At 41.6% G+C, this 1,022,352-nt stretch overlaps 2 protein-coding genes and 2 long non-coding RNA genes across 9 annotated transcripts; 2 read left to right on the top strand and 2 right to left on the bottom strand.

Annotated features, from left to right (window-relative positions):
• Window positions 1–193,481: 193,481 nt before the first annotated feature.
• On the bottom strand, window positions 193,482–968,582 carry FSTL4 (follistatin like 4). 4 transcript variants are annotated; one of them, XM_073355595.1, is made up of 19 exons: window positions 968,479–968,582; window positions 949,630–949,796; window positions 922,192–922,390; window positions 683,616–683,665; window positions 674,308–674,443; window positions 643,558–643,591; window positions 530,076–530,324; window positions 404,319–404,509; window positions 395,492–395,612; window positions 274,570–274,736; window positions 245,476–245,596; window positions 232,575–232,736; window positions 231,464–231,598; window positions 229,818–229,844; window positions 224,303–224,421; window positions 206,657–206,806; window positions 205,946–206,053; window positions 202,344–202,453; window positions 193,482–196,874 (listed from the first exon to the last, which is right to left on the bottom strand). In XM_073355595.1, the coding sequence occupies exons 5-19, from the start codon at window positions 674,431–674,433 to the stop codon at window positions 196,172–196,174; spliced, it is 2,523 nt and encodes an 840-aa protein (XP_073211696.1). In that variant the 5' UTR covers window positions 674,434–674,443; window positions 683,616–683,665; window positions 922,192–922,390; window positions 949,630–949,796; window positions 968,479–968,582; the 3' UTR covers window positions 193,482–196,171. The 4 variants fall into 4 exon arrangements, with proteins under 4 accessions (XP_073211696.1, XP_073211698.1, XP_073211697.1 ...); XM_073355597.1 differs by lacking the exons at window positions 922,192–922,390; window positions 949,630–949,796; window positions 968,479–968,582 and adding an exon at window positions 683,893–683,971; XM_073355596.1 differs by lacking the exons at window positions 922,192–922,390; window positions 949,630–949,796; window positions 968,479–968,582 and adding an exon at window positions 683,890–683,944.
• On the top strand, window positions 471,654–474,343 carry LOC140916492 (uncharacterized). Its single transcript, XR_012160528.1, has 3 exons — window positions 471,654–471,746; window positions 473,178–473,217; window positions 474,273–474,343. It is a non-coding gene; the product is annotated as an uncharacterized LOC140916492 (long non-coding RNA).
• Window positions 502,266–503,922, bottom strand: LOC144930812 (uncharacterized). The gene is made up of 2 exons (XM_078854168.1): window positions 503,339–503,922; window positions 502,266–502,752 (listed from the first exon to the last, which is right to left on the bottom strand). Exons 1-2 carry the CDS (start codon window positions 503,919–503,921, stop codon window positions 502,601–502,603), a joined length of 735 nt encoding a protein of 244 aa, XP_078710294.1. The 5' UTR covers window position 503,922; the 3' UTR covers window positions 502,266–502,600.
• On the top strand, window positions 683,887–692,007 carry LOC140915627 (uncharacterized). 3 transcript variants are annotated; one of them, XR_012160221.1, is made up of 4 exons: window positions 683,887–684,117; window positions 685,813–685,920; window positions 691,076–691,191; window positions 691,733–692,007. It is a non-coding gene; the product is annotated as an uncharacterized LOC140915627 (long non-coding RNA). The 3 variants fall into 3 exon arrangements; XR_012160220.1 differs by lacking the exon at window positions 683,887–684,117 and having other exon boundaries at window positions 685,093–685,920; window positions 691,821–692,007; XR_012160219.1 differs by lacking the exon at window positions 683,887–684,117 and having other exon boundaries at window positions 685,093–685,920.
• Window positions 968,583–1,022,352: the final 53,770 nt, after the last annotated feature.

Here is a 1,022,352-nt window from a genome sequence, read left to right as displayed (position 1 = left end):
AAAAGAAGCAAGTGCCCGCTTAAGGAACTAATTTACAACTTTGATGAGTAAGTCACATAAAACGGGGTCTCAGCCTTTCTCCTGTCGGGTGACTTCTAGCTGTGCTCTGCTTCAGACTCCCTTCCCCTCGGCCTGCAGAGAAATGCTCCTGGCTTTGCCCTACCGGTTCTGTGAAGCCCTGTCTGTCAGCATCAGAGCACGGACTGTGTCCCCAGACTCTCACTCTGCCAGGGAAAGGGCTCTGTGTCACCCAAGCAGGAAAGGATCTCCCCACCTCCCACTCCACAGACTAATCTTCAGGCTAAAGGGAGCGCTCCAGGCAGGCTGTGCCCACAACAGAAGTACATAAGGACTCCATTTCCTATGTACCTGCTCTAGCATGGGATTACAACAGGGCAAGTGAGAAATGCCCTTCCATGTACAAAACACCCTCTGTTTTACTTAGGGCCAAGTGGAAGTACTGAAATGGGCACCAGACAGGTTGGAAAAGCAGACAGGCTTCCTTCCAAACTCCCAGGGCTTCCTACTGTGCACTTCCCAGATATCTTCAGTTGAATAACCCCAGACTAGGACAAACCGTTTTACCTGCCTTCTGTCATAAACCACTGGTGGAAGCACGGCATTTAAAGAATAGTGGTGCAAGTCTCCATGCACCCACCTGCCACTCCCCACACGTACTTCCTTTGGAACAGGAGGGCGGTGGCTCATAAGAAGCCTGATACCTCGGGAGGGCAAGAGGTTCCTTCACTGCATGCTGTAATAATATAACCAATAAGACCAAACCCTTAACCAGTCAAAATAGAGGCAGGACGGTCTCAGAAGTACAGGAAAATATCTTCCCTCCTAGATCCTAATTCCTACAGCCACAGTCTCCTGTTCAAGATTCTGGTCAGCCTGGCTCTTTGCTCAAGATGGACCCTTTATTTGCTCCTCTTATTCTTCTCATTGAGCTGGAAACACCCAGCGGCCTTTCCTTGTTTTGAGATTGCGCAGAAGGGCAAGTGGATTATGTGGGTGGTTTTTCCCTCTCTGAGGCAAGAGTAAGTTGTGTCGGGCTAGCTTCCAGTGCTGCACAGCCACATCTTTTTACACAAGCTGATGCAGTGTTGGATGTTATTTATTATCTGTATTATCATAGCAGATAATACGTAAAAGTCCCACTTATGGACCAGAATTCCATTGAGCAAAGTACAGGACAAAAAGACAGACCCTGCACCAAGGCTAGATGTACCTGTAACCCTTCTGCCTGTCAGAGTTGGCAGCAACAAGGGCCGGGTTCAGTATCTAGGGGTTCCATTCCAATAACACAATGCAAACCGGCTCGAGCCCCCACCCAGTGACCTGGGACAAATATATACCACCCCCGCTGGGCGCCTCCAAGAGGCAATACTTCCCCTCTCGCAAGCACATAGTCTGAGTGTAACAAAAAGCCTTTTAATAACAGAGAGAAACCATGTGGCATTATGTTGGGGAAACACCACCAACAGGATTCATAACACAACCCATGAGCAAAAAACCCACCCCAAGCAAATTGGGGCATGTCCTTTCCCTTTAGTTCTTGAGTCCAGCAACCCCAAATCACCCAAAGTCCCAAAAGTCCAACGCCTCAAAAGTCTCTGTCCCTGGTCAGGGCAGCCCCAGAGTTCAAAAGTTTATCTGCAGAGTTTTACCTCCCAACCTGGGTGGAGATGGGGGAGGGGTTAAGGGGCACCTTACGTGGTCCAAAGCTGATGGCCCCACCTCTCCATGGGGCTCCGCTCTGCCAGCCGCCCCATGAGCTGCTCTAGGCATCCAACAAACTGCTCTGCTCCACCAGCCGCTCCGCTCGCTGTCCCACGCTCTGCTCCACCAGCCGCTCCGCTCGCCGTCCCACGCTCTGCTCCACCATATATCTTCAGGCTCCCCCACTACTTAACACAACGCTCAGTGATTTCAGCTCTTAGTAAGTTTAGCTCTTTTGTGATTTCAGCTTGTAGTAGGGGAGCCTCAGTGCTGGTGCACCATTAGCCCAAAGTGAATTCAGCTCAGCAGCCTGTAACTAGACTCCTAATAGAATCAGAATTAGCTCTGCTATTCCACAGTGGAGAGAGGAGGAAGTGCAATTAGCATGTAAGGCCCTCACCAGAGAGCCCATGACACCAACCATCAATACTTGTTCCTAGCCTCTCAATTCACAGAGTTTTGGAACCCATGTCCCTTGCCTAGCAAGTGCTACTTAGTTGATGGTGAGTCCCTCCATCATAACAAAAGGCCAAGTACAGTTCCCAGCACAGTTCCCATAATCAGGGTAATAACAATTTATTCTTCCTGCCCCAATAACAGAGACACTGGGGATCCCACAGCAGCCAAAGTGACCATTTGGGCAGCTATGGCCTCGTTCTAGGTGGGGTGGGTGTGCCTATGCAAATGAGATCGGCCCCTGAAGTTCATTTCCACAACTTGCCACACCTCACCACCAGATGTCAGGGTGGAGCGCATCCTGACTCTGCTTACATCCCCAATCAGTGCCTGCACCATGACTAAATGTTCCCTGGGCCCTGTCTCTCCAGAGAGGGGAAGCGTTCACACTGACTCAACATCCACCCGTGAGGTCTCTCCTGGGATTGAGAAGGAGCAGACAGATTCTAAACTTTTCTGGGTCGAATCTTGCTCTGCGCTCATCACCATAGTATCTGAGCGCCTTCCAGTAGCGCATTAAGCGATTCGACTAGCATCTGTCGCATGTTTTCTCAGTCCTCTCCCAGCGGAAGAAGTGGAGTTCTTTCCCTTCCCTACAGTGAGCATGTCACAACCCCTTTTTGCTTTTTAGCCAGGAAGGAGATCCAGCTCCCCTTCCTCCTGAACTATTCAAGGTAACTCAGGAGAGGGCAGGAAAATCCCCAACAACCCAGGAGGGTCTCCACAAACAGGGTTTTTTGAGAAGTCCCCTTCCCACCTCAGGAATTGTCAAAACAGCTTAAAACACAAAAGGCCCAGACTCTGTTAGATACAAGTACCCATCCCTTGCCTTGTTCCTGGAGAAGAATAGCTTTAAATATAATAAATTAATGCATCCACCACTTTCCTTGGGAAACTACTGTATAGGTCAATAGGACTCACTATAAAGAAGGCACCTTTTCTCTTTATATTCAATGTAAATTATCCCTTAATTTCATCCAGTTGTTTCTAATTATACCCCTTTTGTATGCTAAATAAATCCCCCCTGTTTCAGGTTGCTTATCCTGCTACAACCCTTTCTTTTGTCCCTTGATGTGTAAGTTAGAGCAATTTACACTCATTTAAGCAACATATAACATATAAAACAGTTAAGTCACCTCTTAATTTTCCCCCTTTCATTTAGTTATTTATGGATCATCTGAAGGGTAAATTCACACTGAACTTTAAAAATAAGTAAATAATTTTCCAGACTTTAGGTTGTAACCATAGGAACATAGGAATTGCCAGATTGGATCAGACCCAAGGTCTATCTGGTCCAGTGTCCCATCTCTGACAGTGACCAACATCTGTCAGACAGGATACTTCAGGGGAAGGTGCGATAACCCCAAAATCAGCAGATCTGGGATAATCTTCTCCTCCCTGCAACTCCACAGGTCTCATTCTGGTCTCTGATAGAGAGTGGCTTAAACCCTGACGCATGAGAGTTGAAGCTATGAAGCATGAGGTTCATGAGTACATACTGAGATGAGACCACCAGCATTCGCTATCATATGCAGAAAACTACTATTTCCATTGGCAGAAGTTTTCACTCGGCCTGTAGAGCACAGGAAAAGACTGAGTCAGCCAGTTAAACACAGGAAAATTATGCAACAAGTGCCTACAGCTCTTCTGAACTCTTTCTGTTAATTATAGAAGACCAAGAATGCTTTAAAATTGGAAAGTAAAATGCATCTGTTTTCTATTTCCCAAGGGTAGCTGTTTTTCCTCTTTGGCAGATTACTTCATAGAATGTGCTTCCCCTTTGATCTCTGGCATCCCAGCATGGCAGACTTCCTGCATCTTGATCATATTGGATGTGTGGCTGATCTCAGACACACCTTACTACCTATTTCAAATGGAGGAATAAAACCTAGTACAGCCACGTGTAGGAAACAAATGCAAACCTCTTAACCCTGAAAGAGAAGAAAAATGCCAGGCTCTGGTCTAGCAGTAAATGGGGATTTGGACCCATCACTCATATCTATTAGTAGGATTTAGAAGCCAGAGGGTGGGGTTCTCAAAAGGGCTCAATGTTGGTTTTAGCTCTATTCCCATTTAAGTCAATGGTGTAAAACTCCCATTGGCCTCACTTAGAGCAGAGTTAAGCCACGGCTGAACTTAATTGTCTTCACCATTGAAAATCCCATGTAAATGGGCTCATAAATCTATTGGGAATATTGCTGCTGTAGAGGATCACTGAGGAGTATTTGCTTGAAATTTCGCACAGGATACATTGCTCAGCAGCTTCTTTAAATATCAATCAGTTTGTCAGGCGCTGGCCTATCTTATTTCAGTGGCAGAGAGATGAAGTATTCAGCAGAGACACACACACACACCTCCCATACACATATTTAAAGTGTTATATTTATGGCTTATTTTTTAAGCCCTTTGCTTCTTTTGCCTGCTCTTCTTCTGTATTTTGCTGAGCACCTTCAGAGCTCAGATCTGCATTAAGATCTACATATCCTTTGTAAATCCAGAAAGAGACCATATCTGCTGGTCTATTTGTAACATGTCAGACAACATCATCCCGCTGTGCAGTAGTTTGATCGTTAGTCATCAAAAAGGAACTGCAATGCAACAGCTGAGGAGTGTGAATTAAATGCAGTGGTGGTGGGTGAAAAAATTGCCACCAGAGGGCAGCATTGCATGTCATTTTAGCTGGTTGCTTTTGAAACTCATCCTTTTGAGAATCCAGGCTTGAGTGCAATTAAGTAGGGCATCAGCAGTCATGCAGGTTTAGCCGTGCAAATATTCAGAGCACCAGTAAGGAAAAGGCTGTGTTAAAGTCCTTTTAAAATGTTTATTCTTGAACAATGAACATCCCTTTGTGCTTGCAGCCTGTGTCACTGGGCTATGTGCAGGGAACTAGCAAAGGTCTGAGGGATGGATTTTTACCCTCTCAATCCATAGGCAGATTGCAAGGCTTCACTGCAGCCCCTCTTCCACGCTATAAGCTGAAGCACCAGCTACTGCCTCTCTGCCTCCCCGTTCCAGGGAGTCCCCAGGGTCTCATCCCCAGCAGCTCTCTACACTGGCCTATTCAGAGCCAGTACCAAAATAATCTCTTGGTACCCCACAAGGGTTACAGAGACTTAAATGGGTCAACACTATCCCATGCTTCTCCGCACTCCAACCATCTCATGGCTCTCTACACCAGTGATGAGGCACCTTTGCAACCCCTGTGTCCATCTGTTCAGCCTTTGTTTTACAGTGCATCCGAAAAATGAAAACTAATGGAATTTTTGAAAACTTAAAATAATGAAATCCTAAGGATAAAACGGGGGTGAGGGGAGCTGGTTCTCTCAGCAGTGAGGAGGCATGGGTGAGTTGGGGGTACACGGTTCTCTCAGCGGCAAGGAATATGTGTGTGCAGGGCAGCGTGGGTCTCTCAGCATGGTTCCATGTTCACAGCCCCAAGTTCCTAAATGACTAATCTCCCTGTAGTGTTTCCTTATCTCTGAATAGCCATTTAGAAGTAGGGAAAAAATGGCACATAATAAAAATAAGTGTTACTGCTTTAAAAAAAACACAAGAATCTTTTCTTAGTGCAGGGGTGGTCAAACTACAGCCCACGAGCCACATCTGGCCTGTCAGACCATTTAATCCAGCCTTCAGCTCCCACTGGGGCAAGGGGTTGGGGGTTTGCCCCGCTCCGTGCAGCTCCCAGGAAGCAGCCGGGATGAATCCCCTCCAGCTCCTATGTAGTACACGGAGGCGTGGCTAAGCAGCTCTGCGTGCTGCCCCATCTGCAGGCACGGCCCCCTCAGTTCCCATTGGCCATGGTTCCTGGCCAGTGGGAGCTGCAGAGGTGGAGCCTGCAGACGGGGCAGCACGCAGAGCCACCTGGCAGTGCCTCAGAGCCAGAGGGGGGACATGCTTCCGGGAGCTGCTTGCAGTAAGCGCCACCTGGAGCCTGCACCCCTGAGCCCCCCTGGTGCCCCAATCCCCTGCCACAGTCCTAATTCCCCACCTGCCCTCCATACCCCTTGATCCTAGCCCCAAGCCCGCACACACCCCCATGCCCCAACAGCCTGCCTCATCCCTGATCCCACCCTCTGAACCCATTGGTACTAGCCCAGAGCACCCTCCTCCACCCCAAACCCCTCATTCCTGGCCCCACCCCACAGCCCACACCCCTTCCCCATACCCCAACCCCTGCCCCAGCCCTAATCCTCCTCCCACCCTCTGAACCCTTCAGTCCCAGACTGGAGCCCCCTCCTGGACCCCAAACCCCTCAGCCCCAACCCCGAGCCTCTTCCCGTACCCTGAACTCCTCATTTCTGGCCCCACCCCGGAGCCCTCACCCCCTTCCGCACCCCTACCCCCAATTGTGTGAGCATTCATGGCCCACTGTAGAATTTCCATACCCCGATGTGGCCCTCAGGCCAAAAAGTTTGCCCACCCCTGTCTTAGTGTATATGGACTAAAGGGCTGAGATTTTCAAAGCTGCCTAAGGGATTTGGCTGTCTGATTCCCATTGGAAATACTGGAAAATGGTGGTTCTAATCTTCTCAACACCTTTGGAAATGACAGGTGTAAAACTGTAAAACTTTTTAAAAAGTCATGGAAACATAGAAATTTAGGGCTGGAAGGCACCTTGAGAGGTCATCTAGTCTACTCCTCCTGTGCTGAAGCAGGATCAAATAGACCTAGACCATCCCTGACTGATTTTCCAACCTGTTCTTAAAACCTCCAATGATGGGGATTCCACACCCTCCCTTGGAAGCCTACTCTACAGCTTAACTAAACTTATAGTTAGAAAAATTTTCCTAACATCAAACCTAAATCTCCATTGCTGCAGGTTAAGACCTTTTACTACTTGTCCTACCTTCTGTGGACATGGAAAATAACTGATCACTGTCCTCTTTGTAACAGCCCTTAACATATTTGAAGACTTATCAGGTCCTCCCTCACTCTTCTTTTCTCAAATCTAAACATGTCCTGGTTTTTTAACCTTTCCTCATAGGTCAGGTTTTCTAAGTTATCTCTTTTGTTGCTTTCCTCTGGTATGGCTCCAATTTGTCCACCTCTTCCCTAAAAACTGGTGCCCAGAACTGAACACTGTTCTCCAGCTGTGGCTTCACCAGCACTGAATAGAGCAGGAGATTTACTTTCTAAGTCTTATAGATAACACTCCTGTTAATACACTGCAGAATGATATATTTTTTTTACAACTGCATGGGCTTGTTGACTCATTCATTTTGTGATCCACTGTAACCCCCAGACCCCTTTCAGCAGTATTATTGCCTAGCCAGTTATTCCCCATTTTGTAGCTGTGCATTTGTTTTTCCTTGCTAAGGGTAGTACGTTGCACTTACCTTTATTGAATTTCACCTTGTTGAATTCAGACCAATTCTCCAATATGTCAAGGTCTTTTTGAATTCTAATCCTGTCCTCCAAAGTGCTAGCAACAGTCAGTTCAATACTAATAAACTCAGCAAACCCATAACAACAACATAAAATAAAATAGATTTAATAACACAGGTGTCAGCCAAAACGATAGCAGAAAATCATGTCCAAGCAGCTATTCAGAATACTGATGATGTAGTTGTTGACTTGTCCAGCAACAATCGTATCAAGTTCGAGAATGACTTCAGCAACTCATACGTAGTCCTTTGTAATGGCTTGATCCAAGATGTCCCATCAGAAAAGCTTCACTTTCCTTACAATATTACATTCCAAAACATGGGAGGTGGTAAACCGGTTCCTGACTCATTTTACGGAGTATGGACATATCTTAGTCCCATCGCTGTTGATTTTCATTCATGCAGTGTGCCCCGCCACCAATCCACAGCGTTGGATATTATTTTCTGAGATCTTGTATATCAATCACAGGATCTGCCATCTTTTGACCTTTTATTTCAGCTAATATTTTCCTTGTTAGGGCAGCATATTCTCAACCATTGTCATTCCAACCTGTGTTTCCAATCTTCCAATTTTGGCCAAGTCACCAGGTATCTCACTCCTGTACACACCAATGTGTGATGGAATCCATTGACAAGTCAGTATAATGACTCACTGTTTGATCCTTTGAGCCTCCTTATGAATTATATTCTGTTGATAGCATTCTGGTTTCTTCTAAAGGAACCAAAGATCATTGCCTGGGAGTCAACAAACATCACACCATCCACCTCTTTCTGCTCTGTGTATTTCTTGCAGAGTAGTGAGAATAGCTTTCAGTTTGGCCATACAGATCAAACTGACATAGCCTGAACTAGGGCCCTTTCTTGTTCTTGCTCTATTAAGCCACAGGATGAAGACACCACAATCACCATTCTTGAAGGATTTGTTTGATGAACCATCCGTGGACACAAGAATCTGTAACACATACTGGTGTACTGATCCCACATTAGGTCTGTAATGCTGGTGGACCATGTCAGCTCATGTCAAAGTCCCCAATTCTCAACTGAACACTGGCAAATACATAGCTGGGATCAGTCTTTCTCAGTGGTGGGTTAGTATTGTTAAAATAAGTAGTAGAATGATAAGAATATGTTTAGTGTTTAGACTCTATTGAATGCTTGTGAGTTGCTTCATTCATTAATCTCCCTTGTAATCTCACTGTATCCCATATGATGAGGTAACATTCGAGAGGTTGTATTTTGAGCCTCTGTGACTGTAAGTCAGGAGAGAGACATTAACTAGTGTGACGTGCTCATTGCCAACAAAAGCTGTTACATTTGTTTCTTGCCCTCCCCCTGTGAAGATGAGTCATGCAAGTGGATTCTTCCCAACAGCTGAGTTTACAGCCCAGATTGCAGGGTTAGTGGGGGATAAAACCCTCAAACAAAAGGAACTGATTACCTCTATGCTGCTTGGACTTTGGGCATGGGTAAGGTTTCTAGGCATAAGCAAGAGATCCCAGCTGCTTAGCCTGCATTATCCCTAAGAGACAGATGGAGCTTGTTTATTATAGAAGCTTCTATTTCCTTTTGAAACTTAAGATAGAAACTCATTTGTGTATGTATGTTTACCTGTTTTAACCTTGTAAATAACTCTTATTTCCTTTTCCTATTTAATAAATCTACACATAGTTTATTATAGGATTAGCTACATTGTCTTTGGTGTGAGATCTAAGGTGCAATCTACCTGGCATAAGTGACTGGTCCTTTGGGGCTGGGAGTAACCTGAATATTGCTGTGATTCTTAGTGTAAGAGACCATGTATTACAAAGGTACACTCCTGTGGGTGGCAAGATAGATCGGTATACCCAAGAGGATGGTCTGTGACTCCATGTTAAGGCTGTTATAATGCCTCAGGCATTTACACTTGAAAGCTGGTTGGTGAAATCAAAGCCTAGAACTCACACCTAAGTTGGGATTTCTGCCATGCTTCTTCAGTCTCCCCATGAGGTTGGTATTTGTGCTCTTGAGCCACTGCAGGCAGCATTACATGGTCTTAACCTTCCAGCCAGCCATGCCAAGAACCAGGTGTCTTGTATTTAACTGAAGAAGGTCTAAATTGATGTTCATCCCAGTATCTATGCAGGGAGCAGATTTAAGCTTCCAATTGCTCAGGATTAGCCTTTGGGTCTTCCAGGCTCATCCCTTTTCCAAATGGCCAGGTATGGGCAATAATAGAGTATTTCTAAAATAAGTGTCATTGAGTCCCAAAAGTCATGGTGGTTCTTCTCCATAAAGCTCTTTGGGATGTTCCAGCTTGTTGTTTTTGGTTTATATTATAGCAGTGCCTACAGGCTCCCACTGAGATTGTAGAAAAATGCTTCTCTGAGCACTTCAGAACCTTCCAGCAAAGGTTATTATCATGATTATTTGTATTAGAGTAGTAACCTACAGGATCATTCTCCATCATGCTGTCCAAGAGACTTTACAATCTAAATAGACAAGTCAGACAAAGGGTGGGAGGGAAAACAGGTACAGAGAGGGGATACTGACTTGCCCAGTATCCATCACACAGCAGCTCAGTGGCAGATAAAGGAGTAGAACTTGGTTCTCCTGATGCCTAGGTCAGTGCGCTATCCACTAATCCACCCTGATTTCCCTGACAATAATGCTGCCACACTTACTCATCCTGGGACCCCCATCGAGGGTGACTAGATGTCCTGATATTATCGGCTTTGTCTTAGATAGGCAACTATTACCCCTCTCCCCATCCTGATTTATCACACTTGCTATCTGGTCACTGTGACATTGCACCCCATAATACTTTATAGAAATATGCTTATGAGTGTACATATGACATAATTGGAATATGTTTTATGCTAGATATGCCATGTAACATATCTTTGCAAAGGCTATGTTCTACTGCATGTATTCATCCTATTCATATGCATGTATCACCTTTATATCTGGAGTTATACGCGTTGGCTCTATGCTTGTATTTAAAGCGTTTGCTGTAGAAAGCACCTAAGGCAGATTTGGTCAACATAGTGTGAAGGGGTTATTCAAGTAATTGGGAGTACTTGGCTAACAATGGACCTTGATAGATGCCAATCCACATCTGAGCTTTTCTGGGAATGTTTGGGCTAATGTGGGCAATGGCATCTGCCTGTAGAGAACTGAGTCATGCATGGACATGTGACTTGCCCATTTGACTCCGAAACTCCATCTTGTAGCTGTGATTCTACACAGGGGGAGAGAGGGGTTTCCACCCACAAGAGACAGACTATATAAGCCCCTGGAAACCCCTCCATTTTGTCTTCAGCTGGCTCAAGAGATAGCCTCTCCACCCCAAAGAAATGCCTGAAAGAAACTGGAACAAAGGACACTAACTACAGGGGTGTGAGTGATTGCCGGACCCAGATTAGGAAGGAGTCTAGTCTGTCAGAGAAGCTTATTGGAACATCTCTGAGGGTGAGAATTACCTGCATTTAGTTTCCTACTGTATTAGGCTTAGACTTGCATGTTTTTGTTTTATTTTGCTTGGTAATTTGCTTTGTTCTGTCTGTTATTACTTAGAACCACTTAAATCCTACTTTTTATACTTAATAAAATCACTCTTTACTTATTAATTAACCCAGAGTAAGTAATTAATTCCTGGGAGAGCAAACAGCGGTGCATATCTCTCTCTATCAGTGTTATAGAGGACGAACAATTTATGAGTTTACCCTGTATAAGCTTTATACAGAGTAAACCGGATTTATTTGGGATTTGGATCCCATTGGGAACTGGGTATCTGGGTGTTGGAGACAAGAGCACTTCTTAAGCTGTTTTCAATTAAGTCTGCAGCTTGTGGGGGACGTGGTTTGGACTTGGGTCTGTGTTTGTAGCAGGCTAGTGTGTCAGGCACAACCAGGCAGGGTTCTGAAGTCCCAAGCTGCCAGGGAAAACGGGCTCAGAGGTAGTCCCAGCACATCAGGTGGCAGTCCCAAGGGGGTCTCTGTGACACAACCCATCACAGTCACTGTAACCCCATCCCACCTCTCTCAAAGCATTACACTTCTGTCCAGCTGTTTATGATAAGGACGCCCGTGGCCTGTCAGTAACTTTTACTAAAAATATACATTAAAAAATGGGGAGCTCAGCTGCAGAGCAACTGTGAGGGCCCGCTCCATGCTCTGGGGGTCCCTACCCCGCTGTGAAGGCTTGGAGCTTCAGAGTCCCCCACCACTGGTGGCAGCCAGGAGCTATGGGGCGCCGCCTGGCAGCCAGTAGTGGCTTGGAGCCCGTGGTGGACCAGAGCTTTGGGGGTACCCCCTGCCTGCAGTGGCTTGGAGCTCCGGGAGGTCCCAGGGGGTCCTGCTGCCCACAGCAGCCAGGAGCTGCACCACTGCCACCCCCGGCCACTGGGGCTGAATTCACGGAGGTCGCTGGAAGTCATGAATTCTGTGACTTCTGTGAAAAAATGGTAGCCTTAATGATAAGTTGTCTCTGGTTTTCCTTCATTTTAAGATTTGGAGCCTGATCCAAAGCCCACTGAGGTCAATGGGAGTCTTTCCATGGCACAGGCCCCAAACTAATCTCCATGCATGAACTGGGTCTCATCTCATTGTCAGTATAGATTCTTGACTCTAGGTAAGTGCTGGAATGAGAGGCTGAGATTGTAGAAAAGTTTATGGACCTTTAAATGATTCAATCCAATATTCTTCCAAGGTTTCTTCTCAAGCATCTTTTATAACCAGTCTTTCATTTGTAATACTTATCCTACCTTTTAATAGTTAGGGAGGCAGATTAAAAGTTTTGGGCCTTGTCTTGGCTGCTTTTCCACACTCTTGTCTGACTCCGTATCTGATTTCCATGGTAGAAAGTCGTATTAGCTCATTCCCTAACTGATGAATTCCTGTCCTACAGCTCTGTTTATTAGAGAGACAAGCAAACTATTAAGAAAATTGGTAAGTCCTTTTCCAGTGCAGGTTTTATTGAAAGGTGCAGTGCCATTATTGTCATATTGCAGTGAGGAATTTATTTTGTAAAATCAAATTAACGGGAAGCAGTTTCATTAGTGAGTATTGCCGCTTAATGAATTATTTTGATTTCAGGCTTTTTTTTTTTTTAAGTGTCCTTAAAAGCTATTTGGAACAGCCTGAAGAGTCGTCGTTTATTCAACTAAAATTGCTTTTATTAGATAACTGAGACCAGAATGTCTGATAACACCATAAATATATTTAAAATGCCACAGAGGCATCATAAGTTGGGGTGATGGTTCTCCATCAGGACGTGGGTTGGATTCCACTTAGCCCAGAGTGAGTGATTTGAACAGTGCAGTGAGGGTGAATATAGGACAAACACCCTTTCAGCTGCCCCTCGTTACAAGAAAGCCCTAATATTAGATGCATTTTCAGCTTCACCCAAACCTGAGGTTATCCCACTCCTATTATTGTAGATTTGCGTCAGAAATACTGATGCATGAAACTGAGGGTGCAGGCAAGATTAGTTATACGAAATAAAATGACTGCCCTAGCATGTGATGCTTCCTGTACTAGTCTTTTTATTTTCCTGTCCCTCTTCTTGGGCCTTTGTCACATACTGGGCCTGATTGTTAAAACTTGCCTTCCCTATTTCTGCAAATACAATTTGGTGTGGAGCAAATGAGGACCCAGAGGCCTTTAGTTACCAGATTCTGGCCACAGCTAGGGCTATATTTCTTTATTTGATCTTGTAGATAACTCTGCCCTTAACATTGTTCCCACTATTGTTTGCAGGCTTAAAAAAGAGCTGGCTGAGTGTTAAAGATCAGCCCTTGGGGATCACATTGAGAAGGCTACGTTTACTCTAGATGGTAAGAATGGTTTTGTGGTGAAAGCAAAGGCCTACATGCAGGAGACATGACATCTATTCTCACTTCTGCTACTCGCCTCCTTTGTGACCTTGGGGACATTAACATCTCTGTTGAATTTTTAATCTGTAAAATGGGAATATTTCACCATCATCCTAGAGGTGATGTCAGGCTAGTCATTAATGTTTCCAAAATGTCTGTGGATAGAAAGTTGATTAGAAGTATTAAGGCATGATTCACAAATGCAAGCTGTATTATCCTTGCAAGCCAAATTGTCCTTGTTGCATGATCACAGTCTTTATTATGTTGAAATACCCAAACTGCATGTGTGTGCTTTAGAGGCTGAGTGTAGATTAGATGCTGTATCAGGGAAAGCTGCAGGAACCAGGAGTCCAATAGTCCCCAGTCAGTACAATATCTTTCTTCATGCATTTAAAGGCAGAGTTTTGTTTTGTGAAAGGAAAATTGAATCTCCTGAAAAGCCAGTGCTAGCAAAGAATGATCAGTATGTTAAAAATCCAAGTGGGCATTGAACCCTCTGACTGAGTCAGATTCCTGGGGAGAACACAAGTGATCTTTGTAAATATCCTTCCCTATCTGTTGGGGATGCTATAAAAGGAAAAAAGAATGATAGTTCTATTGTGGATGTTTCATACATTAGTGTCACATTAATTATAATGTTGCCCCTTTGGTCTAAATGGTTAGCAAAAATACGGGTCTTAGCTGGGTTATTTCTGTTTGGATGAGAAATTAGTGATACACATTGGGTATATGCCTGGTATAATCTTGTTTGCTTACCCAAAAAAGTACACAAATTTCAGTTTCCCAGAGCGCACTAGAAACAGAGAACAGGATGAGGTTTTCTTGGTCAGAAATCCCCAGATGTACCACTGCAGCAAACTCTGTGCCTGAGAAGTTGTGTCTCTTTACTTCTTTTCAGGGTCATGCTGAGAACTCCTTCTGCTTTGACATGCTCCCTCCAACACCCATAGCCTGCAACCAGTATCCTGTGTTTGGAGCTCGGAAAAACCCCTATTAATGCACAAGGTTTAGCTCTGGCTTGGCCATGTGACTTAGTCCTTGGGTGGTAGCTCCTATCATCTGCAGCTGGTTTACTTCATAAAAGGGCTAGGCTGCACATTCTGTTGAGCCAGAAAGTGTTCAGTATATCTGTTGGGTCTAATGAGGTCTGTGATTGTCTTTGGATCCTAGACACACACTCCTCATGGCAGCTATTATAGCATATTATTATTATTAGCTAGCTATTAATAGCTATTATTCAGCATAACAATATTTTGGATCTATATAGCAGTTGTTCATCTGTAGATCTCTACATGTTTTACGAAGGTGGGAAAGCATCATTATCTCCTTGGTATAGAGGTAGCTGAGGCTAAGACTTGCCAAGAATTGGGACTAGAACACCAGGTTTCCTGATTCCAAGCCTCATGCTTAGTCTACTAGATGTCACTTGCCCTTGCCCAGTTTGGAAAATGTGTGCAATAACCCCACTATCTCTTGCTTGCTAAGAAAGCTCTCTAACTACTCCGCACAGCAGTGGGATGCAGAGTCCTGATTGATAAAGGCCTCAGTCCAGAAAAGCATTAAAGCACATAGTTAACTTGAAGCTCATGAGTCGTCCCAGATCCAGGGGCTATAGACAGGAGATGCACTGTACAAGGAAAATAGTTGAGACATGAGCCTGGAGCACCAGCCCAACAGATTGAATGCTTCACGATGAAAGAAGCATTTAGGGGAGGGTAGTGTTTTTAACAGGTACAGGCATTCTGTGGCCTGCCACGAGCTTACCTGTATAATGCTTGGTCTCCTCTGAAATGGAAATCAACAGGCTTTGAGGTGTATAAGGCCAATAAGACCATGGAAGATGCTTAGAGTGAGGAGGCTGATGGCTGAACCATGGTTTGTTGGTAAAGCCTGTACCTGTGACATGCTTCTACGTCACTGACATTATTTCCATATGGATATTGCCACTTTCCCTTTTCATTGGGATTTCTGGTTTATTCTTCTCTCATCTCATATACAGGAGAACCCAGGGGAAGGAAGGTCTTGTGCTCGTGCACAATCACGCATTCAGACAGAATAGGAAGTCTATGTGGTCCATTAGGCAACTCATATAAGGCATTTTTCTTAAATTATCTTGTCTATTTTTCTTAGATCCTTGGGGAACTGATTCAATTTTCTGCCAGCCAATAATTTATTTGTTGTGATGTCCATGCTCTAGGTAAGCCCCCAACAGCTGAGAGGAGAGGGAGAAACAGAGGCGGGTTGCTGTTGCAGTGAGGTTGTGGCTTTTAATGTCAACTATTCATCCAAGTCTTTTCCCCTTCCTTTCCTTAGGGAGTTAGAGCTTTATTAATGACTGTGGTCTCCTGCAGCTGTTAAAAGGAAACGAGATGTTCTGTGTTGGGATAATGTTTGAAATCTATTCACTCTCACCTCTGAACTCTTTTCCTAGCAGATGTTAGACAATAGGTTTGCTTGATACGTTTCCTGTTTTACATACAACTTCCTAGTGAGTAATTGCTTTTCTTATTGCTCAGCTGCAGCAAAGTACCTAATGTGCCCTCCTGGTGTTTAATGTGGAGTATATGTTACATCAAGGCAAAGCATTATTGGCTGCACTGATTTTTTTTTTTAATTAGATATACTGCACATACATGATAGGGAAGGAGTAGGATAAGGCTAGCTAACCTAGGGATATGTTCTAAATGCTTATACAGGAGCATGAGAATAGATGCCAACTACCCAAAAGTGTGAGCTGAGGGTGAGGGAAAGAAAGGTTTGTTAATGAGTGGAAAAAGAAGGGAATGCATTTTTGCGTTAATAAATCATACGATACGTCAGTGCATTTGTCAAGGGATCTCAGAGCATTTAACATCCATGCATACTTCTCAATGCTCCTGTGAGGTAGATGAACATTCTTGAACCCCTTTTGCACATTGGTACACTAACACAGTTGCCCCAGGTCACAGAGTGAGTCAGCAACAAAGCAGAGAGAATACTGACCATGAGTTTTCATTCATTCATTTGGCCACTAGACAGACTCCGTGCCATTTAGTAGCATTAGTAACATGAAAATTAGGATCATGTATAATATTTAAAACCAAATCAGAATCAGTCGTGTAATTTACAAAATCAGCTCCTATCCCTGGCGCTATCTGGCTATCATTTCCCAGGTTGTCTGTTATTGACTATTTTGGGAGTGGTGCATTGCATTTGGGAGTGGTGCATTGGTGCTTCTTTATTCAATATGCTTATTTCCTCCAGATCTGCTGAGAAACTATCACTGTACAAAAGAACTGTCAGTCTAAGTTTGAGTTTCATTCACCGAGAGCATTCAACCAAAATATTTTCTAATTTTCTGCTGGAAAGCAAGTCTCAATCAGATTTTACTGGGAAGAATTAGTAATTGCTTATTACACTGGAAGAATATCACAGTTTTATGTGCTTGAGGAAAAGTCAAGAATTGCCTCTCCAAAGTAAATCTGAAAAGGAAGATTAATCCTCCTTAAAGCACAAAGGGGGAATAGTGCTAATTTAACAGATGGTGTTGGCTAGAAAAGTCTGTTTCCTGCTTGCTATTAAAAATAAACTTCGAGATGTGAACAAAACTATTCCTGACAGTTGACAATACATCTAACACCTGCTTTTCTGCTTTCCCTTTCTTCCTCCTCCCCCAAATTACTGCTCTGCTCAGTGGGGCTCCTGTAAAGGTTTGCAAGAAATATTGGTAAGGGGTCATTCAGTAATTTATCAGGAGTATAAAGTATTCCAGGAAGGGAGGCGGAGGAAACAGCATTAGAGCTCAGTGTACCCTGCTAGGATACGCAGTGCTGAAAATCCCTCCTTGCCTTTGCTGGTTGTGTTTGATTCATGGACTATTGGAGGGGAAAAAGAATACTTCCTCCTCTTCTAAACCCTGTGGCAGAGATGGGTGGTTGCCCCTCTAAGGGGAAGAAGGACTCATCCAGCCTGCTGTGACTGTTTGTTCAACACAGGCATCAATTGCGGGGAGAGGCCTCAAAAGGGAGTTGGACCTAGGAAGGGGTTAATGGGGGTAGCTGTTACACCTGGTGGGTGGGGGGATGGGGGTGGGTCAGGCAGGGTGGAAGTGAGAGGAGGGGGAAGGGAGCACATACAGGTTTCTCCTCCTTGTTGGAGCAAGAGGGAGTGCTGAGGAAGGCTGTGGGAAGCAGGACAGCCAGCTGCAGTAGCGGTCTTTAGGGAGGGGAAAGGAACTGACAAATCATAGACTAGACTATCAGGGTTGGAAGGGACCTCAGGAGGTCATCTAGTCCAACCCCCTGCTCAAAGCAGGACCAATCCCCAATTTTTGCCCTAGATCCCTAAATGGCCCTCTCAAGGATTGAACTCACAACCCTGGGTTTAGCAGGCCAATGCTCAAACCGGACTGCCGGAGAGGAGGTTCTCTTGGCAGTGCGCCCTGGAGAGGGGCAGAGGACAAAATAAGAATCCAGAGCAGACTAAGGCTTTCAGCCTGCTAGCACAGAACATGCTGGAGTCAATTTACTTAATTACTTACATTTTGAGGGGCCTCAGGGGTCCCTGGCCTAGGAAAGAGGGGCTGAATATCCATTTGTGGTATGTTGTGTTTTCAAATCTGGATGCTGGGACACTGTTACCCTGGAAGGGGTGAGGCTATACATGACCTGGCTGGAGGGCAGAGTCACTATAAGAACTGGACCACCAGAGCCTGAACGGCTATCTGAAGGAGGTGACCTAGGGGAAGGTCCTGAAATTCCACACCTTGGCCACAAGGGGGTGTGCCAATGGGTGAGTCACACTTCTACACCCTGATTCCGGAAAGCACATAGGGCACCTGCTTTACTTTGGGAAAGCACATGCCTTACGACTGTTTTGCTAGCTCTTGTGATTTTATCTCGGCTGTCATATCTTGAGTGTTTCTTAAAGCCTCAGCTCCAGGAAGCAGGTGATGATGTGAGACTCTCCGCTTTCGTTTAAAAAACGAAGTACGTTTCTCAGCCTCACAATTGCGGAGAAAAGACTGGCAATCAAAAGAACCCAACACTTACTCTTTTTTTAAATAATTCATTATTTTGCAGGGAGCAGGCTCCTGATTTTTGAGTGCTTGGGGTCGGCAGTCCTGTTAAGTGCTTTCCCGAATAATGGCCATAAAGCTACAGAATGGCTCCACACCTCTTCCCCAGCTCAGTTTGAATCAGCCTTATGAACAAACAATGGAGAATGATCCTTTGTGTTTGTTGGAATCTTCCACTAGAGGTGGGTTAGCAACAGCCCTTTATCCTTGTCCTGCGTTAGGTGACCTAACAGCTCTTTCCCAACTTTAAGTTCGGTGATTCTTTGAAACATTTATGCCATATCTGATTTTCTTTGTTGTCCTCTAGTTATTTTCTCTTTTCTTTCTTGTCTGTCAAGCAAATGGCCTGGTGATTTATTTTGTTACATTTACTTTTGATAGAAACAGGGAATGCAGCTCTGGTCATCCAGGAAGTTGGTTTCTGTCTATTGAGTACAATGGTGACATGAGTTAACTTTTTTTCAGTTACCCCAGGATGTACCACAAGACATAGCATAGTATAATGCAGGGGTGGGCAAACTACGGCTCGCGGCCTGGATCCGGCCCCTCAGGGGTTTGGATCTGGTCCGTGGGATTGCCCCCCGTGGTGCCGCAGGCCCCGTGCCACTCTCAGAAGTGACTGGCACCACGTCCCTGGGGCCCCAGGGGAGGGGGGGGGCAGAGGGCTCTGTGTGTTGCCCTTGCCTCCAGGCACTGCCCCCCCCAGCTCCCATTGGCTGGGAACGGGGCCAATGGGAGCTTTGGGGAAGGTACCTGGAGGCGAGGCAAGGACAGCGCGCGTAGCCCTGTGCCGCCGCCCCCGTCTCCCACGGGCCACGCAGGGACGTGGTGCCGGTTGCTTCCCGGAGCAGCGCCTTGTGGGGCCAGGGCAGCCATGAAGGGAGCCTGCCCTGGCCACGGTGCGCGCCGCTGCCACCCCGGAGCTGCTATAGGCAAGCGGCGCTGGGCTGGAACTCGAACCCCTCCTGCACCCCGCCCCCCAACTCCCTGCCCTAAGCCCCCTGCCGGAACCCGCACCCCACCCCCCTGCCCTCAGCCCTCGCCACACCCCTGGGCACCCCTGCCCTCAGCCCCCACCACACCCCTTCTGCACCACAACCCCCTGCCCTGAGCCCCCTCCTGCACCCTGAGCCCCCTCATACACCCCGCACCCCTCCTCTGACCCAAGCCCTTGCCCTGAGCACGTTCCTGCACACTGCACCCCCTCCCACACGCCGCACCCCAACCCCCTGCCCTGTCCCTGCGTACAATTTCCCCACCCAGATGTGGCACTCAGCCCAAAAAGTTTGCCCACCCCTGGTATAATGTAACAACTAGTATGTTACTGCTGCCCTCTGCTGGATGGAATATCACTCTGCTCTGGTCCTGTGTGTTTGAGAGACTTCGGCTGAGATTTTTAAAGGAATTGAGGTATTGCTAAGCTCAGTGTTGATTCACCTAACTGATTTAGGAGTCTAACTCATTTTTGAAAGGGATTTAGGCACTTGAGACCCTAAATCCTATTGACAACAATCCCTATCTGGCTTTAAAAATCTGGGCCTTTGTCGCAAATATTTTTACAACCTTGGATGAAAAGTGCTGTATAAGTGCTAAATATTATTATTTTTAATTATTTCTGTGTCCAAGAAGGATTCTGGTTTAATCCAAGTTCAGGATCCCTGAGCTTTTTGAAGCGGAAGGTCCTGAGTTCTGTTCACACTGGGAGTTTGACAGCCAGGGTATCACCATTAAAGGAGAGCATGAACTGTATTTTTGGAAAATGACCGGATGTTTTCCGTAAAGGGGCAATGTCTTTCCTCCTCAGTTCTTGCCCCAGCTCATCCTTCGATGGTCCACACAGAGCTTGGTGGATGGTGTCAGGGAATAAGAAACCAACTTTCTCTACCTGCTATTGAATGCTTCTCCTTTTTTTTTTTTACTGCCCTGCCAGTTCCTTTGCTTCTGGAAGCCTAGAAAGAATTTGTTTATTTGTTTGAGATGCATGCTAATCAGGTTCCGCAAACATTTCAGTTCAATTCTGTACATTCATTAGATGAGTAGAGTAATTACCAGTATGACAAGTCTGTAGGTCAATCTTGGCTTTGGAGATAAGAGGAAAAATGATAACTCAATTTCAAATGTAGATCTAGTTGCATTTAACATTTATGAGTGGCAATAAAAGTGAAGGTTGCAATTGTATCTGCAGCATCAAGCCACACAACCTAATTTTACACACTCAAACATCTGTTTCAGGATCATAGCTGAGAGTGTCAGATAATTGGCTTTTTTTTTAGACCTATCAGTTAGGCACCATCGAGTTTATTATAAATTCAAACTAATTTATTAGTAAACAATACTTGTGTTGAACAATGTTACAGTATAATAGTCATGGGAATTGTAAGTATGCAAGACATTTGGAGCAAGAAATTTACATGCTGCCAGTTCAGGATGATGTTGATACATGATGGAATTAACTATTCTGCGAAGAGGGGTCAGTTGGCAATGCTAATGCTGTGTAAGGATGCTCCAAGGAAGATGCCAATGATTTACCAGCTTTCCATTAATTCCTGCCAATTAGCATCTGGGAAGCATGGCAATGAATAACAGTGAAAAGATGTTTCAGCTTCCTTGAAAATAAAAGCTAGATTGAGCCCTCCTGCCTTTGTATCCTTTGTAGGGATACTGTGTGCACCATATCTGTATGTCAGTGTTATATTTTTGAGATTGTACAGTAATACTCACAGTATTCCTGTGCTAGGTAAATAGCTGATCCCCCTATGAAGGACTAGCAACCTAAGATCACAGGCTGGGATGGCACAAAACAGTAAAATATGATACCAAAACAGGTACAGAAAGAGAGTGGCAGGTAAGGTGTGTCATAGAACAGGGGAGTTTTAATTATGCATTTCACCTTGTGCACAAATATTGCTACTAACCTATCAGAGTCCAAAGAACAGTTAAATGAAAGATGAGAACTCTTTGCATACCCTTCCCCGCTGATTACCAGTTCACCTTTCTCAGTAAGAAAAAGTGTTGCATGAGTCTGGAATTTCTAGCATCATTTCCATCACAGTGAGTTGTTAACACATCAAGAAATTAGAGGCAACCCACTTCTGTAAAATAAACATCAAATATGGCACCCACCACATTCAAGCACTACTTTGCTTCTTCCTCTACTTAACTTCCTTTTAACTTCATCTATGCCATTACCTCTTTCCTTTCCACCTGTTCTCCACATTGGGGCAATACGGTTGGGTCATGAAATAGAGACCAAGGAGGGTTTAGGATGGGAGTTGTAGATGAAGACCTCGGTTTTCCTCTCAGTAACCTCTGTGACATTCTGGGTTGCAATCCATACCAATCAGGGGTTGTCACAACCTGCCCTGCAATCTTGGGTGCCTCACAATAGTTTACTGGTGTAGCTCCCACCCCGGCCTCTCACAAACAGCCTGCCAGCATGCAGATCACATGCTGAGTGTCTGTGTACAGCTGCAGCCTGCCAGCCACACATCAGTCACACTGGTTTCCACCAGCCTGGGTTACTATTTTCAGGGCAACCACAACGCACTCCCAGTCTCGTATTTCCCCCCAAAATGTGTTTTCTTCACTGTCCGGCCCTCTCTTGGATAGCCCAGATATTGTAGGTCTGTTGCCACTGATAGGGGTCAATGTACAACAGTTTGCTACTTTAAATTGAGTTACCCACACAGTTCAGTTTAAAGACAATACTGGATTAGTTTTGATTAAAGAATAAAATGAGTTAATTTAACTACAAAGAGAGAGATGTTAAGTGAGTACAAGTATAAAACATTAAAGTCAGCAATGGTCACAAGAGAAATAAAGATAAAATACTTTCTAGTAACTAAAATTTAACAAACTTGATTTGATTCAAGGTGAAATTCTTACCACAGGTCCCCAGCAACATTGCTGACCAGATTCTTAAATCAGGATCTGTCCCAAAGTCCAAAGGGCTGGTTTCTGTTGTCTTCTTCAACGAAATAGAGATGGATAGGGAGAGATACCATGGGTAGAGTTGCCAACTGTCTAATCACATGAACACCCTTACACCGCCCCCTTCCTGAGGCCCCGTGCCTTCTCTGCCCCTTCTCTGAGGCCCCGCATGACTCACTCCATCCCCTCTCCCTCTTTTGCTCACTGTTCTCCACCCTCACTCACTTTCACTGGGCTGGGGTAGGGGGTGGGGGTGTGGGCTCTAGGCTGGGACTGAGGGATTTGGAGTGTGGGAGGGGGCTCAGGGATGAGCCTGGGGCTAGGGGTTGGGATGCAGGGGGCATGTGGGGTGAAAGCTCTGGGAGGGAGCTTGGGTGATGGAGAGAGCTAGGGCCTGGGGGAGGGGCGTCAGGGTGCAGGGGGAGATGTGGGGAGATGAGGCTCTGGGAGGGGGCTCAGGGTTTGGCACAGGAATTGGGGTGTGGGAGGGGGTGAGGGGTTCAGGCTCTGGGAGGGAGTTTGGGTACAGGAGGGGGCTCTGGGCTGGGGCAGGGGGTTGCGGTGGAGGAGGGGACTCAGAGTTGGGGCATAGGATTGGGGTGTGGGAGAGGGTGAGAGGTGCAGGCTCCAGCCAGGCGATGCTTATCTCTGATGGCTCCTGGTCGGCGGTGCAGTGGGGCTAAGACAGGCTCCCTGCCTGCCCTGGCCCTGTGCCGCTCCTGGAAGCGGCCAGCACATCCCTATGGCTGCTGGTGGGGTCAGGGGTCTCCACACACTGCCTGAGCACTGACTCTGCAGCTCCCATTGGCTGGGAATTGTGGCCAATGGGAGCTGTGGGGGCAGAGCCTGCCTTAGCCCCACTGCGCTGCTGACCAGGCAGCTCCACGTGCTGCTCCCAGAAGTGGTCAGCACATCCCTATGGCCCCAGGGACTGTGGAATTGGCACTCGGGGCAGGTGCAGAGACCCCCTGCACCTTCCCGGGGGCGCAAGTCATGCTGGGCGCTTCCAGGAGTGGGGCCAGGGAACATAGGAAGCCTGCCTTAGCCCTGCTGCACCACCAGATTTTTAGCTCCCTAAAATCTCCTAGTTTGGCTTCAGTAGCCTCCAGGAGATCGAGCCCGATTTTGGGAGACTCCTGACGAAACCGGGAGGGTTGGCAACCCTAACCATGGGGTGTTTTTGCCCCTCACTTTTATGGGCTAATCACCCTTTTTCCTGAGGGTTATCCCTAGATAAAGTTCATTCTCGCTATGAGGATAGAGGCAAGGAGGCTCATGGTGAAAGTGGTTCCATGCAGTTGGTTGCTAAAATGCAGACTGGTCTGTTCCTGCCCCCTTGCTGTCTCAAGGACGTTGTTTACTACTTACATGTAAACTAGGTAAACACACACTCCTTTGCTTAAAATAGACCTACTTGACCCTTCCAGCCTAAGGCTACAGGGTTTGGACATGTGCTATCAGGGCTACAGGGTTTGGACATGTGCCACCAACATCATTCGGGGGAAATCATAACATTACATATAATATTGCTATACATTTTGCCATAATATATGTGTGTATACAGGGATGCATTTGGTTACAATCTCACCATCTCTTTGTCCACCAGGACTGATTGAACTGCACTACAGTAGAACCTCAGAATTATGAACACCCTAGGGAATGGAGGTTGTTTGTAACTCTGAAATGTTCGTAACTCTGAACAAAACATTACGGTTCTTTCAAAACTTTATAACTGAACACTGACTTAATACAGCTTTGAAACTTTACTATGCAAGAGAAAAATGCTACTTTCCTTTTATTAGTAGTAGTTTGGTTAACACAGCACTGTACTGTATCTGCTGGGTTTTTTTTTTTTTTTGGTCTCTGCTGCTGCCTGATTGTGTACTTCTGGTTTCAAATGAGGTGTGTGGTTGATTGAGCAGTTCGTAACTCTGGTGTTCATAACTCTGAGGTTTGAATGTAAATTTTTTTCTGTTTCTTCTCTGTATATTGCTGTTGCAGAAATTGTTTACAATTTGTCTGTGCAGTCTTTGCCATTCTGCTGATACATAGGTGATTTTGTGTGTGATATTTCTGAGTTAATCCGCAGTGGAGTTTTGGAATCCGGAATCTGTTCTTAACTCTTTTACTGGATTTATATCAGGCAGTTTTCAACAAAGCTGTGCAGCTGGCTAATTATTGAGCCTCTGTATGTTACTGGCCTAGTGGATGCAAGCAGTAGATGTGATATAACTTGATTTTAGTAAGGCTTTTGACACAGCTCCACATGACATTCTCATATGCAAACTAGGAAATGTGGTCTACGTGAATTTATTATCAGGTGGGTGCAGAACTGGTCGAAAGACTTTACTCGAAGAATAGGTCTCAATGGTTTGCTGTCAAGCTGGGAAGGTGTATCTAGAGTCCCACGGGGGGTCAGTACTGGGCCTGGTACTATTCAATATTTTCATTAATGACTTGGATAATGGAGTGGAGAGTATGCTTATAAAATTTGCAGATGACACTAATTGGGGAGGGCTTGAAAGCACTTGGGAAGACAGGATTAGATTCAAAAGGACTTTGACAAATTGGAGAATTGGTCTGAATTCAACAAGATGAAATTCAATAGAGCAGGCGTCAGCAACCTGTGGCATGCATGCCAAAGATGGCACGCAAACTGATTTTTACTGGCACGCTGCTGCCAGCCGGAGTCCCAGCTGCCGGCCCAGCTAAGTCCACTGCCTGTCTGGGTGAACGGAACCCCAGGCTGGCAGCAGGCTGAGTGGAGCCAGCGGCCGGGATCCCGGGAGGCAGGAGCCGGCGGACGGAACCTCAGACCAGCAGCGGGCTGAGTTGCTCAGCCCGCCGCCGGTCTGCGGTTCTGTCCGCTGGACCCGCTCAGCCCGCTGACAGTCTGGAGTTCTGGCCACCGGCCCCTTGCCAGCCTGGGTCCCAGCCATCTGCCCCGCTCAGCCTGCTGCCAGCCTGGGATACCAGCCGTCAGCCCCGCTCGCCTCGCTGCTGGTCTGGGGTTCCAGCCGCCCAGCCCCCTGCCAGCCGGGGTCTGGGCATCTGACCCTGCTCAGTCCTCCTGCCGGCTTGGGGTACTGGCAGCCAGCCCAGGGCTTTGCTCCTGGCCTGGGCCCAGTGCTCTGCAGCCCTTATCAAAAATTACACTACAATTAGCTTGAAAACTTGAAAACTTAAAAACTTAGTATATTACAGTAATCATTAAAAAATGTATAATGTTAATAAATACATAGGTTTGATGAAACAAAGTAGCTGTACTTATATGCCTGTGCTTAATTTGTGGTTTTGATGATTTACCTTCTAAAAAAATCTCATGTCTCGCACCCTCAGAAAGGGCATCTCACACCCCCAGGGGGTGCGTGCACCCCAGGTTAAGAACCACTGCACTAAACTGATAAGATCTGCATTTTACTTTAATTTTAAATGAAACTTCTTAAACGTTTTAAAAACCTTGTTTACTTTTGTAGGGAGCCAGGGTGGCTCCCCTCCGAACCAGAGGGTAAATAGCCACCCTCTGAGCCTGAGTGGGCGGGGCCAGGCCAAGCTTCCGCCAATCCCCGGAAGGGGAAGGGTGGGACAGGAAGTACAAAGGGCAGGGCCCTCTGCCCAGTGAGGAGAGCACCAGGGAGGGAGACAGAAACAGGCTGCTCCCTTGAGATCCTGCAGCTGACCCAGGCGAAGCCCTGGGCAAGGAGGAGCCTGACCGGGGGGAAGGCCTGTGGCAACCAGGGCTGCCGGCCGCTGAATACCCAGAGGACCTGGAGGGGCCTGACTGCAGCCCGGGCCAGCGTGAGTCCGATACCGAGGGGGTGCGGGGGTGGCCCGCAGCGGAATACCCGGAGGAGATGGAGGATCCGGAGCTGCCCGCAGCGGAATACCCGGAGGAGATGGAGGATCCGGAGCTGCCCGCAGCGGAATACCCGGAGGAGATGGAGGATCCGGAGCTGCCCGCAGCGGAATACCCGGAGGAGATGGAGGATCCGGAGCTGCCCGCAGCGGAATACCCGGAGGAGATGGAGGATCCGGAGCTGCCCGCAGCGGAATACCCGGAGGAGATGGAGGATCCGGAGCTGCCCGCAGCGGATTACCCGGAGGAGATGGAGGGACCGGAGCTGCCCGCAGCGGAATACCCGGAGGAGATGGAGGATCCGGAGCTGCCCGCAGCGGATTACCCGGAGGAGATGGAGGGACCGGAGCTGCCCGCAGCGGATTACCCGGAGGAGATGGAGGGACCGGAGCGACCCGCCTGAGAGAGACCAGGTAGGAAGTAGTCCAGGAGCCCAACTACTCCGTGGGCTGGGTGTGTTTCGTCAGCGGGTGCGGATTGCCCCACTGACCCAGCAGCGGGACCTTCGCCTCCCGCCACTGTCAGGGCCCTGGGCTGGAACGCAGTGGAGTTAGGTGGGCCTGCGTTCCCCTACCCCAGCGCTCCCCTGCCGAGGAGCGCGCTACTGACTCTGGCCGGCGCTCCCCTGCCGGAGGGGCGCGCTATTGACTCCGGCCGGCACACCTTCCCGCTAATTCCCCAATGCCCAGGAGGTGGGGCCGAGGCATGCCACGGAGACCATTGCTCTCCATCGCCCCTAGGGGCTCGGAGGACCGACTGACGCCTGTCACAACTTTACATACAATAGTTTAGTTATATAATATATAGACTTATAGTGAGAGGCCTTCTAAAAACGTTAAAATGTATTACTGGTGCGCAAAACCTTAAATTAGAGTGAATAATTGAAGACTCGTAACACCAATTCTGAAAGGTTGCCGACCCCTGCAATAGAGATAAGTGGAAAGTACTTCACTTCAGAAGGAAAAATCAGATGCACAACTACAAAATGGGGAATAACTTTCTAGGTGCTAGTACTGTTGAAAAGGATCTGGAGGTTATAGTGGATCACAAATTGAATATGGGTCAACAGTGTGATGCAGTTGCAAAAAAGGCTAATATTCTGGGGTGTATTAACAGGAGTGTCATATGTAAGACATGGAGGTAATTGTCCCACTCTACTTGGCACTAGTGAGGCCTCAGCAGGAGTCCTGTGTCCAGCTTTGGGCTCCACATTTTAAGAATGTGGACAAATTGGAGAGAGTCCAGAGGAGAGCAACAAAATTGATAAAAGGTTTAGAAAACCTGACCTATCAGGAAAGGTTAAAAAAACAACAACTGGGCAGGTTTAGGCTTGAGAAAAGAAGACTGAGGTGGGGGGACCTGGTAAGAGTCTTCAAATAATGGAAGGGCTGTTACAAGAAGGACTGTGATCAATTGTCCTCCATGCCCACTGAAGGAAGGATTAGAGGTAATGGGCTTAATTTACAGCAAGGGAGATTTTCCCCTCATATCTAACCTAACTTTCTAACTATAAGGAAAGTTAAGCACTGGAAGAGGCTTCCAAGGGAGGTTGTGGAATCCCCATAATTAGCGGTTTTTCAGAGCAGGTTGGACAAACACCTTCCCAGGTATAGTCAGGACCGTCTTTAGGCATATGCAGAATACAAGGCTCCGTAGGGAACCTAAAAATTTGGGGCAACACTGGGTCTTAGTGTCCACCCTCCTGACTTTCCTATCCCTCTTCTGACCCTTCCTGCAGGCTCCCACAGTTAGCTGCTGCAGCCTGGTGACTCTTACTCCGGTGGGGATCTAGTAACTTAAAAGTGAAAAAGCCTGCCAGACCTATTAGCACAACATTGAAACTGGTAAAGAGCCATTCAGGTGGTAAAGAAGCCATTTAGCAGGCATTTGCCAAACCGCAAGTATACACTGTCAGTTTCTGAATTTACTGACAAAAACAATTGTGCATTACTGTAATATTTACTCAGAACATATTAGTCTACAGGACCTTAGTTTAAAATTTGCTTTAAAAATATTTCATTAGTGAGTTGGTGAAGTTTATAAAATCACATCCAAAAAATCCTTGCATAGATTTTTAGGTGCAGAATCATCTTTAGCCTTAAATGCTTGGATCTTCAGACATATAATTTTTTAAATAAATCCTTCAAAAGATCACCCTTAAATAAAATACACATTTTAATTTTAATTACTATAGTAAAAAAAACTTGCTTCCAAAGTCTTCCTGTCCTTTCTGTCCATCCCTTTCTCCTTTCATCCCCCACCCACCCCTTGAAGAGAGCCCTTAAAGGGAAAACACCCCTTTCCTTCCAGATAGCTGGACAAAGAGTTTCCCTTTCTTTACTTCTGACTATCTGATGAATTACTTTTAAGAGAACCCTCCAGCAAAATCAGTACCTTAGTAAGATACAAAATCCTTTGTTATGCCTAAAATCTTTGGAAACATATTTTTTAAAGTTGGTGGGTTTCAGAGTAACAGCCGTGTTAGTCTGTATTCGCAAAAAGAAAAGGAGTACTTGTGGCACCTTAGAGACTAACCAATTTATCTGAGCATAAGCTTTCGTGAGCTACAGCTCGCTTCATCGGATGGATTTAAAGTTGGTGAAGTTTCATAAACATGTCTATTGTTATGGAGATCACAAAAAGTAAATTAGTGTTCCCTTTTTCTATAAGCAATGAACATTGTTATGAACACACTAAACCTCTGTGACTGATTAATTTAAAATAATGTCTTATTTCAGTGAGTTAAATATGTAGTAATCTGGAATGATTACTTTATGAAGGCTTAAGAGTAATTTAAAATATAAAATCAGCTTAGAGATACTGATTAAGAAAATGTAAAACAGAGAAGAGCTGCATCATGTGTTCCATAATATTTAATGTTGTATTCAGCAAGACAGCTGACTCACCCTTACTACAAAGTTTTTACAAATAAATTTCTGACAAACTTCAGGGCATATCAAAAAACCTGTGATTGACATTTTTTATTCCCAAGTTTAGTGCTTTTATTTAGGTACATTCTGCATATTCATTCTGTGTGAGGAGTGGGTACGCAGGTCTCTGCGGGGAACTGGGACTCTCCGCCACCGTGAGGTGGGCCGGGCGTCTCGCTATCCTTTGATGCCCCATCCCCCACCCCGCCTCCCGGGGCTGCTGTCAGGCATAGGGGCACCAGTTTAATAATACAGCATAGGGCCCCATAAATCCTAAGGACGGCCCTGGGTATGGTCTAGGTTTACTTGGTCTTGCCATAGTGCAGGGAGCTGGACTTGATGACTTCTTGAGGTCCCTTCCAAACCTTACATTTCTATGATTCTATGTTCTCTCAAATTGATTTTCACCATATGTCATTATTACATTGTATTTATTACGTACAGTATTTCCTCGCTTAACGTTGTAGTTCTGTTCCTGAGAAATGCTACTTTAAGCGAAATGATGTTAAGTGAATCCAATTTCCCCATAAGAATTAATGTAAATTGGGGGGGGGGGGTTAGGTTCCAGAGGAATTTTTTTCACCAGACAAAAAACTATATTTTACACACACACACACACACACACACACAGTATAAGTTTTAAACAATTTAATATAGTACACAGCAATGATGATTGTGGAGCTCGGTTGAGGTAGTGAAGATAGATGGTGGGATATTTCCCAGGGAATGCCTTACTGCTGAATGATGAACTAGCATTTGGCTGAGCCCTCAAAAGTTAACACATTGTTAATGTAGCCTCACACTCTACAAGGCAGCAGGAATGGAGAGAGGGGAGACAGCATGGCAGACAGACACACATCCTGTGTGTGGGAGGGAGAGAGAGAGATGCGCATTTCCCCTTTAAGTACGCTGACCCCACTCTAAGTACACTGCCTTTAAAAAGATCAGGAAGTTGGGGCAGCAGCTGCGGCCAGCAAGCTCCCTCTGTCCTGATCCCTGTCCTGTCCCCACCCTGCTCTCTATGGAGAAGGGGTAAGCGGGGGGGGGGGTGGAGAGGAGTCAGGAGTGGGGAGGGACACCCTGACATTAGCCCCCCTCTACCTCCCCCTCCCCCCCTCAGCAAGCATGAGGCTCCGGGACCAGCTCCAAGGCAGAGGGCAGGAGCAGCACATGGCAGTGGGGGGAGGGACAGCTGAACTGCCAGCAACTGGTAGCCTGCTGGGCGGCTGCTGCACAGGAAACTTAGAGGAAAGGGGAGCTGATCGGGGGGCTGCCAGTCCACCCTGGTTCCAAGCCCCCACCAGCTCACTGCAACGGGCTGCTCTTCCTGCAAGCAGTGGACAAAGCAGGTGGCTGCCAAACAAACTTATAAGGGAGCATTGCACAACTTTAAACGAGCATGTTCCCTAATGGATCAGCAACGTAACAATGAAACTATTTTACATTTGGGGACAATGTATACCTTCAAATCAGCGGCACTGCTATGGGTACCCACATGGCCCCACAGTATGCCAACATTTTTATGGCTGACTTAGAACAACGCTTCCTCAGCTCTCGTCCCCAATGCCCCTACTCTACTTGCGCTATATTGATGACATCTTCATCATCTGGACACATGGAAAAGAAGCACTTGAGGAATTCCACCACGATTTCAACAATTTCCATCCCACCATCAACCTCAGCCTGGACCAGTCCACACAAGAGATCCACTTCCTGGACACTACAGTACTAATAAATGATGGTCACATAAACACCACCCTATACCAGAAACCTACTGACCACTATTCCTACCTACATGCCTCCAGCTTTCACCCTGACCACACCACACGATCCATTGTCTACAGCCAAGCTCTGCGATACAACCGCATTTGCTCCAACCCCTCAGACAGAGACAAACACCTACAAGATCTCTATCAAGCATTCTTACAACTACAATACCCACCTGTGGAAGTGAAGAAACAGATTGATAGAGCCAGAAGAGTTCCCAGAAGTCACCTACTACAGGACAGGCCTAACAAAGAAAATAACAGAACGCCACTAGCCGTCACCTTCAGCCCCCAACTAAAACCCCTCCAACGCATTATTAAGGATCTACTACCTATCCTGAAGGATGACCCAACACTCCCACAAATCTTGGGAGACAGGCCAGTCCTTGCCTACAGACAGCCCCCCAACCTGAAGTGAATACTCACCAGCAACCACATACCACACAACAGAACCACTAACCCAGGAACCTATCCTTGCAACAAAGCCCGTTGCCAACTGTTGCCCACATATCTATTCAGGGGACACCATCAAAGGGCCTAATAACATCAGCCACACTATCAGAGGCTCGTTCACCTGCACATCCACCATTGTGATATATGCCATCATGTGCCAGCAATGCCCCTCTGCCATGTACATTGGTCAAACTGGACAGTCTCTACGTAAAAGAATAAATGGACACAAATCAGATGTCAAGAATTATAACATTCATAAACCAGTCAGAGAACACTTCAATCTCTCTGGTCACGCGATTACAGATATGAAAGTTGCGATATTACAACAGAAAAACTTCAAAACCAGACTCCAGCGAGAGACTGTTGAATTGGAATTCATTTGCAAATTGGATACAATTAACTTAGGCTTGAATAGAGACTGGGAGTGGCTAAGTCATTATGCAAGGTAACCTATTGCTAGTTTGAAAAGCCCTTAATGACCGAATCATATATTTTAAAAAAAAATCATTGTCATCCAATTATAAAGTGTAAAACTTAAAAGCTGATCTTTGTGAAGCCATAGGCTTACAGAACTCGAGAGCCTGGTCAATGAAAAATTAGCCAATTATATTATTAAATGCAGCATTGACTGTTGTTTTGTTAAAACACTCCTCTTCAAATCCAGTAAAAATACTCTGTAACTGCCACTTGGCTTAATAATATGCTCTCCCACAGTGTAGAAATGACATCTTACGTTGAAGAGAAGTTGACATCTCCCATCAAGAATACCAAAGTGTGCTAGGGAAAGAAAAAAGAAAACTCCTGCCAAGTCCACTATGACATTAAATAGTTGTCAGGCAACGTGCTTTATTATTTACAACAATTATTATTACTACAATAGAATCCAGAGACTCCTAACTAGGATCTGGGCCTTGTTGTGCTAGGCATTGTAAAAAACAAACACACACCTTAAGAAACTGTCCTGCCCTGAACAGTTAAAGACAAAGTATGGGAAAAAGGAAGTATGGGGACTTCCATGCTACAGATGGTGACCAGAGACCTTGAAGAGTCTGTGACTTGCGTAAGCTCACCTAGTGGTAGAAACAAGAATTGAACGCACATTTCATGAATCCCAGGCCTTAACCACAAAACCATCTTGCCTCTGCAGCAGTTGAGCCGTAAGTAGTCCAAAGACAGTAGCTTTACCAAGTGGGCTAAAGTGGTAGGATTTTGTGAAGCTTGTCTTCCTTCCATTTTAATGAGATACATGAGAGAGCCCATCTCATATTTGTCACCAGTTCTTATCTAGTGGCCGGAAATAAGAGGTCTGATTTTCTGAGCCCTACTTCGTAGAACAAGCAAATCCCTCAGTTTGCCCGTGCCTCTCTGTGTACGTGCACAATTTACACAATTTACACATGTGCTTGTTTGTGCAGAGGAGGCACATGTTTGTGTGCGCTAAAGTACAAACACACACCTATTGGGGCAGTGAGAAGTATTCTGGCTGCAAAGAACTAGCTGCAAAAATATTCCAAACACTAAATATATTTGTCCAAATACCTGTTTATTGGATCTTGTCGAGCAATGGTACTGGCCGAAACACAGCTTTCGGGAGTTTGTGTTGAGAGGTCGTGTTGTTCAGTGGATACTGCACTGGAGTCATCTTCAGGAGACCTGGGTTCTATTCCTAGTGCCGTCACTGCCACCTTAGGTATCCCACGTCTTCACCTTGTGCTTAAGTATCCTGATCCTTAATGTGGGGATAGTGATTCCTTCGTAAAGCACCTTTGCGCTGGATGGATGACAAGGGCTGTATATCAGAGAAAGGGAGTTGAAGTGAGGAGGCATGGGTTCTATTCCTGATTCTGCCTCTTATGTAATCTGGAACAGGTCATTTAACCTCGCTGTGCTTCCTTTTCTCTGTGGATTACAGGGTGGGGACTCCTTTTGTAAAACTCTTTGATATCTTCACTTGGAAAGTGTCATGTGTGTGTGATTATTATTATGATATTCTCATAATTAGCGTTTAAGTGGGAAACATAAATCTTAACAATCCAAAAACAGAGTGGGGAAACTCTCTAGAGTCAGTTGCATTGCGTTTCTCTTTAATTTATTATATATTTCTCTTTTTCTTTCTCAACCCTCCTTAGGCTATAGGAAAAACTATTTTAAACGTACTTTGCTTAAATAATTTGAGTCCACTGCTTATTTAAGTTTCTGATGAGTATGCAAGCTGTTTCCATGAGATGGTTGAACCAGATTCCTTCCTCTCATCATACAGCAGTAAGCATATTTACTTGATCTTGTTGAAGAATATACTTTGTCCTGGATAGTATAGATGGTTCTCTGCTGTCTTCCGTCCTTGGACCTTGTCTCATAGTTTGGGATGCAAACATGATCTCTTTTAGCAGCAGAGGACTTCAGTTCATAGCACAGAATAGAAGAATATCACAGTCCTAGAAACTGTATGTATCCTCTGTTTGTTAACCAAAACCACACTACAAAGCCAGGAATTCTAGCAGATCATCCTTGGATTTCCTTCTTCCTTGTACTACATGTTTTGAAATACCTAACAAAACCATGAACACATCTTGTTCTGTTCTGTGCTCTAAACAGCAGTGTCTCAGTTATCTTGCAGATGTTTGTTCTGTGCCTACCGATGGCTGTGACAGCAAGAAGTACTGCATTCTGTGAGTGTCAATAGTGTGCCAGGTTTTTTCAATGGGCAAATGATGTGTGGCCAACTAGAATTCTTCAGATCAATAATTCAGTGACAGACAGCTAGAATGGAAAATAACAGTAGTTCTGTGTAGCATAGTTCTGTATAGCGCAAAGAATGAAGAGACACATAGCTGGATTCTATCCACATGTCAGTTCTGCCAGCGACTATTAAGTAGTATGAATAAATGTTGTATATTTCTCTTTATAGATTAACATGAGTTGGCTTGCATAGCTGTGTAGGCCAGTAATATACAAGAGTTCTGAGACATATCTGCTGGAGAGGGAAAATTGCACAAGTTAACCAGCTCCCAGAATGAATTAATTTTCATTACCAGGCAATGACGGAGCTAGTTTGCCCTCAATAGAACTTTAGAGCTGTCAATCATTTCTCGAACAGCCCATTTCACCAGGGCTGAGCTTTTTTTAATGTACAAATAACAGCTCTAAAAACATACAGTGTCACTTGCAAATGCACCTTTAAAGATATGTTAGGCCCAAATCCTGCAATTCGATGCCCCTAGGAAGCCGTGTTGAAGATAGTGGATCTCCACAGGGGTTTGCCTGCAAGGATCCAGTGGAAGGATACACGTACAGTGGAAAGTACATTCCTGGCCCTTTAAAATTCCTCCTGTCCTTCATTGGGTTTTCTATCCCACGGCACAGGGTGTTTCTATTGAGTTCCTGTTAATAATACACTTCTTTCCTGTTGTACGTGAGGAGCTATAAAGTTCTAGGACTGTGGTTTTTACGTCCGTTCCAATATTCTTCATGCTCTAGCAAACCTCCCCATTGTGTCCACCAGATATCACTAGAGTATCTTACTTGGGCAGTATGCATTTTAGCAGCATTTAGCTGCCTGATGGCATGGCTTCTTCTTCCCTTCTTCCCTTCCAGAGACTGGGGTCACCACCTCCACAACACAATTAACCTCTACCGGCCTAACAAAGGGTCCCGCCTCTTTTCCTTCACTTGGTCTTTGGCCGGGGGAATTGTTCTGCATGGAATTTGCTAAGAGCTTTTACTGTGTTCACTACTTTAATGTTAGCCTGACCTTGCCTTTGTGCCCTGAATTACCTTCCTATTACTATCCTAACTCTTTCTTTGTATTTCAAGCCTAGGATTGCTTTATGGTGAATTTTGAGAATGATTAAAATATCTTTAATTGTGAGGTTTTTGGTGATTCAAAGCCATCGAGAAATTCAGACCCCACTCCACCACTCCTTCCATTTTATGTCCCTGACCATTGTGAGAGCCTTTTAACCTTTTAAAAACATCCCAATGGTCTGAATCATTCAGCTGCTATTTTCTTGTAACTTCATCTTTCTGACTGCATTGTATGGTTTCATGCTCCACCAACTTTGATCACAATGCTGTCAATGCCTCGTGAATCCATCACCAGAAGAGAGCACAGATACGATGAATATAGAGTATCACTTTGAAAGCATTCCCAGTATTTGTCAATACACTCGACTTTTTAAGGTGGAAGTCCACAGAGAAAAACTGTGACGTGGCCTTTTGGCCCATCACTTATTCTGCCTATGTGTTGACTAAACTGTCTTGCATCCCTGAGCCTCACTTTATTATGTGGGTGATCTTTCTGCCTCAGTAAAAGGCTGCTGTTGCAATATCAATTGAGCTGCCATTTTTGGCTCTTGCAGAGAGTCCTATGATGGATTTATACCATTTCTAACAAAATTAGGAGAACTCTAATGCTTGGCTTTTTTTTTTTCCTTTTCCTCATCAATTTGCATCTTTTTGAAGAACTGTGACTTCCCCCAGTGGACTGGCTTGTTGAGTGAATTTACTCCAGCTGCACTGCAAGTTAAGCTGATGTTCAACAGCAAACCACACAACATGGGGTGTGATTGTGAGAGGATTTTCCTCATTTAGTTATGCTACGAAGCATGTGTGTGTGTGGGGAGGGGGGGTGGGGCGAGCAGGGAGTGACCTGAGTTGTACACTCCAGTCTCTGGTGAAGATTATAATATGCTTCACTAAACTGTCAAGGAGAATTAGTTGGAAGTTGAACATCTACTGAGGAGTATCCTCAAATCCTGTTTTCGGTTCTCACAAAAATCTAGTGTTTCCATGGCAAAGTAAAATCCATTTTGACATGCTTCATGTTTTTTTTCCTCCTCATTTGGTTTTGTCATCTCTATTTCAGACATAAGTAAGGCAAGCTGACAAGACAATAAACCATGTAGCTTAATAGCTGCTTCTTGTTCGTCACATTTTACATCTTCATGGGATTTTTGCAATTGGTAGAGCTAATCCTGAACTGACTTCGCTTTAGTGTAAAGATGGGCCAAGGCCATTTATTTGAACCTGCTTAGGCTCTGGTTAGAAATAAAATGGGACCTAAATATGGAAAACCTCCTATAGTTTTCCCAAACTTTTGCATTTTCTCTGTGTCCTTAGTTAGTGGTCTGTCCAAGATGGTGTTCCACAACTATTCTCATGTTGCCCCAATGAACTTCAGCCTAGAAGCAATGATTGCTCGTCAGTAAGCTCGTCAGTACCCAGTACTTGTATTGCTTTATTGCTGTGGGATTAAATGTTACCATTTTCGCTACAAAAAGCCATCTCACTGGTGAAAATGGACAATATTCAAAATTTGTTGTGAACGCTGACATTTTTTTGTAAAAAATAGATACCACTGGTCCAAGAAACAGCTCCATGCAGCTGATCAGTTTGGAGTGGCGCAGATACCAGGCAAAATGTTTAAAACCAGTCTGTGCCATTGGCTTTCAGTGTGATGTAGGCTTCAAAGAGCCAAATTTTCATAGTATTTTTCATAGTTACTTAGGTGCCTAAAGATTGCAGATAGGCACCTACTGGGATTTAAAAACAGGCATCTAATGTCCGCTGATTTCAGTGAGACTTAGGTGCCTGACTTAGGAACTTTTGAAAATCCTACTTGGTGCCTATCTGCATCTTTAGGTGCTCCAATGCCATTGAACAATGAGCCATATGTTCAAGGCCATCAACTAACTGGTAACAGACTTCTTGGGCATGGTGCTGCAGGAGCAGAGGCTTACAAAAAACTAGGCAGCGACTTTCCAAGGAGCCGACTCCCTTTGGGCAGGTAGGTAAGTGCTGAAACTGAGATCTGAAAGTGGTAGAAATCTCTGAAGCTATTAACAGTCGCTTTTCTATTTCTAGGACAGTAAGCCTTGGATAGAGAAGGCAGTCCTTTTAGGATGCAATATCAGTTGTGCACTTCCGGCAGTTTGCCTTGTGGACAAGATCCTCAGTAAGCTCCTTTCCCACTTAGAGGATAATATTTGTCATTCCTCAGAGCAGTTTTTTGACACTCATCTGTGGCTTTTCAAGGGTTCCCACCAACACCAATCACACCACTTAAGTTTACATAAGTGAAATTCAAATGAGCTATGAGCCAAGCACAACAAATATTGTGCTATGAAGTTTGGGTGTGAGTTACAGGGGAATAATCTACTCTTTTAGTTCCAGTTCTTTAAAAAAAGAAAAAACTCTTCCAGATGCAGCATTTAATCCAGTGTAGCTGGTACTTAAATGCCGCTGTTCTGAAAGACCAACTGAAAAGAGTTTTTAGATTTTTGACAGTTTGTAGCTTAAAAAAGCATGTAATGATTAAAATGGTATTCTGCCGGCAGCTCGGTTTCTGCTCCTTTTTTGATATTTTAGATTAACTGATTTCTGATATTTTGTTACCAAGTAGCTTTTAAGAACCCCGAAACAGTTAACTTTTATTCCTTGTGCATTTGATTTTCACTGTCATGGATTTTTTTTAGTTGTCAGTGAAGTGGAGTTGAGACCACAATGTAACAGATGTAACTGGCAACAGATCAGTCATTATGAAAGTGTAAATGTGATACCAGTGGAGATGGTTTCCCATGCACTTTATCATTGTTGCAACAGATGTGAAAACTGGAGTACTCTTCTATGAAGAACAATCTACGTGCCTGTTCCAAAGCCCATTGAAGCCAATGGAATGAATCAATGGCTCCCGTTGATTTCTAGGTCTCGGAGAAGGCCCTAGATGATTGCTAATCCCATTCATAATATCTTCAAGCTCAAAGGAAATTTCCCATACAGGTTCCGCTTCTGCAAGAAAAGCCAACCAAAACACCATGCACACAAAAATAATATATACAAATCCATATGAAAAACCCCAGTAAGAATCTGATGTTGAAACTGAGAAGAACAAAGAGAAGTGGAAGGAGAGGTTGACTTTCCATCTTTAACTCATCCCTTTGGGCCTGGGCACTGCAGAACTTGGTCCATTGGACCAGTGAAACTTATTTTCAGAGTCAAACTGCTTTTGTAATTCTAAAATTCCAGCCCTGGAGAGGCCATAGAGAGGTAAAGTAAACCTGAATTAGAGCAACATCAAACTCACACACAGTGCTTTTTGGGAAAGGCCATGTGAGGCTAACGTTGGGTTAGGGAACTGGCCCTATGTATTCATGAGTTCTACAAAAGAACAGTGTAGTGGTTAGAGAAAGAACAAGAGAGTAAGGACTTCTGAGTTGAAATCCTGCCCCACTGAAGTCAAAAAGTTCCGGTGCTGCATACCCTCTTTTTCCTGGATGACCTTGTGTATGACTAAAGAAGTGGCAGGATTATAAGATGCAAGGGAAAATTAAATGGGTGAATGATTTTTTTATTCAAACTGGTTAAGAAACTTTTGTTGTTGTAAAAAACCTCATTGATGAAAACCTCTGCATAACTCTAGAGAGAGAAGTACTTTTGTTAAAGTTTCAATTAACTTCAATTAAGTACTGGGATCTCACGCGATCCATATCACTGGGACTTCCATGTCCTCTAGTAAACACCAGGAAAGATATTTCTGACACTGCTAATCAGGCATGAGAAGGAGAGTTAGGGACGGAGTCCAGACACTATAGCCTAAATATCCTTTCATTTGTAGAATTAAATTAGACCCAGAAATTATTTGTGGGCTTTGGTAAAATTAAGGCTCTTCAGGCCTACATCTGGCTAGCGCTGCATTCGTATTTGTATGTATAAGGCGACAAACTATTTACTGTGTATAGTCAACCAGTTACTGTTCTGAAATAGGTCTTTAGTCCAAAAGATGGCAGTGTTTTTCTATTTCCGTGTGAAGCAAATTCCCTTTCACAAATGAGCTTTGTTCACTATTGAACTTCTCCCCAGTGCATTATTTTCCAGGGCTTTACGTACAGTAAAGCCCATTATTGTGAAGGCCAAATTAGTGCCTAAAAAAAAGTCTGTCTGTCTATCTATCAAATAATATCACAACATTCTGATGAAAAATAACACAGGGAAGGAGCCTTCCTCAGTTATTAATGGCCAGTATTTGTAATATTATTGTGTTTCATTCTGGAAGCCTTGGTGGAGAGATGCAGCTTCACAGAGTGAATGTCACTTCAGCTGGTATTTTATACATTTTACAAAGAAAACCCAAGCATATTTTTAAAATTTAATATTAAAAAAGGGAAGACATGTTTCCTTCAGTCCCGTTGGCCTTGTAACAAAGAGGCTAGGTCCCTGGCAGCGTAAAGCGGCCTTCAAGCCATTTGAACTAGCTTTCTGAGGATTTCCCCAGGCTAGGGAGAATCCCTCGGTGGCCCAGAGCTGGTATAATTCTTTCTGCAACCATGGTAAGGTGATGAAGTGAAGCCTGGCTTCTGGCATGCCCCCCTGGAGCCATAGACAGCTAGGAGTAACTGGGAGTAGCACTGAGGCTGCTCTAAGTCGTGCTAGGGAGAAAGCCAGCCCATGCTTGGTCCCAGGATCAGGAAGCTACAAAAGGGGCATTAAGTAACCTTTCCTCCTCCCCTATCCAGCCCCCTGAGCCTGCACTGAATGCAGCTTGGGTGGGCCTGAGGATATGGTTACATGATCAGGTATTCAATGGTCACCCACATACCTGTTATCTCAAGGCTAGATTACTATGGTACACTCCACCTGAGGCGAGTCTCAAAAGCCTGCAGCTAGTGCAGAATGTGGCTGCCAGCTGGCATCTATGTAGGGAAGGGGGATGGGTGCAACCTTGTAGGAGTGGGCCCTCCCTTCTCTCTCAGTGGATCCTCGTGCTCAATCTGACCACTTTTAAAATGAGATGTAAAAGAGCACTTTGTGCAGGGTTTCCCCTGCCTGTAGATCTTGGATTTGTTGGACACTTAGGTCCAGATCCTGAGCCCCACTACAATCGCTTTGTGCTGCCAGAGTGGCGTAAAGCTGTCTGAAAGGGATAGCTGAGGGATCCCAAAGCATGGAGGAAACCTGGATCAGAGTAAAGCTGGGATTGCTGCCATTGCACTAGCCCTTCCTACCCCTGCCTCCCCACTCCTTAACATGAAAGGACAAGACTGGAGCCAGAGGACTGGGGAAATGACATACTGGAGAGGGAAAGGGCTACGTGACATAGTAGCAGGAAATGAAAATAGTTCCGACCCCTTCTTTAGCCAGGTGAATATCAGCTGGTAATGACCGCAGAGCAGTCATGGCAGAAATAAGCAGAATATTACTGCAAGCAGCTTGCCACTGCATCATGCTTCCTTTACAAGCTAATAATATTGCTCCCCGACAATATGCTTCTCCCATCTTCTGTATGGGACTGACTGGCTGTGACCAGCTTAGTTGCACCTAGGGTGACCAGATATCCCGATTTTATAGGGACAGTCCCGATGTTTGGGTCTTTTTCTTATATAGGTTCTTATTATTCCCCCACTCTCTGTCCTGATTTTTCACATTTGCTGTCTGGTCACCACCACTTTCTCTATTCCTGAGACCTATTGTCACTAGTCCATTAGGTACACATCCTATATCTTAAACAAGGGGAGGCTGTGATTTACTAATGCAATGCAAGCTCAGTGCTGCTAATACAAAACTCTGCAGTTTTAAAAGGCATAAAAATAAGATGGAGTGGTAGAAGGTGGGATGAAAGTAGCTGCTGTGTAGTATAGTTGTTTTCCAGCAAGAAGCTATGACATACTGTAGGCTACCTCCATAATAGCCAGTCTGGTCTTGCTGTGCTGTTACATTTTTCCCCCTCCCTCCTGGGAACTCTATAGGATAACTGATGGCAGTATTTCAGTCCCCGCATAATGTCCATATAACTGCCTGTGGCAACCCAAGAAATGAAAATATAAAACTACAGGGAGTTTAAAAACAGGTTGAGTGATCTAAATGCACCTCCATCCCCTGGTGAATTCACTTAGTCGGATTGCTTAATTGGAGGTGATAATGCAGGATTATTTGATCTGGCAACATCTATACTGCAGTTTATGAGACAGGAATAGTCAAGCAAAGATCCCAGCAAGGGAGAGAGAGTGAGAACAAATTGTTTTACTTCAGTAAGAAAATGCAAATAGAAAAAGATGAGAACTTTTAAGGCCATCTTCAAATAGAAACCTCCACAAATCCGTGAAGTTGTGTTTTATTAAGTATAATACTCCTAAGAACAAGAAATAACCTCCTATAATAGACACACAGAAACAGGACTAAATAAAGAATGAATGAAGCCGTTTTCTAAGTTCAAAGGTACTCCTTGAACACAAGTCAATGGGATCTCTGGATACGTACCCCTTTAAAAATTTGGCCATTTATTTAGTGGCTTAAATCTGTGTTCAGATGGCTAACTTTAGGCACCCTTGTTTGAAAATTTTGGCCAAAACACTTGGGCAATTTTAATAACCTCAGAATAATGTGGACAGTAAGAAATATTTTCTATTAATACATTGCTGCTGAGAGATTCACACATGGGTGTTTTTTAAAAACTAATTTGCAATGGTGCTTCCTGAAACATATACAAGTGCATACATATTGATTCTATTAATGAAAATTAAGCATGTACAAATCTGCTTCAATGGAGACTGCGGGGTATGGAAATGGAAAGTTAATCATACTTAGCATTTATATAGTGTCCATCGTCAACATTCCTTACACATATCCAGTCAGTGTCAGACCCTTGATTGGAATGATGGAGTTACCAGCTGCCAGGCCTTTACTTATATATGCAGACCATGATACTCAGTATGAGGGAGAGAAAATGGAAATATTAAGTGTCAGAAATAAAGATCTAAAATCCAGCTGATCTTGACATTAGATCAAAGTGGTTTGGGCCAAAAAGTCAGATACAGAAATATTGTGAAGCTTTTCTATTTTTAAAAGTGAAAATAGTTTTTAGCTTGGATTTAAACATTCCGCTGTGGGGTTAGCAATCCAGACAATGCAGTGTTGTGCTAATGCACAAAGACCAGGAAACAAAACTGACCAGAAAATAAATGTGATGTTGGCTAGTCTATTTTCAATGCTTAAACTTGGCTAAATTGGTGACATGTAAATCAGTTTTTTTAAATAAATCACTGTTTTAATAATCAAAAGCTTTATTGGTAATGCAGGCAAGGAATTTTATTTTTAATATGCTTTTTAAGTGAGTGTCTCGTTAAATGCTTGAATACAATGGCAATGAATAACTTACAGATTGATGAATGGAGCTATGTCCTGCACCAGGGCCTACCGCCGTAGTAGTGTTTGCAGGATTAGCACAAGTACACTTCCTGCAGACACTTAGCGCCAGGTTTTCAAAGATATTTAAATGCATAAAGATACAGATAGGCACCCAGCAGGATTTTCAAAAGTATCTATGCAAGTTCAGGGCCTAACTCCCATTGGTTGCTAATCCTACTAGGTGCCTAGCTGCATCTTTAGCCACCGAAATACCTTTAAACATCGGGCCCTTAGTGCTTGTCTGAAATGAGCCGGCAACGCATTCGATGCTTTAGTCTTCAGATAAAACAGAGGGATGCTATAGGTTCCGATGGTTGATAATTAAACAGTTTCTGAGAAGTAACTGAATGATAGGACTTTTCAGACCTATGATGAGTTCAAAATTGCTCAAGCCAATGAGAAAATAATTGCTGCAGATGTGCTGGTTCTTTTATGCAGGAGGCATGCTTCAAAGGCCTTTAGCTGTTGTTGTTTTTCATTTATGCTGGAGTCAGAGCAGGAGAGATTGCTATTGGCAGCAGTACATGAAGCATATTGGGAATTGCCTGGGTCAAATAATTCCGCACTCTCTTATCAAATGGTACTTTTAGGAATATTATTCCATATATTGGTTATATTAGTGATCTGGTTCATCCAGTAACTGAAAGGCAAGTGTAGCCTGTCTGTATTGCAAGAAGACAACCTCCCTTGACAGAGACAGAGTGGAGTGGGTTTATTCAATTCTGCATATAAATTACTTACTTATTTTGATAAGACTGTATTGAAATCCAGAAGAGAGATTTGAGCTATAACTGTAAAATGTCTATCACCATAAAATAATGCCTGCATTTTATGCTTTTTGTGCTGAATAGCTTATATGTTACATTAAATAGATAGATGCCATAGATGGGTAATATATATTATCCTTTGTGTCTACATATATACTGATAACCTTAAAGGATCAAGGCCTTTTCTTCCTAGTCAGACCGGACATAAACAGAGAAAGTTGCCTGGTGGATCAGCCAGCTAAGAGCGTGCACACATTGCAAGTCATTGTTTTTCCTTTTGACGTTGATACTATTAGTTCATGTGATATTAGGGGTGCTGGAACAATTTTTCTAGTGGGAGTGCTGATGAGGGAAACTGTGTATTTGGTGTTTGTTATTATTACTTCAAGCCGGGGCTGCAGCAGGACCTCTAGTTCCAGCACCATTGTGTGATATTCTTTATTTGTAAGAAAAGGCAACTCTCTTTTCTTTTTTTTTGGTATGTATTTTGTATTTTTTATGGGTCTGTATATATAAGAGAAAATGAGTCACAGTCATTAGGGTTCCCCACAGCAGAACTGGCTTTTCTCCTGTGGAGGGTTTATGGCTCATTGGTGTCTGTACTAGCTAATAGCAAAAATTAAGGATTGGAACAGACATAAGTTGTTTACAGAATGACATTCATATCTAGAGGAAGTAGCTGCAAAAACAGGGTTAAACTCGGAGTTATGCCTTTTCAAAACACTTTTGAAGTGTGCTGCTATGAAATGGTCTGTACTTTTAAAAAAGGAAAAGAAAACAACCCTGTGTCTTTCAAACAACTAATTAGCAGGCTTCCGAAAAATATATTACTCAAATGTTTGGTACTTCAAGCCTGAGAGAATGTTGCGTGAGATTGCCCAGTATTAGCTCTGCTCACTTAATGACTAGCTGGGAATCAGTCTCACTAAAGACAAGCAGACAAAAGCTTGAGTTTAAAGAAGGGATGCATGGGGTCTTCCAGCTGGATTTGATTTGCACATGGGGCAATTTAGAATTTGACATAATTGGAAAAAAATTCCTATCCTCTCCCATCTGTTTACTATCCTAATGATATCCCCTTAGTGATTCATGCTTCCTCAGGTCATATCCTCCTTGGCCTTCTTTTTAATAAATGTGGTTCCATTTGAGTAAATCAAATAGTTATATGATCCTCATCTATTTCCCGGCCAGGTCACCTGCCCTGATTGCTGAGTGTTCTAATTATTCAGTCCAGGTTTAAAATCAGCCAAAGTGAGCTCATCTGGAATGAGCTTTCCAGTTTGAATCTTTGTGGGCAGGAAGAATCAGAAAAAGGGAAGATCTGCCTCAAAGTTTTCCCAAGTCAGTCAGGTAACTTGTTAAAGTTGACTAAAGTCAGTAAAGTCAACATTTTAGAGGCATTGGGCTTATGCTCAAATAAATTGGTTAGTCTCTAAGGTGCCACAAGTACTCCTTTTCTTATTGTTATCACTGACTACTCTACATCTGTTGTAAGAAAGCAGATTGAAACCAAGTACCTAGAAACTTATGCAAGCGTTAATTAGAGCTTTCCACAAAACCCACCTGTGAAGGACATCTGTTTGTTTGTTATTGTGTTTTTTGTTATTGTGCAGAGAACCAACTCCTTTCAAGTCTATCCCCAGCCCCAGTGGTGGTTCAAGAGATACAGGGAGACAAAGAGCTTGGGATTGATAAATGGACATCCCTGAAATTCAGGTTAGAGAGACGGAGGCTGTGGAGGTGCCAGCCACACTCACTTACACAGTCCTGGAACTGGAGTTGTCTGGATAAACTAGACCTGCCTAATCTTTAGATAAGTCAATCATACATATACACTATTGGGTTATCCCCTCCCTCCCTTTGCTCTTGTTATGCTTTGTTCCTAGTCCTGAGATTAGACAATACTTTGTTTTCGAAAGACTGTTTTTATATTGTGTTCACAGCTCCCGGGTGGCAGATTCACAAGGCTTGAGCCTACTCAGGCCTGCTGAGGAATCACGGTTGGGACACAGGGTGCGGTACGTTGGGGCTCTGTCTGAGAGTGGGAGAATCACAGGATTCCATCCTGAGAGGTGAAGTTGCAAGGTCAGTCACCTAAAGAGGATGCTCCCGGATGAGGAGCCAAAGGTGAAGATAGCCCCAAACGGTCCCACCACAGGCAGCAGGGAGCCTCACGGAGAGCTTCAGAGCAGTGCACCGCCCAGGAGAGGCCATGGAAAGCAGTTTTTCTGCAGACATGTACCATAATAAAGCAACATTTTCATACAATTTGCAACACTGCAAACTGCTTCTCTCAGCACAGATCCAGAATACTTGAGTTCTGATCCAGTGAAGTATAGGAGGAGCTATCTTGGTGTCCAAGGTCTGCACCAATGAGCTGCCTCTGTGGGCCCAGATGGGCATGGTTAAACCAAAAGTCAGATTCTAGGCTGGTGGATTGACTGTGTATGAGAATACCCTACACAGGGAGCTGTTGGCCCCTTAGTCTCACAGAAAGCTAGGACAGCACTTGGCCTGCATGTCTTTCTGATACACTGTAGAGATTTTAAAAAAAATTCCATTTTAATAGAATGAAAAGGATGATTTCTTCACAAATTGATGCTTTGCCATGTTTTATTAAATTAATCCATTCTGCATTGGGTATTATCTGAGTTTGTATTCAGTAGCCACCCTTTTTTGGAGTCAAATAAGTGACTAACAACTAAAAACCAAAATAGATCCATCCCAGCTCTTGTATAACACCCACAAAACATGCTTTCCTCTAGTATCCCAAGCCATGTTCTTTGACTTAGTTTGCGAGGGTGCAGTGCATGGTGTGCATTTACTCAGTAGTGGTTGGCATTCGCCCTAAAGCCAGTTAAAGAGAAGTGACATGAGAGTACAGCAGGAAATCCAAATTATGTGCAATGTCATTACATTTGTGGGGCTTTTTACTGCTTAATGTCATGTGGTGCCAGACCACCTGTTTGCTTCCAATTGCACATTTGGACTTTTTTTTTAAATGATTACACTGGCGTAGTCAGTGCTGGGGACTTTTTGCCTTTCAGAAGGGTAGCTATATAGAGCATCAACAGAAATATACACAGATGTTGGGCTCGTTTTTATGTGTCTGTGTTGCTCCCAGAAGTACCACCTTGAAAGGACAGTACTTTGGGGACAGCATATGCCAGTTAATTGTTGGGTGCTTTTGGTAACATCATGTGTTGTGGTAACTGCTTCAAAGCGGGTGAATTAGGAAAACTGACCTTCTCGCAGAACTCGACATGCTCTTTTTATCTCTTCAAGTGGTAGCCCTGGTGCTGAAGACATTTTAAAATGTTGATTGAACACAGCACTCAAGAATAAACTATGGGGAAAGAATCCTGCGCTGGCAGAGGGTGGAATAACATTGTTTTTCACATCTAATTTTTGTGGTTTACTTCTGCCCTCAGGAGTAGTTTAAAATAGTCTCTCCCCTCTTTGTATTTCCAGGGTGGGACCATTCAGTGGTGAACATTTTCCATGCTCTAATGATGTATGAAGAAACACTTATTTACAGGTGTCCTGATCTTGCAGAGGCATCATTCCCATCAGTAATGCCTGGGCCCTTTGGTTTGCTTAACATGAAAGCTTTGGTGGTGGTCTGGTATGATTCCTCACACTGTGTACGTCTGGGGCTGTAAAGATGCTCAGGTGTGTCTTTGTCTTGAAGTTATTCTATGGACCTTTCTGGCCATTGCTGGTGTGTGTGAATGGTTTAGTAAATGAAGGCACATTTTGAGTAGTTCTTGGTCCAAATTCTATTCCATGAGTATAGGTCCCTAGAATATCTAATGATTTCAATGGAGTTACTTTAGATTTATATTCATAACTGAAAGCAGAATTTGACAGCAGCGTATATAATTTTTGGCTGCATTATTCAGCAGCATGAATAGCTTCAGTCACATCAGTATTCGCAAAAAGAAAAGGAGGACTTGTGGCACCTTAGAGACTAACAAATTTATTTCAGCATAAGCTTTCTTCATAAGCTCACTGCATTGGATGCATTCAGTGGAAAATACAGTGGGGAGATTTATATACATAGAGAACATGAAACAATGGGTGTTACCATACACACTGTGACGAGAGTGATCACTTAAGGTGAGCTATTACCAGCAGGAGAGCGGGGGCGGGGGGAAACCTTTTGAAGTGATAATCAAGGTGGGCCATTTCCAGCAGTTGACAAGAACATCTGAGGAACAGTGGGAGGTGGAAGGGGGTAATAAACATGGGGAAATAGTTTTACTTTGTGTAATGACCCATCCACTCCCCGTCTCTATTCAAGCCTAAGTTAATTGTATCCAGTTTGCAAATTAATTCCAATTCAGCAGTCTCTCATTGGAGTCTGTTTTTGAAGTTTTTTTGTTGAAGAATTGCAACTTTTAGGTCTGTAATCGAGTGACCAAAGAGATTGAAGTGTTCTCCAACTGGTTTTTGAATGTTATAATTCTTGACGTCTGATTTGTGTCCATTTATTGTGTTCTATTTATTCTTACCCAAGATCCATAAACCTGGAAATCCTGGATGCCCCATCATCTCAGGCATTGGCACCCTGACAGCAGGATTGTCTGGCTATGTAGACTCCCTCCTCAGGCCCTACGCTACCAGCACTCCTAGCTATCTTCGAGACACCACTGACTTCCTGAGGAAACTACAATCCATCGGTGATCTTCCTGAAAACACCATCGTGGCCACTATGGATGTAGAAGCCCTCTACACCAACGTTCCACACAAAGATGGACTACAGGCCGTCAGGAACAGTATCCCCAATAATGTCACGGCAAACCTGGTGGCTGAACTTTGTGACTTTGTCCTCACCCACAACTATTTCACATCTGGGGACAATGTATACCTTCAAATCAGCGGCACTGCTATGGATACCCGCATGGCCCTAAAGTATGCCAACATTTTTATGGCTGACTTAGAACAACGCTTCCTCAGCTCTCGTCCCCTAATGCCCCTACTCTACTTGCGCTACACTGATGACATCTTCATCATCTGGACCCATGGAAAAGAAGCCCTTTAGGAATTCCACCATGATTTCAACAATTTCCACCCCACCATCAACCTCAGCCTGGACCAGTCCACACAAGAGATCCACTTCCTGGACACTACGGTGCTAATAAGCGATGGTCACATAAACAACAACCTACACCAGAAACCTACTGACCGCTATTCCTACCTACATGCCTCCAGCTTTCATCCAGACCATACCACAGGATCCATTGTTGACAGCCAAGTTCTACGATACAACCGCATTTGCTCCTACCCCTCAGACAGAGACAAACACCTACAAGATCTCTATCAAGCATTCTTACAACTACAATACCCACCTGTGGAAGTGAAGAAACAGATTGACAGAGCCAGAAGAGTACCCAGAAGTCACCTACTACAGGACAGGCCCAACAAAGAAAATAACAGAACGCCACTAGCCTTCACCTTCAGCCCCCAACTAAAACCTCTCCAACGCATCATCAAGGATCTACAACCTATCCTGAAGGACGACCCATCACTCTCACAGATCTTGGGAGACAGGCCAGTCCTTGCTTACAGATAGCCCCCCAACCTGAAGCAAATACTCACCAGCAACCACACAACAGAACCACTAACCCAGGAACCTATCCTTGCAACAAAGCCCGTTGCCAACTATGTCCACATATCTATTCAGGGGACACCATCAAAGGGCCTAATCACATCAGCCACACTATCAGAGGCTCGTTCACCTGCACATCTACCAATGTGATATATGCCATCATGTGCCAGCAATGCCCCTCTGCCATGTACATTGGCCAAACCAGACAGTCTCCATGTAAAAGAATAAATGGACACAAATCAGACGTCAAGAATTATAACATTCAAAAAACCAGTTGGAGAACATTTCAATCTCTTTGGTCACTCGATTACAGACCTAAAAGTTGCAATTCTTCAACAAAAAAACTTCAAAAACAGACTCCAATGAGAGACTGCTGAATTGGAATTAATTTGCAAACTGGATACAATTAACTTAGGCTTGAATAGAGACGGGGAGTGGATGGGTCATTACACAAAGTAAAACTATTTCCCCATGTTTATTCCCCCCCTCCACCTCCCACTGTTCCTCAGATGTTCTTGTCAACTGCTGGAAATGGCCCAACTTGATTATCACTACAAAAGTTTCCTCTACCACCCTCCACTCTCCTGCTGGTAATAGCTCACCTTAACTGATCACTCTTGTTACAGTGTTTATGGTAACACCCATTGTTTCATGTTCTCTATGTATATAAATCTCCCCACTGTATTTTCCACTGAATGCATCCGATGAAGTGAGCTGTAGCTCACGAAAGCTTATGCTCAAATAAATTTGTTAAGTCTCTAAGGTTCCACAAGTCCTCCTTTTCTTTTTGCGAATACAGACTAACACGGGTGCTACTCTGAAATCTGTCACATCAGTATTGTGAGGGGATTCATTGGTACCTCTGTCTGTCTGACTTGGGCTTGTGAGGCTATAAAATTGCAGAGGAGATGTCCAGGCTGGGGCTGGCACCTGAGCTCTGGCGGTAGCATGACTAGAAGTATTCCCCACTCTTGGTAGGATGCTCTAAGCTCTCAAGTCAGTCATTGGAAGATGCTACAAATATTTTTTAAAGATCTGCATTTACTTTAACTGTTGCAGAATACTCTGCATGTTCCTGGAAGCAATGGTTAACAATATCTTAGTTTTGGCTTCGGAAAAAATTCTTCCAGAGAATGAAAAATTGCTTAAAATATACTTTCAAAATAGCAGTGCCATAATGTCACGTCTGCAATAACACCCGTCGTGCATGAATGATGAGACTTCTGGATATGAGAGAGTTGCCCTTAGTTTAAAGTACAATTTTTTCTCACTTTACAATGATCAAGATCAGCTATAATGTATCATAAAAAGATCACAATTCTTAACTATAATATAGGTTGAACATTGATACATAAGCAGCAGCATGAGTAATACTTCAGAATATTCAGAATTGACGGGTATTCTATTAGTCAGATGGTTTAACAGAGGCAGTAATTTAGGGAGCAGGCTTAGAATAAATGCCAAGGATCCCACTATGTTTTGATGATCATCTTTGAGGAGCTGAGCAGTTGAAAGATAAGTCGGAGTAGTACAGGGCAGGGGTTTAAATGCATGCTTTTCAAGCACTCTCTGTTTTTTAATAAACTAGGAAGATGCTGTACTATAGTATATGGAATTTCTGTGAGGCAAACTTGCAGCCAAGCCAGGGCTGCTCGCTCAGCGAGCAGAGTTTCTCCAGGCTGTATCCACTGCTTTCCTGGATGCTTTCAAGGAGCAGTGGGTGCTGTCCAGGGTTCTCTGCTCAGTGTCCCCTCTGCATCTCTGGGTCCATCACTCCCGTCCCAGTTTTTCATTTGTTGTCCCCTGAAATTATTTGATGTCTGGGTTCAGTGGCTCCTCCCCTTAAGATGGCTTGGGCTTTAGATATGAGCAGGCTTATGCTCACGTGACCCCAGTGCTTCAACAGGTGCCCCTCCACCGAAGCTGCAGTGAGTCAGGACCCAGGCAGCAACACTGACTTACCACTCCAGCAGAGCTTGCAGTGACTCAGCCCTCCAGCATGCATCAGCAACCTATCGCTAAGCAGAGTCTGGGTCAGCTGATCCCCAGAGTCAGGTACTTCCACAACCCCACCAGGACTGCAGATCAGTCTGAGCAACAGCGCTACCCAGCCAGGAACCATCCTGTTGCCTTGCTGCACACCAGACTCTTGTTTGCTCCTGTTTCTGGTCCTTCCCAAGGCTTGCCTGAGACCTGTCCCAGTATTGTCTTTGCCCTACGCCAGCCTCACTCCAGACATGTTCCAGCCTTGCCTCCACCTTCTGCAGACCCTTGGACTCTGACTACCTGGCTTTGACCTTTAGCCTGTATCTGAACACTGGCTTTGATATCAACTTGGCTTATCTTTGGACCCTGACTACCCAGCTTTGATTTCTGGCCTGCACCTGGACTCTGCCTATGGCTCTGATTCTGGTTTATCTATGGACTCTGATCTCGGTTTTGACCTCAGCCTACACTTGGCCAAGGCCCAACCTTATGCCTAGCTGCAACCTGTGCTCCAACCAATAGACCTGACTATCGGAGGCAGCGCCTGACAGTTTCTGCCAACTGGCCAGCTGATCATGGAAGAAACTACATAAACATGTAGAAATCTAGTTATACTACAGTATGTGATACATAAAAGGTATATGCTATTTTAAGCAGAAGTCTAGGAGCTTGAGTTGGCTTTAACCAAGCTACTTGATCTCAGTTTGTGCCTCACTTTACTCCTCTGTAAAATGGGTATAAAAATAACTCGTGGTTTTTGAGACTTCCTGTTTGTAGAGAACTTTGAGAGCCTCCTATGAAAGGCACTGTGTGAAGTACACAGTATCATTATAAAACTCCTTTTAAATACTGCTGTGTATGAGCCTTTTTGCATTAGCTTTTGTCTGGAGTGTATTTACAGCTCATGTCCCTCAGACTGCAATGTGAAATCTTAAAGATCAATGTCTATAATAAAAACAATTAAATTCAGAAAATAATTGTTCAGGATAAGCACTGATTTCTTCTACTGTGCCCACTGGCATGTGGATCTGACAGTCTTTCGCTTTTTGTTATTCTAAGGAGCGCCACTTAGCGATCTCAGATATTCTACATTCAGTGTTTGTGCACTTTAAGTGGATTAATGTAGTCAATTCTGTACTGTGCAATCAAGAAGCCATTACACAGCATTCAGAATTGCAGTGCTGCAGTCATCATAAATCTCTGTTTTTGTTTTTGTGTACAGCAGCTTGGTTGTTCAGAATGTTTGCAGTAGGCACAACTCATTCAGCCTCTCACTGAAAGATACTGATTTGTTTTTATTCCCCCTTTCCACAAACTGCTAAACAAAAATGTTCAGGTTAATTGAAGAGCCATACACAGAGGAGGAACACAGCATGGACTTTTTAATTATTAACAGAGAAGCCAGTATTTTGAATAATATATATATACTGGAAATTTTGTACGGTCATAGGACAAAATTCAGCTGTTGTCACATGCTAAAGCAATATAGATATCTGTGTCTGTCTATTTTATGTAGTCTAATCTATACATCCATGGAAATAATAATTACATGATGATGGCAGAGCCATGATAAATTCCTTTATCATGCACTCTTGACCTATCTCACATGCATTGTGGCCGTTGTAGCTTGATGGAGTTCATTGAGGCTTCCCACTCAGTTATTAAACCCTGCAGTCTTCTCCTGGCAGACTCCTCAGCCCACCTGGAGCTAGGGGCTATCTGGGTGTATCTGCACTGCAGAGTTTCCTGGGTCTGGGCACCTGGGTAAATCAAACCTGCCTGCAAACATCCGCACTTAGGCCTAGGTGGTGGTGTCCACACTGGTGCTGCCGTAGCCCAGGTTCAGCACTTGGATTTCTGGAGACAGACCCCAATGTTCTTAGCACCTGACTAAGACTGAGATGTTTTAGGAATTGTTTTGTGGTATATTGTGGGACAACTTCTTTGTCCTCCCCAAGCCCTTGCATGGCAGTGTCCTTAGCTCACCTACGCAGTAGCATAAACTGTCTCTGGCTCAGCATGTTCCTCACCTCTGTCTATTCCAGCTTTTGTTAAGGCATGAATCCAGGACAGGTGAATGAACTGTTCCTTGCTTTTGGCTGTGGAGTTGTTGCAACAGGATGTAGACCGAGAGAATGGGACATGGTGGAAGGCATTTTAGCAGTGACTTGTGACCCTCCGAAGGTGGTGGCGGGTCTTGGCCAGGAGATCATGCAGCCTGGATGCTGCCATGGTGGAGCGGGAAGCAGCTTATGCATGCTACCATTGCTGCAGATTCCTCTTATGCAGACTGGCACTTCTGATACAGGAAAACTAGCACCGAATGGTGGGATCACCTCTTCATGCAGACCTGGGAGGGCTACAGAACTTCCTCATGAGGAAGGCCACCTTCATGGAGCTCTGTGAGGAACTTGGCCTGACTCTTCAGCACCAGGCCATGCAAATACAGGATGCCATATCAGTGCAGAAATGGGTAGCTATTGCCATCTGGAAGTTGATTACCCCAGACTGTTACAGGTCAGTGGACGACCAGTTTGGTAGAGGGCAAACAGGCCAGAGTGTGGTTACCAATATTGGTTTTAATCCTCTTTCAGGTTGGAGAAGTCTTCAAGGATGTTAATGTACTGGATATCCCTGATTAAAAGAGGGATCAATTTTTCCATGCCTGTGGTAGAAGACCATTTATATGCAAAGAAAATATTTTATCTCTTGTTGCCTGATCAATGAATGGAAAAGACTAGTAAGCTTGGCCATTGGAAGTTTGCCCAGGCCAGGAACCTCACTCATCGTGTTGTGTTTCTCTTGCATGAAAAATTCTCAAGCATCCCCTGAAAAATTCAGGGAAAAATTCAGAAGAATATTAACAGGAACCTAAACTAGGATGAAGACGCTTGATAAGAACAGAACTGCCTTTTCCCCTGACCCTCACCCACCTGGAGAGAGTGCCAAGAGGTCAAGTACCACTGTCACCAAGGGACTTTTTCACTTAGTACAGCCACTGGGATGTATAAAGCAGGCTGTCTGGAACAATGCGGTAATGCTACTATTGTATGACACAATAGCGGTACACAGGTATGATGGACTGACTGCTCTTTTTATAACTCTGTATGGAAATATGCACTCGTGATTGCAATCCCAGCTTTGATTCTTTTTGTCTCCAGTAATCAGTTCAAATGTAGCTAGAATAAATCAATGGCTGCATGTTTAAATCCCTCCCTCACCCCACCCCCCCCACACACTTGGAATCATGTTGGGAGAAAGGAGGGGGCAGGGAAATGGCCAACTGAAGGTTACCCCAAACCACACAATATCCTCTACAATATTTGCATTGCGGGGAAACCCTCCCATTTATGCTGCAATTTCCCCAATAATAACAACAAAGATGGCAATTTCCCCCATAATAACAACTTTTGTGGCTGTGATTCTGGCTCTGATTCAACTTCCTCTGCAACCCATTCCTGGACAGATCCTCGGAATATGGCCCTTAGGACATCACCCAACTCAGATGGTCACATGGTCAGTTCTATAGTCTGTTTCTGTTCTTCTGCTCCCTCTGCCAGGGTTTTTTTCTTTGGTTTGCAGTTTTGACACCCCACTCATAAGTTGTACAAGAACAATGTATGTTCCACATTTAACTTGCCTGCAGAATGCACTCATAAAACCCCCCCAAATGGGTGAAGATGGAAGGATGTTGATGGTATATGGCACTTTATCAGAATAACGACTTTTCTAATTTTAAGGACCAAATAAAATGCCCTTTACCGAAAAAGTAACACCTTTACAAAGTACAACAGAAAGGAAAATGGGGAGGCTAGCACTGTAATGGGGACAGAGTTAAGGGTGTTTGGCAGCCTTATCTGTCCATTTCAATACTTTCAAATGTTTATGGAGTCGTTCTTTTAAGATTAACATAACTCTGAATTTCATGTGTTTATAAAGGTGATTTGTTTGACAACTACAATCATCTTGTTAGATAATACTTTACCGTTGAGTTAGGGATATATCATGATGAACACAAACACACACACACCACACACATTTTAGAGATATGGTAACAGGAGAATTTGAAGTGTCTATGAAGAGTTTTGGTACCTACACTGGTGGTACGTCATATTATTTATGCCTTGCCAGTTTTATAGTCCCATTCTGATGGCATCAGAGCAGGCTTGGCCATCTGTATATAATTGAAGGCATGATTTGTCCCGTGTAGGAAATTTGGGTCAGATGCTTGATCTTGTATAAAACTAGCAGGCCTGTGACAGAAACAGCAAAAATCTATACTCCCCTGCTACATAGACTCTAAACTGAGAGTTTATGCTCACTCAGGCCATTGCTTGGTATATAGTTGCACCACCATAAGAGCAGACCAAGGGATGAATTGTGACAGACAGTCACAGTTTGTTCGCTGGTTCACCCCTTACTCCAAGGTCTATGTAAACTGCTGCTGGTCTACACCAGAAAGAGATTGTTTCACTCTCTCTATCAGCTGAGCTCTGCCAGCCAGTGCATTAGGACGGGATGGAGCTTTTGGGTCCCCCTTTCCCTGCCCCTGCACACCCACTCCTTTATGTTTGCACTAGGGTGTACTGCTTTCCCTGCTGCATTACATAAGGGAATAAGGGCACCCTATACCACTTTACTTCTCTGCATACTCCTCTGGGATAGCTCAGTGGTTTGAGCATTGGCCTGCTAAACCCAGGGTTGTGAGTTCAATCCTTGAGGGGGCCATTTAGGGATCTGGGACAAAAATCGGGGATTGGTCCTGATTTGAGCAGGGGGTTGGACTAGATGACTGAGGTCCCTTCCAACCCTGATAGTCTATGATAAACCAAATCTTGTAAAACATCATACCATGGCTGTTATGGAATAAGCATTTCTCAGTAATTTACAAATAGTATAGCATAGTACAAGTGCCTCTTAACTTTATTTTCCTAGGTACATGTATGAGTGTCTGTCTAAGTGAAAATTAGGTGCTTCTTTTGTCTACATCATCAGTGGTTGCAGTTCTGTACCACAGAATAAAGGCAGATTGCACTTGGAAAAATCATACCTAATCATAGCACACAATGTCTTGAAAAGGAAAGGAAGGAGAAATGCTGTAATCTAGTAGTTGATCATATTTTTTTCTGCTGTACTGTCAGAGGTGGGGATGGTAGTTAAGGTTTCTGGATTCTATTCCCAGCTCTACCCCTGCCAAGTGATCTTAATCTTTTGTCAGGCCTCTGGCGAATCACTTCACCATTTTGTGCCTCCAGTTTTCATTTGTAAAATAGGTATAGTGAAACCTACCTGCATTACATAGGTGTTGTCAGGTTTAGTTAATTAAGGGCACTTTGGAATCTGCAACTGAATGATACAATGTCAGCGTTAACTAGTATTGGTTATGGGTTTAAATCAAGTACTTTCATTAAGATGATGAACCTATACTGAAAATATTAGCTGATCACATGAAGCTATAAACTAGTAACGGATAACAAAAAGTGAGCGAGTTAACTATACTACAAATATTTTGGGGCTTAACACAATGGCTTAACACAAAGTAAAGTATATTTTCAAAGTGCTAACCAATGACTTGCCAGAATTCTGTGGGAAATGACATACTCACAGAGTTCGTTTATTGTTTTGAAAGACAGGTTTTGAGTGCTAATAACAATCCACCCATGCTTTATTTTTTACTCTCCATCCACAGCTATCCACAAATTCCGGTTTAGGATTCTGGCTGGTGTAATTCAAGAGGTGTTTCCTTACTAAGAAATACTAAAATTACGACTACCACTAGACAGCATTTTAAACTATGCACCAATTAGTACATTGTGGAACTGATTCTTCCCTCAGACTAGTTTTCCCCCATTCTGTCTCCATTGACTTCAACAGAGTGATCCTTTATTTATGTGAGCGCAGCTAAAAGAATCAGGGGCTACAGGTTCAGTCACTGTGTGCACAGAATACTTACACCCAATTAGTGACTATTGTCTAACACTGGTACCTTGAAACCTCCCTCTCTAAAAAGAAGGAATTGAAAAGCCAGTGCACTGTTCTGAATAAATAACCCAACCTAACTTTTGTTCATTAACATTGACTCCCGCCTTCCCCCCCAAAAAAGAAAAGTACTGTTTTAATGTGGTAACCAAACAGAATATTTGCTAACACTGGGTCTCACTACCCATCTGGGCTTTCCCATGATCATCCAAGGAGATTTGGGCAGGGGACAGCACTTACCTCAGGTGGCGTGGCTCCCAAAGCGACCGGCACCCCCCCCCCTCCAGCAGCGGCTCCTAGGCAGGGGGGAGGGGGTCTCTGCACGTCATTGCCTGCAGGCTCTGCCACCCTCCTGCAGCTCCCATTGGCCGCAGTTCCTGGCCAATGGGAGCTGCGGAGTTGGTGCTCAGGGTGGGGGTCAGCGTGCAGAGACACCCCTGCCCCTTCAGGGACATGCCAGCTGCTTCTGGGAGCGAAGAGGCACGGAGGGAGGGAGGCAGAATGGGCAGGGAGCTGACTTAGCTCTGCTGCGTGGCTGCGGGCATGTCTCTGTGCGCCCCTTGGTCGGGGGGGCAGCGGGTCTCCGTGCGCTTCCCGGAGTGGGGGCAGCGTGTAGAGCCACCTCCCCCCTGCCAGGGGCACACAGAGACGTGCCAGCAGCCGTCCGCTACTGGGAGCGGTGTGGGGCCACTGGCCAAGGCATGCAGGCAGCCTGCCTGCCTGAACCCTGCTGCGACACCGGCTGGGACTCGGGGCAGGTTGTCAGATATTTCTCCTGCATTTTGGGGGGCCCCCTGTTGTTGGAGGCTCCTTGCTACCACACGGTTTGTTTTATGGTAAATCCACTCCTGTGTTACAGTAATTTCATAATGCCTTTCTTTTTAGGCAGGGAGATCCTAGATCAGAGGTGGTCAAACTGTGGCCCGCAGGCCACTTCCAACCCAGTCCCTGAGCTCCTGGCCTGGGAGGCTAGCTCCCGACCCCTTCCCTGCTGTTCTCCCCTGCAGCCTCAGCTCACTGCATGGCTGGCACAATGCTCTGGGCGGTGGGGCTGCGAGTTCTTGCCGGGCAGCGCAACTGCAGAGCTGCGGCCTGAGCCAGTGCTTGGTGGTGTGGCTGGCTCCAGCCGGGCAGCACGGCCACCTGTCCTGGTGCTCTGGGTGGCACGGCTGTAACGCCACCAGCCACTGGCGCTCCAGGCAGCGCGGTAAGGGGGCAGGGAGCGGGGGGGGGGTTAGATAGAGGGCAGGGGAGTTTGGGGTGGTGGTCAGGGGCAGGGGTGTGGATGGGGTCAGGGCGGTCAGAGGGTGGGGAACAGGGGGTTTGAATGGGGGCAGGGGTCCCAGGGGAGCAGTCAGGAAGGAGGGGGGGTTGGATGGGGCAGCGGGGAGCAGTCACGGGCAGGAGTTCTGGAGGCAGTCAGGGGACAGGGAGGGGTGGATGGGGAAGGGGTCCTGGGGGGGCCGTCAGGGGACAGGGATCAGGGGGGTTGGATGGGGCAGGAGTCAGGGGTCGAGAAGCAGGCGGGGTCAGATGGGGAGGGCAGGGCCATGCCTGGCTGTTTGGGGAGGCACAGCCTCCCCTAACTGGCCCTCCATACAATTTCAGAAGCCCGATGTGGCCCTCAGTCCAAAAAGTTTTCCCGCCCCTGTCCTAGATGCAGCGACAGAAGAGCAGGAATGCACAGTAAAAACACTTTTTGTTCATCTTCGAAGAAAACAATATTTAAACTCACAGCTTGATATTACGGCAGAAACAGAAACAAGTGTCTGATTTATTCGCTTTAAGCTTATACATTTGTATTAGTGAATGATTCTTAGGATTAGATTTGAGTAGTTCTCACTTCTCTTTGTGCATTTTGTCTTATTTGCACCCTTAAACATTAATATTTGGATGGAAATTGCTGAGGAACAGCCTGGCCTCTATACTGCAACTGGGGGAAGTGTGATTCCCAGCATGGGTAGACAGATTGGAGCTCGTGCTAAAAATAACACTGGGGTCCATGCAACACTGGTGGCAGCTCAGGCTAGAGGCCTGAGCTCTGACCCAGGGGATCGGGGGTATGTGCCTTGGACTTGGGCAGCTGGCCTAACTGCTGCTAATGCAGCAAAATCCACATTGTTATTTTTAGCACACTAGCTTGAGTCTGTCTACACCTCCCAGCTTCAGTGCAGACATACCGGAAAGTGTTTGTCACTTTAAGCTTGCTAAGAATCTGGCCCATTGTGTTTTTGTATGTGTGATAGGGCATGAGAATCTAGAAAAGATGTCTCTTGGGTAAGAATCATGAATTAATAGATAATGTATCCTATTGAAAATTAGGGTAATGGCTCCCACACGTATGTTAATAAGCATTACTTTATTATGGGGCCTCATACTGGTTGGAACCTATGGAAACAAAAATGCAGTTCTCCTCAATTCTTAATTGATAACAGAACCTCCTTTAACTACTTTAAGTCTTAATACCCATCTTTAATTATATTTCTGCCTAATACTTTGAATACCAAAATGCAGAGAGTACCTGAAGCTACAATACATCTTACAATATAGCACAAGACTGGGTAAAGCACCTGTACTGGCCAGAGTGGTATGACCTCACCACTATTGCAATCCCTGAAAGAAGCTGTGAGCAAACACCAGAGTAGCTCTGTACAAGATAATGGCAAGAAAGACTCATTTTCTAACTATAGGTTTCAGAGTAGCAGCCATGTTAGTCTGTATTCGCAAAAAGAAAAGGAGGACTTGTGGAAACTTAGAGACTAACAAATTTATTTGAGCATAAGCTTTCGTGAGCTACAGCTCACTTCATCAGATGCATCCGAAAGCTTATGCTCAAATAAATTTTGTTAGTCTCTAAGGTGCCACAAGTACTCCTTTTCTTTTTTCTAACTATACTATCCCTACAAACAAACACAAATGGGAAGTACCTTTGGAAAGCAGTTGCCTTAAGCAGTGATGACTAGTGACCTGCTAAAAAAACCCATCACAGCTGACCTCCACCTCGTTAGAACTTTCTGAACAGACACTCCAAATGCATAGCTGTGTGTGTGTGTGTGTGTGTGTGTGTTGACCTTGAAAGGTAAACTAGGGCCAGGATTTGTGTAAAATGATTAGTGATTTTGGATGACTAAATTTTTGAAAGTCAAACCGGGGTTTTCATAGGATTGGTGCTCAAAATTTGGCCCCTGAAGCACCCAGAATCACAAATCACTTTTGGAAATAATTTGTCTTGCCGGACAGGAATAAGCGTTCAATAGGAAACAATCCTGAACTGGCAGTAGGATGGATTTGATAGATTTAACTGGTCTTCTCTCTATGATTTTGGGTCTAAAACTAATCCTTCACAAAAGTCCCTGTGAGCTGGAAAAATACTAAGCCAAAAAAGCACTTTGAGACTGCATGAAGATTTGTAACAAATAAGCCAAGAGCCACTCTGAAAAGTAATGATTTAGGCAAGAGGTGTATCACATTTTTTATGATCATTAGCTCATCAGTTGTGTTGAACTGACCAGGAAGTGCTAGAATGGAGGGAAAAAGTTGATCCTCCATCTAAGAGACAGATTTGATTTCTCAAGTAAAAATCATATTATTAAAGATTTGGCACCTTCAGTTGATCATGTTGGATATACATTTGGTAGCACAGGCAAATACACTGGACTGCTATTTATCCCATTGACACAGTGCTACTAATTTGCTTCAGGAGCTATGCAAAATAATTACATTATAAAAAGAGAAATGAAAGGGCAAAAATGAGTTGGGGTTTTAGGTGACTCAAACTCTCTGGGCTTTTGATGTACTTCAACATTTTATAACATCCTGCGTTACTCTATCTATATTGATTCACATCATTATGCAAATACCATAAATTGCAATAAAATCAATTAATGTGCCATTAACGCTCATAAAAATGTGTAATCACCAGTTTGCTGAGACGGTATTTCTGGTTTGATTGCTGGCAGTCTAATGGCCCTGCTAGAGGAGGCCTGTGAACAGCACAGTTGCTGAATGATCAGTGAGAACGCTAGTTTTTTTGTTTCTATGCTGCAAAAACGTGGGCCAAAAATTTCAACTTCAATGTCTCAAGCCAGGCACCTAAGTTCGTATTTAAGCGCCACTAAAGAAAGGCTGGGATGAGACTGTGCCACTAAGAAGGACGATGCTGGCTTTTAGCTATCTTTGTAACCCCATGATTCTTGGCTGCTCCAAGAGTAATTTAGATCGGCTCTGTGGGCCTGCCTCAGTTAAGACAGCCTCCCCAGGTTACCATGGTGGGCCACAGCACAGCCCCAAATTTCTGCAGCATTGCCACCCCAATGGGCTCCTCCAGATCTGCCTCAGTATGCCCCCTATGCTAAAGGCTTGTGAGCAGGCCCTCAGAAGTCAGTGGCATGGCTGTCTCCATCAGTTCCGACACTGGAAGAAATCCTCCTCTGGCTAGATAATGGGACTTTCCAGGTCCCTTTACTGCTTTGTTAACCAGTATATTGTGACTGGAGCAGGTGTGAGGCTCTCACCCCACTTTTCGGAAGTGCTGAGTGGCAGGTAGCCTGGCTTTTTAAAATTATACCATTTTTGTTTAGGCATCTAACTTTAGATGCCAAATTGGAATATTTTGGCCTGGGTTTTTAAACGTCTGAAGTTTCTGTGTGCTTGCCTGGTTTGTTCTCTTTAGGTGTAGCTATTCACAGGAACAGCTCTTTAATTTGTCTTGCATAAGAACCTGAAACAAGCCTGCCAGCAAATTGACATGTGAAACAAGTGTGACCAGGTCTTCTGAGATCATTAGTGCTGATGTGGAACTTTACATCTTCAAAGTGCCTTTTAAATAATAATGACATAGTACTTGGTCTAGGCTCAATCATCGAGAGGTAACAACTATTAGCAAATCCTGCTATGTCCAGATTTGGGTATCAGCAGGCTCTGACTGCTGTGAAACCATTGTAGTCCCACTGTGCATGGCAGAATGGGGCAGGATTTAGGCAGCTTGTGCAACATGGGATTTGCACCCTTTGTGAGCTGCAGAAGAGAACACCATGACTTCTTGCCTCTCAGAAGGAGATTTTTGTTTGGGGGGAGGGAAGGTGAGGATTAGTACTTCTTTGACTGATTATGCAGCTCCACGGGAGCTCCATGGGAGCTCCTACATGCTCCCATGCACCAAAGCCATAGGCATCTTCTGCTGCTCAGCCTTGCTCTGCTAACAGCAGGAGTCAGAAACCTGCTTGAAGAGGCTGTGTAAAATCTGCTGACTCATCATGGAGTTAATTTAACAACAATCTAGTTGTTAATTCCATCCAGCTTTTAGAAGGGTGGGTGCGACTCTGGCCAGAAACAATGAAGTTCTGTGGCAGATAGGTTTCAAAGGGTGACTGGCCCATTTAAGGAGAGATGCACCCCCCACCCCCACCATGTGATAGATCCAAGCTGGGGGATGGGGCCAAGGGATTCGGAATGTGGGAGGGGGCTGCGGGTTGAGGCAGGGGGTTCGGGTGTGAGGGGGTGAGGACTCTGGGCTAGGAGTGTGGGCTGTGGGGTGCAGGAGGGGGCTCTGGGTTTGGGGGCACTTGGGGGTTGGGGTACAGGAGGAGGTACAGGCTTTGGGTTGGGGGATCAGGCTCTGGAGTGGGGATGGGGATGCAGGGTTTGGGGTGGAGGAGGGGGCTCTGGGTTTGGGGGGCTCTGGGCTGGGGCAGCTGGTTGGGGCATGGGCTTACCTCAGGCAGCTCCTGGTCAGCAGTGCAGCGGGGCTAAGCTAGGCTCCCTGCTCGTCCTGGCTCTGTGCTGTGCCCCAGAAGTGGCCAGCAGGTCTGTCTCCTAGGTGTGGGGGCAGGAGACTCCGTGGCACGCGTTGCTCTTGCCCGCAGGCATCGCCTCCCCCCCCCCACAGCTCCTATTGGCCAGGTGCGGAGCTGATGCTTGAGCAGCGCACAGAGCCCTGTGGCCCCCCACCTAGAAGTCGGACCTGGTGGCTGCTTCCGGGGCGCAGCACAGTGCCCCAGGAGAGGTAGGGACTTATTCCTGCAGCATGGCTGACCAGGCTTTTAACGGCTCGGTTGGTGGTGCTGACCAGAGCCACCAGGGTCCCTTTTCGACCACGTGTTTCGGTCGAAAACCAGACACCTGGTCACCCTACTCTGAAGCATACTTTGGCATAGCCTCGATCCTTGCCAGGCCAGTGAGCTAGCTGAGTGGCTTGCAGAAGTCCTGCAGGAAATCCTAGCACAAGTCCTGGTTCAGTAGAAATTGTAGGCTGAATATTCCTTTTTTACCATTAAAGCTGAACCCTAAGATTTGACTTTGCCTATCAGTTTGTTCTGATGAATTCTCTGTAGTGATGTAGCATATGATTCTCGGTAGTATCTGAGTGGTTCCCGGTAAACTTAATCTTCATGGTAAGATTCCTAATGGACTCCATAGAGTTTTCCGCTCTTCATCCTTGACTGATTAAAGGAGGCTCTTCTTGGGGAATGATTTCTCAGAGAGGAGGCCCTAAAGGTAGTCAGTTTCTGCACTGGCTAAGGGAATCCCCTGTTAAGAGAACTTTATCTCCTACTCTCACAGGCTTTGTTCTGGGCTTTGAGAGCTGCTTTATCCCAGAAAAGCACAGGATTTACTCTACAATAAATACAAAAAAAAAAAAAATCCAGAACGTCATTGTAGCTTTCAGCACTGCTCTGCTGGTTCCACGTTCCCTGGGAATGCGGCCTACGGACAAGTTATGCCTGGCAGGTGCTATTGCTCAGAGAATGGTTCTTGATTCACTGTGATTCTTGTTTGTGGTACTGCTGGTGAGCAAATTGGGTGCTGTGTCCTTCTCTGACCCATCTTCAAAACTACTGACCCTTCCCTTAGACCTTTGCACTTAAAGGGAGGAAATTCAGCAACCTGCCCTAAAAGGGGGAAGAAAAGGAACTTACGTAGTTTTTATGGGAACTTATTTTATGTCCCTAAACTGGGGAACCTAGTCACATCAGTTTGAAAACATTACTGTGAAGGATTTTTACCTGAGTGCAATACTTTTTTTTTCCCCCTGAGTGCAATATAGTATTTTATGTAACACTGAAATATCTTCATTAACTTATCGAGCCTCAACTCTCTGTTTGGCCTTAACAAGATCTTAAAGTGTGTGTCAAGGCCTGACCTATCTGAAGGGTAGTTTAGGAGAAAGTGCAATTGGCCTATAAATAATTCACTTCAGTGCCTTGGCTACCATTCACCGTAGTCCCTTTTAATACCCTATAAACTCAAATGTACCATGCTATTTCTCTGTTTCCAACAGCTCTCTGGGGGACAGAGATAGGAATAGCACCATCAGACCATATGCTGTGGCGAGCAAAGCATATGAAATTACAGTGGCACTGACTCACACATAAGTGCTTGATTTTCTAGGTCATAAAGTTCATGCAGTAAAACATAGCTTATTTCTCTGTCCCTGTATTATATATATTATATAGATATGTTGAGAAAGTTTTAATGTCACAGGTCTTATTCAGAGTGCGATACCTTTTTAAGCATCAGACTGCGGCAGGGCGCTAAGTATGTTGTGAGGTCAATTTCAGATTGCTGAGTGTTTTGGTGAGCAGGGAGCCCACCGGAGTCTGTCTGTCTCAGGGAGTTTTCTGATACAGAGGTAATGTCACACAAAAAGGGGTGAAAGAGGAGCAAGCCTTGTTCCAAAGCAAGTAGTTTAATTTAAAACGTTAATGCAAGGTGTCTCTGTAAGGCCCCCTGCCTCTCCTGTTGAGAGTACTCTTCGGAAGACTTTTCTGTGCTCCCCCCCCCGAGTGACGCAAGTTACAGCAACCTAAGCGCTGTCCACACTGGTGCTATGTCGGCAGGAGGCATAGCTTCCACGCTCTTCTGTTGGCATAGGCCGTCTTCACCAGACTTGCTACAGCAGTGCAGCTGCACTGATGTAGCACTTCTAGTGTAGACCTGCCCTATGTCAGTGTCCTATGGGAGTGGAAAATAAAATCAGGAATTGTCTCTGCTCAAGCTCGCCGAAGAATGTCTGAGCAATCTTCTGAGATCAAAATATGGGACTCCATGGAGGGACAGAGACCCAAAATGAAGCACACATCCAAAAGTAATAGTGCATTTCTCTTTCTAAATGACCTGAGCTATATCATTTCCCACAAGCACTATACTGCTTGCTTCCTACCAGGACACCAATGACTGTCACTCAGGTAATGGTCTAACACACAAGATGTTTAATATAGTACCCCTATGTAACACACATGGAGCTAACATTGAGCAAAGCAGCAAACTCTGCAATGTCCACATCCAGGGATTTTAGGTAGGGCCCACCTCTGTAGCTACACTCATAGAAATAGGCATGGAAAATCCAAAGCCAGCACTTATCTAAGTGTGAATCTTTGTTTTGACGCACCATATTTGTTTTCTTGTAATTGATAATCACAAAATGGTGGTTACACTGGGCTTGAGAGATCACACAGGGCATCAAGGTGCAAAGGAAGTGCTTGTCAGATTTTATCATTGGAGCCTGACTCCCCACTCACTTATACCGATATTACATCTGTGTAACTCCAAAGACTTTGGTGGAGATACTCCCGATGTACACCACTGTAAGTGTGAAGAGAATCTGGACCTTGGGCACCTTGATTTTGTAGATAAGCCATCCCAAACTAGTCTATCTCTTTCCTCGGTTATAAAACATACATTACCTTTAAGGCAGTTGTCCCAGCTGGCATGAGACCTGGAATCTCCAGGTCTGTCTTGCACAAGGTCTTCCACTAAGCAGTACAAAATTGGTCCATTTATAATTCATTTTAAGGTCTAAATCTCAGGATGATGTTGAAATGACTACAGCTCCCTGGAAGGCAGCTAGGATTTGTTCTACCCTTCTCTTGTTCTTCAGAAAGAAATTTATTTTCAGCACAAAAACTCAATTAGAACAACAAAAGTGAGAGAGACAGCGCAGGGAACAAAAGCTTTCTCCTTGCTGTGACCTCCTTTCAAGAGCTTTTCAGACAAGGGGTGGGCTTGGGTGCTGGCATATTGGAGCTTGCTTGTAAATGTATACTGCAAAAGCTCTCCAAAGTCCTGCATGGCGGGCATGGCACTACCTGGGCCAATTGTACAGTCTACTTCCCTTACTTTAGGCTCCATCTACCGTACAAGCTAGGTGTGTGATTCTTCTGCTCTCATGCACACACTCATGTTAGTGCTCATTGAGTTAGTGAGTGTAAATAGCAGTGCAGCAGCAGTAGCATGGGTAGTAGCACCAGACGCATGGCTTAGCTGGGTGGAGTATGTGCCCATGGGGTTCAGCTGGGATTGTGCTTGGCATAGCTAAACCATGCCGCTGCTGCCAACCCTCTTCTACCATGGCTACAGTGCTATTTATACTCTCACTGGGGAATCATACCCCTTGTCCGTAGGGTAGACATAGCACATGTTGAATTAGTTCTCCCTTCCCCACCTTGATGAGTTGTTTATTATGAGTAAAGCGGGGGTAAAGCTTTCATGTATTGATTTACCAATTCCCAGGCTGAGCCAAAGAGCCATTTCCATTCCACAAATTTCCAATGTCCAATAAGTCAGTGAATTGATAATATGACTGTGAGTAACCTGAGAGGTTTGAATCCTCCCATACCAGAATATTTTCCTTAGCTAGCCTTTCTAACTAGCCTAAGATCTGCAGGTTCTGTTTTCTGGTCTTAGTAATTTTCACCCCGCCTCTACATTATGTCCCACCACCACCAATGTGGTAACATTTCCTGAGTTCTCTCTGTAAGTATCCATTTGCATCGCTGATGACCAAATAGAAATGTTTCCTCTATAATCACCTCCTTCTCCTGTTGCCTGATTCTTTCAATAGTGTTGCAACCCAGGGATTGTGATGTGAAATATGCTGGACTGTGGCATTACTAGATGAATCTGACAGGAAGAATAGGTCAATTAGCAAGGGGAAAGCTTATGTTTACATGCAACTAACCAGGTCATTAGAACAATGGTAATGGAAACAACGTGCACAGGATGTTTAATAGGGCTTGGGGAGAAATTTAGAAAAATCATTCTCTGTTCTGCCTTAAAGATCTCTGCTGAATATTCAGCACTGGTTCCATATGTGGAATTTCAGTTGGTATCAGTAGGATTTCCATGCGTGGATTAATGTGGACTATAGACACTTACACTGGAGAAGGGAATTTTATCCTTAGGTTTTATTGATTTAGTTGGGGATTGGTCCTGCTTCGAGCAGGGGGTTGGACTAGATGACCTCCTGAGGTCCCTTCCAACCCTGATAGTCTATGATTCTATTTCCTTTTTGTCACTAAATGACTAGTGAGAGAATACAGCCCCATTTCTACCAATAGAAAATGAGCTAATCCTTGCTCCTCTGAATCTCTGCAAAGAGAAGTGCTATGGTGTCTCCATCAACATCCTCCAGTCTGTCTGTGACACCAAAACAATCTGAACTATACCATTTCAGAAACCCATGTACCAGCAAAGTGAATACCTGCATACTCAACTTGAAGCAGGTGTCATCACAGTCATGATTCCAGTGCTGATTGCCCTGGATTGGGAATCTAGAGGAAACAGACATTTGAGAAAAACTGACCTTTTTAAAAGCAAACCATGTCCTGGGGTGGCCAACTTTATCACAATCAACCTAGTTCAGTTGGGTGTATAGACAAAAGGCTTTGGTTGCAATATACAAACAAGGGTGGTTTTTAATTTTGTAAAACTGACAAAATAGTCTTGTCAAGCTTCTCAATAACTGTTTTTTCTTTACTTTTTTCTAGTTGTCCTTTGAACATAGGGTTTGAATGAACCCAATATCTCAAGAGTAAATCTCAGTTGACCCAGCCAAGGTTTGCCTACATTTGCAATTGAAAAAAACAGGAATGTTGCATTATTTCAATGGAAAACAATAAATCATCTCCAGATTCTGGCTACTGGAATGTTAGGAAGACGAGATTAACTTCTTGTCATTGTTTTCACAGGTTATTTTTTATAATTTGAAGGAAGGCAGTGTTTTGATGTTTCAGCCCCAATTCAGCAGTGAGCCTCCCAGGACATGGTCTGATTTTAAAAAGGTCAGTCCTCCCCAATTAATGAAAATTAAGCAGAGAACACATTCCTTTCTTTGAGACTGACCTGTTTGCCAACCTCAGTTTAGAACATGTTAATAACATCACACAATGGAATCTTATAACTTTACATACAGTGTTGAGACACATTGGATCAGGATGCTAAAAACCAGCAAATTATATGTTTTCAGATAATATATTACAAGGCATACTTTGTATAAAGATGATTACAATAGTGTGTTAGGGTGTGGACACAGGTATATACTGTCACAGCAACCCCTACATGCCTTTAAAATCCAGACCTAACTCAGGTTTCCTGGATTCTGTTCTACTATTGCTTCACTCTGTGACTTCAGGGAAGTGTAACTGCTTCTGTGTGCTAGTTTATCCAACTATAAAATTGGGTATAATGACAAGACATATAGTCACAGTTTGGTGGAGGGTCCTTTAGTTTGTAAAAAGTATCTTGCCCCAAATGGAACAGAGAAGTCCAGTATCGCTAAGCAGAGCAAGATAACTACCTTGCTTGTAGAATGACATTCCAGCCAGTGAGTGAAGGGGTTAGCAGGAGAGGCCATGTAACAAAAGGACAACTACCTTCAAATACCTGGAATAAACATTGTGATGTCTCTTTATATGGCAGTTACTCATAGTGGCCAGTCCATTGTGTGGAAACCAGGTGGTCTGTTGTTAGCCATGTGCATCTATTCAAGCAAACTTGGCAGGGACATCTTGCTCAGCAAAGCGGAACACAGAATTTATCTGAGTGATGAAATTTCGCTCTTCCACCCTAAAAAGTACAGTTCCTCTTGAGACACTTGTTTTAGTTGAGCTGCCCCAGGGCTATTTTGTTTGGTTGAACTGTTCACTTGAGTAAAAGCTGTGGGAGGGTTGGGGAGGGGGGAGGGTTTTTTTTTTTTAAGAGTACCAACATTAATCACCTTCACAGGATGATTTATAATATGAAGCAGTTTTAAAGAGCATGGGGTATGGTTTATCTTACCATAATATTTTCTATTTTGTGTTTCGTTTGCTGCATATAAATGCAGGTGGCTGTGCACAGCTGTGACGGGGGGCCGGGGGGGGGGGGGGCTGGTCAAAGGTTTTTCAGTTATTATTACTTATTAAATACTTATGTTCCATTTGTGCCAAGAGGCTAATCAGGGTAGGCCCTGTTGTGCTAGGTGCTATATCAACAAATACCAAAGAGCTTAGAATCTAAAAGACACAACATGGAGAATGAGATGAAAAAGCAGGTTGGAGGAGGCAGGGTAACAACACCCCTGCACCCCACCAAAACCAGCGAAAAAGAATAACTCTCAGCCAGTGAGTACCTGTGATCACAACTTGCCACCTGCTTACCTGGATGGCGAGAAGAGAATAAGAAGGAAAAATTCCTTTCTTTTGAAGTCAATCTCTGAAAAATGTTAAGGCTAGTGACTTCTCTTAAAAAGACCAGTCGGAGAACCAACTATTAGCTGCAAAAATGCTAGAAAGAGCCCCAGTTTGCTATTAAATTTATTCACAATCTACATGTGACTTTAAAGTTTGCATAGCAAGCCTAAACACTGCCTGAAATCAGCAGCCTTAGATGAGAATTCATTGCCTAATTTAAGATGATCGTCCTTATTTGGCATTGCACAATAAGAGGTGGCATTATGATTCTATAAACTGCAACTAATTTCACCATTGAAACTAATAATTTTGCATGATTCAATGTGGTACTTAAGACCATACCAAGCATTTTAGTTCTCACAGGAAAAAAAGTTACGGATTTACATAGTAAATTCTTCTGCACTGCAGAAGAGCTACAATTTTCTGTTTGTTCATTGTGATGAATTGCAGTTGTAGTCACTTTAATACTGAACATTGCTATAAAAATAGCAAATACAAAAATTCTTTAGGTGTGTGTTTGGTTTTAGCAAATTACAAAGTCGTGATTTTAAGTTTCTGCATTCAGGTTTACTTCTGCCTCACAGTGGGATAATGCAATTTACAAGATGTACTCTAGCTTTTGTTTTCAAGGGATGATGGATAAACTCCCCAATATGTCTTGCAGCAAGTTAAACTAAAGGTGAATTTTCTTATTTTTTGCTTCAGTAACAAACTGATACTATTTAGGATCAAGACCATAGACTAACATTCCCAAAATTGGGCATAATTTAAGGTTTAAAACTATTTTAAATTAATGGACAGCCCTCAAATTGAAGGTGGATTCCTAATTTCCCATTTTGCACATGAAGTGCCTCTGAACTGTTTAGGCTGCTAAAAAGGACATCTAGATTATTAAGTTTATGGCATGTAGCTGACCTAGGGATCAGAGAATTTGCTTGACCACATTTTAAATACATTTGATGGCCAGATGTTTGAAATCTGCTCATTAAACCAGGCAGCTGTAACTGATGCCTCTTTCTCATATCTCTGGCTGTGCTGAAATTTTCCAAGAAAGCATGGTGACAGAGCAGTGGTGTTGCCCCATATCTTCCAGATTGTGCCAAATGTACTGGAACCTCTTACTCCTGGGAGGGCCTCACTAACATGTAAGTGTATTGTGGGTGAGTGTTGGAAGGATGCAGAAGCTTGGCAAGTGGCACTGAGAAGAGAAAGGAAGATAATTTAAGACTGTAGGAGGAAATGTCCTGGTATGTTAAGAGAGGCGAGACACCTGCTTTTATTCCTAACCTTGTCACTGTATCACAGTATACGTTGAGCAAGCCACTTGATCTTTGAGCCTCAATTCACTCTTAAATATGATTATACCAAGGACCTTACAAGAATGACATATCTTAACCTGGACATTGAAAGAGGAGTAGGAGGGAGTCTTAGAAGTGGAAGAAAGATTTTCATTTGGAAAAGGGGCTAATTTAACATTGCAGACATGCAAGAAAAGGGAGGTATCCTCTACTGAGCAGGGAGGAGCCTCTGCACCCCGCACTAGTGCTTCCACACACTCATGGGAAATGGTACATTTCTGCTACACCAGGTCCTAACTATGGCCCCAGTTCAGCAATCACACATCTCACTGTCAGCCTGTGAGCAATCCCATTGACTTCAGTGGGATTACTAAATTGCTTATAGCTAGGAATGTGTGTAAGTACCTTGCTGAATCAGAGCTATAAATGTAACCATATTGGTTTGTTTGTTGTATGAAAGTTTCCTGGGTATGCTCTTCTAAATACAGCTCTGAGAGAAGTAATCAGACAGAATAGGAATTCTCTATCCTCAGTTACTGAAATTGCTGCAAACTCAGGTATTGTTTGGTGTAAATGAAGCCTACTTCAGGCTCCCTAGGATAGCAAAATAAAAAAAAAAAAATTGCACTGCTCTGAATGACTGTTCAAATGCTGTTACCATATATGCAGGCTCAAGGCATTTTTGCATAGATACCAAAGCCCTTGTCAAATTTCCTGTGTGTCAGCTGCCACACAGAAAGTGGTCTCTGATTTATTTTTGTGCTGAAAATTTAATTAAGGGAAAGAGAGTCCAATTATTACAGTGCTGTCTCCCAGAGTGACCTGATTATTTTGGTTGCACCTTTCGTGACAAGCCATATTTTCTGAAGAAAAACTTTATCGATTCTAATATTTCTTGGGGCCTTCCTACAGGTAGAGTCCTCCAGCTTTATGCTGACTTCCGAACACAGCCCCACACACTGCTCCCAGGCCTCGGGAAGGCCCTGCTCTTTTTGAAGGAGCGACTCCCATTCCTCTCATCAGATAGCTTGTATAGCTATGAACATAAACACCAAATACAAACCATACAAACATAACAATAAAATACTCAAACAAAATTACTATTAAATATGTGTAACCTGATCCCATGTCTAAAACAACCTATCCCAAGCTCTTCATATTCACAGACGTTTTCAGAGGAAAGCAAGAATATTATTAAGGGCTTAGTATATGTCAGTAAACAGTCCGGGCCTTGGCTGTCGAGGGGAGTGCCTGGCTTTCCAGGTGTTGTGGTCGTAGGTGAGATCAGCTGAGGCACTCAAGCTCGTACCCTCTTTTTTCAAACAAACAAACCAGCACCAGTTTGGCTGGATGTTCTCAGTGAGGGTCACCCTCAGCTTTGTAACTCGCTCCTCCGCTCTTGCTGACAGACACCGAGTTTGGTAACCTCTAGGGCATGCTGTAGAGCAGGGTTGTCAAACTGCATTGCTCCTTGGCCCCCTTCTGACAACCAGAATTACTACAGGACCCCAGGAGTGGAGACCGAAGCCTGAGCCTGCCCAAGCCCTGCCACCCTAAGAGCTTCAGTCCCAGGCAGTGGGCCTGTAACCTTAGCCCAGCAGCCCAGGGCTGATGCGCTTGGGCTTGGGCTTTGGCCCTGAGCCCCAGCAAGTCTAAGCCAACAGTGGCTACGCCATTAAAATGGGGTTGTGACCCACTTTGGGGTCCTGACCCACAGTTTGAGAACCGCTACTGTAAGCTTTCTTTTTTCTTCTGCGCTTTTTATTTGGAAACATAAAAGCATGAATGGATCTAGGTAGGTGAGTCTGAATCGTCCAGTGGTCTAGATGAGTGAACTCATTGTGGAGGCAGAGTAATTTGTTTTGGTCTCTTCATTTGTGGTGCTTGTTTACTTTACTGTAAATCTGTTGAGAGTTTGTTGTATTTTCAAAAAAATCAAAAGCCAAGATTTACAAAAGCATCTTGGGTGCTCAACTTGACACATCTTAAAGAGGCTGGATTTTCAGAAAATTCTGTACATCAAAACCCCTTTTGGGAATGTCAGATTGGGCACCAAAGTACAGACACCTCCAAATCACTAGTCACTTTCACAAATCTTGGCCTAAAGAGATACATAACAGGTGAATGAGTTCAAAAACACTTCACAGTAGCTCAAGGGGCTGATCCTGTGAGGTGCTGTATGCCTTTGACTCCCAATTAGATCAACAGGAATGAAAGACACATAGCTTCTTAAAGGAGATGCCAAGTCATTCATGGGACCAGCCCTAAAGACTGCTGTGCCCAAGAGGTATCTGAAACAAATCTCTGTAGTGTTCAGGAAATATTTGACCCTGAAACCAAATAATTATAATAAAACTTTGATCCAAGACAAACTGCTGATTTATTTTAGCTTTCATTGAATTGCCAAAGGAATCGCTGAAAGTATTGATCATTGATGAAACATTCTATAGTGAATAGAGGATGCACAATGCTTGCGTATTTCTTCAGATGTGACAATGGCTTGTACCAACTCTGGAACTCCTTGATCACATGTTGCTCCATCTAATTCCCACAGATTCATTTTCTTAGCAAAGAGACGCTACAGCAATCCTGGAGTCAGCCAGCCTCACATAAATCACAGCTCGGTTTAAAAGAAATGAAATGGAGTGCACGTCTCTTGTCTCCTCTTCAGTTTCCAGGTTAGCTGAAGAGAGCAAATCCCACACACCCCTCTTTTTTTCTCCTCATGGAGGATTTGAAATTGTTTTTTCTCTATTCACTTTTCTCAAATTCTTTCTTTTTCCAAGAACTCATCCTGGACATACATTAAAATTGGTTTTCAAGCCATGAAATTGAAAATTGATATGTTCACACTCAAAATGATAAAGCAATGTTTTGTTACTTTCATCTTGTAACCTCCGTTCTTTGGTTCTTTAGATCGTCTGTGAATCTCAAAGTGTTTAATATTTTATCTGCAAAGAAACTAATCTGATTTTAAGAAGTAGAAATTTAAAAATAACTTTAGAATTTAAATCTATACAACTTAAAAATGGCTTAAAATGACTAAGAACATCAGAATGACTATACTGGGTCAGATCAAAGGTCCATCTAGCCCAGTATCCTGTCTTCCAACAGGAACCAGTGCCAGGTGCTTCAGAGGGCATGAACAGAACTAGTTGCATGTCCTGAAATTAATAGCAAATGCCACATAGGGCACTTCTAGTTTCCATTTTCATAATAATCTAACCACTAAATACTCTTGGGGGAAAAGTAAAAACCAGGGTCCTGATTCTGTATAGCTGCTAAAGTCCTGCCACTTAATCCATAAGGACAGATCTGGGCCCAGATATGAGAATTGATCACTTGAATCTCATGTATAATTTGCATGTGGTCTTTTCTCTCTCTCTCACTCTCTCTCTCTCATATACCAGTAACCTTGGCGCAAAAGTAAAAGTAAGCTTCTCTTTTACTATAGTTTAGAAGTACAGTACTCAAAATCGTTTCTATTTGCTTGCAGGGCTTTTTTTGTAAATTGTCTCATGCTGCCAGCAACATGTCTGAAGATATCAGGGTAGACCTGTATTGCGATTAAGTAGGGCTGTCGATTTAATCACAGTTAACTCATGCAATTAACTCAAAAAAATTAATCACGATTAATCACAATTTTAATTGCACTGTTAAAGAGTAGAATACCAGTTGAAATTTATTACATATTTTGGATGTTTTTCTACATTTTCATATGTATTGTGTTCTGTATTGTAAATGAAATCAAAGTGTCTATTTTTATTACAAATATTTGCACTGTAAAAATGATAAAAGAAATAGTATTTTTCAAGTACTGTAGTGCAATCTGACGTGAAAGTGCAACTTACAAAAAAAGATTTTTTTTTATTACATAACTGCACTCAAGAACAAACCAATGTAAAACTTTAGAGTCTACAAGTCCACTCAGTCCTACTTCTCGTTCAGCCAGACATTCAGGGTATGTCTACACTACGAAATTAGGTCAAATTTATAGAAGATGATTTTTAGGAAGTGATTTTTTACAGTCAATTGTGTGTATCCCCACTAACCACATTAAGTCAGCGGAGTGCATCCACAGTACCATGGCTAGTGTCGACTTTCGGAGCGTTGCACTGTGGGTAGCTATCCCACAGTTCCCACAGTCTCTGCTGCCCATTGGAATTTGGGGTTGAGCTCCCAATGACTGATGGGGCAAAAACATTGTCATGGGTGGTTTTGGGTACATGTTGTCAGTCGCCCCTCCCTCCGTGAAAGCAATGGCAGACAATTGTTTTGTGCCTTTTTTCCATGCAGACGCCATACTACTGTCAGCAGACAATGCAGTAGGACTGCTAACCGTCGTCATCATCCACTGCTTCCACTGCAACTCTGCTCTCCTGGCGCCATGAATCCACCTCGCAGGTGCTCTCATCATTCTGTATAAATACCTCATGGCATCAGTCGTCATCCACCACTTCCGCTGCAACTCTGCTCTCCTGCAGACGACATACCACAGCAAGTATGGAGCCCGCTCAGCTCATCGCTGCTGTTGTGAACATTGTAAACACTTCGTGCATTATCCTACAGTATGTGCAGAACTTGCAAAAGCAGGCGAGGAGGCGACAACAGCATGATCATGATAGTGATGAGGACATGGACACAGACTTCTCTCAAAGCACGGCCCCTGGCAATTTGGACATCATAGTGGTAATGGGGCAGGTTCCTGCTGTGGAATGCCAATTCTAGGCCCGGGAAACAAGCACAGACTGGTGGGACCACATAGTGTTGCAGGTCTGGCTTGGAAACTTTTGCATGTGTAAGGGCACTTTCATGGAACTTTGTGACTTGCTTTCCCCTGCCCTGAAGCACAAGAATACCAAAATGAGAGCAGCCCTCACAGTTGAGAAGCGAGTGGCGATAGCCCTGTGGAAACTTGCAATGCCAGACAGCTACCGGTCAGTCGGCAATCAATTTGGAGTGGGCAAATCTGCTGTGGGGGTTGCTGTGATCCAAGTAGCCAACGCAATCATTGAGCTGCTGCTATCAAGGGTAGTGACCCTCGGAAATGTGCAGGTCATAGTGGATGGCTTTGCTGCAATGGGGTTCCTTAACTGTGGTGGGGTGATAGACAGAACTCATATCCCTATCTTGGCACCGGAGCACCTTGGCAGCCAGTACATAAACTGCAAGGGGTACTTTTCAATGGTGCTACAAGCACTGGTGGATCACAAGGGACGTTTCACCGACATCAGTGTGGGATGGCTGGGAAAGGTGCATGACGCTCGCATCTTCAGGAACTCTGGTCTGTTTGAACAGCTGCAGGAAGGAACTCACTTCCCAGACCAGAAAATTACCATTGGGGACGTTGAAATGCCTGTAGTTATCCTTGGGGATCCAGCCTACCCCTTAATGCCATGGCTTATGAAGCCATACACAGGCAGCCTGGACAGTAGTAAGAAGGAGTTCAACTATAGGCTGAGCAAGTGCAGAATGGTGGTAGAATGTGCATTTGGGCATTCAAAAGTACGCTGGCACAGTTTACTGACTGGGTTAGACCTCAGCAAAACCAATATTCCCATTGTTATTGCTGCTTGCTGTGGACTCCACAATATCTGTGAGAGTAAGAGGGAGACGTTTATGGCAGGGTGGGAGGTTGAGGCAAATCGCCTGGTGGCCGATTACGCACAGCCAGACACCAGGGCGATTAGAAGAGCACAGCTGGGCACCCTGTGCATCAGAGAAGCTTTGAAAACCAGTTTCATGACTGGCCAGGCTATGGTGTGACAGTTCTATTTGTTTCTCCTTGATGAAAACCTGCCCCCTTAGTTGACTCTACTTCCCTGTAAGCCAACCGACCTCCCCCCTTTGCTCACTGCTTTCAGGGGCAATAAAGTAATTATTGTTTCAAAATCATGCATTAATTATTAATTCATCACACAAATACAGAGAAAATTCGCAAGGTTGCCCGGGAGGGGTGGGTGAAGAGGGAAGCACCGGGTGGGGTGGTGGATGAGGGGAGGAGGGAAGGACAAAGCCATACTACAGTTCAAAACTTATTGAATGCCAGCTTTCTGTTGCTTGAGCAATCCTCTGGGGTGGAGTAGCTGGGTGCCCATAGCCTCCCCCCCCATGTTCCTTATGAACCTTGGGGAGGAGGGCAGGCAATTACACAGGGGCTGCAGCGGTGGTCTGTGCTCCTTCTGCCTTCCTGCAGCTCCACCAGAAGTCGGAGCATGTCAGTTTGCTCCCCCATTAGTGTCAGCATTGCATCCTGCCTCCTCTCAGCATGCTCCTCCCTCCTCTCATCGCGTTCATTTAACGCTTTCCTGGACTCTGCCATTGTTTCCCTCCACGCATTAGAAACATTTGCAGCTGCGGGAGAAAAAAAAGGGAGACTAGTATTTAAAAAGATACATTTTAGAGAACAAAGGGAAGACTATTTCACACTGAATCAAGCGATTCACATTACATAGCACATGTGCTTTACCCCCCCCCCCCCCCCACACCGCGTGGCTAGTATCAGGGAAGATCCCTCTCAACCAATTGCAAACAGCTCAGCATGAACGGGTCTCCCCTCACCATGTCGCAAAGGCTTTTAGAGTACCTCCAGGAGAGCTTCATGGAGACGTTCCTGGAGGATTCCCGCTCCATCCCTAGACACGTTAACAGACTTTTCCAGAAGCTATACTGGCTGCAAATGCATCCCAAGTCTTCAGGGCAAATTAATCATTAAACACCCTTGCTTTTAAACCCTGTATTATATTTACAAAGGTACACTCACCAGAGGTGCCTTCTCCGGCTTCATTGTCCGGGAGCCCACTTGGGAGGGTATTGGCTCTAGGGTGATGAAAAGGTCCTGGCTGCCGGGGAGCAGGGATTCTCCGCTTGCCTGCTGCGCGCTATCCTCAACTTCCTCATCCACAAAATCCTCATCCCTGTTGCGTGAGACTCCCCTCTTGCAGGTGTCCATGGACAGTGGTGGGATAGCAGTAGGCCCCCCCTTCCCCCTCCGCAGAATTGCATGCAGCTCATCATAGAAGCGGCATGTATGGGGCTCTGACCCGGAGTGACCGTTTGCATCCTTTGGTTTTTGGTAGGCTTGCCTCAGCTCCTTAACTTTCATGCGGCACTGCTGTATGTCCCTGTTGTAGTCTCTGTCCATCATGCCCTGTGCGATTTTGGCAAATATATTGGCATTTCGTCTTTTGGAACGGAGTTCTGCCTGCATGGATTCTTCTCCCCATACAGAAAAGGAGGACTTGTGGCACCTTAGAGACTAACCAATTTATTTGAGCATAAGCTTTCGTGAGCTACAGCTCACTTCATCGGATGCATACTGTGGAAAGTGTAGAAGATCTTTTTATATACACACAAAGCATGAAAAAATACCTCCTCCCACCCCACTCTCCTGCTGGTAATAGCTTATCTAAAGTGATCACTCTCCTTACAATGTGTATGATAATCAAGTTGGGCTATTTCCAGCACAAATCCAGCTTTTCTCACCCTTCCCCCCCCCCAAACTCACTCTCCTGCTGGTAATAGCCCATCCAAAGTGACCACTCTCTTTACAATGTGTACGATAATCAAGGTGGACCATTTCCAGCACAAATCCAGCTTTTCTCACCCCCCCCCACACCACACACACAAACCCACTCTCCTGCTGGTAATAGCTTATCTAAAGTGACCACTCTCCTTACAATGTGTATGATAATCAAGGTGGGCCAGTCATGATGCTTGTATGTAAACTAAAAACTCCCCCAAAGCGAGAGGCAGTTTGGAGCTGGTGTTCCAGTTCAGGCCCTGCCATATTGCAAGGAGCAGAAATAATAGCAGTAAGATTCTTCAGCTGGCAGCACAACACATCAGAATCTCATCTTTTCTGGCAAAACAGCAAAGGAAGTAAGCTCTCCAGTCCTCACAAAACTGTTCCTCCTTTCTGTATATTGCTAGGGGTTGAAGTGTCAAAGCTCTTTCTGCTCCCTGTCTGGGAGGAAGCAGCACTGCTCTATAACTTCTGCTTACTCTTGGCTGGTGTGGTGAGAGAGCTGCTTTGTTGATTCAACCTACTTTAACCATTATGAGTGTTAAATGGAGTCTTAAACTCCACTTATCGTTCCAGCATCAATTTTATTTATTCAACCCAAGCCTATATCTCATTTGCAATAAAAGGAGATGCAGTAGTCCTTCCTGCTGCCATAAATAGCATGCTGCACCTCCAATTATATGATCAGGACCCCTTTTGTAGAAACTCTGGAGTCATTCTTTGTGTGAACTGCTTCATGTTGCCCTGCAGGGTCAAGCAACGTTGCAGATGAATATGTAATGATTTCACTCTGGCTATATAACATGCAGTTTCTCATCCTGCTTGAAATTGATTCTCTGCTGTGATTATGATGGCTGCCTTCTTGGCAGACACACTGGGGATAGAACTGGGGACCTCCAGAACTAAAAGCATGAGCTGCTAAAGCAAAAGAGCCCAAACTCTGTGGCTGGGGGGTTGTAACAGACTCATAATTTCTGTGCACTGGTAGGGAGACCTATAACACCTGCTCACAATATTCTGCACGTGCATAAAAGGGTCTAGGTCAAATCTGGCCTTTTTCCAGTTTCATATAGCCCTGGATTGCATGCAGTTCCCATGAAAGTAATTCAAGGGAATTACTTGTATGAGGGTGACTTGCTGAAGATGCCCTTCCACAGTCACTTCAAAATGAAACTAGCTTCCAGTCTGAATGGCTTCATGTATTTGATTTGATTTGATTTATTTTTTACCTAGCAACCTTTGCTGCTAGGAATTAATTGACCTCTGTAAGAATATCATTGAGTAGCTGGTGTATAGGGAGAACTCCTCTTCCTCTAGCTACTGAAAAGGAGCCTCTTTCTCTAAGTTCACCACTGAAAGTGAGAACACTCCTACTTGAGCAGTGTCCAAAGGCCCATATGAACACAGAACTCCTCCATCAATCATATACTGGCATAAACAAGAGAATGACTGCAGCTTTCTATCATTAGTGAAACACAGTGGTGTCTGCAGGGCTGGCCTCCTTTCCCATGTTTTGCTCAAAATTTATTTTCATGCTCATCGCATGAATTTTAATGTGTGTTTCTGTGTTCTGTCTATTCCCTGCTCTGATACTGATTCATTGTTGGGGTCTTGAATAAATTGTTTACCTTTTCTGACTCAGTTTACCAAGCTGTAAAATTTATTTAGTACCATATAGCTCTGGTGAGGGTTTCAGAGGTTTAACTTCCAGCACTGGTAGTAACTTTTGTGAAGCACTTTGATTGGCACCCTGCCAAATTTTTTATAAGTTTTTAATAATAAAATGTGTTTCACACCAAGGAGAAAATTAATGAATACCTCCTTGTAATTGAGAGGATGCTCGTTTTGGTATTGCGATCATTCATTCAGTGAACTTACTGGAGAAATGTTTAAATTAATACAATACCTTCCAGAGAGATCAGTGTGCTTTCTGAGGGGTGTTGCTCAGAAACACGAGGTTTCTATTCCCATAGCATCTTTGACCATTTACAGTTATCTCTAATTCTATCATAATCTCTCATTAGTTTTTAACAAACAGTTCTCATTGCTATAGCAACTCTACTGAAATCTCTCTGCCTAAATAGCCATGCCAATTTCATCCGATCAAAATCTGACCTCTACATCTAATTGTCTACATTTGACTGTGGTTTTTCTTTTCTCCAAGTAGAGAATTTGCTGTAAGAGAGAGCCCAGAATTATTAATAAAGTATTTTTTCTTCCTCTTCAGCTTAAACTGTATTTTATCTTCAGTGTATTAAACTATGCATATAAAGGAAAAATAAAAACCCTCTTGAGATGTAATCATCTTGTTCCCAGGCATATTACTGGTGGCAGAGCTGTATATTACAAAATGAAATAAGTGAAAATTCATCAGCGTCATAAAAAAGATGCATAGTAGAGATTTAAAAAATAGAGTATAAAGCTATGCAGAGAACATGGAGCGTCATTGACTATAAATTATACAGCTATGAATCACTGTGTTTAAGATATGGAAGCAGTGAACTCTCTGATTGAAATGATGCATTCAATATTGAAAATCATGAACTGAATATGAAAGCAAATATTTAGGGGTAATTTTTTCTTTGTATCCCCAGAACATGTACTGCAGCAGTAGTGTTAGCAGGCTTCCCAGCACTACCCTCAAAGATGTGTCTTAGCTTGATCCTGAAGAGGTGGTAGTTTATCCGCTACGTGAATTTTTTTGTTGTTTTGCCAGAACCTGGGAATGGGCCACAGGGGATGGATCACTTGATGATTATCTGTTCTGTTCATTCCCTTGGGGCACCTGGCACTGGCCACTGTTGGAAGACAGGATACTGGGCTAGATGGACCTTTGGTCTGACCCAGTATGGCCGTTGTATGAATTCACTCCTTCTTCTAAAACTAGCCAACACACGCTGCCAGCTGTAATGGTGGGTGATTTTTTTTGGTTTAAATTATTAGTATTTAGAACTGCACTGAGACCACCATTTCATTTCACAAAGCTGATGATGGTGTCAGAAACCATCATCCTTTTCAGATCTGGGCTGGGTGTGAGCCACCGACCTATACAAATGAATCCATGTCATGTTACCGGTGCCCTGAGGCATTCAATCTCCCCTTCATTTTTACTCTGGAAATCTAACCGTGCGTATGACAGATGTTTATGTCTGTGTGCATAGCTGGATGGTGGATGGCCTCTGTTTTGCCACTTAGCTTCTGGAATAATATCTTTTGTGTAAACAGCAAATTTTCTCCCAGCTGCAGCTTATGAAAGAATTTTATAGGCAGGGTATTTTTAAAACGTGTTTAATTTTCGGGGACATGAGGCATATGATAAAAATAAGAGATCATCAGCGCAGTATAACCCTGAATTTTGATTGGCTGGCTGAATAAAAGTGTTATACATTCCAGAACTGTGTAAAGTTGAACAACTCTGGAGGCTAAATTATCCTCTTCTGCCTGACAAAGGTTTTCTTGCCAAATGAATGGCCTAAGTTGGGCCTGTGAATGATGGTGCTTTAATCATAAAAACCATCATATTTCACAGATTATAACCAATAGTGAAAGGAAGTTTGAATTAATTCAGAAGCAGAAATGGTCTAGCTAATGTGTATTAAGATGCTTTGCAAAAGGTATTGTGAAACTTCCATTATATCCTTCTGAACTCAGGTCTTCGAGATGGAGAGCTTGTGTTCTGTTCATCCTGTGGAGAAACATACAATATTTCCCCCTAAGATAAAGAGTCAAGATGGGTAAAAAAACTGCAATAGCTTATAGTTCCCTAAATCAGAGAAGTGCTTAATGAGCACAATACTGTGGCATTTGGGTTAATTTAATGTTTCTACCCTTGTTTTCACTTGTGACTGCTGAACCTCAAAAGTTCTGGAGTCTGATTTTCATTAGGGTTGGGATTTTCAAAGGAGTATAAGTAAACTAAATGTTCGAATTTCATTGAAACCAAGTGGTTGTTGGGTGTGTCTGTTTTATTCTATACAGGTTCATGAACCATGTTCATCTCCATAGTATCTTAATGCCATCTAATAATGCATTAAGCGATGTGACTAACATCCATCATGTGTTTAGTTCTCCTTGGAGAGACATGTATGTAGTGGGGTGTTTTGTGCTTGGATGTTTTTCATTACCATGCACACACTTTGCTGTTTGTAAGTTAGAAGAAAAGGTTAAAGAAATGTGCTCTCCACTTAGCCTGGAAGGTGGTGAGGTTCTTAGTTTCTGGGAGAGTTCATTCCACAGTCTTGGGCTAGGTCCTGAGAAAGCTCCATTTCCTGCATAAATGAGCTTTACCTGTACAGGGAGATTTTGGCAAACCAGTAAAGTGCCTGAAACCACGATGGCTTATTGCTAAAAGCAGTCAAGTCAGCAGGCTGTAAATTGGCCATGTCACAGCCTCAGTTTGACCAAGGCAGGAGGGGAGGGGGTTTTGGGTGCCACAGAAAGGGCAGCTTGACCCCGCATCCTTCTTGATAAGAATTGTGTTGAAGTTGCTGATACATGCACCTTAGAAGAGCAGGATGTGCCCTCAGGAATGTGTCAAACAGGGTCTCCAGGCTGCAAACTCTGGAAAAACCCACACCAAGTTAATCAATAATCAGAAGGAACCTCTTGCTTGATCATTGAAACTGCTTGATTGACAAGTTTTCTTTAAGGGACATGTCATTCTATTACTAATGTATAAATAAGGGGAAAAGTTTGAGGTAGTGGGACTCTTCAGGACTGGACTCTCCCTCTGGATACATCTTGTGTTCCCCACCGGCAGCCACTGTGCCATTCGAGAGCCACACTCAGCTTTGGTAATTATTGAGGGTTGGGGGTGTTTTATTAACCTGTTGCAGACATGTGTAAGTGCTTGAGACTAAGTAAAGTTTAGCTTTAAGTGAAAGCATTCTTGTGTTGTCCTGTTTGCGCCAGCCATCAATTGGTCGGACAGCCGTGTCTCCCTTGATTTATTTCCTGACACCACCTCGCACAGAGTAAAAGTTACCAAGAGCTTTGTGTTGAAAAAACCCCAGGTAATATACCCTTGTTGTAGAAAGTTCCCATGCACCAAGGAGTATAGCTGTCAACCATGGTTTTCATCCTGGAGCTATAGATCTTTTAGTTGCCTTGGGTCCAGGCCATGGAGCTCCTTGAAGATAAGGACTTGGATATTCTATGGGAGATGAGGACTGGTTTAATGTGTTTTGAAGATCCCAACCATCCATCAGGATGGATGTCCCAACCTGATGAGTGTGTAAAATGGAACTTGAAAAGTCTTCAAAATCCTCTCTCATAGAATTTTTCAAGATGGTTGTTTCTGGTTGCAGCCAGAAAAGCCTCTCACACAAGACTGCTAGCTCAGGTCTAGCAGGGGGCGGGAATAGTACTTCTCTGAACATTTCATAATCCTCCAAAAAAAAGTACATTACAGTAGCCCCTGCAGGAATCATGGCCTCGTTGTGCTAGACTCTTTACAGGCACCTGAGAGGCAATCACTGCCCCAAAGACCATGCAATCAAAATAGAAAAGGCAAAGGCTTGGAGAGGAAATGGCGTCACAGACAGAAGAAGTGATTTGCCCAAGGTTACACTGTCAGTCGGTAGCAGAACATGGAAGAGGACAATGCAGTTGGACAATGTGTGATTTAACTTCTGAAAATGAACCAAGATTTCAGGGATTCCAAGCTGTTTTCCAGCCCTTAGTTTGCCCTGTTACATATGCAATTATTTCTTTAGATGTTTAGGAATATAATAAGCTATCTAAATGTAGACAGCATCTTTTCTATTTAAAGATTAAATGCCTGGTCTTGCATTCTATGCACCATCACATCAAAGGGCAGTTTGGGTACACAAGGAATGTATTATTGGGCCACTAAAGGCTACCAGCCTTCATAAGTAATTGCAAACCAGAAGAAAAGCTTCTGTACGGACCTGAACAGCATGAGTACATTCACATTTGAGGAGAAAGATTCTGTAAAGTAAGTTGGCAGAACTGTGGGGGTGTCTAGAATGGATACAAGAAAAACCAAACTGATAAAATGATAAAGCTGTTCTTTACAACATTAGCAGCTGTTTCCCATCGTTTAGACTTTCAGATTAGATTTAAATAGCCAGACCGTATGTTTTCCATTTATATGGTACACTGAAAATATTGTCATTGTCAGTCGTGCTCAAATGTACCACACTCACATTGGGTGAATCTTTCTTTGTTTGCAAACATGTTTAAAAAAGTAAATGAAAACTGAGTTTCTAGAATGATCTCTGCTTTTTGTTTTTTTCCTATCTTTGCACATTTCTCCCTCCCTTACACCAGGAGGGCCCACTGGTTTTATAGTACTGTCACAGGTACTTGGCTAACTGCACCTCTTACTTCTCCTTTGTTTCTTTGAGTGCACCCCCTTGCAGGCAGGAGAGAGAGAGCTATGGATAAAGCCGTCTTGGTTGCAGGGCTTCTGCTGTGGAACAAACTTAGAGGAGATCAGACAAATTGCAGTGTTGTTTTAAAAATTCATGACTGGTTGTATAACTCCTAACACTGTGAGACCCTGATCCTTAATCAGAGCCTCTAAAAACTACTACAATACAAATAATTACTATCTCATTTCAAGCAAACATCCCTGGAACTTTTTCTAGTGAAACACACTCTCCAATTCTTTTTTTGTTACTCTTAGTTACAAATTTTTAGAGAATGATAATTTTTATTCTGTTACATGTCCACTTGCTAAATTCATTATAACAACCTTATATCTACTCCGTTTTATGGGCATATCCTGGTCCTCTGTACACTTTTGTCTCCTTTTAAAGTTGCCTGAGCTTATTGTATATTTAGTAGATGTTGCTGTGACTAGCCAGACTCTTTTAATTCTTTCCATCTATCAAATATTCTTATGATGTAGCTTTTCTTCATCATGACAACCAAACCTTCTCAGATTACCTAGTTCAGTAATCTCATGAAATAACTCAGTAATACTTTCCAAAGCAGATAAAGAAAAAGTAATTGCTCATTTATAATTGCCATTTATAATTATAATGTTTTCTAATCAGAAACATTATTGTTCAAAAGTTTGAATCCCTGAAATAGAGAATAACAACTTCCCCTTCCATATTTTTTCAATGAAAGATAATACATGGGGAATTCAAGCATCCGTATCACTCAGGATTACATTAAAAGAAATGAATCTCCAGCTAAGAAATTCCCCGAATAGCTTCCATTTGTCTAATGGGACTCTCATTTCAATCTCCAACTGCTTATTTTTCTTGAAGTTTCTCTCTCAGCTTTTGGGAAGTTGGAAATGAGGGGGAAGTGTCCTTCTAAAAATAGTCATTCCAGGAGACATGCCCCACTCTCCCCAAAAGAAATGTATCAACTCGTTTGATAAGTTTGCCTGTCTGGCTCTCTCTTTCTGAATGGCTGATTTGGAACATAGGAGCTGGGATTGAGTAACCTCAGGACAAGTTCTTCATCGTCAACATTTCAGGAAACCAGTGTTTATCTTTTTCTTTTTTTAAGGTGCTGAGCACAGATGTCTGGATTGGCAGCAATTAGCCCAGTTAATGAATGCATGGCCCTCTATGAAGTGATGGATTATTTTGTGCAAATTCTGTACAGCCACTCAACCCTATCAAATATCCTGATGGCACAGATCAGATGAGTTGTGCTAGTAAACACCAAACGATTAGCTAATTAATTAATTGTAAGAAGACTGCATAAAAAGAGAGCTAATCTGTCTAATCTACTCTGTCCATCATCCCATGTTTGTGACTGTGTCATCTGAGCACCTGGGATAATCTCACCCCAGTACATTGACAATGATTTTGCCTGTGAATGAAACATAAAGCATTTTCGTGGGTTAGAAACTGGAAAAGAGGGTAGGATATGGGTAATGTTCAGTATGGCAAAAGCTGAACAGTGGGGTGCCCCAAAGTTCCATACTGGGATGTGGGTAAGTTTGTGTATCTGGAGAAACGGGGTTCTTGCAAAGCCGAGCCAGTTAGGCAACAGCTCAGTCTCCAGTTGGCTCTTCAGCTCCTCCCCTATTTGCTTATTTCAGTGCCTGTTTCTATTCCAGCCAGAAGCGGGTGGAACAAGGCAACTGGAGCTACAGCTGAGAAACACTCAGCCTGCAACTTCTAAACTAACTCCATTCTCATTACCTTTCTGCAGAAAGGGCGCTTAACCCAAAACCGCCTCTAATCACTGGAGGGGTTGTAACATTCTCTGGCAAGTTAGTGGATACATGGGGTGAGGAAGCATGGATGAATTTGTTGCAGGCACTGAGAGAAAGGGTGGGCAGGCATGCATGTGTGTGTTGCCAATTCACTCTTGATGGTTGATTGCTAAAGCTCCAGCTTCTGGAATCAGGTGATTACCTGAGAATCTCAGCTTTCATTTTAAAAGTAAAACAAGCTTCTTGCTCTCATATTTGTAGAGAAAAGCTTGAAAATGGGAACCCTAAATGCTCCTAGGGAGTTGGTAGAATCTCCTTCCTCAGAAGTTTTTAAGGTCAGGCTTGACAAAGCCCTGGCTGGGATGATTTAATTGGGGATTGGTCCTGCTTTGACCAGGGGGTTGGACTAGATGACCTCCTGAGGTCCCTTCCAACCCTGATATTCTATGATTCTATAATTCTCCAGACCTAGAAGTTACTGAGCCCCAACCAGCTGCACCTGGACCCCCATCCTACCAAGTCCTAATCACCCAGACCCCCAGGAAGAGCCACCTGCACCCAGATTCCCCTGTCGAGCACCATCCCCGCCCACACCCAGATCATCCCACTGAGCCCCAGTCACCTTCAGCTGGACTGCCCCCCCCCACAGACTCCAACTCCCCCTGCACCTGGAACCCCCCAAACAAGCTCCTGTGCATCCAGATCCCCCTACACTGGACCCCCCCCCCAGTGAGCCTCCTACATCCATATTGCCCCACACAGAACCCTCTCACCCCACACCTGGATCCTGCTTGGCTGAGCCTGCATGCCCCACACCTGGATTGGGGATCAGGGCTGGGCATGTGTGTGAGACTGTCCCTCTCACTCACTATTGTGGTGTGCCCAGTATGGAAGGCCAGGGCCTTGGGGTGTTTCTGGGGCAGGCCCAGCCCTCGCGCAGTGTCAGGGTTGGGGGCAGCCTCACCGCAGTGTCTGTGTCCTGGAGGGGAGGGGCTGCAGGGTGACCCCTTCTCCCTCTGGGCAGCCAGTGGCCTGGGCTCCCCACTGCTGTGTTGGAGCCTCCATTCCCATTGCCCTTCTAATCTATTGTCTGTAACCTTTTCACTTCTAGTCCAGTGACTGTACAGTGCCAGCCAACTCGGGCTCAAGGGCTTGGGCTATTTCATTGCTGTGTAGACTTCTGGACTGGGGATGGTGCCCAGGCTCTAGGACCCTGCAGGGTGGGAAGGGCCCAGCGCTCTAGCTGTAGTCTGAGGCTGGAAGTCTGCACAGCAATGGAGCAGCCTCACAGCCTGAGCCCTGCAAGCTAGAGTCGGCTGGCACGGGTCAGCTGCAGGTTTTTCTTCACTGTGTAAATATACCCTTAAAGTCTTCTGTGCTTGACATGCATGGAAATATTAGTATTTCCGTCTGCTCTGTGAAGCCATATAGATGTACTAATATGTCTAGCAAGGAATCTATTTGCCAAAATACATTTCCTAAATCTTTTTTGTTGTCTGTATTGTAACAGACATACTTGCTGACAGGTATTTTGAAATAAATTACCAAAATAATTGAAAATTATATGATTATATTGTGTTATTTTCACAAATAAAATATGCAGAATTTTGTAGAGTTTTAAAATAGAGTGTGCAGAATTTTTAATTTTGGGGCACAGACTTCCATCAGGAATAATATATAAGGAGTCTCCTTGGGGTCCTCTTTCTCTGCTGGGGGATGGAGGTAGCTGCTGTTGTACCATTAAAAAGTGTATTTTTCAATGTGAACATAACACAATTTTTTTGAGTGTGTGTTCACCACAAAACTGGGCAATATGCTGGAGCTCTATATCTCTACCTCTCTATCTTGATGTTGCCAGCTTGCATTAGTTCATCTTTAGTCTTTTTTTCTTAAAGCTCCAGCTCATTTTCAACTTTCTTTCTTTCTTTCTTTCTTTCTTTCTTTCTTTCTTTCTTTCTTTCTTTCTTTCTTTCTTTCTTTCTTTCTTTCTAGTGTCTCAACCTTGTGGTTATGGAAAGAAGCTTGAAAATGTGACAGTTAAAGGCTCAAAAACAGAAGGCAGAAAAAAATATTATTTTTAGACTCTCATGATTTTTGCAACCAAGGCTCTGACTTTTGTGGGGAGGCAGGACTGATCTTTGTTGGGGTTGGCAGTGTGGCTTTCTCGTAACTAAAGATGAAATCCTGGCCCTATTGAAGTGTATGGCAAAACTCTTATTCTCTTCAGAGTCCAGGAATTCACTATAAAAATCTGTTACTGGTGAGTCCAGCTTTAGGAAGCAGGAGGTGGTTTGGTGCAGGAGGATTGAGCCTCCTGTAATGCATCCATAGTGAGCTGTATCTTTGAATATTCAGGGGTTATAATCTTTTTGTTAAGATCTCGTAGTTATGCTAATTTGTGGGGTTTGTTAATTATTGAGCTTTAATGTTAATCACAGAAGCAGAACTTGCAACCTATGAATGCTTTCTAGACTCAGGAAAAATGCTGCAGCATGTAATTATAAAGTAAAGCACACAAATGTAAACATTTTGATTGTTTCTGTTATGTTGCTTAGGTAACCCCTTTCCCATGGCTGCATTATCTGCTTCACAAAGTTAGTTAGTTTTTATATTAGCACTTTTCATCAGTAGATCACAAAGTGATCTGCATTACAAAGGAGGTAGGCATCATTATCCTCATTATACAGAAGGGGAAACTGAGGGACAGAGTGGCCACGCCACAACTAGAACCTAGGTCTCCTAAGTCCCAGTGCAGTGTGCTAGCCATTAGGCTACCTTGTCTTCCATGAGTTCATCCATTTATCTGTGAATCAGGGAAGTGTCATTGTCTTGATTTTACAGATGGCTATTCTGAACATTCGTGGTTCCCTGGTAAATAGTACACAACTCACCGTCCTGAAAGTTTAGAATAGAATAGAATAGAAGTTTAGAGATAGTTGTACAGAAAGAAATTGTGAATCTGTGTTTCACTGAAATCTTTAAGGATAGCAGGGTATAAAGCAATAGATAATATACTGTACTGTTACCCACTCAGAGTAAATTGAATTTATTCTTTTCCTCTGTGGCTGCACCACATAATAAATTTAAAATAAGAGATTTATTTCCCCTTGATATTCTCTTTTGCCCACTTGCTCTCCCTGCTGCTTTTAGGTTTCTGATTTTATCACAGAAAGGAAGTATTCTAGCTCAAAACTTTTAAATTCTTTTGTCGGCTCTGATGACTTGCCAGAGTAATGTTTTCTCATTTCAAGGCTCTCTCTCTTCCCCGCTGGTATTCAGATTCAAGACTTCAGGGATTCATTTTGAAGACATGCCTTAAAGGTTACTCCCTTCAGTTTCTTAATACCTATTATTTTAAGGTTAATCTGCAGTTTTTTCCTTAGAAGCCTTCAATTTTTGCTTTAAAGGACAAATGTCTTTTCCTGCTATTTTGATGGGAGCTCCTCATTTTGTACCAAGCCTCCAGCTTTTTGCCTTTGTGTTTCTCATTTTGATTCCAAGCAACTGTAATAATTCTGAAAAACGTCAGACCTCTCTCCTAGCATACCTAGCAAATGGGTAGATACCTATTAACACTGAGACAATGGAAGCAAATATTCCCCCACGCATAGTCCTTTGAATTCGTAAACAAGTGTTGATTTGACCCTGTTCATGAAATTTTTTTTAAGTTGGCTTTCTATGATCAACTGAGAAATTGAGTTTTACAGAGATAAATTCACATGAAATGTGAATTTTAAGCCAGAATGTTTAAAAAACAATCAGATTGAGTTGATGTATCACAGTGATTCTCAACCTTTTCGTATTGGGGATCCCCCCTGCTGTACCAGGACCCATCTCCCATATAGCTGAGACCCCCACATCATTTATCATTATAGGAATGGTGGGATGGATGAGGAAACCCCAGGCAGAGGACCCTTTGCATATCAAATTATAATATTCAAATTTCACGCTCTGCTGTTTAGTTACGTAAGTCATCAAGGAACAGAAATAATATGACATCATTTATATTGCTGGCCCACATCGTGCAGATTTCAAGGTTTGAATAATGAATATTCACAACCAACTGTTCGCGAGCTATTTATATAAAAGGAGAAAATGTCGAGAATAATTTCAAGATCTCCTCTTGAACACTTTATAAGACATAGAGATGAAGCTTGATGAATAAATTATTACTTATCAATTATTCACTCAGTTTGAGAACCGAGCTAGTTTTTAAAATTATTTCTAGAATCACCATAGTTGAGACCAACGTAACTCTTTGCTTGTTGTGTAATTTATTTATTAGCATACCGAGGACCAATTCTGTATTCCTCTTGAAGCATATACATGCATGTATGCACAGAAAAGAATTTCCAGTGTAGAGAAGGAATTAGTTATTAAAGGATAATATCTTCAAGTTCTTATTGAGGCATAGAAATGCAACTCCACTCTCCTATTCCTCTAAACAAAAAATCCTTAAGGGAATGGCAAAAACAAACCTTTCTTTGCCCTGCTAGTTTTGACAGCTCATCTTCCCTTTAGAGACTTCAAATACCTATGATTAGAGATAGCTTAGTAATAATAAATACATAACAGCTTCTTATAAAGGTAGACCATCGTGACACAGGGAGCTTTGCCAAGTAAACACTGCAGGCCTTTCTAGTTTTCATCATTAACTTGCCCCTGATGAGAAGCTACAGAGATTTAGTTTCCAATTCAACTATGCTTTACTAAAGATTTCTTTCTCTGAAACATGTGTCTCACTATAATAAGCAAAATTCTCAGCTCATCTCTTAAATAGTTGGCATGCAATTTTTACATATACTTCATAATGTAAGTATTCTTGTACCAAACTAAGAGCTTAAACCAAAACCTGTTGAAGTTGGTGGGAATCTTTCTATGGACTTTGTATCAGGTCCTTAAAGTCAAATATAATGATAGTGTGTATACCTTCCCAATCCTTTATTAATTTTAAGTTCATTCTATGGTAAATATTAGGAATGAAAGTTACACTAATCGGACAAGTATTGATGGATCTGGTTTAAATTGCCAGCTGGTGATGTCGTTTCTGGAAGGAAGACAAGTCATATCACCCCTTGCGTATGTGAAGTTCGATCCTGGAAATTAAACAAAAGCCTAACTCTTCTATTGTTTTCTCCAAGCATACAAAGAAATCCATCATATTGTGTATCTGCATGGTTATAAGGGACAAGAAAATAAAAGGAGGGGAGATGGATTTCAATCTAAGTGTCTCTTAGAGAAGCTGGTAAAGTCAAGACACATGTTCTTACTGAGTTTTGTCTTTCTCGGCATCAACTGGAAGACATATTTCCTGAGAAACTTCATAAAAAATAAAAGAAGTAAGCACTTTCAGGGACAAGAAGGTCAGTGTGTGGGAAGATAAGCAGAGAATGATATGCAGAGAATGTTACAGAGCCATGAACAAACACAACCTTCTACCCCTGTGGGAAGGGATTCCACGCACACATTTGAAGTTCACGTGAAAGCGTTTAATGAAATAGCAGCATAGCCACGGCCTCTTTTAGGGATCAATAGGCGATTCTCTCTTTCTCTCTAAAAAGCCATTTGACTGAAGTGATTGAATCTCACAGTGACCTTATGATGAAAAAAGCCATGTAATGTGGCTGTAATCAAGTTGGTAGTTGATTCGGATGCATGCCCTGTTCTACAGCAGTAGCAAAGGAGAGTTTAAAACTTAACTTCTAGAAACATAACTCAACACATTTTATGAGCTAAAAGTTCAAGATAACTTCAACACAGTAGCTGGCAAAATTGTTCCCTAATTTTGCCTTTACTATATTTGCTCATGCCTTTTGACATACATGTTTTAACAAAGAGACTCTGTCCCAGAATCTGAACTCCTTTCTCTCTGCTATTGCTCTAACACATAATTTAACATCTAGTACCTATTGCATTATGTCCCACATACCATCCTGTCTTTTGTTTTGTTTTTTAGTTTAACAGATTTCAATTGGGTAAGGCATCTTTAATATTAGTCACTTCTATTTTCCACCATATTCATCTTTGCTTTGGTTAATATGATCTGAAAAATGTAAGGAAGTGCTAGAGACATTTTGGATTCTATTACTGAGCTGAATATGCTGTGATAAGAAAGGCTATGACAGAGATTTTCCATTCATAGTTCAGAACTGCTCTGTATAGTACGATTTAAAGATAGGCTAAGCTGCAAAGTTCTTTTTTGGAGCTAGATACTGATTTGTTGATGTTTAGGGGTTATTGGGATATAGGGGCTTGGCTTAGGACCATCTCTCTTCTGAGTGCTGCCTATAAATACTGCTGAGAGATTGCATTCCTCTGGAATCCTGGAGTTAGTAGGCAGGAAGAAATGTCTTCCACGACAATACAACTTTTCCACTTATTCTGACATTGGACATCTTGCTCAGTAATTAGCCCGCTTTCATTGTTTCCCTGTGTTATTTGCTCAATCCCTCGCAGTGTTTACTGTGGGAAACAAAGTCAATACATAAGGAATATAAGAACTGTGCTTGTCACTCCCCTCCGTTGGCTTGTCTGTATCCACCTGTTGTCTCTTGTTTTGTACTTGGATAGTAGACTCCTTGGAGCAAGGACTGTCTATTGGTTATATTTTTGTATCCTTTGGGGCCCTGATTTCTGATTGGGACCCCTAAGTGCTACCACAATACAAATAATAATAATAATAATTAATAATATAATAATGTGAAAGAATGTATAGGGGTCAGGGGAAATGTACAGTATCCCTTTAATGTACAGGCTGGGTCCTGCACCCTGGGGATAATCAAGGAGGACTTTTTCTGCCTAGAGGCTGAGCCATATAAACAGAAAATGGAGCAAGAGAGAGGGGAGTAGAAGCCAGGCACCAGTAGACACCCTAACCCGATTCAGAGACTTGGGTGTGGACTGTAAGTGTGGGAGCCCTGAACCAGTATCTTAATGAACTGTTTTTTTTTTCAATTATTCCTGTCCTGAAACCTGATTAAAAAGGGGATATGGCATTTTGCTAATGTGTCAGTCTTTCCTTGCCCTGGCCGATTAAAGTAAATCTGCTGCTCCAGTGGGGAAATGAAGGGGAGGGACACATTTGCGCCACCACATAGTGCCACAAGGATGTGCTCGGGGGCTGCCTCCACCTTTACACGCAGCATCTGAATAGAGACTGAAAATCCCTCTCCCATCAAGAAGGGCCGAGAAGGCAGAGAGGTGCCTATGCTATCTGGGGCTGTGAGATGTCTGACCTCCCAGATAGGTGGAGAAACTGCAATGACCCCATAAGTTCTCATCCCAGGGCTTGGCAGGGAGCCTAGTGGCTGCATTAGGGATGGGACAGGCCACCTCTGCATGAACATCAAAAAGGAGGGGGACTGGGGACATATGGTCCTGCCAATCAGGTGTGCGGACTGTTGGCAAGAGGGGTACACTGGTTGGGTCTGCCCCTGGGCAACCAGAGATGATCTGAATTGCTGGCTGACATGGGGCTCTGAGATTCATGGGGAGGTCTGGACTATTAAGGACATTGGGACCCAGGCAGCTGCAGAAGCTGAACAAAGGAGGCGACCTGGGGACAGGGGACTAAAGGAACACAGTTTTGGGCCATGAAGAGTGGTATTCTGTGGGTAATTTGCTTTAAATATGGGGAAGAAAGGCATGTTTTAAAATGCTGACCTAAAAGAACTTTGGACTGAGGGACTGTCATTATGGAAATATATGAGATTACACTCCTGGGCTAGTCCCAGATGCTTGGGCCAGGGGGCAAGCTTCAGGGGTAGGGTTGGCCATGGGTTTTAGACTTTTCCCTGCTTGCCTGGGATGCCCTGACTCAGTCCTCGGCCACAGAGGATGAGTGTGTGAGGAGCTCAAGTAGCTTAATATAGGAGCCTGAAGAGCTCTGATACGCAGCAGGGTACCCAGGTTGGGGGAACTGGGACAAAGACTTAGAGGAAGTCAAAGGTTCATGGGGGTGACAATGGCTCTGATAGTCTTACTGAACGGGTAAGTAATTTGCAGACCCAAATGCAGGTTTTTCTACCGAAACCGGCTGAGCAACAGGAACAAATCCAGTGCCTAGAGGGCAGGCAGAAAGTACTCGTCATGAAGAAGAGCAGCCAATTGATTGTGGCTAAGATGAGTGAACGAGTCCACACACTGGCAAACAAGCATGGCGTTCATCGGAGAAAACTCCAGGTTAGCTTCCAAGAAGCCCAGCGGTTGAAGAGGGGCATCCAGTATCTGCATGAGTGCATGAAGGCTCAGCTGGAGGGGGAACTGAGCAACAATGATATTGTGAACAACCAGCTTAAGAAAACAAATCTCCATGTCAGCCAAGTAGAGACAGATTTGAAAGCCAAGTTACGGGACTTGGAAAGAATGATGACGTCCAAATACCAGTCTTCCCTTGAAGCCTTGATAACAAGGATAGCATGACTCAGTGAGGAATTGAAATGGGGGAGGGGTGTTCAAATTTATGGGTTCTGGGGGAGGGGTCAGGGCCGATGTGGGGTGAGACCGTGAGGGTGAAGGTGGGTTGTATGGCACCAAAGTAAAAACTGAAAAATGTTTCATGACCATTTTATTAGATTTTAAAATCATCACACAAATTAAAGTTGGCTACTCAAGCCTTCTATGAAGCACTACATCTACATCCTTCTTGGTTTCTTGTTATAATTTTGCACAACTCTGTTAATGAACTTCTTGAATGCAATGCATCCATCTTTGTTGGCTTCTTGTGTTTCTGGTACTTCCATTCCTTCAATTGATATGCGTATTAGTTTATTCACACGATCAGGCAGAAGGCGACTTCTTTCAAAACACAAAATTCTATTCAGTGATGAAAAAGAATGCTCAACTGTAGCTGTTGTGACTGGGAGTAGCAAGAGATTAACTCCTACTTCTTTCAGCCCAGGAAAGATAGCGTAAAGATCGGATCGAGCCACTAGTGATAATAAAAAAGAAGTTGAAGTCAAATCTTCATTCATTCATCGTATGATATTCCACTCTGTGTTCAAATTCTCTATTCTGTTCTGAGCACATGGCAGCCCCATTGCTGGTAGTGCCTCACTCCACTCAACTGTTGGTGTTTTATAAGACAGGGATCTGTAAAAGCTACGCAGAGATTGAGTAGAATCTAGAAGTCACTGTTGTAGATTTTTAAGAATCAAGTCTGTGTACTTTTTCAGTTGTCTTAACAAACACTTCTTGTCCTCTTCACTTAAGGATTCAGTAAAAATGCCTTCTGGACTGAAATCTTTGCTTCTTCCAGTGCTTTTTCAATGGATAGCTCTCTGATTGATCCAAATGTAGCTTCTATTGCTGGACAAAGATCTACTACTGTTGTAGCAGATGCCTGGATGGCATTGTTTAATGACCCAAGTGGTTTCAACAGTAGACTTACAAGAGAGAGAATGGCAGTAGTTTTCTCTGAACGTAGTAGCAAAAGTAATCCACTAGCCTCACTACTTCGATCCATCCCATCTTGGTAGATACTTTCTAAAGCCAGTAATAATGGCTGGAGTAATTTTAAGACAACAGCCAAAGATCGCTCATGAGAAAGCCAGAGGGTTTTCCCAGACTAGACTAATTTGAACTTCAGTCCCAGTGTATCTTCTATATTTTCCAAGATATTCAGTTTTTTTTGGACTCTTGCTGAAAAAAGAATGTAATGAAGACATTACATTTATAGCTTTTTAAAATGTCTTTTGAAGAGTCTGCAGTTCATACTCGCGCTAGTTGGAGTAGATGGCCTCTGCAGTGTGTATAGGAGAGACTAGGGTTACACTTTTCTAGTGCTAGTGCTCCACCATGTCTTCCAGAGAAGTTTGCAGCTCCATCAAATGCACAAGCAGCCATCTGTTTGGTGTCCAACTGACAAGCATTTAACTCTTCTAAGATGTGGGTTGTCACAGATGCAGCCAATCTGTCTTCTATAACTTGAACATCTAGAAATGCATGTACTGGCCTACTACTGACATCAAGATAATGTACACATTGACTTAATACTTGATGACCATTTGCATCGGTGCATTCATCAGCCATGTATGCAAATTTTTTGAATGTGTTGAGAGAGTTCTTCACTTTTTCAACTGTTGAATCTTTCACTGTTGCACCACACATATCTAGCCAGTCAGTTGAGTTTCTTGCAGAAAGATAGTGAGCATTTGCTGGTCTTGTTCGGAACCAGTGTTCAACTTCAGGATGAACAAGTGACAATGCACTTAACATTGGCCTCCAGTTTGTAGTGTGTGGTATCTCTTGCCTAAATAGAAAATATGATGCCACAGCCATGTTTGTTTGCATGAACTGTGTTGTGTAACAGCCTCATTAACACTCACCAGTGTTGTCCTTGGTCAGTGGAGACTTAGAGTTCAGAGGTGCTTTCACATGAGTTCACCTCCCAGGTGTGGGTGCAAGAAGACACCTTTCTTATTCCTCCAGCTGCTCACTGTTCGCTCTGGCCACTGTTGTTTGTTGTGCCACCGTTCACTCCATTGTTCTGTTGCCAATGGCCCTGTGCCGTCACCTTCTTCTGCCACCTGCCACTGTGACCTCTGTGAGTTGGTCTCTTGAGGTTCCACCCAGCTCTCCGTGATCTCAGCTGAGCTCTCAGTGGGGGAACCTCACTGTTAGTGCAGACTGGGCCATCTCTTCCACAGAAGTACTGTCCCACAGCGGGCCTAAAGCACTTAGACCTGATCATCAGTGATTTCAGCTGCAGTGGTCACATAACAGAACAAAAGACTATCTATGAAGCCTAATCAGCTCTGTCTTTAAACAGTGGAGAGGGGCAGGTCTAATAGTACTTGTGACTCAGGCAGACCATCAAGCAAAACACCTGTCCCCACCCTCTCTCTCAATGCCCTAAATCAGCACAGGCTAAGTACAGTTCTATTGCCCTTTACTCATACAATAAGAATAACAACATTTCATTACACCTCCATCCGCCGCCCGCCGCCCGCATTCAAGTGATTTGTAACCCAAACCCAGCCAAAATCTATCACTTGGGCAACACAGCTCTGTTTGCTGGATACCTAGGTAGATTAGGTGTGAATGTAAATACAGTCTGGTCCTGAAGCCTTTCCCCCCAGCCCCCAGCTCATCACTAGCTGTCAGGGAGAGCTCATTTAGACTTTGCTTATAAATCATAATTTGAAATTATTAGGTTGGCCAACATCACCAAAATGAATGCACTGACATGGTCATAAAAACAACAGCTGTACAAGGAAGCTAGTCTATGTTAATACTTTTCAAATCTATTGTACCTTTTCAGATACATGTATTTTATCATACACTGTATATGCTTTTAAAGTGTGTATTAATGTTTCAATTTCAATTCAAATTTCCAAACAATCACTAAATTGGCAACACTGCATGTAACTAGTTCACAAAACTGGGGGTGGGAGGTGTTGGGGAAATTCAGTATGGGTGTAGGGAAATCCCTGGCATGACTGGAGAATAGCCAATAGACTCTGAATCCAAGGAACGCCAGGTTGCCTGTCACTAGGAAACTCAAGTGGAAAAGGAGTTATGCAAAGGGAAACCTTCCCAGGAATTGGAATGGGAGAGGCTTGAGGAAACCCTACAGCTTGAGGAGCCACTCCTTAAAGGGCAGCTAGATATGATTATTGTGGTCAATGGACACCATCAACCAGCTGAAACAGGAGGTGAGGGACGCTGTGGACAGGCAGCACATCCTAGAGGAGAAAGACAGTACCATGTTGAAGGGTGTAAAGCTGCTGCCACACCAAGAACTGAAGTGAGCAGACAAGGAGCAACTACAGGAGATCCTGACCAACAGCAAGACCCAGACATCAGCACCTCCCAGGCCCAGCAGCTGCTGTCAGAAGTGGAACTAAAATGGGAGGTGGAGGAAGAGGAGACGAGTCTGCTAAAGGAACAATTGTGAAGAGGTCAAGACCTCTTGTCTCCAGGAAGAGCTGAACAATAGCTGAGAAACTGAGAAGGCAGCAAGAGTTTCCTGGGGCTACAGATGGAGAAAGAAGGTCTTTACAATGACAGCAGGACCAGAATCGAGGAGATTCAGCACAGGATGGATGAGGAGCTGAAATCTCTGCAGATCTGCAACCAGAACTGCAACAAGATATGCAATCAGCTATGCAAAGTTTCTTCAGGATGCAGAACCAGCTGCAGAGATGGCAGAAGGAGCATATGATGGCTCTGCAAGCCCTCTAGGATCGGAACATAGTGCTCAGTCTGGAGCTGCAGCAATGGCAGAGCAAGAAGGAGATGCTTGTGGGGCAACAGGATGACCAAAATGTTCAGCTGCAAGAGTCCTACTGAGACAAGAGCCACCTCCAGGAAAAAACTTATGTCTCAAGCCCTCTCAAGGTGGCTTGATTTCTCCGTAATGATGCCTCAAGAAAATAACTTCTGTATTATTGAATATTAATTTTTAAAACTACAGGTTTAAAGAGGTTGAGTTGTTTGATGGATGAGCACAGGACTGTGAGCTGGGATCTCCGAATGGTAAATGGGTTGCTGTACCTTGTGTAATGCTTTTAATTAGCACATGTCATTTCTCTTATGCACGCTTGCACTTCATCCATAGGCTTTTAGTTTTAGAAAGGAAGCATAGAGTTGCTCTGTGGCCTTGCTGGATGGCTTCTATTGGCTTAGACGTTTTGTTTTATTATTGCCTTGCATTGAAATTGCGGTGACCCAGTCAAGGACTGGAGCCCCATTCTGCTAGGCACTGTGCATATTCATAACAAAAGGTGGTCACACACAGTTTACAAATGAAGTCAGAAATGGTTTGCATGTGTGATTTGACATTTCTTTGGCCTGTCCAGGATGGGGATGATCATTCCTTTTTCCCATCGTTCTCCTCTTCTGTTTCCAGCACGAGGGCTGCCCTCCTGCATCCTGATTGCCTGGTTACTAGGTGACTAATCTATCTTCTTGAATAATGATGAAATGGTGCAACGGCATAAGAGAAAATATATCCTTTGAAATATTCCCCTGACTACATGCATTTTGGGGGTTCTGTTTAACATATGCAAAATTAAAAAACCTTTATTTTTCAATTCTCCTTTTTCACCGGAGATGCAAAAGTTTGAGAAACTCTGCTTTTGAGCACAAAATGCCTTGTAACTGAATGACCAGCTAGAAAGCTACCATTTAATTAGTCATGAACCTGCTATATGTATTCATTTAACAATTGCTGCTTAGGGATTTGAGAATACAAATCACCGTAATAAATCCAGGGAACACTTCATTTATGTTTCACCTTTGGCTGGTGGTCTCGTAAATTATATCCTCAAATTATACCCCAGGATGTCTCCAAATTATTACTGACTTTTACTTGCTAAAAGAGTGTGGTTCTAGTCAAAACATCTCTTCACTTCGATTGTTGGGCGGGGGGAAATGAGAGAGCCAATAATGCTGACAATAGAAGCAGCCACATGAAGGTTAGAGGGACAGTGAGAGGCTGTCAGATATAATGTATGATGTTATTAATATGAAGTCTTTGGGATCAAAATAGGGCTCACCCTTCTTGATCATTGGGTTAGAAGGAGGAAGTGAGGGAGCAGTGATTCTTACTTCCAGAAGAACATCATTTGCTAAGACATAGGCAAGTAATTCATCTTCCAGAGAGCAGAGGGGGAGGGATAGCTCAGTGGTTTGAGCATTGGCCTGCTAAACCCAGGGTTGTGAGTTCAATCCTTGAGGGGGCCATTTAGGGATCTGGGGCAAAAATTGGGGATTGGTCCTGCTTCAAGCAGGGGGTTGGACTAGATGACCTCCTGAGGTCCCTTCCAACCCTGATATTCTATGATTCTATGAGGGGAGAAGAGAATGGAAGACAGCAATACCAATATCCCAATAAAACTTAGCATTTATATAGTATATTGTATGCATAGCTCTCCAACAGCTTTACAAAGGTCTGTGGTGGTATATCCCCATCTTACAGACTGGAAAATTGAGCCACAGAACTGGTAAATGGCCACCAAAGACTATGTGGTAAGACAATGACAAAACTGGGAATAGAATCTAGATTTTGACTCCCAGTCAGGTGTCCTATTCACTGGGCCATTCTGCCTCTGAATGCGCCAAAGAACTCAGGCAGCCACACAATCTGGATTTAATTAATTATTTACTCATAATGTTTTCTCTTTCACAGTATTCTACTTACATATTTATTTAAATAAATATGTAAGTAGACTTGTCTGTTTTAGCTGTATGATCCCAACCAAGTAGCGGAACCACACAGGAGCTGTGAAGTATAATTTCCAGCTCAAATGTGTAAATCTGTTTGGAAAACAGGAAGCTCATAGAAATTTTCATAGAACAAACATTCAATGCCTTTAGAATGTGTTGCTTGTAAATCAAGGGAAAGCTGTTTGACAGTTGTAGCTACTCTTATAGTTTGTGAATTATCCACACAGGAAAGCTGTAGTTTCTATGTCTTTGGTCTAAATAATTCACCAGGTCGGTATATGGGTTGCTCAAAAAGTTTCACCGATAGATAGTCCTTTAAGTATCAAATGGACATATTGGCTACATGTCATGCTTCTGTTTCCTAATTGGATGTGCATAGCTCTTAGAAACAGATTTCTGCTGCAAATATTGTCCATTATAAATGTCTCTTCATTAATATTCTTCAATTATTGCTTAAACTTGGCTGTTTCCAAGCCTATTTCTGCCAGGAAACTTGTTTGCTAGAATATTCACAGAAAATAAAGACGAAAGGGGTGTGAATACAGTGAAAGTGAAATTGTTTAAAACTTGTGGTGGATTTTCAGTCTCTTCTTTGATTGTTCCAAAGTCCTGGTCAGAAATCTGGAAGATTTATTCCCAGGGCATTACAGTTGGTATTATTCCCATTCAAAAGAAAGTGAGTCAGTGGCAATTTCTGGCATGCAGACCTGAGCTCACTTCACTAAAGTGAACACGACAGCCATCTGAGTTTTTAAAAGCCTGAACCGTTGCGTTACTGAGGGTCTCCTGAAACGTATCCATCGTCATCCTCAGATCACTGATTTCACTGGGAGTTGAGGATACTCAGCACTTTGCAGGATTAGGCCTCTAGTCTGGTATTGGGTTCTGTGTGGGGAACTTCTGCTTTGAAAAGCAACATTTGTTCTCTTGTGTAACACTGTATCGCCCAGGCTGGCCTTGTATAGTTGAGAGCTGGGTCCCAACGCTACCGCAGTCAGCCTATTTCCCTGATTTCAAGAACTATTTCCGGATAGCATCATTAGGGCCACTTGCCACCTTATTGAGGGTGGGTGTCAAGGTTCCTCCCCCACTCTGAACTCTAGGGTACAGATGTGGGGACCTGCATGAAAAACCTCCTAAGCTTATCTTTACCAGCTTACGTCAAAACTTCCCCAAGGTACAAAATATTCCACCCGTCGTCCTTGGATTGGCCGCTACCACCACCAAACTAATACTGGTTACTGGGGAAGAGCTGTTTGGACGCATCTTTCCCCCCGAAAATACTTCCCAAAACCTTGCACCCCACTTCCTGGACAAGGTTTGGTAAAAAGCCTCACCAATTTGCCTAGGTGACTACAGACCCAGACCCTTGGATCTTAAGAACAATGAACAATCCTCCCAACACTTGCACCCCCCCTTTCCTGGGAAATGTTGGATAAAAAGCCTCACCAATTTGCATAGGTGACCACAGACCGAAACCCTTGGATCTGAGAACAATGAAAAAGCATTCAGTTTCTTACAAGAAGACTTTTAATAAAAATAGAAGTAAATAGAAATAAAGAAATCTCCCCTGTAAAATCAGGATGGTAGATATCTTACAGGGTAATTAGATTCAAAAACATAGAGAACCCCTCTAGGCAAAACCTTAAGTTACAAAAAAGATACACAGACAGAAATAGTTATTCTATTCAGCACAATTCTTTTCTCAGCCATTTAAAGAAATCATAATCTAACACATACCTAGCTAGATTACTTACTAAAAGTTCTAAGACTCCATTCCTGGTCTATCCCCGGCAGAAACCCAGCATATAGACAGACACACAGACCCTTTGTTTCTCTCCCTCCTCCCAGCTTTTGAAAGTATCTTGTCTCCTCATTGGTCATTTTGGTCAGGTGCCAGGGAGGTTACCTTTAGCTTCTTAACCCTTTACAGGTGAGAGGAGCTTTCCCCTGGCTAGGAGGGATTTCAAAGGGGTTTACCCTTCCCTTTATATTTATGACAGTGGGAAAGGGCTAAGGAGATGGAGCTGTGATCCTGCCCATCCTGTGTACTGGCCAGGAGAGGGGAGAACATGCTGCAGCCCATGGAGGCGTATAGGTAGAGCTAAGCTGTCTCACATGCCTGGGAGGTCTAGAAGGCATGTTGCACAGTGCCTGCTGGCTGCCTGCTCTGGTGGTACACTTCTGTCCTCTCCCAAATTGTGGACTAAATGCCATCTCATCCTAGGACTTCAGAGTGAATAAAGGGGGTGAATCACAAGCCATTGTGCTAATCCTGTAATTTTTAGGCTGTTCCATTTTGGATCTGTAATGATTAATCAGTTTCAAGGAAAGTTAAGAAAAGTTCCTGGGTTTTTGTATGTTACTGTGGGAGTGAATAAAAACCACTTATATAAAAGTTTATTTGGAGCAATGTATGTACTGGCTTGTTCAGACTTTTTGAAGGCAAGGTATAACTGCACCACTGTAAAAGAAAAGAAGGCAGTGCAAACGTAAATCTTTCTCCTTGATTTTTGTCTTAAGTGTAATCATAGGTTCCTTTGACTGGCCAGATTTTATTCCTGTAGTCTTACTCTCACTGCCATGGCAACATTTGTGGTGAGCACTGAGTTTATTCACTTCCATTACTGATAGGTGGGAAGGTTTTTGACAACGCTTCTGACAGGAAAAACACTTAATACTACAATACAGACTCATCATATGGTCATTGTAGCTCTTCCGTATTCTCTGCTCCGCTTCTCTGTTTGAACAGTTCCCTCCCCTCTCTGTAGGATTCCCATTCCCTTTCTTTTCAGCTACATCTAAATTATTAGCTACATGCCATTTGTTTTTATCATGGGGCTACAAAATGTGCTAGGAATTATGCTTCCAGAAATGATATGGAGCTTCTTATCCTGAGGAGTCTAGGGAATAATTATTTTAATATTTGGTGTTTTATGCAGATAGTATATCAACATCAAATGTGTATATGAATGTACCACTTCCTTCCCCACCCTCTTCATTATCTGGGATCAATCATAATATAAACTGGAGAATTCACTTTCTCTCTTGGGTATTTTCCAAGCTTAGTAATTGATTAACTTTCTTTCTCGGAACCATGCAATAGTTCTTCGTCAGCTCAATTCATGTTGAGCTCAATTCATGTCGAGCAATTCATTCACAAAACGAGCTGAAGGATTTTCTGTGATTTGTGCCTAGGATGTCCTTTTAATCAAAGGAAATCTATTAGTATTTAGTTCCAAGAATACTATCCCCTTCCCATCTCTGTGAACCTTTTTGGACAAGGAGGAAAAATAACCGTCCATAGGTTCATATGGTGTACGCTGCACGAGTAAACATTGTTCGTTATTTTGATGGTCTTGTTCAAAATGTCATTGCTTCTTTTCTTTAAAGACATCCAAACCTCTTAACATATGAATTGAGCTTTCAAGTACCTCTGCTTTGAGCACTTTGTGCAATAAAGTATGTTTGACAGTCATGTACTTAAAAAGGTAAAAATGAAATGTCCATGGGATAAGAGGGAAGGTTCTCTCATGGATGGGTAAATGGTTAAATAATAGGAAACAAAGGGTCGGAATAAATGGTCAAATTTCAGAATGGAGAGAGGTAAATAGTGGTGTCCCCGAGGGGTCTGTAATGGGACCAGCCCTATTCAACATATTCATAAATGATCTGGAAAAAGGGGTAAATAGTGAGGTGGCAAAATCTGCAGATGATACAAAACTATTCAAGATAGTTAAGTCCCAAGCAGGCTGCAGAGAACTACAAAGAAGCAAAACTGGGTGACTGGGCAACAAAATGGCAGATGAAATTCAGTGTTGATAAATGCAAAGTAATGCACATTGGAAAACATAATACGAACTATACATATAAAATGATGGAGTCTAAATTAGCTGTTACCACTCAAGAAAGAGATCTTGAAGTCATTGTGGATAGTTCTCTGAAAACATCCACTCAATGTGCAGCGGCAGTCAAAAAATCGAATGTTGGCAATCATTAAGAAAGGGATTGATAATAAGACAGAAAATATCATATTGCCTCTATATAAATCCACGATATGCCCACATCTTGAATAACTGTGTGCAGATGTGGTTGCCCTATCTCAAAAAAGATACATTGGAATTGGAAAAGGTTCAGAAAAGGGCAAAAAAAAATGATTAGGGGTATGGAATGGCTGCCATATGAGGAGAGATTAATAAGGCTGGGACTTTTCAGCTTGAAAAAGAGGTGATATGATTGAGGTCTATAAAATCATGACTGGTATGGAGAAAGTAAATAAGGAAGTGTTATTTACTCCGTCTCATAACATAAGATTTAGGGATCACCAAATGAAATTAATAGGCAGTATGTTTAAAACAAACAAAAGTAAGTAGTTTTTTTCACACAACGCACAGTTAACCTGTGGAACTCCTTGACAGAGGATGTTGTGAAGGCCAAGACTATAAAAGGGTTCAAAAAAGAACTAGATAAATTCCTGGAGGATAGGTCCATCAATGGCTATTAGCCAGGATGGGCAGAGATGGTGTCCCTAGTCTCTGTTTGCCAGAAGCTGGGAATGTGTGACGGGATGGATCACTTGATGATTGTCTGTTCTGTTCATTCATAGAATCATAGAAACATAGAATATCAGGGTTGGAAGGGACCTCAGGAGGTCATTAGTCCAACCCCCTGCTCTAGTCCAACCCCCTGCCTTCTGGGCACCCAGCATTGGTCACTGTTGGAAGACAGGATCCTGGGCTAGATGGACTTTTGGTCTGACACAGTAGGGCCTTCTTATGTTCTTATGTCCCTGTCCATGGCTTATACAGAGTACAAGAGAGAATTCTGCCATGTAACCAAAATACCTAGCATCCTCTACAATGTGAGAATATAATGACTAAAATGTGAGGCGAAACGGAAGATTACATTAAATTTTCTTAAGGGAAATCTACTTGGTGCATTTTTGAAGTGTTGTTTGTTTACTGTGACATTATAACATCAAAATGCTACCACCTACTGATACGCTAATGGAAAATAGACAAGCTGCCTTGTGTGGTGCAAATATTCATTGTGTGGTAATTTTAAAAACAACAACAACAACAGAAACTCTTCTAATGGCAGAAACGCCAATCCAGTGTACTTTCAGCTTGCCTTATAACTTAAGATTAAAGGAATCTTAAGGAAATTCATTTATTAATGTTTGCATCCTTGAGGACTACAGTTTAAAGTGACTTGAAATTGAGAACTAACCTAGTTTGGTGATTCGTTTCATACTGAAATCAACTATTGTTTTTGTATTGTGGTAGCTTTTAGGGGTGGAGCCCCAGTCAGAGATCAAACTCCACAGGGCTAGGCTTTGTATACAAACAAGAAAAAGGTGTGACCTGCCCCCAAAAGCTTATCATCTAAGTAACTATATCCTTTCATTTTGCCTCATTTCACTCCCATACTGTATATATGTGTCTTAGTGTTTTGTACCTTACACTCAGTTCTTTAGTCAATCTGCCTTTACTGAAATGAGACACAATAAGCTATAAAAGTCTCTGTTCCTTTGGTATATTCCAACAATACTTTCATCTGGTGCTTCTATTCTACAGTGTTTTGATGGACTCTGGTGTATCTTTATTAACCGAGTGTTTAGCACTTTGGTTAATCTTTATTATTGTATTGCTAACTGTCTCTGGATTGATGATAATTATATTGCAGTTCATTTAGGCTCCTAACCACAAAAGTACTTAGGTGCCTAATGCCCTGGTTTAGGCTCCCCTGTGAGCCACAAAACACCTGTGAATGCTGTAGGTGCCTAAACTTACTTGACGCCTATGTTTTCAGGGTAAAAGTTCCCTTGGCCCCTAAGTTTCTGCCCCTGGGCATGTGCACTGCTGCTTCATGCTCGGTGTTTGGATGCCTATACCCTGCTTAAGCCCTAGAGCAACCCACAACCTTAAGTGCTTTGTGGATCTGCGCTTAAAGCCAGGAAGTTATCATGGGCAAGATGATAACTTCACTGATTTGGGTGAAGTCCAGAATAACTCCATTGCCGTCAATGTAGTTACTACAGATTTACACCAGATGTTATATTTCAGTTCAACTGGGGCCTCATCCAACCACAGCTTTGTTGGATAGGTTGCCAGCCATCAACCTTAAGCTAACTAAGGCTCTGATCCTGCAAAGATTTATGCAGCTGACTTCAGTGGGCCTATTCACAGTGCATAAATTTAGGCACAGACTTAAATCTTTGCAGGTCAATGATTTTCCAAGTGTGTTCTGCTGCATTACTTGTGTTATTTCAGGGGCATACACAGCAAATGTGGGCCTATATTTCAGATATTCTGTTTGCTAATAAGTGAATTAAAATTTTCCAGAGCTTAATTATTGGTAAAATGTAAAAAGGGACCCAACTCTTCACATTGCACAAGTACTTTTTTTTTTAGTTTTTGCTGAAGGCCTGGTTAATTTCACTGCAGTCAGAAATCATTTTTTAGGCTCAATCCTTCCTGTAAGGTGTGTGTTTCTGTGAACTCTGGCCATTCATAACTGTGCTTCTTCATACTGTGCTACTTCCATCAGATTCTGTATTCAGCTATGTTCTCTCACTGAACAGCCGTGCGTGGGAATCTGGCTCATTGTAAAATTCGTTGGAAGAATGTATTATCAGGTTGGATCGAGTCACTGCTGTTAGCACATTACCGCCTTTAGAAAAGGGATAAGGCTGCATTTAAAAAGAGCAGAGAAGAGATGGGAGTCCAATTTTATAATAGTACAAAGTGAGCAAACAATGGTGCAATCATTCTGACTAAATCAATGAAGCAGGATGTTGTACGAGAAGGTGGGAGCACAGTACAGAGAGCTGGAGGATCTGCTGCTAAGGAGAACTTTCCCCACATATAAGGGGTGTATTAAATCCATGGGGTCTAGTACAGCCTCAGGGTTGCAGTGGTGACTACGAAGTGACTCTGCATCTAACAACAGCTCCACAGTTGGTGACTGGGTGCAGGGAAGAGAATTCCTTGCCCTAGTGCTCAACCAAGCTATTCAGCATGGGCCCTGGGGAGTCAACTTTGCCTGAGGGCACAACAGTTTAATTAGAATTAGTTTAAGAAATGCAACTAAGGCATGTACCGTCACGTCCCTGAGAAAATTCTCATTTTGCATGTATACTTTTGCACATCTCAGTCCCGATAGAATGCTTTAGGGCTTGGAATGCCGTTGCAGATATGCTACGTGCACCAGATCTGAAGAAGAGCTCTGTGTAAGCTTGAAAGCTTGTCTCTCTCACCAACAGAAGTTGGTTCAATGAAAGATATTGCCCCATCCACCTTGTAACTTGGTTTACAGTTAGTTTCACAATAAGTAGTCTTGTTTCTTATGGCAAGAGAGATGATTAGCAACATTCAAATAACCAAGTCTAGATAGTGAATAGTGTCAGATGTGTCATAGCGGAAAGCTGAGATGCCACTGGCAAATGATCAAAGCAGGCACTGATTTACAAAGTGGTCCATAGTTTGTGACTGGTGCTCACACTCACATAGTGCATTCTCTGCCATCTTCCAGAGATATAAAAGATGCCAACATCTGCCATGCAATGTTCTCAAATGGTTAAATGTGGACTATTGTTTCCTAAATAATTTGAAGCCTGGAAGTTCTTCTGTGGGGTTGGCAATCAAGTATTTGTGAGGGACATTAGCATTATCCCAGTATTCTTTCCATTGTGCCTCAGATTGAATGAGGATGCTTTGAGAGCTTTAGCCTGATTCCAGAAAGGCTTATGAGATTTAGGCATGTCTTTGGAAAGTTCTGGAGGTGCTCATGAATTGGTAAAGTTTAAGTTGGCCATGGTTCAATTATGCTGATAAGCTGTATGAATGTGTCTCTGGATTTGGGGTAGGTGTACATAAGCCACAGAGGGAAACAATTGAATGGCTGTTGATATTAATGTTCCAGTTATGATTCTCCTTGCAGCAGTAAATTGCATAGCTAAAGATTCACTGAGGCAAGGTGGCAATTTTCATGTGGCGCTCCTGTTACATGTTATTGATCAACAAAATAAATAATCAAAAAGCTACTGGACATTGATTTGTCAATGTGAAATTTGTTAAGACTCCTTGTCTGAGACAGCACAGACAAACCATAGGACCAACTCTATGTGTATATCAACTTAATGTGGAAGGTTTGTCACATGCTAAGTGTGACTGTCTTTCCAGAATTCTCAAGGTGAACAACCTTGACGTTGCTGCTCTGCAAAGGACAAAATGTATGGCTATGAATTTGTTGTTATCGTGCATGACACAATGCACACCAGGCACAGTCTTACAGATGTTTCAGTCCTGGAGGAATCCAGGACCATGGGAATCTCTTCACAATAAATGAGACCAGGCACAACTGGTGCCTAATGGAGCAACCCTCTATAGATGAACTGCACTGACTACACAGGTTCTTATATAATTTGACATGCCTTCAAGGTGTCCATAAATTGCAGTGTGCAACTGTAGTAGGTACACAATGACTTAGTAAGAGCTCTGAAACTACATTGGGTTATGCTATGTTTGTACTTTCGGCCAAATCTTGGTCCTATTCAGTCAATGACGAAAACTCCCATATGAAGTATAATTGGGCCAGGATTTCTCTCTCTCTCTCTCTCTCTCTCTCTGTGTGTGTGTGTGTGAGAGAGAGAGAGAGAGAGAGAACTGTGTGCAAGGAGATCATGAATCTAAGGATCTGCCCACATAGATCTCTTTGCAGGATCAGGTCATAGTTTTGATACGTCTAAAAGAAGCTTAAGGATCATCTGCTCATCATTACTTACTTTATTTTGTCTAAACTGAATTCTATTACCAATTGGCCAAATGTAAAAATGTCATAGCTTTGCAGAGGAGGTAAACATTATTTCTGACATACATACAAATTCAGATTAAGCTCTAGGAAGTGAGGAGTGGGGGGAAAGGAAAAAGCAAAACCCTAGCAGGAATGGCACAGCTTACCAATGAAGTAATCAATTTATCAGGAGCAAATGCACACCCATTGTGACTCATGTTTATAGTGGTGAGAAGAACAAAGTCCCAAAGCTGTTCTTTCCAAAACCATGTCTGCTTAATTCAGTTACTTTATAACTTCAAATTATATAGATTCCCTCCCCCCCTCCCCGTCCTTTGTGTTTGTTTAGGAGAGTGCAGAGAAACTGAGCAGTGCCGTGTGTGAAGAGACTGACGCTCCTAACTGATGGAATAAATTTAGAAAGGAGGAAGACAAATAGACAAAAACAGTCTAGGCTAAAGAGAGGGCAGGAAATAGAGAAAAATCAGTGTGATTAGAATAAGTAATAAAGAGGTGCCTCTGAGAACAACATATCAAGATGATGTGTAAGCACAGGCGCAAAGAAATAGTAAAGTCTGAGGAGAATAGAATACAATATCTCTGGAAGAGCCTTACTTACAGCTGCTTTCCAAACACCTTGCCTAGCATAGTCTGTGCACTGGGCCCAATACCTCCATGTCCTCCTTCTGGAGCAGTGCAGCTCTGCACTATCCCTTTATCAGGGGAGAAGGTTATATTAGATATCTGGCGTATAAGTCCCATATCACAGAATCATAGAGAAAAGATCAGTTAGCTATTTTGTCCATTGCTTTGCCAGCCACTGTGTTGTGGATCAGGATTTAGGTGGTCAGACCTAGAGATCAGGGCAGTGATGGTCAGGCCTAGCAGTTGGAGCTGGAGGGTCAGAGTTGGAGACAGAGTCAGGTGTCAAGCCAAGGGTCAGAGTCAGTCAGTCAGCCAGCCATGGGTAGGGAGCAGGAACTGGGAACAAGGCAGGGCTCAGGAGCCAAGTGAGAAGGCAGGGTTTGATGTAGCATTCAGACAAGGATTCACCTAGCTGCTCAGATAACTTTCTGTGCCTCTTTCTGGTTTAAATAGAGCGTCTGAGCCAATCAGAGAGGCTGGACATCTCTTCCAATCAGCAAAGTTGTGGGCTGTGCCTGTGGTGATCTTGGGTCCACCAGCCCACCCTCCCTGCTGGTACCAGTGAGCTGTCAAGTGGTGATTGTGGTTTGAGGACTGCCGAGGGACCAGGGTTTGAGACCGATGATCCCTCACATGCTGTGGGATCATTGGTCTCAAACCACTGGTACCTCACATGCTGTGGGATTCTCTCTTAGTGGTTAAGAGTGGTTTTTCCACAGTCTAACAGGGAAAACTTCCTGACAGTGGAATCTGGCATTCAGCCTGAATTTTTGCTTTTAAAAATTCCATCCCTTTACAGCTAATGCCATCTCATACCACCTTAAATTATTTTCCACTGTGGGTTTAAACCCTTCAGAAGCTAGAATGGGTTATCGTGTCTCCTACTCCCCTGTGTCCTATAATTGTCATCAGCCAAGCTCTACGTATTTAAACCTATTAAAATTTTTCCCCCTGTGTTCTAATTTTGGAACTATAATGGTTGAAGGAGTCAGACACATAAAGACAAAGTTTTTAAAAGACAGGTTGATCTTCAGGGTCTTTCCAAGACTGGAGAATATAAACAAAGCATCTAAGTTTTCAGTTAGCAAACTGTGTGTTAGGACAGCCATCTGCACTTTACCCTTGGAGCACCACTAACGGCTTTCTTTTCTTTTCTTTTCTTTTCTTTTCTTTTCTTTTCTTTTCTTTTCTTTTCTTTTCAATACAAGAATTTTATATGATATTGCAACACATCTAGTCTCCAAGGGTACACCTACACTGCGATAAAAGACCACGGCTGGCCCAGGTCAGCTGACTCGAGCTCATGGCGTTTGGGCTGCAGGGCTATAGAATTGCAGAGTACACACTGGTCTCAGGCACAGAGGTTTTCGGAGCCTGGCTACAGCCCAAGTCTATTTCCACTGTACATTTTAGCCCCGCAGCCTGAGCCCTGTGAGCCTAAGTCAACTGATATGGGCTCTGAGATGTGGGGCTGCTGCTTTTTTAATGGCAGTGTATACATACCCCAAGTGACCAGAACAACAACTCGGTGCTTCATACTTCTGCTGACAATGAGATAATAGCTGAGTGGCTTTCAGCTTCCATTATTCTGCATAGCTTTTAGGGCCACAGAAAACAACACAGGTGTCTCCTACAGAAATACCCAGCCTTCTTAGCTATTCACAATAATAGACAAATAAATCTGGAACAAAATTTGGATACAATGGCCTGCAATCTTTTTGGTTTATGTGGCTTAATGTATGTGATGTATGTTGTACCAGTTCTGCGTTAGGTCACCATATATTTTTTCTTGGAGAAACATATGCCAATGTGCTGCACTCTTTCCACAAATAAATGTAATTCAGCAACATCCACCTTAGGCTTTGCAACTTAAGCCTTACAGCTTGCTTTATAACAGACAAGCAAACATGGTGCAATGTGTTTTTAATTCTCTTTGGTGTTAAGGTTGAATTTTTCTGTAGCAAGTGGATCAGGTTGAAATACATGTAATGTTATGTCTAAACATAAACTCTGAAGGTACAATATGGTCATCTGCTCTCCCCATCCCTCTTCAGCTACTGCTGTCACAGTCTATTAAAAAGTCTTCTGTTCCCCCACTTTAAAAATATGTAAAATATCACTTTATTTAAGACTCAAGTCCAATATGAATATGGACTCCATTCATCCTTAGGTCACTGTTAAATTAATCTTAAATTAGAAGCAGTGTTGCCTGGTGGATCGATAACAGGAATGGGAGTCAGAAGAGCAGAGTTGTGTTCTTGGCTTTGCCACTGACTGTCTTTGTGACCTTGAGCAAGTCACTTCACCTCTCTGTGCCTCTGTTTTCCCTCCCGCCCTTTGTCTGTCTTGTCTATTTAGATTAGAAGCTCCTTAGGGCAGGGATTCGCTGTCTGTCAAACACATGTTAGTATAGCACCTATGTGGGGTCATGATCATGACTGGCGATGATTGGTGCTCCTATAATAACAAACTTCGCAGCACCTGATGGTGATTTGGTGATGGGAAATGATTTGGTGGCTCAGTCCGAGAGTGCTAAAGGAGTTGGCGGATGTGATTGCAGAGCCATTGGCCATTATCTTTGAAAACTCATGGTGATCCGGGGAAGTCCCGGACGACTGGAAAAAGGCTAATGTAGTGCCCATCTTTAAAAAAGGGAAGAAGGAGGATCCTGGGAACTACAGGCCAGTCAGCCCCACCTCAATCCCTGGAAAAATCATGGAGCAGGTCCTCAAGGAATCAATTCTGAAGCACTTAGAAGAGAGGAAAGTGATCAGGAACAGTCAGCATGGATTCACCAAGGGCAAGTCATGCCTGACTAATCTAATTGCCTTCTATGACGAGATCACTGGCTCTGTGGATGAGGGGAAAGCGGTGGACGTGTTGTTCTTTGACTTTAGCAAAGCTTTTGACACGGTCTCCCACAGTATTCTTGCCAGCAAGTTAAAGAAGTATGGGCTGGATGAATGGACGATAAGGTGAATAGAAAGTTGGCTAGATTGTCGGGCTCAACGGGTAGTGATCAATGGTTCCATGTCTCGTTGGCAGCCGGTATCAAGTGGAGTGCCCCAAGGGTCGGTCCTAGGGCCGGTTTTGTTTAATATCTTCATAAATGATCTGGAGGATGGTGTGGATTGCACTCTCAGCAAGTTTGCAGATGACATTAAACTGGGAGGAGAGGTAGATACGCTGGAGAGTAGGGATAGGATACAGAGGGCCCTAGACAAATTGGAGGATTGGGCCAAAAGGAATCTGATGAGGTTCAACAAGGACAAGTGCAGAGTCCTGCACTTAGGACGGAAGAATCCCATGCGCCGCTGCAGACTAGGGACCGAATGGCTCGGCAGCAGTTCTGCAGAAAAGGACCTAGGGGTTACAGTGGACGAGAAGCTGGATATGAGTCAACAGTGTGCCCTTGTTGCCAAGAAGGCCAATGGCATTTTGGGATGTATATGTAGGGACATTGCCAGCAGATTGAGGGACGTTATCGTTCCCCTCTATTCGACACTGGTGAGGCCTCATCTGGAGTACTATGTCCAGTTTTGGGCCCCACACTACAAGAAGGATGTGGAAAAATTGGAAAGAGTCCAGCGGAGGGCAACAAAAATGATTAGGGGACTGGAACACATGACTTATGAGGAGAGGCTGAGGGAACTGGGATTGTTTAGTCTGCGGAAGAGAAGAATGAGGGGGGATTTGATAGCTGCTTTCAACTACCTGAAAGGGGGTTCCAAAGAGGATGGATCCAGACTGTTCTCAGTGGTAGCTGATGACAGAACAAGGAGTAATGGTCTCAAGTTGCAGTGGGGGAGGTTTTGGTTGGATATTAGGAAAAACTTTTTCATTAGGAGGGTGGTGAAACACTGGAATGCGTTACCTAGGGAGGTGGTGGAATCTCCTTCCTTAGATATTTTTAAGGTTAGGCTTGACAAAGGCCTGGCTGGGATGATTTAGTTGGGGATTGGTCCTGCTTTAAGCAGGGGGTTGGACTAGATGACCTCCTAAGGTCCCTTCCAACCCTGATATTCTATGATTCTATGAGTCTATGATTCCAACTGTTAGTGAAGAAGAGTCCAGATCCTAAAAACACCCACCACATACACACTTGCCAGTAATTTTGTTGACAGTAAAGATGCCAAAGTCTGAATGGTCACAAAGGCTGACCTATCCTCTAGTCCTTGGGAGTGGGTGTGGGAGGGGTGTCCCTCAGGGTCAGGGTTATGGCACGTTGATGGAGAGGTGTGGGGAAGCTTTGCATGCTTCATTGAATAAATAGCAGGCCTGTACATCCAGCAGTTTTCCTAGGCATTAAAAAAAATCACTTTAGAAATGAATGGCCGAAGTCGCCCCTGACCAAGAAGGCTTGCGCCTCCTTCTGAGAAGGTTCCAACAAAGGGGTAAAATATGCGATCTGTGTCTTTCTCTAATACCTTGCAATTAAAAACTACATATTGCCCTCCTCTCCCTGTCCACGGGGTTAACAGGCTGACTAAAGGCGTTCTGCCACCCAAAATTATTTTTTTAGGTTTGTTTGTTTTTTAATGAAGCATTAAGTACTCTTTGGAATCAATCAGCGGGTTGTAAAATTTAGCAGATGTTGCACCCAAGCCACTTGAGGGAGATTCAAATCAGTACGCTTTCAGGAGTAATGCCACGCTGTGAGTTCATACACTTGATATCTTGCGCTGGGGCTTGTGAGACAGGCACCCTTATTTATTTATTTATTATTTTAATCACTTTTTCTGGGTGCTGCATCTGCAGTGTTCTCTTCCCAAATGTAATGTATCTTCTTGGAGGAACAGAAGCAAATATTTATCTTTTGCAAAAATGTATATGAGTATATGAAGCTTTCTGTCTAAAATAAAACCCCCAAACCCTGATCTTTTAAAAGCCCTCTGTTCTATATATAAATGTTGAGAATATGGTCTGATGTCTGAATTCTCTTTGATGCAAAGCTTTTGTGTTAGCAATTGAATCAGTTTGATAGACATTTTAATACTGTATTTCAAACATAAACTATGAAAGTCAGGAAATTGTTATGTTTTCTCAAATGTTCATCTTGCCAATAGACACCCCTCCGACTCGGCAGCTAGGTGGTGGTTTTGTGTATGACAGAGAATATATACTGAAAGCAAATAAAATAATGGATTCTGTGCTCTAAACCTAACATATAGGGGCAAATTGATCCCTTGAGCAACTTCATTGATTCAGATGGAGGAATAGCAAGGGTGCATTTGGGCCATAATTCCACACATGGTTAACATATGGAGTCTGGAGCTGAGATTATGTTTTTCTAGGTAATTGTGATCAGACTTGATTGGAGCGTTCAGTCTGAGAACAGTGTCGCAAGCATTTAGAAGAGTGTGTGAAAACATAGCTATGTGTTGTTCTTACACACATACAAATAATGGTTGTGGTGTATTGAAAACTGTGTTAAAATTACAAATGATCACTTTAAGGGGCCTCCTGGTCCTGTTTGCAGGTTACGGGGCCCTGCAGGAAAGCATGCAATATGAGCCTTAAACAGTCAGCTTGTAAAGAGACATCCTATAGCAAGATGGGATGAGTTGTGCCTCTCGGTCTTCAGGGAGCAGCCTGCTTTGTCTCTCTTTCTTTTTAGTTCTTGTGTATCAAGGATTTGGATTTTAAGAAATAAAGTAGTGTCATGTTGCAACCTTCCAAAAAGATTAAAACCATAAAATACTCTAACTTCTCTGTGTGGTATGCTGAGCTTAACTTAAGGAACGAGTAATGGTTTTCTGCTTTTTTTAAAATTATTCTTCAAAGCATCCTGGAAGTGGGGAACAAGCAGACAAATATAAGTCAATTACTGCCTTTGTAGTTGACTGTGTTCTATGGTAATGGATGGGAGAGAGAGGTGTTTTCAATCCAGAGTCAAAGGATCCCATCAAGGAAAACATAACCTTTGAGCATGGCGAGCGAACCTTTAAAAGTTTTTATCCACTGCATAATAGTCAAAGCATGTACTGTAAAGAGAGAGTTCACTGATGGCAATTCTGCCAGGTCAGGAACATCCTTTGTTTGGGAATAAAAAAGACAAATTACTGGGATTTGTTTCTGATCCTTCCAATAGGTTTGTAAGAATGAACGACCTTACCTTTGTCTCTTTTGGTGTTTATGGTGTTAACGTCCTTTGTATTTCTTGAACTTGTGCATTAGTTGTGAAAGCTATTATATAAAGGAACTGAATTGTGTGTATCCAAGCAGAGGAGTTCTTCTGGTACTCCAGTGTGGACAAAGGTACTGGTCTGCAGCAAGGATTGGGGTAAATCCTCTCTTACACTTTGGGCCTATGTCATTACACAGAGGGGCAGCTGCACCCCCATAGTGGGTAAAGAAACCATCTGAATAGGGATCTGTGCTAGGTTCTAAATCAATATCCAGTGTTGAGGATGTAGAACATCTTATGATATGAATAGAAAGGAGGAGGAGTAACCAGAACCACCTATCCTTTAAATTCTGGGGAGGGGAAAGGAATTGGATTCAAAAATCCGCAGGTAAATCCAATTTGGTTTTGGTTCCAGATCAGAGCTATTTTTTGGTTTCCATTAGGTTGTGGAAAGTGAAAATCTCCTGAGTTCAGAACAGCTTGTGAGAATCTGGTATTTTCAATCCTGACCCTTCCCCTGGTTTTGCCTCAAATCTTTATTCCAAACAGAAATCTGACCTAGATCCAGACCCAAACTTCACTGGCTCAGCCCATCTGTAAATATAGCAGTATCCTCTTGTGAGAAGTGTGCAGTGAGGCTAGGATGGGAGAGAACTTGAGGAAAACCTGCTTGGCAAGCAAACCTACTTACCTAAATAAAATAAAATGACTACAAATTGATGAAGCATATGCATCTGGGTGATTAATGGAGCCAGTGGGGAAAGAGTGCTGTTTTCTGTGTTTTTTGTACTCCCTTCTCCTCTCCTCTTCATCTCTAGTTATATAGCTAATATATCACATCTGGCTTTCATTGCCCCCTGCCCAAAAACGATATTCAGCACAAAATCAAGACTCACTAATTCATTTTCACTGAGTTGAGAAATTTCAGCCAGAAGTCGCAGAAACTCTGTCCCCATCCCTCTGAACTAATAATTTAATAAACTGTTAAATCTGGCTTGCGCAAGCCAAGAAGTGGCAGTGTGCTTGGTGGGGTCAGGGTAAAAAAGGTCATGAGGAGGCAGCTGCCAATACATGGGATACCATCCAAAGAGATTGTTGGAAGCCCTACTGAGGCGGCTGTAAAGGCAGGGTGGCTGCAGAACTTCTAACATTCACAGGGGAGAAGGAAGACCGATGATCCCTGTCAGGGATGCTGTGCTAAGAATAATGGAAGGAACGCTCTCCAAGGGACAGGTAGAAAATTAGATGGAGTTGTCTTCCTGGAAGACAAGACACAAGATATGACTGAGATTGGATCTGAGGTCAGTGGGCAAGGCTCCATTGATAATGGTGCATTATTGGCACTAGTGACATTGCTTCACATGATATCTCACAGATTATAGACAACTTCAGGGAACCTGGAAGAGTGCTGAAGGAGAGAAATATTAAGTAACCTTCTTGGAGATTCGGCCTGTTCTGTGAGTGAAGAGATACAGAAGGTGGAAGATTCTGGAAGTGAACCACTGGCTAGGTAAGTGGTGTAAGGTAAAGGGTTTTTGTTCTGTGCAACATTTAGTCTACCTTCTATGGGGAGTGGAGCTGTACAGTTTGGATGGGATCCATCTCAGTAGAACAGGAACTGATCTTCTAGGGCTATACTAGTAAGGAGGTTGTTAAACTAACAACAAAAAGAGAGGTGAAAGGGAGGAACAAATGAGTACTCATTTAGCACAAAATCAAGATGTTGAGAACAAAATTTAATCAAGGCACCAAGGGAGATGAAGAGAAGAAATTCTTTAATTGCCTATATACCAATGCTAAGAGATTGAATTTATGTTAATAAATTAGACATTTCAGTTCCTCTTGTTTAATTATTCAAACTGGTTGATATAACTGAAACGAAGATTAGCACAATTGGAATGTTAAAATCATTGGTTATAACTTAGTTAGAAAGGCGAGGTGGCACTCTCAAAAATGTCATTACCTATTTTTGAGTTACTGGCTGTTCAGAAGTAAATGTTCTTGAGTGCTTGTGGATCAACTGTTCTAACAGATAAAGCACAATATGGGATCCTAGCCGGTGTCTGCTATAAAATGCCAAATCACACTAGAGAACAGGTTGGTTGACTCCTTAACTACCTATAATGTATAGGGGGATAAAAGCTCCCTTTTCACAGGGGATATCAATCTGTGTGACATACTGGAAGTTTCATGCTGTCAGTACTAAAACATCATAGGAATTTCTAAAAAAAAAAAAAAAAAGTCTAGATGACAATTTCCTAACTCAAGAAGTGTTGCATACAGCATAGGACAATTCTGCATTAGATTTTGTCTTAGCAGAATTGATCACAGGACCAAAAATTGGTGATAGCTTGGTTATATTTGTTATGTGCAAACATCATAAAGTCCAACCCAGTTAAATAAATATAATATAATATAAACTAAAACATATAAAATATATACTTGGTGCTTTAAAAGGGCCAGTTTCACAAAGATGAAAACAATTGTCAGACAAATCAGCTGGGCAAAAGCATTTAAACAAAAAACTGTGAATGATAATTGGGAATTCTCTAAGAACATTTTACTAGAGGACCAAATAGTCACAACTGAGAAAAAAGACTACACTACTAAAAATCCAGCCTGGCTTAAAGGGGAAGAGAAAGCAGCTATAATGTATTATCAAACATTATGGGGAGTCACGGCAGGGCCCAGGGCCAGCCCCCATTGCAGGGAGAAGGGGGGGGGGGGAGGGAGAACCACCCAGTGCCACTCTGCCCTCAGCCCCAGCTACAGTCCATGGCCTCGGCCCCTGTCTCCCAGCCCTGACCATGGTGCAGCTCTGCTCTCAACTCCGGCTGAGGCTTTGCTACCATCTGCAGCCCCAGCCACAGCTCTGGCCCCCAGCCACGGCCCCCGGCTCTGGCCATGGCCCAGGGCCACCAGCGGTTCTGCTCCCAGCTCTGGCTCCTGCCCCACTTCTGGCCCCAGCTCCCCACCATAGCTCCCGGGAGGCACAGACAGATTCCATTACAGGTAAAGGGTGTGGGGCATGTTTGGGGACTACTGATATAATGTATAGAAATGGGATGGGGGAGGGAAGTTGATAGGAATAAATATAAATAAGAAGTTAGGAATGATAAGGGAAGCAGGACACAAGGAGAAATCTATGGCCAGTAGAGTTTATGGCCATAAGGAGTTTAAGTATATGGGAACAAAAGGAACCTAAACAATGGTATTGGTTCACTACTAGATGGAAATTATAGAATTATCAATAATAATGCAGAAAAAGGAGAAGTGAGCAATAAATGCTTCTGTTCTGTATTTGGGGGAAAAAGCTAGATGTATTAATCTCATATGATAATGATAAAATATTTTCTATTTCAACAGTAAATTGAGGAATTTAAAAGGTAGCTACTAAAGTAAGACCAAGAGGTCAGATAACTGAAATCTAAGACATTTAAAAAAGCTGGCTGAGGAGCTCTCTGAACCATTAATGTTGATTTTCAATAAGTCTGGGGAAAGTCCAAAGGACTAAAAAAAAAAACAACTAATGTTGTGCCAAAGTTTACAAAGGGTAAAAGAGGATGATCTGGCATCAATCAGCCTGACATCAGTCCCAGGAATAATAATTGAACAGCTAATATGAGACTTAATTATATTACTCTCCTTTAATTCTTTATTAATCAATATTGGTCAACATGAATTTATGGAGAGTAGACCTTGTCAGACTAATCTGACTGTTTTTTTTTTTTTTTGAGATTACAGGTTTGGTTGATAAAGGAAATAGTGTTGGTGTAAGAAACTTCTGTGAGGCATTTGACTTGGTAACGGGTAATTTTGCTTAAGAAACTAGAACAATACAAAATCAACATGGCACACATTAAATGCTTTAAAAACTGGCTAACAGATACATCTCAATATAATTGTAAATGTTAAATCATCCTTGAGCGGGTCCTGCGGAGATCAGTTATTGGCCCTATTCTCTTTAACATTTTTAATGGTGACCTGGAAGAAAATGAAATTATGGATAAAATTTGCAGATGATGTAGATTAGGGGAGTGGTAAATAATGGAGAAAACATGTCACTTGTCCAGAGCAATCTGGATTACTTGATAAACTGGGTACTAGTAAACAAAACGTGTTTCATAAGTCTAGGAACAAAGAATGTAGACCATAGTTACAGGCTGGAGGATTCTATCCAGGGAAGCAGTGACTTGAAAATAAGTTTGGTGTCACAGTGAATAATCAGCTGAAGATAAGCTCCCAGGATAGTGCTGTGGCCAAAAGGGCTAGTGTGATCTTTGTATGTATAAACAGAAATATCGTGTAAGGAGGTTATATTTAGAGGCAGTTGAAAGTTTTCTACTAGAACAGTTTTCCTTTGGAAAATGGTTTCAGAGTAGCAGCCGTGTTAGTCTGTATTCGCAAAAAAGAAAAGGAGGACTTGTGGCACCTTAGAGACTAACCAATTTATTTGAGCATAAGCTTTCGTGAGCTACCGCTTTATGCATCCGATGAAGTGAGCGGTAGCTCATGAAAGCTTATGCTCAAATAAATTTGATGTGCCTTGAATGTGCCTGCCTGGCTTCCATGCTGTCTGGACTGCCCAACTCTCCATTGGCCCTCCAGGTGGGCTTCCTGGGTAGCCAGCTCCCGCGTTGTTCACTTCCCTGATAGCCTGGCCAGATTTCCTGGGCGCAGCGTGGCTGCTTGCCAGGCAGACTGTCCAGGTCGCTGGGGAGCGGGCCCAGAAATGTTCAAATATTTCTTTCAGTTCTTCAAAATTTGAAGGTGGATTTTTTTGAAAATTATTTTCTGTGGACTATTTCACATTTCCAGTTGTATTGTTCCAGTTTGGAATGAAGATGTTTTCTGCAGGACTGAAATTCTGTTTCCCACACAGCTTTAGTAATATTACCTACATCCTGGGTGCTCGTGCGACTGTTAGTGGACTACTGTGTCCTGTTCTGGTGTCCAGAGTTCAAGAAAGATGTTGAAAAACTGGAGAGCATTCAGAGAAGAGCCACAAGAATGACTGGATTAATACTAAACATGCCTTGTAGCAAGAGACTGAAAGTGCAATTCATTTTGCTTATCAAAGAGATGGTTAAGGGATGACATGATGACATTTCACATGGTGAGCAGAAATTTGATAGCAGAGAGCCCTTCAGTCTCACACACAATGGACAACAAAATCCAATGGCTGGAAGTTGAAGCTGGGCAAATGTAGACTAGAAATAAGGTGGACACTTTTTATATGGAGGGTAATTGACAATTTGTACAATTTACTTCTCCATTTCTGGAAATTTTAAAATGACGATTAGCTCTTTTTCTAATCTTTTTCTACTGGACGTGACCCAGTAATAAATTCAGAGAAGTCCTATGACCTCTGTTATGCAGACGATCATAATTGGCCTTAAAATCTATGACTCAGACATATTCCAATAATAGAAGGCATGATTTGTGGGTAAGATCTGATTTGTATATTGATCTGGGTCTGGGTCTTGGTCCTTTGGGATCGAGAACCTTTTTTCTTTTACTGGGGTATTGGTTTTCATAACCATTTGTCCCCATAATGAGTGGCATTGGTGGTGATACTGGGAAACTGGAGTATCTAAGGGAATTGCTTGTGTGACTTGTGGTTAGCCAGTGGGGTGAGACCAAAGTCTGCTCTGTTTGGCTGGTTTGGTTTGCCTTAGAGGTGGAAAACCCCCAGCCTTGGACTGTAAACTGCCCTGCTTGAAGCAATTTGTCCTGAATTGGCACTCTTAGTTGGGTCCCGCCAGAACCTGCATTGTTACAGATGGACACCCAGCCAGTTAGCTGTAAAATTCCTCTTGGTAGCTGTTCTTTATTTGCTTTACCTGTAAAGGGTTAAAAAGTCCCCCAGGTAAAGGGGGGAAAAAAGTGGGCACCTGACCAAAATGGCCAATGGGAAGGTAGAACTTTTTAAAATGGGGAAAAAAATCTTTTCTCTTTGTCTGTTGGGCTCTGGGCTGGAGGGACATGGAGCAGCATAAATACAAATTATTTGTATAGAAAATGTTTAGTTAGACACAATCAGGTTTATTTCTTATTTTGGCTTGTGGCTCTCCTCTGTGCTAACCTGGATGCTTTTGTTTCATAGATATTTAGGTCAGAAGGGACCATTATGATCATCTAGTCTGACCTCCTGCACAATGCAGGCCACAGAATTTCACCCACCACTCCTAAAAAAGACCTCACACCTATATCTGTGCTATTGAAGTCCTCAAATTGTAGTTTGAAGACCTCAAGGAGCAGAGAATCCTCCAGCAAGTGACCCGTGCCCCATGCTACAGAGGAAGGCAAAAAACCTCCAGGGCCTTCCAATCTGCCCTGGAGGAAAATTCCTTCCCGACCCCAAATATGGCGATCAGCTAAACCCTGAGCATATGGGCAAGATTCATCAGCCAGATACTACAGAAAATTCTTTCCCGGGTAACTTGGATCTTACCCCATCTAAAAACCCATCACAGGCCATTGGGCCTATTTACCATGAATATTTAATTACCAAAACCATGTTATCCCATCATACCATCTCCTCCATAAACTTATCGAGTTTAATCTTAAAGCAAGATAGATCTTTTGCCCCCACTACTTCCCTCGGAAGGCTATTCCAAAACTTCACTCCTCTGATGGTTAGAAACCTTCGTCTAATTTCTAATCTAAATTTCCTAGTGGCCAGTTTATATCCATTTGTTCTTGTGTCCACATTGGTACTGAGTTTAAATAATTCCTCTCCCTCTCTGGTATTTATCCCTCTGATATATTTATAGAGAGCAATCATATCTCCCCTCAACCTTCTTTTAGTTAGGCTAAACAAGCCAAGCTCCCTGAGTCTCCTTTCATAAGACAAGTTTTCCATTCCTCGGATCATCCTAGTAGCCCTTCTCTGTACCTGTTCCAGTTTGAATTCATCCTTCTTAAACATGGGAGACCAGAACTGCACACAGTATTCCAGGTGAGGTCTCACCAGTGCCTTATATAACGGTACTAAAACCTCCTTATCCCTACTGGAAATACCTCTCCTGATGCATCCCAAGGCGACATTAGCTTTTTTCACAGCCATATCACATTGGCAGCTCATAGTCAACCTATGATCAACCAATACTCCAAGGTCCTTTTCCTCCTCCGTTACTTCTAGTTGATGCGTCCCTAGCTTATAACTAAAATTCTTGTTATTAATCCCTAAATGCATGACCTTACACTTCTCACTATTAAATTTCATCCTATTCCTATTACTCCAGTTTACAAGGTCATCCAGATCCTCCTGTAGGGTATCCCTGTCCTTCTCTAAATTAGCAATACCTCCCAGCTTTGTATCATCTGCAAACTTTATTAGCACACTCCCACTTTTTGTGCCCAGGTCAGTAATAAAAAGATTAAATAAGATTGGTCCCAAAACTGATCCTTGAGGAACTCCACTGGTAACCTCCCTCCAACTTGACAGTTCACCTTTCAGTAGGACCCGTTGTAGTCTCCCCTTTAACCAATTCCCTATCCACCTTTCAATTTTCCTATTGATGCCCATCTTATCCAATTTAACTAATAATTCCCCATGTGGCACAGTATCAAACGCCTTACTAAAATCTAAATAAATTAGATCCACTGCGTTTCCTTTATCTAAAAAATCTGTTACTCTCTCAAAGAAGGAAATCAGGTTGGTTTGGCACGATCTACCTTTTGTAAAACCATGTTGTATTTTGTCCCATTTACCATTGACTTCAATGTCCTTAACTACCTTCTCCTTCAAAATTTTTTCCAAGACCTTGCATACTACAGATGTCAAACTAACAGGCCTATAATTACTTGGATCACTTTTTTTCCCTTTCTTAAAAATAGGAACTATGTTAGCAATTCTCCAATCATATGGTACAACCCCTGAATTTACAGATTCATTAAAAATTCTTGCTAATGGGCTTGCAATTTCTTGTGCCAATTCTTTTAATATTCTTGGATGAAGATTATCTGGGCCCCCCGATTTAGCCCCATTAAGCTGTTTGAGTTTCGCTTCTACCTCAGATATGGTGATGTCTACCTCCATATCCTCATTCCCATTTATCATGCTACCATTATCCCTAAGATCCTCTTTAGTCTTATTAAAGACTGAGGCAAAGTATTTGTTTAGATATTGGGCCATGCCTAGATTATCCTTGACCTCCACTCCATCCTCAGTTTTTAGCGGTCCCACTTCTTCTTTCTTTGTTTTTTTCCTATTTATATGACTATAGAACCTTTTACTATTGGTTTTAATTCCCTTTGCAAGGTCCAACTCTACTTGACTTTTAGCCTGTCTCACTTTATCCCTACATATTCTGACCTCAATAAGGTAGCTTTCCTTACTGATCCCTCCCTTCTTCCACTCCCTATATGCTTTCTGCTTTTTCTTAATTACCTCTCTAAGATGCTTGCTCATCCAGCTTGGTCTACAACTCCTGCCTATGAATTTTTTCCCCTTTCTTGGGATGCAGGCTTCCGATAGCTTCTGCAGCTTTAATTTAAAATAATCCCAGGCCTCCTCTACCTTTAAACCCATAAATTCTTCAGTCCAATCCACTTCCCTAACTAATTTCCTTAATTTTTGAAAGTCAGCCCTTTTGAAATCAAAAACCCTAGTTGCAGATTTATTTTTGTTAATCCTTCCATTCAGTTTGAACTGAATTAGCTCATGATCACTTGAGCCAAGATTATCCCCTACAACCATTTCCTCTATGAGATCCTCATTACTCGCCAAGACCAAATCTAAAATGGCATCCCCTCTAGTCGGTTCAGCAACTACTTGTTGAAGGAATCCATCAGCTATCGCATCTAGGAAAATCTGAGCCCTATTATTATTACTAGCACTCATCCTCCAGTCTATATCTGGGAAGTTAAAGTCTCCCATGATCACACAGTTTCCATTAGTATTTACTTTATTAAAAACATTAAAAAGGGCTCTATCCATATCCAAATTAGATCCCGGTGGTCTATAGCACACCCCAAGCACTATCCTAGGGGAGGCTCTAATAGTTTTCTTCCCCAATTTAATTATTGCCCAGACAGACTCAGTCATATCCATTTCATCGCTTCTTATTTCTTTACATTCTATCTCATCATTGATATACAATGCTACTCCACCACCTTTACCTTTATTTCGGTCTTTCCTAAACAGCACATACCCTTCAATACCTGTAGCCCAGTCATGACTACTATTCCACCAGGTCTCTGTTATACCTATAATATCTGGTTTCACTTCCTGCACCAGTAACTCTAGTTCCTCCATTTTGTTACCTAGGCTCCTTGCATTAGTGTACAAACATCTTAATTTTTGCTGTTTGGCCTCACTCACATTCTGTACCCTATTAGGCACGGTTATTTTACTACCAGTATAACCTATTAGACTTGTATCTACACTGCCCTTCCTCCTACCTACAGCTGTATCCACTCTTACTTCATTTTTTTTCCACTCTATGCTAAATTCTGGCGTGGAGATTACCTGGACATCTCCCAACCATCTCCCCCAAATTCCTAGTTTAAAGCTCTCTTAATCAGTTGTGCCAGCCTCCATCCTAGAAGTCTATTTCCTTCCCTACTCAGATGAAGTCCATCCCGAGAGAACTGTCCTCTATCCATGAATGCCTCCCAATGGCCATACATCCCAAAGCCCTCCTTATAGCACCACTGCCTAAGCCATCTATTGATAGTCATAATCTTGTCACACCTTTGTTGCCCTTCTCTAGGAACAGGCAAAATCCCACTAAAGATCACCTGAGCCTCAATTTCCTTAAGCGTCCTCCCCAGCCTAACATAGTCTCCCTTAATACTTTCCAGTGAGAATCTAGCCGTATCATTTGTTCCCACATGAAGGATAATTAGGGGATTCTTTCCCGCTCCCTTTAGAATCCTTTTTAACCTCAGGTCTACATCCCGTATCTTAGCACCTGGAAGACAGCACACCCTCCTATTTTCTGGATCAGCTCTGGTTACAGGCCTATCTATTCTTCTCAATAAAGAGTCCCCAATCACATAGACCTGCCTTTTCCTAGTGACGGTGCTATTCTCCAGTCTATCCCCTGTTCCCTCTGGCTGCAAGTTTTTTCCATTCCCATTCTCCCTTGTAATCCTTTTTAACCCATCCTGTATCCTCCTGGGGCTCATATTTGGTGTAATCTCCATTAACTCTTCCCCTTTTCCTATAGGACTAACCGCTCTTCTCTTCTTCCTTGCCCTGTCACCTTCAGTGACTACCTGCTGAGCCCCTTCTTCATTTTCCAACTCTGCAAACCTATTCTGAAGCTCTATTTCTCCTTCACTAGCCCGTCTTTTCCTCTGCCTAGTTCTTTTAGTCACATGCTTCCACTGACCACTTTCCTCACCCAGTCTCCCCTCAAAATTCCCTAGTCCTGCTTCCATCTGCAAGTCTGAGCTTTTCCCTTCAGATACCTCATGTCTTTGCTCCATAATCTGCTCAAACCCCTTCCTAAACTCTACCAGACTTTCCACCTGCATCTCCAAACCTCTGATCTTTTCCTCCATCAGCTCTATCAGACGGCATTTCATGCAGACAAAACTCTTACCAGGTGCCCCCTCCAGGATCATGTACATACCACAGCTTCCACATCCACATGTTTGCTTGTAACTTTGTTTGTTTGCTTTGCTGTTGGGGCAATATTCCTATTCCAAATTCCTGTTGGGCCATTGATTACACAAATTAGCATAATTTATTGTCTCATAAGCTCTACTTCTGACTTTTATTTCTGGCAACAGGTGGCTGTTTGTCATAGTCAAGAAGTTAATTGTTATAGTGCAGATAATTAGTAACACTATCTGAAAAACAATAGATTTATGACCCACACTTTCATTATCTCACTGTGGGAAATACAAGGTACCTCCTTTAAATGGTTACAGTTGCAGGAAAAATACTGCATAGAAGCTGCTTGGTTCTTCAAGTTGTAAATGGATGGATATTTATCTTTACAGTATGATATTAATGTAAAAAGCAGGACAAGTTAATGGCAAGAGGCAAGGGTCACAGACAGGTCAAGATCCAGACAAATGGAAAGTTACTTGACTTCCATGTTCCTCAGTCACCTGTGCTGTAAAACCGGGTCAATAATAGGAACTTTACTGAAAATGAAGATGTATGTATTCTGGATAAAGAAATCAAAAATGTCAGAGGCCCTATCAGAGGTTCCTAGGAAAAGAGAGCACATATTTTCATGTGTGGTACATTTCATAATGATTAATGAAAACTAATAACTTCCAGAAAAAATAGGTGGATATCCTGGGTGCTGTGCAGTACGCAGGAGGAATTGCCTTTAAAGTTAAGAATGTGATTCAGTTTCTGTGGCCATTCCCTTCTTGGCATCTCTCCACTGAGACTGCCAACAAGCATGCCAGGTGGGGAGCTGGTCTTTGTGATGTGGATTCCTGTTCAACAGGAATTTCTGCAGGTCCATTTCAGAGCTGTATGATAGCTGCGTTCCGTCACTGTTAGCCTGGTTGGATTAGAACCGGCAACCAATTGATGACAGGCTCTGTACTGCATTATTGATCTCCTGAACCATCCATCCCCCTTCTCCTGTTATTGTAATGTATAGGAAATGATATTAGGCTAAATTTTTGTGTCTAGCTTTGTCACAATGTGACTACCTGAAACGACAGCCAGATTTTTAAGAAGGTCTTTTAAAAACGTTGCTTCTAAAACAGAATGAGCCTAATTTATCCCTGGTTTAACTCCATTGACTTCCATTGAGTTATACCACAGATGAATTTGGCTCATTCTCCTAGAAGCAACAATTGTAACAGGCTTCCTTTAAGGTACTCATACTGTGCTACCAGTTTAACTTTGCACTGCTAATCTATCAATGTGTTTACTGGGTCATTAGTAATGTATAGCATCAGCCACTTTTATTTAATATTTATAGATTGTTTTCTACCTCTCTTTGGCTCAAGCTAGGAGTTCACTTAAACACTGTTTTCACTAATGCTTTGTTGCTGGGGGATTTGTGATGAACGTAGTTTACCAATCTGCATTTGTATACAAGCCTTCCTAATGAACTGGACCCTTGAAATGCAGTACTACTTCTGCTAGTAAGAAGCAATAGTAGAGAATCTTGAACCACACTTATTTAGTCTGCAATAATATCTAATTATTTCCCTTAAGAATAGCTGTGAAGTGTCTGAGTGAGTCAAGAATCCCTTTTTGGAGGTGGGGGTGAAGTGTGCACATTTTATGAACAGTATACAGTTGTTCAGGTTTTCTGCCCTGCATAATTTGAACATATTGAGCCAAATTTTTCCATGAAGTAACTTTATAAATGCCAGTAGGATTGGAAGATGGTGAATGTTGGAAATGGCAAATTTCTCATTCTTTTCCAAAACATAGGGGATACAACGGGATCTTATACAGACTGGAGATTGACTAACAACCACCATTCCCTAAGTAACAAATTCATTATAGAAACAAGTATGAGAACCAGTCAAGGAGCTGGTTACAGATCTAGTCGAATGGCCCTTCTTGGGCACACAGACTACAGAAATGGTACAACCACCTCTACATTGGTACCTTCTTAGTACAACTACCAACCCCCAAAACTCTTATGTTGAGACTTCTAAAGGCACCTACAGGATTTAAACATCCAACTCCCATTACCACTAATGACTTTGAACATCTCAGCCGTAGTATGTTTCTATACAGTGTGTGTAGCCATACCATGCATATGTAAAGCATGGACATGTGTGTTAAGGGCTGTTATAAAGAGGACTGTGATAAACGTCTGCTGAAAGTAGGATAAGAAGTAATGGGCTTAATCTGCAGCAAGGGAGATTTGGGTTAGTTATTGGGAAAAACTTTCTAACTGTAAGGATAGGTAAGCACTGGAATAGGCTTCCAAGGGAGGTTGTGGAATCCCCTTCATTAGAGACTTATAAGAACAGGTTGTACAAACTCCTGTCAGAATAGTCTAGATATGATTAATCCTGCCTCAGCACAGGAAGCTGAACTAGATGACTTTTTAAGTCCCTTGAAGTTCTGCATTTCTACGATTCTGTGACATGCAGTCTTGATAATTACTTATTCCATGAAAAACCAGGATATTTGGAAGCAAAAAAAAACCTCATGCCCCAAAGCCTGATGTTTTGGTAAAATGTCTTTCAACAGCAATTCATCTGTTCTTTCGTGAGTGATTTTTCTGGTAGTAATTCCTCCTAGAATGGCATTTTATTTTGTGTTAAGGGAGTGCATGAAATCATCCGACATAATAAAGACCCTCCAGGAGCAGAAATCACCAGTAAAATTTTCAAATACAGGAGTTTCTTCTTACCAGATATTTCATGTTATTTACAGTGCCTATGTCATAAATATAAAGGGAAAGGTAAACCCCTTTGAAATCCTTCCTGGCCAGGGGAAAGCTCCTCTCACCTGTAAAGGGTTAAGAAGCTAAAGGTAACCTCGCTGGCACCTGACCAAAATGACCAATGAGGAGACAAGATACTTTCAAAAGCTGGGAGGAGGGAGAGAAACAAAGGGTCTGTGTCTGTCTGTAGTCGTCTTGGCCAGGGACAGAACAGGAATGGAGTCTTAGAACTTTTAGTAAGTAATCTAGCTAGGTATGTGTTAGATTATGATTTCTTTAAATGGCTGAGAAAAGAATTGTGCTGAATAGAGTAACTATTTCTGTCTGTGTATCTTTTTTGTAACTTAAGGTTTTGCCTAGAGGGGTTCTCTATGTTTTTGAATCTAATTACCCTGTAAGATATCTACCATCCTGATTTTACAGGGGGGATTTCTTTATTTCTATTTACTTCTATTTTTTATTAAAAGTCTTCTTGTAAAACACTGAATGCTTTTTCATTGTTCTCAGATCCAAGGGTTTGGGTCTGTGGTCACCTATGCAAATTGGTGAGGCTTTTTATCCAACATTTCCCAGGAAAGGGGGGGTGCAAGTGTTGGGAGGATTGTTCATTGTTCTTAAGATCCAAGGGTCTGGGTCTGTAGTCACCTAGGCAAATTGGTGAGGCTTTTTACCAAACCTTGTCCAGGAAGTGGGGTGCAAGGTTTTGGGAAGTATTTTGGGGGGAAGGACGCGTCCAAACAGCTCTTCCCCAGTAACCAGTATTAGTTTGGTGGTGGTAGCGGCCAGTCCAAGGATAACGGGGGTAATATTTTGTACCTTGGGGAAGTTTTGACCTAAGCTGGTAAAGATAAGCTTAGGAGGTTTTTCATGCAGGTCCCCACATCTGATCCCACCGCTGCCACCATGTCACGGTTCCTCCCCCACTCTGAACTCTAGGGTACAGATGTGGGGACCTGCATGAAAAACCTCCTAAGCTTATCTTTACCAGCTTAGGTCAAAACTTCCCCAAGGTACAAAATATTACCCCCGTTATCCTTGGACTGGCCGCTACCACCACCAAACTAATACTGGTTACTGGGGAAGAGCTGTTTGGACGCGTCCTTCCCCCCAAAATACTTCCCAAAACCTTGCACCCCACTTCCTGGACAAGGTTTGGTAAAAAGCCTCACCAATTTGCCTAGGTGACTACAGACCCAGACCCTTGGATCTTAAGAACAATGAACAATCCTCCCAACACTTGCACCCCCCCTTTCCTGGGAAATGTTGGATAAAAAGCCTCACCAATTTGCATAGGTGACCACAGACCCAAACCCTTGGATCTGAGAACAATGAAAAAGCATTCAGTGTTTTACAAGAAGACTTTTAATAAAAAATAGAAGTAAATAGAAATAAAGAAATCCCCCCTGTAAAATCAGGATGGTAGATATCTTACAGGGTAATTAGATTCAAAAACATAGAGAACCCCTCTAGGCAAAACCTTAAGTTACAAAAAAGATACACAGACAGAAATAGTTACTCTATTCAGCACAATTCTTTTCTCAGCCATTTAAAGAAATCATAATCTAACACATACCTAGCTAGATTACTTACTAAAAGTTCTAAGACTCCATTCCTGTTCTGTCCCTGGCCAAGACGACTACAGACAGACACAGACCCTTTGTTTCTCTCCCTCCTCCCAGCTTTTGAAAGTATCTTGTCTCCTCATTGGTCATTTTGGTCAGGTGCCAGCGAGGTTACCTTTAGCTTCTTAACCCTTTACAGGTGAGAGGAGCTTTCCCCTGGCCAGGAGGGATTTCAAAGGGGTTTACCCTTCCCTTTATATTTATGACAGCCTATCATAGACTATCTTTATAAGGGAGCCTTTATGGGCATTTTTCTGCTAACCCAGTGAAGGTGGAATATAATTGTAGTCTTGGAAATACTGATTATATTAAAGGCCCTGGTAGATCTTTTTCAAACCCAGCTGAAATATTGAACCTAACAAGATTCAAAAAAGGTATTGAATATATACATGGATATTAAGAATAGCCAGAATTATCATCATTTCTGATGACAAATTTTGGAAAAGATATTAAAAGTTGTGCTTCAGGATTTAAGGTAATCTCAAACTATTATAGATGAGGATTAGACATATGTGGGAGTTCTTACTCTGCCCTGTGAAGTGCCTGGTTCTTGCCACTGTCAAAAACAGGACATTGGACCAGATGGACCTTGGGTCTGATCCAGTCTGAATATTCATATATCATATATCCAGTATATAAAATATACTGAACCCCAACTGGCAATAAAGCTGAGTTAGATGCTGAAGAATGGAATAGTGTCATGTTTAGCCAAGGAAATATAATAATGGTCCTTGCGATGGTGGGAGAGATTCCCCACCCAGTCCAAAGTTACACATCTTTACAATGTGGGGGAAACAAGATTAGTCCAAAACACTGCGGTGTCACAGGTGACAAAATGTTCATTGTGGCAGTTGCACCGTACGATGTAGCACCCAGTGGTGTCTAGAAAGAGGGGGTTTATATAGAGTAAATGGAGAAGGAAAGGAAGCTGATGACTTTGATTTCAGCTGTCATTAGGTCCAGGGTATTTCCAGGAGGGCTGTGACAGATCCTGATGGGATGATGTCAAAGCGAGGTGCTGGGCCACATGGATCACAGAGATTTTTTCATCTTTATTATAAAAGTGTCCTGATGCCACATCCCTTGAAACATGTTTCCGTTTCACTGATTCCAGCAATAGACAATAAACGCACTGTAGCAATTATCCCTCTGACAGGGGTTTTTTAGGTCACTGTTTTGGCCTGGATGTATTTCTGTTGATTCTCTTCAGACGGCCGGTCAGTGTAATTGAATTTCTTATGTCTATTTCTTTTGCCAATACCATGGTGGAAGAACACAGTTTTATGACTCCCTCCCATGAGCTTTTTGAGGCAAGTCTTGCACAGACAGTGATTCGTGGGCCTCTGATGGTGAAAATTGATCTTTGCTCCTGTCCTTTCTGAAGTGGTCTGTCTCATAGCACTGTAAAAAGTGTATAAAGAATTAAACATCTCCAGCATGACGCTTTCCTGCCTTTTAGGAATACAAAATTGGCTGTGGTGGGGTACAGTACAGTCACTATGTACATGGGAACCTATTTCCCAACCTGCAAAGAACAAAGCCGAATATTATCTTTGAGAAACTAAATTGTGCAGCAGCCCAGAAGCTAGATACTAAATGATTACACAGGGGACAGAAAAAATTACCTGGACAATGAATAGAGCAAAGCTGTGGTGATTGACGGCCCCAGAGTTCAAAGTTTTCTATTTATCTGCAGAGCATGGGGAATGGTAGTACAAATTTCCACCATACCATCTACCCAAAGTGCCTCACCACTGACCTGTGTAGACCACCTTGAAGGGTCAGCGGGTAGTTCACATCTAATCACTGCTTTAGCTCTCTTATGACACTGCCACCCAGGGTGCCTATTAGTGCCACTAGAGATTTGGATAACTGTTCACTAGGTAAATAGATTGTTCTTATTTTATGTGCCTTTGAGCTATGAAAGAGAGAGGTATTATTACACAGACCCTTGAACTCTCACTATCATTCTGGGCCAGATTTGAAAGGGTAACCTGTAGAGGTAAAAGGCTGTCATCTTTCATCAGTTCCCCAAGCCATCCAGTCCTCTTGCTATCTGCACCTTTGAACATTTGCATTAAGATCCAGATAGCAAATAACTGGTCTCAGAACAGCTTACGAAACAGGAATTTTAAATGTATCTGGAATGGAAAATGTGGCATTCTGGAATCTAGCTTATCTGACTGTGCAGTAAACACATCGCATGCTGTAAGCAGCTCCTAGCGCTCAAAAGGCCATGTTGGAAAACAAGCCAGGTGAATTTGTCCTAAACTGAAATGCAGGCAGCCTTTCTGCAATCTTTCCTTCATAATGTGTTTTAATCAAGTCACACTGTGGAGAGTTTGTGTTCTTCACCGTTGATCCCAGCCAGAAATCTATAATCTGATTCCGAATTTTTATATATATATAAATAGAAACAATTTAATACTTTATAGAAAAGTTGTGCTCACCATATAACTTGGATTTCATGTGAAATGTGTTTTCTATGCACGTCGACAGGAAGTGCTTAAATGAAAACTGCAGGAATGATTAAATTTGTATTATCATGATCACGCTGCATGTGTGTTAGTCATGATAATTTCTCAACACAAGCAAGCCAATTAATGAAGCATTTTCTCTTACATTCTCCATAGCATAATCCCATTAGTTAAACATGGCACACAAATAGAAGCAAGTCATATGCACTGAGAAAAACAATTAGTGCAGCAGCCATTTTGATTGAACTAAGAATTACCATGAAATAGGAGTCAAGTCCACAGTGTTTTCTGACCTTCTGTTCTGACTGCCCTGATGTTTATGCCCACAGTTTATTGTGGATGCAATAAATGTGCGTGCAGAAGTGGAAGTCACATTAAGGCCCAGTTACCCCTGAAAACTGGGCACTGACACAGGTGAAATCCAATGCAAACTGGCTAGGAAGTAAAAAAACAGTTTGATTCATGAGGAAATAAATACATCAAAATATCAATGTAAAGATATGGCTGAAAATCTATTGGTAACAAACGGTTTATAGAGGTCATAACTCACAAAGGCCTGATCATTTAGTCATTGAGAGAGAATACATAAGCTGTTCAGGGAGGCAGAAGGTTTGATCCACCAGGGGAGCATCCTAGCCTGAGTCTTCCAACAAAGGGATATCATTTTTAAAATTAATTTCTTCTCTGTTTCCTCTTTGCACATATTACAGTGAGAAATAACATTTTCAACATTACCTAGGCCCTATGTTCTGAGTGTATTTCCAAACAAGCATACAGGGAGCGGTTGGTTTCAATCCCACTGTCATGGAGTTAGTCTCCCACCGTGTGTCCTTGTGGTATGACTGGGTCCTGGACTCACTAGCCTTGGGTCCTCAGTGTGGAGGCAGTTGACAGCATGGGTCCAGCTGTGGGACACTGAGCTCTCTGACTGAATCCCATTGGAGTGCACCCCATCTGGGGCTGTCAAAGATCCAAAGGGAAAAGAAACACACGTGAACTAACACAAGCCTGTAGCCAGCCTTGCTTCCTTCAGACAGCCTCTGTCAGGCTGTGGTCCTGGTCAGCATCCACAGGTGAGTCACTGGTAATAGCCCTGAGGTAACTGATCTGCATGAGGTCCACCTTCCCCTTGGGAGGGAGGAGAGAGGGTCTGACAGGCAGCTGTCCTTCAAGTGGTTTCTGCTCTGAGTCTCTGCTAAACCCTCACCAGGAACTATGGACTGAAGGTCTGCTCTCCTCTCAAGTCTGCCTACAGCTTTGAGCTGGGCTTCTCCCCTTTGGATCCTCCCTTCAGGTCTGATGCTCCTTGCAGAAGTGGCAGGGATCATCAAACACAAAGCAGTTCATGAACCTGCGCCTGACCAATGTGGGGTTTGTACATCCCATCACACGTACATATAAGCATTTTCTTTGACTTGGACAGCTACAACCAGACTTAATTTAATGTCTCTGCTTTGGAGTTGGAATGCAACTGCAGAAAATGAGGTAACCCGTTGTGACATTGTGACTTGAACATCCAGTCTTTCAGTTTAACAGGCATTTATCAGGCCTATGGAAACCATAAAGCTAACTGATACATTGCTGCTGAGCTAAAGGTCAGAAATTAAGGCTGAGGGATTAGGCATAGAAAAATTATGGTAAATAAAAGCAGCACTGACAGCAAGGGGAAATGAATCATTTCACAAAGCCGAGATTGCTTAAAACTCTTGCATAGGACCCAGGGAGCAGAGACATAGAATTACAATGGGACTCATTTTATGCTAATTCAAAATTACAGTTTGAAGCCCTGGCAATTGCTGATAAGAATAAGATTAGCAAGAATCACTTCTACATGAATGCATTCAAAACAGGCGTAGAATAGCGAAAGGAGGAGGACACCAGCTCAGCACGTAGGACAACAGACTTTTTTCATGTCAGTTACTCTGCTACATGATCTTTGGGCTTAGCGATTTAGTTTCAAACAGGGAACCAGTTTGTCTGGTATTTCACAGGCCTATCAGAACCCTATTCACTAGATAATACACAACCTTTAAGATAAGCCAGTGGACACTTTGGAAATTCGTTTTTCAGCAAAAATTACTTACTCCTAACATACCATCAATATTCCTGGATTTCTTAAGCAAAGGTGTATATGCGAAATATTTTCCTTTAATTCAACTGATAATTCCTGAAGTGACTAGCTCATTTCATAAACCTTTGAGACTAAATAGTAAATTTAGCCGAGTTAAGCTTATGCTTGGGCAGCAGATTTAAAAAAAAAAATTAATTTCCAATACAATGCCTCCAAAATCGCTTGAGTGTAAATGCAACAATTTTGCCTTTTCTGCAAGTTTCATGTTTTTATGACTCCCAGTTGTTAGTCTGAAGCTTTTGTATTAGTTTTGGAAATCTGATTCCCTGGGGAAAATTGTTAGTTTATCTCTATGTGTGACTTCTAATCCAAAATCCTAACAGAGAAGATAGCATCCCAAGATTTTATGTAATAGCCCCGCTTATTATATTTTGGGAGGCATTGTGCTAAAAAGGTTGTGGTAAAGATATAATACTTTTATAAATAATCGCTGTTGACAGAGGCACTGAAGGACAGCTATCTCACAGTGCAGCTCTCTCGATAGGTCTTGTGGGAAGGGAGGGGTGAGCGGAAGGCATTCTGGGTCTCTGCTCAGTGCCCCCGATGCACTGCTTCATGTCCCAGCAGCCCTATTACTTCCTTATTTCTTTTGTGGCATTTTTTTAACACTCCTTGCTGTCTGGCTACTTTCCTCGCCACATCTACAAGCAGGAATGGATCCTGCACTGCAGTCCGCTACGCTCACAGCTGTCACGTGCACATCTCTTAAACTTGCAAAGAGAACTGCAGTCAGAGATGCCTGATGAGCTGCCTGAAACGGCAATAAGTAACATTTGTTTGCTTTTGGCACTAACTGAGGAGCCACTGTGCAACGGCTTTTTTGGGCTAGGGAAACTAGCTCTGAGCGGTGGGATCGTATCGTTATGCATATCTGGGATGACGATCAGTTGCTGCAAAAGTTTCGGATGCGGAAAGCCACCTTCATGTCACAAGGACACCAAACTGAGAGCTGCACTCACTGTAGAGAAGCATGTGGTAATCGCATTGTGGAAGCTGGCAACTCCAGACAGCTACCGGTTGGTAGCGAACCAGTTTGGAGTGGGGAGATCAACCGTCGGTGCCATGGAAACTCGTGTTCAAGGCCATTAATCGCATCCTACTGCGCAAGACCGTGCCTCTTGATAGTGTGCGTGACATGTTGGATGGCTTTGCAGAAATGGGCTTCCCTAACTGTGGTGGGGCGATAGATGGTATGCATATCCCTGTTGTTGCCCCAGCCCACCTTGGCACCGAGTATATAAATCATAAGGGGTACTTCTCCATGGTTTTGCAGGCGCTAGTGGATCACCATGGGCGTTTCACTGATATTAACGCTGGATGGGCCGGAAAGGTGCATGACGTATGTATCTTTAAAAACACTGGCCTCTATAGAAAGCTGGACTTTCTTTCCAGACCAGCAGATCACTGTCAGGGAAGTGGAAATGTCCATTGTTATCCTGGGAAACCCATTAATGCAATGGCTGAGTAGGTGCTGAGTAGTTGCTGTGCATTTGGCCGTTTGAAAGCTCGCTGGAGATGTTTGTACAGTAGTGGAAATGAGTGAGGAAACTATTCCCATGGTTATTGCGGCGTGCTGTACTTTACATAACATTTCTGAGGGGAAGAGTGAAAGGTTTACTCATATGTGGAGCATGGAGGCTGAATGCCTAGCTGCTGAGTTTCAGCAGCCAGACACCAGGGCTATTAGAGGGGCATAATGTCTGGCAGTTAGGATTCGGGATGCCTTGAGGGAAAAGTTTGCAAACGAAAATCCTTAAACTTTGCTGCTGTGATTGGGAAAGGAAGTGTTAACAGCATGTGCTGGGCTTCATGGCGGTTCTGTCTGTAATTTCAGTGAAGATGAAGTGTGCCTCTCGTGAACTGTGTACCTCTCGTGAACTGTGTGCCTCTCGTGAAGGTCATTTTCTTTTTGCGGTGAAAAGTCTGAGTTTCACCGCAAAAAGTCATTAACAAGTGTAGACGCTCCCATGGTTTTTACTCAAAAAAGGGATGTTTTGCACTTCAAATGGCAAGTGTAGACATGTCCTTATTCTCCCAGATTCATGACAATTTACGCAGCGGACAAGAAGGCAGGCATGATCCCTGAGCTGAATAGGAATAGGCAGGATTCTGGGGGATGAGAGATGGGGTTTCTCCCCTAAATAAGAATTAAAATTCAGGGAAAAGTATCTGGGTAAAGTTGTATTTGTTAATATGAATCCAATACAAAGCTGTATGCAAAGTGAAAAGGTAACTTACTTTCCCTGCAAAGCTGCCTTTCTGCTCATTCAAAACATAGAAGGGCTGCATCTTGTTGATCATTCAGGCTTAGGTTGCTTCTCTTCAAAGTTCCCCAGTGACCTGTAAATTGGGGCAGGAATGTGGAGAAGAGCTTTCAGTTCCTCCTCCTTAGCTCTCTTCATCCCGGTAAGCATTTTATCAGCCTATTTTCTGTTTAGTTTTCCTTGGGGCTTTTTTTTGTGGCCAGTCCAAGAGGGAGCATGGACCAAAGCTCCCAAAAGCCACTTCTTTAAAAAAGTCCACTGGTTGTGGTTAAACATGCTCTGGTAGATAAGATTAAGCAGGATTTAATTTGATACCAGGTGGTGTCAATTCCAGGAAATACAAGGCTACCTATTGAATTATTTAATTATTTTAATTTATGGCCTTGGCCTGGGAGACCTGTTACTAAGGAACCTTAATGTGGAGAAGTTTGGGGATAATAAACCCTATAGGATTTGAATGGTGTCACCTTCCTTTTGGTTCCAGGCCCTTTATTGAAGCTCTTGTTCTTAATAATATGATTTTTGTTTCATAGATTTATAGATTCACAGGCCATAATAAACCTATGTGCTCTTCTAGTCTGACCTCCTGTACCACACAGACCATAGAACATCCTCAAAATAGTTCCTCTGATCTTGATTTAAAAACTGGCATTGAAGGAGAATCCACCATGCTCCTTGGTAAATTGTACAAATGGTCACTTACCCTCACTGTTAAAAATGTATGCCTTATTTCCACTCTGGGTGCTCCCCCGGGGTACAGAACGTCACAACCATATCAAAAGCTTTGCTAAAGAAAAGGTATATCACATCTATCGCTTTCCCTGTATCCACAGAGCCAGTTATCTCATCATAGAAGGCAATCAGGTTGGTCAGACATGACTTGCCCTTTGTAAATCCATGTTGACTGTTCCTGATCACCTTCCTCTCTTCCAAGTGCTTCAAAATGGATTCCATGGATACCTGCTCCATGATTTTTCCAGGGAGTGAGGTGAGGCTGACTGGTCTGTAGTTCCCTGGATTCTCCTTCCCTTTTTAAAAGATGGGCACTATATTTGCCCTTTTCCAGTCATCTGGGACCTCCCCCAATCACCACAAGTTTTCAAAGATAATGGCCAATGGCTCTGCCATCACATCAGCCAACTCCCTCAGCACCCTCGGATGCATTGCATCTGGCCACATGGACTTGTGCATGTCCATCTTTTCTAAATTCAATGAGTGAATTTGCCAATTTAGAAAATTAGTACTGCAGACTTGATAATCTTTGTTAATTTTTAATCCCTTCTGTTTGTTAAGTTTTTTACCCTTAGACTAGCTTCATTTACCTTTTTGACATAAGGTTAAAATGTGTATATATTTTTAATGGGCATAATAATGTTCTCATCACAAAACAATGTGGCAATAAGGCATAACTATTCAGAATGATCATTGCATTTGCAGCTATTAATTAGTGACTGGTTTTGAAAAAATTTTAGTAAATGTGGGAAGCATGTTAATAAGCCATTATGGTATGTGTTTGGATCAAATAATGATGTTATGTCAAACAGTGGATTTATTGCTCCATTTTAATCATTTCAAAATAATTAAGAAGTGTGTGCATTTGACTGCACAGACATGAACTAGAAACCATATATCTAAATTATGAACTGAATGAAGCATTTCCAGCAAAAATGAGAAGCAAAATACTTTTTTTCATAGTCATTTGACAGGACCAAGTGAATGTATGGTTTCTAACACAAATGACTTTTCACTGTTCATTTGTTTTTCCTCTGTTTGAAAGTTGCTGGGGGGCAGGGCAGAGGGAGCAAAACATAAATCTAAACCATGTGGACAAAACTTCAGTGATCATTTCAAGGTATGCACAGGCTATAGGTTGCTGAGCACCTCTGTCTCTCATTTAAAATCAATGGACGTTGAAGGTGCTCTGTATCATGTTGGAGTGGGACTTAACGGAGGGTAGTATCCTCTGTGATACGTGATGTTGATATGAAACCAAACCTATTGAAGTACCTTGCTGCCGGTTTTCAGTTTTATACATGTCTGATAGCAAAGGATTACTTGGTAATTACGTTACAAGCTCTCTGAGCCACCCAGTCACTTAAAAATGAAATAATTTATTCTTCTGTTCTTATAATTCTGAAAAGGCCAAACCAAATATTATCAACGAGAGATGGAAAAATTCACAGCCGTAAATTCTGCTTAAAACACCTGGTGAAATAATGCAATGGAAATATTAGGAATGTGGGGGTGAAAATCTTATTTTTAGAATAAAAAATGTTGGCAGCAATGGGATTATGTGAAAGTTGATAATTTCGTGCAGACTTTTGATCATTTCTCTGAAGAGCTGAAATAATTAAAATCCACTCGTAACTTGAATGAGCTGACAAGTATAATCAGTTGCACTTCAATGCATTTCCCATCATCTTGCTCCAGTCAGAATATACACACATTTAAAAATAACAATGTTTACATAAACCCAGGGAGAAGAAGCTCTGGTAGAAGCAGGGGCTCAGAGGGCTCCTTTGTGGTCATGAGCTGCGATGCTTCACTCCTTTTACTAAAATGGGGGGCCTTTGCACTTCTATCTGGTGCCTTTCATCTGAGAAACAAATGATGCTTTAAAAAAGTGAATATTCCCCCCCATTTTACAAAGGGGGAAACTGAGGCACTGGGTGGAAGTGACAGCTTCAATGTTACACAGCAAGTCAGGACACATGTATTGTATAATTATTTCTTATTTGTATTGCAGTACCACAGAGGCCCCGGCCCCATTGTGGTAGGCACTGTGCAGACATATAACAGAGAAAGTCCCTGCCCCAAACAACTTCCAATGTAAGTGTAAGCTAACAGGTGGGATATAGCAAGAAGAAAGGGGAGCACAAGGTAACCCTGAGATGTTGTTGTTCCCTGTTTTAACCATTATATGAAACTGCCTCGATAATAGCTCTGTTCTTGCTCAGAGAGGTTTGTGTGAGAATCCATTTGAAAACAAACCTTTTGAGATTCACCCACTGCTACTTATATCTGTTACAGATAATAATTGCAGAAAGTTTCACATTCACTTCAATTCACAAGTTCAGTATTTTCCAGCTGTGTAGCTGTGAGATCTTTAGTTTTGTGCTTGTTAACGGATCAAAAGTCTGCTACTCTTCTCTCACTGTTACTTAGTTTAACATATTGGGGCTCTCCGGCTCTACATTTGAGGTTGAAAACCAGCATGGAGAATTCTTTGCAATCTGTGTTGTTGCAGCACTCGGGGAGCTCATGCTATGAATGCTACTTGGGGAAGAGAAAATAGACAGTATGTTCTATTGAGCTGAAGGAAGGGGTAGACTTTGTGAAGGCTATCTCCTTCAGTGGCAACACTAAACCCCTTTCAGGAAGGTTTGAATGGCAATGCATATCTCTCTTTTGAATGATATCTTACTTTTCTAAGCTTTCTTTTTTTCCTGGTTAAATTCAACTATATTTGGATGGTTGACTTCCATTTATTTTTGCACTGCTTACCCTGATCAGATGCACGTAAAAAGATCCATGTACTGCTGGGATATAGCATCCTCTATGATGTTGTCAAGAATGTCACACACCAGAAATCTAAGGTGCTGTCCTCTGAATAAAGCTTCGTAAATGCTTTGACTATCTGAATCCCAGTCAGTGCTCACTAAGCTCATTAAGCTTTTCTGGGAGAGCTGTAAGTGCGCTTCAGGGGGGTCTCCTGCTCTTCCCCACAGGCTTCGCTGCCACTTGTTTGGCTTTGCCTGGTAGTGCAATATTTGCTATTGCACTGGCAACAGGAAGTCCATCATGGTCAAGTGCCAGCCACTAATATCCATAATGAGAGCTCAGCACAGATCCTCTTGTTGTACTCCTCCAAAATTTGCTGTTCCAGGATGACTGTAACCTGATTGTACAGCACACAGGAATCTGTAACTGACTCCTCTTTGCTTTAATAGGGAGCTGACGCTTCTGTCTTGAGCAGTACCAAGCAGAAGAGTAATAAGGAAAACTATGTGAAATGTAGCTACACAGTGAGATCCTCTTGGTGTTCTTTCCAGGTTCAACTGTGAATATTTGGATTGGCATAATAAACCTTTTTTCTTGATCCTGTATTTTACAAACCTCTTAGAAATGGTACAGAGAGAAGGAAAAACACATTGAATTTGAATTCCTAGGGACTAATATGGTTACATTATTAAGGGAAAGTCTAAAGTTCTATCATTGGGGAAATGAATTCAAAAGCATTTCAGTGGTTAGCCAGTCTGAAGCCAATTTGTGCCAAAAATATTGCAAACACCAAATAGTCAAATGCTCAGTCTATAGCACTGAAAAGTGGGCTTTTTTCTTCTGTGGCAGGTAAACTTATGTGTAAGGTGACTAGCTCTGTAGGAACCATTCTATTATAGGCTGTCAGGAATCAGAAGTGAAACATTATAGGAAGGAAATTGTAACATGGCAGGCATAATGGCTTTTGAAAGCACTTTTATCCTTCTGAAGACACGAAGAATCATTTCTAATGGCTAAAGAACTGTTTTACTTTAAAAAAAAACCCTCCCAAATAATCCTTCAAACTGTTTCCATTTTAGGCAGGTTCAATGATGACTATAATCCCCATCAAGTGCTGACATTAAATATAAATAAGAAAAATGAGAAATGAAATGTAAGTTTTGTTAAAAGAGTTCTGGGAAGCAGAGGATGACTGCATTGTTCTCATGTCCGGAACTAGGGTGTGACACAGACAACTTGAAATGCAGCTAGTCCTGATGGAATAAGCGGCTTGTTAAAACAATGCTTCTGCTGAGATGAGTGTGTGCCAGTCTCCCTGTGTTATGTATAATGCATTCTTAAATCCTCTTCAATAAGGCTTTTGGGAGACAATAAACACATGAAATGGATCAAGCCTCATGTGTCAAATAGAGGCGTGCAGTGACTGCTAGACCAAATATATAACTAAACCTTTTCAAGGGATAAATCCGCTGCATCAGTCCATGCTGATGCTACCTACAATGATAATCTTCTTTATAATGACTGAGCCAGGAGTGAAACTCTGGCAGAAACGTACGTTTCTATACATGGGAACTAGAGTATGTGTTCACAAAGCCATACAGACTGGCTATATGTTTGCTCTCTGTCTGTGTGCTGTCAGAGAACTCGGTGGGCCTCCCTGTCCGTGTACTCCCTCCAGAAGTGTTTGAAATACAAATATGTCCAGTCTAGTAAAATCTTATGAGAGAAGGCTCTGGATACCTCAAAAGGGCAAGGGATATTTTATTTGCCAGGATTTTTACTTGCAATGAATAAATAGTGTCATTTGACGATCCACATTTGAAATTTAGAAAGACGTAGTTCATATTGGTAGGATTAAAATTTGACATCACTTTTCCTTCTGTATTCTATATGATTGTAAAGCCCATGTAACTTGGGCTATCAATTTCACACAGCCAGTTCTTAATCCCCTGGAAATACCCTGTTGACTTATTGTTGCTTATATAAATACAGTTGGAAAGCTCACTAGCTGTTGGTGGAATTGAGGTCAGGAAAATATCTTCCACATGGGGCTGCTGAACGGCTCCACAGCAGCTGAAGTAAATCCACTGTTCCTCCTCTCCAACTGGGGGATATGCATAGCAGTGGGTTCGTTATTCTTTTCTGCCCTCCTCCCATGTGATCATGTGCAGGCAGATCACTGGAAAGTCAGCTGCTGCGTGCTTGAAGTTAGTGTTGGATTGTGAAGGCTTCCAAAAATTCTGCTATGGTGTTATTCAGACACGAATAGGTGGTGTGACAAAGTTCCTCCTCTGCCTTGGTGGGTCCTATGCATATTGGTGGATTTTCTCACCTCAGAGGTTCACGGCAGTCCTCAGTTTGGCCACTTTCGTGGCCCAAATCTGCCGTTCACTCAGTTAGCCTCATCACTGGCCAGCATGGGGAAAGGAAGAACAATACCCGCCGTCTCTGCTGATCCACCTAGTGGATCGGGGAACAGGCCAGAGACCTTCCCCTCTGGTGGAACCCACAGTCCAGTTCAACTCCTCTGGTATCAAGTAGGGAGTTGGGGGGATGGAGGGATGGGGGGAACCCGGACCCACCCTCTACTCCGGGTTCCAGCCCAGGGCCCTGTGGATTGCAGCTGTCTACAGTGGCTCCTGTAATACCTGTGTGACAGCTACAACTCCCTGAGCTACTTCCCCAGGGCCTCCTCCCAACACCTTCTTTATTCTCACCACAGGACCTTCCTCCTGATGTCTGATAATGCTTGTACTTCTCAGTCTTCCAGTAGTGTGCCTTCTCACTCTCAGCTTCTTGCGCCTCTTGCTCCCAGCTCCTTGCACGCACACCACAAACTGAAGTGAGCTCCTTTTTAAACCCAGGTGCCCTGATTAGCCTGCCTGTCGTAATTGATTCCAGAAACTTCCTGATTGTTCTGGAATCTTCCCTGTTACTTTACCCAGGGAAAAGGGACCTACTTAACCTGGGGCTAATATATCTGCCTTCTATCACTCTCCTGTAGCCATCTGGCCTGACCCTGTCACAGTGGATTTACTTACTTACTGCTTCAAATATTCCTTTAGATCACAAGTGAAATAGACTCTCTGCTCTTCCAGTGGACATACTAAAGATAGTTGATACAAAAGTAGTAAAGATAGTTAAGACCCAGGCAGACTGTGAGGAGCTACAAAAGGATCTCTCAAAACTGGGTGACTGGGAAATAAAATGGCAGATGAAATTTAATGTTGATAAATGCAAAGTAATGCACATTGGAAAGCATAATCCCAACTAAATATAAAAATGATGGAGTCTAAATTAGCTGTTACCACTCAAGAAAGAGATCTTGGAGTCATTGTGGATAGTTCTCTGAAAACATCCACTCAATGTGCAGTGGCAGTCAAAAAAGCGAACAGAATGCTGGGAATAATTAAGAAAGGAATAGATAATAGGACAGAAAATATCATGTTGCCTCTTTATAAATCCCTGGTACATCCACATCTTGAATACTGTTTGTGGATGTGGTCGCCCCATCTCAAAAAAGTTATATTGAAATTGGAAAAGGTTCAGAAAAGGGCAACAAAAATTATTAGGGGTATGGAACGGCTTCCGTATGAGGAGAGATTAATAAGACTGGGACTTTTCAGCTTGGAAAAGAGACGGCTAAGGGGAGATATGATTGAGGTCTATAAAATCATGACTGGTGTGGAGAAAGTAAATAAGGAAGTGTTATTTACTCCTTCTCATAACACAAGAACTAGGGGTCACCAAATGAAATTAATAGGCAGTAGGTTTAAAACAAATAAAAGGAAGCATTTCTTCACACAACGTCCAATCAACCTGTGGAACTCCTTGCCAGAGGATGTTGTGAAGGCCAAGACCATAACAGGGTTCAAAAAAGAACTAGATAAATTCATTGAGGATAGATCCATCAATGGTTATTAGCCAGGATTGGCAGGAATGGTGTCCTTAGCCTCTGTTCGCCAGAAGCCGGGAATGAGCGACAGGGCATGGATCACTTGATGATTACCTGTTCTGTTCATTCCCTCTGGGGGCCTGGCACTGTCCACTGTTGGAAGACAGGATATTGAGCTAGATGGACCTTTGGTCTGACCCAGTAGGGCCATTCTTATGTTCTTATGACATTGGCACAACTCACAAAATGGCAACATCTGGCATACTTAATGTTTGTTCAGAATGAAATATCAGAGGCCTTCTGGCAAAGCAGTGGAGGACACTGGCAAAGTCCTGTGTGTAGACCCAGGACTGTAATAACAGGGACTAGGACTAAGATGCAAAGATCGAGCTGTGTGGGGAAGAATGCATGTTGCTTGCCTACACTGTGCCTGACTTCAGTCATTTCTACAAGTTCTGGGTTTCATGATAACCAAACTCTGCCCATTTTTCAAAAAATACTGAGAATGTGGAAAGAAATTCAAAAACAAGCAACCGATTCTAACTCGTCACTGTGTATTCTGTAGGTAGCACATGCTCTTGTTGCAGACAGGCCCCACCACTTTGTATATGTGTCTGGAGAAGGGAGCATTTCAAAATCCTGGTCCCAATTTCGATGTTTGGGTCCTCTTTGTTTGCCCAATTTTTGAAAATTCCAAATTTCTGAAGCTCTGGCTCAAAGCATTTTTGCTGACTTGATGGCAGTAGTTGTAGCAAACACACTATTTATTATGAGTGAGCAGTTTGTAATTGCTTTATGTTTATTTTCAGTTCTCAAATTAAAACCATTTACGGGTTGGAACAGATGTTAAATTCAGGGCTCTTGTCAATTGTTGGTGCTCCACACATGCACAAAAAGATGTTTAAAACCAGAAGCCTGATTGAATTTTAAATAAAACCACTTACTCTGGTTGGATCCAAAATAATTGAAACTGTAAACATTGCCTGCAAGAAGAAATGAGTGAGTCATGGAGCTGAAGAGAGATCCCTGATTTTTTTAAAACCTAGGATGGTGTTAAAGGGACACTAAATAATGGCTAGTTTAACTAATGCTAAATTATAGGAGAAATCCTCCAGCCAAATTTAATTCATGCTTTGCTGTATATTAGTATTGTGCCAAATACACAGAGCTTAATGGCTGTTACTTCAAAATGTTAGTAGAAAAGCTTTTAAAGATGGAAGGTATATTATTTAAATGTATGCTTCGCATTTTATCCACAAGTTGCAGGAGATTTCAACTCTTTTGGGGCAGGGGGATTATTTATTAATTGTATCCATTTTCGTTACACAAGGTGAGTGTGCGATTGGGTACCACCGTTTGTGTTTGTACATTGCTATACAGCTACCACTCTGCAACTTGCTACTTGGGTCGCTCACAGGCATTGTGTGTTCACCGACCCCTGATTATGGCCCTGGTTTAGCAAAGCATTTAAGACTGTGCCTATGCACTCTGCTTAATCAGGACTTAAGCCTCATTGAAGTCAATGGGGTTTAAGCACATGCTGAAAATTAAATATATGCTTAAGTGTTTGTCTGGATAGGACCTAGCACATTCTCATCAGGGAAGTGTGCATGCCCAACTTTAAAAATCTACTGCTGGTAATTTGTGGGTGTTGATTGTGATGAGCTTTGTCTCCTAGAGCATAACATGAAAACAAAGGTAATAATAGGAGGACTTGTGGCACCTTAGAGACTAACCAATTTATTTGAGCATAAGCTTTAGTGAGCTACAGCTCACTTCATTGGATGCATTCAGTGGAAAATACAGTGGGGAGATTTATATACATAGAGAACATGAAACAATGGGTGTTACCATACACACTGTAACCAGAGTGATCACTTAAGGTGAGCTATTACTAGCAGGAGAGCGGGGGGGGGGGCGGGGGGGAACAACATTTGTAGTGATAATCAAGGTGGGCCATTTCCAGCAGTTGACCAGAATGTCTGAGGAACAGTGGAGGGTGGAGGGGGGGAATAAAATGGGAAAATAGTTTACTTTGTGTAATGACCCATCCACTCCCCGTCTCTATTCAAGCCTAAGTTAATTGTATCCAGTTTGCAAATTAATTCCAATTCAGCAGTCTCTCGTTGGAGTCTGTTTTTGAAGTTGGTTTTTTTTTTTGAAGAATTGCAACTTTTAGGTCTGTAATCAAGTGACCAAAGAGATTGAAATGTTCTCCAACTGGTTTTTGAATGTTATAATTCTTGATGTCTTATTTGTTTCCATTTATTCTTTTATGTAGAGACCTCCTTTGTAAGAGCAGCAAATCAGAGCTACGGCAGGAGGCAAGCAGAGCTCTCCCACTTCCCTTCAGGAGAGAGGACTTTTGGGATAGGGGAGAGGGAGCAGCTGACACCATTCTCACAGGAAGTGGGGAGAGCAGAAAGAGCCCAACAACTCAGGGTGGCCTTGCACCCCTTCCCCCTCCTGTGAACAATGGGTCAGTGTGCTCCCTGTTCCCCCTCACCTCTGCCCCCCTGCAACATCAGGCCTAGCACAGGGGAGAGGGGGGTGAAGAACCTGTGGAGCTTCCCCACTTCCCCAGGAAGGGCAGGGGGAGAAGAGCACTCAGCTTTCTTGCCTCCCCTCACACCTTAGGACAGGGTGATGAAGAATCCTGGAGCAGTGGATTGGGGGAGAAGGGGCAGGTGTGGAAGGCACAGAATTAAATAGAATTTGGGGATTTGAGGAGAAGCTGAGAACTCTACATCATCATGAAGCAGAGAGAGCTCCTGCACTGGGGCCCAAAATCGCCTTACTCCGTAAAATTGGCAACACTAAGGCTATGTCTACGCTACCGCGGTAAGTTGACCTACGCTATGCAACTCCAGCTACGTGAATAACGTAGCTGGAGTCGACTTACCTTCGGTCTAGTTACCACGAGGTCTACACCGCGGGGGTCGACGGGAGAAAATCTCCTGTTGACTTACCTTACTCTTCTTGTTGGGGGTAGAGTACAGGGATCAACTGGAGAGCGATCTGCAGTCGATTTGGTGGGTCTTTACTAGCTCCGCTAAATCGACCACCAGTGGATCAATCTCAGAGCATCAATTCCCGAGTGTAGACCTGCCCTAATTTGCATCCTCTGTCTCTCACACACGTGCAGAGAGAGAGAGAGAGAGAGTCTAGTTCTGGTGTCCACAATTCAAATAAATTTGAGAGGGTTCAGAGAAGTGCCACAAAAATGATACATGGATTAGAAAACCTGTCTTATACTAGTAGCTTCAAAGAGCTCAATCTATTTAGCTCAACAGAGAGAAGGTTAAGGGTGACTGAGTGCAGTCTTTTCATACTACATGGGGACAAATACTTAATAATGGGCTCTTCAATCTAGCAGTGAAGGGTATAACATGATCCAATAGCTGGAAGCTGAGAGCTAGGCAAATTCAGAATAGAAGTAAGGCGTTAATTTTTAACAGTGAGAGTAATTGCCCACTGGAATATCTTACCAACAGGTGTGGTAGATGCTGATAATTTTTAAATCAAGAATGGAAGTTTTTCTGAAAGATCTGCTCTAGGACTTATTTTGGGGCCTGTATTATACCTGAAGTCAAACTAGATGATCACATTGGTTGTTTCTGGGCTTGGACACATTGGGAGGGGGAGTTCAAAAAACCAAGACTGATCAAATCACACCATATTATCTTTTGTTTAAGCTCTTGACATTGGCAATGCTGTGGTCTGGTCTCTGCACCAATGCAGGAGCCTTTGAACCCTGACAGAGTTCTTTGTTCTGCTGCACGTCTTGGCCATTCCTGGTCAAACTAGTTTAATAGCCTGGCTAGAAACTGGCATTGTCCCTTAATGACTCTTAAAGACTTTTAATGATTGGCTATCTTGAGCCATCCTTCTCCTTCCCGCCGGTATTACACACAGACCCCTACTGAATTTAAATCAATACATTCATATGGTAACCACCGTCCCAATAATCAGGCTGACACACAGTATTCATAAATTATTACAGGGCAGCTCCATATGTCACCACCTGATGTAAGAAACCTTTGAAAGAAGCTTGCTCCTTTTTCTGGGATCCCTGTTGTGATGTATTTCTGAATCAGGTCCCATTTTTGATGTGCTTGTTAGTAAAATGCCAGTTATTTCAAGAAAATGGATATTAATTACTGAAAGATGAGTGAAAATTATGAAGGAAGATTGGTGTGCAAGTAATTGGCATTTAAAACCATTAAAACAAAAAAAAACAAACCAATGTCACATTCCCAAACTGTCAAATTTTATGGCAGGTTAACTCAGCAGCAGGCTGACATTGGTGAAAAAGTCCACAAGTAAAACTTTCAGAGGCAACTATGTGACTGAGGCTCCTAAGTCTGATTTTTAACAGCCACGTAAAAGGCTAACTTGGGTGAAAAAGTCAAGAGACTTAGACACTTAGGAGCCCAAGGCCCATTGACTTTTTCACCCAAGTCAGCCTGCTGAAATGATATGTGTAAAACACCTCCCCTCCTCTGTATGAAACCCATGGCCAGTGATGAGCTGCCAAAATATTCACAACCGGTTCCCGATAAAAAGTTCTGATTTAAGGGATGTGTCCCAGTATGTATTTTTTGTACCAACAGGGTTACCATACGTCCGTATTTTCCCGGGAGGAATTTTTTTCCTGGACAGCGATTTAAGAACCAAAAAGCCTGACCTGTCTGGGAAAATACGGACGTATGTTAACCCTGCCTAAAGTTCTTTTTTAAAAAGATGGGCCTGAACTAGAAATGAGCTCCGTTTCACATGTGTGGGTCCCCGCCACTCCCTAGGGGTGTGCTAGGGTGACCAGATGTCCCGATTTTGGGGTCTTTTTCTTATATAGGCTCCTATTATGCCCCACCCCCCATCCTGATTTTTCACACTTGCTGTCTGGTCACCCTAGGGTGTGCACATGTGTGGGTCCCAGCTGCTTCCTGCCTTCCTCATTGAAGCAGGTGTACAGCTTTACTGCCCTGGGAACTGCAGGGCACCAGTGGACGTGGGGCCAGCTGCAGACAGGGGCGTGGGGCAGGGCTAGCTGGAGGCTGGGGGGTGCAGGGCTGGCTGCGGGCAGGGCAGGGGGTGCAGAGATGGCTGGAGACAGGAGGGTGCGGGGTTGGATGGAGGCAAGGGGTGCAGGGCTGGCTGCGGGCAGGGCAGCGGGTGCGGAGCTGGCTGGAGACAGGAGGGTGCAGGGTTGGCTGGAGGCAAGGGGGTGCGGGGCTGGTTGGAGACAGGGCAGGGGTTGACTGGAGGTAGGGGCTGGCTGCAGGCAGGGCAGAGGGTGCAGGGCTGGCTGGAGACAGGGGCTGGCTGCAGGCAGGGGTGTGTGCGGCAGGGGCTGGCTGCGGGCAGCGGGTGCACAGGTGGCTGGAGACGGGCTGGCTGTGGGCAGGGCAGGGGGTGGCTGGATAAAGGGGCTGGCTGGAGGCGGGGGGTGCGGGGGTGGCTGGAGGCAGGGCAGGGGGTGGGTGCGGCAGGGGCTGGCTGTGGACAGGGCAGGGGGTGCAGGACTGGCTGGAGACAGGGCAGAGGGTGCGTGCGGCAGGAGTTGGCTGGAGGCAGGGCAGGGGATGCGGCAGGGGCTGGCTGCGGGCATAGGGTGCGGGGGTGGTTGTGGGCAGGGCAGGGGGTGTGTGCGGCAGGGGTTGGCTGGAGGCAGGTCAGGGGGTGCGTGCAGCAGGGGCTGGCTGCAGGCAGGGGGTGCAGGGCTGGCTGCGGGCAGGGCAGGGGGTGCGGCAGGGGCTGGCTGCAGGCAGGGGGTGCGGGGCCGGCTGTGGGCAGGGCAGGGGGTGGCTGGAGACAGGGGCTGGCTGGAGGCAGGGGGTGCGGGGTGGCTGGAAACGGGCTGGTTGCAGGCAGGGGGTGCGGGGATGGCTGGAGACAGGGCAGGGGGTGCGTGTGGCAGGAGCTGGCTGTGGACAGGGCAGGGGGTGCGGGGCTGGCTGGAGATGGGCTGGCTGCAGGCAGGGGGTGCGGGGGTGGCTGGAGATGGGCTGGCTGCAGGCAGGGGGTGCGGGGATGGCTGGAGACGGGCTGGCTGCAGGCAGGGGGTGCGGGGATGGCTGGAGACAGGGCAGGGGGTGCGTGTGGCAGGAGCTGGCTGTGTACAGGGCAGGGGGTGTGGGGCTGGCTGGAGATGGGCTGGCTGCAGGCAGGGGGTGCGGGGGTGGCTGGAGGCAGGGGCTGGCTGCAGGCAGGGTGGTGGGTGCTCACGGGGAGAGCGGCTCGGAGCAGCCCGAGCAGCAGGACGCAACCCAGGCCCAGCAGAGCAGCCAGGGACCCACCAGGCAGCAGCGGGAGCCCCAGGGTCAGGGGAGCAACAGCAGCAACAGGGCTCGCGCCCAGGGCCAGGCAGCAGCCCAAATGGCTCCCGCAGCGCAGCGCCCCCGGTGGCCAGAGGAGGAATTACATCACTTCATGGCCGGAGCCCATCAAAGCCTCAGCGCCCCCTGCAGGAAAGCGGGTTAACAACCGGTTCTAAAACTGCTTCAAAATTTAACGACCCGTTCGCGCGAACTGGCTCCAGCTCACCACTGCCCACGGCTGTCAAAAACCTACTGCCTTAATGAGCCGTAATGTTTAATTTTTATGCACAGACTCATAACCTGTACATTTATTTGCAGAAGGATGTAAAAGGCCAGATACAGTTGGTGTGAAAAATGCTTTATGTTGACCATGCAGCAATATCTTGTAGTACTGTATGGTCTTGTAGCACCTTATTGGTTTGAGCATGAGTCCACTGGAAAAGGAGTATTTCTAATGGTTATATTAGGGGACAGATACTCTATCTCCACCTCTGCCATGAACTTGCTGTGTGATCCTGGCTGAGTTCCATAACCTCTTAATTTTTCAGTTTAGCCACCTGTGAAATAGAGCTGACATTATGTTCCTATCTTACAGGGGTATTAAGAGACATTAAGAAACTTAATTGTTTGTAGAACACTTTCAGGTTTTAAGTTGCTATTTTTTTAATAACCTGAATTTGGTGCTTTTATTTTATAAAATAAATTCAACTTTACGAAAATGACCCAGATTGAAAATTTGAAATGTGGAGTCTAATGTACGAGCAATTACAAATATTGAAATGGAGTACTCTGAAACCTACAAATATTGAGTTGACATTGCTTTGGATATTTTTTTTTTTTTAAGTTTAAGAGGGAAGGAATTTTTTAAGTAGGGTCGATTTTTTTGTAGGGGGCATTTCCTTACCTAACAAATGCCCTGTCTGTAAAACCTGAAATGTTATGGCCATTAATGTGGACAAATGCCTTAGGGTAACAAAATTGTGCGGGATGCTGTGGTTTGTACTTTGTGATGAAGCATTTCACTACATATGTACTTTTTTCAAGTGCACAATATAATATACAGATTTATACCACTTGCTCTGTTTTTTTAAATCTGAAAACTCCCATTGAGACAATAGACTGTGATTGTATTATAGTAAGCGCTAGATGAAAATTTCCTATTAGTAATAGGAGATTAAATAATTTACAAGAACACAACTCTTCTTGGGCTCTCATGGCTTATGTTCCTAATGCATGGATTAAAGGTCACTAATACTGCACATTGATATATTGGTATGATTGCTTTGATGTAGTAGGTCAAGTCTATCATTGTAATGATGAATGGATGAAGCTTCCCGAAGAGTTGTTAACTGGGTTATGCCGAAGCTTTTTAAATTGATTTAACGGATTGATTATTTATTTATTTAGACAATGATAAAATGCACCCCTTGCATAATCTGTGGGCACCTGCCCAGAAATGAAACAGTCCATCTAATTAAGGCAGTGTGTTTGTTACAGGGCTTTCATGTCTAAAATCAGGACTTTTGAGGGTTTATTTACATAATGAGTCACGGTCTGGTTTCTTTCATCCAAGTCAGCCTGCTGCTGAGTAGGATTCTGCCATAAACTTTTCAGTTTTGCTCTCATGGAGTATGGGAGGGTGGCCTGGGGTTTTAAATATTTTTTTATTGCATATAACAGCATAATTCCCTGCAATTAATGGGACCCAGCCCGCGACAATTTGCATATTTTCCCTATAATTTGTGACACATTCTTTGTCAGGACAAAGCCATGGCTTTTCTCATTGGAGTCAATTTAAATCGACTCCCTCCTCAGTCTATTCTCTCTGAGGGCCAGGTCTGTCCCAAATCCCCAGGTACACACATCCATGACCTCTGGGAACAGAGGGCGAGGTAACTTGCACTTTCCTCAGGCTATTCAGAGCCTGAGGCTAAGTATACTACACACTTCTGCTGGCATAGCTTTGTCAGTCAGGGTATGAAGAGGGGCAATCCCTGACTGACATAGCTGTGCCAGCGGAAGTCCCTAGTATGGAGGCAGCTCTAAGGGCAATCCCAAGCACAGTCCCATCCTAGGTACAGAGTAGGGCTAGCCCAAGCCAATGCCTCTGCTGGTTCGGCCACACTGCCATTTTTAGTGCACTGGCTTGAACAGAGCTATGTGTCTATCCGAGCTGGAAATATACCTCCCTGCCGTAGTGTAGACAAAGCCTATGTGTTGGTGACTTTCCTTGTAACCCCAGGGGAGTTCGTGCAGCTTCATTCATATCATAGTAAATAACTGCTTATGGTCAGCGGGTCTGGATATAGATTCACAGACGTAAACATCAGAAGGCACCACCAGAACATCTACTCTGACCTCCTGCATGACACAAACCATAGAATTTCACCCAGTTACTCTTGATTTCCATCCATTAATTTGTGTTTGACTAAGACATATTTAGAGTGTTGTGCACGTCAGAGTGATCTGAAGTATCCGTGTCCTTCCTCCACATATAAGCAGTGTCTGTTCTGCTTCTGCAATGCTCCTACCGCCTTTCCCATTTCAATGTATTTCTAATATACTTTTCATTCCATGCCAAGCTGTTTCCAGGCCGCGTCAAAGAGCGGTCAAAGACTCAGATACCGCGGGCAAGACTTGCAGTCGTATCCAGTCATACAATAAGGACCCCCTCCGCCCTCTCAGCAGTCTCCGTGAAACAGGGGGTCTCTGTGAGACAGGGAATACAAACACTACACCAGATGAACCAGGCAAACACTTTTTTGTCACATAGCCTTTAAAAAATGGGTGCTTTACCACAGAGCCAGCATTGTTCTCTCGTATAGTTAAAAAAGAAAAAAGAAAAAAAAGGCAAAAACAGATGTTTGTTCTGCTTTCTACAGCTGGAAGGAAAAACACACACCTATCCATCTTATTATTTACTGGATAATGCAAATCATGGGGAAAAAATTCCACCCCTCAAAGGAGAAGTTAGTGTTTTGAATACCTCAGTTCTCTTCAGTTTTTTTCCCCAGCATCTGTGTTACCTAATAAAAAAGCAATAAGATGGACAGATGAATTTTCATGGTTCTTTTTTCTTCAACAGACCATGGGGGGCAACATCTGTTTCTTCCAATCTTCTCCCCCCACCCCCGTACAGGAAATTAAATACAAATTACTATGTTAAGGTGACGTAAGAATCTATCTTTATTAAAAATTAGGAAGTTTAGGCTTTAATTTAAAGTGGTGCCAAATACAGAGGACCAACTCCTCAGCTGCAGCTGAGGAAGGGAGACAAAAATGCCTTTCAACTACAAATCCTGGACCATGTATGCTTTAAGTGAAACTGGCTGCCAATGGCTCTATAAACCATAATAGCATCTGCAGGAAAAACCCCAGCAGCGGCCTCGCCTCTCGCCACACTCCCTGATATGTGTACAGGGAGGGCAGTGGTGTAGCAGCCCCGAGGATAAGCCTCTGTGGTTGGCTTCAGGGACTGTAGAACTGCTTTGGCCCAGAGGTGCAATGCAGGGCAAATGCAAAGAAGAATTTGAGCTTGTGTGTCATCTTGTAAAGCTTAAGTTTAAGCTTAAGTTTAAAGTCTAAGTCTGCAGAGCTGGTGGACTAGGTAGAAGGAAGATTTTCTAGAGTTTGAAGTATTGGCAAATTGAAAGGCTTGCATTTATTTGAAATTAAGCTGGAATTGGATAGGTGAAAGCTTTCATTACATTTGCTGTCATTTTAATGTTAATGAATTAGGCTCACATTTGTATCATATTATTTTAGAAAATACCATGTACAAGAGGGCTACTGATGGAGAGACCTTGCAGAGATCCCAGAAGTGGTGAAATGTTATGGAGGTCGAGATACTACAAATCTCTGGCAAGTTTTGGGGGATCAGAAGAACCACTTGGAGATTGTGAACAGTTTTTATTTTGTGATTTCAATCCATGTTTTTTTGTAGGAACATTGAAAATTTTAAAACAATGTTTTTCTACCTAAAAGGAAGCATGTGCTCAGCATTAGCAATAGGAGAATCTTGCCAAAGGTTAAACTGGTATAAGTGGGTGCTACTTTGTTTCTATTCAAATTCTCCTCCCCTCCCACCCAAGCCTCCAGTTTTATGGTATCTTTGTATTTGTTTTTAATTCTGCTTACTCTTCCATTTCTCACCTTACCTTTTTCCAAGGGATTTTTCCCTTTCTCTTCTGTGTTTGCTTCTTCATTATGGCTTTTGCCTTTGTGTAACACAAACCTAAACATTTGAACTAATAGTTGGACAAGTTCAAGCTGAGCTTTCAAATAGGCAGTGTTGAAGTGAGGTCAAAATTAGGGGTAAACAAGTTTGTCCCTTCCCTGTAACAACATCAGTCTTCCTTCAACCTTGTCCACCCGCTCTGCAGACTTTACAGAGAGCTAAGCTTCAAAATGGCAAACATGATACAACCTTCTTTAAAAAGAAGGAACAGGTAAGACAAGACAAATGTAATACCTTGGCCAACAATAAAAAGACATGAAATGCTACCTGCAATCTTTACATGGTCATGGAATTTTGTCCTGATTTGCAGCAATTCTGTATAGGACTATTTAGAGCTACGCCATTTTTATTTTAAAGTATGAGATACAACTTCTGTTAAATTCCATTTAACAGTTTGCAATCTTGATTCATGTTCTGTCATATTCAAATAATAAAAGTCCTACATATAGAGCATATTGTTAGTCACTGTGATGTTTAGGCCTCTCCATACCTGCTGAACAGAGAAATGCTTTAAAATGATTGCTTTAATAGAAACAAACATATATAAAACTACACGAACACATGTACACACACCACACTTCAGGCCTGATCCAAAAATCATTGAAAAAATAAATGGGAAACCTCCCATTTAGAGTCTTTAAATCAGAGCCTGAATGACTTTTTCTTTTAGTTTTAAATTGAAGATGTCTTACTGGAACAGTCACTTTACAATGGTTGGTTCATAATTAAAGGGTATTTTCTAACAATGAGTCCCTATTTATTTTTTGTTTGTCTCGTTGTGTTCTTTTTGTGGCATGAACTGTAATAAAGCCATAGTGTTTCTATCTCTACACTGGTCAAAATTTTTTAGCTCAGATGCATATAAAAAGGTGTCATCAGGGAACAGAAAATGATACTTCTGGATTACAGGCAAAAGGTCTGGAGTCTGTGGTAGCCATGCAGGCTGACAGCGAGCAAGTTATGCAACCAGAAGAAATGGTAATTAAGTCACTGAGGCCCTGATTCAGCAAAGCACTTAGGGCCAGATTTTTAAATGTGTTTAGGTGCGTAATTGGATTTTCAAAAGCTCCTAGATGCTTATAGTACATTGATTTCATTGAATGTTAGGTGCCAAGATGCTTTTGAAAATTCAATTAATGCCTGAATTCCTTTAAAAATCTAACCCTTAAGCATGTATCCAAGGTCCATTTAATCAATGGGACTTAAGTATGTGTTTGTGCTTTCTTAATTATACACTTTGAAGTTAAGCACATATTTAAGTGCTTTGTTAAATTGGAGCCTGAATAAGATAGCATTGTAATTATTTACAGAGTACCATAAGTGTGAACAGTGCATTGGAGACAAACCTGCCATTTTTTTGTTGTTGCTATTTTGTGACATATTTTCTTGTCTTTACATGTTTCAGAATAGCAGCCGTGTTAGTCTGTATTCCCAAAAAGAAAAGGAGTACTTGTGCCACCTTAGAGACGAACCAATTTATTTGCTTATGCTCAAATAAATTTGTTAGTCTCTAAGGTGCCACAAGTACTCCTTTTCTTTTTGTGTTTACATGTGTCTTTCCTGGCACTGAAATGTCATCTATTCAAGTGCTCAATATTTTGTTCTGTTTCATTTCACTATAGGAGAAACTAGGGTGACCAAAAGAATTCTATTCTCTTTTTGGTGATGGTTGTGTTCTCATTAGCATTTCCTTTATTCCACTTCTCATTTCATTCACCCAGCCTGAAATTGGTACTTGATTGTCATGTAAACCACTTTGCAATTGCACTTGTGAACTGCAAAAGTACAGTACCAGGCAATACAGCAGATTTCAGTAATGTTAGTTCAAAAGATATGATTCTATGGATGTTAATAAGGTCACACTTGCCATGGCAATCCACCTGACTGATGCTTTTTTGTGAGTTGTAGAGAGTTTATAAACACCTCTAAACTCTGTTCAAAAAAAGCAATTTTGTCACAATAATCTGATTTCACTCTACCATATGGCCTTATATCACTGGCATCCTTTTTTCCCTGGACAGTTTTTCCCTGTGCTTGCTATAGCAACTTCAGAATGTATTGCAAAGCTTGAAGACTGCTCCTAGTAGAAGAAAGTGCCTTGGTCAATGATTTTGCACTACGAATAGGCATGAATCTATTGCATGAGCAAAAGACGCAAATATTTAAATAACCATGACTCTCTGTTAATGTCTGTTTGCCTATTAGAAGGTCATCGAGATAGTGAAGAATGAAAAACACTTCTGAGTTTTGCTTTGTAACTTTCTCTCTTCGAGAAGGCAAAAGAGGGACACAACCTGGTGCAATTTGCACTGTGAGTTAATTGGACCAGACATCGAAGTCTTAGATAAATCATGCACTATAGCATTTGACACACTGTGTTACTTCAATTAGTATGACGTATGCCATTATCTAGACAAAAGGAAAGATGTACCGTGCTAATCAGGATATTAAAGTGACACTACTTAACAAAATGTGCATGGTAAACCAGATCCAGATAAAAATCTCAAGTCTGCAGAGTGTATATGGATTCATTTTTTAGGAAGTCTTGAGCATAATTCTGCTATCAGAGCTGTAGGGTATCTTTCAACTGATATCCAGCTTTTCCATCATATGCAGAGTTCCCATTGCTGCTTACACTGGGAGTTGTGCACACTTAGGAAGCACAGAGTATGCAAGTCAAGATCTTCTGCACGTCTTGTGGGAGCAGAATTTTGCCATATTTGTCTAGCACTCTGGGATTCCATCCAGGGCCTTCAGCCTGGAGTTTTATAAATGGTCTCTCTGCTAGTTGAGCTGACTACAAGTCAGTAGGCCAAAATCTGAGCTCAGCTTCATGTGTGCGAAGAAGTACTGATGTAACTGAGAGCATAATTTGGCATGCTGATTACTAAGCATGTTAAAGGGTCAGTGTTAAAATAGGTAGGCCAAAGCAGCTGTGATTTGGTTTGTGGACATGTACTTGCTATTTTATTTTCTGAGGAAGAGTCTTGTACCTTTCAATACCTTGCTGCCTGTTGGAGATGGAGCAGGAAGACAGAGGGCAGCCTGACCTGCGTAGGTATGCCTGAATCCACGATAATGAAAGCATCTATCATCCTCCTGAGTGTGTGCGCAGTAAAGTAAGTTCAGTCTTTTCCACAATAACTTTTATTTTGGGGAATAAGCGCATTTTAGGGATCAGGAGAATGGCAAGGCTAAAAATATCCTCTATAGCATGTATGTTACATTTTGTCATTGGAAGGCCTAGAACTCTACATACAGAGACGTATAATTAGGATGTGCCCCTTAAAGTGCCATCTTCCCTTAATGTGGAATATGCCCTTAAATATCCTCCTAGAAAGTCTTTCAAGCACTGAAGAAATGTTTTTTTCAACCAATTTGCAGAGTAGAGTAGAATACTCAGTGAACGGAGCATAGTTTGGTTCCCTGACACTTGTCATTCCTGAATAGCCTAGAATTTTTTAAAATCAACCATTCCATTGTGAGAAGAAAGCATTTTCAGGAGGCAAATAATGAATCATTTATAATAGCGCTCCACTGAGTACAGCACCTCAGTATATTAATCAGCTCTCTGCCCATACTGATATTTATCCTTCACTACTGTAACTTCAAAGGTTTCTGTGCTTTGTTTAATAATTTCTTGAAGAGCATAGAGCTTTGGTCTATGTGTACTAGGTACCTATAAGTAGACCTATAATATATTCATTATTATTATTACAGCCATTTACGGTCTGCCCATCAATGTCTTATGTGGGCAAACTACATATAGTTCAGACTTAAGAGCAAATAACATAGCCCAGTAGCAAGGAAGTTTGATTGTATCTGACCTAGAGCACTGTATGCTCCCAGTTAGCTCCCAGTTTATTTACAATACCAATTGACTCTCTGTCCTTTACATTTTCCGAGCATTATATTATGGAAACCATAATAGCAACATAGTCATGATGAGTCACTGTGTGTGTGTGTGTGTATGAGTTGGGAGTTGGTAAATAACTTGCCCAGATAGATTTTTCAGTTTGGTGCAATTTGCCAAATCTAAGGTCCCCTACAACATTTGAACAAAATTGGTTTGGTTGATTATTATTTTGTCAAGTTCAACTCCCTCCTTCCCAAAGCCACTGTCCTCCCCAGAGATTAGTGGCCACAGATGACTTTTTGCATTGCTACAACTAAACTCTGGTTTTGAAGTGGACATTTTCCAGGTTGGAAGCGTACGGAGTAGACTTGCTTTATTGCGTCTGTAGATGAAAACCTAACAAAACCACCCAGATGTCTTTGCTAATGTATCCAAAGAAGCGCCTACACAAAGCATCAGAATGATCAGAGACTTTTGTTGTTTTTTCCCCTCCCAAATTATAGAAAGAAAAAGCCAGGACTGGAAAGAGCTGGTTATTGTTGGTAGAAGAACAGAAAATACTGTCGCCATGACGAACCTACAACTAACTATAAAGCAGTAGCACCAGCAAAGAATACCATTATAGAATCATAGAAACATAGGACTGGAAGGGACCTTGAGAGGTCATCGAGTCCAGTCCCCTCAAGGCAGAACTAAGTATTATCTAGATCATCCCTGACAGGTGTTTGTCCAACCCGCTCTTAAAAATCCCTAATGATGGAGATTCCACACCTCCCTAGGCAATTTATTCCAGTGCTTAACCACCCTGACAGTTCGGAAGTTTTTCCTAATGTCCAACCTAAACCTCCCTTGCTGCAGTTTAAGCCCATGGTACCACGATCATGGCGCTCTCCTAGTCTGGGTCTGTTTATTATCAGTGCAGACAGAATTCTGATCATCAAGATATTCACTTATTAGTTCTACCTTCTGTGACTTCTTCTCCAAATGGAGCCCTTGGAAACTAACCAACATCGTTCTGGGCTTATTCTACTGGAAAGTTATGGCAACTAGTGACATGGATCATATGGAGAGTCTGACGTGGTAGATTAGTTTATAGTAGAAATATGACTCTCAAATCAATATCATCATGACACCATCCAGGCTATTCTTTCTGCCCTGAGGGACAATGAGGTTTCTGTTACTGTTCACATGCACAGTGGCATTCCTGCGTTTATGTTTGTTTTGCTGTCAGTTGTTACAAATATGTTTAGCCCGTCAGTGGCAATAACAACACCCATCCTCTTAGGTGTCCTATGTTGAGCACCAAAAAAATGAAGGTACCTAAAATCACTACTCACTTTTTGGACCTTAGTGTGTCAGCACCATCTTCTTGGCACTTAACTGTACCTCTTCCTACTGTGCCAGCAGGCAATATGTTTGCTTTTGGATATAATAGGTGGCACACTTTTAGAGCATGCAGGATGGTGCGGCCTGCTTTCCTGTAGTGTCCCCAGTCTGCCCCTTATGCCACGAAGGGGGCACAGTTATGACTCTCTCTTTTCCGTCTTTCCTTGCCTAACCCACTAGAAGTGCATGGAGGGAGCAGTTCCGGCATATTCCTGGGCACGGAAAATTCAGATTACCCTATTCTTTGTATGGGATGCTCCATGGAGAAAATTCTGCTGTATTTGTTGCAGAAGTTGGTAGGTGCATACTATTTGTAGTACTGGGCCAGGCAGGTCTAGACCCACCCATAACTAAAGGGCCCACTCCCTTCAATTAAGGGCCCACTAAACCCAGGCCACAGCTGATTTCTTGGGACAACAGATGAAAACAACAGAGCGGGAGTGGGGTCAGCACCACCTGTACTAATGCCAACATGTAGGTTTTCGACATGGGGTGAGGCGGCCATGCCTCCTGGTTGGGGGGAGGGAGGAAGGGGCCCCAGCTGCCATTGATGGTAGGGAAGGTTGTGGTGGCAGTGGTGGGCGGAGGGGCTGTGGGCATTGGTGATGGGGTGGCAGCCATGGCCAGCTGAGCGTACTCTCTGGAGGCTGAGGAACGAGCAACCCCAGAGCTGGTGGAAGGTGGAGCTGCGGTCGATGGCAGGGTTTGCAGCAGTAGAGGCCATCGCTGCAGAGGAAGCCTTCCTGGCAGGGCTCTTGCCCTTTTTCTCCCCTGCCCCCTTCTGTTGATGGGGGCGGGGGTCCATTGATGGTGGCAGGTTTGGCAGCAGAGTCCCTTGCTGTGCCTGCTGCTGCTGCCCCATGGGGAGGGGGGGCGGGGGGGCTGGTGGTATCGCCGGCAGCATTGATGGTGGCAACTGCAGGGTCAGATGTGGGGGAAAGCTGGGGTGGGGCAACAATGGTGGCTGGGTCCCTGGGCAGGACAGGAGAGGCAGGTAACAAACAATAAGGGGGAAGCCTTGGGTGGGAATCAGGTAACAATCAGTGCAGAGGAGACAGGGGAGGCATGTAAATGTGTGTGTTGGGCGGGGGTGGGGGGGACATCAAGAACTGCAAGGAGAAGGGGGCCATTGAGACTGGAGTTGAGGGTTGCAAACCACAAGTGGGTGGGAGTGCCTGGTGGGCAAGCAGGGGGATGAGGAGGCCCTCCAGCCCAATGCAAACTGAGTGGAAGTCGAAGGGGGTACATGCACCCAGGCGTGCTTGTGGAAGAGTCTGTGCTGAAACAGTCCCAGAGAAGGTGAGTGGAGGGAGGCAGGCAGTCCAGCAAGCAGATGGGGTTCCGCAGCAGGAGTGATGGCGGAGTGGGTGAGGGCCCCACGCAACAACAGCAGCGTTGTTCTCCAGAAGGAACAGGTGTAGCAGCAGAGGCTCTGGTGTGTAGGAGCGAGGGAGAGGGTAGCAGGCAGAGAGGGAAGAATCTCACGGTTAAGGTAGTTGAATGCTGTCCTGGAAGATTCAGTTATATCCCTACCTCTGCCATAGTGTTCCAGTGTGATGCTAATTCAGTCACTTACAACCAAACTTTTCACAGTTGGTCACTATGTGTGTGGTCATATGTTCTGGCTGCCCAATTTGAGATGCTGAGTCTGATTTGCAGAAGTGCCGAGCACGCACAGCTGCGACTACAGGAGCAGAGTTTTGAACATATAAAGTGCAATATAATAGTAAGTATTCTGAAAAATCTGATCCTCGGAGTCTTAAATTACAATTAGCGTATACTTATGACCTTAATCTTTGTGTCTGTTCCCCATCTATAAAATGGGGATAATAACATCTTCCTGAGCTCATAGAGGTGTACTCAGAATAAATCAGTGAATATTTGTAAAGCAGTCGGATACTATAGAAATAGATGCCAGAGAAAAATCCATGAGGAAATTAATAATTCAGTTTTTGGAACAGAGATTGAATACTGTGCAGTAAATCAGGTCTGGGGCCACACATTCAACAACAAGGAGAAAACTAAATACTGAATTCCTGCTCATTAAGCAAGCACTGTCCATTCGGTGCACGGAAGGAGGCAGAACTCCTGTATAAAAAATAGCATGTGATCATGTAAGTAAAGACTGTACCATAATGCAAATGAACAAAGGGGTGGGGGTGGGGGGGTGTCACATTAAGGTAGCACAGGTAATCTAGATTCTGGCATTTCCTGACTTTCCTAACTTTTCCTGCTTGACTTTGCATCCTTAATATTCTTTTTAATGCACTTTTTGTATGCAATTATATTCACATATGAGTAGAACTGATCCAACTTTCGTGTTCTCTTTTACAGTTTTCATTTAAATGTTCTTAGCATTGGGCTGGGATGAATGCAAGAATAGTAGAGCACAAATTGGTTCTCATGTTTTCTTATAGACTGCAGAATATAAATCTTGAAAAATGTGCTTTGAATGGGAAAGGATACAACTTAATGATACACTTACTCTATCTGCTGCCTGGGCATTCAGTGAATTGTAATGCATATTGCAAACTCTCACTTGTGACAGAAGTTTTTCTGTGCTTATAAAGTAATTTCATTGCATCAACTGCAGTGAAGGCCTGTAAGCACTGTGGTTCCCTCTTTAAAATTATCTAATTGTTATCTGATTTAATAGAATTTTGAGCCCCCAAAATTACAGTCTGCCAAAAATTACACATATATATTATAACAATAATATTGCATTTATTTTCTGAGCTCTAAATAGCTATAGGATATATAAGAAACTTCTTTAGATATCATATATATCTAACCAAAGAAAATTACTTGAATGGGCGTAAAATGAAAATTTTGTGGATTATAGTTTCTATTTATAAATTTTGTTTCTTGCGTACCTGTTCCTCTTCCTTTCTGTTCATGTGGATACATTATGTGTGTTATCTGGCAGGGGGCTGAGCGGTAGAGATAATACCTCCTCTGTGACTGGTCGGATTTCTGCTCTCTGGATGGGCTTTGAGAAGGCACTTTCCAAATTTTATCATGATCCTTTGGATATACCTGGGCTCCACCAGGTCAGAACTGTAGGCTCTTCTTGAGTTTGTGTCAAGTCTCTCACAGAACCAGGAACTCATTAGGGAAGAAGTGAGATAAATATTAAAAGCATGGTTTGAAGACCTGGACTGTTTGTAATATTAGCTGACTCAGAAGAAATTATATTTTAATTATTCATCCTTGGGTTCTCTCCATCCATATAGCCTTCTAACTGACCACCTTGCTTCCAAGTCCCCTAATCTGCCACTTCCTTCCTGAACTCCAACCACCCCAGTACTTGTCTTCCAGCCTCTCAGTTCCCATCTTCTCTCAAGCAGCAGTGTATCACCAGGAAAACTAGAGTTTGAGAACCACTTCCCTAACCCCATTTCCCTTACTTCTTTCACAGTACAGCACAAGGTTAGAAAAGAAGAGTATCTGATTTTATTTGCTAGAAATTCTCTACCACACAGGGGGAGCTAAAAGGAACTCTTGTTTCATTTTAATGCTGGTGCATATTTTTTTATCCTGTTACAGTCTCACACACAGTAACAAATTACTTATGCCAGTGTCACTCATTTCCCCCATAGACCTTTTAACTCCCAAATCAGCATGTAGCAGGTTGCAAATGGTATTTGAAAAGGAAAACCACAGGCATTCTGTGGATGTCATCCAAATAAAGCAGCATGGATTACAGGCAGAAATCAAATTGGAACACATGGAAAGATCCCACTGAAAGTTTCCTTACTCACTCAACATATGGTAGCCTTGTCACAGGAGTCAGGATTTCCCATTTGACAACTGCAGACCACCATCAAGGGGTTAACTTTAAATGGAGCCTTCTATAAAAACTAATAGCAGTAGCAGGAAAGCTGCATTCTCACAACATTTTGCTTGATATAGAGAGGATACCCCAGACATACATTGTGTGCTCTATTGTCGTGGAGCGTGCTTACATTTGTTCTTTCCTATTTTGGTCTCTCTGTGTAAAAGTCATTCGGACTGAAAGTATATGGTTGGTTTTGCATAATGGAGAAACACCGTAGTATCGACCTACTGACATCGTGTTAGTGTATTCTAGATCAGTGGTTCTCAAAGCCGGTCCGCTACTTGTTCAGGGAAAGCCCCTGCCGGGCCGGGCCGGGCCGGGCCGGTTTGTTTACCTGCCGCGTCCGCAGGTTTCGCCGATCAGGGCTCCCACTGTCCGCGGTTCGCCGTTCCAGGCCAATGGGGGCTGCGGGAAGGGCGGCTAGTGCGTCCCTTGGCCCGCACCACTTCCCGCAGCCCCCATTGGCCTGGAGTGGCGAACCGCAGCCAGTGGGAGCCACAATCAGCCTAACCTGCGGACGTGGCAGGTAAACAAACCGGTCCGGCCCGCCAGGGGTTTTCCCTGAACAAGCAGCGGACCGGCTTTGAGAACCACTGTTTTAGATCATGTGTTCATGGGAAAAATTGCTTGCTTTGTCACAGTTTAGTCTAAATAAAATACATGAATAGGTTATTTGTTTTGTGGAAGCCTTGTAGTAGTGTCTTCACAGCGTCATCATCGGCACATAGCTCAGTAAATATGTTTGGGCTTAGTGGTCAGAGTAGGGGGCTAGGAGTCAGGATTTCTGTATTCCCTTGTCCCATGCTTTGCCACCGACTTGCTTTGTGTCCTTGGACATGTCCATTATCTCCTGCCTCAGTTTCCCCTTCTGACAACCCATCTGTGTCAAGCACTTTCAGACCTATTATTTAAAAGTGCTATATAAATATTCAGTATTAGAAGCCAGAGTCAGGATACAATGTGATCTCTCATAATCCCAACATGTAAAACATAAGTTACTTATATAGCATTCACATGCAAACTATGTCTATTTTGGTTCCACCTGGGATGTGAACATTTGATTAATTACTCAGAAGGGAAAACACCATTTATCTGTAAGATTTTATGGATTCAAAGTGCTTAGGGAAGATAGGATCCAGAGGTCACATAGGCCTTTCTTGGATAAAAATAAAATAATGGGCAATGACTGATTTGGGGGCTGGGGCCTGTCTGTAACCCTATGTGTGTGCATAGAGGATACTGCACACTGGAACTTTCAGAGTATGCCCAATATTGGACTTAACAGCAAACATTTTTTTCAGAAATATAAGGTCAGAAATGTTTATGGTAATTATCTCCCATTCCCTTTGTTAACATGTTTGCAGGCAAAGCATTATAAATAGCATTGATAATATTGCCTCACAAGCACCATATCTTGTTTGTTATAATAGAAAATGGCAGGGATGTAAAAATTGGAGGTTTTTATTAACAGGGTTAATAAAATCTTGCTTTGAGCCTAGATTAAATCACTTTGAAGTGCCAATCTTTCCTTTGCAATATTTTGCTTCTAGACAGTGACTTAGAATGGAATTCCCAAGATGTACATGTGTTAGTTATGAAAACACTTTTATAAGGTCTCTAAGTTTTAGTACAGCATCTTGCTTGCATTTGGCATAGCAAATATAGCTGTGGAAGTTTTATGGGGCTGGGCTTTTTTATATATCAGTTTGTAATTGATAACTGCTTAATGTTTTAGTCATAAATTTACTGAATTCATTTTGAAAAGCTTCTTTTCCCAGACAGCAGAAGAGAATACAATGATAAACTAAGCTAGGTCAAAGAGAAAAAATAATTTTAAATGAATCCAAACATCTAATTTATCTGGATTTCTAATTAATTGAAAAGTCTAAGTTGCTAAAGACAACAGTATTGTAAATCCTATTTATCTCTACTAAGATTTCCTTATTTCTTCCAACTCTTTCTTTTGCACTCATACATCAAGTCAATGTAATGTGACTTGCTCTAGTAAAGTGGAACCAAAGGTCAAGGTTTTCAATCTCAGGGTACCCATGGGGACTCCTTTTTGTGTAACACCTGACTGATTCAAAAATGGAATTCTGGTTACCCAATCTATCAAGGCATGGAATAGTCTAATGTTCAATCTTGGCGGGGGGGAGTTCATAGTGTACAATGGCAGAATAAACACAGCAAATGGAGTTACTCCATGGATGATTTTGGCCCACTGTGACTATTTTCATTAGTATCTATTACCTTCTGACACTTTGTAATAACAAATGTATAAAATTGTTTTACAGTTGCGTAATACTCACTTGGTTAAGACCTTTCAGAACGCATTCATAGGATATCATAATGAATTATATTCACTCCTCTGCCAAATGACAGTGTAATGTAAAACCTCAGTGGATTGCTTTGGTCGACCTTTTTATACTCAACTGTACTGGTTTTGAGGTCTTTCCAGTTAGAAGCGGGTGACCTTGCGAACAATCTTGGGGAGAATAGCTTGTGGGGGTGGGTCTTTGAACAAAGGCCTCACATATGTTTGTTTGCTGCTGTTTGAATGAAGTACAAGGGCTAAAACAGGTGTGAGCTTGATTACAAAATGCTGATTAAAGAGGTTGCAAGGGACAAAATGTGCCGATAAACAGAGGAAATGACAAAGGACCCGTACCAATCTATTTGCTGTGTTGGTCTGTGTGACAGGTTTCCAGAATGGAGAGACCCATGTAACCATTCATATTCCGCCCCCTCAGCCCCATTTTACTTTGTTGCCATATTTAGGAACCCTTATCTCTTAATCTTTAATAATTCTCCTGGGAAGCAAAGATCCTTTTTTCCTTATTAGTTACACAGAGAGCAAAACGGGTCTTAAACAAGTTTTTCCAGCTCTCTAACATGTTTGTGCCATAGCAGGAACTATGAAGTGGACTGCAGAGTGATTTTTTTTCCTCTGTTACCATTATCAAAGCTGAGACAATACCGGAGTTTCTCCACCTTCTATCTGGATTGTGTCTGCGTGTAGAGGATAGTTTCCTGGGTTTATGAATGTTCGCTTCACCCGTTTTCGTGTCATTAGGGATTGTACCGTGCCGAGCACATTGGGGCCCAACCGAGTTGTGGCTTTTAGGAGCTTCTGTAATATAAACATTTAATAATAATAATCATTAATAAGTAGTAGTAGTACCAACAAACACGTGTGTAAGTACATACACGTGCAAAAAAAGCAGCTTTTGGTCATGGAGTTGCAGCACTGGCCAACTGAAGTTACCTGCTTTCATTATTATTACCCACAGGATTTCAGGGAATAACAGCCACTGGATCACAGGTAGATTGAGGACAAAATATCTAATCTAACTGTGGTTCTGGGTACACATTTGTATCTGGCTCCAACGATGCTCTAATTTTTCTACAGTAACTTTCCCTGATTCAAATAGCAAAAGTGGCTCAGAACAGAATAGTTCTGTTTGTTTTGCCTTTGAACATAGTCTAATGTAATGTGCTGCAAATAGCAGACAGACAGAGGATGAATATGCTCATATATGTATAAGAACATGGACACTTCTACTTTGAAATCGGTTAGGGCCTTAGGTCAGCTATTAAAAGGCTAGGAGTATTTGTGGCACCTTAGAGACTAACCAATTTATTTGAGCATAAGCTTTCATGAGCTACAGCTCACTTCATCGGATGCAAAAGCTTATGCTCAAATAAATTGGTTAGTCTCTAAGGTGCCACAAGTATGTCTTTTCTTTTTGCAAATACAGACTAACACGGCTGTTACTCTGAAACCTATTAAAAGGCTGTTCGGGTGGATGCAGTGCTTGAGCAGAAAATGCTAAGGTATCTGTCTCAGGGTGAATGCTTCCTCAACTCAAGGGCATTTTCTTGAAGTTCACCAACTTCAGTGGACTGTAACCCACTGAATGCCAGGAACAAGGCACTGGAAACTATTCAGTTAATGCAGAATTACTTATCCAAACAAGATGATGTGTCTACAGAGTGACTAACTTCACATATTCTCACATAACATACCGGGCGAAATCCTGGCCTCATTGAAGTCAGTCACAACTGGGTCAGGATTCCATTCATGGTGTTGTTCACAGCTGTTGCAGATCTCATGGCATGAATAGGTCAGAGAGACTGAACCACTAAGCATGGCATGAGGCTATTTTGTATGGCAGTGAGGGGAATCCAGCCCTGCCACTGCCTGGGCTGGAATGGCCATGCAGATATAAATGATAGGCATATACTGAAATGTAGCTTCCAGGAGATATTTACCCAGTTAATTGGCATTGGCCCAATAGTAAAGTAAGACACATAGTACACTTCTGCCAATGCAGCAGAGTTCACTCTGCATGACCTTCAATCCACCATGTTTCCTATCAATTAAATGCAGACAAAAACAATTGTAACAGCCCTTGGCATCAGACAAAGCTTGAGATGTTCCATCATTTCCCCCAGCAAACTGCAGAATGAATTCTCATCCTATTCCCATAGATCACTCTCATTTCTCTGCCCTTTTCTTTTCTTCTATATACAAGGGACTGGGTTCATTCCCATCATTGGCCAGGAGATACAACTTTATGGAAAAACAAATCTCCCAAGAGTAGGCATCTGAGGTGATTTTTTTTCCATCCTATTTCTGCGAGGAGGAGAGACAAAGACAAACACTGCATGTATTCATGTTTGTGTTGGGCTACCTCTGACAGACACACTCATGTTCAATTCTGATGTATTAAATTGGTCTTAGCACTTGGCTGTGAGATTTCTGAGGAAGTGCGGAATGAGTGGTAACTTGAACACACACATGTTGTAAGAAATTCAGAAAAGCATAACTTCAGAGAAGCTCAATAGAATGTAGCATATTGGAAACAATGTACTCTAGTGCATACCTTTCATCCTTGCCTTTTGAATGTGCTTTAAAAACAATGATGTTCCCTTTAGCTGTGTCCTTTTGGTTCAGTAGGCTTCATCGCATGAGAGAGAGCAAGCCAGATATGAAAGGGCAGCAGAAGAAAGGGAGAGGAAATAAATAGCAAACCTGTATCTCTGATGATAGTTTAAAAAAAAAAATAGAAAGGGAATCTGTATTTTGTGAAAGAGAAAACAGGACACACTTTAAACATTGCAGAATTTAACTATTGCACATATGCACAATCTGTATGTGAAGTGACTATGATTGTGTCGGCTGCTATGGTAACTGAATGGGCAAATGCCTCATTATACCTTTTGCTAATGGCCTGGTCCTGGTGCACACCCTTAAATGTGACCACCCCCACAAGACAAGCTTCATTGGCCCAACAGGCGCTCTGCCTTCCAGACCTGCTCATCAGAGCGAAATCATGAGCCATATAATGCTTTCCTCCCATAAAAAGAGAGCACGAGAGAGCTGCCCTTAGGACAATCCCTGTATCTTCTACCAGTGGTTTTCACACATCTTATGTGTCTTAAATAATCCCTGCCCTATTCCATCCTCCAGTGTGTAATTTCAGCCTAAAACTGATTGATCAGTTTAAGCCCCTTGGAAGGACACACACCATCTGGCTTTCAGAATAAAAAATGGTGGCAGCAACATTCAGAATCAGTGAAAACAAGAAATCAAGACTGTCTGGTAATTGAGTGCTCCCTTCTTCTTAGCATATGGGCAATGTGGCTCAGCAACGCATGACCAGGATTCATCACCGAATTTGGTCCGCTGGTTGGATTATTCACTTCCTCAGCTTGGGCCAAGTAGTGACGGGGCATGCAACATGAATGCTGATCCATGCCCCCATTCAGTACTCCCAAAACAGAAGGAGGGAAACAACCGCTGGTAATGGAATGACAGTGTCCAAGAGTTAACGTTCCTTACTGAAGAGTGCAACTTTACAGTGTCCTTGACAACTAAAACATTGCTGCAGAGACAACAGGCCCAGCCTTGTGTTCATACTCTTAGCTAAAGAGGGTGCTCTTCATTGAGCTGGGCAATCAACATCCTCAGGCAGAGTTACCGGTGCCACCATCTGCTTTGGTAACTTGGGAGTTGTGACTGACTGGATTAGTGACTGGAAACTGCTTCCGTTTCTCCCATGCATCCCTAGGCAAGTTTCCTAACATAGGAAGCAAGAGGGGAGGGGGTAGTTGCTCATTAGTTTCGCTAGCTCTGGGAGTTTTCTACAGGGTCCCAATAGTGACAGTGAACATCTGGATGAGACATCCATCCTCTGCCTAAAAAAATAGCAGGGTTTGTTGTCCATCTCTCTAGTCATAGAATTATTTTACTTCACAGAATGTTCACAACAAAAACATTTTAGATCAGAGGAAGGCACAGATGATTAACTAAAAGAACCCACCCAATGAGGCAAGCTAAATCAATTACTTTTTCCACCCTGTGGATCTCCTGGTAAACAGGTAGGGCCAGTTTTCTCACCAGCGATGCAACAAATGTTGGATTAATCAGAAAGCCACGTTTGTGAATATTCATTAGAGGGCAGGCAAGTTTAACAAAAAGCTGTTTAGTTAAAGCTGTGTGTAGCAGCAAAATGAAAGGCCTAAAAATCATCGAACTCATATAATGATCATAAAACATCTTAAGAAAGCCTTGAGTATTAAACTTTTCTTTTTACCCATTTATTAAAGTGTTGCAATTCTGAACTTTGAGCGTGCTGTGCATGCTACTTCACTCCACAGCCCAGAAGAAGACGGGCTATACAGCAGAAGGGGCATGTTCATTATCTAAGAGTGAGAGAGCAATTTGCATCACGTCTGAGTGGAAATTTACCTGCCTCACTGTAATTAGCTTTAATGGGCATTAAACATGTAAATCCCCATACATAGGCATGAGGATATTAGTGATTGGATTATAAATACTTAGAATAATCATCAAAGGGATGGTTCCCACCCCTAGGGTTGCCAACTTTCTAATTTAAAAAAACTGTAGACCCTTGCCTCGCCCTCTGCCCTGTGCCTTCAACAAGTCCCTGCCCTTGCTCACCCCCTTCCTGCTTCCCGCCGTCGCTTGCTCTCCCCCATCCTCGTTCGTTTTCACCAGGCTGGGTCAGGGGGTTGGAGTGCAGGAGGGAATGAGGGCACCGGCTGGGGGTATGGGCTCTGGGGTTGGGGTGAGGAATTTGGTGTGCAAGAGGGGGCTTTGGGCTAGGGCCGAGGGGTTCGGCATGTGGGATGGGGCCCAGGGCTGGGGCAGTGAATTGGGGTGTGGGATGTGTGTGTGGGCTCTGAGAGGGAGTTTGGGTGTGGGAGCAGACTCAGGGCTGCAGGCTCCAGGTGCTGCTGACCTCAGGTGGCTCCCAGGACACAACAACATGCCTCTCCAGCTCCTAGATGGAAGGGTGGCCGGAGGGCTCTGCGCACTGCCCCTACCCACAGGCTCCACTCCCGCAGCACCCATTGGTAACTGAACATGCCTGCTGCATCCCAGGAGCAGAGCACCTGGCAACCCTACCCATCTCCCACGAAAGATTTCAAATAATGATCTATTTTTCAAGGTTGCAAAACACTATGTATTTTGTTGATATTTTATACTTAGAAAACAGTTGCTTATTCCTATTATTTTTAGTCCAGTAGCACTTGTGCAAAGTGGTATCTAAAAATACAGGACAGTTGCTGTTCTCAAATGCTTAGACTCTACATAGAAAGCCACGTGAGGAAGAAAAGGCAGCAGTACACAAGCAGGACAATTAGTTCCTAGAGACATTTGCTGATAAATAAACTGAAAACAAAAACAACACTCACGGGACTGATGTGAAGCTTGGCACCCATCGCTCTAAGTGCTTGGACAAGGTGAATTATGCTTGACATGTAGGTTTCCTCTTCACTGGAGTGTTGTTTGGCTTCTTGTAATGCTTGATCCTGCTATCGATGGGAGTGTGGTTAAAGAAGCAAAACTTTCTAGGGTGGAGAAAGCCTAAGTTTGTGATTGAGTCAGGACTACCAGTCTTATCCTGTAACTACTAGTTGTTGCTTCCACCAAACACAAAAGCTCAGCATAAGATTTCTCAATAAATTGCAGAAGATCATAGAACATTTTACTTCTGACAGCAAGAATGAACTATAAATCCTCTGAAGCTGCCATATTCACTTTATGGAGTGTGCTGGAAACAAACCAGCTGTACTTAGGCACAGGTGACCTGGGATTTGTTGGCACTGAATTTTCAACACACAGAATTTGTTCGACCTTCCCACTCTTGCTGAGCAGGTGTGAAAGTGACATTAAATCTTGTTGACTCGCATTTCCACGATGGTCTCAAGGCAGTCGGTGGCAGTTTGAACAATGTATGCTACACAACGAGCATCCATTAACTGTCTTCCTAGTTTCTCCTGCAATGTAGAGAATACATTATTCCCCCGCAGTGAGCATCTCTTCCAATGCTGTATTAGTACAATTGCTACCTCATGAGCCTAATTTATTAGTATCGATAGTGCAGCTGTGGTTTCGCTCACTGCAGATGATGATTCAGGGTTTGGTAAGATGACTTAAAGAACCAATCTAAATCAGTCTCCTGTGGCTTAGTTTTTAATAACTGGAAGCCTCAAAGTAAAAGCACATTTAACACATTCTATATGATCCCAGTTCTGATAGGCATGAGAGCGTGAGCAGCAGTCTGCCTCTGTGTTTAGGACCAGAAGTTCAGATGTTCCCAGCGTTTTTGAATCAGTTTAGATATGCAGGGCATTGGAGGACAGCTCTGATTGAGTTTCACAATACAAGCGAAGTGAAAACACCAGCCACTTTTTAGCTGATTACAGTGCTTTTCACCATGGACCCAAAGCAATGGAAAAGTATAGCTTCAGAGCTATGTGTGTTTCCTCTCTTTGGGGATGGGGGGAAAGTGAATGGCAAAAACAGTTACTTCTCTCACTTTAAAAGTGGCAAAGAGTCCTGTGGCACCTTATAGGCTAACAGACAGACTGGAGCATAAACTTTCTCTCACTTTGAGCCTTACCCAAAGCCCATTGAAATCTGTGGAACTATACCCACAGACTTTGGCTCAGTGGGAGGCCATGAACATTGAGCTGTCTGCTTCTGCTTATAACCCGTCTCTCCTCGTTATTGCGTTCTATTGATAGAGTGGTGCAACGTACTGAAGAACTGAGTCCAAGGTGTCCAGTGACATGGGGGGAGGGATAGCTCAGTGGCTGGGGGGAGGGATAGCTCAGTGGTTTGAGCATTGGCCTGCTAAACCCAGGGTTGTGAGTTCAATCCTTGAGGGGGCCATTTAGGGGTCTGGGCCAAAAATTGGGGATTGGCCCTGCTTTGAGCAGGGGGTTGGACTAGATGACCTCCTGAGGTCCCTTCCAACCCTGAGATTCTATGAGTGCATCCCTGCTGTAAGTTCATTGATTTCAATGTGGTCACATGGGGCTTACTGTGGCCTAGCGTATTTGCTTTAAGTCACAAGTAGTTGTTCAGGGATGGAAACAATGGAATGACCACTGCAAGATAATATGGAAGGCAGTGGGTTTCTTGTCTCGATGTTCAGTTAGAACATGGAGCGTCACAGTGGAGCATCCATGAACTGAATATGCTTGGAAACTTTAAGTTCCCTTTCAGCTTTGGAGGTGAAGGGCAGGTTCCATTACCATGCAGTGTGGAGGAGGCTGTTCTGTGAATAACAGAGGCTTTCCATCTCCAAAGATTATCAGCCTGAATCTTTTCACTAGCATTAAGTTGAATTTATAAAGTATAAAAATACTAATTAAAAATGGCCAGCTTGGCTGTGCCATAAAGGGACCATGGAAATACTTTGAAGGGCCCCCCCTCCCCTCCGGTACTGTTAAGGTCTAGTCAAAAGCATAACCTCTGGCAACGTTTGCTGCAGTTAATATTGTTGATAAGCTAGGATGTCTGCCACCTCTCGTGTTATGTCTTAATTAAGAAGAATTTGTTTCAGCACATAATGTTTGTCAAAAGTGTGTTTTGCCTTAGGACTACTTTACAGCTGCTGTTAGAAAATAAGCTATTCAGCCATCTGTGTCTTGGTGTTGCCCCAGTTTCATGGAAAGACAGACTAATTTCCCCTCGACTAAAAGCATAAAGATTAAAACAAAAGTAACAATGCAGAAAGGGCAAAGTCAGCTTTAAATATGTGCAGAGAGTATTATGGCACACTGTGCCTGAGAAGCGCATGTCTTACTGGGCTCTAACCCAGATGGTTTTCCAAGAACGTCTCTCTGAGGTTTCACTGCCAAATGCAAGATGGCCCTGATCCTGTCGCCTAAGGAACTCAGAGGTTATGGATGGTTCTAAGCAGGTCAGACAAAGATGTACAATTCATTTACACCCTAACCTCTCCTGTGGGGCCTTAAAGAACCTCCTACTTTAGCCTTTTGTTCAGAGAGAGCCTGAAGGTGGAGTTTGGCTCTTAAAGTGTGGCAAGAGGAGTGCAAAGGCTGAATAGGTAACACGTTACTTCCCCTCTGGAGAGCATATTATATTATATATGGGGTACCTAGCGCCTTTGAATGTAGAGTCCTCAGTTAATCTGCTTCATTAGTCTATTCATCAGAGTTACTTACCCAGGATGGCTAAGTAGGTCCATGGCCAGGGGAGATGTCCTGTGTTTCATGTGCCTGAGCATATTAATTGTAATTTACGATGCATTTTGCTGTTAATTATTTGCATTGTCCTAAACCACGGACCCCCTTTTTGGTTATAGATTTCAGAAGGGATGGCTTACATGGACACCTGATATCCACAGCTTCAAATGCAAGCAGAGTCAGCAAGGTCCTTTGTCCTTCCTGGTAAGATATATTTGTTCATATCCTTGGAGCTATACTGATTTACACAAGTTGAGGATCTGGCCTGTTGCTTCAATGTAATGTCTTATGTGTGTTTGTCTTTCAGAATATATCTTAAAAACCAAGATCTGTCTGTTCCACATGGACATTAAAGAGCTTCCGGTTCTTCTGGGTCCTAGAGTAGGGATTTACGCAGAAGGGTGTGGCCAAAATTTCCATACGTTCCCATTCCCATTGGATTGCCCACCTGGCTGCAGCATTCCAGCAGAGGTGGGTGTATCCTAGCTAGGACACAATATTAAATATAGTTATTATTATTATCCACAGTGAAATCAAGAATCATCCTGAGGAATAATTAAAAAGTGAGACAATAAAACAGGTAGCAAACAGGCAATATTAGATCTTGAAACCATTTCAGAATCTGAAGTACAGTATGCAGCCTTATAGCTTTGATGCTGAGTAGCAATTAATTAATCACATTACTGGCCCAATGCTGCTCTGTTATGCCAGTCTAAATTTGCAGTAATTCAACTGAAGTCAGTGGTGCCACTCCAGATTTACCTGAGTGGCTGGGGGAGAAGATATATATTTTAAAAGGATTCTCCCTACCTTGCCTCAAAAAGAGTGAAAAGAATATTTTGAGTCAGGTATTAGCTTCCTCTGTTTTCTCTTTTAATTCCCATTAGAGTAAATGACATGTGTGTAATTAACTATGGGCAGTCACTTCTATCTAAACTCTGCCCCCGGTATGTTTTCCTCCTACAAAGTCTGCCTGCAAATCATTTGTTTTCATGGAATAGTTTTGCCGGGTATTGGAAATTGTAGAAGATATTCAGCAGGAAGGGTATTCAGCCTTTTTATTTTCTAAGCCCCACTGAGCTAGATAAAGTGAAGGAGTGAGAGACTGCCTTTTGCCCATTAGCAATTACCTGAGCTTAGTGGTGACATGGGATTACAGGAAACTTGCTGAAAAGACGACAGATTTCAGTGAAACGTTTGAGAGAACAATATTAAAGTGAGATTTGTAGAAATATACTTGATGAAAAATGATGCTCTCACAGTTAACTGCTTTGATGCAAGGAAATGTACCTGGGGAGGCATCATTCCTTTTCCATTATCCAGTGGGGGCCTCTTTCATTGGCTGTCATAGGTCTTCCAGAGCAGACCGATTGACATTTCAAATGTCTGCCTCGCTTGGTGAACTAAGGGCACGCTGTACTTGCCGTTATTTCTTTAGACAAATAGGCCGGGGGAAGTGCTATTGAGTTCTATAAACGTTAATGTGAGTCTGAGCCTGGAAAGGCTGGAATGGGGAGGTGGCAGGAGCTGAGGGAGAGGAGCAGAGTTTTTGCATTTAAGGTAGAATTTTGAATAGAGGGTAATGCAGTGTTGTGCTGGGAAACATTCAGGGCCGGCTCTAGGATTTTTGCCACCCCAAGCAAAAACATTTTTGGCCGCCCCCGCTTTTTTTCCGTGCCCCCCTGTCCCCGGCTCCACCCCAACTCCGCCCCTTCCCAATCCCTTCCCCAAATCCCCAGCCCCACCTCCTCCCCTGGGCGTGCCACATTCCCCCCCCCCATTGCTTCCTGCGGCTCCCCCCTGCAACCCCCCACCCTAGCTCACCTCCCCTCCGCCTGCCCCCTGAACACACCACCGCTCCGCTTCTCCCCCCTTCCTCTCAGGCGAGGGAGAGGCAGCACGCTCAGGCGAGCAGGCGGAGTGGAGGTGAGCTAGGGTGGGGGGGAGCGCAGGAAGTAACGCGGGGGTAGAGGAACCGCTCCCTGTCCCAGCTCACCTCCGCTCCACCACCGCCGCCTCCCCCGAGCTGCTCGGCTTCTCCTCCCTCCCTCCCAGGGTTGCCAGGTGAAACAGCTGTTTTGTGCGGGGCAAGCCTGGGCGGCACGCTCAGGGGAGCAGGCGGAGGCAGAGCAGACGCGAGCTGGGGCGGCCTGGCCAGCGCCGGAATGCCGTCCCAAGCGCCTGCTTGTTTTCCTGGTGCCTAGAGCTGGCCCCGGAAACATCGTGCCGTCTAGAGGCACAATGCTGCCTGGTGTTGCTGTCACACCATCGGGGAACATTAGCAATGTGCAACCCTTCAGCTCAAGGGATCAAGCATGGGGCAAGTGCCACTATGCACTGGGGAAGTGGGAGCAAGTAGCTCTTCCACTTTCTCACCTCTGCATATCTGCACAGGGACCAGCCACAAGGGTGCACAAAGTTGCAGCTGAGATGCCATTATTCTTTATTCTGTCCCCAACACCCTTTTCTTATCCTCTCTTTTGCATGAATTATATTCCAATCTCTACTCTAATCCTCTCTGATGCTTCTGTCCCTGTACTGTTTTTCTCTTTCATCTTCCACCTCTTTTCAGTTCTATTTCTAGACTCGTCTTTCCCCCAACTTTCACCTTTAAAACTTTTAATCAAGTTTCTGTTGTTTTTAAAAAAGAGGGAAAGGCTGATTTTTATGACTAAAGCCGAGGTTGGGATTCAAGTAGTCTGTGTCCTAATTCCTAGTTCCTCTGACCTAGGCAATTCACCTAGCCTCCATGGGCTTCCAGGTTTCCTACATCCAAAATGAGGACAAAGCAGTATTCTCATTTGCAAAATGGAACTATTATCCTGAGGTTTGCAATGTGAATTGGAGGAACTTTCTTTTCTCTGATACGTTCCTAGTTTGTGGTAGTGACGAGCGACTAAGTATAATTTCATTTTTAGCTCAAATTTTGTGGATTTGGACAATTTTTCCCACCTATTTTTCATGTTCATCTGAAGTTCAGGCATGTCCATATTTCCAATGAACCGTACAGTAATGGAAATGCTAACACAAGTTAAACAGTTGGATGAGTGAATGTGAGTTTTATTTAAATTTGCCAATAGTTGGTGTTGCCACCTCATGCTATTATATCCTGAAACGTGTGATATTTGGTGGTTGTCTTGAAGTCCGAGCTGCTAGACGGATGTGATTAGGAGACTATCTTTAATTTGTTTGTTTTTTTAAAAATAAGCTTATTGTCCTCATGATTGCAGAGAAAAGCTGGAACATATGACCCAAGTACAGCTTAGAACACTCAGAAACCGGGAGGCAAAGAAAACTGGTTCCTTATCCCAGCATACATTTATCAGACACGTTACTCATCTCTAGGTTTCAGTCTTGTCAGATGTCACATACTGTAAAAGTGAGATGCTTCAACCTGGTGAAGTCTGAACTTAGGGACTTGAGCTTTATCAAATTTTTAAAGGGCCTCAAAAAGTTCGAGGCTGCTGTACCTGAACATGAATCGGTACTTTGCTTTTCCTCACAATTAGTACATCTCAGTCCTACGCACTGGTAGAGAATCCAATTTTTAAAATGTATTTCTACATGTTATACCTGAACATCAGCTGAACCAGCTTAATAGCGTCCAATTATACATAGTTGTGTTATGTGGTCAATCATAGACACAATCAATAGTTCAGTTCTAGTTGCGGTTTCCTCCATTTATAGTTAATTTCCTACTTTGCATCCTTTTTAGGGAGTTTCAGAATGGATCTTCACACTCCTCCCATTATTCAGGATAATTTTTTTCAAATATTAGTGATGATTATTTATTAAAAAATTGTGTCAGTGGTTTTAATAGTTGCAGGGAACTGTTCTCTATCAGAGACTCCAATAAATGGGATTGAGAGAGTACGTGGTCTTCCTCTGGCTCCCCTGTTGCGTTCTTAGCTGTGTTTATACAAATTAGCATGGAGGCAATTTTTTTATCCAGTCTAAAGATCTGTCTTCTATCAGTGCTTCTTGAATGTCGTATTGCTTGTTGGCAGTTCAGAAAGAGCATTTATGGGTCACTGGATGTAGTGCCTTTTTTCAGCCAGTGTTCCTTTAAGTACCAAAGTCAGGGGAGCAAGGCAGGGATGTTTTCTGCCTGGTTTAGCAGTCACTTGTTTTGGCATGGCTAATTTAAACATTTAAATACACCCTTCTACTTTTAGATACTTGAAGGGCAGCTGCTTGCTTTTGCCTCTGCCTCCTTGCAATCTGGTAAGGGTGGTGGAGTAGAAAGACCAGGGACTCTTCTGAGACTCTGCTTCTCAGCTTTCTGACTTCCCCTGTAAGGTAACTCCATTGTTTGCCTGCAGTAAGAGATTCACTCACTGTTCACAAAATACTGTGAGCTTGGAACCTAGCTGACGGACTGAAATAATTTTTAACTTGAGGCTCCAATCAGGACCTTTGCTCTGACTGAGATGCATGTTCTCAAACAGAAAGACATGCCGTAAGTGGACCAACTTTACCATAATGCATCTGAATCAATCACTAAGGATCAGAGTCTTCCCTGATTTCAACCCTGCACAATCCCATTAGCTACAATAAGATTGTACAGGGCTTGGTCTGAGTTCTGCAGCGCTAATCAACTAGAAACGGATACCTTGGCTCTCATGCCTGCATATATTAGGCTTTATACCCTTAAAAGAAATTCACAGGTGTCCCTATACTTGACAGGTACTATGCATGCCTAGAAAGAAAAGGAGTACTTGTGGCACCTTAGAGACTAACCAATTTATTAGAGCATAAGCTTTCGTGAGCTACAGCTCACTTCATCAGATGCATATCGTGGAAACTGCAGCAGACTTTATATATACACAGAGAATATGAACCAATACCTCCTCCCACCCCACTGTCCTGCTGGTAATAGCTTATCTAAAGTGATCATCAGGTGGGCCATTTCCAGCACAAATCCAGGTTTTCTCACCCTCCACCCCCCCACACAAATTCACTCTCCTGCTGGTGATAGCCCATCCAAAGTGACAACTCTTTACACAATGTGCATGACAATCAAGTTGGGCTATTTCCTGCACAAATCCAGGTTTTCTCACATCTCCCCACCCCCATACACACACAAACTCACTCTCCTGCTGGTAATAGCTCATCCAAACTGACCACTCTTCAAGTTTAAATCCAAGTTAAACCAGAACCCCTGGGGGGGGGGGGTAGGAAAAAACAAGAGGAAACAGGCTACCTTGCATAATGACTTAGCCACTCCAAGTCTCTATTTAAGCCTAAATTAATAGTATCCAATTTGCAAATGAATTCCAATTCAGCAGTTTCTCGCTGGAGTCTGGATTTGAAGTTTTTTTGTTTTAAGATAGCGACCTTCATGTCTGTGATTGCGTGACCAGAGAGATTGAAGTGTTCTCCGACTGGTTTATGAATGTTATAATTCTTGACATCTGATTTGTGTCCATTTATTCTTTTACGTAGAGACTGTCCAGTTTGACCAATGTACATGGCAGAGGAGCATTGCTGGCACATGATGGCATATATCACATTGGTGGATGTGCAGGTGAACGAGCCTCTGATAGTGTGGCTGATGTTATTAGGCCCTGTGATGGTGTCCCCTGAATAGATATGTGGGCACAATTGGCAACGGGCTTTGTTGCAAGGATAAGTTCCTGGGTTAGTGGTTCTGTTGTGTGGTATGTGGTTGTTGGTGAGTATTTGCTTCAGGTTGCGGGGCTGTCTGTAGGCAAGGACTGGCCTGTCTCCCAAGATTTGTGAGAGTGTTGGGTCATCCTTTAGGATAGGTTGTAGATCCTTAATAAAGCGTTGGAGGGGTTTTAGTTGGGGGCTGAAGGTGACGGCTAGTGGCGTTCTGTTATTTTCTTTGTTAGGCCTGTCCTGTAGTAGGTAACTTCTGGGAACTCTTCTGGCTCTATCAATCTGTTTCTTTACTTCTGCAGGTGGGTATTGTAGTTGTAAGAAAGCTTGACAGAGATCTTGTAGGTTTTTGTCTCTGTCTGAGGGGTTGGAGCAAATGCGGTTGTATCGCAGAGCTTGGCTGTAGACGATGGATCGTGTGGTGTGGTCAGGGTGAAAGCTGGAGGCATGTAGGTAGGAATAGCGGTCAGTAGGTTTCCGGTATAGGGTGGTGTTTATGTGACCATTGTTTATTAGCACTGCATGCCTAGAGTCATTCGTAGGCCTTTCCACAGAATGGTCAGTTTAGATGAGCTATTACCAGCAGGAGAGTGAGTTTGTGTGTGTATGGGGGTGGGGGGGATGTGAGAAAACCTTGATCTATGCAGGAAATAGCCCGACTTGATTATGTAAAGAGTTGTCACTTTGGATGGGCTAGCACCAGCAGGAGAGTGAATTTGTGTGGGGGGGTGGAGGGTGAGAAAACCTGGATTTGTGCTGGAAATGGCCCACCTGTTGATCACTTTAGATAAGCTATTACCAGCAGGACAGTGGGGTGGGAGGAGGTATTGTTTCATGATTTCTGTGTGTATATAAAGTCTGCTGCAGTTTCCACGGTAAACATCTGATGAAGTGAGCTGTAGCTCACGAAAGCTCATGCTCAAATAAATTGGTTAGTCTCTAAGGTGCCACAAGTACTCCTTTTCTTTTTGCGAATACAGACTAACACGGCTGTTCCTCTGAAACCTTTCCACTAGACTGTCTCTAAGCCTGTAGTATTTGTCCAATCTAGATTCTCAAATGAGCTTACAAAAGGAACTCGAAAGATAGGATGGGCCAAATTCTGCTCTTAGCTTGCAGTGGGAATTGCACTGGAGTAAATGTGCTCAGAAATTGGCCTGCTATACTTATGCACCTCATAAACTTACCGGGAATGTCAGTAAACTCCCTTCTTTACAGCACAGCGCCCAGATCCTCCAAGCCAATGAGCTGTTTTGTTACTCTCTCTAGTTATGTTAGCTCAGCTTAATGTAAGGGACCTGATCCTGCAAACCCTAAGGCATGCAAGAATTCCCATTGCAGTCAAGTTCTTTGGTACTGGCACATCCTCATAGTTTTTTGGTTTGTAGAGCAACGTGAATATTTATGGCCCTGAATAATAAATAAATTGTGAAGATCTCAATCTAAATAAACGTCAAGGTTATAAAGTTGGTCATTTATGTATTATACATGTAAATACATATTCCCAAACAAATACCAGACTGCTCCCCACCCATTCTGCTACCTTTACTCACGGGGCCTAGCACCTTATTTATTGCATCTCATTGACTTCAGTGCAACTGCTGGAGGAATAAGATACTATTGCGTAGAACCCTTATTCACATGTGGGGACTCATAGTTAAAAAGAACTGGGTCCAAACTGAGTTCTGATTCACAGTTTACACCAATGGGATTGCATGGGCTGTGCTGGTAAAATGAAATGTAGGTTGTGGGAGGGCAAAAAGTGCAACTCTGTGCTGTTAACATCTAAAGGAACGTTTTGTCTTCACCAAAGAAATTCAAGACAAATACTAAAAATATAAGCACAATATCCTTGGGGGGAAATTTTCCTTCCTGCATGCTGGTTTACAAAAATTGCTTTGGATTGCTTCTGTGACTTTCCTTCTATTTTTAATGAAGTAGAAAGACAAACATTGATTAAAATCTTTTTCAATAGTGTGTGTGAGGAACTTTGCTAGTTCAAGGAGGAACAGCCGACTTCTGTATTTAAATTAGTGAACTATCTGCAGCTTTGTTGTTGGTTCCCCGCATCCCCCCTCACGCGCTCACACAACCAGGCTTAAGGGCACAACAAAAAACAGTTTGATCTCTCTCACGCTGTAAACCTTTCAAATATATATTGCTTTGTCCATCTTACTAATAGTAAGGCATTCAGTGGCAAATAAGGTTTTTTCCTCCATTAGAGGAATATTATTTCCTTTGATTTAGGCCCACAACACTTATAATCATGTATAGGAGAGGAACAGAGTGGCTTAGGGGATTGGCAATAGGTTATTATTATTACTCTTCATACTATTTGTATTACAGTGGTGTCTTGAGGCTCCAATCAAAATTAGGGTCCCATTGTGCCAGGCACTGTACCAACATATAGTGAGAGAGAGAGAGAGTCCCTGCCCCAAAGAACGTAGTCTAAATAGACAAGCCGGACAAAAGGTGGAGGAGCAACAGAGGCACTGAGAGAGGAAGTGACTTGCCTGAGGTCGCACACAGAGAGCCAGGAGCAGCGCCTAGATCTGCCGAGTTCCATATGCCCTATCCACTGGCCCATACTGGCATCCCTTGTTTAGGGCTCCGGTTTTAATTGGGCCCAAGTTGGAAGTGACAAACCATGAAGCAGCTGGGTTTGCTTGTGTCTGGCCATATCAGCAAACAGCACCATGATCACTCTTTGCAGTTGATCAGTCAGGAGTCAATGCAGGCGACAACGTCATGATACAGTTATTATTGTGGTTTACGCTGTTCTCGCTAATGTGTGCATTCAGGGTTTGGGCTGTGGCTTTTGCCTAGGTGCCGCAAATTATTTGTTGATGGGTACATTCAATAAATTGAAAAACAAATAAAATAGTCCAGTATATGAAGTGACAATAAATGAAATGGATCTGTCACATATTTTAGGTAGAGCTTATACAAAATCTTTTGGCTTATCCTCGGGCCAAATTGTGACTGGTACTTGCATGGGTGGATGATGCAAGGCGCTTCCCCACCAAAGCATCACACAAAAGGGGCAGGGAAAATTGCATCTCATGAGCCCAGGAATGTGGAGGAACTGCTGCCTCCTACAGGGGTAGGCATGAAGATGTGGCCGTGAGCAGAAAGGAGATATGGCCCGGCCTCCTTCCTGGCATGTGGAGTAAGCTGGGTGCACTGGAGTGGCAGTAGGGAAGCAGGCTGTACCAGCATAAAGGTTACAGCTGGTACATTTCCTCAGCCAATACACCCAAACTCCTTTACCCCCCCTGCAGAGCCCAGCTGCAGGACCCCACCCACCCAGATATGGGGGCCCCTCCGGCCCAGAAAGTCCCCCGCTTTGCCCAGACAGCTACCCACCTTCCCTGCTCCGTACCTCAGGAATCCGGAGGGAGAAATAGCCTGATACTCGGTCCCAGGCTTGCACGGAGTTTCCTGCACACTGCTGCCCTGTCCTTCCCTCAGGGCATGCTGGGAACTCTAGCTTTCCCCCAGCAGTGTCTTCTATGTGCGAACTGGACTCTGCTGGGTCCATCAGCTCTTAGTGGTGGCTAGGAGTACTGCAGCCCATTTCTGTGGGGGAAAGGAAATTCTGCATGCACAACATTAATTTCTGCAAAATTCTGCATTGCGCAGTGGTGCAGGATTCCCCCAGGAGTAATTTTCAAAAGAGGGGTCTAAGGAAATTCAGCATCAACTCCTGTTGAAAATCTCAATCTTAAGCAAAAACTGTTTTTTGTTTGTCTTAAATGGCCCCTTTTACTGGCATTGCTGAATGGCTGTAGTGAATGAAGTACCACTGTGCACCCTTGATCATAGCTGAAGGCAGCTCAAACTACTACTATCCATGGTGTGTTACTGCTGATACTAAATAGAGCAGATTTTTAAGGCTGTTGGGCACTTTTTTCACCAGTTCTATTTTTTTTGTTTGCTTTGAAAAGAGCGAGTGGGAGGCCTTACACACATCCAATGTAAAAGTGCGTATGCCAGGTTGGGAATTCCTGAGACTAAACAGGGATAAAACCGAGCTTGTCAAGATAAGTTTTTATAAGTTTTATTGTTAAAAAAATCCTCAGAAAAAGAGCATTTACGAGTACAATAATTTATAGATAGCTTTTGTGGCTCATAGACCAAGTTTTAATGCAAATACATTGTGTCATCGTTACTATATAATACATCAAAGTAAACACAAATTTATTTCAAATGTCACAAACTGTTACTGTGTCGGTACAAATTGCTCTCTACTAAAGTTGATGTATTAAAAATAATGTATATTTATTTTATAAATAAATAAGGGAAAAGGTCACATGTATAGTAATTACAACCAGGAGGCTTTTTGAGCTGAAAATGACCATTTTACATTGTTTGCATGTCACTGCTTAAAATGACAATCTGCCTGGAGACACACTAGAAATCTTGTTCATCTTTGTATGTGTGGATGGGGTCAGGGTATTCACAATATGGACCAGAGATGCTGGGTGTTACAGGACTAACTGGATCACAGAAGTTAAAATGTGATTTGAATGAGCTAAGGGTGGGAAACCAGCCTAAGCGGAAAAACAGCCAAAGTCCTCTGAGGTGTACAGTGGATCTGTGATCTTTATATCGGTTTGTCTGTACAATGAATTCACAATCCCTGATTTACAGAGAGAGACTTTTTTCTGGAGTTAAAAGAGATTGATTATAAAGTCAACGGCGGGACAAAATGTGCAACTGGGAGTGCTTTCCTGAGGCAAAGAGAAAAAAATGCAACATTTGAACTATCCAATGAGCAACAGTGGTGGGTTTAATTTAGGAGACATTATTTTGCTCAAGCTGTGCTGTACCTTCTCTCCAGCTGCCTCACAAGGACACATGGCAGCCTGTCCTTGAGCTCATCTCACATGCTGCAAATTAAAGTCATGGTCGCAAGGAAGTCTTGGCATTACTTTTCATTTTCATAACTGTTTGCTGCTGTGGCTGCAGCAGTGTGAATTTCCCAAGAGCTTTGTGATGCTATTTCTAGACTTGTGTTTAATGGCAAAGTTAATGGACACTTTGAAAGCCAGGATGAAGAATGAACCCACACGGGCAAATGGCAGTAAGATCGAGTGCTTCAAAGACGTTGCTTTGGCAAGCAGTCAAATGCGGTTCTATTAAAATGCAAATTAGCGTTCAAAATGAACCTATTGCCTTCTGCCCTCTGTGAGTTGAACCTTGGCTACCAGAGAAATTCTGGCTGAGATTTTTCAAAGCCAACTAATAGATTTAGTCACACAACTCCCATTCATTTCAGTCCCCTACTTGGCTTTGAAAATCTCAAGCCAGAGCTCCCTCACATTATATGCACTCAGAGTCTATTGACCATCAGGTTATTGCATAAGTCCTATCTATATAATCTTTTGCTGATGAGGGTGAATAAGGGGCAGTTGATTGTTGGGAGTGGATAAACTTCTTGCTTCGGTGGGAGTCTCATTAGTTTATTTGTTATCAATTAGGTATTCTGTTTCCATGTGCCCCCCAGAGACCCTGATGCACACATCTTCAAAATATGAAAGTAAAAAAGAAAAACCCATGGGAAACAACTCTTACTCCCATGTTATGGTCCTGCCCACCTTCCTTCTGAGGTTGAGTGCTGCTCCCTGCCTTGTCTTTCTTTGTTCTCAACTTTTCCATATAGCTTGGGTAGCTCTCCAGCTGGAGAGAAGGGAAAGGACTGCCTGGAGACAATATAGTTTAGCACTGCATCTCCCAATGCCTTTGCCTCCTTGCTTGTCAGTGCCAATAATACCAAATAATCTGAATGCCTGATGTAAAATGGAAGATGAGAACACATTTTGAATTACAGAAATATAATAACCCTCAGATATATCAATGTTTATTAATTATTTGGGACACTGTGCATGTAACACCAAAGCAAGCGATTTTCATTCTTTCGAAGGGACAAATGGCCTGTATTTTTAAAACAAATGTCTCCCATGCAGTTTATTAGATTTTGCAGGACAATGAAGGTGTTTTCAGGCTAGAGTAAATTAGTTTTACTGAGTTACAAGGTGGGTTGAAGCACACATTCTATATGGAAACTGTGTGTAATTAAATAGCATCACTAGACTCAGTGTTGTATTGCACGTATTTCTTTTTGATTTGTCCCTTCCACAGGAAACTATTTGGCCTTCTAGTGCAGCAGTCTACCTTCAATAGTGGTCAATTCCTTGTGCTTTAATAAGATAGCACTACAGTGCTCCTGATGTGTAGCAGCAAACACCTAAGGAAGATGGGGAAGAAAAAGGGTGAAGTTATACTGCGGTGTTGCAGTGAGATACTGAACCCTCTAGAAATTTTGGGCATGTTTTCTGATGAATGGTCTTGAGCCAAAGCCCAGTGAAGTGAAGGATAATCCTTGCATCGACTTCAATAGGCTTTGCGTCTGGCCCTATGTTATTATGAACGAATCTGTTTTTTCAGTTCCTATTTTCTTTATTTATTATTTTAAAAATTCTGCTTCTTTGGAGATGGGAAACGCTTGGGACACCTATGGCTGAAAACCCATCCTGGTTCATCAGTGAAGGCAGCAATCAGATACTAACAAAAACACATTTAAGAAATGGAAACACAGAGGACACAGATAGAAATCCATACATATTAGAAGCTATGGATTGTAGAAAATTGTTAAGAGAAGTGAACGATATCAAGGAAAAATACACCGCTGGAAGGGCTAAGGACAATACAAAGGAGTTTTAAACTGCATTAGGAACAAAAGAAGTTTTGCTATTGGTATAGGCCCTTAACTCAGTGGAAATAGTAACATTGTTAATAATGATGAAAAAAAGGCAGAAAAGTTAACTAAGTATTTCTGTTCTGTATTTGGAAAGAAGCAGGATGGTCTACTTGTATCACACCAGGATGATTAATTCCTTTGCCATACAATTATAATCTAGGTGGATGTTAAACAACATCTATGACGAATAAACATTTCTATATCAGCTAACTTGCTCTCAAACAGTTACCAGAGGAGATCTCTAGGCCCCTAGTGTTAAATTTTAATAAACCTTAGAATACTGGATAAATTCGAGAAGATGGGAAGAGTGCTGATGTTGTGCCAATATTGAAAAAGGGGAAGCAGGATGACTCCTGTCATCAGTGCTGGGCAAAATAATTGAAAAGCTAATACAGGGTTCAATTAATAAAGAATTAAAGGATAGGAATATAATTAATGCTGGTCAACATGGTTTTATGGAAAATAGTTTACTTATCAAACAGACCTAATTTCATTTTTTGAACAGATTACGTTTGGTTGATAAAGATAATGCTGTAGCTATAATATATTTTGCCTTTTTAAAGACATGTAATGTAGTAGGGCATGACATTCTGATTAAAAAATTAGCACTCGACAATACCAATAAAGCACATGTTAAATGGATTATGTATTGGGTAACTACACATCTCAAAAAGCAGTTGTCATTGGGAGTCCTCGTCTAAAGGAGTTGTTTCTAGGCACCACCATTGGGATTGGTAGCAGGCCCAATTCTATCAATGATCTGGAAGTAAATATAAAATCACTGCTGATTAAAATTTGCAGATAATACAAATATTAGCAGAGTGGTAAATAATTATGAAGATGGTGTCATACCAAGTGAGCCAGATCATGCTGTAAGATGATCCCATTAAAACAAAATGTGTTTTAATACAGCCAAATATAAAGTTATGCATCTAGGAACAAGGAATGCAGGCCATACTTATAGAATGGGAGACTGTATCTTGACTCTGAAAAGGATTTAGGGGGTCAATGTGACCCTGTGGCAAAGAGAGCGAATCTGATTTTTAGATGCAAAAATAGGGGCGTAGTGAGTAGGAGCAAGGAGCTTGATATTTATCTCTGTATCTGGCATCGGTGAGACTGATATTAGACTACTGGTGTCTTGTTTTAAGTTTCAGAGTCGCTAGAAACTGCACAGCTGTAGTATATGGATGGGTAGCCATTGGGGGTTCAGACAGTGACATGGGCATGAATAAACATGAAGTTCAGACTACAGGGATGGAACCCTGTGGTAATCCAGAAACATTCATTTGACTTGCACTTCTGAAAATGCCAGTTCTCTAATCTTTGTGAACTTGGAGTGGCTTGTTTGACTAAGTAAGTGCTCTTTTTGGTTGCTTTAGTCATCTGGTTTCCTGGCCTCTTTTGTGTTTATGGGCTTTATCCGATGGTTTCAGGCAATTGTCAAAGACATACTATATAATGAGAGAGGTTATATTGTAGGGGCAGGATTTTAGAATTGCACTATAAGAATTAATGTATAATTTGATTTCATCCTGCTAGCCACCCTATTTGAATAGCAGAAAGGAATGACCCTCTGGGATTATGAGATTCTGTTTTCCCATATGCATTACAAATTGGGCGTTCTTTGTTTTAAGGTTTAGTTAGTAAGAGACAGGATTCTGTATTGTGTCTATGTTAAGTAGACTAGAGGAACACTGAAGGCCTGGGTCTCAGTGTAAATTGTCTTGGTTATTGATTGTAAAACTTAGCAAGGTTTAATTTGCAATGCCTTTTTGCGCGATATTAAATACTACTGTTTGTATTCTCAAAGTCTCTGTAAAAGACTGTTTGTGTGAATGAGGAATGCATGCATCATGAAAAGATAAGGTGTGAAGGCCATTGTTAACCAGATGCTCAAGAAAGGAGGAGCGAAGACACTTATCGAGATTTGTTGACTCCAAAGAACCATCAACGCATATCCATGATTGAGGAAGGGCAAATTGACAACCCTGAGGTGAAGGCTGGCACCCCTAAAGACAATTGATTAAATTGAAACCAGGAGAGGATGACCCTCTCAGAGGTGTTTTGGAATGTTAACACCAATCAAGGAGTAACTGGTCAGAAACAGACACTTCAACAGAGAAAAAGGACTATAAGAACAGGGTGCTTTGCCACGGGACTTTGGGTTCATCTTGCCACACTCCAGGAGCATTGGATTGCGGCCGACAGAGCCCTGCTCCCCATCTGGCTGGCCACTAGATTGATCCAGACTCTGGACTGGTAACTATAAACATCGACTCGCAGGACTGTGTGTGTGAGATTGACAAGCATATGCTAAGTGTTGTATTCTCAATAAATGTGGCGTGCTGCCTTCTTCCCTATAAAGCTCCCGTGTGCTTCTTATAACAATATGCTGAAGTTAATAATTAAGCTAGCGTCAAGGCAATGGCAGTCTGTGTGACAGAATTATCACAGTGAGAGTGATTTTTTTTTAATAGCATTTTGAGCTGTTTTGAAAATGGAAAATAAATTTGCAAACTTTTAATGCAAATGTATTTTTTTCTGTTTTCCAGTATTGTCAACCCAAACATTCAAAAATCACGTGTCAGCCCCACTCAATGCCAAATCCTGAGATGGGCTTAAAAATCAGGTTTTTTTTTTTAAAAAAAAAGCCACTTTGAGGAATTTAGTATTTGCCTTTAGGGTGTACTCAGGGTCAAGTTTTCAAGATCTTCTCTGCAACCAGGAGGGCTAGAAACTTACTTTTTGTTTTAAATGAAAGCTGAGCTTCATCACTGGTTTCAGTTAGCCCGGGCTCTAGTTAAAGGACCAAATGTCCGGGGACTTGTACAAAAAAAATCACACGAGTCGTTAACACTGGTGTTTGGAAGAAATTTTGAAAAATGTCCAGCTGGGTTGACTGGGGTTTGCCCTTTCTGGGCAATGCATTTCTGTGAACAGGGTGCAACTGATGCTTGGATAGGGCAGCAGTGTAGTCTTTGATATATCTGGCAGCGATACATAGGTATGGTTAAGGAAATAACCCGCACCTGCACTGACATGTAAGGTCCACCTATTTTGAGCAGGTGAAGATGGGATTTTAATATAAAAAAATATATCAGACTAACTGTTTTGCACTGATTTCTTTTGATTCACAGGTGCTCGTGAGTAGATGGTGGCTGTAACATAGTAAAAAGAACTGCATACGCTTTATTTAGACGGCTCATTCATTTGCATGGCTGTCTTTCAGTGGAATAAACAAAAGCTCAGGCCACTCCCTTCAATTAGCAACAGTTTTCTAGTGCAATCCCCAAAGATTTAACACCATCTTGATTTCTTAGGCACAGGCAGGGCTTCAGAGAAGTCCCCTCTTTCATTTTGGGTTTTGCCTTTTTTCCTACAAAATGTGAACATGTACAAAATTCACCAGTAAGCCAGATTTAAGCCTCTTCTTCCCTAATCCCTTATCTCTCTCTATTTTTTTAAACAAAATCTTGATGTTAAAAAATGTTTTTGCAATGGCTCCACTGGCCTTCCCTTTCCCTGTGGTTTTGTTACAGTCCATCGCATAGGAAATAATGTTTAGTTGCAGCATTGGGTTATTTAAGCCAACATTTTTCTTTGCTTATGCTCAAATAAATTGGTTAGTCTCTAAGGTGCCACAAGTACTCCTTTTCATTTTTCTTTTTAGGCATTTATATCATGCTTGCTACTGTAATAGCTGAGCACCATATAATTGCTTAAAGAAAGGCACAGGTTCTTCTTTCCCCCACTGCAGAGATTTTTTAATGGTTTTGTTTTTGTCCGGTCATGGCTCAGAATGCTAACAGCAGCAGCAAAAACGTCCCTGTACCAAGGGGACTGGGCTAGGCAATGAAGCTACTGGATGGCATGATAATTGTGGCTGACTCAGACAGGTATGATGCAGAGGTCGTTGTGTATGTGTGTGCATCCCAGAATAAGTAGTTTGAGCAGCAGCATCAGGCTATAGCGACGTAGGAGCGGGATGATGCAATTCACAGAGGACAGCCCCTGGCATTATCTATCTCAGAGGCTACTAGAAGTACAGCAAGACACAGGTTGAGGGGAGGAAGGGACGGGGTAGGCTGCATGGTGTTTGGGGTGCGGAGGGGGGAAGACAGGTTGGGAGTTAGGATGAAGAATAAACTCTTAGGAATTGGCAGAGGGGGTGACTTTAAAATTGATCTCTGGCCTGTTTTCTATAGCTTAAAGTGCTTTGCTGCTTCTGAAAGAGAGACAGTGTCCCTTTTGCAAAACAGCGAGTCAGGAAATGCAGTAGCTTTCAGATCAGAAATAGGGTGGGATTAGTAATCCCATCTGGAAATCAGCCACCACCTACTTTCCTTTATCAGACGTTGTGTAAAAGCAAGGCAAGTGGAATTTGGCCCTAACTTTTCACAACATAAGAGGCAAACTATGGGGGTATAAAGTGGCATGTTCTTAGATACACAGCCCATTTAGGCCAACTTCTGACTGGCTCTGGCTGCTCTCATGTTGACATGAGAAGTCAATAAAAGTCACACACGGAATTTGGCTGTGTGGAAACCTGCTAATCAGGAAGACTTGTCCAGTCCAGTGGAGAGAATGCTAAATGAACAGAAAGCAACTGTACTCAGATAAACATATGGATATTTTTCTCATTTAAAATCCTGACAGGTATGAGACAAAGGGACATCATAGAAGAGACAGAACATTTATTTACTCCATCAAGCTGCACCCTTATTGACTAACCATGTTCTCATATAGATGTCACCCTGTACCTCTGCCCAACCTCCATCTTGTTAACGCCTTGTAAGATCATGTCTGATATTAGCATGTGAGCTCATTAGGGAACACAAATCATGGTCTTTTTACCTGTATTGGGAGACACCCAGCAGACTTTTGAGCACTGTAAGAAATAATAATCATGATATAAAGAAGATGGAGAGTTCCAGTGTAGATTTACTGCTCAGTGACCCAAACTGCCAGGTCAAGATTTTCCAACACCCCCATTTCTATTCAAACGAAATTTCTGACTCGGTTTAGTGAACAGACATGAAAGTCTCCTGCCGCCACATTTTCACGGTTACCTGTAACAAATTACAAGTGTGCACCCATCCTAAGTTTGAAGAATGTCCAAGGATATTTAGTTGATTTATGCAGTGCAGAGGTTAAAAAAATCTCAGTAATAACAGGTAATTCACAGTTTCTGGTTCTAAATCTTAGTACTCCTCCTCTTTCTTTAGCTTGTACTGTTTCAAAACCAGCTATATGCCCAAGTCTTGGACTGAATAGCTAGCACTGCTAAATAAGAGGCCTTCCATATTTAGAAAATGAAAAAGAAAGGGGAAAAATTACTGATTAGAACAGCCATGTTATTTCTTTTGTATTACCATTTAATCTAAGCAGTGAATGATCAGGGACTAGATTCTTACTGAAATCAGTGACTATTGTCTGTGATCCTAGTGTCCATCAAATAGACGCCTAAGTGATACATCAGCATATTCAAGTAACTAATTATTTGCTAATCCAATTTAAATTCATTTCACTTAATCATTGTGATTAGTAATTCATTAGCCAGGAAAAATGTGAAGTGGTGAAGCACTTGCTACTTACATACCAAAGAAATGAAAAAGAAACTGCAATCAAGGAGATTTAATATGCTTGCAATCAAAGGCAAACACAAGTTAAACCTTTTTGGTACAGAGAAATGGGTGAGCGTTGTGGCATAAGAAAAAAAATCCAGAATAACAAATGTGCAGCACTTTAATGTTAGATTGACCATGATTGGAACGGTTCACAAGTAGCGTGGACAATCTAAATTGTACTTCATTGCCTAAGTATGCTAGAACCATTAGGATAATTTAGAAAACACGTCACCAGAACTTGGGCTGTGGAAGGAAAAATGGGAGCATCTTTGGAAGGTTAAAGTGGGAGTTGGAGTGACTTCTAGTCCAATATTTTGAGACAAACAGAAAGATGTGAGGGCTATTATACATCCTTCACAGCCTATTTACACCAGTTGTAAGAATATTTACCTGAACAGATATTTACATTTTTTAAAATATTCTTAAAAAAGTAATATTTGCTTGATCTATGACACAATGAACTTCTCTACAAGGAAACTTACAATAGGCATAATAAAATATTCAAGAAGGCATAAAAGATAACACTAGCGCAGTGGTCTGGCCTAATAAAACACGTTTAGGATGACTGCAATGTATGGATACAACTTTGTTCTAGAAAGGAGTTGTGCATATTTAAAAGTACTTACAAAGTTGATCTCCTCCTTTCCTTACAGGTGTATGTTTCCTCACTAGATGAGTAGAGAATCATGAACACCACGCATTTCTAAATGAAGGTATGTCCATGTTTTAATGATGGGACAACGTCTTCTAAACTTTATGGCTCATAAGAGAAAATATGTAGGTTTCATCCTATCGATGCTAAAGGGCAATTTAAAGGATTTCATATCTAATGAATTCATAGGATTCATTGCCTTTTTTCGTCTGTCCAAACAGATTTATACTAATCAGAGAACTAAGATGGTTATAACTTACTTGATGTCTATAGCCAGCCTATAAAATGCAATTCTTTCGGTAAAAGCTAATGCTTAAAGGAATGTTATCAGTGTTACTCTGTGTCCTTTCAATTTAAAATCCCTTTTTTATGAGGAGGGTGACAAACATCTATGTTAGAAAATAGTTACTGCACCTTTAAGTATCACCGAATATATTCAACAACTGCTTTCGTATAAACTCTGGGCAGTCAAGGTCACGCTAGAGCATAGTTATACTTTCATGTAATTCAAAAGGCCAGGTGCAATGATGTAACAGATGCTGTCCCTGGAAAAGGGAGTTTGCACTAACATCAAGATTACATTTTCAAAGCAGTTTGTGGGATTTAGCTGCTCATTTCTTACTGTTTTAATAGTACTTGTCTGGCTTGCACCACTTTGGAAAGTTACCCATAACTACTCTTGTCCTAATTAGTTCATGATGATGAACACTGACAGCTACGAAACAGAACTGGAGAAAAGCTTTTTATGTCTATAAAAGTGCAAATGGAACTTAACTTTCTCACTGCCAGCTGTTGCATTCTGGGGTAATTTATTTGATTTTTACATGAATCTAATTTCTCATAACTAAATGGTAATTGAAGATAAAAAGGTGTAATATAAATGGGAGGAAAACGGCAACACAAAAATAATCTTTTCCAGAATCTTTGAAGAGAAACATGTAAATTAAGACTAAAATTATAATGGGTGAATGGGTTGCTAAAAATATGTTACTGAAACTGGTGGAGATGGAGTTGGCTATGTAGCCATTGTTTTATGAAGAACTAAGTCGCTTCAGTGTTGGTAAATTGCTAATGAGGGAAATGAATAATTTCTAGAAATGTTTCTGCCTACATTGAGCACAAGCCTGGCTATTATGCTATCTGGCAGGCAGGAAATGATTTTTCACACTATGTCCTATCTGACTTGAGTCACATGGTGCTGAAGGAAGAGTGCTTTATCTCCTGATACGATAGATTCTGCATATCTGACTACCAGTGTTTTGTGGCTTTCAAAGTCACCTTCCCATCCCCAATTTTTCCACTAAGAATTTTCTCGAATACAAACAGACGATGTTCTTTATACACCCTGCATTCCAATAGCAAAAGAGAGAAAAGGAAAAAAAAGAGAGTTGACCATAGATACTTCTGTCATGTTTGGTACTGAAATTATATCAAAGAATTCTTCTCACACCATCCCTCAAAGGAAACTGATCATTTTCCATTAAATTTATCACCTAGATGTCTGCATTTTGAAAACTGCTTTCTGTGATTTATTTTCCTTATTACAAAGGTCAGTTTTAAATGTGTTTTTACTGCTTACATGTTCAGGAAATGTTAAGGGTAGTATAATCAGGGCCCTACAGTCAGAAGTACAGTTGATTTGAAGTTAGACTGACTGAAAGAAAACTGATGACTTCAACATAATGGAGAGACTCATCAGTACTGAAACTCAGAAGCTGTTTTGTTCTACAGAATCATCAAGTTATGCATCTTATTCAATACCTTGGTAGAGAAATTATTCTCTTTCCAGGTATACATTCTTTTCATAAGCCAAGCCGTAAATCATACTTCCAAAAAATATCCCAACACAACCCAATTTCTATTAGCAGATCATACCTTATACTATAAAACTTGCAAGTATACCAGTGTTGCACCATGAAGCTTATACAGGTTTTTTTCCCAGTGAAAAAATATACAATGCGACTGCCTATTTGTTGCAGTGTAAGGTCCAATCAGTACTTGTCTGCTGCAGGCTCTAGTTTTGTGCCCTTTCATACTTCTCCAACCCAGACCACTGTGTTACCCCTCCTGATACCTGAAACCTCACAGTGTAATGTGTTTTGTCTCCCATTAATAACAAACAGTGAATTCTTAGCTGGTGTAATAAGATACTGTCCAAATAATCCACTGTCTTTCATAATTCTGGTGTAGCTGCTCCAGGGCCAGTCTTTGGACATGATAGGGTCCTTTAAATTCTTCAGTACATTCATTTTCCCTGTTGACAGCTCTACAAAAAGCACATCTGTTTGCAAATGTGACGTAGCATATATATAGTACTGATTGCCCTCAGTGAAAGAGGGTTGAAATGTCAGGTCAGATACGTGTACATTTGTTTGTAAGTCATAAATCAACTTGATTTCCCCTTGGATGGTTATTGCCTGGACTTTAATCCTGCCACTGTCTTCAGCTGCACTGACCAAATAGCGTCCATCAGGGGAAATATAGGGCGTACCCGATACGTCACTGTTAGGGCCAATCACAGAATCTGTAACACTGTCAATAATGAGCTGGGGAGAGGCTATTACTGATGTATTTTTTTTACACTGGACAAAGAAGTAGCCGCCCAAATGGGTATAGGCCATGCTCTGTGGTTTGCAGCTATAGTTTCTGAAGCGGATAGTCTTGATGTGGGTCACAGTTTCCAGGTCAATTTTGTGAACTGCAGATTTCGATTTGTTAAAGATGAAACCGAACCTGAAATATAAAACATGACACTGCCATCATCTCTGGAGCTGTGGCAACATGCTTGAGAGAACACTGAAACCAGCAGAAGTGGCAGACTCCATGCTGTTGTTTTCTATTGTGTGTAATAATGTTCGCTTTTCTCTATGAAACCTCTAACGTTTTAATTCTTCTGCTATGTGCTAAAAAAAACCCCTACATTTTTGGTTAACATGTCATTACGAATGAGGGGCATGACCCCACAAGCCGTTATACATGCAAGAATTCCTGGCTCACATGAACAGTCCCATCAACCGTGGGAGTAGTGTGCAGGATTGGGCACTTTATGTGTTATGCTGGAGTCACTTGCGTGAGTGAAAATTAATTTTACGTGGAATATCTTTTTATCCATTCGATACAGAAAGAAGGAAATTAAGTGAGATGTTTGTCTGGTCTTTGAAAGGTTAAGATTGCTTTATGAAACGTGACAAGAGACTTGTTTTCACACAGTTAAAATATATATTTTGCTTCAATCAGTGGGTTTATTTCTTTAATCTTAAACAGAATGTCAGTGAGACACTCAGCAGTGATTTCACTGCTGAAGAATTAGCCAATGTACCGTATGATCCCTTGAAAATCACTGAGCTTAGCCTTGCGTTTTCCCATTATGCTCGGATCCTTTAGAAACGTCACTTAAAATAGCTGCAGTAAAGATTTACATGGCATTAGGTGTGGAGGAAATAGGAGATGACACCAGTGTTTCTCCTGAATGAGCGCACTTGGACTATTTAAAAAAAAAAAAGCCTTTCTTTACAGCATTTCTTTCAAGACTCCCTTAATACTTGGCCAAGTGCCTGAATAAGAGAAAACCCAGGCTTTTATCATAAACTTTAATTTGAAAAAGTGTGTTACGTGCACACAGCTGCTGAAGAGGTGCTATGCCTGTGTGAAATTTGTGCTCTGAAATCTCAGTGAAAAAACTTGCTCTTCATATTCTTTTAATGGACAGCCATCGAGTCTGTAGGGCATCCTGGGAACTAGCGCCCCCCCCCCCCAAAAGAGAGAGGTGACTCACCCTGTGCAGTAACTGTAGTTCTTCAAAGATGTGCTCCTCATAGGGGCTCCACTTCTGGTGCATGTGCGCCCCATGTGCCTTTGATTGGAAATTTTCATTAGCAATGTCCATTCAGCCCACATGTGAGGATATCAGCAGCATGTGTGATATCCTCACACATGCTGTTGATAGCCTCTCGGCTTGCACTGAGGCTTTATCAGGTTGCATGGGCACATTGCCGCTCAGTTCCTTTTTCACCACTGAGCCACAGAAGGAAACTCCAAAGCACGGGGAAGGAAGGTGGGTAATGGAGCAGTATTCCCATAACAAGGAGGGAACTTTGGAATCGATTCCAGCACAGAGGAAAAAAGTGCATTGCCAGCTGTTGCATCAGAACTAGAGGCATTGAGAAAGGCATATGTACCGAAAACCTTAGTGCAGCTCTCGGATACTGGACATTTTTAAGTACAGCCATAGATGTATGTAGATTGTGACCTCGTCAAGCAAACGGCGAGAACCCTTCAGTAGTGGTATGGCAGACTCTTAAGGCATCCAAATGAACCTTGAGAGAAATAAGTAATAGTCCTGTTTCCTTTAGCTGCAGCACATATTCCAGAACAACTGGATGTAAGGCAAATTTGGGAGTAGTATTTTGGAATTCACAACAGACACTAAATGTTCTCCATTTTTGAAGGTAAGTATTTCTGGATCTTTCCTATTTTTAAAATAATATCTGTTGTAACTCTGATGGACAGACCAACTAACCCCGCAAATCATTGAGGAGACACACCTTGAGGTGGAGAATGCTCACATTGGGAATGCAGCATTCCACTGGCATCCTGGGATAGGAGCTGAAGAGGGATTGGAAGATTTATCTCTGGACAAAGAGCTAGGGGAAACCACACCTACCTTGACTATGTTGGGGCTATTAGGATAACTCTGTTCTTGTCCTGTCTGATTTTGTTCACCGCTTTGAGAATCAGAGGCATTGGGGAACCACATAAAACAGCTTCTTCATCCAAGTGAGGAGGAAGGCCCCCCCCCAAGGAATTACGACCTAACTGAACAGAATAGATGGCATTTTTTGTTCGTAGTGGTAGTGAAGAGATCAACATCTGAAAATCCCCAAGTCTGAACTACACCAGCAATAACTTGGGAATCCAACTCCCATTTGTAGTCTTGGGAACAAACACCTGCTAAGAGTGTTGACTTGAAATTTTGCCTGCCTGGGAGATAGGTTGAGGAAATTCTTATGCAATGTTTTGTGCTCCAGTTCCATAACCTTAATGCTTTGGTGCAGAGGGAAGGAGATCTCACTTCTCCCTGCCAATTGATAATAGAATATGCAGGCAGCATTGTCTGTCATGACTTTGCTAGACCTGTCTGAGGAGAGGCAGAAAATGAAGGGAGACATTTCTGACTGCTCTGACTCTTAACAGGTTGATATGGAGGGTGGTTTCTTGGGGTGACCATCTGGGTGTGGTCTCAGAGTGAACATGTATTGTTAGGTTTCAGAGTAACAACCGTGTTAGTCTGTATTCGCAAAAAGAAAAGGAGTACTTGTGGCACCTTAGAGACTCACCAATTTATTTGAGCATGAGCTCAAGTACTCCTTTTCTTTTCATGTATTGTTAGAGCATTGAGGTGTGCCTCCCCATTCTGACAGATGCATCTGTGGTTATGGTTAATGTTGGTGTCAGTTGGAGTAAGAGGACCCCCACCCCTACATTGCGATGAACCTTCCACCAGTCCAGGTGGCAGTTAACCTGTTGAGGAACTGACACCTGTTTGGCAAGAAAGCTGATCTGAGCCACCCTTGGAAACAGCAAAAGCATAATCTTGCATGTTCAGTCACAAAAATGCAAGCGGCTATGCGACCTAGAACTTTGTAGGGTTGCCAACCCTCCCGGTTTGGCTGGGAGTCTCCTGGAATCGATCTCGATTGCCCAGAGGCTACTGAAGCCAATCCGGGAGATTTTAGGCGGCTAAAAGTCAGCGACACACCAGGGCTAAGGCAGGCTCCCTACTTGCCCTGGCTCCATGCTGCTCGCAGAAGTGGCCAGCATGTCCCTATGGCCACTAGGCAGAGGCGCGGCCAGGAATGGGGAATGGCGGCCAATACGACCTGTAGGGGCGTTGCCTGTTGGCGGGGTCAGCACACAGAGCTGCCTGGCCGCCCCCTGAGCCTAGGAGCTGCTGCTGGACATGCCGCCACTTCCGAAAGCCACCTCAGGTAGGCGCTGCCAGGCCGGAGCCTGCACTCCTCACTTCCTCCTACACTCCAGCCCCCTCCTGCACCCAGACTCCCTCCCAGAGCCTGCACTCCCTCCTGCACCCCAACCCCTTGCCCCAGCCCTGAACCTCCTCACAATCCCAAACTCCCTCCCGGAGCCTGCCCTCCCTCCCCCAGCACAGAGCCTCTTCCCACGTCCAAATTCCCTCCCAGAGTCTGCACCCCCTCCTGCACCCCAACCCCTTGCCCTGAGCCTCCTCATGATCCCAAACTCCCTCCCGGAGCCTGCACCCCCACCTCCAGCACGGAGTCCCTTCCCACATCCAAATTCCCTCCCAGAGTCTGCACCCCATCCTGCACCCTCAGCCCGGAGCCCCAACCCACACTCCCTCCCACACCCCAACCCCCTGCCCCAGCCTGGTGAAAGTGAGTGAGGGTGAGGGAGTGATGGAGGAAGGGGGGCAAGACAAGGGTGTTTGTGCAATTAGACAGTTGGCAACGATACCTAGAAGTTGAAGACCATTTCTGACTGAAGCCTGGGGGCTCCCTTGAATAATTCTGACAGAGTATGATAGTGTCATGATGTCCATGGGAAGGAAGGCCCTGGATGCGAAGGGGCACTAGAGTTTCCTCGGGACTGATGGCGAGGAGGGGGAGGTCTCCCGACCTGTCTCCAAAGTGAGGCAAAAGGAACACTCCATCATTAACAGTCACTGCTTGATTTCCTGGTTCTTCCGTGGCTTGGATTTGAGGGCTAAACAAGACGTTACACTTATGTGGCTCTCCCAGGCAACAAACACATAAAGTGTCCATTGCTGACTGGGATAGCCTCTTTACACACAAGGCAACATTTAAACCCCTGTGAACCGGGCATGCCCTATGCAGGGAAGCTTTCCCCAGAGGGAATAACACAATTTTTCAATAGCCAGTATCTAACTATTACTACTTACTAACAAACTACGTAAAAAGAACTCAGCGAGCAGCCGAGACAAGCACGATGCGGACACACTAAGCTCTGTCTCAGCCCAACACAGGAACTGAGGGCAGTTTTCTTGCGCAGCCTGATATAGCCTCAGTGTGGGACACGTGGGTATCAGAAGCACCTGCATGGGCCAAATGGACACTGCTAATTAAAATCTCCGATCAAAGGTGGCTGGGGCACATGCACATCTGACGTGGAGCATCCATAGGGGCACTACTTGAAGAAGGTCTAGATATTTATCTGAATTAACAGACAGTTGGAAGTGTCAAATTACTGTTTGTTTCAGCAAGCAGAACTATTTACATTGGGTCAAAACCTGCACATAGTCACACCAATGTCAGTAATAGTGTGGCAGTCATCAGTAGAACCCCAATCCAGCAACTAACTTAAAGGTAAGCATGTGCTTAAGTACTTTGTTGGATTGGGGTCTAAAAAGCAGAATATGGCACACAACTGAGCTATACTGGCTCCATAAAGTGATTAGTAGTTGTACTATAACGTGGTAGCAATAGAATCAATTACTATGTACTTACCATTGATTTCAACAGTTAACATGGAGTTGTCACATTAATGCCAGGAAATAGTGCATATTATTTTGAGTTAAGCGTGTTAGCTAAATTGTAATTCCCTTGGAAAATATTGTAATCACAATACCTGGTGCTCATTTTTTTAAAAATGCATGCACCATTTGTGCAGTTGCTGTTACTGCACACACATCTCATATTTCAGCATGCAAATGGTCAGTTATGTGTTCAACAGCCAAACTTTAGATGAGAATAAATTTTTTACCACTCAGCTCAATAAATCATAGGATATGTCTACCGAGTCCTTAGGGGCTTGTACTGGGATGGCTAGCCCATGCTGAAGCCTGTGCTGTCATGTGTTTGCTAGCTACTGTTGCAAACAGTACAAGCACACCTTAATTTGCAGTGTAGACATACCCTCAGCGGTACACTTTGAATCTTAGATTTCTTGTAGTATGGCTTTGTGGTTAAAGCATGAGCCTGAACCTCAAGTTTCTATTCCTGTCTCTACACAGACTTGCTGAATCATTTGGGGGCAATTTGCTTATCCTGTTCTTACATCAGTTTCCACATCAGGAAAATGGGGAAAATAATACTTAACCAGATCACATGTTCATTAATGTTTATATAGTACTTCAAGCTGATTAGACAGAAGGTTCCCTAGAAGCACAAAGCATGATGATGACGAGTCATTAGGACCATTCCTTACCTAATGTGATTAATAATAAGATTCGTAGGTGGTATGAAAAAATCATCCACATCTTCAAATGGCGTGCGGATGATATGCTGATTTTCCCCTGCACTTGCCTCTGATATTACCTACAATAAATAAACAAAATGTTGAGCATAGGGAAAACAAGAAGGAAGCGAGAAGTAAATACAGATTACAGAACTGCGTTACACCAAAAAGATTTTTGCCATGTACCTAGGACATTCAAATTGATTAATACTTTCAAAATAGTGTTTGGAGTAGCTGCCCTGAAAAAATGTTAATTAAAATGGCATTTGAAGATTGACATTTGTAAGGTAAGTGCACAACTCTCTTTGCTGTCATATGATGATGTTTGTATCCGTAGACAAAGCAATCATGCACAAGTTGAAATAGTGTGACAACACTAAACCTACAATAATGTATTCCAAACTGTTTAAAGAAAACATTTATTTCATATTTATTAACTCACTTAAATGCACAGTTTTAAGTTTTAATTCACTGGCTTGAATGGTCTAATGCTAAGTCCCACAGCAATTAATTATCACTTTGAAGGAGCAGAAATGTTCACCCATTGATTGCACCATGTAAAATACATGGAAGAGCAGAGAAAGGTACTCTCTCGAAATGCTGTCCTTCAGAACAAAGCAAACCTTCTGCTGCCATGGAAACTCTGATTTATTATCTCCCTTATAACCCCAGAAAAATGAGGAGGTAGAAATGTTCAACAATTAAAATGTTAAATACAGAAATTGTTTACTGGGATTGTTTTGATTCAAGATGGTTTAGGTCAATTCATTAGAAGTTTCTGCTAATGTAATGTGCTAACAGGAGTTCTTTTGAATGTAAGGCTAAATAATTCCTTAAAAGGTTTAGTTCAAACTTTCTGGTCATGCCATTTCGATTTCTTCCAATTAAATTGTTTGAGAAAAATGCCAATTTTTGCCGAGTGCTTTCATGAAGCCAGAAATAGTATTGTATATTTGCTTTCCCATAAACTAGTAACAACTGAACAATAGCAACCCCTTAATAGGCTGCATAACTTTGTTTAATAAACCCCTGATTTCTGAAGAGGGAGAAAATTAAGGTCAAGCTGTACAGCCGAATTTCTTTATTACAGACTGTGGGAAATCATTAAGGTTTTTGTTTGTGTGTGTGTGGGGAACCTCATCAAATTGACACTGCAAACTTTTGGTGGAGGTGGGAGGGAGAGATCAGAAAAAACAAAGGTAGACTGCTGCTGATGTTAATCTAATGCTATCCATGCGTATCTGCACTTCACAAGATAACGGAAAGGACCATCTGAGAACTATAGCCCGATAACAAGTTTCCAGCTGTGCAGTTGGTGTTGTCTTGTTAATAATCACAAGTCTGTGCCATCTTTCCTTTAATTACAGAAACCTCTCACAGCTGGACGGAAGCTATTAAGTTCGAAAGCGTAAAGAGAATCCATTTTGTCTTCCTGTATCTTGTCCAGGAACCCATGCTAGTCATCAGGAAAGTTAGCTGAGATTGCTTCTGAAACTTCTGTTTAGTTGCTGTTGTTCTGTTGCCAGAGGTTACAACAGTGCAGGAGTCCTCATTATTTAGCAGGGCCCAATTGGTTTGTAAAATCTGTATGGTAATATGGCAACTGCTGTAAAGAAGATGATTATTTATGTGTAAACGTCTGGCCTGAATAGTTTAACTGGGCACTTAGCTGCTGTGCGGGGAAGCAAGAAGAAGATCCTCCCACTCTCAAGTGCCAGCATAAGGGCTAGTGTAGACTCGAGGTGCCAGGTTCACAAGGTATTTGCGTGCCTAACTGCCTCTTTAGGCACCTAATGCCAACATTTGGTGCCACTGACATTTTCAGAACCACCGTCCAGCTGCTAGCTAACCCTGTAGGCATCTAAGTATCTGCTGGTGGGCCCACGTCACTGCTTGGAACCTGCACTCAAACTGAAACCCCGGAGCAATTCTCAGACTGGACATGCCCATATCTCTCCTAAAGCACTCAGTTGCATTAGTATGTGCTAAACATGCCTATGGGCTTGGGCCCCACACACAATCAGGGCCAAGCAAGTTGGGAATTTTTTGGCTTGTGCTTGTGCGTGTCCCTAGAATACTCAATAGCCCTGCCGTTAGGGCACTTGCCTGAGAAGGGGAAGACTCAAGTTCACATCCCTGCTCCAAATCAGGCATAACAGTCTGGATGGCCTCCTCTGGTTTTTCATGAGAAAAAGTTGACCTTGTTTTTAGGCGCCTAACTTCAGGAGAGGGTTTGTGGATAAGAATATTGGCACTTCCCTCTGGCCTGTCAGTCAGGTGTCTAAGGCCACATCAATGGGAGTTAGCTGCCTAAATACTTTTGATTGGGGTCTAAGCCCCACCCCTTTCCTCTGCATTTCAGTCCTGGTTAGGTTAGGCCACGCCCTGCTCAGCTGGCTCCCAAGAATCTCCTTCTTGGGCACCTAACTCTCTGTATGCAATGCATGGGTAGCCCAGGCAGCTAGCTTGGGGCTCAGAATTCCACTAGGTGCCTATGAGCTAGGCATTGCAACACCTAAGTACCTGTCTGTAGCTAGCCCTAGATTCATCGTGGGGAGAGGGGATTAGATCATTGAATTGGATCTCCCCTATATCACAGGCCTTAAATTTCATCCAGTTACTCCTGTACTGAACCCAACAACTTGTAAAGCATATCTATCTTCCAGAAAGGCATCTGTGATCCTTAAGCTTCCTGCATCCCTATGAGGAGTGGAGGTAGGAGGTCAAGAGGATCTGTGCAATGGTAGATCTCCCAGTGCCTCACCACTTCCAGCCCACCCATCTCACTCTCTCTACATCCAGTTGATTATTTCGCTAGCCTCTTTTCACCTTGGAACTGATTTCCAGTACCTCATGGGGATTGCCCATCCCTTGCCTAGCCCTCCAGAGTCCTATACTGAATCCCTTCGTGTGGCAGAACCACAGTGGGGCCATTGCCTTGAGAGTCTCTGCAGACCAGAAAGCAAGGGCAGGAAGTGCCATTCAGGAACTTTTTTTTTTTTTAATTTTGAGAGAAATAAAATCCAGTTCCTAGGACACTAGGGTTCCGATTTCAGGGGGGCTGTGCACACACACAGTGCTTACTGACATTAGTTGTGGGTGCTCAGCATGCCTGAAAAATCAGGCCCTGCACTGTCGGCATAACTCGAGAGAGAGCAGCACAGTACTACAGCTGCTCATCCAGACAGGAGGCCGATACTGGCAACCTAATGCAGCCACATGGCTTAATTCATTTTTATGGTGGGTACCAGATGAAAAAAATAGATGTCAAAATAACAGCATGAAGCCAAATCTCTGCTCTTATGCTAAACTCCAGGTCGGGTTTTATTGCTGCATTATTGGTAAAAAGAAAAGGAGGACTTGTGGCACCTTAGAGACTAACCAATTTATTTGAGCATAAGCTTTCGTGAGCTACAGCTCACTTCAACAGATGCATACTGTATGCTTATGCTCAAATAAATTGGTTAGTCTCGAAGGTGCCACAAGTCCTCCTTTTCTTTTTGCGAATACAGACTAACACGGCTGTTACTCTGAAACCTATTGGTAAAATGTTAACTTTACATAACACTTACCTGCAGTGTTGGATGGGACTTCTGCATGTTCCCCCAGCTAAGGACCCAGACTTGGTCGTGTGATTTATCATAATGTAATTTGGCTGGTAGGGGGTGAACATCCATAGACTTCAAAGAAACAAATATTTGTATTCATATTTAGTCAAGTGAAGGTGGATTATGAACATTATTTATGTTAACATTTGTTTACAAAGATTGATGTGAACATTCCCGTAGAATCCATTATCCACCCCCCACACTTTAGGGAGATGGAGGCACAAATTTGTGTAGTTGGCTGAAAAAAATCACAGTGACAGAAATAGAAATTAGGTAGCCTGATTCCAGTCCTCTGATTTGGCTAATCAGACGACACTCCATCTCCCACCACAACTTCTATCTACAGGGGCCAATTTCTGATAGTGATACACCTGGCAATCTGGTTATAACTGAGGTCAGAAACTGACCCAGTAAGTGTAGGTCAGAAATACTTTCTAGGAAGCTGCAAACATGACTGCAGACTTATTCCTAGGACTATGAGAATCATGCCATAAAGCGGTTTTTTGAGAATGAGGTTATAGCATGGCAAATGACGCAGTATACCCCAATGAGTGAAAATAGTTTATCTGTTCGACACATGAGCTCGGTCAGAGGTTCACTGGGTAGGGACCTAATTCTTTAGCAGATGAAAACCGCTTTGCCATCATGGAATAAATAGCTCTCCTGGTTAAGTACCTGCATGACTTTCTGTGTCTGGATATCAATGATGATTAGTCTGTTCTGCTTGGGCTGGGTCACATAAATATACTTGTCTCTGACATTGACAGCTGAAGCCCAGAGGCAGGACTGAACAGCGCCACCTTCAACTCTAGGACAGATCTCTTCCTGAAAGAGAGAAGAATAGGTTTAATTTGTGCAAGTTCAGGGCCATGCTCTAAGCAGCCTGCACTTTAGCCTGAAATCATAGAACAAAAATCCATGGGGACTATGGTATGCCTAAATTATCCCCCCCCCCAACTTTTTACCTGGAAAACATTAAATAATTATTGTATTAAGTAGCACACTGTAGTCTGGATCTGTCCCAATGAGATTAAGCAACTGGAGCTTGCTGCAAGCTCCCATTTATTTTCAAATAATCATGATGCTGCACAGAACAGAATCTTCTGAAGTATCCCCTGGGACAAGGGGACTTATAGTGCTCTCAACATTTATTAGCAATATAAATCTCATTTTGGGTTTAAAACACAGTGATTTATGTTTTAATGGAATTATTGCACTGCATTGTTCCTATAGCTTCATTCTCAGTTTTAGAAAATCTTGCTCTCAGGTCCTTGTGCATTTAGAGTAGCAGCAGAAGAGTCCAAAAGTCTCCTTAACTCCAACCTGGAAACATCTTGCATTTAAAAGTATCATATGCTGTGGGCTTGATCTTGTTGACCTTACTCACAGCTGGGTCATTTGTTGAAGCCAGTGGGACTAAACATCATTAGAGCCAGCAGGATTTGTCCTTTGCTATATTTTCTGTAATGCTGCTTCTCCTTTTTGGTGATAGCTTTCTCTTCATATGCTTGCTTTCCCACCTTGTGCATTATTATTGATGACCGGTAAGTTATTCCAACAGTAATGGTACTTTTCAGTTGGTACCTCTCAGGTGCCTAATAAAGTACAATATCATTTAGTTGGGGATCTAAAGCTTGGAAGGCCACATTCTTGTTGAGTTCTGGCCCCTCTGCACTACTTTGTGGGTGCACAAAGGCTGGAAATCAGCTGGATTTAGCTGCTGAGAAGTCCTATGGTTTGGTGAACAGAGCTTGTGCATCTACGTCCTGGCCCACCACTCCCACCCGGTCCTGGCATAGAAGTAGGTTGGGGGGGATGGAGCTGGAGTGCACTGGGCCTTGGCTATCCTCTGGCGGCACGTGGTCCTTTGTGCACAGAGCTTTGAAAGTGAACCAGAAGGCAGAGCAAACACCACGATTTATTCTGTTCTTAAAATATCTCATAACTTTTAGGCCACTCTCATGATCTTTGAGTGCTACTTGTGATTTTCATAGGTGGGGGTTGGCAATATTCAGTAGCAAACTTGCAACCGGAGACTCAGGAAGCTATGAGTCTCCATGACAAACTTTTCCTTCCCCATTGCCCCCACTTTTGCAGCAAATGGAAACTTGGCACAGCAGAAAATCTGGGTCCAAGTGAACTGTCCAAGGTCCCGCAGCAAATCAGTGAGAGAGGTGGAAACAGAACCAAAGTCTCTAGACTCCCAGTGTGGTCTATTTTCCACCGGTCCACGCTGTGTATCTTAGAACAATAGTCTTCCTTATCTGAGATTAAGTAGAAGTGACTAGCATGTGAGAGGATACAAGCACAGCACAAAGAATAGTTTTAAGAAATGCACTAAAAATAACCTTTGGCCTGATCCTACAACCATTGAGGCCCCCAGCAAAACTTCAATGAGAGCTGTATAGCACCCTGCGTTTGCATTGTGGATGAGGCTGCAAGTCTATCACAGAGGTCACGGATTCCGGGACTTTCCGGGCCCTTCGTGGCTTCTGCACTCAGTAGCTGCGACCCCAGGGCTACCCAAGCATCTCAGATGGCCCTGGTGACTGACCCCAGGACAGCCTGGCAGCTTGGGTGGCGCTGGGGCCAGCTGCGGTGGCTCCCCTCCCCACAACAGTGGGCCACCAGCAGTCCCAGGCCACCAGCAGCTGCGGTGGCGGTCCCAGGCTTCCCCCTACCAGCAGCCACTGTGGCTGTCCTGGACCGGCGGGGCCGCCCCGCAGCGGTAGTCACTGTCCTGGGCTGCCCCTGGCCAGCAGCAGTGGCAGCAATCCTGGGCTGGTGGGCTGCCCCCTGCCAGTAGCAGGAGCGGTGGTCCTGGACCACCCCTCACCAGCAGCAGTGGGCACCCTCGACGAGTACCAGCGGGTGTACCAGAGCCCCCCCCTCCAGAACCTCCTAGAACACGCAAGATTTAATCAGGGGTATATAGTACAAGTCATGGACAGGTCATGGAGCCTGAATTTTTTTTATTGCCCATGACATGTCCATGACTTTTACTAAAAATACCCATGGCTAAATCTTAGTCTTCATTATGGGTCATCCTAATGGGTGAACTTGCAAAAGTTCACCTGCTAACTAGCCATTAATTACTTTTGTTTCTTAATGGCTACTTTATTTGAATGCATAGTTTTGGAGCAGATACAGGACATGGGGAGGAAATAAATGCATGTGTGTTTTTGTCAGTGCAGCTGTGGCTCTTAGGCCTTGTCTCTACACAAAAGTTGTACCACTTTAGCTATCCCAGCACAGTGAACGGGATATCCCTGCTGTGGGTTCTGTTATGGCTTATTTCTGTACGAGAAGGGGAATGAATAAGCTATAAGCACTTTTCTATCAGTACAACTTCACCCATACTAGGGATTGTACCAATATTACTATTATAGTAAAAGAATCAAACGCCTAGCACACATAGTTACACCGGTCCAGTCACTGTGTAGACCAGGCCTAAGTTTTGAAGATAAGGGGCCAGATTGTCTTGTTTGGCTGAGTTCTGATATATGCCTCCCACAGATCCTGGAGCCAGCCAGAGTCCAGTCTGGTTCCTGGTGTAAAGGCTTGTCTACACAGGGAAACCCCCCACAGCATGTGGTGTACATTAGCTACTCTACACTGACTCCCCGTGCGGATACTTACTGTATGCTAAGAATGCCTTTGTGGGCATCGGCTTAGTGCAATTTGTATTAAGCTAACCTCCCTGAGGGCACTTTTAGTGCACAGTGGGTGTCCACATAGGGAACTAGTGTGAAGTACTTAGTGCACTTTAAATTCATACCCTAGCTTACTGTGCACTAACTTCCCCTTGTCATAAATATAAAGGGAAGGGTAAACCCCTTTGAAATCCCTCCTGGCCAGGGGAAAGCTCCTCTCACCTGTAAAGGGTTAAGAAGCTAAAGGTAACCTCGCTGGCACCTGACCAAAATGACCAATGAGGAGACAAGATACTTTCAAAAGCTGGGAGGAGGGAGAGAAACAAAGGGTCTGTGTCTGTCTGTAGTCGTCTTGGCCGGGGATAGACCAGGAATGGAGTCTTAGAACTTTTAGTAAGTAATCTAGCTAGGTATGTGTTAGATTATGATTTCTTTAAATGGCTGAGAAAAGAATTGTGCTGAATAGAGTAACTATTTCTGTCTGTGTATCTTTTTTGTAACTTAAGGTTTTGCCTTGAGGGGTTCTCTATGTTTTTGAATCTAATTACCCTGTAAGATATCTACCATCCTGATTTTACAGGGGGGATTTCTTTATTTCTATTTACTTCTATTTTTTATTAAAAGTCTTCTTGTAAAACACTGAATGCTTTTTCATTGTTCTCAGATCCAAGGGTTTGGGTCTGTGGTCACCTATGCAAATTGGTGAGGCTTTTTATCCAACATTTCCCAGGAAAGGGGGGGTGCAAGTGTTGGGAGGATTGTTCATTGTTCTTAAGATCCAAGAGTCTGGGTCTGTAGTCACCTAGGCAAATTGGTGAGGCTTTTTACCAAACCTTGTCCAGGAAGTGGGGTGCAAGGTTTTGGGAAGTATTTTGGGGGGAAGGATGCGTCCAAACAGCTCTTCCCCAGTAACCAGTATTAGTTTGGTGGTGGTAGCGGCCAGTCCAAGGATAACGGGTGTAATATTTTGTACCTTGGGGAAGTTTTGACCTAAGCTGGTAAAGATAAGCTTAGGAGGTTTTTCATGCAGGTCCCCACATCTGTACCCTAGAGTTCAGAGTGGGGGAGGAACCTTGACATGGTGGCATAGTGGTGGGATTAACCTGAAATCATTTTGAGATCCAGTTGAGATTTTTTGAACTAGAAATACAGATTTTAAAAAGAAATTTTTTTTCCCCTTTGGAAAGGAAGTCCAGAAAGCAGTTGAAACTGAAAGCAGATTGTTTTTTCTCTGCTTTGTGGCCAAGCAGAGACAAAAGGGGATTATCTTTGTGAATTGCAGGTTTTCTTTGCCTGGAGGCAGGGTACTTAACTCCTGCAGGGAAATTCACAGTCTTCCAACCCAGAGTTTTTTTTTCTTTTCTTCCTAAAAGTAAATAGGGGGGGGGGGGTGTGCTCTACCCATTTGCCTGGAGACAAAAGTGGCAGGGTTTTTTTTTTTAGGATTTTGATTTTTTTTGTTTTACAAGGAGCACAGGTTTGAAAAGGAATTTTTTTTTCTTTGGGCTGGGTAAGCAGGTTTCCAAGTAGTTGGAGGTTTTTTACTTTAATTTGGGCCCAGAGCAGAGACAAGGGAATTGTCTTTTTCTGTAGGCTGACAATCACTATCAGAGAATAGGTATTCTATTCCAGCACAGCAAAATTTTACAGCCAAGTTTTGTTTGTTTATTTCTAAACCTTGGGTGTAAAGTTAGTAAAAACAGAGAGGTTAGAATGGCAAAATCCGCGGCTCGACTACAGCTCGAATTAACCAAATTTCAGGCTGAGGAAAGACAAAGGGAACATGAAAGACAGATAGAACTCATGCAGCTGAAGAAGGAACAAGAAAGGGAGGCAGAACAACACCAAGCGGCTGCTCACAGGAGAGCTATGGAAGCGAGGGACAAAGAACTGGAGGAGAAGGAAAAAGAGAGGAAGTATGTGGAGGAGATGGAGAAGATAAAGGCTCAGCAGAATATCCCAACAAACCCTAGTAATCCTTCTCCAAGTACCACTTCCCATCCCAGAAAGTTCCCCACCTACAAGGCAGGCGATGATACTGAGGCCTTCCTAGAAAACTTCGAAAGGGCCTGCCTTGGGTACAACATCTCTACTGACCAATACATGGTAGAGCTGAGGCCGCAGCTCAGTGGACCCTTAGCTGAGGTGGCAGCTGAAATGCCTAATAGAGCTGAGGCCGCAGCTCAGTGGACCCTTAGCTGAGGTGGCAGCTGAAATGCCTAAAGAACACATGAACAAGTATGAACTGTTTAAATCCAAGGCGAGAGTCAGAATGGGGATAACACCCGAGCAGTCTCGTCGGAGGTTCAGAGCCCTAAGGTGGAAACCAGACATGTCATTTACCCGACATGCCTACCACATTGTGAAACATTGGGATGCCTGGATATCAGGAGCAAGTGTTGAATCTCCAGTAAATTTGCCCTTCCTAATGCAAATGGAACAATTCTTAGAGGGTGTTCCTGAGGAAATAGAAAGATACATCCTAGACGGGAAACCCAAAACTGTAATTGAGGCAGGAGAGATTGGAGCCAGATGGATGGAGGTGGCAGAGAAGAAGAAAACTGGTCGCAGTTGGAGCGGAGACCAGAAGGGACCACCCCAGACCACACCCTATTACCGGGGGCCGCCCAAAGCCCCACCTACCTCCCAAAGAACCCTCCAGACCCCTTATCGTCCCACCACCCCGTTCTCCAGCAACCCTCCTCGCCCCAGTGACCCGTCAGCTGGACGATGTTTTAAGTGTAACGAGCTGGGGCATGTAAAGGCCAACTGCCCCAAGAACCCCAACAGATTACAGTTCATTGCACCGGAATCACACCAGAGGTCCACAGGCCCAGATACCTCCCAGATACCCTTGGAGCGGAGGGAAACTGTGAGTGTGGGCGGGAAGAAGGTCACCGCGTGGAGGGACACCGGAGCACAAGTGTCAGCTATCCATGCTTCCTTAGTGGACCCCAATTTAATCAACCCAGAGATCCAAGTGACGATTCAACCCTTCAAGTCCAACTCTTTCAATTTGCCTACAGCCAAGTTGCCTGTCCAGTACAAGGGCTGGTCAGGAATGTGGACTTTTGCAGTCTATGATGATTATCCCATCCCCATGCTGTTGGGGGAAGACTTGGCCAATCATGTGAAGCAGGCCAAGAGGGTGGGAATGGTCACCCGCAGCCAGGCTAAACAAGCCGTGAGGCCTAGCTCTGTTCCGGAAACTTCTATCAGGACCCAGTCAGAGGTGATGGACCCGGACCCCAGGCCAATGTCTACAACAGCAGTAGTGGATCCAGTCCCAGAGACCCAGACGGAACCAGTCCCAGAACCGGAACCAGCCAAACAACCAACACCAGACCCCGTGCCAGCACTGAATCCAGTACTTGCAACCTCAACACCAGAGGGCCCCACCGAACCTGAACTGGCAGCAGCCGATAACCCTACACAAGAGGCTCAGCCGGAGCCTGAATCCCAACATAGTGCACCAGCGGAGAGCGGTTCACAGTCAACAGAAACAGCTCCATCCCCTATATCGCTTCCAGAGGGACCAAGCCTAGGTCCACAATCCAATGAGGAACTGATGTCCCCAGCATCAAGGGAACAGTTCCAGACCGAACAAGAAGCAGATGAAAGCCTCCAGAGAGCTTGGACGGCGGCACGGAGCAACCCACCGCCTCTCAGCTCTTCTAATCGATCCAGGTTTGTTGTAGAAAGAGGACTTTTATACAAGGAAACTCTTTCTGGGGGACACCAGGAAGACTGGCATCCTCAGAGACAGTTAGTAGTTCCAACTAAATACCGGGCCAAGCTCATGAGCTTAGCCCATGATCACCCTAGTGGCCATGCTGGGGTGAACAGGACCAAAGACCGTTTGGGGGGATCATTCCACTGGGAGGGAATGGGCAAGGATGTTTCTACCTATGTCCAGTCTTGTGAGGCGTGCCAAAGAGTGGGAAAACCCCAAGACCAGGTCAAAGCCCCTCTCCAGCCACTCCCCATCATTGAAGTTCCATTTCAGCGAGTAGCTGTGGATATTCTGGGTCCTTTTCCGAAAAAGACACCCAGAGGAAAGCAGTACATACTGACTTTCATGGATTTTGCCACCCGATGGCTGGAAGCAGTAGCTCTAAGCAACACCAGGGCTAAAAGTGTGTGCCAGGCACTAGCAGACATTTTTGCCAGGGTAGGTTGGCCCTCCAACATCCTCACAGATGCAGGGACTAATTTCCTGGCAGGAACTATGAAAAACCTTTGGGAAGCTCATGGGGTAAATCACTTGGTTGCCACTCCTTACCACCATCAAACAAATGGCATGGTGGAGAAGTTTAATGGAACTTTGGGGGCCATGATACGTAAATTCATAAATGAGCACTCCAATGATTGGGACCTAGTATTGCAGCAGTTGCTCTTTGCCTACAGAGCTGTACGACATCCCAGTTTAGGGTTTTCCCCATTTGAACTTGTATATGGCCGTGAGGTTAAGGGGCCATTGCAGTTGGTGAAGCAGAAATGGGAGGGATTTACACCTTCTCCAGGAACTAATATTCTGGACTTTGTAACCAACCTACAAAACACCCTCCGAACCTCTTTAGCCCTTGCTAGAGAAAACTTACAGGATGCTCAAAAAGAGCAAAAAGCCTGGTATGATAAACATGCCAGAGAGCGTTCCTTCAAAGTAGGAGACCAGGTCATGGTCTTAAAGGCGCTCCAGGCCCATAAAATGGAAGCATTGTGGGAAGGGCCATTCATGGTCCAGGAGCGCCTGGGAGCTGTTAATTATCTCATAGCATTCCCCACCTCCAACCGAAAGCCTAAGGTGTACCATATTAATTCTCTAAAGCCCTTTTATTCCAGAGAATTAAAGGTTTGTCAGTTTACAGCCCAGGGAGGAGACGACGCTGAGTGGCCTGAAGGTGTCTACTACGAAGGGAAATGTGCTGGTGGTGTGGAAGAGGTGAACCTCTCCATGACCCTTGGGCGTATGCAGCGACAGCAGATCCAGGAGCTGTGCACTAGCTGCGCGCCAATGTTCTCAGCCATCCCAGGACTGACTGAACGGGCATACCACTCTATTGACACAGGTAATGCTCACCCAATTAGGGTCCACCCTTACCGGGTGTCTCCTCAAGCTAAAACTGCTATAGAACGGGAGATCCAGGATATGTTACAGATGGGTGTAATCCGCCCCTCTGAAAGTGCATGGGCATCTCCAGTGGTTCTAGTTCCCAAACCAGATGGGGAAATACGTTTTTGCGTGGACTACCGTAAGCTAAATGCTGTAACTCGCCCAGACAACTATCCAATGCCACGCACAGATGAACTATTAGAGAAACTGGGACGGGCCCAGTTCATCTCTACCTTGGACTTAACCAAGGGGTACTGGCAGGTACCGCTAGATGAATCTGCCAAGGAAAGGTCAGCCTTCATCACACATCTCGGGCTGTATGAATTTAATGTACTCCCTTTCGGGCTGCGAAATGCACCCGCCACTTTCCAAAGACTTGTAGATGGTCTCCTAGCGGGATTAGGAGAATATGCAGTCGCCTACCTTGACGATGTGGCCATATTTTCGGATTCCTGCGCAGACCACCTGGAACATCTACAAAAAGTCCTTGAGCGCATAAGGGAGGCAGGACTAACTGTTAAGGCTAAGAAGTGTCAAATAGGCCTAAACAGAGTGACTTACCTTGGACACCAGGTGGGTCAAGGAACTATCAGCCCCCTACAGGCCAAAGTGGATGCTATCCAAAAGTGGCCTGTCCCAAAGTCAAAGAAACAGGTTCAATCCTTCTTAGGCTTGGCCGGTTATTACAGACGATTTGTACCGCACTACAGCCAAATCGCTGCCCCACTGACAGACCTAACCAAAAAGAAACAGCCAAATGCTGTTCAGTGGACCGAAAAGTGTCAGAAGGCCTTTAACAAGCTTAAAGCGACACTCATGTCTGACCCTGTACTAAGGGCCCCAGACTTTGACAAACCGTTCCTAGTTACCACAGATGCATCCGAGCGTGGTGTGGGAGCAGTTTTAATGCAGAAAGGACCTGATCAAGAATTCCACCCTGTAGTGTTTCTCAGCAAAAAACTGTCTGAGAGGGAAAGCAACTGGTCAGTCACTGAAAAAGAATGTTATGCCATTGTCTACGCTCTGGAAAAGCTACGCCCATATGTTTGGGGACGGCGTTTCCACCTGCGAACCGACCATGCTGCACTAAAGTGGCTTCACACCGTCAAAGAAACTAACAAAAAACTTCTTCGGTGGAGTTTAGCTCTCCAAGATTTTGATTTCGACATCCAACACATCTCAGGAGCTTCTAACAAAGTGGCTGATGCACTCTCCCGTGAAAGTTTCCCAGAATCAACTGGTTAAAATCGTCCTTGAGATGTGGAAAATATTGTTAGTCTTTATGTACTTGGTAGTATATTTAGAGATGCATGTGTCTTATTAACTCTGTTTTTCCTAGAGCTCCAGGAAGAAATCCCAGCCAGTGTTTCACCCTAGCTGAGATTTGGGGGGCGTGTCATAAATATAAAGGGAAGGGTAAACCCCTTTGAAATCCCTCCTGGCCAGGGGAAAGCTCCTCTCATCTGTAAAGAGTTAAGAAGCTAAAGGTAACCTCGCTGGCACCTGACCAAAATGACCAATGAGGAGACAAGATACTTTCAAAAGCTGGGAGGAGGGAGAGAAACAAAGGGTCTGTGTCTGTCTGTAGTCGTCTTGGCCGGGGATAGACCAGGAATGGAGTCTTAGAACTTTTAGTAAGTAATCTAGCTAGGTATGTGTTAGATTATGATTTCTTTAAATGGCTGAGAAAAGAATTGTGCTGAATAGAATAACTATTTCTGTCTGTGTATCTTTTTTGTAACTTAAGGTTTTGCCTAGAGGGGTTCTCTATGTTTTTGAATCTAATTACCCTGTAATTGGCCCCCAGTCCCAGTCTCCCTCCTTTTCCCACTCCCAATCTTCTCCCACCTTTGGCCTCCAGCCTTCTGTCCCTTGGCTCCTTGTCCCAATCCACTCCCCTCAACTCCTGCAAGGTCCTTCTCCCCTGTGCATTTGAGTCAGGCAGCTTTCTCCTCCATGTTACGTGGGCACCTGATACAGTATGCTCTCATATGGTTTGAACAAAAATAAAACATTCAACTGAAGCCATTAAAAATCAACATTTGCCAATTGCTACTTTACAGTTACTACAGATACATTGCACATGTTACACATATTTTAAAGCCAGAAGGGACCATCTAGGCAGCCTTCCTCCAGAAGAAAGGCCATGGGACTTCACCCAGTAACTCCTGCATCAAACCCAACAACTTGTGATGGAGCTACAACATATCTTTTAGAAAGACATTCAATCTAAACACATCACATCATGGAGAATCTACCACATCCTTGGTAATCTGTTTCAAAGGTTAACCCACACTATTAAAAATTCCATCTGACACTGTCCCCAATTAGAAACCTCACTGCTACAAACGTATCTCCATTTTTATTTTTTCTAGCTTCAACTTCAAGCACCTGCATCTTGTCATCTATTTGTATGTGAGATTAAATAGCTTTGCAGTTTTGGATGTCTCCTCCCTATATAAGTCCTTACAGATAATGATACAGAGATTTCTCCTGTTCTAATTCTAAAGTATAGGTCCCTCAGTTATCCGATGAAGTGAGCTGTAGCTCGCGAAAGCTTATGCTCAAATAAATTGGTTAGTCTCTAAGGTGCCACTAGTATTTCTTTTTGCGAATACAGACTAACACGGCTGCTACTCTGAAACCTGTCATGGTGACAAATGTTGACGTTTAGGGTGATCACTGTACATACATGTATTGTTTACATTTAATGACAGAAAATTAAACCCAACTAAATAAAATGCACATCTGATTAATACAATTACATGCATATTATACATTAAATAATCAGTTATTGCTAAGTCTATGATTTTGGCATGGAAATTTTAGTAAATTTCATAGCAGAGGTGTGGGAAAAATATGTAATGGAAAAGTCACCAAACAATGGGGGATGGAGCAGGTGGAGAGTGAGCCCACTCTGTACTCACCTCAGAGAGGTGGCTCCTGTCCTATGGGGCTGGGGCTGGCTTCGCACTCCGGCGGTTGCAATCTTGCACATGGAGTCGCAGCTCCACTCAGGTTTGCCCTGTCTAACCCTCCATATATGGAGACAGAAAATCAGACAGACCAAACCTGAGTGGTTTTGGAACCCAATATGCCAGGTCGCAGTGCCCCTCAGTTTCATGGACTTTATTTAAATTCTCAATTTCCATGACCATGATTTCCATGACAAAATCAGAGCCCTAGTTACTGCCAATTTAGTCTGGAACATATTTTTAGAGATAATTTTTATATTAATTTACTGAAGCTGGGGACACATTGAGTGGATGGCCAATCAAATGAAAGCTGGTTTAACACTGAATTATTTACCCATACAGTACCATATGCAAAATGTCAGAAAGAACAATAACATTAATCAAATCAGGAGTCTAGCAATTGTTTCATCATATAAATATTTTCAACCAGATGGTTTGTTTTTCCAAGAAACCATTTACTCTTAATGTGGAGAAAAAACAAATAGAAAATACTTGAAGTGTGATTCTTTTCTGAAAGATTAAAGTAAAAATGTCACATTCTAAGTCAACAGATCTGCCCCTATGAGAATTCTGAACCTTATTTGCTGATAAAAAATTTTTGTAAGGCTTTACAGGTTCATTACCCCGGCAGAACCATCACAGCTATAGGAAAGTGAGTTGGGTTCATTTCCAGGTAATGCATCAACTGAATTATTAATTAAGTTGAGACTGCTATTGTTGGCAATGGGCAGTCTAGAAAGAACTCATCTTGACATTCAGATTGCAGACAAAATCTCAGATACTGGCAGCAAGGGGGCAAAAATCTTTTACTTGTAAACTGTGTTCAGTTAGGACGTGATCCCTGCAAGTAATTACAAATATGCTTAATTTTATGCATAAAGTTAAACATGTAAACAAATGTTTGTAGGTTTGGAGCCTTGATCTGTAAGTCATTGAAAGAGAATAAATATGGAGGATTATATCCTGACCCCATTGAAGTCAATCGGATTTTTAACACTGATTTCAATAGGGCCTGGGTTTCACCCTCAGTCTCTTCTAGTCTTACAAAATTAAGACTTGGATAAAGGAGTAGAGGGTATGCTTATAAAATCTGTGAATGACTCCAAGCTGGGAGGGCTTGCAAGCGCTTTGGAGGTCAGGATTAGAATTCAAGATGACCATGACAAACTGGAGAATTGGTCTGAAATCAGCAAGATGAAATGCAATAAAGATAAGTGCAAAGTACTGCACTTAGGAAGAAAAAATCAAATGTACAACTACAAAATGGGGGAAAACTGGCTAGGCAGTAGTCCTGTTGTCATAAATATAAAGGGAAGGGTAAACCCCTTTGAAATCCCTCCTGGCCAGGGGAAAGCTCCTCTCACCTGTAAAGGGTTAAGAAGCTAAAGGTAACCTCGCTGGCACCTGACCAAAATGACCAATGAGGAGACAAGATACTTTCAAAAGCTGGGAGGAGGGAGAGAAACAAAGGGTCTGTGTCTGTCTGTAGTCGTCTTGGCCGGGGATAGACCAGGAATGGAGTCTTAGAACTTTTAGTAAGTAATCTAGCTAGGTATGTGTTAGATTATGATTTCTTTAAATGGCTGAGAAAAGAATTGTGCTGAATAGAGTAACTATTTCTGTCTGTGTATCTTTTTTGTAACTTAAGGTTTTGCCTAGAGGGGTTCTCTATGTTTTTGAATCTAATTACCCTGTAAGATATCTACCATCCTGATTTTACAGGGGGGATTTCTTTATTTCTATTTACTTCTATTTTTTATTAAAAGTCTTCTTGTAAAACACTGAATGCTTTTTCATTGTTCTCAGATCCAAGGGTTTGGGTCTGTGGTCACCTATGCAAATTGGTGAGGCTTTTTATCCAACATTTCCCAGGAAAGGGGGGGGTGCAAGTGTTGGGAGGATTGTTCATTGTTCTTAAGATCCAAGGGTCTGGGTCTGTAGTCACCTAGGCAAATTGGTGAGGCTTTTTACCAAACCTTGTCCAGGAAGTGGGGTGCAAGGTTTTGGGAAGTATTTTGGGGGGAAGGATGCGTCCAAACAGCTCTTCCCCAGTAACCAGTATTAGTTTGGTGGTGGTAGCGGCCAGTCCAAGGTAACGGGTGTAATATTTTGTACCTTGGGGAAGTTTTGACCTAAGCTGGTAAAGATAAGCTTAGGAGGTTTTTCATGCAGGTCCCCACATCTGTACCCTAGAGTTCAGAGTGGGGGAGGAACCTTGACACCCCTGTAGACAACCTCTAAGTTGGAGCAGCTCAGAGCACATTTAATTTAAACCTGTCTACAGGCCCCAGCAACTTTATGCTACCATAGTGGTATAACTGAGCTGGAGCAGGGACCAAAATCTGTCCCTATGGGTCTAATACAGCACTCACTTCAAATTTAACACATTCAGCCTTCCCCACGCTAAATGTTCTTTTATGCCGATTGGATAGCAAATGAAGCTGTTTCTGTTGTAAACCCACCAAAGGTTGGCTTGTTTGTACAACCACATCACTGTTTACATGGCTAATGTTAAAATAATAAAAAGAAAAAAGTAATGTAAATCTAAGTTATTTAGAACTATCTGAACCAGGATCTACTCCTGCACTCATTGAAGCCAATGGCAAAGGGCCCCAAGACTTCAGTGGGAGGCGGATCAGGTCTTCAGAGGTTTCTCTAGAGATCAGACATATAGCACTGCTAAAAGTTCCTTTTTAAACCCACCACTGTTTTCTTTAAGTGCCCTTCTTTCTTTGTTCTTTTCAATTTGAATTTCCAGTACCACCTTTCCAATATTTACAGCTCGTCAGAAAAGAAACCCAGAAGTCTGTCTTTGAGTTATAAAACCTTATTACCGCTGTTACAATATGTCCACATAGAGTGCTCAAAGGTGAGGATCAGAGTGTCGATTTATAAGGTGATATATTAAAAGGGTCAAATGAAGGGAAAATATTAATCTGAGAGTTATTGATATTTAAAAAATACTTATTTAACAGAATGATGCCCTTTCTTAGAATTATAGAATCATAGAATATTAGGGTTGGAAGAGACCTCAGGAGGTCATCTAGTCCAACTCCCTGCTCAAAGCAGGACCAATCCTCAACTAAATCATCCCAGCCAGGGCTTTGTCAAGCCTGACCTTAAAAACCTCTAAGGAAGGAGATTCCACCACCTCCCTAGGTAACCCATTCCAGTGCTTCACCACCCTCCTAGTGAAAAAGTTTTTCCTAACATCCAAACTAAACCTCCCCCATTGCAACTTGAGACCATTACTCTTCGTTCTGTCATCTGGTACCACTGAGAACAGCCTAGATCCATCCTCTTTGGAACCCCCTTTCAGGTAGTTGAAAGCAGCTATCAAATCCCCCCCCCCTCATTCTTGTCTTCTGCAGACTAAACAATCCCAGTTCCCTCAGCCACTCTTCATAAGTCATGTGCTGCAGCCTCCTAATAATTTTTGTTCCCCTCCGCTGGGCGCTTTCCAATTTTTCCACATCCTTCTTGTAGTGTGGGGCATAAAACTGGACACAGTACTCCAGATGAGGCCTCATCAATGTCAAATAGAGGGGAATGATCACATCCTTTGATCTACTTGCAGTGCCCCTACTTATACAGCCCAAAATGCCATTAGCCTTCTTGGCAACAAGGGCACACTGTTGACTCATATCCAGCTTCTCATCCACTGTAACCCCTAGGTCTTCTTCTGCAGAACTGCTGCCTCACCAGTCGGTCCCTAGTCTGTAGCAGTACAGGGGATTCTTCTGTCCCAAATGCAGGACTCTGCACTTGTCCTTGTTGAACCTCATCAGATTTCTTTTGGCCCAATCCTCTAATATGGTAAATAAACAATCTTCAATATGGTAAATAAACAAATGACAAATGAAACATTTCTGGCCATATTTCAGTACCTGTATTTGAAGATATTTTATAGTTCAATGAGGTTATACAAGCGATGCCTTATTGTGCAATAGCATGACATAAATACTAAAAAAACTTAATTCAAGGCCTTAAAGGCATGTGATATCTCGCTATTGCACTTGTCATGTTGTGTATCATTGCATTTGATCCAATACTAAAAGTTCACTGCCACTAGGACAAAATTTTCCTTTACCAGTTTTCTTTGAATTCAGATAATCCTGGATTTAAAAAAATCCCAGTGTTTGTAGAACATTCCAAATGGACAAATAGGGAGCCCAAGTAGTCTTTATTTGTAATGGAACTTACACAGAATGTTCAGTAGAGGTGTAAACTTCTCCACATCACTATCCCCACATGCTGCCACTGTATCTCAATTCTGACTTGGGAAGCCATTGCATGAAAAGCTTATATGCATGTGAATAAGGTAACCATAGTCAAAGGCTCTGTGCCACATTAATAATCCCCATGTCAGAATCATAATATGCATTGTTTTTATTTTTAAAATCAGCCTTAGAAGCATAGGGATTGCCATAATGGATCAGACCTGAAGTGAAGACCAATTGCATATCTACCCTGCAGAAGAGGTTACTCACTTTGTGCAGGAACTGCGGTTCTTAGAGATGTGTCCCCCTCTTGGTGCCCCTTGATCAGAGATTTTCAGTTAGCAATGTCTGTTGGGCCCATGCATGTGTCCTATGCCTCCTTGTGCCAGATATCGAGGCTATATGAACTGCCCTCAGTTCCTTATCCATCCAAACATTCCCTAAGGAACAGTCTGAAGCAGAGGGCAAGGAGGGAAGGTAGTGGAGCACCCATGGATACACATCTCAAAAAACTGCAGTTAATGTATGAAGTGAATAACCTGTATTTCTTCTTCCAGTAGTATCTCTATGGGTGCTCCACTTCAGGTGACTTCTGAGCAGCAACCCCCGGTGGAGAAGGAAACTTCGAAATAGAGTCCAGAACTGAAGATAGTACTGCAGAACCAAGTGCTGCATCGGATCTGACTGCATGGATCAGGACATAATGTTTCAAAAACATAAGGACTAAAGCCCATGTAGTGGCCCAACATTTTTCAGATACTGGCACAGTCTGTAGTAATGCCGTAAATGTTGCCTCAATTTGGTTGCAGACCAGAGAGTCCCCAGACTCTTAATAAACCTACCTGATACCAGATGAGCAAATATGGAGGATCTTTCTACTAGAAGATGGAAGCCTGATATTGCAGCCAGAAGGACCTTAACTGCACTAGTTGATAACCCTGATTTCTTTAGATTCAACAAATAATCCAGGTTGACTGAAAGGGGCAGCAAATCAGGCAGAAGGCAGCAACACCATCTATTTCATTTCTGCAGGTGCAGGTTGACCTCTTTCAACTGTTCAGTAATACCTGTTACATTTCCGTAGAGAAGGAGGATTCTAACCCCATGAGCCATGCCCTGAGGCGGAGAACCAATAGCTTGGGAAGAAGCACATGACCTGCATCCTCTGACAGGAGATGAGGCATGGTTGCGAGTTTGAATGACGGTTGGACACACAGGTAAAGCAGGTAAAGGTACCAAGCTTGTCTTAGCCAGGTCAGCACTATTAGAATATTTCTGGCTCTGTCCTGCCTGATATTGTTTATCACCTTTAATATCAGCAACACTGGCGGAAACACACAGACCAGACAGTTCTTCCAAGATAGAAGAAAGGCATCTCCCAAGGACTGGTGGCCCAGACCCTCTCTTGAGCAGAAAAGAGTACACTGCCTTTTCCTGGAGGTGGTGAAGTGATACACCTGTGGAAGTCCTCATTTTAGGAACATGTTGGGGAGAACTTGGGTGTCTAGCTCCAATTTGTAGACCTGCGAGAGGTGTCTGCTGAGGACATTCGTTGTGGTGCTCTGAATACCTCAGAGATAGACCACTGAGATTCGGATCTGATGAGCAATGTACCAGTTCCATAGCTTCATGACTTCAGGGCACAGAGAGGGAAATCTTCCTGCTCCCTGTTTGTTGATACAGAATGTGCAGAATACGTTGTCCGTCATGACCCAGATTGATTTATCCCTTATGAGGGGTAGGAAATGAAGGCAAGCCTTGACAGCCCTGATCGCCAACAGATTGATGTGGATACTGGTTTCTTGAGTTGTTCATCTGCCTTGATTTGTGCAGGTACTGAGGTGGGCTTTGCATCCCAATAGCGATGCATCTGTCGTTAAAGTCACTGATGGGGCTGACTGACAGAAAGGAATGCCTGCACAGATGTTGAGTTGGTTCTTCCATCAGTCTAACGAGTTCATCATTTGTAGAGGAACTGTCACCTCTCTGTCCAAGATGTCTCTGACTGGACAGTAAATTGTTCTAAACCACCCATTTCCTCAGCCCTCAGCTGGGGAGACCTAGTTGCTTTGTGGCCCAGTTCTGATTTGGTAGCATTTTACATCCACTTGGCACAGCTGGAAATGACTACCCAAGGTGTTGGATATTGGCAAGCCAGGCCCGAGACACTCTGTGATTCCAAGGATAAACTTCCTTCACCTTTTGCATGGCCACAAATCCCCGCCTTGCACATCCTCAACTGGACACTTTGAAAATGTAACATTTTCCTCGTACTGTATATTCTCTTCACAAGATCTAGGGAGCACAAGCTGACAGATGACTTGGATACTTTATTACAAAAAATCAAAACAAAAACTTACATAACTTGTAAAAATCCTCTCAGTGGGTTTGATATGTCTTCGGATCTCACATTCGTTTGGCTGAATGATTGTGATCCCATCATTGGAAAAGACATAAAACATATTTCCCACACTTAGGCCTTTAAGAAAAAAAAAAACAAAGCTAAATAAGCAGAATTTAAAACAACAACAACAAAACCACATTTCTAGACTTTTATTTTTGGAAGAACAACAAAAAAATCACTTTCCAGAAAAACTGGTAATTTGGATGCAGTTGGTGCATTCACAAAAATCAAACTTCATGTCATAACAAGGGCTTCAAGGTGTGAGGAAGGAGATACAGACACATTCAAAAACACATTGCTTTGGTGGCGGCAGTGACAAAGTTAGGGAAATATCCTGAGGTCTTCCATGATTATATCTGTGTCAGAATTTGAATGTGTGTGACATTCTAGCCTTGCCAAATCATGACTTTTTTTCTCTTTCCATTTACACTGGAAATAGTTTGCTAACTGTTATGCAACCAAGAAGGAACTGTCAGCTAAAAACACACACACACAAAAAAACCCCCCTCAAAGTCACACAGTTACAATTAATTTGACCTTTTGCAATTTGCAAATTGTAAAGATGAATAAAAGCATTGCTTGATTATTTCATGAAATACATTTTAAAAAAATCCATCCTGTATTCTAAAACCACCTGCGTGAACCAAAAATAGCCACCAAAACAAATACATTTTTGAAATTTTGCAAACTGTAATTCACAAATGTGGAATATTTCAGCATTGCAATAGCACTCATCTATCAAAACTGGGGCATTCCAGGAGCTTTTGAAAAACTGGCTCCTTCTCAGTGGATTTCTGGTGTAAGGTTACAGTTTCATATTTCTGTTTAGCAGAAATGCCCTACAACACTGATAGTTTCTTCTTCAGCTACATGCAAATGCAGTAAATAATATCTTAGAAAATGGATTAGGGAATCTTTTCAAACACTATACTCAGAAAGATCCCAACACTCTTTAAATTTTTATACCACCCGCTAAATAAATTCTTCCAATGGCCTTTGTTATCTCAGATAATGTTGATAGTGTACTTATCTGCCAAACTTCCATGGCACTGGTGATATAGAATTTTGTCTTTAATAAAATTTGCTCCATAGAAAATAAGGTCCTGATCCTGCAAACACTTAGAAACATGAGCAACTCCACACTACTGGGACTAGGTTCTCCTTAGATTAGCATCTATAAATCCTATAGGACTACTCACATCTAAAGCATTACTCCACATGCGTTAAGTGCTTCCAGGATTGGCGCCTGAATCATCATAGGAGATTTTTACAGCAAGAACTACGTATGATTGGGACTAACACAGTTTTAGCAAATTTCATAAAATATTTGCTGTATTTATTTAAATGAAATTTCAGCATGGGAGGGTGTTCCTTAAATCTAAACTATCTTGGTGTGAAATATCTGGCTTCAGAGTACAACTGCATGTAGAGAGACTTTTTAGCTTTTGATAGGTTTGTTGCTGCACTGAGAATCTGATGCTTTAAGATTAGCCTCTGAACCATACCACAGAAATACCCCAGTTAAGGCATCAAGCGGATACGGAAGCTGTGATCCTTGAAGGTGATGCCACAGTGAGGGACCATGCATTCTGAAAAAAGCATAAATGTTGAATTTCTACTCAGGCTCTACCTAAGGATTAAGTAGCTTGGTAGGTGCTAAGGGCTAATTTTCCAGAAGTACATTACCAGGCCATTTTGCCCAGCCATTATAGCCAAGAATCTACCCTCACTGCATGCACATAGCTCCCACTTATTTGAATGGGAACTGAGTGTATGTATTGGAGAGCAGAATTTGGCCCTTTGTGCAATGAGTGAACGAATTTTCATATGTAAAATAAAAGTTTCATTTTAAAAAGTGAAAACAGTCATGCAATAAATTATGACAATTGTGATAGATACATGTTATTATCTGCATGCACATTATTAGTGTTATTTTATTCAATGATTTGGTTAAGAATATGAATGCGCATTTCAGCTTTTAGTAGTCCTTAATAGCAAAAACACTGCTTGATAATGCCTTCAGTTCTGTGCAGATTTGGAGTTACTCTTCCAATTTACTTTAGTTACCTTGCAATGTTTTAACATCATGATCCTGAATCTACTTCCACTAAAGTCAGTGTGAGTTCTATGTCTAACTTCAATGGAAGCAGGACCAGGCACTATTTAAAACATTAAGATGTTTGTTGAAGATAACACTCTTTTCGAGGTTTACAGGATATTAAATTAAAATGCCCTTATGGTTAGTAATTTTCAATCCATCTTTTGAACACAAAAGTTACTTTTCACTAGTTAACCTTTGGAGTTCGACTGTCATATCAAAAACGTGCACCTCAGTCCTGACTGGTTTACACAAAGGAATGGTCCAATCGGTGTCAATAGGGCAATCCATGTAATGGTTTTCCTCATTCTAATCCAAATTGATTGAAGCATTTAAATAGCTAAAACTGGTAATACAAGGCTTTCATCTATAATACTGATGATTATTTGTGTGCTCTCCCTGTCCTCCCTTGCCCCAGACATAATGAAAAGTATTCCAGCTTTGAAAATAGTGTGACGATTAATTCTATATCTGAGCCACCCACTCTTCCATCCACTATTTTCACTGTACAAGATATATGCACATAAAAGCATTAATTATTGCATATATTTTCAATTCTATGTGAAACTGGCTGAGAATGCTGTGTGCACTCATTATATAACTGGGTTATAGTTGTGTACATGAAAACTTTTGAAAATATAGCCCTCTTTCAATGATCAACTGTAATTATTTTAACTCTGATTTAAAGCAAAAAGCTTGCTTCATGCAGCACAACATACAGTCATTAACTCACATCATTAGTTTACTGCAATATCTAATTTATTGTAATATGACAACATGAGAATTTGATCACCTTAATGCAGCGGTTCTCAGCTTGTTCAGGGAAAGCCCCTGGAGCGCTGGGCCGGTTTGTTTACCTGCCGCGTCCGTAGGTCCGGCCGATTGCGGCTCCCACTGGCTGTGGTTCGCTCTGTCCGGCCAATGGGGGCTGCGGGAAGGGCGGCCAGGACGTCCCTTGGCTCACGCCGCTTTCTGCAGTCCCCATTAGCCTGGAGAGGTGAACCGCAGCCAGTGGGAGCTGCGATGGGCCGAACCTGAGGACGCGGCAGGTAAACAAACCGGCCTGGTGCGCCAGGGGCTTTCCCTGAACAAGCAGTGGACCACAGTTGAGAACCACTGCCTTAATGGACTCAGCTGTACCCATCCTTTTGGTTAATAATATTTATTAAATCACCAGCTTTAATTTTAACAGCGAGGAAAAATAAGTTAAATTAAATGTAAAAAAAAAAACCCAAAAAGCCCTCTCTCTCATCCAGCCTTTTCTCTTTGCCAAGTTTTATCTCACTAAATTAGCTCCTTTCTCTACAATGAATTTGCAGATCGAATATTTTACAACTTAATTTCTAATATGGAGGGAAAGATTTATATAATCGTATTCTAAACACACAGTTATTTCAGGAACATTGATAGTAAATCTGCTATCACAAGCACTGTTTCTCCCTCTAAAATTCAGAATTTAATTTAGAAATGTGCAGGTTTGATTCTGATCAGTTTACAGTAACTACACTGTATTTAGTAGAACTATTATTCAACTTTACGTATTCCTTTAATTCCTTTATTCCTACACTTTTCTGTCTGCTTATTCTATGTAAAGTTATCTCAACCCCTCCCCTCGAGGATCTTTAAGGTAGAACATGGGATACACAGTATATAAACAACCATGCACCATTACATAGGTGACGCTTGACTGATTTAATTCAACAGCAATTTCAGATCTGAGCAAACTATACACTCGAATAGAGCAAATCTAAATGCCCACAGTGCAATTTACATGAAGCTCAGCAGTGGAGAAACAATCTCCATCATTGTGTATTACACAGTAGCTGGTGCTGAGTTGGGAATAGGGAACAACTGTCTCAGGACAATCTGCTCAAGTTAGTGATCCTGCCACTTCTAATGACCCAAAACCTAATGCTTTTACACATATGCCATCAGCACTACTGGAGAGAATGGGACAGTGGATACTCTCTGGGTGTTCATATGCAAGATGAAGAACTAGAGGTCACTGAAAACTGTCACTCTCCTTATGCCTCTAAAATCCTGAGGGCAAAGCCAAAGCAAAACAAAAAGCCCTAAGCCAAGTGAAGCAGTAAGATCCTCTCTTTGCATATGTAGAGGACCGGGTGTGAAGTGGTCCTCATACTCTCAGCTGGTAGGATGGAAATATATGCTTTGCCTGATGGCAGAAGGAAAGGATGCTTGTGCCAGATACATTAAGGAAATTGCTCAAGTACAATGTATTCACTGGTGAAGTCTCGATCCATAATGCTAGTAGCCTAGTATGATCTAGGCTTCCTTGTGTGGAAGCTACACAAATTAAGCCTGCACCCAATGCAATGCCAGCTTATGACTGAACTTTAAAAAAAACCCCCACCATTCACATCTTTTTAGCAGGTGTTTTATAGTCCAGGGGCCAATTTTTCCAGTGCACATATGCAAGATCCATGCAAGATCCAAAAAGTGCACAGAGCCAAATGTCCACATTTGTGCATGCAGTTGCCATAACTACGTATGCAAGTGGATAAACTGTAAAATATCCAGTTGGGGCACAACTGTTTAGATACTTTTGCATATTCATTTACTGCCATAGCATATGCAAATCAGTATGTAGATATATTAATACCAATTTTTGCACATAACTACAGTACTACACACAAGATCAAATCAAATATTGGCCACAAGTGTCTCCTAAAGGAGTTTGAGTCCATTAGCTACTTAGGATGCTTTTTTCCTCTAATTTAGCCTTCAAGTTACAGAAATTTTGACCTTGTGCAGGACACACTATAAATCTGATCAGATTAGAGTTCTTAATTGCCAATTAAAACAAGAAGAAATGAGGCGTCCTGTGCCCCGCATATCTTTAAAGGATTGGAGGGAGCAATAACTATGGTTTCACCCAACACATATGAACACAAGCAGTGGGTGTGTGTGGTTTACATAAACAGTTGTACATACTGTACTAGTAAAGAACAGGCCTAGAACAACATGAACCACATGTTTAAAAATGGAACATACTGAATTTATATCTTACATTTGTTCATTTGCAATAAATTGAGATCATAGTTGTTCTGGAAATTCTGTTAAGCTATTGATATTTGCTAAGAATCTGACATTAAATTGCATTAGTGATTGTTTCTGCCAAATCAAGAATTTCAAATGTATCATGATCACCTATTATTTTATAGGGAAAAAAAATCAAAGGGATTATGTCCAGGATTTAGATCACGAAAGTGACATATATTATATGAAGCTTAATCAGACAACCGTGAGAGCTGATAAAGTTAGTGGCAAGTCAGTGGAGAATGGCCCATTATGGAATTATTGAAGCAGACAAGCACATTATCACTACAACAAAACAACTTTACTGCAGTACCTTCCTCTCGCCACAGTATGTTTGCAACTGCAGCATCAGAAAATTGGGAAAGCCAGAAAATAATCAAGAAAAGAAAAAAAAACATACAATGTCAAAATTTTCATTGTAGCAGTTAACTGAATTAATACTCTGATTTTAAGTGAACTCTTTAATTTGTGAAAACTTCATAGCATTCATCCAGGCAAAGTATTTAATTTGAATAAAACATCAGGAAAAATAGACATTTCCAAAGTCAAACTTCTCCTTGTGGGAGAGTCCTGCAGTCCTTGCACTGGTAAAATTCCCATTACAATGAATGTGAGTTTTGCCTGCACCAAGACTGTAGGATCAAGCCTTGATGTACAAAATGTTCTCCTGAATGTAATTGTAGGTATGGTACAGACAGTGATTTCCTGTACATTTTCATTAAGCAATTATAACATCTTTCTGAAGCCTAGAAGAGATAGTTATACCAACAAAATGCTTCCCCTGGAAATGTTATGCAACAACAGTTAGGATTCAAACAACATCCTTAGGTATATTAATTGAATTTCAGTTTGTAATATTTCAAATTATTTCTCACCAGGATATAATTTCCCTTGCCCAAAGGTTCAAGTGAAAGTGACTGATATTTGCAAGAATACACAATTCTACTAAATGAACCAAGTATTGCCATGAGTGTGCGTATCTATTGTTAACATCTAATTCAGAATGTGGTGTATTTTTGGGAGGTGACCTAAGCAGCCCACACCTGTACAATCTGCAGAACCTTTAGAAGCGTCATTTGCAGAAGCACTCTGGAGAATTACCCCAAAGTGGCAACCAATCAGCTCTTCCGATATTGCAATTTCATGTTGGGTAGTGCTAATATAACACTGCTGCACTCTAACTGAAGATAGTGGCTAAGATTTGGATGGCAAAATATTTGTCTTTGTTATGGAAAATAATCTTAATATTTTAAAACCCATTTTGCTTCTTTTCAATGTGATACAGGAACACGAAAAAATTCAAGCAATCTGAACTGATGACATCCCTTAAAGTTAAAACAGTTTCACAGATCACTATTCTAGGCATCCAATATTTGTCTATTTTGAGTATTAATTGTCTTGAAAAAGGAAAAGTCTGTACAAACAGAACAATGAAATTTCATTTTTAAAATCAGGCAATCGTTAGAAGAAATCTCTGGGTTGTAGTCTTTTACAGCCAAAAATATTAGCAATGTGTTACTTTAGTAAAGCTATCTATGCTTATATCTCAACACAACCCTAACACACAAAAGACCCTCAACGATGTGATACAGTAAGTCGTCTATCATACCTCATGTGATATCTTCTCAAAATAGAGCCTGATTCTGTAATCACTATGTGGGCAGAATTCACCCTAGCTTCAATGGGAGTTCCACAGATTGTGTGGACTGATTCCAGGACCAAGTTGTAATTGCAAATATGTGATGCTTATTTTAGTGGACTAAAGAACACAAAGCAGATTACATTCAGGTTAGGCCTCTTCGTGTAAATCCTTACTAAGGCAACATTTCCATTGAATGTGTTCAGGTACACAATGATTAAAACTAAAGAGGGGAAATGGTAACTTCAGATAAACCACATAGCATTAGAACAAAAATAAACAGTGGGTTCCTAAAAAGATAAAGGAAAAATTAAGCTTACGAGTCTTCCTGGCTGAATCTTCGATGAAGAGAGACGATATGTCCTCATCCACTCCCACTTCATTTTTAGCAATGCATGTATAGGCACCGGTGTCTTCATATCGAACACTACTGATATGAAGTTCACTTCCATTTGCTGCAACGAAGACATCCATAAACTGTTCCTCACTGTGATAACACAGCTGTTCAAATGCCCTAGCTTCCTAAAGAGGCTTGTCATTACAGGCTTGCAAAATGACAAGTTTTTACCTGTGAATATTTTCCATGTTTAAACTGAGATTTTGAAGAGTTTGTGGATTGCTAGAAGATGGAAGTGTTTTCTTTTCCTAGTGTCAAATACAGACTTACCACAAAGAAATAAAGTGAAATTCCACACCCAAACAGAATGCAACATCTCACTTATTTGCCTCGAGTAAAACTTTGTAAAATTCCCCCTTTTTTTTGGTGCACAAAATAATACAAATACTACACATTTTTTTCATCAAACCAATGAAAAGCTGATTTTTCACCATTTTAGCAGAGGGTGTGAATGTTTTCTACACAATCCCACCTATTGTGTAGTTCTCCTATAATGCACTATCATTTAAAATACCCTTTTAACCGTGTGTTAGGTGAGGTCTCGTTTCGTTATATTTCTATTGCAAGTACAATTTACACATGATCCTGCTCGCTGTTAGCTTTTAAAAATGGGGGTCTAAAATTAGCAATGAGAAATAATTTCATTTGCAGATGTTAATCTGAAAAGGGAGATACATGAGTCTGAGCCTGATTCTCAATAGACTTGCATCTTGTGTAGTCATTTACACCTGTACAAAGTGAATGTAATATATTGCCTTTCTGATTGTCCCTGATTTAAACCATGAGCGAAGCAGTGGAGAATCAGGTACACTGTGTTTTAATAGAATGCTGTTATTGTTTATACCAAGCAACATTGTACTTTATGGAAAAGTCACTGGAGAAAGAGATAGAAAAAAAGAACAGAGGTCATGGAACATAATTTTCATACTTTTGTGACAGCAAAAGAAAAAGAACATCTATTTTTAGGTACAACATAAACCATTTAATTCCTTTTTTTTTAACAGTACATAAGTTAGCCAGAATTCTGTCCTTACCTAGGAGTGTTAGTTGTTTGGATAATTTTGGCATGATATCAATGCCATTTTTTAGCCAGGTAATTCTGGGATTAGGAATGCCTTCTGCGTGACATTTGAGACTTGCGGATACGCCAGGTTCCTGTGCCTGAGTTTCGGGATATACACGAATCACTGGTGGCACTGTGGAAATAAGGAATTGGTGATTTTAAACTAACCTGTCAATTGTCATTTCTCTTTGTGCTTTGTAATCCACTGACTTTGATCTCTGTTGTAGAAAAAGCCTGATCCAAAGGATTGTGAAATAAACAACATTCTCTTTTCCATTGTAAACTAGAGTTAAGGTTGCAGTGTAGAAAAATCATTACTGTATTCTGTTGACTGAATCAAAACAAAAATGCTCCAAAATTAACTTCAAGAGGTTATCCTTGAATCTGATTTTGTAGTCAAATCACCTTTGATTTTTTTGTTCACTAAGGCCTTAAACCAACTCCGACTGAAGTTATTGGAAAGACTCCCATCAGCTTCAATGAGAGTCGCATTGGGACCTAAGGGGATTACTCATGTGCTTAAAGTTAAGTATGTGCTGAAATGCTTTGCTGGCTCAGGGCCTAACGATCTTGCTCTCTAACAAACTGGAAACATTGCCCTGAAATTGGTGGGAGCAGAATTGGATTCTCTGCCTGCACTTATTCAACAAAAGGCACACAACTATTCAATATTTTTAATTATTAAGAATGAATTAAAATAAAATTGCTTAAATATTTACTACATAAGATTCTGAGCAAGTAGGCTATTTATAAATTATTGATTAAGTTGGAAGGTATCAAAAAATTGACAGGCTCTTGCAGGAAGCATTTGTGTACTGATTGGAAGAACTACTAATTATATTACAATTTCAAACAAGTTAATTGATTTTGAGTCATGTTGCGATCATTGCTCAATTCAACAAACCTTAGTATTACCCATTAACCATTCCTTCACTATCTACTCTGGTATGTTTAAATATTTTAAAATAATTTCATAAGTGTTTTTAAGTTTTTAATTATTTAGTTTTTCAGATAGGAAATTTTGGGAGTCAATGAAGTAACAGTTTAAAGACTCGCAATTCTGTAGGATGCATAGGCCCCAGGATGATAAAAGTACCTTCATCTAACAGCTGGTATAGAAGGAAACACCACCAAATGAACCTTATCTACGGCTTGTTAGGGTGCTTGATATCTGTCTTGGGGCAGTTCTAGTAATTAAGTTCAACACCACGCTCCTTAAAGCTTCTTTTTGATGAGCATAACTAGTGAGAGAAGATTCCATTCTCTTTCCCTTGCCTACTAGGTACCTAAAATGGGTATTGAGTTATCACCCCTGAGTAATCTTTTCAATGGAGTCAGACATGAAAGCAAGGCTTCAAGTCTGATTTTATGGATTTGAAAAAGACTGTTCAAGTGACTAGAGGCAATGAAGAAAAAAAGCCACTCCAGAATTTACAACAAAGGAATGTTTTTAGAGTCTACCTATGCATTGGGTATTTAGATTCATTTTATTTCCTATTCATAAAAAAGCACAGTGCACCATTAGTGCCCTGTCATCCATGGCAATAAGTAACACAAACCACAAGTACTTTTAACCAGACTGACAAGCTTAGTTTCTGACCCTGCCATGTCTACTAATCATAGTCTGTCTAGAGGTATAAAATGGTTTAGATTTCATATTTCAAGAGAGCTGTGTGTAGAGGCTACTATAAAAAGCAAGCTTAGTTTTAGTCAATTAACATTAGAAGGGTGCAGTTCCTAAACAAATGGATTTATTGGCATTTGACTTAATCCTCCTCCTATTAAAATCAATGGCAAAGCTCCCATTGACTTCCGTGGGTGTAGGATCAAGCCATAGGATAGGAAAGATACATATTTTCTAATATAAATTATCCTGGGTTTTTTCAGCCCATTTCCTGCTCAAACGGCCTTTTAACTTTTGACTGCTCAAAGGACACTGTTGTGATAGGGATCTCCAAGCATGTCTGATGATTTCAGATTTTATTTTGGCATGGCAATTGCTGGATTTCTTTTGTTTAATGCAAAGCCTTAGGGTTAGATAAAGGCACACTACTTAACAAAGCTGAGACTTACTGGTCTCATCAGTAGGCTGCAAGCCAGAAACTCCTGAGCAGCAACCCCAGTCTTGATATCAATTCCCCATGTAGCTTTCAACAAACCCTTTAAAGTTCTCTGATTCAGTGTTCCCACCTGTGAAATACATAATCACCTCACTGAACTTTTATGAAGACCTGGAGTGCAGTGTTTGTTTCATGGAGACACACAAAGGGTAACATTTTCGAAAGAGCCAAAGTGATTTAGGAGCTTAAATCCCATTTTCAAAAGCATCTAAGAAGCCTAAGTCCCATGACAGTCAATGAGGTTTGTTTTGATTCCTAAGGGCTAGATTTGCTAAGGTATTTAGCCTCCATGCAGATAGTTGCCTTGCCGGACTTTCAAAAGCACCTAAGCAAGTTAGACACCTGTCAACTGGCACACAAGCATTTTGAAAAGCCCACTAGGCACCAATCTTCTTTGTCAGGTGCCTAAATGCCTTTGAAAATCTGCCCTTTAGAAGCCTGAGTTTCACTGAAAGTTAACGGGATTTAAGCTCTTAAGTACCTCACTTCTGAAAACAAGACTTTCGCTCCCAAGTCAGTTAAGTGTTGCAATGCTGAGAAAAGAAACACTGAGATACCTTTAAAAATCTGGGCCTAATTCACTTTTGAAAATGGGACTTAAACTCCTAAGTCACTGAGGTGCATGTGAAAATCTTACCCTAAATCTAGTGGTGCTGTCTCAAGCAATCATTCTTTAACACATTCATAGCACTTTCTGAATATTACCTAGTTACCACTCACAAAAGCTGTGTAGATTGATTAGGTGTCATTGTACTCTATTGTACTACATCATTCGGGGATTTATCCAATTCCCATTTAAGTTAATGACAAAACTCTCACTGACTTCAAAGGTGCATGTTTAAGCCCTCTATGAACAGGGTACTAATGAACAAAGCAGAGGTTACTTGGATCTTCCTATTTCTTCACGTTGCTTACTTGGATTAAAGGCATTCACGTACTTTATTAGCAACCAGAGACTAGAACAAATTTACACTGCCAAATGTAGCCACTAGGTATCCTAGGCACTGAATCAATGTACTACACTAAAACTGGCTTAATTTGAAATTATGGCCTGCTGCACATCTTTCTCAGAATGGTTAATAAGGGAATCACATTACTCTCTCACCTTCAAAATAGAGAGCATCTACTCCTGATTTTTCCCCACACTTTGCTTCCTCTGGCCCCATTTTAACATTTATTGCCTTTCTCGTTTCTCATCCTAATTCATTATACAGGCAAGTCATTATGTGCAACTGGTTTATGATAACCGGTAAACTACAGACTGCACTTCTATTGTCCTTGCTACAAATTAGTACTGTCCAGGTAAGCACATTTGTTCTTAAACTGGCAAAGATATCAGCGTAAGACTTTGGAATATATGGACTATAGTTTGCCATTTCCCTTTGTGAATATATATCTCCAAAATGATACTATGTCTACAGCAAAAGGCAACATAAAAATGCCATTATATTAAACAAAGTTGTAAAGGAACAGGACTCATGCAATAGAGAGATTCGCTAAATAGACTTGTCTGCAAAGGGCCTGATTCTGCCATCCTTACTCATGCCGTCTTACGTTGTGAGTAGACCCATTCATTTCTGTAGAAGAGCTCACAGTAATAAGGTGCAAGTCGCTATGAATAAGGATGACCAAATCAAGCCCCAAAGCAATACATTGCTGCTACAGTATATATGTGCTTTAGTGATTATTTTAATGAATGGATTAATCATTCCTCATATGTTTTAATTCTTTCAGTTCGCAAATGAAAAGGCTCTGCAGCCCTCTCTCTTTTCAGTTAAATGCCACACAACAAAACATTGCATTGTTCAAAACATGTCTCCACTGCTGGCAAATTCTCCTAGAGGATCCTCATAATTGAGCTGAAGAGCCAACTACCTATGGAAACTGTATTCAAGGAACACATTATTGTGAGTTATGCTGATGTTTTTCAGAGCATAGAAACAAAGGAAAATTATTCTCTACACCCAGCGGTCTCTTGATTTGCAAACTATCAGTTTTTGTAGCTGATTACAATTTTACAAGTGTCTTTATCCTCAGCAAAATCTTTTTGTTAGAAATGATAAACTGCTTTTTCTCCCACTAAACTCAACATATGCAGTACAGAATTTTCATGTGATTTCAGGAAATGGAAAAGAAAAAACATTTCCAAGTACTCTTCCTATCAAAGATCTATTTGCAAGGACAATGTGGATGGATTGGTTTTAATTTTAGATCCTTCAGCATGTTCATTTCTTCATAAGACATTAGGAGCAAGCTAGTGTATGTATATTTGCTCTCTGCTTTTGCCACTGCTATACAAATCATGAGATACAGACACATCAGATCACACGTTACATGTGCCACATAGCCACTACATATGGTGTTGAGATTTTTGTGGCAGGTGCCTTTATGCTTGTGGCATAAAGGATGTTAGCTGACATAGTTTATCCAAGCCCGTATATCCTTCCTTGTACTAGCTTTCTTATGCATACACATCAAAACTAGCATCAGACTTTATTTACATTTCACTGTTAATAAACTCTTTGACCATGTCATTGGTGGTATTTCTAAGTGTGCCTTAGGTAAAATGTGATCACGATTCATCACTGAATTTGGTCTGCTGGTTGGATCATTAGCTTCCCTGGTCTGGGCTAGGTACCAATGGGGAGTGTGATGTGAATGCTGATCAGTTCCCCCCAAGCCATATTAATACTGCATATGTGGAAATGCTAACCATATACCACCCTTGATGTTTCCTATGAGAGGGGACTCACAGTCTAAACTGGAAGTCAGGAAATGCGGGTTTCATTCCCGGCTCTGCCACTGACTTTCTGCTTGACCCTGGATAAGTCATTCAAATTGTCTGTGCCCTGTTTCTGCCTACGTAAAATGGGGACAATGCTTACTACGTCATAGGTCTGAGTCTTCATTCATTAATGCCTGTGAAGTGCTCTGAGATCCTTGGGAATCATTTACAGAACTGCAAAGTTATGAAACCATTAGCCTGCACCCAGGGGCTGATGTTAAGAAAAATGCAGCTAAACATTGCACTGAGGTCCCCAAGCCTCGGATTACAAAAACAAGAAGACAAAGGCCCACATCCACCATGATCCTCAAAAGCCCTGTAGGGTGCCACCTAACCCTGGAGTTGACTACATTTCTGCTGTTAAAGTTCTTGAGGTGCTTAGGGTTTCTGCCTCTGGGTATATGCACTGCTGCCTTTGTTCTGGAGCGTGAGGCCTAAGCCCCAGCAGATCCTCAAAGTAGGTATACTAGATGTTGCCCTGCCTATCTCACCTGTGGGGCCTCACCCAATAGGCGTTCTCAGAGCATGCCTAACTTCAGACAAAATGTGCTGGTGGGGGGTGCGGGTGATAGAGTAGGACTCTCTTATAGCCTTTAACCCAATGGTTAAGGCACTCATCCAGGACGTGGAACTATGGGATATTCCGAGGTGGAACTATGGGATATTCAACTCCTGTTGAAGCTGCTCCATTAATAAATAAACATGCACTGAGCCAGAGAGAGACTGAGACTGACTCATTAGTCCTGTGGCTAGGGCACTCACTGGGGAGGTAGGAAACCCAAACTGAAATCCTTTCTCCTCATCAGGCAGAGGGGGGAATTGAATTGGGGTGCCAGCATCCCAGGTGAGTGGCCTTACCTTTGGAATAAAGGTTATAAGGGAGCCCCCCCCCCCGCTACCCCTTCGCCCCCTCAACCAGCTAGTTTGTATGGAGTTAAGTATTGTCTCTGCTATTCTTACAAGACACAGCTTAGGCACCAGACTTCAGGAGAGGTCCACGGCTCTGGATCTCAAGAGAAAATAGGCACTTCCCTCCAGCTCAAACTTAGGTACCTAATTTCTTAGGCATGGGGATCAGGTTTAGGAGGACACATCCCTCTCCTCAGCATTTGCTATTGGCTGTGTTAGGTTGCTCCCCATCTGAAGTGCTGGCTTTGGTGGATCCCATTCTTAGACAATTCTCTTTCCCCATGCCTCATCCAGGGTTCATGGAGTCCACTGGGTGGCTAAGCATTTAAAAGCTTGATGCTGCAATGCTGAGCATTACAGCCCCTAAGTCCCTTTGTGGATTTGTGTCAAGAACAATAACGTCTTTGAAGCATGGTTGGGTCAAAAGCAACAACAAAAGAGCCTAACAGCATGCTACAAAGCCATAGAACCATTAATATATCTTACAGCTGAAGCTTCCTGTAATGGAAGTATATGTGTGGTGTGTCATTAGAGGCAAAACAAAATTATCTGACCTAATGAAGTAGAAAACCAATCAAATAATTGAAAGAGAGGCCTGAGGAAACATGTTTTTCTTTCTTTTGCTCATATATATTTGGATAGAAAGGGAAACATTGTGTTACAATTAGCAGTAATGTGAAACTAAACCTATGTTTATTCTAAGATTCAAATGAGATTCTGGAAAGGATCTTTGTCTTCAGACAGTGACATTCTCTCTGGAATGCAGCCATCTTCACTGTGACAAAAAGGGAACTAGTGTGAACAGTTTATTAACGTGGTTGGGTGAAATGAAACGTTTCCAGAGGTGGATTTGCAATAAATGAGATTATCCTGTAATACATTTAACTAACAGAGATCGGCCCGAAACTAAACCCTGCATTTGAACAACATTTAACTTTGGGAGATGTTTGGATCTGGATTAGGATCTGAACTTCATGATTCATGCCTATCTTTAACCTAATCAATGTGGCATCACATGGCAATGTTACATTCCTAAAAGAGACAAAGGAGATTCCTGAAGTTAATCAGAAGATTGGTGTTTCTGGTTGGATGGAGTATACACTGGGGCCAAAGGCATTTCCTTGTATAAAATTAAGTGGAGAAAAAGAACAGAGGAAACATGTTTTGAAAACTGGAACTGCGCATGCTTATTGGGTATAGTTGTAACTATGCATTTAGAACTGTTGCATATATGTGCCAGGATGTGACAGGGGATGTGTTAAATCAACACATCATTAAATAGGAAAGCAATGACTGACTGAGTGCAAAGGAAAGAAATAATACAAAACCGGCCTGGCATGTTAATCGTGGAATGATTTAGAGTAGCAGAGCAGAACATAAGTTTGTTCCTTTCTTTGTTGCTTGCTGATATTGCCAAATGAGATCTGAAAGAGGACATGAAGGCCTGCAAATATACTAAGTACCACATGTGCCCTTGAAGAAACAACTTCATCCCCCCCTGCTTCCATCCTGCTAACAGTATTACCGGCTGCTGATTTAGGCAGGTGCTCAAGAGATTGCCACCTTTCTTTTCATTAGGATCCTTCAGAACCTTCTGCTTTTTCACAAAAGTGTGTTGCTTTATCAATAATCCTAATCCAGACAAACGAAGACCAACCACATAGCACTATTACATTACATTTGATTATTCAGACCCCATCAACCCAGAGCGTAAATTTGAGGATATTGTTTTTCCACTTAATTTAGCTTCAGCCAAAATACTATTTAGGATGTATCAATAATAGTCTTCGAAAATACCTTAAAAATGGTCATTAAACCTGGAAGGATGAGGAACGTTGTTTCTTTGTCTACTTACAGTTAAATGCATCTTCACTGCTTTAATAAACCAGATGTGTTGTAAAGCATTCAGTTGCAACAGACTGAGGCCAAATACACTGCAATGTTTCGATGCCCCTTTCTATCATGGTTTTCTCAAAAAGAATACACTTCATATTTCTGAGGTATTACCTCCTTGGGTATTACCATCTGTAGGGATTTGGGTTTTGTAACAGGAAAAATGTCAGTGGTTCAAATATTCCCTTCGGGCTGCATTGTGGTCATGAATAGAGTCAGTTGCAAATATACCAGCTAAATATTTTTCTCATTTTGAATTTGCTGATTTGTCAAAAATCAAAAAGTTCCATGGGGACAGTTTAATTTCAATTAAGTTCTTATGGAACCCAGGCTGGGTTATGGCAGAAACCAGCCTGCCAGGCAGGTTTTCCTTCTAGCTTGTGTGCCTGAGTCTTCAGCAGCCTATGATTCCTTGGAAGCCCACACTTTCAGGATCTGAGGGTTCCCGGGTCCCATGAGGGACTGACCCAGCATCAAGGTTCCATTGCCTTTCATGGAGAAATTCCAGGATTTGGGGTTATTTTCCCAAACTGGGACAAAACCAAATTTCAGAATATCAGAATCCTCTGTGGAATGGAATTATCTTTCTCTGCCCATCTCTAGTATGCTAGAGTTGCAGTAGAAGGGTGCAGGGAGCTACCATGAAGAGTTTAAATCAGTGGTGTTCAAACTTTTTTTCTGGTGACCCAGCTGAAGAAAATTGTTGATGCCCATGACCCACTGGATGAGGATGGGGATGAGGGATTTGGGGTGTGAGAGGGGCTCTGGGCTGGGGCTGGGGGTTTGGGTGCGGGAGTGGGGGTCAGGGCTCTGAACTGGGGCTGCAGCTCTGGGGTGAGGTTGGGGATAAGGAGTTTTGGGTGTAGGAGGGGGCTCCGGGTTTGGGGGTGCTCAGGGCTGGGGCAGGGGATTGGGGCCTTACCTCCAGTGGCTCCCAGTCAACGGTGCAGCAGGGCTGCAGAGGCAGGCTTCCCACCTGTACTGGCACCATGGACTGCAACAGCCAGCAGCAGGTCCGGCTCCTAGGTGGAGGTGTGCAAGCGGCTCCGTACAGCTTTCGCCCGCAGGCACCGCCCCCCAGTTCCCATTGGCTGGGAACCAAGCAATGGGAGGGTGGAGCTGGTGCTCGGGGCGGGGGCAGCACGTGGAGCTATTGAAGTCCTCAAATCATGAGGTTTAAACCACTGGTTTAAATAGGTACATATAAGACATCACTGACATATCTGACTGCTTCTAACATTCCCCCTCTGCCTATGGGCATGAGGGGTACAGCGGGTTTACCTGGTGGAGCTTCATGGCTCCAAAGGTGTGCAATCATTTGGGTTGTGAGCGCAATCAAGATTCAAGCCTCCTACCTACGTGTTTCACTGCAAGCAGCAGCAGGTGCAGGGCAGTGGGAATCACATGCTACCCTCTTCTGAAGCATTGCTGTTGCTGAGTGCAGTACCCTGGCACTCCTAAGCCATTCTGCCTGCAAGTACCCATGTAGGCAGAATGACTCATGGGATCTCAACTCAGCAGCTACAGTTCTGCTCCTTTCCTCTTCTCTGCTTCCCTGGGGAATTTCCAGAATTTCTCCCTAACTGTTAAGTAAAAAGACAAGAAATTCCTGAGATGTACTGTGTCTTGGGACCCCCACAATGTCTTCTTTTGATGAAGCAGCATATTTCTGTCATCAGTTTTTGTTCCATTGCCCCAACATCAGATGCTGCAACAAGTAATCACTCAAGTATAAAAGCAGAGTTTTAATGATGTGGGAGAGTAGCCAAGCACATTAAGAACTACAACAAAGCAGCTTTGCAAAGCTCAAGAGCTCACATGGGAATACGGGACACTGTGTAAGTCAAAGATTTCTACAGACTAGAGTATTACTAGGTCAAACTTGTGGTTCTCTTTGACATGAGTGCACATGACTTTAATATTAGTATTTGGGGAGGGCACTTTACAACATTACAAGGCAAACGAAGATGAAAGTTGTAATGTGAAGCCCTCCTTTCGATAAGAAAAACTTCAGAGCTAATCTGCAAAACTCTCCCCCACCCAGCACGTTCATCCACAAATACCACACATCCCTCCCAACAAGTTACATCTGAGAGACAAGCTTGAGTATGCCTCTCATTAGAGCCACTGACTGAAAAATCCCACTTCCTTTAATCTTTGCATTTAGGTTTTAGTTTCAAAAGCCTTTGGGCCTTGAATTCTAAGTAATGACAAAGTCTACATTGTTGCCTGCCAACTAAACTCCATTCAAAGCTCATAATACATCATATAATGTACAAAAGATTACGTTGTTAGTCTGCTTTTTTCCCACCTGCCAGTCATCTCACAAGTAACATTTTGAGAAAGGAAACCTATTCTCACTCATTCTAGTTATCTTTATTCTAAGACATTGCAAGTTACCATACCAAAAGATGAGAAATTATTGTCCATAAACATTAGGATAGATTCCAGTCAAACGACCTGCAAGCTCCTTCCATTTGGCCTGCCCCTGTGTGTTGTATGATCTTGCAACAGAATGAACTGTCATTTGCAGGGGAAGGGGAGGAAGAAAAAAAAAGCACCTGAGTCCAGTTAAACAATCTTTCAGAGACGGCTGGGCCTACATAAACCAAACCAGCTCATTCTGAGAAGATGAAAGGAAGATGAGGCAACCTTCTGGAAGAATGAAGCAGTTACCCAGGGAAAAAACAGCTCCAGAAAAAGGCAGGTGAAGATACAAACAATGCTGGGAAAAATATAGACAAAGTGGTTGAGGTAATATCTTTTACTGGACCAACTTCTGTTGGTGAGAGGAACATGCTTTTAAGCTACACAGAGCTCTTCTTCAGGTTTGGAAAAGGAACTTAGGGTGTCACAGCTAAATACAAGGTGGAACAGATAATTTAGTATAAGAAGTTAGCACATATTCTAAGGGACCATTCAAGGTGAAGTGGCCTTTAACATCCTTGGAGTCATAGGACAAAAAAGAGGGTTAGTGGATTACAGATTGTTGTAATAAGCCATAAATCCACAGTCTTTATTAAGACCATGATTTTTAGTGTCTAGCAAACTTATGAATTTGAGCTCTCAGCTCATCTTCTGAAAGTGTTGTGCAGGTTTCCTTGGAGCATGGGGACTAATAGGGCAGATATAGAGTGATTGCTTTGTGAAAAGTGTTCACCCACAGGTGATAGGCTATTTTTGTCTTATTATTTTCCTGTGTGAGTTCATTTGAGAGCATAATGGTTGTCTGGTTTCACCCACATAGTTATTATTGGGGCATTTAGTGCATTGGATGAGGTATATCACATGTTAGGCATGTGTAGGACCCACAGATCTTGAAAGGTGTGTTGTGGGGGATGGTGATCATTGTAGCAGTGGAGATATGTTGAAGAAAAAGATACTGAGCTTGGGGACAGCTGGCTGCAGGCTGTGGCTTACCTCCCCAGAAATCTGTAGACTTGCCATAGAGAAAAGAGAACTACTCTCCTCCCCAATCCCACTTTTCTTTGTTGGTCAGGGTATCTTGGCCCACCAGATGATAGCTTGGAGACAGACCTCCCTGAACTTATCCACAAGGCCCCTACCCTGATCATACTTAAGTTTCCCAAGAGCCCAACTATGGCTTTAGTTGACTTGCATAAAAATTCCTATTTATTATTTCACTTTGCTTTAACCTCCACCTACTGATCTGTCTGTATTTTTCTGTCCTTCGCTGCTCTCAGGCTATGTCTCTTTTTGAATGTCTGGAAAGTGCACAGCTCATTAAGGATGCTCCTGTAAAAATAATTTGTTGTGACAAAATATTTCCACAAAACTAAAGCCCTTAAAATATCAGACACACAAGTATTCATTCAGGTGGAGTGGAGTAAACACAGCTATATTTTGCAAAAAATTTGATTCTCTGGCCAAATTAATATATTGGCTGAAGCTAGAGTGTATCTGTCTGTGCACTAACAATGATCATTTTCAACAGTGCCAAGAGAATATGAAACGCTATCAAATCCAGACAGTAGTAGTAACATCCACTTTGCACATGGGGGAAGTAACATCCACTTTGTAAATGATGGCACAGGGGAAAGGCTCTGGAAAATCAGGCCCAGAGTGTTTAAACAAATTGTTACATTGCATGAGTTGGGGAGCTAAGGGCCTTCTAAAGGATATCCATGTGTGGGGCCAAAGTCTGAATCTGATGCTCAAGTTGAATATACCTTACTCACTGTGTATGAATGAAGTCACTGAGCCAGATCCACCAGTTCCTCAGTAGCACCGATCAGCCAGACAGTTGCCTTAAAGGGACGGCCGAGGATTAGCCAGTGGTGAAGAGCTGACTCTTTCACTCCTCCTTCCTCCAGGTATGGGACAGTTAAGGGCAAGGAGGAATTGGGGCAGAATGCTCTTATGCTGTTTTAAACTATGCTGGGGGCCAATCCAGCCACTAGCCTTGGGAAAGCAAAAAGGTGATTCACAAGTGAATATAAGCTCTTCTCTGCTGGAGATCTACTCCACAGCACTCTTTAAGAAGTAAGGTGCTATTACATCAGAGTAAGAATGTCAAAATCTGTCCCTACGTGATCACTCAGAAAGATGTTTATAGTTGTTGAATAGTTCCACAGTGTTGTTGAATAGTTCCTCTTCACTGTGGAATCCAAAGAGCCAGATTCTTAGCTGGTGTAAACTGGCCTCAATGGAACTATGCTGATTTACACCAGCTGATAGTCTGACCTATACCAAATAATTGGCTTTAAGAGTATTGTGCTATCATGGTATATTTATTTAAGCATTCCAAACTATTTAATACAACAGGAATCAGTTTCTGAAATATGAAATTAGTGATCTGAAGTAATACTCCTACCGATAAAAATAGCCATTTGTCCACACTATGCTGTGAAGCACTACAGCTTAATACAAGAAAATACCATAGTATACTACCAAACATTTTGTTTGTTTTATAATGACTGATAGGCTTTAGGAGGCAAAACTAACTCTATAAGGCTAGATATATCTAACGAATACTAACATAGCACAGTATGATGATGTGAATGTGCAAACCAAGAGCTGTGTTTTTTCCTTTTACAGAGAAAATTCGACATGCTCCATTTCATAACTCTGTGAGAACAAGATTAACATTCAGCATTGCTTACAGGAACGTTTTCAGTGGATTGTCATATATGCCATTTACTAACCATTCACCTGAAGGATGTGGGTCTGATACAGCTCTTCATAGCCGTAGGCGTGACAGGTGTAATTGCCCATGTGAATAGTTGTTACCTTGGTGATGTAGAGGGAATCATCTTCTCCAAAATCCTATAGGTAACCAAAGACAAGAAAGAGGCCTTATTTAGCAAATTTATTTTAAACGTCACACAAGACTAGGCTATCTTTTTCAGCTTGTTTTGATAGGATCTCAACTTGGCAACACAACTTGAATTTTCAGTAGTAAATTTTGGAATGCATAAATCAGTATGTGGGAGGAAATGAGTGACAATTTATGAGTAAGATGATGCAACTAAAGTAATTCAATTGAGTGTGAACTTTTTTGCTTGGTGTTAAAAAGATGCTTGATGCTTGTAAAAAGATGACAGTCTCCAGCCATCTATCAGTAATTTATAGTGGAATTTAATATCTGTCTACTAAGGTTATAAAGCAATCTCTAACTTCTGGGTGAGTTAAAGACCGTTTGGATCTATGCTGATCGCTAACACAGTGCATCTTGACCTAGAGTCTCGATGAGAAAGAATTGAAACTATCAGTTATCTATAAAACACCTTATATCAAAAAGGATTTTAAAAACAGCCTAGTTAGGAGGTAAGGAGAAAGAGCATTTCTTTCAAAAATGTTTTGATATTTTTAATTGGTTATGTGCCTTTCCCTAGCTGTCATCTGCAGCAGCTTTACTTATATTTTCTCCATGTGTAAGTTAAAATGAAAGTTATTCCAGAGAATTCTCATGTCTGTGTTGCTAGGTTTGGGTATCTGGATATTTTGCCCTTGTGCTCTGCTTATCAAGTTATTGCAAGTGATCCCAAACAGGACTATATTGGGGAACAATATACACAGCAGCTTCTTTTCTCTCTTCATTAGCATTCAGACTTCTGCTGCTCTAAAATGTTTACACTTTTATGCAAAACCCAGAAGGAAACACGTAAAAAAACATAGTTAATTAGCTCAAAGAATGATTTTTCCTTAATTAGCTCAATGCATGAAGCATGCTAAATGAAATCCTTTGCAGAATTTCGCTGGAGAAGTACAGTAAAATTTCATGCTATGTAATAAGAGGAATACAAAATAAATACAACAGGATGAATAATAAACAGGGATGCAAAATTACTCCACTGGTTAAAACCCAAGAATGTTTGACCAAACTCCAAGTGTGGCTGGACGAAGGAAAGCTGCATATGCAATGTGCAACAGGAAAATCCCCACAGGAAGTTTTATCCGTTATGACAGCCTTTTTAAATACTCCCATTCAGAATAAAATACAATCCATCTGGTTTGTTTGATATGATCTTGAAAACATACAAAATTTAGTTAAGGGGCCAAATTCTGAGTTACATGTGTCAAACCCTCATATAAGTGAGAACAGTGGAAATCTATGTAGGCCAAAATGTGTGTCTTTGTTCAGGACCAGTGGAGAAAGTTTCCATAGGGATGGGACAGATGCATCCAATGCTGCCCCCCAAACCACAGGCCTGGAGGTGCTGAGGGAAGCTAAGGTCTTGCAGTCAGCAGACTTTACCCCGAGCAAGTCCTTTATCCAGATCCTTCCAGCCACAGTTACTGGGCAGGAGGGCTCTATCATCTCCCATTGCAGGACTGCCACCCCAAGTGTTTCAAAAATTGAGTCAGGATCTCCTACCCTCCTCCAGTCATGAGATTGGTTTTAAAATAATGAGATTTATTTTGTTTTCTGGTTTATTTGTCTTTTTTTATTTGTTTTCTGGTTTCTGAGCCACTAAGGTTCCCTTCTTCATAAAGATTTTTCTCTGCAACCATGAGGGTTAGAAACTGACTTTATTACAAGGTGGAAGCTGAGATTCCCATTCAATCTCTTGATTCCAGAAGCTGGGGCTTAAAGAAAAATATTGCTAACTGACTCTTTTAAATCTCTGTCCCTGAACCACACCAAGCATCAAAGAGGGTACACTATCAATACAGGGCAGACCATGAGTGGGTGAAAAGGTGGCCCTGGAGCTCTGTTAGGTTTTGTACACGTTACAAGATGGAATAAGGAAGTGCGTGAAGCATGAGTGGAGCTTGCCAGTGGGACTAACATGCCCCTTCGTCCCAGATCATGCTCTTTGATGCCTACAACGTCACAGGTGGCAGAAATAACTGCGGACGTGGCTACTGTTGTTTCTGCTAGCATGACCTTAGCACATAAACTATGGTTTTGCCAATGCTTCTTTACAAAGTTGTGTGTCCCCTTCAATTTTTGGTCTGCCTTCAAACATCTACTCAGAATTTGGTCCTAAGGGTGAAATCCAAGCCGCAGTGAAGTCAATGAGAGTTTTGCCATTGACTGCAATGGTGCTAGAATGTCACCCTAAGAGTTTACAATGTATAGTCTGATCTATTGGAAATAGCTAATGGAAAGTTAGGGCCTGAACTTGCAAATGCTACTAAGCATAGTGCATTGATCATTCCCATTGAGCTCAATCACTCTTCTATCATAAATCTGTATTCAGGGAAAAATGTCTGTCTAACAATATAACATGCAAGATGCAACTCAGAAAATTGTATTGCATGACTCCTGGAAACTAGGCCAAAACTTGCATTTGTATTGAAGCAAAGGTCTGTCTTGGGGCACAGCTACACTAGAGTTTACAGCAGCACAGCTGCACCGATGCACTTGAGCCGCTGTAAGATCTCTAATGTAACCGCTCTAAGCCAATGGGAAAGAGCTCTCCTGGCCTGCTCAACTACTCCAGCCTCCATGAGCGGCAGCAGCTATGTCAGTGGGAGAAGCTCTCCCACCAACATAGTGCTGTCTACACCGGCACTTATATTGGTGTAACTTACGTCACTCGGGGGCTGATTTAGTCATAAGTTATACTGATTGTAGGGTACAATGTAGGGTAGACATAGCCTTTGGTAATCAACGTGCTGAGACTTTCTAAGGTAAAGGGCAAACTCAGGCCACAGATCTAAAAGACAGAAGTAAATCTATATAAAATAGATTCAAATTCCTCCTCTGAATGTGGCAGAAAGAAGATTTGAATCCACATCTGTTACCTCTCCCAAGTGAGTGCCCAAACCACCAGGCTTATGAGTCATTCTCTCTCTTGTTGGCTCAATGAATATTCATGTATTTATAAAAGGTAGAGCAGCTTCAACATGCAACACTGACAGCTAGCTACCTCAAAATAGACTATAGCCAGGTAGTTTGGGCCCTCACCAGAGAAGGGGGAGATCTGAGTTCAAGTCCTTGCTCCAGAGTGGGAATTCAAACCCACTTGAATCCCTTGAATCACAGGCAAGTATCTTAACCACTGGGGTAAAGGTTATAAGGACACACAGAAATACATACACCAAATATTTTCTGGTTTTTCAGATTGCTGGCCAAACCGAAAAAATCAACCATTCACTCAGCTCCAGGTGGCAACGATTGTTAATAAAAAAAAAAATTGCACCAGATAAGCAAACTGCATATTATACAGGATATTTAACATTTTTGAAAGCTAATCCTAGATGCAGCTCAGATTGAGTTTCGATCAATAAAAGTAAGATGGCTACTTTTATGGAATGATTTATATGAAGTTATAGAAAAACAAAACAATAAAATCTTTCTTTCAAATGATGCTTCCTTATAGACATTACTGAATAATGTTTGAAACGCTTGGTTGGTGCTCTGTAATTGTCTTTTTATGGATGATATATTTTCTCTGATGCATACAAATGTATTAGTACAAGCAAAGATCCTTCCAAAAACAAACAGATGCAAGATTATACTATTATTCCTCTCCTCTAATATATTGTTCCTCTAAGAAAAGCTTTTTTCTTAAAAGCATGGTTTTGACTTTTAAAAGCTATTTTCTGATTCTTAAAAAATAAGTTTATCAAATATGATTGAGATAACACCATATTTTAATGTCAAACATAGAGGGGTAATATTTCCAGTGTGTAGGCGGTCATGCATATATAGTAAATCCCCATGACTGAAGATAAGAGCATTATTCAGGATGACCGATATCAAAACCTGGGATTATTACATTCTATCCCAATGAATTATCCCATTCTATCCCATATTGTCTACAGAAAGAACATCGTATTTTTGTAACATTAATGACTGTTTTTTCCTTTTTGCATCTTATGGTTTTCTCTGTTTTTTCCCTATGGACCTTATCAGTTAGTACATCAGAATTTTACATTTACGTATGCACATTGTAACAAACTGGGAAAATATCTGTTCCGTTTATGAATATGATGCATACATTTGCTATGGAGTTAGACCAAAAGGGGTTGTTAAAAGAACAAAGGAAGAAAGATAAAATAATGGCCTAGACAAGGAGCATGCCCACAAACACTCTAGCCCAATAGCAGACTTACAGCCATGAAGAGGTGACTACAGCATTTTGCCAAGGCTGAGAAGAGGGAGATCAAGGGAACTAAGCCATTACAGGACCCAAGGCCTAGAAAAGGGAAGGCGTATGGGTGAGCTAAGGAAGGCTGCCCACGAACTGCCAGTGAGAGCTAGGGTGACTGTCCCGCCCAATTCGGGGCAGATGTTCCTGAAATGCAGAGTTGAAGTCCCATTCCCAAGCCGAATTACTGCAGATTTCCTGTGGCTCCACTCCATACCTGCCTGAGGCTCTTCCTGTCGTGGGGGGGCCTGAGGTGGGTCTTATTCTTTCCCCCCTCCCCCGCGAGAAGGCCTCTCCCCGCTCCTCCTCTCTCTCTGGGGCTCCATGCCTGACCAGTCCAAAAGCCGAAGCTGGGCAGTACTAAGAGACACTAAGGGAACTCCGGCTGTTGTGGGGAGCCCGGGGGGGGGGGGCGGATGGAGACACAGGCCAGGGGCTGCTCTTGGGCCCCCCAGCCCCCTGCCTAGGTCAGGTGGAGGGTCCAGGACTCCCCACAGAGGGACATGGTCGCTGGGTGGCTCTTAGCACGGCCTGGCTCTGGATTTCAACCTGGCCAGGGAGTGGGACTTTAGGGGGAAGAGGAGGAGCAGGGACAAAGCCTTGGGGGGAGGTGGGGGTTGGGGGCTCCAGGGGAAAGAGGAGGCGCAAGGGGGTAGGGGGTCTTGCATGTGTCCTGCTTTTGCCTTTTGAAAAAGTGGTCATTCTATTTGCGAGCACACAGCAGAAGTCACTCTTGTAGCTCGCAAGGCAACACACAGACAGAGGACATGCTGCAAGCAGGACAGTCTGCTCCTCCCAGCCAGACATGGAGTTTGGCTGACCTGAGGGGAACTTATAGAAGCTGTTAGGAAAGATTAAAGTGTAACTAAGACTCATGTATATAGATCGCTTATTGTTTTTACTCTTTGCTCTGTGTGCTTGGACCTTTTGGGGGAATGAATAAATAATGCTTTGCTTTGAAGAGACATTTTGTGAGTCACTTTAATCAGCTCACAGGTCCCTGAAGTCAAAGGGCTTACAGGTGCCTAACACAGTTGGGCCTGTTGCGTTATCATGGTTGAGAAACAGGGAGACTACTTCCCAGAGAGCCAGTCTAAAAGTGTCTGGACTGCATGGTTCCAGCAGTGAGGTACAGGAAACCAAGCACCTAATGGGGTCTAAGGTGCCATTTGCCCTAGAACGGTGATATGCATGCACCCACCCTATCTCAGAAGAACATTATGTAGGTTGAAAAGTCAAGCATTGAAAGTTAGGTAATGACAGAATTAAAGTTGCCTTTGTATGTGGTACATTCTAATAATCTCATTATAAAACAACTGTTAAATGTTTTAGTAAAAATCCTTGTTTTTCAGCAGGTTCATGACTGATAAGTTCAAGCCGTGACAGAGGGCAAACTGTCTTATTCTACAACCTGTATCACTTTTTCCCCTCTTGGAAATAAAAAATGCTGTACTTCCTTGTGAGTATCATTTACATTTTGCAGGGACCCTTCAAAAAAAGGATTGATAATTCACTCTCTGGATACATTCAAACTTTGCAAAATTAAAAGCCAGTGTTTTAAATTGATCAGAGCCTGCTATTATATTTAGCAATCTTAAAGTCATGACCATACACAGTCAATTTTAAAACAAAACTACTCTAGACAAATGACACACGCCTTTTCTGTGTTCCATTTCCCTTCCATCTGTACTGATTACCAAGATTTTGCATGTTTATTTATCCTACTTCTCCTTCCCAATACATTCATTGATATCACGATCTGCTAAGGTTCTGAGACATCACATTTAAAGAAGTGTAAACTTTTGTTTGTAAATCCAGTTCACATTTTGCCACAGGTGAAACAATTTCATTCACAATTCCACCATGATTTCAACAATTTCCATCCCACCATCAACCTCAGCCTGGTCCAGTCCACACAAGAGATCCACTTCCTGGACACTACAGTGCTAATAAACAATGGTCACATAAACACCACCCTATACCGGAAACCTACTGACCGCTATTCCTACCTGCATGCCTCCAGCTTTCACCCTGACCACACCACACGATCCATCATCTACAGCCAAGCTCTGCGATAAAACCGCATTTGCTCCAACCCCTCAGACAGAGACAAACACCTACAAGATCTCTGTCAAGCTTTCTTACAACTACAATACCCACCTGCGGAAGTAAAGAAACAGATTGATAGAGCCAGAAGAGTTCCCAGAAGTTACCTGCTACAGGACAGACCTAACAAAGAAAATAACAGAACGCCACTAGCCGTCACCTTCAGCCCCCAACTAAAACCCCTCCAACGCATTATTAAGGATCTACAACCTATCCTAAAGGATGACCCAACACTCTCACAAATCTTGGGAGACAGGCCAGTCCTTGCCTACAGACAGCCCCGCAACTTGAAGCAAATACTCACCAACAACCACATACCACACAACAGAACCACTAACCCAGGAACTTATCCTTGCAACAAAGCCCGTTGCCAACTGTGCCCACATATCTATTCAGGGGACACCATCACAGGGCCTAATAACATCAGCCACACTATCAGAGGCTCGTTCACCTGCACATCAACCAATGTGATATATGCCATCATGTGCCAGCAATGCCCCTCTGCCATTTACATTGGTCAAACTGGACAGTCTCTACGTACAAGAATACATGGACACAAATCAGATGTCAAGAATTATAACATTCATAAAGACAGGTTTCAGAGTAACAGCCGTGTTAGTCTGTATTCGCAAAAAGAAAAGGAGTACTTGTGGCACCTTAGAGACTAACCAATTTATTTGAGCATGAGCTTTCGTGAGCTACAGCTCACTTCATCGGATGCATACCGTGGAAACCAGTCGGAGAACACTTCAATCTCTCTGGTCACGCAATCACAGACATGAAGGTCGCTATCTTAAAACAAAAAAACTTCAAATCCAGACTCTACCGAGAAACTGCTGAATTGGAATTCATTTGCAAATTGGATACTATTAATTTAGGCTTAAATAGAGACTGGGAGTGGCTAAGTCATTATGCAAGGTAGCCTATTTCCCCTTGTTTTTTCCTACCCCCCCCCCCCAGATGTTCTGGTTTAACTTGGATTTAAACTTGGAGAGTGGTCAGTTTGGATGAGCTATTACCAGCAGGAGAGTGAGTTTGTGTGTGTATGGGGGTGGGGGGGGGGGTGAGAAAACCTGGATTTGTGCTGGAAATGGCCCACCTTGATTATCATGAACATTGTAGGGAGAGTGGTCACTTTGGATGAGCTATTACCAGCAGGATAGTGAGTTTGTGTGTGTGGTTTTTGGGAGGGGGGTGAGGGGGTGAGAACACCTGGATTTGTGCAGGAAATGGCCCAACTTCATTATCATGCACATTGTGTAGAGAGTTGTCACTTTGGATGGGCTATCACCAGCAGGAGAGTGAATTTGTCGGAGGGGGTGGAGGTGAGAAAACCTGGATTTGTGCTGGAAATGGCCCAACTTGATGATCACTTTAGATAAGCTATTACCAGCAGGACAGTGGGGTGGGAGGAGGTATTGGTTCATATTCTCTGTGTGTATATAAAGTCTGCTGCAGTTTCCACGGTATGCATCCGATGAAGTGAGCTGTAGCTCACGAAAGCTCATGCTCAAATAAATTGGTTAGTCTCTAAGGTGCCACAAGTACTCCTTTTCTTTTATTCACAACCCAATATGTGATTGTAATGTCACAAGTCCTGTACTGCTACATAAGTGAATGAAGCTGAGAGAAAGGGAATGAGTAGCAAAATTTGACTCATTGGGTTCAATCCTCAGTGTGACCCAGCTTTCTGCTTGTGCACCTAAGAGCAGGTGAAAGGTTCAAAGGAGGCATTGATGTTTTTCTGGCTTCCAGTCCTGGAAGGCAGTTTGGCCCACAGTGCATATTAGAATAGGCTCATGGCTGCTTAAAGTGTGTGTATCTCTGACACTGAGGTGGGAGAACTGGGTGACGTAGAACCAGCTACACTGACTCTGTGTTACCTAAGAAAGCTTGTACAGTATACAAAGGGGAATGCCCAGCTGCCCTTCTAGGGCAGGTTTGAGGTCCCTTTGCCCTGCCAGAGTGATGCAAAGGGCAATTAGCACATATTAAGATTGTGTGTATTTTATAGAATGATTTGTAATTGTTTAAGCAAAAATAATTTGGCTTTACAAAAATAAAAAGGGAGAAATAATGGAAAAACTATAGCCCGGTGTCATGAGTGAAAGCATTCTTTCTGTGCAGGGCTAGTACCACCTAATTTTTAATTTTCAAAGATAAACTTGTGCAATCCCAAGTATCTACTTTGTTGAACAAATACTCTGAGCATGTACAAACTGGTCTCTTTCTGTAAGCAAATAGCCAGGTAGACGCTAACTGCTAATCTGCCTGCACATCCATAGTATCATCATGTGCAAATAAGATGTTTGACCATATTTGAAAACCTGAGTACATTGTGTGAACAGACCAAAAATGTACATCATGTACTATTATAATTACTGAACAGTATTAGTGCTCCTAGTAGTGAACAAAGCAAACACAAACTCCTGGTTCTTTCACCCAGGTCTCTCATTTTGAGACATATAATTAATTTAATCACAGCTGCCTCAGTTCCACATACCTTTGATGTCCCTTGCTTTTATTACTGAAAATTATTTACATCAGAAATAAAGAATCCTACAACTGTGGTTACTGAGTTATTTACACTAAAGGAATGAATCCCACAGCACTTTTCCGATTATCCTGCATGAATAATCATAGTAATGTACATCTGGAAGGGAGCTTGAGAAGTCATGAAGTCCGACCTTTGCACTCAGAGCCAAGTAAATCTAGAGTAGACCATCCCTGACAGTTGTTTGTCCAACCTGTTCTTAAAAACCTCCAGAACTGGGGATGCCACAACCTCCCTTGGAAGCCTATTCCATGGCTTAATTGCCCATCGAGTTAGAATTTTTTTCCTAATACCTAATTTAAATCTTCCTGGCTGCAGATTAAGCCTCTTTTCCTTCATAGTCTTTGTATGGTCTTCATTTTGGATCTTTCTCACACACTGTGCATCACTGGATGTGGGCTTTGGCAGGGTGAGAGGTATGCCTTTACCAAACTATTCTGTCACAGCCTTTACGCATACCATATTGTGGTCTAGCCTCACAGCAGAGAAGAATTTTATGCACATCTTTCTTTAGTGGGTTGTTGCTGAAATACTTCATAGGAAAACTGTATTAGAGATGGACTTGTATGTGGTATGGACGATCACTTGGACATATTTAGTTCTTTCCTCTGTCACTAACTCTTAGCAAAAGGAACCACTGTGATTCATCTTGAAAAAAGGGTGGGAATGGATCAGGGACATCACACTGGGAATATGCACTGTGTGGGCCACCGCCGTGCTCAAACTTCCTGTGTAACAGGGGCAGGTGCGGTGGGCCATAAGAGAGGGGACAGGAAGATCCATTGCTACATAGTGCATCATGTCGGACCTCCCTGAGTGCTGGACACTTCTAGTGGAATATAGGGCTACTTCAGCATTTGGAATGGCTCTGCAGACTCAAGGGGACCATCCTTCTGCCTTCCTCCTACATATCTGACCAATGCCTGGCCTGGAGCTAGATGTTAGGCTAAGGTAGCAAGGACACAGAGGGAACTCCAAGTTACAAATGCAGTTATGGCTTTGAATTCTGAACACCCCCAAGTTTAGTCTTTGCTGGTTTGGCCGATTGTAAAGATTTGTACACCTTCCATCAGAGTTTGAATTTTAAATTCACCCAAACTTCAGAGGAGATCAGATCTGAGGGTTTGGTTTGAGCCCAACTCTATTTATAATATTTATGTCTGAAAACATCTGGATTATCTAAAAATGCTTCTGCCTGCTGCCTTGTGTACCTAGTGAAAACATTGTGTGCCCCACACCCCTCCCATTGTGCTGACCCAGAGTTTGAAATCCTACTCATCCTTGATTTTAACTAGCATCAGCTTCCCAACGCTGATAAATACCTGTCTAAAGGGTGACTGAAAAGGCCCTGTGGATTTCTAATTTGATGATGATAAAGAGCTACCAATGCCAGTAATTACTAGCAGCTGTCAAAGGGTTGATATCAAGGCCTAGCAACATATACAACCTCAGCTAATGATATTCTTGTCATTTGAGTCCATCAGAACTTACATGATATGAAACACCCCATGTAAAAGCAAGAACAAAGGATCACCATTTGAGCTGTTAAATGCATTTCATAGACTGGATGAGACATGATCTCCTGTCCACTGTCTCTCTAGAACTGAGGTTTTTCAAACCCACTGATTACAGCATCTCAGGGCTGATTTTATGCCTCACTATGCAATGTATTTCTCACTAAAGGTAAAGAAACAGTGCCAGTATTTATTGATGACCACTATTGTGATTAAAATTTGGTGAATTCTTTTTTTTTGTATTCTGAAAATCTTGCTTGATCTTCAGAGTCCCAGAAACAGCCATCTGATAATTTTTAAAACAAAATGTACCCAGAAATTTAATGAGATTATAATTACAATGCAAACTCTACAACATCTATCACTTTGAAAATAATTTCTCCACACTAACCAAATGTCTCATCTTTTTTACAATAGATTCATGAGTGATTCATATAAAAACTAAATTAGTCATGGACTCTTAAATCATTTTCTTTTGCCCTTTTAATAATTCATTTCCAGAGACAAGCTGAGAACTTATGCTTCATTAGAATTATTTGTTCTTGATTTTAAACATGCTTATTGTGACAGATATGGCAATCTCCTAAAATATCTTTGAGAGATCTTACTATATTAACTTTATGTATCACTGTGAGCCAGGGATTGAATGTACTTTCATGGGGGAGGGTTACCACAGCCTATCAGGGACTAAGAACAGTGAAGGATGATTAGGCAAATTCACTCTGGTTGTAACATCTCCAGAGACGTATCACTACCTGGAGAGGCTCATAGACAAACACCTGTCAGGGATAGTGTGATCTGCCAAATTGACAGAACCCTCTGTCCCAGGCAGCTGGGTGGCAATCCTTCCAGATGGAAAGACTGATACCTACTAGAGCCTGAGGTTGGATTTGGCAGGGGTGATCTAATAAGCTTATTAGCATGAATATGGTTTCTTTTCTTATTTTTAATATGTTTTCTCTGTCATGCTTTAACTCTAAGAATAACTATGCTTGCTTAGAAACAGCTGTGTGGTAACTCATAACTGCTGGCAATTACATTATTCATAGCCTTTGAAGAGTAAGCAAAGTGCAGATGCAGGCCTGTTTAGACAGTCTGGCTTGCTGGGAATAAGTGTAGACAGGGGACTGTGCAGCCTGGAAAAACCCCGGGCAAGAGGGAGAGACACGTGGGTCTCTACCCAGGAGAGGAGCTAGGAGCCTAGAATTGGGTGCCTGTGGTGGACCATGGAGGAGGAATACTGGTGCACTTGCCCTGAACTTTGACATTTATCATTTCAATAATTTAAATGGGGTTAAATTCAGCCTTTAACAAATGCAAGAAAGCTACTGCAAAGGCAGCCTGATGGAGAATTTAGTTTTTCTTTTTCTATTATTGTACTAATAAGACATTTTTTCTGATAGACACATATGGAAAGGGGGCATTTTCCGGAGCTTCTTTATTATACTGTAGATAATAACTGACTTCTACATGCTCCATGAATTTAATACATATTCAAAGTCAATACTATAATAATAATCAAGGAGCAGACTTCCTGATGAGTTACCTCGGAATGAAGGTGTTACCATATCAATAGTCTTAAGATGTAATGCCTGATGGCAGAGGGCAGGCAAGGGGGTGTTCCAGAACAGAAGTCAAGGGTGAGCAAGTGGTCAGGTAGCTGGCAGGTCAATCCGTGTCAGGGGCAATGGTCAGAATTCTCATAGAGGTGAGTAGCCAGAAGATCCAATCTAACGGGCCCAGTCAGTGGGTCTGGGGAGGTGACGTGGGGCAAGCCAGCAAGTCAACAGGGTAAGGTGGTCTAGGCAGCAACCAGCAGGCACCGATCTGTTGTTCAGACTGCTTCCTCTTCCTATTATGGACTTTATATAGTCCAGACACCTAGTGAGAGTGCTGCCTATCCATCCAGTCAGGGGCCTGAGGTGTGGCTGCTGTGGGCTTGTAGACGTTTAGCACTAAGGCTGTTGGTCAGGGGTAGCGGTTCAGTGCATCTCCGTAACACAATGACTAAGGATGCCACCAAAGGACCTGGCAGGACTGGATTCAATGCTGGTGTCCTGACAGATGCCTTTAATAGTTCACTGTACCAGAAATTCCAGAAGAAAGCAAATCACCAGTCCCAGATGATGCACTTGTGCAATGGTATATCATGGGAGGAGATTTCTTTTTGACTCCAACCAATAATCATCTTATACTCTGAACCATAAGAATTGACCGTCGTTGACATTTTTATTCGAGCTACTGTAACTATCTTTGTTCATTTGTGTGTGAAATCATTGAAGTCCAATGATCTCAATGGGTCAGGATTTCAACCTAAGATTGAATCAATTTTTTAATCTTATTATCCTATTTGCCTCAATACCTTGCAGCAGTGAGTTCCCTCAGTTAATTTATTTCTCCCTTTTAATTTTAGGAGATCTCTGTTGCGTTCATGGCTCTGCTTCTCTGGTATGTTGTGAAGCTTTAATAAGTAATGTTTTCAGATTAATTCAGATTCTCAGATGGAATGTGCTGTAAAAAACAAAACATGCGTGCATATTTGTATACTTACCTGTTTTTACACACACACACAAAACAGAGTGTATCTGATCCATCTATAGCGGGATTACATCTGACATTCCAAATTTCTCAGAAGCTTCAAACACCTGCCATCTGTTTTTTAAACAAACCACAAGCATAATATTTTCTTCTTCCTCCCCAAATGTGGACTTTTTCTGCCCAAAATTACATAGATTTGATGTTAAGGACAGACAATAACCTGTCATTCAATCCTGCAGATTTAAAGTCTGATATATTGTGACTCTTCTTGGCGAAAAATGTGAGTGTTCCAAATTTAGCGGCAAGTATCATATATCCCACTGGAAAGTGACACTCTTCCCATTTCAATGGCATAAACCTCTTGCGTGAAATCCTGGCCCTATTAAAGTCAATGTCAAACTCCAATTAACTTTAATAGGGCCAGATTTTCACTCAGGTAGGTCATGAAATCAGACCCTTTTAGATATTCTATCCCCCACTTTATCTACCATCTGCCTACCTAATCTAAGTGTCCACATAGCTCTATGTATTTCTAAAATGCTTATTAGTGATTTATTGTCACCAATATTTTATTACTTTCTTTGTACTCACACACTGAGCTATTTTCTCTGTAATGAATACTGGGATAATTATTTAAAAATGTGCATACAGAAAAGTCTCATGAAGAAGGGAGGGAAGAGCAATCCTAATTCACTACAAAGTCTCTGCTAATATACACCTCTGCTAACACATTCTGCTCCCTGGTTGCTCCTTTTGGGAATTACGATCAAATTATTAATGTTTAGATTGTAAAGAGGTTTGGAACAAACAAGGTATTGCTCTTATTTCCTGTAATCAGACAGTTTCTAATAATAGTTGTGATGGGAGGACTATGGATGGCAAGTGTTCAGGGATAGCATCAGGAAAAGAGATTTAACATCTGCTCACTAGTGCATTTGAAAAAAGAAAAGAGAAAAATTAAAGTCTCCTGAATAATATAAACAGTTCAGACCTCCTGGAATTGTGATGTTTCAGAATATGCAGAGATACACCTGCATCAAGTTTACCTTGTCTCAAAGATATATATTTGTTTCCCTAATGTAGTCTGGGAAAAGAACATTACTGCTGAACAACATATTCAAACAACGTGACTCACCATCTAAAAGTGCAAAACCCACAGATTCTGTTAGCTGAAATCATTAATTCAAATTGGTATTCACTCTCCTTGTCTACACTAGACATTGTGAACTTTATTCTGATATTTTATACTGACATGTACACACACCTCCCTGCCTCCCCAGCTTTGGAACGCCACAAAGGTCTCCCCACTGAGTTGACTCCAAGTTGCTCCTCATGGGGACGGCATCCTTCTCCTAAGGAACAAAGTTTCTGTTCACCTTCCAGAACCTATGGATTTCAATGGGTGTGTCTGAGGCACAGTGCCATGCTTGAAGAAACCCTTTGCCTTCCCTCTAGCTCTGTGGTCCACTGTCCCACTATTTTCCTTCCCTTTAAAGGAGGTGTGTGTGTGGGGGGGTGTATCTTCACTGCTGAGAGGGTACCTACAGCTTTATTACCTTTTCTGAATAATCTCAGGACTATGGAGGGAGTAGATGTACATCACACCATGGGCCTAGCTCTACTAGCTACTTACTTAGATTGTAGACTCTTTGAGGTAGGGAATTGGCACTACATTAGCCTGGAAAAGGGCTAATGTAGTGCCAATCTTTAAAAAAGGGAAGAAGGAAGATCCTGGGAACTACAGGTCAGTCAGCCTCACTTCAGTCCCCGGAAAAATCATGAAGCAGGTCCTCAACGAATCAATCCTGAAGCACTTAGAGGAGAGGAAAGTGATCAGGAACAGTCAGCATGGATTCACCAAGGGAAGGTCATGCCTGACTAATCTAATCGCCTTCTATGATGAGATTACTGGTTCTGTGGATGAAGGGAAAGCAGTGGATGTATTGTTTCTTGACTTTAGCAAAGCTTTTGACACGGTCTCCCACAGTATACTTGTAAGCAAGTTAAAGAAGTACGGACTGGATGAATGCACTATAAGGTGCGTAGAAAGTTGGCTAGATTGTCGGGCTCAACAGGTAGTGATCAATGGCTCCATGTCTAGTTGGCAGCCGGTGTCAAGTGGAGTGCCCAGGCGTCGGTCCTGGGGCCGGTTTTGTTCAATATCTTCATAAATGATCTGGAGGATGGTGTGGATTGCACTCTCAGCAAATTTGCGGATGATACTAAACTGGGAGCAGTGGTAGATACGCTGGAGGGCAGGGATAGGATACAGAGGGACCTAGACAAATTGGAGGATTGGGCCAAAAGAAATCTGATGAGGTTCAATAAGGATAAGTGCAGGGTCCTGCACTTAGGACGGAAGAACCCAATGCACAGCTACAGACTAGGGATCGAATGGCTAGGCAGCAGTTCTGCGGAAAAGGACCTAGGGGTGACAGTGGACAAGAAGCTGGATATGAGTCAGCAGTGTGCCCTTGTTGCCAAGAAGGCCAATGGCATTTTGGGATGTATAAGTAGGGGCATAGCGAGCAGATCGAGGGACGTGATCGTCCCCCTCTATTCGACATTGGTGAGGCCTCATCTGGAGTACTGTGTCCAGTTTTGGGCCCCACACTACAAGAAGGATGTGGATAAATTGGGAAGAGTCCAGTGAAGGGCAACAAAAATTATTAGGGGTCTGGAACACATGACTTAGGAGGAGAGGCTGAGGGAACTGGGATTGTTTAGTCTGCAGAAGAGAAGAATGAGGGGGGATTTGATAGCTGCTTTCAACTACCTGAGAGGTGGTTCCAGAGAGGATGATTCTAGACTATTCTCAGTGGTAGAAGAGGACAGGACAAGGAGTAATGGTCTCAAGTTGCAGTGGGGGAGGTTTAGGTTGGATATTAGGAAAAACTTTTTCACTAGGAGGGTGGTGAAACACTGGAATGCGTTGCCTAGGGAGGTGGTGGAATCTCCTTCCTTAGAAGTTTTTAAGGTCAGGCTTGACAAAGCCCTGGCTGGGATGATTTAATTGGGGATTGGTCCTGCTTTTGAGCAGGGGGTTGGACTAGATGACCTCCTGAGGTCCCTTCCAACCCTGATATTCTATGATTCTATGATTCTAATATCATTTTGTTCCCCATCTGTACAACACCTAGCAGAATGGAGTCCTGGTCAATGACTAGGTTTTTTAGGTCCTACCTCAATACACATAATAATATTAATTAATAGCGACCCCCCCATCCCTCATGCAATTACTGGACTCCACAGAGAACTCTCTTTGGGGTCCAAAGGACAGGGACAGTGTATGTGGCCGATCTCTATGCCTTTCCATGCAGGACACGAGAGGGGAACTGCCTGAACCAGTGATGCAATTTACGTACCAGAAGTAGGAAGGCTCATCTTTCATTTAGGCTCAGCTCTCATCTTGAGAGCTTCTGGAACTTCTGGGGTTCTAATGCTTTGAAATAATTCCAACACCGGGCTAAACACCGTTGGGGCTAGAGTGTATCTTGTTTTGCATAGACGCATGAAGTGGGGATGAGACTGGAAGGCAAGTTCTCCTCTGCCTTGCAGCACTGCAAAGGGTGAGGCACTCCTTAGCCAGGGACAACGGAAACCCAAAAGGAGAAAGGGGTGTTGAGGCATGTGCCTGTTTCTACTCAACAATGACTAGCAGGAGGCACTGAAGAGGGGAGCCTGACCTGTACTCTTTCAAAGCAGCAGACACACTCCCAGAGACATTCTAAATAAATAACAAGGCCCCAGATTGTACTGTTCATGGTAAAGACAGAGGATGGTTCAAAACCCCTTGTTGATCTAAATTTTCATCATACATGTTGATGTTTTACTGAGAACAAAACGGTCTTACGTTCTAAGACTGTGCGCTTCAAAGGACAAAACAAACAGCCAGCTGTTTCTCATGTTGATATTTTTGTGGTTGCACTGACAACCTATTTAATTTTAGCCTCTGAACCAGAAAAGAAATATTCCATTGAAGGCACCAAATAGATACAAGATCTGTGAACCTCATTATGATGCTAGTACAAGAGATTATGTATCCTGAAAACATCATAAATATCAATTTTGCATTTAACCTTCACCATCCAGGGCCTAGAAGGACCTAATTCGCTTGCTAGGTATTGTATGACCAATTGCAATTTCTTAATCTTTGACTTTAAAGAAAGAAGCTTCTCTCAAACTGTACAATATGCCATAATTTCCTCACATCACTTGATTACTGTATAATCTAAGATGGCATGAGAGCTTGATCGTTTTAATAGCCTCTGTTCCATCAGCAAGGGTGTTCAGAAGGGTTACTCCCGTGTGACCTTTATATTAGTTAACAATGGAAACTACTTTAAGAACAAACAGGACTATTCCTCCTTCATACAGCCTGCTCCGATGAGAAGTTTAACTTAATTATCACATGGGCTGTTAACTCTAGAATGGATTTCAAAATCACACATTTAAGATGGATTTTTAAGAGCAGATTTATTATATACATCCTAAGGGGTCTGTGGATTGGATCCGGAATTAGCCAAAATAAGGTGGATGTGTATGGGGAATGGATCTTGCAAAATAGAGGGATATGCGTGGATGTGGGAGGAGAACACATATCTGAAATATGATTTTCCATCCTTGTCATCAGCAGCTGACTCAAGTGCATATCTTTAATTACTCCAGCAACAGAGTGTGAGCAACTAGTTACATGGGGAGCAGTTCCTGTGCACTTGCTACAAGGAATCCAGGTTTTGCCATGTCAAGGTTCCTTCCCCACTCTGAACGCTAGGGTACATATGTGGGGACCTGCATGAAAAACCTCCTAAGCTTATCTTTACCAGCTTAGGTCAAAACTTCCCCAAGGTACAAAATATTCCACCCTTTGTCCTTGGATTGGCCGCTACCACCACCAAACTAATACTGGTTACTGGGGAAGAGCTGTTTGGAAACATCTTTCCCCCCAAAATACTTCCCAAAACCTTGCACCCCACTTCCTGGACAAGGTTTGGTAAAAAGCCTCACCAATTTGCCTAGGTGATTACAGACCCAGACCCTTGGATCTTAAGAACAATGAACAATCCTCCCAACACTTGCACCCCCCCTTTCCTGGGAAATGTTGGATAAAAAGCCTCACCAATTTGCATAGGTGACCACAGACCCAAACCCTTGGATCTGAGAACAATGAAAAAGCATTCAGTTTTCTTACAAGAAGACTTTTACTAGAAATAAATAGAAGTAAAGAAATCACCTCTGTAAAATCAGGATGGTAGATACCTTACAGGGTAATTAGATTCAAAACATAGAGAATCCTTCTAGGCAAAACCTTAAGTTACAAAAAAGATACACAGACAGAAATAGTTATTCTATTCAGCACAATTCTTTTCTCAGCCATTTAAAGAAATCATAATCTAACACATACCTAGCTAGATTACTTACTAAAAGTTCTAAGACTCCATTCCTGGTCTATCCCCGGCCAAGACGACTACAGACAGACACAGACCCTTTGTTTCTCTCCCTCCTCCCAGCTTTTGAAAGTATCTTGTCTCCTCATTGGTCATTTTGGTCAGGTGCCAGCGAGGTTACCTTTAGCTTCTTAACCCTTTACAGGTGAGAGGAGCTTTCCCCTGGCCAGGAGGGATTTCAAAGGGGTTTACCCTTCCCTTTATATTTATGACATGCCATAAGGAGGCCTGCCCCTGCCTACTGCAGATCTGCAATTACTGCTCTCACTCTGGCCCCTTTTAGCCTAATATGTGCCAGTACACCAACTTGGGTACAGTGCAGCAGAGAGTAGCCATGTTGTGTGAAGTATTGCTTAGGATTCAGACTGAGTAGTGGGTACACAACTGTAGTGATGCACAAAACTCCTGTGGGGACTGATGCAAGGATAGTCCCTAAATATGGGTTTTTTTGGACACATACAAAACCAGAACCTACAAAGTCAATACAAGTTCCTTAAATATTGAACATTTCATCTGCAAAAGGTACAAACTGTAACTCCAGATAGTTTTCAGGATCTGCCCTCTCAGGACTCAACCTGCAGTCTTAATTCAGACAAAAATCCTACTGAGTCTTTGGAATCCAATCAAAGTTCCAGTAAAGTCCATGGAAATAACTCCATTAACTGCAGCTGGATTGTGCTCTTGGTGAGAAGTCCACAGATGTATGAGATGCTGCAATTAATTTTTTTTAACTTTCCTTTAGCCAGTTCACCAAAAAATAGTGACCAATTCATCAAAAAATATGATTGGCTTCTGCACTGTTTAGAAGATGAAAATGAAGAAAATCTGAACCCAGGTAAAATTGGGAATTTGTCCAACTCAGTAGTTTGCTGTTCTGGCAGAGGAAAGAGTTTTCTGTAGCTGGAATGCTGGGAGACCAGGTGCCAGCTCTTGCCAAGCACTAACAAATTCATTGCTGGAAACCAGTCTGTTTCACGTATGTCAGGGTGGGGAACTTGCGGCCCGTGGGCCGGATCTGGCCCATTGCTTAATTTCATCCGGCCCGCGGCAAGTCTCGGGGCCCCCATGCAGGGCTGGAGCCATGAGAGCTGGGTCGCCCTGCTGCGGGCGAGAAACCCTAAGCCTCCATGCCCTCCCCTGCCATGGGGCTGGAGCTGCGAGTGCCACTTGCCCTGCCATGGGGGGAAGCCCCAAGATCCCCCCCCCCCCAGATGGATGAGTTCAACGTTTTATATTTTTCTCTCTCTCAAATCCCCCCACCCCCAAATTAAGTTGCTTTTTACTTGTGTGTGGCCCGCGATAGATTTTTTTCTGTGAGTCAATGGGCTGTGATAGAAAAAAGGTTCCCCACCCTGATGTATGTGTTAGTACAGTTAAGATGGCTATTATACTTATAACAATGTGTTTAGACTTTATGCAGTTTCCACGGTATGCATCCGATGAAGTGAGCTGTAGCTCACGAAAGCTCATGCTCAAATAAATTGGTTAGTCTCTAAGGTGCCACAAGTACTCCTTTTCTTTTTGCTAATACAGACTAACACGGCTGTTACTCTGAAACCTATGAAATCCTTGTAAATTAATGCATGTATTAATCTCACTTATACTAACTTTATCACATGCTATAAAGTAATATTTAAGTTTTTGCTTTTTGACTGTAAAAATGTTTGCTCTGAAACCGTGAACCGAGTCAGGAGGGATCTTCTTCTAACCATCAAGAAGCCTATCAAAACTAAATGAGCCTTTGTGGGACATCACAATACACAGATGGAGAGGATACATGCAAAAGGGCTTGTCCCATCAGCTTGAATTCTGGAAGAAGGAAATAAAAATAGCTGACAAAAAACATTTTCATCTGTCTTTTGCTGTTTGGTCTCTCAAAGGGCTGGAGCTACAAAACAGAAGCACAGACCCCCAGGATCAACATGGTTAGCCCCTGTGTGACCAGATGTCCCAATTTTATAGGGACAGTCCTGATATTTGGGGCTTTGTCTTATATAAGCGCCTATTACCCCCGTCCCGATTTTTCACTTGCTGTCTGGTCACCCTATTTAGCCCTTAAAGACATTCAGAGCTGACAGAGGACTACAAGTCTGTCACCTATTAAAACCATAGACTGAAACTCATTTATGTATATATGCTTACTGCTTTAATTTTGTAATAACTCTTTCCCAGTTAATAACTCTTTAGTTAGCCTATTACAGGACTGGCTACAAGCACTGTCTTTAGTGAGAGAAATAAAGTACAAATTGGGGTACGTGACTGGTCTCTTAGGACTGGGAGCAGCCTGAGTATTTTGAGAGCTTTGGTGTATAACAGCCAAGTGTCACTAAGTTGAGCTTGCCTGGGTGGCAAGATAGACTGGAATGCCCAATGAGAGTGTCTGTGACTCCACGGTAAGACTGTTATAGTGCTTCAGGAGTTCACGTTTGTTACTAGGTTGGTAAAATCTAATTATAGAACATACAACCAGGTTGAGGTCTCTGCCCTGATTCTTGACAGTTTGCCCTGAAGTTGGCACTCACGGTCATGAATCACTCCAGACAGCGTGACAGTAGCTAAAGGATGGTTTTCAATCGGCAAAAGCTTGCCTTTTTTGTTTTCATCTAGAGGGTAAGAACTTTTTACTTTGTTGTGAAGCAGTAGAAATGTGATTTCTTTTGGCTGGTTTTGCTGGCAGTGTGACTGACTATTTTTTAATCCGTTCAGTGCTGTGCTTTGCTCAAAACAGATGTTTCTTTACATGGGATTATTATTAAACCATATTCACAGCTGATGAGCACGATAGCCTGCGGTAGTCATATCACATGGCAGCATGTAATCGGAAGTGTCTTGAGTTTCTGAGGCAAAGTACCGTACCGTCTCATGATGGAATCATTACGTGCGAACACTGACCATCATTTTTAAAACTGGGTGACTAAAACTGGACATATATTTAAGCACCTAAAAAATGGCCTGATTTTCAGAGGTGCTGAGCCCACTGACTCCCACTGCAGCTGTGGGGCCATGTAAAAATCAGGCCACTTATTTATGTGCCAAATTGCGGGTTTAGGTGCCTTATTGTAGGTGAAAATAATATATTCCTCTGTTCTCAAAATTGTAGTGAAAGGTATGAGAGCTGAAGAAAGTTTGGAGAAAAGATCAGTTATTTAATACATGGTACATAAAAATAATATTGTATCTAAAAGTCTTTGAGGCTTCTGGGTTTTCTCAACATGAACTGTTTGACCAAGTAACACTGTAGCTATTAGAAAAGGAGTACTTGTGGCACCTTAGAGACTAACCAATTTATTTGAGCATACGCTTTCGTGAGCTACAACTCATGGAGCTGTAGCTCACGAAAGCGTATGCTCAAATAAATTGGTGAGTCTCTAAGGTGTCACAAGTACTCCTTTTCTTTTTGCGAATACAGACTAACACGGCTGTTACTCTGAAAACTGTAGCTATTCTAATATCTGTTTTACAAGGAGGGTGGTTAGAGGCTGGTCTGAAGGTCCACACATTGGATCTTTGAAGAGCTATTTTGTAAATGACTAACCAGTGAGCTGGCTGCAGCTCAACTCAGACAAAATGGAGGTGATGTTGGTGGTAAAGGGAAAACATACAGAATTGTTCCCTCTTTCGAGAGTAGTGCCTTTCTTTTGTGAAGGGGCTTCTCAGTTTTGGGGGTCTCTTGGATCCTCAATAGCTACTGGATCTCCAGTTAGCAGCGGTGACTGGAAGTATTTTTTTCACTTTGCCTGGCCAAGAGATTGAAAACTTTCCTCTCTGATCCAGACTTCATAACAGTGGTACAGTGGTAACTGGCACGCCAGTAGTGAGCAGGAATCCAAAAATTCCCAGACTGATAACCTTCTTGAGGAAGTTTAAACTACTGCAGTGTACTCTATATGGGGCTACTGCTGAAGACAACTTAGAAAGTGCACTTATTTGATATCTCTTATTTGTCTCTTTTCTAAGGTAAACAATCCCAATCTTTTAACCTCTCTTCACATGAGAGTTATTTTCCATTATATTCCTCACCCTGGTCTAAACCGGCTCATATTTGGTAACCTCTGTTCTGAGATGAGGTGACCAGTACCGCACATAGTACTCCAGATGAGAGAGTGCCATCAATTTATATAATAGCCGTATAATCTCACAAATGTTCAGGGTAAGAAAATAAAAAAAGAGTGAAGTGTTGAATTAAGGTTTTTTCTTCTTTTAAGAAAAATTCCAATTAATAAAAATAAAAAAGCATAATGCTAGAGTGAATGTGTAGAACTGCTAGTGGACAGCTCTATAAAAGGGAAAAACTGGGGACTGTGACGGGGCAAGGCCAGATGGCTATGGAAAAGTAGTGGGAGATAGATATATTAGCTCCAGGCTAAACAAATCCCTGGTACCAGGATAAGTGAAATGGCAGCTGCTCCAGGTCAATTAAGACACCTGGGACCAATTAAGAACTTTCCAGAAGGCAGGGAGAAGGCTAGGTTGATTGGGACACCTGAAGGCAATCAAGGGCTGGCTGAAACTAGTTAAAAGCCTCCCAGTCAGTCAGATGGGTGTGCATGTCAGGAGCTGTGGGAGGAAGTTGTGCTGTTGGAGAAGCTGAGTAGTACGCACCATATCAGGCAAAAGGAAGGAGGCCCTGAGGCAAGGGTGAAGTGGAGCTTGAGGAAGTGAGGGTTGCTGTGGGGGAAGTAGCCCAGGGAATTGTACATATTATGTTTCTAAAAGGTCAGCTACCATAGCTGATACTATTAGGGTCCCTGGGCTGGAGCCCAGAGTTGAGGGTGGGCCCGGGCTCCCACCCCCCCCGACACACCTTTGCCCCCTGATTAATCACTGAGACTGGGAGACAACAGAAACTGTGCAAGGAAGGATAACTTCTCCTCACCTCCCTCTGGCTTATGATGAAAATGGCTCAGTAGACTGTGACCCATGTCTCTAGAGAGAGGAGGGTTATGTGCAGGATCACAGTGAGCCTCTGAGGCTAGTGAAATCCGCCAGGAATGCAGGATCCACGGAGGCAAGGACAGAGCTTTGTCACAGGACACAATGGAGAATTTAGCCCTACTGTGCTTGTCACAAGATAAACTAATTGACACACACAAGCTACAGAAGTAAACAAACTATATACTGCATTTTGTTAACTTCTGGGAGCACATTTTATAAGGGAAATTATTGATTTTTCATCAAACAAGTGGAAAGATGAGCCATAAACTAGCTACTAAGTACTCCTGCTTCCATGCATTTAATTGCCTGGTGTGTCTTCAACAAGGAAGCACTTGGCTTTTGGGGTTTGCGTTTGTCACTAATCAAAACTTTAGACAGCACGTAACTTTCATCCTATCCAGCATCAGCATCAAACCTATATCTTAATGATGTGTAATAAAAAAAAAACATATTTTTGGACTAATGACCTAATGGGGATTTAAATGAAAACTGTACAGATTAATGTGAAATGTGTAATGGAAGGCAGAGATGAATTTATGTATTAGCTATCCATGTGATACTTGGTAAGCCAAGAAGTGCTTGCTTTCTTGGATTCTGCAGTCCATTTGTTATAGTTAAATTGTAAGCCAAATTGTTTGCGTATCTGTTCTTTCCATATTTCTGGAGGAGGCACTCAGTTATTTTATGAATTTAGATAAATTCCAACATCTCTGCTGAAACATATGAGTTTAAAACCATTCTATGTGCCAGTTTTTTACACAGACCAATATGAAACAGCTCTGCAGATATTATAAATACAGTGGGATCTATAATTTGATTTATTATATTTTGGACTTAGGAGTGCTTTCCTAATTTAATATATTAGCAAATGTTCTAATTGTTCTTCGAGAGCAAAATGATACACTTTAGAAAGAAAACAATTTAATCATTTAACTCTTTATAATTAGATAACCTGTTGTCACTATCTAAAGCATCTACATTTCAACTAAGGGACAAATATAAAAAATAAATTTTCATTGTAAGAAAATGGATGTAGCTTCTACTTCGTAGTCACAAAGGTTCTCCTTATGATTAAATATTATTTTGGTGTGTAAGGCAATCCTAAATGTTTTCAAGGGGAAAAAAACATTTAATTACATATATCATTAGGATGGCATTTTGTAATAGCTATGTGACTGAATTCATTAACAGAGCTCTTAATAGATCAGACAAGATAAATTGTTATTGTGTTACTCATGAAAACTTCTCCTTAAATAAGCAGTGAAAAGTGATTAATATTTTGTTGCCAATCAAAATGTCTTAAAAATATTATAAAGAAAAAGGCATATAAATAACAAGGTTTTTTTTAAAAAAGAAAAGGAGTACTTGTGGCACCTTAGAGACTAACCAATTTATTTGAGCATAAGCTTTCGTGAGCTACAGCTCACTTGCTGTACCTCACGAAAGCTTATGCTCAAATAAATTGGTTAGTCTCTAAGGTGCCACAAGTACTCCTTTTCTTTTTGTGAATACAGACTAACACGGCTGTTACTCTGAAACCTGTCATTATGCAAGGTTTTTTTAATCTTCTAGTTTTAGTGTCTGTGTAAATTCAGGATTAATCCACTCTTTTGTTGTCCATCTTTGTCAATTCCTATTTTAAGTTAGATCATATTTCTGTCTTCTCACAGTACAGTTATCAGGAGACTGAACAGAGCAGTAAAATACAGCTAAATCACTTAGTCATAGAGTATTCCTAGTTCTGTACTACAGCTTGCAGGAAGGATTCTGATTACCACTCATGGTCGGGTTTATATTTTGATCTGGTTCCCTGAATAACCATTAGCGTTTAGAGGAGGGAGAGTCTAATTGAAGTATAATATGTGGGTTTTTCTGAGTGCATGAAGATCCAGTAGGTTTGTGTGTGATTGCAACTGTGCCAGAAGCAGGGAGGATTTCCCTGAAGTTAAAAAGGTACAACTAATCTCTTGCTGCACTTCCAGTTAGCCAAATTTCTAACCTTATTGTGAAAAGCAGAAATGCAATTGAGTTTCTGCTTGAGGCATACTAAAAGAAAAAACTGAAGTAATTAAATTAACTGACTTCAAGTATATTAAGAAGCATACTGTCTTTCCTTTCTTGCCCCAATGCCTTTAAATAGAACACTGAATAATGTGAATTTCAGTACTCACAAGAGACACTGCAAAGCATCACAGTCAACCTTTAAATTATCTAATGTAGCCCACATCCAACTGGAGCAATGGTACACAAATCTCTGAAAGAGTTGACACCCACATTGCAAACCTGAATGGCAAAAATTGCTAGCCTTTCCAATCCCATGTGCTCAATCACCCAAGAAATGCCTATGCATACATACCAAGATGCAACATCATCATCTCAAATGCAACTTCATGTTGCATGGGATGCAATGTTGTAAGATTGTGACAAAACAGAATGACCTTGGGAAGTGGTGTCAATGCCAGTATACCATGTTTTTGGTCCACGGCACTCATGGGCAAAGGAAGCGTTGCTGGAATTACCTGCAGAGACTCGTGCCTCATTTTCAGAAATGAGCAGCACTGACTCACTGCTGCTTCACATATTCACATCCCAGTTCCATACCTGAAGAGTGGGCTGAGAAAGACAATTGTATGGACATAAGATTCCCCCACTCAGAGGATGCTGATTTAATGATGTTTAGGGAGGGCGTGAGACATGCAGTCAGTTTCCGCAGATATTCCCTACACTTAGACCATAGTTACTGAAAAGTATCTAGTGGTAAATGATGACTTTCTAGTGGCAACCACTGTATTCATCCCTCAAATCTCCTCCTTCTGGGCAATACTTGAAACACACAGCCTCTCCCCACTTACTAGATGATGTATGTGAACCCACAGAGTCCTTTAGATTATTCTGATAAAGGGCTGGAGGTGCAAGATCATAATTCCAAAACCTACTGTGTGACACCACTAATAACAAGAAGGAATAATACAGATGCCAGTGGAGTGTCAGTAGTAGTAAAAGTCTTTGGAGATTAGTTAAAGGAAAAGATGTCAAGGTGTTTAATAGCTGTAAAAGCTGTTTACTGTAGTAACGTGTTAGATGACAAGATGAAAAAGATAGCAAACTGTAATGTGAAACATTAAAATGGAAAAACAGATATTGCTTCTCCTCCATGTAAGTCTTTGCAAGTGCCATTTTGATAAACTTTCCAGTGATGTCCCCTTAGCAAGAGGCCTAGCCAGCACGAATAACTGAGAGCAGAGACAGGTTTAAAATGTGAAGGATTGACTGAGATCATTTCAGGTCCAAAGTGAATACTAGTCAAAGGAGTGATGAGATTGTGCATAAATTATCCCATTTATGCGTTAGGACATATTTCCTCTTAACATTCAAAGACAAGTCTTGTTTATAATCAACTCACCAATACCAGGCACAGTTGTAAATCATGTAAACCAGGAGTCCACGTGTCCTAATGCTAAATTTATGTGATTTAAAAAGGAATTAAAGTGTTCTTGGTTTTGAAAGTTTTCTCTTAAAAATTCTAATTAATATAACAAAAGTTAGATTTTATCTGAAACCTCAAACCAAGCACCTTCTAATTTAAGGCTGTGTGGGAATTTAAATTCCTGGACTTTGGTTTTCGTTCCAGGTCACAAAGAGGGCCTCCAGTGTGGATGTGGACAGTATCTCCTAAGAACACCTGATCTCATGGATTTCCCCAATTTTTGGTTGAAATCTTGTTAGAACCTACTCTTGAGTGTGAAGATTCAAAGCAGTTAAACCTGAACCCTAGCCCTAGTTTAACCTTGAGCTTGACCACCAAGTCCTGTCTTAAACTTAATCCAGAGCTGGGTACTAAAACAGTTTTCTCAGACCATATCTAGTGAAAATTATAGCCAAAAAATTCTGTTCCTGGACTCCTGATTAACATGACGCTGACTGACTTATGATTAGCTAAACTAAACATTTTGGTGAGATATGCCACCTTCACCAACTACAAATAACGAGTCTAGTCTGTGATTAGAAAGAGGCTAATTCCAGAAGATTATTTGTACCAAATAGTAAACACACAGTTATTTATTAACAAAACCACACAATGCATTTTGTTATGTCATTTTCCTGCTATAATTTTGAAAGCCACAATTCTACACTTAGTATCTTGGCAAGATTCCATGCAATAATGACCCAAAAGTGGTTATTCACATCATACCATTGAAGGATATTTATAAGAAATCAGGTCAGGTATACTGGCTTCTGGCTAGCTTTGCTACCCTGCCTGTCTTCATTAAAGTTCCTCTACATTCCTATGTTAATATTATAGCAATATGTTGCCTGTTTCAAGTTGCATTTCAGTGTCATGTTCCAGATGGCAACACGAATTACACTTGAAAAGGGTAGCACTTGCTTTGATGGAAAGAACAGAATGTTTAGAAAGGTGAACATAGCCAGTTTGTGCTTGCAATAAAATAGTCTTTAGGCATACAGGTTCCCCGCATCTAGGATGCGCACACACACACACGAACAACATTTTCATACAGTGGCAAAGAAAAATGCAATACAAAGGTGCAGCGTTCACTTATATCTTGCACTTTGTAGTTTTCACTTTTTAATGCAGACAATAAAACAATGGCTTCTCTACATTTCAGCAATCCAGATTCCACAACAATTTAGTGGGATATAATACTGTATATACCAGCTCTTAACCTAAATTAATAAATATTAGGATTAACAAGAGCTGAACAAAAATATAAATCAACTAATATTGTTCTGTAATTAAAATCTGATGTACTGCATATTTTAATGCTAAGAGAAAAGAAATAGGCACCATATTTTCTGTACACTATTTCCCACCCTCTCTAAAATGAAATGTTATTAATGAAATGAATAAGCTTTTATCATTATTCAAGTATTGTCTTTAATATAGTCCATAACTCACCAAGTTAATGTAAAAAAGCACAAAGAAAGAAAGCAGCTAGCCCACATATTCATAATTAGGCATCAACATAGGGTAGTAGGATGAGTTAATAGATACACTTCCTGGATGTGCATTGCCATGCCCTATAGAATGAGCTGAAACTTCAAACTTCCCAACAACCAACCAGCAGCTCATGAAAAGTTTAGCCCTGATCATCCCAAAATATAAGTGGAGAGTAGGAGAAAAGGGGGTTAAAATGTATATTATTTGACTGGATGTATAGGAGAGATTTCAGTCAACTACAGACTTGTGGTTTCTCGTGATGGATAAATATGTTCCTTCTCACTGGGAATAAGATGGCTGGGAGATTCATGGCTTATGTAGCCAGTCTGCCCATGATTTTTAGGATTGGCACCCATTGGCCCTCGGTCTCGTTGGACTGTCATGAACCATGAGGGATGAAATGTTGGTGGTAGGTGTACTACGTTACATGTACTACGTTGCACTACGTTATCCATGCTCCAGCTGTTTATTTTGTCTGAGTCAGTTTCCTTTTCCTCCCTAGTCGTAGTCCATACTGAACAAAATATCCATCTTCCAATATTCCATTGTAATAAAACAGATCACTTAAAGGTATCATCTTTTAAATGAACAGTCATACGCAATCCACTAGAAAGCAAATTAAAATCAAAATTCAAAACTTACGTTGATATCTTCCAAATCTAAGAAGTTCAGTATGACTCCATTGCGTTTCCAAATAATTGGGGGCCTAAGGGTTCCATGGATGGCACAGGTCAATACAGCGCTCAGTCCGACTGTTACTGTGGTAATGCTAACCTTCTGTTCCTCCGGAAGAGTGAGTTGAACCACCTCTGGAAAAAGGGAGGGGAAAAAGGGAGACATTATCAATACCAAAACGAAGCCATTATTTTCCCACTGATTCTTTGGGAAGATTTCAAGCTTTGACAAAGATATACACAGTAAAAAGGACCAGCCTAAGCAACAAAGCAAAACAGGATACATTGCAATGAAATCTTCTGTTATAACTAGCTCATGGTCTTTGGATGTCAGACAGCTTCCTTGCGAATTAAAGAAGAGCACTGATCTCAGATGTGCTCATTTCCTCCATGAAGAAGCAGAATTAAAATTACATATACTGAATCAACAAAATATTGTAACTGCATTTTTGAGTAAATCTATTTGTTTTGAATTTTTAAAGTAAAATATGGAAGCTACCAGTGTTTAAAAAAAATCAACATTTGCCAAATATTACGTGGCATGTGAGGTACCACTTTTTTCCTCTATTAAGAAATTGCAACATCTTTCCTATATTTTAAATTTAAAATTTTAATTGATTTGCACCTACATCTAAAATACATGTCTAGTTCAGGCTCTAGGCACCTTTAATATTTCTTTAAAACCAAAGAAGGTCATACTGTTTTCCTGGCCAATGGTTATAAAGATGTACGGCTGTATGTATAGGTAAGACCTTTGATGTCAGAATTACTGCCAATGCAGATAGCAAGCAGCAGGGCAATCAAGCTGCAATGTCATCAAAACTGCAACCTTCACAATTTTATCTTTCCTATGATGGTTTTTTTTCACCCCCTTGTCCCTCTTCACAAGTCTCCAACAAGAAAAATCCGTGAAGCTATGTCGCATTGAAATGCTCAAAACTGGGCTTTCAAGTTAATAACCCATTAAGATAAATGTGGAAAGTTCAACACCACTTTTGGTGCTATATTGCCTCAGTCTCTGGCTGCAGAATGAACAAGACAGCAGTGCATTGATTTAGAGAGCCCCTACATCTACGGAATCCAGACATCTTCTGTGCCTGTGGATTTCTATTGCTTAATAGTTGCTGTATAATGCTAACTGAAAGGCAGCGGCCATGAGGGAAACGGCAAAACAAGATTTTTATTTTAAGCACAAACACTGACATTATGGAAATAAAAACTTGTGAAGAAACAGCAGGAGTCTCATCACGATTAAGTAACGAGAGTTATCAGACCTGGAATTTGATTCAGATAATAGCACTTCCCCCTTAAACCTGTCACTTCTCTGGAGACAATTTCAGGAATATGGAAACATTAAGTACTTTTCTTCATTTTGATAGCGATGGGGATGCTTTAAGTGACACTGTTTAAATGGGTACACCAGACATATGACATGGGCCTATCACTGGGCAGCTGAGTGGCCATGAAAAACCAGTAACAATATTACAGCCACAGTGACTGTGCTTCCAGACAATCTGGAATTTGCAAGGAAGACAATAGCAGGAAAACACCACTTCATCCTTTGTGTATGTTAGGGCTGATTAGCTTTTGTCAGAAACTCTGATTAGGGACAGAATCACTGGAACATTTGATTGCGTACCCTCTGCTGGCTGAATGTCTTTTTCCTTTATTCATAGCCACAGAAATTAACTAGCTGGTGTGAGATAAAGATCAAAGGAATTGAGACTGCCTCCGCCACACATTTTAGGAAAAACTTACTCTGACCAATGCCCAAGTTGGAATATGAAATGCTGGCGTGGGCCAATTTATTTCCCCTCAACCCTTAATTTTAATTGGCAACATAAACATCTATCCCTCTTTCCCTTTCCCCATTCCAATTAGCTAAATGGACCCCTGTGCAGAGGGCCAGCACAAGTCATCTAATAGAATTAAATTAAACTTAAGTGATACATATGCCCTCTTCTGGCCCTCTGAAGAGGGATGAATTTCATATAATCTGAACATTCATTTGTCCCATACTGATTAATGTTCTAAAAAACTGCTTGGGGGCAGGAACGTGTAATCGGTTTTCTTACTTAGAAAGCTTATGCTCAAATAAATTTGTTAGTCTCTAAGGTGCCACAAGTACTCCTTTTCTTTTTGCGAATACAGACTAACACGGCTGCTACTCTGAAACCTGTACTTATTTATTGTTTGCTTACTATGTATCAGTACAAAGCCTAGCACAATGAGGCCCTGATCTTGGTTGAGGTCTCTAGGCACTACCATAATGCAAATAACAATAATAATTCGGCCGAATATAATTTTTATAGCTACTCTTTCTTGCCCACAATTTGTGCTCTTTCTAAAGTAGCCCGAGGAATATGAAGTGGAAGAAGGTCTGATCTCTTGCATACTGCACATGGAATGTTATATTGATTTTTTTACAGTCCTGAATCAGCCTAAGACCTCCAGCAGTGGACACAATTTGCAGCACACTAGGCAGTAATTACCTTCTGACTTAGTTGGGGGGAATATGGACAAGAAGGATGCAGTGGTCATCTTTTCTGAGCTGCCTGTCTACTTTGATGCTGATGATTGTTTCATGCCACATGCCAGCCACCTGAAAGGCCTTTGCACACAAATGTTCACAATCATTTGATAGATTGACAAACAGTGGGAGCATATGAAGTAAATCCTTTTAGTCTTCCCAATGCTACCAGAGGGAGAAAACCCACTAAACCAGAAAAGTCACCAAGTTAATTACTCAAAAGGAGCCAATGCAAATGAAAAAGTCAAAAGAAATTAAAAGACGTGGAAAATATTGTTTATGTTCATGCATAGGTTGCAACGATAGATGCTGTTTTCCTTTTAATTTAGCACATTGCATATGGTACAAGTCAAGGTAAAGGAGAACATTGTATCTTTAATACAAGCAGTGCAAAAGATATTCCTTATAAAGATTTTCATCAGAAGGGGAAATCACAGCCAGTAGGAGAAATCACAACCATGTTCCTGCCCTCAAGCAGTTTACAATCTACATAGACAGGAGAAACAAAGAGTAAGAGGGGAAACAGAGGCACAGGCAGGTGAAGTGACTTGCCCAATGTCACACAGTAGAGCTGTGGCAGAGCTGGGAATAGACCTCCTGAGTCCCAGTTCAGACGAGTTCCCTACCCACTGGATTACAATGCTTCTAAAATCCTTTTGTCCTTGTTCATGGAAAACTCCAATTGGTGTATTCATCTTAGGACTGTGCAATACGTAGCCACAGTTACTAATTATAACACCATATTCTATCACAGGAGCGGGCAAACTTTTTGGCCTGAGGGCCACATCGGGTTTCTGAAATTGTATGGAAAGCCGGTTAGGGGAGGATGTGCCTCCCCAAACAGCCAGGCATGGCCCAGCCGCCACCCCCTATCCGACCCCCCCCTGCTTCTCGCCCCTGACAGCCCCCCTGGACTCCTGCCTTATCCAACCCCCCCTGTCCCCTCAGCCCCCCCCCGGGACTCCTGTCCCATCCACCCCCCGCTCCCTGTCCCCTGACTGCCCCCGGACCCCCTGCCCCAACTGCCCCCTGCTGCCCCATCCAATCCCTCTTCTCATTCCTGACTGCCCTCCTGGGACCCCTGCCCCAGTCAACCACCCCTTCTCCCTGTCCCCTGACTGCCCCCTGGAGCCCATGCCCCCCTGCTGCCCATCCAACCCTCCCTCTCCTTTCTGACTGCCCCCCCCGGAGCCCCTGCCCCCATTCAACCCCTCTGTTCCCTGCCCTCTGACCGCCCTGCCCCCTGTCCACATCCCCGCCCTCTGACCACCGCCCCAAACTCCCCTGCCCTCTATCCAACCCCCTCTGCTCCCTGCCCCTCTCACCGCGCTGCCTGGAGCACCGGTGGCTGGCGGCACTACAGCCGTGCTGCCCAGAGCACCAGGACAGGCGGCCGTGCCACCCAGCTGGAGCCAGCCACGCCGCTGCACAGCACAGAGCACCGGGTCAGGCCGCAGCTCTGCAGCTGCGTGGCCATTCAGAGCATTGCGTGGGCCGTGCAGTGAGCTGAGGCTGTGTGGGAGAGGGAACAGCAGGGGAGGGGCTGAGGGCTAGCCTCCCGGTCCAGGAGCTCAGGGGCCAGGCAGGAAGGTCCCGCGCGCCGTAGTTTGCCCACCTCTGATCTATCATCATTTCCTTACTTTCTGACCTGTGTATGCACGCTGGTTACATGTTTTAGTAGTGTAGCTGTTTTTGAATAAAGTACAGAGTTCCTTTTTATGCATTCTGAATGTACTTGACAGGATAACAGTTAATTAATATAATATGTAGCATGCAGTCCGGCTAATCAGGACCATCTTCCTTTAAAGATAAATGAAATAGAGGATCATTCACTAGAGAATTGGGTTTTATTTCTTGTTAAATTTTTTCCTTAATCTCATGCACTGGTTCTCACACTGCATTAAATTCTATGAAACACTCCTAAAACCTATCAACACCCTCTTCAGCAGGATTTTGTTTGAGTGATTTACCGCAATAAAAATTAGATGTCTTTGCAAATTGTAGCCAAACAGGCTTTAGTTTTGCATGTTAGAAGTGCACTAGTGGAAAACAGATCTACTTCTAGTAAAGGAGAAAACTTAATAGTTGCCAGACTTTAGTGAAATAATATCCATGAGGTCACTTTGAGATTACAATGCATAATAAGTACAGATCAATTGAAAAACAAAAACACCATCAATTTTTGTTTTCTCACCGAGTATGTTTGAGAGCACGCGGTGAGTAGCACATTAAGTTCTAAATACTTTTACATTAAAACAATTATAATTATTTATCATGCCTTTAATCATTGCTTTACCAAAGATTTTTATCATTATCCAAGATATGCTTATAAAATCAGGTTTATTCAGATGCAACTCTATGTTAAATGGACATAATCAACTTAAAAACCACACTTCTGTGTTAATGTATTTGTTTTTAGCTATTGTGCTTACAAGCAACAAAAGGAGTCAAGAGAAATTGCCGTTTGTTTGTTCATTTTGTATATTTGACAATATTTTGAGTATACTCAGTTTTACTGTATCCTTTGTTTAGGCCCTGATCCAGCAAAGCACTGAAGCTGACAATTAACTTTAAGAAAGAGGGTTGTCCCAGTGAGTATTCATGTCCACAGGACTACGCATATGCCCAAAGTTAAACATGTGCTTAACTTAGCTTTGTCGGAACAGGGCAATAGTGAGTTTCCCATGTTATTTGTGGGTCTTTCACACAACTGCTGCAGAGAAGAAAGACTTAAAAAGATAGGAACATATGTCAGTACCGGATTTACCATGGCGCCGGGCTCACGGTCCAAAGGGGGCCCAGCCTGCTCTGCTCCGCCCCCCGCTCTCTCCTGTAGGCAGTGATGAGCTGCCAAAATCTTAACAACTGGTTCCCTCCTCACCCCACAAGGGGGTCGTTGCCCACCCCTGCCCCCTGGGACTCCCACCCCATCCAATCCTCCGCGTTCCTTGATGCCTCCCCAGGCCACCGTATTGGGTCCCACCCCACCCCTGAACCAGAGGGACCTGCCGGGGGGTGAAGTGGGGAGTCCCGGAGGTGCTTACCTGGGGCAGCTCCCAGGAAGCATCTGGCAGGTCCCTCTGGCTTCTCTGGTGGGGGAGCGTAGCTAGTGGGGAAGCAGCCACTCCCCTCACTGTTCACATCAAAAGTGGCATCTTAGGTGCCGACTCTGTGGGTGCTCCAGGGCTGGGACACCCACGAGGAAAATTTGCTCCCCACCATCAGCTCCCCACCCTGCGCCCGGCCCCAGCTCACCTCCGCTCCGCATCCGCCCCTGAACGCACTGCCCCGCTTTGCTTCTCTGCAACCCCCCTCCCTTCCCCCCCCGGCTTCCCGTGAATCAGCTGTTTGGCGGGAAGCCTGGGAGGGCTGAGAAGCAGGCGGCGTCTTCACACTCAGGCCAAGGGTGGCGGAGGTGAGCTGGGGCAGGGAGCGGTTCCCCTGTGCCCCCCCCCCAGGTTACCTGCTGCGGTGCGGGCGGCCCTCATTGTGCACCCCCGCCCCAGCTCACCTCCGCCTCGCTGGGCCTGAGTGCAAAGCCGCCGCCTGCTTCTCAGCCCGCCCCGGCTTCCCGTGTGAACAGCTGATTCACGGGAAGCCTGGGGCAGGGCGGAGAAGCAGAGCGGGGCGACACGTTCAGGGGAGGAGGCGGAGTGGAGGTGAGCTGGGGCCGGGGGTGGGTTGGGGTGGGGAGCTGCCGGTGGGTGCTTTGCACCCACCAAATTTTCCCCTTGGTTGCTCCAGCCCTGGAGCACCCATGGAATCGGCGACTTTTGGCCAGTTAAATTTAGAAGCCCTTTTAGAACCGGTTGTCCCTCGTGGAACAACTGGTTCTAAAAGGGCTTCTAAATTTAACAACCGGTTCTAGCGAACCAGTGGGAACTGGCTCCAGCTCACCACTGCCTGTAGGGGCAGAAGCTTGATGCTGCCAGCAACCAGGCTCCTCCCCGGCCTCTTCCCCCAGCGTGCTATGTTCCCTCCCCTCCCCCTATCCCTGCCGCCGATCAGCTGTTTGCCGGCAGGAGGGAGGGGGAAGAGCAGATCCTCAGAGTGCTTGCAGCTCCAGGGAGGAGGCAGAGAAGAGGCAGGGACAGGGCCTTTGGGAAGGGGCTGGAATCAGGGCTTACCCCCTCCAGCGCCCTGCCATGAGCACCCCCACAACCTCAGCCCACACCCCCAGCCCTCTGCCCACCCTGACCCCTGCACCCACCTCACACCCCCCCAGCCCTCTGCTCTGACCCATGCACCCCCTCACACCTCCCCAGCTCTGACTCCTGCACCCCCACACATAACCAGCCCCCCCCACACCCCATGGCCCTGACTCCTGCACTCCCCATCCCCACCCCCATCCTGAGCACCAAACGGGAGCTCCTGAACCCCCCCCCACATTCCCACCTGCACCCATCACACCAAACATGAGCTGCCCCAGGTAAGCGCTCCACACCTCAACATTCTGCCCCAACCCTGAGCCCCTTCCTGCACCCTTCCTGCCAGACCCTGCACCCCAATAGTTTTTTTACAATATTTGGAAAGATGATTAAGTGGTCACACTTGTGGGGAGGGATAGCTCAGTGGTTTGAGCATTGGCCTGCTAAACCCAGGGTTGTGAGTTCAATCCTTGAGGGGGCCATTTAGGGATCTGGGCAAAAACTCGGGATTCGTCCTACTTTGAGCAGGGGGTTGGACTAGATGACCTCCTGAGGTCCCTTCCAACCCTGATATTCTATGGTCCATTGAGACCCTCTGTGATTTTCAAGTGGTCTGTGGAAAAATAAGTTAGACTACAAGAACAATCAAGGTACCTCACTTTATTTTCATTTACTTGCTATTACTTATAGGAGGAGGATGAAGAAAAAAAGAATGAAAAACAGGGTTGGCGGGGAGATAAGAGAGAATGTTCTTTTTCTTGGCTGGGTCCCAAGGAGGGGCCCCAAAAATGAAGCTGAGCCAGGGGGCCCTCCTAACTCTACATCTACCACTGGTTGTCACGTCATCTGGGCTGGGGATACTGTGTCAGCTGATCCCCACAGTTTCCAACCTACCTTGGCAGTACAGCAGACAAGGCCCTGCCCACTACCTCCTATCCACTTAAGGCTTAGCCCTCTCACTTTTAAAAATGATTGCTTCCCACCCCCCCACCCCCACACCCTCCACCTGGCTTTTCTGGCAGCCCTGTTGCCAGGCATCCAATTTTACACTGGAAACTCCAGCAGAAAACAGGACCTGAGTGTCCGGTTAGTAGTGCTGACTGGAAACTAAAAGTCCAGTTATAGGAGTAACCACATTAGCCTCCGCTCCTCCCACTCCCAACACCCACCCGAGAGGGCTGGAAGAGAACCTGTCCTGCTGCTGTGGGAGGAGGGGCAGCTCAGTGCAGAGAGAGACGAAGATAATGGGCTAGAACCAGGGAGGTACCCGCTGTATGTGGGCAGGGGCGGGAAGGGGGGGGGATTCTGTTTACTCCCTCCCCAGCCCTGGTGCGCTTGCAGTTTACCCCTGGCCCCTCCCTTGCTCCAGGGACCAACCCTAGCTCCCGCCCCACTTTGCTTTTGCTCTCAGCCCCCTTTACAATCATTCCCCAGCAGGGCCCACAAATATGTTTGGCACCGGGCCCACAAAAAGTTAATCCGGCCCTGATTGTAATACCACAAAAAGTAGATGAAGGGTCTGTTTGCCCTCTAAAATTGGTTTCTGATCTCTCTTAAAGGCATCCGATGAAGTGAGCTGTTGCTCACAAAAGCTTATGCTCAAATAAATTTGTTAGTCTCTAAGGTGCCATAAGTCCTCCTGTTCTTTTTGCGGATACTGACTAACATGGCCACTACTCTGAAACCTGTCTTAAATCACTGGCCTTGGTTAATACAGTGCCAGTAAATCAGTGCAGATTAATTTTGACTTGCCTTTTCTTTTAATTGGGTAACTTGTATTCAGAGCAAAAGTAGGATGGTTGCCTATAATCATTCTGAGCTGTGTTAAACATGCTGATTTCTATTTGCATAGTTTTGAGTGAAACTCCTGTGCATTCTAGGGAATCTGGGCACTTTCAACACGTAACCAGTGAGTTTCACCACTCTTCTTTGCAGAGATATAACAATCTCTCTAAAAGGCTGTAAGAAATAAGGAGAATTGGCACAAAAAGGAGGAGGTAAAAGGATTTAATAGTTGAGGAGAAGGGTTTATGTCTACTTAAGTCACAGACATTAAAAAAACAACAACAACAAAACTCAGCAACAATTGCACAGTTGTAAAAAGAACAGATTGAAAATTCAGCCTATATACAAGATAGGATGTTGTGATAGGATGACCTGCCAGTTGACACCCAAACTTGCTTCACTGAGTAATGCAAGTCTAGGATCCATTGCGGGCAATACAATGCAGCAGAGATAGGCCCTCATTACTTTAGACTTACCTTTAGTATTTAACTAATGAAACCTGAGCTATTGGATTGGATTTGGATCGATGTGGGTTTGGAAATGCACTGGGTGCCTTAACAGATCAATACATTAAAAAGGAAGATTTTTTTTTTCTTTACCAGAATAAGCCGAAGTATACAGTGTGGGTCCATTTCTAAAATATTTTAGTTAGTGGTCAGTGATATTCTAGATGTTTAGTATTGCTAGAGAAAAATCCACAACTGCTTTAATGATTGATATATCAGAACAAACATTTTTTAAAAATTCCATGAGTGCTTTTTTTAAAAAAATATACTGACTCAGTGGCTTTCAGGTTCCTGTTTCCTTCCCAGTTGTTTGTGAATATGGTCCAGACTTTTAAATCTGGTTCCAAGCTGCCAAAAACTGCTTGTTTGCTGGAGTAGGTTCATTTTTCAGAAATGGTAAGGAGTGGCTTCTAGAAGTCAACTGTACAGTACTGCCAACTCCAAGCATTGAAAAACCATGAGTCTGGTCTGCCAAAATCACAAGACTGGTTTAAATATCATGAGATTTTATATAAACAATACATATTAAAGAGGTTTTATTTGCCTTCTGGTTTTTGAGCCTTTTTTGGGGGGAAGAGGGGGGGAAGAGGGGGCAGTTGGATCAGATTTTCAAGCTTTTCTCTACAGTAATGGAAATACCATGAGGCTTGTGATAAAATTGTTAGTACTGGCAACACGAGGAGAAGGGCAAAACAAATCCCCGAATTACTATAAAATATGCCTTGGGAGGACCCATTGTAGCTCAGCACTATGCTAAGTTATTTATTGTTATTAATATCAAGATACCTTTTCACATGTTTTCCCTATTCCTTCTCCTCTTTCCTATTTTATTTCTTAGATTGTTAAACAGGAGTTGTATTGACTTACACAGCAAGCTATGCATGCTAATGTGAGCAGGTATTACTTCTTGTGCTGTTTTATCATGGAAATCTTTCCTCTCCTCCCATCTGCAGCCCGCCAAAGGCAATCATAATTTCACAATGAAGACATGTATAATTGAGGTCATTATAGGGAGCAACCTGGAATGAGCATCTACAGAGCAAAACTCATTGGTTTAGCATGGTTTAGACATAATTTACATAGTAAATGTGGGTTGTCAGCCCTCCTTTTCTCATGTGACACTCTATACAGAAGTTGATTCTATTTTTTAAAAATACTTTGTATCTTTAATTAGATCTTTTCAGTTTAAACCCTATAAATAAATTGTTACTACCTTTCATCATTGTTACATTTGTTCACAGATACCTTTTTCAGTGCTTGGAAAAATGAAACGGTCCACTTTATTGCTTAAGCTCTGCTTAAAGGACAAAATAATTTTTATCCTATAAGTGTTCTTAATTAAGATCGGACGGATGAAAACTTAATTCTCACCTTAACGTAGGGATGGATGAACTGTTTTCCATGAGATAAGAATCAAATATAAACCTTCACCCAAAACCTCAGAATGAGCTTGAACAAACCCATGTGTTTTGGGGTGGAGATGGAACAATGGGTTGTGCAGCCCACAGGTGTAGGGCATTGTTACTCCTGTCCTGGGGGAGTTTAACATGTACTACATGGGACAAAAATTTATGCCTCTATGTACTTCACCAGTACCTGCAATTTGTTTTAGAAGATGAATACTTCACTAATAAAGTCTGTTCACTACCCTAGGGCCTGATACGGCACCACGGAATGCCATGAACATTTTGCCATTGATTTCAGTGGGAGCAGGATCTGGTCTTCTCTGTCTGAACAAGGCTCAGTTTAATAGCTATTGTCAGAAGGGAATACTAACCCAAGAAAACAAGAACATTAACTGGGGGAGGGCAGGAGATGCTGAAAATTATGGTAAGCCTTTTATCATGATTTTTCATTTTCACATGACCTCAGTGGAATTAGTCTCTGTTTCAACAGAGGCTTACCCAAGGAAAAAATGGCCCTTAGTTACATCTGGGCTGAATTTGGCTCATGGACTTTAGAATGGCAGTGGGATGTCTGACTAGGAAGAGCTGTCTGATGGTAATTGTAAACATAAGGCTGAAGAAGAGGAAAAGGACAGGCAGAAAAAGGATGAATCTACTGGCTAGAGAGACATTGGATGAGATGCTGAGGGAAGATGTGGTTATCTAATTAGACAATGTAGAGGAAGAGGAGACGATAACCAAGGACAGATTCCTGTGTATATATGCATGATGTGTTCTAGAGATAATAACTATAACTGACATAAAATCTATGGTATTAGGAAGATGTATTTGATTTTGTTCCCAGCCCCAGTGGACAGACCATGTAACAGTGTTGAGAAAAACTTTCACACATGATCTGTTTTTTGTTAAAAATTATTTGCATGTGTCATAAATATAAAGGGAAGGGTAAACACCTTCAAAATCCGCCCTGGCCAGAGGAAAAACCCTTTCACCTGTAAAGTGTTAAGAAGCTAGGATAACCTTGCTGGCACCTGACCAATGAGGAGACAAGATACTTTCAAAGCTGGAGGGGGGGAGAAACAAAGGTTCTCTCTGTCTGTGTGTTGCTTTTGCCGGGAACAGAAAAGGAATGGAGTCTTAAAACTTAGTAAGTAATCTAGCTAGATATACGTTAGTTTCTGTTTTGTTTAAATGGCTGAGAAAATAAGTTGTGCTGAATGGAATGTATATTCCTGTTTTTGTGTCTTTTTGTAACTTAAGGTTTTGCTTAGAGGGATTCTCTATGCTTTGAATCTGATTACCCTGTAAGGTATTTACCATCCTGATTTTACAGAGGTGATTCTTTTACTTTTTCTTCAATTAAAATTCTTCTTTTAAGAACCTGATTGCTTTTTCATTGTTCTTAAGATCCAAGGGTTTGGGTCTGTGTTCACCTATGCAAATTGATGAGGATTTTTATCAAGCCTTCCCCAGGAAAGGGGGTGTAGGGTTTGGAGAGGATTTTGTGGGTAAAGATGTTTCCAAGTGGGCTCTTTCCCTGTTATATATTTGTTAGGCACTTGGTGGTGGCAGCAATAAAGTCCAAGGGCAAAAAGTAAAATAGTTTGTACCTTGGGGAAGTTTTAACCTAAGCTGGTAAAAATAAGCTTATGGGGTTTTCATGCAGGTCCCCACATCTGTACCTAGAGTTCAGAGTGGGGAAGGAACCTTGACAGCATGGCTTCATAAAGCTGTGGAATAGACACTTTAACAATATATATTACAAGGAACATGGCCTTGCTGTCACAGGTTCTGCAGGTTGTTGAGGGTCAACAAACCAATCTTATTTAGAAGTGTTTTATCACCTCCTCAGCTGTAGACATGTCCAGAGTCAATGGAGTATCATCCATCAAACAAAAACAAACAAAACATTTCCTGAATAACAGTCTGGAAACATAGAAAAACCAGCCTTGCTACTGAACATCACCAGGGGTCTGTTTTGCTTTCTCTTCCCCCCTCCATCAATATCAGGTAAAGGATGAGCTGAAACCAGGATTTGCCAGAAAGCTGCCTTATGGAAAATCAAAAGAGTACTGAGCATCCATAATCCCTGTTCTGAGTGGAGGCAGGGGGAAGGGACCTCAGTAAGCCACTATATACTCAAAAGTAGGTGTCACTAACTGAGAGGATATTTGGCTAGGATATCTACACTAAATCAGTGGATCTCTGAGGCAGCCTCTACCAGTGGGGCTCTTATGTTTTCCCCTAGAGGAATCCTTGAGGGGGACAGCAGTTCGAACACTACAACCCTCCCCCAACAAAATTCCCCTCTTTGGTTTAGCTGCCCCATCTGGCATTAGGGGTTCTTGTTTCCACCCTTCTGTGGCAGCCAGGGAGAATCACGTCCCTTAGTAGCGATCAACCACTGTCTATTTTATTGCAACAATACATTTTCAGAGTTTGATTTCTATTGAAAGAAAATGCAGCAATGCAGTATTGAGATAAGGCTTGTAAGCTGAATTAATATATATAACAAAATGATTTCTATAGCCAAGTGAAAATAAACACACCTCAGCTTTATTTTGTAACTTCAATAATTCAAATTATTAATGTAATTTATAAATCCTCAGTATCTTGGGTATGCTACCTCAAGGAGTATTTTATTGTAAATCCTCCATTAAATTAGTAATGCTGTTTTCAGAGTCATAAAAAGGCATAACCATATTTCTAGAGGTATGAAAGAATTTAGTACCTTAAACCTTTTCTGTCATTACTCATGAAGTCCACGAGCTATGACTCTCTAAGATAGCTTTCTAATCTTGTACTGAAAATATAAAATGATGTGGAATTCAAAATATGAATGGGGACATAATCATCATTTTACTGAAGTGATTCTATGTACTGTTATTCTTAGAGAAGACAACTCCCTCTCTCACGCCAATCAAGTTTGGACAATTCTTCACAGTCCAGATGATAATGTATTTTAGATTAAACAAAATATGACAATGGGGGAATTTTAAAAAAAGAAACTAAACATTAAAACCCCATTTAACTGTTCTTCAGTAACTGACATAATATATGAACCCCACTTGCCCATCCATCGTGATGTGTATTAAAGTCAATTATATGGACAACAAAAATAATCAGAGTTATAGAAGTTAGTACAATCAAAGAGTTTTGAAAGGATAAAATCCTCATGCTTAAGAGTTTAAATCAAATTCTACCTATGAGGGATTCAGATGAGCTTTCATTGGGCAGATTATCCCATATCTGCCTACTGTGGGGTTTTTACACCTTCCTCTGAAACAGCTGGTGCTGCCCATTGTCAGAGGCAGGATACTGGACAAGCTGGACCACAGTCTGAGACAATATGACAAGTCCTATATTTCCATGTTCCTGATTTTTATGCTTACTGGGTAGATTAACAATATTCCAGCTAGTGAACATGTACATCTAGAAGAGCAGTGAAAGAGGAAAATGAAGACGAATCACAACAAAGGTGATGAGAGGTCCCTCGACACATATTCCCATTAGCTTCAATGGATGTTAGAGTCAGAGATTTTCAGGCCAGAAGGGACCATTCATTTAAAAGGACATTGAGGCACCTAACTCCCATGGGAGTTAGGCATCTAAATCTTTCTTTGAGGATCTGGGTTTGAATGACTACTTAGATATTTATATGCTTTCTTAATCATATACAAATTCCTTTAAAACCATATTTTACCATTTAAATTTGGACTGACACTGTATAACTCTCCAGTTATTCACATAGTATGTACATTTGTTGATATCAATTATATTAAAGTTTAACCAAGCAAACACTCTGTACACACATTTTTTGAAAGCTAGGTTCCCTTTTCTGTTAAAGGAGTCAGCATAACATATTTTCTATTGTAAAATCCTATCCTTCCATCCATGTTACTAATCAGAGGGAAAATATTAAGTGTACGGAGGAAGAGATCATTCATTCACTCTTGAAAGTACATGAATAAATATAAGTTGTTCACTGCTTACTTATCTAATCTCCTAAGGGTGATAAGTGAGGGATTTGTTATGTAAATAGGTGTAAGTAGACTATTTTAGAGAATGGTTTACATAAATATATTTGTTTTTATATTAAATTCCTATTTACCACAGATTCAAAGGGTGATGTTGATATGATTAATTTTTGGTGAAACATTCCCATGTTGTGTCAACAGTGCCATGCATAGACTATAATGGCCTTACATTTTTCTAGTCAATTTATTAATTTCAAAGGTAAAATTGCTAATGGACTAATGGCTTCTCCTAATTACTCCTAACAGTCATCATGCCATTAAGACACTTGACTCGCAATTTTTGCCCATTCTAGTCAAAAAAAAAAAAAAAAAAGGAGGCAGAGACATACTGTAATTTCCAGCTCTGTCCTGCTCATAGAATAACATGGAGAAAGTAATTTTAAAGCCAGGAGATTTATTTCTATGTTTTGACATTGATGAACGAGTGTTTAGTTGCTCTCCTCCAATTAATGTCAAGGACAGTTGCACTCGTAAATCTTTGAATATTGTTTTGGTAACATAGAGGGTTAAAGTTAATGCTTCCTCTGAGTTCTTAATTCACCATGTTCTACCGGAATAAGGTTGTAGGAGTCTGTTATCTGTATATGATATTATCTACAGCTGTGTAAACTGCACAATCTCAAATAAGTCCCTTCAAGAACCAACAACAGGCCGTATTACTTTAAGCTTGTGGCTGCAATCAGAGCAAATACTATTAGACACGTGAATGTATCTGTGTTATCGCCTGATACTGGGAGTCTAAATGTAAGTCACTGATTTTGGTATAATCCATGTATTTCAGATACTATGCTGCACAATAGGAAAGTGTACTAAAAAGAAGTATGAAAACCTAACTATTGTACAGTTGCTAATTTTAAACCTTAGAATTTTCACTGTAATATTTTTGCTTTGAATTGTCTATTTTCATGGTTCTTACAATGACATCAGCCCTGTCTCTGAGTCTAGGACAGTAAACTGAACATGCCCAGAAAGTCAGCTGCAAAAGTAGCTTATTAGCTCTCCCCTAAACAGTTTTCCAACCCTTTCTTGCCTTTCCAGTTAAAAGCTGGTAGTGTAAAATAAAATTAGTTGTTTCAATGGTCTCTGTGCTTCTGTAACTCTAGAATAGCTTAGTTCAAATATATACACTTGAAATGTCCACTGCCTTTAAAGCTTCTACTAGTCTTTCAGATAGGCCCTATCTTTAAAATGGGAATGGAATTCAATTAGCATGGGCAGTCTTTCAAACTAAAGGAACTTTTTAAGGGCAATCACTGTATATATTTGAACTATGTTGTCTTTGAGTTATAGAAGCACCGAAAACACCTGAAAGTACTAAACTTTTTTTAAAAACTCCTATAAGTTACAGTGGCTGAACACATTTATACCTGATTTGAGGAGAAAAAAAAATAGCTTCTAGTGTAGGACTTGGCATACCAAGTTCTCCATGGAGTGAATTTTTATGGCTGCTCTGTAAACCCCTAGGGTTTATCGTGGAAACATTGACAGACCATTAACTATAGCAGCACTTGTGGGAATTGCTATAATATGTAAGTAAATTACTTTGAAAATAGAGACAAGTCAGGCCATAGGGCATTGGGGGTTCAGCAAGCATTCAGAAATAGTTTAAAACTACTCAGATTTCACAAATAGCTCTATCAAAATGCTTCGATCCAAAACCCTCCATTCCAATTTATGTTGTGACTTCCTAAAGGTTGCATCATACTGGCATCATGCAAGTAGAATAACGCATGTATGCAGAATAAAGACGACTAATAAATGATCCATGATGTTTCTAAGATTGCTGGAAAAATTCCAGGCATTTAAGTTTATATTTACACACTACTTTCAGCATCTCTCAGCATACAGTGTTAGTAAATAACCAATCTGGGATATCATATCTTTTGAGTTTGTAAATGAGCATTGCTAATATTATTCCCGGAACTTTCACTGCTGTTTCCAGGGTTGATTGTGAATTTATCCTTGATGCTTATGCTGGGTTTTGCATCCTTTCTGACTGTAACCATGCTTAGGCTACTTAATAAATACGGCGCTTCAGCTCTCTCCATGCCCACACTGACCAAAGGCAAAGCTTGAGCCTTTTCATCATTCTCCTATATGCTTGAACTTCTACTCAAGCTGTTACCCACATTGGATTCTGCCCTCACTGAAGACAGTATCTAGTTTCTCTCTAAGGCACTCAGTGATTGCCCCCACTAACAGTTTCCAAAGCCCCAGTCTAGGTGATTAAAATAAAAACAGATTTTATTGGTAAATTACAGTTATGTACAGAAAAAACAGAAAATAAAAGATAACTGAACATAAACACACATAGCTAGATACTTACAAAATGCACCCCTGGGCAGGCATAGAGCTTGCATTACAATATATAGAAATATTACCTACAGCATTGCAAAACAAAACCTCTCATTTTAAAGGCTCTCAGGGTCTCAGCCTGCCACATGTCTCTAGGAAGCAGCTACTCTCCATGTCCCATGTGCAGTTCATTTTATGGTCTTCCTCTTGGCTGACAAGTGTTTAATCTAAATTAACATATGGTGTGACGTTATATCTGTGGATCCGGACCAGAATGATACAAATGGTTTGAATTCAGTTTGGATGACTACATAACTGCCACTGTCATCAAAACAAAAATCATTTGATGTTATCTGAACAAAATGGGTATAGACCTGCATACATTTGCATTAAATTTACATAAATCTGCATACCATGTCCTGGGCTCATGCTTTAGAGAAGGGAAGAGAAAGACACACACACAGATGGTAGTGGAAGGACTGGAGTGGCAAAATTGAAGGGTCTGAGGTGGAATGGGGCAAGATGGGAGAAGAGATTAGATGTTTTGTGGGTGACCAGAAATAAATTCACTAGAGGGCTGCTATATCCTCTCCACCTCTGTCTAGCTTTTGCTCTTTCCATCCCATCGTCTGCCTCTCTGTCTCATGCCATTTCCAATCCCGTCCCACCTCTCTCACTCTTTTTCTCCCTCCACCACTTCACTTTATATCCTTCCAGCATTTCACTCTCTCTCTCTCTCTCCAACCAACCCCCCCAGCATTCATCTCTCTAATTATCTGTTACTTTCACTGAGCACCAAGTTCTCCACCCACCTCCACCTCCCAGACATGTAGTTTGGGGCAGCAGAACTTCACATCGCCTCCCAGACACTAGTGGGAGCAGCAGCTGATTTAAAGCATAACTGATATTCGTTCCTGTGACTATGGTCCCAGCTCCTGGAATACTGTGATCAGGAATCTCAGCTTTCAGTTAAAGAAAAAGTGTCAAGCCAACATTGTTGCAAAGAAAAACTTGAAAATGTGATGTCTGTCTGAGTCTGTAGAGAGCCTGAAAACAATACCTAAGAGAGATGTGAATTGCTCCATAAATATCAGTGAGGTATTAATGCCCAGACTCCACTCGGGGGGGGGGGGGGGGCTTCAAACACCACTTCAGCCAAAGACTGTGTGTGGCAAGAGAAGAGTGTGGGGGAAGGGGGGTGTCTGGCCTATGCACACATCCAGCTGATACACTTGGTTGTTGGGGTAAGTACCAGGGGCTCCCCTCCTTGCTGCCACTTCACCTCTCCGGGGGGGAAGGGGGACCCTGTAGTCAGGATTTGGAGGAAAATATGGCCACTGCCCTTTCTCTCTGTAGGGAGAAGGGTCTCCTGCCATTGCTACTTCAAATGGCAGATGGGCGTGGGCTTCTCAGTTTTGGATGTCCACTTTTGCTAATGTATTTTCCTGTTTCCAAACATACATGAGTACTTCGGTAATATTTTCCTTAAGCATGCATTATAAATATTGCTTTCATAGATGTTATAGGCTTTTGTTTAAATAATGACTCCAACTAAACAGGCCAAAGGCAAATCTGGGAGCTACCTAGCCAGTTAGACTCCAAGTTACTGCCAAGCAACAACACAGTTTTATTCAGATGACACGTATCTTGCATATTTTAAGAACATATTGGCTCATAATATCATAACTTATGCATCAGCTATTTCACATATGACCATACCATGTTCTAAACACAACCTGTATCTTAATAGAAACTCAGAAGAATGCAAAAATGTACAGACAAAATAAGCGTAATATTAGAAAGAAATATATTACTAAACAAAAAAACCAAAAAATACTGGAGTCAACTGAAACAAAAGAAAAAAGAATAGTAATCCCCCCAAGAGCCATTTGATTTATTTAATCAGCACATCTATTGTTTTGACCAGGTTTTCTTGCAGTTAAATCCTTTAAAATGAGAACCCCTACAGTTAAAAACCTTTTAACAGTACCACATAAACTGAACAGATAATTAATCAGCGCTCATCTCTGATTCTTGGCAGGCACCGAGAGCTTTTTACAAAATTTTGAATCAGCATTTCAAAGACACATGGCTTGGAGTTTCAGTGGGTTTAGTCTCCACAGGGAGTTCTAGTACTGACAAGCAAATCCTTGGAAGGGACCACTAGGTAAATGGTAAGTACAGGTTTTATGTGGCCAGTGAGGCAGTTTATCCCACTGGAGCGGAAATCTCTACAGAGAATATTTCAAAGATCAGGGGAAGGAGGTTAGATGAAAAGAAATCACATTGTAGTTTTTGTATGACACATGATTGTTGTGAGTATACCTTCAAAATGGCGGTGTTGTCAACACCCATGATTTATTCATAAATGTCATATGGTTTGTTTTTTTCTTTAAAGCCCTAGCTCCTGGAGTCATGATTACATGAGAATTTCAGCTTTCATTTTAAAGAAGTTTTCCAGCCCCCATGGCTGCAGAAAAAGGCTGACAAGCATGAATCCTAAAGGCTGAAAAAACAGAAGGAAAATAAAAAGACCCAAAACATTATTTTAAAAAAAAAATCTTATGATTTTTAAGGCAATCTCACTATTTTTGAATACTTGGCATTTAGAAATACAGAAATGGCTCTAAAGATTACACTGCTATAAAGTTTTAGTTGAAGCTATACTTACACTGATTGAAAATAAATATTATGGACCAAATTGTGCCCTCGGATATCCATGTGCATTTTGTAAGCTCATGGGATTTGCTTGTGGATATCTAAGGGGAAAACATGGTATTTTTTAAAGAAGAATTGTAGTGGAGAAGAGAAAATAAATGATACCTAAAGTCATCTCAAATTTAATTCATATAATAGCTTTTGGACAATGTGGTTTTATCAGTTGCAATATCCACTGGAAAAAGATTGATTTAAATTGGATCTATGATTGTGATTCCAACAGCTTTCCTCTGATAACTCTGATTTTCACCATCTTAAACAAAAACACCTCCTTTCCATCTCAATTTTTCATGTGTTGCTTCTAGCCAGAGAATAATTTATAGAGTAGGTTCTCAATTCTAGTTATGAATTTTGCCAAAATCTGGCAGCATTTATAAACTTCTTGTAAGGTCTGGTGGAATTTAGAAGCTCTGCCAACATAAAGCTGCACTAGCAGAGTTTCAAAACTATGTCAAATGACCCATCTGAATTCAAAGAGTTTGTAATTTTCATTAGCTGAAGAGGAAACCTATAAACTCTGCTGGTACAGCTGGTGGAGTTTGTATATTCCATCAGTAGAACCAATCAGGTTCAAGAAGATTACAAAATGCTGCTAGTGAAATATTGGATCCAAATCTATTTCATTGAATATTAGAAATTGTCTTTATACCACAAATGTACCTAGAACAAAATATAATGTATTAGAGAAAATGGGTGGTAATAATTTGCAGCAAGTTTTTGCATGCTGGTGTTTTAAAAAACTCTCTTAAAATATAAGGGAATTCCCAGACGAAAATATTGCAGTTAAGGTTGTAATAGTGAGTAGACAAGAATGTACTAAAATCACTAATTATGAAAAACCAGATATTTTAAAGCCTGGAAATTTGTATGTTTGTTTTTAATTCTGGACCTGTATTAATGTTGATCCTTGACCTATCTACCTACATCTGTATTACCCCAATCACTATATAGCCACAACCTTCATAATACATCTAGGTTTACAATATGGACCACAAAACCTCTTTGCCTTGAATACAGTAAAGACAAAGAATCAGAGCCACTGATGTTACCACAATATGGAAGTCATATGCTTTTGACTAAATTTCATACTGAAAATACCAAAAACAATCATGTAAATTTATAATACACCCATTATATGTGGGGTATCCACTAGTACATTGAGTTTCCTACACTGCAACTCCTCATTGATAGTAAAAAAACCAACCAAACAAACCTGTTAATCTGATTCCTTATCTCTCTTTATACTATCTACTTCATGGGTTATCAGTAGGGTTGCCAACTTTCTAATTGCACAAAACTGAACACCCCTGCCCCACCCCTTCCCCGAGGCCCCACCCCCGCTCGCTCCATCCCCCACCCTCTGTCGCTCACTCTCCCCTACCCTCACTCACTTTCACGAGGCTGGGGCAGGGGTTGGGGTGTGGGATGGGGGTTGAGGACTCTGGCTGAGGGTGCGGGCTCTGGAGTGAGGCTGGGGATGAGGGGTGTGGAAGAGGGCTCTGGGCTGGGGCAGGGGGTTGGAGTGCAGGGGGGTATGGGCTCTGTGGTGGGGGTGTGGGTTTTGCGGTGGGGCCAGAAATGAGGGGTTCAGGGTGCGGGAGGGGGCTGGGGCTTGGAGTGGGGTGAGCGCTCTGGCTGGGGTTGGGGATGAGAGGTTTGGGGTGCAGGAGGGATCTCAGGCTGAGGGGTTTAGATTGCAGGCTCTGGGGTGGGGCAGAGGGTTGGGGTGCAGGGGAGGTGCAGGCTCCAGCTGGGGGTGTGAACTCTGGGGTGGGGCCTGGGATGAGAGATTTGGGGTGCAGGAGTGGGTTCAGGGCTGGGGCAGGGTGTGTGTGGGGGGTTGCAGGGTGCAGGCTCCAGGAGGGAATTTGGGTGTGGGAGGGGACTCTGGGCTGGGGCAGGAGGTTGGGGTACGGGAGGGGAAGCGGGGTCCTGATGGCGCTTACCGCAACTTCTGGAAGCGGCCGCCACATCCCTGCGGCCCCTAGGCGGAAGCACGGCCAAGAGGTTCCGTGTGCAGGCTCCCGGCCAATGGAAGCTGGGGGCACTTGGGTGGGGGCAGCGCATGGACGCAGCAGTTGGTTCCGGGAGCTGTGCAGAGCTAGGACAGGCAGGGAGCCTGCCTTAGCCCCGGGCCCCGCTGCACCACCAACTGGACTTTTAATGGCCCGGTTGGCTGTGTGGACTGGAGCTGCGAGGGTCCCTTTTCGACCAGGCATTCCAGTCAAAGACGCGACGCCTAGCAACCCTAGTTGTCAGAGACCTACAGAGGTTCAAATCCTTTTATAGGCTGCTACTTAGTAATGACCATTACAAGCTTCTATCATGAGCTGAAGGAGTAAAACCTACAACCGTAACAACAACAATGAACCCCGTTACTTTTACCATTTTTCCTTCACTCACCTCCAAAATTGATTAAAAGTTGGTTATAGAAAGATGTTTCTAGGCAGTCACACATCTCTCCTCCACCCCATCAAAAATAACTAAAGAAGGCAGAAACACAGGTACTTTCAGAGCCCTAGCATTGTACTGAAATATGTGAAAAATGTTACAGTGGGTTTTCTTATGTATTTGTAAGACATAAAGGAATAAGAAACCCCTATGTTAGGTAGATGATGATTCATTCCACATGCATCCTTAGGAAGGAAGATAAATTGTAAGCCCTGGTGTGGTCACTGGTAAATTCTCAAAGCTGAGATTGAGTGATTAAGGCACCTAGTTTAGAATTTGGGAATCTTGGGCTTAAGTCCCCTCTCCAGCTAAGACTTTTTGTGTGACCTTGGACAAGGAAGGCCAAAACACAACTGGAGTTGCAGCTAGCAAAGGATGTGAAGGGTAACAAGAAAGGTTTCTACAGGTATATTAGCAACAAGAAAAAGGTCAGGGAAAGTGTGGGACCCTTAATGGACGGGGGAGGCAACCTAGTGACAGATGATGTGGAAAAAGCTGAAGTACTCAATGTTTTTTTTGTCTCAGTCTTCACAGACAAGGTCAGCTCCCACACTGCTGTCCTGGGCAACACAGTATGGGGAGGAGGTGAGCAGGACTATTTAGAAAAGGTGGACATGCACAAGTCCATGGGTCCAGATCTAATGCATCTGAAGGTGCTGAGGGAATTGGCTGATGTGATTGCAGAGCCATTGGCCATTATCTTTGAAAACCTGTGGTGATCAGCGGAGGTCCCGGATGACTGGAAAAAGGCAAATGTAGTGACCATCTTTTAAAAAGGGAAGAAGGAGAACCTGGGGAACTACAGATTGGTCAGCGTCACCTCAGTCCCTGGAAAAATCATGGAGCAGATCCTCGAGGAAACCATTTTGAAGCACTTGGAGGAGAGGAAGATAATCAGCAACAGTCAGCATGGATACACCAAGGCCAAGTCATGCCTGAACAACCAGATTGCCTTCTATGATGAGATAACTGGGTCTGTGGATATGGGGAAAGCAGTGGACATGATATATCTTGACTTTAGCAAAGCTTTTGATACAATCTCCCACAGTATTCTTGCCAGCAAGTTAAAAAAGTATGGATTGGATGACTGGACTATAAGGTGGATAGAAAGCTGGCTAGATTGTCGGGCTCAACGGGTAGTGATCAATGGCTCGATGTCTAGTTGACAGCTGGTATCAAGCGGAGTGTCCCAGGAGTCGGTCCTGGGGCCAGTTTTGTTCAACATCTTTATTAATGATCTGAACGATGGGATAGATTGCACCCTCAGTAAGTTTGCGGATGACACTAAGCTGGGGAGAGTGGTAGATATGCTGGAGGGAAGGGTCCAGAGTGACCTAGACAAATTGGAGGATTGGGCCAAAACAAATGTGATGAGGTTCAACAAGGACAAGTGCAGAGTTCTGCACTTAGGACAGAAGACTCCCATACACCGCTACAGGCTGGGGACCGACTGGCTAACTACCTGTAGGGGGGTTCCAAAGAGGATGGAGCTTGGCTGTTCTCAGTGGTGGCAGATGACAAAACAAGGAGCAATGGTCTCAAGTTGCAGTGGGGGGAGACATAGGTTGGATATTAGGAAAAACGATTTCACTAGGAGGATGGTGAAGCACTGGAATGGGTTTCCTAGGGAGGTGGTGGAATCTCCATCCTTAGAGGTTTTTAAGGCCCACATTGACAAAGCCCTGGCTGGGATGATTTAGTTGGGGATTGGTCCTGCATTGGGCAGGGGGTTGGACTAGATGACCTCCTGAGGTCTCTTCCAACCCTAATCTTCTATAATTCTAAATCACTTAACCTCAGTTCCCCATCTGTAAAATGGGGATAATAGCACTCCTCTGCCTCACAGGAGTACTGTGACGATAAATACATTTTAAAAGATGGCTCAGATCCTAAACTCAGCTAACGTGATAAGATGGCTCAGGTATTACAGTAATTTGGGCCATATAAGTACCTAAAATAGAAACCATGTCACTAAATTTTAGCTTATGTGGATTCCCATTAAAGACCATAAGGTTTCACAGATAAAACCAGGTGTCACACTGAAATTTAATATGTGGAAATGCTTTTAAGGGGAGATTCCAGGCAATTGATTCGAGAAACATGAGCTTGTGGTATATGAAGAAGATAAAGTTTTAAACAGTGCATCCTCAAAAATAATAGGAAAAGAAAATAATCTAGTATATCATATTAAAAGATACATTAGAAACCAAAATGTGCCACTAGTAAAATACTATTCATTTAGTGATATATGCATACAACCTGACATAAGATCCTTAAGACTAATAAAACCTTGTAGCAAGATGATTGACTAAAGCCACTATGGATTTCTTTTATATTACACACACAAAAACTACATTAAAAGAACATTATTAAGGTTGCAAAGTCAAAAACTCCAAAGTTATGAAATGCCAGAATTACGGTTGCCTTTGCAACATTAATTCAGCCCCTTTGTGAGTATGCATTGTGACAGGGTCTTTAATTACGTGATCAAATATTCTTTGCACATTATTTTTGCACAGGACCCCTGCCTTATACAGTGCACAGAATGGATGATGCACATTTAAGGAGCAGCTATTCAATATTTTTTTCTCATTGTTGTTCAATATGTGGCCTCATGTTCTATTTACTGCATGCTATTCAATCCCTACTCTGAAAACAGAATTATTTTCCTCATGGGCTTTTCTATGGTACTTATCTATGTAGTTTCTGGGTGCTTCACAAATATTAATTAATTTATTTTCACAACATCTCTGTGTAGTGAGGGGGTGGTATTATCCTCATTTTACAGAGGGAAACAGAGTTAGAGTGTTTAAAGTCAAAAGTGTCCACTAGACTTGGGCACCAAATTTGAGATGCTTAGGACCTGATTTTACAGAATACTTAGTATTGTATGACACTTTATATACAACTCCCATTGACTTCAATAGCAGCTGTAAGTGCTCAGAATCTAGGTTCTCAAGTCAGGCACCCAGAGAATGAGGCACACACAATTAGTGAAAAGTTTGGTTTAAGTGACTTGACTAGCATCAGATAAGAACACTGTGGCACAGGCAGAAATAGAATACAATTATTCAAGGTAGCTGGCGTCCTTGCCCAGCCAATCCCAGTAACTCCAATTGGCCCCCAGTCCCAGTCTCCCTCCTTTTCCCACTCCCAATCTTCTCCCACCTTTGGCCTCCAGCCTTCTGTCCCTTGGCTCCTTGTCCCAATCCACTCCCCTCAACTCCTGCAAGGTCCTTCTCCCCTGTGCATTTGAGTCAGGCAGCTTTCTCCTCCATGTTACGTGGGCACCCGATACAGTATGCTCTCATATGGTTTGAACAAAAATAAAACATTCAACTGAAGCCATTAAAAATCAACATTTGCCAATTGCTACTTTACAGTTACTACAGATACATTGCACATGTTACACATATTTTAAAGCCAGAAGGGACCATCTAGGCAGCCTTCCTCCAGAAGAAAGGCCATGGGACTTCACCCAGTAACTCCTGCATCAAACCCAACAACTTGTGATTGAGCTACAACATATCTTTTAGAAAGACATTCAATCTAAACACATCACATCATGGAGAATCTACCACATCCTTGGTAATCTGTTTCAAAGGTTAACCCACACTATTAAAAATTCCATCTGACACTGTTCCCAATTAGAAACCTCACTGCTACAAACGTATCTCCATTTTTATTTTTTCTAGCTTCAACTTCAAGCACCTGCATCTTGTCATCTATTTGTATGTGAGATTAAATAGCTTTGCAGTTTTGGATGTCTCCTCCCTATATAAGTCCTTACAGATAATGATACAGAGATTTCTCCTGTTCTAATTCTAAAGTATAGGTCCCTCAGTTATCCGATGAAGTGAGCTGTAGCTCGCGAAAGCTTATGCTCAAATAAATTGGTTAGTCTCTAAGGTGCCACTAGTATTTCTTTTTGCGAATACAGACTAACACGGCTGCTACTCTGAAACCTGTCATGGTGACAAATGTTAACGTTTAGGGTGATCACTGTACATACATGTATTGTTTACATTTAATGACAGAAAATTAAACCCAACTAAATAAAATGCACATCTGATTAATACAATTACATGCATATTATACATTAAATAATCAGTTATTGCTAAGTCTATGATTTTGGCATGGAAATTTTAGTAAATTTCATAGCAGAGGTGTGGGAAAAATATGTAATGGAAAAGTCACCAAACAATGGGGGATGGAGCAGGTGGAGAGTGAGCCCACGCTGTACTCACCTCAGAGAGGTGGCTCCTGTCCTATGGGGCTGGGGCTGGCTTCGCACTCCGGCGGTTGCAATCTTGCACATGGAGTCGCAGCTCCACTCAGGTTTGCCCTGTCTAACCCTCCATATATGGAGACAGAAAATCAGACAGACCAAACCTGAGTGGTTTTGGAACCCAATATGCCAGGTCGCAGTGCCCCTCAGTTTCATGGACTTTATTTAAATTCTCCATTTCCATGACCATGATTTCCATGACAAAATCAGAGCCCTAGTTACTGCCAATTTAGTCTGGAACATATTTTTAGAGATAATTTTTATATTAATTTACTGAAGCTGGGGACACATTGAGTGGATGGCCAATCAAATGAAAGCTGGTTTAACACTGAATTATTTACCCATACAGTACCATATGCAAAATGTCAGAAAGAACAATAACATTAATCAAATCAGGAGTCTAGCAATTGTTTCATCATATAAATATTTTCAACCAGATGGTTTGTTTTTCCAAGAAACCATTTACTCTTAATGTGGAGAAAAAACAAATAGAAAATACTTGAAGTGTGATTCTTTTCTGAAAGATTAAAGTAAAAATGTCACATTCTAAGTCAACAGATCTGCCCCTATGAGAATTCTGAACTTTATTTGCTGATAAAAATTTTTTGTAAGGCTTTACAGGTTCATTACCCCGGCAGAACCATCACAGCTATAGGAAAGTGAGTTGGGTTCATTTCCAGGTAATGCATCAACTGAATTATTAATTAAGTTGAGACTGCTATTGTTGGCAATGGGCAGTCTAGAAAGAACTCATCTTGACATTCAGATTGCAGACAAAATCTCAGATACTGGCAGCAAGGGGGCAAAAATCTTTTACTTGTAAACTGTGTTCAGTTAGGACGTGATCCCTGCAAGTAATTACAAATATGCTTAATTTTATGCATAAAGTTAAACGTGTAAACAAATGTTTGTAGGTTTGGAGCCTTGATCTGTAAGTCATTGAAAGAGAATAAATATGGAGGATTATATCCTGACCCCATTGAAGTCAATTGGATTTTTAACACTGATTTCAATAGGGCCTGGGTTTCACCCTCAGTCTCTTCTAGTCTTACAAAATTAAGACTTGGATAAAGGAGTAGAGGGTATGCTTATAAAATCTGTGAATGACTCCAAGCTGGGAGGGCTTGCAAGTGCTTTGGAGGTCAGGATTAGAATTCAAGATGACCATGACAAACTGGAGAATTGGTCTGAAATGCAATAAAGATAAGTGCAAAGTACTGCACTTAGGAAGAAAAAATCAAATGTACAACTACAAAATGGGGGAAAACTGGCTAGGTAGTAGTCCTGTTGAGAAGGATCTGGAAGTTATCATTGATCATAAATTGCATATGAATCAACAATCTGATGCAGTTGCAAAAAAGGCTAATATCATTCTGGGGTGTATTAACCTAAGAGATGGGAAGTAATTGTCCTGCTCTACTTTGCACTGGTGAGGCCTCAGCTGGAGTATTGTGTCTGGTTCCAGGCTCCACATTTCAAGAAAGATATGGACAAACTGGAGAGAGTCCAGAGGAGAACAAGAAAAGTGATAAAAGGTTTAAAAAAACCTGACCTATGAGGCAAGGTTAAAAAAACTTGGGCACGTGTAGTCTTGAAAAAAGAACCCTGAGAGGGGGAACTTGGTAACAGTCTTCCAATATGTTAAGGGCTATTATACAGAGGACAGCCACCAATTATTTTCCACGTCCACTGAAGGTAGGACAAGAAATAATGGTCTTAATCTGAAGCAAGGGAGATTTAGGTTAGATATTACGAAAAACTTTCTACTATAAGGATAGTTAAGCACTAGAATAGGCTTCCAAGGGAGGTTGTGGAATCCCCATCATGGGAAGTTTTTAAGAACTGGTTAGACAAACCTGTCAGGGATGGTCTAGGTATCCCTGGTACCGCCTGAGCACAGGGTTCTCAAGTATATGAATTCTCGAGGTCCCTTACTTTTCAGAGAATTACCTTTTATAAAGTTAACTGCTTCAGAGACTGTGCTTGAAATACAAACTTCAGCTGAAATAAAGTCCAGAGGCGGGTTTTTCATTTTTCTCCCCAAGAAAATAGTTTTCCTCTGAAGTGGGACTTTCTCAAGAAACGGAGAATCAGAGACACAAAAATCTTGATGCCTACAGAAGTAATACATACACCCATATTTTTTCTCTCTCATACACACACACATACACATCACACTACTTTTTGTGTGCCATTTGCACTCTTTGACAATTTAATTTTTAAATATAACTTTCATATGTCAGTTTTGCTTCAGACTGCAACTCAGGTACTGAAAGTGTATTATATTCAATGCCTCGGTCACGCTAAACCTTTTGTAATTGCATTTCACTCTCCTTTTCTTACCAAACCATTTTCAGATTGACTTTTACAGAACTATCCAAATTGTCTATAGTTTACATGGTCACATAGATTATGGAAATCTGTTTGAATAAACTTATGAATTCAATGAGAGTATTGTAAAAGAGTTGCATAATGAATTGAAGAGATAGTCTAGACTATGATAAAAGGTCTCCATAGACAACAAAATATTTTTCTCTCACTTGAAAAAGTTTCCCTTTTGAGAAGCTCTCTCTTGTATCATAAAAGAAAATCAGCAGCTTTATAAATGCTATTTAAATTCTACAGAAGATAATTATTCCTTTGGTCGGAATACTTTTTGTTTGTTTAAGTTACAAAAAAGAAACCTATACATACAAGGAGAAGACATTCTTTCTTGATATCATGGAATTCTTCAGGATATAACTTCAACAAATTGAGAAGTAATTATTATTTCACAGTGGTTCTCAATCTTTTTACCATTACACTCACACTTTTATCCAAGCAAATGAGATTAGGTCCCTGCTTCACATGTGCTAGAAACAACATTCAAATACATCAGCTACCAATGAAACAGCAGAACACTGAAGGATAAACCATTATACAAGCTTTGCCATTATATGCTTCAATGAGATGGGGGAGCTTGCTTCTGGCACAGAACTTATCCAACTGGGCAAAGATGGACCCAAAATTGAAACTGGAGTCTTCAAAGGGAGGTCCCTGGGGAACATGATGGGGGAAACAGGGTCTCAAGAGGAATGCCTCTTCCTTCAATCTATTCCCCCCCCCCCCGCTCTTGGGCCAATCCTCCCAGCCTGGTTCCCCTTGAACTTCAGCTGCCTTAGCCTATTCCTCCATTCTTCCCCCTTCCAAGCATCTGTCACTCCATTACCTACTGAGGGCTCCTGCCATCCCATTCCTTCCTTCTCACCTCTCTGCTAGCAAGACCCTGAATCTGCTGCCACAACCTGCACCTCCTCCTCCTCCTCTTCCTCCTGAGGTGTCTGTATGCTGACTGGTCACCAGGAGAGTGAGGGGGGTCACGGTTGCACTGAGAGTGGAGGAGGAGTGCTTAGTGCTGGTGCCTCAGTGGCTCCACTGAAGAGACTTGATGCATTGCTAGGTGCATGAAAGACTAGCTGCAGCTGGATGAGCACACAAAGAATCTTAACAGAAAAGTATGTTTTCGAGATTGCAAATAAAACAAGCACAGTTGCAGGCCCCACAGTTTCCTCTGGAATTATAGTTGGAGAATCAATACATCCCAAATGACAATATTTATGTTGATTGGCCAGGTATGTTAAATCATTTCATAGATTTATTATCCTGAATTAAAGAATTGGTCTTTGTGAAGAGGACAGTTCACTAGACGTTTCGCTCTCAAGGCAATAGTCTTTTTTTTTTTTTTTACAGCTTTGTGCTCTCTCTCTCCCAGAGAAACACATACAGCACTGAATTCTGAAACAAATGTGGAGCATGAGTAAAGAAACCCCCATCCCACCACTCTGGGAGAAGAGCCGCAACACAGTAACACTTAGAACGGAAGCGTTCTCCCCTCAAGAGGGGAGGGGAAGGGATACGCCCAGGATCAGCTGGCAGGTCAGAACTCCACCCCTCCTGACTCCCAGTCCAGTGACCCACCTGCAAGACCACATTGCTTTCGCGTTAGTTCTGAGCCATAATACTACTAAGTGGCAATAGAAGGCATTTGTTTGACATAGATACACACACATTCTTAAATGCAGTAGGTGTATCTGTATTGAGTAGCTTTGTTTAAATGATTGCTTCACAACATGCTATAGCTATCAAACATAAAATTATCATTCTGAGAGACACAAATGACAGGCACGTTTATATAAAAATTAGTACGCAACAGCAAGCCATAATTCTGTACAGAGCATAAGCATTTATGGCTCAATCCCTTCCAACTGCAGCTTGACTACATAATGTTCATGTACGAGGAAAACCCCCACAGATAACTGTATTTGTTCTACATCATCAAGGTATATCTACTGAACATAACTTTAGCATAAAAGTTAAAAGCATTTCCAGATAAAACTTGCAACCCAATAGCCAATATTAATAAGATCAATAGCCAGTTTGTAAATGCCAGCATGTATTATCTATTGCTTAAATTATAGCTTTGAGAAAAAAAGGCTTTTCACAAACCTAACGTGACATTGATTCACTAAGGCATAATACATAACTGTAGGGCACCCACTGACAAGCTTTCTGCAAGCTTTGATATATACTCCTTTATGATTTCTATCCATTCAAAGCAATCTCAAATCCTATATTTTTAATTGGCTCAACTATTTATTATTATTACTTTGTGTAAATAATTAATAGTAATTTATTGAGACATTATTTAACCAATTCTAACACTTCAGTTGTAGTACTAGAGTTAAGTTTTCCCAAGTTTTGATTAGATATTATGTAAAGCTGGGCCTCATTATTATTATTATTATTATTATTATAGTATCTAGAGCAGTGGTTCTCAAACTAGGGCCTCCGCTTGTTCAGAGAAAGCCCCTGGCGGGCCGGGCCGGTTTGTTTACCAGCCGCGTCCACAGGTTCAGCCAATTGCGGCTCCCACTGGCCACGGTTCACCACTCCAGGCCAATGGGGGCTGCAGAAAGGGCGGCCTGCATATCCCTCGGCCCACGCCACTTCCCGCAGCCCCCATTGGCCTGGAGTGGTGAACCACGGCCAGTGGGGGCCGCAATTGGCTGAACATGAGGACATGGCAGGTAAACAAACCAGCCCGGCCCACCAGGGGCATTCCCTGAACAAGCGCTGGCCCTAGTTTGAGAACCACTGCTCTAGAGCACCCAATCAAGATCAGAACTTCATTATGCTAGGCTCTGTACAAAGACACAGTAAGTTACAGTTCCTGCCCTGAAGAGCTGGCAATCTACACAGAGAAAACAAGGCCAAAGTGGGGATGGGAAACAGAGGTATTGTGAAGTGACTTGCTGAGACAGAAGTAGAATCCAGGATTCCTGATTCCCACTTAAGTGTCTAGACATGGCCTCCCATCTCCTGAATTTTATTGCAGAAACCAGAAGCAGCATCTGTACTGAGCTGTTCTGTAAACTTACAGATACAAGGCCAGCTATTTATACTTAACTGTATGACACTAGCATATTCTTCTAAAGAAGCATGGTCGTGTTTCCTAAGATCTTACATTTTTAAAAAGCACTAGGAGGATGCACACTTGCTTCTTGGTCTTTTGAGACAAAGCATATTTCTATTTACAAACTCTATAGACAGAGAAGATTTTGTTTTTTCCTGACAAAATAAAAAACTCTGAGTACCCCCACAGACTTGGAGAAATGTACTCATTCATATTGCTATGTTGTGGTACATGATATTTATTGTATGGTAGAGGTGGCAAATGTGATCATTCCACGCACTGCTTGTTTTTACCATTTCCTTCAAGCTCCATCAGCCTGTAGCCTCCCTGATTTTTGCATGCTGGAAATATGACCTGTCCTTTTGCCATCGATCACTCTTTGAACTTCTCGTTGAAAGACTTTGTATTTGGCCCCTGTGTGGTTGCTCAGAAATGGGAGGGTGGGCAAGCAAGCAGGTCCCTTCTACTTCTCGTGCTTCCAGAATGTAGGGATCACTCACTACTACTCCCCACTAGTGTGAGCAGTGAGGCCATAACTCCCACCCCAGAGTGCAGCCCGCACACTAGTGGAGCAATCTGTGTCCTAAGACATAGAGCCAGTCGCTAGCCTCATGTCTGTAATGAGCAGCACATGGTTTAATGGTATCCCGTAGGGGTCCCAGTGTATGGTGGGTAGGAACAACTAGGAATGTGCAGTTGGAAGGTTTTTTTTTTCCCGCCATATTGAAGCAGTTTCTCTTGGGGTATTTGTGTGGCCCACTGCACAATGCGATAGCTTCTCTGGTGGAGTGTCCTCATTTGGTGAAAATGGTTTTAAGTGTGTTAAAGTGTGTACTCTGGTCTTTCTCCTCAGAGCATATTCTGAGTGCTTTGCTGCAGATAACAAATTTCTTGCTGTGTTTGGGGTGGTTACTGAATCCGTGAAGGTAAGTGTGATGATCCATGGGTTTATTGTATATAGTAGTCTGTAGGGTTCCATCACTGAAGCTGATCGTGGGGTCCAGGAAGTTGATGCTGGTGTGGGAGTGTTCTAGAGGTAGTTTGATGGATGGGTGGTGGTGGTTGAAGTATCATATATCTTAGATATCTCACACAGAAAACTGATAAAAAGACAAAAACACGGTATCATCCATGGGCGAGCACTTTTCACAAAATGATTTCTCCATGTTTGACTTCTCAGCCCACTTCCTCAACGGAAACCTACGTAACACCTTCAAAAGATGAGTGTGGGAGTTTAAATTCAAAACTTTGTCAGACATTAAAAATCATGGACTTAATAAAGACACTGGATTTATGGGTCATTACAATAATCTATTACCTACTAACCCTCCTTTGTCCTATCACCACAGAGGTGTTAGCTGCCCTCTTTACCTTGAATGGTCTCAAACAACATGTTAACTCCTCCTACTAAACAATTTGTTCCACCTTGTCTATAGCTGTGACACTTTGAGGGCTTGTCTACACTTAAAATGCTGCAGCAGCACAGCTGCGCTGCTGCAGTGCTTCAGTGAAGACACTACATACACCAATGAGAGGGCTTCTTCCATTGGTGTAGGTAATCCACCTTCCCAAGAGGTGGTAGCTAGGTTGACAGGAGATTTCTTCCATTGACCTAATGCTGTCTATGCCAAGGGTTAGCTTTGTTTAATTGCATTGTCCAGGGGCTGTGGATTTTTCACATCCCTGAGCAACATCATCATACTGACCTAATTTCCTGGTATAGACCAGGCCTATGTACCTTTCCCAGACCTGAAGAAGAGCTCTGTGTAAGCTTGAAAGCTTGTCTTTTTCACCAACAGAAGCTGGTCCAATAAAAGATATTATCTCACCTACCTTGTGATGAGGTCACAGTTGGAGTTCAAGCCAGTTTACATTTATACTAATGCAAATCTTGAACTAACAGCTTAACGCCACAAGAAATGTTATCTAAATACTTCTTGCATCATCATGCTGTTATACTGTAAATTCGTCACTAAAGTGGCTATTACTGGAATCTTTTGATCCTTTCCTGGCTTTCCCTGGGATCTGAAGCCTCATGTTGTCAACCTCTTCAGATAAGAAAATAGGCAGTGCTATCTCACCGTACTGCTTTCTTTAGGAATAGAAGCAATGAACCCTATCCTTTGTAATACTAACATCTCTCCTGGCTTCTCACATTTCTACTTGAGCAATAAGTAACACTCTCCCTGCCTGTTTCTGAATGAAGAAGCAACATTCTTGTTGTAGAATTCCAACCCACACAGGTGTATTCTGGTAGATAAAGCTGAATATTTCTGACCTATGAAGGCTCCTTGTCAAAGTAGAAACTAAGGGCTACATTGACTCCTGACTTTCTAGATCCTCACAAAGTTCCCTTTCAATCTCCTCAACCTGTCATCTTCAACCATATTTATCATCAAGAACTGTGCATAGATAGGAAACACAATGGACTTACTCTGGATACATCATTTATTTCTGCTTGTTATTGATGAACTTTCATAACTCCTCTTTGCTTTACCACTCATGAGTTATGAGGTCATCAATAAATCTAGGAAATAAATGGAGTATTCAGAGTCAGCCTATTGTATATCCTCATGTAGAGTGCCTTTTTATTATCAACCTCAAATAATTTATCTCCTGGTATCTTGTTTTTCAGTAGAATAATAGATACAAACACAGGGGCACATAAGAGATAGATCAAACAGTTTCACCTCATTTTAGGTTTCATTGAACAAAATTGGTTATTCAGAGGTTTGTGGATAAGAGTTTAAAATATATTAGGAAGAAGAAGTTACTCACTTTGTGTAGGACCGGTGGTTCTTTGGGATGTGTATCCCTATGGGTGCTCCACTTCAGCTGTGCATACGCCCCTCGAGCCCTTGATTGGAGATTTACTATTATCATTGTCCATTCACTCTGAGCATGGGCTGTATACAACCTTGTGCCGCTCTCTGAGGGCATACAGGGGACTGTGCGGGCAAACCGCCCTCAGTTCCTTCTCTACCTGAATGTCCTGCAAAGAACAGTCCGAAGCAGAGGGGAAGAAGGGCTGATAGCAGAGCACCCACAGGCACCCTACTCGAAGAAGCAGCAGCAAAAATTATTGAGCCATCCGGTGAAAAGTGGATCAAATGCCTCTGAAGTTCTACAGCTACCAAAATTCTGCAACTCCACTTAGGATCTCACCACTTGCACTGAGGGAACCCTATGCTCAGTAATAAGTGAAACAATCAGATTGCTGGATGTTATGAGCATTCTTGGAAATAGGTTTGACATAGAAATGACAACAAAATATACAATGCAAATCGGTACAAGGATCCAGAGCAGGTTTTTGAGGGCTACACACAGGAAGTGCTTTTTTATCCTTGATCCAGAATTGTTATACAATAGGTACAGATAATGACCCTTCAAAATCACCAGGTTGGCAACATTTCTCTAAAAGTTAAGTCCGCCTTTAAAAAATCATTTTTGTCTTTGACCATCAGTAAAACAACGGTCTGAAATGCCAGAAGATTTATATCACATGGTAGAATAATCCTGAAGGTAATACTTAAATTCTTCAGTTGTTTTTGTCTCAGAAATCACTGTGTTCCAATATCCTTTAATGACCAGTTTTAAAGGTCATATTAGTCTTTATTTTTTATATTTACTTCTCCCCCACCCAATTCTTCAGTTCAGCACAGGTTTTTCTTGCCACCAAGAAAACTGATGTGAAACAATACTCACTAAGGATCCTTAATTTTACAATTCGTGAAACAATGACAAATATTTGGTCATTGTTCTAGCTGTCAGTCAGCATTTCCATTCCAAATCCCAATCTGGAGAGGTCCTTAATTAGGCCATCTAAAGTCATGTTAGTTTGAATCTTGCTACACAGCTGCTAGTCCAAAAGAAAACTCTGAGCCAAATACTGCTATTACATATGTATGCACAACTTGAAGTTGGGCAGAATTTGGTTCTTTGTTTTTATATTATAAAAATATTTAATTTTATATTCTAAAAATACATTGCAAATCAGATAAGATATTTTTACTTAAAAATGACAAATTATTTAATTTTCAAAATCCAGAGGCAGAGTAAATAATGAGGAAAAGTAGACTCATTTTCAAGACATTATACGAAGGTTTCTAACCATCAGAGGAGTGAAGTTCTGGAACAGCCTTCCAAGAGAAGCACTGGGGGGCAAACGACCTATCTGGCTTCAAGATTAAACTCGATAAGTTTATGGAAGAGATGGTATGATGGGATAGCATGATTTTGGCAATTAATTGATCTTTAACTATTCATGGCAAATAGGCCCAATGACCTGTGATGAGATGTTAGATGGGGTGGGATCTGAGTTACTACAGAGAATTCTTTCCTGGGTATCTGGCTGGTGAATCTTGCCCTCTAGCTCAGGGTTCAGCTGATCGCCATGTTTGGGGTTGGGAAGGAAATTTCCTCCAGGGCAGATTGGAAAAGGTCCTGGTTTTTTTTTGCCTTCCTCTGCAGCATGGGGCACAGGTCACTTGCTGGAGGATTCTCTGCACCTTGAAGTCTTTAAGCCATGATTTGAGGACTTCAATAACTCAGACATAAGTGAGAGGTTTATTGCAGGAGTGGGTGGGTGAGATTCTGTGACCTGCATTGTGTAGGAGGTCAGACTAGATGATCATAATGGTCCCTTCTGACCTTAATGTCGATGAGTCTATGAGACATTTTGGATTTTATAAGTGATTGGAGTTGCAAAAGGCAGATCCTGATCGATGTAAACAAATGTAAAATAACTAGCCTCTGAGCAAAGAATCTGTCTAGGTGCTAACTATAACAATCACGCAACATACTGTTCAGGATTTGATTTGTTTTTGTAGAAATCTTTGAAACCATCAGATCTCAATGCACAGCAACAAGAAAGAAAAGTAAACTGATACTATTACTGTCTGAACAGAATGCAAAAGAACAGGTTGACTCTTGCTTCAGCAAAAGGCACTTGGGTAGATCTTCACTGGGAATATTACATCACTGTAGGTTTGGAAAGCTATTGCCTTGGTGAAGGTGCAGAGCAGGGAAACAAAGAAGAACCAAATAATAAAGATTTGAAATGATGAGGAAAGTTTAAAAGACATAACTTAATTCTCATAAAGAAGAGAGAAGGTCAAGGTTACCTAATAAAAGTTTTCAAAAGCGTAAAAAGGTTGGAGAACCGTGATGATACTGGTATACAGTCACATTAGTAAGGGATAAAAATATCCCAAAGTTATTTAATAATCCAAGGAAACATGGACTGAGCTGGGAGCTCAGGTAGAACAACTTCAAACAAAGAAAAAGAAACCTCTGGAGAATGTTTTTGGGAAATGTATGTAAAGCAAAAAAAATAAAGGGGTCAGGAAACACCACCGCTTGTTTCTAAGGGGTGTGCTAAGAATGAGAGCTGTGTGAATAATGGATTTTTTGTTTCACTGGCAATTTGGAAATATAAATTAAAAAAAGGGGGTTGGATCACACCAAAACCAAAATATTTTGAAATTTTCTGCAAATAGGAAAGTTGAAAATAATTTAGTTTAAGGTCATCTGCAACATTTGTTTGGCCCAAAATTAAATGCTTGGGGGGATTTTGAGCTTTGAAAAATGTTTTAAAAGTTATTGTGAAGGAAATTTCTAAACAAAGTCATTTTGAACAGAAATACTGAAATGTTCCCTTTTGAAAATGTCAAAAGGGAATGTTTTGACTTTGGGGAAATTTTTGTTTGTTTGTTTTTGGCATGAACAATTCAGTGAAATCAATGTGAACTTGCAAAACATTTTGCTGTTGTAAAATCTGCATTGTTTGCCAAAAATATATTTGGCCAAAAAATGTACCCAGCTGTAGTGGGAATCAGAAAGGTGGGCTATTCCTAAGAGAGATAATTAACGATCAATACGTGTTCTCTATTGGCTTCTTTGCGAAGATGCCTGAAATTCCCCATAGCTTGATGGCACAATTTCTGTTTTTTTTATTTTTAAATTTAGAATGGCCATCATTGGAAGCCTAATAGGCATATTCTGGCCTTACGATAATGAATGAACCTGGCTGAAGGGTAGGAAGCTCACAAACTGTAACTTACTTTGAGGGGCTTATTCAGCAAAGCTTCCAACTCTGACAAGCATTTTGCAGCAGCTCCACAGTAATTACATTTCTGAAGCTTGTGAGGCCCTGCGTGGTCAGCGGATAAGTATGTTGAAACCATATATTGGAGGGATTTGTGCTGAATGAACAACTAAACCAAATCCATCCTCTCTGAACTGAAACAGCGAGAAAAATCAATCCACTAACCCTTTTTTGTTATGAAACAATTATTAATGCTTTGTTACTTATATGGCACATATGAGGATCTGAAAGCATTACATAAACACTTACTAAGACTCCAAACATTTCTGCCCCCATTTTACAGATGGATAAAACTGAGGCCAAACAATTTCTCTCTTGGTTAAAAAAAAGGTTAAATACTAAAATAAATGGTATTGTGAAATTGTGCTTACTTTATTGCACAAAAGCATAGCAATTCAGAGCAAAGAACAGTGTGGACTTGTGTCAGTATTGGGAGAGGATCTCATTACAGGGACAATCACCCTATTTAATCTTACTGTTCTAGGTTACTGCAGCTTGTATGTTCCCTACCATATGGATCCTAGAAGAATGGATTATCTAATATATTATACCTGCAGCAGTGATGAAAAGAAGGAATGAGTAGTAGTTACCACGCATTCGGCGTCAAGCAAAGATTATTGCCATTTGTAAGACAGACAAGGACCCCTACAAAGTGTTGAGTTTCTGCCCAAAATTCTTGCTGTCTGTATTTCAAGGTGTTTGAGCCTCCAGCAAATCACTCCGGATTTGGATGATGTCTTGCAGGTCAACGAGTGGTCAGCGGTGACCATTGTCAGTCATTCTCTTGTCACTGACCCAACCATCTGTCCACCAGGTTTTGATCTGCCAAGGCACCTGTCGTAATCACTGAATTGGTTTCGAACAGAACTGGGCAACTGTGTGGCCAATCTCTTTCAATGGGGCTTTTCTGATGATCCGAGATGCAGCTGTGGTCAGCTTCAGACTTTGGCTATGTCTACACTAGCACTTTTGTGGGCAAAACTTTTCTCAGTTGTTTTTTCACACCCCGATTGATAAAAGTTTCACCAACAAAAGTGCCAGTGTGGACAATGCTATGTCGGCAGGAGAGCATCTCCTGCCAACAAAGCTGTGGGTTGTTTAATCATGCCAGCTGGAGAGCTCTCTCTTGCCAGCCTATAGCGGCTATACAGGAGACCTTACAGCTGCAGCTGTACAGCAGAGCCGCTGTAAGGTTCATAGTGTAGTCATAGTCTGTGTTGCCTATCCTCAAAGAGTGTCCACTGACGTATTTCAATGGCGGTCTACCTGGCTGACGATGATGCCATCAAATGGGCAGGTGCATTGTGCATAGGCTGAGAGAATGATGAAAGAAATGCAGCAGACTCTTGGATCACTGCACGCTTAAATTTGCATTTCTCTCAGGCATAACAATGAGGTGTGTGACCTTGTAGAGCCTCTAAAAATTGGCTGTTCTGTACACAATCGTTTCATGTTCCAGATGTGGTCTGTTATATCCCCCTGACAGGCAAAGTCTTTACTTTGCTGCCATTACTTTCAGCTTGTTATGTGAATCAGCAACTTTTGAAGCAATGCCTCCTTTCAAGCACTGACAGGAGGACTGGGGTCCAGAAAATCAGATTTGCAGAGTGTGTAACCTGCGGAGCAGTTTATTGGCAGCAGGGTAGCAGATTTTTACAATCTTTTACAGTTGAACGGGGAAAACTCAATACCATTAACTGTCATAATCAAGTATAGTTATTTGCTTTGAACATTTTTTAAAATAAGCCTGTCATTGAGACAAATACCTTGTTATTGGTAGGAATTTCCCAACTGAAGCATTGAAAAACTAAATCATTAGCCACCTCTTAAAGCCTTTTTATCCAAGCTTTACCCCACCACCATCATTGCCATCTTCTGCAGGTGTGTTTTCGTGTGCATTGCTGAGCTGACACCCTCCCTTTTGATTCCACAGACCTATATAAATAGGTTTATATTCACATTGTTTTCTACTTGATGTTGATTCATCTTGTCATAGGTCCTAGAACTAGGGGTGCTGCCACACCCCCTGGCTTGAAGCAGTTTCCATCATATCCAGGGTTTACAGTTTGGTTCACTTGTTACCCTGTACACAATGGCTCTCAGCACCCCTACTATACAAATTGTTCCAGCACCCCTGCTTCTTGGGCCTTTCATAAGAACATAAGAATGGCCATACTGGGTCAGTCCAATGGTCCATCTAGCCCAGTATCCTGTCTTCCAACAGTGGCCAATGCCAAGTGCTTCCATTCCCTGTTGTCCTCTCCCAGTTTCTGGCAGTCAGAGGCTAAGGGCACCCAGGGAATGGGGTTGCATTCATTTTTAGTTATACTTACAGCTAAGGAAGAGTTCAAATTATCTGGGGGAAAATAGGGGTTCCTCCATATAATGTATAGACACATACATTATTGACCACCCTAACATAGCGGGAAATCACTATTTTGTAGAGATTGGTTCAAAGGCATTTTTGTTCTTTGATGTCATGCAAAACCCACCACCACTGCATCATGTTTTGTAATATTTTATTATCATTTACAATACACCTGTCATAAATATAAAGGGAAGGGTAACCACCTTTCTGTATACAGAACTATAAAATCCCCCCTGGCCAGAGGCAAAACCCTTTCACCTGTAAAGGGTTAAGAAGCTAAGATAACCTCGCTGGCACCTGACCAAAATGACCAATGAGGAGACAAGATACTTTCAAAGCTGGAGGGGGGGACGACAAAGGGTCTATCTGTCTGTGTGATGCTTTTGCCAGGATCAGGTCAGGAATGCTCTTCAGAACTTCTGTTAAGTTAGTAAGTAATCTAGCTAGAAATACGTTAGATTTCCTTTTGTTTAAATGGCTGGTAAATAAGCTGTGCTGAATGGAATGTATATTCCTGTTTTTGTGTCTTTTTGTAACTTAAGGTTTTGCTTAGAGGGATTCTCTATGTTTTGAATCTGAGTACCCTGTAAGGTATTTACCATCCTGATTTTACAGAGGTGATTCTTTTACTTTTTCTTCAATTAAAATTCTTCTTTTAAGAACCTGATTGCTTTTTCATTGTTCTTAAGATCCAAGGGTATGGGTCTGTGTTCACCTATGCAAATTGGTGGAGATTTTTATCAAGACTTCCCCAGGAAAAGGGGTGTAGGGCGTGGGGGGATGTTTTGGGGGAAAGATGTCTCCAAGTGGGCTCTTTCCCTGTTCTTTGTTTAACACGCTTGGTGGTGGCAGCATAGAGTTCAAGGACAAGGCAAAGTTTGTACCTTGAGGAAGTTTTTAACCTAAGCTGGTAAGAATAAGCTTAGGGGGTCTTTCATGCAGGTCCCCACATCTGTACCCTAGAGTTCAGAGTGGGGAAGGAACCTTGACAATACCAAAAGATTGATCAGCACTGTCCAAACAAATGGAAGAAGACAACCCCTGAGCTAAAAAGGCTATGGTCTAAATGTGTGTGAAGGGTTGGGCACAGGCTGTGACATGACTGCATTGATATTCTGTAACTGAAAGCCGTTCTATCCATAAAAAGCCACAGTAAAGAGAAATAACCATTTATATTAGCCTAAAGAACACAATGTGTTATCCTCTCCTAATCTGAAGAAGTAGGTATTCACCCAAAAAAGCTTATGCTCCAATATGTCTGTTAGTCTAAAAGGTGCCACAGGTCTCTTTGCCGCTTTTACAGATCCAGACAAACACAGCTACCCCTCTGATACTTCATACAACACTGTAATCATGTTTTCATATCAAAATATCAGTGGTTTAATATTTCTCTTGCCTTGGATACCAATAAATATTGCTGAAAGGGATGATTAGTAGGATTATATTTTTGATGGTATCTTTCCTCCGGACATTTAAATATTTTAAAGTTTTCTATTATTAAGTTCTGATTCATGTCCTGTGAGGTCTGATTTTAATCTGAAATTGCTGGTCAAAGTTTTAACGAAGAGTTAGGTACCTCTGAGCCCCGGACCATTAATAGCATCTGGAGCATGCAATAATAGTCTTGCACTTGAAATGACCTTCACAGAGTGAGGTCTACTGAAATAACTGGTTTTCCAAGGTTCTTCTTGAAATAAGAGAAATATATCTTCTAGAATGTAATTTAAGAACTACTAGGCTGATGGCAGTTTTGATTTTATTGATATTAGTATAGTGAGTACTGTATATTGTAAAACTGATAGAGTGGGGAATAACTTCACTACATATCAAATTTGATGGAGCTGGTAGCTTACTGCAAACATAAGCATGGGAGCTATCACCTAAAGACGCACTTTGTATTTCTTTGTGGTATTTCTTTTCTTTTTTTATGTTTCATTTTCAGAATAACTTAAAACAGTGTCCCTGAAAACAATAAAATATGCTTGTGTAATGCTGCCATTTATGTGCAGTTACACTTCATTATCCCTATAATCTAACACGGTGGCTCAGAAAGAAGAACATGAACATTTTCTGAGTGATTTAACAGTATGCTTTAATGATGTATTGAAAACGAACATTGACCCTATGTAATAGGTGCTAAACTGACACTTGAAAGCGCTCCATCCATTTTACTCAGACGGACTATCTTTCTTAAATCACTGGTGTGTCATTTTTATGATGTAGATCCATCTATTGAAGCTATGGGACTGTGAAATGTCATATAAAAAAGGCAATAAGAAAAAATAAAATTAAGTTGCAGGTGATGTGCATTAGCATTTCAAAAACGTTCTACTGTATTACACTATTATTCCCTCTCTGTCAAGGGGCAACAAGATTCCATTCTCACCTTAAAGAGTCTGTGTGGCTGAATGTATTAACTCAGTGTGTGAAGAACACTAGGTGTCAGCTGAAGGGCATTTTACAATAATGGTAAAATATATTTAGGACTAAATTTGATAGGACACTAGGGCTGGCCTCCTCCTCAAATGACAAAGCTGTGATTGCTTATCTTCTTCTTTGTTACATTCTGTAGCTTCCAGGCTTTTGACGAATTAATGTTTTCAAAGTTTCTACCCGCAGAAAAAGATGGAAATAAAACACACCAAGGCAAGGGAGTTAACTGTAACCCTAAAAGGTCAGAGTCTTTCACTGCCCAGTTGGCAAGGTTCACATAAGTATTTATGTGGAGAATACTAAGCACATTCTGTTGTGAAAAACAACACAAAAGTGGCTCCCTTAGCTTATTTCCAACTCCATGGCCACTAAATGGAGGTGAGATTGTAAAGGGTCTTAAATCTCCTAAAATCACCACAAGACAGAGAGGTTGCGGTTTTGGAATACTATTTAAGGGCATATGTGAGACTCTTAGCAGCACTATAATTAAAAATTTAATTATTCATAATGATTTCCTGGAGGGAAGCAGGCCAGCAGCTCGATGGTAAGAATCCTTCAGATGTTCCTATTTGCTATGTGTAATGGAATCATTTGAGAGAAACTAGCCACACCAGTGGGTTTTTAGAGTTAGAGACCCTCAAAATGACTAATAGAAATACATAATTAAATAATTCAACAGACCTGGATATTTATATCTATCTATCTTTGGTAGTTATATGGCCCTCATTGCCATAGTATCTCAGTGCCTACTGATCTGTAATGGATTTATCCTCACACCTCTGGGAGGAGAAGTGGGCGGAAGTTCTGTTATCCTGCTCATACAGATGGAGAACTGACACACACAGCAGCTAAGTGACTTGCCCAGGTTCACACAGGAAGTCTGTGCCAGAGCAGAGACTTGAACCCAGGTTTCTCAAGTATACTTAAATAAAATTCACTCTTAGACTAAAAATTTCAAAGCCACCTCAGGGAATTAGGAGTCCAAATCTTTTAAGTGGCTTTGCAAATCTCAGCCATAATTGTCATGAATGGTGGATTGTAAAGGTTTTTTTCCCTTTTGGTCCTAATAAAACCTTCATATCTCTCCACATCATTGTGGATTCTCTACATGGCACTGATCTCACAGAAAAAAAATGTGTAGAAATATTTCAGATTCTGTACTCCTCTTGTCCTTCCTCTGTCTCCTCCTTCCAGCTCCTGCTCCCAACCCCTTGCTCCTCAGGCTCCTATCCCCCACCCTGACATCCCTTGAATCTCACGTTGAGTCTCTTATCCCACTTCTCTCATCTCTGAACCCTCTGCATTCAAATCAGGCAACTTCCTCCTCCTCTATACTGCCTGGTTGTCAACAGGGGGAGCTTTGACCATGCAAAAGAGACAATCTTACTGCCCTTAATTCTGGTGCTAGGCATCACAGTGGCCTCCAGCTGAGGAGAAAAAAGCAATTGCAGGGAACATCCTGCTCAGTCTTTGCATGTTTAATTGCTCAGTGAAAATGGTGCACGTACAATCCAGTCACCTGTAGGAGCTGTGAGTGACTGGAACATACTCAATGCAGACAGAATTGCTAGAGAATTTAGCTGTCAAACTCTAACAAAATATTGGGCATAGAGGAATTACGTTTTTTCAAAGACTCATAGCTTGGCCAAATTTGGGTGAATTTTCACCGGGATGACTAAAAGCGCATCCCTGACACCAGTGTGATGCCCTTCCCAAATTGCAATTCCCTGCTCCAAAGCATGAGGGCACTAGAGCTTCTCAGTGAAACCGTTGTAAGAACTTTTTTTAAACCAGGCAAGACAATGTATTTTTCCCTAATCTTATTCCTGGAAACAGATGAACCATATTAGCTGAAATTTTCAAAAAAAAAAAAAAAAAATCAAGCGAACACCTGGCATGGAAAAGTTCAGGTTGAAAAGTTTAAGTCTAGTAGTTATAAGCAATTGGCAACAGGGTCTTGTAAGAGAAAGTGCTGATCAACCTTAACTACATGTCGGGTGCTATTGATACATAAATAACAACATAGTACATAATAATTTTAGGAAGATTGATACACATACACACTACAGGGACAGCTTGTAGTGACCCTAGATTTTGGTTGCCTAACAACTTTCCATTATTATGGTTTCTAACAACTTTTTTTTTGTTGAGATGCTCTCACACCACCATTGTTTGCATCAAGCCTTTGATATCTGGCAGCAGGAATCACCTCAGGCTATGGAACTGCTTTTTCTTTGTCTCACAAAATTCCATGAAGATTTAGCTCAGAGTATGCATTGTACAGTAATAAATAAATACTAACCCAGCTATACCAATTAGAAATCAGTTAAGGCATATTACATTTTCTAATAGATTGGGGCTGTATGGGCTGGTTTTGTTCAGTCAGGGCTTCTCACTTTGGTATTTATTTGTATGCCCCAGGGGTTCACAAAAGGTGTCAGGTGGCTGCAACCACCCTGCCTATTCTATACTGCTAAATGGAGGAAGATCTCAGCTAGATCCGTGCTACATAGGAGAGGGAGGAGGGGCCAGTGAAGAAAAGGGTTGAGATCCACTGTATTGTGTTACTTGTAGGGCAGAGCCAGAATTTGCATCTGTTTATGGGTATTCTAATCAATGCATAATTAAGCTCTATTAGTTTATGTTTATACTCTGTTCCTACTGCAGTCTGTTGCAAAACTCCTGTTGTAATAAATGGGGAAATGATTTGGCTCTTATTCTAGTCTACAAGGAAACATTTGACTCCCCAGGCCATATTTTATCCTCATTTATACCCATGTGTATAGAGTCAAGTTCAAGGTCTTGTCTTTTTATTTATCAATGGCCTGGGGCCAGGATATCTAAAAGAGCTGAAAGCTTCAGGAAGATGTCTGCAATCAACAACCAACTGTGCTCCTCTGGCACATTGGAACATTCTACTGTAAGAGTGAAACTCAGCTGCGTAGGGGACTGAGCTTTCTTAGGGACCAGCCAGAGACCTTGGAACAAACTCCCCCAAGAACTAAGGACCATCACAAACCTCACCACCTTTCTCTCCAAGTGCAAGGTGGACTTCTCCAACTTGCCTTCTCTGACATAAGAGAAGCAGCAGGTAATTTAAAGAAAATGAAAACAAAGACCCTATCAGAGCAAGACATGGCCCTGTACCTACGTTTCTCCAGTGCGGGAGAGGATCAGAAAAAGAACAAACCACAGAGATAGATGCAGTGTTGCTGTAGTCATGTCAGTCCCAGGATATTAGAGAGACAAGGTGGGTGAGGTAATATCTTTTATTGAACCAACTTCTGTTGGTGAGAGAGCAAGCTTTTGAGCTACACAGAGCTCTTCTTCAAGACCTGAAGGACAGCTCTTTGCAGCTCAAAAGCTCATCTCTCGTACTTACAGAAGTTGGTCCAATAAAATGGATTACCTTACCCACCTTGTCTTTTACAGTGAGAGATATAATTCACGCCGCTTAATTTAATCTCAAAATAGGCATCAGACACAATGGTGATGAGGGCAGTGTAAGAACCTATACAGAATACCTTCACAATAGACAAAATCTACCACCCCCTTACATCCGAGCAGGCAATATGAAAATATGCAAGCTCTTTTTAAAAAAAGAAAAATTCAACAAGCCAGCACAATCACAAACCCTAAAATACAGGCATTTTCAAATATCTCCTGATAGTTTGGATAGAAAATACTTTACCTGCAATTAATTAATGTAGTGGCATGGGCATGAAATTACATGTGGTATAAGGATGTGTGGGAAGAGCCTGTTTAGGCAATTCATCAAATCTCTAGGTCAAACAAAAGACATTTACATCACACTGCCAGAGCATAATATTAGCATACACAATATGTCAGGAATGGCCCTGTTCTCAAAGCAGGTATCCTTCTCTCTTTTTCCTAGTCATTACAGAATGTTTAGCAATACAGTTTTAACAAGTATAGTTAGATTGCAGCTAGTAAACTGATAGATAATTGACCAACACTTCATAAATAATATTACCATTAATAATTATGCATTTACAGTATAAAAAGTGTCTGTCATCTGAGGATCTCAAAGCTCTTTACAATCATTAGTCTTCCCAATACTCCCGTGAGGTACGATCCTTCAAGTGTTATGCCCCTTTTACAAATGAAAGCATAAAGATGTTAAGAGACTTGCTCAAGGTCATAAAGCTAATTAGTGGTGGAGTTGAAAACAGAACCAAAGAGACCTGAGTCCCAGTCCTGTGATCTGATCACTACATCAACCTCCCTCCATCTCACTTCCACTTGCAGAATCATTCCAGTGTAGGACATTCAGAGTAAGACTACCCCTCCAAAGAAGGGAAAAAACTAAATCTAATATTTGTACCTCTCTATACTGTTGATCCATTGTGCACATGTACAAATGCATAAATAATTGTACTAGAAGATGAATGCAAAAGATTATATACTTTATAATCACATTTACTATAACCTCCACTATTACTGGTGTTGAGATGAACTAGTTAACACTATGGTAGAGCATAGACTTCACTCACATGTAAGGGCAGAGCCTTATGGTAGTGTGCAGTGTTAAACAACAGCTAGTTACTTGACCATTTACCAAAATCAATTGCAGATTAACTTATACACCATGCATCCCTTTATCTGGTGCTATGTTTAATCATTTAATTTGATTAGAATTTTAAATATCTTTTAATCATCCTAAATATTCTTATTATTGCAATGTATTATTGGAATGTTAGATTGCAATTTAATTTTAAAAATATCATCCACAGATAAATTATTCCATGTTCATTCTACTGTAGTCTTTTTGGCATTTTCATGTAATAATATAACTCCTTTTATTACTCCAGGAGTGCCTAAATTATAAGAAGATAAGAATGGCCATGCTGGTCAGACCAATGGTCCATCTAGCCCAGTATCCTGTCTTCTGACAGTGGCTGGTGCCGGCTGCTTCAGAGAGAATGAGCAGAATGGAGCAATTATTGAGTGATCCATCCCCTATTGTTTGGCCCTGGCTTCTGGCAGTTAGAGGTTTAGCATGAGGTTGGTTCCTTGAACATCTTGGTTAATAGCCATGGATGGACCTGTCCTCCATGAACTTACCTAATTCTATTTTGAACCCAGTTATATTTTGGCAATGAGTTCCGCAGGTTCACTGAGCATTGTGTGAAGAAGTACTTCCTTTTGTTTGTTTTAAACCTTCTGTCTATTAATTTCATTGGGTGACCCTTGGTTCTAGTGTGATATAAAGGGGGAAATAACACTTCCTTATTCACTTTCACCACACCATTCATTATTTTATAGACCTCTATCATATCCCCCCTTAGTCGTCTCTTTTCTATCTAACCAGTCCTAGTCTTGTTAATCTTTCTTCATATGGAAACTGTTCCATGCTCCTAATCATTTTTTGTTGCCCTTCTCTGTACTTTTTCCAATTCTAATATGTCCTTTTGGAGATGGGGTGACCAGAACTGCACACAGTATTCAAAGTGTGGGTATACCAGGGATTTATATAGTGGCATGATATGATATTTCCTGTCTTCTTATCTATCCCTTTCCTAACATGGTTCCTAACAATTTGTTCACTTTTTTGACTGCAGCTGCACATTGAGATCTTTTGAGGGAACTATCCAAGATGACTGTCTCCACTGTGAAAACTGATCATTTATTCCTACTCCTTGTATCCTATCATTTAATCAGTTATTGATCCATGAGAGGACTTTCCCTCTTATCCCATGACTACTTAGTTTTACTCCTGGGGACATTCTGTGCCAAAAAATTAAAAATACTGCAAAATTCTGAAAATTTTGTTTGCCAAAATAACACTACATAATCACGCCAGTTTCAATTATTTTGGTAATTTATTTCAAAATACCTGTTAGCAATTATGTCTGTAACAACAGACACACACAAATTTCCCTCCGGGAATAGAGAGTTAACCCCCCCCCCCACATGTCAACCCAGTTCATGTTTCCCTGCCTCCTTCCCTCCCCCAGAGCCCATCCAGGAAGTCAGACCACAACCCCTTCCCCCAGAGCCCAGCCACTGCCCCCCCACAGCCAATACATCTGAACTCCTTTCTCCCCCACAGAGCCCAGCCACAAGACACCCCTGGCCCAGATACCAACCCCCCACCCCCCACGAACCCAGCTGCAGGCCCCCTCCTTGCCCAGTCTTCAGGGGTGCAAAGAAATGTTTGAAAAAGTGAACCCAGGGTAATTGATCTTCTCCTGTCTGTCTGTGTCTGCGGAGAGCCTGAAACAATAGCTCTGAGAGGAGTGAACGTCATGAATCTCAGTGAAGTTTGATTTCAAGACCCTGCTCGGGGACATGCTGCAAACATCACTCAAAGGGCTCTGTGTATATCAGGAGGAGGAACTTGCAGTGGACCCCTCCAGAATAAACCCAAGCAGATATCCCCCAGCTGCTGGGGTACGGGCTGGGGGATGCCCTGTTGACATATTTGGCTGTCCACAGGGAAGAGGGGACTCCTGCCACTGCTCATGGGGAGAGAAGGTGCTCTCTGCAGCTGCCCTGCCTCTTTAGGAGAGGAGGAAGTTCTCCTGACACTGCTGCTTCAAGTAGGGTCATGGTGCAAAGATGGGGCCCACGTCATAGTGCACTAGGGTCCCAGACTCTCTTAAATCCAGCCTTGCTGCAATGTGGCTTCATTGCCGTGCTCTACTCATTCTTCTAAAACATTTCCTACCCATGAGTCACAGGGATGAGGTCAGCAAAGTCAACAGCACATCATTCACACTGCACAAGTGTTCTCCTCTGAAATGGGTCTGTGAAAAGCCTTTTCAGAACAGAATCACATTGTACAGAGTTCACAGCCAGATGCCTAGTGAACAAAGCTCTGATACCTGGCTAGGCACTGAAATACCAGTACCTAGCCAGGTATCAGAATATGGGTACACGAATGGTAGAGAGGTAGAAAAAGACATAGGGGAAGATTTTCAAAGGAACAAATGGGAGTTACTTGCCCAACTCCATTGACTTTCAGTGGGATCTGGGTATTCAACAGCAAAATTTTGTGCTGACTTAGAATGAGGTGTGGTGCAACTCAGTGCCAAATTTTGCTTAGCAAATATTGGAAATTCATATATTTTAAAACAAAGAAGACCCAAATCAGAACATAAGGGGGAGATTTTCAAAGACACAAGGGCACTGACTTATATCTTATCCAGAACAAGGAGCAATGGTCTCAAGTTGCAGTGGGGAGGCTGAGGCTGGATATTAGGAAAAACTATTTCACTTGGAGGGTGGTGAAGCACTGGAATGGGTTACCTAGGGAGCTGGTAGACTCTCCATCCTTAGAGGTTTTTAAGGCCCAGCTTGACAAAGCCCTGGCTGGGATGATTTAGTTGGGGTTGGTCCTGCTTTGAGCAGGGGGTTGGACTAGATGATCTCCTGAGCTCTCTTCCAACCCTAATCTTTTATGATTCTATGATTTTAGAGATAATTGCACAGCACAGCTTATTCCAGAAGGGGATTCCTACACGTCTCATCTGAGGAGCAAACTTAGGCCTGGTCTTTACTAGAAAATGCAGCTTTAGATATCCCAGCAAATCCTAGAGTACACACAGTTTATACTAGCAAACGTGCTTTTTCTGGTATAGTTTAATCAAAGCTATATCAGAAACACAAGAATTATGTCTACACTAGGGCTTTGGCTGGTATAAAAATGTTTTTAAAAAATCACTCCCCCTAACTGACATTATTATACCGCTAAAAGTTTCTAGCATAAATCTTGGCTTAGAGTTAAGCTGCCGTGGGATTGATAATAAATTACATTCTGCTTTACAAAGCTGTGAAGAAAACATTCAACAGATGCCTGCCACGTAGGGTAACATTTGAAATATCATGCAGTTTTTGGCTACAGCCTGTTTCCTTTAAACCATAGGCAAACCAGGTCTGATAGTGTTGTGTAAATGACAGATCATTCTGCAGGGGCTGGGTAACTACAGTATCTAGTTGTGAGCATTCTGATTCATGCCATGGTATTAAATCAATAGGGTGCTGATGCTAAGCAACTGTTTATTCCTCTGTGGAGAAGAAACGTTTGGTATATTTTCTGCTGCCAGCAGAAAATTAGTTACATTTTTTTTTCCATTTTGTAGTTTATGGGTCCACAAAAGGTGATTGTGTCATTACTGTTATCTAATGAAGGGAATATAGCTAAGAGTCAACCACACGTACAAACGTCTTTCTTTCTTTTCTTTTCTTTTTTTTTTAATTTTAGGTGTCAAAATTTTGTTTTCGTTTTCTATCCCACTTTACACATTGCAGATAAGTGGGACAGCTGACCAAAGAAATCACAATCAAACCACAAATGTAGCGGATCACTTATTGTGTTGGGAGTATATGACACTAGTGCTATGGGATCTGCATTGTTTGCCTGCTGATTTCCAGGCAGCGATTAAGGTATTGTCTATGACTTCTAAAGTCTTAAATAGCTGGCACTGGCCTACATGGGGACCACTTCTTTCCCCATTGCCATGCTGCCACCTCTGTGGTCTGCAGGGACACTTGAGCTGGACCCCTTGTGAGCGCTCCAAGACTCTGGAACTTGCTGTCCTCCCTTGAGATGGAATAGCCTGAAATTTGTGACTTTCTGGGAACGCAAAAGACATCCGTTTGAGAGGGGGCTTTGCAAGGGCTGAGGGTATAATGCTGAAAAGGCAGAAAGGAGTTTCTGTAGGTGGATGGATGTCTGAATTGCTATTGAATTGATTATTCTAATGCTGCTGAGATTTAAATTGCATTGTTAATGGTATGTTAGTTGTGGCCTTGGATAAGCATCTTTTTAGTTCCACAAACATCTATGGAACTCTATCAGGGCCTAATCATTCCCATTCACCTAATCATTCCCATTCATTTCTACTCAGAACACCAGTTAAGCCCATAGGTACTGGAACTAGGGGTGCGGCGGTGCTGCACACCCCCTGATTTGAATCACAGAATCATAGGACTGGAAGGGACCTTGAGACGCCATCTAATCCAGTCCCCTGCACTCAGGGCAGGACTAAATATTATCTAGACTATCCCTGACAGGTGTTTGTCTAACCTGCTCTTAAAAATCTCCAATTACGGAGATTCCACAATCTCCCTAGCCAATTTATTCCAGTGCTTAACCATCCTGACAGTTAGGAAGTTTTTCCTAACATCCAACCTAAACCTCCCTTGCTGCAATTTAATCCAATTGTTTCTAGTCCTATCCTCAGAGTTAAGAAGAACAATTTTTCTCCCTCTTCCTTGTAACAATCTTTTATGTACTTGAAAACTGTTATCATGTCTCCTCTCAGTCTTCTCTATTCCAGACTAAACAAACCCAATTTTTTCAATCTTCCCGCATAGGTCATGTTTTCTAGACCTTTAGGCATTTTGTTGCTCTTCTCTGGACATTCTCCAATTTGTCCACATCTTTACTGACATGTGGCACCCAGAACGGGACACAATACTCCAGATGAGGCCTAATCAGTGTGGAGTAAAGCGGAAGAATTACTTCTCGTGTCTTGCTTACAACACTTCTGCTAATATGTCCCAGAATGATGTTCACTTTTTTTTGCAAGTGTTACACTGTTGACTCATATTTAGCTTGTGGTCCACTATGACCCACAGATCCCTTTCCGCAGTACTCCTTCCTAGGCAGTCATTTCCCATTTTGTATGTGTGCAACTGATTGTTCCTTCCTAAGAGGAGTACTTTTCATTTGTCCTTATTGAATTTCATCCTATTTACTTCAGACCATTTCTCCAGTTTGTCAGGATCATTTTGAATTTTAAATCTCATACTCCAAAGCACTTGCAATCCCGCCCAGCTTGGTACCATTTGCAAACTTTATAAGTGTACTCTCTATGCTATTATCTAAATAATTGATGAAGATATTGAACGGAACCAGACCCAGGACTGATCCCTGCAGGATCCCACTCGTTATGCCCTTCCAGCATGACTGTGAACCACTGATAACTACTTTCTGGGAAGGTTTTCCAACCAGTTATGCACCCACCTTACAGTAGCTACATCTATGATTCATTTCCCTAGTTTGTTTATGAGAAGATCATGAGAGACAGTATCAAAAGCTTTACTCAAGTCAAGATATACCATGTCTACTGCTTCCCCCATCCATAAGGCTTGTTACCCTGTCAAAGAAAGCTATCAGGTTGGTTTGACACGATTTGTTTTTGATAAATCCATGCTGACTATTACTTATCACCTTATTATCTTCTAGAACAGAGGTGGGCAAACTACGGCCCGCGGGACCGTCCTGCCCGGCCCTTGAGGTCCCAGCCGGGGAGGCTAGCCCCTGGCCCCTCCCCTACTATCCCCCCTCCCCTGCAGCCTCAGCTCGCCGTGCCGCCAGCGTGGGAGGGGGCTGCACTGCAGGGGCAGGGGAGAGCAGGAAGACAGGCTAACCTGCAGCCACAGGGGAGAAGGTGGGCGGTGCAGGAGCGTGGTAAACGCGGGTGGAGGACTCAGGAGGAGCACCATGTGGCCGCACAGCTGGCCAGAGAGAAGTGGTGCTTTGAAGGGGAAACCGCTGCTTCTCTCCAGCTGCCCCTGCTCCTCCTGAGTCCTCTGCCCATGTTCGTAGGGCTGCATTCTGAAAGGGGCTTAAATGGGGGGTTGGATAGAGGGTGGGGTCCCGGGGGGCCTGTCTGGGGGCGGGGTTGCAGATGGGGTCCGGGTAGTTAGGGAGCAGGGGGGGTTGCATGGGGGTGTGGTTCCAGGGGGGGCAGTTAGGGGCAGGGTTCCCAGGAGGGGGTGGTCAGGGGATGAGGAGTAGGGGGGGTTGGATGGGTCAGAGGTTCTGAGGGGGGCAGTTGGGGGCGGGAAGTGGGAGGGAGAGGATAGGGTTAGGGTTTGGGGAGGCACAGCCTTCCCTACCTGGCCCTCCATACAGTTTTGGAACCCCGATGTGGCCCTCAGGCCAAAAAGTTTGCCCACCCCTGCATTAGGCAGTCACACTGGAGAAGGTGAAGTGGTGTGCTTTGCCATTGCTATAGCTAAAACGTTTGGGCCAAGTTTTCAAATGCCCATATTCGAAAATGGAGGGTGCATATCACACTCCTGGGTGAATTCTGCACCACTACACAATGCAAAATTCGCACAGAATTAACATTCTGTGCAGATTTTGTTGTTGTTTTTTTGCAGAATTAGCGCTCCAGAGTTGCTGGCCACTGCTAAGGGTCGCTGGACCCAGCAGAATGCAGCTTGCAGTGCGCCTGCATGGGAGTCACAGGCAGGCTGTGATTTTGGGGTTTTTCTGGCCCTGCTTAGTCATATGGTGTGGCCAGGCCCTCTCCCTACTCAGCACCTGCCAGAGCCAGCTGTGCCCCACAAGGAGAGACAGGAGCAACAGCTGGGAGCTGCAGGGAGGGGCCGCTGCTTTCTGAGAGGGGAGACTGAGAGTAAGCAGGGGAGCCTAGCCAGGGGGAGGGGGTGACTCAAGCTGTTCTGGGGGTGGCCGAACCTTTAAATTGTGCCCCCCCACCACTGTCAGCAGGTATGGGTAGTCTCTGCCCAGTGGGACAGTAACAAAGCTGCATGGAGTGGAGCCTGTGGCTGAGCTTTGATAGGAAAAGGAGTGTGGGTGTCTGGGCCAGGGGACCACCCGTGGCTGGGCTCTGGGGGAGAGGGGGTGCAGGTGTCTGGGCTGGGGGTGGCCATGTAACCCCCTCCAACACCCCACAAATACCCCATCCCAGTACACACACACACCTCCAGCACCCCTAAATACCCTCTCCCAGTGCACACACATCCCTCCAGCACCTGCCAAATACCCCATCCAGCCGCTCCCAACTGTATCCCACCAGCTCCCCTTCCTCTTCCCCCTCCCCGTTCCCATGGCACTGTCCTCTATTTGGGAACTTGAAATATGGTAACCCTACAGCAGCAGGGCTAAAAACCAAGCATCAACTAAGAGAGGGAAGGGGCAGAGTTTTCCCCCAAGATGTGCCCAGCTGCAACGTGTGACAGACCCAGACTGAGATGCCCGACAAAAGCGTAACAGAGAAACAGGAACTGGGTTGTCGTAGGGGTTTGTTTAACACTTGACTCCTGGGGGAATTTTTTTTTGGTGTCTGTCTTGCTACAGACATAACCGGGGAGAGGTATTTTGAAATAAATTACCAAAATAATTGAAACAGGTGTGATTATATTGTGTTATTGTGACAAAAAAAATTGCAGAATTTTAAAATATTGTGCACAGAATTTTTAATTTTGGGACACAGACATTCCCCCAGGAGTAGCATATGTGCGGCTACCTGAATTAGACATGTAAATATACTGATGCATACATGCAGGTTAGGATTTGCTACACACTTGGCGCACGTGCACAAACCAAGATAAGAAGGATTGCTCCAGGGTATTGGCAAATCTGACTGGCTGGCTCACACAAAAATACATGCATGCATTTTCAAATTTGACCCCTTGCCGCTAAACATCTTTACACTGAACCTTTCTATGTTTACCGTTATCATTATCTCTGGATTGCTGTTCTGAGTGTGCAGCTGTAGAGGGCACGCTGAGGTGGTTTGAAACAATCCGTCTGTGCCTTGCAACTGCAGGCAGAATAGATCAGAGGTTTGGGGACAGAGTACTTAGCAGTAACCCTAACCCATAAAGGAGCAGTATGAAGTACCCTTAGAGTATTTTTTGCAGCTATTAGCAGTGATGTAGGAGGGTGGCCTCACCCCTACCACACTTCTAGCCCCCTTAGGGGCTGCAGATACATGACACTCAGGAAGCACTCTCCTAGGTACTGGGCTGGGTGAAAAGACAGTTCTTGCCCCCTTTCTGTCCCCGCCTCAGCACATCTACAAACAATTAGCTGAAATTTAGCTCATAGTATCGTGTCAGTCACTTATTAATTGGAACCAGCATGCTTCATTTATTTGATTTCCACCCACCCCACACAACTTATGTACAGCTATTTAAGCACTAGAATATTTTCTGTTTTGTTGTTGTGAAGAGTGAGAATATTAATAGGGAATGTGCCTCGTTGCCAGTGTGTCTTGTGCTTGATGCAGTTTCTGATTGCTTGCGTGCCTTGTGGTTTAACGCATTGCAGGCATACCCTGGGGCTTAATGCATGCATAGAAAGGCTTTCAGTGCAGTTTGGCTCACTGCCAAACCATTTTGTTTCGATGGGTGAAGCCCCAGCAGTGCTAATATCCCTGCATAGAAGGAAGTGTGAAGTTCGGGCTTTAGAAAAGAGGAAAAATGTTGTTATAGATTCTTTCATGAGTTTGTTTCAGAAGTTTCAACAGCTATCTTTTTAAAAGGAGGGGTTTTGGGGGCACAATGAAAGAAAATGGCCTTAGGTCCTGATTCAGAAAAGCATTAAAGCATGAGCTTAAACCCCTATTCAAGACAGCGGTTAAGCCTGTGGTTAAAATAATAAAAAAAAAATCCAAAAATCCTTACACACTCTTCTCACTCAGTCACCCAGGGGAGAGTATGAGAGAACAAACATGTGACTGATGTCAGTCATTTGCTTAATGTAATGTAGGTGCTTAGATACTGTCATGATGAGCGTGGGATAAGACCTTCTATAGAACAGACTCGAAGACGTGGTCTTAATCAGGGGCGCTGGAACAATTTTTATAGTGGAGGTGCTGAGAGCCATTGAGCCAAATTGTAAACCCTGTATATAATGGATTGCGGCTGAGGTGGAAATAGGAGACAGACTTGTTGAAAGTCTCTGGGTATGGATAAAAGGGGTAAAAAAATAAGGGTGATGTCATGGTAGAGGTCTACTACAGACCACCTAACCTGGAAGAAGAAGTGGATGAGTCTCTTTTTAAACAACTAACAACATCATCCAAAGCACAGGACTTGGTGGTGATGCGGGACTTCAACTACTCAGACATCTGTTGGGAAAATAACACAGCAGGGCACAGATTGTCCAACAAGTTCTTGGAATGTGATGGGAGACAATATTTTATTTCAGAAGGTGGAGACAGCTACCAGCGGCAAGGCTGTTCTAGATTTGATTTTGACAAATAGGGAGGAACTGGTTGAGAATTTGAAAGTGGAAGGCAGCTTCAGTGAAAGTGATAATGAAATGGTAGAGTTCATGATTCTAAGGAATGGTAGCAGGGAGAACAGCAAAATAAAGACAATGGATTTCAAGAAGGCAGACTTTAGCAAACTCAAAGAGTTGATAGGTAAGATCCCATGGGAAGCAAGTCTATGGGGAAAAACAACTGAAGACAGTTGGCAGTTTTTCAAAGAGACATTATTAAGGGCACAAGAGCAAACTATCCCACTGCATAGGAAAGATAGGAAGTATGGCAAGAGACCACCCTGGCTTAACCAGGAGATCTTCAATAATCTAAAACTCAAAAAAGAGTCCTACAAAAAGTGGAAACTAGGTCAAATTACAAAGGATGAATATAAACAAATAACACAAGTATGTAGGGATAAAATTAGAAAGGCCAAGGCACAAAACGAGATCAAACTAGCTAGAGACATAAAGGGTAACAAGAAAACACTCTACAAATACATTAGAATAGGGGCAGGCAAATTTTTTGGCCCGAGGGCCACACTGGGGTTGCAAAACGGTATGGAGGGCCCAATAGGGAAGGCTGTACCTCCCCAAACAGCCTGACCCCCGCCCCCATCTGCCCCCTCCCACTTCCCGTCCCCTGACTGCCCCCCTCAGAACCCCTGACCCATCCAAACCCCCCTGCTCCTTGTCCCCTGACCGCCCCTTCCCAGGACCCCCGCCACTAACTGCCCCCCTGTGTCTCCACTCCCAATCCAACCCCCCCTGCTCCTTGTCCCCTGACCACCCCCTCCTGAGACTACCCCCTCTATCCATCCCACCCTGCTCCCTGTCTCCTGACCTCCCCCCACCCCGAACCTCCGCTCCATCCAACTGCTCTCTGTCCCCTGACAGCCCCCCAGGTCCTCCTGCCCCTTATCCAACCTCCCCTCCCCCACTCCCTGCCCCCTTACCATGCCACTCAGAGCGGCAGGACAGGCTTATTGGAAAGCCTGGGAGGTTGGGGGGGGGGGGCGCAAGCCGCGCAGGTCGGCAGGAGCGGCGGGTCAGAGCATTGCCCATGCAGTGGCGTGGCTGCAGGGGAGGGGAGACAGCAGGGGAGGGGTTTAAAGAAAACTTGGCACTTTGTGCTCAGTGCCACTTTAAATATGTGGTCACTGATTCATGGGTCTGTGAGACCCACGCACCCAGTGCAGAAGCTCACCACAATGCCTGAGAATAAGATGTACAATTTCTTAGATGTCTTTTGCAGTGTGAAACTGTTTGCACAGCTTACATTTCAAGATAAATATTTTAAGTGATGAAACATTCTTCATTATGACAATTTGTGTCAGGATTTTTTTTTAAAAGTATTTTAATGAGTTTTCTTTAGCATGGCTCTTGCAGGTGTCAAGAGAGAGCCACATGGATTTATCATAAAAGCATTATTTCTGTTGGTCTTTTTTTAAACAGAAGGTTAACTAGCTCCTTTCAATGTTGTAGCATCTGCGGGTTGATGTATTTCTTAGTTTCTTTCTAATTAGAGGCAGATAATCATGGTGACAGTGATAAATGTTATTGCACATAGTAAATTTAATATTACAAATACCACAGTCTGATTTTTACTGCATTGTCAGAGCTCTTTGGATCAAACACAAATTAGGAAGGCAGGTTTTTAAACGTTTCTTTGTAAAAAACCTATCCAAAACCACCCAAGGTTATTTCAAGGCATACCAATCTAATTAGCAGGCTGCTGCTTAAGTATAGCATCTAACTTTCTGGTAATGGATCTCACATATGGTTTAAACTTTCAGTCTATTTTGGTATCAGTACATGTAAATCAGGAATTCAGCATTATTAATGTAATGCAAGATCTATTGGCTATTACTCTTTTTTTATAGTTTATTTTAGTTTGTGTGAATTCAGGGAAATACCAAAACCAGAGGAAATATTGGGCATTCTTTGGTACATAAATAAATGATATCTGTGTTTTTTTCAATTGCGCAAATAAACAGGAGGGCTTTATAACAGAAATGAATGCATCATTTCATAAATTAAAGAAATGATACAATGTATTTGCATTTCACTCGCCATAGGAAAATGGTTTGGCACAAGTGTATGGGCTCCAGACCCTAAAAATATTGTAAAACAATTACTTTCCTATATGACCTGATTGCCCCTCACCCTTCAGTGGTTAGACAAAGGAGACAGCACAATACCCTTTTACTCTCCTTGTGTTCACCTCACAAAGGTCAAGGACAATTGCAATCTGTGCTATCAGAAGCACTGGGACTTCTCTCTCCGTTTACACCAGATGCAAATTGACCCCTTGGGGGCAGAGAGTTGATTGGATAATAATGCTCCAATCCTCTACCAACACCAGGTCACAGAGCTGGCCCACCACACTAGGGAAACAGCTTGCACCATCCCCTTTGCATAGTGGGGACCTCCTGAAGCATAACATCTTCTGGAGTTTCCCTTGGAGGTTGCAGCTCCACACCATTCCCCGGATAAAGACCATCATCTGGCCCCCCACAAGCTCACAGGTGCTATGTGTTCACTGATAATAAATCATTCGAGTTTCCTTTTCTCTTTACTTTTCTATGGACAAATCACATGGCCATTACCTTAAACACAGGCCTAGAAATTCAGCACTCCCTACATACAAACCCAAAGACAGCCATGTTCAGGGGCAGGGTGCCAGGCTCACGTGTTCAGGAGAAGACTGGCTACATGAACAATGAGAAAAAATAAACTGAACTCCCAAGTCTGCAGGAGAAAAGGTGCTGAGGGGCAAGGAGTGTGGGAAGGTCACGGCCTCCTGGTGAGTGCAGGATTGCAGTGTTGGTGGGAGACTAGCTAAACAGGTAAAGCTCCTTTAGCATGCTCCCCAGAATCCAGGAGACACTATGGCTGAAAAGAAGCATTTAACATCTCCTTAACTTTGCAGCTGATCCTGCAATGAGCTCCAGGTGACAGACCCCATGCACCAATGTCTACAGATTTCAATAGGGTTCTATGCAGGTTCCAGGATCCATTATCATGGAGCAATGAGGCCATAGTTTGCTCTGTGTTTCCATCTTTCTATATATAACACTCACAAACACGCACACAAATAAATATATTTTATAAATATGAACAATATTTCTCTTATTAAACACATGTAATCAGACTTTTCATATTGTTATTCTGCCTAAGTTCCTACTTCAAATTTGGGCAGCTTGTATGATATTAAAACACAAAGTTTTGCAGAATGTACAGTTTGTGTGATTAATGTCTGCACTCTAGAGGCATAAATGTTCACCTTATTAATAAAATCATTAAATTATACCAGTGGTCTCATCAAGGGACCAATTTATCTCTCTACATACGATATGCTACTAGGTCATGTACTAGTCCACTGAGAAGACAGAGGAAAGTTTGCTCAGGATTCTCTTAGATTGTACAGATGCTAAATGAAATTTCAATTTCATAGAACTTTGAGCAGTTAATTTCCTGTGTTCATAACTTCCATCTGTGTTAGCAGCAGACCCTTGAAAACGTCTAATGAAGGATTAATAGAAAAACCACATAAAATCTTAATGCTGATTTCCTTCTTCACTGTAGTTATATTATTAATGTCATACTTCTTGGACAAGATCACACATGCTTCTTTAATGGACAAGCAATAAAATAATTAAATTAAATTAGCAGATCTGTATGTGGCTCTGATATATTAGGGTGCCCTATTTTTCATAATCCGTTAATTTAAACTGTGATTGTTTCATCCAAGTGACAAACAAATGCCTCCTGGAGATTAACAGTATTTTATAGGTACCTCTTTTAAGTTAGTTAAGAATTATCACAAACAGATGTTACATGTAACTTGAGATTTAAGGAAAAAATTATACTGCAGCAGCTGCATGTAATATCTACATAAAACGTGAAGAACATTGTGACATTGTGTAAATACCAGGACTCAGATGACTATACATTTATAGCTTGTGTAAATATACATTGAGTTGCTAACTGGAAATTTCATAATTTACTCCAAGTACAGGACAAATACAATTACTTTCTGAACATAGGCTGTACATTTTCTATTAAATAATATAAAGATAAAACTGTATCTAGTTAAAAATGTCAATAGTCAATTATATTAAATATTTAACTGGAAGGTTTGTTTCCTCTGTAGATGCACTGAGTATGTACAGTGTTATTTCTCTCTAAAGATCTGTCTCAGGGCAATAAAAAGAATTCCTCTGGTTCTTACAAAAATTAACCCTACTGTTGAGTTGAACAAGAAATCAGATGTCTAGGAAAGTATGCAGTGCCCCTAGTGGCTGTGCACATATGAAACCTCCAACTGGTCATTACTGTATAAAATCCATTCATATTCTAAGCGGGGATGATAGTGCTGCCTATTATCAAGGTTGCCCAACATTTTCCATTATAAGATCCTGTTTTCAGTTGCTTATAACTTTGCCCAATCTTTAATCACTGTGGCTGAAATTTTGCTTATTGGGTATCTGCCTCAGACAGAATTTTGTGAAAAATTTCAGAAAAACAGTTCAGCCATTTCCAAGATTGAGTGTAGGGAAAAATAAATTGTTTTGCCTATTAAAAAAAATCCTGATTACCTTTTTATTTGAAAAACTCTTACTGCCCCCATGCTTTGAAATAGGAACTTGCAATTGACAGGGGTGGGGTGGGGTGGGGAAGGGGACTGGCCTTTGTACTGGGGATGTGCCTTTTGCTGTCCCTGTGAAAATCCATCCAATTTTGACCAAGTTAGAAGCCTTTGAAAAATCCCATCCCCCTCTTGTGGTGGTCCACAAAGAGGATGGCATCCTACTACTGCTGTCATTTATTCTGTTAGCTTAAGTGGCAGAGCTGTGTGTGGTGGATCTAAAGGTTCCAATTCTGCTGATAACCCATGTGGGTATCAATATGATGCAACATGATATAATTTCTGCATTTTTTTCAGTTTGCTTCTTTAAAAACCTAAGAAATTACTTACACACACACATACACACACGTACGTTAAAATAACATTATAAAGGTTGGCAAAGTCAAGCACACAACAGGTAAAAAAATGCCAAAATAAAAATTGCTTTTGCAACCTTAATTCTTACATATACGATATGATGGTCTTTAATTACATGATCATGTGCTATTTTTTTCACATAGCCCCTGCCTCATTCAGTGCAGACGATGGATCTGCTCTGGGGATGAATCAGTGTTGGGGAGTAAAAACTACTCTTGTCCGTAGGACCACTGCTTCATTTATTGCAGAAATTGGAAGGTGTTTTGTGTATGAGGCAGGGGACAGCTGGAAGAGAGAAAGATGGTCGCATTGTTAAAACAGTTGAATGTTGCCCTGGAGAACTGGATTCTATCTCTGCTTCTGCCATAGATTTCCTATGTGATGCTACTCAAGTCACATAAACCACACTTTTCACAGGTTTTCACTAATGTTTCTTATTTTCTCGGTTCCTGTCTTGAGACTCTGGAGGCTGATTTACAGAACTGCTGAGCACTCACAGCTGTAACGGAAGTCAACGGGAGTGCTTTGAACATATAAAGTGCTATATACTAAAAAAAAATCTGAAAAATCAGCTCCTAGGCATCTCAAATTGGGCACCCAAAATTAGAGGATACATTTGCCCTTAAGTGTGGCTCAGCTCCCCATCTGTAAAATGGGGATAATACTTTCCCTCCAATCTGCGCACGGCTGTTAAAATAAATTCATTCATATCTGTGAAGCTCTCAGATACTATATTGATGAGCACCATAGAAAAGCACATAAGGAAATTAACAATTCTTGTCTTCAGAGTAGGGTTTGAATGGTGTGCACTAAAAAGGGTATGGGGGCCACATATTGAACAATAAGCAGAAAACAAAATATTAAATGAGCATCGTTCATTCTGTGCACTGAATGAGCCAGGGAAAAAATAGTGTGCAATCATAATGCATATACACAATGGGACCAAATTAAGGCTGAACCTTAGTTCTAGCATATCCTAACTTTGGAAACCATATTTTGACTTTGCAACTGTAATCATGTTCTTTTAATGTAGTTTTTGTGTGTGTAGTATATATATGGAATGCACAGCATTAGGTCACCAGGAATAACATCTTAGCAGCAAAGTTTCCATTATTAAACTTAGATAAAATATTCCACCTTCCATCTGAGAGAAATTATCATAGTTCAGCCTCTCTAGCACAGGCATAGACAGCTGGAAATAGGCTGCATTTTTAACCGAAGGTATTGCACTTGAATAAACAGTTTACTGGCAAATGTTAAGAAATTGTTCTTGATCTCAGCAGTGAGCTTCCGTTTTCAGTCTCTGTGTATATTCTTCTGTTAATTTAATTCATTCACTTTAGCAAAAAATTTCTTGTAGGGATCTGCTCTACAATTTAAATATGAATCCTACCTATGTTACCGTGATCAAATCCATATTATTACTTTGCTTTAAATACTCAGCAGTTATACTGTTCTACATAGGACCTGAGACTGATTGCAATATACTAGAACAAATCAGGAATAGGTCAAGTGAAGTCAATGGAGATACGTTGGGACTGAAGCGAGATTAAGTTCAGAATCAGGCCCATCATGGTTTATTTTTGGTAGTTTAGTATTTATAACAGTTGCATTTTAATTCTCCCCTCCTGCACTGAATCCCATTTTATGACATTAATAGAGGTGACCTTTCTAGTGCATTCATTTTGCAGTCTTATTGGCTTATTCTCTCTAGTACAATAAAAATATTTAAAACACTATTTCATGATTAGTTGTACAGTGTCCCATGTGAAATCAATAGCATTTAGACGTGAACTAAGTAATGCAATCTGTAACAATGAACACAATCTGAACTTGCCAAAAAACACACATAATTATTAGAATTATAGTTTGTATTTAAAGATCTAGCAACTTTCCCAGTTAAATTATGCACATATAGAACATAGCATAAATATCGTTACACCTTAGGCACAGAACACAGTCAGTGCAAATACAGGCACACAGCTTTTACTTATGAATACAGCTGCAGAGTAATTATGCAGCAAGAAAGCTAATGCAATTAAAAATAATGCAATATAAAATAGTGTGGAAATTTAATATGTTATGCTGTCTCTTTCCCTTGCTTTACTAGAAATGTGTTTTTTTTTCCCCTCTTGGTCCAGGTGACAGGAGTAATGCAAATAAGCCAGAATACATAACCACGGTGTTTCATTAATGGGGTAATGAAGAAATATTGATCCTGGACTGTTAATACTGTTGAAACAATCTTTCTACATTGGTAACACTGGTATTCCATTAAAAATTTCCAGACTGTATTAACAATATCAGAATTTACTGTGGGTTCTTTTTGAGGCTAATGTATATGTGCATTTACCATACAAACCCTGGCAAAGTGATCCCCACACACAGCAAGACTCTTCTGCAGAATTTCCTTATAAGATGAAGATTGAATTTTGTTCAGCTTGGTTAAAGAAATAGGGTCGGGTAGAGCAGGGCACTGTCGGCATAGCCTACACTTAAAAGTTTCACCAGTATAGGGATATGGGTTCGGAGTATGATTTTTTTTTTTACTGAAATAGTTATATTGGTATAACCAATAGTGTGGATGCAGTTATACTGGTATAAGGGTGATTTACACTGTTATAGCTTGCTCCTCCTTCCCAAACCAGCATAAACTATCCAGTACAGGTATAAGTACTTTTATACTGTTGTAACTGCATCAACATGAGGGAGTGGGGTTGCTGCTTTCACTATAATGGTATAGTCATAGTGGCAAAACTTTCTAGTGCAGACAAGTTCATAGAGTGAAGACCCAATCATGAAACTTGTAGTCCTTTCTTCGGACACTTTCATGTCAACGAGAGTTTTTCTAGAGTGCAAAATTCAGGACTGGGCCCTTGATTTTCCCTATTTTCTCTTTCTGGTCAGCAAAATATAAAATAATTTGGGCCACAAATCCCTTTCAGAGATTGTCCTCCATTGACCTTTCAGAGGATTGAGATTTGCTTCCCTTTGGAAGAGGCAGCATCCAGACCTGGAAAGTTCCAGGAAATTCATGGGAGACAACGGCTATCAGTGGAAGTCCTATATCTCACATAGCGTCTCTGGCCACTGGCGATTCTTCCAACTTTCTGCCATGGTGGCTTCCACACACAGTCCCACACACCCTGACACCTCCACTTGCTCTCTAACCACGGACTCTGGACCACATAGGGCGCATCAGGGGTCCAGGGAAGGGTAGATGCTGCCACTGAGGAGTCTGATCCTTATTTCCATGCAGAGGAAGGGTTCTCCATTAATAGAACATGGTGAAAATGAACCATGCCTCTGGTACCAGAAAGAGTACAGCTTTGCAAAAGTCATGGTAATATGGATGTAGAAACATATTTTTGGATCTTGATTTATCCGAATGAAGGACAGATATTTTTTGTTTTTCAAATTTTAAATAAATGTTACTGTGTGTAAGCCTTGCTGGAGCCCTAGGCATAACTAGCAGTGTGAACCAAGGGCTATGAACCAGTGTAGGTCTGGCCTTGGCAGAATAGGAACACACCAGGTATTGGCTAACCAAGTAAGCACATTCCTGACTGGAGAGGATGGTATAAAAAAACCCACACACATCTCTCAAGTACCAATGTAAATGCATTCCTAAGAGATGGCACAGGAAGACGCCAACCCCTCCTAAGATAAGTATGGATGACAGGATCAGGGTGTTTTGTTCCAACTACAGGTACAAGGAGAAGGGTGGTAACTGAGAATGTCTGGAGTGTAATACATAACTTATTTGTATCAATGTAAAAGAGGAGAAGTCATAGGAGGGGCAACTTTGTAGAGCATCCTGGAGTGCTAACTGAGCAGGTACCATTGTTGCGGGCATATGTGTATTAATGTACCCGTAGCTCCTATGGGGTGCGAGTACCCTGCTTTGCCAACAATGAACCTGGCTGAGCGCCTTCACCACTTAACCGAGCCTGTGATCGTTCTTAAGAATACTATCAAGGTCTGTGGAACGAACATGCTGCACTGTCTGCGAGTTCAGCTGGCATCACGACGCCAAGAACAGTAACACTGGCAGCAGTAACAATGCTGCAGCAGCGTTCCACAGCACTAACAATGGACACCTACTAGTTAGCAGTTTTTAAAGACTAGTGCCAAAGTGCCATGTGCATAAATTACGTAACTATTGGGAGTTATTACAGTAATCCTGGAGTAAGTTACTGTGTAATTACCACACTTTCCAATGAAGTGACTATGCCAGATTTTCTGCTGGCATAACTCCACTGAAGTCAATGGTGGTATGTCAGTAGAAAATCTGGCCCAGGATATTGAAATTTTGTCATTAACTCTATTAATACCAAGGGCCACTTCTGTGCTGACTTGCACTGTTACAATCCTATTGATAGGTTTCAGAGTAACAGCCGTGTTAGTCTATATTCGCAAAAAGAAAAGGAGTACTTGTGGCACCTTAGAGACTAACCAATTTATTTGAGCATAAGCTTTCGTGAGCTACAGCTCACTTCATTGGATGCAACTTCATAAGCTTTCGTGAGCTACAGCTCTGTAGCTCACAAAAGCTTATGCTCAAATAAATTGGTTAGTCTCTAAGGTGCCACAAGTACTCCTTTTCTTTTTGCAAATCCTATTGATTTCAGTGTGGTTGCTTTGGAGGGGAATGGGGTGATCCTGCTCCCAGTGTAGTCAATGGCTCTCAAAGAAAGTGACAGAAGGATTGGGGTCTAAATTAGGCAATAATTTAGATTCAAAAGTCAAGGATCTCTTAGAGAATAACAAATTTAAACCCACTATCTAGTTATGATTCCGTAAAATACTTTGATGGGAGTTTTGCCTGAAAAGGGACATCAGAATTGGGTCCCTTAATTTAGTGACATGACTGAAAGCTCAATGAAATCATCACAGCTTTCTCACAGTTCCCAGGTCACCATCACAGTTTCCCTTTACTAAATCCCCTCTCTTTAAGTGTACGAGAAAGAAGTTTCCTCTTACCAGATCCCAACACTGCAATGGAACCAAATCTACCCTCAGATTATTCTTTATTACTCGCAGGTATGCACAATGCTTTACAATCCCTGGGCACTACCTGGGTCCAAAACCATGAGTTTATAATCTCATTTGGCTAAAACCAGCACACACATTTAAAGCATCAGTCACAACAGCAGGAGCCAACAGGATCACAGGAAACCATCAATCAAACCAGGCAAGCCTAAAATAGTGGGCCATAAAGGGAGATTTGAAGAAGGAGATGGAGAATTCTGAGCATATAGGGGGGATGAAAGAAATTTCAGAAAAGGTGTGCTGCTCCACTGACTCCAAAGTGAGCCAGATGCGAACATCCAAGGTTAGGATTCTATTTGTCTGTTAAAATGAGAAGCACAGCATGCAGCTAAGAGCAGAACTTACCATGCAGGCACCAAGGGCAGCACGAATGGCCAAGATAGAACATCATACTAAAAACAAAGGGGAACAATATGTCTTACTGGAGGTTTGTGAAATCCAACTGTACAAAGAGGATTTAAAGATGAAGCAAAAGATGATTTTGAATTCTTATGGGAAGTCTGAGTTTTAGAACTGCGACAGGGTGAAGGAAGGACTGTCATTTGTAAGGGGGGGCTTTGTGAGCCGGAAGGGAGCAGGAGAAGAAATCATTATTTCCATTAATAAAAGGAAATTTATTTGTGAAATATACTCAACATAACAGGAGCTCTATATTATGCTGGGAAAATTGAGATTTGGATCCAGGTGGGCTGGGGACTGCCAGGTGTTGTTCAGTCCATTAGAGTGATATGAAGCCAGGCGTCTGATGTCCGATTTGGATCATTGTCTAGTTGGTAGAAAAGTTCCCAACACTTTTTATTAGTACCCAACTTGATATTAATTTCATGACCATTTTCTAAAATTATAGAAATTTGGTGCATTTGATATCAATGTTACTTGCTAAAAATGTTACGATCTGTTCAGATAAACCAGGTCAGCTTCTCAGTACTTGCCCAAACTGAACCTTTGGAGGTTCATCGGTGAATAGGGATAAAGCATTTTTTAGGAGTAGCTTATAAAGCAATAGCTTTATAGAAAAGACACATTGTATAGAGAATAGGAGCGTTTTCATGTGTTTTGCAGAAAAAAAAGAGTGCATGTTGATTAGAAATGAGTGAACAAAGGTTACAACAACATTACTAATGTATATAAATACTATTCAATAAAAATCATAGAAAGTGTTTGTTAAAATTCCAAGCTATCCTAGTTCTGCCACTGACCTTTTGTGTGGCCTTGAGCAAATCACCTCATCTCTCTGTGCCTTTAGCCTTGTCTGCTGAAAAAAAAAAAGTTTGCTTTTTACCTTGACAAACGAATGTGAGCTATCCAGAGGTGAAAACACAGTGAAGACAAGGCCCTTTCATTTTACTTAGGGAAACTAAGTGAAGTCAACCCCAGGCAGTTGTATAATACTGACACCTTGTCTAGTTTACCTAAGCAAAACTAAAGTCTTTTGTCTTCACTGTGTTTTTACCTTAGGATAGCTCATGCACATTAGCTACTCTGAGGTAAAAAAATGCACCCTTTTTAGCAGTGAAGACAAGGCCTTTCATTTCCACTCTCACCTTGTCTGTCTCATTTACTTGGATAGTAAGATCTTTGGGCAGGGACTGTCTCTCACTACGGCACTCATCCTGCACGACGGCACTCAGTTGCAATGATGCCAATGGGAAGGTTTAAGGTGTGTAAAGTTAAACACGTGCATAAGCCTTTGCAGGATGTTTTTGTACAGTGTCTAGTGCAACGAGACTCCCAATCTCATTTGGAACCTCTAGGCACCACCATAGCAAAAATAATTAATAATAATAATGAATGCAATCACTTTTTTTTTGTTAAGTAATATAATTGAATGGAATCATGATCTGTGCCAAAAGCTGTGAATGTTTTAGTCAGTATGTATAAAATCACTATTGTTTTTTCCCTTATATTAAGAGTTGCTGGAGATTTTCTAGGAAAACTCTTTGACTTGACAATAAGGAGAAAAAAAGCTTATTGTATGACTTATTGTGTGAGTGTGTGTGTGTATCTTTATGTATCTATATTGTAGTGAATTAATTAAATTGTAAATTAAATAATAAATTACTTGTAGGTTTTCCCATAAGTTTCATAATATAAGAATATAAGAGGTATTTTAAACTCTTTCAGAGTCTATCTGATAAAAATGCAAAAAAAAAAAACCACCACCAAGAAACATTACCAATCAGCACACCCTAGCAGAACGACAAATCATAATAAACATGCCTTCTGTACTATCACACTACCATTAAAGACTTCACGTTTAAACCCTAAATATTACTAGCACTTAACATCTACATTCTCAAAATATTAGGGATATTGCAGGCTTTCTAGTAATTTTGTGTGTGTGATATTCTCAGATAGGTTTGCCTTGCGTACATGGGATGTAAGCACAATAAAACAGAGCAAGCTTTAAATTACAGATGTGTGTTTCATACTTATGATGAATCAGTGCAAGACATAAATAGCCACAGAAAAAAAATGCTTAAAGTTGTACTCTGACAAAGTTGAATAATTAAGAGCCAGATTGTATCCCGAAACCCATGGGAAGTAATTAGAGAGGCTAGGAAATTTTGTAAGGTTCACCTTGTGGTATTTAATTCAAATTGTTCCCTCGCAGGGAAAGGTCGGAGAGGGAGTGAATCTTCGAAGGAGGTGGGGGTACAGTCTCTCAACCTTGTGCAGTCATGATCTGAAGGAAAAGGGGGAAGAGAACCTATAGCTCTGCGGAGAGTTAGGAGCTTTGACTTCCTTCCTAGCTGACCAGGCACCATATGCTGTACACATCTCTGTGGCACTTCAAGCAGCTTTATCTCAGGTATGAATACCTGGGGGGACATCAACCAGCTTTGAGGGGTGGAATGTTCCTATTCCTACATATGGTGCTGATCCAAAGCGTATAGGGCAGGGGTGGCCAACCTGTGGCTCCTGAGCCGCATGCAGCTCTGCAGAGGTTAATATGCAGCTCCTTACCTAGGCACTGATTCTGGGGCTGGAGCTATAGATGCTAACTTTCCAATGTGCTGGGGGGTGCTCACTGCTCAACCCCCTGCTCTGCCCCAATCCCTCCTCCCACTCCGCCCCTCCCCCAAGGCCCCTGCCATGCCCTCACTCCTCTCCCCCATCGCCTCCTGCGCACGTGAAACAGCTGACTGCAGGGGGAGGGGAGAGTAGGTGCTGATTGGTGGGGGCTGCGGCAGGAGCTGGGGGCTGGGGAGCAGATGGGGGGCTGCTGACGTATTACTGTGGCTCTTTGGCAACGTACATTGGTAAATTCTGGTTCCTTCTCAGGCTCAGGTTGGCCACCCCTGTTATAGGGTCTTCCATTGTATCATACCAGATGGGTTGAAAAAGACTGATGTCTGCTGTTTTGTTTGAATTTCTAGAAAGTATATTTGGAAATTGAAACAGAGGACATATATCAGTATGTCTTTTTGTGTTTCTGATAATGCATTCAATTTCACTCCAATGACTTCATCCTTCTTTCACTTGCCATGTAGCTGTTGTGGATTGTTTATAATATAAATGAGGATAAATGATGAACTCACTTCAAATGAGGAAGAGGTACAGTCACAGTTTCACCTGAAGCTGCACAATCTGAATTTCTATAAAACAACAGTCTCTGAATGTATGGAAAACTTGACTCTGCTATTTTGTGATTACCTTTATCCCTGACTGATACAGAAGCATCATTACAGCAGGCCCCAGTTGGGATTGTTCATAAAGTATAGATTTCAGAGTAACAGCCGTGTTAGTCTGTATTCGCAAAAAGAAAAGGAGTACTTGTGGCACCTTAGAGACTAACCAATTTATTTGAGCATAAGCTTTCGTGAGCTACAGCTCACTTCAAAGTGAGCTGTAGCTCACGAAAGCTTATGCTCAAATAAATTGGTTAGTCTCTAAGGTGCCACAAGTACTCCTTTTCTTTTCATAAAGTATTTCAAACGTTCCAGGCTCATTTCAATGATGTAAACATGAGTATGTCAATTCCTCCAGGGATGTAGTATGATTCTGATGATAACATGTTCCCTTAAATAGAGATTCCAAAGAAACAGTTTCCATTATTTCCATTTCTGCAGAATTGGTAACGTACATTTTATTCTTGTGATGTGAATCATTCAGCTAAGTTGGTGCATGTTACTGATGGAGAATCAGGGAAGAAAAACAAAATATGCATCATCCATCTTATCCTTTGCTATGAGGGTACTGTATCTCCATGATCTCAGATACCTATAGTTGGTGAAACAACTCCAATTTTGAAGCAGAAAAATAAAAACAAAATGAAAATAAAATTCTATTTTGAACTACTTATCTGTAAGGTGAGGGAGAGCTCTGTGGTTTGAGCATTGGCCTGCTAAACCCAGGGTTGTGAGTTCAATCCCTGAGGAGGCCATTTAGGGTTCTGGGGCAAAACTGGGAATTGGTCCTGCTTTGAGCAAGGGGTTGGACTAGATGACCTCCTGAGATCCCTTCCAACTCTGATATTCTATGAATCTATTTTAATGAAAGATTTTTTTAAAAAAGTTAGCTGCAACTCATTGTATGTGTTATTTATGTACCACTATATACAGTACACATTGACCTAAATATGGTATCTCGCTTATTGTTGTGTTAACTGGGTAAATATTTTTGTCTAATATGACCTTTTCAGTAATGGCTGGCACCATCTCAGAGGTCATAATTTCTGCAGTAAGGTTTGGTTTTGGGCTCATCTGATGTTAGGTAATTAGAAATATAAAGGCTAGTCTCAGCTTTCCTTTAAAAAACAGAAAACATAAGTCCACTCATTTAAACACTTAACTTTAGGTGCCTAACTAGGCTCTCAAGTGTGAAAATTTTGGCCTATTTTTTTCCTTGCAGATATAATCTTGGAAGAGCAAATCAACCATCATGAAGAGGGATGAGAATTTCTCCTTGTGATTTTTCCTAAAGACCATGGATTATTTATAGTCCTCTTTCGAAATGTCCAAAAAACCTGTCTTGTCTTCTGAGTTGATGTGGCCTTTGGCCACAGGAAAGGATACCTTGAGATCTAATGGACTGCATGTGGGACTCAGAGCTGGAGATACCTGTGCTTTAATTCCAGTTTTACCCTACATCCCTCTGTGTCTGCAGTCAAGACACTGAACTTTTCTGTCTCAATATCTCTATGTGTAACAAACAGGCAAGACTTACCTACCTATCTCACAGTATGGGGTTGTGAGGATGTTAATTAGGGACAGACTAACACCCATAACTCCATTTAAAGTAAATGAGAAAAATGGGTGCTTGACATCTCTGAAAATCAGATGTTTTGTGACTGGATCATATGACCACATCAGTGCTGAAATTCACCAGAATTCACATAAAATCCTCTAGTTACTGGGGCTCAAGCTGCCCTGAGATCCCCTGGTTATCGGGATAACTGTCCCATGGAAATATTTTCTTTTTGTTGGCAACCAGTCACAGTACCAGCAGCTGGGCGCTGCTTCCTCATCAGCAGAAAGCTGTCAATGCCATGAAGATCGACTTCCCTCCCTCTTCAGATGAAATGATTCAGGTAAGCAAAGAATCATCTCAGTGATCCTCACAAAAGTCTGGGGCTACCACTGTATAATGGCTTGAGGACAACGGAAAGAAGAAGATTTGGAGAGGAGACAAAAACTTGTTCTGCAGGTCCACTCGAAGTTGCTCAGGTTCTGCCTTCCTCCCCCAGCCAAGTCACTTGTATTGCCTTGAACATTACAACTTCTGTCAATGCTGACTGACCATACAAGTGACAGGATTGTTGGACATGATGCCTGGAAAGAGTAACACTTTTGAAAATGACCTGAACATACAGCAGCTCAGTGTTCTGTTCAGATTCCAAAGTAGGCAGGTACCAAGTGAGTCTAGTCAGACCTTTTTTCACTTCTCCCACTGCAGATTGAGAACTTTGTCATTGATTTATACTGGCAGTTGAATTAGTGGTATTAGTAGGATTATAAATCATTTATAAATTTTACCCAAATGTTTAGACATGATATCCATGACCTTTATGACACGTAATTTTGCTTTAAAGAACTTCAAGGAAAGACCTTCTAAATCAACTTGCTTTTTCTTTTTAAATGTAAAACTGTCAGCTCTAGGTGATCCTGGTTCAGTAAAGGTCACTTAAATTATCTTTCTTTACTATATATTTTAGAACAGGGTAGGAGACACAGATTGAAAAGTGGATGAGGAATTTTCTGGCACATGAAACTGTCAATAGAATAGTTAAGCTTTGTGCTTCCACTTGGCCAGTTTCTATTCTTCATGAAAGGATATCTGAAACAATTAGGCCTGTAATATGCTTCTATCAAGCATTTGTTCCTGTTTGATCTTATACACATAAATAAAAACATAAAGATGGGAATGCATTTTTATGACATTCACATTTTTTATTTTCTCAGTGTCCAACAATGAATTTTAATTTCAGTTTGTGGAATAAAAAAACCTCTGAACACCAAGATTTCACATTCGAAGATTTAACCATGCTCTACTATTTGCAGGGACCAATACCTGTAATAATGCTGATGACAATCTCAAGATTTGTACTCCCAGGACCTACATTTGGTCTGCAAATTCAATCAGTTCAGCAGTGTTCTTACATCTACAACTACAGGCCTGGCTCCAAGCGTGATAGTGGAGTACATGTACATATTAAGGTCCCAAATCAGCCAGGTACTTGAGCATGTGCCTAACTTTCGGGATGCAAATAATCCTGTTGACTTTAATGGGATTACTTTCATGTTTAAATCACATGTGCTTGAATACCTAGCTGAATGGGGTCCTAATCACATAGTGTAGTGTACTGTAGACCAGACTGTGTCTGACCCTTATGCAGGTGTACAGGAAAGGGGCAGGAAGAAGCCTACACAAGGGCCAATCAAAACTGAAGTCCCTTCAGCCACAAGGAATGCTGGTACTGCTTCCTCTGTGCATTCCTGGGGATTCACGTTGCCTCCAAGGGATTGGGAAGGAGCAGGGCATACAGATGCGTGAAGCCGATTCTCTCCAGTAGGAAAACGAATGAAAAAATCTTGGGGTTGATTTTTGCAGATGGAGACACCTGACTACATGTGAAGCATCTTGCACAATTCAAAATGGACATTAAACGTGGCCATTAAGAGGAGAATATTTCCCTACATCTCTATTTGTTTGAGCTCACTATGGAGAATTGTGATATTTGGTTCAATATCACAATGATTTGCCCTTGTGACAGTTGCCTATAGCATTAAGGACACACACAGGGAACTGCATAAGTCAGCCTGCTCATACGTTGCAGATCTTATGCTGTTCACTTTTGTGTTGGTGAATTTGCAAAAAGGGACATGTTTGGACAAAAAAAAAATTAATGGAATTATAAAACCCTGAAATTCTTCATTAGCTATGGCTTTCTCAAGTGGATTTGGATTTAACTGTGGACAAGTATTATTATTACTGGATTTTAATTTACTCATTTGAGATGTTGACGACTCTGGCTATATGTGATTTTAAAAGTTTCTCACACTTATTCTGCTAGAACTGGAAATGTGTCCATGGGATTTTGTCTGTTTTTATTCACTGGAGAATCATAAACCCAGAATTACCTGGTGTTGGTTCTATTTCAAGTTTGATTAGTTATGCACATGCGGCCAGATTTTCAAAGGTGTTTTGGTGCCTAAAAATGCAAGCGGATACTTAGTGGGATTTTTCAAAAGCGCCTAAACAGATTAGGCACCTAATTCCCATTGAGCTCAATAGAACATGGGAGTTAGGTGCTGAGGCACTTTTGAAAATCCCAATAGGTGCCTATCTGCATTTTTAGGCAACTAAATACCTTTGAAAACCTGGCCCATAACGTCCAGGATTCTCCATTAAATAATGGTCTCTAGGACTAGCAGCCTAGGATCTTGTAGTTTCATCAGCACTGATTGTTCTTCAAAATGCTATGCATATTTAGTAAGATGGACAAGCATGGGTTAAAAAAGCATGACTGTAATTAGTGCCTATAGCAGGGATCACAGAGAAAAGAAACTCTATTGATTAAAAAGGACCTTCTGAAAAGTAAGGGCAGAAGACCACGTTTGTCAGTAACAATAAAACTGTATATTTGTATTCAAAAGAAAAGCACTCATTATGAAAGAACTTGCTTCAACTGCTGGTAATCCTTTTTATTTTTCTTTAAAGGTTGATTTGCATAACAAATGAAGAATGGTGTTTAATTGGAGTTGATGAAGTAACAATTGTGAACTAAGTTGCAAAAAGCTTGTTTTAAATGTTGCACTTTTAACATATGGATTATAACACCAACTGCAGGATGCTACAAACTGCCTCAGGCTTTGCAGAGTTCCGCATGCTCTGTCAGTAATTATACTGGGCCTAGAATGTTTATCACACCAAACTCTTGCCCTGGCAGAACAATAGAAGCCTTCAGTTACCATAAAATTGCCAAAAGCAAATTTATACTTATTGCATTTTCACAAGACTGCTGTTGGTGGTGGCGATGATACCATTCAAGCCCCTACCTGCGCAGAACCTTTTTACAGAGGATTCAGAGCTTCGCTATTCACCTTTTGACTTGCCAGGAGTATATTCATGGTAGGGTGCAGTGAAATATTGGAAATGTATCGCATGACTGATGTCAGTTAAAAACAAGGCTTGTTGAACCAAAACGTTTTGCAAATGATGAAGCATACTCAAATGCAGATGCATTTCCTGTGGTTTATACTAATGGTGTGGAGGTACTGGTGGGGGGGGGGGGGGGGGAAGGGAAGCTAAATTGTGTAAAAGAAGATCATTGGATATTGAACCTTTCTGCCATCTGAACTTTATGGAAAATGTAATACAAATTAGACCATGCAAGAAGCAAAGAGTGCTCAACAAGCAGAGAGCCATCCTCCCCCTCCATGCTCAACTGCCACAAAACAGCTTACAGGTATCAAATATTCAATTCATTGATTACTTAATAAAGTTACAGACAGATGTTTAATATTTACATTAACAGAGAAGGACTGGCAGGGAATGGATCAGTTATTACTTTATTGTGATTCAGCATTATTGTCAAGGCAGGAAGGAGAAAAGAAACTAAGAACTACGAGAAGAGGAGATGCTAAAAGAAGACTAATATAAGAAAAAGGTAACTGCACTGTGGAGTTTCTCACCCTAACCAATCAACTTCCTAACCCACCAATTATAAGTCAAACTATCCCACAAAGAACATGAGAAGCATTCTTATGTAAGATATGCTAGGTAGCAGTGAGTGATGTCCTGGAACTCTGGAGAAGGGCTAACATACCACCCATCTTTAAAAAAGGGGGAAAAGGAGGAGCCAGAGAACTATAGACCAGTCAGCCTGACCTCGATACCTGGGAAGCTACTAGAGCAATGTATAAAACATTCAATTTTTGAATACCTGGAGGATGAATGGGTAGCAGCCAGCATGGATTTACTAAGAACAAATCATGCTAAACCAGCTTGATTTCCTTCTTTCATAGGGTAATTAGTTTGGTGGATAGGGGGAAGGCAATGGACATAATATACCTGGACTTTAGCAAGGCTTTTGACACAGTCCTGCCTGACATTCTGATAAATAAGAAATGCAGGGTTCAGAGGAACTACCATTAAGTGGATACATAGTTGTTTAAACAACCACTAACAATGAGTGACTATTAATGGAATGATGTCAGATTGGAAGGAGGTTTCGAGTTGGGTTCCTCAGGGATCCACAGCATAGTTCTCAGTCCAGTGTTATTTAACATCTTTATTAACAACCTGCATGTAGGTATAGAAAACATACTGATCAAATTTGCAGATGACACAAAGCAGGGGGAAGAGTGCAAACGCTTAGGAGGATACAGCTACAATTCCAAGGGATCTTGATAAATTGGAAAACTGAGCTATAGGCAACAAAATTAAATTCAACAAAGATGAATGCAAGGTGCTACACTTAGGGAAGAAAAATGAAATGCACAAACAGAGAATGGGGAATAACTGGCTTGGAATTTTGGAGTTGTGGTGGGTCGCAACCTCAACATAAGTCAACAGTGTGATGCTGTTGCAAAAAGAGCAAATGCAATGTTTGGTTGCATTAACAGAGGCATTGCATGCAAGTCACTGGAGGTAGTGCTCTAATCAGTGCTGGTTAGGCCTCAGCTGGAGTACTGTGTCCAATTTTGATCACCACTGTATAGAAAGGATGTAGGGAAACTAGAAAGGATCCAGAGGTGAATGACAAAGCTGATCAAAGGGATGGAATGCCAGCCATATGAGCACAGGCTGAAGGAACTGGGTATGTTTAGTTTGGAAAAGTGGAGATTAAGGGGGGCATGATAGCAGTCTTCAAATACTTGAAAGGCTGCCATAAAAAGATGGAGAAAAGTTGTTCTCTCTTACCACAGAGAGCAGGACAAGATGCAATGAATTCAAAGTACAGCATAGCAGATTTAGATTAAATCTCAGGAAAAAACTTCCTAATTGTAAGAACAGCAGGACAATGGAACAGACTGCCTAGGGAGGTTGTGGAAGCTCCTTCGATGGATAGCCATCTGTCTTGGATGGGTTAAAAATGACAAATCCTGCATCTTGGCAGGGGGTTAGACTAGATGACCCTTGCAGTCCCTTCAAACCCTATGATTCTATGTCCCCAAAAGGGTGTTTCACACTGCTGGGGAGTTGTCTGTGAAGGCCAAGTGTGTATTGTTGCTAACCACGGTTTCTGAAATGGTGCGGAATGTGTTATGTCCTTGGCTTCATTTGCAGTTAAATCACAGTCACCACTGGTACAGTTGCACCTCTTGGTAACACCCTTTGCTGGCAACATTCAATTTTGCTAAAGTAGATAAGGCTCAAGAAAATGTGTGTGTGTTTTTTGAAATTCCTCAAGTGCTATAAATGGATATTTCTATTAGTGAAAGCCCAAACCTTATGTCGTAGAAGCAGTATGACAGAGAAATAACTGCATACATTCCATCTCAGATTCAATTAATTGCTCATGCAACACATTCCTGCCTTTCCATAATAATGACAATTGTGTCAATTACCACCTAATGCCAGCATAGTATGTTTTAAAAACAGATCAGTACTTGGTGCATCTTCTTTTTCTGCTACATGAAGAGATGGCTTGCAACATGATATGGAACACAAGATCAATGCAAAACCCCCCTAAGGCATTTCCTAGCAAATGACAATGAGTTACATTGTAATCATTGATACCACATATTTAAATACAGAAATTACAAAGTGAAACCTGTGTTCTGGGTGGATGCCAACTAACATTTTTGCTCTACATAATTTCATTTGGCATTCATGGAATAAGTGAAATATGCAATTGGAAAACTTGAAATGAATGTAAGTCAATTAGCAATGGAACAATGTTTTCCCCAAAATTTTGCATCTCTCTTGAGATAAAATAAATGCACGGGGTTCCATAGCATGTGTGCTGCCCTAGAATGAATTGCCAGTAACAAAAATATTTTATATTGCAGCATGCACAATAATCAGCAAAGCTAGGATAAAAAAAAGGATAACAGTTTGCAATCCATACTTGGCAAGTAGTAAGCACATGCAAACTTTTGTTGCAAGATCCACAGCTTTAATTTATAAAACAATAACACTACCTGACACCTACAGAGAATGGTTTTGTGCAGTTATTTAATTTATATATATATATATTCATAACATTAATACAGATATTGCCCACATTCTTCAGAGATACTATACTTAAATCTTCTACAGAAACATTGGAACATTGATTTCCCAAGCACCAATGAAGTACAGGGTCAGTTAAACACTTATAATGATGCAGAAGCAAATTAAATAACTACACCAAAAAGAACCCCATTCTGCATAGCTGACTGGTGCTATTGCTTTATACATTAAATGTTGTGGACCTTGCAACTAAATTTGTTTGATACAAATAACTATGGACTTGGTGATTATTATGATGTGTCTGGTTTTATGGAACCCAGGAGTTAATCCAAGCTGGTATCCACAGGTATCCAGGAACTCAACACTGATTTCCATTCAGTTGCCTAGTGCGTGAATGGACAACACAGTGAATCGACTGCTGACAGTCTGCCTCTGACCCACCTGCATTAAGAAGTCGGTCCAGAGGACAAGAGCCCTACTCAAAACCTCAGAAGTCTTTGGGAAGGAACTCTTAAACAAAGTAACTTTGAAATAGATAAAAGACAGTTTGTGACCTGAGCGAGCCACCCACTGAGTGGGGAGGTCAGACTAACAGAGAGGCAAATGTTGCAGAATGTTTGGGGATGCCCAGGTCAACTGGGACCTACTTAAACAGGCAAGGAAAGGCTAAGTTTAAGTTAGACAATGTTCATTAAGTCTTTTGGCTTTTTAAGCCTTTTCTTTCTATCTGTTCCAGTCCTATGGATTAACAAATAATACTTCAAAGAAGCTGTCCTTAGTTATTGCAATTTCATATAGGTCATTAGTTCCTGAAGTCTATAGAAGAGCCAACCTAGTTGGGCCAGCTGATGTGATACAGTTGGTAAGCAGGGCATACTGTAGCCTGGTGATCCAGTTTATAAGTGGGGTGAATGACAGAGTTCCACTCAGAGAAGTGCTGGTGTAGGCCTGTCACTTGGAAACGATTCCCACGGAGAAACACAGCAAGGGCAAAGTTACAGCTCATCCTTGAACCATCACGCCCACTATGTCTAGGAATGGGATTCAACCTACATAGCTGTGATTTCTAATCAAGGCATATGTGTTGTGTCCAAGGGATACAAAATTTATAACAGGAGTCAGTCAATCACAATGTAATCCATTAACAGCAGTATCTATAAAATGATTGCATGTTTGTATTCTGCTAGAGTTGCCCACAACTGAATCTTGCTCAGTGAAGTGGTTTCTCCCTGGTTTGTATTGGCAGAAAAGGTGAAGTCAAACTGATTAAAAAAAAAAGGCTTTCAATTCTACTATAAAACTGCTCTCTTCTTCAACTTGGGACCCAGCTCTGCAGCCCTAATTCATGTGATTATCCCTCTGTAGTCACTGGATGCAACTGGAAATTACTAGGGCTGTCAAGCTATTAAAAAAATTAATCACGGTTAATGGCATGATTAAAAAATGTATCATGATTAATCGTACTGTTAAACAACAAGAGAATACCATTTATTTAAATATTTTTGATGTTTTCTACATTTTCAAATATATTGATTTCAACTACAACACTGAATACAAAGTGTACAGTGCTCACTTTATATTTATTTTTGATTACAAATATTTGCACTATAAAGAAATAGTATTTTTCAATTCCTCCATAACAAGGACTGTAGTGCAACCTCTTTATCATGAAAGTTGAACATACAAATGTAGAATTATGTACAAAAATAATTGCATTCAAAAACAAAACAATGTAAAACTGTAGAGCCTACAAGTCCACTCGGTCCTACTTCTTGTTCAGCCAATTACTCAGACAAATAAGTGTGTTCACCGTTGTGGGAGATAATGCTGCCTGCTTCTTGTTTAAAATGTCACCTGAAAATCAGAACAGGCATTTGCATGGCACTGTTGTAGCTGGCGTTGCAAGATATTTACGTTCCAGATGCACTAAAGATTCACATGTCCCTTCATGCTTCAACCACCATTCCAGAGGACATGTGTCCATGCTGATGACAGGTTCTGCTCAATAATGATCCAAAGCAGTGTGGACCGACACATGTTCACTTTCATTATCTGAGTCAGATGCCACCAGCAGAAGGTTGATTTTCTTTTTTGGTGGTTCGGGTTCTGTAGTTTCCACATCAGAGTGTTGCTCTTTTAAGATGTCTGAAATCATTCTCCACACTTCATCCCTCTTAGATTTTGGAAGGCACTTCAGATTCTTAAACCTTGGGTCAAGTACTGTAGCTATCTTTAGAAATCTAACACTGGTACCTTCTTTGTGTTTTGTCAAATCTGCAGCAAAAGCGTTCTTAAAATGAACAACATGTACTGGGTCATCATCCGAGACTGCTATAACATGAAATATATGGCAGGATGAGGGTAAAACAGAGCAGGGGACATACAATTGTCCCCCCAAAGAGTTCAGTTACAAATTTAATTGACACATTATTTTTTAACGAGCGCTATCAGCCTGGAAGAATGCCCTCTGGAATGGTGAACGAAGCATGAAGGGGCATACGAATGTTTAGCGTATCTGGCACATAAATACTTTGCAATGCCATCTAAGAAAATGCCATGTAAATACCTGTTCTCACTTTCTGGTGACATTGTAAATAAGAGGGCAGCATTATGTCCTGTAAATGTAAACAAACTTGTTTGTCTTAGCGATTGGCTGAACAAGAAGGAGGACTAAGTGGACTTGTAGGCTCTACAGTTTTACATTGTTTTGTTTTTGAGTGCAGTTATGTAAAAAAAAATCTACATTTGTAAATTGCACTTTCATGACAAAGAGATTGCATTACAGTACTTGTGTGAGGTGAATTGAAAAATACTATTTCTTTTGTTTATAATTTTTACAGTGCAAATATTTATAATAAAAAATAATATACACTTTGATTTCAATTACAACACAGAATACAATATATATGAAAATGTAGAAAAACATACAAAATATTTAATAAATTTCAATTGGTATTCTATTGTTTAACAGTACAATTAAAATTGTGATTAATTTTTTTGAGTTAATCATGTGAGTTAACTGCGATTAATCAACAGCCCTAAATTACATTTGCAATTGTAGACAATGGGACTAATTGCATAACTAAGGATGATTCACATGAATGCGAGTTGGAAGATGGAGTTTCTTGTTTTGAAATTTGCCTTGAGCTACTAGGTTATGTTGTCTGCTAACCTCTGTTCTTCAACCAATGACAACTAAAAGGAGTATAGGTATTTTACTTCAAGATTTTGACCTGAATTTCAGATTTTGGGAAGGGGTCTCACACCCTCAGGTGACTAGCCCAAGCTATTGACCGTGCTGACGCAGCCATGCTGGTATTGTTAGAGACCTAGCTTGAGCACAGCGAGCGCACGTATGTCTACCCGAGCTGGGAATTACAGTTCCCGGCTCCAGCTGCTGTGTAGACATACCCTCAGATATCATGGCCACAGACATTACAACCATGAAAGTTATGGTGAATGGACTGAAACTGAGAGTCTAGACAGACTAAAAAGACATCTCCAGAGTTCTTGAGTCCCACCGTTATCCAGATTCCCCTACAGTAATGAATATTATTTTTCTCATTTAATAAAAATAATATCTGATGTCTGCTTCCCCTTGAAACAGTGCCAGGAGGGGGAGAAAGAAAATCAGGCAATTTCTGATTGTAGGCAGGAACAAGGGAGCTTTCTTTACAGTGCCCCTGGTAGCTTTGAATTTCAGACTGAGTCCTCAGTCACGAGATCCACTTCTTTACCCCAGTGCTTTCCACTTATACAGGTGTGGGATGGAGCGGAGGGTAGTTTGATAAGCATGTATATCCTGCCTGCTGGGTCTAGAGTCAGTTCTACCCCCTGGTACTGAGTGATGTTAAGATGCTGACTGTCAACTGAGATTTATAGACAACAAGTATTCAAACTTGCCAATTTCTGAGAGCGAGAATTGTTATTCACCTCTAGGCAAGCACCAACATTTCTAGCTGAATGCCTGCTGCTAGACATCAGAAAAGGAAGAAACTCTATTGTACTTTACATTCCGTCTTTTCATTGCTTTGTAGGGCCACTGTAAGAGTGAAGACATTGCAACCCAATTTAACATATTCCAAACAATACAAGAAGCCACATTTAGAAGAAGCAAGACATGTGTTAGTCTCAAAATACCCTGAACAATATATACTTCTCAAACCTATTTATCCTGCTTACCATTACATTTCTTTCTCTCCAGCCCAGCATTGTATTAGATGGTACTACATTGCTTTTATGTAAAATATTTACAGTAAAAATCACATATTGCTTACCTCAGTATTGCCTTTCACTGAACCCCAGCCTTTTGTTAAGTTTTGTAGTGTGAATTCAAGGCCTTTGAGATCACTCAGCTTTAAAACAGTTTCGATTGATCTAGTCAATAAAAGGAATTAACAGCCCCCTGAAAGTTAGGTAATTTGTTTTAAAACATAAACACTATAGGGTTGTGGTGTTTCAACTAATAGCTTTGGACCTAATTTTCTTCCAGTGTAAATAAGGAGTAACACTTTTGAAGAAAACAGATTTACACTGATGTAAAACTGATGTAAGCAAGAGGAAAAAGAGGAGTTGACAGCAGTTGAACCTCATCAAACAGTGTGAAATAATTGATTATGAATGTGCTAAAAATGCCTTTTACAGGGCTGGTGGCAGTATACCACATTTGAAGTTGACAAGTTCAAAGAGGGCATGATTTGTTCCTTGTCGTGAAACATGAATCACTATTTTCTCAACAGATGGAGTGAGAATAATCACGTTACCTCTCAGGTAAGTTCTCATGAATTACCTGGATTTTGAATTTTCAGTTAACACGTAATTGCCAAAGATGGCTCCCCTCCATATTGTTGCTACAATGCAGTAAGAAAGGCTGAAATTATAACAGAGTGAAATATCATAAGCAGGTTGTTTTTGAAAGAGAGCAGACATCTTCTGATTTTGGCTTTGTCTTCAGGAAAAAAGGTGTATTTTAACGTTAGTTAATATCTGTTAAAATCTTAGTCTACACAAAGCAGGTTGTTGTTTTAATATGTGTTAGCTAGTTAGAGGGTTCAGCCTTTTTCCTAGTGTTGGCATGACCCTTATGAAAGGATTTAGGGACACAGTTTGATTTCAATTATGGCAAAAACCCCAGTCAGCATTTATCTACATCTGGTCCTTATTCTCCTACCAAGGCTCCCAGAGAATCACTGTATGTATATATATATATATATATATATATATATATATATATATATATATATATATATATGAGTTTAAATACCCAGGTGGTAACCCAAAGCTAAATTCACTGACCTTTGAGATGAGGGAGATTCCGTTGAGTAGGACACAATGTATAAAAAGAGAAGATATGAACCCATATCTTCCCTTTGGCCTTTTAGACTTTGTATGAGAGGAATGAGAGATGACCAACTCAGGAGAGCAAACAGCAAAGGTCAAGCTCAGAGCTGGGTGAACAATGGGCTTTTTGGTTTGCAGGCAATTTTGAAAAATAATAATAAAAACAAGTTCCAGGTCAGATTAAAAATTTCATTTTTTTGAAATTTTCAATGTACCAGAAAGTTTAAAAAAATCACAGAGGGTCAAGGAAAGTTTCATTTGATTTGAAATGAAATATTTTGTTTCAATTTCAAACATTTTAAAATGTTTTTGGAATATTTTAAAATAAAATTAAAGGAAATTTTTAAATGAATTTTTTCCAAACAAAAAAATTTGAAACTTTCATTTGAAAATATCAAAATGAAACATTTCAATTTTTTCTGAATTTTTATAAACAGACAATTTGGCTAAATTGACAAGAATTGGCAAAACATTTTGGTGTCACTGACTATATTCCACTCTCCCCCTAAAAATATTTGACAGGTTTCAGAGTAGCAGCCATGTTAGTCTGTATTCTCAAAAAGAAATAAGGTGCCACAAGTATTCCTTTTGTTTTTTCTAAAAATATTTGGCCACCTAGCTTATTCAAGATATATATACAGATGAAACAAAAAGGCATTTATGTAAAATGTATGATTGCTCTCAGTTTTAAATTAAACACACACTATATAGGTGACATACAAGATTGTGTTGTGCCTTCATGTTTTGTTAATACGACAATTTCTCTAATGTGTTAAACGTAAAGAAAAAATTCCTCTGCTTTAGGGTTATAACTGGATTTAAAAATATTTGGATTAAACCAATTATGTGATAAAAGCTACAAGTCCCTTCCTGTAGAGAGAAGTGATCTGGTGAGCATGGCTAACATGTTTAGTGATTCAGTTTCTTCTTGATTCAATAAACAATAACCTAAAGGGTAAAAATCTCTGCTGCTGAAAGGTGAGAATAGTAATTGTATTTATCAAAGATACAGTAAGAAGCAATGCATTCGTATTTGTCAGGAACTAGATGAAATATGCTAACAGGTTTAGAATTTATTATTTTCCGTTAATACCAGGAGTATTATTTTAATTCCTTTTCATAGTAAGTTGTAAAATGACCCTGCTGTTGATAATAATGTGCTGCTGTGCATAATAGATGTTATTTTGATTGCAAGAGAATGACTTGGATAGGCCAGATTTAAAGTTGACAGACTGAAACAACAGGGATTTCTATTTAGATAATCCCATTCAAGTCCTGGGTTTTATTTATTTATTTATTTATTTGACTTATTTGTATAGTAATATTTTGATATACTTTAGTATATTAATAGTGATGAATACTATATCTCCTTCTTCTCCTTAAATAAAACAAGAACAACCGAGAGCCCTACCCCAAGGAGAACATTCTATAACCTAAAAAGGGCGGAGAGCTGGAAGGCCCAGAAAGTCTGCTATTGCCAACCTATTTGAGATGGAAGGTACTCAGATACTACAGTGTTACACAAAAGTCTTAGATTGCTGGAAAGACTCAGGGAGCCGGAAGAATTTTATAGCAAATTATCTTTTAGACTAATGACATATTTTTTTGTTCACAAATTGTTTCCAAATAGATTATTGTTTTCTCACATACTTCATTTGTTGAAGTTACTCAGTGAATCATTTTTGGCATATAGATTGTTCACAAGGAGATTATTGTGTCTACTGGATATCTCAAATTAGAAAGGTGCTGGTCAGTTTTGATTGAACACGTAAGTTGGTCCCCTCATTGAAAATGGATCAAATCTGCTATGATTGACACTGGTGTAAAGTAGAGTTGCTCTGGATTTACAATGGTATAAATGAGAGCAGAATATAACCCAATATCTTCATACTTTCCTGCACATGAGTTACTATGCTGTATAACCAATTTGTCTGACCTAAACAGTGAGGAAACAAAAGATAGCTGGGATTTTATTTTTTTAAAATATGTTGTAAAGCAGGGTGCATTCTTCTGGTTCTGTAAATAACAGACAACAAGAAGTTTTTTTTAACTATTCTTCTCACCTCTAAGTAGAATGGAATTTTTTTAACATTACTGCTCTTGGGTAAGGACTGTTTTCCTGCAGTGATTTAAAAACAAATAAACATTCTTCTTTTAAATAAACTAATATAGTTCTTGGAAATTGGCATTTTACTTTTTTACTCAAAATATTTCTGAACACCTGGAAGTTATTAGGTATAATAATCAACTCTTCTTTGCCTTCAGCCTATATTTCTCCTCAGGGTTCTCATGAAACATTTTTAATCCAATAAAAGGAAAACCTGATTCAAGTAGTATTGATTATAGATATCTTTTAATCTTTCTCACTTAGACACTCTTTTGACTGCAGATAGATGGCTGCGCATACAGCTTCAGTGTCTATACACCCTAACCGCACGTTCTAAACTGTACATTGTTAACCATTACCTTTTTATTTTTACAAGAAACACACTTGGCTTAAATGTTGCCCGCATAAAGATATATGTACAGCAATGTGTCATAGAAATGCCAGTATTTCAAAAGAGATAAATATTGACAGTGTGAGGTGTGAATAAGAGCAGAAGTCCATTCTGCCAAGTGAGTAAAGATTGTGATGCTGTAAATGACAAAGAGGGCCCTGTGTATCAGTGCTTCTGGAAAGGCAAGACATGGCTTTCCTTTAACTAACATCAGTCTTACCTCCATTGGGTTCAGTGGATGAGAGGAGAAGATACAAAACTAATGTCTTGACTACTTGTAGTTATTAAAGATCCCAGAGCACTTCCAAAAGTGTTACGGTACAAATTATGGTTTCTTGGCCACGTTTCAGTTTGGGTAATTGTAGTCTACTTTAAAATAATGTCCTATGTAATTTAATTGGATAATATGTAATGGCTTATTTATAGCCTTTGGAAGTTCTTACTTCTGGAATAAGAATAGACAGAGATGGTAATCTGAACTTAGCTGTTTATATACTTAGGGTCCATCTGAAAGTTTGCCCTGTAAATGTATGTTATTACCACCTTATCAATTATTTTACTTTTATAGTGATTATCAGTCTTAGGCAATGTTACCTCTAATATTTTCCATCCATGTACAGAATAAATTTTGTTATGTGCACCGAGGTGTGTACGAATGTGCGCTACCAGCAGAAACAAAAAAACCTAGGATATAAAATATATATTTTTAAAAAGTTACCAAAGGGATAATTACTCCATCCAGGACAGGTTAGGCATTTTAGAACTCACTACTCAAATAATTAGATTTAAGTGTAAGAGAAATAAAAATTATGAAATGTATAGACCAGTCAAAACACTAAAATAACACACTTTGAAGGAATAAAATTACAGAGAATATATGTGCATTCCAGGAAATATCAAGAAGTAACAACAATAATAATACAAGTATGTGTTGGGAGGTGGGTGTGAAAGAGACAGAGTGTATGTGTGACCCAGAGACTGTGTGTGTGTGAGAGAGAGAGAGAGACTGTGTGAGCTGGCTGCTGGGGAAATCTCAGAAACTGTGCACTGTTTCTTTAAGAAAGGTGCTCAGTCACTCACCATTCACCACAGAAGCTCTGAGTCCTGAGCCAGGCTGTGTCCCCTCTCCTCTGTAGAGATGGGTAACAGGGGCATGGAGAGGGGGACACCCTGACATCAGCTTCCTCCTCCTCCCCCACCCCCTGCACAGCCAGCAGGAGTGTCCCACTGCAGGACAGAGCAATGCAGGGGGAGGGGCACCTGAACACATGCTTCCGGCTGTGCTCTGCTAATCAGCTGGGCGGCATTTGAATCTCTCCTGAGCGGCCGCCCAAGCGCGCAGCTTACAGGGAACACAGGATTTAGGGTTTTATATTGCTGCCTGTCACTGTAGTGTTTGAGCACCTTTGACAATAACAAAATCCCCGGTGGACTTCATAATGAACTTACTAAAATTACAGTATGATCTGACATTTTGTTTCAACTCAGACCGTTAAAAAACCACTATCTCATCACCTCTCCCACATTGTAATTTTTATTTGACTTTCTTTTTTTAAAACAATGCAAACATTGGCCAAAAAAAGCTTACTCAGTCTGAAGTCTGATCTTACATCACTAAAGCCAATGGGAGTTTTGCCATTGACTTCGATGACAGCAGAATCAAGCCCTTGGGGATCAATCAAATCAGAAATGGGGCATAACCACAAAGGCCAGAAACAGAAGTAGATGGAGTTCAAAAGGTTAATGGAGAGAAGTGAGTAAGTATTGACAATGTGATGCTGGAAATCAGTTAACAAAAGGAGGAAAACCCTGAGAGAAGCCACACTTCATCATCATATTACACGGCTGCAATGGGGGTTTTCCATCTATTGCTATAGCCGGATGCTGCAGGCCTGATACTGCTCTCTCTCATGCTGGTTTTACACTAATGTAGCTCCACTTACTTCAATTAACACAACTGACTTCAATTATGTTTTTCCTGATTTATACTGTTATAATCACAAGCAAACTCGGGCCCAATGATTTTGTGAACAAAGCACAGGGCAAAGTAGGAGGCTATGTTTGAGATAGGTGAAATCAATCTAGGAATGGCCAGTGATGGAGGCCATATGTATTCCTGCCTCCATCCTCAGGGAACTACCATTCCCAGTCTCTGTGGGTGGGTGGGTGCGGGGAGAGCAGGAGCTCCCCAGGACTGCAGGAGAGAGCCCATCTTAATATGGGCACCCTCTGATTGGTGGTTTGTTCTCCCAAAACGCTCAGACTGAATATTCTGAGGTGAGCTAGGTGGAAAGGAGGCAAGCTAGGGCCACAGTAGCAGAAGAGATTGACTGGGACACATAAACAGAGAGACAGAAAGAGGGAAGTATAGGGAATAACAAGACTGTACCACACATCACAGCTAACATTTTGCTTTTGTGTTGTTTGTCTGACTAGCTTATCTATTGAGATTCCTTTGGGGCAGGGAACTGTCTCCCCCGAAGCGATTTTGCACAGCCCCTAGCATAATTTGGGCACTATCACAACGTTAACATAATACGACTATAAAGGGATCATCCTCTTCTATTCATAGAATGGGCCTGTTTTATTTCCTGATGTGCAAAGTGCATGTCCTTTGTGCATATAGTAGCCACCTATGGTACTAACAAACATGCAACATATGAGTGGTCTTCATCGGTGCAAAATAAATCAGGTGCATTGGAGTCATGGCTACATCCAGCTTCATAATGTGTTTGTGCAGCAAAAGTCACACAGACCATTCCATAAGCCTGCCACTTTCATGCAGCAGTGCAAACACAACGGCACTTAATGGACAATCATACTTCTGAGAGATCAATAGCAACGTAACCCAAAGCAAAGAGTATCAGAGCTAATGCAGTGAAGGCTGTGCTATGAAAGAGATCATCTGAGGAGGATAGGGGGAGTACTTTAATCAGATACTATAGTTTGTGTAGTATAAACAATTACCTTCTCTTCCCTTTCTCCTTCTCCACAACCCCAGCTAAGAGGATTTAGACCAATTACAACGTCAATTAATTGCACCAGCATGAATATTACCCTTCCATCTGAATTATATGCCTCAGGTAGCTGTTTGCTCTAAATCACTGCACCACCCTTGACAAAGTCAACAAGATGTGCACAATACAGCCAAACAGAAAAGTGAAAGGAAGATTCTTAGAGCAGCCAAAATTTTAAAAAGGAGGATTGTAAATATGGAAGTGTAACTATCAGACTAAAACAGTAACAATGAAACAAACTGCTAATTGCACCCTGTGGGGTATAAAATGCAACCTGTGGGATTCCAAAACCATGGAGGTATGGGTATTTTTGCCCTGCCTCTTGTGGTTTCTATGTAGACGCAAATAGTATCTAAGTGAACCATGAAAAGCTGAATCCATCTGAGAGTCAGAGTCCTAGAGTTTAAGGGACCATCAGATCATCCAGTCTCGCCTCCTGTATAACTCAGGTCACCAACACCAGCCAGAGCCCACACACTAAATCAAGCAACCAAAATGAGACCAAAGTATTACAGCCCACAGTCCTTTGAGAGTAGCAACAACGTAAACTTGTTTCAGAGTAACAGCCGTGTAAGTCTGTATTCGCAAAAAGAAAAGGAGGACTTGTGGCACCTTAGAGACTAACCAATTTATTTGAGCATAAGCTTTCGTGAGCTACAGCATCGGATGAAGTGAGCTGTAGCTCACGAAAGCTTATGCTCAAATAAATTGGTTAGTCTCTAAGGTGCCACAAGTACTCCTTTTCTTTTAACATAAACTTGGTAAATGCCTGCCTAGGCCAACAAGTAGCTTGTTATTTGTTCTTTTAACGTGGCATCTCTTACAGGATCCGTGATGGATGATCTGACAAAAGAGTCCTGACTAAATCTCTGAACACTGGTTATATTCTTAGTACCAGTAATGCACTTCCCATACTCTGCCTCTGACTTGTTTGTCTTTACAGCACTCCTTGGAAGGAGCAGATAAAGTTCTCTTCCTGATAAATACTGCTCTTTCATCTGCTGCTGGCCCAGAAGGGACTCTGTCCAGCATATGAACTATAGGGAACGGGGTGGGAGGGGAGGACAGTAGGGTCTGTCTGTGGGGATTGGAGAGGCAGCAGCAGGGACAGGTCTGAAAAGTGTTCCATGAATCAGTTCCAAAGCTAAATTTTGCCCCCTTTGTTTTTTAAGTCTCCACTGACTTCCATTAATCTAGCGTAAAATTCCCAGGCTAAACAAACAAGAATATATTTTGTTTTATTAAGAGACCTGTCTATCTTGCTTGATGGGCAGGTTCCACAAAGTTCAGTGTGTCGTACTAGATTATTTAAAGGGATACCATCAATTTAATAATCACACAAACAGTCTCATTTTTATCTACTATTGTTAAAGGTAATGCCTAAGGCCAATCTAGCTCAAAGAGAATAAGGAAAATATTTCCCAATCTATTTTTACTTTGTTTGTGCATTTGACAAGATTTTGGGTACAGTCAGTTTCATTATTTCACCTGTATAATTCCCCCTGCTTCATTTGCATATGTGTGGAGGGGGAGAAAAATACATTTTTTTAAAAAATTAAAGAAATGGATCATAAAACCACTTGGGGGCAAGAGTCCAACTTAAATTACTTTTAACTACATTTAGCTTATTGTTTTAAAGCGAATAATTTCAAGTCAATGGCACCTCTTTAACCTGCTCATTTAAACTTCACATCAAACATCACAAACAGCAAATGGAAATAACAAGGACACAGTCCTCCTACTCAAGAAAGCCAGGACACTCTTATCAAACAAAAGTGAACCTCTGCAATTGCCTTAGGGATGCAGGAAAAGTTCACACTTTAAGTCTAAATTTCAGTTTGTACTTTAAAGCCTTTTCTACACAAGGCAAAATGGAAACGTAGTAATTATTATACTGTATAAGTGCATTACAAATTAAGGACCCATTCAGTCAAAATTCCCATTGACTTCAAAGGGTAAAAGACTGATTCCTAATTGTAGTATATTAATATTATTGATTCCTATTATGGTAGTGCCGAAAGTCATAAAATCATAGAATATTAGGTTTGGAAGAGACCTCAGGAGGTCATCTAGTTCAATCCCCTGCTCAAGGCAGGACCAACCCCAACTAAATCATCCCAGCCTGGGCTTTGTCAAGCTGGGCCTTAAAAACCTCTAAGAAAGGAGATTCCACCACCTCCCTAGGTAACCCATTCCACTGCTTCACCACGCTCCTAGTGAAGTAGTGTTTCCTAATATCCAATCTAGACCTCCCTCACTGCAACTTGAGACCATTGCTTCTTGTTCTGTCATCTGTCACCACTGAGAACAGCCTAGCTCCATCCTCTGTGGAACCCCCCCTTCAGGTAATTGAAGGCCGCTATCAGTCCCCAATGAGTCCCCAATTTGGATAGGAGTCCAAGGGTTCTATGCATTATACAAACGTATCAAGAGACAGCTTAGAATCATAGAATCATAGAATATCAGGGTTGGAAGGGACCCCAGAAGGTCATCTAGTCCAACCCCCTGCTCAAAGCAGGACCAATTCCCAGTTAAATCATCCCAGCCAGGGCTTTGTCAAGCCTGACCTTAAAAACCTCTAAGGAAGGAGATTCTACCACCTCCCTTCTGCCCCTAGATGCCGACAGTCTAAAAAAGCATATGCCATGACATCGAGAAAGGCTCACAAATTTGCAGGAAGAAAGTTTGATTTTGTTTGTTCTGATTATTCTGCTGTAGTTTTTGATGTCAGAGGAAATCATGGGAAATGGCTCTTGAAAACAAAAAGTATTTACTTTCAACTGCATTTATATTCAAATGGAGTAAAGATAAATTCCATATTCTGTCCTAATATGCTGCCATTTGCCTGCATATGCAGAATATTGAAGCCTATAGAAAGCTTTTCATCCCTCCCAGAAAAAAGAGTCAAGATGAAAAATGAGTACTCTCAACAAATCTTCAGCAGTCAATTTGTTAAGCAACCATGTAAGTTCCTTGTGTTTGAAGCAACTGAGCAATACCAACAAGATTCGTGTACTACTGCAAAAGCTGCATGAGGATTAATTATTTTATATTCTAGCATATGAATGTAAGGATAGCAAATGAATAAAATAGAATTTTATCTTAGTATTTGGCCAATGAAGAGCTATTCAGGCTATTAATGCTCTAAATGAAGAAAGCATTTAAAGTCTAATCAATCAAAAATCTTCTCACCTTGCTCACACAACGATTTAACCTCTTCAAAACCGAAGGCTGGGTGATAAGCAAAACAAGGATGAATGGTTTGAAATGGAGTCGTGAAGTGACATGCATAGGCCTGTTTGCATGAACTATATGCATTGCAAACATTTTGAGCCTGGAATACAAATACAAGCTCCAACAAGCATAAATAAATCAGGTTTTTTTCCTTTCTCATTTTCCACCACTGTACACAGACGATGTATTCCATTGTGGAAATACAGTCACACCGGGCCAGACTCTGATCTCAGTTTCATCAGTGAAAATCCTGAGTAAGTCCCCTGAAGTCAAACATTTACACCATTCTAACCGGGGGCAGAATCCAGCCCTCGGTGCTGAACATATGGCTGTAAAATTAAGAAAAATTATTTTTCAAGAGATTTATGGAGCTTACAGTTTGACAAGATTTCCTTTTAACGTGACTGAATTGCACAATATGTGTTTAAGGATGCAGAATGCATAGAAGTCTATTTATAAGAAGCCTTTTATAGACGTGTTTCATAAAAATGCACTTAAACGATCAGTAATGTTCTGTGATTAACTAGTAACATTCTCTGAGGTGATACAAAAAGTAGTTCGTTGGGCAGCAATCTCTTTGGCAACTAAATACAGGAAGCTCAATAATTGGATTAATAGAAACAAATACAAGTAGAAAGAACTAAAGATTTACTAATTCCCCTTGGCTAGATCAACCACTCCCCCTTGGTTTTCTACTGATAAGTCTGTCTCTCACTACAGCTAGTGTCCCATGTCTGTCTCTGTCTCTTTTAAGACTTAGGCCTAGTCTACACTTACAAGTTACGTTGACATAGCTATGGCGCTCTGGGATATGAAAAATCCACACCCATGTGCACCATAGTTAAGCTGACCTAAACTCCGGTGCAGATGTGGCTAGAATTTCATTGACCTAGCTACAGCAATTCAGAGAGGTGGATCAACTACAGCAATGGAAACCCCCCTGTCCCCTTCTGTCACTGTAAGAAGCATCTGCACTATGGCACAACAATAGCTTAACTACAGCACTGCACTGCAGCCGTGCCACTGTGGTGCCCATAGGGTAGACGTGACCTTAGGGTCTCATTTAGCCATAGCATAAGTGAGGGCAACGCCCACTGACTTCCATTAGAGTTGTACCTTTATATCAAGGCTATATTTTGTGCCTCTCATTGCTGCTTCCAGGGAGCATACTACACCCCCTTCCCCTCCCCCCCCCCCGTTTTGATTTGCTTCAAAAGCCCCTCTGTATTTTGCTACTTGAACTATTCTTCATCTTTCTCTTTTTCACTCATTTCCTTTCTCCTTCTCCATTTCCAAATCATGTTTCTCTTTTGTGCTTTAATACTTCCATGACTAGATTAGTCTCTAATTCTAGTTCCCAAGCCCAGATCTTTTCCATCTAGGGCCCTCTTTTGGGGCCAGATAAATAACTGACTTCAGTGAAGCTACACCAATTTACACCAGCTGAGGTTTTGGCCCTCTGCTCTGTAAAATATTTTATGTAAGACCAGGTCTACACCAAAAAGTTAGGTCGACCCAATTTCGTCACTCAGGGATGTGAAAAATCCCCGCCCCCCCCAACTCCCGCCTCCCATGTGACATAGTTAATCCAACCTAACTCCCAACATAGACAGTGCTAGGATGATGGAAGAATTCTTCCATCAACCTAGTTACCACTTCTCAAGGATGTGGCTTAATTACAGTGACAGGAACCCCCCCGCCCCGTTGCTGTAGCGTCTACACTGACGTGCTACTGAGGTGCAGCTGCAGTGCTTCTAGTGAAGAAATAGCCTTATTTCCACGCCCAAAAATGATGATCTGAAACTTCAGAAGTGCGAATACCAGATGCACACATGGGAGAACAATAAAGCTCTTAAAATACAGGCAAAAATGATTAACTGTTAAATATGCTAGCCAGATAGTAGACTAAACTGCATGGAACAACCTTGCAGTGTTGTTAAAATAAGTGTTAAGTGGCAAATGGCACACAGCTTCTCATATGTGTAGTAGCTTGAGTTCCTGTAGGTGAGCGTTCCTATTCCCAAACTTCCTGACAAAACCTCTCTGTTATGATTTTCCGTTTCTTGCAAGGTGAAAGGGCAAAGGGAAAAAAATAAAAGATTTTACAGCAGCAACTGGGGATGGTGATACAAAGGAACATTGTCTCTCTCTCAAAATAAATTTCCACAAGCGAATCCACCTCTATAATTTCAGATTCACTGATGGAATGACAGAGCCTTGGTGCTTTGACCAAACTGCATTTCTCTTTTCATAGTTTCATACAGTCTGTTATTTTTCTAGGCGCCATTGAGGTTGGATAATAGTTCCCTTCAAAATGTCCCTTTGAGTTTTTGGAACCTGAAGGCTCTGGACATAGTTGGATAAGAACTGGTTAAAGGGGCCAGTACTGAAGAATGAACTGTTGGACTGGAGGGGAGTTACAAATGGAGTTCATCAAGGATCGGTCTTCAAAACAATCTTATTCAATATTTTTATTAATGACCTTGGCACAAAAAGTAGGAGTGTGCTAATGACATTTGCTGATGACAGAGTTGGGAGGTATCATCAATAAAGAGGAGGTTAGGAATATTATAAAGGAAAATCTGCATGAACTTGAAGGTTGGAGTAACAGAAATAGGATAAAATGCAGTAGTACAAAGTACTAGGAATGCATGTAGGGTCAAATAATAAGAGTTTCTGCTATAAGCTGAGGGCTCATCAGTTGGAAGTGGTGGAGCAGAAAGACCTGGGTGTGTTGGTCAATCACAGGATGACTATGAGCTACCAATATGATGCGGCTGTAAAAAAGGCAAGTGTGATCCTTGGACATATTGGGCAAGCATTTCCAGCAGAGGTAAAGAAGTGTTGATGCCATTGTTACGAGGCACTGGTAAGACTCATTTGGAATGCTGTGTACAATTTTGCTCACCCATGTTCAAGAAAGATGAATTCAGACAGGAAAAGGTGGGGAGAAGAGCTTCTAGGATGATCAGGGAAATGTAGGTTCTATCTTATGAAAGGACATTGGAAGCACTTGGTTTGTTTAGCCTACTGTAACAAACCTTGAGATTAATTGATATGATTGATCTCTATAAATACATCTGGGGATAAACAGCAGAGAGGGTGAAGTTATTTAAGCTCAAGGACAGTGCTGGCTCAAGAACAAATGGGTATAAACGGCCTATGAATATTAGCCTGGATATTAGAAGACAGTGTCTAACCATCAGAGGGGTGAGGTTCTGGAACAGCCTCCCAATAAGAATAGTGGTGGAAAACAACTTACTCGTTTTAAGTGAGAGCTGGACATATTTATGAGTCAGACTGTATGATGGGGGATGGGGACTGGCAGCCCTGAGGGTCCCTTCAAGTTTATGTTTTGTGCTTCAAGGCTTCAGGTGGTCACCTGAAGGGGTCAGGAAAGGTTTTTTCCCCCTCCTTCCTCTGAAGCATAAGAGATGGCCACAGCTGAAGATGGGACACTGGAGAGGGCCAAGGCTCTAATGTGGTACCAAGCATTCTCTCTTTCAGGTGTACTTGTGGCACCTTAGAGACTAACTAATTTATTTGAGCATAAGCTTTCGTGAGCTACAGCTCACTTCATCGGATGCATACTGTGGAAAATATAGAAGATGTTTTTATACACACAAACCATGAAAAAATGGGTGTTTATCACTACAAAAGGTTTTCTCTCCCCCCCACCCTACTCTCCTGCTGGTAATAGCTTATCTAAAGTGATCACTCTCCTTACAATGTGTATGATAATCAAGGTGGGCCATTTCCAGCACAAATCCAGGTTTTCTCTCCCACACACCCCCCCACAACCAAACCCAGGGCCTAATAACATCAGCCACACTATCAAAGGCTCGTTCACCTGCACATCCACCAATGTGATCTATGCCATCATGTGCCAGCAATGCCCCTCTGCCATGTACATTGGTCAAACTGGACAGTCTCTATGTAAAAGAATAAATGGACACAAATCAGATGTCAAGAATTACAACATTCATAAACCAGTCAGAGAACACTTCAATCTCTCTGGTCACTCGATTTCTGATCTCAAAGTGACTATCCTTCAACGAAAAAACTTCGAAAACAGACTCCAAGGAGAAACTGCTGAATTGGAATTAATTTGCAAATTGGATACAATTAACTTAGGCTTGAATAGAGACTGGGAATGGTTGAGTCATTATAAAAAGTAACCTATTTCCCCTTGTTTATTATCCCCCCCCCCCACTGTTCCTCAGACATTCTTGTTAAACCCTGGATTTGTGCTGGAAATGGCCCATCTTGATTATCATACACATGGTAAGCAGAGTGATCACTTTAGATAAGCTATTACCAACAGGAGAGTGGGTTTGTGTGGGGGTGGGGGTGGGGGAGAGAAAACCTGGATTTGTGCTGGAAATGGCCCACCTTGATTATCATACACATTGTAAGGAGAGTGATCACTTTAGATAAGCTATTACCAGCAGGAGAGTAGGGTGGGGGGGAGAGAAAACCTTTTGTAGTGATAAACACCCATTTTTTCATGGTTTGTGTGTATAAAAACAACTTCTGTATTTTCCACAGTATGCATCCGATGAAGTGAGCTGTAGCTCACGAAAGCTTATGCTCAAATAAATTGGTTAGTCTCTAAGGTGCTTTTCTTTTTGTGAATACAGACTAACACGGCTGTTACTCTGAAACCTCTCTTTCAGGTGCTTACCTAGCTGGATCTTGCCTACATGCTGAAAGTCTAATGGATCGCTATATGTGGGGTTGGGAAGGTATTTTCCCCCAGGTCACATTGGCAGTGACCTGAGGATGTTTTCACCTTCCTCTGTTGTGTGGGGGTTCAGGTCACTTGCCAGGATTATGTGGGTCTCTCTCATTTAATAATTTCTCTGTCATCGAAGGGGGCTCAGGTACTGGTGCACCTCGGTTCCTCCTATTCTCTGTGGCACATAATAGTTATGTCTCCCGTGGGCTGTAATACTTTTGTCTACTTTTGGGGTTTGGGGTACGGGTGATGGGTGTTAGTGATATACAGGAGGCCAGACTAGATTTTCTGGTGGCCCCTTCTGTCCTTATACTCTATGACAAGAAGGGCAGAATGCAGGATGGGGACATAGGCCTCAATCAACCTCTCCTTTCCAGGTGTTGTTTTTCTCCTCCTTGGCCAGTCATCTCCTGTTTTCTCTTGCTACCTTTACATTAGGCCTAGACACGAGAGGAGGATAATTAATTTATTCCAAAATTATCATAAATGCCACTCCATGATAGGCCATTGGTGGTTAGTCAGCATCTTTGTAATGTCTTTAACTAACCAGGAGAGTCCTCAAACCAGATTATGTTATTCATCATAAACCACACATTCCCCATCACCAAGAAAATGTTCTTTTAAAGTATATGTTGGGAAATAATTAGTCTGTTTATGGAGATCTTGGGAGGAAAAGGATCTTATCATCTGGAATGTATTTTCAAAAATTGTTTGACTTTCCTTTGGCAATTTGCAGTTCAATCATCAGAGAGAGGAATTCACATCTCCTATTTCTTACAGATGAGCTTCTTGAGATGAAAAAATTAATAGGATAACAATTATTTGCTGGGATAAAATATATTGGATTTGAGATTTATCATCTATATCTATCTTGCACTCAGCTCAGAAAAGCAAATATTTGTGCAATGCCATGATAGTCTGATAACTGAGGGTTCTGATGACCATGGGAGCAGGGCTATTGCCTTTTCTACAGTGAATGCCTTGTATACAGCTCCTCTGTCTCCCCTCCTATCTGCTTTCTAGCTTGCTGGTCTTGCATGCTCCTCCTTCCTCCATTAGAACCGCCACTGCAATGTGCAGATGTTTGAAACTGCAAGTCACAATGTCCTTAGGGTGTCCAGACAGCAAGTGTGAAAAATCAGGATAGGAGTGAAGAGGGGTAACAGGTGCCTTTATAAGACAAAGCCGTAAATATCGGGATTGTACCTAGAAAATCAGGACATCTGGTTACCCTAAATGGCTCCAGAACCCCTCTGAGACTTTCTAAATTGAGAAAACAGATTTTGAATTTGCCACACTTTAGAACCAGACATCAATCATCTTCCAAGCTGTTCAAGAGAGTAGGCCTACTTTATTCATTCCCTATATACCATCAGAACTGTTGCTACTTGCAGCTGGATAGCTCCAGTAGCTTCTCTCTCCTCTTCATTCTTCATCTCTTCATTGAGGAGAAGTATGCCAGGGCATGCAGCAAACCTCAGTGGCCACAGTTTGCCTCCTGACAGCTGAAAGTTGCTGTGCAATGGGAGTACAATAATTGAAGATTCACATGTCAGACTTCGTATACATCTGAAACAGACTAAAAGAGTTTTCCAAAAGACTAAATAGACCATTTGACTGATTTGAGTGAGTAAGGAAGCAGTTAAGTATGGTATGGAATAAGCCCTCTATTACATATACTATAATTAACCAAATGAGTAGTGGTTAGGTGATGATTAGGCCACGTCTAGATATCACAGCGAAATGATGGTTTGTACAGGATTTAAGTCAGGGCACACTTTGGTCCTCTGCAGCTTTGGTTTCCTTCACTCTTTTCATGGCAAACGTGTGTGTACTTCAGTTCCTTGCTTTACTGGTCTGGTTGTGACACTGTTGGATTTATATAACACAAATACCATTCTTCTCAATCTTAATGTGTCGTGCTGCTCCCAGTTTGGAATCTGCTCTTCAGAGTCATCCTGGCATTAAAGTTACTCTAGTTCTTCTGCGTGTTACACCAGGGTGATCCTTTCACCCTGTAGTTGTTACATTTTGGACAATGATGAAGACTGGCTGGCAGTGATTTTACTGCACCCCAGGCTAAAATAACAAGCACATCAGGTGGTGATGAGCAAGCCACAACCACAACAGCAAGGTCATCCTTCTGGGGAAAAGTCATCCTGTGATATTCAAAAGTTTCCAGCTGAACTAGAAGCAGATGGGCTCTTTTGGAGAGGGAAAAAATGAGATGCACACTATGGAAAACGTTTGCAGCTGTAAGCAACAATTTCAGTGTAATGGAATCTGCGCATTGTCAATGGTAACAATCAACATTTCAGAATCCCTTGGCATAAATGGAACAAGCTGAACCAGGCTGACAAAAAGTTGCCGAATCCAATGCTGAAAGCTATCAGGTACCTTCAGGCACAGTCATTGCTACAGCTCTAAATAGAGGGACCTTAATCGCCACACATGCTGACACCAGCTGCAGGAAGTGGCTCTTGAAAGAAGGAAGGGACATAGGGAGTCTCACTCAGCCCTAAGAAGCAGAAAATTGGCTATTGATAAGCAGAGTTTCCAGGAGAAGCAAGAGAAGCTTGTTTGCTGCAGGGAGCTACTCTGAGGCCTGTGCACCAAAACAAAACATTTATATTCACAGACCCTATGTCTGCAAGCCGTCTGCTGAAAAGCAAAATAAAATAAGGAAGGGTAAAAGAAAGCCAGCAGAAATCTCTGAGAGGAAGAGAATTCTGCTTAACTTTTTCTCACAAGCTGTTCAGAATTCAGCCAGTTCTTTGTACTTTATCTAGCACTTGAATTTCTAATTGCGGTTTTATTTTGCAGTACCTGTTAGAACTGATTGAAGAGTGGAAGCAATTTATTCACATATAATTTATTAGAAAATGAAAAGAAAAAGTTGGTCAAATAAACTCTACTGATGAGTACATTTTAAATAGACAGAAAAACAGGAGACTGACTGGTTAAAGACTATTGTAAAAGAGATAAAGAGACATTTAACTCTAAGGGTATGTCTATACTACCCACTGGATCGGCAGGCAGTGATCGATCCAGCTGGGGGGGGAGGGGTCGATTTATCGCGACTAGTCTAGACACAAAAAATCTACCCCCAAGCACTCTTCCATCGACTCGTGTACTCCACTGGAACGAGAGGCGCAGGCGGAGTTCACGGGGGAGTGTCAGCAGTTGACTCACCACAGTGAAGACACAGCGGTGAGTAGATCTAAGTACATCGACTTCAGCTGCGTTATTCACATAGCTGAAGTTGCGTAACTTAGATCGATCTCTCTCCCCTCCCCCAGTGTAGACCAGGCCTAAGACCCTGATTTGGGAAAGCATTCAGGAAAGCACATAAGCATATGTTTAACTTTAAGTATGGACTTAAGTGCTGTTGGTTCTTAAGCGCATGTTTAAATGTTTTGATTTGATTAAGCACATGCTGAAGTATTTTCTCTAATTGCAGCTTAAGTCACCTATTCAAATTTAGAGCTGGTTGGATGTTGTGACCAACAGTCCTCACTTTCTGATGGCAGTTTGGTGGCACAATGGATTGGCGATATCAGTTCAGTTCCTAGTGGACAAATGTCCAGATCACAACCACCACTACTGCATTTGGAACTCTCATTGGCAATCTTAGCAATGGAGAAAGACTAAATGGATGTAGCAAATAACCTAGCCATTCATTTTGAGAAGTAGCCCCTGCAGATCAGAGATATGGCACAAGGCTCGGGCAATGCAGAGAAGCTAGCACTAGTGTGTAAATAAAGAGAGGACTTCATTTATTGGAAATTTCAGATAAGCACTTTTCATGAGCCCTAAATCTACTTATAAATATAAAGGATGACTCCTGTTTAAGTAAATACTAAAGGAAAGCTATTAATTTCTTCACTGCATGCAGTGAAGTAAATACAAGAAGCAAAGTATGAACAGGAGGAGGGGAAACAACAAATTTCTCATAGGTAGTAGAAGAAAGATTTTAAGGCATAATTTACAGGCAATTTTGCAAATAAAATATATTAATAGGAAAAATCCTAGAAAATATATTTTTCTACACCATTATTTCAAACATTCCTCAGAAACTCATTTTAATATGTCTGGCTCTTAAGCAAAATCTAACTCATTAAATAAACTTCTTTGGCTGGGGAGAGGGTTTTCAAATCCAAGAAAATTTCTTGTCAATCTGATTTAACTAAAAAACAGAATTTTGTTCAAATCTATGCTTGAAATACCTATTATTTTAAGTTATCCATGGCTCTCTCCCTGGATCTGTAGAAACTATGGACCAAATTCTGCTCTCCATTTCACCAGGGTTAATCCAGAGTAACGGGACTTCAGTGGAGCTACTCTTGATTAACACCTGTGTAGTCAAGATTAGAATTTGGCTCTTGGTCTTCATAACATCTGGAGCCAGGTATTTCAATTCCTCCAAATAAAGGTCCAGTTTCAATAGTACTAGACTTGTTACATATTTAATGGGTAATTGTAGAAGAGCTGATCTGAGCCTGGATAAGGACATCAAGTGACTATCATGTGAAATCAACATCTGTTCCTGAGTTTACTGAAGAACAGAAGCAGAGAAAATAGAGAACACAGTCCCTATCCATCACATGATTCAGAAGCCTACATTGATAACCCTCTTTCTTCCTCTTAATCAGATCAAGCTCTGGATCACATAGAATCATAGAATAACAGAGTTGGAAGGGACCTCTGGAGGCCATCTAGTCCAACCCCCTGCCCAGAGCAGGACCAATCCCAACTAAATCATCCCAACCAGGGCTTTGTCAAGCCTGACCTTAAAAACTTCTAAGGAAGGGGATTTCACCACCTCCCTAGGTAACGCATTCCACTGTTTCACTACCCTCCTAGTGAAAAAGTTTTTCCTAATATCCAACCTAAACCTCCCCGACTGCAACTTGAGACCATTACTCCTTGTCCTGTCATCTGCTGTCACTGAGAATAGTCTAGATCCATCCTCTTTGGATCCACCTTTCAGGTAGTTAAAAGCAGCTATCAAATCCCCCCTCATTCTTCTCTTCCATAGACTAAACAATCGCAGTTCCCTCAGCCTCTCTTCATAAGTCATGTGTTCCAGTCCCCTAATCATTTTTGTTGCCCTTCGCTGGACTCTCTCCAATTTCTCCACATCCTTCTTGTAGTGTGGGGCCCAAAACTGGACTCAGTACTCCAGAAGAGGCCTCACCAATGTCGAATAGAGGGGAACGATCACGTCCCTCGATCTGCTGGCAATGCCCCTACTTATACACCCCAAAACGCCATTGGCCTTCTTGGCAACAAAGGCAAACTGTTGACTCATATCCAGCTTCTCGACCACTATCACCCCTAGATCCTTCTCTGCAGAACTGCTGCCTAGCCATTCGGTCCCTAGTCTGTAGCGGTGCATTGGATTCTTCCGTCCTAAGGGCAGGACTCTGCACTTGTCCTTGTTGAACCTCATCAGATTTCTTTTGGCCCAATCCTCCAATTTGTCTAGGTCCCTCTGTATCCTATCCCTACCCTCCAGCGTATCTACCACTCCTCCCAGTTTAGTGTCATCTGCAAACTTGCTGAGGGTGCAATCCACACCATCCTCCAGATCATTAATGAAGATATTGAACAAAACCGGCCCCAGGACCCACCCTTGGGGCACTCCGCTAGATACCGGCTGCCAACTAGACATGGAGCCATTGATCACTACCCGTTGAGCCTGACAATCTAGCCAACTTTCTACCCACCTTGTAGTGCATCCATCCAGCCCATACTTCTTTAACTTGCTGACAAGAATATTGTGGGAGACCATGTCAAAAGCTTTGCTAAAGTCGAGGAATAACACATCCACTGCTTTCCCTTCATCCACAGAACCAGTGATCTCATCATAGAAGGCAATTAGATTAGTCAGGCATGACTTTCTCTGGGTGAATCCATGCTGACTGTTCCTGATCACTTTCCTCTCATCTAAGTGCTTCAGAATTGATTCCTTGAGGACATGCTCCATGATTTTTCCGGGGACTGTGGTGAGGCTGACCGGCCTGTAGCTCCCAGGATCATCCTTCTTCCCTTTTTTAAAGATGGGCACTACATTAGCCTTTTTCCAATCTTCCGGGACTTCCCCCGATCGCCATGAGTTTTCAAAGATAATGGCCAATGGCTCTGCAATCACATCCGCCAATTCCTTTAGCACTCTCGGATGCAATGCATCCGGCCCCATGGACTTGTGCACGTCCAGTTTTTCTAAATAGTCCCGAACCACTTCTTCCTTCACAGAGGGCTGGCCACCTCCTCCCCATGCTGTGCTGCCCAGTGCAGTAGTCTGGGAGCTGACCTTGTTCGTGAAGACAGAGGCAAAAAAAGCATTGAGTACATTAGCTTTTTCCACATCCTCTGTCAATAAGTTGCCTCCCTCACTTAGTAAGGGGCCCACACTTTCCTTGGCTTTCTTCTAATTGCCAACACACCTGAAGAAACCCTTCTTGTTACTCTTAACATCCCTCGCTAGCTGCAACTCCAGGTGTGATTTAGCCTTCCTGATTCCATTCCTACATGCCCGAGCAATATTTATATACTCATCCCTGGTCATTTGTCCAATCTTCCACTTCTTGGAAGCCTCTTTTTTGTGTTTAAGATCAGCAAGGATTTCACTATTAAGCTAAGCTGGTCACTTGGCATATTTACTATTCTTTCTACACATCGGGATGGTTTGTCCCTGTAACCTCAATAAGGATTCTTTAAAATACAGCCAGCTCTCCTGGACTCCTTTTCCCCTCATGTTATTCTCCCAGGGGATCTTGCCCATCAGTTCCCTGAGGGAGTCAAAGTCTGCTTTTCTGAAGTCCAGGGTCCGTATTCTGCTGCTTTCCTTTCTTCCTTGTGTCAGGATCCTGAACTCAACCATCTCATGGTCACTGCCTCCCAGGTTCCCATCAACTTTTGCTTCCCCTACTAATTCTTCCCGGTTTGTGAGCAGCAGGTCAAGAAGAGCTCCAACCCTAGTTGGTTCCTCCAGCACTTGCACCAGGAAATTGTCCCCTACAGTTTCCAAAAACTTCCTGGATTGTCTGTGCACCGCTGTATTGCTCTCCCAGCAGGTACCAGGATGATTGAAGTCGCCCATGAGAACCAGGGCGTGCGATCTAGTAGCTTCTGCGACTTGCCGGAAGAAAGCCTCATCCACCTCATCCCCCTGGTCTGGTGGTCTATAGCAGACTCCCACCAAGACATCACCCTTGTTGGTCAGGTTTCTAAACTTTCTGCAGTTTTTCTGCAGTTTCATACTTGAGCTGTGAGCAGTCATACTGCTCCCTTACATACAGTGCAACTCGCTCACCTTTTCTGGCCTCCCTGTCCTTCCTGAACAGTTTATACCCATCCATGACAGTACTCCAGTCATGCGAGTTATCCCACCAAGTCTCCGTTATTCCAATCACATCATAATTCCCTGACTTTGCCAGGACCTCCAGTTCTCCCTGCTTGTTTCCCAGGCTTTGTGCATTTGTATATAGGCACTTGAGATAACCTGCTGATCGCCCCTTGTTCTCAGTCTGAGGCAGGAGCCCTCCCCTCTCACACACTCCTGCTCGTGCTTCCTCCCGGTATCCCTCTTCCCCACTTACCTCAAGGCTTTGGTCTTCTTCCCCCGGTGAACCTAGTTTAAAGCCCTCCTCACTAGGTTAGCCAGCCTGCTCGCGAAGATGCTCTTCCCTCTCTTCGTTAAGTGGAGCCCGTCTCTGCCTAGCACTCCTCCTTCTTGGAACACCATCCCATGGTCGAAGAATCCAAAGCCTTCTCTCCGACACCACCTGCGTAGCCATTCATTGACTTCCACGATTCGACGATCCCTACCCCAGCCTTTTCCTTCCACAGGGAGGATGGACAAGAACACCACTTGCGCCTCATGATTCTCAGCTCCAAATCCTACAGGCCATTTTCATGCCCCCTAGTTCTATTTGATATCAGGAACCAATGAACCTTCTTATCAATTCTAGTAACCCTACTTATTCTTGTGTTACAATCTTATTGTGGTTGTATTTTCCCTTTTTTAGTATTAATGCATTTCTTTCTGCTGGTACTGCTGGGGATGAGACAGGAACAGCAGACATAATACAGAGTGTCATGCCTGAAGAAGTAGGAGATAGCAAGTCTGTTGAGCCGTGTAAATGGAGAGACTTTGCCTAACAGATTTGAAATGACTGACATTCCATAGTACCCTGAATTTCTTCCTGTTGTGGAAATGGTTAAGAAGCTTCTCTGTGGTAAGGAAACAGCCTCTTTTAGAAAGATTGCTGTGAGATATGAGATTTAAATTACTCATGAAAGTTCAAGATTTCCAATGTTTGCAGGATGAGGAGAAGTGCAGTGGACCAAGGCAGCTGAGGCCATGGGCATGTCCATCTGCTACTGAGATACAACCATTTCTAAGCAGAAGAAACTCATACTTCTCTCAGACATTTGCAGCCCTGTTTTTAAAGCAGCATACTGGAGTTTATAAACTCCTTAATTTGTTAAAATGGCAATTGTGAATGTTCCTCCTGAGCCTTCATTTGAAAATGTTCATTAGCAGGAGGCTGGCGTACAGAATTAGTTAATTGAGAAGAAGTGAAGTATCTCTATGAGGAAACAAGTTGTAACTGCAGGCGTGAGTGAAACCCCTCCTCCAAAGCACGGCTCAAGCCTCCTTCATGATGCTTGCAAATTAGAGTGTCTTCTTGCCCTTCCTCACATGGGTTGGGTCCTATGTTCTTCATTTTTTCAGCACTTGGTGCCTCAACCCAAAGTGTCTCCTCTCTGTGTCTGACACACTGTGTCCTTTGGAAAATAACTACTACTCTGTTCACAAGGAATATAAACCAGTACACAAACAACACAATACGTGAATACAAGTTCCAAAACATGAAATGCCACACTTGGAATGAACAATATAACACAGGGGACTTTACTGGGGACATGAAACAAAGGGTCTAGGGAGGGAACAGGTTATGGTAACTAAAATAATGAAAAACAACAATGTAACAAATCCCCACCTCCCTGCATTCACCACTTCACAAAGCCTCCCCCAGCTTCCTCCCTAGCACCTTTCCAGGCAAATGTTATGCTGAAGATAATACCTGTGACGAGTGTTGGCCAGCTCAAATAAAAAAGGTGTCTTCACCCCTGAGTGGGGCAGGGCCCTCTCCTGGCTCCTTGGTCTGGACTCATGTGGAGGTCTTGCAGTATTTAATTTGAAGTGAAAGTGCCAGGGCTCAAACAAGCAGTTGCTGGGGTTCAAGCATTTCTTTTATTTTCATAACAGATACTGCAAGACTAAAGGGGCTGAGGCTCTAAACAGCCAAGCCTAGAGGTGCTGGTGCTCAGCTCTGGTACAAATTAAGTACTGAGGTCTTGGCTGGTTCTAGGTAGCCAGCACCAGGTTGTTTCGCTGCCCAGACTCCTGGTATCTGCAAAGCTGGCGCTTCCTGATCACATACTAAATCCCACCATCGTTAAAGTCCCCCCTGTGTGGGGAGCGGGAGTAGATTAGAGACTACCAAGGCTGTGCTGTTCCTCTCCTCTCTCAGCTCCAAATCCAAACAGTCCAAAAGAGAAACTCAAACTAATCCCTTTGTCTCCGAGACAGCCTGCCTCCTCCCACTGAGGGACTGAGCAATCCTGGCTCCTCCTAGACCCAGCAAACTGTTGATACAAATCACTTGCTTGCCACTGGCTTTTTTTTAAGAGTTTCCAGTCTATTCCATCCCTGGCGCTGGCAGGGAAATGCTTTCTGGAGCCTTTGGAGTCATAATTGCTGTAGTCCAGAGGGTGGTACCCCTAGAGGCTCAGTTCAGTGTTCCAGGAGCTGGCAAGCATCAAAGGGTGTTACATAAGCAACTTACCTTTCTCTCTTTCCTCTGAAAATAATTTGGGGATTTGGAATGTTATCTGTGACATGTACAGTAGGTTTGTTGTGTAAATTGAGTAATCTAGAATCAGCGCTCAAAGTGTGAGCATCATGGCATGAAATGGCATTTAGGGTATGCAACATAAGCCTGTGTTTGAGCCTAGGCTCAAATCTAACGCCTTGCATCTACACTGAAACTGCACTAGCCCAGGGCTTAGACCCAGAGTTGCAGGGCTCAGACCTAGAGTCCCAGGACCCTGCAGGGCTGGAGGGTCTGAGCTTGAGTTAAGCTAGGACTCTGTGTCTGCGCCCCATAGCTTTGCAATGTAGATGCAGCCCTGCTTGATTTGGGTCCCAGGTGTCAGCCAGAAATATCCCATACTTCCATGGGACAACTTCCTTAGCCTTCAATATCCCAACAATCAGCAATCCACTTTATTGAAAATGGAAGCCACACCCCTGCTTTGCAAACTGATCACTGATCTAGAAGCACACTGTCCGAGAGCCTAGCAATGGAGAGCTACTTCCTGGTAACAAGCAGAGAGGGCAGTAAAATTTTCCCACAGTGCTCCATAGTCTAGGGCTAGAATAGCCACATTTCCGGGAGGTGGTGGGGTGGGGGCAAAGGGGTATGCTAGAGATTCTGGGATATAGTTATTTTGATTTGGGTCTGCAAACTGCAGTGTGGACACTAGGGCCCTGGGTTTGAGCATAGGTTAGAAAAGTCTTAACATAGGGATAAAATACAATGTAGACGCTCAAGTCCAGGGTTCCCTGACATGGAATAATGGGCATACATTGAAGTGTATACATACCCACAGGCACCTCTACATTTTGCTTTATCGACCTATTGATGGCAGGGAGGTGAAACAGCAGCTTCCATTGTTAACTGATTCTAGTCTAATCCTGACAATGTGCTCACTGATTTATTTTACCTAACTCTAGCTGCTCTGTCAGGAATCCCACTGGAAAATGCCTGTACTGGTAGGAAAAATGGAGCTCAAGACTTCCTAGCACCTGATGTGCAAATACTTACACATGTGTACCTTTACACATATGAGTAGTCCCACTGAAGTACAGTGGGCCTATTCAAATGACTCAAGTTATATACATGCATAAATGCGGACAGGGTTAGGCATTCAAGAGTCCATATTATATAAACCTGTAAGAGAGACGGTACCAGAGTACTCAGAGTCTGAGGAAATGACATACTTAAAATACTCTGGGGATGCAAGGGGCACAAGACTTGGCATATCTGAATGGTCCCTGTAGTACAGCATCCTGTCTGACACTGGTCTATTATAAGATGTTTCAATAGAAGGTGAAACAACCCATCATACAAATGAGTAAATGTACAATGCTCTGATATGGGCAGAAATCTCTTCCTTACAGTTCATTACCAGCATGGGGATTCCAAGTGAGACATTAGCACTCAGATATCAATTCCATGGTCTTAATAGTTATGAAGCTATCTGTCACCAGTTCTAAGATGGAGCAGGGCCAGTGCCCCTGTGCCACATCAGTTGACCCAGATTAGGCTTTAAAAGAGGGCAGCTGGGCGTGGGGAAGGAGGAGCAGCCCAGTGTGAGAGACCTGATGAGTCAGAAAGCAGGGCTGCCAAAGTCTCCTGGGAGGGGAGGCAGTGAGATCCTGAGATGTAAAGAGTGAACGGAGGAACTGTTTGTTTGTTTGTGTAAGTTTGGGCAATAAAACAACCAAAGAGATTGTGGGTGTGGCAGTGAAGTTCTCAGCAAACCGGGGAGGAGTCCTACCTTGTGACACTATCATAATAGGGAATAATAAAGTTTAGCAGGCTAGAAGTAGGATATAGAGCCATTTTCCTCTAGACCAGTGAACTGTATCTTGATGGCTGGAATGACCCACCTTTGTTATCATTTGACAGCTCTTGAAACAAATGCAAACTGATCTCAGCCTAGTTTTTAGTGCACAAGCCCGCACATAAAAACAAAAATAAAAAAATCTCTTCCCATCTTAACTGGCCTCTCTGCTCTTCCTCTCAGCTGAGGTTTAACAGACTGAGTGAGCAGGATGACTGGACCATTCTCTCATTCCTAGAGGTAAGGAGTAAAGCACATTGGCACTGCAGTATGAGGACGCTTGAATCACAACTGCACATGCTGGACTTTTGCAGGGATTAAATAAAGGACTTCAGTTACCTGTGTTCTAGAAGATTAATGGCTCAAGTAAGATTTACTGACATACCTTTGTTTCAGAAGAAAGGAAGATTAGAAAGCTTATAAAGCAGGAATATTATGCTCAATTAATTGTTTGTTATCACATGAGGAGAAATGGTTAAATAAGATATACCACCCAAGTCCCTTAATTTTCTTTTCCTCCCTTTCTCTTTCCTTGAAGAAAATTATACCGGCCAATTCATCCCCTGCCTAATATTTAACAAGGGAAATGTGATCGATGATTGCTAGGAGCTGTTGGTCTTATCCCTGGACCTAAAGGGGTGAAATTAACCCACCATTCTTCTCTCACCTCTTAAAAGCCTTGGAAGCAAGATGTTTATAGATAGCTGAGGAGAAAAGGAGAAATTTTCTATTCCCTAAAGGCTGCTTTTAAATAACTCTTACAGAGAGAAAATCTACCAGCTCATTACTTCTATATCCTGAGCATCTTCTGGAGAGAATTGTATTAGCACTTAGTTGCAGGGCCCAGGGTGAACTGGGCAAAATCTCAGGGTGCTGTTTTAAATGGGGCACCTTTGGAGCAGGGGTGACCCTCCCCCTGCTGCTCTGCTGGTGTCTGCAGCCGCACGGCTCCTGCCCCCGCCTTGGAGCTAGCCCTGGCCAACTGCTGCCAAAGCTTCCCGTTTTCTATGGGGGGGGGGGAGGAAGAGTAGGGGCACTGAAGTCAGGCTGTCTCCTGCCCCCCCTCACCCATGTGCCCCATCTCCACAGAGCGGGGGACAGGACTCACCAAGAGTGGGATGGAGCTGCTGTGTCTAAAGGTGCTGTGTCTTCAGACTGGTGAGTGCCACTCACTTAAAGGGGCAGCGCGCAGTCTCTCACAAGCTCCCCCAGCTCACACACTGTGTCTCTTTCACACTCACCCCTTATATTGTTGTTGTTACTTGCTGGTACTTCCTGCAAAGCACATATATTCTCTGTAATTTTATTTTTAGTTTTTTGACTGGTCTATGCATTTCATAATTTTATTTCTCTCCTATGCTTAAATTTAATTCTTTGAGTAGTGAGTTCTAAAATGCCTAACCTGTCCTGGCTGGAGTAATTATCATTATTACTTTTATGATCATATTGTGGTTTGTCATTCATTATTTAAAGTGGTACAATCAAATAATAGTATCCTTATAGAACTTTAGCTTGTACTAACCTTAGCAGTGCCAGTTTAAAAAACATTAGCTAAACACGTAACTTTAGACACTGGGCAAATGAAGGTTGCTTATTTTCAAATTGTATTTTTAGTTATATCTGTAAAATAACTTGCATGAAAATCAATGCAGTTCCAACTATGATACTAATAGCAATGATGGAGTCAAACGTTAGTGAGTCACATACATGATTGTGATCAGAAAACATAAATGCCAAAATAATTAGAAAAATAAATTCCCTTACTTAATAAAAGAGAAAATAAAACTTAATCACATATGTTAAAATTATGTTTTTAGTGAAAAACAATTGACTAAAATAGATTAGATAATGGCAGTAACACAGTGTGTGTCTGTTAGAGAAAGTAAGCAGATTTTATTTATCTCTACTAAAGATAGTGTACAAAGTATCAAATGTGTGTTTCTAATATCTGTTAAAGCTCCAGAATTGATACCTCAAGGCTTGGGATTGGGAATATATTGCTGTATTATCTCCTGATTGTTCTAAATTTACATATAAACTTTTAACATGGCTTTAATGGAGTTTGTACATATTTTGTTTTTTCTTTAGAGCGCTCCTGTCAGCAAATTCCTAAGTTATTATTTGCAAAAACCCTAGAGTTTTCAGGTGCCTAAATAGTCCCTGGAATCATGGTTAAAGTTTCCTCCCACCTCCCAAAATCTGAAATGGTGCCCCGTGTGAGCCAGGAGTTGCCAGAGGGCTGCAGGAGGGCCGTTAGCTCTGGCAAAAGGCACAAAATTGAACACCCTAGCCCCGCTCCTTCCAACGCCCCACCCCCTTCCTTGCCTATTCCTCAAAGCCCCACCCCCACTCACTACATTCCCCCTCCCTCCATGGCTCACTCTCCCCCACCCTTACTCACTTTCACTAGGCTAGGGCAGGGGCTTGGGGTGTAGGAGGGGATGAGGGCTCTGGGGTGGAGCCAGAGATGAGGGGTTCAGGGCATGGGAGGGGGCTCTGGGCTGAGGGATTCGGAAGGTGGGAGAGGGCTGTGGGTTGAGGAAGGGGGTTGGGGTGTGAGAGGAGGTGCGGGCTCTGGGCTGGGCGTGTAGGCTCTGGGATGAGGGGTTTGGGCTGCAGGAGGGGGCTCTGGGTTTGGGGGGGCTCAGGGCTGGGGCAGGAGATTGGGGCACAGGCTTACCTCTGGCGGCTCCTGGTCGCCAGTGCAGTGGGGGTGCGAAGGCAGGCTTCCTGCCTGTCCTGGCACCACAGACCGCACTGCATCTCGGAAGTGGCCAGCAGCAGGTCCAGCTCCTAGGCAGAGGCAGCTCTGCGCGCTGCTCTTGCTCGCAGGCACTTCCCCCCAGCTCCCATTGGCAGTTCCCAGCCAATAGGAGTGCAGAGCTGGTGCTCGGGGTGGGGGCAGCACACGAAGCCCCGTGGAACCCCTGCCAAAAGCCAGACCTGCTGGCCGCTTCTGGGGCACAGCGCGGTGTCAGAACCGGTAGGAACTAGCCTGCTTTAGCCGGGTAGCACCACTGACCAGACTTTTAATGGCCCAGTCGGCGGTGCTGACAGCAGCCACCAGGGTCCCTTTTCACCTGGGTGTTCCAGTCGGAAACTGCACACCTGGTCAGCCTACCCGCCAGTATCAGGCCACCCTGCCAGTGCCTTCTTTGTGCCAGGGCTGAGCTCTGGCATCTTTCAATACAAATTAAACACTGGAGGAGGCAGTAGGGCCCAGAGGTGATGGGGGGTGAGGGGGAACCCAGGGAGCCTGGAGTGATGGGGTGGGGGCACCAAAATACCAGTTCGCCCAGGGTGCCATTTTCACTAAGGCCGGACCTGGCAGAGCCTGAAAAGCAAAGTCCGAAAGGCAGCCTTTGGCCATTGGTTTATTCATTTGTTGAAGCCCTGTTTATGTGCTAGAACACAAACCGTATTACTTGCAACAGCATTTCATATAATTTGCTTAATGCACTAGAATCAATAGGTAACCAATGTTAACACATCGCAGGAAGAAGTGATGTTACTTGTTTACTGTATTAAAAGAAAAGGGAAAACAACGTTCAGAGCCAAATCCATCTCCTGTCAACAGGGAACACTCTGGGGCAAATTCAGTGCTTCGGGCTACGGTGCTGCACCTGATCACTCTGAATTTGGCACACTGGGTCAGAGGGAGCAACTGAGGGGATTTCTATCTTGGGGAGACAGAATGCCTCTGAGCGGGCAGACGAAGTGCACCTGCTCCTGCACCCATTTGTGAGTGCAGCTTCCCCCCGCCCAGCTGACTGGTGCTTGGGAGATCAGAACCATGGCATTGCCTCCTCTATACTCCGGGAAGAGAGCAGCCCTTCTGCTCTCCAAAATACAGGGATGTCAGTTCTGCCCAGGGCCAGATTTACACCTTACGTGCCCCTAGATACAGCATCTTCGGCGTCCCCCGCCCCAGCTGATCTTTGTGTTTTCCATAAAAAATTAAATGAAAATAAATATAAACACAGCCTCCCTGGGAAGGCATGAGACCCTCTGCCATGCACAGCACTCCCAGCCTAAGCCAGGACGTGGCCCACCTGTCGCCAGTGAGGCACAATGAGGAGGCTCTTTTCCACAGCGAGTGGTCCCCGGGTGTCTTCCGTCCCTCCTGCAGCCCAGCGCTCTGGCTCTGCCCATGCCCCTCCCTCTCTCTCCCTGGCACGGGGAGGATGCAGTGGGGCGGCGGAGATTGGGAAGGGGCTGGGACACCCCCAGGACCTTCAGCAGCTGCCCTGCCCGGCTGTGGCTCACAGCTCCCTCAGGTGGATTGACTCGGAGGCTCACCCTGCTCCAGCCCCACACGCTGGGTGGCCACCAATCCACATCAGGAGCCAGTAGAATCAGATGCTTTATTGAAACTCTGAAAGTATATTTTTAGGATTGTAGAACTAGTTCAAGTTCTCAATCCTTTGTATCTTGTAATTTAAAGCTTTTTATCTCACTGGTGAGTTCATATAAATATATATACATACACACACACACTCTCTCTCTCTCACACACACACACAGTATATTAAAACAAGGATCTATTTTGATGTTTGTGGATGAAGTTTTCACTCTCACCCTCTTTGCTCTTTTTGGCACAATAATTTTATTATTGTTATTTCCCTACCCCACTCTACTCCATTTCACCCTGTTTCACCATGGGAGTTTTCCTTTTTACCCCTTCCCTCTCCAGGTTCATTTCTCTCTAGAAATCGTTTGGAAGTTTTAATGCCAAGAGATGAAAACTGCTTCATACTTGTGCCATGCTTCAAATAGCCATGAAGAAGGTGGCTGTTCTTAATGCTTGTCAGTATTCAGGAGTGTATCTAAGGTCTTTTGTAACAAATAATTCAGGTTTGTGTGGCAAACTGAATGACAGCTAAAAGATGCAAGTATGCAGTGTTGTTGTAGCCGTGATGGTCTCAGGATATTAGAGAGACTGGGTGGGCGCGGTAATATCTTTTAGTGTATCAGATTTGTGACCTTAGCTTACTAGGTAGATGAAAAATTCTCTCTCTAAGCATCAAATTTCCATTAATGTTGCATGGATATCAGTCCGTTGATTACAGGATCTGAATATGGCTTAAAATAGGAGGTGCTGTGACTATTTGTCAGTTTGCATGAATATAACAAAAATACAGCTGATGTATGATACACATAATAGGATTTCAGCATAGCTTCAGAAATGTGGCAGTACACACCGCAGGAGACATTTCTTTCTACATGTTGCGCATCACTTTCCCTTTGAAGCTGTGGACACTGGGAATCAAGAGGACACATGTTTAAAAATGACACATTACAGACACTACAGCAGAGGTTCCCAAGCTTTTTTTTTGCTGTGCCTCCCCTTCTCTATGGGAACCATGTAACAGCCCCCTCCCCCCAGGAACTCCTGCCCGTCTGGGGCAGAGAGTGACTCATCAAGGGGAGCTGGTGGCTCAAGCCCAGGGTGGCAGTAAGATCCGGCTTGCTCTATCTCTGGAGGAGCCCAGAACTGTGCAAAGTGGACTGGGCTCCTCCTTGCCTTCCCTTCCCCTTGTGTAGAGCTTGGTGCTCTGGAGGGGTTTAAAATCCATAGGGCTGTGGCTGGCCGGGTGCCCAGCGCAGGGCAGCAGCAAGGAGTGTACAGGGAGTCCCTAGCACTCACGGCAAGGGAGAGCAACACAACAGGCTGCTGCTGCTGCTGTGCCCCTTCTCCTCCAACAGCTGTGGACTCCCTGCTAGCTCTCCCCACTGCTGCCCCGCCTGGCCACCTGGCCAGCTGCAGCCCCACATCTCCCTGATAGTCTCACTGTGTCCCCGAGTTTGAAAACCAATGCGTACAGCAAAACCTGCTCTTGGGGCCAAATCCCAGTTTCATCATAAAGCCTGAGAAGCCATACAGTTTGCTGAGGTGTTCTGGGAGAGAAATCCTCCTCTGCAGGCCAGAGAGGAGCTGCTACCACAGCTTTATTGCTCCTGTCACCCTGGAGGAATGGCCATTACAGCCATGGAACTAGTTCTGCAGTAACTCAGGTTCTCTTCCCTCTCCACCTTCATAGTCCCCCTGCACTGCTCCCTGTTATTCAACCCTATCCGCCAGGTAGAACAGCAGCACAAGTTCCAGTACACCCCCTAATAATTATTAAATGAGATAAAAGGCACAGAAGAAAGAAAACATACGAAAAAACGGTGGCAAAGAAATAAAATAAAGAAGGTATTCTCTTCAGTACTTAATACACCAAAACCCAAGATGGTCCACTTGGGCAAACATTCCTTCTGTCCAAAATGCTTTGGTACACGTGTTGCCATTTTATCCTTCTAAGTAGTATATAAAACTGTACACCTCCCATATATTTATTATCTCTAAGACCCCTTAGTGGAAAAGCAGGTTTCTTAAAACAGCCTCTGCCTCCCCCCTCCCCGGCCCCATTTTTATGTATAGTATCCAAAAATGCTTTTACAGGATAGATTAACCATTTCTCACATTTGTCCTCTCAAAATCCTTAGCAAAACAGATAATTTCAGCAAAAATTTTAGAAAACTCAAACATTTTAGGGTCTGAATTTTAGAAAGAGCCTCCACTTCTGCAGAAAGAAAATTGTGCCAGCAAATAATTGTGCCTATAATTTTGCACTCACGGCTAATGCAAATTATAACAGACCTCTAACTACTTGAATACGCAGGTACAAATGTGTAGTTAGGGTTAGATCTGGATCCTATCATATGGGCCCACAAGTAACTGTGTTTACATTTAATTTTACTGATGCAATTTTGCATCCATAAGTAATTGAAAATACTATTATTTGCATGTGCAAAATTTCTTCAATGAACTCTGCTGGTATGAATCAAATAATTATTTGGGATATAGCGTTCAGCCAGTTTTATGCATCAGTGAGTCACCCATACACATATATAAATATTTAGATATTCCAATCTTGCAAGAGTGTATGAAGACATTTGACTACGTCACCTTTGAAACACTTATTTTACTCAACACTGGAAATTCTTACATCTAAAAACAGAGATAACAAATCAATGTCCCCGAAGAGCATTTTTAAATTACCAAAGCACTGTATTTTAATGAGTTTTCTTTGCAATTTGTACACAATAGATTTCCAATACCAACTTGTAATTAGTTCGTTTTCTCCAATCATTATGTATTAAGTCCACTAACATTTTCCAGCTGGTATCTTTTGAAATGAAAGGTATTTGGAAAAATTACTATGCTTTTGCAGTTGACATATAAATACATTGGCACTAGTGTGCAGTTGATATTGTAGAGTAAGAGAAAACAGTCAAACTGATACAGAGCATCAAAATTGGTTCTTACATCAAAGTCTCTGGTTTTGACTGCAAATTTTGTCCAAAAATTTTTGACCCCACAAATCTTAAAATAGTTAAAATAAATAAAATTTACCAACTCTAAAAACTTCTTGGTGATTCTGTATAACAGTTACTTCATGAGACTCCCTGTTCATCCACAGACAAATCATGTTGTCACAATGTATAAGATTTGTATTGATCTAATTTGCGTGTACAAGCTCAGAATGTGAAAGCATTCCCAAATTTCGCCCAAGGAAACTTGTTCATTCCATTGGCAAACACACCCTCCCTTGTGCATTTTTAATTCACATTAGGGATGCGTGAAGAATTAGAGTTTTAGAACTGAATTAGAACCAGAAAGGACGGGGGGAAAAATTCAAAACTGATTTTCAAAACAAAGCATGGGAATGAGAGTCAGAATGAGAAACATTTTTACATTTATAGACAAGAGGGTTCCTATTTGTTCCCCCCTTTTTTCCTGCCCTACTGCCACTAGTTTATACTTTAAAATAGTCTGATCTTGTCTGCAATTTGTTCTTCGTTCATTCTCCTGCAATGATTGTTCCTCCCAAACTACAGCTGTGCATTTAATGTGGATGTACTTAGAGATATATGTATCTCTCTCTATAAAGTGTTTATATGTAAAATGTTTTGAAATATGATAAGAATGATCAATGCATTGACTGAACAGCAAGTATTTCACTTTTTTCTTTTGAAAAGTATTCATTCAAATCCTTTTTTCCTAGATAGAGCATCAAGTATCTCAAAATCTCACTATTCATGTACTAGAAAAACTATTATATAGCAGGCTTTCCCAGGGCTCCACTTTGACAATGCCCAATGACAAGCATAGGGCACAGAAGGCAACCTTTGAGAGCCATAAGTGCTTTGAGATTTGGAAATTATCTTGTGTCATAATTTCTGACCTGATCTCGTGACATATTCATACTGTATCGAGCAACTTCAATCAAAAGCTCTCTAAACCCAGTGTGACCTACCAGCAATAGTGGAACTGTTTTAGGATAGTCAAAGCAATCTCTAAAGGGCTGTTTTTTGCTTTCCTATAATCTAATTAAATGCAAAGCCAAGCTGTCAAAAATGAATGTCAGTTTGAAAAACCCTAATGAGCTAATGATTTCTATCTCACTGTTAATAACCTCTTATTAACTAAAGCAATATTGACAAGACAAAGCAATTTTGACTGAATACATGTTTTCCTTGTCTTTGTCATATTTGTATTACTAATTGACCTGTCCACACTGATGTTATAATATAGAGCTAGAGTTTTCCCAGACAGTTTTGCATCTGCCAACCTTCTACTCTCTCATTTGGGAATGACAAAGGTAAGGCCAGCAATGACATACCTAATTTTAATTACCTCCAGTCTGACACAGTTCCTGAAGAACTACCCAAAAATCACTCATCTGGGCATGTTCAACATCCTACTCAGCTGAGTAACATGCTTGCCAAATTACTAGATTGTTTCCATGCTTATTAATTAGATGTTTTCTCTGCTCTAGTTCTTACAACAGCTAGGCCTATTACTACTTGTTATTCATTTGTTGAGTTTTATGAAAGAAAGATAGAAAGTAAGAAGCAGACAAACACATAAAACAGCCAACCTAGCACCTAACCAGCGTTCTTCACATTTCCTGGGATGTGGACATCTTGAAATAATCAAGTTACAGCTGGGATTTTTTTCACTATGTCTCTTGAGCCTGGATGTCTGATAAGGTTCAATAATCAGAGATTGGAAGACACCCACAATTTGCTCTTCTTGCAAGACCCACCAGGAAAATATTTATACTGCTTGACATGTTATTTATGTATGATCAGGAAGAATTTAAATATTAAGCATTTTTCTGCCTTGCTAACAGCTATTTAGAGCAATTTACATGAATGCAAACAAACTCAGAGGGATTGTACTCAGAGGATTAATTAAAAGGACAACGTATCTTTCAGAAAAGCAGAATAGAATGATTCATTTAGAGACAAAGTGAGATATCCATTATTTTGCCCATAATCCAAAAGTGAGAGTTAACTCAACACTTGTATGTAAATAGTTTATTTAAAACATCTGTTAAATTAGTACCTATTAGATACTAGTAGCTTGAAACCAGAACCATTCCACTTTTCAGGAAAGATAAGTTATGCAATTACTCTGGTGCATTCATTTACAACTGATCAGCATATCATAATGTTAAAAATGCTTTCTGGACAGCAGAGTGGGGAGGAAGGGAGAGAGAGAAAGCTACCAAGCAAGCATGAGAGAGGCAGACCGACAATTTTGTAGCTCTTACAGAAATGCCATGGGAGTTTTTAAAATGAACTATGATTTTAAAAGCAACAAAAGAGTGACACAGTGGAGAGTTCAATTCTTCAAACCATCAAGGTCATCTTTGTACCTCCCTTGGATTAGAGCATTCTACAGGTATATGGTGCATTGGGACAAATTTAACGGAACAATTTTGGGGAAGGGTAAATTTGATTCAGACTTTATGATGTCATTGAATTCTGATAATTAGATTTCACAGTCCGTTGAACAGCCATCTTTGCAAGCCTATTGCCATCATTCAAAAGTGATTGACTTAATTCATATGGATCTGAGCAAGAGAGATGCCAATGCACTGGGTCACACCTATGAAAAAGATGGGAGGACGTTGTACCTTTAAAAGCAGCACTTTGGCTTGGATTACTGACATTCTGGCTCATAATGAAGTGATTAACACAAAGTTCAGACACGCAAAGATTACAAAACCAAACTATGCACCTAAGACAACTATGTGAAGAGCAAACATTTTTGAAATGCATTCTACAAGATCATATTAATAAAATACATTTCCCAGGAAAAGTTGTACTTTGACCAGGATTTTCTTTTTACTTACAAAAGCTGCAAAGTTTCTACAGATACATAAACCATCCCACTTTCTAATTCAGGATGCTGACAAACCATTAACTTATCCTAATAAAAGCAGGTTATTTGGGGAAATCCAAAATGGAGAATAAAGTCATAAAATGGGCTAATTTTGTTGTTTGGATGGAGAATATTTTTTTCCACAGTAAGTTCTTTTGAAATATCTTAAAGAAAACCAAGAAGTAATACTACAGACATTTTTGAATACTTATCAATTACTGACTGTTTTTTAGGTAGTATCTCACACCTGTCTGATTTTCATTACCTATTTAAAATTCACTGAACTACAAATCCATTTAAAGCAATATTAGAATTTAGCTTAGGGTTCCTGTGACTTTGAAAACCCATTGATCCAGATATGCTCCCAAGTAACTGCATGTCAAGTCTTTATAGCTGGGTTAATTCACTTTATAGTCTTCTTAATGTACAAGGTTTTATGTTTTATTGCATATCTATTATTTGCAGCATGAGTTGATGAATTAAATGCATATGTGGTTTAAAACAGGTCCAAGGTGCCAGCTGGGACTAATTTTAGAGCACTTTAAAAATTATTATCCCAAACCTTTTTTAATTTAAAACTTGAAATGAACATAACAGAAGCCACTCACTTTAGAAAAGATGAGTATCTGTGGAAGCAGCAATTCTAAGGTGATTCCATTTGCCTTATTACTCTAGATGGACAAATAATACTGAACATTAGCATGCTATTTCAGGAGATGTCAAGTGACTCAGAGCCCACTTCTGCTGCCCTTACTTATGATGAGCATAGAATTTAATTCTATGAGTAGTCATTGGGACCACTCATGGAGCAAGGTACTATGTTTAATGTGAGTAAGGGGGGGGAGGTAGTATTGAGCTTTTACTTTGCAGTTCTGTAGTTTGTAAAGAGGAATAAGAGGCAGAAGCACCCACTGAAATCATTTTTATCTTACAAATGTTAAACTGACAAGGTCAGAATCCTGTTGGAAATGCCCCTAGTTCCACTGATTTCAGGAGCACTACCTACATGCTTCAAGTTATGCATATACAGACATATCTTGCTGAAATAAGGGCCATAATATCTACCCTTCAGAGGGAGGGTGTGAAACTTCATTAATGTTTGTAAAGCCTTTAACATACTCAGATAAACAAGCTTTGTCTAAGCACAAAAAGTGTTATTATTTTTGGTAGAAATCAGAAGGGTGAGCTTTGAAGTACCAATACATGATTCATAATGGATACTGTTAATTACTCAAAGAAGAATCCATAAAACTTACCAACCCAGGCAAATAATTGATAACTCAAGAGCTTAAAGTTGCGCACTGCTTAAGTACACCTTGCTGAATCAGAGCCAGTATACATGTTGCGAATGGTTAAACAGGTACAGAGATTTGTCCCAAGATCACACGGCAATTCATTAGCAAAGGTGGAAATAAAAGGTATTGAATTCAGGCAGAAGATGCAGGGGAAAAGCCTTACTTTTCTCACCCCTAAAATAACAGCTATTCTCACTCTGTGGTTAGCCAGGTTTCCTGAAAAAAGTTATTGAGAAAATTCAGTGGCAAATCCTACAAGCACTGTTCCTTCTGGCTTCCTAAAGACTACATACATGTTCTACTTACATTTCCAGTAATCCAGCAATATCTTTTAAATGCCATTAACAAGAAGCACAATGAAAGCCAACAAAATAGTCCATTGCCTGTATCTCTTTATCAAATCCATAAAATTCAGTTATTTCCTGGTAAGCACACCTTACCTTAAGGAAACAATCCCCCGCCAATGCTGACACCGCCCCCCCCCTCCCCCCGCATACACATATGATGGAAAGTTCAAAATGAAAACAGCTATTTCATACACACATTTCTGGAGACAGAACATTGTCCTAAAGGATATTCATATAACACCTGGACTGTAAGCCACATTTTGTCATTGCAAAGGAGAGGGGGGAAGAGCATCATGACTTACGGAATGCAGTATAGAGTTCTTGCAGGGTTAAGTAACCATCATTGTTGTAATCATCAAATCGGAGAAGATCTTCCAGAGTGCAATCCAAGAAATCATCCTCTACAGCTTCTTTCTCCATTAGCTGCGGGAACAGAAAGTTATACTAATGCTGAGTTGCGACACATTGTAATTTTGAAAGAAAATTTACCATTTCAACAAATAAAAATGATATGCCCCAAAAACTGAGAATGGTGTAAATTTAATATTAAGGGATCCTAACAGATGTAGTGCACATCACAACTAGCAAGGGGTTTAAATTTGACAAGTATTAAAAACCATTATCTTGAAATCAATGCAGGTATTTTTATTTTCCTGTTTTTCATCTTTACAGTCCTATCTGAAATTTTTTGCAGCCATCTATTGTAATTTATGAGGCAACTGGTTGTGAATTGACTGTTGAGGGGTCTAGGATGTCAGCCATTCCTTATCAGCATGGGTGTAGAACAGGGCTTATCATAACTGTGACTTTTTTTCTTAGCAGTATAATTCTTGCACCCAGATATTCCAGCTGGTGAAGTGAATTAATTTGTTACTGAAGACTCCATGAAATGTAAGATACAAGGGTAATATTTTAGGATAATACCTGTCCTCTGATGAACTTGTTTCGAACAGTTGCACCTGGCACAGATGACATTGTTTCTTTGCTATTTACAGTATATTAGCGTAGGGGGCTAAAGCACAGGCCACTTCTAGTTTATTGCTGCATGAATAGAAATAGGGGCTAATTTTATTTAAAGTGTTCAATTCACTTATGAGGCTTAAGTCTCATTTTCAAAAGCATCTAAGTCACTTATAGTCACTGAGGGGGAGATTTTCAAACTCAGTGGCAGTCGGGCACTTAACTGCCATTTGTTCCTTTGACAATCTCCCCTTATGTCACTAAGGGGAACATTTCCAAAAGTAATTTCTGCATGTCGGACCCTAAGTCCAGTTGACTCTCCTGTGTGCCTAAGGGTATGTCTGCACAGGGATAAAAGCCCTGTGGCAGGGCCATGGCTGACCCAGGTCAGGTGCATGGGGTTCAGGCTGCAGGGATAAAAGATGCTGTGTAGACATTTGGGCTTGGGCTGGAGCTTGAGCTCTGGGACCATCCACCCTCTCAGGGGCCCAGGCTCCCGCCCTAAAGTCTACACAGTGATTTTTCAGCGCTGCAACCTGAAGCCTGTGAGGTGTTTTTTTATCCCCGTATAGACGTACCCACTGCTCCTACATGATTCAGGCACTTTTGAAAATTTTACCAAAGATCCCTTCCCCAAAGAAACTTATGAACTCAACTGCCAATACTGCACCCCTTGAAATCAATGGGGACAGAATCAGGCTACAGGAAACAAACATTTGCAACCTGGGGGACTCAGAGGAGAAGGAGAACTTAGACCCCAACACTGCACCTTTACCTCTGTACGGATGCATTAAACTCATTGTGGCTCTGCACAGTTGCTGGAGTCCTCTGCAGGGCATCTGCTTGCAGGATCAGGTCCCTTAGAAAGATTTTTGTTTGTTAATAAATTTGGTTAGTATTTGGGGGACTGGTTTCAGAGTAGCAGCCATGTTAGTCTGTATTCGCAAAAAGAAAAGGAGGACTTGTGGCATCTTAGAGACTAACCAATTTAATTGAGCATAAGCTTTCGTGAGCTACAGCTCACTTCATCGGTGAAGCGAGCTGTAGCTCACGAAAGATTATGCTCAATAAATTTGTTAGTCTCTAAGGTGCCACAAGTCCTCCTTTTCTATTTGGGGGACTAGCTGAAGAAATGAAGCCCACAAACGCTAACTCATGTCAATGTAATATCACCATCTCAGTATATTAATAAAAAGGAATTAAATGTCATAAATGGAATGTATATGCTTTATATCACTTGAGTAAATTCATATTTTAGTTGTTATTCCTTTGGCTTTTTCTGATAGTTATTACCGACTCACTGAACTCTTTTACCCTCAGTTGTTTCAGGAACATTCTCTCTTGTGACATGTGTGGACCTCTAAACTTGGAAGAAAGAAATAAAAAAGGCATGTCCTCCAACCCTTCGTTATAAAGTAATCTAGCCTTGCAGCAATTTACAATATGTCTATATGATGTGAAAGCATCAACTGCTCACAATATGTGGATCAAGCAACGCCAGTGAATGCTGCATTTTCTCTTGAACTCAAAGTACAGTTATTGGTCTTTCTTTTCAATATTTCCCAACCATGAAAAATCAAATTTAAGGTGTAGACATTTGCTTAAGATTAATAGAGGTTATGGGCCTGCTGCAGGAAGAAGAATCCTAAACACAATGGGAAGAAATTACCATATTTGCTTTATAATAAGATTCAACATAGGATATTTGTGCAGCATGCGGTGTGTTAACATGAAAATGAAATCTTTTGCCAGTAAAAGTTGTGCTACAGTGCATTAGGAGATTGGAGAACCTATCTTATGAGAGGAGACTTAAAGAGCTTGGCTTATTTAGCCTAACAAAATGAAGGATGAGGGGAGATATGATTGCTCTCTATACATACATCAGAAAGATAAAAGGTTGGGAAGGGAGAAGAGTTATGTAAATTATGGGACAATGTTGGCACACAAAAAAATGGATATAAACAGGCCATCAATAGGCAGATCTGTGGCTGCTAGTAGCAAATATCCCCAGTGGCTGGTGATGGGACGCTAGATGGGAAGGGCTGTCAGTCACTACAGAGAATTCTCTCTCAGGTGTCTGGCTGGCAGGTCTCACCCTCATGGTCAGAGTGTAACTGATCACCATATTTGAGGTCAGGAAGGAATATTCACCCTAGTCAGATTAGCAGAGCCTTGGGGCTTTTTTGCCTTCCTCTGCAGCATGGGAGACAGGTCACTTGTTGGTTTGAACTAGAGTAAATTGTGTGTAACTGGAAGTCTTTAAACCAACGGTGGGGAAACTTTTTTGTATCAGGGGCCATTGACCCAACAAAATATATATATATATATATACATCAGTGGCGGGCCACACATGTTCAACTCACCTGCCTGTGGGGGAACGAAGGCTCGGGGCTTCCCGCCCATAGTGGGGTGAGCCCGCATTCACAGCTCCAGCCCCGCAGGCACCGGCTTGCCCTGCTGTGGGGGGCAGCCCTGAGTAGTCCATCCCACCCCTACCTCCCCTGCCCGCTACCCGGGCAGGTGAGTTGAATGTGTGTGGCCCACAGGATGGATGAAAATGAACCTGCCCATGAGCTGTAGGTTCCCCACCTCTCCTTTAAATCATGATTTGAGGACTTCAATAACTCAGACAGAGATTATGGGCCCATTACTGGAATAGGTGGGGGAGGTTTTGTGGTCTGCAACATGCAGGAGGTCAGACTAGATGATCATGATGGTCTCTTCTAGCTTTAAAGTCTATGAAACTATTCCGAGGGCTGGCGCTCTCTCTGGTTTTGACAGGAAATGGCATGCTGAGGAACCTTCCCAACAAAAGTTTAGTTGAGAGTGATACATTTCCACCAAAAATTCAGTTTCCACAAATCAGCATTTTCCAAAAATACGCCCCCCCCAAAAATGTTTTATTTATACTAGTTGAAAGTGCCCTTTATGTACTACTCAAACTCTATTTAACGAAGTGCCATCTTTAGGTGACTTGAAATGATCTCTCCACAGCGCTTCATGTGATGAGAACAGAGCTGGACATCTTTTCTCTAATGAAATAATATCTCCTTGCAAGTATATCCAAAATATTCAACATGGAAAACTTAAAGGTAAAAATAATCCTAGACATAAAATAGATTATGTAGCCCTCTTAGATATGGACAAAATTATATTACTTGTCTTTATGACTAGCATAGACACCAGCCAAAAGCATATGTACTATACACTTATTTCTCAACATATGTTTTACCTCTGACAGTTGTTTCTTTAGAATATATATAAACCCTTTACACATTCCATTCTATATATATGGTCAGAGCTTTAGCAAACACTTAATTCAAAGATTCGTAATTAAAATTAAGTATAATGTAAACGACAGGATCTTTCAATTTATAAGAGAGTATAAAGAAAACTGCTGAAATGTAGAATATTCAGGGTAGAAAAATCTTTAAGAATCTTTCTTTTATTTACAATTTTAGTCTTGGCCTTATTGTATTAAAGGCAATTTGAAGTAATAATGCTAAAAAAATGACCCTTCACCTAGCAAGTAAAAATGTTCAATAAAAGTGAGATCAACCATAACTTCAGAGCTCAATCTTCTAAAGATAGAAATTTCCCTGTCTTCTTTTATATTGAAAATGTATTAACTTTTCATATGACTGACAAGTTTTTACTAGCTCCTTTGATTTCATGTCAGAAGAAAAAAAATAACCCGTGTTAGCTGCAATGTATTCAGTAGATTTATGAAAATGACTTTAAAATACATTGGAGTTTTAAATGGAAATAACATTCCAGTTACCACAGTTGTTAATAGCTTTGTATATCCACAACTCTGAAGTTTTTGTGATATTTCACCGTAATGAGCTCAGAAGGAAACTTCAGTAGCGTCATTCCATTGACTATGGCTGGAGTCGGATTAGGCCCTAAAAGGAGAAAATGTGACCATACTTCTTCATTTTTTATTTCCAAGGATCTTCTCTCACTGAACAAGAATTGTTTGATTTGAATTTAATAAACAAACTGGCAAAGTTATTCTCCCTCCTCTTAAGGCTGGTTTCTGTCTAGCCCTTACATGAGTGCATGGTGGGAGTGGGATGGAATAAGGAGCCATCCCCCTTGCGGAGTTTATATAAGAGACTTGCAGAAGTACAATGCACAGGTAATGCTCCTCATGGATGGATGATGCTCCAAAGCAGGAGGGGATGAGAAGAGAGTCGATGAGGCGGTGGGAGTGGATGACCAGTGGAGTTGGCTGGAGGCTCTAGGAGTTGTATGCTGCACTCCTCCAAGAGGCTGCATTCCTTCCACACTGCAGGGCTCTGGGACGCATTCTGCCTCCACTGCTCCTCCTGGGACAGTGCTGCTGCACATTGCCCCCGGAGAAGGGCTATGCCTAAATGCTACAATGTAGCCTTTAATCCTGACAATCAACTTAACAAACGAGCCTGGTTTTTACAGCAGTGCCTCTACCTTGCCGCTCTACCATAGCAGGTGAGATTGTGATTCCCTGCAGCCTATTTTCCCTTTTAAATAAATGAAAGGAAACAAGAAGTACCAACTTCTGTGCTGGCCACCGACAATGCGATCACAGTATCTCCCACAGCACCACATTTATTTTATTTACCGCTTCTGCTTTGCAGCAAAGCGCCCGTCTTTGGAGTTTCGGATTTAAAACTCTTACAAATTAAAAGACCCAGCTCAGATCAAACACCAACCTACGTAGCAAAGCAGGCAAATTAGTTGAGTTCACAAAGTAGGGAAATTTAAATAGATCCCTCCCTACGAAATCCCTGGGAAAGAAACTGGCCACGTAGCATACCCTGCAAGTCAGCGATGGCATGAGAGTTAAAAATAACTTTAAAAGCATTGTTGCAATGCCAGGAGTCCATTTCAGCACCAGACTTCCACTACCAGCGCTCTAGATCTTTTCTCTCTTGCTTCATCTGTTGCCAGTCATTTGTAAACAATAGGGAGGGGTGAAGAGGACACTTGGTAAGAGAATGCCTAGGTACCACTGTAACTGATACACAAGGACCAAAGATTACCATAAGGCCTGGTCTATATTGAAAAAGGTTTATTGGCATAATTCCGTCAGTTAGGGGTATGATTTTTTAACAGACATAGTTATGCTGGTAAAATCCCTAGTGTATATGCAGTGCAGTTATAGTACAGATTATTTCATGTCACTGAAAAAGAATAAACTATTCTGGTATATAAGTATAAGGTTATATCGATGCTGCAACTGAAGGTTTGATTGCAACTTGGATAGGCATACCCATTCTAGCTATGATTTAGATAGCATGGCTAAAAATAGCTAGGAAGACATAGCAGCACAAGGGTCAGCATGGGCTGTATAAGCCCCCCCAGAACCTTGGATCCATACTCATAGTGTCAGCCTGTGCTAAGGGTCTGGGCCACGGCATCTTTACTGTTATTTTGGGGCGTGCTGGCTAGATTCAAGCCAGTACAGTTACGCCAACCTGAGCTGCAGTCACACTTCCAGTTGCAGTGCGGGTGAATACATACTACATCTGCTACTATCAAGCATAGACAAGGCCTAAGCGTGTTCTCCTCTGGGAGATGTGGATACGCAGCACCCTGGAAAATCAAACCCATAGCAACTTGCCCAAAGCTGCCCAGCATATTAACGCTAGAGCTGATTTTAAAACTCAGGAGCTTCCAACTTCCACTCTTGTGCTGACTAGACCTTGCTGCTTCCTCACTGAAATAGTACTTCTTCTTAATTCTTAATTATAAACCAAACCCTACGCAAAAAACTAGCTCATTGAGTTTTGCCTTCTATTTTTTTCCCTAGAAATATGGAGCAAATGAGGTTACACTGTGTGATCTAATAACTATAAATGGCTAAACCTTTTTTCAGTGCAAGTTCAGTTTTAATGTCCTGATGGAATAAGCGTCACATAAATGGAGAATGAAATATGAGAGTAGAACAGACAATCAAGTGTCAGCCTGCGTAAAATAAAGATATTGTCTTACATCCATCACCTTTCCTTAAAAAAAAATATCAAATTTAGATCAGCTACTTTATATATTCATAGCTATGAGATCTAAGAAAATTTACTCTGACACCTTGAATTGTCTAATCTTATGTCATGTCAACTGCATTAGGATTAAAGCTACAGGAAACTGTTCTACCTACTAATAAACTCATAAGAGGAGTAAGCTTGCTAGCCTGCCATTTGTCTAGTCGATTCATTTTCATGATAAAGCTGAAAGCATACATGCTTACCCAGAAGAGTGAGAACTAGAGATACTTATCTAGAGCGAAGTGATAAAATGCTAACTTTTGCAACTGAAGTGGCTTCCTAAGAGCCATTTGCTTCTAATTATTCTCATGTAAAGCATAATAGAATAGTAAATACAGATAATTAATTACAAACATTCTGAGTTTGTTTCCCTAATTTTAAAATTCTCTTGTGGTTTTAATTAGGTGAGCTGAGACAAACGTGCTAAGAGACCTGTGGAACTGTTATTGTTTTCTGTAGCTTGCTCCCCTGTGGGCTTTTTCAAACTCACTTCTGCCCACGGCCCATGGCTATCATTTAACATTCTATGATGCACTCAAATCCAACTTTACAGCAGAGAATTCTTATTCTTTAACAATTCTTCGGAAGATGCTCACCTTCCATTCAGAATGCAACTATTTACTCTCTGAACACTTTTCTAACACTGGAGCTCCTAAAATCCCAACCCCAGTTTTTTTGACAGGCAATGCCCTGCTAAAAGTCTACGAACACACAAACAACTTTTCTCCCCTTTTCCTGGATTGGGGGGGGGAAGGGCGGGAGCAGCAATGTCCCCAAAATGGGCTGCTCTGAGGATACAAACGCAACTACTCCAGTGTCTATGACAAGTGACCATCACATCCACACCACCACTAGTCTCCCACTAGCATCCTCTGTCTGCCACTCCTGCATCACAGCAGGACTTAAGACTCGGGAGACAAGCTTCCTGCCGACAGTGGGTTTAAGTGGGAGGGGTTTGTGCATTGGCCAATCCCACTCTCTCATCCCAGCCAGCCAAATGACTAACTGGTACAGAAACCTGCAGCAAGCAGGGTCACTGGCTTGGATGCAGCTATTTGACCCATAGCCAGGAGCTAATTTGTCACTTTGAGAAGTTATGCTTCTCTGCTCCAAAGGATAGCCACCTTCACCATTTAGTCTATGGCTGGGACTATTTATCCATGGCTGAGGCATGGTAGGTGAGTGCTAGGGCACATCCATCCATTGTGAGCTGACATACTACACCTCTGGGGCCCAGGCTGCCTGGAGATCCTTTACATGTTTAGCGGGTGATGGTGTTCCGGCACAGAACATGAGATGTATCTAATGCTGTGTGTTGTGTAGTGTGATTGCCTTCCTCTTCTTGCTTCATAGCCAGCAGCCAGCAAGCTTTGGCGAAAGGAACACAGAGTATATAAATCCTTCTTGCTGGTACATAGGGTACCAAGCTCAGGTCAGGGTAACCTCCATGGTCAGGACTCTCTCAGTACCTCCGTTCTGGCACCTGCTGGAAACTGATTGCACCTTGAGTACACATGGAAATCAGTTCAACTCTCAGTGCTCCATGTTTGGTTAACTTTACCAATTAGATTAATTCAAACAGCATAGCATGTTGGTAATTAAAGATTATTATTTTTGCAGACTCTGCATCTTCTCTCATTTTATTATGTTCAATAATCAACACTTCAGTAACTGCAAAGAGATGTGGGGGGAACAAAGCTGTTCAAATATTTTAAACTTACTGTAACACTAATGCAGTGTTTGGAAGGTGGTGGAGGGGCAAGCTTCATTTTCTAATTTAAATCTATTTTTAAATGCAAATTAAGTCTATATTTGTCAGCAAACTGGAAGAATTTAAGGAATGATTGTAAATAGCGAGGGATTTATTTTTGGAGGGGATGGTGAGAGACCTGGATAAACTGCCATATTTTTCTTTGTAAAGTATCCTAAACTGCTTGAGAAAATGCCTCGGTCTCCCAAGGGAGGAGGGGGAAAGACCTTTTATATACTACAGTAGAATTTTCTTCCTTCACCTAGTGTTAGACAAACAGTTACACACAACTATTCTCACAAGAATTTGGCTGTGTTATATTCAATTTACACTTTGAATGAAAAATGCAATCCATTTCATAATCCAATTTTCATTGAGCGATAAACCCACCTGAGCCAGTTCAGAGCTGCTGAGGTGCCCGTCACTGTTTATATCCAAGTACTTAAACATGTCTTCAACTAACAAGCGCTTCTGGGATGTTCTGTCCTCTACAGGGCTGCTCAGCTGGCTGTGGTGATGAGCTTGAAGGTCCAGGAGTATGCTTTTAAGACGGCTGTAGTCTGCCATTGTGCAAGTGTCACCTAAAACATAAGATTGTATTACTTGACCATGTATTTTTACCTTGATCTGTGTAAAGGACTGAACTTCTAAAGGGAAAAGTAAGGCACAATCAAAGACAGTCTGTCTGTGCAGACATTAGCTCTCAGATGCTATGCTTTAAGGAGATCCTATAGTCATTCCCTGTTGTAATAGCTAGCATTTTTAATAAATCCTACCTCAAGGAAGCTCTTAAACATGTTCCCATACAGATAACAAAGTTCTGATTAGCAGCTACATTACGCCTAATAATCTCCACCCATATTAGATTATATTCCTACTATATATTCCTTAACAACACTTATAAAATAAATACAGACACCCAATGATAAGGAAAAATAAATTCTAGCAAGCCTGAGTTTACAACACTTTATGATCATAAATAAATGCCACTCTAGAGCCCTGCACCATGTAAATGGTGGCATTGCCCTGACTAAAAACTGTACGGCTTTTTGGCAAATGAGGCATGACACACACTGTGATAGTAAGTATTTTATCTCACTGGCAACGTGCTACAAAAAAGAGAACCTTACATCCATCACAAGCTGATAAATTGGCCACCGGGAAAATAATAGAAGGTGACAACCTTAAAGACCTAAATGCATCTGGGGTTCATGGCACTGATTGTACCTATCACCCTGCGTGGAACTGAAGCAGAAAGTGATCGTGCTAACCCCTGAGATACTATCCAGTCCAGGGCCAGATTTTGCTTTCAGTAAAAACGGTGGCCTCAATGTAATTATTCTGGAGTGACATTGGTGTATTTGAGCAAAGAATAAGACTCAATGTTTATGACCTAGAAATTCCTACTGAGGCAGCATTGTAAAAGCATGAAAGGCAGTTCTCCAATGACTTCCCTCAGTGTGAGTCTGGAGAGCATCTTACTCTGACTTAAGAGGCTTATGACAGAGGTTCTTATTCAGTTTAATTCTAGACATCAGCTTTTAAAAAACTTTTTAATTTAAGGCCCATTATTGTCCTTTTTGGGGTCTGTTCCTAGCACAGGCGGAAATTGCTTAGGTAGATCTGGGGTGCATCAAGACAACAATAACTCAAAGTAAATCTTCTTTCATAGAGAAGAGGCTCTTTCAGGGACAGATTTTCCATCCTCTTTGTTGCTAGATTGCATCGTTTGATTGGTCACTTTGATGGGAGAAAAAGACAGGAGGAAATAAGGAGCATTTCCCTATCTGTCCCCACTCCAATCAAAACTGGATTAATACTACAAGGTGGGATGTATTTCTTTGACAGTGGACACATCCATTCAGAATATTTTTTGGCACCTCTGTGCTCAGAGCCTCTAAAAATACCATGATTCGACTAGATGTAAGGCATACAGGCAGGACCTACCTTCATTGCTTCAGGTGGCATTTTCCAATCCATGTCCTAGAGAGATCCATGCTGAGACTAATATCAAGAAGATACTTTGGATCCCTCTTCCCCTTCTGTCAACCCCCTACATTTTCTGAAAGCCTCTCTCCCCCCATGGATATAGACCACTCCACACCTGTCATCAAACTTCCTGCAGTGACCAGGAGGACTGCTGGAGAGCGATGCAAAGAATTCCCTCTCCTTTTTGTTATCTCCACAGAGCTCCTGGCCCTTCCTCCTTTTAATCTAGGAACGAGAACTGAATTTACACACACCTGTTTACCCTGTTGTGCTAATACTGGGTTGCCAATTTTCTCTTTTGCTTATTTATATTTACTTTTTCCAACATCATATCAACTGATTCCCATTCTGAGTGGCACCTAGATCTCTGTTTCTTTCTGTCACACATTTAGTTAGAGAAAAATCAACTGCCTTACCCATTGTAATCAAACAGTTTTGCTATCCTGATATATTTTTGGCTTTTGCTACTGCAATCATATTTTTTCCTCTCCAGTGTTCCAGATGAATATCACAAGTAGGGAAAATAAATCTGTCTGGTTTGCTTCCAGATCTGTTTTTTAAATTTATCTTATTATTATAGGTGGGCCATTTGTTGATACTGATACTGAGTTTGCCCAAACAACCATGTCTATAAGAGTCATAATCAGTTCCTTAGTCATTCAGGGCAGGGTTTGCATGGTGTGAAGTCTCTGAAGTATAAATCCACATAGTGAAAACCTGGTTCAAAGCCCACTGAAGTCAATGCAAGTCTTTCAGTGGACTCTGTGTCTGGTCCTACATTAAGAAGATTGTATAGCTGCTTCATTCATTGAGGAACATCCATCCTTTGCACTCACTGAGGCAGGGGCCCTGGGGTAAAAGTACTAAGGGATCATGTAAATAAATACTATATCATAATGCATGTGCATAAGAGGGCAGAGTTAAGGTCACATGGGAAATATAAATGTTGGCATTACCTAACATATGAGTGCTTTGAATATTCGAATATAATTTTTGTATGTAATTAATTATAACAACTCTTTACTCATCTATAATGCCTTTCATTCAGAGATATCAGACTGTTTAACAAATATTCATTAATGAAGCTTCGCAATGTCCTTGTGAGGCCGGTTAGTGTTCTCATTCTCATCTTACCATGGGGGCACACAGAAGTTAAGGGTCAACTGCTGCTCCCAATGAATTCAATGAGCCTTTATCATTGACCAGGGCCATCCCCAGCTATTCTGGGGCCCTACGCAGCCCCTCCCCCCTGCGGGGGGGGTTGCATGTGGGGCCCCAGGTCTCTGGGGGGGTGGGGCAGGCCTCTGTGGGAGGGTGGGGCTGGCTTGTAGGGCGGGGGGAACCCCCCCCCAGCACTCACCAGCGGCACGGCTGGCGCTGGGTTGCTGCACTTCCCACCGCCATGAGTGCAGGTCCTGCCCTGCTGCACTCCTCAGGGGAGTGGGGGCAGGGCTGGGGCGGGGCCGGGGCCACGGGCAAGAGGTGCGGCAGGGGCTGGAGCAGCACACCGCTGCGCCGGGCACCAGGAAATTTGGCGCCCCGCATTTCCTGGTGCCGTACACAGCTGCGTGCTTTGCGTCTGGGTAAGGACAACCCCGTCATTGACTCTTGGGGAGCTGGCAGGCTAAAAACAGTAGCATAGCTGCAGCGGCAGGAGCAGTGGCATCACGTACAACCGCCTACCGGAGCCCCATAGGTACGTACTTGGGGCAGCTAACCCATGCTGCTGCCCTACTGTAACCACGCTCCCATGGTTAGCACGCCAGCTCAAGAAGAGTACGTCTACACGAGCAGGGATATCACCTTTCTGACAGTGAGGCAGTGGCAGAACTCTTGAATCCCGTCCCTGTGCTCGAACCATGCTTCTTTCCCATTTATTAATCTTAAAATTCATAAACTTTCTGGCCTAGACTTAATCACCCTAGAATGACTTGGAATTTGGCAACAGATCACTGAGCCATTACACCCCTATTTGCAAAATTAATTTGCTGTGGCACAGCGCCATGAATGCTGTGACTTGAGCCAAAAAGAGAGCGCAGATACGTATATAAAGAAACGTTATCATAATGCGTCAGTGCAATCAGATATATCAAATCCGAAAAGAATGGGAACACTGTACCACAGTGCCATTCTTATACCAGGAGCTTGCTCTGAACATGTTGCCAGATGAAGCAGAGCAGACATTTACAGGGAATGAGTGTTTGAACACAAACACCATGGGGGCTGGCATATCTTGCCTTTGGAACTCTTTGGAGCTAATTGGATGCTTCATTTGTTGTATAAATACCACTAAGCAATTAGACTCCTGAATAACTGGGTTGCTGGAAGGGATCTGCTGGGCAGAGAGCTCACTTCACAACCTCACCAGCTATTGACCCAATGTAATTTTTTACCCTTCCGTATGTGTTCTCTATCCCAAGGAAGTCTCATCTACTCAACCTGCTGCCATGTTTTTAAATGATGCTTGTGCCTACACCTACCCAGCAACCATCACTCATCCACATGGTGCCCCTTCCAATTATTTACGTGCACTGCTGGGCAGGTATAAAAATCAGAGCTGCATTTGTGACCAAGATGCGGGTGTGCACAAATTTCAGTGGCACATACATCACTAGGATTTTGTAAAGCGGTTTCTACCTGCTACCCACTCCTTCCTCACTGTCCAAGCAGCCACAGTCTTAAGTGGCACCCCATCACTATTTTTCCTGTAGATACTGCAAGTAATTATCAGATGGAAATGTAACAACTCACCACACCTCGCCTCATCCTTTGAAAAGCCCATCCCCGCCGACATGGTGCTTGCTAAAGTATGGTGTACTACAGAGATCTGAGCACACACAGGATTTGAAACTCAGCCCCTTAAACTGCAGCACAGATCAGTTCCAAAACACAACACAAACCACAATGGAGACCAGAGATGGACAAAGTCAGCAACAGCCACTAGCAGCAACTTCCAGAGGCTTTGCAAATCCTATCATATCCAGCAAAAGGCATTTAGAAGAGCATCATGTTGCTTTTACTTCCACTCTTGCTGCTGCTGCCATGTCCAGTGTGGGGAATTGTCCAGCAAAGATCTGCCCTGAACAGTATTATGGTGTCACGCTACTGAGTACTAACCAAAGAGAACCAATATTATTGAACAACATCATAGCTGCATTATCCTTTCCTCCAGGTTAAAAGAGCACAAACTGATCACAAGGATAAGAACAAACCACCACCACCACCAGTGTCATTTATCATCACAATCAGCAGAATGAGTAGCAAACTGCACAATCATTGGGGAAAAGGGGAAATTATGGCATTTTTAACTAAAGGAACTGGGGCAAATTCCTATCCTTACAAACAAAACTATGGCATCTTTGATATTGACATCTAAGAAACAGAACTGCATTTTTAAGGCCTCGCCCACTTAGCTATCATTATTTCTTCTACAATGAAGAATTCAGTATTACATTTTCATAGCTTATATCACTGTTACAGGGCAAACTGTGCTTTAGACTCCTTGTATTGCCTCTTGAGAACACCACTTTGGAGATAGGGTTAATTAAATTCACCCCTCTCTGGGCATGAATCATGCAGTTCAGCCACTCTGGAATGGGATACCTGGCTGTCCAGTGCCCCATTTCCCAACTGCATGAATGCAACAGGCCCTATTGGGTTTGGCAATACGGTTGACAACTTTCTAATCGCACAAAACCATATACCCTGGTCCTGCCCCCTTCCCTGAGGTCCCGCCCTGCCCTGAGGCCCCTCCCCTGCTCACTCCATCCCTCCTCCTCCTGCTCTCCCCCATCCTCACTCACTTTTACTGGGCTGGGGCAGACAGTTGGGATGTGGGAGGGGGTGAGATCTCCAGCCAGGGGTGGGGCCATAAATTTGGGGTTCCAGATGCAGGAAGGAGCGGGCTGGGGCTGGTGTTTGGTGTATGGATATGGTGAGGGCTCCAGTTGGGGGTGTGGGCTTTGGGGTGGGGCTGGGGATTAGGGGTGCAGGAGAGGGTTCAGGGTTGGGGCAGGGGTTTAGGGTACTGGAGGGGGTTCTGACTTGGGGAAGGGGGTTCAAGGCGGGGGCTCCAGTTGGGCAGCGCTTATCTCAGGCGGCTCCCAGAAGCGGCTGGCATGTCTGGCTCCTAGGCAGAGGGGCAGGGGACTCAGTGCACTGCCCGTGCCTGCAGGCACTGTCCCCACAGCTCCTATTGGCTGCAGTTCCTGGCCAATGGGAGCTGTGGAGCCGGCACTCGGGGTGGGGGCAGCGTGCAGAGCCCCCTGGCCGACCCTGTGCCTAGGGGCCAGACATGCAAGCTACTGCCAGGAGCCACACAGAGCTAGGGAACCTGCCTTAGCCCCATTGACCAGACTTTTAGCGGCCCTGGGCGTTCTGGTCAAAAACCGGACACCTACCAACCCCATCTGGCAACAGTAAGAGATTCTCTTCAGAAGCCTGTGACAACAGAAATTTGCAGTGACACAGACCCTGGCAGCAGCTTCACAAGGAAGCATTATTTAGTCATTCACCCAAAGGCACAAGGCATGCAGAGCGAAGGTGTAGAAGATATACTCATTGTTGTGCCCCTCCTGTGTTTGTCGCCCCTCTGCTGGCAGGAGCTCAGGCCATCTGGTGCTTTGTCTCTTCCTGTAAGTTGGCCCTCTGACCAGGTCGCTTAGAGTCTCCCCCCTTCCAGGGTAATAAAAAGTTCAATGAAAATCTAAAATGTATTGAATTTATAGCAGGCCTTCAAGCCTGGTCTCAACTCAGTAATCCCTGCCCCTTTATTCACAAGGCTTATACCACCTTTCCTGGAGCGGTTGGTAGAACCCAGGCTCACCCTCTCCTCTGGGTTCCAGCCCAGAAACACTGTGCTAAGCAGCTGAGGTCTGCTTCTTGTGATCCCTCACTACTCCCTTGGGCTGCTCCTACCTTTGCTTGTTTGCAGGAGTCTTTCACAAAATGGTAAAAACAATAACCGTTTATTGCATATTTCCCCTCACCTCACTCTTAAACTTTTCTTGAAGGCTTTGGTCCATTTAATCTAACCCAGTCATGTCCATCTCTGGGTTGGTATAAAGCAGACTTTCCTTCTCAAGGCATGCTCTCTCTGGCTCTGTGTGTTTCCTGATGCTCACTGGGACACACACACACACACACACACACACACACACACACACACACACACACACCCACACACCCACACACCCACACACACCCCTTAGCTCACCCCCTTCCCTTCTCTAGGCCAGGGATCCTGTAATGCAGCAGTTCTCAAACTTCATTGCACCATGACGACAAAAATTGCTATACTATCCCAGGATGGGGGAGCCCTGCTGCCCCGGGGGCAGGGCAAAGCTGAAGCCCAAGGGCGCTGGGAAGGGGGCATGTAACCTTAGCCCTGGGCAGTGGGGCTTGGGCTTTGGCTTCAAACTTTCTCGGCCCAGGGCCAACACCAGCCTTGGTGACCCCATTAAAATGGGGTTGAGACTCACTTTGGGGTCCCAACCCACAGTTTGAGAACCCCTGGTCTAATAGTTTATTCTTCTTCTTTGATCCTAGGCATAGCCTTAGGGAAAGTAAACAATTCTTAGTCTGGATGGAGTCAGGTGTGGGGATTCCCCAATAAACAGCTTTTCTATTAAGAAAAGGAGTACTTGTGGCACCTTAGAGACTAACCAATTTATTTGAGCATAAGCTTATGCTCAAATAAATTGGTTAGTCTCTAAGGTGCCACAAGTACTCCTTTTTTTTTTGCGAATACAGACTAACACGGCTGTTACTCTGAAGCTTTTCTATTGTTTCCTCAAGGATTCTTCTCTGTGTCATTGTTTTGCTTTTCCTGCTTGGTTGCTTTAACAGCCCTAATTGGTCTAACTTCACAGCCAGTAACCATCATAAACAGAAACACAGAGGCATGCACCATATGGATGAAAAATGATACAGACATTTCCCAATTCTCCATTACATATAAAGAAATTATAAAGAATGTTTATTAAAGTACAGGGGCAACATGAGGCTCCTATCCTCACATCCACAGGTACAACACCCATTGTATTCCAGGGCAGTTCACATTAGTCTGTTGGAGTCACTCCTAAGGATCTGAAGTTAGAAGTGGACCCAAGAAGCATGAAATATTTTATTAAAGTTAGAGATCAGTTTGAAGCAAACAACCCTAAATTTTGTGGATTTTCTATATCCAAACCTCAATCCAGGTCCATCTTGCAAATGCCCCTCGTCCTTATAACTGGCCAAACCAAAGCCCTGGATTCAACCTCCTCTGAGCTCAGGATGTCCAAAATCCAGATTCTGATCCACTTTTTGTAGCTTGAGCCTATCTCTAATTAAAATGCTACTTCCACTGTTCTCCATAGACCAAACTCCTCCCTGGTGTGACTAAACTGAGTTACACCAGGCAAGACTTTGCACCCATATACTCAGTGGAGTGCCAAGGAAGGGATAAAAAGAAAAGGAGTACTTGTGGCACCTTAGAGAATAACCAATTTATTTGAGCATAAGCTTTCGTGAGCTACAGCTCACTTCATCGGATGCATACTGTGGAAAGTGTAGAAGATCTTTTTATACACACAAAGCATGAAAAAATACCTCCCCCCACCCCACTTTCCTGCTGGTAATAGCTTATCTAAAGTGATCACTCTCCTTTAGTGCATTTATCCCTCACCACATCCCTCTGAGGTAGAGCAGTGCTATTAGCTCCATTTTACAGATGGGCAACTGAGGCAGAGAGAGATTAAGTGACTTGCCCAAGGTCACACAGGAAGCATGTTGCTAAGCAGGGAGTTGAACCCAGGTCTCCCAAATCCCAGATTAAACCACTGGGCACCCTTCCTTTCTGATACTCTACATCCTAGCAATGCGGTGTCTATAACAACTGCATGCAACTCACCCATATACAACTCTTCTGCAAGCTCTTTGGATTCATGTCTCACTCTCTCGAGTCAAAGGGGAAATGCAGACCTGGTGCAAGTCCACTGACATCAACAGAGTTGTACTCACTTGTGCCAGGTTTGAATTTGGCAGAAAATGTTTCACAAAACATTTCACGGGTGCTTCTCAGCAATTATTTTGCCATTTTCAATCACTCTGCGCATTGGCAGAACACGTTGGGAGTATGTGCTGTCACTGTTTTCTTATTATTTCTCCTGTCTACACTGTAACCTGGAAAATGTTACTACTTCAGTAGGCTTTGCCAGTCCTGATTTCATGGCCTGTTTATCAAAGCTATTCAGGAGTTGCTCTGAGATTCATTTAGCTCTGCAAGAACATTACAGTGTGCAGCTGTGAAAAGCTTACAGTGCATCAATTATTATTTGCTTTAAAAACTGACTCCTTTAAAATATGTGCTTGAGTCAAAAACTCCAGAAGATTTTGGACAACTTGGATTCAGATGTCAACTTTGCCACTGAGGACTATTTCAGTAATGGGCTGAACCGGAGTAGCCTATCTGAGCACCTCTGAAATTTGTGACTCGGTCTTGCTTCTAAATATTACCTAACAGGAGAGCTTTGAAGCAATTCATACACTATATATGCATATACTACAACTAAGGACTGATTGCTAAGACTGAAAGCTGTTCAGGGAGAAAAGTCAGTAGAACCAGCTTGATACTCAGACACTCAAAAGGCATAAGGCACCACTAAATCAACTGAAAGCATTAAGAAGAATTATTTAAGCATCAGTAATTGCTATAAATTATCATTGCTTTAAGTCATTTCCCTTAGAGACATTCCGATTAAACATGTCCTGATTAAGTAAAGTGTACACTATTAGCTTTAGCATCACAGAAACTGAGAGAAAAGGAGACAAGGAGAATGTGAATTCTGTCCCGATGGAGCATGCATAAGGGGCTAATTTTTAATACTATTACTGAACACAAGAGGACAGGACAAAAAAGAAAGAGTTGATCAAACCATATGAGCCCCAGAGGACAGCTTCAAGTGCTTTGCTTTTTTCCAGATACAGGAAGAGGGAACAAGACTGAGTGAGTACTTTTCACTTTCTAAATTAACGTCGTGTTTGGAAAGTTACCAGATAGCCAAACTAGAGCCTGAAATATTCCATTATCCACGGGACAGGTACAGCATGGGCCGGGAGCAGTACCTAAAACTTCCCCCACACCTTGTTTTTAGTCTGATTAGCTGAAATTTAGAAATGAAGAGTCATTTTGAACAGGAAAAATGGAATTTTTCCTTTCAAAAATGTTGAAGCAAAACCTTTGAACAGTTTTGAAAAAATATTCTTAACTTTTTTTTTTAAGTCAAGAAATTCACTGAAACCCACCCTGTTCATAAATGGTTTCAGTCTCCGTGAACTGGCATTTGTCAATGAAAAATTCCTGACCAGCTAGCTCTAAAGGGGAAGCACCTACAGGGTATAGGAAGTCTGCTCACATTAGTTGATAGGGGTATGCCCACCTTTTGTCAAAGAAGCTCCTAAGACAGAGGTGCTTCTGGCATCCCAAAGCACCTCAATTCACAGACAGTGGTGGTGGCCAGAAACACTTTTTTCCAATCGGCCTCTGGCCACGAGCTTGTGACCTCTTCTCTGAAGTAAATCTTGTCACTGTTATCCAGGTTTTTGTGACCTCCAGTGCAATTCAAGACGTTGATGTATAAAACTGTGCTTGGTTTAGGTATTGGCTACTGTTAGGATATAGATATTCAGGCCTGTCTGCAAAGGCCTGTACTTTAAGAATTTAGGTATATTCTTATCACTTGTCTAGTTCTAGAGGTATAAAAGAAAGAATCAAAATCACTGTCTGCTGGTGTAAGGGCCTTCTCTCACTGTGACAGTCTGAGGCCCTGTTCTTAGGCTAAGGCCTTTGGCTAAGCAGCAGAGGCAGCCATAAGCTAGGAAGCGAACAGTCACATCCTCCCATTCCAAACTAGTCACATTGAAATAAGGTGCTATTGGGCTGTTAGGCACTATCAGGACAGGACTGTATTCCTATCACCTCCAGAGAAAGGGAAGTGCCTAGAAAATGTAAAAGGAAACTTAGTTTGATAGCATCCTGTATGGCAAGAACTCACTTATCAATAGCTGGGATGTGAAATCCTCACTTCTGTATTGTTTTGTCATTATCGTTCCCACTTTGCTATTGTTTGTCTGTATAATCTCTGTCTGGTTCTGTGATTGTTCCTGTCTGCTGTATAATTAATTTTGCTGTGTGTAAACTAATTAAAGTGGTGGGATATAATTGGTTACATAATCATGTTACAATATGTTAGGATTGGTTAGTTAAATTTCAGGAAAATGATTGGTTAAGGTATAGCTAAGCAGAACTCAAGTTTTACTATATAATCTGTAGTCAATGAGGAAGTGAGTGGGCGTGGGTGGGGGGATGGGAACAGGGAATGGGGGTGTGGAAATTGGAATCATGTTTTGCTAAAGGGGGAAATGGGAACAGGGAATGGGGGTGCAGAAATTGGAATCATGTTTGGCTAAGGGCAGGAATGGGAACAGGGACACAGGTGTAAGGCTCTGTGGTGTCAGAGCTGGGAAGGAGGATACTAAGGAAGGAAACTGGAATCATGCTTGCTGGAAGTTCACCCCAATAAACATCGAATTGTTTGCACCTTTGGACTTTGGGTATTGTTGCTCTCTGTTCATGCGAGAAGGACCAGGGAAGTAAGTGGGTGAAGGAATAAGCCCCCGAACAGCTACCTTAGTAATTATTTCTCTTTCACTATCTCTCATGACAGCAGATGAGAATAGCTGAGGCACATTTGCTAACAGCCACTAGGTTTGAACTTTGGAAGTCTGGAAGCAAGATATTTTTGGTCAACACTCCCTACACCTCTGTAATTTTGTTTCCCTGATGGTTTGTCAAAGAATTCATTGTTCATCTATTTACTCAGCTGCAGTCCCTTATATACATGACTAACTTCACACACTGATAGTCCCACTGACCTCATGGGACTACTCACCTGTATAAACTCACTCACATGCCTGTTTGGAGGACCGGGGAGTTATAACCTAATCAAACCTATTTGTTAATAAGGCACCAAGTATACCTATGGCACTGTATTATAGGGGAAGCTGGTAATAACTCCTATGTTTAGGCTGCCTAACACTTTCCCTTATAAAGGATTCTTGAGTCCTTTTAGACTCATAGATTTTAAGGTCAGAAGGGACCATTGTGATAATCTAGTCTGACCTCCTGCACATTGCAGGCCACGGAACCTCATCCTCCTGAAATAGACCCCGAACCTCTGCCTGAGTTACTGAAGTCCACAAATAACAGTTTAAAGACTTCAAGTTACAGAGAATTCTCCATTTACACTGGTTTAATCCTGCAAGTGTCCTGCGCCCCATGCTGCAGAGAAAGGCGAAAACCCCCAGGGTCTTGGCCAATCTGACCCGGGAAAAAATTCCTTCCCGAACCCAAATCTGATCTGTTAGACCCTGAGTATGTGGGCAAGACCTGCCAGGCAGATACCTGGGGGAAAAAATTCTGTAGTAACTAGAGCCATCCCAATCTAGTGTCCCATCTCCAGAAGTTGGGAATTTTTGTTACTGACGAACCACATGTCATTGTAGGCAGTTCCATCATACCATCCCCTCCGCAAACTTATCAAGCTCAGTCTTGAAACTAGTTAGATTTTTTGCCCCCACTGCTCCCCTTGGAAGGCTGTTCCAGATCGTCACTCCTGATAAACTCTCACACCTGCATTGTTTGCAGCAGACCCTTGTTATTTGCCCGGGGAAACCCCTTAGTTAGGGTAGTGCCTTTTCCTTATCCCAAGAAATTCCATTCAGCTTTTGTTGTGAAAAATACTATTTTCCTTCTCTCATGTACATTTCTCAAGAAAACTTCTTTCGTCCGCATGCCAGAATAATAACTAAGCACGCCAACTTTCTATGACTAGACACATGTCACCGTCCAAGCAACTGCAGACACTGGACTGGGAACACCTGGGAGCAACCAGAGCAGCTGTAGGAGGGGTAGGGTGGAAGCGAGTTAGTTTGGGGTGCCCTCACTCCTAGACCTGTTACAGGACCCCACTGGGGATGTCACATGGGGCAGGAATCACGCTGGGCTCCCTGTCCCTAAAAGTTCCCCCCTGGTGCTTCCCAAACCCAACACCTGGCCCCAGCACTTCATTTCCCCCCGTCTTTGAGGGCACAATGTGGAGCTACAGCTTCCTTTCTAAGAGAGAGCTCGGCCAAGTTCCCACACAACCAAGTGCATAGCCCCAGAAACCCATCCCCTCAAATGGGACTGGGGCTCCTTCAGCCTTAATTGAGATCCCTTGTGCATTATGATGCTATCTCTAAATATATGATCACACACTACAGTACTTGTTCCCACAGAACTCTGATCTTATTCAGCACTCAGCAGGAGGAGGCAGAATTAAGGCTGTATGGGCAACCATCAGTCTGGGATTTTCTAATTTTTTACTTTGTAACCTAAACACTGTTCTTTTAACAGAAAGAAAAGGAGTACTTGTGGCACCTTAGAGACTAACCAATTTATTTGAGCATGAGCTTTCGTGAGCTACAGCTCACTTCATCGGGTGCATCCGATGAAGTGAGCTGTAGCTCATGAAAGCTTATGCTCAAATAAATTGGTTAGTCTCTAAGGTGCCACAAGTACTCCTTTTCTTTTTGCGAATACAGACTAACACGGCTGTTACTCTGAAACCTGTCTTTTAACAGAGTTTTTTAAAAAAAAAAACACAAATAAATACACTTAATAATAAAACCATAATAAAAGATTCCATGTGCTCCAACTCAGGCGGACCATAATCTTTATTAAAAAAAAAGTCACCTTCCTCATTTAGGCAAATTTTCTGTAGCATCCATGTCGCTTCTAAATATTGCTGCTCATAAAATGCAGAGGTAATGTCATCTGGTAGTAATTCTTTGTACAATACTGTAAGCCTTCTCCAGGGATAGCTTGCATGTTTTTTTCTTCCCATGATACGAGATACCAGGGGCGCAGAAATGTCTTTGTTTCCCTAGTACTGCTGGAGATCAGTCTGTTTACCTTCTGCGAGCTGTGCATGCTGCTTACAAGGATCTTAAAAGAAATTGCTTATGACTTTCAAATAAATCCCACACAAGGTGAATCCCCTCCTGTGAACTTTGGATAAAACCTTGGCATATTTGCCAAGTTCAAAGACTGGGATTTCTGGCAAAAGTTTAGATAAACAATCTAAATACCTACTTATCCTCCAGGAACATTCTGAAATGACACTTCCACCCCCAATCCCAGCCTCCTCCCTGCAGCCTGTGCTGATGTTGCATTACTTGAGATGAAGCCGAAAGCGAAACACACTGTAAAATTAACATAACATAGAGAAGTCTTTAATTTCTCTCTTACTTTCTATGGGAGATCTTTGAAGAAACAAGTCCTTTTTGTCTGTTTAAAGCACTTACAAAGCTTCTGATGCCTAGCCATCCTTAGAATTAGGAAAACCAAAAAAACAATAAAAAACAAAACAAAACAGAGTATTAAGCTCCGATTGCAAAAATGCTGCAAATAACACCTGTCACATTTACATGTTCCGTTCACTCAGAGCTATTCGGTTTTTTGCTATGTTTTTGTAGCAGCTGCACAATTCATTCTGTTTATAACTTCTGCAAGCTTTGGCAGATAAAATATTGATCAGCCTGCCAAGAAACATAGAGTGTGATTCTATTTTCATGTCAGAACTTGGTAATGAAGTACATTTATCAAGCCAGTCCTTTTTGTGAAAGGTCAGTGGTGAATGTGGCTAAATTGTGATGACACCTCATTAATCTAGCTTCCACAATAATTGCCCCCTTTTGAAAACTGTAGTCCAGGTTTCTGTGAATTGTAGCAGATTATTACAGTGGGATCCAAAACCGATCCTCGATTCATTTTTGAGTAAAGGCAGATAACAAGGAAATAAGAACTTTGGCAACTAAACATCCTTCAAAGTAACATTTTTAAAATAAAAACAAGGAGGGAAACGAAAGGCTTTCTTTGATGGAAAAACCTAATCTTGCTGCTAAAATATTATTCTGCAAAGGGCATTATAATGTGGCGCTTTTGAGAAATTTACCTGCAACTTAAATGTGAAGAATGATTTGATTCATAGATTCCAAGGCCAGAAGGGACGGTGACCATCTATTATGGCCTCCTGGATAATACAGGCCATAGAACGTCCTGAAAATAATTTCTAGAGCAGATCTTTTAGAAGAACATCCAATCCTGATTTTGAAATTCTCAGCAATGGAGAATCCACCAGGACCCCTGATAAATCGTCCCAATGGTTAATTAAACTCACTATTACCTGCAGTCTGAAGTTGTCCAGCTTCTGCTTCCAGACAATGGATAATATTATACCTTTCTCTGCTAGACTGAAGAGCCCATTATCAAATATTGTTCCCCACATAGGTACGTAAAGACTGTAATCAAGTCACCCCTTCACCTTCTTGTTACGCTGAACAGATGGAGCTCCTTGCATCTACCACTATACAGAAAGTTTTCTAACTCTTTCATCGAAGGCTAACCCTCTGAACCCTCAGCTCTTCTCTGAATCCTTTTACCAACACCTTTCTTGAATTGTGGACATCAGCGCTGGACACAGTATTCCAGCAGGAGTCGCACCAGTGCCAAACACAAAGGTAAATAACCACTCTTTTCTTCCTCAAGCTTCCCCTGTTTGTGCATCCAAGGACCTCCTGAGCTCTTTTGGCCACAGAGTCACACTGGGAGCTCGTGTTCAGGTGATTATCCATCACAATCCCCAATCTTTTTCAAAATCACGGCTGTCACAGTTCAGAGCAACGGCACATGTATTTCCCCTCAGTGGTCACTTTCAGGCTTCCAGCTCTCCAGCCATTGCCTCTCTGAGTGGAGACCCACGTCTTGCTCCTTTCTGTTTGGGGTATTTCCAGGCTGCACAGTTCCCTGCCTTCACTGTGTTTTTCCCAGCACAGACAGGCTACCCATGGAGACCTGCTTTCTCTTCACAGATAGTTAACAGCGGTAATTGCTACAGTTAAAAGTTACCACACTGCTAGGGTTGTCACAAGATACTGTCACATGATGAAACCTCCAGGAATTATCCAACAAAGTTGGCAACCCTACACACTGTTCTTTCTGTGCAAGCCTATTTTATTCTTAAGGTAAATACACCTCAGGGAAAATATATTAAACACAATAAAAGAACCTACACACACTAATACGCTTAGCAGAGTTCACCGTAACATGGATTCTGGCAGGAGCAATCCTTCAAACCTCCCCACCCCTTCCACTTACAGGGATTACTTGTGGTCACAAGTTCATCACAGCTTCAGCTCAGAACAAGCACTCAGTCTTATGGGTCTTCAGTAGGCCCAGTCCTTCCACCCTGCCTAAAGATCAGAGTCCTCTGTGGAACAGAGGTCCTGTCTATTTGCTGGAGCAGGAGGAAAGCATTGGACCAGATTAATACCTTGCTATTTAGCCAAAACCCTTTCTTTGTATGTTGTCTCTGGAGAATCCAGTTTGAACTAGTATATGCATCTCTCTGCAGTGGGTGGTTTCAAAGATACATGCAATGCCACAATAACACATACACAATTCCATTTTAATGTTCCTAGATGCATTCATTTAGTTTCAGAGTAACAGCCGTGTTAGTCTGTATTCGCAAAAAGAAAAGGAGGACTTATGGTACCTTAGAGACTAACCAATTTATTTGAGCATGAGCTTTCGTGAGCTACAGCTCACTTCATCGGATGCATACTGTGGAATTGTATTAAAACACATATTGCTTGCTTGCGCCCAGCTAACCAAGTGATTCAGATTGATCTGTATCAGTGACCCATCCTCTTTATTATTTACCACTCTCCCAATCTTTGTGTCACCTGCAAACTTCATCAGTGATTATTTTATGTCTTCTTCCAGGTCACTGATAAAAATGTTAAATAGCTTAGGATCAAGAACTGATCCCTGCAGGACCACACTGGAAACCCACCTGCTCAATGATGATTCGCCTTTACAATTACATTTTTACCTACTGGTTAGCCAGTTTTTAATCCATTTAATGGGTGCCATGTTAATTGTATATCTTTCTTATTTTTTAATCAAAATGTCAAGTGGTACCAAGTGAGTTCCAAAATGACCCATGTGCAGCTCCAATGCTTAACTTGAACTTAATGGGGCTACTTCCAGTCTGTGAATTTAAGCATGTGCATAAGTATTTACAGGATCCGTGCCCTAAACTAGTACAGGCTGCTGGATCCATTCCAATTTGTATCCACAGAAGTAAGACATCCATTATAGTTAGTTGCCAGAACCAGACGCCGTCAAAGTCAATGGCAAAATGTTCAGTCTTGTCAGGATTCCAACTAAGAAAGTGCAAAGGTGCCTGATGATTCAACTAAGAAAAATACAAAGTTGATCAAACTTTTTTTGAACCTCAGAAAACACAGGAGATGAGGAGATGTTTTCCTGGAAATATGTGCTAATTCTTATTTTATCCAAATCAAATTTACTCATCCCTACTTGTAGTAACAACGTGCTTAATTTGTGCCGGGGCTGAGCTGGGGCAGTCCATAGCCCCAGCACCTCTGGGTTTGCTGTGTCAGTTATGAAAGTAAAAAAATTGCTTGAGCCCTGATCCCTAATTGCTTGAACCTGGATACCTCTTTCATTACAAAGTAAGCACTGTATGCAACCTAGAAGGTTCAAATGGCAACACACAACTTTATACCCTTCTCCTAACCCATGCTGCAATCTACCTTTATGTATTTGCACGTTTGTAGCTAATCCTAATTCAGTACAGATTCTTTTGTTGCCTGAAGCTGGTGCGCTAGGATTTCATGATTGGGAATCACATTAGGAGCCGTCTGCCTCTAGCCAGCAAGGTGAATTACACATGATTATTTATCGGCATGCTCAGCTGTAAAGCAATTGAGAGTGCTGTATTTGGCACCGCTGCAGTCAGATATTTGCCCTTAACTGCAGTATTGTGCTAGTGAAGGAACTCTGACCTCAGCTATTCCAAGGGTGAAGCATAACAACAATACTTGAAGACTCTACAGAAGGTGAACTCCAGTGGCACTAATTTTCAGGGCAACCCTTCACCACCACCGAATGTGGTAATAAAGAGGTGTTTGGAAAATGTCATTTCTAACTAAGAAGGCAATGGGAGGGTCATTTAGTTGTCCTTTAGTTGTCAGTTACTTTAGAATGCATTGGCTGTTTTAGGCAACCTGTCAGACGGCAGAACCACAGCTCTTATGGTAATTTCCTAGCTTGAGGAGCAAAAACACTGCAGAAGAAAACAACACTAAGAATAGCATTGTTTTCTTTTCCTTTTATAAGTGGGGAACAAAAAGAAGTGGTTTTTGCAAACTAGTCCTTCAACTGATAACATCAAAGGCATTTGAGGAAGGGCCCATCTCGTCAGTTGTTCTGTTCAGATTTTGTCCAGTATTTTGGCAACTAATCCTACAATGGGGAAAAAAAAACCACATTTTTTCGACAAAGGTGGAATTTTGAAATTTTCTATTCTTATATCCTCACATGTCACTAGCTTTGCCTACTAGGCTAATCCAAAGTGAAACACACTTCTGTAAGCAGGATAAGGTGACATACTGTAGGCTGTTTTATTGTTTCTTTTATAAATCATATTAAAATTTGATTATCTGATGGAAAGGAAATGTCAAAGACCTAAGGCAGGAAGCGTTAACAAAATCCCTAATTAAAATTTTACAGAATCTGAATTTATTTAAGAAACATTCTAAATTTCCTTTCCATTTATGGCCAAATTGTCAATGGGCCATCTGAGTGCATAAAAGAAATCAGTATTATTTGCATGCCTATGATTGTAAAAATTTGGCCCTTAAACATTAGGTTCTGGAATCTGACTAATCCGATTACACGAACTCTTTAGTTCTAAGAATACACTGATCTCAGTTTTTATATTGCCAATGGCTGACTCTACCAGTGTACATGTTAGGGAGAGGAAAATAAGGGATGATTTGGGGGGGGGGGGTTTCTTATAAATACTTATTCTCCACATACAAATGCCCTACAACTCTCTTTCTACCATCTCCTTTTATTTATTATTATTTACTCTTTTTTACATGGTCAGATGGGTGTATCCTTTCTTCTCTCTGACTGCCTCTGTGTAGTCATGAGGGAAAAGCTTTAAGACCCTTAAACGGGTCAGCAAAGAATAACTTGATCAGCACTCCACTGGAGACATCTAGCAAAGCGCCAATATACAGCAGACTCTAGAGTCCTGTGGTAAATTCAGAGCTATCTTGCAAAGTGGAGGACCCTTGTAAACTTTGAGCTTCTTTCAGCTGTGGGATTTGCTGGGTCTAAACATTGCCTCTGGGGAAACTGGTTTAGAAAAAATGAAAAGTGACCCAAACCTCAGTCTAAGCAAAGCGATCATTCGACACCTCGATTACTTCAGATACATACTTCCCATACCAGATCAGTGTCCATTTCTGCTTCAGCAAGCCATCCCACGGATACCACTGCTGGTTGTCCACAAAATCAATCAGAGGCTTTGAAAAGTCCTTATTGACATTGATGGGCTATCTTTCATTCTTGTGTGTTCTGCTGCTTCTCTGGACACAGAGCTATGTATTGTATTCTGAGTATGGCTCAGCCAGAGAAGCGCTTGAGCACATTCAAACCCTCTGAAACCTTGCAATGAATTTTGGGTCAAGAATATCCAAAAATGTAATTACCTCCTCATTTTTATCTTTGAAATATGATTCTGTATTCATTTCTAAGAACAAGATGGCTACTATTATCATTAAGCCAGTAATATGCTCTGCATACACAATCAACATTTACTTTTTGCTCATTTGTTTATTTTTTGACACCAGGATTCCTGCACTGTATTTTTCAATACATAGATGAGCAAAACTGCACAAACAAAACAAAATAAAACTAAGCAGCTTTTTATAAGTATTTATTTATATCATATTCTATAGTTAATTATTGAGGTTGCAGTTTAACTGAACACCTGGCCTTTGCATGCATAAAACGATCAATAGAATAAGCTCCCTCAAAGCACTCTCTCCTATTCCTCAAGTACTTGAAAAAGGATATACGTTATTACTGTATTTTCTTATGGAATTTTAGGACAGTGATAATCCATGCCCCTTCCCACAAAATCAAATAAACAAATTATTGTGAGATAAAGGCCTCAAATCCTATAGAGTGATGATAAGAGTTATTGGCATGGCAGTGTGCACACTACAGGGGAGTTAATTGTAAAGCCCACTGTGTTATGCATTAATTGGCCAGGATAAACTCTGCTGGCAAGCACTATAAGCTCCCTAGTGGCCACTAACGTAGCACTGTTTCAATCAGCGTTACAGTAACATGCACTAGGGAACTTTTAGTGTATGCCAGTAGGGTCTACCCAGGCCAGTTAGTGTGCAACATACTGGTCCCCTTAGAATTCATACCCCTTTAGTGTGCACTGCCAGGCCATGTGAACAAGCCCACAGTTACTGTAAAATACAGGACATTGTTTTACAATAACTATATTGTAGGCAACTTCACTGCAACATTTATACAATGTCAAACAACGTGGCAAATAACCCAACACACTGCTGCTGAAATCAAATAAAGCCAAAGACAATGATCTCTACCATCCATACACAGTGCAAGTTTAAGGCCCTACATTGGACATTTAAGTAGAATTTGGTTAATTTTAAAATGCTCCCATTGCAGTATGTTATCTGGCAGTCTACTTTACAAACCATTAATTCCCTCAGAGTCTAAGTACCTATTTTACTCCTGCTTTGAATTTGCATGTTAGCTGTAACTTTACCAGAGTTACACTTAAGAGGACCAGATGTTTAACATAATGTAAATTCATGAACAGTAGCAATCTTCAGCTGCTGCTACTAGAAAAATGCAAGTAACAAATAAATACCAAAACTAACTTGCCAATCTTAAAGATATTTTTCAGTTAATGCGATATCCATATTTTTCAGATAGCCATATTTTATAAAGCGGCAGAAGAGTGCACACTGAATAAATCAGGGAAATAGAACAGAATGTATATGATAGAATGGCTGCTATTAAGCACTGGACATTTACAACTTGAAAGAGTTAAATTTACCTCAGCAGCAGTGGTTTCATTTGATCACCAACAAAAGGAACCCATCCATTGCTCTTGGAGTTCTTAAAATACATTCAAATTCACAATGTTAAAATATATAGTCATTGCAACAAATAAATAAACTCTACCTCTGGCTGAAACATCATAAACCTAAGTAAATGCTATAGCCCTCCATCTGCCTCATCTACAAATGCCCAAGAAAAGAGATGAGCTTTACAGCTTTCATGGAAAGTTAATGAATCAGGACTTTGGTTTACCAAAGGGAAAAGGGAGTTCCAGAGTTTATTATGGCAAATGTTCTGTAAGTAGAATTGAAGGTGCAGGGGTGTGGAATGTTTGAAGTAGTCCCACGGGACATGGGTTTCTGGGCAGCATGCAAGTGAGAAGATGCATGACAAATGCAATTTATCACATGCCTCTATCACCACCACATCTGTGTATCCCGAACTTATAGATTTTAAGGCCAGAAAGGACCATTACAATACCTAGTCTGACCTCCTGCATATCACCAAATGATTTCTGCATCAGTCCCTTGACTTCTGGTTGAGCTACAGCATATCTTCTAGAATGATATACAGTTTTGATTTAAAGACTTCAGCTGACAGAGAATCCTCCACATTCCTAGGTAAGTTGGTCAAATTGTTAATTAAAAATGTGAGCCTTATTTTGTGTTTCACTTTGTCTAGTTTCAGCTTCCAGCTGTTGGATCTTGTTTATCTACTACATTTATCTACTAGATAAAAGAACCCTCTACTGTCGGAAATCTTCTCCCCTTGCAGGTACTTGTAGATCATGATCAAGTCACCTCCTGGCTGTGTCTTGTATAAACTAAATATATTCACTATATGTCCCACTGCATGGCAGGTTTTCCAGACCTTGAATCATTCTTGTTATTTTCTCAAACCCTTCCACATTGTCGACCATTCTTTTTTTTTAAAGTATGGATATGAGAATTGGACACAGTATTCCAGTACTGGTTTCAGGAATGCAATCACATCTTTCAGGTTCTATGCAACTTCCCGCTGCTTACACATCCAAGGATTGTTTTAGCTTTCTTAGCCACTGCATCGCAATTTGAGCTTATGTTCAAAAAGATTCCACCGTGATCCCCAACTCATTTTCGAGTCACTGCTTTCCAAAATACAGCATCTGTCTATATATGAGAGTTAGTCCAATACTGCTAAAACAATGTTCATCCCAATTCCATATGGATGTTCGTACAGCTTAATATTCATTACATGCAATTATTCGCACCAATCAGTTTTTGTTAACACTAATATTTGGGAAATGACTGTTCTCTCTCCATCAGCATTCACACACAAAAACGGGTATTCCTACTAACTACAGTAAAAGCTTTTTTATCCGTGCCTCCACCTAGGAGAAGCAGAGACATGTCACTGCTTCCGGGGAGCCACGCAGAGCCAGGTAGAGAGCCTGCCAGCCCCGCGCCAACCAGACTATAAACTGGTTATGAATATGAAGATTAGAAATGCCAATTTATAGTGCTTTTAGTTGGTACAGGGCCAGATAACAGTTTTTACTGTACTTGTTATTCACTATCTGCCTTTTATTACTTATGCTTCTGTTAAAAAATATCTCAGTAATGCAATCAGAAAGATGACCTGATACCATGTGATTTAGGTGCCCAATCTCACCCTGTGAATAAAGAATACTAGATCGTCAAAGTGAACAGTTCATGAATGATTCTTAGGCTTAGAATTTTTCATCCAAGCTACTCAGTGAATACTTGTGAATAACAAATACAACAACAGAAATCATGACTCTTTTACAAATGATTCACAAACAGAAATAAGGGACACATTCACTGCTTAATTTATTCACAATAACGAATTTGACCAGCCCTACTATTTATCCATTCCTTGATCCACATTCACACAAAAACAAGAGCTTATATACATGTACTCACATTACACAATTTTGTGTCTCTTATGCACTCTCCAAATTACACCTTCTCTTTAGGTTGCATTGTTTCTCCTTGCAAGCTAAATTTGTCATACCGCATCCTAAGACATAAAGAGCAGGGGGAAAGGGAGACCAAATGGGCTTTACATAATGAGACAGGAAAATGAGCTTAAAGAATGTCTAATTACTTAAGATTCCAACCCAAAACAAATTCACAGCATAATGAATTGATTCAATTATTGAGAAACAGTATGTTCATAGAATCATAGAATATCAGGGTTGAAAGGGACCTCAGAAGGTCATCTAGTCCAACCCCCTGCTCAAAGCAGGACCAATCCCCAACTAAATCATCCCAGTCAGGGCTTTGTCAAGCCTGACCTTAAAAACTTCAAAGGAAGGAGATTCCACCACCTCCCTAGGTAACGCATTCCAGTGCTTCACTACCCTCCTAGTGAAAACGTTTTTCCTAATATCCAACCTAAACCTCCCCCACTGCAACTTGAGACCATTACTTCTCGTTCTGTCATCCGGTACCACTGAGAACAGTCTAGATCCATCCTCTTTGGATCCACCTTTCAGGTAGTTGAAAGCAGCTATCAAATCCCCCCTCATTCTTCTCTTCCATAGACTAAACAATCCCAGTTCCCTCAGCCTCTCCTCATAACTCATGTGTTCCAGTCCCCTAATCATTTTTGTTGCCCTTCGCTGGACTCTCTCCAATTTCTCCACATCCTTCTTGTAGTGTGGGGCCCAAAACTGGACACAGTACTCCAGAAAAGGCCTCACCAATGTCGAATAGAGGGGAACGATCACGTCCCTCGATCTGCTGGCAATGCCCCTACTTATACACCCCAAAACGCCATTGGCCTTCTTGGCAACAAAGGCACACTGTTGAATCATATCCAGCTTCTCGATCACTGTCACCCGTAGGTCCTTTTCTGTAGAATTGCTGCCGAGCCATTCGGTCCCTAGTCTGTAGCGGTGCATTGGATTCGTCCGTCCTAAGTGCAGGACTCTGCACTTGTCCTTGTTGAACCTCATCAGATTTCTTTTGGCCCGATCCTCTATTTTGTCTAGGTCCCTCTGTATCCTACTCTCCAGCATATCTACCTCTCCTCCCAGTTTAGTGTCATCTGCAGACTTGCTGAGGGTGCAATCCACACCATCCTCCAGATCATTAAAGGAGATATTGAACAAAACCGGCCCCAGGACCGACCCTTGGGGCACTCCACTTGATACCGGCTGCCAACTAGACATGGAGCCATTGATCACTACCCGTTGAGCCCGACAATCTAGCCAAGTTTCTATCCACCTTATCGTCCATTCATCCAGCCCATACTTCTTTAACTTGCTGGCAAGAATACTGTGGGAGACCATGTCAAAAGCTTTGCTAAAGTCAAGGAATAACACGTCCATTGCTTTCCCCTCATCTACAGAGCCAGTTATCTTGTCATAGAAGGCAATTAGATTAGTCAGGCATGACTTGCCCTTGGTGAATCCACGCTGACTATTCCTGATCATTTTCCTCTCATCTAAGTGCTTCAGAATTGATTCCTTGAGGACCTGCTCCATGATTTTTCCAGGGATTGAGGTGAGGCTGACTGGCCTGGAGTTCCCCGGATCCTCTTTCTTCCCTTTTTTTAAAGATGGGCATTACATTAGCCTTTTTCCAGTCATCCGGGACCTCCCCCGATCACCATGAATTTTCAAAGATAATGGCCAATGGCTCTGCAATCACATCTGCCAACTCCTTTAGCACTCTCAGATGCAGTGCATCCGGCCCCATGGACTTGTGCTCGTCCAGCTTTTCTAAATAGTCCCGAACCACTTCTTTCTCCACAGGGGGCTGGTCACCTCCTCCCCATGCTGTGCTGCCCAGTGCAGTAGTCTCGGAGCTGACCTTGTTCGTGAAGACAGAGGCAAAAAAAGCACTGAGTACATTAGCTTTTTCCACATCCTCTGTCACTAGGTTGCCTCCCTCATTCAGTAAGGGGCCCACACATTCCTTGACTTTCTTCTTGTTGCTAACATACCTGAAGAAACCCTTCTTGTTACTCTCGTGACAAAATTTCTCATCTACCTTGGTGGGTCTTGCGCTTATTGGTGGATTTGCTTGCCTTGGAGCTTCATGGCAGCCCTCAGTTGGCCGTTTTTCTGAATTCACAGTCCAGGTCGACTCCTCCTGTGTCTGACCAGGAGTTGGGAGGTTTGGGGGGAACCCGGACCTGCCCTTTATTCTGGGTTCCAGCCCAGGGCCCTGTGGAATGCAGTTGTCTAAAGTGTCCTGGAACACCTGTGCGACAGCTACAGCTCCCTGGGCTACTTCCCCATGGCCTCCTCCCAACACCTTCTTTATTCTCACCATAGGACCTTCTTCCTGGTTTCTGATAATGCTTGTACTCCTCAATCCTCCAACCGTCTGCGTTCGCACTCTCAGTTCCTAGTGCCTCTTGCTCCCAGCTCCTCACACGCGCACCACAAACTGAAGTGAGCTGCTTTTTAAACCCAGGTGCCCTGATTAGCCTGCCTTAATTGATTCTAATAGCTTCTTAATTGGCTGCAGGTGTTCTAATCAGCCTGTCTGTCTTAATTGTCTCCAGAAGGTTCCTGATTGTTCTGGAACCTTCCCTGTTACCTTACCCAGGGAAAAGGGACCTACTTAACCTGGGGCTAATATATCTGCCTTCTATTACTCTCCTGTAGCCATATGGCCCGACCCTGTCACACTCTTAACATCTCTTGCTAGCTGCAACTCCAAGTGTGATTTGGCCTTCCTGATTTCACTCTTGCATGCCCGAGCAATATCTTTATACTTTTCCCTGGTCATTTGTCCAATCTTCCACTTCTTGGAAGCTTCTTTTTTGTGTTTAATATGAGCAAGGATTTCACTGTTAAGCCAAGCTGGTCGCCTGCCATATTTACTATTCTTTCTACACATCGGGATGGTTTGTCCCTGTAACCTCAATAATGATGCTTTAAAATACAGCCAGATCTCCTAGACTCCTTTCCCCCTCATATTATTCTCCCAGGGGATCCTGACCATCAGTTCCCTGAGGGAGTCAAAGTCTGCTTTTCTGAAGTCCAGCGTCTGTATTCTGCTGCTCTCCTTTCTTCCTTGTGTTAGGATCCTGATTCGACCATCTCATGGTCACTGCCTCCCAGGTTCCCATCCACTTTAGCTTCCCCTACTAATTCTTCCCAGTTTGTGAGCAGCAGGTCAAGAAGAGCTCTGCCCCTAGTTGGTTCCTCCAGCACTTGCACCAGGAAATTGTCTCCTACACTTTCCAAAAACTTTCTGGATTGTCTGTGCACTGCTGTATTGCTCTTCCAGCAGATATCCGGGTGATTGAAGTCTCCCATGAGAACCAGGGCCTCTGATCTAGTTGAAATAGCTAGGGAAGACTGTGCTTCTTGCAGGGGTTTCTCAGCAAAAGAATTGAACACACTTGCTGCTCTTCTCAGCACAGCAGCGTTTGCATAGCAACTATTTCCAGGTAATGGTATCACCATGAAAGTCCTTGATCATTGTGAATTGGCTGTAAGGAGTGCCTTACTGGACTCTGTACCAGCCTCCCTGGGAAACCCAGAAGTGGTGTGGATGGGCTTCAGAAGGAGCAGTGTTGTTATTATTGCTATTTATTATTTATTTATGGTGGTGCGTGCTATGGGAACTTTCTCAATACTCCAGAAGATTAGCCTCTTAGTGTTTCCTTGTGCTCCCCCATCTGTCTCCACCTGTTTGTCTCTTGTCTTTATGTATGTAGATTTGGGGCAGGGACTGTCTTTTTGTTGTGTGTTTGTACTAGGCCTAGCACAATGTAACTGTGATTTCTAGGCAATATGAAAAATAAATAAATTATAATGAGGCACAAACCATCTAAATCAGGGGTGGGCAAACTTTTTGGCCCGAGGGTCATATCGGGGTTGCCAAACTGTATGGAGGGCCAGGTAGGGAAGGCTGTGCCTCCCCATACAGCCTGGCCTCCTGCCCCCTCCCATTTCCTGCCCCCTGACTGCCCCCCTCAAAATCCCCGACCCATCCAACCCCCCCTGCTCCTTATCCCCTGACCGCCCCCTCCCGGGAACCTCTGCCCCTAACCACCCCCCCCCCAGGACCCCACTCCCTATCCAAAGCCCCCCCAACTCCTTGTGCCCTGACCATCCCCTCCCAGGACCCCATCCCCCATTCAACCCCCCCCTAGTCCCTGTCCCCTGACTGCCCCCCGGGACCCTCTGCCCCTTATTCAACCACCCTGTTCCCCATACCAGCCGGAGCCAGCCACGCTGCCCAGCAGCAGCTTATGGCTGCAGGGAAGGGGGGACAGCAGGGGAGGGGCTGGGGACTAGCCTCCCCGGCCGCAAGCTCAAGCCCTGGGCAGGACGGGCCCATGGGTCGGATGTGGCCCGTGGGCCATAGTTTGCCCACCTCTGATCTAAATACAGACAGGCAAGCAAGCAGAGAGAGATTACGGGACAGAACACATCATCAGTAGGCAAATTATATACAAGCTAGATGTATTCCCTTTAGGCTTCACATCAGCAGTGGACCTTTAAGAGGGAAATAAATGCAGACAAGCTAGAGGCTGGTATGAGCTCAGGGAGTTTGTGCTATGCATAGACGCTCACGTGGACAAGGCTAAGAACACTGGCAAAGCAGAAGAGACAGGTGGCAATGCAATGTTTGAGAAGGGAGAATAGTGAGACACTGGGTTATGTAGAGCATTGGTGGTGATGGCAAGAAGTTTGAATGGGATGTGACAGCACATTGGGAGTCAGTGGAAGATTCAAGTCCTACCCTGTCAGAAGGATAATTACTAAGTGGGAACATTGCTGGGGCCTCTGAAGACTGAGAGAGGGGCAATTGTATACTGCCGCCAGTTGCCTTAGTAGACATGAACTCCTGAGAAGAGATAGTTAAACATGAATAAAATATTACTTTCATTGTGATGTAAAGAGTCAGGATGTGCTGGACTTTACATGGGTGTCTGGAGGCATAAGGAGGCTTCTCTCACCTGATGTCCTTCTGTAAAGGGGCTAGGCACAATTGCAGTCTGATGCTCTCCAGGAAGAAAGGACGGCTCTGGTCCTCATTAGATGCTAGCTACCCCAAAATCGGCAGAGAGGAGGTATGGCAATGAGCCAGACAATACAGGCCACAAAGGCCATGCAGCATGCTAAGCCCCCCTAAGGGTGGCTGGTGTGTTCTCTCTGAATGAAAGCGAACCCAACAGAGCATGTGTTACCCTGAGGTGCAATGTCTTCCAGACAGACCTCCCCCCATAGAAGAAGTGACTGTGCACCACTCCAATGTGGGCCTGTTCCTTGATGGAACATCTAGGCCAATAATATGACTTTCATATTTTTAAATCTTCACAATTAAAAAACAACCCAACAGGAAAAGACCTGCTGCTGGATTGCAAGAAGTGAGCAGGGCTCCTGAAAATGGAGAGAGAGGCATTCTGCATAAATTTAGGCTTGGATTTCTGTCTCGCTGCTTCAACAAATCAGAGGTAATTAGTTTAAGGAAATCCTACTGTGTAGAACTGACATCTCCATTAGTGCGATGCTTGCTATCTGTGGTTTAATCTTTTATCCCAAAAGTCTCATGATCCTGTGGGTTGTACCTTTTTTGAGTTGAATAGCGTGGTCTTGAGCAGAACTACAGGCATCTGCACTGCAAGGCTCCTTGCGTGTTTTGTACACGGATGCATTCTTAAAAAATCTTTTGGGCCTCCTGGGAAAACTTTTAAAAACACTTTCTAGAATCAAGTACACTTGAAATATATTTTCTCTACATATTTTCTCATGCTTTTATTACTGGGGAAGATGCATGGGAACAAAGCATTGTTTTTCATGGAGTGAACCCTTCTGACTTCCAGTGGGGATAGGAACGGCCCCGAACATGGTGGAGTTGGTGTGTTTGAACAAGAGAGCGAGTACAGGCAGGTGAATTACATTCTTCGTGGAGGATCTTTCCATGGGTACTTGCTGGTGCACTGACAGTTGCCTCTGCAGCAGAGGAGTGGAGGACACATGAGGAGGCTTGTTAGAGCTCTGAGGAGGAGCACTGCTATGTTCTATTGGTGCAACACTGTTCAGAACTTATTTACTTAGCCTGTTCAAAGAAATTAGGATGTGCCCTTAAGAAAAGAAGGATGGTTTTGTGGCTAAAGCATCGAATTGGAACTCAGGAGACCTGGATACAGTGCTTGACTCTGTCTCTTAATTTACTTTGTACTTCATTTCCCCATCTGTAAAATGAGGATAATGAGCCTTCCTTTCTCCCATTATTTGCCTGTCTTGTCTATTTACTCTATGTATGTATAGCACCTGGCACAATATGGCACTGGCTTCAGTTAATCTCCATGGGCTACCATAACACAAATGATCATAATAAATAAGGAGGCTCAAGAGAACCTATCTGGCCCTTATATCTGTGATTAGTTGAACTGATTGGTATAAGATGTGATTGTAAGCAGAGGATTAAGGCTTCAGGTGAAGTGGGAGATAAACAGCAGAAGCAGATGGATGCTAAGGCTACATCTACACTACAGCAGGGATCGATGCTCTGAGATCAATCCACCGGTGGTCGATTTAGTGGGTCTAGTGAAGACCCGCCAAATCGACAGCAGATTGCTCTCCAGTTGACCCCTGTACTCTAGCCCCGACGAGAAGAGTAGGGTAAGTTGACAGGAGAGTTTCTCCCGTCGACCCCCCGCGGTGTAGACCCCGCAGAAACTTGACCTAAGGTACGTGGACTCCAGCTACGTTATTCATGTAGCTGCAGTTGCGTAGCGTAGGTCGACTTACCACGGTAGTGTAGACATAGCCTAAGTTAAAAACCATATATCCTTTTTCTGTTGCAAATGTGCTTAGAAATCAAGGCCAAGGAAAGAACAAAATCAAGGAAAGAAAATATATGTAATCAGAATTGTTTCTAAATCAAATGCTTTCTGTTTTTTTGAAGGGAGGGAATAGACTGTTTGGGATAGAAACACCTAGGAAGTTCTGTGTCTGTCAACCTGTGGATCCATACTCGATCAACAACCTGTAAAATCTTCACCTGGCAATGTACATCAATTAAAAAAAAGTCTATGACATTCATTTGCTGTATTGAATTAAACCGGATTGCATTCAGTGAGCCAAATTAATCCTTGGCATAACTACACTGACTTTGGTGGCGCACACCAGGGATGAATTGGGCCAACTAGCTTGTTTTTTTGACAGTAGCTACCTTTTCATTGTAGCCCCCATTTGCCACTTCAATTCTGAGAGAAAAAAATCTCATCACAACCTGCAGTCCAAGTATCCTGTAATTTAAATTAGCAAAACCACATGGACCTTTGTTAGATAAATGGTATGTTTGCTCAGTATGTCTGCTTCAGTTGATGATGCTATACAATCTGCTGTTTGACATTTTACAGTCCTCTATCTTAGTCCTATTATCAAAAGCAAAATTGGCTGGATTCCTTTGAGAGGTATCCACTGCTCACTTTCTTATGGCTGAATGGTACATCTATCATATAGTTCTAGATAGCAAATGTAATATTTGAAAACTTTAATAAATGTTAAAGCCCTCTGGCATTAAGAAAAAAATTACTGATATTGTTGTGCTCTTAAAATATATTTAACTTTCCTAACAATTCACCAGCTTTCTATTTTTAGAATCAGCTATTCACTATCATTTTGTATTGACTCCTGTGAATCATGCTTGTTAATAAGGATGCTTGTCTCTTTGATCTTGTTTGTTTGTACCAGCATAAAAACAGTGAATTCCTATGCAGGGAAAAATTGTCCAGTAATATTAATAAAGACCTGAATTGCCCCATCCTATGGAAACACCCATGAGAGAGGGGTTGGGTGGTGAACTCAGCAAGGATCCACTCACAGAGTCTGAACTGGATCATTCTGTGGGTGTGTATGGTTAGCTTTCCGCTATCCCCGCCATGTGAACCCTAGTGCTTGTGCCCACAGAACCCAGGGTCTTCTGTGCCAGCTCTAGGACCTCATGGTCTTCACTCTGGCTTCCTATTGGATTGCCCTGTTAGGAAATCCCTAGCCAGCAGCTGCCCCAGACCTCCCTTTAATGGTGGTTTGCCCAGCATGGAGGGACTGTGGATGAGTTTACACTGCCCCAGGCAGTATAGACTCTATTCAGGTTTTCCATGAAGACAAAGGGAATCCCCCAAGCCTATCACCAGTACCACTCACGAAGCGTGGATCCCTAACTCAGCAGGGAGGTCCAGGGTGGGGAAGAGGTTATTAGTTCTGTGGAGGAATCTGATTGCTGACCTCTCCCTCTACATGGGAAGGTTTGTGAGGAGGTTTAATATGGAAGTGCCCTTCCTCACTGGCCAGATGATTTGTCCCATAGTCATTTTGGTTTATCCATCATTACAGCAACATAGAGATCTGCATCGTTATTTCTATATTGTTTTGGTCAGGCTGATACTTATTAATCAATAAAAGTGACTTGATTTAAATCCAAAACATCCAGCTTTAGAGTGAGAGATGAGCAAGCAATTTCAGAAAGAAATAACACTTCCCCCTCACTAGCGGCATCTCCCTGAACCATCATCTGTTTTTACAGCTGAACCTTTTGCAAAGTTCTGAACCGCATGGTTAATTGTTTCACCCCCAATCATCTTTTATTTCCGTGCGGCTGTCCCCTTTCCTGTTGTGCCTGGGTGCAGAACAGGAAACAGGAAAGAGCAGAGTTCTCGTGATACTTCCAGTCAGACTAAAAACAGAAAGCTTCAGATATCTCACAAGGAAGCCTGCTCTGGAGATAGCCTTCCAAATCTTGCAGGCCGAAGGCATCCAAAGAACCCTCGTAATAAAACATTCAAGATTTTAGGCACTTCCCGAAACTGCACCCAGGCTCTGAAATTTGTACTATTCACGCGTTAAGTAATAAGGCTCAATAAGATTATTGTAAGTATGATTATTTCTTGTTTGTCAAGGACCTGTATAATGGTCTAATAATGACATGCTGTGGCTGTTATTCAGCAAGTTATTAGACCTCCAAGACATCCCATTATTAGATCATAATGTACATCCTAGAGGGCATTACTGCAATTTTAAAATGTTAACGTCTAAAGAAAAAAACTCATCAAAAGGAGGAAACAGTACTTCTAGGGTGAAGACGTTTTAAAAGAGAAATAAGGAACTTTAAATGGGGAACTTTTTAATTCATGCTGAAGGTTACATTTGATAATCTATAACATTTTGAACGGAAAATTTTACAAAACATGAGTGATTCCATCTCTCAAGCTGTGTGAATCTGAAACTACTCATTTTAAATAATTTGACAGTTTGTTAACATTAGGGCCACTTTTTCACACCTTTAATGACGTTACACAATATCTTTTTTCCAGGAGTGGTGAAATCAAAAAATCAGCAGGGCCCTTTGTGCAGTAAGGTCCTGCTCACGATGAATGAAGGCATCACAATTTGCCTTGAAGTTACTGACGTGCAATGATTGCCTGAAATGAAGAAGGGCTTTAAACTCTGACCCTACCCTCTTTGGTCAGGATTCAGCCCGTAGAACCCCAGGTCTTCCATTTCCCACCCACTAATTGTGCCACTAAACCATGTTGCTTCTTTTCAACATAACACAGGCCCTGGTCCTGTCTATAAATATGCAACTGCAGGTTTGGAATCTTGAAAACTGCAATGTAATAGGAAGAAAAATACACTTTTTTTTTTTACCAGCTACCCCTGAAAACACAAAAGCATTCTTTCTTTTCTCTCAAGGCAACAATTACGCTTGCTTTCTTTTTAAAGGTCCAAAATATGATGGGCAAAAATAATGAATTAGGAGACAGTAATTAAATAAAGGGTTATAAGTACAATAGATCTTTTGGACTGAATTCTCCGTGGAAATCTTCCATTCCTATTTTGGGATGTGCTTCTCTTAAACTGTGTAATGATAGATGATGAATGGGACAGTCATCCAAGCGCTACAGGTTCTTTGCTGCTGACAAGGCAAATAACCTTGGAGTGGCTCAGGGTACCAATTCTGAGGTTGATCAACTTGAGGCCCGTCAAGGTAACAATATCGCAAAATTGAGAAGTCGGCAGTGGAATTTTTCTTTATATGCTGCTGTTAAAGTACAAAGTGAAGCTTCTTACTGTAGAACTAAGGGGGGGAGGAGGAGGAAATGTTTTTCCTTATCTTTTCAGTGCTAAGAATGGCAGATATTCTAGGGTAACATGAATAAAAATCCAATACCTGGATGTTAATTCATGTGTGTGCCACACTGAACTCTCGTGATGGAATTAACATAATTCAGGGGCCAGTCTGCAAGTGCAACAAGAGTAGAGGGTGGTGACAGAGGCACTCAGCACCTTACCAGATCAGGCCATAGAAGGGTTTGGGAAGTTTGTTCATATCGTCCCTACTCTTTTGTTGTATGCAAGCTCAGGTTCAGTTAAAGGAAGCTGTCTATAGCTATAGATCTTCGGGGAAAAACCTTTCCCAATGAGATTTCCATAACTTTTTGCTGCTGATCTGGCCAGGTATACTGTAAAAAGACTTTTCTGTAGCAAACTGCCACTTTCACTTCCTATTTCAGCCAGAACTCTGCAAATCAGAAGTGTGGAAAGTGATAAATGATGGAGGAGGAGAAGGGGAGCACATGGCATAACTATCAAGCAGTAACTCTGCAATGTTAACAGACTCTTTGACCTGGGGGATGAGTAAGATTTCTGGAAAGCAAGTGGGAGGTGAGATTAAAAGGAAGAAATCCCAGCGGACTCTTCCAAAGTAGAGTCAACCATTTATACAACCTTCCTCATAACATATTTGCCATCTAACCCATCTCCTCCCCAAATGGTACCAAAAACAAACAGGAAGACCTGATTATAGCAATTAATTCAGTCTGATTAGTTTCAGACACAAGACATTTCTTAATCATATTCCCTGTTCCATATTCATAACTCTTTCTATTTGTTTCAAGTACATGGAATATAGTCAAGTGTTTAGATACAATACAAGCTACATTCCCCATTGATGGAACAACAAACATATTTCCTTATGCTTATGGTATCCACAGTGCTTTTGTGGCTTTAAGAGAATGAATAGCATGTTCAGGATGTGGCAGCTGACAGTGGGAGGAGGCAGATGGTTTGAGGTTAGACAGATAGTTCTCGAGTTAAGATGCTCTGTATATATGTTACCTATGTATCTAATAAAGACTGTTGTTAAGTTACTAGCAATGAATTATTATTAAAACTAGTAGATTACTTGAATATAAAACAACACAGTATCTATATATAGCCAGGAAGGTTTGATCCTATTAATGATTTACAGGCCAATTTCATTCACATATAGATCATCAAAAGCCAAAGTAGCTGTGTATAAACAGTACATGACATAAATGAAACCCCCAAAGGGGATAAATCTCTGAGGTTTATTGCAGTTGGAAGATTAGAATTCAATATTGCAGAATGGAAAGATGTTAAAATGTGCGGATTTTGTTTTCTTCATTCAAATGAAGAAATGGGAGGTCTGGTGCTGGCATGTCCGGTGTAACACTTTTACTGGCATGGATTGTATTTGTTGTTGGCTCATAAGAAAGAAGTGATGTATATTTCCCACTCACTCAGAATGTCCCCAAGTCAGAAAGTCCAGAGAGACCCTCTTTTCTACAAACACTTGAGAAATTGTTTATGATTAATCCATAATAAAGTAGATACAAAAAGACTGAATTTCAGTGTTCCATTCATGAGAAGGAATGCTGTCATAGTTAATTCTCAAACTGTCCTCTTTATAGTTGTGAAGCAAAAACACACATGGCCAGGGTAATTAATTATATTGTGCTTCAAGTTAGCTGAGCTTTATGGAAAGTGACTTCTCTGGTATTAGTAACTTGATCTTTGCTCCTATGATAAGTACATTGAAAAAGTGATCTAATTAAAGCTTTATATAGGAAAAGTCCTTCAAACACAGCAGGTTCTCTTAGACAATAGGGCATGTTGATAACATGTCTGCTTCCATAGCAAAAAGTTATTCTAATTATCTTGTAAATTTAGTAGAACTTGTTACGTTTGTACACAAGAATTAACATTAATCAGACAGCCTGATCAGTTTGTATATGGAGATGTAATATGTATGTTTCTCTTCTTGCTGAAGACAGCATTGTAACTAATGAGGATAAATTACAATTGGTTGTAGGAAAAGGAATGAATGCTGCTGCTCCTATGGAAATCGATGGCACAAATCCTATTGGCTTAACTGAAAGCACAATCAGGTCCTAAATGTTATAAGGTTTGTCTCAGGTACCTCCTAGTGCAGTGGTTCTCAAACTTTAGCAACCTGAGGACCCCCATTTTGATTTAAAATTATTTGGGGATGCCCAACCCCCTCAGCTCCTGCCCCGACCCTGCCCCGAGGCCCCGCCCCCACTCACTCCACCCCCTCCCCTTCTCCATCACTCACTCTCCCCCACCCTCACTCACTTTCACCAGGCTGGGGCAGGAGGTTGCGGTGTAGGAAGGGGCATGGGCTCTGGGAGGGAGTTGGGTGTGGGAGGGGGCTCAGGGCTGGGGCAGGGAGGTGGAGTGCGGGAGGGGATGAGGGGTGTGGGGCAGGGTTTGGGGTGCAGGAAGGAGCATGGGCTCTGGGAGGGAGTTGGGTGTGGGAGGGGGCTCAGGGCTGGGGCAGGGGGGTGGAGTGTGGGAGGGGATGAGGGGTGTGGGGCAGGGGTTTGGGGTGCAGGAGGGCAGCGCTTACCTCGGGCAGCTCCCAAAAGTGACCAGCACATCCCTCTGGCAGTGCTTCCTAGGCGGAGAGACCAGGGGGTCTCTGCACACTGCCCCTGCATGCAGGCACCGCCCCCGCAGCTCCCATTGGCCACAGTTCCCGGCCAATGGGAGCTGCAGAGTCAGTGCTCGGGCCAAGGGCAGCACACGGAGACCCCCTTTCCCCCTCTCCTGAGCTGCAGGGATGTGCTGGCCGCTTCTGGGAGCAGTGTGGACCCAGGGTCCCCGTTCCTCCCCCTCCCTCCCAGCGCCTCCTTCACGCTGGGGAACAGAGTTGATTAGCGGGGCCCACGGACCACTTGGAGTACTCTCAGGGGATCCTCAGGGGTCTGTGGATCCAAGTTTGAGAAATAGTGCCTTAGTGTAGTATAAATCCAAACTACCACTAGAAGAGTGCTTCTTGTTATATTTTCACCAGCAAGTGCTGATGTGCAAAATAGTATTACAAAAATAAGTTAAACTGTTTAAAGCTCACAAAAAGTAAAATAAAGATTAGGTCAATCCAAATGTCAGGTTAGGGCTTATTTTATCTAGATCATATTAACACTGATGGGAGTTGATAGCTCAGTGGTTTGAGCATTGGCCTGCTAAACCCAGGGTTGTGAGTTCAATCCTTGAGGGGGCCATTTAGAGATCTGGGGCAAAAATTGGGGATTGGTGGAAGTTGGACTAGATGACCTCCTGAGGTCCCTTCCAACCCTGATATTCTATGATTTGTACATACATTGCCTATGGTTGTTCCTCTTCCCCTAATCTCTGCCTATTGTCTATTTTTAGATTGACAAGCGCTCTGTGTAAACTCAGGTTTCAGAGTATCAGCCATGTTAGTCTGTATTCACAAAAAGAAAAGGAGTACTTGTGGCACCTTAGAGACTAACCAATTTATTTGAGCATAAGCTTTTAAGATGCATCCAATGAAGTGAGCTGTAGCTCACGAAAGCTTATGCTCAAACAAATTGGTTAGTCTCTAAGGTGCCACAAGTACTCCTTTTCTTTTTGTGTAAACTCAAAAGCTTGTCTCTCTCCCCAACAGAGAGAGAGAGAATACAAGATATCACCTCACCCACCTTGTCTCTCGAATATCCTGGGACCAACACAGCTACAACACCATTGCATATCTTTAGATTGTGAGCCTGATCTTGAATGTTTTGAGAGTACCTAGCACACAGTGGGTGCTACCATAAGCAAATACTGATAGGGATGTAACAATTTTGCTCTGTGTGTTTAATTATATTTGCCCTTTCAAGCAGTTAAAGATTTCCTAACCTTTTCGTTTCCCATGGCACAGCACGACTACAGATCATGGCACTAATTCTGCTCTCTCTCTAGTTTCATACTGGTATAACTCCATTGACTTTAATGGAGTTACTCTGCACTCATATCAGAGTAAATAAGATTAGAATCAGACCCCATAGTTGCCAATGAAATTTATTTTTACCACTCTGTTTTTTCTACAATTAAAAAAAATCAAATGTATTTTCTAAATTTAATTTTTCAAACATGTAAAATACACATACTGTCATTTCTTCACCATGTGCTGGAATGCTCCTGTCTTTAAGAAGACAGTAGAAGACATCAGACCATCATTTTATAGGTTTAGCTGTATCCACATAAACAGAATAAAAAAAATTAACGGATCCTTTTGTTTGCTAATTTGGTCCTTGATAATCAGTGAACAGTCATATTAACACGACTAAGCTTCCAAACTGAAGCTTAGTCAAGCAAATAAAATACACTCTTGATTTTTTTTGTTAATATACCAGCCAAACATCTGAAAACTTTTAAAATGATAATATAAAATTTTATGCTTCACATGCTAGGTTTTGTAATATCACAAAACGTTTTGAGTTACAGTCAGTCAAGTAGAAAACATGTCTATGGCTGGCCGATAAATTTATTGAGAGCTGTGAAAAAATTCTATCGCTATCTAATGGAATGTAACATCCTGTCATTCCAAAGATACCAACCTACACCCATTAGCTTAATTCTTGTTTCAAAGACTTTTAAAGTGACCCATGAAAACAAATAAACATTAGTATACAGAACTTGTGTAGTGATGGCATGCATGAGTCAGATTTATAGTAACAGTGTAACAATACTATGCTCTTAAAAAAACCCCAAAAACCAAGAAAGCATTTGTAGCCATTTAAATGAATGCAGAATGCCAAGGGCCATTCAAAGGGTGAAATATGAAAATGCATGGATGGAAACCTTAGAATTACTTTTCCACTATTTGTTTTATAAAATCATTGTGCCCATCATTTCTGCTTCACCTGCAGTATGTTTGTGTAAAATACAGCGCATGCTGACCCACTAAATAAAATATCCAGTACTCAGCAGAGAGTATTGTCTTTTTTTAAAATCCTTGCCACTTATTGTACATATTTTGCCTACAGTAGCAAAAGAACTAAGACTATAATTTGAAATGAGCAATCTATTTGGCTAATTTTGCTTTTTTCCCCCCGGTCAAAAGTTGTCATGGAATTTTCTCGTTTGTTACTCAATATAACTTGCAAATTTTGTAGGTATGTAGCTCTGGTCTGCAGAACATAAATCAAAAGTTAATTGGTGAAAACAGCTTTTGTATTTGAATGTATATTAGTGAACAGCTTTCCCCACTATTTGCTCAGCTATAATTATCAGGATGTTTCCTGTATTTTGTGAGCTTTATGACATATCACGTCATGAATTTGTTCTAGGAGATATTCAAAATGATACAAGAATGATGATAAAATGTGTACTCCATTGATTGCTTGTCAAAATACAGATCTCATACTGCCATTCATTAACTCTCATTAGAAACAAATTAAATTTCCTTGTCAAATGGAGTGAGATCTGCAGGTTCTGTCAGGTTAAAAAGTGCCTAGGAATTTATCTTCAGATCTGAGCTTAAAAACAGAAAACACAAATCTGTATCATAAGATGGAAGAAACTGACTGTACAATCAATTTGTTTTTTCAGGTTAACTCCAACAAAAGACACATTAAAAAGTTGATTTGGGAAATAGTTACATTCCATTTGTATGTATTTTCCTTGGGCATTTCTTTGTAAAATATGGAGAGTGAAGAAAAAACAAACTGGAAATTAATCAAGGAAATTTTCTGACATCCATATTCACTGTTACATTCAGTTGTGATTTTGCAAATGAGGGATGTAATAGAGATCAGAATAGTGCTTGAGCCAGGCAAAATATGAACAAGGTAGCTCAAAATGGCAACGACGGCACATTTAAAACATCACCGGCTAGAAACATCTACTGATGCGGTTCCCTCCATTTATGAAATAATGGTCTGCTGCTATGGCAATTCATTAAAGGCGTGAAATGCGAAAGAACTACATTCAAATGAGGAATGGAGAAACATACAGCCAGAGATTGATGGACACTGTGAGGTTACCAGTAATCTTCTGTGTCATGGCACCATAGCAGCACTGCTGTGAGACACCATCAAAACTGCAGATGTTATGTTAGTTAATGCAAAATGCACCATGGAACATGAGACCAACCTGTATGTTGGGGCAAAATACATTTCCTAAGCATGTATTTGATGTTCACATTATTGTTGATAACAACTGGAGATGTGCTTGAACAAAAACCTCAAGAATAAATATGCACAAAGCTGTTAGGAGGGTATCAAGCCTTCTAAATCAATAGTGGATCTTGCAATTTCCTGTACCTCTCTATTGGGCTGTACCGAAATCCTGGATCAGAATATCCTTGAGGTTTGGGATGTCTGAAACCCAGATCCAAATCTGCATTTTGTGGCTTGGGCCTATACTTAATATTAGCACTTTTTAATAACTACTGCTAAAAGCTTTACCGCACTTCACCACCCTATTAGCTGATGCGCTTATAGGCGGTCATGAATATGGCTCATCAATTATTCCCTCCACACATGTGTGTGTATTTTAATAGGGAAGTAAGTTACCACTCTGTGTAGTGATTCCTTTGTAAATTCTGCCACAATAATGAATTGATTGAATGAGGTTTTTCTTCCCTTGGGGAACTGTAACAACTAATGCCTCTTAGACTTGCATGCAAAATTCGCCCCCTCCCCAAATTGTGTTGATGGGAGCTGTCAAGGTTCCTCCCCCACTCTGAACTCTAGGGTACAGATGTGGGGACCTGCATGAAAAATCTCCTAAGCTTATCTTTACCAGCTTAGGTCCAAAACTTCCCCAAGGTACAAAATATTCCACCCTTTGTCCTTGGATTGGCCGCTACCACCACCAAACTAATACTGGTTACTGGGGAAGAGCTGTTTGGACGCGTCTTTCCCCCCAAAATACTTCCCAAAACCTTGCACCCTATTTCCTGGACAAGGTTTGGTAAAAAGCCTCACCAATTTGCCTAGGTGACTACAGACCCAGACCCTTGGATCTTAAGAACAATGAACAATCCTCCCAACACTTGCACCCCCCCTTTCCTGGGAAATGTTGGATAAAAAGCCTCACCAATTTGCATAGGTGACCACAGACCCAAACCCTTGGATCTGAGAACAATGAAAAAGCATTCAGTTTTCTTACAAGAAGACTTTTAATAAAAATAGAAGTAAATAGAAATAAAGAAATCCCCCCTGTAAAATCAGGATGGTAGATATCTTACAGGGTAATTAGATTCAAAAACATAGAGAACCCCTCTAGGCAAAACCTTAAGTTACAAAAAAGATACACAGACAGAAATAGTTATTCTATTCAGCACAATTCTTTTCTCAGCCATTTAAAGAAATCATAATCTAACACATACCTAGCTAGATTACTTACTAAAAGTTCTAAGACTCCATTCCTGGTCTATCCCCGGCAGGAACCAGCATATAGACAGACACACAGACCCTTTGTTTCTCTCCCTCCTCCCAGCTTTTGAAAGTATCTTGTCTCCTCATTGGTCATTTTGGTCAGGTGCCAGCGAGGTTACCTTTAGCTTCTTAAACCTTTACAGGTGAGAGGAGCTTTCCCCTGGCCAGGAGGAATTTCAAAGGGGTTTACCCTTCCCTTTATATTTATGACAGGAGCACTATATAATAGCTAGTTTTTTTTTCTGATGTGATTGCAATGAGAATATCTTGCAGCTACCTAGCTGTCAAAAAGTGAGTATAATATGAAATAAACAGCTGCACTAAATGTGAAGTTGGAAAATATACTAACCTCCTGTATCGATGAAAGAGTACTGTCCCCTTTTGAATCTTTAATGACCAAGCTTGTTTCAAAGACACATAGCTCACCCACAGTGGTTCATGTCAGGAGACGAGATCACAGAATTCCTGTTCAATACTTCCTAGAAGTATTGGTTCTGTGAACCATCAGTTCATGATTTGCAACATCAATGAATTTATGAGCCTAAACTTTTCTGGATACGATGACAGTACATTGCTCGCTCCTGATTAGCTCAGCAGTGTGCAACATATGCGATCATGCTGTATAGTAACAAATAGCAATTCTAAAGGGGAGATCATAAGAGCCACAAGCGCCCCTAAATTATACCAGCTAGCTATTGAGTCCCTGACTAGCTTGAACCAAAAACTGGAAGTCTGTTGTGCACAAGAAAAATTGTCTTTGCAAAGCAGACACCTCAGATCTGAACATTTGGCCCTGTAAGAAAGTCAGAATGTAAAAAATTGAAAAACTTAGGTATGGTGATACATTACAAGTTTGTGAATATCAGCTTCCTCTAATATTGTAAGAGTTCAGAGCACAAACGTACTACACATTTTCCCTATGACAGAAAGGCACGTAAGGAGGTAGCCAACAGAGTTATCAAAAGATCTTCCATGCCTGTGTTGCAATTATTTTTCAATATATTCCTTTTCCTTGCAGTCTGCATTCTATGGAGCCCTCCAGCTGGCTATGGGCAGGCATCTGTTTCCTTTTTCAGACCAACTTTATATGTAGCCATATTAACTCTTCTATAGAAAGGTGGTTCTGTTGTCACCTCTGTAGCTTTAAATCTTATCAGTGAGTGATTTATTGCAACACAGAGTCAAGCAATATATCTTCCCAGCAAAACTGCTCACACTTGACATTTATTATATTAGTGTGAAGCAGAAAGCAGTTTCTTTTTATTAAAATATATAATTGAAGATTTTCCCCCCAGTATATTATTGTTAAAAATCACTGTGTTGGCTTAGATTCTGAATTTTTACTACTTTGACTTGAATCAAAAAGCACCTTCTTTGGCTACTTAGTGCACTCAGATATCCATCAGCTGTTAAAAATATCTTGAAAGACAACAGGAACTGAGTCATATCTGCAACCAATTTGGACACATGATTTTTAAAAAATGTTATTAAACTAATTTAAAATCAGTGTTCTGAAATGATAGTTTAAGTATTTTAACATTTGATAGAAATAATGGAAAATATAGGTAACTTTCTTTAGGTTAGATGCATTCATACCCCACTTACCTACATGTATGCATGCCTACCAAAATAACAGTGATTATAGCTCTTAAATGACTTAATAGAGGTAATGAATCACAAAAACAGAACTATAACTAAATATAAATTTAAGTACTTTGTAGGCTAGACACCCAGACTGTCAAATGGTGACACAAGGGATACATTTGAATACACATTCAACTTGGGAAATCATCTTTTTTCTCTCTAAAGATTAGCAACCTGGATCTGACATGCTACATACTGTATTTCTGTTAAATCTATAGGATATGGCATTCCTGTTTGGTGCAATTACTTTACCATAATAAACTCTCTAGCGTGTAAAATTAACCTGAGGCATGTAGTTTTTAGAGTTGTGCTTGTTATTAGACACTAAGTCTACTTACACAGTACTCAAGCTTCATGAGCAAAACTCTCATTGACATTATACTGAGGGTGACATAAGGATTTAGATTTTCTGGGACAATGCCTGACGCTATCATCATGCTCTTTTCTAAATCTCCAGCGAATGCCAAGTTAAATTCCTCTTCTGTGACTTACCTCACATATTGTTTTTCTAGTTTCAATAAACAATATGACATACTCAGCTGTAATAAGGATGTGTTGCTCTCCCAAAACACGTCCACTCGTGCTTGATTTATGAGTCAAGAAGCATAATGCATTGCCTACGTCATAAGTTCTGAGTGACAACAGCGTGTATCTTCATGGCCAGTCAAGCCCTTTTTAATCCTTGGGAATAACTCCAAGTACCTTGATGTTTAATTCTTCCTTCTTTGTCATTTTCAGAGGTTCCGTATTGTGACAACCCACCCTTACGTTGAAGGGGGCTGAACAGAACTTGTTAATACTGCTCTCACAGTCAACTACTTGAGGGAAGGTTGCAAAACGATGGCCTCCCCTTGGAGAGTGAATGTACTACATCTTCAGTACCCCCAGACACTGCTAATATGGAGAGCCTGGAATGAAGCTTGGACTCTCCCTAAGGCAATATTATACCTGCTCAATGGGAAGCACAACTCTAGCATGATTTTTTTTAAGACAGACAGACATAGGGCCAGATTGTAAATCATGTGCTCACTTTGAGTACTACCTTATTTCTCAAATAGTCCCACTGATTTCAATAAGGCAGTTGAGCAGTAAGGTACTATACTCAAAGTGAATATGGGGTTCATAATCTGGCCCGTAGAGACTACTCAGACAGATATTATAATATGACAATAGTATATTACCTCCTTGACCACTGTTTAGCTTTGGTCAAACCGCATCCCCACCCCATCTCAAAAAGAACACATGCAGCAGAAATAACAAAGGTTTTGAGAAGGACAATAACAGTGATTAGAGGTTTAGAAAGGTTTCCACAAATCACCAGGGACTTAAAAATATTAGGACTATTTAGTTTGGAGCTAAAATGAACAAAAGGGTACATGAAACTGGTATAAGAAATAATGAATGGGATTGAGAGGGTCAGCTGGACACTTCTACAGTATTTGCAGTCCCCTTTCCCATAACACAGGAAAAACAAAGACCATGAAATTGAAAGGCAACACATTTAAAATTGACCAAGGGAAATAATGATGCATCAGGCGTGGGAGAAAAAAAAGTAAGCTGTGGAACTCACTACTATAAAGTATTACTTAAAAATAGAGCGTGATAGGGATTGCAAAAGAATTAGACATTTACACAGATTCTAAGAATATTGTTCACAGTTACAGTAGCTACAATAAAATGTATAAGGGAAATTAACTCTCCTGTTTCAGGATATAAGTCACCCAGTAGCTGCCCAGAAGCTTCCCATATAGACATAGTTTTGAATAATTATTCTTTGGAGTTTTACACCTTGCTTCTGGCACTGGTCACAACTGGAAACAGAACACCAGGGTAGATGCATTATTGATTTGGTCCATTATGACTATTCCTGTGTTCTTATGTAATGTGTTGCCAATTGACTGCAAGGGCACAACATTTTACATCTACCAGAAAACTGCAGAAGGAATTGTATTGAAACAGAGCAAGTTTACAAAGATTTAGTCCACACATAAGGAAAGAATTAGGAAATCTCTCTAATTCTGCACAATTATTTGAAAATCAATATTCAGTTTATTCAAAGCCATCTAATAATCTACAGACGCCATTCCTGAACTCCTAAGCAAGTTGGCCAGTAGCGGGAGTCAAAAGGCTGTCCTCCATAGGGCTTACAGGGGAACCGATAGAAGAAGGAAAGGTCCTGTTAGAGCTGTGGAAGATATCAGAGTCTGAGAAGCATTAAGTTAGAAGATGGATCAGACGAGGAAAATACGCAACTAATGCAACAGCAAGAGGAAGAGGAAGGACTAATGCACATGAAGCTATTTATATCTGTACACAGTATATCCCACAAGGATCATTATCTTGTCCATTTACAAGGGCCACTACACCAAGGTAGCTCGGAAGATTCAGAGCAGAAATGGCATCTGAAATAAGCATACAGGCTCAGCTTGGGGAGTTAATGCGCAAATACTGTGGAGCTCAGTGCTCACTCTCTGCAACTCAGCTGGAGAATACTGTGCTCCTATGTGGTTAAAATCTTTATACACAAACCTAGTTGATGTAAAACGGAATCAAACGATGAGACCAACAAACACCAAGTGGCTAACGGTCCCTCCTTCTAACATCCCGCCTTCTAACAGCAGGTGTTACATTGCAGCAAAGAACCTCCCTGACAAAATTCAGGAGATACCACACCCACCACTTTTCAAAGACATATGGGAAGCACCTTGCCACAGACTCATCAGCAGAAGACAAATCTGAACTAAGTTACTGACCATCTCTATGCTGGGTGCTGCCACATTATGGCAAATAGAATGCGAACAAGTTGCTCCCTCTCTAGGAAACTCCTCATTCAGCCTGATAAGAAACTCCCTGGCTTCAAGCGGCCATGCAATCTCTGGTGAAAGTTCAAATGTGTCAGATGCAGGGTGGTGAGGTGTACAGCATATGGCCACATCTAGGGACTCAGGAACAGCCCTCTGTGTAACTGTGGTGGAGTTGAGGACACTGCACACCTACTAAATGTCTGCTCATCTCATGCTGGTTTATCACGAGGACTTTCCAGAGTCCACACTGCTGATCCTGAGACTACTGGATGGCTAAAATGTGTGATGCCTGTCTAAGCCCTTTTGATATTTTCCCCATGTTGGATCCTAGAGACCAATCTTACCTTGGAACTTTATCAGGCCTTGATACCCCTCCAACTGTACAGAATATGTCAAATAATGAACATTCATGATTGGATCGATAACATTCCACCTAACTTACTAAGCCATTAGCCACCAGAAGGCTAATATGGCTATTAAGTTTTGTAGTTCTTACACATCGTTGTTTTATCTCCCTCCTGTACATTTTATATTTTGTACCTTTTTCCATCTTTGTTGCACCACTTGTGCATTTGTTAATAATAATAGCATATCCATGATACCTACTAGGAAATATATTTACTGTCGTGTTTTAACAGTGTTGAAAGAAAATGTCAACTCTTTCTCTCCCAGTCAAAAACAAAATATATATTTCTGGTGATAGAAATGGGGACCATACGCTGATTCTTCCCACTTCTGTTTTCTTAATAAAATAAATAAATATTGATAACCATAATTTACTAAAGTAACTTTTTAAAACAGCTTCCTGTTTCCCTGGCAGAGTTCTCTTCATCCTGAAGAAGCCCTATGGATCCTCCTATTTTTTTCCCTTTTCCCATGGTTCAGAAGAAGGAGCATCACACTTGCTGATCTAAAAAGGACTAAAAGGGCCTTCTTTTGGAGTGTGTGGGTCACTACCAAGCAACATAGGAAACCTTCTGCCTCTCAGCTGCTGAACTCATTGCTTCTGCTGAACTAAGAGGAATGCTGACAGCCAGGGAAACAAAGCTCCAGAAATTGGAAAAGTTTATTTTGACTTCTGAGCAATATTCAGAACATAACAAGATAACAAATGGCAATAGCCCCAATATACTGAAAAATAGCAAGGTGCCAAAACTGGGAGATTCAGGCAACTGGATGGAGTGGGGCCAGATCCCTAGTTGGTATAAAATGAACTCAACGCAGTTACTCCAATTTACATAAGATAAACATCTAGTCACTTGTGTCTGAATAGTGGTAACTAAGTCCTGGTCTACACTGGGGGGGAGGGAGGAGGAATTGATCTAAGTTACGCAACTTCAGCTACATGAATAACGTAGCTGAAGTCGACGTACTTAGATAGACTTACCGTGGTGTCTTTACTGCAGTGAGTTCACTGCTGCCGCTCCCCTGTCGACTGCCTGCACCTCTTGTGGAGTACAGGAGTCAACGGGAGAGCGCTTGGGGGTCGATTTATCGCGTCTAGACTAGATGCGATAAATCGATCCCCGCTGGATCGATCGCTGCCTGCCGATCTGGTGGGTAGTGAAGACATACCCTAAGTGTTTCATGCTAGGGATGCATATACAAGTGCTTCTGCTGGCAACGTCCTTAATTTGATCATGACTAGTATTACCAAATAAATAATGGACATACTAGTACTGTTCTCTTAGATTACTGACCTATGGAGAAGAAAGGCATGGAAAATGAAGTCCTGTTTAAGCACAGTCTTGGCTTCTGATAGCAGTAGATAAGTTGCATTATTGGAGCTAATATAAGATGTCAGCTGACACTCATATGGGGGATAGAAACACTGAAGTAATCTGTTACTGATCTGTCCCCCTCCCCAAGGGGCAATATTGCTGGAGAAATAAGAAGGTAAGTGAAAGTTATGACAGGTATGGTAGGCCAGAGGGAAAAAAAGGTAACAAAAGAGATTACTGACCAAGATTTGCAGCAGAGGGCAAAAAAAGCAATAGAAAGTAAGAAGTCCCCTGCGAGTTTTTGTCCAACAGCAGCAGGCCAGGAAATATAAAAAGCACTATAACCAACACTAAGTGTTCAGGAACAGGAAGGATGTGAATGTTATTTTTATATGGCTGCCATAAAATCATGCACATCATTCTGTGGAATTTTGTTAGGAAATCTACAATAAGGGACATATTTGTAAAACTTGGCCTCTGTTTTTGTGTTCACCAGGTGCAAGTAACTGGACTACCATTATGTGTGTGTGCCTTTAATGTCACTTGTTATTGCACCCAAAGATCGGATACTAAAATGTCAAAGTTGCCTTCATGGCACCCACAATTAGATCTCCAGGCATGAAAGTGGAAGCCTGGCTAAGGCTTATGTATCACACACAATAAGCTAAACAGTAGGTGTGTGAAATCGGGGAGAGAAAGGGAATATTTAAAGGGAAGTTAAGTTTTCCACTTTTCGAAACCACAAAAAAAGTTACATTTTTTATTTCAGCTTTGGGTAAAGACCCCAGGTTGGTTCTCAGGTTTTGGTGACGATAGAGTTCTTAATAGCGTAAAAAATATTCTTAGCTGATGGACAAAATGAGATGCTAAAAATGAACAAGAAAATGCTGAAAGAAAACTTGAAAGGCATTCGGTAACATCTTAATTAATATGAAGAGCTTAAGGCCTGAAAGAAACTATAAATCCAAGATGTATAGATTTCTGATTAAGGTTTACCTTGTCATGTTCTGCAGGAGATTGGAAACACTTGTAATATGGAAATACATTAGTAAAATGATAGGGCTTTGTTACCAAAGATAAAGCAGTAAATAATTCAATTAAGTGACCAAATCAGAGGTGCAAATCCACCCTGAGAGTGACGTGGAAAATAGAAATGAATGCATCTTATTGAGGCTAGAGTTGCAGTTTCAAACTCTGGTGAACAAAGCTTTAGCCTATAATCTTCCCAGCTCAGCAGGCTCACAATCTATTGCAGCCTTCAAGTACCTCTTAGCAAGGCTTGACTGAAAAATGCTTAACAATGGGCATGTCACCTTTCTGTCTTGGTCCTGTGTTTATGAAACAAATATTTTCATTTAACCCCTATTGTGGGTCCCTCTCACTAGGAACCCTGCCCTGTAACATACAAGGTGGGGAAGAGCAACTTTCAGAAAAAAAATTAAGCAAGACCAGGGAAACCTTGCAAATGATTGAAAGGGAATTTGAAGCAGCCTGAACGAAGCTGCTAAAACGGAAGGCAATGGCCAGAACTAGATGGATGCATACTAATCTCACAGAAAAAACACAGGGCTAGATCCTCTTTATGTGTGACAAAATTCAGAAGGGAAAACACCTCCACATCTCCCACTGCTGCTGACCTGCCACGCTGCCTCCTCTGGGAGGTGGGTACATGACCCTTTCTGTCACACGGAGGCTGAGGCTCTGTGGAGCTTTGTGGGAATGAACAGCAAAATATGCAAAGGCCAGAACCCATGACGGCCAGAGCTGGGCCCCACCCCTGCTTTGTGCACTGACACATGCTTCAAGTTCCTTCAGCCTTCTCCAATCGCACTGCCCACGGTGATGGGGAAAAGCTGTGGAGGGGATGTTACTGATGAGTTTGTTGGTGGTAACTTAGGATACTTAAACGGACTGCAAAGAAAACATATTCATTTGTATGCTAGTCTTCTGATCCTTCCATCTTGCTCTCTGATCATAGCCCCCTTGGTCATAAGCCCTTCTGTAATGGCAGCAAAAGGAAGGAGATGTGGGTAATAAAACCCTTTACATTTAATCCCCCCCTCTACCCTCCTACAAGGGATTGGGCCATTACTCTCCCCTCCAATAGCACAAGCTAAAATGGCTCATGGTTTGAGTGAGAAAAGATTCATACCATATTGAACAGTGAGTATGTCAAAAACACCAAGCATCATCCAAAGGTGCTTGTACACTGCCCTATGATTCTCATGTAACTCTGCCCTGTAGAGAAGAGCTGGAAATGATGAGAGATAGTAGAGAGTCTCTCACTTCAAGGTTGAGCAAGTGCGTGTGTGTGTGTCTCCTACATTAAGTCACATTCTGCCAGGGATGACAGCCCCCTAAGAATAGATTTGTATCTGGTAACCTGTGTATATATCATCCCTATTTCTCAGAAAACTAACGAATCTGCATTCAAACCAACTACTGCTTTGTGTTTGTCTTATCTTGGGAGGGGGAGGGGGTCATCATTCACGACAACGTATATAGGAAAACACGGGGAGGGGTGAGCTAAAATCCAGTGTACTTGTGAGAGAGACAGGCAAAAAGAAGACAGCACCTCAATACACTACTTTCAAAGGCTTCTAATGTCAAAATGACCCCTGAAAGTGAGAGCACAGAAGAGGAGCATTGACCAAGCAAAAAAGAATGAATGCCATGAAAGAAATGTGAGAGTCACCAATAAGTATATACATCAGATATTGACTTATTCATAAGATCCCATTATTTCTCTCAGGACTAACAAAACAGGCCTTAGTTTGTTGACTAAATCCAGCAGTTTTCCTGAGCTGGCCCAGCTTTACTCCCAATGAGCATGATTGAGCCAGCATAGTATCAATGCCTTACAGGCTTGGGTCAACCATACATAAGCTTATGGAACTTGCATTGCATTTGTTAAGACTGCACACACACACGATATGCAGTGTAGAGATGTGCTGAAATATGTATTAATGTGCCGACGCACAGGGAAGTCATCACATCTTCTGCACGTGAACAGCAGGAGTCAGAGGAGGATGTATACAAGCTTTAATTTAGCCAGCTCTGTTATAAATTTAAAACAAGTTACCACCTAAAGGCAACTCATCCTGGCAACAGGAAAAGGGAAGAGGCAATAGCTGCAGTGAGCTGTCACTGTCCTGACCCTCTTTTTACACTCAAATCCAGACAAGTCTAACTTTCCAAGGCCTTATTAGTGTCCTTCAATCCATACCAACAGTCCAAGACCCAATGAACTGCAAGCCTTCTGCAGTTATCCAATGCACAGTGCATAACCCCATACACACAAAATGCAACACATGATGTCAACTCTATGCATGCAGTCACCAGCCTATAAGAGAAAGAGAGTGGGGTTTCTAGCAGGACGAGTAGAACAGGAAAAGGCTGGCTTTTGCCTACAGTCTCTTTTTATGGGAGTAGCCTGCAAGAAGTGCTGGGATTGGCCAATAGCAACCTCCTCATAGAGGTGTGGCTGCTGTTGGCTGTTAGGCACCACTGTCCTCCTCCAGGTGTGTGGACCATATTCCAAGCTCCCTTCCCCTCCCCCCTCCCCCCCTGAAATTTCAGCACCAGCAACCTTTTGCAGACAGTGGAAATTCTTCTCCAATATAGTCCAGTTTCCAGCTGCCATGCATATTTGGATTAGAGACTTGAAGATAGTGAGTTAAAAGGACAGTGGGGGTAATGTTTGAAAGTCCAAAAGTTTTATAACTTTGTCCTGAGCACACAGCAGGAGACCAAGACCTAAAAGTTTTCGTCTTTAGAATTAGATCACTTCTGATTTCCTTTAGGCACATATATAGAGGGCAGAGTATCAGCTGAATAGCCAGATCCATTCAATTATTCACCGCTAAAGGCTCCAGATAACTTTTAAACAATTCATATGTCCTACACCACTGAGTAACATAATAAAGGGCGCGTTTAAAAAAGGAGTTAATGTGATTAATCTCCCCTTGTACTTCTGGGATTTTGGAGGGAGGAGAGCACAGTGAGAAGTTGACCTGAAGCAATGCAACAGAATACAAAATGCATGGTATCAAATTAGAAAAAGCTAAAACTTCCAGCCAGGAAAGATGGTTGTTGAGCCCTTCTTAATTTATAAATATTTTTGAGGGGGAGGGTTTTTCTTTTTCCTTCTTTCTCTCTAAAAGGCACTGACTTGCAGTGTCTTCTCTCTATGCTGGATGTGTCATCCTACCATCCTGCCCCTTCAGCTACAATTAGGGTTGCCAGGTGTCCATTTTTTGACCAGAATGCCCAGTTGTAAAGGGACCCTAGTGGCTCCGGGCTGCTAAAAGTCCAGCTGTCAGTGCAGTGGGGCTAAGGCAGGCTCCCTGCCTGTCCCGGCTCTGCGCGGCTCCCGGAAGTGGACGGCAAGTCCAGCTCCTAGGCACAGCCAGTGGACTCCGTGCGCTGCCCCCGCCCCGAGTGCTGGCTCCACAGCTCCCATTGGCTGGTAAAGGAGAGGTGCAGCGTGCAGCCAGACATTCTGGATGCTTGCGGGAGTCGCCTGAGGTAAACACCGCCTGGAGCCCACACCCCAAACTGCCTCCTGTGCCCGAACCCCCTGCTCCAGCCCTGAGCCCCCTCCTGCACTCAAACTCCCTGCTGGAGCCTGCACCCACACCCAAACTCCTTCCTGGAGCCCACACCCCCTCTTATACCCCAACTCTCTGCCCCAGCCCTGAGCCCCCTCCTGCACCCAAACTCCCTCCCAGAGCACACACCCCCTCCCATACTCTGAACCCCTCAGTCCCACACCAGAGCCCGCACCCCCAGCCAGAGCCCTCACCCCTCCTACACCCCACCCAGTGCCCCAGCCTGGAGCCCCCTCCCACACCCTCATTTCTGTCCCCCCCCAGCTGGAGTCCTCAGCCCCCCGGCACCTCTACCCCCTGCTCCACCCCACACTCTGAACCCCTCATTTCTGGTCCCATCCCAGAGCCCTCATCCCAACCCCCTTCCCAAGACCAGAGCCCTCTCCTGCACACCAAACCCCTCATCCCCAGCCCCACCCCAGAGCCCACACCCTCAGCCATAGCCCTCACCTCCTCCCGCACCCCAACTCCCTGCCCCAGCCTGGTGAAAGTGAGTGAGGGTGGGGGACAGTGAGCGACCGAGGGAGGGGGGGATGGCGTGAGCAAGGTCAGGGCCTCAGAGACGGGGTAGGGAAGGGCGGGGCCTCGGGGAAGGGGCGGGGCTGAGGTGGGGCAAGGGTGTTTGGTTTTCTGCAATCAGAACGTTGGCAACCCTAGCTACAATCATAAGCCAGATGAGGTCAGTGACTAAGGCAAATCTTTTCCTTCATGGGCTGTCAGATACTGTTAGCTTAGCTCAGTCCCTGATGCCTAGAGTTTTTGGATCAGTTGTACAGATTGCAGTGAAACTGCAAACCCACCTAACCAAGGCCTACTTTAGCTGAACAAGATTAATTTAGACCCAGCTATTCTAAACACTCATCTCTGTGTGCAAGAGCGTCTGATACTTTTACACATCAGAAACTCACATGATATTGAACAGCAAGAAAAAACGAGTTAAAATGGGTTGCACATTTTGGGAAAGACACATCACATGATTCTCCTTTTATCTATCTTTAGTATTCACACTCAGTGCACCGTAGGGTGACCAGACTGCAAGGGTGAAAAATCAGCACAGGAGGTGGGGGGTAATAGGCGCCTGAATAAGACAAAGCCCCAAATATCGGGACTGTGCCTATAAAATCGGGCCATCTGGTCACCCTAATGCACTGCAGGACAAAGGCCTCTTCAGCAAAACTGTAGATTTTCTAAACTTCGAGAGCATTGGGGTATATTTCCCCTCTGTCCAAACGCTAGGTTTTATCGTCTCCTTTATCCAAAAAAACCCAACAACAACAACAACAAAAACCCCAGATATAAGCCACACCAAATCTGTATCTTAGGACCTGTGCCAGACTGAATACATTATATGAGTAAGTATCATAACAAACCTGTTACTAATAGCGCTGGTCAAAAATATTTGAAAGAAACGGTGTTTTTCTCCTCTCTTATTGAAAAATAACTTTGTGAAAAAAATGGTGCCCGTTTTATATTTTAATTATTTTCATATCAAAACATTACTGACATTATAATCAAAACAGTTATAGCAATTTATCCAGTTTTATGAAACAAAAAGCTATAGGCATCGTGATAACATTTTTGTTTAAAATTTCAAAAACAAATATTGAAAACATTTCACAAAAATGTTTAAAACCGGCCCACCTCAAACACTTTGAAATGAAAACAACTTAGAAATTTCCTCCTGCTTTTTTTTGTTTTTTTGTTTTTTCCCCTTTTCGAAAAATAGGTATCAGTTTTCAACCAGCTCTATTTACTAACTAAGAATTTTTCAGGTGTTCCCATGCTGCACACCTTGGTCACTAGGAACTTAACAATGACAACAGTACTAAAACACAGGCCTCCTGCTTCTAGAGCACAGACTTCTACTTTAGCTAAAGAAAACTCTCCATTAGCTAAAAGAAAAGGAGTACTTGTGGCACCTTAGAGACTAACCAATTTATTTGAGCATAAGCTTTCGTGAGCTACAGCTCACTTCATCAGATGCTCACGAAAGCTTATGCTCAAATAAATTGGTTAGTCTCTAAGGTGCCACAAGTACTCCTTTTCTTTTTGCGAATACAGACTAACACGGCTGTTACTCTGAAACCTCTCCATTAGCTGTTAGCAATATAGGGCCTATGAGGACATGCAGTAGAGGACAATGTTACGTAGGCAGATCAACACGAAATCTTATCTAGAGGAGACCAGCTCAAAATTGAAACTTTCACACACATTGTTATTTGTCTTTCTAATACTTTGACTTTTCAGATAGTATCGTCAACAAAAGACTAAAATGACAACAGATTATTTATTATGTCATTCACTATCCACAAATATTAATGGATTTAACTTAAGAACATATTCTTCCTCTTGATTCGAGAAACAGCTCTCTCCCTGACAGTAGCTTGTTCCACATGCATATCACAGGGACAAAAATATCATTTGTGCCTTTTTCATTTTCATAGCCCTTTAATAAATTAGACCTAGGAGCCAGGGAACAACTTGTTTCATTATGGAATATGCTGAATAATACAGTATTTGGTTTGACACAGACATAGAATATGCCTTTTCAAGAGGACAGCAGGTCAGAAATACTTGTTGATTCTAATCTCTCTTCTTGAAACACTTAGGAACAGACACATATTACTAAAAGGCTATCGAGACAGATATTGAGTCCCATTAAGAATGTAAGTGGCCACTGGATGTCACAATTTCTATATAAAATACAATAGAAAGGACTTTTTTTGGTAGTAAAAACGAACAATGATCCTCAATGACATTAGTACTGCAGAAGACATAGGTACAATGCTTTGCAACATTGTTAGTTGCAGAATTGCTTCTTCACTATGTTATCTATAACTAAAAAAAAATCATAAAATGTATGTTACGGTATGAATTCCAATAATAAAGTATTATGATTGTGTCCTATGCTACAATTCATCCAACATTTCCACCCCCTAAGTGTTCTATCAATTTTTCAAATAGACATTCAAACAAGATATAGACTCATAGCACTGAAACAGAGCCACCTCTTGGGGGGAACTATGGCAGCTGTTTCATGGCACACAGCAACACTACACAACAAATGAAAAAGGATAAAATATCTGACTGAAGTGACAAGAAATTTCAAATTAGCAGAATGTAATTACCCAGTTGGGATCTAGCAGGGACTTTCTTAATTTATCCTTTAAAAATACATATCAGAGCAAGGGCCACAATGAGGGTAAACAATCCTGGTGTTATAAGTTCCATTATGAGAATTTATTGAGATTCAGATAGCTCATATTTATGGAAATTGAAAACTAAGTCCACAAAACATGCAAAAAGTGATGAATGAGCTCAACTTTATACACTGAGATTTAGTCCCATTGACATCAATGGGATTACCAATGGGACATGCAGAGTAATTTACATTAAGCATGTACATACATTTTTGCAGGACTGGGATCTAAGGGATGTATTCTACTGTTAATTTTCATGCTTAAATTAAGGAGCCAAATTTTCCCATTAAAATTGTCATGCTGCACTCTCTGGCTTCAATGAAGCCAGATTATATGCATCGAAGGACAAAAATTTGGTTGCTACATTTTCATTATTGACATATAGAAACATACTCAAATTTCTATCATATTAAAATATACTAAAACATATGCCACCCATCTTCCATATGCAGTGTCACAGTGGGTATGCAATCTGATGGTCTGAGCAGCTGATTTATTTTTACCTCTATGTTGCTCAGACTGAAAAATATCCAATTCAGTGCACAAGCCGAACATTGCTACTTGCATATCTGTCAGGGAAATTTATTTTATGGACAGTTGAAGACATGACATGAAATGAATTGCTGGTAGAATTTCTCTGAAAGCAATCGTACATGTGGGGACTATGTGCCAGATACACCTATTGATAGCTGGTCTTATTTCTCACAAACTGATGAGAGCTCTGCTGCCAGTGGCAATGATTAAGAACGGTCATTGTTTAGGAATCCACTGATTGTCTGCACAGCTTGTTCAGTGCATTAGTTCTGGTAAAGCATTTTCACACCAGTGTTTTCTGAAACATCAGAAGGAAAAAACGCTTAAGAGGGCAAGCATGCATGCCCAAAAGTAGCAATCAGTGGATTCCCAAACAGTGACAGACCCTAAACATTGCTGTCTGTATGAAAGATTTAGCCCTAATATCAAATGAGTACCATAAAAGATTTGAAAATCTTAAAAAGAAAGCAAAAATGTGGCAATTGCCTTACAGCACCAGTATTTTTCTTCTGATCAGAGGATTTTCTATTACTGATCAACAGTTCCAAGAACATCCATTCCCTTCAATTCTACTCAGGGATGAAAGTAACTGAGGCCACTTACCGGTACTGGGCTGGGCGGCTCCGGCACCTGGAAGGGGCAGGGCTCAGGTGGAAGGGGCGGGGCTGGGGGTAAGTCTGGCTGGCCTGCGCCGTTCAGGGCTCTTGTGTTGATTTAAAGGGCCCGGGGGTCCGGACGCCGCTGCTGCCATAGCGGCAGTGGCGTCCGGAGCCCCAGGCCCTTTTAAATCGCCAGCCCCAGGGCAGTTCCTCCCTTTGCCCGCCTCCCCCCCACCACCCGTTGGCAGCTGGGAGGGGCCAAAAGGGGCAGGAACATTAAAGCGCTGCAGGGTCCTTTGCCACGACAGCACTTTAATGGTGCTGCCCCTTCCTCCCGCTCCGTCAGTGGCCCTGCCGGTATGGGCCCTACCAGCAGGGCCGCCGACAGGGGAGGCAAAAGGGGGCAGGGACATTAAAGCGCTGTGGGCTGGGTATGGGCCGGTGCGGGTTCTCACCGGTACACAGTACCGGCCCCTACCGGCTCACTTTTACCCCTGATTCTACTCTTGCTTAGGTGACCTGTATCTTGTCAATTGATACTGTGGATTTAACAAAGGCTCTTTTTGGCTAAATATACACACCAAGTGGTGAAACTTAGCTATACAAATGAAGCAGCTCTACATCACAAAAATTGCTAGCATCATTGTTTCAGCCTGCAGTCTGTCTTTGTATTGACTTCTGGAGCAAAGGAAGGCACTCAGGCATGTTCTACACTTTCTGGCTGAAGTAATGTGCTAGCCTGCATGTTTTCCTTGATATTCCATAGTTGAGTTTGGTTTGCACAGTCATAAGAAAGAAATCCTTGTTCTCCCTGGTTAGGGAAACACTGCTACAATCATAGCAGCAGCTGCTCTTTGTAGACATCATTGCTGTGGGCACAACAGAAGCCATAGTGTGGATGGAACCTTTGTGTTGTCGATGGCTAACTCATTATCTAGAATTCGCTCCCAGCTAGTTCAGAAGTTAGCAGCACAGAAGTTTCTGGTTATTTGCTTGGCTCTTCAAAGGTCAGGGAGCCGCAGCTATTGTACCCTCAGAGCTAGCCCTGGGAGTAACAGAATGATCAGGGGATCTCCACAGCTGCAGAGCACCACTCCCCCACCCAAACTTCTCTGCAGAGCAGAGCTCCAGGGATTCGAATCTATGGGGACTCCTCTCTGAGCACTTCAAATCGTGCCTCACTCTGTCTAGCACTTTCTCATCTCCATCTCTGGAGATGGAAGAAAAATGACTTAAGATTCTCCAGTGCTAGTTGCTGTGGCGTGATTCTCCTGAGGAATACCACATTATTATATTTGCTGTGTTCTCTCTTTACTCTCCAGTCAATTGCTTGTTTTCTTATTTGTGTACAGTTGGGAAAACATTTGCATGAAAGAGCCTCAGTCAGATTTAAAAGGAGAGGAGAAGGGGAGAGAAATGCGAGAGTCCCAGTTAGTGTAATTGCTACTGTTTAAACAGCAACACTGAAAAGAGCAAGCCTTAATATTAGAGATGGTGGAGCACTGAAACTGATCAGCTGACTGCCTTCCACCACCCCACATGTCCTATTTTAACTGAATTTCGAACCTGGTTTTCAACTACACAAGGTTGAAGTTGGATTTGCCAAAACCAAACCCACTGAACAATGATTTACAAAAATAAACAAAAGCTCCCTTCTAGTGCTCAATGTCTCCACTGTGCATTTTATTTCTCTCTATTTCTGTTCAGACATGGATATTTCACTAATCTGTATGAAAATCTGGTTACAGTCCAGTCAATCATCTTCAGAGTCAGCCTGCACTCCTGCAAGGACTTTATTTTACTAAAGCAGCCCAGTCTAGTTGCAAACCTCAGCAGTTACACTGTAATTCCACACAGAGGGAAATTGCTTGGGCAATTGTTTGAGTTCCAGGCTATATCCTGAGGGAGATATTTTACAGTGGCAACAGGTTATCTCAGACAACCGAACAGGAACTGCTGTGCTGTCTGTGATGTATGTAGAATGAACTCCTAGAATCCATAAAAGTGACAGACATTAGATGGAGTGAACTCCTAGGCCTTCTCAAATTGTTTCTGTGTTATGAATGCCTCTTTGCCTACTTCATAAACGGGACTGGTCTGAAAATAAAGATTTATCTGTTAATACAAATGGCTTTTTCACAACTGTAGTGGTTAAATGCTCCTACCTTGAAAATGTGCACATTTGTGTGTGTATGTGTAATACACATGTATATATATATATATTATACACGAATATGTATCTGTGTAGATATACATATCTGTTTGTGTGTATATATGCATATATGTGTATGTTCACATTTATTTCTATACAACAGGCACACGTGCACACACACACACTTTTACATATACTGATTGCAGCACATAGAGTGAAGGCATAAACAAGTAAGGTTTTATCCCACCCTCAAATACGCAAAAGCATTTATCAGAGGGGGCAAAAAAATTACCCTAACTTCAATAGGCATTGTATCAGGCCCTCAAGTTTATTACTGCTAAAAATATATGTTTAAATGTACAACAAACATTTGAATCACTGTGACGATTTACTTTTGCTCCTGAGCTCAGACACCCATGCAGAGTGGGTTAAGAAGTTGTTCCTATTATTTCTCAGGTATCCAAGATTAAAAGGTTATTCATGTTTCCTCAGCCCCTTTTCTCCATTGGTTTCAATCCAGCTGTTTAAAAATATAGGATTGTAAATAGCATCCATGATTCCTGGAATGAATCTACTTCATGTTTTGGTACCATCAGTTTCTGTGTGACCATTTCTGGCACTACATGATGATGCCTAGAAAAAACCAGCTTCTGCTGTGAAAGTATTAAAAGTGCCATGCACCATTAATAAATGGCAAGAACACTTTATTTGAGACAGGACAACTTGAGCCTAAGTTGCTTTTCTGTATCAATAAGGAAGAATTGATGAAGATGGTGCCATACGCCAGCTTCACTTAGTGAGAAGTAATTTCACAATCATTAGTCTGTACTAATGCAGGAGCTGTGGAAGCTGATCAACGTTTCTTCCAAAACTTGAAAATTACCTGTCAATTTTCACTAGCATGAACACAATGCTGTAAAATTGGGCTTATGACTTTGACATTGACAGGAGAACACTGTTTCTGTATTGCTTCAACTGGTGAGCAAAAGGGAAAAGCCAAAAAGGAACACTCCAGTGCGTTGCCAGAAAGAACAATGAACGTCCACAGCCAATAGCTTGACAAGCTCTAAGTGAGTTGTTCTTCATCTTGACTGTATGCCTCCTTCCCTAACTCACAATTGCATGAGAGAACCTCAAAAAATATGGCCACTTTTACAGCTCAGAAAAGCATCCAGATGTTTGGATGCTGTAAGGGACTGCGGAAGACTTTGTTACGGCCTAGTTAGGGAACTTCCGCTTTCTTGGAGCCAACGGGTCACTGTAGGACATGGAACACCAGCTATAACCAGCTTTAGGCTGGTTTTGTCTGCCCTGTATGGCCCTTTGCCAGGTAGCGGAAAGCCCCTTTAGGAAAGTACCTAATATTCATGAGCTGTTTCTGTGTACTGCTTATTATGGCTCGCTGGTCACCCCTTCTTCGGACTCCGTCCCAGGCAGAGCTCTGGTGCACTGGGTTCCCCGCCTCCGTGACAGCAACGCTTGGAGTCCCCGTCGCGGGTGTGTCACTTACCTTCAATAAAGCCAATAACTCGATGCTTTGCTGCGTGTAGGCCTTGTTCTTTCGGAGCACTCTTGATAGGCCTGTGGCCTAGCACAGAACAGATGCCTATTCATACCAGTTATGTATGACTAGTTAGAGTGGAGATCTCATGAGACCAGGATATTGTGAGAGATTTCAGGTATTGCTAGTTGGAAAAAAAATCACAAAGGTAGCCTCTCTCTTGGGATTTTCATTAGGGTTGCCAAGCGTCCGGTTTTCGACCAGAATGCCCGGTCGAAAAGGGATCCTGGTGGCTCTGGTCAGCATCGCTCACCAGGCTGTTAAAAGTCTGGTTGGTGGTGCGGTGGGGCTAAGGCAGGCCCTTGCCCTGGTTCTGCATGGCTCCTGGAAGCGGCCAGCATGTCCCTACAGCCCCCAGGTGGAGGGGCAATCAGGGAAGTTCTGCGTGCTGCCCCCGCCCTCCAGCACTGGCTCTACAGTGACCAGATGTCCCGATTTTATAGGGACAGTCCTGATATTTGGGGATTTTTCTTATATAGGAGCCTATTACCCCGCGTCCCACACACACACACACAGTCCCGATTTTTCATACTTGCTATCTGGTCACCCTAGCAGGCTGGGAACCGTGGCCAATGGGAGCTGCAGAGGCGGCACCTGCTGGCCCCGAACCTAGAAGTTGGATGTGCTGGTCACTTCTGGGAGCCTGCCTTAGCCCCACTGTGCCGCCGACCGGGAGCTGCCTGAGATAAGTGCCACCCAGCTGGAGCCCGTACCCCAAACCCCCTCCTACACCCCAACCCCTGCCCTGAGCCTTCTCCTGCATCCCACACTCCCTGCCGGAGCCTGCACCCACTCCTGCACCCACTCCTTCACTCCCAGCCAGGAGCCCCCTCCCACACTCTGAACCCCTCATTTTTGACCCCATCCCAGAGCCCACCCTCCACCCCAGATCAGTGAAAGTGAGTGAGGATGGGGGAGAGCGAGTGATGGAGGGAGGGGGGATGGAGTGAGTGAGGGTGGGGCCTCAGAAAAGGGGTGGGGCAAGGGTGTTTTGTGCAATTAGAAAGTTGGCAAATCTAATTTTTGTGCCTCATTTTGTGTAGAATCTCTAAAATTTCACCAATCTATGAATTCATCTTTAAAATGTAGTTATTGTAAGCAAGCGAGCAAGCAACAGTGAACACTTTCTCTACCACTGTATTTTCCACTGAATGCATCTGATGAAGTGAGCTGTAGCTCAAATAAATGCTCAAACTTATGCTCAAATAAATTTGTTAGTCTCTAAGGTGCCACAAGTACTCCTTTTCTTTTTGCGAATGACTAACATGGCTGCTACTCTGAAACCTTTCTTTACCTCTCATCCCATATGGTGCACAAGAAACAAGACATGCTTCCTTGGCTGAGCTTTTTCAGCTAGCTCACAAGAACTCCCAACAATCAGCAACTAAGCTCAAGGTTTTCCTCCATAGGTTAGGCATCCTCTCTCGTGCTTTGCTTAGAGGCTCTTTAGAGCAACCCGTCTTCTCTGAAATGCAGCTGAACATTCTCTGTTACTTACTCGGCACAGACAAACTTTACTTTGCTGCATTTGGCAAGGAGCTCTACTTCCTGCTGGGGAATCTCAGCTTTTCCTTAAGTCACAGATTTGATTTCCTACTGGTTGCAAGTCTCCAGTTCTAATTTTTGTTTACACAGAGCAGCACTGAGGTATCTTGATTGATAGGTTTTTTAACAGCTTTTTCTGAAATCTCATTTGAGCATCTTGGGTTGTTCTTTGTCCTTTCTTAAAGCTTGCCATAATCTGAAGATACTTTTCTCTTCACAACCTAAGTTACTTTTTGGTACCTATTCCATATCACAATTTAGGACTGAGCTATGTCAGACACCTTGGGGCATGTTCTCATGTAAATGCCTTTGACATTTGCAAGTGGATTGATGCTCATAGCAGTTACGAGCGTAAATAAAATATGCTGAAATGACACATTAATACTCATCAGCAGCAGTTGGAGTAAATCTGAACAGTCATTTGTCTGCAGTTGAAATTAGTTTTGTATTCCTGCATCAATACCAATCAGAACAGCCTTACTCCTTACCCAACCTTACCCCTGTCTGTGTCTTCTTCCTCCCCACCCCCTGGTCACAGCCCTGCTCCTGGTCCTGGCTCTGGCTCGGTGCAGGAGAGCACAGACAGGAATAAGCAGTGTATGACCCTCAAAAGTCTAACTAACCTCCTGGTTAGTTTTTGCATGAGAGACTCCTCAATGAAATCCCAGAATGCTGCAAGAACTGGTGACGGTAGTTTAGCTGGTTCTCTCCCTTCTGCCCCTCAGATGAGGTAGAAAAGATAGGATTTCACTGTTTCAGATCATTACAAATCCTCTGAGACTATCACACAGGATGTAACCCCACTGCCTAAGACAAATTCCACTTTGGGTAATAACCACATTTTGCCTACCAAATTCAGCTTGACGTTTCAATTGGATGCACTATTAATCTTTATTCGTATGCCAAATGGTTATATAATTTTGTTTTGCGCTCTGAATGTTCCATTCCAGAGCCAGTTGTATTTTAGTAGCAGGTGAAGTAATTTCTGCATGTAGTTTCTGAATATCACTGCAGTCTAGAAATACAGGCATTTTGTAATTGTAAGGTATTATCAACAAGACATTTGTATACGTGCGCTGTCCATATGTGAGCTCCACCAACATCTCATCTCATAAACCAGATGTTCATCCTTTTAGTCAGCAAGTGTATAAAAAGGTGTTTCAGAATAAGCAGAAAAAAATTTGTTCGTAAGCATTTCCCCTATGATTGCTGAGATGATGTCCACTAGAAGCTATCTGCAAAAGGGAATTCTAATCTTTTTAAGAAGGGTACTGTTTATCAAGAGAAGCAAGGAATGTTCAGTATATAATATCCCTATTTTGTCTAGTTGTACAGTAGTCTAAGGGAGTAATGGTCAATTTTTCAAAAGTTGGCTCCCGATTTGTTTCTGGGTGTAAATCTGCTGCCTGTACAAATCATATAACGGAGTGTAAAAGTACCCATTTCTGCAAACAATTATCTGACTCTTGTAGAAAAATACCTGCTTCTTAATACGACTATGCCCACAGTTTTTGTTTTTTTTGGGGGGGGAGGGCCGCAATTTAAACAGTTATTTTCTAATGTCAGCTTTTAGATCTTTATCTTGTTTTAATCCTGTTTTTACCACTACAAAGAACCTGTCCCTTCTTCCCAAAACGAAAAAAGGTAAAAGAAAAGTAACTACAAAGATAAGAATGTTTCAACGTTTGCAATAATATTAATACATAAAATAATAATAATTTGTATTGTGCTAGTGCCTGGAAGTCCCATTCAGAGATCAAAACCCTATTGTTCTAGGTGTTGAACAGATAATATGAAGTAGCAATACAGTTCTTCTCCAAAGAGTTTACAATCCTCTTTATAACAAAAGACAACAGGTGAACAAAGCAGACAGACTGGGATGGATGGGAAGTGAAGGACAAGGTAACAGTGAAATGTGTAAGTTTTGCATGGTAAGCAATAGTCAGAGCTTACCACCTGTCTAGCCAATCTGCTAAATTCTTGCCACCTGCTTAGCAATGTCATGCTTTTCTAATTTATGTCCGGTATTACAGCAGTTTGAAAACTGGTTTATAATCTCTTACAATAAATCTGAGCTGCATACTGTCATACCTTGTGCCATTTTATGCTAAGGTAGCCTCCAAAAACACTAATGGCAATTATTTTTAAATGTTTCACAGTTCATTCAAGCTGAGAATTGCTTCTTTCCTTATAAAAATTCAGACTCTGGGCTGAGAAAAGTGTTGTTTTTCTTAAAGACACATTTTTTCAGACGTTTTAAATCTTACTTTTAAGGTTTTTCTAATCATTGTCATGTTAATTTGCTTTTGCTAAAACAAATGAGGTTTTCATGTGTTAGAGTCTTAAATTTACTGTTATGTTCAGAGTATTTCTTTGTGACAACAGGGAAAGGTATTTATAAATCAAAAGTTATTGATCTTATTAATAACAGACATGAGTTTTTATTGGCTGCAGGGGATTTAATACTATATTGAAATTCTGAGTGTCATTACTGCACCTGAATTCAATCTCTAGGCTTTAAATTCTCCTAAATATCCCTGTTTAGTCAAGGATAAAAACCTCGTCTTACAGTAATAAATAACTGCAACGTGGCTGTGAAAAGCCCCAAATCACATCTTCTTATTGATCAGTACTGGGCTGCTTTAATTTAATAATTTGTATGCTAATTTACAGAATTCATAAAGATTGGCATTTTCATTACATAAATTCATCAACATTTTTCATCTGAGGGAAAAAATATTATAGTGAATATCTTACAATAAAGTTCTATTCACTAAAAATTATTAAACAAAAAAATAGAGAAGTGTAGCTAAATAGTGTAGCTCACACCACAGGGATCTAGGGCTAATACGTATGTATCAAAGATGCGTGTGCATTAGTTATTATGATAAGGCTGTAATGCAAGGCCTACAGGCCTACAAGATCATAGCATGGTCATAAAAGGCCTCAGGCCTCAAAGAGATTGGCATGACTAGTTGACTGAGAGATAACCCCATGCCAGTAAAGTATAAGATTACAGAAAAAAGATGTGTTAAAGTGCTGATGTTCTGGAAGCTATGCAGGAATAGACTGGAAAATATGCCGCAAAGAGCCAGTTAATACGCAAGACCCCAGATAGTACCCTTTGGGGGATTCTGTATTAAGTTCAAATTGCTATGGTAACTCATTGATGTCTACATCAGTGAGAATAAGGGGAACTAAGGGGGTAGCCTATGAGAAATGGGGCACCCTAAAATTCATGGGAGTCAAAGTGCAAATAAGGAAAAAGGAGTTGACACTCTCATGTATATGAGTGTGAGTATATTACTTGTGGTTACGCATCCTCATGTGCTCCTAGAGTCTCCCAACCTGAGGATATTTCTAATGGTGGTTCTCACCTTGCTAATACTGATACTGTAGCACAAATCACTGTGGTTTAAGATACCATTGGTAATACCAACCGATCAATATTATGAAAGGCTACCGAAGACATGTAAAACAAATCAAGGTCATACAGAAGTAACAAATATAAAATCGTCCTAAATCCACATATAGTCAGGTGCTTTTCTCCCACATCTGAAAAAATCTAGCACTCCCCAGAATGTACTATATTCTAGAGCTCCTTTCCAATTTAGGCAGAATTCAAAGTAGGACGTCATATGCAATTCAGGAAGTCTTCAGACACATTACAGGATGTTGCACAGCCCTATACAAATTAATTTTGCCAACTGCATCTGCAACAATTTGCAAAAGACCTAAGAAGAAGAGAAGATGGCACCGATACAGAACACCAATGAGGTAGGTATTTGGTCTGGCGTAAAGCAGTGCTGGAAATGAGAGGAACATATGTAGCCAGTACAACTCAACATCAGGTTCTCAGACTATTAACACTAATTCACGCTACACGAGTCAGTCTCATTGTCACAGGCGGTGACACTAGGGTCAGTCTCATTGTCACAGTCATAGGACAATAGCAGTCTGGTACTACTAAAGATACTTTACTCCATGGGAACCTGCAGGAGTCACCACAATTCCTCTGACAAAGAAACCAGCCTGGGGTATTATTTTCTAACACGCACTCTGTCAGATCATACATTTCTCTTCTGCATACAGTATCATAATGTTGTGGAAAGTGAAATTACCTATTTTGTGAAGACAGCATGGTAACTGCAATCAAATGCAGCAATGGATTTTATGAGTGGTTTGCTGGAAAACCTCATTCAGGTTTGCAAATCAGCTCTGCAATATCCCTAATTCTAGCCTCCATGGATGGGTGATTTACTGACCACCATTTCATGCAGTCTCATTTGTCTAAAATCAGCCACTCAAACTCATGCTGCAGCTGACTCCAGCGCTGCTCTTTTTCAAGCCAGATAACTGTTCAGTTAGGGAGAGTGGGTAACTCATGTAATCCCCTTCTGCTCCGAAATAAGTGCCAGTTGTACCTGTTCTCTTGGACTAACCTTTGTCATATTTGCTAGCCAAGCAATTTATTTAATTTGTTTTGCAACTGAAGAGGTGAGGGATTGATTTACCTCCTAAACTATGATCAAGTATTCCACCAGCCTCTCTAAATGACTATCTGCCCCTTCCCTCAATTATCATTTGAACAAGAGAGATTGAAAATAGCTCTCAGATTTCTTGCATCAGTTTAAATAACTAATGATTGCTGACTTCTGGAGTTGTACCACCTGGTGACAGCGGCTAAAGAGACTTATTTTTTAGACTTCTTAATGTCTACAGCTATGTCTACACTTAACCCACTACAGCAGCACAGTGCTGCCCCGCTGTAGCACTTCCGTGGAGCCACTCGCTACAATGGTGGGATGGATTCTCTCTGTAGTTAATCCACCTCCCCAAGAGGCAGGAGCTAGGTTGACAGAATTCTTCTGTCAGCCTAGCACTGTCTACACCAGTGGTTAGGTCAGCTTAACTACATTGCTCAGCAATGAGGATTTGTCACACTCCTGAGCAATGCAGTTAGGTCAACTTAACTTTTTAGTGGAGACATGGCCTATGTATTTTAGGGGTTTACACTACTTTTATACTTGTGTTTTAGGGTTTTATGTAGGGTGGCAGCATTGAGAGTGTCATTTTTATATTGGAAAGTCTTTTTTGAAGAACATACAGTTAACACATTTACAAAGCCAGGTTTTACAGCAGACTGGTTTGTGACAGTTAGAAATAACAATCAGCATTCCTGAATGCCTCATCTTAATGACAGGGAGGAAGACAGAAACTAATCTAGAGAAAAAGTGTATAGAGGGGCACTTTTCCAGGGTGAAAGGTTTGCATGTATCAGAGTGTCCACACACGTGTTTGTCTTCCTGTTTTACCAGCCTCCTGGTCACAGATAATTCTCAGCAGACACTTCAACGATCTGATCTTTTAATAAATATTTTCTTTTTCTTCTTCCAATCTTCTCATCCTTTCCACACTTTGTCTTAATTATTAATCTATTGTTGTCCAGTTCTTTCACTCTTGTTATAAGTGACAATATCTTTTCCTAATTTGTTCATTTGGGGAGGAGGAGAAAGGAGATGGGTAGGTGCATTGCTGAGTTTTTTCTCGCAAATGATATGACTAGTCTTCTGAGGTTTGCAACCTGCCTTTACACTAAGGTGTTCCTTTGATGGAAAACATACAAATAAAGACTGAGTAATCAGATTAGTTAATCAAGCCATACTAAAGAACACAGTAGCAGCTAATTAAAATATCCAGTTAATCATATTTTCTTCAGCACAGTCTGCTAAAAGTGAGCCAGTAAAGCACATGCTTTTGAAGGAGATATGGAATGAAATAAGACAAAAATATGCTTTTCTTTCTTTGAGAACCAAAATGTTCAGAAATCAAAACAAAATGGTGAAATTGTTTATTTAGCTTCTTCTATTTGCACTGAGTGTGACTTCTAGACTTTAAATTCCATGGATTAATCAGAGCATAGAACCCACACAGAGACAGGTATGGTCTTGTCGTCGATTGCTAATATCTGAGTGCAGTTTTACTCCTCATCACTATTGGTCCTGAGAGTTTCATTTTTATTCTTGAAATTCCTTTTACCTTGAAAATAAAAATGCTTCCTTTGAAGAGGAGGCAGCCTTTGTGCTGCCCATTGCCACAACATGCCTGCAAATCATGAAAGACTCTTGGCAGAGCAGAGCAAAACAGAGCCAATGTAACTGCTATTAAAGCCTTATTCCCTCCTGATGCTGGAGGGAAGATGACAGTGCATAATGTTGCCAACCATGACTTGGGTCTGCAGCAAAGCACTCTCAGAGCAACTTTCAAGTATGAATCAGAGCCTGCATGCAGGGAATATAAAGCAGCTTCTGACCCTGGTATGACAAAAGAGGTTTTCTGATTCCCAGAACAAGGGTTATGCATACAGCAAGAGTTATTACCATTAGAGGTTGTGATACAGTCAACCTTATGGTTGTAGGTGAAATAATTAACGGTTACTGCATCAATGTTACAGCTCACTCTCTGCATTAGCATTACTCCAATGCTAACCTCATCATGTTGATCCTGGCCCATGACACCTTATAAGGCTCTGTTTGTGTGTTCTGCTACTAAATTACATTGATAGCAGGTTAGCAACTGTGCCTTCCATACAAAACTATGAATCTCAAGATTCAGAGAGCTGGATTCTTTTCTCCCTCCAGCACTTCTTGCAATCATTGGTGTAATTCAATTGACTTTAATGCAGTTATTCCTGCCTCGCACTAGCGAAGGTGAGAGGACAATCCGGCTCAGCATGTTATACACATGCTAGAGTTGCCAGGTATCCTGTCAGATCTACTGATCGGACACCCTAAATCCAGTTACTGCAGGCGGGGGAGACAGGGAGGTGCCAGTCATCACCTGCACCATCCCCTAATCAACCGGGGCCACCTCCTACCCACGTTCAGCAGCTGCAGCTCCCAGCCACAACTCCGCAGGTGAGTTCGACTTGGTGGGGGGGGGGGAGGAGGAGAGGGGGAAAGCAGCGAGTGACTGGGGGGAGGGAGGAAAGAGGAGAAAATAGGGGCGGGTCCTTGGGGAAAGAGGCAGGGCCGGGGCAAAGCTTCTGGGGGAAGAGGCTGGAAATGAGAAGTGCTGGAAATGAGAAGAAGGGGCAGGGAAAGTTCCGGCACGCCTGCTGGTTTTTAAATATTACAAATCTGGCAACCCTGTACACACCATGGGGGGCTCGCTTGGCTTTCGCAGTTATCTGGAACGAAGTAGCTTTTTCTTTAAAAAAAAAAAAGTGCTATGCAGAACTTGCATCCCCTCCTACACTGATAGCTGTGATGTAGCTTGCTCAGGATCTTAAGGAGACCACTGTGTAACCCATGCCACCAAAAAAGTATAAAAGGGGGAAGCGTCACAAAAAAAGTTGCATTTGGCAACAGGCACCAGATGTAGACTGAGCCTGTATCTATAGGGTGGAGTGGGCAGCACAGAAGATGAGAAAACTGGGGTAGCAAGTTGGCTGGGGCACCTCGGAAGAGGCAGGGAAGGAGAAGGATATTGGGGTGGGCAGGAAGAAAAAATAAGTTACTAAGAAGCTGAGTGACTCTAGTTACCTTGGACACTCTGCTACTGTGCTGTGTGTTTGTCTTGCCCATTTATATTGTGAATCTGCAAGCTCTCTGGCACAGGGAATGGGTCTTACTGTCTGTGGGGGATGCTGTGGATGCTAGCAAGTTATTAATATATAATTTATTATTAATATTAGCAGATTGGAAGGAAGTGAGTAAATTACAAGATTTCAAACTGGCAGCATTAAACTAATGGGTGTGTTGGGTTTCTTTATGAGCTGGTTGCTTTTATATCTGGGCCCCAAAACTCTACCTCTTGGGCAAACTACTACTTACTCTATCTGCCTCTCTGTCTTCTGCAATGGAATTTTACATGTTTTGCATCATTCACCATCTGCAGTAGCAATTCCAAAATGTGAAATCTCTTTTTTTTTGGAAAATTTATATTAACATAAAAATTTCAAATGGGACCAGATCAAATCCCTGTACCCAAAGATCCCTGAACTTTGTGAAAATCTGGATCTGGATCCAAGCCTACCCCTAATGAAATCTACAGAAACCATGTCTTTAACCACGAAGAGCGAATGAAGGGAGGGTGAAGGCTTTGTGTAAATTAGTTTCCTTCCCTGTTCGACTAGTCTCCTGATTTTTAAATGAATGTTTCCCTCTCTCTGACTCTTCCTCTGCTTCTACATGCCTTCCAATGGCAACAGGGGATTTTTATTAAAGTTCATCCAGCTCTGATGAAATGGCGTGGACTCCTGTGATCTCCACTCAGCTGTCTGTCGCTGGCTGGTAAAACAGTCTCTTATTGTTTCTTTTTAAAGTCTTGATTGTTTTTGCTTCCAGAGAGAATCCGATTGAGGACAATATCTCCCTCATCAACAAGGTACATTTTAATATTTCTTGAAGGACATTGAAACAAATTTTGTTTCCAGTTACAGTAGTGTAAATTCAGACTTAGTCCATTGACTTAAAAGACAGTTTTAGGTTTCCCTTGAATGGTTGGTGCATATCACTGAGGCAGGAAAGTATATCATTAGATATTTGTGTTTTGTAGTTTACTGGCAGGATGTGAGGAAGTAAGTGTCTACAGAATAATAGGTGAGTGACCTACCATTACTATTAGCTAAAGGCCATTTTTACTACCCTTACTTGTCCTGAGTAGCACTTATTTAACTGAAAAGTTCCACTGAAATCATACGATACAATTTGAAATCAGTGGGACAAGTCACAGAAACAAAGAGCTTAAAGATCGCAGAATCCATCACTATGGTAGTTCCTTTGGCTTACATGATGGAGAACGTGTGTTTCTGGAGCTTGAGGACCAAGTTTCTAGTCCCAGCTCTCCTGTGTGTGTGATTTATGTACCAATTATGGCAATGAGTCTGCAGTCCATGGAACTGCTGCAGTGTGACTAGTTACGGAGGTATGACATATGAGCTGTGGCAAGGGAGGTCAGTATCTGAGATTCATACAGCCAATGCTGTGGAACTGTAGGCTCAGGAATCACAATTAGGGTCCTCTTGTGTTGTGTCATGGAAGACTATGAAATCCACGCGAGCTGTACTCATGAGGTTGGACTTTAAGCTGGGTTCACTCACTGTCATGCTGAGCAATGCTTAATCATTGAGTTCACACACAGTTGTATAGTGAAAGATTGACAGCTTTTTCGGTACTGATGAAAGTGTATGTGCAAAATTATGCTGTTCTCAAGTGAGTAAAAAGGAGAAAAATTCACTGCACTAAGAAAAGACCAAATTAATGAGGTTTAAGAGTTTAGATTGCCAGACTTTTGCTCAGTTCTGAAATTCAAGGCTTTGCACAACATTTAAGGACCCAGAAAATCCACTGCTTTAGCCTTTTGTCTGAACAAATTGGGTAATTATTGTGCCTGAGACATCAATTATACACTAATGTAGAAGTCTCTCTATTTGGATCTAGATGATTTTCCTCAAAAACTGTAAATGCCGGAAGGGAGATCCTCTTCCTAATAAAGGCCTCATCTTGCAAGGTAAGCTGGAGTGGGATTTGGGACCCTCAGCACTTTGCAGGATTGGGTCCCAAACTTGTGTTTAAAAAGGGATGTTGCAATCACATTTTATTGGATGAACAATGTATACAAAAACTTAAATCAGAGTCCAAAAGACATGTCAATTTCCCTGGCTGTTTTACAATAACTAAATCTATTTTCCAGTCATTTGTACTGCTCAACTTATTGATCTATAGCACCCAATAAACAATTGCAAAATGACTATTTTCATAGGTTGCTGAAGCCAATTTTGGTGTAATGCTAAAAATACAACTGTCCCTAGGTTGATACACACCTGCTTGTGTCATCTGTTATCCTTGTGACCTCATATCATTGCTATTTATTCAAATTTAGGAAGACTTGTTCATATCAAGACATAATGCCATGGGAAAGTCTGCTAGTTCTAGCTGTTGTATTTGCTAAATTAATAAGTAGGGTCTTTACTGATCATAAGTGACATCTACAGTGGAGCCTGCATTTTACTGATCCGATATGTCTCTGCAAGATGCCAACAGAAATATAGAGGATGCCAATAAAATGCTACATAATTCATTTAATTGCTTAGCGTCTGTGCTTTGTAATAGGTTATTCTGTGTTTTTATTTAAGCTCTGAAAAATACCAATTGGGGGCATTATACCAAAGGAAAAATGGGGGGGGGATTTTTAAAAAAGTGCAGGGATCACCTAACTCTGCTCTAACTGATGGCAATGGGAGTTTTACTAGGCCAACACTGAACATTTTGAAAATCTCACTGTAGAAGTCCAAGATTAATTAAAAAAAGCTAAAATGCTTCTTGGAAATGTCTATTATTATTACTATAATAATTTATCAGCTACATTTCTGGAGTTTGATAAGATTTCTCTCTCTCTCTCTCCTCTGCCCCTTCCCCAATATATTTCCATGTTCAGAAAGCCTCATGGTATATTTTTTCCAGTTCCTTCCCTAGCTGTGCCTACACCAAGTGTTCTACTGAAGCCAGTATGGCTCATTTACTCAGTGACAGCAGTTGCACTATCCTGTGGCTGCAGGGAGTATGTAAACTCCCGGGCACACAGCAGGCACTTGGTGCATATAGTCTGCCCATCCACAAGTCAGATTTAATAATGCTTTCATATTCACAACTAGAGAAGGGAAACTGGCTGCAGACCAGGAAGAAGGTGTCTCTAACCCTGTTGCTGCTGTCTGAATTTATTATTTGACTATAAATTTCCTAGATTATAATCATCCTTCCTGATTATCTGTGATTATGTGTGATGTACAGAACAGAAGACTCAGTAATTCTTTGTGTACATGGAGAGATACTCATGATGAGCAGCTTGGCACACCTGCTGCTGTGGCGAAAGATGCTATTCTGTATTGTGCATATATTTCATTATCCAAACCTGTGTTTTGTTTTGTTTCTATTTTCTGTGATGACAGTTGCATCAACATTGATTCTGACCTCTGTGTCCTAACAGCCTAAACTCCCTTCTAAATAGCCCCTTGTCCTCTTGTTTAATGCAAAGCTGCTGCAATCCCATGTGATATCTTTGGGGACCACTGTATTAAATTTATGAATGATTTATGTATGACTGTGTTCCACTGTATGTGGGTGGTGATTAAGGCAAGTCGGGGGGTGAAACCATAAACAACCTCAGAGAAGTACCACCCTAGGGTGGTTTGCATACACTGGTTGAAGTTGGGTTTTCCAGAGGTCATGAAATAAAGAAAGGGCTTTTGGAATAAATGGAGGAGTTTAAACAAACTCCTGGTCTTCCTTTGATTCAACAAACTGACAGGATCTTGGTTCCTAGGGGGACCCCAAACTTTGCTGAAGGATTGGAAAGACTGCCACCTACCACAACACCTGTGTTGGAGTTTGGGGTGACCTCTGGTAAGTGTTTAGTCAGTGTGTAGAAAACTTTTTTTCCTCTGTACTGCTTTTTTTTTTGCCATATGAATAAATGTACTTGCTGAGAAAGAGCTATGTGGTACCTTGTAACCATTGGCAATACATAGTCCATAGACGTGAGAGAGAAAGCAATACACAGGGGTTGGTCATTAGGTAGTCTGGTTTGCTGGTTTGACAGTATATGTCAGGAAGCTTAGAACTCCTGGTCAGAAGATAGTGAAACAAGGGTCTCTGCCCAGAGAGAGATGATGACTGAAGACCTGACTGGAGTGGACCATCGCAATGTTCTCTCTAATTTTTTCCATCCGTGTGCGGAATGAATTTTGTTATTCCAAATTATCAAGATAATGTGTGGATGTGCGCCATCAATAGAAACAAAAAACCTAGATACAATATATATTTTTTAAAAGTCATCATAGGGATAATTACTCCAGCCAGGTCAGGCATTTTAGAACTCACTACTCAAAGAATTAAATTTAAGCATAAGAGAGAAATAAGAATTATGAAATGCACAGACCAGTCAAAAAACTAAAATAACACACTTTGAAAAAATAAAATTACAGAGAATATATGTGCATTGCAGGAAGTATCAAGAAATAACAACACCACCACTACGTGTGTGTGTGTGTGTGTGTGTGTGTGTGTGTGTCATGCACTGCTCCTTTAAGTAGACTGGCACTCACCAGTCTGAACCCTGCTTGTTCAGATACAGTAGCAGCCACCAGCAAGCTCTGTCCCACTTTTGAGCCCTATTGTGTCCCGCATCCCCCCCAGAACTCTGCAGAGATGGGGTACGTAGGTAGGGGGATGCAGGGGGAGGGGGACACCCTGACATCACCGCCCCCTCCCCCCAACTCTGCACAGCAAGCAGGAAGCTTTCAGGGTATTGAAGTCTTTCCAAGAAAAATTGTCCCAGACAATCCACAGTCCTCTGCTTGGTCTGTGCCAGATCCCCAGGGCTAGTAGGGGAGCCTGCCCTCTACTCCAAGTTCAAGCTCAGGGGCCCTCCAGTTAGCAGGCAAGGCCTGCACTGCTATCCATTGCTGCTATTTCCCTGAGCTTTCTCCTACTTTCCTGGCTTCCCCGCATCTGGATTTGCCAGCCTCCCAATTCCCTCCTCTCAGGGAGTGTCATAAATATAAAGGGAAGGGAAAACCCCTTTAAAATCCCTCCTGGCCAGAGGAAAAATCCTCTCACCTTTAAAGGGTTAAGAAGCTAGGAGAACCTCGCTGGCACCTGACCAAAATGACCAGTGAGGAGACAAGATACTTTCAAAAGCTGCGAGGGAGGGAACAACAAAGGGTCTGTCTGTGTGATGCTTTTGCTGGGGACAGAACAGGAATGGAGTCTTAGAACTTAGTAAGTTATCTAGCTAGATATGCGTTAGATTCTGATTTTTTTAAATGGCTGAGAAATTAAGTTGTGCTGAATAGAATGGATATTTCTGTCTGTGTGTCTTTTTGTAACTTAAGGTTTTGCCTAGAGGGATTCTCTATGTTTTGAATCTAATTACCCTGTAAGGTATTTACCATCCTGATTTTACAGAGGTGATTCTTTTTTTACTTCTATTAAAATTCTTCTTGTAAGACCTGAATGCTTTTTTCATTGTTCTTAAGATCCAAGGGTTTGGGGCTGTGGTCACCTATGCAAATTGGTGAGGATTTTTACCAGACCTTCCCCAGGAAGTGGAGTGCAAGGGTTGGGAGGATTTTGGGGGGAAAGACGTTTCCAAACAACGCTTTTCTAATAAAAATAAACCCAGATAAACGTTTGGTGATGGCAGTGGAAGTTCAAGGGCAAAGGGTAAAATAGTTTGTACCTTGGGGAAGTTTTAACCTAAGCTGGTAAAAGTAAGCTTAGGAGGTTTTCATGCAGGTCCCCACATCTGTACCCTAGAGTTTAGAGTGGGGAAGGAACCTTGACAGGGAGTAAACGTGGACTACCCTCTGTTGTCCTTAAAACACCTCTGTCCTCCCAGGGAGTGACTGCAGCCTGCCTTCCTGCAGCCAACTTCTGTTGCCACCTCCTGGGCTTTATACAGCCCCCTCCCTCCCCCTGTCCCTGCCCAGCTGAGCCACATTTAATCAGCTTGTGCTCCCTGGATCCTCCTCCAGGTGCAGGCTGGGGAGCTAATTGGCCCACTTAGCCCCTTCAGGCCTTGTGCGGGGTGACACCCATCACAGTGCCCAGCGGGTCAGTGGATGAGAGTAAGGGAAGGAAATGTAAGAATATGAGAAAGAGAAAAGGGAAAAACAGACTGAACAAACATACAAATAAATGAAAAGAAATGTCACATTCCATAACAAACATAGTCTTAGCTAATAATGAAGTTGTGTGTTCTCAACAAAAACTAATCTTTCTGCAGTCTTTTGATATTAATGTGCCACAAGTAAATATGTTCATATTTACTGAGATTTCTGTTTTCTGAAATGTCAGAGTTCCTTTTGCATGTTGCAGGGGAAGATAGTGATAGAGGATGTGGAAAAAGCTGAAGTACTCAATGCTTTTTTTGCCTCGATCTTCAAAGACAAGGTCAGCTCCCAGACTACAGCACTGAGCAACACAGTATGGGGAGGAGGTGAGCAGCCCTTAGTGATGAAAGGACAGGTTAAGGACTATTTAGAAAAGCTGGACACTCACAAGTCCATGGGTCCAGATCTAATGCATCCAAGGGTGCTGAGGCAGTTGGTTGATGTGACTGCAGAGCCATTGGCCATTATTTTTGAAAATTTGTGGCGATTGAGGGAGGTCCTGCATGATTGGAAAAAGGCAAATATAGTGCCCATCTTTAAAAAAAGGAAGAAAGAGAACCCGGGGAACTACAGACCAGTCAGCCTCACTTCAGTCCCCAGCAAAATCATGGAACAGGTCCCTCAAGGAATCCATTTTGAAGCACTTGGAGGAGAGGAAGGTGATCAGGAACAGTCAACATGGATTCACCAAGGGCAAGTCATGCCTGACCAACCTGTTTGCCTTCTATGATGAGATAAATGGCTCTGTGGATATGGAAAAAGCAGTGGATGTGATATACCTTGACTCTAGCAAAGTTTTTGATACGGTCTCCCACGGTATTCTTGCCAGCAAGTAAAGAAGTATAGATTGGATGAATTAACTATAAACTGGCTAGACTGTTGGGCTCAACGGGTAACGATCAACAGCTTGATGTCTAGTTGGCAGCTGGTATCAAGTGGAGTGCCCCAGGGGTCGGTCCTGGGGCTGGTTTTGTTCATCATCTTTATTAATGATCTGGATGATGGGATGAATTGCACCATCAGCAAGTTTGTGGATGACACTAAGCTGGGGGAAAAGGTAGATACACTGGAGGTCAGAGTGACCTAGACAAATTGGAGGATTGGGCCAAAAGAAATCTGATGAGGTTCAACAAGGACAAGTGTGGAGTCCTGCACTTAAGAAGGAAGAATCCCATGCACCGCTGCAGGCTGGGGACTGACTGGCTAAGCAGCAGTTCTGCAGAAAAGGACCTGGGGATTACAGTAGACAAGAAGCTGGATATGAATCAACAGTGTGCCCTTGTTGCCAAGAAGGCCAACGGCATATTGGACTGTATTAGTAGGAGCATTGCCAGCAGATCGAGGGAAGTGATTATTCCCCTCTATTCGGCATAAGTGAGGCCACACCTGGAGTATTGTGTCCAGTTTTGGTCTCTCCACTACAGAAGGGATGTGGACAAACTGGAGAGAGTCCAGCGGAGGGCAATGAAAATGATTAGGGGGCTGGGGCACATGACTTATGAAAAAAGGCTGAGGGAACTGGGGTTATTTAGTCTGCAGAAGAGAAGAGTGAGGGGGGATTTGATAGCAGCCTTCAACTACCTGAAGGAGGGTTCCAAAGAGGATGGAGCTAGGTTGTTCTCAGTGATGGCAGACGACAGAACAAGAAGGAATGGTCTCAAGTTGCAGTGGGGGAGGTTTAGGTTGGATATTAGGAAACACTATTTCACTAGGAGGGTGGTGAAGCACTGGAATGGGTTGCCTAGGGAGGTGGTGGAATCTCCATCCTTAGAGGTTTTTAAGGCCTGACTTGACAAAGCCCTGGCTGGAATGGTTTAGTTGGTGTTGGTCCTGCTTTGAGCAGGGGATTGGACTAGATGACCTCCTGAGGTCCCTTCCAACCCGAATATTCTATGATTCCATGATTTTATAAGCACACTCTCCATTCCATTATCTAAGTCATTAATGAAAATATTGAACAGTGTCAGATGGAGGACAGATCCCTGCAGGAACCCACTAGTTTTCTCCTTTGTGCTTCTTCCTATTGCCTTTTATGTACCTTGCTAGGTGTCAACTTTTATGAGCTGCCTCAGGGCAGAACTCCTTTCTGTTTTCTCTACTTGTAGTTGGGTAGCACCCACAAAGAGAGAGGCACTATCCACATACATAAAGGAAGCCATAGCCCTTGGCCTACGGACCTTACTATCTTTTCTCTGCTGCATCTTTGGACTAATCCTGAGTAAGAAATAAGTACTGCATATCTGAAGCAGTGGAGGACCCACCACTCTGTTCCGTCACATAGTTTTGTGACTTTGATCTCCCAGGGAGGTCACAAACACATTTCAGAGGGACACAAACAGCGTCCCTCTCCTTACAGCTACACGGAAGGAGGTTCTCAAACTGTTTTCTGTTGTAACATAAAGCCCTGGTATGGAAAAGATTGAGAACCACTGATCTAGACAGATCATGGCAACCAGAAAGACGTTCAGGCAACCAGAAAGACGTTCCACATTTTACTGAGCAATTAGGCTCTTTTACAAAGTGATGGGGATTATATAAATGCAATGGAATTCTGATATACTAGGTGACAAGTTTGAAAAGCAATAAGGAGTCGTTCTCAGAGACAGAACTCTCATTGATTTACATGGATGCAGGATTCTGCATGGATGCCCGCATGACTAGGGAAGAAGGAAGCTGTAAGCAATTCTATACAGTCGAGAGAAAAGATTAAGCAGCAAAAGTAAACAGATGGCTGGGCTTGGACAAATTTATATCAAACATTAAACTATAAAGTAAGAAAGAGACAAAAATCAGAAATGAGGGAGAAATTAAAAGTGCCATCATTAAGCAGACTGCAAAGAATAATTTTAAAGACATCTGTACATGAATGTAAAATGCCAAGCAACTGCTATATGGAAATTAGACATAGATTGAAAAAGGGGGCTATTTATTTATATTAAAGGCGACATCAAAATGAGGAACTTGGAAGTTAAAAGAGTGTAAGTAATCTGAAGAATTTACTATTACAAGATACTATTGAAACAAAGAACTTAGTAGGATCCAAAAATGACGAGACACTTATAGGAAGAGCTTCTGCAATTACTTTAGAAAGGATAAACCCTCATAAGCCATGAGTTTTCAGGATAGAAACAAACCTCTCGCTGCCTAGGGTTAAGAAGAAAAATTCCCTGCAGGTATATTATATAATCATCTACTGTGAGTTTTATACCTTTCTCTAGTATTCTGCACTGTCAGCATACTGCACTAAATTGGTCATTGGCTTAGCTGGGTATAACAATAACAATTCTTATGTTCCCATGTCTTCAGATCAAGTAACATGAGGGTAAAAGCTGACACCTAGCAAGGGACATAAAAGGCAATAAGAAGAGGTGCACAGGAGAAACTAGTGGGTTCCTGCAGGGATCTGTCCTCCATCTGACACTGTTCAATATTTTCATTAATGACTTGGAAAGGGGAAGGAAGATACAGTAAGCAGCCAAAAAGAAAAGGAGTACTTGTGGCACCTTAGAGACTAACCAATTTATTTGAGCATAAGCTTTCGTGAGCTACAGCTCACTTCATCGGATGCATACTTCAGTCCTTTTGATGAAGTGAGCTGTAGCTCATGAAAGCTTATGCTCAAATAAATTGGTTAGTCTCTAAGGTGCCACAAGTACTCCTTTTCTTTTTGTGAATACAGACAAATACGGCTGTTACTCTGAAACCTGACATTAAGTAGCCAAAGATTCTGTTCATCATTCCAGAGCATATACGAAATTATGCAACAATATCAATAATCAGTTAGCCACATGTCTGTACAGCTTTGCTTCCATGAATAAAGTCTTCATCAATTGGAAAACAAATGACTTGTATGAGAAGAAATACACACAAAAACCAACCTCCTTTTGGATCACTGCCATTATACGCTGCCAACTGTTATCACTTTAAACAAGTGATAGACTCCAACGTTACACAGATGCTGCAAAAATCCCACCACACCCGAATGTGGCTCTATTTTAGATTCAATTTCTCAAAAGAAGCAAGTTTCTTTGGCAGTTTGAAAGTTTCCTTTTCAGTGGAGGTATGCTATATGCTGCATTGCCTATGCCCAAATCTGCTCTGGCAAATGAAAATGAAGCTTTTAAACTTTAAAATAGCCGAAGGTACTAGCTACATCTGAGAAGTGAGTCCAAAACTGCAGACTGCCACCTGCTCACATTTTTAGAGCGACACCAAAGTAACTTGTATTCTGATTTTGAACAACTCATTATGTAAAGTAAAATCTAATTGAAAGTCATCGTGGGACCACAAAAAGTCAGCACTTTGTCTTCCCATTCCATGCCAGAAAATCTAAAGCCAAAAGTCTCATGGGCTTCAGAGAGGGTATGAGTTTTTCATCTTAGCTGCCATTTACCCCAATTAGTGTGCAGTTCAGCCAGATCCTTTGCCAGTTTGTTGGAGTTTTTTTAGCTATTGAAAATCGGAAAAACATATCTAGAGCACAGCACATGACATAATAGATAACATCTACTAGCCACTGTTCTCCAGTGACCCCGAGACGGTACTGTGCTAGGCAGATCTAAGCTACAGACACAACTGAGGGATGATTTTCAAAAGGGCTCAGCATCTTAGGTGGATCTTTCTATTTGTAGGATATTCAACCATTTTTAATTTTTTTTCTATTCCCAAACAAAACTCCCGCCCCGCCTCCAACTAATTTCCCATGAAATGAAATCCCCAAAAATTTGTTTCAAGTCAATCATAACTTTTGGTTTAGATACAATCAAAACATTTCATTCCCATTTAGAACTTTTAAAACTTTGTATTTAATATAAAAATCTATTAATTCTGATAAGAAAAATTGAAACGTTCCATTCCACAAATGTTACGTGTCATCATTATTGAAACACTTATTTTTTTCAGACCAAAAAAACCATCAAGGCATTTTTTGTTGAAAAACCGTTTTGATGAAAATTTTCCAACCAGCTTTCATGCTCACCACTTAAAAATCTGGTCCCAAATGTCTCTTGAAAATAAGTGGCAGCAAATGATGGAGCAAACCAGTAACTTGTCTCTGAAAATAAACCTGCAAGGAATGAATCTGCTTAACTTTCTTACTGATCTCGTCTCAAGCAGCTTTGCATAAAGATTTAAAATCATGAACAAACCCCACTTCTAAGTCCATTCACACCCTCTGGGGACCAAACCTACTGGCCCTGTCTTCCCCTCACCCCACTGAGACATTGTTTCTGGCTTCCAATTTTTGTTCCATTAGTTTAGCAGCATGAGAATAGAGGAAGATTAAAGTAAAATGACAGAAAAAAACATCTTCTAACTTAGAACTTATTCACAATTTCCTGTCTAATTAATTTTTTGTCATTTCTCCATTCAAGTGACATTTCTCACATTTTGAGAGGGCAACAAGCCCATGTTCAGGCTTTAGCACATTGGTGGGGGGAAAAGGGTCTGATGCTCACTGTTATATGGAACAAGTGGGAAAGTAATGGAAAGCTCATACACTGGTCGGTATGGTGCTGTGTCCATGACTTCCATGCTGCATAAGCATACACTTCAGATTCCAGACAGCTAATCAAATTTCATTAAATCTGTCTAGTATTCTGTGGTGCATCAGAAACTTGAAGATGATCATGCATTTCAGCAGCCAACCTGCCTGTCATTTTGTTAATACAATCTACAGACTGCAGCATTTTCAATAAAGAAGCAAAAAACATTGCTCACTGACCTGCCTTTCCAGTCACAGGAAGGTGATTTCAACTAAACTGTGCAGCAGAAGAGAAAACGAATAGCTGTCTTAAATAACTGAGATATTAACATAGACAAACATGACCCTCAATAGAGAGGTTTAGAAGAACTAACTGCTCTAACTACAGGATACAAATTGAAAGAACTTGTTGGATGCAGTTTTAGAACATTTTATTTGCTGATATAAATATCTAGTAAAGTCTGGTTTCAGAGTAACAGCCGTGTTAGTCTGTATTCGCAAAAAGAAAAGGAGTACTTGTGGCACCTTAGAGACTAACCAATTTATTAGAGCATAAGCTTTCGTGAGCTACAGCTCACTTCCTCAGATGCATATCGTGGAAACTGCAGCAGGCTTTATATATACACAGAGAATATGAAACAATACCTCCTCCCACCCCACTGTCCTGCTGGTAATAGCTTATCTAAAGTGATCATCAGGTGGGCCAAGCTTATCTAAAGTGATCATCAGGCCCACCTGATGGCCCACCTGATGATCACTTTAGATAAGCTATTACCAGCAGGACAGTGGGGTGGGAGGAGGTATTGTTTCATATTCTCTGTGTATATATAAAGCCTGCTGCAGTTTCCACGATATGCATCTGAGGAAGTGAGCTGTAGCTCACGAAAGCTTATGCTCTAATAAATTGGTTAGTCTCTAAGGTGCCACAAGTACTCCTTTTCTAGTAAAGTCTGTCAGTTTCTTTAGTCCAAGGCACATTCCATTTCCTCCCATAAAGTGGGTCAGAATTTGCCTCCGTTACAGAATCTTCCCATCTTTACATAGGTGGCCAAGGGGCCAGGCCTGTAACAGACCCAGTAAGAAAACTGGAATAGTAAAATTCCTTATTTTTCCTTCCCTTTGGTGTATTTTTCCTTCCCATGTGCCCCTAAAACGTCTGTTATGTAAATACAATGATGTGGTTTCCCTTATAGTCTCTTTCTGTGTCAATACTGACAGGCAGACATGAAGTTCCAGAAATATTCCTCTTTTCCACCTTCATCTTCTGCAAGTACCCTATGCAACAGTTCCCAGTCCCCCTCCACTTCCCACTGGCAGGTTCATTAATTACCTTCATTGAGGAATTAAATTAAGTTCCTTGTTTTTCCAGCATAGAGTGCTTGGTTCTTCAGTCATGCATTTCTATAGCAGTTAGGCTATCTCAACCTAATTCCCAGTAGACATCTGAACACACAAACTCATTATACAAATGAGCCTAATGGGTCATCTTTTGTCCAGGGAGATCCAAAACTGGACGAGAAATGATACACCAGTGAGGAGTAAAGTGAAGTAGTACTCTGAAGTAACTCACACACGGTTGTCTGCACTGTGTTTTGCTTTAGCTGGAGCTATCAGACCCTCACTTTCAGGAGTTCTAAAATTTACCAAACTTAAAGAAATGATCATTTAGAAAAGAACTGTTTTTCATTCAAGTGACTTCTTTACATTTTGTTGCCAAAACAAAGGAAGATATTTGCTGCAGGACAAAATTTGTATAAGCAACTGTGACAATCCAGGTCCAGATGGGGCATGACGGGGAAGGGGAGGGAGAACAGAAAGTTTAAACGCCCAAAATAAGCAGTTAAAAATCAAGAGATGGTATGCAATGTTATTGTACCATAAAATGTACAGAGTAAGGTCTATTGGGAAAGCTTATAATGTTCTAAATTTGATCATCATTATGAGCTATGTATACAGGCTATGGTTATGGATTTATGCATTTGTGTACAGATAGAACTGTGCTCATAAACTTTGGCTCCACCTCTCAGCTGGGAGGCGAGCCATCAAATGGAGAGGCACCTCCAAAGCCAGGTGCTTATGCAAAACCTGACTCAAGTAATGATCCATTGTACAACCCAAGAAAAGACAAATGATGGGCCATTAGAGTTAATGGAAAGACGTTGAGACAACTGGGAATTTCCCCCTCTCTGAATAACAATCATGAGTCACAATCCAGGAGAGGGAGGAAAAGAAAGGAGAAAAGCCTTTTAAAAAGGAGACTTGAAACTGAAATTTTCATCCAGAAACTGAGGGACAGCCTCTAAGTGGGAAGCTGTCTGTGAAACCATGGATCCACCCAACAGTTAGGGGTATGCAGGGAAACTATTCAAAGGCAATAGATAACTTGTATTAGAAAAGGGATTTTTATCTAATATAGAAGCGTAAAGCTGGAGGTTGCATCTTTGTGTGTATTTTCTGTGTGACTTGTATGTGTTTGCTTCCCTTATTATTTCATTTTTGAAGGAGAATCACGAGTCTTCAAGCTTTTGCAATGCAAGTCAAAAAAAAGTTTTCTAGACTTGAGATGGAATCTTGCTGTTATTTAGGTCTTCTTGTTTTGGAAGATCCTTGTCCCCTTGAATATAATGGGATTCCCAAAGGATTCTCATGTCACAGCAGATTTGCGGGGGGTGGATATATATCCATACAGGAAGCCATGGCTGTGGCGCTAATTCTGCTGTGCCTGTAATGATCCACGTGGCAATGTTAGGTTGCGAGTTGACAAGCAATGTGTGGGAGCTATGTGTCCAGACAGGTGAGCAGAAGGGGTCCATAGAATTTGTGGATCAGCTCTGAAGGTTGTCCCAGTCAGTTTCTAGACAATATTGACACACAGCTTTATTTTATCATGACTATTTTTCCAGGGGCTAGTGCTATGTGGGGCTTCGGTCTAATGTTTTGGGCTGGGACTGTGTCTTATCTACTGATCACAGAAGTCCACATGCAGTTCCACCCTAGTCTTTTGATTATTTAGATGGAATGATGACACAACAGTCTTGGCATGGTTTGCTTTTAGCTAACAATATAAGAAATATTCTGCCATTGTTTAAAGTCCATGGTTAGGATTTGTTCTATGACAGGTAAATCCTGTGCCTGTTTAGTCAGAGCAACATCATTAGCATAGACAAATTTCTGAGATGATGTTCTGGGAAGGTTGCTGGTATAAATGTTGAACAGGTTCAGTATTAGGACTGGTCCCTGTGGTAGGCTATCACTGGGAGTTTGTGACCTGCTGACGTAGTCACCAAGGAAAATGTGAAACCTATGCTCCTAAGAGATGGTTGAAAAAAAATAATTAGGCTTCTAAATCACCTCGGTGCTTTTGCAAATTTTGTCATTGGTCAGTCTTCTATCTTCCATAGAAATGTGCATTGAAAACTCTTTGCTTTATGTCTAGGCTACTGGTACTACTAACGGACCCATTCCAAGTAAGTTTTGCCATTTAATGCATTTTCTGAGTCTGTGGTACTCTTTAAACCGAAAACCGTACAGGGCAGAGACGGTCTCTTACATACATTTAGACAGTGCCCACCACAATGGGCCCTCAAGGCACTACTATAATACATAACGATAATAATAATTTCTAAGAAAATATACTTCTGGCAGTTCTTAGTTTAGCGAAGGTGCTTTTAGATAACACTCAGTAGTTGCACTAGCCTCCCTACCTCCCTTTATAGGATATACATGTATCTGAGGTTTTATGCAGTATTTCATGCTTTTCCTCTCTCTTCTTTTATAGTCACCTACAGTACTAGCCCAGGAGTGGGGAGTGACACAACTGAATCCTCCACTGCAGATCTGCAATGCCCAGTAGGACAGAGTTGATCAAAAAGCACCCTTTTGAAGTACCTCTCCTTGAAGGGATAACTGTACCCGATTGCCTGCACTAGGATCTGAAACTCTCACTGTCTGTCCAGTAACCCACAGAACTGAACCACAGCCACATGCTTCACACATTCAAATACACTTTTAAAACCTTTCATACAAAGAAGCTGCACTCCCTGGCACAGGGAGTCCCTCGGTTAACTGGGTGTCCAAGATACCTTGCACTATTTTAAAAATGCTTGCTCTAAGCTATTTTTAGAGCATATTTACCATATTAAAGTACCATGATATCTATTTTACAGAGTGTTTTATGACCATCTGGAAGAAAGCATCACTATCAAATAAACAGATTTTCTTATGCTAATGTAACTCACTGGTGAGTGCATTTTACAGGTCACCATCTGTGCCCAGTCCACAGAGAATATGAGTTTGCTACAGTGAAAACTAGAGTGAATTGATTCTTTAGCTCAACCTGTAGCAGCATGTGATTTTAGCTCTGGAGGTCCCCAGGTCAATCCCTAGTGTATCATCCAAGATGGAAACCATTACACTAATCTCTTACTGAACACAATAGACACTCCTCAATTCCTCTCCTCCAGCCTATCAGGGCATTTATCTAGGAGACAGATTCATTAATTTCAGCTAGATTTAAAAAGCAGAACACTAAGGCCTTGTGAGTTAAATAGTTTCAAACCAGGAAAGAGTTAACTCACAGCCATGAAATTTAGTGTCAGAGAATAAAAAATGGTCAGAGATAAATAAGTGTTTTCTAGAGAATAGCCCTTAATATGAATCTGGAAGCCAAAAGAAAAGACTAGCAATCACACCCTCTTTATTATATGACTCCTTATGATCTATACAGAGCAAAGCAAATAATCTGAATTGTAATGAATAATTTATTTGGTGATTTATTTATTTTTTTCTGCTTACACATTCTCCACAAATGCTAAGTTAGCAGATTTATTGGTTATTCAGAATTAGTCACTAAATTATACACATTGAGCTAACGGGGAAAGAAAATGCCATCCCTGCTCAGATTGACCTGTAGTTTGTTCATGAGCAGTTTGGTGTGAGTATAAAATATTCAAAATGTGAGCTGTTTTGACAGGTCACATAGCATGTGTCTTCTCCCAGAAGAACTCAGACTCAGGTTTCCACAGCAAGTATTTGAGACTACAAATCTGAATCTAGCTTTCTGCAAGTATTCGGCAACATTTTCTTAAAATTGGCTGCTTCAGCAACATTCCTGCCTGTAACTCATTTACTAAATATTCATGAATAGCAAACTAAAGGTCCACGGAAACAGCTGAAGTGCCTTCATATAAACATAAAATCAAATCTCCACTAAAATGTTTTGTAACATTTGTCCCTCTCTAGATTTATTAGAAGAATTTACAATAAATGCCTCACGTTCATACTGCAACTGTGACTTGAGACTCTCAAAACCTGCACAACAGGCTTGCCAAGTGAGGTAGAGGAGAGTGCTGTTATATCCATTTTACAGATGAGGGATCTGAGGCAACTGAGGAATGAGACAACTGGCTTTTCAAGGTCACAAAGCAAGTCAGTAGCTGACTGGAATAGAACCCAACCCCCTGTCTATTTGTATCAGCGCAACCAGATCGTAAAGTCTCTGGGGCACGGACCAACTTTTTGTTTTGTGTTGAAAGAATACCGAGCACTATGGCTGAATGCTACGGTATTCAGAGGCACTAATACAATACAAATAAATACATACATACATGCATATATATACACACGCCAATGCCAATCATCAGTGTAAAGTGCTTTGCAGTGGGGCAATATAGGGCTTGCAGTGATCCTACTAATCATAGCAGGGTTCCATGTTGGTGCATGGGTCTGTCTGTAGAGAGCTCAAGGCAGCACTGGGACTATAATCCCTGCTCCTACCACACGCACGTAATGCATTTGACGAGCATCTGCGTTAGAAGTGGGTAACGATGTTTGTAAGTGAAACTGTTCTCTGAGCTTGGATACCAAACTGAAAGGCCTGCATATACTCTGGATGCAGTGACGTTTGTTTCTATGTGCTTTGCAATACATTTATCACAGTTCTCTGAAGAAAGATAAATAAATAAAGCCCCGTCACTGCCTCAATTATTTTTCTGTGTAATCATATTTTGGAAAAATAAAATCTCTTATCATTATTCCCAAACAGCAGCTGCCTTCACTAAATTTGATAAACGAAACCATTTGGGTGGCAGAAGAAATGAAAGAATGAATAAATACATACACAAATAAATAAATTTAGCAACTAAGGTCCTGAATACGTGATTACAGTTATTGTGGAAAAATAAGATGGCACATTTTACAATTGAATCTTTGTTTAGCTCAGCAGGATGTTTTCAATTAAAATAAGCCCAGCTCAAAGGGAAGATCCTATTTTCAACATTTAGTTTGGATTGGCTGTGATGATATTCTCTCTTCTTGAAATGTTACGTTTTATATAACTGTAAACTAGTAAATTTGTCATTCTTCTTTGTAAAGAGTATCTTCTGCATCTGAAGAGAACTCCAAGGTGAAAGATCATAACAATGATATATTCCTTTTTTCTTCATTTCCACATTTTTCCACGTTTTCCTTCAGCAAAATTACTAGAAAATGCTGGAACCCATAAATTGTGGATTTTGCAATATTCACATACCTCTTGACCTTCTATTCCAGTGCCAGAATTGTGGGGGTTTGCCAGTTCTGTTATGTGAGTGAATGTACAGCAGTTAAATTGTTTTTCAAAATCCACTTCACTGAGCTTGCATCTACGTTTTATGTGCCCCTTCACGTAGTCCCTCCAACTTGCCTCACCCTCTGTTTTCTCCTATAACTCCATAGCTGGGTGTCACTCTCTCTCCTTTGTTCTTCTCCTTTTCTCTCTAAAGGAGATGGATGGCCTTGTGGCTGAAGCATGGGACTAGGAGTCTGAAGACATGGGGTGAAGTCCTGACTCCACTGAAGTCAATTTTTGCCATTGACTCTCAGGGGATCAGCACATCACCCGTAGGTTCTGTACCCTACCTGTCACAGAACTCTTGTGAGCCCTCATTAGGTAAGTCATTTAGGGCTAGACTGGGGCTGTAGATCTGCCTAGTAGGACATGTAAAATGAATTGCCACAGTGGAAACTCGAGGAGGCATGGTGACTAACTCAGGCACAGTGCTAGTGGGAGCACAGGAAACCCAATCCCTGCTACACCCTTTTACAGGATACAGCATGGGCTTCTACTGCACCAGCTCCACCCACTGATGTCTGGAAGGGGGAGGAAGGAGGATAGCCCTGCCTCTTCCCCTCCCACTCCATCAGAGAAAGTAGCACTTCCTCCAGCAGTCCTAGCACCAAAGGTTGAACATGCCCGTCTCCCCTGGGGCTTCTTGTCCCAGCTCTCAGCTGGGTCCAAAGCCGCCCTGGCTTCTTGCCCTTGCTCCCAGCTCCTGCTGTGAAACTGACAAGACAGCTGATGTAAGTAAAGCAGTGTCTACACAGACACTGTGTCGCCCTAACTACACAGACATAAGCCTTATGCCTTTCGTGGAGGTGGTTATTATGTTGGTGTAGTAGGGCACCTACATCAGTGGGAGGAAGGCTGTAGTGTAGACACTGACATAATTAGGCAGCTTATGTCAACCTAACTGTGTAGCATAGACCAACCCTCAGTTTCCAGATCTGTAAAATGAGGATTACTATTTCCCTGCTACTCAGTACTTTTGTGAGGCTGACTTCATTAATCTTCATAAATCACTTTGGAAACACACTATAAAATGAAAGGATTATTAGTAAAAGGCGTGTGTTTAGTCTCACCTGGCAATCTTTCCTTTTTTCTTTAACTTATGATTCATGCTCACTCAATTAGTGTTAACAGAATTTATAGGTATGCTTTACAGCCAAATAGACCACACAGGGAGATGCTCACATCAGATGTGCTAATTCATATAAAGTAGCCAGTCAAAAAGTACCCACTGTCTGCAGCTGTATTACTGTAAATTGCATACTCATCATCTCAATTGACTTCTGGCACCAGGGTCTTCACATGAGTCCATGAATTTCATGAGTCCCGAATTTCAGCTGTGCATTCAGCTGCAATGCATTGTGTAAGAACACTGCATTCCAACTGTGATCCTGGGTTCCTACTGCGCTATCAGTATGCAACCACCATAATAGCTATACTTTTAACAAACCATTCAATTTTAGATTGAAATTCCCCACACTCCCTCAGCTTTTTAAGCAAGAAAAGTGTCCACTAAAAGCAAGTTTTGAATTGCTATCAGGTAGTCCACATCTACAGATCACTCATTAGTGGAATGTGTCAAGTTTTAATGTGCTTCGGTGAAGTTTCATTTTTTAAAGAGAAAATATTCAGGCAGATAACCGAGTACTTAATAGACCTCAAACTAGAATACAGCTTCAAAACAAAATGCAAAAAAGCAACCTAGTAATTGCAAAGGATTTTATCACTACCTCACACTGTAAGGCTCCTGCTGTGTGCTGATTTTAAATAGTATTCCACTGACTTTTTGACACCTCCTATAGGAATCATTCCTCTGAATGCACATTAGCAAAAAATGTTTGTTAAAACAGACAACAGACAGTCAGCAGCTGAAATGAACTCTGATGGAAGTTGTATCTTTTTATTTTTCCTGTAGCCACTTAATTGAATTGGCAGCATTGAGGCTTTTAGTATTCCCCAGTATTTAGAATTTCAATTTACTCCATGGATTTTTACACTGAGCACCCAATCAAAATTAGCATTTGTGCTGAATGGGTTTTATCAGCTATTCTCAAATGTCAGACCTTCTTATCTTTAAAGCATTTCTAAATCTCCTTGCCTCTGAGTCTTCCTCAGTTCTAAAATTTATTCCATGTATTCAGTTTCCCTCCTTCGGTTTCCAGTACCCTTTATCATGGTCTAATCAGATTAATCTTTGATGCTCATCTCTATCTTTTAATCTTCTCAGTTTTCTTTTTAAAGTGATCTCTCTGTGTCTCCCAGGGTTCATTAAGCTATTAAGATTTTCCAAGTTTCAGAGTAACAGCCGTGTTAGTCTGTATTCGCAAAAAGAAAAGGAGTACTTGTGGCACCTTAGAGACTAACCAATTTATTAGAGCATAAGCTTTCGTGAGCTACAGCTCACTTCCTCAGATGCATATCGTGGAAACTGCAGCAGGCTTTATATATACACAGAGAATATGAAACAATACCTCCTCCCACCCCACTGTCCTGCTGGTAATAGCTCATCTAAAGTGATCATCAGGTGGGCCATTTCCAGCACAAATCCAGGTTTTCTCACCCTCCACCCCCCCCCCCCCCTACAAATTCACTCTCCTGCTGGTGATAGCCCATCCAAAGTGACAACTCTTTACACAATGTGCATGACAATCAAGTTGGGCTATTTCCTGCACAAATCCAGGTTTTCTCACATCCCCCCCACACCCCCATACACACACAAACTCACTCTCCTGCTGGTAATAGCTCATCCAAACTGACCACTCTTCAAGTTTAAATCCAAGTTAAACCAGAACATCTGAGGGGCGGGGGGGTAGGAAAAAACAAGAGGAAACAGGCTACCTTGCATAATGACTTAGCCACTCCCAGTCTCTATTTAAGCCTAAATTAATAGTATCCAATTTGCAAATGAATTCCAATTCAGCAGTTTCTCGCTGGAGTCTGGATTTGAAGTTTTTTTGTTTTAAGATAGCGACCTTCATGTCTGTGATTGCGTGACCAGAGAGATTGAAGTGTTCTCCGACTGGTTTATGAATGTTATAATTCTTGACATCTGATTTGTGTCCATTTATTCTTTTACGTAGAGACTGTCCAGTTTGACCAATGTACATGGCAGAGGGGCATTGCTGGCACATGATGGCATATATCACATTGGTGGATGTGCAGGTGAACGAGCCTCTGATAGTGTGGCTGATGTTATTAGGCCCTGTGATGGTGTCCCCTGAATAGATATGTGGGCACAATTGGCAACGGGCTTTGTTGCAAGGATAAGTTCCTGGGTTAGTGGTTCTGTTGTGTGGTATGTGGTTGTTGGTGAGTATTTGCTTCAGGTTGCGGGGCTGTCTGTAGGCAAGGACTGGCCTGTCTCCCAAGATTTGTGAGAGTGTTGGGTCATCCTTTAGGATAGGTTGTAGATCCTTAATAATGCGTTGGAGGGGTTTTAGTTGGGGGCTGAAGGTGACGGCTAGTGGCGTTCTGTTATTTTCTTTGTTAGGCCTGTCCTGTAGTAGGTGACTTCTGGGAACTCTTCTGGCTCTATCAATCTGTTTCTTTACTTCTGCAGGTGGGTATTGTAGTTGTAAGAAAGCTTGACAGAGATCTTGTAGGTGTTTGTCTCTGTCTGAGGGGTTGGAGCAAATGCGGTTGTATCGCAGAGCTTGGCTGTAGACGATGGATCGTGTGGTGTGGTCAGGGTGAAAGCTGGAGGCATGCAGGTAGGAATAGCGGTCAGTAGGTTTCCGGTATAGGGTGGTGTTTATGTGACCATTGTTTATTAGCACTGTAGTGTCCAGGAAGTGGATCTCTTGTGTGGACTGGACCAGGCTGAGGTTGGTGGTGGGATGGAAATTGTTGAAATCATGGTGGAATTCCTCAAGGGCTTCTTTTCCATGGGTCCAGATGATGAAGATGTCATCAATATAGCGCAAGTAGAGTAGGGGCTCCACTGACTTCCTGAGGAAACTTCAATCCATCGGTGATCTTCCTGATAACACCATCCTGGCCACTATGGATGTAGAAGCCCTCTACACCAACATTCCACACAAAGATGGACTACAAGCCGTCAAGAACACTATCCCCAATAATGTCACGGCTAACCTGGTAGCTGAACTTTGTGACTTTGTCCTTACCCATAACTACTTCACATTTGGGGACAATGTATACCTTCAAATCAGCGGCACTGCTATGGGTACCCGCATGGCCCCACAGTATGCCAACATTTTTATGGCTGATTTAGAACAACGCTTCCTCAGCTCTCGTCCCCTAAAGCCCCTACTCTACTTGCGCTATATAGATGACATCTTCATCATCTGGACCCATGGAAAAGAAGCCCTTGAGGAATTCCACCATGATTTCAACAATTTCCATCCCACCACCAACCTCAGCCTGGTCCAGTCCACACAAGAGATCCACTTCCTGGACACTACAGTGCTAATAAACAATGGTCACATAAACACCACCCTATACCGGAAACCTACTGACCGCTATTCCTACCTGCATGCCTCCAGCTTTCACCCTGACCACACCACACGATCCATCGTCTACAGCCAAGCTCTGCGATACAACCGCATTTGCTCCAACCCCTCAGACAGAGACAAACACCTACAAGATCTCTGTCAAGCTTTCTTACAACTACAATACCCACCTGCAGAAGTAAAGAAACAGATTGATAGAGCCAGAAGAGTTCCCAGAAGTCACCTACTACAGGACAGGCCTAACAAAGAAAATAACAGAACGCCACTAGCCGTCACCTTCAGCCCCCAACTAAAACCCCTCCAACGCATTATTAAGGATCTACAACCTATCCTAAAGGATGACCCAACACTCTCACAAATCTTGGGAGACAGGCCAGTCCTTGCCTACAGACAGCCCCGCAACCTGAAGCAAATACTCACCAACAACCACATACCACACAACAGAACCACTAACCCAGGAACTTATCCTTGCAACAAAGCCCGTTGCCAATTGTGCCCACATATCTATTCAGGGGACACCATCACAGGGCCTAATAACATCAGCCACACTATCAGAGGCTCGTTCACCTGCACATCCACCAATGTGATATATGCCATCATGTGCCAGCAATGCCCCTCTGCCATGTACATTGGTCAAACTGGACAGTCTCTACGTAAAAGAATAAATGGACACAAATCAGATGTCAAGAATTATAACATTCATAAACCAGTCGGAGAACACTTCAATCTCTCTGGTCACGCAATCACAGACATGAAGGTCGCTATCTTAAAACAAAAAAACTTCAAATCCAGACTCCAGCGAGAAACTGCTGAATTGGAATTCATTTGCAAATTGGATACTATTAATTTAGGCTTAAATAGAGACTGGGAGTGGCTAAGTCATTATGCAAGGTAGCCTGTTTCCTCTTGTTTTTTCCTACCCCCCCGCCCCTCAGATGTTCTGGTTTAACTTGGATTTAAACTTGAAGAGTGGTCAGTTTGGATGAGCTATTACCAGCAGGAGAGTGAGTTTGTGTGTGTATGGGGGTGTGGGGGGGATGTGAGAAAACCTGGATTTGTGCAGGAAATAGCCCAACTTGATTGTCATGCACATTGTGTAAAGAGTTGTCACTTTGGATGGGCTATCACCAGCAGGAGAGTGAATTTGTAGGGGGGGGGGGGTGGAGGGTGAGAAAACCTGGATTTGTGCTGGAAATGGCCCACCTGATGATCACTTTAGATGAGCTATTACCAGCAGGACAGTGGGGTGGGAGGAGGTATTGTTTCATATTCTCTGTGTATATATAAAGCCTGCTGCAGTTTCCACGATATGCATCTGAGGAAGTGAGCTGTAGCTCACGAAAGCTTATGCTCTAATAAATTGGTTAGTCTCTAAGGTGCCACAAGTACTCCTTTTCTTTTTAAGATTTTCCAAAGCATCCATTTCATAGATCAAGATATTGCTATGTGGAGCGCTACCTGACAGAGCACTGGTTTAGCACACAGATGGTTATTTGTGCAGGCCTTAATTCAATTAGTAAACATTACCTGAAATCTGTCTGTGGAATTTTACAGTGACCGAAGAAGTAAAACCTCTTTGGTTTCACAAGGGGTTTGACGAAATGAGTGCAGGGGTGTGCAGGCTCATATATTTCCACAGGCTTCCCAGACCAAGGAAAAGCTCATTTCTAGAGAATATCCCTTCCTTTACTGAATATTTGAAAGGTTGTTGCTCGTTTTAATTATTCACCATTTGTCCAACAACGGTTTAAGGGCAAATGTTCTTCAACTTTCTTGACATTTTTACAGCAATGTAGAAAAGCATTTGATTGGCAAAGCATTTGATTTATTGAATGGATAGGAGTATGTTTTCATGATGCATGTGTACGAGTGCCATAAGGTGTACATAACATGGAAAAAATGTAGCCCATTGGGTGTACATCCTTTACCACAGGCAGAACATATTACTGGGAATATAGAAGAAGAGTAAGATAACATCCACTTAACACCTACTGGACTTGAATCAACACAGCAATTGTGTGTACCGACAGCTGCAAGACTGAGAATCCCACCTCAGAGGGCTAAGTAAATTCAAAGTCTGCTGAACCTTCTAAAAAAGAAAAGGAGTACTTGTGGCACCTTAGAGACTAAGCAATTTATTTGAGCATAAGCTTTCGTGAGCTACAGCTCACTTCATCGGATGCATGCAGTGGAAAATACAGTGGGGAGATTTATTTACAAAAAGAACATAAAACAAGGGTGTTACCATACACACTGTAACAAGAGTGATCAGGTAAGGTGAGCTATTACCAGCAGCAGAGCGGGGGCGGGGAGAACTTTTGTAGCGATACTCAAGGTGGGCCATTTCCAGCAGTTAACAAGAACGTGTTGGGGGGTGGGAATTAACATGGGGAAATAGTTTTACTTTGTGTAATGACACATCCGCTCCCAGTCTTTATTCAAGCCTAAATTGGACACAAATCAGACGTCAAGAATTATAACATTCAAAAACCAGTCAGAGAACACTTCAATCTCTTTGGTCACTCGATTACAGACCTAAAAGTGGCAATTCTTCAACAAAAAAACTTCAAAAACAGACTCCAACGAGAGACTGCTGAATTGGAATTAATTTGCAAACTGGATACAATTAACTTAGGCTTGAATAAAGACTGGGAGTGGATGTATCATTACACAAAGTAAAACTATTTCCCCACGTTTATTTCCCCCTCCTCTGCACTGTTCCTCACACGTTCTTGTCAATTTACATTTACTTCTGGAAATGGCCCACCTTGATTATCACTACAAAATGTAAGAAAAAAAGAAGTGCTCTCCTTGTATAGAAGGAAGTTCATGGAGGATAGGTACATCAATGGCTATTAGTCAGGATGGGCAGGGATGATGTCCCTAGCCTCTGTTTTCCAGAAGCTAGGAATGAGCAACGATAGACCACTTGATGATTACCTGTTCTGGTCATTCCCTCTGAAGCACCTGGCATTGTCAACTGTCAGAAGTCAAAAAGAAAAGGAGTACTTGTGGCACCTTAGAGACTAACAAATTTATTTGAGCATAAGCTTTCGTGAGCTACAGCTCACTTCATCAGATGCATTCCTATGCTCAAATAAATTTGTTAGTCTCTAAGGTGCCACAAGTCCTCCTTTTCTTTTTGTCAGAAGACAGGTTACTGGGCTAGATGGACCTTTGGTCTGACCCAGTAGGACCATTCTTATCTTCTTATGAAGTGTACAAATAACAGGGCAGGAAAGGAAAAGTCAGAACAATATCTGGAATTGTCGGTGCCTGAATATTAATATTGTTGGTGCTGAAATGGTTCTATCTAGTTCTATTTCCAGGAGTTACTTTAGGCTTGTTGGTATTGCCTCCTTTACCCTTTGCACAGCCATTTTATCTCACCAATACCATTACTATCCCCATATTCTTCTGAAAGCTAGTTAATAATCTTCCTTTTTTTGTTACCCCTGCTTGAATCTCCAAATAGTGCAGAATTACTGTAGTTTGGCTTTCCCCATTTCATGGTAACTAGGCCCAATGGCCTGTGATGGGATGTTAGATGGGGTGGGACCTGAGTTATTACAGAAAATTCTTTACTGGGTATCTGGCTGGTGAATCTTGCCCATGCTCAGGGTTTAGCTGATTGCCATATTTGGGGTCGGGAAGGAATTTTCCTCCAGGGCAGATTGGAAGAGGCCCTGGAGGTTTTTCGCCTTCCTCTGTAGCATGGGGCACATGTCACTTGCTGGAGGATTCTCTGCTTCTTGAAGTCTTTAAACCATGATTTGAGAACTTCAAACATAGGTGAGAGGTTTTTCACAGGAGTGGGTGGGTGAGATTCTGTGGCCTGTGTCGTGCAGGAGGTCAGACTAGATGATCATAATGGTCCCTTCTGACCTTAATATCTATGAATCTATTCATGATCATCTGCTTCTGAACAGGACATTTCCAGTAGTACTTGCTTGATGCTATAATATTACCAGGGCTGAGTAGGTCTTGGGGCAGATCTTCAGTTGGTAAAAGCTGTCATAGCTCTACTAAAGGCAATGGAGCTATGACAATTTACATCAGTTGAAGATCTGCTCACAGATTGCTACTACTCATAAAAAGTTCCGGTTCAATCTGATTCATGTTTTGTGCAGAAGTTTGGGTGGTTCTTATTTTATTTGAGGCAGCTTGTCCATCCTTAATAAAAATATGGCATGCCTTGGAATATAAAGTGGAATGAATGTTTTATTGTATTCAGGGTGATTTGAAACAGTGACTTTCCTAGAATTTCTTCCCTTTTGTAGATTTCGAAGAACATGGGAAATGACTGTTCTGTTTGTGTTTTATTGTGAAACAGAATGATAGAATATTAGGTCCTGATTCAGCAAGGTACTGAATCATGACTTTAAGGGTATGTCTACACTACGAAATCAGGTCGAATTTATAGAAGTTGTTTTTTTAGAAATCGGTTTTATATATTCGAGTGTGTGTGTCCCCACAGAAAATGCTCTAAGTGCATTAAGCGCAGTAACTCGGCGGAGTGCTTCCACAGTACCGAGGCTAGCGTCGACTTCCGGAGTGTTGCACTGTGGGTGGCTATCCCACAGTTCCCGCAGTCTCCGCTGACCATTGGAATTCTGGGTTGAGATCCCAATGCCTGATGGGGCTAAAACATTGTCGTGGTTCTGGGTACATATCGTCAGGCCCCCTTTCCCTCCCTACCTCCATGAAAGCAAGGGCAGACAATCGTTTCGCGACTTTTTTCCTGGGTTACCTGTGCAGACGCCATACCACGGCAAGCATGGAGCCCACTCAGATAACCGTCACAGTATGTCTCCTGGGTGCTGGCAGACGCAGTACGGCATTGCTACACAGTAGCAGCAACCCCTTGCCTTCTGGCAGCAGACAGTGCAATATGACTGGTAGCCGTCATCGTCATGTCCGAGGAGCTCCTGGCTGCGTCGGCCGGGAGCGCCTGGACAGACATGGGCGCAGGGACTAAGTTTGGAGTGACTTGACCAGGTCATTCTCTTTAGTCCTGCAGTCAATCCTATTGAATCGTCTTATGGTGAGCAGGCAGGCAATACGGATTGCTAGCAGTCGTACTGTACCATCTTCTGCTGGGCAGGCTAGCAGTCATATTGCACCATCTTCTGCCGGGCAGGCAAGAGAGGAGGATGGCTAGCAATCATATTGCACCGTCTTCTGCCGAGCAGCCATGAGATGTGGATGGCTTGCAGTCCTTCTGCACCATCTGCTGCCAGCCAAAGATGTAAAAGATAGATGGAGTGGATCAAAACAAGAAATAGATCAGATTTGTTTTGTACTCATTTGCTTCCCCCCTCCCCTGTCTAGGGGACTCATTCCTCTAGGTCACACTGCAGTCACTCACAGAGAAGGTGCAGCAAGGTAAATCTAGCCATGTATCAATCAGAGGCCAGACAAACCTCATTGTTCCAATAAGATCAATAACTTAGGTGCACCATTTCTTATTGGAACCCTCCGTGAAGTCCTGCCTGAAATACTCCTTGATGTAAAGCCACCCCCTTTGTTGATTTTAGCTCCCTGAAGCCAACCCTGTAAGCCGTGTTGTCAGTTGCCCCTCCCTCCATCAGAGCAACAGCAGACAATCGTTCCGCACCTTTTTTCTGTGCGGACGCCATACCAAGGCAAGCATGGAGGCTGCTCAGCTCACTTTGGCAATTAGGAGCACATTAAACACCACACGCATTATCCAGCAGTATATGCAGCACCAGAACCTGGCAAAGCGATACCGGACGAGGAGGCGATGTCAGCGCAGTCACGTAAGTGATCAGGACATGGACACAGATTTCTCTGAAAGCATGGGCCCTGCCAATGCATGCATCATGGTGCTAATGGGGCAGGTTCATGCTGTGGAATGCCAATTCTGGGCTTGAGAAACAAGCACAGACTGGTGGGACCGCATAGTGTTGCAGGTCTGGGATGATTCCCAGTGGCTGCGAAACTTTGCGTAGGGGCACTTTCATGGAACTTTGTGACTTGCTTTCCCCTGCCCTGAAGCGCATGAATACCAAGATGAGAGCAGCCCTCACAGTTGAGAAGTGAGTGGCGATAGCCCTGTGCAAGCTTGCAACACCACACAGCTACCGGTCAGTTGGGAATCAATTTGGAGTGGGCAAATCTACTGTTGGGGCTGCTGAGATGCAAGTAGCCCACGCAATCAAAGATCTGCTGGTATCAAGGGTAGTGACCCTGGGAAATGTGCAGGTCATAGTGGACGGCTTTGCTGCAATGGGATTCCCTAACTGTGGTGGGACCATAGACGGAACCCATATCCCTATCTTGGCACCGGAGCACCAAGCCGGCAAGTGCATGAACCGCAAGGGGTATTTTTCAATAGTGCTGCAAGCTCTGGTGGATCACAAGGGACGTTTCACCAACATCAACGTGGGATGGCCGGGAAAGGTACATGACGCTCGCATCTTCAGGAACTCTGGTCTGTTTCAAAAGCTTCAGGAAGGGACTTTATTCACAGACCAGAAAATAACTGTTGGGGACGTTGAAATGCCTATATGTATCCTTGGGGACCCAGCCTACCCCTTAATGCCATGGCTCATGAAGCCGTACACAGGCAGCCTGAACAGTAGTCAGGAGTTGTTCAACTACCGGCTGAGCAAGTGCAGAATGGTGGTAGAATGTGCATTTGGACGTTTAAAGGTGCGCTGGTGCAGTTTACTGACTCGCTTAGACCTCAGCGAAACCAATATTCCCACTGTTATTACTGCTTGCTGTGTGCTCCACAATATCTGTGAGAGTAAGGGGGAGACGTTTATGGCAGGGTGGGAGGTTGAGGCAAATCGCCTGGCGGCTGGTTACGTGCAGCCAGACACCAGGGCGGTTAGAAGAGCACAGGAGGGCGCGGTACGTATCAGAGAAGCTTTGAAAACCAATTTCATGACTGGCCAGGCTACGGTGTGAAAGTTCTCTTTGTTTCTCCTTGATGAAACCCCCCGCCCCTTGGTTCACTCTACTTCCCTGCAAGCTAACCACCCTCCTCTCCTCCCTTTAATCATTGCTTGCAGAGGCAATAAAGTCATTGTTGCTTCACATTCATGCATTCTTTATTCATTCATCACACAAATAGGGGGATGACTACCAAGGTATCCCAGGAGGAGTGGTGGAGGAGGGAAGGAAAATGCCACACAGCACTTTAAAAGTTTACAACTTTAAAATTTATTGAATGCCAGCCTTCTTTTTTGGGGGGCAATCCTCTGTAGCAGAGTGACTGGTTGGCAGGTGGCCCCCCCACTGCGTTCTTGGGCGTCTGGGTGTGGAGGCTACGGAACTTGGGGAGGAGGGCGGTTGGTTACACAGGGGCTGTAGTGGCAGCCTGTGCTCCAGTTGCCTTTGATGCAGCTCAACCATACACTGGAACATACTGGTTTGGTCCTCCAGCAGCCTCAGCATTGAATCCTGCCTCCTCTCATCACGCTGCCGCCACATTTGAGCTTCAGCCCGCCACTTACTCTCTTCAGCCCGCCACCTCTCCTCCCGGTCATTTTGTGCTTTCCTGCACTCTGACATTATTTGCCTCCATGCATTCGTCTGTGCTCTGTCAGTGTGGGAGGACAGCATGAGCTCAGAGAACGTTTCACCACGAGTGCGTTTTTTTTCTTTCTAATCTTCATTAGCCTCTGGGAAGGAGAAGATCCTGTGATCATTGAAACACATGCAGCTGGTGGAGAAAAAAAAGGGAGAGCGGTATTTAAAAAGACACATTTTATAAAACAGTGACTACACTCTTTCAGGGTCAACCTTGCTGTTAACATTACATACATAGGACATGTGCTTTCGTAACAAGGTCGCATTTTGCCTCCCCCAACCGCGTGGCTACCCCCTCAACCCTCCCCCACCCCGTGGCTAACAGCAGGGAACATTTCTGTTCAGCCACAGGTAAGCAGCCCAGCAGGAACGGGCTCCTCTGAGTGTCCCCTGAAGAAAAGCACTCTATTTCAACCAGGTGACCATGAATGATATCTCAGTCTCCTGAGGATAACACAGAGAGATAAAGAACGGATGTTGTTTGAACGCCAGCAAACATACACTGCAATTCTTTGTTGTACAATGATTCCCGAGTATGTGTTACTGGCCTGGAGTGCTAAAGTGTCCTACCATGGAGGAGGCAATAAGGCTGCCCTCCCCAGAAACCTTTTGCAAAGACTTTGGGAGTACATCCAGGAGAGCCGCAAATGCCAGGGCAAAGTAATCCTTTCACATGCTTGCTTTTAAACCATGTATAGTATTTTAAAAGGTACACTCACCAGAGGTCCCTTCTCCGCCTGCCGGGTCCAGGAAGCAGCCTTGAGTGGGTTCGGGGGGTACTGGCTCCAGGTCCAGGGTGAGAAACAGTTCCTGGCTGTCGGGAAAACCGGTTTCTCCGCTTGCTTGCTGTGAGCTATCTACAACCTCCTCATCATCATCATCTTCTTCGTTCCCAAAACCTGCTTCCGTGTTGCCTCCATCTCCATTGGAGGAGTCAAACAACACGGCTGGGGTAGTGGTGGCTGAACCCCCTAAAATGGCATGCAGCTCATCATAGAACCGGCATGTTTGGGGCTCTGACCCGGAGCAGCCATTCGCCCCTCTGGTTTTCTGGTAGGCTTGCCTCAGCTCCTTCAGTTTCACACGGCACTGCTTCGGGTCCCTGTTATGGCCTCTGTCCTTCATGCCCTGGGAGATTTTCACAAAGGTTTTGGCATTTCGAAAACTGGAACGGAGTTCTGATAGCAAGGATTCCTCTCCCCACACAGCGATCAGATCCCGTACCTCCCGTTCAGTCCATGCTGGAGCTCTTTTGCGATTCTGGGACTCCATCATGGTCACCTCTGCTGATGAGCTCTGCATGGTCACCTGCAGCTTGCCACGCTGGCCAAACAGGAAATGAGATTCAAAAGTTCGCGGTTCTTTTCCTGTCTACCTGGCCAGTGCATCTGAGTTGAGAGTGCTGTCCAGAGCGGTCACAATGGAGCACTCTGGGATAGCTCCTGGAAGCCAATACCGTCGAATTACGTCCACAGTACCCCAAATTCGACCCGGCAAGGCCGATTTAAGCACTAATCCACTTGTCAGGGGTGGAGTAAGGAAATCGATTTTAAGAGCCCTTTAAGTCGAAATAAAGGGCTTCATCGTGTGGACGGGTGCAGGTTTACATCGATTTAACGCTGCTAAATTCGACCTAAAGTCCTAGTGTAGACCAGGGCTAAGTGTGTCAGTTGTTCCATTAATTTGAACTCACCTGCTTGAAGCCAGGCACATGCTTAAGTACTTTTCTGTTTCAGAACCTTAGTTAGGAAAAAGAAAGATATCAGAAGTTGGTGATTTAAAACATTTTTTCTCATCTGTTCTCTGGCACCGAATTCAATGTGGTGTGATACTCCAGATGGCATAGGAAGTATTGAAAAAAGAGGCCCAAGGTAGTTTCACATTCATTCTGCCAAGTTTGAAATGGAACTCAGTGAGATCGTCTTTCATTATTGAGCTTTGTCAAATATCGTTTTACTTAACATAACATAAACTAGCAAATCCCTGGAAATCAGTATTTTAAAATAAATTCAAATATATATATATATACACATACACACAGAGTTTGAGAAAGGTGCTATAGGTGCATTCAACTGCATAGTTAATTGCCTCATCTACTGCAATTGTGGCCTGGCAATTTAGCTTTCAGGCATGGAATAAACAACAAATTTAGTATAGCTAATCTTTCCCTTAATTTTAGTATAATGTAACTCTCAATTACTGATGGAAGTCTCACCATTTCCAAAATGTACCTGCTTGGCGATTGCTGAACAAATGCAGAAGTAATCTCTCTAAATGGCAAAATGGTCAGCTGCTCAAAACAGTCCATGGGAATTACCTGGAGTTCACTACTCAGAAAACCAGGCATTGACTACATATTTAGCCTGAGCTGCTAATTTTCTTTTTATTTCCTGACACATTACTGGCAGTCTGTTTTTATTCCACTGGCATGGAATTTTGTGTTTTCAAAGAGATTTTTTGATCACAGATGTTTGTGTACCAATTCAAGCCTTTCCAACTGTAGGCAAGGTCAATTTTGTACTGAAATATAGAGGAGGTATCTAAGTGATATTGGAGTACAATTAGCTAACATCACAAATTCTAACTTTCAACGTTACATTTACACTTAAAACTGTATTGGCAGGCACAATGGTGAGCCCACTGATATACCAACATCAATTTACATTCTCCCCAACTCTGGAGACAGCTAGTCTCTCTTTATAAATATTTTAAAAACACACACACACACACTCACCAATTTCATATTTTTGTATGCTGAATGCACTTGGGAATAACTGAAAAATAATGATTTTTGTTTCTTATAAAAGCTTGTAAAGCTGTGGCCTCAGGTTTTCTAGGTAAAATTTTGTCTCTGCAATGAATTGCAAATATCTAAGTGAGGGCTTGATTCTACAACCTTAACTCAGATGAGTAGTCCTATTGAAGTTAGTCTACCTGAGTAAATGTTGCAGAATCTGGCCCACTGAGTATCAAGCACAATCAGGTACATTTCTGTTTGGTAACATTTCTACCCACAATTCATTATGGGTAAAGAGAAGGTGTTGAGCATTCTTCATACAGAGGAGCTGACTCTGGAAGGAGCTGTGAATGTCACTTTTGGGGTTTGAATCTACAAAGACAAGTGCAAAGCAATTCAGGAAAGCATCATCTCAGCCATCTTGCCATCAGCAGGGAGAAAGGCCCTGCCCACAAAACACAACAGGGTCACAACATCACAAATGATATCAGCAAACCAGAAGAGCCAAACTGGATTGATCAGATCACAGTTTCTTCAATAAGCTGCAAGACAGAAATGGGCAACAAGTTGCCTGAGTTGTCATATTCCGAATCAGTGCAGAAAGAATACACTGGAGAAAAAGCAGGTGTCAAACGCTTTCCTGAATACACTAAACACAGATCTCCCAGAGGCCTAAACTTAATGGAGGGCAGAAGGATGCTGTATGTAGTTAGGCATCTGGAGGGAGACGTCATTCTGTTTTCTGTGTACAACTGAGGAGTTTCGCCATCAGTTTCAGGCCAGACTGCAAACCAGTTACCATTGTTTGTTAGGCTCAGTTACTGTGTTTTCTCTTCTATGGAGACTACTTTGGTTTTCTCTCTTTCTTTGTCCTTGCCCCCCACAATAAGCCCCCCCCCCCAAAAACAAAACAAAAAATACATTTTCTAGCTGGAAACCTAAATATTGTGCTCTCTCTGCAACGAAGATAAAAAGCCCATAACATTTATTTATTTTTAATTTCTGATGCTTTTAATGTAAATCAATTCACTCTCTCTTTAATTTCTGTCTTGAAATACTGCCTGAGCAATTCCAGGCTGAAGCACTTAAAAAGAGTTTTCCAATAATGGCAGATTACTGCACTGTGTGTACAGCCATTTGAAGCCTTTCAAAGTACAGTAAACACTTCAATTAAGAAGTAATTGGGTTTCTGGTCTTTACAAGGTCTTTTTAAAAAAGGGTTTTTAAAAAATAAAATAAATTATTTTACATGTTTGTGCTACGTTCCTTGTGGTTTGCCTGAAGAATTCTACAGCAGTGATTGGGAAATGTCCTAGCATGTGGTCCATGTTGCTTCTTCAGGTTCCTACAAAATACACAGCACACACTCAGCATCGAGGGTAAATTAATGGACTTGGTGACCAATCTCACTCTGTTCATTTTGATGGGATACCTGGAAGTACATTACAGCACTGGAAATTGTCATTTTTCTGGCACTTGATTGTTCGTTTCTGAATTACCACCTCACAGAACTGTAATAATGTCCAACTCTGTCTCACTGGTAAGGTAGCGTATGATTTTGTTGTAGCTAAGGGATCATTCCTCTAAATCTCTAAAGTTGCCGTCAGTGGAAGCTGCAAATATTCTGACTGTACTGGAACAATTTTTAGACCCTTCATTGCTTATCCAATAAATAGTGGGTACCGGAATCCATTTAATATGGACCAACACTAGAATTAGCTGCTAGTTAATGCTAAATGATAAACCGCATAGATAAGAGAAACCTGCTTCTCCGTTCTGGCTTCAAATATCTAGCAGATCTTGTTCTGCTGCCCAGGCACATGTACACTCTGACAGGAATGAAGAAGTTACAGCAATCTATGTGGGACGGCTGGCACATGACCGCTTGGGAATCAATCCGATCCTGCTGACAGCAAAATGCTCCAGTAAAACAGGGCAGTTGCCTCCTGAGCATCCTCTTCTGGCCAGAGGTCACTCTGCAGCACCCTGACTCTTTCTCCCTCCCTTATACAGACACTATCCACTTTTTTGTGGTCAAAATACCCCCGTTTAGGGTATTAAACCAGACAATCCTGCTTTTCTGGAGTTTCTCCCCTATCCAGGTTTCAGAGTAGCAGCCGTGTTACTCTGTATTCGCAAAAAGAAAAGGAGTACTTGTGGCACCTTAGAGACGAACAAATGCATCCGATGAAGTGAGCTGTAGCTCACGAAAGCTTATGCTCAAATAAATGTGTTAGTCTCTAAGGTGCCACAAGTCCTCCTTTTCTTTCTGCCCTATCCAGTATTCAGACAAAAGTGGACATGGTTTGTCTGGTATTGGATGGGGGACATCGTTTTCAAGAGTGCACTGCTCTGCCCCCACTGGTGACCTCACACTCAAGGTCACACTGGTGGGGGCAGAGCAGAGTACTCTTAGAAATGGCACCCCCCGTGTAGTGTGACCTTGCACATACCAGGCATGGGAGGTCATGCTGGCCGGGGTGGGATCACTCCAGCAGGGGCAGAACCACAGGGTTGCTGCAAGTACTGGAATGTCCGGTATTCCGGGGAATGCATGAGTGGCCACCCTATCTTGGGGTCTGGGTTTATTCACAGAAAGTAAACTCAAAATAAAACTCAAAGTCTTAAATTAAAGTCCAACAAACAAATGTTTCTCTTTCTACTCCTGGGCGTCTTTGCCTGCAGAGCTCTGCAGTTTTTTCACTACTTGTTCTGGGTCCCTCTCAGGCCTCCCTGCCTGGAGAGATTTTTATACTTGTTCACCTGCTTGCTCAGAGTCTCAGGCTACTCCCAGCCCTTTCTGGTGGGAATCTTAGTCCCAAATCCGGGGGGTCTACCGGAGCCTGCTCACTCCTAGCAGTCTCTGTGTCCCCCTTTAACTGCAGCTTCCAGCTGCTCATGATAGGGAAATAACACCTGATCCTTCTCCGGTAGGGCCAGGGGGACTTAACCCCCACTCACCCCCAGGCCCTGCCCCCACTCCACCCCTTTTCCCAAGCCCCCAACCCCGCCCCACCTCCTCCCGCCCTGGCCCCACCCCCACTCCACCCCTTCCCCCAATGCCCCACCCTCCTCTTCCCTGCCTCTTTCTGCCCCTCCCCCAATCACACCACATCCCTGCTCCTCCCCCTCTCTCCCAGTGCCTCCTGTAGGCCACGGAACAGCTGATCCATGGAGGGCAGGAAGCACTGGGAGGGAGGGGGAGGAGTTGATTGGCAGGGCCACCAGCAGGCAGGAGGCGCTGGAGTGGGAGCTTGGCTGCTGGTAGTTTTTTTCTGTGGGTACTCCAGCCCTGGAGCACCCATGGAGTCGGCCCCTATGGTTAGGGCTCATTCTTTAGTTAGAGTCAGTGTGTGGACCCAGGCTTCTCCAGCCTATAGGGCAAGACACCTTGTTACTGCCCCACAGCGGATTTCCTATCTCAAACTGCCTACTAGGAAAGTCACTCTTTAACTAGGTGGCATTCTCTCAGCCAGCATGATTTTCAAAAGGGAGATTTAGATTTATCTGCATATTCAAAACATGAGAATGAAATCTATAAACTCTGTTTTCATATACAAAGCAAAGCATAGCAAAAAATGAACTAGATATGAAGAAGCAATTTATAAAGTTACCTAACAAAGAATGAGACTTTGAGGAATGATGGAGAGCATCCGGGACCCTGATTTAATCACTCAGCCCACTAGCAAATGCAGTAAAGTTAACATTTTTAATTTTTTTTTAATAAATTCCACACCATAGTTTGGGCCCATTATGTTTTACAGCTCAGTTATTTAAGATCATTATGTCAGTATGAATATATTCTTTTTTATTGTAATAATTTCCCTTTACTGCCAGGAATGCTATCTTCGCTTTTCTACCTGTATAGAAGAATCTCATTAAGTAGATACACAGAGATATTATAGCTTTGACTTTAAATAATATATCCCTTTGGGCATTTCCTCATCTGCTTTTGGACACTCAGTTCCCATCATCCCTGAGCATGGATATTTGGATGTTGGTAAATCACTGTGGTTTCTTAATCATTCATGTGTAAGCAAGCACTGGGTTGGGTACATAGGATTGGGAATTGGAAACAGATACAACTAAAATCAATTACCCTGGCCAAGATGTCTTGAGAATGGGCTCCAAATGGAGTAAGAAACAAAAAGATGTGAGCAAATTTTGGTATTATTCCCTATTGGAAAATAGGAGAGAGAACAGCTGCATATCAGTTAGTAAATGTGGAGCTCTAGTCGAATAACTTTTTTCTTAGCACATCTCTTCCGTGTAATTGAGAGACTTCTCCGACTGTCTTCAGAGGACAGAAAGGAATTTATTCTACTAGCACTTATAAGAGTACTGGACAAATAGGCCAGTTTCACTATGGGAGGTTTTTTGCCTTCTTCTGAAGTATTAGGTAGCATTGCACCTGCCAAAGGTTGGGCAACAGGCTAGATGAACTGTTGTGATCTGACATGATGTAGGAATTCATGCTTGTGTGTCAATTTGCGTGAAATAATAAAATCGGGAAAATTGCAGTAAACTTGAATGCCACTAAACTGCTTTCAATGAACATCTGCAATGGGATTAACACAACTGGTGAGAATGAAAGTCCGATGTTGTACTGCTAGAGACATTTATGAATGTGACAAATTTTGGACATGTTTCAAACAATGATTCCTCTGCTTCTATAGATGGGCTCTTTTCATGCTTTCTCAGGTGGCTTTCATAAATCTGAATTACAAATGCAGAGTTTTATAGACTAAAATGTGGTTCCACTGGGGAAATTGAAATTCATATCACTATGACAAGGTCGGCCTTTCACTGTAATTGTGCTCTGAGGGACAGTAGTTCTATGGAAAAGCGGCCCTTGTCAGGAACTGCTGCTTATTACTACTACTGTACATCTAGATTAACATCAGGTTTTGCATACAATGAATATGATTATTTACTTTGGAATGCATCTTTTGAAAAGCACTTGCATACAAAAGTCAACAGCAGTTATCCTCCACTACCTCTAATGAACGGAGACAATGACCCAGCAGGTTTTGAAAGCTTGTTATGTTGGTATTGTACCTTTGTCACTGGCAATAAATTTTACTGGCAATAAATGTTCAGTATCATTAATTGATTTATGGGTTTTGGTCATATGAATAATTTAAAACTCACTTGCAACTGCTTTGTTAAAAATTAATAACATGTTTGTAAGTTGTTTTTATAGTAGGTCCCATAAGAGAAAACAGGTAGTTACTGTAGATATTGTTTAAATATTGAAGATGAACCCAAATCAACCCTCAGTCCACATATCTTTGATTTGGGGGAGATCTGGATCCAGATTCTAATCCTAATATTGTGACTGACCACTGCATAATGGCAAAATCTTTGATCTAAACACACTTGAGCATTAGGAAAATTCAAACCCCAATCCTGAATTTTGTAGCTAGACCCAACTCTATTGAACACATCATGAGCAATGTATTGTGGCAACATTTAAAGACATCATTTAGCTTCATGCATTCTTGAGGAATTTGAGTTCTAGATTTCCTCATTCCTTTTCCAGAAGAAATGACATCACAATCACAGGCCAATAAGGTTGAAAGAATAATTTCACTCTAAACCCATTATCACACCTTTGTAATTTTCCTTCTGGTTGGCATTTCTGAAGTTTATTCTCAATCCAGATGTGAACTGTTTTGAAACATTTTAATAAAATCATTTGTGCATTAAGTCATGCCAGAATGAAAAAACAACAGTTTTCTTCAGTGTCTCCTATCTAATGATCTCTAATTACTGTAAAAACATTGAATTAAGCCTCACAATTCAAGTACTATCGGTAAATAGCATTAACCCCATTTTACACATGGAGAAACTGCAACACAAACAGTGAAAACTGACTCACACAAATTCACACACACAAATAGAATTTAGATGGTGGTCATCATTAAAGAGTCAGCATCTACTAACAGTGACTATTCTGTAGTTTCTGAGATACTGAAGTGTGACCGGGTGCCTAAGATGGACCACACTGAGAATGCCACACTCAGGGCAGACTGCAAGAAATAGGGCAGTCAATCCTCAAAATGCTGGTGTTTTATTTTATAATTAGATTCACTAAACCAGTAACAAAAGAGCTTCCACAGTACCCGTCAATAACCTGATTCACTATACGTGAGGTTCTTCTAATCCCAAAGGATCAGCCACTTATATGGTCAATATGTATCTCAAATCTTACCCAAATATCTCACTGTCAGCCAATCCTTAGTAAATGAACTAAAGATTTATTCATAAAAGAAAAGAATAGAGTTAAAATGGTTAATATCATATATATACAAATTATTGCAAAGTCTTTATATCAGGTTTGTAGCAGTGACAGAATAGATGCTGGCTTGCAAAAGTCTCTCTGATAGCTTTCAAAAGATTGGAAGGTCCTCATTACATAGGTCAATATACTCCTTTTAGTTATAAATTCACAGTCCAAAGAATTAGAGCACGAAAGAAGCAAAATGGAGATGTCTCAGGTATCTTCTATATTCTTGGTCACGTACATGGCAATTTACTGTCCCAAAGAAAGCCCACAGCGCCTGTGTATGGAAAAAGAAAAGGAGTACTTGTGGCACCTTAGAGACTAACAAATTTATTAGACCAAAAGCTTTCTATGCTCTAATAAATTTGTTAGTCTCTAAGGTGCCACAAGTACTCCTTTTCTTTTTACAGATACAGACGAACAGGGCTGCTACTCTGAAACCTGTGTGTATGGAAAGCTACTGGCCCAAGATGGAGTCTCCGGTCACATGAGCCTATCACATGTCCTTACATGCTTTGCTGACTCACAGGGGGGTGGCCATTGGCTCCTTGTCCTTACTGTGTGAGGCATCCGGGCAGGAAGACCTACTGGGCGGGATGCAGTTCTTCAATGGCCCATTGTGAGAGTTGAGTGCCCTTAATGTGCCATCAATACATAGCTGTCTAACCCTGATGTAAATCTGCCTGGGGGTTGTCACCCAGGACTACAACATATGTGTAAGATACAAGTACATAGCTAATATTCATAACTTCAGGTACAAAGATGATACATGTATATAAACAGGATAATCATACTTAGCCATTCATAACTTTTCTGTTGATCCCGTATATGACATACTTTGTACAAAACTTATGGAATGTGTGTGATTGTGGTAACAACAGTGATATAAATGGTCACCTTTCTGATACACAGCATCATATGCAGCCTTCCCTGTACAGAGACTAGGAAATAGCTATTGAGTGTTAGTTGTCATCAAGAACTAACTTTGCAATAATAAACCCTGTATATGCCTTTCTAAAATATTTTATTTTACTGATGATCTGAAAAATGCCAACATTCTAAAGATAATTAAGGACTGGGAGCAAAAAATGTTACATTTTTTTAAAGGATTCAGCTGAGGTCCAGACAGCCTATTCATTTGCCTATGTCAATGAATGTTCATAACTATCAAAAAGAGCGTGTACTCTGGCCTCCAAAAATAAGTAGTACCAACAGGTTTCAGAGTAACAGCCGTGTTAGTCTGTATTCACAAATCAGATGTCAAGAATTATAACATTCATAAACCAGTCGGAGAACACTTCAATCTCTCTGGTCACGCAATTACAGACATGAAGGACGCTATCTTAAAACAAAAAAACTTCAAATCCAGACTCCAGCGAGAAACTGATGAATTGGAATTCATTTGCAAATTGGATACTATAAATTTAGGCTTAAATAGAGACTGGGAGTGGCTAAGTCATTATGCAAGGTAGCCTATTTCCCCTTGTTTTTTCCTACCCCCCCCCCCCCCCCCCGCAGACGTTCTGGTTAAACTTGGATTTATGCTGGAAATGGCCCATCTTGATTATCATACACATTGTAAGGAGAGTGGTCAGTTTGGATGAGCTATTACCAGCAGGAGAGTGAGTTTGTGTGGGCGGGGGGGGGGCGGTGAGAAAACCTGGATTTCTGCTGGAAATGGCCCACCTTGATTATCATGCACATTGTAGGGAGAGTGGTCACTTTGGATGAACTATTACCAGCAGGAGAGTGAGTTTGTGTGTGTGGTTTCGGAAAAAAAAGGAGGGGGGGGTGAGAAAACCTGGATTTGTGCTGGAAATGGCCCACCTTGATTATCATACACATTGTAAAGAGAGTGGTCACTTTGGATGGGCTATTACCAGCAGGAGAGTGAATTTGTGTGGGGGGGGCGGAGGGTGAGAAAACCTGGATTTGTGCTGGAAATGGCCCAACTTGATTATCATACACATTGTAAGGAGAGTGATCACTTTAGATAAGCTATTACCAGCAGGAGAGTGGGGTGGGAGGAGGTATTGTTTCATGGTCTCTGTGTATATAATGTCTTCTGCAGTTTCCACAGTATGCATCCGATGAAGTGAGCTGCAGCTCACGAAAGCTTATGCTCAAATAAATTGGTTAGTCTCTAAGGTGCCACAAGTACTCCTTTTCTTTTTGCGAAGTAGTATCAACAGTACCCCGAACTTACAGTACCCCCTAAGAAATCCTTGTTTATACCTTAGTCACAAACATTCCCTTTAGGCAGGAAAATAACAAGAATCCATTCGCACGAGGCAAGAAAATGCCACTGTGGGATATATCCAAAGCTCAGTGGTTTGAGCATTGGCCTGCTAAACCCAGGGTTGTGAGTTCAATCCTTGAGGGGGCCATTTAGGGATCTGGGGCAAAAATTGGGGATTGGTCCTGCTTTGAGCAGGGGATTGGACTAGATGACCTCCTGAGGTCCCTTCCAACCCTGATATTCTATGACTATGTCATACAGTAGGTGAGCAGTGTTGACCAACTAACTCTGTTACTACAGTAGGGTCAGACACTTAAGGGAATTCTTGAAATTGTCTATTCCTTTAGAATAATCCAACCACAGTTTCCTTTCTCCAGCACTACCAGATGAATGCAAGAATGGGCTTTTTTTTGTCTTGTCTACCCAGTTAGAAATTGTATGCATTGTTGCTGTAGCCACGTCGGTTCCAGAATATTAGAGAAGCAAGATGGGTGAGGTAATATCTTTTATTAGACAAACTTCTGTTGGTGAGAGAGACTTTCAAGCTTACACAGAGCTCTTCTTCAGGTCTGGGAAACGTACTTAATGTCACAGCGAAATACAAAGTGGAACAGAATATAAGTAGTTAAGACATATTTCAATACATTCAGTCCCCATCCTCTAAGGAAACCTGCACACCACTTTCAAAAGACGAGGCTGGGAGCTTAAATTCATAACTTTGCTAGACACTAAAAATCACGAACTGAACAGAGACAGTGGATTTATGGATCTTTGCAACAATTTACGACTCATTAACACCCACACACACCGCCCAGCTATCTCCCTTCCCTTTCCTCCTCTATGACTGGAGGGGTGTTAACTGGCCACTTCACCTTGAATGGTCCCTTGAAATGTGCGTTAACTACTTACGCTAACCAATCTGTTCCACTTTGTATTTAGCTGTTTCCCAAATCTGAAGAAGAGCTCAATGCCAGGGCTTGTCTACATTGGCACTTAACAGCGCTGCAAAAAACCACACCCCTGAGTGCTGCAAGTTTCAGTGCTGTACCATGCCAGTATAGACAGTGCACTAGTGCTGGGAGCCGCGCCCCCAGCGCTGGTAGCTATGCAGCTCGAGGAGGTGGGTTTTTAGAGCGCTGGGGCAGCACTTTAATGTCCTAAGCTGGAAAGCTGGTCTCTCTCACCAACAGAAGTTGGTCCAATAAAAGATATTACCTCCCCCACCCTGTCTGGTTAGAAATTGGCATGCAAGACCTCAGTTTGCAGTCAGTTGTTGTTATTATCTGATGGTTGTTTGGTGGCTTACATTCAATGAGTGGCCTCAGTCCATTTCCCAAAGGCTGCAATACTTCAAAATCAGCACCCCATATGGGGGTGGGGTGGGAGGAACCCTAAAAACCTTATCATAATAGGATACTAATTGCACCCATGACAAACTCTGCGGAAGAATAAGAGACTGATTGGATAGAAAGACTGCACTCTCTATGGCATTGAGGACACTCAGCACTTTCCAGGAAGTTCTCTGTACTTCCCAAGATCGGACCTTTTATGCACTGCTCTGTTTCCATTTTTCTACTGTATGGAGAAGCTAGAAGTTAATTTTCTGTGTGTATTGTGGCTAATATTAGCCAGGTACGAAAATGAAAGACTAGCACCCCGTCAGATAACAAGTGCACTAGTGAGCAGTACAAATGTTTTTATAGGAACACCAGCTAGTAAGTGTGAGCCACATCCTGGCACCTTTTCCCACATCCTTTCCTTTTAATTTCCCACCTATTTCCCCACACCTTTTGCTTTTATTTCCCACCTCCCTCAGCTTTCATTTCATTTCTCATCTCAAGTGTTAATGCTAGGCATCAAAATAAGCTTCATTCTCCCCTCTCAGCTTAAGTGAAAGGAATGCATTTCAGATGTTCCAATGGTGGTGTTTGAGTGGGATGAGTTTATGCTACCCTAAAGAATAATTAACTGCATTATGTATCTCTACCCTAAACGATCACTGAGCTGCTGCTCCAGCTGCGGCCATCTCACACTTTCTCAATCTCCTACCATGTCATAAAAATTTAGAGTGAACTTTTCTTTTCAGATGCAAATGGCTCTGTTGTGTGTTTCAGTAACTATATAAACAGCAATGATACCCTCCCTTATGTTCATACGTACTAGTGAACTGCCAAACTGAGTTTAATGTCTAGTTTGCTCAGAAGCAAGGTTGACAGATTGCATATTTCATAAATGGTGGGCTTATATGACCCCAGTTCAGCCAATCTGCTTTAAATTATAGGAGGGAACGGACTCAGAATGAAAAATCCTGAGGTTTTCTTCCTTTAACTGTTGGCAGTGCTGCAGGGACATCCCTTAATTATTTTGTCCACTGGCTGATGCACAATGTGATAACACTAGGATCAATTCTGCCAGGTGTTATGCATATACTGCAGGGTGCTGTAAACTTCCACTCTTGTTGTCTTTATGGATATTATGGTCACAGGCCCTCTAAAATCAAGACTGACAAGGATTCACAGATAGGTACTTATATAAGATGAGATGAAACAGCTGAAATAGAAAGGAGTCCATGAGTTAGATCCACAGACGTGTATCAAGGATCCTGCTCATGAATGACTTACCCCCCATTTAAAAGCAAACTTCATGCAACTTGGTAGAACAGCTCACATAATTCACCCACTCCTGCACTCCCAAAACACCACTGCCTTTTGTTGGAGTTTTAAAAGCACAAGGATGGGGACCATTTACCTAAAATCACTTTTTTTCCCCACCATTTCATCCGTGGTACATTTTTTTTATTTTCCATTACGGCTTTACTGACCATATCTGAAATCTGTCATCACACACAAGATTAGTCTGTGGCTGGCTGGATGCCAGTACACTGCAACATACATTTGGATTTCTTAGTGATGAACAGCATACAGACACCACACCTCTAGCGGGTTCCACTGAAGAGATGTTTTTACAATTAGCTTGAATAGTTTAACTTCCAGGGGTGTCTATTAACATAATTCTCTATCAAAGAGATAGAGATATCCTATCAGCCTGTAAATTATATCAAATATTTGCTTCATTAACAATTATCCTTTTAGGAGGAGGGGAAGGGAGGAAAGAGGTTCACTTGGAGTCTTCATTGGCTGTTTGTTAGTCTCTAAGGTGCCACAAGTACTCCTTTTGTTTTTCCAATGTAATTGCATACTTTTCCTTCTTTTATCCACTGTCCGCCTATACTATATCTGATGAAGTCCTTTGATTCCAGTCCCTTTTTCACCAGTGGGGTTGCCATTATAGGATGTAATGTTCCCAGACAAAGGTTTCAGTAGTGATAATGTGCATTAGACTCTAATCAGATGCTTTTGTTCTTTTATGATTCATCTTTGTTAGTCCAATTGGCATATGCTGTTGCTCTCTGTTGGGACTTCATCCGTGTTGTTTCTTTTGATTTTCTTCGCTAGGTTCATATTTTCTATTCTATTGGGGATTGTTACTGCTTTTAACTTTAAACATGCAGGGCCTGATTCTTACGCAAGTCAAGTAATATCTTACTATGTAAATAGTCCTACTGATTTACGTGATAAGGGCCTGCTTGACATGAATAAGAGTGGAAGAATTGAGGAAGTATTTATTATTTAAATACTGAGAATGTTACAGAAGTCAAATTATGTTGCTTACAGAAAAAAATGGGCAAGAGAAATTTGAGTTTGCATTTTTTTTTAAATGGAGACAACTTGTCCTCCTTTGTGAACTGATAAAATGACAGGTTTCAGAGTAGCAGCTGTGTTAGTCTGTATCCGCAAAAAGAAAAGGAGGACTTGTGGCACCTTAGAGACTAACCAATTTATTTGAGCATAAGCTTTCGTGAGCTACAGCTCATTTCATCCACTGCATGCATCCAATGAAGTGAGCTGTAGCTCACGAAAGCTTATGCTCAAATAAATTGGTTAGTCTCTAAGGTGCCACAAGTACTCCTTTTCTTTTTGATAAAATGATGTGCACTGGGGGTTTAGTCAAGGACTTTTAAAAACTGAAAACCATCTGTTTGAGTTTCTGTATAAAGTGGGGATGTGTGGGATTAATCTACAAGAGGTGTCAAAGGGCACTCTCCCTAGAAAAACATAATATGTTCATCCTTGTTTTTTTTTTATTGTTAACATTTAAAAATGGGTATAAAAACACAAATACGTAAAAGAAAATTCATGAAAATAACTGTAATTAAATAATATATAAAGAGCAAAAATATTGGTACTTTGATATGAAAGGACAAGTCTAGAATCCTAACATAGCCTTTCTAATAAGGGACGGCGGGGAAGGGGGAAGAGAGGACAGGTATTTTGGACCCAAAGGAAGGGACCCAAAGTGTTTCTTTGGTTTCTCTACTGAAAAGGGAAATATTTTCTTTGTGCAAGATGAAATCCTAACACCCCTGATGTCTATATGTGTTTTTTCCCACTGACTTCAATGCAGCCAGGATTTTATTCAGAGCACTTTAAGGCTATATTACACACCCTTGGTGGCAGCGTGTAGTATACATATAACTGCACACAGCCGTGAAAAGCAGGCGGTGTCCACGCTGCAGTGTCTAGCGACATATGTCAGTGAAAGGGGAGAGGGGAGGCAACGGGGAATGACTGACACCCGTGCTCCATGCCAGAGTCTTTCCTTGCAGCGGGGAAGGGTTCCAGCAGCAGGGAGGTGGCAGGACACGACTCCACTAAAAAAAGCCATTTAGACAGGAAGGGAAGGCTTCGGAAAGTAGAGCGCACGTAGGGCATGCAATCGCATACATACCCATGCCCTTCAGGTTTGGCTGCACTCTACTCACCTGAGCTGCGTCTCACCACCAACACTACTATTTACCCCTGTGCTAGGGTAGCTATGTGCTCTACATGTTGCTGTAGGATGAATAAAGCCTTCACAGAGGAAGCCAGACAGCTGGATTTACAGTAAATAATCTTCTTCATCAACACCTTGAAAAGGTCTATTAACTAATTCTAGTATTGGATCCAGGGGGAAATAGCCTCGGCTGAAGCTACACCAAGTCAGAATATGGTCCAAGAAGGATTTCTATTTCTTGGGAACCAAGCTCTTGATCACCCTTTAGGCCAGGGGTTCTCACAACAAATTTTTGGGTGGCCTCAAAGTGCGGCTACCAACTCTTGGTGGTGGACGCGCTGATAAATTTTTCCTAAAATATTTAATTAGCTTTAGGAAAAACAAATAAATAGGCACATACATGGGTCCAAATCATTCTAGTTTATTGAATCTTTTTGCAGACTCAATAATAAAAATAATGTAGTTGTCTCTGTTGTTTACTGAACCTACATAGAATAGAAACACAAATAAGATGCTCTGTGGGTTCTTGTCTTTTTTGTTGATGTTTCTTTTGCTTTTTTGGTTGCTTTTTTTAAAAGACTTTCTAGCTAGTAAGTCTGCTGCTGTGAAAAGTGATATTAACAAACATACAAATATCACTTTTCACATCAGCAGACTTACTCAGTCCTGGCAAGCCCAGGGACAAATTAAGCCTTGGATGGGGAGGTTGGTAGGGAGGAAGTGGGGGTAACATGACAGGCTGGTGGAGGCAGTGGGGAGGTCAGGGGCGATGGGGGTGTGAGCCCCACAACTGGGGGTAGGAGCCCGGTGGCCAGAGCCTGATGCTCACCATCCCAGGGCTGGAGCCAACCCTACCATCCCCAAGAAGGTGGGGAACTCACTAGCTGCCTGCTTCTCCGGCATTTGTCTCTCCAGAGGGGGTCAGTGTCCAAACCCTGTGATGGCCCTGTGGGAAGGACCACTGCTTTGCCATCACTGCCCAGGAGGCTGTGGCCACAAGAAAAGCCACTGGTGGCTGCATTTGAGAAACGCTGCCTTAGAAGCTTCTAGTATGCACCCTGAATAGCTAGAGAGTCAATCCCAAAAGATGAAGTTAGGAGGGGGTTCCAGTTGAAGGGTTGGGGAGCAGAAGCCATTTAGCTTTGCTGGTATTTAAATGAGAAAGCAGAAGAGAGAAGCAGCTGTACATTGTACAATAGTGGATGCCTTTAATGTAGTTTATACAATTAATAAATATATATACCAGCTCTGTCGACAGCAAATAAATATTTTAAACGTAATTTTACTACACTAAAATATAGAAATACTACTATTTATTGTAGCTATCTAGTTTTACAATCCTAAAAATCCCTTAGATAGATGTCCTGGATACTGATAAGATCATTATTAATGAGGCAATCCTGCATTGTGAAGATCCGAGCCTCATTCTAAATGGGATTAATCATATGCTTGCCACCAATTCTCAATATGCTTTAGTTCCACTGGAGGCATCTGAACAAGTAATATTGTAAATTTAAAGTGGCAGATACTAACAGTCAGCGGGACAGCTGTCATTGGATATCACACACACTGATTTTTCCAGCTGGACAGCTACATAGTGTGAAACCGAATAGATTTTCTGGAAGTTTGTAAACTCTTAAACAGAACTAGTTCATATGTATTGAATTCAACCAAATATATGACCGTCCTCTCAGAAATGTTTCAGAATGCTGAAGCCCCAAAACAAGCTGCTTCTAAGAGTGCAAGGTACAGAAGTCAGCAAATAAGATCCAGTAGTAAAAATAACACCAGTTGGGGCTGAATCAGTCTTATACAAGGCCAGTCGAAAGACACATTCGTTATCTGCCTGTGTGTGCTTTTTAATCAGAGGCTTTGTAGCTTACCTGCACTCAAACACTAAGATTTCAGTCAGCCTACAAAGATTATCTCGAGCTATTCATAATTAGAAAGAAACCTTCATAGTGTTGCAGAATGGAGAGAGATCAAGATCAGAGAGGTTGCAGATGGAAAAGTCCTATTAATCTATCCTATCCACACTCTTTCCCAATAAAGAATTGTTCATGGTAGAACAGTATATTTTCTAGAAATGGGTCCAGTCCCATTTTAACCCTGAAACTACTGTAACCAACATCCCTGATTAAATATATTATTCCAAAGCACTGAGGCATACTTATCTAAAGGCACTAAATCCATTTCCTTTCACCTGCCCAGAGTCCCAGGATAAAGAGCACATATTGGTAAATAGTCTGTATCATCATTTTGAAAATAGGGAACCCAGAAGCAACTACCTTCTATGCCCATTGAAGAGGCTATATGGAATTCCACACTGATTTTGTGCTAAATTCCGACCTTAGGCTCATGCATATGCTCACCGACTTCATCTAAGCGCAAAATTTGGCAAAAGTTTTATGAGGATGCAAATTGCTGCCAGGCCTTTGCTGCAAAATAAAATGATATATTAACGTAAAGGCACAAAATCTATTTAGCTTATTGAAAAAATATTACCAACATTTTGGGGGGAGTGGGAGGAGGAGAGAGAGAGAAAACAGGATTGGAATAAGAATATTAGAGTTTGTTCATGAGCTCATACATCTCCAATTTTCCAGTTAAATTGCTGTCAGATAAAATAAAATTAGAGATGTGGTATAGACTGGACGGAATCAAAATATTGATAAGGAAATCAGCATAGTACAGTGCGTTTGTAATGGAACGGTCAAGAATTTGTCAAGCTAGTGGCACTGAATGCATACAGTAGTACAAATTAAATCTGACAAGCTGTGGTGTAAAGTCACTGCAAATCCCAGCAAGAAAAACTGAGGTTTGTATAATAGGATGAAGAGGGTATGTCAGAATCTGACAAAAGTATATGCGAAGAATGAAGCAGGGAAAGTCAATGCAGCTCTTCATTCTGTAACATAGGTTTGACTGACAGGGGAGCATTTCAAGACTGCTGATCTTGCAAAAAAAATAAATAAAAAACCCATGAAAAGGCAACAACATACAGTAAATCTAAATGGAAGAAAAATCTTCTAATGTGGGTACATTGCAAGGAAAATAAATTGTTACCAAGTGTTTGAAGAAACTCATAAATTAGGGGAGAAAATAGAAAGGAATTACAGCAAGAGGAATAGTGTATGCACAGTATTTGACACACAAAAATAGTGAGAGACAAATGAGTGAAGAGAATAAGTGGGTGTAAAGAAAAAGAAGAAAAGAAAAATGAATGGAAGTGGAAATAAAAGAACTTTTGCTATGGGAAAACAAAGTAAGGATGGCAAATCCCTGTGCTAAAAACAATATTTTGCTGTGTTGCCAAAGTGTGTCTGTGCATCTACTTAAATAGAAAAGTCACAGACCAAAAGTGCATTTCAAATAAGTGGAAAAACTGTGATTGTGTTTGTGGATATTTTTGACTGTCCATAATGAATATTTTTTCGAAAAGGCAAAGCAATTTCATTCTTGTATATTTTGTTGCCCAATTACAATCACTAAGCACTTAGTGCCCCAGTTTCAGGGCAACTGCGCCTGTATTGCCCTTCTATGGTTCACCAAGGATACCTGCCTTAGACTTCTGGCTTTCAGTCATCACCTTTCTTGGGCAGAGACCCATGTTTCACTCACTCCTGACCAAGCATTTTAAGGCTGTGTAGCTCACTCCCTTACACTGTGATATCCTCAGCAAGCCAAATTGCCTAAAAAGGCCAGGGCCTGCACTTTGCTTTCTCTCCAAGGGCTATGAACAGTGTATTGCCCACAGTTATAGGTTACCACACAGCTCCTTCTAAGCAAGCACATTTATTCTATTTGTACAACTGTACTATTAGTCAGAAAAGCATCAGAGTCCCACTGGCCCCTGTGGAGATCAGGAAGGTGAATTGTCATCCAGAGTCTGTTTTCAGATGAAGTTTTGTGGGGATCCAACTTCCTGTTGGGGAGCAGAATCACTCTTCTCCAATTCTCCCTTAGCCTGTGCCTAGTTTCCACCTTATTCTTCCAGTATTTCCCTAGAACTCATCTTTGAGCATCCCAGGTTCTCATGTAGATGTCTGTCCAGCTGGATCATCTCTTGGGTGTCAAATTGCTGATCAATTCCAATTTTGCAAATAATGTATTCCATGATACCTTTACGGTAAGGTCTTACAAAAACAAAATTTTGTTGTATCCTGAACATTTTTACTGATACAAATTAGTGGCTGTCCACACTCTCCACTCATTCAGCAAGTCTGTTTGCCAATCAACCAGATTACTTCCAGACAATTTGGTCCACCTGCAGTGGACTGAAACAACTTTAATACTAACCTAACTGCCGTCTGCTGGTGCTAATAAATGTTGTGATACTGGGACTGAGGAGCCAATACTGGGAAAAAGGGGAACAAAATATGAGTTCACCAGGATGAATCTTAAATCATCTTCCATGGATTTCCTGACATGAATGCCTCCAGGGATGATTAATTCTTCTCCATGAAAGCTTAGTGGAAAGCCATCAAACCCTTATTCCCTAGAAAGAGGTGGGGTATCCTTTTTTGGGGGATGGGGGTGAAAAAATAAAAGCATAAGTCTAAGGTAGGAGAGCGATCTCTGCCTAGGAAACTAACAGCTTTGCATAAGAAATAGAATGACCCAAATCAGAAGGACACAGGCTGTCACAGAGACTGGTAGTAAGAAAAAATGCTCGGATGAAGACGGAGTTAGTTTAGGACTTTAAATATCCTTTATTTTCCCATTGTCCAGATTCAATTCCAGTTGCGCATTCAGCCTCCTAGTAACTATAATAGTACAGGGTAAAATGCCAATGAGGTACTGTGAATCAATCAACCTGTCCTTATACACTGCTATCTCCAAAAGTAGCACATCTGAGCACTTCACAGATCAAGAACATAGACAATTTTTTTTAAAAAATTAAAATAAAAATTAAAAAAATGAAGAAACCAACATCTTAGACACTATCTTTGAGTAAGTGAAATGTGGTTGATCTGTAGTTATGTGTAAAGGCCATCAAGTCTGACATTTAGATAATTGGGTAAACTGGAAGACCATAAGGATTCAATCTATAGTGTTATTCAGATACTGCTACTTGGGGATTTTAATCTTAATTGAAGAAGCCAACAGGGAAAAGCACCTTGAAGAAGTCCTCTGTCAACGTAATCTTACTCAAATAATTAAAGTATCTACTTATGTTGATTATAGAAAACAAATAGAGAGACCTTGCAGACTGACTGAGATAAACCTCATCTCTAGTTCAAACAGACCATTTTGCACTTTCAGGCTCTCTTCTCCAGTCCCTGAGATGGAACAGTGCAAACAGCTAAATTTATTATTCCAGTATATACGTTTATCAGCCTAACAGTTTATTATTATTAATATTCTTGTGATCGTAGAACGGCGCAATCTCCGCGAGGGCTGAAGGACTGATCGATCAAGGTGATCAGGCTGAATATTATTGTGCTACGTGTTGTGGAAACATACATTAAGAGACAATCCATGCTCCAAAAATCTTGCAGTCCAAACAGATAAGACCGATAAAGGATGGATTAATGGAAGCATTATTATTCATGGTCTACAGATGGAAAACCAAAGCATAGAGAGATTAGGGATGTAACTGCATTGCAATCGTAGGTGTGACTCCAGCACATGTGACCTACCCAAGCTAGCTGTGCTCTAGCTAGCTCAAGGGAAGCCACAGCAGAATGGGCAGCAGCATAGGCTATACAGACCCAACCAGGACCCTGAGCATGTATGTACTCGAATGGCTAGCCCACGATGCTGCAGCTGCCCTGCTATGAGGTATGTCTACACAGCAATCGCTGGTTTGATTGCTTCTTGTGTACACATACCAAAACTCATTTTAATCTAGGTAGCCCAGCAGTGAAGCCATGGGAGCATGCCACACCTTCACTTACTATTGGTACAAAGTTAGCTTGGGGAAGTCAACAACATGCGGCAGTCACACCTCCGATTGCTGTGTAGGGATACCCTTGCCAAGGTTACATGGGAATAGAACCCAGGTCTTCTGCCTCTCAGTCCAGTGTTTTAACTATAAGAAGAAAAGGAGGACTTGTGCCACCTTAGAGACTAACAAATTTATTTGAGCCTAAGCTTTCGTGAGCTACAGCTTATTTCATCGGATGCATTCAGTGGAAAATACAGTGGGGCATATTCTCTGTGTATATAAATCTCCCCACTGTATTTTCCACTGAATGCATCCAATGAAGTGAGCTGTAGCTCACGAAAGCTTAGGCTCAAATAAATTGGTTAGTCTCTAAGGTGCCACAAGTCCTCCTTTTCTTTTTGCGGATACAGACTAACACGGCTGCTACTCTGAAACCTGTTAACTATAAGAGTATCCTTCCTCTAATGGACACATGGTAAGTGGCTCTTTATATGTTTTGACTGGAGAATTTTGTTTCCCAATATCTGTAAAATCTATTTTTTTTTTTGCTTGTCTTGTTTTTTGCCCAGGTGTGGAAGTTTTTTCACACAACTCCTATTCGCTGAAGAGTGACTCTAAACATTGCTCCATTGCTGAAATGTTTAAGGGTTTCTTGAAACCAAAACACAAAACTATTTCTTTCTGACATAATTTCATGGTTTATTCAGAAAACTATTCAAGCATGACACGGTATCATTAGATATAATGCAGCCATTGCAAGGACAATGATTACTGAAATAAGAACTCATTTTCTTTAACAGTATATAAAATTAAGAATGACTAAAAAACTGGTTCAAAAATATCATTTTAAAAGGGCAGACTATATGCAAGTATGAAAAAAAAAATTCCAACAACTTTCTAATGAGGAGGGAGAAGTATAAGGCCTAATTTTAAAGCTGCAATGAGCACTTGCAGCTGCATTGGCTTCAATTGAATTTGCCAGGGTTTAACACTTTGGGAAATAGATCACGAGCTCACTTGTTGAACCTGCTCTTTTTTAGAAAGTTAAGAGACACTATGATACTGTGTTTTCCAAACTGAGTATCTCTAATCTTGTAACTGGCTATGCTGTATGTGGGACTAGAGCACAGGGAACGGATATTCATCGCAAGGACAAAGTATGTAACTTGTTAATTACTTTGGCTCCCACTAATACGTTATTGAGGGAAAATGCCATAGATCAATTCATTCCAGTACAATATTTAATTAAATAAGGATCAGCATAAACTCCATGAGTAGAAACATTCGATTACTCTTCTAGGGCAAAATGAGACATCAGCTTGTTGCTGTTGCCTTGTTTCCCGTATTTCCAAAAAGACATCAATAAAAATGAAGCTTTCAAAAATTAATTTGTATGCGCAAAGTAGTTTGTTAATGGTTTATTTTCTGCAAATGAAACAGAATCAACAATATTTATAGAAATAGACCTAGGCAGATTCAAAAAGTTTATAAAACAAACTAATTCCACTGACCCACCTGTATTTTATTCTTGTATATCTGCCTTTACCCTCTCCCTTTTCACTCTTACTATTTAAAAAAATAATTCTGTCCCTTGTAAGACAAGATAAATTGATTTTGAGGCTAATTAGCTTTTAATGATAATGCATCACACAAGATGGGAATGGCAGCCATTTCTCCCTCATTAAAGATGGAAGGATAGCCCAGTGATTAGGGCAGGGTACAATTCCCTGCTCTGCCACAGAATTCCTACATGGCCTCAGCTAGTCACTTCGTCTCTCTGTGTCCCAGTTTCCCTTCTCTAAAAACTTCCCTAACTCACAGAGGGGTTGTGAGGACAAAGACATTAAAGATTATGAGGCATTCAGATACTATGGTAAGGAGGGTCATAGAAATACCAAAAAAAGACGTATTTCTGCCATTGAATCCAACTTTTTTTAAAAAATACCCTTTACTATTATCATGTACAAACACTTATGAATAAACAAGGGGTGATGAATAGCTCTGCAGACATTCAAATACTTCTGAATATCAAGTGTCCAGTGATCTAAAGCTAAAGGAATTATTCTCATACTTGACCACCTAATTACCACTGGGAAATCTGGAACACCCCACTCTTCTTTCTTCTGGTACCCGGAGCTACATTTGATAAATGTAATTTTCAGCTACACTTTATATTCAGCCGTATGTGCTCTGTACGGCATGTCACATTATATTGGAAATAATCTGTGATTGCTCCCAGTACATTGCGTTATATCACATGGCTTCTGCTAGTGCAATCTCACTTGATTTGTGACCCTGCGGCACACTACCTAAGAAAATATGCTTTAAAAATCATGGAGCACAGCTCCCTTCAAGATCTGACCCATTGATAATAATGGAAATATGTTTGGAAGGAATTGGCTGTAGTTATGAATAAGCCAGTTGAGTATTTATATTTCCTATTTGTGACTAGACTCTTATTTAACATCTTTATAACTTAATTATGGTAGTGTTTAAAGGCTGACCAGGGCCAGACCTTATTGTGAAAGCTGTTGTAGAAACAGGGAGTAAAAGAGAGCCGACAGACAGCTTATCGTCCAAACCCTTGATCCTACAAATGGATCTGTGTGGGGGTATCCTTTGTGCCTGTGTGAAGTCTCATTCACTTCAATGGGGCTCCACATGGACATAATGGGTCCAACAATGCAGAACTGATTGCAGGTTGGGGGTGTAATGTATGAAACAGAAATACCCATATTGTTCAGTTATCTGTACCTACAGTATGAGTTATTACAGAGCCGCTAAATCTTTACTTTAAACCCATTCTAATCCTTTTGATAATCATGCTGCAATGACCAATATAATAATCTCCCTAAATTTCAGGCATATCAGATAGAAGGTAACAGAGGAATTAACAAAAGAAGAGAGAACTTGGTAGACTAGTTGTAGAAAGGGTTTTATAATGCCATCTGACCTTCATTATATTTAAGCAGCAGTGTGAGTTATACCTCTAAACCTCTCCCTCTTTTCTCAGATTAGTTGCTCACACCAACTCTAATTCTTCGTTGGTGTAAACTGTTATCAATCCACTGACGTGAATGGAGTTGTGCCAATTTGCACAAGCAGATAATTTGGTCCACTTAATTTTCTTTCTCCTTTTACAAGGAATGCAGTTTGGATGGCTCATGATGATACTGGGGAAGCCAGATATAATCCCTGATATGGAAGGCAAATTCTAAACCGAACATTTATAGTTGCGCTCTGACAACAGTTTCCTAGTTGGTAGATAGCTATCTTCCTACATGCTGGTTTTCACAATGTTTCTGTCTTGAAAATTTCACAGGTTAATGAGTGGAGAAGTACAGTTTCCAAAAGAGAGATTGTACGGCAAATCTAAATAAATACAGAAGAGACTACGCCATTAAAATTAGTTTAGAGCAACGCAAAGCTGATTGGATACACAGACCCAATGTCAGAGCTGTTGTAAGCAGGGACAACACCGTTAGGACTGGAGTCTGCCTACAAAATCTTCTTAGAATTCCTAATTTCTCTCAATTCAATTCCCCCCCATTTTTATGCTATCCCATAATTCTTAATGAGAGTTATACATTCCATGCATTCCAGGTAGGGCTGAAACTGAGAGTTGGTATAGGTACTCATTATGAACGGTCCCTGTTGTAAATCGAAAGGAACAGCTTTCAAGTCAATGGAGTCATGCTGGTATAAAACTAGCATGAAATAGAATCAGGTCCTTCATCCACATAATTTGCTTTTGAACTGGTCCAAATGAATTCAGAGGTTAACTTGTATTAGACATACAACAAAACTGTCAGAAGTGGCCACTTGTTCCAAGTGCCTCAACTTCTGGATGCCCAACTTGAGACACACTGGTCCTGATTTTTAGAAGTCCCGGATACTCGCAGCTTGATGTAACAGACCATTTGAACGCCATTTGCAGTAATTATCCTGCAGAAACTGTTTCTTCACAGTAATTATCTAGAGGTAGGTTCTCTGATCTCTGTCAATTAACCAGTTTCCAAAAACTTCAATGATATCTAAAGGAACGCCAATGAATCTGGAGCACTGCATGTATTCCCTGCTGCATTCATGATTTGCTCAATACCAAGGTCACTTCTGATTGAACTTGGAAGAAAGAAAAAACAGAAATCACAAAGACGATGAAGGACAATCCTAAGTGGGGGGTCTCTGGAGGAGAGTTCCATTTGTGTTAACTTTAGCTCTTGCCACTAATTCTGGTAGAATCCAGATTTTAATTGCTTAAGTGAATTGTTCACGTCCTGCATTTTGGCTATGTCAGATTTTTCTGCAGGGGACAAGCATTTATTCAGCCACGCAGCTGTTCCAAGACTGATATCACTGCTTCTGCCACTGTCAGAACAGACAACATTTGTGAATAGTGGTGTGTGCATTATAACTTATAGGGTCACTCTGTCTGTGGGAGCATCTCACTCCAGAATGCCTTAGCCTTAGGACATACTTCACTTTTTATTGGGCAGGTGTATTTATGAGTTAAATTGACCTGCTAATTATTACTCTCATCTTGTTCAGCCTTGGTCATGACAGCTTTAGCCTATTATTTCTCATATATACACTCACTATTTCCCCCCATCCCTCTCATCTCATCCCACTATTTCTTCTTCTCATTGCTGGCACAACAGCAGTGATCCGAATGGCATGGAAGATAATTAATTGGATGTATAGCCAAATACCACCAATACAATTCTTTCTTGATTGTTGCTGAAACATCCCTGGCACATCCACAAATCCTCTAATTCTCACCTACTGTGGAATCCATTGCCAAAACCCCAATAATGTGGGACACTAAGTTTCCACATTCAGTTATATGAGAAAATTATGACTTTCTGTTCCCCTCACAGAGCACTTATGATTTCCACTTCAACCCTTATGTAACAAAGTGTATTATTTCTAATGTGTTTGTCCCGTTCAAAGCGTTACAAAACAAATTCCATAGTAAAGTGTTATTACATTTGAAATTGTTAAGTACCTACTGACTACAATGCATACAATGTATACAATGATGTTCATTATTTACCAGTCTGATTTCATTCTGGGTAACAATGCTCATGGATTTAATAGCTTCATAAAGTGTCGTGCCAGAATAAATCACCCTAAAAAAAAAATCCACTTCAACCCTTATGTAACAAAGTGTATTATTTCTAATGTGTTTGTCCCGTTCAAAGTGTTACAAAATAAATTCCATAGTAAAGTGTTATTACATTTGAAATTGTTAAGTACCTACTGACTACAATGCATACAATGTATACAATGATGTTCATTATTTACCAGTCTGATTTCATTCTGGGTAACAATGCTCAGGGATTTAATAGCTTCATAAAGTGTCGTGCCAGAATAAATCACCCTCAAAAAAAATCTCTTAGAAATAATATGTAGCACACAGTCATTTATCACAACTGAGGTAAGATGGACACATATAATAAATGATATCCTACCTTTGAAGAAACAGTCCTTGCTGTGGATAATGTAGATTTTCTTCCTCTGCAAGCATGAGGCTCGGTGGAGTTCACAGTGATTTTCATAAAATTTGCCATCAGATCCACAGACTGGCATATAACTGGGCTTGCAGTCTTCTAGGCATTTGCATTCAGGCTGATTAGTCTCCTTGTTCACAACACACTTACTTCCCCGGCCACAGTATTTTTTTTCGCATGATGCATGTAGGCCATCTTGCCCATAAAGCACTGAAAAAGTAAAAAGCTTAAACATTAACTATATTTCCTTAACAGAATTCAACAGTTCTTTTGTTTTAGCATGTACATTCCAAGCTTATAGAATATAAGGATTCCAAGGATACATGGGCATTCTATGGACAATATTGCATCTGTGATACAGAGAGTATCTTCATACACAGGCTAGCAGTTTTACAGCCGCCACTGAGCAATGCATTAAAGTGTGTGCTTAAGTGGTTTGCTGAATAGTGATTGGCATAAGAATGTGGTTAAAGGTAAGCATGTGCTTTGCTGAACCATGGTCTTCAGTTACTAAAACCTATACTATGTTCATTCTGCAGTTCTGATGTGGTATTTTAAGACTTTGTTGGGATTATATTCTTCCTTCCCAACTTAAACATTGAAAAATTAATGTCTATTGGCCTGTATAAGCATCGATGACCAAGCTAGATGTGGATCTTTTTTTCTGGTAAAACTAAAGGTTCTTGAATTCAAAGAAGTCTACTCAGGTATCACTCACTTGGGCCCTCTCATCTGACACTGGCAGAACCCACAGTGGCTATCAGTGACGCAATTAAGACTCTGAGAGCTGGTGAAAATTAAAAAAAATAAAGAAAAAATGTGTAGGACCGATCCATAGCAGGGGTCAAAGATTAATCATTTTTGTGTAGGGTGGAATTAATCATATTAATGTGCTAGCTTAACTTTGGACAGATACTTTGGTTCACATTGGCTGTACCGTATATTAGGGGCGGTTAGTTCTTTAACTTCATTCTAGTATTTTGCATTACTTAGTTATATGCAGGATAGATACCTATTGGCAGATCTCTTATAAATGTATTAAATAGATATCAGTAAAGAACTCACTCTACAAAAGCAAAACAGATATTTATTAACTATTAGTTAATCCATTGCTTTTATTTCACTTTTATATCATAATAAACAAATCACTCAGATACTCTAACCATGCAAACCTCCATTTAGCACTGCATGTACTATGTGCCAGACACACTGGTATCCTCACCTATGCTGGCTATCAGCTTCCTACATGGGTGACATTTTCAAAAGTGCTCAATGTTGACCTAACTCTGCTTCCAGTGAAGTCAATGATAAAATTCCCATTGACTTCAATGGAAGCAAAGTCAGGCCAATACTGAGAGCTTCTGAAATCTCTCTCCTGCAAGGAGTCTCATCAGAGTCAATGGAATTACTAATGGAGTTAATTGCTTCCCAATATGAGTGAGGCCATCAGCACCGGGCCCTATGTAAATATAACAATAAATAATGTCTAGTTTCTTTTAGGTATTAGCACAATATGATGAAATGAACATTACTTGTATTTTCTATTGTTTTATGTTATTATAAGCCTAGGAAATTTAATTCTAGGCTGTAATAGCACAGCACCTAAAATTTCTGCACTGAAGGGCTTACAACAGACCTATTATTACTATAATTTATAGAGGACAGGATATTTTGAAATAAGCCACTGTACAAAGAGTAATAACTAGCATTATACTCAATTATGAGTTTTGGAAAATTAGAAGATTACTGTGCTGCATTAATTGCAATAAGCATAACATTGAGAATTACAAAGGGATGTTGCAGAATGAATAATTAAAAAATGAAGGTAGTTTGGTAACCAATGTTTCACTGCAAGCTTTAATTAATCTCCCTTGTTGCCCATTTATGATTTCCCAATACTACATGCTGATAGAAAATGCAACAGTGTTAAAAAGCAAGACCTCTGAATCCATTGCAAACACCAAGGGGTTAAAAATAGTTGTACAAAATGCAAGTCAAAGTTTCCACATGTAACAAAACCCATTTTTGCTTGCTCCTTGTTAAGTTTTTGTTTTCATCACTGAAAACTCGAAAGGAAAATAATCTGTTATTGGAGGATTAACTATTTGACTCAATAACTCATTAAAATTCCTACACCTTGGCAGGCTAAGAAATATTGACTTTTTCCTGACCCATAATAAACTAGAAGGCCAAAAAGTGTCTCTGGGCAGTTTAAAAAGTACAGTCCCTCAGAGGGAGATCAGAATATCCTTTATTCACTTCACTAATTGTTCAGCATGTCTCTTCAAACTATTCACAGCAATACACATATTGTGACCTCTACATGACCTACTGTCAAGGTCATCTGTCATTACAGTATCTATTGTTCATTTGTCAGAACAAAGGTTGCGTGAGTGAAGAAACCCTCTTAAACTTTCATTATTATAGTTGCTTGGCTTGTTCAAAAGAATGTGGCACACTAGGAAATGCATATCAGCATTTGCTGGTGCAGTTTAAGGTAAAATATTTATTTTAGATTACATTTTTTGTGTTTTGTTTGTTTGTTGATTCAGGTAAGATCATTGATCTCCCACCCCTTCTACAAAAATCGGAACTAAATTAGATCTGTTTCTATGCTTTCTTCTTCGATCCCAGATATCCTACAGAGTGATCACCCACACGGAGTCCACAGGCATTCTTTTGCAGGATGGAAAAGGTTGCGTTCCTGCAAATCCTGGTTGCTCGCTTAACACGGTAACCTGTCCTGGATTGTGTGGATGTGCTGGGTTGTGGAGGGGATTTTAGTAATGTTAAACGATCCACCCCTACACACACACACACCCATCCTTCAGCGAGGCTAGATTTCTAACTAGTACACAAAGCAGAGCTAGTTACTTTGCTCTCTGGTATATATTCTGCAGTGTGTTGCTAACACTAGCTGGGAGCTGCATGCTGCCCTTTTTGAAGAAAAAGCACACACTGCCCCCATTGCATATTTATTCCCCCCCCCACTCCCTGCCCCAATCCATCCTGAGCCATCCTTCACTACTATAGCCACTCTTAAAACATAGTAGCTGTGTGCCCCGCCCACCTCATCATTATGGCTGGATAGGCAAGGACAAGATTTCTACCTTAGCATCAGCTTGATCTTTTTTGTCTTTTGTTGGTTTCTCTCATAATATCTGCGTTCTTGAAAAACAAACATTTGTGTTCCCATTGTAATGCAAATATTACTGACCTTTAATGCTGTGATCAAGTTTGGGTAAGTAATGATATATATAAGACCTCTAGGTACCTCAAGTCTTGCCTATTCTACATACAACGAAATGATCATTTAAAACATTTCTGGCTTTTGTTCATGGATAGATTTATGCCATTCTACTGGCCATGGAATTCCTGATGGTAACTTTTGTGCAGGCTAGATTCCAGTAACTGCTTGAACCCCCCTGTGGTCGATTTAGTGAGTCTTCACTAGACCCACTAAATCGACTCCCCAGTGGATCCATCACCTCAGTGGCGATCCCCGGTAAGTGTAGACATACCCTAAGTTAACTTAGACAGCACTACTAATAAAGAATAGTTATGACCAAGATTTAGGTCCATCAAACATGAGTAAGTAAACATTAAGCAGTCATGAGATAAGAGGGAAGGTCCTCTTATGGCTTAGTAACTGGTTAAAAGACAGGAAAAAAAGGGTAGGTATAAATGGTCATTTTTCAGAATGGGGAGAGGTAAATTGTCATGTCCCCAGAGATCTGTATTGGTACAGTGCAGTTTAACATATTCATAAATGATCTGGGAAAAGGGGTAAACTGTGAGGTGGTAAAAACTGCAGATGATACAAAATTACTCAAGATAATTAAGTCCAAATCAGATTGCAAAGAATTACAAAGGGGTCTCACAAAACTGGGCAACTGGGCTAGAAAATGGCATATGAAATTCAATGTTAGTAAGCGCAAAGTAATGCACATTGGAAAAAGTTTCAGAGTAACAGCCGTGTTAGTCTGTATTCGCTAAAAGAAAAGGAGTACTTGTGGCACCTTAGAGACTAACCAATTTATTTGAGCATGAGCTTTCGTGAGCTACAGTAGCTCACGAAAGCTCATGCTCAAATAAATTGGTTAGTCTCTAAGGTGCCACAAGTACTCCTTCACATTGGAAAAAGAATTCCAACTATACATGCAAAATGATGGGATCTAAATTAACAGTTAACACTCAAGAAAGAGATCCTGGAGCCATTGTGCATGGTTCTCTGAAAACATCCACTCAATGTGCAGCAACGGAATGGAATGTGAGGAATAATTAGGAAAGGGACAGATAAGACAGAAAATCATAATGCCACTATATAAACCCACATCCTGAATACCGCATGCAGATCTAGTCACCCCATCTCAAAAAAGATATATTAGAACTGGATAAGATACAGAGAGGGCAACAAAAATGATTAAGGTTATGGAATAGTTTCCATTTGAAAAGAGATTAAAAAGACTTTTCAGCTTGGAAAAGAGATGACTAAGAAGGGATATGATAGAGATCTATAAAATCATGAATGGAGAAAGCGAAAGTGTTATCTACTCCTTCACATAACACAAGAAACAGGGATCACCCAATGAAATTAATAGTCAGCAGATTTAAAACAAACAAAAAGAAGTACTTCTTCACACAACACACAGTCAACCTTTGGAACTCGTTGATGGGGACGTTGTGAAGGCCAAAACTATAATGGGGTTCAAACAACAATTAGATTATTTCATGGAGGATAGGTCCATCAATGGCTATTAGCCAAGATGGTCAGGGATGCAACCCCATGCTCTGTGTGTCCCTAGCCTCTGATTGCCAGAAGCTGGGTTTGGACAATGTGGGATGGATCACTTGATGATTGCCTGTTTTGTTCATTTCCTCTGAAGCACCTGACATTGGCCACTGTCAGAAGATAGGATATTGGATCATTGGTCTGACCCAGTATGGTCATTCTTATGTTTTTATGAGTAGGAGGATCTCAGTCATACAAGAGGAATCCTCACAGAAGTCACCAATTGAGGCGCTGGAGCAATGGTCCCGGTGGCACAAAACTTTTGCTTGTTTCAGCTGTGATATTCTCTTCCCCTTATTTATAATTGGAAAATGAATATTTATTTGCATTATAGTAGCACACAGAGACTCCAATCAGGAGCAGGGAATGACTATGGTAGGCAATGTAGAAACATAAGGGAAGACAAGATCCCTGCCCTAAAGACCATACAACTGAGTGCCATAGTTTGGTCACAGGGAAAAACTTTTACATACAATTTAGTTAAATCCTTGCAAACAGTGCTGCAAAATGGAAATCCTGAAACAACCTTCAGTGTAGCAGCGCTTGATACTTTGGTTACCTTTGCAAATGGCTGCAAATTAAGTATTTGGTTAATGATAATGATGCCACTGGGACATTTCCCTACTTAGGAAATAATGCACCAGAACTTCAACTGTATAAGTCGGCACAATGCTATTGAAGTCAATGATTTGCATTGATTTATACCAGCTAAAGACTAAAACAAATTTAATGTCATGCTAATATTTGTAGGTTTGCCATTCTCAGCAATTAACTTAATTGAAGGATTATCTAACTGAAGGGTCCACATGGGGAAGCTACTGTGGTGCCCCAGACTGTGTGGTGCATCCCATTACATATTCTTTAGCAGACAGACTTTAAAGATAAAGGCTTAAGATACACTGAGCAGTCCAGAAGCCACATGGAGGATTTTAAAAGACATTCTTAATTAATTAGCAGCTAAGGTAAGTAAAAGTCCCCCATTAAACTTTTGACCTTGGTCATCCAGTGTAAAATCTTTCTGAAGTCTCAGAATCACAGGACTGGAAGGGACCTCAAGAGGTCATCTAGTCCAGTCACCTGCACTCTTGGCAGGACTAAGTGTTATCTAGACCAGTAGTTCCGAAACTAGGGGTGCCGCTTGTTCAGGGAAAGCCCCTGGTGGGTCGGGCTGGTTTGTTTACTACCACGTCCGCAGGTTCAGCCAATTCCAGCTCCAACTGGCAGCGGTTCACCACTTCAGGCCAATGGGGGCTGTGGGATGCGGCGGCCAGCACGTCCCCCGGCCTGCACTGCTTCCTGCACTTCCCATTGGCCGAGAATGGCAAACCGCAGGCAGTGGGAGCCACGATTGGCCAAACCTGCAGAGGCGGCAGGTAAACAAACCAGCCCAGCTGGCCAGGGACTTTCCCTGAACAAGCGCACCCCTAGTTTGGGAACCACTGATCTAAACCATTCCTGACAGATGTTTTTCTACCTCTTCTCTTGCTACCTCTTGTGATGGTAATTTAGAACACACTTCATAACAACCCAAAGAGCATTCAACTGTAAGTAAACATTGAATTTCCATGGCTCGTCAGCTAAGAACTGTGCTGTAGTAGGGCCAGATAATGCTGGAATGGCATACTGGCACTTTTGCCACCTGGAAGACACCATTTTGTTCTCAAGCATGCAAGGTCACACCACATGTAGAATGTCATTTGGTAGAGCAAAATGGTGTCCTCTGCACAGCATGATGCGTGCAAGGTCATGCTGGCGGAGTTATTCCAGTTGTTGCCCGTTCAGGACTACACCATTGCTTAAAACACTGAACTTCTCTGCTTTTGAGACAAGAATGAAAACTGGGATGTAGTTCACTAATTAAACAAGAACCCCCTCAATATTTTTCTTTCACATTATGAAAACTGAATGAATTTCCCACTCCTACAAGGATTATAAAAAACAATAATGGAAAAGGTAATCAAGTGAAACTACCAGCTAACTGCTTGCAGTATTTATGAGCCCCACAGCACTGCATGAAAAAGATATAATTCGTTTAATTTATTAGTCATAAAGAAAGTAATTTACCTAGGTTAAAAAATGATCATCTTGTAAAACAAGCCACTTTTCAACACTAATTAAATTTACCAAACATGGCCAGAGACTAAGGAGTTATATTATATTAAAGTTAGTCCGATGAGAAGTGGAACTTCATTTGTCTCCATCAATGACAAGATTCTGTTCCTCAAATGGGGTTTTGGCTGGAAACGTGAGAAGTTTGGGATTCTGACTGAAAAACAAAGGCCAGATGTGGTTGGTAATACAGCTGCAGTTCAGGAACTGTGTCAAGTCCTTTAACAGGGTTTTGTTTATTTCAAAATAAAAAGTTAAAGGCAAAATGAAGATGTAATTCCTATCCTCGGACTTATGAGGCTATGCATTCTCTAACTACTGATTAATTCATGAAGACCGAGGCCCTTTCTGCCTTTTATACATTGTTGAAGATATTACAAAGTACAGTCAACTTTTCATAATTTTCCCATCCCTAAACCCTATTCCTTACTTTGGCAAAACTCCCAAGGAGTTCAATTCAAAGTTAGTTTGAATGAGGAGCAATATAATAAACTGGGCATCATCATCACACCCTACATTAAAGTCACAGCAAAAAATAGATACATTATATCAGGCTTTGGACCAATTGTAATTATGTAATTCTGCACCTGTAAATCACAAAAATGTAAATTATAATGTTTGCATAAATAAAAAGATTGCAAATTATTTGAGATGAAAACTGGACTTATTAATATCCATAGACACACTTTTGGAAGTTGTTAACTATTCCTGATTTACAATGTGGGAAACAATGCCACAAATCGCACAGCAAGTCGCTGTCAGAATAAAGATTATTTACTTGGTCTTCCTGGTCCTCAGTTTTCCCTTATTTAAAAGGGGAACTATCGTATGTTCCTGCTTCAGAGGTAGCGATAGGAACTCAGTGATGTTTGCAAAATATTATGTGATTTAAATGTATTTTTATTGTACCTGCATGAAAATCAAATCCTCAGAAGTGCAGGAACTACTACAGTAATTTCTTACGAACCAACCTGGTTTGTCCTTTAGATCTCATGGGAATCTAAAAAAACTAACAAAATTCATTCAGCCAGTGCTGAATTATGTGTCTGCATCATTTCTGTTTGGAATATATAGAAGAGGTGAATTATTTTTTTCTTTTTTAAGAAAACACACAGAAGCCCAACACAGCAGAAATTATCTGATAACAATTTAGATGAGGAAGATCCAACACACATATACTGAGCTGTGTCTAACCATGGAAAATTTACACCCAGAAAAAATTCATTTGAGAAAACATAAGCAACCTTAATTGCAGTGGTTTTCTACTACTAGAATATACTGGATAGAGGATGTAAAGGAAAAAAAATATATAACCTCTACTAAATAAAAAACCTGCAGTAAATCAACAGTTCATGTATTACTTCACTGCAGTTTCAAGTTCAGATTTTTTTGTACATCTTGATTGCTACCTGTAATAATCACGTACTATCTAGTCCTGCAAAAATATGATCCCATCTCTATTAGATATTAATGTTTTGGGAAGAATACAGATTGTAGATACATTTGTTGCTTGGAACTTCCCATACACTTGGCTTAACATAATTTATTTTACTTGTGCTGATAATAAAACTGCAAATACCACAGCATGGGACCTTCCACCTTCTCTGACTAGCGCATATATATCGTATGTTCATAGGATAATTCACGCATTGAAGTAATATCAGTTCAGACATATGCAAATAACACTGCCTCCTGTTCAGCTAACAAATATGCGTATCCAGTGTCATCGCTGCAGTAAAATGAGTGTAAAGCAATGGGCAAAAATTCATTAACAATTTGCATAACTCTTTAAGCAAATCTCTTTTTTTGCATTGCATGCCTATTATGAAAACGGAGCAGCAGCAAAAGGAAATTCACCTCAGAAAAACTACTTGGTGTTGACTGAATCATTAACAACACAACCATTATCTCTGTTGCTAGTCTTTCCTGTTCTTTCTTTCTTTCTCTTTCTTTCTTAACAAGATGGTGACTCATCCTGGAAGAAAAATATAGAAAATGGGACATATGCTTCAAGCTGTTTTGCTGATGATGCAACCTGCTAAAGTTTAAGTTTGCTCATGACATTTGGCACTGCCGTACTATTGAAAAGATGAACAGGTTTTATAACTACAAGGACTGCCCACTCTTTCAGGTAATAAGAAGGTTTGGAGGTCATGTGCATTATTCACAAGCACTATCTAGGGAGAGAAATACACACTTCTCACTCACTTTTCCAAAGGAAAGAAATACAGTATCCTTGGAGGAGAAGAAGAGAAAATTATCATCTACTACATTAATCTAGAGGCCCTATCAGAAAGGGAAGATACTGCATCTAAATGAGGACATGGAAATATTGTTCAAAAAGCCATAAAAGATAAAGCTATAATTGTTTCAGTTATAGTACACATTCAGATACATATAAACAAACAGACACACACACTCTCTTTCTATATCTTTATACATTGGCACCTCTCTAGATAGCTACATTACTTACGAGTGCCAAAGCCATGGATGGGTAATGCAAGTCATTGCAAAAGAGTGCCAACAGAATTTTATACCAGGCTGCACTATTTTATTTTCTGAGGATGTCACATATTAAATTAAAAAACAAAAACAAACACCTCCAAAATTACCTCACAATTTTAGAGATTTTTTTTAAAATTGATGCTCGTTACTATATCACTGCATATCATACAAGGTAAATTAGTGAGAATGATTCCAGCTGAAAAAGACTCTGATGGAGATGAAAATGATTAGGCACAACTAAGAAGTTTCTAAAACTGACCAAAAATAGCTCTTCTATATGTAAGAATGTTGGGGTTTTCAGATCCAATCTTTCAGACTTTCCAGGCCTACAAGCAAATACTGTCTCCCCAATGGAAAAGTAGGAATCTCTCCATTCCGGTGGTATAAAGCTTATACTTCTAGGTCCTGACTTTGGACATTAAACCTGCCACAGTGCAGAAAGAAGCAGTGTCTCTTCTGCGCCTCAATATCTTGTTTTGCAGAAATGCCAGATTGGAGTGGAAGGAGGAAACATTTCTCTTGCAGATTTTTTACTTAACAGCAGCTGTTTGAAATTGATCAGTTGTTAATAATGTTTGAATAAGTCCTGGCAGAGATGGAGTGGACTATGACCAGACCCTACACTAGTGAAGCTGATAGGAATTTTGCTATTGATTTTTATGGTGCAGAATCAAGCCTCTCGTGGGCAAAATTCAGGGGAGCCAGTCCAAGGTGTCTGCTAAATCTAACTTATCAACTCAAGATACAAGTTCTACATGGCATATATAAATTTTAAACAGCGAATATGCCAAAAATCAAGAATAGCAAATAAAGCTGGCAGCCATGAAAGCAATATTTAGCTACACTGTCATAAAGGGGATGCACCAATATGAATCAGTGAAGGAAACAGCTGCTGATACAAGAAGAGATGAAACAAGCTTTGGATTGACACAGTTGAAACCTATAAAATAAGGACAAATCAGTAACAGAGAAAAAGTCCCCATAATCAGTATGCTTCTATGAAAAAAAGAAAATTTTGCATTTGTAACCAAAGGGCAGGATACAATCTGTTCCTATAAAGTGTCCAATTTGAACCTGATCAATCCTTTAAGAGGATTCCCAGAGTATAGCTTTGAAGGTACTGAACCATGAATTCACTGAATCAAGTGCAATTCTCCTTCCCACTCTCCACACATATCACTGGATTCCAGTTATGGACAACCAGAATAACTGTTAGAGGATGAACTCTCTCCTAATAATGTATAATCCTCAGAATCATATATCAAAGAGACTGGTAGTAGCAGGGGAAAATATAAAATTGTTACAAGAAAAGGAAAACCTATCCTGAAAAGACTTTTCATTATACGTTTTCTGTGACTGAACTGCAAAAGCCTGAAATCCCAATAATGTGCACCGAGGGAACTGCTTAATTTGTGTCAGTATTGTAATTATTTATCCACATAAAATCCATATTTATCCATATATGTGGGATCAAAAGTTTGGTGTTAACACACATTATTGGCATGGTGTTATGTTTATGAGTATGAAACAAGAAACAGAGGGCATGGATACCAACAAATCAAAAGAGCAAATAATGTAAATTACACCTGGAGATAATTGCAGAAGAAAAATGTAAACCCGTGTTTGAAAAACTGGCCAAAACATCCATGCTATTAATGTGTGACAGCCAAGCTTTTGGGGCCATTCTCTTCTCTTTAGTGAGAAAAAACCTGAAGCAGATCAGTCATCAAGTCTTATTGGCTTATTTAGAGGATTATATATCATAGGTATTTAATAGTGAATGTAATTTTATGATATTATTACAATGTACCAAATACAGTTTAAAAGCTAAATTATGTTTGGCTGCTGTGTCATTAGGATTCATATTGATCCAAGGACAAAATTTGGCCCTGGGTTTCGTGACTGGAAATGTCATGAAAGAGATGACAAAATCCCTTTGAAAAAAAACACAGAAGTAGTGAGAAACATTACTGGACTCTACAGTTACATCCCCCCCATCCATCAGAAGGCCTTTCTTTTTAAAACTTAATTTATTCCAAGGTACCCAAATTTAAAGCTTAGTGAACAACTCAGTACAGGAGTTAATGTTCATATCTTTCTGTTATGTTTATGTTATGTCTATCACAGTGCTTCAAAATAGTGTGAAGCACACAGGAATGCATCCGATGAAGTAAGCTGTAGCTCACGAAAGCTTATGCTCAAATAAATTGGTTAGTCTCTAAGGTGCCACAAGTACTCCTTTTCTTTTTGCGAATACAGACTAACACGGCTGCTACTCTGAAACAGAAATAAACAAACACTCCAGTATCTGATTGGTAGGTTCTGGATCACAGTAACTGTGGGAAACAGAACCATTAAAGTTCAATACCCTACACACTTCTGAAAGAAAGATATGAAATCCTCATAGGACTTTGCTCAAGGTTGGTCCTGTTGCATTTAATTTCTTCCATTAGCCCTTCTCACTGCCCCAATCTTCAATCTTACTTTCAGGACCATCCTTCCTTTCCTCTTGTTTTCAGTTGTCTTTTACCCTTTGACCACTGCAATGAGTGCTTGCACTCTACGGGCTATTGTAAAAGATGTGAGCGATCAATAGTTCACGGTCATGTATCCACCTGCTATTCCTTAAGTGAAATTCCTGTGACAGAGTATATGAAAAGCTTAGAAAGTGATAAAGTAATAATTAGAGAGGACCTGTCTGTTTTCTTCAACTATATTCCCAGTGCAAAGAGCAGAAGCGAGTTGGAAAGATTAATTCTGGCTGATTATTTAGCTTTATTTGTTGATGCTTTTCTATTAAACTTTCATTTTGATGCCAACATTGGTGGGTTTGGTGTAAATTATCCACATAAACGTTTCCCTTCCCTTCTTCTGCTATTTTCCAGAACCCTATTTGAAGACTTTTTTCAAGTCTTGGATTGATCATTGCATTGGTCACACTTTTCACTTCCTCCTATACGTATTTATTTCTCTAAGGAAGCTAACTTTCTTTCTCAAAAAATTGCCTTCTTTCTTTATAAATTGCTGTGATTCTGAATACCTCCACATATAACTTTTCTCCCCTTCCCTGGAATAAGACAGAGTTCTCGCTTCACACTGTTTCAATAACTGGCTCAATAATATTTTTTTGCAGTGGTAGAAATAGATCTGGTGTTCTTGGTCAGATGTAAGCCTCCATAGCTTTTGAAGAAGTTCAGATCCAGATCATTTCCCTCTTTCTATTGGGTCCCATTAGAACAGCAAAGCCAAATACTCCTGAACTTTGGAAGAGTTTGGATTGAGAGATGAGTCTGTGTTTGAAATCCACAGCTTAGGCCCATCTCTTCTTGGAGGAGGATCAAAGCAATATCCATCAGTATGTTGCACCACACTGCAGCAAAAGGTGAACCTACCAACAGCCATCACTGTATGATTCCTATGCGTAAACAACTCATTTACTGTGAAAATTATTTTTTCTATTGTATTATTAGGCATGGTTCAGAAACAACAGAAGCTAAACTCTGATATGAGGAAGGACCTCACAGTCTTGAAATCTCATGGTCTCTGATTTTGGTCATCCACTGCCCCACTTTGTAGTCAACTCATTTACAAGAGAAAAATTACTTTTCTCATTTATTTTATACATATTTCACCCTGACACATGCATAAACCAGATGGCACTGCATAATGGATAGATTGATTTTTCAGTTTCCTGATTATTCATTTTCTCACTCAGTATATCAATTTATAAGACTCCACATCGAACCAAAATAGCTCATCAGCATATTTGTCCCAGAAATGGAAACATATCTGAATTGAATTTATTTTATTATTTTTTGGTTGCAGGATGAGCAGGTGACGAGATAGATATATTTAATGAATACCCATTTGGCCTCTTATTACATTATTCTCAAATGCTGCTCTTGGGGAAAAAAGATAGCATAGCTCGGGATGAGGGAGGATCTATTGCTCTGTGAGGTCTAAATGATGTGATTAATTATAGAGAGCTATAGACTTCACGATAGTGAAGCCTGTGTCAGCAAGTCCTTATTTTAGGTTTTGTGGTATGCAATGGTGTCTTGGCATCAGAAGTCTCATTCTTGGAACAATATTTTAAGTGCTCTCGGGGCAGGCCATATAGGTACAAAATGAGTGGCATTAAATTATCCCAAAATTCATTAAGCTTCCACAAAATGCTCTCACTGGTGGAGAATGAAAGAGACTGGCATCGTGACCTGGGCATCTCCTTACGAACAAATAAAATAAAAGCTATAGCTTTCTTCATTAAATTATCCCGCAAAATTCATTAAATTATCCTCTATTCAGTGGGAATAGAGCATACACAGTAATTTTCGGGAATGAAGAACTTAACTGCGCAAGCAAGAAAGGTTTAAAACCTGAACATTCACATGAACCTCACAAATATGTACACACATCCCTGCTCCTATAGTTTAGGTGGTCTCAAGAGAGAACAAGGATGGCCTCTTTTACAAGAGTCACTTTATAGTTTATTTTATTTTTTCCAAATTAGATTAAATTTCAGGTCATGTATCTAGAGAGACTAAACCAATAGTTTTAAATCCCAACAAATAATTAACAAAACCCATTAAGGAAATGTTCCACTCCATTTAGCTCACGAAAGCTTATGCTCAAATAAATTTGTTAGTCTCTAAGGTGCCACAAGTCCTCCTTTTCTTTTTGTGGATATAGACTAACACTGCTGCTACTCTGAAACCTTAGTTTCCTATGCGTCCTATGAATAACTAAAGATAGATAATGGTGCTAAAAAGATAGATTGGGCATATACAAAGTTTTATTAAGAGTCTATTTGTGGGCTTGAATATGTTTGGATGTAAAAGTTGCCAGTTTCAGAAAACAAATGGGAAGAAAAAAATAAATAAAGCCATTTAGCTATAATGGGTTTGTATTAGTGCAGGTATTTTGGGGTGGAGGGGGAGCTTACTGCTCAAAGCATACTGCATGTTTGACTCACTATTGCATTACTTGATTGAAGAGGCTCGTTCAGAAATGGGATTAGGATCATTCTGACATCACATCCCAATCAGCACAAACTTCTTGCTGAAAACTGTTGAGGTTGCACAGTCTTTTCAGATTTTTTCCCTCCAAAGAAATTTCATTTATGTTTTCTTGCCTCGATGCTGTACAGCCTCAGACATTATAAGCAAAAGAGTCTTACCGTATAATAGAAGTGTGAGGCAGGAGCCAAACAGTTCCATTACAGGGAGAATTACAGTCATGTAACAACTGAATGAGGATGTATTACATCTGTGTGGGACACAGAAGGAAGGACATTTTTACAAATCAATCTTGAGCTGTTACTCAAGAAGGAAACTAACTAGTGGCAGTACCTACTCACCAGCTCAGTGTAAATAAGTCATTTGCCTGCCAGTGTACATTCCCTAACTTCACCCTTAATTAATCATTTTATTTCAGTCAATAAGATTGCAGAATGCAAATGAATTGAGGGGGAAAAGTAGACAGATGACAGAAGGGTGGTGGTCCATATCTACTACTTGACCATCATTTGTGATGTTGAGGGGGCTGTAAGGGGGGGGATAAAAGTGGAGGAAGAGAGAAACAGAAAGAGAGAGTTTCTTAGCCACCATGGTAGTATGCATGGTACAAATAGACAGACAGACCACTAGCTCTTTCATTACAATTGTGGGCCTATGACAGTAGAAATCTATCCCTCCTCTACTTCCTTTTCCCTCCAATTATTTGATCTTGTCAACCTTCAAAATGCAGCAGTTAAGAGTCTAATGTAGTTAAATGTTCAACTCTCTCTCTAAAAGGAATCACTGGGCCAAATTAATCACTCATGTAAAGAGGCGCTTCAAAAAGGAGCTCCAATAACTTACACAAAGCGGAAGCATGGACCTGCCACTTGAAAGGGTCCATCAGGGGGCAGGAAAACTGTCTCAGCAGAGGCAGCCTACCAAGGGACTGTAACATTCTCAACCTGAGGGGTGAGCCTAAGTGCAAAAATATCGTGCTGGGCCACCAGAGAAATTCATAGATTCATAGATATTTAGGTCAGAAGGGACCATTATGATCTTCTAATCTGACCTCCTACACAACGCAGGCCACAGAATTTCACCCACCACTCCTGCAAAAACCCTCAAACCTATATCTGTGCTATTGAAGTCCTCAAATCGTAGTTTAAAGACTTCAAGGAGCAGCAATTCAAATTGCTGTAAGCATGGGAGTCCAGGGGGTTCTCACAGCACTGTCTGAGACATAAAATAACAATCCAAATGAGATTGCTGCATCATGACCTCATTGTATACATTATTGTTTGTGTGTGATTGCGATTTGAACCTCTGAGGGAGAAGATCTTTCCCATTTTCTAAGCCCAAAAGGAACCCTTCATAGATCTCTTCTTTTGGGATTAGGGAATTTCAAAAATGAGGAGGCACGAGAGAAACCAGGAATTCCTTTAAAACCAATAGGGACAAGAGATTTCTTTAAAGTTTTATTGCTTTTGATACATATTTTAGAGCTCTTCTGAAACTAGGGAAGTAAAGGAAACCCTGTGAGCCCAGTCAGCACACGAAGAGCTCTATAAAGTGAAGAAAATTGAAAACCAATTTCATTTAAAAAAACAATAAAAGAGAAACTGGCTGAATTAGAAGAAAACATTTGCAAAGAGAAGGAAAGTCACATAAGTATGTATGTGCACATATTTATAACAGTGGATGGTGTCCTAAGCAATGATTGTCTGCTTAGTCGAGGTGGCTTTTAACTAAAAGGTTGAACAAAATGGTATTGGAAACTGCATAGGAATCTTTTTAAGTCATTGCCAACCAGATGTACAATGGTGCACCCAAGTTAGATGCACTCCTTTTAAAATAGAACTACCTGATTTTATGGAGACCACTGAAACACCTACTAAATACATGACACGCTGTTAAAAAGTTCATAGAATGGATGTTGTTTTGGACACTCCTAATGTTCTTAAAGGTATGAGACTGGAGCGGCCATAAGGCCAATGGCATTTTGGGATGTATAAGTAGGGGCATAGCGAGCAGATCGAGGGAGGTGATCGTCCCCCTCTATTCGACATTGGTGAGGCCTCATCTGGAGTACTGTGTCCAGTTTTGGGCCCCACACTACAAGAAGGATGTGGATAAATTGGAAAGAGTCCAGCGAAGGGCAACAAAAATGATTAGGGGTCTGGAACACATGACTTAGGAGGAGAAGCTGAGGGAACTGGGATTGTTTAGTCTGCGGAAGAGAAGAATGAGGGGGGATTTGATAGCTGCTTTCAACTACCTGAGAGGTGGTTCCAGAGAGGAAGGTTCTAGACTATTCTCAGTGGTGGAAGAGGACAGGACAAGGAGTAATGGTCTCAAGTTGCAGTGGGGGAGGTTTAGGTTGGATATTAGGAAAAACTTTTTCACTAGGAGGGTGGTGAAACACTGGAATGCGTTGCCTAGGGAGGTGGTGGAATCTCCTTCCTTATAAGTTTTTAAGGTCAGGCTTGACAAAGCCCTGGCTGGGATGATTTAATTGGGGATGGGTCCTGCTTTTGAGCAAGGGGTTGGACTAGATGACCTCCTGAGGTCCCTTCCAACCCTGATATTCTATGATTCTATGATAAGCTTTTATTTCAGTTTTGACCAATATGAGTGAGCCCTAAATATACCCTGATTTGAGACCAAAGCGAAACGCTGTCAAGCTGCAATACAATCAACAAGAGCATTTATACTCCTCCCTTTGACTCCTCTTATATCTTTATTGAAGCTCTTTCCAGGGCGAGTGAACATATAGAGAAACTTTATTTTCAAAATAAAAGCATCTAGCTCTGTTGCTCATCACGCTGATTTTGCAAACTCCTAGAGCTGCATTTTGTATGATTACCTAACTACAATAGAAAATGTTACTCCAGCACTATTATATGCCTTATGCATTTCAATTTGGTCCTCTTTGTCACTGTCTGACACATTTTGGGGCTTTTGTTATTTCACAGGGTCCTTTAGCTATGTTTAGACAAACCGTTGACATTTTGACCTTTCTACTGGCTATGTCTCAAAGCTAACAGCCTCTAAGCTAATAGTTGCCTTTTATAGCTTCTTCCCTGGGGCATTACAGCTAATCAGCTCCTCTTCCTAAAGTATTGCACTCTCTCCTCATGAGAGGAAATTATTCTGATTCTCTCGTGGACGATTTTTTTCTTTTTTTAAGATACTGTTTAGTGGTCCCTAGAGATCTAATAGTTAAGTACAGGACTCCTGCTTCTGAATATCAACTGTTGAGCTCTTTTGATTGCTCTTGTGGATGTGTAGGGACAAAGTTCAATGCTGGTAGAGAGGCTGAGAACATAGCCATCCTAGTAAAAGAACATCTGGTTGATAATACTGAGATTTCTCTGTCAACTTGAGCTGTCTAGTACCACTCTGAAACCTGAAAAATTCTGATAACTTCTCCCTACCTTCCACCATGCATCGGCTCACATTTTATCATGCCTCTGAACTTTCTGGATTTGGCCAGAACCAGAGGTGGAAACGTGGGGATATTAAGAAGCCTTTAAAATATACTACGCAGGCAAAAACAGAATATGTAACACCATCCTTAAGCACTTAAACAAGCAAAACAGCAGCAATAACTTTCCACCCATGTTCCTCCTCTCCAGTCCTCACGTTTACGTACTTCTAGGTACACAGGGAAATGGAGAGAATTAAAACTACTGCTCTTAGATTACAAGACTTTTTCTGTATTTTGTTCATAGCAAATACGTATTTGCCTGATGGAACAGTTCCAATTTGTTAAAAGATAAATGCATTTTTTTCAAAACCTTCTGAAAAGTAATTTTTAAAAATGGTGGTGGTAAAAGAACCCTTAAGTTTTAAAAAACATTCATGTTGCTACATAAAGTGACAAAATGCTGAACCTGAAAGTTAACACTGACACACCATCCTTAGCTCCTGCTGCTTTTCTTTTGTTCCAGTTTTATCCACAGTCGTAGGAGCTGGGGATAAAATGACAGCCTAAATTCTGAATGTCACGGCTTTGTCAAGTTTTGTTACACTCTTAATGCTCTTTTAAACATAGTCTTTGGGGGTTATAATCCTCTTCACAACGTAGAAAATTGAGGGGAGGTTGAGATGGACAGAACTTGCCTACCGTAATAATTTAGCGTGTATTTTATAAAAAGCAAGCATAAGTAGACTTCAGTGGTGCTACCCCAACTTACATCAGCTTAGGGTATGGTCCAATTTATATGAAAATAACAGTAAGGCTGGCAAGAAAACTCTAAGCTAAGGTTACCTCATGACCGTTCCTCTGTCTAGTCCTGCATCACTAAGACTACCTTTATGTCACAGAAGTCATGGAATCCGTGACTTCCAGAGACCTCCTTGACATTTTCTGCTTCAGCCCTGGGGGCTGTGGGACTGGAGCTAGCAGCTAGTGGGGCCCTATAGGTTTCCAGCGACAGGCGATGGCCTCCTCAGGGGGGCCTCCTCAGGGTTCCAGCGACTGGGGACAGCTTTGCAGGGAGGTGTGGGAGAGAACCTTGCTACTCCCAGCCACCATGGTGGCAGGAGAAACCATGGAGCCACAGAAGGAAAAGTCACAGACAGGTCACGACTTCCATGAATTTTTGTTTATTGTCAGCGACTTACTAAAAATAACCGTGACAAAATCTTAGTCTTATACATCACTTATCTATTAGTGAACTGTAATACTGTAGTGCAAATGATGGAAAATGAAAGTTCATCCACACACTTATTCTGTGATGATTAAATACCCTAGTCATATGTGTTGTTGGAGTGGATAGATGTAGGACCCCCCTTTTCTGCATAGCCACTCCTCCACACTGCCACAAAAGTGACAGCTAGAATAAAGAGGGAATATGGTCTAGGGGTTAAAGCACCACACTGGGAGTTATGAGGTGTGGGTTCTTCTCCGGTTCTGCCATTGACTTCCTATGTGATTGTGAGCAAACCAGAACGTCTCTGTGCTTTAGCTTCTTACTGTAAAATGAAGATATTAATACATGTTTATGTCATAGGGGATATTGGGAGACTAAATGCATTAATGTTAGTAAAGCACAGAGATCCTAACTTGAAAGGTAATACAGATAGAGCAATTATATATGTATACAGCACTCTCCCTTTCAAAATGCTGTATACAACAGAGTAAAAACCCAAATGCTAAAAACTATAAGGTGGCACCATGTCACTTACAATATAAAGACATTAAAACAAATGGGGGGATCCAATTTAAAAAGGGGGCAAAAGGGACTGGGATAAAAGATTAGGAATAAACAGACATCATCAATCATCCTAAACATATTTCTGAGGCAGAAAAAGCTTTATGGTGATTTTTAAGAGAAGGGACAAATGAAATAAAATGAATTTCAGGACAGGACATGTTTCACACAAACTGAATGAGAGCAACTTTGTACTCACCAGATGAATTGAGACAAAAAAGGAGAAAAACCTAAAGAGCACATCATGCATACATAGATACCCATGAGTACAAGGCTCAAAGAGTAACTCTCAAATGTAGCCAGGGCCAACACCATTACGGGCTTTAAAAAACAAAAAACAAAACAAGAGTCCCAAATTCTAGTCAACCCCAACATAAAGAATGCTGTGTGAGGATAACATGACCACAAAAATGTAAACACCTATGCTTCTGCATTCTGAACAAGCACCAAGCAACTGAGCAGTCCAACCAAGAGAGTGAGTTACAACAACTTAGCTTCGTGCTGCTATTGCAAGATCGTGATGGTGCAGCCAATGCACATTGCAGAATTGAAATAACACTATTCTACTATGTCCAACCAATGGCATTCCAAGCAAATGGCAGGGTCAAAACAGCAGTAAAGATTCTTAGAATGCTTCCCTCCCTTTCTCCCCTTCATAAGGTATAAACAAGGAAGAATGAGACATCTAAATGACTTTTACATCCCAACAGTGACAAAAATTGTTAAGCATTGCTATTATTGTGGGTGCTTTCCCAAGTATTAACACTATTCCTCTTTCCTTTAAGCAGATGATCAGAACTGCTAGTTTGTGTGAAGATCAATGAGGACAGCTTTTAAGATTACAGCTGTTGCTGGGCTGTCAATTTATGCATTTTTCTTACTCTGTCTCTCACATGGCAACTGTATTTATTGTGACAGAAAAACATCAAAAAGGAACTATGTAGCAACCATCAAATTTTCTGTTAATATGCAAACCATAAAGTTGAACAAAAATTAGCAACAAATGAGCAAAGTGTGGACAGGGTTTTATATTTAAGATTTAAAGCTGGAACTCATCAGATTTCTTATTAACTTGCAGTTGAAACTAATTCCTTGGTGGCTCACAAAAATTGAACAAATCTATTTATTTTAAAATTACGGGACAATGCAAGTATCTACTCAATTTGTCTTTTCCTGCCAATGCCAGTTCACCACATTGGGTCAGAGCATTCAATTTCCAGGGAACATGAGGGGAAACAAGTGATGATGACTCAGATAGCGGCAAATGTAAGTGGGACGAGTGCCCAAGGCTGTGTCTGTACAGATGCCTGAAGCACGAAGTGTGTGTTAGTATCTGTGGTAAACTTCTTTGACCTGCAATATTTGCCAGTCTTTTGTGGTGGTTGTTGTTTAAGCCATGGTTTCCCCATGATCAGGATCAAAGACATAATATGGGAGGACAGATACCAGAACACGCTGCAAAATTATAAATGATAAATGTGGTGTTCAGCCTCGCTAAAATGAAATGACAGCAGTTGCTCCATAGTTAAGGTACAAATTGAGTTTCCGTTTTCAGCCTAGTTTTGCTGTCTCCATATCTCTCCTGCCCATCTCCCATCCTCCCAGAATAACTGGTCTTAAAACAGATAGGTTACATCTAGGGATGTGGTAGAATGTTTGCTGCAAAACTTGAGTGAATGAAAGAAGGAGTTCCTGAACGACAACAACCTAACAACAGAGTTGTTAAACAAAGTTCCCAAATTCTACAGAACTCACTGACGGGTGGAGATCAGAAAGTAGAAGAGAGATTTATCCAGTTTACTCTACTAGCTGAGATCTAGTTGACAGGACCAAAAGTTCTTATTGATTAACATGAAATTACAAAAATCATTAACATTTTCCTCAGCTACATCACCAGAGAACATAGCTCAGGCAATCTTAATACAGGAGTCAAAGAATTTCTATAAAGCTAAGATTTTATTTATAAAGAATAAACAACGGGTAGAATTTTCAAAAATTCTAAAACTCCTGTTGACTTCAATGGGATCAGAGTTATGCCACTTCTTCGTTTAATGTGAAAATTAGGCCCAAAGTATCAGTGAAACCAGAAATTTCCTCCTTTTCTAAGTAGAAGATCAATTTTTAGTTTTCTTTGAATACCAGCGATATTGAGTACATTGTAGAGTTGTTTCTCTTAATCTTTGGGACGGAGTTTAGTACAGGTTCACTGCTGCTAGAATATTCCTTCATCAAACAATGAGGCTAACTGTAGAACAAGCCACTGATCCATGAGCTGACACAGTAGAATTGTGCTGGGAAGCTGTTTAAAACCTTCTTCTGATGGATTTACATGGGCACCTCTGTGCTGATGATTTAAATTGATTATGTTACATTAAAATATTACACAAGTATGATCGATACAACCATGCTGGTATAGGTGCTGCTGTCTCTGATGCACTTGGTAACAGAGAAGCAGTTTTGAAGCATGAGGAGTAAAACAGAATAAAATTATGACAGTTAAATATTCCGATCTAAAACAAATACATATTTTTGAAAGAAACACAAACTTCCAGTCTGCTTTCCTCAGCACAATTCTACTTCATGGGTGTAAGTCACACGACAAGTGCCTAAATGTCTTTGAAGACAGAAAATGAGATATGGCAAAGAAAGTTGCCGATGCTAAACTCGTACTGCGTCGTCCAAAGGGAGCACACAGAAAAGTTCATGCAAGGGACAGACTAGAATGCATTAATTCTCAATTAGATCATAGCATACAACAAAGTACAAGGCATTAGCGTCAGATTTGTTCACCCAAGGAGTAAGTGGTTCATTTCACTTCAGAGAAGTCTAAACTAATGAAATGTCATGGGGACTAAAAGACTTGATTTTCCTGCCTGCATTGATTTGGAGCTGCATGCTCTGCTACTTGTTCTGACCTGCTCATGCTGTTATTTTCTGAACAGCCAGATGTACTGTAGTGGACATTGCTTCACTTGTATTTTCTGCTAAATAACTTTCTAGGGACAACACACAGTATACAAACGTTTAGAACCAGAGATGCACTGTAGGAGATATAATCCGTTGGATCACTCTCACTATTTGCCTCCTAATGTTAATTTGTCTCTATCCAGTAGCAGAAGATTCATACTGTTACAACTTACTTCTTGCAGGAGTTCACCAGAGCCTAAGTTTGGTTTCCGTAAGGGCCATGCTGCAAGGTTTGTAAATTCAAGCTTTTGAAAGATTCTTTCCTTGGTTCACATTGGGGATTGATGTGAGGAGCATGCATGTGTACAGGACAGGGATTGCCCCTTGCTAGACTGTAAAATGAAAGATTACACTTTTTAATGGTGTGTTATTGAGGGGTAGAATTTTCAAAAGTGCCTGAATGACTTAGGATCGCCAGTTGCAGTGAAAAATCAATAGACCCGTACGCATAAGTGACTTTGGCACTTTTCAAAATTCCACCTGGGGTCAAATATCTGTTTTTAGATACATAAAATTAATCCTCATATTTCCTATGTAGACCCTGAAATACAGCAAAGACTCCACCTACACAACTTATGGCCTTTGCTAATTAAAACTTCATAGACATATTGATGGAGAATATATCGAACAAAATCCAGAAGGAGGATTTTTGTATGATACATTTTAAACAGTCTACTGTAAACTAAAAGAGCAGCAAGGATGCAAAGGGAGCTTTCTCTGCACCCCCTACTTAGTAATAGTAGTGGAGAATATAAACATTGCCGGATAACTGCTCCACTAGAGCTAGTTGAATTATTTACTGTGAATAATATACATTGTGAATTCTGCTCTTTATTCTGTTCATGAATGATTTATGAACCAATCCAGATTTCTACAGCTGTATCAGTTATTCATAAAGTTTCATCTAATAGTATAGTAGACAAATTTTAGCCTGTGAGCTGTTCATAAACTGTTCACTTTGACTATTTGTGAAGTGCGAATTTTCACCTCAGTCACATGATATTGCATCTGTTCTTTGATGGCATGACTGAAGCCTTTTAAAAACGTGAGAACACTGAATGATGACTAACTCACATTTGATACAATTTTTAGATGAATAATCATTTGTGCTAATCTTTGTGCAAATATCAGGCTTCATAAAATTTTTCACAATTACCTATTGACCTTGACAAACTGGAGAATTGGTCTGAAATCAACAGGATGGAAGTCAATAAAGACAAGTGCAAAGTACTACACTTCTTTTACTACTACCTTTAGTCTTGGCCATATGAGGTCAGCTCTTTGAGACCTGCTCCATTCACTCTGTCTTGAAGCAGTTCCTCAGAAACTCCCCCGGTAATCAAATCTTTTAGTATAACATCTATCCATCTAGTTTTGGTCTTCCAAACCTTCTTTTACCCTTCACTTCTAAGTTTAACTCCCTTTCCTATGGATTCCCTCAGCTTTTCTATGTTTGATGTGTTCACACTTCCCCTAATTCATTTGTTCTGAACATGATCCATCCTTGTAACTCCAAGCATCCATCTTAACATTTTCTTCATTTCCACCATATTCAAGATCTGCTCCTGTCTCTTCCTCGGTGCCTGCCTTTGGGAATGATACAAAAGTGCAGGCCAAATTACAGTCTTGTAGACCTTCAATTTGATAGGTATTCCATTGCAGTTCATTCCACTCACTTTTCACCATTCAGTCCATGCTTTTCTTGTTCTGATGAAAGTTCGTCATTAAGTTCACCATTACGCTGTACTACTGAATCCAGGTACTTGACCTTGTGTACCTCTTGTGGTGGCTGGCCCCCCCAGTCTCATTGTCATCCTGCAAGATATCATGAAATCTGCAAACCATGTACTCTGTTTTATCTCTGCTGATTTTCACGCCATTACTTTTAAGTATGCACCTCCATCTTTCTAACTTGTCTTCCACTTCCTCGTTGATCTTCCCCACAAGCAGTACATCATCTTCAAAAAGCATGTACCAGGGTGCCACGCTCTGGATGTTCTCTGTAAGTGCATTGAGCAACAATATGAATTAAAAGGGGACTTAGTTCTGAGCTATAATGTACTCCAGCTCATACTAAAAATTTTTTAGTTTCTCCACCTGACCTTCTAGCTGTGGTTACAGCACCGTCATACATTTCCTGGAGGAGTCCAATACAGTCTGCAGGTGTCTGTTTCATTCATTCTCATACACGACCAAACGACTTTTCTCAGAACATGGTCATAAACCTTCTCAAGATCAATGAATACTATGTGCAGGGTTTTCCTCTTCTATCTAGATTGTTCCACCAGCAATCTCAATGCAAAGATAAAAAGAAAAAGAGTACTTGTGGCACCTTAGAGACTAACAAATTTATTAGAGCATAAGCTTTCGTGAGTGAGCTGTAGCTCATGAAAGCTTATGCTCTAATAAATTTGTTAGTCTCTAAGGTGCCACAAGTACTCCTTTTCTTTTTATGAATACAGACGAACACGGCTGCTACTCTGAAATGCAAAGATAGCATCCATTGTTGAATTGTCTGGCATGAATCCACACTGATCCTCACCGATCTTTACTTGTCTTTGTAGTCTTCTATCAATAACTTCCTCTCAGATCTTCATCATGTGGCTATGACTTTAATGCCACAGCAGTTATCTTGTATAGTTCCTTTTCTTTTAAATATTAGTACTAGCGTGCTTTCTCCAGGTATCAAGCATGTTTTCAGTCCTAATGATTAAATGAAGAAGTTGTGCCAAAATGTTCACGCCTATTTGCCCCAGGCACTTCCATTCTTATGCTGGTATGACAGTCGGAAAAACTTCCAAACTGTAAGGGATATAAGGATATTTAAGCACTGGAATAGTCTTCCAAGGAAGGTACTGGATACTCCTTTACAGGAGATCTTTAAGAACAGGTTAGACAAACACCTGTCAGGAATAGTCTAGGTATACCTGGTCCTGCCTCAGTGCAGGGGCTTGATTACATGACCTCTTAAGATCCCTTCCTGACCTACATTTCTATGGTTCTATTCTAGTATTCATGGCTCCAAAAACAGTAGTCAGTTGAACTCACTGCTTTCATATGTGCAAAATATCCAAGAATCATTTAACTTCCTTGCATTTTATTTTATGATTTTATGAGAAAACTTTCAAATGAGTACCTCTCTCTCAAGTTACAAGGTCCACAGCAGGTCTGCAATAGATGACATTTTGGAAGCAGAGATCAGCTCAAAGAATATTGTTGCAGATTAACACCATCCAAGTATAAAACTCGGGTAAAAAAATCTGATCCTTTAATTATCCATTTTTTTAAAAATTACATGCTCCATTTCCTAATTAAGAAATTCCATTTTCTTCTATGCACAGAGACCAGGAAACAATGGGTGTTACCATACAGACTGTAACAAGAGTGATCAGCAAAGGTTCTATTACCTGCAGGAGAGCGGTGTGGCGGGCGCGGGGGCAGGGGGGATCTTTTGTAGTGATAATCAAGGTGGGCCATTTCCAGCAGTTTACAAGAACAGTAGGAGGGGAAATAGTTTTACTTTGTGTAATGACCCATCCACTCCCAGTCTTTATTCAAGCCTAAATTAATTGTATCCAGTGTGCAAATTAATTCCAATTCAGCAGTCTCTCCTTGGAGTCTGTTTTTGAAGTTTTCTTGCCAAAGAACTGCCACTCCCAGGTCTGCAATCGAGTGACCCAAGAGACCGAAGCGTTCTCCGACCGGTCCTTGAATGTTATAATTCTTGACGTCTGATTTGTGTCCATTTATTCTTTTACGTACAGACTGTCCAGTTTGGCCACGTGTTACAGTCTGTATGGTAACACCCATTGTTTCATGTTCTCTGTGTATAGAAAATCTCCCCACTATATTTTCCACTGTATGCATCCGATGAAGTTAGCTGTAGCTCACGAAAGCTTATGCTCTAATAAATTTGCTAGTCTCTAAGGTGCCACAAGTACTCCTTTTCTTTTTATGGATACAGACTAACATGGCTGCTACTCTGAAACCTGTCATTTTCTTCTAAAGGCTTGTCTACATGGGAAGTTAAGCCGAATTAACTAAAGGTGTTAATTTAAAGTGCATTAAATCTCTGTGTGGACATTCTCATTCAGAAGCAAAAGTGGCCTTAGTTCACTTTAGCTTAAATTAATGTGCTTTAACTAAAGCACTCCTAAAACTCATACCTGCAGTTAATTCAGCTTAATTTTCCTGAAGGTCCCCATGTAGGCATGCCCTAAAAGTCTAATTTCTGTAGTAGCTCATGAATGAAGCTTTGTCTCTTCCTTTGCAATTATTCTTCCTTGCCAGTCATCTGGAGTTACATCTAAAACAGAAAAAGTACTGTGTTTGTCCCAGAGACTTCAATGTGTCTTCAATATAGGGATCAAGGGAGTGCAATATACCCAAAGTGTGTGCAGTATCACCAGCCCCTAGCGCTGAAAAATCATGAGCTAGACCATGACATTATGAGATTAAAAAATCCTGATTTTTTGGCCTAAAGTAATAAATATGAGGTTCTTTATTTACCTTATGGCTTTTGAGCCTGTAGGGTGCACCGCGGTTACATTTTTAAGGTTTTCTCCACAACCATGAGGGATAGAAACTCTCTTTTACGAAAGCTGAGATCCTCACATATTTAGAGCACCCCTTAAAAATATCTACTATCCCAAGACTCATGATAAAATATCAAGTGTGTGTGCATGCATGTACACACACATGGTTACATACCACAGATGGAACCATCAAGAGATGCTGTTGGGATCAATGATTCTTACTTGAGCCCTGGAGCAAAAAAATCTTGAGTAGTGGATGGAGGGGAGCAGCAGCCATTGCTCCAGAGCATCCTTTTGAACAAAAGTTACAGAGACAAGTAACTTACAGTTTGGTTATGAATTCTATCAGAAGATTACACAGCTTATTGATATGGACAACATGAGGAAGAGGTAAATTTCAGCTGTTTGTTGAATCTCGTCAAGATGGTTTCTTAAAAGAGCAACTGCAGTCAGAACAGTGACTATATATAACTAATACCATGCAGGTCCACATTGTCTCACTCTTTTCCTTTAGCAAATGCATCCAGCTGGCAAATCAAATGAAGATTTTTCTAACAGGCTGCTTTTCAAACTCAACATGAGATCTGCAAATGAAGCTGGGTTCTTTCTTCCTTGTGCTCATTACCAGTAATAAACATGTTGTAATTTGGTATTAGATAATAATTTTGTTAATACGTACTAAGTAGAATGGAATCCGGATATTTCTCCACATCTACTTTGGTTCCAAAAGGAACTTGATTTGTCAACAAAGAAAAGAAGATATGTGTAGAATACTCACATAAATCAAGGCATTGTGGAAGAACTTTTCATTTTTACATAGTCACTTTTATGGCTTTAACTACACTTTAACCTCAGCAACACTTCATAATGATTATCTCCCAGTTAACATAGCATGTAGAAGACTGCCAACAGAATTATGTACAGCATCACTCTAGTTTTGCCTTGGATGCTTAGGTTAGATGGAATTATTCTGAGGCAACTCCTGCAGTGGTGATAATTGTTGGGTACAGTATTTTACAGTATAAATGACAACCTGAAAAACTGAAACATGAAAGGAACATAAGATTTGTCATACTGAATCATTACACTACATTACCAAATCCAGTGTCCTGTCTCCCACTATGGACAATACATGATGCTTTAGAACAAAGTGAAAAATTCACACACGCTCTCCCAAAAGCACCTTGCCAATTGTGGGATTCCTCCCTGAATCCAAACCTATTGGTTTATTCCCTGATCATGACAATTACTTACACTTATCTCTTCCTGCATATATTAAATGATGTACTGGTCCTAATATTGTACAACTCTTTCTAAAAGCCACCTATAGAGCATTAGAACTTACTGAGTCACCTTGCTGGTATGGAATGTGCCATGCAGCTTCAGCACTGAATGTAAATACATCTCATTAGTGCTGATTTTTTCTGAACATAGTTAATCTCCTTTGATCCTTGAATTAGCCCTACCACTGTGTATGTGTACTTTGTTTAAATTCCAGTAATGGCTTCCACTGACTGATTGTGACCAAACCACAGCTAATATTTTGCCGTTTTTAAAAATACTATGACACTGATAGATAGCAGGAAAGCACTTTCAAATGCTCACAAGGAAAGAAACATGAGCTTTTCTTCCTTTTGATGCTAGGATGTCTTGAATATTAGTGCTGAGCTCGCTGACTTTGCAGGAGATTGGCAAAATGTGCCTTTTGAGATGGATTAGACACTTCAGCTTCACTTTGCCTATTAATCTCAGCAAGCACCCGCTGCTTTGTATATTACACGCACTACGGATTATCCCACAATATCATCCCAAACCTTCTAAGTGTATTGTAGACAGGCTGTCTTCTACTACGGTACTGCTGTAGTGTTTTGTGTAACAGGGGTACAGGTGCATCGTGACAAACATTAGCCTGCTGTACAAAGGATGCAGTGGGAGGAGATGAATGATGTGAGTCGTATGCACAGTGCAAGAACTTTCCTACTGATGCTACACTGGTGATTCGAGGCAGGGGGTAAAGTAGGGGAGGAGAAAGGAATGTCCCGCTGATCACACATTACTGCTTTTTTGCAAAGGAACGGTGCACTCTGGGCTAACAAAGTGCTACAGACTGTGGCATACATTTTACCCAGCTGGGGGCCTGACTTTTGGGGTTGTGAAATACGAGCCCCAGTCTTAGTGATCTCCTGACACATAGCAGAGATTCAGCCATGCTCCCTGGAGAAAGGGGTTCTTTTCAGTGCAGCAGGGGACAGGACTTGGCCCTGAGTGAACACAGTTATCAGTGGGGTTAGGTGAACTGGTTCAGGAGAAGTAAGAACCATCATTCTCTATAAAAATCTTTGTCCAAACTCAAAGTTAATTCAGGGGGTTGTTTATTTAAATCATTTACAAAAGTACCCACCACTGAAATGACACCTGGGAGAAGGAAGAGGAGGAAGGACATCAAAATAATATAGTTGTTTAGAGATAATTCACAGGCTCAGTGGTTATCTACAATGCCCACTACCAGCTTTCAGCCTTCAACCCCTGCGTATAAGGTAACAACTGGAAACAGGGAGCTAAGTGTGCATGTAAAAAATTGACCCAAACAGGACAGACTTCCCCCGAATTTGGAAAACTGCCACAGGTGAGACTGGTTTCAGTGATTTCTGTAGCAGTTTTGAGTGCCTCGCATTTTCCACACTAGCTGCTAAACTATTTTCAAGAGCAGTTCAGCAGGGCCCTTTGTGACAAATACTGTAGAAGAGGCTTGAGAACAAATTCTGGGACAACGGCCCAACCAATGATAAGACACTGTCCTTTTGGGTTCAGAATGAACCTTGAAGGAGCCCGAAAGGACAACCCAGCTGATATAAATTGTTTTGGAAGGATATAGAATGGATTTTCAAAAGAGCTCCAAACTGGCGTAACTGCACCCATTGTGGTCAATAAGACTTTTATCATTCAGTGGGAGCAGAGTTAGGCCAATACTGAGTGCTTTTCAAAGTCCTGTGCATAGACTTTAATAGAGTAAAAGAATCTGGCAAGTACCTTAATCCCAGGTTCGCAAATGCTTGGTTGGATACACTATTTGTTTTCCTCAGCCATTTGCATCCACATTCAGTCCAGAACCAGAAGTTTGTACGAAAGCCCACCCAATTTGCAGACTTAAAAGACAAGGCAGAGCCCCATCTTGTAAACCCCTCTTATACTTATAAGAATACGACTCTGCTAATTTAACAAGACCTAAACTTGCTCCCATTAAAGTCAATGGGAGTTTTGCCACTGACGTAAACAACAGAATGGATTCACCTTGCTAACACACCTGACTGTATTGCATTCTATGAATTATAATCAAACAAACTCTATAAACTCTATATAAAACAAACTCTATATAAAACAAACTCTAAACACATTAGTGTTCTACCAAAAAACAACAATAGCCAGGAAAATTAATATTAAGGAAGATAATCCATTCTTACCTCAGACAAGGGGGCTTTTTTATTAATTGGTTTTGTTGTTGATTTTGGTTGTTTTTACACACCATCCTAAATTAAACACAAAAGTGAGAGCCTTGAATTTTAATTACCTGGCTATGATTTATTTATGTCACAATCTCAATGCGAGTTAAACAAAAGGGTTGTTAATGCATTTAATGTACTTGAATGTTAAAAGAACAACATTTATAAAAGAGAAAAGGAAAAGAAAAAAACCGAAATAAACAAAAACCCTGCAGCTTCTCTGTGAGGTTATAAAATTCATAAAATTTACTTAAGAGACCAGATAGCTCCACGTCTGTGTTACAGTCCCTCAGTTAAATGTGTCTCTAAGCAGATCTCTCGTGTATTGCACCCACTGAAAAAAAGTTTTACAGTTGAATTATTTCACAGACTTTTGTTTATCTGACAGGTCGTAATGGGTTAAATAGACATTCTGATCTCATATTTTTATAAGTGGGTCTGGACTAGTATATCCCAGATATATTCTACTGGTGCATATCTAAATGTGCCTGATGTCTAAAATAGTAATGTATGTACAATATTAAGGAAAATCACAATTTGAAAAAAATTACTTAAGACCATTTCATAGTCAATTTACAAAACAATTAATCAGGCCACATTGTAAATAAATGTTTACAAATATATGCATTTTAAAATGTACCAGGATTAATATGCATCTAAAACCACATGCTATATGATCTATCTATAGTGCTATAAACATGCATCGTATTTTCCAGACAAAATTGCTAAGCCCTTATGTGAAGAAGCTTACTCCATAAAGGCCTATCAGTTTTATGTAGACTCAGTTGTAGGGACCATTGGGATTACTCACATCTGTAAGTCACTGTAACAATACACGATGTTAAGCATGTGCATAAGTCCTTAAAAGACCGGGCCTAAGCTGCAGATCTTATGATTGGAAGGGACCCTTGCCTCTCCAAGGAAACAGTGATATCAGTAGAGCTCCATCTGGGCTCAAGGGTCTCCCTACGTGGATCTGATTACAGAGTTGAAGCATGAGATATCCATTCTGCAGAGATTTATTTACTGCTATGTGTACATATTTGTAGTTTTTAAAAAAAATATTAAAAGATGGAAGAGTATCCGAAATGAAGGGCAGAACAGAGCTGTGCAAAATATTTACCTTGAATCTCAAAATCACTTCCCAAATCCAACATGTATTCAGTTCATGTGTCGCAGCCCATCCTCACAAAAGCTTGCCAAGCAGGGGCTGAGCTTGTTCACACAGCTAGTGAACTTTCCTTATTTGAACCAGCCTCCCTTGCTCCTTAAAACATCCAACTCCTCCCATTGGAAGCCCCAGGGCACACCAACCCTAAGACACCTAAGACAAGAGAAGGGTGGTCGCAGGGGCTAGGATAGAGGGCCCAGATGTGTGGGGTGAGGAAAGAGAATTCATCTCCACCTCACATGACATGAACCCTGCACAGTTTGCACAGCCATAATATAAATTATGACAGCTTCCCTGAAATCCCTTTCTACTAAATTGCGTTCCTTCCTCCAGTGAAATTTCCCATAGTACCTTCTCCCCACCCCCTCACTGCTCTCTTCCTGCATCCAATTATTTCCCACCTGAAACTCTCTGCTATCGCTATATTATCCCCAACTTTTGCCTGAGATTTCCCAACATCAAGCACTTTGAATGATATCAGCAATGATAGACTTCATCCAATTACCTATTGTGAGCAGTTTGTACTTTACTCCTACAGATCAGCTAATGCACTGAAAAAAATCAGTAATATTTTATTAAAATGATCATGCTTGAGGAGCTATTGAAATCAATACCCTATGGAGTAGAACTTACCGTTTATTTTTAAATTATAACCCTTTATTTCAGTGGCAAGTTTGTAACATTTCAAATAAATCTTTACTATTGAAAAATGTTTGCGCTGTAAACAGATACAAATATCACAGACTTTTGCACAATACCAATACACGTTATTAACATGAATGGAGATAGCTTTACTAACCCTTGTGCAGAACTCAAGCATGATAACAGCGCAGAAACTTAATATTTCTATAGTGCTATAAATGTTCTACAGGCTTTACAAACATTTGCTAATTAATACATTTTAAAATAGGTACTAATTCAATAAACAGTAACCACAAAGTAGCATAAATATGATATATGTGTGGATTTGTTTTTGCAGAAAGCACATGCCACCTGTACAGTATATTAAAAATGTCTTAAATGTGTTTACTGTTACTTTAAGGAAAGGATATACTGAGCAAAATCCTGTCTCCACTGAACTCAGTGGCAGAACTTCCACTGACTTCAACGTGGCTAGGATTTCAGCCGTCGTCTTTTGATTGTCCTCACATAATTCCCATTTGTAGTATGAGGAGTCATATGGATACATCGAAGGCTCAGTTGATGCTACTGACTTCAGAACAAAGATTCTTGATTTCTAATGGCAAATCAGGGCTTGATGTTGCTGATACAGTAGTGCAAGAGCTGTTGCTTATTGCAATTGAAGCAGAACGCCAACCCTCTTTCGGGCCGCACAACCCTACCAGTGAATGTAGACACACAATGTTTCAGTTTCCTTTACTTATCTCCATATTCACACAGCATTCTAGATACACACAGCATATTCTGACATCTAACCTTCCTGTCAGCAGTTGTACAAGAAGCTGTTTCAAACCATTGCAAGTCATTTTGAAACTACTCTGTAAATGGGCGACCAGTGCTAAGTAACAACCTAGACTCTATCAGGTTACTTCAGAGCAAGCTGAGTTTAGACTTTTGAAAACATGATATCGGTACACAACCAAAGTTATTTATTGCTACACTTCTGTGTGCTAGCCAGCATGCGAGCACATTTAGTCAACTAAGTGCATTACTTTACTTTATAAAAACAGATCTTGACTGACATTCATGTTGACTTAAACTTGCAAAGACACTGTACAAAATACCTTCGTTAAAAATATGTAGCATTGGTTTTAAGCATAAGGAAATTCTGAAGGCAGTCGTTCTGTTTTCTCTATAGTGCGTTGGTCTCTCAGGGAAGAAAACTATTTTGGCTCTCAAAAATACATCTATGTGGGACACAGAGTTCATGTTTCTGAACCATGCTGTCCTTTCTAATTCTAGCCTTGAAGTTTTCTGCACAGACCTAGCAGCAAAGTGTTTTTTTCCCCTTCAGAGGAAATAACCACACTAACCAAAAATAACTTGGGAGCTTCAGATGTAAAAGCTGTCTTAATGGTTAGGATACAAGTTATATGGTCACAGCGCAAATTACATTATGCATCCCCTGACTGCACACACTGAGATTATGACTGCTCACTGCACTCAACACACAGATGGTCACAAGGGATCACTAAAAGCAAATTCTGGCCCTGTCTATCATCCATAATTCAAGAGAAATCAGGGTTAAAAAAAGTGCATGAGCAATCAACATAATTTATAGGCTGCCATTGGGAGAGCTGGCAGTCTCCCGCATCATAAAGTTTAAATAACGGTAGTTTTAACACCAGATGTACCCACAGCTGTCCTGAATGTAATACCGTTAGCTCCATTACTGCATGAAGTAATACTTTCCTGGGTTCAGTATCCCTAGGAAAACATCACACCTGTCAGCCTTACTTCACAAACAGCCGACTTAATGCAAGATTTTACCAGTAACTTTTCAAAACTAATCAGTCAAATACAGACAAAAGAAAGTACTCAGAAGGAAAAAAAGACCCTGAAAAGTTTTCTGAAACAATGGTCAGAAAGGATGTTTCATGTAAAATTAAAGGGGGGAAAGGGAAGGAAAGAGCACTGGGCATCTTTGATGAAAAAATTACAAGATAGTCTTCCGTGGATGGCACACAAATTCGGAAAGGATCTCCATTTACATGAGCCCTTTTTGATTTTTGATCATCTGGACATTGTCTCCTGAGAGGGGCCATTTCCCTGCTGCTGTAAATGGACCCCTCCCCCACACACCAATTTCTTCAGACATGACTTTACTCAAAAGGTGGTCAAATGAGTTCAATTAGGAAGAATGAAGGTGATCACTGATTTGTTCAATCTAAATTAGCTATAGGCACAATGCTTCAGTTTCAAAGTCTGACTGAAACCATAGATGGTTAGGTCCACAGATGTTTAGAAGAGCATTTTTTCCCAAAATCAGAGAATTTTAAGCAAAACTTTTAACGCTGAAAAAGCAAAACTTACCATTAAATGGAATTCTTTGGACATAACTCGTCCAGATGGAAAAGAATTGGAAGTAGAACTACAAGAGGCAACATTTGAGATTGTAAATTAGCCTTTAGTAAAGCATTCTTCACCTTCACTATCCCACTGCATTGACCATGGAAAAACTATATACACAACCACAAGGAGAATGCAGCTGATATGATACATGGATGTGGAATCAAATTTGTGCTTATACATTAAACAGTCACCAAGGCAGGCCTACTTTCTGACATTCTGAAAATGGCTGGTTTCAGAGTAACAGCCGTGTTAGTCTGTATTCGCAAAAAGAAAAGGAGTACTTGTGGCACCTTAGAGACTAACCAATTTATTTGAGCATGAGCTGTAGCTCACGAAAGCTCATGCTCAAATAAATTGGTTAGTCTCTAAGGTGCCACAAGTACTCCTTTTCTTTTTGAAAATGGCTGCTGCTTCTGATCTGAACCCTGGCTTTGGAAAGAACCATTGCAAGATGCCAGGCAAATCCTGGAGGTCTTGAGTGCCCTCAACTCTCATTGCAGTTGTTGGGTGTTGATGAGAATTGTTGTCCCCGTCAATTGCTCAGCAACTTGCAAACTCAGGCCTCATCTGTTTCAGAAGGAAAGGGTATATTCATTTGTGATTTCTCTCTCCCCTTCCAATAGCGAGAGAAGAATTTAAATCAGGTCTCTCCATAGTCTGCCTACACACCTGAACCCATATACACAAAGAGGCAAACATTTTTCTTTCATGTTTAATGGACACTATCCTTGGCTGTCAAAATCTTTTTTGGCTCTTGGCCTGCAAGAACTGAAAAAGAAGCAAGAGGCAGATGAATTACTGAGTCAACTCATGACTCATTGGAAAGAATGCTGGACAAAACAGACTAAGAAAGAAATTGCTATAAAACCATGTTGGGCAGTTTCCAGGGGTCTTACCATAAACCAAGTTTTGTTGTGAAAAGGGACCACCCTGGTTATTCCTGCATCACTGCACCAGGAAATCCTTGACAGACTGCATGAAGGACACCAAGGCATCACAAAATGTGGGGAGAGTGCTAAACAGTCTGTTCGGTGACCTAGGCTGAACAAACGGCAACTGAAAGTTGAGAAATGATATATTGTGCTCACATGAGAACCAGTCCAACAGAACAGTTACTACCATCTTCTCTACCAGGGAGATCATGGCAGAAAGTCAGGATTGATCTTTTCTGTCTAGATTACACAACCAATCTTTGGTGACTGATTATTTCTCATGATTCACTGAAGTTGTCAGGCAGCTCAACACAACATCAAGTACAGCTGTGGAGAGGATAAAACCTATCTTTGTCCATTTGGGGATTCCACAGCAAATCAACTCTGACAGTGATCCTCAAGTTTCATACAACACGTTTAAGAGATTTGCAGATAACTATGGTTTCACTTGGGTCACATCCTGTCCATAGATCCTTCAGAGTAAATGGTGAAGCAGAATGTACAGTAAAGACAATAAAATAACTTCTTTCAAAATCCTCAGATCCTCATCTTTCCCCGTTGGAATACCAATCAACACCTCTAGCAAATGAATTCAGCTCTGCAGAACTGTTGATAGGAAGGAAGTTGCGGTCCACTATCCTAACCATCCCTTCCAGATGGCTTCCCAAGACCACAGGAGAAGGAAGATCAATATAAAAGCCACCAGAAAAGGGACTTTGACAGGTGCCATAGAGTCAAATCCTTGGGAGTACTGAATCCAGGAGATCATGTTTGGGTGAGAGATTCTCAAGAAAAGTGGACAGTGCTAGGACACCTTGATCCTACTTGGCTAGTGTGCCAGCAGGAATCATTCATCAGAACCAGAGTCATCTTGTGTCACCAGGTAGCTCTCCAGTTCACCATGATCTCTACCAAGAGACTGAACTTGTGAACAGCACCCCATCTGCTCACATAAAACTGCCACAGGTCCTACTGCTCCTCTCTGCAAGGACAGAACTAGTAAAATAAAAATTGCCTCCTGCATTCCCGGAGGATTACATAAGATCTTGAGAATTCAAGAAAGTCAGAGACTAGTCGCCAAATATCTTAAAAGGGCAGAATAAATCTCTGACACGAGACCAAAGGTTCAGGCAGTCTACACAGTCCTTCATGGTGCTGTTTATTCGTGTTAATATTTTATTCTTGTTATATGTTGTTTAATATAAAATTTGGATAAAGGTTTTATTACCCTTCCCCTTTCAGAAAGGGATGTGGTGTTAGTTGTGAATGTTTACATTACAAAATGCTGCCTTCAGGGGGCATAAAGCAAGGAGGTATGGGTCTGTGTAAACAGAATAAAGTCAGTCTTGCATTCACTCCACCTATGGTGTGCTGGGTCTCTAATCTCTACACCTGCTAGGGGATTTTTTCACTACTGACCCAGAGGAAAGAGTCCCACATAGTAAGTCACCAGGAGTCCTTGAAGTACTTTGATTCCCCTTGGATATCTCCTTTCCAAGTATTGACTAGCCTCAACCTTACATAGCTTATTACATTTGACACGATCACAACCCAAAGTGGCATAGCTGTAGGTATTCCTCTAGCAAGACTTATTATATGGATGAGTCATTTAACACAAACTTGTCTCGGCTTCATTTTGGATTTTTTTCTATTTGAGGAGATATCAGGGGCACAGAAAAGAGAATACTCGTTATCTGTCCATTCCAAAAGTTTTACATCTTCATTCCCACCCCCTTTCTACTTCCTTCTGCCTTTAAAATATTACATACAACCCTCTCCCCCTTTCACGAACATGGTGTCACGGTTCAGGTGAAAGTTGCAGCTGCGATCTCTCTCTGGGGGTACTCTTTCCAAGTGACAGGACTCAACCTGCACTTCCTCCAGAGTGGACCCCATGGTTCACCCCACTTTAGACGGGATCACCAAGCTACAAAATCTTCTGTTTTGTTAACTGTAATCTCATGTTTTAGAGTAACAGCCGTGTTAGTCTGTATTCACAAAAAGAAAAGGAGTACTTGTGGCACCTTAGCGACTAACCAGTTTATTTGAGCATAAGCTTTCGTGAGCTACAGCTCACTTCATCGGATGCATACTGTGGAAACTGCAGAAGACATTATATACACAGAGACCATGAAACAATACCTCCTCCCACCCCACTCTCCTGCTGGTAATAGCTTATCTAAAGTGATCACTCTCCTTACCATGTGTATGATAATCAAGTTGGGCCATTTCCAGCACAAATCCAGGATTTCTCACCCCCCCCCACCTCCCCTCAAAAAAACACACACACACAAACTCACTCTCCTGCTGGTAATAGCTTATCCAAAGTGACCACTCTCCTTAAAATGTGTATGACAATCAAGGTGGGCCATTTCCAGCATAAATCCAAGTTTAACCAGAACGTCTGCGGGGGGGGGAGGGGTAGGAAAAAACAAGGGGAAATAGGCTACCTTGCATAATGACTTAGCCACTCCCAGTCTCTATTTAAGCCTAAATTAATAGTATCCAATTTGCAAATGAATTCCAATTCAGCAGTTTCTCGCTGGAGTCTGGATTTGAAGTTTTTTTGTTTTAAGATAGCGACCTTCATGTCCATAATTGCGTGACCAGAGAGATTGTAGTGTTCTCCGACTGGTTTGTGAATGTTATAATTCTTGACATTTGATTTGTGTCCATTTATTCTTTTACGTAGAGACTGTCCAGTTTGACCAATGTACATGGCAGAGGGGCATTGCTGGCACATGATGGCATATATCACATTGGTGGATGTGCAGGTGAACGAGCCTCTGATAGTGTGGCTGATGTTATTAGGCCCTGTGATGGTGTCCCCTGAATAGATATGTGGGCACAGTTGGCAACTGGCTTTATTGCAAGGATAGGTTCCTGGGTTAGTGGTTCTGTTGTGTGGAATGTGGTTGTTGGGGAGTATTTGCTTCAGGTTGGGGGGCTGTCTGTAGGCAAGGACTGGCCTGTCTCCCAAGATTTGTGAGAGTGTTGGGTCATCCTTCAGGATAGGTTGTAGATCCTTAATAATGCGTTGGAGGGGTTTTAGTTGGGGGCTGAAGGTGACGGCTAGTGGCGTTCTGTTATTTTCTTTTTTAGGCCTGTCCTTTAGTAGGTGACTTCTGGGAACTCTTCTGGCTCTGTCAATCTGTTTCTTCACTTCCGCAGGTGGGTATTGTAGTTGTAAGAATGCTTGACAGAGATCTTGTAGGTGTTTGTCTCTGTCTGAGGGGTTGGAGCAAATGCGGTTGTATCACAGAGCTTGGCTGTAGACGATGGATCGTGTGGTGTGGTCAGGGTGAAAGCTGGAGGCATGTAGGTAGGAATAGTGGTCAGTAGGTTTCCGGTATAGGGTGGTGTTTATGTGACCATTGTTTATTAGCACTGTAGTGTCCAGGAAGTGGATCTCCTATGAGAAAACCTGGATTTGTGCTGGAAATGGCCCACCTTGATTATCATACACATTGTAAGGAGAGTGATCACTTTAGATAAGCTATTACCAGCAGAAGAGTGGGGTGGGAGGAGGTATTGTTTCATGGTCTCTGTGTATATAATGTCTTCTGCAGTTTCCACAGTATGCATCCGATGAAGTGAGCTGTAGCTCACGAAAGCTTATGCTCAAATAAATTGGTTAGTCTCTAAGGTGCCACAAGTACTCCTTTTCTTTTTGTAATCTCATGGCTACAGGGCCCTCTCAAGTCAGACCTCTCAGGTGACAGGTCTCACTACCTTGACCTCTCTCTGAGTGGAACCACATACAGCACTACCGTCTCTGTCCAACTGCTGTCTGCATACAGCCCCCAGACTACGGGGGAAAAAACAACAAAAAACCCCGCCCTCTCTTTATAGAGACTGTTTAGTGTCCTTTAGATCGTGTCCCCTCAGCTTTGGAAAACTGACTGTGTATTTCTGGCTGGTGACTGGAAATATCATCTTCCCAGTTAATGTTCTAGCTTTTGCTCCCTGAACACACTTGTTATTTATCCAAAGATGTCTTATATCTGGCCATTGTTTAGTTTCCTACTTGTTCTTCGTAACAACCCCCTTTTGGGGTAACTCCCTGTACTCAGGCAGAACACCACCAAGCAGCTAAACCAAGGCATATATAATATTTCCCATACTCCACACATGGATACAACTAGATCATATAAGAGAAATGCATTTAGCCCCTATCCTTACTGAAACAAAATGTTAAGCTAAATGAAACATGACAAACGATGGAATATAGCCTTTTGGGAAGGTCAAATTCAAGTTTTGTGACCCATAATGTTTAGTGGCAATAAATAGTCAATCATAAATGCTTAGTGCCTTCAGGATGCTTTATTAACTAAATGAGATGCATTTCTCGTTCCAATCCATGTAGAGATTGCTTGAAGATTTGAAGTATTTTCTCCTCCTGATGGGTACATAACTTGAGTGCCACTTCACTGGACTTGAGTGCTGCTTCACATACCTGGTACAGAAGACAAGACGCATATGGGGTCCTGCCCCGGGTACCACATTCACTTTGAACTTCAGTATTTCAAAACGAACGCTGCAGTAGCATTCAATAGCAAAGGGGATAATAGAATGAATGATAGCTGGGCATTCAAGTCAAAGGGAGAATGCATTGCCACGTCTCTATTATAATCAGCGTGCCTCTATATTTTACAGAACCCAAAGCTGTGATTCTTCAGATTACACAGAGAAGTCAAACTATCCACTTGTTCAAAAGGACAACACAATAAAACGATCATTTTTTCTGCTAATGAATAACTTGCAAGATTGAAAAAGATATACTCTCCAGCAGCTAAGAGGTTCTGCACAAGAAAAAGGTTTATCTGATGTCCTCAAAGAGCTGATACTGGTAAAAGCGTCAATGTTAACAAAGGGACAGATAGGCTGATTTTGATGTTTTTGCTTTTTGTACTCAATTTTAAAAATTTTCAACATTGGGCTAATTAAAACCAAATTCTGTCTCATACACCCACACATTGCCAATGAATTCCTATGCACTTGGTACCTAGTGCAACTGGTAAAACTCCATACAGGCTGATGTCTAGTCATCCAGAAGGTGGGGTGATGTACAGTTACCCAGAAACACAGGAACATTTGAGGGTGATTTTGGACAGCAGTATCCATAAAGTGAAGTTCTCTCTCCTTCCAGGGAACCCTGGCATTGACTGGCCACCAACCATCCAGATACTACCGAGCCATAGTAGCCTATCTTCTGACTGATTGGTATCCCCTCCAGTATTTCTGGGCACTATTGCAACATTCCCAATCTTTTCTTCAGAAATACATATTTCATTATATGAGTGGCAGAAATCATATACAGAGTATTTATATCGCACAGAGATGTTCATAACTAAGAATTTTGTAAGAAGCTGGTTATTTATTATATCCCTTGGTCAGCTGTGAATAATGCATTAAGCAGAATTTCATTACACAAGTATATTTTCCAAGGGTACAAAACAGAGAGGAGCCCCCAGGGGTCTTATACGCCAGGTGAGTAATAATTAAAACATAATAAAATAGCTTGTAAAATTATTTCCCCACTCAACAAGGAAGAAAAGTGATTGATATTTCTGTCTGTTTTTGAGGCAGTTAAGTCATGTAAGAGCAACAACCTTCATTCTAATTTGGACAAAAGGGTTGTAGGCTGATTTGCAAATTTAATGAAACTTATTGGGGCTGTGACATGCTACCATTCTTTTGCTTTTTGACTACCCATATACAAAATCAGTTATTTTCTTAATTTTTATTAATTTGATCCTGGCTGAAACTTTGTCATTGTTGACAGCAAATATCGCAAATATCAGTGTGAGAGAAAAATTATATATCTTTTCTCCAGGCATTCCCCCATTCCCCAAACACACACACATTTTTCATAGGGAAAAGGTACCATTTTGGAATAAAAATTGAGGGGGTTTTGTGTGTTTTGTTTTTTGGTGACTAAATTGCAGACTTCCACCCACAGAAACTGCCTTTCATTTTCCTGTAAAGATTTTGAAATTAAAATGGAGTAGATATGCAACAAATATTTCATGTGGACTCAGTAGTATTAGGATTGAGATGAAAAAAAATCAGCAACATTATTTAAGGCCCTGGGCTAGATTTACTAAAGTTAGCACAAGGAAATGTTATTAAACATTCCAGCAGCAGCCAGGATCCTTCTACCCCCAGCTGCTATTGTGTTTCATCAGGGTTTCTGTGGGGGAAGGGCAGCTTTAAGTTGCATCATGCCTCCATAGGAACCAGTGTCCCCTCTAATGTTCCTGGCCACTCTTACCCTCACCAACTGCCTACACTCTCTTTGGAGCAGCACTGTGCTGCACCACAGCGGATGCAATGATCATATCACTTTTCACCACCAAATCCTCCTCCTCTTGTCTTTCCATTGCTGGCACGTCCTCCAAGGTCTACACTAGCAGAAACTACAGAGACCTAGCGGTGCATCAGGACCTACAAATTTTGCAATTAGAAAATGTGTTTTGGTTGCAAGTGTGGCACTGCAGAGATACTGAAGTAATAAATAATAAAGAAAGGTTGTGAGGTGGTGTTAGCATGTTGGTGAGAGAGGGTGAGGTCCATCCACCCTTCGTCAAAAGTTACTGAATACTGAGGAGGCAATCCATCTGACTAGTAAACCTGATGGTTTTTTTCAAACCGTTTGATAGTCTAGGCACACTAGTCAAACTCTGAGGAGAAGTGTAACACAGTTAGGACAGCATTAAATCGTAATCAGAGAAGTATCATGGGATGTCTGGGAAATGTTGCAGAGGGTAGCATCAATCATTACTACTTTCAGTGGCAGAAAGCGTCATGGACTGTGGTGGAGGCCTTCTGAAAAGTTGTAATTAAGCAAAATATTTGTGAAGTAAAGGTGCTACTCAACTTGAGTAAGGATCTGAGAATCTGGACGTTAATGGCTACTTCACAGTACTGACAGAGTACCCCCAAAATACCTTTCCTCTACAACAGCAGTTTTCAAACTTCATTGCACCATGACCCCTCTTCTGACAACAAAATTAGTACATGACCCTGGGTGAAGGGACAGGGGGCCTGTCATAAATATAAAGGGAAGGGTAACAAGCTTTATGTATGCAGTAACATAAATCCCTCCTGGCCAGAGGTACAGAATCACTTACCTGTAAGGGATTAATCGGTTCAATTAACCAGGTTGGCACCTGACCAGAAGGACCAATGGGGAAAGAAGATACTTTCAAATCTGGCGGGGGGAGGGGAAGGTTTGGTTTGGTTTGTGCTCTCTTTGTTGGTACCTTCTTGGGACAAAGAGAGAGACCAAGTAGGTAACCCAGCTCCTAAAAAAATCCTGAACTGATACAATTTCTGTAATTTTAGATGTAAGTAATAGCAAGGAAATGTGTTAGATTATCTTTTGTTTTAGTTTGTGAATTTTCCCTATGCTAAGAGGGAGGTTTATTCCTGTTTTTGTAACTTTAAAGTTGAGCCTAGAGGGGAATCCTCTGTGCTTTAAATCTTTTTATTTACCCTGTAAAGTTATCTTCCATCCTGATTTTGCAGGTGTAACTTTTACTATTTTTTTAGATAAAATTCTTCTTTTAAGATTTTCAGTGTCCTAAAAACCAGGGATTTGGTCTGTGCTCACTTTGTTAACCTATCGGTTGGTATATTATTCTCAAGTTCCCCCCACCCTCAGGAAAGGGGGTGAAGGCTCTCGGGGGTATATTTTGAGGGGGATAGGGCTCCAAGTGGCTCCTCCCTGAATGTTTGTTTAAATCACTTGGTGGTGGCAGCAATACCGTCCAAGGACAAGGAAAGGAATTTATGCCTTGGGGAAGTATTTAATCTAAGCTGGTGGAATATGAGTTTAGGGGGTCTTCCATGCGGGTCCCCACATCTGTACCCCAGACTTCAGAGTGGGGAGGGAACCCTGACAGGGCCAGAGCCCAAGCCCTGCCGCCCCAGGTGGGGATGGAGTTTGGCTTCAGCCCCAGATCCTAGCAAGTCTAATGCTGGCCCTGGTGACCCCATTAAAATGGGGTCACAACCCACTTTGGGGTCCTAACCCACAGTTTGAGAACCACCGCTCTACAAGAATTACTGAGGGTCCAATCCTGAGGCCACTGAAATCAATGGGAATGTTGCTATTCATTACAGTGGGAGCAATCTAATGTATTTATTCCCTTCCAGTTTGTCAAGCCATGGATAAACTCACTCCATCTACAAAAGGGAACTTAACTGAGTTGCAAAAAACAAAACAAAACAAAAATCTGTGCTACTTGTTTTGTTTTTTATCTCTGTGTGGCTGCATTAATGCTGTGTCAGACACTATCAGTGTCAGAAGATATATCAGTGTTTGCTGGAACTGCAGCACTTTCTGAATGAAAAAAGAAAAGAAATGAAAGCCGCAAGGAAAATGAAAATTATTAATTACCCTGGACATTCTCTAACTGAATTCTCCCTCCCAACTTCCCTCAGCTGCTGGCACATGGCAAGCAATGCAGCTGCCTTTATAGTGACACAGTTGTGCATTTCTGGTTTATACCGTTCCTGTCCTATCAGATTTGTTATATAGTCTGTTTTTAGTTTTCTTTTTGTCTGGGTAGTGGTTTTTTGGAAGCAGGAATGGGAGGATCATTCACCACATTGAGGGATTATCCCTGTCCCACTGGCTGCATTCAGCAGAATGCTTCTCTCCTCTATAACAGGTTCAAATGTTCTAAACCACTATGCTCACTTGTAGTCTATTACTCTCTATCATAGTTGGATATTTTCCCTTACCCTACAGTTGGGAACTCTTGGTTGTTTGTCACCAGTTAAAACAATCTCTGAGAGGTACAGCTGGAAAGAGGCAAGCTCTTTAGTCTCTATTAGTGATAACAGATCTTCGTCTTTTCATGATATTTTCTTTGGATAAGGGGAAAAAAGTACACAATGGACCATGCAGTGGGATGAAGCCTGTGACTGACAACTCCGCTCCTCTGGAGCAATGGAACTCTACAATAAGGGTAAAGGCTGTCTGGAGGAGACACAATGTTCTTGTGGGGGGCGGTCGAAGACTGTGGAATAATTTCCTCTAGGAAACATCACCACCTTCTGCTCCAAATGCAAGGCATGCTTCTTCGACCTTGCCTTCGCTAACAGCTCCCATTGTACGGGAATAGCGAACTGCGGCCACTGGGAGCTGCGGGCAGCAGTGCCTGCAGATGGTCAATGTAAACGAAGTGTCTCCTGGCCCACCAGCAGATTACCCTGACAGGCCACATGTGGGCCGCGGGTTGCCCACCACTGATCTAAAGAGTCACAACACCTTTAAATCTGCGAGGACTCAGAAGCTAAGCATCAATAATATGTTGGACACTCACAACATTTCATCTGCATCTCAAATGTGAGCAAAGAAACTGACAAATTCTAATACAGTGCTACTTACCCCTTATAATCCAGCTTGTGTCAGTCATGCAAATTTAAAAGGTGACCAAAAATGAACAGGTAACAGAATTTATGTTTCTGAGTACATAATTCATATTTAACCGTATCTTCATAATTTTTTTAATTAAAAAAATTAAAATTAAAATTATGTGCTAAAGCAAGTCATCAAGATGCAAGAATATTTTCAGGCTTGGATGCAATCATCATCAAACACTGCAGTACTGACAAACCCTAGCAATCAAATATCAGGTGTCAGATCCCCAAAAAATCAAGAGATTGTCCTACAATCATGGGTTTTTTAAAAAATAATTAAATTAGGGGTTTTTTTTTAATTTCTTCCTAGGATTTGAGGGTTAATGTTAACATTTAGGGTTAATTTTTTCAATCTTCTCTCATCAATCATGAGGATTTGAAACTTACATTTTTTTAAGGAATGCCAAAATTTTCACATAATCACAAGACTCCCAGATGGAGCTTTAAGAAGACCCCAAATATCAAAATAGTTGGCAGTACTGCACTGGCTGATGTAGCTCTAAAGTCCTCCCTGAAAACCAAGATAGAGCACCAAAATTAAGATATTTCTAATTGCATCCGAAGATTGTTCAAGTAAGTAGTATTGGTAGATGATACTCAAAGTGCTTTTCTACACATAGCATGTACCTCCAAAGTTACTCAGAAGATTAATACCAACTGCACTAATAAATCTACACTTTTTAACATTACTAAGATTTTTACAGGGGAAGACGGAAAGTCTCTATCACTCTCTTTCTGACACGAAGATCTGAACTTTATAAAAATCAAGGATACTCCCATCATACACCTTCTACAGACTTAATACAATCAGTTATGTTCTGCCCAATGGCAGTCATATGGAAAAATAAATATGTATTCCCCACTAAAGGATTTTATAAAGAAGTTCAGTGACAGAGGGCACTTAGCAGCCATTGAAGATAAAAGATACATGTGAAATTGAGTTACATTATCTTGTAGTCACAAGAAAAATGGAAGGATAATGGCAGAACATCAGAAATAAATCAAATTATCTTTACACTTTTTTTCCAGAACAAAATCTTAAATAGATTTTATTAGCTATACAAAGTTGAAACAACCAACTACAGTAAATACTGAAGATGCCAAGCAGCAGCTAATCTGTGCAACTGTGATTTTTCAATGAATTGCAATGAATTAAAAGAAACAAAGAAGCAGCAGTTTATTCCAGTAATTAATATATAGATGTACATGGCTTCAAAATCTTCATACTAGAATTGGTAGATGAATTATATCTGCCAATGGACACCAGAAATATCTGTTTGTAGCAAAACATATTTTACCCAGAAAATGGACATCTAGAACACTTTCGGAATGCTCAAACCCACCTTTCATGGAGAAAATAACATCACATGGGCAACAAAAGGGAGGAAAATAGACTATAATTTGCATAAATGTGGTTGTGATAAAGTAAATTCTTATACAAGATGTCATTACTAAAACCAGCATCACCACAATTATGGCCCAATGTTGCTCTAATTGCTTCCACTGAAGTCAAAGGAAGTTTTACCACTCATTTCAGTGGGAACAGAATTAAGCCAATGCTGAGCACATACATATGAAAATCCCACCCTACATTTTGTAGCTAACATACACTGAACTAATACCCTTGTGCCGGACCTCATATTAAAACAAAAATAAAGTCAAAATGAATGAACATATGTTTAACTCAAAATACAGATTACTCAACAGATTAATGTGGTATTTGGAGATCAAATTCTTTCCATCAGACTGTTGGTCCATTTCTTATATTTGACTAGATGGTTCAATTTCTTTCCCTCCACCCAGCAAGAGTTTTTATCAGAACAATTTTATCCTGGCATTTATCTGGTTATAAAAATAAAATGAATTACATGGGGGGCTTTTTTTTAAGTTTTGGAATTTTTTATTTGATTTTTTAACAAAAAACAGTTAACTGAGCCTGAAATCATAGTCTTTTCTGATTTTGAATCCTTGCTCCAAGAAGGAAGCGGATTATCAAAAAAGTACATCAGGAGGACTTGCCACTTTGGTTTCTTTATGCCTGAAAGCCTACATTTTATCTTTGGAATCAAAATGTCAGGGCATTCAAGGTACATTTAAAAAAAATGTCCTGATCCCCAAATGTTAATATTAAATGTTTATACTCCCCCGCCCATAACCTCCACATTTTATTCTGAATCATTGTGGGAGTGCCTGGAAGAGCAAATTGATATGGTAGGTCTTCAGTTCCCAATGGCTCATTTAAGTATTTTGGGAGATTTTAATGCTTGAATATGTCCTCCAGCAAACGCATTATTAGGGGAAGAAAATATTAAAAAAAATTTAACTTTCCCTTGAAACTCTAGAGATCAAGTGGTTAGATATTAAATTAAAGGCTTTATTAGATACATTTAATCTGATATCTGTAAATGGAAGTAGTGGGGGGGAGTGCGGGGGTAGAGAAGGACATTTTACATATATTTCATCAAGTCGATGAAATTCCAGGAAACTTGATTCCCTCTCCCAGGATTTCTCCATACTTTCTATACTGTGACAAAGTTCCTCCTCTGCATTGGTGGGTTTGCTCGCCTCAGAGATATATGGCAGCCCTCAGTTTGGTCACTTTTGCTAGTGGCTCAAACCTGCCATTCACTCAGCTAATCTCACCACTGGCCAGCATGGAGAAATGGAAGGAGAACAATCCCCACAGCTCTGCTGATCCACCTAGTGGGTTGGGGAACAGGCCAGGGACCTTCCCCTCTGGTGGGACCTACAGTCCAGGACAATGCCTCCTGTATCCAGTAGGGAATTGGGGGAATAGGGGAAACCCGGGCCCGCCCTCTACTCTGGATTCCAGCCCAGGGACCTGTGGATAACAGTTGTCTACAGTGTTTCTTGTAACAGCTGTGTGATAGCTACAACTCCCTGGGCTACTTCCCCATGGCCTCCTCCTAACACCTTCTCTATCCTCACCACAGGACCTTCTTCCTGATGCCAGATAGCGTTTGTACTCCTCAGTCCTCCATCAGCATGCCCTCTCACTTCAGCTCCTTGTGTGCCCCTCACTGACTGAAGTGAGGTCCTTTTTAAACCAGGTGCCTGGTTAGCCTGCCTGTCTTAACTGATTCTAGCAGCTTCTTAATTGGCTCCAGGTGTCCTAATTAGCCTGCTTGCCTTAATTGGTTCTAGCAAGTTCCTGATTGTTCTGGAACCACCCCGTTACCTTACCCAGGGGAAAGGGACCTGCTTAATCTGGGGCTAATATATCTGCCTTCTATCACTCTCCTGTAGCCATCTGGCCTGTCTCTGTCACAATACGTTCTCGCCCAGATAGTGACCATCAACCTCTCTCTACAATTATGAATGATGTGCTCTTTTTAGAGAGAGTTTTAGTCCCATGGGTGAGGATGCCTTAATTAAAATTTCTGGAGCAATCTGGTTGTTAAAGACTAAAATGGACCCCAGCCATTTGTGACAAATTATCGAGGAAATTGGTGGACTGTGATGTTAGATTTCTTAGAGATGTAATTATTAAATCTGAGAGTTCCTCTCAAATTTGTGAAAGATATGAGTGCTGTGAAAGATATGAGTTCCTTACAGCATCTGTCTCTAAACAAATTGATTTTGGTTTTAATTATTCCAAAAATGCTTTCAAAGATGAGCGCACTTGGATTGATGCGGACTGTGTGAAGGAAAAAGTCTGCTGTGGTGCATACAGCTTATAGGGTAAGATGCAATTTTATTTCAGAATTTAGTAGGTGCCAGAAGAAGATATAAAGGTTTATTATATCATAAAACCCAAGAATATCTTAGATTCTTGTGGAAGGATATTGAAGCAGCAGTTAGAGATAAAAATTCTTCCATATTTTGGAAGATGGTGGCCTTGGGCTTTGGTAGCTATACTCCAGTTGAGGAACCCCATATTAAGGATGAAGCCTGGATTGCACATTTTGGCCAGGTCTTTAACTATTCCCTCCCACCATTTTTTATATACTTCTCCCATAATTGATTCAATGACAAATCCTCTCTCTGATTTACCACTCTGGCCTTCAGTAATGGACAGTGAAGTCCACTCATTAATTTTAGCCAACAGGAAAAAAAGCTCCAAGGGAAGATTTTCTACCCACTGAAGTTTTCCAGGAGACTCTTGATAGGGGGTATCTAGTCTTGGCTTTTATTGTCATTAATCATACTGGATGGATTTTGTCTAGCTCTAAGTCTAGTTCTATAGCTCCTATTTTTTTAAAAAAGGGGGCAGAAAGAATCCTGAGTCATGCAGACCTACAGTAGAACCTCTGAGCTACGAACACCTCGGGAATGGAGGTTATGTGTAACTTTGAAATGTTCGTAATTCTGAACAAAATGTTATGGTTGTTCTTTCAAAAGTTTACAACTGAACATTGACTTAATGCAACTTTAAAACTTTACTATGCAGATGAAAAATACTGTTTTTAACCATCTTAACATAAATGAAACAAGCACAGAAACGGTTTCCTGACCTTGTCAAATTTTTTTTTAAACTTTCCCTTTTTTTAGTAGTTTACGTGTAACACAGTCCCATAATGTATTTGCTCTTTTTTGTGTGTGTGTCTGCTGCTGCCTGATTGTGTACTTCTGGCTCCAAATTAGGTGTGTGGTTGACTGATAAGTTTGCAACTCTGGTGTTTGTAACTCTAAGGTTCTACTGTATTAGTCTGTTTGTTGTGGCAGGGAAAATTAATTCCAGATTTTTACTATCTAAATTTGAAATACGGGCTTTAGAGGCTAATTTACTATATGAAGAGCAGTCTGGCTTCAGGGCTGATAGGGCCACAATAGATAATTGTTTCATTTTATCCTATGTGATTTATAAATATACTGTGGTTAAGGGTACTAGAGTGTATGCCACTTTTATAGCTCTAAGATGGCATTTGATTCTATAAGCCAAGACAAACTTTGTGTGAAATTAAGAAGGACTGATATGGATTTAAATTTTTTATGTATTCTGGAGGCACTACACCAGAGCAACATGGTTAGGGTAAGAACTAAAGACAATGGAGGACGTACGAACATTTTCCCTGCTTGTAGGGGAGTACATTAGGAATGCCTTCTAGCACCTTTTCTTTTTAATTCATTTATTTTTGCTGTGGTGTATGTCAAAGAAAGGTAATTTCTTTCTGCTACAAATTAAGGGTAGACCTCTCTCCGTTTTATTATACACCAATTACATGCTCGTTTTTATCACAGATTCCAAGAGGACTCTGTTGCTTATCTTCTTTTCCTTCTTATTGTAATTCTCAAGACCTGGCTGTCAATTATAACAAGACCAAGATCATGATTTTTAGGAAGAATCTTCCACAAGTTGAGTGGAAATAGAAGGCCACCTTGAAGTACAAATCATGCTTTTAGTTACTTATGGATAAAATTTCATTATTTGGACAATGGTCCACTTATCCTAAAGGCTTAAAACAAAAGGCCCTTCGCTCTGCTCATATGGTGGGTACAGAGTTGCCCCAGAATGAAGAATTTCTAATTCTGCTAACACAATATAGGAGAAGCTCTATAGGATCAAGGTTTGGATTATCATTAGAAGACAAATTTCGGTCTTAGAGATCATTCAAAAAACATTCAGGGGATTTAATTGTCCCAAACTTTACCCCTGCCTCATTTTTACATGCCAAGGTGGATATTTTTTTTCAGTAAGCAGGAAAGTTGTTATTGTTTTTTTAAATTTTGGTCTAAGATCTCTACTCCTCCAGATTATAGATTGCCCTGTTGTTGCATTCAGGAGATGCAGCAATAGCCTGTGTACTCCTTATTGCCATGGTATAAAACCCTCCGATTTATTATAGTTAGGTTGGGTGTTTCTATTAATCACTTACTGTCAACATCTTTTAATCATTGTAATCCACTATTTAAACAGAGAGTGACAGATATTACCCAACAAAAAGATTAATGATTCTAAGTTTGTCTTTTGGTTTTCTACTTTGAAGACGGCCATGGTTTTTTACTGTATTTGAATGAGTTATCAAATCCTCATTTATATAAGGCATACGCTACGTTAAGATTCCAAACTACAGAAACAGCTGTTAAAGGTAGATATGAAAAAGTTCCTTCATATCTTTGTTTTTGCCCATGTCAATCTGGAGTGTTGAAAAATCTACCTCATTATTTTTTGGATTGCAGAATTTTCCAGATGCTGAGTTCTACCTCTTTTGTATAATTTTTTTTATCACCACCTCAAAAGATAATGTTTTAGTATTTTCTCAATCCCTAATAGTAATTAAATCAGTGGTAATTTTTGGCCTTTTTAGCATTGTACCAAAGAAGAGAGTTTATCAAGTTCTGATTGGTATTTTGATGCACTATATGGATGTTGCTGTTGTTTCAGATTGCATATGGTTCTTGTTGTATTTGCAAAAGACATATGTCAGATGTGCTCTAATAAATGAAAATTGATACTTGATTCATAAAACAATATATCAATTATATGTATTTTTGCTTTCCTTTGTACTGATGCTGGTAACTATGATTGTTATATTTATTTAAAAGAAAAAAAATCAAAGATAAAATATCAAACATCTCTGAATCATATCAGAAAAATCTTGCAGAACCAGTGTATTGCCTGAGAATAACCTCCTGGCTTCCCACTAAACATGACAATTGCTGGTGTAGGGTTATAAGCTTTCAGAGCACTTTGTAGAGTGTGCTTCCCAGCTCGGACAGACAGACACATGCTACACCTGCAAAAGCTGGAGTGCTAAAAATAGCAGCAGAGCCAGGGGTAGCACAGTCAGTGGCTCTAGCTAGCTGCCTGACTACTTAGCCAAGCATTTAGGAGGGTTTATATTCAGCTGCTATTTTTAACATGCTAGCTTGAGCAGAGCTAGTGTGGGTATGTCTACATCAGCTGGGGATCACACCCCTAGCACCAAGTGTAGACATTGACTTACAGTCCCTTGTTCTTTCTGGGTAAATCCATACTAGAGAATTCATAGTATGTACAGTTTAACTCAGAACTGATAGGTTAACTTGTGTAACTGAAGGAGATAGGCCATTTATTTGCATAAGTATTTGACTTTATAATTTACCACTAGGCTTCAGGTACACTCCTCTGTGGAATGTATGAAGTTCCAACAGAAGCAGGAGCATTAATACCACTTGTAAATTACCAGTGCCTAAGTAATTTGGGCAACTGGGAATACATTTCAGAACATTTAAGTTTTAATCAATTCCTTCTCTGGAGCATTGCAGTGCAGTAGCATTGCAATCAATTTGCAGACTGACTATCAAAGCCCTACATGTGAGCTAGACTCTTACAGGATTTAAACCAGCCCCCTTTTTTTGTGGGGGATTGTTTACTTCTCAACATTTGGGAGTTTCTCTTAATATGCTACTTTTATATCTGCATCTAGTTAAAAATGAAAAGGAATATCGTGGCACCTTAGAGACTAACCAATTTATTTGAGCATAAGCTTTCGAGAGCTACAGCTCACTTCATCGGATGCATTCAGTATTTTCCACTGAATGCATCCGATGAAGTGAGCTGTAGCTCTCGAAAGCTTATGCTCAAATAAATTGGTTAGTCTCTAAGGTGCCACAAGTACTCCTTTTCTTTTTGCGAATACAGACTAACACGGCTGCTACTCTGAAACCTAGTTAAAAATGGTTTGAATACCTTAAGGGGTTTTAATCTATTTTCCCAAGTGGTATTGCTCTTGTTTGAAAGATTTAAAAGTTTAACTAATTGTTTTTGCTCCTGGCAAGTCTCAGGTGAAGGTAGCTTTTCTGAGATTATATAATAGCACACTGAAATAATTGTTTCTCTTTATTATTTACATGATCGATTTTGGAACAAACAAACAACTGCAAATTATAGTCCTATTGTCTGACCGGATCAAGGGGCCTGGTAATACCAAATGATGAAAACATATCTGGAGTGGTTTGTGTAGGATCCTGAGATGGAATTATAACTTCACTATGATAGCTGCTATTTAATTTTTTTTATATATGACACAAACATGATACCTTCTTTATCATGCAATCTTTCCCCGACTACTAAGATCATCATTTCTGGTCTGAAGAATGAGAGCCCCAAATCTGTCTCTAAGGATGAATCTTCCATCTCAGTACCTATAAATACTACAGAAGGAGCAATACCTAATGTAGGAGGGGGGAATAAGATGGACAACTGGAGTCATTCATCCAGGCTGAGTGGGTCAGCGGGACAGATAACTCCAGGAAGAGAGTTAGATGGAAGGGAAGGATAGCATAGCGGGGGAGTTGTGACCTGATGATGTTGTGCATCCTCAACCTAGGGAATGAGAGCTAGAAAAAGAAAAATAACAGAAGGGCCTAGGCTGTAAAATGCTGATTCAGATCCTGGTTTTTCCAGTTTGGCAATGTTTGTATTCAGAAATTTGGTACTGGCTCACGTCCAGAAAATCATAACACTTAGCATTTTACTTTTTCCAAATATTCTAGAAACATTAGCTAAATACTCCTGTGCTATGAGGAAGGTATTGCAAATGCTGTCACCATTTTGAGAAGGCCTAAGAAGATTTAAAAGAGTTTCACAAGCAGCCAAATACCCAAACTTGGCTAAACATCCAGACCATTTAAGTTTTCCTCTTGCAACTTCTGAAGTATTGTATGGGATTCTGCAATACAAAGATGAAGTGGGAGGAAATATACATTGGCAAATTATACTTATATTTTAAACAAGTGCTATCAATCACTTATTCATATTATCTCACAAACATCTTACTAAAATACAATGTTTAATACACAGTCGATTCATGGCATAGTGATGTATTTGGAACCTGTAATGTTTGAATACAGTAGGAACTATTGTATACAAATTAAGCTCCCATATGCCAGAGTATTTTTATAGCACAGAATTCATAAGTTTTCTCCCTGTTTAAGCAAACAGCAGGGTATTAATGTTCATAAATGAGTTGAAACCACATATTATTTGAGAGAATGGATTATTATACATAATTTTCTATTGATTCTCTAGCACTCAGCTACTGGTACTTGTTTCATGTTCTCTATGTATATAAATCTCCCCCTGTATTTTCCACTGAATGCATCCAATAAAGTGAGCTGTAGCTCACGAAAGCTTATGCTCAAATAAATTTGTTAGTCTCTAAGGTGCCACAAGTACTCCTTTTCTTTTTGCGAATACAGACTAACATGACTGCTACTCTGAAACCTTTCTAAAGAAACGTGGTTTTGATTTACACTTCTCACCTATCCAATGACAGAGGGTGGTAGGAGAGCAGAGTGTCCACAGAACCTTAATGTTTGCATCAATTTGATGTTGCTGGATCCTAAAACGGCGGGTAAATAGTTCAGATTAATTCTTGTTGGCAAAGAGAGGTGCAAATTGCATCCACAAGGCCCACTGCAGTTTGTGTTTTTGTTGAGGGTGAGAGGAATCACTCATGTGGGATAGCAGATGCAGCCACTCTGCCCCTAGAAAGTACTCCAGGGAACTTCTATAGAAGCTGTGCCAGCAGAGACTATACACTGAATCAGCCCGTTCCCAAAATATGCTGGCTATCTCCCTTCTTCAACCAACGTTCCCACTTTCTGGGTGGATCAGGCCTCCTACAAGACCCTCTAAACGTCAGGACTTTTTGCCACAGTTTCTGTTAGCAAAGCTAACAGGTGTACATCCGGCATGTCTCTATCATCACAGAGTTCATGGCTGTGTTATAGAATGTGAAAACCTCTGGAAAAGCAAAATGTCAATCAATCTTTCCCATTTATACATATTCACTGTCCATTGGCGGAGACTACTCTATTAATAGAGAACATTGGTCTACTTTTTATCTGCTTTACAGTAAAAAGAAAAAAAATGAGTAGCATGCAGACAGAAGCAAGAGACAGTGAGATCCATATTTGTTTTCCCTTAAAGGATCCCACAGTTTTCCTTTCTGTCTACTTTGGCTTCAATTTGATTCAGCCTCTAATAATCGATTAGCATGAAAGTGACAATCAGGTCAACACAGTCTTAGGAGCCTTTTTGTTTAAAGATACAATTTCCTTTCATATTGCTGCGGTACTATTCACAGCAAATCAGACAAGGATGAAAAAATCTTTGAAGTGCTCTAGAATGTATCAAAATGTTTGAATGCTTCTCAAACTGAAGCTTGGATTTCTCTCTGAGCATATTTAATACATCCTCCCTCTCCCCCGCCCATTAGACACATCAATGTATTTCTTTAGGCAAAACTAAAATTAATAAAACCTTGGCTAGAACCTCTTTACGAAGGGAACTGTGCTTTTTCTGCATTCTCTGTGTGTCCATGCCTCATATTTGTATCTCCTTTTGTTTTCCTACATATCTATTCCTATCTTAGGTACCATGGGTGAAATTCTGGCTCCACTGAAGTCCATGGGAGTTATATCATTGACTTCAATGGGACCGGTATGCCAACACAGGGACCTTTCTCTTCCTGGACCTATTTCTCTTCTCCAGCCTTCTGTGCCTCACCTAAAGTTATTAACTCAGCATTTCCAGGCCATTGCCACTCCTCACCTAACTGCTTGACATCCTTTTCTGAACTCACCTGGATTCTGTTATCTATCCATGATGGCAGGATATACTTCCTGTTGTGCTCATAAATTGGTGCTGCGTGAACCTCCTGTTGTGCTAGCATTTCAGCACGATACGGTTAGGAATCCTTATTACTTTGGTGTTGCTACTAATGCTTACTGGAATTATATTCACAAATCCTATTATAAGGTCTGTTCAGTGATATGTTTTCACCTTATGGAATCTGAATGAGTTTAAAAAAAAAAACAACCTTTCAAATGTCCCACAAACCATGAAGGATATGAGTTTTCCTGGTTTGCAAAAGTATCAGGTTATATCTCCGTAACTTACTCATTAACTCTGCAATTCTCAGGAGGAAAATCTTTGATTAATTTCAGAAATAAAAACCATTTAAAAAACTCTTTCCACGCAATTATTTGGGAGCGGCAGCAGCAGCAAATGGGTTTTTTTCCAATGGACGCAGATTTTCTCCCAGTGTGAGCCACTTAAGATACACCGGATACAGGTAGCTCCTGACCTTCAACATTTTTGTAGACTCCAATTCTCTCCGTGAAGCATTTGCTAAAATGTTAATAGGGCTGCTTGAATTGCGGCTGTCTGTGCCAGCTCCTGTGAAAGAGAGTGTTCTTCAAATTTGTGTGTCTCCTCCCATGTTTAAGTTCAGAAGTCTACCCTTCACTTTGGGGGATTCTGATTTTTGTAAAGAATACAGATAGAAGTTTACCTGTAGAACTGACCACCATATTCTCAGATACTGCGGCATCTCTCACATTGAGGGCATTGCACATAGTTTCATGCTTCAATTACCAAAAAATGCTCCTTACTCTCAGGCTTATGATTTCAATAGCAAATGACAGCCCAGACAAATATCAGTAAAGGGACACCAGTGCTATACACTTCTTTCTGAGCTTTCAGAATGGAACTTGCTATTGTAGGAGATAATTTTTTGAGAGTCTAAAATTATGGTTTTCCTTTGATTGCCATGAAACAAAAAAAGCAATTACTTCTTTCATGGATTTCATTAATTCAAGTGGAGTTGACTTGCATATTCAGTTTAGGGGCTTTTCTTTTAATCATATATATTAATGTAGCCAGCAGGCCACGTTTTAGCTTTCCAGACAATAGCACCTGCAACTTGACTGTCTATGATGCTCACATGTACACACACACAGAGTTCATTCTATAAATATCTCAAGTAGATGTTTGAATCTCTGACTTTATTAATGAGCAAGAGAGTGTTCTGCATGACAACCTGTCTGTTTATTTAGCGAGCTGACACTGTCTCGGGTGGAGAAGGAAAACTCTGTACTTATTGTAATGTGCCTAGAATAAATTATACATTTTCAGGAAATGATACGATTCCCTTTCAGCTGTTAGAATGCATTTTGAATATCATGCACTTGCAACTTTAATAATAATTTCTTCAGTAGTTCTCTTTTTAAAGATTCTATTTAGATCCCTAAGGCTCAAGAAAATATAGTTTATCATTCCTCTTATCAACAGTGACTGAGTTCATCCAGTGAGTTGCTTCATCAGTTTCCTTTATGACTTTCATCAGATCAAATCTAGCTTTTAATTTTTCATGAAGAACAACATTGCACCTTTTTACATGGATGGATAACTGGAGTAATTTACTTATCTACATTAAAACTGTGTTTACCCAGCGAGAAACCACTGATCCTTTCAAGCCTCTCATGATAGATGTGAATTAACTTAAAAAAAAATGCATTCACTTAAAAAAAAAAGCCATGGTTGATTTCCCCTCCCCCACAAACACATTTTCTGAATATTTGAGATGGGTCTGGCATTTTATGTACTGTATGATTTATGAAGCACACTTCCACATCACACATTCATGTGTAGTTGGAGGTCTAAGTGAAGGCACTGATCACCACAGCTAGGTGAAAATTTTTTGTTTCATGCAGATTTCATGGTGCAACTTAATACTTTCAGTTACGGTGAACGAATGCAAGAGAGTTCCATGCAGTGTCTCAGATTCATCATAAGCTATTCAGGACAGGTCCTTCCTCTACATCCACACAGTATCAAACACATTTTGGATGCTACTTTCAGTCTTTACATGGAGACTAGATGTCTTTCTAAAAGATATACTCTAGTTCAATCATAAATTATCAGTCAGGACAGCATTCACTTACGCAGTTAGAAAGCATTTGCATTAGGTGAAATTCCATAACATGAGTCATGCAGACTAGCTTATCATAGTCATCGCGTCTCACCTTATAAATGTATTTACTTTAAATTCTATGCAGACAATAAAAATTATGTGATAGGAGCAGCTATCTTAAGGTAGATTGAAAGTAGCCTATTCATATTATGCAAATCCACACATTACAGGTGGTTGATTAAGGAACAAAATCTTGTGTGCTTGACACTGCATCGGGGTTGCAAAAACAACCTTTGGGCAAGTAAGAGAGAGCAAAGTACATCTGCGGCGGGCAAGTGGAGTTCTAGACATTTTATAATCAGATCAAGGGAATAGAGAGATTGGATAGACAGAAAAAGGAAGGATGGGAGTGACAAGTCAGACTATACTTTTGTTGGATCATATTAAAGAAGTTCTGTATTAAAATCACAAATGAGTTTGATTCCCCATAGTTTAAATTCCAGGGTATTACTAATTAAGAGGTCTCTTGGTTTTTGGTACTGTTTCTCTCCCTCTATGTGTGAAACTTGCAAGCTGCTAATTGTGCTAGTACATTCTAAGACAGAGTCTGTTCTCAAAGCAATTCTTTGTAACAACAACTACTCACACAGAGAGAGACTCAAAGCAATACTCTGTAACAATAGAAACAGCACCCAGAGACTCCCCGCCCTTTTGCTGTATTCATCTCATCCCGGACAACTGGAAAAAGGCTAATGTAGTGCCCATCTTTAAAAAAGGGAAGAAGGAGGATCCTGGGAACTACAGGCCAGTCAGCCTCACCTCAGTCCCCGGAAACATCAGGGAGCAGGTCCTCAAGGAATCAATTCTGGAGCACTTAGATGAGAGGAAAGTGATCAGGAACAATCAGCATGGATTCACCAAGGGCAAGTCATCCCTGACTAATCTAATTGCCTTCTATGATGAGATAACTGGTTCTGTGGATGAAGGGAAAGCAGTGGACATGTTGTTCCTTGACTTTAGCAAAGCTTTTGACACGTTCTCCCACAGTATTCTTGCCAGCAAGTTAAAGAAGTATGGGCTGGATGAATGCACTATAAGTTGGGTAGAAATTTGGCTAGATTGTCGGGCTCAAAGGGCAGTGATCAATGCCTCCATGTCTAGTTGGCAGCCAGTATCAAGCGGACTGCCCCAAGGGTCGGTCCTGGGGCCGGTTTTGTTCAATATCTTCATAAATGATCTGGAGGATGGTGTGGATTGCACTCTCAGCAAGTTTGCAGATGACACTAAACTGGAAGGAGTGGTAGATATGCTGGACGGTAGGGATAGGATACAGAGGGACCTAGACAAATTGGAGGATTGGGCCAAAAGAAATCTGATGAGGTTCAACAAGGACAAGTGCAGAGTCCTGCACTTAGGACGGAAGAATCCCATGCACCGCTACAGACTAGGGACCGAATAGCTAAGCAACAGTTCTGCAGAAAAGGACCTAGGGGTTACAGTGGACGAGAAGCTAGATATGAGTCAATGGTGTGCCCTTGTTGCCAAGAAGGCCAATGGCATTTTGGGATGTATAAGTAGGGGCATTGCCAGCAGATCGAGGGACGTGATCGTTTCCCTCTATTCAACATTGGTGAGGCCTCATCTGGAGTACTGTGTCCAGTTTTGGGCCCCACACTACAAGAAGGATGTGGAAAAATTGGAAAGAGTCCAGCGGAGGGCAACAAAAATTATTAGGGGACTGGAACCCATGACTTATGAGGAGAGGCTGAGGGAACTGGGATTGTTTAGTCTACAGAAGAGAAGAATGAGGGGGGATTTGAAAGCTGCTTTCAACTACCTGAAAGGTGGTTCCAAAGAGGATGGATCTAGACTATTCTCAGTGGTAGCAGATGACAGGACAAGGAGTAATGGTCTCAAGTTGCAGTGGGGGAGATTTAGGTTGGATATCAGGAAAAACTTTTTCACGAGGAGGGTGGTGAAACATGAAATGCATTACCTAGGGAGGTGGTGGAATCTCCTTCTTTAGAAGTTTTTAAGGTCAAGCTTGACAAAGCCCTGGCTGGGATGATTTAATTGGGGATCGATCCTGCTTTGAGCAGGGGGGTGGACTAGATGACCTCCTGAGGTCCCTTCCAACCCTGATAGTCTATGATTCTATGATTAACAATTGTGATTAAAATAGAGATAGAGGATGTATGTGGATGGATGCTTGGTGTGGATAATAACTAAATGATCAGGGAGGTGCCAGTCTAAGACTGCAGTGTCCATTGGCTGAAGAAGGCGTCAAGTGGAAATAACCAGAGGACCCCCGGAGGGCAGACTGAAATCCACCCAACAGCCTCAAGAATGGGAGAACCAAAAAACAAGATAAGATCTGGCAGCACGGAGCCATCAGGAATGTGACATCTGCTGATTGATTCAGCAACAGCATAATGAAGCAATTCCCATAGACTGGCATAGGAAGAAATTCCTATAAAAATGGACTCTAGAAAGTGAGAACTTTGGGGTCTGATTCTGCAAACCAACTTCCAGGAGTATCAGATGTGCATCTGACGAGGCCCTGCTCCCTCCTCATGTCCAGGCCACCTGGCCAGTGGCTTGCCATGAGCAACTCTGAGGCTGGTAACTATGATAACAACCTTGCAGAACCTGTGTGTGTGTATGAATGAATGTGTGAATAAATATGAGATTGAATGGAATGTTATAGCTATAACTAACTGCTTACTATGATTCTTTCTGTATTCACAATAAATGTGGTATTTTGCCTTTTTCCCTTTAATAAGATCCTGCTGGTTTTTATTTTATTGGTATAACACTTTGAGTTGGACATGTAAATTCTAGGTCAAGGAGACATATCCACACTAGCTCAGATTGAGCTAATTGTGTGAAAAATACAGTGTCACAGCAACAGTACAGATAGCAGGAAGGTCTAGTCATGTCAGAAACACTAGGCACAAACTCAAGGCAGCTTGCCCCTCCTGTTACGTGCTTTGCCATGACTACACTCTATTTTTAGCATGCTAGCTGGATCAGAGCTACCATGGGTATGTCTCATCAACCTAGAATTTACATCTCCAGCTCACAGTGTAGACATACCCTTGCCTGAGCCCACTACATCAAGCCTGGTGCCAATCTTACAAGGACTGACTGAAACTGGAGCTGGACCCAAGCTGCAAAGTTCTGATCCAGAACTAAATTACTGGTAACCCCGAAATTGGAGGGGGCTGTCTAGTGATATTCTAGTTCATTCCTATCTCTATATAATCCAGTTGGGCATACTCCTGTGCCTATGCAGGGTCCCATTTAAATCACTGTAGAACAAGGATCTTTTCATGATGAACTAGATGCAGGATAAAGGCCCAAATGTCTGATTTACAGTTTCTTTTCCTATTACAAAGGGCTCCTCAAGGAATCAATTTTTACTACTCACTATTTTTATATTTAATAACTGTGTTCTTCACATTCTAATTTTTTTATATGTTTTGTCCTGTAATTTATCACCAGACTTTTCCAAAATTGAAAACTGACAATTACTAACTTGGAATTCATGACCCTGTTATTTCCCCAAGAATGATAACTCTTACTATCTATTTTGCACTTATATTTTTATTAGGTTTTTTCATAAAGTGAACATAAAATATCACCCTGTTTCTTATTGAACTTAAAGTTTATATTTTGAACAATAGAATGAGCAGCAGAAAGAGCAGCTTTATTGGTTAAAAATGAAATTTACAAGATTATTTGGAGGATACTATTTATTGCACCAGCAAAGTAACATTGATAACACAAGTTCTGTAGACCTCACAGGTTCCCCATCATTCATGCACTGGTCTGGCTTTGAAAAGAAATGTCATAGCTGCTTTGTTTGTATTGTGAGGACAGTGGTGGATTTAAGAGGCACCATTATCAGTAAATTCCAACTTGCTCCTCCATGCAGGTAACATAAACAAGGGGAACAAAGGTAGGTAGGTAGGTAGGAACAGTAAGGGTGTGGAAGGTGGGAGGGAAGGGGAGGACTGAGACCCAGGATGGGACATGATGACTTGCCCTGAGAGGTCCAAAACAGAAGGAATTCAGGGGCTGGTGGTGAGAGAGTTGGCTTATGTGATGACAGGCATGTTGTATGTGAATGGGACACAGTGGTGCATAAGTGGATGTTTGTATTCAAGGCAAGTTAAGGGGAGCTAGGGCTGAATTTTATGAACTACTCAAAGCATTGTCTGGCCTACTGGCGTTTGTTAGTCACATCCTACACACAGTCACTTGAGCTGGACAAGCCCACAAAAGTGAGTAAAGAAAGAATTATTTGCATCTCTGATAACAATCCAGGCTGAGGAGGTATGGGGTCTGCATCTTCTCACCTACAGTGGTCAGCATCTCCAAGATGCCTAGCGTCTCCTCCTATCTACCTATCTTTTGTAGGCCTCCTTTAGTTATGGCAGACCTCTTCCTTCCTTCCAACAAACCTCGTTGGGCTTCTCAGTGTTCTCTTGCTCACACAGCACTTATTTTAAAATCCACCCTAATGACAGGAAATGCTAGTGCACAAATGTAATACTTCATTATTAGCTTTTGCACAGTTTCAAAATTTGCCATCTAGGGCCTGATTATGAGGAGAAAATATGCCTTGCCTTTGAGTTACTGAAGACAATTTGGAGCATCCTTTGCTGCAGCAACTGATCAGGGCATCCATTCAGCAAAGTATGTAAGCACACATTTAATCTCCAACATGAGTAGTCCCATAGAAGTCAGTAGGACTACTCATGTGCTTAAAGTTAAGCACATGCTTTAGTGCTTTGCTGACTCAGGGTCTGTATGATTTTATTAGGACCTGATCATGCAGCCCTTATTATGGAAGGAGTTCCATGTATTATACAACAAAAAAGCATATTTAGATTCTGTATACAGTTTTAGTTTGAAACACAGTTGCTAGGGAAATGATGGTACCCCCATTATCTCATCAACGAATCAATTTAAACTATTTTCTCAAGGTGCCCAGGAAACTCAAATTAAATTCCAGTTCTGATACCTTTATGTAGCAAATCCTCTCACAGTAAACACAATGGAGACTGTTCTGCCATTGCTTTATGAGGATTTTCTCAAGCAAAACATCGCTCCACATTTGTGCAAGACCGGACATATCTGAACAGGTTATATCAAGTTCTACAGGGCCATATGATGCAATACATGTCCTATCCTATAGGGTATTAAGATGAAACCAATAGGGGTTGAAACTCTTTAGCATGTCTCAGGAAGCACTTAGCCCCTTTCTAGGAAATCTGGAAATTTTACAATAAAATGGGAGAAGGCATGTGGAATAACATTAGCAGATATGGCTGAATTACAAAGTCCATTTTGACACTTACTAAGAGGAGTAGAAATAGACTAGAAATGGCACATGGAAAAAGTTCACTTATGTTCAGGCTTTTCTCTGCAGCCGCTTTCATATTTATGGAACGTATTTCTTACTGGGAATGTTTTCATTGCAAGTGAAAAGCATTGCAATCTTGACTGAAAGCTGAAGCAAATATATTGTGACACTCAGGACATCCTTGAATCAATTTGAAGGCACTCACTGAGGTATTGAAACATATTTCAAAAGGACATAATTATAGATGCATTTTAGGAACTTAACAATTCTGACTGCCCAAAACATTTTGCTTTCATTGGCAATGTCATGATGTTTACAACATTCCGACCTCAGTTTAATTAAATATCTCCCATCGTGTTACTCGAATCGCCCTTTAATTAGAGATCAGTACACATCATAAACAGTTGAATGTAGTTATATGATGATGATTAGTTTTGGTGTAACCTCACTCGAATATATTTTACAGCCTCCTGTTTTACAAATGATTGAATTTAACAACTCTAATATTACAAGTCAAATAAACGTAATTGATTTCAGAGTCTTTTTTATTAACTCATGTTTAAAAAATTATAATCAGGCCACGATATAAAAGCAAAACTTAAAAAGTTAAATAATTTTTAAATAAAAAACACCTAAAACAGGCAATTAAGGCTACATTATAAAGAAGTGCTACCATAATCTGTGCAATTACTCACACAAATGAGCTCATTATTTGCATGCACAGTGATTGCAACTGTACTTGCCAGTCAGGATACTGTGTGTATAATAAACACAGAGCCAGAATGTAGCTGGTCCTTATGTGACTGAAAGAGGGCACATGGCGCAGTTGTGAAGAATCGCTTTATGAGACCTGCTGCCTGGGTAGCACAGAGGACTCCTTCCTCCCTACAGCCCAGTGACAATCAAAGGGAGAGGAATGGGATGGTGGTAGGGCTGTGGCCTTGTTTCCCCTTCTGCATTGGCCCATGGAGTTCGAGTGGCATCTGAAAGAGTGGGGCAGGTTGGCACAGAAATTAAAGTTATTGTGTCCCTAACTTTTTAAAAAAATCTTACCCAAAAATATGGAGAAGGCTGACGGGGCAGGGGGGTTGGGGGGAGGGGAAGGGATGGGAAAATAATATTAATACAAATAAATCCATGAAATATCAGTGGAAATCAATCTCAAAAGAATTTATGAACTAATACAATGCCCCTAACTTACCCCAGTTTATTACAACTCAGCTCATCTGAGCTCACATGGCACTGTGCTATAACATTATTGGGGCTATACTGGAGGAATTATTATATTATTTTTTCTACTTATGGCTAACCTATCAAGCAGCAGAGACTGACAACTATTTTTGTGTGTGTGTGTTGTGAAGCCACTATTTTCAGCACTATCCTCATTCCTCCCATTAGACATTCACTGCACAAGCAGTGTTAAAGTTATCCATTTAAAATGTTCTTGATTTGAGAACTTAAAAGAAAAGAACATTACAGACGTGCCCTTATGGACTTAAAAATTACTCCCCACTACAAATAGAAAATCGTTGTATCACTTCACATTTTGTATGAGCTCTTAAATACTCAACTGTAGAATGATTTAAAGTGATTTGGGTTGCACGTATGTTCCACACATGAAGATAGAAAAATACTGGAATGCTCCAAAGTGTAAAAGAACACTATAAAAGCACATTTGATTGAAAGATTAATCAGCAATGCTAGGAGGCACCTGTTAAATCTTTCTTTGCTTGGTTTGAGTGATTGGTAATAGGATGGAGCCTTTCACTGGTTGTTTATTGTCTCCAATCTGGCCCAGGCTGCTAGTAACCAAAAGATGTCACACTCTGACAGCAGTTCAAAGGCTTATGTAAAATTATCTTAGTCTGCAGCCTGGTGGAAAAGTATTCACAGTACAGCATAATTGTCATAATTATTCCCTTTGTTGGGAATCTGCGCAGAGAAGAGAGGGATTAAGTTGCCTCTGTAGTCCCTCCAGGTGCTAGATTCTGCAAGTTGCTCAGTACTCTGTCCAGACCCTTAATTTTCAGCACATGAGTAGTCTCACTGAAATCATATGGGGCTACTAATACTAGAAAAGGTATACACATGCTCAAGCATGTCCAGGATTGGGACCCAAGTCTGTAGACTCCATGGGCCTGATCTAAGGCCAACTGAAGACAGTGGCAGTCTATTGTCTTTGGTCCAGGCCTAAGATGTGGTCCTAGATGCTTAAGCAGATCAAACCTCTAAAGCCATTGAGGGTTTATTCATCACTAGCTGTCCTAAGTATAGTGAAAATATTGGTATTACACAGCTGGAATCCAAGCATTCCATTGGTCATATTTAAAGCTCTGACAAAGCAGAAACAAAGGGTCTTTGTGTCTCAAGGCCCTATAGAGAATTTGGATCACTTTCCTAATTTTCAAAATCACATTAGTTTATTACTAGTGGAGTTAAACATTTGAGGAACTGATTTACACTGAATTCTTTTTCAACTTGATTTATTAATGAATTCTACCTATTGAGTTTATCCTTCTAAAATACTTAAATTTTACAAACCTACCAAAAGATTTGGTTTTGCCTGTATATTGCTTTCAGGGAGATCATTAATATCTTATGACACTAACATCATAGGTCAGACTGAGAACATCCTGTAAATTTAGCAAGCATTACCATATCTATCCAATGATATATACTGAAGTAATCACTGTGTAATTGTCTCGGAGGCATCTTTTATATACTCACAATGCTCAGATTATGTATAGGGTTGGATTTTTTTATGTCAATAGCCTATTTCTACATATGCAGCTGTAGTTTCTGATGAAGAAAGGCAATAAAACCAAACAAAAATCCTAGCAAGAAAAAAAATGGACTTTAATCCTATTAAAAAAAATGACGACCTAATTTTTCTGGTCTAACATTCTTTTGTGGCAGTTCCATCTGCTAGAATCCAGCCTGTGTGTGATCTTCTTGGCCTAAACCTTTCCTCATTTAAGCTCATGAGCACTCCCTTATGCTCTCATTTCAAGATTTACCAAGTTTCACTTTCTGACTCAAAATGCCAAGACCCATCAGTATATAATCTAATCCAGTCTTTCATTACAACCCCACCTGTAAAACTGAACCTGAATCTGATCTAGTCCAGTGACCAGCCCACCAAACAGTTATCTAGTTGGCAGAGCTCAAGGGAACATTTATAATCCCATGATGTTTACAGAACATATGCAGAATGCTTCCCTATATGGGAACTAAGCCATTGATATTTCATACCAAATGCCAACATATTAGGAAATGTTTTTTTCATAAATCCCCTTGGTTTTGCTCCAGCAAATGTCCCCTTTCTTTACTATATATATGTCCTTTTCCTTACTGATTTCTACAAGATTCAGTGTAAAATTTTCAAAGTTTTCCTGCCAAAGTCTCACTGAAAGTCAACAAGACTTAAGGCATGTCTACACTTACCTTCGGAGTGATCAATCCAGCAGGAGTCGATTTATCACGTCTAGTGAAGATGCGATAAATCAGCTGCCGAGTGCTCTCCCGTCGACTCCGGTACTCCACTGGAGGGAGAAGCACAGTCGGAGTCAACGGGGGAGTGTCAGCAGTCGACCTACCACAGTGAAGACACCGTGGGAAGTAGATTTAAGTACGTTGACTTCAGCTACGTTATTCACGTAGCTGAAGTTGCGTAACTTAGATCCATCACCCCGTGGTGTAGACCAGGCCTTAAATTCCTAAGTGCTAAGGTGGGATGGCTCATAAGTCATTTAGGCACTTTTGAAAATGTAATCTACTATATATTTTACTTGGAGAGCACTAAAATGTGATGAGCTGCTGAAGTTATTTTTACTCTTAGAAGCCCAGCATAGCACTTGCAGCCAGGGGAGGGATGGCCAATGTGGATTTAAACTACATTTGCACCCTTCCAATCCTGGGCTGCTTTAGGAGTTGAAGAACCTCCTGGCATAACTTTGGCAGCCCCGGGGCCCTGTATAATTTATAGCCTCCGCAGGGCTACTATATGTTCCTCAGCATTGCACAGAACCTTCAAAGGACAGGGTGCTGCAGCTCTGCCCTGCCACGCTTCTCCCCTCCCTACTCTTCTGCCCCAAAGCACACCCCTATGCCAGGGCTTGTGAGGTGGTTCTTGGGAGACAGCCTTATAGCTCTCTTCCATAGTATCTTCACTGGGAGACTCCTCCCCATGAAAGTTACCAGGCTTTTAGAGCACCTTTACACTGCATTAAAGGTCCACTGCAGGGGTGGGGATCTCGCCATACGTTGCTGTGAAACAATCACATCAAACCTTAAAAACCCTCTTGAATTTCACTGAAAAATCTTATTTTAATCCTCAGCAGAGGATGGTCAGACAGAATGACCAACATGCCCAGGGACAAGCCCTTCATTTAATTAAGATCCTCTAGAGAAGGAGGTGCTGTCAGGACTGAGGAGTATCCTTATCTCTGAACAAGTTTACCCTTCTCACTCCTCCACCCATGTGCAAGTCTCCTCTGCTCCAGGCACAAGAAGTAGAAAGGAACTATAAGACTCCAAGGAGCTGGTAATATTCTTAAAGTACCTTGTGAAGAAAAAAAAAAGCTTTTGTTGTGCCTAATGGACCTGATTCTCCCCTTGTTTATACCAATGTACAAATTCACTTCAATGGAGTTCCTCTTAATTTACACCAGGGTAAGTGAGAGGAAAAATCAGACCACGGAGTTTCAAAAGAGGGAACTGGTGTTAAAACAACAGAAGTATTATTGCATTGTGGGCAGGAAAGCTCTTTGCAGATGCCATCTGTCCAAAAAAAAACCAAATAAGAACACAAAACATATACCTAATGTGATTTAAAAGCATTATGCACAGATCTAATTTAAGTACGCTTGGCTGGCCACAGCTTGAGTCATTGTTGGCTTGGTTGTGGTGCTTGTACTCCCAGCTCTGCTAGCTGGGACGGCTGACTTCAGAACAGACTTATAAGTTATAAATAGAGGTGACTGGGCTGAAAAGACTGGGCTGATTGGGCTGAAAAGAAACCTGGATGAACTTTCTCCCATCACAAACCCAAGCATTCTTCAGAGAAGTTTTCCCTACCGCTTCCAAATCTGCCTTTTATTCTCTTGTTCTTCTCCCACTGAAGTCCCAACTGACTTCCTACCCTGAATCAAAGCTCCTACTCAGCTCAGCCATTGACACATTGCAAGTAGGAGCTGCCAATGATTGGGGAGCACAGCCCCACTGTAGGTTCCCACTGCAAGCTCCCACCCCAGAAAACTCCCAACCCCTCCTTCCCATTTCCACTCTCCTCATTTAATCATATTTTTGCCCTCTAATCCTAATCAGAGTTCCAAGAAGCATGGAGTGAGGCCTAGTATACTGATAGCAGGGGCTATCAAAATGGGGTGACTGATGGGGAAGGTGGAACCAAAGAAGAAGAGAGGAGCAGCCGCCAGAGGCCTCTGTGAGGCAGTTAGCTTTCAATGAGCATCCAGGTTATTTCTCCACATCATTACAGGGTTTGCCCATCTCCCCTTATAAACACACTGGTTTGTTGATAGAGATCAATGGTTCCATGGCAGTGGTGTTTTGAGTATCTACAATGAATTCTGAAGCCCTAAAATTATTCCTGGCCTGCAGGGTAAATTCCACTGAGTAACCCAAGGTTCTTATTAGAAAAGGCACTGCCTTCCTGAGAGACAGATGGAATTTTCAACCTCCAGGATGATAAAAGCCCACTTTTCACACATCATACATGCATGCATGATTCGATTTCCTCAGTGTCATACTAGGGGCCTGTCAGAACCATCAGCTTGCTTCAGGCTAGCCAGTCCATGCTCCTCCCTGTGCTGGGAGACCAGCAGGGAATTCCAAAGACTCTTCTATGAAAATGGATCATTAGATATTTATTTACTATTGCATTTCATTCTTAAAATAGGTCATTCATGCAAAACCATTTTATTCTATCAGTGAGTTTTCAAAGTCAGTGCGGTTGTCCCCAAATTAGTTATCTGAGTCAGTGCCAGTAAGTACCCTGATGCAACCATAGACCATTTTACACATTGTCAGTTGATGACTGGAAAAGCTGCACCCACTTTCTTAGCCATTTGCAAGGTACTTTGAAGGTGGCCACCTTAAGGACAGCACAGCATTGAGGAAAACGAAGAAAAACCAAAAAGTTGCAGAATACATTTTAGATGAACATATTTATATCCACATTTGCAAGAATATGCCATGGAAAACAGCAAGCAGCAGTAACTAATTCCACTAAATCCTCTGAGAGAAGAGGAAGATTTTTCACTCTTTGAAACACAGTAATGGAAAAGCAATTCCCACATGCCCTGCCAGATGCAATCATCTTGTTTGAAGATATATATAATTATATATGTTAAATGCATCAGTCCACTTTCAAGATTAGTAATAATGATCTTACATTTTAATACAATCTTTCAACCCTGAGAAGTCCTAAAGGGCTTTACAAACTTAAGCAGATACACACCAAGACCATTGCAGCTACCTCTGGGGTGAAACTCAGCAGTTGTTTAACAGCTACATATATTGCAAACTATATATTATGGACTAAATAATGGCTGTCCCATAATGAGTACACTGGAGGGAGGCAGAAAGAGGGCGCAAGGAAACCTGTTTCCTATCCCTGAAAAAGCTGTCCCCAGTCCTTGACACATGATGGGCCTGCACATCCTTAGCACAAGGGGGTAATGGTATGTCCCACAAAACAGCACCACTACTTGCTGAGAGATTAAGACTTGGTTCTTCACATATAGGTTGGAAAGGCCTAGAACAGAGATCGGCAACCTTTGGTACGCAGCCCACCAGGGAAATCTGCTGGCAGGCCGGGACGGTTTGTTTACCTGCAGCGTCCACAGGTTTGGCCACTCATAGCTCCCAATGACCACGGTTCACTGTTCCAGGCCAACATTCCTCGACCCACGCCTCTTCCCGCAGCCTCCATTGGCCTGGCGGCGAACCACGGCCAGTGGGAGCTACGATTGGCTGAACCTGCGGACGCTGCAGGTAAACAAACCGTCCTGGCCCGCCAGCAGATTTCCCTGCTGGGCCATGTGCCAAAGGTTGCCGATCCCTGGCCTAGAATCTTAATAAGATTGACTAGCTGAATGATTTAGACATTCCATCCACAACAGAGAATGTACTGGGATGAAATTCATCCCTGTAATGAAGGCCCAGGCAAGGTTCCACATGAGGGAAAGCATGGGGGAGCCATAGGTGGAAAGGTCTCATACAGGAACTAGATGCCTTGGGAAGTGGTGATGGGGGGTGGGGAGGGGGAGGCAAGACTACAGTTCCTGTGTTTATGCACAATCTCGTTGCCTTTATATCCTGCTGGAGACTGTTGTTGCTGCTATTGCAGGTCACAGCCTGGACTGTCTTGTCACCCTGGCTCTGAGTTGGAGATGGGGATTTTATAACTCTGTGCATTTTATTGGCCTAAAGCCTGGTATCTCAAAGATAAAGTGAATTTTTCCCTCAGGGCTTAAGTAATGTGGAGATTTTTGCATGGGCTGTGCATTGGCACTCAGGTAAATTTTATCCAAAATGAGAAATATTTGAAGTTACACAATCATTTTTAATATTGGCAGATAAAGAAAATGTGCTGTTTTTAGCAAGCAGGAAATCAAGATTCCACTATCCTTTATTGAATGCAAATCCAATACCTTTGGTATGATATTTTGGGACTTGGCAGTGGTATGGATAAGAATGATTCTCCCCAAACAAAATTTGTTTCATTATTTTGAAAGGGAAAAAAAAGATTGTAATTAGAGGATAAGGATTAGCTAAAAGAAGTAACTTTACAGTCTTTTGGGGCTTGTCTACACTTACCGAGGGATCGGAGAACAGTGATCGATGCATCGGCAGTCGATTTAGTGGGTCTAGTGAAGACCCACTAAATCAACTGCCAATCGCTCTCCCATCGACTTCTTTACTCCACCAGATCGAGAAGAGTAGGGGGAGTCGACGGGAGAGTGTGGACCCCACGGTAAGTAGATTTAAACTATGTTGATTTGAGTTACGCTATTCACATAACTCAAATTGCGTAGCTTAGATTGACTTTCCCCTGTAGTATAGACAAAGCCAAAGATAAGATTGTATTTCAGTGTAAGATAAGCTTGTAAAGGTAAATCATCCTCAGGTCTTTCCTCAGTATTTATGGATGGGATCGTAATATTGAATGTTGAGGGGAAAAAATACAGCAGTTTGCACATGAACATGTGGACCATCGTGCTTAAACACTTGAGTAAGGAGGCCAGAAAGCTGAACTGGATAACTGTATTACACACCATCTGAAACAGACTCTGGCCCCCACCCACTCGCCGCTGTCCTATTGCTTACAAAAGGTATATGGAGTCCAACTCTGCCAGCCTTTTGTGGAGTAGAACCTTGTTTGATTTCAATGGGATGACTCACAGTAAGTTTCAACTTTCCAGAGAGAAGGAAGGTAGAATCACATCAGCACTTCCGTGAAAGGACATATCTAAAAGTAAATCGAAGTCTGAAGTTTGAAGTAAATCCAAGTTTTGCCATGTACTTCAATGAGAGCAGAATTTGGCCCTCAAACAGGGCTGCTATTGGATCACCCCATCCAGGAACTCTAAGTAGGAAGGGTTCCTATTTCTGGCCCTGTTCTTTACAGCTCACTCACCACCATGGTATGCAAGTAGAATATTGATGTTAATATATTATCCATCCATGAATACTGACCCAAGTGACTATTGTCTAAGGAATTGTTCTTCTCTTCTGTCTGACCCTCAAATGTAAGTTACAAGCATAACCTTCCTCCTCCGCTCTCAAGCATAGTCCTTGGCCTTTTTCATAAGCAACCTTAGCTGGGAGCAAAGAAAGCTTTTAGGAGAACAGGGCACTTTTAGAGGCTTTTAAATCATAAATAGCATCCAGAAAGTAATGATAAAATAGACAAAGGTTTGGCAAATCCCTATTTTGAGTTATAGAATAAAACACTCAATGATAGAAGATGAGTGAAAGAGGGAGACTTTCCACGGGCTTTAATGGGTTTGGAGTCATTATTCATTTAAGGTCAAATTTGTGGAGAAAGTCTTTGTGCACATTCTCCATGCTGGGGTAAATTTCACAAGTACTTAGGCTCAAATTGATCATGAAGAAAAAGGAATGGTAATAAATAATGTGACTGACATATGTATTTCAAACACAAGTAGGGTTTCAGTATGTGTGTTTTGCACCTATTATTTTATTTTTTCTGTGATTAAAGATGAACTGAAACCACAAAGCTTGGATCCTGATTGATATACTCCAAAGGTCAGGGGCATCTAGATGCAGAGTTTGGATGAAGTATGGGTGGTTCGGCCCATTTGCAGATATTTGGATCTGGATTCGAATTTCACACACACACACACACACACACACACACCCTCCCCACCAAGTTCAGGGTTTTTTGGATCCAGTCTATTTATTCAGATCCATCCCTAGTCCTTATAAACCTTTAAAGAACTGCTGAAACAGAATCACATCATATGCTTCATGATTTAACTGCATGTCTACAATACGGTCAGAGGGCTAAATATGTGCACAGACACTCTGTCCCTGGGACACAGCAGTACTGTACAAAGCTGATCAATGACAGGTTGTTAATGCTGGTGAATTCAAACCAGACACCACTTTGTTTTTAAAACGAAAAATTACTGAAAGACAATGAACTACCTAAAAATCAGTTTAGTTGTAATAGCAATAAATAACAATAGCTACAATTGAAGAATTAAACGTATCCATAAAGAGAGGACATCATTTAACTAATTTGACCATTAAATTTCATAGAAATCATAGAATATCAGGGTTGGAAGGGACCTCAGGAGGCCATCTAGTCCAATCCCCTGCTCAAAGCAGGACCAATCCCCAATTTTTGCCCCAGATCCCAAATGGCCCCCTCAAGGATTGAACTCACAATCCTGGGTTTAGCAGGCCAATGCTCAAAACACTGAGCTATCCCTCCCCCCATTTAGAAATACCAATACCACATTTAAGAGATGGAGCATATGGGAAGACAGGGAGTTACAGTGCTTTTCAGTCTGTCACCACACACAAACCAGCAAAGCAAAAAAAAACTATAAGATCAAACATTAGCTCTGGTACAATAGTCTAGAAAGAATAAGTAGCTGTTGACACCCAGATAGCAGCTATCAAAACAGCACCACGGCAGTTTCAAGAGAAGATGTGTTGGGTATATGAAAGTCATTTTTATAAATCTAAGCAAGATATAGGAGAGAAAGGCAAACCAGGAGAAGTTATTTCAGGTAGAATTTTAAGGGCTATAGAGGGGGAAATTGGTCTGTGTTTTGTTCCTAAACAAGTCTGTGCAAACTCTGGAAAAGGTTGCCACACAGAATGGTATTGTGAAACTCTGGCTCTTAAGATGAGTTAGCATATAAATTAAATGCCCTGAAAACAAGCAGCTTCTATTATTCTATCTGGGGTTACACAAGCAAAAATATGAAGTTGTATATTTCAAATGGATGCCTGTATATTTTAAATCTTAGGCCTTTTTTTGAAATGCATATCATGTGCAGCTTGTAGGCTCCTGGCACGTTGTCAATTTGGCCCTTGTTGCAAAATCTGAGGAGCTCTGCTTCAACTGAATCCACTGATACAGACTCCATCAAGCATCGACCAGCAATATTGTTCTTCCTGTCAGGCTGGCATTTCAGTAAGAGAAAAGGGCAAACTAACAAACACACAGCTATTCCATTACACCACATCACAGATGCATGGGTTTGCCTCTAATCTAGGCAAAGAATATCCATTTACAATTGTTGCCCATAAAATCTTTCCAATGTTGTCTTTACAATATACTGAAATATATAATATTGCCTGAACTTCCCTCTATTTAATAAAGGGGCTACATGAGGAAATACTGAAGTAACATTAGTTACCTCAGGCAACTGAGCATTTTTTTTAAAGGAAGATCATTGCAAATCTTGCAGTTATATGTCGGGCTCAGTGTAGAGGGCTGCCTTCCCCAGAGAGGTATACAAAGCTACCGCAGAGTTGTATACCCACCATAAGTCACAGAGAAAAGTCATATAAAGTTGGTACACATGACTGGAATTCTTTCAGAAAGAATTCAATACAGCTAAAAAGAAAAGTTGCTTTGACTTTGACAACACAGTCCTTCTATAAATATCATTCAGCTTCTGCGATATTTGGCCTTGTTCATTAAATGTGGCCATCGGCATGAGGAAATATTTGACACCAGTGTTATTTCAAATGTTCAGCAAATGTTCAGCATGACTCTCGGAGAACAAGACGATCTTCAGGTGCCGAGCACGCTTAATTCTCATTAACATTAAATGGGGCTTGAGGTCACATCTCTCTCGGGGATGGGGGAGGGGGAGGGAAACACTGCCTAGCAAGATTAGCCATTTAATAACTAATGGTGGATGAGCAGGTTTAATTAAAGTAACAACCAAACATTTTAAAATATAAAGTTCAGGTACCTTTCCCCCCACCTCTGGTCACTGGTTTGATGAGGTCAGTCCTGATTTCCCACCTAACAGAATGGACCACGTGAAGGTCATCATCTACCACACCAACTCATGGATAGACAACTAAATCAGACGACGTGAACTGTAAAATCACTACCTCTACTCTGGCTTTCTGTATTAGCAAACATCAAATGTCCAGCTATCCATTGAGATATACCCACAGCACGGGAACTTAAACATGCAGAAAACTAGACAAAACTACTCATCTGGCAGATTATGGATAACATATCCCAACAATGCCTGAAATCACAAAAACCAACATGGATCACATGTGACCACCTCATGTCTCTGGATCTGGCCAGGGAATGGCAAAGTGTCTGGACCTCATCTATCATTCCAAAAAAGCACATTATTACTGACCCAACAAGCCACCCTCCCGGTTTCAACCTGCCATGCAGACTTTGGACCACATTGAACTGCAGACGAACAAACCATGGACGATGTGGTTATTTGATGTATAAGTGGAAAGTCAAAGACCTCCTTTCTTGCGACTGCAGTGAGAACATCCAAACCACTGAACACATCATAATGTAGTTCCCCAAATACGGATTCAAAGGTGAATTGGATGATATCGACGTCACAGAGGAATCCTTGAAATGGCTTATGGACCTACAACTGCATCTATAGAATGTTGCTACATGCAATATGTGTGCATGAGAGAGAGTTCTCTTGCATAGTTCTGCACTACTCGCTTCCAGTAGTTGAATCTGACATGGAAGGAGACCTAGTGACTAAGAGTCTGAAATATGTCTTATGGGAAAAGTGACTGTGAAGACATTTGTCATATACACATTGTATTGTCCTCTCCTCTTCCTCCTTGCATTCTATTTTACACAATGTTTCCAAGTCCATTTAACTTTCAACAAACAATATAAAAGTCCTTGGCTAGATTTATTGTAACTATTATTAGCTATAAATTAACAGGTTCAGAGTCTACAGCTGGAATCACAACAGATCCTCCAGGAATGAGATGTTGTATTTAACAGAGAGAAAACCTTAGCACGTCTATCTCTCACATAAGCATAGTAATTCTTTAGGGATATTGTTTTACTAAAAAGCAAGAAGGGAAATAGTGTGGATCTCTTCTTGGCCATCATTTCCATTGGGCCTGAGGGTAACTACAGAAGATGCAGCAAGATTTACGTGCATTAGTTCATGCTGCTGGCTAGAAATTAGATTAGGTCTTATTTGATTTTCCCCCTACCTCCTGACATCCATCCCATTTTTCTGTGGATGTTTCAAAGCTCACTGTGGAGTCCTGGAAGAACAGATATTTTAGGAAACAAGTTTTACATCACACCTGCTGTTTGGAGAACATATGCTAACTTTTGGAAGAACTTATTCTGTGACTTATAGAACTTAATGAGAAAAAAAATAAATAAAATCACTTGTGTGAAAAGTGGGCCTTACTCTAGTACCTATTCAGCACTCTATTCAAATATAATAAAGATCCTGTGCAGTGCTATTAAACTGTATTTCAAGATCATTCTCCTATTACATGGTCAGGACATGTGTTCTTTTCAATTTTCTCCAAAAGAAATTGTCAATGGGGAATCACTCCTGAATCTGGCTGTTTCAGTGGGTATCTGCAGGTATCTGTTCTATTTGATCAATGCTCTAGAAATAAATATAAAATCATTGTTCATAAAATCTGCAGATGGTACAAAGGCTAACAGAAAGATAAATAATAATGAGGACAGGGATCTGCATCACTTGGTAAGCTGGACACATTCAAACAAAAGGTGTTTAAATAAACTCAAATGCAAGGTCACACGTCTGGAAGCTAAAAATGCAGGCCATACCTACAGAATGGGGAGCTGTATCCTGGTAAGTGGTGCCTCTGAAAAGTATTTAGGGAACAAACAACTGAACATGACCTCCCAGTGCAATGCTGTGCTAAAAAAGGGGTAACACAATCCTGGGATGTGTAAACAGGGGAATACTGAGTAGAAGTAGGGAGGTGATTTTACCTCTTCATTCAGCATTTGTTAGACTGATACTGGAATACTGTAGCCAGTTCCAGCATGCACATTTTAAAAAGTTTTTTTTAAAATTGGAGGGGGTGTGGAAAGAACCAAAAATATAATTTGAAAGCTGGAAAAATCTCTTACTGTGAGAGATTTAAGGAGCTCCAATCTGTTTAGCTTATCAAAAAGATGACTGAGATGTGACTTGATTAGTGTATAAATATCTTCGCATGGAGAAAATAGCACATACCAAAGGGCTCTTTGTGCTTTCCTCCACTAGATTCACTAGAACCAGTGGCTGGAAGTTAATGCCAGACAAATTCAAGTGACAAATAAGGCAAAAAAATTTAACAGTGAGGATTGTTTAACGATTGGAACAAACCACCAGTGTAAATGGTATATTCTCCATCTCTTCAAATCAAATGTTATGCTCTCGTCAAAACACAAGTTATTGGGCTCAACACAGAGGTAACTGGATGGAATTTAATGGTCTATGTTATACAGGAGGTCAGACTAGATGATCTAATGCTCCCTACTGAGCTTAAAATCTATGAACCAGTGGGAGCTTTGGCTCATTAAGGACTGTAGGAGTTGTTCCATGGTAAGGAGCGAGACACAAATGCTGGTCACTAGTTTGAAAAGCAGTTTTGTGCACCTTTTGAAAGCACATACTGCTAAATTGAGCTGTGAAGACAAACATTCATCTCAAAGGCATCTGTGAGAGATTAGCATCCATTTATTGTGGCCACTAAGTACAAACAATTCTGTACAAAACAAACGCATTGCTGGCATTGTTCCACTGAAAGTCAATGAACATATGCAAAAAGAAAAGGAGGACTTGTGGCACCTTAGAGACTAACCAATTTATTAGAGCATAAGCTTTCGTGAGCTACAGCTCACTTCTTCAGATGCATATCTGAACATATGCTGATTCACACCAGCTGAGGAGCTGACTCGTCAGAACATTGCTTTAAAATGAAGGATGGTTAAAGCCCAGTTTTCTGTGCTAAAAGTCCCCAACTAACCAAGCTTTTAACTTATCTTTGTTTAAGCACTCTTTCAGGGGTCAGCTACTTCTTGATATTCCTGGCAGGACTGTAATGAAAAATAGTCCACCTTGCCTCTGTTGTACCCCACTGCTTTCCCTTCTGTCCGTGGCTGAGTCACAAATCAAATTATTTACACTTCCAAAATAAATTCAGCATAATGGACTGGCCACAGCACTAGCTGGGAAGCCTTTTGTTTTTACAGCTTTGCCTGCAAATTGCCCAGTCTTTTCAGCAGGAAAGTCAGGACACAAATCTCCAGGGCATTCCTTTCCAGAATGCTGTAGCCTCTAGCTGGGGACTGACATTACATATTATCAGTGTTAGAAAGGCTACCAGCACTTGGTGCAGTAGCATCTTGATGAAAAGCCTCCACATTTCCCTTGAATGTCAAATTGTTTTCTATTCTCAATGTTCAGACTTGGGCCTGTGTGTTCACCTTTAAGAATGTCAGTTGATCTACCTTCTCAGTATTCAGAGTTCTTCATTATTTAGCAACATTTGCAGATGACACTAAACTAGGAGGAGAGGTAGATACGCTGGAGGGTAGGGATAGGACACAGAGGGCCCTAGACAAATTAGAGGATTGGGCCAAAAGAAATCTGATGAGGTTCAACAAGGACAAGTGCAGAGTCCTGCACTTAGGACGGAAGAATCCCATGCACAGCTACAGACTAGGGACCAAATGGCTAGGCAGCAGTTCTGCAGAAAAGGACCTAGGGGTTACAGTGGACGAGAAGCTGGATATGAGTCAGCAGTGTGCCGTTGTTGCCAAGAAGGCCAATGGCATTTTGGGATTTATAAGTAGGGCACTGCCAGCAAATTGAGGGATGTGATCATTCCCCTCTATTTGACATTGGTGAGGCCTCATCTGAAGTACTGCGTCCAGTTTGGGCCCCACATTACGAGAAGGATGTGGAAAAATTTGAAAATGTTCAGTGGAGGGCAACAAAAATGATTAGGGGACTGGAACACATGACTTATGAGGAGAGGCTGAGGGAACTGGGGAACTGGGATTGTTTAATCTGAGGAAGAGAAAGAATGAGGGGGGATTTGATAGCTGCTTTCAACTACCTGAAAGGGGGTTCCAAAGAGGATGGATCTAGACTGTTCTCAGTGGTAGCAGTTGACAGAACGAGGTCATTACTTGAGTAATGGTCTCAAGTTGCAGTCGGGGAGGTTTAGGTTGGCTATAAGGAAAAAGTTTTCACTAGGAGGGTGGTAAAACACTGGAATGCGTTACCTAGGGAGGTGATGGAATCTCCTTCCTTAGAAGTTTTTAAGGTCAGGCTCGACAAAGCCCTGGCTGGGATGATTTAGTTGGGGATTGGTCCTGCTTTGACAAGGGGGTTGGACTAGATGACCTCCTGAGGTCCCTTCCAACCCTGATATTCTATGATTTTCTGATTCTCTGATTCTATGATTCTCTGACACTGCATGTAGAATAAGCAGTGGAACCAGAACTGCTTAAATAACTATTACCCAGGAAGCATCTAACGAGTGGCAACTCCTCCAGAAACCAATCTAGGTGTCTGAGCTCATCAGTCTGTCCCTCACTTCCATGACTATCAAATTTAACCACAAAATTAAATACATAAGATAGGTTTTGTTTTTTAATAACCTGCAATTGGCTTTATTCTCAAGACCATCGCACCTACCACATCTTCTACTTTCCAAACTATGAAAATCTGCTGCATCCTGACCCTTTTGCATGCCCTTCCCCTCCTTAGCATTAGCTTGGAACAAGTTTGGCTCCAACAAACAAATGTCCTCTCCATTACCCCTTCACGCCTGCTCTTCCTCTGAACGGATGCAACTCAATCTCCATTTTCCGTTAAGCAGGGAATCCAGGGCCATCAGACAGAAACTGCTTTGAAACATAATTTTGAAAACTTCCTTTAAAAAAATATTCCGTCATGAAGTCCTCCATTATGTTAATTTAGATTTTTCTTGTTTTACTCCTGTCACTTTATCCTCTGATTTGGCTTTCATTTAAGTGCCAGTCTTAATAACTATTTCACACTGAGCTCTGCTGGCTGTCCTGGATACATTAGCAAGTAGTAAGTGAAATTAACAAAAGAAGCTGTCATTGCATCTAGTAACAAAGGGCTTATCTATACTACCAAGTTCTGTTGACAAAACTTATGTCGACACCCAAAAGTCTACAAAACAAAAATGGCTAAAGGGTGTTCACACTTGCTCACAGATCATGCCCACAGTGGGGACACCATCATCGACAGGGTGAGCAATGCACCGTGGGTATGCATTCCACAATGCAGCATTGTGGGAAGGAAGAGCTGATCGCAGAGCATCTTGGGATTCTCTCCGAATTCTCCCACAGCCCCCTCAGCTGCAGAGAGCAGCATCATGAGTAGCTCTGTGAGCTCTCCATGCTGAGGAATGGCAAAACAGCACAGCAGTCTGTCCCCCTTCCCCTGCAGCAGCAGTCGGCCTGCTGCTGTGTTCCTAGCGCAGGGCAGAACAGGAGCATTCCAATGATTTGCTTCCTGTTTGTTCCCCAAAGGGAGCAGCACACAGATACTTCCCGGAGCTTTGAAAGAGGAGGGGCACATGCCTGCAGGGCAACACAGACCAAAACACTGAGCAGAGCAATCAGGACAGGCATTGTGGGATACTGGCAGAAGCCAGTTCTGTTCACAAAACAATCAGCAGTGTCTACACTGGCTTTTTGTCAACAATAAAGGGAGGGGAAAAGACAAGGGGGTGGAAGTTTTTTGTCGCTAGGGCGTTTTTCATGACACAAGTCCCATTGTAGTGTGTACGCTCTTGCTGTTTTGTTGCAACAGGCAATTTTTGGCGACAAAAATAGTTAGTGTAGACAAGGCCTAATTTCAAACAGAGCTATGAAATTTTACCATTAAATATTTGGTCTCACAGCTTGAATACCAAACACTTAAGGCTCACGGTTATTTATATGAGTGTATTCTATGTAGCACTCTTGCTACAGAAAGCTAGCTATTTTTAAAAATGCATTAAAGCATGAAAGAAAAAAAGATTAAAAATAATGCTCTAAAGGCCGTGAATAGCTGCAGGCCTTCCATCCTTACATTGACTGACCAAGAGGTAAAATGTTTCAAAAATGCTTAAGTGGTTTAGGAGCCAAAGTACCATTGGCTTTCTATCAGACTTTGGCTTCTAAATTACTTTGTAAAATAGGACACAGGCTAAATGACTTTGGAAAATGTACCTTATATTTGTAATATTCATACCATATATATGTATTCATTTGAAAAGTTTGAAAGCAGCAAGTAAAAAAACCATAATGTCCTAATCTTGCCACTTAATCGAGAAAAGTCTCAGTGCCATTAATCTTATAATTTTCTGGTTTAGTGCAAAAAGAGTAGGGAGATTGGGAGTTGAAATTGCTTTATTTAGTTATCTCTTGTGAGATACAATTCTGAACCAATGGGAATTTCCTGCATCGTGTGAGAAGAAGTTGGACCTCAGGGTTCCAATCCTGACTGTGTCACAATATAACCTTGGTCAAGACATTTAACCTCTCTCTGTCTCAGTCTCCTGATGTGAAAAATGGGGATAACACGTCTCTACCTCAGTGAATTTAACTTCGCCACACAAACCTAATGTGCTTTATAAAGCACTTTGAGATCCTTAGAAGAAAGGTGCTATATAAATGTCTTCCACTCTCTTTTTAGTGCCACTTGGTAAGAATCGAAATCAGCCTTCTCTTCAGGTTTATCTAGATAATGCTCAGCTCAGCTATATGTTATTTCAGCTACTTCAAGACATTTTAGAAATGCTCATTTGGTTAAAGTCCACATCTCTTATTGGATCAGACATTGCCTTTAAAAAACCTCCCACCTATTGTTAACATAAATTCCTAGGCAGAGGTGCATTTGCAATATTTGCTCAAAGCTCATCTTTACAACAGACTCTCACAATTTATTTAATCGAGCAGCACTATTATTAGACCAGCTATTCAAGCCTCTGCTATAATACTATGGAAACATTCAGGAAGATTAATTTCCTCAGCAGAAGGAAACAGACTCATCCTTCTGTCCAGGTGGTATCACCTGCTCCAGGATTTGGGGTCTTTATGGGAGCTGCTTGCATGGCAGTGCACCGGAGGCATTTAAGGGTGGGCCGGGGCAGAGGATCCATCAATGTGGATTCTCCAGCCCTTCATTCCATGGTGGGCAGTTCAGTAGTTTCTGCAGAATAGTGCTGCTCAATATAAATGGCTTGTTTAACGCACTAATTTTCATATTCAGGATCATGCCTATTAAGATTGTAAGCAGCTTGGGATGGCGGCCATCTTTTTATTGTGTATTTATTCAGTGCCTCGCACAATGGAGCCCTGATCTGGGATGCAACTAAATAAGAACAGTTTCAACTGCAGATTTTAAAAATGTTTTGACACCTCATTGTTTAAAAGCAATAGTTTTAAAAATTCCTTGCTAAAAGAGTTGAGAAATCCTCCTCAGTCCTTTTCAAAATGAGACTGGCTATCACCTCTTGGAAAACTTTTCTATCCCTGACCTCTGCATTGTCCATTGTGGTGAATGGTGAGGCATGATCAGCTTTTGTTTTTTATTTTGACCCCAACTGCAACAACTGGTAGGGCAAATAAATGATCAGCTGTACACGCTGGCTTTGATTTAATTTGGTCCACTACCAAATTGTGCTAATACTGAACATTCAAAAATAGGATGACCATTTTTATCCAGTGGGATTGGACTGAAAAGTTAGACCCATAATGGAATATATGGAATTTATAAGTCCAGTGTGGGATAATCACAACTGCCTAAAGGATCTAGGTACCAAATTCCTGTTGAAAGTCAACTTCCTTTGGCACTTTTAAAAATTCTGCCCCCAGTGACACAATCTGAAATTTGGGCGACCAAGGCCTTCCAGTTCTTCAGGGTCCTATATTACTCACTATTTTAACCAGGGTGTCTCAACTCTCCAGATGAGAGGCATGTTAAATTATTGAGCTTCCTAAAAAGTCATTCAGCAGCACAAGCAGCAGCATCATGGTGAGATGGCGAAAAAGAGGAAGAGTGACTTTTTTATTGTATTTATAATCAATAGCCCATTTTACATTCTGTACAATTGGTCCCAATCCCTAACACAGATGATTTTCCTATGTAGCTATGGAACCCAAACCATACTTGCCATACTTCTCCATTACCTACAGAGTATTGGTTATAGATTGTTCAGGATGAGAAAGAAATAGCTGGACATCATCTGTGCAGTCTTGATTTCTATACTCGGTACGTTCCTTATTGCTCTGTCCCAACAGTCAAAGGGCTTAAGTGATATATCAAAAAGAAAAGCTGAGAGAATGCAGCCCTGTCACATCCCTCTTCTAGTGTTAAAATTGTAAAATAGTGAAAGTTAAAAAATGGTCTGGAAATCTAATTCTTAGCAGAGTTTGAAAGAAGAACTCCCACTCATCCTGATCAAAAGCCTTGGCTGCATGCTCCAAGATTAACTGTAGTTAGGCCCTTCAATTGAGCCATGTAAAATCACATTCATCACCCCCTAGCATTATCTGGTCCATGAAAGCCTTGTAAGAATCAGCTTCATCATAACCAGGTCTAGGTAGCTAGCTAGCACATTGGTCAATATTTTAAAGTCAGCATTTACAAAATACCCTACTATTAGGAAAAGTTCCAAGGGGTCTAAAATGTCCACATTAAGCCATGACACATATTGTGGTACAGGGGAACTATGAGGCAATGGAGTCCTGGGGTATACACAGAGATATAGAAGTCTGACAACCCATATAGATTTATATAGCTTAAGGGATCTGTTTGATGATTATTTCCCTGAGATATTTTCATAAATATCAATTTTGCTTCCAAGATTGAAAGTGCTAGTAGCACCAGAGGAGTAGACAGTGAACTACAGACTGCAACAGAGTCAAATTAATGGTGGTTTTGTTCGCTTTTGCGAGAACTCTAAGAGTTGGTGCTACTATGTTAAAAAACGTGGGTGTTTCCTCTCAATGTTTTCATCACATTTCACAGCTACTAAACGCTGACTCATTTATTACATTTCTGACATTTAAAAAACAAGCAAAGCTCAACTAATGGTGCTGCCAACCGCTACCTGTTTCTTTCCTAACCCAAAATGGATTCATTACCTGTTGACCATGTCCTATGAATTGTTCCAAATTATCACAGGGAAATGCTTTCTTGCATGTGGAGTCACAAGATGGTTGTTAACAGCAGAGTAGGGTGAGATTCCTTTCCTGACTTCCCACTGCTTGGATGATTTCCTCCTTGTTAATGGGATTCCTTGCAACTTTTCTGGGACCCAGTATATTGGGGAGTAGGTCATTTTCATCAGAACACAACTGTCACGGTTCCTCCCCCACTCTGAACTCTAGGGTACAGATGTGGGGACCTGCATGAAAAACCTCCTAAGCTTATCTTTACCAGCTTAGGTCAAAAATTCCCCAAGGTACAAAATATTACACCTTGGACTGGCCGCTACCACCACCAAACTAATACTGGTTACTGGGGAAGAGCTGTTTGGACGCGTCCTTCCCCCCAAAATACTTCCCAAAACCTTGCACCCCACTTCCTGGACAAGGTTTGGTAAAAAGCCTCACCAATTTGCCTAGGTGACTACAGACCCAGACCCTTGGATCTTAAGAATAATGAACAATCCTCCCAACACTTGCACCCCCCCTTTCCTGGGAAATGTTGGATAAAAAGCCTCACCAATTTGCATAGGTGACCACAGACCCAAACCCTTGGATCTGAGAACAATGAAAAAGCATTCAGTGTTTTACAAGAAGACTTTTAATAAAAAATAGAAGTAAATAGAAATAAAGAAATCCCCCCTGTAAAATCAGGATGGTAGATATCTTACAGGGTAATTAGATTCAAAAACATAGAGAACCCCTCTAGGCAAAACCTTAAGTTACAAAAAAGATACACAGACAGAAGTAGTTATTCTATTCAGCACAATTCTTTTCTCAGCCATTTAAAGAAATCATAATCTAACACATACCTAGCTAGATTACTTACTAAAAGTTCTAAGACTCCATTCCTGTTCTGTCCCTGGCCAAGACGACTACAGACAGACACAGACCCTTTGTTTCTCTCCCTCCTCCCAGCTTTTGAAAGTATCTTGTCTCCTCATTGGTCATTTTGGTCAGGTGCCAGCGAGGTTACCTTTAGCTTCTTAACCCTTTACAGGTGAGAGGAGCTTTCCCCTGGCCAGGAGGGATTTCAAAGGGGTTTACCCTTCCCTTTATATTTATGACAACAACCTTATTTCAGTTGGAAAGGTTTGCAATTTTAACTCTCGAACCTCATAATATAGCCCTGAAGAGAGGTTGGGCTCAAAATGTTTGGTGATGAAAGGTCAGAAAGCTGAACTACATGTTGTTTCTGCTTGTGGGAGCTGATGGCTCTTCTTGAAGATTTTATTTTTTTCATCTATGCATTATATTTCTTTGTAATTTTGAGGGAGCAACATTCCCAAACAGTACTGCTGCAACACTGATGCATCTACCCTGTAAATGTTAGCTATTCACCATCATAGGTGCTGGAACGAGGGGCGCAGGGGGTTGAAGTGTTTTCCATTATATACAGGGTTGACAGTTTGGTTCAATGACTCTCAGCACCTCCACTATACAAATTGTTCCAGTACCCCTGTTCATCATAAGATTGTATTGCCTAAGGAATTAGTTGATCTGCACACTAATTTCAGCAGAATATGTTCCATTTGCACATTTCCTGGATTTGTTATTTCCTGGACAAGTGGCGTATTATGAAAAGTATTACAATTACAATGAAATCAATTGGTTGGATCTGTGTAAGAGAAGCCATGGTGTGGCCAGAGATTTATACCAGGTTGAAAGCTATGTAAATATTATGAAAATACAGTTTAAACAGATAGTACTATCAGAATAACACCACTCACCACATCTTCATCCCAATGTTTATCCCCCTACAACAGTGCTGATAAAAAGAGAAAAAGTATCCAAGGGTATGGCTGGAAAACTGGATATAAAGTATTAAATACTCCCATCACAATTAATTCTTATAGTTAGGGCAAGAAACAAGTATAGAATTGTTGCTATAAAGAAAGTTAACTGCTCGTTGAAATATTTATAGAACTGTATGAGCTGGCAGGTCAAGACACAGCCTTACCACATTCATCATGTCTAAGAGCAGAGAGCTCGGATCTGCAATAGTAACCTCATCTGCTGATAAAGAGATTGTTGTCTGAACATTCTGCTACTTGGGTTCTAATTTAGAATAGCCTAATTCGCTCAGCATGAGATGGAACGTTGTGTAAACCAGCATCTTTGAGCAGATTTTATATATATATATATATATATATATATATATATATATATATATATATATATGGATTGCATGTGGTGACCAAGAATAGCCTATACACCTGTAGATTCATGTACAACATATATTGCATATATGCTCGCACTAGTTAATTGTAAGTTCTCTGTCACATCCCAAGGAGAAAAACTATCAAATCAGTGTAACGTCCAGCTACCTTGTGTGTTCTCAGCAGGGTTTGAACCCGGAAAATGCATCTTCACAGCACAGATCTCTATCACTTGAGCTAAAGGAATAGCTCAACTGGCCAGAAGCAGCAGGTAGGCGTAACAGTGGACCAGTTACTCAACTGGGGGGGGGGGGGGGGTTGTTTCATGTTCAACCTCAGCCTGGACCAGTCCACACAAGAGATCCACTTCCTGGACACTATGGTGCTAATAAGCGATGGCCACATAAACACCACCCTATACCAGAAACCTACTGACCGCTATTCCTACCTACATGCCTCTAGCTTTCACCCAGATCACATCACAAGATCCACTGTCTACAGCCAAGCTCTACGATACAACCACATTTGCTCCAACCCCTCAGACAGAGACAAACACTTACAAGCATTCTTACAACTACCAGACCCACCTGCTGAAGTGAAGAAACAGATTGACAGAGCCAGAAGAGTACCCAGAAGTCACCTACTACAAGACAGGCCCAACAAAGAAAATAACAGAACACCACTAGCCGTCACCTTCAGCCCCCAACTAAAACCTCTCCAACGCATCATCAAGGATCTACAACCTATCCTGAAGGACAACCCATCACTCTCACAGATCTTGGGAGACAGGCCAGTCCTTGCTTACAGACAGCCCCCCAACCTGAAGCAAATACTCACCAGCAACCACACACCACACAACAGAACCACTAACCCAGGAACCTATCCTTGCAACAAAGCCCGTTGCCAACTGTGTCCACGTATCTATTCCGGGGACAGCATCATAGAGCCTAATCACATCAGCCACACTATCAGAGGCTCGTTCACCTGCACATCTACCAATGTGATATATGCCATCATGTGCCAGCAATGCCCCTCTGCCATGTACATTGGTCAAACTGGACAGTCTCTATGTAAAAGAATAAATGGACATAAATCAGACGTCAAGAATTAGAACATCCAAAAACCAGTTGGAGAACCCTTCAATCTCTCTGGTCACTTGATTACAGACCTAAAAGTGACAATTCTTCAACAAAAAAACTTCAAAAACAGACTCCAACAAGAGACTGCTGAATTGGAATTAATTTGCAAACTGGATACAATTAACTTAGGCTTGAATAGAGACTGGGAGTGGATGGGTCATTACACAAAGTAAAACTATTTCCTCATGTTTATTTCCCCCACCCCCACCGTCCCTCAGACGTTCTCATCAACTGCTGGAAATGGCCCACCTTGATTATCACTACAAAAGGTTCCCGCCCCCCTCTCCTGCTGGTATTAGCTCATCTTAAGTGATCACCCTCCTTACAGTGTGTATGGTAACACCCATTGTTTCATGTTCTCTGTGTATATAAATCTCCCCACTGTATTTTCCACTGAATGTATCCGATGAAGTGAGCTGTAGCTCACGAAAGCTTATGCTCAAATAAATTGGTGAGTCTCTAAGGTGCCACAAGTACTCCTTTTCTTTTTGCGAATACAGACTAACACGGCTGCTACTCTAAAAGAACATAAGAATGGCCCTACTGGGTCAGACCAAAGGTCCATCCTGCCCAGTATCCTGTCTATCAACAGTGGCCAATGCCAGGTGCCCCAGAGGGAGTGAACCTAACAGGTAATGATCTAGTGATCATAGTAATAGGTAATGATCTCATTGTTTCCACTAGTTACTCCACAGCCATACAGTCTGCTGATTTGCAACTATTACAGGGAACCTCCAGTAGCTTTTCCATTTCACTGCAAATCAAGGTAATTTACGTTACTGTCTCTCTGAAGTACAATACTGCAGTAACTGGACATGCCCTAAAGTGTTCTCCATCAATATTGTCAGATTATTCCTTCAACCAGAGAGGGACGATAAAAAAAAAGAGACAAACAAGGGAGATAAGAAGGGAGACCAGAAAGTCATTTTATCACAGCAAGTGACAAACATATAATTACGTTTTTAACAGACAGCAAGTAAGGAAAATAGGTTACGTTTATAGCAATTTTTAAATAACAAATTCAGCTAAAGAATAAAGTGGTGACATCTCATACACTTGTGATCAATAAATAATGAGCATAGAGAACACAGATATTTATCTTGATGTTAAATAGACATTTCTTCAATACTCACCAAAGGCTAAATGAATTTTGCATTTATTTCCTCCCCAAGCCCCAGAGATTTTTCCCTAGACCTCATGTATAAGTTCATAAAAACCTCAGACTGCCTTTGTGCCATCAAGCATGCTAAAAGGGAAATGAAAAGTTCTTACGTGGTATTTGTAATGTTTCAGGTTTTAAAAAAATATGAGTATAGTCACTAATCTGAGTTAAATGATACATTCACCATTACAGTAAGAGATGAGAAAATGTTTGGATATAATCCATTCAGGGAATTTTGTCTTTGTCCGTCTTTGAAGTGTTAGGAACCAGATCTCAAAATTATCATATTGGCTCATTATTTGAAATTTTCAAAATTCTTCAGCACATTCTTTATTTGCACATTGTGAATTTACAGTTAAAAATTCAAACTGAAATGTGTTCTATGTTGGTTAATTCCAAAGACGCAGACTGACACAAGTTACATATTTTTACAGTCAGAAAGTTAATAAAATTTGCTTATGGAAATTTGCTTTTTACAAGAAGCCACAGTAATAAAGCATTGAAGCACAGTAAGAAAGTACTGAAATGTTTGAAATAGGGCTGTGAAGAGATTTAAAAAATTCATTGCACTCTTAAATAATAATAGAATACCATTTATTTAAATATTTTGGATGTTTTCTACATTTTCAAATATATTGATTTCAATTACAACACAGCATACAAAGTGTACAGTTCTCATTAAATATTTATTTAAATCACAAATATTTGTGCTGTAAAAAACAAAAGAAATAGTATTTTTCAATTCACCTCATACAAGTACTGTAATACAATCTCTTTATCATGAAAGTTTAACTTACAAATGTAGAACTATGTACAAAAAATAACTGCATTCAAAAATAAAACAATGTAAAACTTTAGAGCCTATAAGTGCACTCAGTCCTACTTCTTGTTCAGCCAGTCACTCAGACAAACAAGTTTGTTTACATTTGCAGGAGACAATGCTGCCCACTTCTTGTTTACAAAGTCACCTGAAAGTGAGAGCAGGCATTCTCATGGCACTGTTGTACCTTGCGTAGCAAGATATTTACGTGCCAGATGCACTAAAGATTCGTATGTCCCTTCATGCTTCAACCACTATTCCAGAGGATATAGGTCCATGTTGATGATGGGTTCTGTTCAATAATGATCCAAAGCAGTGCAAACCAACAAATGTTCACTTTCATCATCTGAGTCAGATGCCACAAGCAGATGGTTAGTTTTCTTTTCAGTGGTTTGGGTTCTGTAGTTTCCACATCAGAGTGTTGCTCTTTTAAGACATCTGAAAGCATGCTCCACACCTCATCCCTCTCAGATTTTGGAAGGCATTTCAGATTCTTAAACCTTGTCTCGAGTGCTGTAGCTATCTTTAGATATCTCACATTGGTACCTTCGTTGCGTTTTGTCAAATCTGCAGTGAAAGTGTTCTTAAAACGAACAACATGTGCTAGGTCATCATCCAAGACTGCTGTAATATGAAATACATGGCAGAATGTAGGTAAAACGGAGAAGGAGGCATACTGTCTCCCCCAAGGAGTTCAGTCAAAATTTAATTAAGGCATTTTTTTTTAAAATGGGCGTCATCAGCATGGAAGCATGTTCTCTGGAATGGTGTCCGAAGCATGAAGGGGCATACGAATGTTTAGAATATCTGGCCCGTAAATACCTAGTAATGCTGGCTACAAAAGTGCGATGGGTATGCCTGTTCTCACTTTCAGGTAACACTCTAAATAAGAAGAGGGCAGCATTATCTCCCATCAGTGTAAACAAACTTGTTTGGCTTAAAGAAAAGGAGTACTTGTGGCACCTTAGAGACTAACCAATTGATTTGAGCAAGCAATTGGCTGAATAAGAAGTATTCAGTGGACTTGTAGGCACTAAAGTTTTACATTGTTTTGTTTCTGAGTGCAGTTATGTAACAAAAAAAAATCTACATTTGTAAGTTGCACTTTCACAATAAAGAGATTGCATTACGATACCTGTATGAGGTGAACTGGAAAATATTGTTTCTTTTGTTTATCATTTTTACAGTGCAAATATATGTAATAAAAATAATAATATAAAGTGAGCACTATACACTTTGTATTCTGTGTTGTAATTGAAATCAATATATTTGAAAATGTGGAAAAACATCCAAAAATATGTAATACATTTCAATTGGTATTCTATTGTTTAACGGTGCGATTAATCACGATCAATTTTTTAATTGCGGTTAATTTTTTCAGTTAATCGCATGAGTTAACTGCGATTAATCGACAGCCCTAGTTTGAAGAAAATGAGCAGTATCTTTTTTGCACAGCCACCCCCACTTCTTTCTACACAGCTGTTTGGCTTTCCTTGCCACAACCAGCAGCTCATTTCTTGTTCCTCCTTCTTTTGTGTGTTTCAAGGCAAGCAAATGGCTTCCAGCATTTCTATTCTGCTAGCCTAAAACCTGGGAGCTTCCTGAATCAGAGTACAGCCCGTAGTCAACCACAATCCCACCATCACACTTTTTGTTCTTTCCTTCTGGTTTCAACTGGGAATGCCAATAGTTAAAAGCATGACATTTAAATGTGTTGTCATTTGTATTAACAACCAATCCAGCATCCCATTGTGATAGACATTTTTAAAACCACTTTTCCCTGCATTGAAAAAATACAATCTTGTGACACCGGCTTCATTTCCTAAAGGCGCCCAAAAAGCAAAAGACAGCATGAATTATGTCTTCAGAACCACTAGCACTGATGAGATTCATAATCTCTCTAGGATCAATGATAAAGATGCTATTTTATTCTTTGCAATCTCATTTCATTTTACTCCAAGGCAAAGACACTTCCCACAGCTGTCCCTAACATTTTCATTCAACCTACACCTCCTCAGAACTGGTCGCACTGTATCTTCTCTATTTAATTCATGGGTGAGCCACAGGAATGTGGTAACGTTAGTGAAAAAACAAACAAGAACCCACCAAAATTCTAAAACTGCAATGTTCTTTCGAAGAAGGCATTGGACTGGCACTCAGAGATCTGAGTGCAAAATCCAGCCCTTACACAGACTTTTGTAGGAATTTAGCCGAGTGGCTTAAAGCCAGAGCTGCAGCTCTTTTGACAATCCGCTCTCACCCCGCATTGTGGGTGCCGAGTACTTTTGAAAATCTGGCTTGATAGCAATGAACAAAAGGCTTCATTAAGCATTTATTTGCACAAAACATTCCACCTTTCTTTTCTAAATACATTTTAAAGGGGATTTAAACTCTCCTACCCTCATTCAGAGTCTGCAGCTCAACAAAAAAAAATGACCCCATGAGACTGCAGACACAGGTTGGGGCTCCAACCCTGAAGAGGAGAATTTTAAGGAGATTTATGAAAAAAAATTGGTATACTAAGTAAAAATTAAAAGCATAAAACAAGTATAAAATAAAACCCTTTGCTCATTTCCAAGGAGATCATAAAAAGTGGCTGGATATTGCATCCAAAATGACTCTCAGTCTAGAGCTATCCTTCTCCATCCTCTGATTAAACCTTCAAAGGTCAGACAGTACCAAAAAAAAAAAAAAAAAAAGGCTCTTCTGTTTTGAACTAGTTACCTGAAGGAAACTGTTTTGAGAATAGTCCCCTTGGCCCTAGGAAAGTAAGATCCAAGACCTACTGCTCGAAACACAAAAAAAGTAAAATAAATGGAAACTCAGAAGAGGAGAGCATGGCATTAGAACATTTAGGCAAGTTTCAGTTCCCTGCATGAAAAGGTAAATTATCAAGTAAATTGCACTACATTAGCATCCTTTGTTGTGGTTCCATTGTCAAATAAATGAGATAAAATGCATTTCAATTTGCTCATTTCCACCATTAATCATTGTGATATCTGATTCTGAAATAATCCTTTTACCTTTTCCTAGGGGAAAAAACCCAAAATTGGATTCTAGGGAGTTACTGAATGGCTACTTGGTAACACTGGGAACGAGGCTCTTACATAAAATTTATGTGAATTTAATCAAAGCCATTGAATCATTAACAAAATAGCAAGATTTACTAACAGGGAAATATGTTTTGAGTTTAAATAAAATGTAAAGGAGGACTTGCGGCACCTTAGAGACTAACAAATTTATTTGAGCATAAGCTTTTGTGAGCTCCAGCTCACTTCATTGGACGCATTCAGTAAGTGAGCTGTAGCTCACGAAAGCTTATGCTCAAATAAATTGGTTAGTCTCTAAGGTGCCACAAGTCCTCCTGTTCTTTTTGCGGATACAGACTAACACAGCTGCTACTCTAAATAAAATGTGTATGCCAAAATGGATGTTGGGTGACATTTAAGTGTCATACACGCATGACACACCGCAAGACAAGTCTTGTTACTATTTCATTTGCATGATTCAGATAAGACTAGAATGGGCAAAGTACTAGAAAATGCCACATGTAGGAAACAATATTGAATTGGCAAGATGATGAATGACTCAACAGGTATTTTCTATCTCTTTCTTTTATGAGTCTTTAAGCCTATTCTAGGAGAGTATGGACTCAGTTTTCTAGAAATGTAACTACACTGACTAAAATGAACTCCTGATTTACACCAGTGTTAATAGGTGAATCAGACCCCTAATTCTATGTTTGCAGTGCACCATTTGTATAGGGACTGAATTTAAGACTATGGATTAACATCCTAAGTGACTACTTGACTCCCTATTTTCAGAGCAAACTGCAAAATGTGTGCGCCCATGTTTGTGTATATAAAAGAAAGCAGAACTCTTTCAGCTATTTCAACATTGCTGGTATCTAATGGGGCACACGATAAACTGACAGACAGTGAGATTGCCTGTCTAGCAGGTCTGTCCATGGTCTCATCAGGTTGGCTAAACCATTTGGCTATTCCTAAAATACTTGTTTAAATTATTTTTCTACAAATCCCTTCTCTCTTTCTCTCATGCATGCACATTAAATAAAAAATAAATCACCCCCTCTCCCGCATTAACTAATAATGTAATTGCTCCTGCATGCATGGACGGGAGGAAAAAATAAAATAGAAGATTAAGAATTTTTTCTCTTTCTAAAAAGATTAAAAAAGAGCTCAGGAAGGAACGCTTGAAAGATAATTGAGATATCTAATCAGGCAGATAGAAGCCATGTATTGCTTAGCTCTAGCAAACAATTATCAAGGAATACAGTTCCTTGTACAGTGACTTACACTGCCTGATATTGAAAGAATCAGCATGGACCTATTCTGATGTGATTTGTAGTGTCTGAATGTCAAATGGTGTGAAGAGACATTTCCAGTATGCTCCATGTTCTTACCAAGCTCTTTGAAGCCCACAAGGCATGGTGACTTTTCAACATGTCTCCATAATGTCTGGAGGCAGACTTTTGTTAAGAAAATTTGCAGGGGTATCTACATCCAGTCAAGACCAAGACGTACCAGGACTTTATTGAGAATGCCCATTTTAAGGAGGCCTCCAACCTAGATTTTACTTGCCGTAAGACAAGTAGACCAATTTAGGCCCACACCCAGAACACATTTACTGAAGCATTTTACAGCCCTATGTAGCCACCTCCTCTCCCACCACCATGGCGACTACCCTGCTTTTATTGTATTCATTTCCTACAGCATTTTCACCTAGCCCTTAACATTATGTGCGCCAGGAAAATTTTCACGACCACTTGCATCTAAAGTATCTATGAACTCAGTTAAATCTTTCAGCTATTTTAACATTGCTGGTGTCGAATGGGGCACACAATAAACTGACAATGAGATCTCCTGCCTAGCAGGTCTGTCCATGGTCTCATCAAGTTTGGCTAAACCATTTGACTATTCCTAAGATACTGGTTTAATTTTTTTTTCAACAGCTACATACTCCAGCCATTGAATTTTCATCCTGGAGTGTGTAGGGGGCTCTTGGGGGTCATTTCAAAGTGTTTTTGAAGACAATCATCTCTTCTGGCAGCGTAATGAAAACAGAACTGATATTTTTAAAGTCAGTCTTTCGTCCATAAACAATATAACAATATTCAAGTCTTGCACTGAGCATGCTGGGTACATGCTGTCAATATTCTCTCACATCCAGGGTGTGGATTTGTCCATCCCATATACACAGCATTGCATCTGCTCTAATTGCAACTCTGTTCCTATGAATTGCTGTTTTTCCTCATGAACCTTTTTGGCACTGAATCATCTCTCATCTGCACTGATGCCAATGCAGAGTTGGACAGGTTGATAAGAACACAGAAGCCACATAATACTGCATCCAATTTCTAGCTTCAGTGACTCTATTCCCAGAGAATAAAATTTGCCAGTGCTGCCTCTGCTAAAAGGTGACAATGAACCAACAGTGTTTAGTGGGTAATAAGGAAGAGATGAAAACCAAATAAAACCATAATAATTTAGGGAAAAATAAATAAGGAAACATGAAAGAATATGGGAAATATAAAAGTATGAAACAGGAAAGTCAAGAGGTATGATAACAATAAGTATGTAACTTCTAAACAGAATGGAAAAATAAATGCATCATGACAGGAAGAAAAGATTTTTTTTTATTAATGCAAATATAAGAAAGCATTTTTAAAGGACAATTTTTGAAAAAAAATTATATATATATATATATATATATATATATATAAAAATTGAAAAAAAATTATATATATATATATATATATATATATATATAATTTTTTTTCAAAAATTGTCCTTTAAAATCTGCTTTCTTATATTTGCATTAATAAAAAAATGTTATATAACCCTTCTGCCTGTCAGAGTTGGCAGCAACAAGGGCCGGGTTCAGTATCTAGGGGATCCATTCCAATAACACAATGCAAAACCGGCTCGAGCCCCCACCCAGTGACCTGGGACAAATATATACCACCCCCGCTGGGCGCCTCCAAGAGGCAATACTTCCCCTCTCGCAAGCACATAGTCTGAGTGTAGCAAAAAGCCTTTTAATAACAGAGAGAAACCATGTGGCATTATGTTGGGGAAACATCACCAACAGGATTCATAACACAACCCATGAGCAAAAAACCTACCCCAAGCAAATTGGGGCATGTCCGTTCCCTTTGGTTCTTGAGTCCAGCAACCCAAAATCACCCAAAGTCCCAAAAGTCCAACAACCAAAAAGTCTCTGTCCCTGGTCAGGGCAGCCCCAGAGTTCGAAAGTTTATCCGCAGAGTTTTACCTCCCAACCTGGGTGGAGATGGGGCGGGGGAGGGTTAAGGGGCACCTTACGTGGTCCAAACCTGCTGGCCCTACCTCTCCATGGAGCTCCGTTCTGCCAACCGCCCCATGAGCTGCTCTAGGCATCTGACAAACCTCTCTGCTCTGCTCCACCAGCCGCTCCGCTCCCCAAGCTGCTCTGCTCGCCATCCCACAAACTGCAATGCTCTGCTCCACCAGCCGCTCTGCTCTGCTCGCCGTCCCGCAAACTGCTCCACCATATACCTTCAGGCTCCCCCACTACTTAACACAACACTCAGCGATTTCAGCTCTTAGTAAGTTTAGCTCTTTTGTGATTTCAGCTTGTAGTAGGGGAGCCTCAGTGCTGGTGCACCATTAGCCGAAAGTGAATTCAGCTCAGCAGCCTGCAATCAGACTCCTAATGGAATAAAAATTAGCTCTGATATTCCACAGTGGAAAGAGGAGGAAGTGCAATTAGCATGTAAGGCCCTCACCAGGGGGCCCATGCCACTAAGTATTAATACCTGTCCCCAACCTCTCTCAATTCACAGAGTTTTGGAACCCATGTCCCTTGCCTAGCGAGTGCTATTTAGTAGATGGTGAGTCCCTCCATCATAACAAAAGGCCAAGTACAGTTCCACTGTCCTTAATTCACATAATCAGGATAATAACAATTTATTCTTCCTGCCCCAATAACAGACAGTGGGGATCCCACAGCAGCCAAAGTGACCATTTGGGAAGCTATGGGCCCATGCTAGGCGGGGTGGGTGTGCCTATGCAAATGAGATCAGCCCCTGAAGTTCTTTCCCACAACTTGCCACACCTCACCACCAGATGCCAGGGTGGAGCTCATCCTGACTCTGCTTACATCTATATACACACACACACACACACAAACATATATATATATATACACACACACACCTATATAAACATCATAAATATCCCACAAAGAGAGAAATAAGAACAAAATAATATATGTAAATACTGAAAATGAATAAACTAGTTCAAATAAACTGTTGATTAACCCCCCAAAATTACATACTGCTTGAACGAAACAACCATAAAATGTTCAAATATATTAAGTAAGCTTAAAGTAAATATATTCCCATAGGAATCCAACCCCTTAGGGATTGACTGGGATGGGAAGCAGAAATACCACAAGGGGACAAAGCACAGTATTTCTCATTTTGCAGCTGAAACGAGAAGTTAATTGAAATCTTGTAAGAAGCAGCATTTTGTGAGATTTCCTGTTCAATTGTGCAGACACAAAAGGTTCGAAGACAAATCCAGGTTTCAGGGGACTTCACCTGGGGCTTTGTGTTATTATCTGATGACCTCAGTGAAATCAGTCAGAGGTCTTCCCATAGGTTTCCATAGCACAACAAACCACTAGAATTGGTAACCCCAGTGGCAATCTTAGTTGAGAGGCCAAGTACTGAATGTGCATAGAGGTTGGACTCCCCACTAGAGAAGTGGTCTTTTCAGATTACAATTTTGACAGAGCAGGGTGAGGAAGCTCACGCTGCCAGACCCCATGCTGTGCAGTTAAGGAATTAAGCATCTTGGGCCATCAATTACAAACACCAATTTCAATTTGGCAACATTTATTAGCTACTGAGATTTCCCAATCTGAGTCCAATAGTTTTATAATTAATTGGAAGGCGTTGCTGTCTCCAGATCCAATCCTTGGGACAGGTTAACGTGTGGCCACATACAGCCATCCCTTACCCATGGCCCACTTTGCCAGCCAAATAGCTGGAGCAGAGATCAGTGGAAGGAAAGTAAGTTTTTCCTCTTCTAAACAGAGCAGCAGGCACCTCGTGAGGACAGACAGTGAGTAGTGAGACCCTCCAGCTAGGAGGAAGGCAAAGAAAGTGAAGGAACTGGTGCTGCTGCCTGACAATTTTCATGACATCCCTACATATATGCAACACATCCTCTCTTTATCCCAGCTGCCTAGCGAAACAATCAGATATAAGAATGCTACTCTGCACTGCATTAATGTGCAAAGGTTCTAGAGTTCTATAGTACTCATCCAACGACCGCTTTAAATATTATAAACAAGTGGAATGGTTTAGGTAAACAACAGTAGGGTTGTGACAAGCAAGGAAACACTAATGGAAAGTTATTAAATTTGTATTATTTATCTGAGAGACTTGAACAGCTCCAGAGCAGCCTATGAGATCTACTGACTAAACACATATTTATAAAAGCTTTAGAAACCTGTTTTATTTACTCAATGGACCAAAATGGCTTATTCAGATCTATTCTGGTCTATTGAATACAGTAAATGTGTATTTAGGCACATAATAAAAATCCTTATGAAATTTCTTTGAAAAGTAATTACATTACCATACGTACAGTACATTTTTCTTTTCCAAATACCAAAAACAACTGAACCATTTTACAGACTCATAACTTATTATTAATATATACACACACAAGCGTTAATTACTGAGCTGGGACATCGTCTGCAAACACGCAGCCTGGACTGAACATTTACAAATGAAGCAGAAACCCCCTGAAAAATAAGGGTCTACAACAGAAAATCTGACGCAGTCTAAGCTCTGGAACCATAAACATGCTGCTGCACCAGTAATCATGCCCCAGTATGACCCCCAAACCACAGACACCAGTGATTCTTGAGAGCTGTGTTGATGGGATAAGATAATAGACCTGCTGCTGAGTACTGCAGACTGTGGGCTAGTTCCTTAGCTGGTGTAAAATCAGTGTGGTTCCATAGACGTCAAAAGATCTATGCCGAAAGAGAACAACTGAGGATCTTGCCTTGAGTTTTATTATTTGCTCCAAAGGGGAATATATTTCTCTTTGGACTAGGATGAAGTAGATTAAAATGATACACCAATATGATGCTTTGTTTCATGGCTGCTGGGTCTGGGGAGATTTTCCGAACTTTTTTTTTTTTTTTTTTAAAAAGATGAAACTTTTCCTTACATGATAAATGGTCCCCTTACCATCTCCAGGCATTGCCAGCTCTTCATCCTGCCAGAGTTCTTCAAGAGCTCTCCTGAAACACTTAAGTCTGGATGCACAAAATGATGCCATGTCTACACTACAGGCAGGATGGTGCCAAAGCTATGCCATTGTAACCTTATAGCGAAGATGCAGGCTACAACGATGGAAGGTTTTTTCCTGTCACTGTAGGAACTCCATCTCCCCAAGTGGCAGTAGCTTGGTCGACAGAACTTATTTAATAGTGATGAGGGAACTCCCTCTTCCTTTCCAGCCCCCCTGGCTATTTTGTGTGAGCTCGTCTCGGGGCCCAATCTGGTAGGCATGCCAGAGGCCTATCTTCCCCCCAGTTTGTGAATTGCCCTAGGGCTTGGGCAGGAGATAGGCATTCAAGCATCTAGGCTTCTAGGGAACTTTTATTGCAAACATTTAGGCAACGAGTGAGTTTAGGAGTTCAGCATAAGTTTTGGAGAACACAGTGGAGCCTAAAACAGGAACTTAGGCACCTAACTCCTTTTGTGCATCCAGGCCTTAGTGTAATCAGCACTCCATTCCCAGGTCTGCACACGCAGAATCTCCTATTTTCTAGTGGTCCTAGATAGCACGTCCTTCATGACATGACATGTGGTAGAGCTGGCACCTTTCAATAAATGCCTGGAAGATGACACTGAAATACAAATGAAAAAAAAGTAGAGTTTACTTTTGATACTTAATGCAGGTCTTCCTCCAAGGAAGTGCTCTACGCACCATAGGCGTCAGGGTGTACTGCATTCATGCTGACAGTTCCATGATTGTGGCCAGATCCTCTGAAGCATTAGTGAAGGTTTGGGCTGGTACGCTGGAACAAAGCTTCCATAATGTTAGTTTACCCAGCCAGAGGCAGATCTCCCTTGCATATGGGGCTCTTCTGATGGTATAGACCCACTGTAGTGGTTCCTATGCCACCTCTCCATGGCGAGTAAAGGAAGCACGGCCAGGAGAAAAGTGTGATCTGGATTTCCCAGTGCTCTGACAATCCCCAAGTGCTCAGTTGACCCATTGGGTCCATAAATTAGAGCAGCCTTCAGTGCTTTACAATCATTTGCTACATTATCACTGCCTTTGCATTCATGCAAGTTATTCCGGATATGTTACCACTGGGGTTCCACTGTGTAGCCACATCGAACCAAATGCAGAATTGGGGCCAAAAAGCTCACTTTATCTATGATGATTATTAAAACACACATACTGCATTTGTCATAGGTAAAAGCTGTGATCATCTGTTGATAGCCATCCAAATTAAGTAGATAGGAGCAGTATAATTTCTATATTTTAGTGTTCTCATATGTGAGTATCAGTTGCAGCTCAGAAAACATTAACCCAATTGATTTCCCTCTGGGTTAAAACGTCAATTGAAGACAGAAATGGCATTTTACATTAAAATGAAATTGGTCCTTGGCCCCCTACAACGTAAGGCCCTATTTTTTTTTTAAGAGCAAATAAGTCTACAATTGAAAATATAAGCTATTATTGTGTAGCAGAGAGACTGCTGGGGCCTGGCGGGGGGTTAATCATGAATCAGAAAATCTGTGACAGAGTCTATAAACTATCCTGGTTATAGGGTTTTGTGGCCTAAAGTCTGTGTAATTCATTTTACTAATTTCAGGAGGATGCTGGATAACCTGGTTTGCTGGTGAGTATTTACACACTGTACTCCATGTGGACCAGCAGAAATAGCTGTTGCCAGCTTTTCATTTAACCCTTAGAACAAGGATAGCTTCTAGACCGACAGTCAGATATGTTTAGTATATGTCACTAAGGCTGTTCAAATCAATTTGTACCTTGCAGCAGCCCCTGCACACAAAGCAGGTGTTGTACTGGAGATCCCAGTCACCCTGGTCCAAGGTTTGCATCACAGCAAGACATTTAAGCAGGCTTATGTGGTAGGGGAGAGAAAAGGAATCTTTCATATGGATAGCAATGCACTCCCTGGGATAATCAAAACCAGATGCCTTCAAGTCTGGCTCTCTCCTTGCATTTTAAGCTGGCTATTGATAATAGCAAAGATACTTGAGCCAACAGCTCTCCACCTGCAAGCAGGCCATTCTATTTTAATTACTTCCTCCTTCCTTCAACTCAGGCTAGCAGAGAGCCTGAGTGCTGAGCTTCAGGGCACATTGTAATCATGTCCTTTTCTACCCAGATCCTGAGAAATGGGCTGAATGGGGAGTGGTTCAAGTTTTGTGGGGAAGGATGGAGGGGTTTTGTGCTGACATTGTGGACAAATGCATACGTTTTATATAGTGAATTGTTATTAACCCAGAGCTCTGAATGGTTTCATTTTATAAATTAAAACAACATGTATTATTCCACTGCTGAGTGTTAAGGGTTCTTTAATACTGTAGTGTCTTGGAGAAGTAAAACCAGACAGGCACACCAACACAGATAGAGGGCCAATGTTCTTTATTTGAGAAGCTCCAGCCATCTGCTCCAAACAACTTATACACCCAACTGACCTCTAGCAGGTGCTGGAATTCTCAGGCTACTTTCTACAGGTCACCTCCCTACCCCAGTGCTGTACAAACCCCTAACAGGTTAATACACACTCTTATAAAGGTTCCCTATTCTCACAAAACATAAGAATGGTCATACGGGTCAGACCAAACAGTGGCCAGTGCCAAGTGCCTCAGAGGGAATGAGCAGGTAATCAAGTGATCCATTCCCTGTTGCTCATTCCCAGCTTCTGGCAAACAAGAGGCTAGGGACACCATCCCTGCCCATGCTGGCTAATAGCCACTGATGGGCCTATCCTCCATGAATTTATCTAGTTCTTCTTTGAACCCCGTTATAGTCTTGGCATTCACAAGATCCTCTGGCAAGAAGTCTACAGGTTGACACTGTGTTGTGTGAAGAAATACTTCCTTTTGTTTGTTTTAAACCTGTTGCCTATTAATTTCATTTGGTCACCCCCTAGTTCTTGTGTTCCTTATTTACTTTCTCCATTTTATAGACCTCTATCATATCCCCCCTTAGTCATCTCTTTTTCCAAGCTGAAAAGTCCCAGTCTTATTTATCTCTCTTCATCTGGAAGCTGTTCCATACCCCTAATCAGTTTTGTTGCCCTTTTCTGAACCTTTTCCAAATCCAATATATCTTTTTTGAGATGGGGCGACCACATCTGCACACAGTATTCAAGATGTGGGCTACCATGCATTTATATAGAGGCAATCTGATATGTTTGGTCTAATTATTCCTTTCTTGATGATTCCCAACATTCTGTTCGCTTTTTTGACAGCCACTGCACATTGAGTGGATGTTTTCAGAGAAAAAAGAAAAGGAGTACTTGTGGCACCTTGGAGACTAACCAATTTATTTGAGCATGAGCTTTCGTGAGCTACAGCTCACTTCATCGGATGCATACCGTGGAAACTGCAGCAGACTTTATATACACACAGAGAATATGAAACAATACCTCCTCCCAGCCCAGTCCCAGCAGGACAGTGGGCTGGGAGGAGGTATTGTTTCATAGTCTCTGTGTGTATATAAAGTCTGCTGCAGTTTCCACGGTATGCATCCGATGAAGTGAGCTGTAGCTCACGAAAGCTCATGCTCAAATAAATTGGTTAGTCTCTAAGTTGCCACAAGTACTCCTTTTCTTTTTGCGAATACAGAATAACACGGCTGTTACTCTGAAACCTGTTTTCAGAGAATTATCCACAATAACTCCAAGATCTCTTTCTTGAGTGGTAACAGCTAATTTAGACCCCCATCATTTTGTATATATAGTTGGGATTATGTTTTCCAGTGTGCATTACTTTGCATTTATCAACACTGAATTTCATCTGCCATTTTGTTGCCCAGTCATCCAGTTTTGTGAGATCCTTTTGTAGCTCTTCACAGTCTGCCTGGGACTTAACTATCTTGAGTAGTTTTGTATCATCTGCAAGTTTTGCCACCTGTTTACCCCTTTTTCCAGATCATTTATGAATATGTTGAATAGGACTGATCCCAGTACAGACAACTTTCAAGACCTTCCTCACTGGGCTTCCTCCTCCTCCTCGGATAACATTAAAAAAACAACTGCCCCTCTAGGGAGGTTGAGACTCACCGGTGTGGCACGTCCTGCTGGTGGTATGGGAATTAGCTCTTTTCCAGCTTACAGAGCGCCCTCTGCAGGCCAGTGTGTCTCCTGCCACTGGCCCCATGTCTCTTCCAGACCCTGGTGCCCTTTTCCTTGGGGTTCTGCCCCCCAGCAGTACCCCCTTACTCTGGGTTTCCCCTCCCAGGGGAACCCCCAACCTCTAAACCCACCTAGCCTCAGGGGCTACTGCCAGTCATCATCTAGCCCCTGCTCACTGGGGCAGACTGCAGTCTGTAATGGCCACTCATCATTGGCAAGGGATTAGGACCTGCTTCCTTTGCCTATCCCCAGGCTACCCCTCTGCAGCCCCAGTACCTTTTGTAGGCCTTCAACAAGGCCTGGGGGTTTACCAGGCTGGAGCTCCCTATGCCCTTCCTCTGCTCTGCTCTGCTCTGCTCCCTTGCTCCCAGGCAGCTAGCCCTTCGCACTCCAGGGCTAGAGTGAGACTCCTCCAGCTTCTGGCCCACAGCCCGCTTATAAGGGCCCTAATTGAGCTGGCCACAGCTGTGGTCAGCTACTCCCTCAGGTGCTTTCACTCCTTTTCCCAGCTGCAGCTCTCTCCAGTGCTGCTTTTAACCCCCTGCCTACTGGAGTGGGGCAGGCACCCCACTACAGCCCCCTATTCATTTGAAATATTGTCAAGGACATTTGTTTTTCACACATTTTAATGAGCTGCTGTGATTTGGAGTCACTTCAAAATCAACAGACGTCCTGGATTCTTTGTGGCTTCTTGCTCCTTTAAGAAGTTGCTTATTTCCCCTCCTCCACCCCAAGATGTCTGTAAAACAACCCAGAATGGTAGGTAGGATGTATTTGCCTCCAGGTTCTGCATTTTCTCCTTTGTACCATCAATCCAAAATCCCTCCAGCAGTTACTTCATTGCGTCCTTGTTTATATTTGCCACAAGAACTTCAGTTGTATACTGAGACTCTGCACATTTTAACACCTTCTCACTCTTCACATCTATAAGTCCACCAGTTATTTCTCTTTGGAAGTTCTCTCTCAAGCACTTGCTTTTCAGCCTGGGAACTCCCTGAAATCTTAAATCTGCCACCTTGCAACATCCACCGATTTCTTGAATTAGGCTTCCAATTTGCTCTTCACAGCACCACTTTGTGTAAAAGAACAATGCATATAGTGTGGCAGAACTGCAATTTGTCATTTTGGACTTGCAACTTCAAGTGGAGCCAACAGATTCCTGAGCCTGCTTTTCCATTTCTGATATTGCTGAGCCACTGCTGCATCCATGGACATCAAATGCTGGGAATGTCTGCAGTGCAAATGCCAGGCAGCTTTGATTGAGTGCTCGTGCTTTGTCTGCTTCACATTCTAACAGCTCAGACATCAGACTAACCTCCAGCATGTTCAGGTTAGGATGTGGTGATCTAAAAGGGACATATCTTTAAAAATATCACCTGTACTTTGTCATCCCTGCCCTCTTGCCAGTCAGCCCATGGATTTCACTAGGCTGACCAAAAGAATGTCAGTCCCCAGGTAAGATTAGTATTTCATAGAACATCAGGGTTGGAAGGGACCTCAGCCCAACCCCCTGCTCTGGAAACATTTTATTTTTAGGATCCCTTTCAACCATAGGTTTTCACCAGAGAAAAAGTGTGATTTCTGAAGCTGCTCTTATTAAGTATTATGGTTACCTAGCAGGATCCTTCTTGGAGACAAGGCTACTCTTGGAGACAATGAAAGGAGTTCAAGAGAAAAGGAATACGTTTGTTTACATGCTCAATCTGTGTGTCTCATTTTCACTGGGGACAGGAAGCTTGGTGTAGCAGCTAATCATGCCAGGGAAGAAACCTGTACGACGGGGGTGTTTTTATTCAGCTGCCAGTACAGTTCATTCTGTATTCAAATGGAAAAATTCAGCTGCTTCCAGCCACATCCAAACAGAAGAGAAAGTAATTTCCAGCAACTGACGATCTATACATTAAACTGGAAGAAGCTTTATCACATGACAAGGAACCTTTCTTTTTTGGCCTCTTCTAATTTTTCCCACAAATCCAGTGGTTAATTAGTGCCAGGGCTTGGCAGTTCATAGCCCTGGCACCTCTGGGCTTGCAGCATCAGTTGTGAATGTAAAAACAAAATTGCTTGAGTCCTGGCACCTCTTTCATTACAAATTAAGCACTGACAAAATCTCTCAGCTCTCTTGCACTGTTGGTGCATATTTCCTGCCCTCTAGGGAGTCAGGGACATATTGCGAATTAGGCTTGTCTGCATGCCCCATTCTAATATTTGGTTTGCTTGTAGCAGCTACCTTGTTTCTTGCTGTTCGAGGAGGTTTTTAAACCCATCTAGGGGGTTCATCTAACTTATGACACAAACAAAGTTACATATCTGAATACTGTATAATGAAGGTTCACAGCCATGGAAAGTTACCTATTCCCTCCACCCCAACCAGACTATCCAAATGTGGGAAATTATCAGTGCATTTAGTTCAGGGAACAACTCCTTGCTATTTCTATCAATAAATACACCTTTTCTGAGGACACATTTCATAATCATTTTACTGTAACCACTGGAAATGCTGGAGCTGACTATGAATGGATTTAGATTTTCAGAGTGTGAAAAATAGTTTGAGAGCCAAACATAACTACTGGAGTTAACATTGCTTATATTAGAAAACGGGACTTAAACTATTTGAATTCACTGAAACTGACCACTCTGGTACATTTCTGGCTGGCTCATCCTTGTCCAGAATTCCACATCTATGCACATATCAGAAGCAACTAAAGGATGATCTATCTGAGATCAGCTCTACTGTCTGTTTAATATTGTGCCTGACACTGGCTAATGAATTGACTCTTCTACTATTGCCCCCAAACCCCAGGCTGTTTTAATTTTAAACCAAGAAATATGTCAAGTGATAATTAACTCTCACTACAGACAGGTTTGTACAAAAGTAATTAACTTCACCATTTCTTCACATTGGGAAGATCCTGACTCCAGAAAGAGTGTAAGATTGTCTTTGACAGCTGCTAGAAGAGTTGTCTTTACCTTCATTAATTTCCATCCATTCCCCCACACCACAACCTCAAAGCTAATTACTCCATTGCATCAGACTTTTTAAGGGTATCGCACATGAAGGAGGAATTGGAAATACCATTTTGAGTATTATAATTTTACAGCACTGGTCTATTTTTTTTTTTAATGTGAGCCTCCCCTTTGATTATTATTGTGACCTCGTCCAATTCCCCATCTCCAGGCAATCAGATTGCAATTTTGTGACAATATATGCCCTGAAAACATCCAGTGATGATAAAAATTCATATGAAATGATAAAACAGTTGGAGATTTATAGTGATGTGAATTCTTGCTTCAAGCAAAGAGAGAATGATTGTTAAAATTAGTAAAATAAGCAATGTACAAGGCAATTTCTCCTCCTTATGACCTTGCAAAAGATAGGCATTTTTGTTCAAGAGTTTTGAAGTTTGGCCACCGTTTAGGTTTTTTAAAAGGCAGGTGCTGCCATGGAATATGGTTTCCAGAGCTGGCCCGAGACAGTCCAACAATTCAAGAAATCCAGTTCCTGGGATAACCTCCAGCCCTTTGGCCATCATAACTAAGAGCTTGATCCAAAGGCACTAAAGGCAATAGCATGACTCCCACTGCTTGTAATGGGTCTTGGATCAGGCCCTAAGGATATTTTGTGGCTCTTTGAAATGTGCAAGGAAGGAAGGAATGGCAATTCTTTACATTGTTTTTAAACTCTTGAGCCAATTGTACATCTAGGGCATAAGGAATTGCTATTAAGTGATAGGAAATTAAATGTTCCTGAAGTTCTCGGGCCCAGCCACTGCTGGTACAAACTGGTGCAGCTCCACAGACTTCAATGAAGCAATGCACATTTACACCAGCTGAGGATCTCGTTCATTATGTTATCACAGTGGGGAAATCATTTAAATAAGCACTGTACTACTACTGAACAAAATGAGAAAAGCTCAGTTAACACTTTAATTTTAAATCAATGCAATATAAATAATGCAAAACTGCATACGACCATGGAGCTGTTCATAATTAACACCTTTTAAGCAGGGTTTTAACATTTTAATGCAGAACCAGACGTCAAATTTGTGATCTTTCTGGTAGATTGTTATTAGTCTGTGAATAAGTCTTGACATGCATCTCATTTAATAGAGTTGTTTGGACAAAGAGTGGAAGAAATCAGTTTGATTATTTCTTGGGTGGATGACTTGAAAAGCAGTTTTGACACTTATTTATTGAATGGATGAATATGAGCAACATAAAAACAAATTAAGAGGATGACTAAAGTCTTTGGGCTAGATCCTGAGTTGGTGTGTAAATTGGTGTAGCTCCATTAACTTCAATGGAGCTTTGACAATTTACATCTGCTGAAGAACTGGCCCTTTAGGCTTGTAATTAACCGTACACTTAGGCACATATTTTATACTCATAACACAGTTTCAACATTAATGGATTTATCCTTCAAGGTGCTGAATGCCTCCACTCCTGTGAAGTCGGGGGGAGGGGAAGGAACCTCCAGAGATTACGCAGCATCTCAGGATTGGGGCCTAAGTGCTTGAGAAAACCGGTAAAGGGTATAATAATAAATCAGTTGGATGAGTGGAAGTTGATTGGGACAAATCTTCAGGCTTTAATATGCTAAATCATGCATGGTCTAACCTACTGGAACTCTCTATAGACCTTTACCAAAATAGTAGATACATTAGAACTGGTGGGTGTGATTTATTTATCCATGCTCATTATGTGATGAGAGCTCATTGACATTTAAAGGTAAAACGTCCCACCCTTAGGCTAAATGCTCCTTCTCTTCATTTGGAAATGCTCCTTAGGAAACAGTCAATGGACATTTTCACAAGTCAGACGAAATGCCTCCTTTCTTGTCTACTTATGTGAGCCCATTTCTAATTCCACCCAACTGTCCACTCAACTTTCTCGGTTACCCCTTTAGTCTGCTGCATCTTTGCTCTCACTCTCTCTGGGCTCAGGATTCCTCCTCCTATTTGCAATGCCTATAGTTCCTCTTTGTATTCTTCCTGAGCTGTTGCTTTCCCTTACCTCACCTCTCTGTCTACTCCTTTGTTCTCTTGTCCCAATTGTTCTCTGGCAATATTTCACTCTTTTACATAGTTCAGCAGATTTCAAAGTCAAATTTATTTTAAAAATGTATTATGTTTCCCTTTATAGCCTGTAGTGAGCACAAACGAACTTGCAAGGAAGCTAACAATTTAAACTTACTAAGGACATTAATAAGTTTCACTTTGAAGTCCGCTGCTCAGAGAGCAAAACAGAAAGGATGTGTGGCCTAGGTCAGACACTGATCACACTGCATCTGGCTCAGTGAAGATGTCTATGCAATTCACTTTGAATAGGATGCTCGGCTGTATTAAGCAGGGGATAGAGAACAATACAGAAAATGAGAATTATGTGACTCAATAGTGCATCCTCATTTCAAGTATTGCACGCAGTTTTGGTTATACAATCATACAAATTAGACTAGAAAGAGAAAATGTCTGGAGAAAAGCAATGGATATTTTTAAAGGTAAGCCGCAAAAGGCTTCCTTATGAAAGGAAATTAAAATTATTAGGATTATTTATTCTACAAAGGAGAAGCAAGGGTTATATAAAAAGACTACTAGGGTATAAACAAGTCAGTCTGTTCCAACTTTTCCCTTAAAATGAAATCTAGGGGACATTCAGCTAAAAAAGGCAATATGTCAAATTTTGCCCTTATTTACCCCATGTGCCTTTTCTGAAATCCAGCCCTCCAAATTTGGTTCAGTGCCCCGTATTCTGCTTTCTATTACATGAGTGCAACCCCCATGGAAATCAAAGCGAGTTGCACTCATGTAATACACAGAAGAACAGCTTAATATGTTGAAAATTGAGAATGTGGAAATATTTATGCAGCATCTAGTCAACTTCTAGAATTTACTTTTTTTCAGTTCATAGATCATTTTTATTCGAAATGTAGTAAAATTCAAATAATGGTTAAACACATGAATAAAAATTAATCTGCAGTTACATTAACTAGAATTAAGATGAAAATAAATGTTCACACTTTAGAGTATAAAACCATCAGCAGCTGTGGTCAGGAAAGAATTGCCCCTCCATAGCAATTAGGACCTGATCCAGTGCCACTGCAATCCACGGAAATACATCCGTTGACTTCAATGGGCATTGGAGCAGGGACTTAATTTCTCTTTGGTGCTAGCCTGGAGACGTCCTCACACACACGGAACTCAAAGACTGTCCATTTAACTAGAACTTCTACAGCTACACAAGGAAGACTTTTTTGTATCTACTTTCCTCCACCTACTCTCATGCACCTGTGCAATGAGGGGCACAACTGAGCCTTCGACGTTTGTAGAAAAGTTTTCAGTAAGTCTAGTTCAAATATTTCCATCGAAACTGTTTTTCATCTGCCACCAAAATGGAATACCTTTTTTTCCACAAAAATTGTCTGCTTTCCACAGAAAATGTAATTTCTTAGTTGAAAAACGGAACCTCAGAGATCAAAGAAAAATTTCCACCAAGAACTATTTGGAAATGTCAAAAAGTTTGCTTTGCTTTATGGAACTAAATCAAAATTTCATTTCAGTTCGACATAAACAATGTCCTTCTGAGCAACCATAGTGCCTCACTGGAGCTGTCATTCAGCTGTCCCCTGCCCCATTCTCCTCCTTGGGGATGGCTCCCCAGATGGACTAGATCTCACATGATGCACTATGCCATTTGACTCCCATCACAGAGGCTCAATGGGACAGGAGACCATGGTGGAATTTTCCAAATAGAAATTCAGTTTTCAGCCCAAAAATTCAATTTTAATTTTTTTGCCAAAAAGTTGAAGTTTTCCACAGGACATTTTTTTTCCCCAGACAGCTCTAGTTTTGAGATCCTCAGATAAAAGCCATTGTGTCAGTGCAAATGGTCATTATACAACAGACCTAAAATCTCAGATTGGATCATCCTATTTCTTAATACAGACATATAATAAATGTTTCTGTGCAAGGCAGAAATCCAATTCTTTTAACACTTTTCATGTCCTGTTCTAATGCCATTTTTCCTCATTGTTTTACAAACACTATTACAGGACAAACTGTTTTATTCAGGAACAGCTGAAGGGATTTTCTGGAAAGGAAGACATTGAATAACATATGTGGAAGCACTGAATAAAAATGTCCATCGAGTTTAGAAAATCCTTTCACATTTTTCTGTGATCAGATATACATCATCTGCCATTCCTGGTAACATTCAATTCTTGACTTCTGTGCTGTTTGTAATTCTACAAACATACTTTGATTACAGATAGGCTGAATTACCCCAGAACTGGAGAATCACTTTACGTAGACTGTTTGTATTGCAGTCCGACATTCTGGGCAATTCACGTTGACAGATCATATTCGTGGCACTGAGACTGGCTTGGAGAAAATGAATGTGACGCACCAAAACATGCTTGTGACCAGAAATACTTATCGGGCCTTATTCTAGACTGCCATGTTCCTCATGTGACCATTTACACATGTGTAAAGTGGGCATAAAACACTACCATAATTATTTAGGAGCATTTTACACCTACTTTGCCCAGTGTAAATGACCACAAAAGATGCAAGGCAGTGGTGAACCAGACTTAAGTAAAACTGACAGGGCCAATAACAATAAGAGAACTGTAGACAATATTAACTGATATTCAGGGGAGAGGGGGATTTCCAAAAGCACTTAAATAACTTAGAAGCCTAAGTCCCACAGTTTTCTAAGTGATTTGAGTCTAAATCTCAATGATTTTCAGTGAGACTACATCTCCTGAGTCCCTTTTGAAAATGGTGGTTAGGGTCCTAAATTACTTAGGGCCAGATTTTTAAAGGTATTAAGGCACCAAGTATGATTTTTCAAAAGCACCAATGCACCTAACACTCTTTGAAGTCAGTGGGAATTAGGGCCTAGATGCTTTTGAAAATACCACTCTGTGCCTAAATACCTTTAAAAATCCAGCGCTTAGGCAATTTTGAAAGTTTTACTCATGGCCTTTATTTTCATAAGCACAGAACTGAATTATTACATTAATAGACATCTAGCAGCTAATATCTGCATCCTCAATAAACAATGGGCATAAAACTGTGGTTCAGTGATTTTAAGTAGTAAAACTGCCCCAGAAAAACAAACAAACAGAAAATGGCTGAACCTTATACCTTGTTGGTCTGAATTTAAAAAAGAATAATATATGGTTTACTAAGGGGTTAATTTCAAAGCACATAACCTCAGATTTTTTTAGGGGGATCTCATATTCAGCACTGACTCAAAATTGTCAGTCAAGCGAACAGACAGTTTTGTTTGGGCAACAGCATACCTTCTTTGGTATTGGGTACTTTACATCTATATGGATAAATAGCAACAGAACTGGAAGTGCAGTTATACTGTTACCCAATGTGTTGTGAGGTAATATGAGTTATATGAGTAAATGTCTTCAACCATCTCACAGAGTTATGTAAAACCTCCATCTGCCTAAGAGATGTTACTGTCAAGTCTGAGATTTTCAAAAGTGCTCCGTGTTGGGCTAATTCTGGTCCCACTTAAATCAATGTTAAAACTCTCATTGACTTCAGCGGAAACAGAGTTAGGCCAATGGTGTGCACTTTTGAAAATTCCTTCCTAAGGAATTTCAATCACCTATGATTTATGGGTACCTGATATAACTTGATATCTTGATTTTTTTTTTTAAAGGAGCGATACACTTTTTAGCAAGTTAACTCTGGAGTGCCAGCTACTCTTGAGGCAGGTACATGCACCTCAGCCAATCAGAGTTCTCCTTTAACAATGGTCATATAACAAAAATACATAATAAAGTCTCTCTACTGTCTGAGTTTGACCTACTTCCTCGGGAACCTACAGAACTCCTTCTTCTACAAACCTACTGCAAATTAAAACAAGAGCTCAATATTTGCCCAGATGGCAACATACATTTTAAATTGACCTTTTATTATCCAACATACAATAAAACCCATGATGGTTTACAGCCTGCTTCTCAGAATTCTGAATGTCTGGAGCAATTAAAGAAGCTAAGGGAATGAAATTAGGGAATTTATTAATCTGTTTAATGGATGACTGTTACCCACTTCACATTATACCAAAACAGATTAGGCAGGTGACTGAGAGATCCAGAAAACATCTGCTAAACAAAATCAAAATTAATGATAAACAGAATGAGTTCTTTGATAGCTGATTTTCCTCCATCTGTCTATAACAATAAAAGAGCTGCTAGAGACAGCTGCCAATTAGTTCCTAATTCAAAAACCCTTTTAGGAAGTGGGATCTGAGCTCAAGTAGCAGTACAGAGGCATGACTCTTTTATTTAACATTTATGTACCTTTGAACAAACTTGCTAATTGCTGTAGTTGTTATTACCCATTTGGTGATGGCCTTCCCCCATCACACTCTTCCTTCTCTCCTGGAGTTTATAGCCACTGGCTGTATCCATGCACTTGTGGATGCATGTTAAAAAAATCTAGTGATTATCTATCAGTATCTCCTGATGGCATTCTCCCTTTCTTTTTTAAACCCTGGATGGTCTTTATTCATAAAGCAAACATATAATTGTCTGTGACATCTTGTTGACGGTCTGGAGAGGCAGCTGACAAGAAGTAATTAAACTGGCCACTCACTGCATCCATTGTGGTTCCCCCTTTCACTGCTAAAGCTCAGAATGATGTTACCAGTTCAGGTAAAATGCCAGTTTTAAAAACACCTGTATAGATGGATTTTAGCGATTACAATAAGTAACCTGCTCACAGACCTAATACTCTGATGTGTGCCATTTAGTATCACAGTTTTGACCAAATCCTGAACCAGAGAGAGAGAGAGACACTGCATCTGTGGCAGTACAGGGAAGGCAAAACATCAAATGTTCCATCTTTACTTCTAACCATCTTCATCCCAACCTTAAAATTTTCTCTTCCCCTCTTATACAACTGGGCCACCTCCCCAGGCAATATTTACAAAACATCCTCCTCCTTTACTGTTCCAAAACCCCTCTAAGCTATCAGGTACCTTCATGTGTTGCTTCCAACTAGTTCGCTCATGGGGAATATTCTAGCATCACGATTTGGGTTAAAAAACCCAGACCCCTATATACAGATATCTTTTTGAGAAATACATTAAAATGGCAACTTACAAGAGCAACAAGGATAACAGGATTTTCAATTTCATTTCAGTAAAGTATAATGGGATTTATTCATAGAATTTAAAGTACCTTTAATTGAATAGATAAAAGGCATTACAGAGAGCTACCGTGTATATACATGGTACCTTTGTGCCAGCTCATGGGAAGATGGATATTTACTTGTCCTAATTATTCATAAAGATGATGTCCACAGCAAGCTTGAGATCAATGCCCACCTCTGTTATTTTCAAGCCTGCCTTAGTGGGAGTACCTCAAACACTGACATTCCCTTCCTGCAATGGAGATTCTCAGAGCACCATTCTGCAGTGGATTTGGGCCGAGTAATTCTTTTTTCTCCCTAGCAGATTTCAAAGTGTGAGTCTGAATCCCTAGTCAGCTAATGTGTTTATAAGTGACACTAGGAGGACAGAAACAAAAACAAAAACATCTCACACATCCCCAAGACTCTGTCATGCTACTTTGCATTGAATTATTTTTCCATGAAAACATCTGCAGGTGGGTTTTCATAAAATCTGACAGACAAATGTTATGAAGCAGGCTCTTGAAAATTTGGACAACAGTAGCCTCTTTCAAGTTTGTAGATTCACGTTTGTTTCAACATGCTACCTCAAGATCACTCAACAGTGACAAACAAATTGGAAAAAAAAAACCTATATTTTTCCTACCTTTTTTTCTTGTGGCTTCAAAGCCTCTCAATTCCTACAAGAAAAAAGAGATTTTTTTTAAGTATACAGGAATAGTTCATACGTAGCATAAAAACAGACCCACTAAAACATAGTCCCTGTCAGAGTGAAGTGCTTATGAGGCTTTAATCAATAACTAAACAGCTACAACTTCAAGTATTTAATGGATCAGTAGGTTATCCATCAGAGTCATCATTTTTGATCAAATTATAGTGAAAAGCATAAAACCTTAATTCAAATAAATATTTTTTTCCCTTTTGGGTTACAAGATCACAGGTCGAAGGGATTTTGTTATATTAACTATGTTGGTTTTACTTGTAAAACAGATACCAATCCTGGAAAGACTTATGTGCTTAGTTTTGAGGAAGTGAATAGGCCCAGATGAATTGACTGCATTACTCGTGTTTAGAAGTAAAGATGTGCTTAAGTCTTTGCAGGATCAGTGCTGTCGACAGCATCTCTTGCAAAACATTAATTACTGCCATTTCTAGTAAAGCAAGCTTTTTTATTTTAATTTGATGCCTACAGAACAGTCACCAAGAGACCTATATTCCCAGACTATATGCCATCTCTTGAATCTCAACCATAAGTAGGTGTGTAACCATAAGTAGGTGTAAAAAGAAAAGGAGTACTTGTGGCACCTTAGAGACTAACAAATTTATTTGAGCATAAGCTTTCATGAGCTACAGCTCACTTCATCGGATGCATTCAGTGGAAAATACAGTGGGGAGATTTATATACACAGAGAACATGAAACAATGGGTGTTACCATACACACTGGAAGGAGAGCGATCAGGTAAGGTGAGCTATTACCAGCAGGAGAGCGGGGGGAGGGGAGGGGAGGGCGACCTTTTGTAGTGATAATCAAGGTGGGCTATTTCCAGCAGTTGACAAGAACATAAGTAGGTGTGTGACAGACCATCTAATTTAAAGCTGAGCTAATAATTCATGACTACACACAAACATATTTTCATGAAAATATCCCAAATAAAATACCACCTCTAACAACCAATACCTGAGACTGAGGAACTGGGGAGGATGCTGAGAGAAACACAAGCTACATCCTTTATTTACAAAGAGTAGGACTCACATGACTTTACTAGTAGCCCCACTGACCACAATGGGACTGCCCACCTGAGTAAAGGCTGCAGAATCAGGCCCATTGATTATAACCTTAAAACACAAATAAAGCCAACTCACAGAGACCTGCCTGGCTCACTGCATGTTCTCATATGGTGATTTATCACTTACACTAGCAGAAAAAGCATATGGGTGTTCCCTTGAGACAGCAGAGATTAGTGCCAGATGCTGACTTCCACCAACTAGGAAGCTAAGATCTCAATCCTTGCTTTGTTGCACCTACTTGTGCAGTAAAATTAGTTTTTGATGATCCACCCTCAGATTTTGAGAGCTGGTTCTCCTCCCTCTTACATCTGCTGCTGTGCCCTTGGTTGCATAGACACATCGTACATCTGAGTTCCTCAATCCTCTAACATAGGTTCAAAGTCCTCTGTTGTTACAGATGGTGGCCTCTCTAACCTCATTTCATTCCCTTAGCACTCACTGTTTGTATAAGTTTATTTATCTAAGCATGGAACTAAGCAAAGGTTTACTTCTCTTCTTCCTCTGAGAGTGAAGTAACACCTGGCCTCCCTAGATAACAAGAGTTTCATGCTCATATGATGCTTATTCTGTTTTCGTATGGACCTTATTATTTTAATTTTTAAAGTACAGTGGTCTACATTTAGACAAAGCAAAGTAAAATATAGCACCATATAGCTAATGCCATGTCCACATATACCTACTACCAGATGCAGGCAGGGAACTCCTGCCATATGGTAAGATACCAAGAGAGTGCACTCTAAAAGTAAAAAGATGTTGAAACTGAGAGGAAAAACAACAGGGTATAGGAGTGATGACAGGTGACAGTTCCTACCAAGCTAAATCAAGACTTAAGATGTAGTGGACAACATTATTAACTACCTCAAACTAGTTAGCAGGAAAATTTAGCATTGGATCGAGTTACGTTATGTAACGAAGCCACACGGTACTATATTTAGTCATATATTAGATACACAGAACTTTTTACTGTAGATGATTTTGTGTCTTGTCTTCATCTATCTTAAGGGCATAAGAATTCCAAGTAGAGGTTGTTGAAAATTTTCTGACAAAACCAAGTTTCTTTGAAAAATGCTGATTTGTTGAACCAGAAATTTCTTGTGACAGTCAGTCAGGTTTGACAAACTTGCTGAGTCATGGACAGAATTCCCTGCCAGATCAACTGGCAGGCTATCAGGCAGCCTTGCCATGAAGGCTGCTCCAGGGCTGGGGACCCTGGCACATAGGGACCACAGTGCCAGATTAGCTAGTCACTCAGATTGAACCCAAGTCCTGAGTTTCAGCCAGCTCTAGTTCCATATTTGCTTATCAATTTATAGAGAGGAGGTCCCTTCTAGTGGGCCCAAATTTCTCCATCCTCTGTACAGAATTACACCATTGCGTTCACAGATTGACTTGGAAATTGGTGACACAACCAATATATCCTACCTACTCTGATCAGTGCAAAGCAATTGTTACCATTAACATATATGGATATGTACAGCCAGGAACAAATTCTTGTCTGGTGTCTAGTTGCTGTGTAGACATACCCCAAGTGACAGAAGCTCCTTGGCAAAGGGTCATTGGAAACAACTTCACTTCAGACCTGAAAAATTCGTCTTGCAGGATATTTATCCATAAAGAGTAACATTAATGTATCTACAGAAAGCACATAAATTGTCAAGACTCAATCATTGCAAGAAGTATGGAAAGATAATATATAAGGAATAACATATTAAAGTTGAACATATGCTTTATGGACTTGGAGTGAAAATTAGTCACCAGGGTAATGTGTGTTGGAGATGACCCATTCAAGCAACAGGAGTTATTACCCCTCCCTAGTCAGCTGCTGATGTAATACAAGGTTCTATTGTCTAGTTTTGCTATACCCTGAACAGTCAATGGAAAACCATCAAAGAAATTTGCAAATGATCAAAAGCACTTGGAGGTAAAAAGGAACATAATAGCAGGCAGGAGATTGCCCTGGCTATGAACAAAGGCAAAAGGTTGTTTCAGTATAACAGAGTGTAGAGAAAGGCACTCAGTATTCATTCACTGAGAAAACCTCTTAAGGAGCAGGAGGGGTTCATGACTGTTTGGATTTTGGCCCTTGTGAAACCAGTTAGTTCTGAAACAGACTGAACTTGGGGGTGGGGTGGATTAGTTTATTGTATAGGAAAGGAGACTACTGATAAGTGTACACTTATCATTTGCATTTTATTATTTTGTTTTGTGTTGTAACAATTTTCCTCCATCGGTTCTCTTTTATTTTTAGTTAAATCTTCATTCTTTCTTATACAACCCTACTTGTCTTTCACTAAAAGTGCTCATGAATGCTGTGTGGTGTACAGAAGTGGTGGTTTAAGGTAAAACAGGTAAACTGGGTTGTGATAAGAAAAGGAATACTTGTGGCACCTTAGAGACTAACCAATTTATTTGAGCATGAGCTTTCGTGAGCTACAGCTCACTTCTGAAGTGAGCTGTAGCTCACGAAAGCTCATGCTCAAATAAATTGGTTAGTCTCTAAGGTGCCACAAGTACTCCTTTTCTTTTTGCGAATACAGACTAACACGGCTGTTACTCTGAAACCTGGGTTGTGATGCTGACAGATCAGCTCAGATCAGAGCCCTTGGGCAATTCACTGGTGGGTGAACTTCAAAGGCGTGTTAAAATACTATTTTGTACCTGGACAATTCACTTGTTAAAATGGATGTTAATTGTATTTGTCTTCATCTACCTACATCCTGTCTGATGTACACTAGTGTAACTAAATTAACCTGTTGTTGCTCTATCCTTTTTCATGTCCTGTAACTCTGTAATTACCTTTACATTATGTATACGACTCTACTTAATTAACATTACGTCAAAAGGCCTGTATTTAGTGTTTAGAAGTGAACTTAATTTATATGTAGATGATATGAACGCTAATGAAGAATTGTTCCTGGCTATCCCATTATGTACTCTGGTAACTGGATAACCTTAATTTAAAGTGTGTTAGTTTTAAGATAGGAAAGTACTGGATGTGAAAGCTTCATGAAAACTGGCAGTTACATAGACTGATTCAGGTGGAAACTTAGGATGTGAACCTTGTCCTTGTAGAAAACTGCATATGGCAGATCTGTGACCAATGCATTCACTTTTCCCACCCTCCCTAGCGGAGGTGATGGCCACTAAAAAAGCTACCTTTGCTGAAAGATGTAGAAGCAAACAAGGTATGAAGCTAAAGGTGTGAAAGGAGGATCCATGAAAGCAGGCAACATTGAATTCAAATCCCATAATGGTGCTGGATCCCTGATAGGCAGAAGCAATCTATCTAGCCCTTTCAGGTTGTGATAGGGTGAGTAAAAACAGTCATTGATTTGAGGGAGAAACTCTGAGATGGCCACCAGATACACCCTAAAGAAACTAAGGGCTACACCTGACTCCTTAACATATAAAAGATAGTCCAGAATGTCTGAGTAGGTGACATATTGTGATAGGCTGCCCAGACAGAAAATCACGTCCGTTTCCACAGCTTTTGTGGGAGGTTTTCTGCTTTTAAGAGAACATTCCGGACTGCAGCTGAGCAGTGAGCCTCCTCTGCATTTTACCAGTGATGAACTATGCCATGTCATGCAGCATTTTAGGATTCAAGTGCAGTGCCCAGCTATGGTTCTCTGTGATGAGGTCTCTGGTTATTAGTAACAGCAAAGATTCTCAAGTCAACAGCTTGCATAGGTTGAATACTATGGCTGTCTTGGACAGGCTGGCACTATTAAGATCATTCTGCCATGATCTTGTTTCAGCTTGAGAATGACTGAGGATTAGAGGCACTGGTGGATGTCCATACAAATAGGTCCTTGTCCCATGGAAAAAGGAAAGCATTGGATATTGATCCAGGGACTGGAACTGACCCTGGAACTGAAGTGGAGTCACTGAGTTGCCAACAGATCCGCAAGTGGAAAAATCTCTATGTGGAACACTGAGACTAAAATGACTGTGTTGAGGAGACTATTTGTGGTCTAAGTTGAAGGACCTGCTCAGACAATCTGCCAGACCATTTTGAACCCCACGACAAGTGAGACACCCTGAGAGTAACCAAGCTCTGAATGAATAAATTCCACAACTTGACTGTCTCCTGGCAGAATCTGTCTGACCTGACATGTTTGTTCCCGTAAAATACAGCTGTAGTGTTGTTGGCAAGCTCTTGGATGGCTTTCCCCTGAATGTGAGCCAGGCACTGCTGACATGCACAAACTATTGCTCATAACTCAAGAATGTTTATGTGCAACCTGGCCTCATGCACAGTTCACAACCCTTAACCCTAAAGACTCCCCAGATGCACTACCCACCCATGGCTGAAGCATCTGTCACCAACCTCAGAGGGGAGAAGTGGCAAAATAGGTGCTCACATGCAGACATCGTCTTGACTCATCCACCAGGTCAGAGACAGCAAAAGGTGGGATGCACGCTAGCTTGTCCAGGTGGTGGATGTGGTAGACAGATCTGAGCCAACCTGTAACACTCTGAGGTGCAGCCTGGCATGAAGGGTCACATAGGTACATGCAGCCATGTGGCCTGTGAGCCTGAGGCAATTCCTCACAGTAGTCTGCATGTGATCCTTGATGGATACACAGGGGTTGTGTATAATCTAAAATCTGGGAAAATGCAGAAGTGCTCTGGCAGAGGTCGAAGCCGGGACTATCCCGATGAATTCTATCCTTATTAGAAGAGGCAAAACCATCCACTATTCTTGGTTTAATTTCAGGCCCAGAATGTTGAACAGTCAGTCTGATAGAAGGGATAATACTCCTACGTAGGCTGGTATTGAGGATGATATTTTGTCTCATGGTAGCCAGAGTGTAGAGACCCAGGGAATTCTAAGACTCCATGCATCTGAAGAAGTGGGTATTTTACCCACAAAAGCTAATGCCCAAATAAATGTTGTTAGTCGTTGTTTTTAAGGACTTCTAAACCATTTGAGTTCTTCCACATGTGCAAAGCCTCATCTGTTTTAGATGAGAACAAGGATAGGTTCTCAATTGTGTGTCATACCTCCACAGGAATCCCTGAGGACTACAACCAGGAAGAACAGTGCATAATTACTGCCTATGCCATGGCTGCAGAATCCGTTGTGTCCAAGGAGACCTGCCGAACTGATTGAGAGAAGAGGCAGCAACAAGGCACTGAAATCTGTTCTTTTGGAACCTTCCGGCAGTTTATTCCCAAATTGAGAGACTGCCTCCCAGTTAGAATAGTCATATCTTGACAACAGTGCATGATGATTGGCAATATGGAGCTGTAAATTTGCTGCAGAATAAATCTTTCTGCCAAAAAGATGTTGGCATCTTTTTCTTTAGGGTAGCCTTAGCTTGGTCCTGACAGTTTTCCTCCTTCACTGCAGCCACAATGAGGCGAACCCAGCTAGGATGTAAGTCAAACAGTGCAAACTCCTGGGACAGAACCTGACCGCATTCCATTCCTTTGGAATGGAGAAAGGGGTTTGCCACAGTGCTTTGATGGGATGCATAATGGCATCGCTTTTAGGCAAAGCTACCTTTCCTGCCACAGCAGGATGGAGAATATCAATCAGCTTTTGGGTATTCTCCTCCACTAGCACCATCTGAATGCCAAAAGCAGCTTTCATTCTCCAGAGAAGCTCTTGGTACACCTTAAAGTAATCTAGTACAGGGGAGGATGCCTCTGGTATCTGAGCCTTGTCAGCTGATGAGGATGCATGAAGAGGAGACCAGAGGAGAGTGCTCCTAAGGGTGGTCCTGTGGAACCAGGGTAGGGTCAAATCTGGTACTTGAAACACCATAGGCTGATCAGTACAAGTTCTCGGTACCATCAGAAGGCGGCTCCCTCCCAGGGACAAGATAGCAGCAATGTTTATCTAGATGCTGGGGACATCCAATTGGGCAAATGAAGGGGCTGATAAAATACTGAGCCCCAGGTATGTCTGGTCCAAACATCCCAAACCCTGTCTGTTCTTTTTTCAAACCTACACAGATGAGTATGGGAATGGGACTGGAAGAAAGCTCTGGACTCTTGGTATTGTGAAATCGAGAGTCTACCTTGGAGTCTGAATCCTACACCCTAGATTTCAAAGAGCTGACCTCTTATGTTTCCGAGACCAGGATTGCTCTGAAGTCCCAATAATGGGGGATCTTCTTCAGCTCCTATCTGCAAGCAAAGCTTGGGAAGCACTCCAGAAAGGAGTCGTCAAAGAGCTTGCCTTGGATGACCAAAGGGGGGTTTCTAACGCTGGTCCATAGACAGTCTCCATCAGGATGTAGTAGAGGTGCTCGTCCCTCAGCTTCTTCATCTTGGGTCTGGAAGCTGTGAAAAATTTAGCACCTGTCTCTAATATGGCCTCACCTAAGCTCTTGAGACAGCACAAATGAGGGTCATTGACCAGTCTGAACCTAAGCAAGGTTTGAAACCTTGGTACTATGGTGTATGCTCCCCTAGGACCAGGTGAGGCCCATCTGATTGGGGGAAAGAAAACAAATTAAGAATACATTTTTAAATGAAATAAGAAATAAAGACACAAAAAGGAAAAAATATCAAATGTCAAATGATGAAAAATGAGTATCACTAGGAAGCAACCAAGTAGTGAAGAGTTTGTTCACAGTGAACACATACGTTCTGACCACACACGGTAATAAGGAACTGAAGGAGCGGGAAGAGCTCCACCCTTTATTTCTTTGGCTTCAGAGCGGAGCAGCACAAATGTGGACGGGGCTGTCCCTGTACGTATTATGAGGGAAACCTCTCCAGCACCAGTGGACAGGCACGCACACACACCTACAGTGGAATGGACATATGCAAGCACTCGAAGAACTTCTTTAGTTTAAATCCCTGGCACTTTGATTAAAGCTGTGACTATCTGAGACAATTTGAGACCACTCTAGTTACTAATGCAAACATATCTCTCTCTGTTGTTACCTTGTCCTCTGTCCTACCTGTCTATTTTTTCATCTCTCTAGTACTTAGGTAATATATGATAGTAAGATCTCTGGGGTAGGGGATGTCCTTACATTATTTGTTTGTATAATGCCTAGTACAATGCGCCGTAATTCCTGATTAGGGTTCTTAGGGATACCATAATAGAAACAACAAAATAATGATTTATCCCTCCTTTGGGGAATATTGTCCATATGCATCGAAGGATTAGATTTTTATCAGCAAATGTTGGTAAACAGCGATTTCACTGTAGGCACGCAAAACAATGAAAAAATATTTCCATCTATAATCATCAAAATTTACAGACAGGCAATGCAAGAAAAATACTGCTTGAGATCTTACAGAGGAAAATCCAGTGATTTAGACTTGATTTAGGCTTGCTACAAACGGACTAGGGAATGAATAGTATATTTTTTTTAAAAAAGGTATGATTTGTTGATTTCAAGATATTTACTTTGTTAATATCACATGTCAAAATACACAGTTTGTGTTTTAACAGTTTATAAAGCTTAACTTTTTAAATCTCACTGTACACTGTCATTAAATAATTCTCACCCTCCCATAATTTCACAACTGTGAAAGTTTAGAGAGAGACATATAAAAAAGTGCTTAAAAATAAACATTGATATTATCTGTCAAAACTATAAAAAACTAAAAACAAATTCTGCCAAGCCTGATTATCCAACATTCAAGCTGGACAGACTTCAAAAACAACAGAGTATGCTGAGGACTTCCAACTATTAAAGCTTCTAATCCCAAATCCTTTTTTATTCCCCCACCCCAGGCAAATGTTGCACTGAACCTTATGGGAAATTTGTTCAAATGAAGGCTACAGGATTTGGAGCTTTGTTAGTTATAGGTTGTGTGCAATGTATTCATTAGTATGTGGTAATTCCTTCGGTGACACCTTCTTCCTCTTCTGTGACACCCCTTGAACTTGAGTTTCCAACCTGAACAGATGCCACAGAGCTGTAGAATCTTGGCCGGGTTCCTTAAATAATAATCCTCAATAAGACTAAAGGACTGGTTGGAAACTTCAAGTGCACTGTTAGAAACAGATTATTCACCAGCAACCACACACCACACAACAGAACCACTAACCCAGGAACCTATCCTTGCAACAAAGCCCGTTGCCAACTCTGTCCACATATCTATTCAGGGGACACCATCATGGGGCCTAATCACATCAGCCACACTATCAGAGGCTCGTTCACCTGCACATCTACCAATGTGATATATGCCATCATGTGCCAGCAATGCCCCTCTGCCACAAGTGGATGGGTAATTACACAAAGTAAAACTATTTCCCCATGTTTATCCTCCCCTCTCCCATTCCTCAGACGTTCTTGTCAACTCCTGGAAATGGCCCACCTTGATTATCACTTCAAAAGGTCGTCCCCCCCCCCCCCCCGCTCTCCTGCTGGTAATAGCTCACCTTAAGTGGTCTCTCTGGTTACAGTGTGTATGGTAACATCCATTGTTTCATGTCTTCTATGTATATAAATCTCCCCACTGTATTTTCCACTGAATGCATCTGATGAAGTGAGCTGTAGCTCACGAAAGCTTATGCTCTAATAAATTTGTTAGTCTCTAAAATGCCACAAGTCCTCCTTTTTTCTTTCTGAGATTATCCTCAGTATCATTAACTAGAGTGAAGGGAAATGTAAATCAAACTAAGAGTTGACAAGGCTCATCTAACCCCAGGCCAAAGTAGAAAAAACAGCTATGTTTGGATATTTTCTTATAATATAATTCTCAACAGACATAACCTGTGTGATCTAGAGGGATGTCTAAAATGGCAGCCAGGATTAGGATAAGACATTTTAAGCATTTATTCTGTTCATACAGTGAAGTTCTGAAATACGTAGACAGTTACACTCCCAGGGGCCTCTCAATGCTTTCCCCAATATTGCTGTTTGAGAGATGAGGCACAAGGTAGAAAGATCACAGATACATTCCTATATCATTCAGTCTGTGTACATATAGTGTGTGCAAAAATGAAAAGCGCTTTTAACCTTACCCTGGAGCCCCGTCTTTTAACAAGTTGTTTGAATTCTTCATAGTTTAAAGGTTTAGCGCCTAATAGTAATACAACCATTACATTGATCAAAATAAAATGAAGACATGAAGCATTTAGAAAGGTCAATTCCCTTTCACCCACTCTTTTTGGTATATCAGTAAAAACATAGGCTCTGTGAAGTTTACATGGAAGCTCCTTTTCTTCTTGTAACATATTGGCCCTTTAAACGACAGCTCTGATTGAACCTAATATTAAACAAACAAAATGCAGGTGAAAATATGTGGTGGAAAAGCAATAGGAAAATGTGACATCATACTTCAATCCGTCATTCCTCGTTAACTATTAGAACAAGGGTGCTTTATGTTTTCAAAAAGCTTGAGTTAAATCATCTCTTTCTATAGAGAAACCACAACACAAGAAAAACTAAGGCAAAAATTGAGCCTGGTTAATAGGTAGGGCTTGGACGGAGGCCACAGGCTTTTGCCACTGCTGGATGGGGAGAGAGGCTTTGGAAGGTTTTCAGTGTTTGTGTTGGTGAAGCCACAGCGGGGCCAGTGTTCAAGTTTATCTTATTTGCCTGCTGGGTGACCTCAGGCAACCCACTTTTCCTTGTGCCCCAGCAAAATGTAAATGGAGACTGTGATGCTGACAGGCAGGTGCCAGCCCATGTGAGATCCTCAGGACAATTCACTGGCATGTGAATATCAAAGGAGATGTAGACTGTATGGTTTTCATCTGCCTGTATCCCATAGTTTGCTATTACATTACTAGTACATTATGTATATCCTATAATTAAATAACCCTAGATTAAAGGTGTTAGAACTTTGTGAAAATTAATGGAATATTACTTGTATCGTTCTCACTTATCTATTGCTATGTAACAGTGGGTATTTGCAGTATGTATATCTCTGTAGCTACATTACTCATCAAAGAAGATGCTAACTTCAAAGCAAGGGCCATTGAGTTCACAATGGAAATTCACAGACTCATTCTGCATTCCTTGTGCACAGCCAACAAAGAAAGGCCCACATGGGTACAGAAGCTGTCAGCTAGCTTTTTGTGTGAGGAAGATATAAAAGGTGGATTCAAAGAAAGATCCTTCATCTCTGAACTGTTTGGACACTGACAGGGAACTGTTCCAGATGCTAGGCGGAGACCCCCCAAGTTACTCTGGGTGACCCTGAGAGACATTTGGAAAACTAGAAGATTACTACATCTCGGCTATCATTTTGGACTTGCAAACTTTACCTCACCTGTCAGCACTTTAACCTCTCAATAACTCATTTCTTTTTCTTAGCTAACAAATCCTTAGTTTACTAGAAAACTGGCTACCGGTGTTGTTTTCGGTGTAAAATCCAGAGTACCAATTGCTTTGGGACAAGTGATTGTTCCTTTGGGATTGGGAGTAACATGAGGTGGTGTAATTTTTGGTTTTAAATAACCTTTTATCACAAAGTTCAGTTTGTCTGGGTGGCAAGATTGGCTGGAGCATCTAGGGAGACTGTCTGTGACTGGTATAGTGATCCAGCAGTTCACATTTGTTACCCGACTGGTGAAATCTAATGACAGAATATACCATCAGTTAGGGGTGTCTGTCCTTGTTTTCTAACAGTCTGCCCGGAGACACAACTGAGTGCCTGAGCCTCTCCTTACAGCATGACAAAGACAATCACATTTCCTTTGTAAAGCATATTAACATCTATCGATGAAAAGCCCTAGGTAAAAGAGCTAGGTATCATTATATATAATAGATTATTAAATCTCATCAGGGAACATCACCAATAAGGCTAGTTTAAATGGTTGAAAGCCTTGTACCTGTTGCGTCCAGAGGTACATAATTATAGCAGACATATTCTAATCTCAGGTTTCAGAGTAGCAGCCGTGTTAGTCTGTATTCGCAAAAAGAAAAGGAGTACTTGTGGCACCTTAGAGACTAACAAATTTATTTGAGCATAAGCTTTCGTGAGCTACAGCTCACTTCATCAGACGCATTCAGTGGAAAATACAGTGGGGAGATTTATATACACAGAGAACATGAAACAATGGGTGTTACCATACGCACTGTAACCAGAGTGATCACTTAAGGTGAGCTATTACCAGCAGGAGAGTGGGGGGGGAAGGGACGGGGGACTTTTGTAGTGATAATCAAGGTGGGCCATTTCCAGCAGTTGACAAGAATGTCTGAGGAACAGTGGGGGATGGGGGGGGATAAACATGGGGAAATAGTTTTACTTTGTGTAATGACCCACCCACTCCCAGTCTCTGTTCAAGCCTAAATTAATTGTATCCAGTTTGCAAACTAATTCCAATTCAGCAGTCTCTCGTTGGATTCTGGTTTTGAAGTTTTTTTGTTGAAGAATTGCCACTTTTAGGTCTGTAATCGAGTGACCAAAGAGATTGAAGGGTTCTCCAACTGGTTTTTGAATGTTATAATTCTTGACGTCTGATTTGTGTCCATTTATTCTTTTACGTAGAGACTGTCCAGTTTGGTCAATGTACATGGCAGAGGGGCATTGCTGGCACATGATGGCATATATCACATTGGTAGATGTGCAGGTGAAAGAGCCTCTGACAGTGTGGCTGATGTGATTGGACCCTATGATGGTGTCCCCTGAATAGATATGTGGACACAGTTGGCAACGGGTTTTGTTTCTAATCTCAGTTACTCTAAGGTCCACAAAGTCAGATGAGTCACAAAGGTGTAACTGAGATCAGACCTTAGGTGTTCAACCAGCTCCTTATAAAAGAAGCACTTCAGCTCTCTTTAAAGAATTTTTTATTGTTCCTCTTAAGTAAAAGCACAATGAAGTTTGATAATATACTAGTGCAGAACCAAACTACTTTGACAGAAATGACACTAAAGTACTTGGATGCATAGCCTGAGGAAGAATAATTTTCCACAGAAGCTGTAAAGCAGATGGTTATAAATGAGCCTTATTTCATGGGCATCATTTAATGACTGCAAATTTCTTTAACTAAAAATGTAATTTTATCAAAGCATAAATCATATGTTTTGAAGAGGGAATTCGCTTCAGATTTTTCATTCACTCTACAAAACCTTTACATGAATGTGGCTTGCAAATCATTTTAAATACCATTTACCTAATACAATACAACAGCTTTAGTCATCAAGGTTAACTTTTAGCACCTATTATCCTCCTTTTTAATGATAGTTAATTGAACTAACTTAAAATTAAAAATGAAGTTCTGTAAAGGTCTAATTTAACTGTGTATTTGAACTGCATGAATCATTGTTTATTCTGAAATCAATGTAATACCTATTATTCACAAGGCATTTATCTATTGGAGGGCTGCCCTTCTGGAGGACTAACCATTCTTGTGACTTGAAAGTAGATGTAGTGTCAGCAAGTGTGAATCACTATTACTACCTGAGATGGAAAAAATATAATGGAAATAGCATATTTCTTCAGATGTTCCCCCTGCCAGCTATGACAACACAGCTTTATTTTGCCTGAGTGTCCGTATAACACCGACTTACTTCAGACACCTGGATGAACAGACATACAATTTGACAACATTTTTGCACAAAACTTTTCTGCTGCTATAAAAGAAGGGTCTCCAGCTGCCACGCAAAGAAACAATGGATACTTTGTGTAACAATCTTCTGATTAATGTTGAACCATGGCTTTTGCCAATAAACTGAGTATTTTGAAATGGACTATCATGGGGTGGCCAACCTGAGAAGAATTTACCCATGTACACTGCCAAAGAGCCACAGTAATACGTCAGCAGCCCCACATCTGCTCCCCAGCCCCGCTTCCAGAGCCTCTCGCCCACTGGCAGCCCTGCCAATCAGCACCTCCCTCTCCCGATCAACTGTTTTGTGGCGTGCAGGAGGCTCTGGGAGGGAGGGGGGAGAAGCGAGGGCACGACAGGCTCAGGGGAGGGGGTAGGAAGGGATGGAGTGGGGGCTGGGCCTGAGGCAGAGCCAGGGGTTGAGCAGTGAGCACCCCCCGGCACATTGGAAAGTTGGCACCTGTAGCTCCAGCCCCGGAGTCGGTGCCTAGACAAGAAGCCGCATATTAACTTCTAAAGAGCCGCAGGTAGCTCCGGAGCCACAGGTTGGCCACCCCTGGACTTTCAGATTTCCTTGAGAGAAAAAGCAAAACACAATTCTAGAAAGAATGTATTCCTTTATAGTGACCGAGGCAAATACTCTCCAGAGTGACAGAGAAAAGTAAGATCTAGCTATATAACATGATGCATATGCAGTCTGATGCCTGATGGCAATGTGGCATAAAGGTTTTATTGATGCGCTTTGGGGATGGATTGAGTAGCAAAACCACGAGAGTTATGCTGGTTAACCTAGATGAATGCAAATGAAGCCTTTGTACAACAAAAGGATATTCAAAATACGTATTTGTTGTGTGTGTGTGTGTGTGTGTGTGTGTGTGTGTGTGTGTGTGTGTGTACACAGTGAAATACACACATTGATTATCAATATATCTCCACATACACAAATTGGCCTAACACTACAAGATGCTGTTCTGTCCAGAGCAGGGTGTGCAAATTTCTTTTGCAGATGGAAGCTATGTGTATGGATGCAGTATGGTCAAGAACTTGGCACTGACTGAAATAACTTAAGACCCTGCACGTCAGCTCCCTTACTCAAAAGTGCACAAGATAAAGAGGGGCAAAGAGTGAATGTCTCTAAGTCAGAGCCTAAGTATGGTCCTCTGTGACGTTATCTGATTAAAATATGACCATGTACATCATTGTTGCTACCACTGTTATATAATTGCAACAGATCTTGTACAAAGTATGTCAAGTAAAGGGTCTATGGAAAGGTTATGATTTGCTGAATATGATTATGCTATTTGTATGTATGTATCATTTTTGTATCTGAAGTTATGAATATTAACTCTGTACCTGTATTTCAAATTTCAGAGTAACAGCCGTGTTAGTCTGTATTCGCAAAAAGAAAAGGAGTACTTGTGGCACCTTAGAGACTAACCAATTTATTTGAGCATAAGCTTTCGTGAGCATCTGATGAAGTGAGCTGTAGCTCACGAAAGCTCATGCTCAAATAAATTGGTTAGTCTCTAAGGTGCCACAAGTACTCCTTTTCTTTTTTCTGTATTTCAAATGTTTTCTCCTGTGGTAACACCACAGTATTTAGCCTGCACATCTTAAAGGGACTATTCAAGTTAAATGAATCATCAAGGAACACTTAACTCACAATGGACCATGGGAGATACCTATCTACACTTAATGGACTTTCCTCTGCTGGCCTCTAATATGACTAAGCAAAGCATGCATGGACATGTGACTTGCCCATGTGACTCCAAACACCATCTTGTTCCTCATAATTTTCTACAGTGAGAACAATGGGTTTCTCTTCACTTGGCAGAAGCTATAAAAGACCCTGGAAACATCTCCATTTTGCCTCCTTCCTGCTCAGATCTCTGGATTATGAATTTATACTAATGGGAGCATTCTAACCATTCGACTGAGACCCTTCCAAAGATTTGGAAGCAACCAGAGACTTCACAAGCCAGCAATTTATTCCATCATTGCTACGAGCATGATCCAAGAACTTTGCATTTATTGTACTTATTTGATTCCTTTTAACAAATTTTAACTCTCACCTTTTCCCCCTTTCTTTTTATAAATAAACCTTTAGATTTTAGATATTAAAGGATTGGCAACAGCCTGATTATTGGGTAAGATCTGAATTGTATACTGACTTAGGTATATGGCTGGTCCTTTGTGATCAGAAGAACCCTTTTGTTTGATTAAATTGGTTTTAAATAACCACTCATCATTAAATCTAGTGTTCTTGGTAGTGATACAACAGGGGGTTCTCAAACTGGGGGTCGTAACCCCTCAGGGGGTTGTGAGGTTATTATGTGGGGGGCTGCGAGCTGTCAGCCTCCACCCCAAACCCTGCTTCACCTCCAGCATTTATAATAGTGTTAAATATTTTAAAAAGAGTTTTTAATGTATAAGGGGGGGGGTCGCACTCAGAGGCTTGCTGTGTGAAATGGGTCACTAGTACAAAAGTTTGAGAACCACTGTGATACAAGGACGGGAATGCCTCAGGAAGCTGCTTTTCTGACTGCTTGTTGGCCAGTGTGGTGAAACAGAAGTTTACATTTGTTGCTGCTTTGGTTTTTCTTATGGGGGAATAACTACCAGTTTCAGGGTGTGCCTGCCCTATTTCTCAGCAGTTTATCCTGAATTTGGTATTTTTAGTTGTGACCCACAGAGGCACGGTGACAGTCCTCCACAAACAAATGAGGTTCTCAGCTAAACGTTCCCCTCAAGCCTTTTTCCTGCAAACAAAACAACACTCAATAATACAGGATTGGGTTTCCTCATGATCCTGTGTCCTTCACTTAACAGCAGTAAAAACAGAGCCATGTAGAGTTTCAGCATGGCTAATATAGACCCGGCATAGACCCTGGGTGAGAATTCAGTTCAGTAGCCCGCTCTGAATCCAGAGTTGTGCTGTGTTCACTGTGCTAGATGGATTTAAGCTAGCTTGGGTTGGGTAGGCTAGCATGCGTGCGTGTAAAACTTTTGCTAGATAGACATACCCTAGTCTCACTAGTTTCACAAACTAGGTCACTACAACTATCCACCATTTGTTATTCCTGGTGTCCCAAAGTGGATGACAGGTAGTGCTAGCCCCCCCCCCAAAATATTGAAAATCTGTCCTGCAGGAAATTCCAAGATTTTGACATTTGTCTTTGTCCTGAAGTGGAATGAAAAGTTGAAGTCTTCTAACTTCGCATGAAACAAGATATTCTAAACATTTTGTTTTGATCTTATGGAAATGTTTTGAGAAGGTAAAATTTCATTTTGACTCATAATCTATAATAAAATATAAAAGTCAAAATGTTTACTTATTACATTCCATTATATTATAAACTATTATGAGAAAGTCTAAATGGAATGTTTCAATAATTTCCTGTAAAAATTGAGAAAAAAAATCAATACTTCTCATGAAATGTTTTGATTTAGTCAAATCAATATTTTGCAATGGAAAACTGTTCTGTCAGAAAAAATGTTGACCATCTCTAATGACAAGCTTGTTAAACAAGAAACTCACAAAGAGCAAAAAGACAGGTTTCAGAGTAGCAGCCGTGTTAGTCTGTATCCGTAAAAAGAAAAGGAGTACTTGTGGCACCTTAGAGACAAATAAATTTATTAGAGCATAAGCTTTCGTGAAAATTCCCTGAATGCATCCAATGAAATGAGCTGTAGCTCACGAAAGCTTATGCTCAAATAAGTTTGTTAGTCTCTAAGGTGCCACAAGTCCTCCTTTTCTTTTTGCAAATAGCAAAAAGACACTTCCACCATGAATTAAGGAAACTTTCATGATGTGCAAATGTTCTTGGGAATCATATGAATATTCACAAATAACGTATAGTTTGATTAAGTGGCTCAAATTCCATGTACTGCTATTTGTTTGCATATTGTTCAGAAAAATACATCATCTATGCATGCTCAACTGTTTCCAAAGAGTGCTCAACACCTCACTGGTTTGGGCCCTTAATTCAGTCTTTGGTGGAATGATATAAGACTTCAGTTTATGTTGGAAGTCTTTGGTTCTTCAACATTTCTTGCTTTGCTTATATATCCCTGTGGTATAGTCCAGTCTCTGTACTGCAATTTCAAAATCTGAATGCATTTTACCAGAAGTAATATAAGAAAACAAACACAAAGTTAAAATAAATATCAGCCTTTGTGTTACTGTCACATAAAATTAGCCTTGTACATGTCAGGTTAACTTTATTAAATAAAAGTTAATTAGTAATTGACCATTTCAACTTGTTATGGCTGTTAATCTGTGCACAAGTTACATTAAGAGACCAGCAAACACACACACACACACACACCTGCCAGCAAAATAAATTAAAAACTAATTAACATTTTGATTTGGAAGGTAATCAGTGGTCTATCACACTGAACAAGTAATCTACCTGCCCTGGATTGTCCTAACAGTTAGCAATTGATGATCTAATTCCAGTGCCCCATGGGAATTCTTTCTTAACATGTCTAAATTTTCCTCTACACTCGGGGAACAACTAAGTGAAATAAACCAGTTCTGTGTGGAACTGCTTACCTACATAAAATAATGATTCCAGTGTCACCTCCAATAGGATCATTTGGAAACAAAGGCCATTCAACCCTCAGTCTACTGGTGAACATAATGGACCCATGCACATTTAGAATAGAGATTGGCCCAAATAACAAAGTTAATATACAACTGCAAACTTTCCAGATGTTCAGTTCTGGAGGTTTGGTGTTTTAGAAAGGTAAGATCTAGCACCAAAGTAGGGTACATTCATTAACAGCTTGTAAAGATGATTAATAGATATTGTTTATTTATATATTATATACGCACACACACTCTTATGGAAATGAGCTGTATGTGTATATACATAGAACTGTTCTACATGGTTATAAGCAGCCTATTGACCCAGAGTCTATCATAATTGATAATCATTTATTAACCTTTCATAAGCTATTTAATATAAAAGATGCTTTTTTAAACAAAGTGCAACTCAAAAATCTATTAATACAATGTTAAAGTTACTCATGCTTAAAAAAAAAATCACAAAAAGTCAAGAAATAGTGTTGTCTAAATGGAATCTAGACAACTTTTTAAAACAAATTCATATTTGGTTTTTGGCCCATCTCCTAACTTCTGCCTGTTTATCTTTCCTTAAACTGTGAGCCCCTCCAGGCTGGGACCATCTCTTCTTGAATGCCTAGAAAGTGCTTTGAAAGAACAGGCAGGGATTGGTATTGCAGAATCCCATTTTCTTTTTTTAAAATTAATATGAAACAATTACATTAAGGAATCACTTGCAAAATAATACATTTCAATTATGACATTTTGCTATGGTAAAGCCACTAAGTCCCCAAATCATGGCAGCAAATGCAACCCTTTTAGCAAAGGTAACAGACAGTGGGAGCAATGCACTACATAATGCATTGGTTGAGAATTATAGATCAGTGTAACGTACTTGTGTTTTTACAATGATAGTGTCAGAGTTCCCTTCAAAGAGTAGTTAATGGATTCGGCTCAAGGGTCAAATAATGAGCAGAAATCCCGGCACCAGTGAAGACAATTAGGGCAGGACTTCTCCCTGACAGTATATTTACATTGGTGGGGGTGGAGAGGTCAGAGTGTTCTTATCTCAGGTTAGACAAGTCAGGTTAAAATAGAAGTGAGGACAATGCCTCTTGGATTTTAACTCAGGTTTAAATTGAGCTGCTAACCCAAATTAAAATCCAAGTTGCATTGTCTTCATTGCTATTTTATCCTGAGTTAAGAATACTGGGTTGTTGAGTTTTTTTGTTTATTCACTGATCTTTGTGGGTAGGAGGTGTATTTGTGCACACAGTGGACATAGTCCTGGAATAAGGTTTGATGCTGAGCACACACAAATATCACTGGTTTCAATGGGAGATGCAGGTCCTCAGAAGCTCTGAAAATTGTCAGATCCCAGATTTCTCCCATTTGACACCCAGAAACTAGGCGCTCAAAAATAAATCAGTGGCCATTTTTGAAAATTTGGCTGGATGTATTTGTCCTTTTTCACCTTCCCCCATTTTAAAGTTTATTTTATTTAAATTAAATGTTTTAAATGAAAACCTGCTTTGATTTGGTCTGGAACCTCAGCAGAGTTAGTCAGTCTGTTTTTTCAATTAGATTGTGTTGGATGGAATTTTTATTTTTAGAACTGCCACTGTTTTGATGTAAGCACATTGAAAACAATGTGTCAGAACCACCTGTTGCTATTCTGGAGCATTACACTAAGCTTTTCTCAGTGCTATAAAACATTCCTGCTGACAGCAATTGTCTGGGTAGTAGAATTAAAGCAAATAACACTATTACTCCTATAAGCTTTCGCTCACTGGAACAACCTATTGAAATATGTGCACTGTTTTCCGTGGCAGTCCTGGGGGACAAGATGGGTGAAGTAATATCTTTTACTGGACCAATTTCTGCTAGTGAGAGAGACAAGCTTTTGAGCTGCACAGTCATTCTCCTACACAGTTCAGTTTAACTCAACAAGATACAGGATGCACAGGGGATAAATTCAGCATTGGTGCCATCTCCGATTATTTTGATCCTAAATAGCAGACAATAAGCAGTCTTCTTTTCAGTGCATTTTACATCTAGGAAGCTCCTTTAAAAAAAGAAGTTTCTAAAAACTGAACAACATGGGTGCCTCTTTCATTGGAGTAGGCTGCTTTCTCTAGCTGTTTTGAACTGCAGCTCCCAAAGCCAGTCTCCTGTGTTGTCCCAACCCTGCAATATATAATGGGCCATATTCTCTGCAGGCATAGCTCCATGGAAAGAAAGGATGGCATGGAGAGAAGTTGTATTTCCAAACTTCTTAAGAGAAAGGACAATAAGATTGGAGGCTGTATGGGTGCACTAGGATGGGAATGGTGCAAGGATAGGTGTGCACACTGGCCATCGCAGCAATGCTCCATGCTTATGCTAGGAAGAGCTCTAGGACGCATAATGCCTCCAGGATCTTTTGGAAAGCAGTATAGCTCTGCACTGCCCTATCACAAGCAAGAGGCCTGAAAGGCATAGTAGAGCCCTGATGTTTCAGTAGTTTGCCTACAGTTCGTTGGCTTTGCAACGTTTATATAACTTTATTTTGTAGCTTTGGTTTAAAACGTTAGGATTTTTATTGTTTACAATTATGAACTTACTGCAGAGGCACCAACTCCATGGGCGTTCCAGGGCTAGAGCATCCATGAAAAAAAAAAAAGAGTGGGTGCTCAGCACCCACTAGTAGCCACCCACCAATCAGCAGTTTGACGGGCCCCACCAACCAGCTCCTCTCCCTCTCCTCCCCAGTGCCTCCTGTCCGCCACCAATCAGCTGTTTGGTGGTGGGTGGAAGGTGCTGGGAAGAGGGGGCAGAGTTGGGTAGGAAGAGGTGCAGCGAGGGTGGGGCCTTGGTGGAAGGGGTGGAGTAGGAGTGGGGCCTCGGGGCCAAGCTGGGGTGGAGCACTTCCGGAGAAAGCTGAAAGTCAGCGCCTGTGACTTACTGTATTTCATGAAAGATGCTAATGAAGCACAAAACATTCCCTCACTGTCTTCTGAGCCAGGCTGGGGGAAAAAAAACAAAAATTCACTGTTCTTTGAGGAAGCTGGGTTTCAGTATAGAAGTTGAAAGGACAAATTTTAAATCGCCCTTTCTGGTAAAAACATTCAGAGAAGCTTTGATGGCTCAAATCATATAGTGTCATCTGTTCACCATACGGTATCTAACTGAGATAACCGCTGCATCTCTGATTTTACTCACTACTGTTTCTAGAATTCAGATAATAAAGCCAGGTATAGCTCAATAAATTTCTACACCATCACAGGAAAGCTCATTGGAAGCGTGCGTTAGAACACATCTGCATTTTTACAGTTCCTTTCTCATCTAAAACTCCTCTTCTTGACGATACAAAAATCTTGACACACTGATGGGAGATTTCCCCATCCCCTTCACACGTTTCCAGAAATATGCTATGGACATAGACTTTACATTTCAGAAATAAACAGGCACCATTTCACCTGCTCAGGTTACATGGTTTATCAACGGGAATGTCAGAAAGTGTACCCCTCCATCACATAACTGCCTGATAACTAGATAAGTGAGGGGAATTTTATTTTCAACAACCAACATTTTAGTTTGATTTTAAACTCTCCTATAAGAATCTACCTGCATTTTCCAACCCAGATGTGATTTTTCACAGCCACATGACTGGGACACTACTGGAACTTATCAACATTTGATTCCCGCCCATGTCAGTCTGTGCTGCAGCTCAGCATGAAGCAAGAGCATCCAAAATCTAGCTACTTTTATTTAGAGCAGAGATGGGCAAACTACAGCCTGCGGAACCGTCTTGTCCAGCCCCTGAGCTCCCGGCCAGGGAGGCTAGCCCCCAGCCCCTCCCCCACAGCCACGACACTGCGTGGGCAGCGCGGCTTGCACCCACCCACCTCCCAAGCTTTCCAATAAGCCAGTCCTGCCGCTCTGAGCAGCATGGTAAGGGGTAGGGAGGGGGTTGGATAAGGGGCAGGAGGTCCCAGGGGGCAGTCAGGGGACAGGGGGTGGTCGGATGGGAAGGAGATTTGGGGAGGGGGTGGTCAGGAGACAGGGAGCGGGGAGGTTGGGGTCCGGAGGTGTTGGGGGGGTCCCAGTGCAGGGGGGACAAGGAGCAGTGGGGATGGATGGGTCAGGGGCTCTGAGGGGGGCAGTCAAGAGGCGGGAAGTGGGAGGGTACGGATAGGGGGCAGGGGCCAGGCTATTTGTGGAGGCCCCCTCCTCGGGTGGTTGGGGGGTCCCAGGAGGGGGGGGTACAGGGAGAACGGGGAGGTTGGATAGGGGGTGGGATTCCAGGGGGGCAGTTAGGGATGGGGGTCGCGGGAGGTGGCGGTCAGGGGACAAGAAGTGGTGGGGGGTGTGGATAGGGGTCAGGGCAGTCAGAGAACAGGGAGGGGTTGGAGTCCCGGGGGGGTGGTTAGGGGTGGGGGGTCCCAGGAGAGGGCAGTTAGGGGACAAGGAGCAGGGGGGGAGGGGTTAGATGGGTTGGGAGTTCTGAGGGGGGCAGTAAGTGGGAGGGGGTGAATAGGCGGAGGGGGCCAGGCTGTTTGCGGTAGCACAGCCTTCCCTATCCGGCCCTCCATACCATTTCACAACCCCAATGTGGCCTTCAGGCCAAAAAGTTTGCCCACCCCTGAGTTAGAGCATTAATATTACAAATGTTCAGGATCATTAGAATCCAAGCAATCTCTAATGCAGCTGCAGTACAGTCACATTCCTGTATTCACTTGGTGGTCCCAGTTATTATCAATAAAAATATGACAGTCTCCCTAGTGGACTGAACATTGCAACAGCCTGCATGGACAGAACACTTAGACATTGCAACTGTCTGCGTGTGTTATCAAAACTAAATAGAAACAAGGCAACTGCAAGCACTAAAACTTGATTTTGGATCCACAAGACTACTTGATGTGCACCAACTGACCAAGTATCCCACCGACTTTACTGTGGACTTTGCCCATTTCCATAGACTTCAATAGTTTAGGTTCTGTGCAGTGTCAAGTATACACTGAGAAGTGATAAATAATGGGAAGATAAAACAATTGTCTTGTTTCAAGCAATTGAATATTTGCATTTTCTACCCTTCCACCCATCTGAATGCTCTGCAGGCTGTATTAGTAATTCAGGCTCTATAGGTGTTTGGTTTTGAGGGAGGAAGGACAGAGTTCATCGCACTTTGATATGTAACTACCTAAACTGCAAGCATAGTCTAGACTTGTTGAGCAGAATTGAGAGCAGAAGTTTGCCATCTCCAAATAATTAGAACAACATAATTGTTTTAATTGTTAGGATTATCTAGAGTGAGCACAGGTACAATTTACTGAAGATAACAGTATGAAAAAGATTATACTCGAACTGCTCCACCAGAAACATTAGGCTTAATTATGCCCAATTAATGCTGAATGAGCAGTAAAGTGAGAGAGAAATCTGGCCCATTTTGTTTAAAATCAAGTCTGATTCAAGTCATTCCCTTGGGAAAGGTTTTCATCAAGTTACCTGCAACAAAAAAAGAGCATGACATATGCATGACAGAGAATGCATTACTGATATTAATTCTTTATGTAAATGCCAAGCTATTAAGTCTACTGCTGCCTATAAAAATGAATGATACAGTATGCCAGTCCTACTTAAAGCTCATGTGCAAACAATGGAGAAAGGCTTTATCAACAAATCTTCAGAGCTGAGGGGGGAAAAAAATGTATGAAGTACCTAGAAAACTTGTTACCTACAGCTGGGAAAGGTCAGATTACCCCCCTTCGGGGGGGTGGGTGGAAAGCGTTCCGAGCTACCTACTGAATTTTCCTAAACTGAAGTTAAAGATAAGGAAAAAACTGTTTGAATGAGGGAACACAGTCGAATGGATTCAAAAAACATGCCAATATAAATTCAGTTGTATATTTCTGAGACTCAAAGGAAAGGGAGAAACAAAACATAAAATGGATCCAAGGGATGAAGATGCAAACTTGGAATGAAAAGCACACTCACTGTATTGTACATACCTTATGTGCAAGCAAGTATATTATGCAAACTCACTTTTTTCATTCAGAATTTAGCTGTTCCTCAGGGTTCTCCCGTAGGATCATTCTCTTTCCCCGTCTCCCCGCCCCTCCCCCAAGCATGTCCTCTTCTATAAAGTGTTTCTCAATCCTTAAAAGTAGAGCTAGCCATAAAACCTGGTTCTTTCTACCTCACATAGAATTTCAAAACACAAAGTTCAAATTCAAATGTTCTGACACAAAGGTGGTGACAAAATGAGATTAAAATTTTAGCATCAAACTAAATTTTCATCTTTGTTTCCTTGCGGAGGAGGAGGAAACCAAATCATCTAACTGAAAACCCAAATCAAGAAGAGGGGGGGGGGAATAAAAATTCTATTTTCAAATTTTAATTTAGTCTTGAAACTTCCTATTAACATAATTTTAAAAAACAATTAAAAGTGACGTCTTCCTGCGAAATAATTTTCATTTTTTTGATTGAAAAAATGTCAGCTAGCTCAACACAGAGTCTTTCCCTTGTGTAATATAAAAAGGGATTTAACTAGCATATACTATATAAACAAGGTAAACGGTTCTTTAGAATGTGCTAGCTAGTTGAGTGGAAATCGAAGGAGAAACTTGATCTTCTCTTTGACCAGCACTGTCTACATTAGAGGTTTAGAAGGGTTAGTTAAAACACACTAACATGCTCTTATAAGCAAAAATCCTTTTACCCTAGTCTAGAAATACACTTATACTCCTTATCTAGCACTAATTAAGACCAGATTAGGCTCAACTACTCTCCTATTCTAGACCCAAGACTGCTCCAAACACTATTGAAAAGCACCTAAACATTTCTACTGACCTTATTTTTCCTATGTGGTTAACCATAAGAACCAAACAAACAATCTGAACCTTCACACATCCCACCAGGTGAACTCAAACTTCACCTTTGTTATTCCAGACAGTTTACAAGGCTTCCTCTGCCTTGATTTTTTCTTGGCTCTGGATTTGTAGGTATAGAAACTGCAATTTCAGAAATCTCACAAGTAAGCTATTTTCCGTCTCTCTCTCTCACACACACACACACACACACACACACACACAACAGAGGTCTTGATATTTCAGCTCAATATTAGCTTTAAGTGCACCTCAGGGCCAAAGCAAAGCAAACCAAACAATGTTCTTCGTGGTTATACCACAAGACCAAGATTCAAGAGACCTGAGTTCCATTCACTTTGGCCTACATTTTCACAAATGTTCACAGATTCTATGTACTTTCTATTCCTTGACCTCAAAGTACCCAACAAGTATTGACTGATTTACTCCTCAAATCTTCTGTGATGCAGGAAGCATGCTTTCTGCTTCTCGGATAAGGAATCTGAGGCAGAGAGAGAGAGAAATCGTAGGATTTCCAAGTGTCCACTAATTTTTGGCACCTCACTCTATGGGTGTCTAACCTGTGACAAATGGGTCTTCAATTTTCAGAGATGCTGAACACTCCCACTGAAGTCAACAAGAGCAGAATCTGTCCCTCCAAGCTTTTACCAAAAAACACATCTTGTAAAGAACGCAGTGGGAGCTACTTAGTCAAAGATTTATATTTAAATGAAAATAGTTCTGTTTTTGTTACTCATATGGAGGAAATTAAATGTTTTCCTTTTTATAGTATAAAAATTTTATGCATGTAGGTGAATTTCACCCTTTTTAAAGAGAGCCAGCACAGGTCTAGGTACCACCTTCAGTTCCTTTTGGAATAATTTCTCCCTTTATTTTTGGCCCTCCGCATAGTGGTAAATTACACTCAGCCATAACAGTACAATACTCACTGGATTTTGAAACACTGGAAGGATAATACAAAAAGTGAAATCGGCCTCTATGTTGTTTAAAATAGCAAGCTAGGATCGTCATCTGAAAGAGCAAGCACAATGACCTTTAGACCTTCTAGGTAATTTGAGATCTCCAACAGAAGCAATCGAGACTCCTAGAGACCGAGACAAAAACTATTACGTCGGTTCCAGATGGACAATTCACTCTGCCTACTTGCGTCACTGACGTCTGGTGTGCACATATAACTATTTATGGTTGTGATGAAGACCAATGTGACATTTGTTGCCTTCTGAAATTTTAAGTGACTCAGATGCCATGCAAACAGTAAGGCAAATGATTGGTGCGCTGGCAAGCTGATGCCTGCCAAATGCCAGCAAAGAGAAAATCATGGCATCATTTAAGATGTATGACAGTTCTGTTTATGAGTATGAAACGTTTTATTTAAGGCCACAGTTTAAATGGCAGCATAGCTATGAATGGCAGTTATATTCTTTATCTATCTAAATAAATAGGTATCCAGGAGACGAGGTGATACAAACATTGTAAAAGTCATCCACACAAGTTATCAAGGAAGTTGGACTCCTTAGATGATAGATTTTAAAGCTGCCACACTCTTTTATTTACAGTTAGTTATTATGTCTACACTCTGATCCCTCATTCACATTTAGTAGCACTCACTCCACAGGTAAACTCATGCATTTCAGTGGGATCACTAACTGAGTAAGGTTTCAGAGTAACAGCCGTGTTAGTCTGTATTCGCAAAAAGAAAAGGAGGACTTGTGGCACCTTAGAGACTAACCAATTTATTAGAGCATAAGCTTTCGTGAGCTACAGCTCACTTCTTCAGATGCATATCGTGGAAACTGCAGCAGGCTTTATATATACACAGAGAATATGAAACAATACCTATTCCCACCCCACTGTCCTGCTGGTAATAGCTTATCTAAAGTGATTTCCAGCACAAATCCAGGTTTTCTCACCCTCCACACAAATTCACTCTCCTGCTGGTGATAGCCCATCCAAAGTGATAACTCTTTACACAATGTGCATGACAATTAAGCTGGGCTATTTCCTGCATAAATCCAGGTTCTCACATCCCCCCCACCCCCATACACACACAAACTCACCTGGATTTGTGCTGGAAATCACTTTAGATAAGCTATTACCAGCAGGACAGTGGGGTGGGAATAGGTATTGTTTCATATTCTCTGTGTATATATAAAGCCTGCTGCAGTTTCCACGATATGCATCTGAAGAAGTGAGCTGTAGCTCACGAAAGCTTATGCTCTAATAAATTGGTTAGTCTCTAAGGTGCCACAAGTCCTCCTTTTCTTCTTTCTTCTAACTGAGTAAGGTACTCCTCAGTACGAGCAATCTAGCAGTATGGAGGGGGGGGGGAAATCACACCAGTCTACACAAGACTTTTCAATTCACTTAAATCATTACACATAACATAAATGGTGTGTAGAGCCTTATGAGTCCTCTGCACTGGGGTAAATTTCACCCAAGGGATTATTCATTATCCCAATAGCATGTCATTATTTGCACTCAGTGGCTTTCATTTGAGTAGCTCAACGTACTTTGCATTTTACAGATGTGGCAAAAGTAAGCCAAAAAAATTAAATGATTTCCCCAAGGTCACACAGCCGTTCAGTGGCATAGCCAAGAACAGAACCCAGTAGTCCTGTCAATAAGTCTTCTATGCTAATCACTAGACATTATGAGCAATCAGTGGCATATAAATATTTCCTTTGCCCATTAAACAAAAAGCCACAAGCAATACCTGTAATGGTACAAGAATATTTTCCATTTTCACATTGACAAAGGATGATAATATTGTCCAGGGCTATTTGCCAGTAATGTACCACAAAACATAATACAACATTTCCATTTGATATGCAGTGATGCGTGTTCTTTTGTTTGAGGAACTCTCATTAGCAGATGGAAGTTCTGCATGTAGAATATCCAGTAAAGGGATGCAAAGAGTCAACATGGCCAGGACACAGGAGTCTTAAATAACTCACTCAATAATTTTTTGCTGTCTGTCCCTTACCCTTGTTTTGATATATTTTGAACTAAACTCTCTAAAAAATTAACTTGAGATCATTTCACCTGTGAAATAGCCCTTTTCTTATTCTAAGAAAATTAACTTTAAAACGTAATTTTAGTTAGTTACAGCTTAGGAATTTTGCCATTTATCATTCCACAGTTAGAATGTCTTCTAGTAGAATTACAGCAATTATATATAAATCAGAAACAATTTGTTTGATAATTAACAGACATTTCTTATGAACAAGCCACCACCATGTCAAAGCAACTGACTGTCACGGGTTCTAAATCCATGAACTGTGAGAAACTATAATGTTTCCATTTCTAGAACAGTAAAGTTGCTGATGTTATAGGACAGGAAATAAAACAGAAGTTAAACAGAAGCAAATACAGCCAAGAGAGAATAGGAACTTCCCGAATAGTTTCTGTTGTGATAAACAGTGGCATGAACAAGCTGTACTTTCTGAAAGGGTGAAATGCATTCACTCTGAAAGAAATTAAAAGAGAATGGCAAACTATTTCACAATTCCACTGACTGTCTGGAATAGAGTTGCATGTAATTTGTTTTCAAATTCCTATTGGTATTCTACTCCTCACTGTACAAACAGTATTGCTTGTTCAACAAGCCTTCTGTGCTGCTACTTTTTTATTTAATCTGCATTTATAAATGTTATACCCCTTGAAGCTATTTCAACTACAGCCTTTGTACATAAAAACATTTCAATGTTTTAATAATATTCACACTTCTTACAAATCTTTGAACAAATACATCAGGAGCTTAGATCTTTTCACCCCGAGCAAAATTAAGTAATTGGTGTAATAACTTTATGGTTTTAGAGTAAGATCAACTGAATGAATGTCTTTCGAGTATTTTAATATAAACTATAAAACTATTATACTAAATCATTTGATTAATGAATTTCACTCCTAGGAGTAACATTCTTTAAGAAAGTCAAAATTTCTAACAAGCACGTACTTCATGAAGAATGGCACAACAGTTTTTAAATCCAAAAAGCGTGCAAGATAGAATTAGTTATCTTTAAAAGAAAGCAAAAGCAATTTGAAACAAAAGACATGAGTGGATCTTAAAGCACATATACAAAATTAATTTAACATTACAAGCACCAATATCTTGCATAGTGCTCCAAAGCAGAAAAGAGATGGTATGATGGGCGGGGGGGGTATAGAGGTAGGACAGCTCAAAGCAGTAACAGATTTGTGTTGCTCTAAAGATCAAAGAAAGAGTGCCTGTGAGTGTGAGAGACAGAGTGCCAACCTTTGCAATGTCATCACCAGCTCGGTCAGAATTGATTTTTTGAAGCGATCCCCAGCAGTGAATAATAAGTGTACTTACAGTGTATCTTGAGAAACACATCATGTAAACCATCTGATTGCGAGAATGAATGTACACACACACACCAACATTCTTAAACATAAAAATGTCTTGGTGGCTGTTCCTTCATAAAACTACTTTTAATGGCTAATATTTGGTCCAGAATCTGTGACGTGACAATTAACATGCTTCAAGTATGCCATTAAATAACTGCTTCAAGAGTCTGCCAATTTAAAAAATAAAGTCACTCATTTTGAAAACATAAGGCAATTTGTTAGAAAATTCATGATAAATCGGAAGTCAAAAACATAATAAAATAAAAAGAGTTTCATCATTCTCATTGTACTTTTAAAAAAATGTTCATGTTATCCCCACAAGTTTGGTCTGGGCCTCATTATTTCAAAATAAGTTTAAAATCTGAGCTTACTAGATATTTACATACCTATTATGATGAACAAATTCACTTCGAGAACTCTGATAAGGACACAGTCTGAATATTTTTTACTTGAAATACTGATGCAGAATGCTATTCAGAGTTTATAAAGAGTCGCTGTTTAATCATTGCAAAGAAAGCCAACTTTTTAACTTCAGCAATGAAAAAACAGATTCAGTTACTTGCACAGTTCCCAGAAGCCTAGTGCCTGTACGGTTAAGATTGCATTGCAATTATATAACAATGAATGAGAAGGCATGCCTTGTGATCAAGTAACCCACTATAAAGTTACTCGGTTGACTGTATGCAGTCTTAGTAATAGTAAGCAATGATGACCTATTATACCTTTAGAAATCCTTTCCATTTTCCCATATTACACCACAAGCCTCAGTTTGGGGGAATCTAGTGAAATGTGGGAAGGTTCTGAGTGAGGATCTTGGCAAGCCACTTGAAAACAACTGTGGATTAGCGTCCCCTTTTGTAAAATGAGAAAACCAGTTTCTAAGATTTTAGTTCCTCAGGTGAATGTCCATGTATAGTGGCAAAATATTAACTATTACTACTTATACGAAAACATTTTTAGACCCAAATCCTGCAACTGGTTTCATATGGGTACAGAGTTTCACCAACACAGAATGAGCTGGAGGATTGAGAACTTGGACTGTAAACTTTTTGGGGTAGGGACAAGGTCTTCATGCGTGTTTGCACAACACTTGGCAAATTGGGGACTTTGAGCACTACTGTAATAGACTAATAAAAGAAACTACAGGTGGGGAGAAGAAGTGAAGCCTTCTGTTTTATAGAACATATAGCTCAGAGTTAGTAATTCCATTGTCCCCCTCAGCAAGTATTTATCTTCACAATATGACCCTCGCCACTTTTCCCATACTACATTGAAAAAGCTGAAAGCAGCATTAGAAAGAATATGAAATGATAGCTGATTCACAGTACCTTTTGTTGCAACCTCCCTGCATCCGCATAAAGCCTTCTGATCCTGTCCGATTCCATCCACCCCCAAGTGACTGACAGGAAAACCTCAAGCAACACCAGAAGTGACCAAAAGCTTCTTGATTTCATTATTTCAAGTCTGTTGAGAACAAGATGACAGCTATCAAACCATTATGTGAAAAAAAAAACAAAAAAAAAAAACACTACAGAAACAAAAGAAACACCCCCCCACCCCCATGCAGCTTACAGATTCAGTAGTTCAGCTAAAATTTCAGCTAATTTATGGCAGCTATACATTTAAAAATTACTTGTGGAACTATTTACACTCACATGGCACAAGTAATGGAATAATGAGTTCCTATGGGTACACTTGTCAAGTTATGTGCAACAACAATTTCCAAAGGAAAATGCTCCTTTATTTTAGTAATTTGATGTACGACTGAATGAAGGAGACCTAGCAAAGATAGCATGGCAGAAGAGTGTGGTAGAAAAGAGACCCCAAGGAAAGCTGAGGAAGCGATGGATGGATTGCATAAAAGAAGATGGTCAACAGGTGGTTCTTAGTCGCCCAACTTCGACAGACATGACCCAAACCTCAGTTGATGGGATAAAGAGAAGAAGATGGTTTATCCCTGCCCTTCACGTATTGCTCATCTTCACAGGCCTTGATCCTACAAGCTGCACCACATGGGAGGAGCTTTGTACTTATGCAGAACAGATTGAAGAACCGGGGTTCTTTAGGGCAGGAGTTGTCCCTGTGTGTACAGGAAGGGCCTATCCCATTACAGCCGCTACAGGAATACATAGTGTGATGTGACGCTCTATATCATAAGCGTATTTCTATAAAGAATATGAATACGGCATAACTAAGATATATTTTATGCAAGATGGCTCACGTAAGATATCATTGGAAAGGTTATGGTTTACTGAATCTGATTATTCAATTTGTATGCATATATCACTTCTGTATCTGCAGTTAGGAATATTGACTATATAACAATTACAACTGTGGTTACACCAGACAGTAAGCAATCAGCCTTAATGAGCCATTAGGAAAAAGACAATGGGTCTTTGAAGATATGAATCCCCCATCTTCCGGGAGTTCCTTCCTGTGGACATTGCAAATAAACTTGGTTTCATGGTTGCTTTGACACTGCAAGGTCAGGTGATGATGTCACCTGGTAAAAAGTACCACCTTGGACACTGCTAGTACTTTCCCACTAGAAACAAAGGCTTCCCACCTTATGTAAATTCTATTTAAGGCTGGGGAATAAGGCAAAGAGGTCTCTTTTCCATTGCCTTCCTGCCGAAGAAGAAAGGCTGTTGAAAGTACCTGAAGATCCAAAGGAACTGAACTGAGGCCTGAGTCCAGATGAAGACAGGAGTCTAGTCTGTAAAGAGAAATAACTGGAACTCTAAGCTACAGAAACTCTACAACTTGCCTAAAACAACATTTAGGGTGAGAAATTACATTTTGTAACTTGTTTCTTGTGTGTATTAAGCCTAGTTTGGTGTTTTGTTTTATTTGCTCAGTAATCTGCTTTGTTCTGTTTTCTATCCCTTATAATAATTTAAAATTTACCTTTTATAGTTAATAAAACTTGGTTTTAGTTTATTCCAAAACCCAGTTTGTGCAATTCAGATCTTGGGGGGGAAGAGGGGACAAAAAGCTGTGCATCTCTCTCCACATTGAGGGAGAGGGTGAATTTTTATGAGCTTGCACTGTGCAGACGTTCTATACAGTGCAAGACAATATTATTTGGGGTTTACTCCCCTAAGGGGATGTGCACATGAGTGCTGGGTGAATCCTCTCACACAGAGCTGACTTTAATCTGTGTCTGCAGCTGGGTGTGGCCTTTTCTGTGCATATGTGCTATAGAAGACTTGAGAGCCTGGCACAGCCAGGACTGGGTGAGGAAACCCAAGCTGGTCGAGTGGGCAGAACCAGTGGGATCCCAGCTCATCTGAGTGGGATCCCAGCTCATCTGAACCAATTAGTTTGCAGAGGAAGACCCCAGCTCCTGTGTGGACCCCCAATGGTTTCACCGGGACTCTTGGTATAGGGAGTCAATCTACACAGATCTAGTTGCAGGATCTTAATGTATTTTACATGTACCTGCACTGAGTTGATAAATTAATAGAGAGTTTTACTTCTTAAAGAGTGCTTATGAGATTATTTCCCAAGCTATGGCCCAGATCACTTCGTCCTGTGGCAGTGTCCCAGGAAGGGGAGACAACGCTTCCAAGATTTCCTCACAGCAGATCCTCCAAAATCATTCCATGGTGGACCATGAAATGGCAGTAGTTCTGTTTTCACACTGCACCAGCTTCTCCGGGCATGTGCCTCTGAGTTGGCTTTGGAACCCTTCCCACCTTCCAGGCTTCCTCCTAACTCTTGAGCAGCATAATTTAGTTGGCAGTGCATTGCCAGGAACTCCCAAAAGATGCCTGCCCCATTAAAGGAGGAATTTCTAGGTATGGACAAGGGCTCCAGGCAAAAAGCTGAACAGTCCAGGGTGGCATTACCGTTTGCCTGGTCTTCAGCTTGGGCTTGATGCATGTTCCCCCAACTTCCTGAGGTTGGTTTTGTTCCAACCTTAAATTCAAATCAAAAGTCTCCTCAAAGCATGGTGAGATGACATTGCCAGTTATTTCTTGTTTCACATTAAAAAACAAAAACGCCACCTGCAATATTGTGTTTCAGGGGAAAGCTGGACTAGATTCCATAGAAAGATGCAAGCATACTGGTTAGGATAGGACTGAACACCGTACATTATCAAGTTACATGGCAGTCGCCAAATTAAGCTCAGGAGTAAATAGAAGTGACTGTATTGAAGTCAACAGAGTTACACCAGGGTAAATAGGACCCCTGAAAGATAGCAAGTGAGTGATACAAAAATGTTGTATAACAAGTGAAGGACTGTATCTGGTCCTGGTCTAACACTATGGATTTCAAAGCTTATGCCCCTTTACACCAGGGCAGAATTTGGTCCTAGATATTTTGTCTGCCCGAATGTGTACTGTCAATAAAACAAACACCAATTACACTCTGCACACTCATCAGCACCCTTAAGTCCTCGCTATTCCTCAGTACTATTCTAAACACCATCAACTGAAAGAGATCAGGGTGAAATCAGAATTTATTAGGCTTTCTAAATTCTAATTAGAAACTCTCAGATGTAATGCTATTAGAGCCGTAAATAAATGTACAATAAACCAAAGCCACTATATCAATACGCTACAAATATATATTATATTATAAACCACTCTGGCACAGCAGTCCTATTCCTTACATTTTTATAGAGGCATTTTGTATCATTTGTTGATACAATCACAGCAAATAGAACAATATCATTTTGTAATTCTGGAGATTTCTGACTTATCTGCAGTTTAAAGTTCTGACTCCAGAGCTCAAACATCAAAGAACTAGCCATGCCCAGTTAGAATTAGTAACTAACCACATGGAAACAGGATGTTAAATTGTTCAAATTAGGTAAGAGAATAGCTGCATATAACATCAAAAACTACCAGCAGAATAACTGCCTTCCAATAACACCAATAGATTTTAATGTGATTTGAACAACTTGTATCTTTCTCAGTTCAATTTACAGATTACTTATTTTTATAGCAACACTGCCTGGCAATATTTTAATTAGTTTTACTCATAATACTGACATTTACATTAATACATAGTATAGATCTGTGCGTTCTCTGGGTTAGCTCATTCAGATGCCAGAAATACAAATGTGGGCCAAGTTCTATAATCCTTAATTGAGCAAAAATTCCCATTTTGTCATGAGTCCCAGATGCTAGGAATTTAATTAGAACCAAATTGTTGGAGAAGCTCAGCAGCATTGTCTTGTACGGAGTTGCTTCAGTGAAGGGTTGAGATAGTTAAATGAGAGGGGCTCTCCTCCTTGCAGAATCGGGCCCTTAATTCTCAAATACTGCATCTTAAATGGCTGTATAATGCTCAATTAAATTTAAAATAAATGATCAAAAGTTAATTGAATTCAGTAGGAAGACATCCTTTGATTGCAATGGGCTTTGGATCAGGCCCATCATTGGTGATGTGCCACCAGTTTTTTCTCCTAATTTGGGAGACAAATATGTAAAACATAAACCCACATGGGCAGTCCTTCTCCATGTAAGTCTCTCAGTCTGGACTTGCCTAGGCAAGCTGATCTGTATAAAAAGAGCAACTACTGGACAAAGTGCTTGGCTGAACACTAGAAATCTCTTGAGAGCTCAGAAAAAATCTGTCAAACACCTACCCTTCATAACCTGTGTGCAAGCAAGGAAAAAAAATGATTCCAATATATTAGATAATTTTAAATTATCTGAAGTCTCAGTAAATCTGATTTTGTTTTAAGAATGGATGAATTTTTAGGGGCCACATTCATGATTGATGCACTAGCTATTGTATAATTACAGCTGGGATAAGTTTAGCCCTAATAATTTAAGTTGGAGCTGCAATATGAAACCTATATAAACATATATAATTTACAATTCCTTCCCCCACACTGAGCTAGATTTTAAAATGTTTGCTCCTGGACAGCAGTGCTTTACCCCATGAGTATTTACAATGCATAAGGGTGGCAGAAATCTGCCACAACTAAAAGAAAAACCACTCTAGTTATAAAGAATCCCTTATTTGGATAGTGTCTGGCACAATGGAGCCCCTGAATCATGACAGGGTCCCAGATGTGCTGCTATAATGCAAATAAGAGCTTAAGAATGACCTTTCTTAATGCAGCTGTTTTCAGGTTTTTAAGCTGTGTCTCATTCTAAAGGTATAAAAAGACAAGAACTATTGTAAGATACTAATCTTTCTGCCAAACCTACATTAGAAAGAAAAAGCTATTTTAGCTTCCTAAAATTATGACGGTTGTTATAAGAGAAAATGTTAGGGCCAAATCATTAGGTGTCATAACTTGGATCCATTTACACCAGCTGAGAATCTGGCCCTTAGCTCCTCCAGTACAAGATTCAAGTTTGCTTTATTATATAATTAGCGAGCATTTCTGTGACCTGTAAAATCATTTTGATACCCATCATTTTTGTAAAATGCTACTAAAGCTAAGAAAGTTGTCATGAAAAATCATTCTAAGGTAACCTTTCAGCAAACCATAATGACGTTAAATTACATTTCCAATTAATTATTTACACTATCTCTGATTAATACTTCAATTTTGATGAATGAGGTGCCTAAATGCTACCAAGTGCAATATTAAAATTGTGTCACACATCCTATTTAAGACATGGAGCATTTGTACAAATTTTAAACAACAGCGGAATACTTTGTTGAGAGCTGTTTTGATCGCTGTCTAAAGCTCATTCTTGCAAGGTACTACATGCTACTGGAAAGATTCTGAAAACCTCAAGTCCTGCTGACATCAACTGGAGTGAAGGACATTCAAGAGTCCCTCAGTACCTTGCAAGACTGGACCTTCTGTTTGCATCTTCAACTGTTGCATCACCTCTGATGTGATCTTTCCACAAGGTTTAGTCCCTTGGTTTGTTTTGTGGTTATCTACAATATCACTTCATTACCCCCACAGGACTGACTAGTTAAATGTCAATAATACTAGAAAGCTGTTTGCACAATCCATAAATAAGACTTTTAAAAGGGTGAAGTGGGAGAGGAGTCAGATATTTTATATATTTATATATTTCAGCACTCTTCAATGTCAGTTGCAGGGTAAGTGGTGGTAAATCATGAATGCAATGATCACAGGTTCAAGGTCATCCTCAGCTGAAGAAGTGATGTGCAATTCTACTATTATTTTGGGTGGGAAAGTAGCCCCTTTTCTGAACACACAATCCCTCTTCTCTTTGTATGCTGCATTACACAGATGTTGACCTTGGTTAAGGGCAACAGCAATAGACTATGGCCCAAGGTTTAAGAAAGTTCCTGAGAGTCAACTTCTAGCAGTATTGATTCTCATTGACTAGCTGTGTTGGTTCAACACATCTTTTTAGTTGGGTGACCACATTTGATCCAGTAAATTATTTTTTAATTTTTTAAAATATCTAAACTTTTAACCAAAAGCCCTCTCACTCTGGTTGGTTTCTCTACCACAGCGGTTCTCAAATTTTTGTACTGGTGACCCCTTTCACATAGCAGCCTCTGAGTGCAACCCCCCTTATAAATTAAAACACACTTATAATATATTTAACACAATTATAAATGCTAGAGGCAAAGCAGGGTGGAGGATGACAGCTTGAGACCCACCCTGTAATAACCTGGTGACCCCCTGACAGGTTCTGACCCCCAGCTCTACCATTTATCAATTTAACTATCTATAAAAATTCACTCACTGTCACACAGAGAGCTTGAAAGAGCTAAATCTGAGTATGTTCAACTTTAACCATACACACTAGCAGGTAGGTACTGTCTTCTTCACCCTAGTTCCCCCTCCCCCCCTTTTTCCCCTATTACCCCCCATTTACATTTTCAAACTGTATGTTTTTCAGGGCAGAGAGGGGGGTCTTACTCTATGTTTGGAAAACACCTACCACATTTTGGGTGTTACCATGATCTAAATAACCCAGATCTATAGGAAAAAAACAAGTTTGTAAATACACACACAGGCAAATTACACACACACACACCCATCCATTCCCAGTACTAATGACATTTATGTAAGGGGAAAACTTGATTTGAATGCATGTCTCCGCGTTCATCTTCCTAGCTTCTCTGAAGATGATCATTAACGTCCCCTTTAGTCTGGCAGGAAGCAGTGTCTCTTTCGAGCTATGGGGCAATTTCCCATCTACACGACGCTGTGATGACGGTTTTCTACCCTTAAATGTGCGGTGTGATACAGCTCCCTTTGCAGTTAGGAGCGGAATCCCGTGTAGCAAACGCGGAGTTGCGGGGAGCGGCGGGGAGAGACTGGGTTGTCACAAATTCTTCACCTGGCACGGGTGGATTTTGGTGGATTTTCCAAGTTGTCGTGGGGTTTTTGTAAATTGTTAGATTATTTATTTAAAGAACCATTTTGTTACAACGGTAAACGGCAGAACAGCCACCGAGGCGACACCTAGGGGCCAAAGACCGGGAACAGACGCAGCTGCAGCTTCAAGGGGCAATGTCAGGACCACAGCCCGGGGACAGCTCCTGTTCTCCAGCGAAGCCCAAAGGGCGGCTGTGTTCTCTTCAGCCCCCCGGTCCCGCACACCACCCGATCTAAGAGGTGCCGGGAGAGATCTATGGTTCAGCTATTTCGCACATGATTTTTTGCCGGGAATGGAAGAAGCTCACTCCCCCATTTTCCGTTTCCAAATATATACACGCAGTCTTCCTGGATTCTCGCTCAGCAAATAAGAGGTTGGTTTTTTTTAAAAAAAAGAACCCGAGCCCTGTGAAGTTTCTCATATTTCTTTTGCGCTGCAGCCTGAATGAGAACGACCCAGGAGCCCCTGCCCCCAGGCCCCCCCGCATGCCAAGTTACATTTGGAGACACGATCCTAAAGAATACTGTGAACTAAATCATCAGACAAACGCTAAAGGGTTATCCCCGCCCTCCCCCAAGCCTGATCTCATCTAATAACCAAGGAGAGAATGGGCAGCTTTAAAGCTGCATTTTTAAGCGAGCGTTGTGGCCTTTTAATAATAGGAGAAATATTTTCAAACTAATTAAACTCCCCCCCCCCCACACACACACACACACGTGTAAATACACTTTCAGAAGCCCCGGGGAAGAATTCTCTCAGACGTCAACCTTCTCCACAGTTCGGTGCTGTGGAAATTCAGCCTGCCTCTGGCTTCCCATTTCCCCCTTAAGCTAACTCCTTGCCTTAAAGTACTGCTGATTATCTCAAAAGCAAAACAGCGTCTGAAACCAAATCCACTGCCAACAAGGGGGGGGGGGAAAGGGAGGTTGGTGCGGACGGGAAGGGGAGCACAAACAACAGAAAGGAAAAAAAAAATCCCACCCTCCCATAATTTCAGGAGTCCATTGACAAGTAACTCAAGAAAGAGCGGGTTAGAGGGCACGGAGTTAGCCGTGTGTGCGGACGTGGGCAGGAGGCTGGGTTGTGATGGGGCGCGGGGGAGGGGGGGGAACCTGGACGTGCGTGACCAAGGTTCCCTAGCTCCGTTACCAGCCCCCAGAAGGAAGAGGCCAGGCTGCCAGGCGAGCTCCCGGGGCTGGGAACTCGACCGGCGCGCTCCTGGAGAACGCACGGCCACCCGCGGAAATGCGGCTGGCTTGAAGGGTGTCTCCGGACCGCCGCTTGCTAGAACTACTGCGTAGAGATGCGTTCCCTGGGGAAACCGACCCAGGCAGCTCGATTAGCCTGCGGCGAGAGGATCCCACGATCCCTTTTGCAGCGCTCCACAAAGGGCAAGGCAACCGGGCCGCCGCCTGGTCCGTCCCCTGCTCCCGGGGGCCCTGTCAAAAACTCTCGCTGCTACACCCCGGGTTTCCATCAGGGCCGTCTGAGAAGATGAAGAGGGTGAGCCCAGCGCTAGCCAGGGAGCGAGTGAGGAAAGCGAGAAGGGGAAAGAGCAATTCCACAGCAGGAGCGGTTCTCTAGGATATGGTTAGAACCAGCTCTTTTTTGGGGGGGGGCTGGCGGGTTTTGGCGGCCCCCTTGCATCGGAGGCTCAAGCCCTGGTTCCTGCTCCACGCAGCTTTGCTGCCTCTGCAGTGACTTGTAACACATTCAAACTTGTAAACACGAGCAGGAGCAAGGGCAGACCCATCGGAAGATGCAGGAGAAGCAGCTTTTGCAAAAATGAACGGTCAGATGCTGTACCGGCTGCTCATCCCTGTCTCCCCGTCCCAGCTTCTGGTGCTCATTCCCCTAAGCCCGGAGAGCGTACGATGCCCACCGGGAAATGCTCCCCGGGAAACCGGAGAGAGATGGCAAGCCTGGGATCGCATCCCACCCCCTCCAGAGACTGCCCTGGGCTGCGGGGTCCCGGGTCCAGTGCACGGGGGTTAAAGTATTGCACCTCCAAAGCTGCTCCTCCTTCCCCCTACTGCCTCCCCCCAACCACATCCCCTGCGCTGCATTCCGGGGCAGAAATTGCTCCGTGCAACCCAGGCTACCATCCGCCAAGTTAATGTTGCAAACTCTGTCAGTCATCGTTAGGGACTCTGAATTACCACCACCACAGAGCTCAGCAAGCCCTCTGCGAGCCTACCTGTGGCCGGACACTGGGAGGAACAGGAGATCGCTTTAAAACCCCACAACACTGACACATTAACCTTACTGGGGGCGGGGGTATACTGCCCATGCATAACCCTCCCTTACCCCCACAGCCCCACGGAATCAGAGGCTTCTAGCATGTTACTTACCGGTAGGATTCCCGTGGCAGAGACTGAGCACAGTTTAAAGCCTGTGGCAGCTGGAAGAAGAAGAAGAAGAAAAGGATGTCAGAGTTTTGGTGTGTTTGTTTTTTTTTAAAAAAAAATCTCCTTATGGGGAGAAAGGATACAGAAGTCTGCAGGAGCGTTTGTGGGGGAGAGGGAAGGAAATCATGAAAGGCTGGAGCCTGAAGGAGGAAAAACCAAGGGAGATTAAACAAAAGACCGGAAAAAAATATTTATATATATAAAAAAAAAAAATCACAACACAAGCTTGGCGCTGGTGTCGGTCGCAATCCAGGAGCTAGGAGGTGTAAATGCTGAATCCTGCCCTATTTCTGCTGCTTGGACCAGAGCTGCCTGACGTCACCCAGTCATTTGCATATTCCACCCAATAGCGGACACCTGTGTGGGCTCAGCAGCGGGGCTGGGAGCCGGGGCGGAGGGAGTCCCGCAGGCAGCCAGGCGGGCGCTCCCTCTCCAGGAGAGCCAGGTAGGACGGGGGAAGGGAGAGGGGTCAGAGCCAGACAGAGGATCCATCAGCAGGACTTCCTGAGCAGAATGCTGAGTGACCATCCGTTTTTGTGCAGGGCTGGGTAAAGACCGAGCCAGCCCCACATCCAGTGTGACTAGAGGGCAGGACTAGGAACCAGGTGCTTCTTACTAGCTCCAGTTCACTTTGTGACCTTGACCCAGGTGCTGCGCCCCGTTGTGCCTCAGTTTCCCTACCTGTACAATGGGGATGATACCACCCTCCTCGGGGTATAGCCAGGCTTAATTCATTATTGTTTCTAACCCACATTGGCCGACAGAAAGTGCTTTTAATAACCTTCTCCTCTTCAGTAGCATTTGTCACTTTGCCTTTCAGTTCCACCTCCTATCAACTGGAAAGTCATAGTATTCAGACTAGTGTATTGACAGCAGGCACGATTTTCCATTGCCCTGCATCTTGTGGCCATTTACATCAGGGCCAAATGCTTGTAAAAGAGCTACTGAAATCAGAATACAGCATGTCACACCCACTTTGCTCTGGTGTAAATGACTGCACCAGGTGCAGAGTAACTGTGAATCAGGCCGATTGAGACCACAAGAGGAGACTTTATTTTTAGCTTTCATATCTGAAGAGATCACTCAAGACAATAGCTCCAGGGTGAGCAGAGGTTAGCTCCCAGGCTCTGAGTCCCTGCTCTCAAACTCAGCTGATCAGTAGGGGACTCTCTGGCCTTTGAATGACTCAGCCAGAGTAATAAGGATTGCTGTAAGGGCTTACAATGGCAGACAAGAAGCAGGACTCAAGTAAATAAATGCTGAGGGAAGAAATGCATGACAAGACTGAAACTTTTGTCTTATCTGCAGCTGATGTCCCTTCTGCTGAACTTCAGTTTTCAAATCTCATTTAAGTGATGGGGCAACCCCCCCAGGGATGGAGGTGATGCGAGGTTGTTATTAGGCTCCACATAGTTTAGAATCACACTGACTGTGGCTGCTGAATGTGGAGTCATTATTCCTCTCTATCCAGAAAGGTGCCCATCGATACTGCTGCAGACTAAACAACAAAAAACAGGTTTTAAAATCTCCAAGAGGAGCTGGAAAATGGACTTGGTGGGATTATGAAGACCAGCAGCTGCACTGCTTAATGAAGACTGGGACTCCCTGACAGAAAGCTGAAGGAACTGCTCTAATTCCTAAAGAAAAAAATAGACGTATTAGCAAAAAGAAAAATCATACCTGGTGAAAAATCCTCTGAGAAATGGGTTACTACTAAAGTAGTTTGAAATAGTCATCTCCAAATTAAACACACAGTGACCTTATCCTTCGTCAGGTTTGAAAAGCAGCTGTAAAAATGTGGCACTCTTTACAGGTTTTGCAGCAGCAAAAGCGGAGTTTGGGCACAATTACTATTATTGGGATGGGAATGAAAGTTCTGAGGCATTTTCATCCCAAGAACGTTCAGACTTGAGCTGGACTGTTGCATTTTGACACAAGCATTGAAGTCACATGGTAGTTCTTGGGGATCCTTCACTGAATGACACTACTTCATGCGCTCAGCAGAAACTATTTTAAACTGTTCCCGGAGGCATGAGAAGGAAGGGGAAGTGTTACACCTCCAAATGTCACCAGATGGGGAGAGAAGTCAAGTGGCCTATCTCCCTCAAGTTAACTCCAGATACTATTGATACTATTACAGGGCTCGGAAGAGGATTGGTTGGTCATGGAGGTTCTGAGGGGCCTGATGTGAAGACTCTATAGAAATGGACCAGAGATACAAAGTATAGATCAGCTTCAAAGTTCACAGGTATTCAGGTTTCTATATCTTCTCCAAGCCAGGCTGACCTTTTCGGTATGCATGTAACTTAATATGAAAATCTTGGTTTCTCAAACCTTGAACTAATTCTTTCTTGAACCTCGGACACATTACCCCACCATTGGGTGCATCCAAATAGTCTTCCATTCTCTTCTCTACAACTCTCATTTGATTCAAAAGAAAAACAGTAAATACACAAGTTTTGGGATTGATCAAAATTGTTCTGTTTGAACGGTCTAAAATTGGATTTAACTAAACAAAATTTCAAAAAAAGTATCTGCTTTTTACAGAAAATGTTGATGTTGAAAAATTGAATGCCCCCAAAACAATTTTTCAGCTGAAAATAAAAATAGTGTTATTCTGAAATGTCACCACAGTGCCTCATGGGAGTTGTTCAGGCATCTCATGCTCCCATTCTCCTCAGCTATACTTCATCTGCCTTGATACACTAGAGCCATGCAATTCAATGATGGGCCACCTCCTCTCATCAAGAAGGGAAACCCTGGTGCATCATCTAGGATTTAATCTGACCGGGGGCCATACTAATAGAGTAGAATGTGAGCAAGAGGAACCTGAACTATAACTCCCATGATGCACTGTACCAACATTTCAGAGTCAAAATACTTCCAGATTTGAGTTTTAGGTGAGAAACTGAACCCCGGAGGGAGCCTTCTGTGGGGTCAGAAGTTGTGAATGGTGGAGGGGCTGGTATAGGAATTGGGCAGACATGGGACAGGAAGTCAGTGCTCAAAAGCTGGGAAATTGATGGCACTCCTCGGCAGAGTTTACTAGGAGACTGGCAACACAGAGAGGACCTTTTTACAGAGCCCCCATCCATAGTGAGGTAGCCCCCATTAAACAACTGTCCTGGGGAGCTGTCGGGGAATTTGGGAAAGTCATATGGATAATCCGACCATGGCTTCTTGCAGCTCCATCAGCATCTGTGGGTTTTGGCATGCAACTACTGTTCATTGCATAGGTGGGAACACACTGTCCACTAACATGCAATAGAATGAAGGTAAATTCTGTTGGGGGACTGCTTTCTGCATCCACAGATATTTCAATGGGATGGGACTGTATTTACATAACAGCAATGTGCCAAGGGGAGCAAAAAGTGCCATGAAGGATATGGATGCCCTTCCACATTAGCAATAGTGAGTGCACCAAGTACAGCTTTCCAGGGAAAAGCAGAGACGTTAACACAATGCTGCACAATATTCATGCACCGACTCTAATGTCCTTTTAAAAACACACACAAATATAAATTGACTCACACCAAATTCACTCACGAACCATTGAAAATAATCAGGACCATACAATTTCCTACCATCCGGAAAGCTACATACCCCAGAAAAAGACCAATATTTTTAGACTTAACTCCATATTTAGGCACATAAATGTGTGGCCCTCTTTTCAAAGGCACTGAGCACCCTCAATTCCTACTATTTTCATGGCAGACCAGGGTTCTAGGCATCTCTGAACATTTTACACTAAGTATTTTGTACCTTTCTGTATTTATATTTTGCCACCTTTTTAAAATAAAATTAATAATTTTTTTTAAAAAATTAAACTACTGTCTAACATTCTTCTCTGTCCCCCAGAAGTCCTCCTCTGATAACTTAATGAGCTGACATCTTCCCCTGCTTACCTTTACGCTATATAGGGAATAGAAAGTTTGTAGTTAAGCTACAGCAATTGGCATCTGTGTGACTGAGCTGTATGCTAAGATCTCCATTGGATAAAGTGGCACTTTTTGAAGGGTGTGATCTGTAAAGCTCTGATGTGCCACAAGATACTCTTTACTGGTTCACAGAGCTTACATGTGTGGGCAACGAAAATGACTTTCAGAGATGGGGTGGGAGAAATAAACCACTATCACCGTTGGTGATGAAGAATGGATATATTCTTAATATTTAGGGATGGATGAGTTTGAAGCAATTCAGTGTAGCAACTGTCTTTAACTGGGAATGAAAGGGACCAAAACATTTTTATTAAAGAAGAAAATGGTGATTGTAGGAAGCAGAAAAGAAAAACGGATTATTTTAGGTCAGACACAGGGAATGGGGAGTTTCCTGATGCAGAGAAAAAGAAGCAAGACACTGCAGTTCCTTGTCAGACAAGGACTGGACAGTGATCTCTAATGCTGACCTGAAACCAGCTCATTTGAAGATGAGAAAATTATTTTCTTCAGGCTCAAAGTGTGTTGGAAACTAAAAAGCCAAAGGAAAGTTCTTTGGAAACTCGGAAGATGAAGCAGCGGGGTAGTATAGCTCGTGCTCTATAAAATAAATATGAGTAAATACAGTGAGAGTAAGAAGAGGGAAAGACAGATTAGTCATGGAGGAAGCCACAGAAGTTCAGGCTTTATCTATATTCACTTAAAACTGAATACATTTGTATGTTTTAAAAAAGAAGGCTCCGAAACCAATTTCCATCTCCCAGGCTTCAGATCCTTGCACTGCAATTTAGGATCATATTTTTAAATATAGCAGGCCTGAATCTCATTTACACTAAGGCCTCTTTACGCTACACTGGAAGTGCTCCTAAATAAGAGGGGAGGGGGAAGAGATAAGATTATCTTATTTGAAAATTTAGGTTTAAAGTATAGCAAGTCATTTCCTTTAGTATCCAAAATCCTATGGTGGAGGTAATTTGAACCCAGGTCTGTTATGGAACAATTTATTTGCTATACTACCAGGAAGCTGGAAGTGTAACATGACAGAGGGATTTATGATGGTAGAACCAAGAGCCTGAATCAATACTGATTAAAAGGAGAGACACAGAACTAAATTCAAACAAAACTAGACATGTATTAAACAAATACAAATGTGACAAGAGACATGATTCAATTATTAGGAGTCCGTCTTTTAATTTCTTATTAAGATGACAGCATCTCTCTTTGCCCACATACATTTAGTTAAGCTTTTTTGCTTTGACAGTGCATAAAATTATCCATGCTAACTCTGTATCTCTTACTTGTAAGTCAACTTGAAATTTGTCATCTTTTCATTATCCTCTTGGTCAAAAACTAATAGGAAGGAACAAGCTTAATAGCAGCTTCAAACCTCTAGGGATTATGTCAGTCTTGTGTACATATGCCAGTACAATTAGCATTGATAGTCACTTAATCCTGTAGCCACTGACACACAAGCTCACACATTTAGGGCCAGGTCCTGGGGTGCTACTGAAATCCACAGAGCACTGGTCAGTGGGTGCTACGCAAAGGTGGTTTAAAGCTAATATTTGTGCTCTTCTGACCAAGTCACTACTCTGAGCAGGGCCAGTTTCCCAACTTCAATCAGAATGCAACAGTTAGATGTAGCCAAAATACAGCCCAAGACAGAAGTGGCATAAAGACATTCTGGCCACACCCTCCCAGTTATGCTGGCAGCAAAGAGTATGGGTAATATATAAGCCCTTACATTAGCTACACCACTGCTGCGGACACTGGAATGATCCTCCCTCAGTTGGTTAAAGTGGCTTCAGGGCCAGTGGTGTGGCTCAGAGTAGCCACAGTGTATCAGGAAATCTCACCCAATATTTCATTGCCACATGTTAGTAAATTATCACACATTTGATGAAGATACTACGCCACTGGATTCCAGTTACTTTGAATGACCTGGCTGTGCTATACTGTCTAACAGCAATTACAATGCTTCATTCTTGCTTTGATAGCTGTAAGCCCCCCAAAAAAGGTAACAGATGTTTTATACCAAAGAAAATACTAAATGTAGAAACAGTGGCTTGATTCATTTCACAGCTGTAGTCTTTTTTGATTTGTTTGTAATTTTCTACACTACTGCTTCCAATTTGATACTGTCTGGACCTTGGATGACAATAAGAATGGGATAACAGATGATGAGCTCAAAATACTGAACACAGTCATACTCACCCTACATGTACCTACAATCAATATGTCACTTTGAGGAAGAAACCGTCAGCCACTGGGCAAAGTTTGGAACATAAAATGTCACAGCACCCAAGCTATATTTCTTATGCACTTAGAAGCTGTCAGTACAGGTAGCTTGTTTCTGTGTAGGAGACACCGGACAATGGTTCATAATCAATAGTCTCAGATAGTCTCAAATTAAAACCAATATGGCATATACGTACATTTTTCAGCAACTCCCTCCACAACAAACATACACAGGGCCAAGGTCAATGCTAGTGTGAACACATGCTATTTTCATTGATTGGACTTGTGTCAAAAGGAGTGGCACCTGCTTCACTCAGGTCAGATTTGGCTCTAGATTTATGAACCAACTTCTTCCCCCAGACGCAGGGGAGAGACTGCTATTGGAGTCAGTGGGAATTATGCATATACAGACAGGAAGATATTAGGCCTCTAAGTACTCAGAAAAATAAATTTGACTTCGTAGTTTTCTGAACTCAGTTGCTTTCATAATTAAAGCTAACTCAGACAAGAATTCAGTGCATACACACAAGCTCATAGAATATCAGGTTTGGAAGGGACCTCAAGAGGTCATCTAGTCCAACCCCCTGCTCAAAGCAGGACCAATCCCCAACTAAATCATCCCAATCAGGGCTTTGTCAAGCCTGACCATAAAAACCTCTAAGGATGGAGATTCCACCACCTCCCTTGGTAACCCATTCCAGTGCTTCAGCACCCTCCTGGTAAAAACATTTTCCTAATATCCAACCTAAACCTCCCCCACTGCAACTTGAGACCATTACTCCTCGTTCTGTCATCTGTTACCATTAAGAACAGTCTAGATCCATCCTCTTTGGAACCCCCTTTCAGGTACTTGAAAACAGCTATCAAATACCCCCATCCAACTCTTTCCCCTTGGTCTCATAAGAAAGTTAAACATCCAAGAACTTTCACATATTTTAAGCCAGATTGTTTATTATATATATTATAGTAATTTTCAGGAAGCCTAATCAAGGGTCAGGATTCCATTGTCTGTATCCCAAATGGTTAAAAGTCCAGAGGTCAGACAGGATGCAACAGACAAAGGTCTGCAAGTAGGTGAGAACACATAGTACTAAAATAGAGTTTAGTAGAAATAACAGAGGTCTCAACAGGCCACTAGCATAACATATCTCAGTCAGCATGAATTCAAACTCAAACAATATATGTGAGCAAGGATGAACGTGCTGTGTACTCTTTGTATTGTCCCTACAGTGAGATGGCTGGAGGGAAGCCTGGAAGGATGTGAACATTCATGGAGGTCACAGCTCTTCAAGAAAAAAAAATATATGAAACAAGATCGAAATGAGGCTCTAGAGCTGCAGAAAAAGGTAAACCCTTACAAAGTAACAGTGAGGATAGAGTAACTTGACTCGCCAAGAGAACAAGTGATTTAGTGCAGGTCTTCGGCCATTTACAATTTTTAAAGGTGAAAGGTCCAATTTTTGTAATACCTGAAAATTAAAGGGCCAGCCACTCTATCTTTGAAATGATAGTTTCTTTCCTGGAAGAGTTATCAGTCCATTACCAGCCAGCTGGAACCCATCCACACAAAAGTAATTGGCTATTGATATACACTAATGCTGAAAAGTTATTGTTTTTGTTCATTGCTACAGAAAGATGCCCTTTCTGTATAGCATTTAAAGTAATTATAAATGGTTATTGCAAAATAAATAAGGAAAGAGATGTTTCTCAGATGGATTAAGATCTATTCCTAAAATAGATTTTAAATCACAGAGCGATGTGACAAAAAGTCACTGGCATTGGATGTACTGTGCATACATGTCCATAGGACAGACCTCTTATACTGAACTTTCACTCTGTTTAGAAGTTAATTATAACTCCCTTATACAGTCTCCTCTGTATTAAAAGGCATGGAATGTAGGTCTTAATATCTTCCAGCAGATATTAAGTGTTACATTTGAAGGAGATCACTTTGTCCTCTTCTCTGAATGAATAGGAAGAGAGAAAAAGATACATCCTTGGCTCCAAGTCCTCGTGTCAGCTACCAGTGAGTACTGAAGAAGAGCTAAGCCAATTTTGCTACAACTGCTCTGTACTGGGACTAAAGCTTCCAGCACTCCCAGTGACTGCAGGGATGAAGAAAAGCTCTGCTACCACTCTCAGCAGAGGAAATTTTTGGTCAGTACTCCTCCTTTTCCAGTATTAAAAAATAAAATTAAATTAAAAAAAACACCCTTAAGCCTTCAGTTTTGTTTTGTTTTCTTCTCTACGGTAACAGGTTTCCTGTGCATATATGAATGTGTAAAAACTGGTTAATACGCAGTCCAACTTGCAAAGATAAGGGTTACAAGACCCTACGTGCAAACATGAATCTTTTAATGCATACAGACGCTGTTCTTATTTGAACACATGGGAAAGGTCATAATTTTTACTTACTGCCCCTAAGGAAGAAAAGAATCTACACTGAAACTTCACAAGCTGGTCCTTTGTGTTGCCATCACTGCACTCCAGCTCTCAAGGAGACTAGCCATTTCCCTGGGCCTCCCCATCCACAATTTTTTAAAGCTCTTGTGCACGCAGCCTGCATGCACATCTACACAACGTAGACCCCTGCCTTACAGATTTGCTCTCACAAATCCAGAGACTGATCCTGCAAGCTGCTGAGCATTTCCTGCAAGGTACAACGGGTCTGCAACTTCCACTGGCTTCAGAGAGATGCTACAGGGACTAGCATGCCACAAACACCAAAGACAGATAGATGACACATTGCAGGATCACAGCTGTTCACAAGCCAGTCACTCGCTAAATATCACAGATGAGCAATGATGAATAGAACAGAGGACCTTTTGCTTCATAATGCTGCCCGCTACCCAACTGAGCTAAAGAGATTCTCTGCTGTGAATAACTTCAAAGCTGATAGCTGCCTATGAGCAGCCACTAGACCGTACTGCTAAATAAATTCTTAAGCTGATCTGATTCCAACCAGCAGAGGGTGATGGGACACAAACACAACCTACAACAATAGGATGGAAGAGAGAAAAGGACAACATTGGAGGAATGGAGTAAGTGGGAAAGAAGTTGATCATGATGTCAGAGCAACTTTATGGAGATTTTTTTTTAAAGCCCTGATGTGAAGGGGAACACTCACAGCCAGTGCCACTTGGTGGTCAGGTGGGCCAGCCTCCCAGGCATTCCACTTTCTCACTACTGCTCCACCCTGCCATGGTCTGTCCTCTCAGTGACTCAGTCCCCTTGCCAGGTCACATTTGCAAGTCCACCCATTTCAGGGTGTATATATAAAGGGTCCAATAATGAGGAAGTCTTCAGGATCAAGTGTGGCGTTCATGGCTTCCCCCTTTGGTCAGCACCCAATGGACTGGACCCTTGTATCTTCCGGGTCTTCCATCAATCAAGTTCCCTGCCAAGGGACAGGCTTTCACAGTTGTCCCCCTATAGGGACTGGTGGGGGAGTACAGGCCCACTCTCTCCACTAGGCTCCGGCCAGAGCCCAGTGGTAGACAGCTTAGCCCGGCACACTGGAGTGCTGTGGTTAAATCACTTCCTACAAAGGCTCTCTCCTCCCACGAGGTTAAGTAAAGAACTGAACATAAAAGTAAAGACTTCAAGACTTATTGTTCCACAGAAAAGTTACATTCAATGGATCAACTCCCAGTCCCACTGAAATCAGTAGTAAAGCTCCCCTTGAATTCAATGGAACCAAATCTTGGCCCAGCAGATTCATCTTTGGTATTACTTCATTTTCATATCTTAGACACCACATATGGTTTTTATAGACCCTTCACAATCTATGGTGTAGCAAAATAAAATTATTGGTATTTTCTGTTTCTTCCAGCAGCATTACTACCATACAAAGCAGCTTTGGTGGGGCTGTTTTAGTCTAAAATTAAAGGCAAATTTCATCTTCTACTTCTTCCTTAATAAACAGTACTGCCCTGCCACAATTATTGGAGTGGTATTGTTGTATAGCTCATCTAGGCAAGAAGGGGAATGGGTCAGGATGATGGCTATCTAGCCATATACCAGGTGCTATATCCTGCCTTCCTTCTGTGTGTGTTACTCACTGAAGTTAATGGAAGTGTCACATGAAATCTTATTGCAAAACATAGCTTCATATCATCCTATTACATGCAAACATGGAAAGAAAATCTATCACAGTGGATGGACAAGAATTAGAAGTCCTTTAAACTTATAGTATATTAACCTGGATAGGTTGACACTTGTTATTCTATACCAGAAATGAGACAAAAGAAAAGATTCAAGCTTTAGAGAGCCTTAGAATAAATACTATGATCCTTCTCTAATTAAAATCACATAAATACCTGCCAGCTGTGACATGTACAGTAGAAACATGGGCATAACCAAGCAAAAGCTAAATGTTGGTTTTAATCACATGACTGCTGTGACATTACACCCCATATTCTTCATAGAAATATGGTATGAATATAGCCTAAGATATATTTTATACAAGATGGGTCTTGTACGGTATCATTGGAAAGGTTATGATTTACTGAATGTGATTATCCAATTTGTATAGCATGCATTATTTCTGTATCTGAAGTTAGGAATATTGACGATGTAACAATTACAACTGTGGTTATACTTGGAGATGCACAAGACAATATACCTTTGGGTCTGCACTCCAAGGGAGGTGGGCACCTGAGTGCTGGGGCACGTCCCTTCAGCTGAGTCTTCCCAGAGCTGATCTCAGTGTCGGTGTCTTTCTGCAGCTAGGTGTGGCCTTGCCAGTGTGCGCGTGCTAGAGGAGGCTTAAGAGCCTGGCTCAGCAAGATAGGATAAAGGGGGCCCAGGCCGGCGGAACAGGCGGGCTCAGGGGCATCCCAGTAAAGGAGGGGCAACCTGTCACAACTGCTTTCAGCCAATCATGAGCTAGTATTTTCCTCTTGTATGTAATATCATTGAAATCCAAGTGACTCAGCATTAAAACATCAGGACTACAGACCCCACACTATACACCTTTAGTGACATTAGATCCATACATAACTATTAATGCCAGTACTTATGTAATGCTTTTCCTCAGTAGAGCTCAAAGCACTTCACAAGGGAAGCAAACATCATTATCACCATTTGGGAAAACCAAGGCAAGGGGAGACCAAGTGACTTGCCGAAGGTCACTCAGACCCAGTAGGTCAGGGCCAGGGCCAGGAATAGAATCCAGATCTCCCAAAACCTAAGTCCAGTGGTTTAACCACTAGGCAGCACTGTCTTAAAGTAATTTTCTGAGAGGAAGTTAAAAATCAATTGGACATCGCATGTAGTATAAATTCAGTTACTTGATTGATACTCTAATGACTACTGTACCTTAATTAACACAGTTTTATCATTTAAGGTGTGAATTCAGTTTCAGTTTTCATAACACCGCTGGAGATTTAGAATATGTAATACACACACACACACACACACACACACAGATTTTAACGTGGAAAAACTGAGTTCTGTTTCTCATTCTGGCTTTTTTACTGTCACCTTCACTTATATCTACAGTTTCCAAGGTCACGCTCTCACAGACGTGGTTGATACTCTTATGGCAATTCCTTAGGCTACTGTCTTCCCAAGACTTCGACTCTCCTTACAGCTTTCCAGGTCAAACATTCTCACTGTCTATTTTTGCTTAGCCTGAGGTGCACAGATCAGACCTCTCATAAGTTGCTGCTACTACAGCAGATTCCTCAAGTCAGTTTCTTCCACAGTTTAATGGTACTTTTTCCTCGGAGAATATTCCCCTTCCATGGATGCATTATGATATTGCCATTAGCTATATGATCACATACTATTTCTCAAATAGAGAAAGTCATGAGGAAGTCACCTAACTTAGCTGTATACTCATGCACAACATAGGCTTTTAGCTGAAGTTAGTGAGGATGACAACTTAGCTGGCCTATATATACTAGCAGATGTTCACTTTTGTTTCTATCCCAGGCCTGACCCAAGAATGTAGATATGCAAGTTATATTGTTGCCCTTTCTTCCGACACCAGTGTCATCCCTCTGCTGAGCGTTGGCAGATGACCGTGGTCTCTCAGGGGAGGAGAAATCCGTGACAGTGTCTGGGTATATTCAAAGACCACCTGAAATGAGGTGATCAAGGGGCAATCCCTTTTCCCAGAAATATCAGCCCAACACCAATGCTCAGTTCCCAGGAAGCAACTCTGTCTCAAGAATTGACTCTAGTCAGAGCCCAGAGACAGCAAACTCACCTGCAGCTCATGCATCTCCCTCTCTTCCCAAGCTACCTCTACACAATACATTGTATACCCCAAACTAACACAACCACAGCATGTCTTCCCAAGAGTCAAAGCTCTCTTGCATGTTAAGAAAAATGACTGGTAAGACTCTATGTAGCAGCTCCAGCAGGTGACACCAGCCATAATATATCCATTGAACCTGTTAGGACCTCAACATTTCGTGTACAATTTAGGGTGAATGTTTGGAGATGAAAGGACAGGAGTTTTCTTATTTTTTCATCTTACCTAGCTTACTCATCTTCACGAAGCCATCACTAACTCAGCATCATTCAAAGCGTTGAATACTTTGTTTCTTTCTTCTACAACAGCAGAAAGAAGCTGCGCTCTTAAAGGGAAGGGTAAACCCCTTTGAAATCCCTCCTGGCCAGGGGAAAGCTCCTCTCACCTGTAAAGGGTTAAGAAGCTAAAGGTAACCTCGCTGGCACCTGACCAAAATGACCAATGAGGAGACAAGATACTTTCAAAAGCTGGGAGGAGGGAGAGAAACAAAGGGTCTGTGTCTGTCTGTAGTCCTCTTGGCCGGGGATAGACCAGGAATGGAGTCTTAGAACTTTTAGTAAGTAATCTAGCTAGGTATGTGTTAGATTATGATTTCTTTAAATGGCTGAGAAAAGAATTGTGCTGAATAGAATAACTATTTCTGTCTGTGTATCTTTTTTGTAACTTAAGGTTTTGCCTAGAGGGGTTCTCTATGTTTTTTAATCTAATTACCCTGTAAGATATCTACCATCCTGATTTTACAGGGGGGATTTCTTTATTTCTATTTACTTCTATTTTTTATTAAAAGTCTTCTTGTAAAACACTGAATGCTTTTTCATTGTTCTCAGATCCAAGGGTTTGGGTCTGTGGTCACCTATGCAAATTGGTGAGGCTTTTTATCCAACATTTCCCAGGAAAGGGGGGGTGCAAGTGTTGGGAGGATTGTTCATTATTCTTAAGATCCAAGGGTCTGGGTCTGTAGTCACCTAGGCAAATTGGTGAGGCTTTTTACCAAACCTTGTCCAGGAAGTGGGGTGCAAGGTTTTGGGAAGTATTTTGGGGGGAAGGACGCGTCCAAACAGCTCTTCCCCAGTAACCAGTATTAGTTTGGTGGTGGTAGCGGCCAGTCCAAGGTGTAATATTTTGTACCTTGGGGAAGTTTTGACCTAAGCTGGTAAAGATAAGCTTAGGAGGTTTTTCATGCAGGTCCCCACATCTGAACTCTAGGGTACAGATGTGGGGACCTGCATGAAAAACCTCCTAAGCTTATCTTTACCAGCTTAGGTCAAAACTTCCCCAAGGTACAAAATATTACACCTTGGACTGGCCGCTACCACCACCAAACTAATACTGGTTACTGGGGAAGAGCTGTTTGGACGCGTCCTTCCCCCCAAAATACTTCCCAAAACCTTGCACCCCACTTCCTGGACAAGGTTTGGTAAAAAGCCTCACCAATTTGCCTAGGTGACTACAGACCCAGACCCTTGGATCTTAAGAATAATGAACAATCCTCCCAACACTTGCACCCCCCCTTTCCTGGGAAATGTTGGATAAAAAGCCTCACCAATTTGCATAGGTGACCACAGACCCAAACCCTTGGATCTGAGAACAATGAAAAAGCATTCAGTGTTTTACAAGAAGACTTTTAATAAAAAATAGAAGTAAATAGAAATAAAGAAATCCCCCCTGTAAAATCAGGATGGTAGATATCTTACAGGGTAATTAGATTAAAAAACATAGAGAACCCCTCTAGGCAAAACCTTAAGTTACAAAAAAGATACACAGACAGAAGTAGTTATTCTATTCAGCACAATTCTTTTCTCAGCCATTTAAAGAAATCATAATCTAACACATACCTAGCTAGATTACTTACTAAAAGTTCTAAGACTCCATTCCTGGTCTATCCCCGGCCAAGAGGACTACAGACAGACACAGACCCTTTGTTTCTCTCCCTCCTCCCAGCTTTTGAAAGTATCTTGTCTCCTCATTGGTCATTTTGGTCAGGTGCCAGCGAGGTTACCTTTAGCTTCTTAACCCTTTACAGGTGAGAGGAGCTTTCCCCTGGCCAGGAGGGATTTCAAAGGGGTTTACCCTTCCCTTTATATTTATGACACGCCCCCCAAATCTCAGCTAGGGTGAAACACTGGCTGGGATTTCTTCCTGGAGCTCTAGGAAAACAGAGTTAATAAGACACATGCATCTCTAAATATACTACCAAGTACATAAAGACCAACAATATTTTCCACATCTCAAGGACGATTTTAACCAGTTGATTCTGGGAAACTTTCACGGGAGAGTGCATCAGCCACTTTGTTAGAAGCTCCTGAGATGTGTTGGATGTCGAAATCAAAATCTTGGAGAGCTAAACTCCACCGAAGAAGTTTTTTGTTAGTTTCTTTGACGGTGTGAAGCCACTTTAGTGCAGCATGGTCGGTTTGCAGGTGGAAACGCCGTCCCCAAACATATGGGCGTAGCTTTTCCAGAGCGTAGACAATGGCATAACATTCTTTTTCAGTGACTGACCAGTTGCTTTCCCTCTCAGACAGTTTTTTGCTGAGAAACACTACAGGGTGGAATTCTTGATCAGGTCCTTTCTGCATTAAAACTGCTCCCACACCACGCTTGGATGCATCTGTGGTTACTAGGAACGGTTTGTCAAAGTCTGGGGCCCTTAGTACAGGGTCAGACATGAGTGTCGCTTTAAGCTTGTTAAAGGCCTTCTGACACTTTCCGGTCCACTGAACAGCATTTGGCTGTTTCTTTTTGGTTAGGTCTGTCAGTGGGGCAGCGATTTGGCTGTAGTGCGGCACAAATCGTCTGTAATAACCGGCCAAGCCTAAGAAGGATTGAACCTGTTTCTTTGACTTTGGGACAGGCCACTTTTGGATAGCATCCACTTTGGCCTGTAGGGGGCTGATAGTTCCTTGACCCACCTGGTGTCCAAGGTAAGTCACTCTGTTTAGGCCTATTTGACACTTCCTAGCCTTAACAGTTAGTCCTGCCTCCCTTATGCGCTCAAGGACTTTTTGTAGATGTTCCAGGTGGTCTGCCCAGGAATCCGAAAATATGGCCACATCGTCAAGGTAGGCGACTGCATATTCTCCTAATCCCGCTAGGAGACCATCTACAAGTCTTTGGAAAGTGGCGGGTGCATTTCGCAGCCCGAAAGGGAGTACATTAAACTCATACAGCCCGAGATGTGTGATGAAGGCTGACCTTTCCTTGGCAGATTCATCTAGCGGTACCTGCAAGTACCCCTTGGTTAAGTCCAAGGTAGAGATGAACTGGGCCCGTCCCAGTTTCTCTAATAGTTCATCTGTGCGTGGCATTGGATAGTTGTCTGGGCGAGTTACAGCATTTAGCTTATGGTAGTCCACGCAAAAACGTATTTCCCCATCTGGTTTGGGAACTAGAATCACTGGAGATGCCCATGCACTTTCAGAGGGGCGGATTACACCCATCTGTAACATATCCTGGATCTCCCGTTCTATAGCAGTTTTAGCTTGAGGAGACACCCGGTAAGGGTGGACCCTAATTGGGTGAGCATTACCTGTATCAATGGAGTGGTATGCCCGTTCAGTCAGTCCTGGGGCGGCTGAGAACGTTGGCGCGTAGCTAGTGCACAGCTCCTGGATCTGCTGTCGCTGCATACGCCCAAGGGTCATGGAGAGGTTCACCTCTTCCACACCACCAGCACATTTCCCTTCGTAATAGACACCTTCAGGCCACTCAGCGTCGTCTCCTCCCTGGGCTGTAAACTGACAAACCTTTAATTCTCTGGAATAAAAGGGCTTTAGAGAATTAATATGATACACCTTAGGCTTTCGGTTGGAGGTGGGGAATGCTATGAGATAATTAACAGCTCCCAGGTGCTCCTGGACCACGAATGGCCCTTCCCACGATGCTTCCATTTTATGGGCCTGGAGCGCCTTTAAGACCATGACCTGGTCTCCTACTTTGAAGGAACGCTCTCTGGCATGTTTATCATACCAGGCTTTTTGCTCTTTTTGAGCATCCTGTAAGTTTTCTCTAGCAAGGGCTAAAGAGGTTCGGAGGGTGTTTTGTAGGTTGGTTACAAAGTCCAGAATGTTAGTTCCTGGAGAAGGTGTAAATCCCTCCCATTGCTGCTTCACCAACTGCAATGGCCCCTTAACCTCACGGCCATATACAAGTTCAAATGGGGAAAACCCTAAACTGGGATGTGGTACAGCTCTGTAGGCAAAGAGCAACTGCTGCAATACTAGGTCCCAATCATTGGAGTGCTCATTTACGAATTTACATATCATGGCCCCCAAAGTTCCATTAAACTTCTCCACCATGCCATTTGTTTGATGGTGGTAAGGAGTGGCAACCAAGTGATTTACCCCATGAGCTTCCCAAAGGTTTTTCATAGTTCCTGCCAGGAAATTAGTCCCTGCATCTGTGAGGATGTCGGAGGGCCAACCTACCCTGGCAAAAATGTCTGCTAGTGCCTGGCACACACTTTTAGCCCTGGTGTTGCTTAGAGCTACTGCTTCCGGCCATCGGGTGGCAAAATCCATGAAAGTCAGTATGTACTGCTTTCCTCTGGGTGTCTTTTTCGGAAAAGGACCCAGAATATCCACAGCTACTCGCTGAAATGGAACTTCAATGATGGGGAGTGGCTGGAGAGGAGCTTTGACCTGGTCTTGGGGTTTTCCCACTCTTTGGCACATCTCACAAGACTGGACATAGGTAGAAACATCCTTGCCCATTCCCTCCCAGTGGAATGACCCCCCCAAACGGTCTTTGGTCCTGTTCACCCCAGCATGGCCACTAGGGTGATCATGGGCTAAGCTCAAGAGCTTGGCCCGGTATTTAGTTGGAACTACCAACTGTCTCTGAGGATGCCAGTCTTCCTGGTGTCCACCAGAAAGAGTTTCCTTGTATAAAAGTCCTCTTTCTATAACAAACCTGGATCGATTAGAAGAGCTGAGAGGCGGTGGGTTGCTCCGTGCCGCCGTCCAAGCTCTCTGGAGGCTTTCATCTGCTTCCTGTTCGGTCTGGAACTGTTCCCTTGATGCTGGAGACATCAGTTCCTCATGGGATTGTGGACCTAGGCTTGGGCCCTCTGGAAGCGATATAGGGGATGGAGCTGTTTCTGTTGACTGTGAACCGCTCTCCGCTGGTGCACTATGTTGGGATTCAGGCTCCGGCTGAGCCTCTTGTGTAGGGTTATTGGCTGCTGCCAGTTCAGGTTCGGTGGGGCCCTCTGGTGTTGAGGTTGCAAGTACTGGATTCAGTGCTGGCACGGGGTCTGGTGTTGGTTGTTTGGCTGGTTCCGGTTCTGGGACTGGTTCCGTCTGGGTCTCTGGGACTGGATCCACTACTGCTGTTGCAGACATTGGCCTGGGGTCCGGGTCCATCACCTCTGACCGGGCCCTGATAGAAGTTTCCGGAACAGAGCTAGGCCTCACGGCTTGTTTAGCCTGGCTGCGGGTGACCGTTCCCACCCTCTTGGCCTGCTTCACGTGATTGGCCAAGTCTTCCCCCAACAGCATGGGGATGGGATAATCATCATAGACTGCAAAAGTCCACATTCCTGACCAGCCCTTGTACTGGACAGGCAACTTGGCTGTAGGCAAATTGAAAGAGTTGGACTTGAAGGGTTGAATCGTCACTTGGATCTCTGGGTTGATTAAATTGGGGTCCACTAAGGAAGCATGGATAGCTGACACTTGTGCTCCGGTGTCCCTCCACGCGGTGACCTTCTTCCCGCCCACACTCACAGTTTCCCTCCGCTCCAAGGGTATCTGGGAGGTATCTGGGCCTGTGGACCTCTGGTGTGATTCCGGTGCAATAAACTGTAATCTGTTGGGGTTCTTGGGGCAGTTGGCCTTTACATGCCCCAGCTCGTTACATTTAAAACATCGTCCAGCTGACGGGTCACCGGGGCGAGGTGGGTTGCTGGAGAACGGGGTGGTGGGACGATAAGGGGTCTGGAGGGTTCTTTGGGAGGTAGGTGGGGCTTTGGGCGGCCCCCGGTAATAGGGTGTGGTCTGGGGTGGTCCCTTCTGGTCTCCGCTCCAACTGCGACCAGTTTTCTTCTTCTCTGCCACCTCCACCCATCTGGCTCCAATCTCTCCTGCCTCGATTACAGTTTTGGGTTTCCCGTCTAGGATGTATCTTTCTATTTCCTCAGGAACACCCTCTAAGAATTGTTCCATTTGCATTAGGAAGGGAAAATTTACTGGAGATTCAACACTTGCTCCTGATATCCAGGCATCCCAATGTTTCACAATGTGGTAGGCATGTCGGGTAAATGACATGTCTGGTTTCCACCTTAGGGCTCGGAACCTCCGACGAGACTGCTCGGGTGTTATCCCCATTCTGACTCTCGCCTTGGATTTAAACAGTTCATACTTGTTCATATGTTCTTTAGGCATTTCAGCTGCCACCTCAGCTAAGGGTCCACTGAGCTGCGGCCTCAGCTCTACCATGTATTGGTCAGTAGAGATGTTGTACCCAAGGCAGGCCCTTTCGAAGTTTTCTAAGAAGGCCTCAGTATCATCACCTGCCTTGTAGGTGGGGAACTTTCTGGGATGGGAAGTGGTACCTGGAGAAGGATTGCTAGGGTTTGTTGGTATATTCTGCTGGGCCTTTATCCTCTCCATCTCCTCCACATGCTTCCTTGCCTCCATTTCCCTCTTGTGGGCAGCCTCCTGTACCTCCTTCTCCAGCCGCATGAGTTCTATTTGTCTTTCATGTTCCCTTTGTTTTTCCTCAGCCTGAAATTTGGCTAATTCCAGCTGTAGTCGAGCCGAGGATTTGGCCATTCTAACCTCTCTGTTTTTAACTAACTTTACACCCGAGGTTTAGAAATAAACAAACAAAACTTGGCTGTAAAATTTTGCTGTGCTGGAATAGAATACCTATTCTCTGATAGTGATTGTCAGCCTACAGAAAAAGACAATTCCCTTGTCTCTGCTCTGGGCCCAAATTAAAGCAAAAAACCTCCAACTACTTGGAAACCTGCTTACCCAGCCCAAAGAAAAAAAAAATTCTTTTCAAACCTGTGCTCCTTGTAAAACAAAAAAAAATCAAAATCCTAAAAAAAACCCTGCCACTTTTGTCTCCAGGCAAATGGGTAGAGCACACACCCCCTATTTACTTTTAGGAAGAAAAGAAAAAAAAAAACCTCTGGGTTGGAAGACTGTGAATTTCCCTGCAAGAGTTAAGTACCCTGCCTCCAGGGAAAGAAAACCTGCAATTCACAAGATAATCCCCTTTTGTCTCTGCTTGGCCACAAAGCAGAGAGAAACCAAGCTGCTTTCAGTTTCAAAGCTGCCTTCTGGACTTCCTAAAAATTCCTTTTTAAAATCTGTATTTCTAGTTCAAAAAATCTCAACTGGATCTCAAAATGATTTCAGGTTAATCCCACCACTGTGCCACCATGTCACGGTTTCTCCCCCACTCTGAACTCTAGGGTACAGATGTGGGGACCTGCATGAAAAACCTCCTAAGCTTATCTTTACCAGCTTAGGTCAAAACTTCCCCAAGGTACAAAATATTACACCTTGGACTGGCCGCTACCACCACCAAACTAATACTGGTTACTGGGGAAGAGCTGTTTGGACGCGTCCTTCCCCCCAAAATACTTCCCAAAACCTTGCACCCCACTTCCTGGACAAGGTTTGGTAAAAAGCCTCACCAATTTGCCTAGGTGACTACAGACCCAGACCCTTGGATCTTAAGAATAATGAACAATCCTCCCAACACTTGCACCCCCCCTTTCCTGGGAAATGTTGGATAAAAAGCCTCACCAATTTGCATAGGTGACCACAGACCCAAACCCTTGGATCTGAGAACAATGAAAAAGCATTCAGTGTTTTACAAGAAGACTTTTAATAAAAAATAGAAGTAAATAGAAATAAAGAAATCCCCCCTGTAAAATCAGGATGGTAGATATCTTACAGGGTAATTAGATTCAAAAACATAGAGAACCCCTCTAGGCAAAACCTTAAGTTACAAAAAAGATACACAGACAGAAATAGTTATTCTATTCAGCACAATTCTTTTCTCAGCCATTTAAAGAAATCATAATCTAACACATACCTAGCTAGATTACTTACTAAAAGTTCTAAGACTCCATTCCTGGTCTATCCCCGGCCAAGAGGACTACAGACAGACACAGACCCTTTGTTTCTCTCCCTCCTCCCAGCTTTTGAAAGTATCTTGTCTCCTCATTGGTCATTTTGGTCAGGTGCCAGCGAGGTTACCTTTAGCTTCTTAACCCTTTACAGGTGAGAGGAGCTTTCCCCTGGCCAGGAGGGATTTCAAAGGGGTTTACCCTTCCCTTTATATTTATGACACACTTGTACCTTTAAGTGTCTGTGACACGATAAACATCCCCATTGATAGTACAGAATAACTGTAGCACAGGGGCCAAAACGAACTAAGAGCAGATCAGAGATATACTCCCTAAGGATAGATTGTACAGCCCTTTCTCTTGCCTACAGTTCCACTGAATTAAATGGAATTGCGATGTGGGTGCTCACTATTTGTGTGTACGTGTTGTACAACTGGGTCCTGAGTAATCCATAGCCGTGAATTTCATTAACTTTGATGAGTAATTTATTTCTCAGTGTTGTCATGCAGTCCTTTAGAGACTAGCAGCCAATACTAGTCAAGGTAGATTGGCAGTGGACAGGAGTAATAGCTATTGCTCTTTTTAGCTCAGATTACTTGGAGTAGAAAGTGGAGAAGTATAGCATGGACTACAGGTGCAGTTGATGCTGCCTTTGCCTCTCCAGTTTTTTATATATACTTAATGCACCTCATCATCATTTTTTCCCTCTACTTTTAAACTGGAGGGACCAGCTCAAGAGGGCTGCCAACTTCCTTTTCTCCCTTTGGCTTCGCAAAAAGAAAAGGAGGACTTGTGGCACCTTAGAGACTAACCAATTTATTTGAGCATGAGCTTTCGTGAGCTACAGCTCACTTCACACGGCTGTTACTCTGAAACCTCCCTTTGGCTTGTAATCCTACCACCTGGTTACCCACTCAGAACTTCACAGTTTCAATGTGTTCAGAGTCAAGGATTTGGGTCAAACCCATAGTTAGTTTTCAGACAATATGCTTGTCTGAAAATTATATAAATAGAGGTCTCCTTATTTGCCTCCTCCATGACTCCTAAGGAGTATGCTGTAGGAACATCAAGCCAATAACACATAAGTAAGGCTAAGATTTTGTCATGGCTATTTTTAGTAAAAGTCATGGACAGGTCATGGGCAATAACCAAAAATTCACGGAAGCCCGTTACCTGTCCCTGACTTTTACTAAAAAGAGCCATGACAAAATGGGGAAGAAGGAGGGCCCAGCACCTGCAGCAACTGAGAGCTCTGGGGTCCCCCGCTGCCTGTCGGAGGGGGTCTCTCACCCATAGGGGAGAGGAATCTCCCCACCTCCCACAGCAGCTGGGAGCTGCATGGGGAGGAAGTGGGTGCCTGCAACAGCTGGATGCTGCCCCTGGGTGAAGCAGAAAATGGCACAGAGGTCTCTGGAAGTCACAGATTCGATGACCTCTGTGACATAATCGTAGCTTTACACGTAAAGCTTCACCCTCCATAAAGCTACACCCTGCAGATGTATCTTTCTGAATCAGACCTGTCTGGAAATTGTTTGAAAAGGAAATAGCTTCTTTCAAATTTCCTGATTGCTAGTAAGTGTGTAGCCAGAGCCAGCCTTAAGATATTTATGGCGTCAACAACAACGAAGGCCACAACTCCAGTTGGAAGTGGCACTCAGCCTCTGAGGTTGGTTCTTCTTTGGTGGGCCTGCTGTCAGGGAGAGGGAACAGGTAATCAGTTTTTTCTTTACTAGTCCTGCTGCCATTGGTGGTTTGATACAGAAAACAAATCGCTGACACCCGTGCAGCTAGAGCGAGAACCCATGTTGGCCAGTGAATTGCACAGCCCTCCTAGAATAAAATGCCCCCAACAAGGATAGTTGGGGTTTAGGGCAGCCATGTGTAACATTTAGTTATACTTTTGTATTTGGACTCAAACAAAATCAAGTTTAAGGATAGTGGATAACTATTTGCTGTGCAGTATTGTAGTTCTTACAAGTTCTTGTTGTAGATTATATATTACAGTCCCATAAATTCATTATGAACACTTCATGTAAGTGCTTAATTCATTGTCATCTATATAGCACCACAATCTTTTTCATCCCCTAAACTTACTGAAGAATACCAGATGTACAGGGTGGGGGGTGGGCACACCCACAACAGGACAAAGCTTTTCAGCCTACAATTATTACAGGTAACCAGTAAAATGAAAACTGCGCCTTGTTCCTCAGCAGGTCAAGTCAAGCCAAGCAATATTTTTTCAAATCAAGAGTACATATACACAGAGAAAAGAAGTTAGGTTTACCTCAGCCTACCCATTCGGGCTTGCTTCTAACTCAGGAATAGCCTCCATTTCCCTCATGAGCCCCTTTCTCCACTCAGCTCCCTTTTGTTGGAGCCAGGCACTGCTTTCCCCACAGCTGACCTCACTCCACTCCCTTGCAATCCCCAAAGTAAGGACAAACAGCTGTGGCCCTTCTAGTTTGAGATAGATTAACCCCCTCCTCACTTCCCCAGAGATAAGGAACAGGACTTTTAAAATTGTTACTTAAAATTAGGCTTCAAATGCCACATACCAGCTTGCATTGAATCACTTTAAGTACCTAAAGAAGTGGTTGCATTGTCAAAGATGGAGTTAGGAGCCTAATTCAAGCACCCAGTCTTTAAAATTTTAGCTAGGAGTATACACACCAGCACTGTCATTTCTTAAATCATAAGAGCAGCATTCCTTACTGGACTGTTTCTAAAATTTTACATTCTATGAACTTTCTAGATTGCCAAGGAGGTAAGACAACTACGCCTGACCTAGACAGAAACCATGCACATTGCTGCTGTTTTTATCACTAACAGTACAGCAATGATTTCTACAAAACAACAAGAATTGACAAGTAGTTTGTATTTTTAAAGGGTCCATGGAATTTCCTTTTCAATCTAGAGCTATACCTTCATGTGAACATGCCCTTCCCTGTGAAAATAATACTTAACTACTTATACTTTAAGCACATTTTGAAAGAGGGTTTCACTCAAAGTAGTCCAGATTTTTATCTCTGCCAGGTAACTTCTCTTTGTGAAATAGATCTGAGTAAAACTCAAATTTGAGTAAAACTCCTGTTACAGTTCAATGGGAGTTTTGCTTGAGTAAATACTGAATAAGGACATCAGGATTTGGGCAATACTTTAGATGACTCACCTGGAGTAAACTTTTTACTTAATTTGATTTCAAGTAGTGACTTTGTTAGCAAAAGTCTGATGTACCAGGATATATTAGCACAGTGGGGAATGAGCAGGAGGAGGAGGGGGATCAGATTGACAAATACATTTATGAATAAATGTATTGACTTTACTGTTATTTGTGGGGTTATTATACGTGGTCTAAATACTCACAAACAACCACAGAGTATTCACAAGTGTTAGTACAAATGAGTATTCACAAATTCGTACCAGACATGCTATTCATTATTCTCCTGATTAAAAGTTACAGTCATCCAGAAACAATGCTATCTAACTTACGTGACGAATCACAGGCAATGATAAACAAATAGCAAATTGTTGCAGTAAAAAAGTTGTGAAAAACTCATAGGCTGAAAATTATTCAACTAATACAGTAATAGTTATTAATAACAAATACAATCACACACGTTGGGGATTGCTCACAAATGATTCACAAACAAAAAAAGGTACATTTGCAATTAATATTATCCACAATTAATAAAGTGACTTGGTATAAACAATGTGTTTTCAACCCTGACATCTTCACAAACAACAAATCTGATAGCACAAGTGAATGTCAAGTTTAGTCACTCCTTTATTTGATAGCCATATTACAGAAGAGACTGTTTACTCATGAGTTGCATCTTATCTAATATTATTCAGAGCTTTGCTTGCGTATGAAATGACTTCTCTGTATTTTGATAAACAACCTCATTGTTCCTTTGTCATGTCCTTTTCTGAGCAGGAAAGGTATTCAGCTCCCAAAATGGTTTCAACCTCTACCACAGCACTTCTTTGTATATCTGATCCGAACACAATTCATTTCTCTTTGGAAGCTTTGTCAGTGTCTGGGTTCCAAGCTTAGTTCTGAATGAACTGGCTATAACACAGCAGTTACAGCTCCCCAGAAAACGACACTGTAACTCTGTCACATTTTTTTTTATTAATTTGGATAGGTCTTTTATTTTAGCAAGGTCTTTTTATTACCTGGGATAGCTTTGAACCAGTTCTGATATGGATGAGTGAAGACCAAAAGATCCAACTTTCTATCTAGAGCTATTCATTTATTTGTAACCACAATCTCTTGATCAGTGATAGTTTTTTGTTTTTACTGACATTGCACAGCACACAAACATATCCAGACCTTTCACAATTGCTTCCATGTGATTGGATACCACGTATTAGCTGTCAGGTAGAAAAATGTTCAGCATTTTGGAATGAAAATAGATACAACCAGGAGTCTTTACTGGCATCACAATTTTCATGTCCACTACCACTCATAAAAAGCAGCATTTGTAAACAAAGCAGGGTTTTCCCTGGGTTATTTATGAAGCTATTTTATTTTGCATGACACAACAGTTTCATGTGTTAACTAGTAATGGATAAGTCTGAAAAGACTTGGTTTAGACAACACCCAGAAGTTTGGGGGCACTGACTCGTGATTTTGAGTCCCTGAATTTTTGGATGTGCAACTTGAGACACCTGAAAGGTTGTCTGATTTTCAAAAACAGTTAAGCATCTGCCTCTTTAAATCAAGCTCCTTTCAAATCTCTTCCCCCAAAATGGAGACATCCATAATTATTAGTCATTTTTACAAATCTTGGCCTGGTTCTTAGCTTATCTGGTCCTTTTTCAGCAGGAAATATCATGAAAAGGCTATCTTATGAGATTGTAGACACTTCCATCCATCTTCTAGGCCATATATACACAAAAAGCAGCCTTGCTTATGGTAATTTAGCATTGCTCCTTTCATCTATAAGCAATTGGTTCTGATCTCACTAACAACAGTACACATCAGAATGAACACCATTGAAGGGAACAGAGTATGCTTGTGTAAGTGAGGTCAGACAAACCCTGGAAGTGAAGACACATGAGAAACTGAAAAGTAATTAATGAAAGCTAACTGAAAATCTTCAAACCTGAAAAATGGTTCATTTCAAGTTCTGGACAAATATTCAAGGTAATTTGTATTTCATTTAAACCAGTTCAGCCATCTATAGTATTACTGAAGTTAAATAACATTTCTTCTTATTTACATTGCTTGCAAGCGAATGACATTTTATAAATATGACCTGAACACTCAAGAAATTCCATCTGATTGCATCATTAGGTATCCCTTACCCAGAAAGAAAAATACAAAGATTTTGGCTATCCAACAAAATACCCTATCCTGGGGGTTAGCTCAGCTATCAGACACTTTTAATAACCTTTCATTGTATTTCTGCAATTCAAACTCTAAGAGCTTTACAATACTTGAACCCAATTCTGCAAGCTGCTCTGTACAGGTGGATCCCTGCACCTGTAAAGATCATCCAGTAGAGGGTCTGCCCATGTGCATCAGTGTGCAGAATCAAAGCCTTATATTTTGCTAGTAAGTTTTGTGAAACTGTGCTGTTAAGTAAATTATAAACCAGAAAGACAAAGTCACTTGCCTCTTTAGATGTCTATAATCTGAGTCTCCATTTCCCTTTTGGCATCAAACCACAACCTTGATTAATTATAAGTAGAATTAAATTCTCATGATTTCATGTCCCATTATGCTATCCAATACTTCTTTCAGAATCTGAAAGGAGCTGGTGTTCTGCACCGTTACATGAATTCTAATGTTTCACTGGGATCTGCTGGCATTTTAGTCATATGTAAATTGGTACATCCAATTCAAAAGCCTCATGGTTAAAAAGGATCTTTAAAATCATAGGAGCTTTTTCCTCAACTGTGCTTCTTAAAAATCCATTTACAAAACTGCAGTGGCTTTTATATGCTGTGAGTTTTCTAGTTCTTCAAATGCAGAAAATCTGATTTTATATTCAACATAATTTCCCCATTATTGGTCTTTAAAACACTTTGAGCAGTAGCCACACTCTGAAGGTCTGAATGTTATTTTTAGGCATTTATTCTACATCTATCTTCCCTCCTCCATTGTAGCAGTAAATTTCTTCTCTTCTGAACCAGTGACTATAATCACTCATAACAGGTGGTACTTAGCCACAGCCCAGCATCTGGAAGGATGCTGAGCTCCGCCACTCCAGGGGAAGCACTGGAAGGCATTCTACCTCAAGGAAGCACAGTAGCTTCACAAGTTCCACAACCACTCTGGTGTAGGGAATAAGGAGTAATAAGCTGCAGCCCTTTAAACAGCAAAGCACATTCCTTCCGACGCAACTGGTAAGCTCTGCTGCTGGCTGCCACATAGGAAGGGCTTAGCCAGAGGTGAAAGTAAGCCGGTACGCCCCGGTACGGCAAGAGCCGGTGCGCCGTACCAGGGTGGATCAGCTTCCCAAGGTGCAATTTAAAGGGCCTGAGGCTCCCAGCAGCGGCTGGAGCCCCTGGCCCTTTAAATTGCTGCCAGAGCCCCGCTGCTGGAGCCCTGGGGAAGCGGCGGCAGGGCTGGAGCTGCGATTTAAAGGGCCCAGGGCGGTAGTGACGGCCGGAGCCCCGTCCCCTGAGCCCCGCTGCTGGAGCCCTGGGGAAGCGACGGCGGGGCTCCAGGGACAATTTAAAGGGCCCAGGGCCCTTTAAACTGCTGCCAGAGCTCCTGGCTGCTGCTGTTACCCCGGGGACTGGGAAGGAGGCACTTGCCGGTACAGGCTGGCTCTAACCTCCTTCAGCCCTGCCCCTTCCGGGGGCCAGAGCTGGCCCCAGCCCAGCCCCATACTGGTAAGTCCCTAGACTTACTTTCACTCCGGGCTTAGCCATGGTTCTATCTCCTGCCTCCTTTCCAGCAAATTGCTTCCAGTGGCGTAGTGCTCAAAAGCCCATTAGCTGTGATTGTGGGAAATCCTTATGCCGTGTATGGAAGGTGGGGAATACAATCCTAACTCCCCCTAACATCCCTGTATGGCCTTGTGACAAAGTTCCTCCTCTGCCCCGGTGGGTCCTACGCTTATTGGCAGATTTTCTCTCTTCAGAGGTTCACGGCAGCCCTCAGTTTGGCCACTTTTGCTCATGGCTCAAACCTGCCATTCACTCAGTTAGCCTCATCACTGGCCAACATGGGGAAAGAAGGAAGAACAATCCCCGCAGTCTCTGCTGATCCACTTAGTGGATCGGGGAACAGGCCAGAGACCTTCCCCTCTGGTGGAACCCATAGTCCAATTCAACTCCTCCAGTATCAAGTAGGGAGTTGGGGGGATGGAAGGAACCCGGGCCCACCCTCTACTCCGGATTCCAGCCCAGGGCCCTGTGGATTGCAGCTGTCTACAGTGGTTCCTGTAACAGCTGTGTGACAGCTACAACTCCTGGGCTACTTCCCCAGGGCCTCCTCCCAACACCTTCTTTATTCTCACCACAGGACCTTCCTCCTGATGTCTGATCATGCTTGTACTGCTCAGTCTTCCAGCAGTATGCCTTCTCACTCTCAGCCTCTTGCGCCTCTTGCTCCCAGTTCCTTGCATGCACCACAAACTGAAGTGAGCTCCTTTTTAAAACTCAGGTGTCCTGATTAGCCTGCCTTAATTGATTCTAGCAGCTTCTTGATTGGCTGCAGGTGTTCTAATCAGCCTGTCTGCCTTAATTGTTTCCAGAAAGTTCCTGATTGTTCTGGAACCTTCCCTGTTACCTTACCCAGGGGAAAGGGACCTACTTAACCTGGAGCTAATATATCTGCCTTCTATCACTCTCCTGTAGCCATCTGGCCTGAACCTGTCACACCATGTATTGTTAATCTGTGACAGTAAAATGTCATTCACTTCATGCTCATATTGTACTTAGCTCAAGAGAGCCCTAATCTGGTTAGCGTCAAGATATTGGAATATAAATGTTAAATAATAACACACAGACATGGTAGTTAAAGGTAATATCTTTTATTGGGACAACTTCAACTGCTGGAAAGGACAAACTTTCAAGCCACACAGAGCTCTTCCTCAGGTCTGGACAAGGTATCCAGACTGTATGAGCTAAATACAAGGTTGTACAGATTTGTTAAGCATAAGGGGTTCAAACGTGCTGTAGGAGACCACTTAAAACGAAGTGGAAAATTAATGGTTAGCAGGCACGTGGCTGTGTTATAAGTTGTTGTAATGAGCCATAAAACCAGTATCTCTGCTAAGTCCATGGTTTTTAGTGTCCAGCAGAGTTACGAATGCAAGTTTCCAGGCACATCTTTAGAAGATTATGCAGGTTTCCTTTGAAGATGAGGACTGAGAGGTGAGACATGCAGTGATTGCTTTGTGAAGTATTCGCCCATAGGTGATATGCTGTGAGATGGGTTGGAACCCCTAGGATGTCAGCTGAGGTGCTGAAGATACCACTGAGCCCACCTTTTTCTGGCAGCCTGGGCCCCCTTCAATCCTGTCTCGCTGAGCCAGGCTCTTAAGCCTCCTCCAGCAAAGCACACAGGCAGGGTCACCGCCAGCTGCAGAAGATACAGACACTGAGATCAGCTCTGGGAGGATGCATCTTAAGGGAATTACTAAAGCAGCCAGATGTTCACCCTCGCCATTGGGATACAAACCCAAAGTTGTATGAAGTTCGCCTCCTCCCTCCATGTGGAGGAAGGCATGAACAGCTTCTCACCCCCCAGTTAGAAATTACATAAACTGGGTTATATTATAAACAAGAGATAATTTTATTAACTACAAAAAGGTGTATTTTAAGTGGATAGAGAGGTGGCAAACAGAGGAAAGCAGATTACTCAGAAAATTATACAAAACACGCAAACTAAGCTAGATTCACTACAGAAAAACTGGTTACAAATAATAATTCCTCACCCTAGATATTGGTTCAGGTAGAGTTCTTCACAGGCCAGAGGTGTCCTTTCTAGCCCGGGTCCAGCAGTTTTCCCCCACCCTTTCAGTTAGAGTGTTTTTGTTTTCAAGTATCTCTTTGGGGTGGGGAGCAGAGGTGAAGCAAGCTGAAGACAATCATTGTTTTCCTCCCCCACCTTATATAGAATTTTCATAAGGCGGGAATCCTTTGTTTGATTCCTCACCCCTCCGTGGAAAAGTACATCAGACCAAGGAGTTGGTTAGTATCAGGTGACCAGATCACCTGACTCTGTCGTCCACGAGTCAGTAGAATTATGGAACGTTCACAGGAAGGCCAAGCCTTTTCACAGTCCATTGTATTAGTTGATGGGCCATTAGCCCTGTCTGGCTTTTCCATTGTAGTCCCTGAAGTGTCAGCAGTGGGAGTGACCCAAAGTAGCAAATATGAAATACAGATACACAGGTCAATATTCCTAACTTCAGATACAACAATGATACATGCATGCAAATAGGATAATCATATTCAGTAAATCATAACCTTTCCAATGATACCTCATATGGGCCATCTTGCATAACATATACCTCAGTTATGGCATATTCATAGCATAAGCATATTTTCATAAAGCATATGGAATGCCACGTCACATGCTGTTTATGCCTTTTATCATTTTTTCTGTGAGAGTTCATGTGAGAGCACAGGGAGCATCAGGTTTCATCCACACAGTTGTTTTTGTGGCATTTGATGCCCTGGATGAGGTACCCTACATGTTGTGATAGACAGGTGTAGAAGCCAGGGATCTTGAAACTAATGACATACCTGAGATACATGCCCTCAAAGGAAATCTGCATAACACCTTCAAAAGATGAGCCTGGGAACTTAAAATCATAAATTTGCTGGACACTAAAAACCATGAACTTAACAGAGACACTAGTGTTATGTCTCATTACAACTTATAAACACACCCTAATGCTTGCAACCCCTTAAGCCCAACTCATTTTTAGTGGTCTCCTACAGCATGTATGAGCTCCTTATGTTTAACAATGTGTCCCACCTTGTATTTAGCCTAGGCACTCTGGCTACCTTCTCTAGACCTAAGGAAGAGCTCCATGTAGCTCAACAGCTTGTCTTTTTCACCAACAGAAGGTGTTACCTTGTGAAATGCTGAGACAGATAAAAGATTGCAGATCTTCTCCAAGTAGCCCACGAAAGATGGATAAAGTAAGTGTGGAGGAATGGGTTCCATTGTTGAAAATCAGATTCATATAGTGAAAAGCACTGAACATGACGCTATTGGAATTTTTCTGCAAGGTCCTACAGCTCTTCGTAGTCATCATCTCTAATAGCTTTGTCAATACAAGCCTTAACGTCTGTATGTTGTTCCTCCATTGCTCCTCTACATGATATTATTATTATTATTTGTATTCCAGTAGTACCTAAGGGTATGCCCACATGGCAATTAAACACATCCATGGCTGGCCTGGATCAGCTGATTTGGGTTCATGGGTCATGGGCTGTAAAATTGCAGGGACGCCCCCCACATCACAGGGTGCCAGAGCTCAGGCTCCAGCCTGAGCCTGAACATCTACACTGCAATTTTACAACCCCACAAGCCCAAATCAGCTGACCCAGGCCAACCATGGGTGTTTAACTGTAGTGTAGACATACCTTAAGAGCTCCAGTCACAGACCAGGGTCTCACTGCGCTGGGTGCTGTGCAAATGCAGAACAAAAAGAGGATCCCTGCCTCAGAGCTCACAATTTAAGTATAAGACAAGAGACACCCAATGGAGACAGATTGATTGGGTAGTACAAGAAAACAACGAGACAACATTGGTCAGCATGATAGACAGTGTATTAACACTTTCTGTACAGTCAGATAGGTCCCCATTTTTACAACCACGCTTTTGGCTATGCTGAAAATACCGTGATTTGTTTTTAACTGAGACTTAAGATCAGCCATCTAACACTGAATTACGTGGACACCAATGGACAAATGAGTGTCTCCCACTTAGTTATTTTTTCCCGAAGGAAGCTAATATTGCACAAAGCACATGATAAAATGTCTTTAACGGTCCTATTAAAGCTAACCTAGTTGTATATCAAAGTCAAACAAAACACTGAATATACTTTAAATCAAGGTCATCCTGATAAGATGGGTCTGAACTATCACAAACTGCTATCATGTCCATTATGCTGGCAGTAAGATCAGTTTTCATTTACATGCTCTTTCCACTCTGAAATTCTCTATTTTCCAGTCTGCTGTCTACACCTTCCTTCTTCACAGTTCCCCATGCTCATCTTCTTTTCATTTCCCTTCAATAATAGAATCATAGAAATGTACAACTGAAAGGGACCTCGATTGGTTATGTATTCCAGTCTCCTGCACTGAGGCAAGACTAAGGATTATTTAAACCATCCCTGACAGTTTGTCTAACCTGTTCTTAAAAACCTCCAACAATGGAGATTCCACCCCTCCCTAGGTAATCTGTTCCAGTGCTTAACTACCCTGACAAAGTTTTTTCTAATGTCTAACCTACATTTCCCTTGTCACAATTTAAGCCCATTGCTTCATGTCCTGTCCTTAGTAGATAAGAACAATTTATCACTGTCCTCTTTATAACAATCTTTTATGTACTTGAAGACTTATGTCCCCCATCAGTCTTCTCTTCTCCAGACTACACAAACCTAGTTTTTTCAGTCTTTCCTCGTAGGTCATGTTTTCTAGACATGTGTCATAAATATAAAGGGACGGGTAAACCCCTTTGAAATCCCTCCTGGCCAGGGGAAAGCTCCTCTCACCTGTAAAGGGTTAAGAAGCTAAAGGTAACCTCGCTGGCACCTGACCAAAATGACCAATGAGGAGACAAGATACTTTCAAAAGCTGGGAGGAGGGAGAGAAACAAAGGGTCTGTGTCTGTCTGTAGTCGTCTTGGCCAGGGACAGAACAGGAATGGAGTCTTAGAACTTTTAATAAGTAATCTAGCTAGGAATGTGTTAGATTATGATTTCTTTAAATGGCTGAGAAAAGAATTGTGCTGAATAGAATAACTATTTCTGTCTGTGTATCTTTTTTGTAACTTAAGGTTTTGCCTAGAGGGGTTCTCTATTGTTTTTGAATCTAATTCCCTGTAAGATATCTACCATCCTGATTTTACAGGGGGGGATTTCTTTATTTCTATTTACTCCTATTTTTATTAAAAGTCTTCTTGTAAGAAAACTGAATGCTTTTTCATTGTTCTCAGATCCAAGGGTTTGGGTCTGTGGTCACCTATGCAAATTGCTGAGGCTTTTTATCCAACATTTCCCAGGAAAGGGGGGGTGCAAGTGTTGGGAGGATTGTTCATTGTTCTTAAGATCCAAGGGTCTGGGTCTGTAGTCACCTAGGCAAATTGGTGAGGCTTTTTACCAAACCTTGTCCAGGAAGTGAGGTGCAAGGTTTTGGGAAGTATTTTGGGGGGAAGGACGCGTCCAAACAGCTCTTCCCCAGTAACCAGTATTAGTTTGGTGGTGGTAGCGGCCAGTCCAAGGACAACGGGTGGAATATTTTGTACCTTGGGGGAAGTTTTGACCTAAGCTGGTAAAGATAAGCTTAGGAGGTTTTTCATGCAGGTCCCCACATCTGTACCCTAGAGTTCAGAGTGGGGGAGGAACCTTGACAACATGTAACCATTTTTAGTCCAGAGGAGGGCAAATTCTCCAATTTGTCCACATTTTTTCTTGAAGTGCGTCCATAACTGGACACAATACTCCATGTGAGGCCTTATCAGTGGTGAGTAGAGTGGAGGAATTACTTCTTGTGTCTTGCTTACAACACTCCAGTTACTACATCCCAGAATGATGTTTGCTTCTTTTGTGACAGTATTACATTGTTGATTTATATTTAGTGTGTGATCCACTATAATCCCCAGATCCTTTTCCACAGTATTCCTTCTTAGGCATTGTGTGTGTGTGCAATTGATTGTTCCTTTCTAAGTCTAACACTTTGCCTTTGTCCTTATTAAATTCCATCCTATTTATTTCAGACCATTTCTCCAGGTTGTCAAGATCATTTTGAATTCTAATCCTGTCCTCCAAAGCACTTGCAACCACTCTCAGCTTGGTATCATCCACAAACTTTATAAATGTACTCTCTATGCCATTACACAAATCATTTTAAAGATATTGAATCCAACCAGACCCAGAACAGATCCCTGTGGGACCCCACTTAGGCCTGGTCTACACTACGGGGGGGATTGATCTAAGATACACAATTTCAGCTATGAGAATAGCGCAGCTGAAGTCGACGTATCTTAGATAGACTTAGAATCACTTACTTTGTGTCCTCGCAACGCGGGATCAATGGCTGCCACTCCCCCATCGACTCTGCTTCCGCCTCTCGCCCTGGTGGAATTCCAGAGTCGACAGCAGAGTGATTGGGGATCGATTTATCGCATCTACACTAGACGCAATAAATCGATCCCCGATAGATTGATCACTACCTGCCAATCCGGCTGGTAGTGTAGACGTGACCTTAGTATGCCCTTCCAGATTGGCAGTGAACCATTGGTAACCACTCTCTGAGTATGCTTTTCCAACCAGTTGTGCACCCACCTTATAGTAGGTTTGCCAAGGCTATATTTCCCTAGTTTGTTTATGAGAAGGTTATGTGAGACTGTAGGACATCACTACAAGTTGAGATATGACATCTACTCCTTCTCCTCTATCCACTAGGCTTGTTACACTGTCAATAAGGATACTAGGTTGATTTGACATGATTTGTTCTTGACAAATCCATGTTGACTGTTATTTATCACCTTATTATCGTCTAGGTGCTTACAAACTGATTTTGTGATTATTTGCTCCATTATCTTTCTGGGTAATGAAGTTAACTGGACTGGTCTTTAATTCCCTGATATGTCCCTTTTCCCCTTGTCATGGATAGGTACTATATTTGTCCTTTTCCAATTCTCTTGAATCTCTCCTGTCGTCCATGAGTTCCCAAAGATAATTGCTAATGGCTCCGATCTCTTCAGGCAGTCCCTTAAGTATTCTAGGAATTCTTTATTTTAGCATCAGATCCTACTCCATTTACACTGATGTTCACTATGTTAGTCACAATCACTGCTAACCTTTTTGGTGAAAACTGAAACAAAAAGGCATTTAACACTTTGGCCACTGCTGCATTTTCTGTTACTGTCTTTCCCTCCTCATTAAGTAATGGGCCTACCCTGTCGTTGGTCTTCCTCTTGCACGCAGGGTTTTTTTAGTTTTGTTTTTTTTATTTACACCGCACAACAGGAAAGAATGCAAAACAAATGCCAATTAGGTATTAAAATGAGTACTTCTAGATCTTAAGGACAAATTCTAGCCACTAAACAAAATCCAAATACACAAGGAAACCACATGGAGGAAAGAGGTAGGTCACTGTACCTTTCATGCCTACTTCAGCAGCATGTGTGAGAGAGACTAGCTGAGAAACCCATAGAGTCATGGAGTCAGTAGCCATACCCCCATCCCTTTACTACACCATCCTCAAATAACTCCTTTAGATGGCCCTTGGGCAGCTATTTGACTAATTGTCCTTCCACATACAAGGCAAAGGCACCGGTTCTGCTGCATGCTAGCCCTTCCACAGCCATTACATTAGCCAGAAAATTTGGCCCTTAGCAATTACTAGTGGTGTGACTTTCTTGAATTTATTCAGTAGAAATTATGTGCTAAATCATTCTTGGTCTGTAAGAGATTCATGAGCAGTTTGTTGTAAGTATTTGATATCAAATTCAAATTACCATTGGTGTGTTTTGAGTGGACACACAGATCACTGTAAGGTTTTGTTACTTGATGCCTTAGAATCAGCATTCCAGTGAAAGCTGTGCAGGATGCTTTCAGTGCTTAAGAAACTCCAGCTGCTGCTGCATACCCCCTCAGCAACACATGCTGCCACAAACACATCAAACCTCTCCTCCAACTCCCTACACTGGCTTCCCAGGGGATATCCAACTGAGTTCAATGTCTTGGTCCTTCTCCTCACTAGCATGGTCCCCTGGCCTCTAAACGATTGGCTAAAATTCCAGGATGAAGACTATGCAGTGTAAACAACTATGCTTCTCTGGAATAATGGAACTCTCTACCATAAGGGTAGGATACAGAATTTTTGCAAGGCCTGGTCCAAGACTGTGGAATGAACTCCCATAATCTTGCCTTATCTAACATGAATATATAGCTGTGTGTGTCTGTGTGTGTGCATGCTTCCCCCCGCCCCCAAAGCAAAACACTTCACTGCACACACTTCTTCTCCTGGGGAGAGGATAAGAAAATAAGCTTGTGACAGATGATAGTCCCATTGCTCAATGCACTACTGGTAGGCGCTCTGATACTAGAGTGATGAGTGCGGTAGAAGAATCTATATAAAATAGATTTTTTGGGGGATACCCACCCACTGTGAATTAATTATAACAAACTGAAATATTAATAAAATATCATCCCTGGGGTGTCTGGTTTGTGGTGTTAAACCTTCCCATGTATTTCCAGTATGCAGTCTGATGGACAGTCAAGATGAACAGGAATTTTAGTAGCAAATTCATACACAGCTACAAAAATGGAATCCTCTCAATCAGGTTAAACAATATGTTTTGTTTCAAACTGATTGAAAGAAAAATATCAAGGTATTCTGTACCTAACAAAAAAATCTTTTATTAATTAGTGCTCTTGCTAGCTCTCAGTTTTTCCCAAAGACTCTTTAAAGGGGGGTTGTCTTTGTTTCTTTTTTCTAGAGGAAATGTCTCTGCATTATGAAAGTCCTTTAGTAATCTAAGCTTTACAGTTAAAACACATTCTGAAAATCCTTAAAGTTCTTCATTTTACATAAGTGCTGGGAATATAAAGAACATTTGAATTGGACACAAAGTTCAGTTTCTTTACAAGCTCAGATGTTCAAAAGATACATTATTCTGCTAACCTTTAAAGTTCAAACTGAAAAGACAAATGTGTTTTATGCTTGAATCAATTTAGAAATTTCCAGGTAATTGAAGACTATGAATGTTATTTGATAATGTTAAATCCTTTTATATTAATTACTCTGATTTGCAAATCAAACAAAACTCAGATCTTAAACTGACTGATTCCATATTTAGCCCTTTTAAATTACAATTTCCTCCCCTCTCCCCCCATTAGGCTGCGTTGTTTGGCTTTTTGTTATGTTGCTTATTATTTGTACTGGGATTTTTATGTTGCTGCAGCACCCAGTACTCTTTAGTCAAGAGATGAGGAGGGTCCCTGTATAAATAAAACACTCAAAATATTGCTAATTTAACAATTATTTGGAAAAACAGTAGATTTAGTGGTCTATCGTTCTAATCCTGCAATTGGATCCTCATGGGCAGACTACTTCCCATACATGGAATCCCATTAACATCAGTGGGAATCCATGTACAGGCTGGGGTCAGCTTAACATGAATCTGATTGCAGGAGCGGTGCTGAAGCATGAGTCACAGTCTAGTACCACACAGCTACAACCTTTATGTACCACTAGCATTTTAAACCATATTCTTGTTCCTCACTCTTTGCATCTGCTGCAACATGTGTTACATTTCTCCAGTGTTAAAGATGCAGGTAGAAAGACCTACTGAAGACGCATGATCACAGATGCTGTTCCAGACGACTCACTCCTGCAACATGCTGAGGGGAGAAATACCTCTTCAGAGATGCTGAGTGCCTTCCCTTCCCCTGTATCATAAGGGGGTAAGGGAGAATCAGCACTTTTCAGGATCTGGCCCTTAATCTGAAATATCAGTGGCCTCAGGACATCCTCATGTGTCAGCATTTAAATTGCAAGTTTTAGAAGTTTCTATTTTCATTATGGACTTTATTGTCAAGATTATGCAGATAGACCAAATTATACTGTCGAACAACTAATTATTTTGGGGTCATTTAAAGTTACATCTTGAAGGATGGGGTCTTTAGTACTAGTATCTCCTCTAGAGCTTACTGTTAGGGAAGCAATAAAGGCTAGTGCTGGTAACTGCTTTGAAAATAGGCAGGTTCTGATTTTAGACTCTGGTCATAGGAGACCTTGTGACGTTCAATTCAGTTCAAAGCAGAGAGGAACAGAAAAAATAAAGCTTTCACACAGATTATCACAAATAAAAATGGAACATAATGTTCAATATGACCAAAGTTACACCACAATACTTTGAAAATGGCAGCTGACCTTCTATACTCCTCTGGGGCCAGATTCTGATACCCATACTCGCACTGAATAGTACACTACTCTGAGATTAAACTAATATTTCCATGGGACTGCTCATAGAATAAGGTCCTATACAATGTGAGTAAAAATTGCAGAATCTGCCCCATGGTCATTAGATATGGGTTATGACCAGCAAGGGGGCATCTTGGAATCAGTTCTCAGGTTTATCAAAGCTGATTATTATTTAAAATAGAGGCAAAAGCCCTGGGTCGTGGGTGGAGTGGAACATAGATGCAGCTGTGGATGACTTCTGGGTGTGTGATTATTGATGACTGTTGCCGTACAATTGCTTCATGAATTCTAACAATCCTCACAGAGTTATTTAAAGAGAACAAATAGCCCTAAATGTCAGATCTCTTTTCCTTCCCTTCTATAGCTACATGGAGACATTGCTGAATACTAATTATTCTTTTAAAATATTTTTTATTAGATTTCAATAATATAGTCTAAGCTAAAGGTAAAAATAAATACACAATGAATGTCAAGGTTTGACCAATTACGTAAAAATATACTGTACTCGTATGTCATATACTTTAAAAATATTTATTCACTGTACATATGGTGTATTACTAATTCAGTGAGAGAAGAAGAGGAAGAGAAAGTAAAGAGAAGAGAAAACAAGAGGCCAGAAAAACAATGAAGTAGCTAAAGATTTACACACTTGCTTAACTTCCCACTTGTGAATAGTTCAGTTGGCAGCGAAAGTTAACCACATGCAGAAGGGTTTGCAGGATCAGGGCTTACATTATTTATATATTCACAAAATTTATATATCCACAGAAAAGGCAAATTAGCAAAACAGATTTTACCAGTGACACTAACTTTTAGGATTTCACAGGATTTTGAATCATTGCTCTAATAAATTAGTGTGGGCAATCAAAGGTCTAGTATTGTGTCTGTGAAGTTTACCTGGCACAAATTATTCTAGTTCTAACATTTTGTCCTTTTCCTTTTTCAGGATAGTCACAATCCATTACTTCATCATTAGCCTCAGAACCCTGTAGCCTCCTAGGGCCTGATCCAAAGCTCACTGATGACTGTGACAGCTTTTACTTTGAGTTCCGTGGGCTTGGGATCAGGCTCCAAAAGCCTGTAATAAGCTTCAGTAAACTAATTTCTTAAACCTGAGCTCTGCTGACTTCAAAGAATCATGGGCAGAGTCAGTATGCCGTGGGTTATGATGGCTCCCAAGTCCTGCACTATGCCAAACACTGCTGCAGGCTTTAAAAGGAAAGCTGCTTTTCACAGGGAAACAGAATTTCATCACCCATTAAGTATACTAAAGGCTTTAAAACATTTCATTTTAAAAACAATATCACCCTGATGTATACTAAGAACTCTTTCATCAGGTTGTCCACCACAAGGGTCCTTTAAAAGTCTGTTGAGTTTCTGGGATTCTTAATGATTTTCCAACTATGCCAAAAAACAAAACACCACAACAGACAAGTCTCTTATAAGGATTAAGATTGCATTTGCAGGCTTGGTGTTTCTGTCTCAGGGACACTGAACTTTTGAGCATTTCTAGACAGTCCTCTAAACATTTAGAGCTGGAGCAATTTATATCAGGATGGTGCTTTTTGTGTTTTGAAAATCTTGGAAGTCCACTTTTCCCTGTACTAGGCACAACTAATGTACTCTTAAAAACAAAAAGAAAAGGAGTACTTGTGGCATCTTAGAGACTAACCAATTTATTTGAGCATAAGCTTTCCGATGCATCCGACGAAGTGAGCTGTAGCTCACGAAAGCTTATGCTCAAATAAATTGGTTAGTCTCTAAGTTGCCGCAAGTACTCCTTTTCTTTTTGCGAATACAGACTAACATGGCTGTTACTCTGAAACCTGTCTTAAAAACAAAACATCACAAATGTGCACTTGAAGCACATAATCCATGGTGTAAAATCTGTAAGAGGAGAAATTGTGCTAAAGAGTATTAGAAATCTATGATTTTATAAAAAACAGTCTGAGACTGGCTTGTGTTCCACAACAGAAATAGACAGCAACTGGAAGAGGTCAGAAAGGAAATAATAAGGGTATTTACTCCATTTCAGAAGATTAAAAATCCTTGGTGAAAAGGCTATAGCCTGTCCTCACCTGGCACCTACTAGCTATGGTTTGGGCTGCCTGCTGTAGATTATCATGGCATTGTATGTGATAGAAATCAGTGCAACAGGAAAAGAGTAAGTTTCCTGGTAAAACCCATGAATCTGCAACCTTTTATCCCAGAAATAATATGGAACTTACCAATAGTGAAGAATGCATCTCTGAGTTGACTGAACATTAGAGACATAGCTCATTGGGCCCCAAGATCCTCCCTCCTCATGTTATTCCCTGTGCCCAAAAGGCCCCTACTGATCATACTTGTGCTGAAAGCTTGCTGCGTGCTCTGGTATTCTCGTTCCTCTCCAACAAAGCCTCAGGCACAATTACCTGACTTCAGGGTTGTTTTTTGTCATGAGGTAGCCAGCTAGCCTTTTCTACCCAAAATCCACTATCAGGTTTCAACCATTCTCAGCCAAATACTTCTCACAGAGGAGATGGCTCCTCTCTCCACTGCCAGTCTCACTTATTTGCAGGAGCACCTCTAACTACAGTTGCAAGGCCAAACACACTCTTCTCCTGTGTCCAGCGGCAAATCTTGCTTTCAAATTTAGCAGCAGTTGTGTTGAAGGTAAGAGCATATTATGGTAACTTGAAATATCGGCGCAGGCATAGTATCTCCCAGCCTGGCTGGTGAAAGATTGAGGTAGGGGAGAGTTAAACTAATTTTCTTAGATTAACCCTATTTCTTCACCCCCACCCCCGCATTTTAGATACACTTATTTCTTTACAAGTTGTAAACCAACAACTGATAGAGGTACCTTAAAATCACCACTTGCTCTATGCATAGCTCACTGAAAAAGGAAATCTTGATGAAATAAAGGCACTCTTTAAAAAAAAAAAAGTTCTTGCTCTGACAGTCCATCATACATTTAACATCGTGGAACACCAAAAGGTCTTGGCTTCATATCAATCTCTGAAGTGCTTATGATTTATTTCCCAGAATTTCCAGAATGTACCCCTACCAAAAGGAAACAAACAGTGATTCAGTAGGCCTTTGAAAATTAAAAGAAAAAAATATTTTACTGGGGGGGGAAACCCCCAAGCCTGTAACTGTAATTGTTAATGTAATTGCACTTGACCTTCTGCATTTTTCTGCTGAAAACAACTGACTATTTTTAGGCTGGATTTGATCGGTCTACTTCAGATTTGAGAGGGAAAAACAGACACTGTAGAATTTAACACACTGTATTCTAGGCTACCATATAAGATCATACCATATAGACCTTCATTTTCTCCCAGCTACTCACTGGACCTCATTTGATGGCAAGGAGGCTAACTATTGTCCTACACCCACCAACAGTACTTTGAACAGGGAAGCACACTTTGTACAACATGTGATGCATACGGAGCCATTAACAGACAGGACCTGTGCAGCTAAATTCGATTGACACGAACAATCCAGCCTTCAGAATGATTTGTCATTGACAAGAAGGCAAATGTAGGGAGGGCAAAGGTGACTACAGCAAGTTCACCAGCATTAAATTTTGTGGTGCATAACATCTTAGATACATTCGGTGCTGTGTCTAACAGTGTTTCAGCTGCTTGTAACATTTGTTACCAGCTCTTCCAAGGCCAAAGGTATTTTAGAAAAGAAAAACAAAGCATAGCCCTCATATATCAGTATGTGAGAGACAGAGGCTATGGAAGCAACGGCATTCTCCTGCTGGATTTTTTTTTTTCCTGAGTAGCTTCATGTGACATGGCCTTTTACCATAAATCCAGTACGTCTAACATCCTGTACTGCTACAAAAACCAAATTGCACTACTGAATGCTTTCAGGAAATCCAACAAAGTAGTCATGGCCTGATCCACAGAGGTCCTGAGCACCCACAATTGCTCCTGAAGTCACTCATATAGAACTTGCAGGTTTTCAGAATCTTGTGGGACAGCCTGAAATAGTAGGTCTGATTCTCCTCTTGCTTATACAAGTGTAAATCAGGGGTAACTCACTGAAGTCACCAGAGTTACACCAATGTAAAACTGGTGAGAGAGCAGAACAAAGCCAATAGCTCTATGATGTGAACTGTCCCATGTGCATATGTAAGGGTATTAAGTGAGTATACAAGGAGATTTGGGTTCAGGAATCACCTTTAGGGGGAGAGACATTTCATTTGTACTATACCTGGGATCAACTCTACATTTCATTTGTACTATACCTAGGATCTACAGTGTCTGTGCTTTCCTAGAGCCTAATTAGGACACAAATTAAAGCCAGCTGAGTAAAGCTCAATCCATATGAGACAGAAGGGATTTTAGAGGGTTAGGAGAAAGATCTTGTGTATTGGGCAGGTTTCTTGAACCCATTATTGTCTATCTGTTTTAGGTCCTCCTTTACTGCCAGCAACCATGGTATCATCCAGCCTTTGTCAAAAAGAATTGCAACTGACTGGTGCTTTTAGGAAGCATTTACTGCTTTTGGAATGAGAGAGACAAGGTGGCCAAGGTAATATCTTTTTAGTGGACCAACTTCTCTTTGTGAGAGAGACACGCTTTGATGCTATCAATGGACAAGAATGTCTTTTTGTATCTGCTGCTAGCTAGGCATTCCTAGCCTGGTTACAAAAGCATGAATTACTGTGAGCATCAGGCTACACTTGAAAATGACTTGGAAGCACAAGCTAGTTCAGAATATGGCTTTTGAGATCATGTGGGATGTTCAAGCTAAATTTAAATATAATGAGGATGCTAACTGGGATCTTCCAGTGGGAGGGCAAGTTTTGAGTGAACTTGGGACAACTTTCAGATGCATGGAAGAGATTTATGGTTTCATTCTGGATCTATGCAAAACTCAGCTTCATCTGAGTTTTAATTTGAATCAGAAGTCCCATATGAAACTTAGAATATGTAATCCAGAAAGAACCTAAATTCCCCTTGCTCCTGCAGAAGCCACACTAAATCCCTTCAAATCAAAACAGCAGAATTTCTACCCGCTCTAGAAAACAATCCACAATTCATTAAAGAGCTGCTACTTTATTCATTTATCTTCATTATTGCATAAAGCCTATAATGAAGAAAAAACAATGTGCCAACAATGGACATTCTTATTTTTAAAAAAATCCATCCCATGACCTGCAATATTGACAACATGAACTGGAACTAAAACAAATTCCTTAACTGTTTAGTGTGGAAAGACAGGGTAAGTAATATTAACTTTGCTAATTGTCTACCTGTTTAGCTAATCTAACATAATCAGCCTTGATTAGCTTTTGATTTCACACTGCTTGTGTGTGCCTTTTGCTTAATTTGTGGACCATACAGAAAAATCATTTTTATCATTTGTTTCATGCACAGAGGCGGACAGAGAACAGCAGACAGATATAGGAAGATTAACTGTACTGGAATTAAAAGGATAATTAAGATCAGAATTTGGGAAAGGTCTTTTTTGGGGCTTCATTCCAATCTCTAGATTAAAAATGAGTATAAGCAAGAGGTATCCAAGAGAAATATTCATATTCAAGGTATTATACAGATTCTCATTTTACAAAACTATATAATGAATGACTGATACCCATATTCTCTTATTAAGAACAAAAGTTTCATTTGTGCTTTAAAGATCTCAGGGCATCAATTCTTAAGACTCAATACTTCAGTGTTTTAAAAGAGCATGTTTAAAATGAGTGTAAGAAGAGATCACTGTCTGTACATCTCTCGCAACTATCAGAGTACATCAGAGATGTGCCCAACGACGTGTTATGATTGTACATGTTTGGGGCAGAATCTACCTGGAAATATGTGTACTTATGGGGGAGCAGAAGGCGGCGAGACGTAATTAAGGGTTAAAATGTGATCTCTGGAACCTTAAAAATCCCCCTTTATGAGAATGATTTCTTGCCACATACATCTTATTCCACTGAATAACACAGAGTTACAGTAAATTAAATAGACTTCCTGCAGTACAGGTAGAATTGCTAAGTTCCAGGACTGTACACGTCTTGCAATAAATGAAAAAGGAAGTCTGGATGACTCAGTGGATTTGTAAAAGGTTGCGGAATTCACAGACTTCACCTTGAAATCATCAGTTCAAATTTAGACTGATAGAAATTACATTGTCACTATGTGATATCTCATATGACAAGAATTGGCAGTCTCTCACATTCTAGCGAATGTGTGTCCAGATCGCAGAAATCACTTGCACAAAAAGAAAAGGAGTACTTGTGGCATCTTAGAGACAAACAAATTTATTTGAGCATAAGCTTTTGTGAGCTACAGCTCACTTCATCAGAAGCTTTTGCTCAAATAAATTGGTTAGTCTCTAACATGCCACAAGTACTCCTTTTCTTTTTGCGGATACAGACTAACACGGCTGTTACTCTGAAACTTGCACAAAACAGATTGGCCACAGAGTGGTGTTATAGCTCCTTGAGTCTATCGCTATAAGGCACATTTTCCAATCATGTAATCATTCTCATGGCTTTTCTCTGAACCCTCTCCAAATCATCAACATGCTTCTTGAACTGTGGAACACTAGAACTGGACACAGTATTCCTGTAGTGGCCACACCAGTGCCAAATAGAGAGGCAATATAACATCCCTACTCCTACTTGAGATTCTCCTGTTCATACATCCAACAATTGCATCAACCCTTCTGACCACAGCATCGCATTAGGAACCCACGTTCAGCTGATTATGCACTGTCAAATAAAAAGGGAAAGGTAACCACCTTTTGTATATAGTGCTATAAAATCCCTCCTGGCCAGAGGCAACATCCTGCTACCTGTGAAGGGTAAAGAAGCTCAGCTAACCTAACTGGCACCTAACCCAAAGGACCAAAAAGGAGACAAGATACTTTCAAATCTTGGGGGAAGGAAGGTTTTTGTTTTGTGCTCTTTGTTTATGTGTTTGTTCTCTCTTGGGACAGAGAGGCCAGACAGAAATCCATCTTCTCCAACCCATCCTAATCCAAGTCTCCAATATTGCAACCAGTATAGATAAGCCAGGCAAGGCGGAATAGTTTATCTTTTGTGTAATGTGAATTTTCCCTGTGTTAAGAGAGAGGTTTATTCCTGTTTTCTGTAACTTTTAAGGTTTTGCCCAGAGCGGGATCCTCTGTGTTTTGAATCTGAATACCCTGTAAAGTATTTTCCATCCTGATTTTACAGAGATGATTTTTACCTTTCTTTCTTTTTTTTAATAAAATCCTTCTTTTAAGAACCTGACTGATTTTTCCATTGTTCCAAGCTCCAGGGGTTTGGGTCTTTGATGATTTTGTAACAAATTGGTTAGGATATTATGCTCAAGCCTCCCCAGGAAAGGGGGTGTGTAGGGTTTAGGGGATATTTTGGGGGAAGACATCTCCAAGTGGTCTCTTTCCCTGTTCTTTGTTTAAAATGCTTGGTGGTGGCCGCATACTGTTCAAGGACAAGGAAAAGTTTGTACCTTGGGGAAGTTTTTAACCTAAGCTGGTAAGAATAAGCTTAGGGGGTCTTTCATATGGGTTCCCACATCTGTACCCTAGAGTTCAGAGTGGGGAAGGAAATATCCAACCCAACCCTGACACCTAACCTGCTTCCCAGGCTAGCATCCCCCATGCTATAGGCATGGCCTGCATTCTTGGATACCTGATGTATGACATTAGATTTGGCTGTATTAACACACATTTGCTTGCACCCACTTTACAAAGCTATTCAGATTGCTCTGTAACAGTGACTTGTCCTTCTCATTATTTAGCACTCCCACAATTTTTGTGTCTTCCACAAACTTTATCAGTCATGGTTTTCTTCTGAGCCATTGAAAAAAAAAGTTCAAAAGTATAGGGCCAAGAACTGATCCCTGTGGGACCCCACTCAAAACACATCCTCTTGATAATAATTCCTTCTTTACAATTACATTTTGAGACCCATACGTTTGCCAGTTTTTAATCCATTTTATGTGCCATGTTGATTTTGTATCATTCTAGTTTCATCTTAAAAATATTGTGCAGTACTAAGTCAAACACCTTACAGAAGTCTAAGAATATTCCATCAACAAGATTACCATTATCAACTAAATTAGAAATCTCATCAAAAACAGATGTTTAGTTAGCTTGACAGGACCTGTTTTCCATACAGTCATGTTGATTGGCATGCAGTATGTTACCCCTTTTAATTCTTTATTAACTGAATCCCATCTCAGACATTCCATTATTGTTCAGGATCAATGTCAGGTTGACAGGCCTTTAATTACCCAGGTCATCCTGTTTACCCTCTTAAAATATTGGGACCACATTAGCTTTCTTCCAGTCCTCTGGAACTTCCTCAGTGGTCCAAGACTTATTGAAAAACTCTCCCTCCTCAGTCAGGGTACAGGTAAGTTGTGGTGAGAAAGAAACCTGAAGTGATCCTATGGGTGCAATACCTGTTTTGTTGATAAGCAGATAACTGATCTCTAGGGCAGTAAAATTCACCTACATTAAAAAAAAATGCCGGTTAATGTCTAAAATACTTTGTTTTTTCTTTTAAGCTGTAAACTGAATGTTTGGTTCATGTAAAAAGTTTGGACATCAGTGTGGAAACTCATTCATAGAAGGATAAAAAGTCTAATGAATCCCAAACTGGAAAGTGAAGTCAAAATAAAATGGTAGGGCACAACTGCTTAAGAAGTAAAATATCCAACCAGATGTTGCTAGCAACTGGTGTTCTTCAGTTTATAACTAATATCCTTTTGCCATCCAAACATGTTGAGACATACACCACAATGGAGTAAGTAGAACCGCAGGATACACCATGTCTCCATTATAATATAATAGTTGTAGAAACTGGCGCTTCAAAAAGTCCAGTGCATGTTGGAGACAAACAGAAAACCATATTAAGTACTTCTTTCAAAGCTGAGTGCTCTATCCATTGGAATCAAGAGGAAAGAATTTCCATCTGAGTTATTGGAACGTTCTGCTTGTTCACAGGGACATGGCTAACTCTGTGCGGAGAACTCAAAGGTACCCACTGAACTGGGAGATAGTAACTGATGGGATCCATTAATGACTTTTCCGATATAAACTTGGACAAAATGTTTAACATATTGCCTTCTGCTAAAAATCCAAATATAGACACTTGATAAAATATCCACTTTATCCAAACAAGATCAGACCACATGTTAAAACATATGGAGCTTGGTTACTCAGTCTCAGCTGCCACTGAAAAAGTCCCATAGAGCCCTTCATTTTGAAACCAATGGGCAATCAACTGTCAGCTGCCAAAGTAGACTCTTACAATTGCATAATTTGGTCTGCAGAATGTATCTCCCTCTATTTAATTACATTTTATGTTTAGTGGTTTTTAGTGGAACTGGGTGCATAATAAACAAAAAAAAATCTGCAAATATTCATCCAAATTTTGAAATTAATTATTTCTAGCCACATTTGTGCCCTCTTTGTGTTTGGTTTCCCAGAACAATCAAGCAATGGAACTGCATTGACTTAAATGTTTGTGGAAACTGAATTTCAAAGTCACACATATGATAGTAATGGAAATCATATTGTAAATCTGCATGAATATTTAATTCTGAACTGCTTGTAAGATTAGGAACCTGAAATGTCATGTGACTTCTCAGACCATTCACAACTAATAATATTCATAGAATGGCATAACAGAAGGGAAAAAAACAATAATTGATTCAACAATAAATAAGAGGATATCGTGGTCTGTTAGTAGATATTCAGGGGCAGAACAGTGGATGATTTCATAAAATACATTGCTGGTTGCAAATTATTCCCTCAGCTTAATATTTTTAGTTAAATCTAAAGTTTACCATTGCTTTATATATCTTTAATATACATACTGAATATATGAGTAAAGCCAATGAAGTTGTGCTTAAAAACCTGAACTTTCTCTCCGATTGCCCTATTTGATCGTGATACATCATATAGTACCAAAAAAATGTGTATGGAGCAAATTAGACTTGATGACCCAAAGTAAAGCAAATCATCATGACACAATCAATACCATGAAGGGGGTGTATGGGTTGATTTTGTGCAAAATCTGGGGAGATAATTCATGTAAAGAAAAAATTGCATATAATTGAGAAACGAATAATTTAACGATAACCTGGGGAGCTTTAAATTATTAACCTTTTTACATTTTATTTTTATGGTGCAGGATACCTGCATCTTACTCTTCTGAGAAAATTCCATCTTTTTTCTCAGCTAAGTCCTTGTTCCGCTTCCAGTAAGACTATGGGTGAAATTCTGCCCTTAGGTGAGTGAGAATGGCATCCCTTCTAGGCAATGAGAGTTGCTTGCATACATCTGTGACACTTTGGGGGTTAAAGAAGTTAAGTTTGTTCCCTTAAACAAACAGTACCCAGCAGCTTATTACCTTAGCTGGGGTTAGCAAACACTGTTTTTTAATCAAAGCACTGAGCTGGTTTATAGTAAAAGTAAGACAAGTTATTAAATAAAAAGTCATATGTTTAAGTGATATGAGAATAATAAGAATAAGGATAGATATGGTTACAAACAAACAAAAGTAAAATACACTTCTAAGACTAAAACTTAAATTTCAGCAAGTTACAATCTTTGCCTAAACAGGTTTCTCACCTATGTTCAGTTCACAGAGAGTTCAGCCCCTGTGGTTGAATGATCCAACATTCTGCAATTTCACAAGCTGTGGCCCCTGTGCCTGGTACTGAAGTTAGGCTTATCAGCCTGTAATTGCCAAGATTGCCTCTGGCATCTTTTTTGCATCACATATCTATAAAGTCCTTGGTGGGTTTACTGTACATACATCATGCAAGAATATGAATGATCAGTGAGTTCTTAGGCCTGGTCTACACTGGGGGGCGGAATCGATCTAAGTTACGCAACTTCAGCTACGTAAATAACATAGCTGAAGTCGATGTACTTAGATCTACTTACCGCGGTCTTCACTGTGGTCAGTCGACTGCTGCCACCCCCCATCGACTGCGCCTGCGCTTCTCACAGCGGTGGAGTACAGGAGTTGACAGGAGAGTGCTCAGGGGTCGATTTATTGCATCTAGACTAGACTCGATAAATCGACCTCTGCTGGATCGATCGCTGCCTGGCGATCCAGCGGGTAGTATAGACATACCCTCAGTTTTCCAGAAAGATATATTACATGCCACCTGTTGGGTGCATATCATGACAGCTGTGTGCCAACTGGCATCAGGGTACTGTTAGAGATGCAACATCAAAGGGCTGCATTTATCCCCAGATGTAGCAATCACTTCAACTGAATTATGCCCTATATTTTCATTTAAATCAGACTCACGTAAATTATGCACTAAGATGAGCTGTGCAATGTGAGCATAAGGGTAGAATAATGAATACATTTAAAGGAAATTATTTTGTTAGGTCAGGAAAAAGTGTTTATTTCCATGGCTACCCAGAAACTGTTAATTGCCATAATAGAGTCCTTTGTTTAGAAAGAAGTTGTTAGGTTTGCAGTCTGCAGTGGAATGTCCCATGAGAAAACCAGTAACTTCAAAGAACAGTTTTCAAAATGGAACTACGAGATGGAACTGCACATGACAGCAACTCAACGTTAGTGAGTTTGGTCCATACAACATCCTTATTCATCCATATTCTCTGTATTAAAAAAAAAACGAGAATAATATTTGTTAAATTCTAGGACTCCCAGCAGTCCACAAAGCCTTGCTGCTCATCATCTTTTTTGTGTGTATGTACAAGACCATCATTCATATAAAAGACTTCAGACCCCCCACCCCCTCCAGCAGATCCTATTACTGCTTATTAGGTTAATGGAAACCTCCTGGATTATCAAAATGGAGTTTCCAATTAGTCGACCATCATTTATTGGCTGCACATTTAATGGCACCCACTGTAACTCTAATGGAAGGCTATTCCATCGAGGGCTCATTGGAGAAAATAAACGTCTGAAACTGTGATGTTGGAAAGAACGATAGCTGATCTTTGCACTAAATAATGCAGAGTATGAACTCACTTGGGCTACTCTATATGACAATTAATATGGATTTCGATTTCCCCCTCCCCAAGGCTAATGCTGATCCAGCCATAGGTAACATGCATTTTATGTAATGTTGAAGGTACTTCCAGGTTTTTAAAGTTTCTACATGAGCAAATTATGCTGATGGCTTCTTGGTTTTGATGGTTCTGTGTTTCTAGGATAATTTAAAAAATTATAAAAAGCTGAACTCCAAGGATTATATTTCTGCAGCCCTTAATGAAGACTCCAAATTCGTTAAAACAGACCATGACAACAGCAGCACCACTTCAGAGACTGTAAATATGGTAAAAAGAAAAGGAGTACTCGTGGCACCTTAGAGACTAACACATTTATTTAAGCATAAGCTTTCGTGAGCTACAGCTCACTTCATTGGATGTAACACAGTCTGTTGCATCTGATGAAGTGAGCTGTAGCTCACGAAAGCTTATGCTCAAATAAATTGGTTAGTCTCTAAGGTGCCACAAGTACTCCTTTTCTTTTTGCGAATACAGACTAACACGGCTGCTACTCTGAAACCTGTAAATATGGTGAGAACAAACGGATTACAGGGAGATTACTACATACTGTTTTATGCTAACTTCCAAGTGAAAGGAGCTCTTGCCATAGGCTCCGACTCCATGGGCGCTCCAGGCCTGGAGCACCCACAGGCAGCCCCCCGATCAGCGCTCCCCTCCCACCCCCCGGCGGGCCACACGGATCAGCACTTCCCCGTGCCTCCTGTGCACCACGAACATCTGTTTCGCAACGTGCAGGAGGCTGGGAGGGAGGGGGGAGGAGTGAGGATGGAGCTCGGGGAAGGGGCAGAACTGGGCAGAAAGAGGCAGGGCAGGGGTGGAGCAGGGGCAGGAAGGGTGGGGGAGCCTTGGGAGAAGGGGTGGAGTGGAGGCAGGGTCTGGGGCAGAGCCAAGGGTCAAGCACTCCCTAGCAGTTTGGAAAGTTGGTGCCTGTGGCTCTTGTCCCTTAATTTAGTAAGCAGTAGTCCTACAACATATGGGCTACATCTGTCTGAATGTACCAGAGGTGCCTATTTGTTCTCTTCTCCTAGTTAGCAAGTCATTGCTTGTGCTTCCCAGTGCTGTTTGCTAGGATGTATGGATTAACCTGAAAGCTATCAGACTTCATAACCGCTGCTTTCCCTTTTCTAAACATAGTCACTAAATAAAATTGTAACCAGTTTTAACCATATCTTAAGGAAATCAAAACACCATCAATGACAAAGTCATTAGAAGTCTGAAGGGTAGTTTGAGCTGTCAGACTTTCACTAGGTTATATATTTTAAAAGCGTTCACGTACTCAAAGATACATTCAATCTGTCAATAAGAAAATTATTCTTGCTAGGATTGTGTTTTGATGACTAAAAAAGAACTAAAGTAAACATAGAGTTAGCCCTACTAACATAGTTACACATGACCTCTGGAGCACTTTCCTGAACAGAGCATTCCACCTTTACTCACATATGGGTTTATTTGAGGAAAGTTACTCAGAAAATTCTGCAGGTTAAAAGAGTTACAAAGTTAAAGTTAGAAGAGTTTCCCACTCTTCTTTCCTTAGCAGAATGGAGTAGGGGAAAGATGTGGGTTCATCATTAATTTAGCAGATAGCAGGGATCTTGGAGATCATTCCAATAAATCCCTGACCATATCTGAAGGTCTCTTCTTAACATAATGGGGCAGGGGATGCCACACACACACACAGTGGATACATTGAAGCCATAGAAGGAACATATGGGCAAGATTCATCAGCCAGATACTACAGAAAATTCTTTCCTGGGTAACTTGGATCCCACTCCATCTAATATCCCATCACAGGCCATTGGGCCTATTTACCATGAATATTTAATCACCAAAACCATGTTATCCCATCATACCATCTCCTCCATAAACTTATCGAGTTTAATCTTAAAGCCAGATAGATCTTTTGCCCCCACTGCTTCCCTTGGAAGGCTATTCCAAAACTTCACTCCTCTGATGGTTAGAAACCTTCATCTAATTTCTAGTCTATATTTCCTGGTGGCCAGTTTATATCCATTTGTTCTTGTGTCCACATTGGTACTGAGCTTAAATAATTCCTCTCCCTCTCCGGTATCCCTCTCCTCTCAACCTTCTTTTAGTTAGGCTAAACAGGCCAAGCTCCTTGAGTCTCCTTTCGTAAGACAAGTTTTCCATTCCTCGGATCATTCCTAGTAGCCCTTCTCTGTACCTGTTCCAGTTTGAATTAATCCTTCTTAAACATGGGAGACCAGAACTGCACACAGTATTCCAGGTGACGTCTCACCAGTGCCTTGTATAACGGTACTAAAACCTCCTTATCCCTACTGGAAATACCTCTCCTGATGCATCCCAAGACCGCATTAGCTTTTTTCACGGCCATATCACATTGGCGGCTCATAGTCATCCTGTGATCAACCAATACTCCAAGGTCCTTCTCCTCCTCCGTTACTTCTAATTGATGCGTCCCCAGCTTATAACTAAAATTCTTGTTATTAATCCCTAAATGCATGACCTTACACTTCTCACTATTAAATTTCATCCTATTACTATTACTCCAGTTTACAAGGTCATCCAGATCCTCCTGTAGGATATCCCTGTCCTTCTCTAAATTGGCAATACCTCCCAGCTTTGTATCATCTGCAAACTCTATTAGCACACTCCCACTTTTTGTGCCAAGGTCAGTAATAAAAAGATTAAATAAGATTGGTCCCAAAACAGATCCTTGAGGAACTCCACTGGTAACCTCCCTCCAGCCTGACATTTCACCTTTCAGTAGGACCCGTTGTAGTCTCCCCTTTAACCAATTCCTTATCCACCTTTCAATTTTCCTATTGATCCCCATCTTATCCAGTTTAACTAATAATTCCTCATGTGGCACGGTATCAAATGCCTTACTAAAATCTAGGTAAATTAGATCCACTGCGTTTCCTTTGTCTAAAAAATCTGTTACTTTCTCAAAGAAGGAGATCAGGTTGGTTTGGCATGATCTACCTTTTGTAAAACCATGTTGTATTTTATCCCATTTACCATTGACTTCAATGTCCTTAACTACCTTCTCCTTCAAATTTTTTTCCAAGATCTTGTATACTACAGATGTCAAACTAACAGGCCTATAATTACCTGAATCACTTTTTTTTTCCCTTTCTTAAAAATAGGAACTATGTTAGCAATTCTCCAATCATACAGTACAACCCCTGAGTTTACAGACTCATTAAAAATTTTAGCTAATGGGCTTGCAATTTCATGTGCCAATTCCTTTAATATTCTTGGATGAAGATTATCTGGACCCCCCGATTCAGTCCTATTAAGCTGTTTGAGTTTCGCTTCTACCTCAAATATGGTAATGTCTACCTCCATATCCTCATTCCCATTTGTCATGCTACCATTATCCCTAAGATCCTCTTTAGTCTTATTAAAGACTGAGGCAAAGTATTTGTTTAGATATTGGGCCATGCCTAGATTATCCTTGACCTCCACTCCATCCTCAGTGTTTAGCGGTCCCACTTCTTCTTTCTTTGTTTTCTTCTTATTTATATGGCTATAGAACCTTTTACTATTGGTTTTAATTCCCTTTGCAAGGTCCAACTCTACTTGACTTTTAGCCTGTCTCACTTTATCCCTACATGTTCTGACCTCAATAAGGTAGCTTTCCTTGCTGATCCCTCCCTTCTTCTACTCCCTGTATGCTTTCTGCTTTTTCTTAATCACCTCTCTGAGATGCTTGCTCATCCAGCTTGGTCTACAACTCCTGCCTATGAATTTTTTCCCCTTTCTTGGGATGCAGGCTTCCGATAGCTTCTGCAGCTTTGATTTAAAATAATCCTAGGCCTCCTCTACCTTTAGATCTGTAAATTATTCAGTCCAATCCACTTCCCTAACTAATTTCCTTAATTTTTGAAAGTCAGCCCTTTTGAAATCAAACACCCTAGTTGCAGATTTATTTTTGTTAATCCTTCCGTTCAGTTTGAACTGAATTAGCTCATGATCACTTGAGCCAAGATTATCCCCTACAACCATTTCTTCTATGAGGTCCTCACTACTCACCAAAACCAAATCTAAAATGGCATCCCCTCTAGTCGGTTCAGCAACTACTTGCTGAAGGAATCCATCAGCTATCGCATCCAGGAAAATCTGAGCCCTATTGTTATTACTAGCACTCGTCCTCCAGTCTATATCTGGGAAGTTAAAGTCTCCCATGATCACACAGTTTCCATTAGTATTTACTTTATTAAAAACATTAAAAAGGGCTCTATCCATATCCAAATTAGATCCCAGCGGTCTATAGCACACCCCAAGCACTATCCCAGGGGAGGCCCTAATAGTTTTTTTAGTTTTGACTGCAAGTGATGGAGCCCATTGGGAACATTTCTCAGATATCCCTCCTTTTGGTCAGGAATAGGCTGTGCCAGCAACCAGCTCATCTCTCAGTATTTAGCTTGAATTTTACAATTTCTCTGTACAGACTGCTGAATGGATCCAAATCTCAGACAATTTTGTGTATGACTCAAAAATACAAAATCCAATCTCAAAGAAGGTACAAACAAAATTAGTCATTTTAAATGCTGAGGATCCTTTGCAAGGAACAAAAGAACCAAAGCAGCTCGTGATTATAATATATTGAAAAGCTGTTATTGAGTGATGCATCCATCTAATGATCTGAAAAGGAGACACTATGTAGCTTGACCTATCTAGTGCTCACTTCAGGCATTTAATCTAAATGGCCATTTCAGAGTTTTAAAGACGATAATACAGAATCCAATGCAGTGCAACAGCCTTTGATGACAAAAAACACAGACACACAAGGTAATCTTTGCAGTTTAACAATGTAGATAAATGGATGTTTTTATATTTCCAAATGATTCATGAGGCACAGGTGCTTCAGACAACAAAGAAATAATGCAATACAGCTTCTCAACAATGCATTTTTATTTCTTATGTTGAGGTATTGATTCACTGCTGGTGCTTATTCTCTACCAACTTAACAAATCCCTTTTTGTAAATGGTCAGTGTTCAATAAGGAAACAACACTAAAGTTAGTGGGTAAAAAAGTAAGAGTAGTTATGAGACTAGAATTCAAATTGCCCCCTTGTTCCCATTAGTTCTTTCAGAACACAAAATCTAAACACTCTCATGGCTTGTTTCTATTGTCTGTCATCTCCAATGAGTTTTTTCAAAGCAATCAAGGAAAACACACCTATTACCTTCAGATAATAACTAACTACCTTGCGAGAGTGAGAAGGAAAGACATTTGGCTCTAACAGGTCCTGCAAGGTTGTAGAAAACTACAGAAGACAGTAGCGGTGTCCAGTATTCTCAGTTCACCAGACAAAGGCTATGTCTACAGCAGCACGTACCCATGCAACTCTCTCATGTGGCCACTCTATGCCGACGGGAGAGAGCTCTCCTGTCAACATCATTGAACCACCCCCAACAAGCGATGGTAGCTGGCCAACACAGCACTGTGCACACTACCACTTAATTTATGCTGCATATGCGTAACAGATGTGTCATTTTGTAGACGGTTCCTTGTTCACCATGAGCAGCTGCATCCTCTGCTTGTGTTGCCAGATTATCAATATAATGCCGTCTGTCCGCTCTCACAAGGTGTTTGACTTCCCAGTGTGCCTTGCTATACTGCTCGTGGTATTTGTCCTTTAGCTTCTGCGATTTTGTGTCTAAAACTTTTCTCTTCAGGGCTCCTCTGGTTTCTGTGGCGTTTCATGTGTTGGGTGTAATCCACTTCTTCCTTCTCTTCTGCCTGTAGCTTAGACGGGCTTCACTGCTCTGTTTATAAATTGATGTTATTTTGTCCCACTTCTCGTTCATCTCCTCATCTGCATTCTCCTCCTCTTCATCAAGGTCTGCAAGTGCTTGAAACCTGTTCTTTAACTGCAGAACAAAGGCTTTCTGTATTTCAGGGGACTATAGCTTGTCAATGTCAAAGTCTATGTCCCTTGTTTGGTGGATCCACACTTCTCAGTTTTAGCTTGATGGAGGCTGTCACAAGGTGGTGGTTGCTGCCAACATCTGCACCCCTTCTCACTTTCACATCTGTCAGTGAGCATTGCCATTGATCATGATATTGTCAATCTGGTTCTTATCTCTTATTTCTGCTAAAACCAGTAGCAACGTGCGGCAGAATCAGGCTCCACTGGTGCAATTCACGTGATGTAATTTTGGAGCTATGGTAAGGATTGGTGGGGTAGGAGGGCTGAGGAGCAGTAGGATCTGCCACTATAAGAATCCCCTGGCTATCATCCCCGCACAGCCTGAGCTGAGGAGCAGTGAGGGGCTACCGCACCCATATGTAGTTCCAATACTCTCATTAATGCAAGAAATAGCAGGCACTCTATCCTGCTCATCCATTTTTACTATGGCTTACGTGAACATCATTCCACACATTCATTTTAGAGATGTGGAAACCAGTGTTCACAGTAATTAAGTGACGTGTCCTTGGTTCAGCATCAGAACCAGTATTAAGACCAAGGGTTTTTGATTCCCAGTCTTATGACCAATAGTTCAGTGCCTTTCCCTCCCTGGGAAAGACTCTTATCCCTCTGTACCTGTTTCCCCAATGTACTGTAATCATATTTAAGTAGTAAATGAGGCTCCCAGTATCCATAGCTACAGGTAAGTAAATGTTATTACACAGTTTTGCTCCACTCTCAATAAAACCCAGATATCAGTGATCCAAAGCTCACTGGAGTAAATATAAATTTACTGGACTGATTTGGCCCTCTTTGCTTTAACCACAAGTATTTCATCTCCCTGGGCACAGTCCTGCATTTCTTACTTAAGCAATACTCCCATTCACAGCACAGGATGCAGATGGAAGAACATTAGCATTGTATCCTGCCTTTTCGGATGAACTTACATTTATATAAAACGTTTTTAAAATTCTTTTTTTTAAATTCTTGACCATCTCTGAGGACATTCAAGAAGAGGCAAGAGAATTCTTTCAGGATCTGGAAACACATACCTCATACTAGTAAGTGGCTCTAGTGAAAGAAACAAGCGCAGTGGCAATCTATAAATGAGCACTCCCAACTCCGCTTTGTAGAACTGAAGTGCTGAAGGGAGATCCCATTAAAGAGGGAAAAAATGAAGAGCAGGATCATGAACTCTGTCAGTTCAGTGGGACGGTCCATGTATGACATGGAGCAGCTCAGGGATAAGTGTAATAACCTCAGTGGAACAAAGCAACTGGAATGTGACTATCATGGTAATATAACCTTGTTATAATTGCTCACTGGTGTTGCATAGATTGTTAAATAAGAGATATGTAGTGATGCGATTTGAAAGCTTGTAAGTGTTTTGTTCCCTCTAACATGGATATGAGGCTATAAGCCGCAGCCTAGAAAAACTAAAAAGTTTACAAACCCATCTGTAACCCCAAATCAATAATACAAGTCAAAAATGATATTGATCATTGCTGAAGGAGATCCCTTGTTACATGATAAATTTAAATCATTAATGTTAAAAGAGTGATTAGCTCCTCCCAGTCTCATCACACTGAATTTGATCAACTGATGTAATTAAAGATGCAAATTTAAGGGATATTTTTAGTTAGTCATAGGTACTGCCTAATTGCTATAAGTCATTTTCTTCCTGCTTTGAAGAAACTCCTGGCTCCCCTGTGATTTAGAATACCGACAGAAATAAAGGAATCATAGAGGTTTGGCCTTGATATACAAGCCTATTAAAATCCCTGAGGTGAGACACACAGCTAAAGACTACTCTTCCAAAACAGGCTGCACAGGACCATTAAGCAGCGCAGTAATAGCTTGGAATAGGTTCCTATAGTATAGGATGAAGCTATAGTAGGTGTGCTGGAAAGAACAACCTCTATTATAGAGGGTTGAATAAAACATGGGACACAGCAAGCATTTCAAGATGCTGAAATATTGGCGTTGTGACTGACTATGTATCAATCATTCCTTACCTAAGAGATTAGAACATAATGAAAGTTAGGAAACAACAAAGTCTGAAGGAGTTTGTTTGTCCAAATACATCCTTTTATGGTGGATGGTCAAACAAGGGAAAGAACCAAATGGATCACCACAGAGGATCTATATAGCAACATTCAACATATGATATTAATATAACTAAAACACCCCCTTAATATCTAGAGCAGGCTACCCAATATTGAGAGTCACAGTGAAACCCAGTGCCAGTATGCAGCGCTTTGACTATGCCCCTTCAAACACACCAGACAGTAGATCTGAGCCAGCACAGAGGAGAAAGTAATCTGTGCCAGGGATAGAAGTGATACAGTTCCTTAACTTCCTTCCCCAAGGCTGCAAGGGAGCACGGCAGAAAACAGAATTGAGAGTGTGACCCTCCAAGTCCTAATCTGGCTTCTCATCAAGGCACACCATAACTACAAGCCACAATCTAACCATGATCGAACTAAATTCCCTTGAGCATTAATGCATGTGGTAAGTTTTCTTCATATGAGTAGTCCCCCTAAAGAAAACAGAACTACTCAGGTGAGCAGAGATAAGCATGTGTGTAAGTTTTTGCAGGATCTAAATTTAAAGCAAGCACCTCTGGTAATTTGAGAGAAAAGACAAGGGAACCACATTGTAACATTTTGGAACAACTGTACATTATGACCACTCGCACAGCTAGAGCTAGTCAAAATGCTGTGTGATTGATCAACAGTCACATGGTATTCTTCCTGTTCCCTCATTCAATAACTGAAACTTTTAAAACAGGAGAGTGATTAATGACAAATAGTGAACAATGTGCTTCTGATTTGGATTTTTGGATGAATTAACATTTGGGCTCACATTTAAGAATCGTATGGGTTATTGCCCAACAACCACACACTCACAGCAGCAAAACACTCCCCATATTTTTGCAGTAGATGATCAACCCTTTCCACCATGTTGGCCCCTTACAGATAAGACCCTTTCGGTATGTTTTTTAGCATATCACACAATGCCTCTTTTGTCAGGTCTTTTTTTTCCCATTAACAATTACTATGTAATAAACTATTTCATTGGTTTTGCTTACCGCATGTATTTCTGAAAACAAAAACAATAAATGGCAGTAAAAGACAATAAAATACACAACACTGGTGTTTTATTACAAACAAGCCAATACCGTACACTGCAGCATATTTTGCAGCTCAATGCACCAGACGTACTGTCCAGGTGAATGTTCCCTGCTGTAAATTGCAGCACTACGGCTCTTTTCTACCACACTCTAAAACTTCTTTTGTATGATGTGCCCTAAAACAAGTCTAGTCCTTGGCCAAATTTACAGGGAAGATAAAGGCTGACAGTTTTATGCAGAGGCATTTTTTAACTTGCTTGCCACGCCGGAAGCACATTCAGACTTTGCACTGGAAAGAAGCAGCTTTAACCACTCCACATAGTCTTTGCAGAAACTACTCTGTGCTTTCTAAAATAAGTTAGAGTAGATTAGATTGATCATAATGGATCATATTACGGTAGAAACCTGATCCATTATGTGGACTGTTTGCTAACTTGAAGAATATGAAATAAGAATTCTGCAGTTATCTGGACAATTGTCAATTCAAAGCATTGGAAAGCAAAAAAAAAAAAGTTCTAGGTTTGCTCTGAACACAGGGGTATTTAGAAGCCAATGGTATGATAGTTGCACTGACCTTTGATACTCACCGTCTTTGGTCATTCCCCAGTATTCTACATCCAGAAAGTTACCCATTTGTTTTTGAAATCTGAACACAGCTGTTGGAGTACCCAGAGACAGGGGTTCTAGTGCAGCTGCATATTATAATGTACATCACTCTACACCCCCTTTTACACAGGTCAATTTGTTGAAATATGCTTCTTTAAAGGGAGGAAGTGTCAGGTTAGAGGGGTGGCTAAGAGTCTGGGTTCTTGGGCTCTGTCACTGATCCAGTGTGTCAAGTCACTGATCATTTCTGGACCTCAGATTTTGTCAAGTCACTGATCATTTCTGGACCTCAGATTCCCCATATGTGACATAGGTATAGTAATACTTACCAACACAACAACCAGTGTTGTGAGCCCCCATTCATTAATAATTGTAACTGGAGGCCCTATATGCTATATAACTATAATATGCTAAGTATTGTTTTTATTATTTTATACTTCATCTACACACATGGTTATTTCCTGAAATAGTCTTCAGTTCTGTGCACTGCAAATGAAGTGGCAAAAGATTGCTGGAATAATTTCACACCCAAGAGAAGACAGGTTCTCTTAATATATCTCTAACCTTTTCAGCAACACTCTGGGCCAAAGAGATATGTCCTATCTATTCTCTGACAAAGAAACGGTCATAACAAATTTATAACACTGTCATAACAAACCCTTCTTAGGTACCTCCCTACCACAAGATTCAAGTTGACCACTGAGATGACCAATTTACATGAATAAAATCAATATTACAATCTAGGTAAGAGGAACCCCTCTACGCATCCTAGCTATGTCACATCAACATTTGCATCACAGCGGATTTCCAGTAATGTAGCTTGCTTTTGTGGTTCCAATTTGATCTTTTCTTGTTCACTATCTTAAAAATTAGAAGCCATACAATATTTCCTAATAAAGGTAGTAATGTAGCTTCCAGAGAAAATGACAAATTGCATTCTCCTGTGAGCTGACAAAAGCAATTTCTTTCATTGTTCTCTGTGACATACTCTGTGAAGCAAAGAACTAGGTTCAATTTTTCCCTCTGTACCATGCTGAAATTCACTTCCTCATATACTTTTACTAGCACATGGCCTAGTTGCTCAAAGTCGTCGTCCTCGGGGTTCATTTTCAGCTCTCTCAGCCTTTCATAACTCAATGGATGGCTTCCAGGATATGGGTCATATCAAACAATAAAACAAAAATTCCATATAAGGACAACATTTTGTGAAGTTAAATCTACTAAATGAGTTTCATGATCCTTTGTGGATCTGCATCTACCATTTGGAACAACAGGGAGTCTTTGTTAAGTAGAAGACAAGCTCTAGTGGGGCTTAATATTGCACTATTTACAACAATTACCATTGGTCTCAGTGGAGGACAGTTAAGGGAGCTGAAAGTGGATTGTTCTGTTGTTTCTTCTAGCCACACAGCTGTGGCAACTCTGTGTAGAGGAGACTACAGTTTCCCTGCCCCCATGGGTGCAAAGGTAAATTAATCCTTGTGCTTGCTCTGAAACTGCCCATAAACGCTCAGTGGCATTAGCTGCAGTGTATTGTGAACACAAACACTTATCTGCAAGTCACAGGATTGAGAACAACCACCCATTTCACACAGGCCATCATAGGACCTTTAAGCAGTATGAGATTATCTCACTGTCTACCTGGCCATTTGCCCAAGTCAGCATAGTGCACTTTTTGGAAGAGACAAGACCAAGTTACAAAGTCAATGTGTGGATATGAACATCTCCAAAGTCTGGCGTTATGGTTTAGGCCCACCTTTGCTTTCTGAAACTTGGTTATCCACAGATTAGCTTATTTTTGTTAGTCAATGCCAGGTTTACGTTTTATTCAACTCCCCCCACTCTCCTTCCCCCCGTCTACTGTCCCAACACTGGATGAGTTTACTGTGTTCATTTATGTAATATATTTGAATTTGTACTCCACAATAAAAAGGGTCACTTATCCAGTGCTCCAGGCACCCTGGCCATGAATTACTAACATAGAAATAATATGAAGCAGCCAGCAGAACACTTAATTCTCCCTCCACCCACAAGAGATCCGCTCCCTCAAATCCCACCCTAACAGCAATCTGCCCAAATAGATGCACTTTACAGAGTGTCCTGAACTGTTCCAGAGCTGAAGGCCCCTTATGGTGAACGCTATACTGCCACAGTCCCCTCTTTTTTAAATTGAGGGGGAATCCAGCTCGAACACCTCTGCCAATCACAACTATGGCAGTACAGTACGAGGAGAAATGGGAGTCTCTCAGGAAGGAAGGTCCCAAGACATTTGGGGGTTTTAAAGGTCAAAATAAACACCTTAAATTCAATCCAGAAACAATGAGGGAGCCCGTACAGATCACAGAGCAGCAGTGACTGGTGGTGTCATTGAGAAGCACTGCTGAATACCAGCCAATCCTCACAATGCCACGATTACGCAGCAGGGTATCCTTGCTGCACAGCTCTTTACAAAACTTCAAGGAAAGTACAGAGAGTTCTGCCCAAAAGTGGAGAAATTCTCAAGGGCAAAAGTGTCACTGAAGTCAACCTAAATCAAACAGGTGATAACTCCATTGGGAGAACAGAAGACCTCAGTCACCAGTGTGCTTGCTTAATATCCCCCGTTTTGGAATATTTCAGTCACTCTCTTCATCTGCACAGCAGCCAGGAAGATGAACTCTTAGCAGATTAAAGCTATGGACCATTGAAAACAGTCTCTAACAAGAATATTTAACAAGCATCTTTAAGACTGATGATTTATCACTTGTGCCCTTTTTATACGGATACCTGGTTAAAAGTATCAGATTACAGCTCTGGAAATAGGAGACTAAAACTCTCCATCCCCAGAACAGGCACAGCATCAAACTTCAATCATGCAACATCCCACCCAAATGTGCCTTGCTCAAGTCAAGGGGGACAACTTTCATCAGTGAAAGGGTAGTTCCTTTTCCATGCTCTTTCAAAGACTGGCCTTCCTTTTCCCCCTCCTAATTTTTCATTTGTGCGACAAATAGTACTTAGCTTTTCTATAGCCCTTTTAATCCATATATTTCACAGTATCCTGGCATCACATCCCCATTTTCCAGATGGGAAAACCCAGGCACGGAGCTATAACATGACTTGCCCAAAGTTAGTTGAGTTGTCCGTAGCAGAGCCAGAAATAGAAAGTAGGTTTCCTGAGCCAGTTCCCTACTCCCTAGACCATACTGCCTCCAAAAGTAAGGACAAAACCAAATAGATATGATAAGAAAACATTTTTCTGGCCCTGTAACCTTGCTCCCTTCAAGTCTATTCGAATGCTGGTGCTAAAATCATCTCCTTGGCTCATCACTCTGATCGTGTCAAACTCCTCTTTGAGTCCTTCCCTGGGTCCTGCTTCATCTCCACATCAAATACAAGCGTACTTCTAGTCTTCACCTTCATCTAGAAAAAAATCCTTCAGAAAATCTCAGCAGCCCCTATTTTATCCTCCTTCAAAACCCTCCTACGACTCGCTTCTTCTGTAGTCCCTACAAAACCCAGACTTGACCATAGCTGGGCAGGTGACAAGATTTGACTGATACTATCCTTTCTTTCCTTTTCCCTTCCTTTACCCCCATTAAACTAAAAAGTAACTAAAAGGCTAAGTAGATTCATTTGTTCATACACTGCACTGAACATTAACTATTCCTCTCCTGTTTATGTCTTTAGATCATTAGCCTTGCAGGTCAGGAATTATCTCTTTTTTATGTTTGTACAGCACCTGCACATTGGAGTCCCAATCCTGACAAATGAAAATTGATATGAAGAATGAATACAATATGAAGAATGAATAATAAATAATAATAATTAATAATAAAGAAGAATGAATACAAATAAAATATGAATTATTGAAACAAAACCATCTTCTTGCTTGGAAACTTTCTTCAAATTTTGTTCACAATCAATGACAACAATTGGGTTTCTTTCTTTATTTTTTCGCTGAAGTAGGCCATAATTTAGGATGATTTGACAGAGTCTTGGAAGTAAATATAATGACTGTTTTTGATAAAAAGCAACAAATGGGACTGACATTTACTCTTATTACATTTCCTAGCATGTCAGTATTTGTAGCCTGCACAGCTTCAGGTGTGTACCCAAGTAAGGTTAATTTAGTAAAGTTGGTTCTGTTGACGCTAGGAAAGTTTAGGGTCATCGGTTTTAGAGAACCAATGGGAACCAATCTCCAAGTTTTGTGTTTGGCAGCTCAGGGTTTTCAGATTGTTTAGGTCACAAAGTACAAATAAATATCTTTTATACAGGGATGAAAAGCACTTCATGAATTTTAATTTAAATGTATAGTTCACTACGTTCCTACTTACACAGGATGTACGTCATTCATGGAGAGGACCCTTTAGAAAGGAAAATTAAAGCAAAAACTCTCATTACACAGCATAGTGAAAATGAAAGTCTTTTTAGTGCTGAATAATGATTTAGAAGCTTGTACCACCTTTTATTTGTCCTGTATCTTTCCTCCTGCATATATCTCTGATTCGCTTTCATTCATGAGCTCCTCCAGAAATTTAACAGCTATTGCATTTGACTTGAAGATCAAATAATCAAGAGATGATAACAAATATTGAAGTATCTTCAAAGTACATGACAAAAACCCACCTAGGGCAACAGTGGCTCTTTTATAGCCAGAACTGATGTCTCAAGAGCAACAACAGCTTTCCAGACTGGGTGGATCGCTTGTTCCTTTTCATTCCACCTTTTGGATTTGATTTTATACCCGTTACTAGCTGCCTACTGCTTCATAACTACAGCATCTTCCCTTGTATACCCCCGTGCAGCCCCATAAAAGTGAGGTAGAATTAAATCCAATGTCCCTAAGTCTGCACCCAGCAATAGCTTTGTAAACCCAGAGAAGCTCAATTCATTCAATGGAGTTACACTCACTTTGGTTGAAGAGACCATTTTTACTACCAGCAGAAATACCACTGATTTTTTTTATTGATAGATATGATCTTCATTTTTCCTCTGATACTGTTATTCTCCTCCCCAACTTGGTCTCCCTATTTCTTTTATCCTATACTTCTTTCTCCCCTCTGTCCCCCTCTGCTGCGTGTTTCTTCTCCTCCCTGCGTTTTCTCTTCGCTTCGCTTCTAATTAACTTTACACTGTGGGGGATCCCAAGGGTGCTTGTACTTGTTCTGAGTTAGGAAAGATCTTCACCCACTATTATAAATCAGCTCAGCGTACATGTCAATTTTGCCTTTCCATTTTCAGATTCACCAGCCTTCTTTGCATTTAACTTCCCCCTTTTCTTTTCTCTATATTTCTTCATCCGCATTTTCTTACTCTCATGCACTTTTCTTGAGCGAATAGAAAAGTAACAGAGAGAAGACATGCATCAGATTCTCAATGAGCTTTAAGATGCTAACGTTCAGCACGTTAACACTACTTGTGAGAGCGCAGTAGGACGGCATCTAAGTCTCTCAGCCTGTCATTTGGGCGTGATACACCTATACAGACACCTTTCCAAGTTTAGACAAGCTGGGAGGGAGGATGCCTTCAATTCCATATTTCCATGCAGACCAAAAGTGTCAGATCATTGCATATTCCTAATGAACATCTTAAACTTTTCTCTTAACACCAAAGACAAACAGAGGGGAAAGGACGTTACCATGCTGGCAACTCCATACCACATTAACAATACTTTGTATTATATGAAAGCAAATTTTCCTTTGTGTCTTGTATTAAATGATAAATCGATATTAATGTCTCATTCATATCTCTGAGGAAGTGACAATGAAAAAGAACAGGAGTAAGACTGGCTATATAATTTACACAGACTTCAATAAGGCTGTTAAAATAGCATGGCTGGTGAAATAATCAATTAGACTAGGGACTGTCCAAGGAACGGAGGCCTAGATGTGATGGTACAAGGTGAAAGATGAGCAAGGAGTTCAAAAACAATTGGGGGCTTGCAGAGATTAATAGAGAGGTAGGGCAGATTTTTCATGCTCACTTGATGGCCTCAAAAAGGTAACATGCATTAAGGTCTGAACATTTGCAGATGACTCAAACAGGGATGGACAATGCAGAAAGTGAGAACAAGCAGATTTACTTGATATCACTGAGAGAGAGGAACCAATGGAGGGATTCACTTTGAAGGGGTAGTCATGTTGCAAGGTGAACTTTGTGCATTTTGTGTGAACTGGATAGGTGGAGCTGTGTGTTAGGGTATCCAGAGAGGAGGCTGATGAGAAACAAGGGGGGCCTGGATGACAGTTACAGTTGCATGGTCAGAGAGAAAAGACCAGAGCTAATGAATGTGATTATGAAGGAAGAAGCAGCAAGAACTGGACATAGGGAGGATGTGACGGGGACAAAACGGCAGGTTGCAGGTCTGAGTAACTACATGGTGGGGTCATCAATAGTCACTGAGAATTCAGCACTAGGGAAGGGTTCAGAGGAAAAATGGAGAGTTCAATCTTAGCCAGGTTAAATGTAATCTGACAGTGCAACATCCCAGATGTTGTGTCCAAGAAAATGGCTGAGATGGGAGGTTGAATGGAGGGAGATAGGTCAGGAGTGGCAAGGTAGATTTGCAAGCTGACATCACAGAGATGGTAGCTGAATCCAGAGGTGGCCCAAGCGCATGGTTCTTAGACACCAGGGTGACAGACAGATAAAAACTAAGGACATAAAGTAGCCACACAATTGTAAGTACCTTGTAGTGGAAGCTGTGCTTTAGTGGTACGAGCGAACTAAGGAGCAAGGGCCTTCTGCCATTTAGACACGGAAGACTGGGATCTGAGAAGGTAGAGACTGACAGAATCTCTGCTCTGAAGAAATGGTCCCAGTTTATCCCCATTTTTCTAGTAGTTGGATAATGAGTAGATACCAAAGGAAGAGGCTGGTACACTGAAGACACATCCAACTGAATAAGCACCAGGAGGGCATAGAAACTCTGCAGCTTGCAATCAGCAGGTCAGTCACATGATTACCCAAACTCAAAAGGGTCTTACCTATTATTTCCAGTAGAAAGCGACAGTGCAGACACACTATGGGAGGATAAACACCCACACACACACCCCGACCAAGTATATTGTTATACTGATAGTGAACCATATTGCCTGTGTGGTTTTCCAAGCTGCTAATTAGACTGGCAGGTCACTGGATCAGCCTGATGCCCTAAGGGTTAACGCTCTGCACACGACAAATCTATGCTCAATTCCCAAATCCTGAGTCTCACTCCTAGGGCCAGAAGAGGATGGGTTTGCTGTGGAGCCAGTGCCTGAGGAAGCCCTTAGAAGACAATGAGCATGGTAGTGTTCAAAAAGTCTTAATGTCCTAATTTATTAACAAGAGACTGATAATATCTGACAAAGGATGGCAGATAAATTGTTAAGCAAAATGCAACTATGCCAGCAGCAGAAATGGAAAATTATAATAAAAGCTTTTATGACTGCAGGAAAATTCAAAGCTAATTTGTCCATTCAACTAAAATTTCAATGTCATTCTCTTAGCTATGTCAGAATGTTACATCAGTTAACATTCTAATTAAATCATTGTGGAGTGGTGTACATTGTAGATATTAGCTTAGATAGAGTAAAGAACCTGCCACAGGTTAGAAACCTGGTGTCTAGTTCCTGCAGGGCAACGTTGATTTAGACTGTCTCTTCATTTAATGGACCCATCTGCTCTCCCATGCCCAATGGGAAACTTATATACTATACATTAGGTCATCTCTTTGGTACTAAACAGCTAATACAGCTGATGTGGATATGATTTGCTCATTGCTCATCTATGACTCTACAATTGCATCTGTAATATTCTTACTTTCAGCTATTACAGTTCAGATTTAAAGCCCTGTATCCCTTATGGAGACATTAGCAAAGGATACACAAGGCATTACCAGAAGTTAAATCCTAAAGTCAGTAGAAATAAGTTACAATATTTTAGCTGCTTTCCCCAACAAAGCTCTTCAGTGGATCTAATCATTTCATTTTCAAGGTAAGATCAAATTGATATGGGCCTAAGGTTTGTGACAGACTTTTGGGAATAATTTGCACTTAGGGACAAATCCCAGCCTGTCCTTTGTGAGTGAGAAGAGCCTTCTTGTAACAGAACTATTGCGTTTCCACTGGGCAAAGAGTGGGGAAAGGATAAAAGACTTCTCAGAGGAGTAGTGACCAGCAATAGTTCTGCTGGGGCACTTGTTGTCTAATTACCAGAGTATCTAAGCCATCAAGAGAGACTTCAAAGCATAACAATAGTTAACTTCATCAGTTACCAATAAAATGTGATCAAATATACAGCACACTTCAGTTCATTGTTCAATGCTCAGCATACCTTCCATCAATCCTGTCAGTATATCTTAGGAAACTTCATTTTCAGGAGCAAACTCTTAAGCAGACTCACAATTAAGAGAACAGATACTTAGAGACCCATCCTCAGCTTGTGCAAATCAGCACTGTCAGTGGAGCTACCCTAGTTTACACCAGCTGAAGATGTAGCCTGAAATCTCTATTCTCTTAACTGTGGGTGCCTTATGCTTGTCAAAATGGATCTCCCCTTTTGTGAGTAGCCCAGACAAAGCTTAGCTTTATTAATGACCACCAAGGGACATTATTTAAGTATCGGTAAAGTCTTATTAATGTTCTTTAAGGCCCAAACTCTCTTAAGATAAAGAGGCTGGAGCAATTATTTCAAGAATTAAGCTTGAACAATTATTAATTACAATACATACTATTTCTTTTCTCCTCTAAGTCAGAATGGCAGTTCCCTCCAGATACAGGTATCTTACCCTCATGGATAGAGGCAAGGAACACTGTGCCTACCCCAAATACCATGCAGCCTCTTGCTGAGCAGGGAACAGGCAGGAGAAAGTACGAACAAGAGCAACAATATTAAAAAAAGAGGGCAAAAAAATTGGAAATACAGAAAGGAAAAGACAGATGAGAACGATAAAGAGAAGAGGGAACAGAGACAGAAAGGGAGAGGAAAGATTGGATGGAAAAATAGAATAGTGGCAACTGTTCTGAGACATGGCACAAAAGGGCCAAAGAAGGGAAGTGTCCACCCATCCACCAAGCCAACACAAGAGAGATATCAAAGGCAAGGATTAGGAACCACTGCACTGTACTTTTTATGGCTCTTCACAAGGTTCATGGACACAAATTGCAAATAGAATACTCAGGGCTAATTTTTTAGCTTTGATTCAGGTTTCTCACTAAATATATTTCATTGAGACAGAAGCCTTAGTAATAAATAATGATGCAGATGGAGTTGAGAAATTAGAAAGTCAGCACACATCCTTTCATAAACAGCCTAACTAAAAATAAGTGTGTCTTTCACACACACACACACACACACGGCTATTTTGTATTCATTTTCATTAGACATGTGAAGAAAAGTATGATCCATTTTAGAAACAATGAAAGTACCATTCCACCTTGCTCTGTAGAAGTTATTTGGACTGGCTAGGAGGAGGAGAGCTGCTTATACACTATGCTAAAGCATACTATGTTTTCCAATTGGGATACTAAAACATTCAGTGTTTCCTCATGCTGGGGGAATTCTTAGATGGCTAGATTTGCCAGTTGGATGGCCCGTTTGTGTTGCGGTGGTGATCAAGAACTGGCTCAGGATCACTAGGCAGCAGCTACAGCATGGCTGCCATTTTAGTAATGAGCTGAAGAGCTGGCCAATAAAAGTACCAAAGACTCCAAATTTCCCTGTCCACTTAAAAGTTCCTCATTTTCATCAGTCATTTCAAGATCTTAAATAATCCCTTCTGCTCACTATTGGTGGTGGGTGGGTGTATCTATAAGTGTGAAAAAATGTCCTACAAAATTGCTTTTGCTGTCTTATAATCAGCTGAGAGAACTGTTAACCTGATGGGCTACAGTAGTTGAGAAGTAGGTTGTAAAAGCTTTATATTCAAATGAGGAAACAGTAAAATATTACACAAGCTGTTTGCTTGCAGTTCATGTAAACAAAAGAAGGCCTGAGCTAACCTTTGCAGACGAGAAAACAGAGAATAAATAGATCATCATCCCCTGAAGAAAGTGTTCTGCCAGCTATGGTGGATTTATGAATTCACATTGAGGAACATCTCTATATGGGCTGAACTGTCTAGTCATTTTAAAGATAAATATTACAGATGAGTGAATAATTCACTCATACAAATGTCTGGAAAAAAAACTAAATGGACTGTGAGTACAGGTAATGTGAAATTGTAATGGTTATTCCAAGTCGTATTTGTAAATAAATTTTTCCAGTATTCACTCAGCCCTTCTCAGTACGTACAGAAACCTTTGAAATCACCCAAAATGGGAACCGTTGTGATTCTCCCAATGTTAGCATTCATATTAGAAAAAGTTTCTTAATTTAGTCATCATTATGAATATACAGCAGAGTGAAGCATATGGGAGCTGATACTGATCTTCCAAGAGGTCAATCAATCACTATATTCCCCATAACACCTTCAATGTCAACCCCTTTTTTACAGTCACAACACAATATACATAGTTTTATAATTCAGGCAAAAAAGGGTATCTTTAACAGGGCTGTTAAGCTGCCAAGAACTCTGTGTACTTTTGTTTCTTCAAAAGGTAAGAAATTTTGCAGTTGACTCAAGCGTTAAAATCCTTTTGTACATAAACAGATTAACTTCATAAAAAGGGGGATTATTCAATTTATCATATAATCCCTTCTGTTCATTATAGCATCACTGTGTGGTCTGTGAGTAGAAAAGTGTGTCCATTCATGGTTGAACACAGACATAAGAATATAATCAGTTACTAACATAAATAGTAAAAGGCCATGAAACTCTTGCATACAAAGCGGAGGCCCAGTTTTAAGGTCCAATATTAAACATTAAAAGTTAATATTTAAGCTTTCCTCCTGGCTCCCTGTCTTACTGTAGTTCCCTTCTGAGCATATGCACAACGTGCCTCAGGTGGCACATGACCAGGATTCATCAACAAATTTGGTCTGCTGGTTGGATCATTAGTTTCCCTGGGCTGGCACTGACGGAGAGTGTGACATGAATGCAGATCTATGCCCCGGACTGTAGTTTCCTACCAAAGCTAGAAGCAATTTCTAGATCTTAGAAGTGAAAGAGTAACATCAACCCTTCACCCTTAGAATTGTCTGTTCATTTTCAGGGCTACTCAGAAACGCTGATATTCCTTCATGTCTTGTTCCCACCTTCACCAGCATAGTAACTGAACTCATAAACATTATCATAGGAAATACTGGTGTGTACTGGCACCAGAGACCAAGAGGAGGAAGCACCATTGTCCTTTATAATGTTATTCTCCCTCAGTTTGATCCCGTCCCTAGCCTCTCCTGTTAAGGACTATAAATCAGGCCCTATTCTGATCAGATCTCAGAAGACTCCCAAACCTCAGTATGGGTTTGATCCCATGAGTTTTACCACTGAGTTAAACGAGAGCAGGGCCAAACTCAGTAAGTCTTTAAAGCAGCTACCTGCGTTTTTAACTCAACCAGAAAAGATGACATGACGACAAAAGCAAGCCGCCTTCACTAAGTAGATCTGCCTTAGCTCTATCCCATTACAGATAGCTGCACTCCTGCAGAGGTAATTGAAATATTCTACCATGACATAGCACAAATTCTATCAAAAGAAAATGGATTGGGAGAAATCGCACAGGGTTTTACTAATTCGCTCTCTCCAAAAATGGAATCATTTTTAGTATGTGATCTATACATTGATGAATGCTTGCAGCTGGCCCATTAGCAGAGCTCTGCTGGAAATGTCACATTTTATTTTGCCAGCCTCGTTACATGTTCTTTTCTGTAACATTTGCATTTGTCTTTGCTCTAATACAAGGCGGAAAGCTCTGAATCAAACTTAGCATTCACTAAGGAATGTTTCCAAGGCAGACCTTTGTAAATTTACAGCGTCTCAACTCCCCTCCAATAGCTGTAACCTTTTCCGTTTGAAGTCCTGGCCTTTGATGGCCTCCATTGTCCTTATTCATCGCAATGATCCTTCAGAGGCCTTCAATATGCTAATAATTATCAAAAGCACTTTTGCAACACCTCTCCCACTATAAGCAGCGGTGGTCTTTGCTGTCCTCAATATATACTGAATGCTGAATACAAATATTTCACTTTCAGTCATGCCAATAAAAGTTACATAGCTACATAGATTTAAATAGAATTCTCAAACTTCTCAGTCAGAAGAGAACAGATTTACTGAACATTAATGTCTGATTTAGCCAATTTTCCTGCTAAAAGCGTATGCCCATATTTTGCATGTTTTCTCAAGAGAATGAAATCTTTTGTATTTTGTATGTGGGTGCATATGCACATGCAAGATCTTAGATATCTGAGCATCAACTTTTGCTTGCCCAAAATTCACACATGTACAATTTACCATTAATTTGAGGTTGAGGTCTCTATGAAAATTGGCCCATCATGTGCTTCATCCTGTGTGCAAATATCAGCTCTGACACTAACTCAGTCAGGCTGTGGCCTTGGAAAATTCACTTAACCTGTCTGTAGCCCTGATCCAGAGCTTTATGAAGTCAGTGCAGACTCCCATTGATTCAGTGGACTTTGGATCAGACCCTAAATCTCTCTCTCACAACCTGTAAAATGGGAGTATTGTTACATACCTACATGTAGTGTATAGGAATTGAGTTGTATCCCTTTAAATTGTGTGTGAGCCCTCTGTAGATCAGGCTTAGGCAAGCCCAGGTGCAACCTTAAATTATGTCCCATAAACATCATCACTTCTGTCTGATTTATAGTCTTAGTATGAACGGCATTCCCATAGGCTGATAGAAAATTTGTAACTCTGTGCTCTAAACTACTGTTTCCTAGAGCCATAGCATGAATCGCTTACTTCAGTCCCTGGGTAAATCTTTCCATCAACCCATTTGTGGCAGGATGGCAAGGAACGGATGTGACAGATTTGATACCATTTCTTTTGACTAACAATTTAAACTCTCTGGATGTGAATTGAGTTCCATTGCACTTAAAATCTGCTCAAGAACTCCTATTCTGGAAAACAATAGGCTTAATTCCTCCATTATCTGAATTCACACAGAATACTTCTGGATATCTACATCAATCAAAAATATACATTCCCATAAATGACAGGTTTCAGAGTAACAGCCGTGTTAGTCTGTATTCGCAAAAAGAAAAGGAGTACTTGTGGCACCTTAGAGACTAACCAATTTATTTGAGCATGAGCATGATGCATCCGATGAAGTGAGCTGTAGCTCACGAAAGCTCATGCTCAAATAAATTGGTTAGTCTCTAAGGTGCCACAAGTACTCCTTTTCTTATTCCCATAAATGGTCCATTATAGCCTATATGGATTCATTTGTCATTCCCAGGGATGCAAAGGAGCATTCTCAGCATACGTTGCATTTGCTGACAATCAGAGGAACTGGCAAAGCAGTATCATATCTGTTTATCAACCCATAGCCACCACACAGAACTCCTAGCCAGGACTTTCATTTTTACAATTCCCAAATGACACCTCATGTAATTCTTTGAGAACACGTGGCCTGAGCTTTGTAGGAGTAACTACCCTGGCTCCACACACAAGGCAACTTTGACACTCACTTAACTGCTCTTTTTCAGCAAAGAAAGCTCAAAACAGTTGTTTGCGTGCCAGGGGGGAGGGTGGGGAGGGCGAGGAGCATCCATTTAATGCATCATTTTAGCCAGCACTAGATCATTTTTAGTTTTGAATTGTACCATGACATTTGTAACTAGCCAGAGTTCAATTTGTGCCACATATAACATTTCAATGGTCTCTGGTTCCCCTTCAGTATCTTTACCTGCTACATCCAATGGCAAATGTGTCAAACAATCTACATTCACATATTGGTTGGTACTTTTGAATTTAATAGAATAGTGAGCACCGAAGAATATCACCTACCTCTGTAATCATGCTGCAACCATTTCTGGGATGCGTTTCTTTGAGTTAAGGAATGAAACTAGAGGTTGATGATCTGCAGCCAGAGTTAACGGTTTCCCATAAAGATACGGAGGTGTTTTTTTTTTAACTCCCCAGAATAAGCTCAGAGCTTCTCTATCAATTTGAGAACAGTTACATTTCACAGAATAGGAATCTGAAAGCAAAGCAACTGTCTTTTAATGTGATTTTCCATCACATGCAAAATTATGGCTCCTATTCCATATTAAGAAGTGTCACAAGCAAATTTTATAGAATCACAGGGCTGGAATAGAGGTATAGGGCAGAATGGGACCTTGAGAGGTCATCTAGTCCATCCCCCCATGCAGAGGCAGGAACAAGTATTCCTAGACCATCCCTTACAGGTGTTTGTCCAACCTTTTCTTAAAAACCTCCAGTGATGGGGATTCCTCCCATGGACCATCCTCCTCTTAAAAACCTGTTCAAGTACTTAACTCCTCCTTCGTCTATCCCTCGATGCGAGGATGATGTTTGTCAAGGGGATTCATTGGTGAGTTTTTAAGTGTCTGAGGAGCCGAATTCTTGCCCTGCAGATTTTTTTCCTAATATCTAACCTCCTTTGCTACAGATTAAGCTGATAACTTCTTGGCCTACGTGCAGAGGAAACGGAGAACAGTTGATCACCATCCTCTTTATAGCATTCTTTAACATATTTGAAAACTTACCAGATACCCTCCCGCCCCCACCCGAGTTGTCTTTTCTCAACACTAAACATGCCCAGTTTTTTTAACGTTTCCTCATAGGTTGGGTTTTCTAAACCTTTTATCATTTTTGTTGCTCCTCTGGACTCTCTCCAGTTTGTCCATATCTTTCTTAAAATGGGGTGCCCAAACTGGATGCAATATTTCAGCTGAGAGCTCTCACATGATGCATGGAGTGGAACAATGAATACACACCAGAGTAGTATCTGCCTTTTTCACAACTGCATCATATTGTTACTTATATTCAATTGTGATCCACTAGAACACCCAGCTCCTTTCAGTAGGACTACTTTCTGGGTATCAAAGTTAGGCTGACTGGTCTATAATTCCCTGGGTCCTTTTTGTTCTCCTCTTTAAAGATAAGTATTATATTTGCCCTTCTCAGTCCTCTGGGACCTCACCCATCCTCCATGAGGAGACAAAGATGCATTGGTGTAAGAACCCCTTTGGATGCTATACACTTCTGGGCCTCATCAAAAGCCCTGGTATGCTGTGTGGATCAACAACATTTGTTCATTGTTTCCATTCAGAGGATGTGTCACAGGTTGGCTGTCCCTTTAAGACAAGTTGGGCTGAGCCTCACCTGTGCTGACTAGATACTCCCCACCATCCATCTGGTCCTGACCAGCTAGGTGATTTATTTAAAAGGGCTAGAAAACTCAGATTGAGAGTGAAATCACAGAAAATGGGCAGGCTTCTGTGGAAGGCCCTGAATGATGTTCTGCAGGAGATTGTGAGGGGACTCTAGGAAAGGAGCCTGGGAGTCAGGACTCCATTTCAGAGCCACAGAGAGACTGAAGGTAACTAAGAAGGGACTGCGAACCAAGCCAGAAGCCCAAGTGGGCTGAAAATACTTTTGGTTTTGCTGGGACTTTTGTTACCTTGAAAGAGGATTGAACTCTGTGACCCAGCCAGAGGCCCTAGCCCCAAGAATGTGCGGAGAGACAGAAAACCATGGGAGGAGGAAATTGAAGCAGTGTGCCTGCAGCATCACACTGAGCCAGCAGGGGGCGCTACAGAGCAGGCATACCCTATGACAAGATGCAACACTGCTGGTATGTTAAGCAAGAAACTATGGTAATAGCTGACCATCCCCAGAAAGGAACATAATGACAAAATACTTTGTGGTTGGGGTGCTTTAAGATAGCTTCAACCTTGTCTTGTAGCTTATGCAAAACTTCTTTATCCGTGATAATGCCACAATCGATAACTGGAAAAATTCAGATTTTAACTTGTTTGCTCCAAGACCATATTCAGATGTCATCACAAGTATCTTTTGGAAGTTCTCAGGGTGCTCTTCATTGGTAGCTTCTATGACCAGCATATTGTCCAAGTAACACTGACAGCCAGGAATACACTTTAATACCTGTGCCATGGTGTGGACTCATTGCCATAGGATACTGTGAATTTCCCGAAATATAACTGGGTTAGATACGTTCTGGAGGAAAGGTCCATCAATGGCTATTAGCAAATATGGTCAGGGATGCAACTTCATGTTACAGGTGGCCCTAAACCTCCAACTGCTAGAAGCATGGTCTGGACGGCAGGGAATGAATGACTGGATAATTGCCCTGTTCTGTTCATTCCCTCTGAAGCATCTGGCACTGGCCACTGTTGGAAGACAGGATACTGGGCTAGGTGGACCAGTATAGCCAATTTTTATGTCTCACTGCCAATTGGATGCTACTCCAAACACTTGCCTGCTATACTGTAATAAGCTCATGTCTGTTAATTGTGAGGTTCTTCTGGTCATTTTGTTCAGTCTCCATTTATAGGTAGGGCTTCAGCAAAGCTGATGTTGCAGAAACATTTATTTTAGCTTAATTCATTAATGTTTGTAAAGTTCTGGGAAGATGTAAACAGCATATAATCCTTGAGAATATTAATATTATGACTTCAAATACTACACAATGAAATTGGATATAATTGTTGTCCTGTAGATATCAGTGGGACTCTATTATAGGCATTTAGAGCCAAATTCTGCCTTTAGATTAAATAACTTGACCTATATTTGGCCAAATTGTAACAGAATTTGGCCCTACATTATTTTATTTGCTGTCCTCGACTGCAAAGGTATCATCTCACCAAGGGATTTTTTAAAAATCACTTTTGCCAACATTGCTTTGCGGTTTTTTTTGTCATTACAAATTTCATTCACACTCTAAAAATGCGCAGCAGCTACTTTGTCCAAGAATTGTATTAAAAAACAGAGTGTTTTGCCACCTCTCTACCAGGTCACTAAGTGTGCCAGCCAACGAGAATCTCAGCGTAAACAAAGTTTTTCTTTGGTTGTTGGAGCAGGAAGCCTGTCACTGGACACAGTTCAGCATTTTTCTAACTGCCAGAGCCAAGATTCTGCACCTTGGCCCTATCCAGATGGCCTAGAAAATGCTGCTCCTGACTATCTAAAGCGCCAATTTTGGCCATTGGCCATGATAGCCGTGTAAGCCATTCAAAATGCAGATAACTACTTCTTCCTTCACGAATGGTTAAAGGGCTGAGCAGAAACTTGCATAAAACCTGGCAACACTTCATACAACTCCCATTTCAAGCTCATCTTGCACTAACATCAACTGAGGAAATCCAACCTTCCACCCAATCAAGACTTCACATCAATTAAGTGAAAAGCAGGGTTAACACATTTCTTAATTACCATTACAAACACATTGTAGTTTTTCTAGTGATGAAAGCTCATCCCATCTCATCAGGCTAAATCATCTTTGGGTTTTTTGACGAACTAAATAAATGCAATGAGATGTCAGCAGCACCTCATGCTGCTTTATATAAGATGAAATGCTGGTAGTATATTTGGGGCTTTTGGTCTCCAGGCTGGCAGTACATAGGCATAATGCACATAGCCAAGAGTTAATGCTCCAGGGCAGATTAGCAATAGTGTCACTCTCTTATAGAATTCTTTCCTTGTTCTATTTAAGAGCTTGACACCAGTTTCAGGGCAACTGCTTGTCAGGCTCTTCCAGCCGCAGGCTACGGTGATGAGTTTACAGCTGGGGATGGGGAGGGAGGGAGAGGGAGAGAGAGAGAGAGGGGTCAGGCTAGAAAGAAGTACTTGCTAGCAACAGTGGCCAGGAAAGAAGTACTATAAGGCCCTACAGCTCTAGCCTATAAATAAAAAACCTGCAACCAAGGGCGGCTGAAAAGCGATATGATTAATCTGAGTCATTCATCTCATACTGAACAGTCAACTGCATTAAAAATGTAACACTGTCATAAGATTTCATATACTTTAATACCACAATTTGTAGCCTATGCAAATCTTAGACAGCAACAAACACTCCACACTCAAATTTATTTCCAAATTTGTTTATCCTGATATACAGGTGATATCCATACACTGTTTAGCACACTAAAAGTGTCCATCGGATAAATTCAACTGTCAGTTACTTTCAGTACTTACCAATAATATTCTGACAAGGTGAATATAATCATTACTACATGTATTTTAGGGGTATATTTTCTCATCTCTGTGTGGAGGATTAGTACAAATTGGGAACTACGTGAATACACCAATGTAGCAACTCCAAACAACCCCTTTTGATATATATCCCATTACAATCAAGAGTATTTCGAAGAGAATCTATATTACAATTCTAGAGCTTGGTTAAAAAAGTACAATGACTGTTAAACATAATGAAAAGTAACTACTTGGTGTGTGGCGTGGTGGTTTCTTACACTTTAGTAAACTTCAATAATATTGTCTATTTCAATTTTAGCTTTCAAAATATTACAGGAACCTACTCCACACTAAAGGCCAATCTGAGCCTTAGTCTGTGAAAATCAGTGGAGTTACATTGGGGATCATAGAATATCAGGGTTGGAAGGGACCTCAGGAGGTCATCTAGTCCACCCCCCTGCTCAAAGCAGGACCAATCCCCAACTAAATAATCCCAGCCAGAGCTTTATCAAGCCTGACCTTAAAATTATCTAAGGAAGGAGATTCCACCACCTCCCTAGGATGAATTTGGCCAGTTGAGCTAACCATCAACAACATTAGAACATTTTGAGAGGTGTAATGGGATGACTCCTATGTGTGTAACCTCTTCAACCATGGTTCATTGGGATTTCTTCTACGCACTTGCAAGACACTGGCTAATCCTGTGGGATCATGTCTGTCTAATGATTGGTCCACATAGAAAATGAAATCTTACCTGGTATGGTATGGAGAATTAAGAGTTATTCGATTAGCTCAAGAGGTTGGGCTGGTGCTTTTGGTACCAAAGGTCAAGAGTTCTATCCTTATTGAGGAATGTAGCACCTGTAGGATTGAAGCCATGGAACTATTACAAAATGGTACTCCCAATGAGGTTTAAAATCTTGTGGACATAGGATATTTCAGAACTTCATCTAACACAGAATATGTAATACACTGGCGAAGTATGTATGACCCTGTTTCCCTGTCTTGATCAATTCACACAAATGACAAGGGTCTCCTACTTAGTCAGTTAGTAGAGTCACTACTTTCTTTCAAGTGGTAGAGGCCAAAGGATCATTATCAAATTACTATTATGGGAGAGAGTATGCAAATATGATTCTATATTGCTGGCAAGGGTATGGCAATGCGAATACCTGTATTACATTTCTGAGTATGCCTAGTAAAAAGTAGGGATGACATTTACAGAGGCACTCAGCACTGACCTAACAGCACTCCCAGTGAAGTCCGTTTATTTCCTGTACACACACTAGTTTGACCAATAACGAGCACTTTTGAAAATTCCACCCTCAATGTTTCCAGAAGCCAGAGCAGACTCAGATTAAGCTGAATGCTTGTGCAGTTAAACCCTCTTCTCTCCTGAGGACCCAGACCCTTGAGTGCTAACTGAAAGATTAAAACATTTTGCATTTGAAGCCTGACACCATACCTGCACAGTCAATGAAAGCTTTGCTATTGACTTCAATGGGCATAGGGTCTGTGCTGAAAGTCTTCCATCTTTCCCTGCTGATAGCCATGGTCCATGTATATTTGTGTAACCACAGATTCATTATATATTGATGGTTTTAGAAATATTTCACCAGATGAGCATGAAAACTAGAAGATATGCAAGCAGCAGGAAGTTGGTATAAAAAGGCTCTCAAGCTACGATTAAAGGAGTGAGCATTGGTGTCTGTATGTTTGTAGAGGCATTCTTAACAGCTACAAAATGTCTTTTTTTTTCCCCCTTACCTAAACTTTTTTAGAAAAGCAATCCCTCAAGTTCTTAAACTGAGATGTTAGGATCTGATACAGCATTCACTCGTATCCTGGTTGTATCAGTCACATTATGTTTTCTGTGATGTGACTAAATGCTACATGACTGATAGGATTAGACAATAAAAATTAGATCTTTTCCGTGAAACCATGATTGAAAACTAGGGTGAGGGTCGTGTGTTTGCTTTTTAAGGAAAAAGCACTATATCAAGGAAGATAGAAAGGGATACACAGTTGAAAGCCCACATTCAAACTCTTTCTAACTTAAATGACACTTGGATCTGAACCCAGATGCAAATTTAATCATTTGGGACAATTTCTTTTGGAAACAAGAATATTTAATCCAGCTCTAACCCATCATCTACAGATCAATACATTCTATCTAGAACTGTAGAATGCAATTTACCATCTGAGCTTGAAGCACCTGTTTGGATACCCAAGTCAATATTCTTAAACATGTTCCCTAGTAAAATTAACCATTATCTGTCCCACAACTGAGAAAGTCTGCATGTTTATTTCCAGCAATGCCACTAAATATCAACATCCTAGAGATCTTGTCCTTAGTAAAGCAGAAGAGGAAGGAATAAAAAAAATTGCAGTGCAGATGCAAGGCAGAGTTTTTCCTGAATAGTTTTTCACAGGGCATAACAGTTCTTTACAAACATTCCCTAGCTTGTTTCTTAACTGGCAAGTGAATATAAATTGTCCCAGTACAATGGACTGCACAGTAAGATATGGTGCTTAGGCAAACTACCCCATGTACAGATGCTGTAGGCATTATGCTGCAGTACAACACAATGCCTCCAGGAGAAAGGAGAGATGCAGCTTCTGCACTGCCATGGGATTGCATATGCCACTGCCATGGCATATGCCCCCCCACCCCCTCCCCAGTATGGAGCCAACTCTGCTTTCTGGTGCAGGGGCAAAGGTACAGTCAGAAACTGGTTCCCTCTGGAGAACCTACTGCCTAAAGAAGTGCGAGAATCAAACACACCTTGCACAACCATTGTTACTGGCCCTTAAGTGGATGTGTAAGAAAAGGGAATTCTCAGCTCTTCATGCCTTGCAGGAGCAATTCACAATATGGCCCTTACTCTCATTTGAAGCTGAAGTGTCAAATAAGCGCTATTATTAATAATAATAATAATGCAATTAAATTGGTTCACTTTGCAGTGATCTGTTTAAAGGAAGTGGCTAGGGTGTCATTGAATCATGATGCCTAAAGACAATTGAACCTGGCCATGGCATGTTGATGTTCAGTAATTTAGCCAGCTAGACCTCTTTCTGTTTAGTGGATAATGCTGAACAAAGCTTATTGAATAACTGGGTGCAAATCTGAGAACTCTGAAAAGCCAGCATAAGCATCTGGTATTCAATAAACCAAGGCTGTCCACAGGGACCAGGTCATAAAGAAGTCATCTGCTGCTAGCTTTCAAGATATTATAGGTTAGCCCTTCCTAGAATTAAAAAAAAGATAATAATGGGGTAATTGAAAATTGTGTTCTGTGTTAAACAATCTATAAACCGGATAGATTTACCACAATCTTACATCAGCAGCAGGAATGGGTGGTCCAGCGAGCAACGGGTGCTGCTTTGTGCTGATGACAACTGCAGTTAAAGTCATTTCTGATCTGATGGGTGATTAGAATGAAATTTGTTTACATGCTCTCTTGGTTGAATTCTTAGGAATAAATGATACATTGGTAGGAGTCATGACAGGTCCATAAACTACTCACAAATGGGGCGGGGGAGTAATATTATTCACAGTAAATAATCCAACAAATTCTGTCTTTCAGGATATGTTTAGCCTGCAAAAAATGGTGTATTTTGAACTCCAGTTAACTAACTTTAATTAGCTAGTAGTGAAGATATAGCTTTTAACTCGTTAGAAGCTCAAGTTAAAGCCAGGGGAGCTGGGGTTTAACTTCAGCTATTAACCCAAATTAAAAGCCCAGTTGTCGTGTCTTCACTGATACTTTAACCAAGGTAAGAACACTATGGAAGGCGAGTTGTTTGCTTTGCAGTGACGTCCTACCCAAAGTAACTGATTGATCCCACAGGTCAGAGAACTACACCCTGGGTGAAAGCAAAGAGGCTCATGTCTATGATATATTGTCACAACGAACTGAATTTACTGCAAGAGATTGCACCCAAAAGCGGGGGTGCAGGTGAAATTTTGTAACGGTAAGTACCAATTTTACTATCTGGCTCTAGTAGTTTTCCCTAATATAATCCCACCCACATTCCTGAATACAGGCCTTACAGCACATTTATCCTCCGGTAAGTGTTCTGAATACACAGTATACCCAGCAGGTGCTGAGCAACACAAGGCTCCGAGACCAGATCCTTGAGAGAGAGCCCCTCCAAATGGCCACAACAGTTCTAGGTGTCTGACCAAACAAAAGCCAAAATTTATCATGTTCACTGTTGTCTGTCATCTTCTTACATTTTATTTGCCACTAGATCTAAGCAGATCCCAAACTAAAGGTATTTAAACATTAAGAACAGAGTTGCTTTAATTAAACTATATACAAACAATTATGCTTACATACAATGGCCACAATTTTCACACATGCTAGGTCTCTGAATCCAATTTACATATCTAAAGCAGCCGTCTTATTTTCAGAGGCGCTGAGCACATATGACTCTTCTGAAGTCAATGGGCTATGTTTACTTAAGAGCATAAATCCAGATTTAGATGCCTAACTTCTAGCACCCAGGCCAAGAATTTCAAAAATGATTAGAGATTTGGGGTGCCTCAATTTTAAGTGCCCTGCTTGAGAAGAGATAAAAGTAACTGACTTTCAGAGTGGATCAATGTACTTTCATTTTAGCACTTTCCGTAAATCAGGTTTTTTAAGGGACCCAAAAATTGAGGCACACTTCTGAAAATTTTGTCCCATAATCTTTCTGCCCTTCTATTTAACCACTGAGGACCTTTGTTTTCTAGAGTCCATCTGTTTCTACTGCCTATTCCCACTCAAAGTCATAATCACAATGGGTACTGCAGAAACGCCTTTTTCTTCTTCTAGCCTTCTGTAGGTTTAGCTCTTCAAGTTCTTTTCTCCATTCCAGTCTGTCTTGAAGTATTTCCTCAGAAACTCCACAGCTAATCAGATCCTTTTATAGGACATCCCGCCATCTAGTTTTGGGTCTTCCAACCCTTCTGTTATCTGCCACTTCCAAGTTGAACACCTTGTATCCTATATCTTATTCTGATCTTCTTTCCACACCCCTAAACCATCTAGGTCTAGGTTCTATCAGCTTTTCTATTATTGGTACCACCTTCATGCTTGCCCTAATTCATTTGTTCTGAACATGTCCCATTCTTGTAACTCCAATTATCCACCTTCACATTTTCATTTCCACTGTATTCAAGATCAGCTCCTGTCTCTTCCTCAATGTCCAGCATTCACAGCCCTACAAACATGCAGGCCTAATAACTGTCTTGTAGATCTTACTTTTCAGTTTGATAGACAATCTCCTATTGCAGATCATGCCACTTTGTTTAGTCTATGCTTTTCCAGTTCTGCTTATCAGCTTGCTCCTGAGTTCACCATTTTCCTGTACTATCAAACCTAAGGGTGCTGTTCTAGCCTATCAGACACAATGGTAACTTCAGAGGGGTGTAGGTGTGGGCATGTGGAGCAGGGAGGAGGAGGAAATAAGCAGGAAGATCAGATAAACTCTTAAGAAACAAAGTTTCTGTTTTCATGCAAATTCCCTTTAACAACAAAGGCTGAGGAGAGAGCTGTACAAAAAATACTGTGCATGAAGGCCTGTTCAAAATATAATTATGTCTAAATGCAATATCTTTAAACCTTTTGCACTATGAACACCTCCTTAAATATTCTTTTTTTCCTGTTGTACATTTCTCCATTGACTTTAATAAAGCTCTTCATAAGCCTCTGAGGTTGGGGAGCTTTTTAACAGCTTACTCCTGAGGGCATTCTGTGCCAAAAAATGAAAAATTCTGCACGAAAAATTAAAAATTCTGCAAGTTTTAATTGTCAATAAATAAATGCTGAGGCTCCAGCATGGCAGTGGGGTGCACAGGCCACTGGCTGCACAAAGGTGGGAGATCACCCTGCAACCCCCCCACCCCCAGGACACAGACTCAGCGGTGAGGCTGCACCCGACCCTGACACAGCACAAGGCCTGGGCCTGCCCCAGAAACAGCCTGAGGCCCTGCCCCTCTGCACCAGGTGTGGTACAGGCAGGTTCAACCAGGCAGGTTCCAAGTGTGGAGGGGCTCAGTGTGGGGGGATCCAGGTGTTGGGGGAGAGGATTCTGTGTGGGCCAATCTGGGTGTCTGCCAATAGGCAGTTCAGCAGGAGCTCTAGGTGTGGGGGGATCTGGATACACAGAGGCTCATTGGGTTGGGGGGGGTGTGTTCCAGATGCAGGGGCAATGGGACTCTGCAGATGTTTCCAAGTGAAGGTGATTAGGGTTCAGCGGAGAGAGTGAGGCTTGGTGGGGTCATGGTCTGGGTGTAGCTAGTTGGGGGTCAGTGGTGTGGGGGGTCAGTGGTGTGGGGGCTCAGGGTGGTGCAGGGGGTGGAGTATCGGGGGGGTTGAGTGCAGGGAGATCAGTGGGGGGGTGGTCTGGGTGCATGGGTGAGAGTCCAGAGGCAGGGGTCTCCAGATGCAGGGGTTGAGATTCAGTGGGGGTTCAGGTATGGAGAGCTAGGGGAGTTCTGGATGTACCCAGTGAGGCTTGGCAGGGGTGTCTGAGTGTGGGCAGTCCAGATGCATGGGGGTTGGGTGAATGGAGGAGCAGCTCCCTGTACAGCGATTCCTACACACGCACAGAGCTGAGGAGCATTGGGGGCAGGACGCAGGGAAGGATGCTGAGCTTCCTGCAGCTGGGTGAGGTTTCTGGGGATGTGTCTGACACAACCCCAGCAACTCCTTGTAGAGGAAAAGGAAGCCCCGTCCTCTCCTGCCTCCAGCCCAGCCTAGCAGCTGATTCTGGCTCAGGGTAGGAGCCACTGGCTGGAGTGTCCCCAGCCCCACAGATATTTACCTCTCTGACAGCTGCTCCGGGTGCCTGAAACAGTGTACCTGGACTGCTAGGGAGTGGTGTGTGACTGCTCTTGCAGCTTCCCTTTGCTTCCCTGTCAGAAAGTCATTTTTCTGGGGGGGAAGCAAAAAAATCTGAAGGAGACAAGAATTCTGTACACGCGCAGCAGCACAAAATTCCCCCAAGAGTAACAGCTGCTACAACAACAAACAACAACCTGCCTTTTCACTGCTAGGCAGGTGTTTCTAACCATTTGCAGCCTTCACAAACAATCTGGTTTTGTAAGATCTCCATGCCACCTCATAGTTGGTCATGTTTAATATTGATATTCCATATGCTTTACGCACACCAAAATAGCACTTTAATGAGGAAGACTTCTGAATTTGTGAAAGGAAACAAATTAGGTTAGGGTATCTTTAAACAACCAAGTCAGTGCCATTTTTCTCTTTTTTTCCCCCACAGAAACATTAAAATAATAAAATGAGAAATGACTTGGGAGGGGGTCAGAAATCACCATTTACCTTGCGGTCTTTAGAAGCTAAAAACTAAATTACTGTAATTGGCAGTTTATTAACAGGAAAATTATGCTAAATAGCTTCATGTTGCTGTCAGGAATTATATTCAGTAAGCTATGAAGATGGGCCCCTTAGTGTAACATTTGCATTTGCTCATTTAGGAAGAACAATGGTAATAGATGAGTGAAACATGTATAAATTATATACCAAAGAACATTTGCATGGCTGTAAAAAGGATATCTTGATACCAGCATGATTAAGCCTTTTGTTCATTAAGCTACAGTATCTACTTAAGGAGGGAGAGGGAGGGGAAAAAAACACAGTAACTTTATTTAGAGGCGTGTAAAAAATGAACTCTAGTCCAAATCACTTGGATTTCAAGCAGGACTAGACTATAATGGCAGTGATCATTTTATATTTATTATGCTGCACCAGTACCAGTTTTCCTCATTGTGGATGGAGACTGAAGATGTGATAACAACATACTCGTATCCCACATCAAACTGTGGATATTTCTTTCCCAAAACATTCACATGCCCACACGCAGTTCTCTAATTTCAGGAAGGAAGGTGTGGGGGGGCATAGTACATCCCCACAGATAGGAGACAGTGCAATGAGCAAAATGGTCTTGTTATTGGGTTCTCATGACTTCATGCTGGCAGTCTTTATTTGATTCTTCTTCTCCCTCTTTCTGTTAGTTGTTTTCATTACCTCTCCTGTCTCCTTTGCATTTGACATTTCACAATAAAGGCTGACTTTAAATATCACCCGTACCCGTAAGCTGCAGGGAAGACCATAGTAAAGCAGAAGAAAACTGGGTCATTTTAATGTCCTGATGAAAACCAGCAGGGACAGCACATTAAGTAACATGGACCGCCTTTGTAAAACCAGGACACAATGTCCTCCTACTCTCTACCTGTACATAACCGTCTATTCTACCAGGAGTCTCTGAAGCATTGAATAAAGAGAGTTCAAATAAGTTATTTAGTAACTCTTGAATTCAACTGGTTTGGGAAGAAAATTGTTGCTTTAAATATATTGCTATCAGGATTTGAAAAGTCCCTGGAGTTAGCATCATTCCTACCTGTGCTACTTTTCTGGGAATTAGTGACACACAGTACTATTATTTGATTAATTTGAATTCATTTATGAAGATAGTCTAAGGCAAAATGGCTTTGGGGGATGAAATGGCAAAACTACACCTTCTGGGAAAAAAATCATGAATTATCTTTTGTGGCAATTTCCCATTCTGGTCTCCTCTTTCATTAGCAAGTGGTCCTACTGGACCAGATCCTCCACTGATGTAAATCGTGTAGCTCCACTGACTGCAATGGATTTACACCACCCCAGTCTTCTACGGGAGTATCTCCATGAGTAAGGGCTATAGGGCCAGACTTTTATTCCAAACCCCTTTCCATAACACAAGGAAGTCTAGCGGTCAGAGATTATATTTGCAGAATACTTCAGGTGAGCGCTCTTCTTGCCCAACAATGCTAATCACCTGTTCACACAGACAGAGGTATGCAATTATTTGGGTAGGTTGAAACTCCCTAGCAAGTCCATAGTCATTAAAATCATTTACAGTTTCTGGTATGATACTATCCCTTTGATGAAACACAATGAGGAAATAGATATTCAACACGTTTATACAAGGAATAGTAGTGTTCTATTTGGCTTGATCATATAATAATTCCATTTATTGAAGCCACTTAGCTCAAATAGATTGCTCTCTGGCAGTATTATACCTCTGTATAATACAAGATGGGTGCAAGACAGCTTTACTGTTTATATGAGGTCATTTATATCTAAGTCTTTAGCACATGCACTGCTGGTACAGAGAACAGGAATGTCATTTCAGGCCTGTCATAAATATAAAGGGAAGGGTAAACACCTTTAAATCCCTCCTGGCCAGAGGAAAAAACCTTTCACCTGTAAAGGGTTAAGAAGCTAGGATAACCTTGCTGGCACCTGACCAAAATGACCAATGAGGAGACAAGATACTTTCAAAGCTGGAAAGGGGGGGAGAAACAAAGGTTCTCTCTGCCTGTGTGTTGCTTTTGCCAGGATCAGAGCAGGAATGCAGGTCAGAACTCCTGTAAAGGGCTAATAAGCAATCTAATTAGATATGCGTTAGATTCTGTTTTGTTTAAATGGCTGAGAAAATAAGCTGTGCTGAATGGAATGTATATTCCTATTTTTGTGTCTTTTTGTAACTTAAGGTTTTGCCTAGAGGGATTCTCTATGTTTTGAATCTAATTACCCTGTAAGGTATTTACCATCCTGATTTTACAGAGGTGATTCTTTTACTTTTCCTTCAATTAAAACTCTTCTTTTAAGAACCTGATTGCTTTTTCATTGTTCTTAAGATTCAAGGGTTTGGGTCTGTGTTCACCTATGCAAATTGGTGAGGATTTTTATCAAGCCTTCCCCAGGAAAGGGGGTGTAGGGTTTGGGAGGATTTTGGGGGGAAAGATGTTTCCAAGCGGGCTCTTTCCCTGTTATATATTTGTTAGACGCTTGGTGGTGGCAGCAATAAAGTCCAGGGGCAAAAGGTAAAATAGTTTGTACCTTGGGGAAGTTTTAACCTAAGCTGGTAAAAATAAGCTTAGGGGTTTTTCATGCAGGTCCCAACATCCGTACCCTAGAGTTCAGAATGGGGAAGGAACCTTGACAAGGCCCATGAATTCAATGGGAGTTTGCCACTGGCATCAATCGGAGCAGAAGAAGGCTTTAATCTCATTGCTCATACTGTTTTGTGGCTCAAAGAGGAGAATGTTTTGTGCATTTATATGAATTAGGCATTATGGGCAGGGTCACTGCAACATAGGTGAATTTTGTAGACTGGGAAAATATTGTATTTTCAGTGTCAGTATCATTCAGTATATTTCAACATTCTTACCACGTTCTCCAACTATGGAAATGTTGCTACCTATCATTCTACCGTGCAGGGGTCAGTACCATTTTGATGAGATTTAGTAGAATGAATGCAGACTAGTTGAGTCTCAGAACTAAAACTCAGTGCATTACTTACAATGAACAACAAATGCAACAAATTTGGCCTCATTCTTTGCTTGCAGATATCCAGGAGCAAATCTCAGTAACTGCAAAATATGTCATTTGATTAACATTTTTGATTCTATGACTGACTGGAAATAAGTCTTCGGAAGTGCTCTCTACTTCCTATTCAGCTGAAGCTGGGTCATTAGTTTGATTGACCAGACAAATCACGTAGTCTTTATTATATTTCCTTTCCCTGATTGAATCAGTGTACTAAACATTTTGAGTGCTAATACTTCCATGTAAAAATTTTAAAATTTCTTTCCATGAACTTTAGTTCAGCATCTGATATCATCAATGGCAGACAGATGCTATTCTTTGAAGCATATCAGAATTTTTTTTTCAAGGTAGGCATGCCAAATATATACTGTATGCAAAGATTTTACTGTTGCTTTTGTGAAACATTTTATGAGAGAATAAACCACATATGTCTGATACGAGTCACCTCACGTAATGCATGACTTGAAAGAGTCCAGATATACAGTGATGAAGGCAGGATAGGAATCTATATAGAGTAGAATAGAATCTATATTTTCTAGTAAAAAAAATCCTTAAGCTGTCCTTTGTTTTACATTTAAGATCTAAATCCACACAGATACCTGTGTAGCATCAGTACACTTCGGGATTTAGTCAGAACCATAATAATTTTGAAGCCAAAACCATATTAACATGCCACATGCAGATATAAACAGGAGGAACATCCTACAAATGGACTGGATGGTTGCAGTGATTTAAAGTGGGTAAAATAAACTTGGAGACATTCAAACTATTTGTGATGGTTTAAACCTGCTTAAGCAAAAGAGTCACAATATGGTTCCTGAGTCTGCTCCTTAATCCAGAGCAGGCGGCCGGGGGGCGGGGAGGGAGTAATCTGCCTCAGCCCTACACCTGGAACAGATTTACTTTCCCCTCCATGCCAACTTGGTTGGGGGTAGTCAAGTCAAGGCTCCGTCCACCTACTCCATGTCCAGCTGCATAGGAGGGAGAGTAGTGGACCTACAGAGGCTACTCTTCCTCCCACACTACGACCCGCCATGTGGGGCGACCTCTATCCTTACCTCTCAAATTGCATAGGTGCGTAACACAGGTCACAACTGTGCCTGTAATAACTAACCACACAGTAACAATTTAAAACAATGACAACAACTTGGTCACTACTCAATTATGAGTACAGCCCAACACCCATTGAAGACAATGGGAGTCTTTCCATTGATTTCAGTGGGCATTAGATTAGGCTCTATATCCTGACAACTCTGGCAACTGAGTCGGACACCAATACTGCTCTCATCTGAAGTCTTCAAAATAGGACATAAGTGAGATTTAAGTGGTGCACAGGCTGGTGCACAGGCTTGTGCTGGGACTCTGCAGTGGGGTGAACTTCATCCTCAGAGTTTTATCAATAGCTTGGGCCTGAGTCTGTTCTTGCTGTCATCTCTTTTGCAAAAACAGAACTCCTCTGACTTCAACATAGTTACTCCTGATTTACACTAGTGAGAGGTCAGAATAATCCTGTTATAATTAAAGTATTTGTATATATATTAACACTGAGACTAGTTATGTCCTTAGATCTGCCGAGACTAAGTGCCTTATAAGCCCTGTTAAATCAACACTGCACTGCTCTTGCTTTTCATTGTTGGTACAAAGATTTACCCTGAATGGTTCATGTGTACACACAAAAATGATTTCACCTCATGTTAAGCAGTGGAGACTATTGTCTAGCTTGTTGGAAGAGATGTGCTGCCCTTTAAGGCCTAGAGCAGTGGTTCTCATCCTATTTACTATTGTGGGCCGCATATGCAGTTCTGTGTGTGTTATGTGGGCCGCATCCACACAATATATACTACCTGCATGGCCCTGAGGATGTCACATGGGCAGCAGCTGTGTGCTGATTGGGCCGCAAGCGGCCCACAGGTTGAGAAACACTGGCCTAGAGAGTTTCTTGTTGCAGCAGCTTCATAATAGCTCAGCATGAGGACACTGACCTGTTTCCCCCCGCCCCACAGTGACCAGGAAAAAGGGGGTATTATTTATGTCCACACCAGTGCAAGAAAAGCCCTCTTTTACCTGGACCAGGCAGAGCTGGAGAGGAGGGTGGCCACTTACTCCACCCACCCTGAAGGGCAGGAGACACTGAACCTAGTGAGGTAATGCCAATAGGCTACAGGGAGGGGTCTGGTTTCCTAGGAGCTATGTTGGGGATGTCTGAGGTATGGGCACCTCTATAGAAGCTAATGGCATTACACAGCTGTGAGAAGCAAACCTTCAGTTGTTGCAGCCGCTGGGAGCTCCCATGGGTGGTGGGGTTTGGAGGTGGTAATAATGGAAACCCTCACCAGAAGCTGGGAGCACTTAATTGCCGGGGGGGGGGGGGCAAGAGACAGAGAGAGAGATTGCTGAGCACCCTACAACTCCCCCAATAGGGAATGTGAATTTGTGGGATAAAATTGCTGCCCCCAAGGCAGCTGTGGGGCAACAGAGCACTAAGGGTGCCCCCATGGTCAATCACGAGCATGGTTATGCTGGGGTAGATGATCTGATGGGAGTTCACCTTCTTAGTAATACTAAGGATAACATTTTGAGAGGGAAATATTATCACACATTATCACTGTGCACAGGGAGATGCTGACAGAGAGTAAGCCTGGGCAACGAAATGCCCAAGCAGCCAAGGATGGCTAGAACTTGGGGAAATTGGGAAGCCGCCTTCCTAATCTATGCAGGCTTTATTGCAGAGGCTTACCCAGACAGAAGCCTAGCATTATTCAAAAATATGGATATTATCAGGCAGGCATAAGATATGCTTGTTGGCTTGGTTTAACTTTGTCAAACAGTTTAGATTGAGGGCACCAACACAAACCAGAACCTGGTAGTGGGACATACCACATCATATGCTGTGGTTAGAGTGGTTGGCACCACAGAGGGCTGGTTTTCATGTTGACCACAGTCTGTTCATTCCACCGCAAGCCCGCCAGGGGCCTAAGGCTCATAACAACATTTGCTGCGCATTTCACGAAAGCAGGGCTGTTTTCGTAGCATCTGCAAATTTAGGCATGCTTGTGGAATGTGCTTTGGGACCCCTACAGCCCGCAATTTGCACTGCAGTCAGGGAAGGGTGCAATATGGAAACAGAATGGGGTAAGTCAGGTGCTGCCTGCATACCCAGGAGGGCAGGAGCAGAGTATGGAGGGCACAGCAGAGGAGGGTGGGGGGGACAAGCTGAAAATGGGGGGGCTGGACAAAAGCACCATCTCCGCTTAAGTTGGAGGTGTTAAGGGTTCTCCTTTGCAAATAACCCTAACAAGATAGATGGGGCATATTAGCGGAATGGGTTTGCTGTGGGGTTTAGGAACCCCTTTACGGAGTAAAGAAGTCATGTGATGTCCAAAACTTTGAAATCCTTAGTGGGAATGAGTCATATTGCAAAGGAAAAGATTACACAAGAATTAAAGGAGAAGAGAGTTGCAAGGCCATTCAATTGCTTATCTATATAGAACTTCCAGGTGTCTCCCCTAAGCTTGGCTCCTAACAAGGCTTCAGGCAAATATCACTTAATTGAGCACCTTTCATACCCATGGGGTAGCTCAGTTAGCGATGGAATTCCTTGTGTTCCACGCACTGTTCTTCCACTGATGAGGCTGTGTGCATAGTTAGGTCTTGTGGCCCCGGGGCACTGATAGCCAAGTATGATATCAAGTCTGTTTTTCGAGCACTTGTGGAGCATACCTCTGTCTTTAACCTTTTGGGGGTCTTCTCTGAAGGACCATTTTATACACTGGAAGGGGAGTTCGGTGATATTAACCTTGAGGAGGTCAAAGACAGATCAAGGAAGCCAGGGTGAATCCATTATTTTAAAAGAGGCTGGTGAGCCCAGGATCTGCCCTGCAAAGCTGTTAGGACACGTGAGGCAATAAGGTCAGGGAGCGATGGGCCCCTCTTAAATCATGGTGCGGTCACTCCCATCACCATGAATCAAACATACCAGATTGTTACAGTTTTAAGACCGGGACCGACAAAATTGGGGCTTCCAGCACATGATTGTGGTACCCACTCATTAAGGATATGGCCGGCAACACCAGAGGCCCAGCTGGGTCTTGGGGCTAATGCAAATTCAACCGATTGGCATTCTGAAGCATACAGAACATATGAGACCCCCCCCAGGTGGGGAATCAATGTTAATTTTCCTTTGTATTTGCATTACAGATGCTGGTGTAGCTCTGCCGGCAGAGTATTGTTTACTGGGAGCTCAGGCAGGCTTCCAGATTGTCAGGTGGTTCACAGCTGGGCTTTGGTAATGAAGCAGTCCTGATCTAACGTGGGAGGAGGGGCATGTTATGGGACCAGCTGATGCCCCTTCTGTACAGCGTTGTGGCCCATGAGAAGGCACCAGATATGACTATGGTTCACCTGGGGGAAATGATTTGGGAATGTGTAAAGGAGTGGACTTAGTGCTCAGAGATAAGAGGGACTTGGGGAAGATCCTGCAACTTTTTCCAAGAGTAAAAATGATTTGGTCGGATATGTTTCAATGCACGGTGTGGCAGGAAGCTGTGAAGCCCCCTCAACTTAAAAGGTGAGGAGGTATGTGAATAGGGAGGTGGCGAAATTCACCATTGGCATACATGGGTTGGTAGTTTCTTATCCAACATAGCATAAGGGCACCAGAATTATTTAGGGAGCCTGGGTTGGACCTGTCAGACTTGGGAGCTGACACATTTTTGGCTGATATAATCAAATTTCAATATCTAATGAGATAAAAGACTGACCTCACACTTGGTAAAGCAACCCCCTATCCTTTCATGTATTTATACCTGCTCCTGTACTTTCACACCATGCATCCGATGAAGTGGGTTCTAGCCCACGAAAGCTTATGCCCAAATAAATTTGTTAGTCTCTAAGGTGCCACAAAGACTCCTTGCTTTTGCTGATACAGACTAACAAGGCTACCACTCTGAAACCAGTAAAATGTTAGCAAATCTCTGTCCTTAAGATTCAGACACCACCTACCACACACCTCTACTGATCCACAGCTTAGATTTATGCAGCCTCATATTGGCATGTGGGTGGCACAGTTGTAAAACAAAGAGAAACAAGTTTGAATAGCTGCAAATATTGATGTACATTTTCAAGACTGGTTTCAGAGCAGCAGCCGTGTTAGTCTGTATTCGCAAAAAGAAAAGGAGTACTTGTGGCACCTTAGAGACTAACCAATTTATTTCAGCATAAGCTTTCATGAGCTACAGCTCACTTCATCGGATGCATACTTCAGTCCTTTTGATGAAGTGAGCTGTAGCTCACGAAAGCTTATGCTCAAATAAATTGGTTAGTCTCTAAGGTGCCACAAGTACTCCTTTTCTTTTTTCAAGACTATAAATCTGAACAGTAACTCGCTCCTGTACCTCGGAAGCTTTGCGGCACTTTTGCCAGCAGCTTTTTCCTATGAGCCAGAACGCAACTAGCATTTTTGTTTGATTTGTGACATTAGGCATCCAAGGTTACAGAAATGTAAAATATTATTATATATATACACATATTCTGAAATGATTAAGAATTTAACCTTGCCTTTAATTTTACATGGTGTCAGTGAGGAAGATTTAAAAGCAATAAACAAACTTCTTTCTGCAATAGAATCAAATAGGAACCATAAACAATACAGTCACACAGTGCTAAACTGAAGCTTGGCGGGTGGACAGCCACAACATTTGTTCAATAAAACTCATTTATATGTAAAAGATTGAATAAAATATCTAATTATGCAGACGTAAATTATATAACTAAAAAGAGATGGACTCTATGGGGGAGATGTTTTATATTATGCATGCAATTATAATGGTACAAGGGTGTTAGCTACATGTGCAATCTAGCTCTAAACTGCCAGAGGAGTGATGTGAATTGTGGCATTATCAATATAACTGTTGACATTTTAATAGTTTTCTATAATAGGCTAATTGCTGCTAGACCCACTCATTATTTACTCTTTGTCTTTCTGCTGAGATATAAAACCAATGTCCTGACTACTGATAAAAGCTAAATATCCAAAGGCACTTTTTGAAAAACTGATGATATGTTAACCCGGACATCTTAGTCAAATTTCAGTTTGCGTAGGTATATTTCTGCCAACCTAAAATTCTCCCTATAGTTTTCATTTGAAGATGTTATTATTCAGTTCCTGCATTATACTGTTGGGCAAAGTTACTGTACACTCCTAGGCCTTGTCTTCACTAGGAAAACAATGTATTTTAGCTAACTCACCCCTAGGACTAACCCAACATGTATCAAAATTAAAACTGCCTTATCTAAACTAGGATTTTATCACGTTAGCTAGTACAGTGTGACAGAGCAACAGCTACAGGAACGTCACCGAATATTCCTATTCAGGTACATCTGCACTAGAGTTTTTAAGCCTAGGGATCAGCCTAGGGACACAAGCCAAGGAAGAAATGTTTGGGGAGCATCCAGATTAGCCTTTACAAAGAGGTTAACGACCTTGTGGAAATCAATTAATTAACAATCAGTTAACTTGAGGTAAAAAAATTCTTGTGAATACAAGCCCTCAAACAACAAGCCCTCAAACATTAAATAAGGACTTAAAATTAGCTGGATGAGACTCATGGACTGGGGAGTGAAATGCTATTCTAGAGAGCCCCAAATGATCACCTAAGAGAAGAGTTTTCTTTCTTCCTTTGTTTTATTTTCTTCAGGCTCAGACTTTCCATAAACTCCCACTGATCAGAAATGAACAGGGGCAGAAAACATCAACTCTTGTCTGCAAAATTCTGTCTCTCTTGCCCTATTGTTTAAAGTAGACAGAAACATGCCAAATGCACAAAGACATGACTCCAAGATGTGTGTGTCTTGGTCTACATCTACACTACAAGCTGTGGGTGTTATTCCCAGCTCGCACATACATATTCACACTAGCACACAAAAAGTAGCATAGGTGTGGGTAGCATGGACAGCAGCAGCCGCCCCAACGACGTACCCAGGGGGTTTAGGAGCATTTGTACTCAGAACAGCTAGCCCATGTCACCACTGCCCATGCTACCACGGCTACGCTACTATTTTTAGTGCGTTAGCTCACATGAGAGCTAGTGTGAGCATGTGTACGTGAGCCAGGAATGACACCTCTAGCTCATAGTGTAGCTGTATCCTTAAAGAGAAAGGCCCAGGCCATACAGTTCTGATCTGGTACCAAATCTCCCTAATTTGGGTGGGGTTGGGAATGTGGGATTTCGCATCAGGCTACGGTAAAGAAAAGTGGGTCATATCCTCAGTAGGTGTTCATTAGAATAACTCTCTTGGATCCAAAGGAGCTACACTGATTTACACAATCAGAGGATCTGGCCAAGGAGGTGCTGCAAATTTTGAACATGGATTCATGGTCAGATTTTGAACTCACCTAAAGGTCAGTGGATTTTGGATCTGAGGTTTTGGTTCATCTCACCTTTAGTTTAATCTACAAAGTCATTTCCCCCACTACCACCTGAACATTATTTTGCTATTTGTGAGATAATAATTGTAAAATGGCTAGTTACAAATAGTGGCTCATTACTTTGGGTGGGGTAACAGACTGAGCTGCAGGAGGTAAACCACTAAGAAACAGAGACCCTGTTTATAGCCAAGGTCCCAGGTAGGAGACAATGACAGACCAAACTTATGTCAAAGAATGGTCTAAAAATGGAATCCTTTCCACTGTTGCGCATCAGACACAACTGGCCCAACAATAAGGAGAATTGTTTCAAAATAGACTGCTTTTCATTGTACAGCAGACACAAGCAGCCCATCAATATTTCCAACACTGCTGCATACTTACTAAAATCCCCTTTGTATCCCACACATAGGAAAGATTTGGCATGTGAGTTTTACCGTAATCCAGATGGACTGGCAGTGCCATACACAGAAGGAGCCATCTGGAACCCATGTGTTTCATTTTGTATTTGCAAGCTACCCAATAAGAGTCAGATGCTACAAACAGAGAGATGCATTTTCCCAAAAGCTCCTAATTTATGATGGTTTATAAAAAAGTTTCTCCATCTTCTCACCAACCCCCGCAAAAGGGAGTTAAAGAATGTTTCCCCTGAACCGTGTGCTAAATTTAGCCTAAATTAGATGCATGCAGCCAATACTACCTGCTGCAATGTAAAAATAACTGTGTATTTTTGTAATTATAGCTTCCTCTATGGAGCTTCCCATTTTAACCTGCTTTAAGTAACAGATCGTTCTCTGCAGTTCCTTTAATGTGGCTGTTGATCTATCAAAGAACTTGGTTATGTCTCACAAGCCAGTTGGCTGAACCTACAGAAGAAGGTGAAGGACAAATGGGGAAAAATTAACCAAACTCTCAAGAAAGCTTCTGTTTAAGTTTGGAACAAAGATTCAGGTCGGTCTGTATTTTGTACAAAATGGTCTGCCATCCCCAGGTTAACAGCTGCTGAGGGGCAAACAGCTTATTTCTGCCTTTAACACAAAAATATTTTAAGTTTGTGCTAAATAGTGTAGATCAGGAAACAGAGAGATGAAAGGGACAATTAAAATAAAGGACACGTTAAACTGAAAAACCAAACCCCACACAGCAGATCTGGTTTGTCCCACAGCCTCACTTTGTGCCAACATTTGTAAATACAAAATGCCATGACTAGGATGATGGGATGTCACCAAGGGATGCCAATCTTCAAAGAAGAATGACTATAAAATACTAAACTAAAGGTTAACTTTGTCTAGTGACAAAGTTAATTAAGCTAGACTAAAACCATAGCATTCTCTGCCCATTGTAGGCTGGCAGGTACAAGAATAGGCCAAGTCCAAAAAAAATGCCAAAACAACACACCAGCACTACCCCAGGACTTAATTCTATCTCACCTATATGGATGCGTGCTGCTACACATAGTATCCTAAAAAACTGGTTATTGAGCATCTGATACAACAGTTCCTTTGCAGATATGTTACTGGACGTTTGTGTTTAGAATTCAACCCAGTGACCTTCCAAAAATGGGTCTCTCTACGGAAGTGTTGCTGCACATGAAGTCTGACCACTATGATCTGGAGACTACACAAGCCTGGGAGTTTTTGCTGACAGGCAATCCAACCAAAATGCAGTGCTTTTCCCATTCAAGGTAATAAACTACAGGGGTGTTGTCAGTCACCATCTGAGAGCCTTCCGTGATGTATGTTTATATGGTTAAATGAGTCCTTACTAGTGATTATTGTGGACCACCTTCCTTATGCTATATTTTGGCAAAGAAAAAGGCATGTCTGCCTCTTTCGGTCACAAACCCAGGATTCAGATCTGTGCACAAAAAAGCGAAGGGGATATTTTCGTCTCCGCAATCAAGATTAGGCACAACAACTGAACCAAGAAGTGTCATGAGGACTTTTCACGAGTAGCACAGAGCTCCATGTTTCTGCTGAGCCCTATGATAGAAAGCATCAGAAACTGGACTTCCCCACTAACCCTGTATGAAAGATATGCTCTTCTATGGCCAGTGTAACAGCTAAGGCTTTAAACTTTTGATCTCTTTTCACATAAATTATGGACTATTTAGCTGCTTATTTAATATTTATGAGGCTTGAGTTTTAAGCTGTTGGTACAGTGAGTTGATTTTGTTGGCTCTATTTGCTTTTTAATTGAAAGAAAAAAAAAGTAAAATTCCTAGGCACTAATGCCAAAAATGAGAGCCTGCCTTAATAGATTATCTGTTGCACAAGAGTTGGGGGGCAGGGTGGGGAGGAGAGAGAGAAATAAAATGCTTCAGATTACAAATTTCATAATGACTTACTGCTCAGTTAGCTGAATAATAGTTTGAGTCATAATTAGCCAGGCCTTTCATCGCTTTAAGGGGCAAAGATTTCTATCCACAGCACACCTTAAAATTTGCATTTTAATGGGCAAAAGATATATATCAGTAATAGCACTGATTGATGCTCTCTTATCGCTGGTAATAATGCAAAATATAGCTGAGGAGAGCAACAGTGCACCAGGATCGATCAATAAAGAACAAATGGTGGCCAAAAGATGTCAAACCTAAATGTCATTGTATTGACATGTTTGTAAATAACTTTACAAAGCTCACACCACAGGTTAAGACAAAAACATATTGATGCCATGAACACATGGAGTAGCCAGTTAATTGTAGTAGATTAAGGGTCCATTTCTTCTTCTGCAATTATATGAGGAAAAGGTGAATATAAATGTGACTATCTACAGATGGAATAGATTAAACATGAAAAATAAAGTTTCCCAAACTCATCAGCATCATATCATCCATTTCCGAGAAACACACCATCAGATTTTGAATTGCTTTGCACAGCACATCAGCTGTGCTGTAAATCAGACAGCATTGTGTTCTATTCCTTAGCATCACTGTTCACCCTAATTCAACAGTCTCAAACAAAACCTGTAACTATAAGAGAATATTTTTTTAAAGGACCAGGGTATTATGGAAGGGATGTTTTCACTTTTTGTGGGGAAGGTATGTTAAACTCATTGTGACCAGCATTAAGCTCTTGGTTTGTATGTTGTCTAACCAAGAGGGTTAGCAAAATAAAGGCAGGTAACAATGTACTACTTGTCAATACTTCCATAGTGTTCACTCGGCCATTGCAGGTGTTTCAGCTGCATTCATGTTGACTAGAATAACCCTTAGAGGTCACGGTCCTATGCCACCTACTGGACTGGATAACCATTGCAATGTGTTTGGTAAAATTAAGAATGACTATCTTAATAAAAGTTTAATCTTTCCTTCCCCACCATCCACCTCAGATAGCAGAGGCAATTGCTTAAAACAAAACAAAACAAAAACCCCCCACACTGCCACCACTGAGAGACAAAACAACAAATAAAGCAATCAAAACATAGCACAGAAATAAAAACAGGACAGAATAAAAAACAAAACACTACTACGGAATTCCTCTTTCCAAAAAATAGGCATGACAATTAGCAACTAACATGGTGTTAATAGGTTTGCTTGTGGCTATAATTACTGTTTAATTCTCCATGCCAAGAAGAGTTTGTTGACAATAGACATGATTACTGGAAGTGAGCCACTGGTAGATTGTATGGGGAAATATATATATGGCATTCATGACATTATAAATAGTTAAGTGCCCCAAACCATAGATTAATATCAATATTTCAGGAATATAAGCATTCCCAAAGAATATTATGTTCCAACTTGAAGCTTGTTTACCACAAGCCTACAGAAGTGAATTCTTTTTCATTCTCCACTGACACAACTGAGGGGGACAGGAAAGGGCAGCTACATGGGAAGGCATGAAATTCTGCAATGGGTTGTGGAGGCCTTTTGACTCAAACAGCTGCATTCCCACATGATATATGACCCTGACAAAAAAAAGAATGAGAGAAAACACCACTTTTTACTCTTTAACCATCAAAAAAAAATAGTTCAGGATGATAGGATTAAGAATGAATTAAGTTGTTGAAACTAGTGGCACCTTAGAGACTAAGGGTGCCACAAGTCCTCCTTTTCTTTTTGCGAATACAGACGAGCCCGGCTGCTCCTCTGAAACCTGTTGTTGAAACTGTCACTCTCTCAGTAGAAAAAACCTGGAGAATTGAATAGTTTGTTTTTTTGACAGCCTCCCTACACTTTTAGAAAATAGTGCTCAATTTTAACATTACCTAATTTTAAAGTATATACATGAAATGGTTGCATGACGAAGACACAGAGTTTGCATAATGTTTTCTCTTGTTTTGAAATTACATTGAGTCCATGGAGCAAATTCATTCCTAGAGTAAACACATGCAACTCCCATTGACAGTAATGGGATTTGCTCCAGTTTATGCCAAGAGTTACTTTGGCCCCATGTCTTCTATTGTGTTCCACAGAACACCAAGCACACGTTAGCACTCAACAAATGGTAATGCATATACCAATGATAAGAAAGGGTCAGATACTCAAGTTCTTACTCAGTTCTTGATGAGGCAAAATGCTCAGTGTGTGTAATTTCTTTATCAGAAAGTGTTGACTACTTTAATCCCTTTAATCAAAAAGGCCCACCATTTCCTCTCACCAGCAATTACTAACTGCTCCAAAGGAGCCTGGATACCTCTTACTCACAAATCTGGGACCATATATTCGTTGCTGCCAATTATTAAAACACATTGTCTTGTGAACAAAAAAAATCCTTCATTCAAAACAAATTGGAAGGTTGCTGCAAAATGTCATTCTTATCTAGTTATAATCATCCTTCAAATATGATATTAATTCTTATTGGAAGTAGTGCTGAGGTGTATAAATGGAATGGGGAACAGCAACACTATTCTTGAAAATGAAATTCACATTTGAAGCATAAAAACGAAAATGAAATTCACTAGCTAGATGTGGACCTCCCCACTCCATCACTTTAGAATTGTATCTTAGTTCGCAATTTTTACAAGTTCCTGTGTTGGCTCAGTACAGCGCAAACATGAACCATAAAGATTATAATCAGAAAATTAAAATTTGCCATTAGTGAACATTTGAACATTCAACCAAAAAGTTTGCCTTTCAATGAGTATTTGAGCAACAAAGCTTGGATGTCGGAGGAATTTGAACACAGAAAGGACCATGAACATGAGGAAACCAAAATTTCAAATTCAAGTGGAAACTGGGTCACTTCCAGGATTTAGCTTTCGTTATGTCTGTGGGTGTCCAGACATGTGGTGATAGAATGTCATAATGGGTTTGCAATTAGTTTTTTTTTTATTTTTTAACTATTTTTACTATTCAGTACTATTTTCATTACTATCTTAGCGAGGACAATAAAGATCAGATATGATCACATTAAAACAATCCCAGTCATTGGCTTTCTTTTCACACACCAATCAGCCCTTCCATTTGTGCAATCAATTGTTCACAGTTTTATAGTGATTGAAGTAATGCAATTACATTATATGGAAAATCCATATCAAACAGTGCCATCTACATCTGCTTCTGACAGACAAATTTATAAACTCTCTGGTAATCAATAAGCACATGTAGACTGGCTGTTAAATTTCTCTTGGTTTTGCCATCAAAATTTGCTAGTGAAAAATATAACCTTCCATTGTAGACCCTGCTTTACTGATAGCCTGGTGGCCACCTCTGACTCCTTCCTGCATTATAACTGAGATTAGGAAGGAAAGACATGTATGTCATACCCTATTGAAATCATTCAGTCATGCTCCTACACTGTGGGGCTGATTCTCTTCTCACTTATGCCAGTGTAAATCAAGGGCTTCACACCAGTGTGAAATCAGTGTAAGTCAGAGAAGAATTTGGCCATCAGATGATTTCAGTCATGCTTTTTTCGTCCAGGTACATCAGGCTCTACAAACGGATGCTGAAGCGGTTTTGAATGAAATCAACTGTAACAGAAAGATAACAGATTTCCTTATGTCTGATCAAATTTTGGTGCATCACCAAAGGGGGAGGAAAAAAGACTTTGTCTTTCTAAAGTAATTGAACTTTATGCTCTGCTACTGTGGAGCCCACTCTGGGAGCTCAAGTTACTGTAATTTACAAATCTTATTCCCTGACCTTTTCTGACATCACCAATGCTGCTGTCACACAAAGAGTGTATTAAATGGAGCAGAAGTCATGTTGGTTTGTGTGAAAATCATAAGGGAAAAACATCAGCGTTAGCCATATACAAAAGGAGGAAAAAAATTATTTCAAAGATCGGAAGGGCAACACGCACAACAGAGAGAAAAAAATCATCAAAACCTATCTTCACAAAATACATTCTAACATAAAAACAAACCCACTGATCTTGTCTGAACATACTCAAAGCCTAACACAGGAAAGATTAATGGCAAATAAAAATGTGCAGTCAAAAGTTCTCAGAGACTTCTTTCCCCATCCCACTAAGCGGCCATAAACCATAGTTTGGTCATAGGAGCAAAAAAAGAGAGTGTTGGTATTAGTTCGTACGTGTAACACGTCCCCCTCTAGTGAATAATCCACATATGAAGATGAGATCCTACTACTGCTAATGGAGTTACTCCTTTAGCCGTGCTGGCAGAGGCCCATGCTTTTAAGCACAGATGGTCCTAGGTTCAAACCCCACTGATGATCCATGGAAAGGGGAAAGGGTTTGTTTCACAAGTGGTTATCTATGACAAGTCACGCAGAAAAGAATTATATAAGCTGTCACATGATCTCCTGCTAGCTTTAGGCCCACAGAAGAGCTTAGGAAACAGGAGGAAGGTTTTCATAAATACAAATGGAGTGTAACTGCAAGTTATGCCTTTGAATATATCAACTGGGTGCCTAATATGATGCTCCAATGTCCAAATTTAGGCTTCTAAATAAACGCTGAGTGACCATCCAGCAGCTCCCATTGACTTTATTAGAACTATTCCAATTTATACTAGCTGAGTGTCTGGCCCCATTTTTCTTTGCTTCCAAGCTGATTATATTTAAAACATTTTTTAGCTACTGGGACATCTGTGGTACATATCAGAGACTGGAGAACCAACCGGGATGTGCAAGGTCCCTACATATGGTATGAACACCATTAAAAAGACATTTCCATAGTTATCTCCAATTGTACGCAGAGGGGGAAATTGTAGTTGAGATACTACCATGTGGTAACTGTTGCAAGTGCTGCTTTTTTAATGGCCATCACTGCATGTGTCCTGGATTGTATTTACTTTTTCAACAGAATTTTCTCTTTGCCCATCCCTGATTTTTCCCCCCAGTTTCCTCTTTTTCACGCTGCCTACTTTCTCCATTTTTCACACATTTTTCTTGCTTTGCAATTCAACTTTCAAGCCCACATTATGCAACTGATTTCAAAATCAGATAAAACAAACTTATTTTCTACTTAAAAAAGCAAAATGTATATAATTGGTTCTATAACTGCATAGTTCTATAAGTGGTTAGTTTTCCACAACCTTAAGGTATAGCTGAGCTTCGCACAGAATCAGACAAGCTGAACGTTAGCCACTGAATGCCAACCTTCCTCCAGTCGCGACTTCAGGTCAACTCCATTGAAGAGAATACAAAAACCCATTAATGGTTATGGGGATGGAGCTCTGAGTGTTCTGAATATAAATGGAGATGTTACACAAAGTTCACAGACAGAAAGCTTTTGTCCAACATAGAAAAGTAGCAGGTTTACAGCAGGAACATCAACCCTATGTATAAATAAAGGCTCCCAGTGGTTTATACAGACCAGCTTGATACTGGTAAGGGTAGTGAGATGCAGACTCTCCAATTTATTTGATATTTACTTTATTTTAGCTTTTGTTTTAGTTATGTTCATGTGTGATATTACATATCAGCTCTGATTATGGATGTGCTACAACGTATTGGGCATGATTTTTAAAAACCTTTAGGCACACAATTACACATGTACAATGATCATCAATGCAAATCAGGCAGCAGAGTTTGCAGATAGACAGCTCTGAATATCTGCATGGCAATAACGTAGTTGCAGTAACTGCATGTGCAATGAAGATAAGCATTTTGCACACAGCTTTATTACCGCAGGGAAAAATACAACAAAAATCCAGGTGTATAATTTTATTTATGGATTCCTTCTTCCACAATATTGAAACCCCTCCAAAATAGGGACCATAGCTTCCTGTGTAATCATGTCTCTGCCCATGACCAGGGCCTACACTGACAGCTACATTCCACCAGAACAATGCAACTCTTCACCAATTGTGGGAGGCTTGTGAGTGTAAGCAACAGAATGTTCACAGGAGCTGTACCCAGACTGGACTACGAAAAGGACCTCACCACTTCCAGCAGTTAATGAAAAACACAACTTAATTCCTCCTCAATAATTAATTTGTACCACCACCACCTGAGACACACAAATGCACCTACTTACTCACACATATATACACGAGCAAACAAGCGGTTATTTTAGGAGGGTGAATCACTGACACCTCTCCTATTACTGTCCCCATTTTACACGGTTTCTAAAGAAAATGCAACACATTGAACAACTGTTTCCAGTTTTCTTTCCTGTCCTCCCAGACTTCATCCCCATTTTGATATGCTTTGCTATAGGAATTGTGAAGAGCAGCTTACAGGCAGGTTCTGGTTCTGGAAAGCTACCATTTCTTTTCTTTATGGTTATCCCCTTGCTACATGTGCACAGCATTTCTTAGATTTTGCTTTATGCCCATGTATGAAAAGGGCATCGGTCTCCAATTAAATATATAGGTAGACACACAAAAATAATGGATATAGCTCATGCAATGAACTCCTGTTCTCAGTTTAATCTAAGCCGCTATTACAAGATAGTCATGAAACGTTGCTGCATATTACAAGGTAAAAAGAAAACAATACTGCCCTTATAATGATGATGCTATCTATAATACCCTAGCTCATACAGAAGGCTACATTGCTAGCTTGGTATCCAAGTATATTTAACCTCATTTTACAGTTCTTATGACAAAGCCTGTTTATGACGTACCTCAAAATAATCAGCTTCCAAGGATGATGTTATAAAAAGGATACAATGTACTGCAGGAATTGCTAGGCTCCTGTAACTCCATTGAGGAAAATATTTCTTCACATGCCTATTTTATAATTGCTCTTATGTCTGCAGTGACCATGTCAGGCGATGGGGCTGTTCCAGCTTTGCATCTGCCTCACCCATTTCACAGTGGCAAACTATAGGCTAGTGAGGTGTATTTGTAAATATGGCAAAATGCTCTGTGCAAGTTTGGGATGTACATAAAAACCAGGCCACAGAGTTACAGGAAAATTTCTTTGGAGTTTCCAGAATGTAAGCCCCCCCCCCCCGCCCCCTACAACTATGCAAGAACAGTTTAAGCACAGAGATCTTTGCTCTGGGAATCTGAGTTGTGGCTAGCTTGGATCCACAGATCCATTAGGTCAGGGTAGGGAACCACTATATTCTTCTATCCAGGAGAAATCAAAGCTTTGGATCTCAAACCTATACAATTTGTACCAAACCGTTAGTTGACAGAAGAAAGAAGCGAAAAATCACCTCTTCTTTCCTTTTTATTGTACTTCTCCCCAATGAAATTGAAAAAGTAGATGGCAGCCTGTAAAGTTACACTGGTTCAAAATGGAGTGACACAAAGCATCTTGTGAAGGAGAAAAAAAATAATCCCAAGCGTCACAGAAATATTTCTAGAGACAAAGCAAAAAAGTAAGAGAATCTTTAAAAATTTGAGTGTTTTAAGAACACAGATCAGTTTCTGTGGTAACAGTTTAACTTTAGAGAACAGGTAAGGCAAACACTAATAGATTGCACTACTCTGTCCTACTCTGTAGTGTAGAAACATTACCACAGAAATTGATCTGTGTACTTGTAGGGGATAGATGGAAAACTAAGGTTTGGGATTGTTTCCAGTTTTGCTAACATGTGTTTACCCAAACTGAATTTGGATTCAGGTTTGAAATTGTACGAGAATAAGGGGGCAATATTCCGATTTTTACATTTTCCTCATCATTTGCAAAGATGAATGGAATTTTAGGCATCAGATTTTGAGGTTGTAAGCATGAGATGGCCTGTGTGAAAGCAGAACTATGCATGAAAAACACAGAACTTAGGTTATCTTGCTTGCCTTAAACTCACCTCTTCTTCTTAATGAGATTTTCAAGCCATTCGCCATACAATTTGAGTTTATAAGGAAATATACAGTCACTTTATCCTCTGTGGGTGAAATTAACCCCTGGGCGGAGGACCACTTAAATCCTACTTAAACCACTACTCTTCTGTCTGTCCTCCATAATCCTGACAGTCATTCCTAAATCTGGTGAAAGGAGGAGAAATAAGTGTAAGCAGTGTCAGGATGAGCTCCACCCTGACATCTGGTGGTGAGGTGTGGCAAGTTGTGGAAAAGAACTTCAGGGGCCGATCTCATTTGCAGAGGCACACCCACCACACCTAGAATGAGACCATAGCTGCCCAAATGGTCACTTTGGCTGCTGTGGGATCCCCAGTGTCTCTGTTATTGGGGCAGGAAGAATAAATTATTACCCTGATTATGGGAACTGTGCTTGGAACTGTACGTGGCCTTTTGTTACGATGGAGGGATTCACCATCATCTAAGTAGCACTCGCTAGGCAAGGGTCATGAGTTCCAAAACTGTGTGAATGGAGAGAGGCTGGGGACAAGTATTAATACTTGGTGGCATGGGCCCCTTGGTGAGGGCCTTACATGCTGATTGCACTTCCTCCTCTCTCCACTGTGGAATATCAGAGCTAATTTTGATTTCATTAGAAGTCTAGTTATAGGCTGCTGAGCTCACTTTGGGCTGACAGTGCACCAGCACTGGGGCTCCCCTACTATAAGCTGAATTCACCTAAGCGCTGAAATCACTGAGTGTTGTGTTAAGTAGTGGGGGAGCCTGAAGATATATTGTGGAGCAGTTTGCGGGACGGCTGGTGAAGCAGTTCAACACGGAGCAGTGTGTGGATGGCAGGAGCTGCTTGTGGGCCGTGGAGCTGAGCGAAGGAGTTTGTGGGGTGGCTGGCGGAGCGGAGCGCAGCTGAGCGAAGGAGTTCGTGGGGCGGCTGGTGGAGCGGAGCGCAGCTGAGCGAAGGAGTTCGTGGGGCGGCTGGCGGAGCGGAGCGCCGCTATGGAGCGGTCAGCTTCAGATCACGTAAGGTGCCTCTTACCCCCGTCCCATTTCCACCCAGGTTAGGAGGTAAAGCTCCACCGATAAACTTTCGAACTCTGGGGCTGCCCTGACCAGGGACAGAGACTTTTGGGGCATTGGACTTTTGGGGTTGCTGGACTGAAGAACCAAAGGGAAAAGGGCCTGCCCCAATTTGCCTGGGGTGGGGTTGTTTTTGCTCATGGGTTGTGTTATGAATCCGGTTGGTGGTGTTTCCCCAACATAATGCCACATTGTTTCTCTCTGTTATTAAAAGACTTTTGCTACACTCAGACTATGTGCTTGCGAGAGGGGAAGTATTGCCTCTTGGAGGCGCCCAGCGGGGGGTGGTATATATTTGTTCCAGGTCACTGGGTGGGGGCTCGAGCCGGTTTGCATTGTGTTATTGGAATGGAACCCCTAGATATTGAACCCGGCCCTTGTTGCTGCCAACTCTGACGGGCAGAAGGGTTACATAAGCATACAGCCATACATGTTGCAGGGGACCCCAATTAAAGTCAAAACACCTGATGTTCAAACATCAAAAGGTTCACTTGGGACAAACACCTACAGGTCTGGATACTTTTCAGAACCTTAGCCCAACTATCCATCTCTCCAGTGGCCAATACTGTTCAGCAAATTTAATCAAAACAAGCTGTCTCACATGATCCATGGCTTCCATGTGCAGTCTCTCTCCTGATATTTTGACTCCACTGATTCTGATCCCAATGGAAACCCACATGTTGTGCAAAAATGAAGTATTTTTGGTTTGTTTTTTAAATAAATAAACTGGGCTTTTATGGAAAAAGTTTGTGTCAACTAAAGTGGATTGTGGAGGCTCCACGGTTAATTCTCAAATGGTCACCCTTCTCCTAACTACTGCAAAACCAAGGCCAGTAAAAGTAGGAACGCGTTTGCTCTGTCATATTAGAAAAAAAACCTAGAGTTGAAATACCCAGTGTGGATCCATAGGGCCAAAGAAAATAATCCTTTTGAGTGTATTTTCTGACCTATTAAAAATTAAGCACAAGAAAGAACAAGCCAGCAGGAAGTAGCTAGGAATTAGCTGTTTGGTAGTATTTTTTAATTTTTTACATCATATCTGGCAAAGCTTTGGAATATTTAACCTAACTTTCTCTTGATTAGCGTTTTAGCAACAAAATGAGTATTTTTTTTTTAATCTAGATGGCATTTATGCTTCAAAATGCAATACTTGGCTCGTTTGCTGTGTGGAAGAATGAAAGAAATTAACTGTGTTTGTGGAGGACTGGTGGCTTTATGGTAATGACAATATGGAGCCTTTTATTTTTAGGTCACCAGTTGGAACTGGCCCCTGTTGATAGTGAATGAAAGTCATTGATACTGCAAGGGTTTTTGGTGGCCAATATGAAATGGGTTGTTAGTTTCAGTCCTGTTCCAGTGATTTTCCACATCACAAAACCTGTACACGAAGAGGGGAATTTCAAGGTCCACAACTCGCAACCCAAACAAAGTCAGTGAGCTTGCAACTGGTATACACCGAGGCAGAATTTAATAATAATACACATTAAAGGTCATCGCTAAAATGCAGGCCTCCACTCCTGAATTTGGCTGGCAATTCCAGATGATCAGTAAGCGTGAAAGGGCAGGAAGTACTATTTTACTATTTTATTCAAGTAAGCAGATGCTTTCCTCTCAGAAGTAAAGGCTTCACATGAGACAGCTCCATTTTTGTTGTCTTTGGTTACAATGAAGTGATAGAACAGATAGGGTTTCCGACACCTGCAGCAGAATCATGACAAAGTACAGCCAGGAAAAGTTTCTGAGAAGTAATCATTTCTTCTGCTTTCTTAAAAAGCAACACCACAGCATGACTCATTATAAGTACACAAAAGGTAGGCTTTTATGGTTTTACCACAGGTACAATGAAAGCCATCACAGAGGAGGTAAGCTATGTATTTCAATGACAATGTAAATTTGATATAACACTTCGCTTATAACAAAGCTTTCTTCCTTGCAAATGTACTCTTCAGAAATTAACAATACTTTTTTTTTGTGTTGTTATCCAGGACAATTGTAGATTACTTGAATTTAATTGCACAGTTGTTAAAGTGAGTTTTGGAGTACATCTTATGGTGAAAATTAAATCTTTTCATCACCCAGCCATATTGAATAGCTAAGATTGCCAGTACTAGTTATTAAAGATACAGATGCTTTAAAGTTTGATTGGGGAGTTGTAGCGAACAGCTTGAATTTCAGTGGCATAAGGGGAGGGGGGAGTAGGAGGGGAGAAAAGCAAAGCTGAGCATAACCAAGCAGGAATTGTTTGCTGTCTGGGAGCTGTTTTTTGAAAAGAGCATTAGAACATTTTGGAAGAAAAAAACAACAGGCAATATAATGGTGTTTTCTTTCTTCAACATCCAAAATTCATGAGACATATCATCCAATTTACCCAAAATGATTCTGTTAAAAGCTAATCAAAACCACTATGGTGCTCAGTATTTCACCTAGACTTATTTTTCTAGTTATTTTCCATTTCTTCAATGTCAAACCACTCCAAAAGATTCAGCATGAAGCAGCAACACCCAGTGGACTAGGATTGAGAAGACCTGGACTCTGTTCCTGGCTCTATTGCTGACCTGCTTAGTGACCATAGGCGAGTCAATTAATCTCTCTGTGACTCGGTTTCCTCATTTGTAAAATAGAGATACTGATATTTATCTTCCTCTGGAAAATGCTTTGACAACACTATGTGGGTAAAATTCACCCATGTGTATGTGGTCAGTGCAAGATCTATGCACAAAGTCCCTCTTATGCCTTCAACCTAGCACTTAAAGGCTTTGGCAAGCCCTCAGCACATGTATGAATTTCACCCTTAAAGACCTAAGTATGTTGCCTTCAAGAAGTGAATCAGTGATTTAATACCACCTTTAAAAAGAATCCTTGCTATTGCCTTCTCTTCCCTCTGTGCTCTGCCTAGTCTGTCAGGTCTTCAGGTCTTAAGCTGTCTGGATTCTGTCCAGCACCAAACACGTTACCAGCACTTAAAATACATTAAAAAATTTATTTAGTACTCATGAAAGGTACCAAAGTCTTCTGTTTATACACAAAACAGACATAGCACAGAAACAACCAGGCAAGCTTTCCAACAATGCATTGTGGAAACGTACCTCAATCCTGACCTGGTAATAAGAAGTTAGATCAGACTTCCTGGCCATAACAGGGAATTATGCTTACATTAAACACATTTCATTTTGTGACTTGGCTGATCAAAAGAAAAGCAGACAAACCACCAAAATCACAATTGTTTTAGCATATGAGAAAATTGAGCTTGCCAGTATTACCCATCCCAAGAGTTCTAAAATCATGAGTCAGGCCTCCTAAAAAAAAAAAAAAAAATCACAAGATTGACTTCAGAATCATGAGACTGTTTTAAAATAATACATGTGGGTTATTTTTATTTGCCTTTCAGAGTAAACTCACTTTATATTTTCAAACTGTTCTCCACAACCATGATAATTAGAAACTTAACCCTTCTCCCCTTTCTCCCCCCCCCCTTATTTTTAAATGAAAGCTGAGATATTAATACAGTCTGGAGTCCAGTACCAGGCCTGGCAGGAAAATATCAAAAAAATCACAAGACTCACAATAAAATCATGGCATTTAGCAGCACTGAGTAGTTTCTAACACATTAGTCACTGAAATCATATTCTAGGACAGAGAAATTCTTCTTACTGGAGACCGTCCCTTCTTATGAGCATTAAACCTCAAGGTCCTCATAATAGTGTGGCGTCTTTCCCTTATCTGGGATTCAGTCACTGCATTTTTAACCTAAGTGTTATATATTTTTATTTTCTTTTAATCTTCTGTATATTTCTTTATGGATTTTTGTACTGCGCAAAAAATAGAACACTTTAAATTTTAAAAAAGGTTAGGAAATCGTTAACAAAATGAAAACCGCAATTTAGTCTATTTCACTGCCTTACCATGCATTTTTATGGTGCTTGTGTGATTTTTTTTTATGTCCCAGGGTGCCCAGGCAAGCTGCTTTGTTCTCCAACTGCCACCATTCCTGAGTTGGAACATGAATGACCACGTAGAGAAGACTTAACCAGTGAGAACCTGCTGCAGCAAATATATTTACGCTCTGGACCCAATCTTGCTCCTGATTAAGAGAAATTCAAGATAACTGTTGACATCAATGGAGACAGTTTGGCCTTTATATTATATCCTCCACTGGGACATGTTTTTTTCACTGAGACAAAGGAGGCAGGAGGAGCAGTTTTGCTCGTGGTGAAATAAAAGTAAAAGAAAATCAACAGCTGAAAAATGACTATTCTTGCATTTTATTAGCCATAGTGGAAAACGAAATCTACTAGGTATTGATAGGATCCTCATCACTGTAGCCTTTCAGCACCTCATAATCATCAGCAGATTTTATCCTCACAACACCCCCGTAAGGATCATCTCCATTTTACAGATGGAAAACTGAGGCATGAGGTAGCTAAAGGGATTTTCCAAAGTCACACAAAAATTCTGTGGCTGAATGAGGAATTTAACCAGTGATCCATCTACTAACGCATTTTCTCATCTCTAGAGGATCCAGCCCCCACACTCTTTGTCTAGACTCAATCTACCACTGAAGTTATAGGAGGCATTCCATTCCAGTGGGCCCTCAGTCAGGCTGAAACTTCTGGCTTTCTTCCAGAATGCAAATAAAATTAACGAACATTGATTGTGCTGAGATGCAAAGTGAAAGAAATTTTACTAGGAAACACATTCTTAAAATCCTATGTAAAAAGTATGAGGGAATTAAATTTAACATTGATTCTCCTGGCTCCCTGATAACCTTTAAGACTTTGATTACAATAATTGTTCTCCCTTTAACAGGCTTTTCCCTAACAGGAAGAGGAAATATTGGAGATTACAAGAGCTCTCTGTTAGGTCCAACTCTGCTCTCCTCTCTGATCTTGGTGAGCAGCTAGTTTTTCAGGCCAAGTTACTTAATTACTGTCAAAGTGTTGCAAAACACAAAAATCACAGCACAGCAACTTTATAGTTTATTGAGACTTGGGTCAGAATGAGAGAGGAATTCAGAGAAAAAACATGGTCACTTTGTCAGGTACCCTCTCAGCAATCCGATTTTCTGTTAGCTGCTTTAGTCTCTGCTAAAACGATAGAACACCATCAGATTTACAGAGCCCTGTTCCTTAATTACACACATACTTAACCTGAGCTGCACTTCCATTTGGAAAACTGCTATTATCTTTTAGTATTTGTTACGTATATAATAATTTGACTCAGTTAGGGTTATTGCCCATTAATTTAGCTCTCCCATGGTCTTGGAAAGCATCTATGATATCCCACCTTACTTGCTCAGGACTTCTAAACCCAGGTCAAGACTTAATCTAAATGGATTCCTGCCACAGGCAGCAGTAAGATGCTAAGATCCATGTAGTTTTCCATTTTGTCACATGTTTGTATTGTATATGTTACAGGGGAAATCCAGCCACAGGAAGAGGGTGGGGTTTCACTCCACCTTAGTTTTATTGTATATTATTTTACCTTACCAAGTCATACTGGCATAAAAAGAATACCTCCTCTCTTGATTTTCTGAAGGCTTTTACCTAAACATAATAGGGCATGTAATCATGTAGAAAGAAATGCATATTAAATATTACATTTACTGGTGTGTCTTAATCACACACCATAACAAGTTCATTCTATTAGCAGTTTTCTAACTGCCCTAAAAAGAAAAAAGGCAATTAAATTAAAAAAGCAGAGTAACACAAGTTCACAATCTATGGGGATGTTAGTGGGCCAGCATCCAATACAAACTAATGAACAAATGAACTGGAGCAAATTCTAAAAACACACTCTGAATTATTTTGGTTGAACCAAGAGAAATGTGGCAAACTGGGAATTTTATTGATTCAGTTCAGAACTTCATGACACATATTTTCATAAAATCATGGCCCATGGCCTCCTCCCAACACCTTCTGTATCCTCACCACAGGACCTTCCTCCTGATGCAAGATAGCGTTTGTACTCTGCAGTCCTCCAGCAGCACGCCCTCTCACTCTCAGCTCCTTGCGCGCCACTCACTGACTGAAGTGAGGTCCTTTTTAAACCAGGTGCCCTGATCAGCCTGCCTTAATTGATTCTAGCAGCTTCTTAATTGGCTCCCGGTGTCCTAATTAGCCTGTCTGTCTTAATTGGTTCCAGCAAGTTCCTGATTGTTCTGGAACTACCCCTGTTACCTTGCCCAGGGAAAAGGGACCTGCTTAACCTGTGGCTAATATATCTGCCTTCTATCACTCTCCTGTAGCCATCTGGCCCAACCCTGTCACACCCCCTTCAGGTAGTTGAAGGCTGCTATCAAATCCCCCCTCACTCTACTCTTCTGCAGACTAAACAAGCCTAGTTCCCTCAGCCGCTCCTCGTAAGTCATGTGCCTCAGCCCCCTTATCATTTTTGTTGCCCTCCACTGGACTCTCTCCACTTTGTCTACATCCTTTCTGTAGTGGGGGGCCCAAAACTGGATGCAATACTACAGATGTGGCCTCACCAGTGCCAAACAGATGGGAATAATCACTTCCCTTGATCTGCTGGCAATGCTCCTACTAATGCAGCCCAATATGCCGTTAGCCTTTTTGGCAACAAGGGCACACTGTTGACTCATAGCCAGCTTCTCATCCGCCATAATCTCCACATCCTTTTTTGCAGAACTGCTGCTTAGCCAGTCAGTCCCCAGCCTGTAGCTGTGCATGGGATTCTTCCGTTTTAAGTGCAGGACTCTGCACTTGTCCTTGTTGAACCTCATCACATTTCTTTTGGCCCAATTCTCCAATTTGTCTAGGTCACTCTGGACCCTTTCCCTACCCTCCAGCATATCTACCTCTCCCCCCAGCTTACTGTCATCTGTGAACTTGCTGAGGGTGCAATTCATCCTATCATGCAGATCATTAATAAATATGTTGAACAAAACTGGCTCCAGGACCAACCCCTGAGGCACGCCACTTGACACCGGCTGCCAACTAGACAACGAGCCGTTGATTACTACCCTTTGAGCCCAACAATCTAGCCAGCTTTCTATCCACCGTATAGTGCATTCATCCAATCCATACTTCTTTAACTTGCTGGCAATTATACTGTGGGAGACGGTATCAGAAGCTTTGCTAAAGTCAAGATATATCATGTCCACTGCTTTCCCCATATCCACAGAGCCATTTATCTCATCATAGAAGGCAATCAGGTTGGTCAGGCATGACTTGCCCTTGGTGAATCCATGACGACTGTTCCTGATCACCTTCCTCTCCTCCAAGTTCTTCAAAATGGTTCCCTTGAGGATCTACTCCATGATTTTTCCAGGGACTGAGGTGAAGCTGACCTGTCTGTAGTTCCCTGTGTTCTCCTTCTTCCCTTTTTAAAAGATGGGCACTACATTTGTTTTTTTCCAGTCATCCAGGACCTCCCCCGATCACCATGAGTTTTCAAAGACAATGGCCAATGGCTCTGCAATTACATCAGCCAATTCCCTCAGCACCCTCGGATGCATTAGATCTGGACCCATGGACTTGTGCGTGTCCAGCTTTTCTAAATAGCCCTTAACCTGTTCTTTCACCACCGAGGGCTGCTCACCTCGTCCCCATACTGTGTTGCTCAGGACAGCAGTGTGGGAGCTGACCTTGTCTGTGAAGACCAACGCAAAAAAAGCATTGAGTACTTCAACTTTTTCCACATCATTTGTCAGTAGGTTGCCTGCCCCATTCATTAAGAGTTCTACACTTTCCCTGACCTTTTTCTTGTTGTTAACATACCTGTAGAAACCTTTCTTGTTACCCTTCACATCCCTTGCTAGCTGCAACTCCAGTTGTTTTTGGCCTTCCTGATTACACCCCTGCATGCTCGAGCAATATTTGTATACTCCTCCCTAGTCATCTGTCCAAGTTTCCACTTCTTGTAAGCTTCCTTTTTGTGTTTAAGCTCACTGAAGATTTCGCTGTTAAGCCAAGTTGTTTGCCTGCCATATTTGCTATTCTTTCTGCACATCAGGAGGGTTTGTTCCTGCGCCCTCACTAAGGCTTCTTTAAAATACAGCTAGCTCTCCTGGACTCCCTTCCCCCTCGTATTAGCCTCCCTTGGGATCCTGCCCATCATTTCCCTAAGGGAGTCAAAGTCTGCTTTTCTGAAATCCAGGCTCCATATTTTGCTACTCTCCTTTCTTACTTTCGGGAGGATCCTGAACTCAACCATCTCATGGTCACTGCTCCCCAGGTTACCACCCACTTCTATTTCCCCTACCAATTCTTCCCTGTTTGTAAGCAACAGGTCAAGAGAAGAATGGCTCCCGGTTGCTTCCTCCAGTAGTTGCACCAGGAAGTTGTTCCCAACACTCTACAAAAACTTCCTGGATTGTCTGTGCATTGCTGTATTGCTCTCCCAGCAGATGTCAGGTGATTGAAGTCCCCCATTAGAACCAGGGCATGTGTTCTGGAAACTTCAGTTCATTGTCCAAAGAAAGCCTCGTCGACCTCATCCTCTTTGTCCAGTGGTCTAATAGCACACACCCACCATGACATCACCCATTTTGTCCATAGTTAATTGTTTAAGTGCTCAAGCAATGACTGTCAATTTCAAACACCAAACCTCTGGGCTACAAATGTTCCTACCAGAAAATTCAGCATCGGGACAATTTGTGCAGAGGTGTTGTTGCTGTCTTTTGTTTCTGTTTGGGCTGACTGGGAGACTTTGGGGATAAGTCACTTAGGCCAAAGTTTTCAAACTTGGATGCATAAAGTTATCAGCTCCCATTCCCTGTGTGCACTCAACACCTCTGGAAATCAGGACACTGATTTAGGTGCTTAAATATCAATTTATGTGCTTCACTTTAAACTCCAAAGTTTGAAAAATGTTGACTTAACAGATGATTAAACTGCCACACACAAATAAACTGGATAGAATATTAACCTACCTTACACGTGTGTTAGCGAGAGAAGGTGGATGAGGTAATATCTTTTACTGGACCAGCTTCTGTTAGTGAGAGACATAAGCTTTCAAGCTACACAGAGCTCTTCTCAGGTCTGGGAAAGGTACTAAAAGGGTACCGATAAATACAAGATCAAACAGATAGTTTAGCATTAGAAGTTAGCACAGATTCTAAGTGACCATTCAATGTGAAGTGGCCCATTAACAGCCCTGTAGTCCTAGGACAAAAAGGGGAGTTAGAGGGCTATGGATTATTATAAGAAGCCATAAATCTAGTGTCTTTATTAAAGCCATGATTTTTAGTGTCTAGCAAAGTTATGAATTTAAGCTTCCAGGTTTGTCTTTTAAAAGTGTTGTGCAGGTTTTCTTTGAGGATGGGGACTGATAGATCAGATATACAGTGATCACTTTGTGAAAAATGTCCACCCAGAGGTGACATGAAGTTTTTGTCTTATTTTCCTGTATGAGTTTATTTGAGAGCATAGTGTCTGTCTGGTTTCACCCACATAGTGGTTATTGGGGCATTTAGTGAACTGGATGAGGTTCACCACATATTGTGATAGGCATGTGTATGACACACGGATCTGGAAAAGTGTGTTGTGTGATCATTGTAGCAGTAGAGATACGTCTGCAGGTCTTGTATCTGTTCTTCTGACAGGATCTGGTGCTGCTTTGAGTTGGTGGGTCTTGGGCTGTGGGGAACTTGCTTCTGATGATGAGCTTGGAGAGGTTGGGGGGTTATTTGAAGGCCAGAAGAGGGCATTCAGGAAACATTTCTTTTAGGATGCGGTCCCCATCAAGTGTGGGTTGTAGTTGTTTGAGGATACCCCACATGGGTTCCAGGATGGGGTGGTAGGTGACAATAAGGGCGCATGGTCACAGGGGGTTTATTTCTCTAGGGAAGCAGGTTGTCTCAGTCCTCAATCTCCAAAGAAACCTGGACAATCTGGAAAATCTTTCACTGGATTAGATTCTCATCCAGGTCTGAGCTTCTTGCACCTACTGGGTGGGGAAGGAGGTAAGAGAGGAGCTCCTTAATCCCATATGTAAATTAAAGCTGCTTCTCAGAAACTCTAGCTTCCCTCAGTGACCTTATTCCAGTAGAGGATCAGCACAGTGAAGTCCTGCTGTACCATGTCCCTCCCTGCCACCAGTCTACCACCAATATGCCTCTTCCTCTATGCCAGAGGTGGTGAAAGGGTTGCCTTTGGCAGTTACATGGCAGTAGAGTGCTACTCTACACAGAGGAAATTCTCCCATGGCCAGCTCTGACCAGTTTCCATGCACTTTGTACTGCTTGAGCAAGCAGTGCAAAATGGACTTAGTAGACTGGAAAATGCAACCCACTGACTCAGCAGGAACAGGATTGGGTCTGTTTCACTACGCATTGCTGGCAGATTTCTCTCAGGGAGGTCAAATGTGCATGCATGGTGGTACCCCATTTATGCAGAGTATTTTAGAGATGTGCAAAACATTTAGATCAATGAGAAACCAACCCATTGCTCTCACTTATGTGGGAACTAGATGTGAGATGGGGCTAACAAATAGAATTAGTTGATTTTTACCTATATACACAAACCCAGCCAGTTTCCAAATAAAGCAGCAGCCTGTATTCTAAGTGCAGCCCCGATTTTCCCTTTTCAGGGTATCTGCCTGGGTGTGAATTTTTTCTTTTGCGCATATTTGCTGCTTGAATGCTCTCATGGCTGTTCGACTTGTGGTACTGACAGCCACCCGTAAATCCCAGCAATACAGCTCCCTCCTCCTGCCTCCATTAATTGCTCTCCTCTCTGCTTTCTGAATATCCCTGCTGTGTGTCTCAGGATATGTCTACACTATGAAATTAGGTCGAATTTATAGAAGTCGTTTTTTTAGAAATCAGTTTTATATATTCGAGTGTGTGTGTCCCCACAGAAAATGCTCTAAGTGCATTAAGTAAAATAACTCGGCGGAGCGCTTCCACAGTACTGAGGCTAGAGTCGACTTCCGGAGTGTTGCACTGTGGGTAGCGATCCCACAGTTCCCGCAGTCTCCGCTGCCCATTGGAATTCTGGGTTGAGATCCCAATGCTTGATGGGGCTAAAACATTGCCGTGGGTGGTTCTGGGTACATATCGTCAGGCCCCCGTTTCCTCCCTCCCTCCATGAAAGCAAGGGCAGACAATCGTTTCGCGCTTTTTTTCCTGAGTTACCTGTGCAGACGCCATACCACGGCAAGCATGGAGCCCGCTCAGGTAACCGTCACCCTATGTCTCCTGGGTGCTGACAGACGCGGTACTGCATTGCTACACAGTAGCAGCAACCCATTGCCTTGTGGCAGCAGACAGTGCAATAGGACTGGTAGCCATCATCATCATGTCCGAGGTGCTCCTGGCCACATCGGCCAGGAGCGCCTGGGCAGACATGGGCGCAGGGATTAAATTTGGAGTGACTTGACCAGGTCATTCTCTTTAGTCCTGCAGTCAGTCCTATTGAACCATCTTACGGTGAGCAGGCAGGTGATACGGATTGCTAGCAGTCCTATTGCATCATCTTCTGCCGGGCAGCCATGAGATGTGGATGGCATGCAGTCCTTCTGCACTGTCTGCTGCCAGCCAAAGATGTAAAAGATAGATGGAGTGTATCAAAACAAGAAATAGACCAGATTTGTTTTGTACTCATTTGCTTCCCCATCTAGGGGACTCATTTCTCTAGGTCACACTGCAGTCACTCACAGGGAAGGTGCAGCGAGGTAAATCTAGCCACGTATCAATCAAAGGCCTGACTAACCTCCTTGTTCCAATAAGAACAATAACTTAGGTGCACCATTTCTTATTGGAACCCTCCGTGAAGTCCTGCCTGAAATACTCCTTGATGTAAAGACACCCACTTTGTTGATTTTAGCTCCCTGAAGCCAACCCTGTAAGCCGTGTCGTCAGTCGCCCCTCCCTCCATCAGAGCAACGGCAGACAATCGTTCCGCACCTTTTTTCTGAGTGGACGCCATACCAAGGCAAGCATGGAGGCCGCTCAGCTCACTTTGGCAATTAGAAGCACATTAAACACCACACGCATTATCCAGCAGTATATGCAGCACCAGAACCTGGCAGAGTGATACCGGGCGAGTAGCCGACGTCAGCACGGTCACATGAGTGATCAGGACATGGACACAGATTTCTCTGAAAGCATGGGCCCTGCCAATGCATGCATCATGGTGCTAATAGAGCAGATTCATGTTGTGGAACGCCAATTCTGGGCTCGGGAAACAAGCACAGACTGGGGGGACCACATACTGTTGCAGGTCTGGGACGATTCCCAGTGGCTCCGAAACTTTCGCATGCGTAAGGGCACTTTCATGGAACTTTGTGACTTGCTTTCCCCTGCCCTGAAGTGCATGAATACCAAGATGAGAGCAGCCCTCACAGTTGAGAAGCGAGTGGTGATAGCCCTGTGGAAGCTTGCAACGCCAGACAGCTACCAGTCAGTTGGGAATCAATTTGGAGTGGGCAAATCTACTGTGGGGGCTGCTGTGATGCAAGTAGCCCACACAATCAAAGATCTGCTGATATCAAGGGTAGTGACCCTGGGAAATGTGCAGGTCATAGTGGATGGCTTTGCTGCAATGGGATTGCCTAACTGTGGTGAGGCCATAGACGAAACCCATATCCCTATCTTGGCACCAGAGCACCAAGCCGGCAAGTACATGAACCGCAAGGGGTACTTTTCAATAGTGCTGCAAGCTCTGGTGGATCACAAGGGACGTTTCACCAACATCAACGTGGGATGGCCGGGAAAGGTACATGACGCTCGCATCTTCAGGAACTCTGGTCTGTTTCAAAAGCTGCAGGAAGGGACTTTATTCCCAGACCAGAAAATAACTGTTGGGGACATTGAAATGCCTATAGTTATCCTTGGAGACCCAGCCTACCCCTTAATGCCATGGCTCATGAAGCCGTACACAGGCAGCCTGGACAGTAGTCAGGAGCTGTTCAACTACAGGCTGAGCAAGTGCAGAATGGTGGTAGAATGTGCATTTGGACGTTTAAAGGCGCGCTGGCGCAGTTTACTGACTCGCTTAGACCTCAGCGAAACCAATATTCCCACTGTTATTACTGCTTGCTGTGTGCTCCACAATATCTGTGAGAGTAAGGGGGAGACGTTTATGGCAGGGTGGGAGGTTGAGGCAAATCGCCTGGCTGCTGGTTACGCGCAGCCAGACACCAGGGCGGTTAGAAGAGCGCAGGAGGGCGTGGTACGCATCAGAGAAGCTTTGAAAACCAGTTTCATGACTGGCCAGGCTACGGTGTGAAAGTTCTCTTTGTTTCTCCTTGATGAAACCCCCCGCCCCTTGGTTCACTCTACTTCCCTGTAAGCTAACCACCCTCCCCTCCTCCCTTCCATCACCGCTTGCAGAGGCAATAAAGTCATTGTTGCTTCACATTCATGCATTCTTTATTCATTCATTACACAAATAGGGGGATGACTACCAAGGTAGCCCAGGAGGGGTGGTGGAGGAGGGAAGGAAAATGCCACACAGCACTTTAAAAGTTTACAACTTTAAAATTTATTGAATGCCAGCCTTCTTTTTTTTGGGCAATCCTCTGTGGTGGAGTGGCTGGTGGCCCCCCCACCGCGTTCTTGGGCATCTGGGTGTGGAGGCTATGGAACTTGGGGAGGAGGACGGTTGGTTACACAGGGGCTGTAGTGGCAGTCTGTGCTCCAGCTGCCTTTGCTGCAGCTCAGCCATACACTGGAGCATACTGGTTTGATCCTCCAGCAGCCTCAGCATTGAATCCTGCCTCCTCTCATCACACTGCCGCCACATTTGAGCTTCAGCCCTCTCTTCAGCCCGCCACTTTCTCTCTTCAGCCCGCCACTTTCTCCTCCCGGTCATTTTGTGCTTTCCTGCACTCTGACATTATTTGCCTCCGTGCATTCGTCTGTGCTCTGTCAGTGTGGTAGGACAGCATGAGCTCAGAGAACATTTCATCACGAGTGCATTTTTTTTTCTTTCTAATCTTCACTAGCCTCTGGAAAGGAGAAGATCCTGTGATCATTGAAACACATGCAGCTAGTGGAGAAAAAAAAAGGGACAGCAGTATTTAAAAAGACACATTTTATAAAAACAGTGGCTACAGTCTTTCAGGGTAATCCTTGCTGTTAACATTACATACATAGCACATGTGCTTTCGTTACAATGTCGCATTTTGCCTCTCCCCACCGCATGGCTACCCCCTCAACCCTCCCCTCTCCCCGTGGCTAACAGCGGGGAATATTTCTGTTCAGCCGCAGGCAAACAGCCCAGCAGGAACAGGCTCCTCTGAGTGTCCCCTGAAGAAAAGCACCCTATTTCAACCAGGTGACCATGAATGATATCTCACTCTCCTGACTATAACACAGAGAGATAAAGAACGGATGTTGTCTGAATGCCAGCAAACATACACTGCAATGCTTTGTTCTACAATGATTCCCGAGTACGTGTTACTGGCCTGGAGTGGTAAAGTGTCCTACCATGAAGGACGCAATAAGGCTGCCCTCCCCAGAAACCTTTTGCAAAGGCTTTGGGAGTACATCCAGGAGAGCCGCGAATGCCAGGGCAAAGTAATCCTTTCACATGCTTGCTTTTAAACCATGTATAGTATTTTAAAAAGGTACACTCACCAGAGGTCCCTTCTCCGCCTGCCGGGTCCAGGAGGCAGCCTTGGGTGGGTTCGGGGGGTACTGGCTCCAGGTCCAGGGTGAGAAACAGTTCCTGGCTGTCGGGAAAACCGGTTTCTCCGCTTGCTTGCTGTGAGCTATCTACAACCTCATCATCACCATCATCTTCTTCATCCCCAAAACCTGCTTCCATGTTGCCTCCATCTCCATTGAAGGAGTCAAACAACACGGCTGGGGTAGTGGTAGCTGAACCCCCTAAAATGGCATGCAGCTCATCATAGAACCGGCATGTTTGGGGCTCTGACCCGGAGCGGCCGTTCACCCCTCTGGTTTTCTGGTAGGCTTGCCTCAGCTCCTTACGTTTCACGTGGCACTGCTTCGGATCCCTGTTATGGCCTCTGTCCTTCATGCCCTGGGAGATTTTCACAAAGGTTTTGGCATTTCGAAAACTGGAACGGAGTTCTGATAGCACGGATTCCTCTCCCCATACAGCGATCAGATCCTGCACCTCACGTTCAGTCCATGCTGGAGCTCTTTTGCGATTCTGGGACTCCATCATGGTCACCTCTGCTGATGACCTCTGCATGGTCACCTGCAGCTTGCCACGCTGGCCAAACAGGAAATGAGATTCAAAAGTTCGCAGTTCTTTTCCTGTCTACCTGGCCAGTGCATCTGAGTTGAGAGTGCTGTCCAGAGCGGTCACAATGGAGCACTTTGGGATAGCTCCCGGAGGCCAATACCGTCGAATTGTGTCCACAGTACCCCAAATTCGACCCGGCAAGGCTGATTTAAGTGCTAATCCACTTGTCAGGGGTGGAGTACGGAAATCAATTTTAAGAGCCCTTTAAGTCGAAATAAAGGGCTTCATCGTGTGAACGGGTGCAGGTTTACATCGATTTAACGCTGCTAAATTCGACCTAAAGTCCTAGTGTAGACCAGGGCTCAGTATTTCTTGAAATAAACCATTCCAGTTTAAAACCAAGTCTTTCCTCTCTGTCTCACCTTTTTACCGAAGAGCAAGAAATGGCTTATTCCTTCCCTATATTCTTCTCCCTAATAACCCTGTGTAACGGCGGGCACTCACCCCTGGAGCACCCCTTAGCAGTGTGGTGCAAAAACACAGCAGCATCCCTGTCTCAGTTTCCCTTAGTGTGCTTTCAGTAAGTCCAGTGATGCCTGCATACAATGAACAATGCCCCTGAAGACATCTAGTCTATTTAATCACCACCAAATGTGGTATGCAAAAAAGCACAAGGAGAAGGCTTGAAGTCCCCAGGCTTCTCTGCTGCTTGGAGCTCTTCAGTCTCTCCCCTGCTAACTAAGAGTATCTCCCAGACTTCCTTGTCTGGAGAGCTCTCTCTTTGTGTTCCGGGGGCTGTTCCTCTCTCCAGCAGCCTCTGCTCTCCAGGGAGACACCTCTTGGATAGCTTCCTACTCAGCTCCCCTGAGGACCTCTCTTCCCAGAAGCATCCTCTCTGTGTTCTGAGCCCATACCTAAGCCTTCATAACCCTATATAAGGCCCAGGTGCTCCTTAACTAATTAACTACCACCCAGGTACTTATCCAATTTACTGTGCACAGGTGGATCTGGGTTGGCTCATTCTACTTAGCAGAGCTTATCAGCCTCCCTGCTGGGTGCCTGATGCATCAGAGGGACAGTCCTCAGGAACAGCCTAATAACTTTATCAGCAGCAGCAGTTGGTACTTAGAACCTAGTCCCCTCTTTGGGACACATAAAATGAGCTCAGCACAGAGTTCATCAATGTACAGCACCAGCATTATACATTGGACTGGACTGATGTAAATGACAGGTAAAGCTTAGAAACACTGGTCTAGTTAACTATGTACAAACTTCAATATTTTTTTAGAAACTTATCTGAAAATTTTGAGGGTCTGGAAATCTTGAGGGACTTTTTCTTATTGGGAGATATATCACATTTCCTGGATTCTTTATCCCTCCCCCAGCTTTAATAAAAACAAATTTATATAGTAATTTTAGAGTTCAAAAGGTTTGACAAACATTGATTTAATTTTAAAATAAAAGAATGTAATAGCCATAATACTGACAAGAGACTTATTAATTCTCCACAGAATGGGTTTTGTAGTACTTGAAACATATATGGTACTTCAACCTTCAGTCATACCATTCCAGGTATCCTGAAGGAAGAGTATCTTTATTACAGGAAGTCAGAAAAATGTGCACTCATACAGGATTTATTTGCAAGTGACATTGTGGGAGCTTGGTACAGTTCTCAGGATATAATTAAAGATGACTGCAAAAAGTTTGGGGGTTCAATTTATTTGTTCTAGAATAGAGGAAGTCTTGTAACAACAAAAATGGCCCAGCTAATTCCTTTCTCTTCCCACCTCAAAATAACCAATGTTGAAGAATAAATCAATTGTGCTGAAAAGACGGTTTGTAAGAATTTTGAGGGAAAACCAAAAAACACCTCTTTTGTGAACTTGAAAAACGACTTCTAGTTTTCAGTTATTAGAAACATCACTATGTGAAGACATTTAAAGTGACCATTTAAATGGAACAGCTTAATATTCATGTTACATTTTAGAAACACCAGTTCTTGTGCACTTTTATACTCAAATTGTTCAAGCATTTGAAATGAATCTCAACACTTTGATTATTATTCCAACCAAGTACAGCAGATTTTTATCTAAGGTTACAATTTGGAGAGATTCATAAAATAACTTCAGCAGATTTTTTTCTGTGACTATACAAAAAACAAAATACTACTACTGAGCAATCCTTTCATTTAACTTTGATTTTCTTACCTACTACCTCACCCAACAGAGAAAATTATGTTGTTACAGAGGAACTTTAGGCCTATTTTGCTTTCTGTTTTCTGGTAATTGGACATCAATATTGGATGCAACTATGTAAAGTAGATTTAAAAAAAACAACAAAAAACCCTCTAGCATTCCTGAAATTATTCAGACCTCAGGCCTTGAGAAAGTACCAATATGGAATCATGTGACCCAGAAGAAAATGTTTTAACCTCACTGTGCTTAGTGAACTTCGGAGACCCCCCATCCAAGCTCAGAAAAAGGAAGCAAGAATCTGTTCCTTTTTTTACCAGTATTAAACCCTCATCAATTTGTTTCCTTTAATTCGTTTCTCATAGCACTCCAATTGGTCAAGGACACTAGCAAGCTTCAGCATCTGGGATTCATGCTGTGTTTTCTGAAGAGTAAGAGTAAATGGAAGGAGGTGTTGACATTGCATAAAAAGCATGATATTTCTCTAAAGACCTAATGGATTAATGGAAAAACTTCCTAACTGTCAGAGTGGTTAAGCACTGGAATAAATTGCCTAGGGAGGTTGTGGAATCTCCACCACTGGAGATTTTTAAGAGCAGGTTAGACAAACACCTGTCAGAGATGGTGTGGATAATACTTAGCCCTGCCATGAGCGGGGACTGGACTAGATGACCTCTCAAGGTGCCTTCCAGTCCTATGATTCTATTCTATCATTCTATGATTAATACTGTAACCCTTCTGTCAGATGGAGCCATCAGCAACAAGGGCCGGGTTCAGTATCTAAAGGAGTTCCTTTTCACCTGTACAACTCAAAACGGGCTTGAGCCCCCACCCAGTGACCTGGGACAATCACACTCCAACCCCTGGGCACCTGAAAGAGGCAATACTTCCCCGCTCGCAAGCACAGAATCTGAATATAGCAAAAACTTTTATTAAAAGGAGGCAAGTAACTCAACATTAATTTGGGAAAACTCTGCAACTAGGGTTCATAAACATAAACCATGAGCAAAAGACCCACCCCCAAATAAGTTGGGCAGAATCCTTTTCCCCTCATGTTCTTAAGACCAGCAACCCAAAAGTCCGTTTAACATGCTCATCCCTTCTCTGCACCCCACTCACAGTTGCTGCTTAATTTTTAAAAAATAACAGACTTGATAAAACCTTGAGGGGCCATTTAGGGATCTGGGGCAAAAATTGGGGATTGGTCCTGCTTTGAGCAGGGAGTTGGACTAGATGACCTCCTGATGACAACCCTGATATTCTATGATAAAACCTTTAAAGCCGATCAGCGGCCAAATTCACTCTTGGTGCAAACTGGTACAGCTTGATATGCACAGATTTATGGTGAAAGGTGAATTTGGCCAAATGAGATATTTATCTCAGATGAAAACCTGTCCATTTGAATCGTTTCATGTTCATTGGTATTTATTATTTTATTTTTATTTTATGTGTTTTACAGCCCTGATAATTATGTTCACATGCATCTCTCAATGTCAAAACCCCAACTCCCTACGAGGTGATATGGTACATTGATATAATGAGCCAAGTAGTCACTTGCCAAGAGCAGTTAAAATTCAGCCTCATGAGCTCTTAAAATAATCAGCATGAAGGTGACGATTAGACAAGTGACCCTGCTGTGCAAAGACACTGCAACTCTCAGAGTCCTCCTGTGAAAGGGAGGGTCATGAAACAAGGACATCCTGCAGTCCTTAGTCACAATAAAGTTCTGTTACTTTTAAGAGCCCGACTGATTTCTCTATTGTCCTAAGACCCAGGGGCTTGGGTCTGCGATCCCTTTGTAACCAATTGGTTAGGATATTATTCTCACGCCTCCCCAGGAAGGGTGGTGTAAGGGCTTGGGGGGATATTTTGGGGGAATAGGAACTCCAAGTGGTCCTTTCCCTAATTCTTTCTTAAATCACTTGATGGTGGCAGCGTACCCTCCAAGGGCAAAGAGTTTGTGCCCTGGGGCAGTTTTACCCTAAGCTGGTAGAAATAAGCTTAGGGGGTCTTTGATGCGGGTCCCCACATCTGTACCCTAGAGGTGAGAGTGGGGCGGGAACCCTGACACAAGCACTACCTCTCTATCACAAGGGCAGAAAGTAATTACAGCTGATAGTACAAATATGAAATTAGCACCTGGCTAGAGGGATTAGTGCGGTTAGCAAGAGGTGGTGAAAGGAATGCTGGCTATTTAAATGTGTTTTACAATAAGAGTTGCAACAAACTAAGGGGAGGGAAACATTCAGATGAACCAAAACCACAGTTTTGAAACCCAAAAAAATTTAGTTACACTTTGATTTTAATTTTGTTGTCCCCTGCCACTTCCTGGTTTAGGTTGGGACACAAGAGGGAACACTAAAATTAACCAGACACACATTGTTCTTATGGTATTTCGTATCTAGGCAAGTGGGAAATCTCTGAGAAAGCCTGACCTTGCTATATTTTCAACCTAATCACCAATCGAGCTTCCTCAGCGATATCTGGAAAAGACCTGAGGTAAAACACAGATGCCTGTACAAATCAACTCTCTGAAACCTCTTGATTTTTCATGCTACTGTTTCTTTTCAGACCACATCTACAATCATTAGTAAACTTAATAAAGGAATGTGGTGATTTTGGCAATTGCAAGTATACTTAACATTTTATCCTAGCTCTTTTTCATCCTGTCCCTTCCAACAGTCATTACACATTTATTAAGTGGCTCCTACAACTGACTTTTCTCACTTCTAAAAATGACTAGCTCATCAGCATAGAACATACATCTAGGTTCAGTCCCTCTTTCCTTATCTTTCCTGACAAACCATTCTCCTTCACAGTTTTATCTGTATAACTGATGAACCACCCATGACATAATTTATAACCCTGCCTAGCAACCTTCTAAGCGGCACACCAGTCATTTCAGAATTGCACTCTCAACTCTCCTTGCTTGCAGCGCTAGCCAGGTCCTATAAAATAATTTTTTCCCTAAGCCATCTAAAACAATCTACTGGACTAGACAAAACTGCAGCAGCACAATTAAGAATAGAAAGTTATAATTAATATTTCAGACCATGGAGGAATGTGTTGAACATTATTAAAACTGGGGTTCGGAGAAAAATATCTTAAGTGAGAATTTTCTCAAGCACAAGCACGGATCAGCCCCTCGCTGCTTTTATATGTTTGGAGCAGATTAAGGTCTGGTGTATCTGGGGGAAAAGGGATGGGGAAAGGATAATGCTACCTCTGCACAATCATTTCTCATTTACTCTCAGTCCATGGTTCCCCTCCTGGGTGTCCTATGGGAAAAGTTACCTACAGCTAGGTCAGTGGGCTAGGCTGGAAGGGAGTGGGTAAAGCCACTCTCCATGGCATTTCTCAACACTGCTGGGAAGCATAAAAGATACTGGAACAAATAATTTAAAAAATCAACTTGAAAGCACCTAGAGGATAATAGGATTATAAGGAATGGCCAGCATTGATTTATCAAGAACAAATCATGTCAAACCAACCTAATTTTCTTTTTTGACAGGGTTAGTGGCCTAGCGAATAGGTGGGAAGCAATGGTTGTGATATAAATTGATTTACTAAGGCTTTTGACAGTCTCACATGACATTTTCATAAGCAAATTGTGGAAACGTGGTCTAGCTGAAATTACTAGAAGGTGGGAGCACAACTGGTTGAAAGACCACACTCAGAACAGTGCTCTATCAGACTGGGAAGGCATATTTAGCGGGTCCCCTCAGGGGTCAATCCTGGGTCCAATATTATTCAATATTTTCATTAATGACTTGGGTAATGGAGTAGAGACTATGATTATAAAATCTGTGGATGACATCAAGCTGGGCAGGGTTGCAAGCAATTTGGAGAACAGGATTAAAATTCATACAGGCCTTGAACAATTGGGGAACTAGTCTGAATTCAGCAGGATGAAATGCAATAAAAGACAAGTGCAAAGTACTTCACTTAGGAAGGAAAAGTCAAATGCACAACTACAAAATGCGGAATAAATGGCTAGGTGGTAATAGTGCATAAAAGCAAATGGGATTTATAGTGCATCACAAATTGGATGAGAGACAACAATGAGATGCAGCTGCAAAAAAGTCTAATATTCTAGGACATATTAACTGGAGTGCTGTATGTAAGATACCGGAGGTAATTGCCTCGCTCTACCTCAGAGATCAGCAATGTTCGGCAACCATAGGCTGGGAGCTGCAGGAGGCTGTGCCTGTGGATGGTCAATGTCTCACGGCCCGCCAGCGGATTACCCTGATGGACCACGGGCCGAAAGTTGCCAACCCCTGCTCTACCTGGAGCTGGTACCTCAGCTGGAGTACCATGTCCAATTCTGGATGCCACACTTTAGGGAAGATATGGACAAAATGGAGAGAGTCCAAGGGAAGGGGGCAACAAAAATGATAAAAGGTTTAGAAAACCTCACCTATGAGGAAAGGTTAAAAACACAGGGCATCTTTAGTCTTGAGAACATAAGACTGAGGATGGACTAGATAACAGTCTTACATTAAGGGCTGCTAGAAAGAGGATTGTAATCAATTGTTCACCATATCCACTGAAGATAGGACAAGTAGTAATGGACTTAATCTGCAGCAAGAGAGATTTACGTTAAATATTAGGAAAATCTTTCAAACTATAATGGTAGTTAAGCTCTAGAACTGGCTTCCAAGGGAGATTGTGGAATGCTTATCAATGCAGGTTTTTTAAAAACAGGTCACCTGTCAGGGATGGCCTAGATCTAATTGGTCATGATAGCACAAGTGGCTGGAATTGGTGATTTCCTGAGGTTCCTCCCAGCCCTACATTTCTATGATAATATGCATCCCTACCCAAGGGATATAATGAAAGCGCCAATAGGAACACAGATCCCATTTGAGCAATGCTGTCATGGAGGGGTGGGCAAGCAAAAAACAGTGCTTCCACATGGTTAGCTATGACCAGAGACAGATTTAAAGGTATCTGCAGATCTAGGGGAAGGCATCCTTCCCCATTCCACAGGTGTGGTAGAAAGCCTGCCTATAAGCTTTTTTTAAATTTTATTTTATTTTTAAAAGGCAGAAACTCCATGAACAAAATGACAGTTTCCCGTACCGAAGGCTGTGAAAACACATCTAAGGGATGATATAGCCTCTATTCTGCATTTCATCACATCTTTTTCATCACAGAATTTCAATCTGAACTTCTGATGTTCAGATTAGTGTAGTTCACTTTCACCTAGTCAAGAATTAGCAGACTCTCTCTTCTATGGAGTAGTACTGAATACATAAATTTCCTCCCAGTTTCATTCAGATTATTTTACGTTTTTCTGCCATGGTAGACAGGATCCTAGTACAATGAGATATACTCTTAATTATTGCATCTCTTGCAATTCAGCAGAAAGTTTCAGTGGGACATCACCATGACCTGCAGACATGAAGCAATCTGTATCGCTCCAGCTGTAAATGCATCAAAAATGTCCCCTGCCGTTTCCCAAAGTTCTAAAAGACAAAAGCTTAGAACTGTTCAGTAAAAGAAATCTTCTCTCATAGGCAATGCCAATGTTCCATTTCTTAGAAATTCAGAGGGGTCTTTTATTTTCCTCAAAGAGTCTTTCATGTTCTTATATTTTATTTTACAGCATTTGCAACACCCACCATCCTCTTCTGCTCCCCACACTACGCCTAATGTCCAAAGATAATGCTGAAAAGGACCAACAAACTGAAAATCTAATAAGTCTTTATGCTTTTCTTCTTCATTTTTCAATAGCTATTGCTAAAAAACTTTGTAGTCAGAATCCATGAAAACTTCTAAAAATAGGAGTGCAATCTGATTTATTGCCAAGTTGTACTGGAAAATACATTGTTCTTAGATAAAACAGACCCTGCTTCTATTTTTAGTAGTCATTCATCAAAACATGCATGAATGCGTACACATCTTTTCCATTTAGTGGCCCCAGGCATATAGGTTTTGGTATATACACCACCACCCTGCATTCTAGACTTCCATTAAAAGCTTAGAGGGATGTCTACAAGATCCAAAGAAAGGGATGGAAGAAGTTCCAATAGAATAGTTTGCAGGAGTGTCATGTACAATAAATGGTGATTAGAGTTGAAGTCATAGATCCACAACAATTACCAAGAGCCTCATTGCTCAACTCCTTTGTCCACATGCTCTGGGATGCTTACAGAGGATTCTTTCCCCTGAACCCATATGAAACCTCTATTGAACAAGCTTATTATTTGGACAGGATGAGGATTTGCCCCCTTGTAAATAACCTGCTACTATGTGGTGCTGACTTTGCAATTGCATAGTCAACACCATGTGTTGGAAGAGAGTTGGCTCTCCAAACTCCTTATATGCAAGTCAAGAGAATGAATTGCATTTATGTTTCCACCAGCTCCAGAATCACAACATGTATGTATCCCTCGCTCCTCACCACTTCATCTGTTCTGAGCAGTTTCATTCTTTTGCTACTGGCTCAATGTATGGGTTCCTTAGAGTCTTGGGCCTACCACCATTAAACACTATGGAAGTTCTGCCATTAAATTCCATGGGTGGGGAGCTGTAATTTTGTCATGTGATAAAGTCTTCTGCTGTTTTTAAGTCACTGTATTTCATGATACTGCCTCCTCCCCCCCCCATTTTTTTTGTTTGTTTTTAAAGAAGACACCATGTTCAAGTGAATATTGAAGTCAACAGATAGTCTCATATTGATATCAATGGGCTTTGGATCAGACTCTACAGAGAATCACCTTCTATGGTTCTATCTGGTGCCACAGATTCAGCAACCACATACAGTACCTCCTTTCACAGCTCTAAAGCAAAGATCTTATTTCCTTGACATGATTTCAAATTTTTAATGTAGCCACTTAACTAGTTTATAATCTGAATTCTGAAATGTCCCCATCTTCTCTTGAAGATCATTGGGATGAATTTTTTTCCTTCTTTTTGTCAAAAAATGCATGTTCAGATCCAGTCAACTAAAACAAAACAAAACTGGCTAACAACTTCTAATTATCAGTCTCACTTATATTGGCATGAAGACTTCCAAAGTCACTTGAAAAGGGTAAATTAAAGAGGAAGAGGCAGGGCATTTACATTTAGATGTCCTCCTTGTTGCACCTCAAAACAAGATCCTTGTGGTACTGGTCACATGAAAAAAACATTACCTAGTCATGATCAATGTGTCCAAGTTACTTTGAATAAGCAAGGGCACAGGGGACCAGAATTACTTACTTGATAATTTTCCTTTCTGCTTGTGGTGTGTCCCACAACTCTGATACATATGGTCTATTTCCCTCCTATCTGCATTTTCTGAAGGTGGTTCAAATCTACAGCACAGTCAATGCTAGCCATGATTGCTACTAGATGATCTCCAGCTTGCTACCAGATGATTCATTCCAAAGATGTGTAAAACCTCATAGAAAATTATTAATACCAATAGCTTTGATCCCAATTAACTCTGTAGTAGGCCACTGCCTACCTACCTGGTAGCTATCCAAACAAAATGCTGACCCTCGGTTGTGAAGCCATCCAGGGTGGATAGAATTATGGGAGATGCTGCTAGCATAAAGGATATTATTAGGTGAGAAATTTTCCATTCTGCAGCTTAGAGTTTCCCACAATTCTGATACTGTACATATGGGAAGTAGCGAGCAGTGAACTGGAATAGGGAGAGATAGGACAATGAACGAAATGAGAAAGGAAAGACCCCCTTTGAGGAATGCTCAAATGGCAAGGTTATGACTGGACCACCACCTGCAGCACCTTCCTACCAAAGGAGGCCTCTGCAGAAGACAAAGTCCACTTTATAGTGTCTGATAAAGATGTTAGCCAATGACCATGTAGCTGCTCTGCATATCTCTGTGATGGAAGAACAAACTTTGTCAGCCTACAAGGTCATCATGGATCTTGTGGAATGCACCTTGATTCCTGGAACAGAAATGCCAAATGCCTTGTATACAACAATGTATAGTCTGACCCATCTAGCATGATGTTAGAAGCTCAAAGGGATGGTGGTCAGGGCTTTCTATACCAGTGGCAGGTCCCACTTTTGGAAGATAAGTCTGATCACTAGTCTGGTCAGTCTGACAGCTCTGAGAAACTTGGATACCTAAAGATTCTCTGCCAAGGTACCCATGAATCTTGAGAATACTACTGTACTTAGGGCTGACACCTGGAACACTATGGTGTTGGCCTGAACCCCATTATCTACACCTTCTTGAAGGAAGTCCAGAATAACCAGAATCCCAGGAGCTCTTGGATTTGTGTTGCATTTCTAACACTATGAACTAAGCGTAGTCCAGATGGAGGAGTAGGCTTTTAGCATGGAAACTCTCCTGGATGCCAGCACAGTCCTGATGACATTGGGAGAAAGGCCAAGTGAGGCTAATGCCTCCCTTTCAATAGCCAGGCTGTCAGCTGAACACTGTCTGGGTCTTAGTAAAGGATGTCTGGTCTCAGCAGTAGCTGTAATGGTGGTTCCACCTTCATGTCTATCAGATCAGAAAACCAGGGTCTCCTTGGTTAGTATGGATTTAGCACTATCACTTTTACTTCTTCTCACCTTATCTTTTGGATCACCTTTCCTAGGAGGTGAAAGAGCAGGAATAAGTAAAACAGCCTTCTGTGTGCCAGAGCATCTGTACTGGGACTGCACCTGGACTGGGGTCTGCTTTCCTGGTGAAGTATTTTGGTCATTTTGAATTCTTCCCATTGGCAAAAAGGTTAACTGAGGAGAGACTGAACTTCTACAATATGAGAGTGTAAGAATGGTATCTGAATGAAGACTATTGTGAATGTTGAGACAGTCTACCTTTTGGTTCATCCCGCATTTTATAGGTATTGCCTTCAGGGAAGAGAGAGTCCTTTCTGCCCACTCCATTATCACCATCATGTCTTCATGTAGAGTTATACTCCTTGTCCCCTCTTGCTTGTTTATATACGCCACAGTTGTCCGACTGGACCAAGACATGGTTGCCCGCTAGGTAGCTCTGGAATCTTAGGAGAGCTAGTTTGACAGCTCTGAGCTCCAAGAGAGTGATGCTCCGATTCTTTTCCCAGGAGTTCCAGGTATCTTGCATTGTTCTGGATCCCAGATGTGCTCCCTATCCCATTAGGCTGGAGTCAGTTGTGAGAATCGGAGGGTCTGGGATTCATATGGGAAAATCTATGATGATGTTCTCTGGCACTATCCACCATTTTAGGAAATCCAGCAGCTGGTTCAGAATCCTGCACCTGCATGCACTCTGGGAAATTATCCCATACCCTTTAGAAGAAAGGCCTGAAGATGCCTGATTTGTGACCTCACCCATGGGGTGACCCCTATGCACTAGGAGGCCTAGTTGCTGGAGACATCATAGGTGCTGACTTCCCCTCTGCCCAGTGGGTGCTCGACACCTGCCCTGCTTCTTCTCCACCTCCTCCCCTGAGTGCACCATGTCCCTGCTCCTCCCCCTCCCTCCCTCCTAAGCACCGCCAAACAGCTGTTAGGCAGCAGGGGGGCAGGAAGCACTGGGAGGGAGGGGGAGGAGCGAGGATGCAGCACGCTGGGGGTTGGGGGGGTGAGAAGGAGGTGAGGATTGGGGAGCTTAGTTGCCGGTGAGTGTGGTGCACCTGCTAATTTTTCCCCATGGGTGCTCCAGCCCCAGAGCACCCATGGAGTCAGCACCTATGGGAGACACTGAGCTATTGTTGGCATTAAACACTCACCCAGCATGGGCATCAAATCCTGGATCTTCTGTAATCTGTCTAATGATGAGAAGATTTTTGCCACCTATCTATCTCTGCTACCAGGTGAATTATCTTTTTTGAGGGAATCAAGAAGCCCTTTTGTTGTTTAATACAAAGCCATGCACTTGTAACAGATCATGAGTCCAGACTGTGATACTGTGTGCTGTGGCCTGGGTTGAACTCTGATCATAATGTTGTCCCAAAATGGATATAGGTAACTACTCTGAGCTCTGGGTCTGACTGTGGTTATCCCCAGTATCTTTGTAAAGACCCTGGGGGCTAATGAGAGACTGAACAGGAGTGTTAGATACTGGTAGTGATCTGTGCTTCACACAAACATCAGCAGTCTGTGGCGGCATCGACACATGTGGAGAGATGTGTATACCAGATCCACAGAGTTCAGAAAGTCCCCCTGCGACAGAGATGTCACCACTGAAGCAAGGGTATCCATTCAGAATTTCATTTTTCTTCACTTAGGAGAAATGCTTGAGGCCAAGGATGGCTCGGACACTCCCAGTGCAATTCTAAACAAGAACATGAAACAAAGTCCTGCAAGCCATTCTTCTGAGGGAACTCCTCCTATTGCTCCTATGTTCAGGAGACAAGGAGAGCTCATTCCAGACCATTTTGTGTTTGGTGGGGGCCGCTGGAGATGGGGGACTGGATGAAGAAGGAATGGGGTAGAGCCCTTGTCAAGGTTCCTCCCCCACTCTGAACTCTAGGGTACAGATGTGGGGACCTGCATGAAAAACCTCCTAAGCTTATCTTTACCAGCTTAGGTCAAAACTTCCCCCAAGGTACAAAATATTCCACCCGTTGTCCTTGGACTGGCCGCTACCACCACCAAACTAATACTGGTTACTGGGGAAGAGCTGTTTGGACGCGTCCTTCCCCCCAAAATACTTCCCAAAACCTTGCACCCCACTTCCTGGACAAGGTTTGGTAAAAAGCCTCACCAATTTGCCTAGGTGACTACAGACCCAGACCCTTGGATCTTAAGAACAATGAACAATCCTCCCAACACTTGCACCCCCCCTTTCCTGGGAAATGTTGGATAAAAAGCCTCACCAATTTGCATAGGTGACCACAGACCCAGACCCTTGGATCTTAAGAACAATGAACAATCCTCCCAACACTTGCACCCCCCCTTTCCTGGGAAATGTTGGATAAAAAGCCTCACCAATTTGCATAGGTGACCACAGACCCAAACCCTTGGATCTGAGAACAACGAAAAAGCATTCAGTTTTTTACAAGAAGACTTTTAATAAAAAATAGAAGTAAATAGAAATAAAGAAATCCCCCCTGTAAAATCAGGATGGTAGATATCTTACAGGGTAATTAGATTCAAAAACAGAGAACCCCTCTAGGCAAAACCTTAAGTTACAAAAAAGATACATAGACAGAAATAGTTATTCTATTCAGCACAATTCTTTTCTCAGCCATTTAAAGAAATCATAATCTAACACATACCTAGCTAGATTACTTACTAAAAGTTTTAAGACTCCATTCCTGGTCTATCCCCGGTAAAGACCAGCATATAGACAGACACAGACCCTTTGTTCTCTCCCTCCTCCCAGCTTTTGAAAGTATCTTGTCTCCTCATTGGTCATTTTGGTCAGGTGCCAGCGAGGTTACCTTTAGCTTCTTAACCCTTTACAGGTGAGAGGAGCTTTCCCCTGGCCAGGAGGGATTTCAAAGGGGTTTACCCGTCCCTTTATATTTATGACAGCCCTTAACTCAAGAGAATATCCCTGACTCATTCTCTCTCTCACCCACTTGTCTGTGGTCAGTACAGACCATTCCTCTGAAAAGCAGGATGAGATTCAGCCTCCTAAATTCAGATCTGGGTAGAGGCACATTTGCTCATTGCCATAATGGGCTCTTAGAGGCAGGGAAACCACCTTTTGACTTTCCATCTGATCCCTGGTTCCAGGGCTGCCGGGATACCTGTTGTCTTTCCTCTGATATTTTTGTGAGGAAAATGAACAAGAGGAGTGTTTCTATTAGTAGGTTTATAGTCCCTCCTTAAAGCACTGAGTGGGGAAGGGAGGAGAGGGCCTGTTTCAGTTTGGCAGTGCTTTCTACCACTATCTTATCCAGTTTTTTTCTCCAAAAAGAAGAGATTCTGTGAATTTAGGAGGAGCACAGGATTTGTTTGGAATGAGCATTCATCTTCCAGGGACAAAGCTAAATGGGGCCCCTGGCCCTGGCTGAAAATCTTATTGCTTCCACTGAGGGATCTGCACCAAATGCTGTTGCTATGGAGATTTTCTGAAGAGTAGACTGGAAGTGAAAGTAGATTCTGTCCTTCAGGGCCTTAAGGATCTCCATCCAGGACACTAGGTCTTGCAAAGCATATAGCTGCCAGAGGTGTTCTGAGCGTGGCTGAAGAAGCTTCAGAATCCCATCCGAGGAAAGCTTCAATCTTCCTATCTACTAGATCTGTGAGAAAGAAATCCCTTTCTGATGAGATAACCATATCTCTTGCTAATGATGCCATTGGAGCCTCGACCTTTAGAGTAACAGTAATGGCAGGTTTTAGCTCTGAAACTCGTAAAATCTATGTGTATGCCTATGTATAAGTTTACCCTTGTCAGTAGTTTCCCACTCCTCTCTGATAACATCCTCAAAGGATGGGTGCAAGCAAATCATTGCCTCAGGGATGGATTTGGAAGGAAAGTATTTGTTTTGAGGCTTGTCCTCGAAGGCCTGTTCAGCTTGGATTTAAACTGTGAATACAACCTTTTTGCACCTAGTTTCAACCTCTTAAGCAGAAGAAACCTTTCTTGTGCTTTTTTTTTTCCATATCCCACTCAGAATCAGAATCTGAGCACTCTCCATCCTCAGTGGGAGAGGTTGAGTCAGAGGAAAAGGGAGGCTAGATATGAGCCCTGCTTCTCTCCCCAAACAATTTAAGGCCCAATTTAGGACTTGGGGCAAGGAGATCAAGTGCATTTCAAGGTCTTATCTTTCTAGTTTTATGGGACCCAGGCACTTACCCCCAAGCTATCTGGATGAAGTCCTCCTCATCCTTACAGCCTCTCCCTGTTCTGCTGTGTCTCCTGGTTGGGTTCTTCTATGTTGGAATCGCAGCTTCTTGGGGCATTAGGGGACCCAACATGCCTGTCCAACTCAGAGCACTGTGTCCTAGTAGTACCAGGGTTGGCTGACTGAGAACAGGCAGAAATAGCATAATTCACCCTCTGAAGAGACTTTAAAAGCTGCCTCACGAACGAAACATCATTTGGACTTAGCCTGGAACTTACATAGCTGTTCTGCCTTTCCTGAGTGTGTGTATGGGAGAGGCAGTATCCAATCTATTATGGTCTGATTTTCAGAAGTGCTGAGTACTCGCTACTACCACGGGAGTCATAGGAGGTCAGCAACTCTGAAAATCATGTCCCTTCTCACTAGCCATCCTATATACCTATTTGTCATATGACCTTATGCAAATGGTCTCACTTTTCGGTGCCTAAATTGACCCATCTGTAAAATGTGCATAATGATACAGAATTGTTTTGAAGCTTAACTAATGTTGGTGCAGCTCTGAAATTCTTGGATGAAAGGGGCTATATTAGTGTGTAATTGTGTGTAATTCAGTGATACAACCAATGAGATATTAAAAGTACAGTCAAAAGTTATCATCTGACTAAAATGTGTAGCAAACATGGAAGAGATATGAAGAGATCAAGAAGAATGAAAGCGGGGAAAATGGGAGAGAAAACAACATGCAAAATGTAAGCGCCAGAGAAGGAAAGAAGGTTTAAAAAACTAAACCAATTAGGAGGTTAATAAAAGGTCAGTATAAAAATGAAAGTAATGATAAGATTAGAGCATTACCGAGGCAATTCAATGATAGTAGCCATTTAAGAAAAAGAGAGAGTGTAAAACATTGACTGAAAATTAGATTGCAATGAAGTTTAAGAGTGAAAATTTACAGAGTGAAAAGAATGGCTGGGAATGATGCAATGAAACACTAAAGTTGGTACACACATGGAAAGCCAACAAAAAATAAATTTGCAAAGGCATTCTCTATAGCTGGCAGTGGGAGTTGCAGAGAGTGGTTTACAGGCTAGTCCAGCACAACAGGAAAATCAGTTGGTGCTTTGTTTGTTTTCTCTTGACCCCTTTTGCCCTGTAAACAGGTCACGATTAAATACAGACTTTCCACAGGTTTTACACTTACGTGTATCATGGCAGTGTGGTAACTAGCCACTTGGTAATCTTTTACTCTGCATGTTCAGAGAAAGTACAAGAGAGAAGCTTGGGGGAAATTATTTCTGTATGCAACCTAACTGCCACACTTTTATTAAACTCTGTAGATCCTTGAAAACAGAATCTAACGGGCTTTCCAAAGGGCCATACTTGGAGCAACGCACTGGAATCTCCTTTAACTATTTAATTTAATCAGCATTAGAGATACCGCTTCAGTTCCCTCTGCTGCTGGGTCAACTGAGGGATGAGGAACAAGAAGATTCAGTGTATCTTCACTTGCCTATTTCAGTGTCCAAAAGGCAAAACTACTAGTAGTAGAAGAGGTCACCAGCTTCTTAATGTAAGAAGACTGGGGGGAAAGTTGAAATAAAGGTTTTGAAGAAGACACTGGACTGAATTGTTAGTTCAGCTATGGTAGGAGAGAGAGAGAGAGAGAGAGAATAGAAAAAAGGTGGTGCAAAGCAGATGACACACCCTCCTGATCAGGAATGTGTTTATGCCTAAAACACACCGAAAGACCTATTCCTTCCTTTTTATAAAGATTATACTAATGCCAGGACCTGCTGAGGTTCTTATAGGTGGGGACGGTCACACCACCTAGAGTTAAGGTTACCTAACACGTCCCATGATAAACTTCTGTTTTCAAATGCTTATAAAAACTTTCCAAAATTGAACCCCTTGGACTAAAATTTTCCATAGCAGATGTTTGTCTCAGGCTGAATTTTTTTTGGAAAGTTTCAGCCAAAACAGTTCAGCCCTTTCCAAGAAAGAGATTGGGGGAAAATATGTTATTTCGCCCATGTTAAGAACATTTTTTACAATTGTTTGATCAAGAAGCTCTACCAGCTCCATGCTTTGGCCAGGGATTGCTCTAGTGTCAGGGATGTCTCTTTTGATGCACTTGTGAAAAAATGCCCTAATTTAGCCAAGGTAGCCTTTGGCAATTTTCAGTTCTCACATGCTCAGTAGAGGGTTTGTTTTTTTTGTTTTGTTTTGTTTTTTAAAGAGTTCGTTAGCTAAATTTTCTGTAGATTCCATCTGCACTGAGCATGGTCCATCCTGAGGCAGCAGCAGCTGAGAAGGACTATCCCAGCAATAGCTGCTTCCAGCTGGCTAGGACTGCTGTTGCACTGAGAACCAGAATAAAGAGCAGGGAAACTGTATTTTCAATTATCCCTGTGTGCCGGGGCTCCCACTTTCTCCAGGGTCCCAGACTCCCAGCTCCTTGGCAACCTTCCTGGTAGAGAGCTTGAGAGCCAGGCCAGGGCTGCCAGACTCCCAGATTCTGTAGATGATTCTCTCCCCAGGCTCCCAGCCTAGGAGGTAGCTGGGAAGCTTGCCAGCTGGGAAGCTGATAGGAGGCTCAGCACCACACAAGATTGGGCCCTAGATTTGGAATGAAGCAAAAATCCCATTTACACAAAAACACTGTACACTATTTAGCAGGTAACACAAATGCTCCCACTTCAGGTGGTGCCTAAAATCATTTCCATGCAGCAGAAAAGAAAATTCTGACAACCGAATACCCTGAAGCATTTATTACAGAGATTTTTTCTTCATATCTAAATAGGATTTTCCTAGTCATTTGATGCATTCTATTGATTACAATAGTTGTCCTCACAAGGGCTGCAATGGCAAAACTGCATTATTACTAAATAGGATAAATACCATGTTTGCAAAGTGAGAAATCAATAGACCTTTGCTTCCCTTCAATGGCCTTCTTGGTGCCTAGTAATTTTTAATGGCTTTTTGTCATTATTTTTAAATGTATGGAAAGAACATATTACCTAAAACAACATTAGGGGTGTTTTGTCACTATTTTCTCCTGAGGAAGCCTTCATTTCCTTTATATAAAAGGCTGAGAACCTTTGTTTCCCCTAATTCACCCTCCCCCCACTTGGCCCTGTGCCATTTCAATGACATCCTGCTGACTTGAGAAGGAATGAATAGGATTCCCCTTGAACTTGGCCAGTCCTTTTCTCCAAGGGCTGAACATGCTGGTTCCACAGCACTGTCAGCTTGTATAGCAGGAAATCAGAACTGAGATTTAAAGGTACCAGGAGAGCCTAGAACGGTCCAATGCCTATAATTGGGGCCAGGTTTTCCGAAGAGCTAAGATCCTAGGCACCAAACTAAGTGGCCAAATTTTCAAAAAAAAAAGAACAGCACATCAGCTCCTCAGTAACCTTCACCCAAAAGAGTAAATTATAACACAGGGTCATAAGATGAATGTTTGCATCAGTCAGTAGATGGTTTCATTAGCAAGGGCCTAAACCAGTGCTTGTTTATGAGGTTGCCAATGCCATTCCTGGGCAGGGTAGGGTGCTAAAATCTCTTAAAGAAATGGACTCACTACCTCTCTATTTAACTTTACTAGTCATAATGGTAAAGATCCAACTCCCAGATCATAGCGTGATGGGTTCTTAGATTCCCCCAGCAACACAAAGAGCAAAAAAAACATCCAAAACTCAAACACAGCAATTGCAGTCCATCCCGAGACTGACCAGTCGAACAGGAATCAGCCAGACTCATCTAACTAGGACTGATCGTGACTATGAGGTGAAGGTATCATCCTCCAAGCGTGAAAGATCAGATACCAATGCCAAGCAAAACCATGCCCATCATGGTTTAAAAGGTAATTAGCTGCATCGGTGGGCAACAGTGATGACTTTCCTGAGGAGATTGAACCCAGTAACATGCATGCCATAGCTCAGCTGGTCATAACACGGCTTTAAGCTGTTGTCATGATCTATTTTACTCCATGCTGTATAAAACAATATATACTTCTGCTAATGCAAATCTCTCATGTTGTATGAATACCAAAGAACTTCAGATGCCACAACCAATACACAATGCTTACCCTCATTTCTCAGAACTTGCAACGTGAAAATATATATTTTAGATTCTCATTTGCATTCAAATCATTCTTGATATGCTATGGGAGTATAGACAAAGGGGAAGCACGAGGGAAAATTCAGTTGGAATTCGAATGCTGGGGGAGAGGAAGGGAGAGAGAAAGAGTGTGTGTGAGAGTGACCGAGTGTCTGTCCATCCACCCACCCATATGATATGTTGCAAAAGAGGTAGTGTGTTATTATTTATATTGCTATAGACCGATAAGAATTTAATTTTTTTTAAAAAGGACATTGTGTATTACTTAAAATCATATGTCTTTGTTTAGCATTCATGGCAGCTTTAAATGCAGGGTGTCTTCAAAACAAGGGCAGTTCCTATTAAATTTAATTACATTCTCCTTCAGCCTGAGCACTAAAGGAGCATGGTAGAGATATGCTTACTAACAGAGGGTGACTTCTAAATTAAGACAGAGTACATGATAATTTTATTTGCTGGGCCCCCATCTGAAGTTTCTCATTGTATCTCATTTTATAGATTAGATGGGAACTATACGAATAATTCAGACTTCCTTTACATGAGGCAACTTTGGGAAAAATCCAATCCTCAAGGTGCATGTAGGGAGTTCTCATTGTCTTCTACCTATCAAACAACAAAATGGCTCTTTATGTCTGCAAATCAACTGTAGCAAGGTCAAGGTTTGAATATTCTCTGGGTTATTCATTCATTTTTAAATAAAAGAAGGTATCAGCCTCAGTAGCAGCATGTTAATATTTTTCAGAAATAATGATGACTTTTCCCATTCATTTGATTTTACAACAGAACAAATGGATTTTCTGTTCCTAAAACTGTTGCATAAGAGCTGCTACAATTCATGCCAGAGGTGATTGCTCTTCAGTGGTAGACAATGTGATGTTTTCCACCTAAAGATTGCAAATGTGTTGTTAATTTGCCAAGTGCTTTGGAATTCTTGATAAGAAAAGTCATTATATAAATGTAAGATCACCCTCATTCAGCCAAAAATATTAGCAGCTTGTGTAAAAATTGAATACACACACAGATAAAAACAGGTGTGGTGGAAAGGGGCCCAAGACTGTGGATTAAACCCCAGCCCCAAAATGCCCAGGATTTCACCCTCTCTACACTAACCAGGTTCATATACCACATGCATCACCTTACTATCTTCCAGAATTGCTTTACATGAAGTGACTATCCTTTTCATTTCTTCCCCCAGGCTGAAAATTGTGTTTTATTTTTTTAACTGGCTTCCATAGAGTTGTGCCCATTTAAAACAGCTGCATAGTTATCCTATACAATGCTCTTAGTTCTTCATTTGTGTATTTATTGTGGCTGAATGACAATTGTCAGATATATTTAAAAACTTCTACACACCAACTATGTATTTTTTTGCACTGAAAAAAGATGGGATTAGATCCTACAGTTCTTATACTAGGCAAACTCTCAGAATCTGCTTTTTAGAAAATCAAGAACATACCACAACATGCAAAATATGCTTGCAACTGCATATAATTTGTTCATGCAGGTGTCACAAATGTGCACAAAATTGGGGAAACGTGCTAACGGGCAATGAAATAGCTACCTGTCCATTTGCACTTGCATGTACCTAGTTTGCCAGCAAAGTCACTGTAACTGGAAGCACAGATTATAGATATAATTCCATCTTCATTTTTGTGAGTGGGTTTTGACCATTTGAAACACCAGACACCCACTGATTTCACAAAAAGTTTTGCCAAAGGAAGGACTGAAAACTTGACCCAGATTTATCTAGGCACTGACCATGTAATGTGGGTACTATTTATGTTTACATGTCTAATATGCTGCTCAATAACCAAACATTACAGGCAGTGCTCATATCACTGACCTTGAAAAAACAGATTATAACCATATGCCTAAATCTCAGAGTAATGGGGCAAGAAATTGTGTTGCAGTATAGCCACCCAGAGGACAAAATCCACAACGGCCACTCATTACACTCTTAGAGAGTGAGGAGAGCTAGAGTGTGCTTAACAATCACAAAGACTTCTCAAACAGAGATTGTATATGGGAAGGAAGGATTATTTACAGAGAGCAGTAGAATTTGCCCTTGCTCAGTGTCCAGGGCTGAAGGAGAGAACAGAGCAAGGAAGTAAAACAAAATGTCCAGCAATGTCAGAACAGAAACAAGTGTTTCTTTTTTAAGCAGGGCAAAACTGCCACCCTCATCACAACTCTCCCTGCACCCCAGAAAGTTTTCCTCGATTTGTTTTTCCAGTTTGTTTTTATCACCACCACCAAAGGAAAATAATGCAAAAGCAAAAAAACGTGGACACGTCTGTTTTAATTCTACAGAAGGAAATATTTCATTTCATGATCATTCATACTGAATTATTATATATTTGTTTCTGGCAGCACTCTCTGCGTATGAGGTGCTTTACAAAACACAGCGACATGGTCCCTGCTCTAAAGAGCTTAGTCTTTACAGAACTGCTGTTAGCTGCATGCCATTGGAGATTTTTTTTATAAAATGATGCCCAAGGACGATGGCTATTTTTGTGCAGGTGCATCAGACCATATAGTTTCATATATCCAGACACAGGAGATCAAACCAGAAATGTTCAGCACCAAAGGCACACTCCTCTGTCACTTGAGATAAAAGAGAATGCTGTCAGTAGAAACAGACCACTGTAATCACTGGGACCAACCACTAGAAGGAGACATGATTCATACAAGAAGCTAGCTTACAGATCAGTGGTTTTCAAACTTTTTTCATATGCGGACCCCTAAAAAATTTCAAATGGAGGTGCCGGACCCCTTTGGAAATCTTAAGACAGTCTGTGGACTCCCTGTTATAGATGAAGCACTGGAAATCAGGGGAATGCCGATGCATATGGCTAAAGAGATGCCCGTCTAGCCATGTGCATTTATGACACAAAAATAAACCAGCCTGTGGCCCTCATTTTAAGAAAATCAGATCCTTGAGGGTCTTTTCTGTGTGCTTTCCAGGTCATTGGTGCCTTCCCCTTCACTGGAAAAAGCATTGTTCTTTCTACCTTTTTCTGGCTTTCAAATTTTAATTTGTATTCATATTACTCACTCTTGCAGTTTTTATCACAGCAACATCTTTCCTATGCCTCTTACCCAGCAGTGAGTCAAAAATGGTGTTCATCCCCTCCTGCTGCTTATAAATCTTTTTCCTAGAATACCTCAAAATTACCATGATAATTCACTACTCCCAATTAGAGTTATGGTAGATCAAGACTGGGAAAGAAATAAAAAACTGTTGTAGCTCACCAGGGTACCAAAAACAACCTGAATAGTGGATTTATGGGGTAATGTAAGTCTATGGCTCACATGGTAATCATCTTTCACAGTGTACTGAAGACCACTTTTTTGGGGAGTTTTTCTTTAAATGTAAGGCTATATAGTTTAGTTCAGGGATCTCAAACTCAAATCACCAGGAGGGCCACATGAGAACTAGTACATTGGCCCGAGGGCTGCATCACTGACACGACCCACCCCGCTAACCGTGGCCCTGCCCCCACTCCACCCCTTCCCCAAATCCCTGCCCCTGCCCTGCCTCTTCTCTGCTTCCTCTCCCGAGCACGCAGCTCCCCGCTCCTCCCCCCTCCCTCCTGGGAAGTCCTAAGCGCCACCAAACAGCTGTGCACCTGGGAAGCACCTGGAGGTAGGCAGAGGAGTGGGGACATGGTGCACTGGGGGTGGGGGGTCAGCGGGTGAGGGGAGCTTGGCGGGCCGCAGGAAATAACTCTGTGGGCCACATGTGGCCCGTGTGTTTGAGACCCCTAGTTTAGTTCTATAAAAATGACTTGTTCACTTAAAGTGTACTGCAAAACCATTAAGGATATAAAATGTTCTGTTGAACAAGTCAATATTTTTTTTAAAGTAGAATCTAAAAATTCATATTGGTGAAACACATGCAACAGCTCTGCATTTCCAACCACAACAGTTGTAAGAGCTCATACTAATTTTCCAGTTCATGGACCTAAAAAGCAAGCAGCAAAGTCCTGTTCAGGAAAGATGAACCTTTCCTGTTTACAGTTGCCTGTCATCAACAGCATCATTAATTTGAGCAATGTTGAGGTTAATTTATTTATTTCTACCTTTATTCATCCAAACCATCACTAATAGCTTCACAGCCCCTTATCTCCATTACATCCAAACACAGCAAAGCATGGAGGTTACAGGATAGCACACAGCTATCAGGGGTACAGAGAATGAGGGACGTGAGTGTCAGAGAGAATGAGTCTGTGCAAGAAACACTGGGAGAGACAGTGATTTGACTGCCATGTCAAAGAGGTGTGAGATACATTGGTTAGGCAGGGAAACTTGCCCTTCCTGCTGGCTGTGCTATACCCATTCTATATTTTAGTTTCTAGTTTAGTTTATCTGGCACCTTTCATTCATGCTAAATTAATTTGAATTTTAAAAGACATTTTATTTCTTTGCCCCTTTTGCAAACAACATTCTTGAGGGACCATGTTACCTTTTTTTAATCATTTACCTGTACTTAAGATTATGGAACCTTTCACGGTACAAGAAAAAATAAATCTTGACACAGTATATTAACACATGGTATTGTCCCTCTGCTACGCAATAGCATTGCGGATTGCCCATTGAGGAGAAAACAGTGACACAGAGATGAGGTATTTCTAAGTGCAACTTGTTTATTCACACTGTACACACCAGTCTTTGAACAGAGGCGTTCACAAATGGTGCACAGGCAATCCTCCATTCCAGAAGTCTCAGACCAAACACCAGTGCCCAGGTCACCGGAAGCAATTCTGCACCAAGAGTTGACTCTAGTTACAAAGATGAAGGCAGAGAGCAAACTGTTTTTCACAGCTCCTCCCAAGCAATCCACATTACAAAAACAACAACACTGCTTCAAAGGCTATACACTGCTCACACGCGAACAAAAAGAACTTTTAAGACTATGTGTAACAGCGCCAACTGGTGACTCCCATCAAAACAGCCTGTTTTGTTACCCTGATCCATACATTCCACGTCACACAATGAAGTCTATAAATCAGTAGGAGCTGCTGAGTGCTGTGCACACTAATTTTGCTGTCTAAATAGGAGCTGTTGGCTTTTTCATCTGTGTATAGGTACTGTGAAATAAGTGAGCCAGGTAAGACAGTTTTTATATCGTACTTACCTGCAGAAGCAATACATCAAATGTTGCTATGAAGTTTCCATGCTATTGGATTGCTGCTTACAGTCTCTAAATTGAAGTTATGTAACGTGATACAATATCCAATTACACTGGTTAGCCATCCTGCTGTAGTCATATATTATTTGTCTTTGCTGTTATAGAACAATCATATTCCGTTAAGAATTGTGCTGACACAGTTGTTATTCTAGCCAGATTAGTTTCTGAATGCGTACAATGAAATGTAAGTCTTGCTGGGTAGTTTATACCAGATCTATATTAAATATTATGTTAATGCTGATGTTTTGCCATACATGAAAAACAGAAACCGCCAATAACAAAACCCACCAAGAACTAAATCAGGTTAAAACTCGCTGGAGAATGTTCAGCTGCAGGGAGTAATGTAGTGATATGAAGTCTCACCAGTAGTTCACTATTTTAAATCCACGTGGGGTACAATTTTCAAAAGCACTTAAGTGACTTGGCAGCCTCAGCCTCATTTTCAAAAGTGACTTAGGCTCTGAGGAGCCTACGCGCTGCAAAAAGTCAATGGGATGTAGGCTCCGATAGAGATTCACAAGAGTTCGGTTTCTTGTGCTTGGCACTTAAAAGCAGAAGTGTAGAAGCCACACCATGGCGTTGCTCTGCAGCAGAGTGACCATGGTTTTTCCAATGATAAAATCAAAGGTTTAGCAAATATGAACATGACATTGTTTTCAACCAAAATAACTGGTGAATGGTAAGCTAAGACAGACTCTAGTTCCCTTAAAAACCCTACTATTATTAATTCTCCTTGATGCAGGGAGCACTTCACCATTCACTATTCCACAACTTCCAATGAGGAGATGAAGGCCAACTATACGGTCCCCTGTATCAATACTATCAGTTACAGTGACAAATGATGTTCAGTTATTTCAGCACATGCCACCTTAACGTTACTCTACGCAATCAACGTTCGTGAATTTGACAAGTCACAAAACAAGGCAACATTGTCCAAGGAAATACATTTTGAGCAGATGTATTGTGTAAGATCATCAAGATAAGGAGAAGTATGAATAGACCCAGCACAAAAATTCTCCTGATGTCAGATATGCAGTGTGTATCCGTGAGCTTCGTTGTCATTTACCACTGAGCAGCTGAAATTCCCCTTCATACTCTTGTAGAGTATGAAGCATTCAAATTGTCCTTCCAGGGAAAATACCATACCAATTGTAATGTGTGAGGACAGACAGAGTTTGTGTATAGTTTGGTATAATTCTGTGTGCTTATAGATGGATTAAAATCCCCAGATTTTTAAATGTGTGCATGCAGTGGTATATACAATAAAAGTAACTGCATGTAGTAACTGCACGTGCAAATGACCAGTGAGACATCCAACTAGTCACTTATTAGCTCAATTAGCACTATTTTCTTTGAAATGACATTAACCGCATGCAAAATTTGTAGAAATTGCAGTGCACACCTTTTAAAAAGATGCATTCCTATAAACATTGTGCTCTTCATTAACTCTTTCTAGGGTACCTTTATAAACTTCTTATCGCTTAGCGCTCTCAACGTGTTCTTTCAAATCTCATGCAGATTAGCAAGATAACGCATTCCCTTGAGAAATTTCTGCTTTATAGAGTTCAGCAGGGTTACTTTGTCTCACTAATGACAATTCCCAAACATTGCTTCTATTTTACTTGAGAAATGGAGATTTTTCCATCTAACAAAGAACTGGCTTTAAACACTGATTAAACAGAGAAGGAAAATTTGCATTATTATTAAACATTTATATTTACTGTGGTTCCTAGAGGCTTCAATCGGGTTGGCGCCTCAGCCTACTATGAACTGAACAAACATATCTGAGGCACCAGGTGAGAGCCATGAGGCTGTTTGTGCATTTTGGAGCATCATTATATGGAAAGCCCCAGAAAGGCTGAATTCTTGTACAAATTAAGCAGATATTCATTGCACAGGATAGGATGAATATCTGAACCACAGGCAATGTATCCATGTAAGGGAGATTTTCAAAGGCATAAATGGGAGTTAGGCAGCAGTGTCCAACTTCTATTACCTGAGAATTGGGAGCCTAAATGCCCTTTGGGCCTTTGAAACCAACCTGGTAATTTTATAGTAGCAAGAGTCAGTATATACCACATTCTATTTCTATCATAAATACAAGGTGCTCTTAAATCATTTGGAAAATCCCACAAGTCCCCTGGATTTCCCTATCTACATATCCATCCACACTCTGAAGGCCATAAGGGAGAGACAACAGGAGGAGAAGATTCAAAATGAGGGCCTGGGGGAAAAAATAACAGCAGTAGAAATTTCACAGAATTTGGGATTTGTGGCCTAAATTTTCAGAAGTGACTAAGCGTCAAAAACAGTGTCACCATGGATCACTAAAGGGCCTGATGATCAGAAAATGCTGAGCACACTCCCTCTAAAAAATATCAGACCACGTAAAGGTGTTACAAGTTCAGCACTCACAGTAATTAGTCACTTTTGACACTTCAGGCTATTGTCTATAATCTTAGCTTCAAACACTGGTTGCCATTAGCGCCCAGTAACGAAAGTAAAATGCTACAATATACTCACAGAAGTAGATTTGGGTCTAAAATGAGGGACTGCTCTCCAAAGGGGGAAACTGAATGGCATGTTGATGATACATACACTAATATTACAAAATGGGTAAGATTTGGTATCGTGCGGAACACAGTGTGATGTAAATTACAGCACAGCTAAACTATGTTGGGTCGTTATTATGTAGACAGTGCTGACTAGCTGACAGAACACTGGCTTGAACCTGACTTCTATTCTCTAGCTCTCCTACTAGCCAGCTGGGTGATTTGGGGTAAGTCACCTCTGTGCCTCAGATTGCTCATCTATAAAATTGGGAGTATTGATATTTTCCTCCTTTTGGAATGCACTTTCAGATCTCATTAGAATTTCCCACTCCATACTACCTGGTCGGATAAAATTTAAAGTTGCTGGGTTGTTTTTGTTGTCGTTTTTTAATGATTTCAGCACAAAATATACCCTGTTTATGGGTGGCAAGATTGCATTGCCTAGCTACTCTGTTCACATGCAAGGTAGGTGTGGTTGCAAGGAGCCTTCTCCTCCAGCTTCACCACCCAAAGGATAACTCCTGAACACAGAGACCACTCCTGGATAGGTTTCAGAGTAACAGCCGTGTTAGTCTGTATTCGCAAAAAGAAAAGGAGTACTTGTGGCACCTTAGAGACTAACCAATTTATTTGAGCATAAGCTTTCGTGAGCTACAGCTCACTTCATCGGATGCATACTGTGGAAAGTTTAGAAGATCTTATTATATACACACAAAGCATGAAAAATACCTCCTCCCACCCCACTCCTGGATAGTGACCTTGTCAGTACTGGTCACATTTCCTTACACCTAGGAGCTCCTTTCCTGGGGCAGTGCAATCTTCCAACCTTCCCCTCAACCCTTCCCGTAACATGGGCCAGCGCCTAGCAAGCACAATCTGCTCCTTAGTGAAGTACTGAGTTTTGCTCAACTTTTATTTGTTAATAAACAATAAAGACCTGAGTGTGGGGAACATGCTGTCTGCGTGGTGCTATTTAAACTAAAATGTAGGAGTGTGCTTCTGTGAACATCTGTCTCAATAATAAAGATGGAAAAAATATATTTTTATGTGAGTTCTCATGCCTCCCTGATGCGATTCCATCCGCTGCCCTAATCTCACCAAACTTCGTCTCTTTCTAATTTGTTCTGCTTTATGTGAAACCCCCATCCTGATGGCCTGAGCTCACATACAGCTCCTTTTCTAACTCTTCTCTCACTCAGCAGCAGCCACAGAACCAGTGACACAGGAAACAGCAGACACAGAGCCAAATGAAAGGTGACAAGCAACAGTGGCAGCTGAAGTGTGGACAAGGGAAACAGCAATAAGTGGAAACAAACATGGCAGTAATTAGAAAGAGAGAATACACCGAAGACAGGGGAATATGCCAAATACCAAAGACAACACACAAATCGAAAGACAAAACAAAAACAAAGTGACCTACAAAGATAACAGTATATTATTAACTGGCTTAGACTGAAATGCAATTAAAAGACAAGAAGAAAACACAGGCAGGGAGGGAGGAAACCTAAATAAAATCAGCTAAACACCTAAACAGATAAGAACTAGCCATGGGATCAGGCAACAGTACGTAGATAAGGATCCCAGACAGCTTTGGTGTGCTTAGGGATTCTAGAGCAAAGCTTGAATTTGTGCCCCTTTCTTGTAAGAACTGAAATTAACGCCATCTTCCTCTCCTAAGATATTACCCTTCTGCAAAAGCCTGATGGAAATAAGTAAAACAAATAAAACTCTTAGCAATCTGTTACTGTAGTAGTGTATGTACAGTATAGCAAAAATGGGTCACATTTAAATTCATACTGTAGGACAATTGATTTTTCAGATACAGTTTTGGTCAGTGCATCAGTAACATTGAAATTTAAAAAAGGGAAATGGAATGCAAGAAGGAAGGGCAATTGATTTCTTATATTAGAAAATCTTACAGGATATATTCTTCTTCTCTGCAGAAGTGGGTTGCTTTGTTTACATAAGGGAAGAATGTAAGAGCTACATCCGTTTACGCCAAATGTTAGCATGTCCCTTTGTGTTTAACAGCATGTACAGACACATGCAAATCATACCAGTTACAATTCTAGAAATATAACCAGCTCAACAGTTGCTAATCAGTTCATTGATTCATGCTCACCCTGTAGGACAAATTCAGTCTGACAGTCCATGATAGGAGAAAGCTTTTTAGTTAACTAACCTTGACAAAGAGATGTGGATGGCTTATAGCAATGCTGGCCAACCACTGAGTCATAGCCACCTTCAAGCATCTCCTCTGGGAAATCTCAATTAGTCCTTTGCTCAATGATTTCCTTTTCAGAGAAGTCTGAACAGTTTTAGAAATAACTGTAAAACTAATGGAAAATCCAAGAGACAGGGTGACTTAATCAGAGCATTCTAGAAATGAAGGGCCAGGGACAGATTCCCTTTTACAAGAGGGTACAGAACTATTACGAGAAAATGGTAGTGTGAACTCCTATGTAAAGCTACTTGTGAAATTTAGACCCCATCATTTTATATGTATAGTTGGGATTATGTTTTCCAATGTGCATTACTTTGCATTTATCAACACTGAATTTCATCTACCATTTTGTTGCCCAATCACTCGGTTTTGTGAGATCCTTTTGTAGCTCTTTACGGTCTATATTCCTATTTCAAAGCTGTTTTATTTCGGTTTAACATTGCCACCAAGGCCACAGCATTAAGGGATTATGGTCACAAAAGAACCATTTTATTTACCACTTTAACTTGAACACAGCATCCATCTGCTCCAAAATATTGTGTGTGCAAGGGAGTTTTAGGAGTTAGTAGCAAAGCTCCAGATGGACTACAATATGGCCTGATAGCATGTTTTGCAAAGGCATACAAGGTGGACCACAGCAGGTCTTTCAAATGTTGATGGCCTGGAAGAGACTGAGGTAGGGGAGGGCTGGAAAATAAAGCACCACCAACTATTGCCCCGTGTTCCTATTTCTCCAGCTGCCCAAGTCAGCCAATGTCAGTGTGCAACAGGCTATACTGGCCCCCTATCACTGTTCTGTTACAGTTACAGCACAGAACCAAGGCCTGGCATGAGCTGCACTTCTTAGAGTCTCCATGGCCAACCAGAAGCTACAGCAAAGAATAGTCTATATTAGGAAGAATTGGCCCCTTTGGGGCATCCAAACTCTTATTTTATAGCCATGTGGTTTGGCCAGGACAAATTACCTACAAAAGGAACATATTTTCCAATTCACAAAGAAAAAATGTCAAACATATCATTTGAAAACACATGAGAACTAATCAGTTGAAACAAAGAGCTAAATCTCCCCAAGAGTAAAATTTAAAAACTTCCAGGCAATGTGTATAGATTATATGAGTCCAGGCTGACAGACACTATGAAAAATAGCCACTTTCCTTTTTATAGTAATTTTACTTAAGTACAGTAATCATCAATTTGAGGCATGATTCTTATCTCACTTATACCGGTGCAAATCAGGAGAAACTCTGTTGAAGTCAATGAAGTTACACCAATGCACACCTAGTAGAAGTAAGAGGAATTCAGTACATTGGTGAGGAAAAAAGAGATGAAGAGGACTGGTGCTCTTTTTGGACAGGAAACAAGACATTTTACGATATCCTGTTAAGACATGGACAAAACTGCCATGTTAATGACTACTTCAAATGCCCACACTCTCCATCTCATGATATTTCACTACTACATCACACAATATCACAAACTAAATCAGAAATTAAAGCTTTGTCATCTAAGTGGGGAAAGAAATTCTGGGTCCAATAATAATAAAAATATCATGGGGAAAACATTTTTGAATGTCTATATATAATAGTTTCATTATATGTTTCTATAATTTTCCGATTTTAATATTGTTCATTAAAAACATCTACATCAAGAATTAGGTGCCATTCTTATTTCCAACTGCAAGAGATTTTGAAGCTTCAGGTGTTAATTCCATGGGAAGTCATATTTCTTCTGAGGCTGAAAGTAGCTGATATGATTTATTTTAATGGCCACAATTAAAGGTTTCATGGGCTAAAGCCGAGACCAGATCTCTTTATAATAATTCTTTAGGCTACTGCATAATTTATGGCCCTTATGCACTTTTCATGATCTAATTTACCTTCCTCTTAAAATATTTTGTAACTGTGTCCCATTTATAATGATATATATCCCATTATAAAACATACCCAATACTTTGCTACCAAAACAGCATTTTGTGTGTATAAACCAAGATGCATTACTACAAGCCAGAATTATTCCCAGACACTCACTGATATACAGAACATAATGGAATTATGCACAATTTCGTATATACTGTCAAAAATACAAATAGAGTGAGAATTTAATAGCAGAGCTGCAAAGAATGCTTCATAAGAGATGCAAACTTCTGCAAACAGTATTAAGCAACAGGGTAAAACCTTGAAGTGAGGTAAATGGAAGAACTGGCATAGAATGAACTTTAAAAAAAAAGTGTGATCTTATATTTTGCTATGTCTAACACAGAGAGAGACTTCATAAGCAATGTACATCATAAAGATTGCCCCAAGACATGAGGGAATGAAAACGCCAAAAAAGGGGAAAGATTGCAGCTTTACTGAAGGCAAGATTTACTAAAAATAGTCACATTAACGAAGACAAACTCTCCTATATAACTGAGGTCATCACCAAACCTGCTTCTAACAAGGAAACAAAGTGCTCTCTGAAGACTCCCACAACTCAGGGATTGCTACTCATCTTCATATGATTTAACCACCTCCACGTTCAAATAGAATTCTCTTGACCGCCAGTGGACTTCTCTGGCTACACTCCTACCCTGCTATATAAAGCATGGAAATAATTAATGAAGTTTAAAGATGAGCTGCCTTCCTACAGTGCCAGCGGAGTGACGAATGCATCTTTTCTTTCCTAATTCATGCGCTCCCCTACAGAAACTTCTCTGCAGCCTTCTGACCATTTGAAATCTCCTCCTAGTTTGCCTCCATAAATGCTGCTGTGCCAGATAATTCTCTATCACATTAGTGTATTATAACAACTACTGTATGGCTTATGCCATAACTCAGTCACACAGCCCTTATTTGGGCAACATTATTTTCTGTAGTTTGACAATGTCTGCATTTATATAAAAATAGGGTGGGAGATTGTGAGGCTCACTCACCACAGTGGCACCTCCCGCTGGCCATCTTGGGGATTAGCTCTGCCAGCCAGTGCACTCTCTCCAGGTAGTTCCTCAGTCCAAGTTCTGCAGCATCCTCTTCATGTCGCAGCCCTCCGGCCATGTCACCAGCTTTATTTATTTATTTATTTACTTTAGTCTCAATAAGTTTGCGTTTTTATGCCAGTGCTACTATCAGTTCAGAATATTCCATCCCTCCTCATGATCTCTGAAACACCTTGCTCACTTGAATTTACAAAAGTTGGTGTAAATCCAACAACCACATTCAAACACATAACTTTTGCTACTACCTCTTTTGATATTAACAGAACATTGTATAACAGCAATTCAGGGAGACATACTAACAAACTGAAACCCAGAGTTGTGTTTGGATAGCCAGCCAACACTATGCCATCTTTTTGATGCTAAGAGCCACATCTCTGCATATTCCAGACTCAGCAATACACATCCACTCTGCAACTGTGCCACCAGATAGTGCTGAAGTTCTGTGTAACACAACATTTGCTGGACCCCTTGGTTCCTCTTACAAAAGAATACTTTACACCTCAGTTTAAAATGTATCTTGATTTCTGTATGACTACTGAAAACAAGATGGCATATTGCTTTTGGCAATGATAAAATCAGACTGTTATTCTTACTGTAAATTGAGTACAGCTCGTGTGTGTGCTACCTTTTAAGTCCATTCTATGCAAGCTGTAGCACAAATAAAGATGAATACTATCTCTTTCAAAGCTAGCACAAAAACACTACTCAGTCTTTCAGGAACTGAACAATGCTTATCACCATTGCATGGCAATCTTTTAAGCTTAGAAATACTTTTATTATTTCCAGATTTCATTTAAGATTTTTGTTAAATCCGTTCTTTGAAATTTCTCATTTTAAACTCTGCCTATCAGTGTAAAATTTGCAACAATTCCTAACAGAGAAGCTACCTGCAATGCACAGATTCAGTATCAATTTACAGGCGCTCAAAAGCAGTTGTCCAATTTTATATTTATATATAGTCAAGAGCTTTGGTTTGCTGTGCAATGGGGAAAAAAGTTAAGCCACTGAAAACTACTAAAGGCTTAAATCCACCAGCCTTCTAAGCATCAAAAAATCCGTTTGAAATATATTGTATATTCATTTCAAACCTCTTAAATAAATAAGTAATCTGTACTCAAATACTGTGGAGGGTATAACTGATCTATCCTCTGAGGTCACTATTCAATTCTGGTTCTTAACATGGGCAAACTGCTGATATTCTTTTACATACAAGGTCTAGGCAAAAATGTTTGATGTCCGTTATTGTCAGTTTCTGCTTTTTCCATGTATAGTTAGATTTTTGGATTATAAACTTTGAATTTTCAGATACCAGAAAGCAGAAGGAAAGCAAATGGTCTAACCGTTAAGATGACTGGATCTGGGCTGTGTTCACATCATGATGGGAAATCCACTCAGTGCACAAAGTCCACATTCTATGTAAGTCCTCTTTAAACTCTATGTTGAACACTCAGTCTGCACTTGGGCTTTATGCTGGCCCTCTACACTGGGTGCTCTGTGTGTCTTTCCCAAAATACACAGGAGAGAAAGCAAGCACTCACTTTAAAATGCACCTCTGGGGAGGTATTGGACAGTTTGGGTCAAATGTTCTTCTAAGTTACCAAAAGTACATGGAGAGCAATTCCACTGAAGTCATTGGAGTTATTTCATGTTTATACCGATTTAACTGAGGGCAAAACTTTGCCCTTTGACTTCTCTTGTGTAACAAGTTACTCGTCTGAAATTCATACCTCTTGTATTATTGTTTTACAGCCTTCCTCATTTTTAAGATTAGGTTTTTTTAATTGATTTTCATAAAGAAACAGTGAAAAATACAAAAAGGTAAATGACTTGTGGCTTGTATATGGTTACAAATATTGCACACTTCACAACATCTCCAACAGAACTATGGAATTTCACAATTTTAAGCTTGTCAAAGCTGCAAGACAAGACAGTACAAAACCAGTCAATACTACGTAGACTTAACATGTTAGGGCAGGGGTGAAGGCCTTTTTCACCGGTATCACATTGGTAGTTTGTTTTGTGTAACCTGAAAAATATTCTAGATTCTCAGATTGGCCAGAGCTGTCCTTGGCACACTTGAGATGTGAACAAAGGTGGCATCACAGCACTTTTCTGTCTTTCCCTCTCCCCAGTCTTGAGGATGACCTAAAACCAGTTGGACCCCTGACATTTTTAGAACCATTCTGAGTTCTGCTGGCTGCTCATGTCCAGCTCACCCCTTTGCCAACGGGCTCAGGAACAAATGGCGCTGATTCAGTGATGCTGACTTTATGCCATGGAAGGATTCCCCTACACAAGATGTTTAAAACAGATTTCAATCCTCTTTGCCCCACCAAAGTGGTGCAAAAGGAATGGAGCAGGGTCATGGATCTGGCTGACTGTATTTTCAAATTTATAAGAGTACACTAACCCAAACCAGAACAAGTAGTGATGCGCTCTGTCTGAGGTAGATAGTTTTTTATCTAATATTCAAAAGTATGCTAACAACAACAACAACATTCAAGCCCATGATCCCAAAGTTCCATGCTAACCAAGCCTGAAGTATTAGCACTGAGGTATCCTTGGATCTCAATATATGTTCTTGGCAACTGGATCACTGCTTTAGATTTTTCAGCTTTTATCATTCTCTTTAAAAATGTAACTCCCCCCACCCCCTTAAGAAGTTTGAATCTGGGTACTTTTGAATAATGTTCAAAATAAGTTTTCTGGAAAAATACATGCAGAGAGACCTAATTTGCTCATTCAGAATTGATCATTGTACAGGCCAACTCTAGCACATTTTTACTAAGCCAAAATTCACATTTGTTATTATTTATTATTGTTCCTATCCAGTGCAAGCTTTGCCTAGGTGAGGGCTGAATGATTTAGCACAGCATTTTTGTCATGGGCAGTTTCACTGTTTCTAAAAAATATCTGCAACATTACAACAATCTAAAGCATTTCTACAGTATTTCACCATCTAAGATATAAAGTCTCATTTCTAAACTTACAAAATGCTGTGTGAAGTATAATTTTAATGGAAGTATATTTTAATGAAAAAGGACAATGTGAATGCACCCTATTTTTTCCATAAAAATAATTACAAGATCTAAGTAAAACAATAGTAACCTCACTGGAGGTTAAGAGAGTAACTAGGGTCACCTCAGTTTTGAATTAAATTTCCAATTTATGTGCGTATCTTAGAATATGAAATGTATCAGAAACCCATCAGGAGGCAAATGTTAAAAAAGAGATTCACAAGTTACATCAAATTAGATGTCCATAAATGTACAGTCCTAAATGATCCAAGAGCCCAATATAGCAATTTGCTTTTTATTTGCTCATAAACATTAATGGGAAAAAGCCTAAAGAATAAAAGCAAAAGCAAAATGTCACTTGAAAGCAAAAAGTGCTATAAAATGCTTCTTCAAGTAATGCTGCTTTCAGGATATAATGTTCAACTAGTCTTGGAAAAATCATGGAGCAGGTCCTCAAAGAATCAATCCTGAAGCACTTGCATGAGAGGAAAGTGATCAGGAACAGCCAGCATGGATTCACCAAGGGAAGGTCATGCCTGACTAATCTAATTGCCTTTTATGATGAGATTACTGGTTCTGTGGATGAAGGGAAAGCAGTGGATGTATTGTTTCTTGACTTTAGCAAAGCTTTTGACACGGTCTCCCACAGTATTCTTGTCAGCAAGTTAAGGAAGTATGGGCTGGATGAATGCACTATAAGGTGGGTAGAAAGCTGGCTAGATTGTCGGGCTCAACGGGTAGTGATCAATGGCTCCATGTCTAGTTGGCAGCCGGTATCAAGTGGAGTACCCCAAGGGTCGGTCCTGGGGCCGGTTTTGTTCAATATCTTCATAAATGATCTGGAGGATGGTGTGGATTGCACTCTCAGCAAATTTGCGGATGATACTAAACTGGGAGAAGTGGTAGATATGCTGGAGGGGAGGGATAGGATACAGAAGGACCTAGACAAGTTGGAGAATTGGGCCAAAAGAAATCTGATGAGGTTCAATAAGAATAAGTGCAGGGTCCTGCACTTAGGATGGAAGAATCCAATGCACCGCTACAGACTAGGGACCGAATGGCTAGGCAGCAGTTCTGCGGAAAAGGACCTAGGAGTGACAGTGGACGAGAAGCTGGATGAGAGTCAGCAGTGTGCCCTTGTTGCCAAGAAGGCCAATGGCATTTTGGGATGTATAAGTAGGGGCATAGCGAGCAGATCGAGGGACGTGATCGTTCCCCTCTATTCGACATTGGTGAGGCCTCATCTGGAGTACTGTGTCCAATTTTGGGCCCCACACTACAAGAAGGATGCGGATAAATTGGAGAGAGTCCAGTGAAGGGCAACAAAAATGATTAGGGGTCTAGAACACATGACTTATGAGGAGAGGCTGAGGGAGCTGGGATTGTTTAGCCTGCAGAAGAGAAGAATGAGGGGGGATTTGATAGCTGCTTTCAGCTACCTGAAAGGGGGTTCCAAAGAGGATGGCTCTAGACTGTTCTCAATGGTAGCAGATGACAGAACGAGGAGTAATGGTCTCAAGTTGCAGTGGGGGAGGTTTAGATTGGATATTAGGAAAAACTTTTTCACTAAGAGGGTGGTGAAACACTGGAATGCGTTACCTAGGGAGGTGGTAGAATCTCCTTCCTTAGAGGTTTTTAAGGTCAGACTTGACAAAGCCCTGGCTGGGATGATTTAACTGGGAATTGGTCCTGCTTCGAGCAGGGGGTTGGACTAGATGACCTTCAGGGGTCCCTTCCAACCCTGATATTCTATGATTCTATGATTCTTTACAAGAGTTTAGATGGAGCGAGGATTGCAGGAGTGGGCCCGAGAAGTGTTTGTTGGTTTACCATAAGAACTGAATGGAAAGACTGAACATTCCATTCAACTGGGCCTCTCGCCTCTCCTATAGGGTCTAATCATGCTCTCACATGACTGCAGTGGTAGTCAGTGGCAAAACTCCTCAAGATCAGATGGGCATAGCATTGGGAGCATCTCACTGACTTCAATGCGAGAGAGAGATTGAGATCGGGCCATTAATGAAATCAGAGATGTCCTTAGCTACTTTGTGCTCACTTTTCTTTCCCCTTGCTGGTACTAAATATATTTTCCACTTCAGAGTAAATACAGTAAAAGAGGTCTTGTCACAATGGCTCCATGACTAGAGACATCTGCCATTCACTCAAATGTATAACTAATGAGGAAGCTTAGGACAGCTGGGAAATTCAGAAACAGCACAACTATTATTATTAATCATGACCCTGATCCTGTGAGGTGCTGAGCATCCTAAATTCCCATTGCCACTGGACATCAAGGGAACTCAGCACCTTGTAGGACTGGGCCTCATTGTTACGGCAGTCTACCTGGTGACTGAGTGAAACAGAACTTAATTTAGTGGCAAATTCTAAGACCATTTGTGACGACATCCTTAGAAATGCAACATAATCAGTTTGGTCCCTCCCTGAACATATATTCTTGACTTGACTGGTATTTGAGTCCTTTGTTAAATGTAGATTTTGCACATTTCATGGGGATGAAAAAGATTCAGTTCTACGTCTCTGGTGTGATTTTGATACTGACTGAGACCTTCACCAAAAGACTCGTCATGTTCTTTCAGTCTCCTGGAAATTGAAAGTGCCAGGGCTTTGATCTCAGATAGATATTTCTGACTTCTTCAAAACTGCTTCTGGTGCCTCCTCCTTATCTGACTGCTAGCAGTGCACCTTCTTATCCACTGAATGCTTACTGAAGTCTCCCATGGCTCCTTACAAACTACATTTCAGCTTTTCTACTAGGGAGCTGGAACCCGAAGGAAATGTTATACTGATCCATAAGAGTACAAGCTGATTATCCATGTCTGCATTATATTCTTACACAGTAATCTGTTGGGGGTTTAAAAAAAAAAGGCAGCAAAAAATTGTAGCAGTTCAATTTTCAAATCATCACTTTAGCACAAAAGTGTGTACATCTATTATACTTACAAATTTGTGTCTTCAAGTGGATGTTGGATGTACAAATTAGTGGCTTGTGGAATTATCTACTTATTTGCAAGTGCATGTTCCTGATTTGCAAAGGTAAACTTTGCCTTTCTGCATGTGAAGGTGGCAGGGTGCATTGCATATTCATTAGTGCAAGCACATTTTGTGTGTGTCACCTATTTATGCAAGTCTTTCAAAATCTGACCCACAAAATTACAGTTTATAATTACATATATATTCTACTTTTCTTGTTCATTTACGGATTTCTTTTTCTGTGCAGAAATTGAGTTGCTGTGAATATTTTCACTATGTGTGTTTTGTTATTTTCTTTGAAAGACACATTTCTTTCTATTGGGATTTGGGAAGAGTAGCCTGGGAATTTTATCTCTTGTTAGAAATCAGAGTAGAGAAAAAATACCAAGGATATTCAGGGGAAATTTGTCTACTATAGGTGAAAAAATGTTTAAGAACAGTTTATTGACATGGAAAGACTACATTGGTGACAAGGCCATTGTTTGCATGGAATAGACTATCTGCAACTTCTGCATAATGTCTAGAGCCATCAAAAACTTGTGAGCCAAGCTCTCTCTCTTTTCAAAGTGAATTTAGCACTTTACAAGAGTAATAGACTGCATGAATTGTAAGAGGAATACTTCTTGGCATAGAACAATTATGAGTCAGGCAGTAGGCAATCCTTAATCCTTGCCCTGTATACTCTGAGCCATGAAACAGAATAGGATTTTCAGTGTGTAATTGACTTACAAGCACAAATGACATTGCTTTCCACCTCAACATAAGGAAGCACGTTTAACCTTGAGTGGTTGGTGTGAATGGGACAAAATGTTAGAATTAAAGATGGTTCCAAGCTGTAAATTGCAGATCTAAATCCAGATGTAGATTTCAACATTCCCAAACGTCAGTGCTGTTTGGATCCACCGTGTTGGTGCAGTCCACTATAGGGAGAGGGGTCCCATATGAATTTGAAATGCAACATTCTGAACAGCCCTCTGCCCCAAGATTTCAGGATTGTTTTGATACTGGTGTCCATTTCTACTTACCACGACTACTATGTTTTTAAATGTTTCTATTCTAAGTAGGAAATAGTAGCAACTCAACAGTCTGCCCAATCTTCCCTCACAAATGCTCTCTGTTCCCACTCTTGAGTCCATGCCTTTTGGCTCATTGCCACTTACAAGTGGTATAACCACTCAGGCCTGATCCTAAATGGTGCTGAGCATTTTCTGAGAGGTGATGTAGGTACACTTAGCACCTTTTTGATGATATTCATCACTGTGCCTAATTAGTCTTCCCTGTGCACAAAGCACCTCCCATGTCTCCTTCAGATCAATTTAAATGGAACTAGTTGCAATGAAAGGTACTACTTAGTCTGAGTAAAAGTAGTAGAATTGGGCCCTATAGTATAATTTTATCATACAACATACCACAAGAACGGCCTTTTTTTTTTTTTTTAAGTGTTTTCCAGCTTTTGCTTCCAACCCCAAATGAGAGCAGGAAGTGCAGAGGAGCATGAATATTTTTATAAGCATTTAAGTAACAAACTTTTCCAAGCTTCCAGAAGGGTTCATTTTTTGGACTCAGTTGTTCTTATTTGATTCCAACAGACCTCTTGGGCAGGATGAGGAGACATGAGGAGAACAAGAACACATGTTTATATACATGAGAGGCTAACACAAAAGCTAGAATATTGATCACAGAAATTTTAATTATCTTGATATTGATGGAAGTAACCTTTGCGGAATCGGTAAGAAAGCATCGTTTTCTAAAAGATGGACCCATTTTTTTTTCCTGGAGACAAACCATTAATGCAGGACACTGATCTACAAAAAAGATTAATTCTACAACCATTGAAACCAATGTAGAGCCTGCCACTGACACTTCAGTGGGGGCTGGATTGGGCCCTAAATGCTGTAATGTATACACAGCATGGACACCTTATTTCAGGGCATATTCGAGAGAGAGAGAGAGAGAATATACAGAAGACACTTCAAACAGAGGCCAGCAGCTTCTGCTTTAACTTAACACTTATCAGGAAATTATATTTTTCAAAACACAGTATTTATTGTCTTGTTACAGCTGGCTCAACTTTTACACATTGATATTTTAGGTATTTTATAGAAAATGTCGTCATTATGAAACATTATGGTAGAGTACATAGCGTTAATGCTAGCTCTCTTCTGAATTAATCCATCATCTGACACAGATGCGCTGTTGATCATTTAAAACTGTCACCACTTGCTAGAAGGATAGCTTTTTTTCCAGGCTAAATAAATTCACTTTTTACTCTATGAGAGTAACTCTGAGCATGTAGGGTCAAATTCATTCCTATTAAGAGAGCCAACACAAGGCTATGCGCCACTTATGTCCTTAAAATACAGCATTTTGAAGACATAAGTAGTGAATAAGCCTTGTACTGACACTTGGCACAGGAGCAAATTTCAACCCCAATGATGAATTTTGCTACCACCACTTCCTGGGGAATTTTCTGTGATGGTTATCATATGCTGTAGTAGTCATTCTTGTATTTAATGCATCACAATGCGAATTTTGGCAGAGGTAAAGGATGAGGTTAAATAGCACAAACATTCACTTTGTTCTGTGCCCATATAAAGACATCCTGTTACTATAATGTCCAATAAAAAGTATCTTGTTGTTAACCAATGTCTCACCCAAGATCATTGTTGAATCTTGAGCAAACCACATTGAAACTTTTCCTCTAGAATTCAAAAATAGCTATTTACTCTTTTCGATACAGTGTTCAGGGAAAATAGAGACCTCCAGACTACTAAAAGTAACACCGAGCTATGGTGTTAAAGCAACAGTTATTTTCTACTGACAACCAATTTATACATGATCCCGTACTTCATTCATAGGCAAAGTCTTATGGTCTCTATTAGTTTTTACCTGCATCAGAGGTGTATCACCAAAAATGAGACAATTCAGGGAAAAATGCAGTTTACCAAGCTGAGGACTTACACAGGGATTTCACATTCAATATTCTTTTCCGGCATTAATTAAACAACGGCCTGACCTGCTATAGCAACTCCTATGTTCCTACAATAACTGAAATGCTAAGCATTCACTTACAGCTCCTTGATTCTAAGTTAATGGATTCCCAAGTCTTTATGAGTTTTTTTCCATCTATTATCTAACTGCTGAAAGAAAGCTCTTTCCCCTTGTTATTTTTGAAAAATACATTATAGACAGGGGAAGCCATAAGGGAATAGTGAGAAGTTTTATTCGAATGGGGAAGGGTGTAGGAGCTGTCAGCAGCAATGTAAAACAATCATTGGATCTTAAATGCTAAGTGTTATAGTAATAATTGATAATAAAATGTTTTTAGGTGTCTCAGTGGTCTAAATTTTAGCTAATCTAGTTTAGTCTCAATAGCCTTAAAAATAGAAACTTAGAATAGGACCCAGAATCAGCAACATATTAAATGGTAACATTTGTGTATTTGCATTGCTCAATGGAGAGTGACAGTTACATTTAAAACACACTTGTCCCCACTGAACTCACATACCCTGCCTTGGACACCAAACCCTATCACCTACTACCCATCTGGTCAAACTTCCAAGTCTCCTCTTAGCATTCCCTTCCTTCTGCCTATAGTTCTGATCCCACTCCCCTACCAGCATACAATCCACCCCATCAGCAACGGCTGCCCGATTCCTGATCCCTCCTGGCTCAGTGCCATTTCTCTCTGTTCCCACTAGACTGGACATGCCTCTTTTCTCCTTCTGTCTCTCCCAGTCAGTCACCAGTTTGCTTCCTCTGCCAGTTCTTCTTTACCACGTGCTTCATGAGGTCTGACTGCACTGACCGGGTCCTCCTGGATCTCCAGTGTCTCTACAGGACTCCCAACTAGTCTCCTGAAATTAACTTAGTTTTCATCCCTTGGTTGTTCCAACCCTCCCAGTTCACCACACAAAGGCCAGTTTCTCCCATTTGAAAGGTGCTGTATCACCCTTTCCTTTCTCCACAGCCCTCCCCAATGGATGTGTCAGCCTGGAGCACGTATATGATAGGGCTCTCGGATTCCAGTCACCTTGTTCACTAGGGCACAATTTCTCAGGGAGGGAGAAGCACATGGAGAAAATTTCAGAGTAACAGCCATGTTAGTCTGTATTCGCAAAAAGAAAAGGAGTACTTGTGGCACCTTAGAGACTAACCAATTTATTTGAGCATAAGCTTTCGTGAGCTACAGCTCACTTCATCGGATGCATACTGTGGAAAGTGTAGATGATCTTTTTATAAACACAAAGCATAAAAAAATACCTCCCCCCACGGGTATTTTTTCATGCTTTGTGTGTATAAAAAGATCTTCTACACTTTCCACAGTATGCATCCGATGAAGTGAGCTGTAGCTCACGAAAGCTTATGCTCAAATAAATTGGTTAGTCTCTAAGGTGCCACAAGTACTCCTTTTCTTTATGGAGAAAATTCTACATCTCGCTCAGACAGGGGTTTCTATGGGCTTGCTCCATAGACAAGCATTTTGTCCAAAGACAGATCTTTGCAAACATGAGAAATCGATAACACTGCTGGGGTTCAGGAAATTAAAGGATTTTTTTTAAAATGTATGGGAAAGCAAACATTTTCTGTAACACAGTGTACATGGAATTTGAGCGGAGGTAAACAGAGTCCTGGGCAAATATATCAGAACTAATGCTGTGTGGTCTTCGAAACATCTAAACCTGAACGGTTTCTTTAGTAAAGCCTGAAATGAGCTAAATGCAATGAATGTCGCAGTACTTGAGGACTGTGAACTTAAATCAACTGCACCAGCTCACATGGGGGGAAATTCATGGCAGGCCCATTTAACAATCCAGTCATTTTATAAGCTGAAAACAGCAAAACTAACTATATTCTGGACCAAAGAGAACCCTGTTCTCTTAATTCCATTCGTCACAGCAATGGAAGCATAGCAAGCATATGGCGACACTTACATATAACCAGTCTAACATAACGTCGGTATCAGAAAGGTACACACTATTGTTGGGCTGGCTGTATTTAAATACCAAATATCTGTTTGGTTATGTCATGCTATAGAAAGTAAGTAAAATGAGTCAGGTAAGAACAGAATAATTCATACAACTGGGACTAACATCTGAGTAAAGCAGATGAAGGTTAAATGGCTGTTTGTTTTTCATTAGTTCAAAATTGTATTGATCTCTATTAGCAGTTATATTCACTAGGTATTTGGAAGACATCATATTATAATGCTGATACAGAGTTAAATCTTTGAACATGACCAAGCTGCACTATACTTACATAAAATCACATGCTTAATCTTGGCTCCCAAGAGGTACAATTATTTATCTACCAGACTACTGATATGGAAAAACTCAATAGAATTCAATAGAAAATAGTAACTTTTTTGCACCATCATATAGCTTGGAACAGAAAATCATATCCCTGCTTTAGAATTCTAGGGGGTGGTTAAAACAAGCACCCTGCAGAAATGATCTCATTCTCCATTAAATTATACATGTTTTTAAAAATAATTTCTGTAGTGCCCTATCAGCTTTCTATAGTGCCCCATTGATTCAAAACCATTTGAATATGCCCCAGCATAATTTATAGCAACCACAGGGTAACAAAGTCTATAGGGCTTTTCCATACAAGTGACAAGGCACCTGGTCCATACACTTTTGCATTTATTGCTTGGATTTTTTTTTTCTTTTGTGGTTGCAGTGTGTTTCAGGCCCTGCATGCCTTTGCATCAAAGTGCACTTTTGTGAATAACTGATTGGAAGGGGATTTTTATTCTCTATCAAGCATCTCTGCTTCTGGTGGCAAACCCAATGCTGGCCTCACCAGGAACAGCAGCAGCAGAACTGAAGGAGGGAGAGGGTGATGCCCTCACACACTTCGGTTTCTGCTATTCCACACAGGTACGTGCCCTGCGCTTGCTGCTAAAGGAAACAACAAGCCAGTCGACAAAGCCCCAAGTCAACGATGGCACCTTTCACGCTGATTTCAACAGGATAGTTTTGATTAAGGAACAATCTGCTGCATTTTTGTCCGGGTTAATCAAAAGCACCAAGGCATCATGCTCTCCCCTCGGCCTGCCCCTGCAACAAGGAGATTCTCAACGCTGCATATTGAAAAATGCTCTTTGAACATTTTACATTTCTGCTAAGTTGCCTTAATGGATTTGAAAGCCTGAAACTACCTAAAAATTTGCCTTCGCAGGAAATTAACTCACTGAGCAAAACAATAAAGGGGTGGGAGATTTTTTCCCCCAAACACTGATAAAGTGTTTTGTTTTTTCTGTTTATTCATTTTTTTTCTTTCAGGTTAAAACTAAATGTTATTTCCTTTCATTTCAAATACATGATTTCACAAGGACCAGACATGAATTTTACACATCTTACTACAGCTGTGCTGGTGATGGGAGAGAAAGAGGTGCTGGAGTCAAATTCATCCCAAGAACTTGGTGAGCGAAGGACAGCTCAGCAGGAGAAAGGGAAAATACATTGCACCCAGCTATAATATATAAAGCTGAATCTATCTTCAGCACAATAGCCTGGCTACCTCACCACACAGTGGCTCTATCATTATTGATTCTGATAAGAAAATGAAAACCGCTATATTTAAAGTGACAAGCATTCCTAGTTCTTCTAGTCCTGTAAGTCAAGCTAAATGTCTGTCCGCTTTGTTCACTGCACCTGTATCACTGCTCACGTTTTCTTAGCTGCCTTCAATTTTTTTTCTTTTTCAAGTTTTTCCCCTCCCTTTACTTTTCTTCTTTTCCCCAGTGTAGGACGGAAAGAAGACACAGCCCAAAACCAACAGAATCTATACCTGCTAAATTAATTAGGCATTTCTAGTCTTTCATAGAGAGCACCTCAGAGCCCAGTTGTGACTTTAAACTGTTCTGAAGGATGGCATAATTATTAAAATCTGATTTTTATATTACATCCCAGGTACCTTCCTTTACCATCTAGCTTTGGACAATGAACAAAATCTGTAGAATTAAATTAAGCCAAGTGTTCTCCGAACACCACCTATCCCCATCACCCATCCCCGCCCCCCTTCAAACAGCTATGGGTCTTGATCTCTGATTACACAGGGTTTTTTTAAAAAACAGCTAAACCACTGAAACATATTTTCCAAGCATTATATGAAAGCAATTTTAGAAGATCACTCATGTGTAATCAAAAAAACTTAGCGTAATAATAAGCTCACTAACACAGATACTAAGTTGACATACAGTGCAATTTCCTTGTTATATGCATCAAATACAGTCTAGACAGAATATTAAAGGAGAACATTTGTTTATTTTTAAATATCCTAGACATAAGTGGTAAAATAAGCCCAACTTGCAAGCTACGCTTAGAATATAAGTACTTAGAGCATTTAACCCTCTGTACTCATTTTATCATCTTTTTATGTCACAGGGGAAGATAATGCAGAAAAACTGGACTTTGCTTTCCACAAAAATGCAGCTATCAAGTCCATCTGCACTTTCCTTCCCCTCTTCTGACTCCACTGAGAAAAGGCAGTTCCAGTAAGGACCTGCTTAAGACACTAAACAATATTTTTTTTGAAATACCATCTTACCAGGACTAATGTTTTCCTGGAGTTGAGGGACAGACTAATTTGAACCTTTAGGCATAACTCCACGATTGGGGTTTAGCGAACTCATTATTTCAGCAGGAGCAGAGTAGCTGAAACTGAAGACAGCACTTGGAACATTTAGGGATGAATAGCCGCCATTTCCCCCTATGCATCACCTGAACATGCAGCGCAGTGACTGAACATACAAAGGATAGGTATGCACTTGTGTACGTGCACAAATATGAAAATGCTTAATGCTGAAAAGCCAGATTGTGAACCCCTTGCTTCCACTCGTGAGCAGTTACTTGCGATTAGGGTATGTCTATGCTGCAATTAGACACCCGTGACTCGTCTGCACCAGCTGACTCAGGCTCACAGGGCTTGGGCTGCAGGGCTGTTTAATTGCAGTGTAGACTTCCAGACTCAGGTTAGACCTCGAGCTCTGGGAGGTGGGAGGATCCCACAGCTCTGGCTGCAGCCTGATCCCAGAATTCTACACTACAGTTAAAGAGCTGAGTCAGCTAGCACAGGCCAACTCTGGGTTTTTAACTACAGTACAGATACACCCTTAAAAGGATAACACCTGTACTCGATGGATCAGAAATAGCAATTTCTCTTACAATTAGGTATGAAAATCTAGGCAGGGAGCCTTTTCCATGTGTAATGCATTTTTTAATACCAGTGTATTTTGCTGTGCAAAAAGTGATTCCCAACAGTGACCCTGAAGGAGGCATGGAAAAGTGTTTGCACAAGCATCTGCAATTTTTTGACTCTACCAAGTTAACATTCCATATGTGCAAATATTGGTAATGTCTTTTAGAGTCTGAGTCAAACTCAGCACTGCCGTAAGAAGAGGTACCTCACTGTCACCAACAGAATTATGTGCCCACTTACACCGGCAGTAAATTTGGCTCTCTGGCTAACACGGTTTGTCCCTACGTGGCTCTGAAAGACAGAGAAACTAGCTCCGTGTTCTGACTGGATTGCCAATAAGAGTATAATATTATACATTCTGGTTCCCTGTTTTGTATGAATAAGCACTTTGCTTTGTTTGAAGGCAGAAGATGCATGTGATGCTTATTGGTTGATGAAACTCTATGAACAGCTCTTCTACCCCAAAATCACATTTGCTCATGAGCATCTAAACTCCAGTAATAACTACCATGAACCATTTCATGAGGAATACAAGAGCCACTCAACATTTATAGAGGCCTTACAAACTGCACTCTATGAACTAACGCAGTGCCCTGTATCATCTCTGGAATAACTGTGGCATCATGAATTCTCCTGACCGATTTCATTTACAGAAGTTCTATTTCATTATACCTGTTAGCATGTTGATAAAAAAATATTAATCATCAGTGGCCTCACATAGAAAGCCTTATGCTTTCTAAGGCATTACAAATAGGGTCGGAGCACACTTTGTATTGTGTAGCATTTACCAAAAATGAGAAGCCAGCCATACCATCTCAGGGTCTGAGCCTGTAAGATTCTGAGTGTACCCAGATGGGTGCTGAGGCACCCTCAGCTCTCGAACATAAACAGGAGTAAGAGTGCTCAGCATCCTGTAAGAGAGACTCTGAGCACTGCAGGATTGGGCTCTACTAACTGGCAAAGCAATCAAGGAGAAATAAAACAGATTACAGAAATTACATTTGAATAATTCATAATGATTTGCCTTTCCATAGCACATTTTGTCTGGTGATCTAAAAGTGCTTTGTAAAGGTGGGTAATTTATTATTCTTAATTTACAGATAGGGGAAATAGAGGAATATAGACATTATATTACTTACTTTAGGTCACACAGCAAGCTGGTTTCCATTCCTGGACTCTATCCACTAGTCTCGCTGTTTCCCAATTTATCAAATTAATTAAAAATAAAAATAGTAGAAACTTCAATTTTCAGGAACTACTGAATTGCAATTATAATGTACAGTACCCAAAACATGTTCCTGCAATTCAAATGCAAGTAGTCCTGTTTTAGTCAATGAAATAAGGCAAGGAATAGTAAGGATTGGACTCTTACTTTCTAGTTATAATGATCACATATTTAAGTACCTAGGCATGACAAAGTACACCTAAGACAGAAAGATCAGATTCTCTAATGCAGTGACTAGCTGAACGGGTCTTCAGTAAAAGGACACACAAAAAGGAGTTACACATTAAATGTCACACTGAAAAGAAAACCTGCAATGGTGCTCTAAGTGGAATAGCGGGTTTCGGGGAAATTGAACATTATTTCACTTTAAATGTACCAAGGGACATTTCCAGTACCGGGAAACTAAGCCTTTAGTCCATGCCCTGATAAGTCAGAACAAATTGACTGTAAATAGACTTGACTGTCATCATCTTGTCATAAAAGACATTCAGGTTCAGCAGCAAGCATGGGAAAATGGGGAACAAGGTAAAAGTCTTACAGCTGGAATCCCAGATGTTAAGGGACCTTAGTGTGAGAGTGGCTCAGCATAAAAACCAAAGCCAAAAGTTAAACTGTACTGTATCAAATTGAATGCTTCAAGATGACTTTGCAAATGTTGATGGTGAAACAGTATGAAGACTACTTCTTGTAATAACTCTCCGCCCCCAGATGAGGAGAGAAAAAAAGTCAGTCTTGTAGTTAAGGCACTTGACCGGTTCTTCATAGAATCATAGAATATCAGGGTTGGAAGGGACCCCTGAAGGTCATCTAGTCCAACCCCCTGCTCGAAGCAGGACCAATTCCCAGTTAAATCATCCCAGCCAGGGCTTTGTCAAGCCTGACCATAAAAACCTCTAAGGAAGGAGATTCTACCACCTCCCTAGGTAACGCATTCCAGTGTTTCACCACCCTCTTAGTGAAAAAGTTTTTCCTAATATCCAATCTAAACCTCCCCCACTGCAACTTGAGACCATTACTCCTCGTTCTGTCATCTGCTACCATTGAGAACAGTCTAGAGCCATCCTCTTTGGAACCCCCTTTCAGGTAGTTGAAAGCAGCTATCAAATCCCCCCTCATTCTTCTCTTCTGCAGGCTAAACAATCCCAGCTCCCTCAGCCTCTCCTCATAAGTCATGTGTTCCAGTCCCCTAATCATTTTTGTTGCCCTTCGCTGGACTCTCTCCAATTTATCCACATCCTTCTTGAAGTGTGGGGCCCAAAACTGGACACAGTACTCCAGATGAGTACTTTCTTGAGTGATCAGGGTTCAATTTCCACTGCCATCTTCCTGTGTGATCTTGGGCAAGTTGTTTATTCTTTCAGTGCCTCGTCTCTAAAATTGGGATAATACTACGTCCTTTCTCCCACCTGTTTGTCTGGTCTATTTAGCATTTTAAGCTCTTCAAGGCTAGGGCTCTCTCTTACAATGTGTTTGTTCAGTGCATAGTACACTGGAACCCCTCTCTAGGCTGTAATATCTATAATAAATAATGTAGAGATACACGTTAACAGATGTGGGCATCTTAACATTTACACAGCTTGTGTCTCTCACCAACAGAAGTCAATCCAATAAACGATATTACCTCACCCATCTCGTCTCTCTAATATCCTGGGACCGACACGGCTACACCACCACATAATGCAGCACTGTTCTACTGACACTAAGAAAAGTTTACAGCAATATTCCTTATTGTGTTCAATTTGAGAGAGCATTTATTTGTGCATTCAAAATCCTGCATATGCCCGCATGGTTACAAAGCTTGCCTGCAGAAATATGATGGTTTATATGCTTAAGCAGGTGGGCTCAATTTCCGCAGGGGCAGCTAAGGAGGTCATCTGAAAATTTAGCCCTTCAAACAACTTTAACTTGAAGGGCTACATTTTCAAGAGGTGTCAAAACCCAGTTCCTAAATTAGCATGAGCAACACTGCTTACTTGTGATCACCAAATCCAAGTTGGGCATGAAAATGCTGTTGGAGAATCAAACTTTGAAACTGCTTTGGAAGATTTCAGCATGAACAAGAAATAGTACAAGTCAAAAAAAAAGTCTGTTTTTATGCACTAGTGTCACTGGCAGTTTTTGTTTTAATAAAAAAAAAATCAACCTAGCACAGATCATTGATGCAGAAATGTGTAGGTAAAGGTCAATGCAAATACGAAATAGACATCTCTTAATATCATTTGATGTGGAAAAAATACCGATGCTTCTCTTTTGACTTCAGATATCAAGATGATTACAAACCATGTCTATTTTTGATGCCAGAAAATTAAAGGAAAAAGACAGTCCTATTTGGAAATGGATGACAGAGAAACAGTAGATAATAAGGAGATGTGGCCAAAAACCACAATAGACAGATTCTGTAAAGACCGATAAGATCACTTAAGACCTACAATAAGAGATGCCAAAGACAGTCCACTGCTTACACAGTAAACAGAATAATGATGGATTGGCTATGTCAGTATAACCCAAGTGAAAAGGTGATTGTGAGGGGTGTGATGACAGTTCTGGGTTTCAAGAAGCGATTGTTTTCTTTTAGATTTTGTTTTTATTACTCAGTTTTAGAGCTGTACTAAGCAGGTAGAGACAAAAGGCCATAAAAGGGGGAAGTTAAAAACAGAGATTAAGAAGTCACATTAAAAGAATGCTGAGGAGTACGGCTACGAGAACAACTTAACAGCATTCTTGGTGTTATTAGGACACTTACAACGGTAAGTCTCTTGCATTCTCAGAAGCTCTTTCTATTGGGTATTGGATGTAGTATCAAAATCATCCACGGCAGAGAGGGGAAGAAACAAGACAACATACAGCCTAGTGGCTCCCTCAATAAAACAGGTAGCTTTGTGTTTGGGGATACCTGAACAGTCATCTTCTTAGCATATGTGCAATGTGCCTCAAGTAGCACTTTACCAGGATTCATCACCAAATTTGATCTGCTGATTGGAACACTAGCTTTCCCAGCTTGGGCCAGGTACTGACCATGCCCCTCACCTGAACAGTTACTAAATTGTTTAATTCTGTCCTTTGGAGCTAGTGAATAATATGCAAATAACTCGTTATTTGGTGAAATTTAGCCTTTAGGGGGACATGTCAGGAACCTTCACATTGGAGTCCTCCATTGATCCCCCAGGATGGGGAACACCAATCCTGCAAACTTGGCCACTGGCACTCTACCAATCTTATAGGTGAATACAGAGGGGATCTTTGCCCCTAAGAATGATGTTTTTCAGCAGCAAGCTGCTAACGTGATTACAAACAGTTTAATCCTCCAAGAAGCCCATTCCACCCAGTACTCTCAATTAGAGTTATCATATTGCAGCTACTATTCATCAACAGTTCAGAATTTGCACTTATATGAAACTCAGACTTGAAGCTTCAAGTACTTGGACAACCTGAGGAAGGCAACATCGCCTGGCACTACCTACCTGTAAATCTCATGAATGTTTACCACCCTTCTTCTTAACAGTGGCAACATCCTCCGCTCCCTTTTTTCCCCCCACATCCTGCAGTGGTGTGCAGAGACTTCAGTTCACCTTACATGAATGCCGGCCATGCCACCGATTCTGCTGATGGCGGAATGCTTCTTGATTGAGCAAGTGCTTTCAATCTATCCTGCCTTTATGACCCCAAGCAGTTTCATACTTTCTACTTAAACCCGTTGGGGTACTGAGTTATCATCAAATCTTGTTTTCACCTCTTTGGATGCTCCATTTTCCATTTCTCAGCTTGGAAGTTACCACTTGAAAATTACCCATACTCTCACCATCGCCCCTTTAACAGTGATAGCAGGGCTAAAGATCATAGTGGCTGAAGTATACATATACAAGAGATGGAAGTTTCAGTGTGCCAACTGGCACTGCTTCAGAGAAGAACAGACTCACTCCTCAGAGTCAGGGAGTCATGGTTTGTGGCTGATGAGATGAACTTGGCTTACATGGTCTTCTGTGAGATTGTGTTAAGTGTGGCTAGAAAGTCGATTCCACGTGGTAGGGTATATATCTCCTGCTAGGATGATGTCTGTGACAACCGCTATAGAAAAGTCAGACAGTCTGCCTCTCCTGAGGGAACAAAACAAGCCACTAATAATGTTAATGGAATGTCCTAGTGTGTAGAAACAGGAAAGATGGCACAAATGTGTTAAAAGCCTGGACTTCACATACTGAAGCCACAGGACTTGGGACCTCCATCACCTTCAGGCAGAGAAGCCTAGATACCCTACCCATCTCAGCAAATGCTTTGGCAGCCCACCTTGTGGCGAACAGCTGACAAGTAATGACAGATCACAATCAGAAGGTATTGACTGCTCTCAGAAAGATTTGGTCAGCCCCCTCAGACAACTCCAGCTCATCCCAACCATTCACTAGGGAAGAACTGGAATCAGTGATTTCGTTCTTAAACAAGGGTCCTTGGCTTGACAACATTGATGCAGAGTTCCTGCATCACATGAGTTCATCCTGTTGTGACTTGCTGCTAAGACTCTATCATGCTTCTCTGGAATGCTGTACAGTTTCAAAGGTTTGGCAAAAGCTACACATAGTGGCATGTCTTAAGCCTGGAAGGAAGCTGATGATCTCAGGAACTATTGCCCAATTGCTCTGATCAACATCACATTTAAACTGCTTGAGAGGAAAAACTGGTACTTAAACAACTGTTGTCTTTAATAGGCCCACGATTACCTCATTACCAGACAGGGTTCCAATCAAGCCATAGTGCTGAGGATCAAGTGATTTGACTGACATCTTGTATTGAAGGACAGAAGGTTGTCACTGTTTTTGTTGACCTTTCGTCAGCATAAGACAAAGTTTGGCACCATGAACTGGTCCTAAAATTATATTCCATGGTCCCAGATAAGAAACTTGTAGAGATCTTTATGCAGATGATTTCTAACAGCAGCAATCATCAAGTGTGAAGTGTGATTAATATGAACAAAAGTAATGTCAAGATTAAAATGGACCAAAGATATTGTCAATGTTAGGCCTCAAACTTCTGGAAGCTTCAGAAAGCAAGCTTTGCAGAATTAAACTGAAACTTGTGGTCAGGATGCGCTGCAACCAGATAACACTTTAGGCTGACTCGTATGTATTGAGATGATCTATGTGCTTGTACATGGATTACTGACACACATTGACCACATGAGAGACAATCGGCTACATGGAGATAAGCTACACATCCACACATAGTGTGGTTGCTTTGATTTTATAAGCTAACACCACTAAGAATTTGGCCCACCCTGATTGGTTGGCCTGTTTTAAAACACGGCCGACAGATGAGATAAAAAGTACAAAGGCACAGGACTAAAGGTGTGTGTTTTGGTCATAAGGGGATCCCTTTCTGATTGGGAAACCTGACCCACACTCCCTGATCTGAAGGGACGTGCACTTCTCAACTGTCTGTAGCGGGCCAGTGCAGAAAACGGCCGACTGAAGGGTAACATATTTTTGGATGAATGCAGGGTAAGATTATGGAGTAAAGAAGTCTAGTTGCTTGAGCTGAATTGATCTCGTTTGTATCGATACTATAGTGTTAAGAATCAGAGGGGTAGCTGTGTTAATCTGGATCTGTAAAAGCGGCAAAGAGTCCTGTGGCACCTTATAGACTAACAGATGTTTTGGAGCATAAGCTTTCGTGGGTAAATACCCACTTGGTCAGAGAGTGTTAAGAAGAGTAGTAACTACTTAATAAATAACAACTTTACATGTACTTGTACTTGTCTTCAGCTATGTGGGTTCCCATAGCTGTCCCGCTGACTTGAAGATATGTATTGTCCCCAAATGTGAAATAGTTGTGGGTGAGGACAAAGTCACAAACATCAGCCACCAGGTTTGCCGTGACATTATCAGGGATACTGTTCCTGATGGCTTGTAGTCCATCTTTGTGTGCAAGTTAGTAATAGAGGGCTTCTACATCCATCTTACATCTTACAGACAGCCCCTCAACCTGAAGCAATTACTCACCAGCAACCGCACAAGAAAAATACTAACCCAGGAACCTATCCTTGCAACAAAGCCCGATGCCAACTCTGTCCACATATTTATTCAAGTGACACCATCATAGGACCTAATCACATTAGCCACGCCATCAGGGGCTCGTTCACCTGCACATCTACCAATGTGATATATGCCATCATGTGCCAGCAATGCCCCTCTGCCATGTACATTGGCCAAACCGGACAGTCTCTATGCAAAAGAATAAATGGACACAAATCTGACATCAGGAATCATAACATTCAAAAACCGGTAGGAGAACACTTCAGCCTCTCTGGCCACTCAGTAAAAGATTTAAGGGTGGCAATTTTGCAACAGAAAAGCTTCAAAAACAGACTCTAATGAGAAACTGCTGAGCTTGCAAACTATGCAAACTAGATACCATTAACTTGGGTTTGAATAGAGACTGGGAGTGGGTGGGTCATTACACATATTGAATCTATTTCCTTAAGTTAAGTATCCTCACACCTTCTTGTAAACCGTCTAAATGGGCCATCTTGATGATCACTACAAAAGTTTTTTTCTCCTGCTGATAATAGCTCATCTTAACTAATTTGCCTCTCACAGTTTGTATGGTAACTTCCAACTTATCTGTATATGTGTGTGTGTGTGTATTTTTATATACACACACACAGAGATAAGTTGGAATATATATATATATATATATATATATATCTTACAATATGTTCCATTCTATGCATCCAATGAAGTGAGCTGTAGCTCACGAAAGCTTGTGCTCTAATAAATTTGTTAGTCTCTAAGGTGCCACAAGTACTCCTGTTCTTTTTGCGGATACAGATTAACACGGCTGCTACTCTGAAACTTGCCATTTATATTAATCCTTATTCGGTGCTGGTCTTTAATCTTTCTTTTCTTATTTTGTCTGTGTTGCCTTTTTAGCCAGAAGTAATTAAAAACCTTTTCTGAGGAATAATTAGTAGTTTTAATTTCTCTTATATGGGCACTACTCAACCTCATTACATCTGTGTTGGGTGGTGGGAAGTAGTGATCACCCAGGGCACAATTAGAGCCCTGATGCGTGTCCCCTTCTTCCTTCATCTCTTCATGGAGATGGTTCAAGTCACCCATGTCATATGAATAACGGACTTCCCCAGGGATCTGTACTCACTCCAATGTTTATATACACAGCTGACCTGCCATGTACCTCGGCAACTAAGTTGTATATGATAATGACATCTGTTGGGTAATAGCCAGAAGGAGCTTGAAGGAGCTCAAGTCCTTCTTGTTGTTTGACCTTGATACCTTGGCCAAGTTCTTTTTCAAGTAACAACAAATTAAACACACTGAAGACTGTCATCTTGTTTCCATCTCACAAATCAATTAGCTCATTGACAGTTGCAGGTTTTTCTGAACAGTCAGCCAATCATTATTTAACCATAACCTACTTATTTGGGGATAAAGCTTGATCGCTCTCTGTCCTTTCGACAACACATTGAGAAGACACAATGTAAGAGCCAGTTGAGAGTTGTACCCCTCTGCAGGCTTGCCAGCAAGTCACTGGATGCTAGTACAGCAACTTCAGACATCTGCCAATGCCCTACTTATTTTCCCTGCCGTATATTAATTGGCATTGTTATTGAGGCAAGTTGGACTTAGCAATTAACTCTGCCTTTCATATCACTGGTATGACCAGGACAATTCCAGTCTCCAACCTTCTGGTGCTGGCTGCCATTGCTCCCCCAGCAATGAGGGATAAAGGCAGAGCCCTGGACAGACTACTTCATGGAGCCAACTATGGAGACAGTTTACTTCACAATTTCATCTCAAGCCACATGGCTAAAGTCAAGGCACTCCTTTTCTGAAATGGTTTCACTTCTCAGTACATCAGACACAACCTTCCTAAGTGAACTATAGCAACCAATGGCATGGGACTATATCTGGGCTTGATGGTGCATTTCTTGGCTGATAGACAACTCAGACCTGCACCTCTAAACTCTCTGGGTCAGCTCTCTCATGCCCTTCAGACCAACCATATGAACCCAAAGATCCTTCTTCATTACAGCAGGATACCTTATTGTCATGGGTAGTTTAACTTACATCATTACAGCTGGGGTTTCTTGAGTTCCCAGGCTGATTGCTGAGAACAGACATGTATTTATGGAAGGAGAAGAAACTGATGCCCTGGACTCCAGCTACTCTTGGGATGCAATAGGGGCTCCACTGAAGGCAATGACAAAACTCTCATTAACTTCAACAGAGCCAGAATTTCAGCCTTGATTGCAATCTTGGAAATCAAACTCTATATGTAGGGGCCTTGGTATGTGATAGTTGTCATTGTTACTTACATTTAATGTTTATATGCCAATAATTTCTTCACTGTAAACAGGTCCACAAACTAAAATGTCTAAATAATTACCTGTTTACTATATACTGTAAACATAAAGAATGCACATATTTATCTTCCACAATGGTGTGTTTTGCAAACAAAACTAGCCAGAAAAAGAGAAAAAAACAATTACTCTGAAAATAGTTGTAATCTCTAAATAGAACGTTTATTCCATTTGATACTTCACCTGGATAACAATCACAAATTTCATTTCATTTCATGATATATGGTAAAGCATCTTCAATTCAGACAGGAAAATCAATTCTCAGACGACAAATATATAACTGAGTTAGACACACTTTTGCAGTTTTTTACAAATAAAAGGGAAAATGACAGTTCCTAATCTAGAAAAATTTATTCATTATAAAATTAAACTGCAAAAACTCACGAGTCATCATAACCCACTGCAGAATGACTATTTTTGAATAAAAGACCCCACCGCCCACGTAGAGCCCCATGGGTCTGCCCATCAAATCCAATTACAGGATTGGAGCGCTAGTTTGAATAATTGTGCATATCGTTTCCCAATCCTATGAAAGAGTGTATGACCACCCGTAACAAAAAGAAATATACTGTCTCCAGATTTCTTCTCTGTCTGCATTCTTTCCTAGTTTGCTTTCCATACTCAGATACAGGAAATTCATACCTCAATGCATTCTGTAATCTCCCTCTTTTCACCTCTTTGTGGGAAAGTTTCAGGGGAGACACCAGAGGCACTATGCAGGCAAGGGTGATCCACATAAAACCAAATGGGAGAACCTGGAAGGTGTACACAAAGGTGATCCCCCCTTTTCATTGTATTAGATTAACAAGAAGTTAGACAAGACTGGCTTTTCATAGGAAAATCTTTTCATGTGGTCTTTTGTTATATATAATTTTTGGCTACAAACATATTCAGTTAGTGAGATTCTTCACAGCAGCATGCACTTGAATGATCAGCTATCATACCAGAATGCTTCAAACAATCTTCCTATCACCATCACAGAGGAAGAATCTCACCACGATTACACACTCTGCTAACAGCTGTCTCTTTTCAAATGGGGAGGTTCTGAAATGTTGGCTTTCTGGGTACAAGTGGGCATTGATGGGAAATATCTGCTTTCAATAGGTAACCAAACCTGTAAATTAATCCACTTAAAGAATAATAATAAAAAAATTAAAATCAATCATAATGCCTTGTACTTATGCCAGACAGCACTTTTCATCCTAAGATTTCAAAGCACTTTATAAACATTAACTCCCCCGCTGATGTAATTTTATCTTCACTTTGTAGATGGGGAAATAGAGGCACAGAGAGATTTCATAGATTGATTTTCAGAGGTCCCCTCAAGTTGCCATTATTATTTTAATTGGGCCCACTATGTTTAATTGTCCTCTGCACTTTCATTAAGGCCACCTAAGTTCAGTTCCCAGTGCCCTGCTCCCAGAAATGGCAGGGGTTTAGAGTGATGCACAGCTCTTCTGTTCGGTGCTTGTCAGGAAAGAGCAATGTCCTGTTCAGCAGCCACCCCCAGATAATTAAGGAGATGCACTGATGGACACTGAAAGGATGGTAGCCAGGGCCTTGATGCCACGAACAATCATGCTTAAGTAGCCCCCAATTCACCAACTAGTAGGGCATGTCTTCACTGCACAATTAGCCCAGTGATTGGCACTTGGGTCTGAGCACCCATGTTAGCCTAGACTCGGTGCAAGTGTTCCCACTGCAAAGCCCAACCACTTTGCTGTGTCCTCACTGTTTCTACACTCAGTGTGTGCCAGGTGGCATAACTCATGGTTCTTTGTGCCGAGACACTCTAGGACTCTTTTACAGTCCATTGTGCCAATTGCAGAAGAACCTGTCTGCCCTTCAGATAGAAGGGCATTAGAGGACTATCAGCATTCAAATGATTTTGCTTGAGTCCTCACTGCACACTATGCAGATTCTAGACCAAGTTAAAGCAGAGCCTGGGATTTAACTTATCCCACCAGCCGTACCAGCTTTCCCTGACTTAAAGTAACTCTAAACCTAGTCAGAAGTTCTTCTGTGTGGGTGGTACCAGAGCTTGGGCTAAAGCCCAGGTGAGAGCCCAAGTTAACTGTGTAGCAACGACATACACCTAAAGTTAAGTATGTGCGTGAGCATGCCTGGTGAGTAGCTAGAGTAAAGGTGGAGGATGAGCACATTGCAATCCAACATCTATACAGGCTGTGTGTGCTGGGGTTCCACCTCTAAGAAATTGTGCTGACTTCTGTGTAGGTGCCCGGCAGCCACTCTGGAAACTTGGCTCCCCATGTATGTCCTGTACAGCCAGCTACTGTAAAATAAAAACACCATCCTATTTCACTGCTGTAATAGCAATCAAAGATTGAATCATGACTTTTATGTCTCAACCCAATTCTTATTTCTAAAATTATGCCTGCCTATTGGCCTTAACAGCACTTACCTGTGCTATTACTAACATTTACTTTTCATTTAAGGGAGTAATTGTTTGTTTAGTGGAACATCTCAATCATTTTAAGATAAAAAATGAAAAGGTTGGAAGATTTCCTCTACTAGGAGATCCTTAGGAGTAGGGTAAGGAGCTTCAACATGATTGTTCCCCATTGTTATTTTAAAATATCACCTGTCCATTTCCCTTACATTTTTTCCTCATGTTCTGCACATTCTAGCCATTTCAAGGTGAATCCAGCCAAAGTTGAGTCTAAAAATCTTGCAGTGAGAACTTGAATTTTTTTCCTCTTATCTAAAGTGTAAAAACTGAACATAAAAATTCTGTTTTCTAATTTCTGGACAAATTAATGATGTGGCAGGTAGAGACTTTGACTTAAGGAGTAAGAAAAACAGAGCTGGAAAAAACTTTTCAAACATTACACTGAAATTATGAAATTCTTGTGCACTTTAACAGTGCCTCATTAACCCACTATTGATTTGCTTTCAAGATACACCAAACTTGGCCATAGCAGCGAACGCAGCAGAAACTCAGCACAAACAATCATCTTCTGAGGAATATAACGAGTCCAATGATAAAGCCATTTTAACAGCCGAGACTGGGAAAATTACATTGCTGTCATAAATAAGGGCAGCTAGCAATGAGTCAAATTCCACCATTGGTTACGTTGGTGTAAATCTGGACTAGCATCATTGAAGTTATATTGCGGAAATTATGTTTTGAGTCAGTTAAAACTTCACATCTATTGTATGCTTTTCTCCCTCTTCGATTAGTTTAAACTATAAAGTGACCTTGAAGCTAATATGGTTTTTTCCCAGATAGCTAAGAAATCTGAAGACCAATATTTCTCCTTCAGAAACAAACAGTGAACGCACAAGAGCAAATGCTGAAACTCTTACTCAGGGCTAGATGGTTGAGAACAGCCCAGGGTAGGGCAGCGTGGCACCACATCATGCGAGATGGAGCACAAAGAACTCGTCTGCTTCAGAGAATGAATTCGTCCCCGTGCTCCTCAGAGCCCAGGGCAAATGTGTACATGACTACAGCTCTTTATGGGGTCCAACCTGCACTCCCCTATGCACCTGTCCTGTTTTGCAGGCTGGTGTGTAAGAGGGACAGAATAAAAGGCCTCACAAATGTTCATCCAGCCCTATTTTTCCTGCCCTAGTTGGGCACTGTGCACCCCCACAGCAAGGACAAAATAGTGGCTGAATTGACCTGACTACAGGGACTGCAATTGTATTTGGCCTTTATATACAGCCCTCAATAAAGTCCTTAGGCCTTCCTCCGATCATTACACACTTGTGAAAGAGCCAAGTAGAATGCAGCCCTGACTTTTCATTCAGTCTAAGGCTAAGGCAATGGGAATTTCCCTATGCACCAAACAAAGTAATGAAGGACCTCAGGGTTTGAACCATTATCAGACACATCCTTTACACCATATTTAAATTAAAGTAAGAGCCAGGATTCCCACTCGCAGAAGAATACAAAAAGTTTTTGTTTTATTTTGCCTGTCTGCATTGTGGATGAAAATGCACAAAGGGATTTCGAGAGCTTATTAGCTGGCTTTAATAGTTGTATTAATAAATCCTCCAAATTAATTGTGTAGTGACAAAGTTAATTACACTCAAATGAGATAGTATATTTCTCTACAAACATGATAAAGAATATACGAAGAGATATGCTGCTGTCTGGAAGCGTAAAAAGAACATTCATCCACCAGTACATATCCAGCTGTAATACACAATTAAATTGAGGACTGTAGGGATAACGTAAGAGATTATGGGAAAATATTCACTGGCTGATTTACCCGAGGAAATATTGAAGGAATATTAAACTAGGGTCAGATCCTTCAAGATGCTAACAGCCTCATCGCTTGCCGGAGAGCAAGAGTCAATGGGAGTAGAGAGTGCTCAGCGCTTTGCAATATATGGCCTTAAATCTGCTTTATTTATTATTTGTATTGGTGTAGCATCTAGGAGCCCTAGCCATGGTCTGGGACCCCACTGTGTTAGGTGCTGTACAAATACAGATCAAAAAGATGGTCCCTGCCCCAAAGAGCGTACAATCTAGATGTAAGCCAAGAGACAACAGATGGATACAGATAGATGGGAGTACAAGGAAACAATGAGATCATATTGGTCAGCATACAAACTGTGTTCTCAGTACCACAGCAGCCTAATCATTGTCACTTTTTTAAGGCATCATGGCAAAGGAGAGTTCTAAGGAGGGATTTGAAGGATAATGAAGAAGTGGCTTTGGACACATTTACAAGGAGTTCCTCCCAAGTGTAGGAGGCAGCATGGGAGAAAGTTGTTTGAAAATTTAACAAGTAGGCAATGGAGGCTGGTATCATGGGCTGATCAGAGGCAGAAATCAATCTCGCAATAGTGAATGAGAACTGATAGGTAAACTTATAGACTTTAAGGTCAGAAGAGACCACCATGATCATCTAGTCTGACTTCCTGCACATTGTAGGCCACAGAACTGCACCCACCTACTCCTGTAATAGGCCCATAACCTCTGGCTGAGTTACTGAAGGCCTCAAACCATGAGTTAAAGACTTCCAGTTCCAGAGAACCCATCATTTACTCTAGTTTAAAACCTGCAAGTGACCCATGCACGATGCAGCAGAGGAAGGCAAAAACCCCCCAGAGTTCCTGCCAATTTGACCTGGGCGGGAATTCCTTACCAATCTCAAACACAGAAATTAATTAGACCCTGAGCATGTGGGCAAGACCCACCAGCCAGATCCCTGAGAGAGAATTTTCTGTAGTAACTCAGAGCCCTCCCCATCTATGTCCATAGGAAGGGTGGCGATAGGCCATGAATGGCCTCAAAAGTGAAGACATGGAAGGTGTAGTAATTGAGACATAAGATGAGCCCCTGGATGAGAGAGCTGTAGCCATGTGGATGGATAGGAAAAGATGTATCTTAGATTATACAGAAAGAATCTGCAAGAGTTAGGGTTTGTCTACAGGAACATTTAGTTTGTGGAAAGCTGGGATGTGAATCTACCCTCACTAGCCTCTTTGAAACAGGACTAAACCAAAGAGCATTAACAAACGGTTAATGTGCATGAGTAGGGCACAAATGCACAGCTAGAGCATGGCTGCCTAGTGCACTCTGGCTTGCATCAAACCAGATGGTTGTGTAGGCAAGCCCTTAGACATACCCTGCATGTGAGAGAGGTTCAAGTCTAACATGACACCCAAGTATCTGATCTAACAGACTCACCATTTTTTTCAGCTGGTCTTACAGCCAGCTTCCAAACATCAACCCCAATTCACCAGGGTAAAAAAAACTTTGGTGTGGCAGGCAAGGATCCTTGGTCAACTCTTGCTCCTCATCTTTATTGGCCCCATCCAGCTCCTAAGGCTGTCTGCTTGGCCCAGGAGCATCATTCCATTGACTACCTGTCTGCTGGGCTCAGCACCACCCCTCCGGCTCCCAGAGGATAAGCCCTTACTCTCCCCTCACACAAATGCAGATTTTGGTTTGCTTGTTGGCCACGGGTGGTGTCAAAGCTCTTTAAGGAAGCACCAGGCTTCCTGGAGTGTTTACAACTAATGAGCCTGTAGGAGGAAGAGCTATGGAGGAGTTCCAGGATGAGGGGATGATTAGCTACCCCTTTGCACCAGCCACGCCTCTTTTCCAGGTCTTCTGGGGAGCTTATTTCTGCAAGTGCTACAACCTTCACATATGGCCCAATCCAGGACCTACTGAAGGCAAGGGATAGAGTCACACTGGACTTCAACAGAAACTGGATTAGGTTCACAGAGGGGGAGGGGCAAGGATTATATTGTATGCAGCCCTACATAGCCTGCCACTTTGCTCAGTTATCTCCACCCTAACTAAGAGCCTAATCCTGCAAATACTTACCACTGAGTGAGTCTCTTGACCACACATTTTACCCTTCCAGAAAATTATGCACACAGAATACACGACCTCAGAAAAAACTAGCAAAGATTTTTCAAAAACGTAACCTAATGTTAAGCTTCTAAATACATTCATTAGCTCTTAAATAAGTGCTTTTAAATAAGAGTACTGAGCATCCTATCAATGGGAGATGCAAGGATCTCATCACCTTAAAAACAACAGGTCTCTTAGTTTGGAGACTAAATATGGATTTAGGAGCTTAATTTTGGCTTCTGTTTTTGAAGATATTGGTTTAGAAGGCTTACACGTCTGTGCCCTACTTATATAGTGCCCATCTGTGGAATGTCCTTTATATGATCACTGTATTTATGACACAGTTGACAAAAAACCTCAAGATTTTAACTCTATTGGATTATTTTATCCCTAATATTGACAAACATACATCTATACACATGAAAGGTAGGAGGTGAGGTACGGAGTAGCAGTCCTGGTTGTCAGGACTATCATTTAGATTGCAATGGTACTGCACTGCATTGATATGCTCTCGGTGTGTGTTATATTCGTGTGGTTTCTCTATGTGTTGAACTTTAAAGCAACTTTCTTAAAATTAAAAATATAAAACACGAATGAGCTTCCTGGCATATGGGCAAAACCTACTTCTGAGCAAGTATCCTGTAAATTAAGTGTCGGTTCAGAGCATTTTGAAATTACCAAAAACCCCCAAAAGATGTATAAAATAGAAATGCTGACAAAAGTTTTACTCAGGCAGCTTGAACAGTGCTGCTATAATGATAGAAAGCTATTGATTGTCACTATTGTTCTATTCAATTGACTAGGTCCTGCAAATCTCAGATAACACTCATGTCATTAGTAGTCTGTATTGTGCACTATGTGGCTATAACGGATTACAGTGCTATCACTGCTTTGATTGTCTGATAGTACAAGTGTTGGGGAGCTTTGCTATTGATTTGTAGATAAAAAATATTTTGGTACCTTGAGAACTGTCAGTGGAATTCTTTGGCCAGAAAAGAGCATTGTACTTTAATGTTAGGTCATTTGGTAATTAAGTTAAATTAATTTATAAGTAACTTTTGGGAGAGAGGGGTGAGGTCACTCAGTGGGTTACTGCACAATCTTTTCACTACCAGACACCAGATTTCAAACTGCAGTTTATTAAGGTAGAAGAGTCTAGTGATTTCATTATACTAGGGGTGAAATTTCTAATACAAGGCCTATGCCCCACTTAAGCCGTTGATTAAGGATTAAGATATTGGTTTGTAAATTAAAAATATAATCTACAAATCAATAGCTTAATCCTTAATCAAGGATTTAAGCGGGATTTAAGTGGTGCATATAGGTGAGCAGCAAACACCAGTGACTTGGTGAATTTAATGTACCCTCTCTACATACACACACACACACACACACACACACACACACCATCATTTGAAAACTTATGTCTATTTTAAGTAGAGGTATAATGTGGAACTGCCAGGGGGTGCCATTACCGTAGAAACAGGGATAAACAATGACACTATCAACAGATTAAAATGGCCACTTTGAAATAGTTGCATTCATTTCTGTTAGTTTAATGATTATGTATTATTTCTAAACAAAATTGAATTTCTTTGTGACTTCAACACATCACAACAACAATCTAAAGGGTAAAACAAAATCTAATAATACATTTGTGCAGGTCTCATTGAAATATAGTGGTGGTAATGACATTTCTAGTCAACATCATTCTCATCATCTTGTTCATCAGTATGATCTCTTTTGCAAGTGCATGGGTTATCACAGTCTTCATTGCTTTGGCAGGTGCACAGTTCTGTGCAGGGTAGGTTGTTCTGACTATAGACAAAGTTGTTCGCGTAGCGACCCCTACTGGTGCAGTCACAAATAAGATCTTGGCTCAGATCCATTTGGTCTTTGAAGAATACAAGTAGTAGTTCATCATCTACATTTTTCCAAACAGGTTTCAATGGTGATCCAATATCTGTGCGCATGAAGAGATCCAAATCTTTGTTTGCCAACGTGCTCTTTTGGCATGCTCTTCAAAACTGTCCTCATATAGTACATGTTTGGCCAATGACTTGCTCTTTTTTTGATAGCTAGATTGAGGTGCAAACAATTTAGGTCTCTATGGGTGTCTCTTCTTCTCTTGCTCTAGTCACACACTACTGCTACCAACTTCCTTGCTTCAGAAGTTGTGGCTTGTCCGTAACTCTCCCCCAATTTGGCAAGATCACTGAATCAGTAAGCTTCCTTTGGTTTGACAACAAACAATTTTTTTTCTCAATACCAAATAGGAATGAGACAGAGTCATAACCTGTTGATGCATGTAAAGCAGGAAGTATATTGCAGAAGTCAGGAGTGAGTTAGTCACAAATTGCATGCACAGATATGAAGTGCCACTAAGTTTTGCGGGTAATGGTGCCTGTTTCAATCCACATCTTATCTGTGTATTCTTTTTTTGGACAGTAGTAAACAGGGAAAGACCAAAACATCTGTATTAGCTGACTTAATTACCAGGATTCCTTTGACACTAAGAGACCCAAAAGCCATATTAGCACATACAGCATGCTGAAGTATCCTTGTGTCTGCTTCCTCTTGAATACTGTACAAGTCTTGAGCTTTTTCAGCACCTTTACTGGTGATGAACTTCAATACTTCATCATTGGAAAAGCCTCCAGCAAGAAGGAGTATTTATGTTGGGGGTGCTCCTACACACTCAGGTGCCTTCTGAACCATATATGAACAGAGGAATTTTATAAGTGACTGTTTGCTGGAAGTCACATTCAGAAACATTTTCCATGGAAGTATAGGGCATCCACCAATCACCTGGTATTTCTTGGACATGATCTAAGGTTGGATGCAACACTTTCTGAAGTTTTCACAGTTACTGTTGTCATATCTGTCAAATAATTCAATTACAGAATTAGCTTTGTCAAATGCTTTTAGGACCCATCTCAAGTACTCAACAGCCAATTCACTGAATATGTGGAATTTGTCTCCAGCCATCATTTGTGTGACAGCAATGACATCTCTCATGTATCAGAGTAACCGCCGTGTTAGTCTGTATTCGCAAAAAGAAAAGGAGTACTTGTGGCACCTTAGAGACTAACCAATTTATTTGAGCATAGGCTTTCGTGAGCTACAGCTCACTTCATCGGATGCATACTGTGGAAAGTACAGAAGATCTTTTTATACACACAAACCATGAAAAAATGGGTGTTTACACTACAAAAGTTTTCTCTTCCCCCAGCCCACTCTCCTGCTGGTAATAGCTTATCTAAAGTGATCACTCTCCTTACAATGTGTATGATAATCAAGGTGGGCCATTTCCAGCACAAATCTAGGGTATAACAAGAACGTCGGGGGGGAGGGGTAGGAAAAAACAAGGGGAAATGGGCTTGAATAGTCATTATGCAAGGTAACCTAAGTTAATAGTATCCAACTTGCAAATGAATTCCAATTCAACAGTCTCTCGCTGGAGTCTGGTTTTGAAGTTTTTCTGTTGTAGTATCGCAACTTTCATGTCTGTAATCGCGTGACCAGAGAGATTGAAGTGTTCTCCGACTGGTTTATGAATGTTATAATTCTTGACATCTGATTTGTGTCCATTTATTCTTTTACGTAGAGACTGTCCAGTTTGACCAATGTACATGGCAGAGGGGCATTGCTGGCATATGATGGCATATATCACATTGGTGGATGTGCAGGTGAATGAGCCTCTGATAGTGTGGCTGATGTTATTAGGCCCTGTGATGGTGTCCCCTGAATAGATATGTGGGCACAGTTGGTAATGGGCTTTGTTGCAAGGATAAGTTTCTGGGTTAGTGGTTCTGTTGTGTGGTATGTGGTTGCTGGTGAGTATTCGCTTCAGGTTGGGGAGCTGTCTGTAGGCAAGGACTGGCCTGTCTCCCAAGATTTGTGAGAGTGTTGGGTCATCCTTCAGGATAGGTTGTAGATCCTTAATAATGCGTTGGAGGGGTTTTAGTTGGGGGGCTGAAGGGGACAGCTAGTGGCATTCTGTTATTTTCTTTGTTAGGCCTGTCCTGTAGTAGGTGACTTCTGGGAACTCTTCTGGCTCTGTCAATCTGTTTCTTCACTTCCGCAGGTGGGTATTGTAGTTGTAAGAATGCTTGATAGAGATCTTGTAGGTGTTTGTCTCTGTCTGAGGGGTTGGAGCAAATGCGGTTGTATCGCAGAGCTTGGCTGTAGACAATGGATTGTGTGGTGTGGTCAGGGTGAAAGCTAGAGGCATGTAGGTACGAATAGCGGTCAGCAGGTTTCCGGTATAGGGTGGTGTTTATGTGACCATCGTTTATTAGCACTGTAGTGTCCAGGAAGTGGATCTCTTGTGTGGACTTGACCAGGCTGAGGTTGATGGTGGGACGGAAATTATTGAAATCATGGTGGAATTCCTCAAGTGCTTCTTTTCCATGGGTCCAGATGATGAAGATGTCATCAATATAGCGCAAGTAGAGTAGGGCCATTAGGGGACAAGAGCTGAGGAAGCGTTGTTCTAAGTCAGCCATAAAAATGTTGGCATGCTGTGAGGCCATGCGGGTACCCATAGCAGTGCTGCTGATTTGAAGGTATACATTGTCCCCAAATGTGAAATAGTTATGGGTGAGGACAAAGTCACAAAGTTCAGCCACCAGGTTAGCTGTGACATTATCAGGGATAGTGTTCTTGATGGCTTGTAGTCCATCTTTGTGTGGAATGTTGGTGTAGAGGGCTTCTACACCCATAGTGGCCAGGATGGTATTATCAGGAAGATCACCGATGGATTGTAGTTTCCTCAGGAAACTGCAATCATGTAAACTGTGATGTCTTTGCTGCATGCTCTTAATTCATGGCTTCTTTCAGTTTGAGCTTCCACCTGATGCCCTAATTCAGCTTTCTCTGTTCTTCTCATTGTTCTATCATCATGGAGAAGGCATATAGCCAAGATCCTATTGGATGACTAAGAACAGCTGCCATTGAAACATTTTCTAATATTCTGAGGCTTTCACTTTGGCTACTTCAGACTGAAGGATTGAAGCAGTATTATATAAAACCATTTGTTCATCAGACTCACAGAAGATCATCCACAAAACATTTGGATGACTTCAATTCCTGCTTCAGATTACTAGCAGCTTGAATAGAATCAGCTAATGTTATTGTGTTGCATAGAACAATGGTAGTCTTGCCTTGTCCGTGCTGTGCATAGACTGAAATGTAGAACGACAATGTTTTTCTAATCTTGCCTGTAATTTGCTACGGTTTCTACATCTTTGTAGCAGCTTGGACAGGAAAAGAGCCTTTTTGCTGTACATAAGATCATTGTCTATCCCTTCAATCAGCTAATAAAATGCAATGTCATAAGGTGACTGTATTGTTGCAGTGTAACTAGATGGTTTTGGTCTAAGATTTGTTTTACTCAAATTGGAAGAAAGGCATGTTGAGCGATAAACTGCGTTCTTAGCAATCAAGTCTTCCACAGATATTTTGCGCAACATGTAATCATCTCCTCTTTGAAGTGCTGCCTCCCTTACACTGGTTGCTCTCTCAAATGCTTCTATTTCATGAAGTTTCTTGCCTTTCCTGTGTGCTTATCTCCAGCAAACATTGCAACAAGACCAATCACTGAAGGTGATCACTGGTGACTTTTAATACATTGTCCTTTGGTAGCTTTGACCAACAAAGGCCACATTAAGGTGTTGAAATTAATGTAAAACTGGTAGTCATAGTCATGTTGCAGTGTTTCTGGAACTGTGCAAAAGAGGACACTCATCTTGGGTACCATTGTTTAACCTCACCTACAGGCTTACTTGACAGCTCCATATCATACATCATCCAAATGTACATAAAATAAGCTTTCAAATTTTGTATGATGTGGGATATGTAGGCTGAGTACATTAAAAATAAAAAGTGTGGCCCTTTTTGGAGAATTACTGCACACCTTACCCTATGTGCCAAATTCATCCTTGGGGTAAGGAATAATTCTGGTTATTCCAGGGATAAATTTGGCCTTGCTTGGCCATTGTATGAAAGTCACCATAGATTTTGGCCCAATTAAGCATTTTGTTCTTAAAAGCGTCTCAGAACAATCACGGCAGGGCTGGGGAGTAGGTCAGGATGGAAGTAACTGATGCAAGTAAGCCTAATTAGTTTATAAAATGATGGAATATCACATAAGGTGAAATACCCTGTATATACTCAGAGCTGCAATCTAGGCAGAACACTGTATCATAATTGACTGTCATTCATTTCAAATGCTATAATTTTCTTATGATGCAATCTAAAATGATTTCTAAAGAATGTTAGCTGATAACTCTGGGTCAAATCCTGCCGTCAGCAAACTTGACTAAGCACAAAGAACCAAAGAACATACCAAAGACCTGCTCCTGTATCTGTTACCCACACAGTTAGATCCTTTCTTTATTTAGACCCATTTGGCAAAACTCCCTGCTGGTGTTACTACACTGACATCAATGCTTTTCTTTGACCCCATTCTTCTCTGGAGTCTGACACTTAGTTTTCTTCACTGACAATCTGGAGATTTGCAGCCAGGAGCTCCTCGGTTCTAATCCCAACTCTCACACTGACACTCTGTGTGGCCCTTTCACTAGTATTGTAAACTTTTTGGTCCTCTCTTTGCTTTAAGGAGATCCAACATGGGTCTGCTCTAAATCAAACATGAATGTCGTTTGGCTGGTACAGAAAGAGCCAAACAGTTTTCCAAAAGTGTGATCAAGATTAGGTTCTAGCTACATGTTTGAACATCTCTTTTGAAGACCGTTTTGAACATGACTTGGCCCTCTGTGCATTGGCAGCCAAAACTGTCAAAAACTGTAGGAGGGAGCCTTGCTCAAACAATATATTCAAACTGCTTTCAAATACAATTCTTACTCTCTCTAGTGTAGACTGGGGCTCTGTGTCCTAGTTTTACCCACCTGCAACATGGGGATAACACAAGAATGTCAAAAGAATTAATGCTATATGTTTGCACAGACTTCTCTGTACCAGTAAGTACTGTGTATTATTTCCATAATATTAATGTTAACAAATCTCTTTCCCTGCGGAACCACCTTTGGATTTAACCCTTCTGAAGAAGCCAAATCTCTCTCTGGTCTTTTAGCAGCCAAACTCCAAGACATACGAGCAAGTTTTCAAATTCTGAAAACATATCACTGTATCACAATTGCACTGGAAAAGTTACTTTAAAGGAGCTGCTGGCGTGTGCAGATGATTTTTGTCGGGTCCTAAAAAGGTCTTTCTTGAAAGCATTCCTTTTATGCTTATAGCACAGATTCTTCAAGAGAAAATATGCACCTAAAATACAATGAGCCATAAGACTTACTAAATATAAGGGAGGTCAAGGGGAAGAGCACACCCACAACCCTAAGGATCGGTTGTCTCCAGGATATAGAATATTAGTGGGGATATTATGAATCCCTTGATTTGGATCCCTCTGCCCCAATGTAGATCAAATTACCTTTCTCTAAAACGTGCATGCCAAAGTATGTGTGCTCTTAAATTGAAGGCAACAGATTGCAAGGCAGTGGTGAACGTTGGACATTCATTAATAGGAGAAAATCTCTATTCTCTGTTCCAGTTTAAGATACTTTCTTCAAAGAAGAAAACTAACTCCTATTGTCCCATGTCAGCAATTGAAGATTTGGGTCATTCATAACAGCCTGTGATTTTCCATTGTAAAGTTGTAAGGATACAAGAAATCAAGCAAAGTTGTGCTTTCTCGAAGGCAGATCAATTTCAGAAACTCTACAACAGCTGCTTGTACTGCAACAGCTGGGTACAAGACTATTAAGAAATACTACAAGCCTAATGGTAATTCTTGCTACTTTTCATAGTAACGAAGTACAATTTTGGTTTAAAAAGTTGAAGTTTCCATTTTACACCCCCTCCTTGATCTGAGATGATGGGTTTGTTTTTTTTAGTGTGAGGTTGCTTTGTTTTTATGACTATTGCAGTGGAATGGCTTGACACAAGTTAATTTCATAATGATTGGATGATCTCCTACAATCTCCTCTGATTTTTAATGACTATGACCCTCCCTCCATTTCCTGATGAAACAATCATCTATATCTAGAACATTTAATATATTTAAAAATATTCTGGAGCAGATTCTCTTGTTGTGATACAGTTGCTTTGCACTCCGGCCCTAAGACTGGTTCAACCAATAAATGGAGAATCACCCCCATGTAAGAGTCTTCAGAGACAGCAAAATTTTTAAGCCACTCTCCTCCCTGCTTTTAACAGTGCTATATTAAAACTTGCAACGATTAAATTTTGCATCCATTTTTACCTCCCTTTGAGGTAAGTTGCATCTTTTACATCTATTTCCCTCCTACTAAATGCAACAAAAGAAGATTATCTTAAACTGATAACTTTTGGACCTTGAAAACCTACCACACATTAAAAGAAGCATTTTAAGAAGTCCTGAGGGAGCTTGGCTTATTAAAACAAAGTATGCTTCAAATATGAAAACCCCTGAATACAGGTGGTCTCACCATTTATTTTCTCAAAGTCCTATACCTTTTAAGTCAGAAAAACCTTTAATTCAGACAACCCCATGGGACATTATACACTTAAAATGTTCCAACCACCCCTTGCAAAAAAAAAAAAAGTCAGAATACAAAGGCAGTTAAATATCCTATTATAGCACCAAAAAGCCACACAAAAGTCATATCTGTTGGCTCCTGCTTTTATTGTAAAAAGACTTTTCTCTCTGGGAACCCCATACCCTTCACTTACAGAACCTCTGCCAAAAGGTTTAAAACAAATAAAAGAGAATTGAGCACTTTAGAGCGATTCCCTGCTTCTCTTATGTCAGAGATAGACTAAAACTAGAAAGTATGTTCTCTCTCACCCCCCATTACCCTCCTCTTTCTTTTTAACTTTTTCTCCCTTAACTAATGTGTTTCTCACAAATACACTGGCCCAATTTTTGCCCCTGTGTAAGTGCCTGTAACTGTGACTTCTATGTGAGGGCTGAAATTGGTCTTCTGTGAATAGCAAACAGACCAACTGGTTTGGCTAAAATCCAAACCGTAACCAAACATTTTGACAGATCTAGTCTTTTTCAGAGGTTCATACATACTATTAATATAGGCTGGTTTTATTTTTTCATAATCCCTCTCTCCCCTCTTCCTAACACAGAACTAAAAGTAGCATGAGATAGGTCTAGCCTGCAAATAGAAGTTCCAGAAGGCTCATGATCCTATAAGATTTCCAGTTATTTCAAGTTTTACCTTTCCTCTAGTATTTTTTCTTGTGGTTTATTTTTCACCCATAACTACTTAGGAGCGTTCTGCTGCTACTGGGACCGCTAATCTGATCCATAGCCTGGATCTCAGGGAAGAAGGAGAGCAGATGGGGGGTAGGGAGAGACAACTAATGACATACAAAAATCACAAGGGGTTTTTAAATATGAGGCATTTATTAAACAAAAGAAATATAGCTACAGATAAGCAAACAAGCTGCCCTAGAGCTCCTATTCCAGTTTTGTCTGTCTCGTCTTTTAAACCAGGAACCAGACCCTGACTGAAATGTTAGACAGCGTACAGCCACATCGAGGGCACATCTGCTTAAGTAAAACCAAGTCATTTTTTCAAAAAGGATCTAGGATCTTAAGAGCCTACATCCCACTGAAAGTCAAGATGATACGCATCTAAGAGCCCGATAGAGCATCTTCACTACATAACCTTCATTCAGATTCGCTAACATGTGGCAACTAACACGAGATAAAATCCTAATGAAGACAAGGCAGTTCATAGTTTTCACATGAATTTGCAAGTCAAGGTAAAGACTATGGAGAGTTTCGTTCTACCAGCTAACTCATGTTAAAACTACAAATTACCTGGTCTTCAATAGAATTTTGTCTCACATTGGTAATTATGTGTTTGTTCGAATGAGTAAAGAGCGCATCTTTTTTCCTAGTGAGGACAAGGGCCAAGCCGCTTTTGAAAATGGGATTTGGGCATATTGAACCTTTTCCCCCTAGTGGCTAAATAATACACTGCACATAAGCCTGGGGATCATGTCTCCTATAATGCTAAGTATATTCATCTGCCCTGATTAAGCCAAGGGTGGTGGTTTAAAACACACACACACACACACACACACCCCTCTCCATCCCATACCAATTTATTTCCATGCAAAGAAAAGAGTTTGCAGAAAGAGTCCTGTCTAAAACTGTTCACAGCCAGAATACAGGCATAGAGCAGAGTTGCTCTTACAATGCATGTGTGCTCTTTTGAGGCAGTAGCATTCTTCCTGGCTTTTGTGGCTACCGAGGACAGTGAACAAGCAGTACTGATTTCACCATTGGAAATTACACGAAAAAAATGCTTTACTATGTATTTCCAGTTAGTTGCCATTTGAAGCATATTCTTCCCCAAAAGTCCTCGTTCATAAAGTCCCTCATAGTTAAACCTAGCATACTCTGTGATATTACAGCTGTGCTGTCAAACTGCATTTCCCTCAAATTTTTTCTGCTGCATTCTTGACCCGAGTTTCACCAAGAACACGGTTTTAAATTAGATCCCATGAGAAACATCAGAGTAAATTCCTAGCCTCATATTGTTTATAAAATTTGCAGCTATTTGTACATCATTACAGCTATGTTTGAGGTATTGAAAGCTGTGCCAGTTACAGTTCTTGTGTAGTTTATTTACCAACCACACAAGAAGCAAAAGGGTAAGTGTACAGCGGGCATAAGCCAGTGTAACTACATTCACGTAAACAAAGTGGTACTTCCTTATTCCAGGTTTCAGAGTAGCAGCCGTGTTCGTCTGTATTCGCAAAAAGAAAAGGAGGACTTGTGGCACCTTAGAGACGAACCAATTTATTTGAGCATAAGGTCTCGTGAGCTACAGCTCGCTTCATCGGATGCGTTCAGTGGAAAATACAGTGGGGAGATTTATATACACAGAGAACATGAAACAATGGGTGTTACCGTACGCACTGTAAGGAGAGTGATCACTTAAGGTGAGCTATTACCAGCAGGAGAGCAGGGGTGGGGAGGGAACCTTTTGTAGTGATAATCCAGGTGGGCCATTTCCAGCAGTTGACAAGAACGTCTGACGAACAGTGGGGGATAAACATGGGGAAATAGGCCTAACCACATCAGCCACACCATCAAAGGCTCATTCACCTGCACATCTACCAATGTGATATATGCCATCATGTGCCAGCAATGCCCCTCTGCCATGTACATTGGCCAAACTGCACAGTCTCTACGTAAAAGAATAAATGGACACAAATCAGACGTCAAGAATTATAACATTCAAAAACCAGTCAGAGAACACTTCAATCTCTCTGATCACTCGATTACAGACCTAAAAGTGGCAATACCACAACAAAAAAATCTTCAAAAACAGACTCCAACGAGAAACTGCTGAATTGGAATTAATTTGCAAACTGGATACCATTAACTTTAGGCTTGAATAGAGACTGGGAGTGGATGGGTCATTACACAAAGTAAAACTATCCCACCCCCACACCGTTCCTCAGACGTTCTTGCCAACTGCTGGAAATGGCCCACCTGGATTATCACTACAAAAGGTTCTCTCCCACCCCTGCTCTCCTGCTGGTAATAGCTCACCTTAAGTGATCACTCTGGTTACAGTGTGTATGGTAACACCCATTGTTTCATGTTCTCTGTGTATATAAATCTCCCCACTGTATTTTCCACTGAATGCATCCAATGAAGCGAGCTGTAGCTCACGAAAGCTTATGCTCAAATAAATTGGTTAGTCTCGAAGGTGCCACAAGTACTCCTTTTCTTAATCCAGGATGTATTTAGTCGATTGGATTTAGAGATTTAGGGTCTCATTCTCTGTTCTGTTACACTGATTTTGTACCAGTGTAACACCATACACTGATGTTGGGACTTGCAGAATCAGGTCTTTAACGTCCTATTCATATTTAATGCCCTTTTAATTTTGAAGATGTCTCATTATGGCAATATTTTTCATCATTTTAGGGAGAAAAAGGCAGGAATAAATCTTTTCCACAATTCTGTGTTTCAATCATTTAATTTATTTTCATCAGTTCTGAGGGATCAGAATGTGAAAGGATGCAATTTCAGGCTTGTACAGTGCATATAAGCATCAAAAGTGAGAACAGGGAAACACAAATCCTGCATTAATGAGAGCACTGCTGCACAGAACTGGTCGAGAATTTTTCAACAATTTTTTTTTGTTAGATATACCAGCAAAGCTTTTAGAATGTTGTGTAGGCCAGAGTCTTTTTCTCTTGATACAGATGGCATCCAGTTCCATTTACTGTTTCTGCTTTGCTATTACAAAGTTTCTGACACAAAAGAAAGATTCAGAACATTGGAGCCATTCAACTTCAGAATATGTTGTCTGAAATAAGACCTACAATAATGTATTTGGCACAAGAAACTTCCCAGTGTTTTTCATTGTTAGCATTTTGGGCATCAAGGATATCTTTCCCCCCAAAGATTCCAGATTAATCCTAGTAAGAGAAAAGATATTCCTTAATTCCAAGGGGGGGAACATCCTTTATTTCCAAAGCAGATCTGTCTCTTTAATTCTGCATAAATAAGGCACCATCTAAGGTCCATTCCCTGCGTTCTATCTCCAATAACTGATGGAATCATTAAGGTTAAGGTATGCCCCTTCTTACAATCTCAAAACCATTTCAATTTAAGAGGCTCAGTGGCACTTCACATTAATTGTTCACTTAACCTTTTAAGACCCCAATTTAAATGGTGTTTTCAGCCTCTGAACAACATGGAGGTAGCAGTCCTTAGTAAAACAAAAGCAATGGTTTTGACTCATTATCAGAGAGTGTTTATATTCAAAAACAACCGCATTAATAGATTCACTTATTCACTTCAAAACAACCCTGGACCTTTCAAGCATGCAATTAAAATCTGTGTCATTTTATATGGAGCAAAACAAAAAAAAAAGGTTTGTTTTACCATCTAATCACCAAGGGATGACATCTCCTTTGGCTGATTATGGCACTGAAATTCATAAAACAGTCAAGATTCATGAATATTTTCATGGCTTCCCAGCAGGTGTCTGAATCATATTACCCTGGGAATAGTGACAAAGCAAAAGTCATGCACTTATAATGTATGAATCTGTTTTTTTTTCTTTATTTGACCAGCTCCAATTAGAACAGTAACTTTAATCCATCAGACTTTTTTTCCCCCAAGCACTGAATATTTACCCTCAAGATTTCTCAGGCTCGTGACCCCTAATCATTTAAGGAATGTAAGCACGCTACCTATCACAGAGAATTTTCAGGAAAAAATAGATCTTTTTGATCACAAAAAACATCAGCTATTAATTATATTCTCTTACATAGATAAATAACTGTGTATCAGATAAAGATTTATGCTAGTTTTAAAAAGAATTTTTGGAACTACCTGTCAATATGGCATCTTCATAGCTGTGCCTGTAGCTCTCAGCAAGAGCCGCTATTTACTGATGTAAGCAATGCAGTTTGGTCATGAATTTTGAGGCACGAAGAGCTAGATTTTCAAAGATATTAAGGTGCATAAATATGCAGATAAAAATGAAGTGGGATTTTCAAAAGCACCTAATCTGCTTCAGTGCCTGTCTTCCATTAAAATCAATAGGAGTTATGAACCTAAGCAAGTTAGATGCTTTTGAAATCCAGCCAGGTATCCAGGTGCATATGAAGATGCCTAAATAGCTGTGAATATCTAGCCCCAAGTATAAATCAGCATTTGAAGGGATGAGAAAAGCAGGGGACTTTCAGGGTTTCAAGATTAATTCAGTTTCTTGGGGTGGGAGGCGGTATTAGTTTCATTTTATATATGGTAACAGTAGACTAACTAGCTAGAGTAACACAAAGGACCCCCTACAAACCTTGCAAAGAGTGACGGGGAGATAAAAACTAACTCACTGTTCTAAGGTTTCAGAGTGGTAGCCGTGTTAGTCTGTATCAGTAGAAAGAATGAGGAGTACTTGTGGCACCTTAGAGACTAACAAATTTATTTGAGCATAAGCTTTCGTGGGCTAAAACCCACTTCATGGGATGCATGATGCACATGATCCATTGTCTACAGCCAAGCTCTAAGGTACAACTGTATTTGCTCCAACCCCTCAGAGACAAACACCTATGAGATCTCTCTCAAGTGTTCTTACAACTACCAGACCCACCTGCTGAAGTGAAGAAAGAGATTGACAAAGCCAGAAGAGTACCCAGAAGTTACCTACTGCAGGACAGGCCCAACAAAGAAAATAACAGAACGCCACTACCTGTCACCTCCAGCCCCCAACTAAAACCTCTCCAGCGCATAATCAAGGATCTACAACCTATCCTGAAGGATGATCCCTCACTCTCACAGATCTTGGGAGTCAGGCCAGTCCTTGCTTACAGACAGCCCGCAACCTGAAGAAAATACTCACCAGCAACCATACACCACACAACAAAAACATTAACCCAGGAACCTATCCTTGCAACAAAACCCGTTACCAACTCTATCCACATATCTATTCAGGAGACATCATCATAGGACCTAATCACATCAGCCACACCATCTGAGGCTCATTCACCTGCACATCTACCAATGTGATATATGCCATCATGTGCCAGCAATGCCCCTCTGCCATGTACATTGGCCAAACTGGACAGTCTCTACATAAAAGAATAAATGGACACAAATCAGACGTCAAGAATTATAACATTCAAAAACCAGTCAGAGAACACTTCAATCTCCCTAGTCACTCAATTTCAGAAATAAAAGTCGCAATACCACAACAAAAAAATCTTCAAAAACAGACTCCAACGAGAAACTGCTGAATTGGAATTAATTTGCAAACTGGACACCATTAAATTAGGCTTGAATAAAGACTGGGAGTGGATGGGTCATTTCACAAAGTAAAACTATTTCCCCATGTTTATTTTTTTTCCACCTACTGTTACCACCTTCTTGTCAACTGTTGGAAATGGGCCATCCTGATTATCACTACAAAAGGTTTTTTTTCCCCTCCTGCTGATAACAGCTCACCTTAACAGATCACTCGTTATAGTGGGTATGGCAACACCCATTTTTTCATGTGTATATATCTTCCTTCTGTATTTTCCACTCCATGCATCCGATGAAGTGGGTTTTAGCCCACGAAAGCTTATGCTCAAATAAATGTGTTAGTCTCTAAGGTGCCACAAGGACTCCTCATTCTTTTCACTATTCTAAGGGATTTACTGGATACGGTTAGCCTGATTTTTAGCTTTCAAAGCACCCCTTCTATTGACTGGCACAGGGAGCATGGGTTTTATTTTATTAAATCATCGGCTCCACTAATCCAAAAGCCAAACAAACAAAACAAATCCTTAATCTACTCTCCTATTACAAGCTTCACATTATTTTTTCCCCAGGAAGTTGCTTTGAAATTTGAGTCCACAGAGAAGGCACTGTGATATAGTGCTGAAGGCAGTTTCCGGCTACATCTCATAGTGGATTTAATAGCACATTTCTCTGTGCCGCTTACAATCTTTTGTCAAAGCGGTAGACAAGTATTTAATTTTATTATATCATAATGCACTTTGATCATTTTAATGTGACAAAGGGTTTTGATTTGTGGGCTAGATCTCATTAACATCCAGGCAAAGCCATTGAATATTAGTCTGGAAAGAAGGAAAAATATAGCAAGAAACAGGAAAAAAAAATAAGAGAACCTACCCCCTTCTTTGGATCCTACTTCTAAAGGCAATATAATAGCCATCAGATTGAGCTGGAGGGACATGGCACTGCTGGCACTTCTCTTCAGATTTGTGGGTGAATGTACTGTTTTTGACATAGGCCAAAGTTTTTAAACTTGGGTCCAAGTGCAGGCACTGAAAATCCTGCGCTCAGTGAACATTGGTTTAAGCTAGGTATAGCATGGGATGGTGCCGTAGCACTTAGCATATAGGTACCAGATCAGCAAGGTACTTAAAATATGCTTAACTTGAAGCACTCGTAGTGCTTCGGTACCCTAAGCACTTTCCTCTTACTCGACTGTTTGCCTCTATTACACCTCACAGCAATAAGCACTACAGGTAGGGAGTGGGTTGACAAGCGTGCGAAGCAGGCAGAATCTTGGCTCCTCCCACCTACACTCCAATCACGGTCTCCGCATCAGTGAGCTGAGGAAGTAAACTGCACCAAATATAAGGCTTATACAGATTATTTCCCCAGCGCTCACCCCCCTGAAGCAGGGGGAACAAGGAAACAGATTGTGACTTGATCTACTTCAGGGGCAGCACAAAGCCATATGGCGAAGCTATGATTTAGCTCTTAATATATTTTAGTAAAAATATCTAGACCTAAATAGAGGCTTCTGGGTCAACAGAATTACAGCTTTCTAAAATCAGAAAGGCAAGACAGCGTGGGCTAATCAATGCAGTGATAATAAACACAAGTGAGGCAAGGCAGATGTTACACTTCTCTTTAATCTGACTTCTGTTGTTAGCTTGCTCTCTATTGTCTCGCAATTTGAACTGGTCAGAATGTCAGAACCAGTGCCACAATTTCAAGACAGCATTACTGTTTGTCCAATGCAGTGTCTGCATGTTATGAACAAAGAAAAATAAAGGGAGTTGCATATTAGATGGCAGCACATCCCAAACTGATCCAATAGGGGGAAATGTCTTTCACCCAGAGAGCTCTCCTTTAAGACTGTCAAAGTTTTGAACCATAGTCCAAACACTAAAAGTTCAAGTTTGCTTGGATGTGGATTGTTTTTAAATTAAAGCCTAACTAAGAAAAATCTAACAAAGGCTTTGGATACAAATCGGTTTTGGTATGGCAGTCAGGAGCACAAACTGGAGCAGAGCCTGTTTGCCATGTAACACTGAGCACTCAGCATAAAGATCTTTTCCCTAGAAATCTGCCTGTCTGCCATATTTCTTATCACTAAAGACGACATTTTATAGAGCCACTCACTGTACTCAGAGAACCTTCAGCCCAGGTTCCCTTGCATCCGCAGCGCACTACCGTACTGTGTGCCATGTCTTGATCTGGGCCTCCACATCCTGTCACCCTCTACCAACAATATCAGAGAGACCGCCTTCCAAACGGAAGTGTTGCCAATGTGGCACCAGATTACGATCTCCCACATGGAAATACAGATATAAAGTGTCCCCATAACAAAGTGCTGCAGGCTGCAGCATTGTCTTTTCCCTCCATCACCCAAGCTGCCAGAAGCTACGCACACATGTTGTAACAAAAGACACACATTTTTTTAAAACATAAGAGCATAAAAGAAACTAGTGATTGGTCAGTAATAACCACTTCAAAGTCACTCCAAAGCATTGCGGGGGGGGGGGAAAGAGAGGGGTCCCTATTCCTACAGCATCTAGGAGTGCATTTAAGCATCCCGACTAGAAACATCAGTAGCAGCTGCAAAACCTGTTAGTACCTCTGCATCATTTACGAGTGCAACTGAGAATATTGGTTTATTAGCTCAGGCCCTTTTTCACTAGCCTAGACAGAAGCCACAGTATGACAGCAAAGCCAAGCTGTGGGCACATATTTATAAGAAAAATGTCTCCACGTTGACTGATCTGAGAAGGTCAGATAGAACTAGTGTTTTAGAAACTGAAAAGTCACCAACTGAAGACACCTTTGATTTAAAAAAATGGTTACATACTTGTGCAGTAGCTGTTGTTCTTGAAGATGTGTTGCACATGTCTGTTCCACTTCAAGTGTCTACACACCAGTGCACCAAAACCAGGTATTTTTCCCATAGCGGTACCCATTTGGCCCTCTGCACACCTGTACTGCCATCCAAAGGCATAAAGGGTGGATCCACCCTGACCCCCCTCACTTCCTTCACATCAGAAACCCAAATTTTCTGACTGACAGAGGGGAAGGAGGACAGAACAACAATTAGCAAACAGGTACATAATCCTTTTTTATTTCTTCATTTGCTTGCAACATTTATTCCACTTCAAGTGACTCACAAGCAGGACGAGATCAGGGCAGTACTGGAGTCTGCATGAACAAGGATCAAACAACTCTCTCACATCTAGCATGATCTCTTGAGGCTTGGGAGAGAGCATAATGAGTAATGAAGGTATGAACAGATGACCTGCTCACAACCCTGCAAATGTCACTGAGGGGCACATGACCAAAGTTAAGCAGCTGACGCTGTTTGTACTCTTGTAGAGTGTACTGAAACTCCGTCACATGGAGGAACCTTAATGATACCATAACACAGCAGGATGCAGGAAGAGATCCATGAGGAAATCCTCTGAGGAAAGACAAGTTGCCCCTTCACCCTGTCAGTGAGGGAGACTAACAATTGAGGAGACATCACGGAAACATTTAGTCCAGTCCATGTAAAAAGCTCATACCCTGTGGACACCCACAGTATGAACTCTTTCCTCATCTTTATGAAAAATTAGGCTTTGGAAAAAAAAGATTGGCAAGCATATAAAATGATGGAGGTGAAAAATCTGTTGCCACTTTGCATCCACATGCTAAATTTCTCATTAAAGAGATATTATCTTTAGAGAACACCATATTTGTGGTCAGGAACTAAAGCCTGCAGTTCTGCTACTCTACTGGACAAAGTAATGGCCAACAGGAATGCTACCTTCACTGAGAGATAAGAAATGGAGTCTATAGGCTCAGAAGAGGGTCCCATTAAAGCTAAGATAAAGTAAAATTTAGATCCCATGATGTCATGGGATCTCATCAGTGGGAAGAACCTGTTCAATCCTTTCAAAAAAATCTAACACTCAAGGGTTGGAAAAGACAGATCTCTCTTCTTCTGCAAGAGGATGGAATTCAGAAATAGTCACCATGTGAACTCTTCGGAAATAGAGTCCTTTTCCCTTTAGGTGGTGCAGGTAATCCAGAATAAACTGCATGGGAACTTGCAAGGGAGGAGTACCCTTCATCCTGTCAGAATGCCATTGCTGTGACCTCAATCTGCGCGAGGATGAAACCTGAGTGTGTCTGGAAGGGGATCTTGATGTGTAAGAGCCCACCCCCAAGAATGAGAAGTTTAATCTGAAGGCCAAAGTGGCTGGGTGGTGTTGCAGGACATCACAACCTGGAATAAATAGTATTAGAGGAAGCACTGGCGGCTTTACTATTGATAGTACCATTCATCCGCCCTGCTGACCAGCAGAGCTTTCGGCTGCCATCAGTACTGAAAACTGTAGAACCCCGAAGAGTACCAGGTGTGCTGCTGCTGAGGATGATCCAGGCACCAGAGCTTGCATGGTGGGAACAGACGGTGGCAGAACCTCAGTGTCTTGCAGCAAAGGTAAGCCCGGAAACTGACAGGCAAAGAAAATCCCTGGCTGCTGCATTTATGGGTGCCAACATTGTCCTTTAGGCTAAATAGCTCTTTATTCTCCCTGGTGTTTACCCCTCTGATATATTTATAGAGAGCCATCATATATTTAGAGATGCATGTGTCTTATTAACTCTGTTTTCTCCTAGAGCTCCAGGAAGAAATCACAGCCAGTGTTTCACCCTATCTGTGATTTGGGGGGCATCTCAAATATAAAGGGTAGGGTAACCACCTTTCTGTATACGGTGCTATAAAATCCCTCCTAGCCAGAGGCACCATCCTGTTACCTGTAAAGGGTTAAGAAGCTCAGCTAACCTGGCTGGCACCTGACCCAAAGGACCAATAAGGGGACAAGATACTTTTAAACCTTGGGGGGCGGGGTAGGCTTTTGTTTTGTGCTCTTTGTTTACGGGGTTGTTCTCTCTTGGGACAGAGAGGCCAGACAGAAATCCATCTTCTCCAACCCATCCTAATCCAAGCCTCCAATACTGCAACCAGTATAGGTAAGCCAGGCAAGGCGGAATAATTTATCTTTTGTTTTATGTGAATTTTCCCTGTGTTAAGAGGGAAGTTTATTCCTGTTTTCTGTAACTTTAAGGTTTTGCCCAGAGGGGGATCCTCTGTGTTTTGAATCTGAATACCCTGTAAAGTATTTTCCATCCTGATTTTACAGAGATGATTTTTACCTTTCTTTCTTTATTTTTTAATAAAATCCTTCTTTTAAGAACCTGACTGATTTTTCCATTGTTCCAAGATCCAGGGGTTTGGGTCTTTGATGATTTTCTAACCATTTGGTTAGGATATTATTCTCAAGCCTCTCCAGGAAAGGGGGTGTGTAGGGCTTGGGGGGATATTTTGGGGGAGGAAGACTTCTCCAAGTGGTCTCTTTCCCTGTTCTTTGTTTAAAATGCTTGGTGGTGACAGCATACTATTCAAGGACAAGGAAAAGTTTGTACCTTGGGGAAGTTTTTAACCTAAGCTGGTAAGAATAAGCTTAGGGGGTCTTTCATGCGGGTACCCACATCTGTACCCTAGAGTTCAGAGTGGGGAAGGAACCCTGACAGGCATTAATACTTCTTTGTCTTTACTGGACATGCCTTGCCTGATACTTCCTAGGATTGCACTTGCTTTTTTTCGCAGCCACATCACATTGGTGACTCAGTCATCCTGTGATTGACCAACAAACCCATGTCTCTCTCCGCCTCTGTTGCTTCCAACTGATGAGCCCCCAGCTTATAGCAGAAATTTTTACTATTATACCCTAAGTGCTATTGAATTCCATCCCATTTCTGTTACTCCAGTCATCAAGGTCATCCAGATCTTCCTGTATAACACTCCAATCCTCTGTATTGATGATGCCTTCCAACTTTCTATCAGTAAATGCCATTAGCACATTCCTAACTCTTTGCACCAAGAGCGTTAATAAAAATATCAAATAAGATTGATCCCAATACTGATCCTTGAGAAGCTACACTAGCAAACTCCCTCCAGTCCGATAGATTGCATTTCAGCACAACCAGTTCCTTCTCTTCAGCTAGTTCCTTACCCACCGTACAATTCTTTCACTAACCCCCATCTTCTCTAATTTAACTAATAGCTTCCCATGGGGTATTGTGTCAAATGCTTTCCTGAAGCCCAAGTATATTAGATCTACTGTATTTCCCTTACCTTAAAAATGCATTTTCTTCTTTGAGATGGTAAATCAGGTCAGTCTGGCACAATCTACCTTTGGTAACTCATGTTGCATTAATCTCCTTTTCCTTTTACCTTCATGAATTTAATTGTTCTTGCCTTCACAGTTTGTTCTAAAGCTTTAAATACTACTGAGGTCAGACTAACGAGCCTGTAATTGCCCAGATCATTTTTTTTCCCTTTCCGAAATATAGGTACAACGTTAGCTATTCTCAAGTCACACAATACTACACCCGAACAGATAGCTTTATCAGAAGTCTTGCTAGCATACTATCAGGTTTCAGAGTAACAGCCATGTTAGTCTGTATTCGCAAAAAGAAAAGGAGTACTTGTGGCACCTTAGAGACTAACCAATTTATTTGAGCATAAGCTTTCGTGAGCTACAGCTCACTTCATCGGATGCATACTGTGGAAAGTACAGAAGATCTTTTTATACACACAAACCATGAAAAAATGGGTGATCATCACTACAAAAGGTTTTCTCTCCCCCCACCCCACTCTCCTGCTAGTAATAGCTTATGTAAAGTGATCACTCTCCTTACAATGTGTATGATAATCAAGGTGGGCCATTTCCAGCACAAATCCACGTTTTCTGGAGGTTCTGCTTCTCCGCCCACCCCCTGCCCAGGCTTCCCGCGAATCAACTATTCATGCGGGAAGCTGGGGCAGGCTGAGAAACAGGCCGCCGCTTCCCGCTCAGGCCCAGGGAGGCAGAGGTGAACCGGGGTGCGAGGAGGGCCCCCCACACCGCAGCAGGTAACCCGCGGGGGAGGGCGCGCAGGGGAACCGCTCCCCACCCCAGCTCACCTCCGCCACCCTCGACATGAGCAGGAAGCCGCGGCCTGCTACTCAGCCCTCCCAGGCTTCCCGCCAAACAGCTGATTCGCGGGAAGCTGGGGGTGGGGGAGCGCGGAGAAGCAGAGCGGGGCAGCACATTCAGCGGAGAAGGCGGAACGGAGGTGAGGTGAGCTGGGGCCAGGCGCGGGGTAGGGAGATGCCGGTGGGTGCTCTGCACCCACCAAATTTTCCCAGTGGGTGCTCCAGCCCCAGAGCTACCAGGGAGTCGGCACCTAAGGCACCACTTTTGATGTGATCAGTGGGGGAGCACCCGCTCTCCCTGTTCTCCCCACCCCCACAGCTATGCTCCACTGCCCCTAGGAGCCAGAGGGACCTGCCAGATGCTTCTGGGAGCTGACCCAGGTAAACACCTCCAGGACTCCCCACCTCGCCCCCCAGCAGGTGCCTCTGGCTCTTAGGGGCGGGGCAGGCACCCACTACGGTGGCCCACGAGACCCTCCTGCCCAGTTCTGGCAGTCATGGGACAGGGGAGCAGGGTGGATGGGGCAGGAGTCCGGGGGGGGCATCAAGGAACGCGGGGGGCTTGGATAGGGCAGGAGTCCCAGGGGAAGGGGTGGGCAACAACCCCCTAGTGGGGTGAGGAGGGAACCCTTGTTAAAATTTTGGCAGCTCATCACTGGCTCCATATCGAACACATTGCAGTAGTCTAGCCTTGAGGTGACAAAGATGTGGATAACAGCAGTGATATATGAACGGGGAAGAAATGGCTAGTCCCCTGGACAGAGAAACAAAAAAGGCAGTCTTTGGGTATTGCTGGAAACTGATTGTCCAACCATGACTGGGCATTATACTGTGCATAATTTTAAGTCATTACCTATAGAAAGAGTGTATTCAAAATCTGCAGTTATTGACAGTTTAATGTTCACTCTGTTATGGTATTTTACAACTATTTGCCTTACACTGGTTTCTCATACAGCTTAATTGTTATCATTAATCACAGTGCCCAGAATTGCGCTAGGCACGTCATTCTTTTCATGAACTATTGTGTGCAGGCAGCGTTCTGCTCATCCAGTCCTTTCAAACAAATCTAGAAAATGTTCATAATTTTGTCATTTATGCTCTAACCTCTGCTTTCTACCTTGCAGGAAGAGACTAAATAGAGTTGAAGGGAAGTGTATTGTTCCAGTCGCTTGACGAAGGGATGGTTTGTGACTATTGCACAATTAAGAAACATTTTTACTTTTTATTTCATTTGCTTTTCTCCAATATTCCCTTTTACACTAAGTTCCAAAGAGATACAATACTTGCACCCATTCCCAGTCAATTATGTGGTCATTATACAGTTTTTCATGTAACATGCTGATGGGGTAACCTTAAAAACTCCTAAATACCCTACAAATCATGTTCCCATATAAACATCTTACTGTCATTTGGAGAACATACCAGTCACTGAATTACTTTGGGTCTGATTGTGGCCTTGCCTAATTCAAATGCCCACAGAGGATAAGGGTGAGTAAAATCCTACCCCATTCCCCGTGTGTGGCTGCATTAGAGCTCCCCATGTCCATGCAGAAGAGAGCAGGGAACATGTGCCTGATATTCCCCCATAGCAGGTGGGCAGATGGGAGATGGAAAAAACACGCCAGCCAGCAGAGCTGAGCTGGTACAAGGGGTGAGTGTAACCTCCACCTTTTAAAGGATGGACTATGTTATTTCTCCATGGAAGCAAAAGTGGGAATGGAGAAGAAACAATATCTTCCTAGGACTCCTCTTAGGGTGGCCCAGCTATGCACCACTCCTTACGCAGAGCATTGACAAAGGTTCAATAACGTATCCCTTTGTAGTCAACAGCAAATTCTTGGCTCTATGAGAGGGTTAGCACAGGGACAAGCCTGGGATCTTCATATACAAGCGTTTTACAGGAGAGGCCAAATTCATCCCTGGAGTAACTTCAGTGCAGTGGAGTGAATTGCACTAGGGATGAATTTGGCCCCTGTGCTGAGGATATCCATTTTCAGCTCTATCCACTGCCATTCAGTTTGTAGCTGAAATGTCTTCAGCAGCCGCCTTAGAGACCTGCAAAACTCAGTGAGCTAGCAGAACTGAATCTTTAACTAAATGTCAAACAAAACTGCACTGGAACCTTTGGGGGCACTTTAGACTAGTTGCTGAAGACAAGGTGTCACCTGTTGGAGGTGGCCTTTAGCGAAGGTTTCATTTTACTGAGGATATAATTTAGGTTACACTCTCCTCCTTGTAGGGAGCCTGTCTATTTGCCTGTAAAGCTTCAGGCACACCTATGGCACTATATAAATAATACATATATTTATTTAAATGTAGTGTCTTTAAGATGAGCTAAAAATTGCTTTGTGTTTGCAAGCAGTTTTCATCCAGCTATAGACAATTGATGGAATGTTTCCAGCAACAGCATGCCATGGGCCAGATCTTCAGCTGTTATGAGTCAGCAAGTCAACTGCGAGATGCCAATTTACACCACCTAAGCATGTGATCATAAATCTGGATATAGTGCTATTCCTCCCTCTGATTCCCAAGCCAAGAAAAGAGACTCATGCATACCTCTGATATGCTGCCCCACATTGTAAGGGTTGCTGTAGTTATCCTCATCCTGCAGAACTACTTGCAGTCATGATGATTTTTGTAAGCTAAGAAGTTTTAAGGATTGAAGAGGCAAGCATCATTTCAGCTGGAATCAAGGGTTTAACCATCAGTAGAACTGATACAAAGGTATTATATGCATTTAACTTATACTGATGTCTACTACACCACACACAGAAATAGTCGTCAATATTAGGCAAAAGGAACGTAAAATAGAATTCAACAGCTAAGGCCAAGAAGAGCTCCCTTCCCATTTTTATTTGGGGACTACAAATTTAACAGAAAATCTGAATCTCTGTCCACATCTTAAAAATAGGACAATACATATAAACACCCATGTGTAGGAGGGTGGGGAGTATATACATAAAATAAAGAAAGAGTAATAATACAGGTCCTGCTGTTGTGCATGTATGAGCCATCATCTAGTCAGCAGTTTGTAATTTTTATTCATATTTAAAATGCAGAACATGTTAACATGGCCCAGCTGGTAGCATCTTGCTTCAGGAAGCACATGAGAATGCAGTCTACCCTCCTTCCATCGTTTTCACATCCTCACCTTCTGTAGCCTCTATAATTCATTCAGCAAGTTCACCAGCCCTCATCGGTTTTTCACTAGGTTAGGAGAACTAGTTCAGAAACTCCCGCAACTCGAACTTTTATCCATTTTTAGATTTAAATCTAAACTGAACTTTAAAAGTGTTTGAAAGGATCATTTCCAATTTCTTTGTTTAGTTCGTCATTGCTACGCTTACACAGAAATGAATGTGCCAAAACATGGCAAAAAAAGGTTTTGAGACTAAAATCAGAAGTGAAAGGTCTGAAAATGTCATTAAAAAGCCAATGATCATAACATTTCAGCCTGATTCTGCATACTCAAAAGATAGAGAAGATTCAGAACTAACCCAAATTTGAACTCTCAGGGCTAAACCGTCATGGTTCTGAGACCAGGGAAAGAGTCCTGGGAGACCTTTTCTCCTCCAATAGAACCACAATTTGGTTACTAGTGATCCAGCTGTGCTAGCATGGAAGCCAATCAATGCTGACTGTAGGACTCCAAACCACAAAGGGAACATATTGGGGCAAAGAAAGACACACCTCCCTTCCCCCAGTGACTAAGTGTGCTCCCCTGAGCATACACTCCCATTGTGCCTGTGCCTCCACTCAAGAAGGGGTCTGTTCAGGCGGACGTGTTCATCATCAAGGCCCTAGCCCTCCGGCTAAGAGCCATAAAAACGTGTCTTAAACTGTTTGACGTTTTATTGCATCAAATAGGAACATTTTTCTTCCCAGTGTTCAGTTTGAAAGCCTTCCTTCAGCTGCTCTACTGCTCCATTTTTAATACCTGGGTAGAGTCATGCAAAGCTACCCATGTCCATCTGATTCTCATGTATATGTTAACACTAACATGTCTAAGTTTTCATATATTTGACCCAAGACAAAAATCTGGCAATTCCATGGATAAGCAACATTGTTTCCCATTGAAAATGGCAAATTCCAAGCATCCCCAGGCAATATAAAGTTTTTTTTTAAAAAATGCCTTTTTCTAAGGCAAATTCCATCATTTTGACAGCAGAAAACAAAATTCCCTTATTGGATAATCGTTTTCTGATTCCAAACCATCCTCTGGTGTTTGTTTCGAGCCAAAAAATTTTAGAGGCAAGCAAAAATATTTCATTTACCTGCACAGTGAGAATTTTTGCCAGTGGTTCGAATGTTTTCATTCAGTTTCACTTCTGACCAGAGAGCTTTTCCTGCTTTCCTCCCCTAGGTTTCAATCATAAATCTTATCCATCAAAAGTGATGGTGGGAAGCCACTTCCTTGCAAAATGTCATTTAATTCCTATTATCTATGGGACCTGGAACGGACACAAAAAATCTTCCCCAGAAATTCAGCAAAAGACTTATTAAAAGAGAAGATAAAGAGGACAGGTAAGCAGGATACCTTCCTTCATACCAGCCTAGACTTATTTTTACAGAGAATGTTATTCATAAAATTGATACACGTGACAAACAAGAAGAGGGAGAGAGGACAAAGTCATTGTACTGAAAAACTTGCTCTGATAAAAAAAAACCCCTATAAAATTGTTAAAAACCTAACAGCTCACTAGAGCTTTTTGCTGGAGCAAGTACTCTACGTCCAATAGCGCTTAATGACATTAAAAAATGAAAGGAGTTTTAATGCTCCCTAAATTTCTGTTCCTTCTAGTTTTACAAGGGGTGATGTGGCAATCTAATTATATTGCGTTGTGAACAGATATTATGTCCTGCAAGTAAAAGTAAAGGAAGCTTCTTTTTTATTGCTCTATTATGCAATTGTCGCTACTTTTTATATCTGTTTGTTTTGGTGCAGTAACTTGGTATTCTAACTTAGCCTGATGTTTTCCTTTACTGTTCATTGCTTTCTGCTGAAAAAATAACCTGTACAAACAGAAACATCTTACCCAGACAATAAATGAACAAGGCCATTTCTTTATGTCTAGCTCCCTCATACAGTATGCATGCAAGAGAGTTTACAGAGAGTTGCTAGGACCAAATTCCTACTCCCTTAAAAAGGAAGTTACATAATGGATAAGGCTACTCTCGGAGATAACTAAACACTACTGATGGCTTTTGGGATTGCACAACGGGCACATCATTCTTTGAGACTCTGCAGATGAAGCAAGTTACGACTCAAACCCTATCCTTTCGTGTAAAAACTCACCCTTTGCCCTTTTCAATTATGTATGGCCAAGCATCTAAAATAGCTTCCGCTGTCACTATGATTTAACAGTCAGGTTGATCTTAAAAGATCACTTGTTTTCAGGACCAACATGGCCTGTCTAACCAGCTAAATAGGTATATAGTTTTGAGAGCTCAGGATTTATTTACTGACCCAGAGCCTATCACCTGAATCTCTCTCTAATCATTTCAAGGCTATTCGGAAGGTAGTCCTTGAATAATTTTTAGCTTAGCATAAAAAATTGCCTAATTGTTATTCATTTGACTTGGCAGCTATTATGCACTGAAGTGACCTTTGCTTCTCTGTTAATTATAAATAGTTTTGTGTATTGGATAAATTGAACTGAATTAGCTCAGTTTTAAGCTCCTATCAATAATTTCAATGGCTATTTCAAACAAATGAAAAATAAAACAGCCCTGTGTGGAAAACGTAGACTTTGCAGTTTAAACTAGGACAATTTGTTGATTTAGTAGTAAAGCCAGAATTTAATAATAAAGTTAAATGCCAACGGGTTTTATTTTTTTCCTCTACACTAAGGTCCTCACACTTGCTGTGGAGCATAAAGAATTTACAGGTCTGGCCCCCTCACAGTATGGCAGCCCATTAACTGCAGCTGTCAGAGATATCTGCCTGGCCTGATTACTGTCAAAGACAAGCGGAAATAACAGCGTATTCAACCCCTGCCTCAGCACTCCTTTCCTCTGCACTGAACTGTCATCAAATGATTGTACTTCTGCTACGATACACTTAAAACAAAGCTCAGGAACTGTTTACATTCTCAGGTGAGGTCACATTTAGGTGAAATGTATGTATGAGGGTAACAATAAATCCAGCCTTAAAAGAGCAATCCGTCTTACTTTCGGCTACTAAATATAAGCCAGAATTACTTTGGGTTGCAAAGTCAGCTATAGAAGGTTATAACCTAAGCTCTCTTCCTTTTTAAAAAAAACCATACATACAGCATAAGTTTGGGTTTGGTTCTGTGATTTTTTTCTTTTTTTAAGACTCTGGAGCCTCAGAAAGGAAATTGCAGTGTCTGTTTTAGGCAGGAGTGTACAGCAAAGGGATGAAGCTAGCTGAGCATTGATTTATCTATGTAATTTAATTATAGGCATGAAGAAACCCCTTTTATGTGCAAATAACTTACAAGGTTCAGCGATGGGAAAATTTGTCATAATAGATCACACTATTGGTCTGGGAAGTCCAGTAGCCTATGGCAACGGTCTACACCTGATGCTTCAGAGGAAGGTGAAAAAACCCATAAAGCATCTAGCCAATTGTGAAATGATGTCTAGGAGACTAGGGGGAAATGGGAAATTCTTTTCTGAGCCCTGTGGGTCTTTGCTGATCTATGTAATTACATAAATACTGATAAAAGTGTCACATATTTTATGCTCTCACCAAAATCTTGACTACGATGTTGCTTAGAAAGGAGGGAACTGACACAATCAGTCACTCATACATACATATTTAAAAGGCTGCCATGAGACATTTATGTGCATCTACTTTAAAGTGTCTGAGGATCTTTTTAAGTATTTATATCTCAGATATTCAGGCAATTCTGAGCAGGGAGATTTCTATCACCTCGAAGATATTGCTGCTGTAACTATTAATTTGAAAAGGCAAAGGTGACATACTCCTTATGGAAGTAGCCACACCAAGAAGTATCAACTTCAAACCAATGATGCCACCTCTGAATACTGATTGGCTAGAACTTTCACACCCCCCTTTGGAGTATGACAGTACAGTACTTTAGGAATGACCATGCATCACCAAACAGTACGTCAGTGGGGATGAAAGCAGTGTGTGCATCCAGGAGTATTTTTATACTCCTATCCGACAGTAAATGCACACTGTCACATTATGCATTGTAAAACCTCAGAGGTAGTTATTTCAATGACCAAACTAAACAAGATTGAAATAAGGCAAGGTTAGCCCTTTCTAGGATTCATACACCCACCCTTGGGAACTTTAAGGAGAAGGTCAATTACCAGTAAACAAAGTTGTATAATGGAACAGGGCAGCCATGGCTTTTAAATATCTATGATACCATTCTCATTTTCAGATCTTAACCTGTTGGGTAGTTTTACTATGCAGTGCTGAATTACTGCTACATTCCACCACAGAGGCAGCTGGATTTCCGTAGGAGGTAAAGCAAATTCCTCTCTCTGTCTCTTTCTCAAAGAGCCAAACAGCTACACAGACACACACCTTGTTTACTCATACTTGGTACCTCAACTATCTCGTTTGATGCATGGATTGGTTAGGATAGATAGGGAGGCGAGACAGTATGCTAATGAACCCAGCAGCTTGTCTTCATTTCTACTAACAACCAATGCTACTGAATTCTCTACCCAGTATATAACACAGACTGAGCATAGATGAAGAAAAAATTAGTTGAGAATGGGATCTGGATAAGTCTAAAATGATACTGATAGGTTGAGGAAGTCAAGACGAGTATCTGCCATTTGTGATATATGTGGCAATATGGGAGACTGGCTGGATCTCCAGATGCTGCTAGATGATCAGATAGCACCTATAACAAGGATATTATTTTTCTATCTACGTGTAGACAGAAGGTTGGGCATTTTTTCTGGATGTGGATGAAGCTATTATAATCCATGCTTTTGTCCCTTGAGATCAGACTATCTCAAAGCATTCTGCATGGGGCTTCTCCTTGAAGCTGGTACAGAACCTGGTAGTTTATTTGTTAAATGACATATGCCAGACTCACACAACACTAATCTCCATGATCCGTACTTGCTGACTACTGAATAGAGAGCAAAAAGAAAAGGAGTACTTGTGGCACCTCAGAGACTAACGAATTGATTTGAGCATAAGCTTCCATGAGCTACAGCTCATCTCATCGGATACATTCAGTGGAAAATACAGTGGGGAGATTCATATACACAGAGAACATGAAACAATGGGTGTTATCATACACACTAACGAGAGTGATCAGGTAAGGTGAGCTATTACCAGCAGGAGAGCGGGGGGGGGAAGGGAAGGGGAACATTTTGTAGTGATAATCAAGGTGGGCCATTTCCAGCAGTTAACAAGAACGTCCGAGGAACAGCGGGGGGGGGGGCGGGGGGGAATAAACATGGGGAAGTAGTTTTACTTTGTGTAATGACCCATCCACTCCTAGTCTTTATTCAAGCCTAAAGTTAATTGTATCCAATTTGCAAATTAATTCCAAATCAGCAGTCTTTTTGAAGTTTTTTTTGTTGAAGAATTGCCACTTTTAGGTCTGTAATCGAGTGACCAAAGAGATTGAAGGGTTCTCCGACTGGTTTTTGAATGTTATCATTCTTGACGTCTGATTTGTGTCCATTTATTCTTTTACGTAGAGACTGTCTGGTTTGGCCAATGTACATGGCAGAGGGGCATTGCTGGCACATGATGGCATATATCACATTGGTAGATTTGCAGGTGAACGATCCTCTGATAGTGTGGCTGATATGATTAGACCCCATGATGGTGTCCCCTGAATAGGTATGTGGACACAGTTGGTAACGGGTTTTGTTGCAAGGATAGGTTCCTGGGTTAGTGGTTCTGTCGTGCGGTGTGCGGTTGCTGGTGAGTATTTGCTTCAGGTTGGGGGGTTGTCTGTAAGCAAGGACTGGCCTGTCTCCCAAGATCTGTGAGAGTGATGGGTCGTCCTTCAGGATAGGTTGTAGATACTTGATGCATTGGAGAGGTTTTAGTTGGGGGCTGGAGGTGACGGCTAGTGGCGTTCTGTTATTTTCTTTGTTGGGCCTGTCCTGTAGTAGGTAACTTCTGGGTTCTCTTCTGGCTCTGTCAGTCTGTTTCTTCACTTCAGCAGGTGGGTACTGTAGTTGTAAGAACGCTTGATAGAGATCTTGTAGGTGTTTGTCTCTGTCTGAGGGGTTGGAGCAAATGCGAAAGCTTATGCTCAAATCAATTTGTTAGTCTCTAAAGTGCCACAAATACTCCTGTATCTTTTTGCAGATACACACTAACATGGCTGCTACTCTGAAACCTGAATAGAGAGCATCCTCCATGTGGGGCCTTCACCTTGATCAAAACAACCCAGATTTCTTGATCTTTCAGGCACACTGCAAAGCCCACTTATTTTCATAGGTTTGGGGGCAAGGAGAAGCTCAGTGAGAATTTCTTATCCATGTGACAAGACTGGGTACAATTTTATTTATGGCTTATTTCTGGCGAGGACAGACTGCTGGATTTGTGGACGGCTTTAAAAGACTGTATTTTTAATTCTTCTCAAAAATTGTGGATAGGCACTTTTTCTCCTTGTAACAGAGATAGAAATAAACAAAAATTATTTAATTCCCTATTTATGTCCACATGTAAATTTCATACTACATCAATTAAACTATGTTTAAGTCCTCCATTTGTAGGTGAAATCATGCATTTAAATGTCTGCATGGTCAACATTGTGGTCACAATTTTATTCATAACTGAGGGTTAGATCATTAAGGTTATATTTGGAACTCCTGAATATGAATGTCAATGGATTTCAATCTTCACCCTCTAGCTCTTCCACAGGTCAGAGAGAGGCTGGAGTTGGCTGGTCTTTTCTCCACCCGTCCCTCTGACGCAGGGAAATTTGATCTCAATCTCTTGTTTTGTTTGTTTTTAATTACTAAGGCAGCTTACTGAAAATATAAACCAATGATGCATACACTCACCTGCTTACCCTGGATATGGGATGTGCTAAATAACATGTAACAGTGTTCAAGGTCAGATCTTCCTAGAAGAGAAGCATTATTGATTTAGAAGAGTCAACATTACAGGCTCTGAGGTCAAACTGAATTGAAAGCATTAACACCGATAACTATTGAGCGTCCTTATATCTGTATTCAATAACCTCTGATCTTGGTCAGTGCTGGTAGAAATATTATATACCCCCTATCTTCCATGTAATTCTTATTCTTTGACCATTAATTCTCTTGGATTTGAGGAACTGGAATATTATCACTCAATGGTCCTTTCTTTATCCAGTTGAAGATATATTTAGGATTTTGAATGTACCATGTCAAATAAATTGAGAAATACAATACAAACAGTACTGTAATATGTAATTAATTTAAGTAATGTAACTGGTTGCATTCAACAGCAAAAAACTTTCTTTGGTCATCAGATATCTGGTTTGTAGAACCTGACCAAAGACAACGATCAGGTTCTTTTTAACCAAATTAATAAATCATTCCCGCAACGATCTCTCATACCAAAATGACATGCACTTAATCCAAAATGCAATCTTATTAAACAGTTAGATATGCCCCTTCACACTCTGAGCATTTTTTGTTTCTGAACATCGAGAGAGAGAGTAGAGTAGACAAGGCCCTTGTCAGATGGCAACTCACAGATGCCTAAAAATAAATCAAAAGCAGCAAGTGTAAAGATCAGTAAAATGGACGTGAGACATTAAGAAATGGACAGATACCCAAGATCTAACTTTTGCTAGCAAAGAGAGGATTGAAAAAAAGATACAAGTTTTAGTTAAATCAGAGTGAAACTTGGAAACAAGAGGAAGAATCCTTCTAGCTTGGTCTCTATCACTTTCTATTCAATCTGAAAATGTGTGCAAATACACATGCTCCTCTAGGGCTTGTCTACACAAGGAAATGTAGTCATTCCACACATAGTCCAGCCTGTCTTGGGTAAATGAAATAACCATTCAGGCTTGTTTTAAAGACCTCTTACCTCTTGTTCTCTCCCCTAGTTAGAGAGAAACAGAGACACCTCTGATTGCGTTCTGAAAATAATAGTATGAATGAGGTACCACCCTGGTTATTTCACAGGCACAACTCATGTGGAGTCAAAGGACTTGTCTACACTACAGGCATTACAGCAGCACAGCTATGGAACTGCAGATGTGCTGCTGCAGTGCCACAATGTAGATACTTGCTACTGCCACAGAAGGAGTTTTTCTGTCTCTATAGTGAATTTAACCCCTCGAAAGGCGGTACTTAGGTTGACAGAAGAATTCTTCCATCCACCTAGCAGTGTCTATACCAGGTTTTAGGTCACCTTTATGATGACTCTTGGGAATGTGAACGTTTACACACCTCAAAGTGACATAGCTAAATCGACCTACATTTTAGGTGCAGACCAGGCCCCATGTAAGTAGCTCCAGGGGAGCTGAAACAATTTTTATGGGGGCGGGGGTGCTGACAGCCATTGAACCAAACTGTAAACTCTGTATACAATGGAAACCACTTCAAGCCAGGGGGTACAGCAGCATCCCCAGCACCTATGAGTAACTCCAAAGAAGTATATGACCTTACACTCTATCTAAGCAACATTTTCTAGGGAACACCCACCACCGACCCACTCCCACTAGTTCAATACTCTTCCCTCTCACCAATAAATCTATCCCACCACTCTCCACTCTTTGGTTCAGTCACTTTCAACCCACATGCTTCCTCCTCCCCAGTTCTCAATGAGGCTTCTCCAGGCGGCTCTTATCCCTAGCATCTGTTCCTCGTAACTGTAAACAAGTTGTCCTTCAGTAGCCCACACCACTCTCCACAAGTTGGAAAGATAGTCAGTTGGGATATGGGTTCCCTTTGGTTCCTGAGGTGGGCAGGTTCCCCTAAGCTCAGAGATTTGGGTGAAGGATCAAGAAGCTGGTGCAGAAGTATTAAAAGCACAGAAAGAAGAAGATCTCCCCCACTTCGTGAGTGAGGCCTTTCCAGTACCAGCTCTTCAGATTCCAGTCTGGGGCTAGAATAGAGAGAGGCAGGCTACAGAATTCCCACTCAGTGCAGCAAAAGCTTAGCCCAGTCTCCTATCACAGGCTACTGGAGTGGCTGAAAGGCTCGGATGCTACGGGATCACGTACACAGCCCTCATGCACCACAAGACGCATTGGCAAGGGCACAACAACAGAGCTCCCTTTCCAGCAGTTGATTGTTTTGTAGAGACACTGGGTGAACCCTGCATAGGGTGAACCTATTAAACAGAGCTTACCTTAGCATTTTTAGGCGGGTCACAAAACAATCGTTTGCTTCTTTGCAAAAAAAAAATATCAAACAAACCTATAATTATCACTATACTATGCAAAGGCCAGGTTAAAGATTTTGGGGGGAGGGTTAATGAGATTCTTTAGCACAGCCCAAACTTAACTTGCATAAAAATTATGAGTAGCATGGAAGAGGACTGGGGAAGAGGAGTCTTAAGATCCTTGAGCCTCCAGCTGAAAAAAGGAAAACCGAGATGCTTCTCTCTTTCAGTCTTAGCAATCAACTTGTATAAGTCACATCAGTCAGGCTCTCTTTGCAAGGAAGTCCATCTGGTTTTAAAAATAAAAGCGAGATTTTCCTTTGCTAACTCAAAGGCCAGTTACCAAGAAGTTCACAAAAGCCCCCCTCCACTTCTCCAGCTTCTAGCACACAAACAAGTGATTCTACCTGAAAATAAACATGAGGTTCCAAATACATTTGTTTACCACATTTGCTATTAATCCAAGTATATTAGATATTCCATACATCACTTGACTGCAGAGAAAAATTGCTGGCTTGATAAAATAAAAAAACAACCCAAATATGTAAATTGTAAATGTGCTTAGTTAATTAAACAAAGAGCCTTTTGAAGTTGAGACTCAATTTATCTTGACAAAGTAGGATCAGAACAGGTATAAAAGAAGCACATCGTCTGTGTTTACCAAATGCCTCCGAATATGGTTGTAGGTAAGATTTAGGATAGTGGTCTTGTTAGAGCAATTGTCTGATTAAGTGTGGCAAAAAGCAGAGATACCGGACAAGACGGACCAATGCTGGTCCATGTGGCAATCCCTTTGTTTTTCCTCATTAATATTATATGGTTTATTTCAATCCCAGGGACTACAGAGCACGCTGCACTCACAGACTGTTTGACACAACCTATAATTCAAGCATATTCTAATAATCTCTGGTGCATTAAACATTTGTCAGTCTGAAGCTAGAATTTGGGAAAGTCCCAGCTTTGTCACTGATTCATTGCGTGAATCATCTCACAGGGATGTTTTGAGGCTTAATCAACATGTGTAGGATGCCATGGGATCACGTACATGCACCTTTTGTCTGAAGATCTCAAAATGTACAATGTAAATGCAATGCATTCATAATTATATTAATTTTCACAGATCAAATTAATTAATAGATTGTGATTCTCCCATCCATAATGCATTCACTGTGCACACAGAAGTAGTCACATTTTAGGGGAAAACAGGATGGGAACTTGAACGCAAAAATTTTGTTACGCAAAACCAGAAAAGGCTAAATGCAAGATCCGTGTTGCTTAGCAATGGAACACAGGCAGGCAGGCAGGCAACGTTTGTGTGTTCATGAGGTGGTGACATTTACCCACTCAATCAAGCTGTATAAATTAGCATAGGTGGCAATGTATGCCACTCTCGTCTCAAAGGAACAAGGCTAGTCTTGTCCCCTAGCTACCCTAAACTAGGGCACAAATGTTGTTGGCAGGGCAGATTGTAAAGCACTGCAGAGCCTACATTTGCAAGAGGCCCCAGAAAAGGACGGGCCACCACAGGAAGGCAGAGTTTTGAGCTTGCTCATGCTACTCCTCCTCCCCAATCCACACAGAGTGTTAATGGAGCACCCCTCTCTGCCTGGCGTGGAGAGGAAGGGCAGGTGGAAACACATGCTGCAGGAGGTGAAGCAGCCCTGGCCCACAGGAGGAACCCAGGGGAAGACCTGCCAGCTCCTCACCCAGCCTGTGGGGGAAAGAGAGAAGTTCCCAGCCCCCATAGACAGAGGAATCGGCACAATGAGTTGGTGCTGAGGAGGAGGGAGACTGGGTGTCCAGATGTGAGACACAAACTTATTTCACTCAGACCAAAGAACCATCAGATTGTAACAACTTTCCATCACTACCAACCTAGGCTGAATTCAAAAACTGAATTAAATTTTTCTAATCCACAAACCATCCAGTCCTGAGTAGCAGGATTTTCTTGTTGTTTTTTAACAAAATCTATACCACTAACTATTGGGAAATATTTGTGATGGGTTCCCCCCAGAGTGCCACTTGGAACTGGGGTACCACTGAGCCCGCCTGACTCACTAGCTGGAGTTCCCTTCTCACTGTACTGCTGAGGCAAGCTAGCCAAGCCTTCTCCCAGGCTTCAGACTGTACTTTACCAGTACACACACAGGTAGCGACACACCCCACTGCAGCTTTACACACAGACACTGAGATCAGCTAAGGAACTGCCCTGTACGCAAGTGCACACACCCCTCTGGAGTGCAAATCCAAAATTATACCACCTTGCATTGCACAGAGAACTGTACAGTGTAAGCTCATGAAAATCGCCCCCTCCCTCAACGTGGAGAAAGATATGCAACAGCTTTCTGCCCCACCACCACCCAGTTATGAATTGCAGACACTGGGTTTCAGACAAAACAAAAACAAGTTTAACAACAAAAGGTAGATTTAAAGTGATTATAAGGGATAGCAAACAGATCAAAGCGGATTACCTAGCAAATGAAACAAACACGCAAGCTAAGCTTAATATACTAAAGAAACTGGTTATAACTAGCAAATTCTCACCCTGAATGTTGCTTAAAGTAGACCGCAGAGGTTCTTGAAGGCAAGCTGCTCTTGCTTGCAGCTTAAAACTCCAGGTATTTCTTTCACACACCAGACCCCTCTCTAACCTGGGTTCAGCCCTTTCTTCCCCAGTTCAATCTTAGGTGTTTACAGCAGTCATCTTGGGTGGGGAGACAGTGAAGAACCAACCATGTTGAGGTCACTCCCCTGCCTTAAATAGCTTTTGCATATGGCAGGAACCCTTTGTTTCTAAACTTAGTTCTCACGGCAGTCAGTGGAAAAACACTGGTATTCCAAGATGGATTCCAGTACCAGCTGATTTGATCACATGACCCTGAAGCCATAACTCAAAGCCTGGTTATAACATCCTCAGGAAGACTTCCCAGGAACGTGGGAGATTAGCATCTTCTAAGACCTATTGTTCTCCCTAATGGTCTATTGACTTGTTCCCAGCTAGCCCTAGACTGATTGCATTCTGTCTAGTGGGCATTCCCCATGTGTAAACACAATTTGCAGTACAGATACATAGTCAATATTCCTAACTTCAGATACAGAAATTATACATGCATACAAATAGGATAATTATAATCATAACCTTTCCACATGCCTACCTTGCATAAAATACATTATGATTATGTCCAGGGCTTTGGAGCTGTGCTCTGGCTCCACTCCAGCTGCAGGCAAAAACCTGCAGCTCCACTGCTCCGGAGTTGCTCCACGCTCCAGCTCCAGGCTCCGCTCCAAAGCTCTGATTAGGTCAATCATATCATAATATTACTATGAAAAATATGGGAAGCAGCATTACAATATTGATACTTTCATTTATGTTAAATCTTATCAGTAAGTATCCTTATACACCTTGTCTATAGGCTACTTAGTTACAAGAACCATAATGAAGTACAGAAAATCTCATGCAAACATTCCTTATGGGGGAGAGATATTCCAAATACTTGTTGTGAGGAAATATTCACTAACTAAAGAATAAAAGTAACATTTTTTAAAATGTCAACAGTATCTGTAGGAGGAACCACTACTATAAACACCTGCAATAAAAACGTTTGTTTTTAAGCAAATCTGGTCTTCAAGATTAAACTTGTCCTTTGTAGTAACTAAGGCCACAAAATTATGAGTTATTACTATTTAATAACTGCCCACGTACCAAGGCCTTTAAGAAAAGATAGAATACATGACTCAGAATAAAAACCCAAGGTCTAATGGCTAATTTTTTTCAATAGACTGAGGAAACAGTCGCTGCAGGCTTTCACAAGACTGTACTGCTGGTATAGCTAAAGAGAATTCCTTCTCCCCCCCCCCACCCCTTCTGTCTGTGAATAAATAAATGAATTTAAAATCATATTAATATAAAATATTGATGGTAGATCACATTCCAAACACAGCAGGAAAATGGGGAACCTGAGGGAATCTAACCATGAAAATGTGTAGAAAGTCAACTATAAAGGAGGCATCCTGGGGCAGAATATTGCAAACTTTATTGCATGTCTCCCTCCGGGTCAATCTGGTTAGGAAAGAGGGGTTGTGTTCATAGTGATGTCTTTTAGTTTAAGTGGTATGAAGGAGGATAATGTTTGCCATCAAGAAGGCTTGTGATATCAAGTTAGCAAAACACATCTGAGCTGAGAGGGGAACTGAAACCATATACCGTTTTTAGAAGGACACTTGACCATGGAGTGAAATAATCAGAAATGTAACTCTTTGATTAACAATGCACAGACCCAGCTCAGCCATACATAGCAAGATCCCACCATTGTTGTTCTAATGAGGAGACCAGAAATGGAAGATGCATACGGCTGTTCTGGCCTCTGTATAACAGCTCCTGAGTGACTTTGCATTGTATAATTGTACTGTTAAAACCAGTTTAAAGAGCATCAAAAGAATGTGGAAGGACTTTGTATAAATTATATGAATTTTAAACTGGGCATTTCATTAACTAGCTGAATGTTAATGGAAAAACTGTAATTTGAGCAAACATACTTGCAAAGACGGTCAAGGGATGCACCACAAAGGGACCTAACAAAAGTTACTTGTGGAATAAGTCACTAATGGAGCAAACCAGCTGGTGTACAAGGTATGTCCGAAAATGGCTGTACCAACAGTTATGGCCTAACTTGTTTTACCCAAGCGTGTGAGACAAAATGTGTCACACTGGACCAAATTCCAGTCTCAATTGTAAGAACTCAAATGGATGTCTCATTCCCTGATTGGATGGTGTCATTTTGGTTGGATATTTTGAATCTTCAGAAGTACTATGGGTCACCATTTGATTGGTCCACTGCAGCATCTCCAAGGTGAGGAACCAAGTTGGACCACCCAGCAGAAATAGGCTAAAACAGCTTGTCTTCTCCAGCACATCACTTTGTGAAAGCCAAAGAGACCTGGAAAGGCGAAGACTGGGGTCCTGGGCCAGCTACCTGGGAGTCCTTCTCATGACACCAAGTATGTATCCGGGATAGGCACCTTTATTTTTCAGCAATTCGGGTTGCCCACTACCACACTAGGAACAGTCTTTTGTCATGTCTATCTTTCGCTCCACCTGTTCTGAGTGTCAACTCTTGCTTTGAACAACAATTGAACTGAAAGCTGATGGCTGAACAAACATCTGGTAATAAATAACACACAAACTTTCTCTTGGGTGATGGCCAACATCTGTCACATGACCACTTTCTGAAACTAAGTACCTAATTAATGCAGAATTGTACCTGCTTATGTATCTGTTTTAAAGAGTCACTGTTACAGTGTGTGTTTTACTTTTGTAACAAGTTCCAAACAAGATTGTTGTACAGTAGCTTTAAAACTGAACAAGTTACTGTTAACTAAGATGTAGAACACTACATGTGTCTACCACAGTTAATGATTCCACACTGCTTTCAAATTCTAGGTGTTTATAAATACAAAATGAGACCAAGTTTTTTGAACTGCACTCAGTCTGTATGGTCTGTCAGTCATAAGTGTAGTTTATGTTAGATAGTTAGGTGTAGTAGTCAGATTCTGGGGCTAATGTTCATTATGAAATAGGTAACAAGGATTGATTATTATAGAGCCATTGGCAAGAAGACCTTGGTAAACTGGCATGTAGGTGACTGACCCAATTGTTTTGTGATCCAGCTTTGGATTGTTTTTCCTCTGTTGTGTAAGCAGTACCAGAGCTGATAACCAATTGGCACAAGTTAGGCTCCATTCTAAGAGATCCAGTCAAATATCTAAACAAAGTCACCTTCCCTGGATAGCAATTGAACATATTTTCTATTGTAGTTATGTGATCGGAGTCTGAAAACCTGAATGATTATAGCAACAAATGTTCTAGTTTGTTAGCCAAATCATAGTCCAATAGTATTTGTCTTCTCATATTGTATACGATTATTTGCTGTTTTTAAGAATAGTTAATAAAACTTAACATTAAATTCAACTCTCAAGTCCTTTTCTTTAGTTAAGCAATCAAAATTAAAATTACCATAAGAAAGCAGGTATGGGCAGTCAGTTAAGCAGTTGCTTAACTAAGGTTTGTTTTATACCCTATCTTTCTGTGTCTTCAAGGTTTTTAATTTTAAAATGGGTGCCAGATTTCCAGAAGCTTCGATTTGGAGCAGAGCATGTGATACATGTAAAATGTAGTTCTTAGCTAATGTATCGTTGTTGAAAATTAACTGGTCCTGTAGACTTCAGGGCTCCCTATTGGAAATCTGAGTGCAGCTTCATTATAAATCTGTTAGGTTTGAAGCCCATCTGAACTAAGCTTACATGCTTTTAAGTTTTTATTAATATTATGGGGTTTTTTATTTATTTATTTACTGGCGCTTACGAGCTTAATTTATGGTTGACAAAGTCCAGTGTTTTCTGGGATTTACATTGCAACACAAGGCATTACACAGCATCAACACATGGGAAAACACTTGGCTTGCCAAGTTAAACACTTCCTTGTATGATTTTGTAAATCTTTTTCCCAGACAAGAACTTGCCGCCATTATTGTTAGATTCTATATCAGTGAGTATATACAAACTGTTCTCTGTTAGGCTTAGCTCAGTCAATTTGCTTAAGTATCCTGGTGCACAAAGTGGTTTTTAAAAAAGCTTGTTCATATGGTTGCTACTATATTCCTTTAGTTATTTTTATAGCGGTATAGGGCCTGATTATGATCTCACCTATACTGATGTAAATTTGGGAGAAACTGTTGAAGTGAATGGAGTTATACTGGTACAAAACCACTATAAGTATGATCAGAATCAGGTCTTTAAACCACAGTTATTCGAGTAAGGCAACTACAACTGGTTATTTTTGGTATCATGATTTTTGATATATACCATGTAAGCAACAGGAAACCTTTTTGACAAGAACAGCATAATTCCTTTAGAAAATTCTTCCTCTTATTTTTTAAAAGGTTAATGTAAAGTGCAATTTCTTATGGGACCCACCTCTGATATTTCTCATTTTCTCCATAATCTGCAAACTTTATTGTTTAGTTTATTCCTTTACTATTGGCTATATTTGAGATGAACACTAACCTGGGTTGGAATCTAAACTTTTTTAGTGTGTACTTGCTTGCCTCGTTACTTGCCAGTGGAATTGATTTTAAAAATAAAGAGGGTGCAGATAGAAAACGGCATGGAAGATGAATTTCCCAAACAAATTTGGAATTGAAGAATGTGGTAGTATTGTTTTAACCCTATATTTAACTAATTGTTCTTTATTTCAACATCCCAGACTTTTCTCTCTAAAATTCCTGCAGTTTAACTTTCCCTTTAGTTCAGTTAACCGCCACCTACTGTTGCACCCAAGAACTGCACCAGTTTTTTTAAAATTATGAATGTCTATACCTCACTCATGAAGCGACCATCCCTGCAGCATCTGAGCACCTTACAGATATTGAATTTATCTTTACATCATCATTAGGAGGTTAGGAACTGAGGCACAGAGAGATTAAGTGACTTGCCAAAAGTAACACAGGATGTGTGTACCACACAGCAGGGAATTTATCCCATTTCTCAACTCCTAGGCTAGTACCTTAACCATGTGACCATCCTAAAAGAAGAAAATATGATATGCACTTAATGCCTTCAGAAAATTGACTAATTACCTTCAGCCAAAAAGCAGGTGGAAGGAACCCAATAGCTAGGATAAGTACACAGCAATGCAGCAAAGCAATTTACATCACAGAATATGCTCTCATTCAGCTGAACAGCGCTTTGTAGGGAACCGTGGGAGTAGCCAGCAAAAGGTACATAAGCATACACAAATGGGGCAGAAATATAGAACATCAGCATGAGCGCCCTTACAGCAATTCCTATGGCCAGAGCAAAAACCAGTCTCATCTCAGACACGTACTGTGATATGTAGAGTTTAAAAGAGGTCCATTGACTTCAATGGATGTTGGTGCATGACCTATGGCAGCCCAAATTTCCATTACTACTGTAATGTATGGAATACGTGTGCCCCCTCAACTCTCTCCATAGCCTAACTTGTGATTTTTGTAGATTTCTCGCAGATGTCTGGCCTCGTGCTGTTTCAGGCCATTGCTTTGGGATAGGACATATATTGTACCACAGACACTTTCTTTCACTATAGTCCTGGAAACATTTTTAGAACTAAGTTCTGGTTCTTTGCTTCTTCCCATTACAACAGTTTAGCTTTAAGACAAAAGAAGATTAGAGATAAATCAAAATTTGTTGATATTTAGTTGAAAGAACAGGGACCTTTTTCTAGTCTGGGTCCTACTCTCCCTTTGCAAGCATCATCATGTAAACAAAAATGGGGGCTCATCTCTGTTTCACAGCTCATCCAAAATCATTTTTGGTGAATTAGAGATTGCTGCAAAAATGCTAGACAGCCGTGGTATTTCCTTTACAGTTTCCTTTCCCTGTGGCTGCATGAATCATATCACACTTTTAGCCGATTTCTTTCTGTCAACGGTAAAAATATAAGTGTCACTAACTTTAGATTTCACTAATTTTTCCACTTGCAATTTTCAGCTTTTCTGATGTCTGCAAATTCCAGCTAGTCTCTCTCTTGATTTTAACAGTGAGCTATCGTAGCACACCACACCCATAAATAAGACTTTCAAAGTAAATACTCTGGTTGTGTAACTTCTAAGGAGAGAAAGCATGCCAGCCCACCAACAGGTGTTAATCAACATAGCTGCATTGATTTAAATTTCTGCCAGTTTACATCAGCTGAGAATCTGGCCCATAGAATTTAAAAGCTAAGTTATTTTGGAATGCCTTCTTCATAAAGCATAAAGGCACCTGACAAAGCCTTTGTCTGAGGTCAGCCAGATAGTGCATTGGTTACTGTATTAATTAAGCCATTGAATAGTAACAGCAAATTAACACAACCTTTGAATAAGAACCAACATTTTTCAATTTAATTAATTCACTGTATATATATTTTCCAATCAGCAGCAATATGACAGACAGGATTTTTATTTAATTTTAATTTTATTTAATTTAATGTGAGATTTTATTTACCCCATGTGCAGCTACTAGTAACCTTGAGCTTTTCCTTCTAATCTTATTTCTATCATCTAAAAGCTCACTGACTACATTTTTAAAGGACACAGTTCACAATCATAGCTATATCTTATTGATGTCCTCAAATCGAAAGATTAGTTTAAACATTATACAATCATTTCAAGATTAATTTTAAATTCCTAAGGCCAACTTTCTCTTTTTTAAAAAACAAGTCTAAAACTTCTGAACAGAAAATGTCTGTCTTTAGAGAGAACAATCAAGTCCTGTCAGAATTCCTGCCCCAATACCTGCATTTGTTCCCTTTAAGTTCCAGCAATTACTTTACGATAATTTTGTTGTGTTTTCAATCTTGTATTGTGTTGTTCAATAAAGCACAGACAATTGACTGTTTGGGGGGCCTTTGTAATAGCCTTTGTGTGTGTGTTTACTTGGGAAGAAATGCTCTTATAATTTCTTCAGGGAATCAATATCTTCCACTGCATATGCACTGCCCTGTTCGGGATGCCGATTGCATGGAGAGAAAGGAAATTTATTGCATTGTAAATGTAGGCAAAAGGTGGTAGGTAAGCTGTAATTAAAGTTTGCTGATAATAAAAAATGAAGGAAATAAGCAGACTCCATGGTCCGTAAGTGTTAGCACTTCTGCACAATCACACCATTCTGCAGATGAAACTGCACTACGGTGCTCTTTTTCTGCACAATTAGCCTAAGGAAGCATAGCTCACATATAGCACCCAAAAATGCTAGCATCCTGCATGCACTTTGAAAATGCTTAAACATCTCCATCCTTCAAGCACTTAAGATTCTTAATCTTTTAAATCTTAAACATTAGTAAAAAGTAAATAACTATACCGCATGATTTTTAAAGATAAAATCACATACACAAACTAGCTGTGGATGGTCAGAAATATATAACTGGTACACTTTGTATTTTTGCTTTTAAGATGGATGCCCAATGTAAAAGCTAGCAGTTAGCAAGTTACCTTAATCAAAAGTCAGTGAACCATCTTGCAAGGGTTTGCCTGGCAGGCAACCATAATAAATGGCTTGAGATGGACACCTATATTACTTTGCATTTATCAACATTAAACATCATTTCCCATCATATAGCCCATTCATCTAGCTTGGTTAAATCCCTCTAAAGTCCTCACAGTCCTCTATGAATTTGACTTACCTAAATAACTCTCTCATCTGCATATTTGCTACCTCACTGTTCACCGCACACTTTCTACAGTAAAGCAACTGGCTAGCAAGCGAAGTTAATAAAACGGTGGCAGAGGGTTGACAAAGAAAGGGCGAAATAATCACTGCAACCAGATCAGTGTCCTCAGATATCCAGCGAGTGTCAGACATGTTTTAGTGGTGACCAAGACTTTTTTATGAAACAAGCTTTTAAGGAAAATGGTCAAAGCCATGGGTGACCTTTAAAAGTAGACTGGGCCGTAGGCACAATCCTGTACTATTTGGAGTATTTTTACAATATATTTATCAAGCATTCTTAAAACTACAATACCCACCTGGGGAAGTGAGGAAACAGACTGGCAGAGTGAGACAGGTACCCAGAAGTTACCTACTACAGGACAGGCCCAAGAAGGAAAACAACAGAACACCACTAGCCATCATGTACAGCTCCCAGCTCATACCTCTCCAGCACATCACCAACCATCTACAACCTATCCTGGAAAATGATTTCTCACTCTCACAGACGTTGGGAGGCAGGCCAGTCCTCGCTTACAGAGAGATCCCCAATCTGAAGCAAATACTCACCAGCAACTACACACCACAGAAACACTAACCCAGGAACCAATCCCTGTAACAAACCCCGTTGCTTAATCTGTCCCCGTATCTACTCTAACACCACCACCAGAGGACCCAACCACATCAGCCACACCATCAGCGGCTCATTCACCTGCACATCTAATGTGATATATGCCATCACGTGCCAGCAATGCCTCTCTGCCATGTACATTGGGCAAGCCGGACCTTCTCTATGTAAAAAAATAAATGGACACAAATCAGACATCAGGCATGGTAACATACAAAAGCCAGTAAGAGAATACTTCAATCTCCCTGGACATTCAACAACAGATTTAAAAGTAGCCATCCTTTAACAAAAAAAACTTCAAAAACAGACTTCAAAGAGAGACTGCAGAGCTACAATTCATTTGCAAACTTAACACCATTAATTTGGGCTTGAATAGGGACTGGGAGTGGCTGGCTCACTAGAAAAGTAGTTTTCCCTCTCTTGGTATTGACACCTCCTCATCAATTATTGGGAGTGGACCACATCCACCCTGACTGAATTGGCCTTGTCAACACTCATTCACCACTTGTAAGTTAACTCCCTTCTCATCATGTGCCAGTATATTTATGCCTGTACCTGTAATTTTCACTCCATGCATCTGAAGAAGTGCGGTTTTTTACCCATGAAAGCTTATGCCCAAACAAATCTGTTAGTCCTTAAAGTTCCACCAGACTCCTCATTCTTTTAGAAAAGCATCCAATCTTGATTTTAAAATGGTCACTGATGGAGAATCCACCAGGAGCCTTGGTAAATTGTTCCAGTGGTTAATTATTCTCACTATTAAAATTTTACACCTTATTTCCATTCTGAATTTGTCTAGCTTCAACTTCCAGCCATTGAACCATGTTATACTTTTCTCTCCTAGACTGAGGAGCCTATTATTAAATATTTGTTCTCCATATAGGCATTTATAGACTTATCCAGTCATCCCCTAATCTACTCTTTGTTAAACTAAAGAGACTGAGCTCCCAGAATCTATCACTATAAGGCAAGTTCTCTCATCCTTTAATCATTCTTGTGGCTCTTCTCTGAGCCCTCTCCAATTTATCCACAGCCTTCCTGAATTGTGGGCACCAGAACTGGAGAGTGTATTCCAGTAGCTGTTACACCAGTGCCAAATATAGAGGTAAAATAACCACTACTCCTACTCGAGAGTCCCGTCTATGCATAGCAAGATCACATTAGCTTTTTTGGCCACTGAGCACTCATGTTCAACTGATTATCCACCATGACCCACAAGTATATTTTTTTAAGAGTATCTGCTTCCCAAGATAGAGTCCCTAATCCTGTAAGTATGGCCTACATTCTTTGTTCCTACATGTATACATTTAGCTGTATTAAAACACTCATTGTACCAAGTGATCCACAGTAGATCAGTGAATTGTTCTCTTCCTTATTTACCACTCCAATTTTTGTGTTTTTTCTTCCAGGTCATGGATATAAATGTTAAATAGCCTGGGGCCAAGAACCTAACCCAGAGGGATCTCACTAGATGCAGACCTGCTCAATGACAATTCCCCATTTACAGTTCTAATTTTGGGACCAATCCATCATTTTTAATCCATTTAATGTATGCCATGTTAATTTTATATCATTCTTGGTTTTTAATCAAAAAGTCATGCAGTACCAACTCAAATTCCTTACAGAATCATAGGACTGGAAGGGATCTCAAGAGGTCATCTAGTCCAGTCCCCTGCACTCATGGCAGGACTAAGTATTATCTAGACCTAGTCTAGATAATAGAAGTCTACGTATACTACATCAACACAATTACCTATATCAACCAAACTTGTCATCTCAAAAAAAAAAATACATCAAGTTAGACAGGATCTATTTTCCATAAACCCATGTGGATTAGCATTAAATACATTACCCTGCCTTAGTTATTTATTAATCAAGTACCATAACATACACTCTTTTACCTTGCCCAGGATTGATATCGGGCTGACAGGCCTATAATGATCCAGGTCATTGTGTTTATCCTTTTAAAAATTAGCATAACATTAGCTTTCTTCCTGTCTTTGGAAGTTCCCTAGTGCTCCAAGATTTATTGAAAATCATCAATAATGTTCCAGCAAGCTCCTCAAGCAGCTCTTCTAAAACTCTTGGATGCAAGTGATCTGGACCTGCTGTTTAAAAATGTCTAACTTATATAGCTTCTGTTTAACATCCTCCAGAGATGCTAGTAGAATGGAAAGAGTACTATCACCATACAATGAGACAGTATCACCTATTTTTCCCCCAAATACAGAACAGAAATATTTATTGGACACTTCTGCCTTTCTTGCATTATAACGGATAATTCTACCATTTTGATCTAGTAATAGATCAATACCATTGCCAGGATTCTTTGTTCTGAATATAAAATATATAATATAATATTTAAAAACCTCCTTTTTGTTGTGCTTAAGTCTGCTGGCCATATATTTCTCTGTGTCCCCTTTGGCTTCCCTTATTTTTCTACAATTCTTAACTTCTGATTTATATTCATTACTATCTATTTCCCTGTTCTTCCATTTGTTATTGGCAGAGGTGGGACTAGCAGCCAGAATGAAATCTGGGCCCCATTAAAGTCAGTGGGAGTTTTTGCCATTGGCTTCAGTCATTTAGCTTACCCATGAAACCACACTGCTGGAGCATAGTGTATTCATCTTTCCAGTTGATCTACAAGTGATCCAGCCTGAGAAAGTCAGTCATTTCTAAGGACTCATTTTTTGAGAACCTCTTCATTCAATTAAGGGCCATAGAACCATTGAAATGCTGGGATGGAAGGGACCTCAAGAAGTCATCAAATTCAGCCCAATGTGCTTAGGCAGAACTAAGTAAACTTAACCCATCCCTGACAGGAGCGTTTGTCTAACCTGTTCTTATAAACCTCCAGTGGTGGGGATTCCTCAACCTCTCTGGGAAGCCTATTACAGAGCTTAACTATCATTACAGTTAGAAAGTTTTTTTCCTAATATCTAACCTAAATTTCCCTTGTTGCAAATTAAGCCAATTACTTCTTGTCCTACATTCAGTGGACATGGAGAACAATTGATTGCAGTCATCTTTATAGTAGCCCTCAACATATTTGAAGACTTATCAGGTTCCCCCCTTCGGGTTTTTTTCCCCCTCAAGATAAACATGTCCAGTTTTTTAAACCTTTCCTCACAGGTCAGGTTGAAGTGCGGCACCCAGAATTGGATACAATACTCCAGCTGAAGCCTTACTAGTGCTGAGAAAAGCAGGACAATTACCTCCCGCATCTTAGGTATGACACTCCTGTTAATACACCACAACATAATAAGAAGTCTTTTTTTTTCGCAACTGCATCACAGTGTTGATTCTCATTCAGTTTCTGATCCACTATAATCCCCAGATCTTTTTCATCAATACCACCACCTTTTATTGGTGCTTATTCAGAACCATGTCTGTTCACACAACAGTTTTCAAAACAGAAAAACAGGGCCAGGTGCATTGGATTCATTTTTCAGTGTTCACCCAGCTCCTTATTTAGTATTCATGGAGTGCTGAAAGTGTAGATAGCTCTTTACAAAGAAGATGACGGACAGGGCCCCTGCCCTGAAAAGCATACAATCCAACCAGCAAATGAACAGATCTATACCAAATTTGGGAACATATTTTGCTAAGATGTTTAAAAAAAAATCACAATGAACAAAATGATAGAAAGAAGATTTTAAAGGGTTTTTCTACACAGCCCTGCAATTCAGAATTGCAGCACACACTGCTGTGGTATATATCCCAGTGGAAACTGAAAGGTACCTACTTCACATTAACTTAGTCTCAGAGGACTACATTAATACAATTATGTACCCTTTCATTTATACACATCGCATCCATACGGGAGAGTTATAGTGCAGCACACCATTCACACCTCCATAATCTGAATCCAAACTGCAGAGCCAGATAGCCTTAGCCTAAATGTAAATAAGACAGAAAACTAGAACTCAGGTACTTAGTATTCACAGCAGCCCTATCCACATTTAAAATAGCAAAGAGCTAAAATTAGCCCCAGGAAAACAGAGACAGAAATAAATGAACTGAGTCACCAAAAACACAAGTGTCAATAGCATTTGACAACTTGCAGAAACGCAAAATCTAGATTAAAAGAGAACTGTGTATAAATAATGCCTGGGTATAGAAGAGAATTCAGTGTGTAACAAGTTGACCGTCAAGTTGATAGAAAGCGGTTAAGGGCTAGATTCTCGCTTGAGGGAAGTCAACACATCTATGTTGACGAGTTCCATTCACCTAAACATGGGCGTCACACGGCTCCGGCATTTGGGGAAGCTGGAGCAGCACTAGCAGGGCCACAGGGGAAGAGCGGCAGCAGGGCCTCAGGGCGCAGTGCAGGCAGGCCACAGCCCAGGTGTCTGCGCTCTCAAAGGGGGGCGGCTCTGAGGCCGCTGGTGAGGTTTAGCCTCCCCTAGCCTATTATACCCGCTGCCCATCAACCTATACCAACTTAGAGCAGTTAAGGATCTGGCGCTTTAAATCTAAAAATGCTGGCTCCCAGAAGAGCATTGTGCCAAACTGCAGGTGACTATTAAAAAGACAGAAGGGAAAAAAATAAACCTGCTCCCTCGTGGCAACAAGGAAGCATTCAACTTTTGTCCTTTTGGTTTCTTTCTGTTCCTTTCATGCCTTCCTTCATCTTCGCAGGGTCGTTTCTGTCCTCATACCACCTTTGGGATTGCTCACCACTGAGTATCCAATAAAAACATAGCTGAGCCATTAAATCTACCCCCAGTTAACCCAAAGTCTTTAATAAAAGAAATTCTCCACAAGGGATAAATACAGTGTCTCATTTTCTGATTCTCAGCAGTCTCCTGTCACTCTACACTTATTAAAACCGTTGCTAATATACTGCTCCCGGTTAGCAACTAAAATAGTTCAGTTATTTCTATTAATTCACCAATAAAACATGGTCTCGTGGTGCAATAAAAAGGGTTTTGTCACTTGTTTTACTGATCTGACCAAAAAGTTTTCCAAGTTTCCCTCTGCATATTATCATGAAATATTTTATATTGTGGGTGGGTATAAATGTGATTTAAAAATAAGCATCTGATCATGTTACAGAAGTTACCAGAATGCCCCCAGAAATTTCATAATGATTGATGGTACAGCTTTTTAAAGTAAAAGCCTGCCTGATATGAGAGAAAGACAGACAGAAAGAAAGAGCAACTCATAACAGTCCATCCAGAGAAGCAAACAGCTCTGCAGCAGGAGAAATGGCCTTGGTCTAAGGTTTATATGTCAAGAGACACAGAACCCAAATAATACTGTATTAAAGACACAGATAGCAACAAGAAGTTTGAAGGTCCTTGTCAAGGTTCCTTCCCCACTCTGAACTCTAGGATACACATGTGGGGACCTGCATGAAAGACCCCCTAAGCTTATTCTTACCAGCTTAGATTAAACACTGCCACCACCAAAGTGTTACACAAAGAACAGGGGAAATGCCCACCTGGAAATGGCTCCCTCCCAAAATATCCCCCCAAACACTACACCCCCTTTCCTGGGGAAGGCTTGATAAAAATCTTCACCTATTTGCATAGGTGAACAGACCCAAACCCTTGGATCTTAAGAACAATGAAAAGCAATCAGGTTCTTAAAAGAAGAATTTTAACTAAAGTAAAAGAATCACCTCTGTAAAATCAGGATGGTAAATACCTTAAAGGGTAATCAGATTCAAAACATAGAGAATCCCTCTAGGCCAAACCTTAAGTTACAAAAAGATACAAAAACAGGAATATACATTCCATTCAGCACAACTTATTTTATCAGCCATTTAAACAAAACAGAATCTAACGCATATCTAGCTAGATTACTTACTGACTTTTTACAGGAGTTCTGACTTGCATTCCTGCTCTGGTCCCAGCAAAAGCATCATACAGACAGAGAGGACCCTTTGTTTTTCCCCCCCTCCAGATTTGAAAGCATTTTGTCTCCTCATCGGTCATTTTTTGGTCAGGTGCCAGCGACATTATCTTAGCTTCTTAACCCTTTACAGGTGAAAGGGTTTTTCCTCTGGCCAGGAGGGATTTATAAGTGTTTACCCTTCCCTTTATATTTATGACAGTCCTGCACTTCTTTACTATTAGACACAGATGTAACCACAGTGCACTAAAGATAAATAATAAAATCAGGCTTTTAGGCAGAATCTCTGGTATTTTGTCCCTCTTGAGGGGAAAAAGTACCCTCTTTCCCAACAAAATTGTCAGGACTTCCAAACATCTGGAGTCAGCCAGCCCATGTGGGTCCCAATTTATATCACATCACTTCTGGTTCTATAATGTACTTTCAAAATCTAGCCCTGCTGGAAAGCGTGGCTCATCATTTTATTTATTACATAGGTCACTTCATTCATTACAGTAACTGAGCCACTGCATCCATTTATCAGTAAACAGCAAAGCAACACTATACCACAGATTATAATAGAAAGTAAAGATCCTATCCAATTGAAACTGTGGGAGCATTTGCAAGCAGAAAGAATGTAATGACTAAATTTGAATTTGGACACCAGGGCTCAGTTCTCTTTGGATACAAATAATTCTCTTTGGAGCTAGAAGTAGTTATTTATATCCAGCAGCAGAGAGATCCAGCCCTATGCAAAGATATGCAAAAACGCCATGCAACCTTTAATTGCCACAGGTGTCCTGGGACCTTGATTGTGTGTTCCATTCAAAAGACACCTCCAGGTGCCCAGAGATCCCTAGCACGATGCTCAGGAACAGGTTCAACACTCAGGGTTTGTCTACACTGCAATCAGAGGTATGACTGAAACACAGGTAGACATACCGGAGTCTGCTAGCTTGAACAATAGCAATGCGGCCATGGCAGTGTGAGTGGCAAAACAAGTTGTTCAAACTCACCTGGTACTATATGTATGTACTCAAGCTGCTATCCTTGCTCCCATGGCTTTAATGCTATTGCTATTCAAGCTAGCTATATCAGATAGATTTACACATGCTGGACCCATAGCTCTGATCTTAGCGTAGATATAGCCTAAGATGCAACAGCATCACTTTCTGAATCACCAACACCAATTTTTGCAGCACTTTCTTCACTGCTGCTCATCCCTAGCAATTTGGCCTGATCCTGCTCAGGTTGAGAAACTGGATGCAACTCCATCATAAGGACAAAGTATTCGCAGCAGGCAGCAATGCCCAAAATCTTCACAAAATAGTTTGAATTCCACAGTGTTAGGGATTCTAAGCCAAAAGTCAAAACAATAAAGTGGGGTTTTGAAATCAAGGGAGCTATGCCAACGTACATCAGTTGAGGATCTGGCCCAGAATTTTTAAACAAGTTAATTTTTATTACACACAGGCTCATTAGGTAATAGAAGTGGTAGTGCGTCTAGGCAACACTGTCCTGAACGGAAAGAATTTATCAGACCAGCTACGTGTTGAATAATTTCCTCCGTTGGCTCCTTTTCCCTCGCTGGGAAGAAACCTGTCATTCTGGATCCTAAAGTCACATGAAATCTGCTCCCGATGTGGATCACCGTGCTGTATACATCATCATGAGTTGTTACAGAGTATCACTGTGCTTTGACTTTTCTTTGTGTTTACTCAATATCTGTAGCAGTAAAAATACTTTGCACGGCAGAGCCATTGAATTAATATGAGCAGATTTATTGTGCATTCTTTATAATATTTCATGTACTCTGGACTCAAAAACTCTAACACAAATATTAGGAAAACAGATTCTGACAGAAAGGTGGTGAGAAGCCCCATAAATATCCTAATGCCCCTGTGCATGAGGAACCCGCTGACCATGTAAAATGGCTGTTTGTGTGGATATTTGTACCTACCCACAGAGGTAATGGCCAGAGTAAGGCATCACTTCTAGAACTACAGCCTGTGGAGACTTGTGGGGGTAAAAAAAGCTGACACTCCGGTTCTATAAAAGAATGACGACAATCCCTAGTTCCACAGCAATGGAACAGCGGTATGAGGCAGTGGTTGGTGGGCATGTGGCTATGGCACATCTTCATATCTCCAGCTTCTGGAGAACATAATAAATAAGGGTGCTATTGGCACACTGGAAAGGGGCGATTTATACCAGGCACAACAGCATTAAAACAAATAAGAATTAGAAGCACAAAAAACATGCCTTTCCCTGCCCTGCCCTCTCTTCCCAAACACACACACACAGAAACAAAAAACCAAAACAAATCCCTGCATTTTTGTATGGAGTTAAAAATTCCCTGATATTTATTACAGGATTTGTCATTCCCCTACCGCCCCCCCTTTTAAAATGAATTTTCCCATTTTAATTCCCGATCCTTTTTCCCTTTTGACAGCATCATTTCAGAGTGGGAAGCAGAAAACAAAAATAAAATATGTTCCTCTAAACCAGCGTTCATTCTACCCTATCAGTAGATTTTGTTTTAGAGAGGCTATCAGATGTGATTAATTTATCTGCTTAAATACCAACCAGATCTTTTCTCCCAATGACAAGTGGCTGGAGTCCACTATACTAAAATACAGAATGTGAGAGAGAGACCACATTGAGGTTTTTTTCCCCCCTCTTTTGTGGTTTGATTCTAAGTCCATTGAAGTAAATGGAAGGCTTTCCACTGATTTCGATAGACTTTGGCTGAGGTTCTAAGTGAATTAATTTATGCTAAATGAATGCCAAGCTATATATTGACATTGCTTTAACAACTTTGTCCAATAGATGTCACTGCGGATGACACCATCCTGAGCCAGACTTGCTGTAACAATAAAAGGTTACTCCTACTATTGTGAGGGGCCTTGCAGTCATTAGTCTCTGAAATTGCTTTCTGTGGTATAAGAAGAGACACAACAACTGGCTAATGTAATAAAAGTGTTTAGGTTCATTCATCCAGAGAGGCGAGGATAATAGCAATGGATTCTGAAAAAATTCAGAGTCACTCAAACATCATGGGCTTGAAGTTTTCTTAATGGAATCAGCCATTTTTCAGGTTGAAGTTCATGTCCTCCCGCTCTCCGCAGCCATTCAGAGAGCGTGCAGGCTCCAGAGGCAACGACATTGGCACCAAAAATGCTGAGAGCGAATGCAGCTGAGCTGTTGTATAGGATGTATAAAGAAAAGGAGGACTTGTGGCATTTTAGAGACTAACAGATTTATTTGAACATAAACTTTCGTGAGCTACAGCTCACTTCAGGATGTATAGGGCTACCAATCTCTAATTGGTACCTATGAACAGCTGCCATTCCTGATCTCATTGAAATCAATGGAAGTTTTACCAGAGGTCTGAATGGAGACAGGGACATCGTTTGATTCCAGACCGAAAAAGTATCAGGGAAGAGAGAGGCCTGATGGCAGAAAGAATGACATCTCTAAGCAAGCCTGCCAGCTGAGGTCACAAATACATACACACACAAACATGTCCAATTCAAGCCAATTCATTCACAAAACGGTACAAAATTCAACAATTACTACAACAGAACAGATTGTACCAAAACAATCAATAACATGATGCAATATGATTTGCCTCATTCATTCAACACCCTAGTGGAAAGAAAAAAAGATAAATAGTAACAGACCAGATTGTTTATAAAGGTTCCATAATGCTACAGTAAAAAAAAAAAAAATCCGTTTATAAGAGCAAGTCTGTAATAGCACTCAAGGTTGAACTAACAGGTTACACATTACCTTAAAGGTGAACTGAACTGTTAAAAGCTGTTCAAAGTACAAGTAATTAAAAATAAGTACATCACTTCTGCCCTCACTGACACTACTGTAAATCTGGAGTAACCACAATGACACCTGCTACAGAGTGAGAGAAGAACTTGGCCGTGTACGGTTAGAAAATATTAAAACTAATTTTTTTTAAATCCGTTTTTACCCACTGACCTTTAAACAAGCTGTACTTATTACTTGCAAATTCATACTTTAAAATGTTTTATAGCTTGTATAATTGATTGTTTTATTTGCATACAATTTTGGTTCAGAATAAAAGATGCCATTTTAACTTTACAGCAAGTCATTGTGCTGATGGCAATAATTGTTTTGCTTACCCTGACAGTGGTACTTTCAGGTTCACACAGCTGCCAAAAGCTTTCCGGTGTCTGCTGCTCTTAGGTCTCTGAGGAAGCCAGAGCTCAGCCTAACCATGGCAAAACAACATTTCCCTGTGATGAGCCATGATGCCAGCTGCTCTAAAGGAATGACCATCAGACATGATATCAGCATGAGTTCTCTCTCAATTCCAGGATCCTATAATGAGGGGAAAAAAAAAAAACAGACTACTTGACTTGATAGTATAGTTGAGAAAGCTCCAATTACAGGATCCCTTTATATTGAAGATTTACACTGCACTATTTGGATTTTAAAAGAAAAAAAGTGATTTTTATCTATCAAAGAATAAAGAAATTAAATAATTTTTATTTAAATTAAATACAGAGTTTAAATAAACCTATTGACATTAAACTTGAAATCGGCTTATGTTAAGGCCTAGACTTACTAAAAACTATTACCTTTACTGTTTAATATTTTTGTATTTAATATAAATTAATGTATGTTGCCAAGCTTTAAAGAAAGTAAAACTAGTCACTGGCTAAGTTTTTGGAAGCTTTTTCGTTTTGGAAGATTTTGTTGAAGTGCTAAATCAACGTTTGAAAGCAATAGTTTGTTGTTTTTCTTTGGGGGGGCAGGGTGGTGCAGAAAGAATGTTTTCTTCATTTTGTTTTATTCAAATTTTGTTTTATTCAGTGATTATTTAATTCAAAGTTAAGAAGTCAGTGGGAGTTGAAAAAAAGCAGGAAAGCTTGTTTTCTTCTTCAAATCTATGAATAAAAACTCAGTATGAGAAAATGAGATCTACTACTTCTAAAAATCTTGAAGGACATGGTGACGAGAAAAAAAAATCTGTTCAATTCATTAATTAGAGATCATACTTCCTTTGTTAAATAAATCAGTTAGTTTGAAATGCAAAACATGCTTTGATAAACTTCGTTTTTCCTTCTGTACCCAGCACATTTAAGGTAGCTTTATTTAATAAGAAAAAAAAATAAATGCGGTTTTTGGTTTTTTAACTGAATTTCCATCCAAATAGGGCTTGACAAAAAAAAATCAAGCCAAAAAAAAAAACAAAAAACCCCATCATTCACCACTTTCTAACATAACAGAAAATCTAAAAATTAACAATCTGCATAAATGTAAGTTAAGCTATATCATTGCTTAAATGTGTATAGATATATAGTGTATGCTCCCAGCTAGTAAAAAGAAGCACCAAATTTAGTGCAAAGGCTATATTTAGTTGCAAATCAACATGTTTTAATGTTGACCAGCTGACTAGTTACTTAGGAAAATAACTAAAAAGTACAAACGCAAAGTATGATTAAAATCAACTATTTAAAATCAGGATTTCCTGCTTGCTAATTTAAATCATAATTAAAATCATCTACTTAAATCAATACACCCTGCTATAGGGCACAATTCGCATTTACAGATGTAAGCAGAGACAGGGTGGGCTCCACCCTGACATCTGGTGGTGAGGTGTGGCAAGTTGTGGAAAAGAACTTCAGGGGCTGATCTCATTTGCATAGGCACACCCACCCTGCCTAGAATGAGGCCATAACTGCCCAAATCGTCACTTTGGCTGTTGTGGGATCCCCAGTGTCTCTGTTATTGGGGCGGGAAGAATAAATTGTTAGTACCCTGATTATGGGAACTGTGCTTGGAACTGTACTTGGCCTTTTTGTTATGATGGAGGACTCACCATCAACTGAGTAGCACTCACTAGGCAAGGGACATGGGTTCCAAAACTCTGTGAATTGAGAGAGACTTGAGACAGGTATTAGTGCCTGGTGGTGTAGGCCCCTTTTGTGAGGGCCTGAAGCACCAATTGCACCTCTGTCTCTCTCCACTGTGGAATGTCAGAGCTAATTTTGGGTCTATTAAGAGTTTTGTTACAGGTATTGTGCTGAATTCACTTCAGCCTTATAGTGCACCAGCACTAAGGCTCCCACTACTATGAGCTGAAATCACTGAGAGCTGAAATCACTGAGCACTGTGTCAAGTAGGGGGGAGCCGGAAGTTCTAGTGTGCAGTGGAGCCGGTCGTGAGACAGCAGTGTGTTCGTGAGACGGCGAGCTGAGCGGAGCCGGTCGTGAGACAGCAGTGTGTTTGTGAGACGGCGAGCTGAGCGGAGCCGGTCGTGAGACAGCGGTGTGTTCGTGAGACGGCGAGCTGAGCGGAGCCGGTCGTGAGACAGCGGTGTGTTCGTGAGACGGCGAGCTGAGCGGAGCCGGTCGTGAGACAGCGGTGTGTTCGTGAGACGGCGAGCTGTCTGGAGCCGGTCGTGAGACAGCGGTGTGTTCGTGAGACGGCGAGCTGAGCGGAGCCGGTCGTGAGACGGTGAGCTGTGCAGAGCGGAGCCGGTCGTGGTGGAGCGGAGCAGAGCCCTGTGGGGCAGTCAGCTTCAGGACACGTAAGGTGCCCCTTACCTCTTTCCCCCACACCCAGGCACATTTTAGCCAGATTGGGGAGTAACACTCTGCAGGTGAACTTTTGAACTCCGGGGCTGGACTTTTTTTGGACTTTGGGCGATTAGTGGATTGCTGGACTCAAGAGACGTTTGGGTTCTGGGACTCAAGAGCCTGAGGGAAAGGATGTGGCCCAAATTTTCTGGGGTGGGTCAGTGTTCATGGTTTGGTTAATGAACACTAGTTGTGGTGTTTCCCCAATTTAATGCTGATGTTGTTTGCCTCATGTTATTAAAGATTCTCTACTACACCAAGACTCTGTGCTTGCGAGAGGGGAAGTATTGCCTCCTTGAGGCGCCCAGGGGGTGTGTAAGATTTTCCCAGGTCACTGGGTGGGGGCTCGAGCCAGTTTTGCATTTGCTTTAATGAGAGGGAACCCCTGTGTATTGAACCCGGCCCTTGCTGCTATCAACTTGGCCTGGCAGAAGGGTTACACATATATGTGCCAGAGAGGTGTAAAGGGGCCTTAGTGTATATGTTCAGGTCAACAGTGATGTAAACAGGCCAAAAGACTATTAAATGTTTCTAATGCTGGAGGAGTATAACAGCACGGGTTTCTTCTGAATATCATTGGTCTTCCAAGAGGCAGCACCTAAGAAAGTGCAGCGGCCAAGCTACTCTGGACCAAAAGATCATTGAGGCGATAGTAGAAGTACAAAGCAGAAAGGCCGACGCTCCCTCCCCAATTAAAAAAAACAAAAACAAAAAAACACAACTGCCATCCTTCTGTGTGTTCGTGTCTTTGCAAGGAAAGCAAGTCTGCAGTCTCAGATGTGCCAGGATCCTCAAGAGCCTTGAAAACGAAAATGTTTGAAGGATGAAACTCTCTAATCAAGAGAATTGGGGCGGGGAGGGGGGGTCTATTGTACTACCATACAGGGATTAAAGGACCTAGCTCATATTTTCAAGTGGATTTTTATTTCTCTCAAGAGCTGGAGCTGCCACTGGTTTGGTGTGCATCGGTAAAGAAATAGTTCCCATCTCTGGAAAAAACTGGATATGAGAGCAAGCAACATCAAGCCGTTCCCCTGTTAATTCAGTGACCAGTAACAGACAAGGGTGTGGGGGGCCGAGGTCAGGAACAAGTACAATTGGCCAGAGATGGAAAATGTAACCTTTGAGGAGTGACAACTGAGGTTATGTGGATAAACGATAATGTGAAAGGTTTGAATTATTCATGTGTGATTCAAGGTAAAATAATTTAACCTGATAATATCTCACTTGTTGTGGCATCTTGCAGGCCTAAGGAAGTTTAACTCAAGGAACAAGATCTGAACACAGCATGGGTTTCACATGTTAATTTGTTTGGGCGCATTCCAATCAAAGCACAATCTCATGGGCGTTTTAAGAGTACAACACAAGCAATATAAACTTGCTGGCCTCCCTTCAATTCTCCACCCTTCTCCCCCACTTCTTTGAACACGTAAATGTTTTATTTTGCTGTTATTCTTAATTTCAAGCTGCCCTTTTACCTAGAAATTTAGGAACTCCTTATACACAAAGCCAAAACTCACTGTACTACTGGAGATTTGTGGGAATAATCTTAGCCTTATGGAACTATTACAAGAAATTTGGTCTGTTATTGTTGGTATTCTTTCTTCTGCAGGTTGTCGAATGAGTGGTGCAAATCATATTGCACCATGTTTTTATCGTTTTGGTACAATCTGTTGTGTTGGAATAATTACTGAATTTTGTACCCTGTTGTGGATGAATTGGCTTGAACTGACATGTCTGTGTATATATGTATTTGTGACCTCATCTGGCAGTTTCCAGGTTGTTTATTTCACCCAGCTCTTTATAAAAACAACCCAAGTAGGTCAGAAAATTAGAATTACATTGTTACAGTTTTCAGAGTAGCAGCCGAATATGTATTCGCAAAAAGAAAAGGAGTACTTGTGGCACCTTAGAGACTAACAAATTTATTTGAGCATAAGCTTTCATGAGCTACAGCTTACTTCATCGTATAACATTCTCTATTGTTGAGTCTGTTAGGATATAGATATTCAGGCCTGTCTGTAAAGGCCTCTACTCTAATTTAGGTATATTCTTATCACTTAGCTAGTTATAGAGGTATAAAAGAAAGAATCAAAATCACTGTCTGCCGGTGTAAGGGACTTCTCTTACTGTGACAGTCTGAGGCCCTGTTCTTAGGCTAAGGCCTTTGACAGGCAGCCATAAGCTGGGAAGCAAACAGACACATCCTCCCATTCCAAACTAGTCACATTGAAATAAGGTGCTATTGGGCTGTTAGGAATACAATCCTGTCCTGATAGTGCCTATCACCTCCAGAGAAAGGGAAGTGCCTAGAAAATGTAAAAGGAAACTTAATTTGACAGCATCCTGTCTGGCAAGAACTCACTTATCAATAGCTGGGATGTGAAATCCTCACTTCTGTATTGTTTTGTCATTATAGTTCCCACTTTGCTATTGTTTATTTGCATGGTCTCTGTCTGGTTCTGTGATTGTTTCTGTCAGCTGTATAATTAATTTTGCTGGGTGTAAACTAATTAAGGTGGTGGGATATAATTGGTTAAATAATCATATTACAATATGTTAGGATTGGTTAGTTAAATTTCAGGAAAATGATTGGTTAAGGTATAGCTAAGCAGAACTCAAGTTTTACTATATAGTCTGCAGTCAATCAGGAAGTGAGGGGGGGAATGAGAACAGGGAATGGGGGTGGGGAATTGGAATCATGTTTTGCTAAGGGGGGAAATGGGAACAGGGAATGGGGGTGGGGAAATTGGCATCATGTTCTGCTAATGGCAGGAATGGGAACAGGGACCCAGGTAAGGCTCTGTGGTGTCAGAGCTGGGAAGGGGGACACTAAGGAAGGAAACTGGAATCATGCTTGCTGGAAGTTCACCCCAATAAACATCAAATTGTTTGCACCTCTGGACTTTGGGTATTGTTGCTCTCTGTTCATGCGAGAAGGACCAGGGAAGTAAGTGGGTGAAGGAATAAGCCCCCTAACAGAGTCCATTCACAAATTCACTTTCATTTTCAAGTTGTAGAGTAGTAGGTGTGTTAGTCTGTATTCGCAAAAAGAAAAGGAGTACTTGTGGCCCCTTAGAGACTAACAAATTTATTTGAGCATAAGCTTTCGTGAGCTACAGCTCACTTCATCGGATGCATTCACGATGAAGTGAGCTGTAGCTCACGAAAGCTTATGCTCAAATCAATTGGTTAGTCTCTAAGGTGCCACAAGTACTCCTTTTCAAGTGAACTTGTTTCTTGTGACAGATTTCCAATTCAACAGCCCTTAGGAAAGAAGTCCTTTTTTCACAGCGCATGTACAGTCAGGACAGCAAGTTAAGTTATTTTTAACTGCACTATAACAGGTTGATACCAATTCCATTTTCACACATAGCCCTTAAAATGATATAGAAATGACAGCGTATTGACACCAATGTCGTCACGGACGGAGTCAAAAACTTTGCTTCCTGTCACTGGGCTGTAGATAAACCTTGCATGACAAATTAGCACCATAAATATCCAACAAATGCTGTATATAGACATGTTATCTAAACCGGGCATTCTCATACTTAGAGAGAGAATGCTGCTTCAGATATTGCGCATAACAGGAGTTTTCACTAACCTGTTGTAGTAATACCTTGCAGTTTTATGGGGGGGGTTTATCTATAGCTCTCCCAATTCTTTACAAAGTTGGGTAAGCCGCAGTCTTATTCTGAAGTAAATTTGGCTCATGCAATCTGGTATTTATACAGCAACTATGTATGAGCAATCCCCATAGAAATAAACAACACAAAGTATGTAGGGACAAAATTAGAAAGGCCAAGGCACAAAATGAGATCAAACTAGCTATAGACATAAAGGGTAACAAGAAAACATTCTACAAATACATTAGAGGCAAGAGGAAGACCAAGGACAGGGTAGGCCCGTTACTCAGTGGGGGATCGGGGTGGGAAATCACAGAAAATGTGGGAATGGCAGAGGTGCTTAATGACTTCTGTGTTTCAGTTTTCACCAAGAAGGTTGGTGGTGATTGGACATCTAATGTAGTGAATGCCAGTGAAAATTAGGTAGGACCAGAAGAGGCTAAAATAGGGAAAGAACAAGTTAAAAATTACTTGAGGGCATCTGATTTGTCCAAGTCACCAGGGCCTGATGAAATGCATCCTAGAAAACTCAAAGAGCTGACTGAGGAGATATCTGAGCCATTAGTGATTATCTTTGAGAAGTCATGGAAGATGGGAGAGATTCCAGAAGACTGGAAAATGGCAAATATAGTACCCATCTATAAAAAAGGGAAATAAGGACAACCCAAGGAATTACAGACCCATCAGCTTAACTTCTGTACCCAGAAAGATAATGGAGCAAATAATTAAGCAATCAATTTGCAACATCTAGAAGATAATAAGGTGATAATTTACAGTCAGCATGAGTTTGTCAAAAACAAATCATGTCAAACTAATCTGATAGCTTTCTTTTGACAAGGTAACATGCCTTGTGGATCGAGGTGAAGTTGTAGACGTGGTATATCTTGACTTTAATAAAGCTTTTGATGCTGTCTCACATGACCTTCTCATAAACAAACTAGGGAAATGCAACCTAGATGGCGCTACGATAAGGTGGGTGCAAAACTAGTTGGAAAACCGTTCCCAGAGAGTAGTTATCAGCGGTTCACAGTCATGCTGGAAGGGCATAACGAGTGGGGTCCCGCAGGGATCAGTTCTGGGTCCAGTTCTGTTCAATATCTTCATCAATGATTTAGATAATGGCATATAGAGTACACTTAAAGTTTGCGGATGATACCAAGCTGGGAGGGGGTTGCAAGTGCTTTGGAGGATAGGATTAAAATTCAAAATGATCTGAAGAAATGGTCTGAAGTAATTATGATGAAATTTAATAAGTACTCCATTTAGGAAGGAACAATCAATTGCACACATAGAAACTGGGAAATGACTGCCTAGGAAGGAGTACTGCGGAAAGGAATCTGGTGGTCATAGTGGACCACAAGCTAAATATGAGTCAACAGTGTAATGCTGTTGCAAAAAAAGCCAATATCATTCTGGGGTGTATTAGCAGGAGTATTGTAAGCAAGACACGAGAAGTAATTCTTCCATTCTACTCCACACTGATTAGGCCTCAACTGGAGCATTGTGTCCATTCTGGGTACCACATTTCAGGAAGGATGTGGACAAATTGGAGAGAGTCCAGAAAAGAGCAACAAAAATAATCAGAGGTCTAGAAAACATGACCTATGAGGGAAAATTGAAAAACCTGGGTTTGTTTAGTCTGGAAAAGAGAAGGCCGAGAGGGGACAAGATAACCGTTTTCAAGTATGTAAAAGGTTGTTACAAGGAGGGGGGAGAAAAATGGTTTTTCTTAACCTCTGAGGTAGGACACAAAGCAATGGGTTTAATTGCAGCAAGGGAGGTTTAGGTAGGACATTAGGAAAAACTTCCTAACTGTCAGGGTCTGTAAACACTGGAATAAATTGCCTAGGGAGGTTGTGGAATCTCCAACATTGGAAATTTTTAAGAGCAGGTTAGACAAACACCTGTCAGGAATGGTCTAGATAATTAGTCCTGCCATGAGTGCAGGGGACTGGACTAGATGACCTCTCGAGGTCCCTTCCAGTTCTATGATTCTATATCACAAGCAAGCACTGAAAACTAGGGACACTTGTCTATGGTTTCTTTTTTCCCCCATTTGAACTTCACATCACCTTAGATACTTTATCACTGTGCTGCATAATGGTGATATGTCTCTCTCTCTCTCTCTCTCTCTCAAAGAACGGCTGGGTTCATTTAAAGCTTCTAATGCTCTGTAGAAAGTACTGCACTGTGCATCCATGTGGAAGGCCAATTTTCATTAATCAAATATTCAGAAAAGTCAGGCTTTTCCTTACAATAAAACTACACAGAAATCAAAGCCTCAGCTAAAAAAGCACAAGTTAAAGCGTTGACATGTGACAACATGTAAACCCCAGGGCTTCACCGCATAACAGACATCTCTGAGCAGCCCTGTGGATGCTCCCTGTCCCACCCCTTGTATTCCAAACGAGGTTACATGTTAAGGGATACCTCCACCTGTCTAATAAATTCTTATTGTCCCTGCCTTTCAAAGACCCCCAAAGTACTTTTACAAACTGGGGACGCATCACTTGGACGGAACAGAGGAGGAAAAGGACCTCAGAGTATCGGTTGATGACAGGATGACTATGAGCTGCCAATGTGATATGGCTGTGAAAAAAGCTAATGCGGTCTTGGGAAGCATCAGGTGAGGTATTTCTAGTGGAGATAAGGAGGTGTTAGTACCGTTATACAAGGCACTGGTGAGACCTCATCTGGAATATTGTGACACGTTCTGGTCTCCCATGTTTAAGAAGGATGAATTCAAACGGGAACAGGTACAGAGAAGGGCTACTAGGATGATCCGAGGAATGGAAAACCTGTCTTATGAAAGGAGACTCAAAGAGCTTGGCTTGTTTAGCCTAACCAAAAGAAGGCTGAGGGGAGATATGATTGCTCTCTATAAATATATCAGAGGGATAAATATCTGGGAGGGAGAGGAATTATTTAAGCTCAGTATCAATCAGTATCAAAAACAAGAAAAAATGGATATAAAACTGGCCATCAGGAAGTTTAGACTTGAAATTAGATGAAGGTTTCTAACTATCAGAGGAGTGAAGTTCTGGAATAGCCTTCCAAGGGGAGCAGTGGAGGCAAAAAGACATATCTGGCTTCAAGACTAAGCTTGATAAGTTTATGGAGCGGATGGTATGAAGAGATAGCCTAATTTTGGCAATGAATTGATCTTTGACTATTAGCAGTAAATATGCCCAATGGCCTGTGATGGGACACTAGATAGGGTGGGATCTGAGCTACTACAGAGAATTTTCTCCTGGGTGTCTGGCTGGTGAGTCTCGTCCACATGCTCAGGGTTCAGCTGATCGCCGTATTTGGGGTCGGGAAGGAATTTTCCTCCAGGGCAGATTGGCAGAGGCCCTGGGGGTTTTCGCCTTCCTCTGCAGCATGGGGCACGGGTCACTTGCTGTAGGATTCTCTGCACCTTGAAGTCCTTAAATCACGATTTGAGGACTTCAGTAGCTCAGGAATAGGTCAGGGGTTTGTTACAGGAGCGGGTGGGTGAAATTCTCTGGCCTGCGTTATGCAGGGGATCAGACTAGACAATCATGATGGTCCCTTCTGACCTTAAAGTCTCTGATTCTATGAAAAGAATAACTAGGCCTCAGCCCTGTGTGAAGTAGGACCAGAATGGGCTTAGTGAACCAGTGGCAGCTACCCCCTTTTTTCCCCATCCCTCTTTTTAGGCCATCCCCCATTCTGCCACTTCTCTCCCTGCCCCAACTCCTCCCACCTCCACACTAGCCTGGTGACTATGTGAGATCAAAAAGGGGCAAGGTGGCCTGACTCCCTAAAACCACCCACCACTGTCTGGAGTGCTTGCCCACAGCCCATTTGAATCTACAAGAATCCAACTGGGCTGGCAAAATCTGACACGGTTGCCAAATAGGTCGTGTCATGCAAGACATCCGACACTTGGTAGCTTTGCACTGCCAGAAAGCCTCAGAGCCTTAATTAGCAGCTATTTACCTCAACACCTTGCTTCCTTTTAATTCTAGGGTTGCGGGGGCTGGTTTAGCCTTTCACACTGGTTAGAGGTGCTCTATAGGCTTTGGGGCAGCTGGGGGATAATCAGGATACAGGAACAGAGAGACACAAGAGTTGTGTATAAGGAGTTTGTGCTGGCCAAAAGTTAGGGTAAAGGAGCTGAAAAGCTACCTTGTATTGTTTGCGTATATTGTTTAAGTTTATTGCTTGTAAACTGCCTGGTGGGTTTGCACCCAGTGACTGTTACCAGACTGGGATTAAAACAGAATTTCTTCAATAAAACCCTAAACTCTGAGCAATGCTGCATTCAGACCAGAGCCTCCAGAGAACCTCTCTCTTTCTTATTGTGCCACCCCTTGTTTGGTCACTGGACAGCTTTTGTGTTTAACCATGTAATGCAGGTTCCTACCTCAGCAACTCTGGTCAAACTTATTTTCCAGCAATGGAAAAGGACATGGGGAATGGGATTCCTAAAAGATGTCAGAACTAATATCAAAATAATGGACAAAACACTACATGTCTCAGTCCTGGCCAATGGCTGGAGTCCCTCCAAGTCCTTGCTATCCACTTGCCAAAAGAAGCCATTTTCCAAATGAAAAGGATCTAACCAAATTCTAAATAATTCCATTTTATGCAATACCGCAGAAAAGTGGACACTGAAAAATTATCTGACTGGGAGCTTAGCAACAGAAAACCATAAATCTTCTTGGCACTTATATAGTTTTATTGCTAGGTGGTGCTTATGGGAGCAGCTGTTAACTAACCGATGCACAAGTTTGGCTCAGTGGCTTTTAGATTCTGAAGTCAGTAGTAGGTGCGATGACTATTGATTTGACTGCAGTGTTGTATTTACAATCTTTTCTCAAGTGAGACAGAGGGGCAGACTGAAAGGCTGTCACTCCCAAAGGTCAATCTGGGACCCGGTAAAGGATTTATGAGTGGGGTGCCATGTGAGTACGAATGAGAAATAACTGGCAGCAAGAACACTCAGATTATACATTGTTAATTAAATATGCAGTGAACACAAGGACATGAGAAAAAGAGGAAATTAATTCACCGTCTATACAGTACATGAAACTAATGAATGTTTTTGAGTCTGAAAAATATATGGAGCCGGAAATTAGAACACTTTTCCAGATCCTACAAAACTCCATTAGGCAAGACAGTTGGCAAATCTGAATAAATGGCAATAAAAGAATGTGAGGTCCCTGGTGACACTGTCTGTGTCTGTCTCTCTCTCCCTCTCTAAAGGCCTCTGAAAGGTTATATTGAACGTAATGGGCCCATATTCTCAACTAGTGTAATCTGGTCAAGTTCCACTGAAGTCAAAGGAAGCTATACCAGTTTACAATCAGCCAATGTATGTACTTTTAGCTTTCAAAATCATTCAATGTTTGTTTACAAACTGATCCTCATAACATAAAAGGGCCAATTTAAAGTGTTTAAATGATTTTATAGGCTCAAGAACTGGTGAGCCAGCTACCTCAAATTTAAAGCCCCATTTACCTCGAGTTAGAGATTTTTAGGTGTTTGTGGGAGTCAGGTTAGAAGCCACATTTGAGTTATATCTCGAGCTATGAATGCAGTGTAGGCATAATAGTTATCCCACAGACATAACCCATATAAGAATGAGCAGGACTGTTCACCAAAGTCACTCTAGAGTAAAAGTGTACAAAACCAATGACAGACTAAGATCTTTGATCTGAGCAACTACCTCCTGGATTACATACCTTCAACCTGCACCCTAAATCAACAGGTTTTCCACAAATCTAAACAGATGAAGCTATAGAGCAAAACCCTGGTTTTACTATGGCTAACTTTTGGGCCCATTACAATCAAAAGGTTCTGCAGCTCAGACTTAATTCAAAGAGATTAGGTGTAATTATTATCAGTATCAATACGGAAATACCCCACAGTTACCAACTGCTACAACTTTCAAAGACTAAAACTCTACCTGCTTCTGTCAAGTTAACGGACTTGCTAATTACCAATACAAAAAGAAACAAAACAGTAAGTCTCCCTATAGATTATGTCTAACAAATTTTGAAGTGGCTAAACATTTTTGTTTTGAGTGTTTGGATTAATAATGTTATTATCACGACTCAGATTGTTATGGATTTCTGCCATAGCAAAGTCTACACATGTTCCTACCATTGAAATTCCAATTCTGCAACCCTTTTTCTTTAAAACATAAAAGACCAAAGACAGCCCAGAAATATTCCTGAAGCCAGATTAACTGTACGGTTTTGGGGGCAGGAGGTTTATGACATTTACAATGATAGCGATGAGAACTAGTCGAGAATTTTCTGTGTAAGCATTTTTTGTTGGAAAATGTTGATTCATCAAAGCAAACTGTGGAAAAGGGTCGGTTTCGACAAATCTCTCAATTTGAGAATTTTTAGAAAAAGTTTAGAAATTGTTGAAACATTCTGTTGTGACATTTTCAAAATGAAAAGTTTCATTTTTTGCTCTAAACTTTATTTCAAAATTTCAGCCGTTTTACATTTTAAAAAGTTTTAAAAATTGAAAAAAGGTCAAAATTGAAACAAGAGGTTTCAACTAACCCAATCTGAACTTTTTCCAGAATCATGAAAATTTGAGATTTTGACTTGGAATGGGAAAAATTTTGAAATCTTGAAAACTCTCTCAGATGAAAATACCATTTCTGACCCACCTCTAATAATTACGTACATTGGATGGGGATTTTCTTGTTAAAAGGAGTGGGGAAAAACAAAATTATGTTTTCTACTCTACAATGAAAATAGGTTGCTTATACAGAACTAGATTCCATTTTTCCCCCAAATATTTCATGCAAGAGCACGTTAGGGTCAAAACCTGCAATGTACTGAGCACTCTGGCCCTGATACAACTTAAGCACATGTTTAAATTTTAGCATGTGAGGAGTCCCATTACTCACTACATTCCTGACCTAATCCTAGAAAGCGTTCTCCCCAACCCCACCACATGGTGGTCCGGGAGACCAATGGGTCTCTATACTGGCAAAATTATTTGCCAAACTGCGTTCAGAATCAGGTTGTTGAGATGCATAGATGACAAGGTATCTGCCATTTTCTACTCACTGCTTTACCTGTGTCATAAATATAAAGGGAAGGGTAAACCCCTTTGAAATCCCTCCTGGCCAGGGGAAAGCTCCTCTCACCTGTAAAGGGTTAAGAAGCTAAAGGTAACCTCGCTGGCACCTGACCAAAATGACCAATGAGGAGACAAGATACTTTCAAAAGCTGGGAGGAGGGAGAGAAACAAAGGGTTTGTGGGTCTGTCTGTAGTCGTCTTGGCCAGGGACAGAACAGGAATGGAGCCTTAGAACTTTTAGTAAGTAATCTAGCTAGGTATGTGTTAGATTATGATTTCTTTAAATGGCTGAGAAAAGAATTGTGCTGAATAGAATAACTATTTCTGTCTGTGTATCTTTTTTGTAACTTAAGGTTTTGCCTAGAGGGGTTCTCTATGTTTTTGAATCTAATTACCCTGTAAGTTATATACCATCCTGATTTTACAGGGGGGATTTCTTTATTTCTATTTACTTCTATTTTTTATTAAAAGTCTTCTTGTAAAACACTGAATGCTTTTTCATTGTTCTCAGATCCAAGAGTTTGGGTCTGTGGTCACCTATGCAAATTGGTGAGGCTTTTTATCCAACATTTCCCAGGAAAGGGGGAGTGCAAGTGTTGGGAGGATTGTTCATTGTTCTTAAGATCCAAGGGTCTGGGTCTGTAGTCACCTAGGCAAATTGGTGAGGCTTTTTACCAAACCTTGTCCAGGAAGTGGGGTGCAAGGTTTTGGGAAGTATTTTGGGGGGAAGGACGCGTCCAAACAGCTCTTCCCCAGTAACCAGTATTAGTTTGGTGGTGGTAGCGGCCATTCCAAGGATAACGGGGGTAATATTTTGTACCTTGGGGAAGTTTTGACCTAAGCTGGTAAAGATAAGCTTAGGAGGTTTTTCATGCAGGTCCCCACATCTGTACCCTAGAGTTCAGAGTGGGGGAGGAACCTTGACATGGTGGCACAGTGGTGGGATTAACCTGAAATCATTTTGAGATCCAGTTGAGATTTTTTGAACTAGAAATACAGATTTTAAAAAGGAATTTTTAGGAAGTCCAGAAGGCAGCTTTGAAACTGAAAGCAGCTTGGTTTCTCTCTGCTTTGTGGCCAAGCAGAGACAAAAGGGGATTATCTTGTGAATTGCAGGTTTCATTTGCCTGGAGGCAGGGTACTTAACTCCTGCAGGGAAATTCACAGTCTTCCAACCCAGAGGTTTGTGGTTTTTTTTTCTTTTCTTCCTAAAAGTAAATAGGGGGTGTGTGCTCTACCCATTTGCCTGGAGACAAAAGTGGCAGGGTTTTTTTTTAGGATTTTGATTTTTTTTTTTGTTTTACAAGGAGCACAGGTTTGAAAAGAAATTTTTTTTTTTTCTTCGTTGGGCTGGGTAAGCAGGTTTCCAAGTAGTTGGAGGTTTTTTGCTTTAATTTGGGCCCAGAGCAGAGACAAGGGAATTGTCTTTTTCTGTAGGCTGACAATCACTATCAGAGAATAGGTATTCTATTCCAGCACAGCAAAATTTTACAGCCAAGTTTTGTTTGTTTATTTCTAAACCTCAGGTGTAAAGTTAGTTAAAAACAGAGAGGTTAGAATGACCAAATCCTCAGCTCGACTACAGCTGGAATTAGCCAAATTTCAGGCTGAGGAAAAACAAAGGGAACATGAAAGACAGATAGAACTCATGCGGCTGGAGAAGGAGGTACAGGAGGCTGCCCACAAGAGGGAAATGGAGGCAAGGAAGCATGTGGAGGAGATGGAGAGGATAAAGGCCCAGCAGAATATACCAACAAACCCTAGCAATCCTTCTCCAGGTACCACTTCCCATCCCAGAAAGTTCCCCACCTACAAGGCAGGTGATGATACTGAGGCCTTCTTAGAAAACTTCGAAAGGGCCTGCCTTGGGTACAACATCTCTACTGACCAATACATGGTAGAGCTGAGGCCGCAGCTCAGTGGACCCTTAGCTGAGGTGGCAGCTGAAATGCCTAAAGAACACATGAACAAGTATGAACTGTTTAAATCCAAGGCGAGAGTCAGAATGGGGATAACACCCGAGCAGTCTCGTCGGAGGTTCAGAGCCCTAAGGTGGAAACCAGACATGTCATTTACCCGACATGCCTACCACATTGTGAAACATTGGGATGCCTGGATATCAGGAGCAAGTGTTGAATCTCCAGTAAATTTGCCCTTCCTAATGCAAATGGAACAATTCTTAGAGGGTGTTCCTGAGGAAATAGAAAGATACATCCTAGATGGGAAACCCAAAACTGTAATCGAGGCAGGAGAGATTGGAGCCAGATGGGTGGAGGTGGCAGAGAAGAAGAAAACTGGTCGCAGTTGGAGCGGAGACCAGAAGGGACCACCCCAGACCACACCCTATTACCGGGGGCCGCCCAAAGCCCCACCTACCTCCCAAAGAACCCTCCAGACCCCTTATCGTCCCACCACCCCGTTCTCCAGCAACCCTCCTCGTCCCAGTGACCCGTCAGCTGGACGATGTTTTAAGTGTAACGAGCTGGGGCATGTAAAGGCCAACTGCCCCAAGAACCCCAACAGATTACAGTTCATTGCACCGGAATCACACCAGAGGTCCACAGGCCCAGATACCTCCCAGATACCCTTGGAGCGGAGGGAAACTGTGAGTGTGGGCGGGAAGAAGGTCACCGCGTGGAGGGACACCGGAGCACAAGTGTCAGCTATCCATGCTTCCTTAGTGGACCCCAATTTAATCAACCCAGAGATCCAAGTGACGATTCAACCCTTCAAGTCCAACTCTTTCAATTTGCCTACAGCCAAGTTGCCTGTCCAGTACAAGGGCTGGTCAGGAATGTGGACTTTTGCAGTCTATGATGATTATCCCATCCCCATGCTGTTGGGGGAAGACTTGGCCAATCATGTGAAGCAGGCCAAGAGGGTGGGAATGGTCACCCGCAACCAGGCTAAACAAGCCGTGAGGCCTAGCTCTGTTCCGGAAACTGCTATCAGGGCCCGGTCAGAGGTGATGGACCCGGACCCCAGGCCAATGTCTGCAACAGCAGTAGTGGATCCAGTCCCAGAGACCCAGACGGAACCAGTCCCAGAACCGGAACCAGCCGAACAACCAACACCAGACCCCGTGCCAGCACTGAATCCAGTACTTGCAACCTCAACACCAGAGGGCCCCACCGAACCTGAACTGGCAGCAGCCGATAACCCTACACAAGAGGCTCAGCCGGAGCCTGAATCCCAACATAGTGCACCAGCGGAGAGCGGTTCACAGTCAACAGAAACAGCTCCATCCCCTATATCGCTTCCAGAGGGACCAAGCCTATGTCCCCAATCCAATGAGGAACTGATGTCTCCAGCATCAAGGGAACAGTTCCAGACCGAACAGGAAGCAGATGAAAGCCTCCAGAGAGCGTGGACGGCAGCACGGAGCAACCCACCGCCTCTCAGCTCTTCTAATCGATCCAGGTTTGTTGTAGAAAGAGGACTTTTATACAAGGAAACTCTTTCTGGGGGACACCAGGAAGACTGGCATCCTCAGAGACAGTTGGTAGTTCCAACTAAATACCGGGCCAAGCTCTTGAGCTTAGCCCATGATCACCCTAGTGGCCATGCTGGGGTGAACAGGACCAAAGACCGTTTGGGGGGGTCATTCCACTGGAAGGGAATGGGCAAGGATGTTTCTACCTATGTCCAGTCTTGTGAGGTGTGCCAAAGAGTGGGAAAACCCCAAGACCAGGTCAAAGCTCCTCTCCAGCCACTCCCCATCATTGAAGTTCCATTTCAGCGAGTAGCTGTGGATATTCTGGGTCCTTTTCCGAAAAAGACACCCAGAGGAAAGCAGTACATACTGACTTTCATGGATTTTGCCACCCGATGGCCGGAAGCAGTAGCTCTAAGCAACACCAGGGCTAAAAGTGTGTGCCAGGCACTAGCAGACATTTTTGCCAGGGTAGGTTGGCCCTCCGACATCCTCACAGATGCAGGGACTAATTTCCTGGCAGGAACTATGAAAAACCTTTGGGAAGCTCATGGGGTAAATCACTTGGTTGCCACTCCTTACCATCATCAAACAAATGGCATGGTGGAGAAGTTTAATGGAACTTTGGGGGCCATGATACGTAAATTCGTAAATGAGCACTCCAATGATTGGGACCTAGTATTGCAGCAGTTGCTCTTTGCCTACAGAGCTGTACCACATCCCAGTTTAGGGTTTTCCCCATTTGAACTTGTATATGGCCGTGAGGTTAAGGGGCCATTGCAGTTGGTGAAGCAGCAATGGGAGGGATTTACACCTTCTCCAGGAACTAACATTCTGGACTTTGTAACCAACCTACAAAACACCCTCCGAACCTCTTTAGCCCTTGCTAGAGAAAACTTACAGGATGCTCAAAAAGAGCAAAAAGCCTGGTATGATAAACATGCCAGAGAGCGTTCCTTCAAAGTAGGAGACCAGGTCATGGTCTTAAAGGCGCTCCAGGCCCATAAAATGGAAGCATCGTGGGAAGGGCCATTCATGGTCCAGGAGCGCCTGGGAGCTGTTAATTATCTCATAGCATTCCCCACCTCCAACCGAAAGCCTAAGGTGTATCATATTAATTCTCTAAAGCCCTTTTATTCCAGAGAATTAAAAGTTTGTCAGTTTACAGCCCAGGGAGGAGACGACGCTGAGTGGCCGGAAGGTGTCTATTACGAAGGGAAATGTGCTGGTGGTGTGGAAGAGGTGAACCTCTCCATGACCCTTGGGCGTATGCAGCGACAGCAGATCCAGGAGCTGTGCACTAGCTACGCGCCAACGTTCTCAGCCACCCCTGGACTGACTGAACGGGCATACCACTCCATTGACACAGGTAATGCCCCCCCAATTAGGGTCCACCCTTACCGGGTGTCTCCTCAAGCTAAAACTGCTATAGAACGGGAGATCCAGGATATGTTACAGATGGGTGTAATCCGCCCCTCTGAAAGTGCATGGGCATCTCCAGTGGTTCTAGTTCCCAAACCAGATGGGGAAATACGTTTTTGCGTGGACTACCGTAAGCTAAATGCTGTAACTCGCCCAGACAACTATCCAGTGCCACGCACTGATGAACTATTAGAGAAACTGGGACGGGCCCAGTTCATCTCTACCTTGGACTTAACCAAGGGATACTGGCAGGTACCGCTAGATGAATCTGCCAAGGAAAGGTCAGCCTTCATCACACATCTCGGGCTGTATGAATTTAATGTACTCCCTTTCGGGCTGCGAAATGCACCCGCCACTTTCCAAAGACTTGTAGATGGTCTCCTAGCGGGATTAGGAGAATATGCAGTCGCCTACCTTGACGATGTGGCCATATTTTCGGATTCCTGGGCAGACCACCTGGAACATCTACAAAAAGTCCTTGAGCGCATAAGGGAGGCAGGACTAACTGTTAAGGCTAAGAAGTGTCAAATAGGCCTAAACAGAGTGACTTACCTTGGACACCAGGTGGGTCAAGGAACTATCAGCCCCCTACAGGCCAAAGTGGATGCTATCCAAAAGTGGCCTGTCCCAAAGTCAAAGAAACAGGTTCAATCCTTCTTAGGCTTGGCCGGTTATTACAGACGATTTGTACCGCACTACAGCCAAATCGCTGCCCCACTGACAGACCTAACCAAAAAGAAACAGCCAAATGCTGTTCAGTGGACCGGAAAGTGTCAGAAGGCCTTTAACAAGCTTAAAGCGACACTCATGTCTGACCCTGTACTAAGGGCCCCAGACTTTGACAAACCGTTCCTAGTAACCACAGATGCATCCGAGCGTGGTGTGGGAGCAGTTTTAATGCAGAAAGGACCTGATCAAGAATTCCACCCTGTAGTGTTTCTCAGCAAAAAACTGTCTGAGAGGGAAAGCAACTGGTCAGTCACTGAAAAAGAATGTTATGCCATTGTCTACGCTCTGGAAAAGCTACGCCCATATGTTTGGGGACGGCGTTTCCACCTGCAAACCGACCATGCTGCACTAAAGTGGCTTCACACCGTCAAAGAAACTAACAGAAAACTTCTTCGGTGGAGTTTAGCTCTCCAAGATTTTGATTTCGACATCCAACACATCTCAGGAGCTTCTAACAAAGTGGCTGATGCACTCTCCCGTGAAAGTTTCCCAGAATCAACTGGTTAAAATCGTCCTTGAGATGTGGAAAATATTGTTAGTCTTTATGTACTTGGTAGTATATTTAGAGATGCATGTGTCTTATTAACTCTGTTTTCCTAGAGCTCCAGGAAGAAATCCCAGCCAGTGTTTCACCCTAGCTGAGATTTGGGGGGCGTGTCATAAATATAAAGGGAAGGGTAAACCCCTTTGAAATCCCTCCTGGCCAGGGGAAAGCTCCTCTCACCTGTAAAGGGTTAAGAAGCTAAAGGTAACCTCGCTGGCACCTGACCAAAATGACCAATGAGGAGACAAGATACTTTCAAAAGCTGGGAGGAGGGAGAGAAACAAAGGGTTTGTGGGTCTGTCTGTAGTCGTCTTGGCCAGGGACAGAACAGGAATGGAGCCTTAGAACTTTTAGTAAGTAATCTAGCTAGGTATGTGTTAGATTATGATTTCTTTAAATGGCTGAGAAAAGAATTGTGCTGAATAGAATAACTATTTCTGTCTGTGTATCTTTTTTGTAACTTAAGGTTTTGCCTAGAGGGGTTCTCTATGTTTTTGAATCTAATTACCCTGTAAGTTATATACCATCCTGATTTTACAGGGGGGATTTCTTTATTTCTATTTACTTCTATTTTTTATTAAAAGTCTTCTTGTAAAACACTGAATGCTTTTTCATTGTTCTCAGATCCAAGAGTTTGGGTCTGTGGTCACCTATGCAAATTGGTGAGGCTTTTTATCCAACATTTCCCAGGAAAGGGGGAGTGCAAGTGTTGGGAGGATTGTTCATTGTTCTTAAGATCCAAGGGTCTGGGTCTGTAGTCACCTAGGCAAATTGGTGAGGCTTTTTACCAAACCTTGTCCAGGAAGTGGGGTGCAAGGTTTTGGGAAGTATTTTGGGGGGAAGGACGCGTCCAAACAGCTCTTCCCCAGTAACCAGTATTAGTTTGGTGGTGGTAGCGGCCATTCCAAGGATAACGGGGGTAATATTTTGTACCTTGGGGAAGTTTTGACCTAAGCTGGTAAAGATAAGCTTAGGAGGTTTTTCATGCAGGTCCCCACATCTGTACCCTAGAGTTCAGAGTGGGGGAGGAACCGTGACAACCTGCTGACCTGCTTCTGAGAAATACCACCTCTTTAAGCATTGCCTGACTGCAGAATAGTTCCTATGATGCTTCTCATCAAAATAGTTCATCAAATGGAATTCACAGTTATATATGCTTTTAAACAAGTTTAATAGAATCCTTCAACAACTAGGGTCAACACCGATATTAGTTTAAAGATTCTGCTCCTTTAAATTACTTAGTAGAAACACTATTGATATGCAACAAGGAGGCCAAAACCAACATTATTCATGTCAAACAGGGTGAGAGTTTATTTTTGATTGGTAGTACTATCTGTCAAGACTGTATTACATTTTTATAGGTTTTTAATTCAAACTTGAAGAGCATTATTTGGAAAACACCTGTCAAGGAATACAGACTATTTGGTTGTAAAGTCAACTCCCAAGACAATTTTAATGGAAAAACAAAATGAAATTAGCTGCCAAATGTATATGTACGCATAGCCTGCAGACCATTTCTACGGAAAGCAAGAGCATCTTGCACACAATAGCTATTTACAAAACACATCTAAAGTGAAATATTGCATCCCAGTGAGCTAAAACACTGTATAATACATTTTATTTTAAAGTAATACTAAGCAAGCCATTTACAAGTAAACCAGTAAGTGATGGTAGACAAATTAAGCATTTCTAGGCTTTGATACAAAAGTCACCACTTTTATGGTATATGATAATTTCTCCATTGTCGTTGCAAAGATATGAAAATACAAAGGGATCATATTTACCACTGGCAAAAGCAGACATCTGGAAAACCTATTCATTGTGGAAATTTAGTCTTTGCAACCAGTTAGGGACCTGATGTGTCTTGTTTTCCAGATGGGTGCTTCAAGATGCTGATGTGCCAATTGAGCAAAGCCCTTAAGCACTAAACTTGAAATTCCACTAGGTCTCAACAGGGCTGGATTTTCTTATGGCCCTTCTCATAACCCCTGATCACACAGTAACCAGCCTGAATTCTGTTGGACAGATTTCTAAAAGCACTCAGCTTCCAGTTTCACCCATTGTTCTCAATTGTAGATGCTGGGTGCTGAGCAGTTTGAAAATCTACGCTTTCAATTAGGTAGATTTCAATTACAGAGATTCCAAGAATTTTTGAAAATCTGTCCCATTCAGAAAGCAAGGCATAAATTGTCAGAGTATTTTTGGGAGCTACTATTAGATTAAAAAAAAAAAGCAAAACAGAAAGACCAGGGAAAAGCTAAGAACACCACATGAATGAGTTTTGGTATCAGAACATCTGGACCTCACTTGAGGTTTAATTATTTCCCCTCTCCCCCAAGTGAGGTCAATAACAAGTTTCATTTCAGATTGGGGCTTTGATGTGTGCTTTCTATTAGTTTTCTAATGTGAAAGAAAGGCATGTTATCCTTGTTTTTAATAATGGCATAGTCAGCGCTCAAAACCTGGCTAAAAACATCAAAACAAACACTTTTTTTAAAAACTGGAAAGCACATAAATCAGAAGAAGAGGTTTTTCCCCTAATACAGCTTAACATCCTTGCCAGCTTCCATTATGTTCTGACATATGATTCAAATGGAAGGTTAATAATAAATGTCCATCACAATCATTTGACTTTATTAGCGTTATCTTAAAAACACACATGCTGTACATTTAGAATGAGGATTATTACACAGAAGCTTGTACCATTGCATTTACTGTTTGCCTTCTCCCCACCCCACTTTTTATTGTTATTCAAACAGAAAACAGATAGTGAAAAAGAGTAATACAAATGTTAGCCTTATAATGCCATCAAACACAGCTCTAGAAAATAAAGCAGAGTAACCAAAGCCTTTCTAAAGCATTTTGTGCTTGTTTTTGCTCATATAAAAAAAAAGACGTAAGGTACAAAATGAAAGAGACAGAGAAAGAGAGAGAGAGAGAGAGAGAAAGAAAAGTTCTCCAGCTCATCTTAGTATTAGCCCAAGTCTAGCCAGCTGTCTCTGAATAAGAGAAATGTTCTTCAGGACCAGGAGTGTGATGACTTGCTTGAAGAAAAGATCCCAGCTCTGAAGAGCTTACAGTCTAAAGAACAAATGTATCCAACACACTTCTGAATGGCAGGGGGGGAAGCTAACAGCGTAACAAGGTTGTGTACTGTTTAGTGTAGAGGACTAGATGCCAGGACTCTTAGGTTGTAGAAGAGCCTGTCTTGGCCACTAACTCTGTGCAGCCTTCCAATAAGTGACATCAGAACCCAATCCTACGTTATTAAACGAAAGGAGAGTTTTGCCATTTACTTCAGTGGCTGCAGGAGCAGTCCTTTAGGCATCTGATTCTGCAAACTGTTACTCAAGGAAACAATCTTTTCTCACAGTTGAAGTTCCATCAAACTCAATGGGATTATTCTGATGAACAGGGATTGCTCAGGGGTGTAAAGGTTTGCTGGATGGCTTCTGTTGTCCTCTCGATATTCATCCACCACAATTCTAGCAGCACGTTAAGTAGTCCTCTGAAATCAACAGGACTTATTGTGTACTACTTAACATGAGTAACAGGAGGGCAGAGTTTGGCCTTCGGAGAACTGTTTGGGACTATCATGATTTGCCCCAACAGTGGTAAGGGGCAGAGTGCTATATGTAAAGTTTTACTGCCATACAAGCTGCATGCATATTTTCAGCAACAAATCTCAACAGCTGTTGCACAGGAGACAAAACATTTCACAACCCCGAGAAATATAGGTAGATAGACCTAATTTTTAGATGTAGACGAGGCCTCAGTGTCCCTCTTGTCCAATGAATTAACCCAGACTCAAAATCCAGGTTTTTTTATATTGTCTAAAAGCTATTAAAACATTTTACCTCCAATCTGAACAGAAAAGTTTGAACAGATGGAGCCAACAGCTAGAAGTTAGATTTATTTTCCTACGTAGCATACCGCTGGACATGAACATAGTTGCATTAAATTTTCATCAGAGAATGTCAGCTGCAAAATTAGACTCAAGTCCATGACTTAACTTTAGTGCACAAAATAAGTCTTCATCCATAGATGCCCTTTTATTGGGGGGAGGAGGTTTGGTTAAATAAAAGTAGTATTTTCTCTGCTTCCCCCTAAAAACGTTGTTAATTTTAGATCAGAAAAACAGTACATGCAGGCCAACCAGACAAGATCTTTCAAAATGGAAACGTATACATTCTTTAAATAAAAAAGTTTTTAAAAAGGAGTCTCCAACATTCATCTGATTCCTGTTACCAGATCTGTACTGTAAAGAGTCAATCACGTTCATATTGTACAAGAACAACGAGCGGTTAACACCGCCCTAATCCGAGTCTTCTACGAGAGTGCTGGGCCTTTGTTGCCTCACATTTCACACAACTCCTTACCCTTTGATTTCTGCGATGCCTCTGATTAGATCCTCCTCTTATCACTGGGGCCTGGTCTACATTACAATGTTTAGCTAACGTGATCCGTCTCATGTTGACCTAGTGGTGCACACGTCTATGCTTAAATCTGTCTCCCACTGATGAAAGTGCCCCATTACAGCAATAGTCACATTGCCTCACTGAATGGTGTTGAGCCACAGTCACTGTCCGGAGGCCGATGCAGCACAAGCGTACACACTGCGTTACTGATGTCAGCCTGTCAAGGTTCCTCCCCCACTCTGAACTCTAGGGTACAGATGTGGGGACCTGCATGAAAAACCTCCTAAGCTTATCTTTACCAGCTTAGGTCAAAACTTCCCCAAGGTACAAAATATTCCACCCATTGTCCTTGGACTGGCCGCTACCACCACCAAACTAATACTGGTTACTGGGGAAGAGCTGTTTGGACGCATCCTTCCCCCCAAAATACTTCCCAAAACCTTGCACCCCACTTCCTGGACAAGGTTTGGTAAAAAGCCTCACCAATTTGCCTAGGTGACTACAGACCCAGACCCTTGGATCTTAAGAACAATGAACAATCCTCCCAACACTTGCACCCCCCCTTTCCTGGGAAATGTTGGATAAAAAGCCTCACCAATTTGCATAGGTGACCACAGACCCAAACCCTTGGATCTGAGAACAATGAAAAAGCATTCAGTTTCTTACAAGAAGACTTTTAATAAAAATAGAAGTAAATAGAAATGAAGAAATCCCCCCTGTAAAATCAGGATGGTAGATATCTTACAGGGTAATTAGATTCAAAAACATAGAGAACCCCTCTAGGCAAAACCTTAAGTTACAAAAAAGATACACAGACAGAAATAGTTATTCTATTCAGCACAATTCTTTTCTCAGCCATTTAAAGAAATCATAATCTAACACATACCTAGCGAGATTACTTACTAAAAGTTTAAGACTCCATTCCTGGTCTATCCCCGACAAAGACCGACTATAGACAGACACACAGACCCTTTGTTTCTCTCCCTCCTCCCAGCTTTTGAAAGTATCTTGTCTCCTCATTGGTCATTTTGGTCAGGTGCCAGCGAGGTTACCTTTAGCTTCTTAACCCTTTACAGGTGAGAGGAGCTTTCCCCTGGCCAGGAGGGATTTCAAAGGGGTTTACCCTTCCCTTTATATTTATGACACAGCCATAACAGTACTCTCCAGCAGCTGTCCTACAATGCCTGTCACGGACTGCTGTGGTCACAGCTGTGAACTCCACTGCCTAGGAGGCATGGATATCGGAGGCCCCCTCCCGTTTAAAGCATCATGAATTTTTGAAATGCCTTCTCCTGGTCGTCCAGCTTGGTGAGCACACCTACCAGCTCTCTACTGCTGTGTGCTACTGACGAGCTCAGCAGGTCAGCTACATGCTCCAGGCATGCTCTGACTTGGAGTAGACAGGTATAGCCCTGCACGGACACACAATTTATATCCACGGCTGTGAATATCCATGGATATAAAGTGGATATCCACGGAGTTGCAGGGCTCTAGTAACAACGAGCAAGACCCGCAGGGCCATGGCCAGTGACTGGGCCAGGAACCAGAGTGGTGAAAGCAGCAGCATGTCAAGCTGCCGCTCGCAGAGGTCAGCGCCCAGCCCGGGCAGCTCATCTGGCGCAGCTGTACCACCCCCCGCCCTGCCAACTGGGGCGGGCACCTGGCTCACTGTCAGCAGTCCCTGATTACGCTTGTATATGCGAGTGGCTTCCATTCTCCTGGACAGGAGTCCCTTCTACGCACTGCTTGGGCATGTAGAGAGCTGTGTAGGGTACATACCCACAGAGTTCAGCATGTCTTTACTTCCCTGAACAGAGCATCACCCTCCGCACTGCTGTTTATACCCATGCTGGGGGGGCATGTATTGTATGTACTCTATGCACACCCACTAAGGAGTGTGCAATGTAAACATACCCTAGGAGTTACTGAAGAGCATCTCCTTCAGCTCTTGTGATAGGAGCCTGTTTTTGCAATGGAGAAGGATCCAAAGTTCATGTTTACTATCACTTACAGGGTTCTGAACATCCACGGTGTGCAGTCCACTGAAGTCTGTGAACACCGAGATGCTTGTGGATTTGTTTCAATATAAACCCAGGTGAACAGGGATTCTTAAAGGAATCCACTGGCTGAAGGTCCCTGGTGATCCAATGTCCCATGGTTTAAAATAACTAAATTGTACCCCACGGAGCCATCATTTGGGAGAGGAGAGGGAGGAATTCTTTGCTCTCTGAGCAGGTTCCACTTTATTTGGCATGCTTAGAAAAATCATACAACAGACAAATTCTCTGATCTGTGTTTTCTCAATATTTGCCTGCATATGCACTTTGAAGGACTGGAATCTCATGAATCACATTAAAAACTTGAAAAAGCTCACGTGAACAAAGTATCCTGTGTGATTATAATTTCCACTCCCACTGAAACCTCTATGATCACTACTGAGGCCTCATCTACGCTTAAAGGTTTTGCCATATTTAACTATGCTAGCATAGTTTAAAGGGCAAAACATCCTAGTTATGGACACAGTTATGCCACTATACAAGTGTTTATCTTGGTATAAAACTTACTTGGATTAGGCAAAACAAAATAAACTATACTGATATAAAGCTTCTTATATCAGGATAACTGCATCTACATAACTATGTCAGTTTAAAAAAAAAAAAATCATACCCCTGACAGTTACACTGCTAATACTTTTTAAGTGTAGACCAGACCTGAATAGCCCTAATTTCCTGAGGACCCTCTGGATACAAATCAAGTCCCTGGTCAAGAGATAGCACAGGAGATAGTAAAGTGCATGGACTAAAGATGGACCCTAGCCTCAAATCTCAGATCCAGATCCTCTCCGGAAGTTCAAGGCTATTCAGAGGTAGAGGGTTGCTTTGAGCCATTATTGCGATTAAGAGAAGCCACATCATCTTCATTCAAGATCAAGAGTATTGAGGTCTGGGTTTTTTCTTGTCCCCAGACAAGAAAAGCATTTGGGTACACAGATAACTGTGGGTTGGTAAGAAAACATCGCTATTTTCTGCAAGCAGGTGCCCAGCCAGAAATAACTCTACTTTAGTAGAAACATCTGGCACACCTTTCAGCAACATAGCACCTCCAAGGTCGAGCAGGTAAACCTGGGTATTCTTACAAAAGAGAGGTCAAAATTTCTAATTCTGGACTTGATATAGACTCTTTCTGTGGAGCTGGGCAAATAACTTAACTGCTTTATCTTATTTTCCTCACTTGTAAAAAAAGACCACCACCTACCACAGGCACGCAGTGAGGATGAGTTAACTGTCTGTATAACACTTTAAAGACAAACAGTTGCTACATAAATGCTACTCGCCCACATCATTCCATGTATTGATCAAAAAGCGGATTCACCCCAATACTATTTTCTCAGAAACAAATAGTCTTAGCCTAAGTCTCCGCAGTAACTAAGCTCCTCTAAATGTACAGTGCTTGTTTTACTGTATGTTAACGAAAGAGAGGGGCAAAAGATAGTATGTATACGGCTAATAAAATGGATTTTTTATATTCACATGGTATATACTGAAGGCTTTGATTATCCAGAGGATTAGCTTTTACAGTAAACACTCATCTGTCATACTTAAAATACGATTCTTCACATCTTGCATGTCCTATAAAAGAAGCAAAAAGGTTATGCTGTCCTCTCTTTCACAGTCAACAGCAGAAAACAAACATGGGTCATTTCATCTTTTATCATTCTTCTCTCCCTACCTGTTTTGTCAAATAAGCCCTCCTCAGGTGCTCCAGTCTAGTGGTCATGGGGTCTATTTGAGCAAGCTGCATGTACACCAACCAGCCTTCCTATTCATCACAGTCTGCCATGAAGTCTCTTGATAGCTTCTGTTCATTTGTCCATAGACTCAGAAGACGTGAAAAGTCTGAAAGGGAGATCGGGAAAGGTTAATTGGTTTCATTGACCATCTGTTTGTGCTGTGAATAAATGCTGAGAATAACGTGTAATAAATGGCATCTACAAGGATTAAATAAATCAATTCCAAGGATTAGAAGTAACCTATAGATTGTGTTAATGGAGCAGGAGTCTATGTAACAAAATCAGTCTTACTGAGATGTAAAGCCTTAAGACCTGTGGGGGATACCAGAGCAAGGTTTCCCAGGAAGCCTGAAGGTGAAGTGGGAAAAGAAAACAATTAGAGATATCCAATCAAAATTTGAGCAGATACTGGGAGGATTACAAAAGGAGGACACAGACTAGACCCCCGTCATTGAAAAAACAACAGCAAATGTGTAATCGCTTTGCCTTTCTTGTTTTCTCTTTGTTACACTCCACTTCCATGTAGCACTTGGAAGTTCCTGCACTGAAAGCATCCATTTTAGATACTTTTAATACCTCACTAGTGCCTCACTAGTGCCTTCCATTCAAGGCTCTCAAAGTATTTAAATACTTAATTGAATTTGGCCTCACACTGCCATGAAGTAGGTGAATCGAGATATCACAGAGCTGGGAACACAATTCCAGTCTTCTTACCAGTCCTGTGCTTTAACTGCTAGACCACCCGTACAATTTTCAAAAGCACCTACATGATTTAGGAGCCTGATTTCCAGATTTTGAAGATACTTAGGTGCCTTCAGATTCAGGTAGGCACCTAGTTGAATTTTCAAAAGCACCTCGGTGCCTAACTCCCACTGATTTCTATGGGAGTTAAGCACCTAAATACCTTTGCGTTTCTGGGCCTACAGGCTTAAGTCACTTTTGAAAGTGGAACTTAGGCCCTTTTCAAAATTTTACCCCACACTTCCTCTCCCTCTTCAGCTCATCTAAAATCTTCCAAGTCCCAGTTTAGAAGTGTGGCTCCTTTAAAGATTAAAGGAAAAAGAAAAACTCACAGCTTCATACATATATCCGGCATTTTCCAAAAAAACCCAACCCGCTCTAAGGCCAACCCATTTTCACAAGAGGGGAAAGAAAAGGAATGCGCAGACCTGCCCCAAGTTGCTAATCTCTTTCTGCTTCTTCCCCTCTCTCCTTCTTAAAAATAGTACCAGCTGTTTTGAAGAATTCTGGCACTATACAGCAATGCAGCTGAAGATACTACAAGTTATAATCAATTACCTCTTACAACAAATTGATCACATTAAGTAGCTACTGTATTTCAACATCTAAATGCATCCTTATTACCACCTTTGATTTAATTTTTGTTAGTGGGATCATGACAAATTGTTGACAAGCATTTGAATTATGTATTAATAAGTGATTGGTGGTACACTTCCCTCTCTCCCACCCAAAAATGGCCTAATGCCATCAAGGTAACTGAAAACTACTACAAAAAGAACAGGAGGACTTGCGTCACCTTAGGGACGAACAAATTTATTGGAGCCTAAGCTTTCGTGAGCTACAGCCCACTTCATCGGATAACCTGAAAACTACTATGTTAGACTAAAAGATGTGGAATGAAGAGCCGAAAAAAAAGGCCACAGTTCAAGGTGGGAAGTGATGGTGCAGCTCCCCAGCTGCATGGGGGAGGGGAGGTGCGGAAGAGGATCTGTAGCTAACCTAGCAAGGTGTGCTTTGGAGTTACTTTTCTTTATGTAATTGTCATTTATTATAATTATTATTTCTACGGCGGTAGTCCCTGCAAGCCCTGGTCATGGATCAAAGCCTACACACACACACACGCTGGTACCTGTCCCCAGAAGCTTACAATCTAACCATTAGGTGTGCATTAAACCAATGAGTGAAACTGAACCATTCTATAGAGGGCACTGCAGTACCCACCATGGGATGAAAGACTGGAGGTCTCTAGTTGAAAGATCATTTTTAAAGCACCTTTAAAATTACCATACTGGATCAGACCCAGTTGTCCATCTAATTTAGTATATTGTCTCTGACAGTGCCAGAATCAAACATAAAAGAAAAATACAACGCAGTGGATAACAATGAATGAAACAGCCCATAGATGAAGTTTAATTCTAACCTCCAGCAGAGGCAATTTTCAGTTGTAGAAATAAAGCCATATTGGTTGTAGAAATAAAGCCATATTGTCTTGTGTATAGCGTTCTCCTGATGTGTGGCCCATACTCTCTAGGCGATGTTTTAACAATAAAGCAAAGGCGAATTTGCACTGTGCTTGCATTTGCAGAATATTGATATGCGTATAGGCATAGCCACAAAGTCTGGTCCAAGATAGCTTCTTGAAAAGAAAGCTTTGGAACCAATATATTGAACAGAAATTGAATGATTTTAAATTCAGTCTCAAAATGAGCATCAGGGCCATCCTCAGGCATATGCAGCATACACAGCTGCGTAGGGCACCCCAAAATTTTGGGCACCCCCAGGTCTTAGTGTCTGCCCTCCCGCCTCTTCCTATCCCTGTTCTGACCCTTCCTGTAGGCTTCCACCACAGCTGGCTGCTGCAGACTGGTGAGTCTTCCTCGGAGGAGATCTAGTATTTAAAAGTGAAAAGGACTTCCAGCCTGCCAGGCCTATTAGCACAACATTGAAACTGTTAAAGAGCCATTCAAGTGGTAATGAAGCCAATTAATAGGCATTTGCTAACCTCCAGGTATATATTGTCAGCTTCTGAATTTACTGACAAGAACAGTTGTGCATTACTGTAATATTTACTCAGAACATGTTAGTCTACAGGACCTTAGTTTAAAATTTGCTTTAAAAATATTTCATTAGTGTGTTGCAGGAGATTATAAAAATCACATCTCTAAAAAACCCTTGCATAGATTTTTAGATGCACAATCCGAGTATTCATCTTTAGCCTTAGATGCTTGGATCTTCAGACACAGTTTTTTAAAATAAATCCTTCAAAACACCCCCCTATCTAAAATACACATGCTAGCCCGGGCTGCCATCAGGCATAGGGGCACCAGTTTAATAATACTGCATAGTGCCCCACAAAGGACGGCCCCGATAAGCTGGATCCTGCTGTCACTGAAGTCAATATACAACTCCACTGGCTTCAGTGGGAGCTGGCTCAGACTCAGACAGTTGTTGGATGTTTGTTAAGTCATGCTTTCCATCATGTGTACATGGGGTGCCATAAAAAACTCCCTAATAACTGTGGCACTGCAGTATTTTCTACTCTAACTCACGAAAGCTCATGCTCAGATAAATTGGTTAGTCTCTAAGGTGCCACAAGTACGCCTTTTCTTTTTGCAAATACAGACTAACATGGCTGTTACTCTGAAACCTACACATACAGCAGTAACTGGCAACCACTGGACATGTGACGTTAAAATATAACAAGGGAAAATGAAGCACAATAGGGTGCATCATGGCAAAAATATATTTCCTTTCCCTTTCGCTTCCTCAGGGTTTACAGTCACATCAGGTGGCGGTGGTATTATTCATATAGAAGCGATGTCAGAAGGAACTGGGGGGGAAGATATCAAATATACAGATTAGCAGAAAGAATGTGAACAGAAAACATTTAAGAAACTCACTCTCTGGGGAAGAAAGAAGAAAGTTCCTACTGATCACATTCACATTAGAGCGCTTTCAGGTCTTTTATTTTTGTTGAACTTCCCTAGATAATTCAGATAGACCAGGACATTCAGTAGAGATGAATGGACTGACAGAGTTTCAGATGAGCTACAATAGGTCATAAAATATGGCCAACTTTCTTGTAATAGATTGTCTCTACACATATCCAGTGGCACTCAGAATTACCTCAGCGAAAGCCTGATTCCTCTGAATTTCATTTTCAGAATCATAAAAATGGTTCAAAAGAAATATTTTTTATGAATAGGAAGAATTATTCATGTCAGAGTAAATTTGTTACTCAGACTTCATCAGCGGATTTCAGGCATTGTACATGCCATGTGTAATTAGGGTGACCAGATGTCCCAATTTTATAGGGACAGTCCCAATATTTGGGGCTTTTTCTTATATAGGTACCTATTACCCTCCACCCCCTGTCCCAATTTTTCACATCTGCTGTCTGGTCACTCTGTGTAATATCTTGCTTAAAATACACCTTATTGAGACAGTAGTGATGATTCATTGGCGATCCCTCGATTAGAGAATGATCTCTACCACGGATTTACGTATAGGTCCTGAGATGACTTAGGAGTCCGATCCTGGAACTGCAATCCGCCCGCAGTAGGTACAGACATTTTGTGGCAGGTCAGTGGCCTGCTGGGAGACAGTTATTTCCTTCCTCCTCTCTCTTTTCAACTTAGAGGGCAAAGCACTTCTCCTCGAATCGGGCCACTGCCTGATGGAGAATATGGTGCCTTTGGGGTCAGTTAGTGGTTTGCTCTTCCCATCTTGTGATGTCCACATCAGTTTTCTTATATGCTTTCAGTGTGTCTTTGTAGTATTTCCTCTGACCATGGGTGAGCTGAGAGTAGAGGACTTGTTTGGGAGGCAAGAGTCTGGCATCCACACACAATGTCCAGCCCAGCGAAGTTGGTGCATGAGGATCATTGCTTCAATGCTGGTGACATTGGCTTCAGTGAGGATGCTGGCGTTAGTGCAGCAATCTTGCCACTTGATGCACAGGATCTTCTGGAGACATTGTTGGTGATACCTCTCCAAACTCTTCAGGTGCTGTCGATAGATCAAGGTTTTGCATCCATAGAACGGTGTAGGAACAACAGTTGTCTTATAGACCTGAATCTTGGTGTCCTGCCATAGGTCACCGTCCATGAAAACTGCATTGGATCAATTTCCCAAAGGGAGCACTTGCGCACTAGATCCTGTGCTGGATCTTACTGTTGATTTTTGCATTTTGAGAAAGTTGGCTGCCACCTATACCAATATTGAGTGAGAGTCCCAGGCTTCAGTAAACTTGTGCAAGAAAATCCAATATGGACTGAAGGTTATTCTCAGTGTGCACAAGGATGACACAATCATCAGCATACTGAAGATCAGTAATGGATGCCCTGAAGACTTTAGACTTCGAACAGAGACATCGAAGATTAAAGAGCCAAACATCCATTCCATACTGAATGTCAACTCCACTAGGGAGATGATCTTTAATGAGGACCAAAATGACTGCTAAATAGATGGAAAACAGGGTTAGGGCAACAACAGATCCTTGCTTAACCCCAGTTTTGATGATGAAAGATTCCATCTCAAGGTCACTACAGACAACCGTGGCAGTCATCTGATAATGGAGAAGCCTTAGGACCTTAATAAATTTTGGAGGGCAGCCAAATCTAGCCAACACCTTCCACAGAGCTTCACAATTGACAGAGTCAAAGGCCTTTGTCAAATCAATGAAAGCCATGTACAGGTCCTGATTTTGTTCCCAAGACATTTCCTGGATTTGGCGGGTAACGAAGATCATGTCAGTTGTCCAGAGAGACAGTAGCATAGGATATACAGAACGCCTAGGCTTGGAAGGATTCAATTTGAGTCAGGAAATGCCGATTTCACTGAACTCACAAACCCATAAAAAATATTTCCATCTATAATCATCAAAATTTACAGATAGGCAAAAGTACAAAAAATGCTGCTTGAGAACTTAGAGTTTAATTTAAGGATATTTACTTTGTATATTTTGACATGTGATGTTGACAATTTATAGTTAAACAGTTATAAAGCTTTAACTTTTTAACTCTGTGTCTACTGTCATTAAATAATTGTCCATCCCCACCCAACCCCGTTTGATCCCCTGATAATATCCCACCACTGTGAAAATTTAAATGAAAAATGGAAAAAATCCTTTAAAAAAATCAATACTATCTAGCAAATTTATAAAAAATAAAAATCTAATTCTGCCAAACCTAACTGTATCTTATGTGTGTGTGTCTTTGAAAGAGAGATGAGAGTCTGGAGGAATTAACTGTTTCGTTCAGATAAAATGAAAATTAACAAATCTTTGCCCCATCCTTGAGCCCAACCCTGCCCAAAACTTCTCTGAAGTTTGAAAAAGTTTACTAATTTAAAAAAAAAACAACCTGTAACTGATGAATAGCATTATAAATGGTCTGAACAAGAAGATCAAACCCTGATACATACAGAAAACATCTCTTTGTAAACTTAACATCAATTGATGGAGAAGTGTGTCCAACGAAGGGGAGTGGGGGAAGGTCACCTTCTGACTTTGACACTTTAAAAAAACTTCAAGTTTGAATCGACCCACTGCTCAAGAGGAGTTGATAGAAAAGCCAGAACAGACATGTTCTTCCTCTGGCCACAGGGAGTTTCATGGGAACAGAAAGTTCCAAAAAATTTCAACTCTGAAATATTGAATTGTTTTGTTTTGACATCTTTGATCAAAATTACATGGTTCAACATTCCCGAATCTAAATATTTCATTTCTACTTGTTTTGAGATTAATCTATGTCCCCCTGAGCTGCTGGAGTGCTTCATGGTATTTGTAGTTCAGGTGTCTCATGTCCCCATTCTCCTCTATGGGTTGGGTTCTGGATCTGGACTACATGTCCCATGATGCCCTATAACAGTTCAACTGGCAGGAATACTGCGGTACATCATAGGAGATGTAGTCCACCCAGGCAGTCTGGCCCACAAAAGAAAATGCAAGCATGAGGCACCCAAACTACAACTCCCATAAGGTACTGTGGCCACTCAGGCAGACAATTCAATACCAAACTGACCCAAATCAAAATATTTCAATTTGTTTCCAAAAAAAATGTTTTGATGTGGGTCAACATAACATGAAACAAAAGTTTGGCAAAAATCAACATTTTTCCCCCAAGGAAAATGTTTAGTTTTGTAGCGATTACATTTTAAATCCAAAAGGCATTTCCACAGGAAATTCTGAATCAGCTATAGCAGATGTTCCCAAACAGTGTTCCACGAGCTCCATTCAGGTGGTCCACAGATAGTTCCCTCTAAGGTGTGCACCTGGGTGGCTGCAAACGAGAGAAAGAAAAGCCGCCCACCTAATTCGTGGAGCCATGCAGGTGTGGCTCCATTAGGTGCCTGGACCCTGGAGAAGATGCACATGTAAGGTAAGGTGGTGGCCTTGGGGGGAATAGTGGGTAGATGGGAAGGGGCAGTGGGGTGAAAAGAGGGGTGGGAAGAATTTGGGACATGCAGGGCTGTGGTGGCCAGAGAAAGAGGTGACTTTCCCTAGTTCCAGGGCTGCGACTGCCGGAGAGTGATCCCACCTCGCTTTCCCAGCCCCAGCTCGGGCACTGCTGCGGCGGGGGAGAGAGGGCACATCCATCGCATTAGAAATGTAAGACTACTGATATTAAAATATGAGTTGTGTGCTTTTATTTGTAGAACAAAAAAACTATTATTAAGATATTTTTTATATAGTGCTTTTATCCAGAGCGCTTTATATATAGTTAGCTAATGGTACAAACAACATTTGGAAAGATCACTAAGTGATCTGCCAAGACCCTCAGCAATTTTCAGGTGGTCTGCGGAAAAAAATAAGTTTGAGAACCACTGAGCTATAGAAAACACCATCTTATAGGGCAAGGGTAAAAAGTATAAACATTTTATTTCCTCTGAAAAAGAAACGCTAATTGCTTTGGTGCTGTTCACATTGGCCTTGTTTTTATGTCTTTTTACATCTGGAACCATTAAAGATTGGTTAGCTAAAGTGTGCCATAAAAACAGGGGAATTCAACTTCACCAGCTTATGGAGGCATTCAGACAATACCTTATCCTAAGCCCCACTTACCCCCTACTTACTTTGCGATATTGCATATCATGCAATATTAGGCTTCCACCGCAATTTTCATTTTAATTAGCTTACTTTGCACAGTCCACAATTTTGCTTACATTTTAAGGTTTGCAACACACTTATTTCCCTCATTGGTTCAGAACAACCCCATTTACCTGAGCTGACAGCAGCTGAGGCTCAGGCTGCATTAATGATTGTATTATAGTTGCAGCAAAATGTCTGGTTATCAAAAATATTAGCAGGCCTAACATATACTTGAGTGTTTATATTGCTGTGGCAATTTCTTCTTAAATATGTTCTCTCTGGTTTTTCCAAATTACCACAATTAATAAAGGTCCATTATTAATTTTGCATGATTTTCCATGTCTTGTCCGCAACTCAGCCGCAAATATTTGATAATCATCCCGCAATTCAAGTAGGGCTTTAGTCCATACCAACATAACAGGGAGAGAGACTTTTTTTTTTTAAAAGGAAAATCTGACAGAAAATTGTGCTTTTGTGGCCAGTTGTCTTTGTAATAATACACCATGAGACTTGAGATCTTCAAAGCACTTTTTAAACACTGCACTCACATGAGGTAAGTAAATTTTTATCCTCATTTCACAGACATGCAAACTAATATGAAGCAGCCAGAATAAAATGACACACTCAGAGAGCTGTTACTAGAACTCAGAAGTAGAGATGAGTGAATAGCTGAATTTTTGGTTTGGTGACCAAAAGTAAAAAAAATTGTTTAACAGAATCACAGAAATATAGGGCTAGAAGGGACCTTGAGAAGTCATCAAGTCCAGCCCCCGCGCTGAGGCAAGACAAGTAAACCTAAACTATCCCTGTGTGTTTGTCTAACCTGTTCTTAAAAACCTCTAATGATGGGCATTCCAGGACTTTCCTTAAAAGCCTATTTCAGAGTTTTTTAACTACCCTTATCATTCAAAAATTATTCCTAATATCTAACCTAAAATCTCATTTACTGCAGATTAACCCAATTTCTTCTTGTCCTACCTTTAGATGATCATAGACCTCTTTATAATGGCCCTCAACATATTTGGGCTATGCCTCCATAAGCTGGTGAAGTTGAAATCCCCTGTTTTTATGGCACACTTTAGCTAACCAATCTTTAATGGTTCCAGATGTAAAAAGACAAAAACAAGGCTAATGTGAACAGCACCAAAGCAATTAGCTTTTCTTTTTCAGAGGAAATAAAATGTTTATACTTTTTACCCTTGCCCCGTAAGATGGTGTTATCAGGTCCGCCCCTCCCACATCTTCTTTTCTCAAGACTTTATAAGCCTAAGTTTTCTTAATGTTTTCTCATAGGTCAGGTTTTCTACTTTTTTTTTTTTTTGCTCTTCTCTATCTACACTCTCCAGTTTGTCTACATCTTTCCTGAAGAATAGTGCTCAGAATTGGACACACTATCCTAGCTGAGGCCTCACCAGTGCTGAGTAGTGTGTCTTACATACAGCCCTCCAGTTAATACAGCCAAAATGATATTAGCCTTTTTTGCAACTGCATCACATTGTCAACAAACAATGTTTCATTCGACCCAAATTTTTTTTTTATTTCATTGTTTTCATGTGTTTTGGTACCCCTTTCTTTAAAAAAAACAATCTAAAATCCAAAACAAAGTCTTGTTTCAAAATGAAAAGCCAAAATGTTTTTGTTTTGACCACTTCAAAATGGAACCATTTTACTTTTTCAAAAATTTATCTTTTTTCAGATGAAACTATTTGCAAATAGTTTCAGTGCCCCCAGAACTGCAATATTATTTATTTATTTATTTAGGACAAGCTTACTATTAATTGAAAAAACAATATAGGCCCAGCTTTACTCAGAAGTTTCTGGCTTTCAGTCCTGTGCGTGGAACACTAGGTCTAAGGTCTCTCTCATTGTGCTTACACACTTTTTTTTGAAAAAAATAAGTGCATACACAGGTAAGAATGTGTGATCTGCAGTTGTTTTACTGGGTATAAAAACAACTACCAATGCAATAAGACCCTAGGTCACGATGCTGGCTCCAAATCAGTTCTGACTTCCACCACGAATACAAAGAACAAATCAGTTTCACAATAACTATCCTGAAAAGAACAAGCTCAATTCAGCAAATCCAAAAGGTTTCAGAGTAACAGCCGTGTTAGTCTGTATTCGCAAAAAGAAAAGGAGTACTTGTGGCACCTTAGAGACTAATAAGGTGCCACAAGTACTCCTTTTCTTTTTGCAAATCCAAAAGGTTTCATTACTGGAGATATTTTTATTACTTTTATACTTTTCCTCTATTTTTTCTTTCCCCTTTCATCCCTGTGCCTTCCAGAGTGCATCACTTAAGAGCAACATCACAAGTAGGGCCTCATCTCACCAGAGTCTAGCAACTTTCACTGGTAACCAGCAACCTGTGTGAAAACAGCACTACAAGGTCACTCAAATGATTTTTCCTTCAAGATTTTCTACCCACTTCACTACAGGCAGCCTATCTGATAAATGAATCCTTCAACTGAAGCATCAGGGCTGAAGTGCCCACTACAGGGAGCTTACGTTCCCACACTCATTTCTAGGAGTTCAAAATTAAGTTCTACATAAATAAGTCACTTCAGAATAACCTTGTGCGGAGAGCAATACCACCCCCACCAAATCCAAAAACCCACCACATCCCTCCAACACAGAGAAGCACCACAGTTACTGATATTTTAACATGCTTAAGCTCTGGACACTGATGCTACCAGAACTATTGGGAAGGAATTATTCCAGCAGTGATTCTAACCTTTGGATACTACTGCATTTTGCAATAGTATTCAGCACATACGTTGACTAGGATCTCAGTTAGGATAATCCCTGGAACTCCAGTCCTTAGAGGCCCCATGTGAATCAAGGGTCAGATTTAAAATGTATAATGCATTGCTTGCATTAGACTAGAACCCAATCATGCGCTCATCGAAATCCATGGGAGTTTTTGCCATCATTTCCACAGGGAACAGGAGCTGGTCTTTGCTCTTTGCTATTCCGAGAGCTCCCTAAAATGCCTCACTGAATGTCATCTTAAAAATCCTACCACCACCACGAGAATAGAGGAAATGTTTTATCCCAAACCCCACAAAAAGTTAAACTGAAAGATACCACAATATACACTAGCAAATTCTCTAGCTGTATGTGACATTACAGATAATCTACTGAAAATATTGTCAGTATACATCCATGTTCCTGCTGCTCTAAAGGGATGAAAGAAAAGTACATAACTAAAGAATAGCATTTTTCTCATAGTGAACTGAAATAAATAAATAAATAAATATAGTGATGGGACACACTGAATCTGACCTCACTTTAAAATAGATGCATTGGGTTTTGGTTTTTTTTAAACCCAGAGTCGCTTGGAAAGAAAAATAATTTCTGATTCACCAATTCTGGCGAGTTCTTCGACATAATTTGAACATGAGATTACTGGGGGATTTAATTGTTTTTGGTTTTTTGTTTTTTTTTTTAAATTAGACACAGATTTTAACCTTCAGATTCTAGATGACTGTTGGATCATATTAAAGAAGTTCTGTATTGAAATCACAAATGAGTTTGATTCCCCAGAGTTTAAATTCCAGGGTATTACTAATGAAGAGGTCTCTTGGTTTTTGGTACTGTTTCTCTCCCTCCATGCGTGAAACTTGCAAGCTGCTAATTGCGTTAGTACATTCTAAGACAGAGTCTGTTCTCAAAGCAATTCAGAGAGAGAGAGACTCAAAGCAATACTCGAACAACAGAAACAGCACCCAGAGACTCCCCGCCCTTTTGTTGTATTAACAATTGTTATTAAAATAGAGATAGAGGATGTATGTGGATGGATGCTTGGTGTGGATAATAACTGAATGATCAGGGAGGTGCCAGCCTAAGAATCCAGTGTCCATCGGCTGAAGAAGGCGTCAAGTGGAAATAACCAAAGGACCCCCTGCCCCCCCCCCCCCAGAGGGCAGACTGGAATCCACCCAACAGCCTCAAGAATGGGAGAACCAAAGAACAAGATAACATCTAGCAGCACGGAGCCATCAGGAATGTGCTATCTGCTGATTGATTCAGCAACAGCATGATGAAGCAATTCCCATAGACTGGCATACGAAGAAATTCCTATAAAAATAGACTCTAAAAAGTGAGAACTTTGGGGTCTGATTCTGCAAACCAACTTCCAGGAGCATCAGATGAGCATAACAACTTTGCAGAACCTGTGTGTGTGTGTGTGTGTGTAAATATGAGATTGAATGGAATGTTATAGCTATAACTAACTGCTTACTATGATTCTTTCTGTATTCACAATAAATGTGGTATTTTTCCTTTTTCCCTTTAATAAGATCCTGCTGGTTTTTATTTTATTGGTATAACATGATGACAGCTAGACTTCAACCTAGGTCCCCCACATCCCAGAAAAGTGTCCTAACCACTGGGTTATTCAGAGGTACAGTCTCTCATATTTCTTTGCAAAAAGGTCACAGTTTTGTTCCAATACGAAAACAAATTCTGAAACCCCAACATTTCATTAACTGGAATTTTTGTTTTTCCAGCCAGCCCTAGTATTTCTTGAGATTGGATAGGGACATATTAATGTATGTGGTAGAACTGCTCTCTTTTCATATTGCAGCTGGTAGTATGATCTGACACTACAATGTGTTCACATCTGTCAAGTAAAAAGTTCTTTAGAACAAATGTAAAAGGACAAAGCCTTTGAGAAAATGCTGTGATAATTCTTCATGGTCAATGGGCTCATACACTTGTATTTTACTTTATTATCCCACTATATTAGGGACACTAAGGTATTGCCATCTATGCTTGACCTAGTAATTAGAGTCATTCACAACGCATCATTATTAAATGGTAGGAGTCCTCTGTTATAAAACAGAAGGGCAGCCAGGCAGTTTATATAGAATAAAAATCCTCACGTGATCAGAGGACCTTTCCACTTTGAATCACCACATTTAATATTATGGATGTGACCAGTGGCTTGCTCCCTTCGTCGGATTTCTGGTTGATTGCTTTTGCTTGAGAATCCACATCTCCTTTCTTATCTGATCTCCTTCAATTCTCCTAAACCCAGAGAGCAGCGCTCCACATTTTAACACTGGCTATGAGCCCAAAGTAGCAAGATCAATTAGTCTTCATTTTGTGGATGCCATTTTTCTTTAGTCCCATTGGCTGGATGAACTCTTTGTGTGTTATATTGTTCCTAAATACAAGGCCTCTTGTATAAATAAGATACTTTTGCTAGCTATCAGACACATCAAATCCCTGCTCTGGTGCCCCCTCAATTTGCACCATGTTTAGTGAAAGATGTGAGGAATAGAGAATTCAGTTGAACTCCTAGGACTTAATTCCTATGGGGTGCAAAGCTCATGCACATTGTAGTTCAGAGAAAGCTGAAGATGGTGGCTCTAGGCTAGGTTTTCCACCTCCTGCAATCCTGGGTCTAGACTGCACTCACCCCCAGTATAACTTAGAGTAGCCACAAGTCTGCTCTAAGTTATGCCAACTGGAACAGGCTGTTGGGGACCATTCACCAGCTCCGACTGTCTGGTGTTACGTGCACTTGGTCTCTGCCCCTCACCATACCATCATGCCCCCTCCTCAACCCAGAAAGCCTCTCTTACACAGAGTGAGGGGCAGAGGGTGGCATAAAGCCAGTTTTATACCATCAGAGATTCCCCAGTTTCCCCCTTTAGGGCAGCTCTAAGGCCCCTTTCCACTGGAAGAATGGCACAAAGGAGAGTCATCATGGGCCAGGGATCTGGCCCACAATAAAGATGTGTAAAATATTTATTAATAGACAGAAGTATGACATATGCCAATAAGGTTGGAAGCAATATGATTTTGTCTATGCATGCACTTATACAGCTAATTCACGGGCTGTACAGATAGAATCATATGTACTAAATACATCCAGTGATGTAAAGGCAATGGGATCTACTGGCATGAGGTTTTTTCCCTGTGTGGAGGGAGACCCTTCTGCTCCCTAACAAATCCAGTTGCAGGATCAGCATCTAAGTTTGTACAAGAAACGTTTCCTTGTCAGGAACGGAAGTGTTCCTCTGTGCAGATAACAGCATCATTTTGGATAGAAAGATGTAGGCTCACTGCATTTTGTTTGTTTTCAGAGACTGGAACAGCTTCAAGGTTATCGAGTTACTCAAATCTCAGGATCAGTGTGGGGTTAAATCCATCCTCCTTGAAACGATTAATGATTGGGGTAGTTGATGCTTTTGAAGAAATAAAGACAAACAATAGCTGCCTACAACTTTTAATTTTCCATAAATGACTCAACTCTGATTGAAAAGTACAGGCTAAATTCGGTTCTCTGGAGATGGATTCTTAACAGCAGTGCCTGTATCTGTAAGATTCTATTATGTCATGTGTAGGAAACATTATTATTAATTCTAGTTCTGCAGTTTCTCGTTGGAGTCTGTTTTTGAAGTTTTTTGTTAAATTGCAACTTTTAGGTCTATATTTGAGTGACTAGGGAGATTGAAGTGTTCTCCGACTGGTTTTTTAATGTTATAATTCTTGACGTCTGATTTGTGTCCATTTATTCTTTTATGTAGAGACTGTCCAGTTTGGTCAATGTACATGGCAGAGGGGCATTGCTGGCACATGATGGCATATATCACATTGGTAGATGTGCAGGTGAACGAGCCCCTGATGGTGTGGCTGATGTGATTAGGTCCTATGATGGTGTCCCTTGAATAGATATGTGGACAGAGCTGGCAGGGTTTGTTACAAGGATAGGTTTCTGGGTTCGTGTTTTTGTTGTGTGGTTGCTGGTGAGTATTTGCTTCAGGTTGTGAGGGGGTGCTCTCTGTAAGTGAGGACTGGCCTGTCTCTCAAGGTCTGTGAGAGTGAGGGATCGTCCTTCAGGATAGGTTGAGGGCTGGAATTAATTTGCCAACTGGACACCATCAAATTAGGTCTGAATAGAGATTGGGAGTGGATGAGTCATTACACAAACTAAAAACTATTTCCCCATGCTAATTTTTCCCCCTATTTTTACTCACACCTTCTTGTCAACTGTTGGAAATGACTATAAAAGTGAGTTTTCCTCCTGCTGATAATAGCCCACTTTAATTGATTTGTCTCACTAGTTAGTAAGGCAATCCCCATCTTTTCATGTTGTGTGTGTCTCCCTACTGTATTTTCCACTCCCTACATCTGATGAAGTGGGTTTTAGCCCACGAAAGCTTATGCCCAAATAAATTTGTTAGTCTAAGATGCCACAAGTACTCCTCGTTCATTCTACCCATAGCATCGCATTGTACACAAACACACATTTATATAACAAAATTTTTTAAAAAAATCTTTGCCTCCCACTGCAAAGTGTTTTTGTACATCCTTTTGAGATCTGTCAAAACCTGTGAAAAGATGGAGGTTTTTCTATACTGTGTATTATTGAACGCAACAGTCAGCCCTCTAGAACTCATCATTGATTGAGATAGATGAAGCTATTTAAAAAAAACCCACCTAATGAAGTCTCTTTGGAGCCTCTGAAACTCCACAGTAAAGATAAATGAGAAAATTTCTTGATATCTGTAATTTAAAATAATGGCTATCAGGCCTGATGCTGTTTTCAAGGTTTATTGAATTTTTATATCAACTTCTACATTCTACATGTAATTGAAACCCGAGATTACTGTTTTTCTCTTGTGTCACATTTAAAATGCAAAAAAAGATAGCCTCTGTCACACTGTTACTTCACAGGAGGCTGATCACTATCACAGCTGATTTGATACTCTAGCTGCAATTGCTGTGTACATCAGTGGGGACATACAATGGGATAACTTCACCTATGGACATGTTTATTTGCCAGAGCATCAGGCAAGCATTTTGATAGCTCCAGGCTAACAATGACATGTCCCTTGTGAATTAATTTCTATTTGGACTAGCATTAGGACTGTTTAGATTAATCAATGTTGCCAACCCCCAAGCATTCAAATATCATGGGTCAGGCCCTCACAAATTATGAGATCAGTTTAAAAATCACCAGATTTTAAAAAACAAATAAATTTGTGGTTCTTTCTATCTGACTTCTTGGTTTCTGAGCCTTTAGGGTGCCCTCAGTTCACATTTTCAGGCTTTTCTCCACAGCCATGAGAGCTAGAAACTTACTAAAAGCTGAGATTCACAGTGTTACAACCTGGCCCAATAGACCACTGTATGGTCACCAGTCTGTTGCAAGTAGACCCAAGTGCTGGGTCACACACGCAGGGCCATCCTTGGGATTTATGGGGCCCTACGCAGTATTATTAAACTGGTGCCCCTATGCCAGACGGCAGCCCAGGCTCGCAGCCCTGGGGGGGGAGGGACGAGGCAGAAAAGGATACCGAGCCGCCTGGCCTACCTCACAGCGGTGGAGAGTCACAGTTCTCCGCAGAGACCCTTGTACCCTCTCCCTCACGCAGACTGCACGGCATCGGTGCATCCGGCTCTGTGAATATGACCTCTGCCTAAGGAGACTGCTGCAGGCACTGGGTGTGCAGGAGCAGATCCGTTCTTACCTGTTGTCATGGGCGGTGGGTGAAGCTGCCACTTGGGGAGGCTAGCTCCCCAGTCACCTCTTCTGCCTGTGGCTCCGCACATACTCCACCCCTGCTCTGCCCCAGGCCCCGCCCTCTCCCCACTGTCTCCCTCCTCCTCTTCCCTCCCTGCTCACCCCCTTCCAGCCAAATCCCTGAACCCAAATGAAGCAAACATTTGAAAATACCACTCTTCTGCAATTTCTTTCTAAAGAAAATGGAGCATGTTTTCCACTGCATGCCAGAAGGTGAAGACTGGACATGCAGAAAGTACCCAATTAAAAGCACTAAATTTGGGAATAAAAAAATGTTAGTCACGGGTTTTTTGATATGCCCTGAAGTTTGTCAGATTTATTTGCAAAAACTTTGTTGTAAGGGCAAATCAGCTCTCCTGCTGAATACAAAATTAAATATTATGGAACACATGATGCAGCTCTTCTCTGTTTTACATTTTCTTAATCAGTATTTCTAAACCGATTTTATATTTTAAATGTACTCTTAAGCCTTCATAAAGTAGGTTTCAGAGTAACAGCCGTGTTAGTCTGTCTTCGCAAAAAGAAAAGGAGTACTTGTGGCACCTTAGAGACTAACCAATTTATTTGAGCATAAGCTTTCGTGAGCTACAGCTCACTTCATCAGATGCATACTGTGGAAACTGCAGAAGACATTATATACACAGAGACCATGAAACAATACCTCCTCCCACCCCACTCTCCTGCTGGTAATAGCTTATCTAAAGTGATCACTCTCCTTACAATGTGTATGATAATCAAGTTGGGCCATTTCCAGCACAAATCCAGGTTCTCTCACCCCCCACCCCCATACACACACAAACTCACTCTCCTGCTGGTAATAGCTTATCCAAAGTGACCACTCTCCTTACAATGTGCATGATAATCAAGGTGGGCCATTTCCAGCACCTCTCACCCCCCCCCCTTTTTTTCCAAAAACCACACACACAAACTCACTCTCCTGCTGGTAATAGCTTATCCAAAGTGACCACTCTCCTTACAATGTGTATGAAAATCAAGGTGGGCCATTTCCAGCACAAATCCAGGTTTTCTCACCCCCCACAGTGGTCACTTTGGATAAGCTATTACCAGCAGGAGAGTGAATTTGTGTGTGTGGTTTTTGGAAAAAGGGGGGGGGGGTGAGAAAACCTGGATTTGTGCTGGAAATGGCCCACCTTGATTATCATACACATTGTAAGGAGAGTGATCACTTTAGATAAGCTATTACCAGCAGGAGAGTGGGGTGGGAGGAGGTATTGTTTCATGGTCTCTGTGTATATAATGTCTTCTGCAGTTTCCACAGTATGCATCCGATGAAGTGAGCTGTAGCTCACGAAAGCTTATGCTCAAATAAATTGGTTAGTCTCTAAGGTGCCACAAGTACTCCTTTCCTTCATAAAGTAATCATTCTAAATTACTACATATTTAACTCACTGAAACAAAGACATTTTAAATTAAATCAGTCACAGAGGTTTAGTGTATTCATAACAATGTTCATTGGTTTTAGAAAAAGGGAATGCTAATTTACTTTGTGTAATCTCCATAACAAGACACATGTTTATGAAATTTCACCAACTTTAAAAAAAAATGTTTCCAAAGATTTTAGGTATAACAAAGGATTTTATAATCTTACTAAGGTACTGATTTTGTTGGAGGGTTCTCTTAAAACTAGTTCATCAAATAGAAGTAAAGAAAAGGAAACTTATTTGTCCAGCTATCTGGAAGGAAAGGGGTGTTTGTCCTTTTAAGGACTCTCTTCAACAGGGAGGTGAAGGAAGAAAGGGATGGGCAGAAAGGACAGGAAGACTTTGGAAGCAAGTTTTTTGTACTGTAGTAATTAAAATTAAAATATGTATTTTAGAGAAGGGTGGTCTTCTGGAGGAGTTATTTAAAAAACGGTATGTCTGAAGATCCAAGCATTTAAGGCTAAAGATGAATACTCAGATTGTGCATCTAAAAATCTGTGCAAGGATTTTTTTAAGAGATGTGATTATATAAGCTCCAGCAACACACTAATGAAATATTTTTAAGCAAATTTTCAACAGCAGACTAACATGTTCTGAGTAAATATGACAGTAATGCTCAACTGTTTAGTCAGTAAATTCAGAAACTGACAGTATATACCTAGGGGTTGGCAAATGCCTGTTAAATGGCTTCTTTACCATTTGAATGGCTCTTTAACCATTTCAGTGTTGTGCTAGTAGGTCTGGCAGGCTGGAGGCTTTTTCACTTTTAAATACTAGATCCCCCCTGAAGGAAGACACACCAGGCTGCAGCAGCTAGCTGTGGGAGCCTGCAGAAAGGGACAGAACAGGGATAGGAAGAGCGGCGCATGAACACTAAAACCCAGGGGTGCCCCAAATTTTCAGGTGCCCTACACAGCTGCCTATGCCTAAGGACAGCACTGCACACGTGCTTCCAAGTCAATTGGAGTCTACTCACGGTTTCTAACTCTGGGTCCATAGGGCATGCTCCCGGGCTCAGACTTCTTATTTGATCCCCTCCCTTGGGGCATGGGACAATGCAACCGGGACACCCTAGATGCCAAAAACAGATCGGAGTCTTCCCAAATCAGACCTCTGTAACTTACACATACTCCCCCCCTGAGCTCCACCTACTCTGTGAGCTCTCTGGGCTCCTAGTTTAACCCTTTTGGGGACTACACTGCAGGAAAATAAGGAACACAGACTTAGCGAAAGAGTTTCTAAACCACAGACATATTACTCTTAAGGCATTCAAGCATTAGAGATCTTTGAAAACAGGAGCCCTAAGACCCACCTTCCCCATGTCTGATCTCACTCCTGCAAGTCTGAGATTTGTGAGCATTTCAGGCTGGGCAGAGTCCCTCCTGTCCTCTAACACATGTTGTGGTCAGCCCCCCTGAAAAGAGCAGCATTCTGCTCTGCTGTAAGACCTCTTTCAGAGTAGCAGCCGTGTTAGTCTGTATCCGCAAAAAGAACAGAAGTACTTGTGACACCTTAGAGACTAACAAATTTGTTAGTCTCTAAAGTGCCACAAGTACTCCTGTTCTTTTTGTAAGACCTGTCTCTCTGCTGGGTGCTTCACTGTGACGATCCAGTCCCCTCCTCATGTCACGCTTGCCCACCATGCTAGAAAAACCATTGTTCAAGGAGGGTGGGCAGGCAGCTGAGTCCTCTGTGGGCAACAGCCCCCAAAATTCCATCTTTGTGGCTTCCCAATGACTATCCTTCAAGGAGATAAAAGGTGCCTTTCTGAGAGAGAGGCAGTTGTCTGCCTTCCTCTGCAGCAGGTGGCACGAGTCACTAGTAGGTTTATACTAGCGTAAATGGCGAATTCTCGGTAACCTGAAGTCTTTAAACCATGATTTGAGGATTTCAGTAACTCAGCCAGAGGTTGGAGGCCTATTACAGGAGTAGGCGGATGAGGTTCTGTGGCCTGCAACATGCAGGAGGTCAAATTAGATCATCATGATAGCCCCTGCTGACCTTAAAGTCAATGAGAACGTAGTACAACAGCTTGCCCTCAGGCAAGCTGAGACATGCTCAACACAATACGAAAAGAAGTCTATAATTTGACACAGACGGATCCCACTGTCACTCTCCGCTCTGGCTGCACATTCTTTTCTTTTTTTAAAAAAGGCAATACATAGACTCACGATAAAAAAATCAGAGGGACTGCAGTGTAAGTCTGGGTCTGTAAAAGCGGCAAAGAGTCCTGTGGCACCTTAAAGACTAACAGACGTATCGGACCATAAGCTTGCATGGGTGAATATCCACTTCGTCGAATGCATGTCAAAGAAAAGAATCACTGGAGCTGGGCAACACTTGTGTGCTGCAGGTAAAGGTTTTCTCTTGCTTCGGCATGAGATTGCCTCAATGGTGTAGTTTCTCCATGACTGTCTAAAACGTTGCCAGGGACCACTTCAGTTGACAGAAGGCCTCAATTTGTGGCATTGTCACTTTGGGATCAAGAGGTGAGTGTTTCGGGTATCATACAAAACTTGAGCCCAAACCTTATGCTGCTTGGAATTTCAGCACAGTGTAGTGCTTTTTTTAAGTGGATAACAGCCTGCCCAACATTCCCTTTCTTAAGAAAGCAGCTACTAACATCCACACAGAGTACTGCATAGCACATAAATTCTACCAGAGTAATCAACTCCTCCTGGCCTTTCTTTGATGCACTGCTCCTTTAAGAACATAGTCAAAAATGCTAATATACACAACCAGACCCCTTATCAGCTTACAGAGCTGACATTCCAGTGTGTGTCATGAATATCACATGCGAGTCTGAAGGTGGACAATTCTAAGAGGGCTACCGTATGAATAAACTATTCCTTATGGTTATCCCAACCCAACTGACTATCTGCCCGTACAAGTCCAGTGCTTGTTTCCAAGCAGGAAGCTAGCTGAATCATTGCCTGTCTCTCAGAGGACAATGGTAAACAGTGTAGCCTAGGGATCTTGCTGGGCAGATCATTTAATCTCTGCACTTTAATTTCTCCATCTGTAGGACAGAGATTATATTTACACACCTCTGTCAGTCCCATATAAAAGTTGCTACGTAAGCGGGATCTATTACTGAAGCCACTGCAGTCCCAGTGTACAGCTTACTATGCTGGAGTGTTTTGAGATACCCAGGGATGTGAATGGCACTATACAAAGTGACTCTCTTGTCATGCCACATTGCCAAAGTTGCGATCAGTGGAAGTGCTCAATCTGAAGAGAAATAGCATGCGTCAGGCCTCTAAGAAACCATATTAGTTTTAAAATCATGAGCTTTTTTTTTTTATTTAAAAAAGTTAATTTGCCTTCTGGTTTGTGAGCATTTACGGTACTTCTTGGAACATGTGTTCAAGCTTCTCTCCACAACCAGAAGGGCTAGAAGCTTCCCCCACACACTTTTTTTTGGGGGGGGGTGGAGGGGGAGACGTAAATGAAGCCAAGATTCTCACATAATTGCTTGACTCCAGCAGCATGGCCTTTACAAAAAAAATAAAAAATAAAAATAAATACCTTCCTTCCAGCCTCTTTATGCCAGATAAAAGAGACCAAAAAAGATAGCGTTGCCAGGTGTTCTGTTTTGGACCAGAATCTCAGTCAAAATAGGGTTGCCAACTTTCTACTTGCACAAAACTGAACACCCCTGCCCCGCTCCTCCTTTGAGGGCCCACCTATATCTCACCCCTTCAAGGCCCCGCCCACTCCACCCCACCTCCCTCTGTCGCTTGCTCTCCCCACCCTCACTCATTTTCACTGGGCTAGCTCAGGGGGCTGGGTGTGGGAGGGGGTGAGGGCTCACGGGTGGGGCCAGGGATGAGGGATTGGGGGTGTTGGGAGGGGGCTCTGGGATGGGACAGGGATCAGGGCTGGGGCAGAAAATTGGGGTACGAGGGGGGAGTAAGGGCTCTGGCTGGGGATGAGGGGTTTGGGGTGTAGGAGTGCGCTCCGGGCTGGGACTGAGGGGTTCAGAGGGCTGGGGCTGGGAGTTGGGGCCTGGGAGGGAGTCAGGGGTGCAGGCTCTGGGCAGCGCTTACCTCAGACAGCTGCCGGAAGCAGCGGCATTTCCCCACGCCGGCTCCTATGCACAGGCACGGCCAGGTGGCTTTGCAAGCTGTCCCATCCACTGGCACTGCCCCTGCAGCTCCTGTGGTTCCTGACCAATGGGTTCCTGTGGTTGTGGTTCCTGGCCAATGGGAGCTGCTGGGATGGTACTTGGAAGAGGGGCAGCATGCAGAGCCCCCTGGCTACCCCTGTGCCTAGGAGCCAGAGAAGGGATGTGCCAGTTGCTTCCTGGGAGCCACACAATGTGGAAGCTAGCAGGGAGCCTGCCTTAGCCCCGCTCTGCGGCACCACCAACCAGACAGTCAACGGCTCGGTCAGCAGTGCTGACTGGAGCCACCAAGATCCCTTTTCAACCAGGTGCTCTGGTCGAAAACCAGGCATCTGGTCACCCTGGGTCAAAAAGGGACCCTAGGGGCTCCAGTCAGCACCACTGACTGAGCCTTTACGAGCCCAATCAGCAGCACAGTGGGGCTAAGGCGGGCTCTCTGCCTGCCCTGGCTTTGCGTGGCTCTCCAAAGCTGTGGGCATGTCTGACTCCTAGGTGCAGAAGCCAGGGAGGCTCTGCACGCCACTCACAACAATGTCATCTGCTTGCCAGCACTCAAAGTGGTCAAACGGGATGGAAATGAGCCCAAACCAAAACCTTGAATAAAGGGACAAACCTCACCCCTAAAACACACACACGCACACAGGAGCAATCTGAAGTCTAAACCAAATCAGAAACCCTGCCAGAGCAGACTGAGGTACAGTAGGAGGGAGTAAAAGAAAAGTGATATTGCAAAATCCAGATTTTATGTTTCAGGCCCATTTCTAAAAGGGACCATGGTTCACAAAAATGATTACTATAGAGTTTTGCAATAGGAATATCCCCTGGCTACCCCTTTTGCCACAGATCCATCACAACTCCTCCTAGCAGATGGCACTGTTTATATTACTTTGATTCTTTCTGCATTGTACTTTACAGAAACCCAGGGACATATAAAATCCATGCACTCAGCTGTGGTGCATTCATGCTTGATTTCTCCATATGCCGGTATATCTGAAAGATTTCATTTACTCATCCATCCTGCAGCATGTACAGTAGTTTTAGATTTAAACAAAGTCTTTTATACCAACCTATTGTTGAGTAATTTAATCCCAAAGCATTTAGTCATATCTTTAAAGGCAATGCATGTGCGTGCGCATTAGGTGGTATGAACGCTTCATCAATAGAAAAACCATTATGGGTAAATTGCAGGGCTACTTTAATAAAATTGTTGCAGTAAAGTGATTTTGTATAAAGTGAATACTTTCACGTAAAGACCAAGTGGGATTTGGATTAATATGGCAATTTCACAATCATGGAGAAAATCTAAATTGTCTGCGTTTCAGCAATAATCTTGTATCACTGAACTAGTTAATGTGGGTTTTTTTAAAAAATCCAAGTAAATGTGAGTTTGCAAACTGATGCGAATTAACTTGGCCCAACTTTTAAAGCTATATAAAAACACACACACACACACTATATAGGTATATGGATGGAAGCAGCAAGCTCCACCCATCTGCACTGAAGGTAAAAAAAATAAAGTGCTCTCAGTTCCACCTGTGTTGAATCAACTGAACACATCAATGGAGATGCTCTAAACGAAATAAGAGAGAAAATCGAGTGCTCCTACATGAGGGACCCATTGACCTTATGTAATTACACTAAGCTTCAGATGCACTTAGGGGCACGTTACCAGAAGTGCACTTTTCCAATTTTTTCTGTAGTTTTAAATTCGTATAATCATAGGATTTTTTTCCAACTTTTCTCCAGTGACCTGATCTGGAAACTCACTGGACTGCAACGTGTAAAGACAATGGGTGTATTCATCAGAGTAAACACTACATTCATTAGTGAGGTCTGGACTCAGCAAAATTCTTATGCACGTACCTATCTTAAAGCATGAGAGTAGGTTAGGGTTGCTAGGTATCCGGTTTTCAACCGGAACGCCTGGTCAAAAAGGTACCCTGGCAGCTCTGGTCAACACCACTGACCGGACCGTTAGAAGTCCGGTTGGCAGCGCAGCAGGGCTAAGGCAGGCTCCCTTGCCTGCCATGGCTCCGTGTGACTCCCAGAAGCAATGGCATGTCCCCCCTTCGGCTCCTACGCGTAGGGGAAGCCATGGGGCTCCGCATGCTGGCCCCACCCCAAAGTACTGGCTTTGTATCTCCCATTGGCCAGCAACCATGGCCAGTGGGAGCTGTGGGGGCAGCACCTGCGGATGGCGCAAGATGCAGAACCACCTGACCACACCTCCATGTAGGAGGCAGAAGGGGGACTTGCCGCTACTTCCAGAAGCTGCCTAAGGTAAGCGCCACCCGGATCCTGCACTCCTGACCCCCTCCCATGCCCCAATCCCTGGCCTCAGCCCTGATCCTCCTCCCGCCCTCCAAAACCCTCAGTCCCAGCCCAGAGGCAACCGCCTCCACCCCAACCCCACCCTAGAGCCCGCTCCCTCAGGCCCAGCCCAGAGCCCCCTCCCACAACCCCATGCCCCAGCCCAGAGCCCTCTCCCACACCATGAGCCCTTCATTTCTGGCCCCACCCTGGAACCCGCACCCCCAGCCCAGAGCCTATACCCCCTCCCACACCCCAACCCCCACCTCAGCCTGGAGCCCCCTCCCATACTCCGAACCCCTCAGCTCCAGCCTGGAGTCCCTTCCTGTACCCCAAAGCCTTCATCCCACGCCCTACACTAGAGCCCATACCCCAGGCCAGAGCCCTCACCCCCTCCCGCATCCCAAGCCACCAACATAGCCCAGAACCCTCTCCTGCACTTTGAACTCCTCATTTCTGGCTGCACCCTCTGCTGAAGCCCTCACCCCTGCCCTCAACCCCAACCCCTGAGCTAGCCCGATTAAAATGATCAAGTGAGTGAGGGTGGGGAGAGCGAGCGACAGAGCAGGAAGATGGAGTGAGCGGGGGTTGGAACCAGGGTGTTCGGTTTTGTGTGAATAGAAAGTTGGCAACCCTGAGTAGGCCCATTGAAATCGATGAAGTAGACGTTTAAGTGTTTGCAGGACTGCACCCTATGAGACTTCTGTTTCACTGCAACCAATTAAAAAGAGAATCATAGAAATTAGAGATACCAAAGACCTATTTTGTTTATCTGATCCTGATTACTGCCTCCACAGGATTATTTCCAGGTTTCTAGTGTTTTTTCCTAACTCGTTCAAAGTGGATACAGCCTAAGAACTTCTAAACTCTGAGGGGGCAGGGGACTTTATTGTATTTTATTGAATTAATGTATTGTATTTATTCAATGATATTAAAGATGTGGTGACCTTTTGAAGCCTACATTGAACCTTCTAGAATGTTCCTGAATAGATTTTCAGAGCACCCTAACCTTCCCATCCAAAACTCTTACTCCTGTGCATACTTTTAAAATTGTGAGTAATCCCATTGACTCCAAAGCACATGCTGAACCTAAGGGCCTGATCCAATGCACACTGAAATTGGTAAAAAGCTTCCCATTGACTTCAGTCAGCTTTAGATCAGAACCTAAGTACACTATACAAACGATGTCCTAAAGCATTTACAATTTAACTGGATTAAAATGCAACCTTAAAAGGGCCACACAAAAGGAAAACCACATATTAGAAACAGCAAGATTAAAAACAGCCCATTACTGATCATGATCAAATCATAAAACATTGAGTCCCATCACAGCATCTCCAGAGTCCCAGCTGGGTGATGTTATGTCATGAATGGATCTAACAGCCAGTTTAAAAAAAACTACAGACAACAGCTATAACATATATAGTTTACTCCTGAACTATTTTGGAATCAAGTACATAGAATGGAGGGGAAGGGGGGGGGGAATAGATCCTTTGGAGTAGAACCTTGGAATATCCTTCCCCTTGAAAATATTTTGCAACTGCGTCCACTTGAAAACTGGAGCATTCTAGAGGCAAATCATAAGGGGCCAGATTCTCAATGGGTGTTAGGATATAGATATTCAGGCCTGCCGGTAAAGGCCTATACTCAAAGAATTTAGGTGTATTCTTATCACTTGGCTAGTTATAGAGGTATAAAAAAGAATCAAAATCCCTGTCTGCTGGTGTAAGGGCCTTCTCTCACTGTGACAGTCTGAGGCCCTGTTCTTAGGCTAAGGCCTTTGGCTAAGCAGCAGAGGAAGCCATAAGCTGGGAAGCGAATAGTCACGTCCTCCCATTCCAAACTAGTCACATTGAAATAAGGTGCTATTGGGCTGTTAGGAATACAATCCTGTCCTGATAGTGCCTATCACCTCCAGAGAAAGGGAAGTGCCTAGAAAATGTAAAAGGAAACTTAGTTTGATAGCATCCTGTCTGGCAAGAACTCACTTATCAATAGCTGGGATGTGAAATCCTCACTTCTGTATTGTCTTGTCATTATAGTTCCCACTTTGCTATTGTTTGTCTGTATAATCTGTCTGGTTCCATGATTGTTCCTGTCTGCTGTATAATTAATTTTGCTGGGTGTAAACTAATTAAGGTAGTGGGATATAATTGGTTACATAATCATGTTACAATACGTTAGGATTGGTTAGTTAAATTTCAGGAAAATGATTGGTTAAGGTATAGCTAAGCAGAACTCAAGTTTTACTATATAGTCTGCAGTCAATCAGGAAGTGAGTGGGTGGGTGTGTGTGGGAATGGGGACAAGGAAATTGGAATCATGTTTTGCTAAGGGCAGGACTGGGAACAGGGACACAGGTGTAAGGCTCTGTGGTGTCAGAGCTGGGAAGGAGGATACGAAGGAAGGAAACTGGAATCATGCTTGCTGGAAGTTCACCACAATAAACATCAAATTGTTTGCACCTTTGGACTTCGAGTATTGTTGCTCTCTGTTCATGCGAGAAGGACCAGGGAAGTAAGTGGGTGAAGGAATAAGCCCCCTAACAATGGGTATATACCAGTGTCACCTCACTTAATTCAGCAGAGTGCACCGAGTTCAGATGTGACCCTTTGGGCACAATTCTCCTTACCCTTTATCTGGTGTCAATTAGGAGTAAACTTCATAGATATCACTGGGATTATACTAGTTTTACTCAGGGTAAGTAAGAGGAGAATCAGGCTCTTGCTCTTCAGAAGGAGCATTATGAATTATGAGACAGAGACAAGTCATTCCCAGCAAGGATAGTTTAGCATGATCCAGAGACACTGGGAACCTTCCCTTATTTCCTCTTTCAATCTGAACAGGACTCCAAAACACTAGTTTGCTGCTAACCTTGGCTTCTATCAATTGATGCACTCATCTTCCTTGTGAAGTTACTTCACCACATTCACCGTTGCACTGCTAGTCATTTTCCCAAAGCATTTCCCTGAGACACTCAAGTTATGTCATTTTTTGAAAGAATTGTTTCTCACTAGATCTTTACAGGTGATGTATCATTGCTGATCAAGCCACACCCAGCCTCCTGTGGCTCTTTTGAAAGCAGTTGCCCTGCTCATTCATTACAAAGTCAAGTTAATTCAGGCAATCTTCCTGATCCATGGCCTTGCACACCCAATTGCGATATTTCATGTGATATTTCCCTGTAATAATGACTTCACCCTTTGAAGATGCAGATAAAGGACACCGAGACATTTTTGGTAATTAGTGTTCTAGCAAGATTCAACAATCCCTTTCTGTAGCAGAAATGAGCAATGCTACTCAAGCAATATAATCTGTCACTCCACAGCAGTTGAGGGCTAATCAGCATTTCCATTCAAATCCCTTTTTTCTCAAATGGCTTCATTCTTAGACGTAAAAACATTGACTGATTTTCTTCTCCTTTAGGATTATCATCTAGTTGCTAAAGCAGGGAATGGGAAACAAATGTTCTAATTTCAGTTCAGATGCTCATTCTGTGTGATCTGGGTCAGGTCCCCTAGCCTCTCCATACTTCATTTTTCCATGAGTAGAATTGGGGTGGTAATTAGATCTGGATCACATTTTTCAGAAAAAAAAATGCAGATTTGGCTACACCAAAATGTTTTGTGAATGTGGCAATTTCACCAAATGGTTTCCGCAGGAAAAAAAGTCTGAAGACAATTAAGAGGTTTTGTTTTGATTTTTCAGTCTGAAATTACTTGGTTTCAAAATTTCTTTCAATTTTATTTAAAAATTCAAAAAAACAAATACTTGAAATCTAAACCTAATCTAAAATTGTTGAACCTGAAACAATTTTTCTTTTTTTACACTTTTCAGAATTGCGAAGCGAACCAAAAATCTCATCATTCACACAGCTCTAATAGCGATAGTGGCTTCACAGCACTGTGGAGATAGAATGCTTGGATTTCATCACAGGAAAGATGCTTCATACATAACAATTCTTTTAACAAAAAAAATTCTCAAGTCTGACTTTATTTTAATATGAGAAAGAGTTAGACATAAGCTCATCAAACTGCATACTGAACTCTTACAACTTCAAAAAAAAATATTACAGGTAATGTTTGCTGGTAATTAGCCCATGGATATATGTGTTCTAAAGAAACGCATTCAGGTTCTAGTCTCCCCCCAGAACATAATCCTAGTCCCATTCAAATCAATAGCAAACGTCCATTAACTTCAGGAGTGCCTCAATATCCATGAGCATTAGAAGACACTATATGCATATATTCTGTAAAGTCACAGCTTTCCAAAAGTGCTTAAGTGACTTAGCAGCACAATTCTGACTGGCTTTGTGGGCCTTGTGTTCCTAGTCACTTAAAAATCCCACCCTATGCCTTTAAAGTATCTGGTTTAAATTAACAAAAGCTGAAAAATCTGAATTAATTCTCAAAAATGTCCAGAAATTACACACAATCACCACCACCTTCATGTACAGAAAAAAGCTGTATGAATGTTCAAAGCTTCAGCCTGCAAGACATTTTGGTTTAGCCAGTGATATCGCCAACTGAATCTCCAATCTCTAATTCCTGCAATGGCCTAGGCTTTATTTTTTTTAAATATTTACTAGGTCCTGATCCTGTCATTGACAGAGGCAGGCAGAGTACTGTATCTGCAGAACAGAACTCCACTGTTGTCAGCTGGGCCCTGGGCAGGAGCTTCTGTTCACCCATGTGCAGGATTGTGGTTTAGGTGCTAACATGCTTCGCTAAGATTCAACAGGATCACAGCCTAAAGGGATATGACTGCAATCCACAAAGCACTTTCATGTGCCTGAACACTGTAGCTGTTTTAATCCTCTCATTCACAGGCTTCAGATCAATGGGCCCGGTCTCACATGCCTCATTTATTCCCCAATGAGTAAACTGAGAAACTCAAATCTCTTACTAATTTAAACTAACCTTTTAAACATGTGTGCTGGTTTATGAGTCAAAGACAGCCAGCAGCCAGAAAAATCCATTACAAACTTTCTGGTAATTGACAGCAGCACTGTAGAGAGATTCATACAATTCTTAAGGACATTTTGTAGCTGAAATTTTGATGTAAATTCCTCTCATCTCCCTCTTCTACAACCAGCTTCTTGGTTGCCCTTTCCTCCTGGAAAGACACTCCACATGAACACACGAATAAGTCCATTATTCCCTAGTGTAAATACTTTTTCAAATAATTCTTTTCACACAGTGGCAGCTCTTGGTTTCCACGGGTGCCTTTATTCAGATGATTCCTCCCTTACAACTTGTGTCTTGAGAGGCAATGAGGAAGACATTACCATCTTCAACCTCTTACAAGTTTAGGTTAGAACAGTTTGAAAATGGACATTTCCTGATATAAAGTAGCCATTTTCCACTAAAAAAACAAAAAAAAACACCCCTACCTTTTGATGGAAAATTTTCCAACAACAAAAAAAATAGGCTGTCATTGAAAATCCAAATATTTTGCTAACATTTTCATTGCCAGAAACCAAACCATTCTGGTTAAACTCAAAAGTTCCCGCAGATAATTTTTTAAATGAAAACGGAAAAAAGAGTCACCTTTTTTACGGTCAAAAACCAAAACATTTCCTGACCAGCTCTAGTTGAGTCCCATAGTGAGTGACAGCGTGAGTTATTTCAATGATACGCGCATTACCAGACTACTAATATATAGTCTCCACTTACACAACTTCTAAACTCCCAATGGGTCCTCCCTAGCAGTTCTGACCCATTTGGCTTTCCCTCCCAGCCATGTCCCAGAAGTAGAGAAGTCCTGAACTAAATGCTTTCAGATGCCTAAGCAGACTGAGCATAGTGCACTTGTTTGATAAGAAGTATTGTGCCTTCTATCACTAATGTCTGGGTGCTTGCTAGTCACGCTGAAAATAATGCATAGGTCAAACAGAACAGTGAGGTATATTCTGATATACAACTGCTGAAGAGGTAGCAGAGTGAAAAGAAGAGCAAGAGTTAGAGGTAAATTACATGATTCTGTAAATAATTCCTCTCCCACCCACCACTTCTTGTTTGGCCAATTACAACAACAAGATCAGGTTTGCATGCAAGGGGGCAGGGGTTGGGGGAAGAGGGAAAAATAAAACAGCCAGTGCAAATAGATTGATATCGAAGCTAGCTACGCAAGGATACTTGTAGGCATGTGCTAAAACTACAAGAACTTTGCCCAGGTGTACTATTGAAAACATGGTCTCTAAAAACAAACAGGCAAGTTAGAGAAAATTCAAGAAGTCTCTTCGGAATTCTCAGTCTAACTTTACTTCTGTAAATTACAAAGGACACCATGGCTAATAAGATAAAGACCTGGGGGGCGCACTATAAGAACGGGTGGGGGGCGGGGGGAAATGAATGAGTGATGGCTAGCATGAAGAGCAGCCCTGTTTGCTCTTCACCACCAAAAGGCAGCTAGCTACTGCACAATACCACCTACATTTAGAGGTTCTTGTCCTAACACCATGAGCCCAGTTCCCATCAGTTTCAATAGGAGTTTTGCACATGCTGCAGCAGCAGCTAGAGTTTTAAAATTCCACGTGTCCTGCAGGATCTGTATTGCCTGGCAGGGTGAACTCCACTGCATAGCACAGTTCCTGTAAAATGGAAAAAAAATTGCTCCTTTTTCCTCACCAGACAGGTAGCAATCTCCTGATAATAGCACCACTGAAACAAGACAAACTATAGACCACCATTGGTAAATTCCTCCCACATTTTAACAGCAAAATATAAAATACCATTCCAGACCTCCAGATTTTGTGACTGTCCAAAAAAGCACAATACTTTTAAAACTAGGAAATATATTTCAAAAGCTAGGAATTTAAGAATTATGGTATTATGACCGAATTCACTGGAATATGCCAAAAAGGATCATTTAACCTATTTGATAGCTGTAGTTACTGAACACAGTGTATTACAAACAGCATGATTCGCTGCATATCCCATCTGCCCCACCCCAACTCAAATTCCCATGTTTAGAGTCTTCTGATAGGACACAACACAGCTTTGTTTTCCCAAACATTTGCCTGAGAGAGATTGCTGGGGAAGAGTTTTAGTTCTTTGAAACAAGCCTGGCTATTCCGACAGCTACCTCTGAACTGATCCTTTTTATTGAGATTGTTGCAAATTAGTGGTATGTCCTTTTCACAGCCACCAATGGGAGAATTTAAAAAGGTCACGCCTTAAGTCAACCCGAGTGCCTAACAAAGCAAAGTAAGCACGTGATGTTATTGTTCTAGCTTCCCCCCCCCCCTTCTCTGAATTAGTCATATACCTTCCCAGGTTCTAATTTAATGAGAGACAACCGTCACCTCTCCTGTCCCATGCCTCCTTCCCTGGACATAGACATCTTTGTAGAGCCGGTCTAGAGTGGGGGGGTGCAGTCAGATTCATAGATATTTAGGTCAGAAGGGACCGTTATGATCATTTGGTCCGACCTCCTGCACAATGCAGGCCACAGAATTTCACCCACCACTCCTGCAAAAAACCTCACAGTCCTCCAGCTGTAAGTCTTAGGGAGGCAGTTCCTTCTCCTTGTGGGCAGAACAACTGTCCAGAATAAGACAGACAAAAAATAATTCTGAAGCCCACAAAACACTCCAGGGCTTACCCTGCTGTAATCCGCAAGGCAAAATGGCAAAATAGTCTCTATGGAAGGGCTCTGGGCTCCTGACCCATGTGTCTGAGTGGCGCGCCCTGAGCTTCGAGAAGGAGAAAAAAAAAAAGATAATCCCTCTACCTCTGCAGGGGGTCCAGGCAATAGAGGGTTCTCAGCAGCTTTCCTGATAAGCAGGCCCTGCTCTGTGGAGCTAAGGAGGCTCTGTGTTCTCGCTCTGCTTCCCTCCAAGTGTGACCCCTGCACTGGACTTGGATTCCCCCCCTTTATTATTATTAATAATTATTATTATTATTAAAGAAACCTACCCCACTCCAGACTTTCCAGGTCTCACAGGTGCACTGGATTGGGACAAATTGTGCCCAGAGGATCTCTTTAACCCCTTTCTGACTGAGGTGGGAACCTGCCCCACCACACCACCCAGCAAACATATTTAGGCATCATTCTGGACAGCTCAACAAAAACCTCTGCAAAATGTACAGTGGTGGTCAAAAAGAGAAAAAATGGTTAGAAGGAATAAGAAATATCAAACTATATACCGAAAAACATTTGATGTCATTGCGTAACCCAGTGATGTACCCTTATCTGGAATACAGTCTTCGGTTCTGGTTAGCTTATCTCAGAGATGATTAGCAGAATAAAATGGGTTTCAGAGACTGCCAACAAAAATGATTAGAGGTATGTACATGAGGAGAGACTGAAAGAAACTCTTTAGTTTAGAGAAGTGAGCTGAGTAAATGGGAACATAACAGACATTATTGAATGATACACCCTCTCATAATACCAGAACAAGGGGACATTAAATGAAACTGGACAGGAATCAATTTAAAGATGATAAAAGGAAATGCATCTCTACCTTTATACTGTTCACAATCAATTTGTGAGAACTCATTGCCACAAGATACCACTGTGGCCAAAAGCTTAGTAGGATTAGTGAAAGATTAAACATGATGACATCCACAGCTATATTAGAAAACACACACATATTTTACAAGGATATAAACCCTCATGGTTCAAGGCAGAAACCAACCACCACTTTGTGGCAGGCTATTCCACAACTGTATAGTATGTGGTTTCTAGAACATCCCTCTGAAAACACTGGAACTGGCCATATTACATTAGAAAGACCACTGGTTTGATCCAGTATGGCAAATCCTATGGTCCTATGTGTAACATCAAATTATGTCTAAAATTAGACTGCACTCTTTGGAAAAGAGAGACTAAAACCAATATTTTCAGAAATGGGTACCTAATGTTAGAGACCTAAGACTATTTTGGCATCTCAACAGAAAAAACTAAATTTTCCATGAACACTGTCCATTGACTTCAAACATATCTGCTTTATTTCATTGGGGGGGGAGGGGGCTGCCAGACCCAGACAATTACTGTAGTTCTTTTGTTAAACACGATTCTGCTGCCATTCCTTGACCACAAGGCTAATCTCCCTCCCCAGACTGCACAAAGCCCTCTCTCTCTCTCTGCTTCCGTCTACATTCAATATCATCTCCTGGTGTCCCTCATCCCACCCCGAACGGGCACTCCTCCAATGAAGACTGACTCGATGCTATTTTGATCTCCTCCTGCAAACAGCTTTGACCCCTGACTCTGCAACTCACACCATGTCTGCAACATCCTCCCTGACCCTGTGCACCCCCATTTGTTTCCTAAAAGGGAAATTATGAGGAGGGCTTTAATCAGCTTGCTTTCCAAACAGATTTTCACCCCCACTCTTCCCTAAATCCCGCAAAGTTTTCCCTTGACACCACTTCAGTAAGCAGCAGCACTGGAACTAACATGAACCACACAGTATGTAATAAGCTTCTCTCATTATCTACACTTTTGTAAGTCATCCTTCCTTTTCCCCCACTCCTATCCATTCCCTGTTTATTGGCTTTCCTTGCAGATTTATGTCTAATTTAGATTATAAAATCAAGACAAGAGGACTATAATTTTTTAAATTGTCCATAAAGTGCTACGCACAGCTAATGTGCCGTATGAGAAAAATACATAATTAAAAATACTAATTAATGTCACCCTCCTCGGTAAGAGGAAAGCCAGACAGATACCATTTCTTTATCTGCACAGTTAGAGTCTGTTATGCTCATTGGATTAATTTTCTTCAAGCACAGATACTACTGCTGCTGCTATTATGAACACACGGACAAGTGCAGGTTCCACTTCAGTTCGCACACTACTGCCTCACCCTAAAACAGTAAGTCCCACTTAGTCCATCTAATCCACTACGAGAACTTCAAAGGTTTGATATTATTTGCTTCCCTTCCCTCTTGCAGCAATGATACGATCAACAATTAATCAACTCTAGCTATAAAAAACAAACAAATACATTTTATTGGGAATTAAAAAAAATTAGTGGATTTTTGCACACTTTTTCAACATGCTGTAGTACTTAAGATAGACATACTGGGCTTGATTATATATCAGGCTAGGTCTACACTACCCTGCCTGTGATAGGATAGCTGTGCCGGAAAACCCCCTTGTGCAGACGCAGCATAGACTGAAAGAAGGCGTTTGTCCACAAGCATAGGAACACCACTTCCCCAAACAGCGGTAGCTGTTTTGACAGAACCACTCCCCACGCTCCTGACCAACACAGTTATGCCGATATAAGTTTTCAGTGGAGACCAAACCTGCGTTATATAGATGTAATGCCAGAGTAGCTACTTTTAAGGCCTTGTCGGCATTAGAAAATGGTACCATTTTAACTCATGGAACGCTTTGGGGAGGGTGATTCTGTGCCAGGCAATGCTGGCTGGCTGGCTGTCCACCAGGGTCTGCAGAGGGACTCTACCCTCCTGATTCTGTTCCTGCAGTTCAACCAGACGCCTCAACATGTCTGATTGGTCCCTCATAATGCACCGCACACTCATGCTCATGGGAAGCTTTTCTGCTCTTCATGTCCTTGTCTAACTTCTCAGACAGAGAAATCCTCCACCCTCTCAGCTCTGTGTCTGCTGTCCCGGACGCGTTCATTATCTCAATGAACAAGTCCTCCTGCGTTCTTTTTTCTCTTCCTTGTAATCAGCGAAAGTCTGCTTTCAGGTGTTGACACACCAAAGGACATATTTCCAGCGGTCAGTCATGGGAAAAAAGAAAGGGACCATTGTACATGCATAAAATATTTCCATAGGAAGGCTGTTTTCATTAAAAAAACACCTTATTACACTAGGTACAAGCCATAACAATCAGAATCCATAACCATTCACTGTGCCATTTTGCTGTTCTAGCCATGGTGAGTAGGCCCTCTCCCAAGTCATGGGTGACCACACTTTTAATGAGTTTAGGGCAGGCTCACATTGGGAGCAGAAGTAGCTAGGTGAACAATCACCCCTCCCCATAGCACCACGGGAAGCTGTTTACGAACGGGATGGTGGGGGGACGTTTTCACTCCCAAATTGTGGAATCTCATGTCTGGGGCCCCAGTCCCCTATCAGCCACTTAAAATACTTGCTGACCCATGCCGAGCACAGTAAAGGTATATTAGAGGCCACATGGTTTGGCGATCCGAAATGGGGGGGGGGGCGGATCCTACATGCTCTAAAAGCACTTTTAATGAGAACTTCCCCCATATCCGCTAGGCGACCTTATGTGATATCAGTTTCCTGAGGGTAACAGAGGCAAAAAGGAAGGAGATGCTGCAAGCGTCTGTGCATAAACCTGGCCCTTATGTTGCTACCCTGTGTACCACAATGATGCCAGCAGAATTAATTCAGGAGTTGCATGGCAAAGTGTCCTACCATGGTGGAAGAAATAAGACTGCCCTGCCCAGAAACCTTCTGTAAAGGATTGCAGAATACCTCCATGAAAGTTTACTAGAGATCTCCATGGAGGATTCCCGGGCTATCCCAGTCCACCTAAACAGTCTTTTCCAGGGGCCACCCTCTGCATAGCTGGAGCGGCCTCTTATAACCACAGAGCTACAGCACCTCGCTTTTTCTTCATACTAGACATACAATACCATCGAATATGCGTGCCTGCTAAAGTTTAATTGGACTTGGATTGTAACAGTACACTCACGAGAGGTGGCCTTCCCCAGCATCACTGTCAGCCACCATGATGTCCTGCAATCCACAGGGCTCCAGCGTTAAAAATATTTCCTGGCTCCTGAGGAGAATGGATCCACTGCTCGCCTGTCTCCCATTCTCAACCACCATATAGTCCTCCCTTTTGTCCCTAGACTCTCAAACCTGTGAGGTGTCCACATTGCTTGTGGGGGGGGTACTGGTAGGGTCACCCCCGAGAATCACACGCAGCTTACTGTAGAACCAGTATGTGTGGGGCTCAGCACCAGAACGACTGTTCGCCAGGTACACCTGGCCAAGTTTTTATTTTCACACAACACTGCTGTGTGTCCCTCGTGTAGCCCTTCTCGCCCATTCCACGAGCGATCTTTGCATAGATGTCAGCGTTTCTTCTGCTGGATCAGAGCTCTGCCTGCACAGACTCTTCTCCCCACACAACAATGAGATCCACCACCTCCTGTGCAGACCAGTCTGGCGCACATTTGGGGCGTGTAATCTCCACGATTAGCTGTGCTCAAGCTCGCACGCTCCCAATGCTGATCAAACAGGAAATGGGAAATCAAAAATTCCAGGGGCTTTAGCAGGGGAGGAGCTGTTTCCTGTGTACCTGGCTGCAGTGCAGCAGAATTGAGAATGATCTCCAGAGTAGTCACAGATGAGCATTATGGAACACCACCTGAAGGCCAATTACATTTAATTACACAATGCTGCATCACCTCACAGTGAACCCATGAAAATCGAATTAATCACTGCGTCTCTTGCAGAGGTGGATTATAGAAGTCAACATTAGAGGCGACTTAGGTCAGCGTAAAGAACCCAGTAGTGTAGACACATACATTAAGAGGTCGACTTAAGGCAGCTTCCTTCAACCTAACTCTGTAGTGCAGACCAGGCCTGTGACAGAGACGCAATTGGGAGAAGACAAAAACCAGCAAGGGGAGCCGAAGAAAAGCTGCTGCAGAAAGAAAGAGAAAGAAAACTGAAGTGGAGCAAAACTGACTGACCAGGAGCTGAATAGAAACAGCGATTAAAGAAGGATACTAAAAGATGTATAAAGCAGCAGCGATTTTAAAGGGATGCCAACGGATTTATGAAGTACGTTTGCCATTTAATATGTGTAGGCTTGAAATGTTTGTGTGTTTTAAATGTATTTCACTTATGTAAAACCAAATATAATTTAAGAACTGCTGTCTGCGATTTGTTGCAAACTGGCCACTTGTCCCAAATCGTTTTGCTTAAAATCATTTAAACTATATGCTATTGCAGTTTGTATGCTCTTTAACTTGCAATAAGGGATGTGTCTCAGGGACTGCATGTTTGGTTCAGAATTTTTACGATCTACAGTATTAGGGATTATTAGTTACACATTAATAAAAGATACTTTGTTTTGGAAAGAATACTGCCTATGTCAATTACTTTAATCGGAAGGTTATATCCATCTCCTTTAGTGTTTTCCTTAACAAACACAAACTTTTTACCTCAGGAAGAACAGCTTAGGGGGCAAGAGGCAGATTATAACAGCATCCCAAAATCCAATTTTTGGTGTAATGCTACCATATTTAGGAATCAGATCAGATAGGATCCTTTTCTTAGAGAGAGATGACATGAGTAACAGGTCCCCTGCCATTCATCCTGTGTATTTCTCACAGAGAAAGTTTTCAGTCATCTGTTCTGAAGTTTAGATTAGCGTCAGTTTGCAACTGGAGTAATGCAATGTAGAGGAATACAAAAAACTCCCAAACAAATTGCATCCCGAACGAATGGGTTGTAGATGCCAATGGAGCACTAAGACTGTGAAAGACAACAAAATATGCATTATTTGGATTTTTTTCCCCCCCATGTACATGAAAAACCACTCTAGTTCCATTATTAATGCACTTCTGTTTCATTTGTCAAGACTTTCACAAAAGCGAGATCAAAAAAGAAAACCTCCAGCTTTTTTATGATAATGTTGGTAAGTCTGTGCCATGGAAGATTAGGCTGCATGCTGTGCTTCTTTCCAACAAATCCCTCCCCATCGTTTTAGATTATTTTAAGTCAAAATGAGGGGGAAATGAGCTATTTAGAGCATTAGTAAACAAACAAAGACCTCTTACTACTGAACCTTTACCCTCAAATTTATGCCGCTTTTAGATTTTGCTTTAAATGAAAATTAAAGTCCCTTTAGCCTACCAACTTTGCTGCTGGTGCTTTTGACACTTTTGCTCATTCATACAACCATTTATTTTCCATTCCCATTTTTGTTTTCAATTTGAGGGGGGGAAAATGTATTTTTATCAGTTTAGAGAGTTTTGGTAAATTGATTTTTCCCCTATATGGAGAGTTCACAGACAGAAATATTAATATAGATTAACCTCATCTATTGGTTTGAGTTTCCAAATTCTCCCTATACTTTCAGAAACTCTTTCACAACACCCCTCATATTACAGATGTTTGTACAGGGCCTAGTCCAATCAGGGCTCAATCCTGGGCCTCTAGGCACTACTGTAATAGAAATAAATAAGTACACAGAGGGACAGAGAGGGTGACTTACCACATATAACAGAGCCAGTATTAGGACTCGGGAGCTCCTGGCTGCCTGTCCTGTACTCCTATTTCAGGACCGCACTGCCTCTTTTGAACAGTTTATTAATTACCATTCCCTACAATAAGATCTAAGGGCTTGTCTAGATGGCACAGCAATGTGCAGTAGAGGGGTGTGATTTCTAAAGCACCCCAACATGCTGTGCACTACCTGACCCATGCAGACCCTGCTGGCACACACTAAAAAGTTCCCTAGCGTCTGCTGACGTAGTAGTGATTCAAACAGCACTACATTAAAGAGCTCTTGGGAACTTTCAGTGCATGCCAGCAGGGTCTATACAGACCAGTTCGTGGCAAAAATGTCAGAGGCCCTGACATGCAATTTCTGCTCTACTAGTCCTCATTCCCTCCCTTTGAATTACTGTTTTTGCCTTTAGGGGAGGCTACAGCTTGCTCTCCTTTTACCAGCACCCGTATGGATCACCACAAGTAGGATCTTTAGTTCTACTTCCAATCCAACACCCATTGGATAGACTCTGATTGACTTCAGGCATTGGATAGGTCCTTACCTGAGTGAAAACTCAACATGTTCTGTACTTAAAATTTCATGAGTGTTGAGGCTTAAATGGGAATCAAACAGATCTGGATGAAATGTGTTATATTTTGGCACTGACTTAAGTTAATAAAATTCATGAATATCCTTGGAATATTGTATGCATTTTTCTCCCCCAAACAAAGGCCAGTTTCCTCTAATATAACCCAAATGTATGCCTGGTAACATGTAACATTCTATATGTGACCCTTAAGTTCCTTGAAATAAACCAGTGAACAGCATCTTGTGAGTTTGTTCTCAGGATGACTGAGCTCTGAAAAAAGCCAACCCCTCCAGGGTATACGGCATTTATTTGATTAGTGCTTGGACAATAGTTAAAAATATTAAATCACATTCCCAAAAGATTATTATTAATACTGAAAAATATAGAAACCTATTAAGGGATATGGCTGCAGTTCAGAAAACCATCCCTATTCAGGACAGCACTTTTGCACGTTTAATTTTGAGCAGTGCTTAAGTGCTTTCCTGAATAGGAATGGCCTTTAGCACATGCTTAATTGCTTCCTTGAACTGGGATTTAGTGTTCGTTAGAATTATCAGGAGATATGCACCCAAATCACTGCATCAGGATGCAAATCCTCTACACCTCTCTGGCTTAAATTCTTCCCTCTAAATAATACAATGTCCAGAAAGACAAAAGTAGTGCAAAGTATTTTGCAAAATTGTAAATCACCGTAAAAACTCCTGTGTGATTTTGCCCTATTAGAGTAATTCATCAATCTATTCCTTTAAAAAGTAACTAATAGAGATAGATTAGATAGTGAGACATGATACACAAAGAATAAGAGTCCATTATTAATAAGTTTCCAATATATTATAATTTTATATGATTGATTAAAAGGTCCATTTTACTCTAACACCTTTTTTAAAGGCTTCTCAAAATCAGTTCAAGATTAAAACGTTAAAGGAAGCTTAATCTGTTTTAAAGGCAACTTTGAGTAGCATTAGATTCTGGAGCACTTGAAATTGCTGAAGGTACTTTGTACAACACCGTATTTAGTATCACTATGTCCCAACACATGAATAACGTAGCTGAAGTCGATGTACTTAGATCTACTCACCGCAATGTCTTCACTACAGTGAGTCAACTGCTGCCGCTCCCCCGTTGACTCTACCTGTGCCTCTCGTGGGGGTGGAGTATAGGAACAGTCAACAGGAGAGCGCTCAGGGGTCAATTTATTGCGTCTAGACTAGATGCAATAACTCAATCCCTGCTGGATCGATGGCTGCCCGCCGATTCAGCGGGTAGTGTAGACATACTGTAAGCGATCTCAAGTGCCACTAGATGGGACAGGTTTCAGAGTAACAGCCATGTTAGTCTGTATTCACAAAAAGAAAAGGAGTACTTGTGGCACCTTAGAGACTAACCAATTTATTTGAGCATAAGCTTTCGTGAGCTCATGTTTAGTTCCCCCCTCTATTCAACCCATTCTGGGAGCTGAGCCTGCAGTAAGTTGCAAGATGATAGGAAATGGATCTTCTTGATTGTCAGGTAGCTGCACATCCATACATACCACCCAAGGCTATTCTAGAAAATGAGTTCATGTTTCAAGTTATGAAATTAATATATTGGCAATGGAATAAGCTATTTCCTTGTTTATTGTCTTCCACATCAGTTCTATTGCCAGAGGTCTGTCATCTTAACATTGAGAAAATTAACTTGGAAGAATTTAAAGTAGCACACAGTTTGGTTGTTGGCGGCCAGTAAAGGATCTTTTCCCCAAGTTGCAACAACGTGACGGACACACAAGAGTAAATATGGACTGAGAGTACAAGGACTCTGGGCTGCTTCCACAACTTAAGACTGTTTCCTTATACAAGTCTATGCATTCTTGGCTACAGACTACCTTATTCATGTCTTATGTGCATTAAAGCAAGGAAATCTGGAAGTAATACAGAACTGAATCGTTAAGTCAGGGGGTGGGGGGACGACACACTTTTTCAGAAGGACACGAATTACATCTTCTCTATTACAAACTTTGCAAGAAGAGAAAATGATAATTTGGCCAATATGCCTCTCTCAATAACAAAAGAGACCAAAGCTATTGCTGAGCACTGGAGCTTTTCAGAAGTTTTTTGTCAGAATAATTTTTCAATGGAAAATGCAGTTTCTGCCTAATTGAATTTTTCCTTGGGAAAATTCCAATGTTGACGACTTTTTTTATTTTTCTATGAGGAAAACAAAAACAGGTTGGTTTGACCTGATTTGAAATATTTTTATTTGAACTGACCTGAAACATTTCATTTTGAGGCAGGTCAACTTTAAAGTGTATTTCCCCATTCTGACACACTGCCTTTTGGGAAAGGCATGTTGCCTCCATTCTCCTTTATGGGCCAAGATTTCTGGTCAGACCAGATTTCCCACGATGCAATGCTGTCCCTTCTCATTAAGTGCCGTGCTGCATCATGGGAAAGGTAGTCTGGCCAGGGAGCCCAACCGAAGGGGAAAGCTCTTGGCACAATACCAGAGAATAGCTGGATGGACTTGTGTCGGAGGAAGCGGTGCTGGTCAGCACTCCTCCTAGAAGAGTAGCCATCTCCCTGAGCCCTGGAATGGTTCTAGTTGGTTTTATGGGACCTCTTCCTTGCCACACCAAAAGAAGGCAAACCACTCCTTTGCTTCTTGGAGAAAACACCAGCTCCTGAGCACAGACCGGCATCACTTACCGGATCCAAAGGCAACTGGTGATCAGCCAAGGGCCTTGTTACCAAAGTGGGCCTCATGGTCTACTCCAGAAAGTGCTACTTCAATCACAAGTCTCTCACCACTGGAGTCTTCTTGGTGAATGACTTGCAGATAGAGCACCTCTCTTCAATGTGTCCCTTTCTAAAACCCTCCAAGCACCTCACGTGGGAGACACTGTTGGGGGATAGCCACCCTACATGACAGAACGCTTGAACCCTGGTGAGGGCATCATACAGGCAGCCAACTACTCTATCAGCACTAAACTAACCCGAAACTTAAGGTACTGCTACTACCATAGACAAAAAGAGTTCCCCAGGAGGGAGAAGAGTGTAAAGTGAAGACCACACACAACTCCAACTGTAGCCACAAATGGTGAGAAGGAACTGAGGAGGTCTGGGTGGGGTCGCCCTTATACAGCTGGGGAGAGGTTATGGTCACAAAGTATGGTCACTTCTTGTATGGTCCTGTTAGGCAAAGTTCTCTGGCAAAGCTACATAGGAGACACACGTGCATCTACTCAAAGGAGAACACAATATTTTCCCAGCCTTTACAGGCTAATGAGAGTAGTGTGGCTCTTGCCACCCCCCTAAGCAAATAATCCATGGCTGCTTTCTCCATTCTTTTATTTGGCTCTGAACACAGAATAGCCAACTTCTAGTCTCAGGACCTACATTTTTTAAAATTCTGTTTCAGGCCTAATTCACGGATGCAAAACAAGAAAGCACATATGTTGTTCTCATGTTCAACCGGTATCTGCACTTCTCTAGCAATTATATCCCTGACACCTGTACATTAAGTAATTTGCACAATATTATTGATTCATTCGAGAGACTGCAGGTAAAATTTTGTGGCATCTGGCAAAACAAAAAACAAACCAACTTTCTTGCATAATAAATATGTCCAGTTACCTTATGAAGAATGTAAGGATGTTTATTTTAAACTGGTGAGGAGTAACACAATGCCAGCAGCAAATCCTCTGTGAAGGCGAGACATGTCATAACATCTTAAACAGGCAAACAAGAAATGAAACTTGGATTCATGTTTAAGCTCCGTGATATAAGCAGGACACAACCAAACGTATCAGTCCTCTCAACTATTCCAGTAGTTTCCAGGTACTTTAGTACTTCAGACATTGCTGCCCCAAGTGCCAAAGGCAAATACTTTCATTTTTGTTTCATGACATTTATGTCACTGCACAATTTAAGTTTATTGACAAATCCATTCTGCAGCTCGGTTCTGAAGTGATAAAAATATACCTTTGGTTTCTTTCCAACTGTACAAACTCACAGAATAGCTGTCAGTAACTAACAGAGGAAGCTTCATCATTTTTGTTTTTACAGTTTGCCCATATTTATTTAGAGATTTGAAGGACACCGTCAAAACTATCTGTGGGCAGATACAGACATTTTAACATAGTTGTCCAGATTCAGCCATGGTGTGACAATTTACTTATGCTTTTACCCAAGGGATGAATCTGGCCCACTATGAAGTTATTACATATCAATCCAGAAAGACCCCACCTCAGAATAAAGCTCAATATATTTCCCACAATCCTCCCTCCTCAGACAAAAGCCAGAATGAATAGATTCGCCTTACACCATGGCATTTCCCTACAAACCACCTCCCCCCGCCTCCCGAGCTACCCCAGCAGTCAACTTGTTACATATAGTGTTGACAATTTAGTCATTTTCCAACTAGATCTAGTTGTTTTAAAAAATGTTTAGTTGGAAAAAGATTCCATTTAGTTGTCAGCTGGAAATCTGAATTGAAATCGAAACATTAATAAACACTTTAAAAGCATATATATGATAAAATACTTGTACTTGAAAAAAGCATAATAGGTTTGAAAAGTATGAATAAAGACTAGCTTCCTCACAGAGCTATGCTTGTTATAACAATGTCAGCGCATTCATCTCGGGAATGTTGGCAGACCTAATAATTTCAAATTATGATTTATAAACAAATCAAATTCAAATGCTGATATTTATTGGTGTTTTATGATGTTTAAAATGTGGGGCCAAGCGTTAGTGCCAAATTTTGTTGGCAAGACAAACATTCAAAAAGGTACAGCCCACCTTTGCCCTCATGGTCACATCCCTCAGTTCTTACCCCCCTTTAATTTCAATTCCTGAGGAAGATACTTCACCTTGGTCTTGACAAACAATAAAATATGGATCAGCGCAGCAAATTCCACGTCCAGCAGCTCTTCACCAAGACTGCCTTGCTTCCAGTCTGCAGACAAAATAGGAGTGTTAGCAAAAGCACCTCAGCTGTCCTACACTCTCACATTTATCTACAGTTGCAATGGCATAGGGAGAGGGAGAGGGAGAAAGCCCCATGGGATAGCCAAAACCCACATCATTTACAACTGAAGTGAAACGTATGCACTCTATGGAATATATAGAAACCTACAGTTGCATACAGAAATGTATGGAAAATAAAATAAAAATAGTAATTACTTGCACAATACACCTGTAAGATAAATACATCATCCCCATTTCAGAGATGGGGAATGGAGTCAGAAGGCCAAACGCAGAGTTGACCTAGCGGCCAAATTACATGCTGGCAAGTCAATGTGAATCAATGTTAGGTGTGACATGGTACAAGTTTACACACCCAGTGGTCAAAAGAACACGACAAAGTAAGAGAAAGCATCCCTACACCTTCTTGATGCATTGCCTGACCTTCCACATATAAGTTAGGCTTGCTTATACTCAGACTAACAGACATATTACTTATATCACTATTTACTCTGTATTTGTTTGGCCCAAAGAGTTAAGCAAGTAGCCCAAGAGGAAATTTGTGTCAAGGCTGAGAACACACCCCCATTTTCCAAGCTCGTGATGTATAGGGGCCATAAACAACCTGAAACGGCTGGGGAAGAATTCCCTTAGTGTAACGCTGACAGACCCCGATCAGCAGCGGGCGGGATCAAACCAGGGACCTCTGGAACTAAGTGCATGAGTCCACTGCAGGAGCTAAAAGCCACAGGTGGGTGAAGCGGGGGAAGGAGACAGAGAGAGATTAATGAGTCTGCTACAGCCTTAGCATGCGCTCTCTCATATATAACACCACAGCCAGGAGGTGTGAGAGTTACATAAGCACAAACCATATATTGGGCTGCAGGTGGTGACCTTATGCTGGCACCTTGCACTGGGACCATGCTGGAAGTGGGGCAGTGGTAGGAGGCGGCAGGGGCAGGCTAATAGGACATGCCACTATAGACATTCTGGCTGGCACTGCAACCCACAGGCAAGGCTGATGTGACTAGGAGCAGCCACCCATCCTGTCTAAATTACACCAGGGCCATTTAAGCTGTGCTGGGAGCGCAGAATCACAAGGGTGGCTTAAAGCCATCTTTGCCCCGCTTCTCCCCAGGATGCATCTTCTGTGCTATGCTCCCAGAGGAGCAGCACAGAATCTCAGCCTAGAATACCTGGCTGCCATTTCTCCCCCACTAGACTTCTTAACTTGGGAAACAAATCAGCAATACATCTACATAGAAGGCATCTGGCCATAGTGAGAGACCATCTTACACTCTTGCAATCCCTTTTCTATTTGTACCCAACTCTACTCAAGGATCACAGAGAGGAAAGTTACCAGAGCTCTATTTACAAACGTTAATACATTTGCATTTGTGATGGGCAGCCACCTTGACGGATGCATCAGGAACCTCCAGAGCTAGAACACAGTCTGCTACAACTTGACCTAAAGTTCTCCATATGGTGCTGTAACAGACGCACATCCTTGGCAGATCAGACACAGAAGGGGACTGGTCACACACACACACTCACTCTACACATTAACACTTTTCTTATCAATAGTTACGGGCCGATGTGCACTTTCTGACTTCCAGCAGTTTTAGTTGGATATACTAAAACTACTTCAAGAGGAGCCGATATCACTCAATATTTCCCAGCCACTAGAACCACTGACGTACTCCAAAATTTCATAAGAATGCCAACCTTTAGGAAGCCTATTTATCCAACTTATGTCTGCCTAAGATCCAGGTAAACAATGAATGAGGATGAAGAAAGCTTACTTTTGTCTTCATCCCGCTGCCCCAATTCTCAAGCCCATTCGCAAAAGAGACTATAGTAACCAGATATAGGCTCAAATCAGATGAACATAATGCTGTACAGCTGCTGACAAACACAGCTAATGGACAACAAGACACCAAAATACTCCACTGAGGCACAAAGTCTCCATACATTCAAAGCACAGCTGAATAGCTAATTCTACCAAAATATCCATATAACTGTCATTTTACATTCTTAGCAAGGCCAGGAGAGCTATTAGCCAAATGTTCAATAGTTCTGCAATGAAAACAAATGGTACTCTGTGAACTCTCAAGGGTGATGGAACTAGGTTTACATTTTTGATTACACTCCTTTCCCTTATGGCTAGGACATATGGTCTTTGCTGAATATATACTGGAGTCTCATCCCAAAACAGTTCTGTCCTCTTGTAACTTCAGTGCATCATTCAAGTCTTAATGCCTTTTCAAGGTTTTGAGAATGTCCTCCTTCCCAAGGTTTGTGTCCCAGGATTTCCAGCCCCATTAATTACATGTTACAGTATCCAATAACCTGCAAAGCCTGTTACTCTCAGTAATGTAATTTATACATTCACAATTAAACAATACTGTGATTTAGCAACCACACAGTTTTTGAAGGCTACATTTTGATTTGACAAGGGTAAAACATTTAATGTAATTTAAAATTAATGTAATCTATACAGGTGGGATAAAGTGGATCAGACGTCACCATTTAGCACACAATGAATACAGTCGCAGAAATCATTTCATTTTCTCCCAGTAAGAACAGCAGATGCACGTAACAGCTATACTGGACCAAGGGTCCATCTAGCCTAGTATCCTGTCTTCTGACAGCAGACAATGCCAGATGTGTCAAATAGAACAAACAGAAGAGAGTAGTTTTGAGAGTGATCCATCCTATGCTGTCCAGTCCCAGCTTCTGGCAGCTGGAGGTTCAGAGAGACCCAGTCTTTGTACTGTCTCCTCACATGGAGGCTATTCCATACCCTGATCATTTCATTGCCCTTCTCTGCACCTTCTCAAATTCTAATCTCTTTTCTGAGATGGGTGACCAGAACTGAAGGCACCCAGAGGCATGCTCAGTCTTTTGCAGACAGGTCCCTGTCCACAAGAACTAAGAATGTAGGTAGACCAGGGGATCTCAAACTGTGGGTCACAGTCATCAAAAAGGGTTAGAACAGATCCAGAGGGGTTGCAGCCTCTCCATCTGTCTTTATGGCTAGACGGGAAGGGGGTACCGAAAATGTTTTCTGTTTTAGCAGAGTCACAGTATAGAAGATATTCAGAACCACAGTACTGGAGTATACAAGACAAATGACAAAGAAAGGAAGGATTAGGAAAGAGAAAGCACAAGGGAATTTGTTACAAGGATTGTCTTGTACTCTGCTTCTACAGTGTCTAGCACAGTGGCGCCCCAATCATAAACGTGGCTTCTGGACACTAACGTAACGAAAATAAAATATTCTTTTGTGTATTTTTTAAATCCTTGGCTTTTTCTGTTTAACACCTTTTTCAATTCCTTAACCTTCATTTATATTCAGTTCTGGGAGCGGGGGTGGGGGGAAGGGAGGGCTTAACCCCTGCCCATTTACCTTCCCTAGCCCCAAACCTGTAGTTATTTGGTTATTTCCCCTTTTAACCCATTTGTTCAGAGCACCCTAATGTCCAGGGATTAAGAAGTGGGACTGGGTGTCATGAAACCTGGGTTCCATTCTTGGTTCTAAAACTCACATGCTGTGTAACATTTGGCAAATCACTTACACCAAAATTTTCCCAAAATATCCACAAGTTGATTCTTCCATTTATGGGTACTCAGCTTGGCAACTGTAGAAATTAGGCATCTCAAACCAGGCCTCAGATTAACAGACACCTATAAAAATGTTGGCCTGAAATCTCTTAGCTTACGTTTTCCCTGTCTATAAAATCACTATGGTCAGAGGAGGACACTAACCCATTGCAACCTGTGCCAGTCAGTTGATCCTAATTGGCCTTAAAAAGGGTACCTGGGCCTAAAGAAGGGAAGAGACCCGACGATGGGAAGCCTGTGGCCTGCAATGTGCAGGAGGTCAGACTAGATCTCTTCTACCCCTTAAAGTCATGAATAGAAGCTAAGGGCCAGCAGGAGCAAATGTTGGGCTCTCACTGCCTGCTCCCTGATAGTAGGGAGACCGACAGCTAGGGCTGCCAGATTCCCTAGGAGGTGAGGCAGTGGGCACCTAAAAGGAAAATGGACCAGGGAACCATAGCCCAGAGTGAGCAGAGGAACTGCTTTCTTTATTTAAGTTTGGACAATAAGCTTGCCTCCAAGAGACTGTGGGGGTGGGGCCATAAGTCCTCAGCAAGCCAGGGAGAAGCCATGTCTTGTGACAGGGACAAATGTCATTTACCTACCTCATTGGGGTGTTGCAAAGTCTAACTAATATTTGAGAAGTATTAAGACCAAATAGCTGAGAAGAAAACAGAACACATCCTGGGCCCCCAGCCCTGTACTCAACCATCTTGAACGATGGTTCTCAACCAGGGGTACGTGTAGCCCTGAAGTTATGCAGGGATCTTCCAGGGGGTACATCAACACATCTAAATATTTGCCTAGTTTTACAACAGGCTACATAAAAAGCACTAGCGAAGTCAGTACAGACTAAAATTTCATACAGATAGTGACTTGTTTATACTGCTCTATATACTATACACCAGGAGTTCTTAAACTTCATTGCACTGTGACCCCCTTCTGACAACAAAAATTACTACATGACCCCAGGAGGGGGGGGACCAAAGCCTGATCACACCCAAGCCTCGCCACCCCAGACAGATTGGCTTTTGCCCCAAGCCCAAGGGCTTCATCCCTAGGCAGGCGACCTGTAACCTGAGCCCCCGCCAGCCAGGGCTGAAGCCAAAGCCTGAACCCTGACACCACCTTCAATCATGCACAGATGCAAGCGTTAAGGCGGCTATATACTGATTTGTAAGACCTTATTCACTGGTTTACATTCAAAAGCACATAAGCCACCTCTATTTTTTTCTGTGTGACCATAATTAACTGATAGACATTTAGTACTTAAGAAATACAGCACTTACTGCAATTTATTTAATAAAAGAAGTCCATTTGGGAATTACACTGAGCTTGAAGCATATTCAGGTTACATTCTCGGAAGGGTGGAAGTGCTTTGACCTGTAGCAATTACCGATTACTGGTGGGCTGGTTCTTTGTGAATAACAGTCATTGCAATACAACCATTATGGTGCTGCTTCGCTTGCTCAATTTGGTACTCTTCTCTCGCTTCCATTGCCCCCCACCCTCCAGCAAACACCTTACTTCTACTAATGGTATCTATTTTGCTTCCCTCAAACGCTAATGGAAGCTTACGATTTGCATATCCTATTGTCAGGCATTACAAAAAAACATTTCCCTGCTCTCAGCTGTGTGTTACCAGTTTCAAGGAGGCTCATCACAGTGACACTCGTCAGTACACTCATTAATCTGAGCAAGCCAGCACCATGGAGGGCCAGTCAAGAGCAATGAATCCAGGAAGCAAGAGGCTGCCAAGTCACTTAAGATGACCCTACTCATGCACCATATTACAGATCTTTTTTCATAGGACTCAGAGTGGAGGAAGAAATGTCAAAATTGTCTAACTGGCTTGGCCCTGACTTGCCCTCGCTAACTCTGAGCCAAACCGGAATCACTCAGCTTGAAAAGGTCTCATTGTTTTTCATTGTGCCTGTGTATGCTAAAGGGATCAATATTCCTTGCTTGAACGAGGAATAAATTAAATATAAACAATGGGCCCTAGTCATGAAATGGTTTAATAATTGCTATTTGATGTGCGTAGCTCCATCAAATGCTACCAGGGAAACCATAACTGTCAGACTGAGAACCACTTACCTCACACAACTCATCCCACTAAATTCAGTAGCTTTGCACAGCAACAAGGAGAAAAATTTTTAGGGCTAGCACCAGTGGGATGTAGAAAAGGAACCATTAGGCTAAATATTAGGGAAACTTCTTATTGGGGAGAGCTATTAGACCAAAGGGAATTTGTAGAAGCCCCATTGCATTTACAGGGTAGCTCTACTAGGTAGCTACTCCAATAAATCTTTTCTCCCTGTAGCATTGCTGATTGACCCCATCGTACTGCCTCACATAACGACTGTTGTATTAGTCAATGCAATTACAATATACACATTAGTATGGATGGTGAGCATTTTGCTGAATCCCATCATTTTTTGCACTATTGTAGAAGATAAAAATAATGATAGACAACTTTGTGAAATTCTATCCACATTACAGCCATACCTTCCATAGATATTGTAAATTACTGTCATGCACTTTAAAAATAAACATAGTACTTTATGGAACAGAGCACTGGCTCAACATACAATGCTGCCATGCTTTCCTTTAAATTTCCATAAGGTTTTTTGACTCAACAGAACAGCAGATGGTTCAAATACAGTAAAATACATCTAAAAGCATCCTGGCCATCTCGAAACTGCAGGTAAATGCTAACTGACATTTATACACACATTAGGCTACAATATTTCCAATAAGCAAAACATCTACTGGAGTGGACAGTTTAGGAGATGAATGTACATGTCGATATCTTGTGCATTAACTGACCATATTCTTTCAAAAAGCAATGCAATATGCACCCAGAGGGCCTTACGGTTCAGCCATTATTTCATTCTGCCGGTTGCAGCATTTTGTTCAGATATGTGTCTCTAGTTTCACTCTTGTCTGATGAGTAGGGAGGGATGCAGGGAGAGGTTGCGTTTGTAGATATTGGTAGGCGCCCTTATAGAGTTTTTGACAGAACAGTTTTCCCCATCAGAAAATTAAGTTGTTAAAATCTAAACATTTTGCAGGACTGTGGCTGATTAAGTATGACAGGAGAAAGTCAGTGATTCATTTTAACTTAATCATCTGGACCCATGGAAAAGAAGCCCTTGAGGAATTCCACCATGATTTCAACAATTTCCAACCCACCATCAGCCTCAGCCTGGACCAGTCCACACAAGAGATCCACTTCCTGGACACTACAGTGCTCATAAGCGATGGTCACATAACCACCACCCTATACTGAAAACCTACTGACCACTATTCCTACCTACATGCCTCCAGCTTTCACCCTGACCACACCACACGATCCATCGTCTACAGCCAAGCTCTACGATACAACCGCATTTGCTCCAACCCCTCAGACAGAGACAAACACCTACAAGATCTCTATCAAGCATTCTTACAACTACAATACCCACCTGCGGAAGTGAAGAAACAGATTGACAAAGCCAGAAGAGTACCCAGAAGTCACCTACTACAGGACAGGCCCAACAAAGAAAAATAACAGAAAGCCACTAGCCATCACCTTCAGCCCCCCAACTAAAACCTCTCCAATGCATTATTAAGGATCTACAACCTATCCTGAAGGACAACCCATCACTCTCACAGATCTTGGGAGACAGGCCAGTCCTTGCTTACAGACAGCCCCCCAACCTGAAGCAAATACTCACCAGCAACCACACACCACACAACAGAACCACTAACCCAGGAACTATCCTTGCAACAAAGCCCGTTGCCAACTGTGTCCACATATCTATTCAGGGGACACCATCACAGGGCCTAATCACATCAGTCACACTATCAGAGGCTCATTCACCTGCACATCTACCAATGTGATATATGCCATCACATGCCAACAATGCCCCTCTGCCATGTACATTGGTCAAACTGGACAGTCTCTACGTAAAAGAATAAATGGACACAAATCAGACGTCAAGAATTATAACATTCAAAAACCAGTCAGAGAACCTTTCAATCTCTTTGGTCACTTGATTACAGACCTAAAAGTGGCAATTCTTCAACAAAAAACTTCAAAAACAGACTCCAACGAGAGACTGCTGAAGTGGAATTAATTTACAAACTGGATACAATACCTTAGGCTTGAATAAAGCCTGGGAGTGGATGGGTCATTACACAAAGTAAAGTATTTCCCCATGTTTATCCATCCCCTCCCTCCCCCCCCCCCGCTGTTCCTCAGACGTTCTTGTCAACTGCTGGAAACAGCCCACCTGGATTATGTTTATTCCCACCCCCCGCTCTCCTGCTGGTAATAGCTCACCTTACCTGATCACTCTCGTTAGTGTGTATAGAAACACACGTTGTTTCATGTTCTCTGTGTATATAAATCTCCCCACTGTATTTTCCACTGAACGCATCCGATGAAGTGAGCTGCAGCTCATGAAAGCTTATGCTCAAATCAATTTGTTAGTCTCTAAGGTGCCACAAGTCCTCCTTTTCATTTTAACTTTGTTTCATTTTGATCAGGTTTATTTAGACTTTATTTCAAATCATTTTGTTTCAACCATTATATTAATTTTCATGTTTGATATAGTATTGAAGCATCTCAAAAACTAAACATTTTACTTATCAAAACTAGACATTGACATTATGGAAAAGAAACAATTCGACATGGAAATTTTTTGGCCTCTTCATGCTTCCGGAAATCTCGTTTTCATTCCAAATGAAATGAAAAAGTCAAGCTTTAGGATGTTGTAATTGGCCACAGAATGGAAACCAGAAGTTCCAACAGCTCTACTCCCTTATAGGAAAGGCCTCTACTCATAATTCATAAAGAAGTAATTAGGAAACAGAAAGAAACAGTCATTAATGATGCTTTGCATTCATTTGGCATCTTTGAGGAATTCATAAACATTTGGCAATTAAGCTTTACAGCAGTGCAGAGGAATCAAGTAAGTATGGTCAGCCCCATTTTGCACATGGAGAAGTTGAGGCAGAAAGAGAGAGATTAAAGGCTTGGTTTTGAGAAATACATAGCACTGAAGCAGCTCCCATTGACTCAGCTGGAGTTCTGGATGCTCCATCCTTCTGAAAAATCAAGCCTTACATGACTTCTATGGTAATGGACAGGCAGTCTGGAAATCCAGGAATAGAAACCAGAGCTCCCAACTCTCATAGCCAGCTTAACTCCACTTAAGTCAGCAGACTTACATCAGCAATGAATTGGTCTCTGTCAAAAACCTAACCTTACTCTTGGTCCAAAGCGGCCTCAATACTAACCCAAGTCGGTGGGCAAAGTGTGGCATAATTGTGTTAAAAAATTATCACTTTAAATTCTCAGGGTTTTTCCTGGTCCTGCTTGCAGGCTAAGGGGCTCTGTAAAGAAGCATGCAATCTGAATCAGTTCTATACAGTCTCTAGCACGGTCAGGTGAGTTGCAGCTCTATGTTTTAAGGAGAAGCCTGCTTTGTCTCTCTGTTTGAGTTCTTGTGTGTTATTGTTCTAAATTCTAAGAAAAGATAGTTTTACATTTCATCCTTCCAGCAAGAGCATCTATGTTTTTAATCTAACTTTTCTGTGCGTATGCTATGACCGTAACACCAAGAAACTGCCCTAATCTAAATCAATAATCACAAATTAAACCCAATCTGAATAAACTGCTAAAGGAATTGGCGGCTGTGATTGCAGAGCCATTGGCCATTATCTTTGAAAACTCGTGGCGAACGGGGGAAGTCCCGGATGACTGGAAAAAGGCTAATGTAGTGCCAATCTTTAAAAAAGGGAAGGAGGAGGATCCTGGGAACTACAGGCCAGTCAGCCTCACCTCAGTCCCTGGAAAAATCATGGAGCAGGTCCTCAAAGAATCAATCCTGAAGCACTTACATGAGAGGAAAGTGATCAGGAACAATCAGCATGGATTCACCAAAGGAAGGACATGCCTGACTAATCTAATCGCCTTCTATGATGAGATTACTGGTTCTGTGGATGAAGGGAAAGCAGTGGATGTATTGTTTCTTGACTTTAGCAAAGCTTTTGACACGGTCTCCCACAGTATTCTTGTCAGCAAGTTAAAGAAGTATGGGCTGGATGAATGCACTATAAGGTGGGTAGAAAGTTGGCTAGATTGTCGGGCTCAACGGGTAGTGATCAATGGCTCTGTGTCTAGTTGGCAGCCGGTGTCAAGTGGAGTGCCCCAGGGGTCGGTCCTGGGGCCGGTTTTGTTCAATATCTTCATAAATGATCTGGAGGATGGTGTGGATTGCACTCTCAGCAAATTTGCGGATGATACTAAACTGGGAGGAGTGGTAGATATGCTGGAGGGCAGGGATAGGATACAGAGGGACCTAGACAAATTGGAGGATTGGGCCAAAAGAAATCTGATGAGGTTCAATAAGGATAAGTGCAGGGTTCTGCACTTAGGACGGAAGAACCCAATGCACAGCTACGGACTAAGGACCGAATGGCTAGGCAGCAGTTCTGCGGAAAAGGACCTAGGGGTGACAGTGGACGAGAAGCTGGACATGAGTCAGCAGTGTGCCGTTGTTGCCAAGAAGGCCAATGGCATTTTGGGATGTATAAGTAGGGGCATAGCGAGCAGATCGAGGGACGTGATCGTCCCCCTCTATTCGACATGGTGAGGCCTCATCTGGAGTACTGTGTCCAGTTTTGGGCCCCACACTACAAGAAGGATGTGGATAAATTGGAAAGAGTCCAGCGAAGGGCAACAAATATGATTAGGGGTCTGGAACACATGACTTAGGAGGAGAGGCTGAGGGAACTGGGATTGTTTAGTCTGCAGAAGAGAAGAATGGGGGGATTTGATAGCTGCTTTCAACTACCTGAGAGCTGGTCCCAGAGAGGATGGTTCTAGACTATTCTCAGTGGTAGAAGAGGACAGGACAAGGAGTAATGGTCTCAAGTTGCAGTGGGGGAGGTTTAGGTTGGATATTAGGAAAAACTTTTTCACTAGGAGGGTGGTGAAACACTGGAATGCATTACCTAGGGAGGTGGTAGAATCTCCTTCCTTAGAAGTTTTTAAGGTCAGGCTTAAAGCCCTGGCTGGGATGATTTAATTGGGGATTGGTCCTGCTTTTGAGCAGGGGGTTGGACTAGATGACCCTTCCAACCCTGATATTCTATGATTCTATGAAATACCCTTGACCCAGAAATCTTGTATTAGGACCAAGCCTTTCTATGGTTTCATACAGACTGTGAGCCAGTGTGTAGCACAACTGTATATCATTCATGTACTTTTCCATTACTAACAAAAAAAAAACCTCAACTTTATAGAGTTCCTCTGGTTTACTAAAACATTTTGCAGTTGAAATGCTTTCTACCCAAGCTTCTGAATTAGTGATTAGTAAGGAGTTGGGGTTGTGTCAGGTTTTGTTAAACTTTGATGTGCGGTAATGTTTCGCAGTAGGGCAAGCCAGTGCTGGAGACTTTGGGCCTTACTGTCACAAAAAGGAAATCTACAAATTTTAATATCATGGAGGCATCTTTCACTAGTCCTTTTTGTTAATAAGATGTCAAACCCCGACCACGTGGTACTATTTACAGGAAGAAGGGGAGTGGGAGTGATAGTGAAGGGTGGACTCCTGAGGAGGAAACGAGATTTAGGTCTACTTACCCAGATAGTGAAGACAAGTCCAAAGTTACGCTACTCCAGCTATGTAGCTTAGGTCGACTTACCCCGGTGTCTTCACTGAGCTGCATCGACAGGAGATGCTCTCCGGTCTATTTCCTTTATTCTTCTCCGAGAGGTAAAGTACTGGGGGTCAACCGGAAAGCGCTCTGCTGGCAATTTAGCAGGTCTTCGCTAGACCCACTAAATTGACCCCTGCTGCATCAATTGCAGCAGCGTCTATCTCCCCATGGTGAAGACAAGCCCTTTGAGTCTGTACAGGAGCAAAACAGGTGCTTAGGATTTCATTTTCCCTCTCTAGCCTCCAAGAGGCACCAGACTGCAGGAGTCCTGGGGATTCTGTGCCATGGCAAGGGCAGCAGGCAGGATTTGGTCACTCGTAAAAGGAATAGTGTACGCTGGGCTTTTCCCCTAGTTTTTCCCCTAGTTTTCCCCTAGGCTTTTCCTGGTAAAAGCCAAGCTAAAAATTAAATATATAAAACCAGATCTCAATCTGAACCACCTTTGTGAGGGGATTTTAAATTATGAGGCAGAAGGAAGGAAAAATTAGCTTTCAGAAACATTTCTTAGCAACCCATGCTAAGTCTACTGAGCATTTACAGCAACTAGCTAATAAAGATTTCACTCTGGCTGGATGGGAACTGAACAGTCCGGTACTGAAAAGTTCTAAGAAGAGAGTGTATGTTCCTTACTTACAGAACCCTTTTAGATTTGTCAATTTCTTTTTATTTATTTTGTTTTATATAAAGACAGATTCACCACGGCTCCAGACTCGCCCTCCCAGGGATCGTCCAAAACTTGTGAGCTGATAGCTGAAACTAACAAAATTTATAAAGTGAATGCATTCATGACCTAATGCACTAGAAAGCTTGATCTTTAATGTGGCATATAAATAACAGATAGCAAAAGCCATTAAAACTAGTCACATTTATGGATTAGTCCATAAACTCTTTAATGTATCCAATATTCTCAAATATATAGAAAGAGCAACAATCAACAAACTGATGTGTTCACACTATTGTGATTTGGAGTTTCACTGACTGCATCTTCAAGCTTTGCTGTCACAATTTACGTCATCATGGAAACTTTGTGTGATAATTCCTCATAATAAAAAATGTATTCTTAACACATTTTGTATTTTCAGATTACTTAATGCTAAAACATTTTCAAATACTTTTCATAATGGCAGAATAATCAAGCATCAATTACACTGAGCATACCACTAGAGAACACACAAACGCTGATAGTGTGGACAGACAGCTTTATAGAATATACTGTCCCTATGGCCTGCTATGCTCTTTTTGCACCATTCTGGAAGAAAAGAAGGAACAGAAAGCTAGTCATGTCTCCCTCTGTGAGCAAATAACCAAGGGGCATAGAGAACACAGCTGATTCCTCCACCACAACCCTGTTCTCCCCTGACAGATGTTGAGGGAGAAAGTGTGGCTGGAATGCCTTATACTTAAGCTATTCCTGACTAGTAAAAGGCCCTTGGGAGCCAAATCCAGCTAGTGTAGTTTAAAGCAGTCTGCTGTAAACTATACAGAGGCCAGGTGAGGCACAGATCTGGTCCCAGAAACAGAGAGCTGCAATCAACTCTCTTGCCACCAGGCACAGTGCAGAGTCTGGCCTTTCCTTTGCACTTTGAATTGGTAACGTTCCCAGGAACTTTCCAGAATATTAGAGCGAGCTGGGAAACAAAAATTTCCATTCCAGGAACAAGGCTGACATTTTGCAGGGAAAACAAGTTTGTTCTGATTTGGAACAAAAAGCCAAAATTTCAAAGAGACAAAAATTCCACAAAGAAGTGTTTCTGGATCGCTGAAAAATTTCATTTCAACTTTGTTTTATCTAATTTCAAGCTTTATATTATATTAAAATGTTCAATATATCTCCATATTATATTGAACGTTTTAATAAAAAAAGAAAATGAAACAAAGGGATAAAGTCAAAACAATAAGTTCCAATGTAGTCAAAACTAATCTTCCCCCCATGAAAAATTGACTAGTTTCCATTAGACATTTTAATTAAAAATTGCATTTTTTGACAGAAAACTGCTCGGTTGAAAAATTTTCAATCAGCTCTACAGGATAGGACAGAATCAAGCTATGTATGAACAAGACTAGCTATATTTACAATAGGGAGGTGTTACTAATGGTAATCTCTCCCACATTTTTAACGTGTGAGCAATGTATTTGCACATCTGGGAAATGACAAATAGGCAGAGCTGGAATTATCTCACATATACTCTATGCGCACAGTATATCTGTGTATGTTGGAATACTTTGCATAGTTCTCTGCACATCTGAACAAACACTTTTGACATAAATTAAATTATATATGTTCAATTCTTTCTTCAGTGCCAGAATGATGATATGTAAGTAATAATGAAGTATGGGTGAAGATTAATTGTTCCATGGTTTTAAATCATTCAACCAGGAAAAAAAAACCCTCCTAATTTAACGCATTGCACATACTTTCCCATTGACAGATGCACACCAAACCCTACTTGCAGGGCCAATTTTTCTTCTGACCACCCATTACACAGGAGAGAAATCTTTAGATGCCAACTAAGTATTTCTTCTGTAAATAGAAAAGGAGTACTTGTGGCACCTTAGAGACTAACCAATTTATTAGAGCATAAGCTTTCGTGAGCTACAGTTCACTTCCTCAGATGCATATCGTGGAAACTGCAGCAGGCTTTTTATATACACAGAGAATATGAACCAATACCTCCTCCCACCCCACTGTCCTGCTGGTAATAGCTTATCTAAAGTGATCATCAGGTGGGCCATTTCCAGCACAAATCCAGGTTTTCTCACCCTCCACCCCCCCCACACAAATTCACTCTCCTGCTGGTGATAGCCCATCCAAAGTGACAACTCTTTACACAATGTGCATGACAATCCAGACTAACACGGCTGTTACTCTGAAACCTTCTGTAAATAGTGGGCTTTATAAATGTTCTAGATGAAGGATAGAAAGCTTTTTGACTTCTGGTCTATGCTATTACCTTTTAAGACCGCTTTACAATCAATAGTTCTAAAATCTGGAAAAAAAACTTCCAGAAGAGACTTTGTACCTTAGTTTTTAGAGATAAGGAATTTAAGAGATTGTCTGAAGTTGTTTGTTAAAACAAGCATCTGCATACCCATCTGTAGGGTATGTAAATTCACACAATTATTATTCCCCATAATCTTACTGCAACAATTTTTCTTCAAAAGTATGTTCATTTTCAAGAAACAGCTTGTACTGAAAACACTTACATTTTATTATTCCTAAACGCTTAACTACCATAACGAATGTTTTATTAATAAATAGCTATCTAGTGCAGCTACTTTAAATTTCACAATTTACATGCAATTCTCTCTCATGGTGAGTAATGCTCTCTTTAAAAGAGTTGCATGGGATGACAAAGGATCAAAAATACGTAAAACGGGTTTATTTCACGTTATCCCATAAGCAAAAGTTGGTTATAGCCAAGCTAATTAAATGTTGTGCAAAGCTGTAAAGTTTATAGGCCCTATTTAATACTCAAATTGGGTACAAAATCTTAATGTGCTCATGTGGACAATCTTCTGACTTGAAAATCTTTGCTGGACACATTCATTTCACAGGTTTCTTACAAAGCAACAGCAAATTAATAACACGATAGAGAGGTCTGCAACTCAGTCCACACAAAAGCATATCTACAATAACTTGCATCAACATAAAGGCCATCAGCACCTGGAATCAGTCTCCAAACAGTTTCTTTTTAGAGTTCTGATTTTTTTTATTATTATTTCCACAAGCCAATAACTCACCCAGCTTGTAGTAACTAAAGCATGAAGGCTTCTGGACTAGTCTGAATTAAAATGAAACCGCATGCATGATATTTGTTTGTTTCTGGGACCTCAAAAAGCAACTGATAAAAAAGTAAAATATATGAATTAGATGCCAAACCCGTTTAAAAAAAAACTAAACAAATTGTGACCAAAGGCCTCACCTAGAGTGACTGCTTTTTCAAATGCAAACATCCAAGACATTTTGCTATGGATGAGACAGACCTCAGATGTTTTCCTCTGCTTTGTATGTTCTCTCTCCAGGTCCCTTTTTCCTTAAATTTCACGTGGTTTATTGGTTTACCACTTTTGGGGGGGGGGGGTTGGGGGAGGAGGAAAAAACCACTTTCACTCTTGGCTAGAAACAGCATTGCCAACACTGCAATCGGTTCACAGATGTGTCCGTGTCACTGTGCAGCTGGCTCTGCCTCACCTGTGACTGATCATCTACCTCCCAGCTGACATGGATCACGTGTTTAGAAGAGCCAAAGAGGCTCATCTGAGGGGAAAGCTGCAGGAGGAAGACTGGCTCCTGTGGCAGGCCCCTGAGCTGGAGGAAAGATCTCCAGGCCCCTAAAGAAGAACCCAGGTCAGAAAAGAGGCAGGATTTATATGGAGAGCAATTTAGACAAACATCAGGGATAGTTGAGATTATACTTAGCCCTGCTTCAGTGCAGGGGACTGGATGACTTATTGAGGTCCCTTCCAGTCCTATATTTCTATGATTCTATTAACGGTTTTATTGTGTTTGAAGAATAAACTGTGCTAGGAGGAAGGGCTTGTCAGACCTTGGGAGCTGCATTAATCTTTCCTGGGCTGTGGGGACAGGCCAGCAGCCCTACAAATCAGCCTAGCTTTGCTCCATGACTTCATGCTTTTAATAGTCTACAAAGCTCAAGAAGTTGAAACTTCCTCCTTGGCCCAGATCCTACAAGCTGCTCCATACCAAGTCAATTGATGTAGTGTGGACACAATTTTCGTTGAATACAACTCGGTTGGTTGGGGTGATAAGGTGATACTAGAAATTGAATGGAACACAGAATAAGAAATATCTACAAAAAGGAGAAAACATGGTTTTGGTGTTAAAGGGGAAAGTGAGGTTGATGATACAGCAAATGGAAATTTAGGAAAGTTGCCAGAAGGGGAAAAAAAGCAGCTCTGCAAGCCAAGAAAAACACATTTCTGTTAGACAGGGGTTTCACCTTCCTTGTTTTGCTAAGAATTCCATGAAGAATCTGACCTGCTTCAAATCAGCCATCAAATAAAAGATGGTTTCATCACTAAGAAAAGTTCTCTCTCTCTCACAGTTATAAGTGTTTATGGCAACTCACAAGTTTACATTCTGGGATTTAGATGAAGGAAAAGCCAATATTGCCTAGACAGCCCTATATAGCTGCACTCCCCCCCCCCCCCCCCCCACACACACACTCCACTCCATTCTGGAAGCAGAAGCTGTTATGACTTAGATGAGCTGAGAAGACTGATCCCAGCCATGTGCATAATAGGCTAGATTTGACCACAGTTCTGGATATGTGGATCACTAATACCTGATATTAATGTAAAGCTCCTTGCCAGCCTTTCGGAACTTGTTTGATGAAGTACTATTAACAAAATCTTGGAAGACGGTAGCAAATTTATTTCTCTCTCTTCAGCCTGTAACAGCTGCCAACCCATATAGTAACTTCTCAGGCTCTTTTCTGGTTTTGAAGCTTTTCAGCATATGGCATTGTAGAAAGGCATAACAGCATTCTATAACAAAAGCCTCAACCATGCAAACAGAGTAGCACTTCTGCCAACCCTTCCCAGAACATGAGTCAGGGCTCCAAAAATTATGAAACTATTAAAAAAAGATCATGGTCTCTTTGCCAACTTTAGGTTCTTTTTATTTCCTTTCTAGGTCCTTTAGGTCACACTCTCCACATTTTCAAGCTGCTTGTTTGCAACCATGAGAGCTAGTAACTTACTTTTTAAAATGAAAACGGATATTCCGATATAATCTCTTAATTCCTACATCTGGGATTTAAAGAACATCAACAGTAGCAACACTGGATTAGTGCCTTTAGAAACTTCTCACAATCATCAGCACTATGCTCCACAGTAAGAATTTACAGGAATGGGTCTTAAGGCCCTACTGCAGCAAAGTCTTACACGCATGCTTAACTTTACACACTGAGTAGCACCATTCAAATCAGCAGCACTACTAACAGTGCATAAAGTTAAGCTTTGATGCATGTCTTTGCAGGAACACCAAAATTTTAAACCCATTATAATTACAATCTCTCTCTCTCTCTGCAAATCTCTATTTTTAAACTTTGTTGCTGATGGTATGTGTGTCATAACCAGCAGATGCCTACATACTGAAGTGGCAGTAATCTTGGACCTCAGGTCAAAGAAGTCTAAGGTGCACTGTGGAGATGCTTCCTCTTTAGTCATGATCTTGAGGGGGAAAATATACATTCTAGGAGTAAATTAAGACTTCTGCTTGGTGCAAGTGAATGAGCGTTAGCACCAGTGGAAGCCCGTACATAGACAAGGGCCTGGCACCTTTGCCTACCGAGGCATTCTACCTAAAAAGTCATGGTTCAGGCATGTTGATAGGTAGTATGGACGAAGCTTGCACTGTGGCTACTGATCCTGTAAATTTAGGACTTAGTTTTGTAGGGCAGACATTCTAATACATTTAACCACCACCAAAGTCATTCAAAATTAAAAATTTTTAAGCAGTAAATTCAAAGGAAGAGCATGTTTAATTAATGGTTTGGCAAAACCTTCAGACGCTGCTGAATTTTCTCTGCAAGAAGGCTTCCAAAAGTGATAACCTGAGTCAAGCAAGTTAACATTAGTGCGGGTGGGGATTTTCTCCTGAAATTCTTTAGTGGACATTAGGTTTAAGGAAGAACAACAAGGGGTTATGTCATCCCAAAGTCAGGGCTGGGAGCACTGCAGACACAGAGAAGCTTCCCATATTGTTTGGGCATTCTAGGGGGTTGAGGATGGGAGTTGAGTTTACTGCTTATATAACTCTCTGGAAGAAATGTTCAGCTAGAGACTTGTCAGAATGGATTGGTAACTGACGAGTTCCCCTGAGGTGCCACTTGGAACTGGGTTACCACAGAGTTCACCTGACCTACTAGCCTGGGTTCCCTTAACACTGTACTGCTGAGGCAAGCCAGCCAAGTCCTCCCTCAGGCTTCATTGCACTTTACCATCACACATACAGGTAGGAACACACCCAGCTGCAGCTATATACACAAATGTGATGATCAGCTCTGTATGGGAAGGCTTAGCTAAGGAATTGCCCAATATTCAAGTGCACACCCCCCTCTAGAGGATAAACCCAAAATTGTAGTGTCTTACACTGCACAGAGAACTATACAGCATAAGCTCATTGAAATTTGCCCCCTCCCTCAATGTGGAGAGGGATATGCACAGCTTTCTGCCCCAAGTTACAATTTACACACACTGGTTTAGACAAGACAAAAGTTTAAAATCTAACTTTTGTAGTTATGTGATTATAAGGTTTAGCAAACAGATCAAAGCCGATGACCTAGTAAATTTTAAAAAAATGCTATCTAAGCTTAATATACTAAAGAAACTGCTTACAAGGAGCAAATTCTCACCCTAAATGTTGTTTTAGGCATATCAGATTTTTTGAAGACTATCTGCATTAGCCTACAGCTTAAAACTTGAGATTTCCATTCAGACTAGACTACCTTCTAGCCTGGGCTCAGTCCTTCCCCCTTGTTCAATCTTTGTCTCTTAGATGTTCACAGCAGTCATCTTGGATAGGGATTCAGTGAAGAATGAACCAGGATCATGTCACTCTCCTGCCTTAAATAGGTTTTACATATGACAGGAATCCTGTGTCTTCCAGTGTCCCTTCTAATTTTTCCCACCCATGTATGGAATGAATTTTGTTATGTCCACCAACATGGAGGTGGTATGACACACATGAATTTTATGTGCACCAATATGAAGGTGATGTGTCACACCACCTCTATATTAGTGCACATAAAATTCATGTGGGAGGGGGCAAGAGGTTTGGTGAGTGGGAGGGGGCTCAGGCTGGGGCAGAGGGTTAAGTGCAGGGGTATGAGGGCTCCAGTTGGGGGTGCGGGTTCTGGGGTGGGGCCGGGGATGAAGAGTTTGAGGTGCAGAAGAGTGCTCTGGGAATATGGTGGGGAGAGAGGACTCCTGCCAGCTCTCCCCCCACAGAAGCACCTGGGCTGGGGGGGGATGGAGGGGAAGATGCCTTCCCCTGCCACAGCACCTCCGGGGCTAGGGCTGCAGGATAGGTGCCCCTTTCCTGGGGCCAGTAGGGACAGGCCACCCCAGGTGTCTGGGGATAGGCCGCAGCAGAGTTGGGGCTGGCAGAGGGGCAAGTCCAGGCCGACTTTGCTGCAGCAGGTTGGGGCAGCAGGTTGGAGCTGGGGTAGGGGGCCCCCTCCTCCAGCCGGTCCCCAGCCATGGCAGGTCCCGAGCGGGCAGATTCCCTGAGCGCTTGCGCTGCACTAAATAGGCAGCTGCGTGACCATGTGGCTTACAGGAAACTTAGATTCCCATCCCCCGGTGAGTGGAAAAAAGTACTACTATGATTCATGGAGTCCGGTATCAGGTGACTTGCTCACATGATCTTGCAGCCATAACTCAAAGGCTGTTTGCAGCATCCCCAGGAAGGCTTTCCAGGAAGGTGAGAGATTAGTATCTTCAAAGACCTATTGTTTTCCCTAATGGCCCTTCCAACCAGCAATCTAGAACAATTGCATTCTGTCTTGTGGATGTTCCCCAGGTGTAAACACATTTGTAATAGTTGAAAATATTTCTAACTTGAGATACAAATATGATACGTGCATACAAATAGGATAATCCTATTCCACAAATCATAACCTTTCCAATGATCTCACATGACCCATCTTAATTATGCCATAATCATATTAGAACAATGTCTCTCTGAAGAATATGGGGCATACTACCACAGTGACCATTTGGAGTAACCCAGAATCCTGCACTAAAACCCTACCAAGAAAGGGTAACAGTGCTCAAACTCAAACTCCCCTTCCTCCCCCTCCCCCATCATTCTGCCCCCGGCCCTGGGACAATGCCACTTCAACCTTTTTTGGCGGCCTCAGCACATGTACAAACACTGGAGTGAGTCAACCTGTTTGGCAACGAAACATTTCATGAGAAGTTGCTGACATCAACATTTTCCATTTGAGAGTTTTTTCCAGGATTGAATTTTTTTTTTAAAGTGTCTCATTTACCACAAACCCAGTTTTCAGTAAAAGAAAAGAAAAACTTCAGGAACTTCAAAAATTGAGACAAATTGCAAAAAAAAATTTGCAAAAAATGGGTCCCTTCAGAACCTTGTGAAATAGAAACCACTTCAGAACTATTTTTAAAATCATTTTGCTGTTTTTCAACAGTCTACTGCTTAGTATCAATTTTTGCCTAACTAATATTTAGTACCAGTTTGGCTTCTGTGATGTGAAAAACTGCCTCCTACTTGTGTCAGACAACTAGTAATTTCACATCGCTACTAAACAGTGTTCAGTCATTTCTGATGTAGGCCTGCTTTGAACCGATGGCCTAGAGACAAACTTCCAAATCCAAACACATAATTACCACTTCATCTAGCCTCTAGAAAATGTTGACATACTGCAGCACCCTTTAGCATTGTGTTTTTAATCAGCCAGCAATTAGTCTCACAAATGAGGGGTCAGATTTATAAAGATATTTAGGTGCTTAAAAAGAAAAGGAGGACTTGTGGCACCTTAGAGACTAACCAATTTATTTGAGCATAAGCTTTCGTGAGCTACAGCTCACTTCATCGGATGCATACTGTGGAAAGTACACAAGATCTTTTTATACACACGAAGCATGAAAAAATGGGTGTTTACCACTACAAAAGGTTTTCTCTCCCCCCCACCCCACTCTCCTGCTGGTGCTTAAAGATACAGATAGGCATCTAGGAGAGTTTACTAAAGCATCTAAGGCTTTGTCTATACTTGCAGCGACACGTAGCTCCAGGCTGAGTGAAAGGCAGGTTGCACCCACAGCAAGGTATGCCGCAACATGCGGCGGTGAAAGGCTCTGGCAAGGGGGAGGCAGGACAGAAAGACTCCAGCAACAGGGAGCTGACAGATCCTTTCCCTGCTGCCTCTCCCCTGTCAGCTCCCACACACACACACACACACACCCCAGAGCCTTTCATTGCAACAGGGAAAGACGCTTGCAGAGGGATGCTACACTGCTAAAAACAGCAGTGTGGATGTGGGAGGCACTGCTTTGGCATGTAGAGAGCCACACAAGAATATTTTAAGATGTTAGTGTGTCTGTACTCTACTTGCCTAAGCAGCGCCCTCATCTTCGCATGCCCAGCTAGCAGGTGTGTAAATACCAGTGGGGTCTATACTCTACACGCCAATATAAGTGTAGACCTACACTAAGTGAGTGAGGCATGTAATCCCCACTGTCAGACAGGTACAGATACCTGCAGATACCATGGTACAGATACCATGCAGATACCTAGGGACACCATATCTGTACAGGTACAGATACCATGCAGATACCTAGGGACTTTTCCAAATCTGACCCTAGAACTAATATAAAGCCATGGATCACCAGTAAAGACAGAGAAAAAGGGCGATTTTAAAATCAGGGGGAAAAAAATGTAGTTTTTACCAATATCTTTATACTTTAAGGCACCTTTTCAAGGTTAAAAAAGCACCCTACAGTTCCATATGTAGGCAATGCAATTTCAGTGTTTAATAATAGAAACTGATAGTTTTACACAGACAAGAGTACAAAACTAAATTGTCTGGATATTTAATTGAGATTATACTTAATTATAAGATTAACAGTCCCCTAAAGTGGCATGATGAAGCAGTACCCATAAATGAGACATACAGGTTTGATAGGACTGCAAGGTCATTAAGCATGATGATATAAATGGTTCTCTTTTTGGGAACAGTGTTAGTAGCCTATAAGGTTGACCACGGTAAACTATAAATATGGTTTGTTATCTGGTGTTATTCTGTATGAATTATACAAAAAAATTCGATCACATCTTTTCTTTGTGCAATATCTTGGGAATTTTGTCTAAAGGAAACATACTTTATCTATTTGCCAAGTGCTTTCAGTAAATTCTTTAAATACACCCTAGTGCCAAGATTTGCAAATTGTAATCAAAATCTGGCGCGTTCTTTTGTTTATTTCTTCTGCTGCTATGTAAACACTGAGGAAGCCACATGGGATACTAAAATAGCCCTTGTGTGTGAAGGCATCATAATTTTTTTGTAATAAAGACATATTTCTCTAGGGGTCAAATCCCAGTCCCACTGAAGACAATGGAGTTTTACCATTAACTTCAGCTGAGCCATGATTTGGCCTTTAAATGAAAACTAACTACTGATTGCAGATTTCATGTAAGTAACATTACTATTAGATTTGGTGCCCAAATAAGTTAAATTCATACAAAAATCCCTTCCAAGAGACAGTTTCCAAGCTGCTTCTAAATATTTCATTCTTGCTTTCACTATGAAACACGCAGTTTTTGCTGACATTAAGGATTCAGTTAATTAAGACAAATTATTCAGACTACTCTCGCCTCTTTCAGTGTTAACACATCTGAAGTCTGGTCAAAGTAGAACACTGTTAAAGAATTAACTGTTCTTTCAGAGTTTAGCATCTACAGATCTTAATCCTGATGAATCAGATGAGCAGGAGCATATATTCCACACCAGTACATAGGGATTTTGCCACGTAACTCTTGTTAATGCCAGTGGAAGAATCAAGATGCAACCTAAGTCCCCTATTCAAGAAAGCACTTAAGCACATGCTTAATTTTAAATCAACAGGACTCAGTTGCTGGGTCAGGAAAGGCATTTAAGCATGTGCTTAAGTGCATGGTACCAAAGCATAACATAAATCAATTTAATACCACCTAATTACCAGCTAGGTTATTTTAACCAACATGGGTTCTTCGGATACACCATTTACCATGGCCATAGACGTTACATCCGACATTAGCAAGCTCATGAAAATAGATTTCAGTGGTTTTCAACTTATTTACCTTTGCGGGACACATATGCAGCTGTCTGTGTGTTAGGTGGGCCACATCGATGCAACGTATACACTACTTGTACAGCCCTGCGGATGTCACATGGGCCACAGCTATGTGCTGATTGGGCCACAAGCAACCCGCGGGCCACACATTGAGAACCACACATTCAGGAGTAATGGTCTCAAGCTGCAGTGGGGGAGGTTTAGGTTGGATATTAGGAAAAACTTTTTCACTAGGAGGGTGGTGGAATGCGTTACCTAGGGAGGTGGTGGAATCTCCTTCCTTAGATATTTTTAAGGTCAGGCTTGACAAAGCCCTGGCTGGGATGATTTAGTTGGGGATTGGTCCTGCTTTGAGCAGGGGGTTGGACTAGATGACCTCCTGAGATCCCTTCCAACCCTGATATTCTATGAACCACTGGATTAGATTCATAGTTTTTAAGGCCAAATGGGAGCAGCATGAGAACCTTATCTGACCTCCAGCATGACACAATCCATAGAATTCAGCCAAATACTCTCAGTTTCAATACACATGCTAGGATTCTCCCAATTGACAACTTTTCTATGCTCAATCCAGGAGAGACTTCATAGTTCAATCCTACGAAGTGCTGAGCACTCTGAACCCAATCCAAAGCATTTAAGCAATGTGCAATTCCACGGAATTCAATGGGATGCTGCACACGCTTAAAATAGGCGTACGCTTAAGTGGTTGATGGATCAGAGCCAGAGTGCTCAGCACCTTGCAGATCTGAGCCCTTAAAATAGAAATTTAACAAAGTTTTAGACGAATCTTTTATTCAGTGGGCTAAATCTACTTACCCAACAGCAGGAGGCTAGTAACTAAAGCCAACTAACTAAAGCATTTGTTAAGTTTCTTTTATTGCTGCTACACTGTAAATAAGATGTAAAACTCCTATGAATGGCCATGCCAGAATACAAATGGCATTAGACATTTTTTCAACCTCAATTTCCCAAGAATTTTTGCTGGTAGAAAAAAATAAAATAAAACTAGAATCTAAATGGGACCAGTTGACCCTCCCTCTCCCCCCCCCCCCCCGACCTTTCAGAGTGCCACCTGATGTATTGGGGTTTCACTGAGCCTGCCTCCTCCACTAACCTGGGTGCCCTCTCCCTGTTTTGCTGAATCAGGCTCTCTGGCAGCACACACGCAGATAGGGACGCACCAGCAGTAAAATCGGAGTCTGCAAGCAGCTCTCGATGGGAAGATTCAGAGAGGAAATTGCCCAACACTCAAGTGCAGCTCCCCTCTGGAAAGTACACCCAAAATAATATGGTCTTCCACAGTAGAGAAATCTTACAATGGAAGCTCAAATTCTCCCCATCCCTCAACGTGGAGGAAGATATGCACAACTTCTTGCTCCCCACCCCCGTTATAAATTGCACAAACTGGGTTTTATAATAAACAAAAATAAGTAACTACAAAGGCAGATTTTAAGTGATAAGGGACAGCAAATAGAATAAAAAAACACGCATACTAAACTTAAGATCTTAAAGAGACTGGTTTCAAGTAGTAATTTCTCACCCTAAATGTTGCTTTGGGGAAGGATGCAGAAATTCTTGAAGGTTAGCTACCCTGCTTGCAGCTTAAATCTTCAGACACCATATTCACAGACCAGACCCCTTTTCCAGCCTGGGTTCAACTCTTCCCACCTCCCCACACCAGGTGTCTTTTTCCTCAGATCTTTCCTGCTGTCATCCTGGGTGGGGATTCAGTGAAGAGTGAATGTAGATCAACTTACTCCCCAGCCTTAAATAGAATTTACATCAGGTGGGAACTTTTTTTTCTCCAGTCTTTACCTCCCCGCTCCTTTTAGTGGAAAAATCACTAGAAGTCCAAGATGGTGTTTAATACCAGGTGACATGACCACCTGACCTTGTAGTGTCAAAGCAACATCCCAGCTTCTCAGGAAGGAGAGAAACTAGTATATTCAAAGTCTTATGGTTTCTTCCTAATGGCCCAACAAGACTGATAGCCTGCTAGGTCTGGTGGGTGTTTCCCATGTATGCACACAGTTGTAATTGTTGCTTAGTCAATACTCCTAACTTTAGATACAGAATAAAACATGCATACAAATTGGAAAAAATCATATTCAGTAAATCATAACCTTTCCAAGGATCTCACATGACCCATCTTGCATAAAAACGTCTTAGTTATGCCATATTCATATCATAACAATATTTTTATGAAGAATATGGAGTGTAATGTCACACTAAACACAGCAAAACAGCTACCTCTAAATTTTAGGATTATATGCTAGAGAATCTATGCCTTGCAGACGTTTTCTCAGTTGATTAAACAAAAAATAAAGGGAGATTTGTATCTATCAGTTTTGCGGTCTATGTGCCTTCTGTAAGTTGTGGGAATGCTCAGCACTGGATTGACATGACCTGTTTTACCTCCAGTTGTTTCATCGTTTGTATGTAAGCACATTCTGTACCACTGATATAGTTACACTAGTGTTGATTAACGAAAATTAGATGAAACAAACAAACAATGCTGCAAGTGTCATCCAGATTTTCATAATGGTATTCTTCCAGTTTCACTTACAACTCTTAGCTTCAAAGTAGGGACTTCAATAGGACCATTTGCGTGTGCAAAGTCAGAAGGATCTGGACCCGAATCCCCTTCCCCATCACTACTGCTGTTGTATACATACATTTGGAAGTTTCTAGTCTGGAAGAGAGGCAGCTCAAAGAGACCAACAGAAGCAGCCAACTGTTTAAACAAAAGATGAATTTGTCTCCTCAAATAAAGCTGCTTTACTCTTTCATGCAGGATACACCTTTTGGTGTAATGTGCCCTTTGGGGTTACAATGATGGGCTAGCCAATTACTCAGAAGGAAAAATAAATTGATTAATGGATCATTTTTGGTGCACTCTGCACTTTTGAATCATAAATTCCACAGAAAACCAGGTAAATGGAGCATAACTTATTAATGAACAGAGTCCTAAATATCAAATGTTCTGCTGTGAATCATCAGCTGGAAATGTAAAGCCTTCATATCACACTAGTTCTATCATGCTGCAGTGATTTAGGAATGTACAAACTCTGCTATCTAGTACTGCAAGATAATCTGTAAAACAATCTACCGTGCTTTAAATAAAACCAGTATAGCTGCAATGAAGAGTCAGCCAGACCTTCAAACTTTGACCTCCAAAGAAGGTGAGCTTACAGCCCTCACCTTGCTTTGTAAGCCTGAAAGCATCATTAAGCTTGTGATGTATTGCAAGACTTACTAAAGACACACACACACACACTAAATCTCGCCACAAAGCCAGTGGAAATTCAAACTGCTTCTAGTGAGGAATCCAATAAAGCCACTGATCTGTAAAGTAACTTTGGAACGAGGTCCCTGCGTGCTCCATAATTTCTGCTCTATGGTTGTTGTGGGAAAGGGATGATCTGATGGCCCCAGACTTTGAGTGCACTGAAGTACAGATTAAGCCCTGAAGCACCAGTTAATTGACTTTTGAGAGTGACTCTGAAGTGAGGAAGAGAAAATGGTGGACCATGGAGTGAATCTCCAAATTGCTCTGGCATGTACTTTCTATTTCCAGGAATATTTAGAAAGGGGTGGGGCGCGGGGGGAAGAGAAGAAAGGCATAAGAAAAAATGTGAGCAACATATATGCTTTTTAAGCATATGAAAGAGGGAGAGCTGGGCATGCTAATATGAGTTATTCACTTAATATTGCCCTATCCCCATTTTCTGTCCTTGTTGCTACCACTGTTATATAATTGCAATAAATCTTATACAAAGTGTGTCAATAGGAAGGCTTAAGTGGCTCACAGGCTAAATGGCGCAGAGCCAACCTTTAGAGACATGTTAGAAAAGTATGTGAATCATAATTAGGGCCATTCATGGCAGATAGGCTAGAACTTTGAAATGCAAACCTACATGGTTAGAAATTGGAGGCAATACTAATTATGTGTGTGTACTCACGTCTTGTTAGAGGTTTACAGTGTAGTCAAACAGTCCCTGTCTATGCTGTATTCTGTTACTTCAGAGATCAAAAGGACATGTTAACATTTAAATGAACTGTAAACATAGTAATATCACTATATTCATCTCTCTTTGAAATGTATAGCAAATCACCTGTGAATGATGGAAAAACAGTCAAGTGTCTTATGTTAATCTATGTAGCTAATTACCAGTGATGCTTAGGAAATAGGTCTACTTCAAAGTCTCCATGATTGCCTATTGTTCACCTAAGGACTCCAATTTGTCAAGAGAAGGCCTGGAACTGTATAAAAACCCCTTGGGTCCTGATCCTTTTTATCTCAGATCTGCTTAATGCTTCATGCAGGGGAAGCTTAAGCTATAAGGCTGAGATCTCCATTCCTGATCTGGATCACCCTGAATATGAACAGTGGACTATAGCATATGGGCTAATTCTGAAAGACCTCTTTCCAACTACAAAGCTCACCAGCTCTACTATGAATCTGATCTCAGAACTGTACCCATGCCTGTATGTATGTTGATCCTTTAACCAATACTCTTTCCTTTTTTTAAAATTTGTGGTTTAGTTAAAGAATTGGCTGTAAGCGTGTATTTGGGTAAGATCTGGAATATTCATTAAACTGGGAGGTAATGTGTCTGATCCTTTCGGATTGGTAGAACTTTCTTACATGATGAATAAGATTTTCAGCAATCCTCATCATATTTGACTTGGGTGTTTGGGTGGAGGCCTGAGGCTGGGTTACTTTAAGAGAACTGTGTTGTTAGATTTACCAGGCCATCACAAAACAGCTTCTGTAATACCTTACTGGTTACGCAGAAGCTAAGTATTGGAATATCCACCACCTTTGGGGATTGTCTGCCCCATTCTTTGCAGTTCACCCTACTTGAGCGACCTCAGTGCGGCTCCCCCGGGACTCTGGTCACAGCCTATACGAGAGTTATTCTTCACTTAATATTTCCCCAACCCCCATTTTCTGTCCACCACCAACACCCATTTCTCATAGGTTTCCCTCCCTCAAGCTACCACCAGGTTCTCCTCACTTACTCAAAGAGCCTAGTATAACCCTCCCGACTGTTCACGTCTAATAGCCGTAAGAACTTTTACTGACTTCACATCTCCTGAAGTTCTCTTTTGTTTTTTTAATATTGAATTCTTTGATGGAGGAATCAGTAGCAGATCAGACTAGTTGTCTGTCTGGTCTGGCACCCTGTTTCTGACCATGACCAAAAGCTACAGAGGAAGGTGCTACAATCTATATAATAGACAAACAATTATGGAATAACCTGGGTGCAGGGGAAGTTTCCTTTTAGACTCAAGTACTTAGTGGTTGGTTTTTGCCTTGAAACATTAAGCTTTACATACTTTGTATATATTTTTATCTTGACTAATGTAACTATGTATGCACGGTCTATATTCTCTCACGGTCTATATTCTTCTTTCCTCTTCTCGCGAATCTTGTTAAGCACGGAGACAATGATCTCTTGTGGCAGAGAATTCTACAGGTGAATTGTGCACTGTGTAGGTTTCCTTATCAGTTTTAAAGGATTACCTTTCATCTTCACTGACTCCCCTTTCTATGTT

Source organism: Lepidochelys kempii, chromosome 8 (assembly GCF_965140285.1).
Source record: "Lepidochelys kempii isolate rLepKem1 chromosome 8, rLepKem1.hap1, whole genome shotgun sequence".
NCBI lineage: Eukaryota > Metazoa > Chordata > Testudines > Cheloniidae > Lepidochelys > Lepidochelys kempii.
Note: the sequence above shows the minus strand (reverse complement) of the source record. Positions and strands in the feature narration are given on the sequence as shown.

Excerpts from the sequence above, each read along its gene's own strand:
- LOC144930812 (XM_078854168.1), bottom strand. The coding sequence starts at position 503,921 with ATGCAGAGCTCATCAGCAGAGGTGACCATGATGGAGTCCCAGAATCGC. Across the intron at positions 502,753-503,338 it reads AGGCGGAGAAGGGACCTCTG|CTGCATGTGTTTCAATGATC; the intron begins GTGAGTGTACCT and ends TTTCTCCACCAG.
- FSTL4 (XM_073355595.1), bottom strand. The coding sequence starts at position 674,433 with ATGAAATCAAGAAGCTTTTGGTCACTTCTGGTGTTGCTTGAGGTTTTC. Across the intron at positions 229,845-231,463 it reads AGATTCAGCCAGGAAGACTC|TTGCAAACATACTGTGGCGA; the intron begins GTAAGCTTAATT and ends CTGATGCTGCAG. Across the intron at positions 206,807-224,302 it reads AGAGGATTTTTACAAGTTAT|GAAGAGATCTGTCCTAGAGT; the intron begins GTAAGTTTTTGT and ends TCTCTCTTTCAG.